The sequence below is a fragment of the Polypterus senegalus genome, chromosome 7 (assembly GCF_016835505.1).
Source record: "Polypterus senegalus isolate Bchr_013 chromosome 7, ASM1683550v1, whole genome shotgun sequence".
NCBI lineage: Eukaryota > Metazoa > Chordata > Cladistia > Polypteriformes > Polypteridae > Polypterus > Polypterus senegalus.
In genome coordinates, this window is record NC_053160.1 from 155,780,539 (window position 1) to 156,786,959 (window position 1,006,421).

General features: G+C 39.2%; 2 protein-coding genes, 3 long non-coding RNA genes and 3 other non-coding genes across 15 annotated transcripts in view; 5 read left to right on the forward strand and 3 right to left on the reverse strand.

Annotated features, from left to right (window-relative positions):
- Nucleotides 1-115,667: 115,667 nt before the first annotated feature.
- Nucleotides 115,668-155,764, reverse strand: LOC120532930. The gene is made up of 4 exons (XR_005634411.1): nucleotides 155,504-155,764; nucleotides 154,147-154,202; nucleotides 127,950-128,020; nucleotides 115,668-118,022 (listed from the first exon to the last, which is right to left on the reverse strand). It is a non-coding gene; the product is annotated as an uncharacterized LOC120532930 (long non-coding RNA).
- A 123,476-nt stretch (nucleotides 155,765-279,240) lies between these two features.
- On the reverse strand, nucleotides 279,241-321,361 carry LOC120532209. Its single transcript, XR_005634256.1, has 3 exons — nucleotides 321,289-321,361; nucleotides 288,702-288,747; nucleotides 279,241-279,325 (listed from the first exon to the last, which is right to left on the reverse strand). It is a non-coding gene; the product is annotated as an uncharacterized LOC120532209 (long non-coding RNA).
- An 8,020-nt stretch (nucleotides 321,362-329,381) lies between these two features.
- Nucleotides 329,382-335,232, forward strand: LOC120532931. Of its 3 annotated transcripts, none has more exons than XR_005634414.1 (5): nucleotides 329,382-329,414; nucleotides 329,966-330,057; nucleotides 332,676-332,769; nucleotides 333,233-333,298; nucleotides 335,001-335,232. It is a non-coding gene; the product is annotated as an uncharacterized LOC120532931 (long non-coding RNA). The 3 variants fall into 3 exon arrangements; XR_005634412.1 differs by lacking the exon at nucleotides 329,382-329,414 and adding an exon at nucleotides 329,535-329,790; XR_005634413.1 differs by lacking the exon at nucleotides 329,382-329,414 and adding an exon at nucleotides 329,804-329,852.
- On the forward strand, nucleotides 331,762-331,898 carry LOC120533152. The gene has a single exon (XR_005634448.1). It is a non-coding gene; the product is annotated as a small nucleolar RNA SNORA13 (small nucleolar RNA).
- On the forward strand, nucleotides 332,956-333,101 carry LOC120533154. The gene has a single exon (XR_005634450.1). It is a non-coding gene; the product is annotated as a small nucleolar RNA SNORA13 (small nucleolar RNA).
- On the forward strand, nucleotides 334,808-334,946 carry LOC120533153. The gene has a single exon (XR_005634449.1). It is a non-coding gene; the product is annotated as a small nucleolar RNA SNORA13 (small nucleolar RNA).
- A 13,973-nt stretch (nucleotides 335,233-349,205) lies between the features above and the next one.
- epb41l4a (erythrocyte membrane protein band 4.1 like 4A) lies at nucleotides 349,206-836,106 on the reverse strand. 2 transcript variants are annotated; one of them, XM_039759425.1, is made up of 24 exons: nucleotides 835,560-836,106; nucleotides 832,360-832,718; nucleotides 635,721-635,825; nucleotides 579,808-579,859; nucleotides 568,418-568,493; nucleotides 566,809-566,906; nucleotides 560,856-560,976; nucleotides 536,113-536,200; nucleotides 518,383-518,471; nucleotides 518,232-518,295; nucleotides 486,197-486,288; nucleotides 466,275-466,352; nucleotides 451,415-451,539; nucleotides 414,308-414,398; nucleotides 414,132-414,215; nucleotides 396,175-396,288; nucleotides 382,874-382,921; nucleotides 377,665-377,742; nucleotides 374,989-375,108; nucleotides 362,796-362,843; nucleotides 359,626-359,694; nucleotides 359,120-359,230; nucleotides 358,048-358,129; nucleotides 349,206-349,750 (listed from the first exon to the last, which is right to left on the reverse strand). In XM_039759425.1, the coding sequence occupies exons 2-24, from the start codon at nucleotides 832,456-832,458 to the stop codon at nucleotides 349,646-349,648; spliced, it is 2,037 nt and encodes a 678-aa protein (XP_039615359.1). In that variant the 5' UTR covers nucleotides 832,459-832,718; nucleotides 835,560-836,106; the 3' UTR covers nucleotides 349,206-349,645. The 2 variants fall into 2 exon arrangements, with proteins under 2 accessions (XP_039615359.1, XP_039615358.1); XM_039759424.1 differs by having other exon boundaries at nucleotides 568,418-568,496.
- A 30,308-nt stretch (nucleotides 836,107-866,414) lies between these two features.
- apc (APC regulator of WNT signaling pathway) overlaps nucleotides 866,415-1,006,421 on the forward strand; it is a 187,278-nt gene continuing 47,271 nt past the window's right edge. For 2 of the 5 annotated variants that reach the window (XM_039759426.1, XM_039759429.1), the window contains exons 1-6: nucleotides 866,415-866,652; nucleotides 945,412-945,564; nucleotides 981,074-981,158; nucleotides 989,863-990,064; nucleotides 997,979-998,087; nucleotides 1,003,898-1,004,011. In XM_039759426.1, coding sequence (XP_039615360.1) covers nucleotides 945,430-945,564; nucleotides 981,074-981,158; nucleotides 989,863-990,064; nucleotides 997,979-998,087; nucleotides 1,003,898-1,004,011 — 645 coding nt within the window. In that variant the 5' untranslated portion in view covers nucleotides 866,415-866,652; nucleotides 945,412-945,429. Of the gene's footprint in view, nucleotides 866,653-905,056; nucleotides 905,379-945,411; nucleotides 945,565-960,874; nucleotides 960,890-981,073; nucleotides 981,159-989,862; nucleotides 990,065-997,978; nucleotides 998,088-1,003,897; nucleotides 1,004,012-1,006,421 lie in introns of those variants that run through there. The other 3 variants (XM_039759428.1, XM_039759430.1, XM_039759431.1) reach the window with 3 other exon arrangements.

The window sequence follows — 1,006,421 nt, forward strand, 5'->3', positions numbered from 1 at the left end:
AATCAATATGGATTACACCATCGACATCATAAAAATGGTACACATGGCTCCACAGGGAGTGGCATGAACCCTAAATTTCAAGGTTTTAGAGAATTACTGAGCTTCCTACTTTAATTATTGTTTGGCCCAAGGCCATACTGATGTAATGCGAGTTTCTTCACTACTTATGAAATGCTTCTGAAATTTATTTTGGTTTAAATTCATTAGTTCGATATTTTCCTTGGAATATTGAATGTGTGTGATGCTTCATTTCAGGAATCAACATTATGTATGTATATCAGCATACAGCATGTACAGACCTTGCTCATATTTAATCGTTCATGAAAGGTGAATTCACCTGTCACATAATTAAACCGTTCAGTGCTTGCTATCATACACCGTTGCTCTTCAGTTCTCCATTACGATTTGATAGATAGATAGATAGATAGATAGATAGATAAGGGACTATATATTAGATAGATAGATAGATATGAAAGGCACTATATAATAGATAGATAGATAGATAGATATGAAAGGCACTATATAATAGATAGATAGATAGATATATATATATTTAAGACACTGTATTATAGATAGATAGATAGATAGATAGATAGATAGATAGATATGAAAGGCACTATATAATAGATAGATAGATAGATATGAAAGGCACTATATAATAGATAGACAGATAGATAGATATGAAAGGCACTATATAATAGATAGATAGACAGATAGATAGATAGATAGATAAGGGACTATATATTAGATAGATAGATAGACAGATAGATAGATAGATAGATATTTAAGACACTGTATAAGACACAGAAAGATAGATAGATAGATAGATAGATAAGGGACTATATATTAGATAGATAGATAGATAGATAGACAGATAGATAGATATGTGAGACACTGTATTATAGACAGATATATAGATAGATAGATACTTTATTAATCCCAAGGGGAAATTCACATAATCCTGCAGCAGCATACTGATAAAGAACAATATTAGATTAAAGAGTGATAAAAATGCAAGTAAAAACAGACAATAACTTTGTATAATGTTAACGTTTACTTCCCTGGGTGGAATTGAACAGTCGCCTCAGTGTGTCAGTGGCACAGGACGGTGACAGCAGTCTGTCACTGAAGCTGCTCCTCTGTCTGGAGATGATCCTGTTCAGTGGATGCAGTGGATTCTCCATGATTGACAGGAGTCTGCTCAGCGCCCGTCGCTCTGCCATGGATGTCAAACTGTCCAGCTCCAGCCCTACAATAGAGCCTGCCTTCCTAACAAGTTTGCCCAGGCGTGAGGCGTCTTTCTTCTTTATGCTGACTCCCCAGCACACCACCGCATAGAAGAGGGCGCTCGCCACAACTGTCTGGTAGAACATCTTATTGCAGATGTTGAAGGATGCCAGCCGGCTCTGACCTTTCTTACACAGAGCATCAGTATTGGCAGTCCAGTCCAATTTATCATCCAGCTGCACTCCCAGGTATTTGTATACTGTATTTATTATAGGTCTGTACCCTCTGCACACAGTCGCTCTGATGATCACTTTGCACCACTGTTGTTCCACCTATTGCCCCAGTTCATGTTATCAAAACCAAACTAAGTCTTAGTATATTATTTGTTTTGCTTAAAGATTTTATTCTGTTGTTACCATGTACAGTACAATTTAAAATGGAAAACACATTCTGTCTCGGGTCTCGACCTTTCTATCAAGTAAAGGAAGTCTAAGACTTTTAGTTATTTGAATGTCAAACTTGTTGGATGTTGCAGGGCCAGATTTCTGCTGCTAGCTTCACCCTGCTATTCTGTTGACTGTGAATTAATCTGTGTGTACAAAAACACAAACATATACTGAACACTAATGGCACTGCTTAAGAGCAACATTTATTTCTGTAGTACATTTTCTTACAAAGAGTGTAGCTCAAAAGAAATCCAACATGAATTGGTTAAAATTAAAGTACCTTTGAAAAATATATCCCTGTATTACATTAGAATTTATTAAATATAATTTGGATATTTAGGATGTAGGATGTTTTATTTTAGATTTGCCAGCAATCTTTCAAATATTTTCCATTTCCAACTCTTGAGCATGTTGCATTAAGCTGATTATTAGAAAAGAAAGAGCTTTGTTAAATTACTTTTCTTTAACTTTATTGGTGAAATTTGTATTTTTTTTTTTTTGTCCTTTTTGCATGAAATCAGCCTTTTATCATTCCTTAATAAAGAAAAATATTTTACAGACCTCTTATTTATACTGTTCAAAGTAATGTGTGCCCTGGGGTCAAGCACTTGCCGCTTTTCACAAATGAGTATTAATATAATATTATGAATCATTTTACTAAAGACACCTGATCTGATTTTTGGACCAAGGAGAGTCATAACCTGTAATTGCAGCATTTGCTGTGAGGCAGAAACTCAGATTGGGCACCAAGCAAAATATGTGCTTAATGTCCACAGTACAGGAAATGTCTACGTTTCACGTGATATTTCAGCTGTTACTGAAGGATCCCAGATTGTACCATCAAAGAGAGTTAACTCAAAAATAAAGTGAAAAAAATATGGTGTGTTTTTAGCAGCTGAGGGTATACAGTATAATGGGAAAGTTACAGCGTGTGACTCAGACACTGAGGATGGTGGGATTGTCTTTTTGAGCCCTTATTATGCTTCCTGTGTTAATATCTCCTACTTTCCGGTTCAGCCGCAATATGCAATAACAATTGTAAGAAAGGCGCTATATGGGCGCCAGACCCGACACAGACTCACACCGGAGGCACGTATAAAAATAAAGAAACTTTTATTTTTGTTCACCTGTGGGGCACATCTTCCCCGTAATCCCCACAGGCACAACGCAGTCCCCAGTACAAATAAAGCACCCAAAACACTCTTCTCCTTTGCTCCACCACTTCTCCTCCAAGCGTAGTCCTCCCACTCCAGACTCTGGCCACTAAGTGGTGGTTGCTGGGCCCTTTTATAGTCCACTTCTCGGAGTGGTGAATTTGCTGTCCATACGGGCTCAGGAGTCCCAGCTGCAGCACCCCCTGGTGGTGCCTGCGGGACCCAACAGGGTTCACCCAACTCCAATTCACATGGAGCCCTGCAGGAAACTAAGACACTGCTCCAACCCAGGGGGTCGGGCGGCCAACTAGCGTCCAGGGGGAGGTATTGCACTGTCCAGGGCTGCTCCCCCTGAATATAGAGTGCGGAGCGTCCCGGCCGGGCCATCTGGCACACATTACAATTCTTCATTCAATGTAATAATTGGACTTTTCATGATCAGTTGCATTGCATTTTACTGAAACACCAATAGTTGTCTTTAGTTTAGTAGTATTAGCTGAGGTTTATGAGGTTTCGGGGAATCCTGTGGGGGGTGCTCCGGGAGTATGGGGTACCGGACCCCCTGATAAGAGCTGTTCGGTCTCTTTACAACTGGTGTCAGAGCTTGGTCCGCATTGCCAACAGTAAGTCAAACCCGTTTCCAGTGAGATTTGGACTCCGCCAGGGCTGCCCTTTGTCACCGATTCTGTTCATAACTTTTATGGACAGAATTTCTAGGCGCAGCCAGGGTGTTGAGGGGTCCGGTTTGGTGGACTCAGGAATGGGTCACTGCTTTTTGCAGATGATGTTGTCCTGTTTGCTTCATCAGGCCGTGATCTTCAGCTCTCTCTGGATCGGTTCGCAGCTGAGTGTGAAGCAGCTGAGATGAGAATCAGCACCTCCAAATCCAAGACAATGGTTCTCAGCCGGAAAAGGGTGGAGTGCCCTCTCAGGGTTGGGGGAGAGATCCTGCCGCAAGTGGAGAAGTTCAAGTGTCTCGGGGTCTTGTTCACGAGTGAGGGAAGAATGGAGCGTAAGATCGACAGGCGGATCGGTGCGGCATCCGCAGTGATGCGGGCTCTGCATCGGTCTGTCGTGGTGAAAAAGGAGCTGAGCCGTAAGGCAAAGCTCTCAATTTACCAGTCGATCTACGGTCCTACCCTCACCTATGGTCATGAGCTATGGGTAGTGACCGAAAGAACGAGATCGTGAATACAAGCGGCTGAAATGAGTTTCCTCTGCAGGGTGTCTGGGCTTTCCCTTAAAGATAGGGTGAGAAGCTCAGTCATCCGAGAGGGGCTCAGAGTAGAGCCGCTGCTCCTCCGCATCGAGAGGAGTCAGATGAGGTGGCTCGGGCATCTGATCAGGATGCCTCCTGGACGCCTCCCTGGTGAGGTGTTCCGGCACATCCAACTGGGAGAAGGCCCCGAGGAAGACCCAGGACACACTGAAGGGACTATGTCTCCCGGCTGGTCTGGGAACGCCTCGGGATTCCCCTGGAAGAGCTGGAAGAAGTGGCCGGGGAGAGGGAAGTCTGGGTGTCTCTGTTCAAGCTGCTGCCCCCGCGACTCGATCTTGGATAAGCGGAAGAGGATGGATGGATGGATGGATAGCTGTACAGATAGAATAACTGCTACCTAAGACTGAGCTCAGTGAAATGAACTTTTCAATATATGCTGTTAAATCAGCTCTATTATAGCTTCAATCAAAGATGTTTTAGGACATTGCAGTACACGTTCCTTAACTCATGGACCTTTATACAGCATTTCTAATGAAGTGTCTGCATGCTTTTTGTGCATTAAATTAGCCACACTGTACCCTGTAATTAATATCACATATACACAATCATTATTAGCTGTGGTGCCCTTAAGGAACTGATGAGATCTCTCCTAGTTTGGTGTACACTTGTAATCCATGCCTACCAAGGTAGTTACTCAGTTGTTTCTGCATGTTTTTGTTTTACCGTGTTTTATAATGTCTGTAAAAATCAATTTTAACTCATGAACTTGGTCATTCATTCATGGGTCACAGCCACTTAATCCAAGAGAAATGTACAAGACAACCCTGGTCATTGCAGTGGCACCATGGGGATGGTGCAAGCAACCACCACCGAAAAGTGGCCCTTCATGCTTCTTCATTAACACGCAAATCTCAAATTAGCAAAGGTCTTGCTAGTAGGCTGCAGGTGCTGCTAGTGCACAGAATCATTGACTATTGTGAGTTTCTTTTTCAAAGCAACAGAAATACATTTTTCACCAAATGTTGGGACTTTTTTTCTCAGACTGTCAATTAGGGCTCTGAGCCCTTTCTTATTTGCAATGGTGATGGACAGGCTGACAGACGAGATTAGACAGGAGTCCCAGTGGACTATGATGTTTGCTGATGACACTGTGATCTGTAGCGATAGTAGGGAGCAGGTTGAACAGACCCTGGAGAGGTGGAGATCTGCTCTAGAGAGGAGAGGAATGAAGGTCAGTAGGAACAAGACAGAATACATGTGTGTAAATGAGAGGGAGGTCAGTGGAATTGTGAGGATGCAGGGAGTAGAGTTGGCAAAGGTGGATGAGTTTAAATACTTGGGATCAACAGTACAGAGTAATGGGGATTGTGGAAGAGAGGTGAAAAAGAGTGCAGGCATGGTGGAATGGGTAGAGAAGAGTGTCAGGAGTAATTTGTGACAGACGAGTATCAGCAAGAGTGAAAGAGAAGGTCTACAGGACGGTAGTGAGACCAGCTATGTTATATGGGTTGGAGACGGTGGCACTGACTAGAAAGCAGGTGGCAGAGTTAAAAGATGCTAAGATTTGCAGTGGGTGTGACGAGGATGAACAGGATTAGAAATGAGGACATCAGAGGGGGTCAGCTCAAGTTGGACGGTTGGGAGACAAAGTCAGAGAGGTGAGTTTGTGTTGGTTTGGACATGTGCAGAGGAGAGATGCTGGGTATACTGGGAGAAGGATGTTAAAGATAGAGTTGCAAGAGGAAAAGGAAAAGAGGAAGGCCTAAGTGAAGGTTTATGGATGTGGTGAGAGAGGACATGCAGGTGGTGGGTGTAACAGAACAAGATGGAGAGGACAGAAAGATATGTAAGAAGATGATCTGCTGTGGCGACCCCTAATGGGAACAGCTGAAAGAAGAGGACTTTCAATTTGGTTTATTTTTATTAATTTTTTACATTTAGTGTTAATTTCAGAAGCAGGAGTGGGCTGAGCCAAAGCATATTTTAATATAGTCTATAGGTACAGTATTGTTCATTATTAAAGACAAAACTAAAGTATATATTCATATGATTTGTAATTCAATCTTCTTGTTGACAACACTAGCGATTTTATTTTGTTATCTCTGATCCAAGCTATTGAAGTTTCTGACCACACATGAATTGCCCACTGGCACAATATTCTCCTCTCACATTGGAGGAGCTCCACACTTCAGGGGTGTCCTTTGTTTTTATTTAGGCAGCTCTCTCTTTGTTCATTCTAGTCTGTGCATTAAGTGATCAGTTAATCCAAATGCTTTTAACTTTACAGATAAGAATGAATTCTGAACATTAAAACTTATACTACAAATTAATTATCATGCCCTGGATTGTTATTCACTTAAGCACAGCTTTTAGTGGTGGGTATCTGTCTAAATTCATCTTGCTAGATGGTGACAAACTATTTAATTAGAACATTTTTTCTTTCCTTATTGTGTCAGGCAAATTACAAGGAAGAAAAATGTGTAGGAGGTGTTTTTACTTTCCTTAGCCAATTTGCCACTACTGTTAAGTTTAGTACATTTAAAGTATCTTAAAGCAAAGAACAGTTAGTATTTTACATTGTGCTGCTTATAATGAACACTATCTACCATACTGTGCTGATGCCTGTTGCAGGGCTGTTTCCTGCCTTGAGCCTAGTGCTGGTGGGATTTGCTGTATGAAGTGGCTTTTGATAATAGGTGAAATGATTTTTCTTTTAATACCCACCTGATTGTTAATTTTATTTTTTGATGGAATAGGGTAAGTAACTAGACATTAGACAAAATTCAGATTTAAATACTGAATTTTTGATAAGAAAACCAACCAAAACTAATTGGCAACTTTATATTAGCTCCATGTTATTTTGACTGGGCCCTATGGTAGACAGTAGTTCATCTAGAGATGATTCCATGCCTTGTGTCTGGTGCTACTAAAATAGTCTTTGGCCCCTCTGAACTCTGGTTTAGGCCACAGGAATACTTCTCCTAAAAATGATCTTTATGTGTTACTAACCCAATGTACTTTGTAGTTGTGGCAGGAAAAAAAATTTATTTCATAATACCTGTGCCATTCAGAATTGACTTTAAAATACTGCTTATGGTTTACAAAGCCTTAAATAATCTCACTCCATCTTATATTTCAGAATATCTTACACTTTACACTCCAAATCGTAACCTTAGATCCTCAAATGAGTGTCTCCTTACAATTCCAAAAGCTAAACTTAAAAGAAGTGGTGAGGCGGCCTTCTGCTGTTATGTGCCTAAAAGCTGGAATAGCCTGCCAATAGGAATTCGCCAGGCTAATATGGTGGAGCACTTTAAAACACTGCTGGAAACACATTACTTTAACATGGCCTTCTCATAGCTTCATCTTAATCTAATCCTGATGCTCTGTATATTCAATTAATTGTCATTACTATTCATGGTGGCTCCAAAATCCATACTAACCCCTTTTTCCAGTTTTCTGTGGTGGTGACCGCCTGATCAAAGCACCGTGATGTCCCTACATTGATGGATTAAAGGCCAGAAGTTCATCAAGTTCTTCCATGTGAACCCTGAATACCATGAGGACTGATTGAGGTCATTGATGTCAGGTAGAATGCCTAGAGGGGGCTGGGTGGTCTCGTGGCCTCTCAACCCCTGCAGATTTTTTTTTTTTTCCAGTTGTCTGGAGTTTTTTTTTTTTTGTTTTTTCTGCCTTCCCTGGCCATCAGACCTTACTTTTATTCTATGTTTATTAGTGTTCCCTAATTTTAACTATTTACTTTGTCTTTGTTCTCTTCCTTCATAATGTAAAGCACTTTGAGCTACATTTTGTGTAATAAAATGTGCTATAGAAATAAATGTTGTTGTTGATGATGTGTTCAAGCAGAACAAGAGAAAACAGTTTATGATATAATAGGCAGTTAAGGTGACCAGTGCTGTCTAGCAACAAACAGTGTGAAAATATCAATTGCAAAAAGAACCCGTATTATATAATCCATATGTCCGTTATGCATTCGTTTACTGAAAACGTGGAAGATGTGTGTTCTTCTTGCTAAAACATTGCTCTGAATGAGATTTGTATGCTTTTCAACTGGTAGTTTGCCCCACCCTTCTTGAGCAAACTGCCCCATTTCCCTGAGGTTTGATGGACGTCTACTCCCGACTGTAACTTTCAGCTCTTTCCACAGGTGTTCAGTGCGATTCAGATCAAGACTCCTAGTAGGCCACTTTGGAATAGTCCAGTGTTTTCCTCTCACGTATTCTTGGGTGCTTTTTGAGGTATGTTTTGGGTCATCATACTCTTGGAGGACTTATGGCCTTTCCTGTGACCTACCTTCTCTTGTCTTTGAACACAGAGTTGATGTGATTTACCAGACAGCTTTAATTTTGATTGGTCTCTCCAAATGACATTCTCTCAAACAGGCTTTGATTTGGCAACTTCCGATAGGGCTTTTTGTGTCTCTCTCTTAGAAATGTGGTCTTCCTGTGTTTCCTACCATGAAGCCCATTTTTATGGTCCAACTTGAAACTGTTGCAACTTGAGCTTAACTCTTTGAGGGCTGAATATTTTTTCCAAAAACCTCAATTTTCTGAAAAGCACACAAAGCAATGGTTTCACACATAAATCAACATAAAACATCTGTTGTAATGTGCTGTGGCTGCTGTTGGTGCATGTTCGGCATCTCTGGCAGCAATGGTCAGTACGAATGCACAGTGGGCCGGCTACCTCACTGTCTTCGGACAGCAAGTAGGCATCGGTGGTGATGGCAGTGTGACGCAATATGGTCTTGTCATCATAAGTGGTGGTCATTCCAGGCAAACGTTGCTGTAGGTGCATCAGCTACATGAAAGTGTTCAGCACCACGATCAGCTGGAGACCGATGAGATGATGCTGGCATCTCCCTTTCGTTATTGATCTTCATCTCCAGATCACTTGCATTAAACTCGGAGTCCTATTCAACAAAATTACGTAAAACGTCCATGGAGTATTTTGCTTTGCACATTCTCTTTGGTCTCTTGCCAGATGTCGATGCCATTTTAGAGGTTGTTTGCTCTTCACTACTCATACACGTGTAGGGAATCGAGGTTAAATCAGCAAAGCTATGCCACTTTCCTTCTAGCAAAGAGAGTCGAACTAAAACGTGAGGGCAGGTTTTGTCGTAGTTTACAGCTGATTACCGTCCTCTACCCCTGAATTTTGACAAAAGTCGACATCAGCCCTGATAGATCAGCTGGAATTTGTTTTGACGTTTTCCTTGGTTCTTTCTTCACCATGTAAATAGTATCTTTTTCCTTCTATATTGGGTCAGTTTTCTCTTGTGGCCATAGAATGGGATGTTCTTCATTATATTGTCAACAGCAATCACAAGAACATGGACCTCTTTAGAGATGATCTGGTAGCCTTTACTTTGACCAGGCTTGGCTGTCACCTTCGTTCTTACCTTGGCAAACTCCTCTCTGCTTTTTTACCAATTTTCCATGTTTAATGTGATACACACAGTTACACAAATCATTTGTATAGGAAGAATGCATGAATATGAGGTTGAAGACATCAGTGACACTAATTAAAGACATCAATCTGCTTAATATATCACTACAATACAATAATTTTTATGACTTCTTAAAGGATCCAATCATTTTAGCCATGCCATTTCAGCATGTATTTGTAGAATAAGCTAAATTGATGTTCTTTCCTTAAATATTTTGGATTTTTACCCCACTCAAAACCACAGATGACCAAAATTCTTTTAATTTCAATACTTTTCAGGCACAAGTGTGCATTATTTGAATAAAATGCAAGGGTGCCAATATTTTCACCCACATCTGTAATTTAGCCTGTTATGAGGGCAAATGTGCTGTTAAGTATGTGGTTCTACTAAAGCTTATATGGCATCTATGGGCTGCCTGTGTACATTTTGGAGACAGCATAGCTTAGGGGTAGTGCAGGGGGCTGTAAAATACGAGGGGGTTGTTTAAATCCCCATAACTGAGTCCCTGTGTAACCCTAAAGAAGTTGCTTAATCTGCCAATGCTACAAATGTGGAAAGATTAAAAACTGTTATTTGCAATTCACTTGGAATTTAAATATGAGGCAAATTAATAATAGTAATTCACTGGTTGAGTCATTTTTTTAATTGACCATACATTTAATTTTAGCTTCATCCTAAATTGAGTCACAGGCTTATGTACTCTTTTTTTTTTTATAAATGTTAATGTGATTTGATGTAGTTTTGTGTTTCTTTGTTTGATACGGTATTTTAAGAAATGAATCTGATATATTTTTAGGAATTTCACTTGAAAGTACTTCAAGACAGCTGACTGTACAAGTGGTTTCTAAATATACTGCGAGAGATGTAAATAAGTGTGCATGTCTACCACAAGATGGCAGTAAAGAAACAAAACAGCCAGCCTCGCCATCAAATGAGCCGAGATGAACAACAGTCTGCAGGTAAAAGTTTTCATCCCTCTCTTGTTCTGGTAAAAGTAAACTACATTTTTTTTTTTACAAAGAACAAATATCAGGCAAATAAGGTTTTAGAACACAATTTTAATATTGTGTTTCTGAGCCAAGTGTGTGGCTGCAGGTATAGTGTCCACCCAAAAGAGTTATCAGCCCACTCAATGAAAAATCAGTTAAATGAAGTTTTAGCCTATTTGGTATTTAATTTCCCTTTTTAAATATCAATAAACCCACCCCAGCATGGCATTCTAGTAATTCCACTGATCAAACCTTTGTCTTTTTTAACAACAACAACATTTATTTATATAGCACATACAAACAGTAGCTCAAAGTGCTTTACATAATAAAGAATAGAAAAATAAAAGACACAATAAGAAAACAAAATAAATCAACATTAACATCGAATAAGAGTAAGGTTCAATGGCCAGGGGACAGAAAAACAAAAAACTCCAGACGGCTGGAGAAAAATAAAATCTGTAGGGATTCCAGACCATGAGACCGCCCAGTCCCTCTGGGCATTCTACCTAACATAAATGAAACAGTCCTCTTTGGATTTAGGGTTCTCACGGAAGGGCTTGATGATGATGATGGTCACGTAGACTTCTGCCTTTTAATCCGTCCATCATTGTTGGAGCATCATGAAGCTTTGAGTAGGTGGAGGTGGCGCAGGCCACCACCACAAAGAAACCGGAAAAAGAAACAGAAAAGAGTAGGGGTCAGTACGATTTTAGAGCCACCATGAATAGTTATTATGATGAATTGAACATACAGAGTATCAGGATTAAGTTAAATTAATTAAAATGAAGTTATAAAAGGCCATGTTAAAGTAATGTGTTTTCAGCAGTGTTTTAAAGTGCTCTACTGTATCAGCCTGGCGAATTCCTATTGGCAGGCTATTCCAGATTTTAGGTGCATAACAGCAGAAGGCCGCCTCACCACTTCTTTTAAGTTTTGTTCTTGGAATTCTAAGGAGACACTCATTTGAGGATCTGAGGTTACGATTTGGAATATAAGGTGTCAGACATTCCGATATATAAGATGGGCGAGATTATTTAAGGCTTTATAAACCATAAGCAGAATTTTAAAGTCAATCTGAATGACACAGGTAACCAGTGTAGTGACATAAAACTGGAGAAATGTGTTCTGATTTTCTTTTCCTAGTTAGGATTCTAGCAGCTGCATTCTGCACTAGTTGCAAACGATTTATATCTTTTGGGTAGTCCTGAGAGGAGTGCGTTACAGTAATCTAGTCGACTGAAAACAAAGCGTGAACTAATTTCTCAGCATCTTTCAGTGATATAAGAGGTCTAACTTTACTTATGTTTCTTAAGTGAAAAATGCTGTCCTAATGATCTGATTAATATGTGATTTAAAATTCAGATTACAGTCAACAATCACCCCTAAGCTTTTTACCTCCGTCTTGACTTTTAATCCTAATGTATCCAGTTTATTTCTAATAGCCTCATTGTATCCATTATTGCTGATCACTAAAATTTCAGTTTTCTCTTTATTTAACTTGAGAAAATTACTATTCATCCATTCTGAGATACAAGTCAGACATTGTGTTAGTGAATCAATAGAATCAGGGTCATCAGGTGCTATTGATAAGTACAGCTGTGTGTCATCAGCATAGCTGTGGTAGCTCACGTTGTGCCCTGAGATAATCTGACCTAACGGAAGCATGTAGATTGAGAATAACAGCGGACCCAGGATAGAGCCTTGTGGAACACCATATTGGATATCATGTGTCTTGAGTTGTAATTCCCACAACTAACAAAATATTTTCTCCCTGTCAGGTAGGATTCAAACCAATTTAAGACACTGCCAGAGAGGCCCACCCATTGACTAAGGCGATTTCTAAGAATGTTGTGATCAATGGTGTCAAATGCAGCACTCAGATCTAAGAGGATGAGAACAGATAAATGGCCTCTGTCTGCATTTACCCGCAAGTCATTTACTACTTTAACGAGTGCAGTTTCTGTGCTGTGATTTGTTCTAAAACCTGACTGAAATTTATCAAGAATAGCATGTTTATTTAGGTGGTCATTTAACTGCATAATGACTGCCTTCTCTAGAACTTTACTTAAGAAGGCAGGTTAGAGATGGGTCTAAAATTTTCAAGAGCGAGGGTCAAGATTATGTTTCTTAAGTAGGGGTTTAACTACAGCAGTCTTAAGACAGTCTGGGAAGACCCCAGTATCTAGTGACGAATTTACTATGTCAAGAACATTATCAATTAGCACGCCTGATACTTCTTTGAAAAACCTTGTTGGTATCGGGTCAAGGACGCAGGTGGAGGGTTTTAATTGAGAGATTATTTTTGTAAATCAGGTAAATCTATCCTAGTGAAAGAGTTTAATTTGTTTATAACAGGATGCTGGGGTTTAGGAGGATCATTAGTGTTGGGGATATATACTATGTTATTTCTAATATCATTAATTTTTTGATTGAAGAATACAGCGACAGCCTCACAGGTTTCACTGGAAGCACTTAGGAGGCATTCCTTTGAGCTACCTGGGTTTAGTAGGTGATCAATTGTTGAAAATAAGACTCTGGGATTACTAGCATTGTTATTTATAATCTTGAGAAATAGCAGCGTCTCTCAAGACGGACAGTGTTATTGTATTCTGTTATTTTGACTTTTAATATTTCGTGGTGGATAGTAAGTTTAGTCTTCCTCCATTGACGCTCAGCTCTACGGCATGTTCTCTTTAAATCAGACACTCTTTGGGTCTTCCATGGTATAACAATGCTAGAAGATTTTTTCACTGTCTTTTCAGGTGCAACTATGTCAACAGCAGCTCTCACTTTAGAATTAAATCTTTCCACCTTACTATTTACATTGTCCTCGCTATTATAGCTGGCACTATAAACGGACTGATTGCTTAAAATGTTTGTAAGTTTTAAAGCTGCTGCGAATCAAAGAAGCGTTTTTAACAATATGCTTCTCATGAGTGTTTTTATCATTATTTCTATATTAAAAAGTAGAAGAAAATGGTCTGATAGACCAATATCAATGATCTGTTTTATATCAACTTTCAGTCCTTTAGTAATCACTAAGTCTAATGTATGACCTGCTTTATGTGTAGGCTGATTTATGAGTTGTCTCAAATCAAAAGAATCCAGGAGGTTCATAAATTCTTTTACTTTTAGATCACACTGATTATCTATATGAAAATTAAAGTCGCCAACTATTAGGAGTGTGTCATAGTTAGTAATTAAAATTGACATTAAGTCAGAGAATTTCTCAAAAAAAAGACGTGTTATATTTTGGAGGTCTATACACGGATAGTACTAGAACTTGAGAATCTCCATGAATAACAACGGTGAGATACTCAAAGGACTTGAACTTACCAAAACTGACATGTTTACATTTTAATCGGCTCGAGTAAATGTTAGCCAATCCGCCCCCCCTTTTTCCCTGGCGGTCTGCATGAGTAAAACTGTAATCCGGAGGCGCAGATTCGATTAAAACTGCCGCATCTGAACTAAGCCCATTTCATTTAGTGCAATAAGATCTATTTTTTATCACTAATAAGATCGTTGATAAAAAACGTTTTGTTAGTTAAAGCTCTAACATTCAATAGTGCCATATTTAATGTTTCGGAGGTGCAGAGATAAATACTATGTGCGTTATTGATATTTGAAAAAGTGTACCATTAGTTTTTTTAAGTGTACCATTAGTTGGTGACATGATGGAGCATTGGTTAGGCTTGTTCTGTTACAGCTCCAGGAGAAGGGCATCCAATCACAGTTTATGTGAACTTTGTACCTTCTCCCTTTGTGTGTGGATTTTCCTTAAATCATAAGGACATGTAGGTTTCAGCAGATCAACTGCTTTACGTTTGTCTCATTTACACGAGAGTTTGAATGTGCCCTGTGATTGACTGGCATCCCATCCAGGCTTGTTTCCTAACTTGTGCCCAAAGCTGCCAAGGTAGACTTTGGTGCAGCCTCTGCCTGTGTTTCTCTTGTATTCTCTTGTATACTCAGGTTTCCTCCCAGATTATTAAAGGTATCCTCCACACAAAAACTATATTTTTTTACATATTAAAAAATGTAATCTCTTGTTTTCATGCAAAATGGAGATAAAGAAGTTTAGGACTCAATGGTTGCCAGTACAGTACAAAAAAAGCAGAAAAAAAAATCTGATGTGTCACATAATCCACGTCTGCTATCTAGTTGCTTACTTAAACCCCTTTTTGTTAAAATATTGTCAAAGAGTTAACTTCCGGAATTATCTGTGCACATATATACAGAAAACCCAAAGAATCACGGGAAGGACGTTTTTGAATTGTAGGCAGAACTCTTGACCAATGAACGATGGGGAGAGGCAGGTCTTCAAGTCCAACAGTCAAGTCAAGTTTCAATTGTTAGCTGTGTATTCAGTGGCGCAGTAGTCACTTCTGCTGCCTCGTAGTTATTTTCCAGTACTGCCTTGTGGAGTTTGCATGTTGATCCATTGTCTGGGGTCATCTTTTATTACTCTGTTTTATTATCCCACCCCAGAGACATACATGTTACTGTACTGTAGGTTTACTGGTGACTTTGAGTGAGTGTGCTCCATGATAGATTGGTATCCTGACTTGGGTTGGTTGTTACCTTCAGCCCAGCAGTGCTGAGATGGACCTCTCAAATGCTAACCTGGATAAGCAGGCTTTAAATTGGGTGGATGGATAAACTGTCCCACAATGCTTTGTGAACCAGTGGCATCCTGGCTCCATCCTTGTACTCTTGTGATATGTTGTGGCCTCTCATGAAGCTAAACAGGATTGAGAGGATGGAATGATTGGATATAAAACAAATTCAAACTCTAAAACTGTTCCTGTGTCCAAAGGATCACCAAAAGTGAGCGAAAAAGTGGCATGAAAATGAGAAAAGGACGATATTTGGAAGTGGCCCTTTAATCACTGAAGCTAAAATTGATACGCCAAATGAGTAACCAACTGTACCAAAAAAATATGATCAGTGTATACACTGTGAAAGCGTTAAACATGGTTATTTCTGTTTAAAGTCAAAGCACTCTATTTAGATGATTCTGAAAATGTACTGATGTGTAATTTGCCCAAAAAGAGTTAACACACTCATTCTGGCTCTTGCCAAATTTCTCAGGGTGCAGATCCTGGCAAGATATCAAAGACATTTAACACTTAATCTCTTTTTACATTTATCCTCTTGCAAGACTGTAACATTGTGCTTGATCGCTAAAGTTTCCCACATATTTATATTTTGCAAATCTCTTGTACCTTTATTGGTAGACACAAAGCCCCTGGTTAATATTTTTAATAGTCATTTTCAGTAAAGGCACACTTCAGTTTGTGCTGAAGTTTCTTCTATATACAGCATGCTGTTATTTTTCAGTTTCTACAGACTTTTAAAAACAGAGTTTACAATTTTCACTTCCTTTTTTAGTTTAAACATTTTGATGCTGAGGTGAAGCGGTTCGTGCTACTGCCCCCTCCCAAATGCAGCGTCCTGGGTTCAAATCCCTTGTCCAGTTGCAGTGTGTGTGTGTGTGTGTGTTTGTAGTCTGCATGTTCTCCCTCTGTGTGAGGGTTTATCTCATTTTTCTCTCAAATCCCAAAGGCAAGTGTGTGTTAAGTTAATTGGTGATTCTGAATTGGTGGATGTTTGAGTAAAGCCTGCCACAGAGTAGCATGCTGTCCTTACTGGTGACCAGTGCTGCTGGGACAGGCTCCAATCCTCTGACCCATAATTGGATAAAGCAGATTTAAGGATGCTGGGATACATTATTTTATAATCTGATAATCTGTATAATATGCTGAAAAAATTTTAATGAATCTCACCTTCTATGCTGGGTGTTTTATTCATTCCACAAAACTGCTGTTTCCTTGGGAAGAAGACGACCAAAAGGCAGCTTTATTTTTTTAATATCACTTTTCTATAGTGAACACCTAAGGCACTTTAGAATTATATACTGTATAAATTGTACAACTGTTTTGATTTATTTTCAATTCAGACAGACCTAAAAAATGGACCTTTTCAAGGACACTTACTGAGGAAGAAGAACAAATTCACCTTGTAATTCAGTGTCTTATTTATTATAACACACTGTCTGTAAATGTAAATGGTTAGCCTATGCATTACTATAGTGAAACTATTCTAGACTCCCAAAGCCTCATCAGCACCAGGATCACAGCTCTGCAGTGCACCGTGTTCATTCAGCTTTCCACCCAGGGTCTGTGACCCCATCTGGCCTGTAGAAACAAATCACATTTCTCACATTTCACATGTCTCGTCCAGGCTGGATTACTGTAATGCGCTCCTCATTGGGATTCCTGGCAAGAGTATCCAGAGACTCCAGTACATTCAGAACAGCGCTGCCAGGATCCTGATGAGGGTGCGAAAGCATAGTCACGTCACTCCTATCTTGAAAACCCTTCACTGTTCCCTGTACCACTTAGAATTGAGTACAAGGTTTCCCTCCTTACCCATCAGTGCATCTATGGATCTGCTCCCCTGTATTTACAGGAACTCCTTATCCCTCATACTTCCTCACGCACCCTCCTCTCTGTGCATACCAACACTCTTCAAGTTCCCAGAGCTAAGCTTAGCAGTATCGGTGATAGAGCCTTTTCTTCGGTGGCGCCGAGGCTGTGGAATTCTCTCCCTGACTACCTGAGAGCCCCACAGTCGACTGATGCTTTCAAACGAAACCTAAAAACTTATCTTTTTAGAAAGGCATTTTGTTAAATTATTTCTATAGATTATCTTGTTTGTTAATTTATTCTTATTTTGTAGCACTTTGAGACTGTAAAAAATAAAGCACAATATAAATAAAATTTATTATTATTATTATTATTATTACATTTCCATTGCCAAAGAGAGCAAACTTTTAGTTATAAAAATGCAGTGCTAAGCCTGTGCGTCCTTCTATATAAAAGCGGTTGGGATTGTCCTTCCGTCCCGTGAGTGCTACGCAGGCGCGGAGTTTCACACACACCCCGTCCATTTTGCAATGCACGATGGGATTTGTAGTTTTGTTTTTCCAGGTAAAAGATGATTTTCTACTCCAGACTGTGCGATATCTTCTTCTTCTTTCTTACTATATAAAAGCGGTCGGGATTGTCCTTCCGTCCCGTTAGTGGAAAGCGTAGCGGTATTCCGCTTATCACAGACTTACTACTTGCAGCTTGCGGTACGAAGCGACATGATGTGAGCAGAGTTCTGGTGCTCCCATCGTTCCCTTGCTTTTGTGCGCGATGCGCTGGAAAAATAGACAAAATTATGTCTCTGGAAATAATTAATGTTGATGGAGTACAAATGCCTCACCGCGCAGTAAATATCAGGGGGGTTCAAAAGGGCGACTCAATATAGAAAAAAAGTTTAACTTTCATCACAAAAATAACAGAAACTACGAGTATTAAAGTAATACCGCTCAAATGCAATATAACCAAATGAATGAGTTTGTATAAAATATCAAATTGATTGACATATTGAATTGCCTTAAGAAGTGGTCGCCTTAAAAGGCGGGTCAGCCTAGTGATATAATAAGGAAAGGCCATAAGATCACATATTGTGGCACTGCAGCAATTCTGTCTTCATCCTCCTTGCTGCTTCATACATATATTGCAGCCATAAGGTTTATCATCATTGGAAAAAAATAATAGGCATTCATTTATTAAATTACTTAACCTAATTTTAGAGTCACAGAGTAACCAGAGTCTATTGTATTAGCATCAGAAACAAGTCAGGAGCCGATTTCATGCAGAGCGTAAGTCACTGAACACACTAATGCTACTTATAGTAATACTTATGGCACCAGGAACTGGGGTAATGTGCCTAACTCTGGCTTCTGTTTTGTTTCCATGACTTTTTTCTAAAGGTTCCTGGGCTTAATCATGAAAATGAGTTCCTGTTCTGTATGTGAAATTGGTGCCAATCTGGCAACACCTTCAAAAGGCTGTGATTATACATACTGTCACAAGAATGTAAGAAATGCAGACCACAAGGCAGGTAAAGGAACCTGAAGATAAATGTAAGTCTAAAAATAGCTAGGTTTGTCTTTTCCGAAATGTTAACCAAAAGTCAAAATAAGCCTAGCCGCAAGTGGAAATATTAGAAAGAACTACAGGGAACTACTGACTAATATCATTTTGGGAGATATCCAGAATTTTGGACGTTGCCTGACATGAAGTGCTGGCTCATAAAGTGGAGTGGGAATGACGTCAGCAAGCGTGACTCCTGGGAACTATGCCCCTTAGCACCAGTCAATCATGGTATCACATCATGTAGCAACAGAACCAGAAAAAAAATAGGGATATGATAAATATAAAACCATTATGCTGGGCAAAATAGCAAGAATATTTAAGTAGTAACCAGGAGAAAAAGACGAGGTCAGAATCGAAAGAAGGCGAACACTGAGAAGTCAGACACACTGACACCAAAGCCAAATTGTGAGGCAAAAATCAAAGTATTCAGGCTACTGTAAGTCAAAAAAACAGGAGCTCCGCTTTTGGAGCAGAAGGGTGAATGTGCTGATCGACTCTCATTTGTCTTTCAGCAATCGAGATGTGTGTTACGACTGTGGTGCATTCTACCACTCTATAAAATGTCAGTATTATTACTGAACTGTTCAGATCATTATTACTTTTGTACAAATTGTTCGTAGATGAAAAATGACTTCTATTTCACTAAATATTAATTACATTAGAACATTAGAACTAGAACACTCTAGACGAGAACAGGCCATTCAGCCCAACAAAGCTCGCTAGTCCTATCTACTTATTTCTTCCAAAAAAACATCAAGTCGATTTTTGAAAGTCCCTAACGTCTTGCTGTCTACCACACTACTTGGTAGCTTATTCCAAGTGTCTATCGTTCTTTGTGTAAAGAAAAACCTCCTAATGTTTGTGTGAAATTTACTCTTAACAAGTTTCATGTTACTAAAGGAGACAGCACTGGATATTGTGTTCAGTAATATTATAAATATAATTTAAAAATCATTCAAAGTTAATTGAAAATTGTTATGAGCACATCTCTGCACTGATATCAAAGCCTAAGAGTAGAATTGCCTCATCATGTTATCAGACTTATGAATAATGTCTACCAACAAAAAACAGCAAAAGTTACCATTTACTTTTCCTCATCAGGACACCTTCAGATGTTCTTTTTCTCTATGACATTCTCAACATGTGGATCTGAGCAGCATACATTCTAAAAAGTTGATAATTAGTTTATGGCATCTCATTTTGTTTTCTTGCTCCTTAGCTATATAGCATATTCTGCACTTTCTTCTTTTAGGTGCTGTCATGGATGGCTGGGGCCCCTGCCCAGCCAGGATGCCTCTGCCTTGTAAGGACCGGGGGAGCTAGATGGCAAACCCCCTGGATGGCATCGATACCTCTGACACCCACTGGGATTTATGGGAAATGGAGTTTGTTACAGCCCTGTTGGGATCCAGGGGTGCCGCCAGGATGTGCAGCAATTGTCCCTGAGCCTGTGTGGGTGGTTCTTCTGCCAGACCCCGAAGTGCTGCCGAAAGTGGGTCAACGAGCACCAGGAGCACTTCCGGGTGACTTATATAAGGGACCAGCAGACACTACTCCGGAAGCCACAGTCGAGAGGAGAGGGACTAAGGTTGCCGGAGAGGAGTAGAGGAGATAAGAGATTTGATTGCCATTTATTTGAGTCTGTGCTTAGACTGTGTTGTGTCTGTGGGTATGGGGAAGACGTAGCCCACAGACAAAGAAAATTTCTTTTATAAGTGTGCCTCCCGTGTCTGTCTTTGTCAGGTTGGCACCCATATAGCGCACATACACATATAACACGTCAAGCACGTATTGCAATAGCCATTTCTATCTCTCTGTTTGTCTGCAAGAAACAACCTGGCCTCCAGTGGGCCAATTTTACTGAAATGTGGCAAACTTATTCTTCAAAGAAATTTGACAAGACCATTCCACTTTTCTTGATATATCTCATACTGATGACGTTATACAACATTTTGAAATTTCAAAATCTCCCATTGGAAAGCAGTGGCAAATTTGTGAACTCATCTAACTTAAAATAGAGAAACTTTCTGTATGACTTCAATTACACCTAAGTTTACTGTTTCAATGTTATCTAGACAGCGATTACATCAATTTGTATATTTTGTATATTTTTCTCTTTTACTCATCTAAAAGCCACTCAGACCCCCATTACAAATTACTGAAAACTCCAGGGAAGACGTGAACACAAGCCACTCATGAACAAACACACAAAAGGTGTGAAATTCTGTCGTTTGTTCAATATGCATAGACTGAGCTAACATGTCCTTAGTATTTATGTTACACTTGTGATATATGGCTGGCCATTCATCCCGGCCAATACCCCCAGGCTGCCAGATGGAGCCCTTCCTACAGCATGGAGGTGCCCCGAATTCCAGCAGGGCATCATGGACATTGGAGTTTTCCTGTACAGCCCTACTGGATAACGTCGGGCCGCCAGGGGATGAAGAAGGGTTGAAGAAGAGGAGTTTTTACCTGACCCGGAAGTGCTGGATAATCACGTGGACTGAGGGCTCAGAAGCACTTACGGGTCATGGACTATAAAGGACTCTGGGAAATCCCAGATGGATGAGCTGAGATGAGAGGAAGGAAACAAACGCATCTGGGTGTGGAGGATTATTGTATTGTGATTTATTATTGTGTATTGATTTATGAGTATAGTGGAGTGGAGGGTGCTTTGTGCACTATTTTGTCCAAATAAAAATAATTATTGGACTTTTACCTGGTGTCTGGCGTCTGGTCTGGTGGTTCAAGGGGATGACAGCGCCCCCTATCTGTCACACACTATAAACTACCCCATGGCGGCATCATCTACACATTATTATTAGAAAGAATGGATGTTATCAACCTGCATCTAAAAGGTGTTTGAACTGATTAATCACACATGAACTGCAGTGTTGTACAGTTTCGGAGCTGCACAAGGGGCTAAGTGCTGCAAATGGCAAGGACAGAGCCCCCCTTAAAGTTTATCAGCAGTATTGCATTTGACAAGTAGTTGAGGTTACGCCTGAAAAGCCACTTATCGTTTGGTGTATTTTGAAATTGACATTAAAAACTTTAAGATAAGTGTTACCTTTGGTATTCCCATTATATAATAAGTCAGTTCCTTTCCAAGTTCTTAGTTATTTAGATTGTTTAAATAATAACTAATATTAATAGCTGGATGGGGAACTTATTTCATGTGGTTTTCTTCTTTAAAGGAGTAATGTTTGGAATAATTTATGCTAGTATTGTTTAGTTTCTTTTTATAGTTATTTTTCTCTTGGTAATATTCACTTTATTGTTCATACAGTATGAGTTGGCCTTTAGTTTGTTTACCTTAGTGGTGTGGTATCATTACTACGGCACAGAAAGAGGGGATTGTATTTACTGCACTAACTACCTGTTGGGAATGTTATCTATTTGGGATCCCTTTTGTTATTTATAAGAAAAGTTACAGACCTTCCACAGCTATTAACAGCATCTCCATACATGTCATTTTTCACATGACTTGGTTTGGGACCTTCAGTATATGAAAGCTGTTGAGCCACTAGAAGCCTATCTGTGCTCTCTTTTTAACTACATGACATTGTAAGGTACTGTTAAAAAGTATTTAATGTAGCCTACTAATGCATGTAATTATTTTATTATTGCAGTAATGTTTGAAAATATCCTATTGTCACTAAAATCTTTAATAAAATGTGATTAGGTGGCACGGTGGCACAGTGGTTAGCACTGCTGCCTCGGAGTTAGGAGACCTGGGTTCGCTTCCCAGGTCCTCCCTGCGTGGAGTTTGCATGTTCTCCCCGTGTCTGCGTGGGTTTCCTCCCACAGTCCAGAGACATACAGGTTAGGTGGATTGGCGATTCTACATTGGCCCTAGTGTGTGTTTGTGTGTGTCCTGTGGTGGGTTGGCACCCTGCCCGGGATTGGTTCCTGCCTTGTGCCCTGTGTTGGCTGGGATTGGCTCCAGCAGACCCCCATGACCCTGTGTTCAGATTCAGCGGGTTAGAAAATGGATGGATGGATGAAAATGTGATTACTGTCTCTTTGATGAAATAACTAAAAAATGTAAAATGCACCCAACTTTCATATAAGTTAATGAAGTACCAGAGCACAACCCAATGTTATGCTATGCACATACCATGCTGCAGAAAGCGTGTGACGCTAAGTGTTCATTGATATTAGTGAACACATGCTGTCAACTGGCTCTTTTAAAAACTAGGGTTTCGATTTGACGAAACGTGTATTGCAGTACAAGCAGTACATTTCAGAAGTATTGTCATATTACAGAGTACAATTAAATGTTGATTTGTATGCTTCACCAACACAAACAACACGCAAATCTCATTCCATATGTTGCATAAAATATAACAATTGTGACGGACAGCTGGGGCTCATGCCCTGCCAGAACACCCAGAGAGGATCAGGAGAGGAGCAGCATCTCCCCTGGAACACGAGAGGGCAGCCGCACTGGTGGGTGTTGGGGCCACGGGAACAGAGCTTGGAAACTCAACCACGTGGACACCCATGGCCGCCACCAGGTGGCACCTGGACATTTATTAAGCCCTGGACTGCAGCACTTCTGCCACACCAGGAGGTGCTACAGGAAGGTCATCAGGGAGCACCTGGAGCACATCTGGGTGAACTATAAAAGGGGCCACCTCACTCCATTCAAGGAACCTGAGTCGGGAGGCAGAGGACCAAGTTTGCAAGTGGAGGAGTGAAGGCGGAAAAGAAGAAGGAAAGAAGTGAGAAGAAAATGACTTTGAGCAATAGTGTTGCTGGGTTGTGCACTGTGTCTCCGGTGCAAAGGACTGTGCATTGTGAGAAAGTAATAAAAGCATGTGTTTGGACTTCTGTGTGTCCTGGTGTCTGTCTGTAGTCGGCTGAACTTCCACACAATGTAGCAAGCCAAAAGTTGCTCAGGCTCAGGCCCAGGTGTTGATCCCAGTTCACGTGTACTACACTTAAGTCTCAAGAGTAGGCCCTAATTGCTAACTCTGCAATGCAACTACATACTGTACTGTACTTATATTATTCTTGAACACATAATATGTGTTAAGGACCTGTTTTTTTTTCTTTAAATATTCTCATTACATCTATGATGCTTTTTTGACAGGAGAAGAAAAAGAAAAGCTCAAACACAATCTATGTTCAAAGGCCCGGTGTAATTATAGGTAATCAGCATTAAATTGTGTCATCAGACAGAACGTTTATGTTGGCTTCAAACATCATCACTCTTCTCAATGTATTTTAATTACAGGTTAAAGACAGATTTTCTTTTGGCTGAAATTATATTAGTATTTGTTTAAAGTTAGAGATTTTTTTTAATTAACAAAAGGTTTACCAATAAAGAGGTAGTGTTAAGTTTTTCAGAACAAGGATATAAACAGATCAGATTAGTGAGGAAATGATTAAAAATGCAATAAGTAAAGACTGAAAATAAGATTTACTGACTGACTGAAAATAAGGCACATTCACGGTAATGTCTAAGAAGGATCAATAGAACACCTCCAACATGGTCACCCATTTTTATGTTTATGTTTTGTCCATTATGATCCAGGCAAGAAGTGACAAATGCATATTACAGATGAGAAAGATGAAAACAGTACGCACTGAAAGCCATGTGTAAATAATCCATTGACTTATGAAATTCAGCAACGCAGCAAACTGGTACTGTGGGCATAAACAGGAACAAGTCCTTGATGGGGTGACAGTCCATCACAGGGCACTCTTACTCATACCTGGTCAAGTATGACCTAACACACGTTTTTCGGATATGAAAGGACAATAAGTTTGAGAGAATGTGTAAATTACACACTGGCCGAAACCAATCTAGGACTCAGGAACTGTGACTGCTATGCAAAAATGAACTATGCACAATTAATATGAGGGTTAATAATAATGCATATGAAAAAATAAAACACAATACAAATATCTTTAGAACATTTTTCAGCTTGAGAACTAACACTTCCAAAAATGGAATTTGTATATTCAAGTTATCCTGTATACATTACTAACCACTCTGGCTATTTGCTTTCACATGTTCAATGACTATCATCCCACACCATTCTAACAAATTAACCTAACCTCCGAGATAAGAAGGTCATTGGGAGGCTCAGCCATTTTAATGTCACTATCAGACAGAACGAATGAAACCACCTGGGATGGAGCACCTTATAATTAAGTAGACCATATACCAAACTTAAAAAAAAAAGATTCAGTGTGGTTACAAATCGTGGCTTATTATCTGGTATTGTCTTTTTCCTGTAGACCTTCAAGCCATATCAATTTTTTTTATTTACTAGGGGACTCTACCCCCTCTGCAGTGGGTTGGCACCCTGCCCAGGATTGGTTCCTGCCTTGTGCCCTGTGTTGGCTGGGATTGGCTCCAGCAGACCCCGTGACCCTGTGTTCGGATTCAGCGGGTTAGAAAATGGATGGATGGACTCTACCACCTGCTCGCTTCGCCTGCCAACCCCCGTGTGGGCGCTTACACGCTAGCCACTTTGCAGCTCTGCTGCACGTGTATGGCAAAGTGGATGTATAATTTAGACAGATTGTTATTTTCATGAGAATTGTTACATATGCATAATAGACCTAACTATTTTACATTACAGTGAGTAATTAACCATAGTAAAATGTAATAAATTGAAAGAAAATTATATTTCATGTTACGTTAAACGTATTCGTTGCATTATACGTTTTTGTTCTGTTTCTCTTTGAAACTAACATGCAAGTACTTTTTAAATTCACACTTTTACTGTTAAAACCTCAGTAAAAACAATATTTGGAATTAACTTTTCGTCAATATCGCTTTGAATTTTGATTCCGTGTTTGGAGTTACATCGTGACAACACAACGTATAACTGCCCATGAGTGAATATCGTTTCTTTCTCTCTAATAAATAAACTGACTTTTTCGAATGTTTGTCCCTGTGATTTGTTAATTGTCAAAGCAAAAGCTATTCTAATGGGAAATGTATTAATACGAATACCATATCAAGATCTCCTTTGGTACCTTTAATGTTTTCAGCAGAAGATGTACTACATTACCTTTCTTGTTGCCTGTTAAAATTTTACATGTCAGAATTGTTCGACCAATTTTGAATACAACTAATCTTGTCCTATTGCATTGCCCATCACTCAGACATAAATTACGCAATAACATTACAATACATCCTTCTTTAAACAGTAATTTGGCCGGTGGAAGACTGGACTGTGTTAACGGTTGTAGATATTCTATGGGATATCGTAGGTTTATGTTTTCATCTTCCGCACAATCAACACCAACTGTTTCAGCATAGTTTATTGATATGCATTTAACCAATTTGCTGTGTAACCGATCAACAATGTTCGCATAAATTTGTTTGACTTCATTATTTCTCTTTGCTAGGATTGCCTGTGCACTCATTTCTTCTGTTGATAACAATTTTTCAGTTAGATTTGTTCATAATAAGTCTTATTTAATTGGGAACTTAAAGTGAGGAAAATGTAACAATTTATAAGAGCTGAGAGTGCAGGAACTGTGTCTGACAAAAGCATTCACACGAATGAGAGGTGAAAGGACCGTGGGGGTGGGCCATTAACCTGAATTGGTTGAGAGGAGAGCGGGACTTGATAAAATCTCTTGGAAATAGTCTCGTCTCGTCTCAAGAATAGTTTTATTATAGAGGGATTTGTGTTCTCCTGCAATGCCATTTTGCCTAATGTTTGATTGTTGCTATGCAGTTGCTAACAGTAATGTCAGAGGTTGAGAATCAAGTGATTTTAGGAGTCACAGAATATGAAGGTCACTCTTTGAGTTCACTTCTTCATCCAATTTTATGGATTCCTCAAAGACATTCCAAGTTCATTTGGGGTTATTGTTTGTTTAATATTAAGACATTTCTGACACATTTCTGAGTTTTCCGATTATATTCTTCATGTTTCAGTTTTGTAGCTGTATTTCTTTTTTGATCTCCCGGTTTTCTGACTTAGGCTTCTGTATTTCCCTCCTGTTCATCTCTTGGCCCTATCTTTTTGTCACAATACTAAATAGACTGAAGTTATCAATCCACTTTTGTGAAAGATCAGAACCATGCAGAACACAGAAGAGGGCAGGAGTACCTAATTAAATTTCCACTCAGTATAATTCTTGATTGTTTTTAAATTCTACTCAAATTATATTAGATTTAAACAACTGCATTTCTCACACACAGCTCAACAGATGCACACAAAGGGATGATGTGGAATGATTTATGCATGACCCCACAACTCAAGGAAGCGGAATATCTAAATGAAATAGGTTGGTAAAAATAGAATGTATTGGCACCAGTCACGCACACTGTGTTTTACCACCCTGCCAATTGTTAAACGAGGTGAGGTGGTTAAAAAGGTACAAAGGGAAAGTGGGTGGGAGATGGGAGCTAATATGTGCAGAGTGTGGTGTCATTCACAAAGCGCAAGAGCTTCACCCTCACTGACAGCTTATAAGGCATGCATGTTTCATAAGTTTACTTTATTCACTCACCATATGTTTTAAATCCAGTACCTTCCTGGAAAATCACCAGACTCTCAGCCAGGGCGTTTTGAAATGCAAGTAAAACTGTATAGGGTAAGTAATGACAAAATATGTCCAAAATAAAAATAAATAAATAAATAAATATATATATATATATATATATATATATATAATTTCCTTTTAAAGAGTGTGGTGATGTTCATTTCGCTGTTTATGTAACTCCATTAAAAGTTAAATAATTTTATACAGCCATCCATTTTCTTAACTCATTTTATTCAGTACAGAGAAGAGGAAAAGCAGAAAAAGAAAACATGATTGTGACACTTCTAATTATGCAGAAAATATGACATAATGAAATAATGAATCTGAACAAATCATTGCCAGTCTCCTGTCTAATGTGCGTTTGGATCCGTACCAATTTGTTCAAATGGAAAAAAAAAAACACTGAAGGATGCAATGTCCCTTGACATTCTTCAATATCTAGAATACCCTTCACATGTAAGTCTGGATCCTCTGCAATTAGTACATTTCTGCCTTTAACATAATTATTTCTCTTAGGCCTTTTGACAAAATAATGAACAGTGGCATCAATGAGTGTTTGTGTGCATTTTCCCTGTGATGGACTGCAGCCTCTTCCATGGCTGTTTCCTGCCTTGTCCCTAGTGCCACTCAGTTAGACTCTGGCCCCACTATGACCCTCAATTGGGTTGTTACCTTTCATTTATGATTGATGGATTGATTGAAATTAGTGAAATGCCATGTGGCTTCCACCCTGACATCCATAGCTTCCTTCCATCAATCCTAATGGGGTAACCACTTGGTGTTTGCCAGAGAAAGTTAATCTTGAGTGTTTCTGCTACATTCAGATGTGTTAAAGCTTCAGATTACCAGCTTTGCTCCGAGACTCATTAATACTCTAACAACTGAGCATTTAGTTGTAGCTTGAGTGAGGAAAGTGATTCATTACAGAGTGATAATTCAGTTTCTTAGGTATACTATACACAATATGAATCTGTGCTTGCGATAAAACTTACATAATGTATTTTCTCCCCTATATCCCCTATATGATCCGCTATATGATCTAAAGACGATAATGTCAACATTAGGAGCTAAGCTCATGCTTTCATATTTAGTGGCTTTACTATTCTCTCTACTGAAAATGTACTTTGTATTTTAAATAACTCTGAAATTTTTGTTCTCTTATCTTATTTTCTAATTATTTTCCTATAGCAAACTTGTTACATTTTTCAGTTTGCTTCAGGTACTGTAAGTACTGTTCCTTTGTTTGAATAATGCAATGAAAAAAATGTAATGCCCTCAGCAAAACTGCCTAAGTGATTTACAATTCCTAGAAATTCTTAGCATTCCCCTTCATCAGTGTTCCTAACAGTCAAAATGCAGCTGCTAGGATTGCTGAAAGATTTTGACATACCATCATAATCCTAGCCAGCCATGGCTGTCCAGTCACCTTTGTTTTTTACAGCTGTGCTTAATTGGCAAATGATATCCATCGTTTGGGGTGATTTTCAGTATAGCTAAAACTGTAATATTCATGAAAGCACTATTACTATTATTATTTAAGTTTATTGTATTTAAGCTTTGACACTATTGATCATGAGATCTTGCTGTTGCGGCTTGAGCATCTGGTGGGGCTTAAAGGGGCTTCTCTTAACTGGTTTAGGTTATATCTTACTGGTAGACACTTTTCAGTGTCTTTCAATTCCTCTTTCTTGCCTACTTCTTCTTCTTCTTCTTTTTTTTAGGCTGCTCCCGTGAGGGGTCCCAACAGCAGATCATCTTCTTCCATATATTTCTGTGCTCTGCATCTTGTTCTGTTACACCCATCACCTGTATATCTTCTCTCACCACAACCATAAACCTTCTCTTAGGCCTTCTTCTTTTCCTCTTGCAACTCTATCTTTAACATCCTTTTCCTAATATACCCACCATCTCTCCTCTGCACATGTCCAAACCAATGCAATCTCGCCTCTCTGACATTGTCTCCCAACCGTCCAACTTGAGCTGACCCTGTAATGTACTCATTTCCAATACTATCCATCCTCGTCACACCCAATGCAAATCTTAGCATTTTTAACTCTGCCACCTCCAGCTCTGTCTCCTGCTTTCTGGTCAGTGCCACCATCTCCAACCCATATAACATAGCTGGTCCCACTACCGTCCTGTAGATCTTTCTTTTCATTCTTGCTGGTACCCATCTGTCACAAATCACTCCTGACACTCTTCTTCACCCATTCCACCCTGCCTGCACTCTCTTCTTCACCTCTCTTCCACAATCCCCATTACTCTGTACTATTGATCCCAAATATTTAAACTCATCCACCTTTGCCAACTCTTCTCCCTGTATCCTCACCATTCCACTAACCTCCATCTAATTCACACACATGTATGTATTCTGTCTTGTTCCTAATGACCTTCATTTTTCTCCTCTCTAAAGCATATCTCCATCTCTCCAGGGTCTCCTCAACCTGCTCCCTACTATCACTACAGATCACAATGTCATCAGCAAACATCATAGTCCACGGGGACTCCTGTCTAATCTCATCTGTCAACCTGTCCATCACCATTGCAAATAAGAAAGGCCTTAGAGCCGGTCCCTAATGTAATTCCACTTCCACCTTGAATACATCTGTCACTCCTACTGCAGTTCTCACCACGGTCACACTTCCCTCGTACATATCCTGTACCACTCTTACATACTTCTCTGCCACTCCCGACTTCCTCATACAATACCACAGCTCCTTTCAAGGCACCCTGTCATATGCTTTCCCAAGGTCCACAAAGACGCAATGCAACTCCTTCTGGCCTTCTTTATGTTTCTCCATCAACACCCTCAGAGCACACATTGCATCTATTGTGCTCTTTCTTGGAAGGAACCCATACTGCTGCTCACTAATCATCACCTCGCTTCTTAACTTAGCTTACACTACTCTTTCCCATAACTTCATGCTGTGGTTCATATGTTTTATCCCCCTGTAGTTACTACAGCTCTGCTCATCCCCCTTATTCTTAAAAATCTGTACCAGTATGCTTCTTCTCCACTCCTCAGGCATCCTATCACTTTCAATGATTCCATTAAACAATCTGGTTAAAAAAACTCCTAAACACCTCCATGCTTCCACAGGTATGTCATCTGGACCAATGGCTTTTCCATTCTTTATCATCTTCATAGCTGTCCTTACTTCCTCCTTGCTAATCCATTGCACTTCCTGATTCACCATCTCCACATCATCCAACCTTCTCTCTCTCTCATTCTCTTCATTCATCAGCCTCTCAAAGTACTCTTTCTATCTTTTTAACACACCCTCTTTGCTTGCTCGTTTCCATCTTTATCCTTTATCACCCTAACCTGCTGCACATCTTTCCCAGCTCTGTCCCTCTGTCTAGCCAATCGGTACAGGTCCTTTTCACCCTCCTTAGTGTCCAACCTCTCCTACAACTCATCATACTGTATATCTTTTGTTTAGCCTTTGCCACCTCTCTCTTCACCTTGCACCTTATCTCTTTGTACTCTTTTCTACTTTCTGCATCTCTCTGACTATCCCACTTCCTCTTCGCCATCCTCTTCCTCTGTATACTCTCCTGTACCTCCCCATTCCACCACCAGGTTTCCTTTTCCTCGTTCCTCTGTCCAGATGTCACCCCAAGCACCCTTCTTGCTGTCACTCTTACTACTTCTGCTGTAGCTGCCCAGCTGTCTGGTAACTCTTCATTGCCACCCAGTGCCTGTCTTACCTCCTCCCTAAACTCAATTGTACAGTCTTCCTTTTTCAACTTCCACAATTCGATCCTTTGCTCTGTCCTCACTCTAGTCTTCTTCTTGATCTCCAACGTCATCCAACAGACCACCATTCTATGCTGTCTAACAACACTTTCCCCTGCCACCACTTTACAGTCTTTAATCTCCTTCAGTTTGACTCTTCTGCATAGGATATAATCTACCTGTGTGTATCTTCCTCCACTCTTGTACATCTCCCTATGTTCCTCCGTATTCTTAAAAAATCCATGCTATCTGACGTTTCAAACAATTTCACCTGGAAGAGCAGTTGAAATTGTTTCGGGTGGCAAAAAGTGCATCACTTCAAAATGGCAAAAGTGGATTTTTTTACTATGGATACAACTTAATCTCAATTTGAAAAAAATAATGTAGAAACAGGGTTGTAGTTGGGGTGGAGGCACAAAACCAAAACCACGGTATCACTCCAAAATGGTCCAACTGATGGTAATGAGTTGGTTTGGGTTTGCTTAGCCTTCTTACAGTGAAGGCATATTCCATGTCAGTGATTCATTGGAAACAAATGCTTAGGAGGGCAATTGTCGTGTGATGGGGAACACAAAAATCATGCATCACTCAAAAACAGCTATGTCTACTTTTATGAAATATTGTCTTTACATTATTGTTCATGCAATTTAAAATGTGGACTTTGTGGAGTTTCAGGGATTTCATAGGATGTCTTAATGCCAGAGCCAACTCCACAAAAACCACACATTACTCCAAAAACAGATCAGTGGATGTACAGTATGTCACATTATGTTACAATATGTTGCATGTCTATCACAGTTAACCCAACTTGACATGCAGAGTTTATGGAGAAACACAAAAAGATGCTTGTTATGCCCAGCTTGCATGCCTTAGCAATGATTCAAATATCCAACAAGCCATCCAGTTTATTAATGTGGGATTGGACAGCCGTGAAGCCACAGTAAACCAAAAAATAATAGAAGAATTGTTTATGGTTCCAACCCAGCAAAGAGTTCTGAAATTATGAGATCCAATCAATAATCATATACAAAACAAGCAAATTTTGAACTAATGAGAGCAGATAAGTTGCTAGAGAGAGAGTGTAGAAGACCAGCAATGACAAAATTGTTAGCGTTTACAAAAACATAAACTTATCTTTACCTTTTATTCAAATATACCGGGGCAATGCCAGGTAGGCTATTAAGTTATAAGCATCTATAATGTACAAAAAGTGTAAAAGACAATTAACTAAATAATACAAATGTTGATGAGTGAATTTATTGACTGATTCACAATACTGACAAATTGCTCCAGTGTCCCAGAATGGAATCCTGGACCAGTCATTGAATGCATTTACATGCACACAGAAAACCATAAAAAAGTGAGTAACCCGTTTCAAGGCAGAAACCCGGTTTCTTAAAAATCTCCATTTACACGCACAAATACGCTTCTGGAGTTCTCCTTTGGCAAAACGCTCCCACGTCATTAAACTGCACAAAATACAGTTAAACGTCATCATCTGCCACCTCGAATACAAAGCAAGCCCAAATCCCGTGATGATCTTCTTGTACTTTATAAATACATGTAGTCTGTAATGTGGTGTGAAGTAAATAACATCCATCTGAGTTTTACATCCGCGACCTTTGCCACCAATGATTCTCGGTATGAGTGCCACGTCACCTGATCACACTGTTTCAGTATTTCTATAGCAAATAACTGGATTAAAACTAAATGGTCTCTTTATTAATATGTTTCTGTTATTGAATTGCATGCAGCACATTATTTTTTGCTTGGTGGTGTGATTTAGCCCTGTAAAAGACTGGCATTCTAATATTTGCCTTACACCCTTTGATGCTGCCATAATAATAACTCAGCTATTTTTACATAAATAAACTAAGTATTGCGTTAGGCTATTCATTACTTTAAAAAGTAATCAGACTATCTAGTATGCATTACCTTTAACATGTTATCCATGACACTGCTTCCACGATTTTACTGCTGAATTTACCACTGTACATTCAGCTCTTCAACATAAATGTATCAATTTCTTACATATTGGAGACATATTATATTAACCCAGGAGAAGTTGCTTGAATGTTCAAGCAAATTATAGATAAAAACCCGATCTAAATCCGTTAAGTTGTTCTCTCGTTCACTAGCTAAGCGGAGGTAAGCTACGCCCCGAGGCTGGTGCATGAATGAGGAAGTCCCTGCCCCGCGGCCCGCTGTGTGTTTCTTGGATTCGCGAAAATAAATTGGTGCTGCAAGCGAGCTATGATTCTTAGTGCAATGAAAGAAGTTGCAAAATCAACCAGAATGTTCAAGCAAGTTATAGAAAAAAACCTGATCTAAATCTATTTAGTTCTCTCGAGAAAAGCGGACAGACATGCAGACTGACAGACGGATAGATGTTGGAGTTTATATATATAGAGATATGTTGAACTGATGACTTCAATTGCTTTTATCCTTTCTATCATTTGACATGCATAGTCTATAATGCCGTTGCAAGTTCTTTCGAAAACAAATTAGTGCTTAGAGTATTTAGAGAAAACCTGTTCAATGAGCTTTCAGCACAAAGACATACATTATACTGAGACCCATTAGCCTCGTGGTGCCACAGAGTGTAATTGCAAGCCCACAGTACCTATGAGGTCAGTCATGTAACACTCCAACATCAGGTAATGCCAGCAATGTCAGTCACGATGTGCCCATCGACTGCCCAGTTGCATGATGGTTAAAATTAGGGTTGTAGGAGGGTTATCTGAGCAGAGGGTATTTAATGGCTGATGTTGTGGGCATTACGTGACTTACATCATATCTATATATCTATATCTATGGTGGGCTGCAGTTAGACCCATCTCTGGTGGTGTCCATTCAGTGAAAGCGGCTTTTTCACATATACCACCTGTGAAGGTGAAAAGGTTGGCTTTGACAAAAATTGGCAAGGACTGATATTATTATTATTAGTATTATTATTATTATTATAGTACCAGATTTACAATAGAGCATTCCTATGAGTTCCCACTCCAAAATCTTTCAGGTCAGCCCGTGGTTAACGTCCAGTGGTATGCGTTTATTGGAAGGCGTACCCTTAAAAGTGTCCAAATGAACCCTGCTAGCTTGGTGGTATTTCAGTGACCCCACTGTTTTGCTAAACTGCTCAGGCTGTCACAGAGAAATCCCCTTTGTTCTTCTTCATCCTTTCAGTCAGGTTAGGTTAGAGTAGGAGAAGACATACTGTAGATTAATCAATAAGCTTCGTGTTTATTTGAAAAGCACAGGTCCTGCTTCCAGTGTGCTGCCCTAATCTCCTGATCAATGTCACTGTCTCCCTCAAGGCCCTTAAAATTCCTCCACCAGTGCTAGTGCTTTACTTGTTAAGCCCCTCGTGGTCCATGAGAAGTGCATGACCCCAGATTTGGAGGGACTAGCCGTGTCCCAATAGGCGTTAAGTGTTAATGATCAGAGTGAATTTAATGTGGCTATCAGCACTAAGGAAGTTTGTTATTAAAGGCTTACACGCTGACAGTCATAATAAAGGAGCCTAAACTACTAATCTCATTTTAACCTCTAGGAATTTTACCACTTGGCACGGCTCGCAGATTTGCATCTGACTCTGCAGATTGTGTTGGTAGGATTAACCCCAAGATGAATAATGCATTTCACGTGAAAACAATACACTGAGCCAAATGTTGAATTCATTCAGACGCTTTGCCTGAACACATGTCAGCTCACTGAATGTTATTTCTTCCCATAGCCTTTTATGCTCAGAGGTGTTTTATATTTTCTGTGTTCGTTATAGTTTTGCAGTAAATGTAGTTTTATTTACGATACATTCGTTCACCCATCCATTGTTTGAACCTGCTTTTTCTTAGCATGGAAGTCTGTCACAGCAGCACAATCGCTAGCCACACAGGCCTGCCCACCACAGGGTGCCATCACTTACTCATGCTGGGCCAATGAAGCTAACACACTCGCCTTTGGTATGTTCTAGAAAACTGAAGTGCCAGAGAAAAATCCACTTGGACATGGGAGAATGTTGAAAGTCCTCACAGAAAATGACAAATGAGAAACTGCTATAAAGTGAACCTGGGTCAATGGAGCGGTGAGTTTAAATGATTTTAATTTTAAGATTATTTAATGTTTTAGTGATACACAAATGTAGTGAAATTATGGGAAAACGTGAATACTGCTGGGATGTCTCTTGTCTGAATCAAAGGTCTAGAAATTGGATTTTTCCTTTTGCTTCAGCCCAATTTACACCCTCCATAACCATAACCACATTCATTTCTCATGCGGTGCTTAATCAGACTTCTTACCACAGCTTGAATATTAATGCTGATGTTACAGGTCCTCGGATCTTCTTGAGCCAGCCCAGAGCAGATGGCAGTGGGCAGCAATTGTCTGTTTAGGTGATGCTGCTGCATACATTGTGATTATTAAAGAAGCCAAAAACACTTGAAACAACTTCTAAAAATCATTAGTCACCTCCTCCTCCTCCTCCTCCACCTCATCTTCTCCCTATCCTTTTCTTGCTCATCAGGGTTTGTAAAACCCTTTGACATTATCTCTCCTAGAAATACATTTTCCATTTCTGCAACACTTTATACCACGTCACGCAGAGCCAGTACGGTGCTGGGACTCCAAGTATTTAGAAGCCAATACTACACTGCTTATAAATGCAACCTCGTGCAACACTGGTGGGCGTGTAAGCATGACTGATAAATCACGACTGTGAGCATCAACAAGTTTTCCCAGTTGGTCTTTCCAAGATGTTGCTTTATCAACCTGCGTTTTGCTATTATGAAGCTGCCAACACTTACTTTAGAATATTTTCTTTTCAATCACGATTCAAAATTCAGAAGACTGTTTCAAATTGGATAGTGATTGATGGTATCTGTTAAATATTGGCAGGCCACCATGAGCAGATCTGTGCAAGGCTGGGGATTCAGGCTTAAGCAAACATAACGGAGGATTGCCAGCACAGCAAGAATCTCTAAGGCACATTCAACCACATCAGAAAGAGAGCTGGAGAAGGGTGAGTTGTCATGAAAAGACTAAAAGTTTGAGGAAAATTTGGGACAAAAGGAGCAGATGAAGATAGTCGGAGTCCAGGCAGAACGGGTTGAGGGATGAATGAAGACAAAAAGGTATCACGGAAAAAACAAGGTCCACTAGACTCAATCAGATCCTGACATGATGAGAAAAAAATGGAATAGAGCTATCATGCTTATGTCGATTAAATGTTTATGCATAAACTTTACAACCGCACATATTTTTGTGTATATGTAACAACTGCATGTCTGTTCACTTTAGGATTTTTTGAATACATGTAAGCCACAGATTTTTGCAACTGATTTTGCCTGATATTCTCTCTATACCCTAATTTATTAGTATAGTTTTTTTGATAAATCTGTCACTTCAGTTAAGTAAGAGAATGTACTTGATTGTGATGTTTGGCAAGAATACTATTAGTAATAGGCTCATAAACATCAAAATGATCTCTGAATAAAGCTTCTTTTAAACTTAACTTAAACTTAAAATTATATAGTGACTTTTGCTTTATCTATCTATCTATCTATCTATCTATCTATCTATCTATCTATCTATCTATCTATCTATCTATCTATCTATCTATCTAGGGACGGTTCCTATCTTTGCGCCTAATGCTACCCGGATGACCCTGAACTTGATTTAGTAAGTTATTACCAAACAGAAGATAAAAAAGCAAAATTAAACTTTAAAATCTGTCTACCTGTCTATTATATGGTGACTTTCACATCTAACTATTTAACAGAGTTTCTTTCATAGCTATCTGTCTATTATACAGTAACTTTAAATTCTATCTATACCTGTATATTATGTGGTGCCTTTCACATCAAAGTATTTAATATAGTGCCTTTCACTATTATCTGTCTATTATATGGTGACTTTTGCTTTTTTATCTATCTATCTATCTATCTATCTATCTATCTATCTATCTATCTATCTATCTATCTATCTATATTGTAATAAGACACAAAACACATCAAGAAGGGGCACTGTAGCAATCCCCATATATTGTAATGATAAAAAAGAAACAAAAGAAAAGATTGCAATTTCAAAATGTCGTCTTGTTCAGAAGAAAGCTTTCTTCAGACTGCCCTGAGGAGTTAGAACCAGTTATGGTGTCTACAAGCCTGAAGGGTTGGGTTCAGGAGGGAGGAAACCAGAAGTGATGACAGAGACAGAAGAACTGTCAATCATTATTTCTCCCAAGGGGGTAAAAGTAAAGGCATTAGACAACAGCACCACCCTCTGACTTGGAGTGTAACAGTTATTACTGTAAAAGAGCCCTGAGGTTGTTATATATATAATAACCACAAGGAGGTGCCAGAGAGCCCCAAACCACAGACACAGCACTACAACAATGTATGAATAAAATAAAGGACTTTTATTCCTTCCAAATCCCCTTTCCTTAACCCCTCTCCAACAATCAGCCACGAATACAATTGCAATCACAATAAATCAATGAATTTTCCTCTTTCAGTCCTTCAGTTAAGTGTTACTTGCTGCGTCCCAAATCTAACTCGTCCATGTGTAGCAGTGGGCTCTTTTTTAAGCCAGACCTGGGAATGCTTCTGGTGTCTCGCACTTTCTAATGATACCCATGGATCCTAACAAGTCACCTACCAGATAACGTTTGTGATTGGTCGGCCAGTCAGCAAACATCCACCACGCCCTCTCAGTTGCAAGACGCAGATCATGGGTATGTTATATAGAACCTGTCAAATAATAAAAAAAGTACACAACACGTGTTTTGCCCTAATTGGGGCTCATCAGGTGTATACCCCTAGATAATATAATATAATATAATATAATATAATATAATATAATATAATATAATATAATATAATACAGAGGCACAGTATTGTAGTGGGGAGTACTGCTAACTTATGGATTCAATATCCTGGGGTTGAATTGTCTGTGTAAAGTTTGTGTCTGTTCTCCGTATCTGCGTGTGTTTTTTCCAGGTCCTCCAATTTCTATCTCACAATCTCAAAGGTTTGTGTGGTAAACTAACTGGCCCAATGTGGGTGAGTTCATGAATGGGTTCTACGATAGACTGACACGCTTTCCCCAGGACTGTTTCCTGCCTTGCACTTAGTAGACTCTGACCCACAATCCCCCCAAATTTATTAATAATAATAACTTTATTTGTATAGCACTTTTCAAGCCAGGCAGCAAAACATAATTTACATGGAATGTGAAAAACACAAAATAGGTATAAAATATAAAAGGTAAAAAAACACACGTATAATGAAATGAATAATAGTAATCATAATACTAATATCTGGAACAAATGACAAACTTTAGCAAAGGAAATAGGTAACAAAATAAAATTAAATAACGAAAGCAGGTAAAATGATTAAAAATAATAATATCACAAACCAAAATAATCTAAACAACTAACAAGACATCCAGCAACCAGATAAAAATTAAGAAGCACCTACATTAAGGAATGCTATGCTATAAAAATGTTTTTAAATGAGACTTACAAATTGCTAGAGAATCCTAAGATCTCATACGTGACAATCAGCTGTTCCAAAGTGTAGGGGCCATCACAGGAGCAGCTTTGTCACCAGTAGTCTTCAGTCTAGATTTTGGAACAACAAGGCCTTGGTCTGACGAGTCTCATAGTTTAATGCAATGTCAGCAATTCTGTAACATAATCGGGAACAAAATCATGCAAGGCCTTAAAAGTGATCAGTAACATTTGAAAATGAATTCTCTATTGAATTGGAAGGCAGTTAAGTGATTCTAAAATTGTAGAAATACAAACATAACGTTTGGACCTAGGATGAAGTCTAGCTTTAGTATTCTGCACCATTTGGAGCCGAGCAGGGGAGGAGCTGTTCAATGTAGCAAACACATCACTGCAATAATCAAGATGAGATGTAATAAAAGCATAAATAATCTTTTCAATGTCTTCAAATGATAATGAAGTCCTAACTAACCTTGGCAATATTTCTTAATTAGGAAAAACATGATTGTACCACTTTGTTCACATGAGGTCCAAAATTCAAATTAGACTCAAAGAAAACCCTAAGGCAGGTTCAGGAATGTAGTGTTTGTTATGTTATAATATTTTAATAGCATTCATTAGCAAATCCACTTACGGTAATCTAATGCAGTGTTAATTATCCATGTGGGGTTTTCTTTCAGTCCAGCAATGAGCTCTCCAGGGTTGGATGCTACTTTGTACCCAAGTGTTGGTGAGAGAAGCTTCTGCACCCAACTACCTTCTACTGGAATAAGCAGGTTACAGAATGTGTAACAGAGAGTGTACTGTTACGTTTTATTATACTTCCAGTGATGGCGCACTGCACGATAACATGCAGTGAATACACTTGACTTGAGCATTCTTAGTTTTCATCCTCTTTCTCTGTACGTTTATCATTCGTTTGCTCAGAGGTTGATGTGCTTGCTGCTTTCTGAGCAGCTCTTCTTTTCTCCACCCTAGCGGCCCGCTTCTTCTTTTCTTTCGTTGGGATCTTTTTGTGTTAAAACTGATTAAGTCAGTATTTGTGTTGCAATTACTTAGTACGTTTTCCTTAATTTTTCACTTAAGCTGCCACTTAAGTCTTCAATCTGCCTCAAGAATGATTGAAGTTATGAAGCGGTAGGGAAGTGACGGTGAAGGAGGTAGGGATGAGAACGGTGCCCGTACGCATGTGCCACACGGTTGCCCTGCTGGCCAAAGCTAAGAGTTGACTCTACAATAAAATAAAATAAAAATATAAAGAGGAATAACCTTGGAGGTCAATCATCACCCCGAAAGCAGATAGTAGACGTCTAGTAGTATACTGTAAGTGTATCAAATTTCAGGGCAAAAGTTCAAATGGTGATTTAAAATCCTGGATAAACAAACAGACAGTTGCGGTAGCGTATTATATAAGAGGATAATATAAATCTGGGCTGAAATTCTATATTAAGCATGCAACTGCACTATCCTTAACCACACTTAACATAACTGCTGAAAATAATAGATACCAACTAAAACTTACAATACTAAAGCAAATGGAGTAAACAGCTGATCATAAGAAAAAGAGCATATTTTATTTTGGGAAAACAATCAGGAGGATACACAATATGCATTTGTGACAGCTGCAGTCTTTCTTTGTTTGAATCTAAGCCAGATAATCAGCAATTTGGTATGGCTATTAAATTAATTTAAGTGACAGAATAAACAAACAAACTATGGAAACCTCAGAAAAAGCCCGCTTATAAAGATATTCATCTAGAATGGAATGAGCAGGCATGCAAAAAACTCATAAATGAAGGCAAACTGTGTCTTATAAAGAGATTGTTAATGTACCTGAAATATAACAGTTTCTCTAAAGGACCTGATTACGTCAAGTTTTTCTCAGGTACATTGATTATATTCAGTGTTTACTGTAGGTATTGCAAATGCTAAATGTAACTGAACTTCTCTATCATGAAAATTGAGACAACATAATATTCTCAGACTGGCTTAATCCAGTTCAGGGTCAAAGGAATCCATTGCCTGGCCTGGCAGCATCAGACGCAAGGCAGGAACGAGCCCTGGATAGGGTGCCAGTGTATCACAGAGCACAAATAAAGATAATTGTGAATTTTGGGAATTAATGACGTAAATCACCATTACAACACGGAAGCTAGTTTATTTATAAAATGTTATAATTAAAAAGTGTTTCAAGTCACATTTTAAATGTGAGACTTTCTTTTTAAATACCTGTAATTAACACCACGATAACCATTCGATGTAAGACCTTGTATATTTACACCTTTTACATTTTTAGAATGGATATACAATAAACACAAATATACAATTCCTTAAAACCATGCTGCTTGACACACCTGTAACAGCAGGCTCCTCTTCAGGCCCTTTTCTTTACTTTTCTACATGTATACTGTCTTTCAGTTCCATTAGATTTAAATGTGCATTGAGCAATAAAATGAGCCTGAAGAATGGAGACAGTAGTGTGTGTGCACATTCAGTCATTTAAAACAGACCATTTGATGGAGGATGAAGACTTTGTCATCATACAAAAGGTTATTCAATTGAGATGTAATTAATTACATCTAATGTCTCATTTTCAAATAAAATATTTTTGCAGTTTAAGAAGTGCGGTTTTTTTATACAGGTATTGTCAAGCTTCAGTCACAGAGTTGCACGAGAGACAGGAAGGTGAGTTCAGTTTTCCCTGGAATATACAGGTACTTTATTACTGCGTAGACGCAGGTGCAGGCAGGTGCAGTCTCAAGACTTCATTCAGAACAGGAGCTGTTACTTCAGTACTCAAGCACACGACATAGGAGCCATGGCATGGAGGCAATCGTCACTGCTTAAGCTCCCATCTTCAGATTAGAAGAACACCAGTGTCTCGGAATCATTGCTGTCGCAGCCAAGAGAGTGCAAGGAAGAGCAGGTCAAAGCCTGGTGTTAAATGTTCTAAACATCATGTGACAAGAGTGTTACACAGTAAGCCTGATCTTGCAGAGGACAACCAATGTCTTTACCCTTGGTTTACTGTTTACCAGACTTAGCAGAGCAGCTGCAGAGCTGTTCTTGAGCCTCTGCCATTAGAGATGGAGAATCACCAGCAACTCAGGTCACAACATTATTTGTATTTTCTGCATACTCGTTTTACCAAAATATCTCTTATAATGAAATATTTTTATAGTCTCATGAATTTCGTTACAAAAAATAGCATGCTTAGTACCTTTACCCAGTTTGTGAATTTTCCCACCAGAGAGAATAAAACACTGGATTTAATGTATGCTAATATTAAAGAGACATGCAGTTGTACAGCTGTTCCACCTCGGGGTAGATCAGACCACAACCCACCTCCTGTTTTGGGCAGGTACATGAAAGGATCATTGAGGACACTTGTCTAGTCAGGCCAACAAAGGTGCATATTTATTTGTTTTTACCCATGTGTGTTACATTGGCTGACATTATTATCATGATAATATTTGAGCAATGACAGCATGCTGGAGGAAGTGTCCAAGATTCTGGATTTTTAAAAAATCCTGTCACTGTTGTGATTTTATAATCTTTTGCAGTTTTTTACAAGCTGTACAATTTTTTTTATTATGTGCAATTTTTGTTTATCTTTGAATCTGAATCTATATTTACTTGTTAAGTTTTTGTCTTGCTGGTTTTCCAGGAGTCCATTTTGGCCTTTAAAGTTGCCATTTTGTCTTCCTGTTTCTAAATCATGAGGTTGGGTTGTGAGGAGTGTTTCCCCAGATGTCTTTTGTAATTTTGCCTTCCACCTCTGAATTGTTGGATATTTTATAAAACAGACTAGCTTCTGTAATTAGCGCTTACCTGGCTAAAATAACCTTATTCTTATTTTCTGTTTTTGACATTTTTTCCCATATTGACTTGACAAGAGATACGGTAGTTGCCTTTTTGGTTTTGACCCACGCTTGTTAGTTGACTGTGTTTTATCTCCTAGTCTAGTTGTTGTGATGCCCCATGCAAACCAACTCTTTTGCACCAACTCTTACTGTGGTGTAGCTCTTGTAGTTCATGCCAAAGCATAAACCAGGGTGAGAGAGGGTCAAAAATGGTTGATTGTACAATAATGACAGGTCTTTATTGAAAAGTGATTTCAAAATATCAAAATTGATGCCCAGTGCAAAGATCACTCAAGTCTATCAAATCATATTTTCTGTGGTGAAAAAAATCTAAAATTATAAATTAAGAAAAATGTTAATTTGAATAAAACACAACTACACCTCAATTTGTTTTTTTCTTACTTCGTCAGGTTGGTCTCAAAGAGAAGGATCTTCAAGAGAAAAATTGCACAAAAGTAAGCCAACGTCAGGCTCACTAGATTACCCCCCACTTTCGCCACTACGGGATACCGTGAACTCCATTCTCTCTTTACAAATAATTTAGAAGGTCTTTGAGGTGTTAGTCACCAACCACAAACTCAAGGCTAAAAGATGATCTCTGGATTAATTTTCCCATTTTATACGACTGGCCTACTCCTTCGTGCAAGCTTTACTATTTGTTTCAATCAGGAAGGAACTCCATATACAGTATCTCTGAACCCACGCTTGGCACATGATACTCGGCAGACATCCAAACTTCAGTCCCCCTCTTTCTTCATGGGCTCCCTAACGCTCACTCTAATGGCTTTACCAAACTCACCCTGATATTTTGCAGTTTTGTCCATAATACTGGGATGCCTTCTTTTGTGCCAAGGTATGTGCGGGGTACGTAGATTTCCATTACCACCCCGCATACCTGGAACCTGCATTAATGTACACTTAAGCAGAGATTTACTGGAACATCCATCAACACCACCTTCTAACACCGAAAGGAAGTGCTATTTAAAAATTCAAACAAATTGAAAAATATCTTTATATAATTGCATAAAAAAATCAAAACAAGCCATCATGTGACCTGTCATAGTTGACTTTTAGCCTGCTCCTTGGAAATGGCAGAGCAAAGAGTTTTGACTTTTAGTTTTGGTTTGCATATCGAGGTAGGAGTTTTGGCATATAACTGGCTTAGAATTTGACCCCTAACACTAACCCTAACCCTTTGCATATTTTTGACAACACTCTTTGCTCTGTCATTTCCTGATCTTTGTTTACTATAAATGGCAGAACACACAGCACTGCTGATGTAAAACGTTTGGGGGCTTTTTAAAACAAAAAACAGCAGCACAATATGTGGTCAACAACGCATTCGCACAACTCTGGCCACCATAACCTGTGGTGGATTTGAGGGCTTTTCTAAAGGTAGGATATCAATTTGAATTGCTTAAGTATGTTTTCCCACAATGTCAAATACTTTTCTTAATACTCCTAGGAGGAACTGCACACTGTTTTTCTGTCTGTAATGTTTCAAAACGTTTCTTATTTTATGATAAACATGACTAATACAAACATCTGCACCACATCGATTATGCATTTATTTCACTAAATGATGGACTGAGTGCTGTTAGTTTGCTCTTGGGAGGAACATTTGAATCTTGTGGCTAACAAAAATGAAAACAAGAAAAAAAACAAGAGATGTTTATGTTATTTCTCTGTATACTACATTTTAGTATTATGTGTTTTATTGAATTTTCAATCTAAAATCTGTAGTTGTACCATAATCTTGTGGGCTTCCTGACAGATATCTAGGAGTGGGCAGTAAGGCTAGAAGTCCATAGATTTGATAGCAGGTGTTCATCCTTCCTGAACCGATAAAAGCCTACAAGTCTCTTCACAAATGACCTATGGGGTTTAATTCTGGGCTTTGGCTGGGCCACTCCTAGATGCTCAAAGACTTGTCCCAAAGCCACTCCAGCATTGTCTTGGCTACATACTTCTGGTCACTGTCTTGGTGAAAGTAGAACCGTTACCCCAGTCTGAGGTAGCATTGCCCTTCTAGCAGGTTTTCCTCAAGGACTTTTCTAAATTTGGCTGCATCCTTCCCTAAATTCTGACCAGGCTGCCTACCCTGCCACTGAGAAGCACCCCATAGCATGATGCCACCACCACCACGCTACATCATTGGGGTGGTGTTAGGCAAGTGATGAACAGTACCCTGGTTTTTGTCAGACATAGGTCTTGGAGTTCTGCCCAAAGATTTCATTTTTTTTGTCTCTTCAGACCAGAGTATCTTTTTCTCATGCTGTCTGAGGCTTTTAAAAACTGTTTAATAAACTCCAAACAGGAGTTAGCTGCTCTTCCATAAATTGCTGATTGATGGAGTGCTGCTGAGATGGTCATCCTTCCAACAGACTTTTCCACCTCAGCAGAGAAATTCTGAAGCTCTGTTGGAATTTGACTGGATGGCCAACTCTAGAAAGTGTCCTGGTAGTCCCAAACTTCTTGCATTTCAAAATTATTGAGTCTGCTGTGCTCATAGGAACACTGAATGGTTTCTAAATGGTTTGATATCTTTTCCATAATCTATGCCTCATCACAATTTTATTACGGAGGTCTACAGGTCTCCTTGGACTATATGGCTTGATTCTAGTCACATTGTCCCAGTCTGACATGCTGTGTGAATTTTTGGGCCTCACATACACAGGTGTGTGCCTTTCTGAATGATATCTAATCAATTCAATTTGCCACAAATGGACTCCAATCAAGTTCTAGATACACCTCCAGGATAATTAAAGGTAACATGAAGCACCTGACCACAATTTATAGTGCTGAATACTTACAGTATATACATGAGAAATTTTTGCTTTTGATTTTTAATAAATTTGCAAACCTACAACACAATAATGTGTGCAGAATCTGACGGGGTCCAAATATTTTCTAAATCTACTGTGTGGTATTTATACAGCTCTGTCTCTGTCTCTAACAGCAGGAGGTAGGCAGGAGACATGAACAACAGCATTACCAAGGCAGTAAAAGATCAGTCAGCACATTAATCAAATGAGACAGAAGTAAAGGCCATCACCAGCAAAAAAATCTTTTAAGTATAGCTAGCTAACTAAAAGAGTGACAAAGTCATTTTGTCATCATGGGCTAGAATTTGCTACAATAAATCTAGCGGTCCTGACTGGTTGGGTTGGTTCAGGCCCTACACCAGTCCTATTCATATGACAGACAGTTTTTTTTTTCCGGTTTCTTTGTGGTGGTGGCGCAACACCTACTCAAAGCTTCATGATGCTCCAACAATGATGGATGGATTAAAAGGCAGAAGTCTACGTGACCATCATCATCATCAAGCCCTTCTGTGAGAATCCTAAATCCAAAGAGGACTGTTTCATTTATGTTAGGTAGAATGCCCAGAGGGACTGGCGGTCTCATGGTCTGGAATCCCTACAGATTTTATTTTTCTCCAGCCGTCTGGAGTTTTTTTGTTTTTCTGTCCCCCCTGGCCATTGAACCTTACTCTTATTCAATGTTAATTAATGTTGATTTATTTTGTTTTATAATTGTGTCTTTCATTTTTCTATTCTTTAATATGTAAAGCACTTTGAGCTACTGTTTGTATGAAAATGTGCTATAGAAATAAATGTTGTTGTTGTTGTTGTTGTTGACAGCACGTGGGCCACATGTGGTCCAGAAGCAACCTCTGAGTGGCCCAAACTGTGGTCCCACCAGGGCTTCAGACTGCAACTAAAATGGTCTCAAATGCAACCAAAAACAGGCTTTGGCGATTACCATTTCTACTTAGTTCAAGAGTTGCAAATAAAATCATTGAAAATTTTAACTAATTATATTGTAACAGATTCAAAAGTGCATTTTTTTTATTGTTAAGTGGATGTGCTGTTAACATATGTGTTGGTACGGGCTCTCCCTTGCATATCCCTGAGCCATATAAAGGCTGGTTTATATCCCAAGCTGGGTGCCTATTTGGAGAGTTGTGGTGAAAGTGATGTCAGACTTGGAGACGTGCGTGGGAAAATATTTCTAAGTACACGGTGCTGCTGACGGGATGGCTGTGTATTCCAAATGGTTGGTTACGCTTATGCCAGAATAATGAATGAACCAGTCATCAAATTCATCTGCCCATCTTATAGGCCCTCTGTTATGAAGATACAGTATCTGTGCCCTGTGGAATTCAGTTGTCCCTTCGGTCATTAAGGTGTGATTGTCACCAATATCCTTGTGTTCACGCATCTTTGCATACCATTTCTCTTTTGATTTAACGCACACTCCATTTAAAATGCCGGCCTGTTCGTCAGCAAACATGTACGAGCAGTCGCCTGCCAGTTGTTTCGTCACACACATCGATGTGATGAAGTCTGTGTTTTAAGGTTGAAGGTGTTTACTGTCGTTTTACCAGGCTGCTCTGTGATTGACGGCGGACAGTAAACTTTGTTAAAATTGTATCAGAAATGCCTCTTTGTTAGTTGTTACTTCAGTCGTTTTGGTGTGCGCACAATATGCTCTGTTACCAATCAATTCTTCAATGGCAACACATCAACAAAGAAACATGGAAAATAAGATTTAGTAAAAAAAAAATTCATTACATGACATCCAAGAACTCTGTAGAAAGACCTTTTAAAGGTAAACAATTAAAATAAATGTCCCAATCCACCTTCATGTCATACGGGTGCCTTGCTCTTAAACATTTACTCAGGTAGTTTTTTTCGGGGAAACAATTTCAACAAGGAATGGCTTTGTCACGGAACTCAAATTTAACCTCCGTGAATGAAAAAAAATAATCCCTTGCTTGTCATGACCACCCATTTAAATTGGGGGAGGATCTCATATTTCTGAAGTGAAACAAATGGTTCTTCTAACACTGAGCACTTTTTGGATTCTATGCACTTTAAGATGTCCATTGGTCAGATGTGAGCAAAATGAAATTTCATTTCAAATGTGGAGAAAAAGTATTGCTACTACCTCAGATTCTGTTCAGTTACAGCTTTTTGTTGCTTTTTTGAATACATTACTGATGCGCCTGTGTCATATGTGACCAAAACAGGAAATGACTAAACATTACTTACGCATACATTCATTTGTGTTGATTTAACATTTGTCATTACCTGCTGCTTGCCGTCTGCTGACAATGTCTGTCCCAGCTAAATTTCTTGGTTTGAAAATGTGGCCCAACTGAGATTGTCATTGAACAGCCCTGCCCGACACCCTTCTAAGAAAGCCCAAAGACCACACCAGAGACTTTCTCAATATGAACTTTCTTAATGTGTAAAATGCCACGGTGGGGGGGGCGCTGATCTGGCTAGATATTTTACCCCAAGGACTGTGGAGGAAACTGAACCACTTGACTATAGAGCCTTTTGAGGTTTCAATGTTGGTAATGTCATTTCACAGATACAGTACTCACAAAGGATCTTTGAAAAGAGCAGCTGCAGCTGAACAGCTTTTTAAGACAATTTTACACATTTTTAAATGGCTGGTTTATAATTATCTCAAGTCATTAGCATGTGAGTAGGAGTCCCACGTACTAAGAACCTTTTCTGGGCACAAGATGTAGTAAGTAACACTGGGATGCTGTCCAGGCCCTACTCCCTTTTGCAGTCGTGTTTTCATTTTCAATGAAATTCTTAAATGGCTTTAAGTCAGGATTGCAAAAATGCAGGAGGGGTTTAAAAGAAATATCCTGTTACACAAATCACAATTAGTGTGCATAGCAGTGGGGACCTTCAAGCTTCCTTGATGCAGGCAAACTATCTAAGAAAGCCAATCTTCCTAAGACCATTCAGGTGCTTTAAATGTTCTGCCAGTGCTTTACTGTATTTTTGGAGTCAAAGAACGTCTCAGTCCACCACCACAGAATGGTATTTTTCAGTGAAAGCCTGACTGCAAGACAATCTCTCTCAATGGGACACTAAGGACTGTGCTTAAGAGAAGGGTAGACAACTGTAGTTCAGCAGTGGGGTCTGGCTGGCCTTGGAACCCCTACGGATTTTATTTTCTCCAGCTCTTCTAGAGTTTTTGATTTTTTTTTCTTCTGTCCTCCTGGCCATCTGACCTTAGCATCGTATTTATCTTTAGAGACTTACAACACAATATTATGTAAAAAGACTCTACTTACAGTGGTGTGAAAAACTATTTGCCCCCTTCCTGATTTCTTATTCTTTTGCATGTTTGTCACACAAAATATTTCTGATCATCAAACACATTTAACCATTAGTCAAATATAACACAAGTAAACACAAAATGCAGATTTAAATGATGTTTTTTATTATTTAGGGAGAAAAAAAATCCAAACCCTGTGTGAAAAAGTAATTGCCCCCTTGTTAAAAAATAACCTAACTGTGGTGTATCACACCTGAGTTCAATTTCCTTGGCCACCCCCAGGCCTGATTACTGCCACACCTGTTTCAATTAAGAAATCACTTAAATAGGAGCTGCCTGACACAGAGAAGTAGACCAAAAGCCCCTCAAAAGCTAGACATCATGCCAAGATCCAAAGAAATTCAGGAACAAATGAGAACAGAAGTAATTGAGATCTATCAGTCTGGTAAAGGTTATAAAGCCATTTCTAAAGCTTTGGGACTCCAGCGAACCACAGTGAGAGCCATTATCCACAAATGGCAAAAACATGGAACAGTGGTGAACCTTCCCAGGAGTGGCCGGCCGACCAAAATTACCCCAAGAGCGCAGAGACGACTCATCCGAGGTCACAAAAGACCCCAGGACAACGTCTAAAAGAACTGCAGGCCTCACTTGCCTCAATTAAGGTCAGTGTTCACGACTCCACCATAAGAAAGAGACTGGGCAAAACGGCCTGCATGGCAGATTTCCAAGGCGAAACCACTGTTAAGCAAAAGAACATTAGGGCTTGTCTCAATTTTGCTAAGAAACATCTCAATGATTGCCAAGACTTTTGGGAAAATACCTTGTGGACTGATGAGACAAAAGTTGAACTTTTTGGAAGGCATATGTCCCGTTACATCTGGCGTAAAAGGAACACAGCATTTCAGAAAAAGAACATCATACCAACAGTAAAATATGGTGGTGGTAGTGTGATGGTCTGGGGTTGTTTTGCTGCTTCAGGACCTGGAAGGCTTGCTGTGATAGATGGAACCATGAATTCTACTGTCTACCAAAAATCCTGAAGGAGAATGTCCGGCCATCTGTTCGTCAACTCAAGCTGAAGCGCTCTTGGGTGCTGCAACAGGACAATGACCCAAAACACACCAGCAAATCCACCTCTGAATGGCTGAAGAAAAACAAAATGAAGACTTTGGAGTGGCCTAGTCAAAGTCCTGACCTGAATCCAATTGAGATGCTATGGCATGACCTTAAAAAGGCGGTTCATGCTAGAAAACCCTCAAATAAAGCTGAATTACAACAATTCTGCTAAGATGAGTGGGCCAAAATTCCTCCAGAGCGCTGTAAAAGACTCATTGCAAGTTATCGCAAACGCTTGATTGAAGTTATTGCTGCTAAGGGTGGCCCAACCAGTTATTAGGTTCAGGGGGCAATTACTTTTTAACACAGGGCCATGCAGGTTTGGATTTTTTCTCCTAAATAATAAAACCATCATTTAAAAACTGCATTTTGTGTTTACTTGTGTTATATTTGACTAATGGTTAAATGTGTTTGATGATCAGAAACATTTTGTGTGACAAACATGCAAAAGAATAAGAAATCAGGAAGGGGGCAAATAGTTTTTCACACCACTGTAAATATAAATTATATGTCTACTAGGGGGTTCGCCCTCTGCTCACTTTGCTCACTAACCCCCCTGGCTTGTGCTACGTGCCAGCCACTTCGCATCTCTGCCGCTTGTGTTGTGAAGAGGGGGGCTGAACACACTCCAAGGAGACGTGGTCGCTCCTTCGAAGCCCCCTCTTAAAATGGTGATACAATGGGAAAAAAAAACTGTTTTTTTTTACCTCTACTTTGATCAATCAGCTGCTGGCGTGCTGCTGCTCCTGCTGTCTCTCGTGCTGCGTGATCTGCATCTCGCACGGTGCTTCGAACATTTAAAAGCCTGTACAGCAGCTGTCCTACTCTTTATCTTTTATTTCCGGCCCCAGGCATGGTTAAATCTCTTGGCACAAATTCTTGTCTCACGGGACGTGAGTTCCTGATATTTTTTAGTTTATAATTTAAAAATGGAATAAGAATCTGAAAATCTAACAACATCACATTAAAATTCTGAAATGAATGATACCAAACATATTGTAACGTGCAGGCAGTGCTTTCTAACCTTGTCTGAGGGCAAGGGAGGACTGGCAGGGGAGGTTTCTAATTGTAGGGGGTGGACACACCTGGTGGGGGATGCTTTCTGATTTTTTGGTTTTGGTGTTCCGGGTGTGTGCTGGGGGTGAGAGGATTACCGGAGTCTATGAGATTGCTCCATTTTTATATAGGACCAGTTTAACCAAAATAAAACCAAAGAGGCCCTGACAGCTGCGAGTGCTCCACTTATTATTTACCCAAATCGCTACAATATATATGTCGGTTTCAAAATATGCCTGATTTCAAGCGTGACAAAAAATGTCACATAAAATCGTTGCACTTTTAGGCTTAAAATTTTGTATATACGTAGAGAGTAGAATTAATGCAAGCGTGTATTTATTCTTATGTAATTTCATTATTTTTTTCTTCGCTTCAATTTCTCAGACATATTGTAAAGCACATTGGCATACATCTTGTGTATAAAAATATGCTATAGAAATAAATGTTGTTATTGCTGTTCAGAAGAATATGCACATGTGACATCACCTACTCCTCAACTGGAGGGTTCATACATCAGATAGAAGTGAAAAGAATTCAGTGGCTGCATATTCTGCCAGAAAAGAAGTAAGGCGGTGAATGGACAGTATCACTCATGTGTGTCAGAGGGTCACCTTTCAGGCTCATCTGAGGGCTCATCTCATCTGAATACCATCCCGGGACTAGAGGGAGCGTCATCGCTTAGCGGTATTGTCTCTTATTGTTCCCACAGCTCAGAGAAGACGCCCAATGAGGGCAACTGACTCTGCCCCTTCCAGTTGGAGGACTGTACTGTAAATACGAGGTACTTTTGGAAGGTGGCAAATCATTTAGATGTAGACTCATCTCAGGATGGAGCTCTACCCCAGATCTGACCAATTAACAGAGGCACTGCAGCCACTGAGTGCTCATTCTGTTTCAACTGGCACCATTATGAAACAGGGAAACCCCATTGACACCCTAACATTTATTCTGGAACTTGTGTTATAGCTCAATGGACCACAACAGAATTAAGAATGGACCAGAAGATGAAACATTGTAAGGAGTCAAAAAGTGTTTAAAAGGCCTGCTACAATGTACCATGAGAGTCCTTCTTCTGCTGATAATGGGATGTACTTGCTGTTCTCAGTAAAGACCCAGTAACTCAGCATCCTCAGTATCCTTTGGCATTGGCCTTTGCCATTCCACCATTCACTGGAGGAACTGGGGTAGGGCACAGAGGGTATGGGATATCTGTAGAAGTGGGCAATATTCCAGTTGATCCAATACACCAAATGAAACTCTAATTCTGGCATTGATTTAATAAAAATGTTATCAGTATGCTGTAAATTAGTGGAAAACTTGCTTACACATTTACTGTATATACTCACGGATAAGTTCTGTGGATAAGTCGGGACTTGATTTTATTGTATAATTTCTGGTATTTTATAATGTCGGTCTTATAAGTTGAATGCGGAAAAATCACTCTGTCGGTCCAAGAGATCATGATATGCTAACACCCACCTGAGATAGTAACCGTCTCTCTCTCTCTCTCTCTCGTGACCACACGGTAATACCCAAACTATTCCGAAGCAACGTTTGCACTGATTTGTGTTTTTTGGATCTCACACCCTCATATACCTTTATCGTTAGAGCATCCCTTATCTACGATGGAGCATTTGGTCAGAAGAAAATATGAAGCTGGTTTTAAATTAAACGTCGTTGAAGTAGCAAAAGAAATCGGTAACTGCACTGCTGCAACAAACTTTGATGCATCAGAGGAACTGATGCAAAATTGGAGGAAAAAAAATGTAAGTGTCGCAGTTTTGAACGGGCGTATAATTCGGGGTTTGATTTTCTGACCAATTTTTTGGGTTTCAAGACCCGACTTATACGTGAGTATATACGGTAAATATAAAACACAAAACCTTCAAATCTGTACATGCAAAAAAGAAATACGAAATGTGATTTGTTCTCAGGGTATTGGTGTGTTGAAGCGATGATTTTGTTTATGGACTTGTGTGTCAAGCGTGTCTAATAAGTGACCCTAACCCTTGAAGAATATTACCCAGGGTGCTGAGTGGTTCAGCCTGTGTGATGTGTTGCTTTGAACAGGAAGACAAAACAGATGGAAGCTGCGTCTTGTGCTGTGTTTGCAGGAGGACGTGTGAGCGATTGAAGTGAATGAGAAAAAACCCTGATGATATCAGTTTGCACACACTTCAGTTAAGCTGGAGAAGAAAATAAAATCTGTGGGGGTTTCAAGGCCAAAAGACCACCTGGCCACCACTGGGCATTCTAACTAACATCAAAGTTCTTAAGTCATTCCTCCATATTTTCAGCCTCTGTCTGAGAAGATTCGATGAGGTCCGTCTCGAAAAACGGCTGGGACAAAACGCCACCACAGAAGAACTGGAAATGAGAGCAGCAAAAAGGAGAGATTAGTAAAGATTGCAAAATCCTGAAGAGTATGACAAATTCTTTGCCTATATAGTCTATTAGGAATACAACTAAAATGTAGCTATAAAAAGCCAAATTAAAAAAATGGGGTTTTAGCAGTTTTTTAAAATGTTCCATGGTATTAGCCTCATAAATCTCAATTCAGATTTTTGGTTTATAACGTGCTGCCTCACAATTTGTTTTAAGCTTGACTGTTGGATTTCTAAGCAGACCAACAAGATGTAATTGCTACTTAAAGGGCTTCTACAAAGTACTGAATAAGGGTCAGAACATTTATATGAATGAGAGATTTCAGTTTTTGATTTTTAATGCATTTGCAAACTTCTGCGAAAACATGTTTTCACTTTGTCTCATTATGAGTTACTGAGTAAAGATTGATGAACAAAACACCAGTTTATTCATTGAAAATTAAATCTACAAAAGTGTTAAGTATGGAAAAATTGAAGGGGCCTGAATACTTTCTTCATTCACTGTGTATGGTGTATAAATAAATGTAGCAAGCTATTGAAAAATAAGCACATTATTTAAAGCCAGATGTTGTATAAGATAAATGCATAATTAGGGGATAAACAACGGGAAGATGGAGAAGGAAAACAGCAGGACGTTTTACATAGTATGATAACAGTGTATTATTACAAGTAAGAAGGGAAGGGTGTGAACTGGACAAGACCAACTGGTTACGTGCCTACTTTTACCAAGATGTCACCCAATAAAACCAGCTACTAAATGATGGACAATATACCGTACTGTAGGTAAAATGATTACTTGCTTATGTGAATTGTAAAGAAAAAAAACACAATTATCAAATAAGGACAAACCTGATTAAGCAAATAACAGAACCAGGCATCAAACAAGCGTAGGCAGTAGAAAACTTGAGAACTACTGTTGTTAAGGTCGATTTCTTGACGTTCTTTGTCTGAGCGCCAGGCTGTGAAAGTCTAGGTGAGAGAGATTACCGGGCCCAGCTCGCTGAGTCTGAGGTGCAGGTTTCAGTATATGTAACTGTTCAATAGGACCAGGTGCAAGCTCCATCCCAGGTATTGTTACCTTTACACAAAGATTATATTGAGTCTTATCTTCTGATTTTGGAACGAACAGCAACTAGGCACCATTGGTAGCGTGCGTTAATAGCTAAGATAACAGTGCCATTTCTGATTGGAGGGGCACAGAGGACTTATTATGATCCCCTGGAGGAGAAAGCGAGAGAAGATACAGATCATGAAAAGGTATGACATCTCCCCGGACCAACTGATGAGAATATGCCATGAGTGGTGATTTGACCCAGAAAGGCCAACACGCTTCCAAGAGTTTGACTTACTGGGCAAGACTGGGCACTGAATACGACCTGGGGTGATTGACGCCTTACAGGTCGTAGAGCAGGTCATCTACAATTTGCTTGTGAACGCCCTTCCTGACTATCTCGCCCAGACAGCCCAGAGGTAAACGTGGAGGCTGTCATAGACAATGTACAGTGACATAGAGCAGCTTTGCAATCTGAGAGAACAGAACAGTCTGCTTGCCAAACCCTGACAAGCGTGTTGCTAGTCAAGAGCCCAGCAGTCACAACGCGGAGAAAGCGGTGAAGCCAAAGGACGAGCACATGAACCTCCCACACTGACTCAAGTGCACGAAGGTAGTGCATACCATCTGCCACCGCCCTCCACTCGACAATCCCATGGACTGCAGCTGGGCGAAGGTAGAGAGGTACTGTGCACTTGCTAACGCCTTGTACAGGAGTGGTACTTGTTAAAGAGCGCAGGGTGACAGCTTTGATAGAGTCTGCTAGCAACATCTCTATGTGTTTCTGTGACAGTGGTTAAATGGTAAGACCAGTCTGACCTGCATTCTCAGAGAAATCATGTTTCATGAATTATGGGGGCGCGTTAAGGGCACTTATGGTGGCGGTCCTCAGAAATCCCCCCTTTCCGGTTGATACTGTGGTGAGACTGGTCTAACATTAAAAGTAATATAGTGCAATCCACTCCTAAAAAACTTTTGGACCTAGTAAATGGACGGAGATAGGACATCCCAGGGTGCGTCCATGGCATGTATACAGCCAGCTGAGAGGGGACACGTGGCCACCCAGTGTCAACCACCAGTGCTGCCACGTCTCAGGGTGAAACCACACCCATTGAAGTTGACCCTGACCCTCTCTGTCTTTTACATTTTCAATTTTTAATTTAAACAAACTCCAGCCTCCTTAAAACGGGAGCAGTTGAATTATTATTCCCTTACATAAGCAAAAATGCATTGGTTCTGGTTAATGGCCAATGTACTTAATAAGCTGTGCCACCGGGGCCCCACTTTGTCTTGAACAATGACCTTCTATATCAGGTAGCAGAACATGAGGGGGAGGTCTGGTTGTTGTTGTTGTTGGTGCCGCGGTCCTTTTGGTGGCAGGTCTGCAAGGTAGCACACAACCATCTCCTGGGTGCCCATAAGACCCTCGAGTATATCAAGTTTCAATGTTATTGGCCAGGAATTAACAAGGAGTTTTATCGCTTTTGCACATCCTGTTTGGAGTGTCAACTGTGTCAAATCCTTGGAAGGACTGTGCTCCTCTCCCCCTTATTGATAATCCCTTTGAACAGATAGGGTTTGACTTAGTGGGACCCCTAAAACCCTCGGTTAGAGGACATAAGTATATCTTAGTCCTTGTCAATTACGCTACTTGGTGTCCCTCTGTGTACAGCTACCTCCAAATCTATTGCACGGTAATTGGTAGGGGTCTTTGATGTGGCATCCCTAAAGAAGTTTTAGCGGACCACGGGACACCCTTTACCTTGGAGTTATTCGAGATAAAGCCCTTAAAGACATCTGTGTATCATCCTCAAACCAGTGGTCTAGTGGAGCAGTTTAACCAGACCCCTAAGCAGATGCTACATAAGATGGTCAGCAAGGATGGGAGGAACTGGGACCAGCTACTCCCACTCATTTTATTTGAATATCGGGGAGTCCTTTAGGCCTCTACAGGCTCCTCACCGCTTGAATTGTTATATGGGCGACAACCGCAGGACGTACTGGACATTCTAATAGAAGGGTGGGAGGAAGAGGCCCTCTTCTCCACAAATATACTAGAACATATTGTGTAATTACATTTTAGATCCACAAAAAGTCACATGGAAAAGGCGCAAGCAGTACAAGCTGACTATTGTGACTGCAGCACTTCTCTTTGGGAATTCCACCCGGGACACCGCGTCATGGTCCTTGTCTCCACCTCCCGTTTCAAATTACTGGAACACTGGCAATGCCCCTATGAAGTTAAAGAGAGGAAGGGGCTTGTCAGTTATTTGGTGAAACAAACCAATTGTTGACCGAGCGAATGGGTGTATCATGTGAATCTGCTGAAACCGTGTAAGGATAGGGACCCCAGTCCCTCTTCTGGACCACCCCCGTTCCCTCTTCACTCATGAAACAACCCTTAACTTTGGACCTGATTTGACAGCCAAAAAACGACGACGGGAAATGGAATAAGTCATCCTGTCTGTCACGGAAGTAGTGAGCGAGAAACCTGGGGGACTCTTCTGGTTGCGCATGATATTGTGACAAAGCCCTGGGTGATCATTAGAGAATGCCCGTATCGACTCCCAGAGGCAAAAATGGCTGAGGTGGACCTGAAAATCAAGCATATGTTGGAACTTGGTGTAACAGAGGAAAGTCATAGTCCCTGGTCCACTCCTATCATCTTGGTTCCTAAGCCCAATGGAAGTTAGAGATTTTACAATGATTTCCATTGGCTTAATCAGGTTTCACAATTTAATGCATACCTGTTGCCACAAGGGAATGATCTCCTTGATCGACTCCTGATGACGGATGGAACTCCACAGTAAGCAGACCAGGGTCCACATCCCAGGTTCTCCCTGTGTGGAGTTTGCATGTTCTCCCTGTGTCTTTGGGGGTTTCCTCCAGGTGTTCTTGTTTCCTTCCTCTGTCCAAAGACATGCAGGTAAGGTGAACTGGTGGCACTAAGTTCGCTCCTAGGTGCGCTTTGTGTGTTTGTCCTGCGATGAGCCGATGCCCTGCACAGGGTTTGCTCCTGCCTTGCACACTATGCTAGTGGGATAGTCTCCAGCACCCCCCATGACCCTGGCCTGGATTAAGAGGGTTCAAAAATGACACACTTACTCACAAGACTACTTTAGAAATGCTAGTCAAGTAAAAATGTACTTCTGTGGAAAGTAGGCACAACCTAATTGTGCCAATCACCCAACTCCACTCTGAAACTATTTGGATTGGGTCTACCGCCACCAACAGCAGCTGACTTTTCTGTATAATAATGGGTTCTTTATGAAATGCTCTGTTTCCCTTTCCCTGATAATAACATGACACCACACTTCAGTCAAAGTGCCAAATATATTCCAAACAAAATCAAATAAGAAATAGAAAATCAATGCCAGCATGCGTAATACATGAACACAAGATGGGCACAACACAGCATAACAACACAAATTAAAATTATAAGTCCCAAAATTTTGATTCTGTTCCAATGACAACTTAATCCATATCTTGGTCAAGCACCATTAATAGTGGTCTAGAAGGCAGAGCCATTCCCAGAATGCAAACCCAGCTTAACTCCTACCACATCTTCCAAAGACTATCTACAGTCCAACCCTCCAGAATAGCTCATCTTTTAGCTTATCTTGATCAACGGTCACTCACACAGTGGCTAGTCTGGGACCACCAATGAACCGAACTAGCACACCTTTGAGGATATGGAGGGAATACCCAGGAGAAGCTACACACAGATAACAACGGCAGTAGATTAGAACCTTAGTTGCTGGACCAACAAGATGGCAGTGCCACCCACTGTGTCACCAGGCTGCCACACACTCTAATACATTGTCTGAATTCTCATCATTTAATGGACAGATCTAAATGGAGGAAAAACTTCTCCAGGACAATACAAGCCAAATAAACCAGCAGATACCAGGATTACCTGCCCGGAGGTGAGGAAAGTAGCCCAAACCTGCACTTAAAAAAGAAAAAGTACTGTTACTAAAAAGAAAAAAAAATCTCAAGTAAAACTACTCATTTAAAAAATGACTTGAGGGAAAGTGAGAAAGCATCTGGTAAACAAAAACTACAGGCGTCACTTTGATTTAAATTAGGTTTTTTAATGGAGAAAAACAACAGCAAAGTTAAAAAAAATAGTGTATCTTTTCCATAAATTAAATTTACTACGTCCAATAAAAATGTAATAGGCAGAAAGAGAGATTAAATGCAGAACTGAGACAATTGCAAGTGCTATTTTATACATTTTACAGAAATCAAGTTGTTTTTCTAAACTGATTACAAATCTTTTCAACAGGCCTGTGTGTGTAACCCATTTCAATACACCCACTTCATTTTTTAAAACCTTTATTTCAGAGAAAAAACATAATATCAAAACACAACCCACTCAAGTGAAAACAGCATAGCAAGCACCCCAGTGCATTCCAGAGACACTCCATTAAAACCAGAGCTCAACCCCCACCGTACCACTGCAGTAAAGTGCAGCATAGGCCTGCCATGTTTACTGGATGTTATATTAACACGTTCTACAAAACATTCTGGACACAAGCTCATTAAGAAAAATGTGTTTTATTTTTCCATTTGTGATGAAATAAAACATTATCTTCCTACTAAGGTTTAGAATTCTTCCTCTAAAGCAAAATGAGTCTTTGTGCAAGTAGTGTGGTGTAGGATGCAACTTTTCTGTGTGTCCTTTTCCAAAGCACACTTTCATGCCGTCCGGATTTCTTCAAATATTAGGACATTTGTAGTTAATTGAAATCCAAGATTGTCCACAAAACCTACAGAAGACCTACCTACAAGTGCAGGGCATTCCCAGAACATGCAACGTAGCACCAGAGGTGTTTAATGACATCGATCTTGCCCCAGGGACATTTTATGCATTTTAAGACAAGATCCACTACATGGCCAAAAGTTTGTGAACACCTAACCATCATAGCCATAGGAGCTTGTTGGACATTCCATTCCAAAAACATGGGCCTTAATATGGAGCTGGCACCCCGTTAGCAGCCATCGTTGTTCTGGGAAAGCTTTCCACAAGAGTTTGGAGTACGTCTGTGGGAATTTATGCTCATTAAGCCAAAAGTGTATTTGTGAGGTCAGGTGCTGATGTTGGATGAGAAGATCTGGCATTCCAACTCATCCCAAAGGTGTTCATTAGGTTTGATGTCAGGCCTCAATGCAGTCCACTAGAGTTCCTCCATGTCTTTATGGACCTGGCTTTGTGCACCGGGGCACAGTCATGTTGGCCTTCACCAAACTCTTCCTACAAAGCTGGGAGCACACAATTGTCTAAAGCAATGTGTGTAGCTGCTCGGTCAGGGATACCTGTTTCATGAAGCTGCCAACACATAGTTCTTGGGCTGAAGTTGTCTTCAGTTTGGAACTCACCTGGGAGTGACACATCAGAGGAGAAGCGATTTTTACACACTATGTGCTTCAGCCTCACCCTGTGAGTTTCCAAGGTCTACCACTTCATGGTTTATACTCCTTGCCCTGTGATGTCATGCCCTCCATGACGACTGATATCACACCTAACAACAACATAGAAGCTATTAACACTAAACTCCCAAAATGGTGATGCCCATGATAAAAACAAAATTGCATTATAGGATAATTAAAAAAATAAGTTACATAAGAAAAGCAAAAAATAAAAGCAATCATTGAATTCCTGTGTCTGTAAAAGCCCATATCAATATACAGTATAAATAACTTTTAGAGCATCAGGGCCCAGTAAAAAAATTAGAAATTAGTCAAATAGGAATATGCAGTATACTGGTACTGGAAAAATACAGAAAAATCCAAATTTTAAAGTGGTACAATAGCACCATTTCAGGATTTCCAGTGTCAATGTTCCTTTTAATCTAAACTTCCTCCTTCCCTTCCCTTGACACTCGTTGAGATCTTAACTTCATGGGAACCAAATGGCTTTGTCTCCACTGGGACTGCATGGGGGAATCACTGCCTTATGATTGGGCTTTGATGGCTGTCGAGAGGGAAGTTGTGCATATCGCAGTGCAATGGCATGGCACACCAGGGAGGCAAGCAATTGTGTGGTGCAGCATGGAGGCTGCAGTAAGACGGGGTGTGGGAGGTACCCATTATTTGCTTTGGAACCGGTGCTGTGGTCTGCAAACTGGTATTGAGACCAAAATCAAAATTTTAGAACCAGTCCAACACTAGAGTCAAATCATGCTAACCCTAACCGTAAACCTAACCTAAGAGTGTAATGCTTAGCTTTAAACTTAATAACAAAGATATAGCGTGACTGCCATTACGTCGAGCACCATGTAACATTCACATCAAGTGATGAGCAACATGCAGAATCCACATTATTAAAATGATAGTGCCCATGAATATGCAAAGTATCGATAAGGTGACATCACCAAACTAACAATAAAAAATACAAATAATTAAAAATAAACATTAGCAATGCATTCAAAACATGTTGAATATATTCATTAACACTAGGGGGCTTCGCCAACCCCTTCCCCCTAAACCCCCCACCCCGCCAGTGCTCCGCATCATTGTGAAGAGGGGGGCTGAAGGAACTCCAAGGAGACACGGCCGCTTCTCTGAAACCCCTCTTAACCGCTGATACAATGGGAAACAAATACAGCTGTTTTTTTTACCTCCTCTTTCTTCAATCGGCTGCTGGCTTGCTGCTGCTATCATGCCGCATGATCTGCATCTCGCATGGCACTTCGAATGTTTAAAAGCCTGTACAGCAGCTGTCCTTTTGTCTCACTGCCTTGTCTCTCTCTTGTCCCCCAGACACCCTCAAACACTATTTGATCTCTTTTTGCTGTTCAGTTATTATATTATATTAGCCAAAGCCAAGAATAGGAACAGAAAACGGTGAGAAAGGAATTCAGTATAACAAAGGCTTAGGAAACCACCGTCGCAGTATAACGAAAATAGCACGGAGCGAAACTAATGCCACTGGTCAAGAAAATACCTTCCTGTAGCAGGCTACGCAAAACATAGACATATATAGATAGACGCTGCATTCACTGTGTTGCCCAGTCGACACGATAAGTCAGCTCGTTTGCACTATTGCGAATTGTAAAAGTGCCATTTAAACTAATACAGGTAGACATGGAAACCGGGTTTTCTGATGAAAAAGCAATAACGTTTTAAACAGTATCGTTTACATACAACATATTTTGGCGAATCGTTTACATGTAATTATTTATATCCATTTATACACTAAATGCGTGCGTATCCCATTGTCTTAGGCTTGGTGGGCGGGGCTCTCTGTCTTGCTTACGCTCTCTGTCTTGCTTGCCCTTAGTTAGATTTGGGGGCGGGCATTGGCGGGCGTGGCTCTCGGTCTTGCGTGCGATGTAAAGTCAACATGGCTCAGAGGTGCATGTGGACTTTTGCACAGACGAAAGCGACTGAGACTGTGTTTGGTGAGTTGTTGCGTGCCTCGAGAGTGACACTGGACTCGGTAGGACGGTTACAGTTGTCGTGTGTGGCTCTTTCGTGCATATCCCATGATGCGGTAGGAGGGTTAGAGTTGGCGGGCGGGGCTGTCTTGCTTGCGCTCAGTGTCTTGCGTGCCCTTAGTGAATTATATATATAGATTCCATTAATATTTCTCGTTTGTTTGTGCAAATGTGATCTTTACTCTCATTTTTTTGAGACTTTTGAACTTTCCTACTTCCATTATTTCTAACCTGCTCTGCATGTGTATCACAGGACTTGCTTTCAAAGTTTGCAAGTATGACGTGACTTGATTGTCTCGCGTAACGTAAAGTGTCTCTCTGTCTCTCTTCCAAAGATCATGTATCGTTGCAAGATTTTTTTTAATAATAGAGAGATGTTCTTAATGACACCAGCTAAGCCTGCACATTGAGATTTCGATGTAATTTAGCAGTAGTGTTAATATTGTGACATGTATGAAGTACAATGAAATTCTTACTTGCGTGTCCAACCAATGTGCAACTTGTGTATGCAGTTTTGTTGTGTTGTTCCTTTCTTTCTTTCTTATTTCTTCATCAGTTGTGCCAAAGGGCGGCACTGTGGTGCAGTGGTAGTGCTGCTGCCTTGTAGTAAGGAGACCTGGAGTTTGCATGTTCTCTCCGTGTCTGTGTGGGTTTTCTCCAGGTGCTCTGGTTTTGTCCCACACTATAAAGACATGCAGGTTAGGTGAGTGGGTGATAATAAATTGGCCCTAATGTGTGGTTAGGGTGTGTGTGTGTGTGTGTTCATCCTGTGATGGACTGCCACCCTATCCAGGGTTTGTTCCTGCCTTGCACCCTATTCTAACTGGGATAGGCACCAGGATTGCTCAGGACTAAATTGGTTGGAAAATGAAAAAAATGACAGTTATGCCAGCTGTCTAAGACAAATTGAAATCTAAGTAATCAATGCAGACCTCACCATCAGGGTTTGCAGGACACCATGCAGTGCGTATGTCTCTGTTATATACCATTTGTTTTGAGATTCGTAAAGACAGTGTTAATGTTTGTGATGCGCCATCTGTTGGCATGACAAATGCAATGCATTTTATTACTAAAATATTTGTGATGTAGGGTGACATGGTGGCGCAATGGGTAGCACTGCTGCCTCGCAGTTAGGAGACCCGGGTTCGCTTCCCGGGTCCTCTCTCCGTGGAGTTTGCATGTTCTTACCGTGTCTGCGTGGGTTTCCTCCGGGTGCTCCAGTTTCATACCACAGTCCAGAGACATGCAGGTTAGGTGCATTGGTGATTCTACATTGCCCCTAATGTGGGCTGGCATCCTGCCCAGGGTTTGTTTCCTGCCTTGCGCCCTGTGTTAGCTGGGATTGGCTCTGGCAGACCCCCGTGACCCTGTAGTTAGGATATAGCAGGTTGGATGATGGATGTTTGTGATGTGCCATCTGTTGGAATGGCAGACCAGACGGACACACAGACAGACACTTGTCGTCTTCTCAAAGTGGATCTTTGCTGTGTGTTGCTGTTTGCTGATGACCGTCTCGGTTTCACCATTATCCACACTCACTGCTGCTTTACGGCATTCTTTTCCAGTGGGCGTCACTGCAGCCTTCTTACTTCTTACTTTAAAGACGCACCAATTGCTGTGTGTTTTAAAAAACGAAGACTCACTGGGGAGAGAAAGCTAGTTATTAAAGCTCTTTAATTTCTGTGTAAGGTTTTCATTTTGACTTTTTGCCTGCTTATTGATTTTGCCGTTTTGTTTCATTCACCTGTTCAGTCAGTAGAACCCTCCTACGTTCAGCGACTCTTTGACATCTCCTCTTAAATGTTTCACTGCTGCTCAATTTAAAAGCAGGCACTATTTTAATAGATTTTGTTTTTATGGAAAATGATGGCCGTTTCACACACGGCAGAAACCCACTGTTCATATTTTGAGAGTTGAATATTCTTAAATGTCTCACTTGAGGATTATTCAAACTCAGTGGAAAAAGAGAAAAAACTGAAGATGTAACCTTGCCATGAGTTAGTTGGCAAATGTTTATGGATCTAATATAAAAAAGTTTTAATATGTCCAATATGTATTTAGCACTTTCATTCAATATACGGATTTATTTATTATTTTAGTTTTTTGTTAACCTTTTAATTTATCACATAGCATTATTCATCAATCGTGAAAGAAATAAACTCATTCGGGTGTGTGAGTGAAATGGCGAGTGTTTCTGTTTTGGTTTCTTTTAATTCCTGAGCCCACCCAAGTGTATTGGAGCCGCACTTTGTTAAAGCCCTGCCAGCAGTGCCGTCCGGTGTGACTTCATCTGAACGACTAAATAATCTGTTTGCTAACTGGCACTTTGTTTTCATTACTGCTGATCTGCCTGGTGTTTCTCCCAGAGCTCAGTGTTGCCTCAAGTGGATGCCTTTTGGGGTCTGCCCTGTGACGGACATGTGTCCCACCTAAGACTGGCAGGAAAAAAGTGAACAGAAAAATCTGATGGATAGTTGGACAAATCCTGGTGAAATGCTTTACTTGCACATGTTGGGATATTCTTTAATACAAATAAAACTTGTGCTGTTTAAGTAGAAGTCAAGTAAATGATTTTACATAGCAAAGCTCTGAACTGGACAAGAGGCTCAGAAAATGGTTGGACTAATGGATGAATGGATGGGTTGACCTTGCAATGTGAGCAATATGAAAATGCGCCACACAAAATACAATTTGAAATGAAGAGCAATAGTTATTCTAGATCAGACTGTCTATCAATGAACCCATTTAATTTAATCAAAGGTGCTGGTAGCAAGGGCCAGAGCCTGTGCCAGAAACATACGGCAGGGACCAAGCTTTGTAGGGTCAATTCATGGATAAGGCGCCAACGTAGTGTCGCTACAAAAACAAACACAGACACTGAGAGAGCATGCAGGCTCCACATAAACTGTGACTGGCCTGGGAATCGAGGACACTGGCGCTGCGAGGCAGCCGGACTTGTCACCGTACCCCCACAGAGTCATCCTTTACTAATAGCCTGCTGAATTTTAGCTGCAGATTTAGAATATCTCGGACAGAAATCTTTAGTCTCCTATTTCTTCTTCAGATTACAGTGCAGTTATTTACCTGGATCATTTACTGTAAGTGTAAAGTATCAGGCTTAGGTCTTCTCCATTGTCCCATAATAGTCATGACAGACTTCATGTCCTCCCAGTTGACGTTCATAGATGTAGATTTTTGTAGTTGACGTTCATAGTTGTAAATTTTTGTTTCTAGACACATCCCCGTCTGTCAAATGGTAGCCACCGCACATCCGTTGTCCACGTTTGTGATCTGGCCAGACAGATCCTGGGGTGTGTAACTGTGTCCTGTAACTTCCACAGAGGGTTGTGGTTTGAGGAACCTTTTCGGAATTCTGTAAAGTCGGGAGTCGTGTCCCTCGGGGTCAGCACTGGGGCCACTGCTATTTTTAATCTACATACAGTCAGGTCCATGAGTATTTGGACAGTAACACAATTTTCATAATTTGGGCTCTGTATGCCACCGTAACAGATTTGAAATGAGGCAAGCAAGATGAGATCGAAGTGTAGACTTTCAGCTTTAATTTAAAGGGTTTACCAAAATATTGTATGAGCCATTTAGGAATGACAGACATTTTCATGGATGACCCCTCTATTTTCAGGGGCTTAAAAGTATTTGGACAAACTAACGTTTGTATTTGGTTGAAATTCCTTTACACTCAGTGACTTCCTGAAGTCTGAAAGCCATGGCCTTCTCCGAGTGCTGGGGGTCCTACCTACAGACGCTTTGCTAGGCCTTTACTGCAGCTCTCTTCAGTTGCTGCTTGTTTGTTGGACTTCCTGCCATCACTTTTGTCTTCAGCAAGTGAAGTGCGTGTCCAATTGGGCTGAGATCAGTTGATTGCCTTGGCCAGTGAAGAATAATCCCCTTCTTGGCCTTGAAAAGAACTCTGTCACTGTCCAAATACTTCTGGACCTGACTCGAATGATCAGGATAGGAATAAAACAACTAGCTGGTAAGGTTTGCAGATGATGCCAAGCTAGGTGGACTGGCAGATAACCTAAAATGTGTTGAATCATTACATGGGAACTTGGACAACATACAGGCCTGGGTAGATTTGCGGCAGGTGAAATTTAATGTAAGTAAATGTAAAATTTTACGCGCTGAAATTAAGATGTAGAGATTGTGAACCTCGCCCCGGACACAGACACGCAGACACGTTGATGTCACCCACAAACACAGGTTTATTTTCCATTATCTTTTCACAATTCGCTCACCAACCCCAACTCCTTAGTCCAGGCCAATCCAATGCCTTCTCTTTTCTTCTTTTCCTTTTCTCTCTCTCTCTCTTTCTTTTCTTTTCTTCCCACCGCCTCCTTCCTCCTCCAGACGTTGCCACTCTTCCACCCGACTCTTGTCAATGACTGGAGGGAGGCCCTTTTATAGGAACCCGGATGGGCTCCAGCTGCTTCCCGGCAATCTCCCGCGGACACACCCCTGTGTGTCCCCTGTCGTCTTCCCCCCGGCACTTCCTGGTGTGGCGGAAGTGCGGGCCCCTGGAATAATGAGGCACTGGGGCGCCGCCTGGCGGTGGCCACGGGTCCCTACAGGGCTGGGCTTCCAAGCCCTTTACCCGAGGCCTCCTGCATAACCAGGACGGACGCCCCCACTCGGTCTGGAGGAGGCACACGCCCTCCTCTGGTCCTCTTGGGCGTCCCGGCCGGGCTCCAGCCCCGGCCGAGGACCACACGGGATAAACCGGCATCGGGGCTCCGCCTGGCGGTGACCACGGGCCCCTACAGGGTAGGGCTTCCATGCCCTCGACCCGTGGCTCCCAACAGAACCAGGACGGACACCCCCTCGCGGTCTGGAGGAGGCACCAGCCCTCCTCACGTCCTCCTGGGCGTCCCGGCCGGACCACAAGATTTATATACACAGTGGGAGGTCTGAAAATTGAAATGACCTCTTATGAAAAAAATGTAGCAGTCATTGTGAACTCAACAATATCAACTTGCAGACAGTGGTCAGAAGCCATTAAGAAGGCTAACAGAATGTCAGGCTGTATAGCGCCTTGATGTGTGAAGTACAAGTCATAGGAAGTTAAGCTCATGTTTTATAACGCACTGGTGAGGCCTCATCTGGAGTCCTGTGGGCAATTTGGGTCTCCAGGCTACAAAAGGACATAGCAGAGCTAGAAAAGGTCCAGAGAAGAGCGACTAGGCCAGGGGTCCTCAATCACGGTCCTGGAGAGCCGCAGTGGCTGCAGGTTTTTGCTCCAACCCAGTTGCTTAATAAAAAGCACTTATTGCTAAAGTAACACTTCTGCTTCACTTTAGTGATTTTGAGCCCTTATTGCTTAATTTTGTCTTAAACAGCTATTTTAATTGCTCCTTATTATCAATAACATGCAAATGACAAGAGAGAGCAGCATTTCTCCATTGAGCTTATTTACATTTACACCTGTGTGTATTTATCTGCACTATTGGGTTTAATTAAATACTTGGAAGAAAAATGAAGAGAAAAAAAGTGAAGGACTGAGAATTACTCGTCCATTTTAGCCTTCAAATCATTTGCATGATAGAAAGGGAAAGAAAATCTAGGATATGAGAATGACCTGACATAGCAGAGTTAATTTAATTTCATAGCTTGTTAGTGCTTTATTGGCAAGAATTGCTTTCTAATTAAGCAACCAGGTCAGAACAAAAACCTGTAGCCACTGCGGCTCTCCAGGACTGGGATTGAGGACCCCTGGACTAGGCTGACACCAGGAGTGGAGAGGATGAGTTATGAGGGAAGATTAAAAGAGCTGAGCCTTCTCAGTGTAAGCAAAAGAAGATTAAGAACAGACACAATAAAAGTGCTGAAAATTACAAAGGGAATTGGTACACTACAGTAGACTGAGACTGTTACTCTAAAATGAGTTCATCAAGAACCGAGGGACACAGTTGGAAATTTGTTAAGGGTAAATTTCGTCGAAATGTTAGCAAGTTTTTCATCAAACAGACAGCCACAGACACATGGAATAAGCTGTCAAGTAGTGTGGTGGGCAGTAGGACTCGAGGAACATTCAAAACTCAACTTGACGTTGTTTTTGAGGAATTAGGTGGATAGGACTGGCGAGCTTTGTTGGACTGATTGGCCTCTTCTTATCAGAAGTCATTCTTAAGATATGCCACAGGAGAATCCCAGCACAAATTTCACACGAGCCTCCCAGCATCCTAATTATAGCAGATAAGGCACAGCACTATAAGCTCAGCCACCGTGGCTTTTGTGCACTTCAAGAAGAAAGCCGAACGTCAGCCAGCTGAAGAAAATATGCATACGTCGTATATACAGTATATGTATTACTTTAAACATTTGCTTTTTCCACAGGAAACAAGGCCAAGATTTTAGAAAGGGTGCCAGGCTCAATGGATTTTAAACAGAAGACCAAAATCTGGCAGCCACTTCTTTTGGCAAACGCCTATAAAGGGCAGTGCCATACTGCATAGCCTGCCACATTAATGCTTCTGTTAAACACTCAAGATGCGGGTATAATATGGGACTTGAGAGAGCTAAGCCTAGCAGCTGTTTTTTTTTGCATGTTGGCCCGAGGTTAGCAAATCTGCTTTTCATTATAAGACTCAGCCAGTAAGGGAAATTTCAAAAGGCCGCACTGTGTATGTGTGCATGTGAGTGCTGAATGTGCTTTAGCAAGCAGGAATGAGGTCGCTGGGTAACGTGACATTATTATGGATGTGACGGTGAGGGTCGGAAGAGGTTTAAATGTCCCCTCCCAAAAGTTCACTTATAGTTTATGAGACCTGCTCAATGGCAGTAATGATCCTAAATCACCGCAGTGTGAAGGAGTAGGACTGTGTGAGCAAGTGTGACCGCAACTGCAGGACTTTCAACGAAAACGCAAACACTCATAAAATGAACCAAAATGTACTTGCCATTGGGGTTCAGATTTTGTAAACTTCCCCTGAGTTGGCTAATCCAAAAAAAACGTAAAACTCACATTTTTGTCTGTTTTCAATTTCTGTTTATTGAGCTTTCTTTACAAAGATGAAGGATTAAAAGTGGAGTGGACATCAAAGCGAAAATTCCAGAACAGAAGGGTGACAGGAGTGTATCGGTGCGTTCCCACCGCAGAAACTTCCTTTTCAGGAATCAGTGAATGTGTAGGCCAGCGGTGGGCAAAGTCAGTCCTGGAGGGCCGCAGTGGCTACGAGTTTCTGTTCCGACTAAATGGCCTAATAAGAAGTGCTTATTGCTCAAGTGACACTTCTGCTTCATTTTAGTTCTCTCGCTCATTAAGATTTTGAACCCTTATTGCTTATTTTAGTCTTAAACAGCTGTATTCTCGGTTTTTAATGGCTCCTTATTAGCAATAAGATGCAAATGACAAACGAAAGCAGCAGTTCTCCATTTAGCTAATTTCCATTTACACCTATGTGTATGTATTGTGCACTATTTGGTTTAATTAAATATTTGGAAGGAAAGTGAAGAGAAAAAAGTGAAGGACTGAGAAATACTCATCCGGTTTTAAACTTCAAATCATTTTTATGATATCCTTACAAAGGAGAAAAAGATCTAGGATATGAGAATGACCTGACATGGCAGAGTTAAAGCACTAACAAGCCATGAAATTTAATTATTGGCAAGGATTGTTTTCTATCACTCTCCCCGATAATAACCTATCGTCTGTGAGGGAGGAGCAAGAGCTTTAGATTTGTCAAAAATTTCGATCTCCAGTTATATACGGATCTCGATGTTTTAGGGTCCCCTGATGCTGAAAACATCGATATCTCAATAATGGGTGTGTGTGTGTGTCTGTGTGTCACAGTTTCTTGAGGACCATTTACACTTAAAATGGATGAACAGAAAAACACCAAACTCGAAACTTAAGCCTGTTATGAGATGACGATGTGCTGATTAGTTTTTGAGCCAAATCGTGCACGAGAAAGAGGCACTCTAGGAGAACCCGCAAATGAATTTTTTGATAATATCTTGAGAAGTATGGAAAAAAAGCATAATTCTGCATTTGTGATTTTTTTTTTCAATTGCTATCGTAATGAACTATTTTATGATCAGAAAGATCAACATCAGAGCGGTAGGCCGCAGAGCTTACTGATGTTCACATCCAAATATGTTTTTGTCTTATTTGAACTGTGCAATGTTTTCACTGTTCTCTTCAAGTTGTACTTCTGTTAGTTGCTTTTTAATTACCTATTGTGTGTTTTTTGTTTCTTTCATTAGTTTCATTTCCTCCCTTCTTTGTTATGTTATTTAGATAATTTGTTAACTTGGGGGGCCTGACCCAGATTAGGAAACTGCCACCCTCAGGTGCTGTCGCTGGCTACTGCCTGACGACTGAGACTCAGTGGCTTTAATCTGCTCTTGTGCTCGTCTGCTCCCGTATACTTTAGTTTTGTTTAGCAGTCCTTTTGATCATTTAATCTCAGATTTTTGAGTTTTGCATTTAGTATTTAGGAGCTGGCTTTTGTATTTTTGCCTTGTAATTTAGAGATGTTTAGTCTTGGCTGTTGCCTGTGTTTGTTTCATTGTATTTTGGGTCTAGTTTTGAATTTTGAAATTAAATTTACATTTTTGGGTTCCTATTTTGTGTATTGAATTTTAGATTTATTTTTATACTTTTGTGTTATTGTTAATTACTTTTTCCTTTAGATTCTTCCAGCACTGTTATTGTTTTCTTATTTTTCTTGGGTTTGATAAAATAGTGTTGTTGTGGCTCTGATGTTTCTGATGTTTCCCTCCATGCATGTGGCAAATCACAACATTTTGAACGTGATACATTACTAGTGATGAGCAAAACAGCCGAGTTTCGATTCCCATATGGTTTTGCAAAACAGACAAAATATCTTTTTTTAGGTGATTTTGCAATTGTAACACACAAAGCTCACTGAAAACAGTTTTTTGAGTTAATATAAGAAATACTGTATTGATCCCTAAAGCCTTGCTAATACTTTTCAAATTGCCTGTGTTATTTTCCACAGGTACATAAAACAGATGAATGGCTTACAGTGTATTTATGTCTCTTAATAACATCACCACAGTGAGCACAGAGAGTTTCATAAAAATGTGAGATGGTGCATATTTTCCACACAAAGACTCCCCCAAATGCACCAGGACTGAGTTTTGCCAACTGGTCCCTTCTCTACCTCACCACGTTGCCCTTTACTCTTCCTCTCTCTTCTGGTTTCTTGATTCGTGCAGCAGAGCTTGATAGTATGCACACTTCGTGCACTGTGGAGCTTTGAGTTTCTTTTCTGTCTCTGATGCATATATAAATGTAAATAAATATTATTATTATCTTTAGGACTGTGACTGCCAAGATTGTACCAGTAGAATCACCACAACACGTGGCTGACAGCTTGTTTTGTTGAGAAAATGTTCACGAAAGGCACTGGTGGACAAAGAAATGTCCCTAAGCTTATTAACCTTGCTGTATTTGTACACCTTGCAATACTCTCAACAAGGGATGTCTTAGGGGTATGTTAGCATTGGCAGGCTGCACACCGCCGGGAGCACAGAAGACAACCTGCTCATAGATCACCTCCACTGTGACGACTGAACCTGAATGAGCAGATCACAGCCTGCTCCAGGGAAAAGGTTGGATGTTTGACTTATTGGATCCTACAGAACCGGATAACTATCTCAGTCCCTCATCATAGAGAACCATCAAGCCCAGCTATGGCTAGCGTCAAAATAAATCACAAGGTAGTTTCAGTGAGATAATACCAAGTTTGATTTAATGTTTTAAACCTTAAATTTATTTGCAGAGAAGCCAGACATCTCAAAAACTAGAAGTTAAAATAATCCATACAGCAAGTGTCGCATCAGATAGTATGTTTGTCTTTTTAGCTGTTGTAGTCCTTATCTTCTGATCCAGTTGAGGTGTTCCTTTAAAGTGCAAGACACTGCACAGTTTTTTTCCACTTATGCCAATTGTGATGCCTGTGAACACTGGCATGCTATTGCAGGTAGTTAGTGTGACTATGATGTTGAAGAAGTGCTTCCAAATCCTTTCCTTTGGTGGCTACTGGTTGCATCAGCTTAAATAGAACAGCTGATCATTTCCAGTGGTCTTGCTTCTTGTCAGTGAAGCAACTTTCAGCTAAATACAAAAACATGTGGACGAAAAAGTCCTAAGCACTTAGTTCATCCCTTCTTACAAGCATGAGCGCACTGGTTAGTTTATCCAAGCATTCAATCGAATAGTTACAACACTATGTTTGTATTTACACTATTTCAGTATATGTGCTTGCTGACCTATCCAAAACGGCATTGCTTGTTAAACTCCTTTGCAAATACACATAATCAAAAATGAATGCTAGCTCTACAATACACTTTACGCAATTCTGCATCTAATCTAAATAATCAAATATTCCATGCACAAATTAAATATTACCAGTTTTACTTAACAAAGTGTAAAAAGCAATATTTTTTCACCCCAATGTAGTATGGCAAGCCAATGATAATTTAGCTAAATGTAGAGCTCAACAAATTACCTACACGTGACAGGAAATAAGTCTGGTGATATTTTTTTACTAGAGGTCTTTATTTAAACCAGGGGTGTCAAACTCTGGTCCTGGTGGGCCGCAGTGGCTGCAGGTTTTCATCCTAACCATCTTCTTAATTAGTTACCAGTTTTTGCTGCTAACTAACCTCTTTTGCCTCAGTTTTAATTAACTTGACTCGGCTTACGTCCTGGGTGTACTCTGTTTGGAGTTTGGAGGTTTTCCTGGAGGGTTTCCTTGGCGTGCTGTGGTTTCCTTCCAAAGGCTTTTAGGTTAGGGGATTTGGTGATGCCAAATTGACGCTGCTAGTGTACGTCCATCCAGATATTTGAGAATTTGCTAATTTACACTCATTCTAATTTTCTTGATGCATGTCTAGCGGAGATGTAGAACTCGCCTGTTACTTTCACACGTGTGCAGCACTGCAGGTCAAATCAGCAGTCATCTATAGACAGTGTTGTGCAAGTTCACACCTCAAAAGAACGCGCTCAAAGTTCAGTTTACACAAATTAAAATGAATATTTTCATGCTCATACTTCATCATTTCAGTTTTGAACTAGTTCATGTTCAGTTCATTTTGTATTCAATTTTTCATGCCTTATATTAAGCTATTACAGTGTTCTTGAATAAAATACAATAATTCTTTTTTTATTTAAATACACTTTATTGAGTTATACCCAACAACAAACACGTCTAATCATATATGCTAATATCCTCCCAGTCAAAAAAGAAATTAAATAGATACAAGTATACATATAAATTACCGCTCTGTTTCCAACCGTGTCACACAAATGGTGACTGTGGAACCAGCGTGTAGGTGAAGTAACCCATTACGCTGCTGGTCAAAATTTGCATCAAATATTGCATGTCCAACGGGGAAAAATATCAAGTGATCTCGCAAAGTCCAACGTTTTCCTAAAAGCGAAAGCTGAGCTTCACCGCATGCTCGTGTCAGCAGGGGTGCAGCTTAAGCACAAGCAGGCAGACACAGACAGTGCCTATTTGATTTTACATTATTTTTTCCAAATACAAATAAATGGCAAAAAATTCGTACAAAATAAATATTTGTAAAAATCCACTATTTGTGCTTATCTGAATACCGTATTCGGCTCCATCCCAACATTACAGGGTAAGGCTTTAATTTGGACCTAAACCAGATCCAGAATGCCACATAAAACTGAACTAGCTCACGTTCAAGTTCTTCACTTGCAAATACGTTCCGTCAAGTTCGCCGTTCTTAGAAAAATGAGCTTGTTCAATGAACGCTGTACTGTTCTTGTCTTTGGTATTTGAACCAGAAACGAAACAGCAGCCAAACTCTACTTCACAAAAGATTCATAGAGTCAGGAGATAGCGCCTTGCTCCAATTTTAATTCGATTTTATGAAGTTAGAGTTTGGCTTTTGTTTAGTTTCTGGTTCAAACAGCAAAGACAAGAACAGGGCAGTGAAAAGGCTTTGCTTCGATGGGACTAACACTTACTAATCGTGAAACATGCTGTCTAACTACTGACTTCCTGTAATTCTATTTCCGCTTCCTTACAACTATTTACATGAATATTCATAAGGTTATATTAATATTCCTTTGAACAACAAACAGCTATTCTGCGAGGCAGAACACTCCCCACCTGGTGTCTGTGATGCCACTATTAAATCTAGACTGAACAGATTATAACTTATTTCATTCTTAATTGTCTCTTGACAAAAGCAACATAACTTCTGATGCAGGTCTCAGTAATGCTTTTGAAATATCATGGTCTGCAGTTTTAAGTTCTACTTTCTGCACTTTCCCATCTGCACTGGGATAGACTGTTTTGACCACTGCCATTGGCCACTTATTTCGTGCGGTGTGATCATTTTTTAGAAGCACAATATCTCCTTTTTAAAGGTTCTGATGACATTTATTCCACTTGTGGCAATGCTGAAGTATAGAAAGATATTCCTGCCGCTGGCGGATCCATAACTTGTCTGCTTGTACTCTTCTCCACGGACTTCTGTAACGGTTCTTGTCTGTAAATTCTCCTGCCAGAGTGGCTGCTTGTGCGCTTTGATGCAACCTTATGTGATGGTGTGTGCCTCTCTCCTTTCACAGACTCCCTCCTGTCATTGTCTTCAGCCGCTTCTAAAACTTCGGCGTGCGCTTCAGCAGCGGCCGCCTCTCTTTGTAATATCAGCATTTCCAATTCGGCATCCAACTTGGCTTTCCCCATGGCCACTCTAACTTGTTCAATCTTTAACCGCCCTTCGCGTTCAGCAGACGTGACAGACGATGTGAACGTCCGATTTTATGAAGTTAGAGTTTGGCTGCTGTTTAGTTTCTGGTTCAAACATCAAAGATAAGAACAGTACAGTGAAAAGGCTTTGCTTCGATGGGACTAACACTGACTAATCGTGAAACAGGCTGTCTAACTAGATAGATAGATAGATAGATAGATAGATAGATAGATAGATAGATAGATAGATAGATAGATAGATAGATAGATAGATAGATAGATAGATACTTTATTAATCCCAAGGGGAAATTCACATACTCCAGCAGCATCAGTATACTGATAAAGAACAATATTAAATTAAAGAGGGATAACAATGAAGGTATAACAGACAGACAATAATTTTGTATAATATTAACGTTTACCCCCACGGGTGGAATTGAAGAGTCGCATAGTGTGGGGGAGGAACGATCTTCCTAGTCTGTCAGTGGAGTGGAACACTGAAGTGAAGCAGTGAACAGTGAAGCAGTCTGTCGCTGAAGTTGCTCCTCTGTCTGGAGATGATCCTGTTCAGTGGATGCAGTAGATTCTCCATGATTGACAGGAGCCTGCTCAGCGCCCGTCGCTCTGCCACAGATGTCAAACTGTCCAGCTCCGTGCCTACAATAGAGCCTGGCTTCCTCACCAGTTTTTCCAGGCATGAGGTGTCCCTCTTCTTTATGCTGCCTCCCCAGCAAACCAGAAGAGGGTGCTCGCCACAACTGTCTGATAGAACATCTGCAGCATCTTATTGCAGATGTTGAAGGACGCCAGCCTTCCTTACAACTATTATTGTGCGAGGCAGAACAAACACACTCTCTTGAAGTAGTTCATGCACAACACTGCTTATAGAATGATGCAGCAGACCAATCCAGTTCTCAGTTCGCAGACACCATATTACTTCATTAAGTGCCATTTTTGTAGATTACACTGAAACTGATGGTGTCTTTTTTACCCAGCAGACTTATGGACTGATGTCATTTGCAGGGCTGTTTCCTGCCTTGTGCCAAGTGGCTGGATAGGCACTGAATTGGATTAAACATGTTTGAGAATAAAAATAAATAAATAAATAAATAAAACCAGCTGCCTAATCCATGTGCTATCTGTTGTACATATTTTCTTTAAAAGTAGAGGTCAGTAATTTATATCTTAAAAAGGGATCACTTACACATTTAAACAACCTGCTGTTTCCACTTTCTCCATATAGTATGGGAGGAAGTATTTCAGCAGGGTCATTTTTTAATGCTTTTTTGAACCACAGAGTATTACAAATAAGTAATATGACCCCCTTGAGGAATGGCATCCAATAACAAGCTTTTAATAAAGTACATGCAGCTTTACTTGTCCAGCTTGTTTCTCTGCACGTATCATCTTTTTAGGGAACAACATGTCATGCTGTCCATAAGATTTTCTACTTCCTCCCTTTACTGTCTTTTGAGAAACTAAACCTCTCATTAAACAATACGTCAACTAATGACTTAACATTTTTTACGTTGCATTTGAGCCTTTTGCTAGTTTTCTCCTCACCACACTTGTTTACTAAACATCAGGAAGCAGACCCAGACAGTGTGGCCCGCTGCCCAAGGATCCCCCCGCGCACGTTAAAACCACACAACTCTACACAGACGTCTTTGCTCCAACAGTTTATTCTGCCTGTCACCACTGTGGTGGACATGTGGTAGTCATTGTGTTTTCAATGTTGCTGTCTATCTGGCTTTTCGTGTTCATTTAAGATCATGATTACTTAGATCTCAATAGTGTACTTATGGCAATGGTGCTGTTAATCTGGTTCCAGTATGTGTGTGCGTGTGTGAATACACTCTGTGATGGACTGGTGCCCTGTCCAAGAAAATGGACTGGTAACCTTCTCTGATTAATCGAGTTCTGGATCGCAGTGGTCCTATGTGGTCCTGGACAGTACTGAAGCACAAGAGATGCCTTAGGGATTTCAGATTTTTTGGAGCTGATGAAAAAGGCACCTGCAAAGAGATACAGCCTTGGCATTTTGGGATCAACCATCCCTTGTTCAGGGCCAAGCACAGTGGTTCTACAAATCATTAAACATGAAAAATTACAAAACAAACATTTATATCCACCATTAGGTGATGGACTATCCACCTCAAATTCTTTCCCTGAAATTACAATAACATGGTACTGTTTGATAATTAAGGACCATGAAGTAAATGACTGCCTGTTTATTGTTGATTTACATAATTATGAATATAACTGTTGCACTGTTTAGTTATTTTTTGTATTTGCCTTCATATTAAGAATTAAGTTCATCTTCTCTCTTTGGCATCTTCCATATACCATTTGAGTGTAGAATTCTTTTTAAAAAAGAAGTGGTGGTTAGTGTGAATGCACTGGGTACAAGGTAGGCCAAGAAAGACTGTCTGTCCATCAAAGGGTCCGCCCACACAGGACCACTTAGCCAAGATCAATTCATCCAACCTGAACATCGTTGGGGATGTGGTTGGAAAATCTGGGAAACTGAAGGAAAACTGACACAAGTATGTGGGAGAACATGCAGATTTCACACAGACAGTGAAAGGTGCGTGAGGAAGAAGCAGTACTGCTTAAAAGTGTGAGCCAATTTGAAATAAAGACTTTTATTCCTTTTCTTTGCTAAAATTGTTTGTTATGTTATTAGGAAAACGTTACCTTGACTGTTAATGCTTTCAGATCTAGATAATAATTACCTGAATATTTTAGTAATTAGTTTAAGCAGAAAGTGTCAAAACTATGTTGTTTAAGAGATAAGCAAAATTATTAGTTTGAGTACAAAGTGAAACAAGCACACCACACTACAGCCTCCTGTCTTCTGAGGTCAGAAGCGTGTTAGTTTAATGTTCTTCAAAAGGTGAAACCAGTTCTTTGGAGACAGGAAAATTACTTTTATGAGCTTCGGAATAAAAGCCAGAATGCCATATTTGTGGGACAGAAAAGACTTAGTGACATGACCACACCCTACCTTAGGTTAGCATTCTAAAGTCAGTGGAGGAGCTGATCAGGGTTTTCTATCATCATGACCGAGGTACATGTTCAACAGAGAAAGAGGCTGAGATGCTGAACATCAATGCAAGAACAAAAGGCTGAACATCTAGAACTACCAGGTGGAATGGTGTTACTTACCTCATCTTGATTTGCTTTTGCTTTAGCATATAAGATTATAGAATAACAATATTAAGCTAAATTAACTACCTGCTTCCTTGACTTGCATTTCTATTTACTCTACTGTTGAGGGCTAGGTGCTTTAATTAGCTCATTTGGTTAACACTAGAATTACCAAAGCCTACAAAAAAAACTCATAATCTCGGCCCAACTTAAATCCCTTCGCACCTTTTCATCAGCGTCTTTTGTATTGTAAATATGTCGATCAACAGCCTGCTATCCCATCTCCCTACCAACACAGAAAGGGCAGAAAGTTCTCTCAGCTCAAGTGTGTTTACCTGCGTGTGAGTGCCTGGGGTTCTAGAGGGTAAATAATATATCGTTATTTGGAATACATGCATTTCATGTGTGTTCCGTGTCTACAACAATCTATGTAAACACATCGTTAAATCAGAAAAGTTTTTTCATGTTTTAGTAATAATTGACAAAATGCAGACATGAAGTCCAAATATCAAACAAACGCTTTCACAAAAGCTACAAGGATAACAAACAAGTACACTTTTATTCAAGAATATAACTGCAGAAAAAGAACTCACAAAGGTGCAACATTGACACACCTTAAATGCAACCACTTTGGTGGTGCAGCGGTAAGGACCTCTGACTTGTAATCAAGGCGTTCGTGGTTCAATCCCAGACACTTCCATTTTGAGAAGTGAACTGCTCTTATTCTTACTATTATAGAATAAAAACATACATTTGACTTGAATCTGTAACAGCCAGGGTAAGTTTATGGTACTTGTAAAGGTTATTGTTTTTTTTTTTTATTCAGTTTTATTTTCTCAGTCACATTCACGCTCGCCCCGATCTGACACTGCTGTTTTCAAATAAACCTGTGCTATAGCAGAGGTGAACTCAGATAAATATAAAATAAAATATTACATGTGTGCTGAAGTGACTTTAGCTGGAGGTGGAAGCTGCACGCAACTGTCTTTATGGTTCTGACTTTGTTCAGAAAGGGTTTCACAAGCTTTATGACCTTAGTCTCAGAAAGTCTTTCTCCTATGGGGTGACTGGGATCTTTTCCTTAATAAGATCAAACACAGTTGCGTAGGGTGTGACAGGAGGAGGTCAATCCAAGAGAATTAATACAGTAGCACAATATAGAATAAAGTGTGAGTTGCAGAAGATTTATTAAACGTCAGAGTAAAAGACAATTAAACATTACACTTTTCGTCCAAACTGAAATGGGTCTGCATTTTTAAGAAAGGCGTTTATGTTTTAAGGAGAGATTGCTCCCAAGTCTTTCCATGATCAAACAAAGGTGCACTGAGTTCAGCTAAGAGTCATGGAGGTGGCAGCGCTAACCACTGCATGCATCAGACGTTTTACTGCACACATCACATATCTCTGAGTTATCCCTTTCCTGCATTGCGCCTTTTGATCGTTTCTCATTCAGATGTGTATTGGCTGGAATACTTTCAACTTTGTACTCATTTCTTTCAATGTTTAGAAATGAATCAAGCCCCAGTCAGCCATCTATCTATCTATCTATCTATCTATCTATCTATCTATCTATCTATCTATCTATCTATCTATCTATCTATCTATCCATCTATCAATTTTCTACATCAAATGTTTATACTTTTGGTTACATGATAAGACAAATTCCTATTGTATCTGTTAAGCTACTCTGACATAAGAAGAAAAGAAAACATACTCTGGGTCCAAAAGCCCCGTTTAATTACAGGAAATCAGCATTAAATTGTGTCATTGGTTGGGATGTTTATGTTGGCTTGAAATGTTGTTGCGCCACTACATTTACTTTAATTAAATGTTAAAGCTAGAGCTCTAGTTGGCTATAAAGATAGTTCTGGTTGTTGTGAGTTACAGATGATTTTATACAAAAAAAGTTAATTATGAAGTTTGTTGATGAAGTGTGATTGCTGGCTTTTTAGAGAGTCAAACCCTGTTGTCTCTGCTGAAACAAATACGAGGAGTCAAGATTAATTACTCTAACTAAAAAATGCTGTAAATAAAGATAGAAAATACAGTGCTGGATGACTGAAGTTAAGGTGTATTTGAGAAAGTGTCAATCTGTTACGTATTCATTTGACTTTATGTGCAATTTATATTTTATTGTTGTTTTTGTTCATTTTAAGTTATTATTTTTTGCTGTTTTTATGTTAAATCTGTTAGTTTTGCTTATCATTTTCTATTTATGTTCTTGTCCCCTTAAATGTGTCTTCATTCTCTGTGTTTTGTGGGTTGTGCCCCAGGAGGCGGGGCCACCCTGATGTCATGACTGGTGGCTCCTCTTTCTGGCTTTTTATTCCAGTCAGAAGTGAGACCCGGGAGTCGAGCTTTGAAGTCGTTTGGATTTCCTGCTGTTTTGATCATTTACTCTTTGCCCCTAGGTCAGGGTGGGCAATGTTGGTCCTGGAGGGCCGTAGTGGCTCCAGTTTGTCATTCCAACATAATTGCTTAATTAGAAACCAATCCTTTCCAATCTCAAAACTTTTTTTTTTAATTTTTATGGCTTGTTAGTCTGCAGTGTTAGATTCTTTTATCGTTTCCTGTTTTCAAGGATATCATCCAAATGATTTGAAGCCTGCAATTAATAATTTTCAGTCTGTCTCGTTTTTCTCTTTAAGTGTTTTATTAAACCAGATAGTGCAGGATGAATCCACACAGATGAAAATGGAAACAAGTTAGATGGAGTACCACTGGCTCCTTTGTCATTTGCATCTTATTGCTAATAAGGAGCCATTAAAACAATGAATGCAGCTGTTTAAGACAGAAATAAGCAATTAAGGGTGGGGAACCTTAACAAGAGAGACCACTAAAATGAAACATTAAAATGTCACCTGAGCAATAAGTTCTTCATCAGGAATAATTGACTTCTCACTAAGCAAGTGGATTGGAACAAAAACCTGCAGCCACTGCGGCCCTCCAGGACCGACACTGCCCACCCCTGCCATAGGGTCTTCTCTTAGGATCAGTGTTCTTGGATTTATTTGCTTGGCATTGCCTTTTAGGCACACCCTTGCTATTTTTAAACACTTCTGCTATTGTTATTTCTTCTGTTTCTGAAAAACAAACTCTCAAATAATGAAGATTACAGTTTGGGATTGTCTTTACAAGCCCGAGTTTTCATGGTTTTATCACCCTTGTTGTTATGATAGTTGTGTTTACCATAACACTGTCATGGTTCCTGTCTCGCATATCCAGGGAAACATCCCAGCATTCAGCAGGACATGTGGCACTGATGATGTCAGAATTGGTGATGGCTTTAAAGATTGTCCAAAATGATGCAGTGACATCCGACTTTAGGATCCCAAAGCTCTTTCTGTGACCTTTTATCTCAACAACAAACGTATTTTTGATTTCCTGATATTTGATTCTGTGCTTTCATTTCTTGGTTTCTGATTCTGTCTTGTGCTCTGTTATTTTGACAATTTTTGATCCCTCAGTTTTGACTCGTTTCTTGTTTGCCTGTTTCTAACTAAATGTTTCTTCAGATTACTTTCCATCTCTGTGCCCTCACAGGTGAGATGCTGTGGAGGAATCCACAGGAGCCATTCACTGACATAGTGTTCAGGGTGACGGAGCTGCCATTGAAGTGAACATCCAGATTTTGGTCAATTGAATCCAGCAGGGGATGCTTGCTCCCTGAGATTGTGTTCTTTGTTGATGCAGAACAGACTGAAGCCATACACATCTCTTTAGTAACCATGGCGGAAATAATCTGACAAAAGCAATATGGTACAAAAAGAGATAAACATATTTAACTTGCTTTGAAATGTAGCTTCCACCCTCATAATATATAAGTACTAGCGACTGGTAGCCTAATCGAATTGGGCTACAAATTCTACGTTTGTTAAATTTATACTTCCTCTGCAAAGAATTATTTGTTTTTTTAAGTCCTTGAAATGATTTTGTTATCATGGCACTGATTTGTGCTTAAAATAGACCTTTTCAGCCGATGTAATGAAGAGCTTCCTGTTTAAACGGGGCTGCAAGACGTGAACTCAGCTCTTCGGTGCACCTCATTTGATTTTTTCCGGCAAACAAATTTTCAAAACAAACCATATTTTACGACTCTAATCAGAGTTTGAGTAATAATGATGTTGGTGTGGTCATTTTAGATCTGAGATCGGCTAAAATTTAAACAATGACCATTGTTAATACCCAGCTGTCATTACTCAGTTTGTCAATAGATGTCAGAAGGACGGATACCAAAACCGAACTACCCAAAGATAGATTTCAACGTACCTAGCAAATGGCGATACATTCTTAATTGCTTACAGTTCCGGAGCTGTCAAAGGGTTTAAGTCAGTCAACGATGTTAGTCCTGGAAAGTACGCCCCACCAAACTAACGTTCCAAAAACCAACCAAACTTAATATTATCTGCTCGAACCAACACCGACTTACTATACTTGGCCGTCCAGCGGCGTCACTGAAGCATTCGAACATTCTTAGCCAATCATGCAATACTGTGTCCGCATTTGCCACGTTATGTTCTAACTACATAGGTAGAGTCCCATTGCATGGTTCTAACTTGTATTGAGTCAAGGTATATGACGCGAACACCATACATATGGGGTATTGACAAGAACACCATACATATGGATAGTATCAAATTATATATAAGGATGTATAGGGTGGTCCAGATCTAATTATGCAATTTTCATTACAGTATATCTTATTAAGTTTATTACATAGAGAATTTACAAAAAATTAGAGGGCAAGTGGGACATTACACGGAAAATCAGTGAATTAATTCAATGTAAGTCCATTTTTGTTTATTACAAGATATTTTGAACAATTCTTTTGTCTTATATTGTTTTCCTGCATTGCTTTAAAAGTTGCATAATTAGATCTGGACCACCTTGTATACATACATATCCAGGCCGGAGAGAAGCCAATGGAACGTACAGTCATCTTGCAGTTTCTTCACTAGGAAATGCTGACAGCTATGCAAGCCCCATCCGGCAGGGTGTTCAGTGGCATTGGGACAGCTTCTCTGTGGTTTCTCCTCATTTTATATACTCGAGTTTTCATGAGTCTTGTCATCTGGGCTGTGCTCTTCTCAGACCAATATAGCACCTTTTACACCTGTTCCATCACTCCTGAAAGTAAAAGGGTCTGGCCTGATTTAATCAACCAAAAATCCCTGCCTGAAAGAAGTTCAAATAACAGACAGGGGCCTTGGCTATATCACCAAATAGGGCAAGTAGCCTGCTTGAGTTTTCTTTTCACATGTTTCTGTCCATCTTCTTGGCCGCTTCAACTTTGGAATAAACTTCACAGATTACAGTGGCACACTTCAAACCCACTACTACAGACACACATGCTGGAATTGTGCTCATTGTGACACTCATAAGTTGCAATACAGTAAAGGTTTGGCTGAGATGTGGAGCAGTTTGGTCTTGGAAAGAATGGGCTGAAGATTGGTGTTTGCTCATCTGTGAAGAAATGTTAGCAAAGTAGTCAGAAATGTCACAAAAGCAACAGGTGCTGTCAGCAGTGGGTCTTTGAAATGATCAAGTTCCGTAAATTTCTTGATTTACAGCACAAGGTTCAATGGCCAGTCCTGCTCTCAGGTCTGACTGCCACTGTCGCACTGCATGATGCTGACTTGGTACCCTAGGCCAGAATGTAACGCTCTATCTGCGTCTCTCACTTTGTGGCTTTTGTAATATTTCTGTGTCTGCTTGTTTGTAGCTCTTTCTGTAACTGTTACTTTGTGAATCTTTCTTGCTGAGTACTCTGCCTTTTAGTTTTATGTTGTACTAGCTAATTTCTACAAGTAATAAAATAAATGTAAAAATATTTGACATCTCTTGCCTTATGTGTACACTTGGTGTTCATCATACGCCTTTCAGCGGTAACCTTGTGTGTCTCACCCTGTCTGGGCCGGTGCTTCTTCTCTCAATTGCATTCCTGTAAAGCCTGTTTCTCAGACTTTTTGAGGTGCACTGATTGCTTTATGTCTGCTTTTTGACTACAACCAATGGTAGACGAGCCTCCATTACCCGATATCAAAAAACATCATTTGTATTCTTGTGAATACTTCCCGTCTTTAAATGTGTCTTTCTTTGGCATTCTCATGTGTGTCAAACTGCCCTACCTGGCACTTCCTGAGTCAATTGTGTTATACTGGGCAACCACAGATAAATCAGAGCAAAGCTAAACTGACCAATCAGATTACTCGGAGGAACTGGACACACACATACACACACATTAGCGCTTTGTTATACAGATAGATATGTGTTTGATTTTATGTACAGTACTGTGCAAATGTCTTATGCCACCCAATGAAATTGTTTATAAGGCTACCTGCCTGGGCAATAAGTGTTTATTTGCTTTGATAAACACTATATAACATTACAGTAGATACAAATAAGTTTTCGATTTCCAGAATATTGTTGGATTTACCTCCCAAATCTGTCTTTGAAACATGCCAGCCATTCCATTTTATTTGCTAAATTCCTCCAACAGCACGGCCAATCCAGATTATTGAGGTGATGGTTAGACAAACCAGGTGTACATGTGGGGCCATTTAATAAATAAATAAATAAATGTGTGTTGGTGTTGGATGGGAACCAAAAATACTGGGGTGCCCAGAGGAGACGTTTGCAAACAGCTAAACAAACCCACTTTGACATGTTGTGTATAAAATCATCAACAAGGCTAAAGTCAGACAGCAATGGCCCACCAAACTGGACTTTCAAGATGTGGTGTTCAAGAAATGAGCAGAAACTTGTCAAGATAAAGACAGAAAACTGTTGTCTACATGTGATGAACTGCACTTTCTCTGATGCCACAGGAAATGCAGTGCAGTGCTCGATTGGCATCTGTGCCAAGAAATGATCTCGTTTGGCACGTTGCGGCCTTAAAAAACCTTTTTTTTTTTACAGAAGTCATTAAAATACACAAACAACCATGAAGCATGGGCAACCGTAAGGAGTGATGAGTCCTTATTTGAAAGTTTTGTTTACCAAAACATGCTATTTTGTCAGAAGAATTGGCAAGAAGTATTTTGAAGAATCTCTGGGGGCTTAATGCATAATGATGGCTGTTCTGTAGTCTAAGGGTGCATTTCAGTCAGGTATGTAGTGAATGTGGTCATAATTGGTATGACGATGACTGGCGAGAAACACAAACTGATTAAGACGTACCTTTGTAAAAACTATTTACTGGCAAAAATGTACTCTTTCAACATGTTAACAACACCAAATATTACGCAAATGCAACTGAGACTTCAGACATCAAGTCATCAGATGGAACAAGTAGTAGTTTAAATATGTGTTTGTGCTCCCTTCTCGATTTCGAACTCCCATTATGTTTTTTTTTGTGTGACACAGATTCATATTCTGAATTTTTTTTGCAATCTTTTTTGCTGTACAGTTATTAAGAATTATTTTGTATTGTTTTCTTCACCATATTGTTTCCACCAGGGGTGATGCTGTTTTGTGCCACTGCCATCAAGACATGATGATGGCTGCTGCGGAGTGCAGCCCCAAAAGCTGCACAAATAACACAATCAGAGTGCTGCTGTGAAGACTGGTGTGTTAAGTGTGGCATCATCCAAGTTTTGCAGATAACTAAATAAAAATCATTTGTGCGGGTGTATAGTAGTGCTATTTATATTTCCTGGTTCCTGACTTTTGGATTTTGTTTCTTAGTTTGACTCTTGGCTTACTGTTTTTAATTAGATGAAAAAGAGGCTTGATTCTTGGTTACGACTTCTGGCTTGCTTAATGTTTCCTCTCTGGAGGCCTCATGTATAGCACTTTGCTAAGATCCCATGCTAAAATTTTCCTTATATTTGAAAAGCAAAAATAGCCTACACTCACAAAAAAATCAAATTTATAAAAACATTGTCACAAACTCGAACAAGAGCCATAGGAAGGTTTGGGGTAGCCACCTGTATATTGTGTATCCTGGCTGCAAAATTGAAAAAAGAAGGGATAGCACTGGTGTGCACAGATCAGAGTCCAAAACAGAACTGAGGGAATATGGAAAAGGTGGAGGTTTTTAAAGGTCAGTATAGGAAGTGACGTCAAAGGGGCCGGGACCAGAAGGGTCTTCAACCATAGGCTCGGGCCTGGACATGACATCAAAGGGCCGGAACTGGCAAGGTCTTCATCCATTGGTTCTGACCCGGACGTGATGTCAACAGGGCCAGGCGGAATTTCCTGTGAATGGTCTGCAGGAAAGCAAGAAAAAGAATCAGTGCACTCTGCCACATCCCAGTCTGATTTGGAATTGCCCTCATTCCAGTCCTTTAGCTGCCTCCCATGCGCACATGTGTGACACATACTTAAAACATATAAAGTTTCTTTATAAATCTCAAATCAACTTAAAACTATGAGCTTATGCATGCAATTCTAGGCACTCTACAAACCTCCTGTCAATAACCATAAATGGCCTTAAAAAATAAAAAAAAATAATTAAAGTATTAAATATTCATGATCTAATCACCATTTAAATTTGGCCATGTTCCTGAGTGACATCTTAACTACAAACTATCGGAAAACAGGTCAGGTCAGGTCATGTTGCCACACTCACCACCCGACGAAACAGCTCAGGGTCCTGGATAGCAACCCCCCAGGCAGACATGTGGTCCAGTCCTACCAATCTGCCCTTGGTCTGGTCCAGCCGCTCGGGAGGATCCTGTGTGCTGCATCAGCCTCAGGCAATTGCGCCACATGGCCGTAGTGCCGTAACTGACACTCCCTCACAATGCAAGTAATGTGCCTCATTCAGGGCTCCATGAGCAACCGCTTGTTGTTCATACCAGCAGTACACAAGGATTGTCGAAGGAGACACAAGGAGTCCAGCCTTTGTCTCAGGTCACTGGATTGTGTCCATATCTCACAACCATATAGCAAGACAGAAAGCACCAAGACTGTAAAGACATGAACCTTCATCCTTTTACAAAGACATCAGGAGTCTTTCTTCACCACCAGATGCCCCACACCTGCTGGACTCCACAGCTCTTGCTCAACACCCAGTCCACTCAAGCATTGAATAGAACACGAGCAAAAACACACCTCTGACAAACCCCAGGATCAAACACAGAGGTACTGCCTCCATTCTGCACAGCACTCACAGTATCAGTGTACAGGCTACAGAAAATGAATGTGAACTTGAGGTGTTTCTGACTGAAGCAAAAATGTTCTCTTCACCAGTTTCTCTGTAAGATTCACAAATGAAAGAAAAAAATGAAAGTGGAAGCAAATGACAGCAGCTGAGTGGAGAGAGCAATAGCAATGTGCCATCATGCAAGGCCCAGACTGCCGTCAGTACACAGAGTGAATTGTCGCGAGCTGTATGCGCAGAACTGCGAGACATTAAGAACATCCTTACTCTTCTTCGTCTTTCGGCTGCTCCTGTTAGGGGTTGCCACAGCAGATCATCTTTTTCTATATCTTACTGTTCTGTTACCCCCATCACCTGCATGTCCTCTCTCATCACATCCGCAGTGGTTAGGTCTGCGGTAGGTGGATTACATCAGGGATAGGCTCTGAGCCCTTTCTTATTTGCAATGGTGATGGACAGGTTGACAAATAAGGTTAGACAGGAGTCCCCGTGGACTATGATATTTGCTGATGACACTGTGATCTGTAGCAAGAGTAGGGAGCAGGTTGAGGAGATCCTGGAGAGGTGGAGATATGCTCTAGAGAGGAGAGGAATGAAGATCAGCAGGAATAAGACAGAATACATGTGTGTAAATGAGAGGGAGGATAGTGGAATGGTGAGGATGCAAGGAGTAGAGCTGGCGAAGGTGGAGTGGGTGGAGAAGAGTAGGTCTTCTTCCTTTCCTCTTACCTGGCAGCTCTATCGTTAACATCCTTTTTCCCAATATACCCATTGACACCAATATACCCAGCATCTCTCCTCTGCACATGTCCAAACCAACACATTCTCGCCTTTGTCTCCCAACCGTCCAACCTGAGCTGACCCTCTAATGTCCTCGTTTCTAATCCTATCCATCCTTGTCACACCCAATGCAAAACTTAGCATCTTTAACTCTGCCACTTCCAGCTCTGTCTCCTGCTTTCTGGTAAGTGCCACCTCTCAACCCATATAACAAAGCTGGTCGCACTACCGTCCTGTAGACCTTCCCCTTAACTCTTTCTGATACCTGTCATTGAACCTGTAAAAAAAACAAAATATTTTTTTCAAGTAAATGTTAATGTTACAATACATTCAAGTTTCTTTACATTCGATGTACAACATCAAAACATCTTTGATTTGCCATTGCGTTGGTGTCCTGAGGGACAGGGTCTGGGTCAATGATAGGCCGATCTCAGGTGGCAGAGGTAGTCCATGTTTATGCAGCACTGCATAAGTCACCACAAAGTGGCATACCTTTGTTTGGGCCGTGCAGCAAAGTGCCGCCTGATGAGTTCCAACACAGCCATCTTGATCTTAATGAACAAATGGTCAGTCGTATCACCAGTCATTTGCAAGAGTGCCATTCATTATAACTCCTCTCTTATGCTGTGTAACTACTATCACCTGAAAGAAAGATAATACAAGTTGTCTAAACTTAATCAAAATCCTGTTAAGTACAGTAGGCTTGACATACCAAGAAGCCAACCAGCTCAGACTGCCTGACCCTGAAGTCTGCTTCCCACTCTACTATTTGATAAAGTAAAGGAGTCAGGTGTTGAACCAGAGCATCTCAGAAGAAAATTAGTCAGACGTATTTGAGCATCACATATTACTTGTATATTAATTGAACAAAAGTGACTGTTTCAGACTGTGGGGGATTGTTTAGATAGTGAACAGAACAAAGTGCAGCTGAAGTCAAAGGAAGAGCAAATGACAAATCCTCCAAGTAACTTAGAAGAATTTACCACAGGACTACTTTGAAAAAATTATACAGCAGTGTGCCAACGCAAATTGCTACAATTTTGCTTTGCAAGGATGGCCACACAACATATTGACTTAATCTAAAAACACAAAACATTTTTGCTACATTTAATTGTATAAAAATGTATTTTTATATACAGTATTATAATCTATATATATAAAAGTCAGTGAATGTGTGTGTGTATGTATGTATGTTCCAGCATCACAAGCCAAATGGCTGGAATTGTTTTCATGAAACTTGGTACACGTTTCTCATTGGTTGACTAAAAATACTGTAGGATGACATCAACCCTAACCCACCCCCTTCTGGGTAGGGTGGGGGGTGATCTTGCAGCCTTGTATGCACGTTATCATCCAGTTGACACTTGGAATGACCACCAGAGGACAAACTGGAGGTGACTGTCAGCTTTCTTTATGTTTGACCAACACTGCACCCCTGTTGCTTTGAAATTAAATAGAGTTGGCCAGTTCGGAGTGTCAACTGGATGATAACATACATACAAGACCGCAAGACAAGCACATTAGTGAGTCTTCATTGTTTGTTAATTTATTTTTATTTTTAAAGTTGTGTTTTTTAATTATATTTTTCTCAATCAATAAAACAAAAAAAAAAACACTTTATTTTCCTCCCGGGCATTGACGGGTATTTCAGCTATGTTAGCTAGTTTTAAATGGATTTCTTGAGCAAATGAAATGGCACTCATCTATCATATGATGCATTAATAATGAAAACCAGTCAGAGATTAGAGGAAGGTTAGGACTTGTGGCACAGGGACAGCAACCTGCAACTCAACATCACCAAGGTGAAAGAGCTGGTGGTGGACTTTAGGCATGCCAAGGACCCTCTGAGACCTGTCACCATTCAGAGAGGGGAAGCGGAAGTGGTGCAGATCTACAAGTACCTGGGGGTCCATATGTTAGAAACTGGACTGGTCTGACAACACAGTGGTGCTGCATAAGAAGGGCTAGAGCAGACTGTACTTGCTAAGGAGACTCAGGTCTTTTGATGTGTGCACTACTGGAAATGTTCTACCAGTCCAGAGTAGCCAGTGTGGGTTCTACACTGTGGTCTCCTGGTGAAGAAACTTGAGCTCAAAAGAAGCACAATGCCTGAATACAATTATCAGGAAAACCTACTCCATCGCTGGGGAAACTGTTATAGAAAAGAGGATGATAGCAAAACTGGATGCCATTATGAAAAATCCCCCCCACCCCCTCCAGGAGGCACTTTCTTGGAGAAAATATAGCCACAGGCCTATTCCTCCATAGTGTGCAAGATTCTTTTCTGCCAGCTGCTATGAGATAATTCAATGCTTACTCCTGATTGACTCGTTAAGATCATTTTGAAATTTGTGCATAATATACATTTATTTTTATTTATTTATCAATTGATTGATTGATTTACTGTATTATAGGAAAAGGCAGAGTAGGCTCTTTTTCCTTAGGAGACTGTGTTCCTTTAATGTGGTAGTGACATTCTTCACATCTTCTATAACTCTGTAATAGGCAGCACAATTTTCTACACTGTGGTGTGCTGGGCGGGTAACAGCATTGCAAGAGAGGCCCACCGAATCAACAAACTAATTAAAAGGACAGGCTCAGTTATGGGATGCACTTTGGATTCCCTTTAGGTAGAAACAAAGGAGATAAATAAAAGAAAAATGAATACCAATAAGAACAATGTTGCACATTGTCTCTCTGATACACTAACACTGGGGACTTTCATCCAACGAATCATTCAGCAGAAGTCGGTCAAGAAACACAACGAGGGTTCCTTCATACTAACAGTAATACGCCTGCATAATACCTAACTGGGAATGGGATGAACAAGTCAGAAGTTTTCTTTCTTTTCTTGATTTAAAGTTATCCAGTGTGTGTTCAGACCAAAGTGTGTGTGTGTACATTTATTTATTTATATACATATTTATGCATTTATTTATTTAAAGTGCTTCTGCAAAAATCCAAATTTTCCCTTGGAACAAATAAAGTTCTATCTATCTAGTTACCTAATTTAATTCCGAAAGATAATAAAACACTTAAGGTTCAACCAAAAGACTAAGCCAAAATCCATCCATCCATTTTCTAACCCGCTGAATCCGAATACAGGGTCACAGGGGTCTGCTGGAGCCAATCCCAGGGCACAAGGCAGGAACCAATACCGAGCAGGGTGCCAACCCACCACAGGACACACACAAACACACCAAGCACACACTAGGGCCAATTTAGAATCGCCAATCCACCTAACCTGCATGTCTTAGGATTGTGGGAGGAAACCGGAGCGCCCAGAGGAAACCCACGCAGACACGGGGAGAACATGCAAACTCCACGCAGGGAGGACCTGGGAAGCGAACCCGGGTCTCCTAACTGCGAGGCAGCAGCGCTACCACTGCGCCACCGTGCCGCCCTCAAAAGCCTATCTATCTATACTAATAAAAGGCAAAGCCCTCACTCACTCACTCACTCACTCACTCACTCATCACTAATTCTCCAACTTCCCGTGTAGGTAGAAGGCTGAAATTTGGCAGGCTCATTCCTTACAGCTTACTTACAAAAGTTGGGCAGGTTTCCTTTCGAAATTCTACGCCTAATGGTCATAACTGGAAGGTATTTTTCTCCATTAACTGTAATGGAGTTGAGCTGGAAAGACGTGGGGATGGAGTTTCGTGTGACATCATCACGCCTCCCATGTAATCACGTGAACTGACTGTCAACGCAGTGCGTAGAAAACCAGGAAGACCTCCAAAAGCGCTTAAGAAAACATGCATTATATAATTGAGAAGGCAGCGAAACAATAAGAAGCGAGCGAGTGACATATACAACCATATTCATGAATGCTGCTACCTTGGAAAGAAAGTAAGGTGTAAACCTAAACTTTAAATTAAGTTCATAGACAGGCTACCGCTGGCGTTTCACATGCCCACAGGTAATGCGGGATACAAGTTTAATGAGAGGACGAGGATATAAACGAGAGTTTTGATCACTTTGTAACTAAGTTAAAATTGCAGGTGAAGGGGTGTGCTTATGCAAATTCCGAGAGACTGTGTTTGTGGGGGATTGACAGTTAAGGCGGGTGGGGGAGTCACGTCATCATCTCCCCTCCCATTCATCTCATTTGGCTCTGAGCTGAGCTCTGCAGCTAACGCCGTCTTCCGAAGCAACTTTGTCAGACTGCCACCAAATACTCACAGAAAAATCCACAAGTTAATACACACGCTGTCTCTATAGAGTTTCTCCACACTGAATCCTCCAGGCACTACTTACAAAAGGTTACATTGACAATCGTGTTACGTTATTTTTAAAATCTTTCCTTTTCTTAGCACAAGCACAGCTGAGAAGCTTCGATGCATGTGCTCCATAACGGTTAAAAATAATGCATTTAATCACACTTTGCATTACAAGCAAAGGGGAACTTCTGTCAATGCATGATTTCCTGGTACACCGATGTGTGTGTATATATATATGACAGCAGCAATCCAAGCTGTGAGAAAACAGTAAAAAGGAGGCGTGTCAGACGTCGTGGTACATTTTCTGATGCAGCTAGACGAAAATAACTTTGTGACGCTGCCACCAAATACACAAAACAATTACTTTGACAATCATGTTACATTATTTTTAAAATGTTTCCTTTTCTTTTTCATAACTTCTTTAACACATGACATCGCTGAAGCGGATATTTTGCTATATATATATATATATATATCACAGCGACACTCATAACAGTGACAAAACAATTACATTGACAATCATGTTATGTTATTTTCAAAATGTTTCCTTTTCTTTCTCTTTCCTTCTTTAACACACTACTTCTCCGCTGCCAAGCGTGGGTATTTTGCTATATATATATATATATAGATAGATAGATAGATAGATAGATATATATATATATATATAGATATGAGAACAAAATATATATATATATATAGATAGATAGATATGAGAACAACACTCATATCAATGACAAAACAATTACATTAACAATCATGTTACGTTATTTTTAAAATTTTTCCTTTTCTTTTTTGTACCTTCTTTAACACACTACTTCTCCGCTGCGAAGCGCAGGGATTCTGCTAGTCTATTTTATAATGTCTTTCCTTATCTGTCTATTATATAGTGCATTTCCCTATCTATCTATCTATCTATTGTCAGGGATGCCAGGGGCCATGACCCGGCCGGGACGCCATGAGGGACCGGATGTGGGTCTGTGCCCACCCTGGATCACGTGGGGGTCGCCTTCCTAGTTGCTTTGGGGGCCACGGGTACAGGGCATGGAAGCTCCACCCTGTAGGGGCCCGTGGTCACCGCCAGGAGGCGCCCCAATGCCTTGGGGACCTGTTACCCCAGCACTTCCTGGTGTGGCGGAAGTGCTGGGGGGAAGAATTAGGACGGCGCCCGGAGGGCTGCCGGGAGGACAGCCGACACTTCCGCCACGCTGGGGCGTGGCCAGAAGAGGAAGGCCGGGAACACCTGGGGCTCATCCGGAGTCTGTATAAAAGGGGCCGTCTCCCTTCATTCGAGGCTAGAGTCGGGTGGAAGAAGGACGAGGCAAGAGAGGAGAGTGGAGGCGGCCCGAAGAAAGGCATTGTGGCCAGGACTGTGACTTTGGGGTTTGTGCACTAATTTGGGGTCTGAGTGACCAATTATTATTGTATATATTTGTAAATAAACGTGTTTGTGGGTGACATGAACGTGTCTGCCTGTCTGTGTCCGGGTCAACCTCCACACTATCTATTTTACCTGTGACTTCATATCCTTGTTTTTTCATGTTTCTGCTGCAGGTATGCATGTGAATTTCCCCATTGGATTAATAAAATAGCTGTTACCACCCCGATAGACGTTGCTCCTTTCATGAATTGCTGTTTAAAATCTGCCATGGATGTTTGTGTCATATTGTTCAGTTTGTATTGTATAAAGCGCCTTGCAATACAAGCATTACTTGATTGGAATGATTAAAATAATTATGAATATGATGCTTTAGTCTCACAGGTCCATATTTGAACCTGTGAGATTAAATAGGTAATGATGATGATTGGATGCATTTTAAAAAGTTAACCAAATCTTGAATGTGTCAATAAGTCAGTTGTGATTTCATGAAATCATTGAACACACATCACAGGCTGCCTCAGGTGATGAATCCTTCACTGTCCTCCTTCACAAGTTTTTCCTTCACCGCTGTACGCCAGGCAATGAAGTTGATTTGCACTTTTTGGAGTCAGTTGCCCTGCACAAAAACATTTCAGATTTCGCCAACTACCCAAGTGCAAAATGTGCACAGATTCTTTTCTTTTGATTGATTCTGTAAAACTGTCTTGTGAAAATCACCTCCACATTCCTTTCTAACTTGTTAGTATGCCGTGTTATCAGATCCTCCGTCTCTGGCTATTACAGGATGCAGCTGGCATTACATGGAGAAAACACAGCATTCCTTTTGGTGTTAAACTTCATGGGCTCTCCTTTACACGTTTATCTTTAGGTTTTTTTTCTGTCATTTCTCCCCCGTGCTTGCATTTTGGGTTTCTGCTCTGCTGTGTCTCTCCTGAGCAGCGTGGAGGACATCAGTGTGCTGTGCCAGTTTCACAGATGACACTTGGTGATCCATAATGCTGTCTTTCATTTTTAGGCGAAGGACTTGAATATTAAGTAAATCAATAATTCGTAACGGCCAACCCCTTTTTCCAGACCGGCAACTACACTACTACAAGACTACTGCCTTGGCCAACCTAAGGATTCTCAAGCTAATAACAAGCCGTACTCCTTACAAATAGTCCTTTTTCCCCCAAACGAGGAAATAACAGGCATTACAAGTCAGCAATGTAAAATCAAGCGCAAATATATTAAGAGTGGATAAATGTATACACACACGAGGGCCGACAAATACATAATATACGTGCCACAATTCACCACTATCCCAATATATATATATTATTTATATGAACACACGAATATTCAATCATAATATTTACATATTACATAATATTTGGAAGCCTTTATGATTGACTGTGCTAACTGTATCAGGTGAGCCCAGTGAAGGGTGGGCGACCACCTGGCATAGGCCATTCTGACTTTGATGATGCTGATTACCGCCAGACCTAGCTGTTTGATTGGCATGCTTCTGTCTCCCAATTGTGGTCCACCAGAAGTTTATTTTTCTTCTGTTGCTCCAATCTTAGGAGTTTTTTGTTTTAATCTCCTCTGTGTGAGCTGGTCAACTAATCACATATAGATATCTACACCCTCAATCAACCGAAAGTGCTATGGACTGTTGTATTTGCTTTTGTATTTGTTCACTGAACTTAATAATATCAAGCTGCCTCTACTTAATGTATTACCATGTACACATGCCTTGGTCAAGTGCAGATATATACTGTATATTGTGATAATAATACAACACAGACATCATAAAGAATTGGGGCAGCCACCCGTATATTGTTTTCCTGGCTGCAAAAGTTGAGTATTTTTGAAGCACGATGTGCATAGAACAGAGTCCAAAATAGAACTGCTCATTACAGACAAAGATGGAGGCTTTATACGCCTGTAAAGGAAGTGACGTCATCAAAAGGGCCGGAATCGGAAGTGGTGTCTTCTGGACCGGATGTGACGTCAGCAAAGGGCCCCCACACCGGAATTGATGTCTTCTGAGGCGCTGGAACATTGCAGGATTTTCCGGGAAAGGTCTGTAGGGAACTGAGAAAGACAGTCAGCGCACTCTGCTGCTCCCGTGTCGGACGTTTTATTACAATTATTCAGGCCCTTTAGCTGCCTCCTGCTTGCATGTGTGTGACAATATACTGTATATTTAATTACTAGGGGGCTTCACTCGCCAACCCCCTCCAGCCTGCGCTACGCCCCAGCCACTTCGCGTCTCTGCCACTCACGTATGTGGATTTCACTTTCACCAAACAACACATCTTTTAATTCTCGCTGATACGCCTCTTCATTGGGAAGAAACACTACTTTTCCCTGATGGCAACACGAATTAGATGATCTACAAGTCTCCGACTTACAGTTTAAAGCCAAACAATATCTACATACTTCTTTCATATCACCAATATCCATATATTTGATCTCTTTTTCGCTTATTCCTTTTCATCAATATCACATTGAATGTTGATTCTGTGTTTGGAATTACACTGTGACAACGCAACCTATAATTGCCCGTGAGTGAATATCGTTTCTTTCTCTTTACAAGAAATGTGTCTGACAATAGCATTCACACAAATAATGATTGAACTGTGTGCATGGTTATGTAGGCAGGACTTTTTCAAATCTCTTTGCATTAGCTCTTGTCTTGCGGGCCTTGAAATGTTCTCTCGTGGGACTTCACTTTCACCAAACAACCAATCTTTTAATTCTCACTGATACGCCTCTTCATTGGGAAGAAACACTACTTTTCCCTGATGGCAACACGAAAGATGATCTACAAGTCTCTGACTTAAGGTTTAAATCCAAACAATGTATTCAATCTCTTTTCGCTGTTCCGTTATTTCACTGAGTAATAATTTCCTTTTGTTAGTGCTAATGCGATCTTTACTATAATTTTTTTGAGGAATTTTACTACTTTCATTATCTCTAACCTGTTCTGCATGTGTATTGTGCCAATGTTTTTGAATTCTTTACGACGTTCTACTTTGTCTTCTACTCTGTGTCTTTTATTTTCCATTTATTTAATCATTTTCATGATTAAATCTCTTGGCACAAAGTCTCGTCTCACGGGACATGAAAGTATCTGTCTGAAAGAGTCAAGTCTTGTCCCAGGATTTTTTTTTAGTATATATATGTAATTTAGATCTCATTGATCTCTTGCCATCTTTATATACAAGACCTTTTAATTAGAAAACAATATGAACCTGTTTCTGATAAGAGTGAAGGTTTGTTTTGCACTTTAATATTTATATTTTGTTTAACAATGCTCTGGTTGATTTTTTATTTAGTGTACTTCAATGTATTAAAAATTATCATAATATTAATTAATGATAATATCCAAGTAACTATGGTATATTTCTGTTATTTGTGTTGATTCATCTGTGGAAAGCACCTTGCGTTTAGAACATTAAAGCATTAGTACAGTCTGGACAAGAACAGGCCATTCAGCCCAACAAAGCTCGGCAGTCCTGTCCATTTAATTCTTCTAAAAAAAACATCAAGTCAACTTTTGAAAGCCCCTGAAGTCTTACTGTCTGCCACGTTACTTGGTAGCTTATTCCAAGTGTCTGTTGTTCTCTGTGTAAAGAAAAACTTCCTAATGTTTGTGCGAAATTTACCCTTAACAAATGTCCAACTGTGTCCCCGTGTTCTCGATGAACTCATTTTAAAATAATAATATTGATTCACTGGACTAATTCCCTTCATAATTTTATACACTTCAATCATGTCACCTGTTAATCTAACTTTTGCTTTAATTGTAAAGGCTCGTCTCTTTTAATCTTTCCTCATAATTCATCCCCTGTAGCTCTGGAATCAGCCTCGTCGCTCTTCTCTGGACCTTTTCTGCACTCGGTGCTCCAGATGAGGCCTCACCAATGTGTTATAAAACTTGAGCATCACCTCCTTGGACTTCTACTCTACACATCAGGGCGCTATATAAGGTGACATTCTGTTAGCTTTCTTGCAAGTTGTATGTAAATGTATAAGTAAAGTTATTATTATTACTATGCTACTGGCAGTACAGTACTTCTCACCACATCCTACAGTAACAAGTGTTACTTCCTGCTCACTTGTTGTACTCCCTTGTCTCTTTCTCATGCTTGACTCTTCGTCAGACACCTATGTCTTGTTTTCGCAAATTGTGAAAAATGAAATGATGGAGAGACTTTCTTTTTGAATATGCAAGGGAATTTTATTTTTCACAGCTCTTACATCCATGGCATCTGTGCTTCATATTAACTCTAAAACAAAAACAATCAAGGTCCCTTTTTCTGGTGCTTTCCTTATGACATGGGTGCCTAAATAATGCCTGATAATAATAATACATTTCAATGACATATCTTAAAACAAAACTGCACATACTGTATATGTATTAATATTTTGTTGACACATAAATATTACAACCTACCTCATTTGGTGACTTTGGCGGTCTCTCTTTTAATTCTCGCTCATCTCAGCCTAGACAGCCCAGCTCTGGCCATTGCAATCTGTTAGCTCCATGTAGTTGGAGAGGTGAGCCTCTTCTGTCGCATGCGTACTGCCAGGTTGCCTGCTGTTACATGAAATCTGAGGCTTTGAAATGTACACTCAGCAACAATGGATTAGAATTTGAAATATTTTTCACATAAATTACTAGGCAGAAATACGCTAACAGGTAGCTGCTAAGTCGTCTTCTGTATTTTCTCTTTAGTATATTGGTACTCTGTCCAAAACACTTTAAATATGAAAGATATTATGTTTTAATTGGATCCATATAATGCTTAATTGCTTGTGTTTTGACAATTCTTGACAAAAAAAGACATTAAATCTTCATACTGCTTACATTAGTCATTTGTTCCGCATTTTATGACACAAAATAAGTCACTTTCAGTACTCTGATAAAGTAAATATTATTTTGCATAGTTTACAAAATGTCCCTATTTGTTTGTATTATGCCTCTGGATTTCAGTTATTGGGGTCATAAATTAAAACAAGCATCCTACCCTGACTGTACTTGGCTGCAGATTTGAGCAGCTGTGGCAGGTGGGCTCCGTGTGTTAATAATCACAAAGTACACTTTTTCTCAACCCACCTACCCACCCCCCTCCACTTCCTGCGCCCAAGGCAGAGCTGCGGATTGTTTTGTGTATTTTGGCATTCAAGAGCAGACTTCAAATCGAACTACAGCCTGTCTCACATTCTAAAGCCTGCTCTGAAAATAGTTTGTTTTGTTTAGTTTTTTAATAGATCAGAATAAAATGAAAGAAAAGGAATGACTTTACATAAAAAGAATAGAAACTATTTATACAAACCTCAGACGGACTGATAGGCTTAGCTGGTGATCTGAAACTCCTTGTGTCATTGCTGACAGAAGCAGAAATGACAGAAATCTCCAAACTGTGTTTTAGGTCTTCACACACACACACACATTGGTGTTAATGAACTGGCAACAACTTTCCACCAAAAAAACTGGGTGTGTTAGGATAAATGGCAACTTTGTGTTGCCTGCCCGGGGTTTGTTTCCTGCCTAGCACCCTGTGTTGGCTGGGATTGGGATTACACCTCCAGTCAGACCCCATGACCCTGTAGTTTGGATATAGCGGGTTGGATAATGGATGGATGGATGGATGGCTTAGTCCCTAACCTCCTCCTTCTCCTTTTGGTTGAACATTAAGTGTTTTATTATCTTTTTGGAAATAATTAAATAACCTTTCCTCCCATTTGTAAGTCTTTGTTTTAATTATTTAGTCTGCTGTCTTATTTGTCTTGTGTCTTTGTTTGGATGCATTTAGAGATTTACTTCTGGTTAATAGTTAGATAGATAGATAGATAGATAGATAGATAGATAGATAGATAGATAGATAGATAGAACATTAAGTGATAGATTATCTTATGGAAATAATTAAATAATAGATAGATCCCATTAGTAAGTAGATGTTTTAATTATTTAGATAGATAGATATGAAAGGCACTATATAATAGATAGATAGATAGATAGATAGATAGATAGATAGATAGATAGATAGATAGATAGAAAGGCACTATATAATAGATAGATAAAGAGATACATAATAGATAGATAGATAGATAGATAGATAGATAGATAGATAGATAGATATGAAAGGCACTATATAATAGATAGATAGATAGATATGAAAGGCACTATATATAGATAGATAGATAGGCACTATAGATAGATAGATAGATAGATATGAAAGGCACTATATAATAGATATAGATAGATAGATAGATAGATAGATAGATAGATAGATAGAGTCATGACCGAAATTATCGGCACCCCTGGAATTTTCCCAGAAAATGCACCATTTCTCCCAGAAAATTGTTGCAATTACAAATGTTTTGGTATACAGTACACATGTTTATTTCCTTTATGTGCATTGGAACAACACAAAAAACAGAGGAAAAAAAAGCCAAATCTGACATCATTTCACATAATTTTTGGAGTTCTGTGTGACATGATATCAGATTTGGCTTTTTTTTCCTCTGTGCAAAATTCCAGGGGTGCCAATAATTTCGGCCATGACTGTGATAGATAGATAGATAGATAGATAGATAGATAGATAGATAGATAGATAGATAGATAGATAGATAATACTTTATTTGTCCCCAAGTGTAAAATAAAATGTTGCAGAAGCTCCAAAAATTAATTAAAATAAATATGATAAAAACAAACTGAAGCCCCCCAAAAACATTACAAGAAGTTTATTTGACACCACCTTCCTCCTTATTTCTTATCCAACTAATGATGAGTTCTACCACATTAAATCTTCTTGGACGTTGCATTACACTTTTTTACACTTAGGCAATGTAGAATGCCTGTAGGTGCTGGGTGGTGTTTGAAGAAGAACTGAAAAATGACTGTGTTTAACATGTGTTTAAGGTTTTTATGTGCATCACTTAGTGTGCAAATGTCCACAATGCTTGGCAGTTGCACTGTGAGCAAAAAAGTCAAAATATTAACAATAATAATATAATTAAAATATGTTAAGAAGTATATCCATGTATGTAGGACCCAGAATATTTCACCTTCATTGAAACACATACAGGGCAGGTTTTGAGTTACTGCAATTCCACAGATGTGAATGAGCACATTAAACCCCATTTTTCCTTTCCCATGTATTTCAATTAATTTTAGTCTAGCTCCTTTGTTTTTGTACGTATGAATGAAGATAGTTTGGATGTGGACAAATATGGAGCAGTCATCACTAACAGAAAGGAATAGTATTGCGCACTAGAGAAGCTGCCACCATTGTCATTCATTTTTGCTTTTGCACTCGTGACACTGAATGTAGCCAGTAGCACGCACATCCACGCAGTATTCTCTGTCAGAGGTAAGCCACTCGACTGACAACTGGCTGTTTAATGGAGCAGTAACAACAGTGACTTGTAATTCAAAGCATGAAAAGTATGCATATCACAGCCATGTTGTCTGACAGTATAGCTTAAGGGAGGGGAAGAAGACACTCTGAGTGATCCCTCAGCAAAGACAGCATGTGTCACAGCATGGAAACAGCAGCACGCACAGCCATACTGTACACTCAGCCACACGTTAGCAGTCTGATCGGTGGCTGGCTGCTGAACTGAGTGGCAGAGGCTGTTACAGTGTATGAACCACGGCTGTATTGTCACACAGAGAGCTGCGAGGACAGGAGACGACATTCTAAGCGATCCGTCAGCAAAGACAATCAGTGGTGTCATTATCGAAACATAGAATATTAAGAATAAGGTCAACATATGAGGTCTGTCCATTAAGAAACAACACTAAAAAAAATCCAAAACAAACATTTATAAATATGCTTACAACTTAATCAGGCTTGTCTCCTTCAAAGTATTTCCCTCCTCTATTTATAAACTGATCTCAGTGGTTTTTCCATTTCTGGAACCCGTTTTGTGGAATATTGTGTAGGTCTCGTGCCAGATTTTCTATCGTTTGAAATCGACGACCTTTCAGGGTGACCAAAAAAAATCCACACAGGCTGTACATCCTCATTTCATCACCCGTTATGCCGTTTCCTAAAGCTTGATCAGCATTTGAATGATTTAAAAGTTCCTGACTGACTGTGACACGGCTCACTTTTTGCTCATCTGTCAAGAGCCACGGCAGAAATTCTTCAGCGACATGATGCATCTGCAGTTTTTCAGTCAAAATGTGTGACACAAACTTTTACCGATGCCTCCGCCTTCAATAACTTCATGGATAGCCAGGCAACAACTTTCACGAATCAAAGCACAAACTTTTCCAATGTGATCACCGCCCAGTTCTGGGATTTGTCTGCCCTATTTGAAACATCAGTGGTATTCATAATTGTGTGTGGCTTTAACAATCCTCCCCATGAGCTTGCTGCAACATGTGAATAGTCTTGATAAGAATTTTTGCCAACTTTACACAGAATTTCAAAAAAATAAAGCACAGGAGACAAGTTCAGTCTACTGCTTCTACTTGATGACTAATTGATGTGGTGTGGTCAAGCAAGTGGGGATTTTAAACATCAAGGTCACTAATCTCTTTGGGTCCTGTTAAATCAATCGTTAAGAAATGGAAAGAGTATGGCACATCTGTAAATCTGCTCGAGCAGGTGGGCCACCAAAACTGAGCAAACCTGTAAGAATCAGACCAGTGAGGGAGGCCATCAAGAGACCTATGGGAACTCTGAAGGAGACACAAGCTACAGCAGCTCAGATTGGAGACACAACAACTGTTGCCCTGATGCTTCACCAATCACAGTTTTATGAGAAAGTGGCAAATAGAATACACACATATGACATTACACCATCAAAAAGTACATGAGAGACTATGATGTCAGGCAGTAGAAGGTTATCAGACCAAAACTGAGCTTCATACTAAACACCACATTACATTGCACATTATCAAAAGGTGCCATCTTCACTGTGGGGCATGGTGGTGGCCCTGAGCGGCTTGTGAGGGCAGAAGGTAACATGAATGCAGAAATCCTGGAAGAAAACCTGCAAATCTGCCAGAAACATTAAAGAGAAGATTTGTATTCCAGTAGGGGAGGCGCAGTAGCACAGTGGTAGCGCTGTCACCTCGCAGTAAAGAAACCTGGGTTCGCTTCCCAAGTCCTCCCTGCGTGGAGTTTGCAGGATCTCCCCGTGTCTACGTGGGTTTCCTCCCACAGTCCAAAGACATGCAGTTTAGGTGCATTGGCGATCCTAAATTGTCCCTAGTGTGTACTTGGTGTGTGCGTGTCCTGTGGTGGGCTGGTGCCCTGCCCGGGATTTGTTCCTGCCTTGTGCCCTGTGCTGGCTGGGATTGGCTCCAGCAGACCCCCATGACCCTGTCTTAGGATATAGCGGGTTGGATGATGACTGACTGATGACTGTATTCCAGTAAGACAACAACCCAAAGCTACACAGGGACAGTTGGAGGTAATACATTAAAAGTAAAGTGAATAATGTAGGCAGATTACTTTTTAAAGTGACGAGCGGCGTAACACAACATTTATTTTCCTGAAGTAAAAGTACCTGTGTTAGTTTAAAAGTAAAAAGATATATGTTACTATGAAAGTCCTGTCATGCAAAACAAACACACATTTCTATGTTGTTTCACAGAGGTATTGACATTTTCTACAAAGAAGTTGTCTGCTGCTGTCAGAATAAAGCAATAATATTCAACTGCAGAGCCACAGAGCCAAACTTGCCCACAGTTTTTAACCGAAGTAAGATTTGGGTAAATAAAGGTTAGGGATTTGTGTGGTTAGCGTGTAGTATAGACGTGAGGTGACGTCACTTCTGCCGTGAAACTGTTGCTCATTATATTTAGTGATTTTAGGAATGTATCCAAAGTGCAGCGACGTATGCCTCTGCGGTTCTGCAGTTGGATTCTTCTTGAGTTCTGCACTGGTCATGAGGGCCACACAGCAACCATGACGTCAGATACCCCCTTGCGCACTCTGGGTTTGCACCATGCACTGCACACGGAATTTTTTCTAAATATGCACCGAGGCTGGCATGGTGGCCTACAGTATATCTTGAATGATGAATCTCGAGGAGAGGCTGGTTATGAGTGTGGCAGAATGATGAACGAAGACCTGAATTTGACACAACAGGTCATCAAAGCACAAGGCAGACTTCAAAACAAACTGCATGTGAAGTGCGTCTCTCTTCCTCCTGCAGGTCAGCCTCTCACGAGATCATACTCACCCTGGCTTCACTGCTTTTTGTTAATAAGTGTGTCACCATCTCCTTTTTCTTCATCTTAAAGCCTTCAATAACCGGCACAAACTCTTCTTCCATCAGCAGTGTCCACTTTCTGTGCTGTGAACTTGTTAGAAATGCCATGCTGACCAAACACAGTCACCTGCTGATGAGGAGAATATCAATGTGCCAGTCAAAATGGCCATCACAGTAGAAATGAGCGCTTTTGGTTGGTAACACCGGTAAGAACAGTGTATAAAGAAGGCCTTAGGGTCACAAGGAGCCAGCTGGGAGACACTAGCACTGCTTAGTGGTCTGCTTTTCCCTTTTTTGTCCTTCTCTGCTCTGGAGTCAGGGGCACTACATAATTATAAACCATAAGAAATTATGAAACTGGGCAGCATTTCTGGTCAGTTTCATGAAGGTTGCTGGGTTTAGGATTTAGTAACAAATGGTGGCCAGTGATACGTCATACAAAAGGAGAAAAAAGTAATGCACTGTTTGTAACACACTATACAAAACAATGCAATTTATTTTTGTATAGCCCAAAATCACACAAAAAGTGCCGCAATGGACTTTAACAGGCCCTGCCTCTTGACAGCCCCCCAGCCTTGACTGTCTAAGAAGACAAGGAAAAACTCCCAAAGAAAACCCTTGTAGGGAAAAAATGGAAGAAACTTTGGGAAAGGTAGTTCAAAGAGAGACCCCTTTCCAGGTAGGTTAGGCGTGCAGTGGGTATCAAAAAGAAGGGGGTCAATACAATACAATACAATACAATACACAGAACAGAACACAAATAATCCTCAATACAGTATAAAAATAAAAATTTTACAAGTACAGAGCAGAATTTAACAGTAGATGGTATCCCATAATATGATTTGGATTTGTTCAGAGTCCTGGGGACCTCAGCCATCAAGCTGCCTCCCCCATTTGGCCATTCCACAGCTGAAACAGCACTGGGCCAGCCAATCCGATGAAAGGACCCCTCTACCCCACGATTCCTGTGATCCTCCATCAGGGATGACTTTACCTTAGCCAGGCAACATCTTGGCAGGTGGGCCGTGGCACCAAGTGCCACATTTGAGAACACAGAAGAGAAACAGAATAGGTGAGGGTTAGTATCCAATTATAACTATCATGTTACTTATGTTTTAGTGTTAATGACTAACAACAGAGATGCAGTCTGTACAGTTAATCAGCAGCTCTAGTCAGGATATGCTAAACTGAAGTAGTGAGTCTTCAGCCGGGATTTAAAGGCTGAGACCAATGGGGCATCTCTTATAGTAGCAGGAAGACCATTCCACAGTTTAGGGGCCCTGTAACTAAAAGCTCGACCTCCCTCTGTTATTTTATTAATCCTTGGAATCATAAGCAGACCGGCATCTTGAGATCTTAATGTGTGCTCAGGTTTGTAAGTCGTGATAAGTTCAGACTAGTAAGCCGGACCTTGGCCATTTAATACTTTATATGTTAAAAGGAGGATTTTGAAATCTGCCCTAAACTTAACCGGGAGCCAGTGTAAGGATTTAAGAACTGGGGTTATGTGTTTGTATTTTCTTGTTCTTGTAATAATTCTTGCAGCAGCATTTTAGATTAACTGAAGGCTGTATAAAGAACAGTTTGAACATCCAGTGAACACCGCATTGCAGTACTCAATCCTACTAGAAATAAATGCATGAATTAATTTCTCAGAATCCTGTTTATTTAGAAAGCGCCTTAATTTCCCAACATTTTTAAGATGGAAGAAACATGATTTGGACCATTTTGTACTATGCACTTTAAATGACATGCTAGAATCAAAGATAACTCCTAGATTGCGGGCTGATTCAGTAAAATTAATGGTGATTTCAGCTGAGTTAAATGATGACAAAATATTGTTGTGATCAGCGTCATTCCCTCCAACAATTAACATCTCTGTGTTTAAAGACAAGTAGTTCTCATCCATCCACTCCTTTAATTCACTAACACAACTAATTAAAGATAACATCGGAGAAACTTCATTTGATCTAAATGAAAGGTATAAATGGGTGTCATCTGCATACGTGTGAAAATTAACATTATGTTTCCTAATGAGAGATGCCAGTGGAAGCATGTAAAGTGAAAACAATGAAGGTCCCAGTACTGAGCCCTGCGGGACACCATATCCCACTTCTGTGTATAATGATGGAGTACTGTCAGCACATTTCTGTACATATTGGAATCGATTTGATAAATAAGAACTAAACCAAGCTAGCACTACATTTTATAAAAAGTAAGTATGTGACGTATTTTTTTTTCCAAGTATTGGGTAATGCAAATAAGGTACTTCTAAAAGTATTGTTCCCAACACTGTACAGGAACGGCCTAAAGTGGCTAAGCCAGAGTCCAGATCTCAGTTCAGTTGAGGCTGCACGTGAAAATGGCCATTCAATCACAATCACCCTGAACAGTTTTACAAAGAACAATGGGGGGAAAAAATGGAGTGTCCAGGTGTGCAAAGCTGATAGAGACCTGAGGACACAGAATCTAGGCTGTCATGGCTTGCAAAGGAGCATCTACTAAATACTGACTTGAAGAAGGTGAATACTTGCACAATCAGTTATGTTGTGTTTTATAATTGTAACTAATACACATCACTTTGCAGAGATCTGTCTCTGATATTAAAGAGTTATTATTCAAGAGTCAAATTAAATCGACAGATTCAATGTTTTATGACAGCTAAATGTGAAAACGTCCAAATGGTGAATACTTTTACAGGTACTGTCAGTGCCGGTCAAAGCCCATTCGGAGCCTTAGGCAGGGGGTGGACAGACATCGGCCCTTATTGTCCATAATGGGTAGTCACTATTATTAGACTTCATTGACCTGGTTCTCCTCAGAGTCTGGAGCATGCATCCTTTCAGTAGCACAAATGGCAGCCCTAGGTGTATGGAGCGTGAGGGCTTTTATTTTCATAAACGGTGTCCAGTGGGTAACAGCACTCCCTTTGTATCATCAGAGTTTGACATCTGGTTCACCCTTGGTGGCCGGAACGGTCATCATCAATGGCACCCCTCAGATGACTACATCCTAGGCAGCCGCCTGTGTGGCTTGGACACTAATATAACTCTTAGTAGTAGAATTGGTTTAATTGCTCATTTCTTGACTTTTTCTATTGCTTCTATGTTTTTTATTTTGCAATTGCTTCACTAGTATAAATTTTAATAAAAATATAAGTGTCTGTGTGGCCATCCAGTTACTATGTCTCCACCATTCCAAAAGATGGCACATCACAAAACATTTTTAGACATAAAATGCATCGCATTTGTAATTCCAACAGATGGTGCATCACAAACATTAGCACTGCTTTTATGAATCCCACACCAAATGACATATAACAGAGTCATATGCACCGCATGGTGCACTGCAGACGTTAACGATGAGGTTGATTACTTAGATTTTAACCCGTCGTAGATGGATAGCACAGCTAATATTACATACTATGAAAAATATCTCAAATTCTACTGCATATTCAGACAGAAGAACTAAAAATGATGTGGACAAAAATCCCATATCAGCCCAGATGCTATGTGGCAAAGTACAATTTGTTTTTTGTCTCTTCCTTGGGCAGGCCTTAAGAAGAAGACTTTTTTCAAGTGTAACCTCACAATTACAGCCTGGGTAGGTTCATGGCTGCTGAATTGTTGTCAGGTTGCCATTTTTGGGGAATAGAAACATTACAGAGGAAAACTGGGCTGCTCCAAGGTGTGGAGACACAGCATGGGGAAAAGCCAAGAGCGGCTACACCTTGAATGTAATTACAGTAACAATTACGAGAAAATGCACATAAAAAAAATCATCAAAGTAGTGAGAAATCAGGATAACATGAACAAATACAAAGGAAACGTAAATGCAAGCAGATGTGAATTTGAAGGGTTTAAATGGGGACACCAATAGAAATCCATTAAGACTACACTTATAACAAACAATAGTAAAATAAGCTCCACTTAGTTTTAAATATCAGGAACCAGTTTTTAAAAAGTCCTCCTGGGGATCTTCAAGTTCTGACTCGATGTTGGAGCAGCTGTGCCGGCGGAATGAAACTGACAAGTGGTAATGGGCTGAACAGACCGGCTTCTCATCGATAACGTCTTATCTGGAATTTACAGAGGTAGCAAGAAAAGAAAAATAGAAATTGACAGAATAAAAAAAATAAAAACTCATGCTTGGTTGACTTCTTTGATAAAGATAATTGGGAGGAAACGCATCCAAGTTGGCAGGGTTACAAATATATTTTGATTCCCACTTCTTTTACAATATGACAAACATCTTATTCATACAGAAAAAAATCCATAAATCTAACAGGACACTTCATTGGAAAGGTGTGAGGAGTTCAAAAGATTTCTGGGTTCCTTCTTCTCCACCCCCCTCTCCGTAAAAACAAAAAATGAAGTACAAATGTCAGGATTTACGAGGTGAGAGGCTGTATAGTAGTGACCTGAGCACATGAAACAGGTCAAAATTTAATGACGACTTTAAAGATGGCTATCATGGGGCAGCATTACTGGAGCTCATTTGAAGCTGATGGACTCATGGCCTAGGAGACGCTACGTTTTCCGTGTTTCTCCATCAGCTTGATGGACAAAGCAATTCCAGAATAGAAATTAAAGTCCAAGTTCATGGCAGGCTTGCCAGTTCAGTCATTTCTGCAAAAGGATGAAGGTCCAAGTCTTTAGAGTCCTGGTGCTTCCTTTTTTGCTATATGGTTGCGAGACATGGACACCATCCAGTGACCTGAGACGAAGACTGGACTCCTATGGTACTGTGTCTCTCCGGAAAATCCTTGGGTACCTATGGTTTGAATTTGTGTTGAATGAGCGGTTGCTCACAGAGTGCTGAATGTGGGATATTATCCACATTGAGAAGGAGCGTTGGTTACGACACTAAAGCCATGTGGCGCAAATGTCCCAGGCCCGACCTGAACTGTTGTTCTTTGAAGGAGTTTCATGTAACATTTTGAAGAGGCACAGGATGGAGACTATCAGTGGACTGCGATTTTCAGGTCTCTCCAGAGATGTTTGATTAGCTTCAAGTGCAGCCTCTGATCGGGCAACTTAAGGAGTTTACGCTTCATGTCTTTGGCCTGTTGGAAGGTGAACCTTTGGTCCAGCATGAGGTCCAAACACAGCTGTAACCCTAACCCATGATACCTATCATGTTCATTTTCTCATTTCTGTCAATATCTAAATTCTATGAAAAGCAGTTTAGAAACCCTGGAAGGGGCATTGGCTGTGATTTCTGTCTATTCACATCACATGTACCAACTCTACCCAAGAATATTGTTTGCTTCAGCTCTGCCGTCTTTTATTACCGTATTGAGCTTTTGTCAGTTTTTTGTATTTTTTTTTAAAGAAAATAAACCAAGAATAGTGTTATAGATTTACAGCGTCAGTATTGTTACTTGTACAGAGTACAGTGAATTTCTTACTACTGTGTGTTATTCAACATGCAACACATCGCCGTGTTTCGTGAGTATAATTGCTTTACCTTGAAACCCTTAAATAACTTTGATAGCTGCCTTTGCCCAAAGTGATTTAACAGTCGCTGCAGTGGGCTGGCGCCCTGCCCGGGGTTTGTTTCCTGCCTGGTGCCCTGTGTTAGCTGGGATTGGCTCCAGCAGACACCCGTGACCCTGTAGTTAGGATATAGCGGGTTGGATAATGGATGGATTTAACAGTCGGTTGGGAGCAGGTACAAACCACCTCAGGATCCCAAGTTAGGACCCAAGTGCAGCCGTGTAACACCTCCACACCACACTAGTTTCAATGGAGTGGAGCATTGTGACGTTTTTGACAGTGCCTGGAGTGCCAATCCTGCCACCAACCCCTGAGTTCTCCCTGTAAGTTGGCGGACATGCTTTGCTCAAGGGCCCAATGGTGAGTGGAATCACTTCTGGCCTTTACGGGATTCGTACCGGCAGATCCTTAACCTCAGAACCACCACTCTGCCCAAAGAAGATTAGGAGGCATTGCAATTATTGCATCCAGTGGCTTCAGAAAGTAGTGTATTCAGACCCTGTCACACTTTGCTATTGTAAGTGCCAGTATGGACGACCTGGCATGCCAACTGAGATGGAGAGTGAAGCTTTACCAGGCTGGGAGGCCACAATGGATGGACAAAGTCATGGGAGAAGCACCCAGCTGAGATGGAAAGCAGTCAAAGCACATCCTATCCCAGTCAGGGCAGCGGCACTACAGTTGATGGACTGGTACAGTGTATTCCCCCAGTACAGGAGAGGGCAGTTTCTCAAGTCAGGTCCCAGTTTGGTCATCCGCAGGGAATCATGGAACTTGTAGTCTGGAGGAACAATCCTGCTGAGGTCCTGGGAGCACTGTCAAGAGAAGTCATCCCTACTTTGGACCTGTAATACTCTCAGGTCTTGTATAAAAGGAACTGTCTCACGCCCAGACAAAGCTCACCAGAAGGAGCAAAAGAAGATGGAGGGGATCGCTTATCTGAACTTGGTTGTGGTATTTAGACTTTACTTATTGGCTAAGGTATTGTGGGAAATACAGAAACCTTTATTTGAACCAGGAACTGTGTTGCGTTCGATTGTAACTGGGGTTTGGGGCTCAGTGGTGTCCACTGCTGGTTATACTATGTTGCAGCCTTGTGCTAAAATCACTTAAGTTAGTTTTTTCCCCACATCAAGGAACACTCAATACCCCAGAATGACACAGCAAAAACTTGAATTTAGGACTTTTTGCTAATTTATTAAAAATAAAAACCTAAAATATCACATTGACACAGTTATTCGGACCCTTGACTCAGTATTTTGTTGTAGCCTCTTTGACAGCAATTCCAGCCTGGAGATGTTGAGTCAGACGTGATAAGTTTTGCACACCTGAACGTGTGGATTTTCTGCCGCTATCCTCTGCAGATCCTCTCAAGATCTGTCAGGCTGGATGGAGACCATCAGTGGACTCCAGAGATGTTTGCTTGGATTCAAGTGCAGGCTCTTCCTGGGCAACTTAAGGAAATTCCCAGAGTTGTCCCTAAGTCAATTCTGTGTTGTCTTTGCTTTGTGCTTAGGGTCTTTGACCTGTTGGAAGGTGAACCTTTGTCCCAGTTTGAGTTCCAGAGCACTCTGAAGCAAGTGTTCATTAAAGATAGCCCTGCTCTTTTCAGCTTTCCCTCACCCCTGATTGGTCTGCCAGTCCCTGACTTCACTGGAATGATATTGTGCAGGTGATGAGCACTGCCTGATTTCCTCCAGATGTGACACTTGGAATTGAAACCAAACAGTTCAGTCTTTTTTCTCATAGTTTTGAGAGTCCTTTAGGTGCCTTTTTTCAAACTCCAAGTGGGCTTTCATGTTGTCTGGCCATGAAGCCCATATTTGTGCCGTGTTTCAGTGCTGGTTGTCCTTCAGGAAGTTTCTCCCATCTTCACACAGGTTTTCTGGAGCACAGACAGAGTGACCATCAGGTTTCTGGTCACATCTCATATCAAAGCCCTCCTCCCCCGACTGCTCAGTTTCACCTCTAGGGAAAATCGTGGTTGTTCCAAACTTAATCTGTTTAATAATTAGGAGGGTCATGGGAACCTTCAGTGCTGCAGAAATCTTTTTAGCCTTCCCCAGACCTGTGCCTACACTCTTAAAAATGACGGTTCTTTAATAGCACTTTAAAATTCTTTATTGGGTTGTGTGGCTCCGTGTATAACTATTGCTTGACAAAGCACCATTGCATTCTGGGATGGCTTCTCTGCATATGGAGTTTGTTCTTTGTGCTCAGACAAAGTTCTAATATGTAGAAAAACAAACTGAAATATTTAGTGTATGGTGGGCTAACTAGCAGGACACTAGCAGATTAAGAAAAGCTGAACTTAGCCTGTGTTACTGGACGTACCATATGTAGGAATAGTCAGTACTAATAATCAGTACTTATTGGTATTTCATAAATCTTTTCATGGTTATTTACTGTATGGAGACTGTTACACATCTAAGTGAATACATAGCTCTTTATGGAACCTTCATGAAGATGGGTCTTTTAGGAACCAAAAATGGTTCTCCTATGGCATCGTTCTTTAGAGCCACTCTGGCAGCTTTATTTTTAAGAGTGCAGACAGAATCCCTACAGGCAGTTCCTTCGACCTCATGACTTGCTTTTTGCTTTGATACACGTTGTCAGCTGTGAACCTTCTATTGACCCGTGTGTCTGTCTTTCCTAATTGTGTCCAATGAACTGATCTGACCACAGGTGGATTCCAAACAAGGTGCCGAAACATCTCAATGTTGATCAGTAGAATGGGATGCACTTGAGCCAAACTTCAACTGTCATAGCAACGGATCTGAATACTTGTGCCAATGTGATATTTCAGGTTTTTATTTTTAATAAATTTGCAAAACTTCCTAAAATCCTGCTTTTCACTTTGTCATAGTGAGATACTAAGTATTGCTTGATGACAGAAATAATTAATTTTAATGATTAAATCATAAGGCTGCATTACAGAGCTTTAGAAGAGCTATAGAACTTATAGAAGTATTACAAACAGACCTCAAAGTGAATAACATTACAAGGTCCAGAAAACTTACCATTCAAGTCCTGACTAGTTAAAAAAATTAAAAACTAAAAAGAAAAAGAAAAAAACATGTTCTGGGTCGTGCAGACAACCACAAGCACCTTCTCGGTTTTCTTGTCAAGAGGAGGATCACCACAAGAACTGCATGAAAGATGACTTGGGGAGAGGTGGAGCCTTGTATTAGAAAGGCATCTAATCTGTATGTTCTCCTCCATGCTGGGACACCTCTAACCTAAAGAGGATGAGGAGCATTCACAGGCACTGCATCTGCCCAGCAAGATGCTTTAGAAAGAGGCCCAGACCAGTCTTCAATAGTCTAACAACTAATTACACTGGATGGGCTGAAGGCCCATACTGGATGGATAACAGATGTGATTACTCTCTCTCAAGTCTGGGCACCTCTTACTATGAGATGAAAGACACTCAGTTGCAGACCTAACATTGCCCACCAAGTCACATTTAAGAAGAGCCTTAGACCAGAACACAAGACTCTAAGTAAAAGGGACCCCAGAAGGCTCAGCAGTGTCACAGGGATGATGTGAGTGTTTTTTCTCTGTAGTCTGCACATCTCTTACTTTGAGGAGGAAGAACATCAGCAGCAGAATTGACTCCGTCTACTACGGCACTGCTCTGGACCAAAGTGATCTGCGTTCTGACAATTAAGTTAAACAGAACATGCAGAGGGGCGGAGCCACATTTCATAAGGTTAATTGATCTGTCAGTGCGCTCCCAAGGATGAGGGAAAGGAGATTAAGCTACAGACCTGAGTCCACCTGCTTAAGTTGCCCTGAAAAAAATGCCAGAGTCTGAAAACTAAATTAAATTGAAAAATATAAATCCAGGAGCCATGTTTGAGAAGCGTGACTAATCTATTTTACTCTGCCAAGTCTGGACACTTCTTACTAAGAAGTGGAAGAGAATCATCTGCCCATCGAGACACCTTAGAAAAAGAGTTGCATTCTGGTAAGACATGAGGAAGTAGGGACTGACACCTGCTTGAAAGAGAGTGAGTGAGGCAGAGAGAAAGGTGGTCCAGTCAGTGGATGCTGCATTTGTATGTGGTTCTCGCCCAAGACCTTCAGAATAACCGGACTGTTTATATTTCTCTTTGTTAGTTACTTAGTCCTTTTTATAGGAAAGAAATTTCACATTCCTTGAAATGCAAGTTCATAACAGCATCTGAATTGCAGTTCTTTTTACATAAGTAACATGCAGCTGTTCAAGAATGGCATCAGAAAATCGGAAGATGATGACACTGACATGACTGACACAAAACTTCCACAAGTGTGTGTCAATGTGCAATGCTGACATTAGACAGAGGGTTGTACTGTGTACACAAGACATTGCAGAGTTCCTAGATGGGCCAATCTGATGCCCTTGTCCTATATTTATGTGTATTCAAATCCAGTAGGGTTTAAATAAATACAAGAGGGTGTCCATCTGTTGTGTAGCTTCCCTGGACCATTTTCACTATATATTTAATTTTTATTTACTATATTTCTTGTTCTTTTTATTTTGAATATTATGATACCATCATCAAGGCAGCATTTTGGAATTTCTTCTAACATAATTGCTTATAATTTGTTGAATCTTTGCATATGAGAAGGACCTTGGAGTAGGAATGGACATGTCCCTATCTACAACCAGACAGCGTACAGAAGCCATCAAGAGGGCTAACAGGATGTTAGGATATATTAAATTTAGATTAGATTAGATAAACTTTATTAATCCCAAAGGGAAATTCACATGTATACAGCAGCAGAAACATAAAAATAGCGATAAAGACTCACTGGAGAAATAATACAGCCAATCAATTCATATGTAAATAAAAATAAATCAATGTGCATTGTTCAGACATTTCAAAATTAACTTAACGAGTTCCATGGGAGGAACCACTGAAATGCCTGATAGCAGCAGACAGAAAAGAACCCCAGAGGCACTTCTTAGCACACTGTGGTACAATGAGCCTGTGGCTAAAAGAGCTCCAAGAGACGGGAAGGGAATGGGGGGGATTTTTCATGATGGCATCTACTTTTGCCACCATTCTCTTTTCCACAATAGTTTCCAGTGTGTCCAGGGATCGCCATGTGATGGTGCAGGCTTTCCAATAAGTGTATTCAGGCATTGTTCTTCTTTTGAGCTCAAGTTTCTTCCCCAGGAGACCACAGCATAGAATACCACACTGGCTACTCTGGACTGATAGAACATTTCCAATAGTGCACACATCAAAAGACCCGAGTCTCCTTACCAAGTTCAGTCTGCTCTGGCCCTTATACAGCACCACTGTGTTGACAGACCACTCCAGTTTGTCGTTTATATGGACCCCTAGGTACTTATAGCTCTGCACCAATTCCACGCCCCTCGCCTGAATGGTGACAGATCTCAGATGCTCCTTGGCACACTTAAAGCCCACCAACAGCTCTTTTGTCATGCTGATGTTGAGTTGCAAGTTGCTGTCCCTGTGCCACAAGGCAAAGTCCTCCATAACTTTCCTGTAATCTCTGACTCGGTTCCATTATTAATGTAGCTTATAATGGGACAAGCTATCTAAAAATTTCTGTAGATGGCAAGTGCTGATTTTGTACTGGAAATCTGTTATATAGAGGGTGAAGACAGGAGAGTTCCCTGCTGTGCTTCAATATTACACACCACCACTTCTGGCACACAGTCTCTCTGCCTCACAAATTACTGTCTGTTGGTCAGGTAGCCTATGATCAAGAATATTGTGGGGGCTTCAAGAAGCAAAGCCTTGAGCTTTGTACCCAGTCAATAAGGCAGAATGATGTTAAAAGCACTAGAAAAGTCACAGACCATTATCCTGACTGGGGTACCAGCTTTGTCCAAGTGGGAGTAGACACTGTGAATCGTGGAGATGACAGCATCCACCACAGCTATATGTGTCTGATAGGCAAACTGCAGAGGATCAAGATGTTCTGGAACCAGAGGTCTTCATGATGTATGAAGTAAGAGCAATTAGTCTGAAGTCCTTGGGATCACTGGAATTACCTTTCTTTGGCACTGGGACCACAAACTATGTTTCCACAGCTGGAGAACCTTTTGCAAATTCTGGAAAGGGAGAGCAGGTGTTTTCGGACCCCAACAAGCTGGCTGTTTATCTGGGTGTGAGGTGCCTGCGAGATTTCTGACCAGTCAGCCAGTTCACACAGACAAGTGCCCATCGCCAAATACCCTACGGTTGTTAAAACCTGTAATGGACCAGAGATTATGTAATTTGTGCCTGATGGTCTGTGTAATGCAGGCTTCAATTCAGCATAAAACTCCAAGAGGATACCTCTAGCAAATTTAAATTAGATTATAAGCCATTGAGTCAAAAAATGATTGCAATCTCTGATAGCCTCCCATTGGCGGTATCCTTCAAAAAGGCTAATACTGTCATGGCCAGTTATGCCCTACAGCACACAACACTCCCTTTTTAGAGATGAAAGACAAGCTACATACTTACACAATTAACATTAGTATATTAGGCATTGTTGCCAGCACTGAAGATGTATGGACAGAACATGTTAGTTATCTGATATAAACAGTTTCAAGAACATTGGAATACAACATGGAAAAGAGACGTTGTGTCCACTTTGCTAAAATACCAACACTAAAAACTCTGTATAGGACTTACGGAGAGTCGAAACTTGCAGTAATGTTAAGCCAATTTTCAAGTCACATTTGTGTTGTGTAAACCTCAACCTTTGTGTTAGGAATGGCTTATACAAGTTTCCAAGCGTAAAGCATGTTTTATATACAAGGGCTCAGGACTTTAAGGACATTCAAAAATCAAAATGATATTATTTTTGGAGAAATGAAGTGGATAGGATTGGTGAGATTTGTTGGGCTGAATGACCTATTCTTGTCCAGATTTTTCTAATGTTCTAATGAGCATGATCATTCTCTTTATGGTTGCTTTGCTTGTTGCTGGTTACACAATCCACATGATATGCTGTGTTATTACGCTTCACCTGTAGAAGATGGCATAGCATAGCCGTAATTATCGTAGTGTTGGCTCTTTTCTGAAATGAAAACACACTTTGCTACAGGGTGAGTTGGTAGAAACAAAACCCAGGTTTGTGTTACATGGCTTCAGGTTTATTTTATGTTGACTACATTCTTGCCTTGTGCAGTTTGGTTTTTCTGGTTATCCGACTGGTACTTTTGCATTCCCAGACACAATTTTTAAAATTCTAAACCGCCAATCACTTTTAGTCTTCTGGAATGTTGGGTATCATGTCTGAGATGTTCCTTACATTTTTTGCAAATAAGAAACACCACACTGTTTATGAAAAAAGGAAACAAAGAAACGTTTAACTATTAAGTAGGCGCTTGCATATTTATTGAAATACTACTAAAATAGCCAAAATACATCAGGATACTTATAGTGCATTATTAAAGATCACGTTATTACAAAAGCTTGCATTATCAACCATATACATCTGCAGGTACAGAATATCTCAACATATAAATGCTGGAACTGCCTAATACTGTCACTGGCTATGTACAACACAGCTGGCATTCCTAGTCTAACATAACAGGAGACAATCTTAAAGAAATAAGATTAAACCCAAAAAAGTGCATGCATTAGTTTAAGTAATAAGCTTAGTTCAACACAAGTTGTAAGATTGCACTGTAAAGGAAGATCTAAGAATAGTTAAGCTACAGTGGGCTTTCAGACCACAACATCAAAGCTGTAGATGGCATGAATGAAAAGGGAAGCAAGACAAAACTGCTTATACTGTGTACATTAACTTACTGTTTAAAATTAATCTGCAAACTATATTAAAATTATTCATTGTTTTCTTTGTACTGTATATGATTAAAATAAGTCACACTTACTGGTACGAACTACTGTAAATGTTTTAGTAAAGCACTTGCACTGAATATCCCAAGATTATATAAATCGAATAATAAAGAAAAATGAAAATAGACTGAAAGAAATGAATCTATTGTCATTCCGGTAAATTATTTAGAAACATGGACACAAGTGTGTAAGAGATCAGGGGTGTTGTATCAGTTTGTAACACAAGATGATTTCATCAATCTGTCTTTATTATAAAAACAGTAGGAAAAAAAATATAGATCTACCTATGAAGTTTCACTTAATTATAAAATAGTTCTGCTCAGTTATACAATTTTGCATTACAGTATGCAGCTCTCTGCTACATAATATTCCAAACATATATATTAATAGTGGTTAAAAAATACATGAATTGCATTGTATCAGTCATTCTTTAAATAAAGCTCAGGATTGCAATTATATGAGACTACAAAATGATGCCGGATGGGTTAAAACTGATATTTTTTTGAAGCAGAAGGTCTGAAATTTCTAATTATCTTTCCCAGAGACACGAGTAAGTTCTATTATCAAAGAACGAAGATTTAAAAAAAAAAAAAGTTGCTGCATTTGATGCTATTAGATGCTAAAACTCCTCATAAAAAATCCAATCGCAATTCACATTACGTTTTTCTAAGTAAAAATTTAAAGTGCTGAGCTTGGGGATTTATGTGATAAGGGAAAAAAAATAAAAAATAAAAAGCTTGAGGGGACACTCACAAATATTTCAATGCACACGGCCACTGTCCAGTTTTGCATTTGGAGGGATAATCATTAAGTTGCAGTTTTGTGATGCTCCCTTTCCTAGAAGTCTTGGGCAAAATACCTTTTTTATTTGATAAAGGACCATCTGCATCTCTGCATTTTAACCTGTAGTCAATAAAAGCCACACAGAAGACAACAAGAAAAACAAGTCAGTCCAGACCAAGTAACAACAACCAGACGACAAAGCACCAACACCTTCTTAGAATATGGAAAAAATAACCCATCAGAGCTACTTTACCAAGGAGCATATTGAAAGTCCAAAATAGCACCATTCATCAGTGTCTCAAATCCGTGGCAGCATCTCAATCACTTACCACAAGGAAACAATGCATTTCTACATCTATATCTATACATTAAAATAGACATGGTTAACGTATGGGGTTATACAAGCAAAATTAAGGAAAAAAAAAGCCAAAATTCTAACTAATAAGCTAATAATGGCTAAGTGAAAAGTGGGGACTCTCAGCCTCAGTAGAACACTGGTAGACTATAATATAAAAGTGCAGTAAAAAAAAAAAAAAAAAAAGTGAAAAATAAAGAAACACCAGGTTTAACATCATGTCGTGGAAAAGCGGAAGACATGCTGCTACAAGCCGAAACAGGCCACGGGGCCCACCTGTAGTGTTGTAAACATGGACTCACAACGTGGAGATTGTATTGTTGTAGCTCAGAACTGTCAGAATTTGTCTTCATTTGTGTTTAGACCGGTCTTGCTATTAAAAAAAAAAGGGGAAAAAAAAAAAGGAAATCAAAAACAACTGTCAGCAAGGCTCAGAGTCCCTAACAGGCCTAAAACATTATTTAAAAAAAAGACTACAAACAAAAAGAGAAACAAAAAAAGATCCCATATTATTTGTTATGGTCTTATCTACATCCACACACCAAATTAACACAAATGGAAGATACGTGATTAAAAGAGGTAATCGTTTTTTTTTTTTTGTATATTTTTTTTTTGTTTTTGAGTATGCAAAGCATCTTCAGCCTTCTCCAGGAGAAAGGAAGGAAGTTCTTGTCTTCTTGCTCCCCTTGGGTCCAGCTAAGGAGGGAAGCCTCAAAACATCCCTGGTGATGAAAGAAAAGGAAGAGAGCGTGCAGTTAGCAGGAAGGTTTGTGACAGCTGGTGAATGCTCATATGTGAGCTTTAACGCAAATGATCAACTGACAAACTCTTAAAGGAGAAAAGACGGATCATGACAGGTAACGCTGACAGGTAACCTTTTTGGTCAGACTCGTTTTGGTATTCCTGAAGTTTCTTTCTGTTCCAGAGTTCTTCCCTGAACCACTTATTTATAAAATGACTATACATGCTGAGTGTCTAAAATTATAGAACCTAATGATTGAAGGTTTATTACTAATTGACATCAGGGTGTGCATTAAAATGACAAGACAGGGTTTCCTGAAGATGCTTAGCTTCCTTCAGTGATTCATTTCTTTTTTTCTTGCCATTCTCTAACTGGCACAAGGTGTATAATCCTTACACTATTAGAATGCCACTCTTCTTTTTTGGAGTTAGCTCAGTTTTGCTTTTACCACCCACCCATTCACTTATCATTTCAGGTTGTCAGGAAACCTAACAGATATACCTTTGGGATCTGCATGAAAAGTGCAGGCACACACAGGGACAACACACAGTTTCCCCCCCACACACACAGTGGATTCAGAAAATGTTCACACTGTTGACATTTTTGTCCATCATTTTACATTCAAAATCTCATAATGACAAAGTGAAAACATTTTCAGAAAGTTTTTAAAAATCAAAAACTATAAACTTTCATTCATACAAGTTCTGACCTTTAATTCAGTACTTTGTAGAATCCCCCTTTGCAGCAATTACAGCTTCAGGTTTTCTTGGGGAGGTCTTTACAAGCTATGCCCACCTGGATGTGAACGGTCTATCCCATTCATTCTGGCAGATCCTCTCAATTTCTGTTAGATTGGATGGGAAGCATCTGTGAACTGCACCCTTTGGATTGGGGTTCACAGACATTGCTGCAGGTCTCCATAATATTGCAGGAGACATCACCAGTGGAGAAATTTGATAATGTTATAAAGTTCATGCATTCAATGTTGATGTAAAATTGCTACAAATTACAACACTGAATTGGCATTAAAGCCTAAAATTATATTTGCCCAATCATAAAACAGACTTGAATAAATGTCTGCCATCAAGAAAGAGTAAAAATTACCAACAGTGTCCTTGACCATTCTGTTTCCACTGTAATAACTACTTGGCATGCACTAAAAAAAATTTCATTGTGGCTTATCTCTGTCACAATTAGAAACAATTGCAGGTGTACTATAGTTCTGCCTTTTTAAACAAAATGTAAAGATTTGCATTAATAAAATGTATTGTTATCAGTTCATTCCAGAGCTACTGCCACATATACACAGTGCACTTAAATTCCTGTCCACATGTTTGACCAAAACGGTGCAGGCCACCATTTTCCTTGTCCGGTGGCCCAAATCTCGCTTCACTTGTTATGTATAAGAGAACATTACAAAATAATAGATAGTGGTGAGTGAGGCAGGTTTCCTTTCTCATCTAATTTCATGAAATTGATAACTAAATATTGTTGTGCATGTAATTTCACAACTATGAAACTCACTTAAAAGGGTGTTTTGGAGTTTAAACATTTTTTTGATGGGATTGAAAGAAAGGAACATTGCTTATTAAAGGTTTGGAAATCCCATACACCCCAATGGGGCATGTTCTCAGAAAAAGATTTAGACAAAAATAAATGGGGAAAAAAAACTGTGTGGAGGAAACAATCATATATATTTAAATAACTATCTCCCTGAATAACCAGGCAGGAGGAAGCTTGTTCATTGCATCTTTAATTTCTCTTCCTGAAAAGGGAGCACCCCGTCACAGCAGTCTGCCAAGGAAATGTTCTCCAAGCAGAGGTGCCACAGAATGGTTACAGAACAAAGTTAACAGTTTCATATTTGCAAACAACTTAATTTACATAACTGCTGAATTAATGCTTACAAAACACCTGACCTTTACTCTGACTGGTTCATTACAAGTTTCATTCTGCCACATTCTTTGTCTTTCTTAATAGCTCTTAAGTAAAGCTCTTATCCTTTTATAGAAACTGTGTACGTAAAAAATGTCAAGTGTTATAGTTACCATTTTCTTTCATTATCACCTAGAACTTTCTGTCTCCTTGTTGCTCACACACCCTAGCTTGCTTAACTGTTTATGCTGCTTCTAAGAAAAATTTTATATTTTAATATGGACAGCAAACCAAAGCACATCATACACAACAAGTATATTACCCTTGGATAACTTACATTATCCCTTCATCTGCTTTGCTTTCTTTCACAACTGCCTTTAAGAAATTCAACATGGCTAAACAAAACATACAATCAGACAAAATGCCACACTCTTAGACAAAAGCTGTAATCCAGTAAGACAATGAAATTGCTATGCACATTAGTTGAGAATAAAACCCTGTGCCTGTGGTATTAGATAAGGTCCTGCTTTGGCCAATAAACTTTGTGCACACTGATGATGGAGTCCTCTATTCAGCCCGAATGCTCTTCTGATGCCTGATGGGAACTGTAGTCCTTATACTGGAGTTGCCTATTGGGTTTTCCTTCCTCATTACAACCACTCTCCCTGATAGGCCATATTGCCAATGGCAATGCACATGCAAAATTTCACAAAAATCAGTTACTGAGCAATTGGTGAACAGATTACAATTTTATTTACAGTATATAGCAAAACTGAACACATCCCTGGTCAATATCACTAAAATGTTAAATGACTCAAAATTGTATCATCCTTCAATAATTGTGTTACTTTTAAGTTAAAGCGTTTTGTATTTGAGCTCATGTATAATTAAAATAAACTGGTTAGATAGACTACATTGAAAATACAGACCTCAAAGTACAAACTCAATATAACATACAGTAAGTAAGTAAACCTGGGATTTCCAACTCAGGCTAATTGCATGAACAAAGTTATAAAATAACCTGTGAATACCACAACTTTCTCAATATTAGCCTGGGTGGTGTCTAATGTGCTAATTGCCTGAACAATTTACAAACCAACTTGTGAGACTTAATAAAAATGGGAGATGGGGACAAGGGCATTAATAGGGTACTGAACAGAAGTCGAAACATAGAAGGTAATGGAGAAGCCATACTACCAATAACATCCTCCAAAAACTTAAGCAACCTTGAATTGAAAAAAGGATGGGCAAATGCTTCGGACTTGGAGCAAGAGCAATCTGTGGGAATTGATGTATCAGTGACTACTCAGAGAGTGCAAAGGACATCCCATGAAGTCAACATTTGTTGCTCACAAAATTACACAAAACTGCAAGATTAAATGTAGCAAAAGAACATGAAAACAAGCCTGATGAGCATTGGCAGCGCCATCTTTGGTCAGATGAAAACAAAATACATTTGTCAGATGGGGTCCAGAAGGTTTGGTGTTGACCTGGCCAGGACTACCATAGCAACTGCATGGAGGAGGAGTGTAAAAGGGGAAATTACATTTAAGGATGGAAACATGAATGCTGGTGTGTATACAAAAGCACTGAATGAAAAGATGGCTCCTAGTCTCGAGAAGCTTAGTGGGAGAGGAGTTTTCAAACATGCCAGTGATCCCAAACACACTGCAAAAATCCCACAAACATTTTTAAAAAAGTAAAAACTATGACCTGTCCAAGTATTTCCCCTGACTTGAATCTAATAGCCATTAGAGTATTTAAAGTGGAAGGAAGAGTACCAAAAACAACAAAACCCCTCTAGCATACTGCAGCTGAAAAGAATGAAGAACGGCAGAAAATCACTCCCCAGATATGTGTAAGATGATTGAATCTGCCATCAAAAATAAAGAAGGACATACAAATTATTAAAAAGTTTGAATTAGCGTAAGCCACATTAATTTGTGGTGTTCATAAGAAATGCAGCGATTTACTTTATGAGGTAGAGGTAGATCATTAACAAGAATAGTTGTGTCAGATATTTAAATGATTAAAATCTATGCATTTGAACATTTAAAGTCTAAATATTCTCAACTGTAATAGATTTTGTCATTTTTCACTTCAAATATCAAAAATAACATAATTTTCATAATCACTGACTAACACGTTACTCCACATGCTTATGTTTGAAATCTGTCATTTTAACCTTCTAGGAGTGGCTCTTATAGGACTAGGACCACCAGTAAAGAATCAGATATTAAAAATAAATATGCAGTATTCATGGTCATCAAATCAAAATCAAAATCAGCCATATCACAAAAGCATAAAATGACACTTCACATGCCTTTATTAACAAACTCCATTTTTATAAAAAAACCCACTAACTTTGACCCCTTGTGTCTCATTAAAGAGTGTGCTCCTTGGGTCAGTTGAGTCAGTTAACACGTACAGTTTCAAGTCCTTCTAATCATTTTTGTTGAAGACAATTATTGGTTTACTCTTTATCATAAGGGTGTAATTTTCTGCATAAAAATATGGTCTAAAAATAACAGGTTTACATGTTTCGTAGGGCAAAAGTGGTTGTGGGCAACCCCAAAATGCTCTATGCATTGCTTAAGCAGACATCATGATGAGTCGAACAGTTTATCATATTTGAGGATTTTCTCGTACCGGTGAGCCAGGAGAAGCTGAACACAAAAAAAAAAAAAAAAAAAAAAAAAAAAATGAAGTGATTTTAATGTGTTCATACATAAATAAATACAAGAATGGAATGTCATTGATGTTAAATATGGATCATTTATTTTTGTTTAATTAGTTCAATGTTTCTGTTTTTAAAGTAATTGCTTTCATTCTTCTTGGGCTTTGGTAACAGACAAACAAGAATGTATAAAATGGCCGTAATACATACATATTATCTGCTGATAGTCAATGGGTTGGGTCATTTTCACATATTCACTCAGAATCCAATCAAATTTAATTTACTTAAACTATCAACTGTGGCAGACAACCGGGAACCTTGCCCCACCCGGATGCCTGGATAAGGGAAGGAGCAAGTGAGGGGCAATATCTTCCCAGAGACACAAGAGGGCAGCCCACCTGGACTACATCAGGGCCATGGATACGGAGCTTGGAAGCTCAATCCTGTGGGGGGCCATGGCCACCTGGATGGTTCCAGAGCCATGGACTGCAGCACTTCCGCCACACCAGGAAGTGCTGCAGGGAGATCATCAGGGAACACCTGGAGCACATCCGGATGCATTATAAAAGGGGCCGCCTCACTCCAAACTGGGAGCCGGAGTCAGGTAGAAAATTACAGAGCTTGCGAGAGTGGAGTGGAGGCGGCAGAAAGAGAGGCAGAAGAAGAAGTGAAAGGGCAGATCCTTGTGGTTTGAGCATTGTGGCTGGTTGGTGCACTGTGTTCTGCGTGCAGAAAATAATAAACGTGTGTGTTTTTGGGACATTGTGAGTCGGTGTCTGTCTGTGTTGAGGCTGATCTTTCCACACAACATACATCTGTCCATCTATCCACTTCAAACTTGCCTAATCCAGTTTACAGATGTGAGGGGACAATGGCCACCCAAGCAGTATCGGGCACAGTCTGGACAAACTCATCACAGGGTCCCAAACCAGGCCCATTTACAGTCAATAATTAATTGGCTTTGCATGTCTTTTGAAATGCAGGAAGAAAAACCTGAGTACTTTAAGGAAAGAAAAAAAAATACACCCAGAAATGTGTTAACATGCAAACTCCCCCCTGAGAGTGATAGGGCTGGTCATTTAAACCCAGAAGAAGCGGCAGTAACCACTTTGTTAGCATGCTTCCTACCAGTTAACCCTATCTGATTAATTTCTTTACATCATCCTAGATGGGGAGTTTAACTTAAGGGGAACCAGTCTTTGTAAAGAGTGAATCATGCTAAAAACAAAGTAATGAGTAATCTTTAAATATGTCAGAAAACAAAAGATATAATACAGTTCACAGCATACTGCTAACAATTAAAAAAATAAGGCCACTGCCTTTAGTAAACTGGCAACAAAGTCAATGATAAAACAAAAGCTGAGACAAGTCTTTACAAAACAAAAGCTTTGTTCCTAACATTAAAAAACAGGCACCAATCAATGCAGATTTTAGTAACTACTCAGAGAGACTGAATTAATAATATTTGAGCTGGGAGGTCAGCTAATGAGGTACTGTTTGTTGTTAGATCTCTGTGCAGGCTGTAACAGTTAACACAAGGCCAGTACTGTTAAAGCTACAGGAGAAATAAATTTCCCTTTTTACGCCCCCAAAGGCTTATAAAAAGCCATAAAATTAGGCCTGCGGCTGAGAAAAATATAAGAGAGACCGGAGGAATTATTATTATTGCCCACACCAGCTGTTACACTGAAGACATTCTCCACAGATACATCCATGCATTCGTTTTTAAACTTTTGACAATCCCATGATCGGAAGAAGAGGGATATATAACAAAGAATATATTAAGTGGTTACCCAGACAGAATAAAAAAAAAAAACAGTTTAACAACAGAAGGCTTTCTTTAACCATTTTGAGGGTCTTGCTAGAGGTCATCTGGGGTCCAGGCAAACATCCTAACAGTGTGAGGTTTGTTGAGCTTGTGCTAGCTGTGAAAACAATTCTACCCTTCCTATTGCAAGACAAAGTGCTTGTACCCAGAGGAATTAGTCCCTTCATCTGCAGAAAAAGTCCACAATGAAACATTGCAGCTTTGTGACAGGAAACTCCTAGGCAATAATGTTTCTGTTTTCAATAATCTCAGTGTTGAAGGCTCAACTGCTCCATTAATATTGCTGAATAGCATGGAAAGATAAAAGAGGAGATTGGCTCCTATGTAGGGACACATCCTAAAACAGGCAACACTGCTGTTGAAAGTGTTAATAGTAAACACATTGTTAGTTTAATTTATAATAAACAGATAGTGAAAGAGAGAGATGGTATGGTGTTCAAAAATAAAAAGGGCATTTTAAATATATTTTACAGATCAATATACCGGGGTGGTAAAGTTGGTACTGCAACTTCCTCACAGATTTAGCATTCTGGAATCTAATCTCAAATTTGGTTGCCATCTTTGTGTAATCTACATGTAAATATCTGCTTGGGTTGTCAGACAATTCCAAATTGGCTGAGTATATTATGTTATGTTTATAGGTGGAAGATTGTCATTTTCCCCTCTGACATTATCTATAAAAATCTACAGGGCAAGAAGAATAATGAAACACAGCATGTGTATCTCACAACTTTATGCCAATAAATACAACCATTAAAGGAAGGGTGAATTGGTGGAATTGTTCTGTCATCTGCAGTCTGAGTGCCATATTGTTACTTACGGCACACATGAACAGGTAACTAGGTAGAACTAGGTTGAACAGGTGAAAGAATTACCTAAACTTTCATACCTTCTTTATAATATATAATCAATGCTTGACTCAGGCAGCAGCTTTTCTATCATTGTCTTCACATAAAGTAAAAATCTGAAGTACATTAGGCATTCTATCTGTGAGTGACACTGTTGAGGATTGCTCTAATGGATGAGCAGGCAGAAAGCAAAGATGGAAGGAGTTTCTGCAGTGATAAAGATTCCCAATGCCCAGCTGCTATGGTGTATTTAACAGCTTCCACACCGCATTAAGCATAAATCACCCTGAAGAGTTTGCTGCTATGGTGAGGAACAGCTACCAACTGAAGAAAAGGGAACACATCTGTTGTGCCTTCTATGATCAATTTCCAAACACAAACATCTGCTATTGAAGGTGAACGAGAACAACTAAAAACACACATGAACAATTATCTTTAGCTTGGAATTGCTTTACTAATTCATGCTAAGGACTCTACTGTATGGAGGAAACAAATAACTTCTGTAGCTCTAGCCGTGTAGCAATGTTTCATTCATGAAAAATCTAGTAGACTTGATAAACATACTGGTGTTTTTCTCAGGGTTTCTTCTACAATTATCCAAAGGTGATTAGATGTGTTTTTTATTAAATAAAATTAGTAATTTATCATGATACCGGAGAGTGGTGATGTGTTGCTTAGACATGAAGGTTATGAATTTCCCTGTACTCTATAGAAATGACAATACCGCTACTACTGTATCTGTGATCAATTTTATGAAATACAGTAATCCCTCGCTATATTGCGCTTCGACTTTCATGGCTTCACTCTATCGCGGATTTTAAATGTTAAATGTAAGCATATCTAAATATATATCACGGACTTTTCGCTGATTCGCGGATTTCTGCGGACAATGGGTCTTTTAATTTATGATACATGCTTCCTCAGTTGCTTTGCCCAGTTGATTTCATACAAGGGACGCTATTGGCGGATGGCTTAGAAGTTACCCAATCAGAGCATGTATTACATATTAACTAAAACGCCTCAATGATATAAGATATGCTTCCCGCGCGGTGCTTGATTGTTTGCTTCTCTCTCTTTCTTTCTCTCTCACCCTCTCCCTCTCTGACATTCTCTGCGCCTAACGGATGGGGTGTGAGCCGAGGGGCTGTTTGCACAGAGGCTGTTTGCCTAAAGGATACAGACGCTCCTCTACAAAATGCAGCTTTATCGCAGTGCTTAGGCGTACTTAAAAGCACGTATTGATTTTTTGATTGTTTGCTTTTATCTCGCTCTCTTTGACATTCTCTGTTCCTGACGGCGCTCCTTGGAAGAGAAGATATGTTTGCATTCTTTTAATTGTGAGAAAGAACTGTCATCTCTGTCTTGTCATGGAGCACAGTTTAAACTTTTGACTAAAGGGTGTTATTTCATGTCTAGAGGGCTCTAATAATGTTAACAGTGTGGGAGAGTTTATAAGGGCTTAAAATATATAAAAATAGCCATGCAAACATATGGTTTCTACTTCGCGGATTTTCATCTATCGTGGGGGGTTCTGGAACGCAACCCCCGCGATCGAGGAGGGATTACTGTATTTCTTATTTTTCAAAGCTCTGTGGCTACAACTGTTATTCTGAAATGTTCTCTGCTATATAAAGATATGTCTATGGTAATTAAGTTGGTAGTTTTGTTCTGTAAGTAATCCAATAAATGAGGACCTCCTTGGTTCCCCTGTTGTCAGCCACATTATTGAAAGCAAACAGTGTAAGAGCATCAATCTCTTTTTGTTTATGACACCCACAACATAACAATAGCAGGTCAGGTAACCATAGGCTGTTAAAGGATAGTCAGTGTTGCTTGAAAATTACATGGTGTGCTTCATAATTATTCATCATAGCCCCTCAATATAACTATCAAGTATATAAATTGAATCTATAGTTCTTAGTTTTAGGAAGATGAGTTTACTAGCTTAGATCAAAAACTGCAGTGCGTTTTGTTATACATATTTTAAGTCCTAAATCATGAGGTGGAAATAAAATCATTGAGAGAAACACAGTAATTTAATTATAAAACAAAAAATAGCAAGTCTGGGTTAACAGTCACGTATACAGTCAGTAGCCACTTTTTAAGGTACACTTTCTTATTAGCATAAACATTTGGCTTCGCAAAACAGCCAATCATGTGGCTGCAACTCAGTATATATAGAAAGATTAGGGGCTTTAGTTTTTGTTTGACCAAACAAAAGAATGAGTAAGACTTGTGACTTTGACTGTGGTATGATTGGGATTTGTCAGGGCGCAATGCATTATTAGTCACTGGGAATACCATAACTAACCAAAAACAGGTAATTCGACATATCTGTAGTAATAATAATAAAAAAAAAATAAAAAAAACTTTGAATCACCTGTTTCTGAAACAGTGGGAAATTAAAATGTATGCCAAAAAAGGAAAACACATCAAGTTTTATTTTAATACTTTGATGGCTACACTACACTTGTGACACGGCGGGTTAAAATTTGATCTCTGATATTGTAGTGAATTTACTATACAAATGTATTCTTTCTTTTATTTCCCTGTGTGTGGCATCATACCAGATTATTTTCTTGTGGCAGCACAGAGAAAAACGACAATCACATAACATGGTAACGCTCTATAATGTTTGCAAATGAAAACAGAAGTTACCCCCACAAAGATCAAACATACCTCTGAAAGACTTTCATGATTGTGTGTGGCCTAATGTCTCAGGCTGAAGTTGTTTTCTGTAATGGGGCGTTCTGTAAGAAAATTAAAGACAACATAAACATTACAGAGTTGGCAAATTGCCTTTGACTGGTGAACATCAACCCAAACATACTGTATATATTAGATTCATTTTAAAAACAATTGTTCATTATAAAGCTTAATCTCCTTTATGATGAAAGCAAGTAATAAAAGGGAGACATTTCCATCATAAAGGAAAAGCGTAAATTATATATATATATATCACCAGAATCAGTTAAAAAAAGAAACAAATAATCAATATTTCATGATAAAAGACCTGAACATTCACTCACAAGTCTATAAAATTGATTTGGGCTCATATTTACAGCCAGGCACAGCATGTATCCATTAAAGAATATGCTTTTCTTTTGAGTTGCTAGGCAGCAGAGTCTTCCAGAAAGACCACACAAAAGTAAGCATCGTCCACTTTTCTGGATCAAACTTCAAGACTACATGGCAGTTTTGTTTGAGCATTTATATGATAGACAGATAGGAAATGGCACTATACGACAGACAGACAGATAGATAAATAGTGTAAGAGACGTCTGGCAGCTCAACCTGGCCGGGATGCCCCCAAGAGGGGAGGATGGGGTAAGACACTGCCACCCCCAAGACGCTAGATGGCAGCTTCCCTGGAATATAGCGGTGCCTGGATTCCCACAGGGCACTATGGGACATGGAGTCCTGCAACGCAGTCCTGCTGGGTACTGTGTGTGCCGTCAGGTGACGCTGTGGGAAGTTGGTGGGAGACGAAGTTCTCACCTAGCCCGGAAATACTAGTGAATCACGAGGACGGAAATCCTGAAGTACTTCCGGGCTGATTAAAGAATTTCAATTCACCATCTGACCCAGACGTGCTGGCAGGTCACATGGACAGAACAGCAGAAGCACTTCCGGGTCAAGGACTATATAAAGGACTGCGGAACACCTAGCAGGCGAGCCAGAGTTGGGAGGAGATGAACAATGCTTGCTGGAAGGTGTTGAGGAGGAGGAAGAGGTAGACACGGAGAGAGAAGATTTGTGTTTTGTGCCTATTTATCCATGGCTGGGGTGCTTGGAGGGCACTGTACAAGAAGAAAGAGAATAAAAATACTTTTTGGTGTTTTTACCCTGTGTCCTGTGTGTCTGTCTGTTGGGTTTAAGGATGAAGAGTGCCACCTAGTGTCCACAACTCGCGTAGTCGGCAGGATTCTGACTGTTAGTTTGGATCAGAAACCTTTAAAATTTAACGTGGAATCAAACCCACAACTCTCAAATACACACCAGAACTACTAAAAAGAAAGTAAACTTCTGAAATGGCAAAAGATAAAAATATGATGTCACAGTGAGCCATTCTAAAGGCGTATTTCTGTTGGTTTGAAGGAGCCCCAGCAGCCTTTCTTGACCCAATTCTGCTGTATAATTTGTCAGCTAAAATTACTCAGTGTTATTGTGTCATACAGAGGAAGTGCTGCACTTTTCATAATGGCCATCACTTTTCTCTTTATTTGCATCCTAAAAATTAAGCCTGCCTTCTTAGTTAGCTTATTCATTAGATGGACACCTGTTGAGGTGATGTTACTGACCCAGCACACTAGAGTGTAGAAAATCACACAGGCCATCACAGAGTTGTAGATGATGTGAAGGACATCACGACCCACAATAAAGGAGTGCAGTCTCCTAAGAAAAAAGAGTTGGCTCTTCCCTTCCTTATATAGCTGCTCCATGTTAGGAGACAGGTAACAATTTTAACAAGTTTTAAGTTACTCTGTATACCTTACTAATTCATGGATGTTGGTTTATCAGATTCTTATTACTAAATAACCTAGCACCAGCACTGGGTTGGATTATATCTCTCGACCAGCTTGGGAACACCTGCCATTTTCCCATGAAGAGCTGGAATTTGTAGCTGGGGAAAGTCTGGGCTGACCTACTTGGCCTGCTGCCACCACAACCATCACCAGGAAAAGCTGCTGAGAAGATGAGACTAAGTGTCACGTGTCTAGGAATGCGCTACACAAAACCCTAAAAAATATTTTGCAAAAGCTTCAAAGAAATATTTGTATATAAAGCACTGTGCAAAATCCTCCATAGTAATAAGGGTGTCCTGTTAGTGCTCTGTTGCTGGCTGAACACTACAATCTTACTCTGTACAGTACTGTGGGATATACAAGAAGTTGGCTACAGAGAATGACAGCAATTATGATGTGCATATTTTAAGTGGACATACTGCATCACACAGATATGCAATCTGCAAACATAAGTCACTCACCTTGTAAATCTGATTAGTATCACACAGAACAGTTATTTCTCATGACACATACTGAATGCAGTTGTTTGCGGAACAGCAGAAGCCACTAACTTAATCTGCATTAGTAATGCTGATGCTCACTCAATTTTGGTTGAAATGTCATGATTTGGGTGACTTTCATTTTTGAGCTTTTCATTTTTTTTAGAAGTAAATTGAAAATTTACAAGCACAGAACCTTCTTTTGTTTTTTTAATTTTGGAATCTTGCTACATCTCTAGCTAAGAAGGATATTTTATCACTGGCACTAAGGCGATTGTGTGCCTTGAACCAATCGGCTAGAGTACCACCCTGCCAAAGACCAGCCCCACATTCTAGTTAATTAAGATCACAGAAGCCTAGAACAGGGGAGGACCACCGTGGCTGCAGGTTTTCATTCTAACCCTTTTCTTAATGAGTGTCCTGTTTTTGCTGCTAATTGACTTCTTTTGAATTCATTTGATTTGACTTGCTCCTAAAGACTCAGACCCCTTAATTGTTTCTTTTTCCTTAATCAGCAGCCAAAGAATAATGAGATACAAAATGAGCCAAAAGAACTGGTGTCCATCATACAATATCTGAAAATAAAGAAAGATGAAGGTCTCAGGAATGTCAATCAGCTCATGTCTCCAAAACATTATAAGAGTGGTCTTAGAATGAGAAAATCAATAATTTCGGAAATGTCTGCTATTGCACAATGAGAGCGGCAACAAGCCACAGAATTAAAGAACGGGTTTAATTAACAACAAGAATTGGCACCTCATTATGCAGCTGGTTGGAGGGAAATTGGTTGGAGTTTAAGGCCCTTACTTAGTTGGTTTTCTGTTGGCTCACTCACTTCACATTTCATTTTTGTTTGGATGCCATTTATGAAAGGAAATGAAGCAATTCAGAGGAACGATAAAGAAATTAAGGGAAACAAATCTTAAAAAAAGCAATTCAATTAAAATTGAAAGTTAATTAGCAGCACAAACAGGGCACTCATTAATAAAAGGAAGAATGAAAACCTGCAGCCACGGTGGTTCTCCAGGACTGGAGTTGGCAACCCCTGGCCAAGAAGATGCCATTTTGAGGATAAAACAAGCTAAGATAAAAGGACACCCAATATCAATTACCTTCCTCTTAAATTTGTATTCCAGAATAATTTTTTGCAAAACCATTAAGTACGAAATGAGTGATTTACCACATTATGTTTGTAAAATATATATTCAAGGAACCCCTACAACTGATTTTTAGGCTTTGAGGGGTCCTATATTTCACACCTCAACATAAACTCACATCACTTATATCTCCATCCCCTCATCCTGGTGAAACTAAAAGAGTACCAAAGCAAGATGGACATATCAGATCACCCTATTGCAGTAACAGTGTCCGGCTCCCATATGCTTAGGGAACTTGTAAGCACTCCCAGAACAATAATCCCTCTGTTTTTTTTTTTTTCTGTGTGTGCCACTACATATTCTCCCATCGGTCCTTGCTTGATCACTTCCTGTGTGAAGTGTACAGGGCAAATTAATATTACATGTCCAAACCACCTCAAATGCCTTCTTTCTATGCTTCTCTCTATCTATTGGCCTACTGAGAAATCCTTCCACGTTCTTGAGATATTCACTGTAACACCAATCATTCTGGCTGTTCATTCTCATGATCTCATTGTTTTTGCCACAAGATGCAGCTCATGACGATAGGCAAGGATGGAGATGGGGACGGACACCTAAGTAAAAATTTTGGATGGAACTAAGTGATGGAGATTGACGGCTAAGTGAAAAGATGCATTTAACAAATCAGTTCCCACTTTACCAGCACAGACCATTACAAGCCTGCTGTCACTGCATTAATTCGCTGGTCACTCATGACCACAACCCTGAGGGACCTGAACTCCTGCACTTGAAGCAGCTGCCTCCTGCAAACAGACAGCTACGCTTTCTAGGAAAGAACACCAGCAGATTTGAATGACACACTTATGCCCAAGTGCATGCCAGTCTGGTGAAGCAGAAGAGGACATAAACAGTGCGAGCAGCGCTAACGCAAGCAGAAAATTCTAAAACTGGATATCACAGCACGTAACCCAATTTCAAATTGTGTTGTTTGGACGATCAAATGAATTAATATTATCATACACCTCATTTTAGTGTAATTTTTAAACCTTTATGTCTAATAAACGTAAGGTTCCAGCAAAACTACAGTATAAACTACAAGTTGAAAAGAATGCCAGTATGTAATGTACACTGGATTCAGAAAGTACTTAGAACCCTCAACTTTTTTCACATTTTGCTATTTTGCAGCCTTGTGCTAAAATCATTTAATTTTTTCCCCTCACATCAAGCAGCACTCAGTACAGAAGCATGACAAAGCAAAAGCAAGATTTTAGAAATTTTTGCAAATCAAAAATAAAAAACTAAAATATCACACATAAACAAGTATTCAATCTCATTTCTGTGACCCTTGATATTTTTCTCCAGTGGATCCCTTGATATTGATCATCACTGAGAGGTTTCTACACTTTGCTTAGTGCCCACCTGTGGTAAATTCAATTGATTGGATCTGATTAGGAAAGACAAACATCTGACTATAGAAGGCCCCACAGCAATGTATATCAGAGCAAAAACCAATTGGGGAAGGCTACAAACTGCAGCACTGAAGCTTTCCAAGAGCACAGCTTCCTCCAAAACTCATAAATGGATGAAGTTTGAAATAACAATGACACTTCCTAGAATGGGCCACGTGGTCAAGCGAAGCACTTTTGGGATAAGGGCCTTGGTAAGAGAGATGCCTAAGAACTCAGTGGTCACTCATCCTGAGCTGCAGAGAAGCTGTATGGAGATGAGTGAAGCATCCAGAATGAAATCCATCACTGCAACACTCTACCAATCTAGATGTTATGGCAGAGTGGCCATAAAGAAGCCACTGGAGTTTGAGAAAAGGCACCTGAAGAAATCTTAAGACTCTGAGAAACAAGTTTCCATGGTCTGAGGAAACCAAGATTAGCATCATAGCTAAAGGAAGCCAGGCACTGCTTATCAAATGTGCAATATCGTTCCAACGGTGAAGCATGGTGGAGAGTAGATAGAGTTTAGGGAGGTCTAAATGGAGGTCCAGGAGAGATCCAGTGCTCTACTGAAGGCTCGCCTTACAACAGGACAATGACCCTAAGCACAAAGCAAAGACAACACAGGAGTGTCTTGGGGACAACTCCGAGAATGTCCTTGAGTTACCCAGCAAGAGCCTGATGAGCTCACAGTAGTGCACTGGAAAGCACATTTAAAAAAAATAATTCAGCATTACCAAAGGGTGTCCAACTAATGATCATGGGGGGTTTGGGGCACAAAGATCTAATCTCAAAATCTGACACATGAAAGAAATCTAGAATGCTAATTTACTTTTAAAGAGAAATTTTAAACATTCTTGCATTTTTACACAAATAAGATTTTAGTTTTCTCTCCTACATGTAACACTTTCAGGCAGTGAAGAAGGGCGGCTAAGCTGTCCCTCAGGCAGAACACCATGATTCACAATGTACATATCTAGCCTTTTTTAGATCAATCCCTTTTAAATTAATATAGCATCTTTCAGAGCAGCCACTTTCGCAAAGATTTTTCCAAGCAATTAACAAGAACGCAGTTCAAGGACTTCAGAAGCCTGTAACTACATTTGCAGGATAAAAACTGACCCACTTTTGGCCTACAAAACCATTTTATTCCTTTTCTAAAGATTGCATTTTGTTTTATTGCTTTCTGATTTACAGAGTGACACTCAGGATTCAAAGACATTGTAGCTTCACTGGAAAAAGTCTATATGCAAGGAACCCATCCATTTTTAAATTGCATATACTGGTATTAAGGAAGATTTAAAGAATGTAACTTTATTAGAAGATGCAAGAAAAAAACTAAGCAGTAAACATTCTGCCAAAGAAAAAAAAACAGATCCAAGTGTACAGGGAGAATTGGGCCATGGCTGAGATCTCTGCAGACACTAGACTTTGATTTGTAAATATCTTGCTGGTATTACATGTGAGCCACTACATTGTTGTGTTTAGAAACTGCCAGGGCAGTTTGCCATGGACACAGTTGGAGGCATTCCAAAGAATACGGAGAAAAGGCGGATCCCGTGCAGTACTTACAAGTGTTAGTTAAAGCAGCAAGACCCAGAAAACGAATGCTACTCATGCATAGCTTTCCTGCCGGACACGAGCTCTTACATGCAATATGAATGCCACTTTGAAGTTCTAAAGGCAACCTCAACGTTTACTTAAGCAAATTTTCACATTGTATCTCTACTTTTAGCATTCATTAGATAGTGAGCATAATTTCATATGTGCTGACTTGGCAGTCCTGAAGCCTTTATGCCTTGGGACAGATTCATTGTGCTGAGCTACATGCGTGATATACATCTACACTTCTCGACATTTGCTCTTTTATTTATTAATCAAAAATATTGTCTATCTTAACTGGGCCGACAGGGGGAGCAAGTAGAAGAGAGACTTAGCTCAGGTCAATGGTGGAAGTTTTCAGGAGTAGGTAACCCTTGAGGTAAGTCACAGATTTGGGATGGTGGTGGATAATGGACTTACAAACCTCTTGTGTACCTAAAATACGTTTTAACCCTCCTGACACTTTTAATTCAAAATACACCTTATTTGATAACATTCATTCTTTCATTTCAAAAGTTGCTGATATCCAGAAAGAATTTAAAACTTAAATGATTTCTCATTTATTTGGACTTCTGTTCCCATGTCCAATAACAAACTGAAACTCACCACTTGCACACTGACCCCATTCCCAGATGACTAATGTAATTCAGTACTTCTCACTTAACTTAGTTCCGTTCATCTATTTAATTCCCTTTTCAACTCCACACTGTACCGTTCCTTTAGATTTTAGGTCGGGTTATTTGATTCCCATTCTCAAAAGGTCTTCCTTCAATTCAACTGCTATTGAGAACTTTTCACCAATGACTATCTTTTTTACCAAAATGCTGGAGTGGATATTCTACCATCTAGTCTCCTTGTGTCTTTTGGACAATTACCTGCAAGATCTTCAACAATCATTCTACTGAGTTTTCTCTATTTCAGTAGCAGATGTTTTAAACTCTTTGTTCTCTTTAACCACTTATCAACTAATACACTCACTGATTATGGCTTCTCTCCATGTATTTTTTTTACATCTGCTTCTGTGCTGGACAGGTTGAAGATTTTCTTTCTGACTAGTACATTGATGTCTCATAAGATAACTTACCATCTTCACCTTGAAAGATTTCCACACATGCACCTCAAGGATCAACGCTGGGCCATAACCGCTTCTCTCTCTCTACATTTATTCCCTAGGCACTCCTATCTTCACAGTGCTCCTTTGAGCACCTCTGATCTGATTTCTTCGTTGCCCTCTTTTACTTCTTTGATAACAACCTTCTGACGGCGAAGTAATTCCTTTCAGCCCATCCCAATAATCTTCTTGTTCAGGACCTTGCTCCTTGTTTTTTTCTCTTGATATCTGTTGCTTTGATTACTTCAGCTCCCTGCAAGTATCTGGTATCTGACCTCTCAAAAAACAACCATAATGCTGCTGCTCCACTCAGTCCCATGCTACAACAACACTAACTCTACTGGCTTTCTAAAGCTGCTAAGGTTCTGTTTTAACACTCTTATGCTTGCGTTCAAGTTCATTTAACAGCTGTCCATGCTTTTGTCTCTTTTCCTTCCAGATGAATTAAGCCTTCTACACATGGGCTACAAAGATCAATAATGGGTCCTCATGCCTCCACTCTCTAAATTTACTCCACAGGCACTTCCATCTTCTCACAATTTCTTTGACAACCTCGGTTTACCCAATGCCCAAATGATCCCCTTATTTACTTCTTGCAAGCGTTAAGTTTCATCCCAATCCTCCAACATCATTTCCTACGTATTTCTTGCTAACCAGTGAAATTAGCTTTCCATGGCCATCTGAACTGTATGCAGTTTACTGGTATTCAGTCATATTTTCAATTAAAGCCCTTCACAAACACTTCTGACCTATTTAAGTCATCCATCCTTCTGCTCACTGACTTTTATAACCCTCTTTTCACTTTGCATTTGCTGATATTGTCATAAGGATGTTCATCGGGGCATCTGTACAGAGAAACGTTTTGAATGAGGCAAGGGAAGTGATGGGGCCACCCACCACAGACTTGACATCATATTGGTTTTCTCCCTAATAATTATGCAATGTTGCAAAACTTTACACAAAGAACGATAGACACTTGGAATAAGCTACCAAGTAGTGTGGTAGACAGTAAGACGTTAGGGAGTTTCAAAACTCTACTTGATGTTTTCTTGGAGGAAACAAGTGGATAGGACTGGCGAGCTTTGTTGGGCTGAATGGCCTGTTCTCGTCTAGAGTGTTCTAATGTTCTAATGGCCATACCTTGCAGGCCACCCCCAAACATTCTATCGAGGCTACAAATGACAGGGGAAGTTACAGTGATGACTGTTATACAAGTGAGGGACACTGAGATAGAGAAACAAGCATCAGAAAGAGCAAAGATGATGAGCCAAGAAGGCAACTGGATTTGTTCCATCTCAGCAGTAGCCTGCATGGTCAGTGAAATGCATTTTAAGGAGATAGTCTTTTTGAAATATTTTGCACAATAAATGGGAAATCCAGTGTTTCCCCAACATTTTCACTGTTTCTATGTAATTTCCAACCAAAAATATTTTGCTAATCATGTGTGCACTCCTGGAACTAAAAAAACTACTTAACCAACGTTTGTGTTCTCAAAAGCTCCTTCAGTTTGTGCTGTTTAGCCAACTACAAGTACGGTATTCCAATTATTTCATATTTTTGAAAGGCCTCTGCTTAATAACACAAATAATCATAACACTACTACCCAGTAATAATGGAGAGGACAGAATTTCTACATGGGAGGTTGCTGTACAATAAAAGTGTGAATTAATCATGCTGATCAGCAGATGCATCCTTATATCATTCAAAACCACGTGTCTTCATGTTGCTTCATTTGTACCAATAAAATGAATGTTTCAGTAACAAAAAGGCATGGAGCCCCAATGCCTTAGCCAATCCAGTTCTTCTCATCTACAGTATGAGGCAGGCAACTTTTCATATTCTTATCTTTAGAATCACGCCATCTCTCTCTTACATAAAATGACAGACCACTACAATATGTCAGGCCTGTTTTAATGCTCTACTTTTTAAAGATTCTAGGATGAAACATGAAAAAACGTGGTTTCCCATGAGATGAACAATGTCTAAATGTTTCCAAATTTGCATTTTCTTCAGCAAGTCAATATAAAGGAAAGCTAATAACATGCCAGATAAGGTCATTTCATTGATCTGGCCTGAGAAATTATTACTGTAAAACTGATATTAAGTGCAGGACCCTAGGCTATGCCAGATGGCTACAGCCTGCACTCATTAAAACTCGGAAATATGAGAGTAATAGGATAACAATAGTCTTCAGTTACAGTACTGACCGTAGCCGTATTAATGCAAGATGGGGTAATTTTGTTTTCCTCAAAAAAGCCGTTATACTGAGAAACAGAAAATCTCTCTGTTTGTCTTATGACCTTAAATCGTGTGGCTTTAGTTAAGAAAATCATTTGTTCCTTTCTTTTTATTAATGCCATGCATTCACTAATCCCTCTTTGTGATATTAATGTCAGTATTGTACCTGAGACCTGTCTTTTTAAAGACAGTGCTTCTTTCATGCTAATGACCAAATCTGGATTCATCCCAAAAGGGAAAATGAGGTGGTTCACTCTTGGACATTATTCAGTAAGAGATGTGAACCTTCATATCTGCAATGACAAAAATATTTTCACTAGCTCTAAAGAATGTTCAATAGGTTTTACTGTGATTTCTGCATTAGTAAAAGCACATGAACACACCAAAAAAGTATAAACTGTTAAATGCCTGGCATTCCTTTTAGTGGTTATGAGTAAACACAAATGATCAATGACATCTGACAAGATTCAAGGTAATAAGCTTTCTGAATGATTATGCTGTCTGGAGCTAAGGCTCAGTGTCTAAAGGGCTTAGTTTTACCATGCAGTGCATGTATCATTCCACTTTAAACTAAAGCTGAAAAAAAAATGATAATTACAATCTCTAAGTAATATTCAATATTTAAACTTTAATTTCTGAATGCTCTGTACTTTCCAAAATTGCATATATGCTTTATCCCAAAAATGTGGATACTTCACACAGACCTACAATTGCCTTGCCACTGGTTGTAACATAAAAGAAAGAGACTCATGAGCAGAGAAGGCAGATACACATTTTTAGCATTAGTTGGATACAAAACCACTTAGCTTGCTGCACTTCACTGGCTTCCTGTGTGTTTCAGAATCCTCCTCCAAATCCTACAAATAATTGGAAACCCACCGAATCTACACTAAACCTTAGAACTGTTGTGAGGTTCTGATGGTTTTGGGGCTAAATCTTTTTTTTTATTATTTATTCAGGTCAGACGTAGTCCTGACATGATTATTTGACATTAATGGTATACATTATTGCGCCTTTGCAGATTACTTTCTTCATACAAATGGTGAACATGCCTTCAGAGTCTTGGGCACACAGATTTCATTGAAAGCTCTGTTCAGTGCACAAAGTTCAAGGAACTCAGATTGTCAGAAACCTCTACATTTTTGACTACACCTAACTTGATTTTGGAAAAAAGAATTATCTCATAAAGTAACACGAAAATGAAAAGTGCATCTTGATTTTGGGTGGCATGGTGGCACAAGTGGTAGTGATGCTGCTTCACAGTAAGGGGCCCAGGGTTTGCATTCTGTGCCCTTGCATGTTCACCCCCACCATTTGTTCCTTTTGTGTGCTACAGTTTCCTCCCATAATCCAAATACATGCAGGTTCAGTGGATTGGCAATGCTAAATTACCCCCTAATGTGTGAGTGTGCCTGTATGGTGGTGTAGTGAGGCGGCCTTCTGCTGTTATGCACCTAAAATCTGGAATAGCTTGCCAATAGGAATTCGCCAGGCTAATACAATGGAGCACTTTAAAACACTGCTGGAAACTCATTACTTTAACATGGCTTTCTCATAGCTTCATCTTAGTTAAATCCTGATGCTCGGTATATTCAATTAATTATCATTATTATTCATGGTGGCTCCAAAATCCATACTAACCCCTACTTTCTCTTCTGCTCTTTTTCCAGTTTTCTGTGGTGGCGATCTGCGTCACCACCACCTAAGCAAAGCACCGTGCAGTCCCTACATTGATGGATTAAGGGCCAGAAGTCCGCATGACCATCACCATCAAATTCTTCCATGTGAACCCTGAATATAATGAGGACTGACTGAGGTCATTTATGTTAGGTAGAATGCCTAGAGGGGGCTGGGTGGTCTCGTGGCCTAGGAACCCCTGCAGATTTTAATTTTTTCTCCAGCTGTCTGGAGTTTTTTTTGTTTTTTTCAGTCCTCCCTGGCTATCAGACCTTACTTTTATTCTGTGTTAATTAGTGATCACTAATTTTTATTATTTATTTTGTCTTTTTCTCTTTCTTCATCATGTAAAGCACTTTCAACTACATTTTTTGTATGAAAATGTACTATAGAAATAAATGTTGTTGTTGTATGTTCACCCAGGGATTGATCCTGCTTTGTGCCATATGCTAGACTCCACAGCCCCACACCCCGCAAGCCTTGCTCAGGATTAAGAGGGTTTAGAAAATCATATGGTATCTTTAATGTAGGGAATTCTCCCAAAAGCATGACATTGGGTCCTTTTTATGTGTGGGTACTATGTAGTAATTATGCTTAATAACATTTCTGCAAAGCACAATTATGTTGTGAACTTGCCTAACGTTGAGAGCACACTTTTATGGTAACAACTTAAAAATGGTCACAATCTTGTGCCACCTCAATTTCTTAAGCAGGCATTTACATTTATAATCGTGCTTTCATACTCCTGGCCCATCTGCTTTGTCCAGAATGAATGGATGATTAATTACTGTGTTTCAATTTCCAGTTAGTTCAGAAGCGTTTCACACTGCTCCACTACTAATGCATGGTACAAGAAGGACACATTTGAAATAGGCGACCGTACAAATGAAGGCAAGTTCTGCTGAGGGCACACACTGATGTGCATTATGACAGTAGACATATCAGACGAGTTTCACTTTACTGTATGGTGTTGTGTATTTACTCTCCAGTAGCTACCTCATGACAGAACCTCAATTTAGTTTCAAATTACATGTCTACTGTCTTAACTCCTGTAAATATTTGTTAATAATGTTCATTTTGCAATGTCTGATTACCTTTTTTACCTACATATGTCAAAGTTAGTATGCAGGCACATCGTGCCTGAAAAGCACTTGAATTAAGATGGCCCATCTGCTTGCATCACTTATTGTGATGCAGGATTAGGAATTTGATTGCTGATCTCACAAGACACTGGTATTTGTTTACCACCACCTAAAGATTTCTTTTGTTAGACTAGACCAAAAATGAATTTACACCAATTTTTTTGTCCTTAGCTGCTGTCCAGTTGCATGGAAGAGGCGCTCTGGAGCTGAATAAAAGGATAGTAATTGTGCCAGGTGTTTTATTCAAATTTTGTTACATCCATACCTGTGTATATTTATTTTTACCTTTTTATTGCTTTTAATATTTCATGATGACCCTCGACTCTTTACACTATGCATGAGATTCCCTAATATATTGTTATGACCCCGTGGTACAAACATCTGGAGGAAGAAAGTATTGGCCAGGTGAACAGTTATCTTTATTTATTAACACCAAAACAAGAACCTGCTGTTATGGACTTTAGGGCTGCCGTCTTCACTGCCCTAGTGCTCTGGCCCCAGGACATGCCACCCTGTCTGCCTGCACTTGCTGCCAGCTTCTCTTGGTTTTTCTATCAATTTCAGGCTTGTCAGCTTCTTCTCTTTCTCTCCCTCTCTTGACACAGTTTTCCACCAACTTTCCCCAGTCCAAAAGAAAAAATGACCCCAGCCCCCTTTTGCGATCCTCTTTTTATCCGCAGGCCATTTGGATATGCAGCCCAACTGGAAATTCAGCAATTTGTCTTTCTGTGTTTTCAGAACCAGCTCCCTCTCCAAGACTCAGGTGGTCCGAGATGCATGGGACATTAGTTATTGTTATTAGTTATTCCACTGGCCATTACAATATTAAGAGCAAACACTACAGTACATGTGATTACCAGAGCATGCACAATTGCATGCATAATGCACTGCATTTCCTGTAGTAAGATCAGCCCCATGTTGGGTCACATTCATACCTCCTGTTAACCACTTGGTATTATTCTAAAGGGTCACAGTACAGTTGTTCTGGCCTGCACCAGACTGTGACTGGCATGTTCACATCTACCTAAATGAATCAGATATCTGGGGAAATTGCACCAGAATTTGAAAAGAAAAGCACCAAGTGAACTAGATAGGTAGATATGAGAATGCTTTAGGATTTGGTTTTACTTTTATTGCTCAATACTTTTTCTTCTCATCTATGCACAATGCTAAAACTTATAATTTATGCATAATAAATTATAATTTATCATTATAATAGGCACATGAAATTTTCATATTATCCCAATTCTAATTATCAGCTCATTGCAAGATTTGTCAGAATAATCGATTATTAATATAATCACTTGTTGCAAACCTAATGAAGAATTATTTCAGCCAAAAGAAAGCATATCGCAGACTAGTGAGAAACCTAATATCAACCCTTTTATTTTGGGCATAGTTTTGGCACATTTTACACCACCTTCCCCTTAGGCACAGGAATACAAATACTTTCCCATGCTCTCAAGATACATTCATCCTTGACCACAGCAACACGTCCTTTGAATAAAAACAGCACCTCTAGTCGGGTACTGCACATTTGCACAAGGGCTACCACTGCTTCCATTATTGTTGCGTTAAGACAGTTAAATATTAGTTGTTTGTAAGATAAATTGACAATAGTTAAAAACAGGGCTAAAGGTTTGGTCTGTTTAGAAAAAAACATGCTGGATGAGTTACCTTAAAGTTCATTCAGTGTAGTGTGCACACCAAATAAAGCTTCAAGGCTAAAGAAATCACAGGGAGTTGGCCTTCCCACAATGCCTCCTTTCTGCAGCAAAAGCTTGTTCTGCTCTGTGGCTCACATCCCAGGAACTTTGCCTCTCTACCTGGACCTACTGATCTAAATATTTAAACATGCACAGAATACCTGCTCCTTTTATTTGCAATTCTACTCTATATATGAATTTGTTGATACCCTTTGCTGACTCTGATATGTGTTATACTACTCCAAGACCCTTCCTACATTCACAGTATTCAATTATTTATTTGGTACAGATTTGTAAAATAGTGGTCATCATGAATGGTAATATGCAGGTTGTAATACATTATATGATTCAACTATAATTCTGAAATGGTATATTAGACAACTGTACAAAGATGTGTGTGAGCTGCTGAACTTGTTAGTGCCCTATGTAAAGTGAACCAATAAATGAGTTCTGCATGAGAATCAATGGAAGACCCATGAGTCCAAGCTGTTAGAAGAGAAGAGCGACTAGGCCAGAGAAGACTGCAGGGGATGAATTGTGATGAAACATTAAAAGAGCTGAGCCTTTTCAGATTAAGCAAAAGGAGATTAAGGAGGTGACATGATTAAATGTTTAAAATTATCAAGGGAATTAGTACAGTGGATTGAGACTGTTACTGTAAAATGAGTTCATCAAGAACACAGGGGCACAGTTGGATGCTTGTTAGGGGTAAACCTCGTACAAACATTAGAAAGTTTTTCTTTACACAGAGAATGATAGACACTTGGAATAAGCTACCAAGTAGTTTGGTAGACAGTAGGACTTTAGGGACTTTTAAAACTAGACTTGATTATTACAAGAATTAAGTGGAGTGGACTGGACTGGAGAACTTTGTTGGGTTGAATGGCCTGTTCTTGTCTTGATTTTTCTAATGTTCTAATGTTAGACCTCATGCTTTCTTCTTTGGGAAACATTTAGCACCCAACTCTGAACTGAACCACTTAGTTAACAAGTTGGGACTAAAAAATAAAAAGCATTCAAGTACAATCCCTTCAATGAAACGGGCATCCCAGGGCACGCTGCATTCAGATCTTGCAGGAGTTCTTTAGGGTGTTCATCACAAAAGACACCAAATAATATTCTGAATCAAAAACATGAAAATATTTAAATTTGAAATTATTAATGTACTGTAGATTATAAATACACAGAATAAATATTCGGAAAAAATGTTTTGACATATTTATTTCAATTTGCCATTTATATTTTTCTAACTGAACGAACCGTCCAAGTTATTTCCTGGCTGGTGGTTAAAGGATATTGTCTTCCTCACTTCAGCTACACATACTGCACTCCATAATTCTGATTTCCAAAGAGTCAGAACATTTATTTGAGGCCTTAATGAGAAAACATGTATCTAATTTGATGGAAGGCATGAGGCACCAACCTATGCAGCAATAACAATGAGTTCAAGGTGGGCATATATCAAAAGTCATCAACTTTCATCCTGGAGGGCTGCAGTACTTGCATCTTAAACTGTCTAATAGGCTTGTGCTGTTAAATAAACTTTTTATTTAATCACTCAAAATGAAACTTTAATGTGAATGTAAGCAAGGTTTGTATTGTGCTTGTGATTATTACAGTGTATTATATTTGCTGACCAGAATTGGAAACTACAGGTAATGTCTTTTAAAACTGCTTCTAAAAAACAGTCAGTGATAAGCAACATAGAGGGAATTAACAGCTTCTCTCCCAGGTCTGCTGCTTCTTGGTCCAGAATTTAAATAAGAATTGACTTGGTATACAGAGAGTTATTAATAAGGCTGTCAGACAAGGACTAGAGCTCTATGAACTAAAACCCAAGCAATTAAAAAAAAATAAATCTGTGGCACTCTGAGACCAAAAACACCATCCATTTGACTACAGCACGAGAGGCACCACAAACTTTTTCTGGGCACAAGGATACGAATTAGGGCAGATTAACACTGCAAGTAAACCTATTGGTGAAATGATAAGGAGTGGTAAGAATCAAAGTCTATCTTTTCAATCACATGTGTACAACATAACAGCCCCATGACTGAACCTTCATCCTACACACTTATCAATAGTGGTTCTTTAATGGCATTATATGGATCTTTATTGGGTTGTGTGGCTCCTTGTAGAGCTATTGCTTGACAAAGCACCATCCCATCCTGGGAAAGGTTCTCTGTGTATGAAGTTTATGCTTTTTAGAAATTAACTTAAATGTAGAAAACCAAACTGAAACATTTAATGTAAGGCAAGCTACCAGGCAGGACACTAACAAATTAAGGAAACCTGGATTTGATCTGTGTTACTAGACGTATGCAGGAATAGTCCTTTAGACATATTAGTATTTCACAAACCTGTTACCATACATTTATGGTTATTTACTGTTTGGGGCCTGTTACAGATCTAAATAAATACAGGTTCTCTCTGAAACCTTTAAGTGGATGGTTCTCCTATGGAATCACTCTGAAAATCCACTCTGGCAACTTTATTTTTAAGATGGTGGTAGACATTATGCAGAAGCTTTACCGGCTACACTTGATGAAATAAATAAAAAATAATATCCTCAATCCTGCCTAATTCAGTTTAAGGTTGTGTGGAGCCAGTCCTGGTAGTATTGGGTGCAAGGTGGGAAACAATCCTGGATGGGGCTCAAGGCCATCACAGATAAATAAAATTATTCCTGAATTAAGTTTTGCATAATAAATACTTTTTAAGCATTCAATTTCCATAGCTCCTTTACCGGACTACTTCTTTAAAGTATCTATTATAATTTTGATCCCAACTAATAACATTTTGCATGTTGACCAAGTAGGAACATAATCCAAGCAATCTTGTAGAACGATGCTGTACCACCAGGTAAAAGTAACTCAAGCTATTAACTCATACCACAGACAACCGCTAAAAAACATTTACAATACTGATTTTATTGCTAACACGATTTAAAAAATGCAGAATTAGTGCAAAATATCTAACTAAAACTATTAATATTACAAGCTTTAATCTGCCTGTGTACCCTAATTACTAAACAAATAAAACCAGGAGAAAGAGTCAAGCCACTCAATCACATGGCTTTATTCCTAGAATCATTCTTTTACAGAATTCTGAGAAAAAGCAGCAGATTGTTTCCTGCTAGATTTGTGATTCAAAAGGCACTGGTTTTGGATGTGTGTGTACCTTAAAACAAATTAGCCTGATTTTCAGCATGCACTGCTAAGCCTTAGCCACCAATAAAACAAACCATTTCTTGAATACAGCTTTAATACCAAAGGCTTTGGCATCTTCATGTAAAACACAAGCCAGAGCGTTGGCTGCCAGTAGTCTATGAAGAAACTTTACTCCTGCTCTGGCTTTATGTATGCAAGTATCTGCTGACAGAGAATCAATGGGCTTTTATGTCCACCTAAATTAAGAATTGCCATTAACAGCAGATCTAATTAAAGGAATGCGACTTCCAAGAATTGGGTCTTTTAATTCACTCTATGTTATATGGTATAAGACAAATGAAGCATATGCTTTATTACTGTGCTGCTCACTTTCATAAAAAAACGGGCAAAGATGTGACCTCCTGCAAAATTTAATTTTGCAATCAGTATTTAATAAAGCTCTGAAAAAAAATCATACTGTATACTGTATACACTACAGGTCAAATGTTTTAGAACACATCAGTTTTTCCAGTTTTTCTTCAAATGTAACCACTTGGAATGTAATTAATGACCTAAAATGGTGAAAAGGTAAGCAGTAAACTGCCAAAGGTTTAAATTTAAAGTTTAGGTTAGCAAAACCTGAGAAAAAGAAAATTTCAGAATATTAGAAATAGGCAGAACTACTAACAGGTTACAACCTACAGATGTTCTGTAGCAAGTAAAGTGGCCATTCCTTAAAGGACAAAATAAGAAAGTGAGGCTTGCCTAGAACTTGAAATACCAGCTGTCTCCTCTTCATAGTAGAAACTGAGACTTGCTTTTCTCAACCACTGTTAAGCTGTGCTTGAAGCTGTTGTACTGTGAGGTGCCTATCATGCAAGCAGGTGACCCTGAGAGACTTGTCTTCTGATTGGCTTGTAACTTTGGGTCTGCCAGATCTCTACCTATCAGAGTTTCTTCCTGTTTCCAATTGCCTTTGGATTTTGCAGGACTCTGCACTCACTCATGGAGTCCCAAATGAGGCACATTACCTGCATTGTAAGGGAGCGTCAGTTATGGCACTACGGCCGTGTGGTGCGTTTCCCCGAGGGTGGTCCAGCTCATAGGATCCTCATTGTTGGGGACCCGAGTGACTGGACCAGGCCAAGGGGTCGTCCGCGTAACACCTGACTATGGCAGTTAGACGGTCATTTCCGGAGGGTGGGACTGGACCGTGTGTCTGCCTGGGGGTTGCCAACCAGGATACCGAGTTGTTTTGTCGTGTAGTGGGTGTGGCAACGCACTGTACCAGTGCATACTCCCCAACTTGACTTGACTTGACTATACTCGCTGACACTTTGATTTTTTTTTGGCAATTTCATTAAATGAAAGGCCTACACTTCTAAGGGTAATAATGCTCTGTCTCATTTCATTTGTTAATTACCATTGTCTTTCCATTATCACTGGAATTTACAACTTTCTACAGTGAAATATTGTCCCAGAAGTATTTCAGAGGGTGTACCAGCACAGTCTGTTCCAACTCTACTTTAAGATGGACAAGGGTTTTAAGTAATAACAAAAGTTGGGACACCTGGGCAAATTGTTTGCTTCAACTGGCAAGGCTTAATTTACTTTAATTGCTGCAGAATATTTGGAGGTTGTAACCTATTAGTTGTTCCCTGAAGAAGGCCCATTTGTAATATTGTGATATTTCCTTCCTTTTTCAGTGTTTTCTAACCTAATCTTTAAATTTAAACCTCTGACATTTTACCGCTTACCTTTTCACCACTTCAGGTCATTCATTGTATTTCAGCTGATTAAATTTGAAGACAAAATGGAAAAACTGAGGTGTTCTAAACCTTTTGACCAGTAGTGTGTATTTCCCATCACACCTTATTAAGTATAATTTAACTTTTAATTCAGTTTTAATAGGAATCTGAGGAATCTTACTTTATTGACAACTTTTATTAGACAAAAAAATAGAGTCATCACACATATACTCTTAACTTTCCACTGCAGATACACAATATTGTTACCATTTTGTAATACTGCCTATTTTAGAATAGTTGTGCTTTTGCTTTAGATTTTATCAAGCCTCTGTTTACACTATACAGAATCCTTGCCTTATTTATATTTACAGCAATGTTTGATTTGTCTTAACTAAACATTTGACCATAAAATGCTTTAGAGCACTCTCTGTAAAATGGGCCATATAAATACTCATTACAATTTTGACAATAACAGGTCATTCAAGCCAGCATGCTTTCCAATCCTATTCACCTAATTTCTCCAAAATAACATGAAGTCAAGATGTGAAGGTCTCCACATTACTACTATCCATAACAATATTTGCTAACTAATTTTTATTTATCTTTGGATTCCTGTATGAAGAAAAACTACCTAATGTTTGTGTGAAATCTCCACTTAACTTCTCTGTCTCCATGTTCTTATTGAAGAATTTCTTTTAAATGTATAGCAAAGATCACCTGGATTAATTCCACTCATAATTTTTATTCAGTTTAATTAAATTCATTTTTTTGTATAGGAATTATTACTGAATGCAGGATCAGGTACTGCAATAAGTTCACAAATTATTAATTACATAATGCATACACATAAGGACACAGACTTGTTTAAACACAAAGAAAGACAAATCAGTTCCAAACTGATCAATATAACTAACAATATATGTACAGTACATTACAATTATTGTTGATCTATGGCCAAATGAGAACAGGGGAGTGGAAAAGAACACCTCCAGTCAGCAGCAGTCCTGGAGAAAATAAACCTCTGGGGGTCCACGGTCACTTATAAAAGACAAAGCCAGATACAATTGCTGTTTCATTTTTCATTAATTTCATCATGTCAAATCATAAATTTAGTTTACTTAAAATTGAAAAATGTCAGCTCCTTCAATCTTTACCCATAGTTATGCCTCTCACTGATCACTATTTTCCGTACTTTCTCTAGTCCTGTTATACTGTTTTGTAATAAAGCGACCACAACTGGACAGAGTACATCACATGAGGCCTCACTAGTTTGCTATATAGCTTAATCATAACCTCTCTTGACTTGTACTCCACATATGACGATACATAACCTAACATCCTTTCACATTCTTTATCACTTCTGGTCACCTGATGCAGCAAGCAAAAAGTTCACTACAGCCTTTTAGGACCTACTCATAATATGTACTTTGAAGTTTCAAACTTCCCATTGTGCATTCAAATCTAATATTTTTACTTTAGATATTACATACTTTACATATTAAATATTAACAGTTTATTTATAAGGGAAATAACTTTTGCATTAAAATAAAAAAGTATACTCAAAGGAAATGGAGAGCAACATAGTGAATATTTATTAATTTCAACCCACATGAAACTCATTTGGATTGAGTGGATTTGAGAATATTATATTTTTGTGTATGTAAGACAGCACCAACATTCACCACGGAGTTCTGCACCTCAGAGCAGTCACAATATTGTCTCATTAAATAAAAAGATGTGAAGCCTTGTGACTCAAATGGCAGATTTAGTGCTGTAAATACCGAGTTCCCACTAAAGTAAAAAAAAAATTTAGTTCAATTTCCGCACATTATAGCATGCAGATTTTTTATGTGTTGCAATAGAACAGTACTTTAAAGTCAGCATCTCTTACAGCATTCATATATTTGGAGTTGCATATGTGTAGCATTTCTAAATGTGACACAGAAGGGTTTTGCACCAAGGGATTTATCAATAGTCTGTCATTAGAAACAGACCCCACACCATGTACCTAGTGTGTCCCTGATTCTGAGTTAAGTAAAATTTTCACCTATCCCAGCTAAATTATTAATAGCTTTATCTTCTAAAAACACCTACTTAATTTAAAGTAACCATGGGAGATACAGGAATCGGAGCACTGTTCTGAGACTCAAACTGCGCCTTTCAGACAATTCTGCTTTTTTTTTTTAATTTGGACCCCAAATAGGTAGTCAGTTCTCAAGCTTGTCTAATGATGCTGAAAATGATGGGTTCAGCATCAGTGATTTCACAGTTTACAACCTCAAAATTCATAGCCCCGAGTACAAGAAAAATACTTCCTAAGTTTTAGAATATCTCACAAAGAATAATAAACGTTAAAGAATATGGCCAAGTTTTGGACATCCATGCTGGCTCTCATAAAATTCATTTTCAGCAATCAGAGACATAAATGAGAAATTTTATATCAAAGGGCTACAAAGTAAAAAGAAACCTGCCTGGCCGCATCAACCTTATGCGTAAGACATGTTTCCCACACTAACTAGAGATTATCATTTGTTTGTCTTGTCCAATCATATGGGAGCAAAATTACTTAGTTGACTAATAGGAGAGCTGTATAGGTCACTGCTCTGTGATCTTAAATTGATGCCTTTTTCAACCATTTACATAATTTTGTCCGCACTACTACACATAAACACTAAAGGGGCATTTCAAAAATGAGTTTCTGCTATACAAATAAAACCAAAACTAAACAAATACAGTGGTGATTAAAAAAATTAAAAATAGTTATTTCATCAATGGTGCTAGTATATTTTGTTACATATTGTATAAGAGGCACAGATATGAATGCAACTATTGGCATAGTTTTACAAGAAATAACTATTCTCTTATCTTAAGAGACACACCACTCTCTTGGTTGAGGCCTCACCTGATGATAGATAGATAGATAGATAGATAGATAGATAGATAGATAGATAGATAGATAGATAGATAGATACTTTATTAATCCCAAGGGGAAATTCACAGTATGATTTTACCTTTTTCCAAAATTGCACAGTATAAATTTCAGGAGCTGACTTCGAGTTATTTGACATGATTCACTTCAAATGTCACTTAAATTATGAATGTATGCATGTTTCTGAATATACTTACATTTTATTTAATCATTCATTTTACTTGAGTGGGTAGTGTGTAGCCTTTGCAACACTCCATTTTGCCTTGGGATTGATGAAGTACATATCTATCAATTGATCAGTCCATTTATCTGTATCCAGTTATAATTTCCTTTACCCATAAAACCCTCCCAAAACCTGTAAAGCTACTTAAAATAAGCTTTAATAAACAGTATTAATTAATTAAATGACTAAATAATTATCCAAAAACTATTCAATTAATTAAATTATTACATCACAATAATGAAAAGAATGAATTAATCAAGCCTACAGTATTATCCAAAAGGCAAAATCCAATCAATAATTCCTAAAGATAATAATTCTAGAGATTCTAATGAATGGGACACATGAAATGTACTAATACAAAAAAAATCACAAAAGAAACAAGGATTGGCCTTCACATTTTTCAAGAAAAGCACACGTTGGGAGCCAAAGAACACAACAGCTAAAATGTGCTAATGCCTCAGCAAAAAGCTGCTGTGGCTAGCAGAAGGCTTTTATAGTCGTCTCAGATGACTACGGCACCTGAGAGGAGTAATACAAATGGTAGTTCCACCCTTGCAAAATCAGGACAATATTATAAAGGAAACTAGTAAAAAAAATGACAAATACAAAATAGAACATAAATAGTATAAATTTAAATGATGAAGGAAAAACAGATATAACATAACAAGGGTCAAGACACTAATGCAGTCCTGACATTTACCTGTCTATCTCTATCTGGTATTCAGTACCTTTCCTATCTATGTGCTACATGTGTCTGTCTATCTAATTATGTTATTTCAAACATAGGATTTGGAGAGAGCTGGAGCCTGTGTCAATGTCTACTAGCCCACAGCAGGAGGCAACTCTGGGTGGAACACAACTCAATTGCAGGGCATACTCATTTAAAAAAAAAAAAAAATCAGAATAGCCAGAAAAAATCCATGCAGCTACTGAAAGATAACTACCACCAGACAGTGATGTCTAGACCAGCATCTGATATCGGAATTCAGGAGCAGTGAGGCCCAGATGTTAAGGGAGAGTTATTTCTACAAATACTGAAATATAACGCTGATTACTTTTAGTTTAAAAAAGCCTGAAGTTTAGTTTGCCTGAATATGCATGTTATTTCTTTTACAAATGTTAAACATTTAGTTATAACTTTTAAAACTATGCAAAATTACCTTTCTCTAGATTTGTAACATATCACAAAGTTCAGGTGCTTTCTCAATATGCAGAACACAGAAAAACTACTTCATTCATTTTCCTAAAGCATAATTAACAATTACAGTATAATGTTTTAGCGTCAAAGGCTGTCCGGTTCATTCAATTTATATTTTATTATTAATCCAGAACACAGAAAAGGATAATAAAAAGGAAAATAAAATAATATATCACTTTACTTTTTGAACTTCTGCACTTAACATATAAAGTTGTAAAATTCTTCAATCACACAATCCACAGGACAGGTAAAGCATATTTAGGAGTCAGAGCCTTTAGCTATTGATTACCCATACTCCATCAAAAACAGTGATGTCAAATTGGTGTTGGAATTTAAATAAAGAAAGCTCATTATTGCATTGTAATATGCCATTAATAAAGTGTGTCACTAGTGTCCCTTGCTTAAAAACTAAACCAATTGTTGCAAGTAGTTCTTTTTACATCTTCCTCAGTCTCTCTGTCCTCTGGTGGCACTTCAGGATTCGGACATACTGATAACCCTACTCCTCCTAAGGCTGAAATCAGTGTGTCATCTCCAACTACACAGACTCAGTGTAAAGACCCTAGTAAAAGTCCCCTAAAAGTGACACTTCACTGCACCACTGTACTTAAACAACGTCCAAGGGGGTAGCAGAGCATCCGTCCATCAGTTGAAGGATTTTGTCCCCCACCCTTTTTTTCCCCCCCTAATAAACATGCTTACAGAGGTGTATTCTTTTTCTGGAAGACAATGAATACTGAAATTTTTTTCCAATACTTGCCAGCTGACCTTTGCTTATTATATTTATTACTTTGACATATTTATATTGTATACATTTATATTATAGAAAATGCATGGAAATTTTAAGATCTTAATTTAAAAAGATGCACAGGTGTACATATGTGCATGACTGTTTATCATATTTTTATATTTTATTTTGTGTATCACTTTAAAATTTATACATGCAAACATGCACAGAGCTGCAAACTTTTCAATGGAAATGTCTTACATAAAAATACAAATAAAACATTTAATTTAAACTATATATTAAGATACCAAACACTCATAACAAAACTGCACCTACATACACACACACATACATGCATATATATATATATATATATATAATATAGATCAATAGAAATTCCCTACCCATAGTTGATATACAATCCTTTTAATATATTTTAAATGGATTAAGGACTCTGAACCATACTGGAGAGATGCAAGAAGGGAACTGACTGAGAGCCTTGCTTGAATCCTGATATTCCTCATGTATACACCCCTGCTGGACTGAAATAGACTCTTCTCCCGTGTACCTTGTCTGTGCCATATAAGGAAAGGATGACTCAGAGCCTCAGACTCTACAGTACACCAGACAGAAAGAATGAGTCGCAGTGCAGCCGTGGAGGGGGATCACTCTAAGGTTAGTCTCTGAGAAAAGCTTCAGCTTGGGAGCTTGGTAAAGCATGTGTGAAGGGAAGAATGCACAAGTTGGCATTGTTCTTGGCTACCCTTGACTTTGACTACTGATGCAGTCAGCTAGTGAAGGTTAGCACTGTTTCCACGTGCCCCATAATGGCAAAAATACAGTATATTACATATAAACAGATGCATATGTCCATACACAACTCACAACCACACAGCTATTGTATATTAATATGAACCCATTACAAATATTTAACTGCATGTATATAAATAAAGCTTTTTAAAGTAAACATGGATACATTATGTAGACAGTAATATCTTCTAAACACAGCATGTAATCTATCAATATTCTAGAATGAATTTGTTTACTGAATGCCAAAAAAAAGCTATTTATTGTACTTTAAGGAAATTTTAAGCATTAAACATTTGGGTAGAACTACAGTGTGTTTGGTCAAAATGCCATCAGAATGCTTGAGGTAAATTCAGACATCTCAGAAGATGAGAAAGGCACTGAAAGAACATTCATACAGAACCTACACTGTAAAGATCAAAACAAGGTGTCCAGGGAACCTATTATTCATACTTGTCTACAATACTGCCTACAGTTTTGGTTCAGTGTGGCATTAAAACATGAAAAAATAGAACTGCCTTCACTAAGCTACATTCACAATTAAGATTCTCAATAAGGACAAAAGTGGTACTGAATCTGAAATTCTTGTACCTTTGCTTTGCAATTACTGCAAAACAAAAAAAAAGGACTAAAAGGGCACATTTAGTAAAAAAAAAAGGAGTTTATGGTATCTAAATAATGCCACTTCTACTTCAGGTACACTGTTTTTTTAATTGTAATAATACTAACAAAAACACTTTTTAATACACAAATCAGGGCTGATAAATCATAATTGGCAGTGATTATTCCATATTAATTTCAACTACATTTGTCAGCATATCAGCAAATTTTACATGAGCGTATTGCATAGTGTTTCCACAAAATAAACGTATAAAAGCTATTCATAATATAAACCATGCGCCTGCATTTTAAGATAACGTTAACGAGGGAAGAATACAAAAGGGTTAATACATAAATAGGTTTATTTGATACCTTGGCATTTTAAAATGATCAAACATGAAGAAATAGCACCTGAAGGAAAAGCCGGCAGTTTGAGATTTGATAAGATAAGGTTAGAGCTCAGGCTTACCATCCTCCTGCCGAACGCTGCAGTCCCTCCACTCTCCAGCCCCAAAGGGTAGTACACTGTGAGACAAAGAAGGCACAAAGGCAGAAAAAATTGGAGACATGTTAGTCATCGCAGTGCATGCTAGATGATCGATGCATGAACAAAACTAATCGTTATTGCCACCCTCCGCACTATTTCGACTTTGCGGCGTGAACTGAGCAGAAATCTGACAAAGGCTAGACGAGGCGAGACGGTACCGAAAGGGTTTCGCATGACTTCATCGGTGCGTATAAATGTAGGACAAAGGAATCCCTGCAATTTACAATACGTCTCCACACAAACCTGAGCGGTTTCGAGTCTCCTTGCAATACGAACGGCATAATAAATATTCCCTCTCAAAATCGCGCTTTCAGGAATATATCACCCAAGTGGCTGAACAGAAAATCAAGATCAATCAAACACCAGATTGAGCACATTGCTCATCCTTTATGTTCAAAATCGCCGGTCACTGATCCGCTCTGAGGACAAATCGGCAAATGAATCCGGGTCCAAAAAAATGCTGGAATCACGTTGCTTTTTAAGCTTTTTTCCTTTGTTCATTTAGTTCGGCAAGGGATTTTCCGGACATTGAGCAGAAATACATTCTTTAAAAAAACGTGCATAATAATAAATCAACACTGCATTATAGAGCTGAAAAGTACATGGTGCATGCACTTTGCGTTTTCCGATTAAGTTCTGCAAGATTTCTAAGCTGTCAATCCATAACCCTACACCCCCATCCCACGGGCCGCGATCGCGCAAGTCAGGCGTCTTTTGAACTACTTTCCACGTTAAAAAGTACAGTAAAGTTGGCTTTCCATTAGCTTGTAGTTCTCTTTTTTCTTTTTACGACAATCAATGCTCTGTCGTTTTCGTGCATACATCTAATTCTGAATTTCAGTAACAGCATTACTATCACATTACACAATTTGATACTTTAATAGAAAGTATCAAAGAAAGGAAAAATATACATAGCTTAAAAACGAGGTGACAGTGGTACAACCGCGGCTTGCAAACTGAACACAATGAGGGGAAACAAAACATGCATCTCACACCGATCGCCCATTGTAAGTAACTCAGCAGAAACGAATCAAAATAAATACCGGCTTAGAAGTGCACATCATTTGATACTTCAACACAAATATAGTGAGACAGAAAAAAATACATAAAACGAATTAAAAATAATAAGGGGCAACGGTATAGCCGTGGCTAGCAAATTGAAAACAATGAAGGGAAACACAAAAAACATGCATCTTATACCGATCGTCCTTGGTAAGTAAGTCGATGAAACGAATCGAAATAAATGATCGGATTAAACGCGTGCACACATCATACTTACAGACAAAAGCCCCTGTTCCCTTCCACTGTCCTGCCTCTACATGAGCAAGGTACTGAAATTAGAAAACGGGGGCATGCTGTAGTAAAGAAGGAGGGTAGGGGGAGGCACTGCAATCCTATAAAGGGAATGCAGCCTTGGAGAAAAAAAGTGTCCCTCTCCAAGACTTTAGCAGACTGTGAGCTGTATATTAACAATGAGCTAATTCTGATGACTGCTGGCCCAGAACCAACCCCTCCGCTTTTGCTACTGCAGAGCCAGACTGCTTACTCTGCAATAATCGGCAACTCAAGGTCCCCCACTGTCTGGAGCCGCCGATTCCAACCAATCACAAAGAAGAAATCAGAGTCAACCGTCCCTGCTGCCGAAGTTATTCACTGGGTTCCTTCTGATAGGCCGTTGTCGACTACAGCTGTCCAGTAATCCGTGCCTTGGACACGTTCTTTTGGCTCTGATTGGTGAGGCAGGCTGACTATCAAGTCATTCCTGAACGCGGCTGCTATCAGAGGCTCAGACGTGAACCCGAGCCAAGGTGCTGCAGAATTTTGAGCTTCTGCCAAGTCTTTGCCTGGAGTTACATACTGTACGTGTTATATAAAAGGGCGTTTAAGGAAAAATGCAGGCAATTGTATACCCGTCTAGTATGTCAAGCAGATTAAGATAGTCGATATGAAAAAAAAGCAATTTTTGTGTTTAGTTCTTTGTTTTGTCGTACGGCTCAAGCGTTCCTAGATAGCCAGATACCGTGACTCACGCCGGTACAGAATTGCTATCAGTATTTTGATTTAACATTACGTGTAATTGATTTGCATGTTACCTTTGTATAGAGCGGCATATGGAATGCAGCATCTTTTACAGGTATTGTGACTTGGAGCTATTGTCGCCCACTTTGCACGAACCAATAGTCTAGCAAGTGCACACATTCTTTAAAACGTGTCCGTCGATCATTTTTCAGTGAAAATCTTTATACCCTTAAAATGTTCACAATTAGCTGCTTAACAATACAATTTAAAATGCATTGAAGTAGGCGTCTTTTGGAAATATCAACAAATCAAATCTAAAACTGAATTAAAAATTAAACATACGTCTCAAAAGTCTTCATATCTAATGAAGCAGTTCGTTCTGCAGTAAGAACGACAATGACTTTGTGGATTTCAAGACCATCTAAGCACATGCTTGTAGTTTCTTTCAGTTTTTCATAACAGCAAAACGGTCAAAGATCTTTCAACTTGGTAAGCTTCAAAGCCTGATACAGATTGCCTCTTAAAATCTTATCTGGGTTTGGACTGGGCCACTCTTGGACAAAGGACATTTTTGCTTGTGGTACTTTGTGGTTTCTGTTGGCTCTTTGTTCTTGTTTTTTTTTTTTTTATTGATCACATGTCTGAAATTTTACTGAAAATTCCACTTTTTCTGAATTCCCAGCTATTCCATACACTCTAAAGATACATTTACAACATAACATTAAAAGCATTGCTGCGGTTTTTATTTATATGTATAGGTATGCAATCTGTGTATAATCCCAGTGCTTACATAGAAAAACCAGTATGTGCCATACATGACTGCATAGAAAAGTGACATCATGTAGGGCTATGTAAAATGATTCTTAATGAAAGTTATAGCACAGAAGTTGGAAGGTTCTCTTTTTGTAGAGTTTTTTTTTTTTAATTGCCACTTTACTTATGGTCATTTGTCACATTTCTTTATGACATCAACAGATCCCTCTTTCCAATTTCAAATCTGCTTAATCATGTTCAGATTCACTGGTCCTGGAGCTTATCTGGCAGTATTGGGCACTGACCACCCCTGCATTTACTCACCTATATGGGACCAAGCTGGAGTTAGCAATTAAGCTCATTGTATTTTTAGGATGTTGAAGGAAACCAGAATACCATGAAAAAAGGCCACACAGACGGGAAAGTATACAGATTGCACATAAACAGAGGCATGAACCCAGGACTCTGCATCTGATATGAGTAGCACTAAAGACCATACATGGAAGTTACTAGATATGATGGTGAGTCAAATGAAAACCTTACTTTTTTAAAAATTATTTATTGAAGTGTCATACAACTGTATAATTATTTTGATGTAATCTATATGGCGTTTGATACAAGTCCAAGTGCTTCCAAAGTCTTTTGGTCAAGTGTGTTTCTTTGAGTGGTCAAAAATGTAATCACTGTGGGTGACATCCGGCAAGCAATAGTGGACGTAGAAGACACTCAAAGTACAGATCATTGATGGATGCAGCTGTTGCAAAGACAGTATGGGGCTAAGCGTTGTCATGCTGCAACAAACAACTGGTCCCTGAAGAGGTCCACATTGTTTGGATTTGATTGTGGGTGAAGGTTTCACCCCTTTACTACCCAGAAAGCAGATGACAGAACACTGCTCCTGCTTGGTGCATTTTTCCAGTGTGGCTGCCATCTTTATACTGACACTTTTATATCATGTAGCTCATCCACACCATGCTTCCACCTGCTGGGCACTCCTAATCTCATTGCTAACAATGTTGCCAACTTACATGACAATGGCAAAGTGTTTAGAATTTCTATTGCAATTTTAAGGTTTTCATCTGACGCACCCTTCTACATCCATCTAGACTACTGCTGCTCATCCAGAGTTGGTTCCTGCCTTGAACCTTTATTCTGCCAGAACTGTCTCAGGCCCCATGCTCCTGGGGCCTCATATATAAGGTTTACATACACACCGAAAGAGGCTTGAATTGTGTGTATGTAACTTCCCATGGAAAGGTCAGGACTTATAAAAAAAAAAACTTGATGGGGGAACATGTGAATATTTATAGCAACTGTGACCTATGCATACACAACATTTCAAAGAAACTCTGAAATGATGACACCCTAAATGAATTAATGAAATGCAGCCAAACCAGCTTAATGACGACTTGCATGCATAATTATACAGCGAGAATGAAGCTCCTTTGGCTAACCATGAACAGTGACATTTCTTTAACACACAAGTCATCTGTGATGCCAAGATGAGACTGACAAACGTCATGGCTTGATGGCCTGGGTCAACCTGAGATTCATTTATTTTGATGTAAAGTGGTTTGACAGATGTGATGGTGGCTGGCTTATTGGTAAAGTAATTTGCTGAATCCTCAGTGTTTAGTATGGCCTGTATTTTTCATTGTAACAGCAATTATGTCATTATATGTGATAGTGGCTACCTGCTGAAACTCTGATGCCTTACGCCTTTCCCTGACCCCCAGAATGCAGAGGAGAGGCGCTATGATGGCATATATTATGTTGTGCTCTAGGTTGCAGAGTGCAGCCAGATACTCTTGAATGCGAGTGTTGGTATATCAGTGCATCAGGTAGAAAGCTTCTCTACCAGCCAATGAAGATCTGTAGCATCATAATTGAATATGTATGAGGCTGATTAGCATGCTTCCCATATGGATGTTTCAGGGCAGCACTCGAGATGCGTTCATGTACACAAATTTACAAGGTGATTGTGATTTATAAAGGGTAAAATATGTAGACATATAGGAATGTCAGGTTAATTACACTGTAACTACTATGTAATTACCTGTATAAGTACAATGTAACTATGAGTTATTACTCTGTACTTACTGTGTAATACAAAGTAACGCTATAGTTAATTATTCAGTATCACTCAATTTATCACTGATCCAAAAACAGGTGTACTTACATAGTTATGATGTATCTGTACTTTCAAAATGTAATAAAAACATCAGGGTATGTAACTACAACTATGTAACAGATGTTCCACGGTCTGGGCAATTTTAATGGAGAATCGCAGTGATAACTGCATAGGTTTTCGATGATACTTCAAGATCTGTTTTAAATGGTGAAAGCTCATTTGCAAAAAGGTTAACACATTTGCCTCACAGATATATTATCCTGAGATGGAATTCTGTCTGGAGATATGTGTGTAAAATTTGTACGTTCTACCCATGTTTCCTTCATGGGTTTTACTGCCACATCCCAGGGACATGTAAGTTGGGTTACATGGCCACATGTGTGAGAGCATGACTGCTGGTATGTTTGTCAGTGGGCCTTACAATGGGATGGCTCCCCATCCTGGGCTGTTTCCTGCCTTGTGCCCGGTGATGCTTGGAATGGCTCTGCAGCCCTGTGTACCTTGATTGAATGATGCACGTTTGGCAGTATTATGTTAGGGATGGGTATAATAATAGCACAAAAAATTCAACAATAAATAGTGTAACACAACTACAAGAATGTGACAAATGTTTGTTTAAGCAATACATGTCAAGGAGGTGCCCCTCTAGATTTTGGGAAAAAGCCTTAACCATTTTGCAAAGATATTTTCACCATTTAAAAAAGATATTGAAATATCATTGAAAACCTATGCAGTTATCACTGCAATTCTCCATTAAAATTGCCCAGACCATGGAACATCTGTTACATAGTTGTAGTTACATGCCCTAATGTTTTTATTACATTTTGAAAGTACAGATACAATGTAACTATGTAAGTACACTTGTTTTTGGATCAGTGATAAATTATTAAATTGTAATTATATACACTGTGGAATAACAATGACAACTGAGTAATTAACTATAGTGTTACTTTGTATTACACAGTAAGTACGAAGTAATAACTCATAGTTACACTGTAATTATACAGGTAATTACACAGTAGTTACAGTGTAATTATGGACACTTAATGTAAAGTGTTACTGGTTTTTTTCCCAGTTTTTTTTTTTTTTTTTTGCAATGCAGATATTTTCATGCTCAAATCCACACAAAGTTATATAACAAGGCCCCTGAAATGGGTTCAGTAGATTCAGAGATGGTCAGAGCATGTCTCCTTTCTATTTTGCCAATCACTTTTCATCTATTGTTGTTCAATTTAGGTACTCGTTGAAGATGTTGTTAGCTGTATGTGACAAAGAGTGGAAAAGTATATGAGCGGCAAAAATCCAATTGGAGTATCCTCACAAAGATCACATTCTGGGATTCAGAATCAAATTGGAACTGGGGTATACATACATATGAATCAAGAAAAATGAATTTCAGGTATCTTTGTGTTCTTTGCACAGCAGTGCAAAAAACCTGATTTGTGTCAGATATGTCACAGACTTGAAAACAGGCCTGATGATAATGCCAATGTAAAAGCTTTCTGTGAGGCTTTGCTCGTGGATCTGCCTGTACTTGGCACCATTCCTCTTTCCCACAAGTTTGACAGTCCCTTGAGCTCTTGTTGTTACAGAATATTTAAAAACCATAATACTACCAATACCATAATGCAGATCTCCTGCACTAAGGATAGCATCACAAGGCTACAGTGACGTGTGTTATTTCACCCTGCATTTCACTTTAACTCAAAGCTCATTCAGCCATTGTATTCCTTACGTGGTTATTTGCAAAAGCAATGCAATTGTTCAGATGGTTCTTCATTACTGCCTGCCTTCTTGCTGTTTTTTCTTTTACTAAAATTGCAATAAATGATGTGAAATTAATAGCATCATTCACAATTTTTCCATACAACCCATTTCAGTGACACTGGGAGTCCAGATGTAGACACTAGCCCTGGAAAGAGTAACAGTGCATCACAGGACACACATCCAGTTTACTGTTACAAATTAACAGAAGACTCACATCTTCGGGATGTGAAAAGAGAATGTGCAAGGAGTGACCAGGCACGAATTCAATGTCACTGTAAGGCAGCATCTAATAACCAGTGTGCCTTGTTACACCTTCATAAGAAAGAAAAAAAACTGCTTGTGTCCCTTTTACTTTTCTCGAAACTTTATTTTGACTAAATCCCTTATCTTTCTGAGTTTCTGGAAATGTCTTGTGCTGTTCCCCAATACTTGCTGCTATGCCACCTTTATCCCCACAAGCTTCTTAGTTTTACATGCATAACAAACAGTAAGTCTAATATTGGTAGAACATGTTTTTGAATTAATTAACTAGTTACATTTATACAGTACTTTTCTAACTACTAAGCACTTTAGATGCACAACGGCGATCAACCTCAACCACCACCAATGTGCAGCATCCACCTGGATGATGTAATGGCAGCTACTTTTATACCAGTATGCGCACCACACATTAGCTACTAGGTGGTGAAGGAAGAAAAGGGGATGTTTAGGGGTCCAGAATAGATAAGACTGTGTTAGTGATGAGTATACAACACAAAGCTAATGGCAGGCTAAAACAGCAAACTGCAGGTTCACAAATCTTTGCACTGCTGTCTCCCCATCAAATGGGGGCATTCACAACAGCCCAATCCATACTGTCTTCCTTGCATCCGGTCCTCCAAGTCAGACAGAGCCTATGACATTAGCATAATCTACAGTGACTTTCTTGAAACTGACTCCCTGGTCAGACAGAGGCCATAATGACAGCAAAATCCACAACAGCTTCCTTGTACTTCTTTTACTCAAAGAGACAGGGACTATGACATTAACCGATTGTACAATTGCTTCCTTGATCCCCAATCCCTAGAGTATACAGTACTTGCATCCTTATCCCCTGTACTACATGAGACAGAGGCCATGATAGCAGTATAATCCACAGCAGCTTCCTAAACCAACTGTCCCCCTTGATTAGATAAAGGCCATGACAACACAATCCATCCTGTCTTCCTTGCACCCTGTCCTGCCATGGAAAAGCAGTGGCTATGATATTAAACAAATCTATAATTACTTCCTTGAATTCCACTCCCTGGTCAGACAGAAGTCATCACAACAGCACAAGCCACAGCAGTTACCTTGTATCTTTGTTCCCAGTTAGATCACCAGCTAGACAGAGGACATGACAACAGCTTTCTCACACATCTGTCCCCTTAGTCAGATAAAGGCCATGACATCAGCACAATCCACAGACGCCTCCTTACACATCTGCCTCCTGTTCAGGTGAAGGTCATGACACCCACATAATCAACAGTGACTTCCTTGCACCTCTGTCCCCCCTGGTTTGACAGAGCCTATCATATCAGTATAATCATTCTTTGCAGCTTATTTGGCCTGTCTAAAGTGTGTTCTTTGATTACTGTAATTTGCCTTGCCAAAGCTTATTTGCACAACACGCATTAACAGATCCCTGCAGTCTTGTGACAAACATGTCCAGCTGCACCCTGCCACTCACTAGAGTAGCAGCTGCAGCTCCCAGTCCAGCTGGCCACATCTCCTGCTCTGATTTGGCTCCCTAACATCACCTCATTGTCCTCTTTGAAACTGCCTTGCCTGCGGCTGACCTCACGCATATCTGTTGGTATTCTCAGCTCCACAACTAGCTGGCTGGTATCAGGTCTGTCAGCAATGACTGAGACAGTTTTCAAGCCTAAAGTTACTTGAGCTGCCACTTCTTTGCTCCTGCCGAGCTCCATTTACCTAATCAGAGTTTTCCTGTTCTGTTACATCATTTCTCTGTTTACATCCTTTTTCCACCTTTTCATCCCATAAAAAGAGATAGTTAATAAGTCATTGTAGTGCTGTATAGATTATAGTTATCATTTAACAAACAGAAATTTGTCTTAGGGTGCATCTATAGGTATTTAATTCAAATTCTATTTTAGTCTTGTTTTTGTCTTGCTCACTGTTCCTCAGTATTTACTGCTATGCCACCTTTATCCTCACAAGTTTCTTGGTTTTACATGCATAACATACAGTGAGTTTGATAGTGGTAGAACCTGTTTATGAATTAATGAACTAATTACATTTATATAGTGCTTTTCTGACTACTAAGCACTTCACATAGACAATGGCGATCAACCTCAACCACCACCAATGTGTAGCATCCACCTGGATGATGTAATGGCAGCCATTTTTTCACCTATATTCTCACCACACATTAGCTACTAGGTGGTGAAGGAGGCTGAAGAAACAGTCAGGCAATTAGAGAAAAGGAGATGATTAGGGGGCCAGAATTGACAAGGCTATGTTGGCGATGATTATATAACACATGGTTAATGGCTAGCTAAAACAACAAACTGCAGGTTTACGAATCTTTGCACCACTGTCAAATGAAGACCTTGATAACAGTACAATCCATGCTGTCTTCCTTGCATCTGGTCCTCCAAGTCAGACAGAGGCTGTGACATTAGCCCCATTATAGCTTCATTCCTAATACACGGTATAGCTCTTTACATAGTTCAAGCCTGAGCTGTAAATTCTACTAAAGTATTACTCATGGCCACATCTCAGTCTTTTTTCCCCTAATGTTATATTCATAGAAATATCTGTCGCAGAGGTCATCACCAGTTCACTCCCATGGAGTCAATACATTCAAGGGTAGAGGAGATGGGCTAAGCCTCCCAAAAAAGACAACACCACAAACCAACCCTAAGACCAAGACAGATCCCTTAATACTGTTTTTTAAGTGCGTTTGACACATCATATAATAAATCATAAATAGTAAGGCTATGATCGATCATTAGGCATTCTGTCCAAGAGTGATTCAGATTGACTGAACAGATTCAGGCAATAGATAGATGGTTGGATACATTCATATCTTCTAGAATACCACTGTTTCATGGCTATTAGACCTCACTCATTTCAATCAGTGCAATGCTTCCGTGATTCTAACGTAGGCAAGAAAAGTATGTGAACACTTTGGAAATTACTAAAATTATGTTTAGTATTAATATTTCCTATCAATGGTTATTATTATTATTATTATTTATTATTACATGTTGTAAATTAGCTTTAGAATATGGTCTGAACTTTACCTAAGTTACAGTAATGAACAAACACAATCTTGTTAAATAATAACTCACACATTACTGTTTTTTGTACATGTCGAATACATCATTCAAATATTCACAGGTGTAGGTTGTAAAAACAATGTGAACCCCTCGTCTACTGACTTCAACAAAAACTTACTGCAGTCAGGAGTCGGAAAACCTGAAGTCTAGTCAATGAAATGAGATTGGAGTGTGGTTTAGAGATACTTTGGCTTATAAAAAAAACTCTGGCACTTTGAGTTTGCTGTTCATAAGAACCATCTACTTATTTAAAGGAAGTCTCACAAACAAGAAATCTCAGAAGGTCTATGGACAAGGGTGGGCTGAGCAGGTTTTTGTTCCAACCCAGTTGCTTAATTAGAAGCCACTCACCAATAACAGATCTTATTTAATTTCATGGCTTGTTAGTGTTTTAACTCTACCATGTCAGTTCATTCTTAAAGCATAGATTTTTTTTCCTTCTGAATGATACATGTATCATCCAAGTGATATAAGCCTAAAACAGATGAGTAATTTTCAGTTCTTCATTATCTCTTCAGTTTCCTTCTGATTACTTAAACCAAATGGTGAATGATGAACACTCACGGGTGGAAATGGAGACAAGCTAGATATAGAACTGCTGGTTCTTTTATCATTTCCATCTTATTGCTAATAAGGAGCAGTAAAAACAAATGAATTACAGCTGTTTATGACTAAAATAAGCAATTATGGGTTCAATAGTTTAACAAGGGAGACAACTAAAATGAAGCAGAAAAATGTCACTTGAGCAATAAGTACTTCATCAGCAAAGAATGATTACTCATGAAGCAATTGGGCTGAAAAAAAACCTGAAGCCACTGTGGCCCTGCAGGACAGACGTTGCTCTGACCTGATTTACAGGGTCTGAATTGTAAGTAGCAAATAAATTAAATGAAGTTAATAAGTAGGAAAAACTAGTCATTAATTAAGAAAATAGTTAGAATGAAAACCTGTAGCCAGTGTACCTCTCCAGGGGCCTCATGTATAAACGGTGCGTACGCACAAAACTGTTACGTATGAACGTTTCCACGCTCAAATCATGATGTATAAAACCTAAACTTGGTGTAAAGCCATGCAGATTTCCACGGTAGCTCATACCCTGTCGTATGCAAGTTCTGTGCTTGGTTTTGCAGACTGGCGGCACCCAGCGTAAAAGCAGTGCTACTGTTCCAATGTGGTTTCCCTTTCTTTTTTAGATCCACATCCCTGACGTGGCTTTATAAATACACTGAAATTAACTGCATATTGTTTATTAGTTTAATGCATCTGATTGTAATTAACCTGTAACAATATAATGGCCCACAGAATGGTCAAACTATTCCAAATACCATGACTGCTTTAGCATTGTTACTCTCACTGCACCTTCTTCTTTCAGCTGCTCCCGTTAGGTGTTGCCACAGCGGATCATCTTTTTCCGTATTACTCTCGCTGCACCACTCAGAATATTTTTATCACTGTATCTGAATGGGGAATCACAGCTGTACAGCAGCTGATCGGAAAGAGAATTATCGGTGTACAGCATCAAGCACATGCTGCCTCAGCCATGCTCTCTATTGAACTGCTCTAATATGGCAAACGCTTCAGAGCCTTTCCTTGCGGTTCATAAACAATTTCATCCCAAGAACTATAAACGCGCTCAATCAGTCCATCAAGTGCTCCTTTGTAGAATTGTTTGTACTTATAAGTACAATTACCTCACTGTAAACTTGCAATACAGTTATAATATTGCACAACCTGAGTCACTTTATAAAGTACGTATTTACATATGATGACAATATAATTTTTAAGATGAAATGCAGCAAAATAAAACTAACTTAATTTAAATAATCTATATTGTTAATAAATAAACATGTGAGGACATGGTGTCACAGCAGTAGTGAGGCGCTGATTGTTCCTGCCTTGCGCTGTATTCTTGCTGGGACTGGGCGACACTGGATGGATAGATGGATAAAATAATTAAACATGTACTACAAAGATATGTCAATGTTCCTTAAAAGTTTTGAAGAATCGGTGTGCTAAGCTTACAGATGGCTTAACATCTATTATAGAGCTGATTGTGTGGCGATTGGGTATTTGAAAAACAAAAGAAAGGACAGGAATTGGGGGTTAGTACATTTGAAAAAGACAGTACTGCTGCAATAAATAATTTTATCGAAGGTAGCACACAGTGCAACAAGCATCTTGCGTGAGGTATGAACAATCACTGCGTCACCGGGTTCCCAAGTTTAATAACATGCTTTAATTCTATCATCATGAAAATGATATCAAGTATACATCTCCATATTTTAATTATTCAGAGAGCTGTAATATCATAAATGTAATGGATTCTATGCCCTGTCGGAGGAAGAGAAAGCCCGTTTAAGAAGCAGGTAGTGATTCAAACACAGAGCACATAGGAGAACACATACAAAACAAAGCATTTAATGTGCTACTTTAGTTATGATAGGATTTGAGAAACTATAAAATTAAATGATTTTAAGATGAAGCTTATGATGTTCTACTTTTATGACAAAATAAACTACATGATTAAAGTAAAATTTAGAGATTAAAGTTGACATTCCGTGCTTTTTCCCCACTGCGTGCCTATTTTTTTTCTCTGTACCCTAATAAGCTTTCATATGACACTCTGATGGTGGGTTACGACTCGCCTTTTCACGGCGACTGATATCTGACAACTTCTTTTTTATTTCTGGCACTGTGCGACTATGTGAACTTGAGCTTTTGAGTTTCTCCGACACGCTATGTCACTCGATCAACTTCCTTTTGTTGTTTATACCACTGTTTAAACCAACAAATAGTACGCTTTTCCTTGCCTCCACTTGGTATTCGCTGAAATTCTTCTATTTCCCCCCCATGCTTTTGCCATTGCCTTTTCACAGAACGCTGAGCTTAAGGGCTATTTATATTGATTTGCATATTCAAAGAGGCATAATTCTAGGAGGAGACGGGGCGAGACAGCAGGCGCGTGCACATGCGTTACTTTTCACGCTGACCGGGATTTATGTAGCAGAAGAATGTGGAAGTTGGCATTCGCACAGATTTATGCATCTGGATTTTTTTGTGCGTAAACAAATTTCTGCTTTTGTCCATATGCCATGTTAGAGTGTGAATTGTATGCATGGCGTTATGCATGAGGCCATAGGATCGTAGTTGGCCACCCTTGGTCTATGATCAAGAAATGTTGATTTTGAAGCTGAGAACAGTTACAAAGCAATTTCAAGGAGTTTAGATATTCATCAGTCCACAGTTAGATAAATTTTATATAAATGGAGACAATTTAGCATTGTGGCTTCTAGCTCTAGAAGTAGGAGAGAAATAGGGGCCCACCCAAGATGACCTGAAAGGCACAATGCAGAGTGCTCAATAAGGTAAAAAAAAAAGAACCACAGAGTAACAGCTAAAGTCTTGAAGGAATCATTGGTAGAGGTTCACATCTCTGTTCATGAATCTACCATATGAAAAACATGAGCAGGCAAATCGAACAGGCACAGTGTTCATGGCAGAACACCAAGGAGGAAGCCGCTGCTCTTCAAAAAAACTTTTTTAAAAAACGTTTTCCAAAGATCACCTTGACACTCCACAACTCCATTGAGAAAAGGGTTTGCAGACTGATGAAATTAAGGTTCAGTTTTTCTTAAGGAATAGACAACAGTACATTTGGCATAAAAAGGGGCACCCCATAATATACATTTGTCATGGTGAAGTACAGAGAAAGTAACAGTTGGGGCTGTTGTGCTGCTTCTGGGTCTGGACAACTTGCCATCAAGGATAAAAATCATTTCCAAGTTTTTAGGGTATCCTACAAGGCAATATCAGAGTGGATGTCTGCCAGCTGAAGCTCAGTAAAGCTGGGTGTTGCAGCAGAACAATGGCCCTACATGTTGAAGAAAATCTGCTATAGAATGGCTTCAAAAAAAGAAAATCTGCCTTATGGAGTAGCCTGGTCAGAGCCCAGACCTTAACCCAATTAAGATGCTGTGGAATGACCTCCAGAGAGCTGTTCATACCAGACATCCCAGTGATATGGCTGAGCTCAAGCAAGTCTGTAAAGAAGAATGGTCCAAAATCTGTCCAGAACGTTGTGCAGCTTTGATCCACAGGTTCTTTTTTTTAGAAATTATTGTTACCAAAGGAGGTTCAACCAGTCATTCAATTTTATGGTTCACTTCAGATCACACTTTATGATCAATTAATTCAGGAAACCTGGTCATTCCAAAAGTTCACATACATACTATACATTTTTCTTGCCACTACAGCATCCTTGCCCCAAGGGATTGGTTTCTAACCAACCAGATTGGCATGATATCAACACTAAGTAATCATTATTCTTCAGAAAACATCAAACAATGTTCTCTCCACTTTGTTTCTGGGCATAAAATGGTTGTGTTGGAATATTTTATATTTTTGCATCTCTCAAAATCCAAAAAACTGAAGATGAGTCTATATATTTTATCACACTGTTTTGGAGGCTCACCTCCCAGCAACTAAATACTATGACTTATTTCAGACAGTACTGGAAGGCAGAATGGACTGTTGAGATTACCAGTAGACAGGCGCAGGGAGAGCCGTGAGAAGGACAGCTACAAAGAGGACAGTGAGGTGATGCCAAGAAGCCAAATCAGGGTAGGAGGCATTGGCAGCTGGGTGAGTGGCAGGGTGCAGCTGGACATTCTTTACATAGATTGGGAATTTGTTTAGTTAATAAATAAAACTCAAACAAGCACAGCCTATCTATAAAATGGCAGTACTGTTTGACTGTTCACTATGTGATGTGGGAGAGTGTGAACATTAACCGGACTTTGAGATTTTTCTTAGGTTAGCGTGATTTACTCTTTATACCATACTTAAAACAACTGGCCATTCCATAAAAATATATCTTACATAATGAATAATAATCAGACTGGGAAACATGGTGGCACAGGACAGGACCAACCTCACAGCTGGAGGAGAACTCCTTCAAATTCTAGTCTGATCAATTTGTATGTGGAGTTGTACCTTCCCTGTGTATCCACATGGGTTTCTCTAGCTCAAGGGTCTCCAATCTTTTTTCCCCTGAGAGCTACTTTTACAAAATGAAAATGGCCGAGAGCTACTCATGTTTTCTAACGTTTATTCTCATAGCTTATTTCAACCCAAACAAACTGAATAAACTTGTTTTGCATGAACATTTACAAAATGTTGGTGTCCACAACTCACATTTTGTATTAAAACATCACAAAGAATATTTAGTTCACCCGCAAGTGCATTTTGTATGTCTGTATGCATTTTCTAGTATATCTCACACTATTGAATTAAAACATGAATGCTGCCAAAACAAAACAATGCAATTACAAATACAGAGGTATTACTTATTCGTTTGTCATTTTGTTACATGTCACTGTTCCACTTCACCAGAGTATTCACATGTCCAGTTGCATGTATGATGTGTTTTTTAGTTAGTCAGATGACTGGCACTACATGGAGTCAACAAGAGAGGCAGGTGTCTGGTGGAGTGGAGCCACTTTGGTTCACTCTTATGGAGTCATTTAAATGTTCATCTGTCAGTCTTGTTCTGAACTTTGATTTCATGACATTCATGTCAGAAAAGGCAGACTCACTGTGGTACGTAGACCCAAACAAAGCAGGCATTTTCAGAGCTGCTTGGTGAAGATTCTTATAGTTATCTGGCTTTACTAAGCTTCAGAAATGCTGAGAATGCTGTTGAGACTTTAACTGCACATTATTTTGAAGGTGTACTAATATATAATATATAAAATCCAATGTCTGTCTGTCTGTCCGCTTTTCACGAGAGAACTACTAAATGGATTTAGATCGGGTTTTTTTCCATAATTTGCTTGAACATTCTGGTTAATTTTGCGACTTCTTTCGTTTCGCTATGTATCATATTTCACTTGCGGTAGCGACTTATTTGCATGAATCCGAGAAAAAGGCAGCGAGCCGAGGTGAGGGATTCTGTAGGATTCATTAACCCTTTGGCGAGCTATTTGGAAAGGAGTTGCGAGCTACTACTCCGCTTTCCTCATGCATCCAAGAAATGTGTAGTTTAGATCGATTGCTAACTGTAAATTGATTCAGTGTGAGGGAGTGGCATTCCATCCAGAGTTGTTCCCAGTCACACCCCTAATTCTGATAGAATAAACTCCAGCATGTGGTGCAGCTGTCATACTATAAAACACCTCACATCCTGTGAGACAGGTATTGGCCTAACATTGTTCCTTAGCATAAGTTATGGGTCATAAACGAGTCAAAGAATGCTGTTGAAAATGTAACATTTGTCATGTAATTTTCTAACTGGCTTAACCCAGACTAAGGTTGCATGGAGAGCTGGAACCTAAACCAGCTAATACAGGGCTCAAAGCAGGAACATGGCGTCAGAGTCCATCACACACCAAACACACAATGGGGGCAATTTAGCATTGCCAATTCACCTAACCTGCAAGTTTTTGAACAGCGGGAGGAAACTGCAGCACCCAGACATGGGAAGAACATGCAAACTCCACCACAACACAAACCCTGGTCTCCTTACTGCAAAACAGCTTGCCCTAACACTGCACCATCCTATAAATGTAATATGTACACTCAATAAAACAGGCATGTTATAAATGTTACATGTTTTGAAAATGTTTCATGCATTGCACAAACTTTGTCTAATCATGGTGCAAAATATGTTATCCATCCATCCATTATCCAACCTGCTATATCCTAACTACAGGGTCACTGGGGTCTGCTGGATCCAATCCCAGCCAACACAGGGCGCAAGCCAGGTAACAAACCCCGGGCAGGGCACCAGCCCACCTCAGAAAATATGATATCCATCCATCCATTTTCTAACCCGCTGAATCCGAATACAGGGTCACGGGGGTCTGCTGGAGCCAATCCCAGGGCACAAGACAATTTAGAACCGCCAATCCACCTAACCTGCATGTCTTTGGACTGTGGGAGGAAACCCACGCAGACACGGGGAGAACATGCAAACTCCATGCAGGGAGGACCTGGGAAGCGAACCAGGGTCTCCTAACTGCGAGGCAGCAGCGCTACCACTGCACCACCGTGCCGCCCGAAAATATGTTATGTAATTTTTAATTTAATTATTAATATGGCTATGTAATTCTTAGATAAATTACTGTTTACCTTATATCATTGCAAATTGATTGCAATATTCAGTTCAATTTAGTATATTTTTGTATAGCACTCTTAAATGAGTGCAGGCTCAATAAATCAACCAATCTGTACATCTGGAGCACACAGAATTAAACATTCACTAATTATCTACAGTATATATAAAAAGCTACATGTCCTCAATTGGCTCACTGACTGACTGATAAGATATTCTTAGGTTTTTGCAGACAACCTAAGGAAATGCGGTTTACTATTAATTGATCAATCTGTTGGCACGGAGGCCCAGAAAAATCCAGCTCATTGAAAATTTTAATTCAGTGATAAAGACAACAGAGAAAACCATTATGGTGTTGGAAAGGGCAGTCTTAGTGGTGATCTTAAGCAGTTGCATGGCCACTCAGATGGTAGCAAGTCTCACTGCAAATTAGCAGCTTTGCAGTTCATGTCCTGCCTGTATCCATTTTTATCTTTACGTTATTTATGTTTTGGTTGCAAAAAAGAATAATTATTCATTAATATTTAAAAATCACAAATTGTTTATTGATGTAATAGTATCTCTTACCAGAAAAAACAGTGTACGACAATGTTTAAAAAATGAAGATACACTGCTGAGTCTATGATGGTACCCAGATATCTGTAACTGTCAGCAATCTTCACTGCTTGATCGTTGATGATTGTTTGTTGTGGGTGAGTGGCATTTCTTCAGAAATTAATTACAAGTTCCTTATTTTTTGAAATGTTTAGGTGCAGAAAAGGTCTACGACTGGTTTCATTCTCATTTATTATGTTTACAATTACTGAGTCATCAGAAAATTTTATGATGACCCAGTTTTCTAATTTACTGTGATACCCATTAATGTAGAACAGCCATTGCTGTAGCTTTGCTTTCATATAAATTAGTTTTAACATGAAATTATTGGGATGTCAGAGTGTCATAGTGAGCAGCACTGTCACCTCACAAATCCAGCTTCCTATGTTTGAATCCTGCACTTGACTCCTGTCCACGTCGAATTTACATGTTCTTCCCATGTCTGCATGTGTTTTTCTCCCTCATTCACTGGCCATTAGAAATTGTACCCTGTGTGACTGTGTGGGCCTTGCAATGGACCCCTCAAGGTTGTGTACTTTCCATCCATCCATCATCCAACCCACTGAATCCGAACACAGGAGCCAATCCTAGCCAACACAGGGAAACAATCCCGGGCAGGGTGCCAACCCACCGCAGAACACACACAAACACACCAAGCACACACTAGGGCCAATTTGGAATCACCAATCCACCTAACCTGTCTTTGGACTGTGGGAGGAAACCGGAGTGCCTGGAGGAAACCCACGCAGACACGGGGAGAACATGCAAACTCCATGCAGGGAGGACCCAGGAAGTGAACACGGGTCTCCTAACTGCAAGGCAGCAGCGCTACCACTGCGCCACCGTGCCGCACCTGTGTACTTTTCTCCTGCTCAATTTCTTCTGCATCCACTGAGTCTTCAGTAAAAATCATTAATTTTGCCAATGACACCACCATCATTGGATTGATTACTAATGGAAATGAAGCAGCATATGGAAAGGAAGTGACTTCTCTTTTGTGTCAGTGAGCTACAAATAGCCTGGTAATGAAAACCGCCATGACAGAGAAAATAGTAATTGTCTTGTCTCATCCAGGGTTCCACTCCTTGCTGGGATTTAAATTAATGTGTTTGATTCCTTTTTTTATGTTGAATATGTGCATTCTTCTTTTTTTTTCCCGTTTTATCTATGTATATGAGCTGAATTTGTTATGTCCCATGTATTTTGTGGGTGGTCCCCCAAGAGGCAGGGCCACCTGTGAATCACCGCTAGGACCTGCCCTCTGCCCTATAAATCAGGAGGGTCTTCCACAGTTCCTGGCAGTTCATTTTGAATGCGCTGTGGAGCTGATGAGTTATTTGTGTTTTGCTCTACTAATGCCTTTTGTATGTTTTGGAATTTTTGATTTTTTTCTTGATTTGATATAGTTTGTTTGACCCTCTTGCTGTTTTTTTGACCACTCTATTTGGATTCTGTGTTTGCCTTGGATTGCCTTTATTATAGGCAATTTCATTTTGCCTTTGTATTCCATGGAGATTCATTGTGATTGGAATGCTTTTTTTATGAAAAATAAATACTGTATAAAGATTCGGTTCTCATCCTTATTAGTAGCTGGGGTTTATTGGCAATATCCCTCTCTAGCGGGCATTTTGGGAAGTGTTTGGTACTACATACTTTGGAACTCTAGTGTTTGGAACTCCTAGTTAACGACAGTAATTGACTTTTGCAAACAGCGGTTCCAACGTCTTCCTTTGGAAATGAATGATACTGCAGTCACTATGGTGGAATCCTTCGAATTCTTGTGCACCACTATCACAAACACTTTAAGCTGGGACATTGACACCACTTCCATTACTAAGTAGGCTCAGCAGCAGATGTAGTTTTTACACCACCTAAAGAGATAAATTTCCCAGGCCATCCTAGTACAACTCTGCAAAGCCATAATTGAAAGTGTGATCACATTCTCCATTTTTATCTGGTCTGGTTCAGCAAGAGTCTGCTCCAGAAATAAATTACAGCGTGTTGTGAGGTCTGCTGAGAAAATAATTGGCTGCGCTCTTCCATCTGCTGCAGACCTGTATGCATGTAGGGTTATAAACCATGTCAAAAGGATCTCCACTGACTCATCTCACCAAGGTCATCACTTGTTCCAAAACTCCCCACCCCGGTGAACGCTTTAGGCCAATTGAAACTAAAACTAATAGACACCTACATAGCTTCTTTCCCAAAGCTCTAGCTCTTGTAAAGCAGAATTGTTTTCTGTCTTCCTCAGTTATTCGTGTGTTCTTCATATATGAAGGTGTGTGTTGTGTGTATGGGTATGTGAATGTTTATGTATGTATGTGTGTGCATACATGCCATAAATACACATGCTTTCATTTGCACATTATTTACACATCTCCTTCATAATTGCACCATTCTACAACTGTTCATAATGTATGTTGTTTAACTTGTTATTTATGATTGTAGGTGATGCTGTGTTTTGTTATAAGCAGCTCTAAAGCTACCAAGCTAAATTCCAGTCCATTAAATAAAAGGAATTCTGATTTGGTTCTCTTTTTTCATTCAGAGTGGTCAATATTTCATGCAGTGAGTGTGTATTTGTGTTGGTATTACCAGATTTCTTACCCATTATGCATTGTGCTTTTGCTCCTATTTCTGAACGACTAAGGCTTCACCCACACTATGAGGTTTTCATTTAAAAATAGTGTTTGTAAAGAAAAATGATCTACATTCACACTATTATTTTTACATAATTTCTGAAAGTTTTTTCCATCCATACTAAATGACAGAAAATACAGTATCTAGCTGTCTGTCTATACTGGGGATGCATGCAGCACAGATGTCTTAAACTTGGCATACACCGTGTAATTTTGGCACAATTTTAAACTTGATTTGTACTTGTCTGAGTCTGAAAATCAGCTTCATTGGCTGTCGTTTAACTTGCAGTTTGAGGGTGGTCATGATGTCCACTTGCCTCTCACAATTGGGCTGTCACACGATTTAAGTCACATGTCTTCTAGTGTGAACACAGTCTGATGTCACCTTTAAATTGCCCAAAGTTCATTGTGCAGAGACAGGCTGTAAGTGTGAATCATACATATATAGTCTGAGCACTTATGTTGTGGTGTGTTAATCAAACTGAATCTGCTCATACAGTTTGAGCACATATACGACTGGCGACTCTATCATGCAGTATGAGTAGTCGCTTAACCATTGTAACTGAGATTGTTAACAATTTCCAAGTAGTTTAAAAAGAGTTCAAATGCTGTTTTCCAGCATTTATTTATTTATCAATTGATTGGCTGTATTATCAGTCCTGTGAGTCTGTATCCTTGTTTTTTTAATTTTACTACTGCTGTATGCATATGAATTTTCCCATGGGATCAATAACGTTTATCCTAATATTATCTAATCTAAAGAAACTCCACAATCCAAGTGTCTTTGTTTGAAAATTAGTAGTGAAAGTCAAAGCAAACAGTACACACAAAATAAGGAAAAAAGCTCGATGATACACACAAAAAGGGAAAAAATAGAAACTTCTTGTGTAAGGTATTCTGCTTGAGTTTAAAGTATCTGGGTTATATGTTATCTCATTCACCGCATATAGGTATATAAGGTTAGAACACTAGCTGCACTTAATGCCTATCTGACTAACAGTTCATGTTTCTTTCTAGCTGTCTAACTTCACTCTAAGAGCTATATATACTATCGTCTCGCAGAGCTAACATTAAGAACATTCGATTACTTTTAATTTATAGGGGATACAACAGAATCTCCCATTATCTGTGTTAAAGCTACATTATATTCAAGTTCAAAGTAAGTAAAAACTAGGGTTAATTTACCATTAATATTAATTTAAAGGATTTGGCTCTAAGAACCACAATTTCTAAAATCACGCAAAGCACAATTTAGATGCATACAGGTAAGCAAGACCATAGAAAGCAACTCGTCTATGCCCACTATGTTGGAATATGTCTTTCTTCTGTAAAAGGTGGCCAGTTGTGAATGAGACATTGTAATAAGCAGGATCCAATCAAGGAAGAGCCACGTAATAAACACAAATGAACCAATCCGCAATGGAGTCAACGTTTTCAGAAATCATTGTTTTCGTTCATGTACACAGAAATACTGTGCCGGCGTTTTTAAAATTAGCGCACTCTGGAGAGCATTTTCAGGAGTACTAGTATTCTTAGGATAAAAATGTCAGGGTAGTATGGACAAAAGGCAAAAACTGTTAAAATGTCTGTGTTTTCAAACGGAAACATACTAGTGTGGATGGTGCCTGAGCTTCAGTTAGGTTCAAAAGTATTTGGGCAGAGATACAGTTTTCATAATTTTGGCACTATATGCCACCGCAAAAGGTTTCAAATGAAGACATACTTACATGATTGAAGTGTAGGCTTTCAGCATTAATTCAAAGGGTTCCATTATCGTATGAGCCATTTTGCAATAACAGCCATTGTTATACATGGTCCCTCAATTTTCAGGGGCTCAAAAGTATTTGGACATTCAACTGACAAGCTGTTCCATAGCCAGGTTGGGGGCAGTTCCCTCATTATTTCATTAACTATTAAGCAGGTAGAAGGTCAGGAATTTATTCCAAATGTGGGATTTAATTTGGAAGCTGTCACTGTGAACTCTCAATTTGAGGTCTAAAGAGCTGTCCATCATTAGGCCGAGAAAACAGAACAAACCCATCAGAGAGATAGCAGAAATATCAGTAGTCCAGTCAACCATTTGGTATATTCTTAAAAAGAGGGAGCACAGTGGTCAGCTCAGCAACTCCAGAAGGTCTGGACAACCATGGAAGACAACTGTGCTAGATGATCATAGAATTCTTTTCTTGGTAAAGAAAAAACAATTCACAACATTAAGCCAACCCAGGAACACTCTCCAGGAGGTAGGCCTATCATTGCCAAAGTCTACAATCAAGAGAAGACTTCATGAAAGTAAAGACTGAGGGTTTACCACAAGCTGCAAACCATTGGTAATCCTTAAGCATATAAAGGGCAAATTAGATTTTGACAGAAAATATAAAAAAGTCAAATTTTTCTTAAAAGTTTCTTTGGACAAATGAAATTAAGATCAATATGTACCAGAGAATCAGCACCTCCAAATCCGAGACCATGGTCCTCAGCCAGAAAAGGGTGGAGTGCCCTCTCAGGGTTGGGGGCGAGATCCTGCCCCAAGTGGAGGAGTTTAAGTATCTCGGGGTCTTGTTCACGAATGAGGGAAGAATGGATCGTGAGATCGACAGGTGGATCGGTGTGGCATCCGCAGTGATGTGGGCTCTGCATCGGTCTGTCGTGGTAAAAAAAGAGCTGAGCCGTAAGGCAAAGCTCTCAATTTACCAGTCAATCTACGTTCCTACCCTCACCTATGGTCATGAGCTATGGGTAGTGACCGAAAGAACGAGATCGCGAATACAAGCAGCTGAAATGAGTTTCCTCCGCAGGGTGTCTGGGCTTTCCCTTAAAGATAAGGTGAGAAGCTCAGTCATCCGGGAGGGGCTCAGAGTAGAGCCGCTGCTCCTCCGCATCGAGAGGAGTCAGATGAGGTGGCTCGGGCATCTGATCAGGATGCCTCCTAGACGCCTCCCTGGTGAGTTGTTCCGGGCACGTCCAACCGGGAGGAGGCCCCGGGGAAGACCCAGGACACGCTGGAGGGACTATGTCTCCTGGCTGGCCTGGGAACGTTTTGGGATTCTCCCAGAAGAGCTGGAAAAAGTGGCCAGGGAGAGGGAAGTCTGGGCTTCTCTGCTTAAGCTGCTACCCCCGCGACCCGACCTCAGATAAGCGGAAGAGGATGGATGGATGGATGGATATGTACCAGAGTGATGGATAGAGAACAATATGGAGAAGAGAAGAAATGGCTCATGATCCGATGAATACCACATTATCGGTGAAACATGGTGGAGGCAGTGTTATGGCATGGGCATGTGTGGCTGCCAATAGGAGTAGGTCACTGGTATTTATTGATGATATGACAGCTGGCAGAAGTTGTAGGATGAATTCTGAAGTGTACACAGCTATACTGTCTGCTCAGATTCAGCCAGATGCAGCAAAACTGATGGGACGACACTTCACAGTAGAGATGGACAGTCAGCCAAGACATACTGCAAAAGCAAACCAAGTGCTTTTCAAGGCAAAGAAGTGGAATATTCTTCAATGGCCAAACCAATCAACTGACATCAACCCAAATGGACACACATTTTACTTGCTGAAGATAAAACTGATGGCAGGAAGTCTAACAAACAAGCAGCAACTGAAGACAGCTGCAGTAAAGGCCTAACAAAACATCACTAGGGAAAAGGCCATGGGTTCCAGACTTCAGGCAGTCATTGACTGGAAAGGATTTTGAACCAAATATTGAAAATTATCATTATATTTATGATTATGTTAGTTTGTCCAAATATGTTTGAGTCCTTGGAAATAGAGGAACCATGTATAAAGATGTTTATCTTTTCTAAATGGCTTATACAATGTTTTTGTTACATGGCTTAAATTAAAACTGCAAGTCTACACTTCAATCATATCTTGATTGCTTCATTTCAGATCCACTGTGGTGGTGCACAGAACCAAAATGAAAACTGTATCACTGTCCAAATAGTCCAAATACGTATGGACTTGACAATATGCTTTCAATGCTTTTGATTTGATTTACTTGGGCAACTGAATTGATAAAATAACAAGAGGAATGGGCAATCCTTCCATTCATCCATTTTCCATTTCCATTTTATTTTGAAAATAATAAATGTAAACGTTAAATGCATCACTTAAGTGAACATTAAATTTGAAGCAGGCTGAAATATATTCACAAAAAATAAAAAATCAACGCAAGGCAGAAAAAGTCCTGCATTTCAAGGTTAAGGTCTGTGAAAAATTATCTGCAGCTCGGGAAAACACAGAATCTGCTCTGTCTGCACTTCTTTTGGATGCATGGAAGGTCCTAACTTGAAATAAATCAATAGAAACTGGAAACAATGACAGTATGGTGAATGAAATCTGTACAAAAAGAAAAAAGACTTCATTTCTGTAAAAGGCTAGGGTTCCACATCTCCCAAAAGTCACAGAGGATCATTAAAATATTAGCAACCTTTATCAAGGAAAAGAACAGTGGGCTCCCTGATCCATGTAACCTTTTAATATGTGGGCAGAACCACAGGATGGTGACACAAATCAAGTTCTGCAATACATAATTGAGCATGAATGCGGAGACCACTGACAAAGTCTTATAGTGTATCACTGGAATAAGCACGTAGTGCCGCTTTACTGGCTACCCACTTTAAGGTCACAACACCTGCACACTTGCTTTCCTAGTTCCAGTTTTGTATGTCTGTTCTGACAAAGGGACCTATCTGCCTATCCACCTACCCTGAGTAAATATACTAAATATCTCTGAAATGCAAACATAGTGGGCTATCAGCACACTGATTTGTGTTATGATCTTCCTGCTCCAGTGTGCTGGGTTCAAATCCAGCCAAGGTACTTTCTGTGATGCTTTGGATTTTTATTATGTACCTGGTGACTTTAAATCTGCCCGCTGTGAGTGAGTGTGTCTTGCACACTCTGTCATCCCATCTAACATACAGCAGGTTCCTGTCCTGCATACTGTATAAAGGCTCTGGTACCCTTGCAAACCTTGGATCAAATTAGTCCAGACCTTGGCGTTGAATTGAATGCTTTTCCAAAATGAATGAATGATTCGTTAAATAACCATGAGAGAGGAATACCTATTCAGTAAGTTACAAGTGAAAACTGATCTGCCCTCCTGCCAGTGAAACCTTTTCCTAAATCACAATGTAAGTGCATACAAGTGACAAGTGTCCCTTTATAGTCCATGCTGAGAACAGGTTTAAAGACACATATTTAGCAATCTCCATTACGGTGTACTGACTAACAAAGAAAAAGCCAGTCTGTTTTAAAGAGAAGGATCGAGAGAATAACCGAGGTCAGAAAAACAAAGCCTGGGAGTCACGAAAACAATCAAAGTCACTAGTGCTCAATCCAAAATGGTAGTCTTGAAACCAGCGGAATTTCAATACCACAACCAAAAATAAAGTTGTATGTAATCGATCTATAATATCCAAATAATGGATATGTCAGGGCCGTGTGAGGTGACCTTTATATTATCACACCAATGACGTCACTGTCACATTGAATGCCTTACTACGGAACGAGGCGACAAGAAACCCTTAACATTACTGCACCCATAATCAAAACAAAAATGGCATAAAGTAGAAGTGAAAAGATAATCAACTAAAACCTACAAACACAAAACTAACATCAGAACTGGAATGTCTGAGTTTTAAAACCAAAGAAAAAAGATGTACAGTATAATAGATTTTTTGGGCTAATGGGAAACCCAGGCGGATTCTTTAAAGTCCTTAGGCCACCAGTGTTGTCTGTTGGTTTCTACGCACCCTGTTATCAAGAATAAATGTCAGCACATCACAATTATTGTCTGTTTTGAATTATGGATTTTTGTGCATTTGGTATGCTATTGTTATTCTTAACATTTTATTTACAATATTTAGTCACTACCTTTTTGTTTGTTATTTCCCACTATAGACAATAAATATTATTTCATTATGGAATTTGCCATGTTGTTGTTTGAAACAGTAGCCATTGATGGTCACATGTTCAGTGACATCAGCTACTGCTGTTATAAAAGATGGTGTCATACATTCCTACTTGACCAAATCGTTGGGATAAAAAAACTAAACAGCATACAGTACTGACTTCTAGTTAGTCATGAAAAGGACAATAAACTAGGTCTGTTATTTTATTTTGTTGCTTTGCACCTTGATTTATTTTTTCCTGTGATTTGGACACTTGGTTTCCTCATATTTTTCTTTGGCATTTTGATCAAAGCCCAAATTAGGACTAAAATGACAAATTACCACCATTTTGTATAGTGTTGGCATAATTCATATTATGTATTTATATTGTTTTATTGTTTACTTTTTTTTTAATGTTTACTATGATGACTGTGAAAAAGCTCTGCACAAGAATTCCAATGTGCTTTGACTGTCGGTTTTATGCACAAATGGCAAATAAAGAAACCTCAAACCTTAAACCTTTATAACCTTATTTTCCCAGTCCTGCTTCTTCATTTTTAAGCCCTCAAGGCCTTTCAGTTTCTTCAAAGAGAAAATGTTCATACCTGTTGTTGAGCAGCCAGCCCTTGGGCAAATTAAGCAATACTGGAGATCAAATACCATCAAGTAATTTAGTCTAATAAGGCTTGCACCGTGTTAGTCCACTGGTGCCTCCCATAAAACTGTTTTCTGGAGCACCATCTGTATGCTAAGGTGAGATTACTATGCCTGTGTTTAGCAAATGTCTCAGAATTACTCCTAGGTATTGCGCTAAAAAGTCTAACAGGGATAGGAATTTGTCCAACCCCAGAGCAGGACATGAGAAGTAGTTATGTAGGATCCTATAGCTACTCCCACTGAGGAGTCGGAGTTCACATTTGAAAATGAATACTGGCATGCCGAGCCCTGTAAAGTGACAGTTACACACTAGCTATGGCTATTCTTCCGCTGTTTCTGAAGTTGCGTTCACTACAACACTGTTCCTAGTTAGTTTCCAGAGTTGTGTACCAAACCTCTCTCTGTGATCCATCCTTATCTTCTGCAAGGCTCTATTAGGCCCTGGGAGACTCTACCTGCCTACTTGAACCTTCCTGGGATTGCAATGTGTAACACAATTGTTCCAAGGATTTGCGCAATCCAGAGCTCAGTCTACCTGTGACATTTTGATGTCATCACCCATCCTTCCCACATATCTTCATCAACTACAGCACAGTTTACATCCATGACCAACTGTGCGTTAATACTGCGATATTGCTTGTGATTCACATATGCAAACTCATCAACACTTTGGACAAGGACCTCTATGTGATCACAGAGTCAACTCCAGGAGATCCAGTGATTTACATGAAAGCAGCTTGCTTTATCGTTATCTCATGTGGAGTGGCGGGAAACATATACATTTGCATATTACCTCACATGTAGTAAAAGTTTGGTGCAGAAATGGTTAGTTGTGACATCCAAAATCATCACAATTGCAAAACTGCCGTTTTCCTATAGCTAAAAAAATGAACTAATGCTTTTATTTTGGTTGATTGTGCATGGTTTCTCCATGAAGATGGAGCAATCATGTGACAGGAATTCATATTATATCATATCAAAATTGGTATCTTTTTTATGAGTTTATTGTTTTTCAACGAAAAACATCAAAACCATTCCGCCTTTCCAAGGATGTGCGTGATGATGCCTGAACACCTTCTTCTGGCAGCTCCTAACAAGTTAGGACAGTGCACAAGCTCTCCTAATCCTGCTGAAATAAAGTAGTTTCCTAAATCAGGAAAACTGCTAAAATTCTTTTACTCACTCCTAAGAGTAGAACCAAATTTACATCACTCTGAGATTCTTGAGGCAGTTAGTACTGTTTTCTTACTCTAAAATGCTTGACAAATACAAGCACTGCTCACCAGTGAAGTCTGATTATTCACTGCTGCACCTGGGTGGGTGGCTCTTCTTTACTTAAATCCATCCATATCTTTCATCTTAAATAATCTGACATATCTTCATTACCCTTCGAATGGAATGCTGCATTTCTTTTTTTAAAGGTCTTCATGTCTGAAACAGTAACAGATTACAGACATTTCAGAATGATGCTTGGGTGATAAGAATATTTTCAACATTCAGAGACCCCCATACGTTACAGTTTTATCTCTAAATGTATCAAGGCCTTTGATCTCATATGCTAGCCGTACCTCTAGTGTATGTTACATTGGACAGGGCTCAGTAATTATTTTATTAACATGATTTCTCTCCTTCAGCAGTGTTACTTACAAATTTATCACCACACACTTTTGTATTTCAGAAAGGCACATGCCACTGTGTGCCCCCTCTGTTATTTAAGTTGTTGGCTGCCATGTGTGGCCTGCAGGGGGTGCTCCACCTCCTCAAACCTGACGCAGACATAAGTTTTGCACATCACACAGCTTTTATATGTGCAAAATGCTTCCCAAGAAGAGTTTCCCACAACCCAGCACAATACACAGTTCACAGCACTAAGGCACACAACAGTGCTTCCTCCTGTTCTCTTTCTCTGTCTCTGTCTCCACCTCCACTCCTCCACCAGGAAGCTTTGTCACCTTCCTCATGACTCTGGCTCTTGGAGGAGTGGCAGCTGGCTTCTTATCCGGGTGAGGCAGAAGCTCAATGAAATAGGGCTCCGCAGTCCCTGCAGTACCCCCTGGCAGCACACATGGAACCCAACAGGGCTGTGCTGAACTCCAATTCCCATGAGGCTCTGTGGCAACCTAGGGGGGCATCTACCATCTAGCACTCTAGGAGAGATAATGCCCTGTGTGATTACTTCCTGTATTCTCAAAGGTGTGCATGGTTGTACATTGTTGTGTTAACAGAGAATTTCTGCAGCATTTTCACCTTTAATGCTTCTGCACCTTTTTAAGAGTCTGTATATGCACCTTTAAGTTAATAGTACAAAGAAGTAATTGCAAATGTTTTATTTCAAATAAGCTGGAAGGAGCCATTCGATTGACTGTGTTTTAGTTTCTGGGCCATGGTTTACCCTGAGTGGTGATTTTTCATGAAAAACTTTCACTTTCAACCTTGTAACAGAAAGGCAAATCTGAGTAAACATTTTTCCACATCTTTTATGATTGATGGTTAAGCTTCTTGAAACGCAATATGCACTTTTAGATACGGTCATGTGAAGAAGTAAGTACACCCCATGCAAATGGTTGACCTTTTGGACATACTTGAACAGGCAAACAGCAGATTTTCATGCAGATAGCACCTATAGATAAAGGTGATATACTTCAATAAAACACAAGGAATGTTTGCCATTTCATTAATTCATTAAAAAAGAATATCAATAGATGTAATCATCTACTGTGGAAAAAGTAATTGCACCCTTGGTTCTGGACCCCTTAGCAGAAATTACTTCTTGGAGGCATTTTAAATAACTGTCCACCAGTCTCTGACATTGATTTGGAGAAATTTAGGACCTCTCTTCCTTGCAGACGTCTTTCAGATTCATTTTGTAATTACTGCCTATTTTAAATTACCCCCCAAACAATTCAATTTGAGCACACACACTCATACAGTGTCATCATAATGGTATCAGGAAACACAGTCGCTATGACATTCACAAATCTTTTTTATACATTAAAAAAAGGCTTTTCTTGCTTGTGCTGTAGCTGACTTGATGTCTTCTTGATTGACATAGCATGTCCCAAGGAGGCAGTGTGGTATGGTGGGTTCATGGCTTAGTAATAGGAGGCTAATTTTAAGTAAATAGTTGTGCCTCAAGAAGGTGCAGGCGCCACTTGGGTGTGGGTGTGCCTGAGTGCATTAAAGTCTGTGGTAAATTGAGAAGCTGGTTGGCCATGCCATATACATGTGCTAAGGCGGGCAGATCAGTCAGCTGCCTTGATGATGCTGTGGAGGGAACGGCTCCTCGCACCTGCACCTAATTAAACAAGCAGTATAAAGAGGAGCCTGCACGGGACAGAACGTTAAAGGAAGGAGAGAGAAGCAGGAATGAAGACGAGAGAGAGAGATAGACAGTGTGTGTGCAAGCGAGAAAGAGGAAGAGAGAGACGGCAGGCAGTCGACAGGAGAGCCCCTTGAGGGTAGCATGCGGTCGACTCTTGGGACTGCTGAAGTGGCTCACTCTGGCTGAGCGGTTGAGGGAGACAGAGTGATGTGGTGCCCGATGGTGCGACTCGCTGCTTAAATCCAGGAAGGCGGCAGGAGTTGATGAGGTTCTGACTGGGAGCTTTATTGGGAACCAAGGACAGTAGGGACCTGAGCCTGGGTTTGGATTGGGAGTCCTGCTGGGAGCCATGGGACAGCAGGGACTTGGACCTGTGGAAGAAGGATAGCTCTAACTGTCAGTTTTGCATCTACTTCTTCTGCAAGGCCCGGTCAGGTAGAGGTTGGTGATGCTAGAATAAAGGAAAGCACTGGGCTTGATTTTAAAGGTTATACTCGTGCCTAGGGTTTTAACTTAGTTTTTAAAGGATTATTTATGGGACTTGTTTTTAACCTCCATGAGCACTGTTTTAATAGATTATTTATTTATTGAACCTGAAGCACTGCACTAATTATTTAGACATTGTTTTGTTTTTGATTGTTTTAATAAAAGAGCTTCAGCACTTTATGTACCTATCCCTTGCTACGTGTATGCCCAGCTTATCCCTTGGTTACAACATGTATGGTGGCGGGTTCAAGAGACTCCTGGAATAGATTGGAAGCGTGTAGCCAACTCTCTACTCAATGGGATATAGGTAATAGTGAGACAGTGCCAGCGGCAGGTCTTTTAATCTTCATTTTCCTAAAGCAGCATATTCAACAAACTCACTGAGAGATTATCTTGATACTTTTCTTGGTGTAATTGGTGCAAATGCCATAGTAAATCAACATGACAATGACTGGTTATTTGTGATTTTTGCAGCAGGTAACCAATATGGAATATATACTTACACAACTACATATAAATTGTGTACATGACTTTGCCAGCTTGGACATTAAACTTCTTTAGCATTACAGAAGCCACTTTCTGTCCATTTTTTTAAAATGATGCATGGTTATTTTGGGTCATGGTGATGTATCTATGTTTCAACTGCAATTCTAAAATTCTCATTAGTTTGAGATTCTTCCTGGAACACTGGAGGTGGTGATGCTTCATTTCAAAAGTCACCACTCCAGACACTTAGCACAGACCTCACTCGTATTTAATTGATTATTAAAAAGTGAATTTAACTAACATGTAACTGATCTCTACATGGTCAGATATCTCATGCACCATCATTCTTCAGTTTCTCCTTACAATTCACTCCACGGTTATAACATTTTGAAACCTTAAGTTTAACTTAAATTTCTTATTTAAAGCAATAAAAAAAAAACAATCAAATAAGGCAATCAATTTTCCAAAACAAAAAACAACCCAACTTAGCAAAAAAACACACTCAAGCCACTTAACTTCATTTATGAATATAATGATATTATCACAACAACATATTGCCCTTGTAACTTTAAGCTAACAGCTTAATGGAAAATATGAACATTTTCTTCTCTAACAGAAATGTCTTTGCAAGCCTGAAGGAAATTATAGGCCTCAACCATCCCGAGTTAGAATTTTGGGGATGAAGCAAATTTTTAATTTGTGACCGACGTTGCTTCTCTACTTTTGTTTAATAGCATTGAAGCTACACTGGTTCTGTCAAACAAAAGTTTTTTCTGAACCAAGAGAAATCTTTAATTTCTTTTATATAACTTTTGACTGGAATTTTTTGTTATGATTTGTGACAGCTTTTGAGAGGAAAAGGCAGTAAACAATAGGAAACTAAAGCATATATTTTTAAAGCAATAAACAACCATATTAGGCCAAGAAAAAAATCAAAACAAGGAGAAACCATGCATGCTGGGGTTAGAACTCAAATGACCTGATTTCAAAAGTAAGGCAAAAAAAAATCAGACCCTAGAAAAGAAGGAAATTCCAAAAGCAAACACTCTTAACAATAATTTTGTATATATCTATACTAATAAAAGGCAAAGCCCTCAATAACTGAGTGACTGACTGACTCATCACTAATTCTCCAATTTCCCGTGTAGGTAGAAGGCTGAAATTTGGCATGCTCATTTCTTACAGCTTACTTACAAAAGTTAGGTAGGTTTCATTTCGAAATTCTATGTGTAACAGTCATAACTAGAACCTACTTTCATCCATATATACGGCTATAGCCTGCAGCTCGACACGCTGCTGCAAAATATTCCGGTGAAGGACTGTTCTTATGAGTTGTGCCTGCCCATATAAACTTTTAAGTCGGGTCAGCAGCTATCCAATAGACACGCTGCTGCAAAATATTACACAGGTGAAGGACTGTTCTTATGCAAACAAAGATGAGATGGTCAGGCACAAACTCAGCATTAAAGTAAGAGAGAAACTTTTAAGTGCCGGGTCTTAGCTAACATTAAATAAAGCCGTGGACAGACCAAGATCGCAGTCCCTCTGGCGACATAGCACAAGCACAGCTGAGAAACTTTGATGCATGTACTCCGAGCGGCTCACGTGAACTGACTTTGCAGGACTGGGAAAGGTAAACCCATGCATGCAGTGTGTGATGTAACAACCCTCTGACCTTAAGTTTAAATTAAGTTCATAGACAGGCTGCCACTGGCGTTTGTCATGCCTAAGACGAATACGATATTCGCGAGATAGATCGCACGAGATAGCACAAGCACGGCTGAGAAGCTTCGATGCATGTACTCCGAGCGGCTCACGTGAACTGACTTTGTTCTGGCTTTAACTACTGTGAAATAAACAGAAATAAACTGGAAGAGTGAGTCTGTGCCTTTTAATAATCTCGAGAGAGAAACATGGTGGCAGTGTAGGTGACGGAACTGCGTCGAAAGTCACGCCAGTGTGCTGTTAAAAGTCCAGGACGCGGAGACGCTCACATGAAAGGAAAATGGAGGGTCTGAGACCGCCACTAACATTAAGCCTTGATGCTAAAGACCTGGCGAAGTCATGGAGAACATGGAAGGATGAATTCAGATTATTCATAGAACTTGCAAGGCCGGAGGCAGAGGAAAACACTAAGGTCAGATTATTCTGTTATCTTATTGGAGAGAGCGGCAGAGAATTGTGTCAGGCGCTGACCGGTTATGTAAGACCTGATGAGTTAACCATGAGCTTGATAATACGTAAATCTGATGAACATTACAACCTGAAAATAGATGAAACTGTAGAGAGGTGCAGATTTTTTTCAAGAAATCAGGCAAGGGGAGAAAATATAGACGACTACGTCACAGATCTGAGAGTGTTAGCAGGCACATGCAATTTCGGGGAGATTAAAAGTTCCCTTATACGTGACCGAATTGTGTGCGGAACCAGTGATGCAAGTTTAGAGAGGTGCATACAAATATGCAGAGCCACAGAACTGTCGAAGGAGAACAGCAGAACAGTCACACGGGGATCCCTATTCTATACTTCTCCCCGTGCGTCTTTCTAAACCCTCCGTGCGGGAACATTATCATAAGGCTTAATAATCCTATTGTTACACCTTCTACGTGCACCCAACTGTCCTTATTACAGAGTCTTCCTTGCTGTACCACTGGCTGCTTCTGTCCATTCACCTTCCCAGCTATTTATTTAAACAGTTTTCCTTCTTACTTTTCCGCTCCTTCGCTGTCTTCTCCCTTTTCGTTCAAAATACGCACATCCTTAAAATGTTTCCTTTTCTTTTTCATAACTTCTTTAACACACTACTTCTCCACTGCAAAGTGCGAGTATTTTGCTAGTACAAAATAAAAAGGCAACTCCAAAAGACATTACTAAAGTCATCTTCGATTCAAAATCTGTAACTGTATAAGGGAGAAGCTACCAAATCTAAAGCCTAAATTTAAAAAATTAACTTAGACTTCTAAAATAACCAACATTTTTTACTTTAAACCAACTCATCAGCAGTTAAAATAGAACTGAAAAGTTCTTTAAGTGGGGCTTCAGCTGACCCTAAAGGCCACACTCCTGCCTAATTGGCTGTACACTTAAAACAAAGGTGAGCAAATATAAATAAAGAGTAATTACAACAATACATAAATCAGTAACTACGTACTTTCTAATTACGCATTGTTATACTTGAGCTATATGGGTGCACATTTAAGGCTCAAACTGACTGGGGAAAGAGAACACACAGACAACGCTTCTCCCTCTTTGTCCACAGGAAAAAAGAGGACGATTCCCAAGAGAAGGCTTGACATGGTGGACACCCGCCAGTCCTGCCAGTTCCACTGTATAAGAATGCAAAACCTCTGAATTCAGCGTTCATTTAAGAAGCAACAACTGATGGTGACATCTCACGCCTGCCTAAGGTAAAGTCATCCCTGATGGAGGATCACAGGAATCGTGGGAAAGAGGGGTCCTTTCATCGGATTGGCTGGCCCAGCGCTGTTTCAGCTATGGAATGGCCAAATGGGGGAGGCAGCTTGATGGCTGTTAAATTCTGCTCCATAATTCTAAAATTTTTTATTTTTTATACTGTATTGAGGATTTGTTCTGTTCTGTGTATTGTATTGTATTGACCCCGTTCCTTTTGACACCCACTGCATGCCCAACCTACCTGGAAAGGGGGTCTCTCTTTGAACTGCCTTTCCCAAGGTTTCTTCCAATTTTTCCCTGCAACGTTTTTTATTCTTTGGGTGTTTTTCCTTGTCTTCTTAGAGAGTCAAGGCTGGGGGGCTGTCAAAAGGCAGGGCCTGTTAAAGCCCATTGCGGCACTTCTTGTGTGATTTTGGGCTATACAAAAATAAATTGTATTGTATTGTGTATATCACATACTTCGGAAGCAGCTTAAGCTTTGTTGTTCTAGGGCCAAAAGTTTTCATTCTTGTCTCGATTGTATTTTGTGCTCTACCTAAGCATAACTAAACAGTTTTATGTACCGAGACCCCAGTCCTCATGTGTCTCTTTCATTTACAACGGAAATGGTTTCAAAACAACAAGATAATACATACAAATAGCTAAGAGAAAAGAAAAGAAAACTAAACAAAAACCAGGGACAATGTCCTGCATAGCCCTGACAGTTCAGACTTCAGATCATATTTGAGATCTGTTTGACACGATGGAATTCTGTAGCTTCTCTCTTGATTATGGCATGTGTTTGCTAGACAAGAATGAATCTCTAAAGCAGGGGTCCTGAATCACGGTCCTGAAGAGCCGCAGTGGCTGCAGGTTTTATTCCAACTAGTTTCCTAATTAGAAAGCAGTCCATGCTGTTAATGAAACTTGCTATTGAACTATTTAACTTGTGTGACAGATAGGGGGCTCTGTCGACCCCTTGAACCCTCAGACCAGACGCCAGACACCAGATAAAAGTCCAAATTATTATTTTATTTAGACTACACAGTGCATAAAGCACCCTCCACTTCCCAATACTCATAAATAAACACCAATTAATAATCAATAAACAATCCTCCTCTGCCTGACGCTTTGCCACCCTTCCTCCCGACTCAGCTCAACCCTGGGATCTCCCACAGTCCTTTTGTAGTCCTTGACCTGGAAGTATTTCTCTCTCTGTCCATGTGACTGGTAACACTTCCAGGTCAGATAAAACTCTGTTTCTTCAACCTGGAAGCACTTCATTTCTTCTGTCTATGTGACTAGGACGCACTTCCGGGTTGTAGGGAAAAGAATCATTGTCCCTCCCTGCTGTTCCTTCTAACGGCCCCCATGGTATCCAGCAGGGCTGTGGATAAAAACTGCATTGTCCATAATTCTCTGCTGGCATTCGGGCCACCTCCATAATGCAGGGAGGGCTCCATCAGTCGGCCTGGGGGTATTGGCCAGGATGACTGGCCGGCCATATATCACACTTGTTAATGCTTGCATTCATCCAAGAGCAATTTTAATTGTGCTGTAGAGTTTCATTCTGTGAGAACATTATCCAAGTGTTTTGTGGACCAGAATAGATTTAAACTTAATGGTCCTTCCAATTCCCCTCTCATTGATTTCTAATGTGAATTCCCCTTGGGATTAATAAAGTATCTATCTATCTATCTATCTATCTATCTATCTATCTATCTATCTATCTATCTATCTATCTATCTATCTATCTATCTATCTAAACATTTTTATCACAGATATTTCATGGTAAGCACATTAGCTGGAGAGCTGCTGGTTTATTAGTTATCTACATCTCATTGTTAACTAATGTCTGATTAAGAAAACAGGCAATAATTAAAACTTAAAATGCACCTGCTAAAATCTAAAATAGGCAATTAAGGGTTCTGAATGGTAACAGGTAAGAGAACTAAAATTAAGCCCAAAATTCAATGATACCTCAATACTTGATTTTTCAGTTTTTGCTGGCTTAAAACAAGAAACACACAATACAAACCACAAATGCTAGACACCTCTAATTCATTTGTTTTAGTAAATATAAGCTAAGGTTTGGTCATTTAAAAATCAGCACTATCAAATATCCTGGTTTCAGGCTCAAAACATTTTCAGATAAATATATTGATAGTGTTATGTGCGGAAGGCTGACACAAGTCTTTTGAGGACTGTTTTGAAGGGGGTATCAGGTCAGGAGGACAATGACCCAAAATAATTCATCTGAGGCTATGTCCACACTGCTATGTTTTCATTTAAAAACTGCATTTTTAAATTAAAACAATCTCCGTCCACACTAGAGTTTTAAAACCACTTGCGTAAGTATCTGTGCCCATACTAACACAACCGAAAACACATAAACATGCACACACGGATGGAAAAAATCCTTCAAGAGATGGTAATGCCACCAGCCACAGGATATAGAATCTAAAAACTGCAGCAACTGGTATATTGTTCGCCTACTGTATAAAACACAATTTAGATAGCTAAAGGTAAGAAGCACAATAAGCATCATGGAAAGCAACTCCTCTGTGTTCAGTAAGTTGAAATATGGTTTTTGTCTGTGAAGGTTGATCAATTGGGGATGAGATGTTGTAATGAGCAGAATCTAATTAGGGAAAGGCTGTATATCAGGAACAAACAAATCAAAGCAGGATTAAAGTCTGCATTTTTAAAAGTCTGTATTTTCACCCTTCCTCATTTGAATGCAGAGCCAGCATTCCAGAAGTATATGGCCGTGGAAAGTTTCCACTTTAATGGGATAAAACCAGATAGATAGATAGATAGATAGATAGATAGATAGATAGATAGATAGATAGATAGATAGATAGATAGATAGATAGATAGATAGATAGATAGATAGATAGATAGATAGATAGATGAAACACCAGGATAATGTAGATGAAAGGTGGAAACAGAGACTAATGTCTGTATTTGTAGATGAAAACTTCGTAGTGAGGACATAGCCTGAGCCGTCCTTTGACCTTATAATGACTCTGCCCCTTCCAGGCTCCAGTCTAGATAACCCCAAAGATCCAACAAAGGGTCACTGATTGAGACTCCTCAAGGTGACACACTGATGGAGTCATCATTTTTTATTTCTTCCTTTGTCAGATAACAATAAACAGGGACACCATTATGGAGCACTCTTGACACCTTCTTGTTTGCTCAGAAATTATAACAATGTTGATGAAAACAGGCCATTTAGCCCAACAAAGCTTGCCAAACCCTATACACCTAATTCCTCCAAAAAAACATCAAGTAGAGTTTTAAAGGAGCCTAAATTCCTGCCGTCTGTCACACTACTTGGTGACTTATTCCATGTGTCGTCTTCTTCTTTGTGTGAAAAATACAACTTCCTAACATTTGTATAAAATGTATGCTTAACAAGCTTCTAACTGTGCCCCCGTGTTTTCTTGAACTCATTTTTATGGAACCATCTTGATCCACTGTGCTCATTCCTTTCAGAATATTAAACACCTCAGTTTTAATACGTCTTCATGTCTGTTTGTTTCAACTGAAAACATTCAGCTTAATCGCTCTTCTATGAACTCCTTCGGCTGCTGCTATGTCCTTTTTTGTAGCCAGTAGAATTAAAACTTCACCCATTACTCCAGATAAGGCCTCACCAGAGCATTATAAAACTTGAATATAACCTCCTTGGACTTGTACTCTACATTGTGCTATATAACCTAAAATTCAATTAGCCTTCTTAATGGCTTCTGAACACTGTCTGGAAGTTGATAATGATGAGTCCACTATGACTCCCAGGTTCTTCTCACAGACAATATTTTCAAGTTCCAGACCTTACATTGTGCATTCAAATCTTAACAGTTTCACCTCCTACATGTATTCCCTTTATGTTTACTTACATTTAACTTCTTTGGCCAAAAATCTGTCCAAGCCTCTATGCTGTCCAAGTCCCTCTGTAATGATTCAGTGGATTCAAGATTATCTGCCAATCCACTTAGCTTGGTATTTTATCACGGTAGTGTCCTAGGGTGACCCTGTCCTCCATGTCAGACTCTGTGCTGGACTTGAACAAAATGCCCCCGTATGTTCACACTCCATTTTATATCTATAGCCTCAGGCACCAAAACAGAGTATCAGAAGAGGTAGGAGAAAAGGTTTAGACCAGGGGTCCCCAAGACCAGTTCTGAAGGTCCGCAGTGGCTGCAGGTTTTCATTCTAACCATTTTCTTAATTTATGACCTGTTTTTCCTGCTAATTTACTTCTTGTGAATTCATTTTAATTGACTTGTTTTTTAAGATTTGTTTCCATGAATTTCTTCATTGTTCTTCTGAATTGCTTCATTTCTTTCCTTAAATGGCACCCAAACACAAATGAAATGTGACGTGAGGGAGCCAACAGAAGACCAACTAAGTCAGGGCCTCAAACTCCAACCAATTTCACTGCAACCAGTTGTTTAATTAGACCCTGATTCTTGTTGTTAATTAAACCAGTTCTTTAATTCCATGGCTTGTCGCTGCTCTCATTGCGCAATAGTATATATTTCTGAAATTGTCTATTTTCTCTTTTCTAAGAGCACTGTTAAAATGTTTTGTGGACTTCAGCAGATCAGCATTCCTGAGTCGTTCATCTTTCTTTACTTTCACGTATTGTATGATTGACACAGTTTGCTGGTCATGTTTTGGCTCATTTTGTATTTCACTATTGTTTGGCTGCTAATTAAGGAAAAAGAAACAATTAAGGGGTCTGAGACTTCAAGAAAAAGTCAAATAAAATCAATTCAAAAGAAGTTAATTAGGAGCCAAAACGGGTCACTAATTAAGAAAAGGGGTTAGAATGAAAACCTGCAGCCACTGGGGCCCTCTAGGACCAGAGTTGGGGAACCCTGGTTTAAACTTTTATTCATGCATTTTAGATAATATCCCCTAAATATAAGTGAAGTACAATAAGTGTTACAAAATAACACCAATACAAATACAACCTGGATAAAAAGCAGTCCATCTTTCTAGAAGATAGAACTACATAGAACTAATAGAAATTTGGCTTTTCACACAAGTTCTTTAAATAAATAAATACATAAATAGGTAGACAGACTCTTCGCTCTGACCTTCAAAGGTTATGCAAAAGACAATTTCCCCTTGGGGATTAATACAGTGTACCAAATGAATAAATTATGCAATCATTTTGGTCTGAACACACACCAGAATGACCAAAAACAAGAATATTTAAAAGAAAGAAAATGTCTGACTTGGCTGTCACAGTCCCACTCAGGCATTATGCTGTTGTTATAAAGGAGCCCCAGCAGCATTTCATGACAAACTTCTGCTGAATAATTTGTTGCTTGAAAGTCCTCGGTGTTAGTTTGTCAAAGAGGGAGATGTGCAGCATTGTTTATAATGGCACTCAGTTTTGTTTTAATATTAACTTTTGCTATTACAGGGGTTCCAGAGTGTGTGTCCTATTACCAGGAGGCTCTCTTTCTTAATATGTTAATTGGTCTCTGGTCCGACATGGTCTCTTCTCCAGCACGGCCTCTGGATGGAATATCAGAGACAGAGCATGGCTTCTCTGTGGATGGAAGAGCAAAGACATCAAACTTCTCTATCAGCTTCAATTTATGGCAGTCCTGTAGTCCTTAGCACACACCTCTTGGACACCCCTTTGTGTTTAGGTCTAATGCCCTTTGATCATTTTAATATCACTTAAGGGCTAAACACATGCATGCAGAGATCAGCTTTCACTGGTTCAGATTATTGATCTGATCTGGTGAGTCCTAATTATGTCCCAAGCAAGAAATGGTTTATCCATCTTCCTTATCTGCCAGATTAAACATTATTCTTCTTAAAATTAAAATAAAAATGTTTGGATCAAACGTATTTGATAAAGACGATTTACATATAGTTTTCACAATATATGTTTGCTATTACTCTCCAGTATACTTTGTATCATGTGCAAACTTAATCAGCTTGTTATTTATAATCCTATCCAGATCATTTCTGTATATTAAAAATAGGAGCAGCCCCAGCACTGACCCCTGAGGGACAGCACTCTTAACGTCAGCCAATGCTAATAGTGTTCCTCGCACCATAACTCTTTGCTTCCTGTGTTTTAGCCAATTCTGTGCCCACCTACATACTACACCCTGAACTCTCACCTTTTTTAGTCTGATGCCCAACCACTCATGTGGGACCTTATCAAATTCTTTGTGAAAATCAAGATAAATTGTATCATATGCACCACTCTGGTCATATCCTTTTGTTGTTTCTTCATCGAAATCAAGCATATTAGTAAAACACTGCTGTTCTTGCCATGTGTTATTCAATCATCTCCTTACTAATTAATTCCATTAATTTACCTGCAATGCATATTAAGATTACTAGTCTATAGTTACTTGATTTATATGATTCAGAATGAATGGTAGCCATCTGTGCAGCTTCAATCATCTAGAGAGTAGCAGGCAGTACTCAGTTATACAAATACAGCAAATCAGTTTATTATCAATTTAATCTTCATTGTTTTTAATATATTCTACAATGTACATGATTTAAATCTACTTAGAAAGAAAAAATAAGTTTTGTTCAGATCTCACTAGTAAAACACTAAAAGTTCCTGTTATATTTTAATGGTTTAATGTTAACATTTCCGGTATCAGCTTTGTATGATGTGCTGTTCAAAGAGTGATTTGGGGCAGCAAAGAATGCTTGATGTGAGTACTAAGAAGTTATGGCGGTGCTGCATGTACAGTACTTAAACTAAGAAGATTTATTTAATGAATTTACATTGCTAAAGTAAAGGTGTCCACATATACTGACTGGCCACCTTGCTAATGTGAGAGGATGACATCTGTTAACAGTCTCCATGTGGTGCACGAAGCAAACTCAATGTGTGAAGTTGACTCTTATATAAGTGCAAACATGAATCTGAGTACCAGGAGTTTTGTATTGATTTCTCAGATATTCTAGACCAAAATTTTTTGGCCTTTAGTGCCATCACATTTTATAAGATTTGGCAAGTCACATAATCATCACAAATTCTACTAGCCAGGTGGAGGAAAGCCAGAATTTGGCTTCTTTCACGATTTTCTGCAAATTAAAAGTATGTGCTAGTAAGAATAAAAAACGCTTCTGTCATCGACTCTCATTCTAAAGGAAAGGAGAGATATAATTATAAAGATGTAAATTTTCAAAGCTATAATTAATAATGCTTTGAATTACTGTGCTCAGAGTTTCCTCAAGTTTACAACCTGGATTTCCAACTGGGACTTTCGGGTTTAATTGCCTATATTGGCATACATCAAAAGCAGGTGGAGACCCCTGGATCAGAGTCTGTTTAGTGCCTAAACTTGGTGGCTGCTGGCCAGGATGACTCTGTCTGGCATGTGCTCTAACTTGTGTAGGATACCACAAAGGCATGCATAGATAGATAGATAGATAGATAGATAGATAGATAGATAGATAGATAGATAGATAGATAGATAGATAGATAGATAGATAGATAGATAGATAGATAGATAGATAGATAGATAGATAGATAGATAGATATGAGAGGCACTATAGATAGATAGATAGATAGATAGATAGATAGATAGATAGATAGATAGATAGATATGAGAGGCACTATAGATAGATAGATAGATAGATAGATAGATAGATAGATAGATAGATAGATAGATAGATAGATAGATAGATAGATAGATAGATAGATAGATAGATAGATAGATAGATAGATAATTTATAGAACTGTGGTGTAGCACTTTGGGATACTTTCTCTGAATAAATTAATATTTACAGAATCGTGTCGTAGGTATGAAGTATTGTGGGATGCTGTCTCTGAATAAATTAAAATTTGACTCCTGTCTTATGATACTAAACTCTCTTTTACTCATCAGCTTTCTATTATTCATTATTTATAAGCCATCAATGACTTTATATGTAATAAAATGCCAAAAGAATCACATTTGATGACAGTCCTAATATGAGTGTGCCTTTTACAAGATGATACACGTGTGAAAGTGTAATTAGCAGACCGAAGAAGATCTGATTAATTGCTGCGTGTTTAATTTACAGTCTGTTTGAAACTCAGTGTGAGTCATCACTTTGTAGTTTTATATATTAAATTTTTCAAACTAACTTTGTGTGCAGATCTCACTGTTCAGTATACAGTATACAAGTTTATGTATACCATCCAACTACGTATTCCCTTTACTTAATTTATAACAGGAGAAGGTGCCCTTGTGGTGTCTCTCTGCACCTAAAATAATGTCACGAGTGTTTCATATACAGTCTAACAAAACAGTAATGTATTTATTGTTAACACACAATACACAAGAGAAACAAAAGCAGTGAATTCAAAGTACAAAAGAAGTCACAAAACAAGACACCTGCTGCCTACATGGGCCTTCTTAAACCGTTATTAACTGTTGGCTATTTCAACCTGCTGCTCCAAAATGTACCTCAAGCACTTTATTTCTCACCTCCTCTGAAACTCTCTCTCCTTATCACCCCAAAACCTAGTCTATCCCACCCCAAACTCTCCTCTTTATTATGCTTCTGGCTCACAGAGAATTTTACACTCACTCCTAGGGTCGTGTGCGACTTGTGATGAGCAAAACAAGCAAGTTTTGATTGACCTACAGTTTAACAAAACTGACACTTGTGGTCCCCAGGGGGCATTGCAACTCCCTAAACTCCTGACACAAAGGCTCGGATACAAGTGTACAATGTGCAAAAAGTTTCCCACACCATAACCACACTTTATTTCTCCACTCTCTGTAATACTTTGTTGCCCCTCCTCTACTCCTCTAGCAAGCTTTATCTTCCTCGCGCCAACTCTGGCTCCCTGTGTTGAGGTGGGCAGGTCCTTTTACATAACACCTGGGAGCACGTCTGGTGTTCTGAAACTGTGGATCAGAAACACTTCTGGGTGAGGTTGGAGCCCAACAAAGCGGAGGACTCGCTAATCCCTTCAGCGTCCCCCTGGCTGCACTCACAAAGCCCAACAGGGCTGAGCCAACAAACTTCAGTTCCGAATGTGCACTGTGGGAATCCATAGTGGTGCTGTAACCCGGGGAGACTGACATCTACTGTAGCTCCTCATGGGAGACAATGCCCAAAGCAAGCTGCCGTCCCTTGTCCTTCCACACCATTGGCGTCCAGGCAAGGTAAGGATCTCAGCATAGCTCTGGCCGGGATGCCAGTCTCCATGTGGTGTCCTCCACGCATTGAAATAACAAGACTTGCATAGATGGTCAACCCTTCATCTCACACTAGCTGGAAGAATTAACACTGTTAAGATGAATATTCTTCCTAAGCTCCTTTTTTATTTCAAAACATCCCAATATACATTAATATATCATTCTTTAAGCAATTAGATTTAACAATAACCTAATTTATTTGGAATTCAAAACATCCACGCATCAAAAGAGCGACCCTACAAAGACAAAAGGCAGAAGGTGGCATGGCTCTACCTAACTTCCAGTTTTATTACTGGGCGGCAAATATACAGGCGATAAGAACCTGGACACAAATAGAAGAACATACACAGGCATGGACCGCAATAGAAGTAAAATCCTGTGGTACTTCTTTGTATTCCTTGCTCTGTTCTCCAATAAACACACGTTATCGGCAATACACTAATAACCCAATTGTGCTCCACTCACTTAGAATCTGGAACCAATGTAGAAAGCATTTTAAGACAGAGAAGCTTCTATCTGTGGCACCCCTGCAAGAGAACCATCTCTTTCAACCTTCACAAACATATGCAGTTTTTAATATCTGGAAAAAATTTGGAATTAACTTGCTTAGAGATCTTTATATAGACAACGTCTTTGCATCCTATGAACAATTACATTCCAAATTTAACATTCCAGCTACACATTTCTTTCACTATCTTCAAATCAGGAACTTTGTTAAACAGAACCTTCCAGATTTTCCTCATCTTGCACCCTCATCCATGCTGGAAAAAATATTGCTCAATCTCAAGGACTTAGACTCCATCTCTACAATATATAAAATCATTTTACAATCCCTCCCTTTCAAAGATCCAAGAGGACACTGGGAAAAAGATCTCTCAATTAATATATCAGAAAAGGAGTGGAAAGTAGCAATGCAGAGAATTCACTTGAGCTCCATATGCGCAAAGCATACAATTATACAACTCAAAATTATATATCGAGCACATCTGTGTCGACTAAAACTCTCCAAAATGTTTCCAGGGCATGATCCAACCTGCGAATGCTGCAACCAAGCCCCAGCCTCACTGGGTCACATGTTCTGGGCCTGCACCAAATTAACATTATTCTGGACAAAAATTTTAATTACCTCTCAGACAGCCTTGGACTCACAATCCCTCCTAACCCATTAACAGCTGTGTTTGGGGTTCTTCAAGAGGGACTTAAAGTGGAGAAAGACAAACAAATTGTGATTGCATTCACTACACTGTTGGCACGCAGACTTATTCTGATAAACTGGAAGAACCCAAACTCTCCTCTTTTAAGTCAGTGGGAAACCGATGTGTTATATAATTGAAATTGGAAAAATCAAATACTCAGTTAGAGGATCCGTACAGACTTTTTTCAAAACATGGCAGGATCTAATCAGTAATATTTTAAAATAAGTTCATAAAGCACAGAGAATTTATTAATTGAAATATGTTTACAAGCCTTAAAATTTTACACGGCTTGGCTTGCTCTCTCTCTCAGGGGTGGGGATCAATCTGTTCTTAGCTCAATTTTTCTTTTTGTAAAAACTCGATTGCTTTGTATGGATTGTAATAAAATTAATAAAAAAAAAGGAAATATTCCAATTGTGAAATTCATAACTAACTAAAAATGTTTTTTAGATGTTTTAATGTTTTTCATTGGGTGTAAAACAAGAAAAATGTCTGCTTAAAGCCTTGTTCATACTTTCTCATTCACCAGTGTACTTCAGTGATTTTCAAGTTTTAAGATTTTTTTTAATTTTAGTTTTTATTTAGTATTTCATTTTATTCTTTATGTATTTTTTCACCATTTTCTAATTTTACTTTTTCATTTGCCCTGTGTTGGCTTTTCATTGTTTGGATTCAGCGGGTTTATTTTGTTTTTAGTTTTTCAGCAACTGAGTTTTAGTTTGGCCAGCACGGTGGTGCAGTGGCAGTGCTGCTACCTCCCTGAGTGGATTCTGCTTGTTCTCCCCATGTCTGTGTAGCTTTCCTCCCATTGTCCAAAGACATACAGCTAAGAAGAATTGGCACACTAAACTGGCCCTGGTGTGTATTTACTGTGTGTGTGTGTGTGAATGGTCGCCTTGCGATGGGTTTGTCTAAGGTTTGTTATTGCCTTGTGCCCTGAGGTGCTGGGACAGGCTTCAGCCCCGCCATGCAACCCTGGGCTGGATTAAGCAGGTTAAAAACTGATATGACTTTTAGCTTTTGTTACATTTTATTAGTTTTGCATTACTCACCAAAAATGTCCACATAGTTTTGCAAATATCAAGTTGTACAACATTCATGTTGTACCTGTCAACATAATACATACAATTTCACTGTCTGTGACAGAACTCCATTTTCTCCTGGTAATGTGACAGTTCAAGCCTTCCAGTATAATCAAAATTGCAAGAATCAAATAAGTGTGTTCTGATGTAATTTGTTACCTTAACCTGCAACAAGTTTAAACAAATGATTATTTACTTTTAAGAACACTTTCTTTTTTATTGTTGAGAGTCCCTTTGTGAATAGTAAGAGTACACATGTACTCTTATTTGATATTTATTTTTGATATCTCCTGGTATGTTATCTACCAATTCCAAAACTTTCAAAGTGTATTTTGTTCAGGTAATTCTTACTTTGCTTGTTTTTTGAAGTACTGTTGAAGTCACTACTTGTGTTAATAACAATAATAACAGAAATAGAGATTAATGTTTTTCCATTATATGCTGCAATTCTATAAGTGTACATTAAATACTGAACTTGTTATAGCAACATCTCAGATCTTTTATAAGCAACATGTTAAACCTGGGAAGCTGCCTGTGAGTCTATCCAGCTGTAAAACAAAATCTGAAGTTTTGCACACTAGGTCCACATTCACATGGGGAGAACAAGCAGACTCCATGCAGACACTAATGAGAACAGCAATCAAACCTGAACTCATGGCACTCTATAATAATAATAATAATACATTTTTATATATCACTTTTTGCATACACACACACAAATAGTCATAGAAAGACAACAGGAATAAAAGCAAGGATGACATTAATAATATAGGATACAAACTAATATAAAACATTAATAAATACTGTATTTGAAAATCAAGGTTTTGAATTGGGGCGCAGTGGTAGCGCTGCTGGCTCGCAGTTAGGAGACCAGGGTTCACTTCCCAGGTCCTCCCTGTGTGGAGATTGCGTGTTCTCCCAGTGTTCTCCTGCTGCATGGTCCTCTGGGTGCTCTGGTTTCCTCCCAAAGACATGCAGGTTAGGTGCATTGGCGATTCTAAATTGTGCTTGGTGTGCGTGTGTGTGTGTGCTCTGCGGTGGGCTGGCACCCTGCCCGGGGTTTGTTTCCTGCCTTGCGCCCTGTGTTGGCTGGGATTGGCTCCAGCAGACCCTCGATACCCTGTAGTTAGGATATAGTGGGTTGGATAATGGATGGATGGAGGTTTAGAATTAGATTAAGATACAATCAGAAAGAATGAAGAAATCCACAAACAATTTTTGTACATTTAATTGTAGAAATATAAATTCTGATGTTTTCATCACCCATGAAGACAAGGATAAGGAAGAATGAATAGGATAAAAGTGGATTTCATTATCAGTTTTACAGCCATACGCTGGAAGAACATTGGCTATTCAATGGTTATTAGTTAGCCAGACCTGCGTGCTGCTGTAAACACTCCCGTTAAAATCTTGGCAATACTAAGCCATTCTACACATTTTAAGATTATTGCAGTCCTTTCATTTGCTAACGATGAAGCATTTAACATGGAGAAGTTCATCTTGATAGTGTGATGGAATGTGCCCTGCAACACTGCCCAACCCTCAATAAATCATCAGTAGTAATAGTCTGATTAAAACTAAACGCATACAGTATGTGTAATGTCGGCTCAGTTGACTGAAAGCTACGCATCTGGTAAGGTTGTGTCACTGCAAAGGTACCATTATTAAGCAAGGAATATCTGTATGAAATCAGCTAAAAAATAAGCTGACATTCCTACCTTTTTTGACATATATAAATAACATTTTTTCCAGTCTAGATATTGGCTGAATTTGAAGTGGATTGTGGATATGCAAACGTGATAAACCCTACCATGTCTCTAAATTTTCTAACCTTTAACCTTTAGTTTCCAAAGTAACGTGTAGCATGTTTAAATTTAAGTGCCTTTTCATTGATGTTTAGTGAAAGTTGCCAGCCATTTGCTGTCAGTAGGGCATGGTCAATTATTGCCAATGAAATACTCAGAAAAAGTCGTTAACCAGTGATAAGGTTCTCATTCGCTCTCAGATCTAGAGGGGAAAGCTTATTGATGGATAAAAAGGCCAATGAAATCCACAGATTCAGATGCCAACAGCATAGGATCCTTGCACAAGAGTACGAATTAATGCTCATTCCTAACCAAATTAACAATTCTGCCATTTTCAATAATATGTAATAAATATACTGCCAACTGCACGCTTGCATGTATATTACACATAAAGACTAGTGTTAAAATTACAAAAGGTAGTGCCACTTTTATTTGTTTTTATGCCACTTTTATTTGTTTTTTATTTTTATTTATGTTGTAGTTAACAAAATGATTCATTTCTCTTTGAAGACATATTTCGTTTTAGTTTTAGTTAACAGGAATAACCCAGATTTTATTTCTGTAGTTGGGAAATGCATGTAATCTGTCACATACCAGTAAAATCAATTCTAATCCTTTCAAATCAATGCAGAAGAGAACAGTGCGTTTTTGTTATATTGTGACATGCTGCATATTTTCCACACAAAGACACCCTAAAAACACCATCATGCACATTACTCTGTTTTCTCCACAAGAAAATCTCAGCAGCCCTTCAGGTAACCTAGCAAGCAGCCTTTCCTCTTTCTTGATTCTTGCAGCAGAGGCTGAGGGTTTGCACTCTTGAAGACTCGTGGAGCATCCAATTTGTTTTTTGTGTCTAGCACACCTTTTTGGATTGTGATTGCAAAGACTGTCATCATTGCTGGCAAAGTGGGCATTGTACTACCACAACACATCTTGTCTGCTCAACAAAATGTCTACACGTCAGGAAATGAGTCTGGTGATTTTTATAAATACTAAATGACAGGTAGACTTATACTGAATTGATGCATGTAAATACTTCCAGACAGGACTAAACACATTTTTTGTAGCATTAATGGCACACATTTCACTGGACATTAAACCCAAATTTCTTTACAGATCTTTTTAAGAAGCAGCACAGAGTTTAGCTGTGAATTCAACTTTGTACTAATCATTCTGTTCATCACTACTTGTGACCAAGCTACAGAATCAGGGATGGTCCTTGCTTGGCAAACGAGACAGCAGGCTGGAACTTCCTCTAAGGACTGCTGTTGTCCTCAATTCCTTGAGTCCTTAGGTACTCTTAGAGAGTCAGCTCTGCTACGCAGCATCTGTGCAACCTGTCTTCTTAAGTGGACCTGTTCATTTTACATTTTCATACAGTATGTGTGCTCCATCAGTCTAAATATTTTTTAGTCACCGACCTGGCCAAGGGACCTCTTCCATTTCAAATAAGTAAGGGGAACCTTCAAAGACCTGACAGCCAACCATAGGACCCTTTCTAATTCTAAATATATAATCAAGCATCTACATGTTACTTATCCTATAGCTATTTGAGGGAATATTGCGTGCTTCCTCCCTTCACTTAAAGGGCACCAAATGTGACAGTGTCTACCAACTTCTTATGGCACCTCTTTTCTCACACTAGCAAGAACAGGACCCGTCCTTTTGTTTCTGCTGTTCTTTGGTCCTATGCCACTTTTAAAATGTCTTTGCTCCTGGCAACCTGTCACTAGCTGGGCATTTCCTCACAAGTTAAACAAATGATAGGTGCATATGTGCGAGTGTCTCTTTGTTTGTGGATAATATTTAGTGTGTGTGTACTCACTTAGCAAATATTAGGAACATCTGTGCACCTGCTTATCCATGCAATTATCTAATCAGCCAATTATGCGGAAGCAGCACAATTCATAAAATCATGCAGATACAGGTTAGGCGGGTCAGTTAATATTTACATCAAACCAGAATTGTGACAAAGTGATCTCACTGATTTCAACCATGGCTGATGGGCTACAATAGCAGAAGATCACATCAGGTCCCTCTCCTGCCATCCAGGCTCACCAAAACTGGACAGGTGAAGACTGAAGAAATGTAGCCTGGTCTGACAAATCTTGATTTTTTGCTGTGGCATGAATTTATGCATCCATCTTGCCTTGTGCCATGTTGGTGGAGGTGGTGTAATGATCTGGGGAATGTTTTCTTGGCACATTTTAATCCTAATAATACCAATCAATCATCATTTGAATGCCACAGCCTATTTGAGGATTTGTGCTGGCCATGTGCATAACTCCATTGCCACAATTGTCCCATCTTCAAAAGGCTACCTTCAACATGATAATGCACCATGTGTCCCAAATCAAAAGTCATCTCAAACAGACTTCATGATCACGAAAATGAGTTTGGTGTTCTTCAGTTGCGGCCTTCCCAGTCACAGGACCTGTGTCCAGTAGAACACCATTGGGATGTCTTAGAATGGGAGATTTGCAGCATAATGCATGTGTAGCTGACAAAACAAGATGTAATTACGTCAACATGGACCAGAATCTAAAACAAATGTTTGTAACATCTTATGAAATCCATGCCATGAAGAGCTGAAGCTGTTTTTAAGAGCAAAAGGAGGCTCTACTCAGTATTAGTAGAGTGTTCTTACAGATTTGCTCATTCAGTAAATATATTGTAAAATGTATAGTATTTGCAAAAAATAAAAGCTCAGCCATTTCTGTTTTTGTTTTTGATGGAGCTGCTAATCACATAACTAATAACAAAACATACCCAGATATAAAATCCATTGACCATGCTGTCCATGTCTCTACAATACAATCCACTTTGAACATTAGCTTAGAATCACTCTGTGACTCTTAGTGTTCTCACAAGTGGAGTAAGGACTCACATGCTGCTCAGTGATTTCAAAAGAACTAATTGTCCAGGTTTTCTATGTGGACTGGATGTGGTGTAGGAATACACAAATTTAGTCTGACATGTGGTTTTGCTTTACTCAATCAAGGTATTCTATTTAAAATCAGTTTTTAGCAGCAGAGAAATCTCTCACATCCAACATGTATCATCACAGGTGAACAGTTTTACACTTCTGCTAGGCAATTTTAATACACTGTTGAGAAAGAAATAATGAGAGGTAGTAAACAGTGATTACCAAAGGCACCTCCAAATACAGAGTGAAAATACACTCCTGTGGTTTGCAAAGGGATATTACCTTCAAATGTATGCTGCCTGTGATATTTATGAATTGATGAAACTGTCTTTTTCTCTTGCATTGACACCTGCTTCACGACAAGCTTTCCTTTGCAATAATAGATGAGCTTGTAACGTGAGCTGCGCTTTTAACTAAGATGACTGCCATCACATCACACACTAGCACACGTACCTGAAAATGACATGGCAGCTTAGCAATGGTCATCTTAACAAAGGAAGGCTTAGCAAACATAAACAAAACAATAATAAATCATTTTGCAATAACAGTTTTTTAAAAAGTGAAAATGACAATCAGCAATTAAACCAGATTTTATCAAGATCCAAATTTCAGTTTTTCATTTTTAAAACATGTGCAAATCTTCCTGAAAAAATGTTTTCACTTTGTCACTTGGGGTTATTGAGTGTAATCTTATAGACAAAAATGACACATTTATCCATTTAAAATTATATCTCCAACACAATAAAATGTGCAGAAAGTGAAGGGGTTAAAATACTTTCTAAATCCATACATATATTGTCACACATGTACACCTTGGGATCACCTTCAGGGCTTAAGTAAGGTAACTGATTCCACTCCAGACTGAGGAGAAAAGCTGGCACTAACTGCTCTCTCTCGCTCTTCCATCCTCAGTACCAAGAGCCCCGTCTGTTTAGCCTGGACTCTGTCTGTGGTGCCCAGAAAAGGCCTCTTCTGGTGAGGACTGAATAAAAGGGGGCATGCCTGGAGTGTCATGTCCCATTTTGACCCAGGGCTCTGAAACACAAGGAGCTCCTCAGCTGCCATGCAGTATCATGTTTGCTTGCCAATTCTTGTGGCTATCTTCCTGCTATTTGAAGGCTGGATTGGCCAGCTTTTCTTTCAGATACAAGCCATAACTATTTTGTGTTTCTGACATTAAATAGGTTTGCCTGGTTGGCTCCCCAACGTTTAATGTGGGTCCCTCAAGTCTTTCTGGTATATTGTCAGGTGTGTGTGCGCTTGAGAAACAGCTTAAGGACTCTAGTGATGGTAGTACCCTGCCAATCCAGGGGTTGGCACTGTGTTATAATACCTTCTGTCTTCCTCCCTCTGCAGCACAGATGACGCATTCCACCACTGATGTCACTTCCATTGTCCGCCATCCTGGACCTGGCCCATCCTGCCTGGAACCCATATGACCATAAGTTCGGCAATATTTTTTTCAATTCTGTAACATCTTTATTAAATATCTTTTTGTTTCATTTGTTTTCTGCATATGGGGGTTACAGATGTGATTACAATATATGTATATATACTGTATATATGTATATATATTTGCATATAGTACTGCATATGTATTCTGGTAAAGCGATCAGCACTTTGGATATAGCTTCCTCGGTTCAGATCTTGATCCTGGTTCCTGTCTGTGTGGAGTCTGCACACTCTCGCAGTATTTGTTTGGACTTCCCCCGGGTGCCCATGTGAATTCCCTTAACATTCATTTCAACTTGTTTTACATGTAGAGATTGTAAATGTCATAACTTATACTCTACATTGAGTTACACTGTGAAATATGAAAAGTGTGGTAACACAAATGAAACAAATGTGTAATTCTAGATATAATCTGTATAACACAAGCCAAAATACAGGCCCACTGGTAGATGAAATTTCTTTTATACAATATGAACAGTGAAGAAACGCCTATTTTATCACTGTGCCATTATTCTACTGTCTATTCTTGGGCTAAAGAAAAGGTCTTATTGTTTTTATAACAATAATTATTTTCCTAAAATAAAACATTTAACTTAACTTTAATTTGACTTTTAGAAGCATTCCCACTAATAACCCTTCATTTACCTTTTATGCTCCATCCGCATTGCATGTAACTGCAAGACACCCCCCTTTGTATCTGAAAGATCAGCTGCTAAAAATATCACAGGCAAAAAATGTAGTTTCCGTGGAAGCATACAATACACACTCACGATTATTTACGTGTCATCCAAATAATGATTTGTGATCTAAACCTGAATGCCAGTGTGCAGTAAGACACTGAGAATCAAAGTTACCTGGTAGACGAAAAGTGTTAGACAGTAATCTGTGCCCACCGGAGACTTGACCCTGACCTTGGATCTCCCAGTCACATTGTGGACTGGTTACACAACTAACCTAATAAGCAGAGCTGCAAATCTTCTCCGGATTGGGAAACAACCTTTTGTGCTATAAAATGGTGCCAGCATTGCAGGCCTGACAGTCAAATTCTGTCACAGTTCTCAAATGTAGACACTTTATATCAATCTGTTTAGCCTATTTAATGAAGTTCATAGTTGCAGGTGCTGGAGACTATATGTGCCTTATCTAGTGAAAAGCACAAACAAACTGCATGGGTTACCACAGAGGCGTAGCTAGGGTTTTCAGCGCCTGGGGACAACTGAAGATTTCGTGGCCCCTCCTGTTTGCCAAAATGCAATGGGGAAGGGAAAGAAAATTTTAAAAAATGTATTTAAAATAATAGTATTAATAAGAAAAAAATTTCATATACAGTAAGTCTCCGAAAATGAGAACGCCGCCTCGTGTTCTTTAAAATCTAAATCCATCATTAGTTTTTGTAAGAAAAAAATTGTTTTCTGCTTTTAAAAATGATTTTAAAGAAATCCATCCATCCATCCATTTTCCAACCCGCTGAATCTGAACACAGGGTCACGGGGGTCTGCTGGAGCCAGTCCCAGCCAACACAGGGCACAAGGCAGGAACCAATCCTGGGCAGGGTACCAACCCACCGCAGGACACACACAAACCCACCCACACAACAAGCACACACTAGGGCCAATTTAGAATCGCCAATATACCTAACCGGCATGTCTTTGGACTGTGGGAGGAAAAGGATATAGAAAATTATAAAGCAAAATAATTATATATTTATAAAAACTGCATTACTTACAATTTATTCGTACGAAAATATGATGGGGAAACGTCTGGACTTTTGCGGCCATCTACTAGAATACTTCACCACAGCCCAATCAATTTTCTATCAAACACATAAACACAAATCAATTGGCACACAGAAATGGCATTTGCAACAACTTAGACAATGATACACTAATGCCTCATGTCAGTCGCCCGACCTGTTTAATAACGTCAAAAATGTTTCTGGGTGAGTCAAGCATGTTAGAGTAGTGGAGGGAATAAATTATTGTCTGTTGGGTATATAGAACTAATACGTGTTTCAAAATCAGAAAGAGACAAAAAACATAGGAAAAGGATATCCTAATACTGATGGAGTGATGGACTGAGTATGCAAATGTTTTTTATTTACTCTTTAGTGCATTTAAGAATGGAAAACATTTCATTCTAAAATTTAGTAACATCAATTTGGTGCCCCCTGGATGCTGCGCCCGGGGACAGATGTCTCCCCCTTGCCCCCCCCCAGCTACGCCACTGGGTTACCAGTCCATCGCATGGCATACTCACACACCCACAGTGGGCTGTATCTGGAGTTGCCAATTAGTGTAACATGAATGTCTTTGGGATTTTGGGAGAAAAAAAACAGACTAGGATTCAAGACAGTGTTTTGGAGCTGTGAGGCAGCATTGCTAACCACTGCATCACTGTGCCTGTGATAAGTGGTCTGTGGTACAGTGCAGATTTTTAAAGAAATAACCATGTCCTGAAAGTGTGCAGGCTCAGAGCAGGTGCAGGTGTGCGCATGACGGCACTGCTTGGGTGTTAATTACGGTGCTTGGCTGAGCGCAAAAGTGAGCAGGTCAGCCGGGTGCCTCATTCATACCTTGGAGTGGGCAGAGGGTCACAGTTGTACCCGATCAGGCCATATAAAGGAGCCCTCATGGCAGAGGAAAATGGAAGAAAGAGAAAAAGAACACAACAAGGTTAAAGTAAAAGAAACAAAGAGAGAGTGAGAGGCAGGTTTGGGAGAGTCCATGCTACAGATGAAAGGAGGCGAGTTTCAGTGAGAGGAGCCTGGGGCTGAAGAAGAGACACTCCTATTGAGCGACATTGGGAAGTAGGAATGGCTCGTTATGTGGCTTGTGTGTGTGGCATGTGTGTGACTCAGAGCGGCAACCCATAGATGGTGAAGGACCAGCAATGGGGACCTGAATCAGGTATTTAGTGTTGACTGCACCTGTCAGAAGGACGTCTCCAGTAGCTGCAGGATTCCATATGGGGTAAGCAGAGGAGAAGTCATGTTTTAGAAGGAAGCTTATGTGTATTTAAAGAAGAGACTCCTGCCTGTGATTTTAACCTTGTTTTAATGGAATATTTATGTGTTGGCTTTTTTAACCTCCACATGGACACTACATCTTTATGGATTATTTATTTATTTATTGGGGATTTCTTTCATGCACTGCATTATTTGATTGGATTTGTAATGAATGAAAGCACTTGACACTTTTGCACCAAACCCTGTGCTGGATGTGAGTGTCCTCGTTTTCCTGGCTCATCTTGGCTGACAGTTTTGGGTTGAAGGGGCTCTCGGAGGTGACAAGGGAGAGTGGAGCCAACGCATGATGGTCACAGTGCCAAAAAAGTACAACTGAAGATAAGATTGGTAAGTGCAAGGCAGTGCCCTAGTAAGGTAATGATATAAAACACAAAATTAAGAGAATGAAAACTATAGAGGCCTCAAAAGAGTAGATCTGTGAAGACACACACCCTGTCCACATGTGGGCAATATGAGGAAATCGCTAAGAAGGCTTTTTGGGATTTTCCAGGAAACTGGGTTAAAATATTAAAATGTGATGCTGAGGTTGCAGGACTACATGCTGCAAACATTTCTGAAAACATGTCATTATGGGTTCTTGACTGTATATTGATTGGCAAAAATGGCAACTATATCCATTTAAAATTAAACCTACAACATAATAAAGTGTGCAGAAAGTGAAGAGTTCTGAATACTTTCTGAATCCAACATAATTCATAAAATGAAAACAGCTGATCACCAGGTTGAAGGAGCTAAATTCTAAGTACTTAATGAGAAAAACTAATCTGTTCAGGCACGAAATAAATAGAACAGTGGGAGAACTGGTAAAGTCTCAAGAGCTTTTCTTAAAGGAAGCAAGGAGCCATGAGTTACACTAAGATCAATGAGATGACCTTGAGGACCGGCACATTTAAAGTCAAATAGTTAGTCACTCAAATGTCAACAAACACAGGATGAAGGCTACAAAACCGAAATGTTATGTCTCTCAAAACCTCTATTTAATACAAAATCTATTTTTTGCAATTCCCCCCCAGTACTCCCACTTTGTAAAGTGTATATTTTGGAAGAATTTGAGTGTGATGAAAGCCAAAACTCTCCAATGGGTACACATTTTAGCAGCATCAGTCACGGAGGAGGAACAAAAACATTATTCACTTAAACAGTCAGCCAAGAACATTCTAGATGCCAAAGTTTTTAAACTGAATCATAGCTTGCTGCTCATGATCTATTTTCTACCCACAAAAAGGCTTTCCACAACCAAGAAATGCCCAGCACTGAGCACATGTTGGTAGCAGTAAAACAGCAGTAATGGTCTGGAATATGTTCAGACAGTATTCGTGAGAAGTTGCTGCTTGGCTCACCACAGATTGATCCCCAACTGGACTTAAACAAATAACATTGAGCTGATCAGTCAAGCCATTGAGCAGAGGCAAAAGAAGCCTATCCTGTTATAGAAGAAATGGTGTAAGAATAAGTGTGATAGGTGCAGAACAAAAAGTGCTATATAATTCAAAGGTATAAAAAATGGGTGTTATGTTACACACTGAAGTGGCTTCACAGTTTCTGGTCCCTAACTATCACATAGAGTGGCTTTCCCCTATTAAACTCAGTGTCTCAAGCACCAAGACCAAACTCCCACTGACCTGTCCCCCTCTTTCAACTCTCTCTCATGTGATAGGTACGGAACAAAAAGTGTCCTAGAATTCAAAGGTATAAAAGATGGGTGTTATGTTACACACTGAAGAGACAACAAGCAGTGGCTTCACAAGCTCGGGTTCCCAACTATCACGTAGGGTGGCTTTTCCACTCAGTGTGTCAAGCACCAAGGCCAAACTCCCACTGACCTCTCCTCCTCTTTCAACTCTCTCTCTCTGACAACGTCTTAACCTGACAGTCAAGCCTGTGAATCAAATCAACTTTTCCAACTCTCCACACAGAATTCAGAAATGGCTTTTCATGCCCTGGAATGCTTTCTACATGTGCTGTGGCAGCTCCAGCAGAGCTCCTTCTGCCAACTTGAGGTATTTTTCCATTCCAGAGCCTCTGGCTGCCTGCTCCCTATAATGTGGCATGGGATTCACAATTTCAATGTGGGAACCCTTTAATGAATGCCTGGGAGTTCTCCGATCCTCTAACCGAGTCTCTTCCTGTTTCCAGGTTTCCTGTTGAAATGTAGAGCATACTGCCCTGGGCAATTCCCCTTTTACCCAAACTGGTATTTGAAGGCATAACCCTGTCACCAGTGTGGAATTAAATTATGAATGCTTTTGGTCCTCTTCCCTGTCATATGCCAGGGATGTCCTTTTACCAATGGTGACCCTTATATAGGTTGTATTTGTTGCATCTCTGCTACTTGTAATATATTTTATTATCATTTATAACTTTGTTTTTGCTATTTTGGTTTTCTATTTTTGTAGTCGATACTGTCATTTTCATCCAGATCACTGGAAGTAGAAGTTCATGAAGTGCATGAGTATTTAATGAGCAGTATAATTAAGAAATTTCAGAATCAGAAGCCTAAGGGGGGTGTTGATGTGAAATACCCTTAAAATGCGGTACTTCCCAATATTTCTGGTGTCAAAGCCCAGTTTTTCTCATGCCAGTGTGTTCATGACCAGGAATTTAGTGAGATCATCTAAGCAGGGGGAATGGGGTCCCATGTGATCACCAGAGCATCAGAGCGTTAGATGAATCAAGCTTGATTGTCAGTGCTTTGCCTCCTTGGTGAATCGGGCACGATCGTCAGAGCGGGGGTTGCGGGGGTCTTACAGGATTGGTCGCGATCCACCACTATGAATCTAGGGAAATTGTTGGAGTGGTGTGGGGGAATGGACTTTTATCCAGGGTAGGCCGCAGCCCACCTGCAATATCACCACGGCCCACCAGGTTGGGAAACATTGTTCTAAGGAGTCCTACCCCTTCCTGTAGCACTAAACTTCAATTAAATATTTGTAATACACAGTATTAATTAGTTATCAAAAATAAGCCAAATGTCCACCTTCCAATCCCACCTTGATTTGAGCAAGTTCATGAGGGAAGTATCAATAAACTAAATAAATGTATTATTTAGGAAAGTAAAGATGTCATAACAAATCAAAAATGAAGATAATCTTCTAAGACAAATTGAATAAAACAAAAACAAATTACAAAACAGAAGAATAACAGAAATTAATATCTTTGTGAATAGTGTAAACTGCATTCAAAAAACAGAAATATAAAACCACTTAGAGACAAATTTAATACATCAACAAGCCAAAAATTTAAAAATGCTAAAGCTCTAAATATAAATTCTCCAGAATAAGTTTGATAAATAGGATTATAAGTTAATTGCCATTAGCAAACTATCAAAAGAACCGAAATGTTTGATTGAAGAAATGTGGATCAAGGGCAAGCCAACATCAAAAACAAAGGGCACTATCGGAAAACCCCCTGAGAGTCGAAATTCACTAACTTTTACAAATAGTGAGAGCAAAATAGCCTTTATTGATAAATTGGAGTCTTTTTGGGCTGTGAACACAGGATAGGCTAAAAGGTGGCCAAGAAAGCTACTTAAATAATCTTCTCAGGCGGGTGTTACACTGGAGAATAATTTACAATAATTAAATATTTGTATGTTTCAGCAAGGGTTTAAATTCCATTGATATGTCTTTTTTGTTCATTTTTGAGTCTTTTGTTTATGTGAATATTGTTGATCATTTTATTTTGATATGTTTATGTATCTTCTTCCGATAGTTCCTCAAGAGGTGGGGCCACCTGTTTATCATTGTCATGATGGCACGGCCCCCAATCCTATAAAGGTTGGATAAGCAAGCAGTCCTTGACAGTTCATTTGAAAGCACTTGGTGATTTTGCTGAGTTCTATTGATGATTGTGCGTTTTCATGATTTCCTGCATTTGTGAATTTTATCCTGTTTTTTTGAGTATTTGTGCTGGATTTGTGTTTATGGGACTTGGCAACTCCTGCTATGATTATTTTGCTCCCTGGAGAATTTTTGATACTTTATTTATAAAAAATCTTCTTCTGCCCTTTACTGTATGTGTACAAGCCAAAGACTGCTAATGATTTCGGGACAAAATACTTTTTATAGTGACTGTACACTTTCACTACAAGTTAGTCTTTGGCATGTGTAAAGTTCATTTGCAGCTACAAAAAGATCAGCGTTACTTAAGTACTGATGATTAATAAAATGCACATAAATTTTGTTTCTATTAATAGCTTACACAGAAATGTGTTCTTCTGGCAGTTTATGAGTTTGTTTCGACAATTTCTGTTCTCCGATACTGTAGGTTTAGTCCTTAATGCCACAACTCTATCCTCCAGTGTTTTAATCATATCATGACAACCTATAGTTTTCTTCAGTGTCCTAAATGGTACTTCCCCTTTATTCATATTTACATTCTTCTGGATAACAGGGAGCCTGAATGGAGTAAAACAGGAAATTGTTCTACTACAAATTGTTCCAAAATGTTGAGTAACACATCCATATCTGATCAAGCGGTATATTCAGGAATAACTGCCTCCATACGGAGAGAATTCTTTGCTGAGCTAGAGACTACATAATTGGATCTTCTTGACACAAGTGATATCTTTAAAACCCAAGAGGTACGCAGTAGCTTAGAATACATTCATATCAGCAATCATGGATTTTGAGAATGTAGTCCCTACCGTCTTCTGTAATTGTTAAGATGGACCTCTCCAATGCTGACATTTAATTTTTAACATCTGCCCTTTCATTTCACTTACAGTGGCATTTCTTCATTCAAAATATCTCCTTGTCTACTACTTTCAGTGGCTAACTTTTTTACACAGGACGTGGTGTTGGCACATGCTATGAAAGTTTCTCCATAAAGATATATGAAGTATGATGTTGCCTACTGGTGATACTTGAGATGTAAATATTTATCAAATTATGTTTTATCGCTTCAGATCTCATGACCCTAAGTTTAAGAATTATGTTAGTTTAGGCTATCTTAAGTTACTTTTATGTTATTTTATATGTGTCAATTGACAGCCATCGTTTTTGATCAATACTGAGTTGGATGCCTACAACAAGATCAGTGTGGTAGACACAAGAAACATCTCCAGTTCAACAAGAATGTCTAAAAAATGAGAGACTACTCAGCTTGAACAATTATATCGTAGCATCACTGTCTCATGTACCCTAAGGAAACAGACATGAAGGAGTGAGTCAAAGGACAAAAACCATCTGGGGAACAGAGAATGCAGCTATGGCCCCTGAGAGAACTGGATGAGTCATCCTAGTCTGACTTTTTTTTTACTACATTGTCCAGATATTGAACAACGTGGAGGAGATTTTGCATTTAAGTTGAATGATTTCTTAACTGCTTACAGTTTTTGATGTGCTGAGTCTGCTGGCTGTGTTATGTCTAGATATCACATCTGTTCAAACATAACATTTTATTTTGAGGTTTTTTTTTCAGCATTTGTGTATTTTAGACAGTAATGGAATTCATTAAAACTAATTTAATCTATTAAAATTAGATCCGATGAGCATTGCTCTTTCTAGTCCTGGAGTGTTAGGAGGAAACAGTGTGTCTCAATCAGATGTTAACAGCCTAAAACAGTGGGAAAAGGCACAGACACAACTCTTGTTTTCCTTACACAGCCCAACGTCATGCAGTTAAGTTTGATGTTCAGTATTAACATCCAGTCCCCAAGCTGGACCCTGCCAATTACTGATTCATAGGCATAGCTCATGAGCTGTAGTGGAAAAATGGGTTCAATTTGGATGGATAAATGGAATAAGTACATATACTAGATTACCCTCTCATTCTCTGCCTCTTTTCTCTTTATCTCTCTCTTGTCTGGACACTGTGACGGATGGCTGGGGCCCATGCAGCATATGTTGGAGTTTTGTGCAGCCCTGTTGGGTTCTGCAGGCGCCACCAGGGGGTGCTGTGGCAGAAGCTGCTGGACCCTTCTGGGCACTAGTTTCGCCACACCCAGAAGTGCAGCTGGATGTTGGCAATCAAGCACCTGGAGCACTTCCGGGTGCCAAAAAAAGGGGCCAGCAACCACCACTCAGTGGCCAGAGACGGATGGAGGAGGACAACATTGCCTGGGAGGAGTGGTGATGCAGGAGACGAAAGTGTGTGGTGTGTTGGTGTTTTGGGACTGTGTTGTGGCTGGGGGACATGGGGAAGACGTGCCCTCCAGCTGAAGAAAAATAAGTCTTTTTACTTTATACGTGCCTCCGTGTCCATCTGTGTTGGGTCGGGCGCCTATATAGCGCCTTTTGTTACAACACACTTATCTAACTCTCCTCCTGTCTTTAGACTTGTTGTAGCTGAGGTCTGAGATCATTTTAAATATCGTCTCCATGTAACTTCTAACCAAACCCCACAATCACTTTCAGGGTCATGGGTTTTTCACATGGCTACAATGAAAATGCCTCCCACTGGCTCTTGGTGTTCCTGCATAACTTAATATACAATCAGTCTCCTGTTTTTGTCAAAAGTGTTGTGTTCTGAAATTGTGAATATCACACAGACAATAAATGGATCAAAATATAACTCAGTTCCCTGGATTTGTGAGACCCTGTGCTTACCACCAAGCTATACAAGCTTAGTCTCTCTTTATAAATCTTTATACTTTCTACTGTTGTGCTACAAAGTCTCCCCTGGGGCATAATAGACACTCAACTCCATCATAGTACTGGAAAACACAGTTCCCAAAAATTAACTAACTCCAGAATTAACAACTTTTTATCTAAAGTGATTGCCTTTGGGTCTTTGGCTTGCACCACTCTGACAGAACTTTTAGCATACACTTGATATTATTTTAATGAATCCAGTAATTGCATTCAGTTATTCCCGTGTGTAGTTTGACATTCGCCCCATGTGTTATGAGTTGATTTTGATTGTTTTTTCTTATTCTTTATTGATTCTAGTTTAGTGTTCTCTACATTTTTATAGTTTTTTGGAATGCAAAATCCATTTCTGGAATTTATTTTTGGCTAGGGAAACATCTTATAATAGTTAAAATATATTTGAATTTTTTATTGTTTTCTGCGGATACTGAGTCAATGTGCCCTAGAAGAAATGATAGCAACGTAAAGGTCGGTGCTGTGCTCTTCTGTGTTGTGTTTTCAGATAGTACCTTTTAGAATCAGTTAGTGTGATTTGTTTAGTGTTTCCTGCTACAGAAAGTGGTGCTATGAATTATTGAGTTTTAATGTAGGGCTTGTTTAGGTTTAACAATGGATCAATTTGACTTTTTGATAATGAACTTGGCTAAGAATTCTGATTAACATTTCATCTTCTGGGCTTTATTCTTCAAGTCTTTCTTTCTGATCTTTCTGACAGAATTAGAACAACTTTTTGATGAGAACGTCGTGATGAGAACTAGCCATTCAGCCCAAGAAGCTCATCCTTACTCTTCATTGAGATTCTCCAAAATAACATCAAGTCGAGATTTCAATGTCCTATAGTCCGACTCTCCAACACACTAGTTGGTAATTTATTTCATAGGTCTATGGTTCTTTGCCTGAAGAAAATACTTGTGTGAAGTCTACCCTTAACAAGCTTCCAACTGTGTCCCTGTGTTCTTGTGGTATCATTTATTTTAATATAACACTGGAGTCTACTGTACTATTTTCATAATTTTAAATATTTGAAGCATGTCCTCTCTTAATCTCCATTTGTGTAAACTGAAAACGTTAAGCTACCTTAATTTTTCCTCCTAACTCATACCTCTTAGTTCCAGACTCAGCCTAGATGCTCTTTTTGTAATATGGAGAACAAAAGTGCACAAGTACTCCAGATGAGGCCTCACCAGCACATTATAAAGCATCAGCATAACCTGCTTGGACTGGTACCCTACACATTAGGACGCTATATAACATAACATTCTGTTAGCCTTCTTCGTGCCTTCTGAACACTGTCTGGCAGTTGAAAGTATCAAGTCCACTAAGACTCTTAAATTCTTCTCATCAGACCCCCATTATGTATTCAAATTAACATTTATACTTCCAACGTGTAATACTTTACATTTCATTGGGAACTCTGGTGAGACATTTTAAAGTTTTTTTAGACTCTTTGCAATTATTTTGAATTTAAAAGCCTACCCTCCATTTTAAAGCCTAATCCTCTTTAATAAAACCCCTGTGTGCGTCCAGGTGTCCGTGTGTGTGTGTCTTCTGGTGAAGTGCGCATGCGCGGGCCATGCTGTGCATCGCGCTGTGCCCCACCCATGCGCACGGCACCGTGGACGCACACACACTGGAAGCTAGGCACATTGAATGGCCTTGCCACGGCCGCACATGATAAGTAATAAAGGACAACATTGCTGGGGAGAGTGCTGATTGGGTAGTCGTGGCCGCACACATAAAATCCGTTGCTGGGGAGACGCCACACATACAATAATCAGCTGCACGCCAGCACAGATTAAAATACTTGCTGGGGAACTAAACAGTACTTGCTGGGGAGATGCCACGGGCAGAATATCAGCTACACGCCATTAAATCAGTTGCTGGGAGACACTCTGCTGAATGCACACTGTTGTGACAGAAAATTAAAGTCACATTACGGACAACAAAGACAGTATTTGAGCAAATTACAGGCATTTTACGGAAATACAAACCAGTATTACTGCGAGAGAAAGTTAAAGACACACAATACAGTGACACATATTACAGCCACATACAAGCCAGTATTACTGTAAGAGAAAATATTACGGACGTATCTACTAACCACATGCCACCCAAAAAAAGGACACGTCAAGTAGGACAAAGGACACAGACAATCAAATCCTATATAAGCAACATCTCCTGGAACAACGGTCAGCTCAACAAGTAAACATCAACAAAAGAAAGGCTGAAAGACAAAGAAAAATACGAGCAAACAGATCGATTGAAAAAAAAGAAAATGACCGTCAGAAAAACGCTAAAAGAGAGAGACTCAGAAGAGCAAACCTTAGAAAAAGTTGGCATTTACTTGCCAGAACCAGTATTCAGCCACAGTCAGTTATATATTGCATTATCAAGAGTTAGAAGTTTTCCAGATGTTGTTGTCAAGGTTGTAGATGGTCCTGAACAAGTTAAACTGTTTCCAAACACAGACAGAATATTTACAAGAAATGTTGTCTGTAATGAAATTTTATAGAAACATTTCATGAGGTAAGAAAATAGAAAATTTTTCCTAAATATCTTCTTCATATATTGTGTCTTACAGATTGTTACAAAGTTTTACACTAAGACAATACTAATTATACTTACTGTGGTGTCATATATATTTCTATTTTATTTTTATTATTATTTTACTTTAGGCTTCTTGCAAAAATATTTTTGACAAAAAAAAAATTAAGACAAGAAACAGAATGAGGTCAAGGTCCCTGGCCATTTAATATAGACTGTTCCTACTAATGTTTATTCACTACTGTTCTAGTGCCCGTTATTGTAACGGGCTTAATGTCTAGTCAACTATAAAGTCTCAGTTTTTCAGGGGTCAGGCTTACTTTGGGGTGAGATCTGTTTTGTGGTAAATTTTGGAAGATCACACTTTCTTATTACTTTGTGGTGTCAGAGAGATTGCAACAATGCAACTTGTTTAGAATTGCTGGCACCAAGAAGAGAAACAAAATTATATAGCAGGAAAACATGATTCACATTTAACATATTAAAAACACCTCAAATCAGAAAACAAATGTGACCCCTATACTCCTTGGACTTGAAAACCCCAAAACAGTGTTAACTATTTTTTGAGGTCAAGAATAAGATGTAAAAACTAAAAACAAACACCACATCATGAAACCTACAATGGATTAAAGAAGTTTGAGAATGGTATTTGTTCTTAGTGTATCTTTGCTTGTTAATTTATTTTCCTTAGTCAGACATCTGGCTTCATTTTTTCTTATCTTGTCGTTGTTTGGATTCCAGTGCCTTACAGATGAATTTATGCAGAGAAAAAAGGGTGAGGACTGCAGCAGGGAGGTCCTTTTTTCTTTTTGGATATTCTTTACTTATGTTTCCTTGTTATACTGTTATTGCAAAAATATATTTATAATATTTGCTCACCCAAAATAATCCTAATAAGAAAATTCCCCTCCATTTCTCTATAAATAAATTGTATTGCTACCCAAAGGCATCTTCTAGACTGGAATGTTCTGTTCACAAAGAGTGCAAAACTACCTGGCTGATGGTAACTCATGTTTTTGTTCAAAAGGAAAGCTGCTGAGAAGTGCCTCTCGTCAAATCTCATTCACTAAATCAGGCACAATGAGACCCTAGCAGAGGGCAGGGAAATTGTGCTGGCGCTGCCAGTATAAAAAGAACTTCATACTCATTTAAAGAATAAGAGTGGCGCTCACTGTGTATTGGGTATCATTTTTCAGCCAGCATGTCTCGCCTGGCTGGTGTTCAAAATTATATTTCTTGCTTGTTTTGTCTAATTTTGGGCCATTCATTTGTATTTATGTTTCTTTTATTTAAAGTGTACATTTTCTGTTGTTATGTCTCTTGTGTTTTGTGGGTGGTTCCCTCAAGGGGTGGGGCCACCTGTCAATCGCTGCCAGGAATGACTCTCCACCCTATTTATGGGAGGGCCTTCCATAGTCCCTGGTGGTTCATTATCAAAGTGCTAGGGAGTGGAGTGTTTCTTGTGCTTACTGTACCTTGTGCTATTGCATTGTTGAATTTCTGGATTTTTTTAACTTGTGCTCTTTTTCTTGACTATGTCTTTGGATTCTGTATTGGGACTTTGTTTGCTTGTCTTTCAGGCAATCCCTTTTAGATATTTGGAGATTAATGTATTGCAGAGCCTTTTTGATACAATAAACCTTTTATTTTATAAAGATTTCTCAAGAACCTATTTGGTGTCTAGTTGGGGTTTTGACAGTATTCTCCACTCTCTCAGAGGGCAACCGTTGAAGTGCTTTTTGGACTCAGTCTTGACACTTGGGAGATACTTGGGAGAATAATATAAATGGGGTCCCACTCTGTATTACCCTACATTACTGAGAAGAGGCCACCTGGGACCTCTTAAGAGTGCCCAGCCCTTAAATCATGAGTTGGACACTCAAAGGTACAGGGGTACCTGAGGCTGCTATAGGGAACTGGGGGACCCAGGACTTTCAGAGCATGTCCCTCATTGTCCTGAAAGGAACCTCAGGCTTGTGTTTGAAGGCTGTTTCCTGATTGTAGCTCCTTGAGTTATGAAGTGTGCAAAATTGGGCAGAAGGAAGAGAGGCCAAGACATGATGGACTGCTCTCAAATAGTTTGGATCATACCTCTCGGGAAGATCATACCATGTGTCCTGGAGGCAGAAATATGTTAAAAGTGAATTAGGGAAGCATGTGGATTCCCCAAGGATTAGTACTGGGTCTTCTCCTCTTGTCCTTGTACAGTATATCCTCTCCTCTTGTTCCATGGATTCCCATATCAATGTAATGCTCATGATACACAACTGTACCTGGCATTTCCTCTAGAGGACCACAACTTAAATTTCAGGATTTCTCAAACTGATTGAAGGAAGACAAAACAGTTCCCCAGGCTGATATTACTTAGTTATGTTTGACAACATCCATCCTTCTTTCAATTCTGGGCAGTCTCCCTCTCCCTGCCATCGAGAAGCACCCCTATGGCATGATGCTGCCACTACCATGTTTCACAGGTTTTATGCCTGGATTCCTCAAGATATGATGCTAATCTTGTTTGTCATCAGATCAGAAAATGTTGTTTGTTCACAGTCTGAGAGTCTGAGAGTTCTGCCAACTCCAACCAGGTTTCCATGTGCCTGATCTTTGCCAGACCATAGAGCTTGGAGATCAGCACAAAGAGTTCCATTTTTGTCCCCTCAGACAGGAAAATCTTTTTCCTCATGTTGTGAGAGACCTTTAAATAGCAAGATCTGACCACTCTACCATAAACGTCTAATTGACAGAATGCTGCTGAGATGGTCGTGCTTCTGACAGATTCTCCCATCTAAGTAGCGGACTTCTAAAACACTGTTAGAATGACCATTGGGGTTTTGGTCACCTCCCCATCTAAGGCCCTTCTTTCCCAGTTACTCAGTTTGGTCAGACAGTCTGCTCTAAGAGGAGTCCTGGTGGTTGCAAAATCCTTTCATTTCACAATTATTGAGGTCATTGTGCACCTGGGAAGATTCAAAGCTTTAGAAAAGGTTTTATACCCTTGTCCTAATCTATGCCTACCCACACCACAGAGAGTTCCTAGGACTTTATGGCCTGGTTTTTGTCCTGACATGCAGTGTGAATTATGGGGGCTCATATACACAGGTGTGTGCCTTTCTAAATGATGTCCAATCAGTTCAATTTGCCATAGGTGTCCTCCAATTAAGTTCTAGACACATCTCAAACAGAGGTTAAGCAAACAGGATGTACCTAATTATAATTTGGAGTGCCACAGCAAATGATCTGAAAACTTACAGAAGTGAGAGATTTCAGTTTTTGGTTAGCCCATGATGACATATTTTTACTTTGTCATTGTGGATTGTTGAGCGTAGACTGAGGGACAAAATCACATATGTATCCATTTAAAATTAAATCTACAATCTACAAAATAAATTGTGCAGAAAGATTTTCAGAATCCACTGTAGTAAGTAGATCTAATTAAAAAGGACTTGAAATATGAAATGTTTTGACACCTGAGAGTACAGAGTTGATCCGTAGTCAAGACTTGAGGTAAAATAGCTGCTTTTTTTAACAATATTATCAGCCATTAAAAAAAAAAGGCAGGCGAAATCCTCAGTCATTCAGGAGCTTGGCTCTGCATGTCACTGGCATTTTTGCAAACTGAAGTTACTTAGCAACCCAATTTCTTTACGTCTGACTTGCAGCACCTAAAGGTTACACAGCTGCACATACCAGACACTCCTGTTAGCTTTCAAGGGCTGCTCAGAAGCATAGTGCTGGAATAATACAGTAATGCACACAGGGCCCTCACGTCCTTTCATCCCAAACGTAGACACAGGAATACACCCTGGATGGGACACGTGGAGGCAGGTGCACACATGCACCACCCTGGTATCAGTTCTTCACTGTGTGCCAAGAAACAGGAGACATAGAAACTATGTCTGGCTACTGTCTGGTGGGAATTGGGTGTGGAGGATGCAAAGTTGGGCTTGAAGGTTGCAAGGCAGAAATTTTGCCAATGTCCATCTCTCTCTCTGCATCTCAGCCTGTGCCTGCACTCTCAACCTCAATTTCTGTAAATTTTCTATTGTACCACATTTTGAATGTAGCCATAGTGAAATGTGCTGTACAAAATGAAGATATAACTAAATAAAAAGATCCTTGAATAAAGAGGTATACTAACAAGAAAACTCATCTTTCTCTTTATGATTTCACTGGCTGGCACAACCTTTCTGTTATTTTTTATCTAATGACATTTTTACTGTCTTTTTAAATTGTTGAGCAACATTGTTTTCTATTGCATATTTTATTACTGCTGTTCTTATTTCATTTGTTTTTTTAGTCTGTTTTTTAGCCTGTGACTTGTTCTGGGGTATCATACAATAGCAAAGACACATGTCCTATGTGCAAAACATTTTTTGCAACCAAATACCTTACAAAAGGCTTCTTTCCCCAGAGTTGCAAAAACACAATTATTCACTCTCTCTTTTCAAATCCCTCCTCCTCCAGTTCTTCCATGCAAGCTTTATCCATCCTCCACTCCGAGTCAAATTCACCTGGATAAAGCAGAGTGGCTCCTTTTATACAGGACCCAGGAGTGCTTCCAGTGCTGGGGCATAACATGCAGGGGGCACTCCCTGGTCAAGCGAAAAGAAGGGATCATGAATCCTGGCACTAGCAACATGCATGGATCCCAATAGGACTGCCCCATGAAACTACAGTTCCTAGCATTCCCTGTGGGTGTCTGAATGGGTACCAAGGCTTGGGGATACTGCCATCTAGAGTGTCAAAGGAGAACATAGTAACAACTGGTTCCCAGTTGTTCCTCCATTATAGTGGCTTCCTGGCCAGGTAAGTGTCTCTGCTCCATCTCCACTGGGAAGCCATCCCACATGTGTTGTCCACCACAAGTCATTTGTCAGTAAGTCTGTCTGCAGGAACCTGTCCCAACTGGCATAGGGTGCAAGGCAGGAACAAACCCTGGAAAGGGTGCCAGTCCATCACAGAACAAACATACCCACATACACCCCAACCAAACACTAGGGCCAATTTACCTAACCTCAATGTCTTTGAACTGTGGGAGGAACCCGGATAATCCGGAGGAAACCCATTAAGACATATGGAGAACATGCAAACTTCATGCAAGAAAAAACTCAGGATACAATCCTGGTCTCCTTACTGCAAGGCAGCAGCATTACCACTGCATTTCCCCACAAAACATTTGTACAAAAATATAAGTACAGTACTAGAAACATGATGAACCATTGCTGATCCTCCTCTGTTCTCTTTCCCTTTTCTGTATTCTGCGGTGGCACTTGATGCCCACTACTATGCTGCCTAGCTATTTTTTGTTCAATGGAAAGACAGCATAAGTACTTGACAGTCTTTAGGATGCAGTCTTCTTATTAGACTAAACAGCACAGACTTAAAAAAACTGTAAAATGCAAAAGTTGGATGAAGTCATAAGGATTGTAACTGTGTCTGACCGTGAAGTCCCCTGAAGTTTATTTGGAGTTGGTTGGAGTTTTCATTTGCTGTAACCCAACAATGACATTAATAAATATTGTAAGGATGCATTTATGTTAAAAAATTTGAAATTGCCTATTTAATTCTCTTTTTTACCTATTTTGTAGTTTTATGTGTGTATATCTTATTATTTGTAAAATATGTAACTTGAATTTTACTTGAAACTTGTTATAGCACTCTAAGCCTGTACTCAGTAAACAGTGCTAAACAAAAATGAATTAAATTTATTTGAATCATTTACTGTTTGAGGCTAAGTGGCACATTGGATAGTAATTCTGTACTGGTCACAACGGCAGTGGAATAGTCTGCCTGCTAATATAAGAGATGCCCCTTCAGTGTCACCTTTTAAATCCCAACTGAAAGACTCACTACTTTAGTCTAGCATACCCTGACCAGAGCTGCTGATTAGCTTTGCATACTGCATCTTTATTTGTTAGTCTTTTGTACCGAAATATAAGTATGACAATATTTTTAAGCCAATACTAACCCTCCTCTATTCTGCCTCTCTTCACAGTATCTGGATGTGGCATTTGGTGCCCCTACTCTACTGCCTGGCTGCTCTCTGGCATATAGAAAATTCATTTTGAAAAAAGGGTGTTGGAATTATCTGATGAAAACATTTTCTCTTCAGATTGGATGGGCAGCACAGACTATACTATAGAAAACAGAGGAGAGGGCATGTAACCAGTTTGCCGAGGTCTAAAAGGTTGCGATTTTATTTTTGAGTTTCTCGTTTACAGTTTTACAATTTAGTTCTTCAGTTAATTAATGGATAGATATGGCTGGTTTCAATTTATGTTTAATCAGTCTCTACCTTGTTCTTTGTGTGTTTTAACAAATCTGCATTTATACGTAAACTAGTTCTGTATTTAGTAATTAGTATAATCTGTATGTGTGTTTTAACTGAGAATTTTTTACACCGCTCTGCACCTGTTATGAGAGAACTGGACCAGTATATGTCTCTTGAATAGCTGGCATTAACAGTGGCAAAAAAAAAAAATTAACAGCCCCTAGAATTCTGCTGAAGGGAAACAGATTTATCCTCTTATTTTTTAGTGGAGTCGAAAGTTGCTGTCTCAAACAATGTTCTGGGATCTCTCAAAAATGAGAGATGTGGTGACTGAGAAGGCTAAGCCACACAGATAACTATATTATCATAGAGGCCACAATGAAACAGTGAAGGTGGTCACTCCAGACAATTCTGTGTTCATTCTTTCAGTCATTCCGTTGGCCTTCCCAGGCATATGAAAGACATCTTGAAAAATATGATCACTCTGGAGCATTCAATATTTTTTACTAAGTTCATTCATTCATTCTGTTAATCAGTCAGTTAGTCTCCAAACCCAATGGATCCATTGAACAGTGGGAATGTAGCCTGTTCCAAGAGCAACACCAGGGCACACTTACATCGTGTTGATTCCAAACCATAGTTGTCATTCCTAATCTGCATGTTTTTATTTTGTGGGAGAAAACTGGAGTAGTTAAAGAAATCCTACATGGACACTGGGAGAGCTTGTCAGCTTCACAAAGTGGCAAATGAATCCTGGTCCCTGGATCTTTAACATTGCCACACTATCTGCTTTATCACTGTTGCCCACCTTCAGCTCAGTTCAACTTTTTTATATATTGCATGTCTCATTTATTTCTCTAGGGTTGGTTTTGTTTATATAATTTTTTTGATATTTTTCATTTCATGTTGTTGTAATTCTGTTTTTTTGGATTTATTGTGTAGGACTTTGTGAATTCTGTTTTGTTTATAATTTTTTTAATTTATCTGTTACTAGCCGTTCCCCGCAGCTCCGCCCGTGTAGTAGTGAAGCAGGACAAACTTTAAAAATCAATAAACAAAAAGGCTTTGCCAGCTAAGCAGAGGTACACTCCAAAACACAGAAGTAGACTAACTCCCCACTCCTGACATCACGCTTCCCCCTCCCCTTGGCTCGCAGCCTCTGTCTTGGATTAGTGAGACTATATCACTCCTGCAAGCAAACTATAATACCTAGAATGATGAAAGAGGTCGCAAAATCAGCCGGAATGTTCAAGCAAATTTTAGAACAAAACCTGATCTAAATCAGTTAAGTAGTTCTCTCGTGATAAACAGACAGACATACATACAGACAGACAGACGTTTGATTTTATATATATAGAGATGTTCAGATTTTTCATGTGCCTTGTGTTCTCTGGGTGGAACCTCTTTGATGTCATTGATGAAGGATCACCCTCAACTTATATATTTTGTCTGAAGGTTGAAGATCTTCAGAGCAAAATTGTGTTTGAGTAGAGGAGTGTAGTTTCTTTGTGAATACTGCATTTTCTGTTGTTTTGTGAACTTTTGGTTTGTTCTTGTGATTTGGATTTAGGATTGCGGACTGAATTTGTACATTGTGGTAGCCTTTTTTCTGGCCAAATCTTTGTAAGTGTCATTTTTGTTGATTTTCCTACTCTACCTGTTTTATGCTTTTCCTTTTTTGATTTATTAATACATTTCTTTTAACATCAAATACTACTGAAACACACGGACCTCAGGCCACATGAATTTTTACGTCTTTGTCATTCTTTTTTTCTGTATCCAACACTTGATGCTCATCATTGTAGCCCCAGCAGTTGCTAGCATATACCCGGCCACATGTATTTCTCTGTCTTTGTTGTTCTTGCAGTCTGCATTCCACACATGGCACTCAGCATATGGCACTACTCTTCCTCTTCTTCTTCCTACTGTGGTGTCCTTCGGCACATCATCTGCTTCCACGATGTGCTTGACTCTAAGCAGATGGTACGAGTCTTTTTCTTTCTACCATGTCAAACTTCATTCGCCTTTTATTTTGTAATAAGAAACCCATGAATGTAGGTCAGTTTGTCAAGTTTATTGCTATGTCAATTTTTTTGTATTACCAGAACATATCAAGTCGTAAGCTGTCAATCATAACCAAGACCAAGAATCTTATCATGACAGACAATCAGATCTTAGCATTTTATATATTTATATATTTTCTTAATGACACTTTAGAGATTTTTGAACTTAAGGAGACTGGCCCCCATTTCTGGGCTTGTACAGGCCAGTTCCTGGTGGTTCATTTGAAAGAGCTCGGGAGTGGAGAGTTACTGTGATCTTCTACACTTATTGTGATTTTCAGATTTTGACTTCTTGCTGTGCTTTTGATTTCATTTTGGCTTTTTGCATTGGGACTTTGGTTGCATTGGACTACTTTCTTGTTTTAGGCAAATTCTTTTGATTTTGTGCTCCATGGAGCATCATTGTTATTCAAGAGCATTTTTGTGAACAATAAATCTTCTATTTTATAAAGATACGTTGCTGCCCTTTTTGTATCTAGCTGGGGTTTTTGATGAGATTTCCCCCTCTAGTAGGTATTTTTGGAAGTGCTTTTGGGATTTACATGCTTTGGGGCTCCCGGTCATAACATCCCTTGAGTTGGGGATAGGATGCCTGGGGTGAAGCCATCTCCAGTAGACCCAGACCTGACATCAGGACAGGCCTGATTTTTTGTATGGGTTTTTGAAGCCTGCACCTCATATATTGTAGCTGGAATCTATAACAGGATCCTATTTATACCAAATTCTGCCTTTGTGAATGGATCCAACAGGTTTTTGAACAGATGAGTAGATGAACTTTCCATTTATTATTGATTTAGCCTGACTTGGCCTTTTATGGAGATTTTGAGAAAATACACTGAACGTCTCACATGTGCTACACATAGACTACAGTATGTGGATGGTATATGCATTAATGTCACCACTCTAAAGTGATCCTTTAAAGACCCACCTTCTAGTCTTAAGGACAGCTAGCTTTCATATATCACCCCAAGAATAATGGGATGTGAATTTTCAAATTAGTCTAATTTGTTTATCTCTTTTACCTCTTCCAGGCGCTGCATGTAGTCTGCCACTTGGCCACATCATAGGCAGGTGAACTGCAGAGCCTTGTTACCATCTCAAAGCCCGTGCCCTGGTGCTGCTATAACTTAATAAACAATGCCAAGTGAGCCAATCACAAGGGCAGAGGGCATGTCAATGATTCTAGGTAATTCCAATTCAGTGAAATTGAGTCAGCAATATCCCAGAAACTGATTGAACTGAATTCTTTGAAAAAAGCAATCATTAATCACCACTGTCCTCTCTTTGAATGGTTCTGCTGCTTAAAGACAAAAGCCAGACTGTCCAATAATAAAACACCAATCATTTTCACCCAAGGCTCAGACCCATAGCCCATTTTGTCAACTGCACTTTAAATGGACAGTCTGAAGATGGTTGATGTCAAATATCAAACTTCCTATTTTTCTTGTGCCTTTTCATTTCTGCAACTTTTATAAAGAGAGGCCTTCTCTTTGCAGCACAAAGTCTACTACTATCCTCATGTCAATATTTCTGCAGTGAGTTGCCAGTCATTGAAGAAGTGGTATATTATTATGTCTGTTGTCAGTCAGTCTGGCTTCTTGTAACCCCTCATTTAAACATAATGATTACTGTTATAAATATGGGCAAATCTCAAAAACATGAAGGGAACAAGCAGACATACAAAGAAAGGTTGTTTGTAGCAATAATCTGGAATTACATGCTTGTGTTGAACTTGGAAATACTTCATGCAATTTGCCATCTACTTGCTGGCTGCCTTGTTGTGTTTGATTATTATTTATAATGTTATAGTCATTTCCGTCTTGCATTTTTTCCATCCATCTATCTATTTTCCAACCCACGTACTTCAATTCAGACATGCTGATTCATTGCTTACTTTATTTCAGACATCTATGAAGTGTGGAAGAAAAACAGGAGCACCTAGAGAATAGTCCATGCAGGCATTGGGAGAATGAGCAAATGCCACACTGACGGTGGCCAAGTGCAGGTTCAAGCCCAGACACCTACAGCTATGAGGCAGCAGCATGCCACTCTTGCATGGCTTCTCTTTTCTCATAATATTGTTTACGTACATTTTGAGGTGCAGAACCATGCGGTGGTAAGGAAGACCACCTCCTCCCAATGATCAAGTACTGTGTCTGACTCTACGGTGAGGAAAACTCTACACAGAGTCAACCCATGGAAGGCGGCTAGACCAGACAATATCCCTGGTAGGATGCTCAGAGAATGTGCAGACCAGTTGGAGGATGTTCTCAATGAAATCTTCAACATTTCCCTGAGCAATGCCACTGTTCCAACATGCTTCAAGACTACTACCATCATTTCTGTGCTAAAGAAGTCTTCAGTATCCTGCCTCAATGACTATCACCCTGTTGCATTCACACCCATCATCATGAAGTGTTTTGAGAGGCTGGTCTTGTAGCACATAAAAACCCTGCTGCCACCCTCACTGGACCCCTTACAGTTCACATACCGCCAAAATTGTTCAATGGACTATGCCATAGCCACCACCCTCCATTTGGCCCTCTCCTACCTGGACAAGAAGGACACATATGTGCAAATGTTGTTCGTAGACGTCTGTTCGGCATTCAACACACTCATTCCTTAGCACCATTGGAAAACTAAGCCTGTTAGGCCAGAACACCTCCCTCTGTAATTGGATCCTAGACTTCCTGATTGAAAGACCTCAGTCAGTCAGGACTGGAAACTGCATCTCCAGCACCATCACACTGAGCACTGGTGCTCCACAGGGCTTTGTGCTTAGTCCACTGCTGTTCACTTTACTGACTCACGACTGTGAAGCAATGTACAGCTTGAACCACATCATCAAATTTGCGGACGACATGACTGTGGTGGGCCTCATCAGCAAGAATGACGAGTCAGGAGGTGCAAAGGTTAATGGACTGGTGTAAAGACAACAACCTGTCTCTGAATGTACACAAAACAAAGGACATGGCTGTTGACTTCAGAAGATCTAGAAACAACCACTCTTCGCTGTACATCAACACCTCAAGCATGGAGATCATTAAAAGCATCACATTCCTTGGTGTTCACCTGGCGGAGAACCTCACCTGATCCCTCAACACCAGCTCCATAGCCAAGAAAGACCAGCAGGGTCTTTATTTCCAGCGAAGGCTTAGGAAAGCCCATCTCCCATCACCCACGCTCACCACCTTCTACAGAGGGACTATTGAGAGCATCCTGTGCAGCTGCATCACTGCCTGGTTTGAGAATTGCACTGTCATGAATATAAGAAGATTATCAGAATCCTTCTTCCCTCTATCACGAACATGTACACTATACCCGGCATCCATAAAGCCACTAACATTGTGGAGGACCCAACGCACCCCCTCACATAAACTCTTCATTCTCCTGCCATCTGGAAAAAGGTACTGAAGATTTCAGGCCTTAACTATAAGAACATGTATTAGTTTCTTCAATCAAGCCATAAGACCTCTAAACACTCAGGAACTAGACTGATAATACATACTCACCTTTCACTCAACTAGATCATGTCTTTATATTTATTATTTTATTTATTATCATACTACTTCCAATGACATGTTTACATCTATTCCTTCTATTGATATTGTCACATCTTGGAACAACCTGCTAATCTTTTGTACCTTGTGCTAAAGGTGCTATATAGGCATCGACTCGACACGGACTGACAGCAGAGGAATGTTTAAAAATTAACAAAAAGATTTATTTACTTCACTTGTGGGGCATGTCTTCCCCGTGTCCCACAGGCACAACACAGTTCCCAAAGCATCCAAAGAAAATCAAAACCACACCACAAAACACTATTCTTTCTCCTCCATGGCAGCTTGTTTGTTGTGGTCATCGTCGTCGTCTTCGTCGTCATCGTCGTCGTCGTCGTTCTCCTCCCGACTCTGGCGACCCAGAGTGGTGACCGTCGGCCCCTTTTATAGCCCACCTGGAAGTGATGCAGGTGCTCATTGACCTACTTGCGGTTGCACCTCTGGGTGTGGCTGCGTTCCCGCCCTGATGAGCTTGTTAGGCAGTGCAGCTCCCCCTGACGGTGGCCACGGAGCCCAACAGGAATGAGCTCCGGTGTTCCAAACTATGTGTTCCAGGGGATGGGTCCCAGCCATGTGCCACAACCTGCAGACCTAATAAATGTGTACTGGTCGGTGGTGCACTGTCTTCCTTTGTACCACTGTCTGTCTTTGCACTGTCCTGCAATGTTTGCACATGCACTTTACATTAAAATGTGTATTTTTTTTCAGTAGTCCTGTGTTCTAAGTAGCATCATGGTCCCGGAGGAATGTTGTTTCATTTCACTGTGTATTGTACTAACTGTATATGGCTGAAATGACAATAAAAAGCTGCTACTACTACTACTACTTTCACTGGATCTGAATGGATGAGCCTATTGTGTCAATTCCTGCATAAAATTTGGTTTTGAGTCTACAGGGCCAAATGTAGGGGAAATCCCCAAAAATGCTTGACGTTTTGCATAACTAGACATCAAAGCGAGTCAAACAGTATTTTTATATGGGGCATTTCACAAACCCCTAAGTAACGAAGCACCAAACCAAAAAAACTGAAGTGATTTCAAAGCGTTCATTAGTAACAGGGGTAAAGATTATGGTCCTGGAGTAACAAAGCTTAAGTTGCTTCTGAGCTAAGCGATCTGTCACTATTAGTTGCTGGTTCACAAGTGAACACTGACTTCCAGGGTTTCTTAGATAGTCATCCCAGTGGAACTGGCAGGGTGTCTGTCGTGGCACTGGAGGTGATATCATGTATCCTCTTGGGAATCATCTCCCTCTTCAGGCAAAAAGTTTGAAGTGGTTACTGTCTGTGTGTTTCCATTCCCCAAAGGCATGGCGGTTACCTGCTTTGAGCCTTGAGGGTGGTCCCATATGCTGTTGTACGACAATATTTTCATGCATAATAAATAACACTTTTGAACAGGATTGACTCCCAATCCAGAGTTTGTTCCTGACATGTACTCCTGTCATCTGTGACCCTGAATTGGACTCAAAGAGTTTGAAAATTAATTGATAGATGGATGGATGGACAGTAGTGAAGATAAATGAATATGACAGTTTGTGAGACTGTTCTTGATACAGTTATGTAAGCTAGCAATGTTATATAGTGGTTAAGGCTTTGGTTTTCAATTCCTGAAGTTGTGAGTTCATATCCCACTACTAAAACTACACACTACAAATCACACTACTAAAAGCCAAATTAAATCCAACAATAACAGATTATTAGAAAGAATATTTACAAAGAAATAATAACAAGTAGTAACAATGATAACAATCTGGATGAAGGATCACCATCTACAACTAAGCCTGGCAAAAACCGAGTTCTTTGTGATCCTGGCCAGCCAGTCTTTTCAACTCCCCATCTCTGTACAGCTTGGCTGACTGTCAGTCACTATTGCCTACCAAGTCAGTGCAAATCCTGGAGGTGTCGACTGATGAGCAGCTTTTTTTTCCTGATCACATTTCAGCTATTTCTCATTCATGAAGGTTCCTGCTATACAACATCAGACCTTTCATGACAGAGTATGCAGCACAACTTCTGGTCCAGGTTTTGATCTTGTCACGTCTGGACTACTGCAACTCACTTCTGGCAGGAGTACCAACATGTGCTATCAAGCTGCTGCAGATGATCCAGAATGCAGTGGCCAGTCTTGCATTTAATAAGCCGAGACGGACACATGTCATTCCTCTCTTCAGGTCACTATATTGTCTCCCTGTAGTAGCACACATTAAGTTCAAATTCTTGATGCTTGCCTACAGAGTAGTCAATGGGTCAGCACCAGAGTATATAGAGACACACTGGTGAAGTGCTATGCTGCTTCTTGCCCACTCAGGTCTGCCAATGAACAGTGTCTGGTGATGTCATCTCTACATGATATCAAGTCTCAGTCCAGACTTTTTTCCCGTGTAGTTCTTATATGGTGGAACGAGCTGCCCACCTCCATCCAGACTGCTACTTAAGAAGCGTTTGAAGACCTATCTGTTCTGTGAAGATTTGTCTAATTGATTGAGGAGGTGAAAAAAAACTACTCTGTGATTTTTAACATTGTTGGCTGATTTGTTGTTACATTAGTTTAATTGATTATCGATTATTAATCTATGTTTGTAAATGTATTTTATGCTTTTGGCAATCAACTTTTGTTGTCCTACTACACTTGATGAACAAACAGGACCTAGCCTAATGTTACTCCATTATGTTTACCTTTTTTGGATAAAAGCATCTGCCAAGTAAGTAAATGTAAATGTAAAGTTTGTCCTTTTGTAGTCTTTTAATTTGTTGTGATGGTTAAGAACTGTTGAAAAGAAAGAACATATAATCCATTTACACTTTACTAGTTATAGCTTAAACCCCTGACCAGGTGGCACAAATTGAAATCATGAGTGCACCTTTTATCTGTTAATTCTAACTGACTTTTGGTCCTTGTGCTGTTGGGTCCTTATTATTTGTTAGCCCATATATGTCCTATTTTCATTTTTTAACAATGCGATCCAATTCATCTATTTTCTTACACACCTCTGTAATTCAGTGTCATGGGAAGCACAAGACAAGGACCAAACTTGGATGGAATGCCAAGCCATCACATGTCATACTGATGCCATCATACAGGGCTTCAAGATTTTGAGTGCTAGGCACTGTACCAAAACAGTGCCTACAGCAAAACTATTACTACTAGTGTTCCCTTGATTCCTAACTAGTAGGGGTGCCATATTAGGTGAGGGGGTTATTATCACTGCATCCTAGTTCCAATAGTTTAAATCCTGGCCCGTGCATGGCTGCACTCGGGTCCTAATCTGATCTGGATCCTGAGTTAGTTGGCAATGCACTCTATCACACCTGCTCCTAACCTCCTCCCATCACTGTAGGTGTGGAGTTAGCATGTTTTTTTTTCCACCCTGTTTCCTAAAGACATGTATGATGTTCTTTTTGTAATCTCTAAACTGGTCTGGAATGAACAACCCTGTAATAAAACACTCAGAAAACATTTTCTTTTTATTTTAAACTGTACATTTCACAGCATAAGAACAGCAAATGCTAAATTAGCCCTTCATTGGATTCATAAACTTATCATCACTAAATGGCTCCTTACTGTTATTCATCTGACAGCTCAACTACATCAGTCAGTTTAAAATGGTAGAGTGGCTAACTCCTGCTTTGAGTCCTTTAAAGAACTCAGAGAGCATGAGGAAAAAGATTCTCTGCTCTGATGAGACAAAAACTGGACTCTTTGGGCAGAACTCCAAACACTATGTCTCGCAAAATCCAGGCACTAGTCATCACTTTCATAATACCATCCCTGCTGTGAAGCATGGTAGTGGCAGCATCATGCTGTGGGGATGCTTCTCAGTGGCAGCGGACATGAAGTCTGGTCAGAGTTGAAAGAATTCAGCCAAACAGAGTGAGGTCCTTGTAGAAAACCTGCTTCAGAGTGCAAACCTCACACTGAGGTGATGGTTCACTTTTCAACACGACAAAGACCCGAAGCATATGTCTAAGACAATACTGGACTGGCTTCGAGAAAAGTTTGTTACTGTCCTTGAGAGTTCCAGCTAAAGTCCAGACTTAACACCCATAGCATATTTGTGGAGAGATCTGAAGATGGCAGTTTACAGATGCTTCCCATCTATTTTAATCAAGCTAGAGAGGATCTGTCAGGGTTTGAATACTTAGATTAATGAGTGCTTTTAATACATTTGCAAGCCTTACAGAAAACATGCCTTCCGGTTCTCATTATGGGTTATTGAGAACATAGGGATGAACAAAAATGGCAAATGTATCCACTTAAAATTAAATCTGCAAAACAATTGTTCAGTAAGTGAAGGGATCTGAATACTTTGTGAATTCACTGTACATATTTCATGCATTGGTGTTGAAATAATTATTTTTCATTAGTTAAACAGAGGGCAACTCTATTGTGACTATATGTGTTATATATTATTTGTCACAATCAGTTAAGTAAGATAAACAAAAGTAAAATTGTAAGCTTTACATTTCCCACCAACTTATCATTAAGTCATTAAACAATAAATAGCTTGCAAAGCCTTGGAATAATGATCTTCTTATATAATAGGCTACCATGGCTGTTCGTTTGTCTGTCCAGGATTTTAATTTACCTGTAGCTCGCAAACCGTTTCACCTATTGACCTGAAATTTGGTACACATATACTACATGACGTCCACTATCTGCTTTCAGGGTGATGATTTTTATTACTCTTTTTATTTTTATTTTATTGTAGAATCACCTCTTTGCAGGGCACAGCAGGGCGGCCGTGCGGCGCATGCGTACGTGCATCGTTCTCATTCCCTACCACGGGCCACTAAAAGAAGAGTTGCTCAGGAAGCAGCAAGCACATCAACCTCTTAACGTACAGAAGAAAGAGGATGAAAACTATGAATGCTCAAGTCAAGTGTATTCACTGCACCTTATCGTGCAGTGTGCCGTTACTGGTAATAAATAATTAACAAAAGTGAGGAGACATTGGACCAATAAATGAAATATGTTTTTATGCTTTCTTTAATAGTTATACAACCAAAGCTAAAGTTTTAAGTAGTTTGACTACATATTGGTATTTAAGGCAAAGAGACCTAAATATGTTCTGTCTCTGACCATAGGCGCCATATTGAGACATGTTTTCTATATAACTCAGCTTGTTTATTTACAACAGGTTTTTAATAAACTTTTTTAATGTTAATTTACTGCTTTTGCTCTGATCTTCCACCTGTGAAGAAAATTACAAGTGACAGTCTGATTTTGAAACCATCTTCTGTGTACAACTTTATTTTGCCCAAAATGAGCAGTCACGATAGCAGAAAGCCATTAAGAAAGGTTAGTATGTGGTAATTGAAAGGCAGAATTTGAAGACTAATCAGGTCACCTGACAGGTTCACGTGTTGTACGGTGGATTGCAAAGGCTTTGTTGGAAATAGCTAATATTGGCAGCCCAATCTGGTGTTGAACAGTGACTCAGCAGGATAACAGTGTGTGTGTGTGTTTGTGGGTGTGTGTGTGTGTGTGTGTGTGTGTGTTTGTGGGTGTGTAGGGTGGGGGGGGAGAGTTCATATGTGTGACAGGTTCAAAAATAAAATCTTGATATACTGTAATTGGTTTCGCTATACACACAGCACTGGCTCTGAACCTAGACTTTTTAATCACAGTTGGTGCCACCTTACCTGGACACATTGTTGCACATTCACCTGTTAGCTGTTTACAGTCGCATTTAAAGGACATATCCAAACTCACCCGGGCCCAGACTTGATTTTCTATATGTTCAAGATCTCCTCATCTGCTATTTTTTGTGCCTGACCATACTTTCTGACATTAGAATATGTGCAAATTTCTCTCAGAGCTGTACTTAACTCCTATTGATCGCTCAGTTCCTGCGGGGTGATTGATGGGATCTAATGGGTGCTTTAGGGTGTACCTACTGTAGCAGTAACAAGCAGGAAAAACAGCTGTCTATGAACATGTGTGTAATATTCAGATCTTTGCCAACTTATAGTTTTATGTGTGTATTGGTCATTATTGTCAGTCTTCTATAGTGCTCTTTACTGCAAGCAGGTTCAAAGTGCGTAACCAACAATACAATTTGGTACCAAAAAAGCCGTGAACTGTGCCTTGAACACTGACCTCCATAAGCACATATATAGACTGTCCGGCCCATAAGTATTTGGATAGTGACACAGTTTTCATCACTTTGGCTCTGTACACCAGCACAATGGATTTGAAATAAAACAAACATCATCGGATTGAAGTGTAGACTTTCAGCTCTAATTTAATGGGCTTAAGAAAAATATTGTATGCGCTGTTTAGTAATGACAGCCAGGTTTCTGTACCCCCCAATATCCAGGGGTTCAAAAGTATTTTGATATTTGACTGACAAGCTGTTCCATAGTCAGGCCTGAGCTGGTCCCTTATTATTTCATTAACTATTAAGCAGGTAAAAGGTCTGGACTTGACTCCAAGTGTGGAATTTGCACTTGGAAGCTGTCACTGTGAACTCTCAATATGAGGTCCAACATGAGGTCCATGAAAGTAAAAATAATCCATCATTAGGCTAAGAAAACAAAACAAACCATTCAGATACCAGAAACACATGGAGTGGTCAAATCAACCATTTGGTACATACTTAAAAAGAAGGAACACACAGGTTAGCTCAGCAACTCCAGAAGGCCTTGACATTCATGGAAGACAACTGTGTTGGATGATTGCAGATTTATTTCCTTAGTGAACAAAAACCCTTTGACAACATTTAGCCAAACCAAGAACACTCTCTGGGAGGTACACCTATCATTGCCAAAGTCTACAATCAAGAGATGACTCCATGAAAGTAAAGATAGAGAGTTTACCACAAGCCGCAAACCACTGGTACACCTCGAGCAAAGGAAGGACAGATTAGACTTTGACAGAAAACATTTTTTTAAAGCCAGTCCAGTTCTGGAAAAGTTTTCTTTGGGCAAATACCAATATATACCAGAATGTTTAAAAGAGAAGAGTACAGAGAAAAGAAGAAACAGTTCATGATCTGATGAATACCACATTACCTGTGAAACATGGTGGAGGCAGTGTTATGACTACTGGCAGAAATACAGTGGCAGGATGAATTCTGAAGTGTACAAGGCTATACTGTCTGCTCAGATTCAGCCAAATGCTTCAAAACTGATAGGATGACACTTTACAGTAGAGATGGACAATGAGCTAAAACATACTGCGAAAACAGACCAAGTGCTTTTCAAGGCAAAGAAGGGGAATATTCTTCAAAAGTCAAGTCAGTCAACTGACTTCAATGAAATTGGACACGCATTTCACTTGCTGCAGACAAAAATGATGGCAGAAAGTCCAACAAACAAGCAGCAACTGAAGACAGTTGCAGTAAAGGCCTACCAGTACAACATTAAAGTTAATTTTTATGATGAGAAAGGCTTTTGGGGACACTTCTCCTATAAACATTAACCCTGCTTCAAATACACAGATTGTTGTCCTGTAGATCCACAATTATTGAATACTGTATATTACACTTCTGCTGCTACTTCAGTTTGCCTATTCTTATACTGGCCAAACTTTAGGCATAGTTCACAGTTGCAATGCATTTTCACCCAGGACTAGGGTCCACTAGCTAGCTCTCTTAGATTTCACCCAAGTATAACTGTGGTATATCACTGTAGCTTATTTCTTAGGAGGGTTCGCACTACCTTACTCTTAACTGCCAGAGCTGTTCCTAGCACTAAGAGAGTAAAAACGAACAAATTGGGCAAGCAGAAAAACAGGTTGAAAACTTTTAATTAAATAACTAGTATAATAAAAAAAAACATTGCCACACACATGTGATTGGGAGACAGTTTACAGGCTCAAAAAAGTGCATGTTCAAGCCAGACCAGGGGTTGCTGCTGCCCTGTAACTCTTTCTCCTCTCTTCCTGCAGAACAACTGATGACCCCTGAAACTAACAGTTACTTCTGATCCTCAGAAGACACCCATAGCATCACCTCCGGTTCTGGGCCTCAAGATTTCACCTCCTGCTGATTTCACTTCCAGTCCCAGAATGCCACTTACCATGACATCATTTCCCTTCTGCCACCTACGTATATATATATATACAACAACAACAACAACATTTATTTATATAGCACATTTTCATACAAAAAAATGTAGCTCAAAGTGCTTTACATAATGAAGAATAGAAAAATAAGAGACACAGTGAGAAAAGAAAATAAGTCAACATTAATTAACATAGAATAAGAGTAAGGTCCAATGGCCAGGGGGGACAGAAAAAACAAAAAAACTCCAGACGGCGAAGAAAAAAAATAAAATCTGCAGGGATTCCAGACCATGAGACCACCCAGTCCCCTCTGGGCATTCTACCTAACATAAATGAAACAGTCCTCTTTGTATTTAGGGTTTTCATGGAAGGATTCGATGATGATGATGATGATCATGTGGACTTCTGGCTTTTAGTCCATCAATGCTGGTGCATCATGGTGCTTTGAGTAGGTTGGTGGTGGCGCAGGCCGCCACCACAGAGAAACCGGAAAAAGAGACAGAAGAGAGAGTAGGGGTCAGTACGGATTTTAGAGCCACCATGAATAGTTATTATGATGAATTGAACATATAGATTATCAGGATTAAGATAAAGTGAAGTTATGAGAAGGCCATGTTAAAGTAATGTGTTTTCAGCAGTGTTTTAAAGTGCTCCACTGTATTAGCCAGGCGAATTCCTATCGGCAGGCTATTCCAGATTTTAGGTGCATAGCAGCAGAAGACCGCCTCACCACTTCTTTTAAGTTTAGCTTTTGGAATTGTAAGGAGACACTCATTTGAGGATCTGAGGTTACGATTTGGAATATAAGGTGTCAGACATTCCGTTATATAAGATGGAGCGAGATTATTTAAGGCTTTGTAAACTATAAGCAGAATTTTAAAGTCAATTCTGAAAGACACAGGTAACCAGTGTAGCGACATCAAAACAGGAGAAATGTGTTCGATATACGAGGGGAAGTCAAAAAGTAAAGGGACATTTGAGAAAAGGGGAATTTATTCTAATTATAGAAATGTTATTTTTCTACATAACCTCCCTGGACTTTAATGCACTTTTCCCAACGTTTCACAAGTTTTTTGATTCCGTCGGAAAAAAAGTTTTTCGGTTGCATCTGCAACCAATTTTGCACCGCATCAATGACTTCTTCATCACTTGCAAATCTTCTTCCCCTTAGCGCTTCCTTTAGTTTCCAAACCATGCTCGCAGCCTTACTTTCCGGTTCGTGATGATGAACCCAAGTTTCATCTACAGTAACGTTTTGCTGTAAAAATCCATCTCACTCGCCACGATAACGGGCCGCAGGTTTAACACCTTCCGCAAACAAAAAGCGAATCACTGCCCTCATTTCCTCCTTGGTGCAGATTGACAATGGAGCTGTCATGTTTAACGGTCTGCCACACTCCAACGAATAACGCGGGAATAAGACTTACATGTTGTATAGAAGTGTTGGCAACTACACTCATTCAGCGCTGGATACGAGCAGTGTTAGAGAGAAAGAGAAATTTAAAAAATCCCTTTACTTTTTGACTTCACCACGTATATATATATATATATATATATATATATAAATATATATATATATATATACAGTATATGTATATATGTGTGTGTGTGTATATGACAGCCATTTTTGTTGTTTCAGTTCTGTTTTGAAGTCTGTAAAGTCCTCATTTTGCTACTAACTTCTCTACAGTATACGGGGTGGAAATCTTTGACGTTGTTTTGTATTTCATTTACAGCATCTAGAGTGTTGCATTTCATACCATACATCTTTGACCATCCTGTAATTCTGACAGCAGATGAAGATCAGCAACATATTCAATATGTGTGTCAATTCCAAACTGCACTTATGTTTTTGTTACTTGAAGTCTCGATGGCAACATTTTTGGTGACTTGTGCTTTGTCTTGGTCAGTTCACTCTCTAGTGGGTTCATCTTCTGATTTTATAAAGTTTGCTTAAATGTGGTTCTGTCACTGAAAACAATCTATTGTCTTTAATCAGGGGATCATAAATTGAATCCCTGTCCTCCCATCAACCAGGCTTTGTTCCTTAGTAGTTCTTATAAGTGAAACACATGTTGCTAAAAACTCTGGACTTAGCATGCTTACTGTCAGAAGGCTGCTTCTTTCTTTTAAACAACTAACACAAATTCATCCTCTATAGACACTGTGTGGACAATTATCACAAAATGCTAGATTTTAAAAATACAACAACAAGCTGAAACAACAGTTTAAGAACATTAACAAAGCAAGTTTCAGAAAACAAATGCCTTTCATGCAGTTATTAACTCCTTCATTCTAGAGGATAATTTTAGTCTCCATTACAGATAGCATAATAAATACTGCATGCCAACACATCCCTTTTCTCCTTTTTCCAAATGTGGTCAATTAAATAAGAGCATTCAAACAATGAATAAAACAATAAGAAACGCATATTATTCAAGCTTCTAAGTAAAAGTGAATTCTGGTTTTATCATTTATGTTGCATTTGAACTAAGATCATATTGTTAAAGTAGATTTTCAAATATTAATTGAACTGCCATAAAACACAACAAAAAAGATGAAAGCTGCAGCTGAAACACACTTTAAAAAAATGAGCAACATTGTGCCCTATTTAGAAAAATAACAATTATAACAAAGAATGTGAAAAAAAAACTCCTGTCGTGAGTCACCCGAGACAAGACATTACATGTGATGTTACTCAGTTTAGCTGTTTATTTCTCTCTCAGTTGTCTAATAAGTTTAATAAAGCATTTCATTAAATCATCCAATTAACAGGTGAATAAGATCCACAGTTCTCAACTCTCATATCCTACATCATGATATCCTGGAGCAAATTAGACATTTTCTGTGGTATAAATAATGCTCTATTGTCAGATTAACACAAATACAATGAATTAGCATTTCAGCTCTTGGTTTGATTTATTTAACTACATTTAGACAGAACTCAACTGTAAACTGTATTTTACTTTATTGAATAGTCCATCCATCCATTTCCATGTCCAAATAACTTGGTTTAGGAACCTGCAGGCTTGAACCTATTCTGGTGATAAGAGTGCATAGTGTTTTAGGAAATTGAAATAGATTGAATCATTTTCTACTAGTTAATAAATGTTTTAAAAAAATATTCACTAATGGTATGTATGCCATTTAGTATACAGTATTCATGTCAGGTTTTTCCAGCATCACCTTTCTTGTACTTCCTGATGTTGACCATGCTCACTACATGCTGCCTGCTTTTGGCTTTTTTAGGCATTCATATTTAGTACTGCAGCTGCTGTATATATTTTGGTAGGAGAAACCATACATTGGGGGCATTTACTGTCCTGCTAACATTTGATTGGTGTCTCTTGTTTTGATTAATTTCTTATTTTTAACAGTTGGATTTTTTGGATAATACCTGTCTACTAAATTAACCTCTACACTGTAAATTTTTCTTCTGTTTTTTTCTTGAATAGCTTATTAGACGATCTGTCTGTCTATTCAACACTACTGTGGTTCTTTTTAAATAACAATTATGTCCTTTTTTCCTGATTTTGACTGCTGGCCATATTTCATACTATGGCTCCCATTGCTGCTGTTTCAGACTACACGTATCCAGATGCTCCTTCATTGTGTGTTATCTGTCATTCAAATGGGTGCCCTCATACACTCTTAAAGACTGTCCTCATAGGCCAAAAAAAGAAGACAATATGCCTTGTTCTGGCAGCAAAGCAGATAGAACAAGAAAAATAGCATACTGTGTATGTCTTATAATACAGTGCACATATGTGCATTTCTGGGAATGATTTAAAGCAACATAGATAGTCATGAATGCTGTATACCTCTCAGTATACTGTATAGGTATAAAGTATACAGACTTTATAATATAAAGTAGTATATGCACAGTATTTCATTATATAATACTGTATATAAATCGGGCGGCACGGTGGCGCAGTGGTAGCGCTGCTGCCTCGCAGTTAGGAGACCCGGGTTCGCTTCCCGGGTCCTCCCTGCGTGGAGTTTGCATGTTCTCCCCGTGTCTGCGTTGGTTTCCTTCCACAATCCAAAGACATGCAGGTTAGGTGGATTGGCGTTTTGTCCCTAGTGTGTGCTTGGTGTGTGGGTGTGTTTGTGTGTGTCCTGCGGTGGGTTGGCACCCTGCCCAGGATTGGTTCCTGCCTTGTGCCCTGTGTTGGCTGGGATTGGCTCCAGCAGACCCCCGTGACCCTGTTTTCGGATTCAGCGGGTTAGAAAATGGATGGATGTATATAAGTCTCTGCATACATTGTACAGGAATATGTCTTTGTATATACTGAACTTGTCCTAGTCAGTATACACTTGAATGTGCAATAAATGTATTTCAATTTGTGCAATGTAGTGATTATACATGTTTCAGATTACAATGAGCATATTTCAACAGATGTTGCATATTTCTTTATAAAATTAATGTGTCTCACTAGACATAGTGCATTATCTCTGTATACTTGTGTGATGAATCTGTCTTAGTAATTGTAATTGTATTGTCATTTACACAGAGTACAGTGAAACTCTTCATTACATGTTTGACTAACATTGCAACATGTTGGCACTCTCCAACACCATGACAAACAAAAATGAATTATCTGGTTTGAGAATAAATTACTTTAGTAAATATTAGTGATTACTTTTTCATTTGAAGGGAATGGGTATATAACCACCGTCCATTTATAACATTCATGTCATAATCCTAAAAGGAAAACAGTCTGCCAAAAAGGTAATTTATAAAAAAAGAAAAACAATAGTACACATTTATATGTAAATTTATTCTAGTGTTTAAAGACTGGACTGTAAGCCAAAGAAAACACAGGTTCAACTCTGACTGAATCACTGTGTGGCCCTTAGCAAGTCACTTAACCTGGTAGATATTAGGATGTCATCTTGATTTTAAGCTCCATAATTCCACACTGGTAGTGAGTGTACGCAGTACAACTGGCTAATATTTTAGTATATGGTACACAGTACATCTGTTAAATAGCCACTTTGTTAAGCACACCTGTTCAGTAACATAAATAGCCTTTTCCTCCAAACAGCCAATCATATAACTACAATTCAATTCAGCATGCAGATATAAGAAGGGGCAAAACTGTGTGATCCGCACAACTTTGGATGAAGTGTGGTTGTTCATAACAGACATGATTGTTCTGACATCTGAAAAGCATAGCCTCCTGGAATTTTCACACACTGCCACAGCACTCCTAAGCATTGTTACTGACCACAGAGTTTACAGAAGATGGAGCAAAAAGCAAAAATATTTAGTGGGCATCAGTTGCAGGGTGAAAGAAATTAGTAATGCGATAGTTCAGAAGAGAATGGCCAGTCTTATAGAAGGTCCACAAATGCTCAAATAACATTTTTGTTTAACAACTGTATGCAAAAATGTTTCTCTGAATGCCTTAGTTTTTGGATCTCGAAGTGGATGGCCTGCAACGGCAGCCGACCAGCTAGGCCCAACTACTGTAAATGAGGCAGCAGAGGGCACATGATCATCAAAACTGGACTACTAAAGACTGAAAAAATGTCACGTTCTTCTGCCGCACTCAGATACTAGTGTCAGAATTTGGTCAGCATAAATGCACGTTTACTTCTATCTCCTGTTTTGGTACTGGTGGTATAATAGTGTGAGTAATGTTTTCCTAGGTCTCTTAATACCAATTAAGAGTCATTTGAATGCAAATGTGTACCTAAGCATTTTTGCTGACATCGTGCACCCCATTACAGTCTACCCTTTCTGAATTACATACAGCCAAGAGGATAATACGCCATGTCACAAGGTATGCATCGTTTCTAGCTGGCTCCTCAAACATGACAGTGACTTCACTTTACTCCTGGTTCCTGTGACTGTGCCCAGGGCTGTTGGTTAGGCTTGTATGATGTGACTCATAAAATGACCAAATGGAAGGATGGGATGTATGCAAATAAAAATATACTCTGGAACGATATTTCATAATATGGCTGGCTGCCCAACCAGACCAGATTTTGTCTCCACTACTCTTAACAAGAGCTATAAAAAATCTGTTGAGATGGTTAGCTGAAGGAGTGCATGGTGATACAAGAGGTCAGAGACATTCTGAAGCCATGGCAATGCAATTTTATGTACATTCTTAAATAAACAGGAGGCCGGAAAAGGCCTTGGAAGTCTAGCATGGACGGTGATCCTCACAGCTCAGTTATGTGCAGCCTCAACATAAGAAAAGAGAAGTCTTTAAGAATTGCAATGGTCATGAGGAATAAGAAGAAAGCATACCTTAATTTCTCAGTGTTACTAAGAAGTAGAAAAAGTCTTTGATTTGTTCCTGAAGGGAGATACATTTTTTTAATATAATCAAATTTCATGGCCGCCCTCTTAATAAAGGTATCTTCTGTAATACAAGTGGTAATATTTTTCTTTCAGGGGCTGGTATTTTAAGGTACTGAATTGTGTGTTCTTGTCACTTTTAGGATGTCTATTTAAATAACACTTTATCCAGTTAAGGGCCAGACATCATGTTCAATGACTTTCACTCTGAGATTTTGGAAAAATCAACACCTTCCTCAGAATTGGTTCAATCATCTGGGCAAAGTCAATTATCTTTCCAGACTGACATTGCCGCCACCTGATGCAGAAACTTTGTTTTGTAATGATGCTATTTGATTTGTAAATGTTGCACATAAATTCACTCATTATGGATCCTGTCTAATTCAGTGAAGGCAGGCAAAAAGCAAGAATCAACCCTAAATGGGGTGTCAAGTCCAAAAGCTTCAAGATGGGGACCAGTTTAGAGTCTCCAATCAACCTAACACACATATCTCTGGGACCCAGTGGAAAATCCACTCAGACAAAGGGACAATGTGCAGATTCCACAGATAGTTACCAGGCCACATTTTATTTATTAGGCCGCAATTCAAACCTGGGAAGCTGTGAGGAAGCTGGACTATCATGACAAACAAGACTTACTATACTCTCTTATAAGCAGCATCTTACTAGGCTCTTCATTTTACATTGTTTTACCTTTTTATTTGAATAGATCCACATTGCAACAATGCATCACCCTTGATTAAATTTTTATTTACTTTTTTTCCTTTCATCTAAATCTTGTTTACATTTTTTTTTTGTTTCAAATTTTTTTTCCAGTTCCTTATCCTCAATTATTTTTGGTGCTTATATGGGCAGGTCCTTTAAGCCAATGTCAATGAACTTTCAGTTGTGGGACATATTAGATTTGCAGATTGCAGTTGCTGATCTTGTCACCGTACCTTGTCAATTCGAAAGACTGAAAATATAGACAGCCAATAGTATGCTGCCTGATGGAGCTGGAGGTTTATGAAAGGTTAACAGCCACAGTGAGTTCAGCCACAATCTCTGCCCTTTTATTTTGCGTTCTGTCATGGTACATAAAAAATGAGATATCAGACAGACGAGCTTCTCTTTTGTTTGCTTATTCCTTGTATCTCTGTTATATGCATTGTACAATTGGATGAGCATTCATTGGCTGTCAGCTCTCATGCACAAAGTCGACTAATGGCAAAATCAAACCTGTTTGATTTTATTGGAACAAGTCATGGACTAGTTGGACTGAGTTGCTGGACATTTCACATTATGCAACCGACTTCATGGGACTGTGCCTCTGACTTGCTAAGATCATGTAAGTGATGGCTATGACTGAAAATCTATATAATGTGACATAGCCTTAAGACTCTTAGTTGCTGAGGTAGTCAGGGCTGCAGTTACTCGAGAGGCCTAGATAAGACACTTGTCTGCCTCAGCCCTCTGCTACGGCAACAGCAGTGTTATTCCTGTTAACAAAAACTAAAATGAAATATGCTGTTAACAAGGAAATAATCATTGTGTTAATTAAAACTAAAAGAAAAAAGAAATGTCTCAAAGCCAGAACTAAGCAAAAACGAAAAATAAAAAGGAAAACTAACCTAGTTTTTGTAATTTTAATTTTGATTTTCACCACACAGGTCTTTGGGCAGTTGCTGGTAAATTTTTAAAATGTTATGTAAAACCACATAGTCATAATGTTGGTTGAAAGATGGCCATTGATTTTTGCACATGTGCAAGTATCCCTTACTGCTAGTCAGCTTTGCCTTCAGAGCGAATACCAAAACCTCTTCACCTGTCAGTGACTTATTCCATTATTGGCCAAAACTGACTGACAGTCATTCAAAAATGCCTGGCTAAAAGTAAATGGCAGGGAGCTTTCACCAAACCTCAATGAAAAGGCACTTAAATTAAAACATGACACTTTACTTTGGAAATACAGCTAACAGTTTGAAAATTAGACCTATAGAGGATTTGTCAAGCTCACATAGCCACCTCCATGCTTCAAATGCAGTCAGTATTTTGACTGGAAAAAAATGTATCTTTATTTTTTTTAATATTTTATCTTTTTTTAATTTTATCTTTAAAAAGAAAGTAAGAATTTCAGGAATTTCAGTCTTACTCCGCACAATAATTTCTTGTTTGTTAAAGGTACCTTTGCAGTACATGCAATTATATCAACTGACAGTAAACATACACATTTAGTTTCAATCAGGTTATTAGTATGGATTAGTAGTGCATTACAGTTGCAGTGTCACAGAGCACGTTCCTGTCACACTATTGTGCTGAACTTCTCTATGTTAAATGCTTCATCAATAGCAAATGGATGGTTTGCAATAATCTTAATAAATTTAGATAATGCAGTATTGCAAAGTTTTTAACAGGGGGTTGTGCCATGCTGTGTTTCTTTGCTCATCAGCACAGTTAATTCTGAAGTTTGCCATCCCACTCAGTGTTTATTGTAACAATAGTAGTAATGTACCAAATCTGCTCTATATTGAAATAAAATTTGTGCTGTGAACGTTCTTTATCTAACATTGTGGTGCTTAACAAACAGTTCATCAATGGTAAAGCACTACACTAATTCATTCATTGCAGACTGTGACCTTGATATGTCATGAAAAAAAGGGAAACGAAAAAAACTTGAGGAGTTTACATCTCTAAATGAGACAACTTCATCTGGTCTGTTTACTTTACAGTGACACGGAGGTCTGGCAGGGACTGTTGGATCTGAAATGAACAGCAAATGAATAGCCTTTGACTGGTCGATGTCATCCAGCTGGCTGTGAAACTGATTAACAAATTCCCCTCTAATCCTTTTCATTGTTCCTTATCAGTGTGAGTGATTGTAACATCTGTATTTATAATTTTACATGTAAGTCTTTTGAAGGACTGTATTATTTATTCAATAATTTCTACATTTTGCTTGTTTCCTAATCTAAGTAAGAATTTTGAATTTCAAATATCTATTTTGTATTTAATGTTTGAAGTTAGCTTGCATCCTGGGTTATTAAAGTCATCTTTACTTTCATTCCTATTGTATTCCTTTGACTATCTGAGAAGCACTTTGACCATAGTAAAGGTGCTATATAAATAAAATGTATCATTAAATGAATTATTATTATTATTATTATTATTACTCAGTGCCACAAGTTCATGTTTGATTGCTAGCCCGGTAAGTGTCTGTACGGAGTTTGCATGTATGGAATTTACTTATTCTCCCCTTGTGTATGTGGACTGACTGTGCGTAACCTTAGATTTGTTTTATAGCTGGATGTTAGAAGTGTGTCATTAAACACTCTCAATTGCCAAAATATGTTTATCCCTACATTTGCTGTTAAATGATATCCTCCCAGTCTCACAGAGAGCTACCCAGGTTTTGCATGTTGCTTATTAAGTGAGTGATCTGAGATGCTGCAATAACAGATGTTCGGTATATAATGTAAATAGTATGCTTGTAGAAATCCATCACGTTATATCCTAATACAGGGTGACGGGGGTCTGCTGGAGCCAATCCCAGGGCACAAGGCAGGAAACAAACCCTGGGCAGGACGTGCGCACACACACACCAGGAACAATTTAGGATCGCCAATCCACCTAATCTGCATGCCTTTGGACTGTGGGAGGAAACTGGAGTACCCAGGCAGACACGGGGAGAACATGCAAAGTCCATGCAGGGAGGACCCAGGAAGCGAACCCGGGTCTCCTAAATGCAAGGCAGCAGCGCTACCCACTGCGCCACCGTGCCGCCTGCTTGTAGACATGCACTTTATATATATGGAAAAAACCTTTGTCTCTGTTTCTGCTATTATTGTTATTAACACAGTTCAAGTAGTGACTTCAACAATATATCAAAAATAAGTAAAGTAAGAATTCCCTGAAAAATAACACTTTAAATGTTTTAAAATAGGTAGATGACATATAGTCAACATCAAAAGATATCAAAAATAAATGTTAAATAAGAGTATGTAAGAATGTATTTTGAAATTGAATAACTGTTTTGTTATACTTGTTGCAGGTTATGGTAAATAACATCAGAACACACTTGGTTTTTGATTTTTGCATTTCTGATAATACTGGTAGCCTGGTACCTGTCACAATTTCAGAAGAAAACAGAGTTTTGTCACAGACAGTGAAGTTATATGTATTACATTGACAGGTAAAACATAAACGATGTACAATTTTTCAACTACAAAGAAAACCGCATTTTTTCACTTGCATTACTGTGTCTGTAATGGTGAGTAATACAGAACTAATTGTGACAAAAATGAAGTGAGAAGTCAAGCAAAATGACACCTTTTATAGGCTAACTAAAAGATTACAAAATACAACACCCTAGTACTACGGACAAAAAAGAAAAATTAATTGCTTAAAAATGTGAATTAAATAAAAGCTAAAAAAGAACAAAATTATAATTAGAAAATGGTGAAAAACTAAAACTAAGTAAAAGCTAAAACTAAAAAATATCTTAAAACTAGAAAAACACTGGGCTACTTGTTCATTTGAGTCTGTTTTTGGCTTTAGGCAAAAGTTTTATCATGTTAGGATTATCTGGTTTTGACTATCTTTGGCTTATTGAAATGATATTTATTGCTGTTGTGGTTTTGTACTACTACTTTTTTGAAATTAGAATTTTTAACTAATTTTATTATAGTGTTTTGATATCTGTTCTGGACTTCACTTTTGGAATACATGTTTGGCCTTGTCAATTTTGAGTCTGTTTTCTCCAATTAGTTTAGTTCTTCTTGTTCTCTGTTTATATTAGTTCCATTAAAAGTAAAAATATATATTTTTTTGTAATTCTAGGTCATTATTTATGTATTTATTTCATATTTTACTAAATTTTTAATAATGGTGCCTTTGTTTGTGAGTTGTTAGAAGGGTCTTCAGCTTCAGTCCTCTCATTTTGGGGGTAAATTAAAAACATTTTAAACTCACCCATACCACAACCACTAGCGCTGCCAGCTCAGTCTTATCAAATCCCATTAAACACAGAGATAAACTTTTAATTGCAAAGGGGTGATTGATTTCAGTGGAAGATATGCTAAATCTCATCCCCTCACCTCTCGGTGTACTCAGGATCTATCAGAATTATTACCACGTCTACTAGTGTACTATCTTTTAAAATTTCAGAGATTTTCAAAGAAACCTAATTTTCAGTTAACTCAATAAAAATGTGGGCATATCTGTTATCTGAATCCTTACAATCACATAATGGACTACTGCACTACTTCTCTTTGTCATCTCTGCTCTTTTGATGTTCCTGGAAGTTTTATACACATGTGCTGGTTTTGTCCTATTTTGGCTCAATTGCTTTGATGTTGTCTGTTATAATTCCCCCTTTTCCCCAAAGTCTTATTCTCTTAGACCTCCTTAGCCTCTCTGTGTTGTGATTTCTAAGTAGAGACACCATGAGAATTTTAAATAGAGACCCAGAGATAAAACTTGAATCATATATCAAAATGTTATGTATTAATATGTGTTTATGTATTTATTGCTGCTTTAATTGTCTTTGTATTAGTATCTTCATATTTTCTATGCCATTTCCATCAATTTTGTTTTTTATTGGTTGTGTATTGTCTGTTTACGCTCCTTGCATGTCATAGATGGAGTCCCAGGAGGTGGGGCAACCCTGAAGTCTGGACTTTCAGAAAGCATTTGATAAGGTGCAACATGAGAAGTTGGGGATCAAACTAAAAGAAGTGGGAGTTCAGGGTAATGTTTTTAGATGGGTGCAGTATTGGTTCAGACACAGGAAGCAGAGGGTGATGGTGCGAGGAACCTCATCAGAACTGGCCGATGTTAAGAGTGGTGTTCCACAGGGATCAGTGCTAGGGTTGCTGCTTTTTTTAATATATATAAATGATTTAGATAGGAATATAAGTAACAAGTTGGTTAAGTTTGCAGATGATTCCAAGATAGGTGGATTAGCAGATAATTTGGAATCCGTAATATCATTACAGAAGAACTTGGATAGCATACAGAATTGGGCAGATTTGTGGCAGATGAAATTTAATATCAGTAAAATGTAAAGTATTACACATAGGAAGTAAAAATGTTAGTTTTGAATACACAATGGGCGGTCGAAAAATCGAGAGTACACCTTATGAGAAGGATTTAAGAGTCGTAGTGAACTCAAAGCTATCGACTTCCTGACAGTGTTCAGAAGCCATTAAGAAGGCTAACAGAATGTTAGGTTATATAGCATGATGTTTGGAGTACAAGTCAAGGAGGTTAAGCTCAAGCTTTATGATGCACTGGTGAGGCCTAATCTGGAGTACTGTGTGCAGTTTTGGTCTCCAGGCTACAAAAAGGACATAGCAGAGCTAGAAAAGATCCAGAGAAGAGCAACTAGGCTGATTCCAGGGCTACAGGGGTTGAATTATGAGGAAAGATTAAAAGAGCTGAGCCTTTACAGTTTAAGCAAAAGATGATTAAGAGGTGACATGACTGAAGTGTTTAAAATTATGAAGGGAATTAGTACAGTGGATCGAGACTGTTACTTTAAAATGAGTTCATCAAGAACAAGGAGACACAGTTGGAAACTTGTTAAGGGTAAATTGTGCACAAGCATTAGGAAGTTTTTCTTTACACAATGAATGATAGACACTTGGAATAAGCTACCAAGTAGTGTGGTAGACAGTAAGACGTTAGGAACTTTCAAAACTCGACTTGATGTTTTCTTGGAAGAAATAAGTGGATAGGACTGACGAGCTTTGTTGGGCTGAATGGCCTGTTCTCGTCTAGAGTGTTCTAATGTTCTAAAAACTCCTGGGCCATTCCTCTGGCTATTTAAGTCAGCTGTGAAGGCTCAAGAGCTGGAAATCATTTGTTTATTGTGGAGTCCTTTGAGTATTGCATTTTCTGTTTTGATTTGTTGGTTTTTATGATATCCTTGTGTTGTTTTCTTGGATTATTCTTCTGAATGATGTATTGGGACTTGTTTGCTGTGGTTTGCCTTGTTGTGAAAAACTATTGTAATTTTTTTTTGCTCTAATAACCATTTATTTGCAATTTTTGTAATCTCCGTTATACTTTTGTTAACCAGCCAGAGGTTGACAGTTATTCTCGCTTTAGTTGGACTTCTCAATAGAAATATGGACATTCCCTATTGTTTTACCAGCTCCCCATTTTTGGGGCCTGCTTTGGCTGAAAGCCAGGTAGTAGTGGGGCTGGATAATTGGCCCTAGTGTGTGATTAGGTGGGGTGTGTGTGTTTGCCCGGCAATGGACTAGCACCCTGTCCAGGCTTTGTTCTTGTCTTGCGCCATATGCAAGCCAGGATAGGCTCCAGTAAACCCCCGCAACCCTGTCCAGGACTAAGCGGGTTAGAAAATTACTGACTATTTGAGTTAAGGTGAGCTTTTTTTTGGGCCGGTTAGTGAAGATCATGGCCTGCTTCTTAGCTTATATTTGGAGGTCTCACACCCATTTTCCCTGTTTGAAGACACCATTTCATGACATAATCCTGAAATGAAACCGGGAGTTTGTTCTATCTTTCTTCATTACCAAAATATCAGAAACAAAATTGTAGTTGGAGAATCAGAACCAGGGCTCTACTAACCAGAGCTTCTAATTGTAACACGCACCACCACAATGAACTACTTTGTTTATCTGCAAATCTTGGATGATCCAGAAATCAAATGGCCTGACCTTTGTATGTGCACGTATGTGTTGTCATGTGCTGTGCATTGCGCATTGGTTACCATAACAACTGATAAACATCCTGCAATGGCCATAAAACCAAATATACTAGTGTCAGAAACACTCTAAAAATAATGCAAGTCTTAAAAACAAACTACAACTGGCAAAGAAGAAATTAAATAGAAAGAAAATCAAAACACTGCCTGTGAATCATTTTATATTTGTTTGCTTGGGCACATTAGCTGCTAAATTACAGATCATTTCCTGATAGAAGACCTCAAAGTAAATCTCCTTGAGTAACTGACTGCTTTGATTATGGGATGTGGTTCAGCAAGAGTTAATATGAATTATGAAATAATGAAAGTGCCCACTTTCTGATTAAATATTTTATTACTTAAAATTTGTGACACAAAGCTCCCTTATTTAGGTGTGGCAGTATGGTGAGCTGGTTTTGCTGTTGGTTGTGGTTGTGGCACAGGACTTCTTGCAGTGTTGGCAGGGACGGTTGACCAATGTAGTATGACTTTGTTCTGTCTTACACAGCTATAACATTTCTTGATGTTATGTATTGCTTATTATTTTTAAATATTAATGTAAATTTGATCACACAAAGTTAACTACAGTCTATAGAGGTCTATTAAGTCTGATATGAGCCATCCTGCCTGGACACATTGTGTAAATCAAAGACCATCAGATTCTTTCTGGGTGCAAGGCCTGTTGCTGCTGGAGAGTTGGTAGTAATGATGGAGGAATAATGCAAATTAATGTGAGAAAACTTTGCCACCATTAAACATTCAACGCTTGGGTGATTATGGGCTATTCCTCCATATACTTGCTGAGCAGTTCATAACAATCAAGCAAGACTTACTTCGGGAGAAGAACCCTTAGTTAAGTATAAAAATCAAAAGTCTACGAAGATGCATGCCATACCAGAAAAATTGAGAAAATACACATGGTGGTCAAAAGTAAGACATGCAGAATAATACTATCCAAGTCTGTTTCAAAATGCTTGGCAGCAGGGGTGTACACAGCCTGATTGAAACCTTTTAATCCCAAGTCTGAAAGGGGTTTTCCATAGTGCTGATTTTCTAAGAGGAGAAAATCTGTGAAATTCAAGTCTCTAGCATTTGTGGTTTATAGTGTGTGTTTACTGTTTCAGAAACAAGCCAATTTGGACACCAAAAAACACAATGTCAAGTATTATGTTATCATTGAAACTCTACTCTAACAATGGACAACAATGTGCCTTTGGAGAACTATCCTAGTCAATGGGTCTCTGGGCCAGTCCCCTTCATATGCCACAGTCAAAAGATGGGCTGCACAATTCCATTGTGGCAGGGTGTCTCGTAAATATAACTTGAGATTAGGTCTATCTTCAATGTTGAAAACACTGTGAAAAATCATTGAAAAATGGAGTATGAGATAGCAGATACTGTAGGGATTAGCTATGGGTCAGTTGTATCCATTTGTGAACAATTAAACATAAAGTAAGGTCACAATGGCTGCCCAGGATGTTGACTTCTGAAATAAAGCAGCAAAATACCCATTATTCTAAGAAGAACCTTGTGCTAATGAATTTGGACCAGGGATGAAACTTAGACACATCAATATGACACTGAGAACAAACAACCTTTAAAACAATAGAAGCATGGTGATTCTCCAACATCAAAGAACTTCATAGTCTACACCAGGGCTTTTAAGGCAACTTACCAATTTTTTTTAATGATGCGGAGGGTGTAGTCCATATTGATGACATGCTTCAAAATTCCCACATAACAAGTCAAGATTATGCTCATTTGCTTTGATTTTCTACTCTATTGACTTGCCTACTTGCATTTGCAGCCAAAAGGAAGTGTATTAGCCCTCAACTGGTTAGACAACATCTGTGTGGGAGAAGGGGTCATCTTACAAATAGATGTGATGTCCGCTCTTGTTTACTCATGGTGGCCTTGTCTCAGCTGACTCAGGGAGAAACCCACAAATTAAACATAAAGGAGTCTGAGTTATGTGCACAGATATATGACTGTCTGAATGTTTTGGTATTCATTTTACAATAATTACACACATATGTGGTGAGGGCTTTCTGGGATGTCTGATATGACCAAACTAAACAGTTCCAGCTTGCTGCCTTGAAAATTTAAACATAGTTTTTTTTTTTAATATGAAAAACAAGCATTGGAAATGCAACAGTGAGGAAAGACAGAAAAACTTAATGTACTTCATGATGATTTGTATATTGTTTTAATAGTTAGTATATTTAAGTTTGAATGTTAAAAATATCTGTAAGGACATATACAGTACCCTTTACAAAGCAAAATTAGATAATATTCCTCTGCAGCCTTCAGGCTTATTATACTGTACTTATATACTCTGGAACTACCTGAGTACACAATAGGGTAAGGAAAAAAAATGGGAAAAATGTACTATGTGTGTAAAAAGTTACTTGAGTGAACAATGTGGATTAAAAAGTCCATCATTTGGCCACTGTCAGAATCAGGATGACTCGACTTTTGTTTCTAAGGTATAAGACCAAAATTTCCTCTAATGGGGCTTTCTGTTGCATTTAAGAGCCAGTTTTACTGTAGAGACACAGCACAGTCCCATATGTTCTCATCTCTCGAGTATGGAGGAAAGAATACTGTCAACCCTCTTTGGGCTCAAACTTGAATGATCAACCTCATTCAGTCCATTATCCTTCTGGGGCATACAGAACACATGCAGGGTGTACTGCCTTACACTCCCACATTGTCATGTTCACCATCTCTTCTGTTGCTGTTGTTACTCTCTGGATGGTTTCTGTGAGACGTGCTGCTGCTCTGTTTCATCCTGGTAAGGTCCTTGCCCCTAACAACCATTAGCCCTTTCATAACGTTTAGAAACAACCTATCTTGACTTACCAACAGAGAACTGATATCAACCAGGCCACTGAATATATTTCACAAAATGCTAACAAAAAATCACATCCAAAAACAATAACCTATTATGAATTATGGGTAGTCCTAGGTTCTTCTACTTGCAAAATAGGTGGGATCCTCATCACACTCAGTGTAATAGACATAAAGACAAAGCTCTTCAACAAAGAACCAACCTTAACTACACACCACATACAGCATTTCAATTTTTAAAGTCCATTCTGTCACGTAAGAATATTTTATATTAATGTCTCCATTAAATTTAGGAGGCCTCGTGGCATCTGCGCCAATCTGTGGGATATACAGATGGACCATTGGACAACAACTGAATAATTGATCATTTTCAATTGCAAATACTATATCATCTCATCTGAAGGTGGGTTCCATTTTAATTCAGAACCAATGAGACTGCAGAGTTATATGGTTGTCCCTCCTAGTTATAGAAGTGATTCTTGCAGGAGTATTCTGAATTACCGTATACATTTACGTATAAGTTGGGTCTTGAAACCCGAAAAATCGATCACAAAATCAAACCCCGACTTATATGCCTGTTCAAACATTTTTATATCTTCTTGCTTCCTTCAATCTCGCACCAGTTTCTCAGACACATCAAATTTTGTTGCAGCAGCTCAGTTACCAATTTCTTTCGCCGCTTGAACAACTTTTACTTTAAAACCAGCTTCATATTTTCTTCTGATCAAACACTCAATCATAGATAAGGGATGCTCTTACAATAAAGGTGTATGAGGGTGTGAGATACAAAAAACACAAAACAGTGCAAAAATCACTTCGGAATAGTTTGGGTATTACCGTGTGGTCGCGTAGGCACAATACATAGAAAAGAAAGGAAGCGTGCTCTGTGGTTACTCTCTCAGGTGGGCGTTAGCATATCATGATTTCTTGGTTCAATAGAGTGAGTTTTCTGCATTCGACTTATACAACCAACATTATAACATACCAGAAATAATACGGTAAAATCAAGTCCTGACTTATCTGTGGGAGAACTTAAACACGAGTATATACGGTAACTGAAATGTGAGCAGCCTGTGGATAACACAGTGGAGCATTCAGTTCTACTACTAATAAATGCACAAATGAACTTTTTTGTTTTCATCTATACATTGAAAATGTCTTAATTTCATATGTTTTAGCATAGCAAAGCAGGTTTTGAGTAGTATTGTAGAGCATGTTAAAAAAAAATACACCAGTGAAAGATAATGTCTAAATTGCGTGTAAATTCATCAAAACTAATACTTAGACCTGCTTAGTTAAAAAATATTGCTACCTTTATTATTAGCACAATTTAATAATAATTGTATTTTTCTGTATTTAAAGACAAGTATTGCTTGCCCAGTCTTTTAACATAAGTGATTATAGACATCATAGGAGAAACATTTGTTCTCAGTGAAGGATATTCTTGAGCATCATCTGTGTATAAGTGAATATTATGATTTCTAATAATATCCTTATTGGCCGGATAAAAACTAATACACCAGGAGATACGGGTAAATAGTATCTACAAAAAGTCACTGCAGAATAGCAATGCAGGAGCTAAGGAGGCTGAATTGCATCCATCTACCTAAACCCCCAGGGCTGGCCTCCATAATCTGCAGAATTACTACATGAGTTATACAGAGAACAAACAAGTCTGCTGTTTCCTGACCTTGTAGAGAATGTGTCCTGTGGGCAACATCAGACAAGGTGAGCACAGTAAAGAGTTTGTCAACGGCAAAGCTCAGGACTTTGAGGACATGTGTTCAACTACGGAACAGATTACTGTATGTGGTGAATTCATATTTACAGCATCTGTCTTATAGTGCCATTTACAACTGTCTACCCTTTATAGTTCCTGTCATTTCTATTTTCTATCATATAAAGTGTATTTTGGATCTTGAATCCATACCCTCTCCTCATCTATTTAACCCACAAAAATAAAAATACAAATTAGCTCAAATTGGACTCTACTGATCCATTATTACTGTATTATTGGCACTGTTCTGTGAGGGGGTGTGAATGTTAGTGTTCTGGTTTAGTGGATCCCGTTTTCTGGGTTTAAATCTTGTACCAGTTCAATGTGAACTGATGTGTCTGTGTGGTCACGCTTTCCTCCCACATCCCTAAAGGTGTGAGTGTTAGGTTAAATAGCATTTTCAAACTGGTGAGTGAATGAGGAAGTAAGATTCACAGCTAGGACATTAGATTTGTAAGATGGTGGTACTAGCCACTATTCCACTGTGCTCTCTGGACCAGGTAAGGCAGCATCTATATCAGTCATGTCATATTCAAAACCATCTTAAACCAGAACAGGGCCATGAGGGGGGCTAGAGCCTATCCTAGCTAGCATAGGGCGCATGGCAAGAACAAAACCTGGACACAGTGCCAGTCCATTGCAGGGCAAACACACACACACACACCCACACCTCAAAAACAGACCATGGCCAATTTAGTGTCACTGATTCACCTAACCAGCATGTCCTAGGGAAACCAGAGCACCCATGCAGACACAGGAAGACTCCATGCAGGGCCCCTGGACATAAACCCTGGTCTCCTTACTGCAAACAGCACTACCACTTCCCAACTGAGTTGCCCAACTGAGTCAGTCTGTTTTTTAATCCAATAATGTAATATCAGAGCTAAAATTGTTTCATATGTTCAAAGTTTCAGCACAGAAGTTTTCAGTTTTTTGGTAGGGAATGACAGCTTTTGTAATAAATTACAGATTATAAAATGTATTCCAGCTAAATCATTAGCACATCTAAATATAAACTTGCAGATCAAAAATGAGACTTAAACTATTGCAGCTGAATGCATCATTAGTTCTGTGGTTCCAGCAAACAACAGTATTACAAATTATTTAACGAAAGAAAAATCAACTGTTCTGTGGAAATTTTCCCTTTTTCCTTGCTGCAGTTGTTTCGGTTTCTTTTAAAATCATTAAATGATTTCATATTTATGTTGGTAATGTCAACAATTTCTATGGGATGTATACAATATGTACACAGATTATATATATATATATATACATGCAACATATACTTTTGTTAATTTGTTCATTTTTGCCATTGTATTTTTGTCTACTGTTCTGAAGTTCTGAATTCTCATGTAAGAATTTTATTATACTACAGTATGTACACATGACAGAAAAACTTAACTTTGCTTGTGTACATACGATTACCACATCTGAAGACAGTCTGACAAGGCCATGTCAATAATATGATTTGATTTTAGTCATCTGTCAAACATTTTTTCCCCTGTTAAAAATTCCCAGTGAAATGACACTTAATTTAAATATCAGTTGCCAGAAATACCTTACAGAGCTAGAAGTCACCAATATGGTAGCAGTTCTAACAAGATTCTCTCCTGCATGTCTAACCAATGTACAACAAATAAAAGTGTCATATGACTGAGTTATCCAGGCTTCTATCAAGGCATTTAAGAATGAGCAAACCCAATGAAAAATAGCCAAGATATTTATTTGGAACATTAAGTTCAAGCATCAAGTTTATTTTGCCATGTCACATGTCATACTTTTTTGGAGTCTAACTTAACAGGTACATTGCAGGAAGGGTTTTAGAGTTGCACACTAAGCTAACAATGAGAAAATCAAACATTCACTTCCCATCCCAACTCTTTACAGTGTCATTTCTTAACCAGCAATAGCTAAGAGAATGTTTGTTCTCCAAACTAGAACGCTTCTACCAAATGAGGGGCTTAATAGACTACTTGAGCAAAAAGGTATGTGCACTAATGCCATAAACACATGGTGCCTCATATCTTTCAAGGCATTCTCTGTGCTTATTTTCACATCACCTTGTTACAGCTATTTGTAAAAAAAGCAATACATTTTTTATTATACTTGATAAAAAAGGAGCAAGTGCACAATATATAATACACCACAGAACATTCAGTACAAAACAACAATATGCCATGTAAAAATAGTGTACAAGAATACCCAGCATAAATACTTTTTATAGTTCTTTAGTTCTACAGTGTACTAACAATATAGTGAATTTATGTTGAGTCAACAGATATCTGTAGTCCAAAGACTCCTAAGGAGCAAGCTGTATTCATTGAGTGGGGCACTATACTCTTTCTTAATGGGCACAATAAGATTCTCCATCTTGGTGACATTCTAGTCTTGTAATTGTAGTCTTTGAGTGGGATATGAAGAGGACTTCCATATTGCGTCTGAATGCACCCAACTCCATTTTTCTTGCCAACTTAACACTGGGCAGTGGTGGCCAACCATTACTGTATCCCTACAGTAATGTAGTACTACTGTGTTGTACCGTGTTAGCTATTATGGATGCAATGAAAAGTCATGAAAAATGACACCTTTTATTGGCTAACTAAAAACTTTACAATATGCAACCTTTCAAGGCAGCTCAGGCCCTTTCTTCAAGCAAGATGTAATCAGGATGCCTTTGAAACCTTACATATTGTAATCTCTTTAATTGTCCAATGAAAGGTGTCATTTTGCTTCACTTTTCAATGTAGCACCTAGAAAATGAAGTTCTGCAAGTTTTCTTTCTTCTTGATGTAAACCAAAAGATGTAGTAATCAACTGTGGTTATGTTGAGTGATCATAGTTGAAAATATCTGACTGCAACACATACAGCCAAGCTTTGCATACCATTTGGTCACTTAAAACAACACACAAAATGAAATAAAAACAAACAAACAAAACATTTGGCAGGTCACTGTAGATTGGTGCCAGCTCATGTTACATTTGAAGCAATTCCAAAAACTGGACTGAATGAAAATAAAGTGTTTTGTCATATGGAAATATTTGAATGAGACAAAAAAGAGGTTTGTGCCTCTAGTCAAGGATAGTAAAGTCACATCTGGTCTTTCCTTAATGAACAACCATCCTCAGTAGGCTATTTCTGTCATTCATTGACACCCTATGAACGATCGCTTTCTACAAAGAGTGGCAGGATTGATTCAACTCAATCCATGGAAACTGCTCAGTCAAGAGTTACTAATAAAAAACAGAAGTGTCACACCTTAATATGTCCCAAAGTACTCCTACAAAAAACGGGATTCTCATCTCAAGCCTACAGATTGCTTCACAATAGCTTATTAAGCCTAACCACACTTATAGAAGAAGAAATTAAGTGCCTACCTTCAAAATCTGGTTCCAATGAGCAAAAGAAAGTAATGACACTACGAAAAGAGTAGACAAACTCTGAAATTAAGGCACGAGTAGAATCCATAGCTTCAATGATCCACTGTACCAATGGCCTTGTTAACAGCTGCAAACAGTAATATAGTCTTTCTACAATTATAGAAGCCTTGACATCTTACCTTTGTGAGGGATGACCTACATTCTTACCCGACCAGGGTGCCCTTGAGGTGGAAGGACAGGGGGAGAAAACTAATCTCCGCATGGGTGCTCACAAGGCATGCTGGGTATTGTAGACCCGGGGGACAGCCTTTTTGGGTCCTTTGAGGACTACCAGGGGAAGTGCTTCAGAGCTACATGGTCATGTCAGTTAGCTGGAGTTGGGTGGAAGGTGGACAAAGCTTGCATGGAGGAGTGGAGGAGAGGGTGACCAGTGAGAAATTGAGTGAGAAGACAAAGAGATGCTTTATTGTGCTATGCAGTGCTTATTGCATATACATGTGTCTGTAGTGGTGGGAAAAGCTTGTTTTAAAGAGTTTCCCACAAATAAAGGCTCTTTGGGCTATTACATTGTATCTGCGCCTGTTTGTGTTGGGTGTTTGGGGAGATGGAGTCCCCCCTGGTGTCCACACCTAATAACAACATGTTAAACACCACTTTCAATTAAATATGCCAGCGTCTTGTGTGTTTCAAGGAGAATGAGAACACATTAACAGAAAGTGCCACGTAAAAGGTCACCAGTTGCAATCTTGCAAACAATGGAAAACCTGCATGACCATGAGGAAAGGTAAAATAAAAAGTAAGAAAAATGTAATTTGTTAATGGAAACAAATTTAGACATCTGCTGAACTTGATGACCCCTCCCTATGTACGTCACAGAAAAACACAATTGACTTGGAAGGCAAAATGGAATCCCAACCCAAGGAAATGAGTTCATGAGGAAAGAAAATACAAAGAGGAGCACAAGGACCAACCTACTACACTAGACTTGTTGTATCTCAGCAAGGATGCCTTACAAGAGTAGTGTGGTCAGTGTTAAGCTACTTTAGCATCTCTTACCCGATTACTCTTCATTTTCTCAGCTGCACAGTAAGACAGAAGGCTGGTGCCTACTGCAATATTTATAATAAAGTAGTATTCAGTTGCTGGGAAGCCTAATATTACAAGGTGAAAAATGTGGACAAGATGGTAGTCATTAGCCAGCAAAATTGAGAAGCCAAATGTGGAATAAAGTGGATGTTGTTCTGCTGCCACATTTGAGGCATATTCTCCAGATCTTCTCAGTTTCAAATGGTTATTCAAGATGATGAGTCTCATCCAAGTGTGGAAATAAAAAACTGGGAAAAATCACAATCATCATATTCTAATAAAAAATGTGTTTTCTTAATTCATTTATAAAATTCAGTGTATTATTGTGTGAATGTGGAAAATCAGTTTAGGAGTTGAGCCAGACTGCTAATAAAATCTGCTTGTTTAAAGAGTTCTGCTCAGAATGCCAGATATGATGAAGGTAACAAAAAGACTAATTGGGGGGGTGGGGGGTGGGATGAGAAATGAAACATGTATGATGAGTCAGATGTTCTGCTCGTGTAGAACAAAAAACCCCCGTGAGAACGCAGCTGCCTTTAGTCACCATGGCTCATTGGCAGAAAGCTCTGCTGAAGCGGGACTCTGCCTGTCTCTGTCTTAAACATTTGATAAGGCCTTCAAGGAGACAATATAATCCCACAGATAATTTCCTTCCGTTCTATTAAAGTGTAGCTGTTTCTCATCAGTAAACATGTGGATAATGAAATACAAGGAGGGCATATAACATTATTTTTAGTGTGAATTCCACCATTATGTCAATATTTTATGAATATTATATTGAGTTTGTCTTTACTTATCTTGTGCTGGCCTGATTTTGGAAATCTTAATGTCAGCAACAAAAACAGAATAAATCAAATTATGAAATGTAGCAGTAACATAACAAGGTCGCAACAGTCAAACCTCACAGACCAGTTTAATAAGCAAGTATTATGGAAAGCAGAGTGAGTTTTCTAAAATACAGTTCCTATAAAATGTATTCACCCTATTAGGTTTTTCACATTTTATTGCTATACAACATTGAAATTAAATACATTTAATCTGGCTTTGTTTGACTCTGATCAACACAAAACAAAATAATTGACCAAAAAAGTATTCATCTCTTTACTACAGTGGTTCTCAACCTGTGGGACGGGCCCCCCTAGGGGGTGCGAAGTAACAAAAAGGGGGGCGCGAAGATGTGAAAAAAAGAAAACAAGAATAAAAAATATGAAAAAAACATTGTTCAAATCAAAACAAATTAACTTAAACTACATTCTGATACTAGAACAATAAATATAGAGTTAGATAAATGTCGATAAAATTTAAGTAGGTATAATAAAATATGCGTCTACATTTCAAAAAAATGTTAGGGAGGGCGCAATTAAAACTCGGGTCGCAAATACTTAAAGGTTGAGAAATGCTGCTTTACTATCCATCCATCCATTATCCAATTCGCTATATCCTAACTACAGGGTCACGGGGGTCTGCTGGAGCCAATCACAGCCCACACAGGGCGCAAGGCAGGAAACAAACCCCAGGCAGGGCGCCAGCCCACCACAGTCCCTTTACTATGATGCACCTAAATCATCACTTTTGCAGCTAAGTGGTTTTAAATATCACGTAATTAGTTACATGGAGATCTCCTGTCTGGAGTCAAGGGGTTTTAGTTTATTGTAGTATAAATGCACTTAATCTGGAAGGTCCAACTTGAGGAAACAAGCAAATCATCTCCCAAGGCACAGATTTCTTGCAGACTGCATTAGGTTTTCCTTCAGGATTTCCAAGTACTTTGCTGCATTCATTTTCCTGTGTACGCCTCACAAGCCTTTCAGGGCCTCCTGCAGAGAAGCATCCCCCACAACATGATGCTACCTCCACCATGCTTTATGGTGGGGATGCTATGTTTTTAAAAATCAGAAATGTTTGCCTTTCTACAAGAAAAGTGTTTAATATATGGCCACAAAACTTAAGTTTGGATATACCAGACCACAGAACCTTCTTGCAGTGGCTTTCACTTTACCACTCTCCCATACAGCTGTGACTAGTGAAGAATCTGGACAATAGTTGTTGTAGGCAGATTTTTCCAATCTTAGTCACTATAGTTTGTTACTCCTTCAGTGTTATTAAAAGTCTTTTGGTAGTCTCAATAGTCTTCTCCTTGCTTGATCACTCAGTTGTTCAGGATGGCCTGCTCTAGGCAGATTTACAGCTGTACCATACTCTTTTCATTTATTAATGTTTGATTTACTGGAGTCTGAGGAATATTCAGTAACTTTGATATTTTCTTGCCACCATCGCCTAACGTGCACTTTCAATCACTTTTTGAGAGTCACATGAAGTGTTTTCTTGTCTTCATTGTGTGGGTTAGGCCACCATACTGACTCAGCACAAGTTGGACCTTTCAAATTGTGGGCATTTATACTACAATCAACTGAAACCCCTCAGCTACAGACAAATGATCTACATTTAGATAATGATGTGCCTTCTAAAATAAATTGGCTACACCAGTGATGATTTAGGTGTGCCATAATAAATGGGTGAATGAGATCAATTATTTTGTGTTTCATATTTTTAATTAATTTAGAACACTTTACAGAGATCTGTTTATACTTTGGCATTAAAGAGTTGTTTTCTGTTAATCAATGTTGAAAAAGCCAAATTAAATAAAATGTGAAAACATCCAAAGGGGTTGAATGCTCTTTAAATGAACTGTAGGGCTCTCCCACCTACATTAACAAGTACAGTTGCTGGCATCAGCTCACGGCTTAAAGGTTTTAAGCATAAAAAGCAAATGATTCAAACACACCTTCATCCCAACTGCTGTTAATCTTCTAAATTAGTTCAATCTAATAAACATTCACAGGCTTAAATCTTGGAATGAATAGTTATCACTTGCATCCATCATTAATTAAATCTTCCTGCTGCTTTTAGTTTTATGTGAAGTTACTTATGACCTGATGTTATACCATAAGTATTATACAGTACTATGTTCTATGCCATATATTATTTATTTGGGCATAGTTTATTTTTGATGGCTTTGTGATGTGGTTTTAATGTTACTTCATGGTTTCTCTACTGACAAGCCAGATTTTACTCTTCAGACAACAATCTTGCATTGGAAAGAATGGAATCCCAGTGGTATCTGTAGTCAGCTGTTGTTACTAGAGCTTTATTTCCTAGTCTCCGCCAGTTTTCCTTTTCTGTTGGTACAAACATCACTGACTCCTTCTTTCCCAAAGATTTATTCATCAGTCCTTTAACAACCTGCTTATCCAGTTCAGGATCACTGGGAATCAGTGCCTATTACAGTAATATTCATCAAAATGCAGGAACCAACCTATCTGTCTATCATAATATAATTTTGAGTCACTAACTAATATGCATATGTTTGGAATGTGGAAGGAAACCTGAATATCTAAAGAGTAGTCAACATGGATATGTGAGATGGCACCAGTAGCTCAAAGACAGCAAGAGGGCAGGAGTATAAACCCAGGAGCTGCAAACCAATACACAACGTTGTCACTTTCTCATGGTCCCTTTTAGCAAAGTCTGGAAGTGACAATTTAGGGGTTTAATAAAAACTCTGAATTACAATTAAACATTTTGGAAAGGGGTGTGTGTGTTCACCCTGCTATGGATTGGTGCCTGTCCAAGGATTGCTCCGTTCTTGCACCCTATGCTTGCTGGGTTCAGCTCCAGCCCTCTGTGACCCTACCTAGGATTTAACAGGCTTAGAAAATGGTATGGTATTTTGAGAAGAGTAGGTGATTCAAATCAAAAGGTTAACAAGTTAGATTATCATGTCTGTAAGAATTGATGAGAAGGTAAAAGGGACATTGGGTATCTTTGTGCTAGAATTAGTGCATCTCAAATAGCATGTCCTTTATTTTCTTAGCCAATTTAGGACTTATCACAATGATCCTGAATGCAAGGCAAGAACCATTCTTGGGGACCCAGTTTAGAGTTGCTAAAGAACTTAACTGTATCCCAAATTACTTGAAAACGTACCTTTAAGTGACAAGAACTGGGAAATAACAGCACTTTCTGAATCTGCAAATTGCACAATATTGGTTCAGATTGGCAAATTTTATGCATAAAACACTGTAAGTAAAACCATATGGTCCTGTTTTGGATGTTTTTTTTTAAGTGCTTAAGAAAAGGACTGAGTACCCAAATGATGTAATTGAAGTAAACTTGAACATCTTGAAATCCACACAAAAGCCTAAATTGGTGTCAGCCTATTTTTCCGAGATGGGATTTTCTTTTTTTTGGACAGTGATTAACAGAATCGTATTGGCGCACGTATTTGTAGAGGGCTGAGAATTGGCATCATGTGTTGAGCATCCACTTCTTTTTATTCTGTTTTTGTTAAGGATACTGGGTAGTGTTCCTGACATAAAGCTCCTTAAATCCTGGGTTCAGATCCTGATCTCATATTTTATACATTCTCTTCATATTGGTATGTGTTACCTTCATGCCTGAAAGACAAGTCTCTATTGACCTGGTATGAGTGATCATGAGTGTGCCCAGCAATGAACTGACAACTCGATCAAGGATGGGTCCTACCTTGGGCCTGATGTGGTCAGGGTAGGATGTGGCTCACCAAAACCCTGAGGGGTTAGAAAATGAATTAACTTTTTTGAATATATCTGTGGTCAATATTGTTTCTAGAAGACAGCCTATATGTTCTCTCACTGCTGCATTGTGCTGCATCTGAAGCCAAATGATTAGGATACTCTTACTGCTCTCTTAAGCTGTCTTGAAGACATTAAATGCTGGATGGCATGAAACTTTCTTCAACTAATTGAATCAAAAACATTGTTATTTTAGGCCTCTCCTTCTCCATTAATTGCATCAACAGCAACTTTGACCCACTAACACCACACATCAGAACTTATGTTAGAAACCTTAGTATCATCTTTGACTCAGATTTCAAATTTAATAAACAGAATAATGCTGTGGTCAAAAGTAGACATTTCTAGCTTTGAGTTAAATAATTTCTATTGGGCTACAGTTGGCCGAAAAAGGGGGGGGGCGAGATGTGTCCGGAGGCAGGAGGAGAGGAGGAAAGTAAAGAGAGTGGCAGTATGACTGGTAAGGGGAGAGAGTTAGCCGATATGATGGAGAGAAGGAAGGTTGATATATTGTGCGTGTAAGAGACTAAATAGAAGGGGAGTATGGCCAAGTGGATCAGAGGTGGATTCAAATTGTTCTATAATGGTGTGGATGGGAGAAGAAATGGAGTAGGGGCTATTCTGAATTAGCAGTATGTCAAGAGTGTTTTGGAGGTGAAAAGAGTTTCAGACAGAGTAATGATTATGAAGCTGGAAATTGGAGGTGTGATGATGAATGTTGTTAGTGCATATGCACTGCAAGTTGGGTGTGCAATGGGTGAGAAAGAAGATTTTTGGAGTGAGTTGGATGAATGATGAACAGTGTACCCAAGGGACAGAAAGTGGTGATTGGAGCGGATTTCAATGGGCATGTTGGTGAAGGAAACAGTGGAGACGAGGAGGTGATGGGTAGGTATGGCGTCAAGGAGAGGAATGAAGAAGGTCAGAGGATAGTGGATTTTGCCAAAAGGATGGACATAGCTGTGGTGAATATGTATCTTAAGAAGAGGGAGGAACATAGGGTTATGTACAAGAGTGGAGGAAGATGCACACAGTTAGATTACATCCTCTGCAAAGGAGTTGATCTGAAGGAGATTGAAGACTGCAAAATGGTGGCAGGGGAAAGTGTAGTTAAGCAGCATAGGATGGTGGTCTATAGAATGACGTTGGAGATCAAGAAGAGGAAGTGAGTGAGGGCAGAGCCAATGATCAAATGGTGGAAGCTGAAAAAGGAAGACTGTAAGGTTGAGTTTAGGGAGGAGGTGAGACAGGCACTGGGTGGCAGTGAAGAGTTACCAGACAGCTGGGAAACTACAGCAGATGTAGTAAGGGTGACCACAAGAAGGGTGCTTGGCGTGACATCTACAAAAAGGAAGGAGGAAAAGGAAACCTGGTGGTAGAATGAGGAAATACAGGAGAGTATACAGAGGAAGAGGATGGCAAAGAAGAAGTGGGATAGTCAGAGAGATGCAGAAAGTAGACAAGAGTACAAGGAGATAAGGTGCAAGGTGACAAAGGCTAAAAAAAGGCGTATGATGAGTTGTATGACAGGTTGGACAATAAGGAGGGAGAAAAGGACCTGTACCGATTGGCTAGACAGAGGGACTGAGCTGGGAAAGATGTGTAGCAGGTTAGGATGATAAAGGATAAAGATGGAAACGTACTCACAAGCGAGGAGAGTGTGTTGCGCAGATGAAAAGAGTACTTTGAGAGGCTGATGAATGAAGAGAACGAGAGAGAGAAGAGGTTGGATGATGTGAGGTGATGATTAGTGAGCAGCAGTATGGTTTCATGCCAAGAAAGAGCACCACAGATGCAATGTTTACTCTAAGGATGTTGATGGAGAAGTTTAGAGAAGGCCAGAAGGAGTTGCATTGCGTCTTTGTGGACCTGGAGAAAGCATATGACAGGGTGCCTCAAGAGGTGCTGTGGTATTGTATGAGGAAGTTGGAAGTGGCAAAGAAGTACATAAGAGTTGTACAGGATATGTACGAGGGAAGTGTGACAGTGGTGAGGTCTGCAGTAGGAGTGACGGATGCATTCAAGATGGAGGTGGGATTACATCAGGTATCGGCTCTGAGCCCTTTCTTATTTGCAATGGTGATGGACAGGTTGACAGACAAGATTAGACAGGAGACCCCGTGGACTATGATTTTTGCTGATGACACTGTGATCTGTAGCGAGAGTAGGGAGCAGGTTGAGCAGACCCTGGAGAGGTGGAGATATGCTCTAGAGAGGAGAGAAATGAAGGTCAGTAGGAACAAGACAGAATACATGTGTGTAAATGAGATGGAGGTCAGTGGAATGGTGAGGATGCAGGGAGTAGAGTTGGCAAAGGTGGATGAGTTTAAATAAATAATTGGGATCAACAGTAAAGAGTAATGTGGATTGTGGAAGAGAGGTGAAAAAGAGAGTGCAGGCAGGGTGGAATGGGTGAAGAAGAGTGTCAGGAGTGATTTGTGATAGATGGGTATCAGCAAGAGTTAAAGGGAAGGTCTACAGGATGGTAGTGAGACCAGCTATGTTATATGGGTTGGAGACGGTGGCACAGGAGACAGAGCTGGAGGTGGCAGAGTTAAAGATGCTAAGATTTACATTGGGTGTGGTAAGGATGGACAGGATTAGAAATGAGTACATTAGAAGGTCAGCCCAAGTTGGACGGTTGGGAGACAAAGTCAGAGAGGCGAGATTGCATTGGTTTGGACATGTGCAGAGGAGAGATGCTAAGGATAGAGCTGCCAGGGAAGAGGAAAAGAGGAAGGCCTAAGCGAAGGTTTATGGATGTGGTGAGAGAGGACATGCAGGTGATGGGCGTAACAGGAGAGGAAAGGAAGATGGAGAGGAAAAGGAAGATATGGAAGAAGATGACCCGCTGTGGCGGCCCCTAACGGGAGCAGCTGAAAGAAGAAGAAGAAGAATGATCTGCAAAAGCTTAATCATTATGTTGTTTCATCGTGTTTAGACTACTGTACTGGTGTTTGCCATTCATCTCTCTCCTGACTACAACTAAATCAAACTGCAGCTGCCACAGTCTTGACTGGCAGTAAAAAAATACATTGGCTCCCTGAAAAACACAAAGTGGATTTTAAAATTTGATTGTTTTGTTTTGTATGCATCCAATTTTTTTCAAGCCCAAAGAACCACCTTCAAATACAAAGAACCCATTCCAGAATGAAATACAGTAGTTGTCAATCAGTAGTTCAATGAGGTACCAAGCAACACAACAAAGAATTTTAAAGAACCATTATTGTTATGAGTGTGGAGTGATTGTGCTTTCACTGTACTGGATCCTTGGCTGCCTGCCACTTTCAATAATATAAAGCTCAATTTGATGATTATTTTACGCCACAGTTAAAAACTTTTATTCACTTGCTTTTATGTTGGAATGACAGTCAAGTTCAATTTTGTAGTTGTAACTCTGTTGTTTTATTCTCTATGTTTATGTGTTTTACAGTTGTTTACAGTGAGGCATTACTCTAAGTTGCGTGTTTCTATTATAGCTTTTTACCCCTTTTTCTTATCAGTTGTCAGTTTTATTGTTGTGAAGCACTTTGTCAACTTTTACTTGTTATAAAAGTACTATATAAAAAACTTGACTAGACTACAACATGCTGTAGCATTCAATGACAACATCAGCCATTTGCTAAGGCAAATGACAAGCACTACACACACTGTAGATAGTACGTCATTTGAATGACTCCTGAATTGGACTTTCACCAGTAGAAGGGCAAAATCTCCTGACATCTTCCTACTTGGATCAGCCACCTCACTTTTAAGAGATTTTGTCTAATGTGTAACATTACCAATGAATTAAATTAGCAAGAAATCAGTTAATGACAGGTTGAGTTCAGGAACTGAAATGTAGTCTACATCTAGCTGTGCAGGAAATCATAGGCAGAACTAACTTCTAGACTTGCCTCCGTAATTTAAAGACATCGGTCAGGCTGACACCACATCTCTGGAGGGGAAATGGCATCACCATATACAAAGAGTCAAAAAATACAGGAGAAGATGTAAACTCCCTGGTAAACTCCCTGTCTAGAATGCAACCAGAAACTGTGCAACCCACCTTTTATTTATAGATGAAAGTAATTGAAAAACAATTTTCTAAATAGCTAGCCCATCTCTAATAGAATTCTGCCAATGCACTTAATGGACTGAGACCTTTCATTATATTTGTATGCTTTTTAGATTTGAAACTGGGGCACTGCATGGAAGAATATTTAAAAAAATAGCAATATTATTTAATTACTAGACATTAAGCCCGTTACAATAACGGGCGCTAGAACAGTAGTGCATAAACATTAGTAGGAATAGTCTATATTAAATGGCAAGGACCGTGAACTCATTCTGTTTCTTGTCTCAAAAATATTTTTGCAAGAAGCCTAAATTAAAATAATAATAAAAATAAAATAGAAACGTATGACAATACAGCAAGTATAATTAATATTGCCTTAGTGTAAACCTTTGTAACAATCTGTAATACAAAATATCTGAAGAAGATATTTAGGAAAAATTTTCTATTTTTTTACCTCATGAAATTTTTCTATAAAATTTCATTATAGACAACATTTCTTGTAAATATTCTGTCTGAGTTTGGCAAGAGTTTGCCTTGTTCAGGACCATCTACAACCTTGACAACAACATCTGGATAACCTCTTACTCTTGATAATGCAACATATAACTGACCGTGGCTGAATACTGGTTCTGGCAAGTAAATGGCAACTTTTTGTAAGGTTTGCTCTTCTGAGTCTCTCTCTTTTAGCGTTTTTCTGACGCTCATTTTCTTTTTCTTCAATCAATCTATTTGTTCGTATTTTTTTTTTTGTCTGTCAGCCTTTCTTTTGTTGATGTTTACTTGTTGAGCTGACCATTCTTACAGGAGATGTTACTTATATAGGATTTGATTGTCTGTGTCTTTTGTCCTACTTGATGTGTCCTTTTCTTGTTTGGGTGGCATGTTGTTAGTAGATATGTCCGTAATATTTTCTCTTACAGTAATACTGGCTTGTATGTGGCTGTAATATGCGTCAGTGTATTGTGTGCCTTTAAATTTCTCTCGCAGTAATACTGGTTTGTATTTCCGTAAAATGCCTGTAATTTTCTCTGACAGTAATACTGGCTTTGTTGTCCATAATATGACTTTAATTTTCTGTCACAACAGTGGGCAATCAGCAGAGTGTCCCCAGCAACTGATGTAATGTGTGGCGTGCAGTTGATCGCAAGTAATGTGCAGTTCCCCAGCAAGTATTTTAATCTGTGCTGGCGTGTAGCTGATTATTGTATGTGTGGCGTCTCCACAGCAACGGATTTTATGTGCGCGGCCGCGACTACCTAATTAGCACTCTCCCAGCAATAATGTCTTTTATTTGCTTATCATGCGCTGCCGCGGCAAGGCCACTCACTGTGTGCCCAGCTTTCAGTGTGTGTGCTTTATTTGCTTATTATGCGCTGCCGCGGATAGGCTATTCACTGTGTGCCCAGCTTCAAGTGTGTGTGCGACCAAGGTGCCGTGCGCATGGGTGGTGCACGGTGCGATGTGCGTTGCGGCCCCGCACATGCGCACTTCACCAGAAGACACACACACGGACACCTGGACGCACACAGGGCTTTTATTAAAGAGGATAAGTTGATGTCATTTCAGGTGAGAAGAGCATTTGTCTAATGTAATGTGGACCAATATGTGTGATTTTGGGTATGTGAGTGTGTGAATGTCCTTGGCAACAGACTGGCACAGGATTGAGTCCTGCTTTGTATCTACTGTTGCTTGGACAGACTCCAACATCCTATGACCTTGAATATGGAAAATGAATGGGTAGATGATTACAGATAATAAAAAAATAATTTAAAATACAACCAATTAAACTGAATTGCAGATTTGATTACCAGACAAGATTTTTATCTTGAAATTCTGAAAATGATCTGACTGCCTAAAATGTAGGGGTTGCTCTAAGAAAAAGTATTAATTGGTTAAAATACGTCAGTTTTGACTGAGATGTACAGATCCGCCTCTCTGCGCTGCTTGCTTCTACATCAGACTGGACATACATGCCGCTACTATCAGGACTGCAACTCTGATTTACCCCATTTACATTTTTCTTTGTATTTCTAATTTGGTCCAGGTTCCTTTTCATTGATTTATTTATGTTTTGTTTTGTATTTGTAATTTCATCCTCATGCCTTACCATCCCTGATTTTTTTGATATTTGTGGGGCAGACTCATTACTAGAATTGTTTCGCTCTGGTGTTACAATCACAGGAGAGGGCCAACGGTTATCACAGCCTTATTGCGGTGACATTAGTTAGCAACTGTGTACTTGAGATCCTGTTTTGTTCTTACTTGATTAGTAAATTACTTTGCTTTGGTCTTCTCCCTTTGAGACCTTTGGTATTTCCCTTGTTCTGTTCATCTCTTCAAAGAGGTTTCATATACCACTTCTGACTTTCAAATTTTTGGTTTTTGACCTTTTTGGATTATTCAATTACGTTTGAATTTCTTTATTCTCCTTTTAGGTTCATTAATTAATTTACATTAATTCCTTCATGTTTATTGTCATTTATTGTGTATTTTGTTCCCCTAAAAAAATGACTAAATTGTTGAATATCTCTTTATTTGTCTTGTACCCATATTTGATAGTCATGATTTCAAGTAGGTTTAGATTTGTGTTGTTTAGATTTGGCTTAAAATATGATTTGGATATTGGTTTACATTCTGGTTGATGTTGGAACTTAGTCTTTGAGAACTGTAGTTAAGATTTTGCATTTTATAATAAATTTATAATTTTTTGCAAGTTAAGAGTTAAAGGTTATGTTCTATATGCACAAAGCTTTAAATTATTATCTTCTAAATCCTGTTTTAAATTTAGATTTTAAGTTTGTGTTTTTATACTTGAAAAGTGTTAACTTTTTAGTTTGTCCATCTTAAAGTAGAAGAATGTGTTAGTTCTCTTGTGCTCATTTAATATCTTGGATTTAGGCCTCCTAATTATGGGTCAAGTTATTAAACAGATTTTTTGTATTCTTTCATTTTTAAATGTTGTTATTAATTTATTATATTTCTTCTTTACCTTTACTTGTTTGTATTAATATTTAAATAGTCATTTTAAATTGTGTGGCTGTTAAAGATTATTTTTCGGACATAGGATTGAGTTTTGGACACTAGCTCATTCCCTGTGAGTGGTCCTAAGCGTATGTTGAGAGACCTTTTCATTGTTCTGTATATCACACTTAGTCATGTTATACATGCATTTGCGTGACACATTATGACATTAAGCAGTTTGCTGCTCTTGGAGAATTGATTCATCTAACTAGATAATTAAAGTTATATTGTGACTAGGAGATTTGTGAAGGTCAAGGACAGAGAGGATAGGATGTTAGGATCTGAACCATTTAGGGAGACAGCATGGTGTCTTGTGTCTGTGTGGGTTTTTCTCTCTGTGTGTCATTATTCTTCCCCTGTGTAAGAGATGCAGGTGTTTGCTTATCTGGTGACGCTACATTGGTCTGAGGGTAATTGAGGGTGGGTGTGTGCCTCAGTGTGATCTACAATGGACTGACGTTACTGATTTGTGATCAGCTCTGACAGTTTAGGGTCCACCTCATGATGCTGAAGTGGACTAAATGGGTTTAATAAAAGATGGATGAACGGAGTCATTTTAATTTGATGAATTAGTTTAATGGACCTTTTGGCAGAAGGTTCCTGCCTGACAAAATGATTATATTTTGATTTACCATTTCAGTCTCAGCAATTCAAATAAATATAATTAAATATTTTCTGAACAGATCTGCAGTGCAGGTTTTTCCTGCATTAAAAAGAGATTCCAGAGTTGGGACCCTAATTCTTTTTATGCATCTTTCATTGTATTTTTACAGTACATTGTATTTCCTTCATAGTATAGGTGTCCTGTTTCACAGGTTAAATCAGCACTGTAACAGGTTTATCCTGGTGTCTGTAGTGAGCACCTCTTATTTTCCTACCAAGTGTTACAAGAGGTGCACTTAATGAAGACAGTAGTATCCAAATACTAAATCCTCAGGAAAGCAGGTTAAAAGGTTCAAGTTCTGAAGGGTGAGAAATTGTGACAGAACCCAATCCTGATAAACTGATGCTGGAAGCTGCAGGTGTTAGATACTTATATTTAGGTTTCCATCCTAACTTCTGTTGACAAGGCTCCAATTTCCAATGTAATGATAAATAATGTCAGCCTACCACACTTGCCTCTTCTACCTTAGTCAAAAACTATACTTAAATATGGGTTTGACCCAAACCCACCAAACAAATCCTTACATACTCTTATTTATAAGACCAAAAACATGGCACCCCACAATGATATTTACTTACCAAGTCATGCAGCCATTAATTAGCTTTATGTTGCATTGTCCTTTGTCATATTCAGATCAAAATGTGAAGTGAGGAAAATGTAGGCTAATGATCCTAGTCAAATTTAATAAAGAGAAACAAAAAAATATTCACTTTTATTATTGGAGTGCCGTAATATCTACATGCTTTTCATTTACCACAATTTATTAAAAATGTATTAAATGCTGATATCGAAGCAGTTAGGGCTCAAGCAATGGTTTTGACCCTTATTTTAGGTAATTCCCTTATTAAGATTCCCAACCCTAACTTTCCCATCATTCTTTAGGCTAAATTAGCTGCATTCACAGTTTTTATTTTCTTCAAGCAACCTGCAGCTCACCATCTAACTTGGTCCTATTTGCACTTACTGTATGCGTGTTTGTCATGAAGCATTTGTTTTTTAAAATATTTGAAAAGAATTGGAAGAGAAAAAAGTGAAGGACCTAGAATTGCTACTCAGCTCTGTGCAGCCAATAATTTGGTAAAAGTATACCATATAAGAACTCGAATGACTGAATAAAAACACTAACAAGCCAAAATATTAGATAATAAGTATGAGTATTGGCAAGGATAGACTACTGATTAAGCAATTGAGCAGAAATAAAGACCTGTAGCCTCTCCAGCTTTTTAGGACCGATCTTAGGAACCTCCAAACTAACAGTGTTTGACTAAAGAATGGTGGAATTAAATACTCAAAAAAGACTTCAGGTTTTATATTCAGTCTACTTGAACTTCATAGAATAATTTCCACACTCAAATCATCAACTTATCCTGTCCCTACAGGCTTTTGCAAGGATGTCTCATATTTCTTACTTGACAGTGTTATTGACATAGGCTACTGCTCATTAGATTGGCATCATTCTACTTTCTTTAAAAACTATAATAGTTAAACCTCTGCTGAAAAAACTAAATCAACTTCTGTGTTTGAAATTATTTATACATATCTCTAATGTAGCAATTTTGCATAAAATTCTAGAAAAAGTAGCTTTTTTAATAATGAAATCATTACTTCAATAAAAATTGTATTCTTTATAGATACCAGTCAGGTTTTGGATGCAGTCACAGAATAAAAACAGCTCTTGTCAAAGTCGTTAATGACTTGCAGTTTAATGTTCAGGTGAATAACAAATCAGTCCTTATTCTCTTAGTCACTGCGTTTGATACCATAGATCAGGAGTGCCCACACTTTTTTGGCTTGTGAGCTACTTTTAAAATGACTAGGTTGAAATGATCTACCTACGTTAAAAATGCTTTATATATATATATATATATATATATATATATATATATATATATATATATATATATATATATATATATAATATACCAAGTATGCGTTATACATACAGTGAGATGCAAAAGTTTGGGCAACCTTGTTAATAGTCATTATTTTCCTGTATAAATCGTTGGTTGTTACGATAAAAAATGTCAGTTAAATATATCATATAGGAGACACACACAGTGATATTTGAGAAGTGAAATGAAGTTTATTGGATTTACAGAAAGTGTGCAATAATTGTTCAAACAAAATCAGGCAGGTGCATAAATTTGGGCACCACAAAAAGAAATGAAATCAATATTTAGTAGATCCGCCTTTTGCAGAAATTACAGCCTCTAAACGCTTCCTGTAGGTTCCAATGAGAGTCTGGATTGTGGTTGAAGGTATTTTGGACCATTCCTCTTTACAAAACATCTCTAGTTCATTCAGGTTTGATGGCTTCCGAGCATGGACAGCTCTCTTTAACTCACACCACAGATTTTCAATTATATTCAGGTCTGGGGACTGAGATGGCCATTCCAGAATGTTGTACTTGTTCCTCTGCATGAATGCCTTAGTGGATTTTGAGCAGTGTTTCGGATCATTGTCTTGTTGAAAGATCCAGCCCGCGCAGCTTCAGCTTTGTCACTGATTCCTGGACATTGGTCTCCAGAATCTGCTGATACTGAGTGGAATCCATGCGTCCCTCAACTTTGACAAGATTCCCAGTCCCTGCACTGGCCACACAGCCCCACAGCATGATGGAACCACCACCATATTTTACTGTAGGTAGCAGGTGTTTTTCTTGGAATGCTGTGTTCTTTTTCCTCCATGCATAACGCCCTTGTTATGCCCAAATAACTCAATTTTAGTTTCATCAGTCCACAGCACCTTATTCCAAAATGAAGCTGGTTTGTCCAAATGTGCTTGAGCATACCTCAAGCGGCTCTGTTTGTGCTGTGGGCGGAGAAAAGGCTTCCTCTGCATCACTCTCGCATACAGCATCTCCTTGTGTAAAGTGCGCAATGGTTGAACGATGCACAGTGACTCCATCTGCTGCAAGATGATGTTGTAGGTCTTTGGTGCTGGTCTGTGGGTTGACTCTGACTGTTCTCACCATTCGTCGCTTCTGTCTATCTGAAATCTTTCTTGGTCTGCCAATTCGAGCCTTAACTTGAACTGAGCCTGTGGTCTTCCATTTCCTCAATATGTTCCTAACTGTGGAAACAGACAGCTTAAATCTCTGGGACAGCTTTCTGTATCCTTCCCTAAACCATGATGGTGAACAATCTTTGTCTTCAGGTCATTTGAGAGTTGTTTTGTGACCCCCATGTTGCTACTCTTCAGAGAAAATTAAAGGAGGAGGGAAACTTACAACTGACCCCCTTAAATACTCTTTCTCATTATAGGATTCACCTGTGTATGTAGGTCAGGGGTCACTGAGCTTACCAAGCCAATTTGAGTTCCAATAATTAGTTCTAAAAGTTTTGGAATCAATAAAATGACAACGGTGCCCAAATTTATGCACCTGCCTGATTTTGTTTGAACAATTATTGCACACTTTCTGTAAATCCAATAAACTTCATTTCACTTCTCAAATATCACTGTGTGTGTCTCCTATATGATATATTTAACTGACATTTTTTATCGTAACAACCAACGATTTATACAGGAAAATAATGACTATTAACAAGGTTGCCCAAACTTTTGCATCCCACTATAAAATGTATGTTGTCGTACCTTTCATAACTGAATAACCTTTATGGCACAATAACAATTCAATACATTTATGGTCACTACAGTATTTGGATTTAATAATTGTTATTTGGGAAAAGGCTGACTTGCATAAATAGGCAGAGCCGAATAATGCAGTCAAGGAGCTTTTGAATTCAGCCGAGTGAAAAATGACGGCTGTCCGATTAACTGCGATTTCCCTCTCCTTTCTCTTTCTCAGATCGCTTTTGGAAGGAAGTCAGTTTCAGTAGTTTTATGAACAGTTCGAAAATGCCTTTCCACATTTTCCTTCTTTGGAATAGCAATGATAGATTGACAGATCAGACAAACGCACTTCGATTGTGACATTGTGAGAAAAAAAAATCCTCTTCCAATTCCACATCCAGCCCAAAACCAACACATTTTTTTTAAATCCCTTCTTTAGTCGATATAAATTGGAAGGCTAACTAGATCACAGCCGGAGTTTTGCAGTAACTCGCTTGTTTGATCGTGCATGCGGGATGACCAGTGTGTAAGAAGAAAAGAGATCTCAGACTGGCCGCCCTTAATGTCAATCAAGTGGCAAATGCCATAGGGAGGATATATGATAGACTAACTTTTAAAACGTTTTTTTTTAATGCAACGCGATCTACCTGCACTACCTTTGCGATCTACCGGTCGATCGCGATCGACGCATTGGGCACCCCTGCCATACATCATAGCATTCTAACAACCCCCAATTTTCACCTACATGGTCTGTGGAAAGTTTCTCATACTTTAGCTGGTTCACAAGTAAAGAAGGTTGAAAACCGACAATCTTGCACCTCCTTATTTTACTGAATGCCTGTTCCTGTTCACCCCCAATCTCCGATCGTCAAACTCCGGTTAACTCAACATTCCTAGAATGTGTTATGTTATTCTTACAATTACATTTTTTTTCCGTCCTCCTGTTGTGTTTTGATGAATGTTTTCAGGCTCATGTTTGGAATGTGTATGTTAATTTTTGATTTTCTCAACAGTTTTGTTATTTCAAGGATTTTTAAATGAGTGCATATGTTTTTGTGCTTTTTTCTACACTGTCTTGGGTATGGCATGCATCACCATTTTGTGGCTTTGCTAACTAAATGACCTGGAAGTGACATCATCAGCAAGACAGCATAAAGGTCAGGCTGAACACTTCTTCATCATCCAAGTTTGCAGAGAAAAACACAACAAAACTTAGTGTGCATTTATTCAGTTAGTGTTCTTGGCAAAACAACTTTTGTGCTAAAACCTTTGATTACGCTTTAGGGTTTTGGTTTTTGTTTTGGCAAAGGTGTGTATCTGAGCTCATGGTTATAAATCTTGGCTTGTTTTCTTCTTGTCATTTATAAAAATTCACTGCCAATTCTGTGGTGGTGGTACAGAATTAAGAGGCAATCAGGCAGCCTTTTGATTTTATGCACCTAAAATCTGGAAAATGTTATCAATAGAGATTATGTTAGGCTAGTGCATTTCAAATTTCAAAAATCTACTAAAAACACACTTAATCTGGTCTTTCATTATTTGCAATACATTTACTGTTATTGATTAAAAACATGCTGCCTAACTACATTTTGTAAGTTTAGGTGTGTATGGCTTGCCTTCATAGAATAGTGCTGTTGATAATCTTTATTATTAATATTATTCATATTTAAATAGATCAGGTACTGACCTTTTTTTTACGTTTTTGTTTCTCTTTTCTTTGTCCTGTGGCATCACATCCAAATGTCCCATGTACTCAGCAGTCAAGTTTGATGCTGAAAGTAATGAAGAAGACATTCCTATGACAAGGCCAGCAACACCGTGTTATCATATGCAGACATTGTTGACTACAGAATGTCCCGATGGGGCTGGGGGGTTAATTGTTCCTGGAATCCCTAGAGGTTTATTTTCTCCAGTATTTGCAAATGTAATTTTTATATCCTCTCTCTTCTTTGGCTTTCTGACCATAGTATACTATCCTTTATTCTAGATAATTTTTAATGTTCATTTTTTCCCTTTGTGACTGTAATTTTTTCTTTCTTTTTTTGTAAAGCACTTTTTGTATAAAACTGTGACACATAAATAAATGTTGAATTCCGTTTACCTCATTTTTGTATAGCACTCTTCAGTGAGTGCAGACTCAGAGCACTGTAACAAGCCAATTTATTAAAATGGAACCTAACACTATCTAACTTTTAACATTGTCATCGAACTACAGTCAGTTGACAACAAAAGAGAGGAAAACAAACACACCAACTAGTAGCATCTCGTCAGAAAATAAACCTCTGGATGGTCCGGAGTCAGTTTTAACAGACAAAGTCAGAGTCCTGAAGACCTTGGCCAGCTGGCGGCCCACCCTATTCTGGACATTCTACAGTACAGACTGTGCTGGGCCATCTAATTTGATGACAGAATCTTTACATCCATGGCTAATAGTATTACAGATGACTTTCCACTGGCAGGAAAACAGCTTGGATGTAGAGCAGTGGCACCAAGTGTCATAGAAGGATGCCAAAAATAGTAACCGAATAGAAGAGGGTTAGTAACAGTTCGTTCTGAATTACTGTAGCATTTATATTTTTGTGCAAATAGCTAACAAACAGACATGCAATATGTAAAGTTACTCAGTAGTTCTCATCAGGGTATGCCAGACTAAAGTTGTGACTTTTCATTCTGCATTTCAAAGCTGAGACCAACGGGGCATCTCTAATAAAAGCAAGCAGCTGTTACTATTGTTACGGTTGTTACTGTCTAAATTCCAAGCCGCTCACTGCCCAACTTTCCAGTTCTGGGTCATGGAAAATTGATAGCAGCATCATGTACAAGAAAGGAACAAACTCTGGATAGGATGTAGGTCCATCAAAGGGGGCACTTTAGACTTACCATGTAACCTAACATGCACATTCTTAGAATATGAAAGGAAAACTGGAGCATCAGAAGAAAAAGGAGAACTTGCAAACTCCGTATACAGAGCTGGCCCAGTGAGAGCTGAAGTTTTGAGGCAGAAGCATCAATTATTGTGACACTGTGGTGCCCTACTTTAATGATCTCTACTAAAATGAATAAACTGTTTAAACAGAGTTCATTGATATGCTTTTCCATTCCAGATCCAGAAGAAATCTCACAGTTGTGCTTGCTGTACTTGTTAAAAGGCAAGATTGGAATCACGCCAGCATAGCTGAATTGAGATAAAACTACAATCCTTTTGACCTTTAACCAAAAATTCATGGAAAAGCATTTCATTCTTTGAAATAATATAATTCATGTCTATCATCTCATTTACACTCAAGCTAAGATAAGCCTGTGTAGATATTTCACATAGAAGTGCCGTTCATTTATAGGCAGGTTATTATCTTGTCATAGCATGCTAGAATAACAGAATTTACAGCATACCTAACTGTATCAGCCTCTGGGGATACATACTGGACATTCTTCATTATTAAAATAAATAATTATGGAAAAATGTATCCTTATAAAACCCCAGACTAAAGAAATAATACATTGTTAGATCTTGTTACACACACACGTGTACAGTACATGGACTTTTTTAAGGAACACTTGAGCCAGTTTGTGTTATTAAATCCATTCATCCCTCCATCTGTTTTCTAACCAGCTTACTCTGTTCATGGTCATGGGGAGGTAGTGTAAATTTCAGGGGCACATGGTGCAAGAGGGAATAACCTTAGACTGAGTAAGTTGAACAGCAGCTAAGCCAAGCTTGGAAGGAACCACATTTTATTACAGACGCACTCTGTCCTACACCCACGCTGACTCATAGTGTCACCAACTAATCTAAAACGCGTATCCCTTTATGGGAAGAAAATCATAAAATCCAGAAATCCAGAAATACCAGAAGAATATAAAGAATCAACACAGACTGTTACGAGGCTGGGATCTGAACACAGGTCTCTTCAGTCAGGTATTAACGCCAAGCACTGTGCCCCCTGCATACCGTTCATTTATATTTTGTTTTGTCTTTGAATGCAGTACAAACATAAAACATGATAACAAGTTTAGCAGGAAGACTTCTGAAAACACCTTAACGCTGTGTTGAATTTTCACCACCTCAGAGGCCCCCATTCCTGGGGAAATAGCAAGTTGATGTTTTACTACCAGCCTACTTTTCATTTTATTTTAAACTATATGAGAGATACATTTTGTTGATTATGGTAGTGCTGAATCCCTGCTAATGGCTTATCCAGATATTATCACATACTGTGAGTGAGCTAAAAAGGAAATGTGTAGCAGATATGGTCTAGAAAAACAGGAAGGAATGGGAACCATGCCAAGAATCTCAATGTTGCTAACAACAGTTTAAAAGTAAGGGTTCATCTGAGGGGAGCCAGGGTTAAAAAGCAAACAGCAGGATTGATGATCTAGTGAGCCATAGTTTGTCAGTAAAAAGAGAAATGGAATTAAAATGTACCTACAGTGCCTCTAGTCTCATTCGTTATTTTACAAATTGTTGTAAAAATATAGTTATGGGTGGAACTCCTCACTACATACCATACATTAATTCTGTTTTTTTTTTATTTAATTTGACAGTGATGTGTGGAGGCGAGAAGGCACTATATCTTAGATAATGCCACATCAGGGTGGGCCTCAATATCCACAACCGCTTTCTTGTGTTCAGTTTGGTAGTGTTGCTTTGGCTCCAGTAAGAAGTAGTTTTCTATTCCGAAATCCATAACAGAGTGAGCTCTGTGATCTAACAGATGACAGTGATGTCTGTTATGCAGATATCAAACAAGACTGAATTTGATTGTTTACACATCATTGGATGTTTTCAGCATTACGTGGGGTGCACTTTATTGTCCCATACTGCCAAAGGTTTGGTTTTAAATGCACTGCTTTCACCTGGCGGGCACCTTGAGAAGGCTACACTATTGTTTAAACTACATGAGCTCCAAAAAACCATGACAATCAATTTGTTTTGTTTTATTTTTGCTTTTGGGAACAATGACTGAGATACAGTACACTGTGGCCTATAGTTTTTTCTTTCATTACGCATATTTTGAGCTGCTTTAATTGTGGACATACATGTGATAATAACTGACTGACTTTCAAGTAAAATAAATGTTTTTAAAAATATATATATATATTGTCAAACACGTGCGATTAGGAGGCAGCTAATGGGCTTGAGTAACTGTAATACTACATCAGACCAGGGGGTGGTGGAGTGTGCTGACTATCTCTCTCAGTCTCTTGCAGACCATTCCCAGGAAATCCTGCCAGGTTATGCCGCCACTGATGCCGTCACTTCCGGTACCGGTCTTCTTCTAGCCCTTAAAACCACCATCTTACCTCCACTTAATCAGTTCCGTTTTGGACTCTATCTTGTAAACAATTCACTTTTTCAAACTTTTGCAGCCAGCACCATATTATATGGGTGCCTGCCCCAAACCTTTGTGACTGTCTGAAGTCAATTAGCTAAAATATGAATATATATATATATATATATTTTTTTTGTTCTTTATTTCACCTTATACAATTTCTTGTATTAGGAATTTGTTAGTTTTCGCATACCCCTTGGGGTCAGAGCGCAGGGTCAGCCATTGTACAGCACCCCTGGAGCAATTACAGGTTAAGGGTCTTGCTCAATGGCCCAGCAGAGTAGGATCTCTTTTGGCAGTGATGGGGATTCGATGATTTGATTGAAATTTGGTGACATTGTAGGGAAAAAAAATTAGCCAACTCATGTTATATTTGTTGATATTTGTAGTTGATAATGCTGTAGTGAGTGGGTACTATGTCCTTTTTTCAGCTCAGCAATGAGAAGTGATCACACAAATAAATGGGTCTTGCAGTTCATGCAGAAGAATGCTACCAGCTGAACAGCACCACTGACTAGGCTGTGGCCGTAACTGTGTATAGAATAAGGGCTGGTGGGGAATGAAGAAGGGAAGGTGGCCTACACAGGAAAAAGACAAGACCGTAAGTGTTGCAACTCAGTTAAGGAATCACCCATGTCACCCTTACTATACATAGTTCACAATATAATTTCTTTTTACCTGTCTTGTCCTTTTCCCTACAATTTTTAAAACTTTAAATTCATGGCATATGCTGAGTTAATGTGCAGCCTTTAAAAAATGTTGCTGTTTGTAATAAGTTAAAGTATAACATGATTCAGTTTTAGAAGGCTATTGACTGGCTGTGGCTTTCAGAGTTAAGCATTAAACAGACCTGCCTGCATTGTGCTTTCAATGGGGTGGTCAGGCGAGTGAAGAAGGGAAAGTGTCCTGTACAACAAAAAGAGACTAGGTGGTTTGGTCTGTGAAAAAAAAAACTTAAAAATGTTTTGACCGATTTAATTGATATTTGCTGACATAATAGATAGTAATGTTGTAATGAGTATGCTATGCTAATACAGTAATCCCTCCTCAATATCAGGGGTTGCGTTCCAGAACCCCCCGCGATAGGTGAAAATCCGAGTAGAAACCATATGTTTGTATGGTTATTTTTATATATTTTAAGTTCTTAGAAACTCTCCCACACTGTTTATAAATATTCTCCGCACAGTTATACAGTAAACCCTCATTTATAGCAGTTGATCCGCTCCAGACAGATAAATGAATTTCCAAGAAGTAGGATTCTTTATTTATAAATCTAATATTTTCGCAGTTAGAGCATTGAAAACCTGTTTACGACCTTCTAAATACGTTTTTTAACATTATTAGAGCCCTCTAGACATGAAATAACACCCTTTAGTCAAAAGTTTAAACTGTGCTCCATGACAAGACAGAGATGACAGTTCTTTCTCACAATTAAAAGAATGCAAACATATCTTCCTCTTCAAGGTGCGTGTCAGGAGCGGAGAATGTCAGAGAGAGAGAGAGAGAGAGAAGAGAGTAAAGTAAACAATCAAAAATCAATAGGGCTATTGCGCTTTTAAGTATGCAAGCACCGCGATAAAGCGGCACAATGAAGGGATCAATGTGAAGGTAGCCTTTCAGTATTTTTTTTTACAGGCGCGTCCGTATCTTCTAAGCAAACAGCCACTGTGCAAACAGCCCTCTGCTCACACCCCCTCCGTCAGGAGCTGATAATGGGGCCAATCATACGCCTCCCCGATGGTATTGCATGATGGATAAGTATCTGCCTGTATTTCTCAGAGAGAGTGAGAGACAGAGAAAAGCAATCAATGAAAATTCAATACGGGCTGTTAGAGCTTTTAAGTGTGCGAAGCAGCCGCGGGAAGCATATCGTATATCATTGAGGAGTTTTATTTAATATGTAATACGTGCTCTGATTGGGTAGCTTCTCAGCCATCTGCCTATAGCATCCCTTGTATGAAATCAACTGGGCAAACAAACTGAGGAAGAATGTAACATAAATTGAAAGACCCATTGTCCGCGGAAATCCGCGAACCAGCGAAAAAATCCGTGATATATATTTAGATATGCTTACATTTAAAATCCGCGATGGAGTGAAGCCGCGAAAGTCGGAGTGCGATATAGCGAGGGATCACTGTATACTGCATCATTTTTTCACCTCAGCTCTGAAAACTAATCTTAGAGATAAATGGGGTTGACAGTGAGTAAAGAAGATGTGGTGTTCCACACAGCAAAAAGAGATTGGGTGATGTACTGTGTGGAGAATGAGCTGTTAAGTAGATGAAGGAAAGTTAAGAAAGTATAGAGAAGCTCAATAAGATCTGGTTAGCAGCCACGTTATAACTCTCGACTGTGAGCCAGGCAGTTTGGCTGTGAGTTTGACCGTGAGTGACCTTCATGAAAAGCTCTTCTCTTGGCTGTCTACATTTGACAGTGCCATGTCTTTTTACTGTACCAATGAAAACATCTCTACAATCCATTTATAGGGTGAAAAACAAACACAATATTGACATTTCTATATATGCTCTCTTTCTTGTTATAAAATGAATAGGTTGCTAATGTATATACAAATATATATGTATATTTATGCATGATATGATCCCAATGCAAACAACTTTAAGAGTGAAGCAAAGACTTATATTGCAAGGAACCTTATCAGAATTATGTGATGTTAAAAGTGGTGCCCCTCAGACGTCAGTATTTGGGCCACTGCTTATTTTAATATGTATTAAAGATCTTGATAGGAATACAAATACCAAGTTTGTTAAGTTTGCCAATGAGAACCAGCGATGTGGAATGACAGATGATGCACAGTGGAACCAGCCAAATTATTACAAAGGGATATGGACAGTATGCAGGCTTGGGCAGATAACATGTAGTGTAAGTAAATATAAGGTAGTACAAATAACAAGTGAAAATAATATACACAATGGGAGGATAGAAATTTGAAAGTACCCCTTTTGTCCAAGGAATCATAGTGGACTCATCGCTCTCTACATCCAAGCAGCATACAGAAAGTATTAAGAAGGTTAACAAAGTATTAGGTTATAAAGCACAATGTGTAGAACAGAAGTCAATGGAAGTTATGCTTAAGGCTTATAAAACACTAGTGAGGCCTCTCCTGGAGAACAGCACGCAGTTTTGGTCTGCAAGCTATATATGAGCACCAGAGAATGTCCAAAGGAGAGCAACTAGATTGATTCTGGTATTAAGAGGTATAAGCTATGAGGAAAGAAGGAGATGAACCTTTTCATTTTATGCAAATGGAGATTAAGAGGTGAGATGACTAAAGTTTTTAAAATTATGAAATTAATTAGGGGCGGCATGGTGGCGCAGAGGGTAGAGCTGCTGCCTCCTGGGTTCGCTTTCCAGGTCCTCCCTGCGTGGAGTTTGCATGTTCTTCCTGTGTCTGTGTGGGTTTTCTCTGGGTGCTCTGGTTTCCTCCTACAGTCCAAAGACATGCAAGTTAGGTGCACTGGTGATCCCAAAAATTGTCCCTAGTGTGTGCTTGGTGTGTGTGTGTGTGTGTGCGCGCCCTGCCCGGGGTTTGTTTCCTGCCTCCAGCCCTGTGTTGGCTGGGATTGGCTCCCCCTGTGACCCTGTAGTTAGGATATGACGGGTTGGATAATGGATGGATGAAATTAATTAGTGTAGTGGATCCAGGCTGGTACTTTAAAATTTTATTCAACTAGAACACAGAGGCAAAGCTGGAAACTTGCTAAGGGTAAATTTCTTCTCCTTTATGTAAAGAAGGCCTTTTCTTCGCGTAGAGATTCATAAACACAGAATAAATAAACAAGAAGTGTTGTAGACAATGGGAGTTTAGAGAATTTCAAAATTCAACTTGATGCAATTTTGGAGAAGATGGTGAAATAGGACTGGTGACATTTGTTGGGCTGAATAATATAATGTTCTTATAATTGTTTTCTAATGATCTAAAGAAGCTAGTTCTGATGGTCTAATATGAGGGTTAGCATAATGTTACTCCACACCTTTATAACAACAGCTTAATTGTGATATTCAATATGTTTAACCTGTGAGTTTTATTTAATTTATTCAGAGTGTACTAAATGTGCATCCCACCAGTAAATTTATCCTACGCACACTGAGTAATGAGCCATGTTATCAGTGAAAGTAGTACTGTAGAAGCACATGGTCCTGTGATGTCAGATGTGAACTGATGCAAGTCACATAACTTGCAACTCTGTTCAAAAATGGGAAACAGCATGGCTGTGCCCACAGAATGAACAACAAAATGTAAACTCCTGCGAAAATAAAAAAATCTTTAGCACATCAATGCCATCATGTCACTGTCAACACCCTCATTCATTTGTCATTGATAATCCTGGAAAAATATATTTAATGATATTCTAGCAAAAATGCCTGCATTTTGTTAATTTTGATCATGCGACTAGATTACTGACATGTGGATTATGCGATAAGTGTAACGCGAGTTTTCACATCGTTTGCAGATCTACAGCATTGAGGACAACTAGTTATCTAATAAACCTTCTTACTCTCAATTTTGCATGAAAAGAAATTTCTTGGAGATCACTGCAAACTTCATGGGGTAAAAAAGTAATACTTAAAAAATGATTAGGAATTCGGAGTAGGCAATTACTGAGCTTGTAGCTCACCAATAGATAAGATGGCGGCCAAACCCATGTTACCGTTCTCCTATGATGCTACATGCGTGTACAAATAAATATAAGACTTTCCCCTTAGCAACAAGCGGTGTTATAGCAACTACAAATCCAAAATGGCGGAGAAATAATGTTATCACCTTGTGACACTAAAACAGTAAAAAGTAATGCATAAATTGTAAAAAGATTAAAATATTATTGTGTCTCCAGTTAATTTTTAACGTTCTTAATATTATATCATAGGATTTATGACATGTACATATATTACATTATATTGATACAATCAAACCAAACTATGTGACTTACTAGTATTTTGGTATTTTTCCTATAATGTTTTACACATTAATGTTGTGCTTTATATTTCTTTTGGTGTTATTAGGGGATAGTTTATATAGCCAGATGCTCTCACTAACTACTACATTGTAATGAGAGTAAAGTAAGCCGCCTACTTGACTAACATAATAGCATCTTTGATCTGGCTAACCTTAAAGTATGTCAGGGATTTTATTCACCATGTTCTGCATATTATTTGTGGTCTCCTGGTAAAAAAATATTTATTCTTGGTTATAAAGGAACACCATTTGTCTTACCAATAATATTCAATAATTTATGTATATTTTAAGTGCCTGCTGACTATGTCCATCAGCTCAGGTGTATATGCATAGGGTGTTTGTGTTTTGATGTTGGCCTTGTTGGGTTTCTGTCTTTGATTTTGGTTCTGTCTCTGTTTAGAAAACTCAGTTAAATTGAAACTCTCTCTAACCTCTGCCACTCAGTAACTAATTTTCTATTTTCCTCAGCTGGACCAAATCCAATGAGCACATTAACATGTCCCCACTGGCTTGACTGCACTGCTTTCCTCTCTGACATGTAATTACTGTATCTTTAAAGCTTGACTACTGACTGAAAAATCTGAGCATTCTAACACCATAAAATGCCAAATGTATGTGCTTATCGAGAAACAGTTGGGACCTGAATATTTTAAAGAATGGGGGTATCATTTTTGGAAAATCTGTGCACTTTTTTAGCTTTTTACTGCTCATATACAGTTTCTTCAAATTTCTAAAATATTTAACCAAAAAATTATATTACATGTTGCATTATATTCATTTCTTTGAGCTCCATGGTATCTTAACCTAGAGATGGACTGGAAATTTGGACAAGTAGATCAATACCCAGTTAGCTGGTCTGTCTGTTGGCTTGGTTGTCACGCCACAAAATCTGAAAAAGAAGGACAGGAAAAAATGAACAAGAGTGTGTGAGCAAGTTAGACACAGAGAAAAAGCATCCTTTGCACATCTCTCCATTCATATAATCCTACTACACCCCAGGCCAACCCTCAGTACCCGAGATGGAGAATAATTCTTCAATAAAATGGAAGGGGGTGCGGGGTTGAAAAAAATGAAAAAATATAAATCACTCCAACAACTGGAAACAATGTGAAAGAAAACTCACATTTAACAAGTGAGGGACTGCAGCCAAGTCAAAGTGTAGAAATGGTCAGCTCAGCAGCCTATTTAGTAAGACTACTTATGATGGCTGGTAGGCCAAGACACTAATAATCAGAACACTCAAAGTAAGAGAAATTTTAAAATGGCATATTATGAAGCAACCACAGTGGTAAAGGATAAGTTGAAAGTTTATGAACACTGTGTAAACATCCGCTGGATGATGTCATAATTAAAAGACTTCTCTTTGATTTTATTTCCTCTACTTTAACGCAGCCAACAATCATCTAAACTGCTTTATTTTACAAGACAAACTTTAAAATCCATGTGGAGTGGAGTTAAAATTAGCTAGAAAGTAGTGAATTGAAGGTTAGGTGAGGCTAAAACCTAACTTTGTCCATGTGCTAGACCCTCACACATTCCTAGTTTTTTACAGGGAGTAGCCAAGTGCAATATCAGCAGAGCACAGCTGGAGAGGGACAGGGGGACAAAGCAGCTGAAGGAGTGTCAGGAAGAGGCAGCAACTTGGAAGCATCTGTACAGCCTGCGCTTTTACAGTATGTCAGTGAGTATACCATAATACATCACTTACAGGAAAAAGCAACTGGGAGTGTTATGTGTACAAGCACTCAAGGGGTGTACAAGAATTGTTGGTGTCTGGTTGATTGTGGTGGGACACTCTTGCCAAAAGTCCAGGATTATTTTATGTTACCAGTCCATCTCTGCCTTAACCACAAAGTCTATCACATATTCTCTTTGATAGTCATTTTAGTAGGGACAATGACAAATGCCTCTCTAGCTGCTGGTATGACTGTATGGATTGTGAATTAAGTAAAGAGAAACATCAATTAAACAAATACTGAACTGAATGCTAAAATAAACAGTGCCTATAAAATTCTTGGTGGTAAATCTGGGTTCTTGTAGGCTTCATTCAGGATTTCCTTGCATTTTGTTGCATTCATTTTCTCTTGCATCCCCATAAACATTCCAGGGCTTACAGCAGAGAAGAATCCACAAAACATGATGCTGTTACCGCCATGCTTTATGGCAGGGATGGTGAGTTTTTGATAATGTGCAGTGTTAGGTTTACACCAAACATGGCTTTTATTGCGAAGGACAAAAAGCTCATAAGACCATATAATGTATCCTATGTGCCTTCTGGCAGACTCTAGCTGAGGTGTCACATGCGTTTATTTTAACAGTGTCTTTCTCTTTGTCACTCTCCCATAAAGCTGTGATTGGTGAAGCACCTGTGCAATAGCTGATTGTATGCACAATTTCTGCCACTGTAGTTTGTAACACCTTCAGAGTTCTCACTACCTTCATTAGTCTTCTTCTTGTACCATCACTCAGATTTTGTGGACAGCCTGCTCAAGGCAGATTTACAGTGGTGTTACAGTAATCCCTCGCTATATCGTGCTTCAACTTTTGTGGCCTAACTCCATCGCAGGTTTTATATGTAAGCATATCTAAATATATATCACGGATTTTTCGTTGCTTCACAGATTTCTGTGGACAATGGGTCTTTTTATTTTTGGTATATGCTTCCTCAGTTGGTTTGCTCAGTTGATTTCATACAAGGGATACTATTGACGGATGGCTAAGAAGCTACCCAATCAGACCACGCAGTTAAGTTCCTGGGTGCTGATTGACTCTACGATGGAGAGCGCGGAATTCGATTTCGGTTTGCGTTAGCCGGCATCTCATCTCGCTCATTCAACATCAACATGTTTCTTTGTGCGTACAGTAGTCAAGCCCTTCGTTATGTCTACAAAACAATCTGCTCCTGCTACTGCTTCCGGGGCCGTGCCCAAGTGCCAATGGAAGATCTAACAATTGCTTAAAAGGTAAAAGTGTTGGATATGTTGAAGGAAGGGACCAAGGAAGAACAAGATGACCCAGCATAGGAAGAAGAAGACGCCGGGCTAACTCTCGAGCGTCTCGTGACCATTCTACGAATGGCAAATGATTTGTTCTTTGCAATTTAAAAATGCTCTTGACGGCGCCACGGAAGCATATAAAAACCTTCTTTCACAAATGAAAAAGCAGCGCCAGCAACTGCCCATCACAATGTTCCTTACCTGCAAAACTCTGCCTAGTATGCCTTCAGTGGAAGAAGAAACTCCAGACGATGACGGCGATGCTACACAATTGCCTGAAGAGGCTCCTTTAGAAGAGCTGTAACGCTCTTCTTTGATGTGCAGTAAATGTCATCGTTATCGGAGAAGTCGTCGTGTCACTGTTGGTGAGTACCCATAACTAATTTTCTACGTACTTAGTACATGTATGATTGTTTAGTGTAATTATTCACACATTTTATAGAATTTTTCTTGCATTGTAAGTTTTTATTGCTGGTGGCCTGTCTATCGTAATGGATGTAACATGTATGATAATGTATCGGAGACACTCGATATCTTTGAACTAACATTTAGGTTTTATGTATTTAAATGTTGTAGATTTTTCATTTATTTTTATATTACCTAATCAATTACAATGTGTTTAAAACTGCATTATGTATTATATAAAACTCCTCAATGATATACGATACGTATGTTTGTGCGTAGTATATAAACAGTGTGTTTACATACATAATTTCACCGAATTTTACCTAATATCTAAGAGAGTACAAAGGGTTTATGCTGTATAACTGTGCGGGAAATATTTATGAGTGTGGGACAGTTTATAAGAGCTTAAAATATATAAAAATAACCATATGAACATATGGTTTTTACTTCACAGATTTTCACCTTTCGCTGGGGTTTCTGTAACGCAAACCCCACAATCGAGGAGGGATTATTGTATACTCTTTCCATTTCTTAATGACTGATTGAACTAGACTCCACCGGATATTCAGTGACTTGGGCATTTTCTTGTCTCCTTCCCCTGACTTGTGCTTTTCAATCACCTTTTTATGGAATTACTTGGAGTGTTCTTTTGTCTTCATTGTGTAGGTTAGGCTCCCATGCTGGCTCATCACAAGTTGGCCCTTCCAGATAAGGTACATTTATACTACAATCAATTGAAACCCCAGACGCTGAAATTATGTGACATCTAAACCCAACTGGATGCACCAGTGATGATTTAAGTGTGTCATATTAAGCAGGTAAATGCTTGTGTTATCTTTTATTTTGTGTTTTATAAATGTAATTAATTTAAATCAATTTACAGAGATCTCTTTTCGCTTTGATATTAAAGTGTCTTTTTCTGTTGATCAGTTTCTAAAAAGCCAATTCAAATGCACTGGGGTTCAATGTTGTAACATAATAAAATGTGAAAAACATCCGAGGTGAATACTGTTCATGGGCGCTGTAATGTAATTAAGCCGGAAAAATAATGTCCTTGATTAACCCGCGCCTATTACACCATTTTCCCTCACTCGTAAACTCCGTAAGTCAAATTTTTTTTTTTTCGGGTCCCTTTCAGTTCGATTTAGCGAGGTCCGACTGTATATTACAGTTAGAGCTAAAACATGTCATTTGTTCATGTTACTGCCTGGGGGGTAAGTTACCTCACTCTGATTAATGTGTTTATTCCTCACTATGCAAACAGGGACTTAGCAATTGAAATGATTCATTCTGTTACCAACTCTCTAATGATGAAACATTCTGACCTTTAAATGGTGGTAACTTCAAACAGGGGAACTTTGGAAGGAACAATGACATATTTCCATCAACACGTGTCATGTTCCATTCATGGATACAACAAGCTGGACTTGCTTTATTCAAATGTTAAATGCCTTTAAATGTAAACCTGTGGCACCACTGGACAGATCTGACCACGTCTTACTCCTACCTACAATTCTGTTATTAAACGGAAACAGTTCTCGTGTGTTTGGGGGTTGTTGTTGTTTGTTATAATATTTATATTTTTCTTGAGTTTCTGTAAAGTCTTAATTTTGCCTTGGGAACAAATAATGTATCATCTATCTGCTGTATGTATATATAAAATCTTAAATACTTAACAAATACCACTTTCATTTAGGTACTGCAAAAATGCATTTATTACTTATTTTTTCTAATGTAACAAGACCTTAACAAAGGCTTCCTTTGGTGTTAATGACACAATGCATCAGTAGAGTGGCTATTCATCTCTGTGCAGTGTGGCATTTGATATGCTGGTAAAATTCTATATGAAGAATTCACAAGTTGTATATTTAAGTATACAATATCAAGAGAAATATGTCTCACTTGAGCTACCTTTGGCCATTCCAAAGTGAAGTTTTTAGTAAGTCACATTGCAGAGAGGCACGGTGGCGCAGTGGTAGTGCTGCTGTCTTGCAGTTAGGAGATCCGGGTTTGTTTCCCAGGTCCTCCCTTTGTGGAGTTTGCTTGTTCGCCCTGTTTCTGTGTGGGTTTCCTCTGGGTGCTCCGGTTTCCTCCTACAGTCCAAAGACATGCAGGCTAGGTGCATTGGCAATCCTAACTTATCCCTAGTGTGTGCTTGGTGTGTGGGTGTGTGTGTGTATGCCCTGCGGTGGGCTTGGCAGCCTGCCAAGGGTTTGTTTCCTGCCTTGCACCCTGTGTTGGCTGGGATTGGCCCCAGCAGACCCCCATGACCCTGTAGTTAGGATATAGCAGGTTGGATAATGGATGGATGGATGGACATTGCACAGATGAATAGTGTAAGAATGCTACAGTAGACTTTCATGCTCCTTCCCTCCTGCCCTTCTTCCTGTTATCAAAGTGGCATTGTGATACAATTTGTTCCTGTTGTGTTAACTAAAAACAGAGAAATGCTAAATACCACAGTACACCAATTCTGTTTTTGATAGGAATGTGGGTTATTTTATTCTTCTACCTAATGACTTAAGTGTCAGTGATTCAAAAGTTCACTTGCTATAAGTCAGAGTGTGAGCAGTGTCGTCACTTGTTTGGTCAGCAAATTATTTAGAGACATGCTTTGTGTTTTACTTCAAATTTCTTTAACACTTACACATTACATGGACATCTGCCACATAAAAATAAATAATAAAAAAATTTTAAAAGCAAAAAACATGCAACTGAGTCATCCGAATTCTGGCCATGAAAGAGTGCAAAACCTATAACAGGCCCTAACTTCAGTTTCTACAAAAAGAAGGTAAAATGGTGGGTCTAAGACAAGTGTACTTCACACCCTAACTTTCGCACTAGGCATGATTATTTGCCCACAGTAATAAGCCTCCTAAAAAATAAAAGTAATCAGATAAAAACACTAACATGACACATAAAGAAAAGTAGCTGTAAGGTAAGAGGTTAATTTGCAAATGCTCTGGTTCAGATGAATAGGCTACATCAAAGTATCCAGAATTTCAATTACAAATATTAGGGCGGGGAGTTCCAAATGTTTAGATGAACTGGCAATCTGACAATGCCTCAAGAACTACTTTTATTGTATCGCAAATTGTCCATGTAAAAACACCCATCACCCCATCTCATTACATCCTCCATGATGTCATGACCAGGTGGCCATGTTGGACCCATAAAAAGTGTGGGGGAACACATACAAATAAAACAAAAAAGTAGGAAATGCACAAAATGTACAAGAAAGTGACCAAAAAAAACCATAAAATGAGCTCAGGCAGCTCACAACTTGTTCCCTGACTTTAAATTTTGTTTAGCTGTTTGAAACTAAATCAAGGAAAAATTTCAATACAGCAAAACACAATGCTTGGACTACTCCTACTATAAAAAATAATGTGGTTATAAGATTTTTGGGCAAATTAACTTAAACATGAAAGATATGACATATCATTTGACGGTGAGTGTGTTTTGCATCTTTAGGAATACAATTTAAGGAAAGATAGAATGAATGTTCACAAAGAATTTGGCAGACAAGGATTTAGAAATGAAAAGTTTAATGGAGAAGGGAAATTCCTACTCAGGGCTTTGTTAACTTTTGACCAACAGAGATACATAACAAGGCAAAAAGATACACTGAATCAAGAGTTAAAAGAGAGGCAAGGTCAAGAGTCAAGCTAACAATAAAATTTTCCTAATGAAAAATGAGAAAGCATTAGGCACAGAAAGTTGTTTTACACATAGGTGGAAAGGTTTGAGGACTGGCCTGACTGCATTAAACCATGATTGTTTGATCATTTTCAGATAAGTTGCATGAACTGTGTGGATGCCGACACAGCCATCCTGGCTGGGATAAGAAGGTTTCATACCCAGCCAGGAGGCTGTTATTGAAGGACCAAGAGATTTTGGCTCACCAGGAGCATGTTATTCCCCCACACATGCAATTGGCAGTGTTCCTCAGAGCTAAACCCATTTAGGTTACTCATGGGGTTGCATGGGAGATGGATTCTGGAAACACAACCTTGTTGGGGTTTTTGGGGACCACCAGAAGGTGCTTCTGGGAGAGGACTGCCCAGGTTTTCACACGACCCGGAACTGTTCAGGATAACTTCAATCAACATTTATTTATATAGCACATATTCATACAAAAAAAAAATGTAGCTCAAAGTGCTTTACAAAATGAATAGAGAAATAGAAGACACAATAAGAGATAAACATAAGTCAACATTAATTAACATAGAATAAGAGTAAGGTCTGATGGCCAGGGTGGACAGAAAAAACAAAAAAAAAAACTCCAAAGGCTGGAGAAAAAAATAAAATCTAGGGGTTCCAGACCAAGAGACCGCCCAGTCCCCTCTGGGCAATCTACCTAACATAAGTCAAACAGTCCTCTTTGTATTTAGGGTTTTCATGGAAGGACCTGATGATGATGGTCACGTAGACTTCTGGCTTTCAGTCCATCAATGTTGGTGCATCATGATGCTTGGAACTTGGAAGCAGTTCCTGGTTCAACTTTAAAAGAGAGCCCACTGCCTCTTTTGGATTGAGTCAGAGTCAGGAGGCAGTGGGTTACACTCTTGGTGGAGGAAGGAGAACTGTGTTTGGTGTGTTGTTTTAGGTTGTGATTCTTGTGGAGAAGGTGTGGGTGCTCAATAAGAAGCCTTTAGTTAAGCATAAAGTGTGTTTAGGCTTTATTGTGTCTGAGGTTTGGGAGGCTGGAGCACCCTATTGGTCACAACTGTCACATTTTATTGTACTATTTTGGCTTCTGCAGAGAACTAGCTTAAACTTATTTGAGATGCTATTTTAATGGTAGACCAATTTTATCTGATATAATCAGATTAAGTGGAAAAAGGCAGGAGGGACACAGAACATCAGAATGATCAATGGCATAAAAGCGAATACAGTCGGACCTCGCTAAGTCGACCTTCCCTAAGTCAAAAACCTCCCTATTTCGAATTGCTCGTTAGTCCCCCGCCGAATTCCCATAAGACCAATGTATTTAGATCTCCTCAACTCGAAAACGTTTGGGCTCCCAACCTCCGTTAGTCGAATTTTCTATGGCCTTTGGGTTATTATTCTGATGCTACATTTCAGAACAAGTGGTCCAGAAAATCAAGAAAAGGGACGCAAAGTCTTATCTTAATGCATTCCACAAGGGATTAAGCGACTCTCTGAGGGTAGGACGTCTACTTTGAGACCAAAAATGCCCGAAAACTAAAGGGAGTGGCTGGAATAATCCGCGTCCCTTCGGTGCTCCATGAGTCATTATCAACCGGGTGGCATCAGGAATTTCCAAATTGTCTCAAGAAAGACGTTTTTAACCCATTTTCCCTTCACCTTTGTCAGTCTTTTGTCGGGAGGAGACTTGAATAGTGTTCGTGTCTGTGTGCTTCTCCATAGTCTCCCGTACGGTACGTGCCCCAAAAATGGCAACTGGTAAGCATAAGATTAAAACGTTGTCAATCGCGGAAAAAGTTACCGTCATCAGAGCCGTCGAAAAGGGCGACAAGAAGAAAGTGGAAATTGCAAAGCAATTCAGCATTCCCACAAGTACGCTCTCCACTTTTCATATGATAGTTCATAATACCCACACAGCACTAAGTGCGCGTAAGAGCGGAAGTCATCCGTTTTAACAAGCAGCGTATAGCACTGTTCGAAATAACCTGCCCATTTAATTATTTAGGAATGGATAGATAAATTAAGATTTTGTACAAAAAATGTTTTTCATTTTTCTTCCTCGATGGATTCTGGCACCCCGAGCACCCCCAATCGGGAAGCGCTGATGTACCGGTATGTAGCTTACATGTACACGTATAAAATGACAATTTAATAAATGGTTATACTGTATAATAATTAAGTCGGAAAAATAATGTCCTTGATTAACCCGCGCCTATTACGCCATTTTCCCTTACTCGTAAACTCTGTAAGTCAAATTTTTTTTCGGGTCCCTTTCAGTTCGATTTAGCGAGGTCCGAGTGTATATTACAATTAGAGCTAAAACATGTCATTTGTTCATGTTACTGCCTAGGGGGGTAAGTTACCTCACTCTGATTAATGTGTTTATTCCTCACTATGCAAACAGGGACTTAGCAATTGAAATGATTCATTCTGTTACCAACTCTCTAATGATGAAACATTCTGACCTTTAAATGGTGGTAACTTCAAACAGGGGAACTTTGGAAGGAACAATGACATATTTCCATCAACATGTGTCATGTTCCATTCATGGATACAACAAGCTGGACTTGCTTTATTCAAATGTTAAATGCCTTTAAATGTAAACCTGTGGCACCACTGGACAGATCTGACCACGTCTTACTCCTACCTACAATTCTATTATTAAACGGAAACAGTTCTCTTATTATCCAAGGCAGAAGTTTTTGTGTGTGTTTGGGGGTTGTCGTTGTTTGTTATAATATTTATATTTTTCTTGAGTTTCTGTAAAGTCTTAATTTTGCCTTGGGAACAAATAATATATTATCTATCTGCTGTATGTATATATAAAATCTTGAATACTTAACAAATACTTAAAAAATAAATGTTTACACTTTCATTTAGGTACTACAAAAATGCATTTATTACTTATTTTTTCTAATGTAACAAGACATTAACAAAGGCTTCCTTTGGTGTTAATGACACAAAGCATCAGTAGAGTGGCTATTCATCTCTGTGCAGTGTGGCATTTGATATGCTGGTAAAATTCTATATGAAGAATTCACAAGTTGTATATTTAAGTATACAATATCAAGAGAAATATGTCTCACTTGAGCTACCTTTGGCCATTCCAAAGTGAAGTTTTTAGTAAGTCACATTGCACAGAGGCACGGTGGCGCAGTGGTAGTGCTGCTGTCTTGCAGTTAGGAGATCCGGGTTTGTTTCCCAGGTCCTCCCTGTGTGGAGTTTGCTTGTTTTCCCTGTGTCTGTGTGGGTTTCCTCTGGGTGCTCCGGTTTCCTCCAAAGACATGCAGGCTAGGTGCATTGGCTATCCTAACTTATCCCTAGTGTGTGCTTGGTGTGTGGGTGTGTGTGTATGTGCCCTGCGGTGGGCTGGCAGCCTGCCCAGGGTTTGTTTCCTGCCTTGCACTCTGTGTTGGCTGGGATTGCCCCCAGCAGACCCCCATGACCCTGTAGTTAGGATATAGCGGGTTGGAAAATGGATGGATGGATGGACATTGCACAGATGAATAGTGTAAGAATGCTATAGGGGGCTGTTGCCCTGTGAACCCAAAAGATAAATACGCAGACATACGGTAAAAGCACAAAAAAGTTCTTTTAATTATTCTTCTTTCTTTAAAGTGCCTTTTAAGCACCACAGCCACCATACACAAATAAACCAAAGAGAAATGATACAATTTTCTCCTCCACACCTCCCAGCAAACTCTGTCAACTACCTCCCAACTCCGGCTCTGCTGCTGGGTTTCCATCACTCCTGTAAACAGTCTTTGACCCGGAAGTGCTTCTGTCCTTCTGACCATGTGACTGGCTGGCACTTCCGGGTCTAATAAAGAACAGGGATTTTCTTCAGCCCTGAAGCACTTTGGGGCTTCCGTCCTTGTGATTACCTCGTACTTCTGGGCTATACTGAAAGAAAATGTCCCCAGGTCCTTTGACAGCTCCTCCTGGTGACATCCACAGCACCCAGCACGGTTGTGTGACCGAACTCCATGTCCCATAGTGCCCTGCAGGAATCCGGGCTACCACTGCACTCCAGGGAAGCTGCCATCTAGCGTCTTGGGAGGAGCAGTGTCGGAAAGTAGCTGCCTTCCCCCATTCTTCTATTCCAGGGGCGTCCTGGACAGATTGAGCTGCCGGCCGTTCATCACAATAGTTACTTTACTGATGTTTTATAATTGCCCAATTTTGTAATTTGCACCAATAGAAGCCTTTGTTACATAAGAGTAAATGAGTAATAGATGCATTCTTGCAGTATTTAACTAAAGAGTTGCCAAAATACCAAAACATTAAAAATTGGCACAAATAATAGATAACTGAAAAATATTCATAACAGATTAATAACGGGAACAGGTTGGCAGAACAGAACACTTGCTGCCTGATTATTTTAAATTGTGTTGACTAAATATTTTAATTTTCATCTATTGCTTTTATCTTTGATGGAAATAATGGAAAACTAAAAATGAACAGAAAGGACAGTGGACATCCACACGATGTAAGCACCTGATGGAAAACCAAGTTATTTTTCCTTTCAGCATTCTACTTCATATGCATATGTATTAGGGCTGGAATTCCCATCATGAAATCATTAATTACTGCATATTGCATTTTCAGCTTTTTTGGCTGATTTGCAAACATGTCAAGTTCTGCATATTCAATTCACCAGTTGCACTGCTAGTTTTTCCTCCTTAGCTCTATTAAGCTGGCATCACACTAAACAATTTAGAGTTGGACAGCGTGTCAGTTGCTTAATTTTTCTCTAAGAGTATCAGAGAGATTATAAATTTAGGACTTGCCAGGAATGGTAGATTACACAATTTCCTGATGACTTTTCATCACAGTTTCAAACAGACCTTCATCACAACATAGTCAGCAGCCGGACGTTGTCATTCAAGCAGTGTATCACAACATCCTTTTCTTTGCTGACAGCTATAGCTTCACACTGCAGTGATGTATCATGGAGTTCACACTTTTCTTTCCTTAAACTTGGCCATAACAGTAAGATTACTGCTGTAGCATTCTAAATTAAAGGCTTGTACGTTTTTCTTTAAATAATTGCAAATATAGAGCAGGGATGTCAAACTCAAGACTGAAAAATAACATTATATATACCAAATGCATGCTGCGATCAGAGGACATAGGGCCCTCTGCGTAGACTTTGTACCAAAAAGGAACAAATTTTAACGAACTCGAAGAAGGACACTGTAACCTAACAATAATAATACTTTACACTTCAAATGCGATGCATTACTCTAGTCTAGTGGTTCTCAAACTCAGTCCTTGGGACACCTTTTGGCTGCAGGTTTTTGTTCTAAATAAGTTCAGTTTTTAATTGAACTCCTAGACTAATAAAGCATAATGTTATTTCCCTTTTTATATGTCTGTATGTCTATTTTCATTAGAATATAACAGGTACTGTACCTGTATATTTTACATGGGAACCACATATAGGCCAGACATTGAAGTAGTTGCAGACTTTCTGCAGAAAATTTAATTAAATCAGATTGTATTTGAGGTTTATTTTCTATTACTGCTGTTTTATTCAACCAAATAAAGCATTCATTTATGCGCACATTTTTGTACAACAGGTATGTAGCTGAAAGTGCTTTACAAGAAATAAAAGAAATGAACACAATTAGAAATAAAATGGATAAATAAATAGATTAATAAATACAGAGTATTTTGACAAGATGACAATGGCACAGGATGCCTCCACAAAAGACAAAATCTGAAGAAACAGACAGAGAGACACTGTGTAGAGGGATCCTCAATGAATTCAATTCATTTTGTTTCATTTTATAAATTTTCTTTACACTTGTGCTTTTAGGAATTCATTTCTGTATTATTATTTACACTCTTTGCTGATAACGTTATTGTGTGAGTCAGCTCTTTGTATCTAAAGAGACAGTTACATGTGCTTCAGTTGGTGATGTGTCAAAGAATGTGGGACTATGGTGGTGACATCTCATTGATTCTTTACGGAAAAAAATAAAGATGATCTAAATCAAAACTAAGCTTATTATATTATAGATAATTTATGTGCCACTGTGATCTACAAGTATAGCTTTTTATACAAAAACAATTACAAAAATCACTAAGCTTGTTAATAAAAATTAAACCAGAATGAGACAAATTCTGTAAAAACAACATAGGTTTAGCGAAGTGATTTGAGGCAGTGTGGGTGAAAATTTCATATCTAAGCTGATTTATATTTTTTTTGTGTGTGTTTGTGTGTATTTTGGGTATTTGACGCATGAGAAATCTTTATCTGAAATTATTTTTATGATTTCTTTTGAAAATAAAAAGCTTATTTAGTTAGATGATCAAGTGACTGCAATAAAAACGCTATCGTTATCTCAGGGAGTGACAATGTGAACACAGCACAGTTTACATTCTGCCTTATCCCAAGGTGGGTTAAAAACTCTTTGCTGTTCATTGCAATAGTTAGCTTTCAAATAAATACAGTAGATCCTAGTAGTAGGATCTGTGTTCTGCTTACAAACTCTTTCGACATTTGACTTTCATTTTTGTATTGCCCCTTCAGTTACTGGTTTCTTGGTTTTGTTTGGCTTCTATGGTATTCTGACCCTTGCTTGTTCTGACCTTTGCTTTTGCTCCTTTAATCATCCCCTGTTTATTTTATTATTTGTATGTCTTTAACAGAAAATTACTTAAGGCTGTAAATGTAATCTGAAATTATGCTAGGAGCAGTGTTTTAAGCCACATGAATAAAGAAACTTTAATACTTCTACCAACAGTAAGAAATTATGTGTATTAGTCCAGATTAATATTAAATATTTCTGAACACATGTATTGATTTTGAAACAAGTTGAAATCCTTAAAGCCTGCAAGAGAACAACACTGCTATGAAGATATGATTCTATTCTACATCATGGCTGCCAGCACCTATAAAATCACCTAAAGAAGCAGAGGCTGAAAGACTTTGCCATCAGCTTCTCTTTAACAATGGGCTTATTTTGCCTGTTCTTGCTGGAGGGTGTAAGCAGTCGTCTTTAAATGAAAATTAGGTAAATTCTTTGACTATGCTGAGTTTTATTCACTGATTGAAAATTTTGACTTTATAGATTTTTATGTTTACTTTGTGAGGAAATCTATTAAAGATTGCATCTTCCTTAGTTACTCTCCTCTAACCTCCTAATTACCAAGGGACCTGTCATCCTCTGATGCAAACAAAAGCATCATTAAACCAAATTTTGGATAGATAGATAGATAGATAGATAGATAGATAGATAGATAGATAGATAGATAGATAGATAGATAGATAGATAGATAGATAGATAGATAGATAGATAGATAGATAGATAGAATTAGGTGCTTGCTTGCACCCTTGCACCCTCAGACACCACGTCAGACACCAGATAAAAGTCCAATAATAGGATTTATTATAATAATAAAGTACACAAAGCACGCTCCTCTCCACAATTCCCAATAAACAAACAATACCAATAACCAAATCCTCCAATCTCCCAGACGCTTAGCCACCCTGCCTCCCAACTCAGCTCATTGTCTGGGAGCTCCCACAGTCCTTTTATACTCCCTGACCCGGAGGTGTTCCTGCCCAACAGTCCACAAGTCCTTATTCCTTCCGGGTCAGGGTAAACAATGTTTTTTCTCACCCCGGAAGCCCGTCGCTCTTCCTATGACAAACTCCCGGCTCATAGGGCACGAAGAACTCTTCGGTCCTCCCTGCAGCTCCCTCTCGTGGCCCCCATGGCATCCAGCAGGGCGGTGCATAAAAACTCCATTGTCCATGATGCCCTGCTGGTCTTCTGGGGACCTCCATGCTGCAAGAAGGGCTCCACCTGGCGGCTTGAGGGTATTGGCCGGGATAAACAGCCGGCCATCCTCCATAATAGATAGATAGATAGATAGATAGATAGATAGATAGATAGATAGATAGATAGATAGATAGATAGATAGATAGATAGATAGTTAGTGTGAATGAACCCGGGCACAGACAGGCAGACATGTTGTTTTCCACCACCACACGTTTATTTACACAACTATTTACAAAAGTCAAGTGTGCACAAACCCCCACAAAGTCCTGGCCACACAATGCCTTCTTCTTCGGGCCGCCTCCACACTCTCTTCTGCTTCGTCCTGCCTCCACCCGACTCCAGCCTCGAATAAAGGGAGGCGGCCCCTTTTATCCATACCCGGATGTGCTCCAGGTGCTCCCCGGCAAACACCCGCCGACACGCCCCAGTGTGGCGGAAGTGCCAACTGTACTCCCGGAAGCACTCCGTGTGTCCCTGCTTCTCTTACCCCCAGCACTTCCTGGTGTGGTGGAAGTGCTGAGGTCCAGGTCTCCCAAGGCATCGGGGTGCCTCCTGGCGGTGACCACAGGCCCCTACAGGGCCGTGGCTCCCAACACAACCAGGGTGGCGGCCCCCACGTGATCCTAGGTGGGTGCACGTCCTCTTTCGGCCCTTCATGGCATCCCAGCCGGGTCGTCGCCCCTGGCATCCCTGACAATAGATAGATAGATAGATAGATAGATAGATAGATAGATAGATAGACTTTATTTGAGACTGATTTTTGCTTTTCCTCTGCTTGTCTAGCTGTTGCAATTTTAATGTTCTGTACTTAAACACCTGCCTTGCAAAAGGCAAAATAAAACAAATCACCAGTAACACACTCTTATTATTCATGAGAGACATTCATATATTTAGTATTCAGAATTCCTCCTAAAATTTTAAAAGGGCCACTGATGATAAGGCACATAGTATATTCTTTTGGAAACAACCCAAAACCTTATTTGTAAATTAAATTATATACATTTAGAACTCTGGGACACACACTTGTAGGTTCTTCAAACAAACATTAAGGCCAATAATGCTCAAAATAGTCAAAAGAGAATATTGATTAAACAAATAATGAAACCAGTGATGGTTAATAGAAAGGAGACCGTCAAGGTCAACATATTGTGGAAACAAGATGAATAAATGTTTTTGTGGAGTTTTGGGAACAAGGGGTGGAGTCTTCTCCAGGCCTAGTGTGTAAGGGTAGCTGCCATCCTTGGACACCTTGTTGGAACTGCGATGAAACGAGAAGAAGCAGTTAGGGTCAGCACCCCCTCAAGACCAAGGTACTACTGCTTACCATTTCAAAGTCTGGAACATGGACCCCTCGCGCACATGCAACATAACATATTGAAACAAATAATAATTCAGTAGCCTCTCTGGGCCTTCCTAATACAAGTCTTCTTCACCGTCTGCCTAGCAGGCTCGCTTTGTGCTTGCTGACATTACAATACCATGCTTCAAGCAACACTCCCTTGTCTCACTTTCCATATATTTAACCTCTTTACTCTGACTTCTCTTACTATATATTTAATGAGGTATAAGAGGTCAACTATTATTCCAATCAACGGTCACTTTCAGACTGTTGCCATCAAGAAAGTATTCATATAAGAATCACTGGTAGTTTTACTTTATGATTATCTCTTCAGTAAACTTTAATAAGTGGGAAAAAACAGAAATCACAGTAAAGGGAGCTTGATAGAAAATCTGTAAATCTTAGACAAAACTATACATGTTTATTTCTTTACATGAGAAGCCGTTCCTGTAATTTTTAGGTTCCAACAAAAAGTGAGGGCAATGCTTCACACATAAGATCAGACATGTCTTCCTTTGGTGTGCACAGCATAACAATAACAAAAAAGTATCTATAGATATACAGAACAATGTGACACGAAAATATCATCACCAGAGCATCTCAAGAGAACAGAAACAATAAAAAAATGTAAATTTCAAAAATCAGACTAAGTAAAAAACACCCCTAAATCCTAGGAACTAATCTAGAATGACTACATATTACAACATAAAGTCACTTGTGCATCTAAGTTGGTCCTCTAAGTTTAACAGGGAAACCACACTTGGGCTCCGTCTAGAGGCCCCTAATGTCCCTATGTGCCTAAGTCATTCATAAACTCTATTAGGCGAGAGGCTCTTACCAGCTCACAACCTGTAAAGCAACAACATCCAACCTCCCATGTCCCTTTAAATGACTGTATATCTTTTAAGAAGCAGGTTGTGTTGCCTTCTCTGACATCTATGCTAGAAACACGACGGAAAGGCACTCTGAAGTATGTCATTGTCTGGCCCCTGTGTTCAGGTAGAAGTATTCACTATTGCAGGGTTTTGCACAAGTTCAGAATTTTACTTTAGGTGTTCCTACTTGCTCAACATCTGAACCATGTACTAGGAATGGAGAAACTGCTGCCTCCCAATTGCCTGAATGCTCTTGTTTCTATATCAAAACACATGTTTTTCTATTGCTTGACTGTGTTTTATTGCATCAAGTTTTTTAGGGTGGAGAAATAACAATCTTTATATCTCCCTGATGTTCATCATGTCCACCTGGTCCAATATGTTATTCTGGCACTGAAGTTCAAAGCAAGAGACATGGTATTGGTAGGTCACGAACATCCACTGCAGAATGCCTCATTGTGCTCTCTTAGTGTACACTTAATTTGGCAGTGATACTCATCTCCAAGAGGAATCACTTCTACATCTGTCACACATGTGCCACATGTAGCTCAGAATTCTGAGTCAGCCGACCAGATTGATTCATTTTTCTGTCAAATGAACTCCAAATGTTCATTAAAATGGGGCCAGGGAATACAAGTCCAATTATACACAAGTCTTGGTGTTGCACTTACATCAGATTGTGTCTATCTAAATCTCATTTTGAGATGTTGATTGCACTAACTCTTAACTCAGCCTCAATTTTCTATCAACACTCACCAGTGAAAGAAAGTTAAAAATCTACCCTATGGCTGTCATGATTGGCATATGTCATACTGAGTGTTACAATCTCAGCTCGCTGTTGCTGTCTGAAAGTTTCCAGTGGCTCACAGAGTAACATTCCAACTTATAGATGGACATGTGTTTTCATACACTTGATTCGGTGGTGATGTGATGCATTTCCTTTCTCCTTACCTTTGGGTTTGTGAACATCTGCTACACATCACAGTTGTCTCTTTTATTACAGTAGAAGGTCATTTTCACAGAGCAGGCTGAAGACATTTTCTCTGTTTGACTAAAGACCAACATGTTGGACTCTGTTTATTTTAAAGCTGGCAATGAATTGTAAGTGACAGAGGGGGTCACTTCCCTGGAAGATGGAGATATGCTGCAGCAAGTAGCTCACTGTTGACCAACAGAAGGATTTCCCCTCTTACGTCTTAGAGCTGGCTAGAGTAAAAAAAAGAACAGGTGGTCACTCTGTGCAGGCCAGGGCCATCTTCCATTTCCTCAGCTTGGTTGTTTCAATAATCTGTACTATTTGTACAAAAACAGCAGGCAAGCACACAAACACAACATTTGTTCCTCTATGTGAAACCCATACTGTATTCAAGTAAGCAGGGCTCTCCCGGAGAGATTCTGTAAAATCCCTGATGCACATGAGTTCAGTTTTCTGTTCAGTGCCAGGATTCTTATAGGGATAAAGAGAAAAAATAGACAATTAGAGTATCTTGTTAAAAAATACCAATTAAACTGAAACTGGCTTTTCTGGAGGCAGCGCAATTTTCCTTGGCAATTTTCCACTTACTGGTAAAACAAAAGGTTTTGATTTTCAGGTTATTTCACAAATGCTCTTTACCTGATCAATATTTCAAATTATACTCTTTACAGCAAAGGATGCATAGTAGTTCAGTGGTTAGCATTTCTGCTCCACAGCTTCAGAGTTCTCGCCTAAATGCCCATCTTGTCACTGACTATATTGACTTTGCCAGTTCTCCCAATGTTTGTGGGTACTTCAGTCTCCCCCCTACATCTCTAAGACATGCATTTTAAGTTAAGCAGTTACCCAAAAATGACTACTTTCGGAGATGGCTGGGGGGGGGAGAGGGCGGACGGACACCCAGGAGGACAGGAGGAGGGCTTATGCCTTCCCCAGATCATGTGGGAGTGACCGACCTGGTACCTTAGGGGGCCACAGGTACAGAGCTTTGAAGCTCAACCCTGTAGGGGCCCGTGGTCACCGCCAGGGGGCGCCCCTATGCCTTTGGAGCCCTGGACCTCAGCACTTCCGCCACACCTGGAAGTTCTGGGGGAAAGAGGAGCAGGGACACCCTGCTTCCGGGGATGCAGCCAGCACTTCTGCCACACTGGGGCGTGTTGGTGGAAGATTGCCGGGAAACACCTGGAGCACATCCGGGTGATTATAAAAGGGGCCGCCTCCCTTCATATGATGGCTAGAGTCGGGCGGAAGAGGATGAAGTCTCTGGAGGAGTCAAGGAGGCGGCCTGAAGGAAGAGAAGGCGTTGTGTGTTGGCCAGGACTTTGGGGACTTAACGGTTGTGTGCACATCTGTAAATATGGTAAATAAATGTGTGTTGGGTGACATGAACGTGTCTGGATATATGGATATAGGGGTGAGTGTGTGCCCTGTGATGGACTGGTGCCCAAAGATAGCACTTTGCCTTAATGCTGAGACCCCTACAGCTCTGGAAGAGCAGATGGCCCTTTCACAGCAAGGTAATACAAACCAACACAAAATAATTATAGTGTCTATAAAATGTATCCACCCCCTTGGATCTTCTCATGTTTTATTGTTTATTCAACATTAAGTCATGGTGGGTTTAATTTGGCTTTTTTAACAATGATCAACAGAAAAAAAGTATTTAATTCCAAATTGAATTGAGATCTCTGCAAAGTGGCCTATAGGAACTATGACCTGGAAAACAGAAAATAATTGATCGCCATACCCCCATATTCAAATTGGTATTTAAGAGGTGTAATTTTGACTGGCATGACAAACTTGAGTCTGTGTGCACAGGACAAATTCTTAATTGGACTGAGATTTGGACTCTCTAAGACATTAACATTGTTGTTTTGAAACCATTCCTGTGTAGCTTGACTTTATGTGTGGTGTTGTTGTCTTGCTGGAAAACAAATCTTCTCACAAGGTGCAGGTTTTTTGAAGACTGCATCAAGATTTCCTTCAGGATTTCCTTGTATTTTGCTGCATTCATTTTACTCTAATGAGCCGTTCATGGTCTGCTGCAGAGAAGCATCCCAACGACATTATACTATCATAGATAGATAGACTGTGTGTTTTTGATAATGTGCCAAACATGGTTCATAGGCCGTTGACCAAAAAGGTCAATTTTGGTTTTGTTCTAACCACAGAACCTTCTTCCAATTGATTTCAGAGTCTCCTGCCTGTCTTCTAGCCAAGATGTTCTGTGGATTGTTTTTTCTTTGCTGCTCTCATAAAGCTGCAACCGGTGAAGCATCCAAGCTACAGTTGTTGTCTGCTCAGTCTCTCCAGTCTGAGCCACTGTGGTCTGTAACTTTTTTAGAGTTCTCATATGTTTCCTGGTGGCTAATATCACAAGTTTTCTTCTTGCAACAATTACTCAGTTTTTGTGGATGGCCTACTCTTGGTATGGTAGATTTATAGCTGTGTCATACTCATTACATTTCTAAATAAATAATTTAATTGGACACCAACTGATATCCATTGACTTGGCCAAACACAGCAGATTATCAAAACCCACCATCCTGACCGTGAAGACTCATCATGACAGAATCAGGGTGTGGAGACAGTTCTCTGTAGCAGGGATAAGACTGATTTGATTCCACAAGTTGGACTTCCAGATAAGATGCATTTATTCAACTGAAACCTCTTGACTACAGACAGGTGATCACAATTGAACTTCACATGACTTTTAAAACAAATTGGGTGCACCAATGAGAATTTAGGTGTGTCATATTAACAAAAATGTGTTTTATATTTGTAATTAATTTAGACCATTTTGCAGAAATCTGTTCTCACTTTGAAAAAGTATTTTTCTGTCAATCCGTGTCAAAAAAGAGATTTAATGTTGCATAAAAATAAAATGTGAAAACTTTCATGTGGTGTATTTAGTACAAAACTTGTATTCCTGCAGATTTTCTCTCATAACAAGTCCTGTCTTTTTCCCCTTTTTTTCTTATATGAATATTGGCTGTCTGTAAACGACCTGTGGGAGACTTTTTGAAATGTCACCAAGAATAAAGTCTTAAGCACTTTGGAATGATTTTTCCCTTTTGAAGGGAGCTACATAGACCAAAGTCTGACTGAGAGACTGCACATGCATCTAGCCTGTGACACCTCTCTTGTTCTAGTCTGGCCACATTAGCATTCGTACCACCACATAGCCAAGAATTCCATGGCCTTATGTGAAAGAGGTCACTAAGCGACTTGCCAGCAGCTGGTGGGTAAGCTGCCATGCCAGAATGAAAATAGAAATGTCTTTGTGATGACTGTACAGATTTAAAGAGTTTGGATTTATGTGCAAAATGTGATTAAACAAAACAAGTAAAAAATGCAAGTGCAAAATATAGATTTCAACATTAGATATAACATGTGCTATGCATTTCCATGACTTAACCAAAAGTTCTTATCTATGCACTTGACCTAATCCTCTGAACTATTCACGGCTGGGACAAACAATTCTTAGAAAATATTAGAAAAATAAAAATACGCAACACCTAAGCTTTTTTACAGCCACTCTTGCCTGGAAAAGAATGTGCAAATCAGCCAAAAATACAAAAATTGTGCTCATATTACAAAAAAACACAAGATAGTGATAATCAAAGTAGGTAATCGGAGTACTACTACACAAAAAGAAAAGAAAGCTCAGAGTGACTACGCAGAATGTCATCTGTAGCTAACCTGGTGGAGTGACTTATCCATTTGCCAGACCACTTCCAGGATTCTACGGCTTCTCCTCTCTGACCCCTTGTAAATTTTTTTCTTCTTTTTAATCTTATTTTATGTCCTTTGTCTACCATCCTAGACTGGATCCTAGCCGACTATACTTTCTTAGAAGGTTGGCGTCCTTTAACATCTGCAATAAGATGCTGCAGATGTTCTACCAGACGGTTGTGGTGAGTGCCCTCTTCTACGCAGTGGTCTGCTGGGGAGGCAGCATAAAGAAGATGGACGTCTCACGCCTGGACAAACTTGTTAGGAAAGCAGGCTCTATTGTAGGAATGAAGTTGGACAGTTTAACATCTGTAGCAGTGCGACGGGCGCTAAGCAAACTCCTGTCAATCATGGAGAATCCACTGCATCCACTGAACCGTGTCATCTCCAGGCAGAGGAGCAGCTTCAGTGACAGACTGAGGAGATCATTCCTTCCCCACACTATGCGACTCTTCAATTCCACCCAGGGGAGTAAATGCTAACATTACTCAAAGTTATTGTCTGCTTTTACATGCATTTTAATTACTCTTTAATTTAATATTGTTTTTTGTATCAGTATGCTGCTACTGGATTATGTGAATTTCCCCTTGGGATTAATAAATTATCTATCTATCTTTCTATCTATGGCTGTGACCTTTCTGAGTTTCTCCACTAAAGATGTTTTACTGGATAAGCTCATAAACAGATGGGACATCCCTAGCCGATTTATATCTGGAGCAATCACTGAAAAGAATGAAAACCATTCAAGCATTTACTGTATCTATATGCATCCATTCTTAACCCCATTTAATCAAACTGAGTGCCACAAGAGCAAAATCTGCCCAAATAGAACTGGGTGCAAGGAACAGTAGAAACCAGACTTAGATATGGGGCCAATCTGCCACAGATAGGGCACCATAGCAGTTTTTCAACAATACGACTATGCTTTTGGCTGACATTGTTGTCTCCTTAATGCACCAGCAGTTGCCAACAGATAATTAAATGTGGTATACCGGATGTGGGACTCTGAACCATTTTCTGTTGTAATTCTTTCATAGTAGAACATGCCCTTTATTCCAAGGTCATTTGGTTGCACTTCTCTGCACAGCTTTTAATGCTGCTATGTCTTTCTGAACACTCCCCATGCATTTTCAATAGAGCATATAGAGTTTGAGAAGAAAGTCCATTTATTTATATTTGACAGTTTGCAATTATGAGGGGGTGCCTAGCTGATGAGAGACTGCAGGAGTAAGGGCTCTATTAGGCAGGCAAAGCGAAGGAGAAATTCCTATAGAGCAAGACAGCCACAAAGACAGCAGATAAAGTACTACAGATATCAGTACCAGAACACAGAGGAGCACTGGACACTAGCATAAGAGAGTATGAGCAGGAGAAAGACTTTTGACCTGAGAAGTAGCATGCCTTGTTCTCCCAGGATATGTGGGATAAGGCAACTGAGCAAATGATTGGGATATCTGGCCCTTTATGAAGAGAGAAATAGACAAAGACCAGCAAAGGAAGGAAAAACCATACAGGATCTCCTGACCAACAGTTGGCAGCACATGGCCACTAGCTTGGGCCAAAGAAGACTCAACCTGGAATAGGCATAGGTTAGACACAGTAGGCACAAGCAAACTAAAAATGTAGTGTGAGTGCTTTGGGTTCATTTACAACTCTCAACTCTGAAAGTTTTTTTTTTTCCAAGAGCGGTTAGGGACTTGGAGTTTGCATGAATTCTGTTCAATGAGAAACACTTAAGTACACAAAGTTTAAAGGAAGTTACCAAGTCCAAGAAAGAGGCTTTGCTTAAAGTGTTCATCTAATTTAACTTAAAGGAACTGTTTGGGCCAAGAAGGCGACAGATGGGTTGAAGCCTTAGAGAACAAATTTCAGTTGGCCTGAAAGATGTTCTGGCAAAGCCTTCCATGAGTCAGCAAGGGAAGGCAGGATGCTGCCAAGCCTGTTCTTGTATCCAACGAGAGCATCCCACCATGAGAAAAGAGGGCATGACTGGTTGGTTTATTTGATTTTACAGGTCACAGAGGTTTCAAAAAAACCCTCCGAAATTAACAGACAAGGGTTGACTGATCAAAAAAATGTATTATATTGGGAAAAATCAGAACTGTATTCAAATAAGCAATTAATTATCACCATAATATCTCAGTAAACATATTTGTTTATATTATTTTAGTTTGAAAGATGCATGCATTTTACTTAATTTTTTTTTAATTACAGGCAAGACGTTACCATTGCCTGTTGCTTGGAAATCAGATGACGTACACATTTTATAACTGATACATGTGCAATGGCACCACAACCATGGGAAAGTGTCCATAGATGTAAATGGTGATACACACAATGACCACCTCAAAAAAGTGACAATTGAGAATGTAAACAAGAAATATAGATGTCCAAAAACCAAACTTGAAAAATATTCAGAATAATCAAAATATATTCAGCTCAGAGAAAATCCTAAAAGTTCTCAGCAACTTCTGAGGAATGCTGACCTAGACTCGGGGTACAATTAGGAAATAAACATGATGTTGCGGAATTCCTGAACTCCAGTATGAGGAATAAGATGCTATGTGGTGAGGCCAGAGGTTAGAGAGATGGCTAAAAATGCTCAGGATTCTGGATACTATTGGTGGTGAATTGGTCAACGTACTGCCTTAACAATTGGTGTAGGGCAATGAAAGTAGAACTACTGTAGATTAGAAGGTAGAGTAGGTGATACTATTTTTCAGAGACATTGACCAGACGTTGTGATCTAATTACTGAGGAACTGCACATCTCAGCCTACTGGAGAACAGTAGAAAATAGTCAGGATAAAAAACAGCACTTCCAAACATGAGGTCAGAGATCACTTTTAGAAAAAACAGACATGTCTTCTGAGGATAAGGAGAGATTACAGCTGCACAAAATGCAAGGCAATACGTTATATTCTGCAAGGTGCGGGCACAGGATATCATGTGATGAGAATGACTAAGGAACTGGTAGAACAGTATCATTACTATGACAATATACTAAATGGTAATGACGAACAAAGACTTAAGACCCCATACAAAGTTTATATTCATTCTACACCTCTATGGTCATGAAACATGGGTGGTGAATGAAAGAATTACTGTAGATTGTGGTACAAGAGGCTAAAGTAAGGTTACAATGGAGTGTTACAGGAATCAACAATTCAGGACGATCTTGATGTAGAACAACAACTGCTCCAGACAGAATGGAGCATATTGAGGTGATCAGCATATCCTGTATTCCAAGAAAACCCAGGATATGATGGAGGAATTATATTTCTCAAATGACCAAGAACTAAGGAAAACAAAATCTGTCCAGCATTACCCAGGATGTTGCTACCATACTAGTCACCACTGAGTGAAAAACTACAATGAAGACATTGAGATAATAGTGATTATACAAAAAAAATTAGTTTCACTTGTAATCAGTTCATAGTTCATAAAAACTACCACCTGTTTTTTTACATACAATTTTACAACTTACATATTAAAAGTTCTAGGGTCTTATTTTGATTTTATATACAATGATGGTCACAAACAGGCAAAAGGTAGGTGCAAATGTGCTTTGTACTTTAATTTAAAAAATCAAACAGGAGTTCAAAGTGCATACTGTGCAGTGCAGTTTAATAAAAGAGTTCAATAAATATTGCAGGATAAAAAATAGGTGATCACATGGAGGTTAAAATGTCAATAAATATACAAATAAATTGAGGCTGAAATCATCATCAGGACCTTTCTTTAAAATCCATTCTGAGCCTTGGTGCATCATTCTAAAACCATGTCCTGCTGCTCACTCCTTCGGTTCTCCTCAGCCTGCACAGATAGATGCCCACCGACAAATTCAGTCAACCTTCTCATGCCTTGCACCCCAACCACCTCCATCGATCACCACTGGGGTGCCCCAAGCCAGACTTATGTCCCTCACTGCCATCCCTCTGAGTCTGCAGGGACCCACAAGCCCGTATCCATTTCCTGTTCACCACTAATGCAGGAACTTACTTCCTGTTACCTTACACACTCACAACTCTTTTATTATTCATTACAATTCATTCTTAATTGGTAACTTTTCTTCTTTTCATTGTTGAAAACCAGCCAAACCTTGGGTCATAATGACAAAATTCAGCAGCCTGTCCCCTCTCTGAGGCACATCAAGGAGGACAAGTCGTGCTACTTGCCGACAAAGACCAGAATAAATTTCCAAAGGCTTATTGTAGTATAAATTAGATATTCAATGAGATTACAATACTTGATTTTGTGGTTTTTGGATTCAAATTTTACGTACACAATAAACTAGTAAATTACATATTATAGCACACATGGACTAACCTTTGTTTAATTTATAAATCAGCTTTAAACATTAATACATTCTTCCACTCTGTCCACAATACTAAAGCTTCAGGACCGGAGGAACAATGAGGTCACTTCTGCATCTTCCACCATGTTCCACCCCTAAAGAAACCACCAGGTGAAAGGACCATGAATACTGGAAGTGGGCGTTCAGTGCAGATCTACGGAAGCGTATTAGGGCCACGACATAATAAAAAAAATATGCTCACTATCACGTTATAACGTGAAAATATTACATTATAACGTGAAAACATCACGTTAAAACGAGAAATCGTATCATGTGATTATGTGAAAATATAAGATTATAACGTGAAAACATCACGTTAAAACGACAAATAGTATCACATTAAAACGTGAAGAAAGAATCAGTCCGACATTTTGGAGGTAGCATCATTTCTCATTGACCAGCTGGAAGGGCACGGAAGGCTCCATGGATACAAGCTACACCATCTCAGCTGCATTCAAGCTGGGCATGTTGTGACCCAAACCACGGTGAGGCATTTAATAAAGTTTCTAGACCCCCGTGGTGTTGAGCAAAGAAGGAGGAATCGACTGATGCGACGCGTGTACATTAATCCTGGACCTAATTTTATGTGGCATGTTGACTCTTATGACAAACTAAAGCCGTTTGGAATATGTATAAATGGAGCGATTGATGGTTTTTCAAGGCTCATGACATGGCTTCATGCTTATTCAACAAACAGCGATCCCAAGATCATCGCTGGTTATTTCATAGCAGAAGTGGAAATGAGGATAGGGACAGCTGCCATTCTTTCTTCTGTAAAGCCCCATGTCTTTTAAAATTCTTCTCAGTGTACGCATACTTATTACAAAACCATCCACCTTAGTCAGCAGGAGCAGAATCTCTCCATGTCTGACCCCAAGCATAAAGTAGAATTTGATCAAGTCGTGTAAATGAGCCATCTGACCGTTTAATTTGCAGACGTGCACTCCTCACTGGATAACCAAAAAAGTTTCACGTTATAACATGAAACTTTATCACGTAATTACGTGAAATAGTATCACGTTTTAACGTGATACTATTTGTCGTTTTAACGTGATGTTTTCACGTTATAATCTTATATTTTCACGTTATCACATGATACGATTTTCGTTTTAACGTGATGTTTTCACGTTATAATGTAATATTTTCACGTTATAACGTGATAGTGAGCATATTTTTTTTTATTATGTCGTGGCAGTAATACGCTTCCGTACAGATCAGAGACTGACCTGATCACTAGTCGCTATCTTCACTTACTTACATTCAGCCTTGGCTGTGATTTATTGCTCCCTCATGGGTCTGTTAATTTTCCTGTCTTCAGTTTTCAGTACTGTATCAACATTTTTCTGTTGAACACTTATCATATGTCAGAGGCGGCCTTAGGAGTACGCGGGGCCTTGAGCAAGTGTCACATGCGGGGCTGAGAGCCATAAGTGTAGGCTGTATACCGTACCACCACGCCCACGGGCTTGTCCGCCTCTAATGCTGTACGCCTAATTATTGTTAAAAAAACATGGTGCCTTATGTAGGTACCATTGGCCGTTTCATTACATTACGTATTGTAATTGTACTTACATTGGTTTAGTGGCCTTTAACTTAATTAATGATTCAGAAACATCTTGCACGCAAAATCAACAAAATAGATAACAGTCGTTTCTGCCGAACCCGCTGGAGTCGGTAAATTTATTGAATTACGGAGAACCAGAACACTTGTAATAAAACGAACACTTACCAAACAGCTGCTTTGACACTCAAAGACGGAAGTCCACTTTTCTGGCTTTTCGCTGAGCAAAATCGTTGATAAGATCCTCGTAGTCCAATGTTGAGGCAAGTTCCTTTTTGATTGACAAAATAGCTAAACTGCACAGTCTGTTTTGCGACATTGTTGATCGTAGATAATTTTTGATCAGTTTCAACATTGAGAAGCTTTCTTCCGCGCTCGCAACGGTCACAGGAATTGTCAACATAATTCTGTACGCAACAACAATGTTGGGAAATGAATCTCGAATGGGCCAAATGTACCGAAGACACTCTTAAGCTGTGTTCTCGAAAAATCTTCAATTCTCCGCACAAGTCAATTCCGTCCAAATCGCGTGAGTCTTCTGCGCGTAACATGTTGTCCAAATCCATGCAGCACTTTAACAAATCATCGTTATTGGTCATTGGTATAGATGCCGGGAAAGGCTTCTAAAGTAACAAGTCCTCGTTTATGAGTGGTTTCCGAAGAAATCCACCACGTACCGTAATACAGTCTATAACGGATTTGAATGTCTTGCAGAGGCCCCGTATATTTGTATGATGAGCTGACGGTGACAAAAGAATCTCCTATGCGATTGCCCAAGTCGTCACCCCCAAAGGCCACCTCTGCATATGTTCTGTTGAACATACAGTATATATTTTCTGTATCTGTTTGTAACAAATGAAATCAATACCACTTTAGTTTGTTTTTATTTATTCTCCTATTTCAAGCTGCATTCAATTTTCATCTTTTTAAAATGACCAGCTTTAAAGTGGGTGTTCCATTGCCCTGTGGTACTTCTAATTTCCAAACAGAATATCCTTTGGGGACCACTGATTCTAGTGTAATAGAACCAAATAATTATCAGAAACGGAAAAACACAAGGCATCCAGGAGTTAAATAAAAACAGGAAATCCGCTTGAGGTCTAACCATATAATCACAGAAGATTGTCCACTGTATTTCAGCATGACCAGCACAGCAAAGAGATAATTCCAAAATGATGAATAACATGCGCTCCCCATAGAACTGTTAAATTGTAAAGTTACAACTATCACTAGTAATTAGCTCAAACTACAATTATATTAAATGATGCATTTGTCACATAAAAATGCATTGCTTTGTTAATTTTCATGTACTTTTACAGGACAGTCTCTTACTAAATTCAATATCTCTGGAAAATGTATTCTAAGTCTTACTTGTAAAATCCAGCGATGCAGTAAATGTTTTCATTGTTAATAATAATTTCATTATCTCACTCTTAATGATTCTGAGACTCTTATTTACTGGCATGCAACAGCTAGATCTTGATTTCAGGGAAATGTTGTGCAAAAAGATGCCTGAAGGATTTGGATGAGAGAGATAATGTGTATGTCATTGAATGCAATCATATTTGGGTGATGGAGGTGGCGGCAGGACGGGCAGGCCGCTGTTTATGTTTCCTTCTCTTATATTGCACCATTTAAGTTAATTTAATGGATATCATTTTAGGGTAGCATAACTACTTCATTGCTCTCCTTCTGTTTATTTATGCCTCATTTATATAGTATGTGACTGGAATGATAAAATGTATTTTGTGGCACAGTTGTTCATGCTGTTGTCTCATAGTTCCCTGTGTAAATGTGGATTGTTTTTCAGGTTCTCCAGTATCTTCCAACATCTTTAAATTCGGCATGTTTGGTTAACTGCTGAGTCTAATTGGACCCATGTCTGTCTGTGAGGAAGTGCACCCATGGATGAATTAACACCTTACCTAAACTGTGTTTTATTCTGGCTGACATACGGTAGACTCCATATCCATGAAACTGTTTTGGCATAAACTGCTTCATTCAATGACAGATAAGTGGATGGATGGCCCATGCATTTATCCAACCAACTTCCAAGGCTAATGCTGCATTCCATTTACCTTGGAAATTGAAGTTGGGAATGACATCAAACTCAAGTTGACTTTTTCCAGTAAAACATCCTGGAAAACCTTTGTTTTGCTTGCTCTTTCATTTGATTACAATGCATTACATGGTGCACATCCAAACACCATAGCAATATGTACACAGATAATAAGTATGTACAGATAGTATGCATCTGTATGTATGACCGATTTAATGAGACACAATAGACAGAAGTGTTAAAGACATTATAATAATACAGCATTCACTTATAGGATTTTGAGGTAGGTGTTGCTGCGACTCTCCCAACTTTCCAAATGGGAAATCCAACTTGTGGGGACGTTTCTGTTGGAAATTCCAACTTGCCACTTTAGATGGAACACAGCATAAAGCCTAAGGAAAACAAGACTTAGTGACTGTATTTCTAATACAGATGTAAGCAACACTGGAGCAACACATAGAACAGTCCTGTCTCCTTTTCACTTCACTCTGTACACCTCTGATTATAAATAAACTAACACCAGGTCATGTCACTTGCAGAAAGTTTCAGATAATTCTGCACTTATGGGTTGTATTGGTAAGGGGGATGAGACAGAGTATAGAAGTCAGATGGAGAACTTTGTTTCATAGTGCAGAAAAAGCAGCAAATCCAAGGAACTGCTTATTGACTTTCATTGTACCAAAGAGCCCCTATGTTCGGTCACTATTCTAGGGGTGGATGTGGTCCACTACTACCAGTAAATTTGGGGTCCACAACAATGACAGGTTGGACTGGTCTCAACACAGAGGAATTATATAAGAAAGGACAGAAGAGGCTCTTTTTTCTTTGGAGACTGTGCTCTTTTAATGTGGGTGACAGTGACATCCCTCTCTTCTTCTACAATTCCAGTGGCCAGTGCGATTTTCTGTGCTGTGGTATGCTGGGCAGATAACATCAATTCAAGAGTGGCCCTCCGAATAAGCAAGCTAATTTAAAGAGCAGGCTCAGTTGAGGGATGCACTCTCCAACTAAGTCAGAGGTTTTCTTTCTTTTCAATATTCTTCCTTTTTAGAAATTCTGGTGTGTATTCAGACCATAGTGTTTGTGTGTGTGTGTACATATTTACACATGTGTGTACATATTTATTTATTTATATATCTATTTATGTAAAGATCTTCTGTAAAAAGCCACATTTCCCCCTGGGAGAAATACATTTCTGTCTATCTAAAGGAACAGTAGACTCAGGTGTTTGCAGAGATACAGTGGCATGCATGCAGGTAGTAAAGTGTTAAGGTTATGGTAGTCTGGATCTTGCACCTCTCAGTGGGTCAGTAGCTAAATGCCCAAGAAGGGGACCATTAGAACTATTGCAGTGTACTGACAAGAAAAGAATGCACGGGCACAGTCTTAGTTGCTGAGCCTTTGAATGGGAGTAGATATGTCTTGTACTAAATGGCCAGCAGGAGGTAATTTGACCTTATGATTTAGATTTCTTGGTAGGTGAAACATACCAGCAGATTCTGGATATGTTCTGAAAAGCAAACCAGCAAAAAGTTTGTTGGATGTGTTTAATGTATAGTAGGTTAGATGTATAGTAGGTTGCAAATGAGAATTTCACTGTACTCTTGAACCTGAATTTAAATAGGAGAATTAATGACTGCATCTAGGCAGTGTACATTGAGTCTATTTAAAATGAAGATTAATAATCAAATGTTGTGAACTTGTTGTTTCTGGAATTACAGGAGCTGTGATTGACTGGACACTGTTCTTTATTACATCCTGCTAAAATTTCTTTCGTTGCTTTAAATAATTGTTCCTCGTTGCTCTATTGTAGGACTTCAGTAAAGTGTGAACCTCAGGGAACATTAATATGTAAATGCTTTGTATTAGTAATGTTGTAGTAGTACTAGGGTGTTGTACCGTGTTAGCCATTATGAATGTAGTGAGAAGTCAAGCAAAATGACACCTTTTATTGGCTAACTACAAAGATTACAATATGCAAGCCTTCGAGGCAACTCAGGCCCCTTCTTCAGGCAAGATGTAATGTTGTAGTAGAAATGTTCTTATTGTTGAATTTTAGGTGTGTCACCTCACCATTTTGTAAGTCTGGCATACTGTAGATGTGTTGCAAGGATGTTTGGCTATATAACCAAGAGTCCAAGGTTATTTATTCATTCCTCAAACAACTTTGGCTTTCACATTCTTAGTATTTTATATCTTCTGGTTCATGGCTCATTGCACTTCTCAGCCTTATTTACTGTTCTAGCATCTCAGTTTTGGTGAAAACATGTTTTCTAGTTAATGACTTCAGGCAATCCTTGTTTTGACTTCACTTATGGTTTAGCTGTTTGTTTTTTGGCAGTGGCTTCTCTGAAATTTAGATATTGAATCTCATTACAGTTTCTTGTTATCTCCTAGACTAGTTAACACCATTTCATCCCTTTTTGCCAACATCCTCTTTTGCCAGCAAGGGATTTCGACTAGAAGTATAAAAGCAGGTGGGCTTTGTCTCTTCTGCAGTCCAGCCAATCCTCTTTGGATGCTCACATCCTGTTATGTGTACTAAATTAACTGTAGCCCTAGTTGGGGGCTGTGATTGACTAGTGGTCCTACACAGGAGTTGGCATGTCTTTTTGGCAGGCCAGTGGAGTACATGACTGATTACTGCAGCATACCTTTAACTTTGTTTGTAATTGATGCTGTTTTATTTCAGTTTTACTTCACTTGTTTGGTGGGTTCTCTCATACATCAAATCAAACTGTGCCTCACTGTCAGTGGGCTACAACAACATCTTTATTTGAGTTTCCCAATGTGTTGCTTGTCTGCCGAATGTTACTTCAGGATAGGAAAGTGGTGTCATACCCATTGCAGTTGAGGTCATAGCTCTTAAAGATCCCGTAGAAAAATATAACACTAAAATCCATAAACTGTTAAGTAAAACTACTATATTATTACTTTTGAATCCAAATGTTGTATGTAAGTGTAGGTACAGTTACATCCAGGCCGCATCACATTTTATACAAAATTAGTTGTGTTTGTTTATAACAATTGCATCCATAAGAATGGAAAATGGAGTAATGATTGTGCTGCAGCTCTCCTTAATATGTGCTGTCATACCAACTTGGTTTATGCTATGCTTTCGAGTAAAAATTATCAGGAGGACCTGCACCTTTAGTCTTGTACTGATGTGGCACACTTAGAGTGGACTCTGCCAATAGCAAGCAATTGGCAACATCAACTCTATGTTCATGAATGTTCATCCCAATGGCTTCTATACATTCAAATTCTCAGTGAAGACCCACCCTTTTGTTTCCCTAGTCACATGTGTTTTTCCAACTTTGGCTGAATATTCCATATTGTGACTTTTATAAATAAAGCAAAAAGTCTACAGGCATTACATGAAAATCCCTTTGGAATAATAGTTTTTGTTTCTAATTCCCTTTCCCCTTAAACATTAGAAACATGAAAGCCAGAAATAAAAAAATCTGCAGACTAAGTAAACTTTTTAAGTGACTTGTGACTTCAGATCTTCCAAAACAATTTTTTTCTCTTTTCATTTGATTCAAGGCAGGCCAGGCAATATTATTTTCCTCTTGCTATCTCCCCCTAACCCTCCTCCACACCCCTCAAAAAAACCAATAAAGCAGCTTTAAATAAAAATTCACACATGGCTTTTGAACTCACTCAGCTGTTTTTCTTTCCCCTACTGATGACCTCTCCTCTTCCTCCTCTGCCTCTTCTTCCCTCTTGTTGCGGAGGCTAACTATTTATTAATTCCATCTGAAGGACTCCTATGAGTTTTCTTTTTAACGAGCAATGAAAGAAAATACAGAAAAGCACACCAGCTTTACATGAGTGCCCCCTAGTGGAACACCTCGGTAACTAAAAGGAAATGCGGTCATTTTGATGAGCCTTAGGGAATATGCCTGCTGCAATTACTAGATGGCCTATATAACTCTGTTCTTTATATCACAAAACTAAGGGGCATGGGACTCTGAAGAGAGGGCAAAGTGAATTAAATGATACAAGCTTGTTGTTTAACTACTACAATTTCTAAAACAGGGATATTAGTTTCAAATTCAGTTGGGCTAGATTTTCAAACCAAAAAATTTAACTGTGCCTGACATTTTTAGCAAACTGTAAACAGCAAGTAAATGAAAAATTTTAAACCAACACAAATGTATTGAAAAACAAGTAATGTTTGTCATTGTTTCCCTTTTAAATGTGGTCACATCTGACACAGGCACATCAAAAAGAGCATAAAAATATTTAAAAAGCTATAACTGAATAGAATTTGAGGTAGTAGAAATAGTTTTTGTCCCACTGTTGAAATAAAAAAAAAAAAAAACATTTTGGTCATATCTGACCCAGGCACATCTCAAAGTGCAGAAAATGAAAAAAATTGCACAGCATTAGCAATAACATTTGTTTCCCTTTTGAAATAAAATAAATGTTTTGGTCATATAATAATTTTATATTTACATAGCATTTTTCTCACTACTTAAAATGTTTTGCACCCTATGAACCCATGATCTGTTTATTCCATAACAACTGCTCTATCACTGCACCACTATACCTATACATGACCCAGGTATATCACAAGTACATTTAAACAGAATAACAAAGAACCATCAATGCTATCAATGTTATCAATGCACAAACCCATAACAAGTGATAACAGTAACTAACACACATGAATACAATGTCTACTGCACACAGAGGGAACACAGGTTCATTTTAAATCTCCATATCTGTGATTAGGCATGGCTTTGTTACACAGCCTGCATTATGTTGATAATGTGATGTGTCTCGCTACTGCATGGGCTATGGGGAGTCTTGGGGGAAAGCACTTTGTTAGAGCTCAGGGTAGGAAGAGGCAGAAACAGAGGAGACTAGCTTGTTATTGTTTTTTGGAGGTGTCCCCATGACCCTGACAAGGTGTGGTACGGCACCACACACCAAATAAAAAGTCATTAGCCTTTTGAAGATTCCCCCAGAGAAGTGGCTCCTGTGTCTTGTTCGACAGGTCGTCAAAGACTCATAGCTTACTACCACAACTTCTAGACACACAACAACGCACTGCATTGTAACAAACAATAATAATAATGATAATACCTAAAGCATTCTCAAAGCTGGGGGGACCCGGGACATGAAACCCAGCTCGGTTTACTGCGAGACAGCAGCACTACCACTGCATCACGCTTCAATTGTGCCACCTTTGTGGATTGTGGTTGAATGTTGCTAGGATATGTGGGGGTGATATATTAAAGGTCTGTACTACTTTTGGAATTTATGTAGGAATTTCTGAAGGCTTGCAAAATGTGTTTTTATCTGGTTTTCTCTGCATTTCTGTTTCTTTTTCCGTTTTTTTTTTGTGGTGGCGGCCTGTGCCACCACTTCCTACTCAAAGCATCATGATGCTCCGACATTGATGGACTAAAAGCCAGAAGTCTATGTGACCATCATCATCAAGTCCTTCCATGAGAACCCTAAATCCAAAGAGGACTGTTTCATTTATGTTAGGTAGAATGCCCAGAGGGCACTGGGCGATCTCATGGTCTGGAATCCCTACAGATTTTATTTTTTTTCTCCAGCCGTCTGGAGTTTTTTTTCTGTCCACCCTGGCCATCAGACCTTACTCTTATTCTATGTTAATTAAGGTTAACTTATTTTATTTTCTAACTGTGTCTTTTATTCTTCTATTCTTCATTATGTAAAGCACTTTGAGCTACAAACCGGATTCCAAAAAAGTTGGGACACTAAACAAATTGTGAATTAAAACTGAGTGCAATGATGTGGGGATGGCAAATGTCAATATTTTATTTGTAATAGAACGTAGATGACAGATCAAACGTTTAATCTGAGTAAATGTATCATTTTAAAGGAAAAATATGTTGATTCAAAATTTCACGGTGTCAACAAATCCCAAAAAAGTTGGGACAAGTAGCAATAAGAGGCTGGAAAAAGTAAATTTGAGCATAACGAAGAGCTGGAAGACCAATTAACACTAATTAGGTCAATTGGCAACATGATTGGGTATAAAAAGAGCTTCTCAGAGTGACAGTGTCTCTCAGAAGCCAAGATGGGTAGAGGATGCGCAGAAAGATAGCGGAGCAATATCAGAAAGGTGTTACCCAGCGAAAAATTGCAAAGACTTTGCATCTATCATCATCAACTGTGCATAACATCATCCGAAGATTCAGAGAATCTGGAACAATCTCTGTGCGTAAGGGTCAAGGCCGTAAAACCATACTGGATGCCCGTGATCTCCGGCCCTTAAACGACACTGTACCACAAACAGGAATGCTACTGTAAAGGAAATCACAGAATGGGCTCAGGAATACTTCCAGAAACCATTGTCAGTGAACACAATCCACCGTGCCATCCACCGTTGCCAGCTGAAACTCTACAGTGCAAAGAAGAAGCCATTTCTAAGCAAGATCCACAAGCTTAGGCGTTTTCACTGGGCCAGGGATCATTTAAAATGGAGTGTGGCAAAATGGAAGACTGTTCTGTGGTCAGACGAGTCACGATTCAAAGTTCTTTTGGAAATCTGGGACGCCATGTCATCCGGACCAAAGAGGACAAGGACAACCCAAGTTGTTATCAACGCTCAGTTCAGAAGCCTGCATCTCTGATGGTATGGGGTTGCATGAGTGCGTGTGGCATGGGCAGCTTGCATGTCTGGAAAGGCACCATCAATGCAGAAAAATATATTCAGGTTCTAGAACAACATATGCTCCCATCCAGACGTCATCTCTTTCAGGGAAGACCCTGCATTTTTCAACAAGATAATGCCAGACCACATTCTGCATCAATCACAACATCATGGCTGCGTAGGAGAAGGATTCAGGTACTGAAATGACCAGTCTGCAGTCCAGATCTTTCACCTATAGAGAACATTTGGCGCATCATAAAGAGGAAGGTGCGACAAAGAAGGCCCAAGACGATTGAACAGTTAGAGGCCTGTATTAGACAAGAATGGGAGAGCATTCCTATTTCTAAACTTGAGAAACTGGTCTCCTCGGTCCCCAGACGTCTGTTGAGTGTTGTAAGAAGAAGGGGAGATGCCACACAGTGGTGAAAATGGCCTTGTCCCAACTTTTTTGGGATTTGTTGACACCATGAAATTCTGAATCAACATATTTTTCCCTTAAAATGATACATTTTCTCAGTTTAAACTTTTGTTCCGTGATTTATGTTCTATTCTGAATAAAATATTAGAAGTTGGCACCTCCACATCATTGCATTTAATTTTTATTCACGATTTGTATAGTGTCCCAACTTTTTTGGAATCCGGTTTGTACATTTTTTTTGTATGAAAATGTGCTATATAAATAAATGTTGTTGTTGTTGTTATTTCTGGTGGGACTACAGGCTGGGCCATTTGCAGATTATTTCTGAGCCGCATGTGGCCCATGGCCGGCCATTTGAATAGGCCAGATCTAAACATTTGTGTACACTCCTACATTTGTTGCAAAAATTACTGATGGCTCATCAAGGTAATAAATGGCTGTAGTACATACATATTCTTATAGTCACTTAATCCAATTCACAGTCAGGGATGTGATAAAGTCAGTCTTCAAAGGATAGAGTGCAAGTTGGGGAAAAAAGCTTAGACAAAATGGAACTCCATCACAGGACAAATACTCAGCCACTGGAACAAAATTAAATTCACCACTTAAACTTTCCTGATCATCTAAGAGGATGTGGAAGAAAAGCTGAAGTACCTCAAGGAAAGCACATGCAAACATGGGGAAAACATGCAAAGTCCATAGAGACGAAAACCAGGTGTAGAATTCTAATGATCTATGAGGCAGTAGCATTACCCACGGTGCTACCATGCCATCTTATGGAAATACAAAATTAAATAAAATGCTAAGTTTCAAATCAAGTGTATTCTTTTAGATCACAAACATATGCTTGTTGGTTGGGTTATGGCTAATATGGTGGCTCAGTCTATATGTTTCAGCCTTGATGATGCTGAGCAAGTCATTCTAAATTTACATGCGTATGAACTTCTAAACAGAAAGAATGCCTGTTGTAATGAAAGCATTTCAGGATGAGGTTCATTGTGGGTTCTGTGATTTAAAATAGAGACTGTCAGTTAAAGACAGCAGAACAGATTTCAGTGCTGTTGCTTCACAGCTTGAGTATCAGGTCTTTGAAAACTGGGGTCTTCTAGTTTCTTCCTGGTCCAAAATATGTGCAGGATGGATTACTGGGCAAGAGTGGTGCATTCAGCAGAGCACATCTAAAGGGTAGGACTGCCCTCTCTGAAAGTAATCTACACCAAGCACTGCAGGACCAGGGTAATTAAAATAATTATGGACTCCACCAAACCCAGCAACAGACTGCTCAGCCTACTCGGCTCAGGCAAGCAACTACACAGCCTAATGGCAAAGACCCAGAGACTCAAGAGGAGCTTTCACCCTCAGGCCATTAGAATCCTGAACTCTGACATGTCAATGATCATTCACACCTAAAACTCCCTTTAACTTACTGCACAGCCACTTGATACTTTTTGTTGTTTTTACTGTTTCAGATTTCAACATAATTTTAATCTGATTTAACTTTATTTAAATTCATTTTGTTAATACTGTTATTCTTAATTTTATTATTTATTCTGTTGTGTGCTTGCTTTTGTTTTTTACAATCTTGAAGTATGCCAGCTTTTTCATTCCACTGTATGTTGTACCTGTATAGCTGTGTGTCTGACAAATAAAACTCTTGAATCTTGAAGTTCGTGTGAATAGATAATTAAATAAACAGATGGGTTTAATATAGAGATCACCAGTTTTTCCTCATATTGATATTTGGAGTGTGACTGCATTCCACAGCAGCTTCCTTCCTACTTCTCCACTCCTCCTAAATTTTATATTTGAAGAAAGCTATAATACAATATAAGAGAAAACCTTTAAATGAACCCTTATCCCTTCAGTAAAGGAAATCCCCTATTCCACTTTGTCCTTAAGGACTTTCCTCCAGTCATCGTAATGTTAAAAGCCTAGAGAAAGGCAACCTGCCAGATTAGGAAAATATAAAAGTGAGCAGTGTATGCACATCAAACCAGCCAGCATACATTTATGCTAAGAGTAGATAGAGCCTGGAGCATGCTACTTAGCTTTCTTATGGTTGTTTAAGATGCAACTAAAGCAGGAGATAAAACAGTTTAATTATTAGCTAATCAAATGAATCATGGGAATGGAGGAATCTCTCCTAATCCATACAAAAGCGAAACATGTTTCTTTGTATTGTGTGGCCATTACACATTTTATTTTTATTTCTCAAAATAAGTAAAATTATCTAAACATTATGCAAATCTATCTTAGCTTTATATGATGACACCAATTGCCCAGCATTATGATACCTGACATTTTAAGATTTTGACAACAGTCACGATTATTGATATATTTCCTGTGGCACAGTGGTTAGTATTCCTGCTCACAGAGTTCATATCCTGAACTGGTCACTCTCTGTATTGAGTTCTCACATTCTCTACGTGGATTTTCCTCTTGGTAAACTAATGTCTCTAAAGTGGTTGTCTACAGGTTAGTCTAAGTGCATGGATGACCTGTGATGGACAGGCACACTAACCTTGGTTTGGATCTACCTTACACTTGATACTGCTGGAATAAACTCTGCACCCCTTGGCCTTGGGCCTGAACTAGATTAATTTACATAATGGATAGATGTTTTCACACTATGAAAAAGCTTAAATTCTCATTTAGTACCCAGGCATTCCAGCATAGTGATTAGGACATTTATCTTATGTCAACAAGTGTGTTAATTCAGCTTCTGTCATTTAGCCCGGCCATGCTCCAGATGCAAAATTAATTCATTATTTAAAATAAAAACAGTGAGTGTAAGAGTGGCACATTGGACACATTGCAGCACAGGTCCAGCTTCCAGGCTTTTCATCTTCACTTGGCTATTGTCCGTTTGGAGTCTGCACTCCTCCCTGTGTCTGTGTACAGATTTTTCCAAATATTCACATTTTCCTCTAATAACTGCAAAGATGTGCTACTTGGGTTAATTGGCAATTGTAAATTAGCCTAGTGTGAGTTTCGGCCATTCACCAAAACAGGGTCATTCATCCTATTCCCCTACATTGTCCAAAATAATATCAAGTCGAGATCTGAAGTTCTCTTATTTCCACCATACTGTTTGGTAATTAATTTCACATGCATATGGTTCTTTGCATAAAGGAAAACTTTATGTGAAATCTGCCCTTGACAAGTTTGCAAACATGTCCCTGGGTTCTTGCTTCAGACTTTAAAATAAAGTAACAGGATCTACCGTACTAATTTCTTTCAGAATTTTAAACACTTCAACTTTGACAGCTCCATTTTCTTGAAATGAAAAGGTTTAACTCTTGCAATCTCTCCTCATAGCTCATGCTTCTTAGTCCTGGAATCAGCCTAGTTGCTCTCCTCTGGACTTTCCCTAGTGCTGCTATGTCTTTTTGTTGTCCAGAGCCCAAAACTATACACAGTACTCCAGATGAGACCTCATTGTGTCATATAACTTAAGCTTAACCTTACTTGTCTTGTACACTACATATCATGATATAGAAAATAATTGGTTTTATTGATCGCTTCCGTATGCTGCCTGGATGCTGACAGTGATGAGTCCACTGTGTCTCCCAGGTCCATCTCAAACGGTGTATTTTCAAGTTTCACACCTCCCATTGTGTATTGAAATCTACCATTTTTACTTCCTACATGTAATACTTTACGTTTACTTACATTTAAATGTCCTGTATTGGACTGGTTTCCTGCCCTGGAAGGTTTCCTGCCTTGTTTCCAATGCTGTCAACATAGACTTCTGGGCCCACACCAATTAAATTGGATTAAGTGGGTTTAAAAATTGTGTTCCTGATAAACAAAGTGTAAGTGATTATTATATACCTGATCTTGTAAACAGACTAAAGGCTTTCATCAAATTCAGAAAAATAACAAACAACATGGTATTAGCCAGTCACAAACCTAACTTGTAGATATCACTTTGCAAGCATAATTCTTCCACCTGTACTTATAACACATAAGATAACGACTGTAACAATAAAATCTACGATCAAAAGTATTTTAATTTACCAAATGATAACAGCATTACATTTTACTGGTAAGACAATTCACAGAAAAAAGGAGTCAAGTGCAGGCCACTCTTTTTTTTTAGTTTTAAAAGTACAAACGCAGGAATATTTAAAACAAAACAAACAAAAAAAAAACATTTAATTTTTTAGTTCAGTGGTTCTCAACCTGTGGAGCGAAGTAACAAAAAGGAGGTCGCGAAGATGTGAAAAAAAGAAAACAAGAATCAAAAATATGAAAAAAAATCTGATGATACCAAAACAAATTAACTTAAACTACATTCTGATACTAGAACAATAAATATAGAGTTAGATATATGTCGATAAAAGTTAAGTAGGTATAATATAAATATGCATCTACATTTCAAAAAAATGTTAGGGGGGCACGATTAAAACTGTTATGAAAACAGTTTATCGCAAATACTTAAAGGTTGAGAAACGCTGTTTTAGTTTATTTATAGTTATAGATTAACATTTTCTTTATAAGACTTAATTATTATATGCTGTCATCTTTTTTTTGTCATTTCTGCACTGGACCTGTGTTACAATAAAGATAATTCAAATAAAGATGTTGGACACGCCCAGGCGGCCATGTTTATTTTTTGATTGGTTGATCTGACGCCATTCTTAGCCGTCGATCCCTTAAGATTAGACTTTCCCAAGAAGATTACCCTCGTCATTTTGTCATTCCTGCGGCCGATTTAATCATGAATATCAGGTACGTCTCCCTATATCTTCCGTCTCCTTATCGAGTTTAGTGGAGCACGTGTCGCAATGCAGGTAGTAATCTAGAAGCACGTTTTATACATGTAGCGAAATATTACAGTGAAAGCTGTTGTAGGTGCATTTTATATACGTGCACAATAATATATAATCAGCTATTGTTTAGTGTATTATGTGTACAGGATCCCTGATTCGCGGAACGGTTCGTGACTGTATATCTTGAGTACGGTATTTGGGTCCAGCTGGGTCATCCAGTACAAAACCTTACTGCGCGAAGCACTTACGCTTAAATTCTTAAGATTAGACTTTCCCAAGAAGATGACCCTCGTCATTTTTGTCATTCCTGCGGCCGATTTAATCATGAATATCAGGTACGTCTCCCTATATCTTCCGTCTCCTTATCGAGTTTAGTGGAGCACGTGTCGCAATGCAGGTAGTAATCTAGAAGCACGTTTTATACATGTAGCGAAATATTACAGTGAAAGCTTTGCAATATTTTAGAAATGTAATCTTAATTTTTTGGTTTTTATTTTTTTTGTTTTGCAGTACTGCTGTAACACAGGTTACTGTCGACAGGCCTAGAAATCACGGAAAGGAATCGGACTTGTTTAGTTTGTTAAGACAACAACCAAAGGCCGGTATGTATTACATATTAATGCCAGCGGCTTAAGGATGTAAAAGAGGGTACATAATGCCTATCCGACACTATTATTTTGGGGGTTCTGGTTTTGGTTTCATTGAAATAGAAAGATTTAGGACTTGTCACGGGGCCTGCTCTGGTGGCTTAGACTTTGTCCATTCACTTCTCTTGTATTCGCTGTCTTACCGTAGGCCAGTCACATGTGTTGCATTAATGTGGGGTGGGTCAGTCGAGATGTGGCACATGACCAGCTTATTATTTTCTTTTTTTTTAATTGAAAGATATTGCAAAACAATTATACATGCATTTTATATCAGTTCTGTACAAACAATAGGATGCTAATTAACTTAATGGGAAAAAGTTCAACTAGAAGCATTCAAAAACCTTGAATTCTCAACAGATTTGTACGATTTTAATGGCGTACTTGTTTGCGGAGAATAGTTTTCACTTACATTCCCGACAAAAAAGTTTTTTTGTTGATAATTGTACATAATTACCGAATATTACCTTCTTGGCAGTTGGACATCTCTCTCATTTAGCAATATAAAAAAAATCGTGAGTGACTCGATTATGGTCAGTTATGCCTGGAACCATCTGGGTAATAAAATAAGTTGTAACCCTTAGTCATTTGTAAATTGATTAGCAAATCAACGGCATCCTCTTCGTCCGGAACTTCACACAAGGGTTGAATGATGAGCGGATTCGCCTCCTCAGTGGGAACATTAAATTGCGAACTAAGAAAAATGAAAGAACTTAAAGGACCTGTGCCAAGGTTTTAAGCTGAAATCGAACACCACTTCCGTTTACCGGAAATGGCGGGGCTGCTGGAGCAGGGCTGAAGCGAGTTCATGCGTTGCCTTGACTTTGCCTCTCAGAACTGCAGATTGAAAACCAAAGGTAGAGTCCCTGCCCTCTCTTATCCAGTGCTGGAATCACTTACTTTTCAGGAGCCATAAAGGCGATCCCACATGTGCAGTGTGTGTGGCAACATAAACGCAACGAAATGTGAAGGTGAGAGGTAAAATGGATAACTTGGGAAATTCACAACAGCACATGATTGCAGTATAAATTTGACTGGTCATCAATATTTACAATATATTATTTGCATTTAAAGAACACTAGTACAGCTCTGCAATTTAGGATTGGTAGTTAAATAAAACATTGATTAATAAATTAGTTTTTAATAGATTACTTTAATACAGTAATGGTTAACACTGCTGCTTCATACAGCCAACATCCTAGGTTCAAATTTGCATGGTCTTTTATGGTATCTTTCTCTAACATGCCAACAATGCAATGCTAGGTTATTTATTTTGCAACTCTAAATTGGCCTAGTGTCAAAGTGGCATTGTTTGCAGGTGACCCTGTTGTGGACAGGCTTTTCTGTCTTGCCTCTAGTGCCAATGAAATAGGCTTTGGCCTACATTGAACCTTGAATAAAGTGGGTTTGACAAAATATGTATGTGTGTCCTTAAATGGGCTGATTGCTCATTAAGTTGGTAGATCATTGTATTTTCATTATAAACTGCACTTAAAGTAACAAAAGTAGAATACAGTACTCGAGACCAGGAATTGTGCGCCGTCCAGGTGTTACTTGTGAGCAGAATAATCAATTTAGCTGTTGCCTTTGGTTTATTTTAAATCTAGCTGTACCGTTTTTCTTCCTCTAAATATTTACAAGTTAAGTGAGTTATTGTATCTTTGCCTTTGTGTTGCCCGTTCATTGCTTTTTTCCCAAGTGAACGAGGTGTCAAACAAGGCATACAGCAACTCTTGCAAGTGTATTTCATCTGGGTGCTTACCTTTGCACACTTGACTGTATTTCTTGCAAGAACAAATTGTTGTCACACGTAAATGAGGAAGGCAGTTGTGTGCCTACCATTACTAATACTTTTTTAAAATTTAGAACCTTGTGGCTTTTTTATATTGGTTTCATGTGTAACAGTTTATGGTACTAGATGGGTTGTAGATTGTGTTATACTATAATTATGAGAATAAGTAAAAGCCACATATTAGTTAAGTTGGTCTGTTATGTATTGGAATAGAATTTGAACACTGTGTTGGTTTTTTGTTTTCAGAAATGTCATGTTTACTTGCAGCTTCAATTTATTTCTTGGCCCAGCTTAACTACACTTTATGTAGAGCTTTGTATGGTGGTCGTCTTTTTTTTTTTTTTTTTAGAACATAATTATACTTGTTAGAAATTTAATATTTTTTACAAGTTCAGTCAAAAGTTTATCTAGAAGGCAGAGAGTAACCTTTTCATAGTGGATGCTATACCACCAAATAAAAGCAAACCTGAATTCAGCACATACTGAATGTTTTAAAAATTCATGTTACTGTTGTGTGTTCTAGAATGGCACATTACAGTTCACAATTTTGGAGTTTCCACTTGCAGGCTGTTGACCTACTTGGTAAGGTGACCATGAATGGGGTGTCTCGGTTCTTCCAGAAAATGACAACACATACTCGGGGGTGCTTGTATGTGCCCAATGCCCTTCATAAATGGTATCTTTTAGAGGTAGATTGAGTTTGCCAGGAGGATTCACCACCACATACAGGAAAGGGGAGGAGCCCATTGTTATTTTAGTAACCCTGTCTTCATTGTTTCTGCAGCAGTCTCTTGACCAAATGGGTTTGGATAACTGATGCTGTAAATGTCCAGAGTCGGAGGATAATGCTGTGGGGTCAGTGAGTCAGCAGAAGCTGGGTATGGCAAGTAATAATTTTATACTTTACAAATACACCATCGCAAGTCATCATGATTTAGATTTATAGAAATGTTGCTTTAACTGTAATTGATACTGTATACATTTTAATGTTTAAAGATAGTGACTGCTGTTCAGAATTAAGTCATTAAGAGAATGAAGCTATTGCCTTTTTATTTTAAAATCTTTGCCTTTGTGTTGCCCATTCATTTTATTTTTCTAGATGAATGTGGTGTCTATCAAGGCGTACAGCAACTTCTGCATAAATCTTGGAGGGGTACTTTAACTATGTGCCTTAACCATTGTACCTAATTGTTTAAATGCATGAACATTGCTTTGTCGTAAGAATAAAAACTATAGGTATTTAGCTTTTTTTGTTCTTTTTTAGCCAGTATCCTTTTACATTCAAGAATTGTGATTGCTTTGTTTATAATATTGTGCATTGCTTTTATTATTTTTTAAAAGGAAGCTGTTCAGGAGGAACACGGGTAGAAGAATGGTTGTAATGGACAGTTTCCATACAAAAGTCATGTAAGTACAGTATAGGGGGTAAAACATTCTTATTGTGCATATGTGATTTTTAGTATTATCTGCCGATGTACTTTGTAAAGTACACTGAAAGATGCATTTGAAACAGATTCATAGTCTAGAATTTTTTTTTTTTTGGTGAGCAAGTGCACCTACAAGGAGAATCCAGCCAGTACTGTAAGTCCTTTGTTAAGCAAATCTACAAAGTGCCAGTTTTTTCTTCACATTGTGTCAGCGTTTGAGTAGTTCATCATTTAGAATGACAAGTATTAGAATTGGGTGTATAGCATTTCATGACCAGAATGAAACACTCCATTCCATGTTTCAAGTCGTCCAAAGTATCATTATTGGGTTATTTGAACTGTTTTTTTTTTTTTTTCCTTTTGTCCCAAGGCTGAATATTTTTCAAAAATCCAGTTTTCTAAAAAGCACACAAAGCAATGGCTTCACACATAAATCAACATAAAATACAACAAATGTTACACTGTTTTATGTGCCATGTACCTCTACTATATGTAAATTCACACACTTATTACATACCTATTTGTCTCGTCACTCATGAGCTGAAAGGGACTTTCTGGTTAAAAAAAAAACAAAAAAACGGATTGAAGTAGTTGAGTGGCTGGTAAGTCATGTTTGGTTTGAAGTCCAGTTGCTAGCTTGCCTTCCACAGATCTATATCTGTGAAGTCTTCCCAGGGTGAACATTGCCTTAGACGTGTCAGCTACACACAGGCATGATCAGCTCTACAATCGGCTGCAGTCTTTTGTTTTCAATTTCCAAAACATTTGCATCAAAATCAGAGTTCAGTAAGTGTCTGTGTAGTCCTTCCAGGCGAACATTGCATTGGCGTGATCAGTTGAGGACTGATCACCTGATGCAGGTACGTGTCTTTCATTTTTGATCTCAAAAATCACTTGCATCAAAATCGAAGGTCAATAAGTCTGATTCATCCATTATCCAACCTGCTATATCCTAACTATAGGGTCATGGGGGGTCTGCTGGGGCCAATCCCAGCCAACACAGGGTGCAAGGCAGGAAATAAACCCTGGGCAGGGGGGCACACACACACACACACACGGAACAATTTAGAATCGCCAATGCACCTAACCTGCATGTCTTTGGACTATGATAGGAAACCCACACGGACACGGGGAGAACATGCTAACTCCACAAAGGGAGGACCCGGGAAGCGAACCCGGGTCTCCTAACTGCGAGGCAGCAGTGCTACCCACTGCGCCACCATGCCACAAGTCTGATTCAATAATATGCAAAAAATAATGTGCACAGAGTATTTTACTTTGCGCATTCACTTTGCGGTCACACCAGATGTTGATGCCATTCTAGACATTGTTTACAGTACTCGCGCACACTCAGAGATTCAACATCAAGTCCAACAGTCGTCCTAGCAAAGAGAGCCTACCTATAAAGTAATCCGCCCTAAAAGATTTAACTCTTAACACTATTGGTGCACCGGTCTGTTTTGTATGCAGTTACATTTAATTATTACTTTGCCTTTGTGTTGCCCATTCATTTAACTTTTCTAGATGAATGTGGTGTCAAACAAGGCATACAGTAACTCCTGCATAAATCTTGGAGGGGCACTTAACCATGTGCCTTACTTGTATGATTTTTAAATGCATGAACATTGCGCCATACTAGAAAAATAACTAATTTATCACCTTTTTGTTTCCTTTCTTTCCAGGTGATCAGTTCCAAAACAGTCTTTGATTTGAGGAAACTAAGTGATCCTCTGGGTAAAATCATTGCAAGTTGATCTCTTTGGGGTTGACATGAAGACATAGAATTTTCTTGGTGATGTGGATTAAAGAAGTTTAACAAATGGATTGACAAATAATGATTTTTATATACTTTGTAGCAGCACTTTTATCAGTATTTCATCTAGCTGAGTGCTTTTTTTAATAAAAAAATAAAACACCCACTTCATAGCATCTCTTGTTCTGTTTTGTGAATATTATAAAATATAATGCAGATGAAGAAACAAGGTGCTGCTTTGTTTTCTTACTTGTTATGAACACACTTTTGTCTTCACTTGGTTTACTTTGTGGAACATCTCTGCCATGCTGTTGGACCTCAGTGAGAGGGGGGGGTTACCCTCATAAATTAATTTTAACAGGTCGGGGACATCAACAAAACGGGTGAGTTTGGTGGGTGATATGTAGTGCCTCAGTTAAGTTGAGGATTTGATTTGTAATTTAGGTTTTTACTTTTTAGCATAGTGCTAAATGTTTTGAAGTTTCTCTTGATTTGACCTGATATATAGTAGATCAGCTAAAAATAATGCAAGTTTGGAATCTGAAACAATAAAACATGAAAATAGCTTTGGAGCTAAATACCTTTTCAAGGCACTGTAGGATGTGGTTTTGTGCCTGTCATTGCTGTACTCATTTTGAAGTTTGTTTTGCTACCGTGTGTGTGTTATGTAGTGCCCAGCCATATTTTTCCTAACGTCTCGATTTGATTTGTAAACAAAACTGGATAGAATTTTGGTATACTAGTTAGTGCTGCTGTCTCACAGATTAACATCCTGGGGTCCACTCCAGTACTTGTCAGTGTGGGTATGTCGCTGTTCAGAGAGCTGGTAGACTGGTGTGTACAGGACTATGGAGTCGGTAAACAAAAGCTTCTGCTCCAATTCTGACACATCACTTTGTAATTTTATTGTGGTGATAGAGCATATGAGATAAGAGGCACTGCCAGCATTATGCATCATGCTATGTTTTATCACTTATAACATGTTTAACAGTTCTTCTCCGAATTTGTTTTTCCATATATATCACCTTGACGTTAATTTCCCTTATTCTTAAATAACTATCTTAATGTTCCCACTTCTTCCTTCCCTTCATTGCACACAGTTTTACCCTAGAAAGAGGCAATAGCTAACTTTATTTTTACTTACTACGTGCACAGTTGCTGCCATCTTGTGGGATGAATCTGTAAGTACTGTCACTGTTCCTTTTTTGTCATTTATGAAATTTTTATGAAGTTTTACTATAAAAAAAAAAAACAAAACAAAAAACACCTTTTTGGTTCACATGATGATTATTTCATTACTATTTGTCTCTCAACATCAACTTTCAGGTGTGAAATGACGGAGCTGGTGGCAATTCTTTTATAGCCGTTTGTTCATATCATCTCTATGGGTGACCCTCATTTCCACAAATATGAAAGTTGAATCACTAATTCAAGAGATCAGATTAAAGGCGAAACAAGATGCAGAGAGACGCCAGGATAGATAGCGGATGAGTGGACATTAAAGAAAAAACAATGTCATTAAAAGGGAAGGAACAGCTAAATGAGTGCTGATTAAAAACAGGAAAGAAAGCTTTGCAAGTCTGGGTGAGATCAGGTGGCAGGTCTGGCCTGCCCTGGTGTTGACCCGTTGGCTGCCTGCTGTCTTGGCTCCCTTCCACCTAAGCCAGGTAACTTGGCCTCTACCTTGGCAGGCTGTCCTGTTTCCCTTGTGGCTACACAGAGCGGACACTCGGTCATTGCTAGTGTGATAGCACTGGATGCCATATCCAGGGCTGGCATTTTAAATGACATGTTTGGTATTTTACAAGTCAAAGGTATTTCTTCACAACCATGGTGTATATTAATTTGCCACATAAAACTGTAATCTAAAGTGAAACATTTTTTTATTAAGTTTTAAGAATATTTTGTTCTTGCATTTAAAGTGGAGCTGTATGAAACCCTGCATCCATATGTGATGGCAAAGCCCTAAAACCTACCAAATATGCCCAATCTTCAGGCCAAAAATGTTACAGTATTGATCTGGGCCTTGTTAGTGCACACATATTGCAAAATTGCATATCCATGTTTTAGGAAGGAAAAAAAATCAAAAATGAAACCAATGTTGTGAGAGTCAGCCATTTTAAAACGAGACTGTCCGTGAGCTTCAGTCCATGCCAACTTCCCAGTTCATTTCTTCATGGTATCCTTGTTCTCTGCTCAATTAAAATGGAAAACAATCACACCTTTGACTGCAAATATTATTTTAGGAAAAAGAAGATTAAGATAACATGACATAATTAAAGTGTTTAAAATTACGATGGGAATTAGCACAGTGGATCAAGACAGTTACTTTAAAATGACTTCCGAAAGGACACAGGGAAACTTGTTATGGATTTTTCACACAAACATTCGGAAGCTTTTCTTTACCAAGAGTGCCATTGACACATGGACTAAATTAATGAGTAGTGTGGTAGACAGTAGGAACTTTAGGAACTGTCAAAAACTAGACTTGACGTTATTTTAAAAGAATTAAGTGAATAGGACTGGTGACATTTGTTGAGTCAGATGGCCTGTTCTCGTCCAGGATGTTCTAATGTTCACTATAGGAAATATACCGCCTGCTCTACCTGGATTGATAAAGCATGCGTGTGTTTCAGTGAGTGAGAATACTAATCTTGCGTAGGGGGCAATGAAGTGACAAAAACCTGATCAGAAATTATTAGCATACATCCAGTTCCTGAATTGCAGAAAGCTGATACAGCGTATCTGTGTGTGCTGTCCCACTTCCAGCCCTGCATACTTCCATCCATCTTCCGAACCCGGTTATCCAGGGAAAGGTTAAGGTTCAGCTGAAGTGTATCCCAGCAAGCACCAGATGCAAGGCAGGAACAATTCCCGGAGAACGCACACACGCTGTAGGGTCAGTCTAGCAATGCCAGTTCACCTACAATTAATCAGGTTGAACTTTAGGGAGTTCAGTATGGATGTTTCTCAGAGCACCAGGTTCTACATGGAGTCCGCATGTATTTTTTTTGTTTTGTTTTTGATTGCAGTTGTGTAGGACACAACACAGCAAAAGTGGTTTGCCCCTTTCAAAAAGATAAAGCTTTCATTAAAAATATTGTGCAGTGTAATGAATTCAGAAGTATTGTTATCTGTACCAAGTTCAACAGAACTACGAAGTGCTCTCTCCACTACGCTGCCATGTGCTGTGTATCTCTCTCCCAAGGCTATGTGAAATATCCACACAGATTTTAATGGTTTGGGGGTCGGCGTTGTGTTTTTCATAATTCCACCAAATGCGCACAAAACAATTACAAGTCTGCTACACATTCTTAAGCTCCGCTCCTTTCTCAATTCTTAGATTTTAAGCTCACTAGACATAGGCCATGAATCAGTTCTGTGTTTCTTTTAAAACGTTCTTTCCAGCTGTAGACCTGTGTTAGAGGAGGTAAGTGGACGCACTTGCCTTCCATTAGCCATAGGAGCAGCAGGCCTGGCCATTTGGCTTATGGTGGGCCAGGATGTTCTATGCAGGAATTCATTATTTTTGTATTGACGCCACCAGTAACAATATCAACAAGAGTAGTGGCAACACCAGCACGGAGTTAAAGAAGGTGGAATCCAGCTAGGCCATTATGGGAGTCCGCTCCCTCCATCTAGTGCCGCTTTACCCACCATATCACAAATGTAATGGATTCCGTGTCCTGTCGGAGGAAGAGAAAGCCTGGAAGCACGTAGTGATTCACACACACAGAGCACATAGAAGATCAAATACAAAACAAAGCATTTAACGTGCTACTTTAATTACGATGTGATTTGAGAAACTGGTTAAACGATTTTAAGATGAAGTTTATGATGTTCTACTTTAATGACAAAATAAACTATGTGATTAAAGTGGAAATTTCAAGATTAAAGTTGACATTTCATGATTTTTCCCACTGTGTGCCTATTTTTTTTCTCTCTGTACCCTAATAAGCTTTCATATAAAACTCAGACGGTGGGCTATGACTCGCCTTTTCACGGCGACTTTGATATGCGACTTCTTTTATTTCGGGCACTCGCTGAAATTCTTCTACTGTATTTTCCCCCGTGCTTTTGCCATTGCCTTTTCACAGAAGGCTGAGCTTAAGGGCTATTTATATTGATTTGCATATTCAAAGAGGCGTAATTCTGGGAGGAGTTGGGGTGGGACAGCAGGCTCATGCACATGCGTTACTTTTATGGAGCAGAAGAACGTGGAAGTTAGCGTTCGCACAGAAACATTTTTTTGTGCGTGAGCACACTTCCGCTTTTGTTTGCACGCCATGTTAGAGTGTGAATTCTACGCACAGCGTTATGCATGAGGCCCCTGCTGATTTAGGTAAGTTAACTAATAGCGAATTAAAAAAAAGTCACTTCTGGAAATAAATGGAAAAGAAAAACAATCATGTAAGCATACATAAGACTTAACTGACTGAATTATTATTGTAAAGAACCGACATTTACAACCTGCAGCTAAACGGTGCACACTAATTAATAATACGGGAAAGGTGCCGCTGCCCATATGGATATAAACATAAGGACAGTTTAGAACTGGACAGTGGTGGCACCGGGGGCCCTAATCTCTGTTGCCAGATCCGCTCTTTCAGCCTGATTTCTAGCCCATTGTGTACCATCCGTATTCCCATTATTCAATAAATCACTTATTTTCCACTTGTTCTTACCTATTTATATAAATGTAACAAATTACTCCGTTTAATTAATATTAGGGAACTTATTTCAGTTCCCTTTCTCCTTTCATAGGGTAAGACTGATTTTATGCTAGTAATGGTCATTTTGTATTAATAGATATTTTTCAATTGCTAATTATTACTGTAGATACTACTTTACTGGGAATACTTAAAAAAACGTTATGTTTAAGAGAATTGAACAACACTTAGTCACAGACCCTCCACCACTACACACATCAGTCGATATATTTTCAACGTTTCCTGAATTGCAATCTGCTGCGTATGAAAGCAACTGAGCCCCCACAAGCCTCTTTGTGCTCAGTTTTTAACTCCTTTGTAATGTGCTCTTGAAAAGCGCCTATTTAGTGTAGTCTACTAATGTAGCATTCTGTTATCGCTATTAGTTTTGAATACGACTCATTGTTACAAAGCTACTTAAGAAACAAAATGTAATAACTGACTCTTGGATGAAGTAAATAAAAATGTGAAATGCTCTGACCTTCATATCGGTTAACTAAGTCGCTGAACGCACCTGAATGTCACGCCATGCATCCATTGCACTAGACGAGGAGTGTTTTGCTTCCTGATCACTGTCTGCTGTATCTTACGGCTTTTTTGCCTGTTGATCACGAAAATCACCTTTAACTTATCAGGTGCGGATTTACTTCATTCTCCTATTTTTGTGATTTCCTTTCAGATTTTAAGTGTACCTATACACTAAACCAACTGGAACGGGAACATCTGTAGTGATCTACTGTATGTAGTGGCACTGCTACTAGGAATGAAACCAAGTCCTATTGTTTCCATGCTAAACAGTCTTATTACTTAAGAAAAAAAAGAACTGGGTGAATCAACAAAACTATTTTTGCCTCTTCAGTTTGTGAAAGTGATGAACAAGGAAGGTGAAGGAAATCTATATTTGAGAAAGATGTTCCACAAATAAGTGATGCTAAGATTAAGAAAGGCAGTTTTGTTGGTCCACAAATCAGACACATCATCAATGACAAGCAGACTGAAGAACTGCGAGAAGGGAAATTGCATTGAAAGCATTCAAGGATGTTGTGCAGAAATTTCTTGGCAACTACAAAGCACCAAACTACGTCCAGCTTGTTGACAACAGGCTTCAGTCCTTCAAAAGCATGAAGTGCAACATGTGTCTAAAGATTCATTTTGTGCAGTACCCCTGGACTTCTTTCCTCCTAATCTTGGTGAAGGTATTGATGAACATTGTGAAAGGTTTCACCAGCACATTGCAATGATGGAAAAGCGTATCAGCACAAGCGGAATCCATCAATGCTGGATGGCTATTTTGGACACTAAAACAAAAAACATTAGGTGCTGAGTATACAAACAAAAATCAGAAGCAAAACATCTTCAGCTCAAATTAACTAATGCAATGTGTCACCATCATAAAGTTAATTTCATGTTTCTACAAATACTTATGTGATATAATCAATCCAAAATTATACTTGTGCTCATCTCAAAGCTGTCCATCACAATCACCAAATTTTTCAGGAAGCAAAACTTTGGATAACATTTGTTTTCCAGCATTGTCTAACTTGCTAAATACTGCGGTCTGAATTCCATGGAAAATAATTCACCTACACGCAACAACGTACAAAGAAAGACCGAACCATCTGGTGATCCTGTCCATCAAATGGGAGTCCGCACATCAAGTCAGTTTGGGTTTTGTGGATGCCATTAATGACTTTGCAACTGTGAAAGTTCAGAGGTGGATTTCGTAGAAATTAGTTCAATACCGCAGGCCTTGTTATTTGTTATATTTGTTTTACATGTTAAATGAATATTTTGTTTCATTTCGTTTGTAGTGTTACAAGCTAATTTGAATTTGGCTAGATAATAATAATTATTATTTTCATTTATATAGTGCACTTCTCACTATTCAAAACACTTTTTGTAATGAGTGGGGAGCCAGTTCAAATACTAATGTTCAGCATCCAGCTCTATGATGCGATGGCAGCCATTTTTGTGTTGGTATATTCAGCACACATGAGCTATTAGGCAGTGAAGAGTTGAGAACGAGAGAGAGAGACAATTACAGACAAGGGATGATTCAGTGGGCAGAATGACTCGGCCATGAAGGGCAATTCATGTGGAAAAAGTACACTGGTAATGTTTTGCATTCGGTTTGTAATGTTCCACAATATATTGATAATGTTCTTTTTGTAACAGTTTTCATAAATGACCAGTTTGTTTTGAAACTGAGTCTGAGGAGGGGCACATTAGTACAAGTTTAGCCCTAATCAGATGTATATTCTCTCTGCACTGTCCAGTTGTTTCTTCATTTTGACAAAAAATGCTGTTGCATATCCAATTTATTTGAATTCTGAAACTGTAATTATATATTTACTGTATATACCCCAAAGAAGTAATAATGATATGAATCAATTCCTGTTAAAATGGCTTTCTGAGCACATTCTTTTACATTTTTCCAAACATAAATTCAGCTTACCTTGCAACATGTTCTCAAGAGTCTTAAATAATCAGTAACAGTCACTAACCAACTGTATTTCTTAAGTCATCATCCACAGCAGTGTCAACTTTTTGATCTCTTACTGCTTCTTTATTGTTTTATTGTTTGTCTCTTCTTCAAAGTCTTACCTCACCAGGGTCCTCATGTATAACGCCATGCATAGAATTCACACTAAAACATCGTGTATTGACAAATTAGAAATTTGCATATGCACAAAAAAATTCAGATGCATAAAACTGCACGTTTTCCCTTAATCAATCCCAATCAATTGAATTTTAACACATAAGCTCGGGCCTACAGCCCACCTGGACTCCTCCTAGAATTGTGCCTATTTGAATATGCAAATCAATATAAATAGCTCCTTCCTTGCAGAGTTTTGTTAAAAGGCAATGGCAACAGCACATGTAAAAGAGAAGAAGGTCCTGTTCGGTGCAGTGGAGGGAAGGAAAAACATACAATTTGGTGGCTTAAGCAGTGGTATAAACAGCAAAAGGAAACTGATGGAGCAGCACAGTGTGGCTGAGGCACTCAAAAGTTGAAATTCAGAAAGTTGTACACTGCCCAAAATAAAAAAGAAGTGGTCAGATATCAAACCCGACATGAAAAGGTGAGTCACAGCCCACCATCTGAGTGTCAACATCGCTGGAGGAGGTGGCAGAATTCTGGTGCTTACACCGTTTGTGCAGTGAGCTGTTGCAATTATTGCCGAGACATTGAGATATCTTTCCGCAACATGAATGAGATGCATTTTAGAATCACAGATAATTTGCACATGAATAGAGTAGAAATGATTTCTATTTACATAAGCCAATTCATTCTCTGAAGGTGCCTTTATAGCAATGTGTGCAGTCGATGCTCCGATTACATTTGGAAAAATAGATGTTGCTGTGAATTATGCTTTGACGTTTGCCTGCTCAACCTTCTTAAATCTTATATATCTTGTGAGATATATGTCAGCCATTCATCCCGGCCAATACCCCCAGGCCGCCAGATGGAGCCCTCCTTGCAGCATAGAGGTGCCCCGAATGCCAGCAGGGAATTATGGACAGTGGAGTCATAATACACAGCCCTGCTGGATATCATGGGGGTCCCCAGGAGTCGCTGCAGGGAGGCCCTGGGATTTATATTTTCTGTACAGCCATGGGAACGGAAGAAATGATATACTTCCGGGCTGAAGAAAAAAGAGAAGTTTTACCTGACCCGGAAGTGCTGAATAATCACATGGACTGAGGGCTCAGAAGCACTTACGGGTCGAGGACTATAAAGGACTGTGGGAGGTCCCAGACGAATGAGCTGAGTTGGGAGGCAGGGTGGCTAAGCGTCTGGGATTGGAGGATTGGATTATTGGTTATTGTTATTGGAGTATTGTGGAGAGGAGGGTGCTTTGTGCACATTATTATTAGAATAAATCAATTATTTGGACTTTTATCTGGTGTCTGACCTGGTGTCTGAAGGGTCAAGGGAGCGAGAGAGCCCTAAACTGTCACAATCTGTATGACAACTAGATAATGCCATCCTACACAACTGGCATGGTACGGGTGAGTGATGACTGAGAAACTGGTCAGCCAGTATACGTTGAAAAGGGTGGACAGAACTTGCAAAGGAGAAGGTAGAGCACAATTCCTGAAAGTCTGCCTTAGTAAAGCCGGCGCCAGTTCAGCACACACCTCTAAGAGGATAGCTCTTGGAAATCTAAATCGACTTAGAAGCCAGTCATCCTCATGGGACAATAAATAAATCAGTATGATCTAAATATACGCTCTCTTCTAATTCTTCCATTTGTGATGTCTTCTAACAAAGCTAAAGCAGCCATAGAAGCTGGAATAGTTTGGCCATTCCGTGCACCATTATATTGTTACAGATTGATTACAATCAAGTGCTTTACATTTGTAAACAACATGCAATTAATTTTGGGTATTTGATAAAGCCTGCATCATGGATGTGAATCTAAAAAAGAAAGGGAAACCACACAGAAACAGGAGTACTGCTTTAATGCTCGATGTGAGCGTTGAATTGGGCGTACGCAACATTTTTGTGTGCGCCCCTGCTCTGTCTTCCATTACATTAATTAATCCACTAAAAATGAATCTAAAAAGGAGTGGCTGAGTTAACCCAGAGGCCACGAGGCCCTTAATAAGTGTCTCTGTGTCTGTTCGGTTACTGTGTCTCTGTCATTGTGTTGTCCCATCACAAACATTTTTACATATAAAATGCAGTGCATTTGTCATTACAATAGACAGCACAACAGAAACATGAACACTGTTTTTACAAATCCCACACCAAATGGGGTATAACAGAGATATATGCACAATTAGGTGTGGGATATGAATCCATGAGGCAGCAGCACTAACTTCTGTGCCAACATGCGTCATCAAATTGTGTGTCCCCCAGTTGCTTCACGTTGGCCTTATGTGGCCAGATGTCTCTCCTCAGTTCTTCTGTGGCTGTCCACTTCACACCTCTGGTTCAACATCTTTTGGATTTCTCCACCCTCTCCCTGATTACTTGAGCTATTATTACTAAAAAGTATTCCTATCCTCCTGCTGGAGATTACCCAACTTTGTCACTTCGTGTCACTGGATGAAATTCACCTTTAACACTGCAGTTTATAGAAATCGTGGTCATGCGATTACTCACACTACACTTTGGGGCTGCTAATCATATATGCTCAAATTGTTCAAACATATTTAGGGCACCAGAACAAATTTAGCAAGGGGGGCATTATGTTTTCACATGGAGGCAAATAAAAAATACATATTAAAATATTAGAGTCATTCTCAGCAGTGGAAATGTTGAGTGGAGTATAGTAACAGCTTAGTGTCATCAAAATGTAAATAAAACTTCATGATGGAAGATAGGGCAGTGTCATATACTGTGTTCTGAGATTATTCAGAATAATTAAGAAAGAAGCTTCAAGTTACACTAGTTACATTCAAAAACACAGTGGTGTGAAAAACTATTTGCCCCCTTCCTGATTTCTTATTCTTTTGCATGTTTGTCACACAAAATGTTTCTGATCATCAAACACATTTAACCATTAGTCAAATATAACACAAGTAAACACAAAATGCAGTTTTAAATGATGGTTTTATTATTTAGGGAGAAAAAAAAAATCCAAACCTACATGGCCCTGTGTGAAAAAGTAATTGCCCCCTGAACCTAATAACTGGCTGGGCCACCCTTAGCAGCAATAACTGCAATCAAGCGTTTGCGATAATTTGCAATGAGTCTATTACAGCGCTCTGGAGGAATTTTGGCCCACTCATCTTTGCAGAATTGTTGTAATTCAGCTTTATTTGAGGGTTTTCTAGCATGAACCGCCTTTTTAAGGTCATGCCATAGCATCTCAATTGGATTCAGGTCAGGACTTTGACTAGGCCACTCCAAAGTCTTCATTTTGTTTTTCTTCAGCCATTCAGAGGTGGATTTGCTGTGTTTTGGGTCATTGTCCTGTTGCAGCACCCAAGATCGCTTCAGTTTGAGTTGACGAACAGATGGCCGGACATTCTCCTTCAGGATTTTTTGGTAGACAGTAGAATTCATGGTTCCATCTATCACAGCAAGCCTTCCAGGTCCTGAAGCAGCAAAACAACCCCAGGCCATCACACTACCACCACCATATTTTACTGTTGGTATGATGTTCTTTTTCTGAAATGCTGTGTTCCTTTTACGCCAGATGTAACGGGACATTTGCCTTCCAAAAGTTCAACTTTTGTCTCATCAGTCCACAAGGTATTTTCCCAAAAGTCTTGGCAATCATTGAGATGTTTCTTAGCAAAATTGAGACGAGCCCTAATGTTCTTTTTGCTTAACAGTGGTTTGGTCTTGGAAATCTGCCATGCAGGCCGTTTTTGCCCAGTCTCTTTCTTATGGTGGAGTCGTGAACACTGACCTTAATTGAGGCAAGTGAGGCCTGCAGTTCTTTAGAAGTTGTCCTGGGGTCTTTTGTGACCTCTTGGATGAGTCGTCTCTGCGCTCTTGGCGTAATTTTGGTCGGCCGGCCACTCCTGGGAAGGTCCACCACTGTTCCATGTTTTTGCCATTTGTGGATAATGGTGGTTCGCTGGAGTCCCAAAGCTTTAGAAATGGCTTTATAACCTTTACCAGACTGATAGATCTCAATTACTTCTGTTCTCATTTGTTCCTGAATTTCTTTGGATCTTGGCATGATGTCTAGCTTTTGAGGTGCTTTTGGTCTACTTCTCTGTGTCAGGCAGCTCCTATTTAAGTGATTTCTTGATTGAAACAGGTGTGGCAGTAATCAGGCCTGGGGTGGCTACGGAAATTGAACTCAGGTGTGATACACCACAGTTAGGTTATTTTTAACAAGGGGGCAATTATTTTTTCACACCGGGCCATGTAGGTTTGGATTTTTTTTCTCCCTAAATAATAAAAACCATCATTTAAAAACTGCATTTTGTGTTTACTTGTGTTATATTTGACTAATAGTTAAATGTGTTTGATGATCAGAAACATTTTGTGTGACAAACATGCAAAAGAATAAGAAATCAGGAAGGGGGCAAATAGTTTTTCACACCACTGTAAATGAAATTGAATTTGTAACAAAAACTTTGCAAAAAAAAGCTCACAAAACAAATTGTGTTTGTCCACATACATAAAAGCATATATATTCTCATCTCAACTGGAATTTTCTGGTGCCACTAGACAGCACTTAACCTGCAAGCACTTCAGAAGAGGCTCTCCACTGCTAAAATTCATTGACCTGGGTATATGGTGGTCAGTGAGCCTGGCATGGATCATCCAATGGAGTTGAGGAAGTAAGCACAGACAGCAGTGTGAGGAAGAGCTGGTGTCATGAATGTGCAGGCAGGTGAGAGTGCGTGCAGCTGCGTGGCGGCCGAGGAAGGAGATGGCTGTATCACCAGGGTAGCGATATTTCTTGCTTTCCACTATAAGTATGTTAAAACCCCCAAAACCCTAATTTTACAAAAAAGAAAAAAAAAACCTCATAGCAAAATCACATGCAAAACAAATTTTACAAGCAATTTCACAAAATTGTATACAGAAGGAAACTCTGCTGTTTTGCTCATTTCTACTCACTAACCTGGTGCTGGAGAGTGGCAACATATTGCATGATGATCAGCACATGCAAGTAAGAATTTCACTGTACTCTGTACACGTGACAGTAATGACCCCGTAAACCTCTAAAGCTAAATTCCAGAGAGTGCATACACAATAGATCGGAGCAAAGAGAATTTCATTTCACACCACAAAAAGCAGAGGTCGTATTAATCAAACATGTATAAGGTGACAAATGTAAGCACACAGGCTCACGCATATACAAAATAAAACAAACTTTTAAAAACAAAAATTCAAGAATTACTCTGCTGTTTCTTGGCGTATGACTGCACATCATCAGGCTACTAAAATATCACTGCTTATGCACTGTCAGCTTAATATTTACTTATTAAAAACTTTACCATACATAAAGTAAGACTTCACCGAGGTTGAAAGGTGATATTCCTAGGTTAAAACACAAAAATACAAAGACGGATGTTAAACCATTCAACTTACCAGCAGAAGAGTTGAATTCGATGAGCCTGGTAACAGAATCTCCTTAAGACTCTCTCCTGCCATTGGCCAAAATCCAGCTAGAAAAAGTATTGCTCCCTAGTACAAAGAGAATATTTGCGAGAATATTTGTTTGTTTTGATTCATATCCCAATGCTGGAATAATTAAAGCTGTGCACCGCATTTTCAAATACTGTTGCACGTGACAGAATTGGAAGTATCCCCGTAGCATTGTTAAGGTAAGGAGATTGACACTAGCATTTCGGGGAATCAGTTGCTAATGGATTCTCTTCTTTCACATCTGTGGCCCAGATGATGTAATGTACTTCAATCCCAAAGGTCTTCCTCACAGGATCTTTAAATAATGATATTCCCAGAGCAGGCAGTCAGATCAAACCTGAAACCAAAGAATACCAAAGTCCACTAGACAAGACATATTGATAAGCCCTAGGAGGAGGCACGGAAGGACGCGCAACATCCTCAACAACTGCTGGAACCTTTCTTATTACAAATTTCCCTTTTGCATTAAACGTGGTGCTGGCTGGCCCCCAAACCTTTCTTTTTTTCTCTTGTTTATTCAGTGGCTTTTGTTGAAGTAACAGTCTATTTGATGCGGAGCAATCATTATCAAAGATCGCACCTTAAACAATATGGCTACATTGTCACAATACAGAATAATAAAATACATTTTTTTCAAAATTAATAAATACAATGTCTTCATGCCAATTATTAATATTACTGCATATTATTATTATTATTTGGAACAGCAGCACAATGTTGGAATGTCGATGATTTATAAAGTCCAAGAATATATCACAGAATCTGGACATTATTCTAGCTGCTTAGCTACGAATTTGGTCCAAATTTCAGGGCTACTCGGAGAGCGGGTTTGGTCCTCTCTCTGCAGCAACTATTGGTGGCTTCCTTTTAAAGATGGCACACGCACAACACAGGTCATCCAACGCATTATAATGACAACTCGAATGAGTTCTGGTAACACTTAGAATAGCTGCCAGAGAAATGTGCAAACTAGAAAAAAAGCACAGCACAACAGAAAAGAAAGTAATTGTAAGCATTTATGTTAACTGCTGAATCTGTGCAGCCTCTTCTTAATGCTGAGGTGTGGGATTAATATACGATAATCTCTAACAAATTGTGTATGTAAAGTGATATCTAACTAGCAGTAGCACCTTGCACGGGTAAGTCAGTTTAAGGCAGAACGATCTAATATCAATAAATGGTGTTTCTTAAAGTGTACTCTCATAGAGACCAATTAAATTAATTTAATGTATTTCAGAGATCAAACTCCGGGTCAGTTTAGGAAAAAGAGCTGGAAATGAGCAGCGTTTCTATTCGAATTTTCACTAAGAAACATTTCACACTAGTCTATACATTAAATTCAACACAACATGTGGAATAGCTTTATATAAATGTACATATTTATTTTAAGCACACAAAACTGTTTTAATACTGTAGAAAATGGAGGTCAAGTAGCTTGGAGGTATTGGCACTTGCAACATAAAATGAATCCTTTTCATCTTGTCATGAATCCAGTAGAGAAGCAGAAAAAAAATCCATGGATTACCAGAGCAGCCACATACAATAAAAGAACATTCATATGGGAGTCCTTTGGATATTCCAGATTGATATGCCCATGCACAAATCAGATATCTACAGAGTAACAAGTAACCGACGCCTGCTGTGTGATGCAATGACTTAATTACTTTTAGATTGGTCCATGTTTCACATCTTACGAGTGGAATGGTGGAAAAAGTAGTATTCACAGTTTCTATTTTCCCAGGAATCTCTGGCTTTGCTCCTGATCTTCTCCAGTAGCTTTGTGATGATGTGTCCCGGTCACGTGTCCGCTTTTAGCCTTGGTGTCTGAACTGTCTTCACAACTTTTGTGTTAAATTTTACATCCAGGCTTTCTGTTAGGTTGTCTTTGGATCCTGCTTTTTTCTATAAAAAGACATATGACAACTACTGTAATATACTGGGTGAAAAAAATCTATTACACATTCATATTACCATAAATATATCGAAACTGAGAATAAGTCATACAGAATGACAATTTATGACAATCATTATACAACTAGCATATGAACATCCTATTCATGAAAAGCTAGCATTACTGAACAAGGGTTACAAAATGGGCTGAAGACGTTTATTTAAAGTAACTAGCAAAATACCCGCGCTTCGCAGCGGAGAAGTAGTGTGTTAAAGAAGCAATAAAAAGAAAAGGAAACAATTTGAAAATAACGTAACCTGATTGTCAATGTAATTGTTTTGTCACTGTTGTGAGTGATGAGTGTTGTTGTCATATATACATATATATATATATATATATTTACACACACACACATAAACATATATATATATACATATCTATACATATACACATATATACATACATATATATATCTACATATATACACACACATACATACATACACACACATATATACACACAAATACATATATATATATACATACATACACACACACATATATAAACATATATATACATATACATACATATCTACTGTACATATATACACACACAGCTACTGTATTTCGTATCAGTGCAATACGCTGTTTGTTAAAACGGTTGACTCCCGCTCTTACGTGCAATAACAAATCAAATCATTCAGTTGTCTTTGCTCATATGTCATTTTAGAGCTGGACGCCTGGCATCTTTTTTTGGCCACAAGTTTGTTTCTGTTTGGTGTGAGGTTCTGTGTTGTGGAGATTCTCAGGATGGATTGCAGGTGCTCATCAGTGAGGCGACTCCTGTGTGCTGTTTTGTTAGTCTTTATCACTGAGAAGAGCTTCTCACACAGATATGTGCTACCAAACATGCACAAGGTTCGAGCCGCATGTAGACTGACTTTTTTTGTTCTTCAGTCACCAAAGCGCCGTGCAAACTCAGTGCGCAATAACTCTAGCTTCGCAAAAACTTGCAGCATCATAAGGTAGACTTGATTAACGTGGTTAGTGTTCGGCAAGGCAGCTGAAGCGCTGCATTATGGGATCTGTAGTTTATTGTGTTACCAGCGCTTCATATACCCGGGCTTTAATAACAATAATACAGTATATAAAATGATCTCGCGGGCGGATATAATTACGCCGGGCGGATGTGGCCCGCAGCCCTTGAGTTTGACACATATGGACTAAATAGAACTTGAAAAGATATATTTTTCAAATGTGATCGCGCAATTCAGATAGAGTTGACGCAAGACTACAGCCTGCATGCCTCAATGAGTCATCCTCCCCTCGCTCTTACTTTTTTACCGTTCATCTAATGAATACACTGGCTTTACCAGAGTATGGCTTTACCAAAACAATCATTGATGGCGAATAAAGTATCCATTATTCGAGTATGTAGATCGGTATATATATATATATATATATATATATACCCGCGTATCGCAGCGGAGAAGTAGTGTGTTAAAAAAGGTAGAAAAAGAAAAGGGAACATTTTAAAAATAACGTAACATGACTGTCAATATACAGTATTTGTTTTGTGAGTTTTACTGAGTGTTGCTGTCATCAAGGATTTGATTATCATTATTTCTTTCAATCAGGTTCGTATTTGTAGGATGTGTTGTGTTCAAGTTACATTCCGTGTTTGTCAATCGTTGTAAAGATGACAGGTTTCATTCATCGATTCGTTTCTTACTGCATCAATAAACAGCTCGTCTTCTTCTTTATCTGAGACCTGACACACTGCATGCACGGGTTTTTTACACTGTCTTCCTTTAGCGGGACATTGACTTTTTCCACCGTGTGCTTTGTTTCCGCAGTAGCTGGATTTATGAATATGCTTATCAGACGCTTCATATTTTTGCTGCCTTTTCAATTGTGTAATTCGGTTTTGTTCAGCGCTCTTTGGAACTGTTGCTTTTATCTGTGCACTCGTCAGTTCACGTGAGCCACTCGGTGTACATGCATCGAAGGTTCCCAGCTGTGCTGGTGCCATCTCGTGCTATGTCCATGGCTGTATTTAATGTTACCTTAGTCCTGGCACTTAAAACTTTCTCTCGCAGTTTCGCTGAGTTTGTGTCAAACACCACCCTGACCATCTCATCTTCCTCTCCATAAGCACAGTCCTTCACCCGTGAATATTTACCCGTGGCAGTTTGCTATTGGATTGCCGCTGACGGACGGCCTTATATGGGCAGGCACTAAATTACAAACGCCAGCGCAGCCTGTCTATGAACTTAATTTAAAGTGTAGGTTTACATCGTGCTTTGTTTCCGAAGTAGCAGAACTCATGAATATGGTTGTATATGTCACTCGCTCGCTTCTTATTGTTTCGCTGCCTTCTCAATTATATAATGCATGTTTTCTTGAGCGCTTTTTTGAGGTCTTCCTGGTTTTCTATGTACTGCGTGATTACGTGGGAGGCGTGATGATGTCACACGAAACTCCGCCCCCACGGCGTTGAAGCTCATCTCCATTACAGTAAATGGAGAAAAACTGCTTCCAGTTATGACCATTACGCGTAGAATTTCGATATAAAACCTGCCCAACTTTTGTAAGGAAGCTGTAAGGAATGAACCTGCCAAATTTCAGCCTTCCACCCACACGGGAAGTTGGAGAATTAGTGATGAGTCAGTGAGTGAGTGAGTGAGTGAGTGAGGGCTTTGCCTTTTATTAGTATAGATTCCATAAAATCAATCCTTGAAGGCTTGGTCAGGAGCACCTAAATCACCATTTATTTTAGTAGTATTGCAAAAACACATTCTTATAATCATATGCTTTGTATGGGAAACTGGAATTATAGCTTTAGAGCATATTTTGGATTTTAGGATTATATTAGTACATCTCCTGATTTGAGTAGTTTTTATTTTTCATACTGTAACATTTATTGTTTTTATTGAACAGATTCTTGCTTTTGAACGTCTCAATTTACTGTAGTTCACATTTGAATTATGAAATGTTTTATTTTTGTTGTAATACATTTTCTGTGTTGTTCTTTGGTGCTACCGTGCTGTTGACACCAATGGCAACCAGTAATATCCATGAAGAGCCACTATAAATAATGGTGGTGCGAACAGCTCCACATGCAAATTTTGGATCAACTTGAAATACAATTAGTAGCTTTGAGGTAAAGTAGATTTAGTTTAGATTAGTTTTAGGTAAGAAGCTTCATTTCTTTGCTTAAGCCTATAATTTTAGTCAAGACTCACTTTATCCAGCACTTTGTACTATTAAGACATTTCAACACTCTTTGTTCATATCCATGATTGTTGCTGAAATATTTGCTAACTGAGCTTTGCCTCTACTATCTGTTTGTCTAAGTTATCACAAAATTGACTACCACCAAACTGACCATGAGCAACATCAGTGAGGGGCTGGAATAAGACAATATAAATAGCTTTGTAGTTTTAATGGCATTTCTCATCATGACTTGACTTTGGGTGTTTCGACTCCCTTGACAATAATAGCATGGCCTAACAGGGGATGAAAAATAATCGTGCATGACTGATTGGGTGAACAGCGTCCCCCTAATTCCAACTTTGGTAAACATTTTTAAATGACACTTTTAGTGTTTATTATGAATGGCTGAGTAACTGATATTTTAATGTCAGGTATTGTTTGACATGAGCTCTATCTAGTAACTTTCTCCTCTATTTAATTGCTGAGTGACATTTTGATTTGTGGTCTAGCAAGCATCGCAATATGGTTACTTTACTCCGACAGTGACATACTGGATTTATTGAATCGTAATGAATAGTCAACTAGTTACTTAATCACTTTTTAAAGATATAAATAGTTGCACGGTTACACATGTGACACTTTTTAAAAGGTAAATGCAATTGGACAAAAAATATTTTCTGAAGGAAAATGTCTGTTTTGCTAAGCAGGATGAATTGTAGGAACAAAGACTTCATAACTCTGACCTTTCATTACACTTTATTATTTGAAATGTCAAGGGCCTGAACCATGGATTGAAAGGGGAAAAGGAGTCAGATATCACCTTCTTACAGGAGACCTGTTTAAATATTAAACATCAAACTAGACTGAAGATAGAGTTGGTTAGTTGGTATGTCAGTCGATATATGACAGTAAAACTAAAACCAGATGAGTAGGATTACTACTCCATCTTTTAGAAACAGACTTAAAAGATCAACCTGAACTAAACTATTGTGATGGAAATTATCAGGAAAGGAAGGAAGAATTTTAAAAGGAGAGACAAACCCATAGTTTATAGCTTTCAAGTACTATCTGATCCAAAATGTAATTATATCATATCAGTGGAACAGAATGATGCTAGACTTATTATGACCAATATTTATGTACATACTTTGGATGATAAATAATTACAGGTAATGTTTCTTCATTAATGACTTAGATAATTTTTTCAACTGCTACCACATAATTCAAACTACATCAGCAATCTTCCTGTGGTATAGCGGGTCCACGGCTCCAAAAAAATGACTGTTTTAATAAATTAAACCATTGGCCTGCTCACTCTCTGTGGGCACACTCACGCAGCTGTGGGAAGTTGGTGAAGTTATTGGGGTGAGATGCACCAGCACGTGAGGGAGTGGTCTTTCTCAGTTGGTTCATTAGGCTTCCTGCATTGTGCGATTGAGATGCCGAACCCACAGGGCCTTAAAAACAAGCTGGCGCAAGACAAGAGGGGAAAGAAGAGAAGGGAAAAAGAACAAAAGAGAAGGGAGGTTAAAGGACGTAGAGAAAGGCAGGAGCGGGAGTGAGCTGGTGCTTAGAGAGAAGCAGGTGGACGGGAATGGTGCCTCAGGTAGTAGCGTGTGGCCAGCACTCATTTTGGGGCACGTGAATCACTCCTGTTGAGCAACCAGGGAGCAGAAGTGATTGTTACGCTCCAGAGTGCCCTCTCGCTGGGTGGAGCCAGCGATTGGCAGCGGTGGGAGGATGGTACACTTTTGCTGGGTGGAGCCTGGAAAAGCAGTGGGGCGTGGGACACGGGCCAGTGTTGAAAGATGTCTGCGACTATTGGTGGACATCTCTCCATGCTGCGAGGTCTGAGTAGGATAAGTTGGAGAGGCGCCAGTTTTTAAATGGAAGCACAGAGGATTGAGAATTTTAAAGAAGAATCCTGCCTGAATTTTAATCTAATTTTTATGGATTTATTTATTTGATTATTTTAACCTCCACCAACACTTTGACATTTTTATGAATTACTTATTTATTAATTTTTGAGCACTCCACTTTTTGGAACATTTGTTTTTTTATTTGTTTTAATAAAAGCACTTGATCACTTTTCACCATCCCCTTGCTTATTGTGTTTTGTCTTCATTTGCCACACTCATCTCGGTTATGATACTGATGGTGTCAGGTTCAAGGGGCTCCCGAAAATGAAGAGGGAGCAAGGAGCTGACCCGCATCATCACACTTTCATTTCTTAAAGCGTCATAAAATTTCAGACCCATGGAAGTTTTTCCACCCATATTCAAGACAATATTCTTTTTTCTCTTCAGTGCATCATAGTTACTTATGAATTGACTGCATCTTTAATAATAACTAGCAAAATACCAGCGCTTCGCAGCGGAGAAGTAGTGTGTTAAAGAAGTTATGAAAAAGAAAAGGAAACATTTTAAAAATAACGTAACATGATTGTCAATGTAATTGTTTTGTGACTGTTATGAGTGTTGCTGTCATCAAGGATTTGATTATCATTATTTCTTTCAATCAGGTTCGTATTTGGAGGATGTGTTATGTTCAAGTTACATTACGTGTTTGTCAATCGTTGTAAAGATAACGGGTTTCATTCATCGAAGTGTTCACTACCCAAATCGGTACTTGTGAATTTAAGATGTTTAACAGGCATTCCCGGTATTAAGTTGTGGATTTGCCTGCGAATATTTAGTGGCAGCGTGTCTATGAACTTAATTTAACTTAAGCTTTACATCTTGCTTTCCTATTGATATGTCTACAAAGGTTTGTTGAGCGTCAGAGGGCTGTTCCTTTCCTACTGCATCAATAAACAGCTCGTCTTCCTCTTTATCTGAGACATCACACACTGCATGCACGGGTTTACCTTTCCCAGTCCTGCAAAGTCAGTTTACGTGAGCCACTCGGAGTACATGCATCGAAGGTTCTCAGCTGTGGTTGTGCTATCTCATGCGATCTTGCTATGTCCACGGCTTTATTTAATGTTAGCTCAGACCCGGCACTTAAAAGTTTCTCTCGCACTTTTGCTGAGTTTGTGCCAAACACTAGTCTATCCATGAGCATCTCATCTTCGTTTGCATAAGCACAGTCCTTCACCAGCAATTTTTCGTCGTAGGCATGACAAACGCCAGCGGCAGCGTATCTATGAACTTAATTTAAACTTAAGGTTTACACCGTGCTTTGTTTCCGCAGTAGCTGCACCTATGAATATGCTTGTATTCGTCACTCGCTTCATATTCTTTTGCTGCCTTCTCAATTGTGTAATGCGTTTTTTGTTCGGCGCTCTTTGGAGCTCTTGCTTGTTCTCTGCATACTGCGTTCACAGTCAGTTCACGTGAGCCGTTCGGAGTACATGCATCGAAGGTTCTCAGCTGTGCTTGTGCAATGTCGTGCGATCTTGCGATGTCCATGGCTTTATTTAATGTTAGTTAAACCCGGCACTTAAAAGTTTCTCTCGCACTTTCGCTGAGTTTGTGCCAAACACTAGTCTATCCCTGACCATCTAATCTTCGTTTGCATAAGCACAGCATTCACCTGCGAATATTTACTGGCAGCGTGTCTATTGGATTGCTGGTGAAGGACGGCCTCATATGGGCAGGCACTCAATTACGTGGGAGGCGTGACAATGAGGGACACAACTCCAACTCATACGGCGACCGAGCTGCAGGCTATGGACGTATGTATGTACATAAGTAGGTTCTAGTTATGACCATTACGCGTAGAATTTCGAAATGAAACCTGCCTAACTTTTGTAAGTAAGATGTAAGGAATGAGCCTGCCAAATTTCAGACTTTCACCTACACGGGAAGTTGGAGAATTAGTGATGAGTCACTCAGTGAGTGAGTGAGTGAGTGAGTGGGTCAGTGAGTCAGTCAGTCAGTCAGTGAGGGCTTTGCCTTTTATTAGTATAGATAATAATTTGCTACTCTAGATCAGAGCTTGTAAATTTATGATGATATTGTTATTTCTGACCTTGCTATCACCCAGAGGTCAGAGCACATTCTGTATTACATCAACTTCCAATTTTTGATAGTTTGCAGACTAAGATTTTTGTTAAAAAATATTTTTAGCTATTTTGAAAACTACTTTTTTGTTGAAACATTAACTTTTAGCTTATAATTAAGGCATATCTGGGGAGACAAATAATATCATACATCTCACACAAAAATAAACTATACAGCTAAAGGACGAAAGAATTATCTCCAAAAAATGACAATTAACATGCAAAAATGGCCACTGTTGAACTTTACACTAAAAACTAACTTTAGAAAGAGAATTCAAGAGAAATGGAGCAACTATTTTTAAATCACACTACTCTTCAAAATCTTTTTAGAATTTGGCTGCCATTTTTCTTTGTTTTCATGAACTGATTGTGCTGAGCCATTCTTAATGTTTTAGTCTGAAGGAATATCCTATACTAAAATGTATCCCTGACTGATTATCAGCTAGCTATTAAATACTTTTTTTTTCCTCCGTAGATAGGTATAGGAAGGATTTTTGAATCTAATGTGGTGGGCGGCCAGGACGCCCCTTCTACTTATGTTCCAGGGGATCAGCCATGGGCTCCTCAGTACCTCCTCCAGGAAGCTTGGTGGCAGCCTCCCTGGTTGACGATGGTGCCTCAGTTTCCCGCAGGGTTCTATGGGAGTTGGAGTTCTCCACAACCCTGCGAGGATCTGGGGTGGCCACCAGGGGGTGCTGCATTGATCCCGGAGCCAACATGGACACCTCTGCAGCCCCACCCGGAAGTGCAATTAGCAACAGGTGATCAAGCACCTGGAGCACTTCCGGGTAGGCTATAAAAAAGGCAAGCAGCCACCACACAGGAGCCAGAATCGGGAGGAAAAGGATGAGGTTGCCTGGGAGGAGTGGTGGTGCCAAGGTGGAGGATTGTATGTTGTGGGTTAAGTGCTTTTGGGACTGTGTTGTGGCAGAGGGGTTCACGGGGAAGATGTGCCCTCCAGCTTGTTTGGATTTTACACGTGCCTGTGCCGGGTCGGGCGCAATGTAGCGCCTTTCTCACACTAAATATGATGTCATGCTGTAAAACTTATTGTAATAAACCTTTGAAATTAATCATTTGCAAAACTGACCTGTTGGGAAAGTGAGCCTCCAGTGCCCTGAGCATCAGCTGTACGAGTAACAGGCAATGGAGGCACTAGATCTGTCCGTGCACTGTGAAGAAAACAGAAACAACTTCATGTCAATAATTCAATATATAAAAACAATAACTAGTAAACATTAACAGGTAAAAAAGCCAATGATCACAAAATAGGACACATTCAGTGACAGCAATTTCAGAAATGCTTCATTCCAACACTTCAGATGATATGGCTAAACAATATACAGTTTGTATAGTTTGTATTGTATACAGAACTAAAGTCAGTATTTACCTTAGCATTTTTTTGAAAAATATAATAAGAGAACAAAAAGAAAAACAGTATTATAATATCGGGAAAAATGTGTTTCTGTGGTGAATTTAGTGTGCTCGAAAGTGTGTGTGCATTTTTAATTTGCCCGACAAATAAAACCAGAAGTTTTTTTGAGGGCTGTAGTCTGATTTAGAAAAGTAAGTAAGTTCTTCTGATTACTATTTATTTGGGCAGTTCTATCAATGCCATACACCGCATACTTCTGCACTGCAGAATAAGATCAAAGGCTGGATATTGACAGCGAGATGAAAAAGCTGGCTATACAGTCAGGAAGACAAAAGAAAATCAAAATGAATCTTTGAAGGCAACAGGAACAATGTGTATTTACATAGCAGTGCTATCACAAACTACTAAACTCAAATCATTTTAGAAATGTTCGATAATATTTAAAGTCAAAATTTCACTGCTCGTTAATTCTAACGATAATTAAAATCAAACGTGCAGACTGAACAATTCAAAATAAAATTGCTGAAATCAACAGAATGGGTCTCACCCCATGGATAATTAAGCAGAATGATTTGGGAACCAACTAACTAACCCGAGTGAATCCAGAAAATGGCCGTTAAACAGGTGATGATAAAATTGATCAATGAAATCAATGGCTGTTTTTACCTACAGAGGTTGGAGAGGAGACCCGTTCAAGTGTTGCATGTAGACGTTTTGTGAACTAAGGCAAACTAACGGATTTCCAGTTTGTATGGCTCTGACTTACAGCGTGTCTTCAAATACTCACTTAACTTCTGAAAGCACCGATCTCTCTCCATCTGAACACTGGGAGCGCCGGTATTGTCGAAAACTTCTTGGTGAGTGTGAATGGCGAATTCGAATAGGGTCACCTTGAGTTCTACAGAGACGAAGAAGAGATTTTTATTTGTAATTTAAATTGCTTCAAAATTTTTTTTGGCTTTTTAAACCATTACAAGCATGCACTCAGAGTACTTTATATAGACTACTAGCAGTACATGCAGTATGTATTGTATTTTAGCTGTAAGTAGAGTCTTCTCATTCTAGAAAATGTTGCAGACAGTACGTTGTAAATATCCCCCCTCCACTGTGTAAGTAAGTACTTGGCTACTGTGGAATTAACTTGCATCCATTTTGTTCTTTTCTTCTATTTATTTTCTAACTTGCTTATCTAAATCATGATCAGTAGGCGACAGATCCTATCCTGACAGCAATGAGTAAACAGCACTGGCTCTACACATTGTATGCATGGTCGGTGTTATCATGTGTACTCACTCTACTTTCTTGTATGGGATTTCCTTTAATTGCTCTTCAGTTAGACCAGATGGATCTACAAGTTCTTTTCTGCAAAAGATAGCAAAAAAATGTAAGACACCATAAGCTCTGCACAAGATCAAACTATTACAAGGATTAATATCCATTCCGCTATATCCTAACTACAGGGTCAAGGGGGGGTCTGCCGGAGCCACTCCCAGCCAACACAGGCCGCAAGGCAGGAAACAACCCCACCACAGGGCGCACACACACAATCACCCACATACCAAACACACACTAGGGACAATTTAAAATAGCCCAAGACTGTGGGAGGAAACCCACGCAGACACGGGGAGAACATGCAAACTCCACGCAGGGAGGACCTGGGAAGTGAACCCGGGTCTCCTAACTGCGAGGCAGCAGCACTACCCACCGTGCCACCATGCCGCCCGTAACTGAAACACTTAGTTCAAAATACTAGGGTGTTGTACCTTGTTCGCTATTATGAATGTAGTGAGAAGCCAAGCAAAATTACACCTTTTATTGGCTAACTAAAAGGCAACTCAGGCCTATTCTTCAGGCAAGATGCAATTACATTGCAAATTACACAAATTAAATTAAATGAAAAATCAATTAAATTACAAATGATTACATCTTGCCTGAAGAAGGGTCCTGAGTTGCCTTGAAAGCTTGCATACTGTAATCTTTTTAGTTAGCCAATAAAGGGTGTCATTTTCCTTGACTTCTCACTACATCCAAAATACTAGTAATTCTCTGTAGAATAGTAAGTTACCACCCTTACCATATTGCATATTGTAATCTTTTTACTTTGTAGTTAGCCAATAAAAGGTGTCATTTTGCTTCGCTTTTCTCTACACCCTTACCATTAGAGATAATACATGGTGGATGTTTGCACTCGCAGGCAAAGAGTTAGGCAGCAGTTCATCGATAAGGAATAGTGATAAAAGAACTAAGGATGAAAGTTACAAAAACCAGGAACAAAAAAAAATCTGAAACAAGTATCAGCAGAGTCAGTCCATGTGGTGTTATGGGTCCACAGCTCGTTGAGAAAAGGCCATTCATTTTAAATAAATAATCGCGCAGGCGGCAGTGGGGGCATGTTGTAGCATTAGCCACAGGAGCAATCACGAATGTGGGCAGTTCCTCACCTGTGCACACGGTGAGAAACGCCCACAATGACAACTGCCCCGCGGCTCGCTACAACATCGCCCCCCCCCACGAAGCCACCTCGGGTTCGGCGATTATTTATTTAAAATGAATGGCCTTTTCTCAACGAGCTGTGGACCCATAACACCACATTCCACCCCCCATAAAACTCCAGTTGCATGGGAAGGCTCCACACCACAGCCAACCCAATGCAACTGGAGCTCAGGTCCACAGCTCAGCCACTCTACACTGCACTAAAACAATAAAAGCACTAAAACAATCCCACTAAAACAAACCAACCCAAGCCCCCTTCATAAAAACAGGACATTAAAAGAATAAGAACCTTAAAAGACAATTAAAAACGACAGCAATAAATAAATGTCCTTAAAAAGCTCAGTCCTTAAAAATGTCCTCCTCTGGCTTGGGTACATGGGTTCCACACAAAGTCAGTTACCAATCCCACTTGCTGCTCTGTCTCCTCTTCTTTCCTTTCTCTCTCCACTTTTTTTTTTCCCCCCTTTAAAACCGACTCGCGCTTCTTTTTAAAATGACGAGGGCCACAGCAGCTGCAGCATTAGCCACGGGACAATCATGAATGTGGGCAGTTCCTCACCTGTGCACTAGGTGAGAAACGCCCACACCCTACGGATCGTCCCGCGGCCCACTATGGCACAACGTCCCCTCACTAAGCCGCTAGCACATAGATTACTTATTTAAAAATGGCCTTTACTCAACGAGCTGTGGACCCATAACACCACAGTCCATCAAAGCTGTATCAAATATTTCCAAGCCTGACCTTGCTTTTCTAATATAAAAGAACAAGCAGAATAAAGGTAAAGAGAAAGGGCTGCTTGGTGTGCTATGGAAGACGACCACAGCCAGTGCTTTGGTTTCAAAAAGTACTTAAGGGAACTCACCTCTAGTGTAACAATGCCAATATATGATGTGGTTATGAGCTGACATATGCTTGAATTACAATGCAAGGCCACCTTTATGAAATTATCAAAACAATGCAAATCTTCTATACTGTACACTGCATGACCTTCTTATTCTTTCAAAAAACAAAAGTACCTAAATTATCAGTTAGGAAAATTGTGCAGACATTGCCCTGGGCACACTGTTGCACACAGCACCTTATAGGTGCCCCAGTGCACTAATTGTCATGCGTTGCTATCTCAAAACTCACTTCTGTGTTAATTCGTCTACTACAGTAGTCAGTCAGCTCACTTTAGCCATAGATGCCACCTACAAAAGATCACTTCAAGTCCAACAAATACAGGTCTACTGTATATTAATTTAGATTAGTCAGCAGAGAACTGCTGCAGCCATTCTTTTGTAACTGAGAATATAATGAAGGCTCTCTATATAAAATTGAAGGACGATGATTTATTTCAAACATCTGATCAGATTGCCATCCTTCCTTATGCTGTGCCATGCATTTCTGACAGATGCCTAGAAAGGTGTGCAATGACTGGATCTGGCATTCTGATTGGATACACATTTTGAATATTAAAGTGCAGCCAATACTTTATTTTTGTGGGCTGTATGCACCTAATATTTAAAATGATGTTTCTAATGATGTGATAAAATGTTTTGAAAGATTTTATCCTGCCCTCATGCAGAAGAAACTTTGTTCCCATAAAAAAAAAAAACATTAAAATTACAACCTTCTTTATAAGACTCCTGCAGAAATATGAAATCTAATTCAGGCTGTCTCTATTACAATTAGTGTAACAAATTAATAAGGCTGCAATGATTTAAAAAAAAAATCATTGTTTTAGTCATATTTCATTGTGCTGAAACAGCTATCTGTTGACTTCTTACTAACAGAGGTCTACAGAGTGGTTATTAAGATGTGGACCTGTATCATTCCTGGAATAGCAGGGGTATTTGCAGAAAAATCATTCCTGCCAGTTCTGGGCCAACTAAAGAACTGACAGTAGCATCATCATTGGATCATTACTATGACATCTCACACACATTCATGGAACATCACTCAAGCTGCAAAAAGGAACACAACTCACTGAATATGCTTCCACAGCTCTTCCTTAGCTTGGACATCAGGACTTCTTCTACAAAGAAAGCAAAACACAATAAAACACATTTTAGAGTGCTGCGGAACAGACATGGGATAGACACCAGAGATACTGAGAGTCTTAAAATCAGTGGATGGAAAGATGACTGCCCAGCTAAATATTCTATAATACTGCAGAATTTCCAAGAAGGGGTGTGTGGCCACTTGGCTTTTGCCTCTAGAACTGTGACTGTGTCTGATTTTATCTGTGACTTTGAATTTTAACTGTGGACTCCAAAGAGGTGTATTTTCTCCAAGGATGCTGCTGTTTATTTTCTCCTTTATTGTCAACAGGCCATATCTCAATGGTACTTTTAGTGGACTTATATTGTTAGGATCTGTTCAGGCCAATATCTTTAAAATGACTTTTGTATTTTTGTGTTCACTGTGTCGTGACCCAGTTTTTCCCATATAATTGACTTTGTGACACAGCAATAGAGAGGGGGTTCCCCCTGGGAAATCAAGCACAATCGTCAGAGTGGGAACATTAGACAACAGCCCCTCTTGGTGAACCAAGTGCGATCGTCAAAGCTGTGATGGGATTGAGCATGATCATCTGTGCCCGCCACCACCATTATAAACAATAGCAATTCATGACCCACAGGCAGCAGCCTGTAACCCAAAATCCAGTGGTTGAGAGACACTGGTTTAAATCAATCTGTATTTTCATGTGTGTGCATTATGTAATTTGTAAAGTTTTTAACTGTACTGTACCCATATATTTGTTGCTCTCAGCATGCACTCAAGTGAAGAACACTACACAAAAATAAATGTATAATAATTATTAACAATCAGGGGAGTAGATACCAGGACAAACAACATTGAATTGTGATGGCTGCACGTGCTTTAGTGTCATACCCACTGCTGAGGTCATCAACGAATAATGATCTAAGTAATCAGAGCAACTGGAAAATCGGAGTAAAAACCAGAATTATAATGGTGAGACTATTCAAATGCCACATACGTTAATGCTTGATAAATTCCCATAAAAATTTAGCAAGCACAGTTTTGTCATTTTTGGATTGACATTAAAATATAGAAATTAAGAAGTAGCAAATTGCTTAAACAAGGTGTGGATCCAGAAATTGGATGGGACAAAACCTCGTAACTAAACCTATGAAAAGATCCGGCAGATATCTAGAAAATGCTGAAGGGGTCACAAACATTTCCTCACAATTGTAGAAAGATAGGTAGACAGTGTGACAGATGGCCAGGGTCCTTGTCCTGTTGGGACGCCATTCTGAGCATCCGGGAGAGTGGACATGTCAACAGTAGTACCTCCCCTGGGACACGAGAGGGCAGAACCCCCTGGTTTACATCGAGGCCATGAGTTTGGAGCTTGGAAGCTCAACCCTGCTGGGGCCCATGGCGACTGACAGGAGAAGCCTGGACAGCTCCGGAGCCTTGGTCTGAAGCACTTCCACTACACCTAGAAGTGCTGCCAGAAGGGGATCAGGGAGCACCTGGAGCACTTTTGGGTGCAGTATAAAAGAGGTCTCCTCACTCCATTCAGGGAGCCGGAGTCGGGAGGCAGAGGACAGAGCTTGCGAGAGAGGAGTGAAGGCGACAGTAAAAGAGAAGAAAGGAAAAGGGCAGAGCATTGTGGGGTTTGTGCACAGTGTGCATTGTGCTAAGAAGGAAGAAAATAATTGTGTGTGTTTTGAACTTCTGTGTGTCCTGCATCTATCTGTGACGAGGCTAATCCTGCACAATAGATAGATAGATAGATAGATAGATAGATAGAAGAGTAAGGCACTATATAATAGATAGATAGATAGATAGATAGATAGATAGATAGATAGATAGATAGATAGATAGATAGAAAAGCTCTATGATAGACAGATACAGTTGTGCTTGAAAGTTTGTGAACCCTTTAGGATTTTCTATATTTCTGCATAAATATGACCTAAAACATCATCAGATTTTCACTCAAGTCCTAAAAGTAGATAAAGAGAAACCAGTTAAACAAATGAGGCAAAAATATTATACTTGGTCATTTATTTATTAAGGAAAATGATTGAATATTATCTATTTGTGAGTGGCAAAAGTATGTGAACCTTTGCTTTCAGTATCTGGTGTGACCCCCCTTTGCAGCAATAACTGCAACTAAACATTTCCGGTAACTTTTGATAATTCCTGCACACCGGCTTGGAGTAATTTAGCCAATTCCTCTGTACAGAACAGCTTCAACTCTGGGATGTTGGTGGGTTTCCTCACATTAACTGCTCGCTTCAGGTCCTTCCACAACATTTTAATTGGATTAAGGTCAGGGCTTTGACTTGGACATTCCAAAACATTAACTTTATTCTTCTTTAACCATTGTTTGGTAGAACGACTTGTGTGCTTAGGGTCGTTGTCTTGCTGAATGACTCGTCTTCACTTGAGGTTCAGTTCATGGACAGAAGTCCTGACATTTTCCTTTAGAATTCTCTGATATAATTCAGAATTCATTGTTCCATCAATGAAGGCAAGCCGTCCTGGCCCAGATGCAGCAAAACCGGTCCAAACCATGATACTACCACCACCACCACCATGTTTCACAGATGGGATAAGGTTCTTATGCTGGAATGCAGTGTTTTCCTTTCTCCAAACATAACGCTTTTCATTTAAACCAAAAAGTTCTATTTTGGTCTCATCCGTCCACAAAACATTCTTCCAATAGCCTTCTGGTTTGTCCACGTGATCTTTAGCAAACTGCAGATGAGCAGCAATGTTTTTTTGGAGAGCAGTGGCTTTTTCCTTTCACCCCTGCCATGCACACCATTGTTGTTCAGTGTTCTCCTGATGGTGGACTCATGAACATGAACATTAGCCAATGTGAGAGAGGCCTTCAGTTGCTTAGAAGTTACCCTGGGGTCCTTTGTGACCTTGCTGACTATTACATGCCTTGCTCTTGGTGTGATCTTTGTTGGTCGACCACTCCTGGAGAGGGTAACAATGGTCTTGAATTTCTTCCATTTGTACACAATCTTTTGACTGTGGATTGGTGGAGTCCAAACTCTTTACAGATAGTTTTGTAACCTTTTCCAGCCTGATGAGCATCAACAACTCTTCTTCCAAGATCCTCAGAAATCTCCTTTGTTCGTGCCATGATACACTTCCACAAACATGTGTTGTGAAGAGCAGACTTTGATAGATCCTGTTCTTTAAATAACACAGGGTGCCCACTCACATCTGATTGTCATCCCATTGATTGAAAACACCTGACTCTAATTTCACCTTCAAACTAACTGCTAATCCTAGACGTTCACATACTTTTGCCACTCACATATATGTGATATTCGATCATTTTCCTAAATAAATAAATGACCAAGTATAATATTTTTGTCTTATTTGTTTAACTGGTTTCATTGTATCTACTTTTAGGACTTGAGTGAAAATCTGATGGTGTTTTAGGTCATATTTATGCAGAAATATAGAAAATTCTAAAGGGTTCACAAACTTTCAAGCACAACTGTAGATAGATAGATAGATAGATAGATAGATAGATAGATAGATAGATAGATAGATAGATAGATAGATAGACAGTATTCAAACATTGTCGATTATCAAAGGTCACTTTACAAAGTTGGATGACATTTTGCTCAGCTCAGCACCACTTTTGAAAGGTTTCAAACTTGAGATTTGAGTAGCTCAGGTTTCCTTAGAGTCAGGCTAAAACATAGAGAAGAATTAGAGCTTAAAAGCCTTAAATGTCACACACAAAAGTAGTCAGTGTGTCAAAGCCAACTCTGTAAACGTAGAGGGGAAAGGCAGGAAGTGTGAAATTATAAAAGTGCAGTGTTTAAAAATTCAGCAAAACCACAAAAGTAAGTTTCCAGCCCGTCAGATTTTCTATTATATGGTGAACCTTTTCATGAATAACATACAAAGGCTGTGTTAAAGAGACAGCGCCTGTCGGGTTGTCAGCTGACTCTGGATTGTCCCAGCGTGAATGCGGGTGTGTGCACAGCCCTGGGTGGCTCTTGCCTTGTGCTTGATGCTGTTAGATTAAATTGTAGCCTCCTGCAACCCTCAACTTTATATAGTAAGACTGAGAATGCTACATTATGTTATTGTGGTCACCAACATGATTAATATGATTACAGCTAAGATAAATGTTCAATTCTGATGTGGGTATTCTTTTTCAGCTGACATCAACTTTAAATAAAAATAAAAAAAACTTGTTTTTTTGACCAGGTATCTCTACAGCAGTCCTCTCTTAATTCCTTGTTCTGTTTATCATATGAAGACACCTTGGAGTCACCCAAAGTTGTCATTCTAACCACATGAATAGAGGGACACCAGCACTCCCTGTTAGAAAATTCCTGCTGTGCCAAAAAGTGATACAGGAAAGAAGCTAGTCATATATCTGACCCACAATGCTCATCTCTGATAAGCTTTACCCACAATGCATCCACCGTAAAAGCTCAGACCACAGTGCAAGGCCTGATATTTAAAAGTGAACTATTGCACTCAGAATGCCATCTCAGTATACAGTACATCCTTGGCAACTAGGCTGATTCCAGGATTGCAGACAACCCGTCATGAGGAAAGATTAAAAGAGCTGAGCCTTTACAGAAACAGACATTAAGAACTGACATGGTTGAAGTGTTCAACATTATGTAGGGAATTAGTACAGTGGGTCGAGACTGTTACTTTAAAATGAGTTCAGCAAGAACATGGGGACGCAGCTGGAAACTTGCTAAGGGTAAATTTTGCACAAACATTAGTAAATATTCTTCACACTGAGAACTGTAGGTACATAAAATAAGTTTCCAAGTAGTTTGTTAAACAGTAAAACTTAAAGGACTTTCAAAACTCGACTTGTTGTTACTTTGGAAAAATTAAGCAGATATTACTGGTGCATGTTTGTTGGTGTAATTGGCCTGTTCTTGCCTAGATTGTTTTAATGTTCTAAGGGAAAATCTGTAAACGCAGCAATGGGGCTAGTTACCGAGAAAAAGTAACTCTAGTAACTCTGTAACACCTGTATGAAGTGAGCAGACTCCAGTCCTTTTGTTGTATGCTATAATTTCTTTTTCTTTTTTCTTTATTGTTTTTATGCTACTTCATCATAATGCAGATGAATATTTGAATTTTTCCTTTAGGTGATAATAAAATTCACTTTGACCTTCTGCAAATTGTTTTTAGGAGTGTTCTGGTGACTTAACTGTATATACTGTAAGTATTCAAATTCTGGAAAATGAAAACAATGCTGATAGCACCCAGTACAAAGTTAAGAAAATAAAACTGTTCCATCTTGAAAGTATAAATTAATAAGAAAAAACAAAAAAATCAGCAGGTTACAAGCTAGAAATAAACCTTTACTAAAAGCACATCCTTTGATATTAAAGAAAGTTTTCTTTATATATTTTAATGAACATTTTTGAAATGCAAGACTGACTCATTTGATAAGCATCAGGTCCAAGAAAACCTCAGAGTCTGAAGCATGTGAATTTTTTATTGGCTTATAAAAACTACATGATGCTTATTTAGTGGCTTAGTTTAAATATTACTAGAATGTTAATAAGTACACATATGAAATCAGGCATATTTGCACCCCAAGGTCGGGAGGGGGTTACAGTTTATTTCATATTTCACATGGAGCGCATAGGAGTGGAAATATGGAGACCACTGACTCCCAAGCCCATAAACACTTCAGTCAAGCAGCAAGTGCAATTCATTGAAGTTACGTGCAGCAATTCCACTTCAGCAAACCATAAGATATCATCTCATTCTCAAACCCACTTAATTTAATTTAGGGTCACGAGGAAAGAGCCTACTCAGTTGCACAAGGTGCAAGGTAGTAAACAGCCTTGAGCTGGGAACCAGGACACTGCAGGACCCCACTCATGTACACACCAGTACAGGGGGGCAATTTGGAATTAGCAATTAACCAATCCTGAACATCTGAGGGAATGCAGAAGGAAGACAGCAGTACAAAGAGAAAACCCCATGAAGACAACATGAGTACATATGCAAACTCCAAATGGCAGAAAATAGTCTGGAACAAAGAGTCACACCTAAGCTCATATGGGATCATTAAATGATCTAAAGTCCATGTCATATTACACGGCTTCTAGTTGTTGGATATGCCAGACTTGCCAATTACTGCTGCTAATCTAGTCACCGAACCCTGTCGATCTGTACGACTGAAAATCTTTGAGCATGTTAAATTATGTGGCTGTATACCAACTACCCAGCACACTCATGCTCGCTTTTATTTCTTTTTTTTTATTAATTTTATTACAATCCATACATAGCAATCAAGTTTTTACAAAAAAAAGAATTATGCTAAGCACAGATCGATCCCCACCCCTGAGAGAGAGAGCAAGCCAAACGGTGTAAAATTTAAGGCTTGTAAACATACCTAAGTTAATAAATTCTATGTGCTCTATAAACTTATTTTAAAATTTTACTGATTAGATCCTGCCATGTTTTGAAAAAAGTCTGCACGGATCCACTAACTGAGTATTTGATTTTTTCCAATTTTAAATAATATAACACATCAGTTTCCCACTGACTTAAAAGAGGAGAGTTTGGGTTCTTCCAGTTTATCAGAATAAGTCTGCGTGCCAACAGTGTAGTGAATGCAATCACAGTTTGTTTGTCCTTCTCCACTTTAAGCCCCTCTGGAAGAACCCCAAACACAGCTGTTAATGGGTTAGGAGGGATTGTGAGTCCAAGGCTGTCTGAGAGGTAAGTAAAAGTTTTTGTCCAGAATAATGTTAATTTGGTGCAGGCCCAGAACATGTGACCCAGTGAGGCTGGGGCTTGGTTGCAACGTTCGCAGGTTGGATCATGCCCTGGAAACATTTTGGAGAGTTTTAGTCGAGACAGATGTGCTCGATATATAATTTTAAGTTGTATAATTGTATGCTTTGCGCATATGGAGCTCGAGTGAATTCTCTGCATTGCTACTTTCCACTCCTTTTCTGATATTTTAATTGAGAGATCTTTTTCCCAGTGTCCTCTTGGATCTTTGAAAGGAAGGGATTGTAAAATGATTTTATATATTGTAGAGATGGAGTCTAATTCCTTAAAATTGAGCAATATTTTTTCCAGCGTCTATGAGGGTGCAAGATGAGGAAAATCTGGAAGGTTCTGTTTAACAAAGTTCCTGATTTGAAGATAGTGAAAGAAATGTGTAGCTGGAATGTTAAATTTGGAATGTAATTGTTCATAGGATGCAAAGACGCTGTCTATATAAAGATCTCTAAGCAAGTTTATTCCAAATTTTTTCCAGATATTAAAAACTGCATATATGCTTTTATTTCTGACAACCTGCTGCCTGGTGGAGCCAAAAGCATACAAAAGGTTAATAGGTACAGTGAGTTCAGCCACAATCTTGGCGCCTTTTTCTTTTTCCCATTTTGTTGTGATATGTAATGTAAAACATGTGACATTAGACAGATGAGTTTTGCTGCTGTATGCACTGCACTTCAGGATGAGCAGACAAAATCTGTTTAATTTTGTCAGAGTGTGCTGCAAACTAAACATATCACATTATGCGACTCCTTCATGGGAGTGTACCGCTGGCTGCTTCCTACTAGCTAAGATTATATAAATGAAAGCTAAAACTGAAAGCCACTGGAAAATTTGTCTAATGTGACATGGTCCTAACATGCACCTCTTTGGGGATGTGGAAGGAATACTGGAGGAGCTGGACAGACACAGACACTTGAAGAACATGCATACTCCACAGACAACAGCTAATTTTCCATTATGGTGTATTGACTGCAAAATAAGGCAACAGTTTAAAGTAGAATGGAATCAGAAAATGTATTGTAATAATATTAATAACCCATGAAGTCGTAATTGGGGGTACAGGAATTAAATGAACAAAGGTTAGGAAATGAGACAAAATCATAGATGAAAAACAATAGCGATACAGCCAATAACCAGAATATATCACACAGCTAAGTCAAAACACAAGATGCACATCTAATCTTTACGTGAGTTGGTGCTTTGTGTCCAAATGGAGTGTTTGGTTGCTGCCTTTTTTGACACTTGGACAGAGTCATGGACAAATGGAGCTTGCTGTGTGCTTAGCTGCTGGACACTTTCCAAGGAGCTCTGTCACTGGAATGAAACTTTTCTTTTTATGTTCCATTTTAGGGTATATAACCAACAAGTAAAGAACTAAGCCATTTGGAAATGTATTCTAGGACTGAATCAATACCGTGTGAACCTAGGCAGGTTGCATAATTCTTTGTATTTCTTAGAGTTGCTGCTATTGGTTATTAGGCGTATATCACACACTGCCTTTTTTTTCTGTGTGGGTGCGGCAATGCGCTATATCAGCACATGCTACTAACCTCTCTCTCTCTCTCTCTGTTGTGCCTATGTGACCACACGGTAATACCCAAACTATTCCGAAGTGGCGTTTGCACTGATTTGTGTTTTTTGTATCTCACACCCTCATACCTTCATTGTAAGAGTATCCCTTATCTACGATGGAACGTTCAATCAGGAGAAAATATGAAGCTGGTTTTAAATTGAACGTTGTTGAAGTAGTGAAAGAAATTGGTAACTGTGCTGCTGCAACAAAATTCGATGCATCTGAGAAACTGATGCAAGATTGGAGGAGGAAAGAAGATGTAAAAAAAAAATTAAGTGTTGCATTTTTGAACGGGTGTATAAGTCATGGTCTGATTTTATGATTGATTTTTCAGGTTTCAAGACCTGACTTACAGTATACAGTATGTGAATGTATATGGTAAGAACAAATTTAAAGTAAAATCTTAATCTCAATGTCTTTGTTCAATTACTGATTACTAGGATTGCCAAGTACTATGATTGTTCATTCCTTGTCTAGCTGCAGTCCCTTAAGGACACAAAGTACAATTTATGATGTCCTCTGTTGTTGGAAAATTGCATTGAAGTAAAGGTGTGAAAATAAAAGACAGGTCCAGTTAGCAAGCAGTCTGCCATTAGTGGTCCCTAGGGCTGAATAGTCAAGGTATAATAAGGATAGGGAGACAGGTAAGAGGTTTCAGACAATAGTTACATAGCTAATTTTGACATTTCTTCCTGTCCCCCATTAATAAAAACCTAACAGGGTTATATCGGTGCCTTTTGTATTAAGTGCATGTCACAAGTGACCTAATAACACAATAAAATACTATCACAGGGTTTTTGATTCTGCTACTCAGTGCTTAGATATCATGAAACCATTATTCTGACAGCACAGATTAGAAAAACCTGGCGCTGGAGTAGCTGGAGTCCTATAATGCAGCTCAGATTTCTTAATTTGAAGCCAAAAATATGTCAATATTTACCTTGTGAGGTAAGGTTTCTGCACTGTCAACAGTTTCTGCAGCTTTGAAAATCCTTTCTGCTTTAATTATATTAGCTGTGGCAAAGCGGTCTGTTAAGCAGCAGGTGCACATTCAAAAAATTCCTGTGAAATCGCAGACCAGGCTGTATTAGGCACACAGCCAGGAAACTTTAAATATCAAGATTTCATCTTGTTAGTGCAGTCATAAAACTCGAGCGTCAGATTATAAACTTGATAGAGGCATGATGTGTTTACGAGAGACAAAAACACCTCTCAGAATATATAAAAAATGTAAACTTTAAAATAGTGCAGATAAAAAAGTAAAAATGTGAACTTCAGTTCTGATGAGCAAGATCAGTGGAGCAAACCTCCCTATCCCCCTCCAGTATACTTCTATACTATATATATATATATATATATATATATATATATATATATATATATATATATATATATATATTGTGTGGATGGCCGGCCGTTTATCCCGGCCAATACCCCTAAGCCGCCAGGTGGAGCCCTCCTTGCAGCATGGAGGATCCCAGAAGACCAGCAGGGCATCATGGACAATGTGGTTTTTATGCACAGCCCTGCTGGATGCCATGGGGGCCACAAGAGGGAGCTGCAGGGAGGACCGAGGACTTCTTCGTGCCCTATGAGAAGAGAAGAGCTTGAGAATCGTGATTGAGAATCGCATGGACTGGGGATTGGGAACACTTCTGGGTAAGGAGATATAAAAGGACTGTGAGAGCTCCCAGACGGAGAGCTGAGCTGGGTGGAAGGGTGGCAATGCGCCTGGGAGCTGGAGGATTGTATTATTGTGATTATTGGTGATTTGTATGAGTATTGTGGAGGAGAGGGTGTTTTGTACACTGTGGCTGAAGAATAAAGTCGAATTGTGGACTTTTACCTGGTGTCTGGAGTCGTGGACAGGGGTTCAAGGGAGCGAGAGCGCCCCCTATCTATCACAATATATATATAAATATATATATATATATATATATATATATATATATATATATATATATATACATACATCCATCCATCCATTTTACAACCTGCGGAATTCTAACTACAGGGTCACGGGGGTCTGCTGGAGCCAATCCCAGCCAAGGCACAAGGCAGGAACTAATCCTGGGCAGGGTGCCAACCCACCACAGGACACACACAAACACACCCACACACCAAGCACACACTAGGGCCAATTTAGAATCGCCAATCCACCTAACCTGCATGTCTTTGGACCTTGGGAGGAAACCGTAGCGCCCGGAGGAAACCCACACAGACACGGGGAGACCATGCAAACTCCACTACTATATACACACACACACACAAACAATAATGGGACCGACAGAACTCATTAGAAGAGAGCTTATTGAACAGGAAACTGAAAATGTGAATGGCATCTAGGGTGGAGTATTTCGGACCCTCAGGAGATCAGATATTACATTTTTCGAGCATTGGTGAGCAATGAGAAGAACAAGATGAAAGAGTGAGTAATGAGCAGCTTTTGAGATGAGCAGCACATTGATTAGAATACTTAGAAGAAGGTAGAGCCATAATGTAATTTATGCTGTACAAATCATTTATGTTGCATGCTGCCAGTTCATATGTTATGCACATTCCTGTGCATTTTTTACATTTTATGAATAAAGTAATTTGTGATCACCAAGTATGGTTCTCCTTCAACTTGGTCCTATTCTTTTTTACAAGAATTAACACTACTTTGGAATTTTAATTCCACTTTTTATAGTGTTCACACAACTAGCCTCTAACACTCAGATGAAAAAATGAGATATTAAGACTCCAATCTAAAGTTATTTCTACTTTTGTAGCCAAATTGATTATGGCAGAAGCCTGCTGTTTGTGATGTGATGGCATCACCTACCACTCTTGCACTAATCAACTACAAAAGTCTCCCAAGCTCGAGGAACTCAATAAAATAAAATGTAGTACATTGCCTTTGTACTGCACTGAATATTGTTAATATTTTATATTTTGCAGAAGAGCTAAAGTTGGAGTCTGCTACAAAAAGAGTGATAACATCACCCACTCTCTTATCTAGGCTGCTGGCACATCACATGACTCGAAGTAATGTAGTGTGCCTGGCACACTTCATGACTCCAGTTGATGGCTCTTCTTGCCTTGAAGATGTCAAATTATACGACTAGCCATTGTAGATGAAGGATGCTACCTGACTTTTCACCAAAGCTTTCAATTTCCAGAGCATTGCAAACTTGTTACATTCTGACAGCCACGCAAAGTGCTGTCTGACAGTCCTGGTGACTCTGTGAATGTTTTCAACGTATCCTGAATTCAGCCACAGTCCCAGTCTGTCATTTTCTTTTTTCCATTCGCAAATATAAAAATATCAGACAGAATAGAAACTTTTATTTGTGTGATATAAAAAGCATTTTTCTTCTTTTCTTGCAGCCTCACTGTATGTATTATACTTTCAGAGGAGCACTCATTGGTCATCAGTTCTTATACAGGCAGAAGCCCACCACCCCAGCGACTTAAGACAAAATCCAGGCTGGATGCTTGTGCATGGTGAGATGCAGAGCACTATAACTGAGTTGCTGAGGATGTCACATCAAATGACTGCTGGTCACAGGAGCTGTGACTCGCTAGGATTATGTCAATGAGGGCTAAGACTGAAATTTGCTAGAAAAGCTGAATAGTCTGACACCACATTTAACAGAGACAGAAGCCTAAGAGTTACTGGAATGTCTTTTATCCCAGCAGGTTGATGGCTGGAACATATAGTACCATAGATATGAAGGCAATGACCAATGATGTTTGAGGCTTGATTTGGCCATTAAATAAATATAAAAACTAAGTTGGCAATATTTTGAGTCTCAATCATAATTTAAAAGAAACATACGATCGTGAGCGATGTCTGGAACGCCTATGGTTAGGGTCATTTTGGGACTTCTCCTTCTGCCGCCGTAATACTGCTTCCCATTGTGGTGCTGAATCCACCATCTCGTTTTCCTGCCTTGACCTAAAAAAGAAAGACTAGTTAATGTACAACCCTCTTGATTCAGAATCACATTCATCTATCAAATAAAAAACTCTTTCAACCCGCTTTGGTTAGTATTTTCTACTCCTTCCTTTATACCTTTCTTCTTTTAATGCTCTTAAAAAGGTGTCCTCCATGCCCTAATCCAACAGACCTGGAAATACTTATGGGGTTTGCTTGTGATATGCCAGAATTCCTCCCAAGACTATCTTAAAATGAAGCCTCTCCTCCTCTGTCAGGTGAGTCAGTAGTGGGAGTGAAGGAGGAGGAGGAGGAGGAGGAGGAAGAAAAACACTATTGTCCAGGAAAAATGATACATTGTAAAGGCAAATGTGGAACATACATGTTTGTTAAACCGGAGACTTGGCTATGACAGTTGTGTTCTGTCCTTTAGGTGTGAGACAAAGTTAATACATACAAGTACAATGTCAACTCCACTTCATGCAATTTAGAGTCAAGTTGCAAGGCCGGAAACAGAACCCGAAAGGGAATCAGCCCACACACACACAGACATACATAGACACGCGCACACATACTCAAGATGAAATCGATAATTTCCCTAATCTTTGTGGGTATGGGAGGAACACCCAAACAAATTCAGGGATAACATGCAAATTCCACATAGGAGAAGCCGAGGTATGGGATTTAAACCATGGACTTTGAATCTGTAAGGCAGCAGCACTAGCCACTGCACCGCTGTGCCACTATATTTCCCTACGTTGCTCTGTAAAAAATATTATTAATGATAACTGTAGACTTTTCCTTTTTTTAATACAAACTTTTATTTGTAAGTTTCAGTAGTCATATCCACAAGTTGACAGTTAATACTCAGTCATTAGGCCTGTGGAGTGTTAAAAGCAAATGTCTAACAGCATTTACTAATTGGAATGTTTGTTATCCATAAGTCTGCTTCCAATCCCGCGTACATAACAACATAAGAAATTTGACAAATGAAAGGAGACCACTCAGACCATCAGCTCATTTGTTTAGCTAACAGCTAAGATACCCCAATATCTTCTCCAGATACTTCTTAAAGTTTGTCAAGGTATTTGCTTCAATTGCATGTGTTAGTAATTTGGTTCAGATTCCAAAAAATCTTTGAGTAAAGAAGTGCTTCTTGTATTCAGCCTTAAAATGGTGTCATTAAGTACACAACTCGTCTTGTAGTTCAATGAATTTGGCTGGATTGACTTTTATCAATAACTATGAAAATTTTGAAGACCTGGATTAGGTCCCTATGCAGTCTCCTCTGCACGAGACTAAACAGGTTTAATTGTCAGAGTCTGTCAGAGTACGACATGTCCTTAAGTCCCAGCATGCATCTGGTTGCTCTGTTCTGCGCAGCTTCAAGCTGCTATGTCTTTCTTGTAACGTGGTGACTAGAACTGTGCACCATACTCCCTGTGCAGTCCTAATAGTGCATTAAATAGTCTGAGCATAATATTTCTCAATTTATAATCAAAAGTTTATACACAACCAAGGTGAGCAACCATACAGCACATGCTGGGCAAATAAAATAAAATGAAAAATACATACAAGACATTTTTGGTGCTATCAGGTGTATGACAGTAATTTACTAGTAACAATCCCTGCAAATTTCACCCCAGTTTCTATAGGACGATAATAAGAGACACTCGTTTTTGGCCTGTCAGACCTCGAATAAATCTACAGTATGCATTACTTAAAGGTTCAATTTGTTCCTATAACCTGAAGATGATCTGCCCAATAAAAATCTCCCTTGTGTGAATTTATCTAGAGGAGCTGCTATTTGTACAAATGAATGGACAGCCCAGAGGCAAAGTTATCTCTCCCCCTTTATCTATGCTTAGGAGGATTTGTTGAGGACCAATATTTAAGATTAAACCTTTAATGGCAGACATAATCTACATCTCTGTAATTCAAATCAAAGAACTAAAATACCTAAAGAATGCAGTTTTGTATGTGTGTGCATTTTCAGGACTGAATTTCCTCCTCCGTCCTTGCCACATGCCATCTAAGGGATTTTTCCATGAGTAGGTTGGGAATAATTTACTTCTCTACATAGCTACTGTTACTGACTCAATAAAAGCATAATTTACATACGGTATAAGCAAACTGCAGCATGGCATCACAAAAGATGAATTAATAATGAGAGGTGTTGAATAAATAAAGAAATGAGAAAGCATTTCTGCCTTCCCAGCGGGTAGCGAAACCTCACAGCTATTCTTCATTGCACTTCAGCCTTACGAAGCGTCTCGTTTAGCTACACATCACCTGTTTGCAGCTGCATGGTGCAGTGTATTATTTTTATAAACAATTCTCTTCCTTCTTGAATGTATAAAATATTAATGGTTGTCGGGACTTGTAAACTGTATACCAGCCTGTTAATCAAGTTGTGCGCGTCTTCACTTTTCTTCATCATGTTAACAAAATTTCTGCTGTTTTCACTCTTTTGCTTTAATGTACAGTAAATAAGCCTCCTTATTTTAGCTCAAACACCTGGGAATAAACCAACCCCTAAAATACTGAACAGACACACAAAAAGGAGTTTTTTTTTACTTGTTTCTCTTTTTCCGATGATCCCTGCTGGAATTTTCAGATTCACTTCCACTGCTGGTGTTTCCTCGGGAGCGTGACCTGACGGTGAAACCAAGAATAAGTACAGTCTCTCCTGACTCTTAATTGAAAAGCAGACATCTTTTTAATTTAATTCATACTTTACACCAGTCATGCCTAAAGTTTGTGCTTTGCACCATTTGCATGCTGCAAGTGTTCAAGAATCTGTGGCCACTCCTTGGCTTTCATGAAACTCTTTATCTAATCTATTACTATGGCCAGTGAATTCTATCCTGTTAGTGCTTTTTCAACAGCAATTAATATAATCGTTAAAATATAACTGTGATAAAGTGAATAATGTTTTGTAAAAGTGGGTTAACTGACTGCCTGTGGATCAACATTTAAGCTAGAATACACTTACCATTAACTTACTGTGTATATCTACATTACTTTACTAAGACTTTTAGGCAAAACCTGCACTGTTATAGCACACTTGTCCTCTTTTCATCCATCCACTTCAAATCAATGCCAATGAAGTTGATGGAGAGAATTCTGTCTGGGAGCTGAATAGTGTGAGAAGAACCTACAGTTGAAGCCAATAAAAATAACAAGGATGACTAGCACCACCTTCATTGAATTCCTGCCCTGGTGTCAGTAGGGGGATATGAAAAAAGTGGAACAAATTAACAACAAGATGTAACAAGAAACGAAAAATAACTAGCGTATATACTCGCGAATAAGTTCTCCCGCAGATAAGTTTGGACTTAATTTTATCGTATAATTTCTGGTATTTTATAATGTCGGTCATATAAGTCGAATGCAGAAAACTTATACTATTGTTCCAAGAGTTTATGATATGCTATCGCCCACCTGAGAGAGTAACAACCGAGCACACTGCCTTTTTTTTCTATGTATTGTGCCTATGTGATCACACGGTAATACCCAAGCTATTCCGAAGCAATGTTTGCACTGATTTGTGTTTTTTGTATCTCACACTCTCATACATCTTTATCATAAGAGGATCCCTTATCTATGATCAGAAGAAAATTTGAAGCTGGTTTTAAATTAAAAGTCGGTTAAGTGGCGAAAGAAATTGGTAACTGCGCTGCTGCAACAAAATTTGAAGCATCTGAAAAACTGATGCGAGATTGAAGGAGGCAAGAAGATGTAAAAAAAAAAGAAGTGTTGCATTTTTGAACGGGCGTATAAGTCGGGGTCTGATTTTATGATCGATTTTTCGGGTTTCAAGACCTGACTTATACGTGAGTATATACGGTATTTGACATTGTGATTTGTGTACCTAACTATGTTTAATTTAGCTAAAGTAAGGACAATTCTTTTATATGTACTTATTCTTAGAAAAATATACATGTGTTTTGCACGTTGTGAGCATACGACTGGATAAACTGATGTGTGGATTATGTGACACAAGTTACGTGAGATTTTTTCATGAAAGTGTTTTTGACATTGTTTACTATCGTCCAGCTATGGTCACCATTGAATCACATTCTATCAGTAACATATAAAAAATATTGTTTTTAGATGGATTATTCATTTCAGCATGATAAAAGTACAAACCGGATTCCAAAAAAGTTGGGACACTAAACAAATTGTAAATAAAAACTGAATGCAATGATGTGGAGATGGCAAATGTCAATATTTTATTTGTAATAGAGCGTAGATGACAGATCAAACGTTTAATCTGAGTAAATGTATCATTTTAAAGGAAAAATATGTTGATTCAAAATTTCACGGTGTCAACAAATCCCAAAAAAGTTGGGACAAGTAGCAATAAGAGGCTGGAAAAAGTAAATTTGAGCATAACGAAGAGCTGGAAGACCAATTAACACTAATTAGGTCAATTGGCAACATGATTGGGTATAAAAGAGCTTCTCAGAGTGGCAGTGTCTCTCAGAAGCCAAGATGGGTAGAGGATCACCAATTCCCACAATGTTGCGCAGAAAGATAGTGGAGCAATATCAGAAAGGTGTTACCCAGCTGAAAAATTGCAAAGACTTTGCATCTATCATCATCAACTGTGCATAACATCATCCGAAGATTCAGAGAATCTGGAACAATCTCTGTGCGTAAGGGTCAAGGCCGTAAAACCATACTGGATGCCCGTGATCTCCGGCCCTTAAACGACACTGCACCACAAACAGGAATGCTACTGTAAAGGAAATCACAGAATGGGCTCAGGAATACTTCCAGAAACCATTGTCAGTGAACACAATCCACCGTGCCATCCGCCGTTGCCAGCTGAAACTCTACAGTGCAAAGAAGAAGCCATTTCTAAGCAAGATCCACAAGCTCAGGCGTTGTCACTGGGCCAGGGATCATTTAAAATGGAGTGTGGCAAAATGGAAGACTGTTCTGTGGTCAGACGAGTCACGATTCAAAGTTCTTTTTGGAAATCTGGGACGCCATGTCATCCGAACCAAAGAGGACAAGGACAACCCAAGTTGTTATCAACGCTCAGTTCAGAAGCCTGCATCTCTGATGGTATGGGGTTGCATGAGTGCGTGTGGCATGGGCAGCTTGCATGTCTGGAAAGGCACCATCAATGCAGAAAAATATATTCAGGTTCTAGAACAACATATGCTCCCATCCAGACGTCATCTCTTTCAGGGAAGACCCTGCATTTTTCAACAAGATAATGCCAGACCACATTCTGCATCAATCACAACATCATGGCTGCGTAGGAGAAGGATCCGGGTACTGAAATGGCCAGGCTGCAGTCCAGATCTTTCACCTATAGAGAACATTTGGCATCATAAAGGGGAAGGTGCACAAAGAAGGCCCAAGACGATTGAACAGTTAGAGGCCTGTATTAGACAAGAATGGGAGAGCATTCCTATTTCTAAACTTGAGAAACTGGTCTCCTCGGTCCCCAGACGTCTGTTGAGTGTTGTAAGAAGAAGGGGAGATGCCACACAGTGGTGAAAATGGCCTTGTCCCAACTTTTTTGGGATTTGTTGACACCATGAAATTCTGAATCAACATATTTTTCCCTTAAAATGATACATTTTCTCAGTTTAAACTTTTGTTCCGTGATTTATGTTCTATTCTGAATAAAATATTAGAAGTTGGCACCTCCACATCATTGCATTCAGTTTTTATTCACGATTTGTATAGTGTCCCAACTTTTTTGGAATCCGGTATGTAATTATGACACAGCACAAGTACAACTGAAGTCTGTATGAAGGCGACTAACAATGAAAAAAAATATCTGGTCACATTGCTAGTTGAACCAGCCTTGCAGCCAACACTTTAAATGGCGCAGTTGACATGATAAGGAGCACACAGAATACTGTGAGAACAAACTGTAATTGTGTCTGAAGTGGTATGTTCAGCTAGAGTGCTGGAAGAGCAGCAAGTAAACAGACAATGGAAGTTGGACAGATACTAACTAGTAAGAAAACATAACTCTGGAAATAAAGGGAGAAGACGGAAAGCGGTAGAAGACGTTATAACACAAGGCAAAATTAGACATAACGACACAGAAGCATTAACAACTGCATCATCCTAAATCTAAAAAGAAAACAAAAGGTTTGTTTCATTAATCCAGTTAATCATTATTTAAATATTGAAAAATGTTTTTTCTTAAAGTGAATACATATCAAACTGCAAACTCTGATAATTTTTTTTAAATCCCACTTAAGTTCAACTTACTGTGTGACTATGCAACCCCTCTGTGTAACTACTGTATAAACTACCCCATTAATAACTCTTGCTCTCATGACCAGCAGCCTGAACCTGAGCAGAGGGATTTTTAAAAACCAGACACTTGAAAATTGAGACAAGCTACACAAATCAATGGAGGTGACAGACAAACTGCTTTAAACGGAGGCTAAGAGAATGTTTCACTGCTGATGTTAGCTCCTCTTGGCAAACATCCTCACCTTAAAGTAAGCACATTGTACGTGGCTATTGGGTTTTGCTCAATGGAGTTACCATATGTGACCTCTGGTCAACTCTAAAGCATGTCCATCCATCCATTTACACAAGCCACTTAATCAATTCAGCAAAGTCCATATCAACTCGTTATAAATATTTTAAGAACGCTACAGTTTCTTTTTATGCTAATTAAACTGTTATTTAATATCATTAATTTCGTTTTGCATTTAATCACTATTTGATGTGATTTCTGCAATAATTAATGTACACTATATTAAATACTTTTATTATTAACCTCTGTGGTGGGCTGGCGCTCTGCCCGGGGTTTGTTTCCTGCCTTGCGCCCTGTGTTGGCTAGGATTGGCTCCGGCAGACCCTCGTGACCCTGTAGTTAAGATATAGCGGGTTGGATAATGGATGGATGGATGGATTATTAACCTACATGCTGTGTTCTTTCTGCCTGACAGGCTTTGTTTTGCTGTCACTACAACAGCAAGGTCATCTGAGGAGCTCTGGATAAACCTTCAAACTATTACACGTATGCACAAAAATCTACTTGTAACGTTAGACATTTTTCAGTACATTTTTATTTTTGTACGTCTCAGTTTTTAAGGATTATGTTGGGATCGAGAGATGCATTTTTGACTCCATATCTTGTGCACTAGTAGTAATCATAGTTTCACGTATACAGAGTACAGTGAAATTCTTACTTGCATGACCTACCATCATGCAACACGTCAGCACTCTCTGGTTTCATGATGAACATGAATGTATTTAAAATAGAGAACTTCATTTTAGGGAGTGCACTTAAGGCTAATAACTTATTGATTATACCATTTGCTGTAAGAAAGTACATTAGAATATCATTTATAGTATGAAGTCCAGTCAATTCTGTCGTGAGGCTAGGGTGATAGGGAGAATAAAAATAAAAGATGAAGTTACAAATATCTGACTTTAGAAAAAAACGGTAAAGTTGAAACTGATCAATAATTCCTAAGAACATTTAAACTCAGAATTTGGTCATATAAATTGTGTACTGACTGTATTATTTTTTCAGTATGGGAAAGGTGCTGTATAAATAAAATGAGCTATTATTATTAATATGATCGCAGTATTATAAAAGTCTTAGACATTTCAAAATGATACACAGCATATATTTAAGATTAAAAACTGCATTTTATTAGGCAATTCTCTAAATAATTGTAAATGATTTTGGGTGTTTGTAACACACAATCAAATGTCTTTACGTTCATAAATCAATCATAAAAACAAGGAACCCATCACATTTTACAACCCTGATAATGAAAACAAGCACCTTCTTCGTTGCTGCTTTAAATCAGTATCCTCGTTATTCTGCCCTTTCCTTCAAAAAAAGAACACAAATATTAGTTTTGTATTTTGACTTAACTCAGGATCACTAAAATAAGAACTGTCATTTAAAGACAAAAAGGTGAGAAATCCACCTGCAATAACATGTCACATAAAGCTAAAAAGGTAAAAAAAAGACATTTGACAAAGAAAGCTGAAAAAGAATCCAGGTCTGTAATTTTACACATAGCAGATTTAATCAAATTAATGTTACACTTCATGGAAAGTGTAATGACATTAAATATAAAATTCTTGGTCGTATCTCATTTAGCACCTAGCATTTTTCTTTACCAGATTTATTAAAATTAACTTCCCAAATTCCAACTGAACACACACTTTTTAAACTGCTAGCATGTCACATAATTAAATTAAATCACTAAATGTATAATACCTGCACACAATGAAGAATAACATTAGATAAAATAGACTTAGTGATAAATATGCTTTGTCCATCCATTTTCTACACTTCATTTTTTAAATGCAGATCACAGATCAATTCTGGCAGTGTTTCATTCCGGTGATCACTGATGTTAAAAGCTTTATAGAACAATTAAAACATATTTCCTTCTCTTTTCTCCTGTAAAATTATACACAACCCATCAACTTTAAGACAGAACTGCCATACACATACTACATTATATTATCTATTCATTTAATGCACCTTCTCCATCAAGTTTCTAGGGATACATGGAGCAGGAGCTAAGCCTGGGAGCATTTCACAAAAAGCAGGAAACAATCTTGGTTGGTTCACCAGTCCATCATAGCGTATACTGCTACATCCACCAATTTAGACCTGTCAATTATCCTAACCTATACTGTACATAATCAGGGGTACAACTTTGTACGTTAGAAAGTTGTGATTCGAACAGGCCACTAAGCCTAACAAGCTTGTCCATCATATTCACAAAGATTGTCCAAAAATAACATCAAATCGAGATTTGAAGGTCCCTAAAGTCCTACTCTCCACTACACTTTTTATAATTCACCTGGCGTGTCTATAGTTCTTTGCGTGAAGAGAAACTTTCCAACATTTGTACAAAATCGGCCGTGTTCTCGTGTTCTAAATGCATGGTTTATTTTAAAGTAACAGACTGATCTACTGTACTAATTTCTGTCACAATTTTAAACACGTCAGCCATGTCACCTTTTAATATTCGTTTGCCTAAACTGATGGGTTGATAGCACTTTACTGTAGCTGTCCCCTATTTGGGTTTTTACAGCAGCTCTTTCAAAAATAAACAGAATAATAAATATATATATAGACACACTATGGTCTGAACACATATCTGAATGACTAAAAAGAAAGATAATTAAAAAGAAAGAAAACTCCTGTCCTGGCAGTCCCAGTCACAGTGAGGCATTATTCAGATGTACTGCTGTTGGTATGAAGGAGCCACTGTAGCGTTTCTTGGAACACTTCTGCTGAATAATTTACTGGATGAAAGTCCCCTGTTTGTGTCAGAGAGAGGATGTGCAGCATTGTTCATAATGGCACTCAGTTTTGCTTTAATTGTCTCTTTTGCTGTGACCTCCTGGGAGCCCAGAATGTGTCCCATAACTTAGCCTGCCCTTTTAATTAGCTTGTTGATTCGGTGAGCCTCTCTTGAAGTGATGTTACCAGCCCATACATCACAGTGTGGAAAATCGCACAGGCCATCACAGAGTTGTTGAAGATGTGAAGGATGTCACTACCAAGATTAAAGGAACACATTCACCTAAGAAAAAGAGCCTGCTCTGACCTTTTTTATTTAGTTTCTCTATGTTCCAAGACCAGTCCAACCTGCCATTAATGTGGACCCCCAACTACATGTACGAGTGGCAGAGATAGCAAAAACAGCAGTAGTGGTCAAATCAACCATTTTGTACATTCTTAAAAAGAAGGAACACACTGGTGAACTCAACAACACCAGAAGGTCTGGAGGACCACAGAAGACAAATATGTTGGATGATTGCAGAGTTCTGTCCTTGGTGAAGTAGAACCCCTTCACAACATTCAGACAAACCAAGAACACTGTCTGGGAGGTACGCCTACTGTATCATTGTCAAAGTCTACAATCAAGAGAAGGACTTCATGAAAGTAAAGACAGAGGGTTTACCACAAGGTGCAAACCACTGGCAAACCTTAAGGACAGATTAGACTTTGACAAAAAACATTTTTTAAAATCCTGTCAAGTTCTGGAAGAATTTTCTTTGGATAAAGGAAACTAAGATCAATATATACCAGAATGTTGGAAAGGGAAGAGTACGGAGGTGGAGGCAGTTTTATGGCCTGATCATGCATGGCTGCGAATGGAAGTCAGTCACTGGTGTTTATTGATGATATGACAGCTGGCAGACGTATCAGGATGAGTTCTGAAGTGTACACGGCTATACTGTCTGCTCAGATTCAGTCAAATGCTGCAAAACTGATAGGATGACACAGTAGAGCCAAAACATACTGTGCCAGCAAACCAAGGGCTTTTCAACACAAAGTAGTGGAATGTTCTTCAAAGACCAAGTCACTTATCTGACCTCAACCCAACTGGACAAACATTTCACTTGGTGAAGACAAAACTGATGTCAGAAAGTCCTACGAACAAGCGGCAACTGAAGAGAGTTGCAGTAAAGGCCTACAAAGTATCTGTAGGGTGGACACCCAGCACTTGGAGAAGGCCAAGGGTTCAAGACTTCAGGCAGTCATTGGCATAAAGCATTTTTAACCAAATATTGAAAATGATCATTATATTTATGATTATGTTAATTTGTCCAAATACTTTTGAGCCCCTGAAAATAGGGGGCATATATAAAAATGTCTGTCATTTTTAAACAGCTCATACAATATTTTTGTTAAACCCCTTGAATTAAATCTATATCTATACTAAATCTAAGCCTATACTTTAATTACATCTTGATTACTTTGTTTCTAATCCATGTAGTGATGTGCTGAGCCAAAATGATGAAAATCATGTTACTGTCCAAATACAGACCTGACAGTATGTATCATATGTATAAATGGCTGACACCTCTGTCCAAGCTGATATGCATTGCATTATTTTTTCAGGTGGAGCACAGGCTGTTGAAGTGATTTGCCTATGTTTGACACAATGAAGTTGAGGCAGGACTGTATCAAGTGTCACACAGGCGCATCTGAGGGTTGCCTTCCAAGCTCTCTCAAAGTACCACCCCAAAGCAAGAGGGGGCACTGTCACTAACTTTACTACCTGTTTCTACCTTGACAGCTCAGAGAAAATGCCCACTGACTGCAATTGACTCTGCCCTTCTGAGGGAGTTCCTGTAAAGCTGCGTTACCCAAATGAAGCTGTCTGACATGGACCAGTGCTAATTGCAAAGATGAAGCTCCATGGACAAGAAAGAGACGCTCTGATGAGCACTGTTCTGTTTAAAGAGTGAGGCATCTGCCTATGTTTTCAGTTTGCAGTGCTATTGTGTGTATTTTTATTTTGGAAGTCCCAAAATTCCAACATTTCTTCCTTGAACCCGGGTTTCACTACCGTTCAACCACACAGGATGGTGTGGTAAAGAAAGTATTTACAGGGAGGCCAGAAGGATGCTGCTTGAGTAGCAGGCCCAGGAGAGATGGACAGACAACATGGTGGACAGCTTATGGAAGTTGTGAATCTATACTAATAAAAGGCAAAGCCCTCACTGACTCACTCATCACTAATTCTCCAACTTCCCGTGTAGGTAGAAGGCTGAAATTTGGCAGGCTCATTCCTTACAGCTTACTTACAAAACTTAAGCAGGTTTCATTTCGAAATTCTATGCGTAACGGTCATAACTGAATCCTACTTATGTACATACAGTGGTGTGAAAAACTATTTGCCCCCTTCCTGATTTCTTATTCTTTTGCACGTTTGTCACACAAAATGTTTCTGATCATCAAACACATTTAACCATTAGTCAAATATAACACAAGTAAACACAAAATGCAGTTTTTAAATGATGGTTTTATTATTTAGGGAGAAAAAAATTCCAAACCTACATGGCCCTGTGTGAAAAAGTAATTGCCCCCTCAACCTAATAACTGTTTGGGCCACCCTTAGCAGCAATAACTGCAATCAAGCGTTTGTGATAACTTGCAATGAGTCTTTACAGCTCTGGAGGAATTTTGGCACACTCATCTTTGCAGAATTGTTGTAATTCAGCTTTATTTGAGGGTTTTCTAGCATGAACCGCCTTTTTAAGGTCATGCCATAGCATCTCAATTGGATTCAGGTCAGGACTTTGACTAGGCCACTCCAAAGTCTTCATTTTGTTTTTCTTCAGCAATTCAGAGGTGGATTTGCTGGTGTGTTTTGGGTCATTGTCCTGTTGCAGCACCCAAGATCGCTTCAGCTTGAGTTGACGAACAGATGGCCGGACATTCTCCTTCAGGATTTTTGATAGACAGTAGAATTCATGGTTCCATCTATCACATCAAGCCTTCCAGGTCCTGAAGCAGCAAAACAACCCCAGACCATCACACTACCACCACCATATTTTACTGTTGGTATGATGTTCTTTTTCTGAAATGCTGTGTTCCTTTTACGCCAGATGTAACGAGACATTTGCCTTCCAAAAAGTTCAACTTTTGTCTCATCAGTCCACAAGGTATTTTCCCCAAAGTATTGGCAATCATTGAGATGTTTCTTAGCAAAATTGAGACGAGCCCTAATGTTCTTTTGCTTAACAGTGGTTTGCATCTTGGAAATCTGCCATGCAGGCCGTTTTTGCCCAGTCTCTTTCTTATGGTGGAGTCGTGAACACTGACCTTAATTGAGGCAAGTGAGGCCTGCAGTTCTTTTAGACGTTGTCCTGGGGTCTTTTGTGACCTGTCGGTTGAGTCGTCTCTGCGCTCTTGGGGTAATTTTGGTCGGCCGGCCACTCCTGGGAAGGTTCACCACTGTTCCATGTTTTTGTCATTTGTAGATAATGGCTCTCACTGTGGTTCGCTGGAGTCCCAAAGCTTTAGAAATGGCTTTATAACCTTTACCAGACTGATAGATCTCAATTACTTCTGTTCTCATTTGTTCCTGAATTTCTTTGGATCTTGGCATGATGTCTAGCTTTTGAGGTGCTTTTGGTCTACTTCTCTGTGTCAGGCAGCTCCTATTTAAGTGATTTCTTGATTGAAACAGGTGTGGCAGTAATCAGGCCTGGGGTGGCTACGGAAATTGAACTCAGGTGTGATACACCACAGTTAGGTTATTATTTAACAAGGGGGCAATTACTTTTTCACACAGGGCCATGTAGGTTTGGATTTTTTTTCTCCCTAAATAATAAAAACCATCATTTAAAAACTGCATTTTGTGTTTACTTGTGTTACATTTGACTAATGGCTAAATGTGTTTGATGATCAGAAACATTTTGTGTGACAAACATGCAAAAGAATAAGAAATCAGGAAGGGGGCAAATAGTTTTTCACACCACTGTATATACGGCCATAGCCTGCAGCTCGGTCGCCGTGTGAGGCAGAGTTGCATCCCCTATCACCACGCCTCCCACGTAGTTGGCTGCCTGCCTATAAAAGGCCGTCCGTCAGCAGCAATCCAATAGACACGCTGCCGCTATAAGGCGTTTGTCATGCCTAAGACGAATACCATATTCGCGAGATACAAATTTAGTGAGAAGATGCAACATATAAACGAGACTTTTGATCACTTTGAAACGGAGTTAAAATTGCTGGTGAAGGACTGTGCTTATGTAAACGAAGATGAGATGGTCAGGAATAGAATAGTGTTTGGCACAAACTCGGCAGAAGTGCGAGAGAAACTTTTAAGTGCCGGGTCTGAGCTAACATTAAATAAAGCCGTGGACATCGCAAGATCACATGAGATAGCACAACCACAGCTGAGAACCTTCGATGCATGTACTCTGAGCGGCTCATGTGAACAGACTGTGAACGCAGTACGCAGACAACAAGCAAGACCTCCAAAGAGCGCTGAACAAAAAACGCATTACACAATTGACAAGGCAGCAAAAGAATATGAAGCGTGTGACGCATACAAGCATATTCATAAGTGCAGTTACTGCGGAAACAAAGCACACGGTGGAAAAAGTCAATATCCAGCTAAAGGAAGACAGTGTAAAAAATGTGGTAAATTGAACCACTTTGCTAAAGTTTGCAGGACTGGGAAAGGTAAACCCGTGCATGCAGTGTGTGATGTCTCAGATAAAGAGGAAGACGAGCAGTTTATTGATGCAGCAAGAAAGGAACAATCCTCTGAATCTGAACAAGCCTTTGTAGACATATCAATAGGAAAGCAAAGTGTAAAGCTTAAGTTTAAATTAAGTTCATATACACGCTGCTGCTAAATATTCACAGGCAAATCCACAACTTAATACCGGGAATGCCTGTTAAACATCAAGTAAAACAAGTAGCGATTTGGGTAGTGAACATTTCGATGAATGAAACCTGTTATCTTTACAACGGTTGATAAACACGGAATGTAACTTGAACACAACACATCCTCTAAATATGAACCTGATTGAAAGAAATAATGATAATCAAATCCTTGATGACAGCAACACTCATAACAGTCACAAAACAATTACATTGACAATTATGTTACATTATTTTTAAAATGTTTTCGTTTCTTTTTCATAACTTCTTTAATGCACTGCTTCTCCGCTGCGAAGTGCTGGTATTTTGCTAGTTAAAAGATAAAGGACTGGAGCAGCTGACAGGGAACACTGGGTTGGACCTGTTTGGGAGACCAAGACCCTTCATGAACCGTAGAGCAGAATAGTAAGACAGGATGTAACCTTGTAGTTTAATATCCAGTGACTCTTCCACTACACCATACTGTCTGCAAGTCTGTGCTCTCTCCTTAACCAAGCACACTATTTACTGTTATAGTGTGCACTCATGGATTTATTCTACTGTAACTTGTTTCAATAAAAATAAATACATGATCATTTTTTTTGTTCAATAACATTTTGTAATGTCCTCACTGGCCTTGTAAAGTCCTTGACGTTTATAGTGCTTGTCATCAAATGCTCTTTATGAAAAGCACTATAAACGTGACTGGCAGAGCTCATCTCCAGTAGCAGGTACACCCCAGGTTTTAGTTCATTATTGGCAGGATCAGCTCCACTACTTAAAAACCCAGACAGGCATAAAGGAGAACTTTTCTGTTTAAAAAATAATAAACAATTTCACATATTGCCTCTTTTCCTAGAGTGCTTCTCCAGCCCAATTCCACCAAGATATAATTACACTTCCATGCAGGTTACTAGAGTGTATAATTAACTGTATGGTAGCTATTATCCAAAGGTGTGATACTCAAATTCTTTTCAGTCAGCATGTGTCTGTTGTTCCAGTGTAAAGCACTGTATATGGACATACAGCTCACTTTTACTGTAACAACAAAGTATGAGCCTGTTTATCAAAGTAAAGATCTTTGAGCGTGACGTTGATGAAGAGTACACTTGCCATTATCAATTTACAGATGACATGCCTTTCATGCTTCAAAAATCTCTCATGTATTTTCATGCACCCAACCGTTGGGGGGGGGATGCTTCCTGTTGTATCCGTCCACATTAATGCAAGTTTTGCAATGAATTTTTCAAAGTCTAGCAAAACTAAAAAAATATGAACAAAATGTGTGATATGAAATGCTATTGGTTCTCCAGTAGATGGCGGAAGAGAGCTTTAACAATAAAGCTAGAAACAATGAAAAGTGCAGTAAGGAAGCACACTTCCTAAATAAGGGTGTTAAAATAACATAAAGGGATATGGAGTATAGGTTTAAATATATATTCAATGTTGTGCGTGAATTTTAATTTTAATGACTTTACCTTTAATGTTTATCTTTTTTACAGGCTTTAGCAACACTTCTAACATCAGGCCAAAAACATCTTTTAATTGGATAAAATGAGGAATATTTTGTTAAGGCACAGATGGTAGAGGGGTAGACTGCAGCGATTCAGTTTAGCAGTTTTACAAAGGTAAGTATATACTGCATGAGTTGATTAGTAGTACGCTGGCAAAACCTCTGATGAAGTTCTTACTTTTACTCCGTTTACATTTCCATTATTTTTATTGACTTGACACCTTTACCCAAGGTGACTTACAGGATCAGAATTCATGCCAATTGCTTACATTTGAAGCACCAGCTGGATAAGTGAATTGTTTGGGTTGGCACAGTAAATCAGACAGAGGAACTGAATTGGCAGTCCGGGGGTTTAAACTGCACTGCTTGTAGGCACAACACCGCACCACCTGCCATAGCCACCTAATGTTGAACGCCTGATTTGTGTCAAACTTACTCCTTCACCGGACACTTCACTATTAACTCATTAAGCAATGGATAGACATAGGTGGTTTCTATTTATGTTAATCGGTTTCTGTGCAATTTAACACATCTGTACCTTCATATGTGATAGTTCTGTATTTAGTGAGTGATATAATCTATTCTTGCAATTTGCCTTGAGGGTTGTTGTGGCACTCTGTGCCTGAACTTGGTGAGGACTGCTGTGCAAGAACAAATTATATTGTATTATTATATTGTTATTTCTGAGAGTGGCCATCTTTAGTGAATGTGTGGTGGTTGTACTGGCAAAAGAATGGCTGCTTCGGCATCATCAAGGAGAATCCTAGACATTAGTGGTGGAGGTGGAAGTGGTCCCCAATTGTCTACTGTATGTAGAGTGCTTTGAGTCTCTAGAAAAGTCCTACATCTATCTATCTATCTATCTATCTATCTATCTATCTATTATATAGTGCCTTTCACATCTATCTATCTATCTATCTATCTGTTATATAGTGCCTCTCATGTCTATCTATCTATCTATCTATCTATCTATCTATCTATCTATCTATCTATCTATCTATCTGTTATATAGTGCCTCTCATGTCTATCTATCTATCTATCTATCTATCTATCTATCTATCTATCTATCTATCTATCTGTCTGTCTGTCTGTCTGTCTGTCTATCTGTCTGTGTAGTAAGTGGACTGGAGGTTTTAAGCTAACTCCGTGTGAGTGAACATGGGTGTGTGACTGTGTGTAACTGATGATGGTCTGCTGTACTGCTCCTGGTTGATTCTTGTTCCTCCCTCATGCTGTATGCAGCAGGGATAGGTTTTGCTTTGCATGTCTTGTATGACTATGGCCAGTGATTGAAGACTTGACTGCAGATGTGTCCCTGAATCTTTTAGGGAGTATGTGTTTCAAATAAAGGCAGTCCTTATGCTCAAACATCTTTGGGACAGTTCTGAAGTTTTCTTTAACCTGGAAGTTTCCTATCATCCTCCTCAGATGGCCAACTTTCACACCCAGTCTTGCTTTCTACCATTTGTCACACCACTATCTATTTTACAAAGAACATTTTTCTCATATTCACTTATTTTTTATTGTTGAACATATGGCATTTGAATGCTATAGTGAAAAACAGTTAACATAATACAACAAACTCCAGTGGAGAGAATTATTTTGAAAGAGCAAGTGTACATCTCTCACAAGTCTGAAGTGAATTACTTGAGTCTGAGAACATTATGTTATGTTCAAGCAGGGCTAGGTTAGCAAGCACCAGCAAAAAAAACAAATCAACAAAAGTAAAAAGGAAAGTGGGAAACACAGTTTGGCAGCTGAATCTTCATTAGGTGTGTTGTAGTATGGAGAATTATGAGAGGGTATGAGAAATGAAGGTGGTGTGACAAATGGTAGAAAGCAAGACTGGGTGTGAAAGTTGGCCATCCGAGGAGGATGATAGGAAACTTCCAGGTTAAAGAAAACTTCAGAACTGTCCCAAAGATGTTTGAGCATAAGGACTGCCTTTATTTGAAACACATACTCCCTAAAAGATTCAGGGACACATCTGACTTCTGCAGTCAAGTCTTCAATCACTGGCCATAGTCATACAAGACATGCAAAGCAAAACCTATCCCTGCTGCATCCAGCATGAGGGAGGAACAAGAATCAACCAGGAGCAGTACAGCAGACCATCATCAGTTACACACAGTCACACACCCATGTTCACTCACACGGAGTTAGCTTAAAACCTCCAGTCCACTTACTACACAGACAGACAGACAGACAGACAGACAGACAGACAGACAGACAGACAGACAGACAGACAGACAGACAGACAGACAGACAGATAGATAGATAGATAGATAGATAGATAGATAGATATGAGAGGCACTATATAACATAGATAGATAGATAGATAGATAGATAGATAGATAGATAGATAGATAGATAGATAGATCTACCTATTCCGACACAAGCACAGCTTTGTGACTTGCACTGGTACCAAATCACGTTCATTACCTGTTGATTAAAACTCTTCAAATAGGGCTTTAGAAGTTAAACAGAGATGAATGAGGTTTGACTTGGAGACAATGAATGCCATGTGTTAATATTACAGGTAATGCGGATTTCTTCCAAAGTCAGTTACAGCATTAGGTGGTACTGTCATTGTATAAAATGGCATACAGATTTAATGAGTTTCCAGCCTTTCACTTTAATTTTATTGCATTGCTAGGAGCAATGCTAAAAAGAAAATGGATATTCTTTTCCTTTACAATTCAATTTTGATTCTGACAATATTTTAAATACTTCAATGTGGGCAAATGAATTGTGCCACACAGCTTGTAATCCACCAATCAATTTAGATTGGCAGCAGCTGGAGCCGATCCTGAAAGCATCCAGATAGGATTCAGTCTATCAATTGAAGGTAAGTACTTTCACGAATCTATATTAACATATACTGAGTGGTCTCCGATGCAGGATGGGTTTCTGTCCTGTGAGTGTTTCTAAAAAGAATGACACCACATCCTCACATCCTGGCCAACAGTAAAATTTGAAAAGAAGCGAATAACATGCACTGTAAATGAATCTATAAAACTATTATTTAATCTATGGTATCCAGTTAAAATTTAGAGGTAAATAAACACAGTGAGGCTTTCATATTAATGAAAATAAATACAAGGGTTAATTTTTGTGAGTGAAGGTCACCAGGATTGAGCTGAGCTGTGATATGAAAAACACGTTTTGTAGGATGGGGTGTAAGAAGTGAAGTTCAAATATGTGAAGCTGCTGATGGGCTCGGAATTCTATGTAAATTCAGTTAAACCTGAGTCAGATGATCTGTTTTACAGAGTTGAACTCGAATAACTCACGAGACAGCACTTTGCTGCCATCTACTGGATGAAATAACACAGAGCTACACAAAATCATAAATATTTTGATGCCTTCCACCACCGTATGATAACTCTATGGTATATACATCAATATGTATGAGTGGGGAAAAGCTTTCAACCAAAAACACAATGGCAAATGAAAAGCCGTAAAGCTAGTTTTAGACAAACCTAAAACTGAACCATTGCTCGAATCGAGCAATAGTGATGACAATGTGAATTGGACATCAGACGTTGGCACAGACAGTGTAACCGACACTTTTTCAGTAGATTCTAACCTGCCAAGTTTCGGTGATGTTTGTGTTTGTTGTTGGCTTCATACTACTGCTGACAATCCTACACCTCATCATTGCCCATTTACAGGTAACCCCTGTCTAAAGAAGTCACAATTATCTGGACAATTTATGATTTGTTGATGATAGTCTGGTGGAGAAAATAGTTCTTGAAACAAACCATTATGTTGAGCAGTGACAGAAATGTCAAGTAAACCATTCCCTGTCGCTGCGGAGGCTTTTCAGTCTCCTGATACTGTGGTTACACCACTCCAGAGTTGACACTTGTCCACAAACCAGTTTTTGCAGACACCCATTTTTGGCAAAGCTAGGAGTGTGTCATTCTTCACTTATTTCACAATTAACATTGACTATGATGAATCCAATTACCCAGCACTGAAACTGTACAAACTGTGGCAATCATCAAAAGTATGTAGAAGGTGTACAGTATGCTCCAAATTGTGACATAAGTACTGACAAAAGTTTCACGATTTACAAGAGAATTATATCGTACAGAACATCACATCCAAATGGGATGATTCAGTTTCAAGTTCTATATGGCGTGCAAAGCAAGTGTGTATATCTGGAACTCAATACTTTACACTGTTAAAGGAACCAAGTGAGATAGCAAATATAGTCAATATAGGGCCATTACGTCATCTGTGCTATCAATGGTGGACCCTTTGCTTGACCAGGGTTACTGTTTAACGATGGACAGTTTCTATACTTCTAACATTTTACCTCAAAGGAAAATCGATGCATACAGCACTATATGACCAAACTGCTACGAGACACCTGGTGGCCATGTGAACACGTCAAGCACCAGTTTGGTGCAGTAAGTAGCTGTGTGGCACAAAGGCAAAATGACTGTGATGAAGTGGAAGGAAAGAAAGATGTCTACCTCCGAAGCACTGTCAACAATGCAGCAACTGTCAATGTTCGTGTCAGCAGAAATGCGGTCCTCAATAAGCTATGCATTGGCGTAGCCTGCAATAACATGATGGACAGCATCGATTGTGCGGTTCAGGCACTGGGACAAACCTGTCTTTTGACATCTCCTCGAAAAGTGCCTATGTGCTTTAATGACCGTTTCAAAACATATCACAAAAAGCACGTAAAATAAATCTGCATCAGCACAGCAGTGGACACTAGACATACCTATCCTACTGTGTTGATGGTGACGTTTTGTTATATAAATGTTTCTGTTACACGTAATACCATTTTTTGTTGTTGAAAAAAATGAGTACTTTGGTGTAATTTTTCCAGAGGTAAACATAATGCTATGGAGGCTACTACTGAAAAGTTTACTTTTTTGCATCTGTAATGAAAAATGTGGACTATGTAAATCATGTGAAATAATGTAAAATGGGTACACTTTATTGTAGCTGAAGACTTTTTTCCTTAAAGTTTAATTAAGACAGTTTCTCCCCAATGATGAGCAAATACCCGAAAGGCTTCAAGGTAAGGTCCATGTCTGAATATCAGAGTTTGCTATCATGGTGTCAATAAGTGGCACCAGGTTGTATGCTGGTGAGATGTGCAAGTAAGACATGTCCTGTTCTCTGTGCACATGAGAATGAACTTGAACTTAAAACCTGGGACTTTGAAGGAACAGCACTGTACCAGCATACATAACAAAGATATGTGGACTAAAGGGGAACAAAAACATCAATTCAATAATATTTGTAATCACATAAATAATTTAAAATTGTATTTTTGTAACTGTGGCAGTCCTTTTAGACCACTTCTCATTTGGCTCTTCTGTGCAGTGTGCACATCAAAGGGGAGCAGCCCCCCATCAGGCTGCCTGGTCAGTTTAAGTAAAGACACTGAAGAGTTAAAAATGATTACCTGCGTCTTGGTGGCTGCACGGCTTCATTGTCACTCCCACCTGAAGGGGTCCGACGTCTAGGATTTGGGAATTTTGGAGATTTAGTACGATCATTTGAAGAATTATATAAACCACTGGAAAAAAAAGACAAATATTGTAATTTTAAAAGTATATGAATATCTCTTGCACCTACTAGGCTCACCAAAGGCAAACTATTACTATGTCACGAACCAAACTAAATTTGATTCATATTGACCTCTATAAAAAGGCAAGTCAAGGACTCTGTAACCTCACCTTGGAATAGGGAAACCGGGGTCATCATGGAGCCAGATCTTGGGGTGGGTCACTTCAGCAAGTGTGTGGTGGTTGGGCTTTTACAAGGGGAGCCACAAGGGTCTGGTGCATTGGGGCAGTCGAAGGCAGGTACCTCAGCAAACTGAAACTGACTGTAGGGGTAGTGACAGAAAGAACTAGATCATGAATACAAGTAGCAGAAATGAGGTCCTTCACAGGGTGTCTGGGCTCAGCCGTAGAGATAGGGCAAGAAAAGCAGACATTTGGAAGGAGCTCAAAGCAGAGCCGCTGCTCCTCCCCATCGAAAGGGGCCAGTTGAGGTGATTTGGGCATTTGATTAGGAGGAGGCCACGGGGAAAACAGAGGAAAAGCTGGGGACATGATATCTCTCGGCTGTCCTGGTAACGCCTCAGTATCCACCAGCAGGAGTTGGAGGAGGTGGCAGGGAACAGAGATGCCTGGGCATCTTTGACTACAGTGCATCCAGAAAGTATTCACAGTGCATCACTTTTTCCACATTTTTTTATGTTACAGCCTTATTCCAAAATGGATTAAATTCATTTTTTGCCTCAGAATTCTACACACAACACCCCATAATGACAACGTGAAAAAAGTTTACTTGAGGTTTTGCAAATTTATTAAAAATAAAAAAACTGAGAAAGCACATGTACATAAGTATTCACAGCCTTTGTCATGAAGCTCAAAATTGAGCTCAGGTGCATCCTGTTTCTCCTGATCATCCTTGAGATGTTTCTACAGCTTAATTGGAGTCCACCTGTGGTAAATTCAGTTGATTGGACATGATTTGGAAAGGCACACACCTGTCTATTGTGGCAGGCGGCTGGCATCCATGCCCAGCTGGGACGCCCCTGCACACTATATGCCGGGGGAGCAGCCCTGGACAGTGCAATACCTCCCCCTGGATGCTAGATGGCCATCCCCCCTGGGCTGGAATAGTGCCTCGGTTTCCCACTGGGCTACCTAGGAATTGGAGTTGGGGGCAGCCCTGTTGCGTCCCGCAGGTACCGCCAGGGGGTGCTGTGTTTGGGACTCCTAAGTCCGTGTGGGCAACAGATTCATCACACCTGGAAGTGCCGCCAGAACTCGGTGATCAAACACCTGGAGCACTTCCAGGTGACCTATAAAAGGAGCCAGTGACCACCACTTATCGGCCAGAGTCGGGTGGAGGAGGAGTGGTGATGCCAATGTAAGAGAAAAGTGCTTGAGCTATACTGGTGTTTGGGACTGTGTTGTGGCTGGGGGGATTACGGGGAAGACGTGCCCTCCAGCTGAAGAGAAATAAAAGTCTTTTTATTTTACACGTGCCTCCTGTGTTCAATCTGTGTCGGGTCAGGTGCTATATAGCACTTATCTTACACTATATAAGGTCCCACAATTGACAGTTCATGTCAGAGCACAAACCAAGCATGAAGTCAAAGGAATTGTCTGTAGACCTCCGAGACAGAATTGTCTCGAGGCACAAATCTGGGAAAGGTTACAGAAAAATTTCTGCTGCTTTGAAGGTCCCAATGAGCACAGTGGCCTCCATCATCCGTAAGTGGAAGAAGTTCAAAACCACCAGGACTCTTCCTAGAGCTGGCCGGCCATCTAAACTGAGCGATCGGGGGAGAAGGGCCTTAGTCATGGAGGTGACCAAGAACCCGATGGTCACTCTGTCAGAGCTCCAGAGGTCCTCTGTGGAGAGAGGAGAACCTTCCAGAAGGACAACCATCTCTGCACCAATTAGGCCTGTATGGTAGGGTGGCCAGACAGAAGCCACTCCTTAGTAAAAGGCACATGGCAGCCCGCCTGGAGTTTGCCAAAAGGCACCTGAAGGACTCTCAGACCATGAGAAACAAAATTCTCTGGTCTGATGAAACAAAGATTGAACTCTTTGATGTGAATGCCAGGCGTCACGTTTGGGGGAAACCAGGCACTGCTCATCACCAGGCCAATACCATCCCTACAGTGAAGCATGGTGGTGGCAGCATCATGCTTTGGGGATGTTTTGAAGCGGCAGGAACTGGGAGACTAGTCAGGATAAAGGGAAAGATGACTGCAGCAATGTACAGAGACATCCTGGATGAAAACCTGCTCCAGAGCGTTCTTGACCTCAGACTGGGGCGACGGTTCATCTTTCAGCAGGACAACGACCCTAAGCACACAGCCAAGATATCAAAGGAGTGGCTTCAGGACAACTCTGTGAACGTCCTTGAGTGGTCCAGCCAGAGCCTAGACTTGAATCCGATTGAACATCTCTGGAGAGATCTTAAAATGGCTGTGCACCGACGCTTCCCATCCAACCTGATGGAGCTTGAGAGGTGCTGCAAAGAGGAATGGGTGAAACTGGCCAAGGATAGGTGTGCCAAGCTTGTGGCATCATATTCAAAAACACTTGAGGCTGTGATTGCTGTGATTTCTTTCGACAGCATCTTTTCATGTTAAAACTGATTTAAGTCAGTGTTTGTGCTGCAATTATTTAGTACCGTAGATCCCGTTATATAAGCCGAGAATTTCGTCTTAGATTTTTGTCTTGGAGTTTGGGGGTCAGTTTATACAACGAGAATCGTTTCAGATTCAAGATTTCCAGCGCAATGCCGGTTTTGCCGATGAATACGGAAGTAAATAATGACGAAACCACAGAGCCATCTTTCAGATGAAGAAGTAACTTTGCATGCCGGTACTTTAAATTAAATAAAGAATTTATTCAAAAAAGTGTTTTAGTTGTTGATTTTATTAATAAAATTTATAATAAATTATCGGGAAGTTTAAAATAAATTTTTTTGTTTTGATTTACGATCAACATCTTGCGTTACGAAACGGATGCGGTCACGTGTATCCGCTTGTGCGATTGTAAACAAACAACCGAGAGCGTTAGTAGCGTCAGTCGGAGCCCAGATACATGTGTTTTTGGATGTAATTTCCGTCATTGCAGTGATTTACCTATATATATAATTCATTAAGACCATGCAAGCAAGACACATAATTGCTAAGGAAGGAAGGAAGAGAAGGTTAAGCGATCACAATCGAAACGAAGATGGAAATTGTGTGGAAATATGAGAGTGCTGTTCGTGTGACCGATCTCGCTAATATGTACAGCATGTCGAAATCCACCATCTCGACAATTTTACAAAGAAAAGATTTGCATAAGGAGGCTCCTTCTAAACAATAACCACCTTCCGTTTCATTCTCCACCTCCTCCCTTCCTGCAGCCCAAAGATGTCAAATTAAATGGTGAGTAGAGTATGAAATTGTTTCTAGAATAGAATGCCTTTTATTGTCACTATACACATCTACAATGAGATTAAAAGCAGCTCCTTCAGTGCAGAAAAAAAGTTCTGTATAGGGCTTGTATGGTTGTTTTTTAGCCTTAGCATAACGCCGGATCTGCGGCCCCACTTCTGCTTTTTTTCTCTTCTCCGTCTGTGTCGTCTCCTAGACCCGACAACAATCCACGGAGAGCCCGCTGGTCTCGTTATGTTCTCTGGGATGTTGTGCGTGTGATGAAAAACACTCGAAACAGATGTTTGGCTCTGGACACCGATGTCTATAAGGCACAAACAAGGAAAAAAAAAAAGTACAAAAACAACAAAAAAGTACACTGAAAAGGAGAGCCCTGAGCCGCTGCGACCATGCGCGCCGCCATGCTCCTAGCTTAATCTAGCCTACTTCTGGTAGGCTAGGCACTTTTTATAACTTTTTGGTTAGTACATTAGAAAAATTATTGGTGTTTTGGTAAATTATGCACATTATACAACCCTTTTTTATTATGAAAAGGTTAAGTAAGTGTTACAGTGGGAGGTTCGGAACGCATTATGGGTTAGCCTTCGCGAACGAATTAAGTTCGTAAGTCAAGGGTCCACTGTATTGCGTATTTAAGTTAATCAAATTTATAATGAGTCTCCGGAAATCCACCCGCCGATGTACCGTATTTGCGTATATGGTTTCAACACAAAGGTTTAATTTTACCAAAATTCTCCGCAATCACTTCCTGGCTTCCATCAAAAATGCCGGCAGTCTTAAATTCTCGCCGATAAACATGATAAATATACCTTTTAAAGAAATTTAGAAAATTTTGCTTGGAGAAGGGGGTTGGCTTAAATACTGGTCATCAGCAAATACATGTAATTTAGTAGGTAGAGAAGGGGATCAGCTAATATACTGAGTCGGCTTATATTCCGGGATCTACGGTACGTTTTCTTTCATTTTTCACTTAAGCTGGCACTTAAGTCTTCAATCTGCCTCAAGAATGATAAAAGATATGAAGAGCTAGAGGAAGAAACAGCGAAGGTGGTAGGGATGAGAACGGCGCCTGTACACTTGTGTGGCAAAGCCGCCCTGCTGACCGCTGCCAAGATCTGATTCTGCAATAAAATAAAAATAAAAAGAGGAATAACCTTGCAGGTCAATCATCGCCCCAAAAGTGGATAGTAGACGTCACGTAGTATATGTGCACCAAATTTCAGGTCAATAGGTCAAACGGTTTGCGAGCTACAGGTGATTTAATATCCTGGACAGACAAACGAACAGCCACGGTAGCGTATTATATAAGAAGATATTTAATTCTCAGCACAGTGGAGGCTGTGCTGTGTTACTGATCAAGGGACCTGGGTTCAAGTGCTTGCCCTGCCACAATTTGGGTGCTCATTCTGCCATATAGTACAAAGAGAACCCTTTATTTAAAGTGTTTACCTTTTCATCCATCCATTTACTTTGCCTGTTAAATCCCATTTCTAGTGAAACATGAAGTCAAAGTCTTGCCCAGAAGTATGGAAGTCAAGGTAGGAACCAGCCCCTGGTGTGCCATTTCAGTAATACACAAAAAGAAACTATGCTGTGGTGAATGACAAGAGTGTTATAAATGCCACAAATCCTGCCCCCCTGTATTCTGCAATGTCTTTTTCCTGCACTGTTAATATTTTATATTAAATACCACTAAAGTACTGCTTCTTCCCTTTTAAATGAAGTTAATAGTTGCTCTGAAAAGTGGCAATGGTTAGCAAAGCAGCAATATAAAATAAAGCCTTATGAGGTGATGTGCCACTATTATTTCTTTTTAAATAAGCTGCAGGTCATTATAAATTTATCACTAGCAAAAGGCTTTTCATTGTCTATTCCATTTGAGTCAGTTAAGCCTGAAGCCCCACCATCTGGGGCTTGAGGCTCCCTGGGGTGTTCAGCAAACGGGCACGTCTGTCCAATCTCAAGTCTTTCAAAGCAAGGGGTCAGCCTGATCTGTCCATGGTGGGCTTTCTAGCCAATATATGCCAGTCACTTGCAGTGCACCTTCACTTGTTCATCTGGCAGACGTAACCACCTTCAGGCGGCAGGATCTGGAAACGTCTGCCATGTCAACTGTTGATTCAGCATGTGATGCGTTCAGCAACGCTCTTCCTCCAGGCTTCTGTTCAATGTGTGCTTGTTTGCTAATAAGTGAATATGCTCTGCAGCCCACAGAGGAAAGGGTAGGAGTGTTGTTCATGTTCCTGCTAAACACACAGTTTATACTAGAAGCCTTTCTTTGCGCATATCCATCACTGGTATTAAGCTGAGACAGCGGATGCCATCTTACTGCTTTAACAGCATTAATTTTGTGATCACGTAATGGCACCATTTACTGGGATTATTCTGACACAAGCACAGCTTGGTGACTTGCACTGGCACCAAATCACATTAGTTTCCTGTTGACTAAAACTCTTAAAATAGGGCTTTAGAAATTAAATAGAGATGAATGATATTTGATTTGAAGAATGCAATGAATGTTATGTGTTAATCTTACAGATAATGCGGATTCCTTCCAAAGTCAGTTACAGCATTAGGTGGCACTGTCATTGTATAAAATGAGATACAGATTTAATGAGTATCCAATGCAACCTTTCACTTGAATTATATTGCATTACTGGGAGGGATGTTAAAAAGAAAATGGATATTCTTTTCCTTTACAATTCAATTTTGATTCTGACAGTATTTTAAATTCTTCAATGTTGGCACATTAATTGCACCAGTCAATAAACCCAATTTAAAACTGGCAGAAAGTGGAGCTTATCCTGGCAGCACATTGCTCCAGATAGGGTTCAGTCTGGCACTGGAAGCAAAGTACTTTCAGGAATATAATTAATGTATACTGACAGGCCTTCCAGGCAGGGTGGGTTTCTGTCCCATGAGTATTTCTAAAAGGAGAAAAGACACCACATCCTCACATCCTGGTCGAGAGTAAGATTTGAAAAACGCACTGATGAATTGAATAACAAGCACTGTAAATGAATCCATCCATCATTTAATCCATGTTCTCCACTTCAAGTTTAGGTGTAAATAAATACAGTGAGGCTTTCATATTAATGATATAACAAAATTCAAGAGTTAAGATATTTGTGAGTGAATGGCACTGGGATTGAGTTCTGCTGTGATGTAAAAAAATATGATTTGCAGGATGGAGTGTAAGAAATGAAGTGTTCAAATATGTGGAACTGCTGATTGATACGTTTGTGGAATAAAGTTTATAAATAAAGTCTCAGGGCCACTCTGCAAAGCAAAAACAGTAAGTACTTGTTCTGTACCACATATAAATGTAGAACCAAAGATCAAATTAGATGGCCTCTGACCAACCTCCTTTTATTGTCTATGTAAAACTTGACAATGTGTTGCACCCTCCACATCTTGGCAATCAGCGCTGCTGTCTTCCTTATGGTCTGTCTCTTTGAATTTATTCCTATTAATCTAACCGTGTGCAAAACTCACTTACTCGATTTCACGGCTAAGCTTAAGCCCATCTCAGAAACAGTGTGTGCCAGACACAACACAACAGTTTCTGGGCACTGGTCCATTTCAGGGGGCACAAACACACACAATCGCTGACACTGAGCTTAACCAGTTAGATTAACATGTGGTTGGAAGAAAAATCTGTCACAGACAGTGACAAACCTAGTTTACTAAAGCCAAGAGGCAGCGGCACAATTCATTACACCACCATTCTCTGCTTTTCTTAATACTAATAATTTGAACTTTTTTGTATGCATTATGAAAAACGTAAATCATGTGAAATAATATAAAATGAGTATACATTATTATAGGCGTCTCCAGCTCTAGTCATGGAGAGCTAACATTCATTCTAACCCTTTTCTTAATTAGTGACCAGATTTTGCTGCTAATTAACTTTTTAATTTTAATTGATGTACAACTTTAGATTCAGGCCCCTTAATTATTTATTTTTTCCTTAATTAGCAACCAAACAATATTAAGACACAAAATGAACCAAACACATAAACAAAAACCTGCGTCCATCACACAATAACTGGAAATAAAGAAAGGTGAAGGCTTCAGCAATGTTGATCTTCTCAGGGACAATAAAGGAAATCAACAATTCTGGAAATGTCTGCCACGGCAGAATGAGTGCCATGGAATTAAATAACGGGTTTAATTAGCAACGAGAATTGGCTTCAATTTAAGAAACTGAATGTGAAAGTGAAGTTGGTTGGAATTTGAGGCCCCAACTTTGTTGCTCATCTCTTGGCTCACTTCACATCAAATTTATGTTTAGGTGACATTTAAGGAAAAAAGAATCAATTCAGCAGTCAGCGTCTCAAGAAAAGTCAATTAAAATAAAGAGAAATAGTTAATTAGCAGCAAAAACTGGTCACTACTTAAGAAAAGAGTTAGAATGAAAACCTGCAGCCACAGTAGCTCTCCAGGGCTGGAGTTTGAGACCCCTGCTTTATTGTATTTAAAGCCTTTTTATACTTAACTGCTTTACTAAAATAGTTTCCGACAGAATTATTTGATCATTTTAGCAAGTTTAACCTCAGAAAGGCTGAGACCTTGCAGTAATGGCTGTACACATTGATACAATCACTGCAAACTGTAATGGAGCAACGGAAAAAGGTGTGATCATTTGGGAACATGTAAGAGCCATTCAATCTCTGTCTGCACATAATGGATGGCTGATGCAAATTAGTCACCAGAAGCTGCCATTCATTTATTTAACAAGATTTCACTTTATACTGAGCAGGGGCCTTCAGAATAGACATGAGCTGTCATTGCTATCAATGGGGGAAGTTTCAATTCACAAAGAATTTTGTTTAGGTGTAGTCGCTGCTTGTAATATTTACCTTTGATCATCCATCTTCTGTTCAAAACTCCGCGATCAGTTTTACCAAATGCAGCTGCATGTAGCTTATCACTTTGGGTTTGCTGTTGAGGATATTTATGCTTCTTGTTACAGTAGCTGTTTTGTTTAACTGCTGAGTCCATTTATGTTTTTGGATGTCTGCTATTGCCATTTCAAAGTTGTCACCTGTTGCTATAGAATACTGATTTCAATTTCTTGGAATATGACTTAAATGTTCTTTATTTTTTTATTTAGATGCTCATGCATGCAGCCTTGTGCTAGACATGTCAATAAAATAAGCAGAATGTGACCAGCAAAAAATATGTTCAGTCAATAAGGCTTGAAATTGGGAGATCAAGCTGTACTAGCGTCAAAACCGAAACAAGAAGCAAAACATCAAAATAAAAAAAAAATTACAGGCAGAAATTAAAAAGTTCAAAACGCTTCAGTAATCCACAAGCTCGGATTCACAAATGGTCACAGCCTCCAAGGACAATAATCTAACAACAGGGCAACAAAGCAGCAGCCAAAACAGTGCAAATAATAAACAGGATTTAAAAATAACATCAGAATAATAATACTTTTGAACTCTATGGCTAGGAAACCTGCCAAAATGACTGGAAAATCAAAAAAAAAAGTATGAAGAAATGCTCATAAAAGTGAGCAAAAATCTGTTCCTAACAACCAGTAGTCTTCAATACTGTGAGATCAAATTCTCCTGTGTTTTTCGGAGAACAGTTCTTTACAATTATCCCAACAACAAGCAACGGTGCCAACAGTGGATAAAGCAAACTTTAGAGCAATAAAAAAAGAGATGAGAATAAAGTCAAATTTGTTATTGAATTTCAAAATTCTGTCTAGTTAATGAGTCAAGGCACTTTTGGGCTAATTGACATCGAATAGCCAAGAGAATCAGAGATCTATTAGATCTGTGGGTCCTAAGTGCTCAAGCATTGTGCCTTAACTGTCAATGCTGCCTGAGCATGAAACAAACTCACTTTTCATCTGATCCTGTCTTGTAATTTCAATTTATGAAGGTCTCCTTGCTATTGTAATATAGTGCTATGTGACACCAACAAACCAGTACTGGCCACAATAAGGTTCTATTAGGCAGTGAAATACTGCAGAAGGGGCACAGCTGTAGCTGAGGCTCACACATGATGCAAGTTTACACACAGAGTTTCATGTTGTTGCTTTAATTCCCTACATGTGTCAAATACGAGGTGTGGCAGAAAAGTAATGAGACTGGCAACACTGCAAGCGATCTGGCAACGCTGCGCTGCTGTCCTTGATAGAGCACGTGTATCAGTACCCCCCCATAGCTCAGTGCGAGTTTCAACTCCTTCCGTTAACTACGTGATTTTTGTGACTGCTATTAGTGAAGTTGTGTTTTTGGTTGTGCGTCACGCAAAATGGAACAGCGGAATTTGGAGCAACGTTGTGCCATTAAACGGCAAGTGTGACGTTTGAAAAGTTAAAACAGGCCTATGGGGAACATTCTTTATCCCGAGCTCAAGTTTTTCGCTGGCACAAATCATTTTTGGAAGGCAGAAAACACGCTGAAGATGAACACCGTTCAGGGAGGATTTCAACTTCGAAACCCAATGAAAACATCGAGCGTGTGAACACTCTTGTGAGATCAGACCGTCATTTAACATTAAGAATGTTGAGCGAACAATTAAATTTGAACAGATTTACCATTCATCAAATTTTGACTGAACATTTGCAAATGCGAAAGGTCTGTGCCAAAATGGTGCCGAAAAACTGCCCTCTCCATAACAGAATTTTTGACCTCAAAAGGCATTCCTGTGGTTCCCCAGCCCCCTTATTCACCTGACCTCAATCCGTGTGACTTTTTCCTTTTTCCTAAACTGAAAAATGTCCTCAAAGGACGTCATTTCGGGACTTTAGAAAACATCCAAAAGAGACATGCTGAAGACCATACCGGTCGAAGACTTCCAGCGCTGCTACCAACAGTGGAAACAATGTCTCCATCGGTGTGTAGCTGCCCAAGGGAACTACTTTGAAGGGGATAACATTGATGTTTGAAAAAAAGAAAAACTTTGGTAAATAAAAAATCAGTCTCATTACTTTTCTGCCACACCTCGTAGACCTCAGAATTCCTACCAGCACTTGCCATCAGTAAAAGCTAGCAATATAGCATAGTGCTAAAAGGAAAAGAAAGTACACTGTGGACAGACAATACATACAATATTCAATAAACACAAGTTAGAAAACATAAATAGCTACATACGTACATAATGAATAAAATGTACATTAATCAGTAATCGTTTAGTGCTGCCTTGAACGTCTTTCTCTGGTAGGGTCCAGTAGCATAATAAAGACAGTGATGGTCAAAAGCTCAGTCACTGGAGATTAACTACAAAGTCCAAAGCTACCAGGCATCAATGCCAATATGGCTTGGCATGTGATTCACAGGAGTCTGGGTGAAATTACACTCCGGTTTTAAAGCCAGCTGTCATGGTGACTGAGAAGTCTCATGAGATTGGACAACAGAAGCTGCTGGGTCATTCCTCACATCCAGATTCAATGCAGTAACATTCAATCAATTTTCCTCCTTAGGAAGAGAGGCAGTGGCAGTGGCTGCTGGGTAGCAGCTCCCATACAATCCAGCCTTGTGTTTCAGTTTATGCTGGTGTACGACTCAAGGAATCCAAAGAAAACAGCCATCATCACTGTTTCTTACTGTGGACTATCACTCTGTCAGTTCCACAATGTCTACATAAGTCATCTAGTTTATGACATTCTAAGCCACGCTTGTTGAGGAAATATGCTCTGCTTGGGGGCTCCTGGTCAGGTAAAAGAATCTGGTAGCCCACTTTCTCCATAATTATAATCAAGGCTAGGTAATCACAGCCACTGTAGTCAGGACTTCTAAGCAGCTTCTGCATATTTGGCTTTAAGTAATACTTTGTTCCTTGTGTGTTCCTCATTCTGCTTTATGTTTATGTGCCACCGGCTCAGTCAATGGCTGCTTCATACTGCCACTGCATGTTCAATCCGTGTTTGTGTGGGTTTCCTCCAAGTAGTCTAATTTCCCCCCATTGTCATGCAGGGTAAGTGAACTCATGTTTCTAAACTGGCCCTGGTGTGTGTTTCTTTGCATTGTGATGGACTGGCACCCTGTCCAGGTGTTGTTCCTGCTTTGCACCCTTTGACTGCTGGGATAGGCATCAGCTAACTGTCACCCTTATCTGGATAAGGAGGTTAGGAACATGGATGAATATCATAACAGTCTCTAACTATGATGAAACACTCCATTCATCAATCAGTCATCCTCCAAACCCCTATATCCTAACACAGGGTCACAGAGGTCTGCTGGAGTCAATCCCAGCCAACACAGGGCGGAAGGCAGGAACAAATCCCTGGGCCAGGCGCCAGCCCACCGCAGGGCACACACACACACGAAGCACACACTAGGGACAATTTAGGATCACCAATGCACCTAACCTGCATGTCTTTGGACTGTGAGAGGAAACCCACGCAGACACGGGAAGAACATGCAAACTCCACGCAGGGAGGACCCGGGAAGTGAACCCACGTCTCCTTATTGTGAGGCAGCAGCACTACCACTGTGCCACCGTGCCACCCCAGTCCATTCATGTTCTAGTTAAATTCCTCCTTTTAATGTTTCAATTGGCATCTGTGGTGAAACAAGTAAGGAATTTTTGGCAGTGCAGGATTTTAGATATAAAAATGTCATTGCAATGCCGTGCGCCCTGGAGTGTTTAATCAGGAAACTGGATGAACAAGGATTGACATGCAAACGTGATCAGCTCAGCCAGTATTTTCACTCACACTCTGCAGGTCATTAGTCAAAGCAACTGCAGCCACGAAGTATGAAGGAGTCTGAGAGGAGAACGAAGGGAGATAGTAAAAAAAATCGAGGAATTACGGTGAAGGGAAAGACAAAGAGCCAAATTGGAACACGGGGTGGACGAGATCGTTCCTGTTACACAGTGGAGAGCAGGAGAAATCATAGGCTCCTACAGACTGATGGAGGTGGAGGGAAGACAGACTCAGGCTTGACGTGTCCCATTGGATGCCAATCGAGGTGACTGGGATGGGAGTTGTGCTTTTGCCTGAGTCTCGGACCCCCTGAGCATACCTGGGAGATGGGTGAGCAGGGCAAGATGAGAGAGAGAGCGCACTGAAAAGGAGAAAACGGAAATTTTGATTCGGATTTTATTTGTGGTTTTAATGGAATGTTTATTGTTATTTTATTTTTTTTGATTTAACTTCCTTGTGAGCCCTGAATTTTATGGAATGATTTACATGGATTACTTATTTGGCCGCACTGGACTGTTTGTTGGACAGGGCTTTTATTGTGTTGAAATAAAATATATTGAGCAAATTTGCACCAATCCTGCTGCTTGTTTATGTGTCCTCATTGCCGTAGCTATCCCAGGTTCAAGGAGATGATGCCAAGGCCGCAGACAACCTCAGCATCACAGCATCCATCTGGCTTCTTACAATTATAAATCACATTTTAATCTTGTTTTCTTTTACTTTCTTTTAGTTAAAACAGAAAAAAAAATCTTTAAAAAGATACTAACCAAAAAATGATACTTTTTTGCATTTGTTATTTACTGCACATTGTTAGAACCGATGGCAGAAAAACACTTTTAATTTCAAAGTTTCTGATACAATGGGCTTGAAAAGAGACCCATTAAGCAGCAGTAAACAATAGGAAAATGTTCATGAAAAAATGCCATTTTATTGAAAATGTCAGACAGGTTCACAATGTCCAAAATGCATGTGTTTTGGCTAAATTACCTTTAAATAAACCACTTCTGGAAAATACATGACAAGAGTAGCAAATGCAAATGGGATCAAGCTTTTGATTAGCAGACACACCTCTCTCTGTATTCATCTATATAAAAAAAATGGTAAACTTTCCATTTGGATGTCTGTTTGTTTGTCTGCTAATCATGCAAAAAGGGTTGAGCTACTATATGTGACCAGGTGAACAGTGTAGATGCCAGATGAAAGGTTGAGGGCAACACTGTTTAATTATTTGACAGAAAATAAAGAAAACTAGTGCCCTTGACATCAAAGTATAGAGAGTTGTAGCATCCCAAAGGTGGGGCACTTTAGCGGGATCTCTGTCACCTTTGAGGTCAAGGGGTCCTGAATGAACGCCTCCTTCCAGGCACTACCCGTTTTTATGATGATCCCAGGTGGAATTGGTGGAGCCTTCTCTAGGCATTGTGGGAGGGGCTAGGTGTTACCCTAAGATGTCTTCCTGGAGCTGAGGTGGAGAGAAAATAAACAGATAGCGCTAACGTCACCTCTCGTCCCCTAGTGGTATTGCTTACCTTCTCAGGGCCTGGAACCGATTTTTACTATAATTTTGCATGTGCCTTGCCATATGGCCAACTTAAAATTTAAGCTAAATGTCACATCAGGAAGAGGGAGAAAGATACCTCAAAAAACAGTGCCGGCGTGAGGACAACCCACAAGGCAGCTTGAATACGCTGGGACAAGCATATCGTCATTAGTTCATACAAACTTTTGCAGCAGCTAAAGCAGAAGCTATGTAGAGCATCTTCTTCTCAATTAATTTGGCATTGTCTTACAGGATTCCAACTGTTTAACCATGTTGAATTTGCAAAAGATATTTTTTTTTTGATGATTATTTATACCCAGACAGTGCCACGTACTTTGGCTAGTTGGTCACAAAACCACAACTAAAATACTTTTGATTTTTGAGTAATGAAAGAGCACAAGCAAACTGACCCAAATCTCTAAGATCACACTCTAGATTGGTAATATAATGTGAAGCACCATGGTAGCCAAAGAATAAGCTTTTACAGGACAGGATTACTAATTAATCAATATGGGGGAGGTGGGCCTTTATTTTAAAAGCTTGATCCTTTTTAAACTCGCTTCACTGTCGTGCACAAAAGCATTATCCAGAAGTGATTTACAGGTCAAATTCCGTTACAATGAAGTGTAATGAAAATTTTGTAGTAATGAGATTCTATATTTGTTGCTATAGTGCTTGATTTAACTTGGGTCCAGGCAGCTTCTTTCATGTAAGTTTTCAACTCCTCCTGTATACAAGTTATGCTGATGAGAATTTTTCCTCCTCATTATCCTCGCGATAATACACTTTCAGGGTGCGAATGATGCCCAAATCCAATGGCTAAAGCACTGTCATGCAATTAGGTGGGAGGAATTCAACTCGAACATTATCTAAATGTGGAAGCATGCTGTGGGCAGCACAGTTATCAGTCAGAAGCAGAATCTTTCTTTTCTTTTTCTTCATATTGTGAGGTTTCTGAAGTGTGATTGCTGTGTCTGTGGAAGATTGTTTGTCCGTTGCTGGGGCACGGCAACTGCAGGCTCACAGTGCTGCAGCACAGCACCACGGAAGAAAATCCAAAAACACTGTGGTCGCGCTATAAGCCAGGTTAGTGGCCAAGTAACACTCTTCCCTGCATTTATAATTTTCCTTGCATCACCCATCAAGATCTTTTTGGAGTTGCATCGACGGCGAGCCGCTGCAGTGCTGTAAGCCCGCTATTGCCCCAGCAATGGATAAACAGTCTTCCACAGACATGGTGATTGCACTTCAGGATGCTCTTCGCCGTGTCGTCATGCTGGGGAAAGTCCCAAAAGAGTTTAGAAACCTCAAAACAATGACTTTGCTTTTCCCTGAATGAGCGGCGCACTAATAGGAATGCTTCTTGAATGAGCATCTGCCATTTCTATAGGAGGGTAGCAATGAATTAAATTCCAATGGATGTTTTTCAAATGTTGACAAGAAATAAGCAAAAGGTATCACTGAAAACCACCGAAAATAAAAACAGCAAAAAAAACAGCTTGAGGAAAGTTAGAAGAAAAATAAAAATTTACAATGTTTGTGTTCGGGGATCGTTGTGCACAACTGAGCTGCGACCACAGAACTAACTGCTCTGTGGATGATTCAGTCAGGCATTTCAAGGTCTTTTGGGCACTCCATTGTAATGAAAGTATCTGCTGAATGTATTTCGTAGTAACGAGATTTCTATAGGCTCTGTCACATGGGGAAACTGTCAGGATCGTGAAAATTTCATTCCAACGATATTCATTGTAATGTAATTCCACCAGTATTTAACAATAGTTTATCCAAAATACATTTGTTAGGGGCTTTGTGAGCATACGAATGGGTATCTGATGAGTGATGTTAGATATTCATGGACATTTTGACAACGTTTGCTGTTGTACAAGCTGGGTTTCTATTCAAGCCCATGGTATTAGGATTTTTTTTTTCTGTTATTTTACAAGATTAAAATTTTTCTTACCCTAACAGAACAAGATACAGAGGACAGAAAGATATGGAAGAAGATGATCCGCATTGGCAACCCCTAACGGGAGCAGCCGAAAGAAGAAGAAGAACAAAGTTTTTTTTACCCATCAAACAATACTAGTTAAGTAAAAGATAAAAAAAAAAATCATTTTTGAAGAAATATTCCTTTAGTTTTTTTTTTTTTTGTAGCTCGTTTATTCACAGCACAGGAATAATTTCAGTAATTGCTTCTGATTTTGTGCCAAATACTTTGGACTTTCACAATTTCATTACAATCAGCATTTTATTTACATTTTCTACCATCTCTAAGTTATTAATGACCCATTAGTATTACTAATATATTTCACTGGAAAGACATCTTACATTTTACTGATCACCGAGCATGATACATGGCTGCTGTTTGAGAAGAATATTCAAAAAGATCCTGACAAATGATGAAATGGTCTGTCTAATTGCTATCATTTCCCACATGGTTTTGTAAAAGGTTCACTATTTCTTTGCACATTGTACACCAGTCGCTTCTCAAAACCATCATGTGCTTTGTACATCGTGACTGTCTCACCCGACTTTCACCTCCAACTGTTTGCAGCAAAAAAAGCAAATTATTAAATTTTTGGCTTGCAACATTCTCTAGTAAGTGGCTCTATTAGCCAAGGCAGATGAGTTCTAGAAATTTCATTTAAAAATGTCATTTTTTTTTCAGTATTTGAAGTTTGTCAGTGTCTCTTAGGAATCTGACTGCAGAACCATGTGCACAGAAACGCATTATCCCTGGCAAGCAGCTTGTCCCTTAATATTTTATATAATAGCCTTATTAAGTAACTGAGAGCTTAGCTGCTACAAAACTCAGCACGACTCAAGAGATTTACCAGATTGAAAACCATGGGTACAGAATATTCAGCTGTGTGACTCGTAAATAAAAGCTGTTGAAATGCGCACAGACAGACATTACACATTTAGATGAGCGGTTGCTTGGATATTTCTAATAAGCCAGACCCTCAACAAGACAGAGAAAAGAGCTGAATTACTGTATATGAGAATCAGTATTAGAATAGTGAGCTAAATAAATCATATATTAGTGCCTTTTGTTTAAACATACAGCAGCTATCCTACGTGGATATTCTGCTTTATTCTTACAGGACAATGGAGGTGATCAGGCAAGGCTGTGCTGTGAAGAAAACGGTGGCAGGTGACGTGACAGGTCCATACAGTATTTACATCAATGCTTTCTGTGATCTACGTGGATGTAGCACCATTCTTGAATTGCTCTGCACAGTTTGATGAGTCAAAGAGGTGGGACACCAAATAGTTTTGCTCCTCCCTTGAGGCTAATGACCATTAGGTTTAGATGGCAACATGGGGGAACATTTACATTTACTCCCAAAAGACCTACAAAAATGGCAAAACATAATCAGGTAACATCAGACTAGGGACTGTTTTGAAAACCAGTGCTCTATAACAAAGCTACAAAGTGGGCAATCACACATGAAGAGTTCTAAAACAAACAACAAGACAAGACTGGTTACTTGTATCTTAAACATCAAAACTATTGCAATTGGAAAGATATTTGCTGAACATGAGGGTCTAAAAAGGTTTCTTAAAATCTCTGAGTGAATCAGGGGTTCGGATGGAGGTGAGCAAATCAAGAGATTCTGCACTGAGATTTGATGCCATGCAAAGGTGGCACCAACAGATGCCACCTACTTGCAGACCAGGATCATTAAGAAGGAGCGGAAAAACTCATGAGTTCCTCCATATACATATGTGCTGACACTTTGAATACTTTGTAGGCAAATATCAAGGATTTGAACTTAATTATGTTTCTACAGGGCCTTAGTGGAGTGGCTGGAAAAGAGGAGTGACATGTTCCTATTATTATTTAGTAAAGTAAAAAAGAAAGAAAATACTAGAAAAAGAACCAATCAATAAGTGAATAAACCTACACGCTGCCCACTGCCCATCCCACAAACCCTGTCCTATGTTTTACGCCACATCTTCAGGACCAAATGGTGCCAACTGACCACACCACTGCACTTGACTAAGGGAGTGACTGCATCACAAGGCTCTGCTCATAGACATTTTTACTTTGGAAGCAGCAGAATTCCAAATGTGAATGGAGTCCCCGGATGCCCCAGTAACTTGTGTTACCAGAAGAACCAGGCTGTACAAGGTAGACAGCCAACTCCCACAGGCTTAGATTGCCATGATCCAAACTTGCAGACATGCCAAGAGAGAGACATTTAAACAGCTTGGTAAGAGCTCACCTCTGAGGCCCATTCTCATCCCAGGGGACAGTGGATTTTTCATTTTGTGCATCTGGGCTGCTGTCTTGCTTGATTATTTTTGAACTTTAAAGAAAAGAAGGTGACACTGTTACGTTGTAGGAATTTGATTTTCCTATAAAAAACATTTTATATGTGATTAATTTAAAGTGGCTTACCTCTTTACTGGAGAAGGTGCCATTATCTTGGTAGTTCCTTCGGCTGTCTGATTTTCAGTCTTTGTGTTTGTTCGAGCCACGTTATTTGAACCTGAAATGGTAATAAGTATCATTATGAAAGCTCAGAGCTTTCTGTTTGTTAAGCCTGTGCTGTTATTATGACAAAAAGGGAAAAATGTATAAAAAACGCCTCTATTACTCATTTACTGTATTGTGGCATTAACAAAATCTTCTTTGGATCTTCACAACACTTCCAAAGAATCAGTAAAGTGTTTATTCATCTCTGGAATGTGACCTACTATAAAAGCATCACTTTGGAGTGGTTTGGGTTGGCTTAACTGAGACACATTTCTCTTGATATATTTAGTACTGTATATGACCTGTGAATCACTCATATTAACAAGTAATTGTAGCAGCAGGTTAAAATGCCACACTGCACCGAGGTGAATAACCCATCTACTGATGTATTATAAGTGTTATTCAGATCAAAAGAAGCCTTTGTTGAGGTCTTCTTACAGAAGAGTAGAGTAAGAGATGCATTGTAGCAGTACCTAAAGTGTTAACAATCTATAAATTGTACTTTTTAAATTGTAATAAAAATCTGAAAATGACATTTTGACATTATTTATCACAACAGAAAGGCGAGGGGACGTATACAATGCTGTGTAAGACTTGGTGGGAAATATATAAACAATAATAGAAAGAAATAGTTTTGGTTTTTTATTTTGAGTGCCAAAAACTACGGCTGCATCATGCTGTAAATGTTATAAACCGTAGAATGTTTCTGCATTTCTTTCCATCTGCTGAACTGAAATGAGATCCAATTCTCGATCATCCTGCTGTCTTACTGTCTCCAAACAGGGAGAATGTGGGGAAGCTGATCTGAGTTTGCATTTACCTGCCATCACTATTGGAATAATTACTTAGAAATCTTGAGTTAAAGGAAGTAATAGCAAGTATACTCTAAGTTTTATTTTCATACATTTTCAGTACAATGAAGATAACCCATGGTGTAGCTCTCAGGTTTAATGTTTTTTAACATATTTATTTACTTCAACAAAGATAAGGATATCACTTTTCATTTAAGCATTTTGGCAGCAATGACTCATATTAGAAATAACAATGACAACAGAATATAATCAGATGAATTAGTAAAGTCCACAAATAAACTTCTTTTAATAGCATTTAATTACAGCCCAAGTAGGCTTGTGGTGGCTCATTAGCTTTCGTAGACAGCTGATTTCAAATCAAGAGATGTTGAAGTTGCTATTGTTTCTAGTTTGATTTGGAGGGTTTATTGTGAATTGTATTACATATTCTTACACATAAAGTTTTGGAAGGAAGTGCTTGATGGAGAGTTAAATTCTATGTTGAGATGCACCTGCACACATGCAAGCAGCAGAAGTGACTGCGATTTCCTGGCTGTGTGCGCTGCTCCCCTGTGGATTTGTGGTGCCACCAGGCGAATATACCAGATGTGTAAAAAGAAAATACATATGTTGAAATAACCTCTCTCAAGGTAAACTAATTAGTAATTCAGGTCTCTTTTTTAGACAGACAATTCTGAAAATTCACCAGTGCCTTTTAGATGGGAGTGAAACTATTAATGACATCTCAATGAATACTTAAGCTTTTCTGACAAATTTCCTTGAAGAACAAGTGTAACGAATTTTAATGAAATCAGCCCACTGGGACCTGAGTTGCTATGTGTGGATATTTTATGAGAATGCACCTAAAAATCTCATGTGTCCCACAAATGACTTTCCCTCCATAAAGCTGTGATCTCAAAATGTCGACCCCGTCACAATATTTTCCTCTATAATGGTGCAATTTACTTCAAAATAGAAAGACTCCAAGTATTTTCCAGCAGTAGTTGTATTGTACTGTGTTAGGGTTCATTAGGATTAAGGGATTTGCTTTTGAGCTATCGCGTCCACTGTGTTGCTCTGAAAGTGATCAAATGATGTTTTGGGATGCTGACAACGAGTAAATCTATTGAGGACTCAAAGTTGAAATTTTGACTCCATCCAAACACTTTATTCCAGAGTTCCTTGAACTATATGGGTCACAGGTTGCCACCTTTGGGTCACAAGTCACAGTTGTATTACATGGGAATGCACTGCTTATGGTTTACAAAGTGTGCTGCTGCGGGTTGCTGTGTGCTGTTTAAGCAATTCTCCAAGCGAAACATCTCACCCACTCTGATGATTCTTGGCAGTTCTTAAAGAGGGACCACCCCATCCATTCTGGCGACTGTCATGGCTCTCAGGGACATAAAGAAATGCAAGATTGGTTCACGAGAAAAAAAGTTTAAGAAATTTTTATTTATATTTATTTTGTATATACAGTACTTATGTGTATCAGTGTTGGGGGTAACACATTAAGAGTAACGTGAACTATGTAGTCAGATTATTTTTTGAAGTAACATGCAAACCAATACTTAGTTTATTGATGTAAACATGTCTGCATTACTTAAAAAATAACAGATGAAAGCTTTTCCGAACCCTCAGTCGGTAGAACGGGATGTCCAGCAATCGGAGGGTCGCAGGTTCGATCCTGGCTCCCGGCATGAGAATGCAGTTGTTGTGTCCTTGGGCAAGACACTTAACCTACCTTGCCTGCTGGTGGTGGTCGGAAGGATTGGTGGCGCCAGTGTTCGGCAGCCTCACTTCTGTCAGTGTGCCCCAGGGCAGCTGTGGCTACATAGTAGCTTATCATCACCAGCGTGTGAATGGGTGAATGACTGTTGTGTTGTAAAGCGCCTAGGGGGGTTCTTGAACTCTAGTTAGGCGCTATATCAAATACAGGCCATTTTTATGTCGCAAAAGTATTGCCGTTTTGCTTTACGCCCTCCCCCACAATAACCGATTGTCTATGGGGGAGGAGAGAATGCTTTAGATTCGTCAAAAATTTAGATCTCCGGTTTTTGACGGATCTCGACATTTTAGGGTCCCCTGATACTGAAAACAATGATATCTCAATGATGTGTGTCTGTCTGTCTGTGTGTGTGTCACAATTTCTTGAGGACGGTCTACAGCTAAAAGAGCTGGACGGAAAAATACCAAACTCGAAACTTATGCCTGTTATGAGATGAAAATGTGCCGATTAGTTTTTGAGCCAAATCGAGCAAGAGAAAGAGGCACTCTGGAGGAACCCACAAATGAATTTTGATAATATCTCGAAAAATATGACAATTAACATAATTCTGCAATTAATTATGAATTCTTTTCATGAATTGCTATCGTAATGACCTATTTTATGATCAGTAAGATCAGCATCAGAGAGGTAAATAGTTAATGAAATGTTTTAGAATAGTTTGGGTAACTTGGTTCCTAGGGCACAAAGCCTACTGATGCTCAGGTCTGAATTTTTTCACAAAAATGTTGCTAGCAAGGAAGAGGTAAAGCATGTGTGTAGTGTGCAGCCAAGTAAAAAAAAAAATGAACAAAAATTACAAGTATAAATTTAACCCTGCAGTTTTGGGTCGGAGGTGAGAGATCATCGCAGGAGCATTGGATGTGAGACAAGAAGCAAATGTGATGGACGCTGGTCCTTTGCAGGGCTCAGTTGCACAGCCAAACAGAAAAGTGTGTGACGTGCAGTCGAGTATCAGAAGCCTATTACTAAAGTGCCAGCTTAGTTTTAATCCTGCTATTTGCTATTAATGTTTTAAAACAGGGTGATTGGGTGACGTGGCCTACAGTAGTCATACCGCGAATCACCTGGGCCTCAGGGTGGCGATAGTAAAAGGGGATGCATGCTATTTATTCACAGCACATAAAGAATTAAATGTAATTGTAAAACACAAGAAAATAATCAGATTTGGCTGTGCTTCTGGCCAGTTTCATAAAGGTTCACATATGGGTTTAGGATTTCATAAAAAATGCTGGCCAGTAAAATGTGCAGTTTTTCATAGAAAAGAAGAAAAACTAACACCAAAGTAAAGCACGGTTCGTAATGTATTACATTTTATGATAAGTAGCTATATAACTTATTGAATTACTTTGTTTGTAAATAATGAGTTAACCTTGAAAGGTAATGTTCTCCAACACTGATGTGCAGTAGCAGCACATGTGGCTTTTTGGCAGAAACTATACATCTGAACATAAAATAAAAACATTGGGTATAGGAATGTAACTGATATTAGATTTAGAAGGAAGTGAGGTGCATGGACAATGAAAGCATACATAAAATAGACAGCAGTATTTGAAGTATAATTGTTTCTTTTCACTCCTGCATTGCAAAGACTTGTAGGTTAGGTGGATTGACGATACTAAATCAGGCCCTAGTGTGTGTGTGTTCAGCCTGTGATGGGATGGCACTCTGTCTAGGTGTCATTCTTGCCTTGCGCCTGATGCTTTGAGTAAGTGGGTGTAGAAAATGGATAGATGGATGGCATTTAATAAAACACTTTTATTCCTCCACTCCTTCTCTGAACCTGATCATTCCCATCCTTTTTAACGCTGAACAAAAGAAACAAAAGAAGTGACTCTGGATGATGCACCAGTTCATCAAGGAGCACACCTCTGTTCACAGGACAAACTTTTGATTAATGAAGACAGGCTTAACTTTCGACAAGATTTCATCATTTGGTTACACAATCTTTTCTTGCTTATCTCTGCACAAGCAATAACAAGGTTGGATTTTTTGCTTTTTGTGAACTTTTGCTACTGGTTATTGGATTTTGCTATTGGTTTATGATTTAGAATTTGTTAGCTTTGGTTTGCCTTTTTAGGCCTACCTTTTTTGCTAATTTGCTTGCTTTTTCATTGTTTTTTTCTATTATTTTTAAATTTTTTTTGTGAATAAATTGTGCATTCTTAAAGATTCCTTGTTGGCCTTGTTGCCCTGTAAGGCAGACGTTTTATAGTTTCCTATCTCTTGAAGGGCATTTTATGATTTTATGACATTTAAAAGTATTTTTTTAACTTTTAAAGCCAGTGCCTTGGCCTGAAGGCCTGCCTCTGCAGTTTGGGATCTGGCTGCCCGGGCTGAGGCCTTTTTGGACATTTTAATATTATTTGCTGTTGTTCAATATTGCCCCCCCTCCCCGACACTCCTCTTCATTGAAGCTCATTGTAGTATAAACTTTCTCAACTCCCTTCTTCATGAAAACCATGAGATCAAAGATTTTTTTCAGCCATCACTACAAAAAACAGGGTTAGTAACACATTAAAAAAATAATTTTTGGGTGGAGTATTCCTTTAAGTGAATCTTACCCTTAAGTTAATAATGCCTGTTACTCCTTGCATATTTCTTTATAAATTATGATCTGTTTTTTAAAAAATGGCCATAGTTATTCACTTAAATGTAACTAACAGGCGTGGTAGCCAGAAACCAAGTTAGTGTAGTTTGGGTGCGGTTGAAAGTCATTCTAAAAAACACACATAAAACGATAAGACATGCTATTGACTTTGTATATTTTAATTTATATTAAAATGGCATGAATAGCCTCAAAGCATTCAACAAATGAATTATAATGGAGACTTCATTTTTCATTCCTCCACAGGCTGATACCAATGTAAACACTCAAGTGTACTGCAGCTTACCTCCTTTATTCTTATGGGGGAGGCATAAAAGTAAAATGACTGCCTTTCAGTAGTTGATTAATCTTATACACAGTACATGCACATGTGCAGTAAGTCTTGAAAAGAGAGCAGAGAAATGTTAACAAAGTTTGGCTGACTTGTCTTCCTGCCTTGTACCCGATGCTTGCTGGGATACTTGCACCCATCATAATGAATTGATAAAAGTAGAAGTAACACAGAACAATATGTCAGGAAGAAGACCAAGAAGGCAGATGGGCAGGTCTGGTGTCCTTAAGTGTTCACGACTGAACATACTCTGCACTCTTCAGCAAAAAAAATCTCCAAAGCCAGTGTGGGCACGTCGTGTGAATTGCACGTGCGGCCACAAGAGCACACAATCGTCAAAGAATATTTTATAACAAGTGTCAAAATTAGCAACTTCTAGGGGAAATGTGATTTATTGTGGGCTGCACTGGATCAACAAAAACTTGACGTATTAAAAATACAGGCAACTTCTCATCAAGGTTCAAGGTTAACTTGTCATTCGAAAGCCTAACGCAGCAGCACTCAGCAAAACGAAATTGTGTCACCAGGCCCGATTATGTGCAAGAATTGACAACAAAAATAAACAAGGATATCACTTAGAATAAGAAGATTAAACAACAGAGAACCACCAACATATTGCCCAGATAATTATACATTGCACTGCGCTATCAGACTGATCATTGTTTAAGACTATGATGGTTTATGGAACAAAATCTTTTGAATTCTGACAGATCTGCACCGCATGCTTTGGTACAGCTTGCCAGACGGCAAATGGGCAAGCAGTCCATTGTGAGGGTGAGTGTGGCCTATGATAATTTTGGAGGTCCGGTTTTGGCAGAGTCTGCTGTAGAGTTCCTCAATGGATGGAGAGATGTCCCAATGATTTTATCAACCACTCTCACCACTCTCTGCAGGGAAAATCCAGTGTGAGATAGCACAATCCCCTTGCCAGACAGAGATGTAGGTGGTCAAAACACTATCTATGCTGTCTCTGTAGAAGGAGATGATGGTGGGAGGGGAGACACAAGCTCTTCTCATGTGTTGCAGGAAGCACAATCATTTCTGTCCTGTCTTGACTAGGGAGGGGTTGTGTTGCGTCCAGGAGAGATCACTGAACTATGAACTCCTGACTGTCTGCACAGTGGAACCATTTACAGAGAAGGGAATGTGGGTGGCATGGTTGACGGTGATCTCCTTTGTTTTACTGACAGTCAAGGTCAGGTTAATGTTTTTATACCAGTCCACATGCTGCTTGATTTCCTCTTTGTAAGCCACATCGTTATTATCACACCTTTTATAGAGCTCCCCAGCTCTAGACCCATCTTCCTGCAAATGTTCAGGGGTCCGACACTGCAAATATGTGTTGTGGGGCAGGAGTACTCATACGTGTTTAGTGGGACTACGCCACGAGAATCACAAGAAGGGAGCTTGTAGATGATGCCAGGACGCTCCCAAATTTCTCTGCTTCCTTTACATACCCAAAGTTAATGAGCACAGAATCCTGGCTAGCTCTGCCTATCTCCCCATACTCTGCCATTCCTACTTTGGCATTGACTGGGGTGAAGAACTGTGACTAATCACCACAAAAGCTTTTGGCAGTGTGCTGAGGACTGGGTTGTGCTTATGGGGAATGGGGAGGTTTGGTACCCACAAGAGAAAATGGAAAATAAAATTTGTGTGTGCTTCCACTTGTGCCTCCTGCGTCTGTCTGTGTCAGGGTTGGCTTTACAAGTGGCATCCCAGATGGGACTTCTTGACCGACAACTGGGAGGGGACCCGCTATAAAATATTCTTGTCTTAGTGCAACCATAACATCTATCAGTCTGCAATAAACTGAGCGTGTCCCATTTGGGGCCCCAAACCTGTATCACCTTCTGTATATATTTTTACAGTGTCAAACATCAAAGAGATGTGTGTATTACTCAAAGGAAAAGATTTGTTTTCTAGAATCTAAGTGTTAGCATTTTGCATTCTTATTAGTTTCAAAACAGAATCATCCACTTGTCGAGGAAGAGCTCCTGTTTAGAATATTCATTACTCAAATCCACACTCAACTAACAGACACATCTTTGGAGGATGGAAGGAAACTGGAATACCCCGAAGTAATGTGCACACTTCATAACGCCATTGGACTGGCTGGGCATTGAACGTTGGTCTCTACAGTTATGACAGCAATACCCACTGTGGCATCAAGCCACCCTGCCTTTAAACTTCTCCACAGTAATGTCAAGGACACAGTGCTAACTACAAAGTTCTTTTATTCATTTATTAAACCCATTTCTGGTTCATTGGTAGCTTGTCAGGAGGATTTATGGCAGGAACCATGGATGTTTGTCCATCACAGGCAACTTTTATGCACGTGCTCACTCTCTACTCATACTGAGCAATTTATTAACAAATCAAGCTAATGCACACATTTTGGGATGTGGAAGGAAAAACAACAACAACAACAACATTTACTTATATTGCACATTTCCATACAAATAATGCAACTCAAGGTGCTTTACATGATGAAGAAGGACAAAAAAGACAAAATAAATAAGAATTAAAATAAGGAAACACTAATTAACACAGAATAAAAGTAAGGTCCGATGGCCAGAGCGGACAGAAAAAACAAAAAAACTCCAGACAGCTGGAGAAAAAAATAAAATCTGCAGGGGTTCCAGACCACTCAGCCCCCTCTTGGCACTCTACCTAACATCAATTAAAAAAAGGAGAACTCAGACAGGTAAACTCAGTACAGACAGTAAGCAGGACAGGGAACTTCTTATGAGTAAATCAAAGGATATGCAACTAAACAGAAAGTGAACTTTTAAAATAAAATGAAAATGACAATAACTGGAGCTCTGTGTGTTAAACTCTGTGGTATTAACATATTCATTCATGTTCTTCTACACGAGAGTACACTAGTAAAAATGGAGGGCACTTATAAATGTTAATCACACATTGACTCCACAGAATGAGAACAGAAACAGAGTGAATAATTGAACAAAGACATGAATTAACAGCAGAGGTTGAACTTTGAATAAAAAAATCGGCTGAGGCTACAATGGCACTCAGTCATTTGAATTCATGCAGGAGCTAAACCTCCATGCCTGCACTTTTTATGACAGCTTTGTTTGCCTTCCACACCGCTAAACAATTAAAAGCCACATAGCTAAAAGCATGGTAGATCTTATTTCCTCTACAGGTTTCCACTCACATCTCTGCTCACCCACCAAACTCTAAGCAGGGCAATTACTTCAAGTGCAGAACAGATGTCAAAAAGAAAAAGGTGTGGCGTATGGCTGGGGCCCTTGTCCGGCCGGGACGTCTCTACGATGGAAGGACCAGAAGAGGGGCAATACCTCCCCTGCTGCCGGAAGACAACCGAAGAGCATCTAGAGCATGTCCAGGTGTGGTATAAAAGAGGCTGCCTCACTCCGTTCGGGGAGCCAGAGTGGGGAGGAAGAAGACAAAGCTTGCCGGGAGGAGTGGAAGAGAAGAGAGAAGGAAGGAAGAAAGAGAAAAGGAGAAAAAACTGTGTTGTGATGTGTGCTGGGGACTGTGATGTGCTTGTGGGGAACATGGAAGGCGTTACCCACAACAGAGAAAATAAAATAAAATTTGTGTGTGCTTGCACTTGTGCATCCTGCGTCTGTCTGTGCCGGGGTTGGCGTCACAAAAGATGCAACTGCCATGGCCCTTTCTTTCTTGGCATATGCTAATTCCTCTTCTGTCCCTGAAATCTCAGAAAACCTTTGACTAAGGTGCATTGGTATTGGTTTGGGTTATGGCAATTTAACACCCACTTCTGAACTTAAAACTGTGAACTTTTTTAAGAAAAAGATTGTAGTAAATATTAGTTTGAAATTTTCATACTGTGAAGAATGGATGAATGGAATCATGTGATTTCAATAAATGTTTATTTAAATGCTCTTCAATGCATGGGTGACCGTGTGGCACATGCGTATGGGCGCCATTCTCATTCCTACCACCTTCGTTGTCACTTCCCCTACCTCTTTATATCTTAAATCATTCTTGAAACTGATTGAAGACTTAAGTGCCAGATTAAGTGAAAAATTAAGGAAAAAATACTATAACACAACACAAACACTGACTAAATCAGTTATAATGTGAAAAGATGCCGACGAAACAAGAGAAGAAGCAGGCCACTAGGGTGAAGAAGAGAAGATCTGCTCAGGAAGCAGCAAGCCCATCAACCTCTGAGCAAACGAATGGTAAACGTACAGAGAAAGAGGATGAAGACTATGAATGCTCAAGGCAAGGGTATTTACTGCACGTTATCGTGCAGTGCGCGTTAGTGGTAAACAAGTACCAACCTGCCCACCCATTATCCAATACACTATATCCTAACTACAGGGTCACATGGGTCTGCTGGAGCCAATCCCAGCCAACACAGGGCGCAAGGCAGGAAAAAAAACCATGGGCAGGGTGCACACACACACACTAGGGACAATTTAGAATCACCAATGCACCTAACCTGCATGTCTTTGGACTGTGAGAGGAAACCGGAGCACCCAGAGGAAACCCACGCAGAGGCGGAGTGAACATGCAAACTCCACGCAGGAAGGACCCGGGAAGCGAACCCGGGTCTCCTAACTGTGAGGCAGCTGCGCTACCCACTGCGCCACCATGCCACCCGGTAAACAAATATTCTGTGTCAAATAGTTCAACACCATTAACACTTGCACCACCCCATTGACAGCTGATTTTTATCCTCAGGTCATAATACGACTCAACAGCTCCTCACACTGACAACTGCATTTGCGTTTTTATCACTCTCTCTATTGCCTGATATTATATTGACTGTCTGTTGTTGGTATTGCACTAAAGTCACTATTCTGTGGCAGACATGCACTGACATCTCACTGTGCTGTACATACATGATGGCAAACCTGAACGTGAACCTTATTGTGTGTGAAAAAGCAAGTCCTTATTAATAGTAAGGAAGTGGGAAGTGTCTGGGCCTGAAGGTGAAACACCCGACCCACACCAGGTCCTAAAATTAGTCAAATCTAAACCCAGGTGACAAATAAAACATATCACATTTAATTTGTCATGATTTACTGAGCAAAAAATCAGTCAAAAGAAGGTTTATAATACAACATCACAAGATGGTGAAAATCAGCAGAAGGGAAGGACTGTAGCGAAGAGTGCTTCATAATTGAGAAGAATTACAAATTATAATAAAAGAAGGAAATAAAAATCAATGAATTTGACTGGAAAATACAATAATTGTGCAACTGGAGAGTTTTCTTTTTGAACTGCTATGGTAATTTACCTGCTGAATAAATGGCATCAAGCTCCTTAAAGACATTTAGTAGAAGTTTCAAACCAAGAGTTGAACTGTAAATAATGCTTGCACACTTTAAACAGAAAACTGAAGATTCATGTTAATTATAATTGACAAGGTTAGTAAAAGCAGCAAAAGATAAACAGACGTAAATGCTGCCTTCCATAAAAGAGCTAAATAATCTCACATCCTAATAATACATTTGTCTGCGCTTTAACCTAAGCACACATGAGCCTTGGTGCTGTTTTACTTTATCAAAAGTGAAATGTTTTGATAATTTAATATTAAGGTGGCTGTGCATAAAAGGCATTCATTTAGTAGATATGTTAGTAGTCTGACTGAACTTTTTTTGCTTATTTTATGATATGTGCTGTGTGTCGGTTTTCTGTATGCATGCCACTGCTGCCTTACATGTGTTTGATTACACTGTGAATCTGCCATATTGTGTTGAACAGGACAAAATTGTGTTTTCTGCATTCTCTTGTGTATGCACGCTCACAAGGAGAGGTGCCATAAGATAATGGCGCTTTTCCACTGCATAGTATAGCACGACACGATTCAGTTCAGCTCACTTTTGGGGGGTTTTCCACTGGGAACAGTACCTGGTCCTTTTTTTAGTACCACCTCAGCCGAGGTTCCAAGCGCGCCGAACCGTTACCAAAGCGTGGCGTGTAAACTCTGCTGGTCACTGATTGGCCGGAGAAAATCGTCATTACTGTGTCACTGAACGTGCGACACGAGACACAACAGACCCGCTAGATTTTTAGCACAGCCAGCGAAGGTTCGGACGCACCATTTTGTTTTAACCAAAAATGGCTGTTTCCTGGTCTATTGAGGAAGTACAGCCGTTCCTCTCGTTGGTAGCCGAGGAGCGGATCCAGCGAGAGCTGGATGGGGCGACGCGGAATGAAAAAGTTTTTCAGGAGGTCGCTTGTGGCGCGTTTATGATGATGTCACGGCAGTAGAGGCGGCGCAACTATAACGACACGTGAATAATCCTGCCCACTCTAAAGCGGTACTAAACTGCAGTCGAAACGCAAACCGAGCCGAACTGAGCCAAACCAAGGTGAGCTGTACTGAACCGTGCTGTGCCGTACTATGCAGTGGAAAAGCACCATAAGTAAGCAGCTCCTTTAGCAGTTTCTCGCAAGCTGTGAACGTTTCAAGTGGTCCTTCCAGTCTTTAGAAAACCATACCCAAGAAAAGGTTCCTGCACAGCCTAAAACAATAAGGACCTGATTTGAGGAGCTGAGGGAAGAATGATCTTAACATTATGATTATGAAACATAGTCAAGGGTTAACATGAAGTTGATTTTCCGAGGTTCTCATTCCCACACCACTAACCACATGCACAATCCAATACAGTTTTTGCTCCACTCTGCCTCCCGGAAGCACCATCACTGCTACAGCATTGCATGACGGAAACACTTTCAGGTCACATGAATGCTGCTCATAACGTGGTGGGTCCTCTCGATATAGTGCCCCCTGGCTGCGACCAAGGAACCCAACAGGGCTACCCTTCAGTACTACAAATCCCAGGCAACCCTGCCGGTGTCCAAAGTAGGGCACTGCCACCACTCATTGTCGGGGACAAACTGCCCATTCATTAATTGTTCCTCCAGAATGGCATAAAAGCAAAGGATCTTCCCGGCCAGTGTACATCTCCATTCTTGCACTGCTTCCAGTACAGGCAGGGAATTTTCCTCGAACCCAGTTGGAACACCAGTCCACCCACTCCTGCACTTACAATGTTTACATCGTTGTTTTTTTAAATGATAGGAAATTTATAGGAAATGATACCCTGAATGAAGTATCGGTGCAGTTAGCAATTGGAACGTAAATCTTGTAAAATCTCAAAATAAAAGAAAGAAGCATGCAATCACTGTTGGAAATACTATGAGATAAGTTTGTAACCAATATTAATTGGTAAATGGAGGTTACAGATTGGTTTGACATAGGTTAAACCAATAGGAAAAAAACTCAAAATAAAAAAGAAAGGAGAAGAAAAAGAATGCATGTTGTAAAATGGCAGAAGACAGCGAGAGCATGGTAAAAGAACAGGAGACACCACAAGGGCATGGGACCCAATTCAGAAACGTTTCCCCCCAAGTTAAAATTTTATATACAGTAGGTATATCTATCTTTAATGCAAAATTAAATAAAAATTTAATAACAAAAATGAGACATTTTTCACAGTCAGTAATTCACTGAGACTGTGGTGGGTACATTTAAAAGAGCTGGACAAAGCCAAGCCAACAAATGCGTTCACATTCAAAGGACATTTCTTTTAGGAGTTCATGATTCACGTTTGCCAGAATGCCTGTATAACTGTCTTCCAAGCAGTGCCACTTGGTTTTCACAGGATCTCGAGCAGTGACTGTGGGGAAAAGTATAGACATTTAAAGGAAGGAACTCTTACAACAAAGATGAACAGGTTTGCCTGCATGTGAAAATGTTATCTGCTCTAAGTTTGCTGTGTTGCGATAACGTACACGCTGCGCCTAAATCGAGAAATGTCCGACATCTTCACCACCTGCAACAGGTAGTGCCAAATTATATGTGTCGCTTCAGATGGCACTTTACGTGGCACAGACAGTACAGTTACATTTTTATTTACATGGGGTTGTCTTTTCTCTCCCTTTTTATAATGGTGTTTTTTATTCATTTTAGGTTTTTTTTGGCACTTTTTCATTTTTATTATTTCTTAAATTTCTTTCTAGTAAATGATTGAGTGGTAAAATTACTACTTATAAGGGGCTTATACTGTATATATGTATTCAATTAAAATGATATTTATGTCTACTGTATACAAAATTAAAAAATGATTAGAGAAGTGGTTATTCTATCATGTCAATGGTGTCTTTGACTGAGAGACATCTTGTAACGTGCCATGGCTTTTACACTCATGTTTGGTGAATGTACACAATATGAATCACAATAAATCAGGGCCAGTGAGTGCACTTCAGTCAGTTACAGGAATATGCATGATGATATCTGTGTGGTCTTTATAGTTTCAATTCCTCTAAATCATACAGAAAGCAAAAATGTATATGGAGGATGAAAGAAATAAGCATCATGGGAGGTAACCTTTTCATAAATTTAGATTGTTATGGGATCAGAGTTCTCATTTTAGGATTATGCTCAGAGATATGTAGATGGATGAGCCTGTGGTGTTCTGGGTAATGGACCATCTGTCGGGCAGACCACACTTTGTGAGACTCAAGGACTTTATTTCTGATATGGATGTGAGTAACACAGGAGCACCACAAGGAACACTCCTGTCTCCTTTTCTCTTCGCTCTGTACACCTCTGACTACAAATATAACACCAAGTCATGCCACTTACAGAAATTCTCCGATGATTGTCCTCTTATGGGATGTATTGATAAGGGGGATGAGATGGAGTATAGAAGTCAGGTGGAGAACTTTGTTCCTTGGTGCAGAAAGTCAGAAACTAGTTACTGACGCTCACCACACCAAAGAGCTTCTATGCCCGGTCACTATTCAAGGAGTGGATGTAGAGGTGGTGCGCTCCTACAAGTACTTTGGGGTCCACATCAGTGACAGGCTGGGCTGCTGTCCTAACACAAAGGAGCTACATAACAAAGGGTAGAGTAGCCTCTTTTCTGTTAGAAGACAGCATTTCTTCAATGTGAGTAATGACATCTTCAAGAACTCTGTGATGGCCAATGTGATTTTCTGTGCTGTGGTGTGTTGGGCAGGTAACATCACTTCAAGAGAGGCCCACCGAATCAATAAGCTAATGAAAAGGGCAAACTAGGTTATAGAATGCACTGTAGACCCTCAGGAGGTCAAAGCGAAGGAGAGAATTAAAACAAAACTGAGTGCCATTATGAACAATGCTGCACTTCCTCTCTCTGGCACACTAACACTGAGGACTTTCAGCTAATGAATCATTCAGAAGAAGTGGGTCAAGAAACACAACGGGGGCTCCTTTATACCAACAGCAATATGTCTGCATAATGCCTCACTGGGACTGGGACTGCCAAGTCAGACGTTTTCTTTCTTTTTTGTCATTCTGGTGTGTGATCAGACCATATATGTATATCTATATTTATTTATTTATCTATCTATTTATGTATTTATTTATTTAAAAGGCTTCTGTAAAAAGCTTAATTTCCCCTTGGGGACATATAAAGTTCCATCTTCCTATCTGCTATTACTGTATGTAAAGTGCCTTGTGACGCTGTGTTCTGTGAAGGGTACTATACAGTATAATATGAAAACTAAATTACTCATATAGACCACCAAAATCTTCAAAGGTAAGCAGCCCTGTGCCATTTATAAGTTTTAGAGAGCAGGGTAAAAAATTAAATGGGTAGTAAATGTGTCAAACATTAAAGAGGTGGGAATTTTATTGAATGTATGCATCAAACGTTTTGACAAAGAGCAATGGAAACTTTTCAGTTGCATGTTCTAATTATATAGGGCACCTGGGGGGAAGCTTTCATTAGGCTGGAATTCTTTGCTCTTTCTTTCAGTAGACATTGTTTTCTTGAGAAGATTCCTTGTTTTTCTCATTAAGCTGCACAATGTTGCTCCATGTTAGAAAGTCATTACCACTCCCTTTTAATTCACAGCAGTATCAGGAGCCTGCATGTTGTGACAGAGTTTCCAGCATTCTGTGATTAATGACATTGACAGAAGTTACATATGTACTAAATAATACAAACACACTAGGGCACAAAGGAATCACTCCACTCAGCTTTAACACACTGAATCGCATATTATAAAGCGCTCAGAGACTATAAATCACACACAGCATGAGGTGCCAAGCATACATCAATTGTTCATAATTCACAATATTGAACTAGAATGGTTGCTTTTAGTCAGTGGGTTGAGCATTAAAGGCCAAATCAAAAATTTGTGTCCAAAACAAAAAAACATAGAGAATGCATATTAAGGTAACATCATTCAAGTTTCCTAGTCAGGCAGTTCACGACTGCTCTACGTTTAACAAGTTTAGGGCAGGAAACAACCATCGGGGAGACGGCAGACTACTGCAAGTCACACACACACTGGGCCGTTTATCCAGTTTCCCTCAGAGAAGGTCCATGTAGCTTTTCATCTGCTCTTGCTTGGTCAGTTTGTGGGGCTCCATCTCCCTCAATACTGAAATATTACTTCTGTCTTGAAGCTTGAAGCTGGTCCAGCCACTCGGGTCCTCTGACCCAAGCTATGATTTTGAATCTTGGCTGACAGTAACCCAAGAATGGTGTTTAAAGCTACCTCAGGGCATTGATCAGACTGAGTCTTGAGCCATGAGGAGAGATGGGACCAAATCTCAGTGGGGGGATGAAGAGGACTGGAGGGGACAAGCAAATGTGCCAGGTAGACAGGATTTCAAGATATATGTTTGCTACTCCCAGTGGAGAAGACAGAGTTTTACTTTGACATCATTTATTTATTTATGTGAAATTTGAGACTCCTGAGCAATCTTCCTAACTGCAACATCATATGTACTTTATAGTTATGCAGTGGAAAGACACTTGAACCTCCATTCGAATGCTGGCTATGGCTTATTAGGTGTGAAGGATTAGTGTGTCCTTACAAAGTCTAAAGCGATGCTATAGGTGTAATCTGAGAACAGATTGGTTTGACCGGAGCAAATAGTGTTTTGGACATGAATTTGATATGTACTGGAATGGCATTCCATCTATTGATTTTTGGACACAATATACTGTATTTTAATGGAGAAATTAATTTGTCCAAAATGGTCTACCTTAATCCCTGGACAGTTTGTGAAGAAGGAGAATTTCATGAATCTTGCTCCCATATTCCCTAGACGCACGTCATTGTCTAGATTGAAGTTTAGGAAAGGTGTATTTTCTTTTCAGTGTCCACTTGGGGAAACTTGTTGTGATTATTTACACTGCCCAACCAGTTATGATTTATTTTACATTTAGTTCTAAAGTCCTCTCTTTGTGTGCATCCATAACCAGCCTGACTCCCAGCCAGAATTCAAGCATTTTATGTATTGCATTGCTTTCCATCAGGATTCTGTATTTGTGTTTTATGCACTTTTAAGTCTATGCACAGTGGGGACATTAAGAGCTGGGAAGCACCCCATCTGTTTTTGGGAAAAATTCTGGTGGCCGAAGAGCTTCTCTATTTTTCCTTTTTATGTCTTACATAATTTGCAAAATCTCTTTTACTCTGTGTCACAATTCTAAGTGTATTACCCAGCCATCCCAGCTTTCCCACTTTAGTATTTTATGGCTTACAAGTTCAAGCTGAAGTTCAATCTTTTCTCAGAACTTTAAGAGAAGAGTTCTTCAGATTGCTGCTGTCTGGCTGTTTCAGGTGTTAGGAGACGGGTTGACACTTGCATATTCTGTGTCCCCAGATCATTTATGAAGCACTGCCAAGAGAAAGTCTCACGCACCCATAGTGATGTTACAGCGTGATCACATGCTGCTGAGTAAGGGATTCACATATACAAGAGACGCCAAACTGAGGGTCAGGAGAGAATGAAAACTGAAGAAAGAGCTGTTTAAGTACAGTGTTGTAAAAACGTATATTGCTTCCAAGAACGCTATGTTAATTTCAATTTATTGGTGTTGGTTTTACAAATTGCATTCAGACAGCTGTCACAATAAAATAATTTGAATCCAGCTGTCAAATCTACAGAGGTCTAAGACCATTTTAGAATGGTTAGAATATTTTTTTCAGTGTTTCAGATTCCTGGTAACTATTTTTTTGTTTAGATTATTTTTTGTTGCATTTTATTTGGGATCTTCCATAAGGCTAGAATTGTGTTACTTTCCAGGGACACTACTCCCTGTTGTGGGCAATATGTGACAGGTTTGTGGATTCAACTTTAATGTCAAAATGGCAAATCTAATGCTCAAAAGAATAAGAATGATCTCCTTATGAATGTGTGGTTGCTGACTATTACATCTCATGACTATGATTCATGTCTCCCCTATTTACAAAAGTTTGTCTGATCAGTCGACCTGTGGGTGTTTTGGTTTCAGTTTTAGTATTACAGATTACTACCTCAGCCGGACTTGCACATTTTTTAATGAAAAGTCAATATTAGTCATTAGTCGATGCAGCATGCTCCTATGCAATTTAAAATCGAACAATCCTTTCAGCAGGACATCAGCTGCAAAGAGAAAAAAATCCAACCCTCAGGTCCTCAGCTGAAATGCTCTCCAAGCCTCATCTTTGCCTTGATATCGTCTCCATGAAAAGGGGCAAAACTAGAGACTAAAATAACAGATCCACTTGTAAAATTTGGTAATGTATTCATACATTAAAAATCCACATAACATAACATTAACTTCACAGACATGCTTAATCAAATTCAGGGTTATGGGGGGCTGAAGCATACTGTATCCCAGCAGCACTTGGTGCAAGGTGCCAGGACAAGGCACCAGTCCATTGTAGGGCCTACTCTTGCACAGTGAGCTCAGCTTTGAATCACCAACTGAATATGTGGAAAGAAAACCCCAGCAGGAACAGGAATAATGGTGCAAACTTCACACAAGCAACATCTGGCGATGGCATTCAGTCCAAGAGACTGGAGCAGTGAAGAGGCTCTGTTCCCAATCCAGCCATAGAATGTGGTTATTTATTAATATGGTACATATCATTAGGTGCATGTAAGTGGAGTGAAGCCAGCTTTGCTCTTATACCAATAAAACTAGATTATTCTGGACACATTCAAAATCACTTTAAATCTCTTTTTTACAATAGTATATGCTAGAAACCTAAATTCTGTTTTAGATTTAAAACTAACAGAATTATCATGTTCCGTCTGGTTTCTGTTATGTTATAAAACACTTTTGAAAAGTTTTGTCTAAGTTTTGCATACGTTTTTGGAAGTACATAAAAACATTGTTACAGGGATACATGTCCTGGTTTAGATCTGTTCACCTGTATCATTTTTGAGTGACAAAAGAATGGGATCAATGCCGTCAACTGCAGTCGCTTTCCCACTCTTTGTGAAACTGGATATAATAGCATGGCAGTCAACAGAAAGACAGTGAATTGTTATTTGGACACCATCTTCACTAAAACATCTGTAGTAGGCCATTTCTGGCAGGCAGGCAGGATGCTAGATAGATAGATAGATAGATAGATAGATAGATAGATAGATAGACAGACAGTCAGACAGACAAACAGAAACTTTATTAATTCTTGAAGGAAACTGCAGGGTTAAAGTAGCAGATAAAAAAAGTACAAATATACAGGTACTAAACATATAACAAGTACTGTAATAATGTTCAGTACAAACGCACATATAACAAGAATTACCTATAAGTAAGATAACAAAATCTAGGTATTTACTTAGTGTAATCTGATTAGAATGACACATACTTATAAGAGACCATTTCACAGTACAGAATGCCAGTCATTGACACAACATATGGCAGATAGTGTCATTGTATGTTGAGTCGTCTTCAAAAACAGCTTAGTACCATTCAACAAACAGGGAACAAGACCATCTCAGCCGTGGGGTTACTCATTATAGAGCCTGCTGGCTGACTGTAGGAACGAACTCACATAACTAAGCTAACCTTGGAGCAACGCAGTTGTCTCAGTCTGTTACTGAAGGTGCTCTTCTGTTTAGTCATTGTCCAGAATAGTAAGCAGCTTCCTGAGTGACTGCTGCTCTGCCACTTCCTCCAGTGAATCCAGCCTGTTTAATCCGTTTGTGTCGTTTGTTGGTATCACCTACACTAATGCCATTTCCCCAGCACTCTACAGCAAAGAAATATACACTTGCCACTAGAGACTGGTAGAAAACATGGAAGAGCACATGGAAGTGTGCACCGCTTACAGTAGTCAGAGACAGGCTCTGTGTGGCTGAAGGATGGAGGTCTCCATTTAGCTCACACCACAAAGCGCACACCTCTAAGCCAGACAACAGTGGTCCACAGCTTACCACTGGCAGTTGACCACACCCTAACCCTAACCCTAATCCTAACCAAATCTTCAAAATAAGATGCTTCTTGGTGTGAATCCACAGCAGTTTAATTGCAGATAAGTGTGGGATTTGCACTGTGGACGGGTGGAGTGTAGTAGCGACGCTGTGCAGACAAGTTGGGGGCTGACACAGAGAGAGATCAGCTGACATCACCAGAGAAGCGCACCACTCATAGTCAAGCTCTTTATTTAGCTCATGCCGCAAAGCACTTGCCTGTGAAACAGAGAATGCAGGTTTGCAGTTCCCACCAGCGGTTCACCACAGTGCTTTGAAATGCATAAACACAAAAATCCTAAATAGATGAAACAGTAGAACATGCGTGCACGGTTAAGACTGGCAACACACTGACAACAGCTGAGGGGTACAGTGATGGAGGGGTGAGTAAGTCATACCCACATTTCCATAGTCACCTGCATCCTTGACCGCTTGCTTGGTACAGCTTAGGTTAAAAGTACAGTATTTACATGTCTGCTATGCAGTATATCCATGGCAAAGCTTTCATGAAATATAAAAAAAGTAGTGAGTTACACTTATAGATTCTCCTTGGAAAATATGAAACCTTGGCAATAGGGGAACATATAATCAGTGCGGTACCATACAATTAACAGCACAATATGTAATATATGACAAGTTGACAACAATTTCTGATATTGAAGTGTATAATAAAATGTGGGTGTGTGTGACGGACTGGCACCCTGTCAAGGTTTGGTTCCTGTTCTGCACCCAGTGCTGTAGGGATATGTTCCTGCCCTCTGTAAAATAAAATAAACTTCCTCATGGTTTATTTGGCCAAACAAGATATACTCAATAAAAATCAATAAATAACAAAGTAATATCAAACTATCAGGAACAATGATATTGCTACTCACAATGATTACGAAAAATGTATACTTAAATAAGTCCAGAATAATCTGTGTGAGTCACTAAAGTTAATGTGGAAATCTAAACAAGACAAAATAAAAAATCTGAGAGAAAGCATGTTTACAAGAAAAATTCTCATTGGAACAAATCCACACAAAAAGAAATTAATAATTTAAGTTACTCAAGTCAGGCCAATGCATTTCAGAGCAAACTTGGGACCTTGATCCAAATGACACAGAAAATAAAAACAGCAGGTAGGCTAAACAAGAGAAATATGAGAGAGGCCATGCAACAGCAGGATACACACACTCATGCAAATTCCTAAAATAACCCAAAACCTGAGGAAAAACTGATGAGGATACTAGGAGCGTGTGCAAACTCAAATAATAACTGAACTGGAAATCTAACTCGGGTCAATGGAACTGAACAGGCAGCAACAGTGTCCACCATGCCACTCACATGAAAAACCATCGGTCTACTTTTTTAACCCACTTCTTCTATTACAGTATCAATGGGGGCCCAAGATTATGCAGAAGTATTGGGCAAAAAGAAGACTCCAACTCACGATAGAAGACACTCAGCCGGAAGGCACACAGTCACTCGCACAGACGATTTACCTAACATGCGTATGGCGCAGGGGGGATGTGGAGACTCCCGAACAGGCAGCGGAAAAGTTGCCCGCTGTAACCACTCACAACCCTGCTGCCTTCTGCAGTATATAAAACTAATATGCCTTATACAGTGCCTATAAAAAGTATTCATTTTCAGATTGTATTATTATACATTAAATCACAATTGATTTAATTTGGCTCTTTTGACACTGATCAACCGAAAAAGACTCTTGAATGCCAATGTGAAAACAGATCTCTACAAAGTGGAGTAAATAAATCACAAATATCAAACACTAAATAACTGATCAGGTTAAGTTTTCGCCTCCTTCAATTTGGTATTTAGTAGATGGACTATTGACAGCCATGACAGTCAAATTAAATCCACTGTGATTCAATGGTGTATAATAATAAAACATGAAAACCTCTATGGGCAAGAATATTTCTTATAGGCACTGTATATGCATTTTTTGAATAAGCAGAACATTATTTTGATGATAGAATTTTAATTTACGTCTTTCGTCACATCATGACTTATTGGGACAGCTTAGCTGTTAGCTAAGCAAATGAGCCTGATGGAGTCAATGGTCTCCTCTCATTTTTCAAATTTATTTTATGTTTTCATGTTCTCAGAATGAGCAAAGAGAAGTTTAACCCCTAAAATTGTTCATGGGAATTCAACATTTTAAATTAGGACAATATTTGATTACATTATACTTTATTCGTCCCCAAGGGGAAATTAAAATTTTACAGAAGCTCAAAAAAAAAAGAAAGAAATATGATAAAAACAAACAACAATCACCCAACAAAACACATAAAAACTTCCTGCTTGCATAACAAAGACATGCTACTGTCAATACAGGTCAGACCTGCTCGGATTGTGCCACAGGTTTATATGTAAAGGTATTAATATTTGGATTGAGCAGGTCCACAAAATTAACAGACCTAATAGGCCTTGACTCCTTCTTTGAAGTCACCAGCATTCAGAATTATTCATCAAAAAGACGTTGGCACAGACTGAATCATTTCTGTTGCTGAGCCAGCCAGGATGATGTGACTTACTTTCCTGGACACTGACATGGACAAATTCAGTCTGCAATTCAATGCCTGGATCGTACATTTAGTTTTAATTGCTCACTGCAAATTCACAAAAATCTCCAATCCTCCTACTGCTTTTTCCACTCAATCTGATGAAACCTGTCCAGCATTAAAACAGTGTTTGAAATAAGAAATAGTGTTCTCTGCAGTACCCAAAGTATCGCAGTACCTGAGCTCGCCATAACTCACTTTAATCCTCGCTTCAGATCTTCATCTCTTCCATCTCCTGACGAGCTTGTAACTTTTTTTCCTTGCTCTGGATGTTCGCCCTTTTTTCCCTTTTCGTTTACGGATGATCAGCCCTTCTGACAGAGCGTAATGTTGGGGCTCTGTTGATCGCACTGCTACCAGGTGAACATCCAGCTTTAAAACATCCCACTTTACATTATTTTTAAAGTCTTTTATATCATCTGAAGTTATAAACACAGGCAGCCATCATATCTTATGATCACTGTGTGACATTTCTCAAATTTGCAGCTTGTCTGAGAGGCAGTTGAGGTGGGCCGGTGCATGGGTCTGTGCTGACAGCAGCATCTCTTCAGTTTAGTTTAAAAAGTCATTCCGAAATGCATGGTAACAAGCCAGAGGCCAAATCTTAAATGTACTAATTTATAACATTAACTCTTTGAGGGCTGAATATTTTTTCCAAAAAACATAGCTTTCTGAAAAGCAATGGCTTCCCACAGAAATCAACAGTGTGAAGCCACGTCTAAAATGTCTGTTGCTGCATGCTGTGGCTGCCAGTTTGCCAAGAATGTGCGGCAGGCATGGCTGGGACAGCAGCAGCAGCGGTCACCGTCACAGTGCATTGCAATCTGATTTGTAACTCTTAAGTGGCAGTCCTCCCAAGCAAACATTGCCACAGGCATGTCAGCTACATAAACCTGTTCAGCACCACGATTGGCTGGGGACTAGTCAGCTGAAGCTGGAACCTCACATTCATTTTTGATTGCTTGTATCAACAAGTCATAGTCCAATTCAGAGAGAATAGGCAAAACGTTGTCGACAAAGTATGTCGCTTTACGCATCCCCTTCTCTCTCACCAGATGTCAGTGCCATTTCTGCCATTGTTTGCGCCTTGCTACTCACGGGAGAGCAGGAAATCTCGGTCAAAAGCAATGAAAGCCAACTTTCTTTCTAGCAACGAGAGTCCAACTAAAACGCAACAGTTGGTTCTGTCACAGTTTTCAGTTGATTACCATCGTCAACTCCTCCTTTTGACAAAAGTTGACATCAGCCCTGAAAGAGTTAATTAATTACATCAAACCATTAATAATTCTATAAATAAATCTTAATAAATTTTAAAACACGAAAGAGAGCCTCTGTAAAGGCTGCCACACTGCCATTGCCCATTATACTACAAGTTATAAAGTAAATGCTTCATGATGCTGAGCATAAGTAACAAAGCTTTAAAAATAGTCAGCCCACAAGCAACGTCCTTAAAACTGATATATATTTTGGCTTTATATTCAAATACCCTTTCATTCTAACTGCTAATCTTTTAAATAAGTTAAATTTTAATAATCATCTACAGGCTTAAAATCATGGGATGAACAGTTATCATCAGACAAGTCTAAATCTATACTAATAAAAGGCAAAGCCCTCACTCACTCACTCACTCACTTACTCATTGACTCATCACTAATTCTCCAACTTCCCGTGTGGGTGGAAGGCTGAAATTTGGCAGGTTCATTCCTTACAGCTTCCTTACAAAAGTTGGGCAGGTTTTATATCGAAATTCTACGCGTAATGGTCATAACTGGAAGCTGTTTTTCTCCATTAACTGTAATGGAGATGAGCTTCAACGCCGTGGGGGAGTTTCGTGTGACATCATCACGCCTCCCACGTAATCACGCAGTACATAGAAAACCAGGAAGACCTCAAAAAGCGCTGAAGAAAACATGCATTATATAATTGAGAAGGCAGCGAAACAATAAGAAGCGAGCGTGTGACATATACAACCATATTCATGAGTTCTGCTACTTCGGAAACAAAGCACGATGTAAACCTACACTTTAAATTAAGTTCATAGACAGGCTGCCGCTGGCGTTTGTAATTTAGTGCCTGCCCATATAAGGCCGTCCGTCAGCGGCAATCCAATAGCAAACTGCCACGGGTAAATATTCACGGGTGAAGGACTGTGCTTATGGAGAGGAAGATGAGATGGTCAGGGTGGTGTTTGACACAAACTCAGCGAAACTGCGAGAGAAAGTTTTAAGTGCCAGGACTAAGGTAACATTAAATACAGCCATGGACATAGCACGAGATGGCACCAGCACAGCTGGGAACCTTCGATGCAAGTACACGAGTGGCTCACGTGAACTGACGCAGTGCACAGATAAAAGCAACAGTTCCAAAGAGGCTGAACAAAACCGAATTACACAATTGAAAAGGCAGCAAAAAATATGAAGCGTCTGATACATACAAGCATATTCATAAATCCAACTACTGCGGAAACAAAGCACACGTTGGAAAAAGTCAATGTCCGCTAAAGGAAGACAGTGTAAAAAAAACCCGTGCATGCAGTGTGTCAGGTCTCAGATAAAGAAGAAGACGAGCTGTTTATTGATGCAGTAAGAAGCGAATCGATGAATGAAACCTGACATCTTTACAACGATTGACAAACACGGAATGTAACTTGAACACAACACATCCTACAAATACGAACCTGATTGAAAGAAATAATGATAATCAAATCCTTGATGACAGCAACACTCAGTAACACTCACAAAACAAATACTGTATATTGACAGTCATGTTACGTTATTTTTAAAATGTTCCCTTTTCTTTTCTAGCTTTTTAACACACTACTTCTCCGCTGCAATACGCGGGTATATATATATGTATATATATATCCCGATCTACATACTCGAATAATGGATACTTTATTAGCCATCAATGATTGTTTTGGTAAAGCCATACTCAGTGTATTCATTAGATGAACGGTAAAAAAGTAAGAGCGAGGGAGGATGACTTATTGAGGCATGCAGGCTGTAGTGCGCGTCAACTCTATCTGAATTGCGCGATCACATTTGAAAAAATATATCTTTTCAAGTTCTATTTAGTCCATATGTGTCAAACTCAAGGGCGCGAGATCATTTTATATACTGTATTATTGTTATTAATGGCCCGGGTATATGAAGCGCTGGTAACACAATAAACTACAGATCCCATAATGCAGCGCTTCAGCTGCCTTGCCGAACTCTAACCGCGTTATAGAGTTATTGCGCACTGAGTTTGCACGGCGCTTTGGTGACTTTGAAGAACAAAAAAAGTCCGTCTACATGCGGCTCGAACCTTGTGCATGTTTGGTAGCACATATCTGTGTGAGAAGCTCTTCTCAGTGATAAAGACTAACAAAACAGCACACAGGAGTCGCCTCACTGATGAGCACCTGCAATCCATCCTGAGAATCTCCACAACACAGAACCTCACACCAAACAGAAACGAACCTGTGGCCAAAAAAAGATGCCAGGCGTCCAGCTCTAAAATGACATATGAGCAAAGACAACTGAATGATTTGATTTGTTATTGCACGTAAGAGCGGGAGTCAACCGTTTTAACAAACAGCGTATTGCACTGATACGAAATACAGTAGCTGTGTGTGTATATATGTACAGTAGATATGTATGTATATGTATATATATGTTTATATATGTGTGTGTGTATGTATGTATATATATATGTATTTGTGTGTATGTATGTATGTGTATATATGTAGATATATATGTATGTATATATGTGTATATGTATAGATATGTATATATATATATGTTTATGTGTGTGTGTGTAAATATATATATATATATGACAACAACTCATCACTCACAACAGTGACAAAACAATTACATTGACAATCATGTTACGTTATTTTCAAAATGTTTCCTTTTCTTTTTCATTGCTTCTTTAACACACTACTTCTCCGCTGCGAAGCGCGGGTATTTTGCTAGTATTTCACTATAATTATTATGCTCACTTTTTAAAAATGTTTGATAGCAGAGTATTTTAATGTTATGCTGGGGTCTCTTTGTAAAATCTGCTGACTGCTGCCAAACCAAATTTCCCTCTTGGGACAATAAAATCGAATTGAGTTGATATTCTCCCACGTAAGTTTATCACACTGATAACATTAAGGTGAAGCTGAAATGAAAGCTGAATTTAATGTAAAAGGTAAGCCTATTGCTATTTCTTATTTAGACAGCTAATTAGACAGACACCTTTTGGGTGGACACTTGAGGACATATCATGCACAGGCCCGGAAAGTCAAAAGTGGAGGAAGAAAAAATGAATAAATCAAACCTTGTCATCATTTTTAATTATCATAATTAAGATTTTGCTTCCTCTTTCATATTTTGCAATATTTCTCTTCATTTCACTTTTAGAGAAAAAAAAGAAAAGAAAAATGAAATATTTACTGTCTTCTATAGGAGGCACAACTGCGGACATTGCGAAAGACAATTTGATTTGGTTTTTGAGTAAACAATATTTTTACTTTCTCGTTAATACATTTCTCTAAAAAAAAACAAAACCAAGAAATATTCAGAGTTGTCTCTCTAGATCTTATGCATGATAATTCCGTTCATAAAGAGATATCTTAAAAAGGTGCCCTAAATGCTTAGTGGCAGTGATGGAAACCCATAACACTTCCTTGGAGATTCTATTTAGATAAAGAAAGAATTACACCTTCAGAAGTGAATTTACAACTCACAAAACTTATAATGAAATGGGGATAAACTATGTCAACAACAGCTGCACCCGCTCTAGGCTATGGATATCCCCCTGGTGAGCTCCCATAACATACAAATTATGCAATGTCTCCTTACATGGAAATTAGCGGCTCCTCCAAAAAAAGGTATGGAATAAAATTAAGATAGTCAGAATAGAAATATAGTATGGTAGACTCAGTAGTAGGCAACAGGAAGCACAAAATGATGCCAGGATCAAGTGATGACTAGTGATGTAATAAAGGGCATCTGTTCATTCACCTCTTTACAGGACCCAACGAACATACTGCAGTTGTAGAGTTGCTGAGAGTCGACCTGTACCTTGGCATCACTGGGTGCATGGGTGGAACCAACTCTGGATGGAGTGCCACGCCGTTGCAGGACACACACATACTGTACATACACTCACTCACTCACTCACTCACACCTATGTTTCACGACCAGTCTCCTGGAGCTGTGAGGCAATATCAGGTGATTTATTAAACAATAGCAGTCAAATAAATGAAAGCCTTTCAAGCATTTACTACGAATTCTGTTAAGCTCTACTACAGTTGTTTTCCCCTTACTTATTTGATCCACTCTCAAGAAGCACAGTATGACACACATACAGAAAACAGAACCCAGTGACAGCACTGATGAGAGTTTGGAAGCGTTGCTTTTGCAGTCCAAAGAATGTCCATCATCTGAAAAATAGTGCCTAGTAGTCATTATTTCTGGGGCTTCCTTGGGGATTGCGATGGATGGTGCCATTAAAGTAATCCTTCTTAACATGACCAGCATGCTAGACGTAGTTATCCTGACTTTTCATTTTCTGACCCAAGACAGATGGAATATGTTGCTTGTACACAGATACATTACTCAGCAGCTGATGGCACATACAGCAGCAGTTCCCAAATCCTTTTATTCTGCAGTTTTGCCCAGTTGTATTGTTCAACCAATGCTAACCATTTATACATTTAGACCAAATAAAATATGAACAAAACAGAAAAGTTCAGTTTTCCGCTTTGAACTTCTGCTGTTTGATAATGCAGGATTAATGCTAATTTCACACAGTTCTGGGTACAGTCTGCTAAGCAATGCATTCAGAGCTGGCATCTATGATGCCATGCTTCAGCAGCCAGTGACTTAAGTACTAACACCTAATGGCACAATGTGTGTTCTAGTGGTTGGGAGCCTGAAAAACATCCAGTGCCTATTAAAAGTATCCACACTCTTGGAAGTTATATATATAACAATTAATCACAGGTTATTTAATTTGTCTTCTTTTGACACAGAATTGATGTAAATGAATTACAAATAAAAACGCAACAATTGCTCATGTAAGTTTTCATCCTCTTCAAGTCAGTATTTAGCAGATGCCCCTTTAGCAGCCATGACAGCCTTGAGTCCCTGTGCACAGGCCTCTCTCAGCTTTGCATGTCTGCACACTGCCGTTTTTCCCCCATTCTTCTTTGTAAAACTTTTCAAGCTCTATCAGGCTGCATGGAAATCGCGAGTGGGCAGCCTTTTCAAGTCCAGCCATCAAGGACATTAACATTGTTGTTTTTAAACGATTCCTGTGCAGCTTTATGCTTGGGTTCGTTGAATTGTTGGAAATCAGATTTTCTGCCAAGGTGCCAGTTTCTTGCAGACTGCATTAGGTTTCCCTCCATGATTTCCCAGTGTTTGTTGCATTCATTTTACTGTGTTACCCTCACAAGCCTTCCAGGGCCTGCTGCAGAGAAGCATCCCCACAGCATGATGCTGGCGCCACCATGCTTCACGGAAGGTAAGGTGTGCATTTGATAATGTGTACGGTTTACTCTGTACAATGTGTAGTCTCTTGGTTAAAACACTCCATTAGACTTCATTACACTACTGCACCTTCTTCCAGCTGACTTCAGAGTCTCCCAAGTGCCTTCTGGCACCTTCTCGGTGTTTTTATTTTGTTTTTTCTCTTTGCCCCTCTCACATCTGGTGAAGTGCCCAGGCTAAAGATGCTTTCAGCACTGTCCCTCCAATCTTGGCTTGTCCTTGAGAGATCTCCTGGGTTTCTTGGTGGCCTCTCTTATTAGTATTCTTACATCATCACTCCATCTTGGGAGATGGCCTGCTCTAGACAGATCTACAACTGTGCTGAACTCATTCCATCTCTAAATGATTGATTTAGCTGGACTCGTCAGTGACTTGGATATTTTCTTGTCTCCATCACCTGACTTGTGCTTTTCAGTGCCCTTTTCATGGAGTTGTTTGGAGTGCTCTTTTGTCTTCCTTGCGTAGGTCAGACCACCAGACCACTGACTCACCACAAGTTGGACACTTCAGATAAGACTCCAGTCAGCTGAAATAACTTGACAGGTGATCTCCATTGAACTCTTTATGTGACTTTTAAAACCAATTGGCTGCATTAGTGAAGATTTAAATGTGTCAAATTAAAGAGAGTAAATGCTTAGCTATTCAATTATTCTGTGTTTCATACTTGTAATTCATTTAGACCACTTTGTAGAGATCTGTTTTCACTTTGACAATAAGTAGTTCTTTTCTTCTAATCAGTGCCAAAAAATGAATTAAATCCACTGTGATCCAATGTTGCATAATAATAAAATGTGAAAACCTCCAAAGGATGAGTATGTTTTAAAGGCACTGTATCCACTTAGGATGCGACCAATGGTAGACTTCTTAGGTATAAAAAAACGATCAGATCCTGGCACTGAGGGTTTTCATGGAGCGCATATCGGCAGAGTTTCTTTGCAGCCTTTGTCGATTTTTGCAAAGCGTTCAACTCAGTTGATCAAGCTGCCCTGTGGGTTCGCAGGATCCCCTCGAAGTTGCTGGATATCATCCCTGGCCTGTACACTGGTACTGTGAGTGCTGTGCAGTGGAGGCAAGACCTCTGCGTTTTTCCCAGTTGATTCTGGGGTTCCTCAGGGGTGTGTTCTTGCTCCTACTCTGTTCAATGCTTGTATGGACTGGGTGTTGGGCAAGGGTGTGGGGTCCAGCAAATGTGGGGCATCTGTTGGTGAAGAAAGATTCACGGGTCTTGACTTTGCTGATGATGCTGTGATCTTCGCAGAGTTAATGATCGGGACGCTTGAGAGACTGAGCGAGGAGTCTTAGTATCTGGGCTTGCAAGTGTACTGGATAAAAACCAAGATCCAGGCCTTTAAAGACCTCTTGGGCACAGCCATCAGCCGTGTGTCTGTCTGCAGAAAGAGTGTCGACCTTGTCAAGAGGTTTACTTACCTTGGCAGTGACATTCATGTCTCTGGTGACTCTTCCTATGGTCAATAGATGGATTGGGAGAGCATGGGGGGTCATCAGGTCGCTGGAATGGGGTGTGTGGCGCTCCCAATATCTATGCAAAAGGACAAAGGTCCAAGTCTTCCTGTCTTACTATATGGTTGTGAGACATGGACGCTATCTAGTGACCTGAGATGGTATTGTGTCTCTCCAGAAAATCCTTGGGTACAGTTGGTTTGACTTTGTGTCAAATGAGTGGTTGCTCATGGAGTCCTGAATGAGGCACATTACCAGCATTGTGAGGGAGCGTCGGTTTTGGCACTACAGCCATTTGGCGCGTTTAACTAAGGGTGATCCAGTTCATAAGATCCTCATTGTTGGGGACCCGAGTGGCTGGACCAGGCCAAGGGGTCGCCCACGTAACACCTGGCTGCAGCAGATAGAAGATCATTTCCAGAGGGTGGGACTGGACTACGTGTATGCCTGGGGAGTTGCCAACCGGGATCCCGAGTTGTTTCGTCATATAGTGGGTGCGGCAAAGCACTGTACCAGTGCATGCTCTCCAAGTTGACTTGACTTGTATCCACTTATGACAAGGAGGCTCCAGGAAGTGTAAATACGAACTCAGTGGCCAATTTATTAGATTGACTATTCTAGCACTTTTTCTTCCAGAACAGCCTGCATTCTCTAAGGCATGGATTCAATAAGATGCTTTCTCCTCACTGTGAATTTCTCAGAATGTGGTGGCTGTGGCAATGTGCTGTATCAGTACCTGCTCCTAACCCCTCTCTCTCTCTCTAATATCCCATAGGCACTCTGTTGGACTGAGATCTTTGTGTTCATGCTGGTCACTGGAGTAAAGCCTGTGGCACTTCATAGAACCAGCTGAAAATGATGCGATGCTTTGCTACAGGCATGACACTCAATTGGTATTAAGATGCCTAATGTGTGCCAGGAGGACATTCCCCAAACCATTACACTATCCCCTGGTTTCTTGATTGACTCAAAACAAAGTAGCTTATAAAGCCAAATTCTGATTCTACCATTATGTGTTAAAAGGTGAACTGTTGCCCCAGTCTGAGGTCGTGTGCACTCTAGAGCAGGATTTTTTTCATGAACATCCCTGCATTTAGCTCAGTGTTGACCAGTCTCCCTGTCCGTGCCGTTGAGAGGCACCCCATAGCATGAGGCTGCCATCACCACGCTTCACCGTGGAGATGGTGTTAGGCAGGTGATGAGCAGCGCCTGGTCTTCACCAGACAGAACACTTGGAGTTTTGCGCAAAGACCTCAATTTTTGTTTCATCAGAGCAGAAAATCTTTGGTATCACTTTAGATGAGGTGTCCCAAATACATTGTACTTACATATAATTACCTGTACAATTACAGAGTAACGAGGCGATATTACCTTGTACTTTGTAATACAGTGTAACGCTACAATTAAGTACTCAATTCATATACATACATTCTTATAGAAATCAAATAGTTAAAACATCTGACCATATGAAAGCATTACTTTTAGTTCTTTAGATCAATGTTTCTTTGAAGATCACTACTTTGCAAAGTTACGTCAGCAATGTGAACAATGTCAAGCTGTATTTTTAATGGTGTGATGCTAAAATATACCCTCTGGAGGTTATAAAATACATTGTCACATCTAGAGGAATTGAAAGAACTAACCTGAAAGCATAAGAACTCTCAACATCTCCTTCTCTTGAACTTGGTTTTCATTTGCATTTGATTTAAGGGCCATAGGAGTACGTGTTTTTACTAGTCAGTTAATTAGATAGCCACGCTTCCATTGTCTTAAGACACTGCATCCCTGCCCGTTAAAAAACGTCCTCCACTTCTCTCTATCCAGGTATCTTCCTCTTGCTCTGTCTATCACCATATCTTTCCACCTCTTTCATGGCCTTCCTGCTCTTCTTCTTCCTAATGGAAACCATCTTTCCACTCTTCTTGAAGTTTCTGAGTCATCCACGCGCCATACGTGTCCTCTCATTATTCTCGATATGCTTATTACACTCCGCTCCTTTGGACAAGTCTTTATCATTTTGTAATAATTTCCAAAGTTGATCCCCTTTTAAGCCCCCATCCCAGACAAAAATGAGCACAGACAGACAGTACAGTTGAGCAAACCGAAATTCAAAGTAAAGCTTATGCAAAAACATCAATAGATATGTTCAAAGTTATACAGCACATAGAATGAGCAAGAGCAGAAACAGTTCTGGGAAAAATACGATTAAACCCCGGAGATGTTTTGACATAAGAATTTAGCCCTGAAGTACATGGCCCTGCCAGAGGTAAACAGCATAAAGTCTTTTTTATTTATTTATTTTTTTTGTTGTTCACATTATGTCATATTTTGACTTAATGTAGTTAGAATATTATGGTCATGTAGAAACCTGCCATTGAACGGGGATTAAAAACGAACAAGAAAATTAAGTGACAGTTGTGCCTTTGCAGATTTTTACAAATACAGCTGAAATGACTTCTTAAAACATTAGATTGTTTTGACAGATGTCAGAAAATATCAGAGATCCTTAAATTCTTTTTAAAGCTTCGTGGAACTGATGTGTTGCCAAATTTAGACACAGAATATTTAGTGCCTTTAATAATCTTCTTAGGGTATGAATAAGCTACGTGAAAAATGAAACCCAGGTTTCTCTAAAGGATGCCCCTCAGGCCAAGTCAAATATTTGATCAACATGTGCCATCCACAAAAGAAAGGAAGGATACTCTGTTTTGCTTTTTTCTTAAGTAAGAAATTAATAATCTAAAAATGTAATTAGTTCACGATTACAAACTCACAACTATTTTAATTCCACGTTATGAAAGGCTACTAATTGACGTCCCTCAATTAAATTGTTATAAAACAGAAATAGAAAGTAAGTGAAAACGTTTCATAAATGTTTCTTCAGCTACTTAACATGAATGGAACTATTTATTAATTATATTAAGTTAAATGAATAAAAGCAATGGAACTTAACGGACAGTTATGAAATAAATGTGTTAATACCTTCTTAGAAATAAGGGGATAAAATTAGGAATGACATACTTAATAAAGAAAGCTCTGAAAATGCAGACAATCACAGATTGTGAGAACATGCTCGGGTGACATGCATGGGATAAGAAATGCAGGCCATTTTATAACAACTGTGGTTGTAGCTGGAGCGTGTGCCCCCTCAATAGACGTGTATCGGTGCGGTTTTTGTGTGTTTACTTCACACCTTATGCAGGCTCGTTCAGCTCCAGTCTTTGAGGCTAGCAAACAGCCACTAATGGATAAGAACAAATCCAGTCTGATGGTCCCCAAGCTACTTGCAATTCAACAAGGATGAACAGAGATAATTTCCTTAAATCTGTCCAAATGTTAAAGATTAGACAGCATACAGAAGCTTTTAAGAAGGCCAATGAGATGTTAGGCTGAATAGCCCGATGTGTGGGGTACAAGTCAAGAGAGGTTATACTTAAGCTATATAACACACTTGTGAGCTCTCATCTGCAATACCACGTGCAGTTCTTGGCTCAGTTTAACAAAAAGAAAAAAACTGAAAAACTACAACAGCACTAGAGAAAGTCCAGGAAAGAACATAAAAGCTGATTCCAGCACTACATGGCATGAGCTATGAGGAAAGACTGTAAGAGCAGAATCGGTTTAAAAAACAGACATTAAGAGGAGACACGAGAAAGATGTTCAAAATTATAGAGACTTAGCAGAGTGGATTCCAATTGATACTTCAAAATTAGTTCTTTGACCAGAACTCCTACGGTGGGCTGGCACCCTGCGGGGGGGTTTGTTCCTGCCTTGTGCCCTGTGTTGGCTGGGACTGGCTCCAGCAGACCCCCGTGACCCTGTGTTAGGATACAGCAGTTGGATAATGACTGACTGACTGACTGAATGGCTGGCTGACAGACTGACCAGAACACAAGGGCACAGATGGAAACTGCTTGAGAGTAAATTTTATGCAGACATTAGAAGGTCTTAATTAACTTAGAGAGCTATAGATATGAGATATAAACCTCCAAATGGGTGGTGGACACCACGGCTTTCAAAACATGACTTGAGATTTCACAAAAGGTACGAGAGTAGGGGGTGATGTGCCTGGAAGGGTGAATGGCCTGTTCTCAACAAAACTGCTCTTATGCTATTTACAGATTAAATTATTTTGGACACATTTAGAAAATAATTAATTGGTAACACTTTAGCTTAGGTACTGCAAAAATACAACTATTACTCATTTACTCTTATGTAACAAGACCTTAACAAAGGCTTCTTTTGGTTTTAATGACACAAAGCATCCGTAAAGTGGTTATCCATATCTGTGTAATGTGGATTTCTAAAATAACTTCACTTTAGAATGGTCAGAGATGGCTTAAGTGAGACGTATTCCATTGATATTGCACACTTCAGCATAAGATCTGTGAATCCTTCATATTCATAAGTAATTTTATCAGCATATCAAAGGCTCACTACACAGACATGAATAAACACACTTTACTGATGCTTTATAAGTGTCATTAAGACCAAATGTTGTTACATAAGAGTAAATGAGTATTGGATACATTTTTGCAATACCTAAACTAGTATTACCTTATCATTTTAATAATTATTTTAGACTGACTACTCAATGTGCTTCAGAGTGCATTGTTCTGTTCATATTAGCGAGTTCAATCTGTGCATAGCATTGAAAGTTACTAGAACCTGTTGCACCATAACATCACTGTGAGAAATAGATAGATAGATAGATAGATAGATAGATAGATAGATAGATAGATAGATAGATAGATAGATAGATAGATAGATAGATAGATAGATAGATAGATAGATAGGGTAGACATGAAAGGCACTATATGATAGATAGATATATTTAAGAAGACAGTAATTAAATAACAAATTGGCTCCGTACGTGTAGCCAGAGTTGCGGTCAGAAAACAGGGCAGTAAATAATAAACTGTAAAGGGTACATTCTACCAAAGCCAAGAAACACAAGACATAAATCTTAATTGGAGGGCACAAAAAAAAAAGTCATAACTAGTAAAATCAAAAACTAACAATATGAAATGACATGAAGTTTTTTCTTTCACGTATACAATCTTAGATAAATAGTTACTCATGGCACTGGCTGTTAAAATGTCACTAAAATGTCACACCAGTGACATTGTGACACGTGACCTCCAGAAACAGGTCCTTACACATCCTTGCGACCAGTCTCCAACAAAGTGTAGTCCATAGGGCAACAAGGTGATGCCGTGGGAGAGTGTAAATCGTTTCCACAAGAAACAAAAAGATGGATACAACCACTACATTTATTGGGGTCAAAGAAAAAACAACCTTGAAATCCCTATTCAATCATTTTTGGAGGCCATGAAACAGTTGAAAAAAGTTAAATTTATAAATCAGATTATGACAATAGATAGATAGCCAATTCCTACCTGTTTCAGCGCACAGTGCATTTGGGGGGTTGTCAAACGCTGGTTACAGGGTGCCGTGGTCCAAAAAATCCAGATAGATAGATAGATAGATAGATAGATAGATAGATAGATAGATAGATAGATAGATAGATAGATATGAGAAAAGCTCATTGATAGATAGATAGATAGATAGATAGATAGATAGATAGATAGATAGATATGAGAAAAGCTCATTGATAGATAGATAGATAGATAGATAGATAGATAGATAGATAGATAGATAGATAGATAGATAGATAGATAGATAGACAGTCATATGACGGTGCCAGAAATATTACACATCTGCAGAAGATTCACAAAATCAACTGCTTTGCAATTCAGTTCTTTCAAGTAGCAACTTCAAGGAAATTTTTGGAATGCACCGGAAATGGGAGTGTACTTTTCTTTCAGTTTACAAAAGTTATTTTATTAATATTTAAAAATCAAGTTAAAAGGAGACATGTTTAAAAATACAGTGGAGCAACAGAATTATGAACAGAAGGCATCATTATACAACAGTAATTTATGCTTCACAGAGCACCTGAACTATTATTAAATCAGGTGTAAATCGACCTGGAACTCTGACATCAAATTTTACAAGTTTGGCTTAAAATGATTTTTCTCTTTCATACTCCTGGCTATAATATGTAATAAGGTATTCTGTTATGTGCTTTGGGACCACCCAGAAGGCTCTGGTAAGTACACTAATACCACCCTGAAGCAGGAGGGGGCGCTGTCGTTAACAATGTCTATTGTTTCCTTTGCCACACTGAGCTGTCACAAGGACAAGGGGCCTAATCCCCCCCATCCACCCCTGTGGGGCAATGCAAGCCATGGCCTTTCTGGGTCAGGGCCTGTAAAAACAGATGGCCGAACAAAGGAAGTTGTCTTTTGTCCTGAGAACGGCAGGGAAGACGGACCTCTCAGCAAATGCTCATGCAGAATTTTTGTTGGTATTTGGACTTTATGTTTAAAAAAATTCCAGTACAGCTGACTTGGCACCCCAACCATTGCACCCGTGTCTGAGAATTTCATGACAATATATATTCTTTTACTTTTTCCTTACTGAGATATTCACACTTATCCAGACTATGTTTCTAATATTTAAAACATAAATATGTATGGTGCAGAATGGAACTGTAAACTATTTTTATTAACACCACTTGAATGCTCTTTTCTTGATAACTGCACATGCACTGACTCTTAGATATGCGTGTTAATGACAGTGAAGATAAAAGCTCAGGAATAAAGTTTCAAAAGAGACAGGGTTACTGAATAGGCTCCAGGCCTCGGATTGTTAGCACCTGCTGTTAAGCCCACCTGCTTGCTGAGATGACTGAGCCGTCCTTTTCGGGTAAGTCTTGCTCCGAGCTCTAGGCACTTGTAAATCTGGTCGTGGCAGCTGAAGAGTTGAATCTTTACCCATCTGTAGTGCTGTTTTCCCACTAAATAAAACAAAGAAACACAAACTCTTCTTAAGTAAATTTACTGATGAGCACTTTGATTGACTTGTAACTGCTGACCATTTACAAGAAGATTTCACATTTTCTACACTATTGTATATTTTTTAGAGTGAATGTTATCATCCAAAAGATAATACTAATAAAATACAATATTTCAACATTTATTTATTAAAGAAAATTATGCAATATTTTAAAGAGTAACTGCGCACTTGAACATCACAACCTAATTAAGTCAAATTTAAGATTTAGTGTACATTTATTATATACTAGCAAAATACCCGCGCTTCACAGCGGAGAAGTAGTGTGTTAAAGAAGTTATGAAAAAGAAAAGGAAACATTTTAAAAATAACGTAACATGATTGTCAATGTAATTGTTTTGTGACTGTTATGAGCGTTGCTGTCATCAAGGATTTGATTATCATTATTTGTTCAGGTTCGTATTTGGAGGATGTGTTGTGTTCAAGTTACATTCCGTGTTTGTCTAGTCTATCCCTGACCATCTCATCTTCGTTGTTAACCGCTGTAAAGATAACAGGTTTCATTCATCGAAGTGATCACTACCCAAATCGGTACTCATGAATCTAAGATGCTTAACAGGCATTCCCGGTATTAAGTTGTGGATTGCGTGTCTATGAACGTAAAAAAGTTTCTCTCGCACTTTTGCTGAGTTTGTGCCAAACACTATTCTATTCCTGACCATCTCATCTTCGTTTGCATAAGCACAGTCCTTCACCCGCGAATATTTAGCGGCAGCGTGTCTATTGGATTGCTGCTGACGGACGGCCTTATATGGGCAGGCACTCAATTACATGGGAGGCGTGATGATGGGGGATGCAACTCCGCCTCACACGGCGACCGAGCTGCAGGCTATGGCCGTATATATGTACGTAAGTAGGTTCCAGTTATGACCGTTACGCGTAGAATTTCTAAATGAAACCTGCTTAACTTTTGTAAGTAAGCTGTAAGGAATGAGCCTGCCAAATTTCAGCCTTCTGCCTATATGGGAAGTTGGAGAATTAGTGATGAGTCAGTCAGTGAGGGCTTTGCCTTTTATTAGTATAGATACTGTGTCAGGCGCCAGCTCATGGCAGAAAGCTTAAAGGCCCTGGTGTTGGTATCTGCCCTCCAAACCAGGGGTTGGCGCTGTTGCTTAATGCCTTTTCTCTTCCAACCTCTACAGACTGACAGCCTTAAAACCTCTGATGTCACTCTTGTCACCCGCCCACCTGGACCCGCCCCTTCCTGCCTGGGTGACATAAAACCGGATAGGCTGCCATCTTCAGCTTTTTCGACTCCCTTTTGTGAAGACAGACTCACTTATTTTATTTTTTTTTTGACTTTTTGATTATTTTCATGTCAAATAATTACATGGGGTTCACCATGGTACCTACCCCACTCCTCTTTCAGTCTAGTTGTGCCTTTGTTGCAACTGATAAGACTCTTACAGTGCTGTGGAGAAATTTTAATCCATTCCTCTTTACAAAACATCGATGTGGATGCTTTTCATTTACAAATTAAGTTTTTTATCATCATATTTCAATGGGCTTTATGTCTGGATTTTGACAAGGCTATCGCAAATACTCTTTTTTCTTCAACAACAACATTTATTTATATAGCACATTTTCATACAAACAATGTAGCTCAAAGTGCTTTACATGATGAAGAAAGAGAAAAAAGACTAAATAAATAATTAAACTATTCTAATGTAGATGTGTCTTTATGTATGGATCATTGACTACCTTTATTATTCAGCTGCACTTCAACTTCAGGTCATGAATCCATAGTGGAAGTAACATGGAATGGGACCACTGCCACCACAGTCAGAAATGTGACTAGTCGCTTGAGGGAGCTAAGATGGCTGGCTGTGTTCTGCACTTCAGTGGTGGTGTGCTGTGTAGCGTATGCCATCTGAGCAAAGAGAACTTGTTACTAAATGGATGGTCAGACATTTTCCAGAAGAACACAGAGTCATATTGATGGTTCCTTCAGTGATGATAAACTACCCAAGGGTTGGTACACCAAAGCAACTCCAAACAATAAAATAAATGTTAAATGTCATGAGACCTTCATAAGGGAGTCTGTGTGGTCCAGAACTAGAACACCAAACCACAGCTCTTCAAGATCATCCACTTGCATTGTGACAAAGTGAGGTGAGTACTCAAGTTCTTATTAGGGAGCAGTGCTTTCTATGCTGCTGCTCTTCCATGAATCCCATATCTGTCGTGTTTTTCTGATAATGGAGTCCTAAACGCTATTCCTAAGCAACATGAGAGAAGCCTGCAAATTCTTGCATGTTGTTCTTGTGTACTTTGACCTTTCATAGACCTTAAAAAGACAGCAGGATCTCCTGTGAAGACGATGTCCCTAACTTTCCTCTTTTATTATGTTTTATAATCATAATTTGTATTATTTTAATATATTATACTTTAATATATTATTTTAATATATTATACTTTTAAAATTTATATTATGTACTCATTGCTTATGTATATACGTTTGTATATAGCATTTTGTGAAAAAATATATGTTGCATTTTGCCAAAAACATTTTTTTCTGAAAAAAACTTTTTTTTTATTATTTTTGATGGATTTAATAAACCAATAAAACTTTACATTTTCAGTATTTTCCATTACATTGTGTTACAATAAAAAAGATATTTATTCTGATTACACTTCATTGTATCCACCTTAATAAAAGGGAAAGCATCCGTGTGTTGTGTCTCTGTATCTCTGTGTCCATCTGGTTACTCTATCTCTGTAGTTTCCACAGACAGTGCATCATAAACATTTATAGTAATAAATCATATTGTATTTGGCATTCTAACAAATGGCGCATCACACACATTAACACTACTTTTACAAATTCCTTACCAAATGACAGATGCATTGCTTTATCATTCCAACAGATTGTGCATCACAAACATTTTTAGTAATGCACTTTATTACTACAAATTTTGGTGATGCACCCTCTGTTGGAATGACAAAGGCAATGCATTTTATTACTACATGTATTACAAAATACAGTACATTAATGCTGAAGCCTACATTGATTACTTATATTACAACTCGTCTTAGATGGGCAGCACAGCTAGTTTTTAATAAAAGCCTTTTTGAAACAGCCAAGTCGCCTTCACATCACACTTTCGGCCTGTTGTGCACATGCACAATAAAAACAATGCCCAAAAAGGCAGAGTGTGCATTTAAACTAAACTACAATGAAACAGACTGAAGCCCCATGAACTATTTATTGAACACTGAGTCGCTCTTGCTGGGTGAGTAAACTCACTGACATTCACTAATACCAAAACATCTGTCAAATACACAGGGAGGGCGTGCAAACTTGCATACCCTGGGATTGTGAGGCAGGAATGACAGCTCTGCACAACCCCTCTGTCTATTCTAAAGCATCTGTACTAAATTTACTAAAGTTAAACTTGATTAAAATATTACGTAAGCCTTCACAGTCAGTTCAAGTCTTGTCACTTCATTGCTTGCTGCATACATGCTCAAACCTTCTCTCGCTAAACCATCGAGGCACACGTGTGCATGTTAATACCAGGTAGCAGCAGGAGATATCTTTGTGAAAAACAAAATACGCTTCCATGTGGGGAGAGACTGTGGGTGAAGCTAAGTGGGACTTTTTTCAGTTATTGTCTAGTGGTCTTACAGAATAGAGGCATCAACATTCAATGTTAATAACAGCGCATGGCAATTACTTTCCCTAAGAATCCATGCACCTCGCCCTGAAACGTTGCTGTGGAGGAAGAGGAGCAACAAAGTGAAGTGCACAGCTTCTGAAAATGGTTGAATCTTACAAAAAGGTTTTGCTTTGTTTCCTTCTTAAAGTGACATGAAAACACTGTTTTTGCAATATGTGTGCAATCTCATAAGGTGGATTAATACCCAATAACATTTTTGTCATGAAAAATAGACATGTTTGGTATGTTTTAAGGATTTTTTAAGACTGAGACCCTGGTACCATTAGCTCCATTATAGAATGCACAGGCAGACTAGCTATTTTTTAAGATATAAAATATGCCTCGCTTTAGAATACAATATCTGATCATCTGATGAGCACGTTTCACAGTCAGGTCTAAAAACAAAGGGTGGTTGTGCTTTTTCTTACGTAGCCCCCAAGTTATGGAACACATCACCTCTTGTCATCAGATCAGCCTCTTCAATTACACTTTTTAAATCTAAATTGAAAACCTATTTGTTTTCTTTGACTTACAAATGATTTGTTAATGTGTTCTTTCATGTGTGATTCTACAGCATTGTTTATCTCTGCTGTATTATTTCATTTTGTTATTATTTTCTTAATTTATATACTCCTGTACAGCACTTTGGTCAAATGTGGTTGTTTTAAAATGTGCTTAATAAATAAAATGCACTTACAGTTTCATGAAGCAAATCACTATATACCATATGGGATAAATTGTACCCTAAATCTATTGGTCTAAAGTATGGCTTTTTATGAGTAGTTTTGAATCTGAGGCCATTCTGTACTACAATGTCTGATTGGTTAGTGTTTTGTGTAAGACTGGTATAAAGATGGTCACTTTGCCTTTACCCTCTCTCTCTCTCACACCATCTGGCCATGAAGAGAAGTCCATGATGAAGACAACTCTATATCGAGTCATCATACGGAGATAGGCATGTGGCCTGTTTCAAAACTCCATTCACTGGCCATGTGGTAGCAAAGCAAGTTAGGCTGAAGATAAGCCGAGAGCCACCTATGGAGGCAAGATGCACTGCTACTTTGGCTGTATGGGTATCGTTTTTCAATATTCTGCTTTCTTAATATTTTTGGGTATTTTTATCAATGATACATAATTAAATGTATAACTTAACTCCTACCTGATTCTCTGTCTAATTGCCTGCTGTTGCAGAAGTAGAAGGGAAAGGGGAAGGAAGTGCTAAAGTAATTGATCTCACAAAAGGGTTTTAGACATTTTATTCAGGCCTACACAATTAAGAGTATAAAAGGGGAAAATAGTATCACCACAGTACCTTACACGATAAAACACACATGAACATGTACAACTTTTGAACAACAAACTCCCCGAAAGTGAGTGGGCAGCACTGTGCCTGCTTGCAGAGCTGTGTGGAGCGTGCATGTTCACCCCTTGTCTTTGTGTGTTTTCGTCTGGGTTTTGACATGAAAATGACATTAACTGGTGGCACTAAACTGGCCCAGCATGAGTGTTAGGATGGTTGTGTGTGTTTGTGTGTTGGGTTTCATGGTGGACAGGAACGCCATTCACATTTGGTTTTTGCCTTTTGTCGGTCTCTCCCATGATACAGTAAGATCCTCTGAAACCGTGAACTGAATACAGTGAGTTTAAGAATGTTATGCTGCAGTCGTTCACTAGAACTGAATGCATGAATTTTTCCCCTGGGCACTTTTTGCCTTCATTGCAGCGGCCAACTTTTAGGTTAGTATTCAGTCATTACTGTTAAAACTGTTATCTTCCTCTTTTAGTCCCAATTTTGCATTGATTTTTTTTTCAATGATAATGGAGTTATCTTCTATTTCTTTTCTCATTTTAAAGCCTGTTTGATTCTTCTTCCTTAAGGATATTATCTTCATATGCCAGTCTGCCTCATTAGACAAGTCCTAGATTTGACAATCACAGATGTTGCTTCAAATGCTAATCCTTAAAATGAAACCACTTGAAAAAAAGGTGATGTGTGTATTTCAGGTTGGCTTTCTTCACGTGGTTTAATGAGAGCGCACACTGAATGATTATTATTTACTTGAAGACATCTGGTGCATGATGTTATTGGTCTTGTCGTCTCTCTTTTGGTAACATTATTCAGGTGTAGGGTCCCAATCTTGACTGTTCTCATGCATTTATATTACAAAAATTAAGGCAGCACTCAAGTAAGTAGAGATTCACACTTCACTAACTGGTTAAATAAACTATTTTATTTGGTTCATTTTAGGCTTCACTCTTGAAAAAACAGCAGTCACATTGAAGAAGTCCCCTATTCATACTTTTGATCTGCTTCTTTGTTACCTCCAGTCACACCAAGTGCAGGTGGATACTAAATAATCCCCATTCGGCACGTCAGCACATTGCAATGATTAGGTGCGTCTTAAAGGGATTTATTCAGCTAAAGAACAACAGTTTCCAGTATTTCCTATAGCCCATAGGGATGGGCTACATTCCATTACTTTTTCTTCCTCGTCTTCTTCTTTGTTCTTGTGGCAAGATCAAGTATATTGCAGTACATTTTTGTTTTCTGTATAGCACTCATTACCAAAAATATTTTACTTTAAACTTAAAATTCACATCTCCAAGGAGGGAAGCTAATGTCTGATGCAAATTTGAGTTTAGAATATTAAAACATTAGGACAGTTTTGACAAGAATAGGACAGCCAGCACATCATGGCCTATCACAGACTATTCACCCAACTCCAGATAAATAACATCAGGTTGACTTTTGAAGGTCCCTAAACTTCTACTGTCCACTGCGCTACTTGGTTCTTTTTCTCTGATGTAGAACCCTCATCCTCATATGAGTTCGCCTCTGTTATAGCACATCTTTATTTGAAAACAGCAGTGTCAGATCAGGGAGACAGTGAACGTGACTGAGAGAATAAAACTGAATAAAAAAAACGCTAACCTTTACAAGTACCATAAATTTACATCGGCTGTTACAGACTCAAATCAAATGTATGTTTTTATTCTGAAATAGAGACAAGAAGAGCACCTTATTTTTCAAAATGGTAAATACAGGAAATGCTCAGAATCGAACCCGCAACCTCTTGATTATGAATAAGCAGTTCTTACCACCTAACCTGATTTCTTTTTCTTTGGTTATATTCTTGAATAAAAGCACACTTGTTTTGTTATACTTGTACCTTTTGTGAAAGTGCTTATTTGATATTTGGACTTCAGTCTTCACACATTATACACTTCATGTCAAAATTTTGTCATTTTGTCATACAAACTCCAGGCGGGCTGCCATGTGCCTTTTACTAAGGAGTGGCTTCCGTCTGGCCACCCTACCATACAGGCCTGATTGGTGCAGAGATGGTTGTCCTTCTGGAAGGTTCTCCTCTCTCCACAGAGGACCTCTGGAGCTCTGACAGAGTGACCATCGGGTTCTTGGTCACCTCCCTGACTAAGGCCCTTCTCCCTTGATCGCTCAGTTTAGATGGCCGGCCAGCTCTAGGAAGAGTCCTGGTGGTTTCAAACTTCTTCCACTTACGGATGATGGAGGCCACTGTGCTCACTGGGACCTTCAAAGCAGCAGAAAGTTTTCTGTAACCTTCCCCAGATTTGTGCCTCGAGACAGTCCTGTCTCAGAGGTCTACAGACAAATCCTTTGACATCATGATTGGTTTGTGCTCTGACATGAACTGTCAACTGTGGGACCTTATATAGACAGGTGTGTGCCTTTCCAAATCATGTCCAATCAACTGAATTTACCACAGGTGGACTCCAATTAAGCTGCAGAAACATCTCAAGGATGATCAGGGGAAACAGGATGCACCTGAGCTCAATTTTGAGGTTCATATGAAAGGCTGTGAATACTTATGTACATGTGCTTTCTCAATTTTTTTATTTTTAATAAATTTGCAAAAATCTCAAGTAAACTTTTTTCATGGTGTCATTATGGGGTTCATTTCTTTTCTTTCCTTTGTGCTGCACTGCACTTGCATTCTCGATCAAGCCTCACACAACACCTCCCTGCAAAAGCCTATGGTAGTCCTTTTAATATCACAGTAGAAAGAAGTCAGCACATATAGACTGACCTTCCACAGAAGGACATTTACCGTGTGTATGATTGTTTGCATGTCATAGTGCAGGCCTGTATTGCAGAACAGAGAAGTCACCCCCATTGTTATTGTCAGAATGCTGGAACATTCTGCGTCCCAAATAAACCACAACGTATCTCCTTGCATGTGATCATGTTAATACACTTAACTCCTACCTGCAGTTCTGCATAACACACAGTATACGTACATACAGTCTATATCAGTTGTGGCAGATTTGGGCCGCTATTGCTCCCTTGAACCCTTGTCCAAGACGCCAGACACCAGATAAAAGTCCAAAAGTAGACTATTTTTATTCTGTACAAATAAAGCACCCTCTCATCCACAATACTCATTAAACCAATCACAATAATCACAATAAATAATTCCTTCACTCCCAGATGCGTTGCCACCCTTCCACCCAGCTCAGCTCGCTATCTGGGAGCTCCCATAATCCTTTTATAATCCATGTGATCTCCTATCACTTCCGGGTCAGATCAAAAGTCCTTTTCTTCACCCCGGAAGCACGTCATTCCCCTTGTCCATGTGACTCATACATACTTCCGGGCCGTATGGCAAATAAACATCGTTCCTCCCTGCAGCATCTCCTAGTGGCCCCCATGGTATCCAGCAGGGCTGTGCATAAAGACTCCAATGTCCATGATGCCCTGCAGGTCTTTGGGGCACCTCCATACTGCAGGGAGGGCTCCACCTGGCGGCTTGGAGGTATTGGCCGGGATGAACGGCCGGCCATACACCACACAGTCTATTTTCAGTTTTTACTGGGAAGGGCCACAGGGAGCCACATCTTTCTCATCTATCGGGTCCTTCTCATTCAGTTCTATCTGATAAAAATTTTCACAACAAATGAAAACTCATATTGTCATTAGATACATTGTAATTGTTTAATAAATAATAATAATAATAATAATAATAAAGCTTGTACACTTGATAATGCAAAAATATTTAAAATATTGATCCAATCACACACTGTGCTATCCCATAGTGATGGCTGGCAATTTCTTTAGAGCTACTGGAGACTCCTTTACTAAGTGCATTGTATCAGTATATTTTATCGCTATCCAACAATAATTCAAATTCAGTTTAAGTTCAAAGTTATTGCCATATGTACAGAGTACTGTGAATTTTTCATGTGCCTCTCTGACAAGCGCACAACTGTGTCTTTGTGAATATTTTCAAACTCTGGGGGTAAAGTAAATTCTACCAAGGTCAGGGTAAGGATTTATCCTCCACATTGTATTATGCTAAAAACTGTATGATATCATCAGAGGTGAATGAGTGATGTCAAATAAAAAAAAATAAGTTCTCACTGTGCTACTGTCCCAAGGTACTTTATAAAAGCATCACACAAAAGGTCTCTGCAGCTACGCTAAACTGCATAAATAGCTACAAGGATAGCTCAGTCTCGTCTGGGTTTGTATCGTCTCCTCAAGAGGTCCACTTTATCTCATTCAAATGCCATTCACACCCCTCGAGTGCAGCGCATTATATTTATCACATTCGCTTTGTTATCTGACTGCTCGGTCTGACCTGAATCAGAAATGTCTCCCTCACAGGTACATTTCATACACTGGATCACAATGTACACCGTTATACTGCTTTGTTGCTGCACTGTAAATACCAAATATTTTCTGTCGATAAATAATATGTCTTTTTTTATGCTCTTTTTTTCACATGTCTATTATATCCACATGTTATTAGAGAACAGAAATGTTCTACAACAAGTTATTATTTTTGCCATGACTCTTGAGTGTAATTTTTTACATTACTCTGTGTTCACCTCTTAAGAATTATTTGAACAGTTTTGACATATATTGCTTTTGTTTTATTGATTTTTTCTGTATGTTTTTCTTAATAGCTCTTACATCATCATACCACTGTTTTTATTTTCTGTATTGTACACATTCAATTTTGTGTAGTTTTCATTCATCATGCTATGACCTCAATTTCTTTTCCTACATAAAATGGCTGCACTCAACACAGAGTGTCCTACTTTTGACCATTCTTTCTCTGTCTTGATCTTGTCTTCTTTTGCTTTTATTTAGCAGTAGGTCTGTCCGCCAATTTCGGACTTTGTTTCTGTTGTGAACAGGTGACAGAAACATGGGTGAACAGGTGACAGAAACATGGTTAAAAATGTATAACAAAGCTGGATAAACCAGGCCAAGACTACCCAAGGCAGGCTGACCCCAAACTCCACAGGTTGATTGGCTTTTAAAGTTCAAAAAATACTTTAAATGTTCAAAATGAACAAAATGAAGAAATAGAAACCCATATGGCTTGAAAAACAAAACTAAGTTCTTTAAATTAAAAAAAAATAATAATGGGAAATAAGTAAGACAAGAACAAAATAGGGCAAAAAGGTAAAAAAGAGGCAAAAGGATATGTCTAAAAAGGCAATCCAAGGCAAACAAGTACAAATCCGCAATCCAGTAGTAAAATTCAATAACCAGCAACAAAAATTCACAAAAAACAGAAAAGCCAGTAATACTCACAATACAAAAAAAAATCTCTACTCCAGAGACTCCAAGGACACTGTGAGGGAATCCATCTCTTCTAACCTGTACTGTATATTAAGGCAGAGGGCGGTCCCTCAGAAGTGACATCAAGGTGGCTCCGCCTCCTGGGAGGTTCCACCCACAGAATACAAGGAACATATTCAAACAACTTAAGTATCCTATATCAATAAACTAAGTAATAAATCAACATAAGAAATATTAACCAAAATTACATAAATATAAAAACATGAAAAACAAAAATAACAATAAATCAAAAAATAAACAAAGACCAAAGAACAAACCCTGGCTGTAACATAACACGTTCTGGTTTTGTGTCTGGACCTTTAACAAATCCTCTAGTTTTCTGACCCGTGCCTCTCTTTTGCCCACAATTCTGCCTTTCCCTTTTGTTATTAGTTGTAACCTCCTGGCCATTTGTAAAAATTGAAGTCCTCTTAGAAACACTAGTAAGACTAACAAATTGGACAGAGTTATTTTCTGGATCAGTCATTGGTCTTGTCATGTCTGAACTACTCTAACTCTTTACTGGCAGGGGGACCTGCACACACTGCCATGGCTCTACACATGATTCAAAAGGCGGCAGCAGCAATGTCTTGTGTTCAACCAGCTGAGATTAGCATGTGTCACTTCTGTTTTCAGGTCACTACACTGCAATCACTGGCTTCCATATCAAGTTCAGATCCTTGATGCTTTGCTATGAAGTAGTGAGTGGCTCATGAGCTCCTATGCTCCTTCTCATTCACTCGGGGCCAGGGCCGTTGAGTTGGTACAGAAAACCTTCGAATCTGATTCTACAATTTATGATATCACCAGTTTCGACTCTGACTTTGTCTCCTTAATTTATAGTACCACCAGATCCTGATGCCTTTATTTGTATTTTGATGCTGATTGAAAGCACACAACATACAAGATACAGGACATTTCATCACTGACACGTACACCTTCTAACAGTTTTGGATAGAAACGCTGCAAGTGTTTTTTTAAAATCTGATGCTCTTGTAAATGCGTTTTTTTTTCAGAAACAGTAAAACTACTCACAAAATTTTTTCCTCTACGACACACTGACAGATAATATTTCCCATCTATTGAGACTGTAAAATGTTCAAAAACTGTCCACTTTGTCAAAGTCTTTTTGCCATTGTGAATTGTGAAACTACCATAAATATTGTGATGGACGGCCGGCAGCTCAACTCAGCCAGGACACTCAAAGGATGGAACGATGGGGGAAGGCAGCTACTTTGGGACACTGCCTCCCCCAGGACATTAGATGGCAATTACCTTGCAGCATAGCTGTGCCCTGGATTCCTGCGGGGCACCATGGGATCTGGAATTTGGCTTCACAGTCCTGCTGGGTACCATGGGTGCCGCCAGGAGACACTGCAGGGAGACCGAGGGATTTTTACTTTCCATACAGACTGGAAGTACTCCCAAGTCATGGGGATAGAAGCCCCAAAGTACTTCTGGGCTAAAGGAAACTGAAACCCTCCATTTGACCCAGAAGTTCTGGCAAGTCATGTGAGAGGAAGAAGGACTATATAAAGGACTGTTGGGAACCCAGCAAGCGAGCCAGAGTCGGGAGGAGTGTGACAGAGCTTGCTGGGAGGTGGAGGGGAGAATTATTGTGTTTATTTATTGTATTGCATTGCCTGTTTATTGTGGCTGGGGTGCTTTGGAAGCTCTGCAAAGAAAGAAGAAGAATTAAAAATACTTCTGATTGCTTTTAACCTGTGTCCACGTCTGTCTGTTGGGTTTAACGGGGAGACAGCAAACCCTAATGTTCTTAAATATGTAATATTTTGAAATTTGCAAAAAAACGATAAATCAGTTTTCAATGCAAATTAAAATTAATCCTGAAAAGAAAAAAATAGTTTCATCCAATTAATATGTAAGAAATTAGACATTTTAGCACATTATAATAAATGTACATTTAGTCAGAGTTGGTACGTTTTTACCGATTCTGACTCTACAGCTCTGCTAAGGTCAGCTAATGAGTGGCGTCCGGAAATGCCACCTCTACATGGCATCAAATCTCAATCCAGACTCGTTTCACATGCAGTTCCTAGCAGATGGAACAAGCTGCCTATCTCCGTATCAATTTCTGATACCACAATGTGTTTAAGAAGCGTTTGCAGACACTCTTGTTCTGTTTATATCTTTTTAACTCTTTTAGGGCTGATGTTGACTTTTGTCAAAATTCAGGGGTAGAGGATGGTAATCAGCTGTAAATTTTGACAAAACTTGGCCTTACTTTTTAGTTCGACTCTCTTTGCTTGAATGAAAGTTATGTAGCTTTGTTGATTTGACCTCGATTCCCTGGATGTTTATGACAAGTGAAGAGCAAACATCTGGTGAGACTAAAGCATATGTGCAAAGCAAAATACAGTAATCCCTCCTCGATTGCGGGGGTTGCGTTCCAGAACCCCTGGCGATAGATTAAAATCCGCGAAGTAGAAACCATATGTTTGTATGGTTATTTTTATATATTTTAAGCCCTTATAAACTCTCCCAAACTGTTAACATTATTAGAGCCCTCTAGACATGAAATAACACTCTTTAGTCAAAAGTTTAAACTGTGCTCCACGACAAGACAGAGATGACAGTTCTTTCTCACAATTCAAAGAATGCAAACATATCTTCTCTTCAAAGGAGCGCCGTCAGGAGCAGAGAATGTCAGAGAGAGAGAGAGAGAGAGAGAAAAGCAAACAATCAAAAAATCAATACGTGCTTTTGGGCTTTTAAGTATGCCGAAGCACCGCGATAAAGCAGCATTTTTTAGAGGAGCGTCCGTATCTTCTAAGTAAACAGCCTCTGTGCAAACAGCCCCTCTGCTCACACCCCATCTGTCAGGCGCAGAGAACGTCAGAGAGGGTGAAAGAGAGAGATAAGCAAGCAATCAAGCACCGCGCGGGAAGCATATCTTATATCATTGAGGAGTCCCATTGTCCGCAGAAATCCGCGAACCAGTGAAAAATCCGTGATATATATTTAGATATACTTACATTTAAAATCCGCGATAGAGTGAAGCCGCGAAAGTCGAAGCGCGATATAGCGAGGGATCACTGTACTCCATGGACGTTTTACGTATTATCGCTGAATCGCACTCTGACTTTTCAGAGTCTGAGTTTGATGCAAGTGATCAGGAGATATATATCGAAAATGAAAGTGAGTTACCAGCATCAGCCTATTGGTCCCTAGCTGATCGTGGTGCTGAACATGTAGATGATAAGCTTACAGCAGCGTTTGCCTAGGAGGACCATCACTTGTGATGACGAGAGGTACAAACCAGATTGCATCACACTGCGACTACCACTGTTGCTCACCCGTTGTGCTAAGACAGAGAGGTAGTCAGAGCGCCATGCATTCCTGCTGGCCATCAAGCCGACCCTGTGCAGCCACTGCTGCCAGAGATGCCAAACAGGCGCCAACAGCAGCCACAGCACATAGCAACAGATGTTTTATGCTGATTTATGTGTGAAACTAGTGCATTGCATGCTTTTCAAAAAACATAGTTTTTTAGTAACAAGAGTTAATTGATTATGGTTTTGATGCAAGATTCTTTGTAAATAAGAAAGTTTCTAATCTTGTGTTGTTCTGTTTACAACAACAATTTATTTCTTGTTTAGTCCAAAATCACACAAAGAAAGCCTCAATGGGCTTTAACAGGCCTTGACTTCTGACAGCCCCCTCCAGCCTTGACTCCATAAGAAGATAGGAAAAAAAATTCCAAAGAAAGACCCTCGCAGGGAAAAAAATTGGAAGAAATCTTGGGAGACGCAATTCAGAGTGAGAAAAAATGGGGTAGATACAACGCATGATGCAGAACACAAGTAATCCTCTCCACAGAGCTAGATGGCCACCTAAGAAACACAATACAATAGTACAAACTACAAGGCAAAATGCATGAATACATTATACCACTCACTAAATACAGAACTAGCACATATGAGGATACAGATTTGTTGAAATATATCAAAAATAAAGAAGAAACTAATTAACATTAATGAAAAACAACAATATCTACCTATCAGCTAATTGTAGAACCACAACCATATTGTAGAAAAACAGTCAGACAAGCCAGACACAGTCAGAGTCCTGGAGACCTCAGCCTATTGGCTGATTTATATATGATATAAATCATATATGATAAAAGGACGCTTCTATCCCATGATCCCCGTGCTCCCTCGCTACTACTGATCCATTTGTAATCTTGTCCTGTAACACTTAAAACGGCCCCCAGACTGATTGCCCTGTTTTGTAAGTCCCTTTGAATAGAGAAGCATCTGTTAGGTCAGTAAATGTAAATTGAAATATATTTTTATCGATGTGACAATATGCAGCTTTTCAGAATAACCTTGACACCAGTATCAGAGCATAATAAATCTGAAAAACAGAAACAAGATGAAACATGCTTACCTGTATCTGTGTTTTGAGCCAAGAGAACCAAATTTGGTTAATTTTCTGGACAAAGTGTTTGAATCATTTTCTGGCATTCTGAAAAAAAAAAAAATTATATTAGAATTCAGGAAGAACTGCAACTAGCACTGCTGCCTCATAGCTTCACAAATCATGTCAGAAAACATACAGATTACATAAACTTGCAAATCAGACTGACCCCTTATAAGAGACATTGAGAATGTAATGCTGTGGATCACCACCCAGATTACTGTAGGGGGGTCCCTGACCACTGGCAGCCCAGTATTTAAATGAACAGGTATTGGAAAATGAATAAATAAATGTTAGTGTCTGAGTGGGGCAGTGGTCAGCACTACTACCTCACAGATTCAGGGTCCTGGGTTCAACTTCATATACTGTCATTACACGTGTGATGTTTGCCAAGGTGTCCATCTTAAAAATGTGCACATTATGTTACTTGGAAATCAAACAGGAGTCAGCAGGCCCTTCAAAGCAGTGGCCTTCTGTCTAGGGCAGGAGTTCCCAAAGTGGTTGATATTGACTACCTGGGGTCGATTTGAACTTTCTAGGGGTCGATAGTTTCAATAACAAAATTTGGGGGTCGACAACAGCAAAAATAGACCCACTTACTACTGCTATTTGTTTGTTACTTCAAAATATCTATGATTCCAATAGGTACCTAATTAAGAAATAAAATTATTAAAAAAAAACACTTTTTTGATAAAAACACATTACATACCAAACTTGCAAACAAAAAGGTAAAATGTGTCATTAAAAGACTCGCACGTAAGAATGCATGAAAATACATGTAGCACAAACATGTCTGTGCATTGTCTTATCGAACGTATCAAAGCAAGTGCGGACATGAAAAACCTTTACATATCCGCACTTGCTTGCAGTGGGGCGAGACAACGGATATTCGATATTAGCAGAATCTATCGATCTTGTATGGACATGCTTTCATAAAACACTATAAATTAGTTCGTTTGATGTGACATGTACTTATTTGTGATTTGAACTTTAAATATAATTATTTATGAGGAGCAGTACTACGAAAAAGAAAATCAGAGGACACAATTTATTTATTCGAGTTTGAACAAAAATCTTCTGTTTCAAGTAAGTACTTACTTTATTGTTCTTTTTTAAATCAGGGGGCTGTCGAAATTGCTTGTTAATAAAAGTTTTTATTTCTTCAGATAATAATATGCCTGAACCAAAAAAGAAATGCAGACAGTACAGCTTGGACTATTTGTACTTATTTTGAATTTACATATTTATTTCATAAATGTCTAAAATGTAAAAAAATGTTTTTGCTTTAATTTTGCAGGTGCAGGTTTCGATATTAAATGCTGCACAAGATAATGCCATATTCCGTAGTCTAATTATCTTTTTTAATCATTAATTACAAGTGATTAAAATGAAAAGTTTGATGTCTAGTGAAATATTTAATATCAAGTACTGTACAAATTTATTAATTTGAGTAAGTAAAGTAAATGACTAGGAGGTCGATGGTTTTAAAAGTTTTTGGTGATGGGGTCTGCGGCCGAAAAAAGTTTGGGAACTCTTGGTCTTGGGCAGGGGTGGGCAAAGTCATTCCTGGAGGGCCGCAGAGGCTGCAGGTTTTTGTTCCAACCCAGTTGCTTAATAAGAAGCTCTTACTGCTCAAGTAACACTTGTGCTTCACTTTAGTTGTCTCGTTCGTTACGATTCGGAACCCTTATTGCTTCTTTTAGTCTTAAACAGCTGTTCTCTTGGTTTTTAATGGCTTTTTATTAGCAATACGAGTCAAATGACGAAAGAAAGCAGCTTTTCTCCATTTAGCTTGTTACCATTTACACTTGTGCGTGTTTATCATGCACTATTGGGTTTAATTTAATACTTGGAAGGAAAGTGAAGAGAAGAAAGTGAAAGATTGAGTATTACTCATCCATTTTAGCCTTCAAATCATTTGGATAATTTCCTTACAAAGGGGAAGAACATCTAGGATATGAGAATGGCCTGAGATGGCAGAGTTAAAGCACTCACAAGCCATGAAGTTCAATTATTTGCAAGGATTGTTTTCTAATTAAGCAACTAGGTTGGAGCAAAAACCTGCAGCCTCTGCGGCCCTCCAGGACTGACTTTGCCCACCCCTGGTCTAGGGGATGGCCTCCACCTTGAGTTCCTGCAATGGATTGATTACAAAATAGATGGAGGAATTAATGAATGAATCTCATCTATACAAAAAATACTAGGAAATATTAAAAGACCATTAGCACCAAATCTGGGTTATTGGCTACGAATTTTAACTTTAAGAAAGATTCTCTCTTTATACACAAACCAAAATGAACAAATTGAGTAAAATGACATACATTGTGTTTGTTAGCAGCTTAAACAGGTAAATAACAAGGATTTGCAACATTCAGGTGTACATCAAGTGAGGTACAATAGCAGCAAACTCAAAACAGCACCCAATCTTTTTCTTTATTTTTCTTTCTACACTACATTCATTGACTGATGTTTCGGTTTATTTAAAATAATTCACAAGGTCAAGTCCTTCCATCCATTAAAATAAGATAAAAAGAAAAAGAAAAACTCACAAAACAAGAAAAGTAGAACATTGTATAGTTAATAATTTTCCATCCTTGTAAAATACAATTCTTTCTAAAAAAATATTGATATTTCTCTTGACACAGACCTCTCCAAGTATCTGAAAGTTTTAATTAATGTGATGAAATACCCAAAGGTAAACTCCTTAGTAAATCACAAATTATTCTTTTCAGCCTGAATAAGAAAGAGTAAATTTTTCTCTGGCAGTAAAACATTTATTGAGCTGGAATTGAGTGTTATTTAATGTATTACAATTTCATTTTTTTTCCTTGAAATGCCTTCAGCCTGATGCTTTCTCTGAGTGGGCAGAGTGTTGGCTCTGTGGCTAAGGATCTGTGCTGGTATCTGGAAGGTTGCCGGTTCAACTCCTGCCAAAAGGGATCCTACTCTGTTGAGTGCTTGAGCACGGCCCCTAACCTTAAAATTGCTTGTATAATTTGTTCAAATATGTTGAAGGGAACCCACAAAAAATAATTAAAAAACAGATCAAAAAAGTGAAGTATAGCATGAGGCACCTCCTATTTTGAAATCCTTGTTAGAGATTTTAAGATATACAGAATTTATTTTGCAATCGTCTGTTTAATTATACATCATTTTTAATTATTAACATCAAATAATTTTGATTTTGTAATGCCATCTTGCTGTATGTTTTTACTTCTGGAATCCCCCATTTTGCTCCACTTCTACCATGTGACAAGCAGAAGGTGCAACACATGACATCTTCAGTTTGCCACTATTTACGATGGCAACACCTTATTAAGATTATCCAGACTGCTAGATACTCAAAAACTCTTCTGTGCTGTAGCTCTTTCAAATCGTATTAGAGTGGTAAGACCTTTGGACATTTTTGAAAATTTTGACTCTTTTGGTTGATGTATTAGGATTTACCAGTCAACCTTTTTGCCTTTATAGCTTTTCAACCCTTGCAACTGGCATGATCCAAATTCTGTGTCATAATAAGATAATGTGCAGTATAGCTGGGTGCCCGTTTGCTGTCTTGGTGGTCAATTCCATAAATAATGCAATAAATGAGGGCCTCCTTGTGCATCCTCTGTGGTCAGCCACATTACTGAGCATGGATACTGTAATAGGATCATTCCCCTGTTAAATGTTATAACACCCAGGTCATAACACCTTATAGTTCCTACTCTCACACCACCAAGAGAAGCCATGCATTGTACCTTTGAAAACATGGCACAATGATTTCAAGCCACTTCCCAATTGTGTGCATGCTGGGTTGACTGTTAACTGTAAATTGTTCTGATGTGCATGAGCAGGTCCTCTAAAGGACGGACGAAAGGTTATGTAAGCACATATACACATGTATGGGATACAGTGATCCCCCGCCTATCACGGAAGTTACGTTCCAGACCCATCAGCGATAGGTGAAAATCCGTGATATAGAAAGACCATATAAATAAACATTTTTTTATAGTTTAAGCCTTAAAATATCCCTCCCACATGCTTTAAACACAACTCCTGAATGGTCAAGGTCTTCCTCTGGCGCTTAGGCTCACTACTACCAGAAAGCTTAGAAGATGCAGGATGCTTGGGAGCCATCGTAGGGCTTAAAACAAAACGAAAAGTTCACAAAACGTTTGCACACAACGATCGGACCACAAGCAAGGTATGCGATACGCAGAGAACTGAGATGCATCGGGGACCCACACTCACCGTTCTTGCGAGATTACGCCACGTTAGCAGCAGCCAATCAGAGCCCAAGAGAATGACAATCCCGCTCTGATTGGTTGAGTCTCCTCTTTCAGCCTGTAATGGGCCTTGTAAGAAATCATCTGGGTACTATAACGCGAAACTCTTTGTCTACTGTACTGACTACTGAAAACCTTATGCTTTGTTATGAATTGGCTGCAAAGTACACTACATGTAGGATGTTCTTATTGAATTTTTCTGCGATATAGCGGGGGCGCGATAGCTTAACCTCGATATGTCGGGGGATCACTGTATACAGATGTGGACAAATTGGTCCCCATACAGCTCATTGAAAAAGTGCTGAATGCCTCCTGAGAAGTGACAACGTGAAAAGCAATTGTTCCATGTATACCTGCATGCCTTTGATAAGTCAACGAGTAAAGCCAGGTGAGTGTGAAAAGAGATCAGGTATGGCTTATTCTACACAGATATTCTAAAATGGCCTGGACATATTTGTTGGTCCCTCTAGAAAAGATTATAAATAATTAGATTCAAGTGATTTTTAAAAGTAGCTGTTTTCTTAATTAGTATCACACGTCTCCAATCATATAATCAGTTATTCAGCCTATTTAAATGAAGAAAAGTCATCACTCTGCTGTTTGGTATCATCATGTGTCCCATACTGAACATGGATCAGAGAAACAAAAGGACAGAGTTGTCTGAGGAGAAAATGACAGTCACCCACGTTACAGGTAAAGGCCATTTAGATCATCTCCAAGCAGCTTGATGTTTCTGTGACTACAGCTGCAAACATTATTAAGAAGTTTAAGGTCCATGGAACTGTAGCCAATCTCCCTGAAAAATCAACCCCTGCAGGGTAGTGAGAATGGCAGACAAAATGCCAAAGATCACTTCCAAAGAGATCCGAGCTAAACTCCAAGGTGATTCCAAGTGCTGTGCAACGCAACTTAGAGGAAACATAGACCCTGATGCTCTGTTGTCACCAGTTTGTCATCAACCATCACCATCGGCAGACCTAGGCACATTGCTCACTGTGTTTTTGCTTATTCCCTGTGTACAGCAGCTATTTATTCAAAGCACAGCATCATAGGTGGAGACTGAAAGCCTGTCGGTGTTTGTTGTTAACAGCTGATACTGGTGTTCTGCTGATGCTACTGTGCACACATTTTGTTTCATGCACAAAAATATTATTGTATAAAATTACCTTCAGATATTCTGCATAAGTTGCATACTAAACATAAATAAATTTTGTGTTAGGACTTGAGTTCCATCTCCAAGATACAGTCATATGAAAAAGTTTGGGAACCCCTCTTAATTCATTGGATTTTTGTTTATCATTGGCTGACCTTTCAAAGTAGCAACTTCCTTTTAATATCTGACATGCTTTATAGAAACAGTAGTATTTCAACAGTGACATTAAGTTTATTGAATTAACAGAAAATATGCAATATGCATCATAACAAAATTAGACAGGTGCATACATTTGGGCACCCGAACAGAGATATTACATCAATACTTAGTTGAGCCTCCTTTTGCAAATATAACAGCCTCTAGACGCCTCCTATAGCCTTTGATGAGTGTCTGGACTCTGGATGGAGGTATTTTTGATCATTCTTCCATACAAAATCTCTCCAGTTCAAGTAAATTTGATGGCTGCCGAGTATGGACAGCCTGCTTCAAATCATCCCAAAGATTTTCGATGATATTCAAGTAAGGAGACTGTGACGGCCATTCCAGAACATTGTACTTGTCCCTCTGCATGAATGCCTTTGTAGATTTCGAATTGTGTTTTGGGTCATTGTCTTGTTGGAATATCCAACCCCTGCATAACTTCAACTTTGTGACTGATGCTTGAACATTATCCTGAAGAATTTGTTGATACTGGGTTGAATTCATCCGACCCACGACTTTAACAAGAGCCCCAGTCCCTGAACTAGCCACACAGCCCCACAGCATGATGGAACCTCCACCAAATTTGACAGTAGGTAGCAGGTGTTTTTCTTGGAATGCGGTGTTCTTCTTCCGCCATGCAAAGCACTTTTTGTTATGACCAAACAACTCAACTTTTGTCTCATCAGTCCAAAGCACTTTGTTCCAAAATGAATCTGGCTTGTCTAAATGAGCATTTGCATACAACAAACGACTCTGTTTGTGGAGTGAGTACAAAAAGAGCTTCTCTCTTATCACCCTGCCATACAGATGTTCTTTGAGCAAATTGCGCTGAATTGTAGAACGATGTACAGATACACCATCTGCAGCAAGATGTTCTTGCAGGTCTTTGGAGGTGATCTGTGGGTTGTCCGTAACCAATCTCATAATCCTGCGCATATGTCACTCCTGTATTTTTCTTGGCCTGCCAGACCTGCTGGGTTTAACAGCAACTGTGCCTGTGGCCTTCCATTTCCTGATTCCATTCCTTACACTTGAAACTGACAGTTTAAACCTCTGAGATAACTTTTTGTAGCCTTCCCCTAAACCATGATACTGAACAATCTTTGTTTTCAGATCTTTTGAGAGTTGCTTTGAGGATCCCATGCTGTCACTCTTCAGAGGAGAGTCAAAGGGAAGCACAACTCAACATTGACCACCTTAAATACATTCTCTCATGATTGGACACACCTGTCTATGAAGTTCAAGGCTTAATGAGCTAATCCAACCAATTTGGTGTTGCAAGTAATCAGTATTGAGCAGTCACATGCATTCAAATCAGCAAAATTATAAGGGGACCCACATTTTTGCACAGCCAGTTTTTCACATTTGATTTAATTTCATACAACTAAATACTAAAACTCTTTGTTCGGAAAACACCGCAGTACTCAGATGTTCCTAGGAAATGAAAGACATACCACTGTTATCTTTGTTGAAAGTAGAGTAAATTATGCAGGCTGAGAGGAGTTCCCAAACTTTTTCATATGACTATCTCATTATGTACAAGTATATGCAAATATTCCAAACTCTGAAAATATCAGAAAAACGCCTGGGCCTAGGCATTTCCAATTAAGGTTCTCGACACGTAGCGTATTTAATGAAAATCTGTATTAGCAAACATTGTTTCTCTGTGACCGCTAATCTTCCACTCAGGTAAGCCATATAGCAGCTTCTGTGAAGAAAGTTCTTTCACATTAAATTTAAACTGATCGCCTCTTTTTGCAGGGTGGAGCATGGAGTATTTATGAGGCTTTTGAAATTGTGTCTGTTTACATCTTATTGAGTGACAGTGGGCTCAATAGAAGAAGACTGAGGAGGACTCCACTGCTGAAAGATAAACATAAAAAGCTACTCTGGAATCCGCTAAAATGCACACTGACAAGCCACCATGCTTCAGGGAGAGTGTCCTTTGGACCAATGAGACAAAACTGGAGCTTTTTGGCCAAGTCACATCAGCTCTGCGTCCACAGATGAAAAAATGAAGCTTTCAAAGAAAAGCTACTGTAAAACACGGAGGAGACTCTCTTATGTTGAGTGCTGCTTTGCTGTGTCTGGCATGGGGTGCATTGAGTCTGTAAAGGGAACAATGAAATCAATGAAAGACTATCAAGACATTCTGGAGCGAAACGTACTGCCCAGTATCAGAAACCTCTGCCTCAGTCGCAGGTCATGGATCCTCCAAAAGGATAATGATGCAAAACACACAATTACAAGTGCCCAAGAATGGCTAAGAACAAAACAAAGAAACAATTCTGAAGTGGCCTTCTATGAGCCATGACTTGATCTCTAACAAACATCTATGGAAAGAACATGCCGTTTGGAGAAGGCCCCCCTTTAAGATGGAATCTGCTAAAATGCACATTGACAAGCCACAATGCTTCTGGCAGAATGCCCTTTGGATAGATGAGACAAAACTGGAGCTTTTAGGCCAAGTCACATCAGCGCTACATCCACAGATGAAAAAACAAAGCTTTCAAAGAAAAGTTACTGTGAAACATGGAGGAGACTTGGCTATGTTGTGGAGCTGCTTTGCTATGGAAAGAACTGAAAAATGCCGTCTGCTGAAGGCCCCCCTTTCAAACCTGACCCATCTGAGGAGGTTTCTCAGGACGAGTGGGCCTAACTACCTGTTGACAGGGGCAGAAGTCTCATTGAGAGCTCCAGGAATCGCATGTTTGCCGAAATTGAGGTGGTGCAACAAATAAGGGTGCCATCATTTCTGTCAATGCTATTTTCATTAGTGTTATTATTTGAAATGTTGTGTTGAATCAAAACTCTGGAGCAAAGTCTGGTTTTTATTAAATATGGATGGTTTTAAATAAAAAGTTTTATTACACATAATTACCTTTACAAAGGCTTCTTTATAGTACTGGCACAAGCACAATACAAAAAAAAAAAAAACAAAACAAACAACTACTCTCTTCTTCTCTTTTCCTCCACTCCTCACAGACAAGTTTTGACTCCAACTCGCCAGAGTGAGGCAGAGCGACTCCTTTAATTCAAGACCTGGGAGTAGTTCCTGTGGTAGAGCATATCCCGTTGGAAGTACTTCCTGGTCAAGTGGAAGTCCCTGAAGGCAGGGATCATAAATCCCTGCAGCACCTTTAGGTGGTACCAATGGAACCCAATATGGCTGCTCCACTATACTACAGTTCCCAGCATGTCCTGAGGGTGTCCATTTGGGTACCGAGGCCAGGGGATGCTGCCTTCTAGCGTCCTCCCAGATCACTCCATTATGTTTTCCTTCGAGCCGGGTGAGGGACCTTAGTTTATTCATCCCTGTTGGGATGCTGACAAACCCCTCAAATTATTGGCTCCTCATGCCAACCTTATCACAAAGGCAGAAAATGTCCTGCCTTTTCTTTCTCCTGCCCTCTCAATCAGGTAATGGACTCGGACCCATCCTGGCAGGAATGTCAGGCCATGCATGCCGTCTATTACACATCCTTGGTAGTTTCCCTTTTCCCTGTTATTTTATAATTGTAGTAAGCTTGTTTGAAAATATTTAATTTCAGGCATAGACAGTTGGCACAGTGGCAGTCTCCTTCTTTGTGCAGTTTGCATGCTCTCCCATTATCTGAGATCATTACTCTGTTTTTGACTACCACATTCCAAAGCTATGCAGGATTGATAACTGGCAATTTTAAACTTGCCAGATATTTGAGGGTAAATGTGTAAGTGGATGCCCACCATGAACCCAGTACTGCCACGAAAGACTCTGGTCCCAGGTACCTTAAATTTAGCAGGCTTGGTAATGTTCTGCTACATTCTGTACAGTGGATTGTGAAAGTATTCAGACTCATTCACATTATTCCCATTTTATTATGTTGCAGCCCTGTGCTAAAATCATTTGCTATAAATTCATTTCTCCCCACATCAAGCAACACTCAATACCTAAGATCTGCAAAAAGCAAAAAACAGTATTTTAGACATTTTTGCAAATTTATTTATAAAAATCACATTGACACAAGTAGCCAGACCCCTTACTCAGTACTTAGTTTAAGCCCTTTAGTAGCGATCACTGTCTGAAGTCTTCCTGGGTATGACGCAACAAGCTTTGCACTCCTGCTATTATCCTCTGCACAACCTCTCAGGATTGGTCAGGTTGTATGGAGACCACCGATGGATGGCTATTTTCAGGCCTCAAATCCTGGCTGTGGCTGGGCAACACAAGGAAACTCCCAGAGTTGTAGGGTCATTGAAACTTTCATCCCAGTTTGAGGTCCGAAGTGGTAAGAAGCAGCTTTTCATTAAAGATTTCTCTGTGCTTTGCTCTGCTCAGCTTTTCTTCAGAGTTATTACATCTCCCAGTTTCTGCTACTGATAAACAGCCACACGGCATGAACAGGTAATGAGGGGTGCCTGGTCTCCTCCAGATATGATGCTAAACTTAGTTACATCAGACCAGAATCTTGTTTCTCACAGAATCTCAGTGCCCGTCAGATGCCACATTACAAGCTCTAGGTGGTCTTTAATCAAGGAGAGGCATTTCTAATGCCACTCTTCATAAATCTCAAATTGGTGGAATACTGCAGAGAAGGTTTCTCCCAACACCACACTGGTTCTCTGGAGCTCAGACAGAGTGCCCATCAGGTTCTTAGTCACCTCTCTTACCATGGCCCTCCTCCCAAGATTACCCAGTTTGGCTCCACAAAATGTCATAGCTGTGTCACACTATTTCCATTCAAGATTTATGAAGGCAACTGTACTCTTGGAAACATTCAATGCTGAAGACATTTTTTGTAGTCTCCCACAGATCTGCGCCTCAACTCAAACTCTAAGATCTGCAGGAAATTTCTTTGACATCACGGCTTGTTTTTTTTTTGCTCTGATCCACATTATCAACCTTGGGACATTTTAAAGACAGTTGCGTGCCTTTCCTAATCATATCCAAACAAATGAACCGACCACAGGTGGACTCCAAACAAAGTCTAGAAACATCTCAACAATGACCAATAGAATGGGATGCATGTGAGCCAAGTCTCAAGTGTCATAGCAAAGGGTCTGAACTGAAGTGTGTGATATGTCAGTTTTTTATTTTTAATATATTTGCGGACATGTCTAAAATTCTGTTTTCACTTCTCATTTTGAAGTATTGAGTGTTGCTTGATAAAGGCAAAAATGAATTTAAATGATTTTAGCACAAGGCCGCAACATAACAAAATGTAGAAAAAGAGCAGAGGTCTGAATATTTCCTGATTCCACTGTACATCCCTGGCAACAGTAAGATTATTTTAATAATAATATTTAATGTTAAAGGAGGCTGCTAATAAAAATGTCTATATATTGTCATATACATGTGCATTGGAGTCAGCTTTAAGGCTCTGGTGGTGGTAAGTCCTCAGCAATCCACAGGTAGGTGCTGTACGCTAACACTTCATCTCTTCCTCCCTTCTCCAGACCGCTTGATTGATCACCCTACCACCCTTGATGTCACTTCCAGTGTTCATCCTCCTGGACCTGCCTCTTCCTGCCTGGTCTGCATTTAACCAGAAGTGTTACCATCAGTTTATTCTCAGATCCATGTCTATAGAGACTATTTTGCTGAAAAGCCTTTATTATTATTTGTATTTACAATATACAGGGTGGTGGTGTCACCACAAACCTTCATCTTGTCTTTTTCGCCTTTTACAGTGGCGTAGTTGGCAGGATTATGAAGCTTCGCAAGATAAGCGATTTACAGGATATCATGACAACTATGCAGGCCATGGCGGTGGAGTTACAAGCACTCAAAATCCAGGCTGACGGACAGCAAAAGTGACGTTAGAGGTGGAAAGGTTGTTAATTGTCTGGTCTACAGAGGGGAAAAGAGAAGAGGTACTAGTGTGGATGGGTGAGGAATCACCACCATCAGAGCCTTTAAGCTGTCCCCAGTGTGCACATGTGTGACAATATATTTTATACACTGTATATATAATATATATATATATACTGTATATCTATCTATCTTTCTATATATCTATACTGTATATCTATCTATGTATATATATATATATATATATATATCTGTACAACTGTCTATTATAAAAAAAAAACTTGGGATAAGACTTTTTCCCAGGGACAAGACGTGATCTTAAAGAGACAGAGACATAGAGAGATAGACACACTTTCACTTCCCACGAACCGGACAAGTCACGTCATACTTACAACCTTCAGACGCAAGTCCCATGACACATGCACAGTAGGTTAAAGATAATGGAAGTAGGAAAACTCAAAAGTCTCCAAAAATGACAGTAAAGATTGCAGTAGCGAAAACAATCTGAAAATATTACTCAGGGAAATAATGGAACAGCAAAAAGAGATCGATTATTCAGGTGCTGTAGAGGCTTGTAAACGTTCGATGCTCTGCACAAAATGCAGATCACGCGGCACGGCAGCAGCAGCAAGCCAACAGCTTCTCAAGCAAAGAGGAGATGAAAAAAACACCTGTTACTTGTTTCCCAGTGTATCACCGTTTAAGTGGGGTTTTGGAGGAGCGGCCGCATCTCCTTGGGGTGCACTAGGCCCTCCTCTACACAACGGCACCTACCGCTTGCAGGGGGGGTTAGAATAGGCGAGTGAATTGCACGCAAATTGCAGCTGCTTGCGCAAAGACAGAGAGAGAGAGGTTAGGAGCACACGCTGATGCAGCGTAATGCCGCACCTACCACACGACAAATCAACTCAGGATCCCAGATTAAGGCCGAGTGCAGCCATGCAACGGGTGACACCTCAGCACCACACCAGTTCAGAAGGAGTGGAACAGTGTGATGTTTTTTATGGTGGCAAGAGTGCCAATTCTGCCACCAACCCCCAAGTTGGAGGGCCTACATGCAAGGCTGGATGCAGATTAACGTCATACCCAGGACAGAGCAATTGCAGGATAAGGGCCTTGCTCAAGGGACCATGGAGCAGAGTCCTTTTTGGCATTTAAGGGATTCAAACCGGCAACCTTCTGACTGCCAGTGCAGATCCCTGGCCTCAGAGCCACCACTCCACCTGCTCGAGCAAAGAGGAGTTAAAAAACATGTATTTGGTTCCCATTTAATCACTGTTTAAGAGGGGTTTCGGAGAAGCGGCCACTGGCAGGGGAGGAAAGGGGTTGGCGAGCAAAGTGAGTAGGTGGCGAAGCCCCCTAGTATACACACAAATACATATATATTTATAAATCATAATAACTTTTTACCACTATATACTGTACACATATTGCATTTAATTTCTTATATTCCAAAAAAATTTTTTTGTTTTTTCATTACAAAGATAAGCAATAAAGAAATTATGAAAATGACATAAAAAGTGTCCCAAAAATGAAATATTGGCTGTGACCCGCTGCTTCTGGAGTTAGTAATGCTGCTCACAGTCTTGACTCTAAGTGGACAATGCTTGTGTGGAGTCGGCCTGCTCTGTCCGTGGCTCTGTGGGATATCAAAGATTCAAAGACATGCAGACCAGGGTGAATGTTGGCTCTAAGCTAACCCACTGTGGACGGGTGTGAGTTTTACGTAAGGCTGGTGCCTCACTCAGGATGGGTTCTTGCTTTGTGACCTCGAATTAAGGAAGAAAACGGATGGGTAGACAAAAAGTGTAAAGGTTTCCTTTGTCCCACACACACGCCTATAAATTAACGTCAATAATAACTGGACTGCTTTAGTAAATTCAGACATTTGTGATTACTTTCCTGTCAATACTGCTTACATTATATTCCCCTGAACTGGACAGCACACCAGGGTTCAGAGTATGACTCGATCACAAAGCAATTTCATGGCTATAATGAGAAATTTGCATTAATGCACTTAATCTGGGAAAGAGGCTAGGAATGCCTGTGACATTTAAAATGCAATTAAAAAAAAACAGAATATGAAATACGATTCCGTGGTATTGACCTTGCGATTTAAAATGAAAATACAGCACGCCAGGGTGCAAATTAAATAAAGAGGTTTCCTATTCACTTTTAAATAGGCTTTTGCTAAGATTTCAGAAATAAAGTAGCTTTCTGTCAGGGCACTCCAGTTTTTCTTTCACACACCCCAATGACAGGCTTGCTAGAGTAGTACAAGACTCTAAATTAGGGGTGCCCAATGCGTCGATCGTGATCGACTGGTAGATCGCAAAGGTAGTGCAGGTCGATCGCATTGCATTCAAAAAAAATTTTTTTAAACGTTAGTCGATCATATATATCCTCCTATGGCATTTGCCACTTGATTGACATACAGGGCAGCCAGTCTGAGATCTCTTTTCTTCTAACACACTGGTCATCTTTCACGCACGATCAAACGTGCGAGCTACTGCAAAACTCTGGGTATCTAAGTGATCTAGTTAGCCTTCCAATATACAGTATATCAACTAAAGAAGGGATTTAAAAAAAAAATGTTTGGAGAGGGTATGGGCTGGATGTGGAATTGGAAAAGGATTTTTTTTTCTCACAATGTCACAATCGAAGTGCGTTTGTCTGATCTGTCAATCTATCATTGCTATTCCCAAAATGTGGAAAGGCACTTTCAAAATGCTCATAAAAACTACGAAACTGACCTCCTTCCGAAAAGTGATCTGAGAAAGAGAAAGGAGAGGGAACTAAAATCGCAGTTAATCGGACAGCCGTCATTGTTCACTCGGCTGAATTCAAAAGCTCCTTGACTGCATTATTCAGCTCTACTTATTTATGCGAGTCAGCCTTTTCCCACATGATGATTATTAAATCCAAATACTGTACTGTAATTACCATAAATGTATTGAATTGTTATTGTGCCATAAAGGTTATTCAGTTATGCAAGGTACAACAACATACAGTATAATTTATGTATAAAGTATACTCAGTATATATATTGTGGTGGATTGCCGGCATTTTACTCCGGCCCTCAACCCCAGGCCGCCAGGAGGAGCTCTCCCGACAGCATGATCATGCCCCGAGTTCCAGCAGGGCATCACGGACTATGTAGTGTTTGTACACAGCCCTGCTGAATCCTTTGGGGGCCACCAGGCATTGCTGTAAGGGGGCTCATAGGCTCTCATGTGCCCTATGACCCGGGAGTGCGTCACGGTCACGTGACAGGAAGAAACAACGTGCTCCCGGGTTGAAGAAAAGGACTATTTACCCTGACCCGGAAGGAATAAGGACTTGTGGACTGTTGGGCAGGAACACCTCCGGGTCAGGGAGTATAAAAGGACTGTGGGAGCTCCCAGACGGGGAGCTGAGCTGGGTGGTAGGAGGGCAACACGTCTGGGAGTGGAGGATTGTGATTTATTGGTTTATTGTATTGTTTATGAATATAGTGGAGTGGAGGGTGCTTGGTGCACATTATTATAATAAATATAATTATTGTGGCAATTTTACCAGGTGTTTGGCCTGGTACCTGAGGGTTCAAGGGAGCACTACTGCCCCCTACTGCGACAATATATATCATTTATATCATTTACATTCATATATCATTTTTAATGTAGGTAGATCATTTCGACCTGGTCATTTTAAAAGTAGCTTGCAAGCCAAAAAAGTCTGCGCACCCCTGTTCTAAATGGTCCTAATATGAGGAAGTGTGGATGTGTCGACTGGGATGTCATTCCAAGCTGGCTCCTGCCTTGGGCCTGATGCTGCAAGAATAGGCTCCAGCATTTCATGCCTGGATTATGAACTGGATTATGCAGGCTTGAAAATGGATACATAGACTTGCTGCCCTGAAAGGTGACTTTTGACTACAAGTCATCTGTAATGTTTTTACAAATCAGCAGTTAAAGTACAGAATCTTGTTCAATAAGATGTAAAATGACAGAAATTCAAAAGCCTCATAAATACTTCATGCTCCACCATGTTAAAAGAGGCAATCAGTTTAAATTTAATGTGAAAAAGCTTTCTTCACAGAAGATGCTATGTGGCTTACCTGAGTGGAAGATTAGCGGTCACAGAGAAACAATGTCTGCTACTACAAATTTTAAGTAAATATACCTTTGTTACTACGAGTTGAGCACCCTAATCCAAAATGCCTAGTTTTTTGAATTTCAGAATATTTGCATATACATAATGAAATATCTTGGGGATGGAACCCAAGTCTAAACACAAACATTATTTATGTTTAATATACAACTTATACACAATATCTGAAGGTAATTTTACACAATTATTTTAATAATTCTGTGCATGAAGCAAAAGTTGTGCACAGCAGCATCAGCAGAATATCAATTTCTTCTTCTTTCGGCTGCTCCTGTTAGGGGCTGCCACAGCGGATCATCTTCTTCCATATCTTCCTGTCCTCTCCATCTTGTTCTATTACACCCATCACCTGCATGTCCTCTCTCACCACATCCATAAACCTTCTCTTAGGCCTTCCTCTTTTCCTTTTCCTCTTGCAACTCTATCTTTAACATCCTTCTCCCAGTATACCCAGCATCTCTCCTCTTCACATGTCCAAACCAACGCAATCTCGCCTCTCTGACTTTGTCTCCCAACCGTCCAACCTGAGCTGACCCTCCAATGTACTCATTTCTAATCCTGTCCATCCTCGTCACGCCCAATGCAAATCTTAGCATCTTTAACTCTGCCACCTCCAGCTCTGTCTCCTGTTTTTTGATCAGTGCCACCATCTCCAACTCATATAACATAGCTGGCCTCACTACTGCCCTTTCACTCTTGCTGATACCTGTCTGTCACCAATCACTCCTGACACTCTTCTCCACCCATTCCACCCTGCCTGCACTCTCTTTTTCACCTCTCTTCCATAATCCCCGTAACTCTGTACTATTGATCCCAAGTATTTAATCTCATCCACCTTCGCCAACTCTACTCTACTCCCTTCATCCTCACCATTCCTCTGACCTCCCTCTCATTTACACACATGTATTCTGTCTTGGTGGTTCTACTGACCTTCATTCCTCTCCTCTCTAGAGCAGATCTCCACCTCTCCAGGGTCTCCTCAACCTGCTCCCTACTATCGCTACAGATCACAATGTCATCAGCAAACATCATGGTCCACGGGGGCTCCTGTCTAGTTTCATCTGTCAACCTGTCCATCACCACTGCAAATAAGAATGAGCTCAGAGCCGATCCCTATTAACAACAAACACCGGCAGGCTTTCAGTCTCCACCTGTGATGCTGTGCTTTGATTAAATGGCTGCTGTACACAGGGAATAAGCAAAAACACAGTCAGTAATGTGCACAGTTCTGGCGATGGTGATGGTTGATGACAACAGAGCGTCAGACCCTATGTTCCCTCTAAGCTGCGTCACTTTTGAATCATGCTGCTCCCTCCCTGTTATGTGCATCAGTTCGGAAGTGCCGCACACCTGTTATTGCGCTTTGGTAATGCACCCACAGCTCCCAAAACACCAACAGGGACCCAGAACCATAATCATTGTTCATGTGTTGGTGGGACACTTGAAATTTACACGGGAACTGAAGAAATCAACACTGGCTCAGGGTCTGTCCTGGAGTGTAAGATTATCATATTTTGAAATTACTGACTGCTTAAATTTATTTTTAATTTCGCTGAAACAAACTGAATTTACAGGATTTTAACTACAGGGATAATTAACATTGTAAGCATGCTTTCTTGTACATTCTTCTGCATCTGTTTCATTTGGTTTATAACTTCATGGCAGAGGGAATGGAAGTATGCCACAGAATCAGAGGCTGTTTCAATTAGTTCATAACTTCAAAATCGGAAAAGAGTGCTCACGCCTCGGGATTACAAGCTGTTTCAATTAGTTTATATTTTGGGAAAGGAAAGCAGTATGAAGACTGTAAAAAGAGCACAGAATTTGAGCAGAGAATCATCATAAGGGCTGCCGCCCAACTGAATGTGTGCAATATATATTCCGAAGCCGGATGTGAAATTTTAACATAAATATCGCTCGTTTTAGGGATAAGACAAGGCGACAGAAGTAGGACATTATAGAAAGTGATGCAAGTGATCGAGACACAAGACCATCTGATCTGGACGTCAGAGAACGTATCATAGGCATGACATCAATTGCTAAATCAAAAAGCCACCCAGGACAACATTCACGCTTGACAATTCTGATTTTAAGTAAGCTTTTCTAAGTCTATATCTAGACTTTTGCTAACTGTTTTATTTTCAATTATACTTTTCTTTTATTGGTATTATTGTACTTTAACAAGCTGTGTAAACCTGTGCTGTAAAAAGCCTGGGGTCCTAGAAACTATTGAAATCGTCAAAAAAAAAAAAAGTCAGGTAATTAGAAGGAACTACTCTGGGTATCTCTCTCCAGGAGGATTCATTTTGCCTATGTGCTAGCATCGCTTGTGCATTAGTGGCCAAGTGACTTTGTCTTTCTTTAGAAGTTTCATTTTGCTGACCTCGCATGTGTATCCTCGGGGGTGGAGCTCTTACCCCGACTCCACCTCTCACTTCCAGGCTGGACAGACAGACAAACACACTTCCATGCATAAACGTTTATATATACAAAGAATGCCATGCTTCTTTTACATTCTCTTGATTGAGTAAAAAAGTAAATAAAAGTAAATATTGGCACACCTAGTATAGGAAAATTGCTGCTTTCTTGCCCACTGGGCTATTAAGGTTGAGATGTCGCACCTCAATATGAAGAAACTGAAGTAGAAATAAGACATTGTTTGGTAGGCACATAACCAAAAAAGTGTTGAACCTTAGTGTGTTGCGAGGACACCCATATGTTTGGTAGAGCTGGTGATAGGGAGTCCCTACATAGAGTCCTAACAGTGGCAGATATTTGGCATCACTCTTATACAAACTTCTGTGGAGGGGATTCTATATGGAATATTGTGACGTGACTGGCAGATATTGGGCACCAAAATAGTCATTGTCTGGTGTGAAGGACGGCCGGGATTTGTTTTATCACAGTATAGATCTCTGTGTATGTTAATGTTAAGGTGCGGGAGTAGACCAACCTAGTAAACGGACTTGGTAAGTGTCATAAATCCAATAATACTATAGGTCCCCACATGGGCAAATGAGGTCAGGTGTGGAATTGTCCACAGAGAGTGAGTGTCATGTTGGTGCTCAAAACGTTTTTTTAGGTGTGACACTGTGCTGGAGTCAATGAACCACCCAGCAGTTAATGACTTAGGAGACAGAGACACTCCACCAATCTGGGCTTTATGACAGAGTGGCCAAACAGCAGCTTCTCCTTAGTAAAGGACATATGAAAGCCTGCTTGGATTTCAAACACTGAAACAGCTATCAAGCTTTGAGAAACAAGATCGTTTGGCCAGATGAAACCAAAATCACCATCATGTTTGGAGGAAACTAGGCACCACTCATCAGCTGCCAAATACCATTTCAACAGTGGACCATTATATTGCAGGATTATTTTTCAGTGGCAGGGACTGGGAGACTAGAGTGGGTTAAGAGAAAACTGAATGGAGTGAAGTGAGATATCCCAAATGAAAACCTGGTCCTAAGCATTCCAGACCTCAGATTGTGCCAGAGGTTCACTTTCCAAAAGGATACAAAGCAAAGAAAACACAGGAGTGGCATGGGGACAACTCTGGGAATGTCCATGAGTTGCCCAGTCAGGATCTGGACTTGAATCCAATCCAATATCTCTGGATCGATCTGAAAAGAGCTGTGCACTGGTGGTCTCCATCTAACTTGACACAGCTTGAGGATCTGCAGAGAAGAATGACTAAAAATCCCCAAATCCAGGTGTTGCGTCAGGCCCAACAAGACTCCAGGCTGGAATTGCTGCCTAAGGGTCTTCAAAAGAAGGACTGAGCCAAGCGTCTGAAAACCTGTGTCAATGTGATATTGCAGTTTTTGATTTTTAACAGATTTGCAAAAAATTCCTAAATTCTCATTTTCTCTTTGTCATTCTGGGGTGTTTTTGTGTTGCTTGATTTAAGTGAATTTAAATGATTTTTAACACAAGTCTGTAACATAGCAAGGAGTCTGAATACTTTTTGAATGCACAGTACATAGCGTTACACACGGACGTATTTTGTGTTGTGATTGTTTTTCATTTCAAAGGCTGAAAACAGTTGATTAAAACTACATTAAGGTACAGACAAAAAATGTGAATTAAAAGAGCAGTAGCTCACAGAGTGTTTGCTGCTACAGTATGTTATGTAAGTGCTTAGAAATAAATCAGAAAAATCCTCGGAGAGCGCTTAAGGCCACCTTTCACAAAAAAAGAAGAAAAAAAATGAGTCCTTAATAACATAAACATAGGAAACTATACTTGATTCCCTTGAGGATAATCAGCGCTGCTGGCATTTTGAATAGCAGCCGAGATTAATTAAAAATGTTGTGGCAACTTTCAGTTTACTTACCTAAAAAATGTATGGTACTCCACGCAGCACTTCCAGAGGTGTTTACAAGCAATTTTATTAGGTGCTTCAAAAAAGAAGGATGTCTCATTGCACTGAAAAACAAAACAAAGTTGTTTTTTTAAAAACATACCGTGTATGTGAGCGTCTACAGTAGATACAAATGACACCACTGGAGGTCTGAAGTCCTGAAGAAAAGGAGGTCTGGGAGGTGGGCCTGGGATCCTGGCAAAAAATGCTGCCATTCCAAAAGGGCAGGTGGCTCGGTGGGCTGTTTTATAAGCTTGACCCACTTATGGCACAGCAACCCTCAGGTCTGTAGTGGTCTCGGGGGCACTAGAGAACAACCTGACTTGGTGTCCTCAAAAGTTTATAAACCTGTCCCCAGCCCTGTGACTTCTGAGAAAAGTGCAGCATTAGTCAGAAGATTAGGCAGAAACCCTTTGGCACCAGTAATGGGAGCATCTCTGGAACTGTAGGGAGAAAGGTCATAGAATTGGAAAGGTCCACAGGGGGCAGAAAGATTCTGTGTTCTCTCTTTTTTCATTTGTATTTTATTTTCATCCTAGGGTGTTATTATTGCTAACTTGATACACCCTTCTGTCTTGGTAATTAATCCAGGTTTGGAGGGAATCTGAGGAAGGCCCAGTGCTATAAAATATACACCAGCAGCCACTTTATTAGGTACACCTTGCTAGTACTGTGTTGGACCCCCTTTTTGCTGCAGATTTGTCAGCTGCAGAGCCAGGATGAGAATCTCCCGTTCTACCACATCCTAAAGGTGCTCTGTTGGATTGAGATCGGGTGACTGTAGAGGTCACCTGAGTACTGTGAACTCATTGTCATGTTCAAGAAACCGGCTTGAGATGATTTGAGTTTTGTGACATGGCGTGTTATCCTAATGGAAATAGCTATCTGAAGATGGGTACACACTGTGGTCATAAAGAGATGGACATGGTCAGCAACAATACTCAGGTAGACTCAGGCATTTAAACAATGCTGAATTGGTATGAAGGGGCCCAAAGTGTGCCAAGAAAATACCTCCTACCACCTTTACACCACCAGCACCAGCCTGAACCGTTAGTACAAGGCAGGATGGATCCAAGCTTTCATGTTGTTGACATTAAATTCTGACCCTACCATCCAAATGTAGCAGCAGAAATCAAGACTCATCGGACCAGGAAACATTTTTCCAATCTTCTATTGTCCACTTTTGGTGAGCCCATGTAAACTAGCCTCAGTTGCCTGTTCTTAGCTGACAGGAGTGACACCCAGTGTGGTCTCTTGCTGCTGTAGCCCATCTGCTTTAAGGTTCGACATGTGGTGTGTTCAGAGATGCTCTTCTGCATACCTCGGTTGTAATGAATGGTTATTTAAGTTTCTGTTGCCTTTTCATTAGCTTGACCCAGTCTGGCCATTCTCCTCTGGCCTTTTTCAGACTATCCTCTGTAAACCCTAGAGATGGCTGTGAGTGAAAATCCAAGTCGATCAGCAGTTTCTGAAATCCTCAGACCACCCCGTCTGGCACCAACAACCATGCCACGTCACTCAGTCACAATTCTTCCCCCATTCTGATGTTCAGTTTGAACTTCATCAGGTTGACTTGACAATGTCTACAGGCCTAAATGAATTAAGCTTCTGCCATGTGATTGGCTGATTAGATATTTGCATTAACGGGTGTACCCGTTGTATAGAATATAAATTAGTGGAAATAAGAAAATACATCAAAAACCCAAATAAATGACAGTTTTAACATACAACATGTGTTGAAAAAAAAACAATAATACAGAACTAGAATACACAGATAAATGCATCAGAATGAATGAAACTGGTGGGCTTGAGGAAGGAGATGCTCACCACTAGGATGCAAAGCGTCCAAAAGTAATGCATTTTCAAGTCTTTTGCTTACACTTCTACAATAGTTCATGATGGGAAACTGAGGTGCAATGCCAATATATACTCACTCCTTCACTTCACTTCACTTCTCCAGAGCACAGCCAGAGCGGCACACACTGAACATACAGATTTTGCCCTTGCTGCTCTGTCATTTAGCTCTAATTTAATTGTGGACACAGCAACACCAGAAAAGAGCAGAGTGTGGGGATGAATGTGTAAAAGAGGGCTGCAGTGCGCAGAAATGTCCCCGTTACGCTTTCTCTTTTACTGAAATCATGAACCATGATGCCTACAATCACTAATGCAGTGCTGAAGAAAAAGCCAAGTGAAGGGAAATAAGTTTGCAAAGCTTGCAAAGAGAAAACAAACTCACTCAGGATAACATGAAAGATGCTTGGAAAGGAATGGGAAAAATTACTGGATGCAAACAATCCTGGGCTCAGGTGCTAGAAGGGATTGTGGACAAAGCTAACACCCTGAACCAATTTTTGCCACCTTCTTTCAATGACCAGTCCTCTCACACGATCCCTACATCATCAAACTACTACTGCTTTAGCTGAAAGGCCAGTGACGAATCCTCTGACCATCACAATAGACTGTCCATAAGGAGTGAGGAGACAACTGAGGCCTCAGTCTCAGGACCAGATGAGTCAGTTCTTGAGTTTTTAAGGTCCATGCCAACCAACTTTGTGGGGTCCTCTGTCACATGTTCAGTCTGTCATTAAAGCTGCCATTACTGTGAAAAACAACCTATTTCAAAGAAGACAGGCACCTCTTCATCCAATGACTACAGACTGGAGGCACTTACATTGCAATTCATGAAGACCTTTGAGAAAGAGGTCCTGGACTATATGAGTCCTCTTGTGGTAGACCACCTGGAACCCCTGCAGTTTGCCTATAAGACAAAGATTGGAGTGAAGGATGCAATTAGCGATCAGCTCCACAAGGCTTATTCTCACTTGGACAAAGCTGGCAGCACTGTGAGGATTCTGATTTTGGTTTCTCCAGTGCCTTCAGTATCATCCAGCCATCCTTGATAAGGGGTAAACTCAAGAGATATGAAGGTGGATGAGCCTGTGATGTCCTAGATAATGAACTACCTGTCGGGCAGATCGCAGTTTGTGAGACTCAAGGACTGTGTTTCTGATACGGATGTGAGCAACACTGGAGCACCACAACGAACAGTCCTGTCTCCTTTTTTCTTTACACCTATAAATATAACACCAGGTCATGTCACTTATGGAAATTCTTAGATGATTCTGCACTTATGGGGCATATTGATAAGGGAGATGAGACAGAGGAGAAGAGTCAGGTGGAGGACTTTGTTTCTTGGTGCAGAAAGAATTGTCATCAACTTAACATCAGCAAAACCAAGGAACTGATTATTGACTTTCACTGTACCAAAAAGCCTCTATGACTGGCGACAAATTTGGGAGTGGATGTACAGGTGTTCTACTCCTTCAAATACTTGGGGATCCACATCAATGATAGGGTGAACACAGAAGAACTAAATAAGAAAGGGCAGATCAGGCTCTTTTTAGGAGACTGTGCTCCTTTAATGTGGGCAGTGACATCTTTCACATCTTCTGTAACTCTGTGATAGCCGGTGCCAATATGCTGTGGTGCGTTCTCACTTCAGGAGAGGCCCACAAAATCAACAAGCTAATTTAAAGGGCAAGCTCAGTTATAGGATGTACTCTGTACCACCTGAAGGTCATAGCAAAGGCAGAGAGAGAGAGGTTAGGAGCACACACTGATACAGTGCACTGCCGCACCCACCACACGACAGACCAACTCAGGATCCAGATTAGGACCTGAATGCAGCCATGCAACGTAGCAAAGGAGATAATTAAAACAAAACTGAGTGCCATTGTGAACAAAGCTGCAATTCCTCTCTCTGACACACCAACACTGAGGAATTTCAGCAAACAAATCGTTCAACAGAAGTTGGTCAAGAAATATGACTGGGCTCATTTATACCAACAGCAATATGCCTGCCTAATGCCTCACTGGGAATGGGAAAGCCAAGTCAGTTTATTTCCTTTCTGTCAATCTACCTATCTATATATTATATAGTGCCTTTCATATCTATCTATCTATTATATAGAGCCTCTCATATCTATCTAACTATCTATCTATCAATCTATCTGTTATATAGTGCCACTCATATGTATCTATCTATCTGTTATATAGTGCCTCTCAAATCTATCTATCTATCTATCTGTTATATAGTGCCTCTCAAATCTATCTATCTATCTATCTATTATATAGTGCCTTTCATATCTATCTATCTAATCCACACCCTCAGCCCTTATAAAGAAGATCACACATATTTATCTCATTGTTCCAGTTAAAATTTTACATGGCTTTGTTTTTCATTGTTTAGAATATAAATTACCAGGAAACAGTAGTCAAGTTTTAAATGTTACAAACTACAATATAATAAAATGCTGAAGTGTCTAGGCAACCAAAAACATGAAAGGAGAAAAAATACAAAGGTAAATGCAGATGGGAACTCCATTCCCTCCTACACCTCAAAGACACACGTGTAAGCTTTACTGACGGTGCTCCCTTAGCTCAGTATGAATGAACGGGGGTTTGAGAGGGACCTGTGCTTCCTGCCTTGAGCCATAAGCTGCTAGATGGGCTCTCGCTTGCCATGACCTCATTTTGGAAAAAAAGCAGGAGCAGGAAATGAAAGTACATTGTAGATGCTGGAAAGTCAGACATGATCAATGCAGAAAATACAAATGATATGATGTTGTCCTGGACTGGAAGCTAAATAAAAATTGCCCTGCGTCTCACTTGGAGAAGAGCTAGGTGGGAGAGATGTCAGGTCTTCAAATAACAATTATTAGAGATGGCCAGTCACAGCTTACATAACTGTCAGTATGAGTGTGTGTGATGGGAAAAATCTATGTAATCAGATACGATTAAAGATCTACTACTATAAAATGAAAAAGTTTCAAGGTACAACATGCTCACAGGGATGCAAATAATGTACAAAACATCTTACACGATTCAAAACACGGTTGTGTTTGTATGGTGCCTTTCAGAATTGATACCATTCCAAAATATCTACCAGCATATTTATTTCTTAAAGAGATAAACATCTGTGTCCACGGTTGAAGTTTCTGCTAAGGAGGTGACCTACATTGGTGTCATACAGGTTCATGTTTAGCTGTGTTTGTTGTATGTCAACACTTGTTTAAATATGACCGTGTCGCTGCTATTCAGTATCCCTCAGGGGATAAACTCTAAAACCATTGTTTTTTAAATTAGTTAGTTGCGAAGGCAGTCGACAATCAAGCAGTTAGGTGGCGTTTCCGCAATTGCTGTTTGTTTCTTTTGTTTTCTCTTTTTGCTCATCTGCATCTCGTAATCCTCTCCCAGTTTGTCCTTATCAACGAGTCTGTGTGGAGGCTGATCCTCAATCACATTTTGTCTATTGATCGGATTCTTTTTGGATTTGATAATTTATGTCTTCACAGCACTGTGTTATGGATTATTTATTGATATCTGTTTATTTGAAGAATTTTAATGTGCCACACTTTAACACTGCCTTTTAGTAAATATGCACTTGTGTGCTTCGCAGCTTCAATTTGTTTTTGTGTCCTCACTTGCCCTGCTCCATCCTTGGATACCAAGTACAAGATACCCCAAAACAGAGAGTATTGCCATGGCTGCGGGCACTTGGGGCATCACAGGGAAATTTTGAAATTTCAAAAATGTGAATAGTGTGCTGTATTCAAAATTTAACCTGTACTGCCAAATGTCGATGAAAAAGTACTGTGCAAAACTTCAGCAGATGGATGGAGAGTGTGGAAGAAAAGTAAAGTGTTTTGATATGCTTTCCATGTTAAAATATAGCATTAATCTTAAAAGAAATAGCATAAAGGGTTAATAAATGTCAGCAACCTGCTAAGGCATATCACAAAACCACATATGGGTCAAGTGAACAACAAAGACAAAGATGTGCCAGGAGCAGGGTGACGCTAGGTGCCTACGCTGATAGCAAATTGCTGTACCCACCACACTTCTGAACCACCCGGTTTGGGACCTGAGTGCAGTGGGTGACACCTCAGTACCACACTGGAACAGTATGAGGTTTTTTATGGTGGCTGGAGTGCCAATCCTGCCACCAACCCCCCGGATTTCCTTCTAAGTTGGAGGACCTGCTTGCAGGGCTGGATGCAGATTAACATCATACCAGGACGAAGCAAGTGCAGGTTAAGGGCCTTGGTCAAAGGGGCAATGGTGTAGAGTCACGTCTGGCATTTATGGGATTGATAGAATACACCAAATGTATGATTAAGAGATCATCAGATGTCCTGTAAATAATAAACCTGGACAGTTGTCACATACACAGAGTTTTAATATCTAAACTAAGAGATACTGAACAAGGACATAACAGAGAACGACTTTCACTTAGGCTTTTTGTGCTCTGTGCTAAAGCCTTTTAATTAATCAGAGGATGATATGTAAGCATTAATCAGCATTGTTATGTAAATTCAGTTATCAATAAGTATGAGCTTGTGCTTTCATTCTGTGACCATGCTCATCATGCTGTGACAGAGAGGAGCGCAGCTGACATAGATGAACAAGCTTTTCTCTTGTCTGATTACTGGCTCTAAAGGTTTTATCGATAAATTTCTGTCTTCGATTAAGAAGAATCAGATACAATTCGACAGTCCAAAGACATGCAGGTTAGGTGCATTGGCAATCCTAAATTGTCCCTAGTGTGTGCTTGGTGTGTGTGTGTCCTGCGGTGGTTCCTGCCTTGCATATCCGTGTTGTCTGGGATTGGCCACAGCAGACTCCCGTGACCCTGTGTTAGGATATAGCGGGTTGGATAATGACTGACTGACTGGTTAAGAAGTCGATTTCTACCACAATAGACAGACAGGCATGACTATTGCAGTAGGTGCCTTTCACATTATATTCAAATGCACCTAAAAATGCTAATAAGACGAAAGGACAGAACAAGCATGCTCAATGTCACAATATCAATAGAATATAAAAAATACAACATACAAGAATTAACAAAATGTATATTGTTCTAACTGGTTGAGGTATAACAGGTAACACCACCTACACAAATGGCATCCTTATGTTGCGACTCTTACACACATGGCATATAAAACCTTCTCTTGCTAACCCATTAACACAAATAACTTAACTGTTTGCCAAGACATATTTTACATGGGTACAGAGTAGTCTAATGGCCAACTTATGAAATACAAGTTTGCTCAAAGTGACTCTCCGCGACCCAATGCAAACCCCTTAACTTGTACGCTTATGTTACTTTACATACTTTACTTTACTTTGCATTTTAAGTTGTTTTTGTAAAACGAAAAGAAAAATTTACTTAATCTAGTTAAGGGTTGCAGAGGAATGGAGCCTATCCCAGGCAGTAAAAGGCAGAAGGGGATGTCAGTACTAAACACAGTGTACAGCCGTCAGTCAGTCAGTCATTTTCTAACCTCCTTCATTCTAAACAGGGTCACAGGGGATACCCCAGCCTGTCCCAGCATGCACAGGGCACAAGGCATGAACAAACACCAGTTCATCACAGGGCAAACACAAACTAGGGCCAATTTAATAATGTCAATCCACCATTGGACTGCAGAAGGAAACCCATGCAGACAAGGCGAGAACATGCAAACTCTACAGAGGAAGGACCCAGGATGCGAATCCCGGTCACCTAATTGTTACCACCGTGCCACTGTGCCGCCCTGTATTGCAGTCAGTTTGTGCTAAAGAGGAGATACCGCTAGACAAAGCTGTTAGGATGAGGGTGGTGGAATTTTGCTTTGTGTATCACTGATCGGATACCATAGGAACGTTTGTGTTGCTTCCCTCGGGTGGCTTTGTCTCGCAGGCTGGCACGTGTTATTCATGGAGCTGTCTGTAGTCACTTGTGAGGATAAAGATAAAGTCTACACATATTTTATATGCCGAGATAGACTGACATAATAATTAGAGCCTGGATCCTATCTAAATCCCCCAAACTGTTAACAACTGCATTGTCTCCGGTGTGTTCTAAATAACCATTTGTCAGCACTGTGATTCTTAAAGACCTTGTTGCTCTTTAGAACCTCCCTTCAACAATTTGATTTACGTTAAGATTGAAATGAGAGTTTGAAAGTTTCAAATAGTAGCAGATGCAGCTGCCTTACAGCTTTCTTTGCCCTGAATTGCTCGTACGTTAACATTGCGCAACAAGGGTTTGAACATCAACAGTATGGAGCCCCAGGCTGTTGCAGACGGACGTATTTAAGTGCGGCTGCCTAGCGCCTGCTCTAGCGTGTTCCGACAGCCATCTGCAGCAACTTTCCATCCTCATCACCTTGTTTCTTCAGATAACAAGAAGCTTTAGTGAGTTTAAAGAACTCAGCAAGCTATAAACTGGAAAAATGTACTGTAAAAAGACTGGCGGATTAGAGATGGACGGCTCATAGATCGAAGTCAGCCATTTGAACTGCGAACACAAACCCTGTAGCAGCAGCAGTCATAGCTGTGGCAGGCGTCCAGAATCGAGAAGCCAGCTGCTTGGAGGAAATACAAAGTCAAGGATTTTACAGGACGGGATTTGCCTTCTCTTCTGGGAGGCTTTTCCTGATGTTTACTCCTCTGGTCCTTATGGTCCAAGTGGCCACAATTATTTTTTCAATAGTCAGTTTATATTTAAATTGTAATTTTGTGTTACTAAAAATGGTATAAGGAAACTACATTTATAGCAAAACATCTAAATAAAAATTTTAATGTACTTATACAGTAAAATCTCGATTACCCGTTAGGGCAAAACAAAAATGTGCACATTGGAACGTCTCTTCATTGTGCTAGCGTGTAGTGTTCTTCACCAGCACCACGCGTCAGGCCGCATTTTGAAATCCCAGTGTCAGTTACGCACCTTCAGCTTTAATAGGGTTTCGTAGCTTTTCTCTTTTGTTATAATTAAACTGCTATACATTATTATGGCTGATAAACGTAAGCATGTGGTGAGAGAATTGTCACAAGAAATTGAAATTATTAAACGTTTATGACATGGCAAAAGTGCTTCAAGTATTGCTTCAATTTATGGAGTGAACGATATAAAGCGTGATGCTGACAGAATTGAAAAACTGTCAAAAATGGAAATCACTGACAGGAATGTTATTTTGTATTAATGTTAATGTTCTTCTGCATTGTAATTTTCTTTTTATAAATCCTGCTATGTTTTGTTAATATATTGTGACTTGCAGGCAGCTTGTGATGCACTGTTGGGGAGCAGAAAGGGTGGAGTGAATGCTGTAAGTGGCAGGACTGGGAGGAGGGCTTCTGTTCTGTAAGGGGCGGACATGAGTGACAGGAGAAGTTAGGAAGGTATGGCAGAAGTAGGGAGTCAGGTGACAATAAGCAGGAGTGTTTGCGATATGGAGAAAGACAGAATGTGAGTGGCGGGAGATAAACTGATTGGTAGGGAAAGCTTTCTTTTATAGTTTTGGAAGTGCGCTCCATAACCCAGATAATGGCGTATAAGACAGGGCATCGTTTGTTACAGGACAACGACTCCAAGTAAAGCGAAGAAAACTCCAGTACCACTAAGTTGTGTTTGCTTAATACGCTGGTCGTTACAATATTATATGAGTTGATTAATTTTGTTAATAGTATATTATATTTCTTTAATATAGTTTTGTTTTCTAAATAAATACAACTATTCGCTAAACTAATCTACTGTATATCATTTAAAGTAGCTGTTCTGTTATTCGTCTTTTCTTTTACCCATCACAGCCTTGGCCCTGACCCCTGACAGATAATCGAGGTTTTACTGTATATGCTTACTTTATTTCACTATTATTGGATATTTTCCCTTCAAAAAGGACCAGGCTAGTGCTCAGTCAAGGGGTTTACAGACCACATTACACAAACACCTTGAAAGATGAATGTTATACTGTATTTTAGCAGAAATATGCAACTTCAGTAGAAACTGCAACTGCAAGCAGTACATGTAATGCAGGACAGGGGTTGGACTGCAAGCTGTCCTGGTGGTGAGTACCCTGGTAGTGCAGTAATAGAAGTCCACCAGCATGCTGAAAGACAACACAAAGCACTAATTACTCCTGGGGCACAGTGACAGGTGAAGAAAAGTGGGTGACAACGGCAAAAATATTAGTGTTACTTTTCGTTATTTTTTCTGTAATCTTTTGTATACATTGTTTCTGTTTTTTTTTTCTTGAAAAATTTTCAAAGTTCCCATTACAATTGTTTTGGTATTATTGTTTGAAATTTTTATATTTTTTCATGCTTTTCCATGACTGTTTAAGTATGGTCGTTGCCTTATTGAGAGAGCAGCATTCCTATTATTATGATGACATTCCCATCATCCACCGGGAGGTCACGACTCATGATGCCATCAGTGTGATGGTATTTAAGTCATCACACGAGATTTGTCTCTATCTGAGCCCTGAATTCAAAGGGCTGTGACGGATGGCCAGGGCCCATGCCCAGCTGGGCCATCCCTTTGACACTGAATCCGGGGAGGCTCATTACATTCCCTGGAACACTTGGTGGCAGCCCCCCCTGGGTGGTATCGGGGCCACAATTGTGGAACACCAGAGCTCATGCCTTTTGGGGGAGCTGAACGACTTAACGAACCCATCTGGGCTGTGATGCAGCCACACCCGGAAGTGCAGCCTAATTAGGCTAATTACCACCTGAAGCACTTCCGGGTGGGCTATAAGAGGAGTCTGCAGCCACCACTTAAGGAGTCAGGAGGAGGGAGATGAAGCTACTGAGAGGAGTAGAGGAAAGGAAGAGTGTTTTGTGGTGGTGGTGTTTGTTTGGTGTGTCTTTTGGGACTGTGTGGGAAACGGGGAAGACGTGCCCCACAGGTGAAGATAATAAAAAGTTTGTTGATTTTACGTGTGCCTCACGGTGTCAGTCTGTGTCGGTTCGGCACCATATAGTGCCTTTTCACAGAGCATTACATGTGCTTATTGTTGTTTAAAAACTGCTGTCATGATTTGGTATGATTTTGGGTCCTCAAAGGCCGTCAGTGTTTATTTCCGTCATTAGATTTACTTCCAGCATTGCTAGGGGCATGAGTTCTGAGGTCGGGACCCATGGGTAATTGATGTGATGGCTATGACTGCTAATCCATATCTGATCTGCGGATACCAAATCTCTGAAGTATTCCAAGTTTTACTTTGTGCATTGTTCTCACAAGTATCAACTTGCTGTTTGTACTTTCTTGTTTTCTTGACCAAAATTACTGTCTCTCATATCATACTTCGGTTTCATTTGGCTTTACTTCCTTTTATTTATTTTGATTGTTTTTTTACATTGTGGAACGAGCCCCGGACACAGACAGGCAGACATGTTGCTAAATACCACCACACGTTTATTTACACTATTTACAAGTTTTAAGTGCACCACAAACCCCACAAGTCCCCGAAGTCCTGGCCTCACACTGCCTCTTTGCTTCAGGCCGCCTCCTTGTCTCCTCCAGAGACCTTGTCCTTCCTTCTCTCCCGACTCCAGTCTCGAATGAAGGGAGGCAGCCCCTTTTATTCACACCCAGATGTGCTCCAGGTGCTCCCCGGCAATCTCCCACCGACACGCCCCCGTGTGGCGGAAGTGCCGGCTGTATCCCCGGAAGCACTCTGGGTGACCCTGCTCCTCTTCCCCCCAGCACTACCTGGTGTGGCGGAAGTGCTGAGGTCCAGGGCTCCAAAGGCATGGGGGCGCCCTCTGGCGGTGACCACAGGCCCCTATAGGGTGGAGCTTCAAAGCTCTTTACCCGTGGCCCCCAAAAGAACCAGGGCAGTCACCCCCAGATGGTCTGGGGAAGGCACACGCCCTCCTCCGGTCCTCCTGGGCGTCCCGGCCGGATTGCCACCCTAGCCACCTCTGACAACATGCATCTCCTGGTTTTTGCTCAAAAGTTAATCTGCCAGTTCACTGACAGACAAACTGCTTTTTTTGACGTACTTTGATTTTCTGGTTGGCGTTTAGGATTGGTGAAAGATCAGTGTGACCTTCTGGTTTTCAACCCTGGCACATATTTTTTGACATCTCATTTTCCTTGTCGTTTTACTTAAAATCTTCTGTTTCTCAAGGAGAACAGAACAATTGGGAGTCCTCCAGGTCAACATGTGGCAGCAGCTATGTTCAGTTTGAATTACTGGAGATGCCCAACCTTCTTTAAGAGAAAGACACAAAAACAGTCAGATATGAGCAAGAGTCTGAGAAAACGGTGGCTGTACAATGTTTTGTCAAAACCAAAATATTAACCTGAATTCAAAATCTCAACAAAACAAACTCCTTAAAGCCAGATGTATTCCTTAGAAGTATCTTTTTCTGCATTTCTCAAGTGTTTTCTCTAGGAAGGTCTTAACGTTTGGCTGCTTTGTGTGCTAGTTTCTTTTAAAGTGCTATCATGCCAACGACATGTGCTACACAGGTGTGGACCACACTGCCAAATAATGACAGCAACCAACTGAAAAACGCAGAGTAAAAAAAAGGGCAAAGGAATGCATATAAATGAAAGCAATATCCAACCAAACCAAAAATATCAAAAATCAACTACTAAAGCATTACTGACAGGAGCAGCGAAGCCTGCTAAGTTATGTGCGGCCCTGTAGTGCCATTTGTAAAGCACTGGCAACTTGATGTTGTATTTGAGCCCAGGGTCACAGAGTTCAGTTAACAGAAGAAAGAGAGGCCAGGTGAAGAAGACAAGGCAGGTGGTGTGAAGAACAGGAGACTAGTCAAGATGTCACCCAGGTATGCACGTGGGCCGGCCACCTTAACCAATAGACAGGGACCAAACCTTGCACTGGAAGTGGCTGTAGATGTGTTGTACTTTCCCTCTTATTTTGCACCATTTTATCTCTCGCACGCCACACCCTTTGGTTATAAACATTTTTTGTTTTTCTATAAGAGACCTTTTCATATAATACAACTTGTTCGTTTTTTGGCTGCTTTGGCATTATCAGCCAGCTCAGAATTGTCCCCTTCTCATCACAATCTTTTTTGTGGAAAGAAAGACTAGAAGGCACAACTCCAGCCATTCAACTTGCAGACCACACAGTGAGCCTTAAACTCAAAAGCACACTTTTGAGACTCATGACCTGAAAATAAAAGACAAGGTGGAATAAACATCCATGTTTGAATTTGTGCATTCTTTGCTGCCCATCTCCCATTAAAGGAATACTCTATCCTAAAATTATATTTTTAATGTGGTACTTACTCCATGGAGTTTGTAGTGATGACAGAGAAAAAGTTTTAATCTCATGTTTTCATAATGTTTTTGTCCATGGGGACCAATGTCGGACAACAGCAAACAAAATCAAATCATCCATGAAAAAGTCTCACTAGTACTTGTGTCGCATAACCCACATGTCAAGTCATCCAGTCATACGCTCACAATGTCCCAAACGCAAGTATTTTTTAATAAAGTATTGTTAACGCAAGGCCTGCAGTAAAACTGCATGAATGAATTGATCTGTTACTGGTTGAAGCATCTTGGTTTTAAGATTAAACTTCAGTTTCAAAGCAAAATAGGGGAGGCTTCCAAAATTCAGCCAAGAAGCTAACTGAACTCATTACTGGTCTGCCCAGTAGAAGCTCACTTTGTCTAGCCATATCCCAAATACAAACTGTTGGCCGAAGCAGGTCCAAATATTGAGATGGCTGAGGTGGCAACCCGGCTGGGACACCCAGGAGGACCGGAGGAGGGCTTACGCCTTCCCCAGACCATGTGGGGGTGACTGCTCTGGTTCCTTTGGGGGCCACAGGTACAGAGCTTTGAAGCTCTACCCTGTAGGGGCCCATGGTCACCGCCAGGGGCGCCTGTGCCTCTGGAGCCCTGGTCCTCAGCTCTTCCGCCACACCCGGAAGTGCTGGGGGGAAGAGGAGCAGAGACACCTGGAGTGCTTCCTGGGTGCAGCCGGCACTTCCGCCACACTGGGCCGTGTCGGTGGAAGGTTGCTGGGACACACCTGGAGCACATCTGGGGGACCATAAAAGGGGCCACCTCCCTTCATACAATGGCTAGAGTCGGGACAGAAGCGAGCTTGGTGGAGAGGAGTGGAGGCGGTCTGAAGAAGAAGGCATTTGTGTTGTGGCCAGGACTTTTGGGGTTGTTGTGCACTGTAAATATGGCAAATAAACGTGTGTTGAGTGACAGTGACGTGTCCGCCTGTCTGTGCCCGGGCCGGCGACCTCACTGGCAAAACAACTACAAATTCAATTACACATTTTACAAAAAACCCACAAGGAGGAGTGTAGTAGCTGTAGAGGAGTTGAGAACTTCAGCTCCCAACAGTCCCCGCTGTAGCCCTAATTGGACATCTGAGGAGGGTGCGGGAGCTGCTGGGGACACGACCGGTCAGCAAGAGATTTAAAAGGAAGCCGACTAGACATTAAAAGGGGTGGCCCCGTTGTTCGAGTACGAGTTCACCCGTCTGTCTTGTCATCCGTACTGTCACCTGTGGATTATCGTTTTTTTTCTGTATGGATGTGTGGACTGTCTTGTGCCTGCCTGTTGTGCGAGTACTGAGTTGGAATTATCATTGTTCTTCGTCAAATCTCACCACCTCTGACTGCTTCAGCAATACCAGTAGGACTGTCTATAGATTACTGGATCGTCATTTTTCTCCTTCATTTCACACCATCTGTTGCCACTGTATATTGGGCTGTATAATGGAGTTTGTCACTTGTATTTATCGTGTTTGTTGTTCTTTCCATATTGATTTACTTTTGTGATCGCCGATTGAGTAGCTGGGGAGAGTTTGGTTTGGTTTAACATTTAGCTTGATTTTTCCTTCTATTTTTTAATTTAACTCTTTCAGGGCTGATGTCGACTTTTGTCAAAACTGTAAACTGTGACAAAACCAACTGTTGTTTTAGTTGGACGCTCATTGTCTGAAGGAACGTTAGATTCATTGGTCTGACCGAGAGTTCCTGCTCTTTCATGAGTAGCAAGGCGCAAACAATGGCAAAAATGGTACTGACATCTGGTGAGAGATCAAAGCGAATGCGTAAAGCGAATGCGTAAAGCTCTGCAGACGACATTTTGCCTATTATCTCTGAACTGGACTATGACTTGTCGGACTCTGATTTTGATACAAGTTATCGAAAACAAATGTGAGGTTCCAGCTTCAGCTTATTGGTCCCCAGCTAATCGTGGTACTGACAATGTTAACCAGGTAGAACTGCCACTTAACAATGATAAGAGGTAGAAACCACATTGCAATACACTGCGACTGCGACCGTGACCGCTGCTGCTGCTGCTGCCCCAGTCATGCAAAGAAAGCCTGGCAGCAAACCTGCTGCACATTCTTCACAAACTGGCAGCCACAGCGTGCAGCAACAGACATTTTATGTTGATTTCTGTGTGAAACCATTGCTTTTCAGAAACTGGTTTTTGGAGAAAATATTCAGCCCTCAAAGAGTTAATATACTCATTTTGATTACTGTTCAAGCCCTGTGGATCCATGTGTCTGTGTGTGTGGGGCGAGTTGTGCCAAGGCTGGATGCATTCCTTGGGTCCCCACTGAAAAAATAAAAAACACCTTTCGGTGTTGAGATTATTAGTGCTGTTGTAGCCGCTACAGTAGGGTAACCATAAACCTACAGCTTGAACACAAAAAGGGCAAAAAAGAATCTTTATAAGTAAAAGAATTATTACAAAAAAGGGAGAAATAAAGATCAAAAGAGCCAAACAAGCAAAATGGACCTGACCAAAAAGGGAATCCACAAAAGTCCCAATATGATAGACAGAAGTTAAAATCTTTAAAGACTGAACAAAAAAGTTAAATTAGCCAGAACATGCAAAAAACAACAATCATAAAGAGGAGAACTCACCAACACCAAGTACATACAATGTTGCAAAATGTATTAATCTAGAACAAACGTGTGGTATTGTGGGTCTGTGGCTGAACGATAGACGGCTAATTTTAAATAATTAATCGTATCCCAAGAAGGTGCAGGCGCCAGTTGGGAGCAGGTGTGCAGGAGTGCGTTTCACTCAGTGGTTAACTGAAGTAACTGGCTGACCGTGTGGCACACATGTGTGTAGGCGGATGGATCAGTCAGACCTCAAGGATCCTGTGGATTGGGGGGCTCCTCACACCTGTGCCCCAATTAGTCAGTAGTGTATATGAGAAGCCTACACAAGACACAAAAAGACCAGAGGGAGACAACAAAGAAAGAACAGAGAGAACAGCAACAGAGCCACGAGAACAGCATTGGGTGGAGAGGCAGGATGGACAGTGCAGTCGTAGGTCCCTTGACGGAGTGAAGAATCGGCGCTCTAGGGGCGGATCGCCCGCACTGATTGTACAGAGGAGTGGGTGTGATTGCGGCGGAGTCCACTCCAGGGATCCCAGACATGCCAGTGTCAGTGAGAAGGATGATGAGAAGACAACCGACCTCAAGTGATCTGGGTGACACTGCTCGCAGCAGCCAAAACAGGGGTCAGACTGGCGAGGGCTGCAGCTGCTTGAGTCTCCGCCAGCTGAGCAAGTAATGGAGGAGCTGGGAAGACAAAGTGGGAGTTGTGCTGGGCTCATCTAAGAGTGGAAAGAACATTGACCCAATGACTGTGCTGTTGTGTTTAGTCTCATTTTAAGGCTTGATTTTAAATTCACAGATTGTCACTGTTTCAAAAGATTATTTATTTATTTATTGAGAAAGGGAGCACTGCACGTTTTGGACATTATTTGTTTATTTGATTGATTCTGATTAAAGGAGTGAATCACATTTTTGTACCTACCCCTTACTTTGTGTGTGTCCTCATTTGCCCGGCTCATCTTGATTAACAGTACAGACGGTGGCGGGTTCAAGCGGTTCCTGGATGCAATGGGAGCATGGAGCCAAACCATACCGTCACAAAATGTAGTTCTAATCTAACGTGGCACATTACACTGACAGATCTTAACAGTGCACCCATCTGCTTTTAGTAACCATTTAAATTTATATAAAGGATTTTCCTTAATCCTACCATTAACAGTGGCATGATGAAATTACTGCTTCAAGATAGTCTTGTAAGGATAATGAAACTCTCTTAAAAGTTTATAGAAATCACTAGTAAGAAAATATTTGCACTTTTGTAGCAGCCAAATGAAGAATGTTCAAAGGAATCAATGCTCGTGCACTTGTGGCTATGGGTCATTAAGGGACGTCAGCTATCTGGAAGATGAAAGCCATGACTCATACCTCAGCTTCCAGCACTGGACGTACAATTGACTACATTTGTTTTCTTTTTCCAGTTGGAGCACAGGCAAGTAAACTGACCTGCTCATGGTCAACCCGTGTCATGGTGGGGTTTGACCCATAATCTTTAAGTCCAAAGCCTCAACGACTACACCGCACTGCCTGCAATTCCATTGTGAAGAGTTTATTTGCTCCTTATTTTTACCTGTGACCGTGGGATTTTCTTTGTTCCACTAAATTGTGGAGCTCTGGTTAAAATGATTGTAAAAACAGCAATTTCTTGTCTCACTCTGGAATTGACCGTTGCTCACTATATAAGAGAGGACGAGAGCAGATATTGGCTGATATAAATATTTGATGACATCCTATGGTTTGGCTCCTGCAGTTCTTCAGGGTTGTCCAATATGGAGTGTACATAGAGGTGTATACAGTGGTGTGAAAAACTATTTGCCCCCTTCCTGATTTCTTATTCTTTTGCATGTTTGTCCCACAAAATGTTTCTGATCATCAAACACATTTAACCATTAGTCAAATATAACACAAGTAAACACAAAATGCAGTTTTTAAAATGATGGTTTTTATTATTTAGGGAGAAAAAATCCAAACCTACATGGCCCTGTGTGAAAAAGTAATTGCCCCCTGAACCTAATAACTGGTTGGGCCACCCTTAGCAGCAATAACTGCAATCAAGCGTTTGCGATAACTTGCAATGAGTCTTTTACAGCTCTGGAGGAATTTTGGTCCACTCATCTTTGCAGAATTGTTGTAATTCAGCTTTATTTGAGGGTTTTCTAGCATGAACCGCCTTTTTAAGGTCATGCCATAGCATCTCAATTGGATTCAGGTCAGGACTTTGACTAAGCCACTCCAAAGTCTTCATTTTGTTTTTCTTCAGCCATTCAGAGGTGGATTTGCTGTGTTTTGGGTCATTGTCCTGTTGCAGCACCCAAGATCGCTTCAGCTTGAGTTGACGAACAGATGGCCGGACATTCTCCTTCAGGATTTTTTGGTAGACAGTAGAATTCATGGTTCCATCTATCACAGCAAGCCTTCCAGGTCCTGAAGCAGCAAAACAACCCCAGACCATCACACTACCACCACCATATTTTACTGTTGGTATGATGTTCTTTTCTGAAATGCTGTGTTCCTTTTCGCCAGATGTAACGGACATTTGCCTTCCAAAAGTTCAACTTTTGTCTCATCAGTCCACAAGGTATTTTCCCAAAAGTCTTGGCAATCATTGAGATGTTTCTTAGCAAAATTGAGACGAGCCCTAATGTTCTTTTTGCTTAACAGTGGTTTGCGTCTTGGAAATCTGCCATGCAGGCCGTTTTTGCCCAGTCTCTTTCTTATGGTGGAGTCGTGAACACTGACCTTAATTGAGGCAAGTGAGGCCTGCAGTTCTTTAGACGTTGTCCTGGGGTCTTTTGTGACCTCTCGGATGAGTCGTCTCTGCGCTCTTGGGGTAATTTTGGTCGGCCGGCCACTCCTAGGAAGGTTCACCACTGTTCCATGTTTTTGCCATTTGTAGATAATGGCTCTCACTGTGGTTCGCTGGAGTCCCAAAGCTTTAGAAATGGCTTTATAACCTTTACCAGACTGATAGATCTCAATTACTTCTGTTCTCATTTGTTCCTGAATTTCTTTGGATCTTGGCATGATGTCTAGCTTTTGAGGTGCTTTTGGTCTACTTCTCTGTGTCAGGCAGCTCCTATTTAAGTGATTTCTTGATTGAAACAGGTGTGGCAGTAATCAGGCCTGGGGTGGCTACGGAAATTGAACTCAGGTGTGATACACCACAGTTAGGTTATTTTTAACAAGGGGCAATTACTTTTTCACACAGGGCCATGTAGGTTTGGATTTTTTTTCCCCAAATAATAAAAACCATCATTTAAAACTGCATTTTGTGTTTACTTGTGTTATATTTGACTAATGGTTAAATGTGTTTGATGATCAGAAACATTTTGTGTGACAAACATGCAAAAGAATAAGAAATCAGGAAGGGGGCAAATAGTTTTTCACACCACTGTACATGACATGCTGTTGAGAGCTGCTACACGGATGGAATGCTGAATTCAGTTTAAGATAGCTATATTTGATTCGATTGGTAGGTGGCAGAAGGTTAGAACTCTTATACTTTTTTGGATACATGGTCAATTAAAAGATAAAAGTGGTAAATTATTCTTTTATCTCCAAAGCAAAAATGTTTAGAAGATATATTACTAATTTATGTTCAAGCAAGTTTGCTTTGTTTACAGGATTACGTAATTACGGGTAAAAAGACGGCTGTTATGTTCAGCCAGCATTTTCCCCTGACTGTTGTTCAAAGTTGTGTTTCTTGTCAATTTCTTTAATTTTGTATTATTTATTTGTATGAATGTTTCTTTTGTTTATAATGTACACTTTCTATGTGTGTTAGGAAAGGGGCGTGGCCACATGTTATGACCCTTGTGTTTGTGGGTGAATTCCCAAAGGGGCGAGGCCACCTGCCAATCACTGCCAGGAATGGCCCTCCACCCTACTTAAGGAAGGGCCTCCCATAGTTCCTGGTGGTTCATTATGAATGCGTTACGGAATGGAGTGTTTCTTGGGTTTTCCATACCTTGCATTTGCTTTCTTTTTGTATCCAATGGATTTTTTAACCCCTTGCTCTGTTTTTTGACTACGATTTTGGATTCTGTACTGGGACTTTGTTTACTGTGGATCTCCTTGTCTTTTCAGGCAATTCCTTGTGCTCTGTTGAGTTTTATGAATTGCAGAGAATTTTGAAAATAAACCTTTTTATTTTTATAAAGATTTTTCAAGGCTCTTTCTTGTCGGGGTTTGACGGTATAAAGTATGAAGTGGCTCCCCACTCACTGTGTAAAGCACTTTGAGTGCAATAAAAAGTGCTATATAAATGTAATGAATTATTATTAATATTATTATAATTATCATTATTTATTATGAATTCATCTGCATGATTATAGAATACATCCTAAGAATCTGCACTCAATCAACTCAGCATGACGCCGCTCAGCAGACTAACTGACCAAACTGTAGATACTGTATACAGTACAATACCTAATGACAGATTCAATAACTGCACCTACTCCTGTGCTATTGACAGATTCCAGGAATTTTTTTTCCCTCCCCATAAAATGAATGAGAAATTTCCTGAATGAAGTCCTGACAATGAAAACACAAATAATGGCAGCAAAACTTGCAATAGAAATTCAAACAAAATTAATCTTGATCCTGCATTAATGGGATACAGACATCACTAAGCAATTAAAAAATATTAATTACCATTTTTTACAAACACACATATTAATAAAAAATATTTCACTTAAGAACACAATTTCCTTTAGCCAATTAAAGTATACTATGATGGTAAAAAAATGTGTTTTACTTCAAAAATCCCAAACTTATCCTTTAACTTTTATTTGTTGTGAAATGATCAGACTGGACACACTTAATAAGCGTCTTTTTCTAGTCACTACAGTCAATTTATTATTTAAGCACTTTAACAATGTTGTGGGTCCTTGTCCTGTTGCATAACCCGATTACGCTTCAGACTCGGGTCATGGAGAGATTGACTAGATGTCATCCTTAAGATTAATCTGGTAAAGTGTACAACACACGGTTTCTTCAGTAATGGCTTCCAGGTCCTGAGGCAGCAATGCACCCCCACACCATTCACACTAGCACCTCCATGTTGAATTGCTGGTATGACGTACTTTCTGTGGAGTGCCATATTAACTTTCTGCCAGACGCAGTAGGACCTGTGTCACTCAGACGGTTCTGCTTTTACTTGTCTGTCCATAACGTATTATTAAAAAAAGACTTGGGGATTGTCCAGGGGTTTCTCTGCAAATGAGTAAGAAGCACTGCATTTGGAATTAAACATAAAAAATAAAAGGCTAAAACATTAAAGAATCTTATTGCATCTCATATCCTTGGGAGCTGTGCTCATTACACTCCAATGCTTAAAAAAAGAGTGGCACAGTGGCTAATAGACCAAGCTTATCCCACTTTATTTTATATGGGATTATTTATTTACTGATTTACTAATTTATCTTCTGCTTCTCTTATTTATGTACTGTATTTCTTTATACATAACCACAACCGTGGCACAAAAATTTCACTGTGCTCTCGCAGTGGATGTGACAATAAAGATTGCTAATCTCTAACTCTAACCTCTAATCTAACGCAGGGCATTGTTATCAAAATTCTTTTGTGTTCAAAGCTTTCACAATTCCAGTGCCACAGGGGCCGTGACTTATTAATACGTCAGTTAAGACAACTGAAACCTGACATTTTTTGCCTTTTTTCAGCATGACTCAGCTCTAAGATGTTATGCGTTTGTGTACTGAAATGTATTCCTGTAACTGTACAGTGAATAACTCTGTGCCAGACATTCTGAACTCCATGCTTAGTTCCTTTGTGTCACTGTTAACTCCTGCTACAAAATGTAGCCATAGATGGGTCAAGACTACAGATTTGGGGTTAGTGCCTTGCCCATATTTACATGCTTTTCATTTTTGATTTATCTTGGATTTATTCTTTTGTAATTGGACACAGTTATGCTGTCTCGTGGACAGGGCTTCCCTAGTTCAAATCTCACCCTGTTTTTTTTGTAGGTACCTGTTCTAGAAATGGAGCCATTTTCAGAACTGTCAGGCCACTGAGGAGCAGAGGAGTTAAAGTGCAACACATTGGCACACACATGCGAGTAGGAGGAAGCTGTATGGACAAAGGTAATTCCACATCAGGCCCTGGGGTGGCGGAGCGCACTAAACCTTCTTCTGTTGTCCCTGCAGACCAGACACGGGAAAACCTGTGTGACTCGTCACTGAAGACATCACATCTGGTTCCAGCGCCTAGAAGAGCGTCACTTCCGATTACGACATCAGAAGAATGCCACTTCCGGTTCTCGTACAACACTTCTGGTCTTGGCATTTATAGCTGCCATCTTAACACCCATTCGGCAGTTCTTGTTTGGACCCTCTCTAAGACACTACTGTCTTGTTTTCAAAACCCCATTGTAGCCAGGGATATTATACAGGTGGCTGTCCCAAACCTTTTTAAGTATGTCGAGTCTGATCATTTCACAACATATAAAAGTTAAAGGAGAAGTTTGGGATATTTGAAGTGAAACTTATTTTTTTTTACCATCGTGGTACAGTATACTTTGATTGGCTACAAGAAATTGTGTTCTTAAGTGAAATACTTTTTATTAATAAATTGGGACTGTAACAGTCCTTAAAGCTGGAAATTTTCAGCTTCTTTGTGTAAATCCTGGGAAAAATATTATTTTAGGTCCTTGAATTAAACAAGCAAAAAAAAAAAAAACACAGCAGCAACTGCAGCTTTCACAACATGAGTTACTGGAACCAGTGTCTCTGTGTTGTGGAAGGCCACCACGGAGGGGGAAAGGCAATGCGGTGAAAAACACAGCTGGACTTCTTTTTAAAGCCCAGAGTCTCACAGAAACAGCTTCTTTCCGAAAATGACAAGCTGTTTTACAATATATGTGCAATCTCGTGATGTTGAACATTCTTGGATTGTGAACAGACATATTTAGTATGTTTCAAGGCTTTTGCTTCCACATTTTGATTGGGGCGTCATAGAGGCCCATTTAAACCATGGGAACAGGCAAGAAACTTTTTAACACTAGAATTACCAGAGCCTACGAAAAAACTCGTAATTCCGTCCCACCTTAAACTGCTTCTTAAATCTCTTCACACCTCTCCGCCAGCGCCCTTTGTCTTCTAAATGTGCTGATAAAGAGAAGCTAGGAGCAGCCGCTATTCCATCCCCACCAATTTAGAACGTGCACGAACTTCTCTCAGCTCATGCCTTGATTGAGTATCTGGGAGTGAAGTGGAGTTTTAGAGTGGAAATAATAGATCGTTGTTTGGAACACACGCATTTCATGTCTGTTCCGTTTCTACAGTAATCTGTGTCAACACATTGTTAAAACAGAAACTTTTTTTATATTCTAGTAGTAGATGACAAAATGTAGGCATAAACTATATAATGTATGAAGCCTGAAGTCCAAATAGCAAAGAAACATTTTCACAAGAATAACACAATTGCACTTTTATTCAATCATATAACTGCAGAAACAAAAGCCGCCTTAACATGCGACATTGACACCAGTTTACTGTAACTGACTCCGTGGTTCAATAGATTCAGCCCCCGCTTGGGAATCAAGGGTCACGGGTTCGATCCTGCGCCCTTCCGTTTTGAGAAGTAAACTGCTCTTAGTCTTACTGTTTTAGAATAAAAACATACATTTGATTTGTCTGTAACAGCCGGTGCAATTTATGATCTTTGTACTTTTCACTTTTCACTCTCTCAGTCGCGTTCAGAATCAATCCATACAACCCCATCTGACACGGCTGTTTTCACTAAAGACGCGCTATAGCTCTGCAGTGTACCACGACGCATACTAACGCCCCCCCCCCCACCCCCGGTTCTGACACACAAACGCTGGCGAAGCTGCCTTCTTCATATCTCACCGTCACTTGCTTTTCGTTTTATTGAGTGTTCCTGCCAGTCCCCGCATGTTGCTGTATGCTTTTTCTTTTGCACCCCAGGACATGCAGAAGAAAGAATGGTAAAGACCAGTAACTTCGGCGCTATATGCAATCATCAGACACTCCCCATCTGCCCGTGTCGTTCAAACACAGGAACATATATTGGTGTAAAAGTATAACAAAAGTGCACTTTTATTCAAGTGCACTTTTTCCATCGCCTTTTCCTGTAAGAAGCAGTGTACACACTTCTCTCTATGCTGTGGTTTCTATTACACACCTGAAAGAAAGAGACAATACATATGAACATATCCAGCATACAGCAACATGCGGGACTGGCAGGAACACTCAATAAAACTGAATAAAAAGAAAAGCAAGTGACGGTGAGATATAAGAAGGCAGCTTCGCCAGCGTTGTGTGTCAGAACCGGGGAGGGGGCGTTAGTATGCATCGTGGTACACTGCAGAGCTATAGCGCGTCTTTAGTGAAAACAGCCGTGTCAGATGGGGTTGTATGGATTGATTCTGAATGCGACTGAGAGAGTGAAAAGTGAAAAGTACAAAGATCATAAATTGCACCGGCTGTTACAGACAAATCAAATGTATGTTTTTATTCTAAAACAGTAAGACTAAGAGCAGTTTACTTCTCAAAACGGAAGGGCGCAGGATCGAACCCGTGACCCTTGATTCAAGCGGGGCTGAATCTATTGAACCACGGAGTCAGTTATAGTAAACTGGTGTCAATGTCGCATGTTAAGGCGGCTTTTTGTTTCTGCAGTTATATGATTGAATAAAAGTGCAATTGTGTTATTCTTGTGAAAATGTTTCTTTGCTATTTGGACTTCAGGCTTCATACATTATATAGTTTATGCCTACATTTTGTCATCTACTACTAGAATATAAAAAAGTTTCTGTTTTAACAATGTGTTGACACAGATTACTGTAGAAACGGAACAGACATGAAATGCGTGTGTTCCAAACAACGATCTATTATTTCCGCTCTAAAACTCCACTTCACTCCCAGATACTCAATCAAGGCATGAGCTGAGAGAAGTTCGTGCACGTTCTAAATTGGTGGGGGGATGGAATAGCCGGCTTCTCTTTATCAGCACATTTAGAAGACAAAGGGCGCATGGAGAGGTGTGAAGGGATTTAAGAAGCAGTTTAAGGTGGGACGGAATTACGAGTTTTTTCGTAGGCTCTGGTAATTCTAGTGTTAATACTTATAAAAATGGTTTTACTTAAAACAATTTTCAGGGGCAAATTATTGTACATCACAAATGTGAAAAGACTTGAAAAATGACAAAGTTATCCTTTAAAGTCAATCGCTTTCACATAAAGCCTTTAATAATGAAAGAATTTTGCAAAGCCACTGATAAACAAGCAACACATTGAAAACACTCCGTAGAAAAATCACATGCAGGGCCATCCAGAATTATCAGGATGTGAAAGGGCACAGACAAACACAAAATAGCAAAAACTTATCTGGAATGAGACCCATACGAGTGCCAGTACTGTAACAAGCTAATTAAAAGGGCAGGCTCAGTTATGGGACACACTCTGGAAGCTGTAGTGAAGGAAAGACATAAAACAAAACTGAGTGCCATTATGAACAATGCTGCACATCCCCTCTCACACACCAACACTGAGGACTTTCAGTCAACAAATTATTCAGCAGAAGTGTGTCAAGAAACACTGCAGGGCTCCTTTACACCATCAGCAATACACCGCCATAAGTTTTTCCATCTTTTAAATTTTCTTCCCTTTTAGTCATTATGATGTGTCTATCTATCTATCTATCTATTATATAGATAGTCAATCTATCTATCTACTCCAGGATCTACTCTAGGATGTACTGTAAATGTAAATTATTCTCAGACTCCCTTAATCTAACTCCTTCAGGCCAGGCCTATCTAGTCAGCATCAGAAGTAAGACAGGAAACTCCCTGGTAGTTCAAAAGACACAAATCTTAAAAAAGCTCATTTCTTAATAAACTAAGCACAATGCCAAATATACGGTGCTTATAAAAAGTGATCATTCCTTGGATGTTTTCAAATTTTATTATTCCACAATGATAGTGGATTTATTTTAATATTGATCAATGGAAAAGTACTCTGCAGTTTCAAAGTGAAAACAGATCTCGGTAAAATGGTCTAAATTAATTACAAGTACTATTTTATATACAAATATGCTCTGACACACAGTTACAGAGGTAGTTTCGTAGTTTACTGATCTGCGAACATTAACTATGGGATGGGTTTTTCAGACAAAGCTTCCAGTTTAACCTTCAGACTATGTTATCATCCTTATCCAAGGTCATGACCTTTAGACACTGTCACAAAGACTGGGATTTCTGGGAAAGTTAACAAAAGACCATTCCTCAACTAGATCAAAGGTCTTTTAGATTAAGATGGTTACTATTAATGGTCTGGGCATCACATGTGCTGGCCCTTCTGGGTAGCTCACAGTGGGTGTGGATTTTCTGCAAATTTACTTAAAATAAAAACCTGAAACCTGAACCTATGACACTTGAAATCTGGCGCAGGTTCATCTCATTCTATTGATCATTGTTGAGATGTTTCCACACTTTTCTTGTAGTCCACCTGTGGTCAATTCAATTGGCTGGACATGATTAAGAAAGGCACACACCTGTCTATAGAAAGTCCCAGAGCTGACATTGTGTATCAGAGCAGAAAAAAACAAGGCATGAGGTGAAAGGAATTGCCTGCAGAGTGTAAAGAAAGGATTAAATCAAGGTGACAATATGGGAAAAGCTACAAATAAAAAAAAATTGCAGCTTTGAAGGTTCCCAAGAGCACAGTGGCCTCCATAATTTTTAAATGTGATAAGTTTGGAACAATCGCTACTTTTCCTAGAGCTGGCCAACCAGCTAAACTGTCGCTGTGGTCTTGGCAGGATACCCAAAGGTATCAAGAACCCTGGCTAAGCTCCAGAGAACCTGTGAGGTGATGGGAGAAATATCTAGAAAAACAACCATCTCTGCAACACTCAACCAATCTGGGCTTTATGGCAGAGTGGCCAGACGACACATGAAAGCCTTCTACAAGTTTGCAAAAAGGCATCTAAAGGACTCTCGGACTCTGTAAAACAAGATTCTCTGAATTTATGAAAACAAGATCAAACTGCAAGGCCTCAATTCTAAGTCTGTAAAAAACTAGGCACCACTCATCACCTGCATGATACCATTTGTGATGGACAGCCGGCGTTTCAGTCCGGCCAGGACGTCCCCCAACTGAAGAAACCCACCTTTTCAGGGCATTACATCCCCCGGGACGTTAGATGGCAGCTCCCCTGGATAGAAATGGTTCCTCAGATTCCCACAGGGCAGTATGGGACATGGAGTCTGTCTCTTCAGCCCTGTTGGGTGCCGTGGGTGCCGCCAGGGGGAGCTCACCAAGAACCTGGGGAATATTACCATGACACTAAGCCGGAAGTACTTCGAAGTCACGAGAATGGAAACCCACAGTACTTCCGGGACACCTGAAGAAGGTGTTTGACCCTGAGAAGGAATACTTCCGGGTGATGGACTTTAAAAAGGATTGTGGGAAACCCAGCGGATTGAGCCGGAGTTGGGTGGGAGTGTGATGGAGCTGCTGGGAGTTGGAGGATTGTGTTGTTATTTGTGATTATTGATTACTTATTGAGGAATTGTGGAGAGTGAGGTGCTTTGTGCACTTTATTGAAGAATATTATTATTAAAATCTTCTTTGTGCTTTTACAAGTGTGTCTTGGACGTCTGTCTGGTGGGTTCAACGGGGAAACAGCGCCTCTAGCATCCACACATTGCAACAGTGAAGCATGGTGCTGGCAGCGTCATACTTTGGGGCTTATGTTTCAGCGGCAGGGTCTAGGAAACTAGTCAGGGATGTAGGAAAGTTGAATGGAGCAAAACAAGGAAATATTCCAAATGAAAACCTCCTCCAGAGCATTCTGGACCTCAGACTGGACCAAAGGATCACCTTCCAACAGGAGAATGACCCTAAGCGCAAAGTAAAGACAACTCAGGAGGGGATCAGAGTTAACTTTGTGAATGTTCTTGAGTGACCCAGCCTTGAACCCAGTCGAACATCTCTGAACAGACCTGGAAATAGCACTCCACAAATGGTCTCCATCCAACCTGCAGAGGTGGAGTGGATCTGCAGAGAAGAATGGCAGAAAATCCCCAAATCCAAGTGTGCAAAGCTTGTCACATCAAACCCAAGAAGAGTTCAGGCTGGAATCACTACCAAAGGTGCTTCAACAAAGTATTGAGGAAAGGTTCTGAATATTTGGGTCAACGTGATATTTCAGTTTTGTATTTGTAATAAATTGGAAAACATTTCCAAAATCCTGATTTACTTTGTCAATCTGGGATACTGAGTGTTGCTTGAAGAGGAAAAAAAATGAATGATTTTTTTTAGCATAAAATGTGAAAAGAGTGAAGGGGTCTGAATCCTTTTTGAATCAACTGCATGTGTACTTTGCTCAAGTAGGATGTGGAAGTCTGGCTTCATATTACATTACACACTAAATCACTACATCTACCTACTCTTCTATTTAAATGACAGTGAACTCACAATATAGTCCGTTTTAATTAAATATCCTACTATTCTCTTGTTAAAAAATGAACAATTCTGTTTCACCGACGGTACATCTAGGAATGTCCACTTCTCATCCTTCATGGTGTGCCTGCTCTCCCCTTTTCATATTTGACATATCTGGACCTGCCTCACCTATTCCTGCTAGCCACCCCAGGAACAAAAGGAACGGCACCAGGGTAGCAGTTAGAACTTTTAGGTGCCCTGGAGTCTGTTCAATTCGCTCCACAGCCACCTGTACACACCAAAAGTTAAATCTGGATAAGTATACAGATGATACCAAGAAAGGTGGATTACAGAAGGACTTGGACAGCATACAGGCTTGGGCAGATTGGTGGTAGATGAAATTTAATGTCAATAAATGTAAAGTATCATACATAGGAAGTAAAAATGTTAGGACTAAATACACAATGGGAGGTCTGAAAATCGAGAGTACACGTTATGAGAAGGATTTAGGAGTCATAGTGGACTCTGCGCTTTCAGCTTCCAGACAGTGTTTAGAAGCCATTAAGAAGGCTAACAGAATGTCAGGTTATATAGCGCCCTGATGTGTGGAGTACAAGTCCAAGGAGGTTCTGCTCAAGCTTTATAACACAATAGTGAGGCCTCATCTGGAGTACTGAGTGTAGTTTTGGTCTCCATGCTACAAAAAGGACAAAGCATGCACTGGAAAAAGTCCAGAGAAGATCGACTATGGGTAATTCGAGGGCTAAAAGGGGATGAAATATGAGGATAGATTAGAAGAGTTGAGCCTTTTCAGTTTAAGTAAAAGAAAATTAAGAGATGATATGATAAGTGTTTAAAATTATGAAGGGAATAAGTCCAGTGGATCGAGACTGGTATTTTAAAATGAGTTCATCAAGAACACGTGGACACAATTAGAAAATTGTTAAGGGTAAATTTTGCACAAACATTAGGAAGTTTTTCTTTACACAGAGAACCGTAGACACTTGGAATAACTGACCAAGTAGTGAGGTAGAGTAAGACGTCAGGAACTTTCAAAACTCAACTTGATTTTTTTTTAGAAGATGGACACGACTAGCGGGCTTTGTTGGGTTGAATGGCCTCTTCCTGACTAGATTATTCTAATGTTCAAACTGTGAACTATGTAAGGGCAGTGATAACAAATAAGGTCATGGTAGAAAGAGAAGAACCGTTCCTTCTGGCCCCACACACTCACCTGTACACCTCGAATGTGCAGGTCAGACCCAAGAGACTGTTCATGTCTGGACTTGATGCAGTTACAAATTGAATCCTTGAGGCTTCTCCAGGTACTAAAAAGCCACACTCTCAATAGAGCCACTTGCGTTAGACCAGAGGCAAAGAGAAATGAAAGAAGTCACACAAATAGAGCCCAAGTCCTTAGCTAAGAGCCGGAACACAGAAAGTTTTGGCCTACAATATCTCATGATGACAATAAGATGAAGTGACATTAATTCCAACCATAAAAGTCTGGTGGTGACATGGAACTTGATTGCTTTGTGAAATGTTGTGTTTTTTAACTTCACAAACCTAAGCTTCAAAAACTCACTTAATCAAATTCAGGGTTATAGGACTTGGAGCTCATCCTGGGGGCACTGGGTGGCAGTACGTCACACGCCTAGTCTTACACAAAGCCATTTTGAAATTTGACAACTGTCCAGTATTTGTTTGGGAAGGTGGGAGAGAAAACCCATATTGACATCCTGAGACAACTCCATACAGATAATATTTGGACAAGGAAGTCAAAACCAAGATGATGGAGCTTTGATGCAGCAATGCTAACCACTCTGCCAGTTAGATAAACGCTGAAATGACGGAGCGTCTATCCTGTCAACACAATGAGAAAACTTTTGAGCTGCAACCAAACCAGTCCTGTGTCATCCACTTCACATCCATCCATCCATCGATTTATCTTCCAAACCTGCTTGATCCTGAGCAGGGCTGTGGGGAAACTGAAGCCTATCACAACCAGAATGGGGCACAAGGCAGGAACAATCCTTGGACGGGGTGCCATCTGATCAAAGGGTGAACATACAGACACACACACACACACACATACACACTACGGCCAGTTTAGCACTGCCAATCCACCTAACCTGCATAATGTCTTCTATTCATGAAAAGTGAAAAGGGTGGTGTATGGCAACAGTTTAGTGAAAAATCCATTTAGAAATCTTGTGAGAAGAGTACAAATACAGCAGTATACATGCCATTAGTTGTTCCTGCTGATTAGTAATGGGTCAGGCTGTTTTTCTGTTTGACATTCACTTTATTATTTGTCACTACGGCATCTTTGTGATTGTCATACAAGGTACAACAACCAGGCAAAACAAACACAGTATATTAATGTCCAGCCACTTATTTAAGCAGGAAAAGCTGTACCGTTATGTATCTTTTAGGGTACACGAAGTCCTATATGGGACTGTACGCATGAATGCTATTGACTCTGGAAATTACCAGGACATTCCTACATGGGTGAGCCAGGAAGTAAAGAAGTAAATTCTTTGGATGTTTAACTTTGAAATTTCTCAAATTGTATGTGGGGCAGAAGCTGAAAGGTACACAAAATCTTCTTGCTTAAAATGTCTGATACAAACACTGTTTTTCCTAAAATAAAATACATCTTGAGTTCTCAAGTGCCCCCTAGAAACTGACAGGTTTGTGGGGTGCCAAGCCTAATTCTTGAAGTGAATGTTAAACGCTGCAATATTCTGACCGCACAGACGCTTCTTCCCATTTACTTATTTGACTGATGCCTTTATCCAAGGTGATTATACAACATGTATGATACAAACTGGTTACATTTCTTTTTGGTTTTTCCAATTGGAGCACAGGCAGGTCAAGTGACTTGCTCAGGCTCACGTGTAAGTACTGTACTGGGATTTGAGCCCAAAACCTTAGGGATCGAAGTCCGAAGCCTTAACCACTACACCACACTACATCTGCATCTTTAAAAATACAGAACCAAAAAAAAAGGATAAGCCATTGTAAATGGAGCTATGTGCGCGTAGAATCCATCTGCCATGTTAATCTGAATTTATTTCAGACACTTCTCGAAAACAAAACACTTCAGCATTGAAATGACTTTCTGACAAACTGCATTTATAGATACTCCAGTCGCCTTGCACTGGCCTTTTATTTGCACTTGAAGCTGACACCAGTCCTGACTAAGCTGGGTGTCATTTCACAGACTGAGCCACCTTCCTGGCACAGCACGAGGAAAAAGCAATAAGGTGAGAATGCAATCAGGGTAATCTGACTCCGTCAATTGTTTGGGTAAAACCTGAGGAAAACCTGGTCTGAAGAAAACACAAAGTAGCTGCTTAGTTTGTAAAGTAGAATGTTAATCCTAAAAAGCACACAACTGCTTTACAGTTTCAGAACGGAGTTAATCATAAAGGTCACTCTCTAAAGGTGTGGCCCCTTACATCATATTACTTTACATCAGTTCATCCATCCATCCATTATCCAACCTGTTATATCCTAACTACAGAGTCAGGGGGATCTGCTGGAGCCAATCCCAGCCAACACAGGGTGCAAGGCAGGAAACAAACCCCGGGCAGGGGGCCAGCCCACCGCAGGGCACACACACACACTAGGGACAATTTAGAATCGCCAGTGCACCTAACCTACATGTCTTTGGACTGTGAGAGGAAACCCACACAGACACGGGGAGAACATGCAAACTCCACGCAGGGAGGACCCGGGAAGCGAACCTGGGTCTCCTAACTGCGAGGCATCAGCGCTAACACTGTGCCACCGTGCCGCCCTACATTAATTCAGTGACATGTTATTGTAAAAAACATATAGTGGCACAGCACGTAACATGCAATAACTTACATCTTTTCCCAGCACTCGCAATTCAAACTGGGTTTCCTTGAAATGCACTTTTGTGATTCTTGGCCTGCAACACAAAAATGTTTCCTTAGCAGTGATATCAACAGACAAAATGATATTGAATGGTACAGAAAAAAATTTGAATTACACCCACCAGAAATACTTTCCAACTTGATTCTTGTTTTTGTAGACTACGACTCCCACGGGCGTTAAGCCTAAGAAATACTCTGAGTGGTTTTCTCCCTGGAATGGAAACATAAGACAAAGCAGACTGTCAGCTGGACTTTTAGATATGCGCTAAGCACTTGGGCCCAATAAGTTGATAATATTTTAAACAACAGAGATAATATCTCCATACATATACGTATATAAAATGACAAAGTATACGTAACCCGGTGTCTGTGTCCAGGCATATTGTTATTCAGCATCCAGAAGAGGGCGATGAACAAAGGCAACAAGAAGCACAAAGAAACAGGGGTGTAAGGGCCAGAGTGTCTGATGAACAAAGGCAACTAGACGCACTGCTACTGATAAAGACAGAGTTACCATCCTGCTGCCTCTCCAGAGTTGTGAATCACAGCCTACAAGGTGAAGTACGGAAAGTCATTCAAATGTCCACTGCCATGGTATCACAAAAACTCAATTTTTACCTCCTGTACCTCCTTTTCTCTTCTTTCTGACTCTGGTCTTTTCCTCCCACTAATAAGAATCCATCCTGAACTCTGATCCAGCTTCTAGGCTGAACAAGCCTTCTGGCACAAGTCAAGTCAAGTCAAGTTGGGGAGCATGCACTGGTACAGTGCGTTGCCGCACCCACCACACGATGAAACAGCTCGGGATCCTGGTTGGCAACCCCCCAGGCAGACATGTTGTCCAGTCCCGCCATTCAGAAATTACCATCTCTCTGCCACAGCCAGGTGTTACATGGGAGTCCCATTGGCCTGGTCCAGCCGCTTGGGCCCTCAACAATGAGGAGTCTGCGTGCCAGATCACCCATAGGGAATCGCGTCTCATGGCCGTAGTGCCGTAACTGATGCTCCCTCACAATGCAGGTAATGTGCATCATTCGGGACTCCATGAGCAACCGGTCATTCAACACAAAGTCAACACAACAGTAGCCAAGGATTTTCAGGAGAGACACAGTACCAAAGGAGTCCAGTCTTCATCTCAGGTCACTGGATAGCGTCCATGTCTCGTAACCATATAGCAAGACAGGAAGCACCAGGACTCGCAAGACTTGGACCTTTGTCCTTTAGCAGAAATATCGGGAGGACCACACACCCCTTTCCAGCTACCTCATGACCCCCCATCTTCTCCCAGTCTGTCTACTGACTTCATAGGAAGAGTCACCAGAGACATGAATGTCACTGCCAAGGTAAGTAAACCTCTCAACAAGGTCGACACTCTCTCCACAAACAGACACACTGCTGATGGCTGTGCCCAAGAGGTCATTAAAGTCCTGGATCTTGGTTTTTATCCAGGACACTCTCAAGTCCAGACACTCAGACACCTTGCTCAGTCTCTCGAGTGCCCCGATCAGAGCCTCCATTGACTCAGCGAAGATCACTAACAGCATCGTCAGCAAAGTCAAGATCTGTAAATCTTTCTTTATCGACCAATGCCCCACAGCTGCTGGACCCCACAACCTTGCCCAACACCCAGTCCACACAGGCATACAAGCTTCTGGCACAAGATGACTTTAAACCCATTCCAGAGATCACTTCCATCCAAAGCCTGGTCCTACCTTCCTTACATTAACACCAGGCTACAACTCTGTCTCGTAGACACTAGTGTCTCATTCTTCAGTTAACCTTAATGCGCATTCTCTAAATTCATGGTCTGGCAGAAGAGTCCTTCCAGGCTGTTGATGTGATGCCATTTGTTGGCTAGGAGTTCTTTAGATTTCTCGCATACCATCACTAGTCTCTCAGTCCTCCTTTCTCTCTCTGGTTAGTGGGTCAGGCTTTCATAGCACCTACTTGGCTGTCTGCCCTGTAGGAGAGAATGACCTGGTTCCAACCAGGCAACAAGTCTCTTCCACACACGTGACCCCATCTATTTCACTTTTGGAATGCACCAGCCATGTGCATTCCAAAAGTGAAATAGATGGGGTCACGTGTGTGGAAGAGACTTGTTGCCTGGTTGGAACTTCAGAAGAGGTTATTCACCTGAAGCTTAGCATGTTTGGGCCCGGCCAGTACTTGGATGGGAGACCAGCCCAGAAAAGCTTGGATTGCTGCTGGAAGAAGTGTTGGAGTGGGGAGCAGGGGGCACTGACACAGTAGTCTGAATGTGGATGCCAATGCATCAGTGCCATGATGGCATCACTGTGCTGTAAAAATAGTGCCATCCTTTGGATGAGATGAAAAATCAAGATCCTGACTCTCTGTGTTCATTAAAGATCCCTAGGCATCCTTCATAAAGAGTAAGGTGAATCCTGATGTCCTGGCTAAATTGCCCACCACTGCCTTAATTATCCCCTGTCTCTAATAGATTCTCTCTCTCATCCCTTCACCACCTAACAGCTAATGCGTTGTGGGCGTACTGCCACCAAAAATGGCTGCCGTTGCATCATCCAGATGGATGCTATACATTAGTGGTGGTTGAAGTGCTCCCCACTCACTGTGTAAAGTGCTTTATAAATGTAAAGAATTATCATTATTAATTATTTTGGAAGCCATTACTGACAGAGTCTACAGCTCCCTAGCACTCCTTATCTTTCCACAGAGTCATAACATTTTGCTTTCTCCTCAACAGTCTGAGGTCTTTTATGGGGGTCAGCAACAATTTACTCCTGGCAATCACTTGCCACTTTATAATATGAGTGCATTTGAAAGGGTCCACTTGGCACCCTATGTTGGCACATTTTTAATTTAAAGGTCTACCATAAACAGAGAGCATGCTACAAGCCAGCTAATGATAAGTCTTTAATGGGCTCAAGCGTGATGTACACTCACCTAAAGGATTATTAGGAACACCATACTAATACGGTGTTTGATCCCCTTTCGCCTTCAGAACTGCCTTAATTCTACGTGGCATTGATTCAACAAGGTGCTGAAAGCATTCTTTAGAAATGTTGGCCCATATTGATAGGATAGCATCTTGCAGTTGATGGAGATTTGTGGGATGCACATCCAGGGCACGAAGCTCCCGTTCCACCACATCCCAAAGATGCTCTATTGGGTTGAGATCTGGTGACTGTGGGGGCTCATTGTCATGTTCAAGAAACCAATTTGAAATGATTCGAGCTTTGTGACATGGTGCACTATCCTGCTGGAAGTAGCCATCAGAGGATGGGTACATGGTGGTCATGAAGGGATGGACATGGTCAGAAACAATGCTCAGGTAGCCCGTGGCATTTAAACAATGGCCAATTGGCACCTAGGGGCCTAAAGTGTGCCAAGAAAACATCCCCCACACCATTACACCACCACCACCAGCCTGCACAGTGGTAACAAGGCATGATGGATCCATGTTCTCATTCTGTTTACGCCAAATTCTGACTCTACCATTTGAATGTCTCAACAGAAATCGAGACTCAACAGACCAGGCAACATTTTTCCAGTCTTCAACTGTCCAATTTTGGTGAGCTCGTGCAAATTGTAGCCTGTTTTTCATATTTGTAGTGGAGATGAGTGGTACCCGGTGGGGTCTTCTGCTGTTGTAGCCCATCCGCCTCAAGGTTGTGCGTGTTGTGGCTTCACAAAAGCTTTGCTGCATACCTCGGTTGTAACGAGTGGTTATTTCAGTCAAAGTTGCTCTTCTATCAGCTTGAATCAGTCGGCCCATTCTCCTCTGACCTCGCCCACAGGACTGCCACATACTGGATGTTTTTCCCTTTTCACACCATTCTTTGTAAACCCTAGAAATGGTTGTGCGTGAAAATCCCAGTAACTGAGCAGATTGTGAAATACTCAGACCGGCCCGTCTGGCACCAACAACCATGCCACGCTCAAAATTGCTTAAATCACCTTTCTTTCCCATTCTGACATTCAGTTTGGAGTTCAGGAGATTTTCTTGACCAGGACCACACCCCTAAATGCATTGGAGCAACTGCCATGTGATTGGTTGATTAGATAATTGCATTAATGAGAAATTGAACAGGTGTTCCTAATAATCCTTTAGGTGAGTGCATATTGACATATGTACAGAGACAAAGGAAGGGAAAATACGAGGAAAAAGGAGAGCAAGAAAGAAAAACAGAGTCATTCAAGAGGTTTGTGAGAGAACTAAGAGCTCTGCCTGAGATTATGATACTTGGTGCAAGAGGATGATCACAGCCCTGCAGAATACATGGGGCCAATCCACTGAAAGGCATTATATATTTACAACGTTAAAATAAAAATAAGATGAATTCTGCACCTGTCACCATTCTGACTTTGCCTGCGGTCATATCTCCACCTCTTTTATGTAGTCTGTGATTTTACATCTGTGTATATAAGAAGTACTAGCCAAAATAAACTGAAATTTACATACTGTGCAACACAGATGACAAGTAGTCGATAAAGTGAATGGTCTCAGAGCACTGACAGAGATCATTGTTTACGCAACACAGGCATCTATCAAGAATACGATCAGTCGGCAGATTCCATACAGGAAGTAAACTGTCAGTGTGTGCTCAGGGATCATGGAAATCACGCGTTGTGACCTGGGGATAAATGTTACTTATTGTGTAAAAAGTTTCTTTGCACAGTTTTACAAGTTTCAAAAAGCATATGGAAACAAAAGATGTACAAGTGTTTTCAATAACCAGTGAATCATAATTCCCCACCTAGAGAGACCTGTCACTCGTAAAAAAGAATTTCGGTGTGTATATTAGATGAGATATTAGGCCCTAGGCTTACTTGTCATTTGCTTTTATCTCCATGATTCCTAGTCAGTCCACTAGGTAGTTTACAAAAGCCCAGTAATGTATGGAATTTAGCATACAGACCTGAATGCTTAGTGATGATTGGCACTTAAAGTGGAACGATAAATCAAGGGCTCTTAAATATGGTGTGTAGTGGTCCCGTCTGCAGTGAAGCTTCCTTCAAGTAGTCTGCTCATATGAGGGGTGCAGTGAAGGCCATAAAACATGATAACGTTGAGGCCCATTTGCCTTTTTGGGTGACTCACGGCCTTTATTATGTGGTCTCAAAAATCCTTTTTTTCTCAGGCAAAATATTATGATGGTAATGTGTACAGAAATGTAATGATTTGTAGCTGCAGTTTAGTGTCCAAGCCTTAGAAATATGGAAACCGTTGAAAAGAAGCTGACTTTGAGAGATTCATCATTTACTGATACTATAAAAGGAGAACGGGCACCCCAGCCGGAATGGAGAATAATTCATTACCTGGACAGGAGGCCGATGCAGACGAATTGGCTGGCGGAACAAAAAAATAACTTAGTATCCAGCCAGTATCAAATAATCGGGAACAATTCCATCCCCCATGTGCCAGGTGACAGTGGTCCTCATATGGGAACTCAATTGGGACCCCGCAGGGGTGCTTGGGATATGGAGTCTGGAAATGCAGTACCGTCAGGGTCCCCACATACCATTAGAGGGTGCTGTCATGGGGTGACCGTCCTACTTTCCTTAAGGCCCAGAAGTGCGCCCCAAAGACATGGCATAGCACTGGAAGAATTCCTGGGTCCGGAATAAAAGGGTGCCCTCTGCCTTATGTAAGAGAGTCAGAATCAGGAGGCAGCAGGCAACACTCAGTGGAGGAGAGAAGGTGGAAGAATTGTATTGATTTATTGTACTGTATAATTGTGGCACGTTGCTGGAAGGAGCTCTGTAAAGATGCTTTGTAGAATAAATATACCTTATTTTATTTACATTAAAATGTGGTGTATTGCTGTGCCTGTGGTTTGGGGCTCTCTGACGCCCCCTTTTGGACACAATACAAATTAATCAAGGTGTGAATTGCTGAAGAACAGATAATAATTAAAAAAAGGCATGTCTAGAACTGAGTCTGTAATTTATTTAGATAAAATTTTTACTGAAACCCTTCACTTTTTTGGGTGGCTTGTGGCCTAGTTAGGTATTTGAACATGTGGTCTGAACAAAGAGTTTAGCAGGTAAGATATTGTGATGGTAACATGGGGGGAAAAGGAATTGATGTGTACTGTAGTTACAGTTTAGATGCCAAGCCTTAAAGATATGGAAAACTTTAAAAAGAGGATGACTTTAGTTCACTGTGCACTGACTGACATATGTGGATAGTAAACATTCATTGGTCAAGAGTCCTGTCTTCAACTTAAAAGCGCTTCCCCGTGTAAAGGGACTTCCTGTTTGTGGACTGCTTTAGTTTTTCAGAAGTACTTACTAAACAATCTTTTGGTAAAAAAAAAAATGCATGCGTTTTGCCCATTGTGAGCATACAACTGGATGACATGACGTGGGAATTATGCGACACATGAGTTTTTCATGGATGTTTTTGATAATGTTTGCTCTTTTCCAGCATTGGTCACCAATGGGTCATGTTCTAACAGAAAACATGTTATGTTCCTTCTCTAGTAAAATATGAGATTAACATTTTTTCTCGCCTATCACTACAAACTGTATGGGGTAAGTAACATAACAAAATATAATTTTTGGGTGAACTAGACAGACAAACAACAACACATACAAAAAAAATGTAGCTCAAAGTGCTATACAAAATGAAAAATAGAAAAATAAAAGACACAGTAAGAAAATAAAATAAGTCAACATTAATTAACATTGAATAATAGAAAATTCCGATGGTCAGGGTGGACAGAAAAAGCAAAAAAAAAACTCCAGATGGCTGGAGAAAAAATAAAATCTGCAGGGATTCCAGACCATGAGACCACCTAGTCCCCTCTGGTCATTCTACCTAACCATAAATGAAACAGTCCTCTTTGTATTTAGGGTTCTCACGGAAGGACTTGATGATGATGGTCACATAGACTTCTGGCTTTTTTGGAGCATCATGATGCTTTGAGTAGGTGGTGGTGGCGCAGGCCGCAGGGGTAGCATAGGGCACAAGGCAGGAAAAGGGTGCTAGTCCATCGCTGGGCATATTGCAAAAGTGATTCACCACAATTAATTTTTTAAAATAAAGAAATCACCTTGTTATCCATCCATCCATCCATCCATCCATTTTCTAACCCGCTGAATCCGAACAGGGTCACGGGGGTCTGCTGGAGCCAATCCCAGCCAACACAAGGCACAAGGCAGGAACCAATCCTGGGCAGGGTGCCAACCCACCGCAGGTCACCTTGTTATCATATTATAACCCAAATATCAGGATCATAATCTTTTCACCTGACAATTCCCATCGCTAAAACTCATCATCTTATATTTCTAAAGTTTTCACAAGCCATCATTTACTAGTAGCCTGTGCCAGACTGACAGTCTGTCTAAAACTCTAACATCACCCTTGCCTGTGTGTGAGCTCTCACTCACTTGACGGTGAAAACCGAATGATGTCGGCAGGCAAAATCTGGCGATAGGTACCGGACCATCCAAGTGACAAACGGTCACTTGAAACTCTGCTTTTTGATTCTTTACCTGAAGGAAGGGAAGGGGTGAAATTTTGACATACTGAGGTAAATGAGCAGTGGAAATCTCTCAACATCCATTTAATTGAATTCTGCTGCTTTTCTATGCGGTGTTGAAATATGAAAGAAACTCTCCATTAGAGTAATTAGCATGCGCTGAAAGTTTAATTTCATTTAAATTACACTATAACAGCAGGTGCGACTGCAGCAAATACTGCAAGCACAGATGTGGCTTCAATGCTTGCCAGGAATTGAACCCACAGCTCTTGGCATTCGCTTTACCCACAGTGAGTGCTATAAAAGTCTAAGATGAAAATGGCAATAAGTAGCTGAATGAGTGAGGTACCCAATACAAGTCAATTAATATATAAATCACAATATCTTCTGGCTTAATTAGACTTGCTAATCTTCATTTAATACTAGTACACCTGTTCTGTTTTACCGGCCTCTTACTGGCAAAAATGGAAAAAAAAAAAAAAATGAGCCAAGTGTGGTGACGTTTGTCACTGGTAATGTAACACACTAGATGGGCTTGCTGGAGTTAAAGTGGGAAAGTTATGGAGATCAGTGCTGACCTTTGCAGTTAGGAAAACTTACAGGACTGGAAATGAAACTAAAGCTAAGAACTGCTCCTCCTCTAGGCCAAGAAAAATGCTGGAAAGCAGTTGACATGAGTGTGCATGTGAGGTCGACTGGAGTCTCCAAAGTGGCTTGTATGAGTGAGTGTAGCTGTATGTGTCCATGGCTGATTCAAGACTAGGACTGTATCAGGCTTCAGAGATCCAGTTCTGCCCAGCTCAGTCCCTCATCCAACCCTCTTCATAATCCACTAACGTAATTTAGCAGCACTAAATATAAAGCAGCATTCAATTCAGTCCATCACTGGAACGTTCACATCAATTCCCGCCCAATCCAGGCGAATAATCTAACGTGCTCATCTTCGGCTATGCCCACACTTCTAGGTTATCATCTATAAACAATGTTTTTTAATGAAAATTACCTCTATCCACATCAGCATTTTCACATTATTTAGTAAAGTATCTTCGTCCACACTAAAATAACCTAAAATGCATATGACTTAGACAGATGTCTATGTACACCAGCTGAAGAATCCATGAAGGGTTTGTAACACTGCTGCCGATGGGATTTATTGGTAAATTATTTGCTTTTTTTACATGTATGCAGAATTCCATCCATCCATCTATCCATCATCTATACCCTAACTACAGGGTCACAGGGGTCTGCTGGAGCCAATCCTAGCCAACACAGGGCGCAAGGCAGGAAACAAACCCTGGGCAGGGCACAGCACACCCACACACCAAGCACACACTAGGGACAATTTAGAATCGCCAATGCAGCTAACCTGCATGTCTTTGGACTGTGGGAGGAAACCCATGAACACACGGGAAGAACATGCAAACTCCACCTTGGGAGGACCCAGGAGGCGAACCCAGATATCCTAACTGCAAGTCAGCAGCGCTACAACTGTGCCACCGTGCCACCCTATGCGGAATTCAAACTGTACAAAACACAATTTAGATGCCTACAGGTAAGCAACACAGAGAGCGCCATGGAAAGCAACTCTTCAACGGCCGCCGTGTTGAAATATGGTTATCAGGAAACGAGACATTGTAATGAGCAGAATCCAATCATGGACGGGTATGTAATAAGGACAAACAATTTTGGTTTTGCGTTTTTGAAAATCTGAGTATTAACGTGTCCCCATTACAATGTTGAAGATGTGTTTCCAGAAGTATACAGCTCGTCAGAGACAAAAAAGGTCAGTTGCTGTCTAAGCTTACCAGTCTTTATAATGGAGGGACATGGATGGACGTGCATCTCAGCCATCTTGTTTGCTGGTACCTTTTCCAACAAGAAGGCCATTATAATGGAAGAACAGAAAGAGACACTGCTGCTCAGGGCCATGTATTACCCTGATACACTGGGTGGCAGCACCCCCCTGGTATTTGTACACCCACAGGGCATCATGGGAGCTGTAGTCATAATGGGCAGACCTGCTGTGGTATTTGGGAGCTGCTGAGAGAGAACATGTCTCAATCAAGGTGCTTGCCAGTCATAATGTTGACAGATAAGAAGCCAGTTTGCTTCACCCCCGCCAAGTCAGAGTTGGAAGAAGAGCTGGACAACACTCGTCTGGGAGGATAGAGGAAAGAAGGATTATGCTGTGCTGAACTGAGAAAAGAAGTTGTTAAAGGTACTCTGTGAAATAAAAGTACTCATTTTGAACCTGGGACTGTCGATAGTCAATTTGCGCCTGGGGTTTGAGGCTCAGTGGTGTCTTCTGCCGGCCAGCAGCTCTGGAGAGAATTTTTAAAAGTCTACATTTTCATGTGGATGAATAGAGGAAATGGAGACTAATATCTGTGTTTTTAAACAAAAAAATAGTAGTGTGAACGGGGTCTCACAGATATGGGAGGCAATGGGCCTACCAGGAGGAAAATATAAGCAACCATGAGGAGATCATGCAAACTCAACAAAGACTGGCCCAGTGAAGCTATGCATCTGCAGCAGTCCCCACTGCTTCTCTGACGTACCTCATGGAAAGGAGAAAAGGAAAAAATATGAGCAGAAAATGTCCATACAGTTCACTACAACACTGACATAAAAAAATTTTGTGACTGGAAAACAAAACAGGCTTCCTCCAGAGAGAGTTCTGGTTAAAGAAGCGAAACAAAAGTGAGGGAAGCCACACTTGAACCACATTCACAGATGGCTGCTCCGTACAAATTCCTGTTTTGGGAATCATTCACAATTCATATTGCTTGTCAATATACAGTGTGGTGGGTGGCTGGGAGCTGTGCCCAGCCAGGACACCTAGAAGGGCCAGGAGAAGTACTACGCCTTCCCCGGACCACGAGAGGGCAGCCGCCCTGGTTTGTATGGGGGCCACGGGAACAACTGAGCATGGAAGCTCAACCCTATAGGGGCCAGTGGTCACTGCCAGGGGATACCCGGAAGACTGTGAAGCCCTGGACGTCAGCACTTTCACCACACCCGGAGTATTACCAGGGACACCCGAAGTGCTTCTGGGTGCTCATGCAGAAAATCATCAGAGAGCACCATGAGCACATCCAGGTGGGAATAAAAGTGGCCGCCTCGCTCCAGTCATCAGCTGGAAGAGGACAAAGCTCGGAGGAGAGGAGTGGAGGCTGCAAAGACAGGACCTTGGAGAAGCCCGGACTTGAGGGTGTGTGGTGCAGGGGCATTAAGTTGTGTGCGGGACTAATTATTTGTACATAGTGTAAATAAACGTGTTGTGGGTTTTGAAGCATTGGTGTCTTCCTGTTTGTGCCGAGGCTGATCTTCCACAACAGTATGGAGTAGCTTATAGTATAAAAATAGCATGCGCTGTACAGACCCGCAGGGGACTGAGACAAGTAGGACAAGATAAATAAGAAGACAGAATGACACACCCAGAATTACAAGAGCAACATATCAGTTTGAAGAAAACAGGTCGTCCATGGTTTTCTGTCACAGAATATGAAGGAGTGACAAGCTGGCAGTGATACACAATACCCAGCATGAGCGGTGAGGACGGAAAAGATATATACATTGGGCAAAAACGAATCTCTAAAAATTGTCTCAATTTAACAGAAAAGCTCAATTCCTGCACAAAAGTGCAGAGGCTTTGGTGTGGATAATTTAAAAGCCATGCACTGGCACTTTATCAGCGAGTTACTATGAATATTTGATTACCGTGATGCCATCTTAGGAGTAAGCGGCTTTATCCGAGTATGACATGTCACTCCCTCAATTCACCATTCAGGTCTTAAAGCAGAATTCTTCACTCTTAATAAGGTGAATAGTTTATCACAATGCTTGAAAATCCACCGCTACTGGTTTCCATTGCATCCCATTCAGGATTAAACACAAAGTATATGACTGTTCATGAAATTACTGAACGCCGCAGACATAAACTAAGAAGATCATAAGCTACATTTGCGATTTGATCGAGCTAGAATGAAGCTTGATAAATGAATCAGACCAACCAAGTTGTGCAAAATTGGAGTAATGGAAGAGTGCTGAAAAAGAACAACCTGATACTGTGCACTTCTCTGCCATTTTAATACAAAGCCACAAGAAGTGACTTTTGTTACACTGGGAAGCAAACAGACACTCTGCAAGTTAAGACTTCAAAATTCACAGAATGCAAGAAAGTTTGGAAGATACCAGCCAGTGGGTACATAAGCACATCAAGCAGTTCGGTCTAAAAAATGAAGACCTGGCGTGAAAGCAGCGATCAAAGGAGCTTTAATGCATAATAAATTCCTGGAGAATAAAAAAATGCAAGTTCAGGTGGGAAGAACAGATTGGAAATAAATGAATGGCATCCTTTGAGAAAAGGTAAATGATAAAACAGGTTAACAATAAGGGGATCATGAACCAAAAATGTATCATAATGGAAAGAACTGATTTTCCGATCATTCATTGTCCTTTTTTTGGCTGTGTGTTAAAAGCAAAGAGAACTCAAGAAAAGTGGAATAAAAAGTTCAAACAACTTCATTTTAGGGTGTCGTTATTTAGATTAGATTACATTAGATTAGACTAATTCTCTTTGTGCTAAAAGGCACATAAGGTGTCAATGGTTTGCCTCCATCTGGTCCTGTTCTGAGCTACGTGTTCTGCTTCACTCCATGTTAGGCCCAACTCCTCTAGCAATAATTAATGAGTTTGGAATAATAACCTTAAAAGGCAGAAATAAAGTTAAGACGAGTGTTGTTGTTGTATGGCGTACTTTCAGCTGGTGAATACTTTATTGGCTATTCATTAATCTACGTTCACTTGGCAATAAGAATCAGACACATGGGATGAACCTAAAGGAATTTAATTAAAATTCTATTAATACAGAGTAACTGGAATATATATTGAGTAATATGTTGAACATAATTATAAAATTTGCTTTTCATTACCTTTTCAACAAAATTCTGCTGATTTTCACTTCAAAAACATTTAGTCTGAAATTTGTTTTAAAAGGTTAATTGGGATCAGTTCATTTACATGACGAAGTAAAAATTCTACTAAATATACATTTCATTAACAGTTTACAGATAACATGTAAAGGATATAAGAACATTTGTGGAAAGTATATCTAAAATGAATAGTTTTACTTTACCTTATCATTTCTTAAAATGAAAGGCGCTGTATAAAATAATGGATTGAAGTGAATGCTGTAAGCAGAGTGTGTGACAGTAGGCCATTGCTAAGGTTATATTCATCTTCCTTAATGTTTCTGGAGACTGACTGATAGGATGCAAGCCCCAAATATCCAGAGGTCACACATCAAGATGTCACTAACCCAGGGTTTTATAAATCTGATAATACCTATAATTTATCATGTGAGATTTGGCTCTGTGAAAGAGAAAACAAAAATAAAATCCTTAGTGTCTTCTCACACCGCACTGGTTAGGAAGTCTTTTCTGCACTCAGATATCAATTTATGTCTTGTGTTCCTGGGCTCAGGTTACGTGTATGCTTTTTGGCTGACTACTCTCATCTTTGACTACGATTCAGGCAACATGTCCTGAGGTTTGCGATTTAATTATTGGGCGAAGTGGTGGCTTTAAGGCTAGGGATCTGCACTGGCAATCGGAAGGTTGCCGGTTCGAATCTAGTGAACACCAAAAGTGACTCTACTTCGTTGGGCCATTGAGCAAGGCTCTTAACCTGCAATTGCTCCATCCTGGGTATGATGTTAATCTGCATGTAGGCCCTCCAACCTGCAGGGTTGGTGGCAGAATTGGCACTCCAGACACCATAAAAAACCTCACACTGTTCTACTCCATCTGAACTAGTGGGGTGCTGAGGTGTCACTGGCTGCATAGCTGCACTTGGGTCCTAATCTAGGATCCTGAGTTGGTTTGTCATGTGGTGGATGCGGTGATGCACTCTATCAGTGCCTGCTCCTAACCTCTCTGTTTTCTTGGTTATGACCTCTGCATGAATTCTCACTTCTTCGCACCTTCTTCTCTCAAAGTGGCTGTCACCAAGTAGTACACTAACAGAGCTGACAATTGTACCAGTTAGAAAAACTAATACACCCTCACTCGGTCACATTACAGATTAAAAGGAGCTTTATGGATGGGGATGAGGGGGTTTCAAGACCCTGAAAGATGAGTACAACTTGGTTAACATATTAAGTACCATGATACCCCTGTTGCCCGCAGACTTGACATCCATAGTCATGTACTGAGATTGACTGGGAAAATGAGGACACATATACGGTCAAGGTCAGTGCAATAGTGTGTAATGCTTTTACCCACAAACAAACCAAAGAAAAGCACAGTACAAGTCTTCAAATAAATAAATAATCCATATGTGAGAAAGATAACAACATAAATAAACAGCGAAACCAAAGATAAAGTCATATTGAGAAGCTACCTTTGATTAGAAGATCATCTCCTTTTGCAGTACTGCTCTAATGTCTCTCACTGCACACCCATCTCCCTGTTATACTCAAGCAAGGTCTAGACACCCGTGAAAGTTGTCTACGTACGACTCCTGACTTCCTTCAGCATCTACTGGGACATACTGAGCCCGATTCCCTCAATCTGCTGCCTCCATTGGCGACCTTAGAGTACACGATTACTCCGGTGATCCTGTCTGCCCCTGAAGTGCCATTCACCGCACTCCTCCGAGGGCTTTGCCATCTTCTAATCACACGAACAGAGATCATCAGAGACCATCTGAATCTGGTCTTTCTCTTTTTCGCCAATCTTTATTCCTCAATTTCTTTCTGATTTACTCAGACCCCTTGTACCTGTAGGTGCAGCTCCTTTCACCAATCACCCACAGAACATCAATGGGGAATTGCTTTGCTGATTGCTCTTATACGTGAACAAGCAATCAGCTAATTTCCTGAGCCAAACTATTGCCGTGGAATAGGAAGTCTTAAAAGTTCCAACAGCACTTCCAATAATGCCCAGTAGGGGGGAAAACCACTGTTAAAAATCCTTGGTAAGACAGAAAAAGTGCCTAAAGAGAATCTTTATAAAATTGTACTTTATTTATTTTTAATAAAAATGCTCTGAAAAAAATGATGCAGCTCCAAAGAGTGTAAAGGGTATGCAATACCTACAAAGGCAATTCTCAAAGCAAACAAAGCCCTGACACACAATCCAATAGTGAAGGTTCAAAAATCCAGAAACTCACAAAACAAATCAAGGCACAGCAAAACAGACAACAACTCACCCACTACATAGTGCATGCATTCACAACAAACTGCCAGGAACTATGGGAGATCCTCCAAATTTATAGGGAGGAGGGCAGTTCCTGGTGGTGATTGGCAGATGGCCCCGCCTCTTGGGGGACCACACACTACACACATGGAACATAACCAAGACAACTCGTCATAAACAAAAGAAACTGTAACATAAAAAATGATTCAAATATTAGCAAAAAGAGCATAAAATAACAATTTGAACCCTGGCTGAAATATAACATCCTTGATGTGCTTCACCACAAGTACATGTGGCCCAAAACCGTCCGGCCTTAATTGTCCTCATGAAATAAATACTGCATTCCACTCTGGTCAGCTACTGTAACATGCTGTCATACTTATTTGTGTAAAAACTATTGATAGAAATATAGCATGAACTTTACTTCAAGATCATGTAAGCAATTACTGTATATCTCAAATGTTGTAAGTTGCCTTGGTGATGATAATAATAATAATAATAATAATAATAAGTAGAAGAAGAAGAAGAATAAGCACACATCCTTAGAAAGGTGTTAGGGCAAATCACTTTGGCTTCTTGTTGTTGCCTGGATTTACCAGCTAAAACCCAAAGACATCATGAGAGAGGAAATAAACACTGAATAATAACAATAATAACAATAATAATAATAATAATAATTGCACCCCAAAACAGAGATATAGCATTTCACAAAACCAGGCATCAGATTTCTCTTTTCAGTAAATAAGTCAAATGTAGAAACACACAGCTATTAAAGAGACAAGAGGCAGTTCTGCTGTAAATCCATTTATAGCGTCTTTGAACTGTCAAAGAATTACACATCGCATTGTTCTGAGGAAGGTATTTTGTGAAAGAATATATTCAACCAATTTAAAATAATGTGTCCTATTGTGATATACACAAGAATCATTGTACATAATATAAAACGTTGCCACTGTTTGTTCGAACATTCTAGGTTTGACTGTTATTTCTTAGTCTATTTAATTTTCCTCAGCTGACAGGAAGAAGATAAAGATGATGGACCATCTAAGCATAAGTATTGAAAACATCATCTCAGATATAAAACACTAAATGTGTGAATTTCCCTTTGGGATTAATAAAGTATCTATCTATCTATCTATCTATAGAAGGAGAGTAGAAATCTCTGTGCACTTTGTATAGACGCTGCACGCTAAACCAACCCTCAAAGTACAATTAAGAAGCCTCCACAATTTGTTGTCACAATTAGTCCTTGATTTAAAGCTTGGTTCAAACAAGAATGACAGGCCATTCTGACTCTCCCGGTCTGAAACCTCCATAAAGTCAATTTAAGACGACACAATGCAAGGTATATCAGATTTCAGATTGTCACCAATGATGTCACTTTCCCAGACGTGAGTTAGCTGTCAGTGTTGGTAAATGGAATAAACAAACGAGTGAAAATGTCAGTCAGCCGAATGCATCCAAGCAGTTAGCCAGAGGCCAAACGGTGGGCTCCCTCTGTGAATTGACTTCTTCCAATTGAATCACATCAGCTAATAGCCTCTCCGAGTGTAGGACTATAGAATCAAACCAGAACTTGCAAAACCTGAGTTGTTACAGGACTGTGATGGGAAACAATATAAGTTTAACATTCCTGTTTCCAGGCAGCCAGCTCCACAAACAAACTCACACAAAACCCTTTGGATGAACATTTCTTGTTTTACTGAGTTCTAAAATATACTTTGAAATATTCATCCATCCATTTATCGCTGAATCCCATCAATCCAATTCTGTGTCAAAGACAGGGCTGGTGTCAGAGTTTGTCCCAGGAAAATCAGGCTTAAAACAGGCACAGACCCTGGATGGGGCGCCAGTCTGCTGGAGGACACATTCATTGACAGCTACACATACACATACAGGGCTAACTCAGCCTAAGATGTACAATTTTGGAAAATGAGAGGAAAAGCAGACTATACAGACACAAACAGAAAGCTTTGAAGACAGGATTAAAATGTGGCACCTGTACCAACTACTGCTTCACTTTACCAAACTCATTTACAATATCCTATTATTTTAAAGATAATCCACCTCAGTAAAAGAATACCTGTCTGTGTGTCCATCCTGTTGCAATGTTTGTGTCACTCCAACAGATGGCACATCACAAACATTTGTAGCAAATGTTTTGTATTTGTCATTCCAACAGATGGCACATCACAAGCATTAACACTGCTCTTATGAATCCCTTATCAAATGGCATAAGACAGAGACATAACTTGGTGTCATGTGGAACGAGCCCCGGACACAAACAGGTAGACATGGTTAAAGCTCCACCACACGTTTATTTTACAGTCACTATTATTTACAAATGTGCACCACACAACCCCAAACTCCCCCAAAGTCCAGGCCTCTCACACTCTGCCTCACTCTTCAGACCGCCTCCACTCCTCTCCTTCAAGCTCTGTCCTTCTCCTCACCCGACTCCAGCCTTGAATAAAGGGAGGCGGCCCCTTTTATAATCACACGGATGTGATCCAGGTGCTTCCCGGCAATCTTCCACCAGCACTCCCCAGTGTGCCGGAAGTTCCGGCTGCGCACCCAGAAGCACCCCGATGGTGTCCCCAATCCTCTTCTCCCAGCACTTTCGGTTGTGGCGGAAGTGCTGAGGTTCAGTGCTCTGCAGGCATGGGGGCGCCCGCTGGTGGTGACCACAGGCACCTACAGGGCTGAGCTTCAAAGCTCTCTACCCGTGGTCCCCAAAGCAACCGGGGTGGTCACCCCCTCCTGGTCTGGAGGAGGCGCAAGCCCTCCTCTGGTCCTTCTGAGCGTCACGGATGGGTACAAACCCCAGCCGCGTGCCACAGTCATTCCAACAGATGGTACATCACAAGCATTAACACTACTCTTACGAATCCCATACGAAATGGCATAAGACAGAGATTACATGTGTCATTACAACAGAGGGTGCATAACGAACATTTGTAGTAATGCATTTATTACTACAAATGTTTATGATGCACCATCTGTTGGAATGCCAGATGCAATGCATTTTATTACTACATGCATTACAAATCACATTCCAATAGAGGGTGCACTGCAGACATTTAAGTTGAGGTTTGTGTTAATTACTTATTACATTTTAATTTGTCTTAGACAGGTAGCACAACTAGTAGAAAAAAATAAAATTCAAAGTAAGCAGTATACTTACAAATACAGGGTGAAGGTCAACACCATACATTTCCAAAGTTTTGGCAACACCCAAATAATTCATTTCAGCAGCTGAAGGAACTTGGTCCCTACAACAAAATGCATTACATAACTGTAAATATAAAAACTTTGAAAAAAAGATAATTCCATATGTCAACAGGCATGCAGCAATTACAATTAATGCAAAGGTCATTCTGCACACCTTATGAGATGAGCCATAATTACTGAAAACACATTAAGAAGAATCTGTAAACAGATGAAGCTGGTTTGGCGTTATGTTCAGAAAAACACGATGCTCATTAAGCATCTGAACCATGCCCTTGGTATCTGAGTGTTATTTAATTAAGCTTTAAGATCATGCCTCTTCCCTGAGGGCCCAGACAACAACATCCATTTGACATAACAGTTGTCCGCCCTGGAATCATGACAACTGCATGCCCTGTAGCCTTTACCCAGAAATGCTTTTTCTCAGCTAGTCAGATCTTCAGCATGGACCCCCGAGGGTCAGACAAGTCTTCTTTCACTAACCGACTGTACAAACTGGCTCTTCGGTACTCCTCTAGAGTATTTTGTGAAGAGGCGTGTTAATCTCAGAACTGTGATCACCCACTCACTTGCCTTGTGGGCCTGGGTGCTAATCAGGCCTTTTGCATGACTTTCTTCTAAATGGACTGCCTAATCACCTGTGTGGGATTATTCAAATTTAAATCACCTTGAAGCATGACTGGGCTCGCACAGCAGCCATCACCACTGTCTTACCTGACTTGGTCACTGCTGGTGTGAAGTTTGCACGTTCTACTGCTGTCTCTCTGGGCTTTCTTCCTACTGATTCTTGTGTTCCTCTCATACCTCAGAAACATTCAGGTTAAATTCATTGACTGCTCTAAATAAGCCTTGTGTAAGTAAGTGTGTGTGTGTGCGAGTGTGTACGTGGGTCCATGTGTGGACCTTGGCATGGGTTATAATAATAAGACATTTTATTTATATACCACATTTAGGATGCTCCAAGCACTTCACAGTAATTCAAAATGAAGAATTGGGAAAAAGCAGAATAAAAGATCGACTAACACAACAGTTAAGTATTAGAACAAGAGACAATAAACCAGAATACATTTACTTATTTGGCTGATGCCTTTATCCAAGGTGACTTAAAACATTTATGATACAACTGGTTACATTTCATTTTGGATTTCCAATTAGAGCACAGGCAGGTCAAGTGAGTTGCTTAGGGTCATATACTATCAGTAGCGGGATTTGAACCCACAATCTCAGGGCATGAAGTCCAAAGCCTTACCCACTACATCACAGTGCCTACCAGCATAAAAAATACAAACATTACAAGATAACCCTGAACAAATAACGTAATTTGTGATACAAACACAAATCTTCCTGAGCAACAGGACTAAGCGAAAGGGTCAGAAAGTCAGGGTAAGTCAAAAGCCTTCCTGTGTCTTAAGTTGTTTTTTAAAAGAATGAATTGGGTTGGCTCATCTCGTTGATTTAGGGAGATAAATTCACAGATCTTGACTTTGTCGACGATGCTGTGATCTTCACGGAGTCAATGGAGGCTCTGATTGGGGCTCTCGAGAGACCGAGCGAGGAGTCTGAGTGTCTGGGCTTGTGAGTGTCCTGATAAAAACCAAGATCAGGCCTTTAATGACCTCTTGGGCACAGCCATCAGCAGTGTGTCTGCCTGCAGAGAGAGTGTTGACCACATTGAGAGGTTTACTTACCTTGGCAGTGACATTCATGTGACTCTACCTGTTGGGAAAGCATGGGGGGTCATGAGGTCGCTGGAAAGGGGTGCGTGGCACTCCGGACATCTCTGCAAAGTCTTTAGAGTCCTGATGCTTCCTGTCTTCCTATATGGCTGTGAGACATGGACACCATTCAGTGACCTGAGATGAAGACTGGACTCCTTCAGTTCTGTGTCTCTTCAGAGAATCCTTGGGTACCATTGGTTTGCCTTTGTGATGAACGAACAGTTGTTCATGGAGTTCCAAATGTGGTACATTCCCTACATTGTGTTAGTTACGGCACTATGGCCATGTGGCATGATTCCCTAAGGGTGATCTGGCACACAGGATCCTCACTGTTGAGGACCCAAGTGGCTGAACAGAGGCCAAGAGGATGCCCATGTAACACCTGGCTGCAGCAAATACACGGTCATTTATGGAGGGTGGGATTGGATTGCATGTCTGACTCGGGGGGGTTGCCAACCAGGATCCCGAGCTGTTTCGTCATGTGGTGAGTACGGCAATGCATTGTACCAGTGCATGCTCTCCAACCTGACCTGACCTTTCCAAAGTCTGGGTGCCATGAAGGTTAAGACTCCATTACCCACACAGCACAGGTTAGTCTGGGGCACAGCGAGACTGTCAGCATTTCTAGACATTAGTGGACAAAAAAGCATAATGATGGAGGAGGTTACTGATGTAGTCTGGTGCGAGGCTATTTAAAGCTAAATAGGTTAGTAATTGAGTTTTACATTCAATCCTGTAAGATACAAGGAGCCAGTAAAGGTGGAGCAGGAGGGCTGTTATGTGCTTGCTGTTGCAGGTCTGTTTAAGGATTCTTGCAGTAAAATTCTGAACAGGCTGGAGCTGAGATAAAAGATTAGACGGGTGTGACACGTGAGTCAGTGTCTTGCACCCCAAAGACGAGGCTGAATCTCAGTACTTTAGCAAAACCAGCTTTATTCGACTTGAAACAGGAACAGCAGGGTTATTTATTGTAGTGGGATCTACAGTTCTACTATACACAGACACAGCAAACAGGCAGGGTCAGGGCTAGGTCAGTGGTCAAGTTATAATGTTCCCTGCATCACCCATTGTGCGACTGGCACTTTGCGCATGGCAGCGGTCAGCTTGTAGTTGTTTCTGTGGTGCTGCAAATCTGTGGTTGCCTCTGCGATGGACAAGCCACCCTCAACAGACACGGCAGTTGCGCTTCTGCGTGTTGTCCCGTTGGGGAGAGTCTCAAAAGAGTGCAGAAGTCTCACAAGCGGTACCTGCTAACAAGGAGTTACAGTAGTTGATGGGGGATATAATAAAAGCTTGGAAGAGTTTCTCAGCATTAGAAAAGGAGTGGAATGAGTGAACATGGGATTTGTTACTGAGGTGGATGTACCGAAAGAAACTTTACTCCATTTGATAAATGTGGGTAGAATAAGAAAGGGAAGAATCAAAAATGACAGAAAAAGAACAAGGCTTGATGACATCGTCACCAAATGTGACTGAAAAAGAGCTCTTTTCTTAAGTTGAATTTTAGTGCAAATTAACATGACTTTGGTTTTGCTACAGTTATACTCCATCCAGCTGAGGCAAGTTGTGAGCTGGGAAAGCACCGATGAACTTCCATTTATAACAGTGAAGCAGTTCTGAGGATCAACCACATAAAAATGATAACCCAGTAGCAAAAAGAGAATAAAATGGCTGAGAGGAGCATGTAAATTGAGAACAACAGAGGGCCGGGGACACAGCCTTGAGGAACTACTGTGACGGGTGCTGAGCCTGACCTGCTGCAAGACTAATAAACTTTTACCTAACAGTTAAACCACTGGAGGGCAGGGCCGGAGATACCCAGGATGTTCTCCATTCTGGCAGTAGAATATCATATTTGACAGCATCAAACGCTGCACTAAGATCTAACAGAATTAATGTGCTGGGTTTCTCAGAGTCTGCTGCCATTAATCATTAGTTAGTCAAAGCAGAAGAGTTTCACACAGCTGTGCTGAGCTCTGAAACCAGACTGAAAGGGTCCCATCAGCTTATTACAAATGTGACCCCCTGAGTGAATAACAGGCTGATACAACAGCGAAATTTGGGGTGCCAACCCGGCTAACAAAAACCTGCGGTGGGCTGGTGCCCTGCTCGGGGTTTGTTTCCTGCCTTGCGCCCAGTGTTGGCTGGGATTAGCTCCAGCAGACCCCCCGTGACCCTGTAGTTAGGATATAGCGGGATGGCTAATGGATGGATGAATGGAAAACAAAAACAATGCTCATTGGCATTCAAAAAGGAGTAACAAAATGGCTGCCTCATAACACTTGGACTAGTTCAAATAATACAGCATGAATTTCTGAGCAGACTAAGGAGCTCCTCTTTTTAGGTCGCTTTGACCAGGAGTGACACCTCCTTCCAGGCAGTTTCACTTTTATGGCCCAGGGGAAGGGGCGGAGTCAGTTATCCTCACTGGGTATCTTTCCACGTTGAAGGAAAAAGAAGACAAAGCATTTTGTAGTAGCGCCCCCTCTCGGCTTGGGGTGGTAGCACATACCTGTGAAGAACTTGAAGGGTGACCCTCTGATGCACACGCGTGACAAAAAGTAAATAACTATAGAGTTCTAGGCCACAAAACGCTTGACCAAAAAGGTAAGTGACAGATAGAAGTACTTGGCACAGAGGTAGTGTTGAGGGAAGTATTTATTTTTGTCGTAACAGTTGGAATTATGACATGAAGGTAGTATTTGAGACATTTGGTGTGGTTAAGGTACAGTGGTTCAGTACACTTGTAGCAGACCTCATCTTACTGAGCAGGTCATTAATAAATGAAGATGAAACTGGAGAAAATTTGGAAAAGGTGTTGGATGTTTAGTCTCCACCTTGCACACAATGCTGCCATGACAGACATTGGCTTCCATTTCCTGTGATCCTGAACTTCATAAGCAGGTTAGTTAGTGGAGGGGTGGATGGACCACTCTGAGTCTGAAATGGCACTAGCTTAGGCCAAATGTTTTTACAAAGAATGTGTGCAGTGGAAAGACAGACTGTGCTGTGGGTTATTTCTAAAATTTGTGTTAACACAAAACTAAATGAATACATTTACTTTGGCCAAAAGTAAATTTATTAAAATAGTTCAGGTGATAAGGATTTGGTCAGCTGTGAGATTTTAAAAGCGACCAGTAGCTTTTGTGCATAGTTTTGACTGAGCATGCAAATCAGGCTTTGTTGAGGTGTCTCACCAGATAGAAGTTCTACCAAATTGGCATCTACTGATTGTCGCCTGGAGTCAGGCCATATTTTAGACCTGAGTAAAAAAATCAGAACCTCAAGCCAATGCCACACTTCATTCTTCTATTTCAATATGATTCATGGCAGACATTTCCTGTGATAAACAATAGAAAATGGATACAAATGAATGTCTCACTGGAGGCAGCATCTTGGTGCCATGGTTGCCTCTAATGGAATAATTGGGTTTAGAAAATTAATTGATGACAGAGATAACATGAGAAAAAATGTACAGGATACACTAATTAAAGAGGCAAAGGCATTCATTTTTCAATTGCTCTCACATTTTTTTTTACTTAATTAGGAAGTTATTATGTAATTGTTTATTCAAGTTGCTTCAGACAAAAGTTTTTCACAATCAAAGGACTTGCAGTGTAGATTTGAAAGTAAATTCTGCTGTGCAGACACACTCAACTAGTTTCATGGTTCAGCGGCTTATAAAGCAGCAAAGAAATTCCAGAGCTGTAAATCCGCCAGGTTTGAAACTGGGCACATCCTCTTCTGAAGCCCAGATTTGGAGCTGAGCACTCTACCGTAGAAGAGCAATTTTAATCTGACAGATAGCAGAAGCAAAGGTTCACTAATTATAAACGTAGACCAGTCAGAACAGTCCTCGACATTGAGATAATCTGTGAACACATTCAGAAAATCTCATTTTTTCCATAGAAGATATTGAGACTAAATATGTCCTACTGAGGGCGTAACAGAAGTAACTGAGGTGGGGTATTGAGCTGCACACTTGGCGAGGCTTGGCTTAGGCGATACTTCTGAAGAGTCATAATTCAGTCTGACCTCCACTCCAAATGATCACACTTTACACAGTAAAGCCCCTTTACTCTCACTATGGAAAGTGGGCTTTTAACCTTAAGACCACTGTTCTCATAACTTGTCCATTGGAGGATTTTACATTTACTGAGCTTTGGCATGGTGGCACAGTGTTAGTGCTGGTGCCTTGCTGAAATGGGACCAGCATTTACTTTTGGTCCTCCCTGTATGGCGTTTCCATGTTCTATCCGTGTCTAACAGTGAAACTGGGGGCTCCGGTTTCCTCCCACAGTCCAAAGACATGCAGGTTAGGTGGACAGGCATTACAAAAATTTGGACATGAGTGTTAGAAGGCTTTGTGCCCTAGGAACCAAGTTACCCGAACTACTCTATAAGATTTCAGTAATCATTTACCACTCTGATTCTGATCTTTCTGAGCAACTGAGAAGAAATCATAATTAATCGCAGACTTACGGCTTTTGAGAGTTCCTCTAGAGTGCCTCTTTCTCTTGCTCAATTTGGCTCAAAAACTAATCAGCACATCGTTATCTCATGACAGGCTTAAGTTTCAAGTTTGGTGTTTATCTGTTCAGCCGTTTCAGCTGTAGACCGTCCTCAAGAAACTGTGAGACACACAGACACACACACACAGACAGACACACACCTATCATTGGGATATCGATGTTGTCAGTATCAGGGGACCCTAAAACGTTGAGATGCATCAAACTTTTTGACTATTCTAAAGCTTTCGCTCCTCTCCATAGAAGATAGGTTATGGTGGAGGAGGGCGCAAAGGGAAAATTGGCCCTAGTTTGTGGTTGGGGTGTGTGTGTGTGTGTGTTTGCCCTGCGATGGACTGGCATCCTCTGTCCAGAATTTGTTCCTGCCTTGCTGGCTGGGATGATCTCAAGCAGACCCCCATGACCCTGTTCAGGACTAAGCAGGTTAGAAAATGAATGAATGGCTTTACTGAGCTTTGCACTTCTAATTTTGGAAGTATCAGGGCAGAGTTTTAAAGCCAAATGCCCTTCTTGATATCAGTCTTTACTAGGCCTCTATACACACATAGTGACCCTGTTCTAACACTAGATCATGGGGGTATTCAAAGGAGACCAGGTGAGCTGTCCACTCTCTTAAATAGCCTCTTGAGCTCTGAAGGATAAAAGATATACAAGCCACCTAAGAAGTGGTGTGGCATATTAGAGAAAGCTAGGTGTGATAAAGCCAGGATACAAAGTCAACTTAGACAGGACAATATTGGGCATCCAGAGTTGAGTAACGGGGAAGTTTATCGAGAGAGAGAGAAATGAGATCAGAAAGGCTTGGTGTCAATGTGTTAAATCAGGTGCTGAGGAAACACCACAGAATTAGGGCGGTGAGAAAAGAACAATTAAATGAAAACATATTCCCCATTAATTAAGGTACAGTGGGGATGACAATAGGGAGACAGATGAGTGAAATACAAAGATTTGTTTCTTGTCCATAAAAGTGCCCAACACTGGAAAGTAATCTGGCAGCAGATCTTCACATTTGTAGAGCTTTGGCTATTTTCAGAAATGTCAGAAGCAATGCGTGTTTAATATTTTATTGTTTGAAAAGCAATATATTCACAGAACATTCTAATTTATCGCAGCTTTACTAAATACCTTTGTGGTAAACTACTATAGAATAGCACATTAAAGTGTGAGACTATTGAAGCCTGTCATCACTGGTGCTGTACAAACAAGAAAGCAACACAACTTCAGACCTTCAGAGTATGTAGCGTGGGGGTACAACAGACAGCCAATTCACAGACACCATATAAAAGCAACTAATCACACATGTTTAGTTAATAAACAAATATAACGTGTAAACTGAATTATTCTGCGGTGGGCTGGCACCCTGCCTGGGGTTTGTTCCTGCCTTGCAACCTGTGTTGGCTGGGATTGGCTCCAGCAGATCCCCGTGACCCTGTGTTAAGATATAGTGGGATCAATCAATCAATCAATCAATCAATTAACATTTATTTATATAGCACATATTCATACAAAAAATGTAGCTCAAAGTGCTTTACAAAATGAATAGAAAAATAGAAGACACAATAAAAATAAACATAAGTCAACATTAATTAACATTATTATCGGGATGGATAATGGATGGATGAAACTGAATTATTGGGTAGAATACCATCCTTCCAAATCATGTCAAAATCCAAAATGACAATTGGCTAGGACAGAAATGTGAACCAAACAGGCGATTATTGTATATAATATGTGAGGTGGAGGAATTCAAAGGCTCAGATCTCCTAGTTTCTCATCTGGGAACAATTAGATGGTTCATTGATGTGAAATTTCTAAGCTTATGTCACATTACATGGCTTTTAGTCGTGGGTCATGTCAGACAGTTATAGATCTCATCAGCAGACCACATCAATGAAAACAACTGAAAATCACAGGGCCTGCCTAATTTTCCGACTGAGTGTCGATCTTCTAGTGCAGTTGTGCTCAAACCTTTTTGTGACAGGCAATAATGCGCTGCCTGATGGAGCCGGTGTTGTATGAAGGGTTAACAGGAATGGTGACTTCACCCCCAATTTGCCTTTTTTTTTTTAATTCTGTTGTGTAAGTGCAATATCAGACAGATACAATTCTTTTATGTTTGTGAAATCCAAAATCCTGTCATCCTTACTCACTACATGATACGTATTGTACAGTGGAACCTCGGTTCACGAACGTCTCGGAACACGTACAAATCGGTTTACGACCAAAAAGTTCGACAAACTTTTGCATCTCTTCACGACCACAGACTCGGTATATGAACAAGCCAGTTTCCCTTTTGATTTGTGTGCACAGATGATTTCCGCAAGTGTTCAGTCTCTCCCTATGCATTCCCTGTGCAGCAGAGAGAGAGAGACAGACACACACACACACAGACATACAGACGCGTGCGTGCGAGAGAGACACACACACAGACTCGCGCGCGCGAGAGAGACACACACACACACAGAGACACACACACACAGACGCGAGCGAGAGACACACACACACACAGACGCGCGCGAGAGAGACACACACACACACAGACATGCAGAGAGACACACACACACAGACGCACAGAGAGACACACACAAACACAGACGCGCAAGAGAGACATACAGAGAGTTTTTGTTTTAACCTCGTTGTATTTAATGAAGACTTTTTTCTATTGGATTTTAACCTCCACTTCAGTTCTGTTTACAACGATCGGTTCGTGCATTTTGCAATGTTACTTTTCTTGGTGGTTTATTAAATTACAGATTTTTGAAATGTTCATTTTTTTGCCTGTGCTTAAAACTCATTAAAGTGTTAGTTTTCTCTGTTGTTCAAGGTTTTCTCAGTGTTATTCAGTGTTTTTACATTTAGTTTACTATTACACTGTAATACACTGTATACAGTTTGTATGGTCTGGAACGGATTAATTGTATTTACATACAATCCTATGGGGGAAATTACTTCTGTTTACGACCACATCGGTTTATGACCAGAGTTTTGGAACGAATCATGGTCGTGAACTGAGGTTCCACTGTACTTCCAGTTGAACATTCATTGGTTGCCAGCTCTCATGCACCCACAGCCCGTCCCTTCAACAAAAGACAAAATCAACCCTGTCGGATTGAGTTGGGAGGTTTGATTTTGTCATGGTTAGTTATGGACTAGTTGGAGCAAGCCGCTGGGATTGTCACATTATGCGATTGGCTTGGCAGGAGAGTGCTGCGACTTCCCCCATACTCAATCGGATTATGTGAATGAAGGTTATGACTGAGAAAAGTCACATACTATGATATGGCCTTTAGCCAATCCAACACCTTATGAAGTAAGGAAAGCAGTAGGAGCAGTCATTTTAAAGAACAAAGAGCAACTGTGCTCCTGTTAATGTGGTCAAACTGACAACAAGCCTGTGGCTAAGATGGAAAAACCTTTTGTGGTTTAAAAGTCTCCTAAAATGACCCATGTTAGACATGCAAATGTGTTGTGTGTGCTGAGAATACATTACAAAAAAAAAAATCATAACTTATGGAAAGAGAAAAACCTTTCTGTAAAACCAGATTATAATTTGGCATACAAAGACATCACTGGGCTAGTGGTAAAAGTGAACAACGCATTGTTGCTGACTGTTGCTCACCGTTAGGAGAATATAGTTGGAGTCAAAGTGAGGTTCAAAGAACTGGCAGTTTACTTTGTGAACAGATAGGCTATAAAATATGCATTTGACCTAAACAGTATTCCATCACACCAAGCTTAATAAATCTCATTAAGCGAGTTGATAATGGGAATTGAAAGTTTTGGTATTCAGTATATCGGGAACAGTAAATGTGCCTAACAACGTTGACATTGGGCATCCATGGGCAAGGCTGCACAGCATCCACCATCTGGTTGAACATCTAAATGAATAATTAAATTAAGTTAAAATTTCTGTATAAATGGGAATACTAAACATATAAAGTAGTCACAACATTTTAAGATATAGACTGATACTGTTTAACTATCTATGTATGTGTATATCTTTTGCCTTACATGTCCTTTCAGCACCTTTTCTCTGTATTTGTGTGTGTCTGAACGTCTCTAAACTGCCACTCCATCTCTTGAGCGTGTTTTTCTAAAGCCTGCTTCTCAGACTCCCCCCATCTCACCTTCTGTTTTTATACTTGCCATCTTTGAAGGCGAGTCTCTCAGCATGCCTCATACACCTTTACTTCTCCTCGTGTGTCTCACACTCGCACTTCCTCTTTCGTCACGTCAAGTCAAACTGACCAATCAAACCAAAGCCAAACTGACCAATCAGATTGCTCAGGAGGAATGGACACACAGACCTTAGTGTTTTATTATATGGTAGATACATATTATATACTAGCCACTAGGTAATATAATAATTTAAAAATATTTGCTATCTTTTGCCCTCCAAATACCTTTAGCACCCTTCCTCTGTATTTGCATGTGTCTAAATTTGTCTTAACCAGCGCTCCCTCTCTCAAGTATGTTCCAGTGAAGCCAGTTTCTCAGACTCTGTTGATATGTTTGAGGTGCTTTTCTCGTCTCTTGTCCGGTTTAATAATTCCTGTACGTGAAGGTGATTCTCGCAGCGTGCTTCAAATGCCTTTTCTCCTCTTTGTGTGTTTCAGACTTTGCCTTTCGATTAATTACCAGAGCCACACTGACCAATCAGATTGCTCTGAGCGACTGGACACTCACACACACAGACCTTTGTGTTTTATAATATAGTATATGGGCCCCGGACAGTACTTGGATAGGAGATCATCTAGAACAGAGGTCCTCAATCACAGTCTTGGAGGGTCACAGTGGCTGCAGGTTTTTGTTCTAACCCGGTTGCTTAATTATAAAGCAATTCTTGCCAATAATTTCATTTCATGGCTTGTTAGTGCTTTAACTCTGCTATGTCAGGTAATTCTCATATCCTAGATTTTCTTCTCCTTTCTAAGGATATCATCCAAATGATTTGAAGGCTAAAATGGACGAGTAATTATCAGTCCTTCACTTTTTTCTCTTTACTTTCCTTCCAAGTATTTAATTAAACCCAATAGTGCATGATAAATACACACAGGTGTCAATGGTAACAAGCTAAATGGAGAAATGCTGGTCTTTTTTGTCATTTGCATGTTACTGATAATTAGGAGCAATTAAAAACCAAGAATACAGCTGTTTAAGTCTAAAATAAGCAATAAGGGTTCAAAATCTTAATGGGCGAGACCACTAAAGTGAAGCAGAAGTGTTACTTGAGCAATAAGGGCTGATTAATAAGCAATCGGGTTGGAGCAACAACCTGCAGCCACTGCGGCCCTCCAGGACTGTGATTGAGGACCCCTGATCTAAGAAAAGCTTGAGCTGCTGCTGGAAGAGGTGATGGTGATTGAAAAGTGCTAATTAACCAAGAAGTTACTGAAACAACAATTCATAATTCTGATGCAATTAATGATATTAAATATAAGATTTACCTGTCCTTACATTTCTTGGATCTTTACAATACTCAACAGGCCCAGCTGCAATGATGTAAGTAATTTTGTATCTTTTGCTATAAAATATATACAGTATATTTTAGTCAATTTACGCTATCCCTCTAGCCCACACACAATCACTTTATACTGTATATGCAATAAACATCCACAGCTCTCCTTGTGTCTGCAACAAGCATTGTAATCTGTGTGTCGGCAATATTTTCGCCTAAATCATTTCAGTAAAATACAAAATAAAGTCATGTTTTCAGCTGTGTACATTTTGAAATATATAATGCAATGAAATATCAATTTGCAACCTCCATTACATAATCAGAAAGTGGCAAATCGGCTTCTGATTTACAGCTAATAAAGGATGCTGCTTACCTGCATCTCCTGTGAATACAAAGGAAGGTAGCTACAGGAGACTTGTTCTGGCAAAAGAAGGGCTACATTATACAAGTGTAAGGCTAAAATTGAATGCAAACTATCATGTTTATCATGTTCAGCTCAGCTGGAGAAATACCGTATATTTTTAAAAAAGACAGGGACAAATATAATAAAGCTTTAGAGATAAGCCTGATAAACATCATAATGGAAATGATCTGTTAGAAACGGTAAATAGGGATGGACAATTTGTTAAATTATCCTTAGTTAAACAGGTATTGTTTTTATTTTCTATTAGTATTATTATTATTTGTACTCATTAATGGACTCTTGCCTGCTAACAGCATAGCACTGTATACTTGACTGGTGATAGCATCAGTGATAATAAGAGATACTGATATGCTGCACAGTAATATTTTATCCTCAGATGATTTATATCCCACTTGACAGACATAACTAAATTATGTACATTCAGTTATTGGTTATACAGTGCCATCTTTTTTCACATAAAAAAAACAACTTTAACTTTGAAGATGGAGCTACAATGTTAGATAATAATAAAAAAGCTCAACCACCGCTGCTGCTTATTACACTAATTTGCCCTGAACATGCAGCTAAAAGACTTTCAGTTCTGTCACGTAGTTACATACAGACAGGCAGTGATACTGGAGTACAAAGTAGACACAGAATTAATACGACAGAACAGGGAATGAGCAGCACAAAGGAACTGATGAATCACAATAAAAGAGAAACAAAGGAAATGCACATCTAGGCTGACAGCACCCATTTATCAGACTGCTTTAATAACGGGCTCAATTGAATAAAATCGTGTTTCCCTTGTACCTTTATTCATTTGCTCTAATAGATGTTAACATTGCATATAGTTGGTATATGCAAATGTTAACTGAAAAAAAAATGATCCAGTTGATTTGAATCACGCCTGTGGATGTTACTAGGTTGTACAATGCACTAAATTTATTATATTCTCATGGTAATATAAAGTAAAACCCTAACCCTAACCTGAACATCTCTTTAACTATGAGCCACTTTCACTGACTTGTGATGTGTTGATGGACTCAAGAAATGTTTCAATCACCCTGCTATCACATTAAACATTTAAATAATTAACCAAAACTTTGAGTAAAAGTTACAACATAGAAGAAAAAAATAACAGGATTCTGTTTTTCCTTCTTTTTAAAGACATTATTAGACAGTTATGGATTTTATTTACTGCATCATAGGACAGATTGACTGCTTCTTATTTAAACAGAATTGCAAAAAAAATGTCAGAAGCCTAACAGTTTGATCCTCGGATGAGTGTGAACTGGTCAAAGAGACCATCTGTGGACAAATGCCTAAAATATAGCCATCTATCCGTTAATTTGCTGAAAACCTCTTATCATGGTCAGGGGCGAGGAACACCCAGAGCATAATCCACTAGCAACAGGTGGAAGGTCTGAAATAAGTCTCGGTGGGATGCCAGTGCACTGGGGAATTTAGATATACTGTGCTATATATGAAATATTCTGTAAAGTAGCTGTAACGTATTATTCATGTTTTAAATGACATTGAAAGTAAACAAGTGGAAAATGTTATTTTGGTGACATGAATCTCAAACCATAAATACTGCAGCCACACCACTCAATTAATCTGTTTTATATAGTGCCTTTTCATGTGTTATATAAGTCATTTCAACTCTTCCAACCATTCCCTTTGTGAATCCAATAAAAGAAAGCAGGCAGACAGAGCATCTGTCAGAGTTCTGATCGGTACCCCAGACCACCGCATGCTAAACCACAAATCCACTCTCATGCAGAACAAATACAGCACCACTGATTCGCCTATAGAGTGTGACTTTGGGGTTCATGAAGAACCTGCAGAGCCTAAAGAAAACTCACATAAATAATGGAGGGCATGCAAACGACACACAGAGAGTGACCAGGTTAGGAGCAGATGGAAAATGGCGGTGCTGGCCATCCAGTGTCACCCAATTTCAATTCAGTTCAATTCACTCTCATGTGTCAAACTGCTCAGTGGACAGACTCAAAGTAGAGCACAGACTAACAAATAAAATAAATAAATAATAATAATAAAGCAATAATAGCAATAAAAAAACAACAATAATAAAATTAATCTATATATATAAAAGCCAAATACCACTGACTCACTCATCATTAAATCTCCCGAACCATGAGGACTTGGGACTTGAAATTTGGAATGTACGTTACCCTTGGCCCATAGGTGCTCGCTAAGAAACAGTTTTAAAAAGTTCATGGTCCAAGCGTGAAATTTCTAATAGTTTTTTAAACCCGTTTGTATGTCTGTCCACTTTTCACAAGAGAATTACTTAACAGATTTAGATCGTTTTTTTATATAATTTGCTTGAACTTTCCGGTTGATTTTGGGACTTTCTCATTGTGCTAAGAATCATAGTTCCCTTGCAGGAGCAATATATTCATGCTAATCCAAGACAGAGGCTCGATGGGAGGGGTAAGCGTGACGTCAGGAAAGGTCTCGTCCATTGCGAGAGATGGACGTCTGAAGCGGAGCTCCGCTAGCAGCGATGTTATTTTTCATATTATTGCTTATTATCCTGAGATATCCTGTATTTATCCAACCTGAAGGGTACTACTAAAGTATATGCAAGCATATATAAGCATGGCCAACAAGAAAGGGGGTCCAAAAGAAATGAAAACTAAAGCTACATCCAAGCTAAGATCGGCAAGCCCAAGTTCAAGGTACAGCCTTTCAGAGACTGACCTGGATCAGATGGGCGAAAGCCCAGACTCCTCGGGACCACGGTCCGCCACATTGTCTTCGGCTGAGAGCGAAATGGCGAGCGAATGTACAAGCGTGAGTGAAGCAGGTCTCGATAGCTCGCCGATTGAAGAAGATCACCTGAAACTGGAAAAGGCCTTGCAGTCCGCGGTTTCAACTACTCCACGCGAGCCAGGAACATCGAGAAAACCGGCTACAATAGAGGCTGCCGCCTCACCTATGGTGCACGAAAGCAGAATTGATCTGTCTGAACTGAAGGTGATGATCGCTGAGCTCATGCAAGAGATAAAGAAAGATATAAAGAAAAGCAAGAAGGCAAATGAGAAGGCAAAGCAAAAGGCAAATGAGAAGCTGTGACAGGAGCTGCGACAGGAGCGGCAGCAGGATAATAAAGTCTTTAAAGATATGCTGGGTAAAATTGAAGAGCACATTCAGGAAACCTCGTTTAAACTGAGCACACTTGCTGATCAACTGGAGGATGTCAAGGAGACATTCACGACTCAGATTGAAAGAGCCGAAAATCTAGCTGCCAGTGCTGAAGAAAAAGCAACAGTAGCCAACTCCGAATGCAAAAAACTCGGAGACAGACTTGCTGCTTTGGAAGATGGAAACAGAAGAAATAATATCAGAATTGTATGTCTCCCTGAGAATCGAGAAAGTCCAAACCCAGTGAAATATGCAGCCGAACTATTTTCTAAAATAATAGGAGAGGACTTTAAAGCAGATTTAAAGCAGATAGCAGTGGCTTATCGCGTAATACCGTTAGACTTAGATATTTTATTATTCGCTTTGAGAGATTATTATTTAAGCTAGAGGTGATGACACTCCTCAGACACAAGCAAGAGATTATGTATGAAAATAACCACATTCGTATCTTCCCTAATTTCTCTCCAGCAACAGCTACTAAACGCGCAGCCTTCTACAACATTAAACAGTGGTTACGGCAAGCCAATATCAAATACAGCCTCTTGTATCCTGCCAAACTGAAAGTGGAATTGCAAGGTCAATTCTATGTCTTCGCCAGCAAAGAAGAAGCAGAAAAGGAATTAAGAAAGCTGATCCCGGGACTATTATGAAACATAATAGTGAGTCATGATATGGCAAGGATAAATAACCTACTGTCTGATCTATTTGTTAAGATACAGGTTTTTATCATTATATATCCTCATCATTACTCATTCTTACTCAGACACTATCTGTTTATGTTTTAATTACAGTTATAGACATTTGTGCTTAATTCTTTTTTTCTTTTCTTTTTTCTATCTTATTTATCTAATTTTTCTGTACCTTAAATGAGACTGTTTAACATCATACCCTTGGTTTATTGTTATTGCTATTATTGAATTAAGACTTATTATGCTTATTCTGGACCACTTTCTAACACCATTCCCTGGGTTTATTATCCGGGTGTATTATCTTAATACATTAAGATTGCTGAAGATTATATATATTTTAAGCTCATAGTTTGTTAATGATTAAATTTTAGGAATATAGTATTTAGACTATATTGGTAATAGATATCTCTCTTTTTTAATCCTAAAACGCCGCTGCGTGGGGGCTTGTTTTGCTTTGGACGTGCTCTTTCTCTGGGTATGTTAGAGGACCGGGACTGCGTGAATTGGGGTCTAGCCTCACATGGGGAGGCAAAATGGGAGGGTGGGGGATTAAGGGGGGGAGAGAAAGAGAGCAGGCTATATCTATACCTAATCTATCCTTTTAATCTTTATAATAACAACCAACGTCATAATAAGCTGCATGGCAATAACTCTTGGGGAAATAGGAAATTAAGGCTGAAGCTGTTTCACTTCCAGTTAAGACCATAAAATGACATAAAAAATTCACAATCAATGTCTCCATGATGGGACAGTTAACTTTGTGAGCTGGAATGTTAAAGGCCTGAATCACGAATTAAAGAGAAAGAAAGTACTCTCTCAACAGGTTTAAAACGCTAAAATAGTATTTTTACAGGAGACCCACTTACTAAGCAAGGATTAGTTCCGGCTGCAAAAGGACTGGACTGGCCAAATATTCCATTCTAGCTTTACAAAGAAAACTAGAGGGGTGGGAATTCTCATACATAGAACTGTCTCATTTGTAGCATCAGATGTAGTATTGGATCCAGAAGGGAGATATGTGATGGTCATGGGAGACTTATCTAACTGTAAAGTGATTTTGATAAATGCTTATGTACCTAATGTTGATGATAAGGAATTTATACAATATTTATTTGAATCCATTCCCAATTTGAGCTGGAGACTTTAATTGTGTTTTAAATCCACTCTTAGATAGGACTTCTACCACAGGGGGGACGACATCTAACACTGCAAAGATAATTACAAAGTTTATAACTGATCACAACTTATCAGACCCCTGGAGGTTTTTAAACTCAAACTCAAGAACATATTCTTTCTAAGCACCAGTACATCATTGCTACTCAAGAATTGATTATTTCTTTATAGATAATAATTTCTTGCCTTTGATTAAATCTTTCAAATACTATGCTATTGTTATTTCTGACCATGCACCTCTGATCTTGGAGCTAAAGTTACTATGCCCCACACACTCACCTCGCAGATGGCGTCTCAACCCGCTTCTATTAGCAGACGAGAATTGTACAGAATTTACAGTATATCCAAACAAATCAGTTTCTTCCTAGAGACAAATACATCCTCAGAGATTTCTGAAGGAATACTCTGGGGAACTGTTAAGGCCTTCTTAAGAGGACAGATTATCTCATATCTTTCCCACAGAAATAAATTAGAAACCAAGAAAGTAGCAGAGCTAAAAAGCAAAATTACTAGAATAGATGAGGAACATGCCAGGCTTCCAAGCGAGGCTTTACATAGGAAAAGGCAGGCTCTGCGGGGGTCGACTTGTTCTCAATTCTACTTTTTGTAAAAATTGATTGATTTGTATGGAATGATTGCAATAAAATTAATAACATTAAAAAAAAAGGAGTAGAGAGTCCTGATGGCTAGTAAAATATAAAACCCCAAGCATCATATACACACATGTAAACACACTGACTGCACAAACAGAAATGAATCAGTTTTATAAATCACACAGTCCAAACCTCTTAATGCTGTAAGTTAATGTAAGTTAAGTCCTGTCTGCTACAGAAGACCCCGAAGAAAATAAAGCACAGGAGGCCGAGGCTTCATAAGAAAGGCCTTAACTCAGCTGACCTTGGTCACTTGGCTGTCCTGCTCCTGCCTTGGCAGTAATGGACAATAGCATACAACACAAGTTAGACATACTGTAGATTAGTGGAGAGCAACAAGGTTATGTAATTTGTTCAGGATCAAGCACATAGCCAAGGGCGGGATAAAAACCTGCGATCTTGTGGTGTGTCCAGTCAAAGAGGCGTGAAATTGTAAACCAGGCTGTCAGAGCTTTACAGATAACAAGATTGACAATGTTCATGGTAAGATGTCTTGTCTTTATTGCCTTTATCTTTTTCAAATGAAACAATTCACTCACATTGTGTGTCTTTATCCTTTGCAAATGACTTTGTAAACATTAAGTGCGTTTAACCTTTGCTCAACAAATCCTTGCCATTTTTTTGGTTTAGTGAAACTTTAACAAAAGTGCATACAAACAGTACTCTGGTGTGAAGCGCCATGCACAGAATGCAGAGATGAGAAATAAGGAACATGAACATTTTGCACTTTGCATTGCATTTGTTTGATGTCTCATGTTTTATGTACTTAAAAAAAATGGAGAAAAAAAAAACAAAACAAAGGGCCAAGGCTATGGTTGAATGCACCACAGCTATTAACCCATCTGACATCGCTGGCTCCATCAGGCAGCATTGTGTTGGTTATTGGTTGTTGTCATATGTGTTAGGGTGTCAAATGTAAGCACTACCACCCCAGAACACCAGGGGGTGCAATTGCTAACTTGCTCCTTGTCTCCTTTACCACTCACAAATCTGAGAAGATGTCCAATGAGGGCAACCAACCCCTTCTGGTCCACGAGCTATAAGAGCAAGGTGTTCCCAGAAGGCGTCTCATTTGGGAGATTAGCAACTCGCACCACAGAGCTCCAGTCCTAAATTCTGAATGTAAGTTGAGGCAACCTTGGCTTAGACTAACAGTCCATTTGGTTGTTGTTAGCGCCATCGAGTGCCTGTTATTTTTGAATCTGTTTAATAATAATAGTAAACAGGATTGCCTGGTTAGCACCCCAACATTTCGTTTGGGCTCCTGTGTTTTTACTGGTCGACGACACAGTCAAAAAATGGTGTGAGCACGACTGTGTGGGAAAATATGTGACATGGGCTGTGGTTTTCAGTTGTGTAATTCGACAATGTGCAACGAGATCAGTGACTGCAATTGGCAAATGTGACGTATCCCAAGGGTCACATAATGTTTCTTCTTTTTTAACAAAAATAGTATGTATGTGTGGATTTACCTCTGATCTTTGGGAGCTTCTGGGTTGGACATCTTGGATAACCATTGCCATTAATCCTCACAGCTGTCAGTAAATTACTGCCTCTCTTTAAGGCAAAGCTGTTAATTGTTTGAAAGATCAGATAAATCCTTTTGTTTCTCAAGTGTTTAGCTTAAGTTAATGTAGTTGTTGTCTTTATGCCACAGTGTAATCATCACATCAGACTGGAGGAGCTACAGCTCAGGCTTGGTTAAATAATATTTTTAAGTTCTTGCCCTGCGAGTTACTTTAAGCACGAAAGCTTTTGCCGGGGTCATTATTACTTGGTATTTTTTAACTGGTGGTTTATAAAACGTATGAAGGCTTGAATGCACTCCACAAAGCCAAAGCTGATGGCAAACGGAGATAACAAGAAAGCCACAGTGAAAAGTGCATTGTTGAGTCACTTTTGGCTTGGAATTTGGGTTAATTATTTCACTGGTGAATATGAAACAACACTAAGACAACAGAGGCCATTCATACTAATCTTGTCACCATGCCACCGGTCTATGTTACTAAAAATCTTTTTTTTTTCCCCTGAAAACAAGGCAGGTGAGGAGCTGAGCATAGGTCACCATTGTAACTGTATAAGACCCTCTTTCAATAGTATTAAATAAACTGCTTAGGTTACACATAGAGCTGGGGCTTAGCTTAAGGGGTCAAACATGGCCATACGACCATTAACATGTCGAGAGTCACTCTCACGTTACCAGTGGAAACAGGAGAGAGATGATTAGCAATTATGATATTCAGTAAAAGTAGACAGTGAAAATAAGATTACATGGCTGAGTGAATTTTCTTCTTGGAAACGTTGGACTTACTGTTCTTACTTGCATGAATAAAATTTCTTAAGTCTGTTGGCAGCTAAAAAAGCAAGCAGAGCGTCTGCTGTTGGAGCTTAATTACAATGCAGTCTGGTTATAAAGTACATTTAAACGTCGATATCCCTGGATATAGAAATGATAGGAGCCAGCTGTTGGAGACACGTGAAACTATAATTAAGACCTTCCTTATAAACTGATACACACTGGACTTTAATATTACCACAGAAGGGATTAAGAAAAAAATACTGACTCGAATAGCTCATATTACAGCAGAGAGGATAAAAACTGTTAACTATTATTTTCTATTGCTGCTAATTTATATGCAAACCTATCCTACAGTGCATGGCAGCATGGTGATTATAATTCTCACATTCAGTCAAAATCTATGTGGAGTTTGCAAGTTCTCTTCTGTGCCTCCCTGGTTTTTGTTCCAGGTGCCCCACTGTTCCTCTCACATCCAGTTTAGGTTAACTGGTGACTTTAATTGGCCCCGAGTGTGTGTGGGTGAGTGAATGGGTCGCCACCTGTTCTCGTGAACTGCTACAGGGGTACAGTGGAGTCCATTCTTACTGGCTGATATGCCTCAAGACTGTAAAGCCCTGCAGAGGACGGTGACGGTGCCACAGAATATTATCAGCACCCAGCTGACCTTTCTCTTCAGGACACATACAGCGTTCACGGCCTTAGAAAGGCTAACTGCATAATTAAAGACCTCAGCCATCCTGCACATCCACTTTTATCACTACACCATCAGCAGATCTAAACACTAGCGTGGAGAATTGTTCACGTACTAGAGTGACTTTAGCTGCTGGTGGAAGTCCCATTTTACCTTATGGTGCCAAGCAGAGTTGCGTTGTGGTGCAGCAGTCTATTCGCCAGTGAAAGCGCCGTGAAGAAGCTGTCTGTTGTTACGGTCCTGCCTTTGTCTAATCTGATAACGGTCACGGGACATTGTATCTTTGATTGGCGGTACAACAAATAGTTCTGAGCAGGCATCAGCCACAATGCTGCTCTTGAGAAAAGAATGGAGATAAATGCCATCGACTCAAAGAGGGAGAGGCAAGTTGGTTGTACTATGTGAACGTCACTGTGAGAATAAAACTGAATAATAAAAAAACAAGTGCTAACTTTTACAAGTAGCCCAAATTTACACCGGGTGTTACAGATTCAAATCAAATGTTTTTATTATATTAAAATCATAATAATAATAATAATAGTAATAGCAGCTCACTACTCAAAACGCAGAGTGCCCATTCTCGAACCCTGTACCCTTGAGTTATAAGACAACTGTTCTTACCTCTTCACTATTCAAGAATACACTTCAACTTCCTGTCGACTGACATTTGAGCTTGGGTTTTTAACTCATTCACAGCAACATGTAAATCAAATGCTTTTTTTTTCTTTGGTTATATTCTTTAATAAAAGCGCACGTGTTTATTTGATGTTTGGACTAAAGTCTTCACACATTATACACTTCACATCATTATTATTATAACATGGAAAACGTTTCTGTCTTAGGTATGTGTTCAGCATTTCTTGCGTCACATTTCCTGTCACCCTGCATTTACGCAGATCATTGTACACACGGAACACACGTGAAATGCATGAATTCCAAATAACGGTATATTATTTACCCAATACAACTCCAGGCACCTCACACCCAGATAAACACACTTGAGCTCTGAGAATTTTGCAACTGACTTCAGCTCCGTCCGGTGGTGGGATGGGATAGCAGGCTGCTTGTGCTGATCGACACATTTACAAAACAAAAGAAGATGATGGAGAGGTGCAAAGGAATTTAAATTGAGCCGGGATTGCAAGTTTTTTCGTAGGCTTCAGGGATTCTAGTGTTAACTGATGTGGGGAATTTTTAGGCCAACATTTGCATGTATGCAACATTTTATGTATCTTTTTATGTATCCATTTTATTTATTAACATTACATTTTTGTTTTATAGAGTCAGACTTTCACTGTCGTTTGTTATACATTACAATATCCTTCTTCTGACAAAATGAAAGGACAAATGTCTAATGAAAATTAGAATATAAACACTTGAGGGCACCTTTAATCATTTAAATAAGCCACTTATTAAGTGCTCTTAATAAATAATTAAGAGAAACACAATTAAAATTTTGTATTTAAACGTAACCAATTAGGGGCGTAAAATAACATTAGTTCATATTACATCAATGAAGAAATACACCAACAAGAAATTCATATTGATGCTGCATCACCATTATTTAAACTGTACAGTGCAAACCACGTGAAGTATGAAAAAAATCCACCTAAACAAAAGGATAAGCGTCTGTGGTCTGTCCATTTGCTATATCTCTGCCTTTCCAAAAGATGCTGAATCACAACATTTTTAGTAATAAAATGCATTGCATTTGTCATTCTAACAGGTGGTGCATCACAATCATTAACACTGTATGCATTGCACTGTGCACTGCAAATGTTATCGTTGAGGTCCATGTTGATTACTATGATTTCAGCTCATCTTAAAAAGGGTATCAGGTAGGAAAGAACAAATCCTATCACATATTTTAGACTTTGAATTTCCATTCTTCTTCTGCATCCTAAACCCATGGGGGTTAGGCTGATATAAACCCCTAAATTTGCTTTCTGTGATTAAGTAAGTGGGCCTAAGTTTCTGTTCCTTGTAACAATGAATTAGATTAGCAGGTTCAGAAAATTGGATAACTGGAGAGACAGCGCCCTCAATAGATTCAACATTGGTGTTATAATGTGTTATTTTCTTTCATTTTTTTGCCTTCCCTACGAGGTCTAAATATATACTGAACATGAAGTATGGAGTATTGGAAGTATGGAGTATGAAGTATTGTACCCCAAGGAATATGATATTCTCATTCATTGCTTGCTTTATGCAGCTAGAAAGTGTTAGAAAGTTGAGTACTCAAAACATCTTATCGTGATGGCATATTGCTTATAGTAGATTGTTGCTGTGTTTAAAGGATCGCATCAACTATCACCACAGCTATCTTTCCCAGAATTACCTGGGAGTACACGGTATGTCACGTCATTCACAGTGCCGACATAAAGGCCGGCACATTCCATTCAGGCGTATCCAATATTAGGATTCCCGTGTTTGGTGTGCATTGCTTATTTTGATTTGTCTTTTCTGGGTTATGATCTAATATTTTTCTGGTTAAAGGCTTTGATTTCTGCTTACTGTTTTAGTTTTCTGGTTTTAACCCTGTCTCATCTCCTGATCCTTTTTCATTAAAATCTTTCACCAACTCACTTTGAGTCAGTACAACAGTGACCCTCTAGCCAGCCTTGATGGTTCAAGAAGCTTTTCTAGCGATTATTAAATTGGTTGTCTTCTGCATGGAGTTTGTTCACCCATCTTCTAAAGTCATTATCCCAATGTCAAGGGTGTAGAGTTTGTGTGTTCTATTGATGTCTGAGAGTGTGATCTTTATAGACTCTATTTTCCTTTCAAATCAAAACATTTGTTTCCTGTTGGCCATAAGTTAAACCCATATATTTACGTATGTGTGGCAGAATATTTAGCACTGCTCCAATACATTGACCAGAATGTTTTGTGGGGATTCTGTTGTCACACATTCGTGTCTGAGGGACACCTTTAGGGCTCAGCCCATTGGGGCGAGAGGGGGAGTCTCTACTAACAGTGTCGTCCTTCTTCTCTTCAACAGCAGCAAAACAATGCCTAAGAAAGGGCAAGCAACCCACCCCTTCCACCCAGGCAGCTAAAAACGCCTAACCCTCCCAGAGGAGGACGTCTCATTTGGATCCTATAGGACAGAGCTCCAAAATACTAACCTTCTCCCAATTGCCATTGCCTTGAAAAGCCGTGAAGGCTACCTTATGCTACATTTTGCACCCTCAAATGCTTGTTTTGGTGTTCATTGCCTAAAAATTAAAAATGGCTACCTGTCTGGCACCCCAACACTTTCTACGGGTTCTTGTACTCCTTCCACATGCCCACACTGATTTACACTAACGTCTAAGACAGTGTTCTTTGAGGACTGTGCTTTCATTTCAAAATATTTGCTTCATTGTTTCCCAGAAGATTAACCCTTATATCAGTGTATGGGTGACTTAGTGGCAAAGTGGTTACCACTGCTGACACTCAGGCCTGGTCATTTGTGGGGTTTACATGTTCTCTTTCTCTCTCCATGTCAAGTTTCTCTATGCTGTATATCCCAGCCTGCCTACCACATAGTCAACTAGATTAGCCGACTGTGTATGAGTGTGGTATGCATGAGTGTGCACTTGGATGGCCTGGTAGCCCATACAAGGCTGATTCCTGAAACCGTGTTCCTCTTATTTCCAAGACATGAAATAGTTAATGGACACCCGAGTGTGAATGAATTTGCATTAAAGTAAAATATGATAAATAAATTCATTTTCATGCAAATGAAAGTAAAATGTCTCAGCGGACAATATTAAGAAGAACTGAGATTTCAATGAAAAACCAGAAAAAAAGACCTTGGACTAAGAAAATAACCTCTGAAAAGAAGAAAAAGACTCTTCAAAGTACTTTCTTCAAATGGCCTTTAGGCAGCATTAAAAATGTAATAGAATCAGGTAAATTATTTCTTACGTAACAGTTTTATGAATTCGTTCAATGGCTTCTTCGAGTTCTTCTTTCTGATCCGGTACAAATCGGTACTCTGACACATAGCCTGCAGTGTGTTTGAATGGATCATAGTCTCCAAGTTCAGCTATAAAAAAATGAGAAATAAATGCAAAAATAAGGATCTTCAAGCAACATGTGCTGCAAAGCAATATTAAATAATAAAGCATACTGCACACTCATCCAGCTGGGAACTTACAAATATACTCTAGAAGAACTTTGGCGCATTCTGCATTTACATCAATTTACATCTCATTATAACTTGTCACAGGCAGCCAACAAAATACGGCAGCCAACAGCCAGATTTATTTGCACCAGAGACAAAAAAAAACACGAAGATGCCTTAACAGTGAGTTATAAAAGATTATTTCTGCGCAATGGACACTTAGAAGAACGTCATCTGGTCTAATGAACCTTAGCTACTGCTGCCTCACAATAATGAGAGGCCCGAGACATCACAAAATATTCATTAACTCCATGGATCCATCTGGTGCAGTAACATAGTGTGATATGATTTGATGGCATATATTAGGCTCCATGACATGACTAAGGAAATGTTCAACATATTATAGCTGCTAAGGCCTATTCCTTCAAGGATGCAGTCTTTCAATTAAATATTTCAGCAAGATAATGCTCTGTGTCAAAAGTCTAGGAAAGTTCTGTAAAAAAAGTACATTCAACTAATCTACAGTAGTGGCCTCCCCATCACCATGCATCTATAAGATGAGTTTGCAAGGTCTATTTGTTAAGATGCACCATCAGCGGCATTCATTTGTAATAACACTGTGTTCTGCTAACATTAGAAGAAAGTATCTCAATCAATGACGAGAAGATAAATTGTAAGTTGGGAAATACATTAAGTTCTTAAACCAGAACATCCTCTGATCTCATGAACCTCAGTAACTGCAGACTCAGATAACGAGAGGGCTGAGATATCACACAATATTCATTAACTCCATGGATCCGTATTGTCACATTTCAAGAGTGGTATAGAAACACAGTGGGATGTGATTTTATGATTTTCCAATAACACTGTGTCCTCCTAGAATTAGCAGAAAGAATCTAAATCAACAACCAGAAGATGAAATGAAGTTCTTAAACCAGGAAATCAAGGCGACCTTTTGTTAAGAAAACCCTAAATCATAGTTAAAATAACATAGCCAAAGAATTGAATATCAGGGAAATTAAAATACAGAGTTCAAAGTGTCGCTGGAATGATCTGTCACAATTGAATAAAGAGGAGGTTAGCAGTTCGACCATTATACGGTGACACTCCGGATATCATGTGTCGTGACCTCCAACCTGATTATCAACAGTTAACACAAAACAGTGATGCCTATGCAAAACAAGATGGTGTTGGAAAAACATGCAAATAAATTTTAACAATATTAAAGCAAAAGTGAAACAGAAAACTAATATCCACAAAATTAATAATACTTAAATAATGATAAGGCTATGCATCAACAAAAAGGAGTACAAAATTATAAACAGACAATAATCACAACACACTGGAGTCAACATTTTCTTCTCCTTCTCTCTCTCTCTCTCTGTCTCTCTCTCCACAACCCATGTGTAGTACTTTTATAGCTAAATTATTGATTATTTCTTGTTGCATCTGATGGGATAGTTGCTCTGTGATTTTGTCATACAAAGTATAATGACAAAGACTTCAAATCAAATCAGCCAGTGTCATATTTTGAACACCAAGCTCAGTCCATGTCCTCACAAATTCAGGGTAATCTCAGGGTATATGAGAGATGAACTCACTATAAGTGGGTGTAAACACTGAAGTTTCGATGTTTTATTGTTTGCTACTATTGTAAAAAGGATAAATGGGAAATAATTCTCATTTCCGTCGATAATTATGACATAAAGCTGAAATAAAAAGAAATGTAATTAAACTGATCACTTTATAACAAATGCAAGTCTGTTAGAGAACTTATTTAAATCTTTTAATGAGTCATACTGGCAGTATGAGAAGATCAAGTCATATTAGAATATGAGAAATGGTGGTAGGTATAACAGTTTGAACATTGAGTATTGGGCAACTAGACATCTATGGGGAAAAACTGAAATTTATAGTACAAGTATAAATTGATATAAAATGCTTGTGGAATATGTCTAGCATACATTTGTATGGGTACTTGTCAAAATAAACAAGGAACTACTGTAAGTGTGTGGGATACAAACTATGTTCAAATCAGGTGCTTCTCCTTAGCTGTCTTCATTGAAATGATGAAGTAATTAACAACATCTCTTATATAAGGTAATGAATAAAAATACTGTGAGAGCAAGGTCCCCATTGTGCCCACTATGCCTTCAAGAAGAAGAAAACATGTCCAAAAATTGTAGACGTTACAAAATTTTAATATTTTGGATTTGCTATTTATTGAATGTTTAGTTTTGTTACTTCACTTTTCCTTAAGCATTATTTCAGTTTGTGAAAAGGTGTGGGAGGTCGAGCTTTTTGTTACAGAGTTCCAAAGCTATGGAATGATCTGTCCTGTCTGTTAACATAAGAGATGCCCCTTCAGTCTCAGCTTTTAAATTCCAGCTAAAGACTCACTACTTTAGTCTAGTCTACCCTGACTAGAGCTGCAGATTAGCTGTGCATACTGCATTTATGTTTGTTAGTCAATTGTACAGAAACAGAAGTAATAATATATTTTAAATTGTTACTAACCCTCATCTGTTCTGTTTCTCTTCTTGGTATCTGGATGTGCCACTGCTCTACTGCCAGGGTGCTGTCCAGCATATGCAAAAGTCATCTTGGATAATGGAGCAATAGAATCATTGGATGGAAAGATTCTTTCACCAGATTGGACAGCCAGCACCGACTCCATTTTAGAAAACCCAGGAGTGGGTAGATGGCCAGCTGACTGAGCTCTTCGGGACTTTATTTGTGACACTCTTTTGTATGATTTTATTCTCCACTGTTGTCATTTGGCCATAGTTAATCAATTAATTGATGGACAGATATTGTTGGTTTCCATTTATGTTTATTCAATTTGTAGCTTGTTCTCTGTATTTAAAAATATTTATATGTGTACCAGGTCATTATTTAGTAAAGAATATAATCTGTACTTGAATTTTAACTGAGAATTGTTCACATCGCTCTGTGTATGTAAAGAGCGTGATACAACAAATAAGCCTTATTGTACAAATTGTATTGAGTGTTGTTTGATGAGGGTACAAAATGAATGTAAATGATTTTAGTATAAGGATGCAATGTAGCAATATGTGAAAAAAATGAATCTGAATATTTTCAGAAGGCACCATAAGTCAATTCAGAGCAATTGTATACATCCTAGGTTTAAGTATTCCTTAAATATACAAAGACTGCACAGAATCTCCAAGGATGACAATACCTTCACTCAAGAGTGCACAAATGGATCAATGAATGACAGTAATATCAACCATATACTATGGATGTCCTATAATCCAATCACAACCCAGTAGAGAGTTTATGTGAAATTCAAGAGTGGTGTTCTGTACCACCATAACCAAAACACCAAATGATGGAATTTCCCAAGAAAGAATGTATTACATCCCTCAGACACAGTTGCAGACACACTGCTAAGATGCAGTGAAGTTGCCCTTAGTGACCTAAAGCCCTGCTATGGCACTTGACATTACTTTGTCCATTCCTTTGTCAGTTACCAGTACTTGTACATATAATATAAATCCAATACCTACATACACTACACTTATATACCTGATGTCTCCTGGCATTTCTTCATGCTCTTGAGACTCTGCTGGGAGACACAACAAACCTTCTTTTGATGACACGAATGGAGGCATCGGACTACCTGTGCAACCTGAATCAGCTGCAGGTACCGCCTCATGCTACCTGTTGGGAGAAGGACACTAGCAAAATGCAAAACTAGAGAACAATCAGTCAGGAAGGATAAGGAGAGAGCAATTGTCTGTGGCCACCATTCCCTTTTTGAGGGGTGTCTTTCTGTTGTCTCTCCAGTGTACCTGTTGTCACTTTGATTTGCACCAAAGCAGGTGAAGTTGATTCACAATCGCTTAATCTTCCTAACTGGACAGATTGATATCTCAGAAGTTAACTGACTTGGTGTTTGACTGTGATGATTAAGTGTTCCCTTAATTTTTTTGAGCAGTGTATTGAAAATGCTACCTCTGTGACTTTGAGTTAGAATAAGGTTATCATCTTCTTCATAAAACATGACTAAATGAGTTTGGCGTCAGGTAGGGTATCCAGCCAGACAATTTGTTTTTGCTTCAGCCTCATTGAATCCAGCTGTTAAACCAGAAGAAACATATAAATTATAAATGAATATGTTACTGCAGTGGATGCAAGTTGCACTGCTGTAAGAGGCTACTAATGCGCACCATTTGATCGTGGGAGGGCACAGATACAGTACCTGTTGGTTCATGTGATCCTACTGTTGCTTCACCATGTGTATATCCCTGGCTTTTTTGGATTATTTCTAACCACCACATTCTCCTTAAATAATGTGCACTCTCCACCGTGTAGGTGGTGGGCACCCAAATTATCCCTTTTTTCTGAACCGTGAAGCACTATATGGAAGGCCACCCACAAATACATTCAAAACTGAAAACAAAGAGAGGAAAAAATGCTCAACTTACAAAGTAACCCATTATATTAATAAAAGAGTTGCGCTGCAAAACTGAACTAAGAGTTTACTTCATAATGATTAACAGCATCAGGTTAAAAACTAACTGGCTCCTTGTTTTAAATATCTAACCAGCTGATAAAAAAGATGACAAATGTTGATTTGGCTTAAGTACATTAAATGACAAACAGTAACTTGTGTTAATGGTGTCAGGAATGATACTGCATAAAGATATCTTCTGCTCATTTAAGGCAATGATATTTCTGAGCCAACAAAGTTAACTTGAGTTGTTAGCTGAAGTGTGGTCTCATCCGGGCAAGGAGAATCGAGTAAATCTTAAGGAAGTGCTCAAATGGGATGCTTCTTTGGTGTTTATGGTTACCTCTCGTTTTGAATGCACAAGCAGGGCTGTAGCCGCAGGAGTGTAAGGCGAGTTCAAGCACGGGTAAAACGTGTGCCGAAAGAAATCCCTCAGTCCAAAAGTGTGTTTTAAAATATTTAGTGAAAATTCAAAGCAAATAATCCACACAAGAATAAAGAAAAAAGTTGTTACATATGTAGAATAAAAGGCAAAAAAAAAAGAAAACATATATCTTCTCCAAACTTAGCTTTTCTTGTAAAACTTTAGTTGTTTCTATACTTCAAGATTCTTAACTTCTTCTTCTGTACGCTTTAAACGTATGGCGCATCACTTTGAATTAAGTGCTTTGTCTTACATGTTACTTGGCAAACAAAACACGAGTTACGCAAGGCACAAAAGGCACGGTTTAAAACCATGTGCTCTCTACGCCTTACACATGGCAATGCTGATCATTAACTGAGAATAATGTTTAGTCAGAGCAGTTAGAAATAGCTAGAATATAGCAATTCTACTCAACTTGTGGGGGTTATGGGAACCTCCCATAGATTATGCACTAACATTTAGTAAAACATTTATGTATCTTATGTAACTAGCAAACGGCTTTTACAGGGGCTATGCCTGTGAAGAAGGATACTTGCAGCTTTGAAGACTGTATCAGCATGGCTGGGCAAGCGGAACCATCCTGAACAGATTACTACAGATCAGACTGACAGATTTCAAGCATCAGTTAACAATAGTTATTGCATCTTAAGCTCGCATCCCATAATATCAGTTTAATATGCAGTAACTTTGCCTAGATGGCTCAGAGTTTCCACAATTTAATATACAGTAATAGTCTGATGATTAAGAAGTAAGCCTGAGCTTAGAAAAACCCAGAGACCTAAAACAGATATTAAAACAAATTAATTTAGGCTTTATAAAGCTCCATTGAGCCCAAAATAGGAGTGACACTTACACTGAATGGCATATGCACCTAGCTGTGCAGCGATGTTCAAAGGACAAGGCAGGCGGCCTTGAAGAACGTCTTGCTTTACTTGGAGGAAAAACTGGTACCTGTGGGAATTAAACAAATAAAAAAAAAACAGGCTTATTGGTGAGATGGAGCCTTCTTTGGAGATACACCTGCCTGACTGTAACATCTTAAGGAAATTAAGAAAATGAAAGAATGAGTGAATTAATTTATCCATTCATTATCCAACCCGCTATATCATAACTACAAGGTCACGGGGGTCTGCAGGAGCCAATCCCAGCCAACAAAGGGCACAAGGCAGGAAACAAACCCCGGGCAGGGCACCACCCCACCGCAGGTAAATGAATTTATGAAACAATAAATAAAGGACACCTATGTAGGATTGGTTTCCTCCCCCTCCTCATAATAATAATAATACTTAATAACATGTTGTGACAGGCGCCTGGCGTCCATGCCCAGTTGGGACGACCCTACACACTGTATTCAGGGGGAGCAGCCCTGGACAGTGCAATACCTCCCCCTGGACGCTAGATGGCCGTCCCCCTGGGCTGGTGTAGTGCCTCGGTTTCCCACAGGGCTCCCTGGGAATTGGAGTTGGGGGCAGCCCTGTTGGGTCCCGCAGGTACCGCCAGGGGGTGCTGTGTTTGGGACTCCTGAGCCCGTGTGGGCAACTGCTTCATCACACCTGGAAGTGCCGCTGGATCTTGGTGATCAAACACCTGGAGCACTTCCTGGTGACCTATAAAAGGGAGCCAGCAACCACCAGTCACCGGCCAGAGTCGGGTGGAGGAGGACAAGGTTGTGAGGGAGGAGTGTTTGTGTTTTACTGGTGCTGTACTGGTGTTTGGGACTGTGTTGTGGCTGGGGGGAGTACGGGGAAGACATGCCCTCCAGCTGAAGAGGAATAAAAAATCCTTTTATTTTACACGTGCCTCCTGTGTCCAATCTGTGTCGGGTCAGGCGCTATATAGTGCCGTTTACAATGTATATATACTGTAGCTCTTTTCTCACTACTCAAAGAACTTAACATACACAGAAGGGAAGCACCCACCTGAATGATGCGATGGCAGCCATTTTTGCGCCAGTACACTCACCACACATTAGCTGGCAGATATTTAGAGATAGGTGATGAATAGGGGGTCTGAATGGACAGGGCTGTGATGGACAACTTACAATCTTTAATGTCTTCAGAACTGAAAACTTTTAGCCTATCTATCTATCTATCTATCTATCTATCTATCTATCTATCTATCTATCTATCTATCTATCTATCTATCTATCTATCTATCTAATTTTATGATCCATCGTCTTTTCCCCAAGGACATCGGGTCACACCCTGCACTTTTCAAAAGAAGCCCAATGACCATAGAGAATCAGGACTTCAGTTTTACGTCTCACCCAAAGGACGGCGCCATATTTACAGCACAGCGTCCCTGTCACTGCACCGGGGCATTGGGATCTAGTACACACAGACTAAAGGGTAAGCGCCCCCTGCTGGCCACACTAACACCTCTTCCAGCAGCAACCCAGGCTTACTGTTCTACATCACAAGATTTCAAATTAGATGAACGAAACACATCATTTTCGGAATCACCTTGTTATTTCTTCTTTCAGCTTGCAGGGGTCTTCGGCATAAAACTTGACTCCAAAGTATAGCGTGTACGGTGGTCCTGCTAAGAAAAATGAAATGTGAGATTTTAACAGGCTGAGCCAAGACAAACAACTCACTGCAAAGTGCACCTAGCAGCTTGTGTCCAAACACTTGAAATGGTGGCTGATCGCTGTGAACAGACCATAAGAGCACTTTATCTGTTTGGATTCAGAGTTTAGTGATTAAGAAACACAAGAACTGCATTTACATACAAACACACACACACTCTGCAAACACATTTGATATTCACCTTCAAGCTAGCACCCTTGTGGTGCCGGGATGTTCCTGTTCAAGAAAGCACATTTATTTTATAGAGCTGCTTGCATGGTGAGATTTATTAGAATGACTTTAAAAAGTGATAGGGAAAAATTCTTTAATTAACATACAAAAGTCAACAAGATAGGACATTTAAGTGGGAGTTGACTGATGAGTTCCAGGGATTATCTTCAAAGCATACCATTGTACTTGTTTGCTTCACTGAATTGTGCTTTGTTATTATGTTTCTAAAATAAAAGAATAATAATAAAAATACAAGACAAGACATAAAGAGGCTGGAAGAAAATAAACAAGAATTACTCTTTCTGAATACAATAGGGAAGAGGCGGCTCTGAAGGCTGAACTCAAGGGAGAGACTTTTAGAGAGCGTTTCTGAGAAGTGAACAGAAAAACGGCTGGCATTAGCTGATCTCAGATGCACCTGGACACATGCAATCAGAAAACATTCTATATTTTTATCATCAATTAAATACACAAAAAAAATGACAATTACAGAGGATGCTTTGAATGACAGTGGATGTTAGATGAATTAAATGTGGTCATTTTAAATCACATATAACATGTGCACTGTGGCACCCATCCTGTACTTGCAGAGGGCAAGAGAACCATGACAGAAATAGTAAACTCTATTAGGATGCAGTAAGGATGACAAGTTCAGCACTGTTGGATATTTTAATATAAGGTGTAAGGAACATTTAGGAGATGACAAAAGCAACTACCCTCTGCCCTCACGTATAGCTGTTTGGGTGATTCTGAAACAATAAATTACAAGGTGGAGCCCCGGAGTATCATGTGCAGTTCTGGTCACCACGTTACAAGAAAGACAAAGCAAGCACTTGAAGCTGCGCAGAGGAGAACAGCCAGGTGCTTCCCAGAACTAAAACAATAGTACCCTGTGTGAAGGATGGCCGGGCCCTTGCCCAGCTGGGACGCCTCCAAGCTGGAAGGACCGGGAGAGCAAGCGTGGCCAGAACGTTACCTCACCTGGAACGCTAGATGGCAGCCCCCCTGGGTTGTAGCAGTGCCTCTGACTCCCGCAGGGTTTCATGGGAGTGGAAGTTTGGTGCAGCCCTGTTGGGATCTGCCAGGGAGTGCTGCAGCTGAGATAGGAGGTGCTGAGCCTTGGAGAGCAGCTTTTCCACCACACCCAGAAGTACAGTACGTCAATGAGCACCTGGAGCACTTTTGGGTGACCTGTAAAAGGGGCCAGCAAGCAGTAGTCCAGGAGCCAGAGTCAGGAGGAGGAGGAGGATGTAACTTGCTGAGGAGGAGTGGAGTGGAGGAGAAAAGAAAAGGACTGAGAAACAAAGATAAAGAGTAAAGGAAAGTGTGTGTTTGGGCTGTTGGGGACACTGTACTGTATATATAAATAAATTCACATGTGCTTTTAGACTTGTGCCTCTAGTGTCTAGTGTCTAAGCACTTTGAGCTACATTTTTTTTGTATGAAAATGGGCTATATAAATAAATGTTGTTGTTGTTGTGTCGGATTAGCACGTTATAGCACCTTCTATCGTACACACCTGACAGACTTGGAGAGTCTCGAGCAGAGGGGAGTGTGTGAGGATCTAATCCATGCATTTGAAATCTTCAAAGGCATTAATAAAATAGATCCAGCAACATTCTTTCGGGTTAAGGGTGAATCACATACTCAAGGACATCGGTGGGAATTAAAGGGAAGTGCTTTTAAAACCGAAGTCCGGAAGCACTTCTTTATGCAGAGAGTTGTGGGACTCTGGCACAAACTACCGAGATGTGTAGTTGAAGCAGAAACCTTGACAACTTTAAGAATTGTCTACTTGAAATTGTGAGACATTTTAGCTATTAGCTAAATAAACAGGTTTGATGGACTGAATGGTCTCCTCCCGTTTGTCAAATTTCATAAGTTGTGATGTTCTCCAGTGAGCAAGAAGTACTAATGGTAGGGCTAATGAGGAAGACTAATGGGACACAATGCCAGGATCCCAGATTGCATGCAGGAAACCAATGTCGACAGTCCCAATAAAGGGTCTCTAAGCTAAGGGCACTATGGAATAAAGTGCAGCAGATTTTCACAAAACATATGTAGAGATCAGTGTTGCTGGTGGACAGCTATCTTTAATGTCTTCAGAACTGAAAACTTTTAGCCTATCTATCTATCTATCTATCTATCTATCTATCTATCTATCTATCTATCTATCTATCTATCTATCTATCTATCTATCTATCTATCTATCTATCTATCTATCTATCTATCTATCTATCTATCTATCTATCTATCTATCTATCTATCTATCTATCTATCCTAATTTTATGATCCATCGTCCTTTCCCCCAGGTTTATAAATGGTCAGTCCCTGGCAGTATTAATTACTCTCAGGTAAGAACTATGAGAAATTTTACAAATAAAATGAAGGGAAAAATCTTATGGATCACATGACCACCTTCGAGGTTAGGTTCAGTGATCACAGCTTCTCTATGTAGGTTCACACAATGGTGTTTCATATTTCATTTCTTCACCATTGTGGACTTCAGGGCGTGCACATGAGCTGACTCCAAACCTAAATGATAGCCAATAAGGCCAAAGTACGAGGGTAAGTTAATAATTTTCTGCATTTTGGGCTAATTTAGTTTAAGGTTGCTTGTACATCTTTCCACATTCACCTGTGAAAACACGATATGCCTGAGGTCACAGTGGTAAAGTTTTGACCTTAATCAGTCAGTTTCTCTAAACATGACCTCTCTGCTCTAAATTTGCAACAAAGAAACACAGTGAGCAGTGGTCTTCTTTTCACAGGTTGAAAGTATACTGGGTTGAAATCTCATCAGTTCACCCAAATCATGGTATGGACTAGCTCAGTGTCATCTACAGTAGGTGAAGCGGACTGCCATCCTGTTTCTTCTTCATGCTTAACGCTTGTCCGATCATTTCTGAACTTCTCAATCCATTCGTTAACATTCCATCGTGCTAAAACTCTGTGTAGGAAGTCTTCTACAGATTTCGGCTTCTACCCATAAAAAGTGGATCGCTGGTCACTGCTCTTCTTTGGTCAAACAAAGGGTGGAGTGGTCATGTTGACTCCTAGACTGATCAAGATTGAAACTTTACCATTGTGACGAGAAACTCACCATGTTTTCACATGCATGTGAGGAAAGCTATGCAGCCAACACAACCAAAATTAACACAAAAGTGCAGATAATTATTGACTTACCTCTGTAATAATTAAAAATCAGGAAACTATTAACAAAAGAAAGGAATAGCAAGCAAAGGGAAGATTAACAAGAAAAACAAAGGAAAAACAATTAAACGCATGCCTTCAGGCCTAACTAAAAAACCAAAAGGAACCCAATCTGCCCAATGAGGTAGTTGGTCTACTTACCACTATTGTATTCTCCTCTCCTTGCCTTCAAAACACACCTCACTCCTGCTTTCTATTAACTCACCTTTGTCCACTACCTAATTCAGGACTCAAACTCCATGTTGGATCAGAAGTAAAATTTAGACATTGGTATCGATAACAGTAATTTCAAACCCCCTCCACCACTCATCTTACTCCAGCATCTCTGATGCACTGCACTATTGTGCCACACTACACCCTGTTTCCCTCTTGATGGCATAAAGTGGGCATTGAAAATATAAGGGTGAAGAAATAAGCAGGGTAGAGGTCCCCCATAAAGTCTCGATTTCATTGAAGCAATGTTGTGCATCAAAGCCGGTGGTTTTGGGAAATCTCCAGCCAGTCTAAGCATGCGTTTTTCCCATATGTTCTACCCGTGTGTAGGGTGCTCAGTGGAAAGCAGATGTACTGAAAATCCCAACATGCTGGTACTGCACAGTTTTAAATTTTGAGTTTTTCTGTACTATTCAAGTAGCAGTATAGCACACAGCACTACTCCAAGCTCATCGTAAAGTGAGCCAGTAGTTTATAGAGTAGCCACAAGATTAATAAAATCATTGCCATTCATTTTTGGCTTGCTCCACACTCAGTATTGTAGTGGCAATGACCCGTATTGATGATAAACACCGACATTACTACTAATACTTTTTCACCATGTTTTGACAACCCAAACTCTCCTCTATAAATAAGACAGAACTCTGAGGGAGGCAACCTAATCATCATACTCCAAGAACACATAAACTGAGAAATAGAGAGACCGAGACAAGATTTTTCGACAGGGTAAATTTTAATTGTTAGAAAGAACAATGTCTGTAATCTGAAGACAGGACAAAGGGCCTGCTCTTCTGTGCCATTATTAGGAGAGCAAAGAATGTGTCTTCATCTTTAAATCTTTTATTCCTCACTGAAACCCAGAAGCATGGAATGTAAATTAAAAAAGGGCCTCCTGAAGCTCAATATATCTCCAGAGGAAGACAGGCAACTGGGGTTCATTTCAGAGCTCACATACAGGAGAGATGAAAAACACTCTCAGCAGTGACAGCAATTTGGAGCCTCTGAGTGCCAGCACCTGGGCTCATCACAGCAGGCTATTTTTTGCAACAGACTTTAGTTTGGATAAAATGCTTCGTTCAGAAGCTTTGATTCAGCCAATCAGTTAATTTAACAGGATACTCGAAAGGTGTCAGTGGCTGAATAGGATTTAATTACGCCAGTCATTCACACAATTCTTTATAGCAGAGCACCTAAAATAGAGCATGTTTCATGTACGTCAAAGACCAGAAGCAGTCTTTGCTAGCAGAAGTGATAATCTTGTGGCAGGTTTCTATCCGTATGAAGTTCATAGGTTCTTCCCGTGGCTGTGTGAGTTAAAGTTTTCCTCACATATACTAAAGATGCCCATGTTGGGTTTATTGGCAATGCTGAATAAGCGTGAGTGGGCTCTTGGGTTTTTGTTATTGACAGGCACCACTCCCACAGTTGAATGGTGCTCTGTTGTTGTGGCCTTAAATTGGATTAAACATGTTTAATGCTTAGAACATTACAAAAATATTTGATGACAAAGACCATTCAGCCCCACAAGCTTACCGGTCCCATTCACCTAATGCACCGTTAATAAAAACCCATCTGCTCTCTCAATAAGTCCAGTTATACCGTAGCCTTGGATGGGCCGCCAGCTTCTCGCAGGACAGTAACAATAATAATATTTTCTTAGTCAATTAAAGCAAAATTATAATTAGTATCCACTTATTCAAATGTACTGTCCCAATGAGAGAATTGAAAAGTATTAAGGCGCTTTTCCACTGCATAGTACGGCACAGCACGGTTCAGTACAGCTCACCTTGGTTCGGCTCAGTTCGGCTCGGTTTGCGTTTCGACTGCAGTTTAGTACCGCTTTAGAGTGGGCGGGATTATTCAGGTGTCGTTAGAGTTGCGCCGCCTCTACTGCCGTGACACCGTGGAACTTTTACAACAACACGCAGACAACGACAACACTTTAGCTCGACGACGCGCAAGGGTAAGCATCTAAAAAAAGCACATCACTAGCTAACTTTTATCACTGTTGCAAAGCATAAAATGAACTTAACTGCCAGTGTAACATTAAAATGCTGATTCTGTATATTACAGATCTTCCACATTTTGCAAAAAGTCGCAACAGACCATCTGTTTGGACATTTAACCGTGCCTCAGAGTGGTGGGATGTGATTGTTCCCGGTTTTACAAACACTCAGTGGCTGGAGAACTTTCGAATGTCTGAAGCAACATTGATCCACTTATGCAACAAACTGCGTCCAGCGATGGAGAGACGGGACACAAACTTCCGCGTGTGTGTACCTTTAAAGAAAAGAATAGCCAGTGACGCAGTAATGACGATTTTCTCCGGCCAATCAGTGACCAGCAGAGTTTACACGTCACGTTTTGGTAACGGTTTGGCGCTTGGAACCTCGGCTGAGGTGGTACTAAAAAAAGGACTAGGTACCAGGTACTGTTCCCAGTGGAAAACCCCCCAAAAGTGAGCTGAACTGAACCGTGTCGTGCCGTACTATGCAGTGGAAAAGCGCCTTATGTGACTCTTTAATAGCCAAATCAAAGCAGATTTAAAAAATAAAAATTCAAATCCAACATTAACATTCTGCTCCTAATAGAGATATTATAAGCCATTTTCACAATACCTGCTGCACACTAAATACTCTTCACTGAAACGTGGATGCCTAGACTATCACAAGATAAATAGCCCAGGATAACGGTTCTTGCCACCATGGACAGGAAAAAATACGATTGAATTGTAGAAGAAGCTGATTATTGATTTAAATATGATCAGGAAAAGCAGGTTTGAAATGGATACATAGGCAACAGTTCAATGATTATATTTTATAACAGCTCCACATACATGATAAGGGCAAAATAAAAAGAATAATGATGACACATGTATGTTTACCGCAAGTCTGTTAACAGTGGAACTATGAGGAGTGTAGATCTTACATTTAATGATGGTATGTTTGATGTAAAGAGCACTTTACACATACCGATCAATAGTGCAACTGTTGGTTTATATAATTTGTATTACAGTTGGAGCACATGTGAGTTTAAACAACTTGTTGAAGGTCAATCAGTAATTCAGAGCTGCTGATGGAACTGGCATTAAGTGTGATGGCCAAGCCACTGTGTTACACTGCTGGGTTGACATTCAAGTACAAATGCCTATTGTATGTTACAGCCATTTACTGTAAAATGCAATGCACAGTTACTCACCCAGACGTTTCTCTATGAGGTGATCAATCCTATTTTCCAGCCATGATTTTTATCTGACAGCCCATTTCAATTCATAGGGGGCAGCTAATAGGCACATAACTCCCAGCAACATTAGGAACAAAGCAGTAATGTCTCCGACATCATTATATTACTTCATATTACCCATCCATCCATGTACTAAACCTGACATTGTCTAATTTTAGGATTGCGGGGAGCTGGAGCCTGCACTTGCATCACTGGACAAGTGCTAGAATATCAAACACTCTCGCACATGCAGTGCTTGGCCAGTTCTGAGTCTGCAAACCTGTATGTGTTTGGAATACAAGAAAAAAAACGAGGACACAGAGAAAATCCATAAAGACAAGGCGAGAATGTCTTGCTCAATACAATGCAGAGTGACATCCCATTATGTTATGAATGCCTAAAGTAAACACCTTTGACAACATTTTTTTGACATTTTTTACAGCCGTACAGATGTCATGCCTGTCAAGAATTAAACCTGTAATCAGGAACAAGCCTGACTAGTGTGCAGGTAAAATAAAAGAAAGGGATTAGCTCATTTATTTATACACATCTTACGGATTACAGTAGTGCTGCACAGAAATAAACTCCTTTAAAATATATATGCATATATCTTCTGGGGTGGGCTGGCACCCTGCCTGGAGTTTGTTTCCTGCCTTGTGCCCTGTTTTGGCTGGGATTGGCTCCAGCAGACCCCCATGACCCTGAAGTTAGTATATAGCGGGTTGGATAATGGACAGATGGATGGATGCATATATGTTTGAGAAAAAAAACTATACACATACAGTATATATATATATATATATATATATATATATATATATATATACTGTACACATACATATACATATATATACATATATACACATACTTTGTGCCGAGAGATTTAACCACGCCCGGGGCCGGAAATAAAAGACAAAGAGTAGGATAGCTGCTGTACAGGCTTTTAAATGTTCAAAGTGCCATGCAAGATGCAGATCACGCGGCACGGCAGCAACAACAAGCCTGCAGCTGATCGAGCAAAGAGGAGGTAAAAAAAAAACTGTATTTGTTTCCCATTGTATCACTGTTTAAGAGGGGGTTTCGTAGTCTCCTTGGGGTGCGTTCAGCCCCCCTCTTCACAACGCAAGCAGCAGAGGCGTGCAGTGGCTGGTGAGCAAAGCAAGCAGGGGGGGAACCCCCTAGTATATACAGTATATATATATAAAATAAAATATACATATATACATATATATATACTAGGGGGCTTTGCCCCCTACTCGCTTCCATCCCACCCTCCCAATCCCCCCCATTAGGGGGCATGCTTCACACTCACCTCTTCGCGTCTCTGCCACTGGTGTTGTGAAGGGGGAGGGGGGCTGAACGCTCACTAAGGAGATGCGGACGGATCAGCTGCTGCTACCGAGCTGCGTGTTCTGCATGTCACACTATGCATCGATCATTTAAAAGCCTGGTACAGAAGCTGCTGCTGCCATGCTGCAAGATCTACAGGTCACGCTGCGTGTCGATCATTTAAAAGCCCGTACAGCAGCTGTTCTTTTCTCTCATTTTCCTGTCTCATGGGACATTAAAGTGTCTCTGAGAAATTGTTTGTAAGTAGGGGGTGACGTGCAAGTAGTCTTCAAATTGTCTCTCCGAGATGATCACGTCTCAACCCAAGATTTTTATATAATATATATATATATATATAGTAGACATATCCAGCATTCCCAGCAAAGCTTTATGTTTTTAAATGGTGACCCTGTTGTTATTGCTAGCTGCCCCACCTGTCATCCACACTGCCTATCTGTCAATGTCTCTGCCCCCTGAAAATGGAGAATTTGTTAATTTGCGATTGGATTCTAGAATTGCAGTAACTCCTGGGCTGTAACCATGAATATTGGCATGTCTGACTTGACTTTGTAGTTCAAGCTGGACAGTTCATAGCGCTTACATTATGAAGAAAAACAGACAAAGCAGGAATTAAGCAACGACCCTTTGATTCTCCTTACTGTTGCACTGCACTTCCACTCTTAATCAGACCTCACAAAGTACCAACATGCAAAAGCAAAAAATACTCCTTTTTATTTACTGTAAATAGAAGCAGCACACGTGTTGCCCAGATAATTAATGTTAAGTTCTAGTCACTTTGTCTGCTAGTCTGGCTTCAATCTGCTTGGATGTTTTAGTTGCTCTGGGCTAGCAGAAGGCATTGCTGGGAAAATAAAAACCTACTGGGACAAACAGGGTCAAGATTTTGGGTTCCAAAGTAGTCTGTCTTGCCCAGATGGTCCTAGAGAGCAACTATGGAAAATAAAGGCCAGATCCGTCAAAGGGTACACACACATGTATAAAGAATAAGATGATTTCACAGCAGGCACCATCATTTTTTTCCCACCATGCACCAGCTCGGATCACGTGCCATTTATTAGCAGTTTGAGTAATTCAGCATGGGCTCATCTCTTTATATCTTTGAAGCCAATGTCACATTATATGCCTTCTAGTCGTGGGGTATGCCAGATCAACAAACTACCATCACTGATACTGTTGCCATCCCATGTCAATTTAAATGACTGAAAATCGTTTGCTATGCCACATATGATGATTACGTGCTGACCATCCAGAACAGTTGTGCTTGTCCCTTTCCCACACAGCCAATAGCATGCTGCCTGACATAGCTGACGCTGTACAAAGGGTTAATAGTGGTGGCAAATTCAGCAGCACTTTGGTCCTTTTTCCATTTTATTATGGATTGTAAATCACAAGACATCTTCTGTTTGTGAGGTCTTAAGCCACTTGATGGAGCTAGCACCATACAACGGGTTAACAGATGAACACATATGACAGGTTCAGCCAAAGTCTCTGACCTTTTTTTTCTTTTTTCCATTAATTTTTAGATGATAAAACAGAAGACAACAGAAAGACAAGCCTCTCTTTTGTTTGTGAGGTTCTAAACATACAAGTTCCTTCTTCCTTTTCTCTGTATTAAGTAAATTGTACTTCTGATTGAGCATTCATTGGTTGTCAGCTCTCCTGCATGCATACAACCTGCCGCTCTGACTAAAGAGAAAATAAAACCGGTTTGATTTTATTGGAGTGAGTCGCAGACTAGTTGGTCTCTGTCTCTGTTGGGTATGTCACATTAGGCGATCGGATTCATGTTACTTTACCGCTGGTGACCTTCCGACCCTCTAAGATTGTGTAAATGAAGACTATGACTGAAAATTGCTGGAAATGTCATCTGATGTAACATGGGCTTAAGTTTCTCCTCTGCTGCTCAAGAGGAGATGACGATGGCAGATTCTGACAGGTTTTGTTACTTAAGAGTACTGAATGAACCTTCTGTTAAAACGTTATTATTTAAATGATTAATTGAATAATTTTCTAATCTTTCAAACTTAATATTCCATTCATTCCATTGCAGGATCATAAGCTAAAGCCTATCCAAGCAGTATTGGGCAGGGACTAATTTTGGGCAGGGAGTCTGTCATTACAGGGCACACTCACACCAGCCAGTTTAGAGTCATATGCATGAACTGGGATGTGAGAGGAGAGTGGAATTGGAGAAGACTCATGAAGACAAAGGGAGACTGTGATATTTTCTTGTTTTTATCTCCGACTCGTGCTTTTCAATTTCTTTTTCCCAGAGTTGCTTGGAGTGATCTTTTGATTTCATTGTGTACGTTAGGCCGTCATAGCGGCTTACCACAAGTTGGACCTTTCAGAGAAAAAAGAATTTAGACTACAAACAATGGAAACCCGAGACAGGGGGTCTCCAGTGAACCAATTATATGACTTCAAAAACCAATTCACTGCACCCGCAAAGATTTAAGTTTGCGATATTAAAGGGGGTGAATACTTCTGTGATCCATTATTTTGCGTTTTATGTTTGTAATTAATTGTGGCTACTTTGCAGAGATCTTTTCTTATGTTGACATTAAAAAGTCTTTTTCTGTTGACCAGTGTCAAAAAATCCAAATGAAATCAACTGTGTCAATTATAAAATAATATAAAGTGAAAACTTCCAAGCAGGGTGGATACTTTATAAACACTGTATGTAGCATGCACAACACCGTACTACCATCTGTTAAATGTTAACTGAAAGGATAGCAGGTTTTATTTCATCATGTTTCTGATTTAACTTTCATTGTAATTCGAAGTGCAATAAGAAAGCATTTCATAAAATAAAACCTTGAAGGGACACAGCTATTTATGCCCACTGCATACGTTATGCTGATATGCAAACTGACTTTCTTTTAATGTTTCTGTTACAAGTGGGCAGCAAGTTACACGAAGCCTCGATGAATACTGTGCATTTGGGAAATGTGGAAGGTCAAGGTTTCATGAAAATATGAAAAGTTGCTTTGTGGAAGAGTACAGCATTAAATTTTTATTTCACATATTGATTGAAAAATCAAGGAAGCACTTACTGTTTATCAAGTCTTTGTGTTCAGCAAGAGTTTTCACTGGATCCAGCCAATACTGTACAAGAAGAAAGAAGAACAAAGTGGCTGGCATTAAAATTAAATCACACCAGAGAAAGAAAATCAAAAAAATATAACACATAATACATTGACAGTTCTATTATAGGAAATAAAGACATGGAGCTAGGTAAACAAAATAGAGAAAAATAAATCCTGCTGTGTCCAAGTTCTGTGCCAGAAAGTCATTATTATATGCCACAGGCTTGAAGACAATCGTGTTTGGCAGGGCACACCCAAATGACTTAGCACCCTGTACCACCAACTGGTCTTCTCAATTTTTACATGAATACAGAAACTCAAATTTGGAAAACAAAGGGTCAACACAAGCATGCGATAAATGAAGGCCTGGGGACTTTGTTTAGGCCTAGCTGTTCAACAGGTATTCCTACCTATCAGGGAGGGCAGCTTGTCTGCCCTTCCACCTCTGCTGCTCAGTCCCCCCAAATCACTTTTATAGCCACCAGAGCTACAGTACTCTGAATTCTCTTTCAGTCAGTCACAAAGGCACGTCATTTCAGCTAAAAATCTGGAAGTCACAGTTTGGAGTGGCTTGTTTTTCTTCATCAAAAATCTGATGAGTTAGTTGAAAACACAGTAGCAAACTCATGTTGTCCCAAGGATTGTTCTCATTAATGTATAAAAAAGCTCACAACTTTGACTTTGCATAGCAATAATGCTCACTTACAACATTACCTGGGAAAAATGCCATTTTGTATTTGGGACACTGAATATAAACGGCTAGGATCGTTGTAACATAACAAACATAAGAAAATTGACAAAAGAGAGAAGACCATTTAGTCCATCAAGCCTGCCTCTTTAGCTAATAGCTAAACTGTCCCAATATGTCACCCAGATACTTCTTACAGGTTGTCAAGGTTCCTACTTCAACTCCATGTCTCAGTAGTTTGCTCCAGATTCTCACAACTCTTTGTGTATAGGAAGCCCTTCCTGGTTTTAGTCCTAAATGTTCTTCCCCTTAACTTCCACTGATATCCTCAAGCATGTGGTTTAGCATTAAGTTGAACGAATACTACTAGACCTACTTTATCAATGTCTTTGAGGATTTTATTGGCTTGTATTAGGTCCCCTGGCAGTCTCCTCAGCTCAAGACTAAATAAGTTTAATTCTCCAATTCCATCAGAATAGGCCATGTCCTTAAGTCCTGAGAAACACCTGGTTGCTCTACTCAATGATCAGCTCATCTTGCCAAGTTTATGCTTACAAGAAACTGTGAAGACATTGTCATTAACCATGATTATCATGATACTTGTGCAAATGCCACTGTACCACCACCTGACTAGGCCTCATCATCCAATCGCATGGTTTCTCATATCAGTGCCATGCTAACGACACAAAGCGAAACCTGTTGTTACCTCCTGTGGACAGCACAGTATCAACTAGAATCTCTGCATGTCTTCCAGATATTTCAGCCTGGATGAAGTGCCACAATCTACAGTTCAATCTTCTTGTTATCCCTGCCAGCCAGTCTGCTCAACTCCCCAGCTCTGTACAGCTTGGCTAATTGTCACTAACACCTGCCAAGTCAGTACGCAACCTTGAGGTGATGAGCATTTACATTTATCTGACCGCATTTCAAATGTCTCTCATTCATGCAGATTCGCTCTGTATAACATCAGCAAAATCAGACCTTATCTGACTGGATATGCAGCACAATATCTGTTGCAGACTTTGGTCTTGTCATATCTGGATTACTGCAACTCACGACTTGCAGGAGGAGTGCCATATACCATCCACCTGTTTCAGATGGTCCAAAATGTAGCGGGTCATCTTGTATTAAATCAGCCAAGACAGGACATGACATTGGCTCCCTGGAGCAGAACACTTTAAGTTCAAATCCTTGATGCCTTCCTACAGAATAGTCAATGGATCGGCACCTGCATGTGTGGAGACACTGGTGAGGAGCTTCTCACCCATTCAGGTTTGCAAGTGAACAGCACCTGTGTGGTATCATATCTCAATCCAGACTCTCATCATGTGTAGCGCATAGTTGGTGGAAAGAGCTGATCACATCCATCCCAACTGCTCTCTCCCTCAACGTGTTTAAGAAGCAACTGAAAATCCCCACTGTTCTGTGAATATCCGTCAATTTGTTTAAGAATGTTTTTTGCTTGGTGAATACCCGCCATATTGTTAACTGATAAGATTTGGTTATGCTAGCTTTATAGCCCCTCACTTATGGTGACCAACATTTGTAATTTGTTCTGCAAGCCTTGTTCAAGACAGTCCCTAGACTGATGTTCCTCAATTATGCTGGCCTCGATTGCAAGTCGCTTTGGAAAAAATCGCCTTCTAAGCAAATAAATGTAAAGGCACTGTTGTGGTCAAAACTTTACCTGTGACTGACAATGTTGGGTGATCAATTTGTGCTCAATCCATACACACTAAAGATTGCTAATCACAACTGACCTTTTATACCATGTGATCAAATCATAAAAACTCCTTGCCCATTTTACCCAGAGAGAGTGGGCAATGACACTTGATTCATTCATCAAGACACTTGATTCTTTACCACCAGGTTAAACACTCTTGACAAGGCAGTTTTTGTAGAAATCTCCACAAAAAGAAACAGACTTAAAATACAATCTGTGATGGATCAGTGTCATGTAAACTACCTGGCACTGGTGGGTCAAAACTTTTAAAATGGATGACAGCTGCATTGCAACTGGGGTTCTTATTCATGAAAGCATTCCTGAAATGTGTCTTTGGGATACTGTGGGATATTCCAGTGATACCCTCCAGATGATCCCAGAGTCTTTCTCAGATGAATTAGATATTATTGAATACTGTCGAAGTCCACCTGCCTGAGCGTGTACACTGTGTGCGCCATTAAGAACTTGAATCAAATGTTTCCCTGCTCTTTCTCATAGTCTGTGTTACTGCAAGCATGGAGATGGTCTGGTCTGGGGTCTTTTTGTGCACCACAGGTGTACACTTTTCAGTACCAAATCCTTTATAACAAAACATTATTTACGATAATATGCACTTTTCAGAATACAGCAAACATGAAATAATAAAATTTGTAACATATAAACCATTGTTTCCCACTAACCATGCCCTAGAATTCTAAACCCTGTTGAGGTCCCTGGGTGCTGTTGGGGGAGGACCTCCCTGGTTTTCATATGACCTGAATGTGCTTCTTAAAGGACACACTGTGGTACTGGAAGTATTCTCAGGCCTACCTTAAAAGGAGCCCACCGCCTCACATCAGTGAGTCAGAGTCGGGAGGCAGCATTTGACACTCTTGGAGGAAGAATTCAACTGAATTGTGTACAGTAATCCCTCGCTATATCGCGCTTTGACTTTCGCGGTTTCGCTCTATCGCGGATTTTATATGAAAGCATAACTAAATACATAACGCGGATTTTTCGCTGCTTCGCGGGTTCTGTGGACAATGTGTCTTTTTACTTCCTGTACATGCTTCCTCAGTTGGTTTGCCCAGTTGATTTCATACAAGGGACGCTATTGGCGGATGACTGAGAAGCTAACCAATCAGAGCACGCAGTTAAGTTCCTGCTTGCTGAATGCATTGTTAACCAGGAAGTCTCGTCTCGCTCATTCAGCATCAACGTGTTTCGCTGTGTAAAGAGTTGTGCTCTTTTGTGTTTATCTTTGTGCATAGTCAAGCCCTTCATTATGGCTCCAAAACGATCTGCTACTGCTTCAGGGGCCATGCGCCCAAGTGTAAACGGAAGATGTTAACGATTGCTGAAAAGGTAAACGTTTTGGATTTGTTGAAGGCTACGATTCTTTTTATTTAAAAAGTAGGAAAGGAATATAAGATCTACGGCCGCAGTGTCCTTTTAACCAGGGTGCAAAATGAGTTGTAAGTGGATGTAATAAGGCAGTAGTCTGGATGGAATCTGCTTTAGGGATTTGGATTGAAGACTGCCAGAAGAAGGACAACGGCAGTGCTACACAATCGCCTGAAGTGGCTCCTTTAAGGGCTGTAACGCTCTCCTTTGTTGTGCAGTAAAATAAAACTCATTGTTATCGGACAAGTCATTGTGTCATTGTTGGTGAGTAACCATAATTAATTTTCTACTAACAGTACTCAGTACATGTACGTCACGTTTAGTGTCACTGTACACACATTTACTGTATACTATTTTTGTTGCATTGTACGTATTTATTGCTGGTGGCCTGTCTATCGTAATGGCTGTAACATATGTGATATCGGAGACACTCAATATCTTTAAAATAATATTTAGGTTTTACTGTATATAAACAGTGTGTTTATATACATAATTTCAATGAATCGTACCTAATATCTAAGAGAATACAAAGGGATTATGCTGTATAACTCTGCGGGGAATATTTATAAACAGTGTGGGAGAGTTTATAAGGGATTAAAATATATAAAAATAACCATAGAAACATATGGTTTCTACTTCACGGATTTTCACCTATTGCGGGGGGGTCTGGAACGCAACCCCCGCGATCGAGGAGGGATTACTGTATTGCTGATTGATTTTTTGGTGGACGATTATTGTAAGGTTGCTTTGTTTAAATATGTATCATTTATTTAAACCCAGTTGGACATTACTGTGTCTGTGGGTTGGTGCTCAGTGGCGCCCCCTTGCGGTTACAATGTATATAATGACACATGTAAGCATACAAGTTTTTATCCATTTTCTCTGTGCACTCCAATATTACAGTTTTCTCTCCTGATGGCAGGACATGCTGTTAGGAGTAGTGTCTACACACAGACATTCGTTCTCAAACCTGTTTAATTCAATTCAGGGTCACAGAGGGCTGGAATTCACAGAAAGAAACCCTAGACAGCACGCCTGTCCATTGCAGACCTACTAATACACACCCACAGGGGCAAATTCAGAATCACCAATTAACCAAACTCATTCATCTTTTGGGGTTGTGGGAGAAAAAATGCTCTCTCGATTCACTAACACAATGTCTTACTGGAATTTCTGAATGGATGAATAGTAATTTTCTCAAACTAAATAAAGAGAAAACTGAAATTTTTGTAATTGGCAATAATGGATACAATGGGGTTATCAGAAATAAACTTGATGTATTAGGATTAAAAGTTAAGACGGAAGTAAAGAACTTAGGGGTAACTGTTGACTGTAACCTGAATTTTAAATCGCATATTCATCAGACCACTAGGACAGCATTTTTCACTTAAGTAACACAGAAAAAGTTTGACCTCTTATATCATTGAAAGATGCTGAGAAATTAATTCACGCTTTTGTTTTCAGTCGACTAGATTACTGTAACGCACTCCTCTCAGGACTACCCAAAAAAGACATAAATCATTTGCAACGAGTGCAGAATGCAGCTGCTAGAATCCTAAATAGGAAAAGAAAATCCGAATACATTTCTCCAGTTTTGATGTCGCTACACTGGTTACCTGTGTCTTTCAGAATTGACTTTAAAATTCTGCTTATGGTTTACAAAGCCTTAAATAATCTCGCTCCATCTTATATATCGGAATGTCTGACACCTTATTTTCCAAATCGTAACCTTAGATCCTCAAATGAGTGTCTCCTTAGAATTCCAAAAGCTAAACTTAAAAGAAGTGGTGAGGCGGCCTTCTGCTGTTATGCACCTAAAATCTGGAATAGCCTGCCAATAGGAATTCGCCAGGCAAATACAGTAGAGCACTTTAAAACACTGCTGAAAACACATTACTTTAACATGGCCTTCTCATAACTTCACTTTAACTTAATCCTGATACTCTGTATGTTCAATTCATCACAATGACTATTCACAGTGGCTCTAAAATCCGTACTGACCCCTACTCTCTCTTCTGTTTCTTTTTCCAGTTTCTTTGTGGTGGCGGCCTGTGCCACCACCACCTACTCAAAGCATCATGATGCACCAACATTGATGGACTGAAAGCCATAAGTCTACGTGACCATCATCATCAAGTCCTTCCATGAGAACCCTAAATACAAATAGGACTGTTTCATTTATGTTAGGTAGATTGCCCAGAGGGGACTGGGCGGTCTCATGGTCTGGAATCCCTGCAGATTTTTTTTTTCTCCAGCCGTCTGGAGTTTTTTTTTTTTTTGTTTTTTCTGTCCACCCTGGCCATCGGACCTTACTTATTCTATGTTAATTAATGTTGACTTATTTTTATTTTTTATTGTGTCTTCTATTTTTCTATTCTTCATTTTGTAAAGCACTTTGAGCTACATTTTTTTGTATGAAAATGTGCTATATAAATAAATGTTGCTGTTGTAGATGCCCCAGAGGATGAGTGGGTGTAACGCCCAGGATGGAGACAAATTCCTTACACAGCTGGGATGCCATTACAGAAGGATAGAATAAGTGGGGGCAATACCCGGCAGGGACGCCTTATGATTCCTGTCCTGATTGAGATGCCCAAAGATGTCAAGAACTAGCAGGGGAGCAATTCATCCCCCACCATTCTAGGTGACAGTGTCCCTCATGTAGGGTCTCAGTTTAGATACCCACGCTCAGGGCTCTAACGTTATAAACCCCGACCTGAATGTGTGAGGCACCTGCACCAACCACCATGCTACCTGGCTTATGAGTGTTTAGTAAATACTCACTGCACAAGGCTCTGTAAGCATTATGGAGCTCCAGGGGTGCTGACTTGTAAGGTATTCTGTGTGTACTCATGGATGCACAGAACTGTCCTGAGTATAAATCAGCTGCAGAAGAAACTAAGCAGCTTCAAATTTAAGGAAAACAACTTAAAATACAGAGAGAGTCTTGACTTAGTGGTTTGTGTTTTTTCCAGCCATACAGGCACAAAATCAATAGTATGACTTAAGGTTAAACAGAGAAAGAAAATAGAGGAAAAATGTTTAAACAAAAGTGTGTTACTTGTGCCAGGAAGGCAAGAATGCACGAAGTATCAAATTAGCAAAAGGAGAGTGGCTTGCATGGTATCACGGGGTGAAATTGCAAGATACGTTTGTATTCAAAGAAAAAGCTATCAGGAGAGATGTGGCCTCCAGCGCTAACATTCCCAAACAAATGGGAACAGAAGATAGGACAAGAGTTTCTGGACGCAAATATTTCTTGTTAACAATAGTGGGGGTGGCGGATAAGTCATGCTTGGGTAGTGACATATGTAGGATTAGATAAATTGCTTTGCCTTTTTTTTCTTTTTTCTTCTCTTCATGCTCCACTACTAGTGCTGTAGTAATCCAAGTAGATGTGGAGGAAAATCATCTCTAATCATGTGTGCCATGTGGTGATGTCCAGTTAAAAAACAAACATTACTTTAATCCACATTGTTTTTCTTTTTGGCCATCAATTTTTTATTAAAAATATATGTTGGTACCCACCTCAACCCCACACAATCAAGTTATAGAGGTTAATCTCGGAGGACAGAAGATAAAACTCTACAAAAGAAACAAAAAAACGATACGTGGACACCAAGTCAGTGCTCCCATCTGAGAATCTGACAACTTGTACATACAGTGGGTTTAGAAAAGAAATCCCCCTCTTCAACATATTCACATTTTGTTCCTTTACAGCCAGAAATGAAGATTCAAAATAAATATTGCTCCAGCTGGATTTATTCAATGCAACAACGTATAACAGCCGAGTGAAAGATACAGTATAATAGCAACAGTTCAGAAAACAAATTAAAAATAAAAAAACAGAATCACTGAGATGGTTAAAGGATGACCATCACGCCCATACATTATGGAACCACCTTTTGCTTTGATTACAGCCATGACTCTGCGTTTATACTTCTCTATGAACTTTGCACACCTAGACTCTTCAATATTTGCCCCCTCGTCTTTCCAGAACTGCTCAGGCTCAGTCAGATTGGATGGTGAATGTTGGTGGACTGCAATCTTCAAATCATTCCACAGATTTTCAATTGGGTCTAAGTCCAGGCTCTGTCTAGGCCACTTTTTTCTGCCACTGTATGGTCAACTTTGCTGTGCGCTTCGGGTCTTTGTCATGTTGGAAGGTCATCCTCCTTCCCATTGACAACTTTCCAGCATAGGGCAGCAGGTTTTTTTCAAGAATTTGATGGTATTTTGCCACATCCATTTTTCCTTCTACCCTGACAAGTGTCCCAGTTCCTGCTGCATAGAGACACCCCCATAACACGATGCTACCACCTCCATGCTTTACTGTAGGTATGGTGTGTTTTGGATGGTGAGCTGTTCTGGTTTTCCACCAGTTATACCATTTGGCGTTGAGGCCAATTAGTTTGATTTTAGTCTCACGTGACCATAACATCTTTTTCCCTTTGGCCTCAGAATCTTCAAGGTGCATTTTGGCAGGCTTAATGTGGTCTTTCTTGAGAAGTGGCTTTTATCTTGTAATCCACCCATACAAACCACAATTGTGGAGCATTTCTGAGACTGTTGTCTCATGCACACAATAACCACTTTTTGTCACAAATTCCTGTAACTGCTTCAAATTTGCCACTGGCCTCTCTGCCCAGTTTCCTCCATGCTCTTCCATTCAGTTTGTATGGAATGGCCTGATCTGAGTAGGGTCCTAGTAGTACCAAAGACTTTCCTCTTCTTAATTATGGACTTCACTGTGCTCTGAGGGATTGATAAAGCCTGTGAAATTTGTTGTATCCATCTCCTGACTTGTGCCTGTCCATAACTTTATCAATGAGATCTTTTGACACCCATAGTTGATTGTTTGCCTTCAGTTGTACTACCAAGCACTGGAATGCTCTAGGAATAGCTGAACGGATTACAAGGATTACAGTTGATCACAGGTGGAAGCCGATTAGCTTGGTGTGCAATGGAGAAGGTGATTAGTTATACCTGACTGAGTTTACAAGGTGATCCTTTAACCATCTCAGTGATTCTGTTTTTTTATTAATTTGTTATTATGTCTTTCACTTGGCTGTTATAAGTTGCATTGAGTAAATACAGGTCAGGTCATGTAAGGTTGGGGAGCAAGCACTGGTACAGCGCATTACCACACCCAACACATGACCCAACAGCTCGGGGTCCTGGTTGGCAACCCCTCAGGTAGACTTCCAGCCAGTCCTACCTTCCAGAAATGACCATCTATCTGCTACAGTCATGTGTTATGTGGGCATTCACTGGGCCTGGTACAGCCACTTAAGTCCTCAGCAATGAGGATCATGTGAGCCAGATCACCCTCAGGGAATCAAGATACATGGCTGTAGAGACGTAACTGACGCTCCCTCACAATGCAAGTGATGTGCTTCATTCGGGACTCCATGAGCAACCGCTCACAAAACACAAACTCAAACAAAGTCCTCTGAAAGTCCTGAGAACAGAGGCAGTATGGTAAACTGGTGGTCCGAGCAGGTCTTATCTTAACCTGACGAGGAGCTAAGTGAAGTCTCTTTGGCTTGAGCAATTCTGAGGGTTAGGATTAGGGTTAGGGTTTTGTTTTATTATTTTTCATTTATAACTGCACTTTACTTTTTGGTTGTATCACTGTACAAAGACTGATTTTATTAGTAATTTCTTGTGTGGCACAAGACTGTAAATGGGCACATGTAAACTAAACAGCTTTTGTATTTTTTCTAAAGACATTTTTGTTTCTGTATCTCTCTGTGTTCTCACACTGGTTGCTCATTTATGACTACAGGTGCCAGTAGTTCAAGCTTTGTGCAAGGGGCTGCTGCACCGGGCATCACAAGTGACCTTAATGTAGTTAGTCCCAGATGGCTGTAAGGTTTATTTTTCCCTATTGCTTTATATCCACTAAACCCTGTACTCTTATGTCTTTTATATTGTGTTATATTAAATCAGTTATTTTAAACACACTTGGCCTTGTTGACTTAAATTGGGGATTTCAGGATCTGCCTGTGAATAACCCCAGGCCATAATTTATTACATTTGATAAAAGTACTAAGCAAGTTTAAAGTACAGTATTTTAAGCATCATTTTTAAATGCTAATTAACTGAAGAATTAAACTAAACGAGAGAATTCTTGAGTATGGAAGCATCTGTTCCAGTTGCTGGTCTGTGGGTTGAGGTTAATTTTAGTACACTGGCCACATCCGTGGTTTTTTATTATCAGAACATCAACAAGCAGCTTTCAATATGTCAGCTTGGTGTGATTACTGCTGTGTGGCCACCAGAAAGGCGTTTACTTCACAGGCTACCTGATACCACCATGTTGCTATCCTGTGTATCCAAAAGGAAAGGAGCCAAGCTTTCACGGAGAAGACGCTACTTCATTATTTACTGCCAACACCTGTCAAGGAAATGTAGGAGCTGCAATTGGAATATTTTTTAGGATCAATCACCAGAAATAAACCCGATAATAAAATAAAGAAACAGACTTAAAGTTAGTTCATAGAGAGACGCCTGTCATGCAGATGCTTAACTCAGAAATGGAGAGAGCAAGACTAGCAACTCAGTGCACTAATGGAGAGGGTTTGGATCCTCAAAAAACTAAGATAAAGGAAATGATCGAAATCATCTCCTCAACATCACCAAGCCAGCATTGAAATTACTCAAAACCCTGAGTAAAAAAATGAGCAGAATTGTTTAAATGGGATGTTTTCTGCCCATTCCATTGCCTAAAAACTTTAATTTAATGAACATATTTGTAAATTATACAACTTTATACCAAAAGAGGGTCCTTCGAAGGATGTTACACTCAGGCTATACCTGTATAATGTATTAGTGTGGCCACATCTGGTGTTCTGTGTGCAGTTCTGGACTCCACGCTACAAGAAAGACACAGCAGCAGCTGCAACAGCACTTGAAGCGGTGCAGAGAAAACGATCAGGTGCATCCTGAGACTTAAGGACATGTCCTACTGTGTCGGACTCAGAGAATTAAACCTGTTTAGTCTCGAGCAAAGGAGACTACGTGGGCACCTAATCCAGGTCTTCAAAATCCTTAAAAGGCATTATTACAGCAGATACAACAGAATTCTTTCAGCTTAAACGTACATCATATACTCAAGGACATAAGTGGAATTAGGGGCATTTAGGACTCGAGACCAAAAGAACTTCTTTACACAAAGAGTTGTAGGAATCTGAAACAAACTACTAAGTCGTGTAGATGAAGGAGAATACACAATAACCTTTAAGAAGTATCTGGATGAGGTATTGAGACCGCTTGCCTAGAGGGGACTGAGTGGTCTCATGGTCTGGAATCCCTGCAGATTTTATTTTTTTTCTCCAGCCTCTGGAGTTTTTTTTTTGTTTTTTCTGTCCACCCTGGCCATCGGACCTTACTTATTCTATGTTAATTAATGTTGACTTATTTTTATTTTTTATTGTGTCTTCTATTTTTGGATTCTTCATTTTGTAAAGCACTTTGAGCTACATTTTGTTTGTATGAAAATGTGCTATATAAATAAATGTTGTTGTTGTTAGCTATTAGCTAAACAAACAGCCTTCATGGACTGAATGGTCTCCCCTCATTTGTCAAATTTCTTATGTTCTTAAGATAACCCCAATTTCTTTTAGTTGTAATAATAATGATAAGTTTTATTTATGTAGCACCTTTCATACACTCAGGGACACTTTACAATTCAATAAATACATTAACATGACGGTAAAAATTACATACAAAAAAAAATAATACTCATTGAAAAGATGTGTTTTTAACAGAAGTTTGAAATGAATAATAGATTTTTCCTTGCGAAGGCTGAGAGGGAGAGAATTCCAAATTTTAGGGGCTATCACACTGAAAGCTCTGACCCCCATAGTTACCCACCTGTGATTAAGTTAGCGTCCGATGATCTTAATGCATGGGCAGGAGTGTAAGGAAGCAGCAGCTCAGACAGAAAATGAGGGGCTAACCCATGAAGGGCTTTAAAGGTGAGAAGAATGTGCCTTTCATAGTAAACACTTTGACAAATTTCATTACTATCTGATCAGTCTTTTCCTTTACATGCAGTCTTTTATAATGAAGAGAATCAGAAACCGTTCAGCGCCTTTGAGAGTTAACGGTGTACTCAGTCCCTTCCCATAACAACTTATAGAGCAGCTTTTTGTATCAATGCAGAAACTCCTTATTGCAGCACACACAATCATAAAGAGTTTTACAAAGTTATTAGCCTTTTCATAGTGAACACCATTAAAGCACTTCACTACGTAATGACACACATACAATGTAATGTAAAGATACAGGAAGATTTAGAGATAATTTTTGTCTACTAGTTAGAAGGCTACTCCATTGCCATTTATACTGAAGACTTCTCGAGTGTTTCTTGATGTTGTATTTAATGTGTGGTGTGGTATTCACTGTCTGTGATCGGTAATCAGCCACTGTCAGTGGATGCTGGGAGATATACGACAGAATATTTAACCTTCAACTTTTGTTAATAACCCCGTTTCTGCGCGGGTTTCCTCCGGGTGCTCCGATTTCCTCCCACAGTCCAAAGACATACAGGTTAGGTGCACTGGCGATCCTAAATTGTCCCTAGTGTGTGCTTGGTGTGTGTGTGTGTGCCCTGTGGTGGGCTGGCGTCCTGCTTGGGATTTGTTCCTCCCTTGCGTCCTGTGCTGGCTGAGATCCCCGTGACACTGTGTTAGGATATAGTGGTTTGGAAAATGCCTGACTGACTGACTTTTGTAAATAAATAAACTTTCAGAATTTACAGTAAAATAAATGACTTTAGAGGGGCACTGTGGTTGACACTGTTGTCCTCCAATTCCAGAGTCAATACTGGTGAGGTTGATTAATAACTCTAAATACTCCCCATCTCAGTGAGTATCACCTGTGATAGACTGGCATTGTCTCCAGGATCAATTCCTGCTTTGCTGTGACAGCTGCTGGGATGGCATATGGGTAACCTTTAAGAGTCTTAGATTTACATGTTTTTGAGATATGGGAGGAAACCCCTTGTACAATGTTTTCCTACTATATCCCAGATCCATTAATTTGAAGCCACTGAACTGAATTAATAGATGAAGAAATGGCATTAGGGCGGCATGGTGGCACCTCGTAGTAAGAAGACCAGGTTTCACATTCTGGTCCTCCCTGCGTGGAGTCTGCATGTTCTTCTTGTGTTTGCGTGGATTTCCTCCCACTGTCCAAAGACATCGGCAATGTTAAATTGGCCCTAGCGTGTAATTTGTGTGTGTGTGTGTGTGTGTTCACCCTGAGCTGGACTGATGCCCTGTCCAGGGTTTGTTCCTGCCTTGTGCTCTGTGCTAGCTGGGTCAGGCTCCAGCACCATAAACCCACCCAATGAGACCCTAGTCTGGATTACCCCTTAATTACTCGCACTATTTCTCATCTCATAAGCACTTGCATGGTGTACTTCACGCACCAGTATTAAAATGGCTATTTATATGCCATTTTTATATGTGAGGTTGTAATATAAAATATTGCAATAATTTGAAACTGTACATGTTTTTAATGTAATTTAATACCACATTACTGAATAGTATGACACAGTCAAGGACTACTGTACATAAAAATAAACCCAATCCACTTCTCCAGTGCTCATTCGTCACCAGTCGCACTCTCATCCACTGCAGGATTTGCACTTGTATCACATTTCATTTCAGTTGTTGAATGTTCTATGCAGACAAAGTCATTTCATGAAGGACATCTCATCATTCTCACACATATGTAAGTACCTGCGCGGTGTACCAAATGCACCACATGGAACTTGTGACTGTGCATCCACTCCTAAAACCTAAAATTATTTTATTTCATATCACGCCTTTTAATCTAAATACAGTCTCAAAATGTTTTATAAAGCACTTTTTATAACTCAGTAAGTGGTTTGTATATCTTTTTATTATACAGTGTCATTTGCTTTACTACGGAACCTCTGAACCGCACAGTGAAAAAAAATTATGGGATAACCCTTATCTTGTACGTATGTGAAAATATCTCGTACGTACGTGAAAACATCTCATGAAAACATCTCATACGTACGTGAAACTATCTCGTACGTACATGAAAGTATCTCGTATGTACGTGAAAACATCTCATACGTACTATACTCGGGTTGGTCTGGGCAAAATTCAACTGCATTTAACAAAAATATATCTAATATATTATATATATTATATATATATATATATATATATATATACAGTGGTACCTCGGTATACGTCTGTTTTGGAATAAGTCCAACTTGATATACGTCCTGTTTAGAGGCGAAATATTTTGCTTGGTATACGACCTTTGTTTGGAATACGACTCATGTGCTAGAACAACACGTGTGGTATACCAGGCGCGCGCCTTCAAAAAAAAGGGCCAAGTTTTAACCTGTACAGTATTCCCTCGCTATATCGCGCTCGACTTTCGCAGCTTCACTCTATCGTGGATTTTATATGAAAGCATAACTAAATATATAACGCGGATTTTTCGCTGCTTGGGTTCTGCGGACAATGTGTCTTTTTACTTCCTGTACATGCTTCCTCAGTTGGTTTGTCCAGTTGATTTCATACAAGGGACGCTATTGACGGATGACTGAGAAGCTAACCAATCAGAGCACGCAGTTAAGTTCCTGTGTGCTGAATGCAGTGTTAACCAGGAAGTGTCGTCTCGCTCATTCAGCATCAACGTGTTTCGCTGTGTAAAGAGTTAACTTTTGTGCTCTTTTGTGTTTATCTTTGTGCATAGTCAAGCCCTTCATTATGGCTCCAAAACGATCTGCTCCTGCTACTGCTTCAGGGTCTGTGCCCAAGTGCAAACGGAAGATGTTAATGATTGCCGAAAAGGTAAACGTTTTGGATTTGTTGAAGGCTACGATTCTTTTTATTTAAAAAGTAGGAAAGGAATATAAGATCTACGGCCGCAGTGTCCTTTTAACCAGGGTGCAAAACGAGTTGTAAGTGTATGTAATAAGGCAGTAGTCTGGATGGAATCTGCTTTAGGGATTTGGATTGAAGACTGCTGGAAGAAGAACAACGGCAGTGCTACACAATCACCTGAAGAGGCTCCTTTAGAAGAGCTGTAATGTTCTCCTTTGTTGTGCAGTAAAATTAAACTCATCGTTATCGGACAAGTCATTTTCATTTATTTCATCTAATTGCTTTTGTATTTATGTATTTTAGTATTAAGCAGTGTTTAAATTATTTTATACAACCCCATCAATGTATAATATGCCAATAACAATAGGTTTTTATTTTTCATGGCAACGAATTAATCATTTTCCCATTATTTCTTATGGGAAAAATTTGTTTGGTATAAGTCCTGTTTGGTATAAGTCCAAGGATCTGGAATGGATTAAGGACGTATACCAAGGTACCACTGTATATATAAATAATATAAATAAAAGAGATCCAAATCGATTTCACTCTTTAGAGAGCATATTATATATCACAGTCAACTGAAAGAAAGTGTCTTCTTCGCATCACCGATAACAGGGCAAGTTAGTCAATGAATTTTCTTACGTTTGGGCTAAGGAAGTATTACCTGCCATTTAACTCTTTAGATGCACGTTAAATCACACAGTTCATTAGTTCAGATATGCGATCGAGTGTGCCAGGTTTACCAGAGAATTAAATTAGTGAACCCGCATTGAACTGGGTAAACTTCACACACACTAAATACGTGAAATATGAATTCCTTTCGTAACTTGTGGGAATAACAAGCTGCGGGCTAGAAAGCAAATGGCTAACTAATGTAATTTCCTTTTACTATAAATTAGTGCATTGGCTAGTGGTGCTGCTTCGCGGATTTAACGATCTGGGCTTGAATGCATAGCCTGCCTTTATAAACTTGGCAATATTCATTTCTGTGGACTGTAACATCAGACTGTTCAGTGATATGTCCTATTTCCAGAAAATGATGTACAGTATCACGCAATGGCATTTGGTGCTCATCTGAAAGAATGCGGTGCACACGCAGTATTGGCAGGTGCGACCTTAAAAGTGCCTGGTGCGCAGGCTATGGTAAGTGGTGGGCACGAGATGGTACGTTGTACGCACAGAATTGTTTCCCAGGGAAAAAAAAAAAAAAACACCAAATCTGTTCAGTTGCTCCGTATGAGTGTGCAGACAAATACCTGTAAACATAAAGCACGTAACTAAACCGTTACCCTCCCACAAGCCTAATCTTAACCATAGTGTAACGGGGTATACGATGGGCAGTTCGTGACTGACGTTCTGGACATTACCTGACGTAGGTACTGCAAGCTGCTGTTAAACCCAACTCTAACCATCCCACACTCCTTTAATAAATAAAAGCCCATCCATCTGCTTTTTTATTTTACCGAGCTACAAGTGCTGGAAGTGACGTCAAATTGAAGCGCCATGGCCTTGGTAAGGTCGTAATTAGGAAGCCCCGAAGCACACTTTTGTAATATTTTAATCTAAGTTTATCTCGTACATACGTGAAAGTTTCTCGTACTTACGTGAAAACATCTCGTACGTACGAGATATTTTCATGTACGTACGAGATAAGGTTTATCCCATAATTTTTTTCACTGTGCGGTTCAGAGCTTCCGTACTTTACAATACGATTGGTACATTTCTTCTTGCTGCCATATGAGTGTAATTACAAATTATTTTGCTGTGCACTGCAGTAAGCCTGTATATGATACAATTTCAAAATAACTGGATTAAGCAGTCTTGAGTAGGTTTAAAAAATGCTTCACAAAGCCATCGGTCCGACATTTCTTTTGTACGTCCATCCATCCCTCCATCCACTACCGAAACCCGCTCCATCCAGAGCAGAGTTGCGGGGTGACTGGAGAATATCACTGAAAGCACTGGGCATTAGGCAGGACCAATTTAACATGGCCAGTCCGCCTACCCAGCATGCCCTTGGACTGTGGGAGGAAACAGAAGCATCTACAGGGAGAACCTGAGGCATGAATGCCAGGCCCCTTACAGTGAGGCAGCTACACTCCTATATACCAAGGTGCTGCCCTTTCCTTTTGTTCAGAACTCATTTAAAAAAAATAAAAATCAACAAAGACGTTTTAAAGACAATCAATTACTATATAGTTTTTTACAAGGCAATTCGCCTCTGCACGGTGAGTTTATACTGCAAACAACATCACTGTGTAATCAAACTTTATTTTATACTGAAACTGTCATAATGAGTATTATCATAAATGTTTTACAATAAACGTTATAAAATCAAACCTTCACTTTTATGGACGTATGTTTGTACTGAAGAGAAAAGCCTGAGGACATTACCAAGCAATTAAGTTTAACCCTCGGCCTGCTATTTGAGCCAGCTGCAGAGTCATTGCTCCTGTTTTTATTTTATAGTAAATTACCAAAATAGTGTAATGGATGGCAGGATAAACCCCTGTGCCGTTTCTTGGCAGGGAGGCTAGTGTAGTGGATGGATGGGGGGATGGCTTTCCAAGAGTACTTGTTCCCCTGCCACAATGGAGGGCAGCATTCCTGGGACAGTATGCCCATTCACATACCTACAGTGCATGTTGGGAGTTGCAGTCCCGTGAGGCAGCACTGCTGGGTTCCCTGCATGCCAACAGGGAGAGCTGCTGCTACTTTCAGGGGCTTCCACCTGACCCGCAACGTCCTCCTTCACATTAAAAGTATTCCAGAGTCTGGCATAAAATGTGCCACTTCTGTCCACTGGGTGGTCAGAGTCAGGAGGTGGTGGATTAGACTGCATGGGAAGTGTAGAAGAAGAAACTTATTGTGTGGTGTAGAAAGAAGGACACTGAAACCCTGTGGAGGTTCTGTCTAAAATAAATGCATTGTATTTAAACCCAAGACTGTATTGTGAACTTGTGTTTGGGAGTTTGGGAAGCTGCAATGCCCCATGCATGTCATACCAGAAACTAGTCTTGGTGGTTAGTGCTGTTAACACGTGTTACAGGATGCATACATCATCTGGACTGGTGAGAATCTGGTCAAAAGTATAGCAAATTAAGATTCAGTGGTCTTGGAGAGCAGCCACAGGCCATGATGCCACCTTCCTCTCGTTCTGTTCTCCAGTGTGATTGAGGAGTCAGAAATGTGAGTTTGTGATGGGCAATTAAGTTTGACACCACACTAACTTTTGATACATCTGCTTCCTTAGAATGGAGGAAGACAAATTAGGGTCACATCCCATTAACATCTCATCAATATATAACCTGAGGCAGGAGCACCTTAACAGCATCATAGCCCCCCAGGCAAAGTAGTATGCTAGAGCCCCTGCTTTGACAACAAAATAGAAACATTCATAGGCATCAGAAACAACATGGGCCCCTATACTCCCTGGGGCCCCAAGCCAGTGCCCATTGTGCCCATAAGTTAAGACAGCCCTGACCTGCAGGCCCACCCAAAGCCAGCAATCACTTATGGATTATCTCCCAAAGACACCAGAGCTCTGCACCTCTGAAGATGCTTAACTAAAGACAGAAACTGACAATCATTTTTCTTTTCTTGGCATGACTGAACTTTGAGAGGTGCTATACTAGATCAAAAATAGGGTTTAGCAGGGCTCTAAAGCTTTCTACTCAGTACTTGGCTGTTAACTCTAAACAGGATGGGGAGACCCAGTGTTCCCTGCACTGGAAGACCACCCACCCCCTTTAGTAGATTAGGCTCTCTTACAATCCTCAGCAGGAAAACTCAAGCGGCAAGAATGGATAATTCAAATTCTTAATAAATTCCTCAAGCTGCTACCTGAAGATAACGGATAATAGAGCTGCAAGAAAAAAAAACCCTTTGTATTTCTGCATTAATTACTCATTAAACACAAACTTTAAACTGCTGTAGATGAAAGAATAGTTATCCAGTTGTTTTAGTTTGTGAAAGGAAAAAAAAGCAGTGGCACTTTATGTACATTCCTTCTTCAGTAAAGATCATCCTAAAGCTTCTTTACAAGGATCGACCAAAGGCACAATGATACGTCAATCCTTTTTTTTCACTGTACCTGCCTAACCTCCTAGCATTGAAGGAAAGGTGGTAATTAGCAAGGAATGGGATGACTATGTTGTGACTGTGTTTGTATGGGTATGTATATTTACAAACAATATCTATCTATCTATCTATCTATCTATCTATCTATCTATCATACTGTGCCTTCACTAAATATCTATAAGTTTTTGTTCAACATGGTGCCATAGATCTGAGATGTGTTGCATATTGGTTGAACATGGAAGTGAAAATTTCACAGTGATAATGCTAGTAACTATAACATGGTAACTATAACAACATACTGTCTGCGGTGGGCTGACGCCCTGCCTGGGCTTTGTTTCATGCCTTACGCCCTGTGTTGGCTGGGATTGGCTCCAGCAGACCCCCGTGACCCTGTAGTTAGGATATAGCGGGTTGGATAATGGATGAATGGATGGATGAATGTACTGTGGATTCAGAAAGTATTCAGACACCTTCACATTTTGTTACAGTATGTTAAAGCCTTATGCTAAACTCATTTACATCCATTTTCCCCACATCAAGTAAGTGTGAAAAAGCAAATTCAGGATGTTATAAATTTTTGCAAATTAAAAAAATATATAAAACTCATATATAACAGTAGCTAAAGTATTCAGACCTTGCAGTCTGTACTTCATTGAAGCGCCTTTGGCAGCGATTACTTTTTGGTGCAACAAGCTTCATACACCTGGATTTGGGGATTTTCTGCCATTCTTCTCTGTAGATCTCTCCAGCTCTCTCAGGTCGGATGGAGACTGTCGGTGGACAGCTAGTTTTGGATGTCATTCAGCCACTTCGGTGTTGTCTTTGCTTTGTGTTTAGAGTCATTGTCCTGTTTTTAAGGTGAACCTTCAGTCCAATCTGAGGTGAAGAGTATTCTAAAGCAAGTTTTCATTAAGGATGTTTCTGCACTTTGCTCCATTCAGCTTTCCCTCAACTCTGTCTAGTGCCCCTTTCCCTGCCACTGAAAAACAACCTCATTGCATGATGCTACTACCACCACCATGCTTTACCACTGTATTGCTGTTGCACAGTTGATAAGCAGTGCCTGATTTCCTTCAGACATGATGCTAATCTTGGTTTCATCAGACTAGAAAGTAATTTTTTCTCACACTCTGAGAGTCCTTAAGGTGAATTTTGGAAAACTCCAAGCAGGCTCCCATGTGTCCTTTGCTGAGGAGAGGCTTCTATCCAGCCAGTCTTTCATTAGGCCCAGGTGAGTAGAGTGCTGCAGTGATGGTTGTCCTTTAGGAAGTTTCTCAAATCTCCACCCTGATTCTCTAAAGCTCAGCTAGAGTGACCATCAGGTTCTTTGTCACCTCTCTTACCATGAACCTTGTCCCAGGATTTTTCAGTTTGGCTGAGTGGACAGCACTAAAAACAATCATAGTTCTTCCAGACTTCTGCCATTTATGAATTATGAAGGAAACTGTGCTCTTGGGAACATTCTGGGCTGCATGAATATTTCTGCAGTATTCCTTGATCTGTGCCTTGACACAATACATCTCTAATTTCTGCATGCAATCCCTTCAACCTCACAGTCTGGTTTTTGCTCTGATACACATTGTTAGTTATGGGACCCTCTATGCCAAGGTGTGTGCCTTTCCTGATCATGTCTAATCAATTGAATTGATCGCAGGTGGACAGCAAACAAGGTGAAGAAACATCTCAGCCATGATATATGGAATGGGATGCACCTGAGCCAAATTTCAAGTGTCATGGCAAAGGGTCTAAATACTTGTGGCAATGAGATATTTAACGTGTTTTTATTTTAATAAATCTGCAAAAATTTCTAAAATCCTATTTTTGCTTTGTCATTCTGGAGTATTGATTGTTTCGTGATGAGAACAAAAATAAATTTAAATGATTTTAGTACAAGGTTGCAATAAAGCCAAATGAGAAAAAAGTGAAGGGGACCGAATGCTTTCTAAATCCACCATAGGTCATTACTAACAGACAAACACAATATGCTTAAACTAACAGCACACAAACCAGAGAACAAACTTGTGTCAAAACTAAACACATTCTGTGGACATCCCAGCTAAAGACGTCTCCTAAAGCTAATTGGAGTCAGGAGCTCTAGTTAACGAGATTAAATAGGAGGTGTGGCTTGGAGTTGCCCCGCCCTATAAAAAAGAAAACACAAAGTTTGGTTATGGACAGTCTGCTCTTCTCAAGAAGGATCTGTTAATGTGAACTATTTCTTGATCAACAGAAATACAGAACACCGTAGAACAAGAGTTTTTGAGATATGTAAATTATCTCTAAAGATGTGGGTATTCATCAATTCACAGTTAGACAAACTGTCTATAAATGGAGGAAATCTAGTACAAATGCAACTCTGCAGAGTGTCCTGCAAAGATCACGGCAAGAGCACAGCACGCAATTGGGATTGTCGAGTCAGAGTTGGACTCATGGAGGCTGAGCTGGAAGCAATTATTGGATTACTGGAGTCAGAGTCTGTAAAAATGTACTGACTAAATGTAAATTGTAATATAACGTGTTAAATATCCCAATTTCTCAGGTACTCATTTGATTAAACTATTTTTTCATCTGGACTTTTGATAAAAATATAGCTTCATTTTGAATGTTGAAAGCCACAATAACATTTGTACAGCCTTTACACCCAAACTTTAACAGGTTAGAACGCTAAAAAGTAGCCTGATTATTCATACTGGAAATGATGAAGTACCTCGTATCTTGTCTGTTGTGTCAATAAACATTGAAAATATTTTAGTTTAATTACAAATTGAGGACTCACAGCTGGAATTGGTGGTACCATAATTTGAGGAGTCGAAGTTGAGTTGGAGTCGAATGTTTTGTGCACCGACTCCACCATCCAACATGCAATACTAAAGGAGGAGAAAAAAGCCTAGGGTAACGGCTAAGGGCCTACAGAAATCTCTTGGACATCCCCAAGTCTCTGTTCAAGTGTCCATTCTAAGAAACACACTCGTGTTCATGGAAAGACACCACTGCCCTCCAAATGAAACTGAATGTTCCACAATGCTTCTGGGGCAATATTGTGTGGATAGGTGAGGAAAATATTAAACTTGATTACAGAAATGTACAACACTATGTATGGAGGGTGTAGATGCCACATGGGCTGGATGGGCATCCCGGCCGGGAGAGAGGATGATGGGAGACTCCTAACGGACAGATAAGCATCCCTGCTGGGGAAAAGAAAGGAAGTAGACCCAGAAGCAAGAGCCGAAAGGAAGAGCTGGAAGGGATGGATGAACAGCCCATGGAAAGAGAAAAATATCGCTGCAGGTTTTTTACTCCCCCAGCATGGTAGAGGGCAGCAGCCCAGTGGAAAGCCACAAGAGGGCGCTGCAGGGAGACACGCTCCCTGCTGGAATGGACTTCCATATGACCTGGAAGTACTTGCATTGGGCAATGGCCCTGGCACCCAAAGTACTCCTGGGTCCTTAATAAAAGGATCCGCACTCCCTTGGCCAGGCAAGTCAGAGTTGGGAGGTAGAGAGGCAACGCTTGACAGGAGGAGGGCAGTGCGGTGGTGAGAGAAATTGTAGTGAAGAAAGAAAACCTGTGTTTTTGTACTTTTGTAACCTGTAAAGGAGAGTGGTATAATATACTGTACACACCTTTATTTACACCCAGGACTCTGTGTGTGTTCGTGTTTGGGGGTTTGGGGCTTGCTAATGCCCCTGGTTCTATCACAAGGGAGAAAAGCACTGCACCCAATCATCAAAACCTCACCACAACCTTGGGAGAGGGGCCTGTGGAAGCATCATGGTGTGGGGCTGCTTTGGATAGTTTACATTCGTAGAGGAAAAAAATTTATTTAAAACTGTATCAAGAAATTTCACTGGATTGTGTCAGGATAGCGGCCTTTCACCTGAAGCCTAAATGAAGGTGGGGGATGCAACAAAGCACTGACCCAAAACACAGAAGTAAATCAATGACAAAATGCCTTAAACAGAAGAAAGAAAATTAATGTTCTGGAAGTCAAGAGTGCAGACCTCAACTCAACGGAGATGCTGTGGCATGACCTGAAGAGAGAAGTATTAATGAACAGGAACAGTTTATAAAGGTCTTGTGCAGGACTGATCAGCTGCTACAAGAAACACATGGTGGAGGTGATCGCTGCTAATTGGGATTCGACTAGTTACAAAACACAAGGTTTCACGTACTAATTTCCAGCCTGGAGTGTGAATGTTTAAACAATGTGTTCAGTACTGACAAGAAGAAGAAATGCAATTGTTTGTATGATACTAATTTGTCTATTTGACCACAGTATTATGAGCAGTTCATGACAAAATCCAGGTAATTCAATGGGGAAAAGTGATTTTCCCTTTCTCCTTAAGGACACATTTTAGCTTGAATGTTGTGGTCAGCCACCCATAATTGCTTTATCAAGGTAATCATCACACAGCCTTCTTCCGCGGTTACTCAAAGGCAAGCGGAACACAGAAGGCACATACAGTACAAAATGGGAACCTCACACCAAGCTTTACTGAACCACATTCAAAATTCCAGTGCTCACAAAAGGAGCCATAACTCAACTGAAATTTTAATTTAAAGAAATGAAAGCGATCATGTCCAGAGTCTGCAATTAATATTCTAGGAATGCATTGGGAACAGCTGCGGGTGGTTCACCGCGAGAAGGATTTCTGTGCAAATCACTTGCAGAAGTTATCTGTTACTGTAGCTTTGCTGGGGATGGAAGAACATTGCAGACACATGCTTTAAGATGTAATTAAAGTTACAACCACTTAGTCATATTAGCCGTGCTGCTGTGATGTGCCTACTTATAGCACTTTCTATGGAAATTAAGAATCTATTCAAGATTTGGTATTGTCTAAAATATATGTAAGCTTCAGACAGGTTTAGGATGCAGAAAAACAAATTGTAATCAATGTATAGCTTACAAAAAATGTTATTATAGAATGTAATGGGCTGCCGAAAGGAAAAGGGAGGCACAAGACAAGGACTGGACTCATCATGGCTCCCATAAAAAGAGAACAACCTGCACTGGCAGTGGAGATGGCAGCCAACATAGCAATGCAGGAAATTGTGCCTCACCAAGGTGCTGTAAGCAGCTTTATTATTTTTTTTTATTATTATTTTTACTACAAACAATCATTGCTTTGCCAACAATTAGATTAAATATAAGAAATGGTAATTTGTACTCTGGTGTCCAACCAGGAGGAGACTTCAGGGCAGATCCAGGACACATTTCAGATATCTGTGAGCTGGTCTGGTAATGCCTCACTGTCCCCTTGGAAGAGTTGGAAGAGGTGGCAGTGTAAAGGGACGTTTGGGCATCTTTGCTTAGGCTGATGCCTCTGCAACCCAAGCCTGGTTAAGCAACATAAAATGGACAGATGGATGGAAAGTTACAGCTTACTAATGCTTTCGCATATGGAGCAAATCATCCAATGACTCATTCTTTATATCCATTCATTTACAGTATTTTCAAATCCTTATTCCATTTTGGGAACAGAAGCATATGTCAGCCACATTGAGACACACTCACACATCCAGCTTAAGAGTCTCCAAATCTTAACCTGCAAATATTGAGGTGTAGGAGGAAAACTGCACAACCCAGAGAAAAATTCCAGAAATGAAAAGAATTTGCAAACTCTATAGAGGCAAAGGCAGATTTGAAAGCAGTCCTACTTTTTTTTTTACTTTTCTTGGCACTGCATTAGGATGCCCATTTCATTTTTTTTTTGCATTTTATTAATTTTATTAAAATGACATAACATTCCATACAAACAAGTCCAGTTTTACAAAACTAAGTTCGAAATAAATCAACCCCCACCTATGAGAAAGAGAGCTAGACCAGCAGATTAAAACTTTAAGCTAGTAAAAATAAGTAAATACAGTAGATAAATGAATAAAAATAAAAAAGAGGGGAGAGAATCTGCTTCCTCAATTAAAATGTTTATTCTAAAATGTTATTGATTATATTCTCTATGTGAGATTCTTTCCAATTGCAAATAGTATACTGTATACCCACTGACTTGACAGAGGTGTGTTAGGATTCTTCCAGTTGAGCAAGATAAGTCTGCGTGCCAATAGTGAAGTAAAGGCAATCACAGTTTGTTTGTCCTTCTCCACTTTAAGCCCATCTGGAAGTCCACCAAACACAACTGTTAGTGGATTAGGGGGGATTGTGACACCAAGGCTGTCTGAAAGGCATTTAAAGATTTTAGTCCAGGATAATGTTAATTTGGTGCAGGCCCAAAACATGTGGCACAGTGAGGCTGGAACCTGATTGCAGCGTTCGCAGGTTGGATCTTGCCCTGGAAACATTTTGGACAATTTTAAATGAGACAGATGTGCTCGATATATAATTTTAAATTGAATAATTGCGAATATGGAGCTCTAGTGAATTCTGTACATTGCTACCTTCCCATTTCTGACAAATTTTTTCTACGTGTGGCTCGTCATTAGGAGTCAAAGTAGCCATCTTGTTTTGAATTTTACCTCAATTTTGCCTTACAGAATTCTCTTTGCTGTTTGTTTTTCCAATTTCTAATTGATTTTGTAATTTTTCCCTTTCCCTGATTTTGAGAACGTTATTTCAGTTCCTGTTATTTTATAAGGCACTTGTGCCCAGTGCTGCCCTCTGGCTCCATACAGTAACTCCAAATTGGACTTTAGGTTATGATCATTTCACAATAGTTTCTCTATAATGCCTGCATATCAAGATTTCTTCCTACAGTCAATGAAATACTTCATCTCTTATGAGGTCAAGCACAGACACTCAAAGAATGAGTTTTTGGAGTCAGCTGGACATGTAAGCATTTGTGGTAGAGAATTGGACACACTGGAGATCTCCACCTTCAGTGACTACACTGGAAGCTGCACTGTGTCAAACTGTTTGTAAAAGGTCATTATGTCATGGTGTGTCCAGCCTATGGTAACTTGTAAAACATCTCCCTGAAAGGTGGAAAAGGGAATAGAAAGGTAAGACAAGACAAATGGGGGACAAATCAAAAAAACAAGAGACAAAAAATGATCAGGGAAAAACCTGACAAGACAACAGAGGGCTTTTTCTTTTTTTAACTTTGTGAATGAAAAGGTCCGACTGTCATTGTGTGTCACTTGCGTCAGGTTTTGTAACACTGTTCAAGATGACAGAAATCACAACAGAATTATTAGTAGTAAAAAATGTACATAACAATTATGAAATAATGAAGTTCAAGAACACCCTGATAACAAAAAAACAAGATTCAGGTGTATTTGTTGTAGCAGCGCGGCTTTTGAAACCTTTACCATTGTACATGAAAGTTACAATCTTCAAGAAGGGAGACTAAATTGATCCTGGTGATTGCAGACCAATTAGTCTTATGCCTATGAAATGTAAAATTCTGGAAACTGTAATAAGAAATAAATCAGTAAAGTACCTAAATGAAAATAATATTCTAAATGGCAGCCGGCATGGGTTTATGACAAGAAGATCCAGCCAGCCAATCTTTTAGATATTTTTGAAGAAGCAACTGGAATAGTTGACAAAAACAAAGCATATGCCATGATTTACTTGGACTATCAAAAACCCTTTGATACGGCCCAACACAAAAGATTAATTCTGAGTGGTTCCAAATAAATCACACGCAATCTTAAAGTCATGAAAGTTAAACGGCAAATGTTGAGGGTTAACTGCATTTGTATGCATTTATATTTGTTCGCTTTTAGCTTCTGGGAACTGTGTGTTTACTGGGTATTGGGGTTTTTACTGTAAAGCACTTTGGTCAACTTGTAGTGGTGATAAATAAAGGTGACATGACTTGACTTGACTTGACTTGACCAGGATGGGCACCAGCAGTCACTTTCAGACTATAATTCATGTGATTCAAATATTAGAACAGTTTTAACAAGAGCAGGCTATTTATCCCAATGTTTGACAGTACTACACATCCATTTTCTCCCAAATTGCAAACCTAGCTTTGATGGTTCCCAAAGCTCTATACTTCATTCATTTCTTCTCCCAAGCCTCAGAGTGCAATTCACTATCCTGCCTAGAAATAACAGAACTGGATGCTGTTGCCATTGCTTTTTCCCCACGGGACACTCTTTGTCCTCTTTGTCCCTTTTACCATAAGATTTCACACACTTGTTTTCTGGTTTGATCACTTCATTTTTTATAAGTAAATTTAGGCAAATGAGAACGTATACATCTATCTAATTTTAAACCCACTTAGTACAGATCAGAGTTATGGGAGCTGAAACCTACCCTGGCAACACTGTAGGCAAGGCAGGAACCAACCCCAGACTGGGTGCCAGTCCATTGCTGGGCACATTTACCCAAAAGATAACAATTTAGAGACACTGGTTAACAGATTTGTCTTTTAATATGAGAGAAAACCAATGCACCCAGAAGAAAAAGCCCAGACAGGCACACACAGGAGATCTAAACCCAGGATTATGGAGGTGCAAGGCTGCAGTGCTAGTCACTGCACCATCACACAGCCCATAGAGTCCTAAACTGAAGCTGCTAATTCACTTCTGTTCACAGAAGTTACTTTAAACAGTGAAAAAAAGAGAAACAAAAAACAGTAATGTGAAGAAAACTAAAGTATTCCATCTGATAAAATGCAGAAATATTTGCTAAATTCTTCAGGTAGGTAAAACAATCTGTCATTAGGAATTTCCACATTGGCACATTAACTGTAAAAACAATAAAATAACAGCATGTTCAAATAAACGAGGGGTCTAGTTACCAGCAGGAATGAAAAGCAGCTGGCACAAGGGTTCTGCAGGACTGAGATTGGGAAACCTTGGCCTAGGGGTTGAACATACAGTAAATAGAATAAGTCTGGCATGGTGTCTGTCATTCTGACAGAAAGAAAAACGAGTGGCAGCTCGTGGAGGATGGCTGCTGGGTTGATGGAACTTCACAGCGAATCCACGAGCCTCCTGACGCTGACCCATTCGTGACAGCTAATTATTTAGGAAAGCCAATGAGGCTAAAGTGGCATACAGTATATTAAGCCTGTTTTCAGTTGCACCACCATGCTCTTATTTCTGTTCCGTTTCTTTTTGGGACAATTGTACTAAACGGGGTGGCCTGGTTGGCACCCCAAATATTTCTGGTTTTCCAGATTCTTCCTTACCACCTCCCACACAGTGTTTTATGAACACAATTACTTTCTATAAAAAGTCAACTTGCCTAACATGCACTTGCTATCTGCTGTAGAAATTCTAATTTCTAGTTCTGAGAAAATTATAACTAGCATCTTCATGCTATACAAGTGCTTTCCAAAGAGCCCACCTCCAGATAATCTGAGACAATGCTGCAAACGGGACCTTTATTTTTGATTTTCGGAGAAAATGAACAGAGCAAAAGTCACTTCTAGTTAAAATAAACTCTTTCTCAATTTTTGCAAAACATTGTTTAGCTCTTTCCAGAACTGTACAGGGCCCACAACCTTATCAGCTAACATGATCCAAAATAAAACTAAATACCAGGGCTGTGAAGTGGGCTGCACAGAGGACTGCAGCCTTGACCAGTTCACACACAGAGCTGAGCTCCACAGTCACGTTATAAAGAGGGTGACGTTCATATTGGTCATTTACTTTATAGTGGGTCAAAATGTAGTAATTAAAACATGGCTAATCAAGAACCTTTAGGATTTCTGATATTGCATTTGATTGAAACAGAAAAAAAACATAATGATTTTAGGTGGACCTGGTCAACTTGGGAAACACGTGCAGTGCTTTGTCATTAGCATTTCGGGAAAAAGTAAGCTTGTCACACAGTTCTCTCAAGACAGCCATATTGCACTACTAATAGGCCAAAGATGTTTTGGGGTTTATAACAATTAATGAAGTTATTATTGTTACATGTACTGAGTAGACTGAAATTCTTAATTGAATGTGCAACACACTGCCACTCACCAGAGCCATGATTAGTGAGTGTAACTACCTTACCTTGAAATATTTGAATTCCTCATATAGAAAATCTCAGAACATGTTTAAAGATTCATATTAGGATTTTCAGAGTTTTTATACATACTTATAATATTGGCTAATGGTACTTCATATGGAAAGAACAAGCAATTCTGCCCAAATATGCTTGTCATTGCACCCAATGTCTCGAAAAATGACATCTTCTTCTTTTTTCGGCTGCTCCTGTTAGGGGTTGCCACAGCGGATCAAGTTGAGTAAATGTAAAGGTCTGCTGTGTACACCGTGCTCTCAGACAAAAGCAGAGGCATTGTAACTGGATATTTAAGTCTTTTATAATTATGCACCAGTTCAAATAACTATTACTTTCAATGAGATGAGGGAGTAGTACAGATCCACCACCATGAAATATTAATGTTGTATAAATTTACTGAAAAAGGAATTGTAACGTCAGCACTACCTGTGTGGAGTCTGCAGATTCTCTGTGTCTATGAGGGCTTTCTGCAGGCACTTTGGTTTCCTCCAGCATCTAAACACGTACTGGTCAGGCTGATTGGTGACTCTAAACTGGCTCTCTCTGAGTTGGTGGGCCCAGTGTTGGACTGACCACTGCTTAGGTCCCAGTGTAAGACAGTCTCTGTCTCCCGACAACCCAAAAAGTGGAGTAAGCAAGTGGCAAAAATAAATGAATGCACCGAATGTGTTCATTTATCATTTTCTAGCTTGTTTAGTTTCAAACTTGAAAACAGCCGTTGTTGCAATACAAAGATGTCGTACAAATTTGAAGAGCAGCTCTGACGATGACTATACCTCAAATGCCATATGGAGACCGTCCTTCTGGTTTCTCTGCAGTCCTGGCACAGCGTCTTCCAGACATGGGAGTCGACCAAAAAATATTCTTAAAGAAAGATGTTTGCGCCCAAGGCAAAAAAAAAAAAAAAATACCAAATAAACATATGGCAGAATTTCCCAACAGCAGTTCCTCATAACCGCAGGATTTTTGTTCTGTTTATTCCAGCAGGAGCAAGTTTTATGGATGTCACAAAACATAAAACAAATCAAGGTCTTCAAAGGTGCCTTTCACTTTCAGTGAAGAAGATACTCATTTTCTACCTCAATCATTTCTTGAACCGTCTTTTTTTTTTAAAAACAGCATGACAATCCATCGGAGGGCACACTTATGTGCACATGTTGTACAATGCCAACTCTGAGTCGTTTGCAAATCTACAACCTTGGATCTGTGTTGTGGGAGGCATCTGGAATCCCCAGGAGAAACTTCAACAGCCAAGGGGAGAACATGTGAATTCTACATAAAGCACACCAGGTGGGGATCAAACCACATCAAAGCACCATAAGGCAGCCATGCTATCTGCTGCACAACTGATCCTGCCCCGCACATCTTCTGTAGGGTGTATTTGGCATAACTGAGGCATTCATTCGAAAACGCACAGTCACATCATTCATAGCCAAAGTTATGAAAAGGCACTCAACTTATTAGTAAAGTGTTTGAAACAGGCAAAGCAAATGAAATATTATCTATGGAAAAAACCCATTTTTTACCATGGAGGAACAAAAATAACAAGTTACTCATAGTCAGCATGCTGTCACTTAAAGGGCTTAATCAGTGGTGCTACACGAGGCAAAACCACTCATCATTACAATTGCTCCACATGTGAAAGACTCACTGTGCACTCGTTTTGGTAAAAGGGAGAGTAGCACTGACATTAAGAATATAAGAAGTTTGACATGTTTAGTTAGCTAACACAGAAATTGTCCCACTAACTCATCCATGTACTTTTAAAAAAATTGTCAAGATTTCCAATTCAGCTTTCAAATTTCTCCGCAATTTTGTGTAAGGAAGTACCTTCCGATTTCCATCTTAAGGCTGTGTCATATTAGATGATTCCATTGTTGGTTTAATTTACATAATTTTTAACATTGCATTTACTGATTTGGCTGATGTCTTTATCCTAGGGGAGTTGCAACATTTACGACACCATTGGTTACATCTCATTTGGTTTTCCAATTGGAGCACAGGCAGGTCAAGTGACTTGCTCATTGGTCATACAGCATCAGTAGCAGGATTTGAACCCACAACCTCAAGGTTTGAAATCCAAATTACAGTATTAACCACTACACTATAACAAGTTGGTAGGCAGAGGGAAGTACTACTATGAAGGTTCAGTCAAATAATGTGACATACGCAGCAACTCACTCCAACTTGTCTTTAATCGTAGGGGCAGCCTCTGTGTTCATGAGAGCTAACAACCAATAAATGTGCATCTTGAAGTACGCACCAAAAATTTAAAGAACTCACAACGGACAATGGGCGGCACAGTTGCACAGTGGTAGCGCTGCTGCCTCACAGTTAGGAGACCTGGGTTCGCTTCCCGGGTCCTCAATGCGTGGAGTTTGCATGTTCTACCCGTGTCTGTGTGGGTTTCCTCCGGGTGCTCCGGTTTCCTCCCGCAGTCCAAAGACATGCAGGTTAGGTGTACTGGCGATCCTAAATTGTCCCAAGTGTGTGCTTGGTGTGTGGGTGTGTGTGTGCCCTGTGGTGGGCTGGCGCCCAGCCTGGGGTTTGTTCCTGCCTTGCACCCTATGCTGGCTGGGATAGGCTCCTGTGACCCTGTGTTAGGATATAGCGGGTTGGGAAATCACTAACTGACAATGGACAATTTAGAATGAAAACTTATTGAAATCTACAACTTCAAAAACCCCATAAACACGTGTAAGATTATACAAATTGGTTGAAATCAACATATAAAAAATATAGATACATGTTTTATGTCTCTTTTATTCAGTTTTTATTCTTTTATTTATGTTAATTATGTAAATTATTCTTTATTTTTGGCTTTGTCTATGCATATCAGTTGCCTTTACCATGTTCCGAATGTTTTGTGGGTGGTTCCCCATGAGGCGGGGCCACCTGACAGCCAATCACCATACAAATCTAGAGAGTCTTGCACAGTTGTTGGCAGTTCATTTCAAATGTATGTGAGAATGGCTTTTTTACTTGTGTTTGATTTATTGGATTTCTAGATTATTGACCCTCTGCTCTGTATTTTGACAATTCTTTGAATATCTGTTTTGGGACTTGTTTATTTTGGATTGACTTCAGTATAACAAGCAACTCCTTTTTTTCTTTTTGTGCTACCACAGAGCTTAATTCTTATTATATGCAGTTCTGTGAAGAATAGATCTTTTTATTTATAAAGACTCCATGTTTGCCCTATTACTAACCAGGACTGGACAGTGATATCCACATCTAATGGGCATTTTTTGGAGGTGCTTTTGAAATTTCATTGGGATTTACATGCATGGGACTCCTAGTAGCACGACCACTCTTGACGTATATGGTGTCACCTGCCACTCTGCGTCACCACAAACCTGTGTAACTTCATGACATATCAGCCATTTAGAATCACGAGAAACCACTGGAGATTATCAGACAAATAAGACAAAATGAAATCAAAAATGCTATTAATTGTCTGGCGCATCTGATAGGATATGAAGGTGTCCACCCTACTCAGACACGTTTGATAGTAAATGTGCTGTAAATCAGAGTTGCAAAAGTGACAAAATAGTGTGTGGACGTTCTCCCCAAACCTGCCAGCCCCACAACTGCTAGCTTTAGGCTTCCATCCTCGTAGGCTCCAGATAGCTTAAGAGTTTAAAAGGCTCTTAAAAGTGACAAAAATATAAAAATGCCTCACATGAGGGAGAAAACCATGAAAACCCTGGATTGTAACTAAAAGTCAATGAGGATTCTTTATAAATGTAGTTGCAAAAATTAGAATACTCAAAAGATGAAAAAACAAGTCGCAAAAATTCAGAACAAAACTATCCAAGAGCAAAATAACCAGAAACCCAATGAATAAGCAGTAATTACAAAAGACTCTAAACAACTTCAATAAGCCACTACTGGATCTCTCCAGATGTTTTATAGCTAGAGGGAGGATCCACTTGGAGTGCCAGCTGGGTGGCCACGCCTTCTGGGGCTCCACCCACAAAGGACATGTAAAATAGGAACATTTAAAGAAACAATACAGTAAGTGACTTAACTGCAAAAATAAAACATAAAATATACAAAATTCCAACCTGACTCATAACAAAATGCAGGCTTAGATCACTTTTTAAAGAAAGCAACATCAGAGTTAAAGAAATTCTCTCTTGGCAGGTACCTTTTAACTTTGCATCAACACCACTATCTCCCTAAAGGAAACCTATTTATTTTTAGGTCAGACTGTCATCAAGGTCCCACTTAAGAGGACACAGGTCAAGTGGCACGGCAGCCTTTTATTCAGCTAATCTTAGGTTTGTTGGGGGAGATAATGTCTGTTGATCCAAAGATAATCACACTGAAGCTGTTGCTCTTCTTCATATCTCTGTTCAGGATGGCAAACTCACACTTAAATGATTTATCGTTTCTTCCCTCTAGGGCAGAGGTAGGCAAAGGCGATCCTGGAGAGCCACAGTAGCTGCAGGTTTTTGTTCCAACCCAGTTTCTTAATGAGAAGTCAATTGTTGCTAATGAAGTGACATTTTTTCTGCTTCATTTTAGTGGTTTTGCATGTTAAGGTTCCCCACCCTTAATTGCTTATTTTAGTCTTAAACAGCTGCATTCAGTAGTTTTAATGACTTTTTATTAGCAATAAGATGCAAATGACAATGGAGCCAGCAGTTCTCCATCTAACTTATTTCCATATACACCTGTGTGGATTTATCATGCACTATTTGGTTTAATCAAACACTTAAGAGTAAAATGTTTTAGATTAATCTGTTTTAGGCTTCAAACCATAAATGATCCATTGCCATTTGCATCTTATTGCTAATAAGAAGCCATTAAAACAGTGAATGCAGCTGTTTAAGACTGAAATAAGCAATTAAGGGTGGGGAACCTTAACAAGAGAGACCGCTATAATGAAACAGAAAATGTCACTTGAGCAGCAAGTGCTTCATCAGCAATAATTGACTTCTCATTACAAAAACTGGGTTGGAACAAAAACCTGCAGCCACTGTGGCTCTCCAGGATCGACTTTGCCTACCTCTGCTCTAGGCTATTGTGCCGCGAAGGTGCAGTGTCACAAGTCTCATTTTTAAAGGACAGCACATTTTCAAGTAATTTTTGTCACACATTATTTTTCTGTTCTGTCAATTGAATTTAGCACTAACTTCTTTCTTACTTTAAATGAAATTTAAATTTTAACAAATGAAATCAACCGCCTGCGGTGGGTTGGCACCCTGCCCAGGATTGGTTCCTGCCTTGTGCCCTGTGTTGGCTGGGATTGGCTCCAGCGGACCCCCGTGACCCTGGATACGGATTCAGCGGGTTAGAAAATGGATGGATGGATGAAATCAACCGCCAGTCTCTTCGAAGGATAAAAACAAGAAAATGTCGGCTCTCCTGTCTGCATTCATCGTGCTGGGTCAGGGATAAACACATATGTGCAGGCATGTTATGTCACACCAGTCAGTCTTTTTATTACAAAAAAGACCTTGGAAACACAGAGAGACGGACACCATTTCTGACTCTCCTTTGATTGTTATGCCACCACAATAGTGAGCAGACTTAGGTAGAGAGGACGAGGAAGCAAAACTGAGTTTGTGCTCGAAAAAGGAGGCACAGGAGAAAAACAACAAAACAGAGAGCGTCCTAACAAGGCAAGAAAAGGGGAAGATCTTAGTGATGAAGAAAGCAAGCTCAGCAACAAAATAAATCTTGAGAAAACATACAAAAGAATCTACCAACTTGGACAGTGAGATAACACCAATGGAAGCTTTTTATAGCGTCACGTTGATGACAGATTGTCCCACGACTTTCGGAGGAAAGTCCCTTAGCATGTGTAGGTTACAGATAGCAACAATACCACAACATGGTGGAGTCTAATGAAAAATAATAACGGTAAATTACACTAGAAGATACTAATAAATTTGTACTCAAAATAAAGGCCTCCCAAAAGAATAACTTGTTTACCTAAAGACTCTCTAATTTAGAAAAAAAACACTCAAAGTGCTTTCTCTAAAGTGAGAAAAGTGTATTCGTTACAGAAAAGTTTATTTCGTATTCATGACAGAGACTTTTTTTAGCATATCTGCATGTTTGTTTTTTCATTGGTAATTTCCTTACTATGTTTTTACGTGCTCCGGTTCTTTTTCTTGTTTTAATATTTACATTTGGATTTTTTTTCAGCATTTAGTGCTTCATTTTGGGGTCAGGAGTTCTAGGTTATACAAATTAAGCAAGTCCTCATGGGTGTGCTGCAGGGCTTTCTGTAAGCTCTGTTTTTTATGTTAGAACCAGGGCCTGTCATAAATTTTAAGCTACATGTTAGACTTTGACTTGTCAACATCATGTCAGGCAGCTTGGTCTGTCAACTGTTTGTTTAATTGTTTTGTCAGTTTCTTTGCTGTATTATCAATTTTTAACTGCTCCATATTAGATATAAGATGTAAATGAAAAAAGAAACCACCATTTCTCTATTTAGCATCTTTCTACTTACACCTGTGTGTATTTATTGTGCACTATTTGGTTTAATTAAATACTTGGAAGGAAAGTAAAGAGAAAAAAGTGAAGGACTGAGAATTAGTTTTAGACTTCAAATCATTTGGATATTCAAAAAATCTAGGATATGAGAATGGCCTGACATGGCAGAGTTAAAGCACTAACAAGCCATGAAATGAAATAAGGACTGCGATTGGCAAGGATTGGCTTCTAATTAAGCAACTGGGTTGGAACGAAAACCTGCAGCCACTGTGGCCCTCCAGGAATGACTTTGCCCACCCCTGCCCTAGCCCTACATGGCTACATGTGAGTGCCTGCCTGACTTAAGTAGCTCCTAATGAACAAAAGCAACCAAAATGATGAAAAAAGTCAGCCAATAAAGCAAACATAAACCATATGTGGATTTCATGTCACTAACAATTCTGTGGAATTTATACATGTTTTTTTATTGTTTATTGATTTGATCATTTTGATCCTGATATAACCATGGAACCAACGTAGATGGTTTTCTGCTACAGTCTCCATTATTTAACAATGCTTTCCGATGATCACAGACATGTTGTTTGTAACAACACCCACTGCCAATTATTCAATCAGGAAGTTGTGAACAAAATAAAGATTTTGCAATAGTGCTAGTTAGGGGGAAAAATCCCAAATTAGTGCTAGTATTAGGTAATCTGATTTGAAAACTCCTCTTGTCAATGACTTCCTGGTATGCACTCTTGTTCTGGTGTTTTGGTTTCCATTCAACTGCCTTGTTTTGGTTTTTTTTTGTCTCTCCTCTTATCCACTAGGTTACCTTGGCCCTTTTGGTGCCTTTAGTGCTTAAAATAAAAATGTAACCTGTTTCTTCACTGGAGTTCACAACACTACCAATGAAAGCATATAAAACCATCAACCTGACAACAAAATAAGGTGCTAAAAATGATACAGGAAACAGGACATTTTTTAATTTCTCAGGACAACACCACAAAGCAGAATGAAAATTCAGTTATAACACAGCCATGCAGATCTGTCTATCAAAATGAAACAATCCATCATGGTATTATTTTAAAGCAAGTGGCAGAAATTACACCAAGACACCACCCAAATTATACCTGCTGACACAGATTCTGTCAACAGTGCAAACTCGAGCCAATTCATTCTGCTAACAACCTAACAGGTTCTCTTTGTAGCAAGTAAGAAAACAACAAACTTACAGTCATGCATCTTTACCACCACAAAGAAAGATAAATAGAAGTTTTAATTACAAGAAAAAAATCTATTTTGTCTGAACTGCAATGTACGTAGTTAAGTCTGCTGCCTCACAGCTCTAGAAGAATGGCTCTGACTCTCAGGCAGACACTCTCTATGTAGCGGCCCTGCATTCTACCGGAGTTTGTAGTCTGTCCAGGTGCCTTTGACATCCCAGATATGTGCAGTTCAGACTGACTGTAACTCTACATTAGCCTGGTGTGGGTTGGCATAATAATAATGGTGGCACAGTGCATAGCATGGCAGTATCCCGGTTCACTGCCTGTCTGGTGTTTCCAAGTTCTCTCCATCTATGCATGAGTTTTTATCATTTTTCCACTCTAGTTGTAAAAGTATGCAGGTAGGTTTGATTCGCAACTCTAAATCTACCTGATATTATTGAGTGCATACATATGTGTGGGAGTGAACATGCATCCTTTTACAGAGTCAGCACCTGAGCAGGGCCTGTTTTAGCTATTTTACTGCCCTAGGCAAAAGTAAAAATGCTGCACTCAAACCATGGAGTCTTGAAGACAATTGTTAGACACATAATTGCAGTGGGGTGTGGTAATCCGCTTTGAGGTTTTGTGCATAGATGGATATTTAAATGAAGACTGGGATGGGGGAACCACCTTGGCGATTTCAGCATGCAGACACTCAATCATTTAATCAACTGAGAGAGGGATGTTGTCCATGTAGACTTCGGCACAGGGACACTCGACTGTATCATCAAGTGGGGATTGTTGAGAGTGGCAATGCTGCATGATGGGATTGATCAAACTGATTACAGTTAATTAAATGCCACACCCAGTTTGCCTATGATAGAGCCAGACCTGCTCCTGCCTAGTGACTTTCTGTTACCAGTACAGCCTCATACTCTCAAAACTGAAAAAATAGGTTTTGAGAATTGCTTGATTTTAAAGCAAATTGTGTTGTAATCAAAAAAGTGTTAATATTAATATTGTTAGGATTCATTGGTCTGTATCCGGCGCAGAACCTCAATGAACACCCACAATACTTACACACTTGTTGAGATGCTGAGTAAAATATACTGCAGGAATGCAAACTACAACATCATGGAGTGGTGGTTTAGATATGGACACATAAACTAAGCAACCAAAAATATCAAATGTTCAGTCATGTGAAAATTTAAGTACATCTCATAAAATGTTTTTTTCTTTTTTAACATAAGAGGACATGCATATGCAAGATTTGATCTTCAGTTAAACAGTATTTACAGATAAAGAGGATATAACAAGCATCATGCCACATTTACATTTTATAGTCTTATGTATAATTTAAAGAAACATTAATGCTAATTTTGCACATGGAAAAACTATGTGGAATATTTCTCAAATACTTAAAATTACAATCAGGTGCGCCAGATTAGGCGCAAATGATTAGAACATCACTAGAGAGGACCGTAAAGATCCTTACTGAAACCTCAGACATCTCTTTGCTGTTGAAGTGTTTGTTATCACCATGTCTAGACAGAAGGCAGTATGGCATATTGGTTAAGGTTTTGGACTTCAAATCTGTGGTTGTGGGTTCAAATTCAACTACAGACACTGTGTGACCATGTGGAAGTCAGTTCACCAGCCTGTGATCCAATTATGAGAGGTCACGTCAGGTCAGGTACGAGAGCACCCAGTGATACAGCATGTTGCTGCACACACTACATGATGAAAAAGCTTGGGATCCTGGTTGGCAACCCCCAGGCAGACATTCTGTCCAATCCCACTCCCCAGAAATGACCATCTATCTGTCAAGTGTTATGTGTTCAATCCCTTGGCCATGTCCAGCCACTTGAGTCCTCAACAATGAGGATCATGTGAGCTTGATCACCCTCAGGGAAACACGCCACATTGCCGTAGGACCGTAACTGGCACTCCTTCACAGTGCAGGTAATGTGCCTCATTCCGGTCTCCATGAGCAACTGCTCCTGGATTTTCTGAAGAGACACAGTACCAAAGGATTCCAGTCTTCATCACAGGACACTGGATAGCATCCATATCTTGTAACCGTATAGCAAAACAGGAAGAACCAGGACTCTAAAGATCTGGACCTTTTGCAAAGATATTGGGAGCACCACACACCTGTTTCTGGCAACCTCATGGCCCCCCATGCTCTCCCAATCCATCTACTGACTTCATAGGAACAGTCACCAGAGACATGAATACCATTGCCTAGGTAAGTAAACCTCTCAACGAGGTTGACGCTCTCTCTGCAGACAGACACACTGCTGATGGTTGAGCCAAAGAGGTCACTAAAGGCCTGAATCTTGGATTTTATCCAGGACACTCACAAGCCCAGACATTCAGTCTCTCAAGAGCCCCAATCAGAGTCTCAATTGACTCAACGAAGATCACAGCATCATCAGCAAAGTCAAGATCAATGGATCTTTCTTGACCAACAGATGCCCCACAGCTGCTGGACCCCACGGCCCTGCCCAACCAATTAGAACAAGAAAAGAAAAATAGCTAATTGTATCTCAAATGTTGTAAGACACTGTGGATAAAGGTGTCAACCAAACAAGTAAATGTCAGTAAAAGTAACGCTCTCTGAGAACTTCAAAAAGAAGCCTAAGGATGCCTGTGAGTCTGGGAAGGGATTTCAAAAGATCTCCAAACAATTGGAAATCAACATTTCCACTGTCTGAAATATTTTGTACAAGTGGAGATGATCTGAAGCAACTGCCATCTAGTCTAGGCCAGGTCTCCCCAGTAAGTTCTGTAAGAGAACAGAACATAAGATTCTCAGAGAAGTCTCTAAGAACCTCAGAATTTCATCACAGGATCCGTATATATCTCTTCCTACTACTGTTGTCAAAGTGTATGAGTCTGCTATTAGAAAGGGGTTGCACTAATTAGATCTGCTTGGGTGGTGTGCCAGAAGGTCCTTGGACACCTTGGCAAATACAGGGAATTCTGGAACAACGTGCCATAGACAAACGAGGCAAGGATAAAATTATTTGGTCACTGTACCAGAAGACACGTTTGGTGGGAACCAAAGACAGTATTTGATGCGAAAACCCTCACACCAACTGTAAAGCATGGCAGTGGACATGTTATGGTTTGGATCAGCTTTGCTGATCACAGACTGGGAAGCTGACCAATATAGAATCCACTATGAAATCTTCATTGAACCAGAGGGTGCCTGAAGATATGTGAGACTGTCCGTCAGAATACTGAAGCTCAACCAAAGGCAGACCTTGCAATGTGGTAATGACTCTAAACATACCAATAAATCCCAACAAGGAATAATAATAATAATAACTCATTACATTTATATAGCGCTTTTCTCACTTCTCAAAGTGCTCTACATAGTGAGTGGGGAACCACTTCATCTACCAATAAAGTGCACCTGGATAATGCAATGGCAGCCATTTCGTGCCAGTATACTCACCACGCATGAGCTGTTAGCTGGTAAGGGGGTGAGAAACCATTAGGCAATTAAAGAAAATGGATTATTAAGGCCAGAATGACTAGGCTGTGGAGTGCAATTTAACAAGGACATCAGGATACACCCTGTTCTTTATGAAGGATGCCCAAGGATCTTTTATGATCACAGAGGTGTTAAGTCTCATCCAAAGGATGGTACCACTTTTACAGCAGTGTCCCCATCACATTTAGACCACAGGGTAAGCACACCATCACTGGCCTCTCCAACACCTCATCCATCAGCAAGCAAAGATTTTCCTGATTAGTATCTCATCCAAGTCCAGGCACTGGCCTGGCCTGAACATGCTTAGCTTTAGGTGGATTACCTGTACCTGAAAAGAAAGAAATGGAGGGCTCTGGAATGGCCAAGTCAAAGCCAGGATCTGAATCCCATCAAGATGCTCTGGCGGGGATTTGAAATGGACTGTGCATACAAGACACCCCTCTAACATTACACAGCTGAAATCATTCTGCATGGAGGAATGAGAAAAACCTTCCCCCCATTTGATGTCAGAGACAGCTAGACAGTTGCAGGAAATGCCGACTTGCTGGGGCAATGGCAGCTATTACAGCCAAGGGTAGCTTACAATTTTCAAAAATGGAAAAAAACCATATCTGCTCATTTCTTGGTAAATAAATTATTGCAAAGTCATTTCTTCTCAGTTCCATTACCTGAAGATACTGTTTAAATGAATTTCCTGGAGTGTATTGTACATACATAATTGACAGGCCCATTCTCCCGGCTACATACTTTTTAACACCTCACAGACCATGTAATCACTTTCTAAAATGACATGTTTGCACCATAGTGATTTCATCCATTCTTTAAACTATTTTCTATACCAATTTGCCTATATATGTTGTAATTTGCCTTGATTCAAGTGGGCTATTATAGAGCTTTCAAAATCAAACGCTGCAGTTTCCCATGATATCACTAAGCAGTTCTGATTTACATTTCATCAAATCATACAAATGACTCATGCAATGAGCAGCAATGATGTTGACATTACTAGTGTGATTACCACACCATATGTGACTAAACACAAAAATAAAAGAAACAAGAGATTTGAATTGCAAATACAGAGTGTTCTGCTAACATACCTGTGTGGTTAGTAAGGCTGCAGTGTGAAAGCAAAACAGCCAAGCATCCTAAAGAAAAGAACCTTTGGCAGCAGGGTCAGTGTGCATTACTCAGAGTAAAAGGGACCACTAACAGTACCAGATATAATAAACAGGTCTTTCAAGGATGATATGCCCCTCACATATGAGTCCGCTGCATGGTAACACTAATCATCACATATGGCGCTTTTCCACTGCATAGTATGACACAGCACGGTTCAGTACAGCTCACCTTGGTTCGGCTCAGTTTGCGTTTCGACTGCAGTTTAGTACCGCTTTAGAGTGGGCGGGATTATTCACGTGTCGTTATAGTTGCGCCGCCTCTACTGCTCGCTCTTCATTTTTTTTTAACTTGTCCCTAGACTGTTTGTAAGTCCGATGGTAGCCATGTGCGCCCAAGAGCTTAGCGACCTCCTGAAAAACTTTTTCATTCCGCGTCGTCCCATCCAGCTCTCGCTGGATCCGCTCCTCGGCTACCAACGAGAGTAACGTCTGTACTTCCTCAATAGACCACGAAACAGCCATTTTTGGTTAAAACAAAATGGTGCGTCCGAACCTTCGCTGGCTGTGCTAAAAATCTAGCGGGTCTGTTGTGTCTCGTGTCACAAGTTCAGTGACGCAGTAATGATGATTTTCTCCGGCCAATCAGTGACCAGCAGAGTTTACACGTCACGTTTTTACGGTTCGGCGCGCTTGGAACCTCGGCTGAGGTGGTACTAAAAAAAGGACCAGGTACCAGGTACTGTTCCCAGTGGAAAACCCCCCAAAAGTGGGCTGAACTGGACCGTGTCGTGCCGTACTATGCAGTAGAAAAGCGCCTATATTCACATGATGAGAGGAGAAAGTGAAATGTTACGGTGAACTTGGCAGTAGTTCACTGCTCAAGCATGGAAAGACAGAGTCTGCCTGCTAGGTGGCAGTAGTCTTTGTCAAACATGGTAACATGATTCCAGAAAAATGTATTGCAGCAAACAAGACAGAGAAAGGGAAAGAAAGAGAATGGCTAACTGAGAGGAATCTAAAGAGACCCCCCCTGGATGCCAGAGGACAGGCAACCCAGCAGATGCAGAAGGAATATATTCTTCTGCTAAAAGAAAAGGGCTACAGAGGGTTACGAGGTCTCCTAGCTAATAGGTGGTAACACATGATCCTTAGCCAGGGAAGATGGGATCTCATAAAATGTTTAAAGGTATGGCAAGGAGGAACTGGAAGGGGGCATGTATTCCTGCACCCAGCAGTTACAGAGCAGGACCTGGCCGCAATCTGGGATGAGTAGCAAAGTGATGTCCCTGCAGTTGGGGAGCTACTTCATAGATCAACCACTTTACAGGCACCTGTGCTCTTGACCGTGCCCCGCCAGCAACTGGTGTTCCTTTAGGCAAAATAGGCCACCCTGAACTGAGAAACTATTTAGGGCACCAAGGATGGGACTTAAAAGTCAGGTACTTAATGGAGCCTGGAGTTGGTGGTAGGGTTTAGGATGAAGGCTCACTAGTGAAGAGGAATATTCCAGGGTCATAAGAGAATGCCAAACAGATACAGCGAAACAGGAGGTGGACAAGAACACTTTGGTAGAACTCAATAAGTGGGAAAGTGGGTGAGCCCCTCACCAGAAAGACAGAGATTAGTATCTGCCCAGACAGGCCAGGAGAAGCATGGGATTTCTCACTGTTGTCAGATTCTTTCAAGACTTGGTGTGTTGTCCTAGTTTTCCGGAGATGTAAAGAAGGCTTTCTTCTTTTCAGAAATTAAACATAAATATGAGGCAGGCTGGGAGAAGCACTAGTTAGAGCTGTTGCAAACAAGGACAGACAGACAGACAGTCAAATAGATAGATAGATGACATTTTACCTCGTTTGAAATATGAAAGCCACTTGCAGACCTGTGTTTTACTTAAAGCTTCCTCTTTAAAACCATTTTCAAGCATCACTAAAGTTTCAGTAGCTGTTTTCCCTAAGAGAAAACAAAATTTAATGCAGACTCGCTGTTCTTTGTGATCACAGGTCTACGAGTGGTTTTTGTGTTTCAAACAAGGAGAAATGTCACTTGATCTTGCTCCATGCGACTTTTTCTTGTTCCCGCATATGAAAAAAAACTCAAAGGAAAGTGTTTTTGTACTGTGGAGGAAGTCAAAGAAAAATTGCTGCAGGCACTGGACAACGTTTCTCTTCAGCAATTCCAAAAATGTTTCCACCAGTGGGAAAACCATTGCGATAAGTGCATTCATTCACATGGAGAGTACTTTGAAGGAGACTAAAGTTTCAGTAAGTAAAAATTATTTCAAAATTATTTTTCAGTTTTGGTTACTTTTGGGTACCCACTACATAGATAGATAGATAGATAGATAGATAGATAGATAGATAGATAGATAGATAGATAGATAGATAGATAGATAGATAGATAGATAGATAGATAGATAGATAGATAGATAGATAGATAGATAGATAGATAGATAGATAATGTGTGGGTCACAGACTTATATAAGAGAGAAGGAGGCGAGTCCAGGTTTCCAAGAAAATCAGCTTCATTGCTGTGAAGACAGGAACAGTCTCAAGCATTTTATTTAAAGGGGAGCTGTCACATAAGTACACACAAACACAGCAAGCAAGCAGTGATATTTGCAGTCATTCTGCATTAGTCAGATTAAAGGAACATATATCCTCTTTCATCAAGCAGGTTCATTCTGGAGGAGAGACAACAAAAAGTGGGCACATGACCAGGTCAGTGACTGGTTTTAAATGTTCCCCCCATGAACCATTGGGTGACGACACGTTACAAGGTGAGCTTGCAAACTTGCAGTGGACAACCAATTCCTGCCTGTTTCAGCGCACAGTGAAGTTGGGGGTTGTGAAACGCTGGTTAAAGGGTGCCGGGGTCCAAAACATCCACATAGATAGATAGATAGATAGATAGATAGATAGATAGATAGATAGATAGATAGATAGATAGATAGATAGATAGATAGATAGATTTGAACATGCATAATAGGTACCCTATCATGATACATTCACATTAACAAATGATTTACATTTAATATAGTGCCTTAGTATAGTGAACACCACCCCAATCAGCCTTGTATAGATCTACATTACAATTGCTTAGAAGTAGAATATTTTTAGAACTGTTTTTTGGGCAAGTTAGGTGACTCTCCCTCTCTCTGGGTGTAATGGTGAGACAGAAATGAGGACCGAATCAACACCCTTAGGCTTTATAGTTCAGTGCTTCAGCTACTACAGTCATATGTATTAACTACACTACATGTCTAAGTAACTGCTTTTTCACTTTGAGTGAGCCTTCATTTTCAATCATCTAGAATGCACCATGCAAAGGCAAAACCTATTCTAATCCAAAGTGGAGGGTTTCGGGGATTTTGAGCAAAGAGGAAGGCAGTTTCATGGACGTGATCAGTCAGATCACACTGCTGGTTAGTAGTTAAGTGATAAGAAACTGGCTAACGACGATGGCAGAAGTAAAAAGTGAGCCAATGAACAAGAAGATTCTGTAGTCAACACAACAGAAAAAAATAACAGTTACATAACTTCTTTTGTAAAGTACAGGATAAAATGAAGCTACTGTATGAGGCACACTGTGGCATAATGTTTAATGCAGCTGCCTCCCTCACAGATCCAACATCTTGGCAAAAAGCTGGTGCCCAGTTATGGTCTGTATAGAGTTGGCATGCTCTCCTTAAGTCTGTTTGGTTTTTCCATCACATACTTTGGTTATCCTCCCACTCCCACATAGTCTAGTAACAAGGGAATACTGGAAAGAACACAGAGTGCTTTCTTCCATTTATGAGGCTTTACACATGAATTCATAGCCCTGATGCCTGTTTACAGTGTTTCAGATATCAAAACGTTACATGTATTTCTTTATATTAACTGTAGAATAAGGCTGAATATCAAAGTATGAGAGCCTTGGATTTTTTTTTTACTTTTATTGTCCTTGTGGGTATGTGAGTGTGCTCTGCGGTTGACTAATCTACCATCCAAGATCTGAACTGAAGTAAAAATTAACAGAAAATAAAGCAAAAAGAAAATAAATATGTGGGGGTGAATATAGGTGGTCCCAGAAATGATTGCAGATTTTGTCTCTGTCTTGTGTCCAGCGCTGTTCAGATAGGCTCCAGCTCCACCGCCCTTTATTAGAACAAGTTTTAGAATGGCTTTGGAAAATGAATGAAAATGTGGGTAAAGGTTTGCCCTGCCGTGGCTGGTCATCCTATCCCAGCTAACTGTGTACCCTACATCTAATGCTGTCATAATATGTGAAGTAGGACTCCATGATATAATTAAACAGATAAAATTATTTTTCCATTTTACTGGACTTGCACATAAAGCCATCAAAGGGACAGCTTTAGACCCTGCTGTGCTGTCACTGTTGATCTAAAGTAGCTATGGTGAAAAGGAGTGCAATACTTCAAAAATATGTTCAAAGGTGGAATAAAGGAGCTTTATGGATTTCCTTCAGAACATATTATTGTATTTGCTGCATTTTTATTTTATTGGATTGTGCTTTGCTATTGCATTTTATTCTATAAATAAAATTATGTTGACAATGGATGAGAAATGTAAAAAATATATATATACTGTATATATTTGAAAACCTGACTAGGCCTGCCTACAAAGTGGCAATCCATGGAGGCAGTTTGACTCACAACATCCCCTTTCAAGTCCTCAGCTCAGCTGTCTTCCTTTCACCAGACCATGTCAGTGTCGTGCATGAGTATCTGAGGATCACTTTGCCGGCTCTGACCAATTATGTGGTACTACCCCAGGGTGAGAGGTGGCACTGTTGTAGTTTTGTATCTTCCCTCCGCAGCACAGAGACGTGACCCAGGAAGCCGACTGTCCACATTCCCATTACTTCCTCAAGTCCCGTCTAAAACATTCCAAGTGGCATCCTTATTATTTAACTGCAGCTTTTAGATTTTGAAAGACATATTAAATAAGGTAGCCCAGTTGGCACCCCAACTATTTTTGGGACTCTGCAATTTTACTCATTTACCACATCACATTAGACGATTTTTCTAGCAATTTTCAGTTGTAGTCTTCATTTACATTATCTTTGTGAGTCACAAGCAGTCAGCAGTCCAGGGAAGGTTAGTTGTCTAGTCCAGTGGTTCCCAAAGTGTGCAGAGCCACAGCTTCCTCACAAGGGCACCACAAAATATTACAAAATTTTCATAATTTTATTTCCATTTTCAATTCAAAGTGATAGAATGTGACATCTGGCAGACCTGGGGCCTCATGTATAAACGGTGCGTACGCACAGAAATGTTGCGTAAGAACTTTTCCACATTCAAATCGCGATTAATAAAACTTACACTTGGCGTAAAGCCACGCACTTTTCCATGGTACCTCATACCTTGTCGTACGCAAGTTCTCCACTCGGTTTTGCAGACTGGCGGCACCCAGCGTCAAAGCAATGCTACTGTTCCTGTGTGGTTACACCTTATTTTCCTGACGCGGCTTTATAAATACACCGAAACTAACCGCATATTGTTTATTAATATATAATGGTCCAAGGAACAGCCATAGTATTCCAAATACCATAACTGCTTTAGCGTTGTTGCTGTCACTGCACCTTCTTCGTCTTCTTTCAGCTGCTCCCGTTAGAAGTTGCCACAGCGGATCATCTTTTTCCATATTACTCTCACTGCACCACTCGGAGTATTTATATCACTGTATCTGAGTGTGAATCACAGCAGCAGCTGATCGGAAAGAAAATTATCGGTATATAGCATCAAGGACACGCTGTCTCAGCTACAGCAAAATGTTTTAAAGCCTTTCCTGTATGGACCTCGCGGTTCAGAAACAGTTTCATCCCAAGAACTTTAAATGCACTCAATCAATTGCTCCTTGTAGAATGGTTTGTACTTATAAGTACAATCACCCCACTGTAAACTTGCACTATAGTTATAATATCGCACAACCTGAGCCACTTTATAAAGCGTGTATTTACATATGATGACGATATCATTTTTAAGGTGAAATGCAGCAAAATATGTTTGTTAAATTATACAGATAAAACTTTAACTTCATTTAAATAATCTATATTCTTCACTGGGAGTGTCGTGAAGGATAGAATAATTAAACATGTACTACGAAGATATTTCAATGTTCCTTAAATGTTTTGAAGAATCGGCACCAAGCTTACAGATGGCTTAACTTCTGTTACAGAGCTGATTGTGTGGCGATCGGTTACTTGGGGAAAGAAAAGCAAGGACTGCAGTGGCTACGCCAATATATATTGAATATAAAACAGAAAAAGAAAATAACAACACAGCTAAAAATGCAGCGAGAAATTTCGGCAAAAGCAAAATGCTTGTGTCATGAGCACGAGGCGGCTAAGCAGTGTCTGCAACAGTGGCCATCCACCGTGCATAAGCTGCCTTACTGACATTGGCGGGCGAAGGAGCCACCGATTCTTCCTCTGCCCAGTGCCACCACAAGCCTAGAGCTGCCCCTGAGTACAGCTGCAATAAATTATTTCATCAAAGTGAAACCCATGTTTAATAACGTGCTTTAGCTCCTATCATCATAAAAATGATATCACGTATACATCTCAGTATTTTAGTTAATCAGAGAGCTGTAATATCACGAATGTAATGGACTCTGTGTCCAGTTGGAGGAAGAGAGCCAGTTTAAGAAGCAAGTAGTGATTCACACACATAGAGCACATACGAGTAGAAGATCAAATACAAAACAATGCATTTAATGTGCTACTTTAATTACGATGTGATTTGAGAAACTGGTTAATTAAACGATTTTAAGATGAAGTTTATGATGTTCTACTTTAATGACAAAATAAACTACAGTACGTGGAAACTTAGTGGAAATGTCGAGATTGAAGTTGACATTTCGTGCTTTTTCCCCACCGTGTGACTTTTTTCTCTGTACCCTAATAAGCTTTCATATGACACTCAGACAGTGGGCTACAACTCGGCTTTTCATGGCGACTTTGATATGTGACTTCTTTTTTATTTCCGGCACTGTGTGTTTTGTGAACGTGAGCTTTCAAGTTTCTCCAACACGCTATGTCACTCGATCAACTTCCTTTTGTTGATTATACCACGGTTTATTTGAACAAATAGTATGTTTTTCCTTTGTCTCCACTTGGTATTCGCTGAAATTCTTATATTTTCCCCTGTGCTTTTCCCATTGTCTTTTCACAGAAGGCTGAGCTTAAGGGCGATTTATATTCATTTGCATACTCTGTGTTTGCATATAAATAGCTGTCTGTTTGGCGAGGTCTTAGTGTTAAATTAGTTTTCGGAGATTGTATCAAGTGTATAAACATCACATCACATCAAGTATTACACATAGGAAGTAAAAATGTTAGAATTAAATACACAATAGGCGGTCAGGACCTTATGAGAAGGATTTAGGTGTCATAGTGGACTCTAAGCTATCGACTTCCAGACAGTGTTCAGAAGCCATTAAGAAGGCTAACAGAATGTCAGGTTACTGTATATAGCATTGTGTGTGGAGTGGAAGTCCAAGGAGGTTCTGCTCAACCTTTATAATGCACTGGTAAGGCCTCATCTGGAGTAATATGTGCAGTTTTGGTCTCCAGGCTACAAAAAGGACAAAGCAGAGCTAGAAAATGTCCAGAGAAGAGCAACTAGGCTGATTCCAGGGTTACAGGGGTTGAATTATGAGGAACGATTAAAAGAGCTGAGCCTTTACAGTTTAAGCAAAAGAGGATTAAGAGGTGACATGATTGAAGTGTTTAAAATTATGAAGGGAATTAGTACAGTGGATCGCGACTGTTATTTTAAAGGGAGTTCATCAACAACACGGAGACATAGCTGGAGACTTGTTAAGGGTACATTTCGAACAAACATTAGGAAGTTTTTCTTTACACAAAGAACCACAGACACTTGGAATACTGTAAGCTACCAAGCAGTGTGGTAGACAGTAAGATGTTATGGACTTTCAAAACTTGACTTGATGTTTTTTTGGAAGAAATAAGTGGATAGGACTGGCGAGCTTTGTTGGGCTGAATGGCCTGTTCTCGTCTAGAGTGTTCTAATGTTCTAATGTACTGTATATTGTTGTGATTAAGTCAAGTGAAGTTTTTGAAGTATTTCTTCTCGTATGTATTTTTAAAAATGGATAGTTTTTTACTAAACAGTAATAAACTGTAAAAGTATCACTGTTGGTGCTAAGGCTTAAGACTTGTTCAAGATCCTTGATACTTTTATATCTGAAAATAATTTGGAGAGGACTAAGTGCGTTGGTGTCTGTACTGATGGTGCTCGTTCTATGTCTGGCTGTTATAGAGGATTGCAGGCACTTATTCGAAGCAATGCCCATGATACACTGCGTCCCTCGGATCCCTAGGGCGGACTCCTTCATGATCGTACCCACTCTCCCATTGAATGGGCATGATCTGTCCCATGAGCTCTCGTCCTCTTTTTTTCGCCCCAATCCTGCACTCGCTCCCTCCATGCCTTTTTCCTTTCCTTTTCGTCTCTTTTTTTTCCCCTCTTCTTCTGTGCTGGCCCGTTCTTATATGGCTCCATGGGTGCAGCGTCTCACATCGTGCACCGCAGGAAACCGATTAAGCAATTGAGAATGATCGCACCCTCACGTGAAGGTGCGACTTGCCCCAATTACTCGCCCACAGAGACTGACACAACGAATGGATTATATAAAATCTGACAATCTTTCACAGCCATGGACCCGCTACACCACAATCCCACTAACTATAATTAGTTGAATTTGTTCAATTACATTATTTTGTGATTTTAAATACGTGTTTTATTTATTTTTACTTAATCCCTTTAATTAAAAAAATTATTGGCTATTTTGTAATTAGAATTTGACTGGAATGGGGGGAGCACCTTGGGAAAACCTGGATTCAGCAAGGGAAACCGAGAATCAAAAAACTTTGGGAACCACTGGTCTAGTCTGACATACCCAGTGACTCTTACAGCTCTCCCTAACAAAGTCAGACAGGTTTGATTTTGCTGTTGCTCATATGAGAGCTGGCAACCAATGAATGCTCATTCAGAAGTTCAATGCACATAATACAGAGGCAAGGAATAAGGACTGAAGGATTTTTGGTCCCCGCAAACAGTTGAGAGACATGACTCACTGATGTCACGTACAATAATAAAATGGAAAAAAGTGGGGAGACCACTGATGAATTTACCATACCTGTTAAACCCTTCATACAGCACCAGTTCCATCAGGCAGCATGCTATTGGCTGGAAGCAAAAGGGGCAATCAAGACTATGCTGGAAGATCACCATTCAGTCACTAAATGCCTAACTATTTCCAATCTTGTAAAACTGACATGATCCTTCAACTGCAGTCAGCAAGTCAGACATACTTTCTGACTGGAAATCACTTAATGTGACATCAGCGTTACTTGTTTACTTTTCTTTAAAAGTTCAAGGTAACATTGCAAAAAGAATCATTTTTTCACTATAAAATCATTACTGTTGACATTTATTAGCATAAAAAACAGCTCAGTCTTTTGTGAGGTTCCAAGTGCCCCAGGCTAAAAGTTGAGGGGGATTTATTGTACTGAACTTGGACCAGTCATCAGTGGGTTTACAACCACCATTAGAGAGCACCCCCTGGTGACCTTGGCTAAGGTTAGCTACTAGTAATCTCCGTACATTGGCCTGATACCTCTTATCTTGTCTAGAATCCCACCACTGAGTTCTGGTTTTGCTCTGTGGGTGGGGAACCCCTTGACATATATGTAGTCATCATACGACGTGCAGAAAAACTGGTAAATTAGCTTTTTACGTGAATAAGCCAAGTAAACAGCCAAACACCTGTTCTGCTGGAGATGATTAAGACTTGTGAAGTTTGTGCCAAAACAGAAAAAGCAGGCAGTCTCCCAAATTACAGAGTGACTTTCAAATCTGGTACTCTGAGTCATGTAATAATATGTAGAAGTCGATTGTATATTAAAATGAAATTATGCTGCCAAAGGTCCACTGCAGGTTGATTCGCCCTGTCATGACACCAACACTTGCTGCTGCCAAGAAGCAACTCACAACAGCCCAGCTGTAGATCAGGAAACCTTATTCATACTAGATGGAGGCTCAGCTTACAGGAAAAAGCTGCAATGAAGTTATGAAGTGCAAAAGAAATGATTTTGATGCTTACAAAGCCATACCCTGTCCACATCTTGTTTTTTTCTGATCATGTTTCCATGATACTCTTGCCTGCATACAGAACACAGCTTAAATGGTCCAAACCAATTCTTAAGCAGGTCTGGCAGGTGTGGCCAGAGGTTCCTGTTTCAGCTCTGTAGGACTGTTTTCATCACTTGGACTGGATCATGTTTAAACATCTGCCATCTGTGGCTGTCAGATTAGCTTAGAGGAGTATGCATCATCAGTCACTGGCTACATTAATAAGTGTATAGATGATGTGAGCATCTCAGAGACCACCAGAATATGTCTAAATCAGAAACCGTGGGTGACATTGGAGGTATGTGCACTGCTAACGGCCCCTTTTGTTGCCTTTAAATCAGATGACAACAAAGGAAAACCTAATGTGGGGCATCAAAGTAGTAATGCTAGATAAGGCAAGAAAATGTATAGCTACCTTCAGCTCACCAGGGGCCTCATGTATAAATGGTGTGTACGCATAAAAATGTTGCTTAAGCCCATTTCCACGTTCAAATCACAATGTATAAAACCTAAACTTGGCATAAAGCTACGCACATTTCCACAGTAGCTCATACCCTGGCGTACACAAGTTCTGCGCTCGGTTTTGCAGACTGGCGGCACCCAGCGTCAAAGCAGTGCTACTGTTCCAGTGTGGTTACCCTTTCTTTTTTAGATCCACATCCCTGATGCAGCTTTATAAATGCACTGAAATTAACCACATATTGTTTATTAGTTTAATACATTTGATTGTAATTAACCTGTAACAATATAATGGTCCACAGAATGGTCAAACTATTCTAAATACCATAGCTGCTTTAGCGTTGTTACTCTCACTGCACTCTTTTACTTCTTTCAGCTGCTCCCGTTAGGTGTTGCCACAGCAGATCATCTTTTTCCATATTACTCTCACTGCACCACTCAGAGTATTTATGTCACTTTATCTGAGTGTGAATCACAGCTGTACAACAGCTGATCGGAAAGAGAATTATCGGGATACAGCATCTAGGACACGCTGCCTCAGCCATGCTGTCTATTGAACTGCTCTCACACGGCAAATGTTTCAAAGCCTTTCCTGTATGGACCTCGTAGTTCAGAAACAGTTTCATCCCAAGAACTATAAACGCACTCAATCAGTCCATCAAGTGCTCCTTTGTAGAATTGTTTGTACTTAGAAGTACAATCACCTCACTGTAAACTTGCGATACAGTTATAATATTGCACAACCTGAGCCACTTTATAAAGTGCGTATTTACCTATGATGATAATATCATTTTTAAGATGAAATGCAGCAAAATATGTTTATTATATTATACAGATAAAACTTTAACTTTATTTAAATAATTTATATTGTTAATAATCAAACATGTAAGGTCACGGTGCCACAGTGCTAGCAAGGATCTTGCGCTCCGTTCACAGATTGTTCCTGCCTTGCACTGTATGCTTGCTGGGGCTGGCACGACACTGAAAGGATAGAATAATTTAACATGTACTACGAAGATATTTCAATGCTCTTTAAAAGTTTTGAAGAATCGGCGTTCTAAGCTTACAGATAGCATAACGTCTATTACAGAGCTGATTGTGTGGCGATTGGGTATTTGGAGAAAGAAAGGTAAGGACAGGAATTGGGGGTTAGTACGTTTGAAAGAGACAGTACTGCTATAAAAAATGATTTCATCTGGTCGCGAACAATCACTGCGCCACCATGTTCCCATGTTTAATAACATGCTTTAACTCCTATCATTATGAAAATATCACGTATACATCTCAGTATTTTAATTATTCAGAGAGCTGTAATATTACAAATGTAATGGATTCTGTGTCCTCTCGGAGGAAGAGAAAGCCCGGAAGCACGTAGTGATTCATACACATAGCGCACATAGAAGATCAAATATAAAACAAAGCATTTAACGTGCTACTTTAGTTACAATGGGATTTGAGAAACTAGTGAATTAAACAATTTTAAAGATGAAGTTTATGATGTTCTACTTTAATGAACAAAATAAACTACGTGATTAAAGTGGAAATGTCGAGAATAAAGTTGACATTTTGTGCTTTTTTGCCACTGTGCGGCTATTTTTTTTCTCTGTACCCTAATAAGCTTTCATATGAAACTCAGACAGTGGGCTACGACTCGCCTTTTCATGCCGACTTTGATATCTGACAACTTCTTTTTTATTTTGGGCACTGTGCGACTTTGTGAACTTGAGCTTTCGAGTTTCTCTGGCACTCTATGTCACTCGATCAACTTCCTTTTGTTGTTTATACCACTGTTTAAACCAACAAATAGTACATTTTTGTTTGCCTCCACTTGGTATTCGCTGAACTTCTATTTCCCCCTGTGCTTTTGCCATTGCCTTTTCACAGAACTGAGCTTAAGGGCTATTTATATTGATTTGCATATTCAAAGAGGAGTAATTCTGGGAGGAGACTGGGCAGGACAGCAGGCGCATGCACATGCGTTACTTTTCACGCTGACCGGAATTTATGTAGCGGAAGAACGTGGAAGTTGGTGTTCGCACAGATTTATGCATCTGGATTTTTTTGTGCGTAAGCACATTTGTGCTTTTGTGCTTATGCCATGTTATAGTTAGAATTCTACTCACAGCGTTATGCATGAGGCCTCAGGAACAGACAGAATAATTGGCAGGGAATGTGCCAGGCCAGCACAGACTATAATGCCACACCATTTGTCTGTGGTAGAGAAGCTCCCTTCCAGAAGCTTTAAATAACTTCTATGCATGGTACCTGTGAGGAAGTCCATCCCTCCACAGAAGGATAGGTGCTGAGTGTGTCCACAGCTGACATGAAAACAACTTTGCTAAATGTAAACCTACACAACATTCCCTTACCGAGTGCTCAGGGAATGTGCGAACCAGCTGACGGATACCTTAATAGATATTTTCAACATTTTCTTGAGGCCGGCAGTCAATCCTAAGTATTTCAAAACCACCAACATCACACCCATGCCAAAAAAAGTCCTGTGTCTCTTACCTCATTGACTGTTGCCCTGTAGCACTAACACTGGTCATCATGAAATGCTTTGAAAGTGGGACTCCCTACATCATATGGCCCTTTCCAGTTTGTCTATCACCTAAACCATTCCACTGAGGATGCTATGACATCTACTCTTCATCTAATCCCTTCCAATCTGGACAAAAAAACCCACTCATGCTAGAATGTCATTCATAATGTTCAGTCCAGCATTCAATACCATCATCTCTCAGAAGCTCATAGAGAAGCTAAGTCTGCTAAGTTACAACACTTCCCTAGGTAGCTGGATCTTGAACGTCCTGACAGAGATACCCCAGACAGTCCACATCAGAAACACCATGCCCATCATGCTGAATACTGGCACCCACCCCTGACAATGCCCCCACACCCCAGAGCTGCATACTCAGCCTACTTCCGTTTACTCTGCTGACTCATGACTGTAAGGCTGAGTACCGCACATCACCATCATTAACTTTGCTGATGGCACAAGAGTAGTGGGTCTCATGAGCAATGAGATGAGAGATTACAGTTTTTGATTTTTAATAAATTCTCAAACCTTTCTGAAAATATGTTTTCACTTTGTCGTTATGGATTATTGAGTATAGGTTGATGGGCAATAATGGCATATGTACCCAATTAAAATTAAATCTACAACACAATAAAGTGTGTAGAAAGTGAAGGAGACTGAATACTTTCTGAACCCACTGTGCATAAATAAAATAGAAATGTCTTTGTGAAACAAAACTTAAAACTAAAAGCACATTATAAAGGCTAACTAAGCTAAAACTAAGCTGACTTTCCAAGTAAGAAATAATATAGAAATTAAAACTAGTATAAAAAGGCAAAATAACGTTGGTGGTAGAAAAATCAAAATCACACTTAACAAATTACAACTATCCATCCATCCATCCATCCATCCATTATCCAACCCGCTAAATCCTAACTACAGGGTCACGGGGGTCTGCTGGAGCCAATCCCAGTCAACACAGGGCACAAGGCAGGAAACAAACCCCGGGCAGGGCGCCAGCCCACCGCAGCAAATTACAACTAAACAACTTAACTTGTATCTTTTAGTGCTGTAAATGTCAGTGCCCAAAGGGTACTAAAAACATTTTGATAGAGGGTTCAAACGTAACATCATATTGAAAGAAGTTGGCTTTCATTTTTTATCCAGTGATATTTCTAGCCAACTGTGAAAGGAAGTTCCTTTCCTAATCTGTGCAGGGTTCAGGGTTATTAACAGTGCATATCCACTATTTACTATTATATATACAGCACATGCTGCGGTGGGTTGGCACCCTGCCCAGGATTGGTTCCTGCCTTGTGCCCTGTGTTGGCTGGGATTGGCTCCAGCAGACCCCCGTGACCCTGTGTTCGGATTCAGCGGGTTAGACAATGGATGGATGGATACAGCACATGATTATTTTAAAGAGCCCCAAAAGTATGCATCTGTCCATTTTTTAAACCCACCTTGTCATATAAAATGGGTTTGCAGAACAAACACATTCAAGATAATTGATCAAGTCTTCTGCCAAATTAAACACTCTGATTTCTGTACTTCCCCAGTAGGCTAATACTTCACCTTGAAAAACACACCCAAGGATCTAACGTTGTTGGCCTGAGATATAGATATTTAATGTTAAAACCAAGAAAAGCCAGGGTTTATTTAACAGGCCTATTACATTCCAAGCACATCGTGAGAAAGCTAAAGGAATGCACACATCGAAATTTAAATGTGAAAGTGTGCCCATCTTGAATTCCTTATGCCTCTTGTCCCCTCTCCCTTTTTCTCTCACTCACCGTCTGATGACTCCTGTCACAGTAACGTAGTCCAAAGTAATCCGTCTCCACCAGGTTTACATGATTGAATACGTAGTCCAGGACAACCGCCCCCTTCGTTGACTTCTGTGGGAAAGAATTTGAAGAGTTGCTTTAGAAAGTTGCCGCCCCCTTTGTTTTCTGTTTGGTGTCATTTTAAAATGCCACTTGGCTTTTATTCACATGCACTTTTATTAGGAGCATTCGTTGAATCTGGTCAGGCAAACAAAAATCTGCATCTGCATTACAACACCAGCTTTCGAATACACACTACGAGCTGACGAGGAACGTGGCCAGCGGGGTGGCTGGCAGAGAAATTCTTGAGAAGAGGCTGCATATTCAATAATTGTTTAAACCTTTACATCGCAGAAGAGATTTATTAAAATGCATCACTAGATTTGTATCTAACCTCTCTCCTCTCAGAAGAGTGAAATTCTTCTTCTTCTTCTTCTTTCTGCTGCTCCCTTTAAGGGTTAATGCCTCATATTTTAATACATTTCTCTTTTTTTTTTGCTCCGAAAACTTAAATCTATTTTTACAGCTTTCACAAAGAAGGTTTTTGTTTGACTGTTTGGTCAATTTAAAGCACCTAATGACCTCCTAGGTGAGAGATAAAGTAAATTACCATGGTGGATACCCTGATCTGTTTCCTTTTACTACTAAAATCAATATTTTACGGTTCAACAATTAAAAAAAAATAAAATACAGTGCGGTGTTCACCATTCATGAAGGCCATTCACAAGTTGAAACTTTTATCAATTTCATCAAGTCAGTACCCAAGCAAGTGATGTTTCTAGATTTATAGAAAGGAAACATTGAGATACATTAAACACATGTATCTTAAATCAACAATTCTCAGTAGTAATAAGCATTATCTATATATATGAAAGCCAAATACCACTGACTCACTCATCAAGAAATCTCCTGAACCATGACAAACAAGAACATGTTAACATAGATAAATTCATTTTCTTTGAACTGGAAAAGTGGCTACTCAAAGTGTTTGTTTAAATGTTTCTTGCATAGTTTAATAAAATATCATCCCTCTTCTCTCAAGAATAGAAATTTAATTAAAACTTTCCTGTTTTAAATACAACTGCGGTGGGCTGGCTCCCTGCCCGGGGTTTGCTTCCTGCCTTGCATACTGTGTTGGCAGTAGACATTATTGAAAGGGTTTTGGAAGTGTTGGGACTCCAAGTCATAATATGTACAATCTGAATACCACTGGACAATATAGCTGACAAAAACACTTAAACAGGCTGTAAAAGATAGCCCAGCCATGGACAGATACGACACCAGATGTCCACAACACACGGTTTATTTACAATATTTACAGTTTATAGTGCGCAGTCCAGTCCCCATTAACCCACACATCTACTCAGTCCTTTCCTCTCTTCGGCCACCTCCACTCCTCTCTCGCAAGCTCCGTCTTCCTCTTCCTGACTTCCAGGCCCATTTTATAACGCCCCGGATGTGCTCCAGGTGCTCTGTGATGGTCTTCCGACAGAACTTCCTGGTGTGGTGGAAATGCTGTCCTCCAGGGCTCGGGAACCATCCAGGTGCCCCCTGGTGGTGGCCACGGACCCCCACAGCTCTGTATCTGTGGCCCCTGATGGAAACCAGGAGGGCTGCCCTCTTGTGCCTAGGGGAAATATTGCACCTCTCCCAGGCTTTCCCTGCTCCAGGTGCCCCAGTGGGGCAAGGTCCCTGATCGTCTGCCATAAGGCTTAATGAGTAATTACTGACAAAATTGCATCACCACACCAGCAACACCCCAACAGAGCTGGTAGAAATAATGGAAGACTTTTAGAGGGGCTACAACAGTAATCCTTAAGTAACATCCTTTAAGTAAGAACCTGTGCAAAATAAAATTCTGCCTGTTCAATATTTATTTAACAGAAAAAGAATTCAGAAAGTATGCACTCTATGTAACCTTTGTATAACCATAAATTGGGCCAGTATGAGCAAGAATACCCGTTTGTGTGAGGCTGCCAAATGATATCCCAACCAGAACTCAGTTTTACCATGTGCTCACATTACCAAGAAAGATTCCAATAGCCTACAATGGATGTAGCTTTTTATCTAGTTAGGAAAACAGAAATGTCAGGGTGCAAAGCTGAGCTCCAAGATTAATAGTGATCATATCGAATATGAACATTAAAAATTCAAGGTTTGAAAACTATCCCAACTATATATTAATGGCAAAAGCACAAAAACAAAACATGCAACTAGAAACTTGCATGTGTTATGATCTTTCTTATCAAAAAGTTCAAGATGCAGACCTCAAAAATAGTGGGAAAAAACAGCCCCTTTTCCAGTAGGTCTCACCACTGATAGCCTATCCCCATACTCAAAAATACCAAAGCTACAGTGTAAATGTAGCTTACTGTTTAATAGTTGGTGGGCTAGTTCCCTAGATCAAGGGTCGCCAACTCTGGTCCTGGTGGACCACCATAGTGGCAGGTTTTCATTCTAACCCTTTTCTTAATGAGTGACCTGTTTTTGCTGCTAATGACCTTCTTTTGAACTCATTTGAATTGATTTGCTCTTGAAGACTCAGACCCATTAATTGTTTCTTTTTTCTTAATTAGCAGCCAAACAATAGTGAGATACAAAATGAGCCAAAACAACTGGTGTCCATCATACAATAGCTGAAAATAAAGAAAGATGAAGCTCTCAGGAATGTCGAACTGCTCAGGTCCCCAAAACATTTTAACTGTACTCTTAGAAAAGAGAAAATCAACAATTTTGGAAATGTCTGCTAATGCACCAGGAGAGCAGCAACAACCCACAGAATTAAAGAACGGGTTTAATTAACGACAAGAATCAGCACCTCATTACGCAGCTGGTTGGAGTTTCAGGCCCTGACTTAGTTGGTCTTCTGTTGGCTCACTCACTTCGCATTTCATTTTTATTTGGGTGCCGTTTAAGGAAAGAAATGAAACAATTCAGAGGAACGATGAAGAAATTCAGGGAAACAAATCTTTAAAAAAAGCAATTTGATTAAAATGAACTCGCAGGAAGTTAATTAGCAGCACAAACAGGGCACTCATTTAAAAAAAGGGTTAGAATGGAAACCTGCAGCCACGGTGGTCCTCCAGGACCAGACTTGGTGACCCCTGCTCTAGATAAATCATTAAATGTCCCCTTCCCCATTTAAGCTCCACATACAGCAAACAGGTCAGAGAACAAAAACAAATTAATAACATAAGGCTAGGGCTGCTGTTCAATTAGAAAATTTTACTGCAATTAATCGAACAATTAAAATTTTTAATTGAAATTGACTGCATATAAAATCAAATTTATTGTATTTCCTTCAAGCATATTAATATTTTTCTATAAAGCACAAAAACTCCATGATTCATTTCTAATGAAGAAGCAGTTTTAACAATCGTATGCATATTAAATTATTCAAGCTAGTTTATCAAACAGTTTTCTGTATCAGAAATAACACCGAATGACGAAAATATTTGAGAAAATTAATACAAATGGTTTGGACTGCTAAACAATTAGAAAAATCGAGCAAATAATGACAGGAAAGGAATCCTTGACCTCAAAAACATCCAATTCAAGATGAAGAGTGTACCACTTTCTATTCAAATGAGTCAAAAAACAAACAAACAAACAAACAAATCATGTCACACATACTAAACATACAACAGAAACAAAAAAACAAGGTGCAAGTTAAGTTGTTGAAAATGAATATTATAGTCTCTACTGAGAAGCAGAAGAACTGCAAACTATTTATGGCAAAATTGCTTTGAGTCTCCAAATGGGAACTACAAGATAATATTCTAAAATGTGAAGAAATATACTAGAGCAATTTTGCTTTAGTTTCTTCCATTTTATACTTTCAGCAATCGTGCCAAGTTTTATTTGCATAGACATACTTTGGTTTTGAGTTACTGTGTCAATGGTCTCACAGTGTGACACACAGGTATTACCCTGAAAATGTTCATACACACCATTGATTCATTACAGAAGGACATGGACAACAGACAGGCTGGGGCAGACTTGTGCTGGATGAAATTTATTGTAAGTAAATGTAAAGTATTACATGTAAGCAGTAAAAATGTCAGATTTGAATACACAGTGAGAGGTGTGAAACTTGAAAATACACCTTGTGAGACTCATCATTGTCAACTGCCAGAAAGTGTGTTCAGAAGCCATTAAGAAGGCTAACAGAATGTCAGGTTATATAGCGCCCTGATGTGTAGAGAACAAATCCAAGGAGGTTAAACTGAAACTTTATAACACACTGGTGAGGCCTCATCTGGAGTACTGTGTGCAGTTTTGGTCGCCAGGCTACAAAAAGCACATAGAAGAGCTAGAAAAGTCCGGAGAAGAGCAACTAGGCTGATTCCAGGGCTACGGGGGATGAATTATGAGGAAAGATTAAAAGAGCTGAGCCTTTAGAGTTTAAGCAAAAGGAGATTAAGAGGTGACATGATTGAAGTGTTTAAAATTACAAAGGGAATTAGTACAGTGGATCGAGACTGTGACTTTAAAATGAGATCATCAAGAACACAGGGACACAGCTGGAAACTTGCTAGGGTTAAATTTCACACAAACATTAGGAAGTTTTTCTTTACAAAGAGAACCACAGACACTTGGAAAAAACTACCAAGTAGCGTGCTAGACAGTAAGACTTTAGGGACTTTCAAAAATCGACTTGATACTTTTTTTAGAAAAATTAAGTGGATAGGAGTGGCGAGTTTTGTTGGCCCATTCATGTCAAGATTGTTCTAATGTTCTAATACCAGACATGTCTAAAATGTGTAAATCTGTTCAAAACTCAAAGTAGTTTTTACCTAATCACAATACTTACCCTGTATTGCAAATGGTGTGTGCAGTCATCTGTATAGAGCAAACTCTTGTAGAGTGACATTGTTCAGAATCGATTGCGTCCCAGCATGTGTGATTCACTTTTGAGATATCAAGTGTACATATTAATATCCTTGTACAATGACAGATAGATACACACACACACACACACACATCGGAAGACAGCATTCATATCAGTCCCTGCTCCCAAACAAATGATATCTCACTGGTGCTACCCCTATTTGAATAGCTGTGAACCAACAGCTCTTACCTGTTGTGATTTATTTTGGTACTATTTTTTATGGTTTTAAAGGCAGGTATTAAACAGGGTTACTGGACTTGGACCACAATGTTGCCCCCATCTTCTTTTCAGAAGAGTTTGCAAATCAAAAATTGCAGTTGTCAGGGTATGGCAGTGTATTTGTCTTCAAATTGCATTTGGCCTCATCTATTAGTTTGACTGCAGTCACATGATGGGAAAGGCAACGGGAATAACGCAGAGAGCCTGCCAGAGGAACTCTGCTCCAGTGTTGTGTGTCCTGCCTTTGAAAAATCCTCTTTCAAGCAGCCTTATTGATTTGTTTTTTTTTTGTGATTTTTTTCACTTTTTGTTCTTTGTCTGTTTTTATATTCACTTATGCTCCTGGGATAGTGTTCCTATGACCCTGAATAGCATTAAATGAGCTGAAGAATTTTATGTTATGTTATTTGTCTTGTGCCCAGTTGGATACTCTTGTCTCTTCTTGTTATCAGTGAATGACTTTTTGCTCTGTTTTTTCTGACTATGTTCTGGTATTCGGCTCTTTTGCAATTTGTTGCTCTTTCCTTACGTTTATTCTCTGGTGGTTCTTTAGATTATGGATTAGAATGATAAAACTTCTGTTTGATTTCTTCATCATGCCTCTTCCCAAGTCAGATCACCAGGTAGGCGCAGTCAGCTTTGTTTTACAGGTCGCTGTGCTCATGTCAGAGGGGACTGTACAGTGTGTGTTCACCGCTGACCCACGCAGAATTATAGCTCTTGCCATCCTTTAGAGTCCCTTACAGTGTCATCTTGTAATACAGTTTAGAACCTTAAGCAGTAAAATATACAGTCATGCGCCGAGTTATGGCTCCATTTAAGACAGACCATTTGCCTGTATGTCAAATTGGCCGTATGTTGTCATCTGACCAGATGGTACAACATTTTGAGGGACCTCATTTTTAAGTTTAAGAGCCCCTGCCCTATAGAACATTAGAACAATCTAGACGAGAACAGGCCTTTCAGCCCAACAAAGCTCACCAGTCCTATCCACGTGTTTCCCTAAAAAAACATCAAGTCGAGTTTTGAAAGTCCCTAACGTCTTACTGTCTACCACACTACTTGGTAGCTTACTCCAAGTGTCTATCGTTCTTTGTGTAAAGAAAAACTTCCTAAAGTTTTATAGCACAGCTTTGAGTCTTATCACCTCTAGTAAACGACTGATGACGCTGTGTGTGGTTAGGATGTGTTTGTGTGTGTGTTTGTACGTGCTTGCCCAATGATAGACTGGTACCCTGTCCAGGGTTTCTTCCTGCCTTGTACCCTATGCTCCAGCACCCCCTGTGGGCCTGTTTGAGAATAAGCAGGTTAGAAAATGACCGAAATTTAAATTTAGGCACACATTTTAATCTTTCAGATATTTGACATTATTATTCTTGCATCTTCTTCTTCGTCTTTTGGCTGCTCCCGCTAGTTGCCACAGTGGATCATCCTCCTCCACATTGTCCCGTCCGAAGCCTCCCACCCTGCCACACCCACCACCCGTATGCCCCCTCCCACCACATCCGCAAACCCCTCCCAGGCCCTCCTCTTTTCGCCTTGCCTGGCAGCTCTATCGTTAACATCCTTTTCCCAATATACCCAGCATCTATTAATTTCCGATATTTAACGTTATTATTCCCGTTTATTATGTACTTCTACCTCATGAAGAAATTCACTGCATGATTTATGAACATCCCGAATTAGACCGCGTAAAGCTAATTGATACTTTTTATCATTTTAATTTAGTGCAATGATTTCACAGACAAAATGAAACTTATTGTTGAGGGATATTATGAAATGAATAAGAGTAAAGGTTCAATAAGTATGTTTCTTTTGGTGGTCTGTAGGGAAAACAATCTAGCTGAAGCTCACTCCATCTTGGTAAACGGTCTGCCATTTACGAGTATTAGTGCACATTTTTGAACATCAGTTGAATCATTTTCATTTGTAATGTCAGGCCTTTACAAAAGCTCTGAAGTATGCCACCTTGTCAACAGCACTGAAACCATTTTGAGGGTCTGCTACAATGGTGACTGTGACAGAAAGCAGTGAACAAAAAGAAGACCACCTGTGCTGATTCAATAATATTGTCCTATTCAAGGCCTGTTTTTACACCAAAAAAGTACAAGTTACACATCAGAGATGTCCAGAACTACCATCACCAAGATTAGTAAATCCTAGTAGAAGATTTCTAAAGCATTTATAATCTCTGTGCTCTGCTCGGTAGGATTCCACAAACTTTTCAGCGCTGAGATATTTTCTGGGCCGGTCCTGATTTCTATAATCTGAGCTGCTGAAAGAAAGCAGGCCTGCCACAATTCCACATACCTGGACTCTGGCAGGTCAGACTGTTTATGACGGCTGCCATTGACAGGTTTAACTTCTATATTATTTTATATTTAATTTCTGAGGTACGATTACCCCTCAGACAGAACTTGAATCAAAGGTAGGACCGTGAACCGCAATCCGCCTTCTGCTTGAACCTGATGTGTGTTGACAATCAAAATACGAAGCCTCTACTTAAGGAATCCAATTTTCTGTATTCACTGAGGTGGCAACAGGGACTTACAGGCAAGTTTTAAGTGTTTCGGGTAGAATGTAGTAATGGAGTGTCATGCCATGTGTCATGCTTTTCAAGATAAAGGCTGAAAAATTGAATTCTTTTGAGCCCTTTGCAAACATACTGAGTGAAGAAGGAAAAAGAACACCTGCTCTATTAAAAAAAAGTGAAATTAGCCTGAATGCCACTGAGATGAGCTTCAGGCCACAGGTCAGGCTAGAGAGTAAGCCATGCCACGTCTCCGGCTGAACGGCAATTAGAAGCTTGTTTAATTCCACTTAATGTGACGCAGAAGACTTTGATTTGTGAAATGAACAGCTTTAAGGACTTTTTTTTTCCCTTTCGCCCACTTCACAGCATTTATACAACCTTTGAAAAGGCTTTTGATACTTATAACAAAGTACAAATCAGGAACTTGACTTTAATTAAACAGGGTGTCGTTATCCACTTCTTACCTTTGAAGTCTGTCTTTTCCTCGAGAAAATGACAGATGTATTAGCACTCATCACAAAGCAATTAATTTTGCACTTAAATGAAATTTTAGAATATACAAAATAATTAAGGTTTTGAGTTTGGCAAGATGAAAATGACTTGAAGCGACAACAGTTCGAAAGATGCTGGATGATCTCTGCCAGGTCTAATGTAACAGAGCAATGCTAAACATCACACTGTTGTGATGACGTACTGGAGAGATGGCGCAACCTCGCAACTGTTGTTATTTAGGTATACTCCAGTACACCGAGAATCTGCAGGGGCTTTAAACAGGAAACCGAACAGGGACGTATTCAGAAGAAAGGAAGGTGGGTGTTTTGGGGCTGGTGGTCATCCTTAGTAAGCAAATGTATTGTTTAATGGAATCTCGGTGTCAGCTTACTGTAACTGAAAGCAGATTAGAAACCACTACACTTTCAATCAATGGCATTGTAAGGCCTTCACTTATGCTGCACCCAAATAATTGCCGACATCAAGTAAACAAATCCACTTGTTTTATTATCAGGAGCAATTCCAGAAGAAGCCAGTGCTTATCTCACAAAGATGAGACGCGAAACTAATGCGGAGATGGGTATCGCTTCATCAGCGACACACACTCATGCTCAGGCCACATCCACACTATTACACTTTCCTTTAAAAGTGGCATTTTTAAAATGAAAACAATCTTCACCCATGCTAGCATTTTCACATCATTTCCAAAAATATCTCAGTTCACTGTAAAACAACAAAAATCGCACATTCCTGAGACATTAGGTTTGCTCGCATCAGTGGAAAAATCAATGAAGCGATGGAAACATTGCTGACCGTGGGGTTTATCATAACACTGTAGAGCAGAGGTCTCCAACACGTCTCTCGCGAGCTACCAGTAGATCCAAGTAGCTCGCCAAAGGGTTAATGAATCCTACTGTCACGCACGAGTGTTTGGGGAACAGCGGATTGACCCGGGTTGTTACGGAAAACGTGCCGCGAGGGTCTACGACGGAGTACTAACCTCTCTTTCTTTCCTTCTTCAGAAAGCCCGAGGCCTCAGAGACATAAGCAAATGCCATGACGGCTATACGAAGCACGCTTCCGGGTCTAATTAATCCTCCGATGACCCTTGATGACATCAGTTCCCAGTATCCATCACCAGTACCCAGCACCTGCACATCAATCTCCGGTCCGCCCTCATAAAAAGCCTGTCCATTTCTCCCCTGATTTGTCTTTTTGCTTTCGATGTTTGTAAAAGCGATTGACTGCTGTTTTTTTCTGTTTCAGTATACGGGGCGGAAGACCCCAAAACTTACAACGTGTCTTGTCTTATGTTACACCTACATAAATTTGAAAACTAGATTAGACAGATTAGGGGTGGGCGATCTTTCCAAAAAATCATATCACGATCCTTTAAACACAATCTGAATTGCAATCTGCCTTTTCCATGTGGCATACATGCAACAGAATATCCGGATTCAAATTAATCAAGACCTAAGTAACACTTTATTTTAAATATCAAACAAAGTTGAATTTAATTGTTCTCTCGTTTGCTAGCTAAGACGCCCCGAAGTTGGAGAGTGAGTGGGGAAAGGCCTCTCCCCTCAGCCTGCTGCGTGTTTCTCAGATTCATGCAAGTAAATCGTTACTGCAAGCGAACTATGGTACATAACGAAATGAGAGAAGTCGCAAAATCAACCGGAATGTTCAAGCAAATTATAGAAAAAAACCTGATCTAAATCCGTTAAGTAGTTCTCTCGTTTAAAGTGGACAGACAGACAGACATATATATATTGTATATTGCATATTAGTAAACCTTCAAAATAATGTGCAGTTAAAGTCTCAACGGCATTGTCAGCATTTCTGAAGCTTAGTAAAGCCAGATAACTATAAGAATCTTCACCAAGCAGCTCTAAAAAATGTCTGCTTTGTTTGGCTCTCCATACTTCTGTGAGTTTGCCTTTTCTGACATGAATGTCATGAAATCAAAGTTCAGAACAAGACTGACAGATGAACATTTAAATGACTCCATAAGAGTGAACCAAAGTGGCTCCACTCCACCAGACACCTGCCTCTCTTGTTGACTCCATGCAGTGCCAGTCATCTGACTAACTAAAAAACACATCATACATGCAACTGGACATGTGAATAAAGTGTAACAGTGACATGTGACAAAATGACAAATGAATAAGTAATATCTGTGTATTTGTAATTGCATTGTTTTGTTCTGACAGCATTCATGTTTTAATGCAATAGTGTTAGATACACTAGAAAATGCATACAGACATACAAAATGCACTTGCAGGTGAACTACAACAACAACAACATTTATTTATATAGCACATATTCATACAAGAAAATGTAGCTCAAAGTGCTTTACAAAATGAAGAATAGAAAAATAGAAGACGCAATAAAAAATAAACATAAGTCAACATTAATTAACATAGAATAAGTAAGGTCCGATGGCCAGGGTGGACAGAAAAAACAAAAAAAAAACTCCAAATGCTGGAGAAAAAAAAATAAAATCTGCAGGGATTCCAGACCAAGAGACCGCCCAGTCCCCTCTGGGCAATCTACCTAACATTAGTCAAACAGTCCTCTTTGTATTTAGGGTTTTCATGGAAGGACTTGATGATGATACTAAATAATGAACTAAATATTTTTTTGTGATGTTTTAATACAAAATGTGAGTTATGGACACCATCACTTTGTAAATGTTCAGGCAAAACAACCTTATTCAGTTTGTTTGGGTTGAAATAAGCTATGAGAATAAATGTTAGAAAACATGAGTAGCTCTCGGTCATTTTCATTTTGTAAAAGTAGCTCTCAGGGGGGAAAAAAGGTTGGAGACCCCTGAGCTAGAGACTAGCAAATTATTTTACTTTTACACATGTATGAAGCATTCAAAATGTACAAAACACAATTAAGATGTATATGGGTAAGCAACACGATAGCGTCATGGAAAGCAACTCTTCTCTGTCTGCTTTGTTTGAATATGGTATTGTTCGACGAAGGGAAAACAATCAGGAATGGAGACACTGTTATGAGCAGAATCCAATCAAGGTACATAATAAGCACAAACAAATCAGAGCATGATTAAAGTCTGCTTTTACAAAAAAGTACACATTTTCACCCATCCACACTGAAAAGCTACACCAGCATTTTCAGAAATATGTGGCTCTGGCACCAGCGTTTTCAAATGTTTCTGTTTTCAGGGCTTAAAAATGCTGGAGTAGTGTGGATGAAAGGCAAAAACACAGACTGTCTGCATTTTTAAACGAAAACATAGTAGTGTGGACATAGCCTCACTCCGATTGAAATAGTTTACAGTTGCTAATCAATATTACAATACAGTCAGGGGCCAAGTTTTGGCCATCTGAGTTGAAACAATTCAAACTTAACGGCTGATTGTCATAGGAAACAATAGGGTAATAACATTATAGAAATGACAAAACCAGTCGCAGTAAAAAAATCTTTAGTTATTATTATTATTATTCAGATGATCTCATATTTATTCTGACTCTTGGAGGGCCCTTTAAGGTATGCTTTCATCGGTGCAGCTCCAAGTGGCTAATTCTTATGTATGTAGCCCGCACCGCTTTCCTTATGCCAGTGTTTCTCAACCTTTATAGTTCTCTGACCCTTTTTAAATTCATTGTCGACACATTAGGAACTATTGCAAACCGCCCCCTTGGTGAATTGAATGTTATCGGGGGATCTCCCTTGGTGAAACAAGCAAGAAATCGGGGAACATATCATACAGCATTACCAATCACTGAGGTGACTCACTGCGACCCATGAACCAGCGACGGCAACCCACGTCCCACTGGCAGCAACCTGGAAGGCGACCCAGTAGTTGAGAAACACCAGCACTCTACACTACAATGTTCCATTGGTGCAAAGAATGAATCAGTGAAGTACAAAAACAACAAAAATTCAGAGTTATAGAAAATGTCAATGTCTCTTATTCCACTAATTCCATCCAGAGACCATGCAGGATTAGAGACCAATCAGTTTACTGCAAAGAGCCATATGGCAATCTAAGCATGCATCTTTCCCTTCTTAATGTCTTCGATCCCCATTCCTTGTCAAATGACCAGACCATCATCAAAATCAGGGTGTGGGGGATAAGCCCTTGGATATTCGTGGACGATCATCAAAGCGGAGGGTTTGTTGTTCCCCTTGGAGATTCATGGACGATCATCATAGTCATGATGAATCGAGGATGATCATCGGAGCAATGATGAATAATCATCCTGCTTCAACCCTCTGCAATCCACTTTGCAAACCGTCCATGACCTATTACCATTAAAAACAACATTGACTCATGACCCAATGGTGGCAACCAGTAACCCATAGTTTAAGAAACCCTGGTCTAGACTCCTAACAAGAAGAGCTGCTATCTATCTAGGTTGTACTTATCAAACTCATTTTTAGTTTGCTAGTATTTTAGGCATATTAATTAAGAAAATGTTACTGTAAGTCATGAATAAATGAGTAAAACTTCTCTTCTGCTTGTTTTGGTGCTATATCTTGTCACCTTGAGGACATATTTAGCCATAGTAGATGTTAATCCCAACAATGACCATAAGTGGTGATGCAGATTGCAGCTGAATGTTTGTGGCAAGCTGGTAGACTAAAAATACAAAGGCTATATTTGGCATTTTGGGCATTCTGCTCAAACTATGATATATGAACAATGTCAGTTTCAATACAGTGCATGTATGTCTCAATTTGAAAATCAGGCTTCTTTATGGCACAGACTGTTAGGACATGAGCACAATGTCTATGTCACATCATTGTTTGTCGTACTTCAGGTAGTGGACTCATTCTCTGTGGAGAAAAGCTACTGTCATATCATCTGTCTATGACCAAACACACTTATTCAGAGGGGTTGGTGCCCATCCTGACTGCATTAGACATATGGCACGAAATCGCCAGGGACAAAGTGCCACACCATCCCCACTCCGTCACACTAGACCAATAAGGAGTAGTCAATTAACCAAACCTACATCTCTTTTGGATAAGAAAGGACAACCAGAGTATCCAAAGACAAATCCACACAAACACAAGGAGGGCATGCAAACTCCGCATGGTCAATATCTGAGCGTGGGATTCAAAAACAGGACACTGGCTGCATGTGACAGCTCTGCTACCCACTGCACCATTGTGTCAACCATCAACCCAGCCTGCACATCTTTAAAATTTGGGAGTAAATCAGGATATCAAGAAGCCCACACAGACAGGAGTAGATGTGCAACTGCCACAGAGTTATAAAGCGCCTGATGACCCGACTCTCTTGGTTCACTGACGTAATGTCTTAGATGAGTAGTAATTTTCTCAAACTAAATAAGGAGAAAACAGAAATTTTAGTGATTGGTGAAAATGAGGGTATCAGAAATAAACTTGATCCATTACGATTAAAAGTCAAGACGGAGGTAAAGAATTTAGGGGTAATTATTGACTCTGACCTAAATTTTAAATCACATATTAATCAGATTACTAGGACAGCATTTTTTCACTTAAGAAATATAACAAAAGTTAGATCTCTTATAACTTTGCAAGATGCTGAGAAATTAGTTCACGCTTTTTCTTTCAGTCGGCTAGATTACTGTAAAGCACTCCTCTCAGGACTACCATAAAAAGACATCAATCAGCTGCCACTAGTGCAGAATGCAGCTGCTAGAATCTTAACTAGGAAAAGAAGATCCGAGCACATCTCTCCAGTTCTGATGTCACTACACTGGTTACCTGTGCCATTTAGAATTGACTTTAAAATCCTGCTTATGGTTTACAAAGCCTTAAATCATCTTACTCCATCCTATATTTCAGAATGTCTTACACCTTACACTCCAAATTGTAACCTTAGATCTTCAAATGAGTGTCTGCTTAGAATTCCAAGAGCCAAACTTAAAAGAAGTGGTGAGGCGGCCTTCTGCTGTTATGCACCTAAAATCTGGAATAGCTTACCGATAGAAATTCGCCAGGCTAATACGGTGGAGCATTTTAAAAAATTACTAAAAACTCATTACCTTAACTTGGCTTTCTCATAGCTTCATTTTAGTTTAATCCTGATATTCTGTATATGAATTTAATTATCATTATCATTCATTGTGGCTTCGAGATCCATACTAACCCCTACTTTCTCTGCTGCTCTTTTTCCGGTTTTCTGTGGTGGTGATCTGCGCCACCACCACCTGAGCAGAGCCCAGTGATGTCCCTACATTGATGGATTAAAGGCCAGAAGTCCACATGACCATCATCATCAAGTTCTTCTATGTGAAGCCTGAAAACCATGAGGACTGATTGAGGTCATTTATGTTAGGTAGAATGCCTAGAGGGGGCTGGGTGGTCTTATGGCCTGGAACCCCTGCAGATTTGATTTTTTTCTCCAGCCGTTTGGAGTGTTTTTTGTTTTTTCTGTCCTCCGTGGCTATCAGACCTTAACTTTATTCTATGTTAATTAGTATTGCCTAATTTTATTTTTACATTTTGTCTTTTTTCTCTTTCTTCATCCTGTAAAGCACTTTGAGCTACGTCATTGTATGAAAATGTGTTATATACATAAATGTTGTTGTTGTTGCAGCACCCATCAACATGGACAGTGACTGGACTAAAGCTGGAACCTACTGTATGAATTGGGGCAGCATAGCTTACCAATCTGCCCACTATGTCACTGAATACTCTTTTATTTATAATCTACATTTTGTTGTTTTCCCAACTGCTACTTAATCCATGATCATCTGTGCCACATGTTCTCATGCCGGGTCCTGCAGGTCCAACATGATTCCTGCTGGAATACAGACCACTACTCCATGCCTCAACAGCTCTGTCTAATTCAGCACATTTTGACCTTTTTAATGCACTGAGAATACTCAATGCCAATACAAATAAGAAAGCAGAAAGCACATTCTAATGCTTTAAAAATCATAAATAACCTCAACCTTCTTTTCCAGCCACCTTGGCCAGCTCAACATCTTTAGGAGCATCTCGGTCAATGGTTCAGTGAGCACAGTAATGTGACACAATCTTGATATCCTGGAGATTAAAATTACTTTCAGTGGCCAGCATCTGAACTTGTCAAATCCTCAGCTGTCCTCAATAAAGTATTAAATGTCATCACAGGGACAAATATAAAAATACTGTAAAAGCGCAAACTGCTACAAAAGCTCCAGTGTGGTGTTTAATGTCCTGTCTGATGAGATTCAGAAGCCAATTACCAATGATAAAACACCTCAAATTCTTTGTACAGATAAAAAAATAAATAAATAGTGATGTAAAATGCGAGATCTTACCCAAGTTCAGTTGACAGCTATCCAAAGATATTAACAGTTGATTTCCTGTCTTTCCTGACAGTCTGGGACTTGTCTGCCTTGTCCTCTGCTGCCCATAGAAAGCCACTATTCTGTTTTCATTAATTACTGTCCCACATCTTCTCTCAGTCATTTTAAGGCCTACACATATTTGTAGAGAGATCTGTCACACTTCATTTAATATCACATCGTGACTGACAGCATCTCTGGGCTGGCAACCCTTCCGGGATGTGTACTCATCCATTGCCTGGCTGGGAGGCCAAGATGAAGAAAGAAGTATAAAGGAGAGGCACTCCTAAGAGTTCAGACCTGATGAGCCACTAGGAGAGTCACACGGATGCCTCCAAGCTTTTCACACAACGGCAACTTGCCAATCCTTATTGCACCATCTTGTGCTCTTTTCTGTTAAAGATTTATTTTTCTTTCTGTTGCAACATATTAAATGGGGTTTTGCTCAGTTGGTACCACAATTATGTTTGGTAATGCCTAGAGTTATCCTTCACCCCAAATTATTACTGTCTTAGAGAAAAGAACAAATTGGAGCTAACCAGGATAATAAAGGAAGGGGAAGGTCCACATGGGCAGCGGCACAACAGAAGAAGGACAGCAGAGTCAGCCGCTTTCGAAACAAATAGCTTACTGGTCCTCACTTAACTTCTCCTTTAAATACATACCAAACATCATTGTCATGTGCAACAGGGAAAAGACGATATTGGGATGCATTTGCTGTGGAAATATTCATTTACTGTTAATGTTTTAGCAAAAAAATGCAAAATGGCCCATTGAGAGCATACAACTTAATGACTTGACATATGGATTATCTGACTTGAGTAATGTGAGATTTTATTCACGGGCATTTTTATACTGTTTGCTCTGGCCTTATCAGAACGTTTGTCATCTTCATCCATGAAAGCAGGAGATTAAAAACTGATTTCAGCAATCATTACAAACCATACGGAGTAAATAACATATAAAAAAAAATTTCGGTAACACTTTAGGTTTAGATTAAGTGCTGCAAAAATGCCTCTTTTACTCATTAACTCTTAGGCAAGAAAACCTTAACAAAAGCTTCTTTTGGTCTTCATAACACTTATAAAACATCCGTAGATGGGTTATTCATCTCTGTGCAATGTGGCATGTTGACAAGATGGTAAAGTTACTTGTTAATGTGGAGTATTCATGGGTCTTATACTAAACCAGTAACAGCGCACTGCACAAGAACATGCAGTGAATACATCTGACTTGAGCATTCATAGACTTCACCCTCTTTCTCTGTACGTTTAGCATTCATTGGCTCAGAGGTTGATGCACTTGCTGCTTCCTGAGCAGCTCTTCTTTTCTCCACCTTAGCAGCCTGCTTCTTCTCTTCCTTCATTGGCATCTTTTCACATTAAAACTGATGAAGTCAGCGTTTGTGTTGCAATTACTTAGTAAGTCTTCTTTAATTTTTTACTTAAGCTGGCACTCAAGTCTTCCATCTGCCTCAAGAATGATTTAAGATATGAAGAGGTAGGGGAAGTGATGGTGAAGGTGGTAGAGATGAGAATGGCGCCCGAACGCATACGCCACACGCCCAGCCCTGCTGGCTGCTGCTGAGAGTTGATTCTACGATAAAATAAAATAAAAGTAAAAAGAGGAATAACCTTGGAGGTCAATCATCACCCTGAAAGCGTATAGTAGATGTCACGTAGTATACGTCTATCAAATTTCAGGTCAATAGGTCAAACAGTTTGCAAGCTACAGGTGATTTAAAATCCTCGACAGCCACGGTAGTGTATTATATAAGAAGATATATCAAGAGATATGTGTCTCAGTTAAGCCACCTCAGATCACTCCAAAGTGGTCTCACTGCAAAAATGAATAGACACTTTACTGATGCTTTGTAAGTGTTATGAAAAGCCAAAGAAGTGCATGTTAAGGTCTTGTTACGTAATAGTAAAGGAGTAACAGATGCATTTTTGCAGAACCTAAACTAAAGTGCTACCATATTATCATTTTTGGGTTTTCCTTTAAATAGACACTGGTATTTCAAGTTAAAGTAAAAATGGAACAAAGACAAACAATGTAGTAAAAAGAAGCATTATCATCATTAGATGTGGCACAAATGAAAAGCAGATTTAATTAGCATTAGGGAAAATCACATTTTATAGTATGTTTGCAAGAGAGGGGATCTGGTTTTGAGACCCTTAAGAAAAAATAAATATAGTTAAAATGTACTGAAATGAATAAAGAACTGTGCACTCCTGCAACCAATACCATTTACTGATTGACAAGAATCAAGTAGTTAGCATAGTAGGTGCGTCTCAGTAAAACCCCAAATTGTCACAATTCAGCCAAACAAGCCAGGGCAGATTTCCAATTACATGTTGAATGTTTTGACTGAAAGGCAACTGCACAGCGACTATGGAATAACATGGGTACAGCTTAACCTAGGGCCGACCTCCATGTTTCATGAATCATTTCTGCTGTTTGAGGTAAATAACTGCAGGTGTGGACATGGAAAGGTAAAGTAATGAAAATCAATCAAGTGTTACACTTTGGGACAGCATTCCCATTTCTTATTCCATCATTTTTAATATAGTGCCATTCACACCAGCTCAATGAGCATCCATCCATCCATTATCCAGCCCGCTATATCCTAACTATGGGGTCACGGGAGTCTGCTGGAGCCAATCCCAGCCAACACAGGGCGCAAGGCAGGAAACAACTCCTGGGCAGGGAGCCAGCCCACCGCAGTCAATGAACATGCTGAACACATTCACAAAATGGAGAGAAGAATGAACACATTGTTAGCATTCTAATTATTAAGAGCACGGAGTGTGATCTACTGGCTAAGGAGCTGACACTGACTCACTCTGTGGCCCTTAGCAAGAAATTACACTTCCCAGCAGAAAAATTGAAATAATTGCATTCTGTGCTATTGAATTAGAAGTTGCTTTCTACAAAAGTGTCATCTTCAAACTAATTAAATGAGACTTATTATTATTATTATTATTAATAGTAAGCTGTGGACTACAGGATATGCAATACCACAAAGCATTAATAATATGCCTATAAAACATAATTACCCATAAACCACTGAACAACAGACTTAGCTTAAAAATAAAACACTATTAGTATTAACAGCAGGCAGTGTGAAGAAGGTGCTAGATTATACTGAGCAGTTACTGGTTCAGTCATTCACCACAGCCTCACTGGTGTGAATCCCTTCAATAAACGAAAAACAGAAATATGCTATGTTACAGTGGCTAAGCTTCTGCACAAACCCTGGAACACTTTGTGGGAACACTTGACAATTTTCTGTGTCTAAACTTATGTACAGTAGAGGAGGGTGTTCGTATTATGTCACATTTCATGTCCTTTAAAGTGTTAAAAGCACTTTAAAAAGTATTAATTAATAAATTATTTTCTTGAAGTTCTGACCTCAATAAAAGTAGCTTGTGTAAACCACAGAAAGAGTTAGTGTTAGTAGAGACAGAAGTCAGATAGGGCTGTAGTAAGTCGTGGTATGGCGACAGTGTTTACCAGATGTGACCAGGAGCAGGAACGATAGATTGTGAAGCAGAGAAATAGTTCGGACACCAACCAGGTCTTACCGTTTAAAAAAATCAAGCATTTCTGGCATCAATAAACAGCCCATCTGAGCAAAATAAACAAAATAGAAATCCATCTATTTTGCAGAGGCACATCAACAACAACAACAACATTTATTTATATAGCACATTTTCATACAAACAGTAGCTTTACATAATAAAGAATAGAAAAATTAAAGACACAATAAGAAAACAAAATAAATCAACATTAATTAACATAGAATAAGAGTAAGGTTCAATGGCCAGGGGGGACAGAAAAAACAAAAACTCCAGACGGCTGGAGAAAAATAAAATCTGTAGGGATTCCAGACCATGAGACCGGCCAGTCCCCTCTGGGCATTCTACCTAACATAAATGAAACAGTCCTCTTTGGATTTAGGGTTCTCACGGAAGGGCTTGATGATGATGATCATTTACTGCAGCTCCATCCAGCGGTCTGCTCATTTTGCAAATGATGCCTTCTTCCAGGCAGCCGGGCTTCTTATCTTGCACGGACATGAAGGGTCAGAGCTAAGTGCCCTTATTGGGGCGATTTTTCTCTGAGCTGCTGGGATTAAAGGAGAAGTGAATGTTGCCAAGAACACTCCCTCTCACCCCAGCAGGTCTTCACATACCTCGATCGAGCCCGTGAAGAGATCCTCAGTCACACATTTGAGACACTGTACCGTATGTGCATATGTATTTGTGCAACTTTTAATAGATTTTTCTTTGTCTTTAAATAATTACACAAGGGTGTGCATCATTGAGAGAGTACCAGTAGTGAGAAACGGTGAGGCAGCTGCATGGTTGCACACATCCACAGGGGTGTACTCAGGCTTGTGAAGCACTACACAAGTTGGCCCACTCAGGACGTGAGGGGATATCCGGATTTGAGGTACTGAGCAGCGTGGTAGAGACAGTAAGTTAGTGGATCCGTTTGACTTAGTTAAAGGGCCAGAGAGGGGGTGAAAGATAAGAGCAATTACTTCCCGGAGGGTAATCAGAGTTGGACAATCTGTGGCTGTGCTTATGGGTGGGTCATGGATGTATTAGCTTCCTTCTGGGTTACTGCGTATAGATCAACCGACGTGAAGGCATGTTTGGTAACTGGAGGAAGTACAATGAGGTGTCATTCAAGATTGGAAGAAGGACATATAAGAACAGGAAGATAGACATCAGAGGGCATCTGCGCTGTCAACATTTGAGTCTGTCGTTACTGGAGTGTGCACCTTGGTACTCCTGCACAGCCTGAATAAGGATAGGAGGGGGTACATATATTCTTAGAAGCATAGAGAAGTGGGGATAAGTTGGTGAAATTGGTTTAATTAGAGTTTCTTTATCTTTTAAGTAGTTGTCTTGTTTAATTTGAGCTTCTGTTTCTTTTAAGAAGTCATTTGTTCCCTTGAACTGTCGTAGAGTTAGGAAAAGGACTGGGAAGCTTGCTATGCTTTTTCTTGATTTAGAAAGTCCCAGGAGTCCCTTCAAGCAGCTTGAACAAGGATGAAGCGAAAGGACACAAGCCAATATGTTCTGGGCAGCTTTTGGAATTTTTATTCTATCGTATTTATTCATATACAGGAACTATAATTTTTGATGGACTTAGTAGTGCGACTGAGTAATTTTGTTTTTCACTGAGTTCATTTTACTTCAACTTTTGATATTTGGATATTTTGATATCACCTTTTCTATTTTTGTACCATCTTGTCTGTGACTCTCTCACTCACCTCGGTTTATCCTTATTACGGCTACTCAATGTCGTAAGGTTGCAAAATTTAAACTTACTACTACAAAAAGGCACTCTGGCATGACAAGAGATTAGGATTTTAAATCAAACACCTGTCATTTTCTGGACTTTCCACAAGTGTAAAATCAAACAACGTGAACCATTCATGCATTCACACCTCATGGACATGTACTGATACGATCTGTCAAATGGCACTGGACAGAGAAGGACCAAGGGTGTTTGCCTTGGATCTGACAAACTTTTAAAAGACAGCAGGAAGACGGAGAACCAGGAAGAACCCATGCCATGAGACACAGTAATGTAGCCTTAAAGAGACTGAACACCACACTCATTTGGGTGTGTTGGCCAGCATCATCTATGACAGCTCCTGAAATAGGCAGAATGGATTGCTGATTTGTCAAATTTATTTACCTCTTTATTTGCTTCTTCTGGCATATTAAAATGTTAAATCTATAATGAGTGAATAAAAGTTTAAACCTGTCCTTTTCCTACCTTGTTGAAATATCTTGCCGCCTGGGTTCTAGCGATTAGGCAAATGGGCTGAAATAGCAGTCAGCTCTGGATGAAGTCAAACTGGAGTTTCAGGTGTAAGCTGTCTCCTTCTGGGCCAGGTGAGAGCAGAGATAAAAGGACATATTGTATCCGGGGGTGTATGTAACAAAGATAGGATATCGTCACTCCAAGACCCTTCCACTGTAAAACACCTCCCATACTGCTAAGACTGCTGTCCCACATCATGTTTTATTCACTTCTATTGACTACACACAATCGTAGAGAAAATAACGGTGACCTGCAAAATGCTATATAGTATAGCATAGTGCTGTACATGTTAAATGGAGCAAGAGTCACAAAGCCTAAAATAAACCCTCTAAATCAGGGGTCTCCAACTCCACTCCTGGAGAGCTACTGTGGCTGCAAGCTTCCATTCTAACTCTTTCCTTAATTAGTGACCAGTTTTTGCTGCTAATTAACTATTTCCCTTTAATTTAATTAACTTTTCTTGAGATTCTGACCACTGAATTGATTCTTTTTTCCTTAAATGTCACCTAAACATGAATTTCATGTGAAGTGAGCCAAGAGATGGCCAACTAAGTTGGGGCCTCAAACTCCAACCTCAATTCAGTTTCTTAACTTGATGCCAATTCTCGTTGCTAATTAAACGTGTTATTTAATTCCATGGCGCTCATTCTGCCATGGCAGACATTTCTAAAACTGTTGATTTTCTTTTTTAAGAGCGCTGTCAAAATGTTTTGTGGACCTGAGCAGATCAACATTACTGAGGCCTTCACCTTTCTTTATTTTCAGTTATGGTGTGATGGACGCAGGTTGCTGTTTATGTGTTGGTTCATTTTGTGTCTTAATATTGTTTGGTTGCTAATTAAGGAGGAAAGAAATAATTAAGGGTCCTGAGTCTAAAGTTGTGCATCAATTAAAATGAAGGCAAAGAGTTAATTAGCAGCAAAATCTGGTCACTAATTAAAAAAAGAGTTAGAATGAAAACCTGCAGCCACAGTAGCTCTTCAGGACTGGGATTGGAGACCCCTGCTGTAAATGAAACCAGCCTTGTGCCTAATGCTACTGCAACCTTGTAAGGGAAGAAAAAAGTGGGAGGAAGGAGAACTGACTTGTAAGTCATTTTGGAGAAAAGGATAATCTACATAAATAACTATTTAACTTTTTTAACGCTTTCTGCTAGGCAGTTAGCTGAGTTGCCTAAGATTTGACCAAAAACGTTAAGAGGCATTTGAGTGCTTCACATTTGTTAATTTTATTTTTTAATTTATAATAAAAATATCAGAAAGGCCAGAAATACATTTGTATTATAAGCCTAGCCGCAATTAGCTTCAATGACACAAAAGGCATCCGCTTGATCAAAGAAAGCACTGTCAATGAAGAGAAAAGATAATAAGTGCAACACGAATGTCCATCGGGGCACAAAGATGGCCCTGGCATTCTTGAGAGTCCAATGAAATAGTGGAGGTTAGGAGCACGTCTGTGAATTAGTGACACACTGAAAATGTGCATGAGTGAGATCAACCATGAGAATCAGAAGGGAATGAAAGGAATTTACAACTCTGGTAGCCAAAGCTAAAAAGCTTTAACGCACAGATAACCAACAAAAAAGAAAAAAAAGTGAAATTCCTTGCTAATTGCTTCTTAAAGCTATCAGCGGGAAGATATATAGCTGCATGGCTCAGAAACTGTGGAACACCTGTATGGCATAAGAGCAAGGCTTTATGGCTGGTTTGTGCAGGAAAAATGGACTTGTCTGTAGCCCTAAAGCATATCTCACTGTAGAAGTGGACTCACGGCAGCTACAGTAAAAGTCAACAAGGTACAGTATATGGAAGTGACACTGCACAACATTCTCCAACCTGCTTAATCGAGTTCAGAGTCGAGAGGGGGGCCCCCGTATCAATCAGCTCCTCGATGGGAAGCCAGTATGTTTTGCACATAACCAAACAAGGCACATTTAGAAGAGCCAATCAGCCTGCAGATCTTAGGGCAGGGGTCTCTAACTTACTACTGGGGCTAAAGGTTTTCATTCCAATCCTTTTCTTAATCAGCGACAAGTTTTTGCTGCTAATTAACTGTTTTCCTTCAGTTTAACTGACTTGTATTTTTTTTAAGACTCAGTGCTATGAATTGCTTCTTTTAATCCTTAAATGGTACCCAAACAGAAATTAGATATGAATTGAACCAGCAGATGACCAGTTAATTCATGGCCTCAAACTCAAATCAGTTTCTTAATTAGAAGTCGGTTCTTGTTGTTAATGAAAGCCGTTATTTAATTCCATGGCTTGTTGCTGCTCTCCCTCTCCCACAGCAGAGCTTTCCAAAACTGTTGATTATCTTTATTCTAAGAAAACCATCAGAGTGCTTTGTGGACCTGAGCAGATACTGAGACCTTCACCTTTCTTTATTTTCAGTCTAGCTGAACTAACCATCATTGCCCGGAAGGAAAATAAAGTGTTTTTTTTTTACTTGTTTGAGAAAAATATTATAAAAAAAAAACAACTTTAAAAATAAAAATAAATTAACAAACAATGAAGGCTCACCAATGTGCTTGTCTTGTGGTCTTGTATGTGTGTTATCATCCAGCTGATGCTCAGAACCAGCCAACTCTAATTTCAAAAGCAACACGGGCGCGGTGGCGCTCAAACATAAAGAATGCTGGCAGTCACCTCCAGTTCACCCTCTGGTGATCATTCCGAGTCTCAACTGGATGATAACATGCATACAATTATAATAAAATACAATTTATTTTTGTATAGCCCAAAATCACACAAGAAGTACCGCAATGGGCTTTAACAGGCCCTGCCTCTTGACAGCCCCCAGCCTTGACTCTCTTAGAAGACAAGAAAAAACTACCAAAAAAATCCTTGTAGGGAAAAAATGGAAGAAACCTTGGGAAAGGCAGTTCAAAGAGAGACCCCTTTCCAGGTAGGTTGGGTGTGCAGTGGGTGTCAAAAAGAAAGGGGTCAATACAATACAATACACAGAACAGAACAAATCCTCAATACAGTATAAAAATAAAAATTTTAGAAGTATGGAGCAGAATTTAACAGTAGATGATATCACATAATATGATTTGGATTTGTTTAGAGTCCTGGAGACCTCATCCATCAAGCTGCCTCCCCCATTTGGCCATTCCACAGCTGAAATAGCGCTAATCTGATGAAAGGACCCCTCTTTCCCATGATTCCTGCGATCCTTCATCAGGGATGACTTTACCTTAGGCAGGCAAAACAACTTGGCAGGTGGGCCGTGGCACCAAGTGCCACATTTGAGTACAGAGAAGAGAAACAGAATAGGTGAGGGTTAATATCCAATTATAACTATCATGTTACTTATATTTTAGTGCTAATAACTAACAACAGAGATGCAGTCTATACAATTAATCAGCAGCTCTAGTCAGGATATGCTAAACTAAAGTAGTGAGTCTTCAGCCGGGATTTAAAAGCTGAGACCGAAGGGGTATCTCTTATCGTAGCAGGCAGATCATTCCACAGTTTAGGGACCCTGTAACTAAAAGCTCGACCTCCCACTGTTATTTTATTAATCCTTGGAATCATAAGCAGACCGGCATCTTGAGATCTTAATGTGCGCTCTGGTTTGTAAGTCATGATAAGTTCAGACAAGTAAGTCGGACCTCGGCCATTTAATGCTTTATATGTTAAAAGGAGGACTTTGAAATCTGCCCTAAACTTAACCAGGAGCCAGTGTAAGGATTTAATAAAATGCATACAAGGCCGTAAGATCAACCCTCACCCTACCAAGAAAGGGATGGGTTAGGGTTGATGTCATTCTACAGTATGTTTAATGGACCAATGAGAAACATGTGCACCGAGTTTCATGAAAATCCCTCCAGCCATTCAGAAGTGATGCTGGAATGTACATACACACACACACACACATTGACTTTTATATATATACTAGCTGAAATACCCAGCGTTGTCCGGGAGGAAAATAAAGGTTTTTTTTAATTGGTTGAGAAAAACATAATTAAAAAAAAAACACAACTTTAAAAATAAAAATAAATTAACAAACGTGACCCTGTAGTTAGGATATAGTGGGTTGGATAATGGATGGATGGATAAAGACTCACTAATGAGCTTGTCTTGCGGTCTTGTATGTACGTTATCATCTCGTTGACGCTCGGAACCGGCCAACTGTATTTAATTTGACAAGCAACAGGGGCACGGTGCTGCTCAAAAATAAGGAATGCTGGCAGTCGCCTGGTATTTTACTAACTGTGTAAGCCTGTGCTGTTAAAAGCACAGGATCCTAGAAAGTATTAAAATCATCAGAACTACTCTGGGCATCTCTCTGCTAGAAGGATTCATGTTGCCAAAGTGCTTGCATCGCTTGTGCATTAGCAGCTAAGCGACTGTCTTTCTTAGGAGGTTTCCTTTTGCCGGTGTACTGGCCTCATTTGTGTACCCTCGGAGCTGGACCCCTCATCCCGACTCTGCATCTCACTTCAGGGCCGGACAGACACACACACTTCCACGTGTAGAACTCTATTTAATTTCAAAAGCAACAGGGGCGCGGTGGCATTCAAACATAAAGAATGCTGGCAGTCACCTCCAGTTCGCCGTCTGGTGGTCGTTCCGAATGTCAACTGGATGATAACATGCATACAAGACCACAAGATCAGCCCCACCCTACCCAGAAGGGGGTGGGTTATGGCTGATTTCACCCTACAGTATTTTTAGTGGACCAATGAGGAACATGTGTACCAGGTTTCATGAAAATCCCTCCAGCCGTTTGGACGTGATGCTGGAACATACATACACACATTGACTTTTATATATATAGATAGATATTTTATAATAGACACAAGTTACTGGTCATGTGTTCACTTGCTTTATTTCTCATTATTGTTTAAAGAAAAAAAATAATTAGGGGTTCTGAGCCTGAGTTTAAAATGAAAGCAAAAGAGTTATTTAGCAGCAAAAACTGGTCACTAATTAAGAGAAGTGTTAGAATGAAAATCTGCAGCCACAGTAGCTCTACAGGACTGGAGTTGGAGACCCCTGTCTTAGGGGATGTGAGATGGGTACCTAGAGAAAAACTGACACAGACACTCTACATGAACAACGGCCAGAAGTGGAAATGGAACCCAGGACACTTGATCCTTCAGGAAGAAGCGCTAACAAAATGATCAGCTGGAACACTAAAATGTTACTAACTGAATTTACTTATAGAACACCCTTAAAAAAACTCAAGGTCACCAAGTAATCCAATAGAAGGCAGCAAATATGGATATCAAGTAAAATAAAATGTGAATAGAAAACAGAAGAATGTCACGTTTATTTCCAAGGCAGAAGGGAAGGGGGAAGTTACTATTGGTGTGCAAAAAGAAGGAAGAAACATACAGGCCTGAAATGGTTTGTAAGCCTAAGGTAATGCTGGACTAACACATACCATTTCCTTCGATGAAAGCAATACATGCTACCATGGCGAGGGGTGTGACTCTCAGTTATGAGGTACTAGATGGAGAAATGAGCATGACTGGCGTGACCAGAGAAGCCTCACCCAGACTAAGTGCCAAATTCAACATTGCCATAGATATCGTATCCCAGCCTTGATTCTTTTTGATTTCATTCCTCCACATACTGAGATCCTTTAATAATAACAATAATAATAATAGTTCTTTAGAGTTATAAAGTACTTTTCTTGCAACTTAGAGTGCTTTACACAGTGGGAGGAGAGCCACTTCAGCCACCACTAATGTGCATCATGCACCTGGATGATGTGACAGCAGCCATTTTGCTCAAGTATGCTCACCACACATTAGGTTAGCTGTTTGGTGGTGAAGGGATGAGAGACAGGGGATGATTAGGGAGCCACAATGACTAGACCGTGGTGGGCAATTTAGTTAGGACATCTGGATACACTCTACTGTTTACGGGGATATTAAATGACCACAGACAGTCTGGACCTTAATTTTACATCTCATCCGAAGGACACTGCCATTTTAATAGCACCGTGTCTCCGTCACTGCATTGAGGCATTGGGTCCTACATTCAGACCACAGGGTAAGCACTCCCTCCTGCCTTCACCAACACCTCTTCCAGCAGCAACCCAAGCTTTTCCTGGTTTCCCATCCAACTACTGGCCAGTCCTGGACATGCTTAGCTTCAGGTGGATGACCTGTTCTGAAGTGTAGGTGGTATGGCTGCTGGCTCAATACTCTGACTCAATCACAGCATTCTTCTGACATGAGATCTGTCATATACTTTTGTGATGATTACTTGAAACTCATGCATATAACGGAAATGCTTCGGATGAGAATGATCAAATTCATCTTGATTTCACTGGAAAACAAATACTTTGGTTCTTGAACACTTCTGGGTGTATCTTATGGATTTTCACCTGCTAATCACAAAAGTTGCCTTTACATATTTCCTATCACATGCTATTTTATTGCTATTTCTGTCATGTTCTCTCAAATTTGAAGCAGACATATACCATATACAAGGATTACAATTAGGACTCTGTGGTGATCTAGTGCCACTTCTACCAGGAATGCAGCTTGGGGGTAACAAGTGCTGTTGTTTCACTTGTGAATAGGACAGCCATGCTAAAGTGTCTCACTACATTATAAAGAACTGTCTGCTCCAGGGCAGAAACGTGTGGCACACAAACCATCTACGACCCAATAAAGATATTTTTGCCCCCTAATTATATAAAGCTTGGACTTTTGAAAAATTCAGTGAAAACAATGAACAAGGGTGGCGAAGGCTTTCAGTATCTAAAACAAATGATTCAGTGAACAACTGATGCCAAGACTAAAGAATGCATTTTTGTTGGTCCACAAATCAAACGCATCTTCAATGACAAGACAGGGCTGGAGGACATCGCAGGGCAAGCATTTAAAGATGTTTCTGAGAATTTTCTTGACTATACAGCACTAAAGTATGTCCAGCTTATAAACCATGAAGTAGAACAAGTTGCTAAAGATTCAGTTCCTGCATTTACACTTGGATGTAAGTAATCTGCAAAAGTTGGGACACGTGCAGGAATTGTTTGCATCACCTTTCAAGGTGTAATTAGAGCTATAAGTTGTTAACCCATTACGAAAAGACCTTTTTGTATAACTCATTATTTTTCCATTTTTGGTAACCCAAACTTTTTGTATTAAACCTCTGGCAGTTTACCATTTATCTTTGTACCATTTCAGATTATGCACTGGACATGAACTGCTTAAATTTCAATGTAAATAGGGAAAATGGGGATGTTCTAAAACTTTGGGCCAGTAGCACATACATTGTATATAGGGAAAATATTAAGACAGGATCAAAATTTCAGTGCAAAGTTCTCAATGGGTTTACACTGTTTAGTCATCCATGAAGATAATTTGACCACTTTTGGAGTGATGTGTGTTAGCATACGAGTCCATGGATTCCATCATAGAAGTATCATTGGTTGACTGACACCCCAGCTGCAGTGGATACTTCCCTGGCTAGGAAGCCATGATAAAGTTAGGACATAGGTGGACAGGCATCCTGCCAGGTTGGTTAGTGGTACCTTTCCCATTTAGGAGGCCATTGTGAGGGAAGGACAGAAAGAGACCGCCTCCTGTGGCTTTGTGTTCTCCCACTATACCAGGTGGCAGTGTCTCTCTGGTATGGCTCCTATTTGGATGCCCACAGGGCTCCATGGGAGTTGTAGTTTGGCTAGGTAGCCCTGTTGGGGTGTTCAGGAGCCACTAGAGGGAGCTGTTGGGAGCAGGCTTCCCAATTACGGAGTGGTTCGTCCAGATCCAAAAGTGCTTCCAGGTGGCAATTCTATTGTGTCAGAAGTACTCCAGGGTTTGTGTTGAAAAGCTGCCACTCCACCTCATCCAGCAGTTACAGTCAGAAGGAGGTAGACTAGGCTTGCTTGGAGGAGAGTGGAGGTGGAAAAGAAAAGGGAAGGAAAGGAGAGAAATGAAACCAAATGGAATTGTGACTGATTTATCAGGTGATAAAAACCTGTAAAAGGTATTTTACTTGCCTAAAAACTTCTTCAACCCATGGCTGTGCACTTTGCTTGTGAATTGTTGTTTGGGGTACAGATGTGCCACAATACAAAAACTGAAAAAGCAAGTCACTCAATTTAAATGAAAGATTTTCCTGTACAGAGATAATCATTTTGATTTTTTGAAGCACACTGGACTGCAATATTTTACTGCTAAAATCTGTAAAACATTGGGTAGGTAGGGGACGTCAAGTCCTTGATAGATCACATTTTCATTTATAATTACCTGTCCTAAAAATGATCAATTTCTTTTGCAGTTACTGTAAACATTGTTGGTTACCAAGTCTTACAAAAAGTGAAAAGGAGTCTGACATCATTTGCTCTGATTTCATCAACAAAAAATTAATTTCCTATAAGTTTCATATATTTTAATATCCACTGTACATGTCTCTTTGGATATATTATACATTGTTGTTGTGTTGACGTATTAACATTATGTTTTGCGTTAGTTATTTTGAGTTATGTTTTAGTTATATCAGGTTTAATATTTAGTGTTTCATGTGTTGGGCTTATGATAAAACAATTGACATGGAAAAAGTGAGTCCTTTCTTACTGAAGAAATACAAACGGATGAAAACCACATTACTTCACAGAGGACAACCATCAATCTCAGTAACAGAGCATCAAGTAATAAAACTAATAACTCGTCACGTCATAAAATATCTAAATGAACACCTTCACGGATTCTTAAACAGTTAAGAATCAACAATTTGGCCTTATTTTTGTAGAGATATAAAATAGCACATTTTCACCCCGTTTTTTTGAATCACTGCTAGTGTCCTTTATAAGTGACACAGTGAACTGAACGTGAATCCTTCTTGATTAGTAGGTGCAGTTGAATAGTTCCTGAGGGCCGGTCACAAGGTCAACAGAAGGAATATTGCTAACTTGGAAAGATCCCTCTGGGAGAAACATCCACCTCCTTCCTCACCACCACACCGAGTATACTGGCTTCTTGTGCACACTTTTAGGGATAATAATTCAGTTATGGCAGAGGCAGGTCAGCACTAAGATGAAAGATAATCCTTTCCTGTAGCGAAGGCTTGAACGTAACTAACCACCTAAGTCCAAAGACACGCTCAAGTCCCCAATGCTCAATTGAAGTTCTAAGGGCCAGTGATGAGAATGACTTATCTCTGGAAGGAAGATGGAGATGACAGGCAGACTGAATAGAAGTAGCCTGAAACAAATCATAAATTATCCAGGGGGATGGCCAGCTCTGCACTGCAGCAACAAAAGGTCAAACCACTAGAAAAGTGAAAAGGGGCCCTGCCCTGTCATTTCTACAGAATGTTTGGAAACCCCCAATTAACTTCAAAGCCTTTAGGAGGCACACAGCCAATGTGTCAAAAGATGCATTTCTCTGATGTCTAAATTAGCATAGCATTTGATAAACGCATCTTGTCATCCTTCTTGAAGTGGAACGAGGGACGCTTTGCTATATTTATTGGCACAATAAAGGAAAGGGGATCTGGTGTTTCTGACCACGTTTCATTAAATATCACTTTATTTCATTAAATAATCACTGTGAAACCTGCATAAAGCGCAAAAGAAGTTAGAATAACTGTATGAACAATCAGAACGATTTTCCATGAAAAAACAACAATTCTCTGGCAGTTTGATTATTGTTTTACAAGTGACAGAGTTCTAAGCACAAAATCCTAAAATCATAATTATAAGATAAAAGGCAGGCAGGGATCAATCAGTAGGACAAACATTTTATATTGGGCAAGATCAGAAATCGCCATCAAGGACGCAATCAATTCAAACTGCAGAATGGGGGCACAGAATTAACACTGTTGTTTCAAGGCTCCAGAGTCCTAGGTTCAAACATGGTTCCTGCATTGTCATGTGGAATTCTTCTTGCATCTGCATGAGTTATTTATCATATTCCAAGGAGAGTTACACTAACTAGAGACTCTAAACTGTGCTATAATCGTCTGGCACCCCATTCAGGATTGGACCAGCCTAGTGCTCCATGCTGCCAAAGCATAGATTTAGTGGTCTCAAAAATGGATAGAGTACATATTATTAAGACATATTTTCTTTCTTTCACTCTTTCTTTCTTTCAATAGTGCCCTTTCCTTCCTATCCAATATGGTCCCTTTACTATCAATCTATCTGTTGTCACACAGGCGTGTCAGTGAATCATCCTCTGGGCTCCTCTGAGGTATGTACTGCCACCTCAGGACAAAAGGCGGGGCTAAGCTTATCTGTTTTTGTCCACTCCATAGTGCTGAGAAGGGCAACTGACTCCACCCCTTCTAGTCCCGCAGCTACATATCTGGAGAATCCCAGAAAGAAGTGTCATTTGTTAAGAGAACGTACCACAAGACGGAGCTCCTTCCAACCGTGACTCTGCGAAGCCTTAACAGCCAAGAAAGGTTCCTCATGCAAGGACCCTGGTTTTTTGTTTGTTTGGTGCCATCAAATGCATGATTTTGTTTGATCTTTTGTTTAAGGTAAACAGGAACAACTGGGCTGGCACCCAAACAATTCAACTTGTAGAACTGCAGCTTTTTCCAACGGCCCCGCTATCTACCTATCTGTCTGTCTGTCTGTCTGTCTATCTATCTCTGTCTGTCTGTCTGTCTGTCTGTCTATCTATCTATATTTCTCCCCTTACTTTACACTACATAAATGGAGAACCTTGTAATTTTCCTTACCAACTGCTGCATTTGCCAAGTTTCTCAAATTAATGTGGCCATTTGGGTTGGCACGTCTCTAAATTACTCTAAAATAAAATGATGTCATATCTATAGTACATAACTTCATTCACTTTGGCTCTGTTGCAAATTGGTGAGGCCCCCTCAGTTTTCTTTGGAGTTTCAGCCCATCTTCAGTTTGGGACATTTAAGCCCTTCGCTTCTCCAGCTCTTCAGTCCATGGGCAGGCACTATATTACGCGTGAATGTCCTTGCTGCACTGTACAAGTAAGCTTTCAGCATTATTTTACCGTTTTGAACATAATTATGACCGCACTTCTAAGACACAAATCCTAACACTCATTCTAGCAAGGAAGAGCGGAGAAGATAAAATGTTGTTTTTATGTGAGCATGTTCTTGGTATTTGGACACAAAAACAGACAAATAAATAAAAAGTGGGATTTAAAAGTACCTTACAGCACTGAACTGGATAAGGAGCTGAAAAACAGATGAATGGATCAATGGTTTTAGAACAACCCCTGCTCTGAGTTTCTATCACATTGACTTCCATTATTGTAACATTTTGTCTTGAAGATGACCAACACAATAGTAACCCAAGGTGAGAATACCTTATATCAATGTAGAATTCCTCTCATATTAGAATATTCTTATAATTAAGGGTATTGCTATGCCATTTAGATCCCTGTTGCAAATAAATCCCTCAGCTGTAAGTGAAGGACTCAGAAATAGCTGTCAATATCTGTAAATCCTAATCCTTTCTCATTATATATTATATTCATTATAAATTATTTTTTATATCATCTTTCAGCCACACACTAAAATCCAATCATCTTCAATTGATCAGGGAAGCACTAAAACCAATCAGCAAAACAGAAGCACTAAAAAATATTCCCTATCTGTAAAGCACTTCAACAACAATTTGGACTTAATTCTTCTTAGCGGCAACACTAGAAGCACTCCAAGAAAAAAAAATCCACAACCAAACATTCACTTTCACATTACTTAGGGATTGGCTGCCTAGCTTCAAAGAGATTTATAATAATGGAAGTAAGCCATTAAACTTTAATCTCATCACATTATATGAGGACTGCACAACACATGGCCCGAGGAGCAGAGGCAGCATACTGACTGATTTTATTTAGCCTACAAGTCGCTTCACTAATGTGATAGTGTGTTCTTTATTTAAAGAATACGGTTTGTGAAAGTGCCATGATAAATATGGATGTAGCTGTCAACGTCAGTTCTATATTAATAAAAGTTTGTCTCTGCATCAAGAGTACTGAGGAAAAATAAGCATAATACACTCTGCACTTAACTAGCAGATTTCTTTTTTTTATTATTCTAAGAGCCTGAGAAATAAAATTACTACAACAGAACAAACTGAAGAAGTCAGTGTGCTTTCAATAAAACTTTGAAGTTGCATTTAGGTAAAATGTAAAAATGGCTACTATTGTCATCATGTCTGTCTATACATATGAAACAACTCCGGTACAAGTGGGCCGATTACATTGAAATTTGGCACACTTATTCTTCAAAGGAGATTTGTCAGAAAAGTAGTGTTGGATTAGCACTAATATTTTGACTTTGGTATCGATACCAGCTTTTAGACCACAGAAGAACCAGTACCAAAACATTTCAGAAGCAAATAACGGATAACTCCGAAACCCATCCGTCTTACTCCAGCCTCTCCAGTGTGCTGTACTATGCACTGCTTCCCTCGTGGTAGCCATGAAGTCATCACGTTGAAGGCTTTGTTACCCAACAGCAGAACTGGTATCTGATCTTTTGTGCAAGGAACAGGTGGAGCACAGCCAGAGCTCTAAAAATGACATCCAGCTGGCTACTGGTGTTCATGTTTCTGAGTAAACTATCAAAAACATACTCCATAAGGGTGGCATAAGGCTCTGACATCCTCTAGTGTGACCTATGCTCACAGCCCATCACCATGAAGCTCAATTGACATTCACCAGAGAATACCACAATTTGCAGCTCCGCCAGTGGCAACCCATTCATTTCAAAGACAAGATTGAATTCACACCGAGTACATGCGACAGACATGAAAGAGTCTTGAGACACTGTGGTGAACATTATGCAGCCTGCAACATCATCCAGCATGACCAGTTTGGAGGTGGGTCATTGATGGTCTGGGAAGGCATATTCTTGTTGGGTTGCACAGATCTCCATGTGCTAGACAATGGTATGCTGACTGCTGTTAGGTACTGGGATGAAATCTTTAGAGCCATTGTCAGACCTTACACTGGTACAGTAGGCCCTGGGTTCCTTCTGGTGCAGGACAATGCCCAGTCCCATGTGGTCAGAATATGTAGGCAGTTCCTGGATGATGAAGGCATTTATGCCTTTGAATGGCCCACACGTTCCCCAGACATGAATCCAATTGATTAACCTCTAGGGAGCTATTTAACATTGTACCTGATGCTGCCAAGTAGCACCATCGATTGCCCAGGAGCTCACTGATGCCCTGATCCATGTCTGGTAGGAGATCCCCCAAAACACCATCCGCTGTCTCCTAAGGAGCGTGCCCAAGCGTTGTCAGGAGTGCATATAAGCAAGTGAGGGGCCATACACACTACTGGGTCACATTATGAGCTGCCATGATGAAACAAGTTGGATCAGCCTGTCATTTCAATTTTTGACTTTGATTTTCTGTGTGATGTTGAATCCAGCCCTCAATGGGTTGGTGATTTTGGTTATCATTGACTGTTGCTACATCATTTTGTTCTCAACAAATTACACAGCATTACTCAGTAAAGATTTTCCACTTGAATATTTCGTTCATCAAGATTTGATGCGTAATTTTTTTGAGCAGTGTATTTTCAACGCCAACTAAAGAAATGATATTCTGCCCAAACTGCCCAGCACATCCTAGTACAATTCTACAAAGCCATAATTGAAAGCGTGATCACACTCTCTATTGTTATCTAGTTTGGTTCAGCAACAGTTTACTACAAAAGAAAATTACAGCATGTTGTGTAGTCTGCTGAGAAAATAATTGGCTGTGCTCTTCCATCAGACCTGTATATGCATCTAGAGACATACACCATGTGAAAAGGATCACCACTGACTCATCTTACCCAGGTCATCACTTGCTCCAAAAAATCGCTTTAGGCCAGTTCAAACTAACAGACATCTATACAGCCGTAGCCCTCACAAACTAGTACCAGCTCCTCACGTATTCACTCGTTCTTTCATATATAAGCACATGCTTTAATTTGCACACCTCCTTTATAATTACACTATTGTGTATATTATTTAACTTATGATATTTAAGTTTTTTGTAGGTGATGTTGTGTTCTGTTACAAGTAGCTGCAAAGCTACTAAGTTAAGTACTGGCGAATAAAGGTGATTCTGATTCTGAAGGAAATGAAATTAAAAATGCTTTAAACTTTCATAACAGTTAACTAAATCCCAAAATGCATATATTTTTTAACTTGTTTCATTTTATTTTATATCAGGAGTTCCAATACTGAGCAGTGCACCATGCAATTGTTACGTGCACAACAAAGACAAAATGATGGCAAGGACCAAACATTTTCATTTACAGTCCAGCATTTCAGCTTCTGTATAAGGCCACATTCCAAAAACACATTTCAGGCCAAGAAGTTGTACCTGATGGTCAGGGTGAGCTGATAGGTGTGTACTCCAAAACTTGGGTCAGCTCATGTAGTCATCCACAGCATCAAGCACTGATGAGGTTCAAGTACATCGACAAGTTTATTATGAGTGCAGTGAGTGCGGCCTGTGGTAGACTAGAGGTTGACTCTTACCAGTTTCTTGAGGCTTCAGCTCCTTCTAACCTTAACATTATGTTATACGGATATACTAAATGAATGGAAAGGTGGATTTTACACTGGACTACAGATCACTGCACCACTGGGCTCCTCACAATGTGATTACATAAGAGCTTAAAACAATCTCAAACCTGCAGCGTCCCATTTTCCTGGAACCGACAAGTCCCTGTAAGCATAAGCTTGAGGACGGTTAGAAAAATGAGCACCCAGAATGCCAAACCTTCAACAACTTTACTACCCAAAACAGAAGGTCCATGCCTGGCTGATTCAAAGGAAGCAGCAGTAGTTTTGGCTCACTTTCATGTAATCAAAGCGAGGTGGTAGAACTGGAACTTCGGTGCAGTTCCACTGGCTCACTAAGAAAGTAAAATGTCTGCAATGATACCACACCAGTACAAAGATATTTTGGTCCTTGTTTAAATGTCCTGTTCAGCACTCTGACACACGCACTCTGTAGCCTGCCACCCCCCAGGGCTTTCCTCCCACCCTGAAGCCTGGTAATTGCCATGGCCATGCTTTCTCCAGAGCAGATCCCCACATTAAGCCCGGTCATTATGCTCCTTGTTGTCACTTTCCTCTGAGACCCATCACTGCTGAACAGCTTTGCCACCCGCTGTGTTCAAAAGCAAAGGACAAAGAGCCGAATATCTGTGACTGGCACACAGCAGCTCAACAGAGCCGACACAGCCTCTCTGGAGGTCAGACAAAAACTTTCATCATCAAGTCTATTATAGCAGCAGTAGTAGTAGCAGTAGACGGAGTTGTATTGTCACGCGTATAGAGCACTGCGAAATCCTCGCTTGCATGTCCATCCAACATGCATGGTATCGCCACTCTCCAGCACCATGACAAACAAGAACATGTTAACATAGATAAATTCATTTTCTATGAACTGGGAAAGTGGCTACTCAAAGTGTTTGTTTCAATGTTTCTTGCATAGTTTAATAAAATATCATCCCTCTTCTCCCAAGAATAGAAATTTAATTAAAACTTTCCTGTTTTAAATCAATTGAATATAAGGCATTTATTTTGTTATTTACCTAATTCGTAATATTAGATTAGATTAGATTTTCTATACATATAAAAGCAAAATACCACTGACTCACTCATCACGAAATCTCCCGAAACATGAGGACTTGGGACTTGAAATTTGGAATGTAGGTTACCCTTGGCCCATAGGTGCTCGCTAAGAAACGGTTTTAAAAATTTTGTGGTCCAAGCACGAAATTTGTTATAGTTTTTTTAAACACATTTATATGTCTGTCCGCTTTTCACAAGAGAACCACTTAACGTATTTAGATCAGGTTTTTTTCTATAATTTTGCGACTTTCTCATCGCACTAAGTATCACAGTTCGCTTGCAGTACCGATTTGTTAGCACGAATCCAGGAGAGACTCATTGGGCTGTGGGGAGAGGGGCGGGGCCCTCCTCACTCACGCGTCTGCCACGGGGCGTAACCTTAACTCCGCTTAGTTAGCGAACGGGAGAACTACTCAACGGATTTAGATTTTTTTTTTTCTATAATTTGCTTGAACATTACGGTTGATTTTGTGCTTCTCTCATTGTGCTAAGAACCATAGTTCACTTGCAAGAGCGATATATTGTCGCTAATCCGAGACAGAGGCTGCGGGAGTAGAGAGCTGGGTGGGGCCTGAAACTGTCCTGTTTCACTAATACTCGGGCGAAGCCACAGGGGATGGCTAGCTTATTTATAAAAGCACATTTAAAACAACAGAAGCTGTACAAAGAAGTATTAAAATAAACACAATGCAAACAATCATGCTAAAGCAGGTTAATAAAACAACCAATTATAACATTCACCACAATCCCATTATACATAGTGAAAGGCGGAACAAAACAAGGAGGTCTTAAGCCAACATTTAAAAACTTCGATAAAAGATGAAGACCTGATGTGAAAAGGCAAGTCATTCCAACACATAGAAGCAATAACTGAGAAAGCTCTGTCTCCCTTAGACTTCAGCCGAGATCTTGGAACTACAAGGAGTAGTTGTCCAGATGACCTCAATGTTCTTGGTACCACATAGGGTTGAAGGAGGTCAAAGATGTATTTTGGTGGAAGACCATGCAAGGCTTTAAAAACAAACAACAAGATTTTAATGTGCCACCTCGCTGGTAGACAGTGCAAAGAGGCTAAAATGTGGTGGATATGATTCTTCGTATGCTTCAGTCCATCCAACATATTCATTTCAGGGTCAAGGAGGGGCTCAAGACAAATCCTGAAACTCTGGACACGAGTCTGGAATTAAACCCAGACAGGATGTAAGCCCAGTGCAGGGCACACATGCACACATTCACATTTACGCTTACAAATAGTTTATAGTTGGCATTTTAGCAAGATAACCTCCACAAAGGGAATGGTTCTGCAGGTGGTGGCCCAGACAGTTTCTCTCTCCGTATCCTTCCTGACTCATTCTTCTCTAGTTTGGTGTTTTGCTACTGTCCTTGTCACTACTGGTCCTTGTCAGTACCTGCAGCAGATTCAGGTGGCACAGGTAGTCCACCTCCTCCAGGGTGACACATCCATACGTGCCGTCACAAGAAGGTTTGCTGCATCTCCCAGCACAGTCTCAAGAGCATGGAGGAAATACCAGGAGATGGGCTGTCATACGAAGACAGCTGGACAGGGCTGTAGAAGGGCATCAATTCAGCAGCAGGGCAGATATCTGCTCCTTTGTGTGAGGAGGAACAGGGGGGCCTAACTCATAATATGCTTCTGTCCATCTGACATATTCAGTTCAGGGTCAAGGAAAGGCTTGGGACAAATTCAGGAACTCTGGATACGAGTCTAGGATTAAACCCTGATGAGATATAATCACAGTGCAGGGTACACATTTACACATTCATTTTCACACTGACTGGGCAGTCAGCTTATAGTCAGCATTTCTCAGTATATGGAAGGAAAGCTGGGATCAACAGAGAAAAAAAAAAACATTCTACACAGACAATGGAAGAAGATATTGTGCAAACTGTTCATTTAGGATATCGAATCAATTAGACTATTGTCAACAGACAGTGGATTCAGAAAGTACTTCGACCCCTTCACTTTCTGCACACTTTATTAATTTAATTTTAAATTGATACAGTTGCCATTTCTGCTAATCAAAGTGAAAAGATGCTTTCAGAAAGGTTGGCAAAATTTTCCAAATTAAAAACTGAAAACTCTCTTTTATAGAATCCCTTGCCATGGCAGTAGAATTGTGGTCAGGCGCCTCCTATCTGCTTTAATTACCCTTAATTATACACCACACAACAAAGAGTGCAGAACGTGAAGAGGTCTGAATACTTTATGAACCCGCTGTATATTCTGAACCCGCTGTATACGTACAACTAAAGAATCAACAAGAACAAGTAACAGAATCCACTGTATTCAAGCAGAGCATGATTCAGGTACTGTATTCTACAGCATAAAGGATTAGTGCTTTTTGTTTTTTAACACTCAGTTTGATATGCAAATATCTGGTTCGGGTCATATGCATCTCTGATGCATTTAGAAAAATATCTCAAAAGCAGGGGCTCAGTGCCAACACCCAGAACACAAAACGGGACAAATATCACTTATATTAGCTTGAAGGCAGGCACAAAAACAACGTGCAATCTAATTCATCAACCATAGTACAGGCTGACATCCCACCGCTGACTGCTCCAGTCTAGCTCTAACAATAAGAATAATAATCAATTGCATTTCTAGAGCACATTTCACAAACCAAGGTTGCTTTACATACAGAGTGTGAAAAAAAAATTTGCACAGAAGGCAAAAGTTTATAGAAGAGGAACGTTTTCAGTTAAGATTTAAAGGTGGAAAAAGAGGAGCAATCTCGGAGAGACTGAGGAATAGAGTTTCAGAGTTGAGAGGCCATAACACTGAAGGACCTGCCTCCCAGGGTGGAGAGTCTGGTGCGTGGGACAGTAAGGAGATTACTGCTTGAGGACCTGAGAGAGCGACAAGGAGTGTAAGGAGCTAGTAGCTGAGTGAGGTAGAGGGGGGCAAGGTTATGTAAGGCTTTGAAGGTGAGAAGCAGAATCTTGAATTTAATCCTTGTTGGAACTGGTAACCAGTGAAGTTGGAAGAGAACTGGGGAGATGTGAGCAAAATGCTTTGTGTGGGTGAGGACTCTGGCTGTGGAGTTCTGAATATATTGTTGCTTATGTGTGGATTTTGCAGGGAGGCTGATGAAGAGGTAATTACAGTAATCAATACGAGACATTATGAAACAATGAACCAGAGTTTGAGCATCATTAAAGGACAGAAATGGACATTGGCGGGCAATGTTACGGAGATGACAGAATGAAATTTCAGAAAGAGACATAATTAGTAACTCAAAGTTAAGTGATGATCAAACAAAACACCAAGATTTCTGACAACAGGAGCAGGTTTGACAAGCGTACCATCAACAGAAACAGAGAAATTGGATGCCTTCAAAAGTTGGGAGTTTGGGCCTACCAGTAACACTTCAGTTTTATTGGCATCAAGTTTGAGAAAGTTATTTTCCATCCATAGCTTAAGATCAGTGATGCAGTCAGTGAGTGCGCTGGGAGGTGAACCTGTAGGGGAGTCTGCACTAAGATATAACTGTATATCGTCTGCATAACAGTGGAAATTAAAGCCATGTCTGCGAATAATCTGACCCAAAGGAAGGATATAAAGTAGAAAAAGTAATGGTCCAAGGACTAAACAAGACTCAAAAGACCCTAAAGTCCTGCTCTCTACCACGCGACCTGCCTATTTACACCTTGTGCCTAGGGTTCTGTACATGTAGAAAAATATTCTAATATTTGTGGAAAACTTGCTCTTAATGAGTTTTCAGCTGTGCCCCTATGTCTTTGTTGAGCTCTCTGTATCTTGAAACTGAGTATATCATACTAAAGTTTTATTGTTGTAGCTTTTAAGGTTTTTTTTAAACTCTTTTAGAGCTATAAAGAAATGTGGTATTGGCTATAGGAATATTGTTGTAGTCATGTAAAATGACTTCTAAGAATAAGATAGGTTTGTTTGGTTGGTCTCAAAGTTTAAAGGGGTGACCTCCAGGAGAAGACTCAGCAGCTGACACAAGACACACTCTCGAATGTCCTGGAAGGATCCATGTTCTTCCTAGAAAGGGCAGTTGTATGTGTCTGGAGACTCTAGTTGTAGTGGCAGTGGTAGAGTGAAATTCTTACTTGCATGTCTGGACAACATGCAAAAGTGGTTTCCTTCAGGTGCTCCAGTTTCTACCAACAGTTCAAAGACATGCAAGTTAGGTGGATTGGTGTTGCTAAATTAACCCTATTATGTGGTTGAGGTGTGTGTGTGTCTGTGTGTGTTCATCCTGCGATGGACTGGCCCCATGTCCAGGGTTTGTTCCTGCCTTGCGTCCTATGCTAGCTGGGTTGGGCTCCAGCACCTCCCATGGCCCTATTCAGGACAAAGTGGTTTAGAAAATGACTGACTGAGTGAGACTCAACTTGTACAAAATTTACATCAAATATACCGTATATATTCGCGTATAAGTTTGGTCTTGAAACCTGAAAAATCGATCATAAAAATCAGACCCTGATTTATACGCCTGTTCAAAGATTCAACACTTTTTTTTTTTTTTACATCTTCTTGACTCCTCCAATCTCGCATCAGTTTCTCAGACACATTGAATTTTGTTGCAGCATTATAGTTACCATTTTCTTTCTCCACTTCAACGACTTTTAATTTAAAACCAGCTTCATATTTTCTTCTGATCAAGCACTCCATCATAGATAAGGGATGCGCTTACGATAAAGGAGTATGAGGGTGGGAGATACAAAAAAACACAAAACAGTGCAAGCGTCGCTTCGGAATAGTTCGGGTATTACCGTGTGGTCACATAGGCACAATACATAGAAAAGAAAGGCAGTGTGCCCCGTGGTTATTCTCTCAAGTGGGCGTTAGCATATCATGCATAATCTCTTGGACCAATAGCATGAGTTTTCCTCATTTGACTTATACGACCGACATTATAAAATACCGGAAATTATATGGTAAAATCTAGCCCCAACTTATCCATAGGAGACCTTAAACGCAAGTATATACGGTAATTAACCAATATTTGTGTACTTACCCACTCTAAAGCCATACTGTGTTATTAATCTTCTTTTTGCTATTTATATTTTTGTTAAGTTATTTTTTTTATTGTCTGCACTGACTTTCAAAACTAGACTTGATGTTCTCTTAGAAGAATTAAATGGCTAGAAAAGAAATGCTTTGTTAGGCCGAATGGCCTGTTCTCTTGTAGCTTGTTCTAATGTTCCAATGTTCTATGCCCATTTAATCCAGTTTTTTTGGTATTTGTTGACCCAGTTTTTTTAATTATAGTAGAAAATATCCACATAAAATTGAATAATGTCATCAAAACATACAACAATAAGTGCTCACCCTTCATCTATGATACAGTGAATCAAAAAGTGAGTATCACATTAAACAAAACTAATTCAAATTAGTAGCAGCCACTCAGTGACCATGACATCACCACAGCCTTGTTCAAAGGATCCACATCAGCGTGTGTATCATATACAGTAAGCAGCAAGATCCTAGGGAGCCATGAAAATTTTACAGGTTCCCTTAAGCACCTTCATGAAATATGCATTGGAAATGAAAAAGGACAAAAGGTTTGGCCTACATTTATCTGGCTCCTGGTGCAAATCGAAGAGCAACTTAAGTAAAAGCACACAAGTTATATGTTCGACAATCTTCTGACTGATCCCCCGATGTGCCAAAACTAAAGTTTTATAATATGGCAGCTTTTGACTCTTTTCTACAGCAACTAATAAAACAGCTTTCCAAAAATTGCTAAGAAGCACACCTGGGTTCTTAATTAGAACCAAAAACACATCAAGTATGCGTGAAAATGCAGTTTACTGGATTCTGCTTGAATGCAAACAAATAAATAAGATGCATAATCGAAGCACATAACAAAATGTGTTATCAGTGTATGACAATGCGTTGTGAATCACAACAGTTTCAGCACCTTCGGTCTATCTGGTATGTTGTGCTAGTAGTCATATCGTTATGTGTACAATGAAGTTCTCACTTGTATGTCTAACCAACAGGAAGTAAGTGACCACGCTCCATGACATGGGAAACAAAAATGTATTAAAATATAAAATATAATGCCTAAAAAAAAGTAGTCTCCCCTTTGTATATTTTCTTTTCCTGTCTATGAGTGTCAAATTAGTCAAATTAAATTCACTGTAATTCAATGATGTATTACAGTAAAATGTGAAAACATCCAAGAGGATGAACACTTTTAATAGGCACTGTAAGTGCATTTTAATTACCGTTGAAGTTCTCCTGCGGATAAGTCGGGACTTGATTTTACCGTATAATTTCCTGTATTTTATAATGTCGGTCGTATAAGTCGAATGCAGAAAAAATCACACAATTGATCCAAGAGATTATGATATGCTAACGCCCACCTGAGAGAGTAACCATGGGGCACACTGCCGTTCTTTTTCTATGTATTGTGCCTAAATGACCTGTGACCCAACATTTGCGCGATAGACATATGTGCGCCGATAAAATAGCGCCGATTAAAACGCGGCATCAAAATTGCGCAGACAAAATCGCCCCAACAAAATTGCGAAAGTTTCATTAAAATGAATTACTAGTTTAAAGCATATATAATAATGTTTATTTTAGAAGTCAATATTATGAGATGCGGCATGCCATCAGTACGGCACGCAGACAGTCCTTAAGATCACGCCCTGCATATGAAGGAAGAATTGCAGCAAAACGTCTTGATAGTTGAGCGTATTTAGACTTGCTGGCTACCGGACTGCTGGTAATTCCGCTTTGTATATGACGTGTTATGCCTACTTTCGACTGAGGTATTTGTTTGTGGCATGCCATCAGCAGTTATAACAGTTATAACCTAGCACATAATGTGTACATAATGCGCACGTATGCGACCCACTCTCTTGGCCTCTCTCGCAATTTTGTCATGGCGATTTTCTCGGCGTGCATTTGTCGAAAACCAGTTATCGGGTTTGTCAGCGCTCATTTGTCCGTCGCGGTTTTGTCGGGGCGCATATGTCTATCGCGCTTTTGTCGGTCAACCAAATGACCACACAGTAATACCCAAACTATTCCGAAGCGACATTTGCTTTGTTTTGTGTTTTTTGTATCTCACAACCTCATACACCTTTATCGTAAGCGCATCCCTTAGCTATGAAGGACCGTTTGATCATAAGAAAATATGAAGCTGGTATTAAATCAAACGTCATTGACGTGGCGAAAGAAATTCATAACTGCGTTGCTGCAACAAAATTTGAGAAAGTCTGAGAAACTGATGCGTGATAGAAGGAAGCAAGAAGATGTATAAGAAAAATAAGTAAATAAATAAATGTCGTATTTTTGAATGGGGGTTTAAGTCGGAGTCTGATTTTATAGGTTTTAAGACCAGACTTATACGCGAGCATATACGGTAACAGAAAAAAACGCACACCCCAAACACGACCCCTAAGAGCCACATAAAACATACTGATCAACATTTGATACCAGCAAAGCTCATAGAATAAAGTTGTGTGAGCTATAAACACTTACAGTAACTAACATACTGTATATATAACCTGTAGGGGTTATTGAGGCAGCTAAATTATAGTCAATTTACTAACTCCAGTACTTTTAATTTAAAAAAGGGTATCTTGACAGGTTTCCCAGCTGACTGAAGCCATTTATAGGGTTCACTTTTTTACTTATGAGGTAAAGGTGTACAGTGGCTCTTCAACCCAAGACGCTAGATTGTTACGATACTAAAGACATACCTCTAAACTGGAATGCGATGATTCAAATGGGATGCCATGCACCCTTTCAATGCAACATTTATGGGACATATTAATTCCAACGTTAAAAACAACCTTCATTCATTCATTCAGTCATTTCTTGGTTTATTCTAATACAGGCTCCCAGAGTCCACCCCATTTACTGACACCTCAAAATTCAATTGAGAGTTGTGTAGGTTGCAGTCTGTCCAGGCAACACTGAGCCATGCCATGCTGGAATGTCATTCCACTGTAGGGCACCTCACGTAAACAGTGCCAGTTCAGCATCAGCATTTAACCTAACACACTCAAGGCTGTACTTTTAAAAGACCTAAACAGACATGCACTCATTGGACAAATTATTAGGAAAAAAGGTACACCTACTTATCTATGCAATTACAGCATCTAACTGGCCGATCATGTGGCAGCAGCACATTACAGAAAAACAAGAGCCCTGGTTCATGTTCACATCAAACACCAGAATGGAGAAAAAAAACAGGATCTCTGTCATTTTAACCGTGCTATGACTGTTGGTACCAGATATGCTGGTTGAGTAGATCTGTAACTACTGATCTCCTGGGATTTTCATGCACAACAGTCTCAAGTGTATTTAGAATGATGACGAAAAACAAAAAACAACCAGTGAGCAGCAATTCTAGAGAAAGAAATATTAATGTGAGTCAGAAGAGAATGGCCAGACTGGTCCGAGCTGACAGAAAGGTCATAGTGACTCTGTGTAGCTGTGGTGAGCAGAAAAGCATCTCAGAATGCACAGCTCCTTGAACTTTGAGGCAAATATATAATTTATAATACAATCCAATTTATTTTTGTATAGCCCAAAATCACACAAGGAGTGCCACAATGGGCTTTAACAGGCCCTGCCTTTTGATAGACTCCCCAGCCTTAACTCTCTAAGAAAATAAGGTAAAACTCCCAAAAAAAACCCTTGTTGGGGGGGAAAAAATGGAAGAAACCTTGAGAAAGGCAGCTCAAGGAGAGACCCCTTTTCAGGTAGGTTAAGTGTGCAGTGGGTGACAAAAACAGGGTAATTTCAATACAATACACAGAACAGAACACACATAATCCACAATACAATGTAATAGTGCAATAGAAATATTACAAGTACAGAGCAGAATTCAATAGTAGATGATATTACATAATACGATTTGGGTTTGCTCAGAATACAGATATTACAACAGCAGATCACCATGTCGGGTTCCATTACAGTTAGCCAAGAACAGAAAGCTGAGGCTACAGTGGGCAGAGGCTTAGCAGATAGTGGTCCATTTTTAAATAGATAAATGATTAAATAGCCAGCTCAATCTCTGTGAATGTGTGTGCTCATACAGCTGGGGGAGGTTGGTGGGGTAGTTGAGACAGAGCACACACCTGCACAGCCATCTTAACAGAATTATAGGCCCCTGGGCAAAGCAGTGCACTGGGGCCCCTACCTACACAACCACTCAGCAAGTCACAACATACATAGATTAGCATGGGGTCCCTATGCTCGTGGGACCTCCGGCCAACTGCCCAGCACGACCCTGCACACCTGCATGAGAGTGTGTAACCTGTCTTGATTGCTCCACTGGCTTTTCACGGTTTTCAATTGAGATGCTGCGCTGCGGGAGCCAGCATGGCAGAAGGGAGAAGGAAGAAGTTAGACGAAAGATCAGCAGAAACAGAAAGATGGAGGTTAAAGATGGAAGAATGAAGTGAGAGAGGAGGCAGGCAGCCAAGAGGAGAGCCCCTTGGGGAGTGTGAGGCTGCCACTCGAGGCTTCTGAGGGTCACTCCGGCTGAGCAGCTCAGGGAAATGGAGTGATGTGGTGCTCTCTCCCGTGTAGGTCCGGTGAGAGTCAGTGGGAGAATGATGGAGAGGGGCTCGGATTGGGAGCCCAGCGGGGAGCCATGGACCACAGGGACCCAGGCCTGTAAAGGGCGTCTCCATTAGTGTGAGGCCCCATGTGGTTTAAGTAGAAGAGACATCGATTTTAAAGGGATGCACCTGGGACTTGATTTTACAGAGAGGCTTCCTGCCTTTGAGATTTTAACCTCACTTTAATGAAGTATTTATATGATGGATTTTAACCTCCATAGACTGCACTATTTTTGTGGGTTATTTATTTATTGACATAATGAATGAAGCACTGCACTTTAATTTGAACATTTTGATTTGGATTGTTTTAATAAAAAAAGTTGTTCACTTTGCTATTATACAGTATGCGTCCTCATTTGCCTGGCTCATTCTCAGTTAAGAGTATTGACGAGCCAGGATCAAGACGCTCCTGGAAGGAACAAGCAGCATGGAGCCAACCCAGATCATCACAAGGCTCGTCAAAACTGCACAGTTGAAGACAGAAAAAACATAACCTGGTCTGATGAATCTCAATTTCTGCTGAGGCACACAGATGGTACAATCAGAATCTGGTATCAAAAACATGAGTCCACACACCTAACCTGCCTTGTATCTACAGTCCTGTGCTGGCACAATGGTGTGGGGAATGTTTTCTTGGCACACTTTGGGCCCATTAATACCAATCAATCAGTGCTTGAAGGCCATGGCCTATCTGAGTTATACTGCCAACATTGTGTATCCCTTCTAAAGGCTACTTCCAGCACCAAGTCACAAAGCAAAAGTTGTCTCTCACTGGTTTCATGAACATGGCAAGGAGTTCAGTGTTCTTCAGTGGCCTCCTCAGTCACCATATTTGAATCCAGTGCAATGCATTTCAGATGTGGTAGGACAATTCACAGATGTGCAGCTGACAAATCTGCAGAAACTGCTTGATGCAATCACGTCAAAAGGAATGTTGTCACCATCTTGGGGAAGCCACACCATGAAAAACTGAAGCTGGTTTGAGAGCAAAAGGTGGTCCTAGCCAGTATTAGGACAGAGCTCCTAATAATTTACTCAGTGAGTGAAAATAAGGAGACAGTATTCAGACGCCACAGACAGTAAGTGGATTCAATCCCAATCTTGTGAAGTGGTAAGGGTGCAATGCTAACGACTGTGCCATCTACTGCACAACCCACTTAACTCAGTTTTAACAGTGACAGCGTGCCAGAGTCTATTCTAGGAATGGAAGCTGAGGGAGATCAAAATAAAAAAAAAGAAAAGAAATCTGTTCATTTCTAATGCATTTTGTTTTTCTTAAGTGAAAGTAGCGCTTTTTGGGTTTTTTTTTGCACCTTTCTGGTCCTAATACAACTACTGAAGCTGCATGGCATATCACACCAATTCTCATATTCATCATATCAATTATCAGTCTGTTCCTAATGGAAAGAAATAAAAATATGTTCTCACTTATTTGAAGGGGAACTACTTGACAAGTGCATTGTAGTCCATGTGCAATGCTTGCACTATGTAAATTATGGCAGCTATTAGAAGCTGTGAGAGATGGTCGGCAGCTTATCCCGGCCAACACATCCAGGCCGCTAGATGGAGTCCTCCCTGCAGCATGGAGGTGTCCTGGATTCCGCAGGGCATCGTGGGAGATGGAGTTCGACTTCACAGCCCTGCTGGGTGCCGTGGGTGCCATTGGGTGACGCTGCAGGGAGACACAGGTATTCCTATTTTCCCTATAGCCCGGAAGTACTTCCAAGTCACGGGGACGGAAGAACAGAAATACTTCCGGGATGAAGAAAAATATGAATCTTCAACTGACCTGAAAGTGCTAGTGAATCACATGGACTGAAGGAACAGGAGCACTTCCGGGTCGTGCACTATTTAAAGGACTATGGGAAACACAGCAAGCTGAGCCGGAGTTGGGTGGTAGAGTGACAGAGCTGCTGGGAGGAGAGGAGGATTGATTTATTGCTATTTGTATTGGATTATTGATTATTGTGGCGTGTGTGGTGTCTACTGTGGCACAATATCAAAAGGAAAAGAAATTAAAATTATTTCTGGTACTTTTACCTGGTGTCTGGACGTTTGTCTGTGGAGTTTCACGGGGCAACAGCGACACTTAGTGTCACAAAGCTTACCACTAAGACACTTCCTGGTTATCCCGTTATGACTTTCTTTTAACTTTGACTTTTTCCTCACTGGCTTTGCCAATTCGGTACCCTGATGGATAAGCTGTCAGTGCTGTGCAGAGCCGCTTATGTGACACAGATGAAAAAAATTAGGTGGGAGAAAATAAAAAATTTGATTAGAGAAAAAAAATTGACAGGGGAGTGGTATAATGTCATGTAATTTTGTAACCTGCTTAATCCAGACCAGGATCAGAGTTGGGGCTGGAGCCTAACACAGCTAGCATAGGGTACAAGGCAGGAACAAACCGCAGACAGAGTGAACACACACACACACACACACACCCACCCACACACCAGATCACCTAACTTGCATGTCTTTAGAAAAAAAATCTGTTCATTTCTAATGCATTTTGGTTTTCTTAAGTGAAAGTAGCGTTTTTTTTGTTTTTTTGCACCTTCCTGGTCCTAATACAATTACTGAAGCCGCATGGCAGCCACTGTGCTAGCATCTTCCATTTCCCTAAGGGCTCATATAAATTACAAGGCAATTGTAAAATTATGGCTTGATGAGATCAGACAAGACTGTGGCAGTACAGCATCAAAGGATCTTCTGTTTATACCCTACGCTACTTAAAAGGATAAAGTGAAACCAGCTACAAAGATGTCCTCGCTCCCTTCTGTTGGTTTAATTTTTTTCACTTTCATCACCCGCACCTCGAGAAATTCAGTAAAGGTCAATAAGCACATACGTTCAGCATTAATGATGTTAACCAAAGGTCCATGTTTAGCTGATTTCTCTAGTCAAAGTTAGTTTTATCAAACGAAGACCTGAAAGATATCAAATAACACAGCGTACAGGCAGTGGCTAATAGGACACACATTAAAAAAATGAGCCTTTAAATGGATATTGAACAACATGGTGAACCTGTCATACACTTAAAAAAGAATTGGTGAGTATAAGTTTGCATTTCCTGGTGTTGTAATCTCTGAAGCTCAAACACAAAGTGCTGTGAATCCTTTTTTATAATCAAATTTTTATTTTGAGCTCAATAAGGAAAATAAGAAACAGCAATCATACAGAAATGTTTTAATATTAGGCAACACCCCCCCCCCCTTCATAAGGGTGGTGAATCATATCATTTCAACACATTATTTTTATTATTAGTACCCTATTGCTAAAATAAAATTGCCTTTTTTGCCATTTGCCCTTCCACTGTGTGGTGTTTTCTGATGGTTGTGACTACATTGTGTACCTGCAGTCAACAAGATATGTGACATCACGACATGTCACCTGCTGAAGACAACAGTGCGCCATTCAAACTCTCATAGCTTCGGGATGCAAACACAAAACCTTTCACTGCATTTGCTTGTGTGTGTTTTAGTTTGGGATCTCTTCTTGATGAGTCTGGCTGCTGAATTCTTCTGTGTTTCTAAACTTGGTGTAGTGCGCTGCCTTGGTTAGATTCTCTGGTATTCAACCCCATGCCAATTTTTAATTTAGAGGTGCCTCTTACAATAAAAACCCTTTTCATTCTTCTGACTTTAATCTTCTCATATCAATTATATCTGTCTGTTCCTAATGAAAAGAAATAAATATCCCAAATATTTTCTCACTTATTTGAAGGGGAAGTACTTTACAAGTACATTGTGGTCCATGTGCAATGCTTGAACTACACAAATTATGGCACCTATTGATAGCTTACCACTAGGATATGCCCTGGTTATCCTGAACAGACCATTAAGACTTTCTCTCAACTTTGACTTTCTCCTCACTGGCTTTGCCCATTTGAAACCCTAATGGATAAGCTGTCAGTGCTGTGCAGAGCCCCTTACGTGACTTCTTCTTTTGGCTCTCCCATTAGGGGTTGCCATAGCAGATCATCCCATCACCTGCATGTCCACTCTCACCATATCCATAAACCTTCGCTTACGCCTTCCTCTTTTCCTCTTCCCTGGCAGCTCTATCCTTAGCATCCTTCTCCCAGTATACCCAGCATCTCTCCTCTGCACATGTCCAAACCAATGCAATTTCACTTCTCTGACTTTGTCTCCCAATCATCCAACTTGAGCTGACCCTCTAATGTACTCATTTCTAATCCTGTCCATCCTCGTCACACCCAATTAAAATCTTAACATCTTTAACTCTGCCACCTCCAGCTCTGTCTCCTGCTTTCTGGTCAGTGCCACCGTCTCTAACCCATATAACATAGCTGGTCTCACTACCAGCCTGTAGACCTTCCCTTTCACTCTTGCTGATATTACTCTATCACAAATCACTCTTCTCCACTCACTCCACCCTGCAGGCACTCTCTATTTCACCTTTCTTTTGAAAAAATGTGCTACTCCTTAAAAAAAGCAGCCACACGAGCAAACAGGAATTCATGTGAAATCTGAGTGGGTAGGCGAGACACCATAAGTGGTAACAAAAACATAATGTATTGTTTAATTACTTTGTTGTTATTGTTACTGTAAAAGAATTTGTGCTTACCTGGAAATGATTCATCACTTTATCTGTAATAGTTACTACAGAGAAGACAAAGTATGAATCAAGAGGCATCTCACTGATCACACGCGCATACTCACTTTATTCATGTCCAAGTCACCTAAACAGATTTCTTTTTAGATAGATAGATAGATAGATAGATAGATAGATAGATAGATAGATAGATAGATAGATAGATAGATAGATAGATACTTTATTAATCCCCAAGGGGAAATTCAAGTACTCCAGCAGCAGCATACTGATAAAAACAATATTAATTAAAGTGTGATAAAAATGCAGTGCAAGTTAAAAAATGTAGGGTGGAGAGTGTGAGGCAGGTATAACAGTCAATAACTTTGAATAATGTTAACGTTTATTCCCCCGCGTGGAATTGAAGAGTCGCATAGTGTGGGGTCTCCTCAGTCTGTCAGTGGAGCAGGACAGTGACCGCAGTCTGTCACTGAAGCTGCTCCTCTGTCAGGAGATGATCCTGTTCAGTAGATGCAGTGGATTCTCCATGATTGATAGGAGCCTGCTCAGTGCCTGTCGCTCTGCCACGGATGTCAAACTGTCCAGCTCCATGCCTACAATAGAACCTGCTTTCCTCACCAGTTTGTCCAGGCATTCGGCGTCCTTCTTTATGCTGCCTCCCCAGCAGACCACCGCGTAGAAGAGGGCGCTCGCCACAACTGTCTGATAGAACATCTGCAGCATCTTATTGCAGATGTTGAAGGATGCCAGCCTTCTAAGGAAGTATAGTTGGCTATGTCCTCTCTTACACAGAGCATCAGTATTGGCAGTCCAGCCCAATTTATCATCCAGCTGCACTCCCAGGTATTTATAGGTCTGCACTCTCTGCACACAGTCTCCTCTGATGATCACGAGGTCAATGAGGGGCCTGGGCCTCCTAAAATCCACCACCAGCTCCTTGGTTTTGCTAGTGTTCAGTTGTAGGTGGTCTGAGTCGCACCATTTAACAAAGTCCTTGATTAGGTTCCTATACTCCTCCTCCTGCCCACTCCTGATGCAGCCCACAATAGCAGTGTCGTCAGCGAACTTTTGCACGTGGCAGGACTCTGAGTTGTATTGAAAGTCTGATGTATATAGGCTGAACAGGACTGGAGAAAGTACAGTCTCCTGCGGCGCTCCTGTGCTGCTGACCACAATGTCAGACCTACAGTTCCCGAGACGCACATACTGAGGTCTGTCTGTAAGATAGTCCACGATCCATGCCACCAGGTGTGAATCTACTCCCATTTCTGTCAGCTTGTCCCTAAGGAGCAGAGGTTGGATGGTGTTGAAGGTGCTAGAGAAGTCCAGAAACATAATTCTTACTGCACCACTGCCTCTGTTTAGGTGGGAGAGGGATCGGTGTAGCATGTAGATGATGGCATCCTCCGCTCCCACCTTCTCCTGGTATGCGAACTGCAGAGGGTCGAGGATGTGGCGGACCTGTGGCCTCAGGTGGTGGGTGAAGCAGCAGCCGCTCCATGGTCTTCATCACATGTGATTTCAAGGCGACAGGCCTGAAGTCATTCAGCTCACCAGGACGTGATACCTTTTATTCAATTCCTTTACTTCAGGCTTTGTTTACTATAAAATGAACAAATGTGTGCATGTCGATCACTTTGAGAAAATTACTAGCTATTGTAAATGCTTTCTTATGGTTTCTGTTTCACACATAGGATGCTTTTGTAGCAGAAGACAATCTGGACTTGTGCCTGTCCCGTACTTCCATCCTCATTCCTCATCATAGCTTCTTTTCATTGCCAGGTTTCTGCCTGTCTGGTTGCTTTTTTAGATTCTCACTTTTAAACTGCTGCCTACCCACCTGGATTCACTCAGACCATAATTAGCCCAAAGTGTCCACTTTCCTCCCTCACATGGCAATTAGCAGACTACATTAGGCAAATTGACACTAAATTAGGTTTATCAGCTGATGCCCTAGAGTCAGTAAAATCCCTGCAAATAAATCTGAACAGTATTTAGAATTGCGAAAATACCTGGTAAATGAAATTTAAAGTCAATAAAATGAATGTTACATATTAAAGAAATATACGCTAACTCAGGGACTAAAAGGTAGAAAGCAAGTGGATTGGAAAGAAAGAAAGAAAGAAAGAAAGAAAGAAAGAAAGAAAGAAAGAAAGAAAGGCCTACTTAACACTAAAGGGTTGTGACTGCACTTCCAAAAGATCCAACAGATGGCGCATCACAAACTTTAGCACCGCTTTTATGAATTTCATGCCAAATGGCATACAACAGAGACATAGTAACCAGATTCTCACACACACAAACACACACACATGTCCTTATATTAAGGTGGATGTATCATTTTTTTCAAGACTAAATAATTAATTTAAGATATATATATTATGTTTATTCACTAAAATAGTGTTTTTTGTATCATTTTAAACCTTCATCTCTCAAAAACTGAATGTGATGGAGCAATTCTAGTGCCAGATTTGGGCATAAATAAAAACATATCAGCATCCATTACAAAATGATGTTCAGGCATAGTGTAACTTACAGAGTTAGAATGTTTCAGCACATCCTGGCTAATTGAGCTTATTTAAGGTCACCCAATGGGGCACTGGTGCAATCTGAGCCCATGACCTTTCCCCTTAAATGTTCATCTCTTAGGCAATTACCCACAGGAGGGGATTTTGGAACTGCAAAGAAGCTCAGGCTTGAAGCTATCATATCGCCGCTGGGCTTCACCATTAACTTCTTTACTTAGACGTAATTAAACTTGTCAAGGTTTAACAGTCCAAAGATCTCCAGTTCTTAAATTTTTAAACAGTTGTATCCAGAGGAGAGAGTTTAACTCTGCTAAACGTGATAGAATATAATGCTAATGTGCTTAAAGCAGCTTTAGTAGTGCTATGCAAAAAAACCCTGCAAGGTGTAGAAGTCTGCCTACAGGAGGACATGTTGGCTAAGCTGAATGTTTGCTCAGTACTTTTTTTCCTGATCCTATTAGCTGAAGAACCACATAGCTTAGCAATGATGTCTCAAAGCTCTAAGTGACCGCGTAGACTTTAAACATTCTCCAGTGTTTGTGCAGAACCACCTTGAGTTCTCCATTTTGAACTTCTAAATGTCCCAAGCGAACTGCTGTTCTATTGAGCTTGAATGTTTCCTTTAGGTCTGGTCTGTCTTTGCACTGTTTTTGTTATTTGTTCTGAAGTTGTTGCTCATGTAATCCCAGTTCTTCATGATAGCTCAATGTATTCATTTAAGTATCTAGTTGATAGCCTTACTGCCTTTAACAGTTACAGGGCAAGACCCTTAATAAGAAAACAGGTCTCAGATGCCATAGTTAGTTTTTCTGTAGCACCTGAGAACTATTTAAGGTTCTTTCAACCACTGCATTGTTGTAGTGGCATTCCTTCTGTGACCCTTTACTTTTGTACTTTGGTTGTGTTAAATGTCTTATAACCATTTCATTTACGATTTTAGATTTGGAGTTTTAGTTAATATGCTCAGTTATTTCCTTGTTTGCTCTAGTTTTATATTTTTGGTACTTAGTTCTTCTTCCTTTTGATGTACTACCAGCAGGGCTGTCAGTGTCAGAAAGGGAGAAGGACAGAGAAAGCGTGGGTCAGGAAAAGAGGAAAAGAGCAGTAACCAGAAAGATAGATCCAAGACAGGCGCCAAAGTCGAAACAAGAAACCTTGGATTGTAAGGAGTGCGAGGTTGAAAACCAAGAAATCTGAAGGAGGAATTTAGGAATACATTTAACCCCCAAGATTTCAGGGAAGGGTCAGGAAACGTCTACAACTGAGATTAAAAAGGAGCTCCTAAAAAGTCCATCAATGAGACAATGTAAAGCTTTGTAAGAAATTATTGTTCTTGTTATGTTTTCAAGGTATAACAAAAAGAACACTCTTGGGGTCTTTTCAAAATCCTCTGGAAAGTGCAGAAAGAAGTGAGCCTGGGGTTCAAAGGAACTGGCTTTTGACTAAGATATCTGCAGTAGAGCCACATAACATTCCATGAACAAAGCTGGACAGCTTGAGTCTACAAGCAACTGCCAGTGCAGTATGTCCATTGCTCTCATTCTTCTACAACATCACTTTTAATATTAGACACCAACATTTTAAATTATTAACAATACAAGAGGTACTTTTGTGAGTAAAGGCCACCTCTTTCCATCTAATATGCATTTCATACTTCTGAGCACACTTCCTAAACTGCTTATTCAGTTTCATGGTCAAGAGGGAGTAAGTGCCTATCCTGTTAGCAATGGAAGCACATAAACTCCTGGATAGGGTAATAGTCCACCATACTGCACATGCGTACACTTTCTAGGTCAGTTCTGAGTCAATGGGTGACATGGTGACTCTACTGCCTCACAAGAGACAGTAAAAATGGAAGTGGAAATGACTTGGAGAATTGAAAGTCAAAAAACAGGCCAAAGATCAAAACCGGGAGTTAAGGAGATCATTCATCAAAGCTAGAATGCAATAGAAAATTTCAGAGTCAACAACAATTGCAGGGATTAGTAAAACGAGGAAGAACTAAGCCAAGATCTTTTGATGCAGTGGAACAAGGTGTATCTGTCAAGCTTGGATTTCCCAGAAACACATGGAGTGACTTTGAATCATCGCAAAATTGATATCACAAATGAGCACACCCCAGAGAATTCTGGGAAAGATCTCAATGGAGACAGCAGAAACAGAAACCAAAAATAGTGGCACCCAAATGGGAAAAAAAATGGCATCGCAATAAAACGTGATTAGATAATGATCTTTTTCAGATCAGGTCCAAGACAAAATGAAACCCCAAAAATCTTAAAACCTTACAATCCACATATAAATTGATAGGAACTGCCCAGGAATTTCAAAAAATATTTTATGAAAGTTGGAGGTCATACCAGTGACACAGTTAGTTGTGCTATCATAGAACAGATCCATCGTCCTGGCTTCAAATCCGATGCACAGATGTTATCCATGAGGCGTCTAGACTGTCCTCCCAATGTCTATTCAGTTTTTCTATTGGGTACTCTGATTTTCTTCCACCATCCCAAAAAACATTGGGTATTCCAAATTGTCCCCTATATGAGTGACCAGCATGCTGTACAGGGATGTTTCAAGCTTTGTGCCCAATGCCTCCGAGATAATCTCTGATCCTCTGCCACCCTGGACTCAGATAAGCAGATTTGAGAATGATATATACGTATATACTGCATGTATGTAAGTAACCTATGCAGCACATCTTTAGAGAGAAGAGCAGTCCCAGAATAACTAGAAGAAAAGGCACACAGACACAGGAACAATATGCAAACTGCATACAGGTAGTACCCACACCAGGATTTGAGACCAAAACTCTAGAGCACTAATACAAAAGTGGTCATTTAATTATTTGTCCATGGCACAAGTGCTACTCTGCCTGTGCAGAGTTGATTCTTACTTTGTACCTGAAACTGACAGCATAGGCTTGGGGTCCTGAATTGTATTGGATGGGTTTGATAAAGGACAGGTGCTACAGTCAGTTTTTCAAACGTTTTTATGCGAGTTTAGGCATGACAACTCTATCTAAATCCTGGTTGCAGGAACCATTCTGAACATACAGAGAATGAAATTAAAACTGGGGAAAAAGATAACATACTTTAATCTGTGACACAAGCTAGCTTCATAGGTAGGTGGGCACCCTGTATGGACACATGGCCAGAGGGGGCAATACCCACCTCACAGCACAATATTAGACTTGTCTGGTGTCAAAAATCAAACCGAAGTGTGCTGATGCTCTTGGGAAATGTGCTTCATTGAAGACGCACTACTTGTGTCTGAGGGTGCTTCTTACTTCTAGATGCTTCTACACTATTTTCTTATAATTACGGTTCCAGCTTCAGAGTCCCTAAATCAGTCAATTTTAGGAAGTTCGGTAGAGAAAATTAGTATTTGAGTGGAGTCTGTGGTGAACAGCTGCAGAGTTGACAAATGAAATATCAAAAATGAAAAACAAGAAATTATGCAGCATAGATTGTGCACTTTAAACCTTGGGATAGCTGATCAATTTTCAGACCTTGCCATTCCATTAAAGGATGCTGGGGAAAATAGCCAGTCCTGACCGTATCAAGAATGAGGCAGGACCCAACACTGGACTGGACGGCAGATCACCACAACTAATAAAACAAACTCAATAACTACTTCTTTTTAACAAATGAGCCACTGTGAATCTGAGGAACATCTGCTTCATGTTGGCGATGGATATTTTCCCGAGAGCCACATTGATAGACAAAGCATACACTTAATATGTCTGAGTTAACGGTGAGGTCAGGACAGCTAATACTCCATTAGAAATATTGGGTTTCACACTGTTTTAAGGAAATGGGATACAAGGGATAAGTTTATCATGTTAGTGTAGTTTTGTTCTAAATGTCTGATATACAGGATACATCTATATTGCTGTGACCAACTGATAAATGTATAGGATGCTCTCCTCATTAGGTGTTCTATAAATAAAACAAATGTAAAAGTAAGATGTAGGGAATAAATGAACATAGCAGAATTTGTACAGCACAGCCATTACTACTTCCAATCGCCTCCGTCTCAAATTTCTCTTGTTACCAGCCCAATAGAAGAAAGAATATCATTTATAATCTCACTGATTGCAAGTGCCCGAAGACAGAATGTGTAACGTGTTAAATGAGCCATAATAGTGTGAAATGCATTGGGAATCCACCAAGCTTTTAAAAAGGATCATCATCTTCAAAGTACGAATTATTTACAAAAAATGAACTAAAATCCAGTAGTCTTGGTCAATCAATTTTACACAATATGTAAACATGGGACTTGATGTAAGCTGAGAAACACGCCAAGCAGCCGTCCTTTTAAAATGGAGAACGTGGAAAAGCAAGAAAGGAATAAACAGGCAGAATAATATAGGAGCTGATTTCCATGATGTTCAATCTACAGTACAATCCATAAGAAGTTTTTTAATTAACCCACAGTAAACTAGTAGAAAATGTACGCTTGGCATAACATTAAGGTGCGTTTTAAAGGCTGTGAAGTCACTGCAGCCTTCAATTGATTGAGTCACTTCTACTGTACAGCCTTCTCAGTCTATTCCAGATGGCTGTCACACGCATGCGAGTAGGAGGGTGGTGGGGATGCACTAAACCTTCTTCTGTTATCCTCCCTGAAGACCAAACATGGGACAGACTTGTCTGATTCATCCCTGAAAACGTCACTTCCTGTTCTGGTCCCCAAGAAGCCACTTCCGGTTCTTTACGTCACTTCTGGTCTTGGCATTTAAAGTCACCATCTTTACAACAGTCATTCAGTTCTTGTTTGGACTCCATCGAATGCACATCAGTGTTGATTTTCAAACCCATTGCAGCCAAGGATATTATACGGGTGGCTACCCCAACCCTTATTAAGTGTATCGAGTCTGATCACTTCACATAGGGTTTATCTCACTAGGATTGGGCAAATGGCTGAGAAGAGGCCTGGACTAGACTCTAGTCAATCTCAAGGACCACTCTCATACACACACACACACACACACCATATTCACACACAGTGACATTTTGCATATAACAGTTAAAATACCCTTAATAGATTAATTCCTTCTGCATTCAAGTATTTTGCCATTGTAATTTTCATGAAAACTATTCAGTTTTGTCAAATGTTTGGGAAAAACAGAAGCAAACGGCAAACCTTATTTCAGCGACAGACCACTACAGGTATCTGGTGAATGTGGCACTCTGATGGTAAATGAGGTGACAAGATTGTCAAAGTCCAAAACCGGGACACGTGTAGCATGTATGCTCACGCATAGAATCCATTTTCATTTGTTGAATGCCTACTGTATCTCATCAACAACACCAACCACACACACTTTCACAAACGAACATATATGATACCACACAGTGGAAACAAATAAAGTTTGGTCTGCCTCTGGGCACCTTGGAAATGTTGTGCAAATATAACACAAGTTCTTAATTATGTTTTGACCATGTAGATGGGCATCGTAGTCCATCTTTCTACCCATTCATATGCTTTTCATTGAGTCATACTGTTTTCGCATCCATACTGAGCCAACATCTTTCGGTGAATTTCTAAAGGTTACGGTCCTTCTGCCCAAAGAAATCTCAGTAAAGCACGTTGTTTGACAATGGTGCAAACCCACATTGGAGCATCCATGTTTATTTCACCTTGGTTCAATTAGATTAGCAGCAGAGCACCCCTGAACTCGGGTCCCAAACCAGTCCCAACTGTACTATGCGTGTTTAAACTGCCCATAAGCCATTGCAAATGCATTGTATTGTGTCAGCATCTACCACACAATTTTCAAATCACCTTTATTTTTTGATTTACTCTCAAACAATGTAATCTGTGTATTGGATACAGTTTAATTAATTAATGCACATTTCACTAATATTATTTATAAACCCCAATTCTATGTATTATATGTACAGTTTAAAGGCAGTGTAGCATAGTAGTTAAGGTTTTGGACCTCAAACCCCGAGGTTGTGGGTTCAAATCCCACTACTGACACTTTGTGACCAATGAGCAAGTCACGTGACCTGTGTGTGGTCCAATTGGAAAAGCAAAAAGAAATATAACCAACTGTATCATAAATGTTGTAACTGGCCTTGGATAAAGGTGTCAGACGAATAAGTAAATGTAAATTCATATAGCACAAACATTAAGAGGAATGTAGACATCATTAATGTCCATACTGTCTACATTGTGATTTTCAAGTTCAGTCCTGGGACCTGTGGCTACAGGTTTACATCCCGACCAATCTCTGCTTCTGAGTGGTCGTCTCCATTAAAAAAGCAAGCTGTTATTTCCAAGTTTCCATGCTTTCTTGTGTTACTACAGAAACTAAAAACTGGTATTGCTTAAGGATTAATGGAAGAAGCAGACATGTTTGTGTGTAACAGACCTGTCTGCATTGTACATTTCTGGAGTGGGTTTACCTTGACCAGACAAGGTACTTAAAGTATTTTATCCTTTCCAGGTTGCTGCACTTCAGAAGAAATAAGTTCTTCTGGTTTTGGCTTTTTGGATTAGCGCACATGAAGGGGATATGCAGGTGGAGCTGTCTTTAGACTAACTTTAAACTCACCACACCAACCTGCTCCACTTCTTAATTTTATTTACGGGCAACGCCTAAACAAACACACGTGTAAAAGATAGAGATGAATTCATTATTTCTGCCTTGGTGATTCATATGCATCTCTTTGTTAATGGTCAGGTTATTTAAATGATTATTTCCTAATAAGTACTGTGAAAGCTAGGAGGCATCACTGAGCCCCAAACACAAATGCACAAAACACTCCCGGGTTCAAACTAAAGGGTTTTTATGACACAAATACCGTGTATAACAATCAATAGGTTGTCTCTTCTCTTCTCGACTCTACTCTTCTCCCTCTTTTCCAGTGGTGTAGCTAGGGGTGGGCGGAGGGGGAGGTCCGCCCCGGGCGGTACATTTTTGGGGGAGGCATTATTGGCCAAAAGGCGGAGTACAATTCGTGTGGAAGCAGCAGGGTTCGAAAAAATATCACTCATAAATGAAAAAAGTAAAATTCTCTGATTTGTATCCACAAATGCTTCAAAAATAATTTTCAGACTGTCCTTCTGTGACGGCATCAGACACAGCAGTTGAAATTTATGAGGTAATAACAAAAATAAACATAAACAATACACCGATAATAATTTCTAAGAAGATAAACAACTAATTTACAAATTAAAATTTTGTTTCGTTATCAATCCGAATGCGTTCTTGCTCTGCGCAGAACACATCCCCACCTATCACTTGTACACTACACTGGTTCTGGTTTTCGCAGCGTAATTTTATCAAACTAATAATTAGAACACAGCTTATCAGCGTGTCTATACTATATTCTTGTCTAGTTGATGCTTATAAATAATTATATGTGAAAAATTTTGCTGTTTCTCTATATATGAATAAATACATGCAAAATTTATCTTAATTTTTCTCTAGACGTCATTTTCATTTTCTATTTAAATAGGTTAACATATTCAGATATGCTGGAGGGCGGCAAATTGAAGCACCGAGCGGCATGAACTCTAGCTACTCCATTGCTATTTTCCTCACACTAGTCCTCCTCCAAGATAAATGCTGCCTTCCTTCCTTCCTAACTCCCAGCTCTGACTCATCAAGGTATGGAAGTGGCCAGTTGGAAGCACTTTGAGGTCATAAGAAAGCCAGGGAGGTCCTTCCTCGGCAGTCTACAAGGGACCCCTACAGGGCTGGACTGGTACCCTATATGAGGGACACTGCCAGCTATTATAGTGGGAGATGAACTGCTCCCCACTGTCCTCTCTTACCTGTTTCTGTAACCGTTGGGCATTCCAACCAGGATGAGAAGATAAGGTATCCCAGCCGGGTATTGCCCCCATTGAGTCCATCCTGCCATTATGGCATCCCGGCTGGATAAGGATTCCACCTCCATCCTGGATAGGAGGCCCAGCCGTACTCTGAAGCATCTACAGTACACAAGTGGGTAACACCAAAGTAGCTGCTGCCCTTCAGCATTCAGATGCATTTCATGCCTGTGTTTATTTTTTGCAAAATTCCAAGAATTCAGTTGTTTGCTTTGGTGTCATCTAGGTATCGGTTCAGAGGTGCCAAAGCTACCGAGATCAAAATTTTGGTATCAATCCAACACTACTCCACACAGACAATAAGCCAGTGGGGATTAAAGCTAAGTCTCGCTATGCCACCCCATTAAAACCAGTGTTCCTTAATTAGTAAACATAAAATGTGCAGGTTCAATTAGCACCTACTCAGATGTGCAGTTACCACAGTCTTTAAAAGGCCTTAATTGGTATATTTAGTCAATTAGGACTAATTCAGGTGTGCTTAGCCGGGCACTAACCACTTAGGAAGTCTGCATTGACAAAAGAAAAACCAAGTGAATGACAAAAAGACACGTCAAGTGGCCTCTGGGGTTGAGGAGAAGTCTTCATTTTTTTTTTTTTTTGCTCCTCTTTTCCCTGGAGGGTCTCTCTATATATATAAAGCAGAATTTCTGGTTTATTCCTTAATTTATTTGTTCTGCATCTACAGCTTTGTTTGATAAGGCACAGACTTGAAATTTGGCACACATGTATTTCTAACCATAAATCAGGCTTCTGACATATAATTTCATCCTTGGGTGAGAGCCATATTGCCTTCAGAGTTATTTATGACAATTTGGGGTCACAAGCATAATCTCTCATCATTAAAACACCTCTGAAACCAGTCCGTATTGTTTCCTGATGGCGTTTGAATCTGTACTCTGCTAATCGTGTCTGGGTTGTAGCACTACAATGGAATCAAATCTCATAACAAAGTGGCAACACTATTAATACTCAGTCTAAGCACAACCATTATTCCCAGTTTAAATTTACAGCAGATGGTGGAAATAATACGGTTACTTCTTTATAAATAAAGTTGAGTGGCTGTCCGTTTTTATGATTGTATTTTAGTACTGGGAGGTCTCCCACTCTGCTCTTTCCCTATAGCCCATACCTCGTAGTCCTAGATGAGAAGAGCCTCTTCGCTCTTCTCTAGACTTTCTATAGCACCGCTATGTCTTTTTTGTGGAGTCCTCCACAGCCTGGTTGGGGTCTTGGATGGCCGCTAGGGGGAGCTGCATGGACACAGCAGCCTGGTTGGATGAATCTTCATCCCCACCCGGAGGTGCAATTAGGACTAGGTAGTCAAGCACCTGGAACACTTCCGGGTGGGTTATAAAAAGGGCCAGCCACCACCACTCAGAGAGCCAGAGTTGGGAGGAAGGAGACGAAGCTTGAGAAGGAGTGGTGGTCAAGGAAGAAAGGTGGTGTTGCTGTGTGTTGGACTGGTGTTTTGTGGGACTGTGTATTGCCTGTGGGTGAAGAAAAATAAAAGTCTTTGTACTTTTTATACATGTCTCCGTGTCCATCTGTGTCGGGTCCGGCGCCTGTATAGCGCCTTTGTTACAAGGGTCATAAGCTGTGCTACCCATCTGAGATGGGTTGAAATCTGAGCAATCAACGTAGACCTCAGCATTAATGAATGGAATGCATCATCTTTTGAAATGGAGTTTGCAATGCATGTAGTAATAAAGTGCATTACTACGAATGTTTGTGATGCGCCATCTATTGGACTGACAGAGACATAGCAACTGGATGGACTCACAGAAAGACGCACAGACACGTATCCTTAAGAAGGATTATCATTCACATGTACAGAGGGATGTCTACTGTAGATCCTTTCTTTTGTTCATTTCTGTACTGATTCAATTCATGGTCACGCGTCTCTGGAGATTAGCACAAGATAAAAACCTACTCTTGATGGGGGGGTCAGTCTGACATGGGGCACACTATCACATATACCCTCATTCACTGATTCTAAACCAACTCAGAGTCATTGATCAACCTCTAAATAAATTTTTATAATAAACAAGTGCATTATATAAATATACTGTACTAGCCGTCCCCTGCGGCTCCACCCGCGTATTAGTGAAACAGGACAGTGAGGAGGGCCCTGCACGGCTCCCAACTCCTGACGGCATGCTTTCCAATCCCCTTGGCCCACAGCCTCTGTCACTGATTAGTGAAAATATATCGTTCCTGTAAGCGAACTATGATTCCTAGCACGATGAGAGAAGTCGCAAAATTAACTGGAATGTTCAAGCAAATTATAGAAAAAAACCCAAACTAAATCCGTTAAGTAGTTCTCTCGTTCGCTAGCTAAGCAGAGGTAAGGAACGCCCTGAGGCTGGCGTGTGAGTGAGGAGAGCCTCGCCCCCCACCACTCGGCCCACTGCATCTCTCTCAGATTCACACAAATAAATTGGCCCCGCATGCAAACTATGATACATAGCGCAATGAGAGAAGTTGAAATTATAAAATTATGAAATTATAGAAAAAAAACCCAATCTAAATCCGTTAAGTACTTCTCTCATGAAAAGCGGGCAGATATACAGACAGACGTTGGATTTTATATATGTAGAGATGTATTCATGAGATTAATAGTATAATTTGACAATGTTAGTCCTTCACAGGGGAGTTACTCCTGTTTTCCTTCAATTACCACACAATAATGTCTGACCTGAAGTTTATTTTTAAACCCTATGAGGAGGTGTTGATCCATCCAAGGCTGAACTTGCCTTTGCCCTAAAATGTGCTAGAATAGCCTCCACCACCTGTGACCATTAACTGGACTGAAACACTACGAAAATGGATGGGTGTATAGACATATGCTTCAGATCCAAAAAGGGCTAACATTTACACAGTCTTATTTTTCAGGTATCCAACTACTTCAAAGCCCTGCACAACTGCACAGCACATATGTGAAGAATTATTAGTGGTAATCATCTTTACTTCTCAGATGTTATTCTTTTTCTGCTACAAATATAACCAATTACTTTAAGTACCCTAACATGGAAAGTGGTCTTCATATCCAAGAGGCTTTCCTGCTGATTTTCACTTTTAGCACAGCTGGCATCTTCTGTTAGGCATAAGACACCATGTCAGGACATCAGACATCTGGGACTTCAAGTTTGACAAAAGCCACCCAGGGATGCACTGAAAGTCTCAGCACATCCAAAAAGCAAAACCAATCATTCATTTTTTTAAACCAGTTTGTCCATATGAAGAGTCCTGAGAGCTATCGTTCAAAGCAAACATATCCTGGCTACGAAAGCATGTGATGTCAATAATCTAAGAACACTGGGCTGTATTTAACTTCACAAAAATTTAAAAAGTGCTTGCACAGTAATCCAAAGCATCCGGTCGCAGACAAACAGACTCAGACACAGGAATTAATATGTCAAGTGCCAAGCAGAGTGGTCAGCGTCCATTACACTTTTATGTCTTTTCAGAAAGTAGAATTGGCAGAATGGTCAAAATCTCAACAAGATCAGATCTGCTGAACACACACGCCATAGAATCATAATGAGCAAAGGCAGGTACAAGGCAGGAACAATCCTGAACAGTTTAGTCAATTTAGAGTCACCAATCAATCTAACAGTCTTTGGTTTGTGTCCAACCACGTGGAAACCCACATAAGTGCAGTGACAGTGCAGACACTTCCCAGTGAAGCTGACTGAACATGTAAGTCAGGGTCTGTGTGCAGTATGTGATGCCAGCAACACCTGAAGATGTCTGAAAAAGCAAATGACAAGGCAATAACACCATCTGTGAAGCTCAGGCACTGCACTTCAGAGCTCCCTCCCTAAGGCTATGCACACACTACTATATTGTTGTTTAATAACAGCATTTTTAAATGAAAATAATCTCTGCTCACACTAACGTTTTCACATAGTTTGTGAAAGTATCTACATCCACACTAAAACAACCAAAAATGATAATGACGTAAACGTTCACCTACACTAAGCATGCGAGTATCGGTGGAAAAATCTTCGAAGGGAAAATGCCACCAGCTGTGGGATTTATTGCAAAACTGTGGGAAATGGTACATCTGTTGCCTTTTGTACATGTATGTAGCATTCAAATTGTACAAAACGCAATTTAGATACATACAGGTAAGCAACACAACAAGCGCCGTTAAAAGCAGTTTCTCTGGGTCCGCTATCCTGGAATATGATTTTCTTCTGCGAAGAGTGACCAATCAGACATTTGATGAGACATTTAATGACCAGGATGCAGTGCACAAATCACAGCACATTTATTGTCTGTGTTTTCAAAACTACATTTTTAGTCATCCATAATGCAATGCTGAACCGGCGTTTTCAGAAGTTTATAGCTCTGTAGAGAGTTTCGAAAAGACTCCATTTTCAGAGATTAAAAGCTCTTTTAAAGACTCCTAGCTTAATTAAGTAGGCTGTTATTCACTAGTTTTCAGGTTTTAACGTCAACGTAAACGGTGAGGCTATGCAGAAAAATGGTTGTCATTGCTACATGGCTCATACTATATTTTTGTTAAACCCCTTAAATTAAAGCAGAAAGCCTATGCTTGATTGCTTTATTTCAAATCCATTGTGTGGTGGCGTTTAGAGCCAAAATTATGAAAATTTTGTCACTTATGGACAAAAAAGTAGAAAGACGCAAAGCTGTTTTCTTCATCTCTTCTACTATCAAGTACTGCCAATTAAAGTTAGAATGTGGCAGTTTCCGCGACAGTCACTTTGACGAATAAATAAAACTTCTCTGTCAGAACGCACCTGGCGGCGGACGGCTCAGCACTGGAGTCCAGAGAGGTGGGCTGGGAGAGCACGACGCGGGGCGCACTTCTATGGGATAGATCAGCATGTTTGTGTTTACTTCTGTTCAATATCAGTAAAATAACTCTCACACAAATAATAACAGTTCGTAAAGACGATATAAAAATGGCATCCACAAACGAAGTGATTAGTTCCTGCATTATAATATGTTCTGTGGTCATACTGTACGTAATTTCCATTTCAAAAGCCAAAAGAATTTTATATATATAGATTTATTTATTTATTATTTGAAGTTATTAAGACCCTTTTTGATTTATACAATAATACTAGGGTGTTGTACTGTATTAAATATAATGGATGTAATGTGAAATCAAACAAAATGACAACCTTTTATTGGCTAACTGAATATATTACACTATGCAAGCTTTCGAGGCAACTCAGGCCCCTTCTTCAGGCAAGATGTAATACAGAGACTGGAATTCCCTGTGCTTACATCGACACCAGGACAGATACAGCTTTGGAAAACCATTAAGTAAGATCATCTAATCTACCTAATTCTCTGCATGAAATGACCCGACACTACACTCTATGTGGGAGAAACTGGAGAAACACTCCGCCAAAGAATGAACTTATACATGTTCCACATAGATTACATCTTGCCTGAAGAAGAGGCCTGAGTTGCCACAAAAGCTTGCATATTATAATCTTTGTAGTTAGCATAGAAAAGGTGTCATTTTGCTATAATTCTCACTACATTCATAATGGCTAACACAGTAAAACACCCTAGTACTACAGGTTCCACATTAAGCACGGCAATAGGGATGTTCCTGTAGCGTCTCACTTCAAAGCCATGGACGCTGTGAGAAAGACTTTATAAAGTTACAGTGCTTATGGGTAACTTCAGAACACAGCAAGAGAGAAAAGAATGGGAAGCTGAACTCATGCTAAAATGTGACACATTACAACATGGTTTAAATATAGACAAGTTTAATAACAAGATTTGAGGATTGTTTGCATTTCTTGGAATGACCCAGACAGCATGACTACACATCCACATTGTATTGAAAAACTCATCAGAAACTTCAAAAGACTCTGTTGGGCAGTTATCTTACCAAAAGATCTTGACTATACATTGTTCTCCTCTCTTGCTTAATGAATCTTAGCCTGGAGAGGTCTATTAATTTTTTACATTTAAAATGACCCACTTTAATGGTTTGCCAATGTTGTATCAGTCCTAGTGTCTATATATATATATATATATATATATATATATATATATATATATTGTGAATTTCCCCTTGGGATTAATAAAGTATCTATCTATCTATCTATCTATCTAAACACCGGGAACTCCAGTTTCTGTAGAACATCTTGCCTGAAGAAGGGGTCTGAGTTGCCTAAAAAGCTTTCATATTGTAATGTTTTTAGTTAGGCAATAAAAGGTGTCATTTTGCTTCACTTCTCATTACGATATATAGTCAAAAAAAGTTCTTACAGACTTAAAATAATTCAGACTATGTTCTTTTTGCATGTTAGTCACTTTATAGCTACTAAAGTATGAGGCAAGTGACTGAAACTTGAAGCAGGGACATTCAGTGTCAGCGGACATCTTAATGACTGCATCCTAATTTATTATACGGGTTGCTAACAGGAGAGTTCAGAATCCCCCCATTTTTAGAAGGAGCTAATCTATTCCTAAAAGCCTCTGCATAATGTTTTCATAACCTAATTATAATTGATTTAAATAGAAAATATGTTAAATGGCCACTAGCCCCAAAAATGTTTGTTCATATAACACTGAACTAAATCAAAATTGATAAAACTATTTTAATAATAACATTAGTCATCAAAACAAACCCTAATAATGTTTGCATGGACTATATCACTTCAAAAGAATGGCCTTCAGCTTTCCAATCTGTTTTCGAGCTGTAATGCTCAGGATGATGTCAGAAGACGTCTGAGCAGCACGTGTGACAGACTGAGTGAAACACAGCACAACTCAGTAGGCTGTAGATCAGCTCTGTCTTGTTTGGCAGGCTTCAATGAAGACATGAAGACAGAGTCAGCACCAACTGTGAAAATACTGTAAATGAGACTAGAGGTCGTGCGTCTCCAACTTCCAGCCCCTCCGTCAAACATCCAGCCCCACCCCGTTGTACAGGCAGAGGCACAGATCTGATTGTTCATATACACCACTTTTCATACAGCTGTTGTTCTAAAAATGGGGAAATGAATGTCTCTAACAAAATACATCATAGTGAAAGTATCCAATTATTTTTCAAAATGTCGTGAAGTAAACTAAAGATATCCTCTAAACCAGTGGTGCCCAATGCGTCGATCGCAATCGACCGTTAGATTGCAAGGGTAGTGCAGGTCGATTGCATTGCATTTAAAAAAATTTTTTTTAAACGTTAGTCTATCATATATCCTCCTATGGCATTTGCCACTTGATTGACATACAGGACGGCCAGTCTGAGATCTCCTTTCTTCTAACACGCTGATCATCCCGCATGCACAATCAAACGCGCGAGCTACTGCAAAACTCCGGCTGTGATCTAGTTAGCCTTCCAATTTATATCGACTAAAGAAGAGATTTAAAAAAAAATTGTTTAAAGAGGGTATGGGCTGGATGTGGAAATGGAAGAGAATTTTTTTTCTCACAATGTCACAATCGAAGTGCGTTTGTCTGATCTGTCAATCTATCATTGCTATTCCAAAGAAGAAAAATGTGGAAAGGCACTTTCAAACTGTTCATAAAAACTACGAAACTGACGACTTTCCAAAAAGCGATCTGAGAAAGAGAAAGGAGAGGGAATTAAAATCGCAGTTAATCAGACAGTCGTCATTTTTCACTCGGCTGAATTCAAAAGCTCCTTGACTGCATTATTCGGCTCTACTTAGTTATGCGAGTCAGCCTTTTCCCACATGACGATTATTAAATCCAAATACTGTAGTAACCATAAATGTATTGAATTGTTTATTTATTTATTTGTAATTTTATTAATTTTATTTCAACAATTTATACAACAAAAGACTTCAAAATCAAACTATAAATAAAAAAAAAAACACAAGAAAGTTAGAACAAAGACTAAACCCAACAAAACAGAATCCCCTCCCTAGAAAAAGACAGGAGAACTAGAGCTTGGGCCAAAATAGTTACAAAAAAGAAAAGCAAAGAGCAAGACAAGTCTATGTGCTAGTAGTGTGGTAAAGACAATTACAATCAGTTTGTCCTTCTCCACTTTAAACCTGTCTGGAAATACTCTGATACTGTACCTAATTTTAAACAATTCAGCACACACAAAATTAAAACTGTATGACTTACGTAAAACTCAATAACATTTCTTACGTCTTAAGCTGAGGGAATGCTGATTAAATAATTGTAATCAATTGTAGCATTAAACCAGAGAAAAAAAAGAAAGTGTCAATTAAGCCTTTGCTAACTGAAACAACTACCTGTGGAAGATTTGTATGCATGTGGTGATCAGGGTAAATATAAAACACATTATAATCAGAGTTGTAAACAGACTTACAGGCTGGATTCATTTGCTTATAATCTTTTCCATTTAAAGACATGCATTTTTAAAATTTGTGCCTTCCCATAAAATGTAGAGCTATAGCTACAGGGAGTGCAGAATTATTAGGCAAGTTGTATTTTTGAGGATTAATTTTAATATGGAACAAACACAGTGCTATCAGTCAATCCAAAATGTTAATAAACCTGAAACCTGAATGTTTCACAACGGAAATGTGAGTGTGAACATCATCAGGGGAATACATATGTGCGCACAATTATTAGGCAACTATTAGTGTGCAGATTTATTATGCAACTAAAGGAAAAATGAAAATTTTCCCATCTCACTTGTTTATTTTCATCTGTTATAGTGAGAATAATAAACAAACACCTCAAAATTTACAAATAAACATCTCTGACATTTCAAAAAAAATAAATCAATCAATCAATGACCAATATAGCCACCCTTCTTTCCAATAACAGTCATAAGCCTTTCCATTCATGGAGTCTGTCAGTTTCTTGATCTGTTGACGATCAGCTTTTTGTGGAGCAGTGACTACAGCCTCCCAGACACTCTTCAGAGAGGTGTATTGTTTTTCTCCCCCGTAAATCTAGCGTTTAAGAAGTGCCCACAAGTTCTCGATAGGGTTTAGGTCAGATGAGGAAGGGGGGCCATGTCATTATTCCTTCATCTTTAAGGCCTTTACTGGCTGGCCACGCAGTGGAGAACTTCGATTCAAGTGATGGAGCATTGGCCTGCATAAAAATCATGGTCTTTTTCCTGTATCACTGTTTGAAGAAGGTGTCTTTGAAAAACTGGCAGTAGGTTTGGGAGTTGATTTTGAGTTCATCTTCAATGCAAAAGGTCCAACTAGCTCATCTTTAAAAATACCAGCTCATACCAGTACCCCACCTCCACGTTGGAGTGGAGCTCTGTGCCCATTACTGATCCACAGGTCCATCCATCTGGTCCATCAAGAGTCACTCTCATCTCATCGGTCCATAAAACCTTTGAAAAAATCTGTCTTCAGATATTTCTTGGCCCAGTTTTGACGTTTCAACTTATGTTTCTTGTTCAGTGGTGGTTGGGTTTCAGCCCTCCTTACCTTGGCCATGTCTTTGAGCACTGAACACCTTGTACTTCTGGGCACTCCAGGTAGGTTGCAGCTCTGGAATATGAAAGTACTGGAGGATAATGGGTTCCTGGTAGCTTCACGTTTGATTCTTCTCAAATCTTTGGCAGCTAATTTGCGTCTTTTGTTCTCAACACGTTTCTTGCGACCCTGTTGACTATTTGCAACAAAATGTTTGATGGTTCTGTGATCACACACCAATATCTTAGCAATTCCAAAAGTGCTGCATCCCTCTGAAAGACTTTTTACAATTTTTGACTTTTAAGAGTCAGTTAAATCTCTTTTTTGGCCCATTTTGCCTGAGGAAAACTAGCTGCCTAATAATTCTGCACACCTTGATATAGGGTGTTGATCTCCTTAGGCCACACCCTCCCTCATTACACAAATACACATCACCTGACGTGCTTAAATCCAATAAGCATTCAAGTTAATACAGCTTGGAGTTGGAATATACGCATTAAAAATGATGATATGGTCAAAATACTCACTTGCCTAATAATTGTGCACACAGTGTATATAATGGTATCTTTGCTTGTTCTATGTTTCTGTGGTTGATGTAAGGGTTATTTTAATGTAAGATGATAGCTAAATATTCTAATCCAAATTAGGGATGAGTGGTTTTGAGTCTTTAGGTGACCAAAGTTCTTTACTGATACACTCCTACAAGTAGCCATGTTTAATACCTGTAAGACTGCTCTTTCCTTTTTGGCCCCAAAAGATCCCTATTACAATGTATGTATTATTCAAATGTATTGAATTGTTATTGTGCCATAAAGTTTATTCAGTTATGCAAGGTAGGACAACATACATTACATGAATAAAGTACACTCAGTATATATATATATATATATATATATATATATATATATATATATATATATATATATAGTATATATACCTGTATATACTGTATAGCATTTTTAATGTAGGTAGATCAATTAGACCTGGTCATTTTAAAAGTAGCTCACAAGCCGAAAAAGTCTGGGCCCCCCTGCTCTAAACATTCTTAAGTAAAGTCACTAAGTATCTCAACTTTGCTACTACACCACACTGGATGGCATGGTGGCACAGTGTTTAGCACTTCACTGCTACAGTAACCAGGGTTAAATTCCAAGCCAGAGCTCTCCCTGTGTCTATGTGGGTGTCCTTCCATATGCTAAACACATGCAGGTTAAGTTAACCGTCCTCTCTAGAACAGGCCCAGTGTGTACGAGTGAGCCCTGTCCTGCATCGTGTTGGTTTCTGCCACGCATCCCTCTGACTTTTTGTTGGACTATGTTGCATGAAAGAATGAATGTTTTGCACTGGACTGGTGTTTCGTCGAGGGGTGACTCCTGCTTTGTACTTGATGCTATCAAAGAAAGCTCCAGGTCCCTGCTGCCAGTTTTCTAAAGGATGGATAGGCATACTAAATAATTCTTCAGTATCCTTCATGCAGGTGCTGACTTTACTGTGCTATATATCAACTGACATTTTACATTTTTCTACATTTAATCTGTATTCACTTCATTAATACTTTTATAGGTTCTTGCCAGTGAGCATTTCCCTGCATTTGCTCTGAATTATAGTTCATTGTCGTCTGTAAAGCCAGCGCTTTGAAAGTGCTCTATAAAACATTGACTACTCATTTGATAGTTCAGATCAAAAATATCATCACTGCCAGGCATTAAATTCAAATAAACTTGGACAAGAAGTCTAACACCATCCTACACAGTGTCGGCATCATCCACTGCCTACACCAGAGGTAACATACAGGCACAAGGCTAGAATGAGCACTGGGGGAGACACCATTTCTTACTGGGCCAGTACTGAGCAACAGTTAACCCAAAAACGGGGAAAGGAAGTTGAGCTCCCTAAGAAAAACCACGAAGCCACAAAGAAAGGGCGTAAACTCTGACAATAATAAGACTCAAAATTGGACCCTGGTTTTTAAAGCTACACTGTGTGTCCCTATTGCTAATATTTTATAATAATTCTTAATATTTATATAGCAGCACTGTTCTCACTACTCAAAGCACTTTACATAGACAGAGGGGAAGCACTTCAAACATCACCAATGTGTAGCACCCACCTGGATGGTGCAACAGCAACCATTATTGTGGCAGTACACTCACCACACATTAGCTGTAAGGTGGTGAGGGGACGAGAAAGACAGCCAATTACAGACAGGGGGTCATTATGGTGGCAGAATAACTAGGCTATAATAGTCAATTTAGCAAAGACATTGGGATAAACCCTTCTCTTTTTGAAAAATGCCTAGGCATCTTTAATGACCAGACTTTCAGGACCTCTGTTTTACATCTTATCCAAAGAATGGTGCCATATTTACAGCAGTGTGTCCCCGTCATTACACCGGGGCATTGGGGTCCACAGGATAAGCACCCCTCACCAACAACTCTTTCAGCAGCAACCCCAGCTTTTCCCCTCCAAGCACTGGCTTGGCCCGAACATGCTTAGCTTCAGGTGGATGACCTGTTGGAAAGACTCAACATCACAGCACACTTCATGGCCATTTCACACATGCAGAACGCTGACCATTAATCTGAGTCACAGAGTACTGTTCTCTAGTTGGCAAATCTGCACAATCGTCTAGTCAGTCAGTCAGTCAATCATTTTCTAACCCGATGAACAGGGTCACGGGGGTCTGCTGAAGTCTATCCCAGCTGGCACATGGTGCAAGGCAGGAACAAACCCTGGACAGGGCACCAGTCCATCGTGGGGTTAAGACACACACACCAACCACTAAGGCCAATTTACTTTCACCAATCCACCTAACCTGCATGTCTTTGACTGTGAGATGAAACCAGAGCACCTGGAAGGAACCCACACAGACAAGGAGAGAACATGTAAACTCCACGCAAGGAGGACCTAGGATGTGAACCCAGCAGCTCTACCACTGTGCCACTGTGCTGCCCCCCACAATCATCCATCCACTATTCAAGCAGTGCAATATATATTGTATATACCACCTTTAGCAACACATACAATCGCAAAGTACTGCCAAAATGTAGAAACTCAGCAAAAGGGTCAGGGACCTCCATTCTTTACATACAGAACATGATGTCAGTGGTGCCCTGAAGGGGACCGAGTCACACACTGGATATCAAAGAGAAAAACAAAATAGAGAGACACAAAAACTTACAAGCACCTGCTGACATTCAGAGGGTTATCAGTTGGTTGTACAGTTCATTGGACCCAGCTGGTACCTCCTTCCATTTTTGCAATTTTTGAGTTAAAAGCCAAAACAAAACATTCGGCAATATCACAAGCAAAAGCTTAAAATTATATGTGATACACTTCAAACAAAAGGAACTATATAAATCAAATATAGCTACAATATAAAATTACAAAGCTTGGCACACTGCAGCAGTCATAAACAAAGTACCCATAAAGATCAAAAAGAATATTAAAGATGAAACATAGCCATATGGTACAAACAAAAAGAATAAGATACATCGGCTGTTTTGGCATATACAGTAGATCTGAAAACTTGCAGACTGAAATATGACATTTTAAAGTGTGGTAGTAACAGTGCTACCTCAGTAAATAGCAGGGTCTGAACGAACGTCAATTAAAAATCCAGAGAGTCATCAGACCATGTCCGGCAGGGTGATGTGTTGCTCAACAAAATCCATAAGCTCATTGTGGAAAAAAGCCCATCTAATTATGATTCTACAGTTTGGGTGTTAAAAGATAAATCCTTCTGAGCAGGATGGTCTGCTGCCTAAAGTGTCAAATACAAGGATGGTACATTCAGTCTCCACGACTCACGCTGTGCAATGAGTGAAACAACTGCACTACACACTTTTGACCAGCAAGTGTCACGCGATAAAAGCGTACGCTATACAAGGAAGAAATAATTATTATTATTATGTATTAAGCAGATGCCTTTATCCAAGGAGACTTAAAAAGCAAGTTATAATACATGCAAGAATGATTAAAAGGTGGAAGCATGAAAAGCAACAGAGAACAAGATAAGAAAGCATGAGGGAGCAGTACCACTACTAATACTACTACTATACAATTATACCTGCTGCTAGACTAAGACAAACATGAGTGTTCTAAAGTCTCTGTCAGTGCAACAGCAGCCATCCTGTAGAAGAGACACTAAGTGGATTCAAAATATTTAATGAAAACGTGTGTTTTCACCCTTTAACACTAAACATGAGTAAACTGGACGCAGTTTCAATAGGCAAAGGGAGATCACTGTTTGGTGCTGAAATGTTGTCCAGTTTTGGGATGTCTGGCAGGAGGAGAGACACTCAGCAGACAGGCCGAGGCTGAACAGGGACTTCTTGAAGGGACACAAGGATTGGGCATATTGAGGAGAAGCATCAGTCAAAGAACTGCAGCAACCAGAAGCCATTGGAGAGACGGAAACAGAGGAGTAGTAGGACTGAAACGATGAATAGAGAACAACAGTTGAGCAGCTGCATTCTTGAGGAGCTACAGATGTCAGATAGCAGTCGAAGGGAGTCCCACTATGAGAAGGTTGCAACAGTCCACCTGAGAGATTGAGAGAGAGAGACAGGCCCAGTGCCTAAACAAGCAGTTGCATATGGCATATTAGTGAGGAAAGACTGAATCCTCTCAAAATTATGAGAAAAGAAACAAAAGGGCTGGGTCACTGAAGAAATATATTAGATGAATCACATCAAGATTCCTGACTGTAACTGATGGTGAAAAGGCTACAACTTTCAACAGCAATGCTTAAGAGTCAAATCTGAGGAAGGAGAATTTGAAGGCAAATACAAGACATCTGACTTTGAAAAGTTAAGTTTAAGGAGATGAGCATTCATCCATAAGGAGATGGCAGAGAAATGGCTGGAGATCAGGGTGAAACCTGTGTGTTGCAAGGTGGAAGTGAGAGGAAGATCTGTGCATCATCAGTACAGAGGTGGTAGGACAAGCCATGAGAAGAAATGGCATTGTCTATGGGGCAAATGTAGACAGAGAAAAGATTAGTTGGACCTAACACTGATCCTAGAAGCACACTTGTGGAGGTTTTCATGGAGAAAACAAGGACTTAGTCAAGGAGATAAAGGTAGGACCTGAACCAGTTCAATCCAAAAACACACATTCAGAGTTCATCAAGGGAAGAGTTAAGGAAGGAATGATTAATCGTATCGAAAGTTGACAGGCGGGTTAAGAAGGATAAGGACAGAAGAGAAAGAAGCAGCTTGAGCAGATCTAAGAAATAAGACAAAAGGCATTATATTCTGCTGACCATTTCAGCAGAACCTCAGTGTTTTTCCCAGTTGATGCTGGGGTTCATCAGGGGTGTGTTTTTGCTCCTACTCTGTTCACTGCTTTCATGGACTGGGTGATGGGCAGAGTCATGGGGTCCAGTGGCTGTGAGACATCTGTTGGTTGAAGAAAGACTTTCTCATCTTGACTTTGCCGACGATGCTGTGAAATTCATGGAGTCAACTGACGCTCTGATTGATGCTCTCAAGAGACTGAGTGAGAAGTCTAAGTGTCTGGACTTGCGAGTGTCCTGGATAAAAACCAAGACATAGGCCTTTAATGAAGTCTTGAACACAGCCATCGGCAGTGAGTCTGTTTGAGGAGAGAGTGTAGACCTCTTTGAGAGTTTTACTTGCTTGGGCAGCAACATTCATGTCTCTGGTGAGTCTTCCTATGAAGTCAGTAGACAGATTGGGAAAGCATGGGGGTCATGAGGTCACTAAAAGCGGGTGTGTGACGCTTTCGATATCTTTTCAAAAAGATGACGGTCCAAGTAGTCAGAGTACTGGTGCTTCCTGTCTTGCTATATGGTTGTGAGACATGGACGCTATCCAGTGACCTGAGACAAAGACTGGACTCCTTCAGAGGATCCTTGGGTACCACTGGTTTGAATTTGTGTCAAACGAGTGATTGTTCATGGAGTCCTGAATGAGGCACATTACCTTCACTGTGAGGGAGCGTCAGTTACGGCACTAGGGCCATGTGGTGCAATTCCCAGATGGTGATCCAGCTCTCAGGTTCCTCATTGTTGAGGAACCCAGTGGCTGGACTAGGCCAAGGGGACGTCCACGTAACACCTGGCTGCTGCAAATAGATGGTCATTTCCAGAGGGTGGGATTGGGCCACATGTCCCACTGGAGGACTGCCAACTGGGATCCTGAGGTGTTTCATTGTGTGGTGGGTGCAGCAACGCGCTGTACCAGAGCATGCTCCTCAACCTGACCTGACCTGACCATTTTTAACTTCATTGTTTTCAAAAATTCTATAAATGCAAAATGGTTTGGTCAACATGTTTTTAAAGTTTAAAAACACTTCTGTAGGCATAAATAAAATCTTGTGGAATAAGAATTGAGAAAATGCATCAGGAGACACAATAGCTGTTACGTTATCTCATGGCTGCAATGACAGCACCATGGCTTGAGCCATTCTGGAATAAAGCATCAATTCATACACTTTAGGCACCTCTTTTGTGTGTATTTCGGCTACATGCAAAAACTCATTTTGATAGTTAATATTCATTTGTGTGATAAGTACTCATTCATTTAGGCATCAGCAATGCATAACCGCAGTTTTAAGGTTTGCAAATTGCCTTTCATTTAGAGCACTTCAGTCTGTGATGAATTATTTCTGTGTTAATTAGTTTTCTGCTTTTGTATTTGAGCTATCTCAATTTATTCCGCATTCTTATTTGAGTCAGGAATGTGAGGTGTAGACATTTGCATCCTTTTTATTATTTAAATGGACTTTATTCTGCTCCTCCACTTCTGAATACAGGCAGCTATTATGTACCTAATATATTTTTCTTGGGGTAGTTGGAACCGCTTTTGATTTAAGCAGCCAGAAAATAAGACAGCAGAGCTGGTCAGCTTAACTGTCTGTAGACGCATTTATTCAGGAGACTTAAGTAGAAATCCTAACATTTGTGCATTAATTCATGCATTAACTGTTCAAACCTGGTTATTTCTGGGTTGGCAACACTGGGCACAAGGTGGGAACTGGCTAGACAGGATGCCAGTCCTTTACAGAGCACAGTCAGAAAGTCATAATCAACCGCACTGCAGCACCTTCTTCATACTGTATTTTCAAACAGGATTTACATTCCATATTTTAAAATTTGAATAACATTTCAGCCAGCCATTCATCATTCTTGTTACCAATTCATCTAACTTAAATATCTTTGGGGTATGTCAAGAGCCTGGATTGACATTTTCATATTTTATCATACACCATTGAAACACAGTGGATTTAACTTGGATAATTTTATACTGATCAACAGAAAATGACTCTTTAATGTCAAAGGGAAAACAGATCTGAGCCAAGTGGTCTAAATTAATTACACATTTTAAAACACAATATAGATAGATAGATAGATAGATAGATAGATAGATAGATAGATAGATAGATAGATAGATAGATAGATAGATAGATAGATAGAATTGATCTCATAAGTATTCACCCCTTTCAAGTCAGTATTTCATAGATGTGTCTTTGGCAGCCATGACAGCCTTAAGTCTTTGTGCTCAGGTCTCTGTCAGCTCTGCACATCAGGTCTCTGACTTGGCCACTCCAGGACATTCACATTGTTGTTTTAAAGCCATTCCTGTGTAGCTTTGGCTTTATGTTTGTGGTAGTTGTGGGGATTGTCCCTCATGGATTGCTGATCATTATACAGTAGATAGTACATATACTTTGAACAACGAGGTGGGGGGTGATGGGCCATTGGTGGTGAAATACATGCAGTATTGCAGAGAACTGGGTGTTCCCTTAGAGGTCAGGCTGCAATGTGATGTTATGCTCCAGTTCACAAAGCAAAAACTGTGAAAGGCCAATAAAGCATACTAGTCCAATTCATGCACTGGGTACAAAACAACACGGATGTGACTGCATGCCTTGGTAAGGTAAAACACTTGCTCAGCTCAGTAAAAAAAGTCCCTCAAGGACAGAACAAAAATGTTCTCCCAACATGCAGGTTTCTTGTAGACTGCATTGGTTTTGCTCCAGGATTTCGCTGCATTCATTTCACCCACTATTCTGACAATCTCATTCAATCATGCTTCACAGTGGGTATGGTGTGTTTTTGACACTGTGCAGTGATCACACATGGTGTTCTAACCTCTGATGGCCAAAACACTCCATTTTAGTTTAATCAGACCATAGAATCTTCTATTAGCTGACTTCATAGTCTTCCATGTACCTCCTGGCAAACACTAGCTGAGACGCCAAGTTATTTTTCTAACACTGGCTTTTTCCTTGCCTCTCTCTCCCCTAAGCACCTGAGCAGCAGTTGTTGTCTGCACAGCCTCTCCAATCTCAGACACTGTAGCTTGTAACTCCTTCAGAGTTATCAATGTTCTCTTGGTGGCCTCGCTCACTAGTTTTCTTCTTGCAGGATCACTCAGTTTTTGTGGATGGCCTGCTCTAGGCAGATGTACAGCTCTGCCCTACTCTTTCCATTTCCTAACATTTGATTTAACTGGATTCCATGGGAAATTCATTGACTGGTATATTTTCTTCTCTCATACCATGATGTGTGCTTTTTTCAGTCACCTTTTCATGGAGTTGATCAGAGTGTTCTTTTGTCTTCATTGTGTAGGTCAGGCCACTGTAATGATGCGTCACAAGTTGGACCTTCCAGATACGGTGCACTGAAGCCCCAAACAGGTGATTTTCATGGAACTCATTAAGCGACTTCTAAAACTTCAGCACCAGTGAGGATTAAACAGAGTGAATACTTACGTGATCAATTATTTTAAGTTTTAGAGTTGTAATTAATTTGTACCTTTTTATAAATATCTGTTTTCTGTTTGACATTAAAGAGACTTTTTTCTGTTGATCAGTGTCAAAAAAGCCAAATTAAATCTATTGTGATTCAATGTTGCATAATAATAAAATGTGAAAATTTCCATAGGGCTGAATTCTTTTAATAGGCACTGTATAGATGTGTCATCACGCATGTGTGCCTAGGCACCATTTTGCTGGTACTGTTCAAATAAGCACTTCCACTTCAGGATGACAGGGGTGCTGCTGCCAATCATGTCTATTCTTTCCTCCACTCCAGTTTGGAGAACAAGACCAGTGATGAGACCTAGCCCCATCTACACTCATTCCACCCTAGACGCTATAAAAGTGGGCATTAGGGGAAGTGGGGCATTCTTTTGGAGCTCACCTCCTAGCAAGAGGGAGCCAAAAACTAAGTGAAGAAATCCCAGAGATGATGGCAAATACAAATTTTCTGTTTTGTTTTATTAATATTTGAAGGTCAGTTGACCCAGCTGGTGCCCCAAAGATCTGTTTTTGTCACCCTTAGTCTTTTCCCTTGACACAATATATACAAACACACCCACATATAGTGAGGTCCATAAATATTTGGACAGAGACAACTTTTTTCTAATTTTGGTTCTGTACATTACCACAATGAATTTTAAATGAAACAACTCAGAAGTTGCAGTGGGTTGAACGAAAAGATTGCATAAAAATGTGAGGCAACTAAAGCATTTTTTTTAACACAATCCCTTTATTTAAGGGGCTCAAAAGTAATTGGATAATTGACTCAAAGGCTATTTCATGGGCAAGTCCGTCATTATATCATTATCAATTAAGCAGATAAAAGACCTGCAGTTGATTTGAGGTGTGGTGCTCGCATGTGGAAGATTTTGCTGTGAACAGACAACATGCGGTCAAAGGACCTCTCCATGCAGGTGAAAGAAGCCATCCTTAAGCTGCGAAAACAGAAAAAACCCATCCGAGAAATTGCTACAATATTACGAGTGGCAAAATCTACAGTTTGGTACATCCTGAGAAAGAAAGCAAGCACTGGTGAACTCAGCAACACAAAAAGACCTGGACGTCCACAGAAGACAACAGTGGTGGATGATCGCAGAACCATTTCCATGGTGAAGAGAAACCCCTTCACAACAGCCAACCAAGTGAACAACACTCTCCAGGGGGTAGGCATATCGATATCCAAGTCTACCATAAAGAGAAGACTGCATGAAAGTAAATACTGAGGGTGCACTGCAAGGAGCAAGCCACTCATAAGCTTTAAGAATAGAAAGGCTAGATTGGACTTTGCTAAAGAACACCTAAAAAGCCAGCACAGTTCTGGAAAAACATTCTTTGGACAGATGAAACCAAGATCAACCTCTACCAGAAGGATGGCAAGAAAAAAGTATGGAGAAGGCGTGGAACAGCTCATCATCCAAAGCATAGCACATCATCTGTAAACCACGGTGGAGGCAGTGTGATGGCTTGGGCGTGCATGGCTGTCAGTGGCACTGGGACACTTGTGTTTATTGATGATGTGACACAGGACAGAATCAGCCCAATGAATTCTGAGGTGTTCAGAGACATACTGTCTGCTCAAATCCAGCTAAATGCAGTCAAATTGATTGGGCGGCGTTTCATGATACAGATGGACAATGACCCAAAACATACAGCCAAAACAACCCAGGAGTTTATTAAAGCAAAGAAGTGGAAAATTTTTGGATGGCCAAGTCAGTCACCAGATTTTAACCCAACTGAGCATCCATTTCACTTGTTGAAGACTAAACTTCAACTGAAAGCCGCTGCAGTAAAGGCCTGGCAGAGCATTAAAAAGGAGGAAACCCAGCATCTGGTGATGTCCATGAGTTCAAGACTTCAGGCTGTCATTGCCAGCAAAGGGTTTTCAATATTTTATTATATTTTATTTCCAGTTATTTAATTTGTCCAATTACTTTTGAGCCCCTGAAATGAAGGGATTGTGTTAAAGAAATGCTTTAGTTGCCTCACATTTTTATGTAATCTTTTTGTTCAACCCACTGAATTAAAGCTGAAAGTCTGCACTTCAACTGCATCTGAGTTGTTTCATTTAAAATTTATTGTGGTAATGTACAGAACCAAAATTAGAAAAAAGTTGTCTCTGTCCAAATATGTATGGACCTAACTGTATACATGCATATATTCATATATGTAGATGAGCGGCCCAGTGGCGCAGTGGTGATGCCTCACAACAAGGAGACTGAAGTTCAAGTTCCAGATCCTCCCTGCATGGAGTTTGCCTGTTCTCCCCTTGTCTGCAGTTCCTCCCCCACTGCAAAACCTGCAGATTAAGTGGATGGAAAATGTTAAATTAGCCTCTGATGTGCATATGTGTGTGTGTGTGTGTGTGACTGTTGCCTATGCATTGGGTAGGCAGCCAATTCAGGTCTTGCACCCACTGCATACTGGGATTGATGTCCAGCTTCCCGCATGCCCTTGTTTTGGATAAGGGGATGGATGGATGGATGGGCATATAGATGAGTAGGTTCTCCAGTGTCCTGGTCCCTCTTGCTTGTTGTAAAAGGTCACAAAGGGAAGCTGGCCTCAGGAAGGGCATCTGGCAACTACAATATCTGCACCAATACTCCCTTTGAGGGAATCAACTGGCCAGTTTGGGTAAAACTAGAAAATGGCTGTTAGAAATGAGACAAATATATCTTAAGTGTTTTGTTAAGTTATGTTAAGAAATTAACGTTACTTGTATCCTTTTTTTGTGTACTTTGATGTCATATATCAGTAACTTTCACCCAATCAGATTTCATACAAAATGAGATGTTATGGCAATAAAGAAATATAAATATACTGTAAATCCTTTATTTTTATTCCAGTTTAAACTATTTTAAAGTTGTCTCGACCTATTCTAAACCATAAACTCTGTAAAACATAGATTTTAACAAATGAAGTTATTATTTATTCTTACATTTTATGGCACTAATGTCACCTGTTTGTATCTAATCCAATTCTACCCTACCATTACACAAACAAGGTGAAGTTGTGGGTGTGAGGCACGTTGAGGCCTGAGGCTTCCATGAACATCTAGCAAATGGTGTTTGTCTCAGATCTCCAGTCCATCACTGGTACATCAAGAAGATTTTATAAAAATCTGTCGACTTTTTTAAGCTGAGAAGTCCTATATAGTGTCATGGGAGCCAGAGCAAGACAAGGAGCAGCCTAAAATGGGTCCATCACAGGACATGCTGACTCATACTGGGCCAGTTTAGAGTCGTCAGGTCAACTTTCAGCTCTTGTTTTTAGGATGTGTGAAGAAAACGATTTATCCATCCGTAAGCTGAATATCACGTTCATTTTACTTGTCACCAGCCTATATGTAAACAAGCGACAAAGCAAATCTAAGGCATTGGGCTTCACACCACAAGGCTGCCTGTTCAATTCCCACCTTGGAATGACTGGGTGACACCGAGGAAGTCATTAAGCATCCCTGTGTCCTTTTAAAAAACTGTATGGAAATAAATGTAATGAATACTGACCATGTAAGTCACAGATGTGCATATTTGGGAAAAAGTTTGAATGTGTAAACCAGTTTTTCTATTTGAGTAGCCTGATAACTGAAAAGAGTGACAGTCATAAGGAAATAAGAAGAACTGGAATAACAAAAAGGAAAAGCAAAATTATCAACACAACAACCAAATGTTAGATGGCCTGTGAATCATGGACTCTAAAGAAAACAGGCAATGAGAGTCTGACCATAACTGTAATTAAGTGTTATAAAGGATAATGAGAATAAGCTGAAGGAGTGTGTTAAGCAGAAAGGAGAACCAAAAACAAAACTGGCACTGTTTGAAAAAAAAATATGAGAAAACTGGGATAATAGGTTAATAACGACAGCAATGTCTGAAAGCGTTACAGGCAAAGGTGGAAGACTGAGAAGAAGATGGTTGGACAACATCAGAGAAATGACTGGCATGAAAATCCAAAAAATGCAGTTTCAAATGGCGCAACAGAGGAAAGATTCTGAGCATGATAATGATACTGAAGATGATGATGATGTCCCCTTGGACAAATACCTCATCAATAATAAGAAAATCATAATGTAAATCTGTACCATGGCACTCTTTTCTCCTCAGGTTATAACTTCAGAGCTGCACAGGGCCTAGGCGATTCAGTAGTAGAGCACACTTGAATTGAACACTCAGCCCTGTCAAGGGAATAATCAACTCTGAAACCATCAAAGTACTTCTTCTTTAGTGGCATATAAACAGCACAAAGGCTTCAGGTGAGATCATTGCAAACAAATTATTTGTCAAATGTAGGCAAAAAATCAAAAACTCATATGCTGTTGACCTTCACCTGGGGTATTTTCTGCCATCTCTGTCTAGGCTCTCTCAACCCTAAACTCCACAACATTCTTCAGGTCCATCTGCATGACCACCGCTCTTCCATGGCACTGGCACACTATCGACCTGTCGACAAGCTGCTGCCATTCTCATTTTTCTCTAAAGTTTCCCCTTTTGTCCAGAATTCCTGTAAAATGCCTGAGCTTGCTTACACCTCAACTATTGAGGATTTCCAATGGCTTTAAGTAAGCGTTGTGCTCTGTTGGCAGAATAAAGTGCCTTGTGATTGTACACACTTTAAAAGGAGCAAACAGAAAATAAAGCAGGGTTGATGAGCGAGTCAGCAATAGAACTGGCATCTCAACTAGAGTGCCTTCCTGTCTTGCACCCGAAGCTGCTGGAACAGGCTGCATCTACCTGTCCACATGCTCCTGACTAAATAGGAGGTTAAGGACTAACTGAATTCTATGAAAATGTAACAGGCAGCATAACAGCTCACCATGATTTCCATCAACCTTTGGTCTCCTGACTGTCAGTAAAGTGATGAGCCATGTCTCGCTACTGGTTAGGAGGCTGCTTACTATTGTATTAATATTGTTAATCCTTCACACATTGTTGATAATATAGGTGTATTACTGAATTCCCCACTTAACTCTGAGCCTCACAAAAAAACTCACTTACTAAAACTGCATCTTCCATCTCAGAAACATTGCGCGCCTTTGCCCTTTCCTTAACAAGAAAAAAACACTGAAAGACTGCTTCATGCTTTTATTACTTCCAGACTCAATTACTGTGATTCTCTGCTCACCGGTCTCCCTGCTTAAACACTACAGTATACTTAACAGTCGAGAGTTCTTACACTTAGCCTAAGCATACTGACTATAAAACTCCTCTTCTCTATCAGTTACACTGGCTACCTGCTCCTTTGCATTTAAAACACAAACTTCAGTGGCTATGGTGCGTTCAGACTCCCTTTTCTCGTTCTTTCTGACATTCTGTTTTAGTACATAAAACAAAAGACATCAGACAGATGAGTTTTCCTTCTACTTGTGAGGTTCAAAGCTTGCATGTTCCTTTTTAATTGTCACTTCAGCCACGGAATCATAAAGCAGAAGTGTGTCAAGAAACGCTGCGGGGGCTCCTTAATGCCACAACAATACTTCTGTCTACATAATGCCTCACTGGGGCTGGGACTGCCAAGTCAGAACCTTTCTTTCTTTTGAATTTTCTTGCTCTTTATTCATTCTGGTACATGTTTAGACTATAGTGTGTGTGTGCGTGCATGTGTATTTGTTTACCTACCTACCTATTTATGTTCAGTATTTATTTATTTTAAGAGCTTCTATAAAAAGCCCCTTTTCTCCCTGGGGACAAATAAAATTCTATCTATTGTCAGGGATGCCAGGGGCCATGACCCGGCCGGGACGCCAGGAGGGACCGGAAGAGGGTCAGAGCCCTGCCTGGATCACGTGGGGTTTGCCTTCTGGGTTGCTTTGGGGGCCACGGGTCAAGGGCATGGAAGCCTTTCCCTGTAGGGGCCCGTGGTCACCGCCAGGAGGCACCCCAGTGCCTTGGGGACCTGTTACCCCAGCACTTCCGCCACACCAGGAAGTGCTGGGGAAGATTTATGACGGCGCCCGGAGAGCAGCCGGGAGGACAGCCGGCACTTCCGCCACACTGGGGCGTGGCCAGAAGAAGATTGCCGGGAACACCTGGGGCTCATCCGGGTCCTCTATAAAAGGGGCCGTCTCCATTCATTCGAGGCTAGAGTCGGGTGGAAGAAGGACGAGGCAAGAGGAGCTGTGGAGGCGGCCCGAAGACAAGGCATTGTGGCCAGGATTGTGACTGTTTGGGGTTTGTTTGTGCACGTGACTGAGGTCTGAGTTACCATTGGCTGGGGTCTTTGTGACCTTTATTGTAAATATTGTGTATAATAAACGTGTGGTGGTGTTTAAACAAGATGTCCGCCTGTCTGTGTCCGGGCAAAGTTCACACTATCTATTTCTATTCTATGCCTTGTACTGCCAGCTGAACGCTCTTTGGTTCTCAACTCTTGCATGTTAAGAGCCCCCCTCCGACCAAACAGAAAATCTTTTTTATTTTATCCAGCCAATCACAAACTATTTGGTCTCAGCCATCAGGAATGTCACATTAGATATTGGACTTCAAAGGAGCACACCACCGACTGCCAACGATTCGCTCTAAGCAGGGGAGACCAACATCGGCCCTGGAGGACTACACTGGCTGCAGGTTTCTGTTCCAACCCACTTGCTTAATTAGAAACCAATCCTTTAAAAAGCCAATACTGATCTTATTTAATCTCACGGCTTGTTAGTGTTTTAATTCTGCCATGTCAGGTCATTCTTACTTTGCAGATTTTTTTTTTCTTTCCCAGGATATCATCCAAATGATTTGAAGCCTAAAACGAATGATTAATTCTCATTTCTTCACTTTTTTTTCTCTTCATTTTCTTTTCAAATATTTGATTAAACCAGATAGTTTACGATGAATACCCACTGGTGTAAATGAAAACAAGCGAGATGGAGAACTGCTGGTTCCTTTGTCACTTGCTTTTCATTGCTGATAACGCACCATTAAAAACCGCAAATGCAGCTGTTTAAGACTAAAATAAGCAAATAAGGGTTCCAAATCTTAACACATCACTTAAAACATCACTTGAGCAATAAATGCTTCATCAGCAATAGTTGACTTCTCATTAAGGATCTGGGTTGCAACAAAAACCTGCAGCCATTGTGGCCCTGAAGGACTGATGTTATTCACTCCTGATATAAATGAAGGCTACCACTGAAAATCACTGGAAAAGTCATCTGTTGTGACATAGCCTTAAGATACACTCATGTCGCTTGCAATGGATAGGTGAGGGATGAACGTTTATGTACAGACTAGAACAGCAAATAGAGAGATAGGCCTTTGTACAGAAACTCATTAAATATCCTATATAGTAAAACACTAAGATCTGTGTGCCAGTCCCTCAGAGCAATCTGATTAGTCAATCTGACTTTATTTTTTTGTGACTAGGCGCAGTCAAAAGAGCAAATGCAAATGTGAGACACACAAGGAGGAGAAAAGACCGAGGAGGCGCACTCGAGACGGGGAATGCCAGTTAAAAGAGGTTCAGACACACACGGGGAATCAAGGAAAGGCACTTAAGGTACACAGAGGGCCAAGAGATGGCACATATTTGTAAATTATTATTGTGATCTAAATACACGCTAGAATTAATAAAAATGAAGGAAACTAAAAAGAAAGAAAAACTTCAGACTTGGCAGTTACAGTCACAGTGAATCATTATGGAGGCATATTGCTTTCGGTAAAAAGGAGCCCCAGTAGCACTTCTTTACACAAGTGTCCTGAATAATTCATAATCTAAAGGTTCTCAGTGTTAGTGTGTCAATACAGGATGTGTCGCAATGTGCATAATGTCTGTCCACTACAACTACATCCAGGGGGTCGTATTTTGTGGTTACATATAATTGTAATTATGAACAATGCAACACATCCTCTCTGACACACCAGCATTGAGTACTTTTAGACTATGAATTGAACAAAAGTTTATAATGCCTCAGTGTGGCTGCTTTATTATCATTAGCAAAGTCACCTTTTTTTCTTTTTTTGTAATTGTGAGTTGTTGTTTTTTTTTATAGTATTTATTGTACATCTGTAAAAAGCTCAGTTTTAGCTTGAGGGTATATAAAAATCTATCTATCTATTATATAGTGCCTTTCTTATCTATCTATCTACCTATCTATTGTATAGTGCCTTTCTTATCTATTTATCTATCTATTATATAGTGCCTTTCTTATCTATAATATAATGCCTTTCTTTCTTAACTATTATATAGTGCCTTTCTTATCTATTTATCTACCTATTATATAGTGCCTTTCTTATCTATAATATAATGCCTTTCTTTCTTATCTATCTATTATATTGTGCCTTTCTTATCTATCTCTCTATCTACCTATCTATTATATAGTGCCTTTCTTATCTATCTATCTACCTATCTATTATATAGTGCTTTTCTTATCTATTTATCTACCTATTATATACAGTAGTGTCTTTCTTATCTATAATATAGTGCCTTTCTCTCTTTATCTATCTATCTATCAATTTTAATCCAATGTTTTTTGCTCACCTCTAACTCCTATGCAGATGACTAGAAATTCTAAAAATCAATGATGAGTCAGACACACATGCACCTCCCTGAGACGCCACCAAAATGTTTGGAATTAAAACAAAACAAAACATGTCTGTAGAAAAAAAAAAAGAATCCTGTTCTGCTTTTCCAAGTCTGAAGGATGTGTGCGGGATGCCCAGGCTCAAGCAGCACCTAATCTGCCTTAAGCCCATCTGCAGATACAATTAGCACCAGCCACCAAACAACGCACTTCACAAAGAAGCTCATTAGGTGCAGCTGTGCTTGCCAGCCAGCCAAACACTGTAACTGGATGATCCTGAGGGTTGACAGTGAAGGATGAGCACAAGAGGAGCTGGGGGGGTCCGACACAGCTAATTAGCACAGTTAATATGGCTAAGTGGGCCTAGCAACCGTCTTGATGTGCCTCACCTTGTTTTGTTGCTGACATGCCATCCTTTTCTAAGATTACTACTTTACTAAAAAAACTGATATTGATATCAAGTTTGGTTTAAGTGGGAGAAAAAGTTTTCCTTCCAAAGAGCTTCTGTTCATCGCTGTGTGGGACTGCAATTTACTTCTATCTAGCCACTTTGTGAATTTACTATTTCCATGATGGGGTCAGAGGAAAGACGTTACTGTCGCTGTGTGACAGTCTTATGAGCCGCTGAGCTACAACTGAAGTGCTCTTTATTCCATCATTAATCCATTTTCCAGAGCACTTTGTTCCTATACAAAGCATCCCCCTATCATGGCACCAGGGTAGCATCTCTTCTGGGATGCTACACATTAACACAATCATGCACCATCTTTTATATCTATCAATCTGTTTGTACATAATGTCTTCATATCTGTCTCACATTTCTTTTATATCTCTCTATCATATACAGTACCTCTTATATTCATCAAATTACATTATACATTGCCTTTTTTATCTATCTATCTATTATATAGTGATATTTTCTATCTATACAGCATACTGCTTTTCATATCTATCTGTCTGTCTATCTATCTCTCTACCTTCGTACCTACAGTATCAATCATGGGGAGACTATGCTTATCTCAAGAGCATCCAGCACAAGGAGTGAACGTGCCCTGGAAGGAGTGCTGCCCCATACCTGAGCATACCCTTGTAGGTCCAATTTGGAGTCACCAGATCAACTAATTTCAACATTTTTTGGATGTGCAAGAAAACTGGAGTACCTGGTGGAAGACCATGACAGCATTTGGCAACATACAACCTCCACACTGACAGCAACCAGACCACGCTAACTACTGATGCTTACAGAATATTAATCATTTTTAGTTCAGAATATTAAGTTTCTGAAAAAGACACATTTCTTCCTTCTTTTTTTGAATGTAGACATGACTACATTCAGTATGCTCAAGCATTAAAAAAGAAGCGATGGTTCATGGCCACCCATCCTGATAAGGGTGTGGGCAGTCAGAAAACTGCACAGTAGGCGTTCTGTCAGGCATAGCTGTGGTGCGTTTTGTCATCGATGTCATGTCTCCTCCCACTGCTGAGTTCTCCTAAGGCCTTGGACTGGCTACAGCATTGCCACCTACCTTCAATTTTGCCTGGGCAGATTGTGGAATTCTTTACTCAGTGCTTTAATAATTCATTGACTGCTTTTTAAAATTTAAAATCAAAGTTACTGAACTTAAATTATTTGTGAGTAATCTGCAATTACCTACTACATACAAAATTCTCACATACAACATACAAGACACCAATGTGAATTCATTCCCAGTATTGAGTTTGCATGTTCTCCTTATGTCCATGTGGGTTTCCTGCAGGTGCTCTGGTTTCCTTCCACAGTACAAAGACTGTTAGGTGTTGCTAAACTGTGTGTGTGTGGGGTGGAGGGTAGAAAAACGAATGTTTACTTCTGGTACCTAAAATACTGAAATGCTGACACCACACCGTTTTAAAAGGTACTGGTATACCGTACTGCAACCCTACTACATATGGGGAAAAAATGTATTGGGCACCCCATTCCATCCCATTATAAGAACTTCAACTGCTCATAGAACAAGAGGCAGCTGACAGTGTTAAATAAAAACTGCAGCCAAATATTAGTAGTGTAAGCACTTTGTTGTTAAAGCTAATTGAAATACACGCATAGTCTTCAGATGGTTAAACAAAAAAAAGAGAGAAATTCCTGGAGAAGCATATTAGACTAAATAGCTGAAAGAAACTAATTAGATAATAAAACTGAAAATCTGCCTCTGGCAAGCAAAGCGCAGGTGTGGTGATGGGGTCATTCGCCATAGCAAATCACGCTTGACAACGTGAAGAAGAGTACGCTTTGTGATTGCATTTACGACCGAGAGACGTCTCCAGGGTTGGTTTTGTTGGGTTTTGTTTTTTTGTTTGGCTTTTCTCATGACAGTTGGGCTCAAAGTGCTACAGAGAGTCAAGATTTAAAATAAAAGAATAACAGAAATTGTTAAAAACGCTTTATTTCTACAAACAACATCAGTTACTAATATATTTACACAGACTCTGTTAATTAAGAGCTAGTTAGCCAGGCAGCACTGCAATGTTTTGCTTTGTTTTTTTGAAGGATAAATAGAAGGCTTTAGCACTTTTACTTCTCCACTATTTTGGACAGCAGCTGCTACTGGATAGTTTTCATCCATTTATTTTCTAACTGCTATAATACAGTTGGAAGGGGGCACAAAAAGAAATGAGGCAGCAGTCTATTGCAGGGCACACTCACTTACATGTCAAGGGAAACCGACAGTTGGAATTCAACTTAACGTGCACATCTGTGGCAGGTGGGAGGAAAAACTAATGCGGAGAGACCATAACTGGCAGGATACTCAAACCCAGTTTTGTGCCACTGTGACAACCTGTACTTGACGTTAAAAGTCTTTTTTTATATAATCAGGGCTCTCTCAAAACCTCAGTACTCCCAACCATCTATTTTCCTAACCTGCTTATCCAGAGTAGGGTCACAAGAAGGCTGAAGTCTATTCTAGCAATCATCAGGCACAAGGTGGCAACAACATCTGGACAGGGTGCCAGCCCGTCACAGGGTAACCACACACACTCACTTGGGCAGGTTTAGCATCATCAGTCCACCTAACCTGCACGTCTTTGGACTGTTGAAGCAAACCCACCAGAACACGGTGAGAACACGTAAACTCCACACAGGCAATAAATACAAAATGGTGTCTTGTGTGTTTTTGAGTGTTTTTATGTAGTAGGTAGTAGCAGATTATTTGAGGATAACTTAGGTTAAGTATGTTTGATTAAACAATTTAAATGGTTAATGAACTGTTGCAGCACTGAGTAAAGAATTCCACACTCCACAGTCTGCCCAGGTAAAACCAAAGGTAGTTGGCAATGCTGCAGCCAGTTCAAGGACTTTGGCAAAAGAACATGCACACTCCACACAGGGAGCACCCGGAACATGAACCCTGGTCTCCTAACTGCAAGGCAGCAGCACTACCACTGCACCACCATGCCACCCTCTCCATACTCACCTAAAAGGTTAATCTCTCATTTAAGAAATAATGGCAGCAGAGATGCACATCGGTTTAGCACTGAGTCCTACCATTCCAGGAGACTGGCTTCAATTTCCAGGATGGCCACTGTTCTTCCCATGTCTGTGTATGTTTCTCAATTCCATCCCAACAGACAGGAGTTTTAAGCTGACTGAAATATCAGTGTCAGTTGGAGTGAGTGTAAGCATTTCAGTATGACCTGCAATAAACTAGTCTCTAAGTTAACACTGACTAAGACTTTGCAACCAATGCTACTGACAGGGACTTTGGTTCCACCAGAAAATGAAAGAACAAATGGATGGGCAGACTATAGGGAAGTTTTGGCCTGCAAAGGACACTTAAGCAGAATAAGAAACACAATATCACCTTGCTAGGATTTATTACTATACCTCTTTTTCAAGTACTGCTGAAATCTTTTTAAAGAACGCCTGTTCTTCCACAGTTGATTGCCATCCTACCCAAACTGCACTGGCACTGACTGATTCTATTGTTTACTGAGTTGGTCTATCTTTTGGCGGCACGGTGGCGCAGTGGGTAGTGCTGCTGCCTCGCAGTTAGGAGACCCGGGTTCGCTTCCCGGGTCCTCCCCACGTGGAGTTTGCATGTTCTCCCCGTGTCTGCGTGGGTTTCCTCCCACAGTCCAAAGACATGCAGGTTTGGTTCATTGGCGATTCTAAATTGTCCCGCGTGTGTGTGTGTGCGCCCTGCGGTGAGCTGACATCCTGCCCGGGGTTTGTTTCCTGCCATGCGCCCTGTGTTGGATTGGCTCCAGCTCCAGCAGACCCCGTGACCCTGTAGTTAAGATATAGCATTTTGGATAATGGATGGATGGGTCTATCTTCTTTTATTTGCACTTAGAAATGCACAATAATGTAAGATTCACATAAGAAATGTAAAAATATTTACTTTTGCCACAGCCCTCATCTGTGTCATTTTCCCATTAATTTGCTATTTTTGCTACCTTAAGTGTACGCTAATAATGACAAACAAGTGGTGAAGACATGGAGTCTGAATTCTGAAAGGCTGCCGCTACTTCAGTGGCAAACCTAGAGTGCACATTAGGAAATAATGGCTGAAAACACCAGAGCTATTGAGTCAGAGTCAGAGCCGTGGAGTCATAGTCGCAAGCAATTACAGGTGGAATCCCGCTGTAGCGAAATTCATGGGACCATAAAAATATTTCGGTATAATGGAAATTTTGTTATAATATGAGGAAACAACGTATACTACTGAGACCAGGGTCGCCAGTGATTTGCCATCTCTAACGACAGCGGCGCTCTGTAGCTGCTCTGCTGTGTCTTACCGGGTAACGTGCTTCTCGCACGATGTTTCAAACATTTAACGCCCAACCTGGCAAGAGCGGGGTTTAGGGGTGGCAAGCAAGGTGACCGCCCCTGGCCCTGTGCCTAAGGGGGCCCTGCTTTTGAGGTCTGCAAACCCCATTCAATCGGATTTGTCAAGTTATATTCTCCAGTTATATTTTGAAGTCCACGTCTTATCTTCCAAAATTGTAGCTGAGAAAATCCGGTGTATGTTAACTTATTTTTATTAAATTTACGTGCAAGTTTATACAGTGTACACATACCATTAACAGCATTTGACGTAACCAGCCCCGCGTGGGGTTGGTCAGCCCTAGGCCCCGCACACCCCTAAGGCTGCTTCTGACTCTGTGACTCCAGCTTGACAATAGCCGTTTAAAAAGAATGACACTTCTTAAACTGCTAAAATTATTTTATTTGAAATAAATACAGAATGAAAATCAGAGGATAGATTAACTTTGTTTTTTATAAAAATACAGGTATGAATAGAGAATGAAAATGAGAGATTAGATGTAACTTTTTTTTAATAGAAATACAAATGCGCTTACAGTATATATATTTTTTTCATTCAAGTCCCAACACACAATCTTCAACTTTGTCTTCTATTTTTTTTTTCGATCCATCAAAAATTGTTGACAGCATGGAAGGGACAATTCTGAATGCTTTCTCCCTGTCATTTTTCTTCATTCCAGAATAAACTTTTTACAGGATTGTTAATTTTTCTTTCAGCATAAACTGACGCCAGTATATGAATGGTATATAAAACCATTTCTGAAGCTTTAGTGTTCTCAGGAACACAATGCTTTCAATAACTGTGACATGGAAGAAGTCTGGAACCACCAGAAGTCTTCCTACAGTGGTCAGGGAGGTGACGAAGAACCCAACGATCTCTTTAGCAGAGCATCAGAAGTCCATTGTTGAGATGGGAGTACCTGTTCAGAAGGACGATCATCTCAGCAGCACTCCATCAATCAGACACTTACTGCAGCCCGAATGGAGTTTGGCAAACAGCATTTAAAGGGTCCTGAGAGCATAATAAAAAAGAGACTCTGGGCTAATGAGTCAAAAATTGAACTCTTTGGGCAGAACACCAAGTACTATGCCTGGCAGATGTCTGCCTAATACCATCCCCACGGGGAACCATGGTGGTGGAAGCATCATGTTATGGGGCTGCTTCTCAATGGCAGGGAGAGTGAGACTTGTCAGAATTGTGGAAAGGATGAATGAAGCCAAATACAGGGAATCCCTTAAAGAAAACTGGCTCCAAAAAGCACTCAACTTGAGACGGTGCTGGTGGTTCACTTTTCAGCATGAGAATGATCCACAGAGTACAGCAAAGACAATGCTGGTGTGGCTTCAGGACAAATCTCTGCCTGTCCTTGAGCAGCTCAGGCAAAGCCCAGACGTAAATCCCTGTGGAGAGACCTGAAGATGCCAGTTTACAGACACTTGCAATCCACTCTAAGGATGCTTGAGAGGTTCTGCCAGGAATAAAGGGATAAACTGCCCAAATACAGGTGTAAAAATCTTCTAGAGACTTACCAAGCTGAAATCACTGCCAAAGGGGCTTCTACAAAGTTCTGAATTAAGGGTCTGAATTCTCATATCAATGAGAGATTTAAGTTCTTGATTATTAGGAAATCTTTCTGAAAGGTTTATTGAGTGTAAATTGTTGGGCAAGAATGACCAAATGTATCCATTTAATGCTAAATGTTCAACACATTGAAGTGTATAGAAACTGAAGGGGCTTTAATAATATCTGAATCCTGTGTAACAAAATGAGCAGCAACTCAAACTGCTTAACAAGCAAAAACTGTTTAGTCTTCAGGCCCTTTCACTGTCAACCACACTACAAAGCACTAGAAAACAGCAACAAACATTTTTAAAATGCATTAAAGAAAATTAAATCAGTTACACACATAGAAACTTTTGGACATGGTGCTCTCACAGGGCATTAAACAAAGTCATCGGCTACAATTCCGCCATCACTTTACTTTGTACAAATAAAATTGCTGTAATTCGAGAAATAAATCACATTTTATTTTAGGCAGTGACTATCAGTGTACGTTTATCAAAAATGGTATAAAATGGGTGGATTAAATGTAGGTGCCACACAAAACAGTAAATCCAACAGAGTGATGGCAGATTCAGGCAAAGATGTGGCGGAAGCCGCAAATAAAGAACCAGAATGTCAGTTTATTGGTTTTATGGAAATAACCTCTTGTAGCAGCAAGGCAATTTTTTAGGAGAAAGAGAATTAAAGTATTAAATATTCACGAGACAGGATGTAACACAAAAGTGTTTGTTAAACCGCGGCGCTCTTCCGCAGCTCCCGAAGTGAATGTGCCAGCAGGACATTCTTAGTAACAGACAGCTGAAAAACTGATAAGGCAGTTTTATTTCATTCATTCATTTTTAACACCTGAGTTGAGCACAGGGCAGAAACCAACACTCGATGGGATGACACTCCACCATAGGGCATGGTCCTGACTGAAAGTCACTCATCACCTTAACTAGCATCCATCCATTCATCCATTCAGTATCCACCAACAACAGTCTTAGCAGGGAGGCCCATATGTCGCTTTCCCCAGGCACGCTTGCCAACTCATACTGTAGGATCCCAGGGCATTCCCAGACCATCTGGGAGATATAATCCTTCCAGCAAACCCTGGTTCTTCCCTAGGGTCTCCTTGAAGCTGGTCATGCCTATAAATCCTCGACAGGGAAGCATCCAGGATGCATCTCCTTCAATTGGCTCATCTCAATGCAGATAGTCAGTGGTTCTTCTTGGATGTCTGCGCTTCTCACCCTATCTCTAAGGGAGAGCCCAGTCACTCAGTGGAGAAAGCTCATTTTGGCCACTTGTACCCGCAATCTCACACTTTCAGTCATTACCCAAAGCTCATGACCATAGGTGAGGGTAGTGACGTAGATCAACTGGTAAATCAAGAGCTTCGTCCTCTGACTCAGCTTGTTTTTCTTCAGTATAGACCATTATAGTGAGGTGATGGGTCAGACAAAGAGAAATTCACAGCCCCTAATAATGCAGCTCCATTAAGATAAAAGGAGTACCCCACCAGATATGAGGTCACGGGAGCCTACTACAGAGCCCAGTCGGGCACAGCCTGAGAATGCAACGTGTGACTGCCCTGCTTGGGACCCACCACCTGCAGGAGGAATAGAGACCGGGTGCAATGTGACAAGCATGGCAGTCGAAGGCAGAGGTCTTGGAGGAATGGAACCCAGACACATAAACTGACTCTTGGGACACGGAATAGCCACCTTAACCAGAAAGAGTCTTAAATGTTGAAGCAAACTGAAATACACAACAAAAATAAAAAACACACAGACACAAGAAAAACCACTTATTGTTATTTTCTGCTTGCTGCCATGAACCTGCAAGCCGTGCCAAGACTGTCAGCTGCTGGATGAGTGTAAGGCAAGCAGAAACTTTCCTCTACATGTGTTTGTGCGGTTATAAATACAAACCCAACCCAGCCATGTTCCTGTAGGCATATAAGGCAATTCTTTTTTCACCTTATTCATTCTGCCATTCAGTAACTACTGCAGCTCCTATGCACTTCATCATCTACTATATATCATATGCTAGTCATATTTCACCACGCTACACACTGTAAAAGAGGAGATTGACGAAGTAAAAAGTCAGGGCACCACCTGGGTGACTCTGTATACCTGAAGGTTTTGGACAAACAAAAAATCACTCATTAAGTGTGGAAGCATCTTCTCAAATGTAAGTTCAGGTTAGAAATAGAAACAAGATGTCTGGGTTACGGGTTATGTGGTCATGCGACTTCCACAAAAAGGACAACACAATTAAGACCACAGCTCGGCAGCCATATTGAGCCAGGCATGTGGCCTTTTCTGAAGGAAGCTGACCAAAAATGAGGACTTAACTAGAGACATTTTAAGTAACAAACAAGTCCATGTGCCGCCTGAAACTATACATCAGCATTTATCAGGTGGTACGGTTGCCAATATTCACTTATACTTTGCTTATTATTATCTTTTATGTTTATGAATATTATTAATAATACATTATTTAAAGTGTAACTTAACTCCTGCTTGTCTTTTACTACACCTAACTGCCCGAGGTTACAGATGTAGAAGGGAAGGTGGGGAGAGGTTATGGGGAGAGGTTATACTGTATAGTACAATACCTTATAAACAGTGATAAGTCTGTGAGATTTGAGGTATTCTGACAAAGGCTACACATTAATAATACAAAAGGGGAAAGTAGATTAATATAGAACTGTACCAAGACAAAACAACAACCTACACTTTTTTACTGCCTACTACATGTCTTACACTATTCGTAGATAGCTACATGCCAAATTCTTCACCTACAACATCTTTTATGCTATAGAAACATAAGAGATTTAACAAACAAGAGAAGACCATTCAGTGCATCAAGTCCATCTGCTAATAGCTGAGCTGTCCCAATATCTCATCTAGATTCTTCTTAACCTCCTTAGCATTACATTTGTTCTAAAAGAAACATGTAAAAAGCATTGCTTTTTTTTAGCTTGAAAAATTATATTTCTTTCTACTGTAAAATGTGCAAAACACTAAAATTACAAAGTCAAAAGTGTAGTAAGTAGATTAATTATACAAATAATAATAACTAGCCAACTCGTGGCGTACCATACTCTGCATAATCAGGCCGGTTTTTTAATGATTTTTAAGCACAGGGAGAAAATTAACATTTGTAATAAATCAGCAAAAAAAGTAACATTGTAACAATGCACGGAACAAACCCCCACACAATCGTCCATGACTGAAAACTGGCAGACTGCCATCGCTCATGTGCCCACCTCCAACTCGTCACTTGAGTCGTTGTCGTCTTTGCACAGTCCAGATGCACCTGTGACTCACGTAGACTTTCCGTGTTCCTGCAGGACCATCTAAGAAGACGCATGTTTGTCGCCGATGCGAATTACTGTATGTAGCGTGTAAAACAGTTTGCTACGGTGCACGCTGTCGTGCGTCATAACCGAAAACTTGGTTTTTAAAGACTGCTTACTTCATTGTGTTTTAACCTCAGTTGTAAAGGATTGTTTTAAGGATCCCATGGGATACCGTTTTACACGCTGCATATGGCGATTCACCTCCGGCGTGGCTCCTTCCTGCGTGCGCCATAGGTGTCTTACTTGTCGGTGGCTTAGTGAATCCACGCCCCTTCCGGCGTGCTTTCCATGGGTGTCTTGCCTTAGTGAATTATATATATAGATAATGAATAATAATACTAATAATATGAACAGCACACTGCACATATATGAGTGTCACTTTCAGAATTCCCAGAATGACTTTCGGTTTCACTGACTATTTTAATTTCACTGCCTGAAGACAGATCCACTTCATCATTACTGCTGATGAGAGGCGTTTCTTGCGAGACACCACTATGAAGCTAGGAGAAGACCTGTCTACACTGTTGCCCCAGTAACGCTCGGGGCCTGATGCTTATGCAAGACATGCCTATACCGTTGCCCCAGTAACACTCGGCACTAATGCTGTTGGCACTTTTACAGTCAGATTAAACCTCAGGTCTTGCATAAGACACATCTAAACAGTTGCCCGAGTGACACTTGGGGCTAACGCTTTTAGCACTGTTTTTATAGCTTGAGTGATACTCGGGTCTAACACTAAAGAGGTTAATGGTTGTCAAGGCTTCTGCTTCAACTACATATATCGGTAGACTCATACCTTACTGTCAATCACCTGCTTAATGCTTTACACTAGGGCTGGGTGATATAATAATAAAGACAATTATCACAAAATAACTTTTCCTCAAACAAAATAAGCCATGGTTGATATAAAGTCGATTGAACTCATTCCAACCATGTTTTGACAGACAACATGAAAATCCAATGATAATAAGAATAGCACCAGGCATACCAGACATAGCAGAAGTTTTTTTGTCTATTTATTTGTGGGTTTGTTTCCCAGCCATTATGAACAGTTTGAATCCGTACAAAGGAAAGGATACAGTATAGAGGTGTTTTTTTATTTAGATTTTACTTTGTATTAATACCTACTTTGTTTATTTGGAACGGACCAAAGAATTTACTTTGTGTTCTCCTGTAAAACTTTAGAAGTAAGATTTTATTTTATTTATTTGTAGTTGACCAATGATATTTAGTGTGTTTTCCTGTAAGAATTGAGACTTTTTTACTTTGTATTACATATTGTATTTATTTGGAATTATTTTAGTTTAGTTTATTTATTTAGTTTTGTTTTGTGTTCTCCTGTAACACGTGAAACTTTTGGCTGGTCAAAATTAAGGTTTTATTTTATTACATACACCTACTTTATTTATTTGAAATACAGATTCATAACGTTCTATAGTATATATGTCATGTTCAACTACTAAGAGACAATAAATAATATTTAAACCAAAATTAACATTATGATAACTTCATATCTCACTTAGAAGTAAAAAGGAACCTTTAAGATTGACAGAAATAGTGATTTGATTTATCATGATATATATTGATATCGACTGATATGAAAAAATTTTGCGCAATACATTTTTTTTCCATATTGCCCAGCCCTATACTCTACACTATTTAGCACCCAACAATTATTGTTTACTATGCACCCCATTTGCACATCCTGAAGAGTTTCCACTTGTTATATGCCCATCACAATTCATACCCTGGTACACGTTTGATGCTGTTCACCACCTACTTCATCTCACACACTATTCACTCTTTACTCCATGCTCCCTCCATATTTAGTTCCAACAGCAAACTATATTAGATTCTTTATCAATGCGCTCAAGAGTGGAGATATGCTGCATGTTGGTTGTGCAATGTGACAAAACTACCACTACTCCATTCTGCACTGTTCACTAGCTACTACATATTCTGGACTACCATCCCCTACTCATCACTTACCACCACTTACTACACCTATGCTGTTCACCATAATTACTACAACACACATATATTAAGTGATGAGCAGAGAGGGGCATGTACTACTGCAGGTGCTAAGCAGTGTTTCTCAACCATTTTAGTACTGTGACCACTTTTTCCCATGTGTCTTTGCAACCCACCATCCTCCTTGGTGATTACATCAGAGCTGGTTTACGGGCTATCCTACTTGGTGATTTGAATGTAAATCATCAGAGCAGAGGGGGAATCGAGTGCGATCATCAGAGCAGTGTCTCGCCACGACCCACTCCATTATAAACAACAGCAACTCATGACTCAATGGCAGCTCCTTGAGAAAAAATGAAATTGAACTTCTTAGAGTTGTAGTAGAGCAGAAGATTCATAGCACGAATGTGCAATTGACAATCTGCCAGTGTCAATGTCATTTTATTTTTAGACCACATATAAAATAACCTCAGTAATGCTGTAGCCAAAGTGCCTTACAAGAGGAAGGGACCATCAGTATCACTGAAGGTCATGGAAAGCTAGAGAACAGAAATGCGTCTTCCGTCTCATTTTAAACACTTCAATTGAAGGGGACTCCTTAATGTGATGAGGTAAAGAATCCCACAGCTGTAAAACCCCGTCCCCCTTAGTACAAGTGACAACAAGAGACAACTGACCAGTAGATCTAAGCTCTCTGGGTGGCTAGTGTAAAACCCAAAATTCAGATAAATAAGTGAGGACATATCCATATATTGATTTAAAAACCAGCAGTAAAATTTTTAAATCAATTCTGAAACAAACAGGCAGCCAGTGCAAAGAGGCTAAAATTGGAGCTACAAATGAAACTTTCTTGCCCCGACCAAAAAACAGTCAGCAGCCTTCTGGACGAACCGCAACCTGTGTATCAGGGATTTGCTGATCCCAGAATACAATGAGTTGCAGTAATCAAGCTGAGAAGGAACTTCACGATGCAATCAAGTCAACATGGACCAGAATCCCAAAGGAATGTATGCTTCCAACATCTTGTGGAATCAATGCCACACAGTATTAGAACTATTTTGAAAGTAAAAGGAGGTGCTACCCAGTATCAGTACAGTGTTACTTTGCTCAGTGATAACTACATGCCCCATGCTATTCTGCGTGGGCTAAACTCTGCATCACCTACTACTCTTACTACCTACCCTGCACTAATAATTAAACTCTAGACGAGCTACACTTTTTACTGTCTACTGCACGTCTTAAACTATTCGAAATAACCAAATGCCTTATGCCATTCTACCCCACCGCATATTCGGTACCATTCCTCACCTGCTACATACCCAGTACGATTAACATTAGCTCACTATCTACAGTCACTATGGTGGTCTAAAGTCATCAGATGAACTGCCAAGCCAACTCAAAACTAAACAAAGCAAGGCTCAGTGCTAAAAAACTGAGGGCAAGTTCATGATTATAAAACAGAACTGGCACTTGTCATTATGCCAGACCATCAGCCTATCACTCAAACTGTGGTTAATTTGGGTTTGAAAAAAAGAACATGTGCTATACTTTATTCATTCAGTAAAACATCATGAAAAGGAGTCTAAATAAATCCCTGCCCTGAAATGTATACCTTTATTTAGCAGTTCCTGATGTTCACCCATAAACCACACATTATTTTCCTTTTGTAAAATCATGCTCAAGGATGAAGAGGCTTCAAACCCATTCTCATACTGTGAAGTAATAACAGCAAAGACCCAGCTGCTCACCTAACCCTTGCCTGTTATTTTAAATTAAACCCCCTTGGCTACAAAGGTTTTGCTTTATTTTGCAACGCACAGAAGCTCGCTTCAAAGGAAAACTTTCAAGTGCAGAGGTTAGTTTTGCAGGCGGTTTTGTACTGTAGTTGCCAAGGACAATTTAGACGATAATATATATAAGTGACTTCAAAATTACCAGGTTTATGGCTGTCTGTCAGGCAGGCAACTACTCGCTAAGAAGCAAATATATGATTAGAAAAATGCGCCTCTCAGCTCTCACATCATTAACATCAAGTTGCTGAATCACTGTTATTGCAGTAAATGGCCTCTTCCTGTCACTGCAAAATCTGAACATTTTTCATCATTGGGAACCAAAGAAACTGTTGCCTTCTTTTTAATGCCAGAGAGATGCTTGAGGCTAAATCAGGGTGACGCACACAAGTCCGTGTGTTCTGTTTCACTGCCTCTGTTACACTACAAGAAATTGCAAGGCATCCATAACACCATCTTGCCTAATCACTCCAAATTGATGGTCCTCATTTATTACCAGGTAACAAACATGTCAACTGCTTCCCGGGAAATTTCTAATTCTGTTTCACAGTTATTTACAATGTGTGCATACCATGACATTTATTTATCTGCTATATTAATCAAATATATATGTGACAAGCATAAAATCATGTTTTAACCATCACAAGCTATTCAGCTCAGCTGAGCCTGTCACTTTCTGTTTGCCTGGAGTTAAAACATCAAGGTCTCTAGAAGGCTGCTTTGTACCATACCATACCAAAAAATATCTTCAGTCTACTTTATATTAGGCAGCATGGTGATAAGCACTGTTGGTTCACAACTCCAACAACTTGGATTTAATTGTCAGGCTCACCTATCAGTGTAGAGTTTGCATGTGTTGAAGAAAAATTACACTTTGGGGTCACATAGTCATTTACAATGCAGTGTTCTGATATGATTTCCATATTAAAATATAGCATTTATCTTCAGAAAATAGCATAAAGGCTTAATAAATGTCAGCAACCTGTTCAGGCATATCAGGAAGTGAACAACAAAGACAAAGATGTTGTACACAAAGTGAACTGGAAGATGACTAAGAAGGCAGCAGATGTCCTGTAAACAACCGGAATGGACCGTTGTTACATACACAGAAATGTCAAGGGTGGTGGCTCAACCCAGAGGGTATAAGAAGAACCAGCAAATAATAAAATAGACTTTTCTTTTATATAAGTCATTTGGATGTAAACTGTTGAGTAAAATATATGCATTGATTGACACTGTATATAAATTCAATAGTTTATGAAATGAACCTCTCTCTATCCTTTGTTTCTCCGACCATTCGCATCATGCTGTAACAGACTGCTGTGAGAGATGCTCCATCCTGAGCTTGGTGCTGCAGATGCAATAAATGACACAGTTGGACAAGCTTTTCACCTACCCGATTACTGACTCAACGCTTTATCAGAGGTGTCCTATTAGAGGATAAGTTTCTTTCTTTAATTGAGATGTTGATTTCTACCAGACATATTCTTGTTTCTTCAGTACTAAGAAAGTGGATTTTAGGTCAATTGTAACTTCTAAACTGGCACAATATTGCTAAGTGCCCTGTCATGGACAAGCATGCCATCTAAAGTAACTTCTTGGTTTTCACCTAGCATGTTCAGCTTGCCACAACTTTGCAATGGATAAATCAGGCATTAAAAGATGAGCGGGTGAATTTGTTACCCTTTCTGAAAAACAAAAAGATCTAACAATTGCATTTGTTCTTCTCGTGAGCTGGAATCAAATTTTCCAAATACTTCAATCATTTTGAATAATTCCATCAAGTCTCCATATGGACCCAAAACACAATAATTCATGGTGGCCGCTCGTCTAAGGGCTTTAAGGTTATTATGTTCTTTATGTTCTGTTTCTTTTTCCGGTTTCTTTGTGGTGGCGGCCTGCGCCACCACCACCTACTCAAAGCATCATGATGCACCAACATTGATGGACTGAAAGCCAGAAGTCTACGTGACCATCATCATCAGGTCCTTCCATGAAAACCCTAAATACAAAGAGGACTGTTTGACTAATGTTAGGTAGATTGCCCAGAGGGGACTGGGCGGTCTCTTGGTCTGGAACCCCTACAGATTTTATTTTTTTCTCCAGCCTTTGGAGTTTTTTTTTGTTTTTTCTGTCCACCCTGGCCATCAGACCTTACTCTTATTCTATGTTAATTAATGTTGACTTATGTTTATTTTTTATTGTGTCTTCTATTTTTCTATTCATTTTGTAAAGCACTTTGAGCTACATTTTTTTGTATGAATATGTGCTATATAAATAAATGTTGATTGATTAGTTGTATGGAGAGTAGAGTTAATCAAAATATTCAGATTATGCTTCTAAACTTGTAGTTCACACAAGCACTAATAAGAATTCACCTCACCTGACATGAAACTGCTCCACATCTTATTATGATAAGGCCATGAATTCGACAAAATAGAAAATTAAAAAATGGGTAGATGGTTGGATGATATTACACAATGTTTGCTAAAAGAAAGCTAGAAATAATGGAGATAACCAGGTGGAAAAACATCCGAAAACCAGGAAAGGACTTGATACAAAGAATCTGTCCCATCTTTCATCTAAACCAAACCTCTAAACAAAAAATCAAAGCTGAAGCCAGAAAAGGGGTCAAATAATAAATAGGACTAACTATGTGCAGAGATTTCTTTTGATTTATCCACAAACCTGTATGATCAGGGAGTGCATGGTGTCAACCTTTTATCCCGTTGGGGAGATAACATCAACATTGTGCACTTCCAAGTTTTCCTGCATAGAAACGTCATAATAACTAAAGCTCAAAATGGTGCCACCCAGGTAAACAAAGATGTCGCCAGAAAAATATAAATCCATCACAATATAATGTCCGGCTGACGGAATGTGAGCAAAACTGAGTTTAGCAACCTCCAAAATACATTTATCTAGATATATAATGCAATCCACAAAGCTCTATGAGGTGAATTAATAATTTAAAATGAGCATAAATCATAACAGATAGATGAACAGACTAAATGAGATGTGAGTGCATTGGGACTTTGTACTCTTGATTATCATAAGAAATACCCATGATTGGGATGAAAACTCTTTTGACTTTCTCGTTTCCGATTTTACCGTTTTTCTCTCTGATTTTGATTTCTGGTTTACAATTCCACATTTTCTATGTAGTGTCTTTGCATTTATGTTTTCTGATTGTAATGATTAATATTATATATAAACGTCTACGCGTGGAGGTGTGTGTGTCTCTCCAGCCTGGAAATGCAAGGCAGCCCAGAAATGCGAGACTACAGCAAAAAGCTCAAAGAACCGGCAAGGCGACCCCAAGTTAACGAGTCGGAGACAAACTCATTTAGCCGCTGTGGCAAGTGGCTGGGTGTAGTACCCAGCTGGGAAGCCCAGAAGGACCGGAAGAGGGGCTACACCTCCTCCGGACCACGAGAAGGCAGCTGCCCTGGATGGTATGGGGACCATGGGAACAGAGTTTGTAAGCTCAACCCTATAGGGGTCCGTGGTCACCACCAGGGGGCAGCCGGATGCCTGAAGAGCCCTGGCCCTCAGCACTTCCGCCACACCCGGAAGTGCTGGGGGGAAGAAGACCAGGGACACCCGGAGTCCTTCTGGGTGCACAGCTGGCACTTCCGCCACACCAGGGAGTGCCGGCAGTAGCTTATTGGGAGGCACCTGGAGCACGTCTGGGTGATTATAAAAGGGGCTGCCTCCCCCCATTCGATGGCTGGAGTCGGGTGAAAAGGACGGAGCTCGGAGGAGAGGAGAGGAGTGGAGTGGAGGTGGCCAGAAGAGTGAAAGGCATTACTGAGAGGCCTGGACGTTAAGGGTGATTGGTATAAGGTACTGGGTTGTGTGCACTGTAAATATTGTAAAATATGATTAAATGTGTGTTGGTTGGTGAACCATCGGTGTACACCTGTCTGTGTCTGGGCCAGCTTCCACACCGCTAATACACAAGCGAGACGAGCACATTGGCAAAACTAAACCTCAGAGAGAGAGAAACTCGCTTACCTACTGATAGACAAAGGGGGGAGAGCACATCCACAAAACGAAACCACCCACTCTGTAATTCATTTTTTTTTCTGACAATTTCAATAGTTTCTAGGAGCCTGGGTTTTTTACAGCACGGGCTTACACAGCTAGTTATTTATAATGCTTCAATGTGTTGTTTTTTTTTTTGTTTTACAATCGGGTGCTGCCAAGTAATTATTTCAATTATTCAATTATTTCATGGCACACAGCTCCCGGTTGCCATGGAAGTTGGGTAGCATGACGCCATGCCTTGCATCATCAGTGTGACCCTTTAATTCTGGCACAAAGATACTGTATCTGTGATTGGGATAAAAACTCTATCAAATGAAATACAGTACATATTCTTTCTCGTTTTTCTGATTTCTAATTCTACCACTGACAAATGTTTTATCTCCTGGTGTTCTTCTCGCCTTTGGGCAGAATACAACCCATAAATCCTTTTCAGAGGTATCTTCCTGTAGGCCAGTATCTCCCACCTTGTATTTATAACTGCCGTTCCTTTTACCCAAGTGTTGCAAAAGGACACTAGGACGCTCCCTCGCGCTTGCATTCTTTCAATTTTAGCTGTGGTGCTCTCAGTGCTCCCATCGTTATTGGGAGGCTATTTGAACGTTCGGAAGTATAGAGGGTGCAATTTAAATAGGGCCACCATTAAGGAGCCCTGGGTTATGTTGTCCATGGTTGGGAGTTTTCAAATGCCAGTGTGTAGTATATAAAGTACAGTACTTGAAAGAATAATATTTGATAAGTAGATTATGTACAGTATATGAGTTGAAAGCTTATTGAATACACAGACTGTGACATTCAATACATACAACTGTGAGGTACTGAATATTGATTGAACTTCTTTGCTCTCTATTGGGCCCTGCAATGGACAGTCCAGTGTTGTGTGCAGTCCCTATAACCCTAAAATGGATTAAGCGGTTTTGAGAATGTTATGTAATGCTGACAGGATAGGAACATATCTTAATAATAAACACTAAACACTTCATAATGGCCAAATAATGAAATGAAATTTGTTTCCTCCTTTGTTTCCACCACTATCAGACAGTGATATCAGTACTTCTTTTCAGTGACTGGTACACGACAAAATTCAGCAGACGTTGACTCATAGTTCTTTTCTTGTAGTTTACTTCCTTGGTCTAAACACCATGGAGTCATTACTTGCAGAATTATTCCTTCATTTAATAGCATTAACACTAAGTGTCCTGCCTTCATTTCTAAATGCTGTCTAGATCCAGCTGTACTGATTTTGGTGCCTCCAGGGCACTTCTACTAAACTCGCCTAGTTTACCGCTATTCATATTTAACTCACTTGCTTGTTGCATGCTTAGCAGAGTCATCAGTATGCAACAAAAAGATCAGCAGCTGTAGCACTGACTCCTGCGGGATATCAGTTTTCATGCTGTCTCAAGCAGAAACTGCTCTTTTGGCCATAACAAATGTTTTCTTCATTTACCTGTCCTACATCTCGGAATGTCTGTTTCCGTATTTACAAAATAGCAATCTCAGATCTGCAAAGTCTGGTTGACTCATAATTCTTTCATCTAAGCAATAATTTAATAGGCGAGGCAGCATTCTGTTTTTATGCACCTAAAATATGGAATAATTTACCAATAGGAACATGCATTGCTAAATTAGGGGAACATTTGAAAAAACATGTAAAAACAATTTTTTTAAATCTGGCTTTCAGTAATTATAATATAGTGATCTGATTATAAATGTAGCTCATTGATGTGTTAATAAGTACCCAGCATTAATCCATTACTTTTTTTTATGTTTTTTGTGTCCCATCCTGTGTGGGGTGCTATGCGCCACCCACACCTGCTCAAAATGCTCTCTTCTGCAATAACATGGGGTACTGGAGGAAATGAGGAGGCCTTGGAAACTTTATCAACTGTACTAATGCTGCCCAGTGGAGGGTGGGTGACCAGGTCATTCTGGCTTCTGTGATAAAGAAACTAATTACCGTCAGACCTCTAGAGGTTTATTTTTCTCCTAAGGCCCATCGTAGGAGTTTTTCCTTCTCCTCTGTGTCAGATGGTCAACTAATCACATCCAATGTGACATTTTTTAGGTCTTTTGAGAGCCTCCCCAACTGTGCTGCACGCTGTAACATGGTTGACACGTCTGTCAAGGGTTGCTTGTCTGTTGCCGAGTCAACCACACGTTCACAGTGCCACTGAGGCAACTGCAAGTTCACAGCCTCCCCATGTAACACATGTGTCGCCCGATGGGTGATGCAGGGAACATTCTAACCCGGCCCCATCCCTGTTCATTTGCTGTGTCTGTGTGTATTGAAGTGGTGGCTCCTGTCTGAATAACTACCCTGGGTATTCCTGTTTTGATTGGAATAAAGTTGGTTTTCTTGAATGGCCCATCATAAGAGTTTTTTGTTTTCCTCTCCTTGGTGTCAGCCGGTCAACTAATCATATACAGGAATCAAAACATCTCCATCTACATCCTAAAATAACCGAAGCCACTAAGGACTGAATTTTTTTTTTTTGCTTTTGTGTCTTTTCATTAACTTTAATAACAACAAACTGTTTCTACTCAATGGGTAGCCATGTACATGTCTAGGTAAAATTTAGATATATACTGTATGTATTCATTTTTATGTATATTAATTAGATCTGGTTGTTCTAATGTATAAATATTTTAATCAGAAAACCTTTTTCTGATAAGAATGAAGTTTTTTTTTGCACTTTAGTGGTTATATTTTGATTAACAATACCTAGTTGATTTTATATTTAGTATCCATCCATCTATCCATTATTCAACCTGCTATATCCCAACAGGACCTACTGGGTCATGGGGGTCTGCTGGAGTCAATCCCAGCCAACACGGGGAGAAAATGTTAATTCCACGCAGGGAGGACCAGGGAAGCGAACCTGGGTCTCCTAACTGCAAGGCAGCAGCGCTACCCACTGTGCCACCGTGCCGCCTTATATTTAGTATACTTACATTTATTAGAAATTATCAGAGTATTTATTTATGACAATAATCTAAGAAAATGTGGTATATCTTTGTTTTTGTTGTTTAATGTGTGGAAAGTACCTTGAGATGTATGTAAGGTGATATATAAAGTTATTATAGTGCCAATAATCGTCATTATTTAGTAGTTGGGCACTCATAATGGATTGCAGCAGAAGTCATCCAGTGTCCAGGAATGGCATAAATGACCTGCCGAAGTTCTTGCTGATAACTATAAAAAAAAACAAAACGACCTGATATATAGGCTACTGCTCATTAGATTGGCATTTTTCTAAATTCTTTAAAAACTGTAGCAGCAGAACCTCTGCTGAGAAACAAAATCAACTGCTATGTTTTGAATAGTTTTATACATATCTCTAATACAGAGTTTTTACATAAGATTCTAGAAAAAGTGGCTTTTCAATCATTAAATGATTGATTACTTCAATAAAAACCCATGCTGTTTGTACCTCTTAATACCAGTAAGAGTCCTTTCTGCTGTATGTTTTCTTTTGAAACTACCCCATTATTTATTAATTCGACCATCAATCACTTTTACATGCCCTCATTTTTCAATTAGAGAGTCAATGGATGCCAGCAACATGAAGAACCAACCAGGAGCAGTCTTGCCAGGCCAAATCAGACTAACAAACTAACCTAACATGCATGTCTCACAGGACGCAAGACAACTTCCCAAAAAGAGTGAGTGAGCTGGGACTTGTGCTTAGGTCCGTAGATTTGTGCATGATGTCTGAAGAGAACATAAAGAATATTCTGCCAGAGAGATTGCTTCAGTGAGTGGTGACCAAAGCAGGTCTTTCTCTAAGTTCAAAGCAAAACAAATGTCATGTTCAAAAGCTATGGTCATTTCACAGAGATTTGTTACATGTAGGTTTGTAAAACAATTAACCAAAATCTTTTACAGACAAAAATAAAACAAAAAGCTAAAACTTTAATACTCCTTGTAAATGGATTTTGGTTAGGGTCTTTCCATTAATAAGTAAAATTTGGATGCTCACCATCTTTTACATCATGTCATGTGTCAAATAACTTGTGCATTATGTGTATAGAAACACTACAGCATCACAGCTCTAACATTTAACACCCACAAGAAAAGATACATAAAATGGTGATATAGTGACATCAGCATAATAGCAATTACAAACCATAGCAAAGGAGAAATAAAAATGTGTAACGTGCCAAAAAAAAAGCAAATGCAATAAAGTAGTTAATAACATATTCTTGACACTGAGAGGCCATAACGCTAACCACTAAGCTGTCTCTATGTTAAAGCAGCACGGCCTCGACTTATGGCAGTGACACAAAGTCCTTACTTATACTGAAAAAGAAAAATAAAGGTCAGCTTCCAGTCCTTCTGGTTTTTTTTTCATTTTATAGAGACTAACATGACTTTTATATTACAGGATATTCTTCTCCTCCAATGACTTATTTGTTTAATGCGTCGTCTCTGTAATAAATCATACATGTCTGTGACCTCTCAATTCTTCATTTTGCATTTGACATTTTCTGAAGTTACTGGGAGATTTGTGAAAACTTTGGAGAAACTGATACAGTATATCATATACCTGATGTAGCTCTGTAGCTCCCCAAGCTGTCCTTAATCATATATTGTCCATTAATCTTTTGGTTCTAGTCGAAAAACATCTTTTTGGTTCAATCTTGCACAAAGAGCAATATTTTTTCTCTTAGCACCTTTCTCTCCTTTTTGTTTTACATTTGCATCTACTTATTTAGTGGCCACTTTTAGGAATAATAAGTACAAGTGTACAGTGCAATTGTTTTCCTGTTTGTGGAAATGAAGCACAAGCAAGAAAAGTGACAGAGAGGCGATCTTGCACTTTCAGTCAAATGCATTTTCTTCACTTCAATTTTCTTATATTTTTTTCCTTTTCACATAATGTGTAATTGCTTTTTATGTCACTATCCACCCAGCCATCCATATTCATAACCTGTATTTCCAGGGCCGTTTGTTGGGCCTATCCCAGTAATTTCTTATTTAATAAGCTTTTTGTCATTGAGATTTGTATAAGTGGATGTTGAGAAAGTTTTCTTAAGTTTAACATTTACATCAGGTTCTGAAGAGGGATATTCTATACTGATGGTTAAAAAACTACACTATGAGATGAAAAGTTATAAAGCTCAAGCCCATGCAAGAAATTAACCTTCCTTAATAATTTATAAAAAAAAAAATAAAGCATTTATGAGCAAAGGTGTTTTCTTGCTGGTAGCTGGTCTCCCTTACCTGTCCCTGTTATTGCAGAGAAACTTTCAACTGCCATACAATCTCCACTTATTTAAAAAAAGAAAACGGTATATGGATGAGTTTGTATTTTATTACAGCACAGGGCATTGATGTCTATATAAACGTATTGTCAGGCATGCGCATCAGAGGTTCACCATCTGGGTTCCACCCAGGTATGTAATAATACTGCTATTAACTGTGTCATCTTACTTTGCCTCCACAGTCCTGAGGGTCTGCCCATTGAGGGCAGCTGACTCCACCCCTTCTGTTCCCAGGACCTTAAAAGCGGAAGGAGGCGTCAGTTGTTGCCTGGAGAGCAGAGGAGATGGAGCTCCTGCAAACCCAGAGGAGAACACCTGGAGAAGCGTTGACAGGCAATGACCTTGTTTGTTAGAGTATCAGAGGAGAGATATTTTAGCTTATACTTATGCCATCAAGCGTTGTTTATTTTTCAGTTAGCAAGTAAACTGGAAAAGTCTGGTTGGCGCCCCAGCATTTATCTTGTCTTTTGACCTAGTATTCCCTTGGTCGACCTTAGTATATACTACACTATACTCACTATACTTTTACTGATATTAATGACTCTTTAAAACTGTTGGTTCATTCATTCATTCAGTCACTCATTTACAGTAGCTCCTCATATTACAATATAGCATTGCAGGGTGGAGATGTATATGTGAATTATATATAAAAATATACACTACATTTGACGGTTCACAATAGAATTAAGGATCTAAGAACTAAATACTTGCTTTCAGCACATCAGAAAGAGTAATACTACAGTTTCCCTTACAGTTATTACTTTAATTGTGAATTTCATTCTGAAATCTTGTTAAGGCTAGATTTTACACAAATGTTACAAAGTTATTCTTCACGCAAAGAGCCATAACCACATGAAATTAACTATCAAGTAGTGTGGTGGAGAGCAGGACATAAGGGACCTTTAGATTGCAACTTGATGTTATTTTAAACAATTTAGTTGACTAGGATGGATGAGCTTGTTGGGCTGAATGGCCTGTTTTTGACACAATTGTTCTAATGTTCTAAATACACCAAACCCAATCCTTCTCAGAAATGCATACTATATTATAATCTATAATAATAAAAGGCAAAGCCCTCACTGACTGACTGACTCACTGACTCACTCACTCATCACTAATTCTCCAACTTCCCATGTAGGTAGAAAGCAGGCAGGCTTATTCCTTACAGCATACTTACAAAAGTTAAGCAGGTTTGATTTCAAAATTCTACACGTAACGGTCATAACGGTCGATAATGGTCAACAACGTCCGCCATATTGAACTTTCTTATTTATGGCCCCATCCTCACGAAATTTCGTAGGCGGCTTCCCTGCGCTAACCGAAACCAATGTATGTACTTATTTCGGTGGTATGATGCCACTGTCAGCCGCCATATTGAGCTTTCCAACATCACTAATTCTCCAAATTCCCGTGTAGGTAGAAGGCTGAAATTTGGTACTTATTGTGGTGGTATGATGCCACTGTCGCCTGCCATATTGAACTTTTAATGGAAACCGATGTCCGTACTTATTTCATTGGTATGACACCACTGTCGGCCGCCATATTGAACTTTCCAACGTCACTAATCCTCCAACTTCCCGTGTAGGTAGAAGGCTGAAATTTGGCAGGCTCATTCCTTACAGCTTACTTACAACAGTTAAGCAGGTTATATTTCGAAATTCTACGCGTAACGGTCATAACGGTCAACAACGTCCGCCATGTTGAACTTTCTTATTTACGGCCCCATCTTCACGAAATTTGGTAGGTGGCTTCCCTGAGCTAACTGAAACATATGTATGTACTTATTTCGGTGGTATGATGCCACTGTCAGCCGCCATATTGAGCTTTTCAACAGTCTTTGTTACTTATGGGCCCATCTTCAAGAAATTTGGTACACGGGTTCCCAACGCTAACTGAATCCTACTTACGTACATATATACGTCCATAGCCTGAAGCTCGGTCGCCGTGTGAGGCAGCGTTGGGTCCCCTATCCCAACGCCTCCCACGTTGTTGGCTGCCTGCCTATATAAGACCGTCCGTCGCTCCAGTCTCTACATTCCCTTCCTTGGTTCGCCACGGGATTCACGTCTCCCTACTGATAACTACAGCCTTTTTGTTTAATCCATGGCTTCTCCACTGTTTTATTGTTTGTTTATTACAATTATAGTTATTGTGTAGGTATTTTATACTTACTTTACATTGCTCAGGTACCCATTTCCTTTATCATTCCAACCCTCATTACCATGTCTATCGAGATGATCATATTGCACGGCCATATCAGGCTCACTCTTGATATCCGGAGGAACATTGTGTCTTATATATTGAATGACTGGGACAGGTTCAAGGTGTGGACTGAGGACGGTACAAAAGATAATTATATTACACAGGAGCACTAGAAGAGTGAAATGCTTAAGCCCTTCACCTATGGTTCTGCATGTGATTTGATGGCTTCCACTGAATTGTTCGGTTGTTGCTTTCAAGTGTACCAAAATGACAAAAAATTTTACACCTTTCGACAACTGCCAATGCCTCTTAAACATCTTAGATTCACAGGTGACGATTTCAGTAGTGGACACTTTGATGTTTATGAATGTTTAAACTCTCAAAAACTGGATGTGATTTTATCAATGAAACCGGTTGTGTGCTTACAACGCTTGACAGATGCCAAATGTCACTTCAACACAACAAATCCTGCAAATACTGTCGTAATTGAAACAAACCATGAAACTCAAACCGATTATGACAGCAGCAATCCAAGCTGTGAGATCTGAGACAAGATTAGTGTTCACATGGCCAACTGTACGTTGCATCCTTAAGAGTAAGCTCAGCACACAGCTTGGTCATATTACAACCGGAGGGCCGAACTGACAACATGGTATACAAAGAGATCCTTAACAAATAATTATTGGCATATTTTCCCTCAGTTTAAAAAGGTTTACTTTTCTTCTTAATAAAAATTTTAATGCAGTACTTCGCTGCTGCGGAGAGCTAGTTATATAATATAGCATAATATGTGTTATGAAATATTATATAACCAGTAACGGCGCACTGCACGATAACGTGCAGTGAATACACTTGACTTGAGCATTCCTAGTTCGCATCCTCTTTCCTTCAATGTACGTTTATCATTCGTTTGCTCAGAGGTTGATGCGCATGCTGCTTCCTGAGCAGTTCTTCTTTACTCCGCCCTAGCAGCCCGCTGCTTCTCTTCTTCCGTCGACATCTTTTCAGGTTAAAGCTGATTAAGTTAGTTTTTGTGTTGCAATTACTTGGTACGTTTTTCTTAATTTTTCACTTCAATCTGCCTCAAGAATGATTTAAGATATGAAGAGGTAGGGGAAATGACCGCAAAGGTGGTAGGGAATGAGAACGGCGCCCGTATGCATGCGCCGCACGGCTGCCCTCTGCCGGGAGTTGATTCTACAATAAAATAAAATAAAAATAAAAAGAGTAATAAAAATCATCACCCCAAAAGCGGATAGTAGACGTCACCTAGTATATGTGTACCAAATTTCAGGTCAATCGGTAAAACGGTTTGCGAGCTACAGGTGATTTAAAATCCTGGACAGACAAACGAACAGCCATGGTAGAGTATTATATAAGAAAACACTAGCTGTGAAAGCCCCGTGCTGTAAAAAGCCCAGGGTCCTAGAAACTATTGAAATCGTCAGAAAAAAAATTGAAATGTAGAGATGTCAGGTAATTGAAAGGAACTACTTTGAGCATCACTCTCCTAGGAGGATTCGTTTTTCCAACATTCTCGCATCGCTTGTTAATTAGTGGCCAAGCAAGTTTTCTGTTTCCTCTGAGGTGGAGCCCTTACCCCAACTCCACCTCTCACTTCCAGGGCAGCCAGACACACACACTTCCATGTGTAGACGTTTATATATAAGATATTATGATGACTTCTCTTTAATAACGTCTGCAATGTTTCAAAAAAGAAATCTTTAAGAGCTGGACCAATAATGGTGCCAAGGGAAAGACTTTCAAATTAAGAGTGGTAACAACATTTCTTGGAAGCTGCGTCTGCATTTATAGATTATGGATTACATAAAGTTCACATGCTGTGTTAAATGGTATAGTTCTTTGTGACCATATAAAAAAAACTTTGACAACCTTTAACAAGAATCTGGATGACATACTGCGACAGCTTAGCTATTAGTTAAACAAACAGGTGAATGCAATGAATGGTCTCCTCTCATTTGTCAAATGTCTTGTTTCTTAAGTAGAAACATGGCTGACAGGTATATTTTACACTATACAAATGGGGAACACAGGTTTATAAAGTGAAAATATGTGATCCGAAAAAAGTAATTCTGAGTCACACCTCAACATGCTCTGCAAAGCCTCAACGCTTCCTTGTTTTTCCTCATCACATTTGTTAAGAGTATTAAGTGGAACGCTCATAGCATGCCCTAATTGAGAACACCAAAGATAAAAATGTTAAATGTATTAAAAATAAACACATGGAAGGATCAATAAATGGGGACAGGTGACAGTAGCAAATAAATTGGCAAAATATCTGTAACTGCACTACTTAAAAGGCCTACAAATCCCAGCAGCCTTGGTAGTATGCCACCACTGGGCAGCTTCACAGTGGCAAGGGAAGAAGGATGATTTGGTACGATCTTTAAAAAAGGAGACAGTACTGTACTGGACTGTGTTTGGACTGTGTTGTAAGCGTTAACTGTTCATCATGTAGTGCCTAGTGGTTTTATTCTGTTTTATTTCTTCAGTGTTTGTTAAATAATTATCACCGCCGGAGGAATTTGGGTGGGATTTTGCATATGTGTTATTTGCTTCTTGATTGGTTTTTGCTTTCTTCATTTAGTTAATATATTTTTTTATCTATTCATTTTTGAGCCGCTTTATTACTTGTTTCCGTTTGTGAGGTGTGCACATCAGGTCAATGCTGGGTTTGTTCCTGGGGTCACCATTTTAAAACAGTGAGAACCTGTGTGTCTCATCCTTACCACTACACATCTTTTAACCTCTCTGGGTCTATAAAGAGTAGGGATGTCCTAAATGTCAGTAAACAATAGACCTAAAAACGTTTTGTATTTTTTTGCCCATTTGTCTTTGTGACATTGCGTAAGGTCTAAGTTTCACCTATAAGACGTATAGTATATAAGTGCTTCAACTAATGTACACTTTCAAATAGAGCAAAACAGGCTAAACCACCATAAGAACTGGTGAAGAAGTACCAATGGCTTGGCCAGTTTAACCATGGCTAGAATGACTGTGCTCTCGCAGTTTGCTGGCTTGTAAAATTGGACTTCCTCTTCTTCCAATGATTTATAACTTTTAAACTCATGTTTAATATATATACATCAATGTATCCATATTGTTTAATAAGTTCGTCTTGTTTAAACAGAGTTCCATTGTGCTTTGATTCAACTTGTCCTGGTATGATCCATTTTTCTTTTTCTCCTTCTTCTTGTTCTTCTCCCTTTCTTTGTCCATTTGCTTTTGTTCTTGTAAAAACGCTGTGGTTTCCTCACACAATATCACTGGTGGTCCCCATGTAATAACAAATACCAAAACAATACAATCCTCTAAAGGTGACATTCATGCCACAATGCAATTCAATGTAAAGTATTGGTCATACCCTGTAGCACATGAGGTGCTGTTTGAAATAGTCATCCATAACTAGCACAAAAAAGCATCATATATTCTGCAAAAAAACTTTCTGCATTTTTACTTATTTGGCCAAATACGGAATTTACCATTTTTTGCTATTATTAGCCAAACATTTTTAGTGACTGAAAATCTGGTGCATCACTATTAAAGTCTTATTTCAAATAACTAATGGCATAGAATCACACATGCTACCTTGTAAGCACTATTGGACTATCAGATTGCTAAGATGTCCCCAGCCCGTTTAGGTAGCTGGTGTAACAAAAACTAGCAACTCCAAAAAGAACCTAGAAATTGAGAAAAAGTGAATCAGAAGGGTACAAGAATCACCTCTTTCTGTTCCACTGAATCTGCTGGATCTAAAACATTATCCTCTTTTCTTACCTTTTTTATAACGTTGTCTTGTACGTTACTCTCTACACATGACAATACTTAACCTATAAACATATCCTTTTACGCCCTGCAAGCTCTGAGGTTTTGGATCCAGAACCTAAACTCATCAGTATGGTGCAGCCATCTCAAAGGAGTTTAATTTCTTTTGTGCTCCTTTTGTATACCTTCACCCTTCACAGCTACAGGTCAAACTGTAAGGCAGTAGATTCCAATGTGAGAGGCTGAACAAGTCACATTACCGTCACTCTAGTCCTTAAACATCTCTTTTTCCACATAGCCTCATTGGATTTCTTGTTGATGCGGCAGGGAAATTTAGTCAGGAGCCCAATCACTCCTACAGGCCCATTCAAACAGCCATGGTCAAGCATTTCCATGGGTTAATGATCAGTCCAATGATATCTCTTTTCCGATCCACATTGTCATGAAATAGAAGTTCCTAAGGAGAAAAGTCTCATAAACTTTTGGAAAAGGCCCACAAAAGAAATTGGCTTGAGTAATGCAGCAGGGGGAACAAAGTTTTTTTTAAACAAAAATATTTATTTGCAAAAATGCTCTGAACACAAGGAAGTTTGGATGAGCATAAAAAGGCAACGAGGAAGTTGCTTAAAATAGGCAATCTAGTAAGTTGGTAAAACAAAATCCAAAAAAATGGTCCAAAATAGAAAAAAAAGGTCACAAAATCCAGGAATTCACACAAAGCATCTACACAAAAATTCACCGACAGCTTTAATGGTATTCAGTAAACTGCAAGGGACTGCTTGTATTCTCAGTCTTTATAGGGATGAACTCGGGATGAGAGATGGACAGAACCACCCACAAAATGCATGAAACACAACAGAGCAAGAATAGACACATAGACTTTAAATAATACACAATTAATAAGAAAAACACAGAATAATGCAAATAATTCACATCACCAATTGAGCAAAAATGACAGGAAAAAAAGAATTTGAACACCAGCCAGAGGAGGATATGATTCACTATAGTTTTATTCCCCATTGGTTTGTAAAGCTTGATCACTGGTTGTTAAAAAGTCAATAATGTTAAATTACAGATACTAAGAGTATAAAATGCAGAGACAGAACTAAGCAGAATCATTTAGAATGACTCTGATTATAAATTACACATGAAACAAAAGTACTCTGTACTGACTTGTTTTAATCCCACCCAACTCAACAGGACCAGCAAGTATCACACATGCTACCTTGTAGGCACAATCCAACCTGACTGGACTATCAGGTTGCTGAGAAGTCCCCAAGAGAACCACAAATCACTTGACGTTTTTTTCTAATCTGGATATGGTCGTTGGTTTTCAAATATTTTAAAAGGCTGTCAAGTTTGATCAGATTGTAACTGCAGGAAGCACGTCTGCCGAACAGCTAGATTTCCCAAAGCTGTCTCTGTTGGTTTTAGTATCTACTTCTTCTTTATCTAAGTCTAATTCAGAGGACAAACCCTTCCTGTCTAAATCGGATCTTTTTATAAATAAAATCTGAATTGTCTTCCATCACCTGGACACCTGCATCTTAATACGTGCCATGCTTTTCTAGGGTCCAAGTGCAAGTAGTCTACTTTTTTGTCAACCCTTCCTCTAGCCAAGTAAACTATCATACTGTGCATGAGCATGGAAATATACATGTATTATTATTATTTATTATTATTATAAAAAGGGTATAGGGATATTATTCACCATGAAAGAGATGATCCATTCATTTCTGAGCCCACTAACTTCATCTCCAATTGCTATTTGAGATACCAACACAAGATGGTGTGCCTGTGATTAAAAGTCATGTCATGCCATTTTCTAACCTGCTTAATCCAGACCAGGGTCCAGTATAAAGGGGGTGTGGCCTAACCCCACTAGGATAGGGTGCAAGGCAGGCACAAAATCTGGACAAGGTCTCAGTCCAGTACGGGGCAAACACAGCAACACAACGGGCCAATACAGTGCTGCCAACTCACCTAACCTGCATGTCTTTGGACAGTGGCAGGAAACCGGAGCACCCGGAAGAAACCAACACAGACAAAGGGAGAATATGCAAACTCCATGCAGGGACAACCTGGGACATGAACCCTGGTCTCCTTACTGCAAGGCAACAGTGCAACCACTGGGCCACAGTGCCTCTCTGTAATTAAAAGTTTAATGCCTATTTTCAGGTTTAGCTTTATAATATTTCCTCTTCCTTTTTCTCCATTCCATTTTTACTGTGCCCTTTAGGTTGCCCAGACCAGGACTGTACAATTTGTACAGACGTTCTTTAAGAAAACCGAAACAAAAAGAAAAACTCCTCCCTTGATATACAAGAATTATTAAAAAACACCCAAGTGACCACCTTCTTCACAGCTCAGCTCTCTTCATCAAAGTGAATAGAGTGTATTCCCTAAAGAAGCAAAGGCGGCGTATGTAAAATGCAGCTGCTAGTCGGTGTGTCTGAAGTCGAAGCTTAGAATACATGATGAGAATTATACAGTTTATTATCTAAAAAACAAGAAGAGGGCAGCAGTTTGAATTTAGGGTCTCATGGAAAATGAATAACAAGCTTCAAGTTGTTTACCAGAGTGGTTGCTGAGGTGCTACTCATTAAAATAAAATGTCACATTTGCAATGTCTGACATTTGTTATGTATTATAAACATTTTGGATGGATTTTTTTTCTTTTCATGAAATTACTCTTGTTATAAAAATCTGCCAAGCAAACTGCACTGATTCACGTATGCACATCATATGCACGTATAATTCATATATAGTGTTATAGGAAAGGACCCCCACCATAGAGAGGGCAAAATAAGCTAAACAGTACAATTTTATTTGCAATCATAACTACAGGCAGGGATAAATCCAGGAACAACACAAAGTACACAAAAACAGGAGTGAAAAAACAAACCTACAGCATCTGAGGGGCTTGCCAGTTGTCTAACCCCATCCTGTTAGGTGAGGTAGTTGTCCATTTTCCCACTATTCCGATACCAGAAAAGCTCTGGTCATGTCACCCGCCACCTTTTTCCAGTTCAGATAGATAGGTAAGTAGGTTGATAGCACTTTATTTGTCACAGGAGGGAAATTTACCTTTTTACGGAAGCTCAAAAAATTTAACAAACAACAACAACCACCTCAAACACACAAATGAATAATGAAAAAAAAAAAAAAAACTTCTGAATTGAGTTTCTGTTCAACATTTGTCTCATTTTCTCCTAAATTAGCAGATCAGGCACTTTTAAACCCTTTCCCAGGACCATTTACGTCCAAGTTATGGAATCATGGGCAATATTGGATAAACAAAAATCTAAAATTACAGCAGTAATGATAAAGAATTTAAGACAAGTGATAGGTACACCAAACAGAAACAGGTTAAGAATAAAAAGAATCTGTGAAGAACTGGAACTTTCTTTTGCACTTTCATAATTTTTTAATCCCAATAGGGTTTTGACCCCTGGAGGATACATTTTTGTTATTAATATTTCATTTGGAGGCCATTTTCCCTGTTGTAGAAATATTTAATGCCCCAACACAACACCAAATTGGTTTTTCATGGACAGCCAGGATGAAGCAACACATGATATTATCATTGCACATTCTGACCATCCAAGATTCTAGATATGTTGTGCTACACAAGATAGCTGAGATAAAAAAGAGGTAGATCAGGAGAATGGCGTCTAAGTCAAAAGCAAGGGTAAAAACTGAGAAATCAATAGCACATAGAAATGAAACCAAAAACCAGCGTCAAGAAAAGAACACAAAGGTCTAAAATCAGTAAGATAAAAAGTAACAAAGAGCCCAAAAATGACCCGCAAACTCAAACAGTGAACTGCATTTGAAGATGACCTTTTAAACTGTCACACTGTTAGCACCAGGGTCATAACCCTTATGACTCCGCCCCTAACAACAGTGAATAATATTCAATATGGTAGTATCATTAAAAAATAGTGGCAGAAATGATTCAAATAAATTGTAAAATGCACAACCAAGAAATTAATTTAAAAAAATGAATTCCTCATCTTTAAAAACCTCTGATGGGAGCACTTAATTACACAGAATCCAAATAACAAATGAGCAAAAAATGTAATAAACAACCACATCATAACAAGATAAAAGACCATGTGTGCTGATTCACAGGATTTAAAAAATTTCCACTTGTTCTCTCAACTTGATTCCTGTTAACTTTTTAGGCTTAGTGTTCTCTGTACAGTCATGTGCAAATTTACGGCCAACCGAGTTGAGGTGATTTGTACTTATGGGCGTGGGCCATGGGAAAACAATACGGTAATAATATTCTTGAAATTGCCAAAAGCAGCCATAGTAATAAAACTTTTGTTATAATTATTATCAGGGGTGTTGCACTGAACTCTGGGCCCTGTACATAAGCAGGCCCCTCTGTGGGCCCCTTCCTCTCAAAAACAAACTTTTCATTCCAGGCTTCGAGGCACCCACCTCACAGTGGGCCCTGGGTAATCATAACCAATCCCCCCTCTCCACTACAACACCTATAACTATTATTATTATTGTTTTATAATGTCTCATATGTTTTCTGACTCTTGGAGGGCCCTTTAAGTTTTGTTTTGATTAGCGCTGCTCCACGTGGGTAATTCTTTTACATTCGGCTCGCACCGTTTTCCTAACACCAGTGTTTAACCTTTATGGTCCTGCGACCCAGTATTGCCTTTTTAAATTCATTGTTGACTAACTAGCAACAATTGTAAACAGCCCCTTGGTGAAACAAATGCAATCAAGGATCCCCCTTGGTGGGAGTAAGGAAACATATTGTGCAGCTCTGCCAATCATTTAAGTGAATCGCTCGTAACCCACCACGACCCACTCGCAAACCAACGATGACAACCCGTGATGATCTTGTGGTTGAGAAACACTGGCTTAGGTGACGCACTACAATCCACTTACAAACCAACGATGGTAACCTACAACCCGCCAGCAGCACAACCCAGAGGTTGAGAAACGCTGCGTTACACTGACCCAGTGTGCAGACGACGAGACTCAGAGATCAGTTTGTCCGTACCGGCTATTAAAGTATGGATACAAGTGACCCACTACAGACCCACAGAGTCTCAACTGCAATGACCCGCACACTTAGACCGACATGAGGTCAATTTCACAAACAGACAAATGGAAAGTCCAAATTAGAGCCGTAAGTCACACATGACTATATTTTGGTGAATCTGATAATGAACCTGGTTATGTTTTTTGACTATTTTTGAAACTGTCTAACTCTCGGCCTGTTCCATCAATTCAGAACAGTAATCTGGCAGCATTGGGTTCAACCTTGGACAAGATCCCAGGACACTGTGGGGCAAAATCACAAACACTCACACGGTGGCAATTTATAGTTGCCGGCTAACCTAACATGTACGTCTTCATGATGTGGGATTAAAACCCATTGAAACTCCCATGTAGATATGGGTGAATATATACAAAAGCCACACAGACAATGTCCAGGCTGAGACCCACACCAGTAACATGGAACTGTGAGGCAGTAGCACTAAAAAAGAATTTAGGTGTTTGAGTTGACACAACATTTTCATCATTTAAGCAATTTGCAAAAGGTACTAAAAAGACAAATAGAATGTTAGGTTATATTATAAAGACAGCTGAAGATAAATCAATGGCCATTATGCTCAGACTATATGATGCACAAGTGGGCCCACATCTGGAGTGCTGTATGCAGTTCTGGTCACCACACCACAAGAAAGACATAGCAGCACTTGAAGCTGTGCAGACCAGAGCAGCCAGGTGCATCCTTGGATTTGACATGTTTTACTGTGACAGGCTTGAGCAGAAGAGACTGTGCAGGCACCTAAACCAGGTCTTCAAAATTCTCAAAGACGTTGATAAAGTAGATCCAGGAAAATTCTTTCAACTTAATGGTGAATCAAGTACTTGAGGACATCTGTGGAAATTAAGGGGAAGTACATTTAGGACCGAAGCCAAGAAGCACTTGTCAGGGATGCCAGGGGCCATGACCCGGCTGGGACGTCATGAGGGACCGGATGTGGGTCTGTGCCCACCCTGGATCACGTGGGGGTTGCCTTCCTGGTGGGGGCCACGGGTACAGGGCATGGAAGCTCCACCCTGTAGGGGCCCGTGGTCACCGCCAGGAGGAGCCCCAATGCCTTGGGGACCTGTTACCCCAGCACTTCCTCCACACCAGGAAGTGCTGGGGGGAAGATTTAGGACGGCGCCCGGAGAGCAGCCGGGAGGACAGCCGGCACTTCCGCCACGCTGGGGCGTGGCCAGAGGAGGAATGCCGGGAACACCTGGTGCTCATCCGGGAACCATATAAAAGGGGCCGTCTCCATTCATTCGAGGCTGGAGTCGGGAGGAGGAAGGACGAAGCACAGAGGAGGTGTGGAGGCGGCCCGAAGAAAGGCATTGTGTGGCCAGGACTGAGTGTTTTGGGGTTTGTGCACAACTGGGTCTTAGTGACCATTATTTGGGTCTGTGTGACCATTGAATTGTCTGTAAATTGTGTAAATAAACGTGTGGTGGTTGAGAACAACATGTCCGCCTGTCTGTGTCCGTGTCAACTTCCACACACTCCACTACTCAAAGAGTTATGGGAACCTGGAAAAAACTACTGAGCCATGACGTTGAAGCAGAAACCCTGACAACCTTTAACAGGTAATATGGATAAGACATTGGGGCAGCTTAGCTATTAGTTAAACAAATGAGCCTGATGAAATGAATGGTTACTCCTCTCATTCGTCAAATTTCTTATGTTCAGTGAGGTTGATTTTTGCCTTGTGCCTACTGATGACAGGGCCCCATACCCCTTGAATTGGATTAAGCAGGTTCAATATAGGAGGAGAATGGTGAAGGATTTAAAAAGGGGAAAGTAACACACATCCCAAACACACTCTAGTATGTGATCTTTGGCCTTTAAGTGCTGCAGGCAATGCTTCCCTAATGCTAGGTCTAAAAAAAATAATCATCAGAAATGTTGCCATGAGAATGCTGGGCAAACAGCTGAGAAGAGGACAAAGGTCTTCCTGCTAATTAACACAGTTTCTCTTTCAGATGGACTCATACAGCAGAATTCACAGAGCCAAAGGAAATAAAAGGAAATCACAAAAACTGCTAAAGGTCAGTGAGTTTGGATGACCTGTGCCTGCCTTGCCTGCTCTGATGGTTTTTCCCATTAATGAATGACAAGCTATAACCCAGCAGCCCAGGAAGAATTGTGTGGGCAGAAGAGGTGATCGACTGTTAATCAGATTTGCTGGAGCAATTGTAACAGCATGCCAAAAAAAGGTTTCTCTTTCATTTCAGTTTCCCAGAATTAGCAAATTTGTCTCGTTAAATCCATCTTGTGTTACAAAGCCTGCGTGGCAGTCGTGTACGTGTGTGCAGCGGGGAAGGCTGCCACCAAATGAGTTTTGCCTTCTCCTTGGGTTTCTTTGACTCTCATTAAACACCCTGCTTTGTGAGCTTTTTGAGTGGGTGGTGGATTTTATGCATTAAATGATATTTTTTTTTCCATATCAGCACATGTTGTTTCAACGTGGGCATCAGTGAAACACACTTCAAATGACCCAAAACAGACAATATCAATTAAAATGATGTTGTTTTTTAAAAAAAAAAATGCAGGCCTCTTCTGTCCTAAATACTATTACACCATCCTGGCAGGAGCTGCTCGAAAGATTTTGGTTCAATAACCTGATTGCATGGCAAGAATAATGGCAACATGGACAAGCAGATCCATTAGCAGTGTTTCACAAAGTCCACCCATAGAAAGACCTGGAAACCTGTGAACCCAGTTGAAAGGTCTATAAGCCATCTTCAGTACACCATTTTTAAATTGTTGTCACTCTCTGCTGAGGCAACTCCATGTGTCCGCCAGTTTTGGTTCAGTTTAGTGCTTCATTGGAAGTCAACTCCTGCCAATCAGTTAGTTAGCTGGTCTGCATTCTTAGTACTTACCAATAGAGTACCTTTGACATTAGCCATGACATTATTTTCTTTTGCTTTGTTTCTTCTTTTGAAATTCAAGTACTTGATAAGATTCAAAACTTTTGATTATTTAGCTTTTAAGCCATCAGAGGATTGAAGGTCAGTTGAAACAACACAGAATACATGTGTGTGAATGAGGCGGAGGTCAGTAGAATGGTGAGGATGCAGAGAGTAGAGCTGGCAAAGGTGGATGAGTTTAAATACTTGGCATCAACAGTACAGAGTAATGGAGATTGTTGAAGAGAAGTGAAAAAGAGAGTGCAGGCAGGGTGGAATTTGTGACAGACGGATATCAGCAAGAGTGAAAGAGAAGGTCTACAAGATGGTAGTGAGACCAGCTATGTTATATGGGTTGGAGACGATGGCACTGACCAAAAAAACAGGAGACAGAGCTGGAGGTGGCAGAGTTAAACATGCTAAGATTTGCACTGGGTGTGGTAAGGATGAACAGTTTGGAGACAAAGTCAGAGAGGTGAGATTGGGTATATTGGATATATACTGGGTATATTGGGAAAATGATGTTAAAGATAGAGCTGCCAAGTAAGAGGAAAAGAGGAAGGCCTAAGAGAAGGTTTATGGATGTGGTGAGAGAAGACAGAAAGAAGAACTTTTTTTTTTAGAATGCCAACCTTGTCAAGAGTGCTGTCAGGAGTTACCCCAAGCACAGCCGTGACCCCAGTTTGTAAACTACTGTTTTAGACCACCAAGCAGTAATCTTCTGAACGCATTCTTTGAAACTTAATAATACATTTCACTTGGTACAGAGGGCTTGTCACCTCAAATTGTTATTAGACGATCAATTCCACAGCCCATCATTTACAAGCTGAGATGGTTTCTCAAGTGGCAATGGCCTACTTGGAACTTCACGCAGCCAGCCAACCATGATCAAACTGCCCAGCACTGATCTGAATTCCGTCCATCTCTACCAGCATGCTTTTCGTGTTCTTCCTTCATTTGTCTAGTTCTGAACTTCCCAACTGTACATGGAAAAGACAAATGTGTGCGGAGGTCATGGAAATAACTCTGGGGATTTTTCCATAAGAAAAGGCAAATCTGTAGCATTTGTTTAATAAATCAACTAGTGTTCAATACAGACAGAACTTCACCTTGGATTTACAGGACTGTTCTCCTTTAACTTTAATGCTTTCTGTCTTGCAATTCAAATCTTCTCAAGTTACTGAGTGTTGTCAGTTGTGCCCTTTGCTCTTTTCCTCTGAATCTGCAAACACAGCAGATGTACTTATGACAGAAAGATCTGCCTGCTCTTTGACCTCCTGGCACTTGTACATGATACTACTAATGTGAAGCGCCTTTAGCTGTATCGTGTCTAACCGGTTTGCCGCAGCAGTAAGATTGGCTGGATTGTCAACCTTATGGGAGAGGATAGGAGTGGAGGGCTGCTAACAAATGTTAAGATGTCAGATTTGTGTCACTTCAGTTATATATACTTTGTACATCAGTGTAAAGGAAACACCAAGGTGCTTTATGACTATCCTGGTTAAATGACTCTTTTAGCATTACATAGTGAGTAAAAGGTGTGAGCTGAGCCGTCATCATAGCAACTCAAGGTTCATCACTTTAACATCTAGCTACTCAACTCAGTTTGGGGAAGGCCACAATGAGGGAAGGCTGTTGTTCGAACTAATTCTTGATAAGTGGACTCCTATCTTAAAGGAATACTCCACCCAAAGTATGTTTTAATGATACTTACTGTACTCCATGTAGTTTGTAGTGATGGATGAAAAAAATTTTAATGTCATGTTTGCATGGTGAACGAATATAACAAATTGTCTGATGTAAGTCTATGGTGACCAACACTTGACAACAGCAAACTATATCAAAAATATAGTTTGTGACACGTAATCACATGTTAAGCCACCCAGTCGTTGGCTCAAAATGTCACAAAAAATAAAACAGAATGTGTCCAATAGTGAACAAGCATTTAAAATATAGACCCGCCTCCTGCCGTTTTATTTATACTCATAGCAGGGAGCAACTAGAGTACCTCAGTATTATTCTAGTAGCAAGATGGGAAACCTTACAGGTGAATTAATTCTGGTTGTTGATGCATCTCACATATGTTCTGTTCTCACAATGTTGTCACTCACTTTTCTCTAACTTTCAGTCTTTAGATTTACTTGTCTCTCAATGCACGTTTTTTGTTGATATCACATGAAGCACAATGTTAGCCAATGAATAAGCTTGGGGAGAAGGCGGGTCTTCAATTCAAACGTTCAGTCACATTTGAGTGCACTCTATTTTCATTCATATCAGCACTTTCCAGAAGTGATGTATTTAACAACATTTCAATAAAAATACATATGACGTTATGAGTTTACAATGGGATGACTTGATGTGAATGATGCGAAAGGAGCAACGTGAGATTTTTTCATGGATGTTTTTCACATTGTTTGCTGTTGTCTAGTGCTGGTCATCACACATGCTTAATATATCAGAAACCTTGCTATTTCGATTCTGCATGAAACATGAGATTAAAAACTTTTTTTGGCCATTAAGACAAACTTCACGGTTTAAGTAACATATTGTGTGATAAGAACGACACAGATACATCAAAAAGGTTTTGGGCAGCCACCCATATATTATGCCCTGGCTGCAAAATGTTGATTTTTAGTTGAGTTGTGTTGAGGTTAAAGTCCAAAACAGAACTCTTTTTGGTTTGACAAGATGGCGGATTTAAAGGCCATGGCAGGAAATGATGTCATTAAGGGTAGGACCGGAAGGGACGTCCTCGGGACCGGAAGTAACATAATCAAGAGTTCCATGACATCATCAATGGCACCAGTGTTGGAAGTGATGTCATCAGTGGTCCCGGTACAGGAAGTGACGTCATCAAAAGTGTCAGCACCTAGTGGAATTTCCCGAGGATAGTCTGCAGAGGATGGAGAGAGAGTTAGTGCAGCTCGCCACCCCCGGTGTGGCATGGCATTACTATTATTTAAGCCTTCTAGCTGCTTCCCATGTGCACATGTGTGAGAACTGTATAAAAAAATATCATTGTTGGGTGGAGAATTCATTGAATTAAATGTGCCATTCTTTTGCTAGTTTTGGCCTTTACAGTATTTAGTCAATCCAACATGTTCTGAAAAAACAAGACACAAAATGTGAAAGGGCACCAGTCAGCAACCACGTTTAATGGTGAATGGACAAAACAAAATTCAAAGAAAAGGGTACTTGAGGGTGCAAAATACTGGGCATCAGTCAGGCTGACAAAGGAAATGCAAGGAATTGATCCTTTTAACTTAAGGAGTGGTCCTCTAATGCTTTTATATTATTGACTCAGAAGGGGCGGGGCTTGGCGATGGAAGCAGAAGCCAGGCTAGTCGTCTTCTGGCTGGCAAGCAACAGAACTGCAGACGGATGATGAGATGTTAGGGAGATCGCTCCCTTCTCAGTGATATTGCCTACCTTATCGGAGATTTCAAGAAATTTCCTGATCACACGTACTTGACACCAGAAATACAACACTGCGTTGATTTACTTTTTAAAGGAATTTAAACAAGCATGACCAAGCTATGCTGATCCTTGTTTTTAAGACGTGACAGTTTTATTATTTTTAAAAAAGTATTGCTTGTTATCAACTGCTTGCTTATGATAACAGAAGGAAAAATGACAATGAGGTAGCTGCTCTTGTCATTTGCACCTCAGTCTTTACTTTGTTAAATGACACTATTTGGAAAAAAATAGTAGTGTCTCTAATTAAACTCCTTGCAATTAACTGGTCTTATCCTATTCTCATGTTGCAGTGAGGAAGACAGTTTAATGTGGAACTTGTATTTATTTTCATAGATTTCAATTACTGTAACATGGTCTTCTTTTTATTTCTCTTTTTTATAGACCTTAAACTAAAAGACAGCACTCTGGCACTAAACGCTAAAGACGAGCAGCTATTTCAATAAAGGTTCCACCTGCGAAATCATCAGGAGGTAACTGCTTGAATAACAATGGGATTTTAAAATTAAAAAGTCTGAATTAGCATAAGCTGTCCTAAGTTGGGGTGTTTATAAGAAATCTATTTGCTTTGTGAGGCAGAAGTACATAATAAACAAGAATACTTCGCGTTATATAGCTCTCTATTATAAAAAAAAATCTTGTGACAAGACAATTCCTGCGACGAGACATGATCTTTTGAAGTGAGATCTTTTGAAGAGAGAAAGACAGACACTTTCACCTCCCGTGAGACGGACAAGTCACGTCATACTTGCAACCTTTGGAAGCAAGTCCCGTGATGCACATGCAGTGCAGGATAAAGATAATGAAAGTAGGAAAATGTATCACCGTTTAAAAGGGTTTTCGGAGGAGCGACCGCGTCTCCTTGGTGTGCATTCAGCCTCCCTCTTCACAACGGTGTGTAGTGCTGGCGGGTGGGAGGAAAGAGGTATGTGAGTGAAGTACAGATCACACAGCATGCCAGCAGCTGATCAAGCAAAGAGGAGGTAAAACAAAAACTGTATTTGTTTCCCTTTGTATCACCGTGTAAGAGGGGTTGGTGAGTGAAGCGAACAGGGGGCAAAGCCCCCTAGTATGAAATATTTAAATGTTTAAACTTTAAATATTCTCGATTGTAATACAAATTTGTCATTTTTCACCCTCTGATAGAGGTTCATAATCACTGGCCTCGAAATAGTCCCCACATGCTTTTGTTTGAAATTTGTTATTTTTAACCTTCTTGGAGTGGCTGTTAGAGGGCTAGGACCACTTGCATGTAATCAAATATCAAAAATATTATCATATTCACGATCAGCAACCTCAAAATAGCATAAACGGCACTCAGCATGCCTCTATTACCGATCCCCAATTTTTTTGTGAAAAGGAGTAGCTTCGTCTACTTGTGTCCCATTATGGGATGAACCCTTGGGGTCAGTTGATGTGGCATGCACAACTTCAAGTCCTTCTTATCATTTTTGCTGAGGACACCTATTGGTTTACTCTATCATAATATGTATAAAATATGGTCCAAATGACCATCCTAAAAATGAGGGATTTTTTTGGGTGTAAAGGATCAAAAATAGAAGGAAACTGCAAAAAGCCGGACATCTTCTATAACTATGTAGACATCAAGACGAGTCGAACAGTATATCATATGTGGGAGTTTTCTCATGCTGGCGAATCAAGAGGTGCCAGACAAAAAAAAAACTGAAGTGATTTCAAAGTGTTCATAAGAACTTCTTACATAATATAGCAATATTTTAAGATTTGGAAAATGTTATTTCTATAAAAGGTAAACATTATTGTGTCATTCTATAACGATACAGTAAAGCTCTAAGGCCGGGGATATACTTAATGCTACACAAAGCATGCACATGAAGATACCACTGCTATGCAAGCAGTGTACTGACAATACTCACACATGTACTTTTTATGTAAACCTGGAGGATTCCAACAGGTGGCAGTGTGAGAAATCATCACGATGAGAAAACAACACTTGGTTTCACTGTGTTGTGAGCTGAGGGGATAAATTTGTTCAAGATAAAAATTCTTTGCATTCTGATACTGTTGCAAAGGTACAGAAAAAACAGAAGATAGTATGTGAGACCTTTAAATGTATTGCGTCATTATGATGGGGAATACACGACGCTTGTATTGAAGCACGCACATTGATCCTGTTGGAGATGCAATACAGTTTGCCATCACACTGCGTTATCTTGCAACGGCCAAATCCCCACTTCTTTTCTCTGACACTTTCTACTTTGTGTGGACGTATCTGTCTCGCATTTGATGCCAGCTGTTCTGACAGGCACACCTGTCACTATGGAGATGTCGATAGTAAATAACAATGCTGACATCATGTACCAACTTGAATACACTCTGCCCAACCCCCAAGTTTTTGCTGGTACTGCAGCTTGCACACACGTTTGTTAATTTCTGATGACATGCTCAGAAAGAGCACTGGGAACTTGTGGCATCCATGATGCATGTGTGTAAGTGTTCTGAGCGTCAAGTATAAATCCGTCTTAATGCACTATAACCGAGGCATACTCAATCAAGATGGGTGTTAAGAAAGTTGGAACAAAAACTTACGCCCATGTTCAAAGGTTAGTAGCTATAGGCCTTAACCATTAAGCCACACTGTCTTCACAACTATAACATTAATCCATCTAGTTCATCTTCCATATCTACTCTACTCGTTTCAGGAACACAAGAGAATGAAGCCTATCAGGTGCAAACCAGAAAGCAATCCTGGATGAGTTACTACTCAGTCATTTACAAAAATCAGTCCAATTACCCTGATCTAAACCAGGGAGAGACACAATGTTTGGTTCTAAATCAAGTAAAGGGTGACAGGGCAGATCCAAGCAACTATAGGCCAGTAAGCTTAACAAGCATCACAGGAAAATTAATGGAAGGAATTATTAAGGATAAGATTGAGCAACACATGGCAAGGACAGGAGTTATTCTGAACAGTCAGCATGGGTTCAGAAGAAGGAGGTCGTGTTTTACTTACATGCTGGAATTCTATGAGGAGGCAACAAAAGGATACGATCAAAGTGGAGCATATGATATTATTTATCTGGACTTTCAGAAAGCATTTGATAAGGTGCCACATGAGAGGTTGGGCATCAAATTAAAAGAAGTGGGAGTTCAGGGTGATGTTTTTAGATAGGTGCAGAATTGGCTCAAACACAGGAAGCAGAGGGTGATGGTGCGAGGAACCTCATCAGAACTGGCCGATGTTAAGAGTGGTGTTCCACAGGGGTCAGTGCTAGGGCCGCTGCTATTTTTAATATATATAAATGATTTAGATGGGAATATAAGTAACAAGCTGGTTAAGTTTGCAGATGATACCAAGATAGGTGGATTAGCAGATAATTTGGAATCCGTTATATCATTACAGAAGGACTTGGATAGCATATAGGCTTGGGCAGATTTGTGGCAGATGAAATTTAATGTCAGTAAATGTAAAATATTACACATAGGAAGTAAAAATGTTAGGTTTGAATACACAATGGGCGGTCGGAAAATCGAGAGTACACCTTATGAGAAGGATTTAGGAGTCATAGTGGACTCTAAGCTATCAACTTCCCAACAGTGTTCAGAAGCCATTAAGAAGGCTAACAGAATGTTAAGTTATATAGCACAACATGTGGAGTATAAGTCACAGGAGGTTATGCTCAACCTTTATAATGCACTAGTCAGGCCTCATCTTGAGTACTGTGTGCAGTTTTGGTCTCCAGGCTACAAAAAGGACATAGCAGCGCTAGAAAAGGTCCAGAGAAGAGCGACTAGGCTGATTCCAGGTCTACAGGGGTTGAATTATGAGGAAAGATTAAAAGAGCTGAGCTTTACAGTTTAAGCAAAAGAAGATTAAGAGGTGACATGATTGAAGTGTTTAAAATTATGAAGGGAATTAGTACAGTGAATCGAGACTGTTATTTTAAATTTGAGTTCATCGAGAACACGGGGACACAGTTGGAAACTTGTTAAGGGTAAATTTCGCACAAACATTAGGAAGTTTTTCTTTACACAAAGAACGATAGACACTTGGAATAAGCTACCAAGTAGTGTGGTAGACAGTAAGACGTTAGGGACTTTCAAAACTCGACTTGATGTTTTCTTGGAGGAAATAAGTGGATAGGAATGGCGAGCTTTGTTGGGCTGAATGGCCTGTTCTCGTCTAGAGTGTTCTAATGTTCTAATGTTCGAAAGTGTTTATCTCATTCTATTGGTCAAACAGATAGCCTGCTTAATGGTTATTTACCAGATTATTTAGCAAGTTGGCACCACAGTACCGCTGCTCTTTAACATATCTAGCGTATTATGTGTACATTTTGCCCACTTATTGCCTGTGTGAGGTTTGTAAGTTTTCCCCATGTCTGAGTGCTCCAGTTTTCCTCTCACATCCTGAGGACATGCAGGTTAAATTAACTAGCAACCCTAAATTGGCATGGGTTGGTGTGAGTATAAGTGGACCACATGAAGAACTAGAAGCTTATTCGGTGCTGGTTCCTGCCTTGTGTCCGGTGCTGTCCTAATAGGCTGTGACCCTCTACTGTATTAAGTGGGCCTGAGTAGGACTGACTGAGTGACTCTTTAGCACTTATACCAATACTCTGTACATGGTAGCCACAACCCTAGTTTCCAAGTGATGTGCGGTCCACTCATTTAGAAAGCACTATGCATCAGTCCATCCATGTTGAATATAAAAACTCAAGCGTACGGCTTCAGCATACGCATTCCTAAATGACATAAAAACATAACTCGAGTGCATGGGCACAATCAGCACATGAATTACTGGCGAGGTGCTATTGTCTCATTCCGCTGACCCGAGCTAAAAGGCAGTTGCCTTCAAGAGAACTTGGCTTCACAATACATTCCTGATTTTGAAGCGTGCCGCTGCAGCGGGTAGAAGAAATGCAAGTCTTTTCTATTGAACAACAGTCCGTGACTTCCAGGGATAAGCCTGTGAACTCTTGGAGAGCTCCCTCATTGTCTGATTTTCATGGATCTCTGCTCACAAGGAGTCCATGTCCACTGATCTCTCCGGCTGACATCTGGAATGTGCAGACAGAGCAGCTCCCGACTCCATCAGCCATTATGTGGCATGCACTTGAGTATTAGATATAAATACAAAACTCAGAATAAAGATCCTCCCCAACACAATTAGAACTGTCAGTTCCATCTCCGGTTTTCAAAAAGAGCCGAAGACCCGTCTACATAAAACCAGACATTCAGCCAGGATTACAAAGTTCTGTGCCATAAATACCCACTGGTGCACAACGTGCTTAACACTTTCTTTTGTGCTTGGACATCACTCAGCCAAGAAATCCAGCCATTCTTAAAAATATAAAATCTTCTTAATCTATTGTTTGAAATTTACCACAGGAAAAGAATACAGTAAACGTTTTTCATGATAAAACATCCAACTATTCAAAACAAAACCTTGGAACATTAAAGGGGTCCAGCTGCCACACTAATACATGTTAAAGACTGAATTTACATGGAAATACTCACCAAAGCGTTATAATAAAAGTCTAATGTAAACTTCCCCTTGGGATTAATAAAGTATCCATCTATCTATCTAATTACTTTGAATAAGCTACTACTGGAACATGACATTCGTTCTCAAGACTTCTTTGTAAAGAATACCTATCGGAAATGACGAAATATTGAGAGAAAGCTAACTGTACTGTAAAAGACACTTGTTAGTCAAGACAATTGATACAACACTAGGTAAGGCACTATATAAAAAAAAAAACCTAAAGGAGCTCTACAAGGTTTTGAGATACAGTGCCTTCAGAAAGTATTCAGACCCCTTCACATTTTTCACAATGTTATGTTGCAGGCTGGTGCTAAAGTCCTTTAAATTCATCTTTTCTGTCATCAACCAGCATTCAATACCCCAGAACAAAAAAATGAAAACAGCATTTTAGAAATGTAAGTTATGAAAAATTAAAAAAAAAAAAAAACTAAAATGCCACATTGACACAAGTATTCCAACACTTTGCTTAGTACTTTGATGAAGCCCTTTGGCAGAAATTAGAGCTGGGAGCCTCGAGTCTGGATTTGGGGATTTCTTGCCGTTCTTCTCTGCAGATTCTCTCTAGCTGCATCGGATTGGATGGAGACTGTTGGTGGACAGGTATTTTCTGGTTTCTCTAGAGCTGTGTGTGTGTGCCAGAAATGGTGGTGTGTAATACTGGAGCACCTCCGCGAACTGTCCAGTCTCCCTTCCTGTTCATCCTCTACACAACAGATTTCTAGCATAATACAAGCACTTGCCATCTACAGATATTTTCAGATGACTTGTCCATCACAGGCTGCATTAATAATAGAAATGAGTCAGAGTACAGTAAGGTTGTGGATGACTTCATCTTGTGGTGCAGGGACAACAACTTGCAATTCTGCATCAGCAAAATAAAGGAGATCTCTAAAAGGTGCTATATAGAAGATGCTTATTATCTGCAATGCACTTTGCCATTCAGTTTGGAAGGAAAGTCACTACACAGAAATGGACAAATTGCTTAGGAAAGTGTTTAGTTGAAAAATATGACTGCTATGTCAAGCACATTGTCACAATGTTGATGGAAAGGAACGTCATGGAGAAAGCTAATTGCTTTGTAAGCACACTGGTTAGATACGGTGCTCACTTGTTAGGTAAGAAAGACACTATATTGGAATAGCGCATTACTTTATAGTGCTTTTTCTTGTAAAAGCCACTACAATATATAAGAAAAGCAGACTACTTCATAAATCAAAGTGCCATTTACAAAAAGTTAATTGCTATGTAAAATGGTTTATAAAAGGTTTAGTGAATGGCTTTGTCAGCAAAAGGAAATAAACAAAGGCAACTCACATTGAAAAATGAAGTGAAGCTAGAGACACAACATTGTGACTGCGTACATGACATGAATCCCAAAGCTAAACTTCTCTTTTCAAAGTGGCAAATAAACTTTGTCCTTTCCTTTTTTTATAAAAGGCACTATAAAAGAAAAAAGCTAACTACTTTGTGAATTTCCCCTTGGGATTAATAAAGTATCTATCTATCTCTCTATCTATTTATTACACTTGATAGAATGTGTCATATATCAAAAACACATATAAAAAAAAAGATTTGTTAAAGTGAAATTTCTAACCAGCTTAACTATGGAAAGAAAATGACACATCATATAAAAGTTGATTAAAGTAAGTGGGATAATTTTCAAATTATAAGAGTTATTTTTTTGGAATCATTTACGTAATCTATGCATTTTAATTGAATTAAATTAATTCTTTTAAGGGTGCCCCACAATTTTATTTTTTGTCACATATGGACAACAAAATCTTAGTACAAGAAAAAAATAAATTTTTACTTTTTAGTGCATTTTTGAATAAAATTGTGTCACTTAAAAATCTTTTTTTTTTTTTTGTATATGTTTTTTAGCCTTTCTAATGCCACACAGTCCTTGGTACATTTCAAAAAACTAGACTTGGGTGGGAAGATGATTTGACAGAACTGACATTAGCGATCTTAAAGTGAAACGTGACACTCATTCATATTCATTTCCCATTTCAGAAAATCCTAACCACAGTGAAACCTTACATGTGTAAAGTACTAGAAATGTGTGTTTGTCTATTGGAGGATCGAACCTTCAATCTTTCTTAGAAAAGCCCAACACTATCGCCAATCACTGAAAAGAGTATTTTGCCAAATTTGTATATAAATGATGAAAAATTGGTAAAATTAAAAAAAAAAGAAATTGTTTGTGTACATTGGTCTCAAACCTTCGACCATTTGACTGAACTTCCAACACACTCACCAGCACCTCTAATTTTTCATATACTGTTTGTGTGTTGGCTAAAAGCACTATATACTGTATATGTGTAATCGCTAAAAGTATAACGTAAAGAAATGAGAAATTTTTATTTGACATAATCAATATACAGATCCTGGGTCAAAACTGATGAAATATTGCATTGTCACCGGAGATCAGCATGCATGTAAAGTTTGAAGGAAATCTGTTTGGTAAAAGTGAGTAAAAGACTGATTGCAAAATTTGACCCAGACAAACAGAGAGGGAAAGCTGAATAAAAGTGTGTAAATGTCCAATACGCTAAGCACTTGACCAAAGCTGCTTAATTTTGATAATTAAATAATTTGGCAAAACTTCAATATCAATTAATCAAAATGATTTTTTTTAAATATTTTTTTTTACATTGGTCTTGAAGCTGTAGTATGGAGATGGTTTGGATTTGAAGAGTCTGACACGGACCAGAAACCGGTACTTGATCGCAAAGTCCAACACGATAACTACTTCACTAACACCACTAATTCATATATATGTGTGTTGACCAAAAGCACTATATATATATGTGCATTGTCTAAATGTATGATTTAAGGAAATGAGAAATTGAAATTTGATGTATTTAATGTACAGATACAATGTTTACATTTGGTATTGACAGGTCAAAACCGGAGAGCAGTGCTTTGATCCTTTTATATTTAATATATGTTGTGAGAGTTATGTAAAATTTGAAGAAAATTGGTTTAGTAAAAGTGGGTAAAAAATTGATTGCAATATTTGAACCAGACAAACAGAGAGGGCAAGTTGAATAAAACTGTGTAATACATAATAATAATAATAATAATTAACTGAATAATAATAATAATAATAATTAACTGACTGCTTTGTAAAGCACCCTTATTAGAAATGGCACTATACAAAAGCTGGCTGCTTTCTAAAATGTTCTTATTAGAAAAAGGAAGCCCACTTTTACAAAATGGCACTATGCTGGAAAAGTCGAGTGCTTTGCAAAACAGATCTGTTACAAAATATAATCTCCATAAAAAGCAGATTGCTCTGTAATGCATGATTGTTGATAAAGGTGTTATATAGAAAAAGCGGACTGTTGTTATTATCTACTTTGCCACAGTGCATGCAATACAATTAAAATGTTACAGTGGGTCTTGGACAACACACAGACTTTTGAGCACAACTGTGGACAAGTGAATGTAACGTATTATGTGACAAAAACTAACAGGAGTTATCTCAAATAAAAAAAGAATGTTTTTTAGAGGACATAAGGCATGCTTCTGTTTGACTTCACTTACCAGGGCACCCCAAAGCAAAGCACGTACAAACACTACATGGCACATATTTATCACAGTATTTATTTACTGCTGATGAAATCCTTCAATTACAGCAATCAGATGTTCCACTAACAAATAGAAGTAGGTTCATACTAAAAAATTAATTCAAACTAAATATTGTAGCTACTGATTTAAAAAGCAGAGACTACCAAGAAAACATTTGGAATAAACAGTTGTTGCCACGGCAGCTTTGGGACCTCTAGATTTCTTAGTGCTGGCCAATTTACGGATGAATCTGCTTTAAATATTTGTCAGGAATAAACATAGCATACTGAGTGTTACCCCATATCAAAGTTGTACACACACACACACACCAAAATGTAAAGGCCTCCAAAATGTCAGGCTGCTTTGGCTCCTTCCTGCCATCACGTGGCACATTTCCCGCTTGAAGTGAGCACAGGCAGCCCTCAGCTTGTTTTGTGAGGCTCCAGACAATAGACAGGAGGCTCCCACACGCATCCTGGCTCAGAGCTGAAGCTTCTCTGGAATGTGCTGCATAAAGCTGGATGCACAATCACGCAGAGTTTATATCACTTTAAATATTGTTTGCTTGACTGGGATGTGCTGAAGCAGCAAGTGTGATGTTTACCTCCTAGTCTTAAGTTTTTGGTCTAGGTGTGTGCATTTAAAGAACAAGTCAGACAATAAAGAACTGAGCTTCACAAGCCTGTCTCTGAAGGGGCTTCTTAGCCATACTTTACTGAAAAGGCTGAACAAAGGACAAAAACTGTCACAACAAGAGAAGTGTGTCTGTGTGCCAACCTTAAGCTGAGCAGAGCAGATCAAGTGTTACAAGAAGGTAGCCTGGTAAGTTGTCAACATACAGTAACTGTTTTATAGCTGTTTTTATATACACTCAGTGAGCAAATTATCAGCAGAACTAAGAGTGGGTAGGACCTCCTTTTGCTGTCAAAACATCTCCACTTATTCATAATGGGGACTCCACAAGATGTTGGAAACTAATAAGTTTGAGATTCTGGTTCATGTTAACTCAATTTCTGCAGATTTGTCAACAGCACAACTGTCAATTTCCTGTTCTATCACAATCCCAAAGGTGTTTCATTGGATTCACATTTTGTGACTGGGAAGGCAACTGAAGATCATTAAACTCTCTGTCATGTTCATGAAACCAGCTTGGGATGACTTCTGCTTTGAAACTTGGTGCCTTGTCATGCTGGAAGTAGCCATTAGAAGATGGGTAAACTGTGATCATGAAAGGAGGCACATGGTTAGCAACAATTCTGAGATTGGCTGTAACACTGACGTAATGATTGATTGGTATTAATATTCAGTTTCCCACACTGAACATGGACCACAGGAAGCAAAGGAGGGAGTAGTCCGAGAAGATCAGAAAGAAAATGAGAGACAAGCATGTTAAAGGCAAATGCTATAAAACCATCTCTAACAGTGACAACAGCTCCATATATTTTAAATAAGTTTAAGGTCCATGGGACTGTGGTCAGCCTCCCTGGACATGGCTGCAAGAAAATCAACCTCCGAATGGACAGAAATACTGTGACAATGGTAGACAAATAGCCAAGTACAACTTCCAAAAAGATACAAGCTGAACTCTAAGGTCAAATTCCATTAGTGTCTGAATGCACCATTCATCACTTTTTGTGCAACAATGGGCTCAATGGAAGAAGACCACTGTTGAAAGAAAAACATAAAAAAGCTGGGATCGTCTAAAATGTACAGTATATTGACAAGTCACCATGCTTCTGGGAGAATGCCCTTTGGACTGATGAGACAAGACTGAAAGTTTTTGGCAAATCACATCAGTTCTATGTCCACAGACGAAAAAATGAAGCTTTCAAAGAAAAGCTACTGTGAGGCAAGGAGGAAGCATGAAGTATGTTGTGGGGCCGCTATGCTGGATCTGTCACGGGGTGCCTTGAGTCTGTGCAGGGAGCAATGAAATCTAAAGACTATCAATACATTCTGGAGCAAAATATACTGTCCAGTGTCAGAAAGCTCTGTCTCCGTCACAGGTCACGGGTCCTTCAACAGGATGATGACTCCAAATACACACCTAAAAGCGCCCAAGGATGGCTAAGAACAAAACATTGGATGATCCCGAAGTGGCTTATGAGCCCTGATTTGAAATCTATCTGAAATCTATGGAAAGAACTAAAACATGCAGTCTGGCGAAGGCTTCCATTTCAAACCTGACCCAGCTGAGGCGGTTTGCTCAGGACAAGTGGGCCGAACTGCCTGTTGACAGATGTAGAAATCTCATTGAGAGCTCCAGGACTCGCTTCTTTTCAGTGATTGCCTTTCAAGGTTGTGCAACAAAATATTAGGCTAAGGGTCCTGTCATTTTTGTCCATGTCATTTTCATTTCTGTTATTATTTTAAATATTCTGTTGAATCAAAACTCTAAAACAAAGTCAGATTTTTGTTAAATACAGCATAAACGATGATGGGTGGCAATTACTTCAGTTTCAAGTTATTTCAGAGACAATAGTGGGTTCTTCTTTTTTCGTGGAGGGGTAACAATAATTTTGTCCACGTCTGTACTTTCCATTGTAGCGTGCTTTACAAAAAAGGCGAGCACTTTGTTTTTTGTACTGGCGTATGGCTAACTCAGAGTGACACTTAGTTACAGCACAGCCTCTTTCTCCTTGACAGCATGTACCTTATGTTAGAGGAAACATCGATGTTCTACTGCAGAGTGATTTTTAGTATAACATCCAGCCATCTGTTTACCGAGTCCTCTTAATCCAATTTTAGGGGCACAGAGTGCTGGAGCCAAACTTGTAGTATAACAGTAAAAAAATATAATTAGTGTGTAAATCCAGCATGAGGCCATTAGCATATTTCAGCGTACCAGCTGCATCCATTATGGCCCATAAGGAGCTATTTTGTGTACCTGGAATTTTACAGTTACTAACAACTGTTTATTTCTTTAGTAGGTTCTTAATAATGAAGAGAAGAGACATAACAGAAAGTAGGCTTGCTGAGTTAAGGATGCAGGTCATAAATAATATGGCTTCAGCTCTTCTACAGTTTGAGCTCCATTACTGACTAGCATCCTACCTCAAGTTTGGTGTTTCTGGGTTTGCCTCAAGCTTTCTTGAAATCTGATATTAGATGAGCAGTGCAGACATTGACCGATGGAGGGCACACTATAGGCTTAGATTGAAACAGGCAGGGATGGAAACAGCAGTGTGTTTAATAAATAATTGATTATTCTATACTGGAGTGAGGGCACGTGTGACTGTGTCCTGCAATAAATGAGCAGCCAATTATTCAGGGTTGGTTCCTGGCTTGTGCACAGGTCTGTCAGAATAGGCCCTGTTGGTTCTATTGGACCCAAAACTGGATTAAAGAAATTTGAAAACTGATGAATAAATAAATGTTAGAAGGTGGGTGGAAAGGAACAAAAACATCAAGGGATATACCTTGTTTCAAACATACTGTGTCTCCGTACTAATTTTTAATGTTTCCTCCTCCGCAAAGCAACCTCTCCTGTTTTGTTTTGTTTTGTTTTGTTTTAAACTGATATCGGCCTACGACAGTAATACTGTTGTCAAACATCTATTTATTTAATTTATTTATTTATTTTGCAATTAGTAAGAATCAACAGCGTATTTCTTCCAGGTAAGCTATCCCAGGAAATCAAAAGTAGATTGGGGGCTTGTGAGAATAAAACATGAAAAGGCTCTAGTGTTATGCTTTGTAATGGGTTGTCTGGGTTTGGTTTTTTTTTTGCTGCTTTTGCAGTTTGTCTTTTGTTTTAATTTTTCTTTCTAGATTGCTCTTTAAAAGTGCTTTTTGTTACAGTAATTGTTTTGCAATTATTAATTATTTTCTTTTGTTTCTTTTGTTGTTTCAAATTATCCCTCTCTCTCGTGCTAATTAAGTTGTTAATTACATTATTGTGTTTGATGGTAGACGGGCGAGAGTCTTAATCAGATAATGCACCCCAGATGGACCAGTTGGCCATTTGGTGCAGAGACAACAATCTGTCTCTCAACATTGACAAGATTACATAGTTAACTGTTGACTTCAACAGACCACATTCTAGTCTGCATCAGTGGGTCCGCTGTGGAGTCGCTAAAGTGTGCCAGGTGTGCATATAAATGAGGACTTCACGTGGGCTAACAATACCACTTCTTTAACTAAACAGGCACAGCAGAGATTACAATTTTGAAGGCGACTGAAGCAAGTGAGCCTCCCATCTCCCAATCTCACTATGTTTTATAGAAGCACAGTCGAGAGAGTTCTCCCCAGCTGCATCATAAATCGCAAGACAATGCATTAAATAGTAAAGTAATCAGAGAATATTTTCAAGGTGCCACTTCCTTTTCTGGAAGACACATTCTTTTAATGCTGTGTCCATAAGGCCTGCTGCATTATGCAGGACCCTTCTTACCCCTCTCCTGGATTCTTCCATCTGGAAAAAGGTAGTATACCATCAGAGCCAGATCTGTCAGATTATGTGTTAGCTTTTCTCCAAGGCTGACAGACTGCTCAAGACAATGGGCCCAACATGATCTTCTATCCCAACCTTAACTTCTAATGATCTCTCCTTCAATGTCTGCACAAGTCACTATCTAGCATATCAAACTTTGAGTCACCACATTGATCTGTGAAACTTATCAACTTATATTTAATGGGTCTCTGCAATTGTGGCAGTTACTTGTATTGGCATATTGCCTATTTAAATAGTATGATCCATGATTTTACCAGTTTTTGAACACCATCTTGCCTTATTTGCACTATGTGCACATGTGAGCCATCATTTTGTCTCTCAGGATACTTGCATATGGTTGAGAAGATAAATTTGACTTTAGATGGTCAAATTTGTTTCGCTTGTTGGACCAAATAAGGTTCCTTTAGCCACTGCACCTTTGCAGTGATATTAGTTCAATTTTCTTTCTGTGGTTTCTACTTCCTTTGTGCAAAATTTGCAAATCTGTTCATCATTTCAACTTCCTTGGAGATCTGGCTTTGGGTTTATAATGATGTTTTATTTTACATTATGTTAGTGTTGTAAATTTCCTTACTTCTTTGATTCATCTATAAATTTTGGGTTTTATTTTATTTCATCCATCCATCCATTATCCAACCCGCTATATCCTAACTACAGGGTCATGGGGATCTGCTAGAGCCAATCCCAGCCAACACAGGGTGCAAGGCAGGAAACAAACCCCAGGCAGGGTGCCCATACACACACGCACACACATACCAAGCACACACTAGGGGCAATTTAGAATCGCCAATGCACCTAACCTGCATGTCTTTGGACACCCACACAGACACTGGGAGAACATGCAAACTCCACGCAGGGAGGACCCGGGAAGTGAACCCAGGTCTCCTAACTGTGAGGCAGCAGCACTACCACTGTGCCACCATGCCGCCCATTTTAGTTCAATATTTTATATATATATATATATTTTTTTTATACTTAAATCTTTGTATTATTTTCAAAGTTCTTTATTTGTTTAATTAAACTTATTGAATTATTAAAAACAAATTTCATTATGGCCAGGGTTTAGAAGTTTCTATCCTTATTTGGGCTCAAATTCATAACCTCAGAAAACTGAAACTGGCATTTTCTACATTAAGGTCCTAATACAGTTCCCTGAAATATTATTTTAGTGCAATATTTTATATATATATATTTTTTTATACTTAAATCTCTGTATTATTTTCAAAGTTCTTCATTTGTTTAATTAAACTTATTGAATTATTAAAAACAAATTTCATTATGGCCAGGGTTTAGAAGTTTCTATCCTTATTTGGGCTCAAATTCATAACCTCAGAAAACTGAAACTGGCATTTTCTACATTAAGGTCCTAATACAGTTCCCTGAAATTATCCTGCCTGGCATACAACATACATGCCAAAGACAGAACTATTCCCGTAAAGCACAAATAACATGTACTGATGGTCATGCAAGGGAATCAGTTGAAACAGATGGGGCCGATGACATATACAAGTAAATGACAACTTGATTGTTTCAGAAACCTTTTGTTCATTTCTAACATTAGCTGTTTGTACAGGGTCTGCAAATTAGAGAGAGAGTTAATCTGGAAGATTCTGGGTTTGTATGTGTGAAAGCGGCTAGCAATACAATTACAGAGGCAGATTAAAGACCTCTGAGGCTGTCTAGAAGAACTGTACATCTTCGCTGCTAAGGTGCTGGATTGTAAATCACAAGACTGCCATTTCAGTCCCCACCAATGGTTCAGTGGGAAACTAACCTGCCACCATTCTCACCTTAGAAATAATACTTAATAAATAAGAAATACTACAGTTGTGGTAATGCATGGTCTCATCCTCCCCACTCCTACCCTTTTCTATAAATGACTCCAAAACCCCTGGCTCATCAGGAGATGAGAAAAGACCATCTGTCAACATTAGAGCATCTGAATCTTTCAACCACTGGGGGGTAGACATGGTGGGCCTCGACGTTCCATTAAAAGAGAAGTAAAAGCTGTCAGTTTGTTTTAAAGTTCAGGCAATGAAAGTAAATAAGTGAATAAATATGATAATCTAATGAAATGCAGACTAACAAAGAGCACCATAGTTTCAATATAGATATTTCCATCTGTTCCTGTTATTAAAAATTAAAGAAGATCAGGCAATCGGACTCTTCAGATGGCCTTTCTCGCATAAACCAGAAGTGCACAAGATGAATAGCACAGTAAGAGGGATCAAATTTCCATTAAATCAAAGGCAAAAACAAAGGATTATTATTAGTAGTACTATTAGTTTTGAACTATCAATAACCATGTGTCAGACAAACCTCTGACTTTTTAATTTGGCCCAAAATGAGTGAGGAGGGTTTGTGTGAAAGTGTGCCAGGCTATCTACACAAGGCTGGTTCCCACCTGATGCCTGATGCAGCCAGAGATAGGTACTGGCCACACAAATATTTACCTGGATAAGCACATGGATGAATATCACTATTATAACTATTATTAACACAATAAATATGATAACCTCACATCTGGCAAAGCACAGATCAATGTGTAGTTAAAACATAAACAAAAGGCTGATGTTGGTCTAATAACAATGACAGGGTGGTGCCAGCCTAATGGTATGATGACATGCTGTCTACTTATTATAAAAATGCCCTGTCAGAAACAGACTTAAACAGAAAAACATGCCTGCCCCCTCCAAATATCCATTAGTTTACGCTGCTGATCTGTGGAATGCTACTTTTCATATCGCATTCATAATTCATGTTTGCAACACAATTTTACAGCTCTAGCGGATTTGCAGCATTAAATGCTAGCTTGATAGCAACAAAGCAATCAAAGTTCTCCCCAAGGGGTGCCCAAAGTACCGCAGAGTACCACACATTCAGTTTTATTTCTTTCTCGAGTTAACTCCCATGGTCTTACTAATACATTAAATGTATGAATAACAGGTCAAGGATCAAATTCTGTTAATGCCTACCATCTTCCTGTCAGGGGAAAAATGCAAATGCTAACAATTCCATGCCAGGATAAATCATAAATTTGTTAACAATTATTATTTTGTGTAATGTCTTCAAAGAGATGGCAGATACAAATGCCACTTTAGTCTACCAGAACTGGAAAATCTGGTCAACAACTAACATCCTTACCAATTATAAAACATCAGTCAATCTATCTATTCCATCATAAGCCTTTACAGATCTTCAGGAAGCCAGAGCCTAACCCAGTTGCACCGCATACAACACAAGAGCTAACTTCACATATGAGGACTTTGTGTGGATCTGCTTTGATGCCCAACACTTTTGTTCCTCCAGAAAGTTGCATAAGATTCTGCTCTGGACACACTTCAGTGCAGTGGCATTGTTATCAACCAGTTGTGTACATTCTGCCACAAACATCCACTCGTTCATTTTCTAAACCAACTTATTCTATTACAGGGTGAGGAGCTCATCCTGGCAGCAACACACGCTAGAACCAGAACTAGTCATCACAAATGAACTACAGTGGCTCCCTGTTATATTGTGGTTCAGCTACATCTCGGATTTATTAATATTATTATTATTACTAGGTGGCTCTGCCCCCTGCTCGCTTACCTCGCCCACCCGCAGGTTTGGTTTACTAGATAAACAATTTAAAGAGATTGTTATTTTAATGGTAATTGTTACATATGCATTATTTTCATTTTTACTTTAAAATGTTTGTAAAATCAATATTTGTCCTTTATTTCCTGCCCCAGGTGTTGTTAAATCTCTTTCTTGCGGGACTTATAACACTGCTCGCGTTGTGAAGGGCGGGTCTAAACACACGCTAAATAGATGTGATTGGTTTAGCTGCTGTCTTGCTGCTGCTGCTGGCCAGCAGCGTGTTCTGCTTGTCACACTTTGCATCAATCACTTAAAAACCTGTACAGCAGCTGTATTTTTGCCACTTCACGTCTCTGCCGCTAGTGTTCTGAAGGAGGAGGAGGAGGAGGAGGAGGAGGAGGAGGGTGAGGGCTGAACGCACGCAAAGAAGAAGTGCTCAGATTATTAGCTGGCTTGCTGCAGCTGCTGCTGGCAAGCTGCGTGTTCTGCTTGTCGTTGTTTTAAGAGCTGGGGGCACCTGAAGTTTCAACAACTGCTAGGTTAGATGTCAGTGAACTTGTTTTGAAATTGTTTGTAGGTAGGGCGTGACGTGCAAAAGTTACAGTCTCACAGGTTTTACTTCCTAAAGTTGTAATGTCTAGTCTTGCATGTCGTTAAAGTGTCTCTCCAAGATGATGTTGTTTCCGATTGCTTCGCTCAGCTTCCCCCCCAGAGGCGCGCTACGCTCCTGCCACTTCGCGTCACTGTCGCTCGCATTGTGAAGGGGGGGAGCTGAGCACACACTACGCAGAAGTGGACGGATCAGCTACTGGCTTTGTGCTGATTCTGCCAAGATGCCTGTTCTGCTTGTCGCTCTGCGCGTCAATCATTTAAAAGCCTGTACAGCAGCTGTCCTTTTGTCTCACTGCCTTGTCTTGCAAGACGTTAAAATGTTTCATAATAGAGAGATGCTATTCATATCCTTAGCCCAACATCCACATATCATATGTGTTTACAAAGTGTGTTTTAATAAGTTTACATGTGTTTAAAGTGTGTGGGAGGGGTATTTTAAGGCTTAAACCATTAAAAAATGTTTATTTATATGGTCTTTCTATATCGCGGATTTTCACCTATCGCTGATGGGTCTGGAACATAACTTCAGCGACAGGTGGGGGATCACTGTATCTGGAGTACTGTCATTTATCATTTTGAATTAATATTAAAGTCTTTTTATTAATTGTGAGTTCTTTTTCAAGTACTTATGGGATTTCTGTTGGTTTCATTTATCATTTGTTATTTCTGTTCTGTCCCTTTAAATATTCTTCCATTCTCTGTGTTCTGTGGGTGGAGCCCCAGAAGGCGGGGACATGCTGATGTCACAACTGCTGGGTCCTTCATCCGGCTATTTATTCCAGTCAGAAGTGAGAGCCAACAGTCAAGTATTAAAGCTGTGTATAGTTTTACTGTGGATTAATTGGTTTCTAACATATATTTCTGCTTTGTTCTTATAGAATCAATAGCACAGAGTGAAAACCAGTACTGCACTTGTGAGTAACTACAAATTAACATAATACTTCAGAAGGCACAATAATATGTGATAAAAGTGTAAGTAAAACATGAAAATGGATCACAGTGCTACTGGACTGTATTATAATGCATTTTTAAAAGCTTTGTGTTCAACAGAAGAGAATTTCAGTGAGTGACGGGACAGAATCGTGCTCATTATTAAAAAAAAACACATGCACTTAGACTTTTGTTTTTGTCAATTTTATCCCATTATGGAAATGTGAGTTATAATTTTTTATCATGCAGATGGCAAGATTAATTGCTTTTTACTACCATGTCCCAAAAAACGTAGCCTAGGCTTCACATTCATTCCTTGATAGGACATCTACAGATATCTATTCAAGCTTCCATTTACTTTCTGTTGCACACATCCAGAATTTTTCATATAGGACTGTAGAAAGTAAGAAGAAATCATATCACTGGCAGTGTTAACAAGAGTCCTTGCAATTAAATACAGAGACAAGTTTCAAATGAAGTGGCTCTTTGACTTGTATACACTTGGTAATGAAATGAGCTGCTCCATTTGTTACTACCAAAATAAAATTTATTTAGTGTTTCACTGCCTCGAAGTACAATGCACATCTCTCTAGTAATACGACATGTACTGTGTTAATAGAAATGTATCTTAGAGACACAAGGTTACAGAACTGCAGGAAAAATACTATACTGAATATGAATCTGCAAACACTAAATATTTGTCAGTTGTTTGGTTTTTGAAGACAAACTAATGTTTATGAGTATAACCCCTAATGACACAAACACAGTGAAGGCACATTCAGCATGTCATATATTTAATGGTAGATTGGTGAATGTAATGCAATCTCACAGTTACAATTAGCTGACTACAAGTAACATCAGTCAATTAATCTTCTAATTCTGGATTTGTACGTACACCTGCTAAACAATAACAAAGTCCAACCATCCATGTAAGTAACTCTGAAAACAGAACAACAAAGGCTATTTTTGCAAGGATTCTTGATTGAATAATGGATTCACATCAAATTGACAAGTCCGACTTCATACAGGAAACCTTGAATTTCAGACAAAAGTAAAAAGAAAAAATAGGGATGCTCTGGTTGATCAGCCACCAGTCTAAATCAGCTGATTTTCACTAAAAAAGACTCAATCAGTGATCAGTAATTTGGCAGACCACAAAAGCTGATTGTTTTAGCCCCTGCTTTTCTAAGATGTACAGTAATTTAGTTACAGTGCTCCTTTATAAAAGGTATTACGGTAGTTGAGCCAGCATTGTATTAGCAGTTGAGGCTTGTTTTAGCAGTATGGACTCTTTCATATAGAAGAGAGGGAGAAGCGACTGGAATATTAGTCTTTACGTTAAAAAAAGTGGAGTAATAAACTGAGAAAAACGATTCTGAGGAGTTGTCCTCTGCAGGTAGACAAATGGCAAAAAAAGCTACTATAATGAATTCAAACATTTTTATTTTGTCCTTTAAAACGGACACCCTTTAAGTTTGGACAGCGAGCTTGAGTACAGCAGCATACATTTTTAATTGGAAAGAGAAAAGTTAAAGAAGAATTTGAAATTGCTGCTTAGTAAACAATAGGCTTGTTAGTTTAAAAGCAAAATGTATCTTTTACTTATAAACTTGTTCAGCATGTTAGTCTTGCATCTTCTTGATAAACATCTAATGAACATTGATACATTTGTGTTTTTTTTAAAGATTTGTACAGTGTTTGTTCATATTTGTTGCTGTGTGTCATACATCATACGTTTTGGTCAGAAACAAGCATGACATAATTAAAATTGTAACCCATATTTTATAATTACACCTCAAGAATTACGACTGTCTAGCTGATACACTGAAGAAAAAACACATGTATAAATATAGTAAATGTATATTTTAAAAGTAAAAAAACTGGAGTGCAATTTGTAATTTAAAATGATTCAAACCAATAAGTGTATGTATATTTACATTTAAGCAATGTTTAATTACCAATATCAATTCATTAATTGTGTGAGAAATATATATATATATATATATAATTTTGTGTTGCTAGAGAAATGGTGAAAACTGCTTTTTTTTAATTAAGCCTTGTTTCAGATAGGCCCATTACAGGAAAATTTAAACAATATGACAGCTTTTAATTAATTAATTAATGAGAAGCATTTTATTTTCTTTTATGCCCTATGTACAGTTTGAACAATTATTGCACACTTTCTGTAAATCCAATAAACTTCATTTCACTTCTCAAATATCACTGTGTGTGTCTCCTATATGATATATTTAACTGACATTTTTTATCGTAACAACCAACGATTTATACAGAAAAATAATGACTATTAATAGATTGTATTATTGATTTATGGTCTTGTACATATTGTATTAGTTAATGTATGCATTTTAAGGATATTTAGGCTATTTTAGTATTTCTATGGTCAATAGGCCTACAGAATTTCATTTTGTCAATCGTTTAATTATAAAAATACACCTTAGTATAGGACATAAGGGTTGTATACATTTGGTTATGCATGGCCAATCAAATAACATGAAATCGGCAATCTGTACCAGCCTTAAAAACCTGATCGTGGCATCCCTATAATAAAGGAACAGATTTGGACAATTAAAGCTCCAGAAGTTTGTGACACTTGAAATTAATTAAATACTACTTACTCTTTAGTAAGTTTTTCACCAGCTGATGATGCAAATATCAACCTTACAATAGCAAATGTTACAAACCTTACAGAGGGATTTTGCTGAGAAACCAGATTTTAAAAGCATGTTTGTAACAAATACAAGATATTTAAATGAAAATATCCTGCCATACCTTGTAACTCACAAATTCAACAATACACATTGTCACAGACAACACTGTTTGGCATGCATCTCAGCAGGAATGGATGGCGCTTTGTCCAGCCAGGAAGCCATTATTATGGAAGGACATAGAGGAATAGGTATCCTGGCCGGGCTGGTTGCTGGTACCTTTCCCAGCTGGGTGTCCACAATAGTGGAAGTCAAAGGGAAACAGATTCCCAGGGCCCTATATTCTAACTTGGGCAGTTAGGAGACCTGGGTTCGCTTCCCGGGTCCTCCCTGCGTGGAGTTTGCATGTTCTCCCAATGTCTGCGTGGATTTCCTCTGGGTGCTCAGGTTTCCTCCTACAGTTCAAAGACATGCAGTTTAGGTGCATTGGTGATCCTAAATTGTGCTTGGTGTGTGGGTGTGTGTGCCCTGTGGTGGGCTGGCGCCATTTCCGGGATTTGTTCCTGCCTTGCACGCTGTGTTGGCTGGGATTGGCTCCAGCAGACCCCCATGACCCTGTGTTAGGATATAGCAGGTTGGATAATGGATGGATGTATTCTATGTTTAAACAGGATGGCAGCATCCTTCTGGCAGAATTCCCACTGGTATTCCCGATGGGCACATTGGCAGATGTATTTCTGATGGACAGTTCTGTTGGGGTACTTGGGTACTGTTAGGGGGACCTGCAGTGGAACACTCTTCCTACTTGGGGGAACTTCTGCATGACCCAGAAGTGCTTTTGTCATGCATTGCAGTGGCAACAGAAGTGCTCCCGGGTCTGGTATAAAAGAAACACCCTCACCTGCATCTGAGGGTCAGAGATGGGGCAGGACAGCACTTGGCTGTAAAGAGTGAAGGAGTAAAGAAAACCGGAGAAGGAAGTCTTGCATTTTAATTTGATATTTATGAATGTCAGTACTAGTTTGCTAGTTAGCTGGGCCACTACTGGATTGATGTACCAAGTATTTTAAATTTGCTGTTACTATTAGTATATTTTATATTCTATTGCAGGAAAAAGGCACAATATTGTCCACTTAAATAATGGAGGGACTTATATTAAAAAGAAAGTGAAAGGAATAAAATAGGTATCTAGTACTGTGACATTTCTTTGGTATAGGTATCAAATACAACAATTATTTGTACTGTGACATGACCACAGGACCAGCATGCCAGCAAACGTTCATATTGAAATAAATTTGGTTATTAAATTTAAATGAAATAATTTAGCATTTCAGTATGAACTTTCACTAACTCAGTAACTAAGAAGAAAGAGTTAATACTGGTCTGTATGTACCGTTTATATACATTAAATCTAAGTTATTACCAAATCAATGAATGCGGAAATAACACTGTGACGTAGACAGCTAATAACTCAGGCCTCTTCTTTGAAACGCTCCATTAGAGCTTCCTGTCCCAGTTGGGAGGATGAACTGGCCTCACTGCCTGGGTTTTGATTCATTGTCTCCATAAACCACTGGGTGATTGCTCTTAACACAGGGCTTCTAAACAGATTGCTGCTTTGTTGATCACTGCTGTTACAAATGTCACACTCTATTATTCTGATGGGACTCGTGAACACCGAGCAAGATTTCCTTTTTTTTTTCTCTCAGACATGCTGCTTGAAGGTAACAAAATGTTTGTGAAAAAACTGCAATGCCATCATGACAGAGTGGGAGACGAAACCCAACAAAGCACACAGACATTGCGTAGCCACTTTTTTAGTTACTCTAACCTCATAATAAATGCCCTCCATTTCTCTTCACAATAGCCTCCACCATATTTCACAGATTCATTCTACTTTGATTGTTCATTTCATCACCTGCCACAGCTGAGTGAACGGGCAAAAATCTGTTGACTTGGGAGCCATCTTATTAAGCTAGCTTCTAGCAACTTACCAGGACTTTCCAAGAACTGTGGCTGGGAACAATATCCTGCTGAATATGCCCATCACAGATGGTAATCCTAATGACATGAAAGCATGCATTCATCTCCAGCTATGATCAGATGTTCTGTTGTGTTCAAACCTGGCTCTTTTTTACAAAGACACACATCACACAATTACACCACCATGGACTCAAGGGTCTTTCACCATATCCTAATATTTTCAACAGCATAAACTAGAAGAAACAGGCTATTTTTCCCCAATACTGGGTTTGCTAGGAGTGCTTCGGACAAAGTGCAGCGGGTTCCAAATTCTGATTTGGCTCTTTCAGTACCACTGTTTTACTCAGCTAGTGGTTTACAAAATGTAGTAGTCAAGTCAGCCCCCCAGTAGTCTGCTTTTACTCAAAGTAATGTTATTGGCTAAGCTGTTTCTAGGGTGGTTTCTTAACATGATTCACTGTATTAGGCAGGTAATGAGCAGTGCCTGGTCTTTGTCAGACATAATGTTCGGAGTTCTGCCCAGTGAGTTCAATGCTTGTCTCGTCAGACCAGAGAATCTTTTCCTCATGCTCTCAGTGTCCTTTAAACTGTCGGATGCTTTTTACACTCTGAGATTTGTGAACCAGTTAGGATCCTTTTCCTGCTTCGAAAGGCTTGATAAATATGAGCATTGGACTCCACTACAGTAGTTCAGGGCCTCAGAAGCAGGCCTCACCCCAGGCAGTCTAGCCCCAAACTCAAATAGCACATTTTCCAGCCTACACAGACCTTAAATGGAGCTCAAGCTTTTAAAGATCAAAATACTCAAAATGTTCCTTTTGGGAAACGATGACCATAAACAAAGATCTTTTATAAACAAATAATTTATTAAAATAATTCAAAAGAGAGCACAAAAATTCAAGGCAGGAACAAGAGAGCAAAAATAAGACAAGGGTCTGCCTAAAGTTTCAACCCAAAGCAAACACAGCTAGTACAAAATCCACAGCCAAAATCCAAAAACATCCATAATGACAAAGAGTTTTTGCAATAATGATCTTTGCTCTACAACACTCAATACCTCTATGTAGGACCCAAGCTCTCAGCTAGAATATACAGAGTGGTACTTCACAAAGGCATTACAGTGGGCACTCCACTGCTGAGGGATATAGCAAAGAAACTTAAATATAAAATAATATTTAAACAAAATAATATCGAAATACAAAAATGACATAATAAAAATACATTTAAATACAAATTCAAAAACAACAGAAATAACCAAATATGACGAAAACATAATTAAGCAGGGAAAAGACACTGGCTAAAACATAACACGCACTTTGTCATATCCAAAGCATAATTATTCAATAGAGTTTATGATGTGCCTGTTAGGATCTGCTCAGACGACAAGGCCAAAACCATAGAATACCTTCCTTTAAAACGCAAACCACAAATATTTAAATTATACACGTATTAAACTATAATTTAAAGCAGCAACAAGATTAGCAAACAACATAAAGAACAAAGGTAGGTTAAAAAACCCAATTAATAAGTTAAGGCAAAAGCCCAAATGTGTAATCCAGCAGAATCAAAGAAAGGAAACCAGAAATTGCTGAACTATTTATTCTAATAAATTCAACACTGTAAATACTACACCTAATATATATATATACAGTTGCAGACAGTCAGGACCCTTACCTGGCTGAGACGGTGTTATACGTTTTTAAATTGGCGGCACCTCCAGAACCCAACAAGGCTGTCTCGAACTCCAACTCCCATGAAGCCCTGCGTGAATCTATTGGGCCACAGCAACCCAGCGGGGGGCTGGCACATAGAGATTTGGGGGATAATTCCCTGCGCACACTTTCTCCCTGTACTTCCACTATAAAAATGTCCTAGCCAGGTGAAGGTTCACTATATATATATATATATATATATTTATATAGATAGATATATAACAGACACCCGAGTGAAAGAGTGGTCGACAACTCTGGAAGACATGGCCCTCTCCGTTAACTAACAGTGTCCAACACAAACAATGCCTGATGGCATAAGAAAAGAACAAAAAGGCGATCGCCACATAGTGGGATGGCTTCTAATTAATTTGCTCTGCTGATGGGTCATCTGATTCAGAACACCTTTGGTCAGGTCAGCTCCATGATAAATGATGCCTCCTCCTTCCAGGTGGTCGTCTTTTGGAAGATTTGGAATCGAAAGAGGCGGGGTAAGTTATCCTCAATGGGTGACTTCTCAAGACTGTGGAGGAAGAAAAAGACAAGACAGCGGCCACAGCCCCTCTCGGTCCGGGGTGGTATCACATACCTGGGATGAGCTTGGATGGTGATAAATAAATGGTGATAAATAAAAATATAAAATGCTGAGGGTTGTCAGTCTGGCAGGTGATTAATCATGAAACACTGGGGTTACAACCTTGATCTTAATCAAAAGCGTATAATGTGAAGTTGTCAGGTTTGTGTCCTTCTTACTGCAAACTGTATAGGCAAACTGATTGAGAAGATGACATGGCCAAGAGAAAAAAGAAAGGTGACATCCACTGAGCGTGATGCAAATCACAGAAGCTGATTACACGATAGGGAGAAGAAGAATGACAGCTCTGGTATCTGCTGAGCATCAAGTGCAGGAGAAGGGTCAGTGGACTGGTTCCATCACACTGACTGTGCTTGTGAACTGCTGGGGCTGGAACCTTGTTCTTGGAAGGAACACGTGTTTCTAGTAAAATATTAAAATAAACAAAAGGACCAGCTCAGAGATACAGAAGGTGAAGGCAATATCATAAGAAAGAGCTCTGGCAACAAAGGGGTCCTTTTATTTCTCCCAGGTGACTGCACTTCTATTAGCTACAGCAGCTGAAGGCCATAGGCTTACTGAAGGCCCCAACCCATTGGGATCCAAACTAAAATTAAGACAACATTAATGGGAAAAAGAAACAGGCACATAAAAAAGGGTCGAGTCAGGGGTTGGTGCCTCAATTATACCATGATGGTGTCATCAATGGCAAAGTTTTCTTTATTTTTAAGGGATAGCAGGACTTACACTCATGTCAGTGCTGATTAGCAACAAGAGAAAATATGTCAACAGATTTCAATGAATAATTTACATTTTGGTAATTTGTCTCTTTCTCTTTCCCATCCTACACACAAAACAGCAGCGGGAGAAAACATTTGACTTAGTAAATGAGATGACAGGAGCATATTTACAATAGCATGCAAATTACCTTCATTAAGGCTTCTAAAGCACCACAATGGGAGTGCATTCCAGTTGAGGCCACCCAGAAGATTGGCTTTCAGGAAAGTCTGATTAGCAAGAGTGAACTCAGCAATCAATCTTTATTGTGTATGGCCCTTTCCATGAAACACACCTTTTTTAACACACGGTACACGATTCTTCAGGAAACAGTGATGCTGAATGGCAACTAAGCATTAACAAAGCCTCCATGAGCTCTTCAAGTGTAAATTCACATTACCGTTTTGCCTTAATGTGACACAAAACTCATGCTTTCAGGGCCATGTAGACACAGAAATTCTGTATTTTTAAATCAGATCCGAGTCACTTTTATATGTGGTCCCGGATTGAACAGTGATTCAATGCCATGTGACATGCTGACCAACTGTTGGTCGTCTTCCAGGTGTGATTATTGTATTATTGTACATTATTGTATTATTATTGGTGACATACACAAATCAATCAATGTGAGCATCTGTGCTGTTTTAGAGGAGAGATGTATTCACTTTTTAATTAGATACACATCACTTGTACTTATGAATGTGAACCGCCAAGATAGGCAAATCCGATCTGAGCAAAAAAATCAGAACTGAGACTTGTAATGTTAACGTATCTAAGTAGACCCCAAATGCTTTTCTGTGTTGTTTTTAATGACTATTGTATTTGGAGGCAAAGGGTCTTATTGAGTGTTTTTACATCACAATTCTCTTACCTGCTCTTTTCATTCACTTCTTACTAGGCCACTCCGTTTTTTTGTTTTTAGTTTTGCATATTCTTGCGAGAAGAATTTATGATTAGTAAGTCACTGTAAATATGCCTGTTCTATTTTTCTGAATAATGTTGCATGCAAGTATAAAAAAGATAAATACATTTCATTACAGAAAACAAGAATTAATATTCATAAGGAGATTTGTTTAGGGTCAATGGTGGAAGATAATTCAAACAGAATCTGCATTACAACACAGATTTTTTTAGCTAAATGAACTTTAGTGGAAAAATTCACCAGATATCCCAAATAAATTATAGTTATGTGTCATAGGTTTTAGTGAAATAAACTGGGCCTTGCAGTAACACCTTGTTTAAATAACCAAACTAAAACCACTCCTGCTGATATGGTTAAGCCAGGGGACCCTCCAGGCTTACATTTAACTTTCTTTCTTCTGCCTTCCATGTTCTTTTTTCATTAACATTCTATTGTTTTTTATATTCTGTATTGAGTATTATTTGTATTCTGTTTGGTTATTATGTAGTACCTTTGGGTGCCTTGCTGTTCTCCTATGACCCAAGTATGTTGTGGGTGGTTCCCCAAGAGGTGGGGCTACCTATCCATTGCTGTTGAGGATCCGCCCCCAGCCACACAGTATAAAAGGAATTGTAGTCTCTTGCGATTCACCTGAAAATGCTTTGGTGGAGAAGACATTTGTCTCCGTAAGTATTTCCTTCATTTGATTTTCCTGGTTTCTTGGATATTTTTTCCTGTCTTTGGATTATGTTTACTGGTTTTGAGGACCTGGATTTTGTTGCTGTGGAAAATTCCTTTTCCCTACATTTTAAAATATTTTCTGCAGTATTTTGATATCTTTTGCATTTTTGTTAATAAATTGTTCTTTCATAAATACTCTAGTGGAAATTGTCTCTGTTCAAACCGGAGTTTCGCGGTTCTCATTCTTGTAAGATATATTTTGAATAATTTGCAAGCTAATTAGGATTGTGGCCTGTTTTTTGTGCATTTTATGAAGGGCTCATCCTTCTGCTACTTGTGTGCTGTTGCAATCACAACACGTAGAGCAACAATAATTGGAAAAATAATTGATCAACACTACCTCTCTACTGATCTCACACCAAAATTACAATAAATGAAAAATATTAATAGAAAAAAATACAAATCTAAATATCTATTTAAAACACACCCAGGACTCTTCCCTCCCAAAATAGGACTATAAATATTACTGCCCCACCACCTACAATACAAACAAACAAAGATGAGATGAATAGCAAATAACTGAAACAAAAAGTTGTTTTAAAAGGACTTAGTCCTTATAGATGTCATCACAGAACAAGAGTCTGAATTATGAAAATGGTATGATATATAGATAGATAGATAGATAGATAGATAGATAGATAGATAGATAGATAGATAGATAGATAGATAGATAGATAGATAGATAGATAGATAGATACTTTATTAATCTCAAGGGGAAATTCACAAGTGGCAGAGAGCTCTTCAGGCAGTTAAAACATATATTGAATGGCCTACCAGTAGGCATCTTCAGGCACCATCCAAGCCCAATCCTTTCCAGAAAAACTTACCAATTTGGGTTCACCACAATGTCCCAAGTAAAGCAGGGGGCATCAACGCTAGGCCCCACATTTCTCTTTTTCCTTTAAATTACCATGTCACTTTTCTTCATTCTGCTTGCCCTTTTAGAAGAAAGCTTTCCATGTAAGCATCATCCTTTCCTATTCTTGATAGTTTCCTTTCAGACTCTTTAACCTGTTTTCCATCACCGGCAAGAACCATGAATTCTTAGTTATTCAAAATATGATAGTGGTACAGAAACTTACATACAAAAAGGGTGCCGACATTCCTGACAGATTACAATGTCATCTAATGTAACTGACAATTCTAAATTGGCCCACCTTTTGGTGTGGGTATGGATGTGTGCATGGGTGTACCCTAAAAAAAGACTGGCGCCCTGTCCAGGACTGTCTCCTGCCTTGTGTCCAGCAATGTCAGCAGAGGTTCCAGCTCCCGCAACTGTTTTAAGACGGGATGTTCAGTTATAGCGCGTCATTCAAGGGGAAATAAGACAATTTAACTCTGGGCCCCCTAAAAGGAATAAGAATGTACAGCAATTGTGCGTTGTCTAGGGTTACTGACCAGCACTGAAAAAGTCCTAAGAAACCCAAATGGTATAGTACCAGTATTTCTTTAATTTGGGCACTTAAAGTAAATGGTAGTTTTCATGAACCTCATACTCAGCTGTTTATTACTGTGATCACCAAGATCCCCCACTAAATTAAATATACGTATTACATCTATCTCAAATGAACCCCTCCACACTCATTGAAAGTATATGTTAAAATAAACATGCTGGAGACTCCAATGGGATGCTCCTTGTTTTAATTTTTGAGGATTGTGCCAAGGCAGGGAGGCAAGCGATTGTGCTGCTATCAAGGAGTTCAAGGAGTTTTAGTACTAGTAATGAGATCTGAAAGCTGGCATGGATATCAAAGTCAAAATTTTAGTACTGATCTGTGTCACACTGAGACACCACTTAGACATTTCCACAATACAACCTAGGAAAAGACAGAGGTGCAGTAGTTAGAGCAAACAAAAGAAAATATTATATCGCTTATAAAACTGGCAAAGACAAACTCCACTTTCATCACAGCTTTGATTTTATAATTGTATTATCCATTTAGCCACCTGACAGCAGGGGTGGGGAGGGTTCAGTGGATTGGTGCATCACACCGACATGTAAGAAGATGAGCAGTGAGTCAGCTGTCCTTTTCCTGAGCCTGCTTAATGCAAATCTGGGTAACAGGGTGCTCGTCCCCAGCAGCATAGGGCACAAGGTTGGAGCCAACCCTGAATGTCAATCATCTGGATGAAATCCACGTAAGAAAAATATTCTTTTTATGGCCACAGAGCCAGGGTGAAATGACAGTAAGAGATGAAACAACAAGACAGGCAAGCAGAAACAGGCACACATATCCCAAAAAGGCATGGCAAAGACCCATAAAACACAAGCAAAGGTCAAAATTCTAAAACATATCAGCACTTAAACATACCTTAACTTAAAAATGGTATTTACAAACAAATGTTTGAGGACCCTTTTCTTTTTTGCCCACTCCTTTATCTTGTGGCATCCGTAATGTTAGTACAATTAGACAAGCACAGTTAATGACAACAAGATAATGACAGGGAAGTGGATCTCAGGCCAATACCTGACAATCAGGCTCTTCTGTCAGGGTTTTGCATTAGTGAAGTTTAGAAGGTAGATTAGCAATTAAAAACCGATTTAACTTAGGCGAACTTTCTCTGGGGGGCAGCCTGAGTAAATGAAGGAAATTTTAGTAAAAGTATGCCTTTGTTGAATCTATGAAATTATGAACAACGCTAAATTAAGTATGGGAGTTAGTATGAAGAAAGACTGGGAATGTATACGATTTCAGGCTGTAGACATTGTACAAATAAATGGATTAAAAATACAACAGGATTTATCCTAATTCTTGGGTCCAACTTTGTATTAATTTTCAAAAATAACCCAAAATAAGGGTAATGAGGACCAGCAATAATGGACACAAGCCAAATCTTAAAGGGGGTTTCCAGACTATGAGAGGGCACAGTCAGTCATATGCCAACACTCACAATAGGATCAATTTAGAGTGACATCTAACAATCTAACAATCATGCGGCCCCGTTTCGAAGAAAAATGGTAACCCTTAAGATTTTTTTTGTCCATTCTGTAAACAGAATTTACATGATTATAACATTTTAATGCAAACATATATCTTTCTAACTAAAAACATGTGAATTTCACTACTTGAATTCGGGGAATATTAGCATTGACCTATAGCAAGGGTGTCAAACTCCATTTTATTGCTTGTCAAATAAACACTTTATATAACCAACACAAGATGGAATATATCAACAAGCAACTACCACCACACGGAGATGCTGCATTGCTCTTCACAACTGTGTATTCTGCCAAGCATCTAGCTCTACTCTTTATCAGTTTGTCTATTCTTGGACTTTGCAGCCGATTTGGAAAGTTACCAGTAGCTGTGAAAAAAACGTTACCACTAAAAAAAACAGTCCAGACAGAAGAGAGCGTGGCACAAACTCACCATAAACATTGAATATGGGGCAAAAAACTAGACATTACAACACAGATAATACAACACTAACAACACCACTAATGATAATAATAATAATTAGAATAATAATAAGGGTGGCATGGTGACGTAGCGGTAGCGCTGCTGCCTCGCAGTTAGGAGACCTGGGTTCACTTCCTGGGTCCTCCCTGCGTGGAGTTTGCATGTTCTCCTCGTGTTTGCGTGGGTTTCCTCCGGGTGCTCCGGTTTCCTCTCACAGTCCAAAGACATGCAGGTTAGGTGCATTGGCGATTCTAAATTGTCCCTAGTGTGTGCTTGGTGTTTGTGTGTGTGTGCACGTGCATGCCCTGTGGTGGGCTGGCACCCTGTCTGGGGTTTGTTTCCTACCTTGTGCCCTGTGTTGGCTGCGATTGGCTCCAGCAGACCTCCGTGACCCTGTAGTTAGGATATAGCGGGTTGGATAATGGATGGATGGATAATAATAATAATAATGTAGAAAAGGAAAACCTTAGAGAAGGTGGATATACTCTCAGGCAACCAAATTGAGGCCGTGGCAAATGGTGGGCTATACAAATACTTTGGGTTCTGACAGGACAAACGTACACAATACAAACAAATTAAATATACACAAAAATACACATCACATCTTTCGTAAATACTCAAAACACACCTACATGCACGACACATGATGAAAGCCATCAGGTATTCCTTTCGGAAGTATACTTTACATGGTCACAAACAGTACAATAGTTCCAAAGGAAAACACAAAGCAGCCAAGCAACAACTAACTATCCCTCATGCTCAGGGAGGAAAGGGTCTGACAAATATAAATAATTTATACATCAGAAAAATTCATATTTTAAGAAAATTCTTCCACACAAAACAGTATACACCAACACTATACAAACTAATAGTTCATGCTGATACAAACTACACACCACTTAACCTGCATACTACAAACTACAGCACAGAGGACACAACAACCACACAACTTAAACACAAGCACAGGCCCAGAAAACATTACATGGCAGACATCCTTATGAACTTCAATCAGTCTTGTGTGGATAAGATCGTGTCAAACAGCTGGCTAAACTGTGGTGATCTGCATCACGAGACAGAAGGTTTTATGCTTGCCATACAAGATCAAGTCATAAACACGAGAAACTACAGAAAATATTTTCTTAAAGACACTAACACTGTTTTTATTTTACTCTGCTGGAAATCACAGACTTCATTTTGTGTTAGGTTAGAGTTCCACAGGTTGGTACTGTGGTCGATTTCCTTTAGGGGGGGCACCTCTAAGTTATCCATTCAGCAAGAAAGAAATGTGCCTCATTAAGGGAATGCTGGTCATTAATGTTGTTTTTCTACTATTGAGCCATGCTGGGCTAAATGGCTTTCTCAGGTACGGGTTGTTGCAGCTCAATACTGTTTCTAGATGCTTTCGTTTTTAACTACTGTGTCAGCAACACATGAGTCACACAGTATGTGGTGGAAAGGAGGTCAATAATCAAATAAAAGCAAAACAACAACAGGAAGACTATCTGTAAATTCAGAATTATAAAAAGTCACACAGAGAGAAATTCTAATGCCCACATTCTCTAGCTGAGGGCAGCGTCCTGCCTTTTTACCTACTGCTGCTGGGACAAGTCCTTGCAACTGTGAAAAGGGTAGGTAGCTTAAAAATGGACGTATGACATAAATTACATCATAAGACATACAAACCAGCTTAAAAAAGTATACTCAACATATAATCACTGTACCTGTAAGGACAGAAGAAGGTCTTCAGTTGGAAACATTTGAAAGAACCTGCTGGTTTAGCCAAACTTCAGCTGGCCTTTGTTTATGACACGTGGACAGTAAAGCAGTTCCACTCACAAGTAAGTTGAACTGCATGTGGCATTGTCAGGACATCCTTAGTCAGACTTAAGTTTTTTTAAGTATAGTGTGTGTGTCTGTGTGTGTGTGTACAGTAGATTCAGAAAGCATTCCGACTCATTCACCTTTTAAATTGGAGAATTGTGCTAATATCATTTAAATAATTTTCCCCACATGAAGCAACACTCAGTATCGCAGAATGACCAAGTAAAAACTGGATTTTGGACATTTTTACAAATGTATTAAAAATAAAGAACAGAAATGTCACATTGATGCAAGTATTCAGACCCCTTGCCCCTGCCATTAGCTGAAGCCTCATTGACAGAGCCAGGAGTCTTCTTGGGTAGGACACAACAAGCTCCACACACCTGGATTCAATGATTTTCTGCCATTTTTCCTTTCAAGCTCCATCAGGCTGGTTTGTGACCATTGCTAGAAAGCTATTTTCAGGTCTCTCCAAGGATGAAGCCACTGACGTCAAGTCTGGGCTCTGGGTAGGCCACTCAAGGACTTTCCCAGAATTGTCCCCAAGCCACTCCTGTGTTGTTTTTGTTCTGTGAGAATCCTAAATCCAAAGAGGACTGTTTCATTTATGTTAGGTAGAATGCCCAGAGGGGACTGGGCGGTATCATGGTCTGGAATCCCTACAGATTTTATTTTTTCTCCAGCCATCTGGAGTTTTTTTGTTTTTTCTGTCCCCCCTGGCCATTGAACCTTACTCTTATTCGATGTTAATTAATGTTGATTTATTTTGTTTTCTTATTGTGTCTTTTATTTTTCTATTCTTTATTACGTAAAGCACTTTGAGCTACTGTTTGTATGAAAATGTGCTATATAAATAAATGTTGTTGTTGTTGGTGTGGTTAGGATCATTGTCCTGTTAGTAGGTGGACCCAGTCTGAGGTCTAGAGTGCTCTGGAGCAGGTTTTCATTAAGGATATCTTTGTACTGTGGTCCATTCAGCTTTCCCTCAACCCTATGAAATCTCCAAAATTTGTCACCATCATGCTTCACTGTTGCAATGAGATTACACAGGAGATGAGCAGTGACTGCTTTTTTCCACTCATGAAGCCAATCTTGGTGTCATCCAACCAGAGAATCTTGTTTCTCACAGTCTTTATGGTACCTTTCTGCAAACTCCAAGCAGGTCTTTTCCTGAAATAAGGCTTCTGTCTAGCCACTCTGTCATAAAGCCCTGATCATTAGAGTGTTGCAGTGAATGTTGTCCTTTTGGAAGGTTCTTAATTCTCAGCCAGAGTGACCACTGGGTTCTTGGTCACCTCTCTTAACCAGGCCCTACTTCCACAGTTACCAAGTTTGACCAGGTGGCCAGCTCTAGGAAGAGTCGCCGTTGTTCTTTTAAAGAATTATAAAGGCCACTGTGCACTTAGGATCCTTCAATGCTGCAGAAAATGTATTGTAGCCTTCTCCTGATCCGAGTCGTGACATAATCCTGTTTCAAAACTCTGCAAGCAATCCTTAGACCTAATGGTTTCGTTTTTGCTTTGTAAACTGTCGGACCGTCTATAGGACCTTTCTTTATTATGTACAATCAATTGAATTTACCACATGTGGAATCCAAGAAAGGTGTAGAAATAACTCGGTGATGATCTAAAGTTCAACTGTCAAAGCAAAGGGTCTGAATATTTATGTCATTGTGATATTTCAGTTTTTCTATTTTTAATAAATCTGCAAAAATCCTAAAATCCTGTTTTTACTTTGCCATTCTGGGGTACTGAAGGCTGCTTGATGTGAGGAAAAAATAAATATAAAATCATTTTAGCACAAGGCTGTAACATAGCAAAATGAAAAAATGAAGGGGTCTAAACACTGTGTATATAAAAATTCACTTTATAGAGCGCCCACTGGATTTCAAACCACACTGTCACTAGTCCAGTTTCCTACCCACAGCGTGACCCTGAGTGGTCCCTGAACCTCTCTGTGCTCCAGCTACAAAAGAAAATATGGAAAACAGTTACACTGATAAAGCATGTACTGTAAGTATGGGAAATGGAATCCTTACATTAACAATTATTATTATTGTATAATCACCATAATAATTATTATTATGTAAACATCAGTTACAATTATGTATAAGTTATTAAATAGATATCAGTTATTGTTCTTTATTGAATGTTATTTTTCATTTTATTTTAATTGATCTGGAGTAAGTGGATTCTGAAAATAGATAAATATTCATAAATTTGTGCCCTGCCCCAAGTTTGTCAATGAGAACTGCACATTATAAACATTTTCATTTAATTTTTGTGTTAAATCCAAGTCGGCAATCATGCATAAACTAAAGCATTTCAATTCAATTTCTTCATAATACACAATTCAATGTATTTATGATCTCCAAAATTGTGCGAGCACTAAAAACTGCTGAACGCTATCATTTCAAATCAGTTGCAGCATGCCTATCAAAACTAAACTCACGCAGTGACTAGCCAAGTGGTTTTGAAATCACTACTGCAAATCTTTCATTTGGAGAAGGCACAGCTTTTGTACGTAATGGAACTGCAGTTTGGCCTTTTTTATTTAAACAGGGTAATCAGACACAGCACAGGCCTGCCACAATAGTGACCCTGGCCATATCTGGGACATGACAAATGGCAGCCATTTACTAATCAGGCAGATTTCTTTTCATTTTAATTTCCCTTAGAATCAATAGCTGTCCCCGCAGGTTTAATGGATGTGTGCAATTAAAAACCTTTTGTGTCGCCCCTAATTTTATTTTAAAAATGTGATCATATACAGTATATATAGGGGTATACTGTCTGGATACTAGATACGGTTATGGGCTGGGTTTGTAGAAACTCAATGAAGAAGAGAAACCGGGAACCCAGGTGTTCTTCACAGGAACAATTCCTGTCTTTTATTAACCATTCACTCAGCAGCATCTCATTATCAGAGGGGGTGACATTTGGAAGAAGCCAAACTGCAATTTAATTAACATGAGGTTCAGGTCTGAACAGTCTCAAACATTGGCACTCGAGGCCACTATTAGATTTTTTTCTTTCAGTACTTTAGTGTCATTGGGGAAAAAAAAAGGTTTAATAAGACAGATGTTACTCTCGACCCACTTGTCCGCCCAGTGCAGCCATCTGTGGACCGATATTGATTGGACTTGGTGGTATGAGAATATGGATGCTACAGAGGCAAGCAGTGACATTATCCTGGGGCACCGAAAGATGCTCTCCTGATATAAATTCGAACAGGGACTGCTTGTGACCTGAGGTTCATGGATATAAGTAGATTCATGATTCAACTGAAGCGCTGAAAGCCAACATTACTATTCATTTAAAGCATCTGTTTATGAAAAATTAAACACAATGTGCACTTTGCAAATATCCCACTATGGACGGAGGGAAGTTTACAAGCTTTCCTCAATATTAGATTGTTCAATTTATAAACATTTAAATTACTTCCACTGGCTAACGTATTCTGACACGCCAGCTGCTCTGCTCAGTTTTGATTTGTCTGTGTAGCAACAAACATAACACCAGCGTCTGGCAATCTGCATGCAAACACACCAAACGTCTAAGATAATTTAACTTTTAAAAATAATTTGTGAATTCAAAAATTTTCATAAAGACATTTCATAAATCAAAAGTTTAAATAAATGTAACTGTAAAATGGCCTTTGGAGGAAGTAATTCTAAATATGCTTAAGAAAAGTTCCAAATATATTTTTCTTTGTGTAATTAATATTCATTTAAATATTTAATATTACATACAGTATACGCATGCATACATACACTTTTAAGTTGTGGCCTACAGGGGGCATCTCACAACACCAAACACAATTACTCTGGAGACAGTCCTGGGTTCAAACAAGCATTTTATGTAAACAGATGCCTTTTAACCAGCCTTTTCGTCAAACCAGCACAAGCCTTTTCTTCTCTTCCTTCTACTCTCTTCTTTTCACTCCACTCCAGGTGAGCTTTGTTCTACTTCTCTTTCGACTCTGACTCACCTGGCTCTTTCTTAAGCCAGACCCAGGAGTCATTCCAGTGTAATGACACTGTCCCAAAGAAGCACATTCAGGTGAGGTGGAACTTCTTGAGAACAGGGCAGCCTTTTCTGGCAGCTCCCTGTAGCAGCTCTCACGGACACCAGCAGGGCTGCCTATTGGCGCTACAACTGCAAGGGTCATATACTGTACATATATATTCAGACACGTGGACAGGGAGTGTTTCAGGGGTTTGAGTTGTGCAAATACAGAAAAGAATTAAGTATGACAACATTTGTTTCACAGAGAAGGAGAAAATCCCAGCGGAATGGTGAGGCCACTTCCTTTGCAGTTGAAGCCACACCCCATCAGTTCCACTAGTATATAATCCAGAGTTCCACTGGAAGTCGCCATTTTGTTATGGACAGACTTCTGATGACCACAGAGTTCAGAACCTCTCAAGGCTTTTTTTTAACACGGCACTGAGCCGATTTGTATTTAGCATGAGTGTTCCTTCTTTTGGGCGGCATGGTGGCGCAGTGATAGCGCTGCTGCCTCGCAGTTAGGAGACCCGGGTTCGCTTCCCGGGTCCTCCCTGCGTGGAGTTTGCATGTTCTCCCCGTGTCTGTGTGGGTTTCCTCCGGGCGCTCCGGTTTCCTCCCACAATCCAAAGACATGCAGGTTAGGTGGATTGGCGATTCTAAATTGGCCCTAGTGTGTGCTTGGTGTGTGGGTGTGTTTGTATGTGTCCTGTGGTGGGTTGGCACCCTGCCCTGGATTGGTTCCTGCCTTGTGCCCTGTGTTGGCTGGGATTGGCTCCAGCAGACCCCCGTGACCCTGTATTCGGATTCAGCGGGTTAGAAAATGGATGGATGGATGGGTTCCTCCTTTTCGTTTTTCACAACACCAGAATTAATCGGGGCATCCTATGGTACACCCAACCCCAATTTCTTGCTGGTTTCATTCTAATTATAGACATATATAAATATATATAGCTGTGTGTGTGTGTGTGTGTGTATATGGAGAGGCCCGCTAGACCACAGCCATTTGATGGTGCATGCATACTTTTATTTTTTCAACGCTTGCATGCACCTCACTTCTCACTACAAAAGACCTGAATGCAGCAAACACTACAGCGCAACAACGACATCATGTTAATAACATAGACAATGAGACACAACGTCGAAACGAAGCAAAAGCTGTAGCTCAACAATGCACAAGTGACACACCTATATATATATATATATATATATATATATATATATATATATATATATATATATATATATATATATATATATATATATATATATATACTGTGAACTTTGACCCGGACACAGACAGACGGACAACATAGTTCCACCACATTATTTATTTATTTACAATAATATTTGCAAATTGAACGTGCACCACAAACCCCAGTGCCTTCTGCACCGATTCCCCAAAGTCCAGGGCTCACAGTTCCTGTGCCTTTCTTTCCTGGTCGCCTCCAGTCCTCTCTCCAGCTCTGTCCACTTCCACCCGACATCCACTGCTTACTGAAGGGAGGCGGCCCCTTATATATGATTCCCGGACGAGCACTAGGTGTTCCCGGCATTCTTCCCTTGGCCACGCCCCAGTGTGGCGGAAGTGCCGGCTGTCCTCCCGGCAGCTCTCCGGGTGTCTCCCAAAGTCTTCCCACCAGCACTTCCTGGTGTGGCGGAAGTGCTGGGCTCTCGGGATATTTAGGCACTGAAGCGCCGCCTGCCGGTGGCCACGGGTCCCTACAGGGCTGGGCTTCCAAGCCCTTTACCCGAGGCCCCCAACATAACCAGGACGGACGCCCCCTCTCGGTCTGGAGGAGGCACAAGCCCTCCTCTGGTCCTCCTGGGCGTCCCGCCAGGGGACCACAATACATATATATATATATACACACACACACACACACACTACACAACTACACACAGACAGTCCAGGTTCAAGTGAAGGTATTTTTTATCAAACAAAGTACCTTTCCACAAATCTTGTTTCCCCATTCACAATAATGCAATCCTTCTTTCCTTCCTTCTTTCCTTTTCTAGTCCTTTTACTCCTCCAGGCAAGTGTTGTGGAAGTGAATGGAAGTGGCCCCTTTTATGCTGAATCCAATAGCACTTCTGGTTACAGAACAATACAAGCAAAAAGCACTCCTTGCTAAGGCAGGAGCCTTGAAATGTAGGGACAACCCACCATTGCAGATCCCACTGATGGCACCCATGGACACCCAGAAGCACTGCCCCCGGCACTGAAACTTTCACCATGCCCTGCTGGCGCAGGAATGGGCATACAGGCCCAGGAATGTCACCACCCAGTATGCTAGGGGAGCATGCAGTCTTGAGAGGTTTTCTCCCACCGTCCATCCGTTTTCCAAGTGACCCTGCCAGGTAAGGGGATGGGGGTTCATCCCTCCATCCATCACACTATTTACACACACACATATATTACATAAATGCATTTTTTCATACTTCTGCCAATCTGTTCTTGTCAATATATTAAGTATCTCAGTAGCAATTACACAAATAACACATTTGCTCAATTTGAGATGATGCCAACCACTGAGATGGTGATTGCTTAATACAGGAACTAAAACAGCTTATAAATTATTTTACTTGCCTGCTTCTTAAAGCCTGAAAGTGTGTACAGTGACTGTGCAATGGTGACAGTCAGATACAATTACATAATTATGGAAACACAGCTAAACACTTGGAGAAAACTGCGTTAGAATCTATGAGTGTTCATCACTAAGTTGATCTTCTCCTTTGACCATGTGACCCTCAAGCTATAATTCCACCATTTTCCTTAAGGAGTTACAGTAGACAGTCTGTTCAGCACATCCATGATAACCAACATAGCCACATTATGCAATTATAAATTGCATACTAAATATCTTATGAAATAAGTAGCATTGCGTGCAGTCCACTTAGCATTCAGTCCATTTACAATGTTGTGCTCAAATACTGTCATTGTCCTGCCATACAATAAACACTCAGATAAGGTGGTTTACATATTTGTTGTCAAAGTAAAGAAAGCTGCAGACACAGCACCAACAGGGCAGTAAGGCTGGGCGATATACCGGAAAATTACAGATTAGAAGTTCTCACCAGATTAAAAGTTCTCACCAGATTAATTTTGCTACTGTTAGTATTTTCAGTAAATACTCTTTCCTGCTTTGTGCTTTCAGCATCTGTCACCTTAAAAAGTGACAGCATCCAGCCCCACTCACCTCACTTCTTCCTTGTCCAGTCCTTGCTCTTCATTCAAAACCAAAGCAGCATAAGAAGCATGAAACAATACTTATACAAGCACTTATACTGAACCCCAGTCGGGCAAATACAAACAAAGACGACCTGGTATCTGAATATGATGCAACATCGATTGTCAAATCTTGGCTTCAATAAAAGGAATACTGAACAAACAGATGTCAAACGTAAACTATTGCTGTGACAGACAGTAGCACAAGCATCTTCTTTTGTCAGTTGAAGACACAACCAAGACATGGAATACTATGAGTGTAAACAAGAAACACTGCACTCACTCGAGAAACTGTCAAGCACACTCATGGCTGAAGTGATTTCGTAAAGCAGCAGTCTTTACAAAAGCATTCACTACTACAACACAGTATCCAAATGATTCACGCAGATAGAACAGCATACCTAACGCCATTGCACACATCGTTTTGAAAGTTCACAAGACATGTAAGGCATTCATTTTCTGTTTTTTGATGATAAATCCGGGAAACTTCAACTTGACATTTACTGTAAAACATTTGACAAATTTTTTTCATAAACTGCATATTACTTCTATCATAATATTGTTGAATATTTATAAGGTATAAGATAATATTCCAGCTCCATTTTGAAGCCGCTCCCAAGCTCGGACGAATGAGGAGGGTAGGCATCAGGAAAGGCGCCCAGCTGTAAAAATCACACCGAAACCTTGAATTGAGAAGTCTAGTGAAAAACAAATAGCAACCTCATAAAAAAGAGGAATTGCTACAGAAGAAGAAGAAGAAGAAGATTTATACGATGTAAGATATATTTTGTAGACACCTCATGGGTATGTTCAGAGGAAAGAAATTTCAATTTAAAAAGAAAAGCCTTGAACTTTATTTTAAAAAAAAAGGAAAAAAGCACCAGCTATGTACAAAAGCAAGTAAGAATTTCAGTGGACTCTGCGTATGTCACAATAATGACCTTATCAACATAAATTTACTTTGCATTTCATGAATATTTAATTGTGTTCTGTGTATTATGTTACAATGTTTCATAAATGCTAAGCAAATATTATTGTTTGTATTTCTGCAAATCATGACACTGAAATGAGATGTGTGCAACTTTAATAATTTTCTATATTTAAATTATAATGTTTTGTGTCTTCTCCTATCTATAGTCTCTATTTGGGGTGCCATGACAACTTTACAATGTTCAAAGGGTGGTATTTTTGAATTAGGATAGATAAAAAATGTATAAATTTATATTTCTATTGTTTTAAATATGTTAAATTTCTGAGCTAGTCCTTTGAGATCATATTGCCCATCCCTATAGGAAAGTATGCCATATAGTGCCTGATGGAGGGGATTCCACAAAGGACTCTATTCTCTGCTGTTAAGACACCATCAGAGGCCACCAAACTCCGATGAGCAACTTGGTAATCTATATATCTGAAGACATTCATATTTACCTCTAATTTAGTTTTACAGCACATTTCATGAAATCTGGCAGAATTTTGCAGTTGGCACACACTACCTAAAAAATATTATTTATATCATACTAGACATCCCCCGCAGTTTCGCCCACGTAGAAGTGAAACAGAACAGCGAAAAGGGCCCTGCCCAACTCCCCACTTCTGATGTAATGCGTCCCCCTCACCTCGGGCCACAGCCTTTGTCTCGGATTAGCATGAATATCTTGCTCCCGCTAGCGACATATGACTCTTAGTGCAATGATATAAGTCACAAAATCAACCGGAATATTCAAGCAAATTCTAGAAAAAAGCCCAATCTAAATCCGTTAAGTAGTTCTCTCATTCGCTAGCTAAGTGGATGTAAGATACTCCCTAAGGCTGGTGTGTGAGTGAGGAGGGCCTCGCCCCCATTCTCTTGGCCCGCTGCATCTCTCTCGGTTTCGCGCAAATAAATCAGTACCACAAGTGAACTATGATACTTAGCACGATGAGAGAGATCACAAAATCAACCAGAATGTTCAAGCAAATTATAGAAAAAAAACGATCTAAATATGTTAAGTAGTTCTCTTGTGAAAAGCGGACAGACAGACAGACGTTGGATTTTATATATAGAGAGATATAAAATTCGCTCAAAAGTACTCACACATACCTTAAAGCGGCTAAGCAGAAAACACACACATTACAGAAAAATAAGCACAATCTTATCTTTCAATTAAAACACAAGAGGGGTGTACACCCCTAGCCACGTATGGCAGCCCAACCACTCCTCCTTGGTAGGTGGCTTTGCTCGCTATTGGTCCACGGGCATATACTAACACAGTGAAAACTCTGGCCCTGAGATTTACTTATAGTTAAAGCAGATGCTAAAACTAATGGAAATTGTTGTCTATGCAAGGTGAATGGTAATCTACTGAAGTATCGCCAGTATCTAGCTTAATATGCAGAAGGAATACGACTTCACCTGCATGATCACCATTTATGATTGAATGGTTATGCAGTTTTAGTTTGTAAGCGTGTGCCATTACATAGGCTGTATTTGTCAACTGCTGAACTACTGCTGTTCATAGCAGAGCGGATGTATATAAGGTATTTTACTTGACATATGTGTGTTAAATTGATTGCATTGACATGAGAGTATCATGTTGTATTCTCCCAATGAAGACGAAAAATTTTGATATAGAGGTGTATACTATATGATGTACGGTTTTGAAGAAAAAATTAGCATTGCATGAAAATATCACATGAAAATGTTGCATGATTTCACTAATCTTTTTATATATGATGATGAGTGTGTCACTGTCCTGCAAGTGACAGAAGACCCTAAGTCCAAAGATTTCAAGAAAACCAACTTTACTCCAATCAAAACAGGAACAGTCAGGGTATTTATTCAGAAAAGAGCTACCACTTCAATATACTCAGTCTCTGCAAACGAGCAGAGATGGGGCCAGATCATTGGACGGGTTAGAATGTTCCACACATCATCCATCGAGTGACAGACCTGTTATGCGGGAAAGTTGTGAACTTGCAGTTGCCTCGGTGGTGCTGTGAACCTGCTGGTGCTTCATCGACAGACAACAACCCTCGACAAATGCGTTAACTGCGTTTTGGCGTGCAGCACCATTGGGGTGAGTTTCAAAAGAGCTCAAAAATCTCAGAATATATAAAGTAGATTAAAACACTAGAACAATCTGAATGAGAACAGGCCACTCAGCCAAACAAAGCTTGTTCCTACCCACTTAATTCTTCTTAATTCTTCTAATGTTTAATGGTAGTTTATCTTGAGAAAAAATGTGGTAAAGACACCACAGCAACACCTGTCAAACCTGAGTCTCTCCTACATAAGAACAGAGGTGTCATTCCCATCTGAGGTTCAGGATCTGTCTCTCCAACTGTGTCCACGTGGCCTGATCAGGAGAAAACGTCCTATGGCTGGATGTCCTAATGACCTCCAATGGAGAGCTCTCAGATGTTATCTCATGAAAACACAACAGACAGCAGCAACATGGTATTGTAACTGTCCTCTTTTATCACTTTGTGCACATATCATTTGCAATTTGTGCCCAATACATGATCCAGCTCCATATATGCAACTCATAATCAGAAATTCTAGTAATTTCTAGGCCTGCATTTTCAATCTTTTCACGTTCTTTTATAGATATTTACATTTCAAAGAGCCTTCTTCTAACCCTTCTATTTTGTCTTATTTTGGAGAACAATCTAAAATACTATTATAAGTGTGTGCAAAAGAAAGCTAAACCTATGCCTAAAATATAGAAATACATGTTTAAAAAATCATATGTATGTCTACATAACCATTAAAAGCATAAATCACATGAATGTACTAACTATTGATTATATTTCCTGCCCTCTGCATCTGTTTGACCCCAGAAGTTTTCTCTCCACCCAGGTCATATTTCATCTGCTTTTCTGCAGTAAGTCAAATGTTAAAGAGTGCTTGGTGATCAGAAAAAAAGCAAAGAGTTGGTTTAATTTAGAATGAGTAACAAAAAAAATGAATGCAAGTAAAGCTGACAGAGACAGATGGAAAACCACACACAACTAGGGAATCCATTCCTGGACATTTTTCATTCCCGCATTCCCTGGAATGAAACTGCTGTAAGTCCTAGGGAACTGTGAACGGCCATGCTTGCATATATAGCATGTAAAAGTGTAAAAATCGATCAAGAAATAACAGAGTTATAGTTGAAAATAATTAAGTGGCACTGTTTTTTGGCCCACGATGTAGTGTGTTGCAGATTGATTCAGTCAACCAGCAGCAGTCGTCAGTCTCCAGGCTCCAACTAAGACTGAGTATAGTGGACTGGGAGGAGTCTGCACTCTGCAGCTCACAAATGCAGGGACAGGGCAGACTTCATTGATGTCTGTCAGACAACAGCTCTGAACAGCAACATGAAATTGCAATGACAAGAAACTGGATGCATCAGTAAAAGCTGAAATGACAGTGTTTCAGAGCAACAGCAAGCGCTGTCGTTGTTTAGAACAAGTGTGTCAGTATCTGATGACTGTGCCGCCTACTTCAGTGAAGGCAGAGTGTGCTTTCTCAGCGGCTGGTGTACTCTGCACGAAGGTGCACTCTCGGCTGGACGACAGCACACTAGACATGTTGTGCTTTCTATGCTCTTATTACCTTCAACTAACTAGATCAAGGGCGCCCAATACGTCGATCGCGATTGACTGGATATTAGATATTATTAGAACAATCTAGACGAGAACAGGCCATTCAGCCCAACAAAGCTCGCCAGTCCTATCCACTTGCTTCCTCCAAGAAAACATCAAGTCGAGTTTTGAAAGTCCCTAACGTCTTACTGTCTACCACACTACTTGGTAGCTTATTCCAAGTGTCTATCGTTCTTTGTGTAAAGAAAAACTTCCTAATGTTTGTGCGAAATTTACCCTTAACAAGTTTCCAACTGTGTCCCCGTGTTCTTGATGAGCTCATTTTAAAATACAAGTCTCGATCCACTGTACTAATTCCCTTCATAATTTTAAACACTTCAATCATGTCACCTCTTAATCTTCTTTTGCTTAAACTGTAAAGGCTCAGCTCTTTTAATCTTTCCTCATAATTCAACCCCTGTAGACCTGGAATCAGCCTAGTCGCTCTTCTCTGGACCTTTTCTAGTGCTGCTATGTCCTTTTGTAGCCTGGAGACCAAAACTGCACACAGTACTCAAGATGAGGCCTCACCAGTGCATTATAAAGGTTGAGCATAACCTCCTTGGACTTGTACTCCACAGATCGTGCTATATAACCTAACATTCTGTTAGCCTTCTTAATGGCTTCTGAACACTGTTTGGAAGTTGATAGCTTGGAGTCCACTATGACTCCTAAATCCTTCTCATAAGGTGTACTCTCGATTTTTCGACCGGCCATTGTGTATTCAAACCTAATATTTTTACTTCCTATGTGTAATACTTTACATTTACTGACATTAAATTTCATCTGCCACAAATCTGCCCAAGCCTGTATGCTATCCAAGTCCTTCTGTAATGATATAACGGATTCCAAATTATCTGCTAATCCACCTATCTTGGTATCATCTGCAAACTTAACCAGCTTGTTACTTATATTCCTATCTAAATCATTTATATATATTAAAAATAGCAGCGGCCCTAGCACTGACCCCTGTGGAACACCACTCTTAACATCGGCCAGTTCTGATGAGGTTCCTCGCACCATCACCCTCTGCTTCCTGTGTCTGAGCCAATTCTGCACCCATCTAAAAACATCACCCTGAATTCCCACTTCTTTTAACTTGATGCCCAACCTCTCATGTGGCACCTTATCAAATGCTTTCTGAAAGTCCAGATAAATAATATCATAAGCTCCACTTTGATCGTATCCTTTTGTTGCCTCCTCATAGAATTCCAACATGTTAGTAAAACACGACCTCCCCCTTCTGAACCCATGCTGACTGTTCAGAATAACTCCTGTCCTTGTCATGTGTTGCTCAATCTTATCCTTAATAATTCCTTCCATTAATTTTCCTGTGATGCTTGTTAAGCTTACTGGCCTATAGTTGCTTGGATCTGCCCTGTCACCCTTTTATATAATGGGATGATATTTGCCATTTTCCAGTCCTTTGGAATCTCTCCAGTGCACAGTGACTTCCTAAAAATATGTGTCAAGGGTTTATATATGTACTCACTAGCCTCCTTAAGAACACGAGGATAAATATTATCTGGGCCTGGTGATTTGTTTGATTTCATCTTATTTAATCTGAGCAGCACTTCTCCCTCTACAATTTCCAAATCCCTCAGTACCTCCTTAGTAGTTGTGTTTACCTATGATGATCAGAAAGGTAGTACAGGTAGATCACGTTGCATTCAAAAAAATTTTTTTTTAAATGTTAGTCTATCATATATCCTCCCTATGGCATTTGCCACTTGATTGACATACAGGACGGCCAGTCTGAGATCTCAGACTCCCCACTTCTAACACACTGGTCATCCCACATGCACCCATACAATCAGATTGTGGTTCAGACTACGAATGCCATGAATGTAATTACCCCAATCTACATGCTGTCAAATAAATGAACCACACGCCGTGGCTTCAAAGTCAAAAGTCAAAGTCAAAGTGAACTTTATTGTCATCTCAACCATATACAAGTATACAGATAGACGAAATTGCGAAGCTCAGGGTCCACAGTGTAACAACATGATGTGCAAATAGTAAATTAAAAATAGAATAAAAATTTTAAAATTTATAATTAAAACACAAACAAACAAGACAAGACATTGTGCAAAGATAGGACAAACAAGTAGCAGCAATATTGATGTGTAAGATATGTAATATAATAAGTAAATAAATAATAAATAATAGATATACTGATGCTGACATACGAGGTTCGATCCACGAGAGGGGGTGCAGTGAGTGTGTACGCCTGATGAGCCCAGAATTAGGGCGAAACATGTGTTGCGTACTCTTTGCATTATTTGACAGTAAAACTATGCAATATATATATATATATATATATATATATATAGCATTTTTAATGTAGGTAGATCATTTCGACCTGGTCATTTTAAAAGTAGCTCACAAACCGAAAAAGTGTGGGCTCCCTGAACTAGATACATGTACTTATATGACAGCATGAACTGCTTGTAGATAAGGTTAGTCTTTTATTGGTGACAACATATTGCAGTAGTTTTATTAACAATAAGTGTTGGTCGTTCTAAAACCATTCACATGTGAGATACCTGTGCACTATGTCATCCCCAGGCGCCTGGGATTCCCGGAAATGACATGCCGGATTCCCGAATTCCTGGGAATGGATAAACCCGTCCGGGAATTAATTACCTACACACAACAGCTCCATAACAAAAGAAAAACATCCATGCAATTGAAGACAGGATTCCTGACCAATAAATGAGGGGGAGAGGCAGATCTGCAACTCAAACACACAACAGTGTTGGAATTACATCTTTCTTGTTGACATTCAATGTGGACTTTTCAGGAAATAACTGTTAATAATATTTTAGCAAGATATGTACACAGTTTGACCATACGAATAGATAATGAACATGTGAATTACGAGGACTGTTTTCTTGTTTCCATGTTTTTTTTTCACATTGTTTGACGTTGTCCACAACTGCTCACCAGAAAGCTCTGTTGCATTTGAATATCAATGTTTAATTTCTCCACTGAAACATGAGGAACATATAAAAAAACATCTAGCAATTTTGTTAGTCCAATGGTTAGATCAGATGTTTGTTTCCCTTTCTCAGCCTTAATAAGCAGTGATTAATGATTCAGGCAGATGGTGATTATGAATTGTTTCACAAGGTCGGACACCTTTTTTTAAAAAAATCTGTCAGGTTTTTTTGTGAACCTGAACAACTACACATATATGACTACAGAAAGAAGTAGGTAGCACTACTACCTCACAGATCCAGTATCAGTTCTCACAACTAGTTGCTGCCTGTGTGGATGCTGCTTGTATTTTCCATGTTTTATGTGGATTTTCCCCTGGGTACTCTGGTTTCCCCCACCACATCCCCAGAGTCATGGAGGTTAAGGTAACTGGTGATACTAAACTGGCCCACATGGTTCTTCATGAAATTGAGAGTTCCTGAACCTAAACTCAGGAGAACAGTAACCAAAAACCCCATAATGAGAAGGATCTGTCAACCTTCAGCTTCTAAAAACATAAAGGGCCAATGAAGAACCTTTATAAAATAAAAATATTTATTTTACACAAAAAATGTGCTGCAAAATAGTAGAAGATACATAGACACACAGAAACAAAATGATCAACAAAAATGAAAATAAAAATAATCATAAATAAACAAAAAAGACACAGCAGAGGAATCTGAAAAGCTCAAAACAGCACAAAAGGCACAGAAGGATTTTTCCTTCTAAAAATAGCCAATCTGGTGGCAAAGAAGTCCCAATACATAAACCCAGAGAATGGTCAAAAACAGAGCAAAGAGTTTTAAAATCCAGATACTCCACAAAGCACAATAATAGTAATGCTTACAAGAAATTACTAACACCAGTGCATACAATGTATGGCAAGAGACTGTGGATTTTCCTCAGCCTTTACAGGGCTTAGTGCAGCCCCTTGACAGTGATAGGCAATAATGGGGAACCACCTGAAAATGCATGGAACATAGTAGAAGATACATAGACATAGAGAAACTAAATGATTAACAAAAATGAAAATAAAACTAATCGAAAATGAACAAAAAAGACATAGAGGAATCTGAAACCGCAGCTGGCAGGGGAACCCTGGCTGAAACATGACAAGTATGAGCAAGCACTGTGATGGATAGGTGGTCCGTCTATGGTTGTTTCCTGCCTTGTGCTCAGTGTGGTCAGATAGATCTTGATCCCACACAACCCTAAATTTGACTAAATGGTAAAACTTTAGGTTAGGTACTGCAAAACGCATCTCTTACTCATTTACACTTATATAACAAGACGGAAAAATAGGCTTCTTTTGGTCTTATAAAACATCAGTAGATGAGGTATTCATTGTAGTGAGGCATATTGACATGATGGTAAAAGTACTTGTTAATATGAACGATTCACAGATCTTATATTAAATATGTAATATCAAGAGAAATGTGTCTCAGTTAAGCCATCTCAGACCACTCCAAAGTGATGTTTTATTAGTTTGGTCTCATTGCACAGATTAATAAACACTTTACTGATGCTTTGCGTTAGGAAGACCAACACAAGTGTATGTTAAGGTCTTGAAATTGCTGCCAAGCAGCGATGGCTGGTGAAAAAAATTTGAGCAGGGGCGCAGTTTTTGGGGGTTACAGGATAAACTGAAGCAACATTTATCTATTATATAGTGCCTTTCATATCTATCTATCTATCTGGTCATTCATTCTACATGCTCTTGTGGTCCTCATCATATTATCCATGCTTGGCCTCTCCAGTACCAGACCCATAGGACAAATCCAAGCTAAAATGTATTACAGTAGACCCCGCGAACCCACGGTTCAGAGTTCGTGGCCTCAGACATTCACGGATTTTTCCTTAGAACCTAACTAATAATTGTCAGCGGAAACCGCAAATATCCTCCACAATTTTTAAGGCTTTTTTTGTGGCAATACTGTACTGTTATGAGAACCGTGACTTGGGATGATAAAAGTAGTCAATAGAATTTGAAAATTTCAACTCCCAGCAGTCCCTGCAGTGGATCTGATTGGTCTTCTGCTGAGGGTTCTGGGGCTGTTGAGGTGTTGAGGCTGTTAGTGCAGCTTTTAAAAAGAGGGCCGGTGACCAAAAGCAAAAAAAAAAGTTTTTGTAATTTGTGTTTCAAGTTCCTGTCTCTCTGTCTGCCTTCTGTTGGGTTACCTGTACTTATTCATTTTGTCCTGGATCATTTCGTGCGTCTGGATTGAACATGAGGACTGTAAGTGGATTCATGGATCTCTGGACTATCTACTTTCATCATTACATTTCATCCGACTATCTACTTTCATCATTACATTTCATCCGTTGCCGTTTTTCATTAACTTTTTCATGATTTACTGTGTGTGTTTTGTCTGTGCTTTGTTGTAATTAATATGTAATCACTGTAAGGGGAGCAGGGGTGGTATCGATGTTTTCTTAGTTCATTTGTTTTCATTACATTCTTTATTTGCTGTTTGCTTACCGGTTTGCTTTGTTTTTGTCTCTGTTTGTGAGTGCGTGCTGAGTGTGTCCCTGGAATATCCACCATAAAAATAAATAAATCACCATCTTCTTGAGAGCAGAATCTTAGCGGCACCGGACCACTACAGCGTTATTCATTTCTCCTTGCTGCTGATTGACTGTGATCTCAGCATCTCCAGCTGAGTATTCTTGTGTTTTCCGTTTACCTAAAAGCCTGAACAGCACCTGTCCTTTTTGGCTGATTGCTTTGTTTCTCTCTCCTCCCCCAGACATTCTCTGCTCCTGTTGGAGGGTGTGCTCCCCTATGAATTTTGTCTATTGTTAAATCGATTACTAAGTGCATACTGAGCTCGTTTTACTTCTGAAAGAGATATGTTTGTTTAAAGTGTTTAAATAAAGTTCCTGTCTCTACAATCTCCTGTGTTTCTGTGACCCAAGCGTGACACCCTGAATTACTGCAGCCGAACTATGACTACCCTGCCAGCGTCAGCGCTTACCTGTGTGCTTGCGTGCTGCCAGTTCAAGCGCAGTAGGCTCAGTGATTTACATCCATGGCATCAGTTGCACTAAATACATATTGTTCCAGCAGTTTTTTAAAATAGTTTTTGCAGTTCATTAGCGGTGTGTAAAATTATCAGTGTTGCAGTAATTGTGATGCTCTTTGCATGAAAAAAAGTGTTACATTAAAATTTCACATTTTCTTTGTTAATTGTGACATTTACTTAAAGTACAGCAAAAAAGTATTTGGCGCCCAGGGATGCATTAACCCCTAAGTATGTGGCAGTTTAAGGGTTAAAGCCCCAAGATGCTGCCAAAACGAGCTGCACCATCTAAGGCTTCTGGCAATGAAAATGTGCTTGCATGAATTACAGTACATATGGCGGTAACTTTGGTATTTTACATTCTAGCACGGTGGGAGACATAGTACAGTACTGTACAGTATAAGTTTATCTTTACATTCTTTGTTTTTAGGTAATGTATTAAGCTGAGTCTGAAATTAAATTAAAGTGTTTTGAGGGCATATTTAGGGTTTAAATTATGAAAATAGACATTTTTTAACTGAATCCAAAATTTGCAGTTTTTCACAATTCGCGGCTGTTTTAGGAACGTAACCCCCGTGAATTTTGGGGGTGTACTGTATACATTTCCACCATGTGACCCTATCTTGTGCCAGCCTTCCCATTTCTACTTTGTTCCAAAATTTCAATCTGTGACATCCACATTCCCCTTATTCTTCTCGTAACTTGCCCTAGAGACTTGGAAAGGAACAGGTGCATCTGCCACCCAAATTTTATACTATACCTGTCTCTAAATTGCCTAATCCTCTGCCAACTTGACCAGTTCCCCATTCTGCCAAACCCACACCATAATGTCCACACCCCCACCAATAATGTGGACTTCTGTTCATCCTATAACACATCCATAGCATAAGTCTGATTCAAATCTTATTCTACCTTTGCTAGAGTGCCCAGTCCTTGGCCATTTCCACTGTATTCCATAAATCCACATCATACAATCACTAGTCCTCGGATTTTCCTCAAGTCTTGCATCCTAGTTTATCATTTACCACCCCCATAGAGTAATTCCCACGCTAATTTTATTACACACTTGCTGCCAGTCTACCCATTCTTATGCCATTTTGCCAGGCTTACCTCACCTGGGCACAAATTCACTTTGTAAGATTCAGATCCCCACATCTTAAAACATAACTTGCCCCCCAACCTGTCTTGTACTGCACCCACTGGACAAGTCCAACCTAAATCTTATTACACCTTTACGATCAGAATACCTATATTTCCTTGAACTAAAATGTTGCCCTCCTTTCCTTCAGACCTGAAAATGTCTCAAATACTTTCTGATTAAATTGAGTCATTTCACTAAGCCTGCCAAAAATTTTGCCTCATACTACTGTCCAGGTCAGCTTTTCCCAATCTGTATTTCTGTAGTGGCACACTTTTTATAACCAAAATCATCCCAAGGCACACCACTATTTTACTAACCAGAAACACATATACAGTATATCTCATACCTGTGCTCAACTGCCCGAAGTGGTAAGACTACTGGAGAAGCTGGTAGAAAAGGAGCTCTGAGATCAGCATTCGCAGACACAGAACTTAGTGAGCACTCTGGTGGCATCTTCGCCTTCTTGCAGCCAGGAGACATGTCTGAAGTGCTCTAACATGGCAATCGCAGAGCTGCTTTTATGTCAGCTTCTCCAGGTAGACCTATCCTCTACAGACAGGTCTCACCTACCTGCAGAGCTAGTGTGGGAAAAAGTTCATGTGTAAGCTCGTAATTCTTAAGTCAATTTGGTCCAGTCCAAGCTCCTTTATCTACTTTTTTGGTCAATGGAACGATTAATGAACAGGTATTTCATTAAGTAATTAATCAAATTTTCTTTGATTTCTGAAGTTCCACTTGAGGTTGTCATGTCCCTAAAGTTACACTTGCTCATCCATATTTACGTTAATGGCAGGTGTGATTTGTGAACCATTGACAAATACATGAAATAGTGTGTTGACAATTGTCCAATCATATTAGATTAAAAAAAACAACTGAAATAATGCTAATTCAATGCCAGAAAAAATAGGAGCGTCCGGGGCATAGAGAGCCAAGTCAATGGAAAAATATGAAAGCAACCAATTAAAAGGCTGCCTCACATCACCTACTTACCAAACGATCAAGGACTTACATACACTCTCATTTGGCTGCTGCCCTTCACTCAAAAAATATTGACACAGAAATGAAAGAAATATTAAGTCCGAACTAATTTTTAACAGATGTTGACATGTGCTGACACCAGGAACGCAAATAAACAAATTTATTTCATGATTATTTCACAATACCTAATTAACTTAAGTAGAGGTTTTTAAAATATTATTTTCTCCTCCACACCACCCAGGTGAGTTTTGCTCGACTGCTCTCCCGACTCTGACTCCCCTGGGGAAGGTGAAGAGCTCCTTATTATCCTGGACCCTGGAATACTTTGGCTGCAACAAGACTGTCCCTTGGAGGCAATTCTGGCAAATTTGGAAACTCCCCCTGTCAGGGCAGACTGCCCTTGTCAGCTCCCTCTAGTGAATCCAAACTAGGGCTGCTCACTACAACTCCTATGCAATTCTGTGGGCGTCTAAATGGGTATCACCAAAGGGATGCTGCCACCCAGTATACTAAAGGAATATTTGCCTTTGTGAGGCAGTGTCCCTCCATCTTTCAACTTCATAGGCCTCCCAACAGAGAAAGACACAATTAACCAACCTGGTCAGGATAACGATTTGTCCACATGTTCCTTTATAAATATTTTAAAGCTGCTCTTACTATTAGTATTTATACATTTTATATTCTATTACAGAAAAAGGCACAATATTGTTCATCTGAATAATGGAGGCTCTTTTAATAATAAGCCACTGAGTGGGATTTCTGTTTTTGTGGTGGCATTGAATGTATGCATCAAGTATTGTATTGTAAAATTTCACTAGTACTGGTATTGAATGCAAAAATTCTAGTATAGTGACATTACTATTGTTAACTGACCATACAAATTAGAAAATCAGTCAATTGTTGGAGCAATGGATGGATGGATAGATGGATGACTGTATGACTTGTCAAAGCTGCCATTAACTCCTGAAAATCTGTATTAGAATAAAATAGTTAACCAGCTCTGTCTTCTTGGACGCTGCATCCCCACTTGTTATAAAGCTTCCTCCACTTTTCTCTATCCTGTGCCATTTCTTCCAGGTTTCATCCCCTTGCACCTCTGTCTCTCACTTCCTCTATCACCATATCCTTCCACCTCTTTCTTGGTCTTCCTGAATATTACATTAAATTGCTCCCAGTGTATAGAGAGTGGTTGCTGCCACTGGAACTACACCAGAAAACCTCAATGCCAGACTAAACAACAAAAATTAAATAAAAGTTAAAAATCAGGGAAACATAAACAGACAGGCTTTTCTTTATCTTTCAGAGTTTCTCCCGAAAGCATTTGGTGAAAGGAGGAAAACGACTCTTGATGGCATGCCACTCTCACTGATATTAGGCAAACTGGCATGGACCAATTAATCCAACGTACACATCTTTACAATGTGAGAGAAATCAGAAGGCTTAGAGGCAAAAAAAAACAGGTGGATACGATCCACAGAGAGAGTGCCTGGGGCAGGACGTAAACCCACTTCCATGAAACTGTGAGCCAGCAGCATGAACCACAATGCCAGTATCAGAGCTTTCCTAACTTGGACAAAATCTTTACTAGGGCCTTCATAAGATATTCAGTGGTTAACACTGCTGCCTTACAGCTCCAGAAGACCAAGTTTAATTCCCAGTCTTGGGCTCCTCATGTCCATGTGGGCTTTTATTTCTTTTTATCAAGCAGCCAAGACCTGCAAGGTACTGTAAGTTAATAAGCGACTTCAAAATGGCCTGAAGTTAGAAAGTTTATTCTGTGATTGACTAGCACCCAATATAAAGCTGATTTCTTGCCTTGTGTTACTGGTTTCAGTCTGCTGCTATTTTATGTTATATAAAATGCTTTTTACACCTACTTGAATTTTTTCTAATTGCTACTTCAGTCTCATCATCACTGGCAAAAACATAAACCGAAGCATCTATTTCAGGTTCAATCCTCTTTCAGCCATCTCTTACAAAATGATCCATTTCCGCTCAGAAGAACTTTCAAAGTGAATGTAAAGTGCTCTTTTGAGTTTGCAGCAGAAGTGGCGCATTCAAATTACATTATAATTTCTTGAATTTCTTTCCCAATGAAAATTAATTATCCCACTAAAACTCCTCCACATTCAGACATTTGCCTGCAGATTTGCATTTGCGACTTGCAAGACTGCTGTGCAAAACTTGGGTTGACTAAATACTAATCTTATTAAAACGCTTAATGAGTTTCCATCTCAGTATCATATTGACTTGCTTAAATTAATTAGTAACATAACAGGGAATACTACGTGTGTAACCGAAGCTGCTATTCCCCCGAGGGCCTCGAGTGGTTGGGCTCATTCGTGTGCATTACAGACCACTTTCAGCTGCACTTCACTCAAGTTAAACATAATTCCCCAAAAGAAAATCTTGGGAACTCCAAAAAAACTTCTCTTGTCCTTTAAGTGTAAATCCTGGACCTCTAATCCCTAATGGGTACAACACTTTGTACTGAGCTAGGATGCTGAAACACAGCAAGTATGATATAGGACACATTTTTCTATTATCATTCACTTTCAAGATGGAGCAGCAATAAATATCAATGGAAATTAATCACTTGCCCACGTTTTGTAACCATTTATTCCAATAAATGTTTGCAGTGGGTGTAAGCTTGTATGGCTAGTAATTCTGCATGTGATACACGTCCACCACTGGGAATGTTCACTCATACAAGGCCAGTTTAAAATTGCTATACACATGCTTTTGGGATGCAGGAGGAAACCAAATTCATCAGATAAATATCCATGGGGACACATGATGAATGTACAGACTCCATTCTGACAGTGAAAAGGACAGGATTTAAACCCAGCAATCCAGACCTTTGCACTACAGTTTGACTCCATGCTGTTCAGCCACAGATGAAAGCTCTGAAGGCCACAAGGGCAAAAAAATGGAAAACACAGTGAAGAACAAACAAGCAAGGAGTTGAAAAAACTTTTATAAAAGAACATGATATAAAATGTCACACAAACTTGTAGTCGGAGAAATATGAAACTCTAATTCAAAAGACAGTGATAGATAGATAGATAGATAGATAGATAGATAGATAGATAGATAGATAGATAGATAGATAGATAGATAGATAGATAGATAGATAGATAGATAGATAGATAGAAAGAGGGGATCACCGGGGTGCACCGCCACCCAAATCCAACACAGACAGACGTGGGATACAAGTTCAGGGCACACGTTCTTTCTTTTTCCCGTAGGAAACGCCTTACCCTGTTTCCCACGTGTACAGCATAGTCACAGCATAGTCACAGCACAGTTCCAAACACTCTTCCTTCCTTCGTTCCTTCTTTTCTTTCTTGCTCGTTGACCTAATTCTGGCAACACTTCTGGGTGTGGCTGAAGTGCTGCAATTAAGGGCTCAGCAGCAGCTACTGCACCCCCTGGTGGCAACAAACAGGGCTGCACCACACTCCTGCTCCCATGGAGCCCTGCGGGAGTTTGAGGCACTGCTGCATTCCAGGCGGGCTGCCACTTAGCGCCATCCGGGGGAGGTAATACTCTGGATATGCTCGCTCCCCCAGTCCTTCCAGTGTAAAGATAGATAGATAGAAACAACTCAAAACTCATCTGTTTAGGAAGACTTTTAGCTCTACCTGACTTTATTACCTTTCTTTCAGTATACCTCTATGTCAAGATGCTCATGTAACCTGTGTGTGTGCGCTAGACCATCAATTATGTTGTCTGTTAGGCTTTTTCTCTGAATTTACTATCTTACTCTTCTTAATTATTTATCTGGTTTAGTACAATGCTATACTGTATACTGTATACCCTGCTTTTCTTTCTTAAACTCTGTGAAGTGCCTTGAGCATGGGAAAGGCGCTATATAAATAAAATGTATTATTATTATTGTTATTATTATTATAGATATTTTATTTATTCCGGGGAAATAAAAAAAAATTTCTAAGTGCAATGTCAAAATCTTAAGATCAAAGGGAAGAGGAAAACTAAGGAAATTTAAAACCGCTTCTCAAAAAACATTTTATTGTTTTATTTCGCAAATGTATTGTGTTATTTTTCAATGATACTACCTGCTGTTGCTGGTAAAATTGTATTTCGATTGTCTCGTAATGCATAGTGAGGGTGAGATTAAGCATGTGAGTAGCGTGCAAGCAAGTAACAAGAACTGAACAAAACTTATAGGTATACATTTAGTTTTAATCAGGTTAAAGTTTAGTAAGTTTAGTACAGATGGCAGAAAAGAGCTAGCATTTCTGTCTCATAGCATCAGTATCTGCATGGAATTTGCATGTTGTCTCCATGCAGTGGTAAACTGATTGACATCAGTGGGTGTGCTTAAATTTAGAGGATTATCAGCTTTAATACGGAATACTGGAAATGTGTCAGTAATATTTATCCATTACCAAAAAAAGTTTAGTTCTTCATGTGTTGTGAAATAAACAACATCCATCCCCAACCCAAACCCCCAAAGATTTTAGGTATGAACACTTGCTGCACCAACACCAGATCACAGTTTCAAAATATATATAGCAAATAACCGGAATAAAACTAAAAAGATACTTTATTTAGGATTTTGTTACTGGATTGTATGCAGCACACTCTTTTGTGACTGGATGTGCAATTGAGCCCTACAAAGGACTGGCATGCTATCCACCACATTTGCTTCTTGCCCTAAACCCAGTGCAGAAGTCATAATCACTGGCTTCCTGTGACCACAAACTGGGCAGATTAAATTTACCTCTCAGCACATGTAGGATTAAATGTACAGCAGATACCTATACCTTTTGTTCAGTTCTTGTCACTTGAGTGCACACTATGAACATGCTTTATGTCTCCTCAACAGCTGTCACTAGATAACTGAAGAACGCACATGTGCGGTGTTACCAACAGCAGCAGGAAATACCTCTGAGAAATCCTGCAATGATTTTTGTAAAATAATGCAACATGTATTTTGAAATAATGCAATTCTTTTGCAAAACACTACAATAATCAATGTGAAATGCCACAATACTTTATGAAATAACATGATAAAAAATTTTTTTTGAGCGGTGGAAATAAATCTCCAAACAAAACAGTTCTAGCGATCACATTTTACACACAATCCCTTGAGCAAGACCCATTAACCTGCAGTTCCTTCATCCTGGGAATGATGTTAATCTGCATCCAGCCCTGCAAGCAGGTTGTCCAATTTACAATGAAAACTTGAGGGTTGGTGGCAGAATTGGCACTCCAGCCACTGTAAAAAAACTTCCACTGTTCTAGTGTTTTGCTGAGGTGTCACCCACCGCATTCGGGTTGCATTCCAGGTGGTTCATCATGTGGTGGGTGTGGCAATGCGCCCAACCTCTCTCACTCTCTCTCTCTCTGTCTCTTTGATCCCCACTAAAACATCCAGGGGCGTGTCCCTGACAATGAGGCAACCACCTCCTAGCAACCAGAAACAAAATGGCAGTGCCCACAGAAATCCAAAATGGTGTCGCAGCAAAACTAAATTGTAAGTCTTTGGACAAAATGAAACAATTAAATGAAAGTGAAAGTAAAACCAGGGAGCAAGAAAAAAATTACAAGAGTTTAAAGAAGAATTTATTGAACAAACTAAAAAAATTCATGATAAATGTATTCTGCTGAAAATAATTCACGTTAAAAAAATAAAATAAAATTCCTAAAACTACTATATTTGATGCACATTCAAAGTAAATAACTGTGGTGTTTTGTCTACCAAGGCATACAATGTGATTAATATGAAAATTAACATTCCCCATAAAACAGTATACAGGACATGTTTGAACAACCAACAGATTAAAAATAATTTATGCACAGGTAATGGTCATATAATCATTGTGGAATTAAGCCGGGATATACTTAACGCTACATGACGCATGAGCTTGAGGAAGCTGCTATGCAAGTAGTGTACTGAATATACTTGCATGTGTACTTTAAGTAAATCTGGGGGATTCCATCAGGTGTCAGTGTAAGAAATTATCACGGTAAGAAAACAACATCCGGTTTTGCTATATTGAGAGTTGAGAGAAGAAACATGTTAAAAATAAAAATTATTTGCATTCTGATTTTGATGCTGTTTTGGTGCAAAAAAAAAAAAAGATGGCAACAGCAACACAGAATGTTTCGACAGTAAGTCATACCTTTAAATGTATCGCGTCATTACGATGGGAAATATGTGACACTTGTACTGCCTATGCAAGAAATGGATGAAGAAAAGCTCCACGAAGATATTCGCATGTCAGCATTTAAGTTTGATAATTTGCTTCACCGCATCAAACCATTCATCAAATACTGAAGCACACACACTTATCCTGTTGGAACTGGAAACCTGCCATTACATGTTGAGAGTAAACACCAATACTATCATCAGGTACCAAAACTTGAACACATATGCCACCCATACTTTTGCTGGAACAGCAACTCATGCATACGTCGCATTAATTTCTGACAACATGTTCAGAGAACGCGTCAAAAGAACGCTAGGAATGTGTGGCAGCCATGATGTGTGCGCGTACACATTCTGAACGCAAAGTATAAACCAGCCCTAAGACTACGTCCACACGACTAAATTTTCATTTAAAAACAGAATTTCTAAATGAAAAAAGTCTCCACCCATGCTAGTGTTTTCACAATGTTTATGAAAGTATCTCTACGTCCACACTAAAAGGATCGAAAACTTATAGGATACGGGCATTTTCCTGCACTGGACATACATGTGTCAGCAGTAAAATCCTAAAAGGGGTGATAACACTGCCATGGGATTTACTGCAAAACTGTAGCGACTGGTAAATAATTTGCCTTTTGTGTATGTATGCAGCATTCAAACTGAACAAAAGGCAATTTAGATTTATACTGGTAAGCAACACAGCAAACACCATTGATACCAACTCGTTCTGTTCGCTATGTTGGAATATGGTTAACTTCCATAAAGGGTGACCAACCGGATAAGGCCTATCTAATAAGCACAAACAATTGAGAGCCCAATTAGAATACGACTTTTTGTAAGTCTACATTTTAACGCGTCCACATTGCAACGACATGTTCATTTTCAGAAGTATAAAGGTCTGGAGACTCAGTTTCTGGGGGTTGAAAATGCTGGGGTAGTGTGAATGAAAGGCAAAAATGAAGACTAATGGGTGCATTTTTAAATGATAATGTAGCAGCGTGGACATTGCCCAGCAATAACACAAAGAATACATTGAGAGTCAATGGAAGGCACACACAAACCAAGACGTATAATGATGAGAGGGTGTGCTTTGCAGGATTTGAATCTCTACATGAGGCACACTGAGCTGAAGTGAAATTGCCAATGCTACAAAAAAAAATTTTTAAGTAACCTGAAAGTCACATTACTAATCTTTAGAAGCAGCATCTGTAAGAGTTCAAACTAAATTTCTGATAAAATGACTTTTATAGCACAAACATGTAGGAGAAATAAAAGCAAGAAAGCATGCATTTCACCACATCTGTAGACAGTATATAAATAAAAGTTAACTGTTACAGAGCATATGGAACCCTTTTGTCTATACAACCAGTTTGGATTGCACCTCACTTACTCCAACTCACGATCACACAGAACCAGGGCTTACCCCAGCAACATTTGACAGTGTGCCAATGCATCAACAGGTCACATGAGTACTTATAGGGCTGGGATAAGCTGCCATTTTGTATAGTATATAACATGTCCAGTGGGGAAGACAGATCCTTTAGTCTCGTAAGTGTTGATTTTACTGCAAGGTAAAAGGGGCAGAAAGAAGTGCAGTGTTCTTGACTAATCTCTCAAAGCTCGGGGTAATTCTGACCAGAACAGCACCCCATTGCTGGCTATCTCCCTAACTTTAAGAACTAAATTGCTATTAAACTGAAAAACAGAGTGTAGCACACTGGTTAGCACTGCTACCTCATGGGTCTAGTGTCCTGTCCCGCCATGTTGACTTTACTTATCCCCCCAGTGTCTATGTGAGGTTTTCTCCAGGTATTCCAATTTGTCTCCCACATCCTAAAGACACTGGTGTTAGCTTAACTGGTAATTCTGAATTGGCACAATATGAACTAACACTCTGAGCAGGAATTGTTCCTGCCTTTTGCCCACTGCTGCTAGAATAGACTCTGGCCCTCCACAACTCTAAATTGGATAAAGCAGGTTTAAGTATGTTATGTTATAAAACAGAATAAAATGACCAACAGTCCTACCACATATAGTGCTGTGCCACATTCCAGTGTTGAGCAAAGACATATTTATTTATGAATTATATGGAATGCCATCACATTTCAACACAACTCCAGAAGACATTTCATAAAATGGGACAGGTCTGTGAAGCATCTTAAGCAACTCATTGCAAGATTTTACAATTTTAATATTTTTTAGTCTGATGATGGGTGTCACTTTAAAAGATGCTTTAAGAAACTGCATTTGATCATTTGGTCAAAACAGTCAGCTATGGAGTTGACATAGCCACAAGTTTTCAATCTCTGCAGTCAAATGAGTATTTCTTCTACTTGCTATGATTTCCTGGCACTGGAATACCAAACTCCTCTTTTTTATAGGAATGAAAACCTTTATAGAGAAAAGTGGTCGGGCTTCATTCTGTGAGGAAGCGCAACTGTAAAGGACCCCCCAGGCACTACTTAATGCAATGAGCAGCAGTCCGGCATAAATATTTCCTGCAGGGAATAAGGATTATTGAACTGCTCCATCTGAGGACTGGATTAAGATCCTCTTGAGGTAAGGTGTGGTGGCGAACAGAAGCTTAATCACTTGCTCATAAACTCCGCTTGACACCTGCCTCCTTCAATGGCAGGGCCACATAAAAGGTACAAAAGCAGGCCAATAAATTAGGAGATTAGTAAAACAGCAGCCTTGACAGGGATTTGCTGAGGAGGGGAGAAACACACACATAAACTCGGTCATTATTGCAAGATAAGTCTTGCAAAAAACTGCACATTCCTTCTCCGGGCCTCAGTTTACTCTATAAAAGTCAACGTGTTTCTATGGCTACTGAACCTTATCTGGGTCTGGTATTTGCCCATACCTCGCAGCATCTTCAAATGCCTCAGAGCTGAAAATAGCACAGTCTTGGATGTGGACATTCATGGTTTGCTCTTCCAAACAATGCAATAAAAAAAATCAAAACTTCCATTTTATTGTACCAACCTAATGCCATCTGAGATTGTAAGCAAACTGAATTATGTTCCTATTAAATGGGTGGGTCAGACATATAAGTATTACAAGTTGACTACAGTGGCGCAATCACAAACAAACTAACACTCAGCAATATACATGGGTGGAGTCTGATTACAGTGGGTAGTGTTGCTCCTTTATGACCCTCGGTCTATCTCAACCCATTCTCATGATGTTTTTAGGGGTCTTCAATGATTTGTCACATTCAAAAGACACGCACTTAAATTCGACTCAACTAATCCAGTGGAAGTGGACCTGATTTTGTTCAGAGTCGCACATATTCTTGAGTTAGTTCATGTGTTGTGGACATTTTTAATAGTACATGCTCCAGAGTACTAATCAACAAGACATGAAGGAATGAATAAGCTTCTCACAGTCAGTCCTTGCAGTAAAGTTGCACACTTTAGAAATATTATGTTGATGAAAATACAAAGTTTTTCAGAAATTGCTAATATGATGCCAATATCAAATTCTTGACCAAGATTGTTGCTTCCTAATGAAGGCGTGTAAATTAGCCTGTATTTTTAATATCAAAGCCTCATTATATCTATTGGAGCCTCTGCCTTGTCAGTAATTGCAAAAATTTTTGACACATTCAGACATTAATATTATTAAACAAAAGACTAAGTGAGGTATAGGCATCACAAATGAAGGACGAGTATAGGTGACTGATAAGAGCATAAGTAATCTGGCAGACCAGAGGGGACCATTTAGTCCATCAAGCTCTTCTGTTTAACTAAAGTTTGTTAAAGGTTGTCAAGGTTTCTGCTTTATCTACATTTTTTAGTTAGTTTGTTCCAGAGTCCCACAACTCTCTGCATAAAGAAGTGCTTCCTGGCTTCAGTCCTAAATGAACCTCCCCTTAATTTCCACTGAAGTTCCTGAGTATGTGATTCACCCTTAAGCTTAAAGAATGTTGCTGGATCTATTTTATTAATGCCTTTGAGGATTTTGAAGACATGGATTATGTTCTCACCCCATCTCCTCTGCTTGAGACTAAGCAGGTTTCATTTTTTGAGTCTGTCGGAGTAGGACATGTCCTTAAGGGATGCACTTGGTTTCTGCTTCATCTGCGTGGCTCAATAGTTTCTAAGATTCAGACAAATCTCTGTGTTAAAAGAGCATTTCCTGGCTTCAGTCTTAAATGCACTTCCCCTTAATGTTCACTGATAATCTCAAGAACGTGACTCACCATTTAGGCAAAGCAATTCAGCTGAATCTCCTTTAATGATTCCTTTGAGAATTTTGAAGACTTGGATTAAGATCCCACACAGCCTCCTCTAGCTTAATTCTCTGAGCCTCATAGAATAGGACACATCCTTAAGTTGTCAAATGCACCTGGTCACTCTCCTCTGCACAGCTTCCAAGTGCTGCTATGTTCTCATTGTGGGATGGTGACCATCTGAGAAATCTGACATACAAGAGGAGACCATTCAGTCCAAGCTCATTTGACTGAATGGTCTAATGAGACTGGACAGAATGGTGCCCTCTTGTATGTCAGATTTCTCAGATGATTTATCTAATAGCTAAACTGTCCAAACATCCCATCCAGATAAGTGTTATGAAGGTTTCTTCTTCACATGGCTTGGTAGTTTTCTAGATTCCATCAACTCTTTGTGCAAAGTAGGGTTTCCTGCCTTCAACCTTAAATACTGTACACTGCCACTTAACTTCCACTGAAGTCCTTAAGTATGTGATTTGTCATTTAGTGAAAAAAAAAGAATCAACTCAATCTACTTCAATAATGTCTTTGAGAATTTTAAAGTCCTGGATTAGGTCCCCACATAGCCTCCACTGGTTTAATTCTCTGAGCCAGTGGAGATTCCTAGTGGAGATAGGACATATCCTTAAGTCCTTGCATGCAATTGGTCGCTCTCCTCTGCACAGCTTCAAGTGCTGCTATGTCTTTTTTTTTTACTATGGTGACCAGAACTACACACAATACTATAAATCTCACTAGTGCTTTATATAGACTAAGCCAGGGGTCTCCAACCCTGGTCTTAGACCGCTACTGCAGCAGTAGGTTTTCATTAGGGAGAACAAGAGCAATAATGGAGCCCTTGGGTACTTTATAACACAGTGTAACATTTGAAAAAGTATGTGCCAATGCAACAAAATACTTCTACATAAATATGACCTTAACCAGGCAATTAGAAGACCAGAAACCTCACCCAAAAGTTGTAACCGATTGAGAGAAATATCGTGATCAAAAGCTGCACTGAAATCTAAAAGAGCTAAAACAACTAAATTGCCGGGGTCTTTATTTAGTATAAGGTCAGCAAGTTACTTCAAGAGTGCTGCTTCAATACCATCAATTTTAAACCTTTACTTACATTTTAGGAAACATAAATCTAACACATTACTTGGTTTACTATTTTATACAGCATACAGCATTGCATTGTTCCTAATATTCATGAAGGTGGGCTTAAAATAAAAAAGGTCACAGATTCAAACATTCCCACTACAGAAATATACATATGGCTAGCCATCCATTTATTTTTTTTATCAACTCTTTGTCTAATTTTTGTGTGATTAAGTTTTGCTGGGGCCAGAGCCTGTCCAACAAACATCAGGTGAAAGGTAGGAATTAACACTGGATGGGGCACCAGTGTTCAGGCATGCTATGTTATGTCCTGCTCATGTTGCTCAACCAAGTCTACAGTATTTTTAAGAAGTGCATAAAATGAAAAACAAATCTCCCTGACACTAATACACACTCATAAAGATACTATATTGATGAGGTGGGAGCCCAAGATGGAGTCACCAGTGGAAATTAAAGAGAACTAAATTTCAAAATGTGAGTAAGGAAGCACTTTTTCATACAAATGATTGTGAGAATCTGGAGATAGTTGAGTTATGCACAGAAAACGGAAACCTTGACAAGTTTTATAAAGGATGTAGGTGGCATATTGAGACATGTTAGCTAGATGTTAACCAAAGCAATTTGATGGACGTAATGGTTTCCTCTCATTTGTTAAATTTATTATGTTCTATCAGACTGCAACTACATTAAGGTGGTTCACTGTTGAACACTGAAACTCGCTTTTTGTTTTCAACATCTATTTGCAATTTGTTTCACATATCCATACCATTAAAGTTCATGCAGTATATCTAATGATGTTCAGATTCACTGTTAACCCGGTAGTCAGTTAACTAACTGCATTTGCAATATTTTACATTTGCAACAAATAAAAAATTTCATTGTAAATACCAAACCTGCACACTGGACATCACATAAAACAAAAAAATTCTCCAAAAACAGCACTCTGTGAAACTCATCTTACTGGATCACAGTGTACCTTCATGAGTGAGCACAGCTGTGCTGCAGTTAGCATCATGGGTTCAAATATGGTGGAGTTTGTATATTCTTCCTATGTCTGTACGTTTTTTCTCAGAATCCTCCAGCTTTCCTCCCAAAAATACATATTTTAGGTTTAATGGTAATTGCATATGTTTGTTCCCCTTGTGTGTGTAAGTGTGTCCGTGAGTGGGCTGTGTGATGCAGTGGTGCCCCACCTAGTGTGTATTCATCTTGCTGCTTATGTAACCTGTCATTGCTGCAACTGTGAATCTGATAAAGTTCTTCTGAGAAGGTATGTGATGTTATGTACCTGTATAAACAAAAAATGACTATTCTTTGAAGATGTAAAAATTAAATTAGTTATCTGAATAATTACTTAGCAGACACAAACCAATGAATTAATGTACTGTATAGCACTTGGAATAAGCCATGGGATGCCATACTCATTCACACTGAGTTAATTGAGGGCTGGTAATTAATCTAACATGAACATTAGTATGTAGGATATAGCTTGAGGAAACAAGGAAAAATAACTACTTACAGGAAAAGGTACAAAATTCACTGATATAGTTCCCAATCTGGAAATCAAAACCTTATTACTGAAATTGCAAAATGGCAGCACTAACCACTGTACCACTGCCAGAGAGCCACCAAAATGATGAACAGTTATAGGACTTTCATTAGAAAACAAAGATTAATTATGCCTCAGCTCAGAGGTATGACGATACAATGGTGGCTGGGCCTGAACCTAGCCCGTTCACTATTGGTATAGTGTTTCTCATGCTCTCCGTGTACATATGTGGATTTTTGAGGGCTATTCTGATGTCCTTCTACATCCAAAAAAAGTGCAGTTTGGATGACTTCAAACTGAGCTTGTGGATGTGTGTGCTATAGCCCCAGAATCAGCCTAGTCACTCTTCTCTGGGCTTTCTCTAGCACTGCTATGTTTTTTTTTTTTTGTAGCCCAGAAACCTAAACTGCACACAGGCCTCACCAATGCTTTATAAAGTGTAATCATAACCTCCATTGTCTTGTACTCCACACATTGTGCTAAACAACCTAACATTTTGTTAGTCTTCTTAACTGTTTCTGAAAACTGTCTGGATGGTGACAATATTGTGTCCTATAAGACTCCTAGCTCCTTCTCAAAAACACTGAGAATTCAAATCTAACATGTATACTTTCTACATACAAACGTTTACATTTACATACAATAAATGTCATCTGCCACAAATCTGTCCAAACCTGTATGCTGTCCAAGTCCCTCAGTAGTGATTCAATGGATTCTAGATTATCTGCCAGTCCACCTATCTTGGTATCACCTCTAAACTTAATCAGCTAGTTGTTTACATTTCTAACCAATCATTTATATATATTAAAATAGCAGCAGCCCTACCACAGACTCATGTGGGACGCCACTCTTAACATCACCCAATTCTGATTGAGTTCCTTGCACCATCACCCTCTGCTTCCAGTGTTTTAGCGTATTCTCCAATCACTTAAAAAACATTACCCTGAACTCACACATCTTTTACTTTGATGCTCAACCTATCATGAGGAACATTATCAAATGCTTCTTGAAAATCAAAATAAATAATTTCATAAGCACAACTCTGATTGTATCTTTTTGTTATGTCCTCACAGAATTCTAGCATGTGAACTTATTTGAACCCATGCTGGTGGTTCAGTAAAACTCCTGTTCTTGTCATGTGTTGCTCAGTCTTCTTCTTACTAATTAATTCCATCAAATTACCCTGATGCATGTTAAGCTTGTTGGTCCATAGTTACTTGGGTGTGCCTGATCACCTTCTTCATATAGTGGAATAATATTTCCAATTTTCCAGTCCTTATGATTTTCCCCCGCATGCAATGACTTTCTAAAAATGTATGCCGAGGTTTTATATATGTACCTACTAACTTCTGTAAGCATTCAAGGTAAATGCTATCTGGTCCCGGTGGTTTGTTTAATTTCAGCCTATTTAATCTAAGCAGTACTTCTCCCTATGTAATTTCCAAATCATTCAGTACCACCTTAGTACTCCCTGTTACTTCAATTTTGTCACATGTGAAGACGTCAAGAAAAATGGAGAGACTGAATCACTCCAAAACCTGAAATCCTAAATTGGATTAAACAAGTGTGAAAATGGATGGGCCACAAAACAAGCAGGTGATTTTATATTTAAGTCAATGAACCAAAGTATACCAAAAAATGTCATACAGACTTTGCAGTAAATGCTGGAATGCCAGATGCTTTTTGAAACAAGATTAAGCTTTAAATAATGCAAATAATGCATACATCCACCCATTCAAAAGAAATTACAGATTCCATTAAACCCATTAAAACCAAAGAAAACTACACAATGGGCACTAGGCTAAATGAATTGCAGTCACTTTTATTCTTTGCTGGTGTACAGAAAAAGAAAATTTCGCAGCTGGGAGTTTGTTGGCTGAGAGAATCAACAGGTTGGTATAAAATGCTGATAATTTAAGCAAATGTCAATCCTGTCTTTTGAGGCCAAGACGTTGAAAAATGAGCTTCTAGATCATGAAAAGAAAGTGAGCATTTGTCAAGCACCTATTGAATAACAGCTGATTGATCGATCGAGGAAGCATTTATAGAAAGGCATGACTAAATGACTCGCTTACCTTAATTCCCTGTTGCTGAGTTGTCAGTGTCAATTTGGTTTCATCCAGAAGCAGAACTTCACAGTAAAATTCCTCCTGAGCAGCACAGAAACACCCCATTTTTTCGATCCAAAATTCCACAGAATGCCCAAATAGAGATTCAGGTGCAGGATAAAAAACAAAAGTGAACAAGTTGGTGAATCCAAAAGTCCAGTGAAACACACCAGTGAGTCAGAAAGAAAGAACGTGAGCACAGTAGATCAGATGCAAGTATTCATCACAACGGCAGGGAATAAATTCAAAGTTGTTTCCTCTAATCAGGACGGCAAAATTTGAGCACTGCGACCCCCCTCTGTAAGGTTCAGCAGGTATCCACAGACCTGTAAAGAAAAAAATCATAAAACTTAATACGACCTTATACTGAGGTACTGAAGAATTGCTGAGGTGGCCTTTAAGCCATGAATTTATTAGTTCATATCCTACTGTTGCCCCACTGCATGATTCTTCAAAATTGACTCCTGAGTTTAAAATGCGAGTATATATATAGCATTACTTATCTAACACATTTATCCAAGGCAACCTGCAACATACGACAGATTCAATTGGTTATATTTCTTTTGTGTTTCCAATTGGAGCATGGGCAGGTGAAGTCATGGCCACACAGTGTCAACAGCAGCCTATAAGGCCACCAACTCAGGAACTAAGATTCAAAGCTTTAACCACAACATCACATGGCGTGTCTATTCTTTCTTCACTCGCTATGGACTGGCACACTATGGAACACCGGTTGCTCAAAACTAAGTCCTGCATCTAATATCTGAACAACCAAAGAAGCCAAGAGCATGTGCATCTGAAGAATCCTGCCCTGTGCAGAAATATTCTTTTATTGTGATTCCATGCCCACATCCCCTTAGACACTGTTTATGTCCCATCAAAAAGCCCTGGCTCAGGCTACAGTGCCCATGCCAACTACAGACATTGCATACAACAGAAGCTTAACTTTGATTGCCCCATTAACAACTCCTTTGAAGAAGTGCCTGCTTCCACAACCATCAGTGTATCCTTGTTTAAGTGAATTCTTCAGTCTTTTAGGCCATTCATTTCTTAAGATGTATTATGCAAGAAATGTACTGTATGCTGCAATGGAGTTCTGCATAAAAGGTGCTATTTAAATCAAATACAGATTATTCGAAAGATTGCAACTGATTTATTATTTAAAATGGTTCTCTATACATGGTTATTCATATTCACAGTTACAAAGGGTCTACAGCATGTCCGGACTGCCCATATTGCAAGGCTGGACTCAACACTGTATGGTGTACCTGTCATTCATAGTGCACATCCTTGGAACCATAATTACGGTTTATCATCTATCATCCAAACCTACAGTGAAAGTCAGAAGAAAATGGAAGCAAAAAATAAAAAATACACATGGACAGTGTTCCAGGCTTTGACCTCAGAACTTCATCTGTGAGGCAGCAGCACTAAACAGCTAACCACTACACCACCATCACACCCTTAGGTAATGCTGTAACCATAAGTGTAGTCTACTGGTTGATAGATAGATAGATAGATAGATAGATAGATAGATAGATAGATAGATAGATAGATAGATAGATAGATAGATATTATTTGTACTTCACATGCACACACATATACACATACAAGCTTGTCATACATTTCCTTACTCGCTTCTGCCTTGCTTTTAATTTTAGGGAGATAGGTTATGGCACTGCTATGACACCCCGTATACATACAATTGACAGCTAAAGGGATAGATGTACAGTTCTATTTTAAATCCACACTTGTAAAGAACGTGTTTTTTTACTAAAGAACATAAACTGTACATAACTTTTGACTGCTTTTAAACATTGGGACCATTTTTGTTTGATTAATGGCAAACTGCCCTTTTTGCTGTGGTTCCATTCATCTCAAAGTAAATTCAGGGAAGTTCTAATTTCCAAACACGAATAAAGAAAAAATGGTTACAGCATATCTGTCAATCTTTATTTTACATAGTGCTTTTCGTGGAGCAGCCCACCTTAAAACAAAGGACTAATATTAATAAAGTTCCAAGAAGAGTAAATGTTTATAAGAAGATTGCTAACAGACATTAGATTTCACAGCAAGACAATATAATTGATAGATAAACAAATATAGCTGATAGATATGAAAGGTGCTATATTAGATAGATAGATAGATATTTTTATCTATCTATCTATCCAGTTCCTCCTACCTGTCCTAATATTTTTGTTCAGCAAATCACATGGAGGAGAAACACTCTGAAGAAAACAGACATTATATATTCTAACGCATTCCTTTAACATGGTATCTTAAGGTGCTTCCAATGATGAATGCATTGATACGCTGTTGGGTTGTGTTTACAATACAATTTTTTCTATTCATCAATAAACGTCTGTGTGATAAGGTTTAAAGTTAAATAAAGTAAGAATGCGAAGTGCAGGTCTAGGGGGCTTGAAAAATCAATGGGAATTCCCTGCACACAATGACGTGTTTGCTCGCGCTCGACGTTTTATTACTGGAAGTTCAGGGGCAGCTCTAAAGACGACTCTCATAAAAACTGAAAAATAAATTTTGTACCTTGCATTATCAGTTTACTTTAGGACAAAGCAAAGTACATGACGCTACAAGACATGATGTTTGGGTGGAAAAAGTCACAATCAGTATAGCATCTTTCACAACGAGAAGTGCTCTAAAGCAGCTCGTCTGCCTCGAAATGCAGTGTGGAACACTTCTCCACAAAAAAATATAGAACACACTTGATATCTGCAGAAATGGATGACACAGTCTTCTCAACATTAAGGCACATCCAATATTCACCAAGACTAAACACAAACACACCCACGTGTAAGTGCGTACGCTTCCGGTTGAGGGCAAGGCATTTCGACTAGTTTTGGGTTGTGATGTGCTAACTATACGGGCAGACGACCCCACAAACGCGTCTAACACTACTTGCGGTGGCCGATTTAGTGATCGTTCCCGGTTATCAGCGCAGCCCCTTCTTATCTGTGGTTAGAATGAAAATGAGCTGAACGTAATGACCCAACACAAAAAGTGCGAAGAAGGTGACAGTGCCATGAAGAATCTTAGAATGGAGTCTTTGTAAACCTTTGTGACGCTGTCTCGCGCTTCACAGCCGATACTCTGCTCACTTTTTAAAGCTGCCAGCTGTCAGCGCTAGCTGCCCTCCTGCGGCTTACCTGTCTGCTGTCACTGCCCCTTGGTATCCCTTTGTCTTTTGGGATTTCTCTGTTCTTTTTGTGCGTTCCTTTTCCTCTTCAATTATTCAATACGGGTGCACATTTACAAAGAGCTGCAACTTTGTTCCGACTTCAGGATAAATGAAAAAAAGAGCTTTAGTGCCAGGCAGGTATTTCCTCGTCTGATCACCCTCCTTACTGTCCACAGGGTTCAGGCAGAGTCAGGACGTGCCCCCTTCCTAGACTACTCGTTGAGCCTCCAGATTGCCGACCGGTACGGCGTCACTGGGCGATGAGCTGCTCTGAAGAGCGGCGGTGTCGCTCACCAGCTCCTCATTCAGCCCCGAGGGATCGCGTCACACTTTTGTGCACATGGCTGTCTTCACTGCTCCTGTCACCCTTAACTCCCGTTGTATGCACCCCGCTCAGTTGCAATGCTCGGTGCTCTTCTCCGGCCGGCAGGTAGAACACACGCCGTGTCACTTCAGAAGAATGAAGCCGAAAGCGCGTGCCCGCGATCGCAGTCAGTTTGCTCGCTCCCTGCCTGCTCAAGTAGCTGTGTCCATCTCCCCGGTGACGGCCTAGCGATAAGACCCCGCCCAGAAACTGGGAAATCGGACTGAAACGCGACTGCCACCTGGTGGTCTTAACGAGGAACACAACTTATGCTCAATGCATTTAGTGCATTGATAATAAGCAGTATATTTACTTTTAAGTAGCATAAAGTAGTTTGATTGCACATGCATGGGCTATCTAGCTTTTAGTTTATTAATCTGAGCAGGACAGAGCAGAGAGCTTATGGAAATTAGTGAGTGACTGCAATTAAAATACAGATATGTTTGGATTTCACTTATATATCATAAGAACATAAAGACGTCTGACAAGGAGACAAGTAAGTCCAACCAACTTGTTGGATTACCTTTAGTTAGGTTGTCTCAATATCTCATTCAGATATGCTGTTTTTTGTGTTATTATCTTTTTAATTGTATTATATGTTGCTAAATATGTTGTTTAGCTAAATGTGTATTGAACAATGCTCTGTTAGAATGTGATACAAGAACGAACTAAATATGCTACACAAATTGTATTGAGTTTGTGCATACATAGTGTATATACACATGATTCTCCTTATATACATGGTATGTATATGTGCACAGTATAGAGTATTTTTCTCTGTGCATGTACAAAGTACTGTAAATAGTAACTTCATGCTCTGCAGTGTAATGCATTCTTGCTCTTTACATCTCTCTTTTAGGTAGCTCACTGTCTTTAGAAGGACCACTTGCTATTCATATAAGACTTTGACAGTATTGATATTTTTATAGGCTCCCCACAACTGGATCTGAAGCTGCTCATTTGAATGATGGAATGCCAGCTCATACTGATAGTGACGCATCCCCAGGCTGATTCAACTTCTCAGGGCCATTACATAGACATCAAGTTGTCCAGTCGTATGCTCAGAACTTGCAAAATGTAGCTATTTGTTGCTAATATATTGTAACATCCCAGCCAGGTTGAAGACCCTTGGAAGAGACTGTTGGGTCAGATTGAGGGAGAGTTAAGTATAGGACTGACAGCAGGGTATGAGTGACACTGAAAGGGGGGTGGTACCCCATATGGAGGGGGTGGGGCTCTCGAGGGAGAGGGTTCAAGAAGGAAGGTGTTGTTGCATTACGAAGTCTGCATTTTTTTTTCCTTTAACGGCATCTCTCAGGGCCAGAACAATGACAGATTCATAGGCATTTGTAAATAGTTCAAGTTCAAAGACATTCATTTTTGCTGTTACAGTCCTGTGGGTTTTTTTTTTACTGTTCCAGTAAACTGTTCTATGGTTCCGACTTTGTCCTTCTGTTTTTTTTCTTTTGGAACATGACATGGAAGTTGCTACAATGTTGTCAAAAAAATAATTTTGAATAAGGAAAATATTCCATGAACAGTAAGCCTCTTCACACAAGGTTGCGCTTTTGAATTGAAAACAGGACTCTGAACCAATGAATGAGGGGGAGAAGCAGGTCTAATTTTTACATTTTTGGTTTCTAAAGACACCAGAATGTCAAAAGAAGAGTTGTTGAGAAATATACTGATATCTATCTAAACTGTCTGTGAAGTATGGCGGTGGATATATCTTGGTCAGGTGGTGCATTTCAGACAATGGTGTAGTGTACATGGATATGGGGAGATCTATCATCAGGCCATTGTGGGTCCACACCCAGGGGCATGTGAGGAGACTTTTTACCAAATGCATAACCCACCCTTCCCATTCTATGAAACCATTGAGTGTCTGACCGGCTTAATAAACCAAGGAGGAACCTGAATGAAATGAAGCAAGGTGGACCCCCCCTCCCATTCAATGAAATGATTAAGTCTCCTCCCTTCAAAAGCAAGAGAGTTGGAAATACTGTTCTGCATTAAACGACTGGGTGTCCGTGCACTGCATTGTTAAGGAACTCTATTCATTAAGCCATCTGGGGCCCATGTCAGTCTTAATCCAAGTCTGATAAACAGAATCAATGGAATAATGAGAAATATAAATAGAATTTGATATATCGTGCTGTTCCTTCAGAAAAGCTCATTTTGCCAAAAACATTCTTTTACCACAACAACCATCCCAAAATACTGCAAACAATAAAAAGGTCCTCTAGGAGCTGAAGTCTTAAGAGGGAACACAATCCGTGTTAGACTGGCCGTCTCAGATGCACTGAGTATAAGATTGGCTGGATAAAAAACCTGTAGCCATTGTGATTTGAACTTGAAAACTACTGATCAAGAAAATTATAGTCTTTGCTTGACTTTCCTGGGATTCCTGGCATAGTTTTGCCCAACCAGCCCTCAAAGTGTAATTTTACTGGTAAATTCCTGGGACAGCTTACATGTGTGAAAGGAACTGTTCAATGAAATGACTTCGTGACATTTCTCTGCAATCAACAAATCCCATCATTATATGAACTCTGAGTAGAGTAATTCTAGAACTGTAAGTCAATTAATCTATGAAGTCATATGAGCCCCTTATAATCGTATTTGATATTCATGGCAGAGTTCGCTGCCCAGAGATACCAAAAGAGCTTTGAGGTAACCTTGGGTTTGTGAGCCTCACCCCCTACTCATTTGATATAAGCACAGAGGGTTCCTCAAACTCCAGGATATGATTATTTTTATTTTAATGATTATTATTATTCATCAAACTTTTACAAGTAAAGTACCCAGCTGTTCACATGGTACCTATCCAGCTGGTAAAGAGCCTTCAAAGTGAAGGGTCAAAATGATCACTGACAGCCTTCGAGATTTCTGCCAAGAAAGGAAAATGTTGCTTCCCATATACAAAAAAAAAAAAAAGACTGACTTGAACATTTAAAGTTCTCAGGGGATCTTTTAAAGGGGTTAAGGAGAGGAGTGTCACTTGCAGGGCAGCCAGTAAAGGTACAATATGTCAAAATAAGCACAGTGAGGCAAAAAAGAGCTTCCTTCTTCAGCTACTTCTGGTTTTATGCTGTGCTCCATATACCTCAAAAGTTGGGTGTCGGAGCTGGGAATGACATCACATCCAAGTTGACCGCGTTCCAGTAAAACATTCAGAAAATCAATATGAACTCATCCAGGGAAACATTTGTTGTACTTGCTTCATCAGAATAAATAACAAGGCATTATGTCCACAGATAGAGGTTAGGCAGTACTGTGTTTACAACTGATTAAATGAGGCATAAACTGACAGAAGTGCTAATAAACAGTATATTACTTTCACTAAAGTCTGCGATACACCTCACCATTTTGGATTGACATCATAATCTGAAGTTGGACAAACTTGGGCTTGACAGACCAGCCCAGAGTTTCCAAGCTGGAAATCCAACTTATTTGGACATTCCAGTTGAAAATTCTCACTTCCCACTTCAAATGGAATGCAGCATTAGGCCTTCTGCTAATTTACCTCTCGGTCTTAGACTTACCAGTTGCTTGCATTCAAACCAGTGGTTTCTATCTCTGGTCCTAAAGGGGCTGCAGGTTTTGATTCTAACTCTTTTCTTAATTGATGACTAATTTTTGCTGCTAATTAACTCATTTTCCCTTCATTTTAATTGACTTGTTTTTTAAGACTGGTTCCCCTGAATTTCTTCATCGTTCCTCTGAATGTCTTCGTTTCTTTCCTTAAATGGCACTCAAACAGAAATGAAACGTGAAGTGAGTGAGCCGACAGAAGACCAACTAAGTCAGGGGTTCAAATTCCAACCAATTTCACTGCAACCAGTAGCTTAATCGGGTGCTGGTTCTTGTTGTTAATTAAACCCGTTCTTTAATTCCATGGCTTGTTTCTGCTGTCATTGTGCAATAGCAGACATTTCCGAAACTGTTCATTTTCTCTTTTCTAAGAGCACTTAAAATGTTTTGTGGACCTGAGCAGATCAACATTCCTGAGATCTTCACCTTTCTTTATTTTCAGATATTGTATAATGAGCACAGTTTGCTGGCCATGTTTTGGCTCCTTTCGAATCTCGTTAAAAGAAAAAAAAAACAATTAAGGAGTCTAAGTCTTCAAGAGCAAGTCAATTAAAATTGCTGTAATTCAAAAGAAGCTAATTTAGCAACAAAAATAGGTCACTAATTAAAAAAAGACTTCAAATGAAAACCTGCAGCCACTGCAGCCCTCCAGGACTGGAGTTGGGGACCCCTGATTTAAACAATGTTTCTACTTTTATGTGGTGCCCAAGGTCTGGTGTTGCCTCTTAGTAGCAATGTGTACAACTGCATTCCCAGTCTTCTCACTTTTGTAAGGAAACAACATTCAAGACTGCGGTGGGCTGGCGCCCTGCCCGGGGTTTGTTTCCGGCCTTGCGCCCTGTGTTGGCTGGGATTGACTCCAACAGACCCCTGTGACCCTGTAGTTAGGATATAACGTGTTGGATAATGGATGGATGGATGAACAACATTCAAGAGTCCCTCTGCCTAACTAATATTTGAATGTTCACAGTATCTAAGGTGTGGACTGTCTTATACACTCTTGTTTAAGTGAGTTCTGGTCACACAAGGTTTCACCACATGCTGTACTGAAATTGTCCATGAACCTGAAACAGGACCACCTTATGTATTCAATGTCAGAGCTCCTCATGCTAGACAGTTTTTCCTCTGCTATCTTCAGGGTGGCCATACCTGTATAGCAGTTCAGCATGTCCTTAGAGATTCCCATCTCAGAATGGCTGGATACCTCAAGAATAATTAACTAAAATGTTTATAAGTGCATTGAATAAACTGTCAGAGAAACAAGGGATATTATAATTTAGAACCTCCCTTGTCTTAGTACCAATTCACTCACTAGTTTTTAATTCATTTGGACAGCGCTAACTAATTCCATCAAGGTGGTGCATTTTATTTTTTAGAGTATTAAGAAGTCACAGGAGCAAACAAAAAGTTTGGCATCAGGAGGTGAAGGAAGGTGAGGCGTCTGAGTGTCTCAGACTGACTGTTTTATTCACCTGGGTACAGAACAGCAATCATTTGGGCTCCTGCCCAGGTACTTAAACCTTCCTATCTACAGGATTGTAGCCAGGCTTTCCTTTGCTGCTCGTTTTAACAGATGAATAAAAGTATCTGGAATTTGAAGCAGTTTGCTCAGAAGGTGAGAAAGAGAGCAAAAAGGAAAAGGAGAGTAACTTGACACTCCATTCACTGATATTCAGACATGCATATAGATTGTCAAGCAAATTGCTTTAGAATGGGATGTGAACTTGGGCAAGTAGAAAAAAGTCTGCATCCATTTAAAGGGGTCTATAAGTTGTGCCCTTTTTTGGCTAGTTGCTGAAACTTCTAATTTATAATTACTTTTCAGCTAAACACACAGTGCATGTTCAGCGAGTACAATTCTAAACTTCAAGTTGATGGTTGCGAGCTTAGGAGAAAAGAATCAGAACTGGGACAATGGTGTTTCCACCCCAAATTTCTGTTTATTCACTACTGACCATGTTCTGCAATATTATTTGACATTAAGCGATTCTTTTGGCATTTAACTGCCAGTCACATTCCTGCATCATGTTTCAGGTAGGTTAATCTGGAAATTTAAATTGACTTGAGATTGCCCTGCAATTGACTTGTGCCCCATCCAGTGCCGATCATTCATGTCCCTCATACTGGACATTTGGAATACAGACAGCAGATTATATGTAAGTATTTAATTCATACAGTACACTGTATATATATATATATATATATATATATATATATATATATATATATATTGTCACAAAAGCCACAATGAGACATAGCAATGTTTGGGACAGCCGCCCGTATAATTTGGTTTCCTGGCTGCAAATCGTCTTTTAAATGATAGCACTGCAGTGCACAAAACCAAGTCCAATACAGAATTGAGGGAATAGAGAAAAGGTGGAGGCTTTTAAAGGGGAAGACAGGAAGTTAAGTCAAAGGGGTCGGGCTCGTGAGGGTCTTCTGCCATTGGTGTGAGCCCGGATGTGACATCACAGGGGCCATAGCCGGCAAGGTCTGCTTCCATTGGCTTGGTCCCGGATGTGACGTCCAGAGGTCCAGGTAGGATCTCTCGTGAATGGTCTGCAGGTAAGGAAAAAAATGAGTCAGTGCACTCTGCCACATCCTGGTATGTCGCGGAACTGCCCTTACTCAAGCCCATTAGCTGCTTCCCATGCACACGTGTGTGATAAGATATATATAATATAATATTTGCCATTTTCCAGTCCTTTGTAATCTCCCTGAAGGCAATGCCCTGTGTATATATCTGCTCCCCAGTCCTTCTTTTATACAGGAGTTCTATCTATCTATCTATCTATCTATCTATCTATCTATCTATCTATCTATCTATCTATCTATCTATAGATGTATATATATATATATATACTGTATACTGTAATATACTGTATCTATTTATATAGAATCCAATGTCTGTTTGAACGGATTTAGATTGGGATTTTTTCCATAACTTGCTTGAACATTCCAGTTGATTTTGTGACTTCTCTCATCACGCTAAATATCATAGTTCACTTGCAGGAGCGATATATTTGTGCTAATCCAAGACAGATGCTGTGGGCCGAGGGGAGGGGGAAGCATGACATCAGGAGTGGGGAGTCAGGCAAGGCCCTCCTCGCAGTCCTGTTTCACTAATATGCGGACAGAGCTGCGGGGGACGGCTCGCCAACACCCTTCCCTCTCCCGCCTGCGCTTCACGCCAGCAAATTTGCTTCTCTTCCGCTCGCGTATGTGGATTTCACTTTAACCAAACAATAAAACTTATAATTCTCGCAGTTATGCCTCTTCATTGGGAAGAAACACTACTTTTCCCTGATGGCAACATGAATTAGACAATCTACAAGTCTCCGACTTAAAGTTTAAAGAAATAACAATATCTACATACTTCTTTCATATCACCAATATCCATATATTCAATCTCTTTTTCGCTTATACCTTTTCATCAATATCACATTGAATGTTGAGTCCGTGTTTGGAATTACACTGTGACAACACAACCTATAATTGCCCGTGAGTAAATATCGTTTCTTTCTCTTTACAAGAAATGTGTCTGACAATAGCATTCACACAAATAATGATCGAACTGTGTGCATGGTTATGTGGGCAGGACTTTTTCAAATCTCTTTGCATTAGCTCTTGTCTTGTGAGGCTTGAAATGTTCTCTCGTGGGATTTCACTTTCAGCAAACAACCAATCTTTTAATTCTCGCAGATACGCCTCTTCATTGGGAAGAAACACTATTTTTTTCCCCTGATGGCAACACAAATTAGATGATCTACAAGTCTCTGACTTAAAATTTAAATCCGAACAATATATTCAATCTCTTTCCGTTATTTCACAGAGTAATAATTTCCATTTGCACTAATGCGATCTTTACTATCATTTTTTTGAGACTTTTGAATTTTTGTACTTCCATTATCTCTAACCTGCTCTGCATGTGTATCGTGCCAACGTTTTTGAATTCTTTTGTCTTTTATTTCCGGCCTTGGGTGTGGTTAAATCTCCTGGCACAAAGACTTATCTCATCGGACGTGTAAGTGTCTCTACGAGAAAATCACGTCTCAACCCTTTCCAATATTTTTTTATATAATAGATATCACAGGTTTTACATTTGACTACAGTCAGTGTGACTACTGGTAGCATGAGGTGATACCTGGACCCTACAGAGATTACACTTCTCCAGGATGGCACATCAATACATACTATTACCAGAAGGTTTGCTGTGCCTCCCAGCACAGTCTCAAGGGCAGGGAGGAGATTCCACGAGACAGGCAGTTACTCTAGGAGAGCTGGACAGGGCCAAGGAAGGTCATTAACCTATTAGCAGGACCGGTATCTGCTCCTTTGGGCAAGGAGGAACAGGATGAGCACTGCCAGAGCATCTACAAAATGACCTCCAGCAGGCCACTGGTGGGAATGTCTCTGATTAAACTATCAAAAACAGACTTCATGAGGGTGGCCTGAGGGCCTGACGTCCTCTAGTGGACCCTATACTCACTGCCCAGCACCTTGGAGCTCGATTGGCATTTGCCATAGAATACCAGAATAGGCAGCTCCACCACTGGCACCCTGTGCTTTTCACAGATGAGAGCAGGTTCACCCTGAGCACATGTGACAGATGTGAAAAGGTCTGAAGAAGCCGTGGAGAACATTATGCTGCCTGTAACATCGTTCAGCATGACCAGTTTGGTGGTGGGTCATTGATGGTCTGGGGAGGCATAGCCATGGAGTGATGCACAGATCTCTATAGGCTAGACAGTGGCACCTTGACTGCCATTAGGTATCAGGATAAAATCCTTGGACCCATTGTCAGACCCTATGCTGGTGCAGTGGGTCCTGGGTTCCTCCTGGTGCACAACGATGCCCGGCGTTATGTGGCGAGAGTATGCAGGCACTTCCTGGAGGATGAAGGAATTGATATCATTTAAATAGCTCCCACACTCGCCTGACCTAAATCCAATAGAACACCTCTGGGACATTATATTTCGGTCCTTCCAATGCCACCAGGTTGCACCTTAGACTGTCCAGGAGCTCAGTGATGCCCTGGTCCACATTTGAGAGGACATTTCCCAGGACACCATCCGTCATCTCATTAGGAGAATGCCCCGACGTTGTCAGGCATGCATACAAGCACGTGGGGGCCATACAAACTACTGAGTATGATTTTGAGTTGCTGCAATGAAATTTCAGCAAAATGGACCAGCCTTCCTCATCATTTTTTCACTTTGATATTCGGGGTGTCTTTGAATTCAGTCCTCTGTAGGTTGATAATTTTCATTTCCATCAAACGATGCGACATCCTTTCGCTCCTGATGTGTTTTCAAAGTGTTCCTTTAATTTTTTTGAGCAGTTTATATATTGTGGACACAGACAGGCGGACATGTTTGAATCACCCACCACACGATTATTACACAAGTCCATATTTACAAAAGTGCAGCACAAACCCTAAAAGTCCCCAAAGTCCAGGCCTCTCTATCAATGCCTCACTCTTCAGGCCGCCTCCTTGCCTCTCCTCCCAAACTCCGTCCTTCTCCACTCCCGACTCAAACTGTCGTATGGAGGGAGGTGGCCCCTTCTATAATCACCCAGATGTGCTCCAGGTGCATTCCGACAATCTTCTGCTGGCACTCCCCTGTGTAGCGGAAGTGCCGGCTGCTTCCAGGTGTCCCCAACCCTCTTCCCCCCAGCACTTCCGGGTGTGGCAGAAGTGCTGAGGTCCAGGGCTCCAAAGGCATTGAAGCGCCCCCTGGTGGTGACCATGGGCCACTACAGGGCTGAGCTTTAAAGCACTGTACCTATGGTCCCCACAGCCACCAGGGCGGTCGCCCCCACATGGTCTGGGGGAGGTGTAAGCCCTCCTCCGGTCCTCCGGGACATCCCGGCCAGGTCGCCCCCCCAGCCACCTGTGACAATATATACTGTTTAATACACAGTATATAATGTATCATACAAGCTAGAAAAACAGACAGGAGCTGCACCACCATACAAACACTGCAACCCAATCCACACAGATAATGTCAATGGGTGAAAAAAATATAAAACAGGACATATCACATGTAGTCTTATGTGGAAAGTTTAAGGATGTGTAAAAAGAAATATATGTGTAGACTGAAAGGTGTAAACAGAAAAATTGTAGAAAAGCATGAGGACATTCAGTAAAATTAGGGCAAGAAAAAATTGCGCGATACTGCAGGGATTATAGGCTTACGTACAAAAATCTGATGAGTTGCATCCTTTATTCAGGAGCTTGTCAAAATGTATACTTACAGTATACTGTATGGTGTGGCACAGTGGGTAGCACTGCCACTTTGCAGATTTAGCATTCTGGGTAGAATGCAGTGTGAAGCCTCTTGACAGTTTGTTTTTTTACTTTTAGTTGCCTCTATTGTGTTTAACCCTTCCTTAATGAATCCTTTTGTATTTCTTGATATAATAATAGTATACTTATAAATACTGTATCCATACTATATATATATCATTAGTATAGTATCTATGTAAACTGTATGCATAGTAAATGCAGAATCTCTTCAAGAAGCTGTATGCTGTGGTGTAAATTTGAATGTACAGTATAATGTGAGTACACAGGTATATCTCCAAACTCACATTAATGTCAAGTAGAAGTTAGAAATAAAAAGAAGTTAGCTAATTTTAATTAAACCACACAATGAAGAAATGATTAAAGGTATAATAAAAAACAAATACAGGGCGCAAAAAACTCCCTCAAATGTCCATTCTATAAAGGTCCTTACATTGAGAACATGGTGGGGTGACTTTCATACCTCCCAAGCATCAGAAATCACTCTCCTTCTCATCTTCAGTGTCACATTCTCCATCTCTCCAGAGCTTTGTCTCTCTTTATCTGCTAGATGTAATATGTTAGACTGTTGTAGGCTGACTAAAAATCGGATTCACAAGGTGAGAGTGACTTCCAGATACCTCATGTTTTCGCAGCATCACCATACCTGAAAAGCAGCATTCAAAGAATTGATCTTCCTTTGCACCTTATAAACTGTCTGCTCCCTGTGTAAGACTGCAGAGTTTATTTGCGGAATCTCTCTGCTGACACATACTGAAATGAAAAGGTTTGTGCATTTCTTTGTTGGTCTTCCTAGGCAGTTCCCTCTAATTTGTATACATATATAAGAAATTTGACAAATGAGTGGGGACCATTCCGCTAATCAAGCTAATTTGTTTAGCTAATAGCTAGAGCTGTCCCAATACCTCACCCAGATACTACTGAAAGTTTGTTAAAGTTTCTGCCTCAAATCCATGTCTCAGTAGTTTGTTCCAGATTCCCACAATTCTTTGCATAAAGAAGTGCTTCCTGGATCCAGTCTTCAATACACTTCCCCTTAATTTCCACAAGTGGTACTCGAGTATGTGATTCACCCTTAAGCTGATACAATTCTGCTGAATCTGCTTTATCAATGTGTTTGAAGATTTTGATGACTTGGATTAGGTCCCCACCTTAGTCTTCTTTTCAAGACTGAACAGGTTTAATTATCAGTCTCTGTCAGAGTATGACATATCCTTAAGTCCTGGGATGCACATGGTTGCTCTCCTGTGCACAGCATTAAGTGTTGCTATGTCTTTCTTGTAGTACGATGACCAGAATTGCACACAATACTCCAGGTGCAATTTTACTAGTGCATTATATACAGTATTCTAAGCATAATGTCCCTCTATAGGTTTCTCATCACATTCTCTTCCAGGGATGTTCACTCCACAGCTATGTACAGGAGTGTAATATGACTGCCATCCCACTCTCAGGATGATCCCTACTTGGGGCATATACTGACCTATATCACCAGTGAGGCACATTTGCCTCTTGCCAGCCTCTTTCCATGAGAACCCTGAATACAATGAGGACTGATCATTTATGTTAGGTAGAACTCCTAGAGGGGCCTGGCAGTCTCATGGCCTGGAACCCCTGCAGATTTTATTTTTTCTCCAGCCGTCTGGAGTTTTTTTGTTTTTTCTGTCCTCCCTGGCGTTGGACCTTACTTTTATTCTATGTTAATTAGTGTTCTCTGATTTTAATTCTTATTTATTTTGTCTTTTGTCTCTTTCTTCATCATGTAAAGCACTTTGAGCTACATTATTTGTATGAAAATGTGCTATATAAATAAATGTTGTTGTTGTTGTTTACAACTGGTATGAGCCATTTGGGGTCAGCAGAAAGAGTCAATTCACATTAAGTTGTGAAGCTTTTTAAATTGAAACCTTTAAGACATTATTAAAAGTTATGCATTTAAATTGTGTGAAGTAGATTAAAGTCATGCTGGCAAAGTCGGCTAGGATAATGTGTTGTATTTTCTATTAAAGTAACTACAAATATAATGATGATGTATTTGTACTAACAATATCCTTACATCCATTCATTACTGAACCTGTTTAGTCCAAGTTAGGTCACTGGGGCTGTAAGGCTGTCCTGACAGCACTGGGTGCAACTCAGGAACTAGACCAGGATGGGATGCCAAGCCAGAGTTAGGCACTGTAATTCTCTACATTGAAAATTATTAATGCTGTTCCACAGATGTACCTCTTTAGTCCTCTCTTGGAAAGTAAACATAATTAGCTTACACAGATATTGCTGAACATTATCCAAAGCCTAGTACTTATTCACATTAATAGAGAAGTTTATTTAAAAGGACTCTAGTAAAAACAATATATCTTATTTTAAGTATGTGGTGGCTCTGAGGCTCGGGATCTGTACTGGCAATTGGAAGGTTGCCGGTTCGAATCCCATAAATGTTAGAAGTGATTCCACTCCAATGGGCCCTTGAGCAAGGCCCTTAACCTGCAAAAGCTCCATCCTGGATAAGGTGTTAACCAGCATCCAGTCCTGCAAGCAGGAAAACTCAGGGGCTGGTGGAAGGATTTGCACTCCAGCCACTGTTAAAAAAACCTCACACTGCTCCATTCCATTTGAACTAATGTGTTGCTGATGTGTTCCATGGCTACACTTAGCTCCTAATTTGGGATCCTAAGGTGGTTTGTTGTGTGGTGGGTGAGGCAAAGCTCTGTATCAGTGCCTGCTCCTAGTGCAAGTTCCTTACTTTAAGTATTAGAGATTTGGGTCCTTAACACACTGATAAGGATGAGGTTCTGTGACACAACTAAGCAATAGGAAGTGAGCACACCAAGAATTAGTGTGGTAAAGAATGTCTGAGTTTGGATCCCAGCCATCAGTGGAATATTTAGGAGATGACCACTCTGTGTGGAAAGGAAAATGACAAATAATTTGGAAAATCAGCATTCTTTTCAAAGGTGTCAATAGGACTGTGTTGACACAATGAAAAGTTAATGGACAGGGTGTCAACTAACATGCAGTCAATACAGCTGTATGCACAAATCAGCAAATGGCAAAATTAATGTGAATTCACATTGGCATTCCACATCTCTCTATTATATAAAAAATCCTGGGACTAGACAAGACTTTTTCAGAGAGATAATTTCAAGTCCCGCGAGAGAAGACTTTGTGCCAAGAGACTTAACCACGCCCATGGTCCACTCACCTCTCATTTGTGTGAATGCTATTGTCAGACACAGTTCCTGTGCTCTCAGCTCTTATAAATTTTTACATTTTCTCTATTTTAATACAAGACATACAATCTGTTTCCTTTGATGTAGTGCTTTTCTGGGCAATCATTTTATACGTTCTAGATGAAACGTCAACGACTAAGTGAAGAAGAAAGGGCATTGCATTGAAAAGAGGCCCAAAAGCATTGGAGAGAAAAGAATTCAAAAAAAGAACAATAATAATCTAAGTGCAATTTGGAAAATAAGGAAAGTTACAATCAGCCCGGGCAAAGTGGAATTGAAAACCTAACAGGTCCAAGCAGAGGTGGAAATAAAAGACAAAGAGTAGAAGACAAAGTAGAATGTTTTAAAGAGGTTCAAAAACATTGGTGCTATACACATGCAGAGCAGGTTAGAGATTATGAATGTACTAGAAATCGAAAGTCTCAATAAAATGATAGTAAATATCGCATTAGTACTAACAAATGGAAATTATTACTCTGTGAAATAACAGAACAGCAAAAAGAGATTGAATATATAGACATAGGTGATATGACAGAAGTATGTAGATATTGTTCGGCTTTAAAGTTTAAATCGGAGACTTGTAGATCATCTAATTCATGTTGTCATCAGGGAAAAGCAGTGTTTCTTCCCAATGAAGAGGCATATCAGCAAGAAATAAAAGATTTGTTATTTGGTGAAAGTGAAATCCACAAACACTAAAGGCAAAATATCCGAATCTACAATAATTTGTTCATGTTCACATCATTCAATACTGAAAACGTAGATTTACACAATTCAGGACCATATGCTATGAGAATCTGTGGTCGCACAACAATTAAAGCTGCTGCAAGTTTAATTTCAAAGAAATCACAATTCGGTCAGGTTTACAGTATATTTATGATCACTGAGAAGTGATGCAACATAGAATCGAAACAGTTAAACAATCGGATTAGATTAGAAATTCTACAGCCAATAATGGACACAAATCTATACATCCAAAAGTATTGCACTTTACATGAAATTTATCTGAAAAACACAGACAAGTTTTCTTGGATTTCTATATGAATCTGAAAGATCACGCTCGCATATATAATTTTCAGCGATAATAGTTTCAAAAGACGGAAATATCAAAGACAGAGTTAATATTCGTGTTTATCCAAAAGCACAAATTCGTTGCAAGCAGCAGATCTGGGAAATAACTATCGCGTATGGCCCGCACAGGGGTTGGCGAGCGAAGCAAGCATGGGCCAGAGCCCCTAGTAAAGAATGATGAGACAAAAGTTTCAAAAAACAAATATAAAAGCTATCAGACCAGTCAGCAAACCTTAAAACTCACACTTTCCCCACCAGCTCCCCCTTTATGACTACATTGCACTTAACTGTAGTGCTACTTAAATCCCTGACATTGGTCAAGAAACATGTATCAAATTAACAGTGTCTGGTTGAAGAAGAGGTTAGGAATTGGCACTTCTGCCTTACAGCTTTTTAGTCCTGAGTTCACATTTCCCCAGGCACTGCACTTCCAGTTTTACTCCTGCATCCTAAAGACATGTCTGTTAGGTAGGTTGGTGACTCTAAATTAGCTCCTCATGAGTACTGGTGTGTGCATGAGTGTGTCTTGTGGTGAACTCACATTGCATACTGTACATGATTGGTTCTCAATTTGTGCCCAGAGCTGATAATATGGTCTATGACTCCTCGTGTCCACGAAGAGATAAAATTCAGTCCTTAGATTCAAATCTGCAAGCCCTATTCTTATAGTCCAAATTTACTGTCTCTTTAATTTTCATCTTTTTCAGCTATCAGTAAGGTATTGGAAGGCAGAACCTTTGTGGCAGATGATAAGGTTTCAAAAATTGCTAAGACCATTATTGAAAGAGGGTAGGGAAAAACTAATATAATCTGGGAAATGTGCTGATTGATTTGAAGATTGCTTAAAAATAGGTATGACTTCTATTAACAAGGAGTTGTTTTTCTAACTTGTTAGTTATTTGTTACTTCTGTCCCCCCTGGCCATTGAACCTTACTCTTATTCGATGTTAATGTTGATTTATTTTTTTATAATGTCTTTCATTTTTCTATTCTTTAATATGTAAAGCACTTTGAGCTACTGTTTGTATGAAAATGTGCTATATACATAAATGTTGTTGTTGTTGTTGTTGTATTTCTAACATCTTTGTGTATTTTTTCTTTTTGAAAAAAGTTTCTATTTATGGCCATCTTATGGCATCATTATGGCATCTTGCATAATGTCTGAAAATCAGCATTTGATAGAATAGGGCTCTTTCAGCATGAAGGAACTTGAAAAGAACTGTTGCAAAACTATGATTTATTTTATTGGTTGTTGCTGTGTGAGCCATAGTGGTGCATCACAGACCAGATGATGCCCTGTGGAGTTTGCATGTTGTCCTCGTGAGTATGTGATTTTTCCACCCATATTTCAAAATATGTGCATGTCAGGCTAATTAATGACATATTGGTCTCTCGTGGGCGTGTGTGTGAAGGACTGACACCTAGACCAGCATGTTGGAGAGTATTGTATTGCAGCTATTGGGGTTGGAGAATATTGTGCCTGCAGTGTAGCCAATATGTTAGCAACTGCAGACATAAAGACACTTGTGAAGTCCTACGCTCCTTCTCAGCCACTTAGGTCTGCTGATAAATGGCGTCTGGTGATGCCACCTCTATGTGGTATCAAATCTCAGTCTGTCGAGATTCTTTTCATGTTTAGCTGTTGGAACAGCCATTCAAACATCAATGTGTTTAAGAAGAATTTGAAGACTCTCTTGTTTGGTGAATTTCTGTTTAACGGATAGTTGTTAAATTTCTGTAACCCAGGAGCTGTAACAAGCTTGTGTTTTGTTCAGTGATCCATTTTGTAACATTGTCCTGTCACACTTGTTCCCAGACAGTGCTCCAGACTAATGTTTAACTAACTCTTTTGTGAGTTGCTTTGGGTAAAAGCATCTGCTAAGCAAATAAATGTAAATATAAATGTGTTGAAATTGGCATATTACTTTATCTTAAATTGGTTAGTTTAGCATTTCTTCAACACTAGGTGGCAGCATAAGAATTGCTTTAAAGTTACATGCCAGAAATGTTCCATCAGAGTAAGAGGCGGATATGCAAGTCCCAAGCAAATGAACAAATCTGAGAAGCCTCGGGGTGCAGACATGCGTCACAAATGAACCCTTTTGGTTTATGACCTTCACTCTAGCAGGGTGTCTTACATGGCACGTTGTTTTTTTCCTGAGCTGCTTTTTGTTTGAGCTCTGTGAGTCACCCAGCTCACACTGTGCCCTTTTTCTCTAAACCAATTAAAGCTTGCCAAATCCTCTCCATCTCATTTACGAAGAGGATGTCCTGTGACAAGGACAATAGAATGTCTTGGGATTACACTTGTTTTTGTGGTTTTATGTATGAGCTGTATTGTGCAAAATCCTACTCATACTAGTTTTTGTATTATACATGTTGGGTTTTTTTTTGTCTTTGCCATTAATGTATCAGCAGAAAAGAACAAATTTCAGATTTTCAGACATTAATTTTCCAAAACAAAATAATGTTACAGAGATATTTTAATTTCATTGTAAGTGTATAGCCCTGTGCAGTGCATAACTATAATAAACACATAACATAACAAATACATAGATGCAAAAGATTAATGGTAGGATAAGCTGATTGAGCCAAACTGAATCAGAAGGAGGGGTAAAAGGAATGAAATTGGTTGTCAGGCAACTAAACTAAAAGATGAGGCTGGCAGATGTGGCAGTTTCACATTTAAATCATCAATTCAATTCAATTCATTTTATTTTTGTATGGTAGTCTTCACCAAGTGCAGGCTCAGAATGCTGTGACAGGTTCTCGGGTAAAATGCAAATGCAGCCTTAACTAAATGCATAATGAGTATATAAAAACCCAAAGTTGCTTGAAACTGATTAACATAAATGGAGCCCGGCACTACCTGTCAATTAATTAATTCTTGAACTATGGCTAGTTGACTTTGGAGTGAGGAAAACAAAAACTCCAGTCAGCAACGTCATTGGAGAAACTAAACTAGTGGGGGGTACACAGTTAATTATAACAGGAAAAGTTATGGACAAGGTCAGGCTCAATTACAATGTAAATGCAAGTGATGTTATCCAAGATTTCAAATAATCATTTACACTAAAGAAAACTCAATTGGACTAGAATCTTTTTTACATTGATCTGTAGGAAAAGCGAAGCATCAGCTGTAACTTGAGGTCAAGTCTACAGAGTGCCGGTGCTTATCTGAATCCATCATATACTGTAAATAATCTATCGTCCAGTTGCTTGAAATGTATTTTTATAATTTTGGGTTAAATAGTTCACTTTGTGGAAAGGTGTTGTATCTGGGTTTGTACTACCCATTGCATGCTCTTATTATGAGTTGCTTTCCTTCTGAGACAACAAGAAATAGAGTTCTAAACAGAGTCTCCAACCAACTCAGAGTAGAAAATATCCGTCTCGGTCTACTGAGCCATTGGAGATCATTGTATACCTTTTAGCTGACTTGTCTCACCTGAGTCCATATGTCCATTTTCTTACCCATTTATGCACTTCAGGGTACTGTACAGCAGTATTAGAACCAAGGTGGAAAGGACATTAGGACACACTTACTCATCACTCACTCTTACTGCATCCGTTTAGAGCTGCCAATTAACCTGACAAGAATGTCTCTGGGTCTTTAGAAAAAAATGCAGCACCTGGAGAAAATCCATAGGTACAACTGGAAAACATGTAATATTCACTCAGAATGTTACTGCATGTCAGCCTGGGTGATGCTGAATTAGAAAAATAAAATTGTAATGTTATGTTATCTGTAATGGCCATGTATTATCATAATGCTAGAGGGTGTCAGTGTGTTGAAAGTTGGTCAGACATGCAAACAAGAATTGCACTTTACTGTGTACAAAGGACAATACAACAATGATTCTCCGTCCAGTCATGAAATTTCAAATCTGCTTGTTTCAGTTCAGATTTATAGGGAGCTTGAGCCTATTGAGGCATCACTGTGCCCCACATAGGAATCCACTCCAGGAAGAGATGTCAGTTCACAGTAGAGCATGTTCATACAGACTCCCACATGCCTTCACAATGAGTTACCTATCATGTTAGCCTTGACATCTTTATGATAAAATCCACATAGACACAGGGAAAATGTACAGCTATAATAAGTGGGATATAGGCATTAGTGCTAACCAGCGTGCCATCAGTCATCAAAACCACAATTTCAAAATACTGGACAAACTGTCTCAAATGTTCAGTAATTTTCATAAAATATGAGCAACATTACTGAAAGAAGTCAGTGCTTATATACACTACTGCCTTGTGAGCCAATGCAATGCTGAGGCCACAACCACTTCTTTACTTGCTTTCAGTTTAATTCTTTTCAGGGATCCTTCAAACTTCTACAGCTGTGAGTGACAGGTGAATAGATTGCCTGTCTTAATCAGACTGGTATCAAGTGCAGCCTGTCTGACACAGTTAATGCCCATGCCCACTCCTAACCCCAATGCCATCACAGCTCTGGAACTCATCCTTGCCACCTTTAAGGTTTCTCCCATTACTTTCAGCTCCAAATGCACTGGGAGCCTTGCTGGGTGAAACTCTTCATACAGTAACTATCCAGTGACAGGATTTGGGGGTTCCCAGAAAGTGCTGAGACTATGACCAAAGGCTGAGAAGGCTGACTGGAAATCATGAGCATGCTGGTTTATTCTACACCACTGACTCACTGCATAATTGTGCCAGTGTTCCTGTTATTAGAAATGTGGATGTAATTGTTCTACGTTCTTCTCAGTGCTGCTGTTGTTTTTTTAGCTCATGGTGCGCCAGTGTACCTAAATATAAGACTGAAATGCCCTGTTCTGATCAAAAAAAACTACTCTATTGAGGATCTTGGTCTTTTCCCAAATTATTCAAACAACTGGGCACATAGAAACTTTCCAGACTGTTTCTTTCATTCCCTGCTCAGTGAGGTAAAATCACTGATCCTTGTACTGTAGTTGTCCAGGAAACACTTACAAACATTCACTGTCTTTGTAAAAACCAGCCAGTCGAACATTCAACTACTGATACAAATAATGGGGCTTCCATCTATTAATAGTTCTTAAGGATAACATCTTTTCCCTGAACCACTGTGTCATCTTGGCAACAATGACTCACTAAGTCAGTGAACAGATGTCAAAGGCTTACACTTCTCTCTTGTCTAGGGTGACCAATTCATAAGCCCCTTCTAAGGTTTATCCTTGATTGGTGACTCAGAAGCAAATCAAGTAATTTACAGGACACTTTAATTCAAATTACAAATTGCTTGTATAGCACAGTTGTTTACATATGATTGGCATGCTGGCTGGGTACATGCCTGATTTAGGGTAGTACAGTGAGTCAGTGGTAGGGATTAAACTGTTACCTTTGTGGTTTACTCTCCAAGAATCAAGTGCAATAAGGAGACAAAAACAAAGAAAAAGATTTAGGGGTACCACATTGGTAACCCTATATATGTACTTTGAAACTATGAGAGAAAAAATAACGTCTTTACAGACAGTAGTCCAATACAGAATTGAGGAAGGAATGGGTGTGCTGGTTTATGGATGACAGGCAGGGGCGGATCCAGGAGGGTGGATGTTGCAGATGATGTCAGTGGTGGTAGGGTTGTCAGTCAGCCAGTCTGCAGAGGGAGAAAGAGAGAGAAAGGATCAGAGAACAGTGCCAGCCCCTGGTTCAGGGAGTAATCACATTTACCCAAGCCTGTAAGCTGTCTCTCATGCGCACGTGCATGACAGTAGCTACTAGGCCACACTGTATATAGCCAAAAGTAAGTACAACACCTATTGCTTTTAACACTGGTTAGTCTATTTTTATGACGAGCTTATAGGTTAGATGAAAAATAATAGTAACAGACAACATTCTCTGCTGCAGGCTGTTACTGTGCCAGTGATTAATATGAAGCAAAGGAGGCGAGTTGCCCATTATTAACAGATGTAGGAGGAGAACATGCATCCCAGATGAGACAAGGAAAAACATACTACCTGGACAGGAGGCCAGAGTGACAAGAAATTATCCAGTGGAGCACATAAATAATTTTGTGTCCAGCTGGCAGGAGATAATGGATGGACCAGTGGAAGCTGAGATTTGGGAGAAGTTACATTCCCTATATGCAATGTGGCAGTGGTCCTTATATGGGAACCCATTTGGGACACCTGCAGTGGTGCTTGGGATATGGAGTCCAGAAGTGCAGCCTTGTCAGATCCCTACAATCCTGTAGAGGGTGTTGTCAGGGGCATACCTCCTTATTTTCATTATGGTCTGCAAGTACATCTTGAAAGATGTAGCATGACACTGTTCCGGCATAAAAGGAGGCAGGAGGCAGCGGGCAACACTCAGCACAGGAGAGAGGAGGTAGAACGGTATTACATTTTTCTGTTTTGGTAGCTTACATCTGGAGAGTATTGTGCTTAAAGGTGCTTTATGAATAAAGAGTTTTATTCATACAACGTGTGTTGTGTTTTCTGAGTCTGTGGTTTGGGGTTCTCTGTCACCCTTTGGTGGTCACACAGAGAATAAATAATATGCTATCTGTCTATCTATCTATCTATCTATCTATCTATCTATCTATCTATCTATCTATCTATCTATCTATCTATCTATCTATCTATCTATCTATGTAGTAAATGGTATTTACATTTGACTAAGAATTCTTTGTGTGATTTTATAAAAACAAAAGCCCCTGTTTTGTGGACCAGTGTTATTGGTTTGGCCCATATGAGTGAGTGTGGATGTGTGAGTAGGTAAGCCCTATAATGGACCAGTTTCACATTTAGGGTTGTTTTTTTCCTTTCTCCTTATTCTACCACAGTAGGCTAAAGCTCCCTACAACCCTAAAATGGATTAAATGGCTTCAACAGATGGCTGAATGGATGGATGTTATACTTATCTAGACATCTGGTAAGTATTAAAAAGTTGTAATATAGCATATTCTAATAACAACAGAAGACCTACTATACAATTGCTTAAATATTCCAAAAATGAACAAACTTCTCTGATCTCATATTGATAAAAATGTATTTTGTATATACTGCTTTTCATATAAAGTGCCAGGCACATATAGCTTTAAAATGTTGTTTTTTTTAAAAAAGGAATCTTTATCAAAGCCAATTGGAGAACCATCTGTTTATTTTCTGACTTTTCAGTAGATCTGCATGGTCAGCCGAGAGCAATGGGGCTCAAGGGATGCTTATACACATCTACTCATGCACCTAGGACCAGTTTAGAATGGTTGATTAATCAGAAAGCATATCTTTGAACTGTGGAAGAAATCTAGAATGTTGTCAAGCTAACATAAACTGGAGGGGTCTACTCAAAAGACACTGTAGACATTAGCTGAAGAAGACCCACTGTCTTTTAGGATAGCCGATTACTTTTCATTTTACATAAGGCCTTTTGTAGTATGTACTCTCAAGGCACCATAATTTAATTCTTCATTTTTTAATCTTCTTTTTCCATTACTTGGTCAGGGGACTTTGAGCCTATCCTGGCAGCAAAATTCACAAGGCTGGAAGCAATGTTCTTAAAACACTCTATAAATCAACCTGCTATATTTCACTTTACAAGAAATCAAGCTCCAAAATAAATTAATAAAAAGCGAATCCATGTGGCATGGATATGGTAATAGGATAACTAACCAAACATATCCTTGGAAAAGACTTCCATAAGGATAACAAATCAAGAAAACTACATCAGTGTGAAAATCATTCAGTATGTCTAAAGTTGTAGCTGGCATTTACAATACACTATATTTTTCTTCATGACAGGCTTTATAAATGTATTACTGAGTCAAAAGGACATTGCAGAGCACAGAGTTAAGAGGGCTGGAAGACAGATGTTTTAGAAAAACACATTGGTGTCTATTGCTCATTACATGAAATCCCTTTGGGTTTCTGGGTGACACAACTAAGCAGCTGTGCTTAAGTCAATCAAGCCTAACACTAATTCCTATTATTGCCTTCTGCATAGCATGAAGTGCTGCTAGTGAAATTCAGGGCAATAGAAAAGAAGCAAGCAATTAGCATAATTATATAAACCAGTGAGCAAGAAAGCGGCAGTCCAGCCCAGGAAGTTAAGTTTGGATGATCTGCTAAGCATACATATGCATATGACACTTAGGCCCCTTTTTCTTTTTAGTATATTTTTTATTCTGACCTCACTTCCAAGCATCATTTTGTATTTACACTTCTTATATGTATGTTCAAGGTGACATTGTTACAACTGTAATGTTCACTTGAACCTCTGTTTAACAAACTTGGACTTGGGTACTCATGTCAGTGCTCCTTTTCATGCCAACAAGTTCCTCATTCAGAAGCTGGATCAAATTAATTAGATGTTTTTTTCTTTTTTTGGAATGTGGCATCAAATGTTTTCCACACAATTATTGAATCAGCTTAATCTAATTGTAGTTCTGTTAGGCTTAGCCATAAGCTTCCTTGGTAGCAATAGGTACAAAGTAAGAACCAATGTTGGATGGGGCACATTCACATGTGTGAGCATTGCACTGAAAAATTAAGACTGTATCAAAATAAAAGAAACTGCATTGACCTGTAACAGCTATTTTTTTAGTTCTTCTGAAATTAAAAAAAAATGTTTCAGACATAACAATATCCATCCATCCATTATCCAACCCGCTATATCCTAACTACAGGGTCACAGGGGTCTGCTGGAGCCAATCCCAGCCAACACAGGGCTCAAGGCAGGAAATAAACCCTGGCAGGGTGCCAGCCCACCGCAGGGCACACACATGCCCACACACTAGGGACAATTTAGGATCGCCCATCCACCTAACCTGCATGTCTTTGGACTGTGGGAGGAAACCAGAGTACTCGGAGGAAACCCACACAAACACGGGAAGAACATGCAAACTCCACACAGGGAGGACCTGAGAAGCAAACCCAGACCTCCTAACTGCGAGGCTGCAGCGCTACCACTGTGCCACTCTGCTGCCCATATAACAATATGCAATATATAAATATTTAATCCTCTTCCAGCTACTGGGTTGTCAAGAAATAAAAATCAACTACTCCACTAACATAACACTGCCAGAGTTATTGAGTGGTGTCATGTTGCCCAATGGCTCAAGTCGCCATGTGAGGTGGATGTAACAATTGTGCAATAAGCTAAAAAAAGCATTTTGATATCATATGTTCACATCCTCCACTTTTACGTACTTCAGTGAGGTGATACGGTGTATAATGTGGCTAATATCGCGTCAGCAAAATCGAAAATGTGCTTTTTCAGGCATGTCTCCTGTTTCTCTAAAAGTAGATTTATATGGGAATTAGCATTTGTATTTGACCCTTAAAGCTGTTGTGTTGTTTCTTACTTACTGTATCCCTCTTTTTAATTTCAGCAAACATTATTATAGAACACTCTGACTGGATTATGAAGAAATCTTCAAAGACTGAGAGATGATAAGGACAACATTGTGAAGTTTGTGGTGATCAGTCTATACCAATGGACAAGAAAGGTGTGCAGGAGGTTTCTTCTGCCTTCTCTGGACCACTGACAAAATTAACTGACATCAGGTCTCTGCACAATTTGAAAAAGGATAAACCTATTTTGGCTGACTATCCCTCAAAAAAGTTCATTAGTAATTTAATTTGCAGCACACCTAGAAAGCTCTTGGAAGTTCTATCTCTTGGACATTGTAGGGTTCTGAGCAAAACATTTGATAACAGAAGTGTACCAATAAGTCTTTTTTGTTAAATTGAGAACATACAGACAAGTTTCATTATGCTGGCAGGAGAAAGAATCTTTGGAAAGTACCTATTGTCAGTTTGCCAGCTGACATTGAACAATCCCTTGATGTGTATAGATCACAAGGACATGCATATCACTGAAACTGTTACCAGTGACTCAGCATGAAAAATTGCATACATACAAAATTAAATACTGTAAGCTCCAGCTCTGACTTTAAAGGATTAGATAATCAAGAGCAAACACAACCTGACACACAACCTGCAGTGTACAATGCAAGTAGCCGGAGCAGAAGGTGAAATCTAGAGTTGTGTGGACTTAGAAAGGTATGAGGGATATAAGCATTTTACTGTTACTGAATGACAATTGCATTTAAATGCTGAATTTTACAATCAACTCTAATTGACAGCAAATTTTCCTTATATATACCTGTACATTTGATCGAAGTAAGGTTTGTCAATAGTTTTGTATGTGCAGTGACAGTGTGACGTTTTGATGAATTTATTTTGACGAAGTGTGTATAGGCATGTAGAAGAGGATGGGGAAGAAACTGACCCAGACTATTTTATGGGGGGGTTAGAGGATAATCTATGGCAACTGAAGTGTGCCTCAGCATAAATGGAGAGCAGCACAGGCACTTCCAGGGGGTAACACACTTAGAAGTGCTCTAGAAGTTAGGCCTTAGAGCACAGCCACCTTATCTAGAACAATAGCTGGCAACAGAGAAATCTCACATGGGATAGGGGGACCATAATCTCATTTCAACAAACAGTTTTGGATGTTGTCATCTTGTTTTATTTTTTATTGTGTATTTTGGTTTATTTTTGCATTTACCAACTGACTTGACTGCAGACTACTGACTGACTTCTAAAGCTCTGTAATGGAACACTGTAGTGCCATTTGTGGTTAGTTGAAGCATAGATCTCTTTCTTTAGAAAGGATACTTATTTTAAAGATGTCTAGCAATCATATTGATTTTAAAACAAAGGGGCTTCTCTTCATGTAATACATCTTTTGAAAAAGCATATAATGTATCTTTTGAAAACAAACAGTTGTATGACCATAATGAGAAAGAGGTCAGGTTGTAAACACCGTGTTGAATGTTGGTGATCATGGACCTCATATGCCTCTTCTCTTTCCCTCAACTTCCTTCTAACTTCAGACTGGTACACTATATGTACAGTATATGCAACTAATGCAAAAATTAATGAGATTGTTCTTACAAATGTAACCTGTTTTTTTAATGTCAAAATATTATTTCTAAAATGGTTTCAACTAGGTGGAAAAAAGTTAAGAAACTTTCTGGACAAAAGTGATAAGAAAAAGTGCTTACTGGCAATGAGTTGGTACATCCAGGCGGGTGTACATCATGATAGGAACTGCTAAGGGAGTATAGATCCTGTTAGTGTGAAAGGTACCTAGGAAGGAAAAGTCTCCAAAAGCAGAAAAGCAGGAAAGTGGTTTTGTTGACTCAAGACAGCAGCACGTAATTCTGTTTAGGGCTGATGGTAGAGGGCAAATTACCTAGTATAGCATTTTCTGAGGGTAACTCAACTTCTATCTGAACAATAGAGGTCCTGAATGAATTACAAAAGAATAAAAGACTTCCAGGTCAAAAGGAGGCCAGCTTTGGGAAGCTGGGGACCATTTTGCCCTCATAAGAATGAGACTTGTGAGGAATTGCCAGAAGGTTATTACTTTTCCAGCAAGATGAAAGCCATCTCAAGGTGTGTCACAGTCAAACGTGAGCATCTCATTAGCCTCGTATAGAGACCTTCATATTGACGTTTACTGCACACTACTGTGGATGAGATACTCCTTTGCAATCCAGGTACTGCATCGGTTTCAAAGAGCATTGGACCAGCAAGAAAATGCAGGAAATACAGTTATAATGGGTGCGGGTAAAAATTCATTTGCAAATATAGCATGGTGGAACAGTACCTAATAGTGCTAGGTCATAGCTCTGGGGATAGAGGGATGAATTCTATACACTTTCTGTAAAGGAAGAAGAAGATAGATGCATTTAAAACAAAGCTTTACTAAGGAATGGACATGTCAGTTGTTGTAATGGCATTACAACAAATGGAATTTGACCAAAGCAGATAGTACTATTAAAAAGAATTGTAACATTTAAATTATAGATAATGTATTAAAAAACAAATGGATACATTTAGTAGGCTACAGTAGTTAGTCCTGCTGCCTTATAACATGGATACCTGAATATGAATTCTGGTCCAGTCCACCCTCCTTCAAGTTTCTGTTGGTTTTCCTTCCAGTATTCCAACTTTCAAGTTCAAATTCAATTTCACTATACTGACACATGTACAAGGTATAGTGAAACTCTCACTTACAAATTGAACTAAACAAAACATGACACCACTCTTCATGACCATGATTGGCAAGTATTACTAGACAAATGTGGACCAACCCATGAAATATCCTGATTGTTTGTTTCTCAAAGGTGAATAGTTTAAAAATGTATCCTGAAAAGTCTAAGAAGTATTGGGTTTTTTCATTCCACATCCCAAACGTCTACAATAACCTGTTGTGTGTTTGAGTGTGTGAATGTGTGTCCTATGGTGGACAAATGTTTTCTTCAATACTTAGTTCCAACTTTATGTCCTATGCTATCAGGATAGGACCCCAAGCTTTGCAATCCAGACTTAGAGTAAATTGTTTCAGAAATTTAGACATTTGCAAATGATTGCAATACATTCATCTATTTTCTAAGCCAGATTCATCTTGAAAAGGGTCACAGGGAAGTTGGAGCCTATTAACATCCCCCCTATCAACAACCCTTGGACGGGGTTCCAGTCCGTTAAAGGTTGCATACATAGACACACACACTGGCCAATTAATAATTGCCAATCCACCTAACCTGAATGTCTTTGGAGCGTGAGGAGAAACCAACATGGACAAGATGAGAAGATGCAAACTCTGCGCAGGGAGGACACAGGATGTGAAACCCGGCCTCTTTGTTGCAAGGCAGCAGTGCTACCACAGCATCACTTGTGATAGTAATACATTTTATTTGTAATTTCAATGTATAATACTAATGTTTTTTGAAAACTAATTTTGGGTTCAGCACCTGCTTCCTTATAAAGTGCTGAGTTTGGCACACATTTATTTGTGGAGATGTCAGATGACATCTTGCAGTATATCATTCCAGGCGTGTTTCTCATGATATCTCAAATGAGGAAACAAAAGCACAATCATAAGGGTTGAGGTCAAGTGCTTTCAAAACATTTTCCAGACATGTTTGATTGAAAAGCCAATCTCATCATATTTGTGCTACTAAACACAAAATATAAATTATTATTTTGGGACATTGCTTGTTTATATTCACCAAAAAAAAGGATTAACAGAGTGTTTATAGCATTTACAGCATTAAGCTAAGGGCTGTCACATTGTCCTCTGTAAGCACAAGAACTGCTTTCATAAAATACCTGATGGTTCAGTAAATCAATTAGGCTAGAAATTTGATATGTCTGTGAATTGTACATTATGCTCTTTCTCCCATTCCCTTGGCATGTTCTGAGCCTTTTAAGACACCACTGAGGACATTTATAATGAGTGCATTCAACGTGTAAATAATACACTAATAAAATCACATTTCCAGTTCTTGCAAATGATTGTGAACTCTACAACACTGCTTATTTGTCTGGCAGTGGCTTACCTGTTACCAATACTTTCTGTTATATATCTAATTTTTGCCTTTACCTTGGATGCAGAAGGAATGGCCAGCTAGAAAAAAAGCTACAGCCTGATGCCAAAAACATCATCAGACCTAGCTTGGTAGATCAAGATTCAGTGCTGCTACCACCACACCATAATAAGCTTGGTTTAATAAAGCAGATTGTCAAAGCCCTATCAAAAGATGTGCCTAAAGTTTCTGGATTTGTCTGATGCTAAATTGAAAGAGCAATATTGCTGGTTCTGGTATTAGAAAATTGATTGCTGATGTGGAATTTGATGGTGTGAGGAACAACCTAGGCTTGGGTATCATTCAGACATATCATTTCTAAGTTTTTAGGTAATAATAAAGATCCAAATTATAAAGAAATAGTAGTGAGATGTGTGGTGCGTGCAAGTGCCGAAAAAATTAAAAAGTGCATGCATGCACTATCTAGTGGCTGTAGTTGAGCGTGAGTAGCGCAGACCACTTCATACACACACAGGTTTTTCATTTATATTTGTCTAATTGTGTAAAATGTTATTAGTTACATTTAGAAAATTTGGTTGCAACATGAATGCCAAAGTTCACATTTTGGATTTGCATTTGGAACTTTTTCCTGCAAATCTTGGAATTGTGAGTGAAGAGTAGAATGAAAGACTTCATCAGAATTTAAAAGACATTGAAAGAAGGTATCAGGGACATTAGGATGTCAGTATGATTGTGAACTTCTGCTGCATGATTCACGAGACAGATCAAAAAGTGTACAAATGACAGGTCACCAAACAAAGTTTTGGATCACAAAAACTAAGAAGTAACAGAAACTAGAGGAGTTATACTGTATATAAGACAATGAATTTACATTGTTGGTTGTTTTTTACATATACTAGGGGGCTCTGCACCCTGTTCCCTTTGCTCGCCCACCCCCGGGTTTGGTTTACCGGTTATACAATTTAAAGAGATTGTTATTTTCATGGGAATTGTTACATATTCATTATTTTCACTTTTACTTTAAAACCTTTGTAAAAACAATATTTGTCCTTTATTTCCGGCCCTGGGTGGGGTTAAATCTCTTTCTTGCAGGATGTATAACACTGTCCTTTTGCAACTTCGCATCTCTGCCACTAGCATTGTGAAGGTGGTGGGGCTGAACACACACTAAGGAGATGCGGTCAGATCATCTGCTGGCTTGCTGCTGCTGTTGAGCTGCATGTTTTGCTTGTCGCTTGTTGTTTTAAAAACTGGGAGCACATGAATTGTGTCTGCCAAAAGCATTCCCACAGCTGCTAGGCTAGATGTCCGTGAACTTGTTTTAAATTGTTTGTGAGTAGGCCATGACGTGCAAAAGTCACTGTCTCACGGGTTTTTGCTTCCTAAGGTTGTAATATCTAGTCTCATGTGTTGTCAAAGTGTCTCTCCGAGATGATCACGTCTCAATCACTTCAGTCAACCCCTCTGGAGGCGCTCTATGCTCTTAAATTAATTTAGAATAATATTTTATACGTGTAGAATAGTCATTTTTTAAATTTAAATTACATTTCTTTTCAATTTTGAACTTAAATGTGATGTGATGGCAGATTCATGTACCAGAGAAATATGTAAGGTTTGTCCAGGATGTATATGAGGGAGTGGGGATTAAAAGCAGTGTTGGGGTAATAGACACGATCCCAGTTAGAGCAGGTCTTCTGTAAGTCCTTACCTCCGTATGGATGTGTTGGGTCATAGGATAAAACACTAGCATAGGTGCATGTTTTTTGCTGATGACATTATATTGTGTAGCACCAGAAAAGAGGAAGTGGAGAGGAAGTTGGAAGAATAGAGAAGAGCTTTGGAAGATCGGGTATTAAAGATACATAGGAAGAAGACAGAATATCTGTGGTTTAATGATCATTCTGAAATTAGCCTGCAGGAAGAGCTATTGAAAAGGGTGGACAAATTTAAATATCTGCGATCAGTGGTAGCCCAAAATAGATGCAGAATTAACCCACAGAGTGCACTGTGAATCTAACAATTGGAAGAAGGTATGAGGGGTATTGTATGACTGAAGAATTAATGTGAAGATTAAAGGTATGGACTTTAAGATCAGCAATGATGATATGGATCTTAGACATGGGCAGTAAAGTGAATGCAGGAGAAGAAGTTGAATGTGGCACAAAGGAAAACATTGAGATGGATAAGTTACAAAGAAGGCCAGAATAAGAAATGTGACAATCACAGTGGCGCAGTGGGTAGCGCTGCTACCCCGCAGTCGTGACCCTGTAGTTAGGATATTACGAGTTGGATAATGGATGGATGGATAATGGATGGATGGACAATCAGAGGTACAACAAAAGTGGGAAAGGTACAGGAAAGTAGGATGAAGTGGTATGGCTGTGATGAGGGGAGACAATGAATATGTGGCAAAAGAGTGATAAAAATGGAAGTATGGAGAAGATAAAGGAAATGAGGCTGGAGCAGAGGTGGATAGATAAAGTAAAAGAAGATTTGACAGAAAAGACGGGATGGGAGATGCAGGACTGAACTGTACTGAGAAGCCTGGAAAGGCACATCGACCCCATGCAGAAGTGAAAAAAGATGAAAAGGAAAAAGAAGACGAAGATGAAGAAACCATTAAAATGATATTTTCAATTATGTTCAGGAACGCGAATAAACTTACAAATTCACAATGAAAACATTTATTTATGAGTTTAATTTAACAGACCTGTGTAATTGTATTCCAGATTTGCCACACAGCTTCTCCAAAACTAATGCTAATTTTTTTGAAAATTCTCGTAGATGATTGGTCAATTCTTGGCAAGCCAAACTCATTTAGCCAATCAACGTTAAGAACTGCACAGCTGTCTCCTTCTGCTACTGCTAGAAGAACGCTTCCCATATCTACGCGTAATTGTCTGCCTCTTCACGTCTGCGTGCTTGGGGCTGGCGAATTGAGGCAACATGGCGTAGCACAGGGGAGAGGGGGCAGATGGGAAAGCCGTAAGAGGGAACAAGAAAGAAACACAAAGGGAGAAGTTGAAATAGACCTTCTCGGGGTTGAGAAAGGACGTTGTAATGGCGAACCAAAACTAACAGGGACGACTGTTTTAGGAGGAGACCGAAGAAAGGTTGTTTCAGCTGGGAAGGGGGGGCTGGACGCCAGCGCAGGTAAGTGTGGAACTACTTGTTTTTGTTTGCTGAGCGAGTCCGGCTTGCTACATCGTGCAAAACGGGCCTTCCCAACGGGCAGCACTCGGGACGAGGCGATTTAGTAGGCGGAAAGCCGGGTAACTTAGCGGCGGACAGGCGCTCAGTCAGTCAGTCAGTCAGTCAGTCAGATAGTCAAGCAGACTTGCTCCTTTACCAGACTCGGAGGCAAGTCTAGCTTTGAAAGTTTGGGTAGGTGAGCGGCGTGAAGGGCATTTTACTCTTCGTGTTCGGGATGGGTTCACCACAAAGTTGTGAACAGTTTTTTTTACAGCGGAGTGAGTGCTGTTGTCCGCGATCGATTTTGCCGAGTCGTGGGTAGGTCGGCTTCACAGAACAATACATCTGAGGCTATAACGTGGCGACTGCTACCCGTTTTAACACTACGTTACATTTATGTAGTGGACTTGTAACGTGTCTGGTTTTAAATTACGTATAGACTTTTCTTAAACTGTCTGTCACTTAAGTGATGGCTCCTTGTAAATGTCAAAAGTTTCAGTTTAGTATATGGACTGCGAAATTTCGGTTTAGAGAGTGACAGACTTTATAAAATCTTTGTTTTGAAATTTTTCGCAATTGTATGATTTTTTTAATTTAAAAATTCTTTGCTGACGCCGTTATCCTAAATGACTTACAACATTTGAGATTCAATTTATTACATTTCTTTTATCCCAATTTGGACTGCACGCAGGTGAAGTAACTTGCCCATGGTCACACAGTGTTGTTAGTGAGAGGTTAATATATTTGTGCCCATTGGTATGAAGAAATTCGCAGTATTGTATCTGGTCACTTATTTCACATACACTACTTCTTTGCTTTCAAGTAGAACTTAGTCCATCTCATCTTCCCATCCGCTTTTCCTGGTGAAGGTCGGCAAATAGGTCAAATGCCATAATTAAGCTAAAGCAGACATTATCTGTTATGTTCTGTAGTTCCAGATGTTGGTTTCTCCAGTTGTTACCCAGACATCCTCCTTGTTTTATTTATTTTTTTTCTTTCAATACTTTGTTAATTAGATTGGTGGTTTCCAACATCTTACGTCTAAGGACTACTTTTCCAAGTACATGTGAGTTGCAGACCATCATTTTTTTATGTGTAATATCATAATACAATCTTATTTTAATGTAGATAATTTGAGATTTCTCATATTTGTGCGCACATGTGAAAAATGTCCTGAAAGACTGCTTGACCCTTGTGCAATAGCTCCTATTGAATACTTCGCTGCTGTTATGGAAAGGCATAAAAACCGTATTCATGTCCGTTACATTAACAAAGTATTTTAAGTATATATTATAATTGAATTGTACAGTGCTTTTTTTATTATTTTAACTGTATTTCTGCAACAGGTAGTGCGTTTTTTCTTTTGACATTTATTTAAAATCCTTGAATTGTTTGATATTTGGCAAGTTCCGTTGCTGCAATTAATGTTTTTGCTTGGATGCTAATTTAAAACAGATCAGTTAAGAGCTGTTATTTTATCATGTGTTGTACAAAGCCATATAGTATCATATCATGGAAAATGTATTATATTCATGTTCAGTGTGACTCTTCCTATGAAGTCATTAGACATATTGGGAGAGCATAGGGGTCATAAAGTCGCTGGAAAGGGGGTTGTAGCGCTTCTGATATCTATGCAAAAGGACGAGGTTAGTTTTAATTTGGCTATTTTTTTTTTTTTTGTAAATATTGAGTAGTAAAGCTACGTTACTTTTAAAGGTAATGTACCTCACAAGAGAGACAGATTCATGGCAGGGGCAGAGGATGTTTATCTGTCATTTTTTGAGGCAGCATAATGTTGTCCGAGCATCTGGGAAAGGGAGAACTCCAGAAGCACACAACTGGGTGAAAACAGATTTTTAAGAAATCAGGTTTTTGCATTAATCAGTTTTCTCAGCTTATCCTGGTTTTGTGTGCACATGTAAATGCACTGATCACATGATCATGGTACTATCATTTTTTTTCTATGAGTGTCAGCCTTTACATGATAAGGAGCTCTCCATGATGCCCTCTACCACCCTTGCTAGATCCAAGTGTATCACAGCACATTTTGATTTCAAAGAGGTGACAGTGGAAAGATATGGCTGCAGAAAAAAATCCCATGCCTTTTCAGAAGTATCTAGAGGGTGTAAATAATAAACAGCAATAAGGGAAGATGTGTAAACTATGTGAAATATCATCCCATCACTTACACCAGTACTTTCTGTAATATTAAGAGGTTTATTGCCATCTATAGATTGTTCTGCTACACCTGGAGCTGGAGCTGTTGTGGAACTCTTTACATGGAGACGGCCATTGACTATTTGCCATTGGTAACTTTAAAGAGCTATTTACTGACATTGGGTTATCTTCAATGTTAGGTTTTCAAATCTTTTTGAGATTATATTCTCAAACTAATTTAAACCAATCTCGGTGATGCGTGGAATCCATCCTATCCTTCCAGCATGCACTCACTTACTAACTCACTCACTCACACACATATGTCCCCAGTTACACAGGGCTGTGTTTACCATATTTGCAGAAGATAACCACTTTGGATTATGGTGCAGTCCAGGCATCATTCTCAAAAGTACACTGTCTTATTGGCAGATGCATTTGTGTAGGACTCATGGAAACCAGCTGCCTCTACTAATTGGGCACAAAGAAGTGTTGTAGTGAAATTGCCCATGGCACATCATAGTTTGGCATGCATGCTTAGTGTCATTTTCCAACAGGCAACAGTCCAGCCATCCACTTGGTAATGTCTACATGATGTCAACATCTACCAATGGCTCAGGCAGGGCTTGTTTGTATTGCATTTCATTCTGCATTGAAAACTGTAATACAAACCTTTGCCATTTTGGTGTGACAACTGAACATGTGTGCTACAGGGTACCATTTGGTACATATGAGTTCATACCTTTTCATATTTGACATTGCACATGGGAAACCTGACCCCTTCAAACTCTAATACTGCCAAATAATTGATTTTGTTTTGGCTTGATTTTATTTCATAAGCTAACATTTTAATGCTGTTGGCTTGCATCTTTAACATAAAATGTGCAAAGAGTTGGCCATTTATAAGCATTTCTGTATAATATGTTAAATTTGAAAATTTTCCATTCAGATCAGTGGTCAGTCAATTGATGCATCTATAGCAAATTACATTCAATATAAATGCACACTGCATTGTAATGTAGATTGTTATTAAGTATAAGGAAAGTTGAGTAATAGTGACTGTTTTCTGTTCACTAATGTTGATGATGGTAACTCAAGAATAAGGAGAGTGACAACTGCTAGACAGTAAAATGCTGTGGCTTTTAGGGGAGTCTGTGTTCTGTGAAGCATTTCAGGGACAATGGCATTTGTGTGTTGAACAGTGTGCAATATTTATGGTTAATGCAGCACTGGTGAATCACCCTCACATCACTTCACTTCTGCAGATAACTTTGTTCATAACTGATTTTTTAAAATAGTGGAGGCTAATTTGTATCTGTTAAACTGACAAGGCTCAGTTAATCCTATCTTTTATTACACTAACACACATCAGATTCTATTTCTTAGCACTGGGTTGATGAGAACTAAAAATGTTTAGTGGTTATTTTTTTGCAGTTATAGCTAGCATGTTCCGTTCAAAATGGAAAGTGATGTTATCTGTCTATCTACTGTATAATAAAACATTATGGTCTTTTGTGTCCAGTCCCTTAGAGCAATTTGGTTGGTCAGTTTGGCTTTGGTGATATGATTAAAAGAGGAAGTGTGAGTGTGATATGCACAAAGAGGAGTAAAGGCTCATGTTGAGAGAGTCGCCTTCAAAGACTGAAAGTGTACCACTAGACAAGGTGCCTTGAAAATAACAGGTTCTGGCAAACAGACTTTATGGAGTAATGCTTGAGGGAGCGCTAGTCAAGAGACATACTGACACATGCAAGTGCAGAGGAAAGTTACTGAAAGTACACAAAGGGCAAGAGAGAGCAAATATTTTAAAATTATTTAATTACCTGTTTTTATCAGGTATCATGGCTAGTGATATATAGAACAAGTTTTGTTTAAACAACTTAAGCAGAGATTATATTAATACATTTTAAATGTTCTTCAGTTCAGTAAATATTATTGGATTAATATAATCTGCATGAATAATGGTAGCTAAAAAGAAAAAAAACTCTTGCTACATAATTACTTTTCCCTAGCTTTTAAATTAAAGTAGGATCTGCTGATGTGACTACAGCAAATTCTGGATATGACACAAACTGTACTACTACTACTGTATTATTAATTTACCTCAATTTGTAGAATTTATGTGAATTTAGGTAATCTGCAAGCAACACATGTTAATCATGTGTTGTAAGTAAATTTTGATGCAGTTTTTACTTCATCTTACAGTGTTTGTAATGGAATGAATTGAACTAAATGGCTTCAAATTAAATTTTCTTACATCTGCGTTAAACACAGACATTTTGTATACTGATTATGTACCAGTTGTTACATTACATTGCCTACTAAGTTTATGCTTACCATTTTTTCTGTGGTTCTGTACTTTTCCTCTACATTTCATACTCTTGACCAATTTAAAATAATATGTAACCTGATTTTGAAGAGTAAAGTATATGCCTGAGAATGCTATTTAATGGACTAGCTTCCAGAAACTGTACTTTTCAGTGTGTGAGTGATGCTACTGCTAATAAGGTCAGACTCTCCTGCAGCCCTGTACTGGATAAATTGAATTCAGAAAATGAATGAATGAATGAATGGATGGATGAAGGAAGTGTATAATGTGACATTTTCACAAAGTCAGAGTATGCTAAACTGTAAAAATAGTCATATTGTCTAGCTATTTCTAGAAACAAGCTACTTCAGGTTTTTTGTTACCACTAAAGCAGTAGCTATAAATGAATTTATTTTACCCAGCTTCTTTGTCTTACTATTACTTGAGCAAAAACCTATATGTAAGCATAGTTTGCAAACACAGGTTTTTGTAACTGCTGTAAAGCCTTTCTATAAATAGTGTTTTTATTATTTTTAATGTGGTAGTGACACTATAGCTCTCTGATTAGTGGCCGATTGTCTGAGCTCACATTATCCCCTTGTCTTTATACATTTTCATTCTGGTGTTTCAACTTTCCTCACACTTCTCAAATGACTTGCAGGTTAGGGCCAATTTATACTTCGCACTCAGAACGCATATGCGTCCGCATCATGGCTGCCGCGCGTTCCCAGCGTTCATTTCACGCGTCCTCTGAGCAGGTCCTCAGAACTTAACGCGAAGTGTGCGTGAGTTCCTGTACCAGCAAAAAGTCAGGGGGCGCAGTGTGCTAAAAGTCGGAACATGACGTCAGTGTCTCTGTTTACTATCTGCATGTGACAGCAAGCCTCTATGCAGATCCTATGGGATGAATGCTTCGATGTGGTGAAGCAAAGTGCCGACATACAGATGCATTCGTGGTGCCTATATATTTAAGCGTCGCATACTCTCGAACGTAATGACACAATACATTTTTAAAGTCTCACATACCATCTTTTGTGCCGTCTTTTTTTATTTTTTTATTTTTGCAACTTAACAACAGCACCATAATGAGCCACTGAGAAAAAAAATAAAGGACACGGTGAAAACGTGTATTTTGTGATTTAAAGTGGAAATTTCGGCTTTAATCTCGAAATGTCCACTTTAACCTCGTAGTTTACTTTATCATTAAAGCAGACTGTTGTAAATGTCATCCCAGTTTTTAATCGCTACGAGCTTCTTGGATCTGACAGCAGCGGAAAGCAGCAATAGATCGCCACACAGAACAAATTAAATTTATGATATTCCCAATCTCTGCACATTTTAGAATCTTTAGATTTATACTTGATATCACTTTCATGATGAAATGCATTAAAGTGTGTATGTTACATTTTACATATAATTTGGTTTAAATAATGAATACTGTTATTAATTACACACATGGGGAAATAATTGCACACATGGGGGTGTCACGGTGGAGGAGTGATAGCACTGCTGTCTCGCAGGGAGTTATGTTGCTGGTATTTCCTGCTTGTATTCGACACTGTGCTCCAGTTTCCTTCCAAAAATATGCAGATTTGGGGATTTGGTGCCGCTAAAATGACGCTAGTGTATGTGTCTGCTTGTATTCACCTTGCGATGAGCTGAAGCCTCGTCAAGGGACTGTTTCTCACTCGTGCCCAATGCTTGCTGGAATGGACACATCCCTGGATTGATGGATTTAATCAATAAACATCCTTTTCAGAGATATTGCGGTAAGGTGTCATCGGAATTTAATAGGTGTTCTAGGCAATTCACAACACAAAGAAGCCGAACATGTTCTCACCGTGATATCTCGCACTGCCACCTGGTGGATTCCTCCAGATTTACGTAAAGTACGCGCGCAAGTATGAACACTACAACGCTTGCGTAGCAGGAGCGTCCGTTGCAGCATGCGTTGCATGAAGTATAATTCCGGCCTTAGGTTAATTGGCAGCTCTAAATTGACCTTGTGTATTTTCATGTCTGTGTATGTTAGTTGGTGCTGTTATGAACTGTTGTCCTATCCATAGCTAGTTTCAGACTTGTGCCCAACCCTTTCAGAATGTTTTTGAGAATGTTAGGTTGCATTCTGTTAGATAAGAGAGAATTTGATTGGAGTATCAGTTTGTAGTATTATTCCCGCTGTAATCTATATTTGGAGTGTGACAGTTCACAAATACTGTGGAGTTTTCACACATTTGTCATTCTGTTTGAGTTATTCCATCTGACGAGCACTTTCATTGGAAACTTGCTTTGCACACCACTATTTTTCTGTCAAACATTTTTGGGCAAATAATCGAAAGCCAATACCCAATTAAAAGCTTAACATATAAAAGAACAGTCTATTTAAAATTGAATTCACTAAGTGCAGATATCTCCAAATACAGCAAAATGCTGTTTTATTTCAGTTAGAATATTTAGAGTAGCTATTTAGTGTTTTGGAACAGCTTGTTTTAATCATGCACTCTTGTTTGCCAGATACTAAGGGGTGAAGTTGGTGATAGGAAGATGTTAAAGATGTATTCAAGCATCTTTGTTATGAACAAACTCGCATCTGCAATGTGATCTGTGTTCTGCTTCTCCACCATCTGCAGTTACAACTTTTCAGTGTAGCCTGTATATACTGCATTCTTATTTAAATGCTCTGAGTACTCCACACTATGTCATGATACCAGAATTTTTGCATCTGATACTTGATATCATAACAATAACATTCAGTTAAATTTTATTAAAGTTACCTCCATTATTTTAAAGTAAACAATATTTTGCCTTTTTGTATCAAGTCAAGTCAAGTTGGGGAGCATACACTGGTACAGTGCGTTGCCGCACCCGCTACACAACGAAACAACTCGGGATCCCGGTTTGCAACCCCCCAGGAAGACACTCGGTCCAGTCCCTTTCTCCGGAAATGACCCCCTATCTACTGCAGGCAGGCGTTACATGGGTGACCCCTTGGCCTGCTCCAGCCACTCGGGTCCCCAACAATGAGGATCTTACAAGCCGGTTCACCCTGGGGGGTGAACGCGCCACATGGCCATAGTGCCGTAACTGACGCCCCCTCACAATGCAGGTAATGTGCCTCATTCGGGACTCCATGAGCAACCGCTTATTTGACACAAAGTCAAACCAACAGTACCCATTGATTTTCTAGAGAGACACAGTACCAAAAGAGTCCAGTCTTCATCTCAGGTCACTAGATAGTGTCCATGTCTCGCAACCATATACCAAGACAGGAAGCACCAGGACTCTAAAGACTTGGACCTTCGTCCTTTTGCATGGATATCGGGAGCGCCACACACCGCTTTCCAGCGACCTCATGACCCCCCTGCTTTCCCAATCCACCTACTAACTTCATAGGAAGAGTCACCATAGACTTGAATGTCACTGCCAAGGTAAGTAAACCTTTCAACAAGGTCAACACTCTCTCCGCAAACAGACACACTGCTGATGGCTGTGCCAAAGAGGTCATTAAAGGCCTGGATCTTGGTTTTTATCCAGGACACTCCCAAGCCCAGACACTTAGACTCCTCACTCAGTCTCTTGAGTGCCCCAATCAGAGCCTCCATTGACTCCACGAAGATCATGGCATCATCGGCAAAGTCAAGATCTGTGAATCTTTCTTCACCAACAGATTCCCCACATCCGCTAGACCCCACGACCTTGCCCAACACCCAGTCCATACAAGCATTGAACAGAGAACCCTCACTGCCAGGATGCGGTCGATGGTAGACTTCTTAGTCGTAAAACCAGACTGTTCCAGTCTCTGGTAGGTGAGCAAATGATCACAGATCCTATTAAGGACAACCCTAGCTAGTTGTTGCAATCCAGGCGATCACCTTTCCCTTTCCAGATAGGGACGACAAGTCCCGTTTTCCAGTCAGTTGGGATGATGTCAGCCTCCCAAATGGAAGCAAAGATTGCTGGCAATGCCAGGAGTACATCCTTACCACCAGCCTGGAGAAGTTCACTCCAGATACCACCGATCCCTGCAGCCTCCCCCCTCAGCTGGTGGTGAAACCTGTGGAATCTCAGTGAGATTGGGTGGTTCACAGCTAATTTGAAGATCAGCCTTAAGAACTGTGGACCCAGAGATATCCAACGTCCTAGCCGGAGGATCAGCTTTGAACAACTGCTCAAAGTAGCCAGCCCAGCGGGTCACAACTGCAGTGTCATCTGTAAGGACCGTTCCATCAGCTGCCCTGACTGCGACTCTCCGAGGAACAGATTCAGATGTGTTTTCAAATCTGTTTTTGTATAATACATTTTAAAATATATAAATACAAGAGATGCTCTGATCAGGTTTTTAAGGCTGATGCCATCACTGATTTCATGCCACTTGATCGGCAGATTAAGATTTTTTTTCTTCTTTCTTTTTAAAAAACATTGAGTTTGCTCCAATGAAAGTTTGGCAAAATGGAGTAGCCTATTGTTTAGTAAGCAGCAATTTCTAAGTCATCTTTCTTTTTCCAGTTAAAAGTATAAGCGGCTGCATTGTAAATAAGCACACTGTTCAAACTTAAGTGGTGTCTGCTTTAATTTAAAGGATAAAATAAAGGCCCAAATTCCTTAAAGTAGCTTTTCGTGCCATTTTGTGTAGTTGCACAGGACGACTTTTACTTTTTACTTTTTTTTTTTTTTTTTTTTAAAATTTTGTTTTTACTCCACTTTCTTTAACGTAAAGGCTATTATACCAGTAGCCTCACGTTTACTGATAAAAACAAGCTTCCACTCTCTGCTCTTTGTTTACACTACAGGAAGTTGGTTGCAAAAGAAAAAGTGTGCTGGCTCAGTTACTGTAATACCTTGCATAAAGGAGCACTACAACTAAATTACTGTAAAGCATATAAAAGCAGGTGCAGAAAATATCGTTTGTGATTGGCCTTTTTACCAATCACTGATCAAGTCTATATATATATATATATATATATATATATATATATATATATATATATATATATATATATATATATATATATATATATATATATATATATATATATATATATATATATATATATATATATATATATATATATATATATATATATATATAGTGAAAATCGGACGATTTTGATTGTCAGCTGAACAAACTGAACATCTCTAATAAATACTAACGGTGACATCAGCTTTAAAATACTGCTATATCTATCAAGTATTTGCCCAAACTATTTTAAAGCTGTTTTTTAACAGCATGCTTTTAAAGTCCAGTTTGTCAGTGAACCAATCTGTTGGCAGGTTTGCTACATTTACTATTAAATAGCAAGTATGATTCTTTTGTGCGAACCCAAAGGATTTCCACACTGGTCTCTTTCTTTTCGACTTGTGTTGATGCCTAGCTGAAGCATCAACACAGTGAGACAATTTTATCATGTATTATTGTGCCTACTGGAGTAATTAATCTACTTGCAATAGTACCGTTGCTGCAAAAAAAAAATGTACTTTTACGTTTTTGTAACTTTGGTACCAAAATATCACTTCTTGTGACATCCTTTTGCGCATATCTAACATTTTAAAAATGTATGAAAGGAGAATTAAAAATGCACATAGAAATATACAGGTCATTTATAATCTACCTGTTCTACCCATCTAAGATGGGTTCAAATCCAATAAATCAACGTAGATGTTTGTTTGTAGTGCATCATGTATAGTATGTCTCTGTTATATGCCATTTGATATAGGATTTGTAAAAGCAGTGTTAAAATGTTTGTGATGTGACATCTATTAGAATGACAGTTGTAATGCATTTATTTACTAAAATGTTGGTGATGCACTATTTTTGGAATGACAGAAACGCAGCAAACAAATGAACACACAGACACCTACCCTATTTTTTTTTTTTAAAAGTGGATTATTTAATGTTCTATGAATATTAATAGTTACGTAGAATTGTGTGTGTATTTATTTTAAACTAGCTAACAGCAAAGTGGAAAATCAAAATTCCAATCTATAAAATTTGTTCTATGCTTACTCAGCTAATCACCCAACCAGTCCAGGGGCAGTTCTTCAGTACTACTGTACAGGCAAATCTCAATCATTTTGGCAGAATAAGACAACGTTTTGAATGTCAGTCTTCTCTCTGGGGATAAAGCATCTGCTGATAGTTTTGAGCTTAATGTGAGAAGTGATTGGCTGCTTAAAATGGTAGTTACTCCTTACACTAAAGGAAGACACTGAGACGAGAAAGAGGATATGAGTGACTCATTAACAGCCAATAAATACTTTACAAAAAATGGTAAACTTCATGTTTTTGTCCATCTATCCTACTGCTGCTTTTTTATCCATGTATGCTCGTCATGAACAGAGAAAGGCTTGGATGCACTTTTTTCTGTGCTGTCTAAAAAAGCTTCTAAAAATCATCATAGAAGCAAAGCCTTGAACATCCCTCTGGCAATGTATGACTTGTGTACCTCAGCATGAAGCAATTGTTTAATGGCATATAATTGACATGTGCTTATTGGATTAACCATGACAGGAAGAAACTATTTAATAACTCAGTAAGTTTAAACTTGCTCTTGACAAAAATCAACAAGTCTTTTCACAGAAGGAATACTTACCCTCTGAGATTGTGGCACAAAATCAAAGGAACTGGAAAAAAAGGGGTTGTATTTATTTATTTATATATATATATATATATATATATATATATATATATATATATATATATATATATATATATATATATATATATATATATATATATTATATATATTATTTAAGCACTTCAGTAGTTTTAAAGTTTGCTTATTTCACATTGTGTGCTGCAACTAATTTAATTGATAAACTTAGTGTAAAGCTTGAAGAACATTAATTATTGCCGTAATACATAATCAATCACTTAGTCTTTCTGCTTTTCATTGTCAGTACTATTTCTAAATCCTACTCATACAGAGCACAAAATACATTCATTGTCATTTTCAAAGTCCTAAATATTCATTGTACAGTGTGTTAATAATTTCCATAAACATTAATTAAAAGTAAAACTGTTTGTTTACGGGAATCATGTCTTTCAGTTGTCTAAGACATTGAAATGTGGTCTATATAGCTTTAACAGTTTTGCATATTTAAGTTTTTGGAAGTTATGACAAATATTATAAAAAAAGGGATTAGAAAATTAATTTATCATTATCAAGGTGAATATATAAGGTAATTGCAATTTTGATTTGAAGTCTTGTTGCCCAGCCCTATTACATGTTTCATCTTCAAATGTTTCCTCTCCATCACTATTAGTTACATTAAGGTGACATTCTCATCCTCAGAAGAAACTTAAACAGTATAGTATCAAACCACGGGCTTGTGAGTATGTCCATACCTGTCTGGGGCTCTCATCTGTGGAGCAGCTTGGAAACCAGAGCGAGACTACCCTGGATCAGAATGTTTTGTTTCAGAGCCAATGCATTGCTGCCTATATTCAACTAAACACCGCCCCCCTCCCCTCAGGGAAGCGGCTAGAAGAGTAACTTTACTGATTCCAAGAGTCCACTTCCATTGACAAGTCTAATATGGTTAGAAGTCTATGTACTCTTGTCCATCAGCTGACTAGTACTGTACTTGATCCTTACCATTTACCCTGTAGGTAGCGAATTCATATAGTGGTTGCACGCTGCTTTTTCTGATCTAGCCTGACCAGAAAGGTTGGCTTCAGACATGGGTCCTGGTCTTCCTGTTTTGGGTAAAGTTATGTTGTTTCAGTTAAAACATTCATGAGGATTACATTTATAGATTATTTGCTGTTGCTAACCAGGTCAGGACTGGATGTAGCTGTAAGCATCATTGACAAACACAAATACACTCCCACCTTCCTCGGCTACACCAAAGTCACAATTTTTAAAGGAATCAAAACAGGTTATCAAGTTAAATCAGAAATGAGTAGTGGTCTATTTTGTTAAAGATGTGTAATCATTTTTCCATTCCGTTGGCATTCAAAAATAAATTATACTAGAAAAATACCCTCACTTCAAAATAACGTAACATGATTGTCAATGTAACTGTTTTGTGACTGTTATGAGTGTTGCTGTCATCAAGGATTTGATTATCATTTTTTCTTTAAATCAGGTTTGTATTTGGAGGATATGTTGTGTTCAAGTTACATTCCGTATTTGTCAACCGTTGTAAAGATAACAGGTTTCATTCATCGAAGTGTTCACTACTCAAATCGCTACTTGTTTTACTTGATGTTTAACAGGCATTCCCGGTATTAACTTGTGGATTTGCCTTTGAGTATTTAGCGACAGCATGTCTAACTTGTGGATTTTTCTGCGAGTATTTGGCGGCAGCGTCACAAAGTTGTTTCCGTCTAGCTGCATCAGAAAATGTACCATGACGTCTGACACGCCTCCTTTTTACTGTTTTCTTTCAGCTTGGATTGCTGCTGTCATAATCGGTTTGAGTTTCATGGTTTGTTTCAATTACGTTAGTATTTGCAGGACTTCTGTTGAAGTGACATTTGGCATCTGTCAAGCATTGTAAGCATACAACCGGTTTCATAGATAACTTTGCATACAGCTTTTGAGAGTTGAAACATTCATAAACGTCAAAGTGTCCACTACTCAAATCGTCACCTGTGAATCTAAGATGTTTAAGAGGCATTGGTGGTTCTCAAAAGGTGTAAAATTTGGCCATTTAGGTACACTTGAAAGCGGCAACCGAACAATTCAGTGGCAGCCATCAACTCGCATGCAGAAGCATAGGTGAAGGGCTTAAGCATTTCACTCTTCTAGTGCTCTTGTGTAGTATAATTATCTCCTGTACCGTCATCAGTCCACAACTTGAACCTGTCCTAGTCATTCAATACATAAGACACAATGTTCCTCCGGATATCAAGAGTGAGCCTGATATGGCCGTGCAGTATGTAACACAGAGAATGGAAAAGGCAGGTGGCATCTCCAGGCATGGAAACCACTCGGTGGTTCTTTGACAGTTCTTTGGTCAATGGTGATCACCTCGATAGACATGTTAATGGGGGTACTGTTGGAACGGTAAAGGAAATGGGTACCTGAACAGTAAACTAATTCTAAAATACCTACACAATAACTGTAATCGTCATAAACGAACAATAAAACAGCGGAGAAGCCGAGGATTAAATAAAAAGGCTGTAGGAGGCGTGGGGATGGGGGACGCAATATTGACATGTAGCCAACTACGTGGGAGCCGTGGGGATGGGGGACGCAACGCTACCTCACACGGCGACCGAGCTGCAGGCTATGGACGTATATATGTACGTAAGTAGGATTCAGTTATGACCGTTACGCGTAAAATTTCGAAATGAAACCTGCTTAACTTTTGTAAGTAACCTGTAAGGAATGAGCCTGCCAAATTTCAGCCTTCTACCTACACGGGAAGTTCGAGAATTAGTGACGAGTGAGTCGGTGAGGCCTTTGCCTTTTATTAGTATTGACTAGCAAAATACCCACGCTTCGCAGCGGAGAAGTAGTGTGTTAAAGAAGTAATGAAAAAGAAAAGGAAATATTTTAAAAATAACGTAAGATGATTGTTAATGTAATTGTTTTGTCATTGATATGAGTGTTGTTGTCATCTATCTATATCTATATATAGCAAAATACCCGCGTTTGGCAGCAGAGAAGTAAAAAGAAAAGGAAACATTTTAATAATAACGTAACATGATTGAAAATGTAATTGTTTTGTTGTTTTGTCATTGTCATGAGTGTTGCTGGCATGTATATAAGCAGTAATCCCTCGCTATATTGCGCTTCAACTTTTGCGGCTTCACTCTATCGTGGATTTTATATGAAAGCATAACTAAATATATAACGCTTTTACTTCCTGTACATGCTTCCTCAGTTGGTTTGCCCAGTTGATTTCATACAAGGGACGCTATTGGTGGATGACTGAGAGTTGTGCTTTTTTGTGTTTATCTTTGTGCATAGCCAAGCCCTTCATTATGGCTCCAAAACAATCTGCTACTGCTTCAGGGGCCGTGCCCAAGCGCAAACGGGAGATGTTAACGATTGCCGAAAAGGTAAATGTTTTGGATTTGTTGAAGGCTACAATTCTTTTTATTTAAAAAGTAGGAAAGGAATATAAGATCTACGGCCGCAGTGTCCTTTTAACCAGGGTGCAAAACAAGTTGTAAGTGGATGAAATAAGGCAGCAGTCTGGATGGAATCTGCTTTAGGGATTTGGATTGAAGACTGCCAGAAGAAGGACAACGGCAGTGCTACACAATCGCCTGAAGTGGCTCGTTTGGAAGAACTGTAACGCTCTCCTTTGTGCAGTAAAATTAAACTCATTGTTATCGGACAAGTCATCGTGTCATTGTTGGTGAGTAAACATAATTAATTTTCTACTTACAGTACTTATTACATGTACGTACTAGTGTCACTGTACACACATTTACTGTATACTATTTTTCTTGCATTGTACGTATTTATTGCTGGTGGCCTGTCTATCGTAATGGCTGTAACATATGTGATATTGGAGACACTCAATATCTTTAAAATAATGTTTAGGTTTTACTGTATATAAACAGTTTGTATATATACATAATTTTAATGAATCTTACCTAATATCTAAGAGAATACAAAGAGATTATGCTGTATAACTCTGCGGGGAAAATTTATAAACCGTGTGGGAGAGTTTATAAGGGCTTAAAATATATAAAAATAACCATACAAACATATGGTTTCTAATTCACGGATTTTCACCTATCGCTTGGGTCGCGATGTCTGCAACGCAACCCCCGCGATCGAGGTGGGATTACAGTGTGTGTGTGTGTGTGTATATGTATACAGTGGTGTGAAAAACTAGTTGCCCCCTTCCTGATTTCTTATTCTTTTGCATGTTTGTCACACAAAATGTTTCTGATCATCAAACACATTTAACCATTAGTCAAATATAACACAAGTAAACACAAAATGCAGTTTTTAAATGATGGTTTTTATTATTTAGGGAGAAAAAAAATCCAAACCTACATGGCCCTGTGTGAAAAAGTAATTGCCCCCTGAACCTAATAACTGGTTGGGCCACCCTTAGCAGCAATAACTGCAATCAAGCGTTTGTGATAACTTGCAATGAGTCTTTTACAGCACTCTGGAGGAATTTTGGCCCACTCATCTTTGCAGAATTGTTCTAATTCAGCTTTATTTGAGGGTTTTCTAGCATGAACCGCCTTTTTAAGGTCATGCCATAGCATCTCAATTGGATTCAGGTCAGGACTTTGACTAGGCCACTCAAGTCTTCATTTTGTTTTTCTTCAGCCATTCAGAGGTGGATTTGCTGGTGTGTTTTGGGTCATTGTCCTGTTGCAGCACCCAAGAGCGCTTCAGCTTGAGTTGACGAACAGATGGCTGGACATTCTCCTTCAGGATTTTTTGGTAGACAGTAGAATTCATGGTTCCATCTATCACAGCAAGCCTTCCAGGTCCTGAAGCAGCAAAACAACCCCAGACCATCACACTACCACCACTATATTTTACTGTTGGTATGATGTTCTTTTTTTTGAAATACTGTGTTCCTTTTACGCCAGATGTAACGGGACATTTGCCTTCCAAAAGTTCAACTTTTGTCTCATCAGTCCACAAGGTATTTTCCCAAAAGTCTTGGCAATCATTGAGATGTTTCTTAGCAAAATTGAGACGAGCCCTAATGTTCTTCTTGCTTAACAGTGGTTTGCGACTTGGAAATCTGCCATGCAGGCCGTTTTTGCCCAGTCTCTTTCTTATGGTGGAGTCGTGCACACTGACCTTAATTGAGGCAAGTGAGGCCTGCAGTTCTTTAGACGTTGTCCTGGGGTCTTTTGTGACCTCTCGGATGAGTCGTCTCTGCGCTCTTGGGGTAATTTTGGTCGGCCGGCCACTCCTGGGAAGGTTCACCACTGTTCCATGTTTTTGCCATTTGTGGATAATGGCTCTCACTGTGGTTCGCTGGAGTCCCAAAGCTTTAGAAATGGCTTTATAACCTTTACCAGACTGATAGATCTCAATTACTTCTGTTCTCATTTGTTCCTGAATTTCTTTGGATCTTGGCACGATGTCTAGCTTTTGAGGTGCTTTTGGTCTACTTCTCTGTCACTTCTCTATTTAAGTGATTTCTTGATTGAAACAGGTGTGGCCATGTAGGTTTGGATTTTTTTTTTTCTCCCTAAATAATAATAACCATCATTTTAAAAACTGCATTTTGTGTTTACTTTACTTTGTGTTATATTTGACTAATGGTTAAATGTGTTTGATGATCAGAAACATTTTGTGTGACAAACATGCAAAAGAATAAGAAATCAGGAAGGGGCAAATAGTTTTTCACACCACTGTGTGTGTGTGTTTTATTTATATATATATATATATATATATATATATATATATATATATATATATATAATTTAGTACAGGCCAAAAGTTTGGACACACCTCCTCATTCAATGTGTTTTCTTTATTTTCTTGACCATTTACAGCACTCCATCACTCTCCTTCTTGGTCAAATGCGGTGCGAGTAACTGTTGCTGGGGGTGCTTGAATGCATGAAGGAAGAAAAATGAAAAACATTATTTGTACAAAATCTTTATTTATCCATTCCTAAATAATTAAATGGGCAGGCTATTTCGTATCAGTGCAATACGCTGTTTGTTAAAACGGATGACTCCCGCTCTTGCGTGCAAGTCTGCCTGGATATTATGAACTATTGTATCTGTTCAAGTTCTATTTAAATTTTAAATAGAAGGAATTTTTATTTAGTCGACAGATATCTTTGGTAGGAATGTAAGTTAAATGTAGGCATCATTGCATAAATTTTTCTTCACCATTCAAATGTAAAGAGTAAATTCGCCTTACATTTCAACCAAAGATATTTGTGTCGACTAAATAGAACTTGAAAAGATATATTTTTTTGAATGTGATGGTGCAATTCAGATCGAGTTGACGCACACTACATCGAGCATGCGTGCTATTGTGGTTACGACTGCGTGCCTCAATAAGTTACCCTCCCCTTGCTCTTACTTTTTTTCTGTTCATCTAATGATTACACTGAGTATGGCTTTACCAAAATAATCATTGATGGCGAATAAAGTATCCATTATTCATAAAGCTTCTATTGTTGATTTGTCTTTCTGCGTTAACCGCATATGTTTTCATACGTCTCAAACCAAGGGGATGCGAGGGTAAAATGAATCGGGAAGCGTTTATATATGTATATGTATATGTATATGTATATGTATATGTATATGTATATGTATATGTATATGTATATGTATATGTGTGTGTGTGTGTCTTTGGTCACTGAGTGGAAGAGAAAAATAATAAAATGTAGTCTATAAGTTATTAAACAGTAAAACATTAACGTTTTAAGAAGTACAGGTACATTGAGCACTACTGGAGTGGTTGCGGGTAAATTACATTTTAACAGAACAGGTAAGTAGTACTAACAGCAGCTAAAATGTATATGGATTATCTCTCGGTAGTTGATCCCTTTTGAAAGGCGCTACACGATGGCTGTGGTATAGAAATCACATTTTCTACGTGAACGTCCAAATTTCTGCCTCTGGTAATGTGCCTTACCGGCATTTAAAGAAAATTAGTTTTGTGTCCTCTGCAGTGTTAAGAGAGAGAGGCTTTGTTTTGGGATAAAAGGAAAAAAGGTGTAAAGAAAGGAAACTTGCCTTTTTCTTTTATATAATGTAGAGAGATGTGTTCACTGACGATATGAGCGCCTTTTGGGGAAAGTCGCGATGGGTCTTGTGTTGACTGGTGAGACGTCCCTGCCATTAATCGGCTTTGATGGCACTATCAGTCCTCCACTCCTGTGCGTGTCTTCATAATCCGAGCTGACGACCTCAAAATTGTATACGTGCAAAAGAAAGTGCGAATCGCCTTAATATTAGTTTGCCGCAGTGTAGAAAAGGGGTCCCGTGTTTGCACTTGTTTGGGCTATAGCTCAGGGGAAGGATGAAAATAATTAAAAGTGCTCACTTTGACTTAAGGCAGAAGCGCAGTCAGCGTCTCAAAGGCCGGCACAGCTATGCGCGCGCGCGCCGGCTGCTCGACTTTCGCTAGGCAGGAGACCCCATTTTTTGCAGACTCGTTCACGTGATTTCTGGCATTCGTTGAATTTTGAGGCATATGGAATGTCCATCAGAACAGCAAAAAATGTATTAAAAGATGTGCAGATGCTTACAGCAAATATTTAAATATCATGTTATTATTTGTAATGTAGTCTTATTAATGGATGACCCTGTTACAGCACACCACCAGTCATATTACTGATATTATTCTGGGTGGATCCTGGCAAAAGCAGTAGCAATCCTCTTATTTTTCATAAAACAGAACAGTTTTTACAGGAATTTGAAAGTAATTAATTGACCTTCAGTTTAGAAGTTTGATTTTACAAAGGAAGTCTTAAATTTGGGGGCATGCAAAACAAAGGAGTGATCTGGAAAATTAAAGCATCCGTAGCTTCTGACATTTTAATTATTTTGACTCGTAAATGAAATACTTTTCAGCAAGTAAACAATCATATTTTAACCCCAAATATATCCTGCATGTGCTGATACACACTGCATAAATATGAGAAAGTGACTTTTGACACACCTAAATTCACTTTTTTTTTTTTGTAATTTTCCAAATAAGTTTTCTGGATTATTGTGCATTGACTAATTCATGTGGAATGAACATTCTAATGTTTTAAATTTTGATATTACTAGTATTGATTTTAGACAGGGTTTTTTTTTTAGTAGTAACCAAGCAGAATTTTATTGAGTAATATGAGCAGATACACATTATAAAGGAGTAATGTATTGGGGAATTAATGATATTCATGTCATTCTTTATAAAATTCATTTTAATCCTTAAAGCCTAGAACTCATTCCATTTATTAACCCCCTTTGTTAAAAATAAAATTCAGATCCTGGTTTTACTTATGACTTTTTACTACTGCAGCTATTATAAATTATAACATATTTATTTTCTGACACTATATTGGTGTGCCGTACCTGAAAGAGTTACTGCTGTAAGTAGTGCCATTAATGTAGGTAATGACCCTCGCTACAGTCTTCATAACCTCCCCGAGCTCAAGAGACATACCTTGTATTTGCAAATGGACCAGTTTGCATTTTACCAGTTTATTTAATTACTGGTAATTCTGTGCTTTTCTTTTGCTAGCAGATACCAAGCAGCACAGAATATCCTTAACCGACTGAACACATGCCAGAATCAAGTTTTATTCTGAAATTTCCTGTTGATTTCAACCAGCATAAAAGCCCTTCCTCCAAATTATGAGCACATTTCTAATGCTGTAAAAACTGTTAGTTTAATAATCTCCCTGAGGTAGTATGTAGTGCTGGGCGGTATAACCAAAATTGTATATCACAGTATTTTTCAAAATTGTACCGGTTTCCCGATATTCAAAAGTATTTTTTTCCATGCATGAGTTAACCACATTTTCCACTGAATTACTGCAGTAGACTGGCTAAGAATAACCTATTCCACTGTCATGAGAATTGTACATTGTACAAAAAAACATTTTAATGTACACAAAAGTATTAATAAAGGTTTGCATGGCCACATAAAGTGATAGTTTTCATGGAGGGGGGCACTAATGAGGCACTAATGAACGAGAAGGAATCGCATTGCATGACAGTTGCAGTCAAAATATAGAACCTTTTTTATTGAACAAATTTTGCAAACATCTTAAACTAAAAATTTGACAACATATTGTCAACCATCCCAAAGTGGCATTTAGACTTATTAAAATATCCAGAGGTGCTTGTCAAAAGTTGTATTGCACTGAACATGTCTTAGAAAAGGAACAAATAGTAAATATTTTTTGTAAACCAACTACACTTTCTGTTAATGTTAACAGTCTCTGGCCACTGATACATTAAAGTGACTTTTTAAACAACTTTACCATCATTAAACTGCATAATATTTAAACTAATAATAAAAATAAAATAAATAATAGTGCATCTTCCAGTAATAATACTATTACTTCAAAACGTGATTGCACGACCGCGGGGAGTTGATGAGGTGATTGGGGCGAGTCGCACCCAATCGTTCTTTATTGCTTCATTGGCTTACTGCGGCGTGTGAATAAGGCACTGCGCCCACGGAGATGTATATTTATGGGCTGGCAGAATAGGGGGAAGCAAGAAAGAAAAGATAACACAAGGTGGTTAAAGAAGGCAAAAGGCAGTCATTGGAGATGATACAGACACCAGGAAGGTGAAGGCAGCCCTGAGGCAGTCTAGGGGCTGGTTCATCCCACTGACTAAACGTGTAGTGTGGGGCGAGCGAAATGTAAGACCTCCCAATGGATCTGAGTGAGCATGAAGGAAGATGGGAGGTGTGCTGACCTTGGATGGTCTGGCTGCGCAGTGTGGCGGCAGCCAAGACAGGAGTTGGCAGAAAGCAGTTCGTGCTGCAACGCCCGTAAAGGATGAGCCGTGGAGACAGAAGGTGGTGTGCTGCGATCGGGCGAGGAAAGAGACTGCATTTTAACTTTAATTTTAACGGATTTATTTATTATGGATTTTATCCCCACGTTTCACTGGTTTTATGGATTTGCTATATTTTTCTGAACACTGCACAATGGACACTTTTGGTTTTACTTTTGACTGTTTTTAACAAAAGCACTTGAGCACTTTCCACCATCCCCTGATTTCAATGAGATTTCTCAACTCATCTCGGTCATAATTATCGACGGTGTTGGTTCAACAGACTCCCATGTGGGAAGAGGGAGTCTGTAGGGGAATGGCATCTTTACACTATTACACAGTAACCAGGTACATTGCACAGTATTGAATAAAAATAAAACAAGTACAACTTGGCTTGCAGTATTATCCAGTAGTATAGAAACAGTATTCACACATTTGAACATAATAGTCCACATCCGAACTTTTAAAACCAAAGTATCTTCAGTCAAAAGTTCTTCTGTGTCATCATGTTCAACTTTATTGTCTGCTACAGCTTCCGTTTAGGAATGTTCTCTGTCCATTTTCACTGCTCAGTACCTCCACTAATGTATGTACTCCGTTACATGCTTGTTTAGCGGTGCAGCAGTGAAAAAGGTCTCCCCTTAAACAGTTTCCCGCTGCAACACATTCTGAATGTTGTTTAGGCTATTTAAACTGGTGTTCTGGCATAAGAAAAATCCATATCATGACAGAAATAAACGTTTTTTGGTATGAACCGGTATACCGCCCAGTACTAGAAGTATGTACAACTTTCTTCTTACCTCCTTGTTAGCAAACTATGTAACAGGCTGTCTCATGTTTTTCAAAGGATTTAAGATTTATGTCCCCAGCCTTTTCTTTTGATAAAAGAACAATGATTTATCATTTTCAAGAAACCATCACGAATCAAAACATATCTTTCCAGTTTAGTTGTGTTTTAACACTTGTTGGGTAACATTTTGTTCCATATAGCACCAGTGTTCATCAATACTGCCACTAAAGGTTGTGATAAAATGGACTGATTTAGAAAGTTAGAAATAAAATTAAAATAGATTTCTGTTTCATCAGTGTCTGATACAGTGGCTACAGATTTCACAAATCTGTTGGTCAGTTCCATGGCCCCTTTGCACTCCCCAGTTGTGAACAAGATCTCGTAAAATGCTGAATTTGTGCAGTTGCTGAACCTGCTAAAAACGCACTTAATTTAATAATGGTAAGCATCATTAAGAAGATTTTCTGTTGTACTTGTGTAGTTAGTTGATACTAGATACTGTACAGGTTGTAGGCATTATTTTCTCCCTCTCACAGTGAAAAGCATTTGGCTTGTGTTGTATGTTTATCATTTTTTTCCTTTACCTCTTATTGCTCAGTCTTTAGAATGTGTTTATATAGAGATTATACATTTTATAGCCGGTTTATCTTGCAAATCGAAATACTGACTTGGTGAAGTCAAGCCTTAAACGGCTACATCTGGCATTTTGAAACTAACAATTCCTACGGTATAATTTCTACCTATTCATAGTGAAACGTCAAGCAAAATTACACCTTTTATTGGCTAACTTAGAAGATTACAATATGCAAGCTTTCGAGGCAATTCTCGCCACTTCAGGCAAGATGTAATACAGAAACTGGAGTTCCCTGTGTTTATATATACACACTAGGACAAGAAACAACATTGGTAAATCTAAGTGAGAAATCTTAAATGTAAAAAATGAATAGACTCCTTTGGGCTAGCGTTCATTTAACAAGAGAGAAGAACAATGTATGGTCAGGATCTTTGGATAAGATAACTGTCCAACAAAGTCTTTTGAAGTTTCTAATGAGTTCCAAAGTTTATCTGTAGTCAGGTTGTCTGTGTCAGTCTGAGAGATGCAAGCAATCCTCATACCTTGCCATAAAACTCTTGTCTCTTGTCTCCATGTTGTAATGTGTTAAATTTTAGCATGAGTTTAACTTCCCATTCTTTTCTCTCTTGCTGTGTTCTTACGTTGCCCATAAGCACACTGACTTTAAAGTCCCTCTCACAGTGTCCATGGCTGTTGAAGTGGGCCGCTACAGGAACATCTGTGTTACTACGTTTAATTTGGAAGCTGTGTAAATTAATTATCTGCGGCGGAGTGTTTGTCCAGTTTCTCTCACATAGAGTGCAATGTCAGGACATTTCATGCAGAGAATTAGGTAGACCACATTAGGTGATCTGCAGGAAAATTATCCCTTTATGTGATCTAGTTGGCAGTGTGGTATAACTATTATAAATGTGGGCACACGTTTTACATCTTTTCTGTAGGCAGGGAGATGTGCCATTTTCTGACTGTTCAATTGGGGAGCTTTGGACAATTAGTTGCTGAAGGTTTGGTGATTGTGTGCATGCCAGGAGGGGAGGTTCAGGGAATGCATTTTTCAGTGTTTGGTCATTGTTTAGTATTGGCTGAAGTTCTTTTATAATTTTTCGAAGTGCTTCAAGATGTGGGTTGTAGGTAACAACAAGAGGGATGCGGTTCTTGTTGTCTTTGTTTTTATATTCCAGAAGGTTGTCTCTGGGTATGGCAGTAGCTCTTCTTATTTGAGTGTCTGTTTTGGGGGTATAACCTTGTCTGATGAAATCTTGTCTGAGCTCTTGCAGTTGTTTATCCTGGTCTGTTGAGTCTGAGCAAATACGTTTGTACCGTATTGCTTGGCTGAAAATAATGGAGCGCCTTATGTGCTTGGGGTGGAAGTTATCACTTCTTAGGTAGGTCTGTTGGTTTGTGAAAAACAGAAGTTACAAGGGTGTTGTCTTTCAGTTGAACGATGGTGTCAAGGAAGCTGACTTCTGTTTTTGAATAATTCAGCTTTATGTTGGGGTGAAAATTAATTATATTCATTATGAAAATGGAGGAGGTTCTTCTCCCTGGCAGTCCAGATTACGAAGATGTCATCTATGTAACAGAGATACAACATTGGTTTTAAGATGCACATTGACATGAAATATTCCTCCAATTTTGCTATAAATAGGTTTGCATAGTGAGGTGCAAACACCCTATTACTAACTATTCATAGAAATTTCATTGCAAATGATTGATTCTTTCAATATAAAGTAAAAGTCCTACAAGACTGAAGAGGTGACGGTTAAGAGTTTCAGTGTTTAAAGGTTTGTAAATAGTTGCCAAGAACTACAGTCCTGGATTGCTTCCATGTAGCATTTTCCCACATAAATTGTGAAATCTGTTAGAATTCAGAATAAAAGGACAGCATGGGAAATGCTGCATTTAGAAAATGTTGCTGCTTAATCTAAATTGCCTTTTTTTTTTTTTTTTACTTGAAGGCAGGCTTATTTGCATGAAAAAAGTTGAAATCGTGAGAACTTTTTTATTCTATATTAATCTTTATTTTTTTAAGTAAAGTAATTATGTATATATGTGAAAAGGAATGTACCAATCAATAACATGACTGTGATTGTTAATGTTTTGCCAAGAATGTTAAAAATAACATTTTTAAGTTTTTAGTAAACTTGTTGAAACTAATAAGAGCTTTACCATTTTAATGTATCTATGGTATACTTTTAAATTTTTTATTTAAATTTATGTAATATGTTAATGCAAAGAGCAGAATTTTCTGAAATCCTAAAGAGTAACTGCGTAACAAGAAGAAAGCTGCATATTACTGTGGAACAACCTAATCTTTTTTTGAAAGTATTTTTGATAGCTGGGTAATATTTATCAGGTCTTCCCTCATATCTGTGTGATCTTACTATTGATATAAATTATTTGTCACATTTATGAACAAATTAAATTTATTTGCAGGCTATACCGTAGCTACATATAATTACTTCATAAAGCATTTTTTATGCTAGCACTTCAATCTATACTGTAATGTTCTTTATTTCAATCCATATATGAATCTTGGTAGGTGTTTTTATCTTTTGCACTATTTTTTATGAACTCATTTTGGCTCTGATGGTGAACATTGTATTTGGAAGAGTATGGGCCTTCAATGTGTAACCACCAGAACATTTTAAAAATGATAAAACATGAAACCCGTGGCTAGGCCTTTATAAGAATTTTTATTTTAAGTTGATTAATAATTACTACTCATTCCTAGTATTATGATGAGCTTCATAAATAAGCAGTGTTTGAAGTATAAAATACTCACTCCTATCACTACATCTTGTGAAAGTCTTTGCTACATATCTTGTGAATAATTGCATGTAACAGCAAATGGTGGACTGCATGGATATTGGGGTAGTATTTGATCACCAAAGACTGATCAATTTATCTTAACATTTGCACACTCAAAATCCAACTGCCACATAAATCAGTAAACACTGTTCAGGATACTTTAAGGCTAAGTTCACACTGAAGGTAAAAGAGAGACTGATCTGATTTTTCTTTGAGTATGTACAGATATACATTCTGAATGCACTCCAACTTTGGTCTTATTATAAGACGCTGGTAAATCTGTGAATTCATGATGGCAAGAAAGAGTGCTTTAGGTGTAATTATCACTGCCATATTTGTACATGGGAACCTGTGAACAAGAGGGAGGAGGCAAGACTGGTACGAGTGGGATGAGGATGTTTATAATGCAAAACAGTGTTTTAACAGTTTCAAAATGTCAAGGAAGATGTTAAATTACCTTTGACCCCTTTCTGAATGGCTTGTATTTAAAAGTATTCATTGAATAGTGTCATTTCTATCAGAAATCATGTAGTAATTGGGCTGGTTTTGCTGGCAACAGGCCTCCCCAAAGTTTTAAGTCACTTTGCAGTCTTTCTGTTGGCACGCTGTATTGGTACTGGAGTTCGTCTTAGATTTCAACACAGAAATATGACAAAGGTTACATAAATACAGAATTATAATAGTGCACCTATCTAGAAAATTCTGATTCAGGCATTCAAACATAAGTTACAATCATGTTGCATGTATTTGAATCGGATTTAATACCTTATACGAAAGTAGCCTAAATATGATCTAATAAGTTCTGATCTATAAAAGATTGGATCTGTGTCACATATCCGTGGAAAAAAATGGTAATTGAGCTGCAGCGTGAATGTAGCCTAAACTACAATTATCTTATTTGTAGAAGCTGTTTGTATGTAGTTTGGATTCCTGCATATATTATACAGTAGAAAGAAAGCATCCTAGATTAGTTTATCTTAATATGCATTTATATATTCATAGGTGTTTTGTTTTCAGTAACTGAAAAATTAATGTTTTCAGGGTGTGAACTTCATGTGTGTGATGGGGAGGGTAACAATAAAGGAAACTTTTTTTTTTTTTTTGGCTTTAGGGGATTTCATTGTATAATAAAGAATGATGTTTACTAAGGACTACCTGCTTTATCTTAACAAATGCATCTACTAAATTTATTCAGTGACATTTTCTGTCTAGTAACTGCAGAATTAATATTGCTTACAATCAATAAAAAGTAAAAACTAAAATTGTATTATTATTGCGTTATGAATTAATAAATACAATTCAGGATATTTTCATTTACACACAATCTTTTGTACCAATGCCCTCTCATACCAGTATTGTCTTTAAAATCCATTTGTCAGATATTTGACATTTACAGAAATTTGTTTTGGCTGGAGAATGCATTATGTTGTGTTATGTGTAATAGTCAAATGAAGCAAAATGCCACACACCTTATTTTGTTTGTTTTTTGGTCATTAATTGATTCTGCCAATTTGATCTTAGATGGAAAAATAAACTTTTTCTTTTGTGCCTCCTCATGCTGGTAAAGAGGAAAAGTTAGTCTGAATCAAGCCTAATACGACAACCTCATTAGATTAAAAAAATGTATTGAAGTGTCAGAGTTTCATTAGTAATTGAAACAGAACTCCATAAAGTTAAACCCAGTACTTGTGACCTGAACGTTGCTGTCTGAACAGGTCACTGAATTTTAAAAAAATCTACTGTATCATTTTTCATGGTATTGATTCAATAGTATACATTACAAATGCAATTGTTGTTTGCTTGGACTTTTGACAGTTGAGTTTTCTAGATTATAAATCAGCATGGCTGAATTTGCAGCCTACTTTCCACACATTCACAGGTGTTAATAAGATGACAACTTCAGTGGTGTTGGAGCTTCCACCAGCATGCTTAATTGACAAAGAGGGCAGCCAGAGTGGCATCTGGAAATACTTTAGCGTTATGGCAAACGAAGACTGACAAACCCCAAGATACATGGACGTATTCATGCAAGATTTTCTACTGGACAATACCAACTAAAGGGGCTAACAATAGATTTAGTTAAACTTTTGAAGGACTAACATACAATCCAATAAAACAATTTGGAGAGGTAACTTATTTCTAATTTTAGTTTATGGAAACATTAAGTATAAACCTATGAACTGTTACATTTGAAGTAGGAATGCAACATTTGCTTTTTCTACAGGTTAAAACCTTTTTTAATAGTCATTTAAACATTTAATACATAAATAAAGGTGTCTACAATTATACTGTATTTACCTCTGGGACAGTTTTATTCTGTGCTTGTCATTCGCCATTCTTTAGTACTAGAGCTCTGTCACCCCATTGATTTTTAACCCCTCTCCATGAAAGGTGCTGCCATAATCTGTTGCTTTTTTATTCTATTACAAGCAATTTTAAAATTTCATCACATCTTTATATATATAATACGCTACCGTAGCGGTCCGTTTGTCTGTCCAGGATTTTAAATCGCCTGTAGCTCGGAAACCGTTTGACCTATTGACCTAAAATTTGGTACACATATGCTATGTGATGTCTACTATTTGAATGTGTGGTGATGATTGACCTCCAAGGTTATTCCTCTTTTTATTTATTTTTTATTGTAGAATCAACTCTCGGCAGTGGCCAGCAGGGTGGCTGTGCAGCACATGTGTATGGGCGCCTTTCTCATTCCCTACAACCTTCGCCGTCACTTCCCCTACCCTTCTTCATATCTTAAATCATTCATGAGGCAGTTTGGAGACTTAGGTGCCAGCTTAAGTGAAAAGTTAAGGAAACATACCAAGTAATTGCAACACAAACACTGACTTAATCAGTTTTAACTTGAAAAGATGCTGTTGAAAGAAGATAAGAAGCGGGAAGCTGCTCAGGAAGCAGCAAGTGCATCAACCTCTCAGCAAACAAATGCTAAACGTACAGAGAAAGAGGATGAAAAAAGTCAAGTGTATTCACTGCATGTTATCGGTTTACTGTATAATGTGTGGTGCTATCATTTTTCAATGTTTAAGTGCATAAATATTGGTGCTTCTCCTCCTTGTACACATATATTTCCAGATGCACTTCAGGGTGTATACTTAGTTCATCCGGGCTTATTTTCAGCCCAAAAACTACACGCCTCACTGAAGAACACATGGTGATGCTAGTCTTTCTAGGGAAAAAAAATTTGTAAGTTACAAAGACGTCTTTTATTTACACAAGAATTTGATGTGTACCGTTTTCATTTATGCAAAGCCTTTAAGTGTGTTAGTGGTGTGTTTTGTGTGTTCCATTTCTAAACAATTGTTTGCAAAGTACCACATTTATTGTGCTTTTTAATTGTTTAATGTTTGTTTTTATGTTTAATGTTTTAAAAAGATTGCAATACTTATTCAGTTAATATTTAATGACATTTGTAACCTTTCATTGTACTACCTAAGTAACAGTATTTGTTTTCATCAATGTGAAAAAGAAGTACTGCCTTAAAATTTTTATTAAGAAGAAAATTAAACCTTTTTAAACTGAGGGAAAATATACCAATAAGTATTTGTTAAGGATCTCTTTGTATACCACATTGTGAGTTCGGCCCTCCGGTTGTAATATGACCAAGCTGTGCGCTGAGCTAACTCTTGAGCATGCAACGTACAGTTGGCCGTGTGAACAGTAATCTTGTTTCAAATCTCACAGCTTGGATTGCTGCTGTCATAATCGGTTTGAGTTTCATGGTTTGTTTCAATTACGACAGTATTTGTAGGACTTGTGTTGAAGAGACTTTCGGCATCTGTCAAGCGTTGTAAGTTTACAACCGGTTTCATCGATAACTTTACATCCAGCTTTTGAGAGTTTAAACATTCATAAACATCAAAGTGTCCACTATTGAAATCGTCAACTGTCAATCTAAGATGTTTAAGAGGCATTGGTGGTTGTCAAAAGGTGTAAAATATTTGGCCACCGGCCATTCACCGGCAGCCATCAAGTCGCATGCAGATGCATAGGTGAAGGGCTTAAGCATTTCACTCTTCTAGTGCTCCTGTGTAGAATAATTACCTCCTGTACTGTCATCAGTCCACACCTTAAACCTGTCCCAGTCATTCAATACATAAGACACACAATGTTCCTCCGGATATCAAGAGTGAGCCTGATATGGCCATACAATATGTAACAAAGAGAATGGAAAAGGTAGGTGCCATCTCCGGGCATGGAAACCACTCGGTAAGTGACAGTTCTTTGATCGATGGTGATCACCTCGATAGGCATGTTAATTGGGGTACGGTTGGAATGATAAAGGAAATGGGTACCTGAACAATGTAAAGTAAGTCTAAAATACCTACACAATAACTATAATCGTAATAAATGAACAATAAAACAGCGGAGAAGCCGTGGATTAAATAAAAAGGCTGTAGTTATCAGCAGGGAGACTTGAATCCTGTGGCGAAGTAAGGAAGGGAATGTAGAGACTGGAGCGACGGACAGCCTTATATAAGCAGGCAGCCAACAACGTGGGAGGCGTTGGGATGGGGGACCCAACGCTCACACGGTGACCAAGCTGCAGGCTATGGACGTATATATGTACGTAAGTAGGATTTAGTTAGCGTTGGGAACCTGCGTACCAAATTTCTTGAAGATGGGCCCATAAGTACCAAAGACCGTTGAAAAGTTCAATATGGCGGCCGACAGTGGCATCATACCACCGAAATAAGTACCAAATTTCAGCCTTCTACCTACACAGGAAGTTGGAGAATTAGTGACGTTGGAAAATTCAATATGGCAGCCGACAGTGGCATCATACCACCGAAATAAGTATGTACATCGATTTTTGGTTAGCGCAGGGAAGCCACCTACCAAATTTCATGAAAATGGGGTCAGCCTTCTACCTACACGGGAAGTTGGAAAATTAGTGACGTTGGAAAGTTCAGTATGGCGGCCGACAGTGGCGTCATACCATCGAAATAAGTACGCATACATCGGTTTCGGTTAGCTCAGGAAGCCGCCTACCAAATTTCGTGAAGATGGGGCCATAAATAAGAAAGTTCAACATGGTGGACGTTGTCGACTGTTACGTAGAATTTCGAAATGAAACCTGCTTAACTTTTGTAAGTAAGCTGTAAGGAATAAGCCTGCCAAATTTCAGCCTTCTACCTACACAGGAAGTTGGAGAATTACTGATGAATGAGTGAGTGAGTGAGGGCTTTGCCTTTTATTAGTATAGATAATACAGGCTTTTTTAGTCTGACATACATATTCACATGTAAACAGTGTATTGCTACTATACTACTACTTAAATTGATACTATTTATAAATTAATCATTTAATCATATCATTACTTATGGGATAAATGGGTAATAGTTTAACAATTTTTCAGTTACTCTCTATACTTTACAAAGTATTATTCCTCTTTAAGAGCATAGTGTATTCTTGAACAGCCCCTTATGAGGCAAACTTTCGTAATATGAAAATGTAATCATCGCTAATTTCAGTTGCTTGCATTTCTGCTTCTCAAAATTGACACACAAAATATCCCTAAAATAACCCCTAATCCCATTAAAATTAAGTAATTTCAATAGTTGTTAATCATTATCAACACATTGTGTAAATACAATTTCCTTTCATTAATGACTAACACCACTCTTTACTAGCAATCATTTAAATTTTTTCCATAGTTGTGTATTACACAGCTTATTTATGGTTGCTTTGTTTGCAAATCTATGATACTCATTGTTTATATGCTAAGAATGTGTAAATTTAAAAGTATCAATATCACATTTGCTGAACATATTGAAACCAAATAAAAGAATTGAAGGTCATTATGGCATCCATGTTATGGGCTGGTTGACACACGGTGCAGTGTAATCAAGTTGGAACGTGACATTAGAGTCTCTGTGCACTATAAACATGTAATGGAAAGCCGCTTTGCAGGTTCTATAGGATCGATGTGCGTGCTTTTATGTTTGAATGGTTTGGTGTGGTGAAACAAAATGCTGACATACTAATGCATTCGTGTTGCATATTCCCCGGTGTAATGACACCAATATATTTTAAAGGTCTCGCATACCATCTTCTGTCCTGTCCTGTCTTTTTTTTTTTTTTTTTTGGCACCTTCACAACAGTATCAGAATGTGCGGCAGCATATTTGAACCACAGAGAAAAAAATTTGGACACCGTGAAAAGGTCTATTTTGTAATTAAAGTGGAAATTTCGGTTTTAATCTTTTAAATGTGCACTTTAAACTCCTATTTTATTTTAGCACTAGCAAAATACCCGTGCTTCGCAGCAGAGAAGTAGTGTGTTAAAGAAGTAATGAAAAAGAAAAGGAAACATTTTGAAAATAACGTAACATGATTGTCAATGTAATTGTTTTGTCACTGTTGTGAGTGATGAGTGTTGCTGTCATATATATACACACACACACACATATATACATACAGTGTTTGGGGTGCGAGCAACTGTTGCTGGGGGTGCCAGAATCCATGAAGGAAAAAAAATGAAAAACATTACTTGTACAAAATCTTAATTTATCCATTCCTAAATAATTAAATGGGCAGGCTATTTCGTATCAGTGCAATACACTGTTTGTTAAAATGGATGACTCCCGCTCTTACGTGCAAGTCGGCCTGGATATTATGAACTATCGTATCTGTTCTATTTAAATTTTAAATAGAAGGAATTTTTATTTAGTCGACAGAATATTATTCCGGAATAAATCAACTCAAACCTTAAATAACTTATATTTTGCTCTCCATAAAAATATATCCTGTCTAAATTATACAAGTTAGAAATAAAGTAAACGTTAAGAGTAAAGAAATTTTAATGTTTGTTCTTTTATGTAATTTTATATAAAAAATAAACTTAAATTTTAAATATCCCAAAAGATTTTGCTCTCCATAAAAATATATCCTGTCAAAATTATACAAATTCAAATATGAACATGGTGCATAACAAAACCTGGAAATATAAATAAAATGTGTTCTTTTCAGCGATAACAAATCAAATCATTCAGTTGTCTTTGTTCATATGTCATTTTATCAGAGCTGGAGGCCTGGCATCTTTTTTTGGCAACAAGTTCGTTTGTTTGGTGTGAGGTTCTGTGTTGTGGAGATTCTCAGGATGGACTGCAGGTGCTCATCAGTGAGGCGACTCCTGTGTGCCGTTTTGTTAGTCTTCATGACTGAGAAGAGCTTCTCACACAGATATGTGGTACCAAACATGCACAAGGTTTGAGCCGCATGTAGACGGAGCTGGAGCATTTGTGCGAGAATGGAGTGAATAAACTGTGCGGGCCGTGCAGTATTGTACTTTGCCTTCAGTGTGCCATTACACTGCAGCTCAATCACCTCCATCTGAATCTGCACAGGTGCAGTTTCCGCATCGACGGCAAATGGGTTGCGAACCAACTCAAAATTCTTTTTTTGTTCTTCAAAGTCACCAAAGCGCCGTGCGAACTCAGTTTATCAGCAAAGTGCGTATTTGGGAACACCATTGTGCCGACTTGGTCCAACATTACTTGGCAACAGGGAAAGTGGGGCAAGTTGCACTGGTGCATTTGTGTCTCCCATAAAAGTAGCTTCACTTGAAATCACTTTGTGATTTTGCACGGGTAAAAACGTCTGCTGAAGTGTCAGATTCTTCTTGAACTCTTCTGCTTTCTGTATCTTGTGCATTGCATTCAGGTCTTTCAGGTTATCTTGATGTTAGTGCCGTCTTAGATTAAATTCTGTAATTACAGCCACATTAGCTCCACAAATGAGACACACGGGTTTACCGGCAATGTCAGTAAACATATACTCAGCCTCCCATCGGTTTTTAAAGGCTCTATGTTCAGAATCCCTTTACTCTTCAGCATCGTGGTGGGCTAGCTTCGCAATAACTTGCAGCATCATAAGCTAGACTTGATTAACGCGGTAAGTGTTCGGCAAGGCAGCTGAAGCGCTGCATTATGGGATCTGTAGTTTGTTACCAGCGCTTCATATCCCCGGACCATTAATAACAATAATATATAAAATGATCTCGCGAGCCGGATATAATTACAAGCAGGGCCGGATGTGGCCTGCGGGCCTTGAGTTTGACACATATGGACTAAATAGAACTTGAAAAGATATATTTTTTCAAATGTGATCGTGCAATTCAGATCGAGTTGACGCGCGCTACAGTACATCGAGCCCGTGTGCTATTGGGAAAGAGAGACAAATATATGTGACATTTTGGAGAAATCATTGTATGACCTGAATAGTACCAATAGGAAAACATCATCGCACTAATGCAATATTATTTGAAAACTAGCAGATCGGGTGTAAATTGTTACTTGTAAAAGTTAGCTTTTTTTCACTTTTATTTTTTCAGTCTCGTTCACGGTCTCCCTCCCCTCGTGATCTGACCCTAACTAACAGCGCCAGCATAAATTCTCAAGAGATGGCGGCATCACATCTCCAGGATGTTTTCATTTCAGATGCTCATGCATTGTGATGGTGCTGTCGTGAAAAAGCTCCGTTTTACATAATCTGCATTCAACTATATTTTCTTTTTTGGTGAAGTGCTCCCACACTTTAGAAAGTTTCTGTTTCAATTTTTTTCCATCTCCTTCCTCCTACTCTATCTGACTCACCATTGCAATCACGTTTATTTTCCTCTACATTCTTCTTCTCCTCAGATGTTGTTCTTCGTTGGTAGGACTGTGTGCAGTCTTGGCAAACAATACTGCCCCCAGACATTCATGTAGTGCATTGCAGTTACAAAAACCAATGTGGTTCTTTGTGACTGGAGCCTCTATTGAAGGTTCTGTTTATGACGCGCTGACGATTTTTTGTTGTCGACGTCGACTCAATGTTGCAGCCCTAATGTATATTACATTTTATATCTATACTAATAAAAGGCAAAGCCCTCACTCACTCACTCACTCACTCACTGACTCATCACTAATTCTCCAACTTCCCGTGGGTGGAAGGCTGAAATTTGGCAGGTTCATTCCTTACAGCTTCCTTACAAAAGTTGGGCAGGTTTTATATCGAAATTCTACGCGAATGGTCATAACTGGAAGCAGTTTTTTCCATTTACTGTAATGGAGATGAGCTTCAACGCCGGGGCGGAGTTTCGTGACATCATCACGCCTCCCACGTAATCACGCAGTACATAGAAAACCAGGAAGACCTCAAAAAGCGCTGAAGAAAACATGCATTATATAATTGAGAAGGCAGCTAAACAATAAGAAGCGAAGCGAAAGTGACATATACAACCATATTCATGAGTTCTGCTACTGAAACAAAGCACATGTAAACCTACACTTTAAATTAAGTTCATAGACAGGCTACGCTGGCGCTTGTAATTTAGTGCCTGCCCATATAAGGTCAGTCCGTCAGCGCAATCCAATAGCAAACTGCCACGGGTAAATATTCACGGGTGAAGGACTGTGCTTATGGAGAGGAAGATGAGATGGTCAGGGTAGTGTTTGACACAAACTCAGCTAAACTGCGAGAGAAAGTTTTAAGTGCCAGGACTAAGGTAACATTAAATACAGCCATGGACATAGCACGAGATGGCACCAGCACAGCTGGGAACCTTCGATGCATGTACACCGAGTGGCTCACGGAACTGACGAGTGCACAGATAAAAGCAACAGTTCCAAAGAGCGCTGAACAAAACCGAATTACACAATTGAAAAGGCAGCAAAAATATGAAGCGCCTCATACATACAAGCATATTCATAAATCCAACTACTGCGGAAACAAAGCACACGTTGGAAAAGTCAATGTCCCGCTAAAGGAAGACAGTGTAAAAACCCGTGCATGCAGTGTGTCAGGTCTCAGATAAAGAAGAAGACGAGCTGTTTATTGATGCAGTAAGAAACGAATCGATGAATGAAACCTGTCATCTTTACAACGATTGACAAACACGGAATGTAACTTGAACACAACACATCCTACAAATACTAACCTGATTGAAAGAAATAATGATAATCAAATCCTTGATGACAGCAACACTCAGTAACACTCACAAAACAAATACTGTATATTGACAGTCATGTTACGCTATTTTTAAAATGTTCCCTTTTCTTTTCTAGCTTTTTAACACACTACTTCTCGCTATACGCTGGTATATATATATGTATATATATACAACCCGATCTACATACTCTAATAATGGATACTTTATTCGCCATCAATGATTGTTTTGGTAAAGCCATACTCAGTGTATTCATTAGATGAACGGTAAAAAGTAAGGCAAGGGAGGATGACTTATTGAGGCATGCAGGCTGTAGCGCCAACTCTATCTGAATTGCGCGATCACATTTGAAAAATATATCTTTTCAAGTTCTATTTAGTCCATATGTGTCAAACTCAAGGGTCGGGCCACATCCGCCCGGCGTAATTATATCCGCCCGCGAGATCATTTTATATACTGTATTATTGTTATTAAAGCCCGGTATATGAAGCGCTGGTAACACAATAAACTACAGATCCCATAATGCAGCGCTTCAGCTGCCTTGCCAACAGTTACGCGCTAATCAAGTCTACCTTAAGATGCTGCAAGTTATTGCGGCTAGCTCACACGATGCTGAAGAGAAAAGTTGATTCTGAAAATAGAGCCTTTAAAACCGATGGGAGGCTGAGTATATGTTTACTGAACCCGTGTGTCTCATTTGTGGAGCTAATGTGGCTGTAATTACAGAATTTAATCTAAGACGGCACTATAAAACAAAACATCAGGGTAACCTGAAAGACCTGAATGCAATGCAGAAGATACAGAAAGCAGAAGAATTAAATAAGAATCTGACACTTCAGCGGACGCTTTACCGTGCACAATCACAAAGTGATTTCAATTGAGGCTGCTTTTATGGGAGACACAACCACTTGCCCCACTTTCCCTGTTACCAAGTAATGTTAAACCAAGTCGTCACTACGGTGTTCCCAACACCGCACTTTGCTGATAAACTGAGCGCACTGAGTTTGCACGGCGCTTTGGTGACTTTGAAGAACAAAAAGTCCGCCTACATGCGGCTCGAACCTTGTGCATGTTTGGTAGCACATATCTGTGTGAGAAGCTCTTCTCAGTGATAAAGACTAACAAAACAGCACACAGGAGTCGCCTCACTGATGAGCACCTGCAATCCATCCTGAGAATCTCCACAACACAGAACCTCACACCAAACAGAAACGAACCTGTGCCAAAAAGATGCCAGGCGCCCAGCTCTAAAATGACATATGAGCAAAGACAACTGAATGATTTGATTTGTTATTGCTGAAAGGAACACATTTTATTTATATTTCCAGGTTTTGTTATGCAGCATGTTCATATTTGAATTTGTATAATTTTGACAGGATATATTTTTATGGAGAGCAAAATCTTTTGGGATATTTAAAATCTAAGTTTATTTTTATAAAATATAAAATTACATAAGAGTAAAGAAATTTGAATGTTTGTTCTTTTAATGTTTACTTTATTTCTAACTTGTATAATTTAGACAGGATATATTTTATGGAGAGCAAAATATTATAAGTTGTTTAAGGTTTGAGTTGATTTATTCAGGAATAATATTCCTGTCTGTTTTACCATTCCTACCAAAGATATTTCTGTCGACTAAATAAAAATTCCTTCTATTTAAAATTTAAATAGAACTTGAACAAATATATAGTTCATAATATCCACGCAGACTTGCACGTAAGAGCGGGAGTCAACCGTTTTAACAAACAGCGTATTGCACTGATACGAAATAGCTGTGTGTGTATATATGTAGATATGTATGTATATGTATATATATGTTTATATATGTGTGTGTGTGTATATATATATGTATGTATGTATATGTATGTATATATGTATATATATATATATATATATATATATATATATATATATATATATATATATATATATATATGACAACAACACTCATCACTCACAACAGTGACAAAACAATAACATTGACAATCATGTTACGTTATTTTCAAAATGTTTCCTTTTCTTTTCATTGCTTCTTTAACACACTACTTCTCTGCTGAAGCTGGTATTTTGCTAGTTACACTTTACACCATAGACATTTGTACGGTTAGTAATATTTCCCATAGTTGTAAGGCTGTGTTTTGCATGTGCTTTAGTTATAAATATGTTATGAATCTTTCTATCTTCTAGTCCCCAATAAGCCAACATTACCAGTGCTACCTGTCTCATGCAGGCAAGCAAGTCCTAACTACTTGAAACCGTTCTCATAATTGGTTATCTCTGTAGCAAGTGGTTCAAGGCAGAGACTGAGCCTAGATTTGGGTATTTGTGAGTTATTATTGGGCGCTTTTATACTAGGGAATCTCTATTCGATTGGCTGCTGATCAAAATAGGCTGATTTTTTTCACTAAAAAAAAGACTCCACTCAATCCTGATATTTTTTTTAACCCCTGCTTTTGTTAGCTTTACAGTAATTTAGTAGTTGTGCTCCTTTACGAAATGTATTATGGTAGCAGAGCCAGTGCATTTTCCCATCCCAAGCTCCCCCTTCCCAAAACACAATGCAAACTGAAATGTAACCGAAAAGGATGGGACAGACCGGACTTGCCATGAAGCTGTGTTCGGCTACTCTTCTCATTGATATCCAGGGTGCTCTGAGAAATAAAACGCCTCCTTCTGGGAACACCAACACAACCCTCAGTGACCTTCAGGGTCTTGTCACGGAAGGTCTTCCACATCACATTAGGATCAGCATTCACACAAAAGTCTGTAAGTTCCTCACTAGAAACAGCCTGATCTTTTGAATCTGGCCAGGTCCAGCCTCATTTTCTTAGTAAGTGGCAGCCTACTGGACCTAACCTGGATCTTCATAGTAGCAACAACAAGTTGGTGGGCAGAATTCACGAACTGGCTACTTCTGTAGACCTTGCAGTCTACACAAGGATATGATTGAGCTCCTTTCACCGCACCACCAATATTGGAGTACCAAGTCCGTCGATGTGGCTCAGGGAGCTGGAACTAGCATCCAGTGATCTGTAGCCTCTGACCTTTTGCAAAGTCAAGGAACATGAAACCACTTTAACCATGTGGAGTGATAAACTGAAAAAAAGAAAAAAAAAGTAATTGGAAAAGTCTCCTGTTCAACTAGTGTATCTCCAAATATGTAACTAAATATGTAGTAAAACTTGCATAACCAAGTTGATCCCCAAGGTACTGCATTTTGAATCTATATTTACCTAGCTATTTGCGTTCAGATCCTTTAAAGAAAATAAGAGTTTAATTGTATTAAACAAAAATAATTTGCAGTTGAGAAGGGGGGTAGCTTAGTCTATTCATTACTATAAGTTAGGTAGGCTTGTGGTATTTTCATGTCTTCCTGTCAATTCCTACCATCGCCACCTCCTTTTTACATGACAGCTGGTTTGCCCTTGTATCTTTTTGGATGTATTGGCTTCAAGCCAGTCATCTACTCATACGAGCAGCTTCAGCCACTCCCAGACGGGGATTTAATTGACTATGGGAAGCAGCTGTGTAATCTGCTGGAAGCAGGCCAGTACATATCATCCAGCAGTGTAGCAGATTGCTTAGCAGCTGATTGGCCCATTGTGAAGACATGTGACTTGCATGGCTGGATTTGCTTGTGCTTTAACAGAGGGAAGGGAGATGGAATGGAGGTTGACAGTGGTACAGAAATGGGGTAGGTGTGTTTTGTGTTTTTCATTTTTGTGGATTTTCACCCCTCCTTTCTGCTTTGTAAATTAGAGGTTTAAATTCACAGCAAAAGGCAGACATTCGAAGGGTGATTTATGTAGAATTTCCTGCTGATGTGAGATCAGCCTTTGTTTTCATGGAATCTGGATCAAAAGAGAAAAGGAGGGGAAGTGTGTGTGTGTGCTGGGGGAGCGGGGGTTTCTTCCTTGTGTGCCTTTTTTTTTTTTCTTTCTCCAGACGCATTGATATATAAAGAAAAAGGGAAGCATTGTGTTCAGGCAGAATAAACAGCTGTGTGAACTGCATTTTAAAAAAATGTTTTATGATGAAACATTAAAATGATGCTGTTACCACTAACCTTACAGCAGTGATATTTTTTAATTGGCCATTGCTTAATCGTCAAATAATGAAACTCCAATAATTAAAAAAAAAATAAAAAAAAAAAATGAGTATGTAGGTTTTAGAGGTCCATCACTTCCTTGTTTATTTATGTGCACAATGCACTTGCCGTCTAAGGGGAGATTTCGTTTCCGTTTGCATTGGACTGCAGGTTTTTCAGTATGTGTGAGAGCTATTAGTAGATTGTGTCATATTACTGCATTGCTGGTTACAGAAGATAATATAGAAGACAGCATTTAAACTGTAATCTGACATCATATGTGCACTATGGTTTGCATTGTTAATCTCAAATCTCTTATATTTTGATTATTTTAAGTGGAGTAAGGCTGGTATATGTCTTTTCAAATAATTTGCATCACAATATATGTGAATGGTTAAGCAAATGTTAATTTATTTATAAAGCTGTCCAGTTGTTACCTCCCTCCGAGCACACATTACTGATAATTGATTTATTAAATGGTCACTGTTTTGTTTAGGTGAAATGTGCACTAAAAGAATTTTCATTAAATAGTGGTTCTAAGATATGTTGTTTTCTCTTGTAAAATTAAATGCTTTTCTTCAAATAATATCATTAACCGCATGCTCCCCCCACAGATGCTGCAGGATTTTTTGTTTTCTCTGTCACTGTTGTAGTACAGTGTTGCAACCAGCTATCACACTGAGGTAATACATTTCACAGAGCATAGTAACGATTTTTTTCCCCTGCCTTGTTTATTAATTTTAATTTGTTAAAATTAAGGTTTTTTTTTTTTCTGTGTTTTGAAATTCCTTTCCATTTGTTGTGCTATATTCATTTTATATTTGAAATAATCTTTCTGATATTTTGAGATTCATGGTGTAACTGAAACATTGAATTTCTGAGGTTCAATGTTTTTTTAGGCCATTTTGCATTTCCTCTATTCACTGTTTATCTGAACTTATCTATGTTTTTTGTAAATACACTGGTTCTTGATATATTCCTATAAGCTATATTTTCTATTGTTCTTTCGAGTCTTCTCAGAAGACTGACATTTAGCAGTTGCAGTGTTCCTCTGCTTAATTTTTCAGCATCAGTGAAGACAGTAAATTTCCAGCTGTCAAAGAGTATTGCACTTATTTTAGTGCTTGCTAACGCTGTTGCTTTATTTTGTTCAGCAGTGTAGTAGCACTCCAGAGGTGCTAATGCATTTTTTATCTTTCAGGAAAGTATTTTTTTGTTTGGATATGTTTCATCCAGTTTTGGAAAGTAGTTAGTTGACTACAAATTGAGTCTGACGGCATTAAATACATTGTTTGTAGCTTATTTGTGGTATTAGTATATACAGTAGAACTGACAAGTACTTGTGGCGTTTCAAGCAGTGTTTTGCTAGTGTACTAGAATATGTTTTATCCTTCATTCTTATGCTGTCACCTGTTTATGTAACTTAAATCTACATCTGAACAAAGTGACTTGTAAAATGTAACTTAAACTTATATTTAAGAGTATAGTAATGTGCCTCAAACATGAAGTCCACTCTTCTGAAAAGAGTTGCATCTTTTAATATGTACAAGGCAGTCCTTCATTTTTTCCTTTTTCTTTAGTATGATAGCACTGTACAGTTATTTATTCAATAGAAATTATGTCCAAGGGGCGCACACTCATTCCTTTTGGCAGAAACAACTGAAATGAATATGTGTGTTTGAAGTTCATTGACTAAGGCATACTTAACTATGTATCAGTCACAAATATCAACTGGTGTGAATTTTTGCTTGCTGTTCCACATCAACCTTATGATTAGGGACTTGTATGTATAGATTATTTCAAGTACCACTACAGAATTTCATTGAGATGTTTAGAGTTAGACTTTGACTTGAGCATTTCAAAACTCACGGCCTCTTCATAAGCCATTATGTTTCTAATTTGTACAGTTGTTTTGGATCATAGTTTTTTATGTTAATTAGAATGCCAAGAGGAGTCTGGGTAGTCTTTTGGCCTTGAAACCCCTGCAGATTTTTTTTTCTCCAGCTTAACTCTAGTTTTTTATATTTTTTCTGTCCTCACTGGCCATCTGAACTTATCAGACTCCTTTTTAGAGACTTTAAAACAAAGTCTATGTCTTATGTGCATTATTTGTTTTTTGTAGGCTATTTATTCATTTTTTTAATATAATTTTAATTTGTTTGTACTTTTAACTTTCTTTGACATCTTGTGAAGTACTTTGAACGATATCAATTGAATAAAAATGTGTTATAGAAATAACTGTTTCTGTTTTGTAAGGTTAATTTTCTGTATACCTTCAGATAACCTCATATTCTGCTCATTTTCAGGTAGATTATGAAATTTATTATTGACTCAATGGAAGCTAGCTTCTCGCAGACTGAATTTGAAATACCCTAGCAAATCATAATATTCTAACTACCATACTTTTCATGAAATATGAAGGCCATCTGTAAAGTTCACAGCTTAGCCCATATCTGTGAGGCACAGCAATTTGAGTAGAATGTTCAGCTTAATTTTTTTGTTGTCTGTTTATTCTTTGATTATTGGGTTTGTGGGGTGATGACATTCTTGCAAGCAGTGTATTGTGATGTCATGTGGTGCCATTTTCGTCTATTGTAGCACAAGAGTGCGTAAGTGAGGATTGTCTTGAAATTAGAGCCTGAATGAAAACATTCAAAGAGCTTTAACTAAAGAACCAGTGGAGTGCACAGTGGACAGTTTCCGGGAATGCTTCTGTGGTGGAAGAACAATTAAGTTGATAATTATTTGCATTAAAATCCTTTTTAATAAGTTTTTGACAGATCTGGTCAACTATGTAGACTCCATTACTGGACCAGTAGTACTGAGTGAGTAATTGGAAAATCATCAGGATTCCTGTCTAGTGTGGAAAGTTACCTTTCATTTTTGTAAAAAGGTCAATTTACTTTCATCCTGCTTGCTACTTTTGTGTGTTTTGCTCTTTATTTTTTATCGTTTTAATATAATCTGCATGCTTTTGTTTTGCTGTGATTTTATTCACTTCTTTTGTGTCCCTTACATTTCTTTCACAGAAGCTGGTAAGGCAAAAAATCTCTTCTAGACTCATTGTTGGTTAGGAAAAGCAAGCCCTTATGGGCTCTGCTATAAAACTCTTCCCTAGTTTCCTCTTGTACATTAAATCTTTAGGTTGGATGGCACAAACTGTATTTTCTGTATTTCTTTGCCTGTCTTACCTTTGTCTTTAAATTCTGATCATCCATCCATTCTTTTACTGGACCTACTTAAATAGCTTTTTAATTGATTTTTTTTATGTAATATCAACAAGACACAGTTTATTTTGTTACAGTAAAACTATTTCTTTGCAACAAATTCCTGGCAGAAAAGCTGTTAAACTTGCAGCTTGAAGGATTGCACTTACAGTATTTTGCAAATTCCAATATCAATGATTGTTTGTTTGTGAATTAAAATTTCACATCATAATAAAACGTAAATTTGCTCTTTTAATTAAATAGGTGAGCAGAGATGTTAAAGTGTCTTTGTGAAAATGACTGTTTTCAGTAAATGTCAGTGTTATTCCCATCAACGAAAACTAAAAAAGTATGTAGTTAATGGTGAAAAAAGTAAAAAAAGAAAAATTGTTAAAAATGAAAACTGTGGCTTGAATGGCCACCCCACAATTCTAATTCATTCAGTATTAAGACAGTATTATGTTTATATGCCAAAAAGGTAGGAATTTCAGCCATTTCACTTTACTTTTCCATAGATATTACTTTTTTTGACGGTACCTGTAGGGCGAGTTTATACTTCATGCATTGCGTGCTCCAGCAGTTTATACTGATCCACTGTTTATACTTGTGCGTGTACTTTACGTAAATCTGGAAGATTCCACCAGGTGGCAGTGCAACATATCATGGTGAGAAAATGTTGGGCTTTGCTGTGTTGTGAATTGCCTGAAACATCCATTAAATTCCAAGGACACCTTTCCACAATATCTCTAAAAATGATGTTTACTGATTGCATCCATCAATCTAGGGATGCGGCCATTCCAGTAAGCATCAAGCGTGAGGCAGAAACAATCCCTGGACGGGGCATCCACTCATCGCAAGGTGAACACAAGTACAAACATACACTAGTGTCATTTTAGCATTACCAAATCCCCAGACCTTTGTCTTTGGAAGGAAACTCGCCAGGAAAACATGCAAAATCTGGACAGGGAAACACCAGGGACTTGACTCCCTGCGAGGCAGCAATGCTACCACTCTGCCACCATGCCGACACACATGTGTAATTATTAATGGTATTCTTTATTTAAATGAAGTTCACAATTTATCTGTAAAATGTAACATACATACTTTAATGCATTTCATCATGAAAGTGATATCAAGTATAAGTCCTAAGGATTCTAAATGTGCAGAGAGCTGGAATATAAATTTAATGTGTTCTGTGTGGCGATCAATTGCTGCTTGCTGCTGATGTCAGTTCAGGAGGAAGCCCCAGAAGCACGTAATGATTAACAAGTGGGTCGGTTTTAAGATGACGTTTACGACAGTCTACTTTAATGATGAAATAAGCTACGAGATTGAAGTGGACATTTCGAGATTAAAGCCGAAATTTCCACTTTAAGGAAACAGTGAAAAGGTTTATTTTGTGGTTAATTTATTTCTCAGTGGCTCAAATATGCTGCTGTACATTCTGATGCTGTTGTGAAGGTGCAAAAAAAAAAAAAAACTACAAAGAAGATAGTATGTGAGACTTTTAAAATGTATTGTGTCATTAAGTTGGTAGGTGTGAGATGTTTTAATCTAAAAGCAACATGAATGCATTTGTATGTCTGCATTTTGCTTCAACACATTGAGCCATTCATCAACCATCGAAGCAACACATCAATCTTGTAGGCTTTTTGGCACATGTTGATAGTAAACAGAGACTCTGATGTCCTGTTCCAACTTGATCACACTGCACCCCCTGACTTTTTGCTGGTACTGAAACTCACACATGCGTCGCTTTAATTTCTGAGGACGTGCTCAGAGGACTTGTCAAACGCTGGGAACGTGGCAGCTATGATGGGAGTACGTACGTTTTCTGAGCGTGAAGTATAAACCGGCCCTTGCAGTCACAGATTAAGCAGATGCTTAGCATGCAACCAGGCTTTATCAGCTGAGCCAACACTACACATGTACGTTTAGTTTTATTCAGGTTATTAGTACTGATGTTTTAATATGGGCGGTATGGTCTCACAGAGCACATTCTTGTCACAGTACTGTGATAAAGTTTTTTTATGTTAAATGCTTAATCGATAGCAAATGGATGGACTGCATTAATCTTAAAAATATTTAGCTTGATGCAGTAAGTTTTTAATTGGAGATATCTTAGTGTTTACTTTGCAGTGGTGCAAAGGTCTAGCTAACAAACAGCTATTGAATGGTAAATGTCCTTCCAGTGTATGGCTGTAAAACTAATATTGAAATCCACTTTTATCCTTTTAATTGTTCCTTATCTTTGTGGGTGATAACATCCACATTTGCATTCCTGCATGTAAGTGTTCAAAAGTTATTTGTTTGAGGCTTTCTTCATCTCTTGCTTGTTTCGTAATCAAATTTAAAACTTTGACTTTCAAATATTGATTAAAGTTTGATATTAGTTTGTATCTTGAGTTATTAGTATCATCTTTGCTTTTGTTACTATTGTATTCCTTGGATTATTTGTGAATTGCATTGTGCATTCAAATGGTGCTATATACAGTGTAAATAAAGTGAATAATAATGGTTAATACAGTAATCCCTCGCTATATCAAGCTTCGATTTTCGCGGCTTCACTCTGTCACGGATTTTATATGTAAGCATATCTAAATATATAACGTGAATTTTTCGCTTCTTCATGGGTTTCTGCGGACAATGAGTCTTTTTACTTCTGGTACATGCTTCCTCAGTTGGTTTGCCCAGTTGATTTCATACAAGGGACGCTATTGGTGGATGGCTGGGAAGCTACCCAATTAGAGCACGCAGTTAAGTTCCTGTGTGCTGATTGTTTCAGTGATGGAGCGGCGAATTAGATTCCTCTGCGTTAACCAGGATGTCTTGTCTCGCTCATTCAGCATCAACGTGTTTCGCTGTGTAAAGAGTTAACTTTTTTGTGCTTATCTTTGTGCATAGTCAAGCCCTTCGTTATGGCTCCAAAACGATCTGCTCCTGCTACTGCTTCTGCTTCAGGGGCCATGCCCAAGCGCCAATGGAAGATGCTAACGATTGCCGATAAGGTTAAAGTTTTGGTAATGTTGAAGGAAGGGAACCTCTACACCGCTGCAGGATGTCATTACGGCATCAATAAGTCCACGATTCTTTTAATTTAAAAAGGAGGAAAAGAATACAAGATCTATGGCCGCAGTGTCCTTTAACCAGGGCGCAAAACGAGTTGTAAGTGGATGTAATAAGGTAGTAGTCCGGATGGAATTTGGATTGAAGACTGCCGGAAGAAGAACAACGGCGGTGCTACACAATCGCCTGAAGAGGCTACTTTAGAAGAGCTGTAATGCTCTCCTTTGTTGTGCAGTAAAATTAAACTCAGCGTTATCGGACAAGTCGTCGTGCCATTGTTGGTAAGTAATCATAATTCATTTTCTACGTACAGTACTTATTACATGCACATGCGTTTAGTGTCACTGTACACACATTATACTGAATACAGTTTTTCTTGCATTGTACGTATTTATTGCTGGTGGCCTGTCTGTCATAATGGCTGTAACATATGTGATATTGGAGACATTCGATATCTTTAAAATAATATTTAGGTTTTACTGTATATAAACAGTGTGTGTACATACATAATTTCAATGAATCTTACCTAATATCTAAGAGAATACAAAGCGTTTATGCTGTATAACTGCGGGAAATGTTTATAATAGTGTGGGAGAGTTTCTAAGGGCTTAAAATATATAAAAAATAACCATATGAACATATGGTTTTTACTTCGCGGATTTTCACCTTTCGCGGGGTGTTCTGGAGCGCAACCCCCGTGATCGAGGAGGGATTACTGTATTATAATCACTACAATTACGTAGTGCCTTGAGCTCGTATTCGATTGCTGGCCTGGTCTGTGCCTGTATGGAATTTGCCTGTTCTCCCCTTGTATATGTGGACAGAGAGTGTGTAACTTCAGATTTTGTTTTATAGCTGTATATTAGAAGTGTGTCATTTAAACACTCTCAATTGCTAAAATATATTTATTCCTACATGTGTTGTTAAATTATATCCTCCCAGTTTAGGCTCACAGAGAGCTACCCAGATTTTGCATGTTGCTGATTAAGTTCAGGATCTGAGATGTTTCGTTAACAGATGTTCAGCATTTAATGTAAATGTTATGCTTATAGAAATCCAGTATCTACATAGAAAAACCTTAATTTTTTCTGCTGTTACTGATGTTAACAAAAGTTCAAGAGGAATCAAAAATAAAAAAAAAAAAGTTTGACTTTATTGTGATCTTACTGCTCATAAAGTGAGTCACACAAATAAAAAAAAGTAAGCAAATGTTTAATATTAAAAATAAACTTATTGCAGTTTAAGGTAACAAATGACATCAGAACACACATTTTTAAAAACATGCAAATCAAGCAACAAGTAACTTGAAGCCTTTTAGGCCTTGTTAACACGGGCGTTAAAATCGAGCGTTTTTTTTCCGTTCGTAGCGTCCGGTGAGCGCGGATCAAGCGCTGAGTGTTTTCTACATGTAGGAGTCAATGAGAATGTTCACACGGGCTTTGGTGACGTGCGTTTGTCCGGCTGCGCGTTTATATGGCATCAAAAAAACGTTGTATGCAGCTTTTTCTTTGCCTTCAAAACCCAACGAATGCAAGGAAACCGCGGGGGGGAGGCATTTCAGTGCATAACACCGGTGTAAGCACACACTTGACTACTGTTTCCTTACCTCAAAGTGACAAGTACAGTGGAACCTCGGTTCACAACCATAATTCGTTCCAGAACTTTGGTCGTAAACCGAGTTGGTCGTGAACCGAAGCAGTTTTCCCCATAGGATTGTATGTAAATACAATTAATCCGTTCCAGACCCGTACAAACTGTATGTAAATATGTAAAAATATGTAAAGATTAAGCACAAATATAGTTAATTGCACCATAGAATCCACAGTGTAATAGTAAACTAATGTAAAAACATTGAATAACACTGACACAAAACACCCAGGCTCCCTGATCAGCTACACGAGCTGGCTCGCTCGCGCTCTCTCTCTGTAGTACACACACCACCAAAGCCCCTCCCTCCCTCCCTGCCTGCCTCCCTCCCTCCCTACCTCAGCTACAGGAGCAGGCTCTCTCTCTCTGTGTAGCGCGAGCGCACACACACACACACACCTATCCTCCCCCCATCCCTTCCCTGTCAGCTGCCCGTGCTCTCTCTGCGCTTGCTCGCTAGTGCTCTCTAATCTCTCTGTAGCACGTGCTCGCGCAGCATTTTTTTTAAAATGAGTTTTAAGCACAGCAGAAAAAAAGGAACAAATCCGAAGCGCTTGCAAAAACCAACTCGCAAGCAAACAAAAATAACATTGCAGGAGATCACGCTATTAAACCTAAAACCTGATCGCTGTAAACAATGTTGTTCAAATGAGTTTTAAGCACAGCAGAAAAAAAAACATCGCACAACTCGCAAGCAACCAAAAAAGTAACATTGCAACAAATCACACGATGAAGTCCTCCATGTAAACAATTTTTAATGAGTTTTAAGCACAAGGAAAAAAGCCAACATTTGAAAAAAGAGAAAAATAACATTGCAACAAATCGCATTATGAACTAAAAAAATGACTTTTGAAAAATCCGTAATACAAAAACCACCAAGAAAACTAACCTTGCATGAAACGAGTTCTGGCATGAAGTGTTTTCTCTCTTGTGATTTCTTGGGTTTCTGGTGCTTTTAGCTGTTTAGCTGGTGGGAGTGAAAGCCTCATGCAGCCATTCCAAAAAGAACGTTCTTGTGACCCTCCACATTACTGGCAGTCTGGCTTTGTTTACATTATGCTGCTTGAAAGCACGAGGGTTCTCCGATTGGTAAATGAGTAAACTGGTAAACAATTTTTCCACCTTTTGTAATTTCTTTCTTTACTTCGATTTCAATTTTCTTCAAAACTTTCTTCTGACCACTCTCCACTTGCTTAGAAGCCATAGTTAACTGCAAAAGCACACAAAATACTGTAGAGCACAAAGAGAGTGCACGTCTTATTGAAAACAATGAACAAGGAGCGGCTTTGCTTAAATGAAAAAGCATGGCAGCTCTCTTTCTCTCTCAGGCTGCCTGTGGGGGGAGGGGGATGGTTTCGCTTGCACTACAGCCTACAGATAGGCAGGCAAACACGTGCAGCAATCTCCTCCTCCCCCTTCCCAGCAGGCACGTGCTCGCTCTCGCTCTCTCTCTCTCTCTCTCTCTCTCTCTCTCTCAACTGAGGACTTAAGGGAAACTGGCTTGTTCAGCAAACATGTGAAGCAATCTCCTCCTCCCCCTCCCTAGCAGGCACGTGCTCGCTCGCTCGCTCTTTTTCTCTCTCTCTCTCTCTTTCTCTCTCTCTTTCAGCTCAGCTTGCAGGCAGGCAAGGGAACCTGGCTTGTTTGTATACCGAGTGTGTGGTTGTGAACCGAGGCAAAAGTTTGGCGATCTTTTTGGTCATGAACCGGGACGTTCGTGAACCGGGACGTTCGTGAACCGGGGTTCCACTGTAGTCTCTCTTCGGGGCTAACACCAAGTTGCATATTGGTTGATCGTCGTGCAATGTGGCATTGCACCAGCTGCAGCAGACAATCAAAAGTGGAAACCGACATCCGACAGTAATTAAAAAACTTGTGCGGAAATTTTCGCATTTCTTCATAAAGCACAAAAAAACTTCCTTTAACCCGACATTGTGCAGTCAGAGGATGAACCCAGTAGTGGCGGCGATTTTTTCTCTCCCTATGTCGCCGTATTACGAGAATTTTTAAAACAAGAAGATTAATATCTAACATAGCAAAATGGTCCATATTGAAAGGAGGCACCTCAAATAAAACAAGGGCTTTCATATCCAGTTCCCGACACTGCCTCCACAGGTTAACACACAAACTACAATTTGGGCTGCAGGCTGGCGTTAGACAAAGACAAACGAATGCCGGTGTAGAAGTCAATCGATCGCCACCACAAAATGCAACATAAACGTCTAGGACGTTCAGAGCAAGTTCGTTTATCCAAAAACTTAACGCCCATGTGAACAAGGCCTAACTGTCATGTGAAAATTGAGGTCTGTTACAAGGAGTAAAATTATTTATATTAGGTAGATAGGAACAACATGAATGATGGTTCAAGCTGACAGTGCAAAGGACTTTTTTTTTTTTTTTTTTTTTAAATAACACTGGCAAAACTATATATGGGAACAATTTTGTTGAGGTTGTACAAAACTAATAAAGTGTAACAAATTAAAAGTTAATTGCTGAAAACCTAAAACTAAATCAAATAAAGATGGGGGAAAAAAAAAACCTTAAAATTAGAAAATTGCTAAAAATAAAAACTAAATAAGCAGCATATGAAATCAAAACCCAAATAAAGACAAACTAAAAAAACTTGAAACTAGGAAACCACTGGTGTCTTCAGTCTAGTGTTTAATATTTTGCTGCCACTAGGATCATTATGACAAAGTGAATGGATCACCTCAAACACACAAAAACTAAGCTTTTTTTTATTTTTTAAGCACACCCTGGATGAAAGTAAACACGTGTGACATTACATACTTCATTTATCCCCCATTTCTGTTGTCGGGACTCTTTTCCTAGTGTGCATTTTTATGTCTGTGTACTTGTTAATATGTCAAACACATCAATGTTTAGAATGAATTTGAAATTCAGGAGGCTGTACTTAACATGTTTTGTGACTCTTTGAGACTCGCTTCTTCCAGTATTAAAAAACAGAATCGTTATGATTAATGGGCTTTGTACCTTGTTTTTTTTAACTTTTAAAACCCGCTACAATTTAGATCAGACCTTACATTATATAACTTTTAATATTGTTGAATGATACTTAATTGACTTTTGAATTGTGCAAATTAAACTTTCATTCAATTGACACTGCAAAATAAGTGAGTTTTGAATCACTTGCTAGTGGAATTTAGCAACAACAATTAAAAATGTAAATAGACAATTTAATCACGGATAACCTTGATTTGGCAAATACTTCTTCTTGTTTTGATTAATGATTGTGAAATTGTCATCATATGCTGTTTAATTCAGAAATATTTTTTTCATGCATGTAGCTGAAGCTAATTAAAGTGTATCTCAGTACATTATATTTTCCAAGCAGCACTGTAAAGGTCTGAAACTGGATCTTGAGTGACTGACTCACACAAAAGGCTAGTCTGTTACCAGTATACTTATAAAATAGTGTATAGACCTCATCGGATATAGATTAAAAAATAAAACGGATTCTTGCTCTGTTTTACAAAAAAATATGCCTTAACAGGTTTTCTTACCACATTCTTAATTGGGAAAGATTAACCTAATTATCCAGCCATTTTAAATGCAGGTTTTCATTCATGTATGTTTAATTTTTTAAATCCCATCTCCTCATTATTGAGTGCTTTTTGAGAACACTATTTTAAAATATTTGATTTTAATAACCATTATTTCTCTAATATTAGCCTAACTGCTGCTTAATGTGTAGACTTTTTTTATTACTGTGTTATTTGGTGTTGATTATTAAACTTCTAAAGGGAACAAGAATCATTTAATAATGCCTATTGAGATGTTCTTGGCTTAGGATATGTTCTGGGAAACTTGTAGCAATTATTCAATATTGTTTTTTTGGTTAAAGAACAGAAACCCTACAAATAGAGTTAATAAACTTAAATTCCGCAAAAATGTAAAAACTGTAAAAATTATTGGGCACACATTTTCAATTACATTGTGTCATGCCAATCTGAGCACTCAAATTTCACTGAAGCATACTTTTTATATGACTTAATTGAAGTAGTTTAATAAGCAGCAAGGGTTAACACTTTCATAATAGGAGACAATGCCAGTTCTGTTAGTCAGTATATTTTTAAATCACTTTGCTGCTTTTGTAAAATATACCACAATAATGCAGTATACAAAACACCATAACATATGTGCCTACCACCTTACTGACTCAATTCAAATTCTTCAGTTTGGTTTAAAAAATAACAGTAATAATCTATACAAAATGCATCATTCTAGTGAACATTTTGAGGTAATAGATCTTTTCACTTGGCTAAACATTGACTTAAGCTAATGTCATATTACATGAATTCTAGTTGGAGAAGATGTCAAACTTGATGATTGCAGTTGCTGATCTTGTCGCTTGAGTATGTCCATTTTACATGATGAGAAATCATCAGGAATGTCAAATTATGCATCTGTGTGATGACTTTCCAGATACTTTTTCAAAGTATCGCAGGCTCATCCCTTTTACTGTCCTGATGAAGCCAGTGGTATGTGAATTACCAGGTGAGTGCTCATTTGTTGTCAGCAGTCATGCACAGAGAGCCTGCAGACTAAATGAACAGAGCTACTGGATATGTCACACAGAATGTCCAATGGTCACTGAAGAGTGTCACGGTTGCCTCCAACTATATGTGATTATATAAAACAAGTCCACTACTGAAAAACATTTTAAAAGTTGTATAATGTGACACAGTCCTTAGTAGCTAGCCTTATGAATTTAGTGTTCTGTTGTTGAATCCCATGTCCAGTCATTATCTGTGTTAATTTTGCAACTTGTTAGTGTTCTGTATTGGTTTTCTTTTGGGTATTCCAGTTTTGTTTTCCTAAGTAACAAAGTAAAATAAAGAATAGATGAACCAATATACAGTCATAGTAAATCATGTAATATAGTAAGAAAAAAGGAAACCCTCATGTGCACTTCTTTAATAAATGTCTTGAAATAATGTGCTAAAACTAGGTGTACATTATATAATTGCACTTATAATTGAGGTAAAGAATACGTGCAAAATTAAATACAGACATTAAAATTACACATTTATTTAAAAGCGACTATACGTTGACATATGAAAGAGTCTGAGATGGTATCAGTGATGTAATAGTCCCACTGATAATCACCCGGAGGGGATATTACAAATAATTTTAAACTGTCAAAATTGACATTGAAGAATGTATACAACCTTGACAGTAAAGATTACTGTTTGAAAATACAAGAGAAGAGCTGGAAAGCTTTGAATCTTTAATGTTGGTCCATCTATGAAAGAGACCGAGAAATACAAATGGCTGATGTATTTTGGCAGGCAGTACTCATTCTTCAGGACCATTAATTTAATTTAATTGCAACTAGGGCTGCAACGATTAGTCAACGTAATCGACGAAATCGACTACAAAAAATAGTCTTCGCAGATTTTTTATTGTCGACACGTCATCAACAGAACATTCATTAGAGGCTCCAGTCACAAAGAACCACATTAGTTTTTTGTAACTGCAATGCACTACATGAACGTCTGGGGGCAGTATCATTTGTTATTGTTTGTCAAGATGCACACAGTCCTACCAATGTAAGCATCCTGGAGCTGTGATGCCGGCTTCTCTCGAGAGGTAAGTTTTAGCAAGTAAAGTTAGTGTCACTTGTTAATGTTGAAAATTATAGCTGCACGTTTTAAGTAAACCTCACAATTCACAAAGAAAATGTGAAATTTTAACGGAACACGGATTTTTTTTTTTCCATGCAAAGAGCATCACAATTACTGCAGCACTGATCATTTTACACACTGCAAATGAACTGTAAAAACTATAAAAAAAAAATACTGCAACAAACTATTACTATATGTTCAATATGCAACTGAAGCCATTGATGAAATTCAGTATATCACCGAGCCAACTGCACTTGAACTGGCTGCATGCAAAAATACAGGGGTAAATGCTGATGATTGCAGGCTCGTCTAGTGCAGCAGCTGAATCCCAGAGACAGTGTTGCTGCAGTTCTGCCAGGGCCGGCAGTGGTCGTGAGCTGGCTGCTCACTAACTTGATCAGCTCCGGTGTGCTGGCAAATAGCATGGAGAAACATCTTTAGCCGGTTGCGGAGTTCAATGAATGTACGTCCCAGAATATACTTGGCTTCGGCGTGCTTCCAAATTGCACTGGAAACCGACTCTATCTGGTTGCGTTCAACAAATATACTTTTCCCAATATACTCGGTTCCGGTGTGCTGGCCGTAATTACCTTGTTACATAGTTTAGTCTGTTATTTTTTTATTTTGGCATAATATAGTACATGATGTGATAAACTACAATACTTTTCTTTCAGAGTGTGATGATTAAAACATCTTTCTCTGTCTGCAAAATCATTCTTGTGTATTCCTGCTACCTGTACTCCCTCTAAGCGTCTCTTCTCAGCAACTGGGAACATTGTCTCAAAGAAGAGAGCCAGCCTTATACCAGTGCACGTCGAAATGCTCATGTTCCTGCACTGCAGTCAGGAACATATGAACTGAATCTTTTATAAACTGTACATTATTGGTTTATTTTATTTGAGTTGAAGCTTTATTTAAACTTTTGGACACACCAGTGGAAATTTTTGGTTAAGTTAAATGCACTTTTTGTTTTTTAAAGACTATGTGCACTTTAGTTTGTATTGTTTTAATGTATTTCTTTTTTATTGTGATGGTCACACTAATATAAAACCATATGTTTCACTGGTTATTTTAATTTGATTATTATTACTTTTAATAGTGTTAATGCTGAGACATCAGGGTGACATTCACAGGTGGACAGATGTGAGCAGATGAAGTAAGACATGCACTGGAGCCCAGAACAGGATGTGCAACCACAGGTCGCAGGCATCAAAATAGTCAGGCATGAAATAATCTTGACTAATCGAAAAAAAAATTGAACAATTAGTCGACTACCAAAATAATCATTAGTTGCAGCCCTAATTGCAACAAATAAATAGAAGTACATATATGTTATGAGATACTAAATGGAAGTGTTTGTCTTGTATGACAAAACTTATTCAGACAAGTGGTTTTAACTCCAAATGAAACTCTGAAGTAAAAGACATAAATGGTGTAGAGTAATGACTTGTGTTACTTGGGATACGTTAACTTCCCAATGTGAACTGTGTATAAATAACGGAAACTTATTTTAAATGGCTCACCTCTACCTGTATATAATCAAAAAATCAAGAAAAAAATAATGTAAACTGAAAAAGAGAGAAGATCAAAATAGAAGATATTTAAGTGTAGATATGGAAAAGGATATATCTGTTTAGTACTTGCCAAGAGAACATAATACCAGCATGTCTGACCAGAGAAGAAATGAGTACCAGTAAAGAGAAAGACAGTGAGACATGGAAACGGCAGTTAATTATAAAAAAGATGTTCAAATTGTTTAATGCCTTTTGATAGTGCATTAGTGAAATTTGAAAATCTTAAAAGCCTCATGGTAGTGAGGGTAATTATTAAAGTTGCACCCACTGAAATGGGAATGAACAATTTGTAGATTTGGTATATTTTAAAGTAAATATGCATCTTTTTTTTCTGTAAAGTGTCTGGAGACAATGATTGAGATTGCATGAATATATATTCTTTGTGTTGTCTTTCTTTTTTTTTAATAAACTAGCTTAAAAAGAGTAAGGGGCAGGACACAGCTGCTGCTAAAAATATTGAGGTTATTAACCATACCATGAATGTTACGATTATGAGGAAAATGATAAAATAGACAGGGCATTGAAGTGTGGCTAAAGATTGCAAAGATACTAGTGTTTGAGAAAAGCCGTTCTGATTGTATTTGCGTACTTTGAATATGTTAGTAAAAAAAACCATTTCCTGCGTATTGTTTGTTAGATGGAGTAAGGAGAAGGTACATTTTTCGACTAAAGGACATGCTTAAAGACTACATAGACAACTGGTAGAATATCCTCAGTGTAAAAAGTTTAATATAATTTGTTAATAAAATTAATTCATAATTATTAAAAAAATGTGGTGTACATGGAAAAACTGAGAAACTGGGTTCACTACATACAGTAGATGACTCATTTTTAGTCAGTAAAGACACTGATTTGCCTTCATCTTTTCATCACTTTCTTAACTCTTGATGTTTACCTACCCTTTGCCTTATCCTTTTTTTTTTTTTTTTTTGGACACTTTGGTCTATACAGATACACAGTAGTTAATTTCAGTTTTCTTTGTGGTCCATTGACCACATTTCTTTATTTTGTTCCTCTGTCTCATTCCCATTCCCTTAACTAACCCATCACTAGTTCCTGACTGAATATAAAAACCAATACATTTATTTTATATCTCATAAATCTCACTAGAGTATCAGAATGGTGAGTAAATCATGTCTATTCACCTTTTTTTTTATTTTTTTTTTTTTTGCTGAGTTAAAATACTCTGCTTGAGAAGACTAAATTTTTTAATATTTAGCGTGCTTTCACTCAGACATATCAGTAGAAAGTCCTTAATGTATGCTTTCATTGCATATTGCATGAAAGTATGCATTTTGTACTTTTGCGTCCTCCAAATATCCACTAATCTTTCTTATTTTTTGTATATAATTTGATATGGTTTGAATGACCATTTTAAAAATTAGGCAGGCCATTACTAAATAAGTTGTACTTCATTCTAAAAGTGCAACATTTCTGTCTCAACACATTATTTTGATCTTTTTCATACCATTTTATATTACATGCTGGTTTGATTCCTTATAATACAGTTGGAAGTCTTGTTTTATTTAATAATTTTGAAGGGAATCCATGCATATGACACTTCAAAATTATTTTAATTATAAATAATTTTCATTTTTCATTCTGTGACATCTAGATTTCTGAGCAGAGAATGTATTGTATTGTTTTATTTATATCTGATCCACTCAATCATACAGTATGTCTGTCTTTAATTCTGTTTCGTGGGTTTGTATTTTGTGGAGTTAAATGATTACATTTCATTTCTCTTATGGCAAAAAAATTCTATCAAGTTTCAGTATCTATTTTAAGACTAAATTTAATAAATACAGAACCCTAACCTGCTTATATAGCTGACACAGATTTTCATCTTTTTAACCGATATAAAAAAACTGGAAAGTGCAGTGCTTTCTCCCATGTGTATACATTTATTTTGGTAGCACATGCCTTTTCTTGTTTAATCCTTTTTTGTAAAAATAGATTTGAACCAAACTGAGGCAAGTCTCAAAGTGTTTTATCTATGAATTTTTCTGTATCAAAATATAAAAATCAGACTCTTGTCTAACTGGTAAAGCCATTATTATGCTTTTCATTTTTGACCCATGCTAATTTATATTGTACAGTATCTGATTTGTCTGAATATTTTCTGTCTTATTCATAAGCAGCGTACTTCCATATTTATTGTAAAAATATTTTTTTTGCTGCAATTCTAGTACTAATTTTGTGCATCAGAATAATTAAAGGTACTATTTAGGGATATTTTCACTGTATATTTTTAACTTAAACTCCACATTTTTAAATATAATTTTATATGGTCTGCCATTTTATAGTATTCTCCAAGACATTCTTCAGAATTATGTCTCCGCCACATTGGTTAGAGTGTTGCGACTTCAAAGAAACTGTAAAATGCAACGTGCAAGTAAGTTAAAATGAGGACCTTATAGTTTCATTTCAGTTTTATAGATCACTTTAAATTGAAAGTTAGTTATGAAAACAAATAAAAACAAGTAAATATTTAGTGTTAATGTAATTTTGATACACAGGTTATTCATGTACCTCAGGTTTTCCTGCTACTTCTCAAAAATGTGTCTTAGGGTAACGTCAATTCTAATCTGGCTCTGCATGAGTCAGATTTTGGGTGTTCAAGTAAGTGTACTCTGCCCTGGACTGGCATCTCAGGCATTCCTACTGGAACAGGGCAGGCCATTAGCAACTGTTATCTTGGACTAAAAGGATTTAGAAGTTTGATTGAGGCATAGTATGGACTGGGTATATAAAAAATTGTCTAAGAAAACTGTCTCTTATTTAAGATGCAAATAATAAAAAATTACTAGATAGTTCTGAAGACTCTTGTCATGAAAAATCCACTCCAGAAGGCGCTTTCTTGGAGCACTTTTAGACACAGGCTCATTCCATTACAGTGAGACAAGAAGCACCTTGGAGGTCTTTTTCTGCCCTCTGCTATTAGACAATTCAATGCTTCCATGTGAAGTACTCATTAAGTTTAGTTTTATCTTATTTATTTTTCAATACATTGATTGCTGGGCTGTATAATCTGTCCTGTGACTTTGTATCCTTGTTTTATATTTTCTGCTGCTGTATACATCTGAATTTCCCCATGTGGTTAATAAAGTTTATCTACTCTAAAATAAGTTTATGAAAGTGTTTATTGATTAGTAGTAATATGATAAAACCACCTTAACTGCAAACGATGTAGGGTTATTTGCTCCATTTCTTAACACATCCTGTATCAAGAATTAGCTGCTTATTTTAACCTTCAAAAGAATAAACCTTTTTTTATTAAAAAAGGTTTCAAAGCCCAGTACCATTTTCCTCCTGCAAGTACAGCATACATTGCAAAGCAGCAGACCCATTCAACACTCAGCCTTTAATACACTTTTTTTGTGATATTTCACTTGCATGCATGATGTAAAAGGCAAATTATGTGCTACAGTCAAGCCTAGCCATGATCAAATGCAATGAAATTTGTTCTTTTCAGTAATGCATGCTGAGTCTCTCTTGTTTTTTGTTTAGAAGGTGGTAAAAAGAGAACAACTGAGGATGTTATTTTTTAGTGAGTAAAAGTGATCAGTAACTGTTAGTTTCCTAAAAAAAACATACAAAAAAAAAACTTGTTTCCTTATGGTAGATATTTATTTACAGTCCATTTTGTGATGAGACAGATATAATTTGAGTCATGCCAGTATGGCATCTTGATTTATAGCAACTTTAACTGAACTTACAGTTATTGAAAGATGATTAGTTCTAACATTACTAAGTAAAGCTATGTGTCAGGAGTTGCAGCAATGTGTTAGACAACAAAACTACTGCGCCCCGAGCTTAAACACCTGCGCCCCATTTCCCCACCTCCTCAGTGTAGACCCTTTCTATGGCACATGAGTAGAGTGCATAATTATTCGTAATCCACATCTGTCTATCTCTCCTAGTGCTGTATGGCTCGTCTGTTATTTAAATTCGTTGGTTGGTGTGGTATACACCCATGCATCATGTTTTTACCATCTTTCAAGGGATCAACATGGCAGCGCCTAGTTCACCTGCAGATCCTTTGTGTAAAAGACCACGGGCTTCTAAAGTATTGGAATACTTTAAGCTAAAGCTAAATAATACTGTGTTTTATACAAACTGTAAATATGAAAAGCTGTATCACAGCAGCAAAACGGCTATGCAGGAACATCTAGGAAGAAAGCATTACAGAATTTTCTTTGAGGACACTGCCAAAACAATGTAGTAAAATCTGATGACTTTTGTTAGTTCTGATTGTTAAATCCCAGCATTCTACACTTTTTTTTATTTTTTTTTTTATTTTTGAAGAAGCTTATAATTAGTAAAAATTAGAAGCAAGTTAAACGTAATGTTCAGTGTGACAGAGATAGTGTATAATAAGCAGGATAACCTTGTTAGCTAGTAATTATTGTTAGGTTTATGATATGTTACTGTACTCACAATTTTGTTATATAATCTGAAGTGTTACTTGAATTGATAAGCTGTGTTCAAGTGTTACTTAAACTGATCTTTGCACCAATGTTGGACTGCTAAACAGATTATATGTTTGTGTGTTATGGAAATCTGATTCAAACTCCACTGTTACTTGATCTTGTGTTTTTGCACTTATGTTGTACTGTTAAGCAGATGTGATCTGTAATATCTGCACTACTTTCGTTATCAAACGTTTATTCATGATCTGAAATTATTGTGATTTGGAGAGAGTTTGAGTTTGCATTCCTTTTAATGTTGTCCTTGGTTGTTTCTTTACAGTCAAATCCTCAACAAGAGCAAATATGTGGTGCTACAATCTGTTACATTGAGGCATTGTTCTATTACATAATCTGCCTTTTCATTTCCCTAAAATTTCGTTATTGTGTTTTTATTAGGGGTGGGACCCGATTAAAAAAAAAAATGAGTCGAATGAATGAATGTAATTAATTAATCTTGATTAATCGCACAAGAAAATTTGCCCCAAAGCGGGGTTTTAGTGGGCGACAGAATTAAATAATAGACATGGACATGAATATTGTAAACTGAGGCTCTTTTTTAATTTTTTATAAAAAAAAAGCATTTAAACTGCATTTCAATTCAAAACAGAAACAAAAATATCTCTGGCTAAAATTGGGCAGACTTAAAAATAAAGTGCTATTTTAAGTACTTTAAGTACATTTTCAGAATGGTATTGTCTTTAAATAATAAAAATTTCAACAAAGTGCAGTTTTTCTTCTTAAAAAAATAAGGAAGAAACATAAAAGGTAATTTGACCAGCTTCACCTTCAAACTCTGAGTAACCTTAGCCAAAATTATTTTGTACATTAGGCTAAAACAGTGTGATCATTGAACATTTTAGTGCAAAAAATAACAAAACCATTGGACTTAGTCTTAAATTTCACCATGTAGTGTGAATCATCATCTGAGACCTCCATGGTGTGATGCAGGTGGCAGAAAGCAGGTAAAACCACTGAACATGAGACATATGTCTCGCCTCCAAGAAGCTCAAGTCACAAACCTGTAGTAGACAGTTTAAGAAAGTAATTATTAATCTACACAATAACGGTCAACTGTAGAGCTTTTTAAAGAAACAGTAACAATAAGTTAGTTTTATTTACCTGCATGGCTCAAGGACACTCACCAACTTTTGGAGTTTTACTAGCTCTGATGGAGTTAAAATGACTAGCTTGTGCTTTTTTTGTCTAAAGCAGCAAAAACAGCCTCTTGATTCTTTAGTAGACCAGAAACCATATCCAGTGTTGAATTCTACTATGTGGAAACATCCTGTATGAGTGGCTCTTTCTCTTGCCCCAGTCTTGTTTGCTCCTGGTGTATTTCCTCCATATTAGCAGGGCTGTGTTTAAAGTGACCCACTATCTTGTGACATTTTGCTAATGCATCACTAAACCCACTATCAGCAAGGCTAACAGTAATGGTTATTTGCAAGATATGAGCAACACAAGGCATGTGTTGGAATGGGAGGTGTATTGCTGCAGCCACCATGGTTCGTGCACTGTCTGTTCCAATTGTGGTGACCTTTTGTTGAATTTCCCATTCCCCTGCCACAAAGAAACTGCTCAGTGCAGTTTTCGACATTAGTTTCTGGTTTGTCTTCTGCACAGTCAGGACAAAAGACTGTAGATTCCATGTCCTGTCTGTGACATCAACAATATGTGCAGTGACTCCGATGTAATTAGAATTACTAGCAGTGTCCAATGATCACCAGTAAGAGCCACAAAGTCCGCTTTCTGTAATGCATCTAATTTTGCTTGGTTTTCAGTGTCTCAAAGCTGTTGAATTTTACTTGAAATAGTCTTTCAGCACGGCAGTTTGAAAGTTTGATCACCTTACGCTAACTGTAGCACATTTTCTAACCCCATATCTTCTACCACTGATAGTGGTCTACAGTCCAGAGCAATCCATTTTGCGAGAGAATTTGTAAGTTTGACCGATGTTGACTTACTAATTTTGGTCCTGAAGCCAGTCATTTCATCAAGGTTGGGCTGCTGACACCTTTTGTTGGTACTCGAACTCGTACTGCTAGCGCTAACAGCTCCCACAGTTTATGTGCTCGCTGCAACATTTAGATAGTACCGTAAGGTTGAAGTGCTTCGGTGGTATGCAAACTCCTTTTTGCACAGTTTGCACAAAACCATGCTTTTATTAAGGCTTCTGTCGGGTAGCCTTTTAAAATGAAAGTTGTCTCTGATTAGTCCTAGCAACGCGCTTTCTTCTGATTCTTCCATTTTTGTAGCTCTGTGTGCATCAATGTAATTGGTGTACCAGGAAATCGTGCATTGACAAAATTTCCCCTTTGCTTGGAATGCAAAGTGTGATTAAATGCGTTATTTTTTTTCAAATTAATTAATTGCAATTAACGCGTTAAATTCCCACCCCTAGTTTTTATATGATATGGCCCAGAAAGTGCATTATGCTGAATGTTGGTTGGTGTGAATTTAGACTCAACATGCTGGTGACCTTGGCCCTTTCAAAAATTAAAGGCTTTAATAAGTAATGTAATCTGTTCACATTTGTTATGTCTACAAAATAGAGTGAAACTCTTGTATGCATGCATAGTCAGTGTACACCATGCTGCCACTTGTGAATCTTCCTGCATACACTATGTAAATTATAACAACAACACAGAATGTAATAGCCAAAAAGTAGCCCCTGCTACAGCCGCCTCTTCCCGCGGGTTTTGTGGTTCGTTTTCAGTTCGGTCATATATAAAATCACTGGGAATGGTTTACAGTGTTTTTCACACATTGAGTAATCGGGACACAGCCTGCATCAAAGATCGGACAGAGTATATGGAGCAAGCCTCAGATGATGAAACAGAGCTGGAAGGTTGCATGTTAATAGACACGGCATGCCCGACAAAAACGTGTTAATGCAACAACAGACAGGGGTGTTTTTTTGTTTGATGTTGATACATATCCAATTATTGCAGCAAGGCAGTAGCTGGAAGGACCAATGTACAGTGGGACTTAATTTTAAATGAGGTGCAATTTAGAATTAAAAAATGCATTGTATTATTTGACTGCATATCTGAAGTCAAACCTCTGTGTGGTTCAGTATGTGTGCCAGCATTGCATGTAAAATATGATTTCACTACACATGGCATAAGAAGAAAATATGATTTGATGCACATGTACCATTAGCACACATTTTGAATCTTGTAGTCCTAATAGTTTGACAGTAAACTAATACTCTAATCAGTTGATTTAATAGCATATGGACAGCTCTCTTACTATATCAGACACTTCAAACAAATAATGCTCTGTATAAAAGTGTGTCAAGCAATGGCAGAACATAATTGGTTATTGAACATCATTGATAAAGCAATAGGAAGAAAATATGAAGCCTGAAGCTACAATGAGGCAACTAGATATTAGTCATTCCCTTCTGGAAAATGTAAAAATTACCCATGATGACTGACTAATTTAAGTATACAAGCAAACAGGAAAAACATACAGTATCCTTACTTCAAGAACATAGAAACAAGAATCTGTGATGCAGTGTATTACTTTTACTTAACTTTTGTTGTCACAGGCATACCTCAGAAACGCCGAAGTCATGTTTTCTTAATTCCAAAGCTTTACTGCTGCAAAGTGGACATGTTTGGTAAGATTGAAGGCTTTTTTTTTTTTCACAGTTGGACTTGTATTCCTTCACCTTCATTTTAAAAAGCAAGAGAAGTAAAATATATATTTCACAATTCTTAAAAACTTTCACTTTTGAACAAAATTTAATTTGGAATATTAATATATACCATGACATTTGAATTGTCAAACACTTTCCTTATTCTTTAATAGGAAGCAGACTGTTTTGCATTAGAAATTGACCTGTTTTCAAATTGGTGGACTTTATTAGAGCTGCCAGGCAACATTAGATATTTTCTAAGTAGGCTGTCAAGAGTAGAACGGTGAACTTCCTATCTTGTGGTTTATTGATGCAACTGTCTCTGTCTTTTGTATTTATTAATTTTGCACGTGCTGCTCACATCCAGGTCAGATGTCAAACTTGTATTGGATGTGGGTTGTTTACAAAATGAATTTGAACAGTCTGACAGAAAAAAAATCAGATACAAGCAAAAATAGTTGCAGCATGGTGACTGGTCTAGTAAGAATAATAGTAAGTGTTAATTGAAGTTTCTCCTCTTTTAAACCTGCATGGGAATTGGAGTGATAGGATGAGAAGGCATGGTATTCATGGCATTGTATGCTGAATTACCAGCTTTTTTCAGTTCTCCATTTCAATCTTCCATTCATTGACTATTTTGACAGGTCACATGGAGTCAGATAAACACCTGAAAATTTAGTGCAGTAAGAACCAAACATGGTCAGGATTATTTTCCTTTGCAGGGCAAACCCACACACCTATTCTGACATGCAACCATTGTTATATTTGCCCTTTTATTATGCATATTGGTAAGTTATGGGATAAAACAGTGAAAATATAAACACTTCATTGGTAAGTTGTAGTTTGCATGTTTTTTTTTTTTTCTCGGGAAATGTGAATAATTAGCACTACATGCTACACAAGATTTTGTTTTCTGCTCAATATGATATCATGCTGAACATAGTTCGATCATGCAATTACTGAAATACATTATGAACATGAAAGAAAATTTAACATATAGAGTGCTGTTTACCTTCCTAGATTAATCCACATTGTGAAGTGACTTGCGTGTAATTGTCTTAATTGGGATTTGAATTAATTGGGTGCTGTGAAAGACATCTAGTATTCTAGTAAAGAGAACTACAGACACTGCCAGCAATGTTTAATATACATTTTTCTAAAATGAGGTAGGATACAGTTTTTTTCATCCAAGTGTAACATGCTGAGAAAAAAATGTTTTGGTTTTTGGCAGCACAAATCAAGGTAATAAATTATATTATTCCAGCACCATTTTATCGTCTTTCCAGTGTCAAGTAAAAGTTCCTATGGGATGATGCTGGTACCCTTTCATATTTGCTTTTTAGGCAGTATTATATTTAAGGCTACTATACTGTGGAATTTTACATGTCTATCAGTGAGAATCTTGTTTGAAATAAATCTTAAAATGGAATCCTTGGCCGCTTTTGAAAAGGGTCTGGACAAGGTATTGTGACAATTTAGATATAAGCTAACAGAATCTGCTAGATTTTAATTTGTCTCCTCTGACTGGTGAAAGTTATTATGTATTGTTTTTGGACTTTAGTCTTTTTATTTCCTAATAGATTCTCTTATATCTAAAATATTTACACTGACTGTGCTTTTTAGCATCTCTTTCTGTTAGTCTTGTTCTATGGTAAATCCCATTTTACCTGTTAAGGATAATGAAGCTAAAGCCCTATATCAGTGACATAAAGAAAAAGGTAGAAACAATTCCTGCCCACTCACCCATGTACCCATAGTTGATTCATACTAAGTAAATTACAAGTCATTTTTCTTTACCTGCAGTTATTTGGCATGTGGTAGGTAAACTAAAATCCCCAGCAAAATGTCCATGCAGTGAACATGCAAACTGCACATAGACCGTGATTGTACTGAGATACTAATCTACGACTAAAGACCAGTGATGTAGCAGTGCTCACTGATGTGCCAACCCTTACATATTATTTATTTATTTATTTTTAGTAATTCTGGGTAATTTCTGCTGCTTGTTTCCCTGTACATAAATGATCTTTTAAAGATCTATACCTATTTCCTTTTAATTGAAAATCTATATTATTTTTAATGTGCTTTTTAATTATATGCATTTTCATACAGATAAGGGTCCTGAGTCGGAGACATTCCTGGATGTGTCAATCACATGGTGCATTCTGTCATATATCCAAGCGTTTTTGTTGTGCTTTTTGCATTTGCTATTGGAGCTGCAACTTGAATTGGAATATTCTTTAATAAAAGAGACAAATTAAGGTGTATGGCACATATTGGAGTACCCATATGAGACAAAGGAATAAATGGGAACTTTTTTTAGTCTAAAATTGACGAAAACATAATGGCATTGGCCAATCAAGCCACCTACAGAAAAATACATTTGCTTGGTTGCAGTCCTGCTTTGATCGTCATCCTATTAGGTTCTCCCTTCTCGGCCAAGGATGTCTGAAGCACTGTGGAGTGACCATCGGATTCTTGGTCACTTCCATGATCTACGCACTTCTTACCTGGCTACTCCATTTGGCCGAATTTCTACAAGTTCACAACAGGTGGACTCCAGTCAATTTCTAGACACATGTCAAGATTTAAACGAAACAAGATGCACCTGGCTACAATTTGCTGTGTTACAGCAAAGTGGCAGAATATGAAAAATTTCAGGTTTTGATGTTTAATAAATTTGCAAACATTTCTGAAAACATTTTCATGTTGTTATTATGGGTGATTGAGTGTAGATTAATGAGAAATAATGACAAATTTATTTATTTAAAATGAAATCTTAACACAGTAAAATGTGCATGTAATGGAATGATTTTTCTCTGTAAAAAGCAAAGGTGAAATAAAGAGAGGAAGGGAATCAGGAGTGGAGATGGGTGTTGGTCGCTCCAGTGCAAAGCCAGCTGCAAAGACTAATGTTTTGGGAAAAACAGCCGGGAATGTTCTAAAGATACAGCCAAGGCTATGTAAGGAGTTGTTTTTCACTTCGAGAGGCTTTTTTCACATGTAAGCATATTACTGTGTCTTCTAGTACCGTGCACTTGCTTCAGTCAGGGCCAAGTAGAAGAAAAACAATACCGTGTCCCGTGGAAGGGTGTGCACTGAAACTGATCACTTCTGTATACATTGCTTGCACGTAAGCCGCTTTTGGGGCAAGGACACTCAATTAGTATATAAGGGAAGGTTCCGTCCTCAGTTTCTTTGGAAGCTCAACCGTGGGAAATGCGCGCACCGCCCGGTACCTTTGACTAGGCTAACGAGTTGATCCTCTGACGAGACTGACATGCGGGCTCCCTCAGTCTACTGGTCTAGGATGATGGCTCTGGGTCTTTTGATAAGCATAAGTTTGTGTCTTTTGATATTGCTGTAAGCATAAGTTTGTGTCTTTTGATATTACTGCAAGCATAAGTTTGTCTTTTAATATATTACTGTAAGCATATACTTGTTTCTATAATCTATCGCTACTGCATTATACTGCATTATATGTATTTAAATGTTATAATTGAATAAGTAAATTTTATTGAAGTATCGGACCTCTTCTCTCTGATTTTTGCCCACTTATTTTAAAGAACCCCTTGAACCATTTTCCCAAATCAAAACAGTGCAGAAAGTGAATGGGTCTAAATACTTTCTGAATCCACTGTACATCTTGAAAATATTGTGTATTTTGCAGTATTAACTTTCTACTGTTACTCCTCTGTAATTTGGCTGCACGTAGGCACTTGTCCGTTTGCAGTACTCAGTGTACCATTTTGAAATACTGTAACATATTTCAAATGGTCACTTTACTTGGTGGCCATTGCACATCACATTGAGTAACAATTTTCAGATTTTTTGGTTGCAAACTGAATTGTCATTGAAAAGAAATGTTTCTGTTCAGTGTGGAATAGAAATCTTTTCCTTTTAAGATTCTGACTCCTCTTTTGAGCTGTTTTATGTGCCATCACTATTCTCTGTCAACTGGAGTAAAAAACAACAAGGTGCAGGACCTTTAATGCACAGGATGTCCTTTAGAGTGTGAATAGCTCTTGCTGTAGATGTTCCTGTGTACTAGGCAAGCTGCTCAGCATAGTAAGGCATATGGCATTTTTAAATCTGTAGAGCTCTGTTATATTCAGGAGGAGCAACTTGTTCAATGATGCATGTAACTTTGTGACGTTGCTCTGAATTAGATACAATTATGAAATTTACTTAAAGCTTGTAGCTTTGCATGTCTTATTGACAATATGATAACATATACAAAAGAGTAGGTACAAGGAAAGTAAGTAGTTAAATGTAAGTTGGGGATAACCTGGAGACTGAATAAATCAGCAGTCACGATTCACATAAAGCGTGCCGAGGTTAACAGTTGCTTACAAATTACAGAGTAAAGCGAAATTGTCTTCCGTACAATTACCTGCAACAAGTCAATGTTAATAAAGCATCTGGTCTAGATTTAATTTCATAGTGTTTTTAAAAAATTATTCACAGAAATTATTCACAGCGCATCACTTTTTCCACATTTTGTTATATTACAGCCTTATTCCAAAATGGATTAAATTCATTTTTTTCCACAGAATTCTACACACAACACCCCATAATGACACTGTGAAAAAAGTTTACTTGATATTTTTGCAAATTTATTAAAAATAAAAAAATTGAGAAAGCACATGTACATAAGTATTCGCAGCCTTTGCCGTGAAGCTTAAAATTGAGCTCAGGTGCATCCTGTTGAGATGTTTCTGCAGCTTAAATGGAGTCCACCTGTGGTAAATTCAGTTGATTGGACATGATTTGGAAAGGCACACACCTGTCTATATAAGGTCACACAGTTGACAGTTCACGTCAGAGCACAAACCAAGCATGAAGTTAAAGGAATTGTCTGTAGACCTCCGAGACAGGATTGTCTCGAGTCACAAATCTGGGGAAGGTTACAGAAACATTTCTGCTGCTTTGAAGGTCCCAATGAGCACAGTGGCCTCCATCATCCGTAAGTGGAAGAAGTTCAAAACCACCAGGACTCTTCCTAGAGCTGGCCGGCCATCTAAACTGAGCGATCGGGGGAGAAGGGCCTTAGTCAGGGAGGTGACCAAGAACCCAATGGTCACTCTGTCAGAGCTCCAGAGGTTCTCTGTGGAGAGAGGAGAACCTTCCAGAAGGACAACCATCTCTGCACCAATTAGGCCTGTATGGTAAACCATCTCTGCACCAATTAGGCCTGTATGGTAAACCATCTCTGCACCAATTAGGCCTGTATGGTAGGGTGGCCAGACAGAAGCCACTCCTTAGTTAAAGGCACATGAAGGGACTCTCAGACCATGAGAAATAAAATTCTCTGGTCTGATGAGACAAGGATTGAACTCTTTGGTGTGAATGCCAGGCGTCACGTTTGGAGGAAACCAGGCACCGCTCATCACCAGGCCAATACCATCCCTACAGTGAAGCATGGTGGTGGCAGCATCATGCTGTGGGGATGTTTTTTTTTTTTTTTTTTTTATTAATTTTATTACAATCCATACATAGCAATCAAGTTTTTAAAAAAAAAAAAGAATTATGTTAAGAACAGATCGATCCCCACCCCTGAGAGAGAGAGCAAGCCAAACGGCATAAAATTTAAGGCTTGTAAACATACCTAAATTAATAAATTCTCTGTGCTTTATAAACTTATTTTAAAATATTACTGATTAGATCCTGCCATGTTTTGAAAAAAGTACGGATCCTCTGAGTATTTGATTTTTTCCAATTTCAAATAATATAACCTATCGGTTTCCCACTGACTTAAAAGAGGAGAGCTTGGGTTCTTCCAGTTTATCAGAATAAGTCTGCTTGCCAAGAGTGTTGTGAATGCAATCACAATTTGTTTGTCCTTCTCCACTTTAAGCCCTCTGGAAGAACCCCAAACACAGCTGTTAATGGGTTAGGAGGGATTGTGAGTCCAAGGCTGTCTGAGAGGTAATTTAAAATTTTTGTCCAGAATAATGTTAATTTGGTGCAGGCCCAGAACATGTGACCCAGTGAGGCTGGGGCTTGGTTGCAACGTTCGCAGGTTGGATCATGCCCTGGAAACATTTTGGAGAGTTTTAGTCGAGACAGATGTGCTCGATATATAATTTTGAGTTGTATAATTGTATGCTTTGCGCATATGGAGCTCGAGTGAATTCTCTGCATTGCTACTTTCCACTCCTTTTCTGATATATTAATTGAGAGATCTTTTCCCAGTGTCCTCTTGGATCTTTGAAAGGAAGGGATTGTAAAATGATTTTATATATTGTAGAGATGGAGTCTAATTCCTTGAGATTGAGCAATATTTTTCCAGCGTGGATGAGGGTGCAAGATGAGGAAAATCTGGAAGGTTCTGTTTAACAAAGTTCCTGATTTGAAGATAGTGAAAGAAATGTGTAGCTGGAATGTTAAATTTGGAATGTAATTGTTCATAGGATGCAAAGACGTTGTCTATATAAAGATCTCTAAGCAAGTTAATTCCAAATTTTTCCAGATATTAAAAACTGCATATGTTTGTGAAGGTTGAAAGAGGTGGTTCTCTTGCAGGGTGCCACAGATAGAAGCTTCTCCGTCTTAAAATGCTTTCTACATTGGTTCCAGATTCTAAGTGAGTGGAGCACAATTGGGTTATTAGTGTATTGCCGATAACGTGTTTATTGGAGCACAGAGCAAGGAATACAAAGTACTGCAGGATTTTACTTCTATTGCGGTCCATGCCTGTGTATGTTCTTCTATTTGTGTCCAGGTTCTTATCGCCTGTATATTTGCCCAGTAATAAAACTGGAAGTTAGGTAGAGCCATGCCGCCTTCTGCCTTTTGTCTTTGTAGGGTCGCTCTTTTGATGTGTGGATGTTTTGAATTCCAAATAAATGAGGTTATTGTTGAATCTAATTGCTTAAAGAATGATTTATTAATGTATATTGGGATGTTTTGAAATAAAAATGAGCTTAGGAAGAATATTCATCTTAACAGTGTTAATTCTTCCAGCTAGTGTGAGATAAAAGGTTGACCATCTATGCAAGTCTTGTTTCATTTTTTCCATGCAGACAACGAATTTTTGTTGATAAAGAGCTTTATGTTTACTTGCGATGTTTACCACTAGGTATTTAAACTGTTCTGCAATGATAAAAGGTAGGGTGTCTAATATTATATGCTTGAGAATTCACTGGAAAGAGTACACTTTTATTCAGATTAATTCTGAGACCAGAGAGCTTTTGAAATTCTGTGAGTGCTGCTAAGACTGCAGGCACAGAATTTTCTGGGTCCGAAATATACAGTACCATATCATCTGCATATAATGAGATTTTCTGTTCCAGTCCTTCTCTGCTAATCCCCTTTATCTGATCAGTATTTCGACAATGTATTGCCAGTGGTTCAATGGCAATCGCAAACAGCAGCAGTGACAAGGGGCATCCTTGTCTTGTGCCACGTTCTAGTTTAAAGTAGTCTGAGCAAATGTTATTGATGCAAACTGAAGCTTCTGGGTTAGTATACAGTAATTTAATCCATGCACAAATGTTCAGGCCAAACCCAAACTTCTCCAATATAGTAAAAAGGTATTTCCATTCAATCATGTCGAATGCTTTTTCTGCATCCAATGATAATAATATTTCTGGGGTGTTTGATTTAGTTGGTGAGTATATTACATTAAACAGGCGTTTCAACGGCAGGAACTGGGAGACTAGTCAGGATTAAGGGAAGATGACTGCAGCATTGTACAGAGGCATCCTGGATGGAAACCTGCTCCAGAGTGCCCTTGACCTCAGACTGGGGCGACGGTTCATCTTTCAGCAGGACAAAGATCCTAAGCACACAGCCAGGATATTAAAGGAGTGGCTTCAGGACAACTCTGTGAATGTCCTTGAGTGGCCCAGCCAGAGCCCAGACTTGAATCTGATTAAACATCTCTGGAGAGATCTTAAAATGGCTGTGCACCGACACTTCACATCCAACCTGATGGAGCTTGAGAGGTGCTACAAAGAGGAATGGGCGAAACTGGCCAAGGATAGGTGTGCCAAGCTTGTGGCATCCTATTCAAAAAGACTTGAGGCTGTAATTGCTGCGAAAGGTGCATCGACATTGAGCAAAGGCTGTGAATACTTATGTACATGTGATTTCTCAGTTTTTTTTATTTTTAATAAATTTGCAAAAACCTCAAGTAAACTTTTTTCATTGTCATTATGGGGTGTTGTGTGTAGAATTCTGAGGAAACAAATGAATTTAATCAATTTTGGAATAAAGCTGTAACATAAAATGTGGAAAAAGTGATGCGCTGTGAATACTTTTCGGATGCACTGTATATTGACTGTATTTTTAAAGACATTTTAAATATTTCACTGAGAAAATTAGTGACTAACAACTATTCCAGAAAAACACACATCCTCACTTTGCCAAAGACACCAATATGGGATTTTCCCAATAAGTAAGACTGGAGGCAGTTCTATTTTGATGAAATTCTTGGAGATACTGTTGCTGGGACACATTATAAGGAATATTCCAGATAGGATGGCCACCTCCAGTTTGAATACTGCCACAACTGTTTGACAGAGCATGATCTTTTCCTTAAATTTTATACTTGGATAATAAATAAAAAAACTGCACTGTCAGAATTTACCTTATAGTCTGTTGCTCAGCAGTTAACAATGTTGTATCACCCAGACTTGGGAGTTAGTATCGCCCATTGTAAGTGGATGTTTGACTTCATAGTTGGCACACTATGTCTCTATCTTATATAAAATGTAATTTTGACTCATGCAGTGTCTTATCTTGTAATTTTTAAAATCTTTAAGTGCTTGTTTCTGTGTTGCAAGAAGTTATTTTGATTCTGTGTTTGTTTTCCAGAATCTATATGGTAGAAGGGTGTGTCCATACCCTAGCATGAAGTACAATGACAATACATAAAATACTAAAATTTTCCATTTTGAAATATGTAAAGTCTGGCCATGCTCTCTTTCTCAGAGGTGGGGGTTGGGTTGTTTTGTTTTCAGCCCTATTTGTAAAAGTTGATCTATGGAATGATTACAATAAAATCAATAAAGGAAAAAAAAAGAATTATGTAGAGTCAGTCCTGTACAGTGTTGCATAGCACAAAAAAAGTTCTTGGAGTGGGCAGAACATAAGTTAACAATAGGTACGGGATCAACATACTCCTATGGCACACCAATTTGTACTTTTTCACATAAGTTTAATCAGAGGTGATTTGCAGCCTACTAACTGATCCTTCCTTCAGCAGTTATGATTGGCTAGTTACTGCAGTAGTTTCAGAGAAATCCTTAACAAACAAACAGCTTTTCACATTTTTTTTTAGCTTGAGACCTGCAGTACATTATTTTTCCAGACATGACTGTGAAGGAAATTCAACTAAAGGAAAAAAAAAACTATGGTTATTAGTGCTTAATGTGCTTTGAAAAGTAGAGGATAGATACCCAAACCAGATGTGATTTGATATGAACATTAAGATTAGGGTTACAGGTAATTTTATAATTATATAATGCAGAAGTGCTCTGTTAGTTTTTTTTTACGGTATAAAATATTTATTAATGTACATGCAATGTGTGTGTCTATGATACATGTGAATTTATGGCACATACAGGAATCATCCACAATATAGTGATATTTTCTGCTAAGTTTTAAATGAGAATGTATTATGTCAAAAGCAAGTAGTACTATTTGACAATAAAGAAAAGCACAAGTAATTTCTCCAGTGATATAATGTCCAGTAATGCAATTAGGCAGCTACTTCGATCCAGAGAACAACTTCAATTTCTGTATCTTAATTATTCTTATTAAATAGTTTAAATATAGCAGATTAATTATATTAAGCTGTTGGCTTACAATTTCAGAATTCTTTACAGTTTGTTTTTTGAAACCATTGGACCACAGGCAGGTTAAATAACTTTCTCTGGCCCATATGGGGATTTGGTTAAAGAAATTGCACTGGAAATCATATATTTTAATACTCTAGATGCTAATCTGGTGCTAATTCAAATACTACTAGCCAACCCGCGGCGTAGCATACGCCACATAATCAGGCCGCTTTTTAAATGATTTTTAAGTACAGAGGAAAAAATAAACATTTGAAAAATCCGTAATTTAATAAACCACCAAGAAAAGTAACATTCCAACAATGCACGCTACGAACCAACATACAATTGTCCGTGACTGAAAATCGGAGGAGCGTCGTCATGCTTTCTCCTTTCACTGCCCGCTTATGTGCCCGCCCCCAACTCCCTACCTGAGTCGCTTTCGTCTGTGTACAGTCCACACGCACCTGTGAGTCACGTTGACTGTTAATTTTCCAAACACCGCCTCAGTCGGTTTCCACATTGATTTTTTCATTGTTCTTAGCGGTTCCAGCTGCTTTTTTTTTTTTATATATATATAATCCACCAAGTCACCTGACCATGGGGGGGCTTTACAAAGGGCAGGGACGTAATCCGTGCGAGTGTATGACCCGCACGTACTGGGAATTTCTCGTTCGTGAGGAACAAATGGAAGCCACGGTCTCCATCACGAATGGGGTTCAGCGGCTTACCCACACTGGTTAGACACGTTGATCCATTCAGTGTAGCGCGCGTGCAGTACTGGACATACAAGTGCATCACAGACCTGTTAATGCTCAATCTCACGTGGCTAAAAGCCACTTGTCCCTCTAAGAATTTGGACGGCGCACGCTGGTGGGTCGTGTAACTATTTAGCAGGCGGGAGTCTCGTTCGTTTTTGGAAATAACCAGCCAAATTGCTCCACCAACTAAGAACTGCCATGCACCACCACCCACAGAATCGAGAAAGAGCTATCAATCTGTCAATCCTGTCCGTGTCTGGGCCGGGTGAGGTTTCCTGTGTTGAGTCAAATGAAGCGAAAGGCTCCACATCTGGTGGTGCCCTTCCGTCAATTCCTTTAAAGTTTCAGCTTTGTAACCATACTCCCCCCTGAATCCAAAGACTTTGGTTACCTGGTTGGCTGCCTGATCGCCTGTTGCATGGCCTGCATTGGTCAAGCAGGTGAGACGGTAATGAAACAGAGGCACAGGGCTTATTTGTCGTCTTTGTACAGTTCAGATGCACCTGTGACTCACGTAGACTTTTCATTGCTCTGTGCGGTTTTGGCTGCCTTTCTATATATAATCCACCAAGACACCCAACCACGGTGGGAGGGGGGTGTGTACAAAATGCAGGAGTATCTAAGAAGACGCATGTTTGTCGCAGATGCGAATTGCTGTATGTAGCGTGTAAAACAGTTTGCTATAGTGCATGCGGTCGTGCGTCGTAACCGTTTTTTAAAGACTGCTCACTTCATTGTGTGTTAACCTCAGTTGTTTGAGGATCCCATGGGATACCCCTCGCAAACAGTTTTACACGCCGCATATGGCGATTCACCTCCGCGAGAAACATGCCACAGTCAACGTGGGTCGGAGCTGCAAGTGACCTCTACGACAGACGAATATAAATGACGCCGGTTTTTCTGTGTCGTTGCGTCCGAGTTGGTGGGCGTGGCTCTGTGAGTTGTCGTCGTATCCAATGGTCTTGGAGTTGGTGGGCGAGGCTCCTTCCTGCGTGCGCCATAGGTGTCTCACTTGTCGACGGCTTAGTGAATCCACACCCCTTCCGGCGTGCTTTCCATGGTTGTCTTGCCTTAATGAATTATATATATAGATAATTCTTCTAATTCTTGTTTCAAAAAATAATGTGACTTTATTTTTGTGTTTTCTTGTGAGGTGAGACATTTTTTGTAATAGAACTGTCAATTTCAGATTGCCGCATTTCTTATTTTAAACTTTGCTTGAATGTATTTTGTACCAAATGTGCATTTAAATTTTCTTAGGAGCATATAAAGGTACAGTATGCCTCCTTGAGGTGCATGAAGACCATTAATGCGCTAGTTTTACAATACAAGCAAAACTTACTAAGCACTATTCATTTCTCTAATAAGTTGTGTGTTGTTAAACTGTGTTTGTTTTGGTGTTTTTTTTTTTTTTTTTGGTAAGACATATACTGCCAGTAACATCTAAGAATAACCTGCCAAAGAACTTTTATATAAAAAAGGGTAAAGAGCAGTTTATAATTCCAACACATAATCTAAACACTATAATCTAAACACTGAACACATTTTGTATTAATTCAAAGATAGACAATAGACTCTCTCATATATACAGTATATAGTATACACACACACACACACACACACACACAGAGACATGATAAATGTCATTACTAATGAGCACATTAGAGAGACTCGGCTCAAAAGTTCAATGTGAAGCAAGGACTATCTATTCAGCGTCCACAAGGAATATTCAAGAGCTCAAAGGGCAATGTCCATCTTGTATGGCTGTCGATGCGAAAAGGCTAATGCGTTTCAGGAATTCTTCCCAATTTCAGCGCCAAGAGACCAAAATTAAAGCAGTAAATAACAAATACATATTGAGTCACATACAAATAATAACACAAATAAATAAGATTGTGTATACAAGTATCCATATACAGTGGGATGCAAAAGTTTGAGCAACCTTGTTAATAGTCTTTATTTTCCTGTATAAATCGTTGGTTGTTACGATAAAAAATGTCAGTTAAATATATCGTATAGGAGACACACACAGTTATATTTGAGAAGTAAAATGAAGTTTATTGGATTTACAGAAAGTGTGCAATAATTGTTCAAACAAAATCAGGCAGGTGCATAAATTTGGGCACCACAAAAAAGAAATCAATATTTAGTAGATCCGCCTTTTTTAAAAATTTCAGCCTCTAAACGCTTCCTGTAGGTTCCAATGAGAGTCTGGATTGTGGTTGAAGGTATTTTGAACCATTCCTCTTTACAAAACATCTCTAGTTCATTCAGGTTTGATGGCTTCTGAGCATGGACAGCTCTCTTTAACTCACACCACAGATTTTCAATTATATTCAGGTCTGGGGACTGAGATGGCCATTCCAGAATGTTGTACTTGTTCCTCTGCATGAATGCCTTAGTGGATTTTGAGCAGTGTTTCGGGTCGTTGTCTTGTTGAAAGATCCAGCCCCGGCACAGCTTCAGCTGGACATTGGTCTCCAGAATCTGCTGATACTCAGTGGAATCCATGCATCCCTCAACTTTGACAAGATTCCCAGTCCCTGCACTGGCCACACAGCCCCACTGCATGATGGAACCACCACCATATTTTACTGTAGGTAGCAGGTGTTTTTCTTGGAATGCTGTGTTCTTTTTCCTCCATGCATAACGCTCCTTGTTATGCCCAAATAACTCAATTTTAGTTTCATCAGTCCACAGCACCTTATTCCAAAATGAAGCTGGCTTATCCAAATGTGCTTGAGCATACCTCAAGCGGCTCTGTTTGTGCTGTGGGCGGAGAAAAGGCTTTCTCTGCATCACTCTCGCATACAGCATCTCCTTGTGTAAAGTGCGCTGAATGGTTGAACGATGCACAGTGACTCCATCTGCTGCAAGATGATGTTGTAGGTCTTTGGTGCTGGTCTGTGGGTTGACTCTGACTGACTGTTCTCGCCATTCGTCGCTTCTGTCTATCCAAAATCTTTCTTGGTCTGCCCCTTCGAGCCTTAACTTGAACTGAGCCTGTGGTCTTCCATTTCCTCAATATGTTCCTAACTGTGGAAAAACAGACAGCTTAAATCTCTGGGACAGCTTTCTGTATCCTTCCCCTAAACCATGATGGTGAACAATCTTTGTCTTCAGGTCATTTGAGAGTTGTTTTGTGACCCCCATGTTGCTACTCTTCAGAGAAAATTAAAGGAGGAGGGAAATTTACAATTGACCCCCTTAAATACTCTTTCTCATTATAGGATTCACCTGTGTATGTAGGTCAGGGGTCACTGAGCTTACCAAGCCAATTTGAGTTCCAATAATTAGTTCGAAAAGTTTTGGAATCAATAAAATGACAACGGTGCCCACATTTATGCACCTGCCTAATTTTGTTTGAACAATTATTGCACACTTTCTGTAAATCCAATAAACTTCATTTCACTTCTCAAATATCACTGTGTGTGTTTCCTATATGATATATTTTACTGACATTTTTTATCGTAACAACCAACGATTTATACAGGAAAAGAATGACTATTAACAAGGTTGCCCAAACTTTTGCATCCCACTGTATGTATTTAATAATCTCAATGAGAAATAAAGAGCATACTGATTAGCTTAAATAATGAGCATGTATGGTAAATATACAAGAAAAAAATAGATGCCAATATCAGACAATAAAACCGGAGAAAAAAAGAAAATAAAGTGATGGAATATGCAATTAGTAAAGTTGATAATGGTGAACACTATGTAGACAACATCGAGACATGGATGCGCCAAGTTTGCGAAAGGCTCACCTTTATAAACTGGACACAGACAGGCGGACATCGTTTTGCACCCAACACACAAGTTTATTTACAATATCTACAGTAAAGAGTTCAGTGCACAAACCCAGTTCCTCCAGCACCGATCCCCCAAAGTCCAGGCCTCACAGTCACAAATTGCCTTCCTTCTGGCCGCCTCTACTCCTCTCTCGAGCTCCGTCCTCTTCCACCCGACTCTTGCTTTTGATTGCAGGGAGGCGACCCCCTTTTATACCACCCCGGATGGGCTCTAGCTGCTTCCCGGCACTCCTCCTTGGTCACGCCCCCGTGTGGCGGAAGTGCCGACTGTGCACCCGGAAGCCCTCCGGGTGTCCCCATTCTTCTTCCCCCCCTCCAGGGTTCTTCAGGCACCGGGGTACCGCCTGGTGGTGGCCACAGGCCCCTACAGGGTTGGGCTTCAAAGCCCCCTACCCGAGGCCACCAACAAAACCAGGGTGGTCGCCCCCTCATCGTTGGGAGGAGACACCAGCCCTCCTCCGGTCCCCTCGGGCGTCCTGGCTGGGCTACACCCCCAGCTGCCTGCGACAAGGTGTGTGTGGAGGAGATCACATTGTATAAAGGAAGGGATTTTATTTAATTTTTTTTAAAGTAATTTATTTTTTTTTAAAACAAAATAACATCCAATGCATCTGCAAATATTAGAACTGATACAAAGATGTATACACTTTTACAAGAAACGATAAATATATTTTACTATAGAAATTCAAGCAGCTCCACACATTTGCTAACCACTAGACCAATCTCTGGTCTTAATGTGTCTGGTTCTATTACAAAGATTTATAGGTCTTTTTTGTTCTTATGTTGAGAGTGTTCTGTAGCTTTAGCAGCATGATATTTTCTTCTAGAATTGCACTTGACTGAAAGAAAGTGAGTAAGCATCATCCATGAAATGGGATATCACCCAGAGGTTTATTTTCACTCATGAGAGGTTACACAATACGGTGTTGCACAGGGACAGAATTCTCACTGATGGCTTAAGACTATTACAGTACTTAATAGTCATGAGTATTATACCATTTTTATAATATACAGTATATGTTTGCTGTTAAAGTCACTTTAGCATTTTTTTCCCACATCTTAGACTTCTAAAAGTTTTTTTTAACTTCTAATTATGGTACCTAGTCTCAGTGATGATTCTGATTCTTGTTTTTGTCTATTTTATTTTTACTTCCTTTTTACATTGAATGCGTTATCTTTACACTTTTTTTAGGTACATTATGAATGTAAGTGAACACAGCAGAATCACTCTTTTGCATTCCAAGAGTATCTGCGTGTTTAAATGTCAGTTTCCTCATACTTAATTTTTCTTGCACAAAATGTATTTTATTTTTCCAGTATCTGTATTTCAGATTTTCAGTTGAACAGCCCCCATGCATGCCTATCAAAAATATAAGGTTGATAATTTTATTATAGAATACTTCGACACTTCAGTCAGAGCTGCTTGTACAACCAGTGTAGTATTGCTTTTATTGGCTGGTTTATTTTGCTTACCTTTTACCCAGGGCAAGAGAGAAGATGAGAAGATTATATATTACAGCTGTTTCTATGCTATACAGTACTTTTTTTATACACTTGAAGCCCATTAGATGATTTACTTAGGGACGCCAAGTGAATGAGAGGTTGAGATAGTAGCTTGTAATTTGCAATCAACATATTAATTGTTTGGCATTTAAATTACAATTAATATGTCCACAAGATTTTTGTAAATGTTTTTGGTCATGTAAGTGGGATGTATAAATCTTTGATACACATTGTCACTAACTGCTTGGTAGGTCTAAAAACAAAACCTGTCTTTAATCTGAAAGTGTAGCTTTTAGTACATGATTGAACATTTGCCTTAGTGCATGCAAAGGTTGGATTAAGCATTTCATTGTGGTGTTACTCAATTCTGCGAAAATGGCTAATGATTTAATCATCGTAATCACTGGAAATAAAAATTGCTATATTTGTATTTAAATAAATAGAAAACTATATGAAATTTATCTTCTAATAAATATGCCAGAATTTTATGAGGAGTTTAGTAAAAAATAATTGATACTTTTTACAGGTCAAGAAATAGTCCAAGATGGCTGCAGCTTCTTATGACCAGCTGCTAAAACAGGTGGAGGCACTGAAAATGGAAAATTCAAATCTTCGTCAAGAACTAGAGGATAACTCGAATCACCTAACAAAACTTGAGACTGAGGCATCAAACATGAAGGTAGGAAAACAAAGGGATTCTTAAAGTAAATGCTATAAGTAGAATTATAGGTGGGTGGGATCGTTTTACCAGAAAAAATGATGTGGAATTTATGTACATTTTTTCTGCATTTCTTTTTGTTTAAGTAATGGAGATTTAATTAAATTTACATACAGCTTGTTACTATCCATCTATCTTGCGACTATTCAAAACATTGGTTTTTATTTTCTGTTATTGTTTATTTGTAAGTCTTAAAAGTAAGCTTATTGTATATGTTATTACTGAGACCAGCAGTGATGTAATTTTGATGTTGAGAGCTGCAATAATTTCATGTTGAAAAATATTATAATAAGATGGATAAGCCATCTTCAGTAAAAAAAAAAATAGCATTTCTGACATTTATTATTTAGCCCTCAATTTCATTTATCATCTCCTTATGTTAGTTATGTTTTATGACTTCAACTGACACCTTTTCCAGATAATTTTCCAACTTTGTGGTTTATGCTGCTGTGATAAGACCCTGTATTAGATAGAGAAATCAGAAAAGTTGTGGATTTTTTTGTGATGGTGTCAGCTTAGTCTGGAGGTCAGATTTGTTTTTTAATTGCTTAATACTAGCCTGGAAATGATTCCCAAAAGTATGACTTCTTTGTGATATGGGGCTAACTTTTAGCAAAAGTTAGCAAAGAAGAATTCCATACGTGAACTTGTACATTTAAATGGGGGATCTTAAGAAATCCAGTTTCTGTCTTAACCACGTTATTCATCTTATCTCTGTGTGTGTGTGAGTGTGTGCGCGCGAGGGCATGTAAACACGTTTAATGAATCTTAATAGACATCTGCCAGAGTTTCTGATCATAAGCACAGGGTCCCATCAAGGATGACCTCTGTCTTCTGTACTCTTTTTTTTTTTTTTTTTTTTCTTCCCCCTGTACCAATGACTAGAGCTAGGGATTTCAAAAGTTATAAGAATATGCACAACATGCCACATACAAGACGGTATTCATTCATTACATCATTTAAGGTTTCACAATATGAGCAGCATTTAGCACAGTTATGGCCTTGGAATAAAAAACATTGTTTGATCTGTTTGTGGTTTTTATTGTCCTAAAATGTCTGTCCAAGGGCAGCAGTTCAAACAGAGAGTGACTGAGATGGAATTGATCTTTGAGTATGATCTGGGCCTTTTTAAGGCAATGGAAGCTGTAGAGATCTTCCAGGGATTGGGAGAGAGCATCCGATAATAATCTGGGCAGTGTTGACGACCCCTTGGAGCGCTATCCTCTATGATATTGTGCAGCTGCCAAACCATACACTGATGCCGTAAATCAGTATGCTTTCCATAGAGCAACACTACAAGGACATAAGCAGTTTTTTTAAATTACATTATTCTGTCTGAGAATACTCTGGAAATGAAGTCTCTGCTGTGCCTTCTTTACCAGTTTTGTGGTGTTAGTGCTCCATGACAGGTCTTCTGTTATGTGGACACCCAGGGCCTCGAAGTCCGAGAAACCGCTCCACCTCTTACTCATAAAGTCAATGATTAACTCCTTGGTTTTGGTGGTGTTATGAACCAGATTGTTGTCTTAACACCACACAAACAACTGCTGCACCTTGTCTCAATAAGTGGACTCTTTTTCCATCCAGAAATGAGCCCCACTACGGTGGTGTCCTCTGCAAATTTGATAATGCCATTGATGGAATATGCAGGGGTGCAATCATAGGTGTCGAGGGTGAAGAGAAGAGCACTAAGCATGCAGCCCTGCTGTAATCCATTTCTAAGGCTGAGATGTGGGAGCCTTTTCTTACCCTCTGGGAGGGATCAGAGAGGAAGACCATAATCCCAGAGGCAGATCGAATGGGATATTCCCAGGTCTGTCAGTTTGGTCACCAGTCTTTGAGGGAGGATGGCATTAAATGATGGAGCTAAAGTCTACAATGAGCAGCCTAGCCTGTCTCTTCTGCTGTTCCGACTGGGTTAGGACAGCTTGGAGAGTTGTGGTTATGTTGTCCTCTGTAGATCTTTTTGCCTTTTAACACTAGAATTCCTGTATCCTACGAAAAAACTAGTAATCCCTGCCCACCTTAAATTTCTTCGCACCTCTCCATCAGTGTCTTTTTGTTTTGTAAATGTGTCTTTCGATCAAAGCAAGCCGCCTGCTATTCCCTTCCCAATCCCTTGACGGAGCTCAACCCGGGCAAAAAGTTCTCCCAGCTCAAGCCTCCTTATTTGCGTGTGAGGTGTCTGGTGTTGTATAGGGTAAATAATATAGTGTGTTTTTTGGAATACTTGCATTTCATGTGTGTTCCATGTCTACAAAGATCTGGGTAAGTGTATGAAAAAAAATGCGAGGCAAGAAATGCTGAAAACATACCCAGAGCAGAAACTTTTTCCATGTTATACTAACAATGATGTGAAGTGTATAATGTGTAAAGACTTTAGTCCAAATATCAAACACGTGCGCTTTCATTCAAGAATGTAACCCAAGTTAAAAAAATCATTCAATTTACATGTTACAAACTGAAGCTCAAATGTCAATTGACAGAAAGTTGGTTATGTATTCTTGGATGGCACAGAGGTAAGAACTGCTGCCTTATAACCAAAAGGTTGCTGCTTCGAGTTCTGGTTATCTGTGTTTTGAGCAGAGGTGGGTAGTAACGAGTCACACTTACTCCGTTACATTTACTTGAGTAACTTTTTTTTTTTTTTAAATATATACTTCTAAGGGAAGTTTTACTGCACCATACTTTTTACTTTTACTTGAGTACATTTGTGAAGAAACAACGCTACTCTTACTCTGCTACATTGGGCAACGCTTGACTCGTTCCTTTTTTCCATTTACACATTACACTATATTGGTGCCAGAGAGAAGTCACCACTGGATCTACTGCATGACTGTTTCACCAATCAGATGTAGCAACAATAATCACATGACTCTGTTTCACTAATTAGAAGTAGCCATGTAGTCACATGACCACACACAAACTTCCTACGTCTGCAGCCTGTGAGAGACTTTTTAGTCATGCGGGGCTCCTATTCACTGCTAAACGGTCACCGCTTCACTGCAAGAACCTTGAGAGCCAACTCCTGCTTTTAACCAAACATGCACAGACAGTCATGGTAAAGTGAGACATATGTGCAGAAGCTGCCTTGTTCTAATGTTAATTTCTATCAGCTGTGCTATTTGGTGGGCAAGTGTGTGACAATGCTGGTCCCCTACACACTCCCTCTTCCCACACGGGAGTCTGCTGAACCCACACCGTCGATAGTTATGACCGAGATTAGCTGACATATGAGGATAATTCACTGATGAGGCCAGAGGATGGTGGAAAAAATGCTAAAGTGCTTTTATTAAAAACCAGTCAAAACAAAAGTGTCAATGGTGCAGTGTTCTAAAAAACAATACATATATAAATCCATAAAAATCATTATGAAAAGTAAGGATAAAAAAAAAAATCAATAAATAAATCCGTTAAAGATCTGAGGTTACTATGCAGACTAACTCTTCCTGATCTCGGCACACCTCCTTCTCATTCTCCTGGCTCACTCATTGCTCGCGTAGCTGTCAGAGACTCAGCAGCCACAAGCTCCTTTCGGCTGACCTCCGTCATGGCTGCCTCCAGGCATCACGGCCAGACTGTCCGAGGTTGGCTCTCCTCCCTTCTTCCTTTGTGCTCACGTTGTCGTACCTCGGAAGCCTAGGGAGGCCACCTGCCTTGCTCGCTACACTCCACCCGAATGTTCAGTGGGGCGAACTAGCCCCTAGAGCGCCACAGCTAACTCTCTTTCATGGGGCCCTAGCTCGCACTGCTTCCTCCATCCTGGTGGCCAGATCGTCTTTCCCAAGCCTGCCTTTCATGTCTTTTAACCTCTTTTCTTTTCTTTGATTTCCCCTTCTCTTTTTGTGCTGACACGTCTATATACACTATCGTCTCCGTGTGCCTTAATCACATGCCACAGAAAGTCAATGAAGCAATTGAGAACTCCAACTACCTCATTAACTCCCAGTGGTCATACAATTGCGTCCACGGAGAGTGACACGGCTTTATGGATTTGAAAGTGGCCTTTTTTTTCCTTTTTTTTGTGTGTGTGTATAAAGTGGTGGACCTGCTACACCACAAAGTGAATATACAGTATTATACTGTCAGTGTACAGTATATCTTGTCACTGTAAGTAGTTTGCAGTGTTCAAACATACATGTTACTTACTGTAGGTATGGGCTTCAAAAGCTTTTTTGTGAAAATCGGAGATTTGGAACTTTGTGTTATTTGTGCATCTTTATTTTGTGAAGATGTTTATTTTTACTCATTTTTTTATTTGGAAATAGCAGAATTTGCACATTATTTTATATTTTTGTCTGTCTTATTACATTTCTGAAAGATAAATAATTTATTATGTTCAAACAGTTACTCAGTACTTGAGTAGTCTTTTAACTAAAAACTTTTTTACTCGAGTCATTTTTCTTCTTGAGTTATATTATTTTGAAGTAACGCTACTCTTACTTGAGTACAATTTTTGGCTACTCTACCCACCTCTGGTTTTGAGTAGTAAGCTACTATTATTATTATTATTACTATAATAAGATACATTTGATTTTAGTCTGTAACACGCAGTGTAAATTTTGGCTACTTGTAAAAGTTTTTTTTTTTTAAATCCGATTTCAGTTTTATTCTCTCAGTACAATGAACTTGCCTTTCCCTCTCTGAGTTGATTGGTGAATTGCAGCACAAAACATCCTGTCTAGAGTACAAAATGTAAGTTACTTCCATGTCAACTGGTAAACTTAAATTGGTCCAATGACTGGCATAAAAAATCACTAAAGCACAAACTTGTTTTGTGTTTTATTTAGTTGACATTAGGGTAAACAAAGAATTTTGATCATGTAAATACTTTCACTTTAAAATTTGAAGTGTTGTGCTTGCTGATCGGCCATTGGCAGCTTCTTTATTAGAATAAACAAATAATAACCATTTATTTTTGGTTATGTAATTTAAGTGCAATAATGCCAGCAACCCCTTAGTGCATAAGAAGTTAACATCTCCCCATCAGTGCTGGTCCAGTTTATTGAGCTGTCATTGAAAGTGTCCTTCCTTTTGCAACAATCTGATTTGGCAGTAAGTCTGCTCATTTAAATAATAAACTCCAGCATTCATTTCTAAAAGCATAAAGGACCGTAGGCTCTGAACTGGACTGTATTCTTGACCTGTGTATAGTATGGGTCAGGAAGCAAACGAGCAATATATTTGAGGACCACACTCACCTCAGTTTTCAGTCTATTTCAGTCATTGCCCTTACAGAAATGCTGCTGCTTACTCGGAATATGTCAAGAACCCCTTAGCAAATATATAGATTCTTTCCTTCTACAGTCACTTCTGATTTTTCCGTTATCTCCCTAGATTTCCAACCACCTCCATTTAATCTAAATTGTCTGTTTTAAGGCTTATTAAATTTTGCTAGGTAAGACTGCAGTTATATACAAAAATGTGCATGCATATATATATATATATATATATATATATATATATATATATATATATCTACTCTTGTATATAATAATGTGATGATGCCATATAATGTACATTGTATTGATGGGTGTGTTTTGCTGTGCTCCTATCCATGCATGTGGCACTATAGCAGATTCCTAGCATGCTTTAAAAAACATGCTTCCATGACAAAATGCAAATATTAAAATCTTATACATTGCCTCCATTAGCATGGTTGTAGAAATTCTGATCCAAAATACTCGGCTTACATATAGGTGGAGGGCATATGTTCATTTTGTTTTTTTAGTGTTGAAGAAAGAGCTTAATATGTAATCTGAAGTTTGCAAGCATTGTCATGTGAAAGTAAATTTCTCTCCCATGCATATTTGAATTTTGTGTTTGTTCAAATGTGTGTAAAGTTTAAGCATTCAATACTGAATTGAAAATTGTCAATGTGTACAATCAGGAAATATGTAACAATGTTGGAGTTCTCAAATTAACATCTCTTTTCCTATTCAACATGTTGGAGGTCTTCCCGGCAGCTTACTTTAATTTGTCCTGCTATAAACATTTTGTTTGTGCAGTGGTATGGTCTGGCGCTACAATTGAATTCAAGTTTTTCTTTGCAAGTGGGAGGTGACATTTTGGAAGCAAATAGGTGAAGATCTTCTCAGCGGTTGGAAACGGTGTGATGCTATAAGTAGCCTTGTTTTGAAAATGGTGACAACCTTGGTATTTCTAAAACCTAGGGAAATTTTGTAGTTGTTCCAGATGTTAGTAGAACATTATATGCATGTCACTTAACCACCAGACTTGAATATCCCATTGGAAATAAAGTTCTCACTTTTCTTCATTTGTGTGATGTCTTGAAGGATCTCTTCTTGGGTTGGGTTGCCTTTTGCCTGCTGAGGATTTGCTGGAATGGTTACATCTTTAACTATGGATTAGTTTTTCAGGAGTTTTTAAAATGGTCCTTCCAGCATTACTGAATGAATCTCGGGACTGTAAAAGTCTTAATTTGTATAGAATTATCACCATCTGAAAGAAACTCTGCATATTGCAGCTATCACTAAAACATTGCACCTTTACTTTCTTCCCCTGCAATTTCTTTTTTATGTCATGGGAAAGGAATGTTTCATTTGCGCTCAGCTTTGGGTTTCTGGCTTTTATAATTCTATTGTACTTTGCTACCATTTTGATATCTGTAAAATTCTTCTCTTGTTAAGACTTTGGTAGATTTTTGTTCTTTTTTTTTATATATTATTGGTCTTGTTATTGGTGTGGATGATGGCTTTAATGCATGTGTCATTGATGGTGGCAAAAAAGGCTGTCCACTGCTGTTGAAAATTAATATCATTAGAAGTGATGCATTTAAGTCAAGCAGAGAGGTGTTTCTGAAATTAAACCTTTCTTCTTGGACAGGTCTGACATTGAATTCTTACTGTTTTTCCTTAGGCACCTTTTCATGTTTTGTGGACATGAATAATTATATAGTCCAGGAGATTGTAGAGTTTCAATAGTGATTGCATCCATGTTTTGTATTTGTTTTTCTGGAAGAAAAGGATTTTGGTGATCACAAGGTGGTGTTCCATGTATTTGCTATAGCGACAGAAGCCATTTAAGTAAGACTTTCCAATGTCGATTTTGTGAAAGATACCTCTCCATATGTTTGAGGCATACCTAAAGAAGAATCGCTTGTGTTCCTTAGAGAAAGAAGTCAGTTTAATTTTCAAGTAAGATTAAAACTCTTCCTTTGTTCTTATTGGCCATCAAGGGTTGCCTTGTTGTGATAGCTAACTATTGACTGCTCACCTAAAGGTGAGGGGTTGGTTGATGTTAATGGAAAGGCAAATGTATGCTGTTTTTTAATTAATTAATTTTTTTGGACCAATACTCCCTTCCAAAATTAGGTTTTGCCACCTCTCTATTGTCTTAGCTGACCCTTGCTGTGAACACAAGTTTCATTAAGGCTACAATGTTAATGTATCTTTTCACATGTTCCCTGGCAGCAATTGTGGACTTTCCATAGAAGATTCATTACTGGTTTTCATTAATGGTTCAGTAATTCTGTGAAGCAAACTTATCATCTTGTGTCTCTATTATAAAAAAAAAAAAAAAATCCTGTGGGAGGGAATGACTAGGAGGCGATACGTGATCTTAACGTTAAGATCACGGAAGACGCTTCAAAGACCCGCAAGACAAAAGAGAATGGCCATGGAGTGTCTCGCGGGGACCGTAAGCATGAGAGTTTGTGCCAAGAGATTGACCCAGAAACATTTCGCGGGGGAGTAGAACATGAGATTCTTGCAGGACACACCCTAATTACAAGCAATATCAAATAAGACCATGAAGAGAAAAATCATCACTCGTGTAAATGCTTTGACCACACACAGATCCAGGGCTCTCGGCTCATATAAAGCGTATAAGGACAATACGTTATAAATGAAACGTAGACGACTAAACGAAGAAAGAGTAGTGCGGAGAAAAGAGACTCAAAAGCATTGGAGAGACAAGAAAAGAAAAAAGAATCTAGGTGCAAATTCAGAAAATAAGGAAAGCACTCATCAACCAGGAACAAGTGGAATTGAAAAATAAGCAGGTCCAATCCGGATGTTGCCACTATACACATGCAGAGCAGGTTAGAGATTATGGAAGCAGTGGAATTCGAAAGGCAAAAAAAAAAAATAAATGTTGGCGCAATACACATGTGGAGAAAGTTAAAGAATATGAAAGTACTTTCTTTTTTTATACTTTCTAACTTTCCTAAAGATCGCAGTAGCACAAACAAATGGAAATTTACTTGAAAAAGGGATAATAATCGTCACAGACCAGGTGTCATTGGGGGGAAAAAAAGCAGGATAAAGTGAGACACAACCAACATGTGACGAGTTATCAGTGGTAATAGTTTCGAAAGACGGAAATATCAAAAACACAGTAGATATTTGTGTTCATCCGAAATGAATCGATATTTCTGCCTAATTCACCACATTCTGATCCATTACACTTTCCCTTGCTTTTCACAGATGGAGAAACAGGATGGTCATACAATATGAAACACACAAATTCAGAAAAAAAGAATAACACCAACGCAATATTTCGGGGCAAAATTAGCGATATGTCGTTCCAATGAATTTAACCCACTTCTGTCATCTCAATGTCTAATGCAACATTACATAATTAATGCGTATCTAAAAGTCGAAGCTAATCATCTTTTCTTTATTAAATTGAATCAAGCAAACTTAGAACGAAACATATGCATGGACTCATTGATCACATTCAAAATTCAAATATCAATAGTTCAGACAAATTCAAAATAGGTAAAGCAGTAATATCATGATGCAGTGGCAATATCCAGAACTATTGGTCAGCCAGATTTATTTATTACAATGACGTGCAATCCACAATGGCCAGAAATCCGGAGATTCTTGTAAACAATGCCACAAACTACATCGGCTCTGGATATTCTGACTTTCGTAAGTAGATTGTTTTATCAGAAAGTCTTAATTTTATTGAAAGAACTCGAAAGGATGTTCGGTCAAATCTGAGCATACATTTACATAGTCGAATTTCAAAAATGGGGTTTATCTCGCATGCATTTATTCGTTTACAAAAAAAAAAAATTAACTGCTGATGATGTAGATTGTTTTGTCTGTGCTGAAATTCCAAACAGAGAAACCAATCCTGAATTATGGTACAAAGTCATTAAACACACGTCTCACGGACCTCATTTAAAAGATTTAGAATGTTGGGACTCGAAAGAAAAAAAGTGTTTAAAAAAAATTTCCAAAAGCTTTCATTCAAACAACAGATATGACTAAGGCTGGCTTTTCAGATTATCGGCGAAGAGATAATCGTCACGAACAACACACTTATCACGGAAAGAAAGATGGAAAAATTGAGATGATTGATAATTCAGTGATTGTACCATATAACCTGTATTTGCTAAAAAGATTCGATTGTCATATTAATGTCTAGTATTGTGCATCAGTGTATTAAGTATATCTACAAGTACATTCATAAAGGGCACGATAGAGTATGCGTAACTTTATCAAAAGAACAAGCACAGGACGAAGTTCAAGCATATTTAGATACTCGATACGTTAGTGCAATAGAAAGCGGGTGGCATTTAATGGAATTACCAATGTACGGTCGAAGTCATTCTGTAGAATTATTTCCAATTCATTTACCAACACAGAATATGGTTCAATTTAAAGAAGGCGAAGAAGCAGATGCTTTACAAGTAGCAAAAACAAAATATTGGCTTATTTCGAACTAAATAAAGAAGACATAAATGCAAAGGCATATGCGTATGCGCAAATTCCTCAACATTGCACATGGCAAAAACAAAAAAGAATATGGCATCCAAGAAAAATTAATTGCAAAATTGTTGCACGATTAAATATTGTATCACCAAAAGATAGCGAACGCTTTCATTTAAAATTGTTACGAGAATCGAAAGGAGCAACGTCGGATAGAGATGTTCTAACTATAGATGGAAATACGTACGGTACCTTTCAGGAAGCGGCTTGAGCAGCTGGATTATGTAAATCGGACGACTATATGTATGAAATGATGCCTGACAAATTAAGACACTTCTTCGTATACTTAATTATGACAGGGGGAGTTGTTGCTATCAGAGGTAAAGAAAGAGATAAAAGCAGATGAAGATGATATAACAGTGGAAAACCATAGAAAAATATACCAGGAAATGTACTCACAATTAAACGATTATCAAAGATCCATTTTTGACACAATTCAAAAAAGTGTCCTTGGAAAAATTAAACCGCGATTATTCTTCATAGATGGCCAGGTGGAACAGGGAAAACATTTTTGTATAAATATTTACTCCATTATTGTAAATGGCTATTCAGAAACATTACATCAATAGCATGGACAGGTGATAGCAGCAATTCTTCTTCCATACGGTAAAACAGCTCACAAAACATTTAACTTACCTTTTAAATATCACAGACAAAAATGTTACATTGATCTGGGGGTTGGCGAGCGAAGCGAGCAGGGTGCATAGTCCCCTAGTTTTCAAAGATTTTGACTGCAAAAACATTTACTGGCCAGGAAGAAGATCAGACAGTCTGTTTAGGCCACTGTTCCTTGGCTCTTTCCACTTTTGTAGTGAACAGAGAGGATCCTGAATACTACTACACAGTCATAGACACAGCTGCTGAAATTAACTTGTGTCTCAGTCAAACTGTGGGTTTGTAGGTAAGAAATATCCATATTCACAATCCTGGCCACTTTGCTTCTAGTCTACATCACTGAATGTGTGTGTGAAATCTGTCAATGTGGGCACGTTATGGCCCATACAGCATTTCACATGATTTAGTCAGTGTGAGACCTGGATTCCATTGGAACTAGAGCCAGCTATGATTGCTGCAGCCTGCTTTTTTGTTGTAGCAGATGTTGAGAACGCGTGTCTTCTGCCTGTTCTGCAATTAAGGATTTTGTTGTTTGATTGTTGTTTGTCTCTCTTTAAACCATTTAATCATTAGCTCAAAACCAACTTGCCACCATGCTAAAGTTATGTAGAATAGGATTAAGAAATAATAATAAAAAGTAATGTTTGTTACATTACAACACGGGGGGTGAGGTGGGGTTACAGTTTTAGGTTATTATAAAGCAGTATTATCAAATGCATGGCAATGGCCCTGAAATGCAAGCATCACGAAATTACGAGAGGCAGCAAATGAAAAATACGTGAAGTTGCACCAAATTATGAAGTATAAAATACATTCAAATGTAGAGTATAAGAATAATAATTGCTGATTTGGGAAAAGAATTGTCAATCACCTCTGAATGGAGGTTTGTTACTCTGGAGACAAAGAGATTGTGAGTTTATTTTGGCTTGCTTTTATTTTAAATGTGTTTATGAAATGAATGTAAATTTTGTTATATTACTGATGGTTGGAAGGAGGCGAAGCAAGGCAGAGATCATCTCTGGAATGAAAATTATCACAGGAGTTTTAACAATTTTAACTTGCATCTGGCCTGTTTGTGTGTGTCACCTATTGTTTCCATTCCTGTGTTTTATGGACACTAGTTCTTGTGTGCATGTTTGCTTTAACAAAACAAAGAAAAATAGGACAGTTTCTCCACATGCTTATCAAATGAGAGAATCTGTAGTTGGCCTACAGTATTGACTACCTCTGTCGATATATAGTAATTGATAAGAGTAAGGAGATCTTAACAGATTAAAATTGGTCAAAGGTTTTATTGTTTGGAAGACATCCTATTGAAATTTTTTTTCTCTGTATTCATGATTGTACTCTAATAACTAGTAAGCACTATTTTGGCTCATTGCAACTCTGTACTTAATGCAAGTTTGAAAAATGAATTAATGGATACATTTCTTTACAATGTATACCCCTGCAACTTTAACATTTATTATTTCAATGTGTACAGTTGGATATTTTAAACATAAATTTAACCTATTTTAATATGAAATTGTTGAAATTGGTTCTCCACCTAACACAAAAGTTACTGACTAACTTCTTAAGTTCTTTTCTTAATAGTGGATAGGAAGAAATGTCCCACCCAGCTATATTGCTGTAACTTGTGACCTCTTCCTTGTCTCAATGTCTGTATTATACCCTGCATATTAAACCCTAGTGACTGTAAAGGCAAGCTGGTTGCTGACAGGGCGTCTGTTTATTTTCACTTCTTTACTCCAGCACAGTTTACAACTAATCGAAGGCTTCTCAAACTCGATCCCTTAAGGGATCACAGTTAGACAAAGAATGACCAGTCTTAACTTGGCTCACTAGTAGTAATTGGACAGACACATTGGTTTAAGCTTTCACTTAAAATTATATTTACTTGTATCAAAACAAATAGCAGCAAGCATAAGAAATATAAGCAAACATACAAGTCTGGTTTGGTTAATACAGTCTTCATTGAGATTGTTCAGGTGGCCTGGTGCCCTAGTTACATAGTATACAGTATGTCATTAATTGAAATATGACAAGAAAATATTTCTTGCCAGAGACAAAAGTTTCTGGGAATGAGTCTGGCAGCTAAAGAACAGCATAATAAAAATTAAAGTGTCTGTTTTAGCTAAGAAATATTCCACTCAGTGTCTTTTTTTTTTTAAACCAGGCAGGAGCTGAGCTTTTTACAGAAATGTCAGAAAAAGTTGTGAAATGAGAAAAAGCTCCATTTTAACAACAGACAGCAACTGATTTTTCTTTCTTTCCTAGATAAGCACACACATACCTGGCTTTCTTTCTGGTAGCAGGGAGGACAGTTTCTCAAAACAGAGAAAATGGTAGTAAGAGATTATCAAGGCCAAGGCCAGTTCCCATAGGAATGAAAAGCTACTCAATGCTGCAAAAATTGGCTATTCAAAACATTCTAAAGTACTCCTCCTTTACTTTCTAACTGTGTAAAATACCTTAAATCCGACTTTGTCTTTCAGATTTCCCAGAATGTAATTCGTTCCAGGTTAGCACAAGAAGTCTTTCAGGCTTAATTCTCTTACTTGAAATCTGTCAGCTGTAAAGATTAGACTACCATACCGACAATGTCTAAACATTTGTGTTTATAAACATTGAACAGGTGAATATCATAAATTACCACCAAGACCAGCTACTTAGTACTTGAAGTCCTATATTTCTGTATATTTCAATTCATTTTATATATGAGAGTGCCCTCTTAAATTATTTTTTACTTTTAGTCTCACTGCCAAGTTGATTATGTACCTGACACAAGGTTCTTGCGGCCCTCTTTTGAAACTGTATTTTTATTGACTTGGAATATTGATTAAAATTTGATTGTGTTAACAGCACAGTATATAGTTAGTTTTTAAGTTTGAAGATGTTAAATATTCAGTACATGTCTGCTTATATATGGAAACGAAACAACTGATTTTTTTTTTTTTTTATAGTGGAAGATGCCTGTTAAACTTTAGAAATCTCAGGGCTGCATCTGTAAAATTCATTAGTGAAAATACAAGTCTTTTTGAACTTACTGTATGTAATAAACCCAAGGTCATCTTTTGGCTTACTGTGACATGCTTAATTAGCTTATCCTTCCTGTAATTGTCTAAAATAATTTTTGCAGGTCTCTGACTATTTCCTTTTTGGCCAGTGCTGCAAATATGTTCAGGGGATGGTGGGGATGGGAGTGAACACTTTACATACTTTTTATAGTTTGAAATTCATTTTTACAGATTTGCACCAGGCACTCTAAGTATTATCTAGCAGTATATATCCTTTCATTGTTGTTTGTTTTTCTGTGGTTTCCACGTGTTAAGTACTTGATTTACTTGCTTTATGGTTTGCAAATCTTATGTAAATTAACAAAAGTTATTTTTATTCTTGCATGTAAGTTCATGTTTATGCTTATGTTTTCTTTGTAGCTTGGAGACCTTTTCCTTTTTTAGATACTTGAGTGCAAGTAGTTAACATGATAAAAAAACAGCTAATTGAGCCAAATCTTAATTATTCATTGATAAAGCGGCAGAGATCAATGTGAACTGGCTTGGTTAAAGGAATTCTGCTGTCTTGACAGTTTTTGCTTTTGCTTTTGTTGGTTGTCAGACGTGTGTCATAGTAAAGCTGATACTTGATATAATAAAGATGTTTAGGGACAAAGCAGCTTATTGATTTAATACTGCTGGATTATATTGATTTTCCTTTGAGTGTCCTCATGCAAATAGTTTCTAAAACGTTTTTTTAATATCTTTTTATAATTTCATTGAACTTTTAGTGTAATTTGACTTATGAGTAAATTCTAACAAATAAAATTGAGTTTTGCTGTTTGGAAAAAAATTCTTTGTTTATACAGACATTAGTTTTATTAGACATTTTTTCATCAAAGCAGTCTCACTTTGTTTAATAAAAGGTAATTGTGATTTAAATACCTTAGTTCATTTATGCTTCAAACATTGGGGCATTTTTTAATTTGCAGTTTAATTGTAAATTTGTTAAAATCTTTAGATACTATATATAAAAGAATGTTGAGCATTTTTGCTGTCTGAATAATTGTTTTTTATTTCTTGAAAACCTGCACATACAGTAATTTCCAAACCTGTACAAATTAGATAAAGAGTTCTGGATTTAAATCCAGATACTAAGATTAATGTCCACTGTACCCAAGGGCTGTGAAAGCCGTGTCTTATTAGTTAACTGGGAAGCAGCTGCAAGCCCATTGTCTTCCCATTGCATTAGACAGATTTATATTGATTTGGGTGGGATGACATGACATTTCCTGCAAGGCAATCTTGTTTTGGATATCCTCACAACCATTCAGTAAAATCCATTTTCCTTTCTGTAAGGATTGTTGCTTTATCTGACATATATATTTTCATCAGACATAAGTAAATATTTTGGTGAATGACTAGCTAAGATGAACATTTATTTGAACAGGAATTGCCACAGAGGCAAAGGGAGCATTGTCTTAATTGTAAGTATGATGATTATGTGGGGATGGGGGAGAGAACGCCGTCATAATTTATTCCATTTTGTCCTTCTGACTTTGTTTTGCCTGAGAGAAAAGAGAAGGTTAATGTGATGGAGCTTTTGTATATTTCTTTTGAAGTTACTTATGACTGAACATGTTTTCTACATGTAGCACCTTTTAACTAAAAAACTCAAATGAGGGAATTGCAAAATAGCAACTATCAATTGGTTATCTGGATTAGACATAGTAACAAATTAGGATCGAAACTCTTAAGGTCTGCATTCCCATTTCCCATGCCTTGTCTTTTTTTCAGGACATTATGTTGTGCTGTTGTGAACTGGATGTTCAGTATTCTTCTTCTGTAAAGCACGTGGCCTGCTTTTACACATTGAAGAAATGAAGATCTTGCATCTTATAGGCATTAACATTTGTGGAAACAGTAACTCGGGTGTGTGGTGTTTTTTTTTTTAAACATTTTTTTTTTTTAAACATTTTTTTTTCTTATTTTGCATTACCTTCATGTTTCAATTTTTTGAAATTTTTATACATGTTGAAAATAGAATGTTAAGAAATATGTTGCTTAATATATACAAGAAGATCTTTAATTGTATAATGCATAATTTCTAAAAGAACAAGGACTACTAAAAGGCATTTTTTTTGCTTAAGCAGCCTATTACAATTTAAATGGTTGGTTTTAATTATGATAAATAACATTTGTTGATATATTTTTATATCAAAATGGTGGCTCAATATGCTTTACAAAAATAAAAGAAAAAATACAATGAATGAATGATCCTAAAAGAATTGAGCATAAACAGTATTACAGTACAGACAATCACTGGGGTGATGATATATTTTTAAGTCTATCTTTAAGTTGAATTTTTAGTAAGTCAGAACTGGTACATACTATTTTGGGTTAGGATGTGAAACGTTTATCTTTGTATATATTTTATCTTTCTTTGCACTTTCTCAACACAGTGTTATTGACAGCTTGCTCTGACTTAAAATAGCTCCTTTTTTCAAGCCTATGAACTGCTGAAGCCATGCAATAATTGCATGAGCTTCACAAAGTACTGTAGTGTGTGCATTGGTAGGGTACGCTATGGTGTGCGTGACGTAAGTTTCGTCTTAAGTCCTGGCCTGCAAACCCTCATGAGTCCTGTGCATGTCGATTATACTGCTAGACGAGAAAACATCTGCTCATTGAAGGAACAGTTGTCTGAAGTGTTGTTACCTGCATCTACACAATCCAAAATTTAAAGCACACAGTGATAGTCAACATGAGCAAAGGTTAAAGTTTGTATTGGCAGAAATGGAATACAAGTCAAGTTGGGGAGTAGGCACTGGTACGGTTTGTTGCCGCATCCAATACACGACGAAACAACTCAGGATCCCGGTTGGCAACCCCCCAGGCAGACAAGTGGGCCAGGCCCACCCTCCGGAAATGACCCTCTATCTGCTGCAGCCAGGTGTTATGTGGGTGACCCCTTGGCCTGGTCCAGCGACTCTGGTCCCCAACAATGACGATTTTATGAGCCGGATCACCCTTGGGGAAACACGCCACATGGTTGTAGTGCTGTAACTGACACTCCCTCACAATGCAGGTAATGTACCTCATTCGGGACTCCTTGAGCAACTGCTCATTTAACACAAAGTCAAACCAACGGTATCCAAGGATGTTCCGGAGAGACACAGTACCAAAGGAGTCCAGCCTTCGTCTCAGGTCACTGGGTAGCGTCCATATAACAAGACAGGAAGCACCAGGACCCTAAAGACTTTGACCGCAAAGTCAAGATCCGTTGAATTTTTCTTCACCAACAGATTCCCCAGAACTGCTGGACTCCACAACCTTGCCCATCACCCAGTCCATACAAGCATTGAACAGAGTAGGAGCAAGAACAGTTGACTGAAAAGGCAGTTCATTCTTACAGCTGAGGCCCATAGGAAAACAATAGGGTTAGAAATTGCCATAACCAACAGCAGTACTAAATCTTTCGTTATTTCACAGGGTCTCACTTGTTTTCTCACACTTGGAGGATGCTTTAAGGATTCTTTTGATTATTGCTGCTCCTTTGGGCTAATTGTTATACATTCATCTGGCGTTCTTTACACCAGTGTTTCTTAATTTTTTTATGGTCCTGTACACCAGTTTTTCCCCATTTTTAAATTCATCAATGACCAAACTAGCTGCAATTGCAAACTCCATGTTGGTGAAACTCACTCATTTAAAAAATGAAAAAGGGTGAGCATATCCCACTGTGCTACCAGTTGCTTAGGCAACCCACTGTGACCCACTTGCTAGCCAACAAAGGCAATCCGGGACCCACACATGGAACTTGCGCTGAGACCCAGTGGTTGAGAAATGCAGACTGAGACGACCCACTTATGAACCAACAACTGCAACCTTTGATGCACTAGAGGCACAGTGTATGAGAAAGGGTGCCTTACACAGAGCCTGCATGTGGATACCGAGACATGAAGATTAGTTTCTGCTACTCTGTTCACCGGCAGTTGCAGTATGTGTACAGGTGGCCAACACCAGATGCACAGGGCCTCAGTTTTAATGACCGGTACACTTTGACTGACACATAGCAAAATGGCCACTCCCAAATGGTACCTTAATTTCACACATGACCGTATCTACAAGATTGACGTGTAAAGGCAAAGAAAAATTTAGGATGATTCTGTAGCCATGCAGTGAACACTTGAACTGTAAACAAAGAAGGGTGCACAGTCTTTGTGAGTGCCTTCATATGCAGCTGCCTACGCCAGAGTGTAAACTAGCCTTCTTCAGATTGGTAATACAATAGCCTTTTTGCCAGTCCACTTATAAGAATGTGCTCTCTGTCGGATATTTTTAACTTGGGAACTGCTTGTACTGTTGACTCTTAGGCAATATTTAAAATTTTAATACACAATGACAAAACTTCAGAATAACAACTCTGGTTGGTAAAAACTGCTAGAAAGAGACTGCCCAACTCCTATACTCGGGCATTGTACAGTAGATCATCATTACTATGATTCACCATCCTCAAAGATTTAATACTGTAAATAGCACATTTTCATACAAACAATGTAGCTCAAAGTGCTTTACATGATGAAGAAAGAGAAAAAAGAATAAATAATTAAAATTAGGGAACACTTATTAACACAATAAAAATAAGGTCTGATGGCCAGGGAGGACAGAAAAAAACAAAAAAACTCCAGACGGCTAAAGAAAAAAAAAAAAATCTGCAGGGGTTCCATGACACGAGACCGCCCAGCCCCCTCTAGGCATTCTGCTCAACATAAGTGAATGAATCACTTCTTTATAACATTAAAGGTTGCCGAGTAGTTTTGCTAGGTGGCACTGGTATAGAACACTGTCATAAACTGGTAAAGAGAAAATTAAGTCCTGATTAGTGACTGGATAAATTGTCAACAATTAAGTCTGTTTTGTAGTTGTACTCTATAAAAGACAACCACATCCACTGTTGTGAACAGATGCAAAACTAAAATATAAATACAGTGGTGTGAAAAACTATTTGCCCCATTCCTGATTTCTTATTCTTTTGCATGTTTGTCACACAAAATGTTTCTGGTCATCAAACACATTTAACCATTAGTCAAATATAACACAAGTAAACACAAAAAGCTGTTTTTAAATGATGGTTTTTATTATTTAGGGAAAAAAAAATCCAAACCTACATGGCCCTGTGTGAAAAAGTAATTGCCCGCTGAACCTAATAACTGGTTGGGCCACCCTTAGCAGCAATAACTGCAATCAAGAGTTTGCGATAACTTGCAATGAGTCTTTTACAGCGCTCTGGAGGAATTTTGGCCCACTCATCTTTGCAGAATTGTTCTAATTCAGCTTTATTTGAGGGTTTTCTAGCATGAATCGCCTTTTTAAGGTCATGCCATAGCATCTCAATTGGATTCAGGTCAGGACTTTGACTAGGCCACTCCAAAGTCTTCATTTTGTTTTTCTTCAGCCATTCAGAGGTGGATTTGCTGTGTTTTGGGTCATTGTCCTGTTGCAGCACCCAAGATCGCTTCAGCTTGAGTTGACGAACAGATGGCCGGACATTCTCCGTCAGGATTTTTTGGTAGACAGTAGAATTCATGGTTCCATCTATCACAGCAAGCCTTCCAGGTCCTGAAGCAGCAAAACAACCCCAGACCATCACACTACCACCACCATATTTTACTGTTGGTATGATGTTCTTTTTCTGAAATGCTGTGTTCCTTTTACGCCAGATGTAACGGGACATTTGCCTTCCAAAAAGTTTGACTTTTGTCTCATCAGTCCACAAGGTATTTTCCCAAAAGTCTTGGCAATCATTGAGGTGTTTCTTAGCAAAATTGAGACGGGCCCTAATGTTCTTTTGCTTAACAGTGGTTTGCGTCTTGGAAATCTGCCATGCAGGCCGTTTTTGCCTAGTCTCTTTCTTATGGTGGAGTCGTGAACACTGACCTTAATTGAGGCAAGTGAGGCCTGCAGTTCTTTTAGACGTTGTCCTGGGGTCTTTGTGACCTCTCGGATGAGTCGCCTCTGCGCTCTTGGGGTAATTTTTGTCGGCCGCCCTCTCCTGGGAAGGTTCACCACTGTTCCATGTTTTGCCATTTGTGGATAATGGCTCTCACTGTGGTTCGCTGGAGTCCCAAAGCTTTAGAAATGGCTTTATAACCTTTACCAGACTGATAGATCTCAATTACTTCTGTTCTCATTTGTTCCTGAATTTCTTTGGATCTTGGCATGATGTCTAGCTTTTGAGGTGCTTTTGGTCTACTTCTCTGTGTCAGGCAGCTCCTATTTAAGTGATTTCTTGATTGAAACAGGTGTGGCAGTAATCAGTCCTGGGGGTGGCTACGGAAATTGAACTCAGGTGTGATACACCGCAGTTAGGTTATTATTTAACAAGAGGGCAATTACTTTTTCACACAGGGCCATGTAGATTTGGATTTTTTTCTCCCTAAATAAAAACCATCATTTTAAAAACTGCATTTTGTGTTTACTTGTGTTATATTTGACTAATGTTTAAATGTGTTTGATGATCGGAAACATTTTGTGTGACAAACATGCAAAAGAATAAGAAATCAGGAATGGGGCAAATAGTTTTTCACACCACTGTATAATATGAAATATATTAAATAATCAAGAACATAAACAGAGCATAACTTGCAGCCTGATCTGACTCTAAGTAACAGCGCCAGCATAAAATCACACCCGATCTGATGCTGTTCGTTTTCAAGTAATATTGCATTAGTGCGCTGATGTTTTCTGATTAATTTTATACCCGATGTCCCATATATTTGTCTTTCTTTTTTTTCTCCGTGCTGCGTCGACATTGTGCACCAGAAGGCGTGAGCTCATTCAGTGTAGCAGGAAGATTCAATAAAACTGAATAAAAAAAAAGTAAAGTACAGTACAGTGATCCCTTGCTATATTGCGCTTCGACTTTCGCGGCTTCACTCCATCGCGGATTTTAAATGTAAGCATATCTAAATATATATCAGGGATTTTTCGCTGGTTCGTGGATTTCTGCGGACAATGGGTCTTTTAATTTAAAGTACATGCTTCCTCAGTTTGTTTGCCCAGTTCATTTCATACAAGGCACGCTATTCGCGGATGGCTTAGGAGCTACCCAATCAGAGCATGTATTATGTATTAAATAAAACTCAATGATATACGATGTGCTTCCTGAGCGGTGCTTGATTTTTTGCTTTTCTCGGTCTCTCACTCTCTCTGACATGCTCTGCGCCTGACGGAGTGGGTGTGAGCAGTGGGGCTGTTTGCCTAGAAGATATGGACGCTACTCTAAAAAATGCTGAAAGATTACCTTCACATTGCTCCCTTCTTTGCTGCTGCTTTATCGCGGTGCGCATACTTAAAAGCCCAACAACACGTATTGATTTTTTGCTTTTATGTCACTCTCTCTCTCTCTCTCTCTCTCCCCCTGACGGCGCTCCTTTGAAGAGAAGATATGTTTGCATTCTTTTAATTGTGAGAAAGAACTGCCATCTCTGTCTTGTCATGGAGCACATTTTAAACTTTTGACTAAAGGGTATTATTTCATGTCTAGAGGGCTCTAATAATGTTAACAGTGTGGGAGAGTTTATAAGGGCTTAAAATTTATAAAAATAACCATACAAACATATGGTTTCTACTTCGTGGATTTTCACCTATCGCGGGGGGTTCTGGAACGCAACACCTGCGATCGAGAAGGGATTACTGTACTATAAATGTACAAGGTCTGTTACAGACACAAACCAAATGTATGTGTTTTACTGTATAATATTAACAATAAGAGCAGCTCACTACTGAAAACGGCAAATATAGGAGGCAGTGGGAATCGATCAGGTTGCCCCTTGATTACAAGTCAGCAAATCTTACCGCTACGCCACGGAAGCTGTTGAATTGTCCTTGAACCTTTTGTGAAAGTGTTTATTTGATCTTTGGACTTCAGGCTTCACACATTCTATAGTTTATGCCTACATTTTGTAACATTTATTACTAAAATATGAAAAAGTTTCTGTTTTAACAATGTGTTTACACAGATTACTGTAGAAACGGAGCACACATGAAATGCATGTGTTCCAAATAACAATATTATTTCCACTCTAAAACTCCAGCAGTTCACTCACTCCCAGATAATCCAACCAGGCACGAGCTGGGAGAATTTTGTGAACTTTCTGCGATGGTGGGGGGATGGAATAGCTGGCTGCTTGTCTTAATCGGCACATTTACAGGACACAGACGCTGATGGAGAAGTGCGAACGGATTTAAGGTGAGTCGGATTTACGAGTTTTCTCGTAGGCTCTGGTAATTCTAGTGTTGAAAAACAGGCTATTCCAAAATAAGGTTAAGGTATAAATGTCATTTAAACAACAAAGCTGTTAACCAGTCAGTGACCAGGGGCCTCATGCATAACGCCGTGCATAGAATTCGCACTATAACATGACGTAAGCACAAAAGCCGAAATGTGCTTACGCACAGAAAAATCCAGATGCAGGAATCTGTGCGTACTCCAACTTCCACATTCTTCCGCTACATAAATCCCGGTCAGCTTGAAAAGTAACACACGTGCACGCACCTTATGTCCCGCCCCAACTCCTCCCAGAATAACACCTCTTTGAATATGCAAATCAATATAAATCACCCTTAAGCTCAGCCTTCTATGCAAAGACAATGAGAAAAGCACGGGGGAAAATATAAAGATTTCACCGAATACCAAGTGGAGGCAAAGGAAAAACATACTATTTGTTTAATTAAACCGTGGTATAATCAACAAAAGGAAGTTGATCGAGTGACATAGCGTGTTGAAGAAACTTGAAAGCTCAGATATCAAAGTCGCCATGAAAAGGCGAGTCTTAGCCCACCGTCTGAGTGTCATATGAAAGCTTATTAGGGTACAGATAAAAAAAAAAATAGGCACACAGTGGGGGAAAAAAGCATGAAATGTCAACTTCAATCTCGAAATTTCCACTTTTGTCAAGTAGAACATCATAAACGTCACCTTTTAAAATTGTTTAACCAGTTTCTCAAATCACATCCTAATTAAAGTAGCACGTTAAATGCTTTGTTTTGTATGTGTTCTATGTGTGTGAATCACTACTTGCTTCTTAAACCGGCTCTCTTCCTCCGACTGGACACAGAATCCATTACATTTGTGATATTACAGCTCTCTGAATAACTGAAATACTGAGATGTATACGTGATATAATTTTCATGGTAATAGGAGTTAAAGCACGTTATTAAACATGGGTTTCACAGCGCAGTGATTGTGTGCGACCTTCGATGAAATAATTTATTGCAGCATTACTCATGGGTGGCTCTAAGCTTTTAGCGGCCCTGGGCAGAGAAAGAATCGGTGGCTCCTTCGCCCACCAATGTCAATATGGTATCTTATTCACGGTGGATGGCCGCGTCCGTTGCGGACACTGCATAGCCGCTTCGTGCTCATGACACAAGCATTTAACTTTTGTTGCAATTTGCAGCTGCGTTTTTAGCTGTGTCACTATTTTCTCTTTCTGTTTTATATTCAATATATATTGGCATGGCCGCCCCTGCAGTCCTTGCTTTTCTTTCTCCAAGTAACCGACTGCCACACAATCAGCTCTGTAATAGATGTTAAACCATCTGTAAGCTTAGAGAATATTGAACTATCTTCGTAGTACATGTTTAATTATTCTATCCTTCACGCCAGTCCCAGTGAAGAATATAGATTATTTAAATGAAGTTAAAGTTTTATCTGTATAATAAACATTTTGCTACATTTCATCTTACAAATGATATTGTCCTCATATGTAAATACGCGCTTTATAAAGTGGCGCAGGTTGTGCAATATTATAACTGTAGTGCAAGTTTACAGTGTGGTGATTGTACTTTTAAGTACAAACAGTTCTACAAGGAGCAATTGATTGAGTGCGTTTTATAGTTCTTGGGATGAAACTGTTTCTGAACCGTGAGGTCCATACTGGAAAGGCTTTGAAACGTTTTGCCGTGGCTGAGGTACCGTGTGCTCGATTCTGTATCCCAACAATTCTCTTTCCGATCAGCTGCTGCTGTGATTCATACTCGGATACAGTTATATAAATACTCCGAGTGGTGCAGTGAGAGTAATATGGAAAAAGATGATCTGCTGTGGCAACCCTTAAAGAGAGAGCAGCTGAAAGAAGAAGGTGCAGTGAGAGTAACAACGCTAAAGCAGTTATGGTATTTGGAATACTATGGCTATTCCCTGGACCATTATATTGTTACAAGTTAATTACAATCAGATACATTACACTAATAAACAATATGCAGTTAGTTTCAGTGTATTTATAAAGCCGCGTCAGGAAAATAAGGAGTAACCACACAGGAACAGTAGCACTGCTTTGACACTGGGTGCCGCTAGTCTGCAAAACCGAGCGGAGAACTTGCGTACGACAAGGTATGAGGTACCGTGGAAAAGTGCGTGGCTTTACGCCAAGTGTAGGTTTTATACATCGTGAGTTGACCGTGGAAATGTTCTTACGCAACATTTCTGTGCATACGCACCATTTATACATGAGGCCCCAGGATGTTATCATGACTTTATTGAGGTGTTACCAGGCTAGCACTGGTTCCACATGCAAAGCAGGAACCAACCGTTCTGAGCAATTTGATATCACACTTGGGGAAACCTTCTGGAAACAAATGTGTTGAAAAATGATTAGAAACAATACTCTCTTCACCCTGGATGCTAGTGGAAGACTAAATAGCAGCTGTAGGAGGATTTTTTTTGTCATGGTATCAAGTGAGTTTGTTGGAAACAAGACATTGTGCAGCAGAATGGCGAAAGAAAAACCACTGCAGCTGTCATGGAACTGCATTATATACTTCATGTTTAATTGATACTGCACTTTTTGAAACTCCAGCCTCTCCTTTTTTTTTTTTTTTTAATAGTATATTGAGTTTTGAAGCTGGAAGGATAGAATGTAGGTAGGTTCTTTTGGGACTGGTATGTTCAGTCATTTACAACTTTATACTTCAGCAGTGACTTATATACCATCTTAGGGTGCATAGTTTAATATATGTAGGTAGGTGCCTACCAATATGATGATTTTATTTTTGTTTTATGAAAACCTAGCATTGTCTAGATCGCTGTTTCATGAACTGTGTCCAGTAGAACCCAAGGGTTACACAAAAAATGACTGGGGTTTGTGAAGCCGTCAGTCATAATTTGCATCAGCTGTAGCTATTTGGTAAATTAGCTGCAGTTAATGAATATCCTGAATTTGATGCACCACTGATCTCTTGCCACACTGATCTGAGCTTGCCCAAACCAGAAAGCAGAGATTTCACTATCTGTCTAGTTTATAAATGTGCCTGTTCTTTGATGCATGCAGTGTCAAATTAGTCTCTGGCATCTAGTTGTGCATATTAACTATGCTGAATTATTGAATTTCTTTTTAAATATTGTTACCAACATGAGTAAACAACTCAAGTTGGATTTTTTTTTTTATTACATGCAGATGTTTGCAAGTTTTGTGAAGTCACAATTTTATAAAGTATGTGATGACCTTTGAATGAATTATATTCTTAACAAGTTTAACCTAACACTTCAGGAAACACTTAAAACAGTGCTTGACATTTACAGTAAAATAGAGGACCCAAATATATGCTCTAGAGAGGAGAGGAATGAAGGTCAGTAGTAAGAAGACAGAATACATGTGTGTGAATGAGAGGGAGGTCAGTGGAATGGTGAGGATGCAGGGAGTAGAGTTGGCAAAGGTGGATGAGTTAAAATACTTGGCATCAACAGTACGGAGTAACTGGAATTGTTAAAGAGAGGTGAAAAAGAGTGCAGGCATGGGGGAATGTGTGGAGAAGAGTGTCGGGAGTAATTTGTGACAGACAAGTAGCAAGAGTGAAAGGGAATGTCTAAAGGACGGTATTGTGATGAGCTATGTTATATGGGTTTGAGAGGGTGGCACTGACCGAAAACGAGACAGAGCTTGAGGTGGAAGAGTTAAAGATGCAAAGATTTACATTGGGTATGATGAGGATGGATAAGATTAGGAACGATTACCTTAGAGGGTCAGCTCAGTTTGGACGGTTTGCCAACCGTCAAAGAGGCGCGATTGTGTTGGTTTGGACATGTGCAAAGGAGAGATGCTTGGTTTATTGGGAGAAGGATGCCAAGGATGGAGTTGCCAGATATTAGGAAAAGAGGAAGGCCTAAGAGGAGGTTTATGGATGTGGTGAGAGAGGACACGCAGATCATGCTGGATGGATGGATCAGAGCAAGATGTAGAGGACAGGAAGATATGGAAAAAGATGATCTGCTGTGGCAAACCCTAACCGGAGCAGCCAAAAGAAGAGGAGGACCCAAAGAAGAAAATGAAAATTTAGATATTAACCAAAAAAAAAAAAAATACTTCAAAACTTAATTGACCAAATGCAAGAGGCATTAAAGGGAAATTAAGATTACTGTTTTAACCAACTAAAATGTATTCTGATAAATCATTTACAAAATATCATTAGTTAAATTTGTAGACTATTTTCCTATAAGTCAGGACTCAAAGTATTTCTCTACTTCTCTAGAGTCCTTTCATCTCGGTGAACAAGTAAATAATGACATATCTATGAATGAAAATATGTTGATTGATCTTTCAGATGTTATGTCAAACAATTATTCATAAATTTTAGGTAAACATTTATTAGAGAATGTGGAGTAAGCATTTAAGATTCTACTCAAGTTTGCTTCTGCATGCTTTTGTGAAAGTACATTTTTTTTTTAATTGTCATTGAAACAAGAAAACAATATCAAAAACGGCTAAATATGACATCCATGTTAAGGCTACTTTTAACATGCCTTAAACCAGATATTGATTTGCATCATGCTATGGCAGCACAACTTTCCATTCACATTTATCTTCCCTGTAACATGAAAGTTTTTATTATTGCATCTTTTTGCGTACATATATACTGTATATGTATATACTGTGTTTACAAATGTTTTACTGTTAATTTTTAACATAACTGATTATTTTCTAATTTCATTTATTTAATTTTCATAGTGGTCCCACAGATTACATTTTTGGTGTGATTCACAGCCCCAAAAAGTTTAAGAAACACTGCTTTGATTCCACTTAATATCATAATATTTATCTTCAGATATGCTCATCCCCTCTCCTTACATCCTTAAAAATATCTCGGAAGAACATTGTAAATTTATATCTAATACATTTTTAAAGGCTATCAGATGTACCTATTTTTGTCTTTTTGTGCTGATAGCCTGCAGTCTTTGTAAATATTGTCACAAAATTTTTAAATTATGTATTGTTTCAGAGCTAACACTTCCACAGTTAATGATAGACAGGCACACAAAGCATCTTATTTATTGGATTTAACTGCAGTATAATGTTTATTTTTGTTTGCTTAGATACTGTATATATATCGGTGGTATTCAGTTTTCTTTTACCAGCATATACACAATTTAAACACCAATCTTAGCACTTCATGAGCAAATAATTTGTAAAATTCTGAAACTGATTTTAAATTAGTTATGGAAATAAGTATGATAACTACGATCATTTTTCTCATTTTGTCAATTTAGTTTTCAAATTTGCTTTGGTAGTTACAAACTCTTGCATCCTGTAGTTGGTTCACACTACAGTGTAGAATCCCTGAAGCCTACTTAAAAAATTGTAATGCCATGCCACCTTGAATTCCTTTGCACCTCTTCATCAGTGTCTTTGTTTTGGAAATGTGTCAATCAGCAGTGGCAGCAGGCAGCCTGCTATCCCATCCCCCACTGCGGCAGCTGCAATCCATCACACAGGGATTTAAGGTGGCCTGGCATTACGACTTTTTTTTATAGGCTTCAGGGATTCTATTTTTAAGGAGATTTAGGATAATGAGAGAATAAGACATTTGCAAATTAGTTTCATCTATTAAGGGTGCACCTATTACTGTGTGTTAATTTTAGGTAGAAAAATTACGAAGGTTGTATTTATTTTTTATGTCCATCCTTGTTTTAAGACTGATTCTTCTCCCAGAAACTTTGTATGGAGAGGCTTAAAAGACTGAACTTTCGTAAATGTTGAAATCTTTACTGAAGGTCTGCACTCTGGTGATCAAATGAAGAACAAGAATAAATATAACTTAAAACAGAAAGATCAAGGAATTTGAATGTCTTTTCAAACAGTGGGGAAGCCACTCTGGAAACAAGATTAAAGAATCAACAAAATTACATCTGTTGCATTCATCTAAATGTTACTTACCTTATCAGTTTTTGAAATTATGTAATGACACATCAAAGTAGTGGATTCATGTTATCTGGTGGCAAAGTGTTTTAATATGCTTTTTCACACCCTTGTAACAATTCTGTAGTGTGAAATTATGTTAAGAATCCATTATTTTTAAATTTTATGATTGTAATTAATTTTTTAGAATAACAGTATGTTCTTTGTTCTCTTATATGTTTATTCATGTACTAATCATTGGTGACAAGGCAGAGAACAGCTTGTTGAAGAATGCAGCTTTTTAAACATAGGTCCATCAGGCTATTTTAGAACAGTATTAAAGCATATAAGACATTGGTTTTCCAATGATTTGTAGAGGGTGAGAATTCTTTCAGTTAGGCAAGATAAGTCAAAGTGTGAATTCTGTAGTATGGCAGATCACTGTTAATGTATCATTACATATTACATTACATTACTCCTAATTATCTCTTTTGAGATTCTGATTTTAAGATCTACGAATTAAGTATGTGTAATGCACAGTTTTAAGATGAAGCCAGGTAAATGTTATGAATACTTTATTATTGTTATCTGAGATATTGAGGGATCCCTTTTCTGTCATTATCTACCATTGTCTAGGGCTGCACAGTGTGAAGTGAGGTGATGAAAGGTGGAAATGCCATTAGTATTTTCATCCTCACTAAATAAAATATATTCAAGAGTATGGATTAATAGAAGATTATGAATTTTTGCAAATTGCTTTTGTGAGAGTTAGTGACTTGTACTTTTAAAAATAATTTATTGCTCAAAGTCATTTTTTGATACATAGCTCATAATAGTACAGAGTTAACGGTTTCAATGCAGAATAACTTCCAAAACTTAATATCTAATGTGCTCATATAAAGCATTTATGATGGCACACAGTACTGTCCAGTTCTGTGTTGTAACATACAAATATTTATATCTAATTATTTAGGTTTGCATGAAAAAATTCTTAATTATAATATGGTAATTTTACTCCTCACATATTTTAAGACCAAACCTGAATTTGCAAAGTACAGCAAAGGGATATTCCTATTCCACTGTAATAAAAGGTGGTTTCTGCAGAGATAACAAGACACCTGGGTGCTGCTTTTCATCACCAAATAGAATGCAAGTGCCTCTGAAAGCCTGTTTATTGGTTAACTTAGTGCCTAGAAGCAGAAAGTATATCTCAGAAGCTTAAAAATGATTTATTTTGCTACAGTATGCAATTCTAACAACTGAAACAGTTCTGCTTTTGTGTTTCACAAAAAAGATTTGATTAAAGATGTTTGCATCCAAGTAAGTCCCATGCCCCAAAGTCTCTTTTTCAGCTTGCGACATGTGTTTCAGTCCATACAATTTAACCGATATTTGTAACCTGCCAATTAAAATGTTGAAGATACATTGTTGGTATTTATTCCACAGTATATTTTCCAAATACATATTTTGTTAGCAAGATTTTAAGGCATACTGTTAAAAGGAAGAAAAAATAGGATATACATTTACTGCTGTATACTATTCGTTCAAAATATATTAGCATAAGGGAGAATATCACGTTTGTCATTTATTAATCCAGTGTTTAGCTTGAAGGATACAAAAAACACACAAACTGTGAATTCCTGTATTAAATCACATGTACTTTAAGTAGAAACTACAATTATTGAGACATCTTAAGTGTGCCTCCTACAGAAGTAAATATAGGATAGTGCAGAGATTTCTAAAGCTATGACTCAACTAGTCATATAATTTTTGTTATGCTGTTGTCAGCTTGCAGTGGTAACGGCACACTTTTCTACATTACTTTATATTTGAAACCATTTGTGTTATTTGTTTGGAATGACCATAGCTGTGAAAAATTGTTTACTTATTTTAAGGACTTGTAAAATGATGTATCTTTAGTGTATTAGATGATTCTTATATCTCTCTCTTTCTGTCTGTTATGGTCAGTATGCTTTATAATCCATGTACATTTTTTTTCTTTTCTTTCAGTAAGTACATTTTTATTAAGCTTCAAATGACACAACAGTAGTAAGACACAATTAAATAAAAAGTACACATACATTACCTTAAAAATGTAATCGGCAGTTAACACCCTGAATCTATATTGCTTAAATAGCCTTATAGACCAAAATCTTATGAGATGTATATTAGAACTTCAAAAGTTAACAAAAACAGATGCCTAGCATATTATTTTAGAACAATGAAATTATGAAGAATATTTGCACCATTCCTTTTAGAATTTGAGTTTTCCCCTAGTTTTAAGACCGTAGTTTTCCATTACAAGTCAAATATGTTTTATTCCTTCACCTTTTCCAGCTGAGCTGCATTACATGTTAATTGAATTTAAAAGAGAACCCTAAAAATCATTAAACACTTTTTGGTATATTCTGTTCTTGTCTGAATAACATGCATGCATGCATGCACACACACACCCACAGCTTCTCACTTGTCTTTTAGTTTATTTGAACAGTTTAATTAGCTAGATCTTAGGCTTCCTTTAATTGAAGGTTTCCAACTTTATAGTCTTTGATTAAAAGAGCTATAACTGTTACATCAGCAGTCAAAGTTTTAAGAAGATAAATCTGTTGTGTTTATTTTTGTGTATAATTATTTAACAGACAAAGTTTGTAAGTAGAAGCTACTAGATATAAATTTTGCAGACATTCTTGCTTATTTCTGTCTATAAGGTCGTGTAACTTTAATTAGAAGATTAACTTGTGAGATGGAATAAATGATGTATTTGAACTCAATAGAAAATATGTATATTTTTAAAAATTTCTTTAATTCAATAATTGTATCACATTTGAAACAGTCGCTTTATTGTGTATTGTCTTTCTAAAATGTAAAGTTGCCCTGGATATTCATTTCCTTTACATGAAAATTTGAATACCTTTTATAGAAGTGGTGTGTGATCAATCATTCCTTTTACTAAATAATACATTTTATGTTTTAACACCTAGGAAAGCAAATCTAAAAACTGTAGTATAATTACTTTGAATCAGTGATATAGCAGGAGTAGGTCAATTGAATAGATGGTCATAATGATTACTTCAGAGGGAAATATCACCTGGGGTTAAATAGTGGCTTATTCTTACCATAACTGCCTCATAGCATTTGAAATTTTGCTCGGTTGATCACTGAAAAGTGCCTTTTGTGAGGTGTATTGTTGATTGGCGAAATTCATCAGAGCTTTTATCATAGTGAATTTGCGGGGTTCACAATTTTTTCCCTGTAGGAGGTGCTGTGGTGGCAGTCTGATGTGATGTTTGGAGATTTTTTATTTTCTTGCCTCAGTGACCCAGTCAGACTTGAGGTGGCAGTTACAGCCAGTGCCTATACCACATTAAGAGTGACTGCCATGAATGCATAGATGCACATAAGTCAATGTTCATTGATGACCACATGGATATTTGGGTCACTAGTTTGGATTTAAACCGCAGGCTTGCTCAGATGTTGTGGAAGTGCTGTCTGGCTGCCGGATTACTGTCTGAATGGTCTTTCAGTGCTGTAGGAGGACTTGGTTTGTATAGTAGTGGCCAAAAGTTTTGGCAGTGACACAAATGTTGTGCCTTGCAAACTTTGCTGCTTCATTATTTTCATATTTTTTTACATGTTTCTATGGTATACTGAAGAACAATTATACACATTTCATAAGTTCATAAGGCTTTTATTGGCAAATACATCAGATTTATGTAAAGAGTCAATATTTACAGTATTGACCCTTCTTAACTTCTACAATTCTTTCTGGCTTGCTGGATATCAGCTTCTGGGCCAAATTCTGACTGATGGTGATCCATTCTTGCCTTTTTAGTGCTTGGAGTTGATCACAATTTGCGGCTTCTGCTTGTCTACCCATTTTTGAGAGTTGACTACAAGTCCTCAATGGTTTTAAGATCTAGGGAGATTTCTACCCATGGGTCCAAGCTTTCAGTGTTATGGTTTCCGAGCGGGTTTGTTATCAGTTTTGCCCTGTGACATGGTGCTCCATTATTCTGGAAAATACATAGATCATCACCTAATTGCGCCTGGATTGTTGGGAGAAGTTGCTCTTGGAGGAAGTTTTGATGCTATTCTTTATTTATGACGGTGTAAGAATTGGGCAGAATTTTGAGTGGGTCCACTCCTTTGGATGAGAAGCAACCCCACACATGGATTTTTGTCTCCGGATGTTCACTGTTGGCATGACACAGGACTCATTGTAGCGTTCACCTTTTCCTTCTTCAGACAATTGATTTTCCAGATATCACAAACAGCCAGAATGAGGATTTTTCCAAAAAAATAACTTTACTCCAGTGTTCTGCTATTCAGCCCTTGTACGTCCTGCAGAATTTTAGCCTGTCCTTGATGTTTTTCTTGGAAACAAGTGGCTTTTCTGCTGACCTTCTTGACACAAGGCCATTGTCCAAAATTCTTTTCTTCACTATTCCTGCAGATGTACTGGCACCTACCAGCAGCAAATACTAAGCAAGCTCTGTCCTGGTGGCAACACTATTCTGTAGATGGCTCATAAGGATGAGATGGTCCTGGCGCTTGCTGGACACTTTTTTTTTTTTTTTTAGCTGATCATTTTGTGCAAGGGCCAAAACAAGTGAAAATGGGTTTTTGTAATACAGTTAAATGTTATGCCAATAAAGCTGTTTGCAATGAATTAATATGCATCTGATCAATTTGCACAAATAATATAAAAACAATGTGAATTGCCACCACAAAAACTGAAGCCGCAAATTTTGCAAAACACATTTGTGTCACTGCCAAAACCTTTGGCCACTACTGTAGATAGACTAACATTCATAAACTTAAATGAGTCCTGGATCGGCAGAGATTTCCAGCCACGCTACTGCTGGTTTTTGGGAGTAGATGGGTACCTTGTCCGTTTACCGCACCTCTTATTTGCACTTAGCTGCGGGGGCTTTGGTTTGGGGGTATGTTCCTTTGAATTTATGCTTTTTGCTCCTGAAATTGTATAGTTTTGGTATTTTATTATATTTTGTCTCGGGAAGTCACAGTGACAAAGTAGTTGGCACTGCTCCCTCACAGTCCATCACATTTTTGACTATAATAATCAGTTGGGCATAGTTGACAGACACTTAACAGCCCATTGCACCAATATAATATACTAAAAAGAAGTTCATTTTATCTGTCTCTATTGATGTCAGTGTAATTTGCGGAGTTCAGCGATATTCTCAGACATTTTCCAAAACTCCTGTTTTTCTTGTGTCATTGTTGGTTTGCTCCCATCAAAATATGGCATTAGATAGTTTAGAAATGCAGAAGTGTGTAATAAATCAGACTGGTGTTTTGGTGTTCCCCATAAATGACTGGAGGGAAGGAGACCTCACCTGTTTCAGCTTAATCTTTCACTCTCATAGTGTTTAGAATGGCGTAGGAATAACAATGGAAAATTTGGCCTTGTTTTTATAGTTGACACCATCTTTTATTCTACATTTTTTGGTTTTATCTCTTAGTAGTTATGTCTAATAGTACATTCTGAAAGGAGACGGTATGAAATTGATTTTTATTCATTTTCATGTGGAACTTTAAATACTTAACGTACCAATGAAAAGTAAAAAAAAATGTCTGATGTTTGAAAGAGTTTTTTTGTTGAAGCCTAAAATTAGATATTAATAAAAATTGTTCTGCACCTAATGTTTCACTCGGCATAAAGGTTTTTTAATGATGCATAGGATTTTTAATATGAGAAATCTAAACAGGTTAGAGTCATAGGGAGGGAAAGCATAGTGCCAGGGAGCACTGTACACAAGGCAGGAGTTACCCCTGGATGAGATGCAAGTCCATTTCATAGCACACTTCTCATATAGAGCCTGCTTAGATTGACACAATATTAAGAGTATTATGTCAATAGACAGAGTATAGAGACATAATGTATAAAGTGTTTGAATCTCTTCAAGCTGTTTCTTTCTTAAAGAGGTAGTGATTAGTAGAATTCAAATACATTCAAAAACCTGCATTGGGTTTAAAACTGAAAAACTTTTAGCAATTTTTTTTTTTTTTCTTTTTTTTCCAGTTGTGCTTAAATGTGAGCCCTTTTTTATTAACCTTTTGATACTCAAACTCCATGTACTATTTAACTATGTCAGATTTTTTTCTTAATGCAAGTCAGGGCACACAAGGTTCCTGACCAGGCAGACAGCATGCTTGTCTTTTTGTCTTTCTTTTCTTTTTTGCAACATGATACAAGGTTACAGTCCTTTTTCCTTGTAAATGACACATTGGTGCTCCATTTAAACAGAAAAATGTTTTGTTTTTACATTACTTTTTCCATCATTATTTGCTTACTCAGTCCTTATTTTATACTGACCCCTTGCCCACAACATCATGGGTATTTAAGACAGGTGAACATTTAAGATGTTAAACTAAATTTGTTCTTTAAAAAGTAAAAAAAAATCAGTCTAGACAATGGAGCAAATTAGAATTCACTTTGGCCAGATGACAGCGGTCACATCAAAAAATGGGCCCTTGCTCTTTCTCTTCCTCCCTTACATACACATGCTCCTTGAAGTGGGGGTGATTTGTTATGGACTGTATCAGAATACATTTAACTATTGTACCAGCAAAGCTATTTTTCTTCACAATTGTTTATATTATGAGTTTGTTCTTTATTGCTGAGTTTCTGTTAGTGCTAAAATGTCCATATGGCAAAGTACTTTAAAGCAGATGCCAATTTACTTTTAATAATACAATTTATTTACACTTTACAGAGGAAAAAACACATGAAACACCATTAAGTGTGAGCAGTGTGCCAGGGATGGATTGCATAATAGATGCTTTAAAAAGTTATTTCTGTTTTTTCCATGATTTATAGTACTACTTGCAAGCAAGGCACAATAAGGCACTTTGACAAGCAAATGGTACTAATGTTTTACAAACATTTTTGTTCTTGTATGCTGCTTTAAAATACTACTATATTGCAATGTAATTTACAGTATAAATATTTTTAAGTTGGTAATATCTCACCAGACACTATACAAAATTGTTCAACAAAAATATTGAAATCTAAAATTGTTAAAAGACTTAGCATAGTGAGAACATTTGTTTTCTTTCCTACCTGTTTTTTCCATATTTTTTCTTTTAATTTTTAAAAATATTTATATTAAATCATAGCAATGTTTTCTTTTTCTTAGCTTATGCATAATCATGTTAACACATTTCTGCTATCAATTAATAGTTCCACAATTTACTTTTTGTATTCTGATTATGCAGCACAGCTTATAGCTTTAGAACATCCTTTAACTCCTCTCTGATTAAGGCACTGATGAGAAGATTTTTATATTAGTTTGCCTACTGTTTCAACAATGTATAGCTACAGTTTTAACACCACATGAATGGTGAAAGTAATTTTTTGTTAAGTACAGCTTTTAAATGTGTAATTCATTATTTTTTGTAATTACTACTTAATCTTATTAGTTTTGTTGGGCTTTATTTAGTTTAATTTAATTTTGTAATGTACCCCTTTATCTAGGTTGCTAATTATAGTCACAACAGTTTGTAGTTATCATTTATTTCTGTCCAATATTCCAAATATTTTTAAAGGTGCATATGCACTTTGGCAATAAACAATAAGTTATCTGAGGAAAAAGTCTTAAGGAGACATGTTCAAAAGAAAGAGAATCTATTATATGTTGCTTTAAATTTCATGTCATCAGCGATTCCATTTGATACGTTTTTTTTCAAGTGGAATTAAATGGCTCTTGTGAGTTTTTGCCAAGACTTAGATGTGCTTGGATTTCTCAAAAAGAGATTGTGAGGGAGAACAAAAGGAGCTGTGATGTCCATTAGCAACCGATCTGATGCACTGAAACCTTGTGAGTTAAGCTAAATCAGAAAGCAGCATGCAGCTTCCTCTGCTTAATACAGCATGGTCATAGGAATACTGATTGTACTCCATTCTCTGCTCCAGGAGGTTCTTAAGCAGCTTCAAGGAAGCATTGAAGAAGAATCCATGGGATCTTCGGGACAAATTGACTTATTGGAACGCCTTAAAGGTGGGATTTGAGCTTCAGTTATGATTTCATGTATTGCTGCTAGTTTAGTGGTTGGCAGCACATTTAGTCAGGTCTGCTTTTTAAATAAATAGTATGCATATAATCTTGTTAGCCTTAAACAATTTACTATATAGCTAAGACAGTTAAAAGAGTAATATGGCATTGCATTTACATGTTATAAATATGCTCCCTCATTCCACACCTGTAGTGTTGTTTTAAAAAAAAAAACAAAAAAAAAAAACAAAATGCAAAACAAACTTACAAAGTTAGTATTGTTTACTTTTGCTCCTGTAAAATGGAAATTCATTTTTGTATCTTTTCTTATATTGTAGTGGTATTTGTTTAATTCAATACCATTTTCAATTTAAAGCATAATTCTCACTGTTATTTAAATAACATCATTAATTAAATGTCTATATAAAATTATAGAAAGCATAATTTTTATATATGCTGGTTTAATTATCAAAACAGTTTGTTTTTGTATATAATAAAAATGTTTTACAGTAATGTCAGTTTGATTTATATACTCTGAGTTTAGCTTCATGTAATAGGTACTATATTTATATAGGTATATATAAAAGATGATACAGTAAGTTGTTGCTTAGAATTAGGAATGTATTTATTAAAACACTGATTGGAACCAAAGGTACTTTTTCATGAAAACCTATTATAATGATGGAGATTTTTATAGCAGTTTTCTATGGAAATAAGGAACATACATCGCAAATGACAAATTCAGATGTCATGTATTGCAGTTGTAGGTATCTAAAATGATCCAAGTGTGTGTTTTTGGTTATGAAAATATTAACAGTACACTAAAACTATGGTAAATGAATAGATAAGGTATAATTCAAAAAGCAGAGATGTTTTAGCAAATATAAAAGCGTAATCTGTATAACACTATTTCCTTAGTAAAACTAACATTTTTACAAACATTACTTTTTATAGTATTTATCATATTTTGTATTTTTATTTTGCATTTAATATACTTTTATACTTTTAAGTTTGAGAAAATGGTCAGTCATTTTCAAACATGCTTAATACAGTTTAAGGTTGTGCTGTGGCTGGATCTTATACCAACAGCACTGTTTGCAAAGCAGGAAACACTCCAGTTGTTTTAAAAAAATACTATTCTTAAATTGTTGAATCGTGGTTACCGTTTTTCCAGCATGGCCAGAATATCATTTGGGCCCTTCAACAACAGCAACAACAACATTTATTTATATAGCACATTTTCATACAAATAATGTAGCTCAATGTGCTTTACATGATAAAGAAAAGATAAATAAAAGACAAAGTAAGAATTAGAATAAGACAACACTAATTAACTTAGAATAAGTGTAAGGTCTGATGGCCAGGGAGGACAGAAAAAACAAAAAAAACTCCAGATGGCTGGAGAGAAAAAATAAAATCTGCACAGGTTCCAGGCCACGGGACCGCCCAGTCCCCTCTGGGCATTCTACCTAACATTAATGATCAGTCCTGTTTGTATTTAGGGTTCTCTTGGAAGGGCTTGATGATGATGGTCATGTAGACTTCTGGCTTTTAATCCATCAATGTAGGACATCACGGTGCTTTGATTAGGTGGTGATGGCGCAGATCGCCACCACAGAAAACCAGGAAAAGAAGCAGAAAAGAGAGTAGGGGTCAGTATGGATTTTAGAGCTACCATGAATAGTTATTATAATGAATTGAATACACAAAGTATCAGGATTAAATGAAGGTGAAGTTATCAGAAAGCCATGTTAAAGTAATGTGTTTTTAGCAGTTTTTTAAAGTGCTAAACTGTATCAGCCTGGCAAATTTGTATTGGCAAGCTATTCCAGATTTTAGGTGCAGAACAGCAGAAGGCTGCCTTACCACTTCTTTTAAGTTTTGCTCTTGGAATTCTAAGCAGACACTCATTTGAGGAACTGAGGTTACGATTTGGAATATAAGGTGTCAGACATTCCAATATATAAAATGGAGCGAGATTATTTAAGGCTTTGTAAACCATAAGCAATATTTTAAAGTCCATCCTGAATGACACAGGTAACCAGTGTAGTGACATCAATACTGGAGAGATGTGCTTGGATTTTATTTTCCTAGTTAGGATTCTAGCAGCTGCATTCTGCACTAGTTGCAAACGATTGATGTCTTTTTTGGGGAAGTCCTGAGAGGAGTACGTTACAGTAATCTAGACGACTGAAAACAAAAGCGTGAACTAATTTCTTAGCATCTTTCAATGATATAAGAGGTCTAACTTTTGCCATGTTTCTTAAGTGAGAGATTGCTGTCCTAGTGGTCTGATTTAATATGTGATTTAAAATTTAGGTTATACTCAACAGTTACCCCTAAATTCTTTACCTCCATCTTTTAATCCTAATGCATCAAGTTTATTTCTAATGATCTCATTGTCTCCATTATTGCCAATCACTAAAATTTCTGTTTTCTCTTTATTTAGCTTGAGAAAATTACTATTCATCCAATTAGAAACACAAGTAAGACATTGTGTTAGTGAATTAACAGCTTCTGGGTCATCAGGTACTATTGATAAATACAGCTGTGTGTCATCAGCAAAGCTGTGGTAACTGAAGTAGTGCCTCGAGATAATCTGACCTAACGGAAGCATGTAGATTGAAAAGAGCAGCGGACCCAGGATAGAGCCTTGTGGAACACCATATAGGTTATCATGTGTCTTTGAGTTGTAATTACCACAAGGCAGGCTGAATGAGGGAGTATGAGGCTCTGGGCAATGTTCTGCCGAGAAACCTTGTTTTCTGGCATTCATTTGCATGTTGCTTTCATGTGTATCACCTGCCTAAATATTGTTGCAGATGATTTGCACCCCTTCATGGAAACAGCATTGCCTAATTCTTTCAGTAGGATAATGAGCCCCGTCACACTGCAAAAATTGTTCAGGAATGGTTTGAGTGACATGACAAAGATTTCAAGGTATTGACTTGCCTCCCAGATTCTTCAGATCTTGGTTCTGATAGAGCATCTGTGAGATGTTCTGGTAAAACACGTCCAGTCCATGGAGGCCCCACCTTAGCGGTAGATCCTTCATATGCAATGTCTTGGTGCCAGATAATACAGGACACTGACAGAGGTCTTGTGCAGTCCATGCCTCAACAGACTAGAGCTGTTTTGGCAGTATGAGGGGGACTTACACAATATTAGGCAGGTGGTTTTAATGTTGTGGCTGATTGGGGGGTGTGTGTGTATGCAAATATGTGTATATGTATACACTTTGTACACTACTGGTCAAATGTTTTAGAACTTTTTTCTTCAAAATTAATTAATTGAACTGCAGTGAATGACCTAAAATGGTGAAAAGGTAAACGGGGAAAACTGCCAGTTTTAAATTTAAGTTTAGGTTAGCAAAAACTAAAAAAAATAAATAAAAAGGAAATTTCAGAATATTACAAATATTGCAAGTGTATATATAAAATGTACGCATATATGTAAGTATATGTTTGTCATATTAGGACTTTTGCCCTGTTTTCAATTTTTGCATATGCTATTTTTTTTTTTTTTTTACAATATGTGGAGCGAAAAGCACCCAGTAGCAAGCGCATTTTAATTATTAACCTTAGGTACATTCTTTACTGCTCCAATTACAATATTATATAGTGTAGTCCATTCTGATCTTAGCCTGGGAAGGTCATAGGGAACCAACTATGTGCAACTTCTGATCTTTCCTGGAAACACCGCAATGAATTTCAAATTTCCTGTGTTTGAATTTTGTTTCTTGAGACATTAAAGGTTAAAAAGTTATGAAAGCATTTGTCCACTTATTTATTAAGACTGGTTGGACCAACAGTCCTATATCCCTGATGGCTTATTGTATAAACTGAGAGGTGGAGTTGTGCAAATATGCATGTCCAAGAATATTTTAAATTATTTTGTTATATACTTTGGCTTGAATGTGGTGACAGTGAGGATGTAAAAGAGCATTGATGCATACCAAAAATTTTCCAGTGAAAAAGTAGGTCAAGTTTACTTCCATCAAGTCAACATTGTAGATTTGGTATTTCTGAAAATGAAGTACAGTGCAGCAGACACATAAAAGCGAGCATCATTTTTCAGGTTCTTTTGAAATTTCAGACCAAGACAAGTTGTACAGCTATTGATTTTGTGTAAATTAAAGGCACTTTTTGTGCTTTTGATTTTCACAACATTTGCCTACATGTGTGAGTGAAGGTATTTTCCAGAATATTGAGTAATTCTTTGCAGTCTTAGACCCTATTCAGACAGGATTAGTTTTACACCAGGAGATGGCATATGCAGTAGTAATTTGTACCTGAGGGCTTCTATAGTTTTTAAGCCCTTTTTGAATGTGATAATTGGGTGTTAGTGGTTGAAGTGTGCCATTCTGCACTGGTACTCTGTACCAGCATTTCCCCATTCCCTTTAGTTAATATACACATAACCGTGCAGACCACATTAGCAACCCTTGCTTATAACAGTATGTTTGTTGTCACTGCCAATGGGACCTCTCCTGTCTGCTTTTTGATTTAAATTGTATATATCAGTTGTATATTAAGGCAATTGCAGTCCATCTGTTTACTATTGATAAAACATTTAACATAGAGAAGTTAATTATGACCATGTGACAGGAATGGGCTCTGTAAAGCCGCATTGCCCACACTAAAGCATTGATACCAATAAACTGATTAAAACTAAACTTGCATGTGTAACATCAGCTCAGTTGATAACATTGACTGCACTCTATAGATCTGCTTAATTTGTCACTGCAAAGGTACCGTCAATAAATGAGCAATATCTGTAGGAAGTAAGATAAAATGGCTGAAATTCCTATCATCTTTGGTGTATGAAGATTTTTCCAGTTTAAATACTGATTGAATTTGGAAGGTAATAGTAGCAATTAGAACTTGGCAAATCCTATTTGTCTCCAATTTTAAACTCTTTAGCTGTATTTTCCAAAGTAACATGTGGCATGTTTTAATTTAAGTGCCTTGTCATTGATTAAAAAAAAATTGTTTAGTGAAAGCTGTCCGTCATTCATAACAGAACATTTTGTGATTGACGGTCAATTATGGCCAATGAAATCCACAGAATACGTAATTGACAAGAGATGAGGCTTTGTTGTTCACTTTCAGTTCCAGAGGTAAAAGCTGATGGGTGAAATGACCAGTAAAATCCACAGATTCAGATGCTAGCAGCAAGGAATATTTACACAAGTTCATGAATCAATGCTTGATCCTTACCAAATATATATGGTGTATTCTGCATGCTTGTCTGTACACTAAGCACAAAGGCCAGTGTGGTGAAAATTAAAATGACAAAAACTAAGTTTATTTTATTTTCCCATTTTCATTTAGTTCTAGTTTCCAGACAGTTATTTATTTTTAGTGTTAGAAAATACTCATTTTGTTAACTCATATATATATATTTTGCCAAAATTTAATTGCAGCAACTCAAAATTGTACGCAGCACTTTGTATGGCCCCTGTGTTCTTGTATACATGCCTGACAACATCGGTGCATGCTTCTAATGAGATGACAGATGGTGTTGTGGGGATCTCCTCCCAGATCTGGACCAGGGCATCACTGAGCTCCTGGACAGTCTGAGGTGCAACCTGGTGGCATTGGATGGACCAAAACATAATGTCCCAGAGGTGTTCTATTGGATTTAGGTCAGGAAAGTGTGGTGGCCAGTCAATGGTATCAATTCCTTCATCATCCAGGAACTGCCTGCATACTCTCACCACACGAGGCCAGGAATTGTCGTGCACCAGGAGCCACTGTACCAGCATAGGGTCTGACAATGGGTCCAAGGATTTCATCCTGATACCTAATGGCAGCCAAGGTGCCTTTGTCAAGCCTGTAGCGGTCTGTGTGACCCTCCATGGATATGCCTTCTCAGACAATCATTAACCCACCACCAAACTGCTCATGCTGAATGATGTTAAAGGCAGCATAATGTTCTCCATGGCTTCTCCAGACCCTTTCACTTCTGTCACGTGCTTAGGGTGCATCTGCCAATTCTGATATTCTATGGCGAATGCCAATCGAGCTGCATGCTGCTGGGCAGTGAGCTCAGAGCCCATTAGTGGACATGGGGCCCTTGGGTCACCCTCATAAAGTCTTTCTTGTTGTTTGGTCAGAGACATTCACACCAGTGGCCTGCTGGAGGTCATTTTGTAGGGCTCTGGCAGTGCTCATCCTGTTCCTCCTTGCCCAAAGGAGCAGATACTGGTCCTGCTGATGGGTTATGGACCTTCTATGGCCCTCTCCAGCTCTCCTAGAGTAACTGCTTGTCTCCTAGAATCTCCTCCATGCCCTTGAGACTGTGCAAGGAGACACAGCAAACCTTCTGGCAATGACACGTATTGATGTACCTTTCTGAAGAAGCTGGACTACCTGTGCAACCTCTGTAGGGTCCAGGTATCGCCTCATGCTACCAGTAGTGACACTGACTGTCGCCAAATGCAAAACTAGTGAAGAAACAGTCAGAAAAGATGAGGAGGGAAAAATGTCAGTGTCCTCCACCTGTTAAACCATTCCTGTTTTGGGGGTCATCTCATTGTTGCCCTCTAGTGCATCTGTTGTTAATTTCATTAACACCACAGCAGCTGAAACTGATTAACAACCCCTCTGCTACTTAACTGACCAGATTAATATCCCATAAATTTCATTGACTTTATGCTATACTCTGATTAAAAAGTGTTCCTTTAATTCTTTTCAGCTATATATATATATATATATATATATATATATATATATATATATATATATATATATATATATATATATATATATATATATATATATATATATATATATATATATATATATAAATATATATAAATATATATATATATATATATATAAAATAACCCTAGCCTAAACCCAAAAAACGGCTCCTCCACTTAACTTTACAGTTGGCACAATGCAGTCAGGCGGGTAATGTTCTTCTAGCATCTGCCAAACAGAAGTGTGATTTGACACTTCATAGAACACGTTTTTCAGTGCTCCACAGTCCAGTGGTGGTGTGCTTTACACCATTCTATCCTACGCTTGCCATTGATCTTGGTGATTTGAGGCTTGCATGCAGCTGCCGGGCTATGGAAACCTATTCCATGAAGCTCCCACTGCACAGTTAAAGCTAGTGGAAGTTTGCTGATTCCACAGCTGAACAGTTCCAAAGCATTGGTGACTTTTCAGCACCATGCACCTTAGCAGTCATTGACCCCATTCTGTCACTTTACATGGTCTTCTGCTGCATGTCTGAATTGCTGTTGTTCCTAAATGCTTCCACTGTCCAATAATACCACTTATAATTGACTCTATAATATCGTGCAGGGATGAATTTTCACGAACAGGATGCTACCTTTGGAATAAGACTATCTCCTGGTACTATGCTTGGAGTCACTAAGCTCTTCAGAATGACCCATTTTGTTTCACCAATGTTTGTAAATTGAGACTGCATGGCTGGGTGTTTGATTTTATACACCTGTGGCAATGGGTATGATTGAAACACCAGAATTCAATTAAGAGGTGTGTCCCTATACTTTTGTCCATATACAGTAGTGTGTGTGTGTGTAAGTCACTCATTTAGTTATACAGTATTATATAAGACAATATAGCAGAAAAACAGAATTTTGTCTGTTAGAAATATGCCTCCACTCCTTTTTTCTCTTTTACATTTACTGTGTTTATTTCCAGTTCTTGTGACTCTTAGTATCAGAATAGTATCTTAACTTTTCTGAATGTGGGCAGTTACTTTACTTTTGGTATATCCCAAGTGTTGAATATGTATAATGTTCCTTTCTACCATTAGGGCAGACTGTCCAGCATTCAGCATTCTAAGTATTTTTGCCACCATTTGCAGATGTTCAAGTGTAATTTATGTCTTAGCTGTCAATATAAAAGTAAACTGTTATCCCAGCATAACTAAAATGGATTGTTTAGGCTATTTTGCACTCAGGCCTCTATTTATACATTCGCTTAAAATTTTAAGTTGGCCTTTCGCGCAAAACATCTTGAATTTTAGCCTCCATCTTGCAGATTCTTTTGTTATAAGTAATGCTTTCAATTCATTTATTTATAAACATACTAACATTCAGTAATCTTAAGCTTAAGGTTGATGACTTATAAATTTGCATGCTCTCTGTCCACTTTAATGTGGCTTTATTAGAATCAAGATTACATATAACAAGATGCATTTTAAAGTATAGTCTTGGATTCTGTTCCAGGAAGCCCATGGGATTACTGATAAAAAAACGCACTTTGTTATAGGAAAGTTGTTTATTCTTCAGCCTACAGATATGGAGAAAAAAAATCAGTTTTAAAGCAGAGATTACCAGGCTGGGTAAAATAAATTACAGGTCATTCTCTTTTTCACCTTTATATTAATTTTATTCAAATAAAGTTGGTTTGACAAACTTATCATTTGACAGCATTAAATACAAAATGTTTAAAGTGTTTCTGTTGAAAGAAAGAAACAATACAATTTTGTTTGAGTGCACCACGAAATAGAACAGAATATGTAGTGGCAAATTTGAATTAAAATATAATTGGAAAGTTATTTATATTAATGTTAATCTGCCACAGCCTAAAGATATCTAGTATATTTACAGTATTTGTTCTTTTTTTTATTCAGTGCTTTCAATAACAAATGTGTTTAATATGGTCTTTTAAACATCATTTGTATATTTGTGTATGTCAGTTATGTAGTCTGTGATCTTTCTCCTCAGAGATGAACTTGGATGCCAGCAATTTTCCTGGAGTAAAGTTAAGACCAAAGGTTCCACTGCATTCATATGGTAGTCGAGAAGGATCCATTTCTGGGAAGTCAGGAGAAAGTAGCCCTGTTCCTATGGGGTCTTTTCCAAGAAGAGGCTTATTAAATGGAAGTCGGGAAAGCACTGGTTATTTAGAGGAATTAGAAAAAGAAAGGTATGTTGTATATTTTTTTTTCTTTCTGATATATTCCTTATTTTCATGTGATCAAGCATAGAGTAAGCCTGCATTAGGAATGTAATGCTTAGTTGTAGATTGTTACTGTGCATCAGTTTCTGAAACAATTGCCACTTTTGCTGAATGGAATGTGCCTGTTGTCTTCTAAAACAGTGAAATGTTTTAATTTGGGTGATTAAGGGGCAGGTGGTTATTGTTTTGGCAACGTTTCAAGTCAGAGTTGACACTTTAATGGAAGTCTCATCACTGTTAAGTCCAAATTTTATTATCTTTATTTCAGATTTACTTACTCCATTTATTTTTCATAACATGAATGTGGTCTAGGGTTGAGGCAGCAGGCAGCAGCTTTTGAGAGAGGTTTTTGTCTAAAATCATTTGGAGGAAAACATGTCATCTTGGAGTAAATAATTGTATTAAATACAGAGTCTTTCCCAACAATTGGCCTCCTGATATTGGGATCTCACTTGTTATGTGCTCAAGGGTAAAATGTAGGGCTATAGAGTATATGTAATCCACTGATCTGTAAATTTGATACACAGACTGGAATGTGTCTGCAGAATTTGAAATGGTACCGTTGATGACAGCTGCCATTATAAACCCCATGCATTTTATAAAACATGGAAGTCCTTTTCATAATTTAGTAGTCATTGATTTGGGTTAATCAGATATTGTTTTAAGTACAGTAAAGACCAAGCACAATCAACAAAAATTTTAATCCTATTTTATAGTTGGTGATCATTAAATAAGTATAGCTTATTACTGTTTTTTAATCAATACATGTGAATACTGAGTTTTTGAGTGAGAAATTAACCTTCTTTGCCACTTCTTGGTACATTTGATTAGTGTTCATGTGAGTGTTAGTGGATTTCTGTGTGATTCATCTATTAATTAGTAATACTTGCTGAACATTGGCATTGTGTAGAATATTGGAGTATTTTGTAACATAGTGAAAAGAACTTGAGCCATACACTTTGTAGTTGGAGAGCATGCACTGAATACAGTACATTGTTGTACCCACCACACATCAAATCACCTCAGGATCCCAAATTAGGCCCTGAGTGCAGTCGTGCAATTGGTGACACCTCAGTACCACACTAATCATTAATACAGGGGGTCCTCAGGTTATGACACAGTTCCGTTCCTACAACAGTGATGTAACCTGAAGTTTGGTGTAAGTCAAAACACACCCTAGCCTAAGTCACTTACCTATCCTAGCACATTTGCAAAATTATAATCTAGAACATAAAAACACAACTAAGCCACAAAAAAGCAAAAGGACATAAATATACTGTACTGTAGTAACAGAAAAAATGAGTGTAAAAATAAATTCCTTACCTTTATTCCTTTTGATCTCTTTACAATGTCTAATTTCACTTCCATCGTGATGGCTTTCCTCTTCTTCGAAACACTACCATCTGAAGACTCTGACTTTCGTCTAGGAGCCATGATAAGGGCCAAAAAGTTGCCAAACAAAGCAACACAAATAGAACACTTCCTCCGCGTTCAACCAAACGAGTTCGCCAACTCCCTTGCTGTGTTACTGTGTATTCATCCACTGCGCATAACCAAACTAGTTTGCCCATGTAGTCTGTATGTACGACGCTAATGGCATAAGCCAAAACACTCATGTCTCAATTTTTTTAACTTTTTATGGGAGTGAGCATTGTAAGTTTGACTCCCTCACTCATACACTGCGAACTTTCACTTTCACAGCATGCAACAAAACTACTGTAGTTCACAAACTCCCTCACTCATATCCCGCGTACTTTCGCCACCCGCAACCAAACTAGTTCACCCCCGTAAGTCTGTAAATACGATGCTAACAGTGTAATCCGAAACACTCACATCTCAATTTTTTAAAAGTTTTTATGGGAATGAGTGTCGTATGTCGCGACGTTGTAACCCAAGGACCCCCTGTAGATAGCATATACTATTAATTTCATTTTTTGTTTGTGTTGAGTAGACTATAAGATTAGGCTAATAAGTTAGCATACTTACTAACTAAAAGCTGTCTTATTTATGGTAATTTAATTTAAAATGCTTTTCCATTTACTAGTGTATTTTGCCAACATTTTATCGATTTCCAGAATACCTGTAAGACTTTTTCATGCAAATAAATATTCCATGTGTTGAAACATATTTTAAATTTCAATGCATTTTAAGATCGTATAATCTAATTGAAACAGGTATTACCTTACCACTGAAATCTGCATGAGCGTGCCAAAGATCAACATACCTGTATAGAAATTAATAATGCACAATATGTGAAACAGGGAAGACCGCAGTTCCAATTCTTGTTTTAAACACCACACTGAAAAGGAGTTTCATTATCAATTGCACTTTCTATTGACTTAATGATGTACTTAAAGTGTAATCTGTCTCTTTTCAAAACCAAACAGTCCAGCTTGGGATTGCAGAGGCCAGAATCCTTTTCTGCAGCATCAAACACAATCCTAGATGACATCATGTCAGTAGCTCACCTACCTAGTTCAGTATGGACTATAATAGTAATGTCAATAATGTCCTCAAAGATTGATTATTGATGAGAAACTGAAAACTACCAAACTATAACATTAACTGAACCAAAGGCCTGCATTTGAAGAACATTGGTATTAATTAATCTGTATGTAAGGGTATTTTTTTCAGTAATTGTAGAATCTGAAGTCAGATCAAGTAAAAATGAACACTTGTGGTATGCAAAGAGTGGGCTAAGGGTAAGCCTGGTAACACTTAAAGTATTGCTTTTGTGTAACAAGACCTTAACAAAGACTTACTTTGATCTTCATAACACTTATAAAATTAGTAGATGGATTTTTCATCTCTGTGCAATTATGGCATATTGACATGATGATAATTTTACTTGGTTTGGTAATAAGAAGGATTCACAGGTCTTATACTAAATATGTAATATCTAGAGAAATGTGTCTCAGTTAAGCCACCTTAGACCAATTAAAAGTGAAGTTTTGTTAGTATGTCACAATGTGGAGATGAATAAAAACTTTACTGATGCTTTGTAAGTATTATGAAAACCCAAGTAATTGTTTTTTAAGGTCTTGTAAATGAATATTAGATGCATTTTTGTAGTACCTAAAGTGTTACAGAAAACCTTAATGTGGCACAATTATCCAAGCCCTAGTTATTAATGTGATTTTATTGTGTTGCTAAATGTAAAGTTTTAATTCATTTTAATAAATTGCACAATATATCTTGAGTTAGCTTTTCAGGAAAGGTTCATTCAGCTAATGGATTCCTAAGTGTGTTTATTCATGTTAATTTTTCAGAATTTGCCCAGAGTTGCATCAGCTTTTACATTTTGCTTATTATTTAGGAAAATGTTATGTTTCAATAGTTTTTTGAAGTTTAGGGTTTATTTCAGGTTGTTTAAATTGGGTGTTTTGGTTTGGTTTCTGCATTTTATACTGCCTCTTATCTTAAATGCCCAATACATAGACCTTAATGAATGTAAGTAAGTTGCTGTATTGCTTTTTAAATAATTGCTTATTTCAGATGGTTATTGAAAAGTATAGAAAATAACTGCTGAAGTGCAGTCTGTCAGTTTGAATACACTTAGTTTGAACTGTTATTTTAAAGTACGTATTAGTCTTTTCCTAATGTAGGGAAAAGCCAAGCAAAAATTTATAAAGGGGGTCATTTTGCTTGGCTTGTCTCTACTGTACATTCATAATGGCTAACACGGTGCAACACCCTAGTACTACAGTCTTTTCCTAAGTACATGAATCTCATTAGACAATGAAAATATGAGTAAAAATATCACTTATAGTTTATGAATAGTAGCATAAAACTGAATTGTCAATAGGTGTTTCATTGAGGAACATTGCTCTTCTTCACTGGCATTTTGTCACAAGTTAGTTTTATTACTTGTTCCTTTATCAAGCTTCATGCAGCTTTAATTCCTGTTTTCTCTTTTGGCTTGCTCTTGACTCTTTATTTGCACTCTTTGGTTATGTGTGTCCAAAAATAGAGGTCTCAGAGTGGCTTCTTGGCATTATAGGAATAGTACACCTGATATTGTAATATGTCTGCCATTTGCGGTGTATCTTAAAATACTACATGATATATAGTAAATGCAGTTTAAAAAATCAGATACATGAACAGAATTTCTGTACATGCACTAAACTGTGGTTTTGAAATGGAATAGATCATAAAAACATTTGCTTCTTGAATAAAAACAGATGTTCTTATGCTTGCCATAAAACACAAATCATGCTACTGTCTGCAGGCACTCATTCATGTGTGTGTAAACAAAATTATTTACAGACTTGTCATTTTTAATGGGCCTGTGCCCTTCCTGTGCCTTTGTGTAATGATAGACAGAGCTGATTATTGCTTCATTAACATCAGGATGACACAAATCACTGCTTGACCTTTGGCTCACATTCTGATTTTGGCTGCCAAAATTTGGTGACAATAAAAATGAATGCAAACAGGTCAAGCTGCCAGAATATGGTCTATTCTATGCATGCATGCATGTCTTATCAACAATTACTGCACTTAAATTTCATTGACATTCAATAAATCACACCAGCACATTTCTTTTGAATAGTTCCTTTTGAGCTGAATTTTTATTTTTATTTTTTTTTACAATGTACACCAAAAAATGCCTGGCTTTACATGGTCTAATTCTTTGTACATGCATGAAATCAACTTTTGGTTCATCGTTTGATTAAATTAATTTGTAGTCTAAAGATCTATGATAGTAATTTGAAAATTACTTACTGTTAAATATTTTTGATACAGAATGCAGATCACTTCAAAAAAATACATGTTGATTACTGGTTATAAATATGGATAATATGTATAAAGATGAAGCATCTGTGTGGCAGAAGTCTAATAAAGGTAGTGGTCTGTTTTATCATATTTAATATTCTCTTGCCAAGTATTCTTCCATTTTGTTGTTGTAAACTTTAAATTAATTTAAACATTATAAAAATTTGAATCTCTTTTTAATGGCACTAACTGGTGGCTTGTTTTCAATACAGGTACATATTTAAATCATTTCTGTTTTTTTAACCACTATTCTTAAAATGAAACTTGAATTGTGTGTTCTCAAAATGATAGCTTGGCTACCATTTATACAGTAAGTTAGATTGAACTAAACTACCATGAACACAATATTTTAAAAAAACATTCATGCATCAGTATTATGACTTGTGCAACATTACCTACATGATGTAACCTACAAAGTTTGCAGACAGTTTTACAAGAGGACTGTTTATCATGATAGAGACGTAGCTTCTAAAAAAGAAAGTACTGAATTATAATACAAAGTGAAAATGAAATGAAACCCCAACAGCAATTTATTCATGGGGAATGAGGTGGGTTTATTCCTTTTTGGCCTGACGGGAGAACCAAAACTGTGTTCCAGTCACAAATGGAGGCAGATGCCAGGGGCTAGTAATACCCGTCTGACCTTCAGCTACTCCATTCATTTCCTCTTGACAAAGCCATTTTCTGCACATGCCTCATTCAGTGAAGGGTCACTTGGAGTGGCAGTATAATCTTACATTTTTCCAGGGCAAGACTGGATACAACTTGGATGAGGTGCCATCTGTCTTGGGCACTCAAATTGACTTTATACTTTATCTGAGATTAGGTAGATGTCTCAAAATTAGTGTCTTTAAAATATTCTATTATAAGGCTGTCTAGTTAAAATGTTGATATTTCTCAAATCTCAATACAAGTTCTTTTTAGATATTTTAAAATTCATTTCCGGTGTGTCAAAATGGACAGAAATACGGCCTCAAAAATAACTACAAAATTAAATCGGCAACATCTGTATGTTGTAAGCCTTACAAACTGAAATTTATGGCAGAGCTGGCACTTGGAAGCCATTGCACAAAGACACATAACTTGGTGTAAGGAATACAAGTCCCTTGGAAACATGAACAATGAAAAACTGCAACAAGCTGTAAAGAGTTATAATTAACCCTATTTCCTACATCCAGGGAGAAAGCCAAAGGATGCCTTCAAATCACTGTGTCTGTCTCCAAATATTGTATGTGATGGGGAATCAGTAATGATACTATATGTAAAACCATGTTGTGGGGTTTAAGTCTGATTATTCTGCATGCTTGTGTAATACCCAAGGACAGTAATGCTATTTTGTAGGACATGTTGCACCCTTTAATGCAGACATTGTTCCCTCATGATGTTCACCAAATCCAAGATAAGAACTCTCCACTACTCATTTCTAAACTAATTCAAGCATGGTGTCATGTACACAAGGAAGAATTCGCATATATTTCATTGTCTTCCCAAACAATAGATCTGAACTTTTTCCAAAGTATGACGTATGTTTTCACTTCCTTTCTTCCTCCAAGAATTGACTGGTTTTCTTCCTGAGGAATTGAACATAATCACACTACACACAATTGAGGACTTGTACAACATTCTAAGAAGAACTGAAGAAAAATGGAGGCCCTGTTTCTCATTAGGTTCTTGATGTTAATTTATTAGATGATTCTGTTACTTTGTGCACACCATTTATCTATAATGCAGATTATCTTGAGTGCACTTTGAGATATATATTTAAGTAACACCCAGACCATGCTGAGATACAGTATTTGAAATGATTTCAAAATATCTTCAAATAACTTCCTGTGCAGTTCAGCATATCTGAAATCTTGAAATACAGAGAAACATAGTACAAGAGTGCATTTTGAAAGCAATAATATTTCAAATGCATTAATTTTGACAGTCATTGACTTCAAATGTTTAGAGAAAATATGCTGTTACTTAGGACTGTTAGACTGAGTTTGAAGAGCAAAAATCACTTGACAGGTGACATTACTTATATAAAAGCTTTATATTTTGCTGTGCAACTTTTCATTGTCCTGTTTTTAATTGTGGCTTATTGATAAAATAACTGATGGTTTTCACTTTTTTAATTCTACGTACAACTGAGTGTATGTAGGAAGAATGTATGTGCATGCTGCCTAGGATGCAAGTTTCTGCTGCAGGTTGTTGAAGGGGAGCCATATCCTGCACCCTCTCCTATTCTGATTTGTCTTATCAGACACTTCGTGAACGTTCATCTTTCTTGACACATTACCTTTCTCCAGGCAGTTAGTGTAATTTGAAAGGTACTGGCAAAATGTCTAGTATTTTTTTTGATACTTTTCATTTCAAAAGTTAAAAAAAAAATGTTTTGGATTTATTAATTCATGAAAATCTTTTATGGGGGGGGAAAAAAACCCTACTGAATTCATTTTCTGTCCCGCTTGTACATACAAATGGCGTGATCTAGATAGAGAGAGAGAGATTTTTCTATTTTTTAAGGTTTTTCCTGATGCATGAATTAAACTTATTAGTTTGGTATTAATATGATCAGTTGCAGATAAACAGTTGTTCTTTAGTTTAGGCGACACAGGAATCTCTCCATTAGGCGTAGTTTAAAATACACAGTGTCAGCACTAAGACATTTTGATTACAGCTCATGCAGTGATTACTTGTTTATGTAACACAGCACTGCAGTATGATGCTCAGTTGAGCCACCAGAGAATAATTGCCAGCTTACCTCTAACTGGAATTTCTTTGAAAATGAAATGGGAAGATTCATCTCTGCATTGAACGCAGAGTTGAAAAGGGCAAAGTATGCCTGGTATATAACTAGGTAATAACACTAAACTTCACCATGCAGTGCTGGAGTATTTTTAAGGCAGTTTAAAAGATTGTTTTGCTCCTCTGTCTAAATATAATTTACTCTCACACTGTCATTTTCAGCTAAAACAAGACATCAACAATTTAGTGTGGCAATATTGAAAACCTTGTTGCATTTTGTTGGAACTAAAATAAGCAGGTTCTCTTGTTGGTCTGTAGTTTTTATACTTCAAAAACAAATTACATTACTTTTTTTTCTTTTTATATATAAAGATCTCTACTAATTGCTGAACTAGAAAAGGAAGAGAAAGAAAAGGACTGGTACTATGCACAACTTCAAAATCTTACCAAAAGGATTGACAGTCTCCCACTCACTGAAAGTGTAAGTAAATAACAAACGTGGCTTTCATGTTGATATTGTCTTGACACCACTCCCAAAAGGCAGTTCTGCGAATGTCTTGTGGGATTTTTTTTTTTAATTTCAAAGCTTTACTTGCCTTTATTTTTCCTTAGAAAAGCATAAGAATACAGTGTAATTTTAGTGACTATTGATGTCTATTTATGAAAATTGTGTACTAAAATACAAAAATAAATCTGAAAAGCCAGTTGCATAAAGTATGGAATAGATTAGAAGAGAGCTGAATGTTAGTTTTTCCCTGTGTAATAGGATTACTTATGGATACATTAAAAAAAGTAGTTATTTTTTTTTGGCAGAATATTTCTTAGTTATATTTCTAGGAGGTGCAAATATTTTCAGTCAAGTGATCTTAACATTTGTTTGGTACTCTGAATGGGCTTTTTATGACTGAGCATTCTCCTGCCATCTTGTTTTCCCTATTATAACTCATTTATACTATTACTGGTGAATATACAGTCACGGGCCACTTTATTAGGCACACCTGTTCAATTGCTTGTTAATGTCAGTAGCTAATCAGCCAATCACTTGGCAACAAGTCAGTTTAGTTAGGCATGTAGTCATTGTCAAGACTACCTGCTGAGGTTCAAACCGATCATCAGAATGGGGAAGAAAGGCAATTTAAGTGACTTTGAACATGGCATGTTTATTGATGCCATACGGGATGATCTGAGTATTTCAGAAACTGCTGATCTACTTGGATTTTCACACACGACCAACTTTAAGGTTTTCAGAGAATGGTCTATAACAGGAAAATTTCCAGTGAGTTGCAATTCTCTGGGTGAAAATGCCTTATTGGTACCATAGGTCAGAGGAGAATGGCCGGACAGGTTCAAGCTGGTAGAAAGGCAACAGAAACTCAAATAACCACTCATTACAACCAAGGTATGCAGAAGAGAATCTGTGAATGCACATGTTGAACCTTGGAGCAGATGAGCTATGACAGCAGGAGACCACACCTGGTGCCACTCCTGTCATCTAAGAACAGGCAATTGTGGCTACATTTCACACAGGTTCACCAAAATTGGACAAACAGAAGATTGGAAAATGTTGCCTGGTCTGATGAGTCTTAATTTCTGCTGCGACATTCAAATGGTAGGGTCAGAAATCGGCGTCGACAGCATGAAAGCATGAATCCTTCCTACCGTATCAACATTTCAGGCTGGTGTTGGTGATGTAATGGTGAGGCGGCTATTTTCTTGGCACACTTTGGGCTCTTTAGCACCAATTGAACATCGTTTAAATGCCACAGCCTACCTGAGTATTGTTAATCATGTTCATCACTTTATAACGTCACTGTACCAATCTTCTGATTGGTAATTCCAACAGGATAATACACCTTGTCACAAAGCTCAAACCATCTGAAACTAGTTTCTTGAATATGACAATAAGTTCACTGTATTCTGATAGCCTCCACAATAAACAGATCTCAATCTAATAGAGAACCTTTGGGATGTGGTGGAATGGGAGATATGCATCATAGATAGATAGATGCAGTTGACAGATCTACAACAACTGTGTGGTACTACCCTTAGGCATTTTATTCCAAATTGACATTAATGTTTCCAGCACCTTGGTGAATCTGTGCCACAAAGAATTACTGCACTTCTGAAGACAAAAGGGGGTCCAACCTGACACTAGCAAGGTGTAACTAATAAAATGGCCAGTGAGTGTATGCTTTTTTTAATAAATAATTATGCGAGTCATTCAGTTCACACTACACAGTAATATCAAGTAATAACAATGTTATCACGTTGCTCGAACTGCAACATTGCGCAGAATGACTATGCACACATCTTACTCAAATAATTAAAACAAAACAATACTACATACCGAAACCAATCCAGACCTGTTGTAGCTGATCTACAGATGTGCTGCACTCCCCACCACAACAATGTGTGCATAATCTGATCTCTCACTCTTCTGCTGTATCACAATGCCAGGAACTCTTTGACCTCCCATCGTATCTGCCTTAGTAATAATTATTAGATTTATATTTGTAAATCAAAAATATAAAGAAAAGATCATTTAATATACTCTGTTGAATAGAAGGGGTTAAAGGATATTGAAGCAGTTTTAATTTGTTAAAATTTGAGTAATGACCAGAGAAATGTTTTTGTAGTGTCTTTATGTCTAAATATGGTAGGTTTTTTACCCAATCCTGAAAACTGTTTTTAGGACTCATAAACATGTGTGAGACCTGTTAGTTCCATAATGTGTTTTCTCATTGCTTTGCCATTGTTCTGCCATTTTCCTCTTTGGCTCTCTCAAAATGGTAAAAGAAATTCTGTTTGAAACAGGGAAGGATAATACAATGTGTTATGCATTTTTGTTTCTTTTAAGCTTTCTAAATATTCCTCTATGGTGGTCAAATGTAATATCCAGTACAAAGATGAATGTTGAAATTGTCCTGCTGTGGTCAGACAGTGAGATGAAAAACTTGGCCTGATTTTAAAATTTAAAAAATGTAAAAAGTCAACCTTTACACAGTTTTGTTTACTTTTATAAATAATGGCAAAATATGAATCTGTTCCCATTTATAATTTTAAAAAATTTCATCTCTCTTGTTTGGTTGCTTTTTTTTTATTCGACACCAACATTCAAAAATCTGCTTCATTTTTTTTTGGGTCGCAGAGGTCCTGAGGCTATTTTAGCTGGTCATCTTGGAAATTCCAGTTAAACCAACAGCACTTGTCTTTTGAAATTGTATGAATATAGGTGGTTTATCAAGTGAAAAATCCATGTTGACACTGGGTGAAAATGCACATGGACAAAAACTGGGTGCAGGATTTAAATCCTGGAAGTTGGATCTGTAAGGCAACAGTGCTGTCAGCTACACCACCATACCAAACACATTTGTTTATCTCTCTACTAAAACTGTCAAGTGTTTACATTTTAAGGCAACAAGGAACATAAACTACCTTTGTATAATGTGTCTCGTATAAATTACCTTACCATGGTACTTTGACAACATCTTCTCTAAAGTGTGCTATCCAGTCTGCTTAAATGGAGCCCATGACAGTCTAGCTTGCTAGATGGTGTACAAGAAATGCTTAGGAAAGAATTTCAAATTAAAGAATAAATTTGATTTTTTTTTTTAGTGTTACAGTGTTATGGAATATTATTCTCTAACCTTTGTTTAGAAACAATGAATGCCATACCTAGTTATGCTCCATAGTAGCGCAGTGGTAAAATGTACTTTAACCCTTTCTATGCCCTTTTAATGCATCAAGTCTGGTATTTTTTTCTCAAATGATTCTTTGTTTAGTATGAGAGAAAAATTATTGAATAGTTTACAATTTATTATAGTTTATAATCAAAATCTGCAAAATGCTTGTTTAGGTTATTGCAACCTACCTCTTCTTTGATTGTACCATCGCTAACAAATGCATATTGTGTGCTGAATATTGTGTCATGAAAATGATATCTCACAAACCCCCTTGAAAGTGAAGCCTATAAGAACACAGGTGTCTTCCTGTAATGTGACTCACTGTAATGAATTGGACACTAATGTTGTTGTAATTGTTAATGAGTGTAAGCAAGTAACAGCGGCGGCCTTCTTTTGTGGTCTCCCTTAAGAGCTTTCATACCACCAAGACACCTACAGGCCTGTAAGCACTTAAACATATACACCTTTCAAGCATCCTAGCTTGAATCACTATGATTGTACACCTCATACTTTACCTATGACATAGTAATGACAGACTTATCTTAATTATGGCCTTTCCAAGCATTAAGTGTTGAGCAGTACATGGTACCATAATAATGTAAAGTAAGCCAACAAGAGCAGTTAAATGTCTATGGTTACTTTCCAAAAGGATATATAACAACAACAACATTTATTTATATAGCACATTTTCATACAAACAATGTAGCTCAAAGTGCTTTACATGCTGAAGAAAGAGAAAAAAGAAAAATAATTAAAATTCCAGATGACTGGAGAAAAAAAAAAAATCTGCAGGGGTTCCAGGCTACGAGACCGCCCAGCCCCCACTAGGCATTCTACCTAACATAAATGACCTCAATCACTCCTCATTGTATTCAGGGTTTGATGGTCATGTGGACTTCTGGCCTTTAATCCATCAATGTAGGGATATCACGGTGCTTTGATCAGGCGGTGGTGGCGCAGATCACCACCACAGAAAACCAGAAAAAGAACAGAAGAGAAAATAGGGGTTAGTATGGATTTTGGAGCCACCATGAATAATAATGACAATTAATTGAATATACAGAGCATTAGGATTTAACTAAGGTGAAGCTATGAGAAAGCCATGTTAAAGTAATGCGTTTTCAGCAGTGTTTTAAAGTGCTCCACTGTATTAGCCTAGCGAATTCCTATTGGCAAGCTATTCCAGATTTTAGGTGCATGACAGCAGAAGACCCCCTCACCCCTTCTTTTAAGTTTAGCTCTTGGAATTCTAAGTAGATACTCATTTGAAGACCTAAGGTTACGATTTGGAGTGTAAGGTGTAAGACATTGCGAAATATAAGATGGAGCGAGATTATTTAAGGCTTTGTAAACCATAAGCAGTATTTTAAAGTCAATTCTAAATGACACGGGTAACCAGTGTAGTGACATCAAAACTGGGGTGATGTGCTCAGATTTTTATTTCCGAGTTAAAATTGTAGCAGCTGTATTCTGCACTAGTTGTAATCGATTGATGTCTTTTCTGGGTAGTCCTGAGAGGAGTGCATTACAGTAATCTAGCCGACTGAAAACAAAAGCGTGAACTAATTTTTAAGCATCTTACAATTTTATAAGAGGTCTAACTTTTGCTATATTTCTTAAGTGAAAAAAATGCTGTCCTAGTAATCTGATTAAAATTCAGGTCAGAGTGATTAGTTACCCCTAAATTCTTTACCTCCGTCTTGACTTTTAATCCTAATGCATCAAGTTTATTTCTAATAACCTCATTATATCCATTATTGCCAATCACTAAAATTTTTGTTTTCTCTTTATTTAATTTGAGAAAATTGCTACTCATCCATTCGGAAACACAAGTGAGACATTGTGGCAGTGAATCAAGAGTGTTGGGGTCGTCAGGCGCTATTGATCAATACATTTGTGTGTCATTAGCATAGCTGTGGCAGCTCACGTTATTCCTCGAGATATAAAAGCCAGTTAGAGCTCGGGGCACCCAAAGCACTAAGTTTCATTGCACTTTTTCTCTTCCACTGTGGGTCTTGGGTGGATATTGCCTGATGTCAGCAAGTTGTGACATCATGCTTGATCACAGGTTGCTCTCTTTTTTCTTTTGCACTACTACAAGACATACACATATATTTTGTGCAGTTTTTGTAGGCTAAGATGCTTCAGTTTTAATTTTTTGTTTAGCCATTTTGATCAGAACAGTATTACCATTATGTTGTGTTTGTCATTACCTTTTTAATTAAAAGTATTGAAACATTATGGCTATGGTCATTACAGTATCCAGAACAGACTTCAGTCAATAGGTAGAGAGTTTATCAAACAGATTCAGGAATCAGTTGTTGAAATTTACTCTACTGTAGAAATGGTTACATGCACACAACAGGATATACAACTACAGTATCAGATCGGTTTGACCCTTTTTTTCTTATTGACCAATAGTTTTCAAACATTTCCTTACCAAAATATCTGTCAATTTTATGCAATTACATTCTTCCACAGTAAAGAATGGAATAATGTTTAAATGAAAGGAATAGTTACAGATATCTTGAAAGCAGTTTTAAGATGACAATTTTTTATACTTTTTTTAATTTTGGTCTGAGTGTTTTTTTTCCCCTTTTATTTTCAGTTTTCTCTACAGACAGATATGACAAGGAGGCAGTTAGAATATGATGCACGGCAGATCAGAGCAGCAATGGAGGAACAGCTTGGAACTTGCCAAGATATGGAGAAACGAGCTCAGGTATTACTTTTTAAACGTTTGCATGTGTGTGTAAGCGTATCAAGTATACTCTCAGTTTTATCCTTTAAATACTGTTTCCAAAGAGCAGTAAAGGCAAAGGTACAAAACGTGAAAGTCAAGAGAAGTTTCCTTACAAATCTTTTGAATGTATCACAAAAGAGAAATTATTAGTATCCAGCTATTAAGTAATCACAGCACTTGCTAGATATTATTCCCACAATTCCAACACCTTCATGAGTTATGATCAAAACAACACCTTCAAATTCTACAGACAATTATGGATGAGAAACTGAGAAACAGCTGATCCAAATACAAAATAAAAAGTATTTAAAGTTGCACTGTATGCATCTACATCTTAAACTGTTTTTGAAAACTGCATGAAGACAAATACTACTGTTTTCTGCTCTTAATTATAAATTTGTCTTTGGTGTTGAAAAATGCTGCAGTTTACTAATTAGGAAGCAGCTGCGAAGAACATGGAGCACAACAACATGTAGTAAAAATATGGTTTAACTGTTTACACCTCAGTTTTGTATTTCAGAATCAAATCACTAAACTTTACATAATAGCCAAAGTTTACACTCAACAATTTAGTATTTAAACTGTTAGGTTAATCATAGACTTCTATATTCCATCTTTATTGTGCCTGTCTTGCCAGTTTACCAGCTTTTTTCACAGAAGAATAAAATAAGACCTAGACCCAGAGTATTCTGTGCTAGTTTTATGACTCCCACTTTGTCCATATGTGCACTGAACCTGATAAATAGCCTGCATGTATTAAAGAGCCTATAACTACAGTTTTTTACTCTATTGTGAACCACACTTATAAGTGAGGGACTGGAAAGTTACAAGTACATCTTTATGGGTGACATCTGTTACAAGAATGGTTATAAATGTACAATTCTTCAGTAGTACTGAGGAATTAACTGAAATTACATCCTTTGTACACAGTGAAAGGTATGCACATTTGAACCATTCATTTTCTGAACCTGAAGTATTGTGGATGGTCAAGAGCTATCCTGGCATTACCATGTGCAAAGCTGGATCAATTGCTAGATGACGATGATGGCCCATCCAACATCACACATTAACTCACTTTGGCTCATACAACTGATACGTTTCTGCATATGTGGGAGGAAAGTGGATATACCCAACAAAAATAAATGTGTAATAAAAGAATGGTCATGCAGATATCGTACAAACAGTGACCAGAAGTCTAAGTTCCCAGAGCACTACAATACGATTAGTATACATTATGTAAGTATGCCATCCTGATTTTAGTCTGTTAAAAAAAAAAAAAAAAAAAAAAACTTAATATAAACACTTATAACTAGAGTAATTTGGTCTAGGCGTGGAGGATGCAGTGGTGAAATCATTTCTGCAGATTGCCTGTCTAACTACTTTTCCTGTTGGACTTTTTGCATACTTGGTACCTGTTGAGACAAGCTTCCTATATTTTGCACAGATTTTTGTTTTTTTATATATTGTGATGGATCCTGGCCTGGACGGCCCTTCGCTATATGTTCTGGGGGAGCAGCCATGGACTCTGCAATACCTCTTCCCAGATGCTAGATGGCAGCCCCCTCTGGGTTGGAGTGGTGCCTCGGTTTCCCGTAGGGCTCTGTGGGAATTGGAGTTGGGTGCAACCCTGCTGGGTCCTGCAAGTGCCACCAGGGGGTGCTGCAGCTGGGACTCCTGTGCCCTTGGGAGCAGTGTAATCTCCACACCCGGAAATGCAGCTGGAACTCGGCAGTTAACCACCTGGAGCACTTCCGGGTGGACTATAAAAGATGCCAGCAGCCACCACTCAATAGTCAGAGTCGGGAGGAGGAGGTGGTGGTTGCGCAGGAGGAGTGATGGAGGAAGAAGAGTGTGGTGTGCTTTATTAGGTGTACTTGGGACTGTGTTGTGCCTGTGGGGGTCACGGGGAAGACGTGCCCCACAGGTGAAGAAAAATAAAAAGTTTCTTTGTTTTTATATGTGCCTCTGGTGTGAGTCTGCCTTATGGAAACAGTAGTATTTCAGCAGTGACATTAAGTTTATTGGATAAGCAGAAAGTATGCAATATGCATCATATTCAAATTAGATAGGTGTATAAATTTGGGCACCCCAACAGAGATATTCCATCAATACTTAGTTGAGCCTCCTTTTGCAAATATAACAGCCTCTAGACGCCTCCTATAGCCTTTGAGTGTCTGGATTCTGGATGGAGGGATTTTTGATCATTCTTCCATACAAAATCTCTCCAGTTCAGTTAAATTTGATGGCTGCCGAGCATGGACAGCCTGCTTCAAATCATCCCATAGATTTTCGATGATATTCAAGTCAGGGGACTGTGACAGCCATTCTTGAACATTGTACTTTTCCCTCTGCATGAATGCCTTTGTAGATTTCGAACTGTGTTTTGGGT

What these genes read in the sequence shown, in the direction of transcription:
- epb41l4a (XM_039759424.1), bottom strand. Translation starts at nt 832,458, where the DNA reads ATGGGGTGTTTCTGTGCTGCTCAGGAGGAATTTTACTGTGAAGTTCTG. An exon ending in GTGACAGGAGTCATCAGACG is followed by an intron (nt 579,860 to 635,720) that starts GTGAGTGAGAGA and finishes CTTCTTGTACAG; the next exon opens with TATTGGCTGGATCCAGTGAA. An exon ending in GAGTACCATACATTTTTTAG is followed by an intron (nt 466,353 to 486,196) that starts GTAAGTAAACTG and finishes TTTTTTTTTCAG; the next exon opens with AATGCCAGAAAATGATTCAA.